Source organism: Monodelphis domestica, chromosome 3 (assembly GCF_027887165.1).
Source record: "Monodelphis domestica isolate mMonDom1 chromosome 3, mMonDom1.pri, whole genome shotgun sequence".
Classification (NCBI taxonomy): domain Eukaryota; kingdom Metazoa; phylum Chordata; class Mammalia; order Didelphimorphia; family Didelphidae; genus Monodelphis; species Monodelphis domestica.
In genome coordinates, this window is record NC_077229.1 from 242,076,828 (window position 1) to 243,230,260 (window position 1,153,433).

At 34.2% G+C, this 1,153,433-nt stretch overlaps 3 protein-coding genes, 1 long non-coding RNA gene and 1 pseudogene across 4 annotated transcripts; 2 read left to right on the forward strand and 3 right to left on the reverse strand.

Moving 5' to 3' along the window:
* Window positions 1-37,882: 37,882 nt before the first annotated feature.
* Window positions 37,883-41,212, forward strand: LOC130457985 (uncharacterized). The gene is made up of 2 exons (XR_008917202.1): window positions 37,883-38,016; window positions 40,681-41,212. It is a non-coding gene; the product is annotated as an uncharacterized LOC130457985 (long non-coding RNA).
* Window positions 41,213-61,320: 20,108 nt separating this feature from the next.
* CD226 (CD226 molecule) lies at window positions 61,321-164,825 on the forward strand. The gene is made up of 6 exons (XM_007487779.2): window positions 61,321-61,441; window positions 61,743-62,078; window positions 125,059-125,406; window positions 152,428-152,524; window positions 155,999-156,053; window positions 159,961-164,825. Exons 1-6 carry the CDS (start codon window positions 61,399-61,401, stop codon window positions 160,069-160,071), a joined length of 990 nt encoding a protein of 329 aa, XP_007487841.1. The 5' UTR covers window positions 61,321-61,398; the 3' UTR covers window positions 160,072-164,825.
* An 11,453-nt stretch (window positions 164,826-176,278) lies between these two features.
* DOK6 (docking protein 6) lies at window positions 176,279-897,978 on the reverse strand. The gene is made up of 8 exons (XM_001365868.4): window positions 897,010-897,978; window positions 656,802-656,909; window positions 607,111-607,225; window positions 491,207-491,326; window positions 453,401-453,590; window positions 364,799-364,937; window positions 312,326-312,443; window positions 176,279-189,409 (listed from the first exon to the last, which is right to left on the reverse strand). The coding sequence occupies exons 1-8, from the start codon at window positions 897,073-897,075 to the stop codon at window positions 189,267-189,269; spliced, it is 999 nt and encodes a 332-aa protein (XP_001365905.2). The 5' UTR covers window positions 897,076-897,978; the 3' UTR covers window positions 176,279-189,266.
* Window positions 313,595-314,869, reverse strand: LOC103103263 (monocyte to macrophage differentiation factor-like; annotated as a pseudogene).
* LOC130458375 (5-azacytidine-induced protein 2-like) lies at window positions 349,374-351,443 on the reverse strand. Its single transcript, XM_056823602.1, has one exon. It carries the CDS (start codon window positions 351,075-351,077, stop codon window positions 349,908-349,910), a length of 1,170 nt encoding a protein of 389 aa, XP_056679580.1. The 5' UTR covers window positions 351,078-351,443; the 3' UTR covers window positions 349,374-349,907.
* Window positions 897,979-1,153,433: the final 255,455 nt, after the last annotated feature.

The following is a 1,153,433-nucleotide window of genomic DNA, read 5'->3' on the forward strand; positions in this document are numbered from 1 at the left end:
ATTGATGATATCATGGGTTTACACTTCACTTCCTTCCCACCAAAAAAATCCCCCCAAACTATTTTGAGAATTTCAGAAAATAGTTTTTTGTATCAGCCACTTTAGACCCCTTCTAATAAACATTTATTACACAAACTATAGTCACAGATAGTAAACAAACATTTTTTAAAAACAGTAATTGGAGAATTCATATAGAGTTGCTTAGTGATTGAACACACACGTGTTGAAGGTGCTCTGATCTGAGAGTGAAATGAAATCTCAGCTCAATGGAAGAGAACCATCTCATCCAAGAAGTTGACTCTTTTTCTGGGGTATGAATGCTGGGAATTAGTAGACATGTTGGAGTACTGACTTTTCCAAATGGTCTTCAGTTTTGAGATCTCATTCCAGGTGGATGCCTTGATGTTTCCTTTTCTTTTTCTTTTTCTCTTTCTTTCTTTCTTTCTTTCTTTCTTTCTTTCTTTCTTTCTTTCTTTCTTTCTTTCTTTCTTTCTTTCTTTCTTTCTTTCTTTCTTTCTTTCTTTCTTTCTTTCTTTCTTTCTTTCTTTCTTTCTTTCTTTCTTTCTTTCTTTCTTTCTTTCTTTCTTTCTTTCTTTCTTTCTTTCTTCCTTCCTTCCTTCCTTCCTTCCTTCCTTCCTTTCTTCCTTTCTTTCTTCCTTTCTTTCTTTTTTAAAATCCCTCACACAATCAGGATTCTCATCTCCCTGTACCTTCTCAGCTTCATGGTACTACTCAGAGTACTCATGTAGTACTCACTTAAGGTACTGCATAAGGGAAGCTTTTTTCAGGAAGGTTAGTCTATCAAGACTAGCAAAATGGACTGAATCAAGCCTGGTAGGAAGTGATCCAGGTAGGGGGTAAAGAAGACCAGGACTAGAGAAATGACAGTGGGAACAGAGAGGATACAAGAAACAGTGGGAAGGAGACATCAGCAGGACATGGCAACTGACTAGATATCAGGAATGAAGAGGAGGGTTGAGTCAAAAATTGACTACAATGTTTTTAACCCACATGACTGGGAAAATAGTGATGTGACCTTTCAGAATGAGGCATATAAAATGAGTACTCAAATACTCACTAAATTGTGATTGGGACTTTACCATATCAACCTTGGAATTAGGATGCCCAAATCCTGACTGACAAATATTGGATGTATGATCATAGCCGAGTCACTTAAGTTTTTAGTGTTTCAGATAACTTTCTTGTGACTGTAAGTTATAGGAAAACTGATAAGCTATGTCTTTTTATAAGAATTTTCTGTATTCGTTTCCCCATATTGATGATATCATGGGTTTACACTTCACCTCCTTCCCACCAAAAAATCCCCCCAAACTATTTTGAGAATTTCAGAAAAATAGTTTTCAGATTTCTCATGCCAAGACTGAGATCTGATCAGTCCTTATAAAGGAAAAAAAATTGATTACATAGTTGCACTGCAAGGGAAATTATACCCAGGATGCAACTTTGAACTTTGAAGACATCTCAGCTTTTTATTTAGGGCACTGAAGTGGGTGGAATGGCCCCTCTGAGAGGAAATTAAGAGCAAGAAAGTATAGTGGTGCTTAGAATGAAAAAGAGAAACAATACAAAAAGGAGAAATTGAAAAGGTCTCCAGAGGAATTGATCTACATAAATTAAAGAGCAGGGGAAAGTAAAGTAAAATGTGGTTTAGATATCAAGGAAGATTTAAGAGAAAAAGAAACTAGATGCGATGGATTTCTTTAAAAAAATGCTAAAAGTCAAATGCATAAAGTTTAACCTTGCATTGCATACACAATCACATACTTGAAATTGGAACTTTGCATAATTTTTTGAATAGATTTTTTTCTAACTTTCCATCTTAACACCTTCTAGAAGCTAACTTTTAGAATGACAACTGAATAATTCCATAGGCAGGTAAAAACAAATCTAAAGAGAACAAAAAAGTATGTTTTTTAAATGGGGAAAAAAGTTTGAATTGCTAAAATTTACAAAATTCTGTTATTACTTAACACTAAGCCCAAACAAAATTGTTCTCTTCTAAAAGTATTTCTTTAGAAAAATGGCCCAGTTCACTATCCTTAGGGTACGTAAAATCAATTTTCTGTGTGCAATGGCCTATGTGGCTGGATCATTTTTCCACATTGATGCAATTGAAAGTTTTAATTCCTATGCAGAATCCTCATATTTTCCTGACTGACTAGATGCTCAGTGCTTCTTCTTTTTTTTTTTCAGATTGTATATATAATGCTTTAATGTTTTTTTTTATTTTTATTTGGTCATTTCCAAACATTATTCATTGGAAACAAAGATCATTTTCTTTTCTTCCCTTCCCCCCCTCCCACAACCTCTCCCATAGCCCACGCACAATTCCATTGGGTATCACATGTGTTCTTGGTTCGAACCCATTTCCATGTTGTTGGTATTTGCATTAGAGTGTTCATTTAGAGTCTCTCCTCAGTCATATCCCCTCCACCCCTGTAGTCAAGCAGTTGCTTTTCCTCAGTGTTTTTACTCCCACAGTTTATCTTCTGCTTGTGGATAGTGTTTTTTAGATCCTTGCAGATTTTTCAGGGACACTGCATTGCCACCAGTGGAGAAGAAGAACCTTCGATTGTACCACAATGTATCAGTCTCTGTGTACAATGTTTTCCTGGTTCTGCTCCTTTCACTCTGCATCACTTCCTGGAGGTCTTTCCAGTCTCCATGGAATTCCTCCACTTTATTATTCCTTTGAGCACAATATTATTCCATCACCAACATATACCACAATTTGTTCAGCCATTCCCCAATTGAAGGACATCCCCTCATTTTCCAATTTTTGGCCACCACAAAGAGTGTAGCTATGAATATTCTTGTACAAGTCTTTTTCCTTATTATCTCTTTGGGGTACAAGCCCAGTAGTGCTATGGCTGGATCAAAGGGCAGACAGTCTTTTATCGCCCTTTGGGCATAGTTCCAAATTGCCCTCCAGAATGGTTGGATTAATTCACAACTCCACCAGCAATGAATTAGTGTCCCTACTTTGCCACATTCCCTCCAGCATTCATTACTTTCCATAGCTGTTATGTTAGCCAATCTGCTAGGTGTGAGGTGATACCTCAGAGTTGTTTTGATTTGCATCTCTCTGATTATAAGAGATGTAGAACACTTTTTCATGTGCTTATTAATAGTTTTGATTTCTTTGGCTGAGAACTGCCTGTTCATGTCCCTTGCCCATTTATCAATTGGAGAATGGCTTGATTTTTTATACAATTGATTTAGCTCTTTGTAAATTTGAGTAATTAAACCTTTGTCAGAGGGTTTTATGAAGATTGTTTCCCAATTTGTTGCTACCCTTCTGATTTTAGTTACATTGGTTTTGTTTGTACAAAACCTTTTTAATTTGATGTATTCCAGATTATTTATTTTACATTTTGTGACTCTTTCTAAGTCTTGCTTGGTTTTAAAATCTTTCCCTTCCCAAAGGTCTGACAGGTATACTATTCTGTGTTCACCTAATTTACTTATAGTTTCCTTCTTTATGTTCAAGTCATTCACCCATTCTGAATTTATCTTGGTGTAGGGTGTGAGGTGTTGATCCAAACCTAATCTCTCCCACACTGTCTTCCAATTTTCCCAGCAGTTTTTATCAAATAATGGATTTTTGTCCCCAAAACTGGGGTCTTTGGGTTTGTCATAAACTGTCTTGCTGAGATCATTTACGCCAAGTCTATTCCACTGGTCCTCCTTTCTGTCTCTTAGCCAGTACCAAATTGTTTTGATAACCACTGCTTTATAGTATAGTTTGAGATTTGGGACTGCAAGTCCTCCTTCCTTTGCATTTTTTTTCATGATTTCCCTGGATATCCTTGATTTTGTTCTTCCAAATGAACTTAGTTATGGTTTTTTCTAATTCAGTAAAGAAGTTTTTTGTTAGTTCAATGGGTATGGCACTAAATAAGTAAATTAATTTGGGTAGGATTGTCATTTTTATTATGTTAGCTCGCCCCACCCGTGAGCAATCAATGTTTTTCCAATTGTTTAGATCTAGTTTTAGCTGTGTAGAAAGTGTTTTGTAGTTGTGTTCATATAGTTCCTGTGTTTGTTTCGGCAGATAGATTCCTAAGTATTTTATATTGTCTAGGGTGATTTGGAATGGTATTTCGCTTTCTAATTCTTGCTGCTGAAATGGGTTAGAGATATATAGAAATGCTGATGACTTATACAGGTTTATTTTGTATCCTGCAACTTTGCTAAAGTTGTTGATTATTTCGAGTAACTTTTTGGTTGATTCTCTAGGATTCCTTAAGTAAACCATCATATCATCTGCAAAGAGTGATAGCTTGGTCTCCTCATTGCCAATTTTAATACCTTCAATTTCTTTTTCTTCTCTAATTGCTACTGCTAGTGTTTCTAGTACAATGTTTAATAATAGAGGTGATAATGGGCATCCTTGTTTTACTCCTGATCTTATTGGAAAGGCTTCTAGTTTATCCCCATTGAAGATGATGTTTGCTGATGGTTTTAGATATATACTGTTTATTATTTTTAGGAAAGGCCCTTCTAGTCCTATACTTTCTAGTGTTTTCAATAGGAATGGCTGTTGTATTTTATCAAAGGCTTTTTCCTCAGTGCTTCTTCATATAATTTAAAGTAAATGACTAAAGTTAAAACTTTGAACTCATGGACATTTTATATTTCCAAATTATGTCTTCAAACCTTTTTGGTGATACTGTGAACATTACTTGGGGAAGGGATTTTGAGATGTAACTGACTAGTTCTTCAAGCCAACAACTTTTGGGATCTCCAAGAAATGATTGGCCCAAAAGTTGATACAGTAAGCCAAACCGTATTCAGTGGAGGGGGGTGACATGGCTTAAAAGAGAGGTGAGAGGAATTTAAAAAGATCTTGCCTTTTTTGTTGTTGTTGCTGATATCTTTTGGTATATATCACTTTCTTTTCCACATATATTCTTTCCCCTTCCTTGAATATGACTTTCTTGTAAAAAAAAAGAATAAAAAAAGTTGTATATGTGGGGAATAGTCCACCAAAACAAATCTACACATTAACCAAGTCTGGGATTGTATGTAATATTCCACACTCATATTCTCCCACATCTGCAAATGAGGGAGGGAGGGAGCACATGGGCTTTCAAGGAAATGTTGAACTTAATACAAACATAAAAAATGCTTTCTATACATTGAGAATAAATGAATAACTGAAGAAAAGATGATATGTAAGGCATCTTTTCCTGCCCAAAGTGTGAATTTAGATCACAAATGAGTGCCTATGCCAGGACCTGGATGGGAGATATTACATAATGTAAGGCTTCTTGGCCCCTTGAGAGAAAGAGAAAAGAAAGTTGCACCTTCATACTGTTATGTGCACTAGAGAAGACCTAAATGATCATCTTCTTCTAGTGACCCTTAGGGAAAAGCTAACTCCTCTTCAGTCCCATCAACAAAACTCATTGCCACACACCTCTTTCAAGACATATTCTTTGGGTGAAGAAGGTGATGGAGTGACACATATTAAAACTTCATTCCAAAGAGCAAGCAGCTAATTAATTATTAGTCTATAATAATCAATAGTCTGTAATAATAAAAAAAAGTCACTAAATCAGGTGGACTCAAATAAGTCCATTGTGAATCACTAGTAATGCTCTTTAACAAAAATTTGAAACACAAATTGGAAAAATTACAGAGGGCAAGGTAGATAATAGAATATTCTAGAGTAAATGAGCTCTTTAGGGCAGACAATACTTTCACTTGGAGAGGGGATGATGACCATTTTTAGCTTTCTCTAGTGTTGCAGGTGCTGGAAGTCATGGGACATGTTGAGGTGCAATGTTGGAGAGACATCTCCCTTTCTTATCTGCATCTCCAGGGAGACCTCTTGTTCATCATTTTAATGTCTCAGATTGGGGCAGCTAGGTGGCCCAATGGACAGAGAGCCAGGGCCGAGACAGGCAGTCTTGGGTTCAAGTTTAGCCCCAGATACTTCCTAAATCTGTGACCCCAGACAAGTCACTTAACCCCAATGGTCCAGCTGTTACCACTCTTTGAGTTGGAACAGATACTTATTATTGAGAGATGGTAAGGGTTTTGTTTTTTTTAAGTCACTGATTCCCTTTTAAAAAGTACAGCTCCATTATTCTCTTCAGTCTCACTAAAGTCACTGACTTATGCAACATCCTGGTTCAGTCACATCTCCCTCTAAATATGTGGGGAAAAAATGTCACAGTGCTTTTCTTTGGGAAACCAAACCTAGGCTTGGATGGTAGTGAGGCTAAATATGTACAAGGGGAAAAGATCTATGTGTGCATGTATGAAACATAACAGAAATATATTATATGTTCATATGCATGTTTGTTTCTTACATGCATACACCCACACATAGATCCACATATGCATATAAACCTACAATATGTTTCTGTTATGATATGTATATCTGTGCACACATATAACATTTATAATTGCATTATTAGTATTTAATATATCTACTTCACAGAGTTACTATGTAAACACTTAAATTTTTTTCTCTGTGAGTATGCACACTGACATACATGTATGTAGACTTATATACATGTATGTAGATGTGTGCACATAAATGTAAAGTCCATGTTCCTTTATACACAATATGGGCCAAATAACAATGATAGCTCTTGGGCTCTTTGGGCATGGAGCTAAGATTGAAAAAAATGTAAGATATTTTGGGGAAGCAGGTTCCATTTCCCATTTGGCAGAACAACAATTATTTGCAATATTGCTTCTTGAACTCTGAGACCAATACTTATAATTGAAAAGAGCTACTTGGTTCTGGCTTATTGTATTCTAGGCTTATTTATTCATTGTGGTTTTCCAGCCAGTCAGAAATTATTCTGTATTTTGGTAACTGTACCTCAGTCTTTTCAGTTTTCTTCTTGTGAGCAGCTAGGTGGCTCAGTGGATTGAGAGCCAGGCCTAGAGTCATGAGGTCTTGGGCTCAAATCTGGCCTCAGTCAGTTCTTAGCTATTTGACCCTGGGCATGCAAGCGTTAGGCATGCCATTGCCTAACCCTTACCTCCCTTCTGCCTTAGGACCAACATTTAGTATTAATTCTAAGATAGAAGATAAAGATTTAACATTGTGTTTTCTTCTCATTTCCTTGCTTGTGGTTGCTCTGCTTTTAATAACTATTTTTTAGTAAAACAATGACTTGGATTTCTTGCATTCATCCATTCTTCCATTACCTGGGCTTAGCCCAACAGCATTCTGTCACCTATGCCACTGAAAATTGGACAAGTATGACAACCTTGGCTTATGGAGCCCCAAATTTACCTTTGTCTCATGGGAACTGGCCTTCAAGAAACTCCCAGACTGATCCTTGTCCCAGACTGCACAATAAACCAGCAAGCACCCTGAATAGGAGTAATAGAGACGGCCAAGTCTTAAGTACCTTTTTTGGTTTCTTGGTTTCTCTTACTGTATTTGGACCTCTCCCAGTTACCCTAGCCTTGGGCTACAGCCTCTTTACTCAGCCCCAGTATAAATGGTCAGTTGTCCTTCCTTGCTTATTATTCCTAAAGTATATATAAGACCCCAGGATCTTCAGTTTGATGGAAATCCCCATGAGGGAAATTCCCATTCACAATGCATTTCCCGGAGATATTGTTCCAAGAGTCTCAAAGCTTATCTCAGTTATGTGTGGGGGCCTTAAGAATTCAGTCTCTCTTGTCTTGATTAAAAGCTTATTCTTTGTAATCCCCACTATTGAAACCTGCTTATCACCCTGAGGAAGGGGGATTCAGGACAAGTCATGGGATTTAGGACAGACATCATGTCTCCAATATCTATGAGAATTTCAATAGGATGAGAAACAACGATGTAGGTGGTTACTACTGAGGATGTTGACAAGAAAACGCCCCTTAATGTCCTTGGAGCCCCATCATTGTGAGGCAGCCCAATGTGGTCTTTTGGGAAAGGGCCCTTCTGAGGAGGATTGAAACCTGACTTGGTAACCTTTTAATTTATGTTGTATCTCATTGCAATCTTTCTTTGACTGTCCTGGTTTTTGGCAGAAATAACACTTTTTATACCCTGGCTTCCTATCGTGGTACCTGGAAGAAGAATGTCTAGAAACACAGAGCGAGGCAGATTCTTATGTCCTTTGCTGCCATTGTTGCAGCTGCAGGTTCCTTATCTGATTCATTTTCTTAGCTTCAGATTCATCCTCTTTCTCTTTTTCCTCTTCAAGGGTTTGTTGGTATTTACTAAGTAAATTAGATCAGCAGTAGGTATACAATTCCAATCTACTTTTCCTCTCTTTATGAGGCTGGCAAGGAATTTATTTAGTCCTGCCACATAAGGAATAATAAAGGTGACTAAATCTATCTGAGCTATCAGGAGAAAGACCAGAATTTGTACTGAATGTAGTCAGAAACTCATTATAAAAATAAAAAAAAACAGATTCTCCTATATTTTGGGTGCAAGCTTGAACTTTTCCCCAATTGATAGACCTAAGGAAGCCTTGGGAAAGGCTTTCAATAAGGCCTCCCCAATTCTCAGGGCTTCTTGGAGATGGACTTCAGATCCATCCTTTCTAGCCATTAAATGATTTATGTGCTCTAAAGAATTGTCCCACTGGGCTATTTGAAACCAGTGAGCAGCATCTCCAGGGCCTCAGAATACTTGGGCTAGGTTATAAAGATCAGAGAGGTCAGGTTGATAGAAAAAGTGACTTTGAATTCTTTAGTAAATTCCATAGGACTCTCGCTAGCCTTTGGAAATTCCTTATACATAGCTCTGAGTTTAGCCTTGGCAGATGAAGTAAAGGATGCCTGAAATGCTCTAGTACCTTCCTTTCCCTTGATTTTAAAAGGAAACTGCGGAATTGGGACCTCTGGTGAACTGGGGGGCTCGGACAGGCTGCTTGAAAGGGGTAGTGAATTACAAGTGTTCTTTAAAATCCTTTTAAGTTCATCTATTTCTTTCTTGACAATCTGCCTTTCATTTTGTTCTCTATCCAATTTTTTAGATCTTTCCCTTTCTCTTGGACCAGCCTGGCTTTCCTCTTTACTTGCCTTTTTTTCTGTCCTTACTTTTCTCCTAGCCCTGATTATCTCCTGGTCCCATCATGGAACCACTGTTTGAAAGCTTCCCATTATATGTCTTTGATCCTGTGACCTGCATTGTTTAACATGAACTGCAGAAAAAATAATCTTTTTGCCATCAAAAGAGACCCATTTTGACCAGTTCTTCTTGGGATTAGAATCAGTTAACCTCTGCCACTTATCTAAATACCTACAGGTACCTGGTCTTTAAATTATGAACATATATATTCAGTAGTAGTCCCCTTCGAGGGACTAATTGGGGCATGCACAAAACTGTGATCACCCATTAACCCCTGATTAAAGAGTGGTTCACTTTCCCCAAATACACAAGTTTGTTGTCTGAGAGTTTGTACTTATACCCAGTCAACCTACTAAGTTGAGTCTGGACTGGAACTCAGTGGGTTCCTCTTTCATCTCAAGTTCACTAGCAGGTGTCTTAGGCAGCCATAACTTCAAATCTCACTGGGGCTTCCATTTATGTCAACTTTAAAAACACAGAACACTAAAGTAGTCAGAAAGACTGACTCTTTAATCAAGACAAGAGACAGTGCTCAAGATTTGGCTGCCACATAGAGTCAAGCATTTAATATCACACAGAGTCAAAGCTCTGGGACTCTGGGAACAGTGTCTCTGAGAAAACCCACCGCCAAGATGATTTTCCTTTCCAAAGAACAATAGAACTTGGGAGTCTTATATACCTTTTGGGGGAATAAAATACATGAAATATGATTTATTAGCTTTACAATAGACAGGAGGAAATGAGAAGTCCAGGGCTGGATCATCAGGGAGAAGGTAATGCTTTACAATGGATACAAAAGGATTATTCTATCCAGGTGCTGTTCTACCTGGGAAAGAATCTCTTACACAGTGGGGAAAACTTCTAAGACAAAAAGGGTGAGTAAGGTTTTGAGCATTTCTATCACTCATGTTCAGGATACTTAATGGATGCTTGCTGATCTATTATTCAGTCTAAGACAAGGTCTTAGGGAAGCCTTAAGGCTTCCCTTAAGGAAAGTTCCTGTTAACATTGTTGTGGGGTTGAGAGATGAACCCCTTGGGTTCAGAAAGGATACCTTTTGTAAGACTGCAGGAGTCCAAAACTTAGCTTAAAATAAAAAGAAAATTCTTTTAATTTGGAAGGTAATGTTGAATCTGGCCAGGAGAGTAGCATAGGTATAAGTCTGCTTCCTAGGTGGAACAGCTGCTCCTTAGAAGGGTAGTATGAATTGAAAAGCTGTTCCCCCTCCCCCAAGGGCATCAATTCTGGGGTTTTTATACTCTTTACAACAGTGAGGACATGACTTTGGATAAAGGGGTTGGGGGAAGGTTTGCCCAAGAGCAGAATTTGGAGGACAAATGAATGAGTTGTGTCTCTTTGTGCATCTCAAATCAATGGGATAATCAAAGGAAGATAATCCTCTCAGGGTCAGATGTTTTGGTTTTGAAGTCAGAGGGTATAAGGGAGCAAAGGAATTTCCCTGATAATAGTTTCCCTGAGTTTCTGGGGGTACAATGCTCATGCCAGTGGGACAGGGACAAACTTGGAGTTTCAAAAAACACAGTTGACCCTGCTTTGGGGATTCTGTGTTTTTCTAGGTTGACAAGTAAAATTTGAGATACCTGGCCTATAATCAATTCCCTGTCATTTTTTGAAATGACAACAAAAGTTGCTAGGAGTTGAAGTACTGAGCTTATCTGTGTTGTTGTGAAGGGGAGGCTGTGGGAAGATACTTTGTTGTTGGTCACAAACAGGTCTTTCAGTTCTCCTCTCAGAAGGAAAGTCAGGAGTGACTTCCCTTCTCTAGGCCAGTGTGCACTTTACTTGGAGTCTATAAATTCATAAAAATGTCTATTTATTATTAAAAGATATGGGTATGAGGATTAATAACAAGGAAACCTTAACACTAACAAGAAACTAACTTTTTACCCACCATCTAAGTTCGCCTCATGGTGAAACCTTAAGTTCTTCCAGCTACTCTAAATCTGCCTAGCACTTACTCAAAAAACCCCAAATGCTATATGACTATAATCTAACTAAAATCCTTATTCAGTTAACTTAATTTGATAAAGATATCTTCAAGTACATATAGATTCAGTCATCCAAGATGGCAGCTGCTAATTGACAATAAGGTCACCCTGGTATGGCCAGAGTCCAGGCAAAAAGCCTTCCTCCTTTCTTTCTCCAAAACTGTTCTCCAGCAAAACAGATCTCCCAGCTTCTTCTTAGAGATGACTTCCCTCTGTCAGGAAAGTAGAAAACCTCTTCAGATGGTTTTCAGAGTTCTTTCTTCCCTCTCTCTATCACAGAGCAAGGTCTCAGAAGTCTCCCTGCATCAGCAGCAAGAAAGACCCTCAGTCAGTGAGTGGACCTCACCAACTATCAGAACCTTTTCCTGTGTTCCTCCTTCCAAGTTCTGGTCTCATGCCCAACACTCTGCCTTGCATGTACCCTCAGAGATCTCTTTATCAAATATCTTATTTTAATCAATACTTAATTAATATCCTAAATTCTTCACTACAGAGCAGACAGTAGGAGGAAGGATAAAAACATTTTTCTACATACCATAAGAAAGATAGGAATGAAAAACTTTATTTTTTCCATATTCTCTCTACTCATATTATCCTTTAGGTGAATGCACTTTCAAAAAAATCTTCTGAGATTCAGTAGATTTATTTTTACTTGATTTCACACGACTTCAGTTGTGATTGTAAAAAGCCACAAAACTGCTATGTCATGGATAGTAGACATTTTATGTGTAGGAGTTAATAGAAGCTGAGGCAATAATTGGCATTAATGCAGCATGTCTGATGATGCTTTGATTCCTGCTAGTCAATTAGCAATCACAAGACACTAAGGTAAAATCTTTCTTCTATCTGTTACTTCCATTATCTTTGAACCTTTTATTTTTTTATATTGTTATTTATCCACCCAGAAATTTTTTAGGTCTCTTCATTTTGTCCCAGCAAATTTTACTGCAACATTTGATTGTTTCTTGGGATCCTTTTGAAATTTGGAACTAAAGTATCATACCCAATAATTGATCAAGTATTTTTTTAAACCCTTACCTTATGTCTTAGAATTAAAATGTTGATAGCCTTGTTTTATGAAACTCCAAATTTACCTTTGTCTCTGTAAGGTTTAAATTTATGGTTGAGACTGAATGTAATAATTACTGGTTGCCAAGGATTTTAATTTCTAAAATCCTAAAATGAAACACTCAAGTCAGGATGGAATTTTATGGTGATTTATTCACAATAGGAGGAAGAAATAAAGAGAGAGAGAGAGAGAGAGAGAGAGAGAGAGAGAGAGAGAGAGAGAGAGAGAGAGAGAGATAGAGAGAGGGAGAGAGAGAGAGAGAGAGAGAGAGAGAGAGAGAGAGAGAGAGAGAGAGAGAGAGAGAGAGAGAGAAAAAGAGAGAGAGTTAAGTCAAACTGCTCTGGCTCAGGCTGAACCAGGCAGGAATTCAAGGCCTTGGACAAGGGCAGCCTTCCCCTGAGAGCCAAGGGAAAGGGGAGTCAGTCCTTTTCACTCATGTGACCAATTGAAGGAAAGCTGTCTGTGGGAACTCCTCCAAGCTCAAGTTCCAGGATCGAACTGGCACCTAGCCCTCTCCACAGGAAGTCTCCAGAACTCCACAGGCAGTTCTCTACATCACTTCCTGCATCTCACATGTGCCAATGGTGGCTCAAGCTTGACTTAAGACAGCCCAGGGGACAGTCAGTTGTTTCTGGTTTGTCATTTGCTATCACATGCCCCTGTAGTGTGGGTGTGTACATCCCTGGGTGCTAGACTAAGCAAGATGGGGAAAATCTAAAAATCACATCTCATGAGAAAAAGTTGCTTTTAAGAAATGCCCAGACTGACCCTTTGTTCTAGACTGAACAATAGGAGTGTTGTTGGAATAGGAATAGGAATAGGAGTGGTTGATAAGTACCTTTTTTGGTGGTGGGTCTTAGTTTCCCTTATTTTATTTGGGCTTCTCCCAGATATCCTACCCTTAAGCTATAGTAACTAGTCAGTTGTTTCTCTTTGGTTATGTTCCCTCAGGTATAAATAGAACCCTAAATTCTTTCATTCAGAAATTCCTGGGTTCTTTGTTTTTTTCCTGGTGACATTGTTTCCAGAGTTTCTGAACCTGACTGTGTGGTGTTCGGTGTGTGTTTGTGTGTGTGTGTGTGTGTGAGTGTATGAATCTGTGTGGTGACCACATGAGCTTTTTCTCTTATGCCCTTGTAAAGGATGTTTTCTTTTGTAACTGCTCTAGTGGCTCTGTGTTTTTTCCAGATTTACAATACTAATATCTGTTCCAAGGGAGAAGAGTGGTAAGGAATAAACAACTGGGGTTATGTGATTTGCCCAGGGTCACATAGCTAGAAGTGTCTGAGTCCAAATTTGAACCCAGGATTCTGTCTCCAGGCCTAGTTCTATGTCCTCTGAGCTACCTAGATGTCCTTTATCAAGTATCCTTAATTCTATTTTTATACCACTTGCATTGGTCTGGAACAGGACAACAGAATGATGGAAACCCATGGACATAATATGGATGAAGATTCAGAAAGAGTGAAAATGAGAGACCATTCAAGTTGAACAAAGATAAAGCAGAATAATGAACATACATAGAGGTGATATTGTAAAAAAAAGATTAACAATATCAAATGCTGCAGATCGAAGTTGGGAAGGATTTGACTAATATGGAACCAGTAGATTTGGCAATTAAGAGATTATTGGTAATTCAGAAAAGCAGTTTAGTTGAATGATATCAGAAATAAGATTGCAAAGGGTTTAGAAGAGAATGAAGTGGATTATTAATAGATTTTTAAGAAGTTTAGCTGAAAAGAGTGGAAAAATATTTTAAAGCAACAGGGAAGGAATAACTGAAGATTAGAGAATGTGAGGATGATGTTGGAGGAACTTTGCTGGAGGACATGGAAGGGCTTAAAGTCAAGAGTTGGTCTTGAGAAGTAGAATGGCTACCTCATTGTGAGATACTGAAATGAAGGAGGAGAGAGTGGGGTCCAATATTAAGGATATGAAATAAAAAAAGGCAGATGGAGTTATTGGTAAATGAATTACAATTAGTATAATTTTAATTTTTTGATTAAGTAGGATGAGTCCTCAGCAGAGAAAATGTTATTAAGGAGTGACTTGGGGAGAGAAGAAAAAGTTTGGAACAGCAGCTGGTGAGTGAGAAAGGGGATAAATTAGGGAGCGATGGTAGGATTTCCTTCCTATGATGAGGGCCAAGTAGATTAGCTAGTATAATTCTTTTTGTGGCATTAATATGGTTTTGTAGTTTCCACCAATTTTGTTCAATATCAAAGGTGCCATTTGAAGTGAATGGTAGGAGAAATGCCAGGTTGGGGTTTATTTAGCAAGGAGTGATTGGCAATAAATAGTGCAAGAGCCACTGGGATCCATGAGTAGGTGCCAGTGTGGAGTTGAACTGGTTCATCAAAGGATCAATATTCAGAAGAAAGAATAATGGAGCCAGAGCAGGTCTGACAGCTTGGGATAAGACTAATTGATCATAATGAGCATGAGGTTTAGAAGTCAGGCATAGAGAAAGATAGAAAGACTATGATTAGATAAAGGAAATTCAGAATAAATATGACAATGGAAGACTTATGGATGATGACAAGGTAAAGTAAATGAGCATCCCTGTGTGTCTGAAGTAGAGCAGAGGGCCCTCATTGCTTCTTGCTGAGATTAATTTTGAAATAGCCTTCTAATAAGTAACCTGCCATATTCCCCACTTTTCCAATTTATCCTCCATGTAGTCAGCAGTCATATTATTTAAGCCACATCTGACCTTGTCACTTTGCCATACAAAATTATTCAGAATTTTCCCAACACATTGAGGAGAAAGTTCACATTTATTGGTTTGCATTTAAAGCTCTTTACAATTTGATTCTACCCTAAAGTTACATTTTGATCAAACTGACTCACTTATTATTCCTTGTATACAACACTCTACTATCTGTGTGCCCTTCATGCCTAGAATATATTACCTCTTCACTTCCAACTCTTAGAATCCAAAAACCTTGAAAGTTCAATTCTAGAGCCCCTCTAAACCAAAATTCCTTTGTATTTATCTTGCAGATACTTTGTATTTGCTTATATGTCTCCATCTCATTTCTCCCAATAGAATGTAATGATCCTTAAGAGCAAAGATTATTTCATTTTTATATCTAGATTACCTAGCACAGTGCATGGTACATAGCAAATGCTTAATAAATGTTTGTTGATTAATTGAATCTTGAAATAATATTTCAATAAAATTTTAAGTATCCATTGTAATAAAAACTGTACAAGAAGTTTAGGGAAAATGTAATATTTAAACAAGATTTGAACAGAGCCATCATGAATTTCATAGTTGAATACAGCTTATCATTTTCTTATTCTTCCCATCTTTATGGGAGGTTTCACATTGTAACCATCTGGGAACTGTTATTGTCCTGCTATTGTTTGTTTATATTTTATATGTGTCCTAAGGACTATTGTACAAGTGGTCAAAATAACTGGGTTTTTTTTGTAGTTGAATGAAAGTATTAGGATGCAAGCCCATCACCTGTAGGCTCTCTGAAAGTATCCTGTTCTGACATGACTTCACTTTCCTCTTTTGAGTCTTATGATTTTGAAAGCTTTTTGTTTCATATAGCTCAGAGATTATCAATATTTTTTATTTCGATGTTGATTAAAAACTTGGTCCTTACATTATTATGGATCAAAATTATATACAGGAGATATTGGGCAATAGTTCAGATTATGACGTTGATCTAATATTATATTTTTTATTGAGTCGTTCAGGATATTTTGAAGCCTATGTTTTTAGTATTTGGATTTGTTGTCTTTAAGTACATAAAAGGGAAGATGGGTCCTACACCTAATAGAGTGCAAAGCAGGGAGTCAGTAAGACTCCTCTTTCTGAGTTCAAATCTGGTCTCAGAAATTTACTAGTTGTGTGGCCCTGTGCAAATCATTTAATCCTGTTTATCTCATTTCCTCATCTATAAAATGAGTTAGAGAAAGAAATTGCTGGAGGTCATCATACCCTCACTGGCTGATAAGGTCACAGTCTGGGGAAATGGGGTCTGCAAGGCAGCCCCCAGAGAATGAAGCCCCCACTGATCCCCTTCTGTGACTTCTCTCTCTCTTTAACTTCTCTCAATAATGGACAACTATTATTCTCTCTCCAACATAAAAGAAATAATAAAAGAGCAAAGACTTATAGAATAAACATATATCCCACCTTAATCCCCTCCCCCAGAGTATTACCCTAAAAGATTACATTCACAGAATTAAAGCCTAGAGATTATTACCCATTGACCCCTCCTTTCCTTCTCCACAGAAGTTACATTCACTCCCATTAAAAGTCAGGCAAGCCAAGAACATCAATCACCTTCAAGACACACTCCACTGAATTCTGTTTATGGACAGAAACCAGGCAACATTGCCAGGTGCTTTAAAGTAACACAAGAAAAATAGAACTTGTAAACTGAGAAAAACCCCAAATCTGGTCTGTCATTACATTGCCCTCTAACCTTGTAGCTAGCTACAAAAGGTTTTGTTACCCATCTCCTAAGTAATTGTGATTGATTGTACAATGTAAAAAGTAACAATGATTCTCTTAGGTCAGGGAGAACTAACCTCTAGATCACCCTGTCTATGTCATTCATCTATAGCAACAATGTTTCATTGACCAAGTTCCATGGAAACATTTATGTATAAAATTGATTATGTGCCAAAGAAGTATGTATTTGAAACCCTATATAATAAACAAGCCTCTGTGCTATGGCAGAACACTGTGTGATGCCTATGCACGTGGGACTGAGCACACAGTGCTTCTCATCTCCATTACTCGACCGGATCGTCACATCCAGATGAAGTGAGCCCTCACCCCCAGGGAGACTGCTGACTGTCTCCCAAAGGAAAATGGCAAGCCATTCAACTACCTTTCCAAGAGAAACACAAATGAGGTCATGAAGAATTGGACATGACTGAATGACTCAATAAAAGTCCACAATAAATAATGAAGTTCTGAAGTATAAATCTTGCTACCAGTCCATGCCAAATTATTTGGCAGGTGTTAATTTTTTAAAAATCAACCCATCATATTCCATTAATTTCCTCTATGCATAATCATTTTCCCTGCATTAATAATGATAAAATTCTTAATTACTCTAGATATCTTAAATACTTTAAGTACCATAAGTATCTCAAGTATCATAGATACCTGGAAGCTCATGTCATTAAATGTCAATCTCCCTCCCTCCCCTGAAACATTATGCTCAGTTTTTCTGGGTATGTGATTCTTTTGTTGCTGTAGATACCTTGCCTTTCAGAATATCATATTCCATGCCTTTTGGTCATTTAATGTAGAAACTACCAAGTCTTGTATAATCCTGATGGTGACTCCACAGTATTTTAATTGTTTCCTTCTGAATGCTTGGAGTGCTTTTTCATTGGTATGGAAATTTTAGAATTTTGCTGTAATAGCCTTGGAATATTTTATTTTAGGGTCTCTTTAAGTAGGTTATTAGTGAATTATTTCAATTTCTTTTTTCTCCTGTTGTTTAAGGATATCAAGGCTGTTTTCCTGGATGCTTTATTATAATAGTGTCCAACTTAAAAAAAAAACACACACACAGCTTTGGGGTTATTTGATTATTCTTAGCCTGTAGTTTCTGGAAGTATTTTCTTGTTCTGTTGTTTTTCCAGTGAGATATTTAAGATTTTTTCATTAAAAATTGTTTTTCTTATTGTTTCCTAATACTGCATAGTCATTAGCTTCCATTTGCTCAATTCTAATATTTAGGAAATTATTTTCTTCCTTGAGTTTTTGTGTTCCCTTTTCCATTTGGTCTGTCCTTCAGGGAGTTGTTTTCTTCAGAAAGTTTTTTCAACCTCCCTTCACATTTGGCCTATATTAGTTTTCAGGGAGTCATTTCTTTCAATGTTTTTTTTTTGCCTTGATTTCCATTTCCTCTATTGCAATCTAAAGGAAGCTGTTTTCTTCAGTGTTTTTTTTCCCCCTCCATTTCCATTTGACTCATTTTAGTTTCCAAGTTGTAGAATTTTTTTTCTATCAATTCTTTTATTATTTGATTTTTAAAAGTTCTTTTCAAGTTCATCCAAGAGTGTTTTTGGGGGCCTAACATTCTTTTTACTTTCCTCTGGGGCTTCCTATGTTTCTTTTTTCCCCATTGTTATATTCCCCTGATTTTATATTTTCATCTTGTCTAACACTAAAGTAACTTTGTATGGTTAGGTTTTTTCCCTTTGTTTTTTGCTCAGTTAACTAGTCACTATTTCCTCCCTCAATATCTTCTCTATCTGTTGAGGTTCTGCCCTGCTCCTGAGGGAGGTAGAGCCAGTGTAGCTTGCAGTTTAGCCTTCTCTCATGCTTGAGATAGGTCTGTCTGTCTTTGGGCTCCCTCAGATGTATACTTTGAGGTGGTGAGCTGACTGGTTTCTTGTGGGAAGGTTGCAGGTTCTGACAGATTCTGTTCCCCTTGCTATTGTTTTCTCTATTTTCTTCTGTGTTGGTCTGTTCTCCTACTCCTCCCATTCATTGCCTCAGGCCATGTGAGCAGCTCCCTCCACTCTACCATTTCCTTGCTTCAGACCATGTGAAATTGCTATAGAGTTGCTCTCTGTTTTGCCTTTTTGTTATCTCAGGTCACATGAAAGTAGGACTGTCACTGAGCTGCTCCTCACTCTGTTGTTTCCTTACATCAAGCCCTGTAGAAGCTCTTTGGAATGGTCCACATTCTGTTGATTCACTCTGATTTTGTACTTTCTGGGTTACTTTCCCTTTTCACCTCAGTGAAACATTTCCCTCCTGCTTTGTTTCATTTTGAGGTAATTTATTTTTAATTTTTGTGTTTTGGAGGGTTTAGGTGAGTTGAACATCCACTAGCTCTCAGCATGCAACATACCATGGCAGATGTTAATTTTTTTTAATATGTTGCACAGTTCTTCAAATTTCATTACATAATCTTTATCAATAAAATTGAGAGTCCTTAAGTATAATCTTTTTATAACTTCTGATAGCAATAGCTTATATATGAATTTCCATCATATATCCCTTCATTTCTTTTAACAAATATGCATGACAACCATTTTAAATGTATTTTCTCATTAATATTTGGTGACTAAGTTAAATTCAATTCAATAAACACTTATGTATCTACTCATGTGCCAGGTATGGATAGCTCACAAAAGGAAGCTAAACATGTATGTGCCTATATGAGTGTGTGTGTGTGTGTGGGCGTGTCCACCAGTGGAAACCCAGTGCAGGTGTGTTGTTCTATGGACTAGAAGCCAAGCTCAGTAACTGATGCAAAATGGAGTCTCTAAGAAGGTCATGATTCCTCTACAAAGGGAAGTTTTTAGAGGAACTTTGTGTCCCACCCTCCAATCAGAGTAGAGAGGCACCTGAAGGAGAGTTGAGAAACAATAAAATATTAAACTTGAATCTTTCTTCTGGGTATTGATACTTCAGGGGACCAACTTATTTTGGAGGGTTACAGTGGGAAGGTCATGCTGTTCCCTGGAATCAGTAGCAGGGGGACAATTGTTACAAAATGATTGGTTTTTGTACTGTTTCAATCTTATGGTCTCAAACTATCTACCAATGGGACTTCATATGCCAAAGTGGATGAGTAAGGAAACACCCACCTCAGGCCTCCTAAATTCCCTTTTAAACAAAAATAAACAAATCATCACACAGAATTTTGGAGGAGAAAATCAGCTTACTAAACTAGAACAGCCTGGAGAACCAGCAGAAGAGATGTGTTTCGTTGACTGGGAGAGGAACAAAGTCCAAGCAGATAGCAGCAAGGGCACTCTGTATCCCCAACAGGCAGTGTGAGGCTCCCCCAGTTCCAAGGAGTGAGGCCCCCCAAGCTGAATGCAAGCCTCCTTCAGGATCCACCACTGGGGTCAGCTAGCAGCATGGCTTCACCCCTAAGAGCTTGTCATCAGCAAGGATACCACCCAAGGACCACCAGAACTGAAGCTTTGCCTGTGGGATCAGCTAACAGTGAGGTGACTCCACCCCTTGGGACTGGCCAGGAATGAGGCTCTACCCATGATCTATCCTGTACCATTTGTTCCTGGAGTAGTACAGCAGGAAAATTCTGCTTTCAATATAATCCAGTGAAGAATCCCACCAGTGCAAGCCAGCAAGGAGTCCTCCTAGTAGTAAAAACCAGCACCAAGATCCCAGAGACTGATGAAAACCAGAAGCAAAGCCCTACCCTCTCCAGTTCACAAACAGAGTTCAAATTTATTATACAGTTAAAAGACATCACAAAATGAACAATAAAAATAAACAAAAACAAAAACAGAATCTGACCCTAGCTATGGTGACAGAGAAGCTCAAGATACAAACAGAGCAATGCAAGAAAATAACAATAATAAAAAAAGGATCAATATTCTGGTAAAGGAAATGAAAAAATTGGGAAAAGTTATGCAAAAAATTTGCCAAGGAAAATAATTTAATAAAATGTAGAATTGGCCAAATGGAGTTACAATAAGTTGCTAAAGAAAGCACGTTCTTAAAAAGTAGAACAAGCTGAATTGAAAAGCTAATACATATACTCACTGATGAAAATAATTCCTTAAAAACTAAAATTAAATGATTGGAAAATAATGACTTAAATAGCCTTCAAGAGACAATTAAACAAAAGCAAAAGAATGAAAAAAAATAGAAGAAAAGCTGAACTTTCTCCTTGGAAAAAAACAACTGACCAGAAAAATAGATCATAAGAGATAATTTAAGAATTATTGAATTGCCTGAAAACCAAGAGAAAAAAAGAATATGGACATCATAGTAAGAAAAATTATCAAGGGAAACTACCTTTATATACTAGAACTGGATGTTAAAATAGAAATCGAAAGAATCTACCAATCACTTCCTGAAAGAGATTTAAGAGGAAAAATCCCAGAATTATTATACTCAAATTTCAGAGCTCTGAGACCAAAGAAAAAGTACTTCAAGCACCCATAAAAAAAACCAAAACAATTCAAATATTATAGAGCCTCAATCTGGATGACACAGAAGTTAGCATCTTCCAATTTAAACCATAATAAGTTTTAGAATATAATATATCAGAAACCAGAAGAACTAGAATTACAACCCAGAATCACCTATCCAGTGAACTCATCATAATACTTCAAGGGGAAAATTGATATTTAATAAAATTGGGAACTTTCAAAAGTTTCTAATGAAAAGTACAGAGCTTCATAGAAAATTTGACATTTAAACAGAAGACTTAAGAGAAGCATAAGAAAGTAACAGGAAAGAGAAAACATAATGATTCAAGAAGATTAAATTGTTATACTGTGTATATTCTTATATGAAAGGATAACACTTATAAAACCCCCCATGAACTTTTTCAATATTAGAACAATTAGGAGTAATATACATAAATTGAGGGTGTGCATAAAATTGTATAATGGATAGATAGTTGAGAAAACATAATTATGGAAGGAAAAAGATGAATGATTGGGAGAAGAGGGAAGAGAGAGATAGAATGGTATGAACTATTCAATATAAAAAGGCTTAAAAGAAGTATTACATAGGAAGGGAAGATGAAAAGATGGGAAGTAGTGAGTAGCACTTGAACCTTAATGTCATTGGCTTTGTCTCAAAAAATGGAACAACATAAGTACTCAGTTAGATATAGAAATCTATAGTACCTTATGTACCCTAAAGGGAAGTAAAAAGGATCAAGAAAAAGGGAAGGAGTGTTAATTATAGAAAGGAAGACAACTTGAGGAGAAGGAAGTCAAAAGTAAAGCACTTATGAAGGGAGACAAGTTGAAAGGAAAGAAAGAGAAGAATAAACAGAGGAAAGGAGGATGGAGGGAAATACACAATTATTGATCAAAACTATAAATGTGAATAGGATGAACTTACTCATAAAATACAAACAGATGGCAGGATGGATTAAAAACCAGAATAAACACATCAAAGGCACAAAGGCACAGAAAGTAAAGGTAAAGGGCCTGAACAGAATTTATTATGCTTCTGTTGAAGTAAAAAAAAAGCAATAGGGGTAATCATGATCTCAGAGACAGCTAAAGTAAAAATAGATATAATTTAAAAAGGGAAAGGAGGAAATTTTATCTTTTTAAAAGACACCATAGACAACGAGGTGATATCAATACTGAATATATATGTAACAAGTGGTATAGCATCAAAAAATTTAAGAGGAGGTAAATAAGTTATAGGAGAAAATAGATAGTAAAACTATACTAGTGGGAGACTTGAACTTTCCCCCTCTCAGAACTAGATAAATCTAACAAAACAAACAAACAAACAAACAAGGAAGAAGTTAAGGGGAATAGAATTTCAAAAAAGTTAGATATGACAGACCTTTGGAGAAAGTTAATGGGAATAGGAAATAATATATCTTTTTTTCCACAGAATTTATAGTACCTGCAGAAAAGTCAACCATATATTAGGACACAGAAACCTCACAATCAAATGCAGAAAAGAAGAAATATTTCATTACTTCTAGATCATAATTTAATAAAAATGCATTCAACATTAGTCCATGGAAAACAAGATTAGAAATTAAGTGGAAACTCAATGATATAATCCTAAAGAATAAGTAGATCAGAGAACAAATCATAAAAATAACCAATAACTTTGTTAATGAGAATTACAATGATGAGATAATATCCCAAAATTCATAGGATACAGTGAAAGAAGTACTCACAGGAAAATTTATCTCTCTAATCATTTACATCAATACAATAGAGAAATTACAGAGAAATGCACTGGACTTGCAACTAAAAAACTAGAAAAAGAGCAAGTTAATAGTCCCCAATTAAACAACAAATTGTAAATCCTGAAAATCAAAGGGGAGATTAATAAAACTGAAAGTAAGGGGAGGTGGAGTCAAAATGGAAGCGTAGAGGCAGCAAAAGTTCAGATTCTGAAAACCCTACCTTACTGATTACAAACTAAATCCTCCTAGGGGACTGAAATTCAAACCTAACAACAAGACAGAGCCAAGGAACTCTGGACTCAACTTAAAAGTTAGCCCCCAAAAGCCAGAATTTGAGAATATTCCAGTTGAAGGGGAAGAAAGAAGGAAAGTCCTGAGACCCCTCTCCCACCTAGAGCAATAAGCCTCTAGTGGCAGCTGGAACCTTTGGGTGGACAAAGGAGCTGGTCTGGAGGGAGTACCTTGTGTGAAAAGATGTGCAAGGCTCAGAGCATCCAATACAGGCAGTGGGGAAGCAGTTAGAGAAGAAACAGAGTATAGAGCAGGCAGCCTAGTTGCAGCAGTGGAGACACTCCATATTGATCCCCCCCCCTTCCTGAGTTTTTGACCTCAGGGCACATCCAGCAACCCAGATGGACTTAATCCCATCAAAGCCTTCAGAGGGCAGGGAAGCTCAAGCTCCAACACCCCCACCCCACAGACAGTACTGAGAGATTTGCTGACAAAGCCCCAAGGGTTAAGGTGGAAAGAAAAGCACAAAACCACAAAAATATGAGAGAATCAAGAGCTCAGGCAACTGCAGGGAGTAAAGAAGGGGGTAAATATGAGCAAACAACAGAAAAAGAAAAAAGAAATTACAATCAACAGCTTCTATACAGGCAATGAACAAAGAGGAAATGGAACAGAGAAGGATGAGGGAACACCAAGCAAAAAAACAGAAACCCCAGCAAATCGTAAGGCTCTGGAAGAACTCAAAATACAATTCAAAACACAATTAAGAGAGGCTAAAGACAACTGGGAAAAGAACTTAAAAACTAAGATGAACAGAGGTCTCTGGAAACAGAGGCACTTGAACTAAAACAAGAAAATAGTGTCTTGAAAGCCAAAATCAACCAGCTTGATAACAAGGCAAAGGAAATGAAAGATGAGGCAAAGAAGATGAAAGATGACTTCCAAAGAAAATCAGACCAGGAGAAGTATGACCAAAAAGCCAGGGATGAAATCCAGTCTTTAAGAACCAGAATACAACAACTAGAAACAAGCAACTTAACAGGATACTACAAAACAAAACAAAAGAAAAACCCCTATTTTTAAAGAGACCCAATAAGTTAAAATGATATCTATCCATATAAGAAAAGAGGTCATTGGTAACTCTTATAAATTGTTATTATCACCTGGGCAGCTAGAATAATTATACTTAAAGGGAACAGTAACAAAGTGTATAGGATGAAATGGCAAGACATAAATATTAAATATTTATATATATATATGTATATGTACATATATATATATGTGTATATATATATATATATATGTATATACAACAGGAGCTAAAAAAAGAGGTTAGTACTAAAAGAAATGGGAAAAGAATCAAAGGGGGTAAATTTATCTGTCACAAAGAAGCTCATGGTGGGAGGGGGGAGAACAATACACTGGTAGGGTAAAAAGGTTGGAGATAGGAAATTCTCAGCCCTTAAGTGCATTGAAATTGACTCAAACAGGGAAGAACAATCAAATACATTGGGGGCAGAGTATTGATTTGTGCCCTATAGGGAAGTAGAAGGGTAACAAATGGACTGGTGGGGAGGAAAGCAGTACAAGGGAGGGAGATGGTGGGGGTGTAGTATAAAAAGACTGTAAGGAAAATAAGAGAGGAATAAGAAGGGAGTTGGTTTAGAAAGGGAAGTAAAATAAGGATGTGAATTAGGGGGACTGATTAAAAACAAAACATTGATGTATAAGGAAAGAGCAAAAGAAGAAAAGGCAGGACTAGGAATGGAAATCAAAATTCTGGGAAATACACAGCTCGTAATCATATCTCTGAATGTGAATGGAATGAAGTCACCCATAAAACACAAGTGAACAGCAGAGTGGATTAGAAACCAAAACCATACCATATGCTGTCTACAAGAAACACACATGAGAAAGGTAGACTTGCATAGGGTAAAAGTAAGATTGGGCATCAACTGATAACAAAAACAAAAACAAACAGTAGGAGTTTCAATCATGATATCTGACAAAACCAAAGTAAAAATAGACCTAGAAAAAAGAGATAGGGAAGGTAATTACATCCTTATAAAAGGCAGTATAGACAATGAGGAAATATCAGTACTCAATATGTATGCATCAAATGGCATAGCATCCAAATTTCTAAAGGAGAAACTAGTGGAGCTCAAGTTTGAAATAGATAGAAAAACTATACTAGTGGGAGACCTGAACCTTCCTCTATCAGAACTAGATAAATCAAACCAAAAAATAAATAAGAAAGAGGTAAGAGAAGTGAATGAAATCTTAGAAAAATTAGACTTAGTAGATATGTGGAGAAAAAGAAATAGGTACAAAAAGTAATACACCTTCTTTTCAGCAGCACATGGTACATTCACAAAGATTGACTATGTATTAGGGCATAAAAATATTGCAAACAGGTGAAAAAGAGCAGAAATAATAAATGCAAACTTCTCAGATGACAATGCAATGAAAATAATAGTAAGGATACATGGAGAGGCAAATAAAAAATGAAAATTAAACAATATAATTCTCCAAAACTGGTTAGTTAAAGAACAAATCATAGAAACAATAATTTTATTGACAGCAATGAAAAGTAATGAATGTTGGAAGGGATGTGGCAAAGTCAGGACATTAATGTATTGCTGGTGGAGTTGTTAATTGATCCAACCATTCTGGAGGGCAATTTGGAATTGTGCCCAATGGGCCCTAAAAGACTTTCTGCTCTTTGATCCAGCCATAGCACTGCTGGGTTTGTACCCCAGAGAGAGAATAAGGAAAAAGTCTTGTACAAGAATATTCATAGCTGCGCTCTTTGTGGTGGCAAAAAATTGGAAAATGAGGGGATGCCCTTCAATTGAGGAATGGCTGAACAAATTGTGGTATATGTTGGTGATGGAATACTATTTTGCTCAAAGGAATAATGAACTGGAGGAATTCCATGTGAACTGCAATGACCTCCAGGAATTGATCCAGAGTGAAAGGAGCAGGACCAGGAGAACATTGTAAATAGAGACAGATTCACTGTGGTACAATCGAATGTGGGAGTAGAAACAGAGAAGAAAAGCAATGAATACATGGGTCGAGGGGATGTAGCTGGGGATGTAGACTCTAAATGAACATCCTAATGCAAACAGCAACAACATGGAAATAGGTTCTGATCAAGGACACATGTAATATCCAATGAAATTGAGCTTTGGCTTTGGGAAGGGTGGGAAGAAGGGAGTGAGGGAAATAATATGATTCTTTTAACCAAGGAATAATGTTCTAAATTGACTAAAAAAAATAATTAAAAAAATAAAAAACTGAAAGTAAGAAATAAATTGAATTAATAAATAAAACTAGAAGATGAATTTATGAAAAAACCAATAAAATAGATAAACCATTGGTTAATTTGATTAAAAAGGAAAGAAATTACTGAAATTATCAGTATTAAAATTAAAAAGAATGAATACACCACAAATTAAGAGAAAATCAAAGTAATTTGTAAATTTATAAAATGAAGTAATTCGGAACCATTTTACCCAATTATGTGCTAACAATCCAAGTGATATGGATGAGTATTTATAAAATTATACATTATCTAGAAGAAAGAAAAATAGTATACTTAATCCCATTTCAGAATAAGAAATTGAATGAGCCATCAATGACTTCCCTAAGAAACAATCCCCAGGGTCGAATAGATCCACAAATGAATTCTACCAAACATTTAAAGAACAATTATTCCCAATAGAATATAAACTCTTTGAAAAAAGAAAAAAAAACTAAAGAAGTTATCCTACCAAATTCCTTTCATAATACAAATATAATACTGATGATACCTAAACCAGGAGGAGCAAAAACAAAGAAAAATATCATAGAACAATCTTGCTAATAAATATTGGTGCAAAAAGTTTAAGATGCAAGGAAGGAGATTATAGCAATATATCACAAAGATCATATACTATGACCAAGTGGAATTTAGAGTAGGGAATACAGAGCTAGTTCAATGTTAGGAAAACCATCAACATAAATAACTGCATCAATAAGAAAATTAACAGCAAATATGTGATTATCTCAAGGGATGCTGAAAAAAACCTTTTAATAAAATACACCTTCCATTCCTATTAAAAAAAAACAACACTAGAGATCATAGGAATTAATGAAGCTTACTTTAAAATGAGAAATGGTATATATCTAAAACCATTAGCTAGCATTATCTGTAATGAAGACAAATTGAATGACTTCCCAATTAGGTCAGGGGTGAAGAAAGGATGCCCTTTATCATTCCTTTTATTCTATATTGTATTAGAAATGCTAGCTATAGCAAGAAGAGAAGAGAAAGGAATTAAAGGAATTAGAATAGGCAATGAAGAAACAAAACTATCACTCTTTGCAGACTATATGATAGTATATTTATAGAATCCTAAAGTTTCACCCAAAAATCTAATTGAAATAATTAACAACTTTAGCAAAGTTGAGGGATATAAAATAAATCCACATAAATCATCAACATTTCTTTATATTACCAACAAAGCCTAGCAATAGGAGATAGAAAAATATATCCTACTTAAATTAAGTGTAGATAATATAAAATATTTGGGTTGCTACCTGCCTAGAGAAACCTAGGAATTATCTGAGTACAATTTCAAAACACTTCTCACAAAAATAAATAAGAACTAAAACAACTGGATAAATGTTAATTGCTCATAGGTTGTCTAAGTCAATAAAATAAAAATGACAATCTTACCTATATTGATCTACTTATTAAGTGCAATGCCAATCAAATTCCCCAAAGATTATTTTGCAGAACTAGGAAACAACTGAATTCATCTGGAAGAACAAAAGATCAAGACTATTAAGGGAATAAATGAAAAAATATGAAAGAAGGTTGCCTAGAAATACCAGATCTCAAAGTATATTACAAAGCTGTACTCGTCCAAACAATCTGGTACTGGCTAAGAAATAGAACATATTTGTGGAATTGATTAGCTATGCAATACATAGTAGCAAATTGTGAATATTAAATTTAACTCTTCCCTTATTGTGAAAATGAAAATAATTCTCCCCTGATTGTGAAAATTAAAATTACCCCCCCCCCCCCGGCTCAGATTTAATCACCAAAGTGTAAACACCCTACTTAAAATTGAGTGGGGAGATCTGCCCATTTTTAGATTTAATCACCAAAGGTGTAAACACCCCATTCACACTTAAGTGAGGGAGGTCTGTAACCCACATATACAATAGTGGGTGATGAATCAGAATTAAACTGACTGCCCCTGGGCAGTCCTAAAGAAAAGTTTTGACTGTGGTTTGTAGATGTAAAATTAGGAGAAGACACAGGAAGTGATACAAAAAAAGTGTCTTTAAAAGGGAGTTACAACTTCCTGAGTTCAGTTTTTACATGGAGTTCTACTTGGAGTTGAACTTCCCATGAGAGGCAGTTCTTCATTCTTTGGAGTTGAGATTGGAGAAGAATCTGCTGACTGGATCTGAGATCCTTTTCCTGGTGAGGCTGTTCTTAAATCTCTTCCTTTTGACTGACAGGTGATGAGTAAAAAAGCTGACTCCTTTCCTGGATGTTTTGAAGAGACTAGCCTAAGGAGAGACCTACCTCTTGAGAGAGACTTCCCCAGGTCTTTGGCTTTCCTGAGGTCCTAAGGACTAACTCTCCCTGCTTGGGTTGAGCCAGGGGCCAGGAGTAAATTACTTAGTGCTTAGGCTAGATATCTTTCTCTAATTTTCTTACTTCATTCTTTCTATATTTTGTAAATAAATTATAAATAAATCTCTTCAGAATAAATTAAATTCCTTGTGACCCTATTTTAAATACAATCCAGTCCAACCTTTTTAATAAATAACCCTTTTTTCCCCTCTTACAAACGAAATGTAATCATTTAGTGTTTGATAAATCCAACGATCCAAGCCTTAGGGACAAGAAATCACTATTGGACAAAAACTGCTGGGAAAACTGAAAAATAAAAGTATGGCAGAGCCTGGGTATTATTAGGATAGGATTTTGCAATCCTTTCCATCCTTTACCACAGTATAGACCAATATCTCACACCCTATACTAAGATAAGATCAAAATGAATACATGATTTAGATGTTAATGGTACTACCATTAACAAACAAAAGGATCATTGAATAGTCTGTCAGATTTTTGGAGGAAGGGAAGAATTTATGACCAAACAAGAGACAGAAAGCATTACAGATCAAAATTGATCATTTTGATTATATTAAACTAAAAAGTTCTTGCAGAAACAATACCAAAGCAACCAAGACTTAGAAAAAAGGAGACAGGTGGGAAAATATGTATAGTCAGTATCTCTTATAAATGCCTTATTTCTCAAATAAAGAACAGAGTTAAATTTATAAGAATACAAATTATTCCACAATTGGTAAATGGTCAAAGGATATGAATATAAAGTCTTCAATTGAGAAAATCAAGGCTATATATATATATATATAGCCTTGATTTTTTTCAATTCAATATATACATATATATCCCATTAAAAATGCTCTAAATTACACTTGATGGGAGAATGCAAATTAAAACAACCCTGAGGTATCATCTTACACCTATTAGACTGGAAAACATAAAAGAAAAGGAAAATAATGAATGCTGTAGGAAGTGTGGGAAAAAATGAAATACTAATGCATTGCTTTTGCAGTTAGGAACTGATCCAACCATTCTGCAGAGTGATTTTGAATGATGCCTAAAGAGTTTTAAAGCTATGCATAACCTTTTTTTTTATCCAGAAATACTACTACTAGATATATATCCCAAAAAGATTTGTAAAAGGAGGAAAGGATAAGCTTGTACAAAAACATTTATAGCGATTCTTTTTTTGTGGCAGCAAAGAATTGGAAACTGAGGGGATGTCCACTAATTGTGGAATGGCTAAGCAAGTTGTGGTATATGATGGTAATGGAATACTACTGTGCTATAAGAAATACTGAGAAGGATGATTTATGAGAAACCTGTTAAGACTAATATGAACTAATGCAAAGTAAAGTAAGCAGAGCCAGGAGAGCTTTGTTCATGGCAACAGCAATATTATATGATGAACATTTGTGAATGACTTAGCTGTTCTTGGCAATTCAGTGATCGAGGAGATCGTCAAGGACTCATGATAAAAAATGCTATCTGCTTCCAAAGAAAGAACTCATAGAGTCTGAATGGAGACTGAAACATACTATTTCACTTTATTTCATCACTTTTATTTTGTTTGTTCAAGTCCTCTTTCACAAAAGACTAATATAGAAATATGTTTTACATTATTTTCCATGTAAAATGCTTAATAGGTCATTTGCCATCTTAGGGAAAGCAGAGGGGATGGAAGAGGAAGGGGGAGAATTTGGCTTGAACTCAAAAAATGGATACCTTTTTTTCATGTAATTGAAGAAAAAATAAAATAAAAATAATTTAAATAATATCTATCAATTTTTCTGTGTAAATTGATCTTCCTTAAAGCATTTATTGATCACCTGTTGTATGCTGTACTCTTTGCTTAGGTCTGGGGAAACAAAGACAGATCAGAAATGTTTTTTTTTTTTCTCAAGCAATTCCCAGTCTATTTAGAGAGGCAATATACTACCAACTATGCACAAATGAGAGATTTCAGAGTAAAATCTAGAGAATTATATAGGAAAGACACTAGCATTATTAATTCTTAAAAGTTTTTATGAAATTCACATAGAAATATATTATTGTTTTTATGTAGAGGACCAGAAAAAGGACCAGAAAAAGGAATTTTCATAAATTTCAGTGACAAAAGGATATATGAAATACTACTATCTGTCCACATTTGTTAGAAGACACAGGCACCTTTTCATTATTTAGAATTGAACATTAAATATTTAATACACAGGAATTAAAAATAGTTATGAATCATTAGTAAAATGAACCATGGTTTTTAGACACATTTTGTTGTGGTAAAAAAGTAGACATCTTGCCTTTTGGACATGTTATTAGCCAGCTATGTAGAAGCTTTCATAGTAACTTTTAGAAAGTAAGGGCTTGAAGGGAGGGTAGATAGGTAGCTCTATGACTAAAAATTGTAGATAGAATAAGCTAGAAGAGAGTTAATGTGAAGTTATAACCAAGTAAAAATTATTTTTGCTAAGCCCTTATTTCTTTCAGAGAAAAAGAAATGTCTTTTAAAATGTATTTTTTTTAAAATATATTTTATTTGATCATTTCCAAGCATTATTCGTTAAAGACATAGATCATTTTCTTTTCCTCCCCCCCACCCCCCATAGCCGACGCGTAAGTCCACTGGGCATTAGATGTTTTCTTGATTTGAACCCATTGCTTTGTTGATAGTATTTGCATTAGAGTGTTCATTTAAAGTCTATCCTCTGTCATGTCCCCTCAACCTCTGTATTCAGGCAGTTGCTTTTTCTCGGTGTTTCCACTCCCATAGTTTATCCTTTGCTTATGAATGGTGTTTTTTTCTCCTAGATCCCTGCAGATTGTTCAGGGACATTACACCGCCCCTAATGGAGAAGTCCATTACGTTCAATTATACCACAGTGTATTAGTCTCTGTGTACAATGTTCTCCTGGTTCTGCTCCTCTCTCTCTGCATCACTTCCTGGAGGTTGTTCCAGTCTCCATGGAACTTCTCCACTTTATTATTCCTTTGAGCACAATAGTATTCCATCACCAACATATACCACAGTTTGTTCAGCCATTCCCCAATTGATGGGCATCCCCTCGTTTTCCAGTTTTGGGCCACCACAAAGAGCGCAGCTATGAATATTTTTGTACAAGTCTTTGTGTCCATTATCTCTTTGGGGTACAGACCCAGCAGTGCTATGGCTGGGTCAAAGGGTAGATATTCTTTTGTCGCCCTTTGGGCATAGTTCCAAATTGCCCTCCAGAATGGTTGGATCAGTTCACAACTCCACCAGCAATGAATTAATGTCCCTACTTTGCCACATCCCCTCCAGCATTCATTACTTTCCTTTGCTGTTATGTTAGCCAATCTGCTAGGTGTGAGGTGATACCTCAGAGTTGTTTTGATTTGCATCTCTCTGATTATAAGAGATGTAGAACACTTCTTCATGTGCTTGTTAATAGTTTTGATTTCTTTATCTGAGAACTGCCTATCCATTTCCCTTGCCCATTTATCAATTGGAGAATGGCTTGATTTTTTGTACAATTGATTTAGCTCATTATAAATATGAGTAATTAAACCTTTGTCAGAGGTTTCTATGAAGATTTTTTCCCAATTTGTTGTTTCCCTTCTGATTTTAGTTATATTGGTTTTGTTTGTACAAAAGCTTTTTAGTTTGATGTAGTCAAAATTATTTATTTTAGATTTTGTGATTCTTTCTATATCTTGCTTGGTTTTAAAGCCTTTCCCCTCCCAAAGGTCTGACATGTATACTATTCTGTGTTTACCCAATTTACTTATGGTTTCCTTCTTTATGTTTAAGTCACTCACCCATTTTGAATTTATCTTGGTGTAGGGTGTGAGGTGTTGATCTATTCCTAGTCTCTCCCACACTGTCTTCCAATTTTCCCAGCAGTTTTTATCGAATAGTGGATTTTTGTCCCAAAAGCTGGGATCTTTGGGTTTATCGTATACTGTCTTGCTGAGGTCGTTTTCCCCCAGTCTATTCCACTGATCTTCCTTTCTGTTTCTTAGCCAGTACCAAATTGTTTTGATGACTGCTGCTTTGTAATATAGTTTGAGGTCTGGGACTGCAAGGCCCCCATCATATGTGTTTTTTTTCATTATTTCCCTGGATATCCTTGATCTTTTGTTCTTCCAAATGAACTTTGTTATGGTTTTTTCTAAATCAGTGAAGAAGTATTTTGGTAGTTCAATGGGTATGGCACTAAATAGATAAATAAGTTTGGGTAGGATGGTCATTTTTATTATATTGGCTCGTCCTATCCATGAGCAGTTAATGTTTTTCCAATTGTTCAAGTCTAGTTTTAGTTGTGTGGCGAGTGTTTTGTAGTTGTGTTCATATAGTTCCTGTGTTTGTCTTGGGAGATAGATTCCTAGGTATTTTATTTTGTCTAAGGTGATTTTGAATGGGATTTCTCTTTCTAGTTCTTGCTGCTGAGCTGTGTTGGAGATATATAGAAAAGCTGATGATTTATGTGGGTTTATTTTGTATCCTGCAACTTTGCTAAAGTTGTTGATTATTTCAATTAGCTTTTTGGTTGAATCTCTAGGATTCTTTAAGTAGACCATCATGTCATCCGCAAAGAGTGATAACTTGGTCTCCTCCTTGCCTATTCTGATGCCTTCAATTTCTTTATCTTCTCTAATTGCTACTGCTAGTGTTTCTAGTACAATGTCAAATAGTAGAGGTGATAATGGGCATCCTTGTTTCACTCCTGATCTTATTGGGAATGCATCTAGTTTATCCCCATTGCAGATGATATTAGCTGTTGGTTTTAGATATATACTGTTTATTATTTTTAGGAATGACCCTTCTATTCCTATGCTTCCTAGTGTTTTTAATAGGAATGGGTGTTGTATTTTATCAAAGGCTTTTTCTGCATCTATTGAGATAATCATGTGGTTCTTGCTAGTTTGCTTGTTGATGTGGTCAATTATGTGGATGGTTTTCCTAATGTTGAACCAGCCCTGCATCCCTGGTATGAATCCTACTTGATCATGGTGAATGATCCTTCTGATCACTTGCTGGAGTCTTTTTGCTAGTATCCTATTTAAAATTTTTGCATCTATATTCATTAGGGAGATTGGTCTATAGTTTTCTTTCTCTGTTTTTGACCTGCCTGGTTTTGGAATCAGTACCATGTTTGTGTCGTAAAAGGAGTTTGGTAGAACTCCCTCTTTGCTTATTATGTCAAATAGTTTGTATAGTATTGGGGTTAACTGTTCTCTGAATGTTTGATAGAATTCACAGGTGAATCCATCAGGCCCTGGGGATTTTTTCTTAGGAAGTTCTTTGATGGCTTGATGGATTTCAATTTCTGATATGGGATTATTTAAGAATTCTATTTCCTCTTCTGTTAGTCTAGGCAGTTTGTATTTTTGTATATATTCATCCATTTCTCCTAAATTGGTGTATTTATTGCCATATAATTGGGCAAAGTAATTTCTAATGATTGCCTTAATTTCCTCCTCATTGGAGGTGCTGTCCCCCTTTTCATCTTTAATGCTGTGAATTTGCTTTTCTTCCTTCCTTTTTTTAATTAGATTGACCAGTACTTTGTCTATTTTGTTTGTTTTTTCAAAGTACCAGCTTCTTGTCTTATTTATTAAATCAATAGTTCTATCACTTTCGATTTTATTAATTTCTCCCTTAATTTTTAGGATTTCTAATTTGGTTTTCTGCTGGGGGTTTTTAATTTGATCGCTTTCGAGTTTTTTCAATTGCATTTCCAATTGATTGATCTCTGCTCTCCCTTGTTTGTTGATATGAGCTTTCAGGGATATGAATTTGCCTCTGATTACCGCTTTGGCTGCATCCCAAAAGGTTTGAAAGGATGTTTCGCCATTGTCATTTTCCTTGATGAAATTATTAATTGTTTCTATGATTTCTTCTTTAGCTAAACGGTTTTGGAGTATCATATTGTTTAATTTCCAATTGGTTTTAGATTTGGTTTTCCATGTACCATTACTAATCATTATTTTTATTGCCTTGTGATCTGAGAAGGCTGCATTCATTATTTCTGCTTTTTTGCATTTGTGTGCTATGTTTCTGTGACCTAATGTATGGTCAATTTTTGTGAATGTGCCATGTGGTGCTGAGAAGAAGGTGTATTCCTTTTTATCCCTATTTATTTTTCTCCATATGTCTATTAATTCTAATTTTTCTAAGATTTCATTCACTTCTTTTACCTCTTTCTTATTTATTTTTTGATTTGATTTATCTAAATTTGATAATGGTTGGTTTAAGTCTCCCACTAGTATGGTTTTATTGTCTATTTCTTCCTTCAATTCTCCTAGTTTCTCCATTAGAAATTTGGGTGCTATATTATTTGGTGCATACATGTTGATTAATGATATTTCCTCATTGTCTAGAGTCCCTTTTAACAAAATATAATTACCTTCCCTATCCCTTTTGATCAGGTCTATTTTTGCATTGGCTTTATCAGATATCATGATTACCACTCCTGCCTTCTTTCTATCAGTTGAGGCCCAGAAGGTCTTACTCCATCCTTTAATTCTGACCTTGTGGGTGTCAACCCGCCTCATGTGTGTTTCTTGAAGACAACATATGGTAGGGTTTTGGATTCTAATCCATTCTGCTATTCGTCTACGTTTTATGGGTGAGTTCATCCCATTCACGTTCAAAGTTATGATTGTCATTTGTGGACTCCCTGGCATTTTGATTGCCTTCCCTAATTCTAACCTTTTCTTCTTCGGCTCTACCTTTTAGTCCAGTGATTTACTTTGAATCAGTCCCCCTTGTCCCCTCCCTTGATGTTTCCCTTTTTAGTCCCTCCCTTTTTGTTCCCTCCCCCTCCCCCCTCTCTTTCCCTCCCTTTTTGTTCTCCCTCTCCCCCTCCCCCCCTTGGTTTTCCCTTCTCCTTACCCTTGTTGGGTAAGATAGAATTCAAGATCCCAATGGATCTGGATGTTTTTCCCTCTCAGAGTTGATTTCCCTGAGATTGAGGTTTAAGTAAACCCCCCCCCCCTCTTCCTCTCCTTCTTATAGGAGTTTTCTTCCCCTCCCCTTCCCCTGTGAATCTTTGTGTGAGAACCATTATTCTATTTGGTCTTTCTTTACCCCCTATTTATACATTACATTTTCCCCACATATTAGTATACATAGGTTGATATAAATGTAGTCCTTATAGAAGAGAGTTTGAGTAAAAGAAGATAACATTTTTCCCCTTTCCTTAATATTTACCTTTTCAGGTATTCCTTGCTCTTTGATTTTCGGTATCAAACTTTCCACAGAGCTCTGGTCTTTTCTTTGCAAAAAGTTGGAAGTCTTCTATTTTGTTGAATGCCCATACTTTCCCTTGGAAGTATATAGTCAGTTTTGCTGGGTAGCTGATTCTTGGTTGGAGACCCAGCTCTCTTGCCTTTCTGAAGATCATGTTCTATGCCTTACGATCATTCAGAGTAGAACTTGCAAGGTCTTGTGTGACCCTGATTGGCATTCCTTTATATCTAAATTGTCTTTTTCTGGCTTCCTGTAGGATTTTTTCTTTTGTTTGATAGCTTTGGAATTTGGCAATTACATTCCTGGGAGTTGTCTTTTGGGGGTTTAGTGTAGAAGGTGTTCTGTGAGCTCTGTCAGTGGATGTATTGCCCCCTTGTTCTAGAATCTCTGGGCAATTTTCTTTGATTATATCTTGTATCACCATGTCCAGTTTGGTGTTTATTTCTGGCTTTTCTGGGAGTCCAATTATTCTTAAATTTTCTCTTCTCCCCCTGTTTTCCAGATCTATCACCTTGTCGGTGTGATATTTTATGTTCTCTTCTAATTTCTTGGTGTTTTGGCTTTGCTTTATTAGTTCTTGCTTTAAAGCCTGGTTTTCTTTTACAGTTTGGTCAAACTGGTTTTGTAGATGCGTGAATTTCTTTTGCATCATTTCCCACTTTTCCTCCCAGAGGGCTTCCATCTTTTTGGTCCTTTCTGATTCAAATTCTTCATGGGTTTGTGGAGAGTTTCTATTTCCTTTGGAAGATTTTGGAGAATTTTCTTGTATATCTTCTTCTATCTGCTCTGTATTTTGTATTTTGGCTCCATAGAATGTGTCCAGAGTCGCCCCTTTCTTCTTATTTTTCTTGGTATTTTGGGGCTTCTGTGCTTCTGTGGAGTTTGTCATCTCTGAACGGGGAGGATTGGCTTTTCTTGTCTTTGTCTGGTGATCAGAGGCTTTAGTCCTGGGCAGATGTTGGTTCTATGAGCGTTCCCTGGGTTTTACTGAATACGCCTCACTGGAACTGGAATGGAAGGGTCGGACCACGAGGCCACACTCTCCCCCTGGCTCGATTTCCGGAAGTTGCCTTCAGAATCCCTGGCCGTGAGGCTGTTTCGTCGGCCTGCGGGGGGATGGGCTGCCGCTTCCCCAAGCTCCGAGAGCACAGACTTTCACTGAGACTTGGATAGCAGGATCCAGCCCGTGAGGCTGTCTTGCCCGCCCTGAGGGTTGCTGTTGTTTTGACCAGCTCTCTGCAGCGGAGGCCCCAGGCAGTAACTTTCACCCAGACCAACCAGCTCTTTGCAGCGGAGGCCCCAGGCAGTAACTTTCACCCGGACCTACCGGCTCTCTGCAGCGGAAGCCCCAGGCAGTAACTTTCACCCGGACTGGGACTTGGGTAGAAGACCCTGAGGGTTGTTGTTCCTCAGACCCTGCTCTCTGAGCCCGGCACGGCTGCCGCTTCCGGGAGCCTTGGACTCTGCGCTCCTACCCCTGAGGTCCGAGGGATCTCGGGTTCTGGCTTTTAAGGGGAGCCGTACCTTTTGAACCGGGTCCAGGTCCAGGAGGAGGGTTCCCAGGGTCTGTGCTGTTGATCGTTTTGAATTTTGGCGCCTTAGGAGCTTCTAGTTTGAGATCGGTCGGGAAGGGTTTTCCGGAGATCTGAACTTCAGCTTTCTCTAAGCCGCCATCTTAACCGGAAGTCTAAAATGTATTTTTTTAAACCTTTACCTTCTGTCTTAGAATCAAATACTATGAATTGGTTCCAAGGCAGAAGAGCAGTAAGGGCTAGGCCAATGATGGTGAACCTACGGCACAGGTGCCAAAGATGGCATGAAGGGCTCTCTCTGTGGACAAATTCCCCTTCAACTCCAGTTAATTACTAGAAAGGCAGAGGAACTTGAGTGGAGATGCTCTCCTCCCCCTCCCACCACCTCATGACATGACATTTCTTCACATCCCATGTCGCTCTGTCTAGCATCACAATGGGAGTGCGCAGCAAGTGAGGTGGGCAGCTCACCAGCAGAAGAGCTGGAGGGGAGCAGAATGCTTGGACCACTCCTCTCCACCCCTTCTTATACATGCCCCTCATCACCCACCCTTCTGACCAGCCACCCAATGGGATTGATTCCTCCCTTTCCTGTGTGTGGGGTAAAGGGGGGTTGGGGACCCTTGGCACTTGGTGGGGGGGGGGGAGGGCACAGCACTTGGTCTGGGTGGTTGGATGGGGACAGGGCCAAGCACTTCACCTCTAAAAAGTTCATTGTCACTGGGCTAGGCAATGGAGGTTAAGTGACTTGCCCAGGGAAGTTTCTGAGGTTAGATTTGAACTTAGGACCTCCCATTTCTAGGCCTGGCTCTCAATCCAGTGAGCCATCCTGCTGCCCCCTGTATTTTACTTTTAGAGACTGTAGAATTAATTTTTAAAAATACAACTCTGCAAATTTGGTGCTTGTATTCCTGTACTTCATGTATTATTTGACAAGGTTATGGATTTTGTTTTCTCCCTTAGTTCTCCTTACTTTGAAGAAAAATACCTCTCAAACAAACTCTTTATTTGTTGCTAAAATTTTCCTTTCCCAACTTTTCCTTTTCATTGCACAGTGATAATATATCCCTTCCTTGGAAGTTAATGTGTATATAATACAGATGTGAGCCTGTTGTATCAGTGAGTCAGGTGCACTTGCTAGAATAATCCAATTCTTTCTAAGGCATTAATGCTTTGGTTGGATTAGACATTAGATAAGAAAAGGAAATTGAATTATAGTACCTTTGCCCTGTTATACTGGGCAAATCATCCTACTTTCTGGAATGACAAATAATAAAAAACAGGTTATTTTGCTGCTGGGGGTTGGGATTCAGAATACAAGAAGTAAGCACATCAGTCATCAAGAAATAGGTCTGGATTTTGTTTGGTTTTTAATTAGGCTAGCTTTCCTGTGACCTGGCATCTGGCTTCCCTTAACTATTGCCAATCTTTCTTGGAGAGCTTCAAAGCAAGCCTAGTAGAAATGGGAGATGGGGGAATTTCATCTCTATGATTCTTCACTACATTTACTTGGTGCTTAATTTTTAAAAATTCTATCAAATGATCTGTGAATGAAGCATGGTATTTGGAAGAGTCTCTTTTTCCAAATGACAAAGGCTAGATAGACCAGATGGTGGAGAGAGTGGCACAATGGAAAACACAGTGGATTTTTAGCTAGGAAAACCCAAGTTAAATTTCCAGTTCAGAGCCCAACTAGCTATATAAATTTTGGGGAAAAAATCATCTACCATCTTGAGGTCTCAGTTTCTCTAACTGTAAATTGAAGGAAATAATGTTGGTGACCTCTACATCACTGAATTGATGTGAGGAAAAACATAGTGTAAACATTAAAGCTTTATATAGTTATAATTATAATTTATTATTGTTGGTGTCTAAGTCTGGCAAAGGGACCAGGAAATGTTAGCATATTGGGTTTATCCTTTATGGGTGAATCATGGGAGACTAAGTGGAAAGTTTACACATTGTACTACTGGAGAAAATATCCATGTCCATCTAATTACTTTTCCAGACTTACAATTGAATTGATTTAGTATGTATCTCATTTACAAAATCACAGAATTTGAAAATTAAGAGGGACACCAATAGTCATTTACCACAGTTTATCCTTGAAAATAATCCTCATTATAACATATATGACATTTGGTCATCAGTTTCTACTTGAAGCCTTCCCAGAAGCAGGAATATACCTTTCTTTCTTTTTCTTTTAAACCTTCACAATCTATTTTAGAATTGATATTAAGTATTGATTCTAACGCAGAAATGTGGTAAGGGATAGGCAACTAGCCTTACGTGATTTTCCCAGAGTCACACAGCTAGGAATTGTCTGAACCTATATTTGAACCTATATCCTCCCTCTCCATGACTTGCTCTCTATTTACTGTGCTAATTAGCTGTTCCTACTAGCTCTTTAGACAATGCTGGGAGGTAGGTACTTCAAATATTCTTACCCCATTTTATAGAAGAGGAAACAGAAGTTCAGAATGATGAGTTAACCATCTATGATCACACAACCAGTGAATGTAAGAGGTGAGATTTGAACCAAGGTCTGTCTTTCTGACTCTAAGCCTGGTACTTTATTCTCTAAATCAATTATAACATTGAATAATACATTCATAAATATCCACTGTTCTCTTATTTTTGGAGAATCATGTCCTTATAAGTGTGGATCCTCTCTACATTAGTGTAGGTTGCAACTCATTCATTCTTTTACATCTTTTTCAGGTTTTGTCCATACCTTTCTATCAATTCCCTATAGAAAATCTGCATGGGAAACCTTTCTGTGATTTGTCGACTACCCCAGTAGCACCAATGAAACATTAGGGATGTTCATCTGTTTTCTTGCAGGCAAATAATATGACCAGGATATAGCCTTTTTCAGGCACAGAAAACCATTACAACCAATAATGACTTTTAAATGAAATTTTAGGAAGCATATGGACTTTTTTTGGAGACCTAAAACAATTCAGCTTCATCAACATATGTATGAATTGCTTTCTGTATAAAAATGAATATAGATCATAACTCCTGGAGTCAAGCTTTGCTCTATTCTAGCGCTGACCATTCACTTCCTATTATTTACTGAAATGAAAAAATATGTAGCAAGTCTAGTTTCAGGTGGATAATTGAAAAGGTATAATCCTATGATTTTCAGTGATTTGATTGTCTAAATGTCCAATGCCTAGACCTCATGCCAAACCAGAAGATGACATTTCATGCAATATTTACATCTTTTTTTCTTATTCAACAAATATTTGTAGAATATGTAAGAGAGAAATCAGATCCATCATGGAAAAAGAGCAACCCAAGCGAGGGAAGGGTAAGGAAGATGGCGAATTCCAGGAACGAACAGAGAAGAGCTGAGGAGAAAACTGCCAGATCACCTCACTTCTCTTTGGGAGCTCTCCTGGAGTTGTTGGTCTGAGGGAAAACTCTGAGACAGAAGACCTTTCTGAGCATTGATCACCTCTCAGTGAACCCCAAACCGCTGGTATCCAGCTGAAGATAAAGGATTGGATAGGACTTTGTTAGAGAGCCATTCACCCAAGAAAAACTCTCTCCATTACCTAAAATTTGTCCTTTGAACTTCATGCTACAATTAGGTTAGACAGAAGTCAGGACAGATCTCATAACTGATGAAGGAGGGTCAGGCAGACAGCCTGAATCCTCAGGATTAGGGGAGGGGGTCAGTTGTTAGCTCACAGGGATTTCCCATTTCCCACTTTCCTTATCCAACAACCCCCCTCTTACTGTCTTGTGTGTCCCTTTGGAATAAAAGAGTTATTCCTCTTAGACCAAGTTTGCCTGCCTCATATCATCAAGGAAGGGAACTGAAGCTTGGGGGAGGAAACCCACACTTTCTACTCAAGGGAGGAGAATTAGTTTCAGTCCTTAACCTCTATACTCAACCCAGACTCTGAAGGGACATATTCTGTCCCTCTAAAAGACAACTTGTGGGGAGGATCAATCTATCCTATCTTTCCATTTTCTGGCTCTGTCACACTTCTCTCACTTTCTAGTCCCCAAATTAAATAATAGGTGGCCCCATTCTGGTCATCTATTACAGTTGACACCCTAATAGTTGCATAAATCAATCACCAACAGTTAGACCTGGTAGTTGGAAGAGACTGGGGGTGGGGAAGCCATCGTGAGTACAGAATCATGAGCAAGCCTATACAGGGATTTGAACTAACATCTTTGTTCCTGTAAAAAGAAGCTCGTACAAATAACTGAATAAGGGGTGGATATAAAAAGAACAAAGATGAACCAGATTATAATGTGGACCATCCTGGTATTAGCCATATTGGCACACTGGTATTACTTCATATTTGGAACTATTACCAATATGGTTAATGATGCTATAGGGGCAGCTGTAAATATCACAAAGTATTGGGATCAAATATCAATTGAAATATTGACATTATGGCCAACCTTCTCTGCTGTGTATGGTACTATCATGATGATCTGGCAATTTGATACCACTATCAGGGACTGAAAATAATCCTAGGCAGGGACATCAACAACCTAGGCAATGGCAGCAATTACTGACATGTACCAGGATTTCACATCCAAGATGGAGAAGCTGGGAAAGGGGAAGGAGCTTGTTATAGGGACTACTACCAAAGACAATAACAATGACAAAGATAAAGACAAGGATACTAAAACTACAACAACAACAACAGCTCTGACAGTAGGGATTTACACTGAAAAAATAATGGCAGATTAACAAAAAAACACAAACCAATGCAAACTGAAGGAGCAATAGGGGCACAGAAGATCATGCCTCTTAAGGACTATACAAAAGTTACTCAAGATTCAGAAGTTTTGCATATGAAGGTACACAAATCTTTCAGTGTCTAAGACTTAGCAACCCTAAAAAAAAGAGGATGTCTAGATTTCATTCTGAGCCCTATAAATGTCTCCATGAGCATTCAAATTATACGAGCCTAGCTTTGAGGGTATAGAGATATAGTGCAAAAGCTCTCTGCACTGTTTAGCCCCCAGGAACAAGCCTAGTTCCTAAGGAAGACTAGGGAAGATGAGAATTTAATGAGCTGGTCAGAATTTTATGAGAATTTTGATTTCCCTAGAACCCAGAACATCACTTACCTTACAAAAGCATGTGAGGACCTCTTAGAGGTGATAAAATCACTTTGCAGTTGTCCAAATGCATAGAGCAAATTTGAGAGACTGAGGCAGGAACAAAAAGAACATCCTTCTGTTTATCTTGTGTAAGATTTAAAATGGTTGAAGTCTTAAACTGTAGTGATTAAAATGGTGGAAGATATAAATTGTGATAGATATAAGAGAGGGTGAGTAAATTTGACTGCAGAAATATGTTTCACTACAGTGTCTTGGTTTTTAAATCAAATATAAGGTGGTTGCCAGGGAAATATTCCCAATTATTCAAATACCCAAGTCAACTGGGTTTTATAGAGATTTTAATTAATACAAATGTGGAATTAAAGAAAAGAGAGAAAGAGAGAAAAGGGGAATAAGTATGAAGGGCCTTAAGCCAACATGGCCTAGACCTGAGTCTTAAGAGAGAGAGATCAGTCAGTCAGTCTTTTAACACCCATCACAAGGTCTGCCTAAGCAAGGATTCTAGTGACACCAGGCCAGCATCATCTCAGCTGCTTTCACCAGCTCCCTTCTCCATCTGAATGTTTCAGAATCAGTCCTTCCTCAATCTGAATGTTTCAGAATGAGTCCTCCTCAATCTGAATGTTTCAGAATGACCTCTCCTCAATCTGAATGTTTCAGAATGACTTCCAGCTGTTCTCTGAGCTCTTATTTTTAAGGGCAAAATCTCCTATGTCACCTCCCCTAAGTTCTTCCATCTACCAATCACTGTAGATGTTTTCCAAAAGACAGTCCATTTTGAATTCACAGCTGAGTAGATTAATCTCTTTAGTAAGTCAGAAAAAAATGCTACTGTTTCAACTAATTTCATTAAGAGAAAACCTCTGAGTAAGTTTTCACCTTTTAGGTCTAAGTAGTTTACAAGTTGCCCCACCTTTATAGGCACCTAGCATCCCATTGTATCAATTCCAAAAACAGGCATGGCTCAAAGAACTCCTTTCCTTTATAAGTATGGTTTTCAAGTACTTTCATTGTTTAGCAAGGAGTTTTCTGCCCTAAAGCAGTCTTAAGTATGGGTGGAATCGAGGTCCTCCCATAGCAAGGAGTTTTTTCCCCTAAAGCAGTCTTAAGTAGGGGTGGAGTAGGGATACTCCCATAGCAACGAGTTTTCACATTCAAGTAGAGTTCTCACTAAATGGTAGGGAATTATTTCAAGTAGGGAATTGGAGGATTCCTCAATGTGTAGTAAAATTTTTAACATTCATAAGTCTGTGAAATTTTAAGGTTTACACTTGACAGATTGATGGAAAATGCGGAGGCAATATTAGGATACCTGCAAAAAGGCCAGGATCCCACACATTAAGGGGCAGTTCCTGAAAGGAAGCCCAGTAACACTCAAACATTTTTTAAGCATTTTTGTCCATAATATGAGTCATTATCTACCCAAGATTTAAGAGATTCAGCAACCTATTTTCATGATACATACACTGAGCAGCAAAAAGAAAAGGAGGAACTAAAACAAAAATTAGAAGAAACAAAAGAAACTCTAAGGCAAAAAGAAATAGAGGAGGTCAAGAACCTAGCAACTATTAGGACCTTCCCACAACAAAGACACCAATACCAATCTAGGGGTCAAGGGGATATTAGAAAATGCTTCCTGTGGCAAAAATTAGGATACATAGTTAGATTCTGTCCAGTGAAAACACGCTGCAAACAGGGTAACAACAGAGGCTCACAGTACCAGAACCAGTCTGTACAATACAATAACAACAGAGAACAAATATATAATAATGCAAACAAGCCCAATTGCTGTGACCTTTGCCAATTAAAGGAACAGGCTGCTCCTGATCTCAAAACAATGCAGTGTATGATCAATGAAGGCACAAAGCCCAAATGTTCAGCTATACTGTTTAGTACAAATATCTACAATGTGCAAGGTACCATAGTACACATTACTAAATGAAGGATATTCAAAAGTGAATAAGATACTAATCCTTAAGGAATCTCTAATCTAATAGAAAATATGATACAATTTAACTCAATGTAAGATAAAATGGGATAATGCATAGTGGATAAACAAAATGCTATGAAAATTGCAAGGAGAAAGAGCATTACTGTTGAATTGATGTGTTGGAATCATTGCTAGAACTTCTCATGAAACTAATTCTGCATGATTTAGTATTGTGACTTTGGACAAAACTCTGCTGATCATCATGGTACCAGTCAATGTTCTGCTTGCTGCATATGACATTGCAAGGACATTAAAGAAGGATGAAGGGGATATCACAAGTACTGTTTTGTCCTCTTTTGCCCTTTTGAATAGCTATATTATTCATGGCTAGAGTAAGACCCACAACTATTAATAAGCACATGGAAAAGTGTTCTAAATCTCTTATAATCAGAGAGATGCAAATCAAAACAAATCTGAGGTATTACCTCACATCTAGCAGATTGGCTTACATGACAGCAAAGAAAAGTAATAAATGTTGGAGGGGATGTGGCAAAATTGCGACATATGCACAACTGATGGAGTTGTGAATGATCCAACCCTTTTGGAACGTGATTTGAAACTATGCCTAAAGGGCACTAAAAGACTGTCTGCCCTTTGATCCAACTGTAGCACTGCTGGGTTTGTATCCCAGAGAGAGAATAAGGAAAAAGACTTGTATAAGAATATTCATAGCTGCACTCTTTGTGGTGGCAGAAAATTGGAAAATGAGGGGATGCCCTTCAATTGAGGAATGACTGAACAAATTGTGGTATCTGTTGGTGATGGAATACTATTGTGGCCAAAGGAATAATAAACTGGAGAGTTCCATATGAACTAGAACGACCTCCAGGAATTGATCCAGAGTGAAAGGAGCAGGACTAGGAGAACATTTTACACAGAGACTGATACACTGTGGTACAATCAAAAGTAATGGACTTCTCTATGAATAGCAATGCAATGATCCAGGACAATTCTAAAGGACTTATGAGAAAGAACACTATCCACATTCAGAGAAAGATCTGTGAGAGGAGAAACACAGAAGAAAAACAACTGCTTGATCATATGGGTAGTTGGGTATATGATTGGGGATATAGACTCTAAATGATCACCCTAGTGCAAATATCAATAATATGGAAATAGATCTTGACCAGTGACCTATGTAAAACCCAGTGGAATTGTGTGTTGGCTATGGGAGGGGTTTGAGGGAAGGGAGGGAAAGAACATGATTCTTGTAACCATGAAAAAATATCCTAAATTAACTAATTAAATAAAAATTTCCAAAAAAAAAAAGAAGAAGAATATGGCAGTGTCAGGTGGGTCAGTGGATTGAAAACCAAGAATAAAGATAAGAGAACCTAGGTTTAAATCTGGCCTCAGACACTTCCTACTGTGTGACCCTGGGCTCAAACCCATTGCTTAGCCCTTACTGCTCTTCTGACTTGGAACCAATACACTGTATTGATTTCAAGATGGAAGATGAGTTTTATAAAAGAAGGATATGGCTACGTCATTTAGTTTCTTGATATAAGTATATCTTTGTGTCTGGAATTAGTGTGTATTTTTATGTCTTTTCCATAGTTCCTAAGTCACAGTGACCAACTATGGGCTAAACTGTGATGAGGTCTTCTTTTTAAAGAGAGATTTAGTTTTTTTTTCGGATATGGTATATGTTCTAAGACCCTCTACCACATATTATGGATATATTTTGAGAGTTCATATAATAATAAATAAGAATTTTGAACCATTGTCAAAATAGATGATTGAATGTTCTTGAGAGAACTATTACTTTCTATAAGAAATGAAATGAATAGCTTACTGTTTCCATGATTATCTGTGCTGTGAATACATTCTGATCTAGTTTCCAATGTATGGGATTATCTTTTTTGAGACACAATAGGAGTAGAAGGTAATATTATTTTCATTTGTAATCATTCTGTCTTTAAGCATAATCTACTTTTCTTTTTTGTTGCTTAAGATTCTTTTTCAAAAATTTTTGACTCATTCATTTATTTTTTACCAATTACATGTAACAACAAACTTCCAGATAAGTTTTCCAAGGCTATCTGATCCAAATTGTCTCCCTGCCTCCTTCCCTCCCCATTTTTAGAGCTGGAAAACAATATTATCTGGGTTATACATATATTATCATGCAAAACATTTCTATATTGTTCATTTTTGTAAGTTAACAACCTTATAAAACCCAAACATGAAAATATATATCCAAATAAATAGGTAAAAATGGTATACTTTCATCTATATTTCAACTCCAATAAGTTTTTTTGTTTTTTTGTTTTTGGTGATGGATAGCATTCTTTGCCATAAGTCCCTCATCTTTGTCCTGGATCATTGTATTGCTGATAAAAGCTAAGTCTATCACATTTGATCATTCCACAATATTGCTATTACCATGTACAATGTTTTCCTGGTTCTGCTTATTTCACTCAGCATTAGATCAGGTAAGTCTTTCCAACTCTTTTTGAAATCATGCTGTTCATCATTCTTTACAGCACAATAGTATTCCATCACCACCATATACCACAATTTGTTCAGCCATTCCCAAATTGAGGGACATCCCTTTAGTTTCCAATTATTTACCACCACAAAGAGAGCACCTTTAAATATTTTTGTATAAACAAGTCCTTTTCCACACACATACACACACACACACACATATTAGTAGTGGTTTTACTGGATCAAAAGGTATGCATTATTTTAGAGCCTTTTAGGTATAATTCCAAATTGCCCTCCAGAATGGTTGGATCAGTTCCCCATTCCAGCAGCAATGTGTTAGTGTTCCAATTTCGCCACATCCCCTCCAACATTTATCATTTTCCTTTACTGCCAAATTGGACAATTTGAGGTAGTATCTCAGAGTTGTTCTAAATTGCATTTCTCTCATCAAGAGAAATTTAGAATATTTTTTGTATAATTATAGATGACTTTGATTTCTTTATCTGAAAACTTCTTATTTATAACCTTTGACCATTTGTTAATTGGGGAATGACTTGTATTCTTATAAATTTGAATTAGTTCTTTGTATATTTCAAAAGTGAAACCCAGATGAGAGAAATTTGTTATAATTGTTTCCAATTTGTTTCCCTTCTAATATTTGTTACATTGGTTTTGTTGGTATAAAACTTTTTATTTAATCTGAGAAAAATAATTCTTTTCTCATCTTGTAATGTTTTCTATCTTGTATGCTCATGAATTCTTCCCTTCTTCATAGATCTGACAGGTATATTAGTCTATGTTCCCCTAATTTAATTATAATATCACCTGTTATGCCTAAACCATATACCCATTTTAATCTTTTCTTTGTATAGGTTGTGAGATATTGATCTATGCCTAATTTTTGCCATGCATGATCTTTTCCAATTTTCCCAGAAGTTTTTGTTAAATAGTGAGTTATTATTCTAAAAACTGGTATCTTTTTGTTTATCAAATACTGGATTGCTGAGCTCTTTCAACCCTAATCTATTCCATTGATCCACACTTCTATTTCTTATACAGTACCAGATTTTTTGATGATTACTCCTTTATAATCCAGTTTAAAATCTGGTACCACTAGGTCATATCCTTCACATTTTTTTATTACTTCCCTTAATATTTTTGACCTTTAGTTCTTCCAGATGAATTTTGTTATTATTTTTTCTAGTTTTATAAAATACTTTTTGGTAGTTGGATTGATATGGCACTGAATAGGTAAATTATTTTAGGTAGGATTGTCATTTTTGTTATGTTAACTCTGTCTAACAATAAACAATGTTTTTTTTTCTCATTGTTTAGATATAACTACATTTGTGTGAAGTATTTTGTAATTGCATTCATATAGTTCCTCTGTTTATCTTGGCAAATAGGTTCCCAAATATTTTATATTGTCTTGATTGATTTTAAATAGAATTTCTAACTCTTGCTGCTGAATTTTGTTGGAAATATATATGCATACATACATACATATGTATATATATAAATAAATATATATATATATATATATATATATATAAGAAATGCTCATGATTCATGTGGATTTATTTTGTATCTTGTAACTTTGCTAAATATTGATGTTAACATTATTATTGTTGATTTACCTGAGATAATTGTAAATTTATTTTTTTTGTCAACCAAAACATAATAGATGTTGTTATACATCTATATATTCACACAGTATCTGTAGGTTCTATTTTTTTTTTATCATTTCCAACCTAACAAGGATTTATTAAGTACTAATCTAGGATGATGGATGGTGAATGGAAAATCTTAAAAAAACAATTGGCCCTATCATGGAGAAGCTTACCTTTTACTGGGAGCAAGGTTGGGACAGTAAAGAAGATATCAGAGGCATAGAGAAGTAAAAAAGGAAATTTGTCACTTCAAAGCAAGAAGATTTAAGTGGATATTGTTATGATGTTAATGATTAATAATCTCTCTTGAGGTGCAAATCATCATTTTAATCATTTAATCAATCACAAGGCACTAATTAATATCTAGCACATATCATGTGCTAGATACTATAGTAATACTTGCTTATAAGGAACTTACATTTTAATGGAGGGGATGACATTTATGGATATGTGAAACATAAGCACAAAATGAATACATACAAACACATAGTGGCTTAATATTAAAAAGTTTGAGACAGAGAACACTAGCAATTGGGAGGAATATTAAAAAGTTTGGGACAGAGAACACTAGCAATTGGGAGGAGAAAGGAAAGTCTTCATGGAAAATATGGTGCTTAAGCTATATCTTAAAGGAATAAATTAATATTTATTGAGTAGTCACTTATGTGCCAGACATTCTGCTTATAGTTCTACAAATATTGTCCCTTTTGATCATTTCAGTAACTTCGGGACATAGGTGCCATTATTATCCCCATTTTGCAATTGACAAAATTGAGGTGGACAGAGGTTAAATGCCTCAGATAGGGTTAGAGAACTATGTAAGTATCACACATGAACTCAGATCTTTTGGACTCCAAGCCTAGAACTCTATCCATTGCTCATCTTGCTCCCTCTACAGAGTTGCTCCATGAGGCAGAGATAAGGAAGAACTGCATTCCAATAATATGAGATGGCCAATGGAAAGGCCTGGAGATAAGGGATGGAGTACTTGTGAGTAAGGAACTGATGGAGGGGAAGTTTGTCCAGATCATAGGGTATGGAAGAGGTAGTAATGTCAAACAAGGCTCAAAAATTGTGTAGAGCTAAACAGTGTTATTATATTTGATCCTATAGGAAACAGAGTCATAAGAACTGATTGATAGAGGAGCTGCAATTACTTTAGCAAAAGTGTGTGGAATGCACTGGAATGGAAAGAACCTTGAGGCAGGGAAGCCAACTGATAGGCTGTTATAATAATTTAGATGAGAGTTGATTTGGTCATGAACTAAGATAGGACTGGGGACGTGGTGCCCACACCTTGACCAGGGGTGCAGCTGTCCAAAAGGAAGATCCCCTTCCAAGGACTAGGCTTACATTGAAGGGTAGGTCTACGGGCAAGCTAGAGAGGTCAGGGAAAACAAACCCTTTTATGAGTTCCTTTGCTATGAATAATATGTCATAACTATGGTGGCCAGTTTAATATTCAAGTTTTATTGACAAATAAGAAAGAATGGAAGAGGAGAGATGGAGAAGGGGACCCAATAATCAGGTTGGACTGTATTTATATATTAAAAATATTGAGAGAAACACACACAAATATAGAAAGAAATATATATGTATATATATGTATATATAATGATATATAATACTATAACTAAATATGTGTATTTATTTTATATATGTGTATATATATGTAAATAAAACTCATATCAAGGTGGCACTGCATTGGGGAGCACAGGTCTATTCAAGTGGTCTTCAGGTGGAAAGGCTTGTTCCTATGGGAGCAGTATGCTCCCAGGAAGAAACAATGTACTTCCAGAGAGAGGAGATCTATTCCAAAGTCCCCTTCTAAGGGTGGGATACTTAAATTTTGATCTTGGTGGCTGTATGAAGCTGGCCAATTTGTATGTCAAAGTTTGGAGTACTTGGCAGAATTTTTGAGGCACATAAGTGCAGGGCTTGGAGCAAAAGACAAGTTGTTGAGAGAACTTTTTTGACACAGATGTATTAACCTTACAATATTAGCCTTTTCCTAAGGACTAATCTAAAAGCAATGATTTTCTTGTATAGATTCTATGAATTACAGCCTACCTGAAGAAGAGACTGTCATGCTAATCTTAAGACCTTTTGGAAACATGAAAGTTTTTGAAAGACAAGGTAACTATGGATATATCTGATAGGCAGTAGGCATGAAATAAGTTAATAGGGTGACATTGATGTTTGGTGAGAGGGGAAATGAGTGAAGATGCAAACTAGAGAGAAGGTAGGAAGTGAGAGAATCAAGTAAATATGTAGAGGGATTGCACTTGATTGGGACAAATGGAACAAGAGAAATCTCATGTAGAATGGCTTTAATTTTCTCAGGAGATTAAGACACATAAATCACAGCTGTAAACAGTGAGGTCAGGTTGGTGTGTGAAGCTTGGGTAGAGAAATGAAGTTTTTCTTTAGAGAGTAAGAGAATCACTTGGGGAAGAATAGCAGGACTGATGCTTTAAGTGAAGGCCAGCTAAACTTGGATAATATTTTGTATACAATCAACTCTGAGATTTCTGGTTTCATTAAACAAGTTGTGAGTGTGAGTGAAGGAGCTAAATGGCAAGAGGAAGTCAGAGTTGATATTAGAGAGATAACTGATGACAAGACAAAGGAATGAAACATTAAGAACAGAGGACAAACTAGATTTGAAATAGAATTGGATGGAGACTGAAGAGAGAATAAAATGAAGTCAGGGTAGAAGTCATGGGCTGAGGATGTACTGAGGGGTCTTGTTGAGAGTGAAGAATAGGTCTAGGAGAGTTGAGATATAGGGAGAATTGGAATGATAGTAAGTTATATTCAGATAGATAAATGTCAGAGTTCCTAATTAGAAAGTGGAATGCTCATGAGTAAGAGTGAAATCTAATGTGAAACCATTCCTATGTATGGCTCAAGTGGAAAGAATGAGTCAGATATGAGATTTATGGAAATATTCATGATAACCACCACTTCTGAAGTGAGTTGAAATTCTTCAGAAGACAGCAAGTCTTCAGAAAATTTGGAGTCAGGAGACTTATGTGCCAACATTTAATCTCTTGCTGTTCTTTCTACAACTTTCCCTCCTACTCTGTCCAATTCTTTGGTTTTATTTTTATTCTCTCTCTCTCTCTCTCTCTCTCTCTCTCTCTCTCTCTCTCTCTCTCTCTCTCTCTCTCTCTCTCTTTTTCTGTGCCCCCCAAGAAAAGTATGCTACACAGTACCACTCCTCCTACTTTATCTAGTCTTTCATTTCAGTTATTAAATATATAATACTTGTTTCTAAAAAGTATTGTTGTTCTTCCATCTCCTTTCATATTTTTTTACTTGATCTAGGATTCATTAGAATCTATTTCCAGGAATTCTAATTCTCTAACTCTTATTTCTTTATTTATTGATTTAGAGTGAAAGATAAATAGTTAAGTTTCAATATACAATAAACAATTTCTTTTAAAAGTTTACAAATTAATGGAACTATGCCCAAAGGGTGCTAAAAGACTGCTTGCCCTTTGATCCAGCCATAGCACTACTGGGTTTGTACCCCAAAGAGATAATAAGGAAAAAGACATGTACAAAAATGTTAATAGATGCACTCTTTGTGGTGGCCAACAATTGGAAAATGAGGGGATGCCCTTCAATTGGGGAATGGCTGAACAAATTGTGGTATATGTTGGTGATGGAATACTATTGTGCTCAAAGGAATGATAAAGTGGAGGAATTCCAAAAGAACTGGGACAACCTCCAGGAAGTGATGCAGAGTGAAAGGAGCAGAACCAGGAGAACATTGTACACAGAGACTGATACACTGTAGTACAATCAAATGTAATGGACTTCTTCATTAGTGGCAATGCAGTGATCTGAACAACTTGGAGTGATCTATGAGGAAAAAACACTATACACATTAAGAGGAAAAACTGTGGGAGTAGAAACACAGAAGAAAAAAACAACTGCTTCAATACATGGGTCGAGGGGATATGGTTGGGGATATAGAATCTAAATGAACATCCCAATGCAAACACCAACAACAGGGAAATAGGGTTCGATCAAGGACACATGTAATACCCAATGAAATTGCACATGGGTTGTGGGAAGGATGTGGGGAGGGGAGTGAGGGAAATAATATAATTCTTGTAACCAAGGAATAATGTTCTAAATTGACTAAATAAATTAACTTAAATTAAAAAAAAAGCTAAAAGAAAGTCATAAAACAAACAAAAAATGTTTACAAATTAAACCCTAAGTCTTTTGCAGAAATTATTATGGAGGACCAAAATCTGTCTTTGTTTAAAGCTCCCTTTCCCCTGCCTCTTAACTTCCTTTTGTGTTTTGCTTTCCTCCATTAGATTGCAAACTCCTTGTGAGTAGGGATTGGTTTTTTCTTAAACTTGTATTTGTATCTCCAGTGATTAGCACAATGCCTGGCATATAGCAGGTGCTTAATAAATTTTTAGTAACCAACTGATTGACAGAAAGCTTGCTTTAGAGTCAAGATGATGTGTTTCTAGGTCTATGTCTACCACATACTGGTTATGTGACCCTGAACAAATCACCCAGTTTCTTAGTGCTCCAGGAAACTGTCTATGGCTGTAAGTTACAGAGAATATGCCAAGATTAATTTGTCACCAAGAACTTATTGTGCTAAAAAAGGCTTAATAAAAAAACTTGGATAACTCTTAATTCTTTCATCTTTTTTCTGAACAGTTCCAGAGGTTCTTTGAATTGCTCCTCTTTCATTCTGAGGTTCTTTTAGAATTTTTTTTTTGATCTTTACCTTCTACAGAATATTTTTGACTTGGTTTCCTTTGCTGCAAAGTCCTTTCCTACTTAGATGGATCTTTTCATAGAATATTTTCTTCATTTATCTTCCTCAGTCAGCTTTTGTTTATCCCAGATAATCATCCTTTTGAATTTTTTATGATGCCCTAGATGAAAATGTGCATACAACAAAATCCTTTAAGACAACCTAGTTATGTTGTATCTTTCTTCCACCTTCTATTGCCTAAATCTATGGGCTTTCACACTTATCCCAGTTGAATAAAGGATATCTCTTTCAGAGGGATGAGAGCCACCAATGGACTCTGGTCACTGGATTAAGGCCTTGAACCCAGCTTTACCTGTCCCTTTCCTGTATTTTCCATAGTTCTACCAATGGGCTTTCTGCAGTTCCTGAGGCTACCTAGGATAGGTGGTCTATGGGAGGTCATTCAAGATACTGAAGAAAGGGTACTTCCAGAAACTTTTGCACATAGGTTTCTTTTGTCTTTTTCTCCCTCTCTATAGTGAATGCCTGTTACTCCCTTTACTGTATTGATTAATATTAATTAGTTATGTGTCTCTGGTCTTCTCAAAGTTCCACTTACTTTTCCACTCATTCATTTATCCTTCTCAGGGCTCAGAGCTGGTTTTATGCATGGCACTCAAATTGTCTTTATAGTTTCAGATTCAGAGCCAGAAGAAGCCTCATATGGTATCTAGTCAAAACTCATTGATTTATACATGAGGAAATTGAGAATCAAAGAAATTGATTTGTTACTTTCTGAGTTACATTTGTTATTATTCTTGTTTAATTGTTTTCAGTCTTATCAGACTGTTTGTGACCTAATTTGAGGTTTTCTTGGCAAAGATACTAGAGTGGTTTACCATTTCCTTCTCTTGTACACTTTACATTTGTTATAAACATCAGAGCTAGGAATTGAATCTAGGTTCTTTGACTGCAAATCAAACCCATTTCCCATTGTACCACACTGTCTCTTCCATAATGTGGACATTTTTGAAGGGTTGTATTCAAAATTTGGGTGGCTAAAAGGAAGAATGGAAACCAAGGCAGAGAGACCTAGGGAATCTGTCTAACATTAAGAGTAGTAACCCTATTGAGAAACTGAAAGAGAATTTATTTCAAAAGCCAGACATTAAAAATTGCAGCAGCAACGATCATAGTAGGGCTACTGGAACCCTGTTCCATCAACTGTGGGAAAAGTCAATGGGGAATCTAAGAATAATTTGGGAGTATTCTGGCAAGCTGGTATTGCAACAGAGAGACTGAGGCACAATAGATGCAGGCTTATCTATTCATTGGCAAGAATAATAGAGATGGGGGTGGGGTCAATATGGCCTATTAGAAGCAACAAAAATCCAGACCTCTGTGAAAACCCTTCCACATCAATAAAAAACAAAGTGCTTCCAGGGGACAGAAAACCAAATCTAACAACAGGATAGAACTGGGGGACCCTCCTGCAAGATTCAACTTAAAAGGTACACAGAGAAGGCTGAATTCTCGGGTTCAAGGGAAAGGAAGAAGGAAGGTCCCAGGAACCCTCCCCCACTTATTGTGCTGAGTCACCTGCAGGTTGCTGGAATCTTTGGAGGGCTCCAGCTCAGAGGGAGTGCCTTGATACCTCAGCTGTGGCAGGCTCAGGGCTATAACCACTGCTGGCAAGGAGGCAGTTGGAGGAGAAATGTGGAGGGGAGGGCAGCCTAGTCCCAGCTAATACTCTTCATCTTGGGCTTCAATTTCTAAAGGTTTTGGCCTCAGGGCACATCCAGCTCCACAGATCAGCTCCACCTGGCTTAATCTAGACTATCAATAGGGCAGATAAGAAGCCTTCAGAGGGCAGAGAAACTCAATCTCCAACACCCTTCCTCCACTGACTGGGTTGAGAGTCACCCTAAGAATCCAGTTGACTCAGATCCAAGGACAAAGGCTAAAACCACAACAGAATACCTTGATGACAGAGCAGGAAGCATAGCTCCCTTCAGCCTCCATACTTTCACCTTCGCCTTCAGTATCTGCTGCCATCTGGGGAAGATCTGATCTCAGGGCTCATTAATACTCCATCAGCCTAATTTAGTCAATCTGCAGAGCAGAGAAGGAAACTCCTTCAATACAAAATAGCCCAAATTCACAGATCCAGAAAATAATCAGAGGAACAAGATTACAGCCAATGACAGGGGGAAAAGAAGGAAAAAAATGACAGAAAAATAAAAAAGAAATTACAATTGACAGCTTCTATCCATGTAATGAAGAAAGATTAAATGAAACAGAAGAAGACCAAGGAATACCAAGCAAAAAATACAGAAACTCCAGCAAATTGGACTCAGGCTTTGGAAGAACTCAAAACACAATTCAAAAAACACTTAAGAGAGGCTGAAGACAATTGGGAAAATAACTTAAAAAGCAAAATAAGTCATCTGGAAACAGAGGCACATGACCTAAAACAAGAAAATGGTGTCTTTAAATTGAGAATTGACGAGCTTGAAAATGAGGCAAAGAAAGTGAAAGATGATCTACAAAAAACAAACAAAAGAAACAACCAGAAGTAGAAGAATGACCAAAAAGTCAGGGATGAAATTCAGTCTTTAAAAATTAGAATCTAACAACCAGAAGCAAATAACTTCACAAGGTAGCAAGAATCTATAAAAATCAAAAAAATGAAAAAAATTGAGGAAAATATGAAACACCTCATTGACCAAACTATAGACGGTGAAAATAGATCAAAGAGAGACAATTTAAGAATTATTGGACTACCAGAAGATCATGACAAAAGAAAAACCCTGGACATCATTCTACAGTAAATTATCCAGTAAAACTCTCCAACATTCTTGAACAAGAGGGAAAAGTAGAGAATGAAAGAATCCACAGATCACCTCCTGCATTTAATCCCCAACTGAAAATGCCTAGGAATGTTATAGATGAATTCATGAACTACCAGATTAAGGAAAAGATACTACAAACTACTAAAAAGAAACCATTTTCATATCATGGAACCTCAGTTAAGATAATACAGGATCTGACTGCATCCACATTGAAGGACTGGAAGGCATGGAATATGATATTCCAGATAGCAAGGAAACTGGGTCTATAATCAAGAATCAAAGACCCAGCAAAACTGAATATATTATTGCAGGGGAAAGTATGATCATTTATTAAAATAGAATATTTCCAAGTATTCATAAAGAAAAGACTGGACTTAAACAGAAAATTTGATGCTCAACCTCAGAACTCAAGAGAATCACCAAAAGGTAATTAAGAAAGGGAAAAAAAAACAAACAAAAAACTTTTTTTAAGTATCCAGTAAATTCAAATGATTTGTATTCCTATAAGAAAAGTTGATATTGGTAACTCCTTAAAATTGTTATTATCATCAGGGTAGCTAGAAGAAGTATACTTAGAGGGAACAGTGACAAACTATATAGGATGAAATGTCAAAATACACACACACACAAACACACACATATATATATAAACTAGGGTTAAAAAGGAGGATAACACTAAGAGAAATGGGAAAAGAAATAAAATGAGATAATTTAATATTTCAAAAAGAAGTGGATGTGGGGAGGGGGGAGAAGACCATTACAATGAAAAAGTAGAGATAGCCTCCAAGAAAATTTTAATCATTACAGTGGGAAGGGTCAGAAAGGTTCAAATGGAAGGAAAACCTCCAACTCCAAATTCAATCATCATCATCATTATTATCATTATCATCAACATCATCATCAACATCATTGTCATCAGCAACATCATCAATATCATCAACAACATCATCAACAACATTATCAAAAACATCATTACATTATTATCATCAACAAAAATATCATCAACAACATCATCCTTATTGTCATTAATATCAACATCAACATGCGGCCCAGGAAAAAGTTTTGCTGGGTGGCCTAACCTAATAACATACTATGCAGTGTACTGAACAAGAGCCAAAAAAACCCTAAACTCTAAAGCCTTCTTTTTCCTGGACTCAGTTTTCTCATTTATATATGAGTGAAGGTTACCTGGACTCTACATTAATTTAATCAATTTTTTAAAAAGAATTCTTTAAAAATTTTTTTAAATTTTATTTAATTGATTAACTTAGAGTATTTTTCCAGGATTACACAAATTGTGTTCTTTCCCTCCCTTCCCCCCAAACTCATCCCATAGCCAAGGCACAATTCCAATGGGTTTTACATGTGTCATTAGTCAATACCTAGTTCCATATTATTGATATTTGTACTAGGGTGTTCATTTAGGGTTTATAACATCAATCATATCCCCACTGACCCATGTGATCAAACAGTTGTTTTTCTTCTATGTTTCTACTCCCACAGATCTTTCTCTGAGTGTGGATGATGTTCTTTCTCATAAATCGCTCTGCATAGTTCTGTATCATTGTATTGCTATTAGTAGAGAAGTCTATTACATTCGATTGTACCACAGGGTATCAGTCTCTGTGTACAATGTTCTCCTGGTTCTGCTCCTTTCACTCTGCATCAATTCCTAGAGTTCATTCCAGTTCACATGGAATTCCTCTAATTCACTATTCCTTTGGCCACAATAGTATTTCATGACCAACAGATACCACAATTTGTTCAGACATTCCCCAATTGAAGGGCATTCCCTCATTTTCCAATTTTTTGCCACCACAAAGAGTGCAGCTATGAATATTCTTGTACAAGTCTTTTTCCTTATTATGTCTTTGGGGTATAAACCCAGTAGTACTATGGCTGGATGAAAGGGCAGACAGACTTTTAGCACCCTTTGGGCATAGTTCAAATTGCCTTCCAGAATGGTTGGATCAATTCACAACTCCACCAGCAATGCATTAATGTCCCAATTTTGCCACATTCCCTCCAACATTTGTTACTTTGCTATCATGTTAGCCAATCTGCTAGGTGTGAGGTGGTACCTCAGAGTTGTTTTGATTTGCATTTCTCTGATTATCAGAGATTTAGAACATTTTTTCATGTGTTTATTGATAATTTTGATTTCTTTATCTGAAAATTACCTATTCTTGTCCCTTGCCCATTTATCAGTTGGAGAATGACTTGATTTTTTTGTGCAATTGGTTTAGCTCTTTATAAATTTGAGTAATTAGACCTTTGTCAGAGGTTTTTGTAATGAAGATTGTTTCCCAATTTGTTGCTTTCCTTCTAATTTTAGTTGCATTGGTTTTGTTTGTACAAAACCTTTTTTAATTTGATGTAATCAAAATTATTTATTTTACATTTGTTACTTTTTTCTATCTCTTGCTTGGTCCTAAAAATCTTTCCTTTCCCAAAGATCTGACATATATACTATTCTGTGTTCACCTAATTTACTTATAGTTTCCTTCTGTATGTTCAAGTCATTCACCCATCCTGAGTTTATCTTGGTATAGGGTGTGGGTGTTGATCCAAATCTAATCTCTCCCATACTGTTTTCTAATTTTCCCAGCAGTTTTTGTCAAATAGTGGATTTTTGTCCCAAAAGCTAGGATCTTTGGGTTTGTCATAGACTGTCTTTCTGAGGTCACTTACCCCAAGGCTATTCCACTGATCCTCCTTTCTGTCTCTTAGCCAATACCATAGTGTTTTGATGACCACTGCTTTATAGTACAGTTTGTGGTCTAGTACTGGTAGGCCACCTTCCTTCACAACAAGAAAAAAAAATAAATCAAAGTTTCACCTGGAGAAAATTGGGCAGAGGAGACTTGAGATATCCTATAGAGGCACATAGAGATAATGCTTACAGTAGTGGTGGATTAATAAATTATTTGTTTTTAATTGTGTGTTCAAATAAAACTGTGTATTACTCTCAACAAATTAATGATGATTCAGCATGTAGATATACAATATTGTCTTAATCTTCTATTAAATGGAGAAAAGATTTTTGAATGCTTACTGGAGGGGGTCAGGAATTTCTCTCTTTGACTTACTTATTTGAGCAGCTTCTGGACTATGTACATATTGAGGTAGATACAGAAGAAATATTAAACGTAAAAATATCATCAAGGAACATACAAGCTCACTGGAGTATTTTATGAAATATGCGAAAAAATACTGAAAAATATAGGAAGAACTGATTGTTGAGCTGTGAGATATGGACTAGCAATGCTATCTGAATTCAGATTAACTTCTCTTTCATCTTCTAAGAAATATAAGTTAGAAGCTAAATTCATTCCAAGATACTGTAATGAAAAGATCAATTAATTGTTACTGATAGAATTGTTTCTTACTTTATGAGTTTGCTTCCCATATTGAGTTTGAAACAAGGACAACAGATGTGCAATAAAGAATTTTATTTGTATTATAAATCTGACTAACAGAAGGTAATATTAATCCTCTTTTTTTCCCCTCCTCAAATGCTTCTTCCTTCAGCTATTCTGTCAACAAGAAAGGAGGCTAGTGGGAAGGGTTACAAAAACAAGGCAGTTCAAGTTTTTTCCCCAGTTACCCTAAAGATATATGCTCTATTTTTTTGAGAAATATGTTGATTGGTGACAGTGATAATTTAAGTGGGAATAATAATAATAATAATACTTGGTGTGTCTATCTCACAGTGTCATTGTGGGTTCTGAATCTTATAACAAGTAGGAAAACTATTTCATAGGGATACTATGAGATACAATTAAAAGGTGGCATTAATATTGTTTTTTTGATATTTTATTTTGCATTGTTAAATTACTAAGTCCAGGGCACTTGGGATGGTTCCTCATTCTGATTCCATTTCCCCTGTAAATATCACAATATTTTTGGATGGAACAAACTACGAAGAGCAAGACCAGATGTGAAAAAATTCGTCTATAGTTTACATCTTTTCCCACTCTCCTTTCATTACTAGTCAGAAAGTTGATTAACATTTATTAGGTGCTTACTAGGTTCCAAAAAATGTGTTCAGTGTAAAAAGCTCATTCTTCTCCCTGAAACAAATCATATAATCATAGATTTATAGCTGGAACAGATTGTAGAGGCAATCAATGCCTTTGTCACAATCTACTGATGAAGAGAGGCAGAGAGAAGGTTAAGTGACTTACTCTAGGTCACACAACTAGTATGTGTCTGGTATGATTTGAATCCATGTTTTCTTTATTCCATGTCCAATGCACCTTGCATTCCATACTTATTTTTGGTGCTGGTTTCTTCAGGTAAGAAATCAAGATAAACTAATTTACACTTTTGAGTTTAGTATTTTGGTTCTTTGTGAATAAAAAAATGTATTCTAAAGGGTAATTCTTTGTAAGGTAGCAAGGTCTGTTCCTGTTCTATAGTGTCTAATTTGCAAAGTTACAGAGTTGCCTGGGGCCCAGAAATGATTAAATGACTTGGCGATGATTATGAAACTTAATGTCTGTTAGCAGCAAGAACTAAACTGACGTCTTCCTGACTTCCAGGCCAGTTCTCTTTCCACTAGACCATGCTTCCTCTCAGGCGAGCCAAAAAGGACATGGAATGTAGACACAAAGGTGGGCTTCATTTGCTCTCCTTAAATTATTATTCTTATTTTAAAAACCCTTACTTTCTATCTTAGAATCAATATTGTGTTTTGGTCCGAAGGCAGGAGAGTGGGAAAGGCAATGAAGGGTAAGTGATTTGCTCTGGGTCATATAGCCGGGAAGTGTCTGAGGCTAGATTTGAACCCAGAACCTCCCATTTCTAGGCCTGGCTCTCAATCCACTGAGTCACCTAGCTTCCCCCCTCCTTACATTATTCACCAACTTCCTACCAAAGACAGGTACTAAAAGAAAAATCTGTATCAGCAGGACCATTTTAGACAAATGACAAGGGTGGATCTGGTGACCTCAACAGCTTTACTGAAACAAAAGCAAGAAAATAAGCTTGATCTTTCTCAGGGAACCAGGAACTTGTCTATCTGCACTCTAAAGTAAGCTGAGTTCCGTAAGAGTTAAAAAAAAAAAGAAAAAGAAAGTAAAGCTGCTTTAACTGTGTTCTCTTTAGAATAAAAAAAAATAAAAAGTCCCATTACTGATGGTATCTCAGAAGCAGGAAACAGTACCTCAAGAGTCAGCCTACAAGTGTATCCAGAAATGCTCTGTCTTCTCCTTTTTGTTGTTCTTCAGGCACACAAAGGTAGGAATACTTTTTCCATTTCTCTTTAATTGTGTATTTTTCCTTTTGTGTAACAGAGAATCAGAATTTAGAAAGATTCAAAGGTCACTTAGCTTTTTTTATTTTTCAAGTGTTCACAAAAACTAGAAACTATAAACAGATAACATCAGCAAAGATTTCTGTAGGCTTACAAAGTGATTGTTAAATTTCTTTGAATGACTGCATTGATAATTTTGCCATATCTTAGAAAGCTTCAGCTATTTATTTTGAATTTTATGTATTTTAAAAAAGAAATCTAATTAATTACTATTATATATTTCAGCCATTTCTGAAGAGAAATTTGTGGATACCACTATAAAACTTGCCAAGAATATGATTTTTGAATGTGAGTATCCAGGATTGGAATTCACAAGCCAGGCAGAATGGTTCAAGATCACAACAAAAGGGAAGGATTCCATGGCTATTTTCAATCCTGAATATGGTGAGCTCATTAGGATGAACTATATCAATAGAGTTCACTTTTTCAACTCTTCTGTGGCTGCGAATGTTTCCCTTTTCTTCCATAATGCCTCAAAAGCTGATGTCGGACTTTATTCTTGCAGTCTCCAACTTTTCCCTCTTGGACTTTGGGAAAAGGTGATAAAGGTAGTCCAGTCAGGTAAGAGCAAACTCCCTTGGCACCACTTCTTACTTCTCTCCTCTCCAGAAACTTCTAGATCTAAGTAGGAATTGATAAATAATTACAGTCACTAGTCACACAGTATTTTATAATCTGGGAACAGAATTGTAGAAGAGCAAAACAATTCATATCAATTTACTCTTAAAACATGGTGAATTTGAATGGAGTCATCTAATGGAAATACTATTTTACCAGTTTGAATATGACATCAATAAGGGTAGGGAAGTTATATACTGGCCTCATGCTTTCCATAGACAGACTATAACCTTAAAGTTGGAAAGTGGGTTCTATTTCTCTATTACCTTCTCTTTCAGTATTATTCTCTCCCCTCTTTACAGTCTCTCTCCACTTAGGCACCTAATATATGCATTCTACCAACAGGTGCCCAGGGCTCCCTTCTTGCATCCAACATAGTCCTTATTCAAAGTCCTGATTCTGAATCTCTCTCCATCCTCCCCATAGCTTGATATTTTAACAATGAATTTGGAAAGGCACTGACTTTGGAGTTAGGAAGGTATGGATTTCAGTGAATGATAAAATATTTTTAAGTGCTCCTAGTGTGCAAAGCACAGTGCCAAGCTAGGAGAGAAGAATGGATGAGGATTGGAATCCTCTTATATTTATTAGTTATGTATTCTGATTTCTTCCTCTGTAAAGTGGAGATAATGATTATACCAACTTCACGATGGTGGTGTTAGAATCACATGAGATAATGTACTAAATTCATTTACAAACCTCAAAGTTCTATGTAAATATCAATGATTATTATTACTATGTATTAATTTAATTGGTGATTGTTTTATTGCTTCTGGGAAAATGTGAACTTTATTATAAAGGGAAGTGTCTCACATGATGTAATTCTAAACTCAAGAGAACGGAGAGCAGAAGTGATTTTTCTGTAGTGAAAGAAGCAGGTTCTTCTCTGTTTCCCTAAAATTATACTATAGAGTCAACCACCTCTTTAGCAAAGCCAGTCATGTCCACATAGCTTCTATTTCCCATTGTCCTATTTTTAAGGGATTAACAGCTTGTAACTGTCACTGACATTGCCAATAGGAAACATCAAAGGGTAAGGAGTAGGAAAGGTCTCCAAGTCCTGTTGATATTCACTCATACCTTAGTACAATACTACTCACCCCCCTGCACCCGAAGTTGGCACTCACATAGTGTCAGTTGTCAAGATCCCTCTGCTCAACTATTCATTCACTAAAGAATTCATTTTACCACTCCAGTCCTTTCTGGCTTCTGTTTTCACTCATCTGTGAAGTACTTTTTTGCAAGTTTACAGATACAGTCAGCTCTTAATTATCTATTATAATAGAAGACAGCGTTGGCAGGCATAAGAAAAATCAGTATGTTTCCTACCAGATGCCCACATTTGGCTAGAGATGAACCTGGGTTTCACCTTCCTTCTCTGGGTGGCAGGTCATTGTGGCAGCTTTAGTCCCAAGTGAGATTTTCTGTTTCCTGCCAGAAGTCAGCCAATTTAAAATATATAGTTTGGCCTCATCCCAGATGGGTAGGCTGTTTGTAATAGAGGGTGGATTTGCAAACAACTAAATTTAAATGGTAATATTAAAGTAGGATTATTGAAGCTTCATGAATAACAAGCTATAGCCATGCTTTCCTATTTTCTATCAAAGGAGGAAAGGATTTAGAAGTGAAAGGGGTTTAGAAATCAACTCATCCAAATTCCCCTGCTTTCAAATGGAGAAACTGAAGACTAGACAGGCTAATGGACTGGTTTAAAACCACACCAATAATAAATAGCACTGGTGAGATTCTGACTCTAGATTAATATATGTATATTTTGCTGTTGTATTATTACTTGGATGACAGAGGTGGGAGCTTGGTAGTGTTAGCTCTTTGACTCGTAGGACTTTATAAAAATTGGATATATGTTTTGCAGTTAGTATGGAGGCTTAAAAAATTTATGACAATGTAACATTTGTATTTTCCTCCCTTTCAGCCTTTCTCTCTGCCTCTGCCTCTTTCTCACACTATCTACCATCTGTGTTCTGAAGGTCAGATTAGAGAAAAGATATTGGTTTATCAGTATTTGATTGGATACTTTCCCCTTTTGTTTAGGAATGAAAATGTGATGCCCAAAATTCTAGCTGTACTTTAAAATAATTTTATAGAAAATGACCAATCTTCACAAATACTATATTTTATTTCACAAATGTCTATTCTATAAGGAGGAAAAGGAAATCTTTTTTAATTCTTTTTACAGAAGGTAAGGGTCAGGGCTGTATGAAAGTTTGTATTTATATGATCCATAAGAAGATTTAAATAGTAGGGCTGGGAGGTAGGAAAAATTTCCACCTGGAGCTATATTTGCATGGAGCTCTACTTCCAAATGTTCTAGTTTGGTCCAAGCCCTCATAATGCTTTTCTGAAATTTGTACTTGGAGGAGCTCAAGAATTTAACCTAATAGACTAACTTTTTTTTAAATCTAGAACCTAGTGGGGATGGAGTAGAGTGAGAGATTTGGTGAAGAAGATAATAAAATCAGTATACTTGACTGCATCCCTTTTGTCCTTTTCCTCCAAAGATGATTAGATAGATGAAGATTCTTATTTCCTGGTGGTATAGGAGATTGATGTCAATGGTACTTCTTTGAAATAATCTGACTTTTAGGCTCCTTTGAAGGTACATCTTGAGTGAAAGGAATGTACCAAGGGAGCTATCTACACTTGTCTAGCTGTGGTGGCTCAAAGTCACTGAATGCAGTGATGCAGAAGTCACTTACCTCCAGCTATTTGTGAAACACAGCAGAGGTTCAATCATTTTCCCTTTCCTTTTCTTTTTTCCCTATTGATTTTTTCTATTTCTTCCACTTAAAAAAACTAGCAAACCAAATCTTTCACTGCCCTTTCAGCTCCTTTCCAAAATTTGTGCTTAGAGTAGAATACAAAACAATTTATAGATCTTATTGTAGAGAACTGGTACCATTTTCTTAGGTCCATTCTAGCATGAAAGTTCTTTGATTTTATGATGATGCATAATTGCTTTAAATTATATGGGCTTCAAAAGATAGGTGTCATAACTGCAATTTATTCTAAATGACCTAGGCAAAAAGAGCTGACTGTGCTCCAACTTTTTCCATTTCCATTTCATTGTCTTGTATTTGAAAAAAAAAAGGTCTTTAGTATTACAGATTTCTTTTTAAGTAATCAATCAAGAAACATTTATTAAAACCTACTATGTGCCAGGCAGTGTAAAAAATTAAAATGGAAGGTGGTACAAAGACAAAAATGAATGAATCCTTGCCCTCAAGGAGCTTATATTCTCTGGGGAAACACTGTTACTGTATATTAGTAAACAGAAAATATTTTTATCTTGTGGATATTTAATATCCTATTTTTACCAATTACTTATAAAAATAATTTTTAACATTCTTAAACTTTTTTTTTTAATTTCTCAATTCTCTTCCTCCTTCCATCCTTACCTCCTCCTTTTTGAGAAGACAATTTGTTATAGGTTATACATGTACAGTCATGAAAAACCTATTTCTATATTATTCATATTGTGAAAGAAGACACAACTTCCTCCCCCCTCCATTCCCCTCCCTCCAACCCCCAAATAAGGAAATTTTTAAAAAAGTTTGCCCTGGCTGCATTCAGATTTCATCAGTTTAGAGGTGGAAATCTTTCAGAATTATCTTGGATCATTCTGCTGTTAGCTAAATCATTCTCAATTGATAATGATACAATACAGTGATCCCTCACCTATTCTGGGAGTTAGGACCCCTGCCATAGGTGAAAATCACTGAAGTGGTGGTGTTATATTTATTTTATTATTAACATATATTTTTAAGGCTTTATAACCCCTTCCCACTCTCCTAAAAACCTTTTTCCACACTCATATGAACCTTTCCCACACCCTTATAAACACTTCATATGCTTTTAAACACTTTCTGAACATATGGATGTAGTGTGGTAGAACAAACAAACCAATGCTAGAGTCAATGAGCCAATCAGCTCCCAGGATACAGAACACAGCTCTGTGGTTGGTTGCCTTTCATTCCATCAGCCAATAGTGTGCCATGTACAATCTCACGTTGGCAAACTTGTGCAAATGGTAGTGGTGTACTGCATTTCTATTGTGTACAGTATGGTATTCATCCGCAAAATCCTGTGATATAGTAAAAACTCTATGATAGAGGATTAGATATTTAAAAAAAACCCACAGTACAGTGAAGCTACAATAAGTGAACCTCAATATAGTGAGGGATGACTGACTTGCTGTTACTGGGTACAATGTTCTCTTGGTTCTGCTCATTTCACTTTGTATCAGTTCATGCAAGCTTTCCAGGTTCTTCTGAGGGTATCCTGCTAGTCATTTCTTATAGCACAATAGTATACCATTTAGGAAAAAAAAATAAAAAGAAGATAATTTTAGAGCAACATTAGTAACTAGAGTACTCAGGAATGGCTTCATGAAGTAGCACTTGATATGAATTTTGAGTTGAGCTAAAGATTTTAAGATGTGGAAGAGAGAGGAGAATTTAACCTAGTAGGTTCTAGATAGGCACGAATTCAACTTATTCTAAGGCATGGAGGAAGGACTTGAAATGTTGTAGAGGAATAACATCGAGTAGCTTCTATGTAGCAGCTATGATGAGATTTTCTAGTGGGTGTAAGGGCACATATGGCAAGGCCATTGAGAACTTAAGAGGATGCATTTTCTCTCCTCCCTCCAATAATAGTTGATAACATTGGCTAGGGGACTTAATATATTTTTTAAAATCCTTATCTTCTTTATTAGAATCAATACTAGGAATTTGTTCTAAGACAGAAGAGGGGTAAGGGCTGGGCAATGGGGGTTAAGTGACTTGTACAGGGTCACACAGGAAGCATTTGAGGCTAGATTTTGAACCTAGGACCTCTTAGGGTCTAAGCAACATACGTGCAGATTAATATGAAGAGATAAGGACAAAGTAAAGAGAGAAATTTATGGGGTATGCAGTATGTGTGGGGTGAAGGGGTCCAGGAAAGATAAGCCTCTCAAAGGAGCTATCACTTGAGTTGATTCTGGAATGGACATACAGATTTGGAGAGGCAGAAGTATAGAGGTCATGGAAGCCAGTTTGAAAAAGGAATAGAGACTAAAGATGTCCCTGTAGGAGACAGCAAGTAGGACAGTTTAGTGGACGTGTGTATAAAATAAGGGTTTTTATATTTGTTGACTTGGCTGAACCATTCAGTCATTCTTTCTTTCAGCAGTATTTATTGGGCACCTAGTATCCTTGAAACAATTTTATACACTTATAGGAGATAGAGTGAAGAGTACAACTCAATGATTGCCTTTCTGGAGAAGCAAAAGAAGCAGAATTCTCTTATGAGTGGGATGATAAGAGAAGGCTTTGTAGAGGAATACTTCACACTGAAGTTGAAAGATCAATAGATTTTGTTGAGAAGATAAGAACCAAAAAGGGCATTAAAGTATAGGAAACTGGAAGGACAAAGGCCACAGGACAGGGAAGGACAACATGTGTTTATGAACTGTGAGCATGCCAGTTTGATGGAAGAAAGGATTCTCACAGAGCAGTAGTCTGGAATAAGCCTGGCAAAGGAAGTTTAGGTTAACTTGTGGAGGACCTTGATAATGGACTTTGGCTTTATCCTATAGGTTTTTTAATGCAAAGTTTTGTAAATGCTATTGAAACTATCACAGCTAGTACTATGAGAAGTAGGTTATCACTGACATATTAAAGCTAAAAATTCAGTTCAATTCAATTTATGAAACATTTATTAAGTGCCTATGATGTGTAAGAGACTGTGTTGGAAGAAAATTGAGGAAGAAACAAGCATTTTTTTTAGAACCCTTACCTTCTGCCTCGGAATCAATACTGTGTATTGGCTCCAAGGCAGAAGAGTGATAAGGGCTAGGCAATGGGGGTTAAGTGACTTGCTCAGGGTCACACATCTAGGAAGTGTCTAAGGCTGGATTTGAACTTAGGACCTCCCATTTCTAGGCCTGGCTCTCAATCCACTGAGCCACCCAGCTGCCACCAGAAACAAGTATTCTTAATGATATATAGTGGCATACAAAACCACTACAGTAGCATGCTAGTTTTTATTCCTCAAAAGTTTCTTGTCATTCAGTCAGTTGTCCACTCATTTAATCAAACTGACCTTCCTAAAGCACAGGTCTGATCACATTACCCCTATCCTGTTCCATAAACTTTAGTGGCTCCCTATCATTTCCAAGATCAAAATAAGAATGCAGCCCATTACAACAGTGAGAGCCACTATTTATTTGTTTGTTTATTTGTTTACTTTTCTTTGTATATTCAAGGAAAAGAAGTATAGATTTTCACATTGCCTGACAACCAATAGGCTTCCAATAAATGCATAATAACTTGACTTTACAAAATGAGAGATAATTCTTATTTTAGGTATATTCTATAAAACCTATTTATAAGTATCAAATTACACACTTCAGCACTATTCATATGTACAAGATGTTATTACAAGAAAGCAATCTCTTATAGGTTTTGAATAGGGGAGTGAAATGATGAAATGTGTGTTTAAGAAAGATTATCCAGGTGATAGTGTGCTGGATGAGCTGGAGGAAAGCAATATTATAGCAAAGAGTCAGAAGATCCTAGCTTGATCACTGTGTCACTATTGATAAGTTACACACACTCTCTAACATTAGCTGCCACGTCCACATATTGGGAATAAATATACTTGCATCCCTTTCTTTTCATATGCCCAGCAGATAATAGGTACTTAAATGTTTAGTGATAGACTGATGTGACTCGACTTTCTTCTCTCAGGTTATAATATATATATATATATATACACATAGAATATACTTTTCTGTTAGTGTTAAATATTGATAAAATAAACTAAAAGACCAAAAAATTATATATATATATGTATATATATAAAATACAGCAGAGATAATATTCAAATTCAGATCCCCTGATAACAAATTCAGTGTCCTTTCCACTGTTGCCATGTTATTATTATTCTTCTTCTCATCATCATTAGCAGAACAGTTAGGAGGTTATTACAGTGTTCCAGACAAGAGAGGTTAAGGATTTGAATTTGGAGAGTAACACCAGAAGTTAAGGGAAGGGACAGATTCAATAGTTATCATGAAGGAAGGCTTGTTAACTGATTGGTTCTGGGAGAATCAGAAAGAGGAAAAAAAAGTAAAAAAAAAGACTAAAGTTTCCAATATGAGCATCAAGATAAAATGGCCAGACATGAATAGAAATAGAAAGCAGGATAATGAGTTTTATTTTAGCCATGATGACTTTGAGATGCCTGGTGAACATCCAGGAAGAGATGTGCAACTAGCAAGAGAAAATAAGAGAAAAGAACTTCAGAGAGACAGCTGGGGGTAGAAATACAGTTCTAAAAGCCACTTTTATAGATCATAGTTGCAGACTTGGGAAAGAATAAGATCTCTGAGGGAGAGAGTATTTATTATCAGCTTTTAAAAATAAAAAGTAATATTTATGTTGTTCTAATAAACCAATCAGGCATATAGCTTTGCATCAAAGATGCTTATTTCCATTGAGAAAATTAAAAAAAACACATATATGTATTGTGTGTGTGTTGGGGGGGGTGTTGGATAGATTCAGGCTCCCCCAAGCAAAGAGACTGTAGGAGCACATAGGCTTATATAGTGTTTCACGAAAAAGAGGATGGGATGATTGGGCAAGGTGGGAAATTTGTGCCCACCACAAGAAATATACTGTTGGGGGCAGCTGGGTAGCTCAGTGGATTGAGAACCAGGCCTAGAGATGGGAGGTCCTAGGTTCAAATCTGACCTCAGCCACTTCCTAGCTGTGTGACCCTGGGCAAGTCACTTGACCCCCATTGCCTAGCCCTTACCACTCTTCTGCCTTGGAGCCAATACACAGTATTGACTCCAAGATGGAAGGTAAAGGTTTTTATTAAAAAAAAAAAGAAATATACTGTCATTCTTTTGGAATTTATGGATACAACTTTGATAAGATAGAAGAAAATGTGGGCACTGTTCAGGTCATGCCAATCTTTTTGGACTGAAAACTGCAAAGTCACTTTCAGACATATGTCATCATTCCATAATCTTGATGTCCCAAAGTTATTACAAAAATCACAAAAGTCACTGAAAATATTAACATTTCCATTTCCTCCATTTCCCTACTAATTTTGGCTAACGGGATATTTTCCCCTGATAGCCAAAGAAGAAGAAAAAACTTGGTGGGACATAATTTTTAGTTATAATCTATTGTGAATATCTTTACACAATATCCATGAAAACATTAAGAAACAGAAAAATAACTTGTCACCAATATAGCAAAACAAAAGGCCAAACCAATTCAATAATGAATATCAATATTGACTAACATCAAGTATTTTTGCATTTTTGTAGCCCATTCCCATTGCCTGCAAATTTTATTTCAGATCTCAGATATCCTATGTGGTTGTTTAATATATAAAAACAACTCTTGGACATCATGGGATAGTTCTCCTCTCTAGTAGATTTACTTCTTTGTTTCCAAGTTACTTGTAGGAAATTCTTAGATGTTCCTACTAAAATATTTATAAACCAGATCTCAATACACATTAATACAATTTTTAAAATTTTATTTCACCAGTAACTAGTTCAAGTGATGAAAATCATCTAAAACTTTGTGACTCTGATTTTATTAACAATAGAACAAATCAGTTAAAATTCAGAAATTTTGGGTTTTTACATGCTCATTATAAGGTTAATTTTTCAGAAATTCTTAAATTTAAGAAATGAGGGATGAATTTGTCATGCACTTGTTTCAGTTGTGTCTGACTCTTCATAACCACTTGGGGATTTTTTTTGACAAAAATATTGAAGTGATTTGCCATTTTCTTTTCTAGCTCATTTACAGATGAGGAAAATGAAACAAATGGTTAAGTAACTAGTTCAGGGCTATACAGCCATTAAGTATTTGAGGCTAGATTTGAACTCAGGAAGATGAACTTTCCTGACTTCAGGCCTGGCACTCTTTCTATTATTCCACCTAGCTGTCCAAGAAATTAACAGAAACCTTTATTTTGCTCTACATTTTCATCACTAACCCTAAAGACAAGCAATGATGTATTCATTAAATTTGGATGTTATAAATATGGCAAAAATAGCTAACATATTAGTGACAAGATTTGACTCCCAAAAGAGCTCAATAGACAAATGATTGGTCAAATCGAATGTGATGAATATGAACAGGGGTGTGTGAAATCTTGAACAAAAAATAAATTACAGAGAAACAATGAAAATGCAGTTCATGTGACAAATATCAGGGAATTTTAGTAGATTGTGAATGGAACATGAGTAAACAGCATGACAACAATCTGTGATCCCATCAATATAGGATTATTATTATGTACTATTACTTAACAGCTAACTTCCAGGGAATTTCCCGAGTTATAAAGGTGTCAAATATCCAACATCACAAAATTTGTATCTATTGGGGTAAGATTGGAACCCAAGAATTGTCCATTCCATTCTATCTCCCATGCCATGCTGCCATTAGATTGAAATTTTAAGTTGCGTCAATTTAAGTATGATGCCCTGCAAGGAAAATCTGATCCCAATCTACTCTGTCCTGACAAAAATCATATCTGTAGGATTGTCTCTCATTCTGGGAACTCCATGCTGAGGATAATGATAGGCTAGAGCTTACTGAGAGGAAACTAAGCTATGGGAACAAAAGGACTTGAATCCATGTCACATTATGATTAGTTGAAGTAATAGGATATTTATGTGGAGAAGAGAAGGCATAGTGAGAATATGATTTGTTGTCTTTAAATATGTAAAAAAATGACATGTATCAGGGACATTAGACTAGCTCTTCTGGATCCCAAAGAACAGAACTAGGACCATTGTGTGGATGTTATAGACATGCAGATTTGGGCTCAAAATAAGGAAACATTTTCTAATATCATTTCAGAAATGGAATGGGCTGGCTTATAAAATTGTTTCTCCTTTAGCCTGAAGCTTTCAAGCTAATTCTGAATATTGTGGAGGAGATTTGTGCTTTAGAAAGCATTGCCTAGATCCATGATGGCAAACCAAAGGCATGTGCATGCAGAGTGCTCTCAGTGGGCACACCTGCCCTCATCTTCCAAATTTTGTAACTAGAAAAGCAGAGGGACTTGAGAGGAGCTGCTCCCCTTCCCATCTCCTATGTGCCTGATGACGTTTTTATCACATCACCCACTCCTCTGCCTAGCAGTCCAACGGGAACACTTCCTCCCCTGGCTGGGTTAAGGTGGTGGCTCTCAGTTGGCAGAGCTGGAGGGGAGCTGAACCTTTGGGTCTCTCTCCCCTTCCCCTCTCTTTACTTGCTGAGTACATTCCACACTTCACCTCCCCCTCTCTGCCCAGAGTACAATAGGAGGTCTTTCTACCTCTTGTGTGGGGTAACCAGGGCAGGGTGCGCCCAGCACTTAATGGTGGGTGAAGCATGGCACTTGGTCACTCAAAGTTTCGGCATCACTGGCCTAAACAATCTATGGCTTCAGATTTTCTAATTGTATGAAGTAGGAGAACCTGGAGAAAGCAATGGCAAAAAGCCAAGGAAGGAATTTCAAGGCTGGGTTTAGTCAATGGTGCAGATATATCAAGAAGGATTAGGATTAAAATTGGGGATTGGATTTGGACACTGTGAAGTGATGGAGAACCTTCAGGAAAACATTTAAAGAAAAACAGCAGGGGGAGAAGCAGAAAGTATTAAGAAGAAACTAGGTTGTGAAGAAATATATATTGCCCTTATAAACCAATTGTGGGAAGTTTTGCTGTAAAGGAAGTAGAAAAATAAGCTTTTATTCCAAAGGGGACAGTAGGATCAAAGTCTTTTTGAAAGAAAGGAAGCTAGGCAGATTTGAAACTATAAGGAAAGAAGGCGAGATTAAAAGTAGAGGGGATAACTGAAGGAACAAATTCCCAGTAGAAACAGTAAGTGATGGGATGGAACATAGGGGAGGAAAGCTTAATTTTCCAAAGTAGAAGAGGTATATATTCTGTGATAAAATTGGAAAAATGAAGAAGAGACATGAAGAGAAAAAAAGAGGAAGAGAAAGAGAAAGAAAGATTGGGTTATGGAAACTGAAAATTTTCTTGATCACATCTATGATCACATTTCATATTTTCTATGTTTAAAAAATTTTAAATCTATCATTTCCTTAGGATAAGAGCTGTCTGTTGAGTAAAAAACACCCTTTGTAGGGAAAAAAAACCTATAAATATAATCTTAAAGAGTTGCCTGGAGGTAGTGAGAGGGTTAGTGACTTACATAGCATCAGCCAGCCAGCAAATGTTAGAGGTTGGGCTTGAGCTTACAAGTTTTACAATATATTTATGTAGCTTGTCAGATATACTCACAAATTAAGGCTGATGTCTTTATAAAACTTAAGTGTTGGAGATTCTCTGTTGATAATTCATTCCACCTAAAAACCTATTTTTATGGATTAACTATGTCTCCAGCATTGGGATGTTTGATAGAAGTGTACATAAGAATAGGAAGCTACTTGGAGTAGTGGATAGAGTACTGGACCTGGAATTAGAAATGCTCATATCTTTATGAGTTCAAATCTGGCCTCAGACAGTTACTAGGTATTTGATCCTGGACAAATCACTTAACCTGCAAAGAATCTGACATGACTGAAACAACTGAACAACAAGATAAGTGGACAGAGTTCTGGGCCTGGAGTCAGGAAGACCTGAATTCAAATACAGACTCATCAACTAGCTGTGTGACCCTGCTTTCCTCAGTGTCTTCATTTCTAAAATGGATTAGAGGAAGAAATAGCAAACTACTCTAGTATCTTTGCCAAGAAGTTCCAAAACAGAGGTCATGAAGAGTTCCATGTGACTGAAAGATGACTAAACAACAAAATACATAGAAGTATAGATCAGATTGGGACAAATATTTTCACTTTGCTAAAGGAAAAACCAGCATTCAGTAGTTTGTAAGAAAGGCTATTCCTGGCATTGTTCTTTTTTTAAAAAATGGAAAGTATTTAAAATCCTGACAATGTGACCTTAAGAAAATCAAATTGTGCAAGAGCCACAGTGCTTCTTTCCGGTGGATTTTTTCCCATCATTTCCCCTAATTTCTCCTTGGGGGACATATATGTTTTTGTGAACCTTGCAGAGGAGAAGAACATCTAAGTGCCTTTTTTAATTAAACTTCTCACTTTACCTTGGGGGAAGTCTATAATACAGCAATCCATATTTGACTTCTTTGAAAGTGTGCTCTCAAGGTTTGAACTTATGAAATCAAAGACACTGGGCAAAGTATAACTATTTTATGTCACTTCAGTTTCTTATCTTTCAAATGTCTGCAAAACTTGGCTGCTTGATCAGCAGCTTGTACCAGAGAAAGATCATTAAGTAGACATTGCTTAATAGATTTAAAACAAAAGGAGATCGTGAATTGAATTTGATCTTTGTAAATTAAGATGTTGGTTTGTTTATGTAGACAGGTATAGAGGACTTAAACTTATCAACAAAGTGTATGTGAAAATTATGTGATTTGGCCAAAATGACAGGGCTTTGCTAAAATGCATAATGATATAGTTAATATTTTTTTCTGAAAGTCTGAAAGACTGGCTTTTGTTGCAATGAAAATATTCAAATGAGGGAAACTGAGGTAAAGTTCTGAGCATGATCAAATTAGCAAGGCTAACTAACAATGGTTAATAAATGGGTTCCAAGGCTCCTTAGTAGCCAGGGACATTGAACTGTATTTATAGAGCATTTGTATAGATACAAGTAAGGAATATCAGAATGGGGAACATAAACAATAAATGAGGAACATTGATCCCACACTGAAGAACATGATATTGATTCTCATGGGTGTTTATACTTTCTGATTTGTTGGGGCATTTTGGGACTTTTCATTGTTGTCATGGAAAGATATAACATGCAATTATCCTTGACAAGAACATGGAACTTCTATTGAAAGGAGCAAATTTGACAGGTAAGAATACCTCAGGGCATGGAGGTTTATCAGCCCTGGCTGACCTCTAGTCACTATGACCTATAAGCTACAGCTTTGGAATTTATCCTGCTGACTACTGAGTTCCTACGAGCTCAGCTGTGCCCCAAATAGGGCAGTTAGCTGACAGACTGAAGCCAGTGTCCTGTCATACCCACTTCTTATTTACATGATTTATAACAACTAAACTACATATGTAATTAAAGTATGTGATTAAAAATAAATGATTGATCAATAATTGATGAATATTTCATACTTCATTTAAAGTTTCAGGAGAGGAAAAAACCCTCAATTATGTCCAAGATTTATCTTCCCAGCACTATAAAATCCAAAGTTTCAGTTATGTTCAACACTTAGATTTTTTTTTATATCAGAAGGTGTCCCCTTTACTGAGAGACTTGTACTAAAGGAAAGATTAATTCAGGTTCAGTTGAGAAAAGTAAGAGTAGTCAAAATTGCATAGGTATCTTTCCAGTTGAAATAGTTTCATGAGGTGGTATTTTTGTTTTGGTAGGGTTTTTTTTTCTGTTCTTTTTTGGTCTTTTAAAATCTAAAGTTAACCAAGACCAAATAAGATGAAAATTTTTACATACAAAGTTGAATAGAAAAATATGATTTTTCATGAAGCTGTGAATATGTGTTATGAACAGCTTGCTTTTCTTTTTATGTATGTAAAAATTCAGTGTAGTCTTTTGTTTTTTTACATCCTTACCATCTGTCTTAAAATTGATACTAAGCATCAATTCCAAGGTAGGAGTAAGAGTTAGGCAATTGGGGTTAAGTGACTTGACTTGCCCTGTGTTACACGGAGAGTAAGTCTCTTTCCCATTGTCCTTTGATATTTGTTTCCATTTGTTGTTTTAATGCTTCATTTAAAAAATGCTTTTTAAATATTCTTCTGCATTTTTCTTTTTGTTTTAGCAACCCCATTTCCCCTTTTCTCCATCTATCCTCCAACTCCTCCCACCCCACATTGAAGGAAATGTAAAACCTTTTCACCATCTATATAGTCCAAAAAAAACAAATCCCTACATTAGACATGTCTGAAATATATGCCTTATTCTGAACCCTGAGTTTGTTATTTCTCTGTCACAAGATAGAGTATTTCATCACCAGTCCTTTGGCATGGTTGATCATTGCATTGAGAAGGCAAACTATATGATATCAAATTATACATGTAAAATCATATAAAACATACTTCCATATTAGTCATACTGCAAAAAAAGAAACAAAAATAAATTTAAAAATATGCTTCAATTTACATTCAGAATTCATTGGTTCTCTCTCTGGAAGTTGATTACATTTTTCATCATTAATGATTTGGAGTTATCTTGGATCATTGTATTGATCTGAGAAGCTAAATCTTTCAGTTGATGATCATTACAATGTGGTTATTACTATGTGCAATGATCTTATGGTTCTGCTCACTTCACTCTGCATCATTTCATATAGATTTTCTTAGGATTTTCTGAAACCATCCCACTCATTTCTTAAAGAACAATATTATTCCATAATAATCATAACCACAACTTGTTCACCCATTCCTTGATTGGCTTCTTCTCCATTTCTAATTCTTCACACCACAAAAAGAGCTTCTAGAATTATGTTTGTATATGTAAGGCTTTTTTCTTTTCCTTTGGTCTTTTGGGGATGCCTATATAATAGTGGTATTGCTGGATCAAAGGGTATGCACAGTTATATGGCTCTTTGGGCATAGCTCCAAATTGTTCTCCAGAATGCTTGGACCAGATCATAATTCCACCAATAGTACATTAGTGTCCAAATTTTTTCTTATCCCTCCAACATTTATCATTTTCCTTTTCTGTCTTAATCTGATGTGTAAGGTGACAGCTCAGAGTTGCTTTAATTTGCCTTTCATTAATCAATAGCGATTTAGAGTTTTTTTTTCATTTAATTATTGATAGCTTTGATTTCTTCGGAAAATTAACTGTCTATAACTTTTGACCATTTGTTAATTGGGACTAACTTGCATTCTTACAAATTCAACTCAGTTCCCTATATATTTGAGAAATGAGGCCTTTATCATAGAAACTTAACTGAAAAATTTTATTCCTGGTTTTCTACCTTTCTTCTAATTTTGACTGTATGGGTTTTGTTTGTACAAAACTCTTTTTAATTTTAAGTAATCAAATCTATCCATTATTCTTCCTGAGATTCTCTCTATCTCTTGTTTGGTCATAAACCTTTTCATCACCCTTTATATCTAAATCATGTACACATTTTGACCGTACGTCAGTATACAGTATGAAATATTTGTCATTGCCTATTTTCTGCCAAACTACTGCCCTGTTTTCCCTGTAATTTTTGTCAGTTAGTGAGTTCTTACTCTGAAGGCTTGGATCTTTTAGTTAATCAAGCACTGGGATCATTTACTACTATGTACTGTGTGCCTAATCTATGGCACTAAGGGACACTTATGAAGAGTCTGGTACTGGCTAAGAAATAATGTGATGGAATAGATTAGACAAGTTCTAATCTATTATAATTATAACGGATTAAGGCATTCTACAGGATTATGTATGAAGTATTATATAAACATTAAAGTGCCACATACATAGGAATCCCCTAGTTCCTTTTATCCTGGTTCTTGCCTTTCTCCTTGGTTTGATTTCACCACCTGATTTAAAAAGAATATTATTAAAAATAGACTATATTATTCATTTTATTCTGAATGAAATCTTAATTAGATGGACAAAACCTCTCTTTAAGAAAGATTTTCATTATAGCTTTTCATTTTTCTTTAAGTGTTTGTTCTTCTCACATTTCCCACTTCATATTAGAACATTTTCCTCTCTTTTCCCCATCTCAAAATCAATAGCAGAATGTATAAAAGTAGTCATACCTGCTTCTTATTTGTGACAAGTATTAAGTTGTAACTTGGGAGTGCCCTCTCTCAAATGCTGCTGCCTGTCAAAGGAGATGCTAAGAAATGTTAAAAGGCCAAGACAAATATTTGTTTTTTATTCTCCCTGCTCTCAAGTCACCAATACATAATAGCTTGGTTTCTTTCCCTGTGTAGATTTCTCCAGTTTAGTTCATCACACTCACTTTTTTGTTTTGATGTTGGTTTCATTTGATTTAAAATAAGAAGAAAAAAATGAGAAAAAATCACCTTCAAACCTAACATTTAAAGAAATGAAGCCATAAAATCTCTCTTATGGCCTATTCCAACCAGATCAGTAACAGGCCCTTTACTTTTTCTTATATATATGAAAATAAAAATGTTCTGTAAAATGCTGCATTTCAGCAGTTTTTAGTTTTAAAAGGAAATAAAATCTTCAAAAGCACCAAATGGAATGTTTTCAGGATATTTTATTGATGAAACTGAAATCTTTTAAAGGCTTAGAAATCTTAGTCTTTAATGAAGCTAAGTAGTAAACACAGAAGATAGATGGTAAAGGAAATTTTAAGTCTTGTAGAAGGTAAGGTTATGGTCAATGTTCTTCCCTAGAGTGAAGTGAATAGGAAATTATAAGAAAAGCTTTCCTCACCCTAAACCATCCCAAGGCTATTTTCTAAATTGAAATTCTAACTTTCCATTTACCATGCACACGGAACCATTCTCAAAAATATGTGTCTTCCAGGGATTCCAGCTCTCTATCTCTGAAGGTATAATTCTATAAACTTAAATCCAAAAGAGAAAAATCCAGAATTAAAAGGACTAAAATTCTTTCTAATTCTATAAAAGAAGATTGAGAGGCAGGGGGATTAATGGATTGAGAACTCACCTTCATATCTGAAAGACCTGGATTCAAGTTTTATTTCTGCTGCATTCTGACTATACAAGTCATCTAACCTTTCAGGGCTCTGTTGTTCAGTTGTTTTCAGTTGTGTGTGACTTTTTGTGACCCCATTTGGAGTTTTCTTGGCAAAGATACTGTAGTGGTTTTCCATTTCCTTCTCTAGACCATTTTACAATTGAAGAAACTAAGGCAGAGTTAAGTGACTTATCTAGGGTCACATAGCTAGTAAGTATCAGAGGCCAGATTTGAACTCAGGAAGATGAATTATATGGGACTTCTCTATGCCAAAGAAATTAAAGCCCCCATCCCTAGAAGATTGCAAACACATATACACAATGTCAGTGTATTACAGTAGAAAAGCACTGAATCTGGAGACAGAAGACTTGGGTTTGAGTCTCAGCTCAGCTATCAGGTAGCTATGCCACAACTATGTGACAGTCTCTGTGAACCTTGGGGTCTACATCCATAAAATTCATATAATATACTGCTTATTTACCTCACATGGGTTGTTCTGAGAATCCAATGAGATAATGTATGTAAACCATTTTATACATCATAAAACATGATATAAATCTATTGCTATTATTATTATAATTCCTTCTCCCTATGTGAGGGACCCACTTTTTTACACAATGAAATACGTGCCAGATGATGAAGTAAATTCTTTCTTATTCGTTATCTAAAGCAAAGTCCAATATAGTTGTTCTATTTACTTTATTGCTAAGTATGTTATTCTGACAGCTCAGAGGAAAGGATATACCTTATTTGGGATAAGTATTTTATCTTTGTGCATGATTTCTGCAACATCCTTCCGCCCTTATTCGGTGTCAATCAGTCAATTAATAACTATTTATTAGGCTCCTTCTGCATTAAAGGTGCTGTGTTGGAAGCCAAGATTGAAAAAAGCAAAAATGAAACAGAGCCTGAACATTCTTACTTACATTTTCTTGGTCTACAGGGATCTGGGAGGAGTGGAAAGTGAGCACTCATAAATATAAGGGCTGAAGGGAAGTTGATTGAGTCAGTAAATCAAATGAACTATTTCACTTCAAGTAACCGAGGAGACCATGGACCAGAGTACCTGTTTCAGGTGAGAATAGGTCTCAACTGATCAGTCAATCAGAGTTGTAAACTAGGTGATAACAAGATCTAGGCATCTCCTTTCAACCAGAGTATTTTAAGGAGGGAAAATATCTAGATAACTTGGGGGCATGTATGTAACCAGGAAGCTTGTATGCAATCAAGGTGATAAGTATTTAGCAGTTTAGCTCTTGAAGAAGCCTCCAATCAAGCCCCTGAAAAAGAAAGGGGAAAAAACAAGCTGGCTTCAACCTCAGTTTCTTACCTCTAGTTGTGGTTGGCAACAGGGTCTACATTGGGAGATGAGGGCAGAAGGGAAGGATAAAATGATGAAGAGGAGATTTGACACTCCATATGTGAGGAACCCAGCAGAAAGACTATGCCATACTTAAAAGGATTATCTTGAGAACTCTAGCAAAAGGACTTCCAGGAGCTGTGTTACCCCATGGAAACAAAAAGCATTTATTAAATAGTTATTATGTGCCAAGAAAAAGTAAGGTTGTCCTTGCTCTCATGAAGTTCACATTCTCTAAAGGAAGACAGTATGTTTGGGAAAATTCAACTTAATGGTACATGGAAAGATCTCATAATAGTAACATCTTAAATTATAATGTCTTGTGGTCTAGAGAGTTTAGACATAGATCAGAAGGTAAGCACTAGTGGTTTACTCTGTTACTGGGGTATCTTTGGTTATTCAAGCATTGTGAGGAGCCATCTCCTTGAACAATGATTTTGGGGAAAGAAGTAGTGGACCTCATGGTCTGATCAGAGAAGTGTTATGGGTTATCTCTCTCTGTGAAGGGGGTAGGAGGGAAGAGTCAACCTTCTGCTTAGAGAGAGAGCATCCAGTACCTAGTGGTATCTGACAATGAGGTCCAGGCCAGGAGAACAGAGGAATTCCTCCTTTTCTACTTGGACTCTCAGGCTTCCTGTTGCTCTCTCAGTTACCAACAGAACAACCAATTCAAAATGTCTACTAGTTGTTGATACAATACTGGAGAGCAGGAGACAAACTAGGAATGGGCATATATATACATATACATATATATATTTATATGTGAGAGCCATTTGTTTAGTGATAATAGTTGAGCCTCTTGAAGACAAAAAATGGTAGACAGTGAAAAGGAGCTGTTTGAGAGGGTGAAGAAAGCAGAGCAAAAGGGACCCAAGGAGAGTTCTATGGTATACCTATATTTAAGGGAAAGTACTTAAATGATGATCCAGAAACGGAAACTGAACTGTCCTCAGACAAGTAGGAGGAGAAACAAGAGAGAAGCATAACAAAAACCCCACATGGAGACTAATTTTTCTCCTATGAACTTTTGAAGTCTTGACAAGGGCATTTGAAGAAGTATGACTAGTCCTTAAAGATAAAAGTCCTTTAAACTTTGTGATAATCTTGTTTTTCACACATTTTGAGCTTCTTTCACAGAATCATTGACTGAGAGTGGGAAATGGCCTTAGAGGCTATCACCTCTTCCCTTCAGCAAACTCTTCTTACAGCATGCAACCACAACAGCTGTAACATTTCCTCTCCAAAATTGGTAAATAGTTTGGGGTTGGGGCTAGGAGAGGTAGAATGGTAGAATAAGAGACATTCTGAGTAAATGGGTATTTCCCATGATCAGAGAACATTTTGTGGTTGGAAGCAGTAGGTAGGCTTGACACATAGCATTGTAAAATCAAAGAAATTTATAGTTAAACTCAACTTCAAAGAACATCTAGTCAAGCCCTGGAGAAGGAAACAGATTCTTGCCCAAAGCTACACACATAGTGAAATAATAGCTGAGACTAAACTCTAAGATTGGTTTTTTCTCCACTATACCAATCCAATCGAATAAATATTTATTGTGTCTACTATGTGCCAGACATCGGTACAGTGAGTAAAAGGACAGTTCCTAATCTCAAGGAACTTTCAATCTAATGAGGGGCAGAAAACACACAAAAGGAGGGAGAAAAACAGCAAAAGGACATCAGGGGATACCCAGCTACAAGATACCCATTGGATATCTTGTTCTGTAGAATTGAAATCAATTAGAGTAGCAGATGCAGAGTGGAGTGACTTTTATAACATATTTTCTCTATGAAAAAGTGAAATAGGCTTTCCAGGAAGGTGAAGGTTCCCCTTCATTGGAAGCTTTCAAACAGTGGCTACATAGTCAATGTGATAGATGTCATAGAGGAGATTCCTTTTTAGGAATTGGGTCAATTCAATTCAATTCAATAAGCATTGATGTTAAATTATATGCATTGATGTGCCAGCCTCTGCCTCTGCCTCTGGGGATTTGAAGACAAAAATGAAAACTGTTCTTGTCCTCAAGGCTTCAAACTATTTGATACTCTTACCAGCAAAAGATTTTGAGGAATATATTAACTATAAATGAATTGAATAATATATACTTATTTACAAATTATATCCATGTAATACTCTATGAGGCAATATAGAGTAGTAGATAATGAGTTTACTTAAGAATCAGGAATACCTGGGTTCAAATCAGACCTCTGGTACATATTGGCTACACGACCCCTGACTAAGTCATTTAACTTCTCACTATAAGTGGATTCTGGGGTAATTGCTATATTATAACCATCTTTAGTGATCAATCCTTGGTCAGAAGGGATGAAGTCTGAAATTTACATAGGAGGGAGTGGAATGGAGTGGGGGTGGTGGCAATATTAAGGGATAAGGGTAGGTATGTTTATGTTAGTGCCAAGTCCCAATGTTGCCCATTGTGAGATGGTAGTAACTGACCCATCTTTCAACAGGTTGATCACCAGTTCTTCCTATGAGACTTCAGATCCCTGGGAGTCTCTAGTCTCTACTTTGGAGGTTACCACTGGACTTGAGTTTCCCTTAATCTAGATTCCATGAGAGATTTCTGGGCTATGAGGAAAAAACCTTTATTATAGTGTACATGTTTATTTTTATATTGGAAAGGGACAATAATAAGGTAAGGAAATATTCTAGTGGCCTTTAGGAAGTCTTTAGAAGGACATAAGGTCAAACATTATGAAAGGCACAGGTGTGCCTTGTGCTTGGGCCAGGTGGGTACATACTTACAGGCTATTAGAATTCCTTTGGATTTCTCTATATTGAAGACATTATCTTGGATTTGTACATATGTTTTGCATTTATTACATTCTATCTTGTATCTTATTTATGAAATCCTGCCTAAAACCCTTACTGTTTGACTCTGGGAAAGTCACTTAATTTCTGTCTGCTTTAGTTTTCTCATCTATAATATGAACATAATAGCATCTGTCTCCTAGCATTGTTATGAGAATCAAATGAGCTGTTTTTAAATTGTGCTTTATTGTTGTTGTTATTTTACTGTCATATCCAGGATCTGTCATTAAAAAAAGATCTTTTTATTTCTCATCCTAGCAGAGTGCCATGTGCATATCAGGTGATTAATATATCATCATTAAACTGAATTAACTTTATAATATCAAACTATATGCTAGTAACATCTCAAATGAAAACCCTAGATTTTTATAACATTCTAATGTTTACTTTGCTTTGGTTTTAGACAGGTTACCTTTTCTTTGGGAAAATAAATAGGAATTTATGAAGGCTTCAAGCAGAATATTGAACATATTGAGAATTTTAGAATAACAATTTGACTCTCCAAGAATCAATGTAAGATTATTATCTAGGGAAACTTCTCTTCCACTTGTTTCAGGAGAATTTTAATTAAATAACCCAAGAGACAGGACTCTTGGCACTTCTACTAAGAGATTATTAAAAACCCAATAAATCTCAGTGTTTTAAAAAAATCAATGACTTCAGCTGTTTGGCTAATTTATTTCAAAATATTGTCTTTGTCCTTGTAATCAGTTTAAGGAGACAGACCTATATTCTGTGAAAGGGAACTCTTTATTCTCTTTGTCTATTTTGAGTTAACATTTTGTTAACACTAACTTAAGTAACCCTACTTATTACCTCACCAGACACTAAATATGAGTGTTCACAAGTCCTTTTCTAAAGTGGGTAACAACCCAATGAGTCTGGAAATTGTGAATCCTGTTGATAAGAGTTTATACCTCCAGAGGATGATAAGTGGATCCTGCAAGACACTGCCCCTCTGGGCAGTACTAGACAATTTGAAAGCTGTGATTGGCCCTTGTGAAGAGGGGAAGGGGCAAGAAATCAATATAAAAGCCCAGAATTTCTGGGGCTAGAGGTTGGTTACAGGTGTTGTCCTCCACAGGTCTTCATCTTCAGTTCAAACTACCTCTTGGAGGGAACTTGGGTGAGTGAATAGCTGGCTTTCCTTTCTGACTTCTGGAGAGAGATTAAATCCAGTAGAGTGTTAACAAGTCGTGCCAGGCTGAGTTGAGTACCAGAGCAATATTTAGTGTGATAGGCTAAATATCTTCTCTATCCTCTTTTTGTGTTTCTCAACTTTCACTCTCTCTACCTATTTTGTAAATAAAAACTATTGAAAGTCATTTTGACTTGAGCTATATTATTTTAAATCAGTGACCACTATATTATTTATAATTTTCATGTATTTTAGTCAAACCTTTAATTTTAATACCTTACATTTTCTAGCAAAGTGGTGTAAAATAGAAAGTTTCTTTAGGACATGAGTGTTGTAAACATTCTCTACCACCCACTCCATTCAGCACTCTTAACGGCTTCATGCATCATACTTACTAATTTTGTTTTGGTAGCTTGTATCTCTGAGAAGAATTAAATCTTGTGCATAAATGCTGTTGGCCTTAGGAAAATCTTCAGAAAATGAACATTTTTCACTCAGAGAACATTAATTCTCAAAGTTGTGTTTCATTTCTTAGAAAACTATATTACAGCATGTGTTTCTAGTGCTGTTCAATGCCAGGTCTCAGAATAGTTAAATGAGACAGATATGTGTATGTGTGTGTGTGTGCATTTGTTTTGGATAGTTATCTTTGGGATTTAATAAAGATTTACCAGATGGGATTTTTATGAAATAATTTCTATTACAATTTCTATAAGTATATTCAAATTTTTTCTCATTTCTCTAATTGTAAGTATAGCATCTTTCAGAAGATCTTTTCAGTTCTGGTCCTACCAATTCTTTCATTCAGTTAACAAATTTCCTCTTAAATGTGGTTTTCCTCAAGGTTCTATCTTTAGTTCTCTTCTCTTTCCCCTTCATAATTCTCTTATTTGAGGTAGCTTGGTAAAATAATAGATGAAACACTGAACTTGGAGCCAGGAAGGTCTGAATTTGAATCCTGTCTTAGATACTTACTATGTGATCCTAATAAGCATTTCATAATTTTTTGTTACATTCTTCAGCTATAGTTTCCTCATCTGTAAAATGGGTGACCTATCACAAAATTGTTGTGAGGATCAAATGAGATAATATGTGTGAGGTGCTTTGTAGCCTTTAAAGCTATATATATATATATATATATATATATATATATATATATATATATATAAATGGTAGGTAGCTTTTATGATATTTGCACGCTATCATAATAGAAAAATTTAGAGAATTTCCATCAAACCACACTTCTTGTTAGACACATACCCTTATATGTAGAATGCCTTTTTATGAGAATAAACAGACAACAAGGTTTCAAGAGTTTCTATTATTTCTGCAATTTAGTCATTTTGACCAGTAATTATAATGGGAAAATGGTGAATCTGAAAATGTTAAAATCCAGATATCAGTGGAGTCAGCTTTTAAACACACAACTCTATGATTTAAATTGAATTAAATTTAATAAATCAAATTAAATTTGGTAATTAATTAAATTTAATGTAAAAATCTGCATTTTATTTTTACCATTTACCATTTATTTTTAATAAAATAAATAAAAATAAATAAAAATAATAAATAAAATAAATAAAAGAGTGAAATTTATCATTTCACTCTTTTAGGGTCTATCCATATGGCTTAGAGCAAAAAGAAAAGGCAGCAGAATCCTTCAGATTCAGGACTTACATGAATAAGGTTCTTGATTTTAATAAATAAATATGTTTTTAGAAGATAACAAGATATAATTTAGAGAATGTTTGAATATCTTTAGGCCCTTTTAACTAATAAGAATATTCTTCACCTAAGGTTACACATTTTAGGTTTGCATAAACACATGAACCGTAAAGGCAAATAGCTAGTGTCCCAGAATAGTTATATAAATCTCAGATAATAATACAAATAACCACTTAAATATCTTGTTGCTCAGTCATTTTTCAGTCATGAACAACTCTTTGTGTCCTCTATTTGGGGTTTTCTTTGCAAAGATACTGGAGTGGTTTGCCATTTTCTCTACCAGCTCATTTTATATATGATGAAACTGAGGCAAATAGGCTTAAGTGACTTGCCCAGGGTCACACATTATTAAGTATCTGGGGCCAGATTTGGACTTAAATATAATAGCTGATATTTGCATGGTACTTTAAAGTTTTCAAAGCACTTTAATTTGGCCTTCACAATTGTATTTGTGGAGAGTGCAGGGATTTCGAGTCCTTTTTAATGAAGAAAAACATGAAGTTGAAAGTACTTAAGTGACTCAGTCATAAAACAGAATGGCTTACATGTTGACTTGAATGTATTATATGTTAAGGACTGTGTACAATGAACTCTACTAAGCTCTGGAGATGAGAGGATGAAACAAAGTACAAGCCTGCTTTCAAAGAACTTATAGTTCAGAAGAAGGGATAAGATAAGTAATAATGTTATTAGTGCATAGGGAAGCTAGATTCTAGGGTTTGTTCTTAATGTGCTATGCTTATACAAAGTAGCAAATTAATAAATATTGAATTGAATACTAAGCAAATGGAACAGCATGATCAAAGGATGAAGGAAAGAAGTTTTGGAATATGTTTGAGTAATAGAAATCTAGTTTAGTGAAAGTATAAGAATGGTAGTGAGAGAGAAGGCTAGACAGGTATGTTGAAACTAGACTGTGTGGATCCTTTTGCATCATTATCTCTGACCCCACTAAAAGAGCAAAGCCTGCTATAACTTTTCTTTTTGATTCTTCTTAATTGTTGTTAGCTTCTCTCTATTAATGTCCCAGTTCTAGTTAACCAATTAATATCAATTAGTTTTTACAAAGGGTTTTTCTTATTACTTTTTCTTTTTTTCTTCCATTTTGGAATATATGGTAAATACAGATGTGCAAATGTTTCCTCTGAATATGTGGGGGATATTCTTGGTTTCTGGGGAAAGGATATCTCTGACTTAGCATAATTTCCTCTCAATATTGGTCCCACCAAATTCATCCCCAAAGGTGTCTCTGCTTATAGATAAATCTGCCATTTCAGTCATTGATGGGCAGAATACTGAAAGGTGTTCTTCAAAATGTTGATTCTAGATTAGATGGCCACAAAACTTGGAATTGACCTGGACCTTTTAAGGCTTACTTGCCTGTCCTTTCAAATTTCATAAAGTCAGAGTCGTCTCCAGTTTCCTTTACCTAAAACAGTAAACAATCATCATAAAAGAGCAAAAAGAAGAGTCATATACCTAGCCATATGTTGGCCACATATGGGGAGGACCAGAGGCCTCACAGCATTGTCTCTCACAGCAAAACAGCAAGGTAGGAAGGAGTCAACCAAGAGGATTGGTCCTGGCTGACTAATGCCTTTTTAATGTACTTTATTCTATCTGTGTAGTCAAAAGTATTCCTCTTCATCACTTGGGTAGTAGGTTAGAATCAGTTACAGAATGTTTGGGCATACACCAAATATTTCCAAAGTACTTCCATTAAATTTCATTGTTCCTCTCCAGAAACAGGCACCCCATGTTCTTCCCTATGGGGAATTATTTGCCTACTCTCTAGCCCTCCCTCTTACCCAATTACACTTGAATGTGTAATAGTGGGATTTGGCAGGGGAATGAACAAGAAGGAAACATAAAAATTCAGATTTATTGTTTGGGAAAGGGAGGAAGGAAAAGGGGTTAGGAGAATTATTACAATTAAATCTTAAACCCTAATTTCTATAAATCTATCTTAACCTATCTTATCTAAGCTAAAACAATAAGTTTCTCCAATAACCAAATTTCACAAGTGGAGCCCAATCAAATGGGCCAGGATCTTCAGATGAAAGCTGTCCAAAACAGGTCCAGTGGAGAAGTGGATCTCAGTCTTCTTTTCAAGCTGCCAGCAGCCAGTTCAAAAGATTCCTCTCTTCAATTGGTATTAGCAAAAACCCAGAAACCTGTATTCAAACCTCAAACTCCAGATCCATCTGGAAAGAAGTGCCAAGACTATTGGGACCTTAGAATCTTTACCCAGATCCTGACCCTTAGGCTCTCATGGGACTCTCAGTCACATGCTCCTGTCAATCACTCTAACATATGCATTACACAGTCTTTTGCAAAAAGTCCTCTCCTTCTCACAAATGCCAGACTAAGGAATTTAGGAATGTTTGGTAGCCAAGATGAAGCCATAAAAGGTTTCTGATTTTGATGTTACATATCAGAGCAGTGCTTTAGGAAAATTATTCTGAGAGTAATGTGGATGAGACTGGTTAGGAACCTACTTTAAAGCAGTCCAAGTAAGAGGTAATGAAGGATTGAATTATGGTGCTGGCAATCAAATAAATAAAAATAAATGTAAGCTTAAGTCCTATTTGGGCACTACCAATCATATTTGTGATGTAATTAGGGAATAATTAATATTATTTTTATTTACCAGTTGAATAAAGTTGTCAAGACCACAGAAAAAATGAAAGGAATTCAAACAAGATTTCATGAAATTTCATGATTAGGCATAGTTAATAATAATTCCTAGATACTTTTTTCATGAATTATAATGGCTCAAAACACATTTCAACAATATGACTCTGATTATTTCTCTCTAGATTTATTTCCGTAAATTAACTTGCTTCCACATGCCCTTATTAAAGCTCATGGGCCATTTTTTCTGCATAATCATTTAGCCTAAAGCTATCTGCCTACAATTTCACTTTCTGGTTTGGCATTTCTCTATCCCTAAAATGTACTGTAATGGATAAACTAGAAGATGATATATTATTTACAAAAAACATTAAGAGGGATTGGTAGGACAAAATCAAAGGATCTTCCTCATTCTCTTTAACCTTTCTCCTTATGAAAAGTATCTGTTTATTTCTACCTTTTTTGTCTTTAAGACACTTCTTTTATTCATAGTAAAATTTCCCACTAATCCCAAAGTCACTTAAATTTTTTTTGGTGGTTTAAATTAGTTTTTAACCCAAGACTTTATAAAAAAGCTTTTTGAAAATCTAGATACATTGTGTTCATTGTCTTCCTTTCTGATGGAGATTATTCATTTCTTCAAAGGATCCTAGGAGTTTTGTCTGGTACATTTTTCTTAATGCTGTTTCCATTTTGGTTATAGTTTATTATGTAGTTATGATTTTACCTCTTTTAAGCATAGAAAATTCACAAAGCTGTGCTTCCCATTATCTCTTTTAGAAACTTAAAAAATGATAGCCACATTGGTCATCTGGTAAATAGCCTTTTGAGATTGTGGTCATATGAGATACATTTAGTGATCTGAATTTGATTTGAGTGTCTTTGGAACTTTTGAGTAGTTGCCATCTTGTCTCAGTGAGATACATTTGATCATTTTGCTAATTATCTCTAACAATCGCTATTATTGGATGTAGTGTTTCTAACCTATATGCTATAAGTGATTATTATAAAATTTCCTCTAACATTTTCTTCATTGAGGCTGGAAATAAATATTATAGCATGTCTCATCTCTGAGTATACTTTTTGCATAGTGTTGTCATCTTCCAGATTCTTGTATCCAGCTGGCTTCCTGTCTGAATTATTGAAGAGTTTTTAATTCTTTGCTTTAGAATCCCCTGTAATGATATTTTTTTTTGTTTGTAAATTCTGTTTTGGTTAAATCTCTTATTTTCACTTCTAGATAGGTTAATCCTCTTCTTTTTGACAACCTTTTTGCATTTCTTAAAAGGCCTCTCATTTCTTGCAAGGGCCTTCTTGACTAGGGACCCATTTGTGGATAAGTGGAAATATCCTTGCACTGAGTTTTTGCCTCAGGCTCATCATTAGCAAATCACTTTTCTTCACTGGACCTCAGTTTCCCCATCCATAATTTAATACATTCATGGATTTATGATCACATCAATTTTGGAATCTCATCAGCATTGCAGATTACAGGTCATTCACACTAATCATTCTATGCAGCTCTGATTCATACCTTCTTATCAGTCTTCCAGAGGGGGTCCACCACCAAACATTCTGGAGGTCTTCCTCTAGACTTCTCATTGAGTGATGTGAAGATTGGATTTGACTCTCCCCTGATTATAACAATGAAGGTACTTAGCTCTTCCTTGTGAAGATTAAATTGTAATCACCTATCTATTTTTAGATTTTAATTCCCAAAGTTTAAAGCCAGTATTTAAAGTAGATCTACCCATTTTAACCACAAAGGGTACGAACTAACTACAAAAAAAGGTATGAACTAACCACAAAAAGGTATGAACACCCATTTCATACATTGAGTGGGAGGTCTGTGACCCACATGTGAAAGAGTGGGCAGTCCTGGAGAGGAACATTTGCTGTGATTGGTTGACTTAAAATTTAGGGGAGGCGACACAAGAGAAAAAGGTCTTTAAATAGTGAAAACAGACACAGAGATTAATAAGTCACTCAGGCTTGGAGTGAAGATCATCAGTCACTTGGAGTTGGACTGGAAGACAGTCACTTTGGAGTGAAGACAGTTCCTCGGAGCAGGAGGAAAGACAGTCACTTGAGGAGAGACTGGAAGACAGACATTAAGACTTGGAGTGAAGACACTTGGCTGTGGAACTGGACCCCTGGAGGAGCAGGAGACCTCAGACTGCTTTCTTTTTAGACAGTCACTGTGGTGAGTGTAAAGGCTGACTTCTTTCCTTGCCCTTTCTGGATGTGTGAACCTCTGAGAAAGGCACCTGACTGGTGCCTTAGAAAATCTAACTGGTTCAGAGGAAGCCAGAGCTTGCTCCCTCTCTCTCCCCTTTTCTTTCTTCCTAAATATCTTCCCTCTATTGAAAAATAAATTATCATAAATTACATTTTACTTTAGTAATCCAATTTGAGACTTAGTCATTAAATCCCTGGTGACCACAAATTTTAATATTAAGTCCAACCAGAAATAAATTTAACAGTGAATACAATGTAGCAAATAGGTTGTATACCAGCAATTGCTCATCCATTTTATCCTCCCTCCTTGTTGGGTAAGTGGGATAATTGTTTATTTCTCTAATAGTATACTTTGGAAAAATTCAATAAAATCCTTCACTGGCAATACATTTCAATCTACTCATAATCATTATATTCCTCCCCTTTTGTGTGAATCAAACATTTAATCTCTTCTCTGTAAATACTCATTCTAGTCTAGTTTCTCTTCCCATATTTGTTTTTTTTCTTAATACCATTTTCCTTCCTCGTTCATCACTTTGGAGACTATGATGTCTCCTTCATGAAGTGGTACCATTCTGATCAATGGAGCAAATAACTTGTCATGAAAATCTTGACAAATCTTTCTCATTTCATTTTAATCCCTTTGTTGTCCTTCACTTTTGTCATTAAACCCACCTGTGATAATTTGACTGAATTAGGCATTTATGGATTTTAAAAAAATAAACTTTCTTTTTTCTCTAATGTTCACTGATTCTTGGGGCAATACTGTGAGTAATAAGCTATCATACTCTTATGTAAAGGTTTAGAATGAATTTATATTCCTAACAGGTATTACTGTTATCTGCCATATTTTCTATTTGTCAAGAAGATCAAGAGTTTGCTGGGAGACAATTTCTACACATATAAAAAATCTTTTCATTGTGATATTGAGTTGCAACCAGGTTTAATCTCTCTCCTGACCTCTAGTCTTAAATCTCCAATTATTTAATGAAATATAGAAATGAATGTACAATAAACATATTAAATTCATTATGTCAAAAACTGAACTCAATATTTATCTCAAAACCTTCTCTTTATGTGAATTTCTTTATTACAATTTGGGTACCACCAATCCTTTTGGTCATGTAGGTTTATAACTTAGGTGTTATCTGAAAGACCTTACTTTCTTCTCTTCCAATCCAATATATCTAAGCCATTGCTTAGCCTTTTAATTCTGCTTTACAACATCTATCATATATCCTCTCCTCTCTTCTGAGATGACCATCAGACTAGCAGAAGCCCTCTTCATGTGACATCTGGACTCCTGTAGTAGTTTGCTATTTTACTTTCTTGTCTCAAGTTTTTCTCTACTTCATTCTATTCTCCACTCAGCTATCAAAGTGTTTTTCTAAAGTCTAATCATATTAACTCACTTCCCCTTTGGCCATTCAATGAACTCGAGAGCTTCCTTATTATGTTCAGGATCAAAAATAAAATCCTCTACTTGTTTTATTTTGTTTTCATTCATTCATTCATTCATCCTCTTCATTTTTTTCACTTCACCCAGCACCCCAATGGAAACACATACTCTACTCCCTGGTGTGGTGTATGGGGGGGGGCAGGACACATGTAGTGCTAAGTCTGGGGGTGGTGGGGTATGGCACATGGTCTCTGGGGACAGGGGGCAGGGCATAGCATGCAGTCTCTAAAAGGTTTGCCTTCACTGCCATAGAAGGTATCATCTAACATAATAGATAGCTTATGTTTTTAATGTTTCCACTTTTTAGTTCATTTTCTGGAGGTAAATATTCACAAAATATTCTTCAAATATTAAATGTAGCTATATATCATATTTCCTTGGTTTTACCATTTCATTCTTCATTGTTCCATGTACTTCTTTCCAGGTTTTTTATGTGCTCACTCTTTAGTATCCCCCAAGTTCTATGTGGAACCCTGGTTTGGGGAAGGAGATGCCTTGTAACTAATGCTTTTGCCATGCTATTTTAGTAAAAGTCTTTGCTAAAGAGTTAAGACTAATGGTTGATTTTCTTTCTTTCTTTTTTATTAATAGAATTTATTGCCAAGTGTCTCAATCCCTCCCCTCTCCCCCTATTATAGAAAGTATCATCTGGCAAACAAATAAAAAATATATAACATATTTCATGTTTTATATATATATACATATACATATGTATATATATATAACACTTCATGTTTTCACTTTTCAGTTTATTCTTTGGTGGTTAACAGTCACAAATTATTTTTCAAATATTAAACCTGGCACTATACATAATTTTCTCACTATTCTACACATTTCACTGTTCATTATCTCATGTAGTTCTTCCCAAGTTTTTTTTTAATTAGCCTGCTCATCATTTCTTACAGTGTAGCAATATTCATGCACTACAATTTGTTTAATCATTCCCCAGTTGATGAATATTGCCTCAATTTCCAGTTCCTTGCTGTGACAAAGAGAGCTACTATATATTTTGGAACATATAGATCCTTTTCTTTTTCCCTTTATCTCCTTGGAAAAAAGACCTAGCAATTTCTGGGTCTAAGAATACACTGAGATTCATATCTCTCTTGTCTTAATCCTAAATTGTTCTCCAAAACGTTTGGGTCAGTTCACAATTCCACCAACAATGTATTAGTATCCTCACCTTTCCAAAAAGTCTCCAACATTTGTCATTTTGCCTTTTGTCAATTTAGCTAATCTTAAGGATATGAGATGATATCTCAGAATTGTTTTGGTTTGCATTTCCCTAATCAATAATGATTAAGAGCATTTTTCATATATCTATATAGAACTTTGTTTTCTTCATCCAAAATCTCTCTTTCTCTATAAAAATGTTCACATCCTTTGTCCATTTATTAATTGGGGAATTGCTCTTATTCCCATAAATTTGACAAAATTATTGATTGTAGATATGAGGTATCTATCTAAGAGAATGCTTGAAAAATTTCCCTCAATTTTCTATTTTCCTTCTAATCTTGGCAATAATTATTTTGTAATTCTTGATCTGTTTTCCAAATGAATTTTGTTATTATTTTTCTATTGTAGTAAGATAATTTTTTGGTAATTTGATTAGGAAGGCATTGAATAAATAGATTGGTTTAGATAGGATTGTAATTATATTTATATTGAATCTGCTTATTTATGAACAATTTTTTCCAATTACTTAGATCTGACTTTATTTGTGTAAAATGTGTTTTATAATTATTTTCATTTAGTTCCTGGATTTGTTTTGACAGGTACAATCTCAAGTATTTTACATTAAAATATGGTTATTTTAAATAGAATAACCCTGTCTATCTTCTCTTGTAGGACTTTGTTAGTAATATATAAAATGCTAATGATTCCTGTGGATTTATTTTATATCCTCCTACTTTAATTAGATAATTTATAGTTTCAACTAACTTGGATTTTCCACATATACCACTGTATCTTCTGCAAAAGAGATGGCTTTATTACTACCTTGTTCATCATGATTCCTTTACTTTTTTTATTCTCTCTCTTTTTTTCTATTGCTAGCATTTCTGATTTTATTTTAAATAATATCAGTAATTATGGGTGCTCCATTAGGTTTTTGAACCATTTCTAATCTCACAAATTCCTACCCTTCTAGTCATTTCATACCTTACTCCCAGCCACATTCTCTGATACGGGCATCTTTGCTCTTCTTCAACAGAACTTACTTGACTCCCACTGAAGTTAGAGACAAGAAGAGTGGGTTTCAAGTCCCAGCTCTCAAAAACATTAGCTGGGTGATGCTGAGCAAATCATTTAACCTCTGTGTGCCTTAGTCAACCCTAGGATTTACTTTCACAGAAAAACGAAAATCTTTGGCAGAGGGAGTTTCCACATCAGGAATTGCCTTTGTGAATGAAACCACAGCTCCTTCCCATAGTTGTATATATATAGGTGACTTAGATACATATATATTACTGATGTATACATATATGTGACTTCAATGAACTGGTAGAAATTAGGGAGAATGGGAAGCAAATAAATGAATCATTTAGTTAATAAAATGTTGGAAAGCACATATCTAGAGTGGGAATCAAGAGAGTTCAAATATCTGTATATCAAACAGAAGCCTTAAACCTATACATCACAAATAATTTCTTTGAGGAGAAAACTGGGAGGTACTAGACAAGATGACTAGTGTGTAGTAACACCAAAAATGTAATTCATCTTACTTTAACAGAAAATCAGATACCTATCCAAAGTCATCTCAGTGATTTTCTGTGGAAAATAACCAAATTAGCACCAAATTCATTAATAAAATGAGGAGATAGGATGAGCAATTGAAGAAACTATAACCTAAGTAAATTACTGACACTGGAAAGTGGAGAAATTGATAGGCTATCACCATTTTCTAAGGAAATTTGGTAGATGCCAAGGTAACAAGCAAGCATTTATTAAGCAATTACTTAATAAGCATTGGTCTATGTACTTAGTGAGTACTAATTGCTGTGCAAATAAAGAGAGTCAAAACTAGTCCCTGACATCATTGAAATCACAGTCCAATAGGTGGCACAACATATAAACATCCATATATGAACAAGACCCATGAGATAAATTGGAGATAATCAACAGCAGGAAGGCATTGGAATTAATGATGATTAGGAAAGGATTTTTTCAGAAGGTAGAATTCTAACTGAGATGTGAAGGAATTAAGGGAATCCAGGCAGATAGGAGGAGGTGAGGTTGGGGAGAATTCCCAGTATGTGAGATAGCTAGTGAAAATGTCCAGAGTTGGGAAATAGAGTGTCTTGTGTGAGGAAAAGCTAGGAAGCCTCTGTTACTAGATTATTGTATAATCAAGGGAATAGGAAAGTGGGTAGGAAAATTTGAATAGTCAGTGGTAGAGATAGGTATGGTAGGTTTTGAAGGGTTTTCAACTCTAAACAGAGGATATTGGACTCGATCCAAAAGGAGCCATTGAAGTTTATTAAATAGGGAGGTGACATGGCCATAACTGTACTTTAGGAAGAACATGGGGATAGCTTAGTGGAGAATGTACTGGAATGGGAAGAGACTTAAGGCAGACAGATCATTGCTTTTCTTATCTCTAGAAAGAGGATAATAATCTTTATCCTATCCATTAATAGTTGTGAGGATTTAATGAGATAATGGATGTGAATATGCTTTTTAAATTATAAAATCCTGTACTGCTATCACTTTTCCTTCCTCAATTAAATGACCTTTCAGATAGATCTCTTACTTTTGTTTTTCTAAAAGTATTTTCCAGTGGTACCTGGGTTTCTCTGGGTTTTCATTTTTAAAACTATTCCCTTCCATATTTCCAAATCCAGGTCTGCATTTATTTTTGGAGTTCCCATTGCCAAAACTGGGAAATTAATTTATTTTATGAATTACATATAATAAAAATTTTCTCTACAAGTTTCTGATGTTGTATGATCCAAACGTGTTTCCCTCTCTCCTTCCCCTCCACTCCTCCTTGAGATAGCAAGCAATTTGATCTGGGTTATACATGTATTATCAAACAAAACATATTTATGTATTCTTCATTTTTGTAAGTGAATAATCTTATAAAACCCCCAAACTCCAAAGCATATATCCAAATAAAGAAGTGAAAAATTGTACACTTTCATCTGCATTCCTACTCCAACAGTTCTTTGTCTAGAGGTAGATAGTATTCTTTATCATAAGTCCCTCAGAACTGTCTTGAATCACTGTATTGCTGATATTGCTAAGTCTATTATATTTGATCATTCTACAATAGTGCTGTTACTGTGTATAATGTTCTCTTGGGTCTACTTATTTCACTCTGCATCAGTTCATATAGATCTTTCTGAAATTATGCTGTTCATCATTCTTTACAGCACAATAGTATTCCATCACATTATATACCACAATTTATTCAGCCAGTCCCCAATTAAGGGACATTCCTTTAGTTTCCAATTCTTTGCCACCTCATAAAGAACAGCTATAAATATTTTTGTACAAGTAGGTTCTTTTCCATTTTTTAAATCTTTTTGGGATATAGACCTAGTACTGGTATTACTGGATCAAAAGGTATACATTGTTTTTTATCCCATTGTGCATACAAAATTGGGAAATTTCTAAGGGAATTGTTTTGAGTCTCTAGCAAGAATGTAAGATCTTTTTGTGTGATGAGGATGATTTTAAGAGAGAAATTCACAGATACTTTCTACCTTAGATCTTTTGCACAGTTCAAAACCAAATAAAATATTATTTCTTCTCCTTGTAGATTCTAAAACTATTTGCTCTAGGGAATTTTGTGCCATTCAAATCTATCCTTTTAAAGACGAATCAGAGGAAGAATTCTGATAATCCTGATATGATTGGTTTAAGCACTCCATGTCTATTTCCTAAACTCAATTTGTGCTTTTTGAACTTTAGATTATCCTCTTTATCCTAATAAGGGGACCTATAGAATCTCTCTTTTACTGCATTTTAATTTTTATTCAATTTTCACACAAATGGTGTGATATGGCATGATGTGTCCAGTATTATGTTGGTCCTCATATATAATGAACTTTTTGTATTTGATTGTGTTTTCTGTAGCATAATAGCAAAATATCTCATTGGTCCCTCTGCCACTCTATCTCTGAAATACAAATTGGAGCAATATCCTCTCTTTCTACCAATGATTCTGATTCATCCATTTAGATTTATTAGATTTTTTTAAAGAGATGCATTAATACTTTCTGCCTTTTCTTTCACCAAACACATCTACCACTTCTCTGAATGGATGGGTGGGTCAGAGAATTATTTCCAAAACAAAATGAATCTAGAAAGTTACCCTGAGAATTGGAATTGGGAAATAGTTCATAAAATAATGGTCTTTCAGCTCCAGTTTCGTGATCTGAAAATGGAAATGAGCATTCTTCTACAACTTACTTGATAGGATTATTGTGAAACTCAAATTCCATCATGTTTGTGATAGGGCTCTGTAAAATGTAAATCTTTGCTACATTTATCAAGTCCAAAGGCCCTTTTGTCCAATGTGATTCTTGTAGTTATTTTTAATCTTATTTTTCATATATACAGTGTTTAGGAATGGCACATAAAACCCAAGACCCAATTCCCTCTCATCTTTCTTTTTTCCCAAGGAGAACATTTGATTTCAAATTCTTCCCACCATAGTAGGTATTCTTCATCCTTTAATCTTCATTGAACTGAAGTATACAACCTTAGTTTCATCTCTACAAATTGGTCAATCAGGCTATATTCCAGGCATTGTAATAAAACAAAGGTGGAAGTGGTCACTTGGCTCAAGGAGTGCCCATTTTCCATTTTAATAGGGGAAATTGAATCTATGGAAGTTGATGATATCATCAAGAGGGACAGTGCAGAACAGTGGTTTCTAACTCAGATAGAAATAGTGATCTTTAATTGGTACAAATGATCCTGAGAAAGGCATATATTGACTTAGGTTTAAAATGTGATATTATCCATTGGATTTTCTATTTATTTTGTTAAATATTTCCTAATTACATTTTAAACCGATCCAGTTTTCATTGGAGAATTTTGTGGGCTTCATGTTTGATATGTCTTGTGTAGAAGGAGAAGAAGGCTCATGACAGATCAGTGTGGGACAATTGCTACTGTGTATGGCATGGTTGACATGGATGTAAGCAAAGGAGAGTTAGAAAGCACCATCAGACAATTCAGAGAATTTGCTCAATTTTACATTCTCTCTCTAGTTTTTTTTTTTTTAACTCTTTCCTTCTGTTGTAGAATCAACACTGTGTATTGGTTCAAAGGCAGAAGAATAGTAAGGGCTAGGCATGGGGGTTAAGTGACTTACCCAGGGCCACACAGCCTAGAAGTGTCTGAGGCCAGGTTTGAACTTAGCACCTCTCATCTCTAGGCCTGGCTCTCAATCCACTGAGCAACCCAACTTCACCCTCTCTAGAGATTTTTGACCCATTTTTTTCAAAATTATAGACATTCAGTGGATCATGAAGTAGCAATTGGAAGAGAATTTAGTAACTCTTTAAATTGCCTCATTTTACACATGGTGAACTCTGAGGCTCAGAGGAGCAGAAGGACTTGCTTGAATTTAAGGGAATCATATGTAGTAAAGCTGAGATTAAAACCTGGTCTAATTCCAAATCTTGTTCTCCAGATTCTGACACATCTTTCTGGACTTTGAATAGTTTTTTCTTAATCATTTTCAGTGACTTAAATTTTGTAAAGTTAATATTTTTGGCTTGAATGTGATATTTTTGATACGACTGTCCAAATTCTTCTGAAATTTCTGTTTTTTTCCTTCCATTTGTGAGTATGTTTTTGGTTCATTTAATTGGTAGCAACTGGTCATTTGTCATGAGGAGATATTTCCTGTCTTAGTGAGATTGAATGAGTAGGTAATTAATGTGGTAGGGATTTTCAGTGCCAATAAGAAGATTAGGCATTTTCACAGCTTGAATATAGTTATCTGTGATATCCTATGACAGAAAAGGAAGAATATTTTCTGAGTCCCCTGTCCAAATAAACCTAGAAGAATCTAAAGGGTAATGGGAGTATAAGGAAAGAAAATCAAATTAGCCACATTAAATAAATTTGTTTTTCTGGGGGAGAGAAGATATATTCATAGTGTTGGTGATATTTATAAATTGGGAAGGAGGATTTTATTTAATTTTATGACATTATAATTATATTTCTACCAAAGTCTTATTCTGATAGAGGCTATTTGATCCTGGTTTCTCAGACTATCTTTGAGCAGGAAGTTTTCCAGTGGAAGAAAGCACAAAGAATTTCTTTTAAAGATGACACCAATACTCTAAAAAGACCCAGAATTTTCTAAAGATAATCTCTGACACGACTTTTCTATCTTGAAAAATGGAATGTTTCCTAATCATTTATTTTGGAAAATGATGTAAGTGGTAACACTAGACTTTGTTTTTAGTTCATTTTTCCTAGTTTCTTTATAGGAACAATTTCAAAAATAATACTAATTTATGTAATGAAATTATTGGGTATAATAATTGTCCCTAAAAATTACTTCTCTTATGTTTTTCCTTTCATTGGAAAATTGCCAAGTCAGGCAATGTACAGCAAAGTCATTCCTTCCTAAAAAAATTTACTAGCTAGTATATAGTCTTTGAAGGTTCACAAAACACTTTTACATAATCTCTTTTGAGATAAGTCTGTAAAGTAAGTGCTATTATTATTACCTATTTATAAATGAGAAACCTGAGTTAGTGAAAAATTAAGTGACCTGAGTCACACAGTTAATAAATATCTGTGGTAGCATTTGAACTCAGGTCTTCCTGACTCTAAGCCTGCATGCTAACCATTGCACTACCTGATTGCCTTTTCAAGTTGCACTGGGATTAAAAAAATAAGTATATGAATAAATAAAATAAATTTATAATGGAAATGATATTGAAATCATATTAATATTGTGTTTAGAGGTTTGCATAAGGCTTTAGATATTATTTAAGCAATACCTTCAACCAAATAACAGTTCTGTGGCTCTATTGCTGTAGCCTAGAGATGATCTTGCTTTTTTTTTTTTTTACAAAATCCTTACCTTCCATCTTGGAATTAATACTATGTATAGGCTGGTTCCAAGGCAGAAGAGTGGTAAGGACTAGGCAATGGGTGGGGTGGGGTGGTCAAGTGACTTGCCCAGGGTCACACAGCTGGGAAATGTCTCAGGCCAGATTTGGACCTCCCATCTCTAAGCCTGGTTCTCAATCCACTGAGCCACCCAACTGCCCCCATGATCTTGCATTTTTGAAAGCTGTATCTAAAGACCACAAGCTCTGAAATCTCTTACTAAACTGGAAAGACTTCAGGTATTCATACTATTGTGGGTACCTTTTATCTATATCTTTGGCTAAGGGTGAGTAGCTAATTTCAGAGAGATTTGCCATAAGAAGCTTGACCACCAAATGAGGAAGTTTTTGTCTTCTAAAATTCCTTCCAGCTCTGAGACTAATTCTGTGATATAAAATCCTTGTCTATATTATGATGATCCTTTACATCTTCTGGGGAAAATGGACCTCATTGTCCAGAGGAACAAAATTCCCTGGTTATCTGCTTCCCTTCCCCTTTGAGTGCTACTGATTTTTGAAGTAGTTGGGTGCTGTAGTAGATTAAGTATTGGGCCTATAGTTAGGGAGAGTTGATTCCAAATCCATCCTCAGACACTTAATAGCTGTATGACCCTGGGTAAGTCACTTAGTTTATTTGTGTCATTAAGATGGGGATAATAATAGCACCTACCTCCCAGTGTGGTTGTGAGCATACAATGAGGTAGTAGTTGCCAAGTGCTTAACACTGTGTTTGGTACAGAACAAATGCCTATTTATTTTATTTAGTACATCAAGCTTTTCAGAGTCCTTTATAAACATTAACTCATTTGATTCATGCTACATCCCCACAATAAATGTACTTCAGGGATGAGAACCCAAGGCTCAAAGAAATGAAATAATACCCTTTGTCAAACAGCTTTGATTAGGTTCTACTCAAGCCTTTTTGACTTCTTGGTCAGTTCTCATTCCACTGTATCACATTGTCTTTCTGTACTACCATCTCTATTATTACACTGTGTACCTTGAAATGCTAAAGGACTTTGCCTTGTCTTATTACCTTCAGTTAGAAGAATTTATATAATCAGATCAGTTTTCTAAGTTTATCCATTTATCCTTTAAATGAAGTCAATGACAACAGAGCAGCTACTATTCAAGTCAATTTAGTGACCATTTATTATTAAGTACCTACAAAAGGAAAAAGAGTCCCTGCTCTTAAGAATCTTGTATTCTATTAAGGAAGAGGGTGGGAAAAATAGCCATAGATACTTAAAAATTATATATAAAATTTATAGGAGGGAAGGAAATAATAGCACAAATGCATGAAATCCATAGACAACTTTTGATTCTCATGTTTTAAATTTTTTAAAAGAAATGTCACTTTTTTCAGTTAATAGGCACTTATTTTCTCTTTTGCTTATTTTCCTTCCTCATGAAGAAGAAAAAAAATTTTGTAATAAATATGTTAGCAATAAATTTGTACAAAATCCTTATAACAACTATATGGGGTCAAGCAAAATTAAATCCTGTATTGGTCCCATCCAAAAATACTTGTGTCATTCATCACACCTTTGCTAGAGGGATGTGGTACAGTATTCATTTGTATCAGTCCTCTGAAATCCTGCTTAGTTATTATATTGATCAGAACTCTCAAGTCTTTTAGTTTTCATGTTGTACAAGAATTTAGCCTTTGACTTTCTAAATAAACATCCAACTAGTCACACAATTCATACTAGGCACAAAAGAGGGGGATAAGGTAGCAACAATGTCAAAGTGAAGTAGATTTTATAAGATGGAAACTGCAAGGGCTTTAAACTTTAATTCCATTTCTTTCTTTCCTCTTTAGCCCTTCTCCTGTCTGTGTGCCCCAGGAAAAGCTAAGTAGTCTGAAGAGTAGTAAAGGTTCTGGTGAATCTTCAAAACAAACCTTTTGTGTCCTCTGTTTGTAACATGCTATAACTTTGGGAGTAGCTACCACAGTACCTGAAGGGCAGATGGGGCATGCGAGGCTAGACTTGGATAGACATGCATAAATACCATATCAGATCTATTCTTGAAAATTCTGATTTCCATTAATCATGAAACATTAATTTTCAAGGAAAGATGGAAAGGATCCAAATGGAACCTCCAAACTCTTTTAAATGAATTCTATCTCTTGAGCAACTTGGATTCTTGTGAATTCTCTAAGTGAGGCTGGGATCAGGTCTTTAAAGTATCTCCATATAAACCCACTGAATCCCCACCATCTTATAAGGTTAATATCCATGACTGTCTGCAATCAGTAATTCAATGATGACCACTTTATGGATTAGACCAAGAAGACTCAAGGAAGTTATAAGTATAATATTTTAATTTGGAGCTAAAATTTAGGACTTTCTAATTCCATTGCAAGTAATGTTTTCTCCCACCTAAATGAATTCATCCAGTTCAGCAAATTAGCCTTTTCCTAGACATACAGTTTGAGGTTTTGCATTTTACTCTACATTAGCTTGGAAGCTCTTTCTAAAAATCATGATGTCAAGATAGTTTATCTCTTGCTATTAAATCTAGTAATGATTTATTTATGTAACTTAGATGTCTAATTTGCACCTGGGAGTAAATTATATTTTCCAGTTGAATACAACTGAATCTATTGACAAGCAAAACAGATAGTTTGTTCTCCTGACTATTATTCTTCAATAATATGCTTCAGAAAGGAAATTGCAACAACTGTGATTAACTCCACCTTGATTGAAGCATATTACAGGGTATTTGTAATCTTTGCCACTGGCTTTGAAACATCCTGTGATTAGACCTCGATTCAGATAATTTATGACTTTTGTTTTGTTTTGTTTTTAAAAGGCAAATGTGTAAATGTGATAAATGCATTTACAAGGTAATGGAGTTAGGAAGCCATTATTGCTAGCAATTCTGAAGGAAAATTGAGAGTGTAAAATGATGACTTAAAATATTTAAAATTATGGAGATGGAAATTAAATTGCAAGCTTTGGAGAGAACTGTGTGCTGCACTTGGGAAATGGAATTTACTGTGAATCAAGAGAACTAGTTCAAAATGAGCTAAAGTAGTTGGGGAGAATGACAAAACTTAAAGATCTCATCTTTTAAAGGTCTTCATTTATCTTTTTTAAAAACTGAATCATAACTGATTTATTTTTATTTAGATATTTTTATTTAGAGTATGACTTTTGTTGATATTTATTTTATGAAAATAATTAACATCATTAGTTTTTAGATCTTTTTTTGATACATATCCTTATACATAAAGCCATTCCTGAAACAAAGAAAATGAAGTAAAAAGAAAAAAAATAAAATAGTGCAATAAAACTAACCTATCTATAAGCCAAATTTAATGGCACATGTGATGTCATGTACCCATAGTCCCATACCCCTTCCAAAAAGAGGAGAAGCCCATTTTCTTAGGTCTTCTTTGGATAAGATCATGATAAAAGACCTTAAATTAATTTTTTTCTAAGAAATTTTTATTGATATTCTTTGTTTTTACATCACTATCAGGGATAGGTTAGAATCAGCTTGAATCAGATAGCAAATCTATTATTAAATTTTTAAGTGTGAGTATTTTATGCCTTAAAAATTGGTAAATGCAAAAAATCAGGGCTTGAATTATTATTTTGTTGATCATCTATATTTAACAAAGTGATGGAGAAAATGTCAGTAATCATCCAGATTGGGGCAGCTAGATGGCTTACTGGATACAGAGCCAGACCTGGAGATGGGAGGTCCTGGGTTCAAATATGGCTTCAGATATTTCCAGTCTGTGTGACTCTGAGGAAATCACCTAGCATTTGTAGCCTAGCCCTTACTGCTTTGCAATGGTTGCTTAATATTGATACTAAGACAGAAGGTAAGGGTTTAGAAAAATAATAATGTGGATTAAACTTAAATTTTGTTTCTTTTATATTTTTGGAGAGCTGATTATTAAATATTTGTTTGCACAATTATGTCACATTTCTCAAAATATTCTTCATCCCTCCTCCTTACAGAAAAGCATTCCTTTTAACAAAAAATGAGAGGGAGGAAAAACATTCAGCAAAACAAAGATTTGAACAAACGTCTGATATTATATACAACATTTCACTTTCATACCCTCATTCCCTGCCTCACAAAGAAACAGGGTGAGGGGGCCTTTTCATATCTTCCTTTATGTCAAGCTGAGTCATTATCATTTCAAAGAAGTAGTTTATATTGTTTTGTTATTGTTTCAATTTATAATGCTGTATAGATCTGCTTACTTTTATGTCAGTTGTCTTTCCATGCCTCTTTGTATCCATCATATCCATTATTTATTTATCTATTAAAAAAACCCACAACTTTACTTTCTTTCTTAGCATTGATACTAAGTATTGGTTCCATGGCAGATGAACAGGAAGGGGCTAGGCAAGTGAGTTAAGAGACTTACCCAGAGTCACACAGCTAGGAAGTATCTGAGGCTAGATTTGTACTCAGAACCTCCCATTTCTAGTCATAGCTCTCTATCCTCGAATCCATCTACCTGACCCTCCATTATTTATTATAGTTTCATAATATTCCATTATCTTAATTTATCCCAATTTTAGGCATTACCTAATTGGAAGATGTCTACATTTCCAGTTCTTTGCTGCTCCAAAAAAAGTGCCACTGTAAATATTTTGATGTATATGTTATCTCCTTTTTTGTCTGAATACTTGGGGATGTATTCCCCTAAAAGGAATCTCTGAATCAAAAGACATTGATTTTTGGTTTCTTTCTTGGCATAATTACAAATTACATTCCAGAATTGTTTGACCAATTCATAATTCCAACAACAATTCTTTAGTGTGCCTATCATTCTAAAACCCCTCCAGCACTATGTACATCTTTTGTTATTTTTACCATTTTGCTGGTTGTGAAGTGAAATCTCAGAATTGTTTTAATTTGTATTTCTCTTTTTATTAGTAGTTCCCTTATTAAGAATATGAACCACTTCTTTTGAAAACTTTTTATACTTTGATTACTTATCTTTGGGGAATGACATAGGTTTTCATACATTTTTTAGTTGGTCTTCCAAGTTTAATGCTTAAATCTATACTGAGACTTTTAGAAGAGTCTGTATTATATTGTATACCAGATCCATATTAAAAATATTCATTCACAGATATTTCCCTCCACTGTTGGTAGCTTCCCTTCTCCTGGTTGCATTAACTTTGTACAGAGGTTTTTTTTTAATTCAGTAAAATAAAAATTATTAATTTTATCTTTAGCAATCACTTATATCCTTTGGTAAAGAATTTATCTTAGGGGCATCTAGGCAGCTCAGTGGATTAAACCTAAAAAAGGGAGGTTCTAAGTTCAAATCTGGCTCCAGACACTTCATAGCTGTGTGACCCTCAGCAAGCCCTTATCACTCTTCGGCTTTGAAATCAATGTACAGTATTGGTTTTAGGACAGAAGGTAAGAATTAAAAAAAAAAAAGAATTTATCCTACAGTCATAGCTGATATGTATCATTTATCAGGTTCTCTTGTAATTTTTCAAGGTCTGATCTTTAATATTCAGATCACATATCTACTTTGAGTTCATTTTGATATATGTTATGAAGGTAAGGCCTAGATATGAGGATTGCACATTTATTTTCTATAATGAATATTTTAAAATTGTGTTTAATTGGGATTGAATTTCTGTGATACATTGACTATTGCTGCCATTTCTAATATTTCTAGAACTGTATCAAATATTTTTTTGGGGAAAATTCTCATTTTAGTTTATTCTTCAAATGTTTCCATTTTTCCTGCATTGCTTATAATACTATATGTATTTTAGATAGATACTTTTTAATCACATTTAAAATAACCCTATCATACCTCTACTTTGAAGGGTTTTGCTATTGTTTTTAGCATAAAAAGTCTTACTTTTTCAAAAGCCTTTTCTTTTTCTGTTAATTGATGTGATTGTGTGGTTTTTGATACTTTTATATTGTGTATATAATACTTCAACATTTAATATTTAATGATTATGCTAATTGTTTTCTTAATGTTGAACTAAACATATCTTTGGTATAAATTCCACTTGATGGAAAGAATGATATTTTTTGATAAATTGCTATATTTTTCCAGAATTTTATTTAAATTTAAATTAATATTTGTCCATGTATATTTCTATAGTACATTTATCTCATAAGAGAAATTGAAAAGTTTTTTTTCTCAGTTTTTGAGAGTAATTTGAGTAGTATTGGTTTAAAGAGTGGTATAATTCTCCTGAAAATCCACCTAGACCAGGATCTCTCCTCCCAACTTCCCCTTGGTAATGCCTATACAGCTAGTTTGATTTCCTTTTCTGAAGTTAGATGTTTTAAAACATTTCATTTAAAATGCATTAGAGAAAGTGATTAATCGATCACCATTTTAGTCACATGCCCCTCCATTGCCCCCAATTCAAAGATCTCAAGTTAATTTTTAAGAAATGAATGTTCTATATTAAATAAATTTAATCTGGCATCAGTGATCCTGTGCTATTATTTTGCTATCATATTATTCTGCTAATATAGTTGAAAGTTAACTTATCTCAGAAAAATTGTCAGTAAGAAAAATTATGTTTCTTCTCTTTCTTCTCTATATAGCAGGTATAAAAGATTTCTAATTTAAAAAAAAATCAGCAATGTAGAGAATTCCAGGTGTAGGGGCTCTTTTCATAGGTCTAAAACTTAGTAGATAAGTGATAGAGACTTAATTGTCAAGGGTCACACAATTATTAAGGTCAAATGTAGGATTTGGACTTCAAACCCATCTTTCTGTCTCTTAGGCCATATTAAGTTTACTAAATTTCCAGTGAGACTTTTCTCTCTTATCAGAGTGGAATACTGTGTATTGTATCCCAGAATGCATTAAAATACATGTTACTGGAAAATAAGTAAAATAAAATTAACTTTTTGATTAAAAATTGATGGAATTTCAACAGTGATACATGAGGATATAATAAGATGCTTCTTATTATTCAAATTCAATAATTCTTATTAATAAAATTCAAAATATTGCTCTAGCAATACAGCAAGAATTGTAGTGGAAAAAACATGGTACTTAAAGTTAGGAGATCTAGATTGAAAAATTGATTTTTTTTCAACATGGAGACGACCTGAAACTAAGTGAAAATGAACAATAAATTTGAAACTAAGTTTCTTCATCTATAAAATATCATAAAATTGTTATGAAGAAAGATTTTTGGAAATCTTAAAGTATTGTGAGATGATTATTATTGTTATCATTGTTACCTTAATTTTCTTATTTTACTTCATGCAAAAATTTAAGCTCTCAGAATCTTAGTTTCCTCATCTGTAAAGTAAGGACCCTTTGATTCCAGAATCAGAGAGGTAGTGTGATGTAATGGATATAAAACTGGCCTCTGAATTAGAAAGACACAAATGTCTTCAAGTCTAGTCTCTGATCCATTATGACTAGGTGACTCTGGGTATGCCTCTTTACCTTTCAGTGACTTAATTAATTCTCTAAGACTGTAAATTGCATAGAACTTCATTAATAAAGGGACACATTTTTAAGCACAAGTCATCAAGATCAAGATCAAGAGATCCTTATACCAATGAATCCAGAGGTGAAATACTAGCCCATCCCCAAATGGGGATGCCTTGTCTACTTCAAAAGTTTGACAGAAGGATCAAATTAGATCATGTTTGTGAAAGTACTTTGCATATATTCCTATTTCCTCTTCCTTTTCTTCTCTCTCATCCTTTTTTTCTTCTAACCATTAATCTGCTCATGTCACACACACACACACACACACACACACACACACAAACTCACACCGCATGCTACATACCACTCTGTACACACCCAAACCACAAATACCATACAACCACACACACACACACACACACACAACTGCCCCTTCTTATACATTCTGAACCATGTGAAAACCAAAGTGCTATCTGATTATATTAGCACTGTGCTGTTTGAATTGTTAATACCTAGAAAAATTCTTGGCTGGAGAATACAACCATTGTTTATTTAAAAGTGTTTTTAGTTAGTTAGAAAACTCTCCTTCAGCATAAAATCTATGTCCTTCACTTTGGCGATGACTTGTGCTTAAAGATGTGCTTAAAGATGAATATCAACTTCCAGGCTTTGGGGACTGTAAAATCAAGATGTCTAATTGCAATTCAACCCTTAGTTTGTTTTGTGATCTTGGTTGGTTGAGCCCATTCATTCTTATATTCTTTGTTTCCCTTTATATAATTGGAAAATTGTAAATTACTTGTCTTCCTTAATATTGTGAGCTATTCCTAATATTTGCAAAGGTGCCCTGAAATCCAGAAAAAATGGCTATTTCTTTAGTGTTGATATGATAGTGACAATACCAGATCATAAACTTCTTTAGGATCAGGTCTATTATATATTTTATATTCTCCACAGTATTTAGAAGTAGTTAATACTGAAATGATTATAATAAAAGATCTTCCTTTCTTAAACTGTAAAATTTTAATTGAAAGAAAACTGGAGCTCCAGCAGTCTGAAACTGACTAGCCTCTCTCAGACTTTGAATCTAGATTCCAAATTCCCTCCTAGGCACAAGATTGGTCCTTACATAGACCAATCCTGCTCCCAGAAATAGAGGGGCATGGCCCCCCAGCACGGGATTGGTCCAATTCAAGACCAATCCCATGCCAGGAAGTAAGGGGGGGGTATGGTTCCTCTCACAGCACAGGATTGGTCTACTTAAGACCAATCCCATGCCAGGAAATAGTAGGGCAGGGCCCCTGAGGCACACTGTGGGATGCAGTTCCCTGGGCCACAACATTTTAAAACCCCCACAACTCAGCAAATCTTTGTTGATTGAAAGATTGTTGGAGACTGAAGCTTGAGCTATTGAGTGTTAGAATAACTAGATATAGTATCTCCAAACAAGGAGATGGACTTTTACCATAAAGAAAAGCACTTAGCCTGGATGGGTTGACTTATAAATATAACATGGATATTGAAGAGTATAAAGGCTAGGATTTATATAACTTTTTAAGGTTTCAAATCACTTTACAAGCATTATCTCCTTTGAGCATCACAAAAACCCTCTGAGATTGTGCTATTCTCATCCCACAGTTGAGAAAACCTCCGTAAACACAGCCGTAATATGACTTGCCCAGAGTCACTCAGTCAGTAAGTGCTTGAAAGTGGATTTGAAAACAGATTTGCTTACTCCATTTTAGTGCTAAACAATATAGATGAAGAAAAAAGTGTTAGGCAACCAGGTAGTACACTGAATGAAACATCAGGCCTGGAGTCAGGAAGATCTGCTCAATCTGGCCTCAGACATTTATTAGCTCTGTGATCCTGGACAAATCTCTTAAATCTACCTCAGTTCCTCATCTATTAAAATAGCTAGAGGAGGAAATGGAAAACCACTTTAGTATCTTTGCCAAGAAAATCCTAAATGGGTTCACAAAGAGTTAGACATGACTGAAATGACTGAACAACAGTGAACAGTTAGGTGGCACAGTGAACAGAGAGCCAAGCTTGGAGTCAGGAAGACTGAGCTTCCCAAGTTCAAATCTCACCTCAATTACTGGGCAAATTACTTAACCCTGTTTGTCTAAGTTCCCTAATCTGTAAAAATAAACTAGAAAAAGAAATGGCAAACCACTCCAGTATCTCTGTCAAGAAAACCTCAAATGGGATCATGAAGAGTCAGACACAACTGAAAGCAACTGAAAATGACAAAGTGCTATTGATTGGGGTGGAGTAGGATTGAAAATATACTTTTGAGAAGAAACTCAGCAATATAGTAATAGTAAGCCAAAGGAGAGCATTTAGATAAAGGATCATTGAATTCCTGACATTTGATGAAAACTTCATTTTTCAAAAGACTGAGGAAACAATCAGCGCTTTATTTTGACCTGATCCCTATCATGTTTTTCTTTGCCAAAACTGAAATTATGGAAACATAGGGTTATAGAATACATGGGTTGCGTACAGGATAACATAAGACCTTTATGAATACACAGATGCTATGCAAAGTGCATGTGCAGAGTATATATTGATTATATTCCATATGATACATAGTACATATTATACAGAAACAAAGAGACAGACACAGAGAAAGCCAGTTAGTGTGAGAAGGAACCCTTTTGGTTAGCAAAGTGCCTAACATAAGGTTTCTCATTTAATCCTTACAACAACTTTGTAAAATAGGTGCTATTAATACCCAGTTTTACAGCTACCTCTACCTCCCTGCCTGAAGTAGAAAGACGTGAAATGAGAAACAATATTTAAGGCTAAATCTTCCTGACTCCAGCACTCGATCCACTGTGCTGCATATGTTCCATACTTGTTGACACTATTTTAGCATACTCCAAATTTATGCTATGAAAAGGACTTTCTTTTCATAGCCAATTATTTTACACATCCAGGGTTTGGATTCCATCTATGACATTAATATTCCATCTTTCCTTTTTCAGGAACCATGAATAGAGAAAAAATATGTAGATCCAAAGAGAAGCAAGAGATGAGAGCAGAAACTTGTTTTATGGTTAACTAAATGCCTAGTTTCATGAAAATTTTGCAATAAAAGTGTTTGCATGTATGTTTGTGTGCGTCTAGATTAAAAATAGAGACAGTTTCTAGGTATATTTATAAGCATGTAAATACTTTATCACAGGAACTAGAGTTAAATGACGGACCCAGAAAATGTATAAAGATATAAAAGCTATCATTACCAATAACTGCAAGATGAAGAACTCAAGGAATCAGAATAAATAGTTCATTTTAAAAAGTCTGAAGCCAAGGATCAAGAAATTGGGAGATTAAAATAAATTCAGTTTGGAGATTTAAAAAAATGATTGTATATATTCAGGATATTTATTTTGAAAAAGGGGAAAAAGCCAAAAAAATTCATGTTCTTTGAAATTTATTAAAAAGTTACTGGCCTTTTTGTCAAGTGGCTAGAAATAAGTAAGAGGAAATGTGATTGTGGTGTAATTTTTCTAGGTCTCTAGTTTTAAGGAATTTAAGGCTTTCCTAAACACATACTTGGAATCCTTTAAAGCTAGGCTCCTCAGGCATCACTATTAACAGATGCTATTGGCTCAGGCTAAGGGGATGATGGCAATGACCCAAGAGGTTGGCAAGATGGTCAGGATTTTGGCAGTTCTATTAGAGAGGACAGCAGATGGGGAGGAGAACTATTGAATAGAGCTCCCCACTACATTGGAATGTCAGGGGGCGCTATAATGTGGTAATTTTATTCCTCTTGAGTTAATTTATGCTTTTTACTTTGTGGTTTCCTATAGTTGTATGTTCCAGTAATTTATAGGGAAGTTTCAGTACTGTAAGAGTCAGGCATCATAGCATAGTGTAGGAACTCTTAACTTTTTATGTGTGTGTGTCATAAATCTCTTTGGCAGACTGGGGAACCCCTTCTTCCATATAATGTTTCTAATTTATAAAATAAATCTTAGAAGTACAATGGAAACCAATTATTTGAAATTTTATTTCAATTATGTTGAAGTACAATTATTCAAAGAGATCATGATACATAGGTTTGAAACCCCAAGACGGTAGATAGAGTATTGGGGTTTGTAAAGGGTGAAAATTATGGGAAAGTATGAAGGCTCCTACAATTTTTTTTTGAAAATTTTTGCAAGCCAAACCGTAATTAGGGCAAGCAGTATAAAATGTCCTCAGGACCTTCTAAGCTTATCCTTGGCATGGAGTAAGGCAGAACTGGGCTGGAGAAGAAATCAATGAGGATATAGTTATCAAGGGAGGAAACAGGCAGTTTTGTAGCTTCCTATTTGATCTCATTCTTTTTTTTTAAACCTTTACCTTCCAAATACTATGTATTGGTTCCAAGGCAGAAAAGTGGTAAGGATTAGGGAATGGGGGTTAAGTGACTTGCCTAGGGTCACACAGCTAGGAAGTGTCTGAGGCCAGATTTGAAGCCAGGACCTTCCATCTCTAGGCCTGACTCTCAATCCACTGAGGTACCTAGCTGCCCCCATTTTATCTCATTCTTAATGAAATTAAAATTAAAACTTCTATTACTTTGGTTGCTGTAGGACTTACTTGTGCTTTTAGCTTTCTCTAAAGTAGAGGACCTAGGATGAGGTTTCTGTAGTCCTCAGTTTACTTATTGGCTTTCCCCTTGCTTGGAATTAAAAGAATGGGCTAATTTTGTGTCTAGGAAAATGGTACCTTTTTGTCCTCCAGCAACTGTGGATGCTCCTTGGCCTATAGAGAATACAGATTTTCCTTCATGGCTTAAGTGAAAGATATTGAGCAGAAACAGACTTCAGACATGTTTGCTCTTGTACTGTCTGGCTCTCTCCTTGTCTGCTTGTCACATTTGTATTGACCTGATAGCTACAACTATTCCTGTTGTCACCTCCAATTCCATTAAAAATAATTACTGAACTTTTCCTTTTGACTGAATTAGGAATTTAACTAATTGCAACCTTTTCTGCATCATAGCACTGTGAGAAATGATCCTTCTTTTGTTGCTATTTGAAAAGCACCTAGAGCTCTCTTAAAGCAAGTTATTAAAGTAATAAATAGTCACCTGACAAAGATGCTTCTAATGGTATTATGATGCAGAGATGGATTTGTTTCTGCCACCTTCATTTGTTAAGACTATGATAAAGTCTTGGGCACTCATAACACTGAAAATCTTATTATGAAGCCAATTAGGGGGAAGCTAGGTGGATCTGTAGTTTTTTGTTTGTTTGTTTGTTTGTTTGTTTGTTTGTTTATTTTTTACCTTCCTTACCTTCAATCTTAGATTCAAGACTATGTATGGACTCTAAAAGTGGAAGAGTGGTAAAGGCTGGACAATGAATGGTCAAGTGACTTGACTAGGATCACACAGCTAAGAAGTATCTTTGATAGATTTAACCTCAGGATCTCTTGTCTCTAGTCCTAGCTCAGTAGATCAATCACTCTTCTGCCTTAGAAAGAATACATAATATTGATTTTAAGATGGAAGATAAGGATTTTTAATGAAAAAAAAAGTCAATTAGAGAATTACAGTGGAACAAAGACATCAGATTTCCAGTGGAAATGCTTACCTTTCTTCAAGGTTTAGCTGAAGTGCTACTCTCTATAATAGGTCTTTACTGATCCACCCAGTTGTTATTCCTTGTCTTGAAACCATTATGTATTTATTATGCATGTATTTTGCACTTAGCTGTGCACATTTTGTAAGTTCCTTATTGGGGAGTACTTTTTAATTTTTGCTCTTGTATTCTCAGCACACAGTACATTGTAGGTTCTTAATAAATGATAGCTGAATTGTACTATGAATGATTTTAGATATCTAAGTTGTTTTATGAGTTCCATATATATCTACATTGATCTCTTTAAAAAAAAAACCTCCCATTTTTCTTCCTCATTAAAGCTATTTATCGTGTAACTTCATAGTTTCATTCTCAATGGCTCCATATCCCATCTGGGCTGAATTTCCCCAAAGAATTTTAATCAGAGTGAAATTACCTGTTCTCTTGCAGAAATCTTCAAAATCTGCTTCTCAAATTTAGGAAATATTGATTTTTCCTGTCCCATAACACAAATTCTAAGATAAATAGTGTTTTTGTTTGTTTGTTTTCCCCAAAGTTCCTCCTATTTCCACTCTATCAAAGAGTTCATCCTTGTTGGTGACAGTCAGATCCTGCATATGGTTTTCTCTTGTTTCTTCTACATTTTGAAAGATGAAATATCATCAGACAAGTCAAGAAATGATCAGCCCATATTATTTAAGCAGAGAGAATGACCATTACTCCTTTTTTATATTTATTTGTGAAATCTATGCTATATCCCTCTTCTTAGTGATACCTGGAGGAGTGTGACCAAAAACATTCATATTCACTGATATTGCCCTATCTATCCATGGTAGATGCTTCATAAATATTTGTTGTTAGATCATTTACAACTATGAGAAACCAGCTGTCATTTGACAGAAAAACTACACATATATAAACAGTGAATTTGAAACTAAGCAGAGTTCAAAGGAGAATATAAATTTATCTTTGGATTACGTTAGGGTTTTTCCTTTTCATATGAACTCAGTTTTAAAGGTGATAAACCATTAGATAATCCAGGCAATATACATTAGAGATTATTATCCCTATTTTACAGATGAGAAAACAGACTGAGAGAGGTTAGGTGGCTGGCTGAGTATCACACAACTAATAAATGTCTCAGGTAGGATCTGAATTTAAGTCTTCATAACTCCAAGTCCAGGAGTTATGGACCCACCACACCAATGCACTATAAGCCAGAGTAAAATGTAATTAGAAAATCTTTAACAAAATAAATGAAAATACAAAGATGACATGTGAATTTGTGTGTTTTCTAAGTCAATATACCTCTATAAAACATTTGGGGACATATTGATTTAAGTTGGCCTATAGGTGTCCATTTCTACTTAGGTTTTAAACCAGTGGTATAAAGAATTCTGAGACTCAGAAGAAGGAGCAGTTGGTGAGAAAATCTAAGATAATTTTTTTCTTTTTCTATTGGCAAAGAGAAAAAAGATCAAAGAAGGGATAGGACTGCATTCAGCTTGGACTTGATGATACCTGAAAACAAAAGGAAAGCCTCTACTCATATTTCACCTCTGATTTCTCTGACAGTGAAAATGACTGTTGAATGGGAAATACAGAATATTAATATTCAATAGGTAACTAAAACAAAGATAAGTTAATAATATGGTAAAAAAGACCTATATTTTTTCATAATTCATAAATAAAGTGGGAAAACAATAAAATCAGCAATTTTAGTCCAGTGAACCCGAATTTAATTTCTGGAAAAAAACCTTAATTATATCAATAATGGTGTGGTTGGTAAATATTTAGGATATGAAGTGTCAGTCATAAAGGACCAACATATCTTCAAGAGGGCATTATGCTAGACTAAGTTCATTTCCTTTTTTGATGAGATTGCCAAACTGGCAGATGACAGGAATTCTATGAGTTTACTTGCTTTAGGTCATAGGATCACTGATTTAGAGCTAGGAAAGGGTCTTTTAGATCCCCTAATCTAACTGCTTATTTTACAAATGAAGAATTGAGAACCAGAGAGATTATATAAATTTCCAAAAGTCACATGTATAACATGTAGTTCAGTTATCATTTGATCCAAAATCTGAGTCTCAGAACAGCACCTGTATTAGATTTTGGAAAATTTATAATCATGGGGAAAATGTAGAGATTGGGGAAAAGATTAGATGGTAGGGCAGATATATGGATTTGGAGCTGGTTGATTGACTGGTTCCAAGGAATAGTCAGCCTGTAAGATGTTTCCTATTGAGGACCCCAGGATCCTTGGCCTTAATATTGTTTAACATTTTATGAGCAACTTGATTTAAGTCACAGATGGTATCCTTATCAAATTTTCAAACAACCAAAACCTTGGAGGGATAACACATTTGATAACAGAGTCATGATCCAAAGAGATCTTCACATGCTAGAACATTTGACTGAATTAAAAAAGATAAAAATATAATAAGAACAAATGTGACATTATACACTTGGCTTAAAAAATCAGCTTCACATTATAAGGTAAGGGAGTCATGACCAGATAGTAATGTGTCTGAAAATGATCCAGAAGTTTAACTGGACTGCAAAAACAATATGTGTCAATACTGTAATATGGCAGCAGAGGAAATTAATTCATCACCTAGTCTACGTTTAGGCCAAAAATAGTGTCTATGACTAGGGTGATGTATTATGTCTTTATCAGACTACTCTTGGAATTTTGTGTTCAGTTCTTAGTATTACATTTTAGGAAAGATATTGAAGAGAACTAGCATGTCATCATGAGTAGAAAGTTGGCCTTGGAATCGACAAGACTTCATTTCAAGTCCTGTCTCTGGTGTGTACTGGCTTGGAACTGTGACAGAGGCTGGCACTAAAGAAAAAGTGCCAGGCTGAAGAGTGTGTGAAACTGATCACCTCAAAGGGATTGGAATCTTGAGGAGGAGAAGACTCTGACTGGTAGAGGAGTTGGTCTCTCAGCCTTGATAAGCTGAAAAGATAAGGTGGGAAAAGACTTTCTCCTGAGGGTTACCCATTTTTCCTGCTGGTGACTGGAAATCTTTCCCCCTAACACTTCTCAATTGAAGGGAATCAGAGAAGATAAACCTGAGAAAAGGGATTTTGAATCTCTGTCAGACTACCTCAGCTCCTGTTGCTCTGAGTCTGAACTATGACCAAGGGGCCAAACCCAGGGTGAGTCAATCTGACTTTCTCCCAGGGGGCTTAGGCTGCCAAAGCCTAAGTCCTCCCCGCCCCCCAAATTTGAGGAGGGAGGAAAAGGATTTTAGATAGAGACAGGGACTCCGTTTTCCCCACTTACCTTTCCCATTCTTTACATGCTGGTTATTTTTTGTATTACCCCAATTGAGTTGACATTAAAATGGTTATCTTTTCCCCAAGCTGAGTGTGAGTGAACAGATCAAGGGGAGACCCTTGGGTCTCGAGTAGTTGAGGGGGAACAAGAAGGACAAGAGCGAATCTGGAAGAGCAGCCTTAGCTAAGGAGGGAAGGCAGAAGGGGGGAAATCTTAAAACCCCTTCTCCTCTCACTGAATCAACCTTAAACATCAGCTGTCTCCCCTGAATCCCGCTTTGAGAAGGTGGGGTCTCCAGTCTCCTCCTCTCTATACTGATTTAACAACTCCTCTAATAAAAAATAAACCTCCCCATATAATACAGAACCTTGGAACAATCTCTTAATAGTTCAGTATTCTAACTTACTCACTGAGACTTTCAGTGGGAGAGAAGGCACCTTTAGCCTCTAAATAGGAGTTCCTACACAAATGAAACAAGTTTGATGCAGAAAGAAAAAAAAACAATGGTAAGCTAAAGGATATTCCGAAGAGAGCCATGGAGGAGGGCAATGGCTTCAGTTTCATACTATAGGATGAACTGAAATCATTCAATTTATTTCATTTGGAAAAGAAAAGAGCTGGGGCCGGGGGCGGGAGGGGGGTTGAGGATAAAGATAATAGCCTTCTTCAAGTATTTGAATCATTTGAAAGGCTGTCTCATGGAAAAGGAATTAAATATGTTGTATTTGACCTCTATGGGCAGAACTCAGAACAATATCTGAGGCAAATTTAAGTTTGATATGAGAAAGAATTTCAAAGCAATTAGAATTATCAAAAAGTAGAATCAGCTGCCTTGGGAGATAAGTGCCATAGTGGATGCAATGCTGGAGTCAGGAAGATTTGAATGAATGAAAGAAAAAGTATTAGTCACTTGGTCTGTGTAAAGAATTAAGCTAAGCACTGGGGACTCCAAATAGAAAGGTAAAATAATGTATGCTCTCAAGGAGCTCACATTCTAAAGGGGTAAAACAAAATTTTGAGGAGGATGAATGTCATATGGAAAAACCCTGTGCCCCTTAGAGTGTATTGGCAATGAAAATGTTAATGCATTTTGTTTAACATCAATTCCGTTGATAAAACGAGTTCTTTTTCTAATGTTAAACCCCTTGATAATGTCAAGGACGGCAGCAATTCTTTGTGTGTGTGTGTGTGTGTGTGTGTGTGTGTGTGTGTGTGTGTGTGTGTGTGTGTGTGTCTTTGATAGCTGTGGTTGCTAAGGTGGCAAGGTCTTAAGGATCTGTAAAGATAGTTAATAGGCCCTCATGATGGCTGCAGAGGCTGGGTTGGAAGCAGGGTTAATTTGAGTTTAAATCCTACTTTGGATAGATAAATTTGACCTTGGGCAAGTCATAAATTTCAATTTCCTCATCTTTAGAATGGGAATCATGATAGCACCAACCTCCCAGGATAGCAATGACATGAGGATAAGATTAAAGAATATGTATAAAACACTTTACAAACCTGAAAATGTGTTATAGTTACAGTTCTTTTAGGGCTCTTGAATAATCTAATCACCAGTCCTATTTCTTAGGGGGTCATAAAGACCATTAAAGCCATTCTTCAGAGATTCTGGAGTCAGACAAATTTTAGGACTTGAGACTATTGATAAAATTGAGGAAACACATCTTCATTACTGGACTATTTTCTATTTCAAGGACTCTTTCTCCTCTTCTGGGCTTTCCAATGTGACTAACATAGTCACATTGCTTCCTAGCTACACAGAACCCTATACTGGTCTCTTCTTGAAGGCTATCCTCAGTGTAGTAATGTTTTCTATACTATACTCTCCACCTACTAAAGTAATAAGCATTTCACATATCTTTTTTTAAAAGGAATTGTTCACATACCAATTATAATAATTTTATAAAGGTAATTACCATTATATTGCTCATTTATTAGGAGGAAGTAGCTAATGAGAATTTGAGAATAGCGAGGAAGTCTGTTAGGAAGCCATGCAAAAAAAGATGCAATAACATGTTGATAAGGGAAAATGGCTACATATGCTGAGTGGAAAGATCATGCAAACAATTTTAATTCATGTGAACTTCAAAGTTTTCAAAGTATTTTTGGTACATGATATCACAAGACCTTCCAGAAATCCAAAAAAGATAGGTGATATGATATTTTTATTGATTTTTACAGATGGGGAAATTGAGTCTCAGAATGGTTAAGTGATTAGCTCTGTTAATAATTAGCACAGCAAACAAATGTCAGATGTAGGATTTGAACTTATCTACTCCTAACTTTAAGCACAGTACAATGCCACACTATATCAAGTATATAGCAGTAATGTCAGGAATACTCAATTATATAATGTTCTCTGATGCAATAATTTCTGGAGACCAGAAAAAAGTATTCTTTTAGATATGGTAGAGATGACAGGAATGGGATGTAATGTATATAACCTCTATTTAGAGCAGATGGAAAAGTCACAGAATCATAGATAACAGTTTATAAAGAGAAAGAAGAAATAATCAACTTGATTTTTCTTTTATTTTCTTTACTAATAATGATTTTCAGATAAAAAGGAATATTTTAAAAATAGTTAATAGAAAACTAGAACATTAAATAAGGAAGACTTGAGAGTTCCTGATGATTGTCAATTAGTTCAAATCAGCAGACTTACAAAAATTATATCCCTTGATTCTGAAAGATGTTGATACATGGAACTTATAGTGGAAAGATACCAGAATTTATGAATTTTTAGGAATTCTAGAAAAAAAGGGCAAATAACACATGATTGAAGGTGGGACAATGTTGTCCTGATTATTCAAAACATAAGAGAGAGAATATAATGGTAAGTCCTGGTAAAATATAAAACAGGATTAATGGGATGGCTTGTCAGAACTTAGAAATACTCTTGAGCCATGTCAGATTAATAATTTCCTTTTTAAAAGGGTCATTAAAATTTTTGATTTTCTTCAGTAGACTGTAAGCTCATTAAGCACAGTCACTGATTTTATTTTTGTATTTGATTTCCTAGCATCCAGTACATTGACTTATACATAAGAGGTACTTAATATTTTTAATGGAATTGTTGAGTAAAATGTCTCTATTTAAAAAAAATTGATGAAAACTCTCATGATTCATGTGAACAAAAAGGAGAGGTATGGGCTGGAAGACAGTTCAAGGGTGAAGAAGTTTCAGGACTGGTAGAAATAGAGTGTTGCTCTCCAATTCTAGGTATAGAAAGAATAGAGAGGAAACTGGGATTTACCTGAGTAGTTAACTAAGACCAAATGCCACTCTTTAGATTGTTTGTGTAATAATATAGTTGTACATGCATAATTTAAATGATAAATTCCATTTAATAAGCATTTAATAAAATATACTATATACTACCTCAAGGGTTGTAAGCATGAAAATGCTATATATTAATATCAGTTACTATCTAAATAAGGAGATATAAAACCATGCTACTGGTGTATGAGTTGAAGTATTTTGGATTTTTTATTCTTGAGAAGAGAGGATTGGGGGAACAGGGATTCTAATTTTTGAAATTCAAATATTTGAAAAGCTACCTGGAAGAGATTTGTTCTGGTAGTCTTATGAGAGCAGAATTAGTGCCAACATTTGGCACAGACTTACACAGATAAAAATGAAACAGTATATTGTCATCAAAGAGTTCACAATCTATAGATGGGACATTTTCTATCTGTCTCTATCTACTAATTTCAGAAGGCACTAGCAACTGGGAGTGGGGATCAGGAAAAAGGCTCACATAGGAGATACAATGAAAGAAGCAATTTACACTTACACTAGGTATATAAGACCTTCTGTTCAGTAATGCATATTACTCTGCCCTCCTCCCCCAAATCTCCTCTGAATGGCCATCCTAGTACATACCACAATCAACATTATAGTTCTCATCATTCCTTTTTTAGCCTTTGAATCATGAGGCTAATATCTTTTGAAAAATAATGGATCTTAGTGATGAAGACCTTGATACGACTGGACAGTCTTGTAATCTAGAGGATATCTTCCTTCTATTTGATCTCTGTGCAGTGTATCCCATGTGATGATGGAGAATACCTGTATGTGTCATTTGATGCTGCTAATAGGGCCAAGAAACTGATCTTTCAATACATGTATTCATCAAGGAACTCCTGATGGTCTTAACATACAGATTAGGGACTCTTTATTGGAAGGATGACTTTTGGGCTATGTTTTTTTTTTCCCTACAGCATTAGATACTATATTGAAATCAACAAGCAATACACAGAAAAGAATGTTGTACCCTCTGCAGCTTTTAGTGAATTGTGTGATTATAAAAAATGTGATCTTTGGGGTGATGGTAATAGGAATATATTTCTAAGAGTGAGAGGGATGAGCTCTGGTAAAACTACATCTAGAGTATTTACTTTTGACTTCCAGATTTTTTAAGTGTTGTCAACTGAGTAAGTGTCTGAGGCCAGATTTGAATTCACTTCTTCCTCACTCCTGCTCTGGTACTCTATCTGCTGTGTCACCTACATGCCTCAAGTGTTGGAAGCATTAAAAATGTTATATAAAGACCAGTTATTATCCAAGTGAAGGTATATAAAACTGTGTTACTGGTGGATCAGTTGAAGGATTTAGGGATTTTTACACTTGAGAAGATAGGATTGGAGAATCAGGGAATGTAATTTTTGAAATTCAGATATTTGAAAAGTAACTTGGAAGAGGGATTAGATTTTGTTCTATAAGCCTTATTAGGGCAAAATCATTATCAAATTCAGAGTTGTAGGGATTCAGTTTTCTACTCAGTATAAATAAAATCTTTCTAAAAATTCAATGTCACAAAATGGAAATAGTTTCTCCATAAATTAGTAAGTTAAGTGGAGACAAGATAACTCCTTGTAATTATTATGGATGCTACATAAGGGAATTTATGCTTTGTGACTATATGACATCTAAGGTCCTTTTTGGCCTCGGGTTCACAAACTTTTTTTTAATTTAAAAAATATTTTATTAACTATATGGCAATATAATTAGTTTCTTTTAAATACTGCATCTTTTATTTTATGCATTAAAACAATATTCTGAGAAAGGATTACTCAATTGCCAAAGGTTGACATGACAAATAAAAACAAACAAAAGTTAAGAACATCGGTTTTAAGGTGCTGTAAGCCTATGACTGTGAAAAGTTTAATGTGTTATACTTCCCACTTGACCTTCAATTTAATGGGGAAACTATAGATAAAAGCATTCCTAATGGTCAGTTTTGAAGTTAACAACAGTAAAGAGGTTTTTCATCTGGGGGCCTCCTTGATTTCCTTCATATAATGCCTTAGTTTCTCCCTGCTCAGCATACATGTAAGGCAGTCCTGGATGCAAGTTAGAAACCCCTCCCCTCCCCATCATGACAATCTTAGGCAGCAAATAATCCTTCAGCAGAGAATAAATGCAGTTAGAAATTTGATCTTCCCTGGTATAGATATGCATTCAGTCAGATCCCTGCTTCAAAATAGATCATGATTATAGTCCTTAAAATTTTAATTTTATGAATACTACAATGACAACATATTGAAGACTTTCCTTTTCCCAGTTAAAGGCTTTGGGGAGATTGAACTAAACATAATTTTTTTTTCTATAGAAATCTGTCAAGCAGAAAGTCTGGTAAAATTCTTTGAGTAGGATTTAGATTTTTTTGTTTTGTTTTGTTTTGGTGTAACTCATCCTAGGTTTCTTTGTCTTTACTGTCAATTTCCAATAAACCTCAAAAATGAGGTGAAAAAAACTTCATCCATTCTATAAAATAGCTTGTATCTTTACACACTTCAGATGATTTTAACTGATACTGTAAATGAGTGACTCAATCAGAATTATGTGTAGTTTTCTGAAGTAGAGACATTTTTCTCAGTTTAGAGTGAAAAAGAGAGAAAGCAAATTACTTTAAACACTTGGTCACTTGGACCAAAGCTATAGATGAAACTCATCCCTAGTGGAACTAATATTAAAGTTATTGCATTTGCTTTATTTGGGTTGTTTGTGAGTTTTTAAATTGATTTTTAAGGATCTTTGCTGGAGTACAAAGAATATAGGAATTCAGGCAAGGTTGTGTTTAACTAGTAGCTATATGATGAGAGGTTGGTCAGAACCTCTCTAGATTTCAGTTTCCCAATTATAAAATGCTTGCTAGGAAGGTTTTTTTAAAAAGTCTAATGAAAAAGAGCATACATATTTTAAAACACCTACTATGTGCTAGACAGTGAGATAAGTGTTTTACAAATATTATCTTATTTGGTCCTCTCAGAAACTGTGAAGTGGATCCTACATTTTACAGTTGAGAAAATGAGATAACTAGAATTTGAGTGACTTGCTCAGGGACATACAGACAATAAATGTCTAAGGCTAGATTTAAACTCAGTTCTTCCTCTCTCTAGTCCCAGGACTCTTTTCACTGTGTCACTTGACTGACTCATGTTATATGCCTTAAAGTACTATAATAATACCAGTTATTATTTATTTTTAGGGATATGTAGAAACTGATTTCTTAAGTTATTTCTTATTTTGGGTATGCCTTTAACATCTTTGTTGTAATTCATATTGGAAAAGTTTACATTTATTGGTAATCAACAAAGATGTTCCATTGTTTCTATCTTAGAACTGGTATATGAAAAATCAACCTTTGGCCTCTGGTCACGAGTTTTTGAAATTCTTTCAATTCTGCTTAGCAGATAAAAATGATTTCAGTTGTCATTTCCTCCAACTCCTTGAGTGTCTCTTTGATGCCTCCAATATTGTTAATACAGCAATCACCTATAGCGATAGGGAACTCACCACCTCTGGGTGCTGCTTTTTCCATTTTTTGGACATTCTAATTATTAGGAAGCTCTTTCTTAAACAGAAGATAAAGATATTTCTTCTCTGCAAGGTGTTTCTGCTCAGAAGCTAAGAGAGTGCAAAATCTGCTTGCTCCAGAAAAGGTCATTTTGTCCTCCGGTAAATTGTGAAGTAGGCATCTCATGCTCCACTTCTTTCAGCTCTTTCCCTGACCTATTTTGTCTTTACTTTTACTTTTCCTCTTTCACTCCCTGTCTTTTAGGTACTGATCATCCTTCCTCCCTTCAAAACCTTTTCTGAAACATGGGGTCAATTTTTGACATCTCAATGTGATTTTCAGTCAATACATTGAAATGTACATGTATTACACGTGCATTTTTAGTTGAGGAATACAAAGTTTTGTCTTCTGTTAAATTAATTGGAATCTTCACTGGTGGAAGGGAAGTTACCAGAGCATCTAAATTATAAGACTAGGCATGAGTTGATCCCACAAGGTCACTGCCAAAGACCTAACCAGGCATTATTGAATGCTGAGTAAAATCAGTATTAGAAAATAGCTATCTGTTCAAGTGGCCTTTAAGATGGGAAGGCCATGGTCAGATAAGTTCCTGAGAGTGGGGTGCTACAAAGACAAAAGAGGTTAGGAATGGGAAGAGTGGTGGTCACTCATGAGGTGGGAGAGCAGCACAGAGAAGATATTTATTCCCTGAAAAAAGCCCTGATCAACCTTTCCTAATTAGCAACCTAATTTCTGTCCCTGAGGAGTCTATCATTTCATTATAGTGAATAGACTGTGCCCTGAAGGCTCAGTCAATGGTGATCTGTTTCCTGGAATGCATTACTTCTTTTGCTCGGACTCTCAGAATCCTTATTTTCCTCTATCACTCAGCTCAGGAGTCTCCATTAAATCTCTCCTGATCGACCCAGATGTTACCACTCAGTCTCTCTCCAAATTTCCTTGTATTCAATTATATGTACATGCATTTCTAGCTTCATGGTAGCATATATATTGTCTGAGAACAGGCACTGTCACATTTCCCCCTCCATCTCCTCAGTATCTTGCAGAGTGCCACTGACATTGGAAGAAAAATTAAACTTGGGATTTCATCAGTATTGAGAACTCTCGGTAAAAAAACTTCATCTGCTAGTACAGATGAATGAGTCCTCTGTATATATCACCTTAGAGAATGGCTTAGAGATTAGGGACACAGAGAATTTGAATGACCTGGCTATGGCCCCCCGGGGCTAATTTATATCAGAAGCAGGCTCTAGATTGTCTGATTGTAAGACCAGTTGTCTATTTTCTGAAGCATCATCTCTAGGTGTCATAAATATAATGAGTGCCTAGTAAAAGTCAATTGAATTGAATTGATTTTGTGCCAGGCAGTTCTGATACATTATCTCATTTAATCTTATCAGGTAGGTTTGTTTGCATTTTATAAATAAGGAAACCAAGACTTTTAATGGAATTTGATTTGTTCTGCTTTGCCTCAGAGGACAGAACTAGAAATACAAATTTGGATACCGGTATCAATTATTTTTAAGACACTTTAAAAAGCATTATAACCTCCAAAAGAGTGTCATGCTACAACAAAACTTAAATAATTGAAATATTTTGTTTCTTCTTTTCAGATGGTTTTGAAACACGCGTTCCATCCAATAGCCACGTGGAATCAGAACCTGGAAATAATGTCAAATTGGTATTTCAGACGCATATGGCCAGCCCTCTGAAATACGTGACATGGGAAAGGATTCAGCCACATCAGATCGACCACTTAACTTCCTGTAACTTGAACAAAGGCAAAAGTTATGGCTTTAAGTACCACAGAAAAATATTGACAAGCTGCAGCCAAGGGATGAAAAGCAGCTTTATTGTCATTCACAACATCACTGCCTCCGACTCAGGATTTTACCAATGTTGCTTAACCACCAGCACAGGAGAAAATGAAACATTTGTGATGAAATTGACTGTAACTGATGGTGAGTAGATAAATGAAGTGTTGGATTGTTACAAAGGTAAAAATTTCTATCAACTGGTTTTTGTTAAAAGATTTTATTTAGTATGAAAAATTAGTTTTTCTGGAATAATTTAAGCAGATTAGAAATCACTGTAGTGCAACTTTTAGCACAGTTATCCCTCATTTAGTCTCTGGTCATAGAAATCAGAGTAAATTCATCCCCTTGACTCATTCCTGAAATGAAAAGACTGCTAAGTCTGCTGGGTTAAGATATATCCTTGATAGATATGGTCTTAGAGTGATCTCTAATTTTTGTTTGTGTATCAATCCAATGTGTTGAGTTTTTACAATAGGCCCCATTCTAGGTGAGAAATGCAGAAGTGAAATGATAAGCAAATCATTCCCACAATGAACTTATATTCCAGGGAAGAGGATATGGATGTAAACTAATGATGCATATACAAGCATATCCAAAATAGTCAGTCCTGTATCTCTATCTAAACTCTATATTTCTTCAGAGTCTGGTCTATCTTCTAGTTCTTCAGTAAATCACCAAAACATCTTGTGCAGCACCGTTTCAGACCTTAATGAACACTTTGTGGAATGTGATTGAATGGATCAATCAATTCATTGTGGGAATTGTTTGCCATAAACTAGAGCTTTTTGACCTCAATAATCTTCACACATGGGAGGGAATGAAAAAGCAAATGTCTAATTAGAGTAGGATCTTCATTCTGAGGGAACTCATGGAGATGGTTTGGATTAGGTTCCATCTTATATTTGGATAAGAGATAAGAGACTTTAGTCTCTATCCAGGGCAAATATCTGCACTCTAGGGCAGCTTTCTCTCCTGGAGAAATATGCCAAAGATAATCCTTTATTCTTGGGGCTGACAGGAGTTGTCTATCACTTTATGCTCTTATTTTCCATATGCCTTTCGTCAGCTCATTTACTTTGGCCTCAATTTCGAGGTTTAGAGCCAAGCCAGGTCCTGGCTGCCCCCTTCATATTTTTGGCAATGCCCAGACTGACATTTATTTCTGAATTGTAACGGAAAAGGAAATATTTAAGGTTTTATATAAGCGGCGGCGGCGGCAGCAGCAGCTGTGAGTAACAAGAAGAGGGATGCTAGTCATAGCTGATTTTCACACTTAATTACTATAGTATAGCTCATGCCTTCATTCTTCTCATTGATGCCAGTCCCAGCCACGAGTGAGTTCAATATGGAATCTGTAATTCTACCCTCAAAAGGGGCTGAAAAAAACTTGGAAGAGGAGCAGATTTCTAAATATTTTTATTTGTTTATTGGTTCTATCTCTTTCTGGATAAGTGATGAAGTTGATATCTACAACATTCCTTACCTAAATGGGATGAACTATAAAATTGCTTTTTTAGTCCAGGGTCCTCCAATAGTATAAAAAATGGCTGCCAACCACCTCCAATGTATGGAGACCAAACAATGCTTTAAGAAGGTAAATGGTACAGGTATAAATTTTGCTTTTGCTTATTATGAGAAAGGGACAAAAAGAATTTTTACAATTATTTCATCACAGTGAGGACAATGAAAATACTTTAAATGTTTGTGCAATGTATTATTAGTCAACGAGACATTGTTCCCTCTTAAGACAACATAGGAGGTCAGGAGAGATCTCTAACACAGAGATAGAATCCACATGGATACAACACTAGCAATGGGACTTGGTAGTAGTGAAAAAAGCAGCAGAAACTTCAGGAGGTATCAAGCCAGAGAGAGTAAGGGGACTGGAAAATTTGTCAGAAAGAGATGACAGAGATTTCTGGACTAGCATTGGGCAAAGGACTCAACTCTGTTTGACAACTCCATTGACTAGACCCACTTTCAGTTCACATATCAATGGTAAAAAGGAGCACTTTTGGTTTAGAAGGAACAGGGACCAAGGGATTTGGGGCCCTTCATGTGCAAAGACTAGAGCCCAGACAATAATAACACTGATCATATCTCTCCTTGGATCACACCTTAATCACATATGGGAACAATAGAACCTAAAAGTCTGAAGATTGGGACAGTGACCCTCTGCCTGTCCTTCCCTCCATGCTGGGAACACTATTCAAATTTAACATAAAGTTCAAAGTCAAGAAATCGGCTGGGAAAACAGGCAAGCAACAACAAAACAAAAGAAGGTGACCATAAAAATCAATTGTGTTTACAGAGATGATTAAGACACAGCCTCAGAGAGAGCTGATGCCAAAACAGTTAACAACAAAGTCTCAAAGGGAGGAAAAAAGTGGATTGGACACAAGTTTAATAAGAATGGTTGTGGGAATAATTGCATAATGTAAATCTTAAAATTACTCAGAATATATCTTAGAAGATTTGGTTAAGCTATTCCCCTATTTTCTACAATGGAGGGACTTGGTCAGGAATGTATTGAGAACTTTTAAAATTACTCCACCCTGCTCAGACAGTGCCTTAGGGGAAGATAAAGTTGCAAACTCCTGATTGAACAATGAAAAGTCCACAACTAATACTTATAGTGAAGCAAAAACTCAAAGTTAGGTGGTCTATTTTTAGATCTAATACAGAAGGATGCTAAGTACCTATAAAGGTTAAATTAATCACTAAAAGGTCAAGCAACTTACAAAAAGGCAAGCTTAACAAAAGAGGTGTGAAGTACCCAGAAGATATAATCCACCCAGAGAAGATGAGAACTAAGAATGGGCAGTCCTGGGCAAAAGTGTCTACTATGATTGGTAGATGTGAAAATTTAGGGGAGGTGACATAAGAGAAAATTTCTTTAAAAGGAGAATTCAGTTCAGTTTGGTTTTTAGTTCAGTATGGAAGCTGAATTGGAAAAGGTCAGGAGTTCAGAGGAGGGTCTCTGAACTCAGTTCAGGAGTTGAGAATTTCAGTGAAAGACTAGAGCTTGCTTGGGGTGATCTTGTGGTGAGTCATAAAGACTGACTAGTCTCCCTTAAGGCTCAGGCCTAGGCCATTTGGCCTAGGTCCTTTCTACTATTTTCTTTCTCTCTCTCTCTTCCTTTAATTCCTTCATTTATATTAATTAAAATCTCCATAAAACCCAGCTGACTTGGGTATTTTCACATTTGGGAATTTTCCCATGGCGACCACTTATTTTTTATTTAAATCAAGACACTAAAAATTATCTTTATAGTTTGGCCGAAACCTTTACAGTTTTGGCAATTCACAGTCTTGGCAAACCATATTTTCATGGTTACAATAAAGAAATGACAGCAATGGAAGACAATTATGAAAAGATAATTAACAACTTAGTAAAAGAGGCATAAAATACTAAAGAAAATAACATCTTAAAAGCAGAATTAGCTAATTGATAAAAGAGATGAAAAATTTCACCAAAGAAAATAACTTCTTTGAAATTGGAATTGGGCAAGTAGGAGCTAAGGGTTCTGTGGGACATCAGGAAACAATAAAACAAAGTAAAACATAAAAACAAGAAAATATGAAATGTATCTTTGGAGAGATATATTAGGAAAAATAGTTTGGAAAAACAACTGGCCTCAAAAGTGAATTGAGGAAAAATAATTTAATATTTTAAAATTTTTATTTTAAAATATTTTTCCATGTTTAAATGATTAATTTTTCCCCTTCCCTCTTCCTTCCCCCCTTCAAGAGCCAACAAGCAATTACACTGGGTTGTACAATTGTTATCACTTGATATCTACTTCCATATTATTCATTTTTGCTATAGAGCGATCTTTTAAAGCCTAAACTCCAAATCACATACCCATATACACCTGTGATAAGTGATGTCATATGTTTTTATTTTTCTTTAATTTAATAATTATTGAACTACCTGAAAGCCATAATTAGAGAAAAAGTCAAGATATAATATTTTAAGAAATTATAAAACAAACCCACAGAATAAGAGGGTAAAATAAAAATAGACTTTACTGATTATCACCTGAGAGAGATCCCAAACTGAAAAATGCCAGAAATTGTATAGTTAAATTCCATAGTTCTCACATTAAAGGAAAAATACTTTAAGCAACCAGAAAGAAACCACTCAAATACAATGGAGTCACAGTCAAGATCACACAAGATTTAGAAGCAACATGTTAGACTAGAGACTTTGGAATGTAATACTTCAGGAATGAAAAAATCTAGAATTACAAATAGGAGTAATTGATCCAGAAAAAACAGATTATAATCCTTCAAGGAAAAAATGGATATTGAGTGAAATAGAGGACTTTCAAACATTCCTCATAAAAAAATCAGAGCTGAATAAAGACAGGATAAAAAGAGAGAGAAAGCAAGATAGAAGGAAATGTACAGTTAGAATCATAATAATGAGTGTGAAAAGGATGACATCACCAATGAAACTGAAGTAAATAGCAGAATGTATTAGATCTTACTATTCAACAGTATGTTGCTTTTAAGAAACATACTTGCTGGACTAATACCCAGAGAATTCTAAAACTGTGTATACCTTTAGACTGAGCAATACTATTGCTGGATCTGTTTCCCAAGATCAGGGAAAAAAGGGAAAGAATCTATTTGTTCTAAAATTTTATAGCGGATCTCTTTGTAGTGCAATGGAAATTGAGGGGATGTCCATCAATTGAGGAGTGGCTAGACAAATTATGGTATGTGATTTTGATGTAATACTACTATGCCCTAAGAAATGATTAGTAGAATAGTTTAAAAAAAACTTGGAAAGAACTATATGGGATAATGAACAGAACCAAGAGAACTTCATACACAGTTACAGAATTAATACTAGAAGAAAAAAAATTGTGAATGTTATCTCCAAAGAGTGAACTAAAAGGTCGAAATATGAAAGACTTAATTTGTATAAATATGTATGTCTTCCAGACATCTTCTATGATTCAGGGAAGGTGGGGAGTGTTTGGGACAATTGTGGATAAATTCTATTAATAAATAAACAAAATGTTTCTTGTAAACAATTTTTAAAAAAGAAATATATTTGGAATAGAGAGACACATAGAATTAAAATGAGTCTAGAGCAGAATCTATTCTGCTTCAGCTGAAGTAAAAAAAAGCAGAAGTAATTATCATGATCTCAGACAAAGAGAAAGGAAAAATAAACTTAATTAAATGAGATAGGGAAATTATATATTGCTAAATGGAACGATAAATAATGAAATAATAATGCTAAAATATATGTATTTAATGACAGCATCTAGATGTTTAAAGGAAAAGTTAAATGAGTTACATGAGGAAATAGATAATAAAATATGCTAGTGAGGGACCTCAACTTTTACCCCTTAGAGCTAGATAAATATAAACATAAATAAATGAGAAAGAAGTTAAGGAAGTGAAACGATTTTCTATAAAAGTTAGATATAGACCTCTGGAGAAAAATTGAATGGGAATAGAAATGTATATACTTTTTACTTTGCTGTATATGGCACAAAATCATATAAACAAATGCAGAAAAGCATGACTCAAGTACATATCTTTAATGCTATTATACAATAAAAACACTTAATAAAAGACCATGGAAATATTAAAATTCATTAGAAAGTAAATCATCTAATCTAGAAGAATGAGCATATTAAAGAAAATATAGAAATAATTTAATTTTAAAAATGAACAATATGAGACAACACACTAAAACTTGTGGGGTGTAGCTAATGTAGTATTTAGGAGAAAATTTATATCTTTAAATAATTAGATTAATTAAAGAAAGAGAAGTTCAATGAAATGGGCAAAAATTTAAAGAACAAAATGGAAATCCTTAGAATCAAAGGAGAGATGAGGAAAATAGGAAGTAAAAAAAAACAATTATTAAACTAATAACTAAAATTGGAAGCCATGTAAAAAATATTTTGTTTCTTTGTTACTTTAAAATACTCAGTTAACTTTATTCCTCCTTTTCTCTGCTCCTGCCATTTGAGAAGGCATCTTTTGACAAAAAGATATAGGCATATTTAAACCTCTGTCTTACTTATTTCTGTTTATCAACCTTTCCTCTGGAAGTGGTTGTACACAAAGCATTTTTCAAGCAATATTTATGTCTTCAGATATAATGTTCTCTTAGTTTTGCTCATTTCACACCTCATAATTTCATGTAATTTTTTTTATATTTTCCCAAAATTAACCTGCTTCTCATTTCTTATACAGTGGTAGTAGTCATCACAATTTTTTTAGCTATTCCCCAATTGATTGGTATCCCTTCAGTGTTTAGTTCTTTGTCACCACAAAGAGAACTACAATAAACATTTTAGAATATGTAAGTTCTTTTTTCTTTCCCCCTGATTTATTTATGAAATAAACCCAATAGTAGTAATATTTCTGAGTCAAAAGATATACACAGATTTGTATCTCTTTGAGCATAATTCCAGATCACTCTCCAAAATGGTTGGATCAGTTCACAATTCTCCCAATAGTGTATTAGTGTCCCCATTTCCCCAAATCCCCTTCATTTGTCAATTGGTTCTTTTATCATTCTTGCCAATCTGACAGATGTGAGATGACATCCCAGAATTGTTTTGATTTGTATTTCTCTAATCAATAATAATTAAGAGCATTTTTTCACACACATATAGCTTTTTTTTTTGGTAATTTAAAAACTGTCTATATCGTTTGACCATTTGTCAATTGGGGAATGACTCATATTCTCATATATTTGAACACATGCTTGTTTTATATAAAAAGCCAAAAATAGACAAACCATTGCTTAATTTGAGTAAAAGAAAGAAAAATCAAAATATTAGAAACAAAATGAAAAGGGTGAATGAACTATCAATGAAGATGAAATTAAAGCAATCAATAGTAGTTATTTTGCTCAATTTTATGCCACTAACTGAAAATCTAAGTGAAATACATTAATGCTTACAAAAATATAAAATTTTCATGTTAACAGATGAGAAAATAAACTAATAAGCAAACTTAATCCATATTAGAAAAAGAGATTGAAAAAGACATTTTAGTAGGAATGATTGTTATATTTTTCAAAAATTCTTTCTTCTTCTAATGAAGAGGAAAAAGAAAAGATTCTTTTCTATTGAAATTTTCTGTTGAAGAGGAAAAAGAAAAGACTCTTAAGAAAAATTCCCAAGATCTGATGTATTTACAAATGAATTTTACCAAACATTTAAGAAACAAATATTCCCAATAGCATACAAACTTTTTGAAAAAATAGATAAAGAAATTGTCCTACAAATTCCTTTTATGGAATAATTTTTTAAAAACTTTTATCTTCTATCTTAGAATTGATATAAGTATGGGTTCCAAGACAGAAGAGTTGTAAGGGCTAGGCAGTTAGATTAGGTGACTTGCCAAAGGTCACACAGCTAGAAAGTGTCTGAGATCATATTTGAATGCAAAATATCCTGTCCCCAGGCTTTGCTCCCTTTCCACTGAACCACTTAGCCCCCTCTTCCCCTTTATCAGTATGGTTTTGAGATCTAAATCAGGGAGACCAAAACATAGAAAATTATATGCAAATTTCCATAATGAATATTGATGCACAATTTTTAAATGAAATGCTAGCAAGGAGATTACAACATATAACAATGATCATAGCCTAATGAGCTGGTGGGAATTAAGCAACAATTCTAAATTTATTATACATTAGCATTACTGACCATATCAAAATTTCAATAGAAGAGCAAAACTTGTTTGACAAAATATAATAATCATTTCTATTAAAAACAATAGAAAGCATAAGTAGCATCTATCTAAAACCAAAACCAAACATTATCTGTAATGGGTATAAACTTTTCCAGTAATATCAGAGGTGAAGCAAAGGCTTCCATCATCACTACATTATACATTTCATTAGAAATTGTATGTGTAGCAAAAAGACAAGAATGAGAAATTGAAGGAATAAAAACAGGAAATGAAGAAATGGAACCATAATGTTTGTACATGATAATATAATGGCATACTTAGAGAACTATAGGGAATCAACTAAAAACTAGTTGAAATAATCAACAACTTTAGCAAAGTTTTAGGATGCAAAATAAACCCACATAAATCATCAGCTACTAATTAAATCCCCCAGAGAGACAAAAAGATAAATACCATTTAAAATAACTATAGGGGGCAGCTGGGTGGCTCAGTGGATTGAGAGTCAGGCCTAGAGACAGGAGGTCCCAGGTTCAAATCTGTCCTCAGACACTTCCCAGCTGTGTGACCCTGGGCAAGTCACTTAACCCCCATTGCCTAGCCCTTACCACTCTTCTGCCTATTGACTCCAAGATGGAAGGTGAGGGTTTTGAAAAAAAAATAACTGTAGACAATATAAAATAATTAGTGATATTTTACATATCTCAATGCCAAGGCAACCACAAGGACTATATGAGCCCATCTATGCAAGTCTTTCAAACAAATAAAAATAAATACAAACACCTGAAGAAATATTGTTTGCTAATGGATAAGATCTAACATAATAAAAATGACAATTCTACTATTTAATCATATCACATCAGTCAAAGAACCAAAGAATTATGTTATAGTGCTATAAAACATATAACAATTCTTCTAGAAGATGACTGAAAAGAATTATGAAGAAAGTCAGCATAGTAGTACTGGGTTTCAAACTATTGCAAAGCAGATGAAACCTATCTATTTCTGGTTAAATAGTAGTAGTAGATCAATAGAAGAGATTAGGTACACAATACACAGTAGGAAATGTCTATAGCAAATGAATATTTTGCAAACTCAAAGACCCACAGTTTTGGGGAAAGAACTCACAATTTGACAAAAATTACTGATAAAATTAGAAATTGATTTGATAGATACTGGTCAAAGACTGACATATAATGTATACCAAAATAAAGTTTAAATGGATAAATGATTTAAAGAGTGGTATAAGTAAATTGGGGGAATGTGGAAAATTGTACCTGTCAGATATATTGTTTTTTTTTTAATTTTATTTAGTCAATTTAGAACATTATTCCTTGGTTACAAGAATCATATACTATCCCTCCCTCCCCTATCCCCACCCTTTCTGTAGCTCATTCACAATTCCACTGGGTATTACATGTGTCCTTGATCAGAATCTATTTCCATGTTGTTGATGTTTGCACTGGGATGTTCATTTAGAGTCTCCATCCCCAACAATATGCCTTCAACCCATGTATTCAAGTAGTTGTTTTTCTTTAGTGTTTCTACTCCCACAATTTTTCTTCTGAATGTGGATAGTGTTCTTTCTTATAGATCTCTCCAGGTTGTTCAGGATCACTGCATTGCCACTAATGGAGAAATCCATTACATTCAATTGTACCACAGTGTATCAGTCTCGGTGTACAATGTTCTCCTGCTTCTGCTCGTTTTGCTCTGTATCAATTCCTGGAGATCATTCCAGTTCCCGTGGAATTCCTCCACTTTATTATTCCTTTGAGCACAATAGTATTCCATTACCAACACATACCACAATTTGTTCAGCCATTCCCCAATTGAAGGGCATCCCTTTATTTTCCATTTTTTTTGCCACCACAAAGAGTGCAGCTATGAATATTTTTGTACATGACTTTTTCCTTATTATCTCTTTTGGGTACAAACCCAGCTGGATCAACGGGCAGACAGTCTTTGGGTATAGTTCCAAATTGCCCTCCTGATTTGTTGGATCAATTCACAACTCCATCAGCAATGCATTAATGTCTCAACTTTGCCACATCCCCTCCAGCATTCATTACTTTCCGTTGCTGTTATGTTAGCCAATCTGCTAGGTTTGAGGTGGTACCTCAGAGTTGTTTTTATTGGCATCTCTATGATTATAAGAGATTTAAGACACTTTTTCATGTGCTTATTAATAGTTTTGATTTCTTTGATTGTAAATTTCCCATTTATCAATTGGAGAATGGCTTGATATTTTATAAAATTGATTTAGCTCTTTATAAATTTGAGTAATTAGACCTTTGTCAGAGGTTTTTGTTATGAAGATTGTTTCCCAATTGGTTGCTTCACTTCTAATTTTGGTTGCATTGGTTTTGTTTGTACAAAAACTTTTTAGTTTGATGTAATCAAAATTATTAATTTACATTTTGTGATTTTTTTTCCTAACTCTTACTTGGTTTTAAAATCTTTCCTTTCCCAAAGATCTGACATGTATACTATTCTGTGTTCACTTAATTTACTTATAGTTTTCTTCTTTATGTTCAAGTCATTGTAATGAAAAGAGTTACTCTGTCCATCAGTAATAATCAATAGAAACCAGAGTAACTCTTTTATTATATAATTTACCCATTCCGAGATTATCTTGGGGTAGGGCGTGAGATGTTGCTCCCATACTGTCTTCCAATTTTCCCAGCAGTTTTTATCAAATAGTGGATTTTGGTTCCCAAAGCTGCGTACTGTGGCCTTATCATAGACTGTCTTGCTGAGGTCACTTAACCCAAGTCGATTCCACTGATCTCTTTTCTGTCTCTTAGTCAGTACCATATGGTTTGTATAATATTGGCATTAGTTGTTCTTTGAATGTTTGATAGAATTCTCTTGTGAATCCATCAAGCCCTCGTGATTTTTCCTTAGGGAGTTCTTTGATGGCTTGTTCAATTTCTTTTTCTGATGTGGGATTATTTAAGTATTCTATTTCTTATTCTGTTAAACTGGGCAATTTATATTTTTTTGTAAATATTCATCCATATCACCTATATTGCCACATTTGTTGCCATATAATTGAGCAAAATAGTTTTTAACGATTGCCTTAATTTCCTCTTTATTGGAGGTAAGGTCTCACTTTTCATCTATGATACTGTTAATTTGGTTTTCTTTTTTCTTTTTTTTTTTTTAAATTAGATTGGCCAGTACTTTTTCTATTTTGTTTGTTTTTTCAAAATACCTGCTTCTAGTCTTATTTATTAGTTCAATAGTTCTTTCACTTTAGATTTTATTAATTTATCCCTTAATTTTTAGGATCTCTAATTTAGTTTTCATCTGGGGATTTTTGATTGGTTCGCGTTCAAGTTTTTTTGATTTGCATGTCCAATTCATTGACCTCTGCCCTCCCTAATCTGTTAATATATGAAGTCAAGGATATAAATTTCCCCCTGAGTACTGCTTTGCCTGCATTCCATAGATTTTGAAAGGATGTCTCATCATTGTCATTTTCCTCAATGAAATTATTAATTGTTTCTATGATTTGTTCTCTAACTAATCGGTTTTGGAGAAGCATATTATTTAATTTCCAATTAATTTTTGATTTGCCTCTCCATGAACCCTTACCGATCATTATTTTTATTGCCTTATGATATGAAAAGGTTGCATTTATTATTTCTGCTTTTCTGAATTTGTTTGCCATGCTTTTATGCCTTAGTATGTGGTCAATCTTTGTGGATGTACCATGTGCTGCTGAAAAGAAGGTATGTTCCTTTTTGTCCCTTTTCATTTTTCTCCATATATCTATTAACTCTAATTTTTCCAAGATTTCATTCATATCTCTTACCTCTTTCTTATTTATTTTTTGATTTGATTTATCTAAATTTGATAGTGGTAAGTCCAGATCTCCTACTATTATAGTTTTACTATCTATTTCCTCCTTCAACTTCATTAGTTTCTCCTTTAGAAATTTGGATTCTATACCATTTGGTGCATACATATTGATTAGTGATATTTCCTCATTGTCTATACTTCCTTTTATAAGGATGTAGTTACCTTCCCTATCCCTTTTAATCAGATCTATTTTTACTTTGGCTTTGTCAGATATCATGACTGCAACTCCTGCCTTCTTTCTATCAATTGAGGTCCAATAGGTTTTGCTCCAACCTTTAATTCTAATCTTGTGCATGTCTACCCACCTCAAGTGTATTTCCTGCAGACAACATATGGTAGGATTTTGATTTCTAATCCACTCTCCTATTTGTTTTCATTTTATTGGTGAGTTCATTCCATTCAAATTCAAAGGTATTATTGCCACTTGTGTATTCCCCAGCATTTTGATATTCTCTCCTAGTTCTGTCCTTTCTTCTTTGCTTTTGATCAGTCTCCCTAATCCCCGCCCTTATTAAGCTTCCCTTTCTGCCCCCTCACTTTTTGTTCCCTTCTTATTTTTTAGGGTCTGTTAAGTTCCTTCCCCCCTCTTTCCATCGCTTTTTGTACTCCCTGCTTCCTTAACCCCCTTAGTTTTCCCTTCTTACTTTCCCTGTAGGTTAAGATAGAATTCAATACCCCAATAGATCTAGATGCTCTTCCCTCTCAGAATTAATTTCACTGAGAGTAAGGTTTAAGTATTACCTGTTAGCACTCTCTTCCTCTCCTTCTTATAAGAGTATACTTCCCCTCCCCTTGCCATGTTTATCTTTGTGTGCTAAAGATTATCCTATTTATTTTATTTCTTCAAGTATCTCTTGGTGCCATCTTCGATTTCCCCCTCCCTTTTTCTTTTTTTGTATATCATCTTATAGCACTCATTACTCCAATCTCTTCCTGTGAATTAGTCCTTTAATTACTATAAGAGTGAATATAATTTTGTCAGATATATTGTTCAGGGAAGTGTTTATGATCAAACAAGAGATAGACCTTTGGAAGCTACTGGATACATTTCATTGCATAAAATTAAAAAAAAAAGGTTTTACACAAAAATATTTATTCAAAATTAGCAGGAAAAAGAAACTAGGAAAGTTTTTCTGATAAAATCTTCATTTAAAATACAAAGACAACTGAGCCTTAATTTATAAAAGGAGAAGTCATTCTCCAATTGATAAATGGTCAAAGGAGAGGAACAGGCACTTTTTAGAGGTAGAAATAAAAGCTATCAATAATCATATTAAAATTGTTCTAAATCACAATTGATTAAAGAAATGAAAATTAAAACAACTGAGATATATTTCTTGCCTATTAAATTGGCTAACATATTAGGAAAGGAAAATGATAAATATTGGAAGGGATGTGGAAAAATAGGGACACCAAAGCATTGGTGGAGTTGTAAACTGATCCAACTATTGTGGAGAAAAATTTGGAACTGTGCTCAAAGGGCTATAAAACTGTGCATAGTCTTAGTTTTAGTAATTTCATTAATATGTCTGAATCCCAAAGATATCAAAGAATAGAAAAAGGAACTACTCGTATAAATATAATTATGATCATTCCTTTGGAGTGGCAAAAGATTGCAAATGGAGGAGATGCCTATCAATTGTTTAATGGTTAAATAAGTTTTGCTATATGATTGTGATGGAATACTACAGTGCTATGAGAAATGTTGAGGATGATTTCAAAAAAACCTCTTAACTCTTATATGAACTGATGAAAAGTGGAGTGAATAGAACCAGAGTATTGTACTCTGGTATTCTGATCAAAATAATGATCCAGGATCCAAAGGACTCATGATTAAAAATGCTATCTCCCTCCAGATAAAGAACTGATGAAGTTTGAGAAAATATGAAGTATATTTTTCTTTTTCCTTCCTTTCTTCCTTCTTCCTTCCTTCCTTCCTTCCTTCCTTCCTTCCTTCTTTCTTCCTTCTTTCTTTCTTTCTTTCTTTCTTTCTTTCTTTCTTTCTTTCTTTCTTTCTTTCTTTCTTTCTTTCTTTCTTTCTTTCTTTCTTTCTTTCTTTCTTTCTTTCTTTCTTTCTTTCTTTCTTTCTTTCTTTCTTTCTTTCTTCTTCTCCTTCCTTCCTTCCTTCCTTCCTTCCTTCCTTCCTTCCTTCCTTCCTTTCTTCCTTCCTTCCTTCCTTCCTTCCTTCCTTCCTTCCTTCCTTCCTTCCTTCCTTCCTTCCTTCCTTCCTTTCTTCCTTTCTTCCTTTCTTTCTTTCTTTCTTTCTTTCTTTCTTTCTTTCTTTCTTTCTTTCTTTCTTTCTTTCTTTCTTTCTTTCTTTCTTTCTTTCTTTCTTTCTTTCTTTCTTTCTTTCTTTCTTTCTTTCTTTCTTTCTTTCTTTCTTTCTTTCTTTCTTTCTTTCTTCTTTCTTTCTTCCTTTCTTTCTTCCTTTCTTTCTTCCTTCCTTTCTTTCTTTCTTTCTTTCTTTCTTTCTTTCTTTCTTTCTTTCTTTCTTTCTTTCTTTCTTTCTTTCTTTCTTTCTTTCTTTCTTGTGTGTGTTTTCATTTGTGATGTGGCTAATATGGAAATGTGTTTTGCATGACTTCACAATTATAATTAATAGATTGCTTGCTTTCTCAAGATGTAGAGGAGGGATCAGGGAAAGAGAGTTGAAAATTCAAAAAATTTTTAAATGAATGTTAAAAAATTTAAAAATATACATGGGAAATATTAATGAAATAAATAAAAATATATTAAGGTCTTAAGTACAAGTCACTCTAAAAACTACTAATTTAAAATTATTTAGAATATTTTTCCATGGTTACATGATTCATGATTTTTCCCATCTCTCTTCCCTTCCCCCTCCCATAACTGAAAAGCAATTCACCTAGTTTATTTATGATTTCATTCTTTATATTTAAGTCATTTACCCATTTTGAATTTATCTTGGTACAGAGTATAAGATGTTGATCTAAACCTTTTCCCATACTGTTTTCCAATTTTCCCAGCAATTTTTACTAGTTTTTCTAATGAAATGAGATCAATAGAATTATTCCAATCTCAATGAAATTTGACTACAATTTTAGAATTAGAATAAGAGTTTTCCAAGTTATATGTGATAGCTCAATTTCTAGATAAAACCATTGTCTTTAGTCATTAAAAGTGAGCTATTTTCTTAAGGGTGGGCTATCCTCTGTTCACCACCTCTGCACAAGTCACCTCATTTTAAGGATTACATGTTTGAAGAAATTGAGATTGTCATGTTTATTTTTTTGTTTATTTTCCTCTCTCACCCCCACTATAGCACTTATACGTTGGCTTAGTCATTAATTGTAATGTATACAATATCCACAATCCTCCAATTTTACTCACTATTCCATTATATTTCTTTGTTTCAAGTCTAGCATTTAGTTATAAAGCATTTAGTTATATGGGATACATTATAAATATGATACCAATAACTATTGTGCATTTAGAATGTGAAAAATCTCAGTGATCATGATGTCATACTAAGTACTTTTAAAGTAATGTAACATTATGAATTTTGAGCCAGAAGGCCTGGGTTCAAGTCCCTACTTCTTAGTTTCTATGTGAAGTTAGGGTATTTCACTTTAAACTATCCATGCCTTAAAGTACTTCTTTGTAAAATATGAGGCTGAGTACCCAACCCAAGGCCAGATATGGTATCAGATTTTGGTTTACATCATTTATAAATGGTTTTATTTTATATGTTGTACCATGTAGATAAAACACATTTCCCTAAACGTTTGAATAAAAAAGAAACCAGGTATATCTCAAAGAACCCGACCCTTTCTAGGACTTTCTGTTTCTTGAAATTTACTTTTTTACCCTTGCTTTTCAGTTTGAGAATCAACTGTAGCAGTGGAACAACTCTCTCTTCCTAGGGTCCTAGACTTGAAACAAAGAAATATAATTCAGAAAAGTGTGCTTATTTTATTTATATTTTAATATTCCTCTATACTCATTACTTGCCTTTGAGAGACCTGCCTAATATATCCATTTATAAACTGTTCATTTATAGCATTTTGCCATACATTGGATTTTTTCATCTTAAACAGCTTTAATGGGTATTAAGAGACTCCTGGGGATCTCAGGAAAAATATTAAGTATAGAACAAAGATAGCCAATTGTATCTAGTTTCCCTAAGGGAAAGTAACCAATCACTTGAGATTTTAGAATTTTGTCTTTGGGCTTCTAACACACAGGGCACTTTTCATTTCAGGCTTTTAGTAATTTTAGCTTTAAAAATATCTTGTATGGTAAAAACAAAACAAAACATTCTTTCAATTCTCTTAGATGGCAAACTTGCTGAATCATCAAATCCTTTTGATCAACAAAAATAGTGATCAGATCTCTGAAGTAGCCTCTTTTTTTCACTTAGTACCTTGTTTTCTTGATGAAAAAAAAGGATTGTAGCAACAAAGGAGGGCCCTCTTACTCTGAACTATAGAAAGTGCGTCTTCAAAACTCTGGGCTGTATTTGAAAAGTAATATCTTTGTTAAGTATTTTCTCAGTCAAGAAGATCATTATTTAATTGAAATTAAAAAAAGGAGCTGAACAATGGACAATTCTCATCAGTGTCTGTAGATGAATTCTTTATTATCTATGGGCCATTTCACTTTAATAACATGAATAAAAGCTGCTGCATTCACAGTCATGGTAATAAAATGGTATAGTTTCATTTGTATAGTTCAACAATCATATTTATATAAAAGAGAACAATTTTCCTTAAAAATGAACTAAGAATTTTCTCAAATTTTTTTAGTGATCGAGGTCAAATAGAGAGAATACTGGATTTTAAGACTGAAGTCAGAAAGAACTTTGTTTTAAATCTTTCCTTAGCCTCACGTTTACTAGCTGTGAGACCTTGGGCAAGTCTGTTAACATCTCTTTGCAATTATTTCCTTGTCTGTAAAATAATTATTTTGGACTCAATGACTTCAATGAGTATAATTTGTGCTTAGGTAGAGTGTTTCTTATAAAACAGTCTCTTTATAGGGATCATTTCAATGCCTTTCCCTATATGGTAATGCCTCCTAGATCATATGCTCTGCTGGCATAGCCTTTGAGGAACCAAGGTTACTTCTATGTCATGATGAAGCTTTGTAGTAGGAATTTTGTGGAAAGTCACATTACAGTGCTCTTTTTTTAGACAAATACCCCAAAATGGAATTAGGTAGCTGAGCTAGATATTCACAAATTTCTTAAAGGCAAAGTTCAGGTGCCAGCCAGCCACTGCCCAAATATTTACACAGTAAGCTGAAGATGTTTTAGTACCAGGTAACATAGGATTCCGGCTATTGATCAGGCAGAGAAAAAACATTGTAAAAAACTATTAAGCTTGCTATTGAACTCCAGATGGATTTTTTTTTTACTTTGGGTTACTCTCAAGAAGCTTTTTTGATCAATTATTTTCTCCTCTCCCCCTTGACTGCCTTATATTTAATGATATTTATTATTATTATTATTTATTCTATATCTATTTATATGTGAGCTTATCTCTTCCATGAGAATATAAGCTTCTTAAGAATAAAGATGTTTTCATTCATTATTGTATTTGTATCCCTAGCACCCAAAACAGTATCTAAGACATAGTAAGAACTTGATAAAAAGTTGTGGATTAATTGAATGATGAAGATTATGCTTTGAAGCTCTTTAGAAGAACATTGGTTGCTATTTATTTAGGAGACAGATTAAATTCTGATGGCATTGTTGTAATTTTCCTAAATATCATTTCTGTTCCCTAGTAGCTACTTCCTGAGAAATAAGAAAAGGTTTTTGAAACACAAAGGATATGAAATTGATTTGTGCAAAGAAGTTGACCTTTCAAATCTCAGAATAACATTAGCATAATGAGATCCACTAGCTATGTATTTCAACTTTGCAGATAAGTTCAACAAATCATGCAGGCCACCAATATTTTCAGTATCCAAAAAAATTGTTGTTGACCTTATTCATTTATCAAAGTGATATCCTCCTCTTATCAAGGCTCAGGGGAATCCTCAATTACTTTCATGCTTAGTTTTCTACAAAATTCTAATATACAGGTTCTAGTGATTAAAATAGTCATTTTTGTAATAAATCTTTCAGGGGTGTACACACAATGTATGTAATTTATGTCATGATGGAGGCTTGGATTTCTTGATTGAGATAATGTTTTATCTTGGTGTTTTGAATCAGGTAATAACAATTTCCAATAGTGTCCTAATATCAGAGTCTAGTTACTGTCCAATGTTAGTTTAATTGAAGAAACTTATTTAAAGGACAGAGAGGAAAAAAATTGGCACCATTTTTGCCAAATATAGACTCTGGTGGCCTTACATTTCCTGCTGTCAATAGAATCCAATATTCTGATCTGTCTCTCTTCATGAAATGTATAATGATCCCTCACCTATCACGGGAGTTATGTTCCAGACCCCTGCAGATGATGAAAATCTGTAAAGTAGTGGTGTTATATTTATTTTATTATTCTTTGATAATAAGCATCTTCCTCTGGTGCTTGGGTTCACTGCCAGAAGCCTTAGAAGGCACAGAATGTTTGGGTGTCATAGGACTTGAAATGAATTTAAATTTAAAAAAAAATTCACAAAAACACACCTAAGAGCAACACTACATGCAGTGATCAGATATCGATGTGATGCTGAAAGTATGATCACAGAGCAAACAGACTAATGCTACGGTCACTGAGCCAATCAGCACCCAGGATCCCGAACATAGTGCTGTGGTTGGTCACCTTTCATTACATCAGCCAATAGTGTGCATGTATAATCTCACCTTGGCAAACTTGGGAAAGCAGTAGTGGCATACTGCATTTCCATTGAGTACAGTACAGTATTCATCTGCAAAATCCCACGACATAGGGAAAACCCTGTGATACAGAATTTATATATATATATATATTTAAAACCCATGATTCAGTGAAACCCAATAAGTGAACCATCATATAGCAAAGGATGACTGTAATCTATTATAAAGTTTTAACTTTCTGCCCCCCCTCCCAAGTAGTCTTCTCTGTTTTTTCTCCAAAACTAGCTAGAGGATAAGTGCCCCTGAATTTTTTTTTTTCAAAACAAAATTGACTCTCATACTGGATCTCTAAATGACTTGACTTATTTTCCATGACTCTAGGAAACAATAGACCTTAGTGATTGTTGTTGTTTACCTTGTGCCAGGAGCATTTCCATCCAGGCCCTGTTTCAAGGGTTTATACTTCCATTATAAATACTTATGTTGGGCAGAAACTTGGCCCACAGAATTGGTATCTAAGAATGCATTATTAATTTATGTATTTTTAAGTTGTTTAAATTGTATTTATGTTTTAGGGAGAAGAGATGGTGGTTTTATGATTCAAAACTCTTTTGTTCTCCTATGACTCAAGAGAGCCCAGAGATATAAGTAAAAGTACTCTGGCTAATCAACATGAAGCAATTTCTAGGACTGGAAAATCAATTCCCTTCCTTCCAGAGTAGGGTTCAAGTGTTGTTTTTATTTTACCCAGGGTCTCTTTGAGGTACTTAGGAAAAAAGAATGTCATGAACTATTGATTAATTCCTTTAAACAGCCATGTGAACTTGATTGCTTTTATGTTTGCATTCTGCTCTAGGCCTATCAAATTGCTTGGGGAGATGGCAGTCTGGTTCCCAAGTCTTTGTCACTCACTTGTAAGGCAGCAAAGATAAAATGGGGCACAGAATGAGAAGCAATTTAGCTTTTTGAGTAATCAGAGGTTAGAAAAAAGTTAAAGGGTTAATACATTCAATTCCTGTAGGGACACAGTGTATTTCTTTTCTAAAAAGCACATTGTCGGTTCAAATGGAATATCTATCAGTTTTTCTTAGCAAAAGTGAGACCCTTTCCTCATTTTGATATTTTAAAATTAGATATTCAGAGGACATTAATTTTAACCTTTTTTATTCAATACATTTTTTGAAGAATGGAAACATTTTCACTAAATTGATCCATTTTTTCACATTGTTGTTCAGTTGTTTTTCAATTGTATCCAATCTTCATGACTTTAATCAAAGTTTTCTTGGCAAAGATACTGGAATGCTTTGCCATTCTCTTCTCCAATTCATTTTATAGGTGAGAAAACTGAGGCAAACAGAGTTAAGTGACTTGCCTAGGGACATAGAACTAGTAAGTGTCTGAGGTCAGATTTGAATTTAGGAAAATGACTTCCTGACTCCAGGCCTGGTCTTCTATCCACTGTGTCACCTAACTGCCTTTTATTCACATTAGCTCTGCGAATTAAACAGTTAGTATTTCCTGATTATAGACTAAGAAATTAAGGCATAGAAAAATGAAGAGATTTTATATATTCAGTGTTTAATAATCAGCCTGTCTGTATACCTTGTCCCCCACTCTCACATCATAATCAGCCCACCTTCTTTTCCAGTCATACTCTTTCTGTGTCCTCTTCTCTTTTTTTTCCATACTGTTTCTCTTGTTGATCTCAGTTCCCAGGGGTTCAAGTGTGGTATGTCTATGAAATGATTCCCAGTTCTGTTTAGCTAGCCCTACTTTTCTCTCCTGAGCCAAAGCTATACATCACCAATTGCCCCTAGGACATCTCTACATAGATGTCCCATAGACATCTAAAACTCAACATATCCAAAACAGAACTAATTGTCTTCCCCCACAAATTCTTTCCTTTGCTGAAATTTCCTATTTCTATCTAAGGTACCACCATCTTCCCGATCACCCATGCTAGAAATCTCAGAGCCATCTTTGGCTCTTTAATCCCATTAGCTCTAGAAAATAGTCCATTGCCAAATCTTGTTGTAAGATTTCACAACTTCTTTAATATACATCCTTTTCTCTCCACTCAGAAGACAGTCCTACTCAGGACCACTTCACTACTTCACTAGATTATTGCCAAAGCCATCCAAATGCTCTCTCTGCCTCAGATCTCCCCTTTCTCTAATTTATCTGTCATTGATGGGAAATATGAGACACCTTCACCCACCACATTTTCTCTTACGTTGCTTTGGATCCCTCAGTTTCTCCCTGGGACATTTGTTTTCCAACCTTCTTAACTCGATCATTCCAAAGTTTCATCCTAATTCCACTCAGCTATTTTTCTGTGCCCTCTAAAAGGCCTTTTCCACCGGCAATACATTTCCCTTTGTCTTACATCTATTCCTCTCTCACTCCTTCCATCTACCAGTTAATTCTGAAACCTGGCTTTCCTCTGATGACAAAGCCTCCCTGGTCACCCTTTCCAGGACTGATTGCACTTTCATTTAACTTCCTCAGCCCATCCTTAGCTCATGGTCAAGGTGGGAGAGTGGGCATATTCTTTCTCCTAATTGCCACTAAAGATCATCATTCTTCCTTCATCACTAAGGAACCCCTCTTCCTTTGAAGTTCATGCTGTTGATATCTACTACCCATTCAAAATCCTAGTAGTTATTTGCAGACACCCCAGGTCACTCCTCTTCCATTCTCAATGAGTTTAATGCCTGGCTTATATATATTTTTTTTATTTCTGTCTTCATATTAGGAGACTTCAACCTACATATTGATTCTACCCTAGATATCCTAAACCACTCAGTTCTTCAACCTACTCATTTCCCATGAGCTACTTCTCCACTCAACTCAGCCACATACAAAGATATTTCGTATTCTTGATTTTACTATCATGTATAAATGTACCACCTTCATTTTAAAAAAATTCTGATATATCCTTCTTTTATTATAATCTATTTGCTTTTTGCTTTGCTTCTACCTCAGTCTTCCCTTCTATTATCCTACCATTTGACTTCACCATGACTCCCAGTTCCTAGGTCCCTCAAATCTCTCACTGGAAATCTCCCTTGCACTAGTTACTTTATCATTTTCTCCTCATTTTGACTCCTTGGCAACCAGTTCAATTCTATACTGTCCTCTCCTGAATCCCCAGCTCCTTGATCATATTCCTGGTTATGCCCAGCCAAACTATCTGTGGTTTATGGACCTGGAAACTGAGACAGAGTGATTTAAAGAGATTTACCTAGGTTCACACAGTCAAAAGTAAAAAAAAAAAGTCTCAAAAGTTGTAAATAGATATCTTTACTCCTAATCTAGCACTCTCTCTGCTACTCCACAGCATTTCTCATGGACATTTGGGCCAACAGTTTATGATACTATGGGGATGATCTCATTAATCAGGTTCTCAATCCCATCTCTCTATTGTCTCATTTTCTTCTTTGTTCTTCTCACTAATTTTGTGAATCCTACTCCTCCTTTAATATTTTAGAAATAAGCTGATGCTTATTCCACTTATTCCACTGAAGTTGGTCTTGATTATCATTTCTATTTACTTGTACATTAGATGACATTTATAGACTGGGCATTTGGGGCCTTCTCATTTTAGCAATTATTTTGTTCTAGTTAAACTTTTCTAAGAATGATGGTAGTCTTTATTTTTTTCTATTTCCCATTTTTCCAGAGTTGACTGTACATTTAAACATTGAGTTGGAACTGCTGTGATTTGTGATTGTGCACAGTGTTTTTCCCTCATCTTAATTTTTTTCCCAATTTGGTATTGATTTTGAACTTAGCTCTGCCAGGTTGATAACAATATGCCTGCACAGACAACCATTTCTGAAATGATGCCTGTGCCAGTAACAATTTTTTTTTGCTAAAATTCTTGATTTCTTTTCTTTTCTCTCTCTCTCTCTCTCTTTCTTTCTTTTTTTTTTTGGGTCTATATCATCTGTCTCAGTTCTTGCCATGTCCAGAGCTTTCCAGTTTTCTCCATGAAGAAAATATTCATCATGTGATGATGTAAAGCTTCTGGTTATTCTGACAGCTATTTGCTACTTTTATTTTTTGATTCTAAGACACAGAGATCTGCTGTTCTCTCCTTTATATTAAAGTCATTTGGTTTCAAAGAATTTCAAAGAATAAATGAACTTTGTTTAGATAACTGTATCAAATTTCTCATAATTATGCATTTGCTTATCATCTGCATCATCTGTTGGAAGGTAAGTCAAATAATCAATTATCAAGAATTTATTAATGTTTTCTTATGAGCCAGTCTTTATGCTTGGTACTAGGGATATAATGGCAATATTAAAACATCTTTTGATTTTTTTCTTGTTGGGGGAGACTACATACACATATATGTAGTAGTAGTAGTTAGTAGTAGTCTCTCGGTAACCGAGGATGACGATTGTCTTTGTGCGTTTTCATCTTTGATAAATGAGTGTGCACAAAGACACTTGTGCATGAAGGAGATTTAAGTGGAAAAGTCGATGCACAGAGACAGTCCCACTCTCTCAGCATTGGAAGCCTGGGTCCATTGGCACGAAAAGATGTTACACCTGGAGACTTCCTCAGCTGCATTGGATGGCCGTGTTGTCTTTTGTGCTCCAACACGCCCTACACACTCCACAGTGCTTTGCTGCGTCGCCCTCTCAGCCGTTGAACCTTCTTATTGGTTTCTTCCATCTGTTCAACACATATATGCAAAGCATAAGTAAAATATATAGAAAGTTTTCTGAGGGGAGACACTAGCACTTTGGGATATCAGGAAAGGTCTTATGCTGGACCCAGTATTTCAGTTCAACTTTGAAAGAAATGAAATTTGAGGGAGAGAAGTAAAAAAATGTTCTAGTCATGGAAGAGGAAAATATCATAAATTTCCATAATACGTTTCTTATTTCCTGATAAGATTATACTTTTCATCAGGGTGAGAGTTGTACCTTAATTTTCTTTGTGTATTCTAGAGGAGCAGTAGGTAGCATGGTGGGTAGAACACCAGCCCTGGAGTCAGGAAGACTCATCTTCAGTTCAAATCTGACCTTTAGACCTCATTGCCTAGTTTCCTCAGTTGTAAAATGAGACAGAGAAGGAAGTGGCAAAGCACTCCAGTATCTTTGCTGAAAAAATCCTAAATGGCATTACAAATGATTGGATATGTCTAAACAATAACAAATACTTCAGAATACCCAGCTAAATACCTTTCACAAAGTAGTTACTCAATTCATACCTTTCAAATGAATGAAAATGTATTATTACTCCATCCTAAAAATTAGTCAATGTGAACCTAAGAGGAGATAAAACAGTCTGCATAAGGCCATGGTATTCATGCATTCCCCTACTTTCCCTTCAATGATAATCACTTCCTTGTTGATACAACTTCATCACCTTTTGGCATTCACAGCGATCAGTCTAAAACTTAGGAGGTGTCTTTATTTATTACATAGTAATTTCTTTATATTATTAATTTATATATTATTTAGAGGAGCTCTGGAATGAGTTATTACATTCTTATTGTGCCTGAGAGTAGGAAAAGGTAGATCCCATCTGGAAGTGGCAGTGGACATCAGAAAAACCACCTTTGGGGAGTCTGCCCTTATTTTGAAATGTTAATTTTTGTTTACTTGCTCCTCATCAAATACTCCAGTGTCATGATGCAAAACCTTTCATGTCCATGATTTCTAACAGCACATTCTTTTTTGTTCTGTTTTTGCTCATCAGAGTCTGAGCCAATTAAAAAACCAAAAGACTCTATTCTTGTTCACTCCAATTCTAACTGTAACACTGCATGTAGAACAAAAAGAAAGATCCAGAGCGTTAGCTTTTAGCTTAACAAATATAATAAGGAAAAATTTTAAGCTGGAATGGTTGATTGGGAAGACAAGGCAAGTAGTGTCTGATATGCTGAAATGAAAAGAATCAGAAGAAATTAAAAATCAGGTATCATGAAGCTGATGATAAAAGCAAAATATGGAAATGATTAGGAAGATATATAACCATTTGTATAATAATATAACTTTCCAGAAGGGAAGGAAACTTGGTTGGGAGCTAATACTCTGGCCGAACTTTCTACCTGGGGCATATATTCTGCCTAACAATAGTTTATTTTGAGATTCTGCAAAATTATTTGCCCAAAGGTAAAATGATGATAAAAATTCTCACATTTCCATGGCATTTTATCATTTGTGAAATATCAATTTGATTATTTATTAACATATGTACATATTTGTGCATATATACCTAGTAGGTATCTATATCTATTGAAAATCTCAGCAGACCATTAGAACATTCTTGAGCTATAGGAATAAAGGTTTGCTAAATTAATTTAACAGATAGAGAAACTGAGACACAGTGAGTGACAGAACTTAGCTAAAGTCATATAGTTAGCAGCAGAGCTAGACTAAAGCTCAGGTTTTTTGATTCCTTGTCCTTTGTCCTTTTCTTGATCAAACTGAGGGTATAGTAGAAATCTCTTCAAATTTATTGTTGTTCCAATCATTGGGAAAGTTCCCTTAAATAAAGTTTTGCTTGCAAATAACAATTTGTATTTTTAGGTGTGTAAGTGTGTGTATATGTGTGCATATCTTGCACACTTAAATAAAAACCACTGAATCTTAAACTAGCAATGAGTAAAGCACTATGCCAGGGTCAAGAAAATGTGAGTTTAAATCTGGCCTCAGAAACTTACTAATTGGGTGACTCCATGCAAGTCTTAACTTCTATTTGCCTCAGTTTATTCATCTGTAAAATTGAGATAAATGTAACATATACCTCCCAGGATCGTTATGAGGATCAAATTAAATAATAATTGTAAAGTATTTAGCACAGGGCTTGAAATAAACTAAGCACTTTATAAATATAAGTAGTTATGGTATTATTTTTCATCTGTGTGTTATTCTGACAGTGACTTTTCTCCTAAAAAGTACTGTAATCATTCTCAGTTATTTGTTTGGGGGAAATGGCAAAATGTCTTTGGGATTTGTATTTCTTATTTGGCAAGAGGAAGGAAAAAAAACAAACAAACCCCACAACTCTACATTTGGAAAGACCTGGATTTGAATCCTAGTTTTGCTACTTTATAATCTCAGGAAAGTTATTTCATCATGAGATGGCTAAATTTCCTTAACTGTATAATAAGGATACTGAACAAGATGATCTCTATGACCTCTTCCACTTCTAAATCTCATTGCTGAATCCAGTACTGTTGAAATATGTGAATACTCAAGAACAGTGATTTATTCAGTATAGGAAACTTGCAATATGGGAATATCCTCACTGAGCCAGAGTATAATACACCCATGACTTAAAAGATAAATCTCAGAGTTATTTGAAACAAAGAAACATTCAGTGCCTTGCCCAGGGACAGAGTATATGATGTGGGACTTGAACCAGATTTTCTTAATGCCAAGTCCAGAAGTCTATTCACTATGATAATAGAATACCTCGGTAACATAACTGAAATAATTTGGAGTTAATACTATGCATGATATATTTCTCTACAGAAAACTAGGTTGCTCAGTAGATAAAGCATTATGCCTGGAGTCAGGAAGATCTTTGTTCAAGTCCAGCCTCAGACACTCATCAGCTGTGTGACTCTGGGCAAGTTACTTAACTTCCCTTTGCCTTAATCCACTGGAGAAGGAAATGGCAAGCCACCCAGATATCTTTGCCAAGAAAACCCTATATGGGATCATGAAGATTCAGACGTGACTACCAAGCAACCCAACTTCTACCTAACTTTGGGAGCATTGTGAAGGACAAAACTTTTTTTATTATTAACTTCAGCATGATTTTCACTCAATAAATGAGTTATTTTTATTTTGGCTTACAAGCATAAGGCAATTTTGAGGCAGTTTGTGCACAATGATTTTTTATTTTAAATTTGTTTATTTGATTGTTACATTAAAATTCCAGGTAGCCCCCTCCCTGCACTAAAGAATGCGTAATTTAACAAAAGATATATGTATATATAAAACTATGTCTTGCTTATTTCTATTTATCAGTTCTTTCTCTGGAGGTGGACATACACAAGTCATTCTTCAAACTATTTATGTTGCTGTGTGTCACTTTCTCTTGGTTCTGCTTACACAATTTCATGTGGTTTTTTCATTATAAAAAAATCAACCTGCTTGTCATTTCTTATGGCACAGTATTATTCCATCACAATCATATACCACAATTTGTTTAATCATTCCTCAATTTCTAGTTCTTTGCCACCACAAAGAAATCTGCTATAAATATTCTAAAATGCTTCAGTTCTTTACTTTTTCCCCTTGACCATGTTAAGAAATAAACCTAGAAGTGATATTGCTGAGTCAGAAAGTATATATCTCTTTGGGCACAATTCCAGATTTTTCTCTAAAATGGTTGGCTCAGTTCACAATTCCACCAGCAGTGTATTAGTATCCCCATTTTCCCACTCCCCCACCTCAACAATGGTCATTTTGCCTTTTAATCATTTTGTTCAATTCAATAGATGTGAGGTGATATTTCAGTGCTGTTTTGATGTTCATTTCTCAAATGAATTATTTCTCGATAATGATTTTATAGTGCACATTGACTTGTGCCTTTTGAGACAGCTAGCTGGAATAGTGGATAACCCACTGGTCTTGGAGAAAGAAACACCTGAATTCTGATCCTGCCTCATCTTTACTACTGTGTGACTTTGAGCTAATAATCTGATCTCTCCGCCTCACTTTCCTCCTTTGTAAAATGAGGATAATAGCATTACCTACCTCACAGGGTTGTTGTGAGGATCAAATGAAATAAAATATTTAAAATATTTTGCAAACCCAACATTACATAAATACTAGCTATTTTGCAGATATTGATTTGTACACAGTTTTCATCCCTAATTCTCTGAATTGTTCTTTTTTCAGCAAAAACAGACTACCGAATTATTTTCTTCATTGCTGGAGGGGCAGCTTCATTCTTAATTCTTGTGATGTTTGTCATCATCATCAGTTATTGTTGCATGTGAGTATATTTGTTAAAAGCCTTGTCTATACCAAATCTGATATTAGAATAACTGTGTCCCATATAGTACTAATATGTTAAAGTTTTTCAGCTGTTATTTTTATTTCCTTAGATATTCCTATAAGTTCTGTTAGAGGTAGGGGGATGGGGAAACAATGGAAGAATATTAGTGGTGGCAATAGTGGAAAAGAAATCTCAATTAGGATGTTTAATTGAGTCTGTGTTTTGCAGACTCCCTGATTCTTCAAAACCTTTTGGGTTCTAGGTAAATTACTGACTGAATCTGTACTGAGAGAAACCATGCCTTTCTATCTTCTGCCTTTCCTGGGGTCAGTTATGAATAAACAGGAAACAAGAAATTTCTGGAGTTGAAGTTATAGCAGTGTGTGACTTGAGGAAGAGGAGAGGAAAGAATAAAAAGGAGAGAGAAAGTAATTAGTGGTAGGAAGGAAGAAAGGTTCAACAGTTAATGTTAACAGTTAATGTAGACTTTTGGAAAATTACAGAGTAAAAAACAAAACAAAAACCTAGTGTTATCTTTTTGTCATAAGAGCTGGCTAGTCATGTGATATTCTAAATGGAAACATTAAAATGTAATGTCGTTTTTTTTGGTGATATTATACCTAACACAACCTAATTCAATTCTTAACATATATTCATATTGTGTATTTGTGAAGCTTTTGTGTAGTCTTTGAATCTTTGGCCTCCCGTTCTTTATTCTTTATCCAGGTTTCTTGTTATCTTTCTTAAAATTCTCACCTCTTTCCACCATGGTAGTGAAGTAGCCACATTACTATATTGTGACGGGTAAAAGATGAAATGACTGAGGAAACAAAGATTTGAGATTCTGAGCATGTTGATTTATTAAGCATTTATGCCAATTGCCAAACAAATTGGGACTAGACCCCTTCCTCAGCTTAGAACTGCACCTTGACTACAGGGCGAGGCAGACTTATACATTAAAACAATCAAATAGGAACAATTAATTAAAATTACAATGATATTAGGCAGTTTGATTTTGAATTGGATAAAAAAAAGATGAGCATTTTCCAGGTTGGGAAGGAGAGAGTGAACAGGTGTAATTATTTGACCTTAGAAAAGGAGGTATCTCATTGCTCTGTATATAATCAAATGAATATGAAAATGATAAACAGTTGACCTGTATGTGGCCAGTTTTAAGATAAAAGATATGAGTTGCTTGAAATGTACAATCATGAGAAAACTTAATTGCTTTAATCTTAGTATCTGATTGTATTTTCAGTCAACATAATCTGGGTTCTTGGCTAGAGGTCTCTAGGGAGCCAATTTCCCACCCATGACTAGGTTCAAGTAATTCAATGAAGTTTTTTTTCCCCTTTTCAGACAATTGAGAAAAGGTTTTTCACAAGAAAGAAAAAACTGGACTATATCCATTATCAAATAGAAACTCAGCTAGTTCTAGAATTGTCACAAGATGGAGTCAGTGCTATTCACTCAATCACCTCAATTCCCACTATTTGTTATCCCAATTTCCTCAATATACAGATCCATGAGATAGAATTTCTGTCTGTCTGTCTATCTATGTATTGTCATGTGTTCCACCATTGTCATAAAGAGGATCATTGAAACTGGGGGAGCTGAGAGAGAACAGAAAATAGCCTGATTCAGAACATTGTAGAACGTCCAACAATGCTGAGGGTTGTGAAATAGCTCATGGAATTTATGTAATTCGAACTGAAAGGCACACTATTGGTGATTTTGTCCAATCTCTTTATTCTAAAGATCAGGAAGGAAGCTGAGCCCTAGGGTAGTTTAGTAATTTGCCCTTTCTTGAAGCTACATATTACAATATAGCTTTTGTGTTATTGCTCTCACATTATCATTGGAGTCACCGAGTATAAAGGTGTATATTAACTTATTTGGAGAATGAATTTCTCATAGAATTATCTAGTTTATCTTATTCAAAATCTGTTACTACATCAACCAATCATTTTAGAAGCATTTATTGAGCACCTATTATGAACTAGACAAAAATAAAAAGTCCTTTTGGTAAGGGTAGAGTTTAGATACAAACCTCAGGTAGGAGTAGTAGTAGCAACATATCACATTTATACAAGGAATTAGGGTTTATTTAATATTTCCTTCACAACAACCCTGTGAGTTTTCATCCCTATTTTACAGATAAAGAAATTGAGGCTCAGAGAACTTGTAACTTTTCCACTGTCAAACAGCTAATAAGTATAAGAGCCATCATTTGAACACAATGTTCCTGACTTTAAAGTTTGTGCAATTTTAGCATTATACAAACCCACCTTGAATCTATTCATTCCTGAAACAAGATATCTTTCAAGATTTTTCACATTTTTTAAGAAAGGAATTTCCTCCTAACTCTATTCCTTCTTACTTCTAAATTCTTTTTGTATAAGCACATCATTTACTATTTTATTCTTCTCAGTTGGGATAAAACTAATTAGTCAGTATTACTCTATAATAGGGATAGTGACTGAACATATAATTATATTGGTGTAAGGAAGACCTTGGTGATGAAATACCAGTGCAGGTCAGCATCTTTTCTTCAGCTAATATTCTTAGAGACTTTCTAAGAGAACAGAGAGGCTAAGAAACTTGCCCAGGATCATACAATTAGTATGTTTTAGGGATCAGTCCAGACCTTCTTGACTTTGATTGTCTTTCTGTCTGCTGTTCCTTTTCTCTACATGATAACTTTATACTTCAACATAGTTACTCATTCCACTGAAGTTACTTGCCAACTGTTTCTTTTCCCTTTTCTATTTTTTTCTCCTTCCTTCACTAATCCTCTATTGTGCTCTTCTCTTTTACGATGTACAAATATTTGGAATGAAAAACTTTGTTAAACAATTCTTCCTGCATCACTACTTGTAATACCAAGCAGTTATAAGATGTGGGAATAACAGTGCACAGAGAGAGCTTGGTCAGTAGTGGCGAACTCATATGTCTATAGGAGAATGGCTCATAGATAGCTTTAGGAAAGTGCCAGAAGGTGGTACTTAATGGCAGATGTCAGCTGCAGGAATGTAACAAGGATATGTCAATTGGTGATAGCAATCAGCAATTCTTAATAAAGGTCTCCTATAAAATAGTTATGTTAATAGGCTCACGTGTAGATAACCAAGTTAATATGTCTACTTGAAGAGGCAGCTTGACTTAGTGGGCAAGTTGGCCTCAGAATCAAAAGATTTAGGTCTGACAAATACTGGCTATGTACTCTGTGGGCAAAATTATTAATGATTGAGGCAGTTGTCAAAGACTACGAATTTCTGAAATGTGGCCAACATTGGCAGAGGGAATTTCCTTATTGGGGAGATCCCTATCGACTCTATCCCTATTTGAAAGACAGTAAGATAAGACAGTATAAGAGTAATGAAATAGTGTGGTCAGGATGTCAAAAGAAAAGGCTAAGTGGTTTTAAGATTAAATTACGTGTCCCAATAACTGTTGAATGTAAATTTCTAGGAGAAAGAGAAGGAAGAAAATCTTTTCTAAGGCACTGTGGGATTTCCAGATTCAGGTAAGCTTATTAAAGAATGAACTTATTTTGGACAACTTTCTTATGGTAACTTTTTCTAGTATTTATTGATTTGATATGAAAAATAGTTTTTACATTTACCAATCTTGATTTTATACTCAAATGACCTGGTCATTGCTAATGACCGCAGATCTCCAAGTACCTGATTTTTTTATTGACATTTAAAATTGTCCCCCTAACATTGGTAAGCCTTTATGATAGATTTTGTCATATGATGACTAGTAAAGAAATTATTGCTGCTTCATATTAGTAATACATTGTTGGGGCAGTTTAGGTGGTTCAATAGATAGTCTGACCTGGACACAGAAGGTTTGGGGTTCAAATCTGGCCTCAGCTGTGTGAAACTGGTCAAGGCAATTAACTCTAATTGCCCTTACTGTCTCTTTTCCTTGGGACCAATACTTATTGATTTTAAGATGGAAGGTAAGGTTATTGGGAAAAACATACATTGTCGCTGCAGATAGCATAATATTTTCTCAAAGTATGAATGAGAAAAGTATAAAGATAGTTTGGCCCATACAAGCACCTTCTCTTCTATTTTTAGACTGAAAAAGCTATCTTGAAGCCTGAAAGGTTAAATGATTTTCACAGACTAATACAGTTAGTATATCTCTAAGGTGGGGCCAGGTCTCTATGGTTTTGAAGTCAGTTCTCTATCAATTATGACATGTTCTCTCTCTCTCTCTCTCTCTCTCTCTCTCTCTCTCTCTCTCTCTCTCTCTCTCTCTCTCTCTCTCTCTCTCTCTCTCTCTTTTGTCTCTCTGTTGCTCTCTGTCTCTCTCTCCTTCCCTTATTACCTCTCTCCCTCTTTCTTCTCTTTCTCTCTCCCTCTCTCTGACTCTCTCCTCCTCTTTTTTGCCACTATACATCTCTATCTTTATCTCTATATCATCTATACATTATAAATATTTACATATGATATATACCTATATTATCTATGTATGTATGTATGTATGTATGTATGTATGTATCTGTCTGTCTGTCTGGCTATATTTATATATAGAAGGGGATTTAAATAAGTGGTAACCAATCTGCAATAGGATAGGATATGAGAGAAATTTCTGTTTGTTAAGATAGAAATAACTCTGCTCTCTGTTCCCTTAGCATTTATAAAGCTCTTGAAATGCTTTTGCTCTGGGGTGGAGTTGGGGTGGCACTTCACTTGGATTTATCTCTGAAATTCAGTGCAGTTTGATTATGCATCTGCACAGTGATAATTTGTTTCAAGGATGTTTCTTGACCTTTGAAAGCAGATCAGAGAGGTCACCTAAAAAAATGGGAACCAAAGTGTTTTAATGATTTACAGCTGGAATATAATTTGGCTTCTTTGAAACACTGGGGAAATGTTAAAAATGTTATTCAAAATTAATGAATTATTTAATGCTGGCTAATGTGACTAGTCCATCACCATCTACTCTGTGACTTGTGAACTTAATGTCTTTTTGTTGTCAATGCCTAATCAGATAACCTGTAGTGAACACTAGGGAAAAAAGCAAAGAAAGACCTAAAGAATGCAGTAAAACTAATTAATTTACTTGAATTAAAAATCCTTTCTAAACTGCTTTAGAAATTAACTTTTTGGTCAGATTGCTTGCCATCTCTGGGGTGTAGAAAGGGAGGGAAGTATGGAGAAAATTTGGACCATATAACTCCAGAAAACTTATGTAGAAAATTGCTATTACATGTAATTGGTAAAATAAAATATCTTTATTAAACTTAAAAATAAATTGAATAAAATAAAATTAAAAAAAAGAACTTTTCTGGTTCACCTATTCTCAGAAAATTAGATCATAGTAGTACATTTATGTAGCATTTTTTTACTCACACACACATAAACTTTCCTCATAACCATGTGAGCTGTGTTAAATTAAAACAAATTAATTTCCATGTTATAGGTGAGAAAACTGTGACTCAGAGAGATAACGACTTGTTTGGGGTTACATGGGTATTAAGTGGAAGAGCTAGGACTTAATCTAAGACCTATCTGATCCAAGGCCAATCCTCTTTTCATGCTTCCTCTACTACCCATTTTTGCTTTATCTATAATTTGTTAATAATAAACAGAAAATGTCATAAAGATTTAAATTATTTTGTAATTGGTCCAAGAGAAATTTACAATTGAGAAAAGCATATTGTCATTACTTGAATGACTAGATTGGCAATATGTATAACAAAATAATTTAAACTATCTTGTTAAACTTCAAACTTAGTAAAAAGTGGTGTGAACTGCTAGAAAACTTTATATACACACATAACATACATTTTGCTTACTTAGTAAATTAAAACAAAATTTAATAAAAGTAATTTTGTTATTTGTCATTCTGAGTCTAGTATTAGAAATGTTGAATTGTTTCTGGGCTATATCTAGAACTCTTAATATTTACATATTGTTAAAAATAACTAAAATGAAAAGAATAGATGTATGTATTTCAAAACTCTTGTGCTCTTTTTTAGAATTGATACTAAGTATTGGTTCCAAAGTAGGAAAAGGGCTAAACAATTGGGTTAACTGCCTTTTCCAGGGTCATATAGCTAGAAAGTATATGATGTCAGATTTGAATCCAGGACTTCCTTTTTTTTTTTTTTGCCTGAATAAGAAGTATTTTTTAAATCAATATTTGAATAGAAGAAGTTAGAACTTGCATTCAGGCTTTTGAAGGAAGTGACTGAAAAGGAAAAGTTTAAAGGCTATGATATGAACAACTGGAGATATAAAGAAATTGGGACAATATTAATATGCGAATTAAACTTTAATGAAAAAATATTTTCTACTTATTGTCTTAATTTCTTGGAACATATAGAGGATATAGTGATTTACCCAGGGTCACCTAGTATCACAGATGAGTTTTGAATTCAAGTTGTCTTGGCCAGCTCTCTAGCCACTACACCAAGTTGCCATTTTGGTGTTTTAAGGTGGTCTAAAAATGGTGTGATTCTTGAGGTCACACTGAACTGAAGTCCATTTTGCCTTTTTCTTGTTCTTCTATGGGCTTCTGGGTCCAAATAATTCAGCAAGTGGTCAATTTACTGGTACAATGACTCAATGTACTTAGCAAGGTTGCTATTTTATATATTTATCTCTCTATACATATATATATATATACATATGAAAAATATATAATTACAATCACATATAATATGCACTATAAACAATTGCATGAAATATATATCATTTGTATATAATTGTATGTTATATGATACATAACATACACATCAGAGGTACATGCATGTTTGTATAATGCACATATGTATACACATGTGTTTATATACATGAATGTAATATATGGTTCTGTTATTGATGAGTGGTTTGGGAATTTAACTCGGAGACACTGTTCTGAAAGAAGTGGTTTATACATGCATTTGTAAATGTGCACACATGGAAATAGTTACATGTATACACATATATGTTTATATCATATACACATAGACATAGACATACATATGCATGTTAGGGTTACAGTGTTTATGAGACTGTGAAAATGAAAGGTAAATTTCTTTTATGATTCTTTGCTTTGTTCCCTTACTATGCTGAAGGACTTGCTTCCATTTTCCAATTCACTGTATCCTTTCCAAGTGATGGGATGATAGATATAGAGCTGGAAGGTCCTTTAGAACGTATATAGTCTAACCTCCTCATTTTATTGGTAGCCTGGACATTTGTTATTTTTCACCTCAGAGATATCTTTATATAAGAAATATATTTTCATATGGAAGCTCACTATGGAAACTGATTCTGATAATACCTTGTAGAGTCAATGGTAATGAAGCCTGGCCTTTTGTGCCGAGGGCAGGTGAAGGCCACCAGAGCTCATGTATAAGCTGACTTTTTAGTAATCACTGGAATAGATGTATTTATTTTTCTGAAATTCATTCCTATTTCTTTTTCTAGTCATCTAATAATTATGACAGATCTGGGATTTCTGACCAAACTCAGGACTATAAAGAAGAGGATATTTATGTCAACTGCCCTGCCTTCTCTCAAAGACCACAGCCAAGATAGCAAACTCTTCAGTATGGTCTGAGCAAGCATAGAAAAGTATATTGTCTTTAAAGATTCTTCCTTTCTATATTCACAGACTTAAACTATTTGAATTTACTTTGTCTTACAGGGAAGACTACATAATCAAGTAAATATCATTATTTTATTTAGAATATTCAGAAAGATTTGAGAGATTGGTAACTTCTAAAAGGTAGTATACCAAGTCTTCATTATTAATGCACTAATAGATAAGTGGAAGCAGATGACTTCCTATGGATTATCCCTCTCTCTCCTGAAAGGCATTGTAATGGATTAATGAAGTTCACTCCTAGGGCATCCTCGTCTGAGACTTGTACTGCTGAAAGTAGAAAGAATATATGGTTAAAAGAAAGAGATGATGCAAAATTGGCCTTTTCTTCCTCTCTATGTATCTCAGTGTACCGCATTCTGGAACCGCAGATTTCCATCACAAATATTAACTTTTCCTCTCTCATTCCACCATTATATTTTCATTCCTTTGAATTTTCTTTGAGTTACCTTTTAATATAAATATTAAGAATTTAATATTAAATATCTCTTAATTATAATATTAGTAAGACATTAGTTAACAATCAAGTGAAAATAAGAATTAGATATATCAGTGGTTGAAAGTACAATTGAGGAAGCCACTGAATACAAAATTTTTTACTCTTTGCCCAGGAAAATATGACTGCCTTTTGTGGTTCCCAATCCTATATCTAATCCAGACATGATGGTTAACATGTAAGGAAAAGTATATGAACAACAACAAAAAAGCCAAAAAATATTATGTTAGGCTTGACATTGTGATATAGAACACATAACATATTGATCCTTAATTTCTAAAATATATTTTATTATTTATTTTACCAAATTTTACTAAAAGGTACAATTTGATTCTACAGATATATTAAGATGATAACAGGGCTTTATGCAAACTAAAGGGAATAACAATCAATCTGAGAGGTTATTTATAGGATCTAAATATTATTATTCATTGTTATAATCATATCATTGGTGTTAAAATTTTTTTAGCCTTAAATTATTTTACAAACAAAACATTATAATTATTCTACAGGCTATGAAAATTCTTGTTTACCTTTTATGGATGGTAAAGAGATATGTAATCAGTGTTTTATACAATTAGGAGAAACATTGCAGTAGAGAAAAATCCTGGATTTGAATATTTAGGATCTAGGTTCAGTTTCCAGATATGCCATATACAATGTTCAATGTGACTTTGAAAAAATCATTCAACTTCTCTGGGTCTCCATTTCTCTATCTCTAAAAGAAGAACATTGTATTAATGACCTCTATGGTTCATTCTACCTTGAAATCTCTTATTATGATTTCATATGTCAAGAGATACATATGTACTCTATTGTTCAGATTCAAGTATTGTAATAGAAGAGGTTATAGTCAATAGTCAATAAATATTTATTAAGTGCTGTAAAGGTGAAAATTAATGGTTGGACAATAATTTTATGAAATTATGTGGTCACCAATATTTATTATATCTCAAATCAGAAATGTATTTACAAAACAGAGAGGAAACAATAAACTAGAGAAGTGTGAAGGGGATAGAAAAGTTATCTATTCTATCTTAATCCAGGAAGAGATTATTTCTCAACCAGGAAAGCTGGTAGTGATTAGTCACAAAGCCTCCTCCAAGATGGAAGCTAGTCTCTCCAGAAACTAGGAAAAGAGTCAGCTTTTCACTCACCCCATGAAGTAAGTAGTCCAGGAGTCAGGGTCCAAGTTGAAGCTGAGCTCCAAGCCCATGCTCCCTCAAAGACTCTCCAGTCAGGAGACTATCTCCACAAGACTGACACAAGCCACAGGATTCATGAGTTTTTATGGTGACTTCTTGTCCCTGCCCCTCTTCACAGGGACCAATCACGGTTTCCAAATTGTCCAGCACTGACCAGGGGGAAGTGTTTATGGGAACCAATTCTCAACTTCTGGAGGGGTGAATACTCATCAAAAGAGTCTATAGATTCCTGGCTGATTGAGTTTCTGAGGGTGTAAACTCAGATCATAGGATTCACAAGTTTGGGACTGAGTTAAAAGGGTGGAGTCTCTAACGAAGTCACTTGTGAATTCTCTAAGTACCTTGCTAGCTTCTCCTCTAGTACTAAGTAGGGTATTCAATCTTTTGTTGATTCAATTCAAAAGTAGGCAAAAGAAAGTTAATCTTGTCTTCACAATCTAAATAGGGGTACAGTGCCTACTGTGTGCTAGGCACTAAGCTAAATATGGAGGATTCAAATAAGAAAAAGAAATTCCATGCTAATAAGGAGCTTATAATCTAATAGCCTGAACATGTAATTTTCACAATTATAGGGATCTCCTGGATAAGGAAACTCTTTCTGCCAATGCAGATTTTACATTCTCTGCAACTTATAGTTTTAGGGAGTTGACTAGAGTACTAAGAATTTGTGACTTGTTCAGAGGGCATAAAGTTAGTAATTATTAAAATGAACCCAGTGATGCCTGTTTCTGAAGCAGATCTCTATTTACCATATTATAGCATTTCTTATATTGTTAGGTTATATATTATTAGACAAGCATCAGGATTTTTAAAGTGCTTTCCAAAAACGATTAACTTAAAGAAATGGAATCTATAGTTTACAAGATTTTGGACCATTCTGTTAGTTGTTTCAGAAATGTGATAGGTCAAATAAGATCGATTGCTTCTACCTCTTGGTGAGATGAAATGTGTCTAATGAAGCTAGATTTAATTTTAAATGATAGATGATTACTTCTTAGCTTTTAAAAAAGATAAGAAAAAATAACTTTCAGGGCACTCCTGATAACCAAAATCTAAATGGAAATGAGATATTAGATGAAACATGCAAGAAGATATAAATTCTATGTAAAAGAGTAATAATTACAGTGTTCAATAGAACCAGAAATTATTGCCCTTCACCACTTTTACTAATGGCTTTACTCATAATGTCTATGACAACCTCCTTGATAGGCCAGGAGAGGCTTTGCTTTTTCTCATTGCTGGTTTGAATGTATTTATGTCTATTTCAAACCATTCTCTATAAATGCTTTATGTTGTTTTTTGTATGTATGTATGTATATGCAAATCATCATCCTGTCTGTTGATATCCCTCCTCATTCAATAGACTCCAAAGGTTTTCTATTAAACTCTATGATAAAATATAAACTTTTTTCGACATTTAAAGCTCTTTACAACCTGATCTACATTAAGATGTCCTGCATTAATACTTTGCTGAGGGAGTTGTGAATTGATGCAACCATTCTGGAAGGCAATTTGGAACTATGTCCAAAGGTTGCTAAAAGACTGTCTGTCCTTTGATCCAGCCATAGTATTGCTAGGTTTGTACCTCAAAAAGATTAAAAGGGAAAAAAAGCCTTGTACGAGAATATTCATAGCTGTTCTCTTTGGGGTGGCAAAAATTGGAAAATGAGGGGATGCCCTTCAATTGGGGAATGGCTGAACAAATTGTGGTATACATTGGTGATGGAATACTATTGTGCTCAAAGGAATAATAAACTGAAGGAATTCCAAGTGAACTGGAATAACCTCCAGGAATTGATGCAGAGTGAGAGGAGCAGAACCAGGAGAACATTGTACACAGAGACTGATACAGTGTGGTATAATTGAATGTAATGGATTCCTTTACTAGTAGCAATGCAATGATCCACAACGATTTGGAGGGACTTATGAGAAAGAACACTGTTCACTTTCAGAAGAATAACTGTGGAAATAGAAATGCAGAAGAAAAACAACTGCTTGATCACATGGGGTCAATGGGGATACAATTGGGGATATAAACCCTAAATGATCACCATAGTGCAAATATCAATAATATGGAAATAGGTATTGATGAATGATACATGTAAAACCCAGTGGAACTGCACATCAGCTATGGGAGAGGGTTGGGGGAATGGAGGGAATGAATATGAATCTTGTAACCATAGAAAAATATTCTAAATTAACTAATTAAATAAAATTTCCAAAAAAATTTGTCCTGATTTTCCCAATCACTCCCAACTGTTAGAATCTCGCTAATAACTGTATTTTTATATATTTGCATTATTATCATGTAAACATGAGCAAAATTCAAATGTAAATCTATTATTCAGATAGGTAATACTTATTGTCATTATATGCTATGTTGGGAATAAGTCAGTTGTCTATCAAGTTTTCCCTGTAGTTAATTATATGCAGCATACTATGTCACAGCAATATGGAAATACAAAGAAAATGTGTAGTAAATATGGTTTTTGGATTACAGTAGATACTTACTTATCTGACAAAGACTTGGGAGAGTGGTGGACAACCTTGTTTCCTCTGGTTATGATTTCAGGAAAACTGATGAAAGGAAAAAAATGGAGTGGGGGATAAATGTGATTGCTCATTTCACTCAGAAATTGTAGATAAAATCACTTGTGGAAAGAGAGTGCAATTTAGAGAGTCCCTCTTTATTTGCTTTCATAATATCCATATGTACACACCATATCTGCTATTAAATTATAAAGTCCTTGAAGGTTGTAGTAACTATTGCATCTTCAACTTTGTGGCAAGTTGAAACTGATTTCCTTTTAAGTTCATGAGTCTGAGACAAGGATGGGTAGACAGTGACTTTTTTATGCTTTCTCATTTTAATTTATGTATAGAAAAGGTAAAAAATACTCATGCTTTACCCATTATTTTTTCACAAACTATGGTCAGAATTCTTCCCCTAATTACTTGAAGATCTGGGCAGGATTCAGTTAGAGACTAGACAATATTTGAAGGTTATTGTATCCATTAAGATGTGTTTTTTTCCTAGTTCTTTATATTATTTTTTATAAAATAAATAATGTGGTCACAACCGAATCTTTGAATCTATGAAAAGTGCTGAAAAGTAAAATGCAATTTAATTTGGGATAGGTAATCTGAGGTATTATTGACAGTAGGTTTTATATTTTAAACCACCAAATGAGAAAAAGGATAAAAATATATCATGAAGGAAATAATAGGAAGTGATGAGCTGATTACATGATAAGAGTAAGAGATGAAAGGTAGGATGCCAAAATCTATACTTTTACCTTCCATTTCTAAGAAGAAGTGAAAAAGGTATCAAACATTTTGGTGTGGACCTCTTATTGGGAACATATGGGAGGACATAGACAAGTATCTCACAGATTTGACAGGTATGGTTAAGTTTCAATATACATCATTAGAAGGAACTTGCAAATCAATGTAATCACAAATTCATTGTAGTAGTTGAGAATTATATCCCTTATATTAAATATAGATCCATCCATCAAGGGATTAACTGGTGCTACATTAGCACCATCTCTGTTGTGACTGGACTTAGCCAGAATGATTCAGAATGGAATTCTATCAAACATTATGAGAGAAATTAATTTAATACTATATAAACACTTTGCATTAATAGGAAAATAATGTAGGATTTAAATTAATGTGCAATACTTCAAGTATATTTTATATGGTTTATTATTTAACAAAATAGAACCACATGACTAAGTTTTTTGATCTGCTCAAAAAGCCTGCTCCACCAAAACCATGAGAGGAAGACAAGAGAGAGAGAAATGGAACTCCACAGAATTTATATCCTGTCTACATCACCACATAATGACAGGAAGAGAATAGGGTGCTGGAAATCATAGTTTTTTTTAGGGTAACAGATTCTAATTACAAAATATCCCCTTGGAATCCTTTGGGAGAATAGTCTCCCCAGTAGTTCATGTAAACATAACATTCCAATAATTTGGAGATAAAAGGGAAAGAGAACAAAACAAATGATTGCTAGGTGCATTGACAAAACAATCAGGGGCCAGTCCCCTTTTTTCAGAAAAGTGTACATTCAAAATAAATGCATTCAACTGTCCCCCACAGTTCAATTTCACTACATCTCAAAGTTCATTCTGCATCTTTTGGTGTAGTGTAAGGTTTCTGCATGCATCTCCATGGTGCCTTTTCCAAATAGTTTACTTCTTGGATTCTGGGAGTTAGCAAGTTTCTTATCCTAAAACTACTCTCAAACAACAACAACAACAAACTTTTGTAAAACTAGAATTTTATGACAGTTACACAATCCTCCCCTGAGGAGGGTGCTGACAAACACATGGATCAACTCAGGATACATTAATTTTCACTAATAAAACAGCTTTTTAAAAAATGTAGTATAGCAGCTAATTCAAGAAAACCTTTTGGATCTAAAATTTTACCAAGAATCTAGATCATTCTGGTGGAGGGGTAGAGTAAGCTGAAGAGTTGCAAATAGAGAAAAAACAAACAAACAAACATACAGAAGATAATAGGCTACCTGGGTAATGCTCCCTTCTTGAGGGCCATCCAGAGGTGCCATATCCCTTAGGAAAACCTTCCCACTTCCAGGATGAGACTGTAACAGCCATATATGACATGCCTTTATATATCTCATTCATTACATTTTTTATAAATGTGAAGGTGGGGATTATAATAGTGCTATAGCACTTCACTTCAGCTACTAAATGGACCCTTATTTCTTCTTACAAACAACTCAAAGGTACTTTTACAATGTTATTTTCTCCAGTCCAGTCATATGGGGAGGTACAAATAAAAACAATGTAATAACACATATAGCTAATTGTCAAAACAAAATAACTTAAAGTGACACAGTATAACAGAACTTAACAAACAAAATAAAATGTTAAAACAAACAATCAGCAAATACAACATATGTGACAGGGTACAGGCACTCAATTCAAGAGTCCATTGTAGCTGGGTTTTGAGGACCATGACTTCGATGCTGGTGGAGTTGGCTCTGTCAAGGACTTCCTGGTTGGTGATTCGGTCCTGCCATCGAATCCTCATGATTGACCGGAGGGAGCGTTGGTGGAATTGCTCCAGCTGTTTCATGTGCTTCCGGTACAGTGTCCATGTCTCACAGCTGTACAGGAGCGAGCTGAGGACCACTGCGTTATACACTTTGAGCTTCGTCGCAGGGCTTACACCTCTGTGTTGGAGGACTTTGGAGCGCAGCCTCCTGAGTGCCTGGCTGGCCTTTTGGATCCTGGCATTAATCTCGTGGTCGAGGGACCCATCGTAACTTAGAGAAATCTAGAGAATCAACTAAAAACTTGTTGAAATAATAACTTTAGTATTACAGAATAAATCCACATAAATAATAAGCATTTCTATTTACCAACAAAGTTCAACAACAAGAGATAGATAAATTCTTCTACCTAATGGGTAAAAATACCAGGGAGCCACTTGCTTCCCCTGCCACGTGATCAGGGAGGTTAGCCGATAGAAGCGTCTCCTCAGGTAAAAGCCCTTTAGGAGGCTAATTATTGCCTAAGAGAAATACATTTGGGCTTCCAAGGCAAGCAGAGAGCAAGCACTCAGATGTTGGCAACATGAGGAACTGGGAAATATGTATCATACAACCTATATCTTCTTAGATGTCTTTTGGGGAGGGAAAAACCCAGGCTGTCTACAATTATTTGAAAGAATGCTATAAATTATAAATAATTAGATAAATGCTAATTAAAGTAATTTTGAGATCCTGTCCCATGCTCATAAAACTGGCAAAGATAACAGAAAGGAAAATGACAAATGTTGTATCAGTTCACTGTTGGTAGAATTATGAATTGGTCCAACAATTCTGGAAGCAATTTGGAATTACCAAACTGTTAGTGCAGTTTTTATCCATTGTAAGACCTATTCTTTAACAAATCATAAAAGGAGGAAAAGGATCTAAAGAAAGAAAATATTTGTAGCTATTCATTTCTTAGTAGACAAAATTAAAACGTAAGGGAACCATTTTATATTGGAAATTTTGGCAAAATTTTAGGATATATAGTGAGTTGAAATAAATTATGAGCATTCATACACACACATATATATATATATATATATATATATATACATATACACACACATATACATGTAAACAAAACCTTGTCTAAAGAATTGGAAAGAGAAAGTCCATTACAAATAACTATAAGGGGCAGCTATGTGACTCAGTGCATTGAGAGCCAGGCCTAGAAATAAAATGTCCTAGGTTCAAATCTGTCCTCAGACCCTTCCTAGCTGTGTAACCCTGGGCAAATCACTTAACCCCTATTGCCTAGCCCTTACCATTTTTCTGCCTTGGAACCAATACCAAGTATTGATTCTAAGATGGAAGCCATAGAAATTCTAAAAAAAGTAGGTTGTGTATCCAACAAGATTTACTCAGAAACTATGTCTATGAATATCCTGTAACTAATCCATAACACAGATCAACCTCTCTATTTTTTCACCAATACCAAATCATTTTAATGGTCACTGCTTTATAGCATGGTTGGAGATTTAATATATACTTTCCTTCCTACTTTTTCATCAATTACCTTGAAATTCTTGACCTCTGTTCATATTAATTTCACTATTCTCTCCTTCTCTTTCTTTCTCTCTATCTTCTCTCTCTCCATTTTGGTCAGGAATGACTATCAATGCTATCTTCTGTTAAAAAAGAAAACAAAAACAATAATATTATGTCTGATAAACCTGAATGCCCCAGTTACTGGGGGAAGAAGTCATTATTTCATAAAAATTACAGAGAAATGTAGACAATAAACAGGAAGGTATTAGATTTAGACCAAAAACTCAACATTATACACCAAGATGAGCTTAAAATGGATTTTTACCTTAAATATAAAAAGGCACATCATATACAAATGAGAAGATCAAGGAAGAAATTACCTCTCTTATCTTTGGCTAGAAAAAGAATTCTTATATAACTAAGAAAGAGCAATCATACAAAATAAAAGACAATTTTAAATAAAGAAAATAAAAAGTTAAAAAATACAAATCTAATATTAAAAAAAATGTCAGGCACTGTGGAGAGAGAGTGGGGGAAAAAGCTCCACCTGAGTTCCTGTTTTTCTAGTAATGAACTCAGGGTAAGGGTTTGGGGCAGAGGATGGCCCACGTGCCTACAGAGAGTACTCTGTTTGCCATCTTTGGTACCTATTCCATAGGTTCACCATTACTGCTCTAAATTATGGATAATTAGTGAAAGCAGTGTTTGAGTTTTCTGTTTGAGTAAATTTGTAGTCCAAATTGCTAACTAGAATTAAGAGTATACAGTTTAATTATTCAAATACTGTAATATGAATTCTAAAATATTAACTATTATTGGAAAATGTGAATTAAGCTAAAAGAAAGTCTAAAATTTAATGATCTACAGTATATAACAACATATTATAAACATAATCCCATACATCTATAGGCTTTTATGCTTTTCAAAATGTTCTCACAAATATTATTTCACATAATCCTCATGACCACCCTAAAACATAGATAAGGCAGGAATTATTCCATTTTATAGCTGAAGAAACAGGACTCAGAAGAGGTTATGTGACTTATACAAGATCATAAAGTAAGTAAACAAATAAAGCCAGGAATGGCATAGGTATCTCATAACTCTTGTCAAAGACTTTTTAAAGTATTGTACTTTTATGTTGACATATAGGCAAAATGAAAAAATAGAAGAGAAAAATATTGGAAACATCTGATATTGTATGCACTGTTCCACACCTGTGAATTCCCCACCTCCACATGAGGGCATTTTTTTTTATCTCTTCTTTGGGACCAAACTTGTTCTTTACAGTTACATAGTTTTAATCTTCAATTGTGTTGTGGTTCTTGTTCTTTCCATTTGCTTTGATGTATGTATTGTGTATACTGTTTTCCTGATTCTGCTATGTCATGTTATATAAGTTCTTAGAAAAATTTCCTTACACTGTACAATAATATTCCATTGCATATGAGGATGTAAGTATTTAACAACTGACTCTTTTAAAAAATTTATGTACACACTATATACTTCTACATACTATTTGTACACACTCTATATTTGATCTACATTATTAACATTTTCATCACTTTCTTAAGCCCAGATGATCAACAAGACAATAAATCAATCCATGATTAGTAATGCTTGCCAACTTCCTGGGTATAAGGGCTCATGCTGAAAATTTAATAATAGGCTCCCTAAGTTTGGCTACAGCACACACCAGGAATGTAATCTACATTTATATAACAACATTTGTTTAAAAATTACCCAATTCATGGACATTTGCTTTGTTTCTGATTCCTTACAAAATTGCTATTATAAACATTTTGGTTTATATGGAACAATCAGTTCTAAATTAACAGAATTTTACAGTTCTCCAAATGTCTCTTTTTGAGCTACATTTTATACTTTTAATTTGCAGGTTCAGCAAGGTTTTTATAGCATATAGATTCACACTAAGTACAGCATGAGACATTATGTTTATGTCTTAAGTTTAGCTTTGTTTTCCTATAAAATTGTTAAGAAACATAATTAGTTCAGTGATTATTAGATATAAAGAGGGTCTTGACCTTCATAACGAAGTCTTTTCATAAAATAAGAGGCTATTTTTTTCATGAAGCCACAATTTTATTTCAGGTGGTCATCACTTCTCTGGGCTTTAGTATCCTTATCTGTAAAATATAATACCTGATTTTAAGCTGCTTCAGAGATAATGTAGTTAGTTACCAAAGAGCATTGTAAATTAATGAATAGCATCCTAGAGCTGGCTGCTAATTCTCTGCTTTCTTGTGCAATTTACAAACTCTTCCAAGCTAGTTAATATTGTGGCCAAATTTTTCTCAGCTGCTATCATTTTAAGCCATAAAGATGTAAGGCCCAAACACCCATGATACTTTTGGGGGTAGAGGAAAAGCTTTTTAGATGAAAGATCTTCTTTTCCTTTGGAATGCACTCCTATTCTGAAGCAGAGATAGTTTAACTCTTGCAAGTTGGCACAGTGTAATCAGACTTGACTCCATTTCATTTTATTCTGCTTTGACTTGTTTTCCAAAGGCAGCATTTATTCCACAACATATTCCTCTATCGGGAGCAAATTCCTAACAGTTAATTTGTCATGAAAATGCCTGGCAGAGGCAGCACTTGGACCCAGGTTGTCATAGCACCGAGATTTGCTCTCTATTGTGCTATGCTGCTTCTTATAGAGAAGAAAAATCCCAGGAAATCACTTTGTCAGAGAAAATGCTGACACAAACAGATACATCCATATTCAGATGGTAAAGCTACCAAGTCCTAAAGTATGTCCATTTGAATACAATAATCTCTGTTGGGTTATTATTAGTCAAGGACTTTGGATTTCCTCTAAATACTCTGAACTCTAACTTCTGATTGAATGCATATTGTTCTGTCAACCAGTATTTGTACTTTATTTTAAAGGTGGTTGCAATATTTATGCCTAAACTCATTTACCATATGGGGGGACTATATTTCCTTCTGTTGTTTCTGCTTTTTCTATTAACTTATCTGTTTACGATCAAAGGTCTTTGAGATTTCTTCTTCTTCCTGGAATCTTTGGTACTTTAATCTTTTTTCCCCTCTTCTTCTTTTCCTTAATGCCACTCGTGACTCTCTCTTTTCTGATTATTGTTTACTTGGAGGCTAGATCTCAAAGCATCTCAATTTCCTCCCACACTGGGCAATTCAGATTACCAGCCTAAATCTATGGCCTAAATAACTTTGGAGCGGTCAGAACTGGCCCCAGCTGGGTATCAGAGAGATGAGAAAAAGATGCCTGATCTGCTATCTTGATGTTCACATGAGCCAGAGGGATGTCATTAAGATCGGATATGATAAAATGACAGAAAACATCCTCAGTACTGGAACTCTTGGCAAAAACATCTTAAGAAAATTCTAAAATCTCCTACATTCAGAAATTTGTAGAATTTTTTCAATTATAAAGCTGTGCTATTGTTGTTCAGTCATTCAGGAACATCTAACTCTTTGTGATCCTGTCAACCATGCTGTCCATAAGGTTTTCTTGGCAAAGATACTGGAGTGATTTGCCATTTCTTTATCCAGCTATAGCTCTAGAATCTGTATATTGATCCATGTCTCTGGCCACAGCACCAAGAAATAACATAGCTTCATTTATACCACAATACCTATGGAATTTCAGTCTCATTTTCTCAATGAAAGGATTGAGGGAACTGGGTTATTAAGTAACTCCATTGACTCTGTCTTGTGACACATTTTTGGAGCTAGCTCAGTTCCCTTTCTATTCAATTATAGGTCTAGTCCAAATTTTCTCTTGTGAGAAAACTATTCAGTTGTTGGAATTGGAAGAAATTTTGAACTTAGTCTGAGTGACTGAGGACCTGAACTACTTCTACCTGATACTTTAAGAGACTCAAAAATCTAGGTTATACTGACCAAAACCCAGTCAGATCCAAATACTGATTTTCTCAAGGGATTCTCTCACAATTATACATCTCAAGCAACTTTTATGTCTTATCTGAAAACTGGCAACATGCCAATCAATCAGGAATTATTTCCAAGTTCTTTTGATTTTATATAAACACTTGATTTTAGGAAAGCATATCTGCCCACTCTCTCTCCCAGCTTGGAAAAACCCAAATCTTTTCTCCAATTAGAAATTCCATTATTTAATAGGGAATTGTTTTCTTTTAATTAATTGGTCTTATTTGATTGTTTATAATGTGTAAAAGCCCATCTTTCCCTGTATTCAGGGTTTAGCCCAAAGGTGAAGGAAGGGTACCGGTCTTGATTTGTTAAGTAATTGTCATCATGCATTGCTTAACAAAATAAAATGCTTAGAAGTATGAACCTTTGTTTCCTCAGTTAAGCCGTCACTTACCTGCCACATTAGTCTAGTTTCTCATTTGAAAATCGATTCTTAAATCATGGCAGAACAAAATTTAGTACCGATTGCTCTACAGGACCAAAAATTATTTCTAGGAAATGATTGTGGGGTTGGGTGGTTACATAAATGTTATACTTGTAGGTATATTAGAAAAAAAAACCCAATAACTCAAAGGATTCTCAGAGCTTCCAAATTCTCAATTAAACTTGAGCATCTTTTACTTGATATCTTTGAAGAATGATGCAAGTGTATGTGTTTCTTCTTACAATAGGAATGTCTCCATATAATAGGTGGAAGCTATGGCAGTAGAGCTGGAGTTAGATGTCCTTCATAAACTGAAGACTGAGTGCATTGCTCCACATTTAAAGATCTCAGAATGAGTTAGGTTTTGCTTGGAAATTCATTTCCATAATGATTTCCTCCTGCTTCAATTTGTTATTCATTAGAACATTTATCAGTTATTCAAAATTCCTTACAGAGCACAAAGGCATTATTCTTTAATAAGCTGACAGGTAGAGCCTTTGAACACTCCAATTCAGTTTCAGTATTATTAAATTTTCTCATTAACAGCTTTAGAAGTGGTCTTCAGAAGTGCTAATTTAACTCCCTAATTTCTTTTGTTTTTCTTTTCCCTATAGAAGGGTCATTGGGATTAAATTTATATTCCATGAGTTGACATATCTAATATTATTGAAACCTTAAGGTCCCATTCTTGCAGTGATGAAATCCCTATCCATTCCCTTTTAAAACTGTCTTTTTTCTACCCCATTTCAAAAGATTTAACTTCTGCTAGACATTGGATGGCCATAGGGTCATAGATTTAGAATTCTAATTGGTGCTTAAGGTCATTAAGTCTAAATCTCTCATTTTACATATGAGAAAACTGAGGCCAATAAGGAGTGACTTGCCAATGATCAGCTATTAATATTTAAATCAAGCTTTAAACTATTCTTTTTTATTCTAGATCCAGCACTCTATCCATCATACCATGTGGCTCACATTAGGCTATCATGCTTTATACTTTTCATTGCTGTTCAGCCTCTATTTTTATTATGTTAAAATTTTAAATTTTTTTACCAGATTATATTTTTATGCAACTTTTAATATTTGTTTTTTAACATTTTGTAATCCATGTTTTCTCCCTCCCTCCCAACCCTCTTTCTTACCCAAGATGACAGGTGATATATAAATTGAATATGTGTTATCATACAATACATATTGCCATTTTCATCATGTTGTGAAATACACATACTGCTTACATTAGAGACAATTCTTGGAGGAAATAAAGTGAAGAATTGCATGCTTCAATCTATATTCAGGTTCTGTCAGTTCCTTCAGTGACATTTTTTAAAATCAGGTCCTGCGAATTGCCCTGGATCATTGCCTTATTGATAATAGTTACCATTTACAGTTGATCATTGTACATTATTGCTGTTACTTTGTACAATATTCTTCTGGTTCTGCTTACTTCACATTGCATTACTTCTGCTTTGTACTTTTCAACAAATTTTCATGCCAACTTTTGTAGTTTATCCTCATAATGGTCTCATGAAATAAATCGAGCAGTTAATATTATTCCTATTTTACAGTTCAGGAAAATGATATATTGAGAATTGACTAAGGTCATTTGGCCTTAGCTAACCTGTAGAATCATTAAGATTAAACATTAGATCTTCTGATTAGTAGTCCACTTTTTTCTCTCACTAATTAACAATTTTTCTCCCATCATAATCATTGCCTGACAGGCTGATGGGAGTGATCTGCCTTTACCCACTCTTTGGAGTGTAATAATGGCCTGGGTATTATTTGACTAGTGAAATTCCTACTAATCCATATTGTCTAGTTTAAAGATGTAAACTATGGAGACACGTGGCCCATAACACTCCTTTATGAGGCACAAACTAGACTAAAATGAGGTTCTATCTAGTCATAGGCAAGAAATGCTCTCAGAGTCAAGGTGACCTAATTTCCAATTTCTCCATGATCAAATCTGTTGAATGACTTTAGATTAATCACTAAATTTCTCAGTGCTCATATTGCTGAAGAATGCTGATTTACATGGGTGGGAGTATCCTCAAATGTGAAGTCTTGAGGTGAATGAAATCACAAGTTTTGACCAAAAACCCAAGAATACATAAATAATGGACTACTTGCATTACTTGTGCTCTGTCTGAAAAAGCATCCACATGTCATTCTTTTGGAGTAGGAGTTCTACTAAATACCTTGAAAAGTGAGATATTTATATAACTTTAACATTCAGTTCCCATGGAGAATGGCTAAGGAAGTATGAATTAACTATTTTAAAATGTGCTTTTAAATGAGAGCAAAGTTGAAGTGGATTGACCATCCTCTTTACTAACTTTTCTAGGTTCAAAGGGGAGCATTACATGGGTAAGTGGTGCATTGGAAAAGAGTATTTCTGGAAGAGAATGTTGGGAATCCTGGGTTGAGCACACTGCCTTCTTGCCTATTCATTAGCAATTACATTTAGGTGTTCCAACTTAACCTGCTTCTACAAACCAGACTAGATGAATGAGGATTAGGGATTGGCTCTTATCCTACCTACCAAAAATAAAAACCAAAGCTTTCTGGATAAGATAGATGGTTGTCTCAGTTATGGAGATCTTCATGCGGCGTTGAAGCTTGTTTTCGTTACTTTAGTCAGCTTTTGTGATGATGGATCTTCTGTGTCCCATTATTTTAATTAATTTTAATTATTTAATTAGAATTAATTCGTATTAACTAATCCAGATTAATTACTCACCCTACCCTTTGGTGTTTGTCCTCATAAGTCACTCGGTATGCTGAGCTTTTGGCTTTCTGCTTTACCTTGAACTTCACCTCGTGTTCCCGCTGAGTGTTCTGGTTGCTGACTGTTCCTATCTCAGAACACCAAAATCTAGCAGACTCCTGGTTTGCCCAATCCCTATAGCTGACCCGATGACTCATATTGTCTGTCCTTAGTCATGACCCTGATGCAGATTTTAATTTTCATCACACTTTAGAAGAATATTGCTAAGAAACAACATAAGATCAATCTTTACAGATGACTAGAAATGGGATGCATCAAGTTGTTTCAATATAATTAAGGCAAAGGCCCTTTTTCTGCCTTCCAGGGACTGTTGAAAGATATCACTAAGGGAAGAGAGTGGACAGTCACAGTAGAGATCCTTATCAGCTAATGATCTCATTATTTCCTTAAAAGTTACAATAGGAGTCTCATCAAGAAAAAGCACAATAAAAGAAATATTAAATAAACTCTCCTTAAGGTTTAGAAACACAATACATAAGGACTATCATGTTGTTTATTTGGTAGATGGGAGCATAAGCAAAACATTAACTTTATGTGGATGCCAGATTCCCACCCAAAGTATCATGCTTATTTAGTGGGGGTTTTTTAGATCCATGCTATAAGGAAAAAAACAACAGAATAACATGTTTACTTACTGGTGATTTTTTGTTGTTGTTGTTGTTTTTGGTAGAAATACTCTAAAAGAAAAAAAAGACCAACTACAGCTGAATGTTTCACTTGTAATTTATATTTAATAATTGAGTATAAGGTTAATTTCACAAAAGTCAATGAGAACAAGAAGGTTACAAGGGTAAGAAGAGCCAAAGCAGAAACAGCAAGAATAAGATTGTTTACAAAAAATAGATATAATATACATTCTGCAGAATACTACAGAAGGGAACACACAAAAGAGGGAAAAAACAGAAGGCAGACCTGGGAAAGAAGGGTCTACACATCCTGTTGGCCCTTTGCACAAGTGCTTATTAGCGAAATGTTTCTATGAGTTCATGAAACACCTACTTTAACTTCTAAGAAAGACTCCAGTGAATGTCTGGAGATGGATAGTCATACACTTCTGCATACCATGATGCTTTTAAATCTAGATAATAGGCCAGTTAATACTTTTTGCTTCATCTGCGTCACCTTCCTTTTTATATGAGTGAAAGTAGTAGTGATACTGACTCTTTCTAAAGAATAAGAAAACAACATTTGCTAAAACATGTATCAACACTACCTCATTTTAAAAAAAGAGATTTAACTTTAACCAAATAGTAAAAAACAAAACAAAACATTTAATTTTGCTTCAAGGAAAGGAATATGTCCATATCAAATAACTTTTATAATTGTGGTCTTTTGTAAAATATGTAAGTATATTGATGACTCAGGTTCCTGGAGAGGTCACAGCAAGGAAATGCTATGCATTCCAATTACATTAAAGAGGAAGTCAAGGTGAAAGCAACCCTTTCCCAACCATTAAGCTCATCCCAAACAAAAGCTCAAAAATATCTTTAAGGAGTCCCACTGTTTACAATATCAAATATTAGAAAACATCTTTTTGGGGGTCTGGTTACACCCCAATAAATGTCTATACATCTTTCAAGGGGTCCACCATCCATTTCCCCATCCTCATTCCAATCTACTGTAGAATTAGTAAATACCAATGTGTCATATGAAGAATGAAACTGCATTATATTCATGAAAAAATGCATTATATTCATGTAAGTAATGTTGGTTTTTTTCCTGAGTTATTAGATGTCATACCATATCAATCAAAATTGTTCACAGAATCACAAATAAAACCTTGTAGCATCAGACCTTTTCTCTAATCAAAGACTTTATGGTTCTATTTAAAAATAATTACCACATGATAATGATGTAAACTCAAGTTTGACCTGTTTCCCATTTGGAGCTTTCAGTTTTCTCTTTATGTAGTGTAGTATTTGATCTTTTGTCCTCTATCAGTTTTGGAGTAGGGAAAGCAGGGATGGAGAAGATGAAGGGTTGCACTCAAAAAATATATTCCTTGAAACCTTTAAGATATGTTTGCTGAGAGTGAGAAGATTGTGGCTGCTGATTTGAGTAGATTAGGGTTTATAAATTGTTTCTGGTTAGTGTTCTGGATAGTTCCTTGACAAGACAATGATGCCCTTCCTTTATGTTTATCTAACATTGGAAAAAATAATTTCATTCATTCAGGCAAATAACATTCAAGGAAGAATGGTTAAATCACAGCATAACTAAAACCATCCTTTCCAAAGTCTTGGAATGTGTGGGATTTCTCTTCATTTGTCTTTGTTCTGAAGTTATTGCAGAAGAACAAACCCCCCTTTCCCTTAGTTGTCTTATTTCCAGGCTTAGAAGGCTTGTAGAGAAGGGTGGGGGGAAGCTATTTTTAAAAGTCATCTATATTCAGGTATTCATGGGAAGTGGAGATATATTTCTGTTTCACTTCCATTGAAGTGTCATTGTGGCAAAAGTATATAGCAGAGTTTTCAAAGTGAGTCTTCTATGAGATCAAACCACCTGGGACAAGTTTTGTGGCTATATTATAGATTCTTTTTATCTTTGCTCAATAATTTTTAGTGATAAAAGATTAGAGCCAAATCCATTCAAGTGATCAAATATCTATTTTATGTTTTTTTTCATTCAAGGAGTGAAGTAGCAATGGTTATTAGTACAATTTTCACTTTATAATTAATGGCAGAAATAACTTAGAACCTTTAAAGACAACCTTATAAAATGCTCATAATAATTTAGTAAGTCAGCAAGATGATTCTTTTTGTCCTCTTTCATCTCTACAGTCCTAGTGATCTCCATTTCCTCCTTCTAAGAAAAACATAATGTATCTCAGCAGTGAGTGGACTGAAAGATATTCTCATAAACAGAAACTCCTACAAAAATGAAGCAAAAAAAAAAGAAAAAAGTAAGAAGTGGCTCAGTAAAGCTGCCTTCTAGGCTAACAGCCTACAGTAGTGCCTCTCATGTAGCAGATACTTGATTAATATTGCTGAATGAATGTCATTCATTAGATATTATATCTATTAATTCATTCTTCTTAATTTGGTCGACTGATTTCTTCTTTTTTAAACCTTACCTTCAATCTTAGAATCCATACTGTGTATTGGTGTTAAGGAAGAAGAATAGTAAGAGTTACGGAATGGGGTTAAAGTGACTTGCCCAGGATAACACAGTTAGGAAGTATCTGTGGTCTAATTTGAAGCCAAGACATCCTGTTTCTGGGTGTAGCTCTCAATCCATAAAGGTAGCTTTTATTTCTAAATGTTTTTTAATGACTCTCTGCTTCCCACTTAATAATTTCATTTTGTGGTATGATAAATTTTTGTGTGATAAATTTTGTGTGATAAATTCATTTTCAAATTCATTACATGGATATTCCTAAAGTCATAGGTAAATGAATACATATTTAGCCACTGCCATGTAATGTAACTCCTTAGATAGATCAGACATCCTTTCAACCACTTAATAATATATTTTATATGGTAAAAATTATTCATCATGTGGACTCTGTGACTGAGTTCTTTATTAAGCATCTATTTTGTATGAGGATTAACATGGACTTTGTATGCATCAAAACAACAGAATCTCCAGTATATCACATATTAACATATGGCTCATGTAAATATGTAGAAGCCCTTATGGTCCTTAATACCAAAGATCTAGGAAAGTGGAAAGCTAAATCCTTAGCTTAATATATGGTGGTTAGTTTTTGATTATCATTGGAAAAGAATTGATATAATCATCAAAACCAAGATAACCAAACATAAATTTATTGCATAAAATTGAATAGTTTAATTTTTTCATTGTCTACACATAAATGTCTATCTTCGGGTTGCTCTACCTGTGGCACTGTAGTCCTTGGTTTTGCAGAATATTTCTTGATTTAACAATTCTTTCCTTGGTTTAGAATTCACTATGAAATACTGTCTTTTGATTTCTCATTTGTTAACAAGAGATTCTTGCTCTTTTAAAATTCCAAGATAAAGACCTTCTGAAAGGAGGAAAGACCAACCAAACTCTCAGCCCTTCAATCTACTAAAAAAAAAAAAAGAGCTACTCACACTCTTAAGAGTGTTTCTAAGGGAAGAGTACTGTAGGGTGTAGGGTCACTGTTTAACTTGGCTCTCTCTTGTTGATCTTCGAGGCTAAATCTTTGACTGCTACAAAACTATATTCTGGAAATATTCTTTGGTTTTTAGAGGGGTAGAAATCATGAGATTTGGAGTCTGATTCTGGCTTTGTCATTTACTATGTGATCACAACTATGTAAATCACTTTGCTTGGGTTTCAACTTCCTCACCTATAAGAACAGTGTTACTAGATCAACATTTCACAATTCAAAGTTTCCACATGATCATGAGAATACCTAAACTCCTTAACATGAATTGCTTTGACCTTTGCAGCCTCCATCCAGTAGTTCTTGGTTCTTCATGGATCTAATGTTAAGATCTAGAGATAAAAAGGACTAAAGGATGGAAAAACCAAGATTTAGGAAAGAGAGGAAAAGGGTCAGTTTTAAAGTTAATTTTTTAAAAAATGAAAAAAAAAATCTTTGGTAGTAAAAGCTTTGCATAATGGTAATAATTCATTGGCATCAATTTATGCACTGGTATTGGGAATTACTAAATTAAATGAATTGTACAGTACTTTCTTACTCTAAAATTATAAAATGTCACTAGACGTTTCTAGTAGTATGTTGCAATGCCCTGTTCTTGGACACTTTCCATGGAACAATTTTATCCATTGCTTTTAGGAAGATAGCATACTTAGGATAGCATACTTATAAAATTTGAAGGTGAAGGGAAATGAGGAGGGATCACCACAATGAAAACAGAATTCAGGTTTTTTTAAAGCACCTTGAAGTTTAGAACTATGGATTGAATCTAGCAGGAAGAAATATAATAGGGACCAATGCACTGTGTGCTCCCACCTCCCCTGCTCCAAATCAACTGCATAAACATTTGATGGCAAGGTAGAAGTTGATGTAATAAAGATCTAGGAGTCTTTTTTACAGAATGTATGTTCAGAATGTATTCTCAGTTTAATATGATAGTTCTACAGGTTAATCCAATATTGGGGTGTGGTAACAGGACTACTGTTTTCTGAACAAAAGAAGTGATGATTCTGTTGCACTCTGCTCTTGTCACACCACATCTGGATTATTATTTTCAGATGTAAATTCCACATTAGCAAGTTGGAAAATGTGCAGAGAAGGGAGACCTAGATGGTTTGAAGACTATTCCATTTCATGAACATATTGGCTGATGGAACTGGAGATGTTTTCCTGAAGAATAGAAGATGTGGGATGATGATGACCAAATTTAAATGTACAAAGAGTTTTCACATGAAATGAAGATCAGAATTATTATGCTGTGTCTTAAATGGTGCAAATTGCAAGGAAACAGACTGCTGTTGGTATAATAAAAGACATATTAAAATAAAATAGGGAAGAACTTATAAACAATTAGAATCATTCAAAGAGGAATTCCATTTCATGAGAGGTCTTCAAACAGCCTGGATGACCACTTGCTTCTGGAAAGCATTAGACAGGATGATTTGTCCAGTCTTTTCCAAACATAAGATAATATAATTCAGATTAAACATTCTAATAATGATGAGTCAAGATAAAATGGGGCTACAGAAAATACTGGAAATGCATAATAAATTCTTTGTAACCTTATCTTTAATAAAGGGCATACTTTCACCTTTATTTGAAAATAGCAAGCTAGCAAGTGAGGTAATGGGTGACATTTTAAAGGTTATCAGTGTATGATTGTCAGAATTCTATTTAATTATGTAGTTACAGAAACTTCCCCACATGATAACAGAAAGTAAGCAAACCAAAGTTACATTACTGTACAATGGTAATTGCATCAAGTAACCATACATTAAAGAACATTAATTCCATTATCCAAAATGCTAATCATGCAAAGTCATGAATAAATAGAATCTTCTGTCTACCTTCCCCATGCTTATATGTTTAAAAGCATAAAAGTATCATTCAAATTTTACACCTATATATTTTTCTTTTTTGCATTTTAAAACTTTTGCAAAGGTCATGGACTATGAATAACAAAAATGGACCTAGGAAATTGAATTCATTTTATTTGATATAGAGTTGGATTTGGAAGCTTTGTAAATTCAAGAGATATTAGTTGACTTCAACTAACACCACCTTCCTATTTTTGCAAAGGGGAAAATTCACACGCAAAACATATTAAAATTTTTAATTTGCTAATTTGTGATTACTTCTTCTTATGTGATTTCCTTTATTTGCCAGAAATGTTTATTTTTGTCTTTGGGACCATAAATCTGTTCCATTCCACTCCATATGTTTCAAATGACATTTAGATACTGATAGTCTTCAAACTTACAGTGGGTATGGTCTTGCAAAATGATATTATTAATCAAAATAATATAAATCATATCTGATTTCCCCAAAGAAACAATGACATAATAGTGAGTCGTGTTCTTAACCAAGGACCTGCTATTCAAGTTTTTACAGAAATCAATCTAAATAACATATTGTATCAATTACAAGACATATTCATGTACTACCCAATATGAAAATTTCTAAAACCCTTATGAAGCAATTAAATAGGGACACATATCAACCAATTCTATAACTTCTAATTGAATTAATGTAAAAAAATCCCTGGAGAGTTGAATATGATAAAGGGTGATAGAGCTACGAAGAAATGGTTCCAGAGGAGGAGAGTATCTGGGACAAGAGATAGTGATATCACAGCAACGGCTGCAAAGGGCAAACAGGGAGAATTCCAGGAAAGAATTAGGCAAATTATATCAAGTCAGGAAGTTTTTGTAGTCTGTTATAAGAGATAGCTATAGGTCCAGTTGTTACTGGCGAAGTGATATGTTAACTGTTGCAAGTTCCAGACTGCATATAAGCAGAAGATTATGTTAAATTCTCTTCTCAGAGAGTTGGACCTTCCCGTTGAAACATATGGCTATGTTTTTATTTTTAATTATTAAAAGTATGTACAAAAGTTTACCATGATTTACACAGGAAAGGATGTGTGGCAAACAAAATTTTGCAAATTACATTTTGCTTTCTCGTTAACTTCCATTGTCCAAAAATATATCTTCTTTCCAACTGAGCTTGAATTGGCAAGAAATCCTCATATTCCAGCTATAAATTTCTCTGCCTCCAAATCTTCATGTTAATGGTCAGCAAGCAATACTCAAACACATTAAATGCTTTTTTAATTAAAGAAATCAAGCATACTCCTTTTGTATGTCAAATTGTTATCCCTAAGTGTTTTGCTTTTTAAAATATTTCTATATATCAGATTTTCTTAAAATAGGGGATATGTGAAAATTTATAGACAACTTAGTTGAATCAAGGGAGCAATAAAATCCCTAAATGGTGACACATTTATATGGTAACTAGATTGTATTTACACTCTACTTTCATTTGTCCACAACAGCTGTCACTGAAATGGATGCAGTTTCTCATGTAAGACTGTCAAGAAATTGAATGAATTTGGTCTATTTTCAAGTCTCATTGAATTGCATGTCTTGAAACAATGAAATGTTTAGTGAGAACTTGAATATATCAGCTACTAAAATTTGATGAAGATATCTTTTTTTCTGGAGAAATTTATAAACCAGAAAAGTAAAATTTACTTAAAATTTTGGTTAATCTCTTGGCATTTCTTCCATGAAAATAAGGCAAGAAGATAAGATAAAATGTAAACTTAAATAAACATATTAGAAAGAAGTAGAAATTCCTCTTTTTCAAACTAATCTAATTTTTCCTTCAACTGTTGATGACAGGTCAAGGTTTCAAAAAAGGTAAAGAAGTAGGAAAATCATGAAAGCAAAACCTAGATCTAAAATGTTCTTGATTGCTTTTAAAAAAAATATCAAATTTACCAACCAACTCAATTTAATTTAAATTATGTTTTTAAAAAGCTTCTATAGCATGTGAGAAAAAAATTGATGATACAGAAAAGTAGGAACTTTCAAGTAAAATAAAAATCATACGATTTTCTTTATAATGCAAAGCCTTCCAGATTTTACACTTCTATACATTAACAACTGTCACTAATTTGCCTAGCAGTGGTGTGTAAATGATTGCAAAGTATTTACAACATAAAGTGCTGCAGAGATGGTTAAACAGTAATAGTAATCACAATCACAATAGTGATGAATCTTTCGGAATACAGAACATAGCAAATAGAAATCCTCTAAATTAATTATCATTCAGGGTCAATAAATTCTAACTTCACACACTGAACTTGGTAAACATCTTTAACATCCTATAAAAGCTAACAGTGCCTACAGAGTTTATGGCTGGCTCTAAGAAAAATAAAACAGCAAAAACTATGGTGGTAAGCAATTCAGTTCAGAGTGACAATTGTAAGGAATGTACACTATTAAAATATTCAGAGATGAGCTTAGTAAAGTTTAGAACAGGAAAAATCAGAAAATTCACTTGGTTACTCCCTTCCTTAGGAGCTGATAAAAAAGAATATAGCAAATCCTAAAAAGGAGCCTAGGAAGCTATATAACTGCAGTCCAAATGAAAGAAAGAGTATTGCATTGAGAACTAGGTGATGTGTTCTAGACCTACCTCTGTCACTACTAACTATATGACCTAGGGAAAATTAGTTATTCTATTCAGGTCTCATTTTACCCATCTGTACAATGAAGAGATTGTATCCCTTTTATCTGTACAAATCTATGACTGACTGTAAAATATATATAGAAAAAAAAAACACTCCACTTACACAAACACTATAATACTTCTTAATGTATCGGTCAATAATAACTGTAGAAAAGATACAGGCAAGATGGTAAAAATGCCAAAAATAGAATTTTGAAACAGAGGTCTGGGGAAGCTCCATGAGAGAGGCATTGGAAGTCTAGCCCTGTCTATAACTTCTTATTTATATCTGCAGAGAATGTGTTAATGAGTCTGTTGATGCCTCTGTTCAGAAATTTAGCCTCCAATACATTACATCTGCATAATGGTGAATAAACTTATATATATACAGTTCTCATTTTGCTTTTTCTTTATGATCTGCTGCAAGCCAATTTTGTTACAAATTCTTCCTCTTAAATCATTCCTAGAACATGAGAAAACAACACATCTCTGCTTGGTCTGATACAAACAATCCTTTGCATTTTTCCCAGACAGTAGAAAGCTGATTCCCTGCATTTTTTTTATTTTTTCCATTTTAATCCATCCCAAGATCAGAATATTAAGGATATTTCATTGTCAGAGAGCTGAGATTAGAATGGTGTAACAGGATAGCCCCAAATATTTCAGCAGAGAATCCAAGAAAACAAACAAACAAACAAAAACAACCACAACAGCCTTAATCCTATCACATAATGATTTTCTTGCCTGGGTCATTGTGAAGTCTAGATCATCTCTTCTTTCTAAATTATATTACTTAGCTTAGAAATGTCCAAAAGAGATGAAAGTATGTAAGTACTTAAGAGATTCACCAATGCAGTATATCTCTTGTGGAGGTTAATGTCTGACCAACTGCATATCTTTGTAAAGACATGGGGAATAAGAAGGAGAAGAGTAGGTACTGGACTGGTAAATTATTAAAAAACAAAACAAAACAATGGGCATGGCCATCTTGATAAAGTTGCTTAAATATACACTGTTTTCATTTTGGTATTTTTAGAAATATTAAATAATACATAAATCAAAGGACTAAATAATCTTCAGTCCCACTGAAACAGCAAGGACTTTCCTATTGCCACCAAAACCAGACTTGTAATTCATCACTAGAATCCTTCTATCTTGCACATTTTTGATTATTCTCATTTAAAGGGACTGCCAGAATATTTTAGTGATGAACAAAATGTTTTTTATTTTTTTTAAATATTGAGTAAAGATTATGGGACAAACTCCAGCTTACATGATGTGATTTATGATAATATATTTAATATTAACCATGAAGATACTGTGTGCAACAAATTAGTTCCATAGAGACTACTGCAATCAACAGTGAATGTTTCTTTTATCACTCCATTTTTTCTTTTCTGTGAGGGATATCAAATGTAAACTTTTGTAACTGAAAATTATAGAATGGATTTTCAAAACCAGCATCCACTGAAATCTATATTTGAATGGAATGTGACAAAGGAAAGGTCTTCTGACTAGTTTCCATCCAAAGAGGTGAGGCTCTATGGTACTAAGTTCCAATTTTTTCCACATATGCCATATTATCTCTTTTCTATTCTAGGTAGTTTTTATGAATTTCAATACTTTAAACATACATTGTTGCTGTGGCCAGAATTGAGTCAAAAATACCTGAAATTTGCATAATGATTTTTTCTCAAGTGCCTATTTTAAATAAAATTTTAAAAATTGACCTCCTTTTCCCTCTACCTGGATAATAGTTATTTGATCAAGGTTATTTTGTATTTCTTTTATTTTAAATATAGTGTTTATATATGCTATTAATTCTATACATGTTATAGCAATTAGCATTAGCAGGAGGAAACAAACAAAAAAGGAAAAAAAAGTAGCCACATGCATTGAAAATGAAAGTAGTCCACTATATCCCATTCTCAAAAAAATCCTACATTTTTCTGTTCTTGATTGATTGATTTAACCTTTCCTTCTTTTCTTTAACTTACAAGTAAAACTATGATTATTTTAATTTATCTATTTGCAATGTTTCTCCATTCATCCATATGAATAAAGAAGCTGAAAGTATCTTTGGTCAATTCCCCTCCCACCTCAATTTGAGAATTTTACATACAAATCAGGGGGACAGTTCAGTCTTCAAAAGGAGAGAAATGATCTGCAAAGGGCAGAGACATCTTCAGCAAATCCTCTACTGTTTCAAACAAGTTGCTCTAGCTGACCCAAGTGGAATCAGTTTTATGAAGTCTCAAGTGATTGATACAGCAACTACATTTATCTTTGGTGGCTGAAATGAAACTTATCTGCTTGTCATTTTTATTACAATGCACATTACTTGGTGTCAAGAATATTACCTTAATATAAATTCTACTATCTGTTCACTTTGCAGTTTTATCTTGGCCACAGTTACATCGAGTGTGTACTGGTAAAGGTATGCCAAAATACATTTGCAAAAAAAGAACAGGAGAGATTTTATAGCATTATTCCTCATTTTGATAAAAGGTGCAGGTTCTGTTAAAGACTGAGGAAGGAAATCTCTCTCTCTCTCTCTCTTTCTCTGTGTGTGTGCGCGTGCGCGAGTGTCTATCCATTTCTCTTTCTCCCCCTCTCTCCTTTCCTTTTCAGAATGAACTGGTCCAACCAGACCTGATCATTACTAGTTTGCTATCAGTTAGTTTCACTGATAACTTAAGATCAGATCTTACTATTGTTTCCTAAACAACTTCATTGCAGGTATTGTGGGTCCCCATAAGCCAACACAAGAGCAGAACCCCCTGGGCTGCTGTCTGTGCACCCTGCATATTAATAAAGCTGAGACATGAACGAGGCCCGCAGAGGGCCCACCCCCATAAGTCCCATGTGGGACCTTGTGGTCTCTAGGCAACAGCTTCAACCGAGTGAGCCAAAGGAGAGACAGTCTCTCTCCCTCTGCATGAGGCTCCATCAGGAGCTGTGCGCAAATGGTCTCAGCTGGAAGTTGCTCTGGTATAACATACATCTGGCATTTCCAAAAAAAAAAAATGCCAGGAGCTAAAGAAATTCAAGGCAGTTTCAACCCTAAAAAGCGGGATTTCAGGGCAGGCTTCTGTCTTTTGGTACCAGTCATTTCGCCCTTCTCTGCTTTTGGCAAATTTCCCAACATTGCTAGGGTGAAGGGGATGTATGGCTGTTCCCCATCTCTCCATTGAGGCTGATGAGGTTTCTTTCTTCAGTGAAATTATGGCCACCAACTTCTACTCTAGAGGTACTTTCACCCTCTTAAGAGAAACAGAGAGATTACCAATTGGTCATTGTAAGGGTCAATGCCGATTTAGACTAGCCCCAGCCCTTTTGAATCAATATTTCATCACTGAAGGTGTCTCATTTGCCTGTGATTAGGGTAATGAAAAGGGGATTTGGGTTAGAAGTAAAAGATCTTATCATTATCTTCTAGCAAACCTACTATTTTCAGATCAAAATGGTTCTTAATTAGTCATTTAAATTTACATTATTCTATTGTTACATAGATTAAAAACAATTGTAGTTTTTTATGTCTATTGTTAGTTATAGATCATGGTCACAAATATTCAGATAATTCAGGTAGAAATTTTCCTTTTTTGCTTGAAAACACTACACAATTGATGGATAATTTTTGTTGATTTAAATTCTCAGGCTGCCTCAAGAAAAGGATTTGTTTTTTTAATTTATTATTAATTTCTTTTATTTCCTTTGGGCTATCTTGATCAGACAAAATATTGGACCTAAAAATTGGTCCTTAAAACAATCTCCTCTTTAATCATAGTTACTCCTTGTGCCCACAAAATAACTTCAGATCTGGTCACATAGGTAAACTCAAGCAGTATATTCTCTTTAGAACACTGAGATTCTGTATTCTGTAAATGGCATTTATGAAAATTTAAATATTTGATATTTACTACAATTTTCTCAGTCTGTTCTTTGGCTGATTTTGAAATGGTTTTGTCAAGGTCATTCTTAAGTAAATTTTCCCTTCTAAAGGATTCATTTTGAATTGTTTTGCCACTGAAGGTTAAGTAGATAATTGATCAGTGATTATAATATTAATATACTTCAAATAGAGAGCCAAGGAATGAGGGTTACAGAGAATGTCAGAATCCAGGGTAACACTAACCAGAAAGGGAATGATAATGTGAATCACGGGACAGCTGGGTTTGTTCCACTTGTTCAAAAACATTCCCCTTTCTCATTTTTTCATTTACATTTGTCTTAAGTGCAGACTTGATTACATAAATACTTTTGCTAATGAGAAGCCTTTTTACAGCACTAATTTAAAAATAGATATTGACATAACAATCTTAATTTGAATGTACCAAATTACATGTCAACAACTTAAGTGAGCATATCCTGTCACCCTCAGCACACATTTTATATATACTTGTTACATATAGATGGATAGATTGATACCCATATCTATATTTCTACATACACACTCACACACGCATACACACAGAATAGAGCTATGGGGCCCTGCTTAATATGGTATTTTAAATTTCTTGTTCTCTTACTTGCCATGGGATATATTTATATGGACAGCTTTGATGTTGTTTGTGGTGTTCACTGATTGGATTCCTGTCATAACCTTTAACACGGAAGTGACTCAAGTGGTCCACCACTATAAGGATAGATCCTATCATCGGGTGTGTAGATAGGAAATCTCAGCCAAGGAGGTAGGTGGAAAGTGCCTGACCCCGAGTGTGACTGACTGACAGGTCACACTCCAGTCCAGGCAACATCCCACCAAGAGGAGGCTTCTAACGCCTTCAGACCAAAAGGGTTTTGTTTATTTAAATGACTTTTCTGACAATTCAAAATCAATTTCTTTAAACATAGATCCCCAAAGAAATTCAATAAATAAAAGACTTAGCCTCTGACTCTAGGAAGCAGAGCTCCAGTTTTTAACCTTCAACTGTGATCGGGACTAGAACTGACACAGCTCAGTTTTCACTGCAATTGGTCTTCCATGGATGCAGAGGGTACAAGTGGTTTCCTGACCCTACGGGCAGGTTTCAGGCTAGACTGTCTCTCTGGTCAACAGTGGTTCTCTGTGTGTCATTGGATGAGGCTGGAGCTGTAGCTAAATCCATAGCTGCTAGACAGCGACAGGGGTTGCTGCTGGTGCTCTTCATTTTGCTCTGAGGTGTAGCTGGGAAATGTTTGTGCCCGGGACATCTTTGTTGAACCAAAACGGTGACCTGGAAGAAAAGATAAAGATAAACACAATAAATAACTTTAGCTGAAGACGAGTGTACTTCCAATAAAGAACAACCACTACAGAACAAACATCACCTAGCAGCATCCATGGGAGAAAATATCATCTTGAATTGAAGAAGGATTGCCTAATATGAAATTCTTGTTACTTCCTTTCTTTTTTTTTCTTTGCAACTTCTCACATTAGCAGATACTATTTAGTACAAATTAGCACAGGAGAAATGAAAATAGATTAGTTGCATTGTCCCTTTCAAAGAACATATTTAGCCCTTTATTTGCTGCCTATGGGCAGGAGTACCATAGAAATAACAGTAAAAAATATGAAATTTTTGAATTAGGTCACATAACTGCCATGGACTTAGGATAGGGCTATCTAAAATGAAGGCAGATTCCATGTCAAATGTGTAAGCTGGTGACTCACAGTATGTATTCCTTTATATACAAACTGGACCAGATGACAACTAAAGTCCCTTCCAATTCTTAAATTCTATGATTCTAATTATTTTGGTGATTAAAAATTGAAATGGGGCAGAAATAAAAGGTATTATAATGTGCTCTAAACATTTGAAAACTATCTCTGACAAAATATATATACTACACACTGTATTATTTAATGCACATTTAATTTAATTGGAATTATTAATATTTTTCTTATTGATTTCTTCAGACTAGGCAAATAATAAGGGAAAAATAAAACATTGATTGAGGTAGCAATGCCAATTTCTGAGGGTAAAGAGCTCATGATGAAAATTTAACAATCAATTCTCCTGAATCAGGTCAAGCTGGCTCTAGCTTTGTATTTTTAGAGGAATAAAGTTTGATTAAGACCTCACATCAGTTTAAATAAAATGTGAAATGACCCTAAAAAAATCACCTAAGGTTTGTCACCAGGTCTAATTTGCCTATTAATAAGTGAATACTAAATACATTTTTAATGGCACAAATGGAACATGGTTTTTAGGCCCTTTATAAATGAAAAAAATCCTAATTTTCAGGATAACATTTTATAATCTAATGAAGATGTATATAAACATGTACATTTCCCAAGATTCTGACAAAACATTTAGCACATCCTTAAAAAGAAAAAGGGAATTCCACTACAAAAATTATCTTTTCCTCTAATCTATATCATTCCTTTTAAAATTTTTTCCAGATTACAAATTGATACAATTTTTAGTAATTCTTTTCTGAGATTTTCAGATCCATGTTCACTTCCTTCCTTCCATACCTCCACCCTCCTCAAAGATGGCCGGTAATATAACACAGGCTGTACATGTGTTATCATACATATTTCTGCATTTGTCATATTGTGAAAGATGACACATTGCAAGCACTAAAGAAAATTCATGGAGGAAAAACTGATATGCTTCAATATTTATTATTTATTAAAACTCCTTCAGTTCCTTCTATGGTGGTGAATAGTTTTTTTTTTTTTAATCACGGGTCATTTGAATACTCAGGTCTTCTTATATTGTTTTGCACAAGATGAGCATTATTTCTTCATAGCAAGTTACCTGTTGTTTTTTTTCTTTAAAATAGTCTTTTTTTAACCATTCCCTCCTTTCCAAAGGTTCAAGAAGTCTATGTCATAATATATAAGAACAAATGACAATTTCCTTATTTTCAGTTTTCTCTGGCGGTCTTTACTTGTTTACTGAGGATGAATTAGGCTATTATGTACCAACAGTTCATTAGTTCTTGGTGGCATTTTTCATTTTTGACTTTTACTTTCCTTTGAACTTTGGTGCAACTGTTCATGTTTAATAGTAGGCTAATGCTTGACTTCACTATAATACCAGCTGTTGCAATATCTTTAACAATTATAACAATGTCCTCTTTAACAGCTAATTAATGATCATTCTCTTAAATCACAGAAATAAAGAGAACTATAAAACTTGTGTATAGCACAAAATCCAGCAGATGATGGACATAGAAATAAATGAAGGTGAGGAAACACATTTAATTCACTTTCACTTGGTTAAATTCAAATGTTTGTAGTCAACCTACTGTAAACAGAAGACACATGATCATAGTTCTTATAAAATGAAGCCATAAATACATATCCTTCTAACAACATCTTTTTTTATTGGTAAAGAGGAAAGTTGGAGAAGGAAGCAGAAAAAGGTCAAAGAAGATATGCATGAGGAAGATAGACACTTAATGAGCATAACTGTGAATGTGATAAACTCATCCATAAAAAGAAAGGTTGAACTAAATAAAAAAAGGAACACTTGACACAGTGGTTTTATAAAAAGACACAAACACTAAGATTTACATAGAGTTAAAATGTTAAGACTAGGTCAAAATCAAAATTAAAAAAATGCATATTATGTATGTTACACATCCTAGAAAATGAATTACTGTCAATACTTAGTAAACATACCTAATAACCAAATTTAGATATTTAAATAAATAATTATGTTAAAGGTTGAAATAGGCAGTTGAACTAAAATACTGAATACCTTAATGTATGTCTGACACACAAATTTAAGAAAATTAAAAAAAAGAAAAAGTTAAGGATCTGAACAAAACTTCAAAAAAATTAGAGGTGATAGAACCTTGGTAATTACTGGATGAGAATATAAAGGAAATTAAATATATTTCCAAGGAATTAAGATGAAACATAATCCTGTCCTCCTGACAGATAGGTGCTTAAATGAAAGCCCAAAAAGACACATTTTGAGACACAGCTAGTGTGGGAAATTTTTTCTCCTCTGCACAATGCAGATATGTACTGAGGGATTAAAAAATACTTAATGGGAAGGGATGTAATAGAAGAGAAATATTGATAAAATATTTGTTAATTGAATAAATAAAAAACAATTAAATCAAATCTATGTGCTCAGTGACATCATCATTTGTACTTTGTTACTGCATTTCTTTTCTTTAGATTTATCAGATTTTCTTGGCAAAGGATTGAAGTAATGAAAAAAATTAATTCTATCAAAGTGTTAACTGTTGCAGTTGCTGTCCTAAGTATTAGGAGTTAGAGGTGACACTGAAAATAGGGAATTAAATAGACTGAGATTACAATAGGGAGAACATGCCAGAGGAAGTAGCCAAAACAAACAAACAAAAGCCATATCAAAATTATTGCTTGTCCAAAGTAATTTGCAAGATCTAAGAATAGTATAGTGGAAAATGCATTAAGTTGGAAATCACAACCCAGGCTTAAGTTCAAGTTCTGATACTTAACTGCCCGTGTGACCTTGGGCTAGGCAGTTAACCTCTCTGGACTTCAGTTTTCTCATATAAACCAAAGGGTTTGGACTAACGACCTTCAAAGGAATCTATCTAGTGTAAAGAACACTAGATGTGGAATCAGGAAGACATGAGTTGCCTCATACACTAGTTGTATGACTCTGGTCAAGTCACTTAACCTCTCCCTAAGTTTTCTTAACAGAAATGTGAATAATAGTACCTATCTATCTTCAAGGGTTCTTATGAAGATCAAATGAGATAATATCGGTAAAGTACTTAGCACAGTGCATGTTACAAAGGAGGTCCTTCATAAAGGTTAGTTTTTTCATTCTTTCCTTCCTCCCTTCCTCCTCCTTCCTTTGCTTTATACCTTCCTTTAGGTCTCTACCAATTCTATATTCCCCAATTCTAGCTGTTCTAAATTTCATAACCCTAAGAATTCCCTATAGATTTTCTTAGAGCATAGCAAGTCCTTCACATCTTAACGTATCTCAGTACAACCCAACCCAGTTTACACTTCTATTTAGCAACAGAAAATCAGTATGATTTTAAATCCTCATTATTTTGGATATATGAAAGTACTAAGAGTTTTTCCACCTTCCAGTAGATAATAATTAGTCAATAAATAGCCACAAATTCATTAATATTGAGTAAGGAGAATTTTCATTGGAAGACATGTAGACAAAATTTTTATAGTAGACTATGATCCCTAGTTTTCAAAATACCAAGGAGCAAGGAAACTGTAGTGAAATCATATTAAAAAAGGGAGAAAAGAATAGAACCAGGGATGATACCAGTTTAGTCATAGCTAATAACTATCAGCGACTTTCAGGGAGTGCAGTTATTTTAAACTTACATTTCATCAGAGAATATACTAATTCTTCAAACACTGATTCTAGGTGATGTGTTTCCATTCTAAATATAGCACTCCTGGGAATGCACACTGACACTTTTAGAGTAAATGGAAAAATCTGATTGATATGATCGGAAAAGGAGTGATCCAGAACTAGGTCTCTATGTCCCCTGTCTCTGCCTTGGCATGATGATTCACCTCATCTAAGTGGAGATGAGAGTACTTACCATGGCACACATTCAAGTTTGAGATCCTTAGAGAATAACTGTTAACTCATTTATGGGATCAGCAGCCTAACTAGTTGTCTAATGTTATCCCTATTTCAAATGCTTAGTCCTAGGAGGTCTGCTCTACTGAGTTATTTGTAAATAGTAGAAGCAGATGAAAGTAGGTCAAGGGCTACTTCTATGTCTTCATTTTCAGTGAGCTCAAAGGTGCATTTGGAAAATAGGTGGTGTTTCTCATAGGCATAATAGCTTTTGTCTTCAATAGAGAGTTCAGTGGAGAGGCTATACGATAGTGTAGTAGTGGATAGAGGACTGAGTCAGTCTTTTGGTAAAAAAATAATCTGCAGTTATACCATGCTTTGGAAGCTGCAAAGCTCTTTACAAATAGGATCTCATTATAGTCTCATAACAGCCCCTAGGACTTAGAGGTGCTAATTATTCCTATTTTGCACATAAGGAAACTGAGGTGGACAGCTTAAGTGACTTGCACAGGGTCATGAGAAAAGTCCTGAGGATGAATCTCAACTCTGGTCTTCTTGACTGTGTCCATTGTTCTCTCAACTGCACCATCTAACCATCTCCAAGCTAGAAGGTGTTCCCAGTCCTGGTATTGACTTATAGTGGCTACGTGATCATGTGCAAATCATTCTATCTCCCCTTGTTGCAGGCACGAATGCTGTAAGTTTCAAGGGATAATACAAAGAAGTGCTAGAATCTGTCTGTTCTCAAGACCACAGTTTAGTAGGGAAGAGAGATTCAATCTCGACTCTGAAAAGAAACAAAGTTGTAAATGATGTGTCTGTTTGAGTGGGTGGTACAGATAGATAATACACTTACACTTGTTGAAAATAGGACTTCAGAGAAAAGAGTGATAGGACACCAAAGGGGCTGAATATAAATTCACTTCAACCACCACATATAACTCTTCCTGTTTCCCAGTGCCATCCCTTCAATTCACCCAAGAAACACTCTTTATCTCAATTTCTTCACTGTCACATCTATGACTTCTCCTGTATATTGTATTTTTCAAATAGCTTCTTCAGAGCTCATCCTGCCACTTCCTACTCCCAAAGAACATGTGAGAACAGATACAGTTATTCCTTGAAGCAATGGAATGGAATAAGCATAGAAATTTCTACAAATTTCTACGGCACTTTGCAATCACTGAACACGTCCTTCATTACCATTTGACCTTTATAACAACATGTCGTAGTTTGCAATGTGCATATTATTATTCCCATTTGACAGAAAACAAAGGGGTGCTCATTTGAGGCTGTTATGTGTTCAAGTGTCACACAGATGGGACGCACCTTGTGGAGTCCAGACTTGTAATCAGCCTTCTTACTTAAAATCTAACATCTATATGGAGATTTCCTACTTACTTCTCCTCCCTATCCCAAACAGACACCTCACAACTCCCATGGTTTATTCTTTGTCATACAAATGTGCATCATAAACACAAACTACATTGTGTAGATATAGGGGCTTAATAAGTGCCTTTCTGATGATGGTAATTCAATTCAAAGTAATAAACATTTATTAAGTGCTTACAATGTTCAAAGCACCAGGGAGATAAAGATGAAAAACAACAAAACTTGCCTTTCAGGAGTTTAATCTAATAGAATAATCTAATGAGAATAATGAAGCTAATGAGAAAGATAATAAAAAGAAATACAAGCAATTTCTTGGTAGACATGTGCATTAAATCCCCATGCATTGTTCAGTGAATTAGACCAGGTATTAAAGAAATGGAACAAATAGATCTCTTCACCCCATTGCATAGTCTGTCATGAAAATAATAATAATACAGATTACATTTATGTAGTGCTTTGGGGCTTACAAAATACTTTCTTCATAGCAACTCTGCGAGGTAGGCAGTGTTATCAAGGCAGTTTTACAGATGAGAAAATCAAGGCTGTGCTATATCGTCCCTAAGTTGTGTTTGTGTCCACTTGGGAGCCAGGAAGATGAGCTTAAATCCTAACTCACACACTTACTTAGCCTCTCATTCTCAGTTTCATCATCTATAAAATGGAAGTAATAATAGCACCGACTTCACAAGATTGTTGTGAGAATCAAATTAGATAATGTGTGTAAGCACTTTGAAGACCTTTATGGGTTAGATAAAGGGTAGCCTTTATTAAAGTCACTTAATCAGCCACAATCACATAGCAGCACTGGAATCCATGTCTTCTAAGCTCAAGTCCAGCTCTTTTCTACCAGGCTATATACAAAGAGAAGCTCCTGAATACATTTTCAATAAGCATTGTATATTAAATCAACTTTATTTGCACATTGAACTAGAACTCCCTGAACCACAGAAATTCATATCATACCATATTGCAATAATGGAGAGGGAACTATAGCCTTAAAGAAAATCTTCCATAGCTGTACCATAAAAAATGTCATATTAGTAATAAACTAGAAGGAACACAGTAATAAACAGAAGAAAATAACACCCCAATTTGAATGCATGACCAGAGAATCCTATCAGTGACAGAGGTGAGAAAAAAAAGAATGACAGCAGCTACATTATGAATGCCCTTTCCATTCTGAAGATTTAAGGAAGAGCTTTAAAGGCTGAAAGTGAATTTTACTCACAGTGTGCTTGGTTTTTATTAAATTCTCTTCTTTACCCAGTCTTATTCCTGGCAAAAGAACAGGGAAGTTTCCCTTCTCCTAGGCTTCCCACATTAGAAATCCAGAATAATTGCAATGCATTAGTGTGTCTATTAAGGAAGAAAAGAGGTAACAGATCTAAGCTGAAAACCTGCTTAAATGTTTCAGCCATCTTTTATTTTATTTCAAAGTGTGCTAACTGAAGAAATAGAGGCTGCTAAAGAAACAGTTTTATTACCCTCTATGAAAGGTGCTGTCTGTACTGAGGGAGGGCAACCACAATGGATAAAGCTCAAGAGCCCTAGGGACACAGCCCAGAAAACAAAAAGCTATAAATGATGTATTTAAATTCTCTGCTCTTAAAGTGTTGTTCTTTATCCTTCCTAAAAGGATCTATGGCATCACTGGTGATGTCTGGACTTGTATGTGAATAGGATTTAGGTGAGGAAGAATTGCACAGTTATCTGCTGCACTCTCTCTTCTGGAGCCATTGATGTCCAAAGACATGACAAAAATCAAAGATACTGGTGATGACTCAGGATGCAGTGGATGATCTTGGTTTTTTGATGTCTAATTAAGCTCTAAGATTTCCAGAACGTCTCCTTTAACTGCCTTTATGGCCATTGGAAAAAAGTTATTTCCAGGCTCCCCTTCCATTGAGGGCATTGGGAGAAGTCTTTACACACTTGTGTGAGATACCCCCTTAACTCATTAATGGGTTTGAGGCCTACTGTTCCCCCAACCTAGTTTAGTCCTCCTGCCAAGACAATTTACCAGGATGTGTCCACTGCTCATTGCTATAGCTTCTTGGAGCTACAAGTTAGAGTTGTATGGCACTTGTACCCTAAAGGAAAAAAGCAGTCCTGAAAAGGGCTCAACCAGTCCTCAGGTCAGAGGTGCCAGTCTTCTCTGAATACCCTATAGGCTCTCTACTCTTAAATAGCAACTGAATTTAAGCTGATATCAGCCAGGGAAAGCAAGCAAAAAGGACTACCTGTATTTAGAAGAAGGCCAAATAGGAAATAATTAGAGTAGTGGTTGATAACAGTTTAAAGTTAATAACATGGTGCTATTTGTTATTCTATTTAGAGGCCATGTTTTATTAAACATGTTATAAAATAATTCCATAGTTTATTTGTGGAGTGCAGTATTGCCAAATCCTATCACTCCTACCTCCATACATCTCTTGCATCCTTTCCCTTATTTCTACTTACACTGCTGCCACCTTGGGTAACACCTTCATCCCTTTGCTATTGTTCTCTTTGGACTATTGTGCTAGCTTCCTGTTAGACCACGTTAATAGGCTCCTACTTTTTCTCTTTGCTTCCAGTCATACTTGACTGGATGTCCTCTACAATCCTTTCTGACTCTAAATATATGATCCTTCTTCAATTCATCCTTCACATAGCCACAAAAATAATTTTCCAAAGCCATGCTTGACCATGCCACTTCTCTAATTAAAAAACCAAAACCTTTCAGTTTCTTTACTTTTGATTCTTTGATAAAATGCCAATTCCTTTGAGTGATATTTAAAATTCAGCCCCACTGGTTTCCAACCTAATTCCCTAGCCATTTCATATTGCTCCCCTTCCCACAATTAAGCCAGCTTCTTACTTGTTTCCTGAACTCATTCCATCTCCATGATTATACAGGTAGTAGGTAATGAACCCCATTCCTCTGACTACAAATCTGGCACCTCCTTTGATTTTGCTGTAATTCAAAGATTGTTTGAACCAAACATAAGGGAACTGAGAGGTAATTTCATCTAACCTCATCATGTTATTGATGAGAAAACTCTTATTTTAGAGAAGTAAGTGGCTAACTCAAGTCACACAGCTTTATAGTGGTTAGTATTGTTCAATCATTTGAGTCTGACTCTTAGTGACCCCTTAGTGGTTTTTTTTGGCAAAGATAGTTGAATAGTTTGAAACTTCCTTCTACAATTTATTTTACAGAAGATGAAACTAAGGTATGAGGGATTAAGTGATTTGCCCAAGGTCATACAGCTAGTAAGTATCTCAAGTTCAGATCTTTCTGACTCCAGGTCCTGTGCTCTATTCACTTTGTCATCTAGTTGCGGTGATAGTGGTGGAAGTATGGCTTGAATGTAGGTCTTTCATTTTGAAAGTTCCTATATTGTGCTATTCTTGTTAAAGATTATTTAATGTCTTAAAGGGATTTGCTAGATGGTCTATGGAAGACCTACTAACACACAGCTTGAAAAGCATCAGTGTAACATTTGGGTTGCCTTTCCTTCCTTCTTATTTTGCTTTATTTTCCTCAACTTCCTTTCCATTCTTACATATAATTTTGACCTGGAGTTTTTGAATATTTTTCCTGACTATAATCTCTCTTATTAAGGAAAAATATCAAACTATTTCTTCCTCTCTCTCAGCTACTATTTTTTTCTTTCACTCATTAAAAAGAAAACACAAAAGAAAAAAACCCAAACTCTTTGGCAATTCTAATCCTTTTTGATATTTTCCCAATTCCCTTTCAATAATAGAACAATTTCTTATACAGAGAATGTTTGAAGGAGAAAGATTATGCAAGGAATAAGAAGGACAAATGAAAAAAATTGAGATAAAATCAATACAAGACTTGCTTTCTTAATAAGTGACCACTGGCCAGGAATCCATCATTCTGGTATCATAACTGATGGTTCAATAAAAACAAATTATTCCCTGACATTATTTATATAGCTAGATGTTCATTACATAAAGACTTCTTTCTCTTCCCAAGTTACCCTTTTCTAAGAAAAGAAGAGTTGAAAAAACATCTGATTTTCTTAAAATTTCCAAGTCAATGGAGAAAAATTTTAGTTACATTCTTACTGTTTTTTTCATTACCATGCATGTGCATTAGTGAAAGTCATTAGTGGTCATTAGGACTGATGAGTCTTGGCAAGTTTTCTGTCACAAATTTCATTTTTCATTTAGAATCTATTTAATAAGATTCTATATAGCCACTTTCACACACCTCACTAGAAGTCACCTGTCTATGCTACATGTAAACATTCTGCCTTCCATTTCAATTCAATTCAGCAAAACATTATTGAGTACATGATATATCCAAAGCATTGGGCAACATAGATGCAAAGAGAAGGAGGAAGCAGAACCACCAGCACTTTCCCACAAATAGATAAGAAATAATTGAGGAAGTACAGCAAATAGAATATTGATGGGAAACCCACTGATCCATGGAGAAACTGTAGGTCATTTTCCTAGTCTATGGTTTTGGATTTACCCCACATGTGAGAAACAGGCCAAAGTATCATCTTACACTTTTGTCACTCTGTGAATGATGATTCACTACTCAAACCTGACCTAAGACCCATAGCTATGATAAGGGCAGAGACTGTGGACCAGGAGTGAGTTGAGAGCACTGTTCTTAATAGGTAAAATTCTCCAGACAGCTGATGGGCTGAGGACAGCAACTGACCAGCAGTAATGTGTAGTTGTATATTTCCTGTTGCCAAACTGGGCCGAGAGTCTGAAGACCTCAGACCAAGAGGACAACACATGATGCCCTAGATCAGATTATTTAGGGCCCACTGAAATGTGCTTTTATTCCTGAGTCTCCTCTCATATCCTCAAAGAACATAACACTGAATAGTAAAGAACACAATTGCAGTCATTTAGTATTAATTTAGAGTAATCTAGGGCACATACATTCATTCAGGTTTCTCTAATTTAAGCCAAAGTATTCTCATCTTTAGAATAAAAAGTATTGGGCCTCTAGTATCCCTTTTGATGCAACTCTCATTAATTCCTCTGGACTATATTTGATTTTCTATTATTTTATAATTAAATGTTCAAGACCAAGATATTTTTACCAAGATATATTTAAAATTTAGTTAAAGTGTTACATTATATAATACTGAAAATTCATTTGAGTATTTTTCCTATTGTGGAATGTGTAAAACATTTGTGATAGTCAATAAAACAGGGTAATACATGTTGAAATGTATAATATGACACAGAGATTACAGGAAAATTCATATATAGAGAAAGGAGGAATGCAAGGGACATGAGAAATAAGTCACACGTTTAATTGAGTGTATGATTATAATTTCCTATTCTTTTTTAAAAGGTCAGATGGAACAAATTTAAAAAAATGTCTCAATAACAAAATTTGATATATTATTTTGTGAGTTAAATATTAGAAAGTCCCAGGATACTGTTGTTGTCAATTAAGTTGTTCTACAAACACACCTCCTCTTCTTGGGAACCTTCCTTTTTCCACCAAGTTTATTATTTTCTCCTCTGTGTACAATTTTGTTTTTTTTCTTTTTCTTTTTAATAAAGCATTTAATGATTTCCAAACAAATCCTGGAAGAAAGCTAATTGTTTTCCAACATGATGGATATGTTTTTGCTATGATGGATAGTTAATGAATTGAAGATGCAAATTTCTCATTGTGTTTTTTTATAATTCAGTTGATACTAAAATGTTAGAAGAGTCTTAATATGTCAGCCTTGTTATTTGCAGACAACAGAAAGCAATACAGGCAAGGGGAAAATTCCTGCAAAGAAAGCCATTTATTTGAAAGTTTGAATCCATCCTGTTTCTCTTCATAACACACTTTATAATATAGTAAAGTCTTGTCCACATGATTTGGAGAGAATATGACTTTAGCATTTAGAGAAAATACAATGTATCTTGTCTCCTGGAATGTAAAATCTAGGGATGAAATAAAAGTAGTTCCAGTGGTCTCCTAGGATAGCAAAGTACTTTATGAAGGTGTTATAATGTTTTTGAAAAAACAAGAGCCAAAGAACCAAAAAGCAAAAACAAAAAGGAAAAAAAAATAAAGAAAAAACCCCTTAGCAACAAACAGTTATTTCTAATGAGCAGAGATATGCTATTTTATTTATTTATTAATTAATAAATCAATTTTATTGTAATGACACATTTCCACATAAGCTTTCCAAAGTTATATGATCCAAATTGTCTTCCTCCCTTCTTTTCCCCCTCCCGGAGGAGCAGGTAATTCAATCTGGGTTATATATGTATTGTCCCGCAAAAAAATTTCCATATTATTCATTTTTGTAAATTAATAATCTTCCAAAACCAAAACCCTGGAACATGTATCCCAATAAGCAAGAGATAAATCATCTGCTTTCATATGCATTCCTACTCCAAAAGGTGTTTCAGAGAGATACTTTAGAAGTAAACAAGCTTTACATTTGTGAATTTCAAATGTTGGATAATAAGTTTTTTAAAAGAACAACAGCAAGAGGATCTCTCCACACCCCCACATAAATAGATACACTGTATTTCTACTTTTAGATACACTATTATAAAGAAGAAAACAATAGTAATTTCTGGTAGCAAATTTAGGGATTATCAAATTTACTAAGTATGAAAGAATAGTATCTTCTAAAGAATTAACAGCATCATAGGAACATTTAACAAAATCAAACAAAAGAGTAACTATACCTACATCACACTAAATTTTTTTCTGAGAAGGGAAAAACTATTGTATATGAAGCACAAGATTTATTCCTTATTATGGAAACTGCTTCTGTCCTACAAAAGGTTTCAAGTAGCAGTATTTAACTTGGGAGGCTTCCCAGATTATATCTCATATAAGTATTGTTTTAATACCTATTAGATAAATGATCTGGAGGCAGTTTTTTTTCCTTTTAGAGCTGGAAGTGAATACCTAAATTACTATAAATAGCAAACGTTATAAAACCAATATTATTAGAGATTGCTTAACCATAACTATAAAAAATTAAAAGACTTTTGTAGGCTGGGTAGATTCATGTTTATCAAAGTATAATGAAGTGACTATATCTAAGAATTATCCTACAGTTTGGGAGATTTGGGAGATAGTAGCAAATTTCAGTCTTTGCATCCTAATACTGTATTATAATGACTTGAAAGAACTATATGATATGAGGAAAAAACATTTAGAGTCAGAAGAAGTAGTTTTGACTTCGCTCTACCACTTATCTGTGTGATCTCTGGCATATCATATCTGGGATTCAGTTTCTTCATGTGTAAAATGAATAATTGGACTAGTTGATTTATACATTATGTATAATTCAATGAATAGAAATTGTCTTCTGGTTGTTTCATCAACATCTGCTATTTGTATGAATTCTAGAAGAGAATTTTTCTCCTAATTTCTAATGAGGCTGATTTTGTTTAGACATATGGCAAATGCTCTGATAAACTCTAGAACACAACAACTACCTATATTATTTGTGACTATTTCCTTTAGCAACAGTTCAAAGGCAGGAGAACCCATATGAAAATCTTTTGATTTTTTTCAGTCTGTCATCCTAATTTGCTGAGTTTTAACGATAAGCTTAGAGTTTAATCTGCATCAATATTAAAGGAAAAAAGAAAACTATGAAATTCAAATCTGTAGGTATCTGAATGCAACTGCAAGCAATATTGTGCTATCTGGAAACATGTAAATCATTCCTAGTTTTAGTTATTAAAACAGTTTTCTATTCTACATCATGATGCAAAAGATTTTGGAAATTTAAATCTACAGACGATCAACTTGTTACTATGACAAATAACTCAGTGTTGCTCACATCCTACAGTGACATTTTCATGAAGAACATTAGCAGTGAAAAAAATGATTTGGAAAGAATAATAATGTGTTATACTCAATGATCCTATGGCATTTTCTTCCCTTATAAAAGAGAAAAGATCATAACATTTTCCATTACTACTTATTTTGGTGTACTCTTTCCTTATTATATTATAAAGAGAGAGATAGAATAAAGAAAAATAGTCTGGGAATTTAAGCTGTAAACAGAGGAACCCATTATATTTTTCCAATACAGTTACTCCATTTAATCTCTCTGAAGGTCTTAATTTACTTTTCAATTATTAAAAAAATAATGATCTGACATCGATGCTGCCTTTCTCATGACTCACCACATAAGTTTCCTCGTAATGGATCATCCATATGTCCATTCATTCACCCAGTGAAAATTTTAGTATCTGAGTTACCTCCAGGTTAGCAAATTGGATAAGTTAATTGTAAACTCACAACCACTTCTATGTACAAACTTTCTGCTTAATGGATACACACATATCATATAATGATGAAATAATATTGACAGAAGGGAATTCAGATTTCTTAATCAATCCTCTACTTTCATGAATAACTTTAAGTATCTTTTGTTCTAAGGAGATGATGTATACAGCCCCAAATTCTTGGGATACAAGAAATAGGTGAGATATAGCTACTGGATTTTTCTTAGGTATTATTCTTAACAATATGTGCATTACTTACTAAATCCACTGCATGTCCAATTCTTTTACTACATCTAAATGCAATGACATTTTAATGAAAACCAATTAAGTTTACATAATTCATAAGGAGATTTTAATGTGAACTGGAAGAACAGTCTCAAATTGGATTTTCCTCTCAAATCTTAATTAGGTTTAAAACAAAAGAAGAGTTTACCTCAGCATATCTTCATAGTTCTGTGTTTGAACATTGTTTCTATAGAAATATTATTTTTAAATGGTAATAAGGTTATATATATTTAGAAGTACAATATTTTAGGAGATTTATAATTGGTTGTGATTATGCCATTAAAATCTGTGAAAACTCTAGTAGCTCAAAGGAAAAGACCTCTCTTCCACCCCATCTCTCCTTTTAAGTATGTTGGAACATCTTCAAAGTAAGGTTTAAGCAAACAGGAGCATGATAATATGATCATCATATCTGTATAGCTAGAAAGAATCACAAAGGTCTCCTGAGGAAATGGACACCCAGGCACAGTAAGTGCCTTGCTTGGTCTCGTGGTAGTAAGCAATGGGAGAAAGTTTTTATCTTTTGATTTTATGATTTTATTAATCAGATCTTATGATTTCATGACTAACATTCTTTCTACTGTGTCAGCTAGCCTTGGAACTCTACCTTCATAAAAATGTGGCAGATGGTAAAGAAGTGCCTGTTATATAGTTGGAAACCCAGAATATGGTGCTCATCAGTTCCATAACAAGTACAGACAAGCAACAAAATCTTCAGAAGCTGGCCATGTAACAGAGATGCTGATTGATAACAATTGCTTTAAAGGTGGCAGGAGGGATAATCACAAAGTCTTATGTTAGATTAACATACAAATAAGCAAAACAGTATGAGTATGCTAATATATCTTGGATAATTCAATCAGTCAAGCAAGAAGCATTAAGAGGTTACCAGGCACTGTACTATACCCTGAGGAGGTAAAGAAAAAGTCAAAGCAGTCCCTACCTTCAAGGAGTTTACATCACAACAGGAAACATAACATGTACATATAAAATTACATACAAGATACATAAAATAACTATAAATGGCATCTGAGGAAAGGTTAGGTGGCAAAGATTTTTATTTATTTAATTTTTTACATTTAAATTATTTCCCTCAATTACATGAAAGCAACAGTTTTTCGTTGTCATTTAAAAAATTGAGTTTCAAATTATTTTCTTCTTTCCTTCTCCTCCCTGCTCCTTAAGAAGGCAAATAATTTGACAGAGATTATACATGTGCCATCATGCAATACATTTACAATTAGTCATATTGCAAAAGAAAACACAGACCTAACTCTTTCCTTCGTCCCCAAGATTAATATAGAAAAAACGTATACTTTAATCTGCATGCAGACTCTATCACTTCTTTTTCTGGAGGTAAATGGCATCACTGAATCATTCAGAATTGTCTTGGATCATTGTATTTCTCAAATAGCTAAGTCTTTCACAGTTGAATATCATATGATATTATTGTTATAGTGTTAAATGTCCTCTTGATTCTGCTCATGTCATTTTGCATAAGTTTACCTATGTCTTTCCAGGTCTTCCTGAAAGCATCCTGTACATCATTGTATGATTTTACAAAAATTGTATTGTAAAATACAATTATATTCCATCACCATCATATACTAAAACTTGTTCAGCTATCCTCCATTTGATGGGCATCCTCTCAATTTCTAATTCTTTGTTATGACAAAAAGAGCTGTTATCAATTTTTTTGTGCAAGTAGGTCCTTTTCTTCTATCTGTGATCTTTTGGGGATACAGACCTGGTAGTGTTCTTGCTGAGTCAAAGGGTATGTACAGTTTTTTAGCTTTTGAGCATAGTTCTAAATTGCTCTTCAGAATGATTGGACTACTTCAAAATGCCACCAATGGTGTCCTTATTTTTCTATATTCCTTTCAGCATCTGTCATTTTTCTTTTTCTATTATGTTAACCAATCTGATAGGTATGAAGTAGAACCTTAGAGTTGCTTTAATTTGTCTTTCTCTAATCAGTAGTGATTTAGAACATTTCCTCATATGACTATAGACAACTTTGAATTTTTTTCTTCTAATACTGAAGAAATTTAAATGCCAAACAATTGTTTATATTTCTTCTTATAGGTAATGTGGAACCACTGAAGTTTGTTGAGTGGGGATTCACTCTCTATCCCTGTGGCTCTCTCTCTCTCTCTCTCTCTCTCTCTCTCTCTCTCTCTCTCTCTCTCTCTCTCTCTCTCTCTCTCTCTCTCTCTCTCTCTCTCTCTCCCTTTCTCTCTCCCTCTCTGATACTGTTACAATCAAGCTTTAGAAAAATGACTGAAGTCTGTGTGGAGGATGGATTAGACTTGAAGCAATGACTACTAATAGAAGCATTTCTAGGCTTGGGATCAGACATTGAAAAGTCACATGTGTAGCAAGTGGAACAATAGTGTTAGACCAAAGGATGCCCAGAAATGAATAAAATATGAGAACTGGAAAAGTACAAAGTTTTAAAGAATGTTAAATGTCAGACATATAAACAAGAGTTTATATTTCATCTTAGCTATAGTAGGAAATACTGGAGTTTATTGAATAAGGGTATGGCATTGTCAGATGTGAGTTTGAGAAAAATTATTTTGGCAGCTGTGTAAGGGAATGAATTAGAGGATAGGAGAGACTTAAAGCAAGAAACCTGATTGGTAATAGTCCAGGTGAGAGGTGGGGAGAGTCTGAACTATGGTGATGGCTAGGTGAATGGAGAGAAAAGGGATATAAAGGAGATATGTTGTGGAGAAAGGGACAACAACATTGGCCATTCAACTGGATATATGAGATGAGAGACAATGAAGAGTGAAAGATGATAATGAAGCTGGGATCTGGATTTGGGAGGCAGTTATGAGTTCAGTTTTGGATAAATTGAGTTTGAGATACCTATGGAACATATATTTTGAACTTCATGATAGGAAAATGTTTTCATTTCATTTCAACAAGTACCAAAGGAGTTAGAGAAATGGTTATTTATAGTTCAATTATTTAATTCTATTTGGTTAATGGTTTATTACTCTAACATTTAAAGCAACAGTGTTAGGATTTATTGATCCAAAGATTAAAAACAACATCAATGAAAAAATATGATGATCCTTACCCTACCCTCTAAGACCTTATAATACATTGGGTAAAGGTTAAATCATGTACACAAATAAGAATACAAAGGCACACTGTGGAAAAATAAAAGAAGAATTCCAGAAAAAGTACTATAATGAACCTAAGGAAGTTTCATTTTCACTTTTCACTTAGCAGTTTTGAAGGATATATCTAGGAGGATATAGAGTATGAGCTGCTCTTTGAAAGAAGAGAAAGGTTTTAGTAGGCCACTATCGAGAATGAAACAGAAGAAAAGGACAAGATGAGGCTTTGGGATAGTTAGTAGTTTATTTTTAGACAGAATGTGTTGAGAGGAGCAGTTTGAAATATGCCTGGAAAGATAAACTATAGTAATATCATGAATGACTTTAGTGCTAGACTGAGCTTATCTTTTTTTCCCTGGGCAATGGGGAGCTATTGGTGGTTTTGAATAAGGAATGACAATAAAATTTGTGTGCAATTGGAAGATTATCTAAGAAGTTATCTTAAGGTTGAATATGAAGTTATTAAGACATAGGAGTCAACTAGAAACATGAAATCCAGCAATTTGCTTTATTTCTTTTTCTTTTTTTTTAATATATTTTATTTGATCATTTCCAAGCATTATTCGTTAAAGACATAGATAATTTTCTTTTCCTCCCCCCCCCCCACCCCCCATAGCCAACGCGTAAGTCCACTGGGCATTAGATGTTTTCTTGATTTGAACCCATTGCTTTGTTGATAGTATTTGCATTAGAGTGTTCATTTAGAGTCCATCCTCTGTCATGTCCCCTCAACCTCTGTATTCAGGCAGTTGCTTTTTCTCGGCGTTTCCACTCCCATAGTTTATCCTTTCCTTATGAATGGTGTTTTCTTCTCCTGGATCCCTGCAAGTTGTTCAGGGACATTACACCGCCACTAATGGAGAAGTCCATTACGTTCGATTATACCACAGTGTATTAGTCTCTGTGTACAATGTTCTCCTGGTTCTGCTCCTCTCGCTCTGCATCACTTCCTGGAGGTTGTTCCAGTCTCCATGGAACTTCTCCACTTTATTATTCCTTTTAGCACAATAGTATTCCATCACCAACATATACCACAGTTTGTTCAGCCATTCCCCAATTGATGGGCATCCCCTCGTTTTCCAGTTTTGGGCCACCACAAAGAGCGCAGCTATGAATATTTTTGTACAAGTCTTTGTGTCCATTATCTCTTTGGGGTACAGACCCAGCAGTGCTATGGCTGGGTCAAAGGGTAGATATTCTTTTGTTGCTCTTTGGGCATAGTTCCAAATTGCCCTCCAGAATGGTTGGATCATTTCACAGCTCCACCAGCAATGAATTAATGTCCCTATTTTGCCACATCCCCTCCAGCATTCATTACTTTCCTTTGCTGTTATGTTAGCCAATCTGCTAGGTGTGAGGTGATACCTCAGAGTTGTTTTTATTTGCATCTCTCTGATTATAAGAGATTTAGAACACTTCTTCATGTGCTTGTTAATAGTTTTGATTTCTTTATCTGAGAACTGCCTATCCATTTCCCTTGCCCATTTATCAATTGGAGAATGGCTTGATTTTTTGTACAATTGATTTAGCTCATTATAAATATGAGTAATTAAACCTTTGTCAGAGGTTTCTATGAAGATTTTTTCCCAATTTGTTGTTTCCCTTCTGATTTTAGTTATATTGGTTTTGTTTGTACAAAAGCTTTTTAGTTTGATGTAGTCAAAATTATTTATTTTACATTTTGTGATTCTTTCTATATCTTGCTTGGTTTTAAAGCCTTTCCCCTCCCAAAGGTCTGACATGTATACTATTCTATGTTTACCCAATTTACTTATGGTTTCCTTCTTTATGTTTAAGTCACTCACCCATTTTGAATTTATCTTGGTGTAGGGTGTGAGGTGTTGATCTATTCCTAGTCTCTCCCACACTGTCTTCCAATTTTCCCAGCAGTTTTTATCGAATAGTGGATTTTTGTCCCAAAAGCTGGGATCTTTGGGTTTATCGTATACTGTCTTGCTGAGGTCGCTTTCCCCCAGTCTATTCCACTGATCTTCCTTTCTGTTTCTTAGCCAGTACCAAATTGTTTTGATGACTGCTGCTTTGTAATATAGTTTTAGGTCAGGGACTGCAAGGCCCCCATCATGTGTGTTTTTTTTTCATTATTTCCCTGGATATCCTTGATCTTTTATTCTTCCAAATGAACTTTGTTATAGTTTTTTCTAAATCAGTGAAGAAGTATTTTGGTAGTTCAATGGGTATGGCACTAAATAGATAAATAAGTTTGGGTAGGATGGTCATTTTTATTATATTGGCTCGTCCTATCCATGAGCAGTTAATGTTTTTCCATTTGTTCAAGTCTAGTTTTAGTTGTGTGGCGAGTGTTTTGTAGTTGTGTTCATATAGTTCCTGTGTTTGTCTTGGGAGATAGATTCCTAGGTATTTTATTTTGTCTAAGGTGATTTTGAATGGGATTTCTCTTTCTAGTTCTTGCTGCTGAGCTGTGTTGGAGATATATAGAAAAGCTGATGATTTATGTGGGTTTATTTTGTATCCTGCAACTTTGCTAAAGTTGTTGATTATTTCAATTAGCTTTTTGGTTGAATCTCTGGGATTCTTTAAGTAGACCATCATGTCATCCGCAAAGAGTGATAACTTGGTCTCCTCCTTGCCTATTTTGATGCCTTCAATTCCTTTATCTTCTCTAATTGCTACTGCTAGTGTTTCTAGTACAATGTCAAATAGTAGAGGTGATAATGGGCATCCTTGTTTCACTCCTGATCTTATTGGGAATGCATCTAGTTTATCCCCATTGCAGATGATATTAGCTGTTGGTTTTAGATATATACTGTTTATTATTTTTAGGAATGACCCTTCTATTCCTATGCTTTCTAGTGTTTTTAATAGGAATGGGTGTTGTATTTTATCAAAGGCTTTTTCTGCATCTATTGAGATAATCATGTGGTTCTTGCTAGTTTGCTTGTTGATGTGGTCAATTATGTGGATGGTTTTCCTAATGTTGAACCAGCCCTGCATCCCTGGTATGAATCCTACTTGATCATGGTGAATGATCCTTCTGATCACTTGCTGGAGTCTTTTTGCTAGTATCCTATTTAAGATTTTTGCATCTATATTCATTAGGGAGATTGGCCTATAGTTTTCTTTCTCTGTTTTTGACCTGCCTGGTTTTGGAATCAGTACCATGTTTGTGTCGTAAAAGGAGTTTGGTAGAACTCCCTCTTTGCTTATTATGTCAAATAGTTTGTGTAGTATTGGGATTAACTGTTCTCTGAATGTTTGATAGAATTCACAGGTGAATCCATCAGGCCCTGGGGATTTTTTCTTAGGAAGTTCTTTGATGGCTTGTTGGATTTCAATTTCTGATATGGGATTATTTAGGAATTCTATTTCCTCTTCTGTTAGTCTAGGCAGTTTGTATTTTTGTATATATTCATCCATTTCTCCTAAATTGGTGTATTTATTGCCATATAATTGGGCAAAGTAATTTCTAATGATTGCCTTAATTTCCTCTTCATCAGAGGTGCTGTCCCCCTTTTCATCTTTAATGCTGTGAATTTGCTTTTCTTCCTTCCTTTTTTTAATTAGATTGACCAGTACCTTGTCTATTTTGTTTGTTTTTTCAAAGTACCAGCTTCTTGTCTCATTTATTAAATCAATAGTTCTATCACTTTCGATTTTATTAATTTCTCCCTTAATTTTTAGGATTTCTAATTTGGTTTTCTGCTGGGGGTTTTTAATTTGATCGCTTTCCAGTTTTTTCATTTGCATTTCCAATTGATTGATCTCTGCTCTCCCTTGTTTGTTAATATAAGCATTCAGAGATATGAATTTACCTCTGATTACTGCTTTGGCTGCATCCCAAAAGGTTTGAAAGGATGTTTCGCCATTGTCATTTTCCTCGATGAAATTATTAATTGTTTCTATGATTTCTTCTTTAACTAAACGGTTTTGGAGTATCATATTGTTTAATTTCCAATTGGTTTTAGATTTGGTTTTCCATGTACCATTACTAATCATTATTTTTATTGCCTTGTGATCTGAGAAGGCTGCATTCATTATTTCTGCTTTTCTGCATTTGTGTGCTATGTTTCTGTGACCTAATGTATGGTCAATTTTTGTGAATGTGCCATGTGGTGCTGAGAAGAAGGTGTATTCCTTTTTATCCCTATTTATTTTTCTCCATATGTCTATTAATTCTAATTTTTCTAAGATTTCATTCACTTCTTTTACCTCTTTCTTATTTATTTTTTGATTTGATTTATCTAAATTTGATAATGGTTGGTTTAAGTCTCCCACTAGTATGGTTTTATTGTCTATTTCTTCCTTCAATTCTCCTAGTTTCTCCATTAGAAATTTGGGTGCTATATTATTTGGTGCATACATATTGATTAATGATATTTCCTCATTGTCTATAGTCCCTTTTAACAAAATATAATTACCTTCCCTATCCCTTTTGATCAGGTCTATTTTTGCATTGGCTTTATCGGATATCATGATTACCACTCCTGCCTTCTTTCTATCAGTTGAAGCCCAGAAGGTCTTACTCCATCCTTTAATTCTGACCTTGTGGGTGTCAACCCGCCTCATGTGTGTTTCTTGAAGACAACATATGGTAGGGTTTTGGATTCTAATCCATTCTGCTATTCGTCTACGTTTTATGGGTGAGTTCATCCCATTCACGTTCAAAGTTATGATTGTCATTTGTGGACTCCCTGGCATTTTGATTGCCTTCCCTAATTCTAACCTATTCTTCTTCGGCTCTACCTTTTAGTCCAGTGATTTACTTTGAAACAGTCCCCCTTGTCCCCTCCCTTGATGTTTCCCTTTTTAGTCCCTCCCTTTTTGTTCCCTCCCCTTCCCCCCTCTCTTTCCCTCCCTTTTTGTTCTCCCTCTCCCCCTCCCACCCTTGGTTTTCCCTTCTCCTTACCCTTGTTGGGTAAGATAGAATTCAAGATCCCAATGGATCTGGATGTTTTTCCCTCTCAGAGTTGATTTCCCTGAGATTGAGGTTTAAGTAAATCCCCCCCCCCCTCTCTTCCTCTCCTTCTTATAGGAGTTTTCTTCCCCTCCCCTTCCCATATGAATCTTTGTGTGAGAATGATTATTCTATTTGGTCTTTCTTTTACCCCCTATTTATACATTACATTTTCCCCACATATTAGTATACATAGGTTGATATAAATGTAGTCCTTGTAGAAGAGAGTTTGAGTAAAAGAAGAAGATAACATTTTCCCCTTTCCTTAATATTTACCTTTTCAGGTATTCCTTGCTCTTTGATTTTCGGTATCAAACTTTCCACAGAGCTCTGGTCTTTTCTTTGCAAAAAGTTGGAAGTCTTCTATTTTGTTGAATGCCCATACTTTCCCTTGGAAGTATATAGTCAGTTTTGCTGGGTAGCTGATTCTTGGTTGGAGACCCATCTCTCTTGCCTTTCTGAAGATCATGTTCCATGCCTTACGATCATTCAGAGTAGAACTTGCAAGGTCTTGTGTGACCCTGATTGGCATTCCTTTATATCTAAATTGTCTTTTTCTGGCTTCCTGTAGGATTTTTTCTTTTGTTTGATAGCTTTGGAATTTGGCAATTACATTCCTGGGAGTTGTCTTTTGGGGGTTTAGTGTAGAAGGTGTTCTGTGAGCTCTGTCAGTGGCTGTATTGCCCCCTTGTTCTAGAATCTCTGGGCAATTTTCTTTGATTATATCTTGTATCACCATGTCCAGTTTGGTGTTTATTTCTGGCTTTTCTGGGAGTCCAATTATTCTTAAATTATCCCTTCTCCCCCTATTTTCCAGATCTATCACCTTGTCGGTGAGATATTTTATGTTCTCTTCTAATTTCTTGGTATTTTGGCTTTGCTTTATTGATTCTTGCTCTTTTACACGATCGTTGTCTTCCAGCTGCCTGATTCTGGCCTTTAAAGCCTGGTTTTCTTTTACAGTTTGGTCAAACTGGTTTTGTAGATGCGTGAATTTCTTTTGCATTATTTCCAACTTTTCCTCCCAGAAGGCTTCCATCTTTTTGGTCATTTCTGATTCAAATTCTTCATAGGTTTGTGGAGAGTTTCCATTTCCTTTGGAAGGTTTTGGAGCATTTTCTTGTATATTATCTTCTATCTGCTCTGTATTTTGTATTTTGGCTCCATAGAATGTGTCCAAAGTCGCCCCTTTCTTCTTATTTTTCTTGGTATTTTGGGGCTTCTGTGCTTCTGTGGAGTTTTCCATCTCTGAATGTGGAGGATTGGTTTTTCTTGTCTCTGTCTGGTGTTCAGAGGCTTTAGTCCTGGGCAGATGGTTCTATGACTTTCCCTGGGTTAAACTGAATATGCCTCACTGGAACTGGAATGGAAGGGTCGGACCACGTTGCTTTCAGGAAGTTGCCTTCAGAATTGCTGGCCGTGAGGCTGTTTCGTCGGCCTGCGGGGGGGATGGGCTGCAGCTAACCCAAGCTCCGAGAGCAAGGACTTTCACTGAGACTTGGATAGCAGGATCCAGCCCCTGAGGCTGTCTTGCCCGCCCTGAGGGTTGCTGTTGTTTCGACCAGCTCTCTGCAGCGGAAGCCCCAGGCAGTAACTTTCACCGGGACTGTAGAAGGCCCTGAGGGTTCTGCTCTCTGAGCCCAGCCGGCAGGGCTGCAGCTTCCGGGAGCCTTGGACTCTGCGCTCCTACCCCTGAGGTCCGAGGGATCTCGGGTTCTGGCTTTTGAGGGGAGCCGTACCTTTTGAACCTGGTCCAGGTCCAGGAGGAGGGTTCCCAGGGTCTGTGCTGTTGATCGTTTTGAATTTCGGCGCCTTAGGAGCTTATAGTTTGAGATCGGTCGGGAAGGTTTTTCCGGAGATCTGAACTTGAGCTTTCTCTAAGCCGCCATCTTAACCGGAAGTGCTTTATTTCTTACCTATCTGCACTTGTGAGTTGAATCAGAAGAAGAAAAAAGGCAAATATTATGAATGAAAATAATAGATTCCATACGCTTCATGTAATGATTTCAATAAGAAATCACTTAACTTGTAGTTAGATTTTAAAGTTGTTCATTATTTGATAAAATCTTGCTAAGTAGCTTTAGCAAAATGCAGACTTTTTTACTTACTTGAAATAGGTGTGGACTCTACTGACTTTTAATGAGGTCACAGCAGTTTAAATAGTCAATTTATATAGTGGAAGCCAAATAAAATTTCTAGGATGGTGTTTGTTGATGAGGATCCAAGAGATGAGTAACTCAATAAATTGATTACAATGAAGGCAATAGAATGAAAAGGAACAGCAAATATATATATATATATATATATCTCTCTCTCTATATATAATATAGTTACATTTATATACAAACATATGATTTTGCATATTTATATATTTTTATGTTATCTCTGATACATAAATGTTTATATTTGATATATAAATTATATATTCTATCTATATTTATGTTCCCCAGAATTTGATGTCTCATTACCCAAAATACAATAATGAAATAATTGTTACTATTTATAATAAGCTAGTGTGGCTTGTTGATAGTGGATTAATTAGTGAGTAGGTCTTTGAACAATTGGATTGAAATTTTATTTCTGACACTACTAAGACACAGACAGACTTCAATCTATCAATTAAAGAACATCAATTGTATGTTATTGGGGAGATGAGCTGTCCTTTTATGTGTGCTCCCTTCCAAATCATTGTCCCAACCAAATGAATTCCTAATGTTTATACCACCCATGTGTGATTGCTATACTCATCCCTCTTTTCTCTGAAGGTGCATGCATTCAAGTGAAGGTAATCCAAGGTTTATCAGGGGTATATTTTACTTTTATTTTACTACTAAGCTATTTTGTCATATGACTTTGAACTGTAAGTTCTTATATTGACTCGAAAAAGAGTAGAAGTAGACACATTGGGAAGTGTATGTGAACAATGATTTGCATAACATTCTCTAACCATCAAATCAAGTAGAATCTAGATATATATGGATGAAGAGTTATTCAGTGTTAAAATAAAAAAATAATACATTTTATTGTTCAGACATTTTGGTCATTTCCAATTCTTTGTGACTCCCTTTGGGATTTTTTTTGACAAGGATATTGAAGTGGTTTATAATTTCCTCCTTCAGTTCATTGTATAGATGAGGATACTCACATTTATATGTACTTTAATATTTACAAATAACTTTTTTTACAATATTCCTGTGTGGTAAATACTTTTTATATCCAGTTGTGTAATTCCTATTATCTATGAAAGCTTCCTCAATTTATTTATTATGACTCATAGATATTGATTGATGATGTTAGTTTGATGAGAACATTTCAGAGAAACACTAGTCTCTTTTTCAGTGATATCATCGAGAAATATGATGTAATGTAAAAAAAGGGTATATATTTATTTTATTTCCACAGAAAAATGTGAAGAACACAAGAATGTTGTTGATCTTGGAGGGAAGTTTTTATACCACTAGTGTTTTTGCAAAGAAGGAAGCATGTTTAAATCTGAATGCAAAAACTTATTCCCTAGAATCACTAAACTCTGGAGTTATTATTAGTTACTATTTCTAAACCCCAGTAGGATACTTATAAACATTGAAAGGAGAAGTTACATTGCTGACTAGTTTACCAAAGCACACTGATTAAAATTCCATATAAAATTCAATCTCAAATATATTACATATATAAGGATGTGTTTATTGTTATTTTGACTTTTTCCCCATTAAACTGGTAAGATGAATTCATAAACAAGATAGATATACTTCAGAATATTATGGGGATTTACTATGAGGCAAGAAAAGCTCAAATAGAGTCACAAAGAGCCAGACATGACTGAAAACTGAACAACACCTACTGTTTGGAAAGTAATATATTAAGACTTATGAGCTTATATCTTTTTAAAACTATTTTTCAATTTCTGTATCATAATAGGACCAATGGAATCTCTCCAAGCTTTTCCATTCAGCAGCATGCAAATAATTTTGTCACATGATACTGTGGACAAAATACTTTATAAGCCAGATGTATGGTAGAGGAAAAGAAAAGGTTCTCCTATCAATTGTATAATCTAGAAAATTGTGACAAATTATTCTAAAATCATTATTACATAGTTTCTTATGATCTTGGTATAGTGAGCCTATATCTCAAGGAAACACAAAGTCTCTTCATTTTAGAAAGTGAAAAACATTAGAGAACATTTGATTGAAGGATTGATTTTCTCTCTTGCCCTCTTCACATTGAACTGATCCACGTACCCTATGGAGATGGTATATGTATGGAGTTTTCACTGACAACAAAAAGAAATACATGCTAACAGGAGTTGCATGGAAGAATGTTGCACCATGAGACATTAATCTCTTATTTGCACATGAAACTATGTTTCTGTTGTTCAAATGCAAAATCATAGTATTAGGAACATATACCAAATATGTACATTTTAAAAGCTAGCGGTATAGCTCAGGAATACCTTTTTAAACAAACATAATTCAGGTGACTCCAGTTATCAATACCATTGCCAGTGGATTGGGAAGAATAAGAAACTAGGTGAAAGAAAGTAGGCCAATGACTTTTTATATAAGTTCATGAATAGTCTTGTAACAGGTTGCCATTGAGCTGCTGGAAAACAGTCAATACATGTGCTTTGGTGGGAAGAATTCTAGAATTAATAATATTTTCCTTGTCCAAAGAGTGAAAAATGTCTAATGTTTGCAAAATCTGGCATTACCAAGTTTTGTTGTTCTTGTTGTTATTGCTTAGCCTCCTTGAATAGCTTTGGGTATTGTGTTTCAATTAAAGCTATTTGAACACATTGATGTTTTATCTTTAGTTAAAGAAATGAATGGGAAGCTATTGTGTTGGGACAAAGATGGTTATTTTAAATCCCAAAACAATAGAGATCAAAATTAAACAATAGTCTTGAATGAAAGAAGTAGAGATGCATAAGTTCATTGCGCTCCATAACTGGAAGAAGAGCATTTTATCCCATCCTGAAAACTGACATTGTCTAAAGGTACCATTTGTTTAATAAGGAGCATGAAGCCCTAAATATTGCCAGTCCTTGCTTGGCACTAGCTGTGGTATGCTGTCAATGTAATAAACCTCCCTTCCACTTAAAAAAAACCCTGAAACCACTCTACAATTCCAAAATGTAGTAGTTTTACTCATGTCACAACTGCAGAAGGAACTTTTTTGCCCTGAGAATGTGAGGGGGCATTAAGCATAAGAGGGATCTAGAACTCCCTCAGTAATTACCAAGATATTTTAGATTAGAAGTTCTTAAGACTCTCATACTCTATGGATAAATTTCAGAGGACATATTAATTTAGATGGGAAAAATCACACCATTATTTCAATATAATTCAGTATATTTGGTTTACTTTGTAGTCCTATCTATTTCACTTTTTGCATTTAAAAGATCATTCTGAAAAAAAAAGGGTACAAAGGGTTCACCAGATTATAAACCCTATGGATTTGTGCATACGCAAAAAGATTAAAAACTCTTCTTGCACCAGAGGGATTTTGGTTGGAATGACAGGAATATTCCTTGGGATTCTTCTTAAATGGCTCAGAATTCTAAGAAAATTAAAAACAAGCATTCCTAGGAGTAACATAAACCTAATCTCTATTTCAATTTGAGTTTGAATCCAGAATGTGATTATAGTTCTTCTTCCTTCCTGATGGGATGCATCTGAATCTACAGATAATCTGGAATATAACTGTGGATGTTACTGGAGATCATTCAACATAGATCCCAGAAATTCTTCAATTAGTTTTTTAAACTAAAGACTATGACAATGCTTATTATTGCCTTTTAGGGACTAAGGAAAGAGACATCTTTTAATTAAACAAAGATAGGCCACTGACTTGAAATAATATATATATATATATATATATAAATTATATATACACATATATATTTATATTTGTGCTTGTTTTATATATTTTTATATTTCCATATATTTATGTGTATATATATACACACATTATGTTGCAGGTCTATTTTCTTTGCAAACGATTCTTTATGAACTTGTTTCCCCTTTGTATAAGAGAAAATCCAGCAGACCCTAATTCTTTTTTTGATATTATTAATGATAGTAGAAGGAAGAGATTTCATGAGAGATATTGATTGCTATTGAGGGATCAAAGTGACATAGTGCAACTCTAGTGGCTGAAGCATAAGGAAAAATGAAGATCAAACACTGATCTCATGTAGAAGCCTCACAAACCAGGAAGGACATACTAATGTCATACCACTTGACAAGTATAACTTTATATATACATGCATATACATATACATAACACAATGTAAAAATATATATGAATACACACACATGTGCTACATATACATATATACCTGTGCATATAACTCTGGATATAAGTAATATAAGCTCTTGAGGAAAAAAAAAGTAAGCAAGTCTCTAAAAGGGATAATCATACTACAAATGGGGTGCCCACCTCCTGCTTTAAGAGCATTCTTTGATTCATTTACATTCCACTGAAGTAAAAAGGGACTATATAGAGAGCAATAGATACAGCCAAGAACCTTGGTCTTGCCTGCAATTCTCTTGTTCCATGCTACTGGTGGGATTGCCACTGACAGGAAGACATCCTCTCCCTGTCCTCTTAAATGAAATATATAGGGATGTTCTTTATATATATATATATATATATATATATATATATATTCTATGTGGAGACTCCCATATAAAATAAAATAACTAGGGCAGTTCTAAAGTTATGCAGAAATCACATTCATATCCACTTAGTGGGTATAGAATATTTGTGGTTGTATTTGAGCTTATGTATGACTTCCCTTATCTGGAGGTTGAATGGATTACATAAAAAAAGGACCATCAAATTGGGTTGTTGGTATATATTATAAGATAATAGAATTTTTGAGCTGGAAAGGCCTTTATAGGTCATTTAGTCCAATCCATTTTCCAGGCAAAGTATAGAAGCAAATCTTCCAAGGATGCACTCAAAATAAATAACAAAAAAGGTTTAAACCAATTTCTTTAAACTCTAAATTCAGTTAACATATTTCCTTCAAAAACAACTGATTTACATCTAGTGAGTTGAAAGGTTGTAAGATGAGGGGTATTGGTTCAATCTGAAGGCTAGAATTTGTTTTTCACAGAGGATAAATTAGAAATGATTGGAAAATGGCAAAAACTTCATGGAACCACATGCTATAATCTTAGTCAATACACTTTGATTGTAGGTGTATAAAATATCAAAAAAAGACAGTCTTTAATTAGTTGGCTAAATTCCCACTGCTTTCAATTCTTTTCTTTTCAATCTTTTCTTCATTTAGTAATTCATAGTGTTTTGTCAGAGGATATTATATTCAGAATAACTACTTTGTTCAAAGTGAAGATGAGAAAAAGCAAGTAGATAAGATGACACAATACTTTTCCTCATGAAAATAATAATAACTGCTACATAAGGGCATGGGCTGTCCTTTTTTCTATTTAGATTTCCTAGGGCTTAGCATAATGCCTGACACATAGCTGACTCTTAGTAAATATTTATTGATTGACTATTTTTTTGGTTATAATAGCACTGATCATAGGGAAGAATTGAGCTATATTTCTTTCTATGACTTTTTTAGTTTAGTGAACATGTCCATGAACAATAATTATCTCTGAGCCAGAACAATTCCTTACATAGTTTATTTTTCTAACATATTAACTGACTATATATAGATAATGTTCTTATGGTATATAATTCACCATTCTTATGGTATATAATTATGCTCTTATGGTATACACTTCACTGTTCTACATGTCAGAGGAGGTACAAAATTTATGTCTATCTTTGTCCTCAAAGAATTTACAGATTAGTACTTGTTTTAGTCTCGTTAAAAACTAATACAGAAGCCTGTAAAACATAATAACACCTATGAGGATAGGCATCCTGTCAAAGCTCCAGGAATACAGAGGCAAACTCTATTTTTATCATTGCTTATCTACTCTTTGAGGTTTGTGGAAGCTCCAGGGTATGTTGTGCATGTTTGTGATCCTAGATGCTTGATGGACTTGCATCTGAAAGGGATAAAGGCTGTAGGTAAGGACAAATCTGAATCTGGGCTGGCAAGTCTTGGCCATGGGCCTGATTAAGAATATGAATAATCATGGACAGTATCACACAAACCATAAACTCCCTTTGAAGAAGTCCTTCTGCCAGTTGTGGTACTTTAACAGTAAAATAATCCAGCAACCAAGGAGAGCAATAGCTCAGTGGGCAAGAACTCTCTCAGGTGAGGCTCTGTACTTCCCAACAATATTTATCTGGATCTTCTAGACATCAGCTATTATTTGGCTCTATGAAGAAAGCTACAACTACTAAGTTGCTCCTTCCCCAAATCCATTTGACCAATCCTTTATCCTTTTTGTCTTCCTAATCACTGGAGTTTACTTAGTGGTCTCTATGGGCAGAAGATATAAAATATTGTCTTTGCAGGACTCTATGTCTTTGCCATTTAGGACAATCCATGAAACTATATAATATTTCTTCCTGCCTTGATACCTTTACAATGTCTATTCTCATACCCGAAGAAACCATTTAAAAGTTTTATGGTGTTGACCATATGTAAATTATATTATTTCTATTGGAAGATATTTTTATCCACTGATTTGGTGATTTCTCTTTTTGTTAAGTATTTTCTATTGCTTGAAGTTTTGGTCTGAAGTTGTCTATGTTGTAGATAAATGTAGTTTGCATTTCAAAATTCAAAGATTACAAGTAGTATTTTTAGGTTTAGAATGAAGATAAAGCTATGATATTAATGTTAAGTAGCCAATAGTACAAGTCTTCCACAATTTGGTTTCCCTTTATCTCTAAAGACCTGTCTCATATTACTTGTTACATGCTCTCTATACTTTTGCAAAAATGAAGCCTTGGTTTATCTACAATGATAATTCACTGTGTATGATACTTTACAGTCTTTGTTCACATCATTTCTCATATTTGAATATCTCCCTCTATGCCCATGTTGGTGAACCTATGGCATACATGCCAAAAAGGGCACACAGAGCCTTTTCTGTGGGCACATGAGCTGTCGTCCACCAGAGTTCCTTACTAGAAAGGCAGAGGAACTGGGGAAACTTCTCCCTTCCCCCTCTCCACTGTGCTATGGACATTTTTTTACTTCACTTGCCTCTATGTCCAGCAGCCTAATGGTATCCCTTCCTCCCCTGTCTGCAATAAGGTGTCAATGGGCACATGGTACGTGAAGCAGGGGTCTCTTGGGGGAGGGTGGGGAATGACTCATGAACTCTGGGGGTAGGGGCATGGCACCAAGTCCTTAAAAGGTTCACCATCACTGCTATGCTATTTCCATCTGTTGAAATCCTACCCATCAATCAAAATACAGCTTCTAATGTTCCAGTCTTCATGAATTCATTTCTAATCCCTGCCTCCAAAGTTTGAAATTGCCTTTCAGTTCTCTGAACTTGTGGAGAATTTTCCCCCAACTGTTGGTATGCTTAGGGTCCATTTTGTATTATATTTATTTGTGTATATCTTATCTTTTTTTAGATTGTGACTACCATGAGAGCAAGAATTTTATCTCATTTAATTGGCACATCTCTCAAGTACCTAGTAGCACATTCTGTTCTTCCTGAGATTTTGTTGAACTGCTTAACAAGTATGCACATCATTGAAATGTGTAATAAGGAATCTTTTGGCTTATGCAGGAATTTGATAGGGAGAAAATAATTAATCAAGAAGTATTTATCAGGTGTCTGTGTTAGACTATGCTATGTTCTAGGGATACACATCAATAATCATTTTTAAAATTATTACATTCTAGGCAATGTAATAAGTGCTTTAGATATATGGGATGAGAGAGCTTTCAGGGTTAGAAGGTGGTTGGTGAAAAGTCCAGAGCTTCAGAATCAGAGAAAGAAATGAAAGAATGGATACATACATTGAAAGGAATTGATCTCTGCTTCCATGGAGCTAACCTTCTCTTGGTAAAGTTAATATATACACAAACACATATACACATATATGTATATATGCACATATGATGTGTAAATATAAATTTGATATACCATAAATGTAATATAATGATAAATCAATATATAATAAATAGTATTGATTATAAGTAAATTTAATATAAAATTTATATAATACATAAATATATAATATGTAAACTAGTACTCTGAATTCATTGGTATAAGGAACTCTCAATGAGAAAACTCTCTCAACCTTTGTATATCAGCCTTTCACTGTAATTTATCATCTTAGAGAACTAGGATCACAAAGCAAGTATGTGTCATAGGTATGACTTATTCCTGGAGCTTTATTATTATGAAGATCATTCTTTAACAATTACACTATACTAATTGTATAAAGACATATACAAATAAGTTCAGTATAATTCTGAGGGGAAGGTAGTGGCAGGCAAGGGAATCAGGAAAGATTTCATTTAAGAAGCAACAACTGAATCAAATAATGAAGGAAATTAGGTATTCTAAAAGGCAGAAATGAAGAGGGAGTGAATTCTGGGAATAGGGAACATCCTATTCAAAGAAACCAGAGATGGAATATTCTGAATTAGGGGCATCAATGAATCCAGTATAAATTAAAAAAAAAAAAAGATCAAATCCTCAGGAGAAAAATTTCTGCAAAAATCACCTTCCAATACCTTATTGTTTTGTGGAAGTGATTTTGAACTTTTAAAAGGCAAGCCAGCAAAGCCTGATGTGCAGCATGACCTATATGGCAGGAAGAACTTCAAGAATGAGTCTAGCAACTGGGTGAATTGTCCAAGGATCTGAATAGCTAAATGCAGAGATTTAGGTTGGCCACCAAATGGTGAATATTTTGTTTAACAATTCATGAAAGAGCAAGTATAGTGACAGTAAAATCATGACCTTTGTTAGTACTGAAGATTTTGTAAAAGTCTAAAATGGACCCAAAGATGAAATAAAACAAGAAAATTGGCTAAAGCATTACTAAAATCTCTTAGTGACAGAAAAATGGAAGTAATTTGTGCATTTTAAACTTAAATACATTTATAACAGGATTTTCCTTTGGAAATTTGGGACCTATTGATACAAATGAACTTTAAAATGGTAATTGGTTTAGCCAATATTAACTGATTTATGTGCTTTATATTGCTTATTCATACTTTTTACCTATATCCTCAAAACCTGATATTTTAATTGGCAAAAAAGTTAAAATGTAGTTTTTATTAGTTGCCTCTATCATATTTACTTACATACTATCCTACCCCTCTTTCCTTTTTCCCACTGGAATATTTAATTTTATTAAGTTTTTATACAATGCTTTCATTCTAAAACAGATGAAATATGGAAATCATGTCAAGATTTGCCATCTATATTGTTAATATACTAAATGACTTTCAACAATAATAGGAATTTCTATCTATCTTTACTTAAAAACAGTGGCATCTAGAATTGTTCAGAATTAACTTATTTACAATTAATTAAATTACAATTAATTAAAGCCTTCATTTTCTGCTATTTCTCTCTTCTCTTTCTAGTTCCTTGGTGCATAGAGTAAAAAAATGAAAAATTATTTCAAGCAATGTTTCTATGTTTGTGAAAAGGAACAAAGAGACACTGAAGAGTAAAAGGTGATATTTTCACTTAGAATTTCCTTTCAAGTTCCACTTTGGGGCCTTAGGACCACTGGCACAATAGAAATACATTAGCTTAGTGCTTAAGTGTTTATTTATAGGTTGGAATGATAATCATGTGCCTCAAACTGGGAGAAGATAAAAAAGGAAATGATAAGGATAGAGGAGAAGATAGGTTTTAAGACTATTTCTATCCTATTTATTTAGCTAGTGACAAGAGGCTGAAACTTTAATATTTACTGTGATTTTTAGAATATAATGGTAGAAGTGCAGTTGCTACTTCAATGAAGAAACTAAAATAAGTGTATGTGTTTGTGTGTGCATGTATGTGTGAGAGAGTGACACAGAGAGAAAAGGCATTTAGAAAGACAGAAACAGAGAAATGCAGAGATAGAGGTGGAGAAAGAGAAAGGAGAGACAAAGTATGAGAAAGTGAAAGATAGTGGGGGAATATAAGAGAGAATACATGGGCAAAAAGGCTTTTCTTTATTCCCATCTTTAAAAAAGATAATGAGAAGTTGTGTGTGTAAAAGTAAAATCAATCTGAAATTACATGTTGTACAAATTTAATAAATACTGGTAAATGTGTTTAAATTCAATTTGTTCAACATTTATTAAATATTATGTACACTGATTATATTGTGCTATGTGCTAGAACTACATAGATGAAAAATAACAGTTCTTATCCACAAGATTTTATAGACTAGTCTTCGGACAAGATGTGTACCCTTCAGTATGTTAATGCTGTATAATTTTGTAGGTAGGTGTGGTGACATCTCCATGTGAGAAGACTATAATCATTTTATAGTAGATAGTATTCTGGAATTGCTCTGGAAAACTAGTGATAATTCTTTTCAAATTTAGATAGGTTAGTCTTTAGACAATGTGGTAGAGACATGGAGAGAGTGAGGACTTGTAAGCCAAGATGCAAGAAACAAGCTGGGGACCTGACCTGTCTCTCAATCAAGATGAAGGTTCCAAACTGAATGTTCCCAGGAGAGGCAGGTCGGGGAGCCTGAAGAGAGGAGAGGAATTGAGACCTTGGGGCTCACTCTCTCTCTCTCTCTCTCTCTCTCTCTCTCTCTCTCTCTCTCTCTCTCTCTCTCTCTCTCTCTCTCTCTCTCTCTCTCTCTCTGGGGGTTTATTGAACTGAGGAGGCTTGGCTTTTTGGCTCTGACCAGGGGAGAAACTGGAACTTGTGATTCTGTCTCTGGTTCTAGGAGTTGAAGCTGTCCAGGGGGAAGAAGCTGAACTGATATTATTTAGTTTCTGTCCCAGGCTGAAGGACCCATGAGGGGGGCTTCTGAAATTGGTGGCTTTGTGAAAAAGAAAGAAGATTTTAACTGTTGTCCTTCATTTCTGACTGTCCCTCTGTCACAGTTGTGACTTCCCAAACCCGCATAATCTTCATTGTAGATTAGGGACACCCTCATCCCTCTTACCTCAGTTTCCCATCCTGTTTCCCAATAAACCCCCTGACTTGAAAAGGAAAAGAAAAGAGTATCTTTATAGTTCACTCAGTGGGGAGGGAAGAAGCCAAAGGCTTCAAGAACTGGGAGGTGAGGGAGGCAGGGGAGGTGAAGGAGGGAGGGGGAGAGGGTAGGACGAGATTAGGAGAAATATTGATCCACTAGTCATCAGTAGCAATCAGTAGCCAAACCACAGAGCATTCCCCTGTACCAGCAGTGTCTTTCATCTCTCTCCATTGTAACTAAGCACCCTCAGGTGTGTCTCCGTACTAGTAGTAGCTCTCTCTAATCTCAAGCCAGAATATAGTCAATCACTCCAGCAACCAGAAATAGTTTCCACAGATTACCTTTTCTATTTCAACAAGTAACATGTAATCTGTTCCCATACCTGTGTTCATAGCTTTTTCACCTTGGTTGGACCTGCCAGAGCCTGCGTTCCACTCTTATAGTTTTCTAGAAGCCAGAATCACCCCTATTCCATAATAAGACACCTCAATAGGATGTTAGTGGAGGCATAAGCACATTTTATAATTCAGATTTCAATGTTATAAGTGCACAGGTAAGATTTCACCTGTTGAGGATAGAGAATATAGTAAGCATTAGGAATGACGTAAACAAAATCCAGAGTTGAGAAAGCACATGTTGTATTAAGGTATAAGATACTTCCTTCATGTAAACACATTGGTTACTGAGAAGGGCAGAAATGGAACTTTGCTGTTATGAAAAACAAATCCATGTGTGAAGAAAAATAGTTTTCCATTAAAATGTTGGAAGAGATTCAGATTGTGAGGATGACAGAATAGAGAACTGCCTTTAAGATTAATTAACTGAGAAAACTTGTTTTGGTCAGAGAAATGAATGAAATTACAGGGCGTTATGGTCCTTCAGCTTATTTTCTTATGACTATTTTTAAAGATTGAGAGATTTAAATCAATAAAATAGTAAATCAACTAATTGTTTGGAGACTATGGGAAGATTAAACTGTTGGTTTTATAATTGACAGAAAGTTGTAAATTTAACCTTGTAATGAAATGATGAGTCAATGACCATCAGAAGTCTCTGATTGAAGCCATTAAAAACACTGATGTTGCTATAGGTTAAGAAAACAATAGGAAAAAATTTAAAAGGTATAAGGAGCAGTTAAGAGATAGGAGGAAAGGAACTAAGATATCAACAGTAGCAAAGTCTTTAGCTCCTGTATTGGAAGGCTGCTTATTGGAAGAGAATTACTTTGTAGATTAATTGAAGAAAAATCCAGGAGCCTGCTGATTCGAGAATTGAACTCTGCTGCATTTTTAGCAATTGCCATTAAGTATTCTCTATAGTTTGAGATAAGTGAAACCCATTAGATCTATCTTGTTCCTCTCTTTGCCTTTGGTTTGAAAAGAAAAAGAGAGAAGTAAAGAAAGGCTTTGTAGCTGATTTATTATAATGATGGAACTAACTGGACATCTCCCTGAATGAAGAGCTGGATGGGCTTGTTTGCATTGTCTCAAAAAAAAAAAACACTGTAAAGAGTTTTGCTTTTAGCGATATTTGAAGTATTAAGATACTGAGAGCTGATGAAATAAGACAATTGTTGAGTGAAAAGCTGTCTAGACTTGTCTACCTTGCACAAAATTCCAATCTAAAAGGCTTTGCAATTTCCTGGCTTAAGTGAGCTGTTTGACACTATAATAGCATAACATTCTCTCTGATCTTTTAAGTATGGATGTAATGTTAAAAGAGCTTGTCACTGCTTCATTAGTTCAAGAGGACTAGAATTGCTTCTCAGAGAGAGACAGGAACCAGCAGAGAAGTGCTTACATGTGGGGATGATTATTTTTTAAAGGACAAAGGGCAAAAAGGCCCATACACTATAGTTGTGAGCTGTCCTAAGCAAATATATATATATATACATATATATATATATATATATACGTATATATATATATATAATTTTTTTTTATCAAGTGTCTCTTTTGCTAAATTTCTGTAAATGGAGGCCTACTTTCTCCCATGGACATTCCATATGTTAGTGGAAGAGTATAACACAGATTAAATGCAGACTATGATTTGTTGATTATTGCTAATATTTCTATTTTCCAATGAATAAAATGTTTAGCTATTTTTGCTTTTGAATAATTGTTAATATGTTTATAAGCTAATACAATTGTCTAATTTTGCATAACTAAAAACCATATTATTGGGACTCATAACCTATTGGAGTACAAGTAGTCATTGCTGTTTCCCAACAGTAGGAAAGTTTGTGAATAATAGGTATATGGTAGTAATCTACTTTGAGGAATCTTAAATCTGCAAGTGTCGGGGTAGATTGGGGTAAGCAAGTCAGTGCAGATTGAAAGAGCAGCTAGCTAACTCCTGTACCAAATGAAGCACAGAAAACAGAAACTATTCAATATCACTGGAACATTTAGGGGAGCAGGATGAGATAAGCTAGTATAGTGCCCCAATTTTTACCTATTTTGATCTATTGTTTTTATCTAACAGATCTAGTTATTAGAATTAGAGAAACATGTTTGATCATAAGCTTTACACATGGCCAATGGAAGGAGCTACTTTAGTAGCAACCCATCCAACAATTTCATTTTAACAGATGAGGTGGCTAGATGGTATTTATCAGTTCTCACTATGCATTTTAGATTGTGTACAATGATCTCTAAGCTATCTATCTCTGTCTATCTATCTATCTATCTATCTATCTATCTATCTATCTATCTATCTATCTATCTATTTATCTATCTATATTTTTGAACACAGAAACACTTATTATTTACAAGTCAAAATTGGATATAGGGTTGAATTTGGACAAAGAGAGCTATATGGACTCTCCAAGATGAAACAATATTAAATAATGCCTGACTCCTCATTTAATTTTCCATATTAAATTTCTTTATAGCTATGCTTGCTAATTGGGATTATTAGCAGGGCACTGTAGAAGTACTATCCAAATATAAGTACAATAGTTTAGATACATGTTCTATAAAAACTGAAAAATAAATACTGGGATGCAATTATCAGAGCCAAACTGACATTTATTGTAGAAAAATGTAAATTACAAAATGTCAGGGTCAGGTTCCATCTCAACTTAGCAAAAGACCCAGAGTTTATGTGTGCAGTGGTATATATATAGAGAGTAAGATTACACAAATGTGCCTCTCTCTTCCCTTAAAGGGGGAGTTGTCTCTTGAATATCTTTTCTCAGAAGGGGTGACCAGAGAAAGTTTCTTCTGAAAAAAGTATATTCTTTGGAATCCATTTCATATACAGTAGAAGCCAAGATCACTCTTGTTACTTCAAAGCCAACTGAGACATCATAATGTCTGGACACATTCCAGGACACAGTGCACATGCACACAAGGATATCTTGCCCAGGCATTTCAAGGGATTTTACTTATAATTATTGATTCTCATACAATCATGCAAGCCAATTAATCATTGATATTATTCATTATAACCTAGCAGTAAAATGCTGATTACCTATAGAATTACATGCAGGGAACATACAGTTATAGAGACATAAAATAGTGAATTTAAGGTGGATAATTAATTACATTATCTTTTAAGGTTCTTAAGATTAGCTATATTTGAACCATGATCAACAGGGATGGAATATTCAAATACATTTTAAATATCACTCAAATTAATTTAACTCTATTTGTATAAAATATTAATTGTGTTTTCTAATTGAATGTGCTTCATTTCATTGGCTTGGATTAATAATTTAGAAATTTCTACCAACAGTAAGCTTCATTTGCACACAATATAATTACTGATTTTGTTTATAATTTACCATACTAATATTATACAATAACTTGAGAATCTTATTACCTATTTGTTTGTTCTGATAAATAATTATACTGATATTGATAATAATGGTCTCATCAAAACTGAGAAATAGGATTCCTACCCTAGCTTTAGCTCACACAGATATTTCTACCTATCAATCTGTCTTTCTCTCTATCTATCCATCTATCTACCTACCTATCTATCTATCTTTCTATTACTGAAACTATTTACTGGACATGATGCTTATTTCTCTTCAATAGCAAAATTTGACATATCTTTATTTCTGAGTATTTCAAAAGGTTTTTGAAATTTTAAGGAAGAAACATGTTTTCCTATAGTAAAAATAGATGTACTCATTAGTCACACAGATGTATTTTATGTAGGTACCACCTTTTCTCTGACTAACTGGGGTTTATAAGTTTTTTAAATTGTTGTCGGCCACGATGTAACAAAATAGAAATGCTAAATCTGAATTAAACATGTCAATAGATTTTACTTTTGCATAGAGTTCTCATGACCTATGACATTAAGCAAATAAAAGTCAAAATTTTCATATATTTAAGTGAGCTAACAAAATAAGTAACTGAATAAACCTGACTTTTCAAACTTTACGGGCATTATTGAGGGCAATATTGATTATAAATATCACAATGGAAAGAAAGTTCACCACTTAAAAAAAAACAAAACACCTTACCTTCTCTGTCTTATAATCTATACTGTCAGTTCAGGGCAGAAGAGCGGTAAGGGCTAGGGAATTGAAGTTAAGGAGCTTGCCCAAGGTCACACTGCCAGGAAGTGTGTGAGACCAAATTTGAACCCAGGACCTCCAGTCTCTAGGCCTGGCTTTTTATATACTGAGCCACCTAGCTGCTCTGAAATTTCCCAACTCTTAAAGGGTTCAATGAGGAATCTCAAATCAATGCTCACCAGCTAGAGAGTGAACAAAATTAAGTAGAAAATAATGTCTTCTAGTTTCTAACTGGGTACATAAGCAAAAGATAATGCAAAGAAATAGTAAAACACATCTTATGATCTGTTTTTTAAAGTAGTAACACAATAACAAAAAGTAATAGCTCAAAGTACCTAAGAAATAAAGAAAATGGATAACTCCAGCTTAAGACAAGTGATTCTTTTCTTAAAACTTTTCTATAATAATGCAGTATGAAACTTCTGAAAGACTAAATCACTCAAAACAGTTCTTGCTTGAGATCTGTAAATGTATTTCAAACCAAGATAATTTCATTTGAATACTTAAAGTTTGCCAACCTTTCTTCAAAATAAAAAGAAAATCATCTGGAATTTCATAACTGGAACCTTTTCATTCATTCAGCATACTAGATAACAAGTTCTATTATAATGACATATCAAATGAGGATTTTATTTTAATAATCATCATCAGTCATAACAAAATAATGTACAAGTTATTAAAACATGTCAGGATTTCATCTATATTTAGGAGAAGATGACAGAGAAAAAAAGAGGATAAAAGAACAAACATGAATTTTCATCACTGACTATTTCTCAGAAATATCCTATTCCAAGCAGAGATCAATTGTATTAAGACTCTCTCTGAGTTTATAATCTCTACAAAGGACTGAACCATTAGGGAAATGAGTCAATATTCTGACACACAAACTGAGAAGTGCTGCTGATTTTGATAATCATAAGGGCGACATGTCTGACACTAAGACTGACATTGAAGTAAATGAAAGAAACCAACAGAAAATATCAATGAGACTGATAAGGAAAAACAGAAATTCTGAGCAAGGTCAAAATAAATTACTATTGGAGTATAAATTGAATCACTGTACTGTAGAAGCAATGTTGGTGCTTTGTTATTTGCTCTAGTGTCCTTTTCCTGCCAAAACAGAAACTAGGGACAGAAAGGTTTGGCACCTGCTTGCTCACTTAAAAATTATTGTGATTGACTGCCACAAGTCCATGAGGACTTGTATTGCTCATAAAGAGAAATGCATGGTCTCTGCCCTCATGATCTAATGGAAGAGTACATACTGTAGAGAAATAAAACATTCCAGTGGAGAGAGTAGTTTAATCATAGAAAAGCCAGTGCTCATGAACATTTATAAAAGTGGTTTTATTTCTGCTTTTTAATTCTTTCATTGGGAATTGGGTAAAAAAGAAACTCAGAGAGCTTTTATGGAATGTCTATAAAGAAATATTTTCACGAAACGTTTTAAAAAAAGAGAGTTAGTGGCCCAACACAGTGGAGAAAACAGATTATTCCAGAGAAGGGAGTCATTAAGTTACCCATGGAAATGTCATAGGCATATGGAAATTGATACCGTCACTGGAGTTAGACAAATGCACATGGGTTTTTTGAGAGGAATTAAAATATGTATAGTTTGCTAAGTAGAACTCATACAATAGGATAAATGAAAGATGTGTTAATTTTATTTAAGTCTTCAATTCTATTTAAGGCTAGTTCATCAATTGACAACACCCTTTGGCCCGAGCTGAGGAAGGGCAAACAGGCAATCAAAAGAAGGCTCATGGTATTGTCTTGAATATGATAAACCCCACAACTCAATATGGACTATCACAGCAATACCTGGGCAGAAGCAGAAATATAATTAGATTCCACTCTTCTTGGTACATTACAGCAGAACATTACAATAATAATAAAGGAAAAAGAAATATAGAAAAACAGAAGATATATATATATGCATATATATATTTAAAAATTTATATGTCAGGACAATGGAAAGCAGTTCCTGAACTTCACTTCAATGTATTACTAGAAACCGAGATCCTGAAGTAGATGGTCATAAAGTGAATTATATTTCCCCAAAGGAACAATTTTCTTATCTGGGGGTTGTAGTTTTGATTATTGGTCTGGAATTAAATAAATCATAGTGATAGCAAACTAACAATATGTTAGAGAGGCAAAGATGGAATATAATTTTCCATGATTATTTACAGTAGTGAAAATGTATTCCTTAAATCTATAAAATGGGCATAAAATACCATACATATTGATCCTTTCAAGGGCCCCAATCTACTATGAAATGATATATAACACATGTAACAATAAAATATTCCATATTATTAGTTTTTACTTATTTAATAATAAAATTATATCTATAACAGATATAATTTAAACACCTAATGAAACAGAAATTTACATGGCACCTTAGAATTCAGAAAGACTTTCTGGAGATAATTAGGTAGTCAAGTACTCTAAAAGCAGCTCCTTTGGAAATGTAAACTAATACCTTCCTTTTCCATTGACCAATTTTTCCATGAACAAGTAGAGATTTAGTAATTCCTTAGCCTTGTCTAGCACTTGGATTTTGAATCATTTTTTTCCAAAAATAGAAATGATAGAATCTACTTATTTGAAGGACTTACAAACCACTAAGTGAGGGCTTGAAGAAGAGGAATCTTAATTTCTTAGTTTATCATCTTTTGTTCTTTCACTTCAATTTCCCTTCTGCCCATACACATTCATCTCATTATCAATGGTGATAAAGAATCATTAAAAGAAGCTGAGACAGACAAGTGAAAGGGGAAGTAAAAATGGCAGTTAAGCAAATATGCCTGACCAGAGTCATAGGCCATAGGGACATCTGACCTCTCTATGATACTACCTAGTATCGTTGTGCTGGGAGAGGTGGCATGTTTACCAAAGTGGCCAGCCCTCACTCCAGCAAGGTGAAGAAGGAAGGCAAGGTCTAAGAAGCACAAAAACTTTGCTTTTCTGGGAGGGGTAGTCCCAAGGGAAAATGGATCCTTTTAGCTATCTAGATCAATAGTGTCCTTTAAGGCAAGGTATGGAGAGAATAGTCACTTCAGGTAACAAACGTTTTTCCAAGAAAGAAATATATATTCTTAGAAAAGAAGAGCACACCCTTCCTCATGTCAGGATCATGCGACAAAGTCCTCTTTCCTCTGAGCTAGCTTTCTAATCAGTTTCCATTAATTTAATTATTATCACTGGGTAGATGTACTCATATTCCCTAAACACGCCATACTCAATAAACTATATGATCATAGATTTTTGACATTTATTTTTGGTCAAATGAATTTTGTTTTAGATTTACAAAGGCAGAGTGGTGCACAGGCAAAAAGTAATAAATCTAGAGTCTGAAAATCTGTGTGACCTCTGTCACTAATTACTTCTATTTCTTGGAAAAGGCACTTAATATATTGGGGCTTTAGTTTCCTCACCTATAAAATAGGAGGTTGAAATAGATAGAGCTTTCCAGCCTATATTCTATTTTTTATGAAAAAATCATGATTACATCTTTATTTTTATGTAACAGTAATGATTGAAAAATCTCTAGAGAAGTCAAATAAACAAAAGGAAACTTAAATCTTGCCTAATTTAATTGTAAGTATCAATTAATCTGTTTTTTTAGATCATTACCTGTATTCTTTACTTTGCACGTGTAGACACAGACAATATCAATAATAGACACAATTTTAACTTTGTAGCAATATATAATAGCCATAAATCTTCCTTTTCTTAATTATTAAACTATTTGAATACCTATTGTATATAGTAAAAAAAATCTCAGAAATGAGAATATTATAAACCACAAAGTTCCCATTTTGTGCAGTCATTTCAACTATCATATTCATTACATACCATTTGGCAAAAGGTCACAGCCAAAAATAAAATTCTACTTTTTATATTTAATCATTGGAATCATTTAGAAATGGAACATGCCCTGCACCCACTTCTCCTATATCCTGAGTCTTACTTTTTAGTCAGAATAGACTACTAGAGAGGAAGTAGGTATAGTGAAACTCTTTGGGGTCTTTTGGTGAGTTTTATTCAAGTATTCACTATCACAACTGCTAAAAGATACAAGATTTTAGGATTTTCTTGCAACATTTTATCTATAGTATGAGTCATATCTTTTCCTTTTTCATTTGAACACTCAGTAAATCCTACCATTGGCATTTCCTGTCATTAGATTATCAGACCGAGCAGATTTCTGTTGTATAGTCAGTGCTGTTATTTTCCTGCTTGAAAGCTTTTTTATAATGGCTCTCGCTCTCTTTTGATAAAATATCTCAAATACTGCAGGTGGCTGCTGTGTTTTATGCATGGGAAATTTTCCTCAACATTTTGAAAAACATTTCCCTATTTTTCTTCTCTTCTATTGTGATAATTAGGAAACTAACACCAAATACATAAATCAAATGTGCCAAGTGTGTGTAGAACTGTTTTGTGAATTAAAGAAATTAATGTTGTAGTTGTGTGAGAATATTTTTTATAAAGGATGCAAAAGTATTTTACTAATGTGAGCTTATTTGTCTTTGATTTTTCAGTTTGAACAAGCATACATTATAACAAAACTGCTTCCTAATTATTGTTTCTGAATGAGTTATTGTGTTTTTCCCCCTTAGCATGTATGATAAATATTAAAATTCTGACAAAAGGATAAATTTTCATTTATGTGATCAATTCATAGGTTCATGCTATTTAATGGAATAATTTTCTAATATTATTTACTGTATTACTTTCATAGTAAAATGATAGTATTGGCTAACATTTTCCATCTTAACTTGGAACAAAAAAGTTTTCCTTTTAAAAATTTGATATAAAACTTTAAGATCTGTAGTTGTTGATATATGCATCTTATCAACTTCCCATGCACCTCATTAATGGAGCTAATCTAAGCCATTTCCTTTTAACACCATTTAAATGGTGACAGTTTCTCTTCTTTGTATTACCAGCACCTTGCATAATTCCTGTCAGGTAGCAAGTTCTTAATAAATATTGGTTGATCTCTCCCTTGTTCCCTCATTTTCCTTCTTTGTTTCCATCTATGGACTTGCTTAGGTCTTTATTTGGAAAAAAGGAAACCTTAAAAAAAAAAAAAACCTCTATTCTCTTTTGAACTTTTATCCCATCTGTATTATTATTATTATTTTTATTATTATTATTATTATTGCTTTTACTGACAGTTTTCCAGGAAAAAAAACACAACCAGATAGTCTCTATTCCTTGCTTATACTTTCTTATCACATACTTAAAATCTCTTATAAAATGCCTTCGCACAGATTATTGAAAGTACTTTCTTGATGGATCTCAATAACATCTTAATTGTTATATCCAATGGCTTTTCTTAGTTGTCATTATCCTTGAATTCTATAGTAATAAACATTGTTTGTATCCTTTCCTACTTAATATTCACTTCTGAAGCTTCATGAAAATGTAGTAATGGATAGTTAATGATTTTTTTAATCTCCTTTGTTGTCCCCCTTTAAATGTATTCAGGATAGTCATTCTCAAGACTCTTTCCTTGGCCCTATTTTCCTCTATTTCTACAGTTTTATCCTTGAAAATCTTATTTATTAAGAGATTCAACAATCACTTTCATGTAAAGTAGCAGATCTCTATCACCAGCTTCAAACCACTATTTTCAACTGCTTGATAAATATATCTATCAAGTTATTCTACCAGCATCTTATGCTCCTTGCACCCTTTATTTCTCCTAAAATAATTTTGCATATACTTATCTGTATATAGGTTTTATCTTCAGTAGAATGTAAGCTCCTCAAGGGTAGTGATTATTTCTTCTTTCCCTATATGTTCTTTAGTGTTTTTCTCAATGGGTGCTTAATTAATATTTACTGAATTAAATTAATAATGCTGAGAAGGTATGTGGGATGTCGAATTTCAAATGCCAGTCAGAGGGAGTTTGAACATTACTAAAGACATAATAGGGAATACCTATAATCTTCTGAGTGACAAGTCATGATCTAGTCAATTCAACTAAAGAAACATTTAATAAGCATTGACTGTGTTTCAGTCTCTAAGCTATGCACTGGGGATAAAAAACAAAAATGAATACGTTTCTGTCCTCAGAATCTATATTATATTGAGATGAAAACAATAAGCATGCATAAATAAAATAGCTAACAAATCTCTCTCTTTTTTCTTGCTAGGAATATGAAAGAAAGACTAGAGACAGAAAAATGGTGGTAATAAGAACTATAAAAAGACTATCATGATATTTATGTGTATATATATACATATATATATTTTAAGGGATAAATATGCCCTGTAGTAGGGTAGTAGCAAACAGGCCAGAGGAAGGGTATATAGATGTAAGAGAGGTTGCAATGATGAATTTACAGGATCTGGTAATTTATTGTATATGACAGATCAGGAGAGGAAAGAGTCAAAGCAAACTCTGAAGTTATGTACATGAAAGAACAGATGAATTTTGGTGTCACAGGTAAAAATAGTAAATCAAGACAGAACTGGTTTGGGGAGAAGGATATAATAAAGTTAGTTTTAATCATGTTGAGCTTGAGATAATGCTTAGTCATTCAAGTGGAGCTGGCCTGTATATTTGAAAATGGAACTGGAAGAGAGACTAGAAGTTAGGTCTAGAAATACATATTTAGAGTCATCAACATTGAGGTGTCAGTTAAAGTTATGAAAATGAAGGATTGTCAATGGAAATATTGTAGCTAGAGAAGAGTATCAAAGGTAGCCACCCAAATTAAAGGATCAAAAAGAGGACTACAAACTAGGGAGAGAGACAAAGGAGAGGTTAGAGAGGTAGGAAGAAACATAATGGTTTGCAAGAGCTTGCTTGAATTGGTTTGCAAGAACTGATTGCTAATTTTTCCATATAAACATAAACACTTCAGAAAATGAAAAATAACACAAAAAGGACTTGACATTGCTTTGTTGTGAATTGAGATTTAAAAGAGTCATGTAGAAAATGGTAATATTGAAGATTAAACTTAAAAGTGTTTCATCATTACATTTTTTTCCCCATAGGGCTAGTTGTTACCAACACATCAGGAGGAGAGAGTTAGGATCATGTGCTATCTCTGAAGTTGCAAAAGGGAAATCCGGTAGTAAATAGAACTAGAAGTTGCAGAGAAGTATAAGAAATTAAGGGCTAAAAATGGTCAATTGATCTTAGTGATGAGGGGCTTATAGATGACCTTGGAAAGAATTACAGTAAAGTTGGGATGGTAGAAGCAGTGAAGGAGACAGAGAGGAGAAAGAGTGAAGACATTAAATATAAATGTCTTTTCCAAAGATTAGCATGAAGAGGAAGGGATGGAATACAAAGATCTAAGGGAAAATCTTTTTCTGGCTTGGGAAGTACTGAATATTTGTAGGCAGATAATAATGGAAACAGGTCAGGGAGAGATTGGAGACAGGTAAGTGACAAGAGATGACTACTGTAGTAAGGCTCTAAAAGAAAAGAGAGGGAATGGAATAACGAATATAGATGGAGGTTTAGCCTTAGTAAATGACAGGGAAAACTTTTCTTCTTTTGGCTGAAGATAAGGAGGAAAGAGGGTGATAATGCTTTTGTTTGAAGATGGTAAAAGGAGAGTTCAAAGTGTTTACATTATATGGTTTCAACTATATCATTTATATTATCTATATCATCTAATTAAAGATGGAAGCTACATCATCTGTAAATATTGGTGATTCCTGAAATGCAATAGTGAGAGGGAAGGAGAAAATTTTGGAGGAAATGGTTTGAAAAATCACTGTAGGGACTGAGATGAATCAACAAGAATAAAATAAGATGACTGTCTAAAAATGAAAAAAAAATTCAGCTAAGCTTCACTTCCATTGATTTTCATTGGACATCAGTAGCTATATTTCATAACTTTCACTAGAAAAGGTTCGTTGCCTTTGGAGAAAAACAGAGAAATTGGATAACGTGTTATATGAAAATGTTCAGGAATGGTTCAGGGTTAGAGGTAACAAGGAATTCTGAAGTAGAGTATGATGAGACAATGAAATAGCAAACCATAGGGTTAAGGTTGGTCATGGAACAAAATTAAGCCCGTGTGAGAGAGCTTGGTAGAATGGTGATTATTAATGATACCAAAGATCATAATAGCAAATACTAGATTTATTATAACAGAGTATGAGATAGATAGAATGGCAGGTGGGATTGCTAGTAACAGTCCTAATGGTTGTAGGAATCTTAGATATGAGAAATAATAAGATGTTTCCATAATGATTGTGTGTGTGGTTGAAGTAAAAACTGGTCATTATAGTTGAAAAATTGAGAGATAAAGTTATTAGAATGGTCATTGATATTATTATGGAAGTTCCCACCTGATTTTAAAATTTCCTCCATCTTGCTTGGTCTAGCACCCAGGAATGTGCACACCCACACTACATGGGCATGTGCTAGCTAATGACAAATCAGAAACAACTAACTGCCCCCCTGGGCTGTCCTAAGCCAAGCTTGAGCCACCACTGGCACATGTGAGATGCAGGAAGTGAGGTAGAGAACAGCCTCTGAAGTTCTCGCACATCCTGTGGAGAGGGCTAGAGTGCAGTTCAATCCTGGAGCTGGAGCTTGGAGGAGCCCTGCAGGCAGCTTTCCTTCAGACAGGTCACGTGAGTGATAAGGACTGACCCCTTTCTCTTCCTTGGCTCTCCAGGGCCTTAAACTCCTGCTTTGGCTGAGCCTGAGCCAGAGAGGGTTTTGAGTTAAACTCCTTTCCTTCTCTCCCTCTAATATTTTCTTCCTCCTGTTGTAATTAAATTACCACAAAATTTGGCAGCTGACTTGGGTATTTTATTATTTGGGATTTCCCTTGGTGACTACTTAAATTTAGATTTTTTCAGTCTCAACCATAATTTCATCCTTTACACATGGTTGAAGAAATAAAAAAAAAAAACATTTCTTAAGCAGTTACTAAATGCCTGGCACTTCTGTAATTGCTGGAGATACAAAAAAGAAAACGAGGGTAGTTTCTTCCCTCAAGAAGCTCATAGTAAGATGATAAAAAACACATATACAAGGTTTCATTTGTAAGTTATACAGCAAGGTCCTGTGGTCCTTAAGGAGCACTGGAAAAGAAGATGGAATTACATATTCTTTAATGTTAACTCCTTTCAGAAAATCATAGCTATTTCTCAAATAGAGTTATTTGATGGTGTCAGGTGGTAAGAACTTTGTTTGTTTCTTTTTCCCAGTAGAGTGGAATTTTGGGAGAATAACTTAAAGGTCAAGAGATTATAGCATTAAGGATAAAGAGGCTGATAAAAGTATATTTAATGATACTTAAAGGATGAAAGTTCATTGAAAGAAGAAAAAAGGAGAAACAATAATAATAATAATAATAATTAGAGGCAGGTATGTGGTTCAGTGGAAAGTATGCTAGTCAGATTTAGAAAGATCAATTCAAATACAGCCTGAGATACTTATTAGATATATAACCTTTAGCAAGTCACTTAACCTCTCTTTGTTTCCATTTTTCTCAATTAAAAATCAAGTTCCTCTCTACCAGGGTTGTTGTAAAGATCAAATGTGGAGTTAGAAGAATAATAGCTATGAGGGAAGAGGAGTGTAAGGGCCAGACTTTTGATAAAAGTAAAGAAGTGGAAGGAAGATTGGTTGAAAAAGTGTAGGGTGAAAATTTGTTGTTCTAGAAAATAGAGTGGACTTGAATTAGGCAATCTATGAACCTCATATTAATGGAATCTTTAGTCACAAAAATTAGTATGGGCATGTTATTTATGTCCAAGGGAGGTCTATAAATGTGAATTATAATGTTTTCTTTTATTTCACACCATATTTTTTATTTTACTGCTTTCCATCAAACCAATGTCTTTACCATTGTCTAAACACATCTTTCATTTTTATCTCTGTGCTTTTGCTTATTCCATTTCCTAAGTCTGGAATGGTCTCTTTACACATGCCTATTGGTTGGAATACTGCTTGATCATCTTTTAAGATTCAATTCAAATGTCATGTCTTCAATAAAACCACCACTTCCCAGGTCTACTTTTCTATGTAAAATATCAACCTGTAGCAGGATTTATAATGCATACAATGTTTCTAGATATTAACATATTTCAAAAATATATTAGCATGTCCTTTGAATATTGAAAAATGCATATTTGTCATATTGTATATATAATAAAATATTAATATAATAACTTTTAAACTAAAATCTTTGACAATTTCATTCAGTTAAAACATTTGATTATGATAGTTGAAGCTCAGTACTTGCCATGTGATCCCTAAAAAAGATCCTTGGTATCTTTTTAGAAATTGTTTTCTAAGAAAAGAAACTGCAACATTAGCAAAATGGGAAACTGGAAAAGAAAGAATAAAAGGTGACTAGTTTTACAACTACCAATCGATTCTAACAAAATAAAATAACAAAGATGTTTGTGTTAAACAAAGCTTATCAGATGTGTTCACAGACAAGGTACATTTGCCAAAGCATGCTGAACAAGAGCACTTAGTACCTTGCCTGAAAGATAATAGGTAATTTTCCCAAACTCTGATTTGTGGGACTTTAAAAAGAAGCAGAATAAATATAGGAAAGGAAGAGACTTCTTGACTATATGTAATCTGGGAATAAAAGAAGATAAACAGAAACTGATTATGATCTACATTATATATTAAGATGCAATTTAAATTTAAATTATTTGGTAAGTAGTGTGTCTAATGGAAAATGAAATTAAGGTACTTTGAAATTATGGTAAAGTCATAGATCAGTACCTTTGGAAGGCACAGTTGCTAGTTTATGATGGCAGAAAAAGGAAAGCAAAATGAATATCTTTATATGTTTCTTTATAGATCTTCTTGAATGCAACTGAAGAAAAAAATACTATAGTAATGCAATTCCCTGAAGATAAGCCAAGTTCTTTCCTGCTGCTTTCAATTTGCTTCCTTAAAAGAACATTCCCTGGGAAATGATTCCCATCTCCAAAAGATGGCAATTATAATTACTTCTATTTTCTTTTCTTTTAAAGCCAAATGGCTTGGAGAATCAAGTTGCATGGCTAAGTTTAGAGGTTTCTCAGCTGAGTGCTTTTGGAACTGTGGCAATGTGAGATAAACCTAATAGAATGGGTTTGTCATTAATGACAAAAAAATGTTATACTGCTAGAAGAACAACACCTTAGATTGATTATTCCAGAATTCCCAGAAATGTCCAAAGCATCCAGGTTTCTGAGGACATAGATTTTGCTTGATAAAACCATTATTATCTAACTCCCAAGGCCATAAAATTGTTGTCAACATAGCTTTCTATATATTGTTTCCTGCTAGGGGCATTTCTTGTTCTTATGTACATAGTATGAAACTCAGAACTATTCAGGCATAATGAAAGGAGTCCAATATTTCTTTCTTTGTGGAAAGGGAGTCAAGAAAGAAATAACTCGAATTTAACAGTTTTTATTTCTTTATCTCAAAAGGACAATTTTTAGGAGTGTCATTTACCTCAAAAAAAAAAAGAATGGAATAATATCTCTAAGGATATCTCTAAGCACATAGGATGTTTTTTTGGTCCTAAACAATCTAGAAGTAATTATTTTCTCTATTAAGAAAATGAGGCTAGATGTTCCCTAATACATTCTATTAGTTTACTTATCAATCTATTTTCAGAATAATACTTATATTACAGCTAAAAACAGAAATAGGATTGATTGAGTTAACTAGACAACAAATAATAATTTTGTTTTTCCAACAAATCAATATTTTGTCCTTCTATTCTTCTTTCCTACTCTGCCTCTATTTCTTTTTTCTTTATTTCTAAACATTTTGTTTTATAAACTAAAATTTTGTGTTAGACTATAAAAGAATCACTCATTAATGTACTCAATAATACATACTTTCTTATTGGTTCTCACATTATGCTGCCTTATCTTTAACACGTTCTCTAGCTTCCTAGTAGAATAGAGGTCCACAAATTTATTTTTAATATTTTGATAATTGTATTTCAATATAATTGGTTTCTTTTATAATACTATGTACAATATTTTATTTCTTTAAAACTATCATTCTATGAGTGACTCCATGGGTTTGACTGAACTGCCAAAGAGTTCCATTATACAAAAAGGTCAAGAAGCCATGCAGAGTCTTAATCAACAACAATCATGGACTTTAGAACTGCAAGGGATCTTAGATACAATCTGGTTCGGTCTTCCTTCTTTCATAAACAGAAGCACAGCTATGTTGTAATAACATATTTATCTAGAAATTTAAAGCTTTTAAGGAACTTTTCTGACAATATGCCTACTAGCAAGGGAGAGTAAACATTATTATTATTTTACACATAAGGAAACCAAGGTTCTGATTTCATGTATCTAAGGCTATGGACCCTGTTGTCCTGACTCCAAGTCCAGCTCTATATCCATTATGCCACTCTGGCAAAGGTCACAAATTTAATGGCTTATTGACTTATGAAGTTGAAAAGTCATGCTCAGAGATGGTATGTGTATTTATGTATATTCACATAAATATCTATTTACACATACACGTGCGGGTATATATGTACACATACACATACATATGTGTACACACACACACTAAGCACACACAATTACACATGCATTGGAGATAATTGTGGGTTCAGTTCCAGACCACTGCAATAAAGTAAACATTACAACTAAGCTTTTTGGTTTTCTAGAGCATATAAATGTTATGTTTATACAACTTGGTATTCTTTTAATTGTGCAATAATATTATGTCCAAAATATGCATACTTTAATTAAAATTTTAAAACATTAACTTAAAGTTTATATATTCAAATCGTTAATATTGAAATTAAAATTTAATAAAAATTAAAAAATAAAAATTTATTGCAAAAAATTCTATTATTTGAGTCTTCAGTGAGTCTTAATCTTCTTTCTGCTTGCCTCAATTTTGATGGCTGCTGACTGATCATGGTGGTCATTGCTCAATGCTGGGATTTCTATGCCAATTTCTTAGACATTGATGACACTTGCCTCCTCAATTGACTGTTCCTTTCACTTGAACACTTTAGTGGCTATTGTGAGATTATTTACTGGCCTCATTTCAATATTGTCGTGTCTCAGTGAACAGGGAAGACCAAGGCAAGGGAGAAAGATGGAGAATAACAGATTGGTGAAACAGTTAAAACAGACTCAACATTTTTTTATCAAGTTCACCATCTTATATGGGCATGCTTTGTGATATCCCAAAATGATTACAATGGTAATATCAAAGATCACTGATCACTATAACAGATACAATAACAAAGAGAAAAATTTGAAAATTTGAAGCATGTTACCAAAACACAGTGTGAGCACGTGCTATTAGAAAAAAGGCACAGGGACTTACTCAACATAGAGTTGTCACAATTCAATCCATAAAAAATACAACCTCTGTGAAGTGCAACAAAATGCGGTATACCTGTATGTGTTTATTTCAGGGGGCAGATGTATATATTACCTTGAGTAACAAAATATGTTGAAAGAGTTCAAGTGTTAGAGTTGTTTGGCATAGTAACATGGGAGAATAGAAAACAGTCTTTTGATAAGTTCCCAACTCTGTCCTCCATTATAAATTTAGAGATGCTTGGGATTTCAGAGATAACAAAAAGTACAGCCTCCTCGTTTCATGTGAAGAAACTGAAGTCCAGAGATATTAAGCAAATTTCTTAAGGTTATACAGAAGGTAAAGTCACATGGAAAGAAAGTAGATTCTTATAGCTCTGGGACTATATTTCTTCTGCTAATGGGTGTCCCCAGGATACATTATTCCTATGATAGTGACATAATCAGTGTGAGAAAGGTCAGAAAAAATAATTTATAAAAGCAATTAAAATTAGAATGTTGTTATTTTTAAATTTTAGAAAGCATAATATATTTTATTATATTAATATCATGATACATATTTATGTATCACAATTTTGCACATTTAATACACACATACATGTTATTATGATAATATAATAACTGTATAATACAATGAAAAGACCACTTACATAAGAGTGGTTCTAGTCCTTTTTATAACACATATAATCTGTGAACCTTTGAAAGTCATTAAACTTCCTTATTTCATTGCATTTAAAAAATGACAGGTAGCTAGATATGATATAATTCCGCTCACTTAACATTTTAAAGCACCTCTTTTATGTAAGGTAGAGGACAGCCTGGTTTATTGAGTAGAGTGCTAGCCTTAAAATCAGAAAGATGGGTTCAGGACTTTCTTCTTACTTTTACTGGCTTAGGCAAGCCTCTCACTGTTCTAGGTAACTGTCCAAGACAATAAGTTGCTAAGGAGGTGCTGACCTGCATTAAAAGATAGAATTTCTTCATTGAGATTACTTTCAGAATTCAGTTAGAATTTCTGTAAGTTAGATTACACACACATGCACATATAAACTATATACATGTGCACGTATGTATACACAAACATATGCATGTGTATATATTTCATTTACATATTTTCTATATCAATAAAACCAGAGGTTTCATCTCTATCCCTTTGTGCAAGGGATGTTCAAGGCACTGGGACCACAAAGAAAGAAAACAGGGAGTCTGCATTCTACTGGATCTCTGTAATTACTTCCCATTCCATGACCTTGCATCATAATGCTCAGACTCCTACAAATTACACAAGTTTTAACAGTTCACATTTTCTTCTTATCCTTTGAAGTTCCAAAATCATAGAATCCCAGAGTTAGTTATCTATCCCAAAGTGCAGCAGAGTAACACTTCTCCCTCTAACATACCAAGGAAAGATTATCCATTCTCTAAATGAAGACCCAGAGACAGATAACTCCTTGACTTACTCAAATGACTTCCACATAGATAATCAATATATCTTCTAAGAAATTACCACTGCAGGCACTTTACTATGATTATTTCCCAAATGAATAAGACAATAACCATGCAGACTGGAGAGGCAATAAGTACTGAATAGGTTAGTATACACATATATGTGTATGCTTTAGTGGCAAGATCCTTGGACTTGGTTGTAGAAACTTGCATTTGAATCTTAGTTCTACAGTGGAATCTGATTTAGAGTTTCCTTGTCTTTCAAAATGGGAACAATAATATTTTTCCTAGTTATCTCATGGAGTTATTGTGGGGATGAAATATATGTTTTTTATGTATATATACAACATCTATTGAATTCTTCATACATATATATGCTATATAAATGTGAATTATTAGTATGCTTGCACATAAATTAATTCATGGGAATTTGTTACTACCATTACTCATAGCAAGTTAACCTCAACGACATGGATTTGTATACCCAAGTTATGAATTCACCCTAGTATATTAAAATCATGTTTCTTCCTATTTCTGTTTACATTATTTTTAAATGTGAGTCTTTTTTAGAAAGGTTAGTTTCAACTTATGATGATAATATCCTGAGGCAACACTGTGACTGCATCAGAAGTTACCCTTGTGAATTGCAGAAAGGTGTATTTAACAGACACTACTGCAGACGGAAAGTAGGTTTGAGACAAATTGATAAAGAAAAAGAAAAATGAAAACATATCGAATGTTGGCACATTCACTAATTTTTCAAAACAAAAAATCCTTGCTAGCATTTCCTGGTTGTGTTTTTTAAGTTCTATAAAAAGGGAATATATTTTTTCATAGTCTTTTTGCAGTAGTGTGTCCAGAAGAATGCCAATGAATTATAACGAATTATAATTAGATTCTTTTGTTTCAGCTAGAGACATGCTATACATTTGTAGTAAAAAAAAAAATCATCTGCTGGCTTCTAGTATTCCTCTGCCAGATCTTATGGTAAATATTACATTATAAGGTAAGAATAAGCCTGAGAGAAGCATCCCTAGGGCATTTCTGGAAGATGTCCTATCTAAAAGAGAAATCTTCTCAATGAAGCTTCCTGAGTCAAGTGATTCAAAACAATGTCCCTTCCCCTAATAAATAATCTTTACAGGAATCCTTCCTTCTTCCCACTTCTGACTCTTCCAATCTGCCTTGTAGTCATGGCTGAAGACTCCATCTGTAGGAGAGATTAAACCATATCAAAGAGTTTAAATGGCCTTGACTCATCAAGAAAAAAGGAAATGAGATCAGTCTTTACTCCTGAGAGTCTTCCTGTTGCTAGCTTCTGATGTCTCATGTGGGAACTGTGGAAGAATTCAGGGATATGATTTTACAAACTTTTTTCTTAGCACAGATGGGGAATAAGTATTAACCCTTCTCATTTCCTGTAACTCCAGTGTTCATCTATGTGGAAATTCAGCAGGTTGAAATTAACTTTGATTTTAGTTTTAGGAAGAAGATGATCTGCAACCTCTTACTAAGATAATTTCCTATCCCTTTTCTAGTACACTCTATGTTACCTTTTTAAAGACTATGCCAGCATCAAGCAGCCTTTTGAGCTCAACAGACCCAAGTGTTAGAGATAACACATTATTATGCATCCTGGAGGGATTAGTAAACAGAAGAGAGATTATTTGAATAACTTCTATATCCTTTGCCAGGCTCATACGTTGCTTGTTCAAGTATATTTGCCAAGAACTAATGGTGGGAGTGGAGCTGGGGAGAGTAACAGAGAAAGAGAAGGAGTAGGGAGTAATCTGTTAATGGCATCAGAGACATAAAGCCTCAGAGTAATTATTTATTATGTTAGAAGGAAAAGATTTGGTATTAGGGTCAGTTTGGGTATGCAGATTCAAAAACATTTCTCAAAAAAGTATGCTCTTCTTATCAGCTGCCAGGACCTTGATTTGGAAGGCTTTTAATCTCTCCTGTTACCACACTCACCTCGATGTGACTGAAGTCACTGGAACAGAGAAGCATGATAGCAAAGAAGAGCATGGCCGTGGCAGCAGCCATCTATGTCTAATCCATTAATTGGGACTCTGGCCTCAGCCAGCCTTCCCTATAATGTCCGCTGCTCAGATAATTGGTGTGACATTTCATTTCTCTCTTCTCTGAAAGAAACACTCAGGCAGAAAGCTCATTCTTCTAGAATGTGCCCTAGGCACTGAGTAACAGGATGATTATGGTTTATGGTTCAGTACCCAGCACCTTTTTCCAGTATGGTCAAGAGCTGCTTTCCACATTTTTTTCTTTTTTTACTTTGAGGAGAAATAAGTCTAGACAAAGGCATAGAGTTGGTGTTTTTGCTTCAACCTGATTTGCCAGGAAGTTGTTTAATGCAGATTCAGTACTTTGTGATAATCTTTTACCTTGGGTACAATGGGCATTCCATTTATCTTGTCTGCAAAATGGACTTTGAGAAGAATAACATCCCCACTCTCATGTCCTCAACTAGGAACTATCTGTCTGTTTACAAAGTTAATCATTTTGTATAATGGAATTACTATAGGCATCAGTGAATCAACTCCCTTAACTCAAATTAACATTTTCCCAAGTCTCGCATTTTTTTTTTTGTATCATGTATCCTTGCTTCTTCTGAAGACTGGGTGTAACAAAATATTTCTGTATTCCACAACTGAATTGTGTATTATCATTCAGCTCAAAATAGAAACATTCTCAGAATTGGAAGAGATCCTAGGGGTCTACTAGTACAATTGATAGTTGAAGTATGAATTCCTTAGTCCAATACCTCCAACACATGGCATGCAGCCTCTATTTGAAAGTCTGTGGTAAGGATGGGGAACTCATTACCTCATGGGGTAGCTTATTCCTTCCACTGATAGCTCTAGTAATTAGAAAATATTTCCTTATACATCAAAATCTGCTTTCCTGGAATATCTCTCATTGGCCCTAGTTTTTCTCTTTCTTTCAGAGACTGTACAAAGCATTTTTCAGTAGATAATTCAGTTTCATATCATATTTCCAATTCAGAATTGAAATATAGGCTTTCAGAATTGAAGTCCCAATACCTTTTTCATAAAGTTTTAAAGGCTCCTTGTTACTTTTCTATGGAAGCACCCAGCTTGTTATTGTTTCCTAAAATGGGGCGCCAAAAGCAAATAGAGTGACCAAGAGGTGGTCGAACAAAGCACAAGACAGCCAGCTCCTTCTCTCTGGATAGTCGATTGTGATTAATTCACTCTAAGAGCAAATTAGCTCATCCCCTCCCACCTGCAGCTAACACATCACACTAATTTCATACTAAATCTATAATTCATTAGAATTCTAAGTTCTTTTTTTTTTGCCTGATTTGCCCTTTAGGTAATTCTCCACATTCCTGTACTTTTATATATACATGTGTAATGTGTAGAATACACACACAGAGATACAAGCCCCCACACATATATGTGAAGGACTTTAAACTAATCTCAATTAAATTTCATTTTAAATGATCTACCTCATAGAGTTAAAGCTGGGAAATACTTTAGAAATCTAGTCCAATCCACTCATTTTGCAGATGAGAAAACTAAAGAACAGACAGGTGAACAAATTTGCTCAACATCACACAGCTAACAAATGACCAAGCAAGAATACGTGCCCCAGTTCTTTGATTCTGATACTTTCTGTCAAAATTCCAAACTGTTGAGATATTTATGGATTCTCGTTCTATCACCTTCTGTCCACTAACTTCATGCCACTCACAAATCTGATAAACATATTATTTCTGCCTTCAGACAAGATATTGATGAAAAAAGAGCTTAACAAATTAATGTCAAGATCCAGGTCCTGTTATGCTTCCTCAGAAATGTCTCCACAAGTTGACACTGATTCATAATTTAACTGAATTTCAAGACTCGACGTTTAAATCTGAATCTACCTATTCAGAAACCAATAAGTGCTATTACCTATTTCACATGCCCTCAACTTACTTAAAGAGATATCAAATAAGGCTACATCAAGCATATTAATGAAATTCAGATATAGTACATAAGTGACACTTCCTAGATTTACTAGTCTACTAACCTTGTCAGAAAAGAAAATGAGTTTAGTCTGGCATTGAAAAGGAAGGAAAAAGGGGAACATAGCTCTTGGTTTTGTCAAGCTAGGTTCCACATGGAGTAGCAGGTACAATATAGGAAGATTAGTAGAACAGAAATGACAATATCCAAGCAAAGAGGCTGTCATAACTTTAATGTCTATATCCAGTTGGACAAAATATGGGCAATAAATAAAAGACAGTGGTGGATTTTAATGCAGAAATTTGTTTGAAAGGCAACATAGCATAGTGGATATAGTACTGTGCTTAACATCAGGAAGACCTGGGCTTGAACCCAACTTCTGAAAATTACTAGTTCTATGACAACGGGCCATTCCTTCATTCTTTAAGAGACACAGTTTTCTTTTATGTTGAATATACATGATGAATTGAATGAAAATTTGAATATAATGTTATGAGGAAATTGACTTTTAATGCAATAGAAAATCTCCAAGAATTTCTGGTGAAAAGACCAGAGCTGCAAAGAAACTTTGAAGTTTAAACACAGGCACTGAGAAGTCTAAAAAGACGAGAAAATACGGTTATACTCCTTAAATTCACTTATGGGAAGTTGATATTTGTGTCACCTCTGAATGTTATCATCCAAGTTCATAGGGAGTCTAATTAGACAGAAGGCCTAGGAGTGGTTCTATTTTGTCTTGATTATCTGAAGAAAGAGAAGAGGAATAACATAGGGGCATGGAGAGAAAGGAAGGTTAGGGAAAATTACCTTACATAATCTGGGTGTACAAAGAGACATCTATCCAAACCAGGAGAGGCAGGAGAAATAGCTGATACTTTAATTTTATTCTCATCTGAACTATCAAAGGAGGCATGAATAAACATGTACAGTTGGGTATAGAATATGTTTGCACAACTTGGAAATAGGTAAGGAAGGAGAAATTAGAGGGAGGGCAGATTAAGGGACAGATTACTCCTAAACAAAACAAACACTAATCAATGATGCACTATAATATTTATTACTCTTTTTGAGGTGCCAAAGAGTGGGAATCTGAGGGTGTACAGAGTGAAATGAATAAGACCAAAAAAGCAATTTATGAAATTACAATAAGACTTTGAAACAATGCCAAACTCTGACTGGAATAATGACTAACCACAGTTCCAGAGAATTAATGACATAACATGCTACTGCCTTCCTGATAAAAAAAAAAGTGAAGGGGTTAAAGTGTAGAATAAGACATTTATTTTCTGACATATCAAATACAGAAATTTGTTTTACTTGACTATATGTGTTCATAAAAATTTTGTTCTCTTTGTTCCCAATTAGGAGGGATGCAGATTGAGGTGGGAGGATAAGAACTAGATTTTTTTGCTGATTAAAACAAAAAAAGTACATGGATGAATATCAATGGAGAGAAATAAAAATGACATTATTTTCAGAATATTCTAACACCTGGAGAAAAGGAATTAAAAGAGGCATTCAGGAACCAGATAACAAATCTGACATGGAAAGACAACAATGGAGTAGTAGAGGTAAATTTCAACTACTCAAACTTTTGCTGGGATTGTCTCTTCCTAAAATAGAGCAGGTAAAACATTTGTCATGTGACTTATTTTATCTTTCAGAAGGTGGCAGAAGCAATAAAGGATGTGGCTACTCTGATCAACTTGGGGGATTGTCACTGTAGCAGAGATGAAAGGAGATCCAGAGACAAATGATTATTCTATCTCAACATTCAGGATCAAGAAAGAGAAGAAATCTAGGTATAATCTGACATGGAAGCCTAGATTTTGGGATTGCAGATTTCATAGTTTAGAGAATGGATTGGTTGGATCCAATACTTTGATATATATTGGAATTTTGTCTTAGATCACTCAAGGATGAAATTCTAGAAATACCAGCAACAATGATCCTAAGAAGGAAATAGGGGCACAAGCTAGCTTGTTATTATGTTTTAACAGAGACCATACCAAAAAACTTAGATTTTTATCCACACACAGAAGAATGACGCAAGGGAAGGTAAATGAAGACAAATACAAAAGAATAGCATGGTCCAATGAAGGTAATTTCTAACTAACACTAAAGCCCAGAATGGGCTAAAGTTGGAAAATGGAAATGAAGGACAAAACTGGTTTATTTTTAAGTTTAAATTGGTGGCTAGAAGAGTATCAAAAAAGGGATCTGCCAGCTAGTTAGGAGAAAAAAGGAGTGACATAAGAGTGAGAAGATTGAACTATTTAAATTTTATTTTGGATCTATTTTCTTTCCCAAGACAAATGATCTTTGATTTTTGAATAGTAGAATAAAAATGGGTAATAGTAAGTGGAAATTAAAAATAAACAAGTAGACAACAATGAATTCCAAGTCATTAGCCCTGGATGATCTACATCTTAGTGTAGCAACAACAACAACAACAACAACAACAACAACAACAACAACAACAACAACAACAACAACAACAACAACAGGACAGCTCACATTTATGTGATGCTTTATTTTATGCTAGGAACTTTCCTCAAAAAAACTGCAGGAAGTAGATAGTACTAGTATTACAATTCCTAATTTATATATGAAAAACTGAAGAATTGAGATATCAAATGTTTTGCTTATGGTCACACAATTACTAACTATCTGAAGTCAGATTTCAAATCTGATTTTTTGGGCTTGAAATCCAACACAGACTTAGCCATTTGATTGTGAACAAATCACCTAACTTCATTGAGCTTCATTTTCCTTGTTAAGAAAGTACGAGTATTGGATTATAATATATTTAAGATCCCTCCCAGCTCTAAATCTATGATCTTCTTATCCATTATTCTAAGGATAATCATAACATCATAGCATCAAAGAATTTAGAGTTTAGAGAAATTTATGAATTCTGGGCCATTGTAAGTGAAGATAGGTTGTAGAGAATGGGAGATGTGTCACAGAACAGAAGATAAGCAAATGTGGTCCTAGTTTTCAAACACAGAATGAAGTGTGGTCTTTACAAACCCTAGATGATGAATTTTGCTTCTATTATTGGAAATATCTAGAATTTATATTTGAGAGGATAGTTTATAAGCATTTCAATAGGGAAGCATTGGTCATTAAACCCAATATAGTTTTTATCAAGTACAGGATATTCCAAGCCAAAGTAATTTCCTAATTTTGTCAGGTTCACTTCTATGGCAGATGAGAGATATCATATAAATGTACAGTATTTTTAGCTTTCAGCACAGTGTTTGACTAAATTTCTTCCTTGGTAAGCAAGATGAAAATACAGTTCTATGGATTTGGAACTGTTTGAATGGCTGGATCCATGACAGAGTCATAAATAATTGAATATAATTTTAGGAGGAGTTCTTTCTTAGGATGATACTTCCTACTCCTTTTCCCTCCTTCCATTCTAAAATTTGTCTTTGGCCCTGAGCTGTTAATTTTTTTAAATGAATAATTTGGATGGATATTTAGAATATTTACATATCAAATTTAGAGAGGGCAGAAATTCTGGAAGAATAATTAACACATTGTATAAAAAAGAGTCAGGATGCAAAAAGATCTCAACAATTTTAACAATGGGCCAATATGTTTATTTATTTAATTTTTTTGTGTATCCTAGTTTGCTTGTTTTTTAATTTTTTTTAATTAATTTTTTCAGTTTAGAACATTATTACTTGGTTGCAAGAATAATATTCTTTCCCTCCCTCACCTCCCCCTACCTTTCCCATAGCCGACGTGCAATTCCACTGGGTATTACATGTGTCCTTGATCAGAACCTATTTCCATGTTGATGTTTGAGCTAGGATGTTCATTTAGAGTCTACATCCCCAATGATATGGCCCTCGACCCATGTAATCAAGCAGTTGTTTCTCTTTGGTATTTCTACTCCCACAGTTTAGTGGATAGTGTTTTCTCGTAGATCCCTCCAGGTTGTTCAGGATCACTGCATTGCCACTAATGGAGAAGTCCATTACATTCGATTGTATCAGTCTCTGTGTACAATATTCTCCAGGTTCTGCTCCTTTCACTCTGCACCAATTCCTGAAGGTCATTCCAGTTCACATGGAATTCTTCCAGCTTATTATTCTTTTGGATACATAGTATTCCATCACCAACATATACCACAATTTGTTCAGCCATTCCACAATTGAAGGGCAGCCCCTCATTTTCCAATTTTTTGCCACCACAAAGAGCACAGCTATGAATATTCTTATGCATGTTTTTTTTTTTCCTTATTATCTCGCTGGGGTACAAACCCAGCAGTGCTATGGCTGGATCAAAGGGCAGACAGACTTTTAGGGCCCTTTGAGCATAGTTCCATATTGACCACCAGAATGGTTGGATCAATTCACAACTCCACCAGCAGTGCATTAATGTCCCAACTTTGCCACATCCCCTCCAGAATTCATTTCTTTCCTTTGATGTCAGCCAATTTTCTAGGTGTTAGATGATACCTCAGAGTTGTTCTGATTTGCATCTCTCTGATTATAAGAGATTTAGAAGACTTTTTCATATGCTTATTAATAGTTTTGATTTCTTTAACTGAAAATTGCATATTCATGTCCCTTGGCCATTTATCAATTGAAGAATCACTTGATTTTTTGTACATTTGATTTAGCTCTTTATAAGTTTGAGTAATTAGACCTTTGTCAGAGGTTTTTGTTATGAAGATTGTTTCCCAATTTGTTGCTTCCCTTCTCATTTTGGTTGCATTGGTTTTATTTGTACAAAAACCTTTTTAATTTGATATAATCAAAATTATTTATTTTACATTTTGTGATTTTTTTCTAACTCTTGCTTGGTCCTAAAGTCTTTACTTTCCCAAAGAAATTACATGCATACTATTCTGTGTTCACCTAATTTACTTATAATTTCCTTCTCTATATTCAAGTCATTCACCCATTCTGAGTTTATCTTGGTGTACGGTGTGACATGTTGATCCAAACCTAATCTCTCCCATACTGTCTTCCAATTTTCCCAGAAGTTTTTTATTAAATAGTGGATTTTGGTCCCAAAAGCTGGGATCTTTGGGCTTATCATAGACTATCTTGCTAAATTCACTTACCCCAAGTCTATTTCACTGATTCACCTTTTTGTCTCTTAGCTAGTACCATATTATTTTGATGACCACTGCTTTTTAGTATAGTTTGAGATCTGGTACTGTAAGACTTCCTTCCTTTGCATTTTTTTTCATGATTTCCCTGGACATCCTTGATCTTTTGTTCGTCCAAATGAACTTTGTTATGTTTTTTTCTAATTCAGTAAAAAAAGAAACTTTTTTGGGGGTATTTCAATGGATATGTCACTAAATAAGTAAATTAATTTGGGTAGGTTTGTCATTTGTATTATGTTAGCCCATCCTACCCATGAGCAATTGATGTTTATGCAATTGTTTAGATCTAGTTTTAATTGTGTGGAATGTGTTTTGCAGTTCATGTAGTTCCCATGTGTGTCTTAGCAGATAGATTCCTAAGTATTTTATGTACTCTAGGGTGACTTTAAATGGAATTTCTCTTTCTAATTCTTGCTGCTGAGATGTGTTGGAAATATATAGAAATGCTGATATATTTCCTATATCTAGGGAATTTATATTTTTGTAAACATTTATCCACATCATCCAGATTGCTATATTTATTGCCATATAATTGGGCATAATACTTTTTAATGATTGCCTTAATTTCCTCTTCAATAGCGTTGAGGTCTCCCTTTTCATCTTGGATACTCTCAATTTGGTTTTCTTCTTTCCTTTTTTTAAAATTAGAATGACTAGTACTTTGTCTATTTTATTTGGTTTTTCAAAATTTTTATAGTCTTATTTATTAAATCAATAGTTCTTTGACTTTCAATTTTATTAATTTCTCCTTTGATTTTTAGGATCTATAATGTAATCTCCATTTGAGGATTTTTAATTTGTTCACTTTCTAGTTTCTTTAATTTGCATGCCCAATTCATTGACCTCTGCCGTCCCTAATTTGTTAATATATGAATTCAAGGATATAAATTTCCCCATAGATTTTGAAAGGATATCTCATCATTGTCATTTTCTTCAATGAAATTATTAATTGTTTCTATGATTTGTTCTTTAACTAACCAGTTTTGGAGAATTGTATTGTTTAATTTCAAATTAATTTTTGAGTTGCCTCTCCATGTACCCTTATTAATTATTATTTTCCTTGTATCACTGTCTGAGAAGGTTGCATTTATTATTTCTGTTCTTTTGCACTTGTTCAAAATGTTTTTTATGCCCTAGTACATGGTCAGTTTTTGTGAATGTATCATGTGCTGCTGAAAAGAAGGTATATTCTTTTTTGTCCCTATTTATTTTTTTCCACATGTCTACTAATTCTAATTTTGCTAAGATTTCATTCACTTCTCTTACCTCTTTCTTATTTATTTTTTGGTTTGATTTATCAAGTTCTGATAGAGGAAGGTTCAGTTCTCCCACTAGCATAGTTTTTCTATCTATTTCATCCTTGAGCTCCACTAGTTTCTCCTTTAGAAATTTGAATGCTATGTCATTTTGTGCATTAATGTTGAGCACTTATGTTTCCTCATTGCCTATACTGCCTTTTACCAGGATGTAGTTACCTCCTCTATCTCTTTTGACTAGATCTATTTTTACTTTGACTTTGTCAGATGTGATTGAGACTCCTGTCTTCTTTTTATCAGTTGATGCCCAATAGATTTGACTCCATCCTCTTACTTTTACCCTATGTGTATCTGCCTTTTTCATGTGTGTTTCTTGTAGATAGCATCTGGTAAGATTTTGGTGTCTAATCCACTCTGATATTAAATTGTGTTTTATGGGTGAGTTCATTCCATTCACATTCAGAATTATGATTACCAGCTGTGTATTTCCCAGCATTTTTATTTCCACTCCTAGTCCTGCCCATTCTTCTTTCACTCTTTCCTTTTACACAAGTGTTTTGTTTTTCATTGGTCCCCCTAATTCCCACCCTTATTTTATTTCCTTTTCTACCCCCCTCCCTTCTTATTCCACTCTTATTTTCTTTACAGTCTTTCTTTCACTCTTTCCTTCTACACAAGTGTTTTGTTTTTAATTGGTCCCCCTAATTCCCACCCTTATTTTATTTCCTTTTCTACCCCCCTCCCTTCTTATTCCACTCTTATTTTCTTTACAGTCTTTCTTTCACTCTTTCCTTCTACACAAGTGTTTTGTTTTTAATTGGTCCCCCTAATTCCCACCCTTATTTTATTTCCTTTTCTACCCCCCTCCCTTCTTATTCCAGTCTTATTTTCTTTACAGTCTTTTTAAACTACCTCCCTCTCCTTCTATTGTATTGCTTCCCTCCCCATCAGTCTGTTTGTTACCCTTCTACTTCCATATTGGGTGCAAATCAATTCTCTGCTCCAATGTATTTGATTGTTCTCCGCTCTTTGAGTGAATTTCAATGCACAGAAGAATTGAGTATTGGAGATTTGAACCCTATCTCCAATCTCTTTACTCTTCCAGTCTATTGATGTTCTCCCTCCCTCCTGTCATGAGCTTCTTGGTAACATATAAATTTACCCCATTTTTTTCCCATTTCTCTTAGTATTAACCTTTTTAACTCTAGTTGTGTGTGTATATATGTATATATATATATATATATATATATGAATACATATATCTATATACATATTTATGTCTTGGTGTTTCATCCTATACAGTTTGTCACTATTCCCTCTAAGTTTAATTCTTCTAGCTACCCATGTGATAATAACTATTTTTAAGAGTTCCCAATATCCTCTTTTCTTATAGGGATACATATCATTTTACCTTATTAGGTCCCTTAAAAAAGGGGGTGTTTTTGTTTTGTTTTTCTTCCCCCCTTCTTATTACTTTTTGATGATTCTCTTGAGTTCTGTGTTTGGGCATCAAATTTTCTGTTCAGGTCTGGTCTTTTCTTTAAAAATGCTGGGATTTCTTCTATTTTCTTAAAAAACCATACTGTAAGAATATAGCCAGTTTTTATGGGTAGTTGATTCCTTGTTATAGACCTAGTTCCCTTGCTTTCCAGAATATCATATTCTATATTTTTCTGTGGATTCTTTTAATATCTATTTTTTCCTCTTGTTCTAGAAGGTTGGGGGAGTTTTCTTACATAATTTCCTGTAGGATAATGTCCAGGATTTTGTTTTTATTTTGTCTTATCATGGTCTTCCAGGAGACCAATAATTCTTAACTTTTCTCTCTTGGAACAATTTTCTAAATCTTTTGTTTTGTAATTGAGGTGTTTCATATTTTCCTCATTTTTTCATTCTTTTTTTTTTTACAGCTGCCTTGTGAAGTTGCTTGCTTCTAATTGTTGTATTCTGGTTTTTAAATGCTGAATTTCATCCCTTGCTTTTTGGCCATTCTTCTCCTTCTGTTCTAATTTTCTTTGTAGGTTATCTTTCATCTCTTTGTTTCATTTTCAAGCTGATTAATTTTGGCCTTCAAGACAGTATTTTCTGTTTCCAGATTACTTATCTTGATTTTTAAGTTCTTTTCCCAGTTGACTTCAGCCTCTCTTGTGTTTTGAATTGTAGTTTGAGTTCTTCTAAAGCCTATGTCCTATTTGCTGGAGTTTCTATTCTCTTGCTTGGTGTTCGTTGATCTTCCTCTGTTACATTTGCTCTTTGTTCATTGCCTGGACAGAAGCTGTCGATTGTAATTCCTGTTGTTTGCTCATATTTGCCCCTTCTTTTCCCCACGTAGTTGACCTGTGCTCTTGCTCCTCTCATTGTGTGCTAGATCTGTGGGTTTGGCTTTTCTGTCAACCTTCACCCTTGGAGGTTAGCAAGGCTTTCAGAGCTGTCTGTGGGGGTGGGGTGTTGGAGTTTGAGCTTCTCTGCTCTCTGAATGGGTTGATAAGATTAAGCTCAGCAGAGTTGAACTTGCAGAGCTGCCTGTGCCCTAAGGCCAAAACCTCGGGAAGACAGGGGCAATATGGAATGTCTCAGCTGTGACTAGGGTTCCTGATCTGCACTTCTTCTCCAACTGCTTCCCCACTGTCTGTGTTTGAAGCCCTAAGCCTGGCACAGTTTTGCCCACAAGGTACTCTCTCCAGACTAGTGCCCTTGTCTGCCCAGAGATTCCAGACACTGCTGGAAGCTCAGTACTGTAGGTGGGGGAGGGGTCCTGGGACTTTCCTTCTTCCTTCCCCTTAAACCAGATAAGCTTTTTGGTTTTAAGAAAAAAAACAAGATAATGATTTAAGAGAAGGAAAGGAAAAAAGGTATAGATATTCCTAAAACTCTTATGTGCCAAGTTCTATGCTAAGTATTTTACAAATATTGTGTCATTTGGGCCTCACAACAATGCTAGAAAGGAAATGATGTTATCATTCCCATTTTACAGTTGAGGAAACTGAGGCAAAGAGTTTAAGTGACTTACTCAGATTTACACAGCTAGTAAATGATTAAGGTTGTTTCAATTTAGGTTTTACTCCCCATACAACATCCTTCCCTTCCCCATGCTCTGTTGTTTCTTTAGCATTTAGTCCTGGCATATTTTAGTTAGGATAGGTATTTGTCCAAGCAATGCCTCTAGTCTGTTGTCAATGACTAGGGTATTGATTGCCTTCTTATGAAAAATCATGTTGGCTCCAGCTCTGATGTAATTAAGAGTGTTCACCACTGCCAGGAAAGCTACATACAGTTGGGGTAGAGTTTGCCATAGAAAAGTCATGTCCATAGGGATTTGAGTTCAAGCTGTTGTTATGTTGCTCCCAGCCCCAATGGCATTTTCAATTATTCCAGCTATTGTGTTGTAGATTACATAGTAGTTCCAATATTGCCAATACTTCCATCACCGTTGACCAGAATAGTAGCTTCAACATACTAATCAACATACTAAACAAATGTTCTTGTTACCACCTTTCTTCATCTCTTTTGGTCATAGAGATGTTCTATACTAATGGTTATTCTTCCCCAAGTCTCTGTCAGGGGCTGTTAGGAATGTCTATTGTCAGATCTCAGGCTTTGCCCATATAAGATTCAAGATATTTAGATCCTATATGCTGGCTGCCCTAGCACTGCCATTTAAAAAATGGTTTCTCTTTCCCCTGTATTCCAACTGTCACAGGGTGGCAGTTGGATTTGGCTTCTAGAAGTAACTGTTCTCCACCAGGAATCAAGATGCCTTTGTTGATCCTGTGTGGTTATTCTTAGACAGTGCCAATGAAAGAGGCTATTGGCCTGAAGAGGTCCAACTGTCAGTTTGTTACAGTTGGTCACTAAAGGTTTTTCTATAATGGGGTTCTTTTGAAAGTGGGGTGCCAAGTTGTAATAGAGAGAGTTTGTCTGGTGGTAAAAAGAGAGAGAGAGAAAGAATGGAGACCTCCCCTCTCAAGGCAGGGTCTAGGAGAGACAGGTCCTGTTTAACTTGGCCAAGGGAGAAGAGAGGGGTAGTGAATCTGTAGTTCCCCTCTTCAGCCTCCCCTCAGCTATGACTGCTCACCCAAAATGCTTCTTAACTTCCCTATAATACTGTGATATATATAAAGCTTACCTCCTCAGAGAGAGAGAGAGAGAGAGAGAGAGAGAGAGAGAGAGAGAGAGAGAGAGAGAGAGAGAGAAGTTTCTCTCCCCATCAAGCTGGAATTGTTTCTCCACTCACAGTAGAATCAGTTGGGAAAGACAACAAATTTTCTTCTAACTGATCAATTGGGGATAATACAGGGAAATGGCTGTAGGAGAGGTTTGTGAGGTAAGAGGGAAAAAGGTGTCCTTATTCTAGCTATACCTTCCTCCCTCCTCACTTTGGGGAACCCAGGCCTTGGCAGCCTGGGCCCCTGAGATTTTAGGCTTGGATGGCTCTGGTTTTGGCAGCACTGGGCACAGTTCAGACCCAGGGCACCAGGAATTGTGAGGTGATCTTGTTAGCTGCTTTGTGTCTTCTCAAGCTGGCCACTTCAGTTTGGAATTGGGAGAGGGAAGTGTCCAGTCATCAGGAGAAAGATGTAAGTCTTTTCTCAGGAGCAAGTCTTGATCAGACCTTTTCCTCAGGCTGTCTCAGGATTGATAGAGCTAACTGCCTCTTCCACAGAATCTCTTGTTCTTTTAAGATCCCAGAATCTCTCCTGGGGCCCCTCCTCCATTGTGGCTGAGGCTCCAGCAATTTCCCAGGCTGTAACTCCAGTTCTTGGGTTTGAAACCTCTATCACATAGTTTAAATGGATGTCAAGCTCTTCGTGATGTAGGAGATAAGCAAATTAATGTGAACCTAGAGGTTGTATCAAGAGGCAGAGTATATGAGAAGAAGAACATAATAATATGCTCATTCTACCTAACCAGACAATTTATGGAGTGCTGAAATCAGTTGTGGAAAGTTATTGATAAACCAGAGAATGTATTGTTTTTAAGTCATTCAGTCATATCTGGCTCATCATGACCTCATTATGCACACTGTCCATGGAGTTTTCTTGGCAAAGATCCTGGAGAAGCTTGCCATTTCCTTGTCAAGTGTCAAGGGAAACAGTTTAAATGACTTGCCAAAGGACACTAATAAGTGTCTAATGCTGGATTTGAATTCAGATCTTCCTGACTCCAGACCTAGAACTCTATCACCAGAGCCACCTAGCTACCTCTTAGAGAATGTACAGAGGAGGGCAAAGAAGTCAAGGCAAGGCAATGAGAATTTATGATGGACCTACTATGTGCCAGGTAATGTTCTAAGTGTTAGGCATACAAAGAAATGCCAGTCAAACCAAAACAAACCAACAAACAAAATGTCCCTACTCTCAAAGAGTTTTTAGTCTAATGGGTGAATTAGCTTGGTGAAGGGCTTTGAGATCATGCCATGAGAGGATGGGTTGAAAGAACACTAAGTATTTAGCTTGAAGAAAAGAAAACTTAGGAAGGACATAATAACTATCCTCAAATTGTTACCCAGACAAAGTATCAGAATTGCTCTGCTTGACCCCAGAGGGAAGACCTAGGAATAATAATTATACTAACTTTAATATAGCAAAACATGAAATAGGCATTATTATTTCCATTTTACAGATGAAGAAAACAACTATAAAATGACTTTACCAGGGTCATATGGCTAAATGACAAAGGCAGGATTTGAAATCAGGTCCTCTTGACTCTGGGATCAGTTCTCTATTCACTCCCCCACTTAGTTATCCCTTGATGGGTAATAGGTAGAAGTGATAGTGAAGCAGCTTTAGAAGACTAATGTATGTATAATCTTATCCTGTTACAGTTAGTCATACTATTATCTTTGTACTTATTTTCATGAAAGAGTCTTCATGAGCTGCTTCACAAGGTTTCTAGAGCAATGGGGGAAAGGGTTTTGAGAGAGAGAAGCTAGTAAGACATCAGTCACAGCACATAAGATATATATCTCTATATATCTGTATAATAATAAAGAATGAGCTATGCTCAAATCTAAAGTTTAGCCTGAGCAATAAAAGATTATTCAGGAAATATTGCTACACTGTTTCTGATAGCCGATAGTCTGCCGTAGTTGAAGAAGCCGATTTCACTAGGGAGGTGTGATAATGAATTTTAGAGTTAACACATCACAATGTCAATATGCTAGAGGAAAGTGGAGAAACCGGGAAATGAAACCACTAATAGATTTGTCTTCTATCCTTTCTCTCAATAAATGACTGAGAAAATTCTTGGAAAAATGAGTTCATGTTACCTTGGACAAATTAATGGTGATTCAATGTGACTAAGTGATAGCATAATCTCAGGTGCTGTTGACTTGAACTGAGTTTGGGAACTGAATGGTAGAAAGGAATTTATTAAATAAATGCATGATTTTAACACTCATCAGGAAGAAGAAATATTCTTAACTTATTTACTCGCATTACTTCTGTACTTTTATGGTCTGCTAATACATTTCTACCTTAGTTCTGTTAAGATTTCAAATCTTTCTTTTCAGCTTTTGAACACCTTAAAAAGAAACAAAATATCTTAAAATCAATGATGGCACATGTGTCACCTAAAATAACAATAATAGCAGTTTATCTGCTGTTTTAATTATAACAATGAATTCATCCTTATAACATTATGTTTTAAATAATATTTTATTATTTCCACTTTAGGCAGGATACTGCACTTAGCTACTATTAAGTCATGTAATGAGTCAGTATCATAGCTAAGAAGGGCTTCATTCCCAATTTTAAACTGACACTAACAGGCCATGACATCTTCCGAAATCCTACCTTACTTAGTATGTTCTGAAAATTATTGAGGCTGTCAGTGCCTTTTCTGAACTTCCACCTCACCTAAACATGTGTGCTAGAACTCTCTAAAAATTGTGGCATTGGGGAGTTATTACTGAGATGTGGAGTTTTAATTAAGAATTCCAGGAAACCAGAAACTTCTGGGTAATAAATGGGTGAATGAGAGAAAAGTTATCTAATCCAGCTCCCTGGCTGCCTTTTATTTTTCTTTATGGTCAAAAAACGAGTCCTTTTAACAATGCAATTGGGTCAATGGGTTTGGAGCAATTCCATTACCTTATTTAATCTAACCACTTTTAATGACCTAAGTATTCATCAGAACGACCCTCTCTGAAACATCAGGTCCCTGGCCCTGTTACTGGTATCCCTCTTCCTATCTTTATCTTTTCTGCTTAGGGCTGAATCTCCTTGGCAGATTTCCAGAGGTGGCAACTGCAGAAATGTTCTTTATAAGAAAGGCTCTGGTGCCCCGTGGAACCTTCTTACTCCCCAGTTTCACAGATATCAGAATTATTAAATTAAGAAAATGCTTTTTTATAAGATGCAATAGTATCTATTCCTTATTGTGTTTTGCATTGTCCCTCAATCTTCTTTATTCCCTCCTGCAAATAGAAGGCATTTCTAGGACTTTTAATAGTTTATAAATACTCTTGTGTCTCAGTGTTTAGGTGTCTCCTATCAATCAGTAAGCATTTATTAAGAATCAATTATGTTTCATTTCTAAACTATGTGTCAGGCATTGGGGATGTTGGAAACCAGGATGATACAGTCTTTGCCAACAAGGAGGTTACATTATAGTAAATAGACCACATAATAATAATAGTAGTAGTAGTAGTAGTAGTAGCCCATACGTATATAAGACATTAAGGTTTGTCTTTGAGATATTATCATTTCACCTTCAGAACAACCCTGTAAAAAAACTGAGGTTGAGAGCTTAAGTGACTTGTCCAGGTTTTAGGTATTTTGTGTTCAGTCTAGTTCTCCATTTACTGGCCTATCCAGCTGCTTTGTGCATGTGCCAATGCAGCAGGCTATATATAAAATATATAAGATGGCTTTGGAGAGAGAAGCCATGATTAGCCCAGAAGGGGGGATAAGAAACGGTCTCTTCTAAGGTGTACCAGTTGTTATTGTTATTCATCCTTGACTTTTATATGAATTGGATTTAAGTGAGGTAGAGAAGCAAAGTCTTTGGTCTCTTCCAGTCATCAAAGACCAGGACAAGGCAAAAGTCAAGTTTGGGTGATGGTTCTGGCTATAGTAGATGACCATGGCATCTTCAATGGATCACTGAGGTCTAAGCTCTCCATTGTGCCTGTTTCAGCTGCCTCAATGGCCGTTGGAACAAATTGTTCTCATGCAACTATTCAAGGGAAGTCTTCATGTGCTTGGGAAGAACATTCACCTAATTAACTGAGAGATTTGAAGCCTGCTAGTTTCTCTCAACTTGGTTTAGCCTTTCTGCTAAGAAAGTTTTACTAGGATGTGGCTTCTTGGAGCCACAGGTGAGAGTTGGGTGAGAGGTAGTCACCAAAGGTGGGGGAGCAGCACTGAAAAAGGCTTGGCAAATGCTCACATAAGAGGTGCTAGTCCTTTCAAACATCCCATACATCCCAAGGGATGTTGGAATTGAGTCTTGAAGGAAGCCTATTCTAAGAGGCAGAAATGTAGGGGTAAATTCCAGGCATGGGGTAGCCAATAAAGGTAGGTGGTAAAGCCATCTGTTGGAAAAAGCAAGAACACCAGGTTGGAGAATAAATTATGTGGAAGGATACAATGGGTGATAAGGTTGGAGAGGGAGGATGAGATCATATTGTGGAGAACTTTAATTGCCAAACAAGGAAAACTCAACAAATTCCATCTTTGAAGCTTACTATGTGGCCTTGGGCAAATCACTTAACATCCCTAAGTTTCACTTTGTTCATCTATAAAAAGAGATTGGACTAGATCATATTTGAGGTCCTTTCCAGTTTGAGTTCTGTAATCCTTTAATACTAGACATAATTTTGAGCCACTGGAATTTATTGAAGGATAGTAATGACATATTTGTATCTGTGCTTTTAAAAAATCTTTTTTGCCTATCATGTGAAGTTAGAGTGGAGACAAATTTATAACAAGGAGCCACTATTTCAATAGTCTAGGTGAGAGGTGAGGACGGCCTGAATAAGAGTGATAGTCATTTTAGAATAAATATATGAGCAATGTTGTATAGGAAGAGTTGACAAGGTTTGGCAGCTCAAACAATATGGGGAATGAGGGTAAGGAGTTGAAAACATCATTACGATTGGGTGCCACACTCTTAGTGTCCACCACTGGGTTGCTGGAAGAATAAATCATGCCATCAATAGAAATAGGAAGTTCAGAAGAAGGACAGATTTGGAAGGAAAGATAGTGAGTTTTGTTTTCAATGTGTTGAGCTTCAGATTCCTAAAAAGACAATCAGGTTGAAATGTTTGATGGACAGTTTATGTTGGGGCACTGGATATAGCTCAGAGTAGTGAATATGAATCTCTAAGTCATCTGCATAGGGAAAACAATTGAATCAATAGGAATCAATAAAGTCTCTATTTTAAATCTTTTATTCTATATTCAAATTTATAATACTTTTTTTCCATTTTAAATGCTGCTATTTACTTGGTTTGGACCTAAAGCTTTTATTGGTATAAGGGAATCCCTTTTGTAAAAACTCAGCCAATGAAGACTAGTGATTCCTCAGTAACTTAGAAATCTTAGAAAATTGATTGTAATTAAAAATAATTTGTGATTTACCTATGGTCACATAGTATATGTCAAAGGCAGGACTAGAACCTAGCTAGTGCTTCATGATCTTGAGCCTAGCCCTTTATGTCTTGTTCCATTCTGCTTCTTAATTATTTTTTGGAGTAAAGTTAAAATGTTCATACTCTCTTATTATCAATTAAAATTGATTTAGGTTCTTAAGAGTATGTTTTGAATATGTTTTTTCTTACACTAAACCTGAATGATAGAATCCCTTCATCTTTTAAAACTATAAAATCCACTCTCTTTACTTTACAAGAGTATATTTTTGAGGATCATTAGTGAGAGATTTAGGTTTTACAACCCAAGACACAATCACCAGTTGTAGTTCTACATAAATGAGAAAATTGACGCTGACAGAGATTGGGTGCTTGATTAGGGCCACACAGCCAGTGAGCTTCTGAGGTTGAATTTGACTAGATAAGTCATGACTTGTCAAGCTCACAAGTCTTCTTGACTAGAAGCATAGCATGTGATTTAACCTACTGGAAATGTAAGTTCCTTAAGGCAGGACTATTTTCAATTTATTTATTTTTTTTTTATCTCCAGCACCTTGTACAGTTCCCTTCATTTTGTATAGATTTAATAAGTACTTATTGAATTGAATTAGTCAATAGGCTCTAATGAAGAGATAATGAAATAATGTTTGTAAAGTACTTTCTGTTGATAAAGGCCTCTACCAATGTAAGGTATTATCATTAGCTCAGCATGTCATTAATGCCTCTTCATGATGTACTTGAAGATTAATGGAGCTTTATTCTTTTATCCTGTTTTAAGATTGGTGTTAGATAACTATATAGTGGAAACTCTATAAAAAATTTTCACAAATAACTTCAGTGAAGAAGTTTTCTCCTTTGTGCTTTTGAAAAGTGTTGCTGTGTAAAGATGAAATGGAAAAATAAGTTTATGTATCTATTATGTTACTACATTAAGTTACTACATTAATATCTGAACAATATTGGGTTTTGAATTCTGATTTCAAAACTCATGATTCTATTTTCCCCAATAATAAACTTATGAGACTGATACATTTGTACCTTTTATTTCTGTATAATAACTATAAGAACATACTAATAATAACTAAGATAGAAAAATGTTGAAATAAAAAGTGAATATACATAAAATCATCTTCAAATTTGGCCACTTAACTTCACGGCTACTTACACTTCAATTAATAGTCAGGGAAATGAAGGAATTATATTTTCCAAAGGAGAGAATTCATGCTATAAATTCTCTTAAAAATTTAAAAATATATATAGAAATGTAATCTAGTCATCCTCTATTTAAAGGGGTTTTAGGATTAAGAAAAATACAATTTTTAATATTTTTTCCTCCTCTAATGTTGGTGTCAACTGTATTTTAATCAATATAGTCCAAGAAAGTTTGTCTTGATTCAGAAGGAAGTTCTGTGTCACTGCCCATACCATGAGGATTCAGAATAAAAGAACAACAGTGGCCATAACATGTATCTAGTTGGGGCTTATATGAAATAATTCAGATATAAATAGAATCACATAGTTTTAGAGTTTTATTTAGGAAATAACCATCATAATCACTGAGTCTAATTCTCATATTTTAATTTTTACAAATGAAGACAAAGAAAGGGGTGAAGTAATGTTCCTATTTATAGAGCTAGTTCATAGAAGAAGTGAGACTAGAACCTAAAGATCCTGATTCCTATTTCTCTTTCTCCCAAACCATGTTGCCTATTCTTCCTTTGTATTCCTATTGCCATCACTCTATTACACTTTCATATAAATAGTAGAGTAAGATTATGTAGGCAATATGTCAGAGGCCGGACATGAAATTAGGACTTCCCAGGTGTAAAGCCATATATTTTCCCTATTTTACCCAGTGGAACAAGAACATATGTAATGAAAAAAAATTCAGAAAAGTAGAGAAAATAAAAAATGTTGTCTTCTCCAAAAGAGAACATTTTAGCATATTAAGTATAAAAATGCAACATTAAGGATTAGAATAAAGAAAATCATAAATTACAAATTTAAAATATTATAATATGACCTAATAGACACATGAATTCAAAACAATTGACTAATTTATTTGTCATCAAAGAGTGGATTATACCATTATTAAATAATAGTGATTAAAGAGATTCTAGTCATTCAGGAAGAGATGCCAACATGTATATTCAGTGCATAAATAATATTTAAAGGAAGAATTAGAGACAAATTAGGACTATACCAAAGTTCATTTAAAATAGCATTTATTTTTTATATCAAATAAGATTTGCAAAGCACTTCTGTCATAGTATGATGATTTATAAAATGAAGTTTATCTTTATTTTTGCCCAAGAATCAACTGCAAATACAGAGAGACTATAGTAATTTGTGCAAGCTTATACAGCTTGCTTATAGAGCAGAGAAGTGAGCCTGACTCCTAGTCTATCCTGGTTTCTAGAACATTACATATCCTTTTAACAAAAGATCTTAAAGTAAGTTACTCATGATTAAGAGACTAATACACAGAGAATCTTCTAATGGGATTAGGGTAAGGAAAGATAAGCTTTCCCTAAAGAATACTCTCCAGTTGCACAATGGCACTAATTTTCTAGTACTTACATAGAAACCTTTTTAGAAAATATTCTTTGCCTTCCTGTGAATACTTGTAGTTAAGAGTCTTAAGGAAAACAACTACAACAATAACAACAACTTTTAAGCATTATTTTCTTCCATAAGAAAAAAGTTAAGGCTAAGCACAATTAACATTTTGGAATTCCATGTGTCTTTCAGATCTTGCCAGTATTGGTCTTTATTTAGCCCTTATTAGAAACAGCCCACCTTGTGACACCTCATAGCATTATCCTTTGGCCTTCTGTTGCCCTTCTGCTGCTTTAGATTGTATCAAATTTAGATTGTATCAAAATATGACGCCTATTTTGGCTATAGTAGATAAAAACAAAATATGTAAAAATTTTATCTCAAATTTTTATCTCATGGAAAGACTTTTAAGTCACTTTGGCTTCCACTAAAACATTATTTCCTCCCCCCCCCTTTCCTGGGAGTCCAAATGTATCTGTATGTGTTAATCCTAAAGGCCCAGGGTAAATATCATGTATGTCCACTGGGTAATCTGCCACAGAAATAACTGATACAAAAAGGACTTTTGATGAAAAATCCTATCTACTGCCAGAGAAAGAACTGAGGGAGACTGAATGCAGATTGAAATGCCATTTTAAAATTTATTTTCTTCATGAGTTTTTTTGCATGAGATATGTCTTTCATGACATGACCAAAATGAAAATATATTCTGCATGATCAAATATGTATAATCTATATCATATTGCTTAATATGTCAGGGAGGAAACATAGTAGGGAGGGAGGGAATTTTTGCAACTTAAAGTGTTAGAAAATGATTATTTGCACATGTATAATTGGGAAAAAATAAAATATTACTAAATAAAAATAGCTACACACCAAAGAGAAATAATTAGTACAAATATGTACATGTGCTGTTTCCATATCCTTTTGTATTTGCCTATTGCATGAGTCTAATGAACAAATTTACCTGACTATAGAAGGGAGTTCACTGATTTGCCCTATAAATCAAATCTAATTGATGTCTATATTTTCCATCATTAATGATTATTGTCCAAAAGCTCATTTATATAAATGACAAAAAGTATGGACTACTGAATCTCAATCGATATAGCTTTAATGGCCCTAATTCTGATAAAGAAGATTTTTTTTTTCTGAGACTTTAAATATTAGTTCACAATGGCACTGAAGGGAGTCTTGCACTTAAGTATAATCCTGTAGAGAATATAGTATCCATTGTCTTCCAGTCATTTTAACAGCCCAAAAAGCTTTCTTGCATTATTATCTTCAATAAATCCTTACAGTTTAGACTGAGCATCTTTTACATTATAAAATTATGGGGATTTTTTTTTAAGACAGAACAAATTCCAAAATGGTGGAAGGTACTCAATTCCCCTTTGTTTGTGCAGACATATCCCTATTTATTGAATTTTTTTCTGACTATAGGTAATGTTAAAAAAGGGCACTCTGGCATATGCTTATGAATAGTCTGAGGAGAGTGGTTTTAGTATGCTCGCATAACCACAAATAGTAAGGAAATCAATAATAAACTGAAAAAGGCTCTGATTTCCTCTGCTTTGAAAATATGGCAAATGAACAACAAAGAATGAGGCTGATGAACTATGAAGTAAGTACAGGGATTTTGTCAGTGCTATAAGTTTCTGACCAGACTCACTATGCAACAATTGTGGGGACTAGCTTTTTTTTTTTTCCAAATAAAAATGTTAAGATGTTTTCCATAAAGCATTTCCTCAAGAATGTAGTTGAGCTCTTGACAGGTGAAGTCAAAGTCATGTTAGTTGGAAATAGTTAATTTTAGAAAAAGTTAAAATTGTAAGATTTTAAAAGAGGGCCTGGAATTAAATTAAATAGTTGGATATGCAACTCTAACATCGTCTGCCCAAAAACCTATTTTCTTTAGATTTTGCCAATGTGTCAAAGATGCTTCTTCTCTTCACTCCTTTGGTCCTTTTACTCTCATTGGTAACTTCTTAATAGAAGTCCCATATTTAAATATTTCTTACTATTTTTAAGGTACTGTGATAAGTACTGGTAATACAAACCAAAAGAAATGGTTCCTGACCTCAAGGAGTGCAGAGAATCGAACATGTTGGTAAAATTTTTGGCAAATAGTATAACTACTTATAAATATGTACTGATGTGACTATTTTTCTTGTTGTAATATGCAAAATCTCAAAGTTGGAATAGAAGACCTGGACTTGACCTTAATTTCTTCAAATTACTAATTCTTGTTTCCTGACAAATAATTTTCCTTCTCTGGAGCTCAGTCTCTTCCTTTGTAAAATGATGGGAGTGGAGTAGATGATCTCATTACTGTTCCACAATCTTATGCTATTAAATTATTTATTTAAAATACTATTGATGACATTATTCTGTGAACTAAAAAAAAATCAAAGCTGTTTATCTTTTCCTTACATTGTCTGATTAATCCAATTAAACAAATATACTACTTTACAAATATAGTACTTTAATGCTTTGTCAGCTTTAAATTGTCACAATTGCAAGTTGTTATTTTTTTCTGCACTTGTTCTTTCTTTTTCTTGTTCTGTCATGTCTGACTCTTGATGTTTCTATATGGAGTTTTCTTGGCAAAGATACTGGAGTGATTTGCCATTTCCTTATGCAGCTAATTTTACAGATAAGGCAAACAGGGTTAAGTAACTTACCCAAGGTCACATAGCTAATAAGCATCTGATACTGCTCAGTTTTTCATGTTTTCAGGTCTGACACACTAACCTAGATGCTCCTTCTTTTCTCATTTCTACTACTATAATAGCTATTAATTTTGTAAGGAAAAATGGATCTCAGAATAAAGAAGTGATCAGAATCTGGTTGTAGTGAAAGTTATGGCAAGTGTTTGTTTGCTTCATAAAATTGACAGCTATATGGCATACTAGATGGCATATTGGATTTAGAGTACGGGAGATGTAATTTTGAATTGTCTCATACATGTAGAAGAACTTGGGTACTTCATTTAAACTCTCGATGCCATGGTTTCTCTATCAATAAAAAGAGGAAGACTCGTTGGGAGAATCAAATGAGAAAATGTGTTTAAATCTCAGATTTGGAGTTAAAGTACCCGGGTTTTTAGTTATTTGTTAGTTCTATGACACTGAGTGAAAATCATTTAATTACTCTATCTAGACCTAAGTTTCCTTAGGTGTAAAATCAGAAGGTCAACTTTAGGTGATCATTAAGATCAATTCCAGGTCTATATCCATCATACAGTAGTACTTTAATAGATCTTTTTGGTTCAATTAATATGGTATGTCACTCTACTGATTCAGATCTCAGCTCAAAAATGCTATCTCAGCATGCATAATTCTTATTAACATCTAGTCCATATTCCATAAAGTCTATCTAAACTGATGTTGTGTTCCTCTAACAATTTTAATATTTCAATGATACCAAATATATTATTTACTTGTGTGGTCTACCTGGTGATTCTCATTCTACCCCTTTTGATACCTCTTCATTCACAAACTATCATTGGTCATTTCACTGTGTATCTTTCCTTATTAATAAATTACTTCTGGGAGAGCATTTTGCATAGAATTATGATTGTAGCTAAAATTGAAAGTGCAATGCTAAGGCACATCTGTTTCATATTTTGTTTCTTTATAGCAAAAATATTTCCATTACTCAACAATATGTGAAAAGGAAAGCTGCACAGGTGAACTGAGTCTCTATGTCACTTAAATATTGGGATAAAGTGTCAGAAACGATGGAATGATATGTACATTCTCTGATCAAGAATGCTACTTTCGTTAGTGGGTGGCGTTTCTCTTACTGACATGGGTGCCTTTAAAGGCATTACAATTACAATTTACACATTTTAATTACAGAATGATACTCTGTCCCTGTGCCAACCACTTTGGCCAATGTTTCAAATGATCAGTTAGGACCCCTTAGATAGTCATATTAAGTTGCTTGTTAAACACGCTATTTTGCAAGATCATATGCTCGACATTATTCTAATGTTCCAATATCCACCTACTCCATAATTGCTATTTGCTCTGGATACTTTCATGGAAAACATTTGCTCCTATTTATAGACATGTTGGGAGAAGATCTTTAAAGTTTTGTACACACTTACCTTCTTCATAGGGAAAGGATTTATCTCTAGCAATAACTTGAAGAGACCTTCAAGTCCATATAATTCACACTCCCTCTTCCCCATTCCTACCCCATTATCTGCACTTAATCTCTGTGACCCAGGGATGTTAAGTGATGGGTTCAAGGTAATATAGGTAGTGTTAAAGGTGGGACTGAACCTAGATTATCTGACTCTAGAGCCAGTGTTTCTCCCACCATACCATTATGCCTCCTTACTCTCCAATGCCACATATTCCCAGCTCTGATGACCTGTCTATCCCATGATTTCTAAATTCTTATGTTTTCATACTCTGTAATCACAGAGAAATCATTTCAAAGTTTTAGCATTCCCCATTGAAGTCTTAACAGAAGGTACTATCAGGGCTAAATATTCACTTTCCTCAGAAATGGTCTTTACTTTCAGGGTATCTTTCTAGAACTATGCCAGCTCTGAGGCTCTAAATTATAGAGGGACTTAGAGATTCTTTATGGAATTCCAATGGACTTCTTTAGGTCCAGGTTAATGGTTACTACTGGCCACTTGTCCCAAAACATTGGAAAATCGTATGACATTTCTCCAAGGTGATTACAGGGAAATGTTTGATTTGGGGAACTTCACTTCTTGAAGTGTAGAGAAGGGTACGCTATTGTTTATCTTGCCATGCTACGCAAATTTTTCACATTAGTGTAGTATTCCTTGAACCTGACTCAAATGAAACCTGTTCTTTTTTATATTTTAATTTTTTTTTAAACTCTTACCTTCCGTCTTGGAATGAATACTGTGTATTGATTCCAAGGCAGAAGAGGAGTAAGGGCTGGGCAATGGAGTTAAATGATATTACAGATGTCTTCAATATTTGAGGGCTCTTCTTTGTTTGTTTGTTTCTTCCTTCTAATCATTCTCCTTTTCTTTTCCTCTTCTTCTACCTCCTCCTCTTCCTCTTCCTCCTCCTCCTCTTCCTCATCTTCTCTTTCCCCCTTTCTTCCTTCTCTTCTTCTTCCTCCTCCTCCAACTCATCTTTCTCCTCCTTCATGTCAAAGTGGAATAGGCTACCTGGAGGGAAGGGGTTGTACCTTCAAACAATGAATGCAGCCCTCATTAGAGTACTTCAAATAAAGGATGGATGGCCACTTACTCATTAGGTTGTAGAGGGGATAGTTTAATTTAATTTAATTTTTTACCAAATATGTGTTATAAATTTCCACACAAGTTTTCCCAAGTTATATGACAGAACTTATTTCTTTCTCACCTTTACCTTCTCTCTTCTGATGCAGACAGGTGATTCAATCTGGGTTATACATGTATTACCACACAAAACCTATTTCCATATTCATTTGTTGAGTAATCTTATAAAACCAAAACCCCAAAACATTAACTGAAATAAACAAGTGAAAAATCATCAAACAGAGGTGGATAGCATTGTCATTGTATTGTCTATAAGAGCAAAATCTGTCATAGTTGATCATTCCACTTGCTGTTACTATGTACAATGTTTTCCTGGTTTGGCTTATATCATTTGCATCAGTCCATGAAGGGCTTTCTAGCTCTTTCTGAAATTAACCTTTCTATCATTCCCTACTGCACCATAGTATTCCATCATCACCATATATATATAATTTGTTAATCCATTTCTCAATTAAGGAATATACCTTTAATTTTCAATTCTTTGCCTCCATAAAAAGAGCAGCTCTAAGTAATTTGGTGCAAATAGATCCTTCCTCCCTGCTTTTTAAAAATCTCTCTGGAATACAGACCTAGTAGTGGTTTTACTGTGTCAAAGGGTGTGCATGCTTTTATATCCCTTTGGTCATAATTCCAAATTGCCCTTCTTACAGTTCAACCAGCAATAATGTTTCAATTTTGCGACATCCCTTCCAACACTTATCATCTTACTTTACTATCATATTGGCCAACCTGATAGGTGTGAAGTGGTACCTTAAGAGTTGTTCTAATTTGCATTTCTTTAATCAATACGGTTTTTGAACATTTCTTCATATGTTTATTGATTTCTTCATCTAAAACTGCTTATTTATATCCTTTGACCATTTTTAAATTGGGGAATGACTTATATTCTTATAAAATTGATTTAGTTTTTCATATATTTGAGAAATGTGATCTTTATCAGGGAAATTTGCTAAGTATTTTTCCCAGTTTGTTATCTCCTGTGTAATCTTGGTTGCATTGATTTTGTTTAAACAAAACCTTTTAAATTTAATATAATAAAAACTATTCATTTTCCATCTCATAATGTTTTCTTTCTCTTGTTTGGTTATAAATTCTCTTTTCTCCATAGATATGCCAGATAAATTATTCTTTGTTCCCCTAATTTACTTATAATATCAACCTTTAAGTCTAAACCATATACCCATTTTGACCTTATCATGGTTTAGAGTGTGAGATATTGATTTATACCTACTTTTTGCCATACTGTTTTCCAATTTTCCCCAGTAGCTTTTTTTTTTTGTCAAAATTGTGTATTCTTATCCCCAAATATTGGATCTTTGGGTTTATCAAATACCAGATTCCTGAGGTCATTTAACCCAATCCATTGAGAAGGAATATTTTTTAAGGTATGAATTAGAGACTGAATGCAAATCCTTGTAATTCTCAAATTCTGTGATTTTGTAATATAACTTGCTTATGGTCACATATGTAGTAAAGCAGAAGTAGAAACTGGATCCCAGTTCTCTAATTCTAACTCCAGGTCTTTTTATATTAACTTTGGCTCAGCAAATTACATATTTCCATGCCATGCTATGTAATTTCCTTTTGTTATTATGCAGTTATAACATGGTTTTGCTTATACTCTATAATTTGTCCTGGAGTGTAAGTTTATTGAATGTGGGAAATTTATCTTAATTATTATTGTTATCTCCTTAATATCTTATATACATAAGAGAATAGCAAAAAAATACTGGTGTGGCCAGCCATGTGACTCAGTAGATAGAGGACCAGACCTACAGATGGGAGGTCCTGGGTTCAAGTATGGCCTCAGATACTTCCTAGCTGTGTGACCTTGGGCAAGTAACTAAATTCCAGTTCTCTAGCCTTTACCGCTTTTCTCCCTTGTAACTAGGACTTACTATTAATTTTAAAACAAAAGGTAAGGATTTTTTTTTAAAGGAGTGATCCAATTTAATTGAAGTTTCAAATTAAATTGTTTTGGCCTTCATACATAAAAACAAGTATGAGTCTTCCCAAGAAAGATAACTTATGACACTATGATAGCTTAACTAGTTTTTAATAGCTTAAACAGGAACAGGGAAATTAATATTTCATTCAATAAAATGCTGAACATTTATATTGAAAATACAAATATTTCAAGTTGGTTTCTTACAAAGTATTTATTAATTCCAAAATGTAATGGTAATATTTTTCAGATTCAAGGTAATAAATATACATGAGAATTGAGGAATAAAATAGACTAATGTTATTTAAACAAACTACTGTCAGATGTGCAATTTTCAGGCTACCTGGGAGAGAAAGTTTCTCAGCCACTAATATGATTGATTATTAAAGGCTATTACTTTTAAATAATGGAGTTGTTATACAACTATCTAATAATCACAACCCATAGCATTCTCAGTTGAGAATAAAACAAATCTTTATATTTTTGGTAGAAACTAGAGAGTAAAAGTTCTGATAAATGACAAAACCTTATTTTTTTCAATGAGTGTCCTGAAAATATTCTTTTTTTAAACCCTTATTGGCTCCAAGGTAGAAGAGCAGTAAGGGCTAGGCAATGGGGGTTAAGTAACTTGCCCAGGGTCACATAGCTAGGAAGTATCTGAGGCTAGATTTGAACCCAGGACCTCCCATCTCTAGGCCTGGCTCTTAATCCACTGAGCCATACAGCTTCCCCCATGAAAATATCTAAAACATCCATTATCAGTATTATTTCATTTGACATTCATTTAATGAGTAATCCTATTTAATAAAAATTTGTTTTCATAATTTATTAAGTGGATAAAAGTTTTTGGTGTTGAGGCATGAGAAATTATAAAACATCAGGAGCTTTTATTTTGTCACTGATTTACTGTTTATGGTTACTGTTAATATTAATAAGAATGATAAATCAGAAGTTTTTTCACATTAATCCTTTGAATTAAATAATGGCAATTTTACAGATGCAGGGTTTGGGGTTTAGGATGGTGAAATAAACACTATGGTCATCTGGCCTGGAGCAGAAAAAGCAGGAGTTTATGATTCTTTCTACATTCTCTGCTTCTGCTTTATCTTACTTCTCTGCTTCTCTGAAATGGAACTTGACTAGTTTTTTTAAATCATTGTTTCTATAAATTTGTCCTTGAAGGGGACATAATGACATCATAAGGTTCCAAAAGTTTTCAAGGGGTCATTTAATTTTTTTTCTTTATTCTTGCTTTCATATCTTACTTAATGTCATCTCAAATTTGATGTTATCTTCTTTTTAAGAATCTCAAGGGAAGGAGATTCTCCAATATTCTTAAAAACAGGCGTTCTTTCCATTAACTAGTATGAAACTATTTTATGATGAAGTTCCCTGAAGGGTCAAGATCACTAGAACTCATAGGTTGATATGTATCTCTATTCCTATCCTTATTTCTAGCTCTATTTCCTTACCTATCTCATTTGATCCTTACAGTTCCTCTGTGAGCTAAGAAGTTTTACTGCCCCCATTTTATACACAGGAAAACTAAGGTAAGCAGGATTTAAGAGTCATGTAGCCAGTAAATGTCTGAGATTGGATTAGGACCAGAGTCTTTTTGACCCTAGGCTCTGTATTTTATGCATTGTGCCACCTAGTCACTCCACATCTATAGATATGGAATTATGACCCATAATATATATTAAATATATAAATAGATAATCCCTCTTATTTGATGCATAGACATTTTATAAGGAATTATGGAGCTGGCTCATTCCCTTCTTTGAACCCTTTTTTCCATATGTATGACATTTATATTTTCTTGTCTTATTTTTTACATGATGATTTCTCCTACTTTTAACTTCTTAATGGCAGAGATGGTATCTTATTCGTTTAGATAGCCCTTAAAGTTCCTACTGCTATGTCTTATACAGAGAAAGAACATAATAAATATTTGTTGAATGAATGTTTATAACAGTAAAGCTGTTTCAAAAATATCAGATATATATCTAACCAGATTGGAGAATGAAGAATGCTCACTATCTAGTTAAACAAAATACTATACTCTTTTTCCTGAAGTCTTTTTGTTTCAAAGGATACAGGTCTAAATTTGACAAGGCTTAGGAAATAAGATGAGATTATTTATTGCCTGACTGTAGACTAGAAGGTCCAGACTAGTTCTATTAACAATAGGATCTGGATCAGGACTTTTGAGTGTGTTCTGGAACTCAACTAGCTTCTAGGAGTAGGATGATGAAGCACCATAGCCAAATTATTCACGTCCTTTATGTTAACTCTCATATCTTTCCCAATATACTTGTTGTCCTTTGGAAAACCAGTAACACAGGATTAAATACCTTTTGGTTATATCAATCTGTGTACTTATATTTTTACCATAAGGGATAAATTAAGTATCACAATTATTTAAAGAAATAGCTTTTTATATTGTTTTAAAACACAAAAACCTGAGGTTCTTAGGTATTCTAAATAGCATGTGTACCTTTAAAGCAAAATAGCCTTGCCTTTTAGATGACACTCTCTTTGGGACACGCATGAAGCAGCAGCATCAGATTCTTCAGTTCAGCCCTATCAATTTTCAAGTGTGAAGACTGTCAACTCTTTTTGGATGGTGAATCTAAGTAAAATTTGTGACCTTATTTAATGGGACACCAGAGACAAAATGTCAAAAAAAGTTAAGTTTAATTTCTTGCATTTTTGAAAGTGAAACTATTCTATGACACTGAATAAAAGTTCTCCAAATCACCAACTTTTACCTAAGAAAGCAATTGAGGATAATAGAGAAGATAGGATTCTAGTGAATTTTTATTTCTAGCTGATGAATATTTATTCATTTTGAGATAACCACCAATAAAAATAACATTTTGAAAAACTCAGATTGTTTATGTCACTATTAGTTTTCTCAGTTCTCCACTGTGTAGTCTGCCATTATTTGACCAATGTCCTTCAAGTCCCAATCACATTTGAAATTCATTTGAAATTCTTAGTATGTTAATCCAATACCTATACTATATAGAGGAGTGCATTTTATGTGAATATTTGGGATAAATTCAGGAGAATGTAACATTGGAACCCTCAAGTTTCATTTGGATTAAAATAGTTTACCACAGAAAAATTATTTAGTTATAGTCAAAGAATTAGTAGATACTGATGCAGGTTGACCCTAAATGCAACGCCTGAATTTGGAGATGTTGAACTGATGAGAAAAATAAAAAAAAAGAATTATATCACCAAATGGAAGCAAATACTACATGAAAACAAGTAAGCAACATCTTTCAGTCATTCGTCTGACTCTTCTTGACATTTAAGGTTTTCTTGACAAAGACACTTGACTAGTTTATCATTTCCTTTGGTAGCTCATTTTATAGATGAGGAACTGAGGCAAATAGAGTTCTGATTTGTCCAGGTTTAGAAAACCAATAAGTGTCTGAGGCCAGACTTCAGTTCAGAAAGATGTTTTCCTAAATCTTTGTCCACTTCATTCACTGCATCATTTAGCTGCTAGAACAAATATTAATCAAGGATGTATAGTTTAAGCTCTCTGGGTCTCTGCTCATGGGGACACACTATGGTCAATAACAATAGACTATATGGGAATAAATGTCAAAAAAGAGCTAGTTCTTACTCCTCCTCCTCCTTCTTTTTCTTCTTCCTTCCTCCTTTCTGTTTGAACACCCTGTTTTTAGCCCATATTTCACAACTGAATTGAAGCGGTGTTAGTTTATAGGGACAGTTTCAAATTTGTCTGGGATGTTTCATGAAAAGAAAATGGAATAATGGATTTTCTGTTACCTTTTTTACATGTAGATACAATTTTAATAACTATGTTCTAACATTTTGTGATCCATGTTCTCTCCTTCTCTCCCACCTTCTCCTCCTCTGTGAAACTATACATAAATATGAAATGGGTTGTCTGTCTTATCATGTAATACATAATTAAAGAATATATATATTGTTTATACCAGAGAAAAATTAATGGATGTAATAAAGTGGACAATTATATGTTTCATTCTATATTCAGTCTTCATTGGCTCTTTATATGGCAGCTGAAAGCCTTTTTTGTCATGAGTCCTTTGGAGTTGTCTTGGATCCTTGCATTGCTGATAATAGTTAAAACCATTCACAGTTGATCATTGTAACCTCTCTTCTTGATGCTTTCATATACAAGAGTCCTGAGAGTTTGTCTTAGTTCTTTTAGTCTCTCCCTATTCTCAGCCTCCTTTAATAAAAATTAGCATCCACACCACCTCATCAGCACCTCCAGAAGCAAGGCCTGGGCCTAACAAAAAGGTTTAAAATAGAAAGTCTTGCATTCCAAAGCCTTCATTTTGAAAAAAAAAAGTTTGTCATCAAAACAATCTGGTACTGGCTAAGATATAGAAGGGTGGATCAATGAAATAGATTAAGGGTAAAAGTCCTTAGCAATCTAGTGTTTGATAAACTCAAAGAGACCAGCTTTGGGGATAAGAACGTACTATTTGACAAAAAACTACTGGGAAAATTGGAAAAAGAATGGCAAAAATTAGGTTTGAATCTATGAGGATTAAATTTAACTCTCCCCTTATTGTGAAAATGAAATTAACCCCCCTGCCCATTTTTAGATCTTATCATCAAAAGTGTAAACATCCCACTTAATCATTAAGTGGGGAGGTCTGTGACCCACGTGTGCAATAGTGGCTGACTAATCAGAAATAAACTGACTGCCCTTGCGCAGTACTAAAGCAAAGCTTCAACTGTGATTAGTAGACATAAAATTAGGGGAAGGCACAGAAAGTGACCCAAAAGAAAGTGCCTTTAAAAGGAATCACAACTTCTTGTGAGACTTGGTTCTTCATTCTTTGGAGTTGAGACTGGAGAAGAATCTGCTGACTGGATGTGAGACCCTGTGTCTGGTGAGGCTGTTCTTAATCTCTTCCTTTGGACTGACATGTGGTTGGTGAAAAGGCTGACTCCTTTCCTGGATTTTCTGAAGAGACTAGCCTCAGGAGAGACCTACCTCTTGAGAGAGACATCCCCAGGTCCTTGGCTTTCCTGAGGTCCTAAGGACAAACTCTCCCTGCCTGGGTTGAGCCAAGGGCTGGGAGTTAATTACTTAGTGCTTAGGCTAGATATCTTACCTTATCCTCTCTCTGATTTTCTACTTCATTCATTCTATATTTTGTAAATAAGTTGTAAATACATATCTTTTGAATTAATTAAATTCTTGGCAAGTCTATTTTAAATATAATCCAGTCTAGCCTTTTATAAATAAACCCTTTTCCCCTTTATACTTAACATGTTCAGAATTCAGAGTATGATTACCTAAGTATGTATCTTGGATACATTTTTAGATATACAATATGCAGATTTGAATAATCTTTTCTTGTCTCATTTTGGTCTTCTATGTTCATATTGCAGGGAAAAGTTAACTAGAAAGAGTTGAACTGAGAAATGGTTCCCTCATTATCATCATCATCTTCACTATTATCCTTGGATTAAAGTTCAAAAAAGTGCTACTTAAACATTTTACAGATTCTTGCATATTCTCTGAATACAAATTTAATGTGCAAAAATTTTATCAAGGCTTTAGTTGTTTGAGGTATTGCTACATTTATAACATCTTTTTTCTGAGTTTATTAATCACATCTAAAAGTGTGAACAATTTAATGTTGCAGTTATTTTTAATACCCTTCAATCTCCCTTTTTCTGATGTCAATTTAAAAAAATCAAATAATGTAAACAGAATGAGAATGAGGTCAAACAAACAGTTCACAGAGAGAAGCTAATGCATTAAGATGAGATCAGGGACCTTCTAGATAAAGGCCAAGATTGTCATTACCCATCCTGTCACACCCTTTCTTGGCACAAATGAATTATTTGAATTCAGAAGAGTGTACATGAAGTAGGGTTATGTTGCCAGAATAAGTTGATGTAAAGGGCAAAACAATCGAAGTGTAGAATTTACATAGAGTAATGGGACTATAGGGCACATAAAGTAGGGGAGGTGGGTTACTAAGTGCTGGAGATCACCAGCTGCCCCTGTCAACTATACATCAAAGAAGACTAAAAGGTGGTTATATATCCAATAATATTTGAAAAACCTAAAGGAAACAAGCTTAGAAGAGAAATAAACGTTAAGGGGACCAAAGTAGTTTTTTTAGAAATTGGTTACTTCGCTGAGTGGCAAATCATGACCTTAGAATCCTTCTTTCTGTAGTCCAACCTAAGAGGTAGGTAATTTCAGCATTTCAAATTCCTTAGTGGGTACTGAAGTATAGTGATCCCTCATTTTTTATGGGAGTTACATTCCAGAGTCCCCCCACAATAGGCTAAAATCTGCAAAGTAGCAGCCTTATATTTATTTTATTATTCTTTGATGGCAAGCATCTGGCCCTTGGGTTAACTGCCAGAAGCCTTAGAAGGTGCAGAATGTTTAGGTGGCATAAATCCTGAAATAAATTCCACCTTTTACAAAAACTTCACAAAAACACAACATCGCAGATCAACACTATGCAGAGCAGAGTTCAATATGAAGTGGACAAGGATAGATGCTGAACATATGGGCACAGTGTGGGAGAGCAAATAGACCAATGCTATAGTCTTTGAGTCAATCAGCGCCCAGGATACGGAACAAACCACTTTGGTTGGTCACCTTTCATCAGCCAATAGTGTGTGTGTGTGTGTGTGTGTGTGTGTGTGTGTGTGTGTGTGTGTGTACAATATCACCTTGGCAAACTTGGGCACAGCATTTCCATTGTGTACAGTATGGTATTCATCTGCAAAATCCCAGGATAAAGTGAAAACTCTGTGATACCGAATTATATATATATATATTTATACATATATATATATATATATATATATATCAGTTTATATAGATATAGATACATGTAGTAAGTGAACTATAGCAAGGGACAACTGTGCCAAGATTCTCATGAAATGATGTATGCAGCATTAGGGTTGAATTAAAATTGTATCTTGTTCTGGATCCTCTCCTTCCTCTCTTCAAGTCAGTATAGTAAATTTATAAGTCGCCAGTGTAAAGGCACAATAGAAGGAAATAATTTTGCAAAGAGGAACTTGGAAGTCATGTATCCCAAAAATCAAAGGAACTTAGTTTATATAAGATATCATATTTTTACCAAAATTAATATCCTTGTAATGTGTGCTGAATCAACAGAAGCCATCTAAATACCACTCTTGGGGTTCGTGGTCTCTGATATTTAAATCTCCAACAAGTTTCAGGCATTTTCAGAGTATCAAAAGGTGCTGACAATTTTGAAATGATGTGAACATGTTAACTTTAAAGGTTTTCTGACAACTCTGAAATGATTTGGATACATTAATAAACTAACCCCAAGGTGACACAGATAAAGAGTTAATGTTTTCCCTCAAACTCTATAAAAATTAGATATCATACTCTATGTGTCCCAAGCACCCTTCCATTTCCATCCAGTTCATGCTGCCTAGTGCTTCCAATTTCTATCTATGTTTAAGTGAGTGGTGCCTCTTCTCCTCCCTATCCTCTTCCCCATACTGCTTGCCTTCCTTCACCATTCAATGCCCTCGTTCCCACACTATCTACCTCTGTATCCCTTTTACCTTTTGCCCCAGTACCTTCTGTGTTTAATTGAAGAGTAATTGTAGTTCATCTTCCTGATACCATAATGGGAATTCTTGGAGAGTACTCAAAGAAATGGGTGTGCCTGCTTCCATTTAATGAATTAATTATCAATTCAGGGTCATTTCAGAAATAAAACAGTTCCGGGATCTGACTATGGCTTTTAAGGTTAACGAAATTTACTTTTAATAATTTAAAATTCTGAGGAAAAGTTATGGGCACTATTCTGAACACTGTTGGTAAGCACACAAAGATTCATCTTTGTGAAGTCGAGACATTTCTGTAGTATATTAAAACTTTTTAAAAGGCATATCTGTTCTTTATTCCTATTGAATATACACTTCCAATATGAACTTGATTCCATCTCTGAAACAAAGGAAAAGTAATTCTAAGGTATTTTCTTCTGGAATCTTGATTTAATGAAACCCAAAACATTATCTTTGGATGCTTTCTAGGATGAGCTTTTTCCCAAGTTACTCTAGGAATCTCTTCTACTTTTATAATATGTTTTTATAATTTCTCAGTATTTCTTAAGACACAAGTATGGAAAGAGCTATAATACTTGGAAGAACAAACCAAATCTTTTATTCATTGAATCTTCCTGTAGTGCTGAAATCTAATTAAAAAATCTTCTAGAGTATATTTTTAAAAATAATTTATAAAAATCCATAAAGATGGGAATAATAAACAAACAGCCTACTTGATGTTAATATCTTTAGTTTGTTAATATGGGTTTAGTAAAGGGAGTGTGGCATCATGGACTTGGTACTAGAGTCTAAGAGCATAAGTTGCTCTATTTCTTACTGACAACTTGACTTTGGACAAACCATTTCACTTTCTGTGTTTGAGTTTCTTAATATTTAAAATAAGGATTTTGAAGTAAATAATTTCTGAAGGTCTTTCTAGCTCTGACAGTGTATGCTTCTGAAAGGCAGCTTAAATTTACATAGCTCTTAAAGTGATAATCTTTAGATGAGGGTTCCAAATCTAGGGTCTGTGAACTCACATATTTAAAAAATTAATAACTTTGGTTCAATTTAATAATAAACTAGCATTTTCATCTACTATGTACCAGGCACTATGCAATGCATTTTATGAATATTATTTCATTTTATACTTGTAACATTTATAAAGATAGGTGCTGTCACTCTCCTTATTTTATAGTTTAGGAAACTGAGATAAAGAAAGCTTAAATGCCTTACCCAAGGATGCCCAGATAGTAAGGATCTGAAGATTTATTTGAACTCCTTTAAATTATTATTCTGAAAAGGGGTTCATAGGCTTCCTCAGACTGTCAAATGGTTCCATGACATCCCCAAAGGTAAACCTGTTTAATGGATTTAAAAAGTAATTTTTCTTCCCAAAATGTTTGGTTTTGAGAGGTAATGTGAATTTTTCTTCCTCCATTTTACAGAAAGGGCGAAACACATTTTTTCAAAGCTTTGACAGGTGAATAACCTGCTAGGGAATAACATATGCTAAGCTATCCAACTCCAAATCCATTGCTTTAATTACCATATCATGCTGAATAATTAACTATAAATGTATGCTATTCTTCAAAACTTAAGTTATTGTTTCCTATTTCAAAGATACCTAATGATAAATAGCTCTATTATTTTTTGGGTCTTTTCTACTTTGCTTTTTCTTTAACAGAGACTTGTTTACTCCCTAGAATTAGAGGCTTATTTTAATTTGACCTTTTAGCTCATCAATTTTCAGTTCTTTAGATCCAATATCCTTTACTGACAATACCAATAAACCCTAACACTAAAAATAAACATCTACCTTAATAATTCAATTTCTAGAGAATAATTTCAGGATTCCACGAGGTCATGAATGCTATTCAAGTGGATTTGTATTTGTGGATTTCTCACCATCCCTTTCACCAGACTCTGATGTAAGTCTTCATCAGTTTGATATTTCTAGCAATTCCTGTTCATGAAAATCTGATTACTGCCCTGCTGAATTAATTGCTTAAGGCAACATCTTATCAAGCACATTTATATTGCAGGTAGTTAACAACTTAAGGATGCCAACTTCTTTTAATTGGCTTTCAGTGTATCTAGAACAAAAAAAACAAGACTACAGTTATTTTATTTGTTGATAAAGTGCCACTAAGATCTAATTTCTCAGAATAATTAGGGAGATCAGAACCCTATTACTAGAGGTTCCTGATATATCAAAAGGAGCATATTTTTAATGATAATAAGGTAATAGTGGTATAGTATGATGTTTGGTAGGCTGGCAGCAGAGTAAGGAACAATTGAGTTCAAGTTCCATTTCTGCCACAGAGGCTTATGTGACCTTAGCAGAATTGCATGACCTCTCGGTGCCCCTGATAATTCCTATATCAATTCAATCACAGGTTCTTAAAAGTAAAATTATTATTAGTTATCTCAAAGTTTATGAAACTTAATTATGAAGAGGGATCATTGGGTCATACATTCAGACCTTGAGGAACATTAGACATCTAATCTAACCTCTTTATTTACATATGAGGAAATTGAGACCCAAAGATTTTTATAGGTAAATAGATGGTATATCGAAACCCAAACTATTATTGATAAGATGTTATATTGATCTTACTGTTGGTATTGAATATAGGTATTGCTGGATGGTTGGTAATGCCCAGCTGTTAAAAGTATAATAAAGTTGTCAATGGTTAAACTGATTCTCAAGAGGAGGATGGAGGACAAGATACAGTTTAATACAATTTATTTATTTTATTTTATTTTTTATTCAATATATTTTTATTTAATACTAATTTATTTCTAGTTGAGGTAAGGAAAACCAGTAGAAAGAGTTAGCAATAAGGCAGGAAATCTATTTACCTAATATTGTTTGTCTAAATAAACCCCTCCCACCAGTTGGCTGTTTTCTTTGCAGCTTTTTCTTTCTCTACCAGGGTAGATACTACACTTAATTAACTACACTCACTGACTAAAATATTAAATTCTAACTTACTAACCTATGCTAAAATAATGAATTTTAAATATATAGTAAACTCCTAAAGTAATGTATATAATCTTCAGAGAGAAGTTGAAGCAGTTTTTCTCTTTCCAAAGTCAGAGAAGAAGCAGACTTCTGGCAGTTTAACATCATTCCACTCCAGTCCAAATGTCACCTCAGTTGACAAAACTGTTCTTCAGCTCCCTCTCTGGTTCAGAGGGGAAAAAACTCTCAGTCAACACTGTCTTTCTGATCTCAGGATTTGTATTTCAAATCTAAAATTAATAGTCTCAAAGTCACTAGAGATCTTTCTTTCTCTCAGAGAATGACCCAGAAACTTGCTCCTAAAGAAGTCAGAGAGCCTGGACCCAGAACTCCCAAGCTAGCTCCTTTTTATGGTAAGCCTCTTAAAGTGACTGCAGGAAACTCTGTCTGTCCCTTCTCTTTAAGGGGATAGTGTAAACGTCTAAAACCCTTTCTCTGACCTATAGCCCCTGATCCTAATGAGAGAGGGTAAACTAAATAAAAACCTTATCACAATATCCCCCCTCTGATTCTTTGGGAGACCCATCTTCCCAATGAATCATTTAACCTAGCTAAACTTATTCTATATTCCATACTGGAAACAGGGAGAAATAAAAAAAATAAAGAAGGAAGAAAGAAAGCAAACCATCTTGCAAAATGCAAATCACCTATTACATACAGATATTTACAGTTAAAGATAGTTAGTTACATAATAACATACTTCTAACTATACTTTTACAGAACCCCCCTCCAATTAATACTTCAAATTCAACTTAGTTACTATGTAAAAAAAATTGCAAAAAAAAAGTTATATACAAGTCAAAAACCCTTTCTCTGACCTAAAACCCCTGTTCCTAATGAGACAGGGTAAACTAAATAAAATCCTTATCACAACAAAATTAAGCTTTTTAATTAAGACTTTCCCAAAGTCACACAGGTAAGCAGCACATTTTCCATTCTACCACACTCCAAACATAGCTAATAAAGTAGAGAAAGAATTAGTTCAACAATATGGTAATTCAAAAAAGATTTAAATATAACATTGTGTGCTATATTCAAGTTCAAAATTATGCATAGAGTAATAAAGATATTTTAATATATTTATGGTAAATATAGTCACTAGGTTGCCATAGGACAATAGAATATCAGAGTGAGAGGGACATCTAACTTAATTTATCTCATCATGGAATTGAAATCACTTCTGTTCCATACACAAATGGCCATCTAACCTCTGTCTGAGGACTTCAAATCAGGGAAATCTGCTAATTTCTAAGGTAGGCTACTGAATTTTTTAAACCTCTTATGAGAGAATTTAAGGCAAAATCTTTATCATTTAATCTTCTGCCCATTGTTCCTTGTTTGGCTTTTGGAAACCAAGCAGAACAAGTCCAATATTTTTTTTCTGAGACAACTCTTCAGTTACATGGAGAAAAATAACTTGTCCTCTCAGTCTTCTTTGGTTAAATTTCTCTTTCATTCTATTAATACTTAGTTCACTTTCTATAGTTCCTCCATTTTCCTAGCTATTCTTTCCTGAAAAGGTTTTAACTAGTCAAAGTACTTTATAAAATGCTGATCTACCAACAGAATACAATACTTCAGATGTTATCTGACTGGCACAATAGGCCTCTCTTTTTAAATGCTATGTGTCTCTTATTGCATCCAAAATACTATTTATTTTGGAGATTTCTATAGTGTGTTGTTGATGCGTATTGAGCTTGTAGTGCACTAAAAGCCTTAGACCTCAGATGCTTGTCTAATCATGTTCTTTTTATCATATATTTATTAATGAATTTGATTAATGAAGTGACAGAATTTCAAGCTTGGAAGGCACATTAAGAGCAATGCAATACAACCCATCTGAAAAATCATTCACTTTACAATGCACCTGGCAATTTAATCCAATTGTAAGATGTTATATTTATCTCTATTAAATTTCATCTTATTATAGCAAGCCCATCATTATACAACTTTTTATATCCTGACTATCATCCAATTCATCACAATTTCTTCTAGCTTTGTGAAATCTTCAAATCTGACAAATTATCATATATACCTTAATCCAGAAAATTGGCAAAAATTTTGAACAGCATAGGTGCAAGGACAAACCTCTGATATATTCCACTAAAGATATTTCTAAGTCAATACCAGCTCATTAAAGATTACTTTTTGGAACTAGTCATTGAGCCAACTTAAAATCTACCCAGTAATATCGACATGAAATTATTCATTTTAACCACCAAAATATCATGAAAAGTTTTGTCTAATTCTTTGCTGAAAATCACAGGCATAGCATATGATATTCTGATCTCCTATTTGAATTTTTAATGCTTCAATTATTTGTGAGGGTTTTTGGGTGGGTTTTATGCACTCTACAAGTACATAACTTGATTCAGTATGTCTTTGAGAGATGCTGTGGCCAAGAAGCTCATCACCCACTAGCCAAACCAGTGAGGACTATCTTCAAAATTAACTAGCCTGCTTCTAAGTTAGAAGGCATAGTCTTTGGGCCATGATATAGTACAGTGGAAAAGAGTGCTTAACTGGAAAGCAACATGGCATTTGCCCATCTCTAATCTAACAGCAATTCTATAGTTTTATATGTTTTTTTTTTCAGAGATCACTGATAGGGATTCCAAATCATAGAATTAAAGAGTAGGAAATCACCTCATTGGCCATCTCTTCCAACTCATACCTGGCCAAGAATCTGTTCTACAATCTGACCAGCAAGAGCCATAAATCTGTACTTAAATATCTTTAGAAAGGGAGAATTCATTAAATCTTAAGGCAATTCATACCAATTGTAGATGGCTTTAATTATTAGGAAGTTCTTCCTTACCTAAATCTTTCTCTCTAAATTCCACTGATGGCTTTGACAATGGTCCTGCTCTTTGGGACCAAGCTGAATAAATTTAATCTCTTTAATTTCCCATAAATTTCTAGAAATCATTTCTTCAATATCTGTGCCACTATCATCACCACTATCATCTGAGGGCTCAGGGATCTTTCTTGAGTTATATTCTAAGAAATATTATTCTTACTCAAGTACATTTTATCGGTAGTAGGTTATCTTCAAAAACAAACCCAGGTAGTACCAACTGTTTTTAATGCAGCAAAACTATATTAATATAGATGTTAGGATTGATCAGGAAAGAAAACCAATAATGGTAGGAATTCCTAGCATAAAGGGAATATGTAGAGCTCAACTTTGCTCTGAATGGAACAGGATCACATGATTTCAAAATCACAGAATCTTTGTGTTTCAAGTGATTTTAGAGTTCGTCAAGTACAGCTCATACCTAAAGAGTATTCTTTCTTCAAGATACTATAATTTGAGGTTCCATTTGAAGTCTTCAATGATGAGGAGCTCAGTACTCTTTAAGAAGCTCAATTTTACTTTTAGATGGCTATAATTGTTAGGTAGTTGTTAGTTTTATTAAGAATAAATTTGCCTCTCTTCAACTTTCTTCCATTGTCTATTTTTTTTGGAGGAGTAGAAGAAATCTAATTTCTCTTCCAAAATATCGATCTTTAGAAATTTGAAAACAATGTCTAATGTCCCATCTAGACTTTTTTTTACCCAGGCTAAACATCACAATTTTCAATTATTCTTAGGTATTTTGTTTTCAATTCCTGCAGAAGCTAGGTGATACAGTGGAGAGAAGGCCAGACCTAAGGTTGGGAAGACTTAATATCAGATTTGGCCTTAAACACTTAATAGCTGAGTTGTGGCTAAATAACTTAACCTTTGTTTGCCTCAGTTTCTTCTTTTTCTTCTTACCTAGCACCTACCTCACAGGTTCACTGTGAGGATCAAATGAAATATTATTTATTCAATGTTAGCACTGTCAGTCACATATAGTGGGTGCTATATAAAATATTGTTACTTTTCAGTTACATTTTGATTTTAAATATCCTCTCCAAAATGTGATCAATAGAACTGAACAAAAAAATCCTGACGTGGTATTCAATAGAATAAATTAATTGATCACTTCCATTGTTCTAGACACTTTCTATATTAATACAGCTTAGGTTTGCATTCATTTTTTCTTCCTTTTGAAGAATAATGGTTGATATTAGGATGCTAGGCCATGAAAATTTTCATATTCTATTAAAAAAAAAACTGTTCTCTGTGCCTACCTTGTTATCATCATCCTCTACTTATGCATCTTCTTCTTTAAAACAAGCTGATTCATTCATTGTTTTTCCAAATCATATTGCTTGGGGGAAACTGCTCTCCTACTCAATCCCAGTTCTTTTGTCACTGTAAGAGAGTCTAATCCATCCAGCAGGGTTCCTAACCTTTATTCACTCTTCTCCTGTCTTCTGCTAACTGGTGGGTCAGCCTGTCTCAAATCTCTTTCCTTTTAAATTTATCTGCCATTCACATCAACTAATGGATCTTTTAGTCTCATCCAATGGTTACAATCTCTTTGTCTAACTCTTCAGTTGGGCCCTAATACCCTCTGTATAATAATTTTTTTATAAACTCATTATCTACCACTTTTAAATCAACTCTAATATTACATACAATTCCAGTCTTTCTTCATATATAAGTAGTTTTTATGCTGAATAATCAGAAAGTGATTAACCAGAAGAATAGCCAATATAAAACCAATAAAGAATTTTCTACCCAGTATTTTTAACTTGATTCAAGATGATAGCTTTTATGTTATGCAGGATCTATATGATTCTTATACTTTTAGTGTCCCAAGTGTGATTTTTACATGTGGAATTATGACATTCTATTTAGAAAAATTCAGAACATATTTTAGATTTGAATTTTTATTTGCCAAACCTGATGATTTTTTATCAGAAGAAAGTGGTGTCCTAAAAATCTAGACAGAAGAGAGTATCAAGGAGTAATGAGTGATCACCAGTATCAAAGGTTACAGAGAGGTCAAGGAGAATGAAGAATGAAAAACAGCCATTGGATTTGGCAATGAAGAGATTATTAATAACTTTTGAGAGAGCAATTCTGGTGAAATGATAAGGTCAGAAGCTAAACTGTAAGAGGTTAAGAATAAAATGAGATGAGGAAAAAGTAGAGGCACTTATTGTAAATGGTCTTTTCAAGGACTTTAGCTACAAAGGGCAAAAGAGAAATAGTATATAATAGAAAGCAGAAATGGAAGGAACAATTGAAGATTTTTTCAAGATAGGGAAGACATAGGCATATTTGTAGGTTACAGGTAATGAGCCAGTAAAGAGGGAAATAGACATGAATATACACATTCAAAAAATACATATGTGTATATGTATATGTATATATATATGTATATATATATATATATACATCTCTGTATATGTATGTGTATGTTCATTATATAAATGTATGGTTATATATACACCCAAGTATATATACAACTATATACATGCATATGTAGGTATGCACACATATGCTAGTAGATATTTCCAAATGGATATCTGAGAGCTATCTTAAATTCAGGATCATCCAAAACTATTCTTTCCAAATGCTTACCAAACTATTTCTTTTGAAGGTAAAACTATACTTCAAATCTCCCGGATTTGAATCTTTGGTCTTGGCACAGACTCATCAAACACTCTTACCCCAGCTAATCAATCCTCAAATCTTGTTCTCTATATATTTATAAGATCTCTTACATCAAATCCTACAACACCACTCACAATGCCATCACCTTAGTTCAAGTCCGAATGACATCTCATCTAGGTTTTAGTAATGGCTTTCTTATTGGACTTGATGCCAAAAGTCATTCACCTCTCTAGTTCATTCTATATACCACTGACAAAATTCTTTTCCTTAAAAGTAGAATTGACTCTGTGGCTCAAATCCTACTCAGCTTCGATGCTTTCTATTGTCTCTAGCATGAAATAGAAAATTCTCTGATTGGTTTGAAATCCCTACAAAAACTGCTCTCAACTTATCTTTCTTGCCTCATTGGACATTGTTCCCCATTCTGCACTCTGGGATCTAGCCAAAGTAGTCTTCCTTCTGTTCATCAGAACACACCACCCCTTCTTCCATTTCTATTCTTCTCACTGATCATTCCATTTGCCTGGGAGGCACTCCCTTCTTACATCTGCCTCATGGAATCCTTATGTTCATTCATGGTGCCACCCAAGAGACATTTTATGCGTGAATTTTTTCTTGAAACTTGAAACTATTAGTGTCCTCCTTCCAAAATTACACTGCAATAAATAATAGAAGCTAGCATTTATAAAGCATTTTGTTTTGTAAACCCCTTTTGTATCTTTGATTTATCAGCTTTGTAAATATTTATATGTATTCAATTTAAATTTATGTGATATAAATGCATATACACATATGCATATAAATATTATACAGAAACAAATATGTATGTAAATACACATGTATATAAATATTATATACATGCACATACACTTGTCGCACTCATTAAAAAGTACACTCCTTGCCAGGACAAATAATTCCATTTTTGCAGCTGTATTTCTAGTGCCAACACAGTGCCTAGCAGATAGCAGGTATATATTAAATATTTCCTGTTTAGAATACAGAATCAGAGATATTCAAGGAGAAATCAAGGAAGGGAGAAAATTTATACATCTTGGCTGTCCAAGTCCTCCAAAGATATTTTATTATGATTGCTATAATGCCATTGAAACACAAGCACATGAATATTTAAGCAATGGAAGGAATATAATAGGAGTTATGTGGAGTTCTAAAGCGTGACAGGTTTAGGAAAGAGAATAATTCCTCTCTTTACAAAATAGATTTGTACTCTCTCTAGTGTATTTCTAAAAGTCAATTCTTAATTATCTGCCAAGGATATGGGATTTGGAGTTGGTTGTCCCTATTAAGCTAGTCCTTCGAATCAGTATGTGTTCTGGGAATGAAAATTAATTCTAATGATGGCCTAGAGGTAAACATAGTTTAGCTAGTAATTTTACATGATAATCAATAACAAAAGTATAGGTGAATTTCAAGTCTAAATAAATGACTTTGGTGTTTTAAACCATACTCTCTCACAATATCAAAATCTGACTGTAGAACTTATTATGTACATTAATTGGACAATGAAAAAATAAGGTCCCAATCCTAACATGACTGTGTTTTTACTCAAGTTGATTTAATAGTTAAAGAATCTAAAAGGAAAAAAAAAGTCACTTATACACAGTGCTTATATGCAGGAGATTATAGATTCATTGAAACTCGGGTATAAAAGCGATCTGAGAGGCAACAAAATTAGAGCCATCAACTTCTCAAATGCTTATATAGGTTATTTGTGCCCTATTTGTGGTAGTCTTCTGAGCTCATATTTGTCTAATCATCCAGTCAGTCACATTGTATGATACATTAACTCTGACATAGTGATGTCATTTTGGTCCTCTATTAGCATGAAGAACAACGAACCAACTTTTAAAAAAAACCTTTTAAAAAATTATTTTTCTTGCATTTTTGGTCTGTTTTCTTTCATGACATGAGTGATATGGAATTGTTTTCCATGACTGCACATATATAATATTTCAAATTGCTTGTCTTCCCAATGGAGAAGGTTAGAGAGAGAAAAATGGGATTCAAAATTTTAAAATACAAGAGTTAATCATTTTTACTGGTAACTAGAAAAAAATAAAACATTTAAAAAAGAAATCCAACTAAAAAAGAAACCTTGTCCATGTTTCTTCAATTCTTAAGACATCATATCTATGGTTTTTCTCCACTATGAATTCCATTTCTGGTCTAAAGAAATTCTTTCTCAAATTTATTATTCATATCATTTTTCTTCAGTTTTAATCTATTGATATTGAATAAGCAATTACTATCCAGGCAGGTTTTACTTCTTTGGACCTTTATATAAAGGGAGACTTAAATGATCATTACATTCCCTATGATGAAAGGCTTTACAAGATTTACTTCATTCATATGGTCCAATATGAATTTTATGATATTCAATCTGATCATTCACTGCAAGCCCTTTCAACATACATTAAATGAATTAGCTGATTAAATGAATTAACTGTTTCTCTGGTATCAATACTGTGATGTTAAGTTGTGAGTTCCATTAGTTGGCCATCCCATACACAATATATTCACAAAATTTCTCTGATATAACTTTCCAGATGTCCAAAAGGTATATACTGTCACCACAATCATTTTTAAATAAGCTTTTTAATGTGAATTTTTTTTTGCTATATCCCTAAAAAGGAGTCATGTGAGCTCTACTGAAGAATGTTGCTTATGGAAGACTTGATTCTGCTCAAAGCATTCTGTCCATTTTTGGACAAATTTAATTGTGGGGAAATTGTTCCCAAAATCAAGTTGCAATGTCTGCAGTTATCTTCAACTCCTACCCATGGATCATGGCAGTGACCTATGAGCCCAAGAATAATGAATCTAGTTACTTTTCCTCTAGATAACTTCAAATATTTGAAGATAATTGTTGCATCTCTATACAAAACACTTTTATTTTTTAGCCTATCCCCAGGTCCTTTAATATTAAGCACAGTGCTTAATCTTTTCTCCTTCCAGGTTGCCCTCCACTGAATAAATATATCCTAGTTTGTTAATATCTTTTATAAAATGTTAAATCAGAATTAATCACAATAATCTAGTTATGAAATCAATCACAGCAATCATTCCCCTTACTCTATGTTCCTATGCCTCTCTTGCCATCATTAGAGTTTCAGTTGTGAAATGGTCCTATTAAGTCGTATTTACTTTAGATATTAAGAAATCCTCCAGATATTTGTCACCATTAAAAGGAAAATACTGTAGATTATTAAAAAAATTAACACATTTTATCATCCATCTTCTATTTTTATACAATGGCTATTATAAATGAGAAAAGATCAAAGTAATCTACAGTAGTATATGATGAATATAAGCATAACAGTGCAACTTTGGAGAAATTTGGCATTATAAGTAATGTCATATCCACATTAACACTCCTTTAATTAAAAATAAAATATCAGAACAGGTCAGGAATTCCAGGTCCTCAAAAAGCAATAGTTTTGGAGAATGACATAATCTCAAAAAACAACTATTGCAAACACATTTCTTAAGTCCTACTATTAAAAGGCATAATGAGAGACTCTGGGGATACAAAGATGAAAATAATTTCTGTGCATTTGAGGAATTCCCCTCCTTTTGGAGGTATACAAAAATAAATACAGCTTAGGGAAAAGTGAGGAAAAAGAGCACTGATATCTGGAGAAATCAAGGATGCCTTAAGGGAGGAAGAGGTATTACCTGAGGTGAGTCTTGAAGAAAAATAAAAATATAGACTCATGAAGATATATACATTATACACAGGGCAGGAGAATTCCATATTTTGAGAGAGGGAAGAAGAGGACATTTTGTAAAGATGTACATAGGCTAGAATTAGAATTAGTCAGTCATTAAATTAATAATAATTTATTAAATATCTATGTCATTAAATCTTCCAAGTTCCAGTATGATAATGATAAAAATAAAACCATCTCTGCCCTCAAAAATCTTATTCTACCTGGAGAGACATGTACATAAATAAAAATGAATTTTATTAAATAAGTAAAAAGTGAAAATTTGAAGGAAGAAGGGCACTAGCAGTTAAGAGTATCATTAAAGGCTTTATGTAGAAGTTGTCATTTGAGCAGTATTTGAAGAAAGCAAGGAATTTTAAGAGGCAGATGTGAGGTGGGAGTCTATTGCAGGCATGAAGAATAGCCAATTCAAAGGCACAAAGACAGCAGATGGAGTATTTTGTGACAGTGAGGTGAGGGACTCAAAACATAGAATAAGACTTTTTGTAAATAGCCAACAAAGGATTTAATTTTACTAATCATTTTTATTTTTCAAAAAAGGTTTAGTTTTTCTTTAGTTCCATTTTAAGGGATATAGGGGGCAGAAAATAAATTCTCATTCATTCAAAAACATAAAATAAGAAAAATAGAAAGGAGGTCAGTTTGGTTAAATTATAGAGAGTATGAAGGAGGGTAATACATAATATAATTCTGAAGACAGGTTGGTGTCAGCTTGTGAAGTACTTTAAAAGCTAAATAAAAGAGATTATAGTTCATCTAAAGATACTGGATAGCCATTGGTGTCTTTTGAATAAGAGAGAGGCATAATTAGATATATTCCTTTAGAGAAGGAATGTAGAGTATAGCTAATACTTAGTAGCCTTAAAGAAGTGGTCAGGTAGAGGAAGGCCTTAAGTGTTAGTTTAAGGAGTCTGGAAGTCTTTCTCTTGGAAGCAATGAAAAGTCAATGAACTTTTTTAGCAGAATAATGTGGTTTATGTATTAAAAAGTTTATTTTGACAACTGTAGAGAATTAATTGAAAAAGAAAGAGACTGGGAGCAGAGGTAACATTTATTTTTATCACAGGTGAGAGGCAATAGGGGCCTAAACCAGAGCTGAGAGATGGAGATTGATCTGAGACCTGATATGGAGGTTGACAACATCAATGGGATTTGGTCTGATTAACAATATGATGTAAGAGAGAAGGAAGAGTCAAATTTACAAAGCTCAGTTAATGGTAGAACACTGTCACTCAATAGAATTAGGGAAGTATGAAAGAAGACTACATTGAGGGGTAAAGCTGCATATAATTGTGGATATATTAACTTTGATCTGACAATGATACTTTAAGAAGGACATATGCAGCAGGCTGTTAATGTGGGATTAGAATTCAGGAGAGAGATTAGGGATAGCTATTTAGGTTTGGCAATCATCTGTATAGAAATGAGACATGAACCCATGAGGGTTAATGAGATGTCCAAAAAAAGTGTGAAGTGAAGGAACATGGCCTAGGGCAGAGCTCTAATACAATCAAGAAGATTGAAGTTTATAGAGCAAAGAAAAGACACAAGGAATTGTTCCAATAAATGAAAGATCTGCACAGTGAAAAGAGGTTATGGAATTATTTGTACAATGAGAGGAAAATAAGATTTTTTATGCCTAAATGTTGAGAATTGTTAGACATAATGGCTAATGGAAAATCCTTCTATGTGTTTTGATAGTATATATTTTATCATTGTATGTTACCAGTCTACATAGAACATAAATAGAGGATTGAATGTTGGGGACAGGAGAGAAAGTAAGATGGAAGATCCAAATAAGATCTATAAACTCCAAATTTCCTTTTTCAGTTTACCTAAAAGTGCTTCCACTAAACTATAATACGTAATTGCCAAGCCATTTTGTTAAATTAAATTCTAGATTTGGTGAACAATATGCTCAAGAAGATAAGATAAAATATATTTTCAGTACATAGAAAGATGCAGTCTTCATCTCCCTTAATATAGCAGAGATCAAAACATTGCTGTTGATAGAATTGTCGTTTCACAAATAAAAGCCCTGGGAAATTGGAGTCCTTGCTGAGTCACAGTCACACCATATGACAGCAGTAATGGGAGAAACAAGCAGCCAAAGCCTGTCATTCTCCATTCCTTCAAATGGACATTGAATGAACTCTAATTATATAGTGTGCAAGATGAGATTATGCTCATCAATTTAAAGTTCATGGTTTAGTGTTCATAATAAACAGGTTCTGGATTTCATGTTCTGCACACAAATATTCTGCTCAGAGATGTGTAGTGATAAGTAGAAACAGAAGGGCACACACTCCACCTGCAGCTCTAGTTTGATGTTATTGGTCTGTGATGAAGAAATGATTAATCTGATGAGTCTCCCATTAGACATCCCTTATGTGGTGCATAAAAATATATAAATTCAAGCATCATTTATCTTGTGGGGGAAGCTATGCTGGCACATTTGAATGTGTGTGTGTATGTATGTGTTCAGGAAGAAATTATGAATTACTTCAATCCAATTATATTGGCACTGCACGTATATTTTGAAGGGCATAAAATGAAGCCCAATATAAGGATATGATAGATAGATTTTTCATTTAATTTTAGGTGAGCTTGTAGAAATTTATCAACATTTTACTGGTATAATAAAACAGAAATGTAACACCACATTTCATTTTTATTTAGCAGAATGGAATATGTTCCTTTGACATTGTGGTAGTTTCATGGTTCAGGGAAAGAGCAATGGCATGCAGCATGAAAAACTAGATTCAGGTGCCAACTGTGACATTATCCATACGACCTTGGTTAAGTAATTTTGATGTTTGATTTTCCTTATCTGTAAAATGGAGTATTGTGTGTGAGGAACAGCACAGGTTAGGGTCACTGGATTTCAGAATACATGGAAGGAAATAAGGTATAAAGGGATAAAAGAAGTCTGAAAAAGCCAGGAAGCAGTCAAGTTATAAATGGCTTTTGGGCAAAACAGAGGCTTTAATATTTGATTCTTGAGGTAATAGGGAACTTTTGGAATATGTTGAATGGGAAAGTATTATGATCATATCAATATTTTAGGAATATCAATTTGATGGCTGAATGGAGGATGAATTTGAGTGGGGAGAAACTTGAGTCAGGGAGACTAACCAGCAGACTATTGCAGTAGTTCAGGCATGACATAAGGAGGGTCTACAGTAAAGTGATGGCAGTATCTGAAGATATAAAGTGGTGTGAATGAGAAATTTTATAAAGTTAGAAACCACAGGATTTGATCACTGATTGGCTATGGAGGTGAGAGTTAGGAGTCAAGCATGACACAGCTTTTGTGAGTCTGGTTGCCTTGGATGATAGTGATGCTCTTTACAGAAAGAGGAAGGTTAGGAGTCCTTTAGAGTTGTCCAGAAGTTTTGCATTGCTGTTAATGGTTGGGTCGCTCACAGTTGATTACTTTACTTTATTGGTAATACTTTATAGAACATTCTTAAGGTTCCATTCACTTCACTTTACATTATTTCATACCAGTCTTTGCAGGATTTTTTGTGATTATCTTTTTCAACATTTCTTATGGTATTGCAGCACTCCATTATGGTTATGTACAACAACTTGTTCAACCATTCCCCAGCTGATAGAATTCTCTTCAGTTTCTAGATCTTTGCTACCACAAATATTTTTATACAAGTAGGTCCTTTCCCCCCATCTTTGATCTCTTTGGGATATATACCTACTAGTGGTATTGCTGGGACACAGGGTACACACAATTTGATGGCCCTTTGTGTATGCTTTAATATTCTCCAGAATGCTTGTATCAGTTCACAGTTCCACCAACTGTATTAGTGCCCCAATTTTTGCACATCCCCTTTAAAATTTATCATTTTCTTTTTTTTTTGTCAAATTAGGCAGTTTGATAGGTGTGAAGTGGTACTCCAAATTTATTTTAATTTGTATTCTTCTAATTAATAGTGATTTGAATAATTTTTATTTGAACAAAAATAGTTTTAATTTCTTCATCTGACAATTGCCTTTTCATATCCTTTAACCACTTGTCAATCAGATAATGCTTTGTATTCTTGTAAATTTGATTCAGATCTTTATGTATTTAAAAAATTAGGCTTTTCTCAAATACAGTTGCTTTAAAATATTTTCCCAATTTACTGTTTCCCTTATAAACTTACTTGCATTGATTTTGTTTGTGCATACCTTTTAAAATTTAATATAGCCAATTATGTATTTTATATCCTATAATAGTTCCTGTGTCTTATCTATCCATATATTTGACAGGTAAATTATTCTATGATCCTCAAATTTGTTTATCATTTCATCCATTATTTCTAAATCTGGTACCTATTTTGACTTTACTTTGGTATATGGTCTGAAGTGTTGGTCTGTGACTAGTTTCTGAATAATTTTCCAGTTTTCCCAGCAGTTTTTGCCAAATAATGTTTTCCTTCCAAAGGTACAAGTTACTATGGTCATTTTCTCCTGTGTTTTGAGTGCATGACCTATTTTATTAATCCAATACTTTATTTCTTATTCAGTACCATATTGCTTTGATAGTTAGCACATAATAATATAGATTGAGATATGGTACAGTTAAGCCACCTTTCTTCATATTTTTTAAATTAATTGCCTTGGTATTCTTGTTCTCCACCCAAGCATTGATTAAAGGAATCTGAGGTTTGGGGCAGTTTTTTGTACTGATTTTACTGATCATCTGTCAGGTGGATGGGGCTCCTTCACCATGCTAACTTCCAAGGAGGTTTATCACAGACTCCTAGAAGAGTATAGTGGGAAGAGGGGCATAATCTCTTGACTAAAGAAATAGTAGAACCATGGACAGGGCAAAGAGGAGTATGAGAAGGTCTGGGAGTTACACCCCTCTTTGGAGTCACACACTATATCACACTGGTGTCAAAGGGTCACATAAGCATGGTGTACATGACAAACAGAACTAAGTTCCTGAGACACAAAGACAAAAGAACATATCTGCCCTTTAGGAGCTTTCAATCTAATCAGTAAAGATAACATGTTATACTCAAAACCTGGCAGTCTCTGGATTTCTAATGGATCATGATTGTTAAAAATTCTTGATTTTAACTGCATAAAGACTTTAGTAAAAAACAATGTCAAAAGAAAAACAGTTTATTACTGCAATATGTTTCCATGAAAATATTAATTTTACCTTTGATACAAAGGAAATCTCAAAAATGTGGAGACATTTTGTTTCACAAGTTAAGGAAATTATGCATCTCCTATTACTCATAAATATTCTCTTTCAAAGGAAACGCATAATTTCCTTAACTCATGTGTGTGTGTGTATGGGTGTAAGTACTTTTACACACATTTTCACATACATATGAATAAGTATATATTCTTATATGTGTACATCTATATGTATGTGTACATATTCTCAAAATATTTCATAATACTTTAGTTGTAATAGATAAAGGGAATGTGGAAATCTATGACATTTTTATTTAAGCTTATTTCTAACACACTAATCCCAATTCATTAATAATATAATTATGTGTATTTAAGTATGTATATTTATGCCTATTATCTACCAGAGTCAAATATCTGAAGATTTTGAGAACATGTAGATCATTAAACTATTGAGGATTTGTTTGTTTGTTCTTTTTGGTTCTGGACAAGTCCCCCAAAACACTTTGGGAAGGAATACTTGTCAATAACAACAGAGAGGCTTCCTGCTAGGAATGAAACAACATTCAAATAAATTATGTGGCCAGAGAGAAATTCACATCATAGATTTTGTCAATGACAAAATTTCATGTCAAGATATCCAGGAAATGATTTACATGGAAACATTAAAAAAACTTTGTTTACAAAATAATACATTTCTCCTGCTGTTCTGTCCTTTTTATGAGGAACATTCTCTTCTTTATAGCTCTACCTTAAATGGGTACAATGTCTCATGCTTGATTAACAGCAAAAAAAAAAAAACCTACTACACAAATAAGTATCTAGAATCATATCTACTGACTATATGCTTTCTTGGTTCATAATAAAGCTAAAAAGAAAAGCCAAAAGAATTCAGTAGAACTGTAAAGCTCCTCTCCAAGTTAGCCTTCTTGAGAGCTGAAGCTATTATTGAGAACTATGAAGATATAAACAACCAAAAACCCATAAAAATTACCATTTGTTTTTTAATGAACACAAAAGTCCATGGAGCTCTCACTAGTCCAATTAAGAAATCCCAGGCACTTTGAACATATCTATAGCAGACATCCCATAATTAACCACTTCCTTTGTTACTTGTCTTTTTAGTCACTGAAATATAAATGGATAATAAATATAATTAAAATATTCCTATTATGGTTTATTTTTCTAAAATTTAAGTTAAATTTAAATTTCTTTCCAATTACAAATAAAAACAATTTCCAACATTTTAAAAATAATTTTGAGTCTTTAATTTTCTCCCCCTCTTCCTCCTTCCCTTTCTCCCCCAAAATCCCCCACTTAGATGGTAAACAATATGATATAGATTTTATATGTGCAATCATGTATAATATTTTTCTGTATTAATTCTTTTGTGGAAGTAAACTTAACCAAAGTAAATTAAGAACATAAACAAAGTTTGCTTTGGTGTGGATTCAGACTCCACCAATTCTTTTTCTGAAAGCAGATGGCATTTTTAAAATCACAAGGCCTTTGCTATTGTTTTGGATCATTATATTCCTGAGAATAGCTAAGTTATTCACAGTTGTTCATCATACGTTGTTGCTTTCACTATCTACTATGTTCTACTTGCTTTGCCTACTTAATTTTGTTTCAGTTTGCATAAGTCTTTCCACATTTTTCTGAGCACCTCCTGCTCATTTCTTATGACACAGTATTTCAAAATTATATACTATAACTTAGCCATTACCCAATTGATGGGTATCTCTTCACTTTCTAATTTTTTGCCCCCACCAAAGTTCTTTTCCTTGGGTAAATTTTTTATGTCTTTCCATATGATCAGTTCTTCCTTTTTAAAGAGTTCACCTTTTCAGTGAATTTTTGTGTAACTTTTACCATTTTGGCCAGTTCTTCTCTCTAAGGAGTTGTTTTCACTGTATTTTTATGCCTCTTTTACCAAATGGCCTATTCTGTTTTTAAAATATTATTTTCTTCAGTATTTTTGTATCTCTTTTACCAAGTTGTTGATGTTTTTCATGATGTTCCTGTATTACTCCCATTTGTTTCTAGTTTTTCTTCTACTTCTCTTATGTGATTTTTAAAAAACTTTTTGAGCTCCTCCATTAATTCTTTTTTTTTTAATTTGAGACCAATTTATTTGAGAATGGAGGCTTCATATGCAGCAGTATTGATTTTGTTGTTTTCTGAGTTTGTGCTTTAGTTTTCCATGTCACCAAAATAAACTATGTTGAGTTTCTTTTTTTGTTTGTTTACTTATTTTCCATCATTTTTGCTTTCTTTTAACTAAAAAAACCCTTAAATTTGAGCTCTTTTCCTTTTGTGAAGGGAGCATTGTTTCAAGCTTCAGGTTCTTTGTGCAGCTGCCTTCAAAGCTAGCTTTGAGAGTTCTTTCAAGGAGTTGGGTTTTATACTCTCCAGGTCTATTGCCTGACTTGTAAGCTATCACAAACCCTATTTTATGCCGTGGCACTGTGACTGGGTCCTCTGCTTTCCTATAGCTTATAAACACTGTATCTGCTAATGCTCCCCCTCACACTGAGTATCTAGAATTGCAACCTAGATCTGCACATGGCCAATGCAACAAGAGTCTTGCACCCAAAGCAAGTAAAGAAATCCTAGTACTCTCCAGCTGAGCAGTTGTCTGTGTCCACCCCAAGCATCTGTGGTAGAGCTGCTGATTTAGCTACCCCCAGACCTTTTGCCACGGTGATGCCTACCTTGGTGTGCTACTTTGTACCTCACTTCTACCCAGTGCAATAGATCTTCTGTTTTGGGCTAACACATGCACACACACACATATGTCACCCTGTCTTTTTGTTGATTAAACTGCTCCAGAAATCTGTTTTGAGACATTGTTTAGTTATGTCCAACTCCTTATGACCCCATTTTGGGTTTACTTGGCAGTTACTGGAATCATTTGCCATTTCCTTTTCCAATTGATTTTACAGATGGAGAAATTGATATCAACAGGGTTAACTGACTTGTGTAGGGTCACACAGCTAGTAAGTGTCTGAGGCTAGTCTTCCTGGCTCCATATCCAGTGATCCACCAGGTCTAGGTCCATTATGCCACCTAGCTATGTCCTGTGGAACGTTATCCTTCTCTTTTTTTAACACAACTTCAAAAAACTTAATTTTATGGATTCTTGAGAGTGGAAAGAGAATCTTGTTAAAGTTCTGGGGCTAAGGTTCTTTGAATTACATGTTTCTGGCTGGGATATGCTATTCTTCTCTGCCAGGGAATAATGCTTTGAATACTGTGCACCTGTTAGAGTCAGGTTATTTTTCATGCAAACATGAAAAATGTGTCAAATACTTATTCACAAGTCAGAGAAGCATGAGGCAAGGTTTAAAGGACGTTGTAGAAATTCCATGCTTATCGCTATTATTTACTTCAAACTCAAGCTGATAGAGAAAAAGTCATAGATGATCCACTGAATATTCAACTATAACAAGCCATTAGTTTAAAAAAAATACAAAACTTCCCCCATCCTTCAGACTAACTGATCAAATTCCTTTATAATATTTGGCATTTGTTATATGGTCTCATTATCATTTTACATGACAGAGGGAAATGCCTTAGGATTCTTTTTTTCTCCCACTGCCACTAACATTATGCCTCATGATGAGTATTTAACAAAATGGTCATGATAGCATTGTTGGCATTTTTCACTAGTAGTTGGCTATTTTCTATACTAATAAATTGATGAAGGCATTTTTCTTATGAAATATATGATCCAAAGGACATAGAAAAAGGTATATTGAAATCCAGAAAAATGGGAATTAATAAAACTTTGACTCCTGTAACAAGAAAGCATGAGGAAATAAACCTTCAATAGTCTCTAAAAAATGCCTTTGCTGCTAGTAATGGCTATTTGCTGCAAAATTTTTGGTAACATTTATGATTTTAAAAATGTGTAACTTTTGCCTGTGGAAATGATTAGCATAGAGGCCAATTGCTCATTTACTGAAGTACCCAATGAGCGAATTTTATTATTTTTTCCTAGTGGCCTGGAGTTGGCATGGCATTAGAGGAAGGCAATATGTATTTGCTATAACATTTATGTAGGTTTCATCTTATCTTATTGCATTTATTGAGAATGATTTTTTCAGGAATTTTTTCATCTACCAAATTATATTTTGTAATATAAGCTGTTTGCAATACCCTGAACTATTGTATCTACAATCTATGTTTCCCCATAAAAGGCCCCCAACTTCATTTCTATGGTTATGTTCAGTGCAAAACCAAATGCTTTTTTGAGCTAAATGTCTTAAATTATGTTTTAAGTTTGGTTTTTTTACCATGGGCTATTTTGTAAGATTCTCCACAGCAATTCTTAAATGGTACAAAAGGAACACATACAAATCATTCTCATGTGCTGCTTTTGGAGGAAAAGGGAATCTCTGTTTTGGGAATTCAAACTGATTTCAAAAATATCCTCAGTTCTGAAGGAATCAAAGTATAGTATCCAGGGGTTGGTCTTTGAGTTGGAAAGTCCTGAATTCACCTTTTACCTCTGGCCCATATTAGTTATCTGACCAAAAGTTAATCACTCATCCTCTCACTGGACCATCCAGCCTTTGGGTTCTAGGGTACAGATGTACTTCAGAGCCCTAAACATGCTGTGTATGTGCTCTATGGCAGATTTATTTCTGTGGCTCCCTTCAGGACCTAACTTAAATGTCATCTTATAAAGCCTAGTTCCCCACAATACATAATAGTGTCTTTCATCTATTGATTAACTTTAACTTATCTTGCATTATAAATATATTATTTTATATAGTTCTTTTTCATCCTGCCTCTCCCATTAGACTGTGAGCTTCTTGAGAAGAGAGACTTTTTTTTTCCTGGTGCTTAGCATAGTATCTGATATATAGCACTTAATAAATGCATATTGATTATGGGAAGGTGTGAAGAAGAATTACACAAAGTGGGAAGGTATGAATGGGGGTTGCTCTTAGTGTTTTGAAAAAGAGTGACTATTTTGATAGGATCATAACTCCAGCAGAGTGCTAAGGGAATCCTCAGAATCACAGGTGAAAGTTCAGAACTGATCTAAAGTAAAGAATTTATTTTATATAGAAATATATTATTGAAATAGTTTTCCTAAGAGAAAAATTTCTTTGGGTAGGAGGCACTTAAAAAGTTTTTTTTTTTTTTAATGGAAACTATACAAACTAGCAATGCTTAATAGCGACAGGGGACATTGCCTGAGAGTATGATTGCCAAAAGAAATGGGACGACAACATTCATCAGGGGGTAACAAATATGAAAGAATCGGGTATGTGTTCCTAGGAAATGGATTTTGAAACTAAAGAAATTAAACATGCTCAGAGACTCAGGTGGAGAGCTACACAATTGGGCAAACCACTTTTTGAAAGCCTACAAAGACCTGTTTAAAAGCTTAGAAAATAATAATGCAAAGTCTGCAACCAACATGACTTAAATCAACGAGCTAATTTACATACACAGCATTTGTCGAATTGTTCCATAAAGGGAGCAAAGTTGCTATATATAAATTTTAAAAGGGGCCCACATGCTACGTTAGACTTGCCTTTGAATAATGTGGATTTTCCATATATTACTTTGCTAGTCTCCCATCTGGAGTGCCTCATTTAAAGCACATTATAGGATATCTGTTTCCTGGGTTTTCAGAGACATATTTTCTTTAAGACTTGATTATGATTCAGCAGAGACTGTAGCTGGGTAGGAGGGTTTGGGGTATTACTGTCTCCAGCTGCTGGCATACACTTAGTGAACAAAAACAGGCAGGCACATTCATCTAACCAGCATAACATTTTTCATCATGTGTGCAGCTCAGGCACCAAGATTAGATGGGAGCATGAATTGTGCTCTGAATCACGGTAAGTGAGGTACAAACAATGGAAATGACAAAATGATGAGGGGCCTGTGATTCTTCTATTTTACACTTTAATTTGTGCAAAGCTAAGAAATTACAAAAGAGTAGCTGATGAAAGGGGTTATTGAAAAATACCTTAGCAATGGAGGAATATTTAGGATTACAGAATAAGAGTTTTGATGGAGATCTTCGAGGTCATGTAGTACAGAACTCTGCCATACCCTTAGTCCAGGATTCCTGACAAATGATCATGCAAAAACTACTCAAACCCTTTCAGAGATGGGGTCTTAACCGCCTCACAAAGTGGCCTATTCCCTTTTCTGAGAGCTGAATTTATCATAAAGTTCTTTGTGATACTGCTGAGCCAAGATTGAACTCCCTCTAACTTCCACATGTTGTTCCTAGTTCTCCTCTCTAAGTCAAACAGAATAAGTCTAATCCTTCTTCTACCTGACAGGCTTTCAGAGAACACAAGGCAGTCATCATGTCCTCACTGGTTTTTCCTCTCCAGGCTAAAATTGATCCAATTGATGATACTCTTTACTTCTGTCTTGCTTCTTTCATAGAAATTCAATTTCTTATGAGCCAATTTGCAAGAAGGTTTTAATTATTAAACATATTTCAGGAAATCATTATTTCAGCAGGAAAATCACTATTTAGCATTCACAGAGGAAAACCTCAATTCTTTAGAATGACACTTGTTCTAGATATTTGTACAAGTAAGATTGGGTCAGTCACTAGCTGTTATTGAGCATCTTACTTATCTGCAAAGCATGATAATATGTGAGACAGTAGGGGTGGAATGAAATTGGAGACTGTACCTGTCCTTACATTGGACAAAGACAAAGGAAGTTGTGCCTAAAAAGGTTACCAGGAAAAAAAGGGGTTTATTTTTGGAAGGAAAATATTAAAACTTTACTGTGTAAATATGTTATTAGTGGAAGAGTTTTAGTCTAAATGGGAATTATTTTATTCATTATTGATTTCTAAAAGAAATAACAATAGAAAGATAGACAAATCAGTTCTCTGTTGGTAGGTCAATGATTTAGGAAAAGAATTTGGAATTCTTACTTTCTCATAGGAGAGGGTTGAGTGTTGGTGGGATGGATGATCAATTTATGGAATATACTGAAAATTGATACTGATATAAAAAGGAAAAGGTATAATTAAAATATAAGAACAAAAAGATCTATAAAATTAAAAATCATTTAAAATACTGAAGGAAAGACAACTCAATTAAAATATATTTTCACTGAACTTTCTCCCTGTCTTTAATGCATTAAGTTCCTCTGCATGGCAGTTAGAAGAAAAGGAGAGGGAAATGGGAAGGTGGACTAAATAATCAAAACCATATGCAGAATGATCAGACATTCCATTTTACAGCAAAAAGAGTGCTGTATTTGGAGGAGGAGTTCCATTCATTCAGTGTAGATCATTTATCCCTAATATTCTCAGAAACCCTCTGACATGTATTGTAGTCAAATATATCAGGCAAACTAGGGGCACAGTAGATTAGGCTTGGAATCAGAAAGACAAATTCAAACATATTTTCAGACACTTAGTTGTTTTGTAACCCTTCAAGTCACAACTTCTGCCTCAGTTTCCCCATTTGTAAAATGGAAATATTACTAGCACCCACCCCACAAGACTCTTTAAGTATCAAATGAAGTAACATTTGTAAAAAGTGCTTAGCATAGTGCCTAGCACATAGTAGGTACTATACAAACCCTTCCCTTTTCAAGTTGCTGATCTGCATTGATGATTAAAATTTCTATTACCAAGAGATCCTAACAGGGGTGAAATCATATCTTGATATTCTATCTCTAAAGTATATTCTTCCAATTATACATAGGTAGCTAGATAGCACAGTGGATAGAGCACCACGTGTGAAGACTCATCTTCATGAGTTCAAATCCAGCCTTAGGCAATTACTAGTTGTATTACCCTGCATGAGTCATTTAACTCTGATTGCCTCAGTTCTTCATCTGTAAAGTGAACCAGAGAAGGAAATGGTAAACCATTCTAGTACTTTTTCTAAGAAAATCTCAAATGTTATTACAAAAAAATAGGATACAGCTAAAGCAACTGAACAATAACATAGATAGGTTTACTTTGTAAACTTTAAAGTTCTATTTCAATGTCAGTTATTGTTATTCATTTGGGTTCTTTCATTTGAAGGGATCAGAGCTCAGGAATGAATGTCCAAGGCACAATAAGATCAGGGTTGGTAAAGCAGAAGAAGATGAGCAAGTGCTCACATAGGGTCTAGCCCCTATAGTCTTAGCACCCAAGTCACCTATCATTTGAGGAGTTTACATGGTAGGTTAGCAATGGGATGTATTTCTCCCATGGCAACCTTGGATTGCTCTTTACTACTACTTTCTTCTTCTAATCTAAATAAATAATACATGGATGGCAAGGAACACTAGACATTTCTGTTGAGAATTAATTCCAGTGCTTGGCTCATACTAGGCTCTTAAATGCTTAGAGTTATATATATATATATATATATATATATATATATATATATACACACACACACACACACTCTACACTTTCTCATCAACAAAAATGCCATTTCCTAATTTCACAAAGAACTGACTGAACATTAGGTTTAGAGTATGGCTCTTTAAATTGTGAAATCCATGAAAGCAGGGAATGCCTTTTTCTTTTCTTTGTATTCCCAAATCTTAGAATGACACAAAGCAGTTGCTTAATAAATACTTACTAACTCTAAGAACCTTAAAGGGAGAAGGGATAAGGAAGAGGAAAGTTTTCCAGAGAAGGGTTAAATATTAATAGAAAATATGAATCCATTTTTTAATTAAAACATCAACTTCCATTGATATAAAATTTTTTATAAACTCTGCTAATATGTGACAGGAACTAGACAACTTCTTTTTTAATCCCTTAAGTAATTATTCATATTTCTAGTGAAAAATGCTTAAATAAATGGCTTGTCATAAACAAGCCATGATGGAAATTCTCTGCCCTGTGTCACTACAACTTAATTAGTCTGATATATTTCACTTTTTATCTTATGTCCAAGCAGTTGAATGCACAACTAGAGCTAATAAATTGAATAATAACTATCTCCAACATAATTTAAATCATAAAACAGTCTGATGCCTAAATGGGAAAAAGAAAATCACTCCCCAAAATGTCCAATTTGAAGGGATTTCAAGATCCAACAGAAGACTAATGTATAGCTCTAAGTACTTATGATGGTCATCTATAAAATCCTCTAGGGTTTATTTTATACTCTCACTCTCCTTTCTTAAATATTTGAATACAAACACTTTTCATGCAATAGGACTGTTCCTTACTTATCTGTAACCTTGAAACTTGTATCCTTAACCTATCTCAATGAACTCGCAAGATTATGGAATTTTAGATTTGGTCGTAACCTCATTGGCCATATATATAGTCCAACTCATATTCTCAAAAGAATCCCCAGTACAGCACATTGGACAACTGGGCATCCAGCTTCTGCTTTTAAGATCTTCAATGATGAAGGAACTTTAGTTATATTGTCAATGACCACAGAGCTAGCACGTGTTTTTTGAAGAAAGCCTGCTTAGAACCCAGGTCTCCATAACATCAAGGCTGACTGGACCTTTATAATAATAATATTAATTCACTTTCATATAAATTTTTAAAATTTGCAAACATTTATATATATATATATATATATACACACACACACAATCTCATTTGATCTTCATAAGAATTAGGTGAGGTAGGTATTTTTTGGAAATAAACACTTTATGCATGACACAAATGTATATACATTATACTACATATAATATATATGTATTATACAGCATTTATTGTTTAAACTTGTATTATTTCACCTCATCTGATTTATACATTCATTCAACAATGCTTATCTATGAACATTTACATATGTAGACAAAGAGCAATAGATAGATGAGTTAGATATAGATAGGTGTCATAGTGAATAGAGTGTGAGCCTACAGTTAAGAAGATATGGGTTTAAATGAGCCTCATATTTTTACTACCTATGTGACCCTAGGCAAGTCACTTAACCTCTATTTGTCTCTGTTTCCTCAACTGTAAAATGTGTATAAAATAGCACCTACTTTCCAGGATTATCATGGCGATCAAATGAAATAATGACAGATAAAGATATAGTTTCACAGGGTGCAAAATGCCTAGAAGAATTTAATAAATACTTACTGATTGATACATATATAAATACATATATATATAGTCAAAAATTAAAATATTTCCTCTCATAAACCTTTATTCATTCTCATAAAAACTTTATTCTTTCTATGGGGATAAAGATAGTTTCACATACCAGCTTGGTTTGTGGAATCTGGCATGAAGAACAAACAGCCTGGTATTCCTGCATGCTGAGAATCACTTGTTTTGGGGAGGCTAATGATAGTAACTGCTTTCAAAGACACAGGATCCACTCAGTCTTCTTCTAAGTGCTAGCAACTGATTGTTCTATTTCCCCAACTATGCTCTTGTCAATGCCAAGCTACTCAAGGTCTCCTCCTGAGTACTGTCCCTCTTCAAAAACAACAAAAAGGTCCATGATAGCCATCTGCTATCAGAAAAGCACTTCATATTTCCACATCTTGTCTTTATTGCTTGCTGTTGAACCCCTCACCTTGCTCTCCCAAGCCATCACTGAGTTCTCCGTCATTAAATTCAAAAGTTTCACATAGGCTTTTATGTGTTCCTAATCCAAATCACCTCCCTGTTCATTCCCCACAGCACTATCTACTTCTTGGTTTTAAATCCAACTAATTTGTTCTTGGTTCTGCTTCATTCTCCCACTCCTGCCCTTATGTCTTTTTTTCATACCACCCCTTGTGCTTGGAATAGACTTGCACTTTCCCATCTGCCAAACTATTTTACTCTGATCCTGAAATTCATTTAACCTAGGAAATCTTAAGGGGGGCAGGAAGTATATCTTATCTATGCATCTCTGTATTTCCATTAGCTCAGTGCATCAGCAAAATTGGTACTTAATAATTGTGGGAGGAAAGAAGGAAGGAGTGAATAAGATGGGCTTTGGAATAATACTTTTTCCTGATGAGCTTTTGTTAGAATGAAAACATCCATTAAAACAATCATAGGTAAAGATATCAACAAATATGGATAGGAGAGCATGAAAGCTGTAGGCATTCAACAAATAGCATCAACACTCTCTTCACTTTTGTCTCTTAAAATAACTATTTTTCTTCAAGGAGAAATTATAATGTCATCTCCTTTCTTGATTCCCCTAATTGTCAGTGTTCTTCATTTCTCATTTTAATGATTATTCATATACATATCTTTTTACATATTGAATTGGGGACAAAATGAGTAAAGACAAAGTAACAGAAAAGCACAGGATAAATGCAGGGGGAAATAATCTAGTCAAAGTTAGCTAGGGCCTGATATGCATGGTAGGAAGGAGAATGAGATTAGGCTGAACAATAATACTAGTTTGCAGAGAGCCTTGAAAAATTACTTATTTTATTTTGGAAGACAAAAAGCCTCAAGCAAAAGGAAGTAATAGTCTCATACTTTGAGGGAATAAAAAAAAAGTAATCATTCAGTTAATATCCAAGGTTTATTCAAGATTCATTTACTTCCATGACTTATCTCCCCTATTAGTGAAAAAAAATCACATACAAAGGCAAGTGGATTTTAACAATTAAGACATTGCTTCTCAAAGCTAGATGATTGCTTATAGTTTATGGATACATTTCTCTTAGCCGGATTAAGCTATATTTAGAAACCTTACTTTATTCAGTATACTTTGACATGACTTAAAAGAGACTTGGATAATTCATTTATCAACTTTGAAAAGTGTGAGAGAAAATAATATGCTTTGGAAACTGAATAGACAGAAAAGATAAAAAGGGTAATAATTAATTTGATTTATTTCCCAAATCTCTCAATTGGGCTGGACATTTGCTGAAGTCTATTGCTAATATGAACCACCAATATTCATTCTGCCATTCCAAGAATGCTGAGTCACGAATATCTCTTCTTGCACACAAAATTCCAACCAACTTCTTCTTTGAACTCAATATTCTATATTATACCTTTAATCTAGAAAGTATTCATCAATTCATTCGCTATGAATTTATTCACAACCTATACTCTGCAAGACATAGTGATAAGTGCAATGGGCACAAAGGGAGAAAGGAAATAGTTGTGGTCTTGAAAGAGCTTATTTTCTATTGAGAAAAAAGAACATGTTCACAGAAAAGTAAATGCAAAGTATTTCAAGAAGGAAGATATTAGCAATGCTCTTTTCACTTCCTCTCTCTTAAAATCACTACTTTCTTTTCAGGATCAACTCAAATGTCAACTTGTCTCCTGATTTCTCTGTTAGTTGTTTTTCTCCTTTTGCATCATGCATATTTGAGAGTGGCTGATTTGGTCTTGACCTTACCCATAGTAGACATTTAATAACTGCTTAAATTAGATGGGAATGTGTTTCATGAATGCAAGATTTATTCACTTTTTAAAAATTCTTATTTTCTGTCTTAGGATCAATAACAAGTATCAATTATAAGGCAGACAAGTAGCAGTTAGTCAACTGTGGTTAAGTGACTTGTTCAGGGTCAGTTCAGAAGTGTCTGGAGTACAATTTGAATCCATGTCCCCTCAACTTCAGGCTTGGTCCTTTATCCACTTTGCTACTTAGCTGTACCCAGTCTTTCCTTATTAATAAATATTTATTAAGTGGTATCAGATCCATTTGGCACTTTTTTAAAACTCAGTCTCTTGGCTCATTCAGTATTGATCAGGATAGATAACATTTTTGTTCTTGATTTTATTGAATGAAAGGTTTTATTAATATATTTCACATATAAAAGGGCTAAAAGACACCTTAGAAATAACTTATTTCAACAATTTGACCTAAAGTTGAAGAAACTAGAGTCCATAAGATTTAAATTATTCATCGAAGGTCACCTACGTAGGTGGTGGCACAGTCAGAATTAGAACCCAGGTTTCCTGAAGCTGTATTGTCTTTTTTCATTTTAGAACAAAACAGGGAATTGAAAAGAAAGTGCTCTCTCTCCCACAGAAGGTATACAGAATCTTCTCTCATTGGTTAATTACTTTCTATCTATTCATTTTATTCATCTAATTAGTTATTCCCATGTTAGTTAATTAACCACTCCTCTCCAGGGACTGCACTGAAGCAAACATTCACCCTGAATGGCTTCTATTTCAGATTCTGGCAACTTATGCAAGGAGTTTTATGTAGATTTTATTACAAAGCCTAAAGTCGGCCTCCTGAGCAGATATTTAGTCCTATTAAAGAGAGAAGACACCAAAGAAGAGACCATTACAGAATCTCACATGAAAAAGATCTCATTGTTAGCTACATTTTTATTTGTAGTGGAGAGTGTTTTACTTGAATTCCTGTATCAAATTGACTGTTCAACCTACACAATGATTGTTGGGGTAATTTTTGTCATTAGTCTATGAAATGATAGCTTTTTAAAAAGATACTGTAAAACTCAGAGCTCCTACGGGGGATGGTGACAGTTGATAAATTGATAGAGAGGGAAAACAACCAATGCAAATGAAAAAAGCAATTTTCATGAAATTTTCCCAACATGAAGGCAGCTAATGGAGGTGCCACCTTGTTGTTAAAGCCACTTGCCTTGTAAACTGTAGATTTCTCCAACACTATTCTGCCGTGTGATGTGGTGCCAATATGCACTTCGAGGGAGGGAGATGGACTTGGATAATGTCATTGGTTCAGTCAGACTGGTTTGAAGCTGAAAGAAAAAGCAGGTACATCACAAATGAATATCCATTTATTCGTATCACCCAACAAATGTTTTCAAATTACCTTATATCACCTTTGATGATTTATTGTTTCCCCCCCTCCTCCAACCAAATGAATAACTAAAAGATAACTGAAAAATATTTTTGCATTTCTAAATTTTATGATTTCCCTGCTGATGTCTGAGAAAACTATGAACTGCTATGTACTCAATTCAATGTAATTAAGTGGTTATTTATATAAATAAGCACAACCCACACCAGATTATACTCTCCTGATTTGTGAGAGTTCATCACATCCAAATAGCTCCACGTTGATAATGTTGCACTGCCTTCCTCTTCTTCCTCTTCTTTTCGCTCTCAGTGGTACTATCTTTGAGAACAGTAATCAAATCAACGTTTCCAATCCTGGAGAAGGTGCCAATCAATTCTCCTTTTACTTCACTCAGCATCTTTTTGACTTCCCAGACTAAAACACTCCTGCCTAGTTTCCTCTCCCTTATCATTTTTTCCTATACTAAAAGGCTACATTAGCTCAAGTGTCTGAAGCAGCATTGAATTCATAAATATAGGTTGGCAGGCAAGTTTTGAATGCATAGTTTTTCAAAATTGGCAATTATTTGGCATAATAAAATTGCCAGAAAAGGTATAATGTTTATCAGTATGTGGAATGTTGCCTGCTGGTTGCAAGGATTTGCAACTCAGATGAATGAATAACATGTCTTCTCAATGAAATTCTTTAAAAAATTTACAAGAACCAAAGGTTTTCATTTAAAAATAACCACGTTATGGCACAATAAAACATGGCAAAAATGTAGTTGGAGTTCTACTCATGATTCTTCACAAAACTAATGGATAAAGTGGTATAAATTATTTTTAAAAGAAAAAAAGAAATTGTTATTGCTCTTAAGCACTGACTTCTTACATGTAACTAATTTAGAAAATCCATGCAGTAAAATTGATAAGATTAAAATACAAAATTCTCATTTGTAAATATTTATTGGACATTCTATACAGAGTATTTCATCTAGGTAGAATGCAATAGACACTTAATACAGTATCTTCTTTGCTGAGGGGAGGAGCCCACCCAATACAAATTATAATTTCAGTTCACAGTAATTGTATTAAAAACCATATAGCAAAGTCAGTGTAGTTTTTTTTTTTCCTGTGCAGTGGTCCACTTTGCCTCCACTCCCAATTCCACAACTGAAGTAATACTCCTTTGAAGACCTAGCACAAGTTTGATCAATACCTGTCGGATAAAGTCTGTAGGACTTTGGTAATGGTATTTCCAAATGGCATAAAGTACTGCTGTCACTGTGGCCACACAAAAAGTGCTAAATAGCATGGGTGAATGAAATGATGCCATCATTTTTGAAGAACAAGACTCCAAAGCAATAAATTAAGCCTCAGCAGGCAAGTTCTTGTTGCCCATCAGTGTTATTCATTGATGTTACTACCAATGCAGGAGAAAATCCCATTGTTAGATAGAAAAATACCTGGACCACTTTATACTCTTCATGGTAGAGATAAATGGTTTCTCCAGCTCCCATGAGCCAGATAAACCATTGCATGAGATGCCAGGGGTCCAAGTTCATGGAGATTTAACCAAGGCGCATAGGAGGCTCCAATGAGGAAATGGATCACCACTCTATTGGTACATATGAAAACAATGCTCCATTGTCCTAAAGTGCCTCTTTTCCCATGAAACAATGTGAAATACTGTGGAAACTATGAAGAGGGCACATGGACCCATTCCATAAATTCATGCTGTGACCTTTTCCCAACAGTTATCTGATGGTCGATGGAGGAGGGCACTGCCATGATAGCAGAAACAATGAGAAGTGCATGTGAGTAACAGTTAGCTGTATGCTCAAAAATGGTGGGTTTATAGTGGCTGTTGGCTGGGACCCAATGATTCATAAACCACTGGCATTGGCTCTTGAACCTCATGGATGGTTGGGACACCTCAGGCACTCCACCTCAACTCTCATCATGGCTGGCCTCGTGGGCTCCCAGGGTCTGGCTCAGGGTGCTGGGCTTGCATTGCGGCCCCTCTCCATCACCCCTGAGACTGCTCTGACTGGCTGGTACTCAACAGACAAAGCTGGAGGGAGGGAGACAAGAGTCTGGTCCCAGCAGACCCCACTACTCTCTTATAAATTGTCTTCATTTCTTAAAAATTTTAGCTTCTTGAGAACATAGATTATTTTACTTTGTATATTTTTATCTGAAAATGCTTGGCACATGGTAAGCACTAAAGAACATTTTTTTAAATCATTTATTCCTTCATTCATTGCCAACTCTAATACCAGATCAATAGGAATATGGTTTGGCAAATAAGGAGCTAATTTTGGATTGGGAAAATAGGAAGTAGGAATTCCCTATACTAAAGAGGTCACAAGCATGATTTTAAAAATATGCAAGGCTCTCTTGCTATTAGGTTTTAGAAAGAGAATGTATATTTGAAGTCAGCTAGTCCAACATATTATTTTATATTGGAAGAAACTGATCTAGAGAGATCAATGACATCAAAGTTTACATTATAAAGAAGACAGAAATCTAATCAGACTACTCTTCTACTTCAAAACTTTTGGTAGATTCCCATTACTTATCATGTACCATTTAACCTCTTTGGTCTATAGTGGTAGTCTCTCGGTGATCAAGAATGACTATTGTCTTTGTGCAGTTTCATCTACGGTGTACCCTCATGTGGCTTTGGAGTCCAAAGGCTGAGGCGCAGAGTTTGTGGCACATGGGGCATGGGACGCCAGTTGTTACGGGAAGTGTGGGTGTGGCCTGGTGTCGGCGTTCACGCGCAGCGGCAAGACGTCGACGTCGCTCATCTTCAAAGGTGATAGAGGCATGGTTAATGTGGGTTCGCCAGCTGCTTCTGTCAGAGGCAGCGAGTTCTAGTTGCTTTGGTGTAATACCAGCCCACTTCAAGTTTGACTTTAGCTGATCCTTGAATCTTTTCTTTGGTCAGCCTTGTTTCCTGAGTCCAGCTGACAGTTCACCATAGAATACCTGTCTTGGTATTCGCTGTGGGTCCATGCGGATGACGTGTCCAGACCATCATAGCTGGGTTTGGAGGACCAGGACTTCGATGCTGGTGGAGTTGGCTCTGTCGAGGACTTCCTGATTGGTGATTCAGTCCTGCCATTGGATCCTCATGATTGACCGGAGGGAGCTTTGGTGGAATTGCTCCAGCTGTTTCATGTGCTTCCGGTACAGTGTCCATGTTTCACAACCTTACAGGAGCGAGCTGAGGACCACTGTGTTGTACACTTTGAGCTTCGTCGCAGTGCTTACACCGCTGTGTTGGAGGACTTTGGAGCGTAGCTGCCTGAGTGCCTGGCTGGCCTTTTGGATCTGGCATTGATCTCATGGTCTAGGGACCCGTCGTTGGCGATGGTGCTGCCCAGGTACTTGAAAGTGTTGGCTTTAGAAAGCTGCGTGCCGTCTATTGTAATGCACGGCTGGTTCGTTGGCCTCCCTGGTGCAGGTTGGAACAGCACCTCTATTCTGCTGAGGCTGATAGTCAGGTCAAACAGTTTTGTTGAGGTGGAGAACCTGTCCACAATGGTTTGGAGATGATTTTCTTGGTGGGCCATGAAAGCACAGTCATCTGCAAAGAGAGCTTCCAGGATGAGTCTCTCTGTTGTCTTTGTTTTTGCAGTCAGGCGGCGAAGGTCAAATACTGAGCCATCCAGTCGGTATTTGATGTAGACACCCAGGTCTAGATCCATCACAGAATGTCGTAATATTTGGGTGAAAAGTAGGTTGAATAGTACCGGAGCGAGGACACAGCCTTGTTTCACGCCATTGGAGATATTGAAGCGATCGTAAGTCTCTCCACCAGATAGGACTTCCCCTGTCATGTCGACATGAAAGAGCTGGATCAGTTTGACGAATTTTGCTGGGCAACCGAGCTTGCTGAGGATCACCCACAATGCGTCCCTGTTCACTGTGTCAAACGTCTTTGTCTGGTCTATAAAGACAATGTAGAGACTCAGGTTCTGCTCAAGGCATTTTTCCTGCATTTGCCTCACCGTGAATACCATGTCGATGGTGCTGCGATCTGGTCAGAAGCTGCATTGTGATTCAGGCAGGTTCTGCACTGAAACAGATGACAGGAGTCTGTTGAGTATAACACGGGCGAGGATCTTTCAGGCAGTGGAGAGTAGTGAGATGCCTCTGTAGTTGTCACAGGCTGCGCGTGAGCCTTTGTTCTTGTATAGGGCTACGATGGAGGCATCTCTGAGTTCTGGGGGCATGTCTTCCTCTTCCCATATGCTGGTCAGCACTATGTGGAATGCCTGAAGCGCCTTTCCATTTAAGGCCTTATACACCTCAGTTGGGATCCCGTCTTTACTGGGTGCCTTGCCTACACTCATTTGTTTAATGGCTTTTTGGACTTCCTCTATTGAAGGAGGGACATCAAGTTGTTCAATGGAGCGGTTTTGGGGGATCTGGTCAAGGGCGCTTTGGTCAACTGAAGAGGGTTGGTTGAGACGCTGACTGAAGTGTTCTTTCCACCTGTTGCTGATGCCTTTTTTATCTTTTATGAGACCGTCAGAGGATAGCAAGGGAGTGGTGGTGGGTTTTGATGGCCCATAGACAGGCTTGAGGGCACTGAAAAATTGTTTGTAGTTTTTCATATCAGCAAACCGCTGGATTTCTTCTGCCTTTTTTTCCCACCATCGGTTTTGCATCTTCCTGATCTCACGCTGCACCGTGGTTTGGAGAGACTTGAATCTGTCCTTTTTAGGACCAGAGTTTGGGTTATTTTGCCACTCCATAAAGGCTTTGTTCTTTTTATTCAATAGGTCTTCAATAGCAGTGTTGTTCTTGTCAAACCAGTCCTGGTGGTTGCATTGTTTTGGGCCTAGGGCTGTCTTTGGTGTTTCCTTCACTGCGTCTCTGAACTGGTTCCATTTCTCAGTTGAGCTTCCAGTGAGTGGTCCCTTGGCAGACAGCTTGTTGCCCAGGCAGGACTGGAATGTTTGCAAATGTTTACAACTAAAGTTGTAAAATGCATGAACTGTCTGGGCGCGTTTTGGATGGAGAGGCGCAATGCACATTTGAAGAGTCGCTCTAACCAATCCGTGGTCTGTCCAGCATTCAGCTCCTCTCATGGCTCTGGTGATCTTTACATCCTGGATGTCTCGCCGGCGTACAATGATGTAGTCAATGAGATGCCACTGTTTTGATCTTGGGTGCATCCACGTTGTTTTATATTTGTTCACCATTCTGAACACAGTGTTCCTGATGGTGAGTTCGAACTCTGAGCATTTGCTGAGTAGCAGTAGGCCGTTGTTGTTCATTTTGCCCATGCCGTGTTTGCCGAGCACTCTTTTCCATCTTTCATGGTCCTGGCCAAAGCGGGCATTGAAGTCTCCCAGTAGTATCAGCTTGTCATTTGTGGGCACTGAGTGCAGGACAGCACTCAGGTCAGAGTAGAACTGCTTGATGGTCTCCTCTGTGCTGGTCAGTGTTGGGGCATATGTGCTGATGATTGTGGCATACCGGTCTTTGCTGAGAGGCAAAGGGATCTTCATGAGCCTCTCGCTGATGCCCACAGGCAAGTCTGGCAGCTGTTTGAGCAAACTGGTCTTGATGGCCAGGCCAACACCGTGGATTCTGTCTTCATTTGAGGCTCTGCCTTTCCAGAAGAAGGTGTATCCAGTGGTGGGTTCACTGAGTGATCCCTCTTCTGGTAGGTGTGTTTCTCTTAGGGCTGAGATGTCGATGTTTTATCGCACCAGTTCTTTACCGATTAGAGCTGTTCTTCTCTCAGGTCTTGGGGTATTCTCTCTGTCAAGTAATGTCCTGATGTTCCATGCTCCTACTAGGAGTTTCTTTGTATTTTTTCTTTGATTTTGACCGCTTAAAGGGGATGACCCGCCAGCCGCTGTGTGCTGACCGGGTATTGGTAGGGCAGGCAATGTTTGGGACACCTTTTCTAGTCCCCTCCCTTGATTAGGGTGAGCAGTGCTGCCCGAGAGAGGGCTGCTCAGTCGCCCAGGATGCTGCTGAACATCCCTGCTGCCCACAGGGCCGAGCAACCACTGGTCCGTGGGCCGCCTACGTGCAGGATCGTGACTACAACTGCCAGTGGTCACCTCCACCTGTTGAGTCGCCACTCCCCCATCGCCGCAGGTCTTGAAGAGGGTGGACAGGGTTAGGATAGATGAGTGTGCACAAAGATACTTGTGCGTGAAAGAGATTTCTTTGGTCTAGTACTCCATAAATAGCTAATGTTTCCAGATTTATTCATATTGCTTCTTGGCATGTAATCTTTTTTTTTTTTAATTTTAATTTCATTTATTTATTTATTTATTTGATACAATCTTCTAATAAAATCAGGTTAGACTCTTCACTCCCCCCCCTTATTTCAACTTGTCATCTCTGTGGCATCTGTTTGGCCCCTGCAATCTTCTGTAACTTTGTTTCCCATTTCTGGAATGGATTCCAGCTACAGATTTGCCTATTGAAATAATTCTTTTTCTCTTTCAGGTCCTAGATCAGGAATCATCATGATCTTCCTGTAGTTTTCTCTATTTCCCCTGTATAATCCAGGTCCTCTGACTCCAAATCCACACTTTTTCACTACTAATTATTGTAGAAGCAATAGTGAGAATAGCTCCTTCTCTCTGGTTTTTAATTTTTATAAAAATCCACATATTTGCATACTTCAAAATTATGTATTCACTCATTAATTTTTTTCTGTTACTAACTAAAATACTAATTATATTGTTAACATATTCACTTCTCTCTGAAGATCCATGTCTAAATTTATTTATTCATTCTGAAATTTATTTATTTTCACTTTGGTTACCTTTGACATGCCCCAATTAATGCTTAGAATTCATTATAAGATTTGAAACTTTGTCATATCCTTTGGCTATCTCATAGCATTGTTCTTACATATAGAAATAAACATACCCTATAATTGTGTTGGTGAAGTCATGGCACAGGTGCCAGCACAGAAGCAGGAGAGAGGGCTGCTCTGTTCCCCCTCTTCACAGTGCTGGAGGATATTTTTTGCATGCCCTGTCCAGCCACCAAATGGGAAGACTTCCTCCCTGAGCTGTCTGGGTTAATGGAGGGGGTATGATGGTGGGGGGCTCACAGACAGCTTGAAGTTGCATTTGAGGCGCAGGATCTTAGAAACATATACCAGTGCTATCTATAATAGAGTATTATCTAATACTGTGTTTTTACCAAACTTATCAATGAATGATATTAGGCAAAATAAGATTATTTAGGACTGATCAAAACTTTAATTTTCTCTTTATCATATAATTAACCAATAGAAAAAAAGATTAAATACTGAAAGCTATCATTCTCTTAGTAATATCATAAAGAAGAGCAAACATATTACATTTATCTATTTCATACTTTTACATCTAGAATGAGGTACTAAAATATATGCCTAAAAATCAATGAAATGCAAAATAGAGGGCTTTTTTTTTAAAGGAAAGTGTAATGAGATATAGTTTAATTTCTATATATTGCTAAAACCTGTCAGAGTATGTCAGTGCCTATGACCCTGGTGTTATGACAGTACTGAGAGACCTTTTAAATAGATGAGTTACTATAGTCTTCACATCCTGTTACTCATCTGCAATTACACTCAACTGACCTTTAGAACCTGAAGTCACTGTTGTCCTGAGATAAAACCATGATAAAGCCAAGTTTATTATTAGGAAGTACATTTTCAATTATTAGGGTAATAGGAAGGGAATATAATATACATTTATATACCACCTACTATGTGCCAGGCACTATACTAAGTGCTTTTTTTTCATGTTTTATCTCATTTGATTCTCACAACAAAGCTATTATTATCTCCATTTTATAGATGATGAAACTGAGGGAAACAGAAGTTAAGTGACTTGCCCAGGGTTGTGTTGCCAATAAAGGTAAGAGGCTGAATTTGAACTCAGGTCTTACTAATTATAATCTTTTAGTAGATTTGGTTGAAAATTTCTTTGTAAGAAAAATGTTTTATATTTTTTTTCATATATTCATTTCATTTTAATTATTTTAACTATTTAGGACTTGAACATTCTAGCAAAATAAAGCAACATGGGTACAAAATCTGGCTCTACACCTTTCTGCTTTTGTAACCTTGGGCAAATCATTTAACCATTATGAATTCAGTTTCTTCAATTGTAGAATCACTAACGTTCCCTTGAAATTCCAAATCTTAAGGTCCTAGAAACTAACCAATCATCCTAAATAATTTTCATTTTCAATACCAGACCCTGTAGTTTGTTCAATAACATCTCTGTATGAGGTGAAGGTGAGATAGGATGAAAGACAATCTTTTCCTTACAAACTATCTTTTCTTCATACCATAAACACTTAAAAAATCACTTTTAGTGTGCTTACTTTGAATTTATAGGTCTTTACTGTCTTTATTAGTATTTTAACTGCTTATGAAGATACATGCATACAGTTGGTGGCTCAGACGAACATGAGGCTGGGAGTTAGGGACATGTGAGTTCCAGGCTTGACTAAGATGCTTACTAGCTGTGAGGCCACGGAAAAATCATTTAACCTTTGGTTATTGGAGTCTCCCATCTAAAAAAAATAGGAATAATGAAATTTACCTCTGAGTGTTGTTGTGAGGATTGAATAAGATATTTGTAAAGTGCTTAGCACAACCACATCCCTTCCACCCATGTATTCAAGCAGTTGTTTTTCTTTGGTGTTTTTACTCCTGCAGTGTTTCCTCTGGATGTGGATAGTGGTTTTTCTCGTAGGTTCCTTGGAGTTGTTCAGGGTCATTGCATTGCCACTAATGGAGAAGTCCATTACATTCGATTATATCACAGTGTATCAGTCTCTGTGTACAATGTTCTCCTGGTTCTGCTCCTCTCACTCTGCATCACTTCCTGGAAGTCGTTCCAGTCTCCATGGAATTCCTCCACTTTATTATTCCTTTTAGGCACAATAGTATTCCATCACCAACATATACAACAATTTGTTCAGCCATTCCCCAATTGATGGGCATCCCCTCATTTTCCAATTTTTGGCCACCACAAAGAGTGCAGCTATGAATATTCTTGTACAAGTCTTTTTCCTTATTATCTCTTTGGGGTACAAACCCAGCAGTGCTATGGCTGGATCAAAGGACAGTCTTTTAGTGCCCTTTGGGCATAGTTCCAAAAAGCCCTCCAGAATGGTTGGATCAATTCACAACTCCACCAGCAATGAATTAATGTCTCAACTTTGCTACATCCCATCCAGCATTCATTACTTTCCTTTGCTGTCATGTTAGCCAATCTCCGAGGTGTGAAGTGATACCTCAGAGTTGTTTTGATTTGCATTTTTCTGGTTATAAGAGATTTAGAACATTTTTTCATGTGTTTATAAATCCTTTTGATTTTTTTATCTGAAAACTCCCTATTCATGTCACGTGTCCATTTTTAAATTGGAGAATGGCTTGATTTTTTGTACAACTGGTTTAGCTTTTTATACATTTGAGTAATTAGACCTTTGTCAGAGGTTTTTGTAATGAAGACTGTTTCCCAATTTGTTGCTTCCCTTCTAATTTCAATGCATTAGTTTTGTTTGTACAAAACCTTTTTAATTTGATGTAATCAAAATTATTGATTTTACATTTTGTGGTTTTCTCTAGTTCTTGCTTGGTTTTAAAGTCTTTCCTTTCCCAAAGGTCTAACAAGCATACTATTCTGTGTTTGCCTAATTTGCTTATAGTTTCCTTCTTTATATTCAGGTCATTCACCCATTCTGAGTTTATTTTGGTGTAGGGTATGAGATGTTGATCCAGACCTAATCTCTCCCATATTGTCTTCCAATTTTCCCAGCAGTTTTTATCAAAAAGTGGGTTTTGGTCCCCAAAACTGGGATCTTTGGGTTTATTATAGACTGTCTTTCTGAGGTCATTTAACCCAAAGTCTATTCCACTGATATTCTTTTCTCTCTCTTAGCCAGTGCCAAATTGTTTTGATAACCACTGCTTTATAGTATAGTTTGAGATCTGGGACTGCAAGTCTTCCTTCCTTTGCATTTTTTTTTTCATGATTTCCCTGGATATCCTTGATCTTTTGTTTTCCAAATGAATTTTGTTGTTTTCTTCTAATTCAGTAAAAAAAGTTTTTTGGTAGTTCAATGGGTATGGCACTAAATGAGTAGATTAATTTGGGTAGGATTGTCATTTTTTTTTAATGTGAGCTCATCCCACTCATGAGCAATCAATGTTTTTTCCAATTGTTTAGATCTAGTTTTAATTGTGTGGAGAGTGTTTTGTAGTTGTGTTCGCATAGTTCCTGTCTTTGTCTCTGCAGATAGATTCCTAAGTATTTTATTTTGTCTAGGGTGATTTTAAATGGAATTTCTCTTTTTAATTCTTGCTGCTGAAATGGGTTGGAGATATATAGAAATGCTGATGACTCATGCGGCTTTATTTTGTATCCTGCAAATTTGCTAAAATTGTTGATTGTTTAGACTATTTTTTTTGGTTGATTCTCTAGGATTCTTTAAGTAAACCATCATTTAGCTTGGTCTCCTCATTGCCAATTCTAATACCTTCAATTTCTTTTTCTTCTCTAATTGCTACTGCTAGTGTTTCTAGTACAATGTTAAATAATAGATGTGATAATGGGCATCCTTGTTTCACTCCTGATCTTATTGGGAAGGCTTCTAGTTTTTCCCCATTGCAGATGACATTTTCTGATGGTTTTAGATATATACTGTTTATTATTTTTAGGAAAGGCCTTCTATTCCTATACTTTCTAGTGTTTTCAATAGGAATGGGTGTTGTATTTTGTCAAAGGCTTTTCTGCATCTATTGAGATAATCATGTAATTTTTGTTGGTTTGCTTATTAATATGGTCAATTATGTGGATGGTTTCCCTAATATTGAACCATACTTGCATTCTTGGTATGAATCCTACCTGGTCATAGTGGATAACCCTTGTAATGTCTTGCTGGAATCTTTTTTGCTAGTATCCTATTTAAGATTTTTGCATCTAAATTCATTAAGGAGATTGGTCTATAGTATTCTTTCTCTGTTTTTGACCTGCCTGGCTTGGAGATCAGTACCATGTTTGTGTCGTAAAATGAATTTGGTAGAACTCCTTCTTGGCTTATTCCTTCAAATAGTTTGTATAATATTGGGATTAGTTGTTCTTTGAATGTTTGAAAGAATTCATTTGTGAATCCATCTGGACCTGGGGATTTTGTCTTAGGGAGTCCTTTGATGGCTTGTTCAATTTTTTTTCTGATATGAGGTTGTTTAGATAATTTATTTCTTCCTCTTTTAGTCTAGGCAATTTATATTTTTGCAAGTATTCATCCATATCACCTAGATTGCCATAATTTTGCCATATAATTGGGCATAGTAGTTTTCAATGATTGCCTTAATTTCCTCTTCATTGGAGGTGAGGTCTCCCTTTTCATCTTGGATACTGTCAATTTTTTTCTTTCCTTTTTTTAATTAGACTGACTAGTACTTTGTCTATTTATTTGTTTTTTCAAAGTACCAGCTTTTAGTCTTACTTATTAAATCAATAGTTCTTTGACTTTCAATTTTATTAATTTCTCCTTTGATTTTTTGGATCTCTTATTTGGTCTTCATCTGAGAATTTTTATTTTGTTCACTTTTTAGTTTTATAATTTGCATGCCCAATTCATTGACCTCTTCCCTTCTTAATTTGTTAATATATGAACTCAAGGATATAATTTTCCCCCTGAATACTGCTTTGGTTGCATCCCATAGGTTTTGAAAGCATGTCTCATCATTGTCATTTTCTTCACTGAGGTTATTAATTGTTTCTATGATTTTTTTTAACTAAACGGTTTTGGAGAATCATGTTATTTAATTTCTAATTAATTTTGGATTTACCTCTCCATGTACCCTTACTAATTATTATTTTCATTGCATTGTGATCTGGGAAGGTTGCATTTATTATTTCTGCTTTTTTGCACTTGTTTGCAATGTTTTTACGCCCTAATACATGGTCAATTTTTGTGAATGTATCATGTGCTGCTGAAAAGAAGGTATATTCCTTATTGTCCCTATTTATTTTTCTCCACATCAACTAACTCTAATTTTTCTAAGATTTCATTCACTTCTCTTACTTCTTTCTTATTTATTTTTTGGTTTGATTTATTTAGTTCAGATAGAGGAAGGTTCAGGTCTCCCACTAATATAGTTTTTCTATCTATTTCATCCTTGAGCTACTCTAGTTTCTCCTTTAGAAATCTGGATGCTACACCATTTGGTGCACACATGTTGAGTATGGAAATTTCCTCATTGTCTATACTGCCTTTTATGAGGATGTTATTACCTTTCCTATCTCTTTTAACTAAATTTATTTTTACTTTGTCTTTGTCAGATATCACGATTGTGACTACTGCCTTCTTTTTATCAGTTGATGCCCAATAGATTTGGATCCATCCTCTTACTTTCACCCTATGCATATCTACCTTCCTCATGTGTGTTTCTTGCAGACAGCATATGGTAGGGTTTTGGATTTTAATCCACTCTGCTATTTGCTTGCGTTTTATGGGTGAGTTCATTCCATTCACATTCAGAGTTATGATTACTAGCTGTGTATTTCCCAGCATTTTTATTTCTACTCCTGGTCCTGCCTTTTCTTCTTTCACTATTTCCTTCTACACCAATGTTTGTTTATAGTCAGTCCCCTTAGTTCCCCCCCCTTATTTTACTTCCCTTTCAACCCCCCTCCTTTCATATTCCCTCCCTTATTTTCCCCTGTATTCTTTTAAAAATTTCCCCCCACCCTCTCCTTCCCTTGTACTGCTTCCCTCCCAACCAGTCTGTTTTTTACCCTTCGACTCCCCTATAGGGTGCAAATCTATTCTCTTCTCCAATGGTTTGGATTGTTCTTCCCTCTTTGGGTCAGTTTCAAAGTACATAAGAGTTGAGTATTACCTATCTCCAACCTCTTTACCCTTCCAGTGTATTGATGTTCTCCCCCCCTCCTTCCATGAGCTTCTTTGTGACATATAAATTTACCCCCATTTGTTTCTTTTACTATTTCTTTTAGTCATAACCTCTTTTTTTTGCTCTAGTTGTGTATATATATATATATATTTATATATATACATACACATGTATATGTATTTATGCATGCATATCTCTATATACTATTTATGTCTTGTCCTTTCATCTTCTAGTTTGTTACTGTTCTCTCTAAGTGTAATTCTTCTAGCTGCTCAGGTGATAACAGTTTTTAAGAGTTACCAATGACCTCTTTTCTTATAGGCATACATATCATTTTAAAATATTGAGTCTCTTTTTTTTTGTTTGTTTGTTTTGTTTTTCTTTTTTCCCTGTTTTTAAATTACCTTTTGATGATTCTCTTGAGTTCTGTGCTTGGATGTCAAAGTTTCTGTTCAGGTCTGGCCTTTTCTTTGCAAATTCTTGGAATTCTTCTCTTTTGTTGAATGACCATACTTCCCCCTGTAAGAATATAGTCAGTTTTGCTGGGTAGTTGATTCTTGGTTGTAGACCTACTTCACTTGCTTTACAGAATATTAGCATAGGTTCCATGCCTTTCGGTTCTTCAGTGTGGATGCATCCAGATCCTGTGTTATTCTCACTCTGGTTCCATGATATCTGAATGACTTCTTAGCAGCTTGTAATATTTTTTCTTTGGTCTGATATTTCTTGAAATTGGCTATAGCATTCCTGGGTATTCTCAGTTAGGGATTAAGTACAAGATGTAATCTGTGGATTCTTTCAATCTCCACTTTTCCCTCTTTTTCTAGAATATCAGGGAAGTTTTCTTGAATAATTTCTTATAGTATTTTGCCCAGGATTTTTCTTTTGTTATGGTCTTCTGGTAGACCAATGATTCTTAAATTGTCTCTCCTCTAATGATTTTCTAAATCCTCTGTTTTGTGAATGAGATGCTTCATATTTTCCTCAATGTTTTCATTCTTTTGGTTTTGTTTTATAGTGCCCTGCTGCCTTGTGAGGTCACTTAATTCTAGTTGTTGTTCTGGTTGTTCTGGTTCTTAAATACTGCATATCTTCTTTGGCTTTTTGGTCATCCTTCCTTTTCTGGTCTGATTTTCTATGGAGGTCATCTTTCATTCTCTTTACCTCATCTTTCATCTCCTTTGCCTCATCTTTCCTCTTCTTTGCCTCATTTTCCAGCTGATTAATTTTGGCTTTCAAGACACTGTTTTCTGTTTTCAAATGACTTATCTTGCTGTTAAAGTTGTCTTCAGCCTCTCTTAATTGTGTTTTGAATTGAATTTTGAGTTCTTCCAAGCCTGTATCCAATTTGCTGAGATTTCTGATTTATTGTTTGCTGACCCCTCCCCTTCTGTTTCGTTCCCTGTATAGAAGCTATCTATTGTAATTTCTTTCTTCTTTTTCTGTTGTTTGTTCACATCTACCCCTTCTTTGCTCCCCATATTTGTCTGTTCTCTTGCTCCTCTCATTTTTTGGTTTTGGGGGCTTCTGTCAGTCTCCCCTCTTGTAGATTTTACAGAAGATCTTTTGGTGCAGTCTCTGGGGGAGGGTTGCTGGGGGTTTGAGCTTCCCTGTCCTCTGGAGGCTTTTGATTGGATTAAAGTTCAGCAGTCAATGAGGGAGGGGTGTGGAGCCTAGACTTCCCTGTGTTCTGACGACTTTTGATGGGATTAAGTTCAGCTTGGTTGGGCTGGGTATGCTCTGAGGCCAACACCTCCTCTAAGGCTGGAGTAAATATGGAGGATCTCCACAGCTCTGGCCAGGCTGCCAGCTCTATGCTCCCTCTCTAGTTCCTTTCCTGCCGTCTTTGTTCGATGCTCTGAGCCTGGCACAGCCCTGCCCACAAGGTACTCCCTCCAGATCAGCACCTTTGCCTACCCAGAAGTACCTGCTGAATCTGGAGTCTCAGCGCTCTAGGTGGGCAGGTGGAGGGGTCCTGGGACCTTCCTTCTTCCTTCCCCTTAAACCTGAGTTTTCTCGGATCCCAGCTTTTGGGGGGGGGATACATTTTGCATTGAGTCCAGCAGGAGGGTTCCTTCCCTATATCTTGTTGTTAGGTTTGATTTTTAGTCCCCTGGGAGCATTCCGTTTGTGATTGGTAATTATGGAAGGGTATTCAGAGGTCTGAACTTTTGCTCCTTCTATGCTGCCGTCTTGCTTAAGTGTATTTAGTGTATTACATTTTAAACATTAAATAACAATGTAGAATGTAGAGGGGAAAGGATTTGAAGAAGGAGGAACAAAGTGGTTTTGCCAGAATTCCTAAAATCAAACCTCATACTCTATCATCATATAAAAATTCAGGTCCTACCTCAATAAATCTCTCTCTTTTTTATTTTCCTTATTTTTAATAAATTTTAATTTTTATATTCACTTAATTTTTAAAAATTAGTACTTGATTTGCTTAGTTGATCATCCAGACTTAAGAAAGCCATAGAGAAAATGCTAATATTGCACAGTAAACTTTAAAGCATGTTATACTTTTCTTTGAAGAATTTTTATAGGTTGTATGTACATTGTTATAGAATACAAATTTATATATTTTTCTTTTTGTGAAAGAATACACATTGCTTATACTAAAACATAATTTATGGAGGAAATAAAAAAATGTAATGCTTTAATTTTCATTCAGATTTCTTCTATTCCTTTAATTATAGTGGATGTATTTTTTCTTGCCACGAGTTTTTTTGAATTGTCCTGAATACTTGCCTTCTTGTTAATAGTTAGATCATTCACAGTTGATCATCATAAATTTTTGCTGTTACTGTGAACAGTGTTCTCCTGGTTCTACTCACTTTACTTTGTATCACTTAACATGTCTTTTCAGGTTTTAAAAAAAATCATCTTATTTGTCACTTTTTTATGGCACAATCATATCCCATTACAGGTATATAATACAAATTATTTAGCTATAATAAATCATTTTTAAAAAGTTATTGTAAAGAAAGAATGAACATAAGAAAGTCAATGATGTAAATAAAAATGCAGGCTCCAAAGCAGCTATTTTCACAAAAATCTGAATATTTCCAATATTTTTTATCATTATTTTAAAAAATGGTCTGGAAATTATACTTAGGAAGAAAGAAAATCATATATAGTTTTAATAACAGTTAAAGGAGGAGCCAAGATAGTGTAGTAGAGGTAGGAACAACCAAAATCTCTCTGAAAACTCACTCCAACCAACCTTAAAATAATGCTTCAAAATGAAACTGTGGGAACAGAAACACAGAAGAAAAACAACTGCTTGATTACATGGGTCGAGGGGATATGATTGGGAATGTAGACTCTAAATGAACATTCTAGTGCAAACATCAACAACATGTAAGTAAGTTTTGACCAAGGATACAAGTAAAACCCAGTTGGGTTACAAGTCAGTTATGGGAAGGTGGGATAGTGGAGTAAAAGAATATGATTCTTGTAACCAAGGAATAATGTTCTAAATTGAATAATGAAATACAATTTTCCAAACCCCATACCTCCCCCAAAAAAAACTAATGAAGGGGGCAGCTGCGTAGTTCAGTGGATGGAGAGCCAGGCCTAGAGATGGGAGGTCCTAGGTTCAAATCTGCCCTCAGACACTTCCCAGCTGTGTGACCTTGGGCAAATCACTTGACCCCCATTGCCTAGCCCTTACCACTCTTCTGCCTTGGAGCCAATACACAGTATTGGCTCCAAGGTGGAAGGTAAGGGTTTAAAAAAAACAAACAAACAAACTAATGCACTGTTGGTGGAGTTGGGGAGCTGTGAACCAATTCAAATATTTTGGAGGGCAATTTGGAACTAGTATAGCCTAATGGGCTATAAAGCTGTGCATACTCTTTAATTCAATAATACCATTACTAGGTTTATACTTCAAAGAGATCAAAAAGGAGGAAAAGGGCCTATTTGTATAAAAAGTTTATAGCACCCTTTGTGGTGGCAAGGAATTGGAAATTGAGGAGATGTTCATCAATTAGAGAATGGCTGAACAAATTATATTAAATGACTGTAATGGAATCCCACTGACCTATAAGAAATGATTAGCAGGATCATTTCAGAAAACTTGGAAAGACCTGCATGAATTATTGCAGAATGAAGTAAGCAGAACCAGGTGAATATAATATATAGTAACAGCAATATTGTATGATGATCAACTGTGAAAGATATAGCTATTCTGAGTAATAAAATGATCCAAGACAATTCTGAAAGACTTTTGACAAAGAATACTGTTCTCCAAAGAAAAGCTTGTGGAGTCTGAATTAAGAGTAAAGCTTGCCATTTTTTCACTTTACTTAGGTGTGTTTTTATGTTTCAAATTTAATTTTATATGAATATTCTCTCTTAATATGTCCAATATGGAAATATGTTTTGCAAGATTATCCATATATACCTGAGATCAAATTGCTTACCATATTAAGAATGTGGGAGTGAGGAAGACAATTGTGTTATTATAATTTTGGAAAACATATGGAAAATATTGTTACATATGGAAAATATTGTTATGTATGATTTGTGAAATAAAATATTAAATTAAAAGGAGCTTTGAAATTCCCAGTTTCATAATCCCTAGTGTCATAGAAGGTACAGACATAAAAAGAAAACATAGAGTTTTAATTAATGCCAGTGATCCCAGTTGTTAACATTAATTAGTCCACAGAGCTATTCTTCTTACCACACTCCATCTAAATGACATTCTTTTCCCTATCTTTTAAAATAAGATTTCTTCTATAACATACACATTCAGTGGTTAAATTGCTAAAAAAAGAAATACCCCTACCTTCTCTTTTAGAATTGATATGAAGTATCAGTTCCAAGGTAAATAGCTGCAAGGGCTAGGCAATCAACGTTAAATGAATTGATCAGGGTCACTTATTTATGAAGTTTCTAAGACCACTTTGAACCCAGGACTTCCCATTTCTACTCCTGGCTCTCTATCCACTGAGCAACCTAGCTGCCAACAAATTGATTCTTCTCATTAAATAGGAGAAGCCTAAAACCAAAGATCTCTCCCTTCATTTCTTTACAATTTTCTTTCATTCTATTCCTTGTTCATTTCCTTGTACCATCTTTTTTTAGTGAAGTATTGCCCTTCCTCATGTTCCCTTACATACCCTCATGAAAACACAGTAGTTATTTTTGTTGTTGGTTAACTAAACAGTAACTAGAGTACCATTTACTTTAAAAAAAATTAAGTCTTTTGACTATTTCTCCTTTAAGACTATTCAAAACTTTCTCTCTTTGATCCTCTCTTAACTTTTTGCCTTTTAGTCATTTTAAAGTCATAGATTACTCTTATGCCCTCAGTTCTTCATACTTCTTTTTTCTTAACCTTTAAAGGAATTCAGAAAAGTAAGAAAGGTTATTCATAGTAACAGTAGTTTGGGGAAACATTTATCTTGGAGTCAGAGGACCTTAGTTTGAGGACAATCTTCATTATTTATCACCTATATAACCCTGTGCAAATCATTTCACTTCTCTTTGTTTTATTTTACTCAATTTTAAAATCCAGATAATAATTTATGTACCCTATAGGATTATATCAGTTCTGATTATTAGTTGTTGGATTAAATTAGGTATTGGATTTTTACATAGTTATTAAATAATTATAGTTAATGAGATACTATACTCTATCTACTTTATAAACCATAAAGTATTATATCAATGTGGATTTAGGAGACATCATGGAAGAGAGAAAGAATCCATAATTTGGAGTCACAGAACCTTAATTCAAATCCTGATCTGCCAGTTTCTATCAATGTCACCACAGTCACTTAAACTTTTTTGATCCCAGTTCCCTTATTTTAAGGTAAGGGGGTGTTTTTTTTCCCAGATGATTTCTATGTTCTCTTCTAGCTTTAGACATATGACTGAATGAACCTCTGTTTGACTACCAGTATGTCATTCCAGTTTTATATTGCATGCTTCAACAGGATAATGACATAATCTCCCAAAATGTGATCATGTTATATAGAATTTAAGAGTTCTCTCACGTCTTTTTGACCTTGCTGGTTTTGTCACTTGACCTAAGAGTTTTGTTTTAGTAATTCTAGTTTTCTTGCCATGTTTCTAACAATAAGAACATCTGGTACATATATTACTATATGCAGGTCTAGGAAAGATTTTTGTAACTTTTATCAAAAATTGATCAACATTTTCATTGTGACTATAAAATATATTTGGGAGGGTAATTTCTTTGCTTTTATATAATTGGTCTGACAATTGGAATTACGCTGTCTGAGAATTTTTGGAATTCTAGTCAAAGTATACCCATTCCCTTTTCAAAATCATTTGAAATGTCAGTGCTATTTTTTTCATCCACTTTGTTATTAATAGGCTGAATTTTACATAATCAGATTCTCAATGACTTTATTCCTTTCAACATTTCCTTTCCATTTAAATAACTCCTCAAAACCATTTTATTGAGCTTTATGTTTGGCTAATTTCATGGTCATCATCTTCTACAAAGACTCAAGTCTTCCTACCTCTTCGCCAGTGCTTTGCACTATTCCTGGCCTATTGTAAGCATTTGATAAATGTTTATTGAATTGAATTGAAATGATAAAAGTTCCCATGTCAAGGTCTAATGTTCACCTCATGATTTAAGTATGAACTCATTCTGCTTCTTGCCCATTCTTCAGAAAGTTGGAATGGAATAAGGTTCATTCAATTTGTTTACTCCCAGGGAACAGATCAACTAAAGAAGGAATAGGAGAGGTCATAAGATCATAGCAGTAGAGCTGGAAGGGGCACTATTGGTCATCTAGTCCAACTTTTTCAATTGGGAGGGTGTTGGGGAAACTAAGACCCAGAGAGATGAAGTGACTTGCCCAAAGTTGTAACAATAGCACTGGCAGAGGTGGGATATGAACTCAGGTCTTCAGATTCTAAAATTAGTGATCCTTCAGTAAGGTATGATAGGTTTTTTTGACACAGCTATTGAGACTTAATCTTTGATAACAGAAATGCCACATCTTCTGTGAACAATATTATTTAGGAAAGAATAGTTCTAGCTGATCTATTTTTTAAATCTTTGAAAATAACTTACTTGAAGGGTGACGGATAGACCCATATTTATTTATTTCCAGAGGGAAAATATGGAAAACCTTGGCTACATCAAACTCTAGCATCAAGTATGACAGACAAATAAAAAGAATTTTCCTTTTCTAGGGCAATGCCACCAATATGTCTCATAGTTCTCAGCTTGATTGAATGAGAGGTATGTCATCTGAATGCCAGATCTTTTGAAATGCATGCTTTGATTTTTACCATTATATAGTAGAGACCTAAAGCCCTCTTGGGGCTTAGCCAAATGTCTATCTCACTCTAAGTTATTTCTAGTCTAAGACTGATTATAAAAGAAACCCTAAAGAAAAGAATAATAAAAAAAAACCTTGAACTTTGATTTAAAGGACTTCAGTAAAGAGACTGAACATAACACATTTCTTCTTTGGATTGCCCACAGAATGGCTTGATTTATTCAGGAAAGGAGGAAAAGAAGAGAGAAAGAGAGAAAGAGAGAAAGAGAGAAAGAGAGAAAGAGAGAAAGAAAGAAAGAAAGAAAGAAAGAAAGAAAGAAAGAAAGAAAGAAAGAAAGAAAGAAAGAAAGAAAGAAAGAAAGAAAGAAAGAAAGAAAGAAAGAAAGAAAGAAAGAAAGAAAGAAAGAAAGAAAGAAGGAAGGAAGGAAGGAAGGAAGGAAGGAAGGAAGGAAGGAAGGAAGGAAGGAAGGAAAGAAAGAAAGAAAGAAAGAAAGAAAGAAAGAAAGAAAGAAAGAAAGAAAGAAAGAAAGAATGAAAGAAAGAAAGAAAGAAAGAAAGAAAGAAAGAAAGAAAGAAAGAAAGAAAGAAAGAAAGAATGGAAGGAAGGAAGGAAGAAAGGGAGGGAGGGAGGGAGGGAGGGAGGGAGGAAGAGAAATCAAGAAAGAAAGAAAATGTCTATAAATGCTAGTTATTGTTGTTATGGGCATTTCATCTACCAGTGTGAATCACCACTCCAATACCTCCCATATGAATGATTTTTAATTGCTGTGGCCAAATTTATGGTACACTTGGTGGTATTAAAATGATAGGTGGAAGCAAAGAATGAGGACAATGGAGGTAATCACATGTTCCTTTGGAAAAAGTAATAATGAATAAATAAAAATATTGTTAAGAACAATGGAGAAATCCCTTATGTTTTATTATGCTTTATTATCAATTAGGAGAGTTATGAAATCATTTATTAATGCATATACAGACTAACAATAAAGCAACTTAATCCATTTTGGACAGATCTAACTCAGATTGAGCCAAAAATCATTTTCCTTATCATTTCCATTTATTTTTTCTTGTTATATCTTCTGGAAACAAGTTTAATAATACTAATCCATTTTTAAAATAATAATCAGAATATGTTAAGACTATAATCATTGACAGCAATGTATTACAGTGGAATGATAACTATATTAAAAGCCAGAAAGCCTGGATTTAAATCCAGGCCCTTCCACTTACTATTTATTTGCCACTGGAGGAGTCATTTAACCTATTTGCATCTCAGTTTCCTTATTTGTAAATTGAGGGAACTTGCCTCAATAACTCATTGAGGTTCCTTTCAGATAGAAATCTATTACCCTATGATGCTACATCATTTCAATTCAAAGACTGCTTTTAGGGCTACTTTTTCATGCTGGTAGCATCCCTTTTTTATAATTTATTGTTTCCATAAACTTAAGAGTAGATAGGTAGCTGTACAATGTTACCAAAGAGCTGCTTTATGAATGTGAGACTAGAATAACTGGCCATTGCATTTATATGACTATAAAAGTATTCTTCCAGTTGTTTCTAATTTTCCAATTCAATCTCCAGTTTTAAGATGAACTAAAAGGATAAGTTAAGGATGACAATGAAAAGTATAATGTAATTAGAGATTAAGTTTGCAAACTTCTATAATCAAAATTTATTCTTGTCTTTGGGACAAGGCAAGTTATATGATATACTAATTTTAATAAAAGTAGGTGAGGAAGAGAAATAATTTAATAACTGGATAAAACAGTAAGTATCAGGATGGTCCAAATATTTATTTAGTAAAAACTGACACTTTTATTCATTGCTTAACCTATCTTTTCTCAGTCTCTTGATAAAAATATGCTGATTTTCTATTAATGCATTTTGCAATTTTGATTCATCAGCACTGTGTTGTATATAGAAGTTGAATGCCATTGTATTGGTAAGCTTGATATAGATTTTTTCTCCAGTCAATCTTTTTCAATGAAAGAGGAAAATATTTCCATGACATTTGGTGGGAAATTTTTAAAGGGTATGACACCTATAATTATAAATTTTGTAGCATATACAAATTTAGCTTAATTTGGTAAGTACTTTTTGCTTATAGCAAACTGTGTAGAACTTGTGAGAAGTGCAAACTCAATACAACATTTATCCTGGTAGAAAGATATTATATTTCTCTTCTTGGATTCTACCAAGAAATCCCTGGAAAACATTTTGCTGGACATCTTAGTAAGTGAGGACTAACTTCTCACTTTCATGTGTCTTAGGCATAAAATTGAAGCTTGAATTAAAAAAAATTGAAAAGGGTGAAAACATTAATAAACTTTACATATTCTATTAGGGTGCCTAGCATTGTGATATGCATCTAGCTATAATGCCCAAAACACTGGACTATGAAGACCTAGATTTAAGGGTCAGCACTGAAACTTCCTAGACAACTCATTTCATTCTCTGAGTATCAGTTCTTGTATCTGTAATATGGGATAGTAATATTTAAACTATCTATATTATAGCAATTGAGAGGAAAGTACTTTGCCAAGTTTACAGGACCTTAACATTTGAGCAATGTATTTACTACACTCCCTCAATATATATCTGTTGAATTAATTCATATTTTATAACAAGAAAATATGCTTATTGAATTTAATTAAATTTAATCTAACATCTCAGAAAATTCTGGGAGATTTTACCCATTATGAGTTATAGTCCATGGATTTATAAATCTGTTCCAAGCAGGATCCTCTGTTGACATGAACAACTTCTCAGAAGGTCACTGCATTCTTGTTTGCATGAGCCTTGAAAATTCAGTAGAATGAGCAGTTTATGGGTTATGGCTCTACCTACTTTTATATGCTTTCTCCAGGCAACTTCCGTTTGGGAGAGAGGAGGGGCCGTCCAAATGATTTTTGGAGCCACACAGATCTGTTGCTTTGCTTTTTTAATTGGAACACTTTGGACAAGAGATGTTCTTCCTTCCAGGGTCTCCTCCACTACTTTTCCTAGAGACTGACAAGGTGACTAGTTTACTCTCATGAGGTACTAACTTGTAAAAGTTAAATAACCTAGGGTTAAAAGACATGTTAAGTCATCACCTCTGCATCTCATTTGAAGGCATGTTCTAAGTAACCGCTAAAGAATTCATTTTTAGTGATCTTCCCACAGTTTTCCATAGGGAGAAAATTCTTACAAGAGTTCAGAAAATTACATTAGATAAAGCAAAGCTGGAGGCACATCAGGAACCTACCATATAAAAAGGAGAGAAAACATTCTCAGGCAAAATATTTAAATATCAGTAAATACATCTCTATGTGAAGGTTAATGGCACAGTGTAGGAATATATTGCATGGCAAAACCAATGTAGATGCAATGATCTGAAATTGAGAAAAAGTATTTTTAAAAAAATTTTAGCCATTCCTTCAAATTTTTTCTTTGTTATGGTATATTATGGTACAGAATTGCCTGAATTATGGACTAGCTTAGTTAAATTTTGAATCTCATGACTAGGCTGACTATGAGACAATGATTTTCTCAAACATAAAAATCAGTGAAGACAATCAGGGTTTGGCCTTGTCTGCATTGGTCAAAGATGTATTGATATCAACCATATCATTGATTTTTGGTTAATTCAGATGAATATGATGAAAAGAAAGAAGGAAAGAGAAAAAGAGAAAGGAAGGAAGGGAAATATTTGGCTGTGGTAGTATAAATTCTAGAATTGGATTCAGTGGACCTAGTTTCAAATACCAACTTTTGCCATGTATTTCTTATGTGCCTTTACATAAGTTGCTTAACTTTCCTGGGCCTCAGTTTTCTCATATGTGAAATCCTACACGCCAAACATTATCCACTCTAGATCCTGTCCTAGCTTTTTCTAAAGGTAAGATATTGGGTAAAGAGAAGAGCAATATAAAAAGGCTTCCTCTATAAATAAGGTATATGACTAAACATCATGGATGAAAATGAAAGCAGGCACAATAAAATGGAAAATAAAAGCTTTTTCTCTTACTGTCATGACCTACTTTGAACATTACTGATTTCCCATGCTGCTATACTCAGTGCACAGATCTATTGAGAGGCAATCTCTTATTTAAATGGATTTAGAATCCTATCAATTATGGGAACAAACTCTGTTTTGTAATACTAGGGTGGTTGAACATTAATTCCAGTGGACAGTACTGTGAATAAATAATAGAGCAGTCATGAATAATCAGTGGGAGACTGGTTTAATGGCCAGGGCTTAACTGTTAATTTTTTTTCATTATCTACCTTTCTGAATACACCATAAATGAAGTGTTAAGACATATCACTCCCTCCTGAGCAAATGGGTTTTTGGTGAGCATTTTCTTTCTTTATGCAGTGAGTGAATTACTTCAATATTTTTCACTGCTGGACAGCTATAAGACTCTTAGACTCAATGAGATCTGATCATACTAAACATGATGTGAATAATCAGATCCCTGTTTATTAAATGGGGATGAGCTTGTAACTGTTACAATTCTTGTTAAAAATACAAACACAGACTCTTTGAGTGTAGCTTGAGGGCATTATACTTCTTAAATTTTAAGACACTTTTGCAATCAAGTCTGCCCCCTGGAAAAAAAAAATCTACTTTAACCCAAGGCACAGAGTAACAAATCTTTGCTACCTTTGTCACTTTTCATATATACACTTCTATGTTGAACAAACCATTAGGAATATGTATAAAATCTCAATAAAAATATCTAGACATCACTGAAACAACTCACCAAGACTGAACTAACGGAAGCTTAAGTCTTGTCTTCTCTAAGCCAAAACACCCAAGGTTCTTGCAATAATCCTTACAATGGCATAGTTTTAAGGCATTTCATTAGGCTTATGAACTTGTTATGTCATGTTATCAATGTGCTTCCTTAAAAGTGCTAACCAAAATTGAAAAGCACATTCCAGATGTTTTGCAGTTGGGAAAAAACATAGTGGAATGTTCCCTCACCCCTAAGCTTGTACACTAGGTCTCTTTTAATATAGTCTAAAATTGCTTTAGCTTTGTGACCTGCTTTATCACATTTTATTTTTTACAACATCTTTTTCAAATCAATTCCTAGCTATTTCAAGCTCCCCAACATTTTGCTTCAGAAGTCCCTTTTTTGAAGCCATATTTAATACTTTATATTCATCCTTGTTAATTTCCCCCTTAGATTTGATTCAATATTATAACTGATTCTAACTGTTATCCAATGTGGCAGCAATCCTCAGTTTTATACCATAGTGAAATTCTATTAACCCCCCCCCATTTTGTGCCTTTTCTCTAGCCATTGATAAAAAAAATTGTTAAATATTTAAACATAGTACAAGGCTAAGCACAAAGAACTTCCCAAGGCTCTCTATTGGAGGCTTCCCAATTGATTCATCTAATGGCCATTCTTTTGGTCTAGTTACTCAGCCAGTTCTGAATCTATCTAACTATACTGTTATCCAGTATCCTTATCTCTTCTTGTTCACAAGATGACCACAAGGAAGTGTCAAAGTTTTGGCAAAAATCTGGGTCAACTGTACCTTGATCTACCAGTTCAATTACTTTGTAAAAAATAAAAGAAATAAAGTAAGTTTAAGAACAAATTTTACTTACTGAAGTTATTTTGCCTCTTTGTGACCACCAAGTCCTTTTGAAAAATGTTTTTAATGATCTCTTTAATAACTCATCCTAGAAGTTTATAGAGAATCAAATGCAAACTCACTGGTTTAGAGTTCCTGTGGAGTGTAATGAGGTCATCAGTTTGAATCTACCCATTTACAATCTATATTACACTAAGCAAACCACTTCCTTCCTAGCTCTAAATTTCCTTTCATATAAAATGAAGAGAGTTGAAATGGATAATTTCTATTGACCTTACTAACAATAAATCCCATGATTTTATGATCTTTTATAAGAACCACGTTATTAGAGTAATACATATTTCAAGTAACATTTTGTACTCATTCTACATCGGAGAAATTTTTAAAAAATAGTTTTATTTCTTCTGAAGCTTTGGAAAACAAATAAATTCATATAACAATTATTTGACTATCATAAGAAATATTACTTATAAATATTTCTATCAACATATTATATGTAGATATGTAAATATTCTTATAGTACATATATACATATGGATACATATACATCTATGTACACATGTTTGTTAGTTAGTGGCAGAGCCCAGCCTAGAACCACTGTCTCCTCACTTCCAGGATATCACTTTCTTCCAGTATATATTGGCTTCTTGTAGGTTTTTGACCCTAATGCTTTAGAAATGGAAGCAATGCAGACCTTAGGTTAGGTGGAAGAAGTAAGGGGGAAAATGTGTGTAGTACTCTACAAGGTATGTTATAACTATGATGAAATAATACTGCATATCTTTCTATTCTGTGGGTGAGTAGTAGGCTTGATTCATTTTTTAAAAAGCCCACACACATCTCAAAAATTGTAAGGGAATACAAAACCTGGAGACTTGGATCCAGGCAAGCATCACATCATTTGGTCTGGTGAAACTGTCCATTTTGTTGCACAAATGTTTATAGGAGATTGATTTCTCACAGGCTTAGATAGGAGATAGATTATCTTAGGTAGGAGAAACCTCCCACTTAATCTTGGCCTTGACTCAAGATAAATGGAAAGAAATTAAGAGAGAGTTACATTGCTGAGTATGTTGAGTTTACATCAGTCTTGCATAGTCTTTGGTTTGCAAACTTGCTTAATGGATGCTGCTAGGAGTCATCTAAACATAGAACTTGCAGTTATGTTTTCATAACATTTAAACAAAAATGAAGTGCTTTAAAAATATATATCTTTTAAGCCATGTCCGAAATCAAATTGCTGCCAAACTAACATAAATAATTTCAACTTCACAAAGAGATCAGAGAATGCTGATTCTAGCATAAATGTTTACATTAATGCTTTGAACAGCCATTCTTATTGATGCTATTTAAAATGTATAAATCATGTTAAATACTATTATTCAATCTATGTTTGTAATTGTTAGCATAAGGAGGGGAACACATAGAGGGGTATTTTGTATAAAACACATCTTCAATGAATTTCTGAGTTAGTTAAACTTAAAAGAATCTTATGAAAGCATTTGAACCTTCTGTACTTGCAGGGCACACTCTGCTAAAGTCTCATTGTAGTTCACACAATAAATCCCAAGTGTCTGCATGAGGCAAGGCTTGAGAATTAGCTCTCGTTACTCATAGGGATAATCTTATGGATATTACCATTGCAGAAAATGACCTGTAGGTATAACTGGAAAATGACATATGGTGGTTGTAGTAAACAAATTTCTTCTTAAAACAACAATAAAATATGTAGAAGGATGCTTAATATATTTCATAACTGGACAACTGAGGCTATAGCAATGTATCAAATGTACCCCCCCCCAATTCTCATCCCATAAATCTCAAATCTAGCTCTTTTAAATCATAATAATGGAGCTTATCATACTATTAATCTACATTTTTGTTTCTGTTTCACTCTACCATCATTACAAGAAAGATGCAAAGGGTTTTTTTTTTACTCATTTGTTGATTTGAGTTGTTGGGCAGGGTATTTGAGTCCTTGGGTACTACATAATTTTGAATACCCTTTTCAAATCTTTTGTTACCATTAAATAAAACAATCCTTTTAGAGTTCTCTTTGTGGTGTTCAGTTCCAGCATTACAAACAAAAGAAATAAAATTGCATCTGTTACCATGGAAATTCACGTTTCCTTAGTACTGGGCTGGCATTTCTCCTTGCAATATGAAATGTACCCAAGTAGATGAGATCTAAGCAATATGTAGGAAGCATTTTGGAAATGACATCTAGCATGTTCAATGTACATTTTCTGGGAAGAATGCAATGAAAATGAAATTTTCATTACTGTATTATGTAGCAAAACTATTATGTTGACTAGACAATAATTTTTCTTCCTATTTCTGTTATGTATGTATTGTGCTTGCAAATATGTACATACATAGATACACAACTATAATTATATTTAGGCATACATATGTGCTTACCTATATATCTTATGTGGATGCATAAATAAATGCTGGATTTTTGTTTACTTTAAATACATACTATTATTAACAAACATTAAATAGGTTCATGGTTTAACTTCCTACATCAACTCTACTCATCCGTCTGAACTTATCATCTGTTGTTCCATTACAATCATTGTAAGTCAACAAAGGAAAGGATTAGATAAAGATGAGAATCACATTTCCCAGCAGTAGGTCTAGCTTTTCTCAATATTTTCATATGATAGTGGTCAGAAAGGTATAGCATCTTACTTAAACACACAAATTAATACATTCCTTAATAAGGTCATGAATTAGATCCTTATTGGCGAATTTTCTAACATTTGTTCTTTGTGCATATCATTTCTAATATTTTAATATATTTATATATATATATAGATGTGTCTTTATGTCAATCAATATATATATATACACACACACGTTCACACACATGCATACACACACACTGATTATTCTTTGCATAGAATATCTTTGACATTTAGGAAGAGACTAGAGAGTAATTATTAAGAGCACAAAAATTTTGTTGAGAATTATAACCAGTATATTACAATTCACAATTCCATTCCCGGAATGCTAACTTAAATGTCAGGGTCAAAGTTTTGTTGGCCTTCCTCTCCCCAGAAAAATAATTCTTCAAATAGATTTAGAAAATATACTAGCATTAATTTTGATCAGAAAATTCAAGGGGAAAAAATCACAGTGCATCATTCTTCTAAGACCTCTTGGGAAGACAGAAAAGGATGAGGTTTAATGATGAGTGAACCAATGAGAGTATTCCACTTTGGAGAAAGACTGTGTATTAGAGTAAGAAATGGTTCTAGATCTAGCATAGTTGCGCTAAAATTTGTGTAGAACACACAAAAAAAATTGCCATGTTCCAGACCATAGATCCAAGGGAAGCTGAAGACAGGACCTATAATTAGGTGTGAAAAGTTTATTTGTTGCTCAGACAGAAACTCATATCAAGAAATGGAAAAACTCAGACCAGAAGGGTAGCAATTATACTATTATTAGAACTAATTGTACTACTGTGGGATTCCTGATAACTTGCAAGTCACCAGTTTGAATTGTCTATTAGAACCTAGAGTAACCCAATATTCAATATGTCAAAGAAAGTAGTATTGGTTACAACCAAGAGATTCCTTACAGAAGTATAAAGCACCTGACTATAACATGAATACCAAAATCAAGAAGTAGGCTGGAGGAAAGAACAAGCAAAAAAAAATGAAAGAATACCAATGTAAGGAGTTATAATGGTAAGAGAGATACTCAAACTACAAATCCTAAAGAAGTGAATGATTCTAAAATATCTACAAGTAATGTCTCTCTAAGAAACAGTTTGGCATCAACAAAAATTCCTGGAAGAAATGAAACCAGGATTTTTTTTTCTTTAAGTGTTGAAATGTGAGGGCTAGAGGAAAAAACCAAACTGAAAAGAAATTGGAGTTATATAAAAAGAATTAGAAAGAGAATTAACAGTTTGTCATATGGAATATAAAACTCTGCTCAAGCAACAAAATCCCTGAAAATTAGAATGAACCAAAGAGAAGTCAACGACTGTAAAATAATTAAAAATATTGAAACAAACTATAAAGATTAAATAAAAGACTAGAATAGACTCTAAGGAATTTAAAGGAAAAGAAACTGACATGGAAAACAGAGAGGAGAGAAAATTTAATGTTCATTGTATACTACCTGAAAGCTTTGAACAAAAAATGAAAATAGACATATTTTTTCAAAAAAACATAAAATAAAACTGTTCAGACCTCATACATCTAGAAGGAAAATTAGAAGTAAAATTAATCTATAGGTCACCTTCAGAAAATAACTCCAAAATGAAATTCCTGGGGAAATTATAGCTAAATACTTGGCTGCTAGGTCAAAGAAAACTATTCCAAACATCCAGAAATAAAGAATTCAAGTCTTGAGGAGCCACAGTCAGTATTATACACGATTTAGCAGTCACAACTACAAAGAAACAGAGTTTGTGATAAAATATTCCAGAAAAGACTATATCTATCTATCTATCTATCTATCTATCTATCTATCTATCTATCTATCTATCTATCTATCTATCTATCTAAATATATATATATGTATATATATATATATGTGTGTGTGTGTGTTCATGTATATGTGTACTACATATTTCCTCCTAAGAAGGTTACCCAGAAATATTAAATTAAATCCTATAGAAGAAAAAATGAATTTTTAATGAAACAGAAGACTTCCAAGTATTCTTGATGAAAATACCACTTGTGTAGAAACTTTAAAATTGAGATAAAGGAATAAAAGAAACAAATGTGAGTAAACAATCATTAGAGACTAAACACAGTTTTTCACATTCTAATATGGGAAGATAGTCATGTGTCCTCTCTGAACATTATTATCATTCAGGTTCCTAGAGAGAGACTAATTAGGCAGAGAGCCTGAGAGTGATTCTGTTTTGTATTGATTTTTAAAAGAATACTGGAAAAGGAAATATATTCAGGACTATATACCAGGAGAGGCAAAACATAGGAAAGTTAGGGGAAACTCGCATAATTGAAGTACTGATGTAGAAGTATATTCAAATCATGAGAAAGGGGTAGTATTGTGGCTGAAATTTGAACTTCACTTTCACATGAACTGCTCAAAGAAGGAAAGAGTACACATACATTGTTGGCTACATACATTTCACTCAATAGGGAAATAGGAGAGAGAGAAAAAAAATGGAAGGGGAAATTCAAGGAAAGATTGTCTAATAAAGGGAATAAACCCAAGCAAAACAAACTCTAACTGAAGATGTGGGCAAATATTCATATTCTTTTTTAAGGTAGTACTTGGGGAAAAAAACTTGGGGAAAAAACTATATCTATGAATTGGGAAATTGTTGAAAAAGATACTGTCTACTATTGCACTCTAAAAATAATGAAGAGAATGATGGTCTTCAGGAACTATAAGTAGGTGAACAAATGAACTAATGTAGAGAGTAGTCAACAGAACTAGGAGAATAATTTCTACAATAACAAAAAATATTGTAAAGCCAAACAACTTTGAGTGACATTCAAATTCTAATCAAGATCATGACAACCATGTTTCCAGGAATGAATCCTGAAACATGCTGTCTACCTCCTGATAGAGAGGTGAAGGGCTCAGAGGACAGAATGATTATCTATCTACCTGTTTGTCTATGTATCGGTGCTTGTCTGTCTGTCTGTCTTCTATCTATCTGTCTGTCTATTTTGCTATCTATTATCTATCATTCTGTACCAAATCTTTTATTTCTTTATTTTCACTCTCTCCCCTATATACACTACTATGTATGTATATATATATATATATTATATATATATATATATGTTACCTGACAAATGTAGAAATTTGTTTGCTTGACTATATATGTTTATGACAGAGTTTTACTTCTTTCTTTCTCAGTTGGGGGCCTATTTGAGGAAATTCAGGATTTTTCCTCATTGAAACTATTTAATTAAAGAAATTAAACACAGATTTTATTTTTAACTTGTGAAAGGGCAGTCTTGTAAACTAAGGGACAAATGCAGAGGGCAAGAAAACTGCTTTCAGCTCAACAGTGAAAATGTGGAGAATAGTAGCTACAAGAGTATTATATCATATCAAGGTTTTATTACATAGGTGATATGGCCCATGACTCTATCAGATATTGACATTTCTAAGTTTGTGTAACTGAACAGACAATAAAAACATCTTATCTGATATGTGTTCAATTTTATCAGTATAAAACATTAAAAAAAGAACCATCTGTGAGATGTGGTTAAATATGAGGGAGCCTAAGGAGGACAGTTCCATTTAATTATCTCTGAAAATTAATTTTATACAAAACTCATATTCATTATCTTTCTCTTTTCACTCCTCTTGCATTTAATTCTATTTCCACAATTAATTTATGTATTGTGTGTCTATGTCCTTCTCCTGGAATTAGGCTTACAGATGTGTGCCTATTAGACCAATATCTTTGGAATCAGAGAGCTGAGTTTAAAGCCTTTGATGTTTATTATGTTACCCTGGGCAAGTCATTTAACTTCTTTGGCCCTCAATTTTCTTATCTGTAAAACAAAGTAGTTTGATTCTTCCAGTTGTAAAATCAGGGAACCTGAAGGTGAAATGACCTGACACTTTCTCCCCATAAGAAATATGTTGAAATCTGTCTATGGAATGGAAAAAAAAATATTCTTAGTCTGAAGGTTTGTTGCTGCTGGCATATAAAATCCCCACTCCTTTCTTTCTAAATGTGTGCATGCAACACATTTCTTTTGCATCCCATATTTGCCAATTTTTATTTCTAATGCTAGGATCTTCTGAAATGTGAACTAATATTAAAGAGAAATACAAAGTGCTCTGGAACTTAAAATGGCTATGTAGATATAAGCTTTCTCGACAGATCTTTGGGAATTGGAAAGATATTGGACTGACAACTCTTGACAGCAGTAAAATTGGCAAGTCCCATGGTATTTTCCAGGCTGTTAGAAACAGGGTTGCCACCCAGCTGGTATTTCAGAGATACAGATGATGTTTGTCCTTAAGGCTTGTACAGACAATTTACTCACCACTTGAAGCACAGTGATTTCCTCTGAATAGAAAGAAGCCAAATGTTGCCTTTTTAAATTAGCAAATAGAAAATGCAATATGCATTATTATTGGCTTTTTATCAAATTCTACAATTTAAATATTTGAAATTTTATAATATTCTTTAAAGTGCTAGTGACATTCACTTCTGTATTATACACACACACACACACACACACACACACACACACACACACACACACACACACACTCGGAGAAATAGCATCAGAAAACAACTTCCAAAACTCTCCAAACCTCATTCATATATTTAAAAATGTAAGTTTTATTGATGATTTTTGTTTCTATGTTAGGGAAATACTATCTGCCTTTCTAGTTGGCAATTGAATCCTCTCTTGAGTCCACTCTACATTTATAACAAAGAAAAAGAGTAAAACAAAAATACCCCCAAAACTGAATACTCTGATAACACTCTGATCCTCTACCCTGTTGGAGAGAAGATAAGTTTCATCATCTATTCTCTGGGCCTATAACTAATTTTTCAGTTACTTGGAATTTTACTTTTATGTTCTTTACATTTGCATTGTTCTCACTATTTTTCTTAAATAATAGCTAACATTAAAACAGTACCTTAAGATTTGCAAAGTGCTTTATCTCATCTGATCCTAACCACAACCCTTTGAGCTACATGCTTTTAGTGTTCCCATTTCCCAGTTGAATACACTTATACTGAGATAATTTAAGTAATTTGGCCAAGGTCCCATAGCTAGTAATTGTCAAAGTTGGATTTGCATACCAATCTTCTTTACAAGAAGTTCCAACACTCTACCTACTGAGCAAACCTGCTAAAATCATATTCTATCTTAGTTGTGGACATTCAAAGCTGTTTTTCTTGTAACAATTTCTACAAATTCAAAGACATTTAGCAATTTTTAAGTCAGAAAATTAATGTTGAATTATATTATTTATTAGTAATATTTCTTTGGAAAATCATTTTCCCCAAGACCTTGGCTAAGATTGGGCTGAAATAATACAGGTTTCAAGGCATTTAAACCTGGTTAAGAGCATATGTCTTTTGTTAAATCTTCAAAAAGGTTTCCGGCCTCCTTTATCTATAAACAAGAACTCTCTCTAAGGAATTTGAATGTAGGGAGGATCAGAGTTTCCTTATTTGGATAAAGACCTATCTTCTCTTGAAGAAGTATTGGGTGAAAAGCTGAGATCTTTATTAAGTCTTCCTCCTCTTTCACTATATCCACTAACTGGGAAAGCCTGGGGCGGTCCAAAGCATGGACTGTCAGGGGTATCAGAAAGAGATACACTTCTTTATGAAGGGAGAGATTCAGGGCTCATAGAGAATCTTTCCCATAAGAGGCGGCTAAAAGATCCATCCTTTGTTAACAGAGCTCATTTCTTGTTAATAAATGATATTACTTTTGGGGAAATGGCTTCATAATTTATTGGTTAAAATTTTGGATGTTACAAAGAGAAAAAGAGAAAAATTTAATTCATCATTTAATTCCATTTTTATTGTTTCAGAGTATGTCAAGGAAAATGCAAAACTCAGTCATTTCAGCATTGTTTTTGATATATATGAGATATCACCAATATAAATCATGTTGATAATTTTATGACAGGAATTTCTAATGAACAGTGTCTATCACAAAGGAAGCTAAAGTATGTAGAATGATTTCAGTAAACATGGTAATGAATGAAATGGACTGGAACTCAATTTTCTCATTTTCATGATAATTAAAAATTAAATTAAATTAAATTAAAACTGTATTAAATGTTAGTAATAGCAAGGTTATGGCAGCTAGGTGACACAGTGGATAGAGTGCCTGTTACAGAGTCATGAAGGGTCATTTTCCTGAGTTCGAATCTGGTCTTAGACAACAAGCCATCATGTGTGACCCTCGGCAAGTCACTAAATGCTACTAAGCTCAGCTTCCTCATTTGTTAAATGATCTGGAGAAAGAAATGGAAAACCACTCCATTATCTTTGCCCCAAAACTCCAAATAATGTCATGAAGAGTCAGACTTAACTGAAAAAAGTGAACAGGAACAAGAATGAGGATGACAGCAATTTCTATGATGTAGAATAACATTATAGAGAGGATAATTTTAAGCGAATTTTATTAATTCGTATTTCCTTAAGATAAGACCCATGGTATATAGTTCCTCCACATTCAGTTGGTTTGAAGGTTTTGTAAGCCATAGTTTCCCTGAAACATTTGCTAGAATTGCTTCTGAAAGGGAACATGCAACCAATTGGCCCAAAGAGAGAACCTCAAGAACCTCAGTGACTATTTAGTCCCACCTGAATTCCTGAATGAGAGTCTACCCAATTTAGGTCAAGTGGTCATTTGGCCATTTCCAGAAAACCTCTAGTGGAGAGAAACTAATTTCTATTCAAGGGAATTCAATTTGCTTTTGGATTATTTTAATGGATAAAAGTTCCACCCCCTTCCCTGCCTCATATTAAGCCTGGATTTGTCTGTAAATTCAGACTTTTGCTCCTAGTTCTTACTACTGGCATCAATAAGAACAAGTTTAATTGATTTTTCTTTAAAATATAATCTATTTGTACTTGAAAATAAAGGTTACCAATGCATTATAATTACTTCTATCCTTGTTTTCCATGACTTCATGTGAACATAGTTTAAGTTAGATAGGAACTTAGTAGTTATCTTCTCTAGTACCTCATTTGACAGATAAAGAATAAAGGGTAGGTATTAAGATTTACTCAAATTCTCAGATTGGATTTGAGCCAAGGTTCCATAAATTCAAGTTCAATTCTCTTAGCTCTCACAATGCTTTACTCATTTTTCTAGTTTATCCTTTTTCTATTGTAATTCGTGTAGTTCCCAAGGTCCTATGATGAACTTCTTGAACACTTTCTTTTTTTTTTGTCTTTTTTTTTTTAATTTAAAAAAATCTTACTTTTAACTTGAATGCTTAAGGGAGCTATTGAACTCCGTTGGTTCCAGTGACTGAGTGGTCTGGGTTATAAACAGAATTAAAATCACATAAAAGTAATGGTGAGCATTTGTGATCTTACCGATGTGAGTACAGGAGCACAGGCTATGTTTGGGATTCTTGTCTCTGGGTTTTTGTATTTAGAACTTGGGGATATTTTGGATGTGTACCATTTCTTAAATAATTTTATGGTTGAATTGTTTCAGTTTGATTTTCCCCTGGTCACTATCTATCCTGGTATCCATTGTACCCATACCAATTGCCTCAGTTGTACCTACTGCCATTTCTAAAACCGTTGTTGTACCAAAAGTAATTTCCTCTAAAGTTATTCCCATTTTGTCTAAACACTTGACCCCAACATCTGCAGTCCCTCATCAGGTGTCCTTTCTTCCCACACATGTAGCATGTAGGTTCCTGAGCACTGAATCGTCTTAGTGGTGTATATTCCCTAATTACAGCCAAGCCCGCATTTGTTTCACCTTTTCCCACCTTATTCAATTTGAATTTTAAACTTCTTATCTCTTTTGTTAGCTCTTCTATCAGCTCATTGTTTCCCTCATATCGCATCTTTCCTTGTCTGCATTAGAAATATATGTTGCTACATGCCTTAATTCATCCAGTTCTATAGTGTTCCAGTGTGGGCACTGCATTTTGAAATAGTCCTTAACCACTGCACAGGTGTTTACAAATTGTCTCCTTAAATGGCATACATCCCTTCTTTTGTTATGTCCGGGTCTATATACCATTCTCCCATTTCTATAAGCCTGTCCATGAATGTAGAGGAGTTTCTCCACTCTCTTGCCTCAGTTTCTTGAATTTTGTCCAAGTCCCTGGCCTGTCTGAGCACTCCCTCATTGTTTTTAACATTGCCTGCCTTCCTAAGTAGTTTGTTGTGACCTTCCTCACTGTTCAAATTCCAAAATGGATCCTCAATTGGCCAGTCAGGGGTATTTCAATTTTGGTTTGTCTCCTGAATAATTTTCTCCTCTCTCTTAATTCTCACAGTAATAAGCACCATTGGGCTTAGACAACAATTTTAATTCTAAAAATTTGAACTCAAATGTTAGACCGAAATGGATTATCCATAGAAGTTATTCCATACTAATATTTTCACAATTTAGACATATTCATAAAAAGACCAATGGGAATTGAAATACATTTTATTAGTTGCTTGTTCCCTTAGTCTTTTTTAAAATGTAATTTACATGATTTGAACCCAAACTCCCATCAACCTTTCTACTCTTGTGAGTGAAACATATTTATGATTTAGACACCTTATAAATCTTGGTCCTATATTTCTGAACTCAAGCTCAAAAACTAGTTCTATCCCTTTTCTTTATCTGAGATGCCTAAGTCTACAGCCACTGTTATCAAAGGTAGAGTTGTCTTTTAAAAACACTAAAGGAATCTCTGTTGTTTATTAAGTAGTGCATGTGTCTATACTGAGCTAAAATAGAGCTGATTAGCACAGCTATTTTACTCTATACTGAAAGAAACACCCTTATCTACATGATTGCAGGATCCTTTGTGCAAATTCAAGTGTTCTGGAAATTGAGGATGGTCACAGGACACCATGCCACAATGGAATCATCCAAATCTACTTTCAGTTCATTCACCAGGAAAGGTCCCTCCCGAAGCTGACAGCTCTTCCCAAGAGGCCATGACTGTCTTCTGAATTAGTTCTTGTAAAGGCAGTTTTGATTATGTTGATCCAGGTGCTGCAGGTTAGAGGATGATGTTTTACTTTTACCTTCCCCAAATACTGTCTCACTGGATTTTGGCGGGCTTGGGAATACCCACGAATTGTCTTCTAAAGAACTTCTGCCACAGGAATTCTGTTCCTGAAAGTTTGTGCCACCACTTGGAATGACTCTCTCGTTATCTGCCCATGACTGGAGACTGGCTCTCTCTAATAAAATCTTTGTATCTCCAGGCAAAGGGGAGCCCATGGGACTACAGAGAACTTTGCCATTTGGCGAAAGAGGAGCATGTCTTTTGTAGGTTGCAGTTAAAGATGTCAAATGTAATTTTGTACAGTCCTTCACGAGGTCTTCAACACACTGGACTGGAGCACAAGCTTTCTTGATTGTAGATGGAGTTCTGAATTTTCTTAGTAGTTCAGATTGCACTTGAGTCACAAGATGTAAATTAGACATTTCTCTCTTCAGTTCCCGGTAGGCATGGTGGATGTTATCACTTGGAATGCTTGGCCTTTGGAAGTCCGTTTTATTGAGATTGTCTTCCTGAGACTGATCCTTGTGTTTGGCTTTCTGTAGCTCCACTTTTAGACGACTACATTCCTTTTTCATTAGCTCCAGCTCCTGTTCCAAACCATGGATCTTTAGGCCACTGCTCAACTTTTCCACCTCCCAGTTTGATGAAGGTCGATTTAGGTTCCTCATAACTTGCTGAGTCTCAACCTCTGTCCTGAGCTGAAGGAGTTCTACTTCCTTAGTCTGTAGCTGTTCATTTAATACTTTCAAAGATTCAGAGTTGTCTTTATTCATTTTATCCAATTTGCTTTTCAAATTATCTCTGTCCAGGCAGACCTCTCGATAAGCATGATAGGCCTTATTTACTCTTTCTCTTCCCACTGAACTGGTTTCTTCATCTAATCGTGTTTCAAGAAGCTTTTCTTCCAGAAATCTTATTCTTTTCTTTAGGAGGGAATTTTCTTTCTCTGAATCCTTAAGTCTTTTTTTGATGTCCTCATATGCAGTGACAAGGGCAAAATGTGAAGCCATAGATTCATCTCCTGTATAGATTGACATAGGAGTCACAGCATCTCTTCTCTGAGTCTTTTCATGGTTCAGAATACAGATGTCATCTTCAATTAGTGCTTCCATGATAGCGCCTCGTCGGCACTTTCGATTTCCACTACGTGCTGAGCAAACCGAGAACAGCCCGGGTCAGTGGGGTCACGGCGGGCTTCCGGCTTCCACGGGGCCGCGCCGGCGACGGCGCCGGCTAGGGCCAGGCCTCGGGCTTCCCACGCCCATGCCGCCCGGGGCCCTACCTAGGCCTCCGGCCCAGCCGCTTCCTGGCTGGGCCTCAGGGCGCGGACACTGAGGGGTAGGGATAGGGCAGCAAGCGCGGCTCCGCGGTGAGCGCGCTCCCGCAGCGAGCCCAGCACGAGCGCCTGTGAGCGCGCCCCAGAGGCCGAGCGCGGGGGCCCGACCCGCCGTCCTCTCCGTACGCGCGGCCACGCCTTCTTGAACACTTTCATCAATCTTACTATCATGGCTTCAATTATGACTTCTGTGCAGATGATTTCAAAATATGACTGCCAAATGAGCTCTAAATCAAACTTTCTGACTGCTTAGTAGACATCCCTTCTTGGAGATCAAGTTGAAAATTCAACCTCAACATGTTCCAGATAAAATTCAAAATCTTTGACTCTAAATATTACCTTCCTGACTTCCAAATTTATCTGATGTAACAACCACTTTTTCCATTTCTAAAGAATAAGATACTGGATTTTTGGGTTGTGATCAGTTCAGTTGCTAAAAAGGGGCATAAAATGAACTGTTGGGTAAAAAAAAGGATAGAATCAACTTGAAAATGATGCAAAGTATTGACTCATTCATATCTGGCCATTTAGGTTGCTGAAAAGACTGGGTCAATACTTAGTTATTGTTGTACTAAAATGTTATACTAAAAAATCTGTTAAAAATCTGTTAAGAGAAAAAAACCCCACAGTTTTTCCATTAAGGAAAAAAGTTTATGAAGCCTGGATAGAAAACTGAGAGGATGTATTTAAGGGCAGAGAAATGACTGATGTTGAGGGGTACTGTGGTCCCTCAGCTCATTTGCATGTGACTTTTTAAAGCTTGAGAAGTTAAAACTCACAGTGTTGTAAATCAAATAACTCTTTGGAGACTGTGGAGCATATTAAATAAGGACTATTGGTTTCATAACTGACAGAGAGTTGGATTTGTGAATTTTATCTCATAAGGGAAAGATGAGTCATTGACCACTAGTAGGTTCTAATTTGAGTCATTAGAAGCCGTGAAGAACCCAGATGGTGGGGAGTTAAGAGGATATCAGCAGCAATTAGGAAGACAGCAGAAACAGTGAAAATATGCTAGCAGGAATAGTGAAGTGATAGGACAGTTTGGGCTGCTTTACTTGGAAAGCTTCTGATTGGAGGAGAAGCACTGCTTTTTGGATGGACTGAAGAAAAGCCAGGGAACATACAGACTGGAGTAGAGGTGCACTCTGCTAAAGCTTAATCTATTACCCTTCAGTCCCATCTATAGTTAGAGAGAAATGAAGTCTCTCAGAAGTGCCTGGTGGCTCTCTGGTGTCCCTTCTTGTTTGAGAGGGAAAAACAGAGGGGAAAGATTTGCTTTGGAGATCTTTTCCTATGAACAAGGACTAACAGCTTACTGGATGACAGAGCTTTCTTTTGAGTGAAGATCTGGCTGGGCTTGTTTATATTTTCAAGATAGCCACCTGGAAGAGATTTCCATGACAAGATAGAGACACTAAATGGATACAGTGGAGGGAGGAGCTAGCTTAATTAGCATTTGAACACTAAATTGTGGGGGCTGTCCACCAAACAGGACACATAGGTAAAGCTCTAAAGTTGTTTTTTTTTTTTTCCTGGCTCTTTTACACCTCTTATTCCATTCAGAAGCTATCTCCCCTTCAAAGTCTAGTCACTTCTATTATTTTCTTCCTAGTTTATGTCCTCATAACTTCTAATCTAGATTTTTTTGGCAATTTACTAACCATTCCAATATTCAAACATTTAATTAAAGCACATGTCCGATTATATCACTTCCCCAATCTAATGAAAAGTCCCTTGACTTTCCATTGTTTAAAAAAAAAAGTTACATAAATTCTTTAGCCTCACATTAAAGAACATGAAAATGTCCAGCCTGTTTTCTAGTCTTATTTCATGGCACTACCCGGAAAACACTCAATATTCAAGCAAAACCCATTCTTTTTTATTCTTGTAATTTTCTTTTCTACCTCTCTGACTTTGTACACATATGCCAGGGATGGGCACCTCTTCATTCTCATCACTAATTTCCTGTACCACCATCTATCTCAGATGTTATCTGATCAGATGCCATGAAGTTTTTTAATGGCAGTTTAGGGAATGGGTTATAGGAAGACCAAGCTTTTAAAATCTGCTCTAGATGATCTATAAGGCTTCCTTTCTAAGTCTGTATTTATTTTTTAGTTGAGAATGATGCTGATTTTTTTTCAGCTCTACCTGTGTCTCTTTGACTTTTCCTTTGCATTTATTCACTTAGTTAAAGCTGTTGCTGTAAAGTTGAATTCCTTCATCATAAAGTACTTTTGACTGAGGACTCTGCTGTTTTTATCTTTGCATCTCTGAAACTTTGCAGAGTGTGGCCTTTTATATAATGGTAGATTAGAATAGTGTAATGGAAATGATATTAGATTAGGAATCTGAAGACCTGAGTTCATATCCTGGCTCTTTTAGCTCTGTGATTTTGGAAAATCTATTTTTCCTTTCTGTGTTTTCCTCTCATGCTTAAAATGAGGCAGTTGACTAAATTCCCTCTAAGTTCCTTGCAGTCTCAGTATTATGATGCTATAAACTGAATTAAATTCAGTTCTAAACACTGTAGTTCTGGTTTAAAATCCCTTGTGGTTTTTCATCAAGTATCAATTTCTTACATAGATATTATCACACCTATGTGATCATTAAAAACATTGCTCTGAAAGCTTGCATTATCATTTAACCAGCTAAATACATTATGACTGAAAAAAAATTAATGTCGTTTTCATCTCTTAATAATGACATTTCTATAATAAAATGGAGGAATTCCATGGGAACTGGAACAACCTCCAGGAACTGATGCAGAGTGAGAGGAGCAGAGCCAGGAAAACATTGTACACAGAGACTGATACACTGTGGTACAATCGAATTTAATGGACTTCTTCATTAGTGGCAATACAGTTATCCTGAACATCCTGGAGGGATCTATGAGAAAGAACACTATCCACATTCAGAGGAAAATCTGTGGGAGTAGAAACACAGAAGAAAAACAACTCCTTGATTACATGGGTCGAGGGGAGGTACAAGGGGATGTAGACTCTAAATGAACGTCCTAATGCAAACACCAACAATATGGAAATGGGTTCTGATCAAGGACACATGTAATACCCAGTGGAATTGTGCATCAGCTTTGGGAGGGGTAGTGGGAGGGAAGGAAGGGAAAGAATATGATTTTTGTAACCAAGGAATAATGTTTTAAATTGACCAAATACATTTTTTTAATAGTGACATTTCTAGATGGAATGTTTACAAAAAACTTTATAGTTATTTAATTTGTTCCTCCCAATCACTTTATTGGGCTTGTATTGCAAGTATTTTACTGCCCATTTTGTAGAAGGGGAAATGAGAGTCAGAGAGGCAATTTTTCCTCTATATTCTTGCTGCTGGATATGTCAGAGACAGGATTTGAACTTAGTTCTTCCTGGATCAAAATTCAGGACTCTATCCAGTACAAAATTCTATCTCATATGAAACATGGCCTAGAAACCCAAGTATACACATTATATAAAATATGTTCAATCTTGGGGGCTCCTTTAAATTTTGTTTTTTTGTGATTCTGGGTCTGATAGAATTTACTCAGGTATTCTCAAAATAGAGCTTGTGTCTAGGTCTCCCAAGAAGTGAATATTAAATTTTAATTCCTCCCCCATTCCCAACACACACCATACTTTTCAGTACTTAAGGTAGCAATTCATTCTGGATACAGGAAAGCATTTATTTCAACAGAAATTGAAAAAAAAATACTCAAAAATACTCAAAGAAGCCCATAACACGGAAAACATAAAGTATTCAAAACAATCAAACTACCTTCTTTCTTAACAATGACCTACATTTTTTTCTTCCCCAATGGTGGAGACATGCCTCTAGCTTTATAATACCATGCAATCATTGAAATTCCTCTCAGAAGTAAAATAAACTCATGTTTATTAGAGAGTCAGTCCTTTGCCTTAAAATGAATTTATTTTCCATTGTAGGGACCATTGTAAATTCTATAAAACCCAAACCTCGAAATAAAAACATAAACTAATGTGAAAAATAGTATGCTTGATCTGTATTCCAACTACAACGATTCTTTCTCTGGAGGTGAATAGCATTCTTTGTCATAAGTTCTTCAGAAGTATTCTAGGTCATTTTTTGTTGAGAGTAGTTGTCTTTCCCAATTGATCATCATATAATATTGCTGTTACTGTGTACAATGTTCTCCTAGTTATAATTATTTTGCTCTGCATCAGTTTATGTAAGTCTTTTCGGCTTTTCCTGAAACCATCTTGCTTATCTTTTTTTTTTTTTAATAGCACTATAGTAAATCATCACTAGCACTGACCACAATTTGTTCAGCCATTACCCAATTGATGGTCATCCCCTCAATTTCCAATTCTTTGGAACTACTATAAATATTTTTGTACAAGTAGGTCCATTCTCCCTTTTTAAGATCTCTTTGAGATACAGATCAGTAGTGGTATTAATTGATCAAAGGGTATACAGAGTTTTATATCCTTTTAACATACTTCCAAATTGCCTTCCAGAATGGGAGGATCAGTTCACTACTCCACCAATTGATTTAGAGTCTCAATTTTCCCACATCCCCTCCAATATTTATCACTTTCTTTCTATTGTCACATTGGCCAATGTGATAAGTGTGAGGTAGTACCACAGAGTTGTTTTAATTTGCATTTCTCTAATCAAAAGTGATTTTAAACTTTTTTTGATTATTGATTTGATTTTTTATTTTGATTTGATTTGATTATTAATAGTTATAATTTCTTCATCTGGAAACTGCTTGTTCATATTCTTTGCCCATTTGTCAAGTGGGGAATGACTTGTATTCATATAAGTTTGGCTCAGTTCTCTATACATTTGATAAAATATCCTTTCTTGGGGAATTTTTCTATAAAACTTTTTCTCCAGTTTGTTGTGCCTCTCCTAATCTTGGTTCTATTGGTTTTATTTATACAAAACTTTTTTAAATTTAATATAATCAAAATTATTCATTTTATACCCTAATGGTCTCTACCTCTTGTTCATAAATTCTTTCTTTCTCCATAGATCTGATAGGTAAACTATTATAAATTCCCCTAAATTACTTATTGTGTCATCTGTTATATCTAAATAAGTTACTTATTTGACCGTATCTTAGTATAGGGTGTGAGATATTGGTTTATTCCTGGTTTTGCCATACTGTTTTCCAGTTTTCTCAGTAGTTTTTGTTAAATAGGGAATTCTTATTGTAGGAGGAAAAAGGTTTTTTTTTTTCTTTAATAAAAGGTTGTACTGGATTATTTAAAATTAGGATTGTCAGGAATTTAATTAATTCCAAAGAGATTTTATTTACAATTTATGTACAAAATATTGAAAGAGTGAAGCAGGAATTCAGAGAGAGGATAGCATAAGATATCTAGCCTAAGCTCTAAGTATTTTGCTTTGACCCCTGGCTCAACCCAGGCAGGGGAGTTTAGTCCTTAGCCAGAGAGGCCTTGGCTTTTGAGCTGAGGACGTGGGGGTGCAGGGAGCTTCTCTCAAGAGTATAGGTCTCTACAGAGGCTAATCTCTTCAGAAAATCCAGGAAATGAGTAAGCTCTTTTTCATTCAACATGTGTCAGTCCAAAGGGAGAGATTCAAGGACAGTCTCACCAAGTACAGGGTCTCAGGTCCAGTCAGCAGATTCTTCATCAGCCTCCAACTTGAACGCAGAACTCCAGAAGAAGACAACAAGATTTGAAGTTAAACTCCATTCAGGTAGTTGTAGCTCCCTTTCAAAGACAATTTCTTTTGGGTCACTTCCTGGGGCTTCCTCTAATTAAATGTCTACCAATCACAGTTGAAGTTTTGCTTAGGACTGCCAAGGGAGCAGTCAGTTTGATTCTGATTCATCACTCACTATTGCATATGTGGGTCACAGACCTCTCCAACTCAGTGATTAAGTGGGATGTTTACACTTTTGGTGATTAAATCTAAAAATGGGTAAGGGAGTTAATTTAATCTTCACAATCAGGGGAAAGTTAATTTCATTTTCTCAATCAGGGAAGAGAGAGTTCATTTAATCTTTACATTATTCTATAAATTGGGGTCTTTAGGCTTATAAATCACTAGATTGCTAAGGTTATTTACTCCTAATCTACTCCATTGATCTACTGTTCTATTTCTTAGGCAGTACAAGACTGTTTTATGATTACTACTTTATAATTCAATTTGATAGCTGGTGCTTATAGTCAATCTTCCTTCACATTTCAAAAAATTAATTCCCTTGATATTCTTGACCTTTTGTTCTTCCACATGACATTTGTTATTATTATTATTTTTCTTTTTTCTATAAAATAGTTATTTGTTAGTTTGATTGTTATGGCACCAAATAAGTAAAGTGATTTAGGTAAAATTGTGATTTTTATGATATTAGCTTGACATACTAATGAACAATTAATATTTTCCAGTTGTCTAGACCTGACTTTATTTGTGTGAAAAATGTTTTGTAATTGTGTCCTTATAAGCCTTGTGTTCATCTTGATAATTATATTTTAAGGTATTTTATGTTGTCTAAGAGTTATTTTAAATGGAATTTTTCTATCTCTTGCTGTTGAACTTTGCTGGTAATATATAGAAATACTGATGATTTATGTGGGTTTATTTTGTATCCTGAAACTTTGCCAAAGTTATTAATTATTTCAACTAGTTTTTTTAATTGATGCTCTAAGTATACCATCATATCATATGCAAAGAGTGATAGTTTATTTTCCTTATTGTCTACTTTCATTCCTTCCATTTCTTTTTCTTCTCTAATTGCTTATGCCAGAATTTTTAGTGCAATATTAAAGAATAGTGATGATAATGGACATCCTTCCTTCACTTCTGATCTGTTGATAAGGTTTATAATTTATCTGTATTGCAGATGATATTTATTAATGGTTTTAGATAGATACTACTTATAATTTTAAGGAATAGCCCAGTTATTCCTATGCTTTCTAGCATTTTAATGGAAATGGGTGTGGCACTTTGTCAAAGGATCTTCTAAATCTATTGACATTGTGATTTCTGCTAGGTATATATACATATATACATATATATGTATAAAGCAAAGGAAAGCTTCAACTTCTCCAAGAATATTTTCCAACCAGTCTTAACATAATACTTTATAATGAATACTGTAGTGAGAAGACAAACAAGGAGATGGAAAGAAGTAATTTTTTCTGTAGAACACAACTTGGAAGTGTGAAGATTGAATTTGACTATTTCCTAAATGTAACAATGAAGGTACTTAGCTCTTCCTTTATTGTGAAGATTAAATTTTAATCCTCTGTCTATTTTTACATTTTAATACCCAAAGTATTAACTCAGTATTTAAAGTAGATCTACCCATTTTAACTACAAAAAGGTATTAACTAACTACAAAAGGTGAACTAACTACAAAAAGGTGTGAACAACCATTTCATGCATTGATACAGACGTCTGTGATCCATGTGTGAAAGAGTGGCAACTCCTGGAGAGGAGTGTCTGCTGTGATTGATAGTCATAAAAATTTAGGGGAGGTGACACAAGAGAAATAGGTCTTTAAATAGAGGAAACAGAGGCACACAAGGATCAATGGAGAGATTGATCAATCAAGAATGAAGAAGAGTCACTCAGAGGAGAGACTGGAAAACAGAAACTCAGACTTAGAGTGAAGTGACTTGGCTGTAGAACTGGTTCCCTGGAGGAGATCATGCAGGAGACCTCAGACTGCTTTCCTTTTAGAAGGTCACCTTGGTGAATGAAATGCTGACTTAGATTCCTTTTATTTCTGGAGATGTGAACCTCTGGGAAAGGTTCATTATCTTGAGACTGCTTTCCTCTGGCTGGGCTTAGAATTTCTACCTGGCTCTGTGGAAGCCAGAGCTTTCTCTCCCTCTCTCTCTCCCCCTGTTTTCCCTCTTCCTTAAATAAACTACCATAAATTACATTTTACTTTAGTAATTCATTTTGGGATTTAGAAATTAAATCCCTGGCAACCACCAATTTAATATACTTGGAGTCCAACCAGAAATAAATTTAACAGAAGTGAGGCAGAGGGTCTGGTTCACTGGGGTGAGAAGGGAAAGCAGACTGCAGCAAGATTGTAGCAAGGAGAACCAGTATAAGTCAATGGCAAATCTCAATAGTCTACATCTATTGCTCCATGTTCTGAACCTGGGCACAAGCCAATTTTGACACTTTGAGACTAAGCCATTACATAGCATATAACCACATGTCCACCCTTTGAAATTCCAAGCCCTAGTACAAGACTGCAGTGAGACCCCAAACCCCTGAACAAGGCTGTCTACAGTGTGCCTGATTGGTATAAGACCAAGTGGAGGCCAAAGGCTCCTGCCCAAGCCTGCCCAAACTGCATTGCAAGTCAGTCCTCAGAACACCTGACTTCTGTCAGCCTACAGTGACATCTGAAGCTTCTGTCCAAGCCTGGGGTAAGATCCTGGGACCTAGCACAAGGAAGCTAATAGTGCTCTGAGCCCTACAGGCCATCAGAATTCCCTGGGGGAGAGTGAGTCAGAAGTGAAAGGTAACTTTCATGGCTCCCATTTCATAGACCAACATCACTTTGGAAGCATTGAAACTTGTAGAAATCCAGAACTAGAGTTAGGAATATCAAGAGAAAATTGAAGTTTAAGAGAGTATGTCCTCTATTCTGAGAACAGAGCCCATTTTAAAGATAAAAATAAAAGTTGAGAAAAAGCCTAAGAAAATGAGCAAATATAAAAACAATAACAACAACAACTAACCAAAAAATTAATATGGGAACAAAGAAGAACCAGGCATAGATTCAGAAGGGGATGGTGAGATCAAAGCCACTACATTCAGAATTTCAAAGAAAAATAGGAATTAGTCTCAGACTCTGAAAGAGTTCAAAAAGCATTTTAAAAGTCAAATAAAAGAAGCCAAGGCAAAATGAGGAAGAGAAATGAAAGTAATGCAAATGAGAATCAGCTGAACAGCAAAAGAGGTACAAAAATCTAATGAGGAAAAGAATTTTCTAAATAGTAGAGGTTATGAAATAGAAAGTGAAGTTCAAAAGCTCTCAAAAGAAAATGATTCTTTAAAAATTAGAATTGTGTAAGTAGAAGCCAAAAACTTGAAGAGTTATCAAGAAACAATAATACAAAATCAAAAGAATGAAAAAACAGGGGGGAAACCATGAAATATATCTAAAAACAAACTGACTTGGAAAATAGATTCAGAAGAGACAATTGAAGAATTAATGCACTACCTGGAAGCTATGTTAAAAAGTTTAGACATCATATTACAAGAAATTATAAAAGAAAACTATTGTGATATTCTTGAATAAGAGGATAAAATGCATATTTAAAGAATCTACACATCACCTCCTGAAATAAATTTCTAATGTCAACTCTCAAGTCTATTAGAGCCAAATTCTAGAGCTTCTAGGCTAAGGAGAAAATATTGCAAACATCCAGAAACAATTTAAATATTATAAAAGACTCAGTCAGGATTACACAGAACTTTGCATATCCCATATTAAAGGATCAGAAGGCTTGGGATCTGATATTTTGGAAAGCACTGGAGTTAGATATACAACCAAGAAAAATCTACCCAGAAAAACTGAGTATATATGGGGAGACCTAAACAGAAAATGTGATGTCCAAATTCATGACTCAAGAGAAGTATAAAAAGGCAAACAAGAAAGAGAAAAACAATGAATTCTATAAGGTCAAAGTATCTATATTCTCACATGGCAAAATAATATTTATGACTCTTAAAATTTTATCAGTATTAGAAGGAGTAAATATAGAAAGGATATAAGAGTAAGTTGATTTGACTGACATTATATGGACAAAACAAATCAAGGGGTGAAAAAGAGGGCTTGACTGTGAGAAAAGGCAATGGAAAGGTAGAATGGGATAAATTATCTCACCTACGGAGGTAGCAAAACAACTATTACAGTGGAGGGGAGAATGAAGGTGATGAGGACAATGTTTACATCTTACTCTAATCAGAACTGGCTCAGAAATGTAATTACATCCATATTCTGTTGAGTTTAGAATCCCATCTTACCCTAAAGAGAAGTAAGAGGAGAAGAAGACAAGGTAGGGTAAGTATGGGGTAGTGATTAAAAGCAAAACACTTGTGAGGAGGGAATAAAGGAAAGGAGATAGAAAGAACAGAATCAAAAGTGGAAATGAGATGGAGGGGAATACAGAGTTTGCAATTATAACTGTGAATGTGAATGTGAACTAATTTATAAAATGGAAGTGGATATCAGTTTATTAAAAACCAGAATTCTATGATATGTTGTTATAAGAAGTACATTTGAGGTAGGAGGACACACACAAAGTAAAGGTAATGGCCTGGAACAGAATTTATTGTGCTTTATCTGAAGTTAAAAAAAAGTAGGAATAAAAATCTTGATTTCAGATGAAGCTAAACCAAAAATAGATCTAATTAAAATAGGTAAGGAAGGAAATTACATCTTGATAAAAGGTATTATAGAAATTGAAATAACATCAATATTAAATGTATGTGCACCAAAAAAGCATAGCCTCCAGTTTTTAAAAGGAAAAATTAAATGAGCTTCACAATGAAATAATAACATTATAATGTTGGGGGAGTTGAACTTTCACCTCTCAAATTTAGATAAATCAAACCAAAATAAAAAGAAGTAAGAGGTAAAAGAAGAGAATAAAATTTTAGAAAAGTTAGAACTAAAAGATCTTTGGAGAAAATTGAATGGGAATAGAATGGAATATCCTTCTTTTCATCAATACATGGCACATACTAGGGAATAAAAACTTCACAATTAGATGTAGAAAAGAAAAAATAATAAATATATCCTTTCGATATTACAATGCAATAAAAATTATAATCAATAAGGGTTCATGGAAATACTAATAAAAATTAATTTGAAACTAAATATTCTATTTCTAAAACAGCATGAATCAAAGAATAAATAATATAAACAATAATTAGGAGACAAAATAGCAAAATTTATGGAATAAAAATCTATTAATCTCTAAATGCTTACATAAATAATAAAGAGAAAAAGCAGATCAATAAATTAGGCACATAACTTCAAAAAACATTAAAAAATTTAAAATCTCCAATTAAAGATTATATTTGAAATTTTAAAAAGAAAAGCAGAAATTAATAAAATTAATAGTAAGAGAACCATTGAACTAATAAATAAGACTATGACTGGGTTTATGAAAATAAAAACAACAAATAAAATAGAGCATTTGGTTAATTGTATTTTCAAAAGGAAAGAAGAAAATAAAATTACTAGCATCAAAAATGAAAAGGGTGAATTCAACACCAATGAAGAGGAAATTAATGCAAATATTAGAAGCTATTTTGCGTGATTATAGATCAATAAATCTGACAGTAAATAAATAAATATGACAATAAATAAATCAATAAAACTAAATGAAATTAATATATATTTAGAAAAATATAAATTTCCCAGGTTAACAAAAAAGAAAATGGAATACTTAAATGATCCGTTCTTAGAAAAAAGAAATTGAACTAGCAATCAATGACCTCCCTTAGAAAAAATGCCCAGGGCCAGACGGATTCACAAGTGAATGAAATCAAATGTTTAAAGAAATTAATCTCAATACTATATAAACTATCCTACCAAATTCTATTCATGCCACAAATATAGTGCTAATACCTAAGCCAGGAAAAGCAAAAATTAGAGAAAGAAAATTTTAGGCTAATTTCCTTAATGAATATTGATGTAAAATGTTTATATAAAATGCTAGCAAGGAGATTAAAGCAATATACTACAAAGATAATTCACTACAACCGTATGAGACTTATACCAGGACTGTAGGGATGGTTTAATATTAGAAAATGCTGAAGAAACCATGCAGGGTGATAGAAGGATATACTTATTCAGTTGAGTCAAAAACTACATTTCAGGAAAATTCAAATGAATCCAGGCTGAATATATCTGTTGAGATTACTCCTTATTCCATGAGATGTTTTTAAATAGTATTAAATGTTTCTTTAATAAAAGTTAACTACTCAAAAAATCTCTGTAATAACATTGGTCCTCTACATTATAGTATATTAATATTTTCATTAATTTGATGGCCTTTACTTGAAACATAAGCATTCTAATGAATGTCTTTAGGTGGTAGATTTAAAATATTAAAATAAACATAGTACCAGAATACAACCTGAGACTCCTTTACTTCTTTTTAAATTTAAGAATACTTTCCAAATTTTCTTCAAAATATTAGATAATGAGAATCAATTGTTATCAGATCAGTACACAACTAGAACTTAAATGTATTCATAGTTCATCGGACTAGAAATATAATTTTTCTGATCTTTTCTTTCTGTTTTTTCTTTCTTTTCCTTTTTCTCTATCTTTCTTTTTTCTCTTTCTTTTTCTCTCTGTTTTTTTCCTTTCTTTCTTTGTTTCTTCCTTTCTTTCCCAAAGTACATATTTACCAAAGAACTGGCCATGACTTATAATTTCTTTCTGGTTCTTTTATTTCACCTACAGTTTATATTTGAGCTTTAAATTAAAAAAAGAAAAGATAGTGTTGCTGCAGTTATAACTATTCTCCTGTCTTCAAAGTGATCAAGAAGAAATATTTGAACAATTTTCCTACAGCAATGTTTAAAATAGTAACTTATTAATTATAAGGACTCTAAGTCTCATTTTCCCTGTGGTAAAAAATTGAGTATTGTATTGAGAATATCTTTCCAATCCTAGGTTGGAAACAACTTCCTTACATAGTAAATATTTTATTACCTATTGTGTGTGTGTGTGTGTGTGTGTGTGTGTACATACAAGTGCACTGTCCTTAAAATATTATGGAATAGTGGTTCCAGAACTGAGAAAATAGAATAGCCTGAGCAAAGAGGGTGAGCAAGAGTAGTTTATTCTTGTCCTGTTGTTATGTTCAATAGTTTTAAATGGGGCACTCACCCATTTAAAACTACTAAACAACAGTAGTATATGATGATCAGTTGTGAAGGACTGAACAGTTAACAAGGCAAGGATTCATGACAACTCCAAGGTCCTCATGACAAAAAAGTTTATCCACCTACACAGAAAGAATTGATTGGAGTCCAAATGTAGATCGACACATACCTTCTTCATTTTATTTCTTTAAGAAAAATTTCTCATGTAAACAATAATTGTCTTATTTCACAAGATGATCAACATAGAAATATGTATTGTCCGATGACATATATAAAACCTATATCATAATACCCACCTTTATGGAAAAGCAGAGAACATCAATGGCAACATGTTTCTATTACTAAACTATTATTAAAATTATATTTACATGTAATCTATAAAAATAAAAACAATAATAAAATTAAAGCTACTTGAACACAAAATATAGTTGATTAGGTTACTATTTTTATTAGTGCTGGTAATTATTGGATATTAGCTAAGATGATAGTGTTGCACCCATGAACATATTATCTATGCCCTCTTAAGGGAAGAATATGCTTTTAAAACCACAGGTATGCTCACATTACACAAAGTGCGTTCCAAATATTTAAGATACAGAAAAGGGTCCTTACCCGGGCCTTTTGCTCCATCTCTAGCATTAGTCTCTCATGTTGTTCTGCTATCGCCAGGGTTGCAGAGTGTACCTTCTGATATATCATTTCCCCTTCCCTTGTTTGAAAGGTGAATAGTCCTTCTCCTGTGTCACACATCCTGTGAAATTGAAGTAAAGGAAAAGTATGAAGAGAATATCTTCATTTACTATTAAAAGTTGCTCTGAAACTTTTAGAGATTTTAATTCATCTCCTGCAACCCTGACCCTAATATAAGGAAAAAAAATAAATCACCATGACCAATACCACAATTACTACCAAATATACATGAACAAAAAAACAAGTGGCCTAAAAGAGACCAGAATTAAGGTAATGAGTTGTTTAATCAACATTTATTTAAACTAATAAGATATTCTCAAGAGTGTTGATACTGATTTAGAGTATTACGTGGTAGGTATATGTAATAGGTTGAAGAATAAATTCCATATTTTCTTTAAATATGTCCATTATCCATAAGAATATCAGCTCTGAAATGATATTGTTTTCATTGAAATATTTTACTCATATTTACTCAGAAAACTATTGATTTTAGAGATCTGGAGCAGAGTCTAAAATAGGTAAAAGTTAAATATTTTAATTAATATTTATACTCTTCAAAGATCTATGATTTTATCAGTATTAGGCAACAAAAAGGCATGATGTATGAGTATTTAACTTGAAGCCAGGAATACTGGAATTCAAATCCTGTCAGCCATTTTTTTAGCTGTGTGACATTGACAAGTCATTTAACCTCTTTCTGCCTCAGTTTTCTCATTCATAAAATGAGGATAATAAAAGTACCTGCTTTATAACATTGTAAAGGTCAGTTGAGATAATGTTTCTAAAGCACTTGGCAAACCTTACAGCGTATATAAATGCTAGCTATCATTGCTGTTATAGGCATTTCATCTACCAGGGTGGATCACCATCCCCATACCTCCCATTTGAATGTTTTTTTTTAATTGCTGTGGCCAAAATAATGGTACACTTGGTGGTATTAAAATGATAGGTAGAAGCAAAGAATGAGGACAATGAAGGTAATCATCCATCCCTTTGGAAAAAAGTAATGATGAATAAATAAAAAATATTGTTAGGAACTTTGAACAATGGAGTAACAGCGAGAATGTAACTAAGATGAAGTTCAATTTAAAACATGGCTATAAGCTCTACAAGTATTTTTCTTAATTATCTTGGTACCTTACCCATAAACTAGAGCAGTCCTTTGCTCATAATAGGTTCTTAATAAATAAAATGATTAGTGAATGAAAGTTGGTAATATATAAATTGAAGCTCTTCAGGAAAAGACCAGAAAACATTTACTTATTTCTGGAAACAATACTTAACTTAAAATCATCAAAAGAATTAACTGGGTTGATTTTTGTCAGGTGAGACTATATAAAAGATCTATATAAAATGTCCTTGTGGCTCAATTTTTCCTTCATACAGCTGAAAGGATTTCTTTTGCTTCCTTATGAATCTCAAAGGAGTTTCTAGAAGAAATGAAATGTCTCAAGAGGTTTCAGACACTATAGAATCAGCGATTGAGATCCCGTAGGGCACCATATAGCCTACACTTAGCTTTTGTGTAAAGAGATCTTAATAAAATTCAAACAGCGTGAAATGGAAAGTCTAGGGAAAAAATGAAGAGTTTTCTCAAAGTGAAATAAAATGAGTTTTCTTTTTTGTTGCTGTTGATTCAGAGGGGGTATAAGAATCCAACCATTGCAACAACAGAACAACAGGCACCAATGATTGAATTTGTGTTTTGAGTTTTGTTGATTGTTTTACTGAAAACAAAATGAACCTCTTGTTAGTCATTTAGGAGATATAATCTAGGAAAAAAAGATTTTTTTCATGATCAATAATTGAAATGCAAAGATCTCTTGTCAGACCATGCCCTAATAAGCAAATATTTCAAGTAGGAAAGTCTTTTTAAAAAGCTCCATTTTAATGTGTTTTTTTTAAACTTCCAATCAGAAAAGAAAAATCTTGAATAGTTATATTCTTTATTCTCTGACACAAGGAAAAGATAAATTCACAAGAGAACAAAAAGAAGGGAATAATAAAAACTACAGATGAATAACAAATAAAATGAAATGATGATTAGAGTAAAATTTTATCTTTTCTTTAATGGATACACCATCAACTATAAAGCCATGGTTTGTCCAATTATTTAGTGAAATGGGGACAAATATATATACTTTGGCAAATAAGGAAAAATCCTCCTCTACAATTATATGCATCATCATCTTGTGCTTTCTAAAACCACATGAACCCTTTCAAATATATGTATCCAGGAGTAGGACTAAAGATAACATTAGAAAGACAGTCTCTACAAGTTTATAGTGCTATAGGCAAGGATTATTGCATCATATTTTCAGTTATTGCGAGAGAGGTAACAAAATTAGAAAGGAAAGGAAATAATTTACTACAGTCACTTTTTTCAAGTGTCACCTCACTGATGAGAATGACAATCAAATATGGAAAGGATGATGAGAGGACACCAAACTGGCAACTAATAGAAAGGGATTAGTGTAAATCAACAACTGAAATTTTGACAAGTAGGGAGACAATAATTGGATATTTCTCTCTTTCCAATGGTATTTAATCAGGGAATGTGAGATCAAGAATAGCTTAATCAAGTTTAATCCATGCCTGAAAGAGGAATCCTTTTCATAATATCCTTGCCAAGTCAATCATCTATTCTCCATTATCTTAAAGATTTCTGGGTTGTAGAACTCATTATATCCTGAGGATCCTTACTTGAGTTTCGTACATTTCACCTTGCTAATAAGTTCTTCATTTTAAGCCCCAACATTTCTACTTCTAGTTCTTGTTCACACACTGATTCTAGTTGGTTCTCCAGAGTAAAGTAGAAAAGTTCTAATCCTTCTCCCATATGATAACCTTTCTCATATTTGAAGATTTTTATTATGGCCCTCTTCTGTAGACTAAATTTTTTCTTTGAATATTTCTACTACACACATCTTCCCTTAGCCTCAGCAACTTCAAATGATCCTTTTGCTACATGGCTTCAAGTCTCTTCAATATTTTGTTGACAATATTCTTGAAGCACTTCAATTCAATATCCTTCCTTAAATATGGCTCCCAGAGCTGAACACAATACTCTCGATATAGCCTGACAAAGGAGAATTATTAGAATAGTTACTCATTAGAACATTTTGTTTCTAGTGATATAAGCTAAGAAATTAAAACACAATGGAGAATAAAGGCCTACATTGGGATAATTTAGCTTGGCAAATACCTTTTTTATTAAGAGCAGATTAATAATTATTAACTTAAATGTTATAGCACTTATGGTGTCAATGATGCTTTTATACCTTAAGGAATAGGCAGGGGTTTAGTGCTTGAAACCACCAGACTCCCTTTTCTCAAGTCATTAGTGACAGCAATTATTATCAGGATGTCAACTTTAAGGATCTCATATAATGCAATGAATAAAGAATAAAGAAATCCTATTGCCCAGATTATGATATGCATGTAATAGCAGCCCATTTACTTGGTCCATTACATGTATGTGTATATGCATATATACTAAATAATTTTATATATACATGTGTATGTGTTTTGCTTGGCATTCCAATAGATAATAGGCAAGACCCAAAATTGGATGAAAAATGACAGTGAGTTGGAATACATTTGGGAAATTATGAAGGAATTTAACATTACACAAATATTCTTTGAAAAATAGCACATGAAAAAGCAAAAATCTCTCCAAAACAAATCATTCTTTCACTGATTATATATAGTTTGAAATCATCAAAAACCAGAATCTCCAAAGAATCACAGTTATTAGCAATCCAAAGATTAAGTGAAATACACATGGCATGTGTAAGTAGACTGCAACATGTTTCTAATGTTAATTTATGAGATAGGAGTGGCATAAAAGGCATAATTGAGAGCAATCATAATAAGAAAAGGAGGTAAGCTGGTCACAAAGCAAATGGAAAGGCCTGAACATTTCACTGTCAATTATGAAATGTTTAAAGGCCAGGAGGAATGTCTCCAGTATGTTATAAAAACCTACTATAGGCGAGTTATAGTAGGTCATGCCTGACTACGGAAGATGGTAAAGTGTGAATAGTTGGGATGTGTACCATTTGAGGAATTACTGGCATTTATGATGCCATAATGCATCAAAATATAATGGCAAGATTTGCACAGATCTTCTTAGTTATAAAATCACTTCCACAGGCTTAGCAAGAATTGTCCATCCATGTAGAATGCAGATTTATGAAAATGAAATCCATATCTATGCATATATAAGAAAATCAGAAACTGTAGAGACTTGATAAATACACTAGACACATCATGAACAAATATACCTTTGTAATTATTGTCTTTGATTAAAAAATTTATGTGTGAGGGCATAGGTGTAGGTGAAATCATCCTAGGGATAAAATTGTATGATAAAATTACCTCAGGCAGTTTTTTCTATCACTAATTTCATATGTAGTTTATTGTTCCTATTTTTTAAGGAACCAGACAGATATCCTCCAGATACACAAACAATTTAAATGTCAACCCTGAGAATAAAACACAGGATCTAGCTCAAAGACCCAATGGCACTTCTGTACAGTATTTAAAATTTAATGTTTAATTATAGAGGGTAATGAAAATCTTAGAAGCACAGCTTTACTTTATAAGAGTTAAAAGCAATGAACACTTTTTGTCCTATTAACAGTTTAATCTTTATTGTCATTTAGCAATACTGGCATTTTGCTTTTTAGTACCTCTAAAAGGAAGAAAGCAAAACATCCTGTTCTAGGAGCTTCCCCTTGGCAAATATCCTCAAATCACAGAACTCCATTGTTGAAATGTATTTTTCTACTAATAGTAATAATAATGATAATAATAATAGTTAATGTTAATCCAATTTATAACACTTCCAGTTTATAAAGCACTTAGTATGGATTACATAATTTAATCCTAATAATGATGCTGTGAAGTAGCAAAAATTTTAGTATCTACTTTGGAAATCTAGTCCCAAATCTTCTAAACTCATAGATCATAGGTCTAATCAATGTTTATTTGGCCTCTACTAGAACTTATTTCGTATTCACTTATGCTCTAATGTAGTCCATTTCACTTTATCTATGAGTAACATTTTACCTATGTTGAAACTGAATCTGAGTCCATGTAATTTCCATTGAGTAGTCTGTTTTGTCACCTCTAGGATAAAGCATTACAATTTAATTCCTCTTGCATGTAGTAGTTCTTTAGATATTAAAAAATGGTCTTCATAACCCTAGAATGTATTTTTATTCTCTAGGCCAAACCATAATTCTTATAATTGGTCTTTTTATGACAAAGCTTTGTATTGCTTAAGCATCCTGAGCCTAGTCATCTCCTAAGAATATAGTTCAGCTTGTTGATATTCCTATACTATTTTATAGTTCAGTTTTTTCCCCTCACTCACAAAGATATATTATGCAGGGTGTTGTTGTTTTTTTTTCTGAAATACCTGCAGAAGGATATTGTGAAAGAAAATTCTTGGTTCTCTTTGTCTATTCTGAATTAGCACTTGTGAAAATGGAATCCTTTGTTTTCTTGGCCTAGTTGGAATAACAATAACTTAAGTACCCTTACTTATTACCTCACTAGACTGAAGACTGGATTAACTCTTTTGTCTACTTTTGAATTAATCAACAAAAGCAAATAAAACCATAATTAACCCTATAGTAAGGGAAGTCCACAAACTCTTACCCCTAGGAGGAGAGCAAACACCTTTAGAGGTAAGAAGCCAGCAAGGTACTTGAAAGAGCTCTACCCTAACTCTAATAGTCAGAAACTTGTGAATTCTTTTGGGTTCACACTTTCAGAAATTATAAACTTTTTTGATGTGAAATTGACCTTCAGAGGCCTTTGATAAGAGTTGCCACCTTCAGAGGATAAGAGGTGTGAAAATTTTGGAAACTGTGATTGGCCCCTGTGAAGAGGGGTGGGGATAGGAAACTACCATAAAAATCACAAAATCCTTGGGCTGGGAGTCTGGTGAAGTTGAATCTCCTAGAGAGAAATTCATTGGAGACTGAGGAGTGGATCCTGACTTCAACTTAGACTCTGACTCCTGGACTACTTGCTTGGGTGAGTGGAAAGGCTGACTCCCTTCCTAGTTTCCTAAGAGGCTAGCTTCCATCTTGGAGGAGGCAGCATGGTTACTCACTACCAACCTTCCTGGCTGAGAACTAGAATAGTTATTTTCTCCTACCTCTTTCACATTTCTCTACCTAATTGTTTTCCCTCTATTTTGGTAAATAAACTGCGTCCAACCATTAAATTTAACCTTTACAGTATGTTGTAGCCAGCTCAAACTGGATCATTACAGCCAAATGTTGAATTTTCAAGGTGAACATTTATATCTTGGAATTCTACAAATACTACAAATCAGGGCTTTATTTCTTGTTTTATTGATTGTCTAAGCTTTAGAAAGTGATGGAGATGATGTTACTAATACAAATGAAGAGAAAAATATGTTGCATTCTGTTTACTGGAGAGGTAGTTGTTAAACATTTACTAGTTCTCTCCAAACTATGTCCATAATATTTCTTTGACCTCTTAGCTGATTATGTTTTTTACAAAAGAAGCAAAAAAACTAACAAAAAAACCCCCCTCAAACAAACAAGCAAGGTTACTTAAGCATGATCTGATTTTTCTCTTACTAAACCTATTCCAGCTCTCAGTAAACCCATGTCTCTTTAGACATGATCATGAATCAGGGCAGCTAGGTGGCTCAGGGCATAGAGAGCAAGGTCTGGAAGTAAGTGTCTGTCAAAATTCTTCCCAAAAATATAGCTCCCTAATCAGAATATAGTACTCCAGCTGTGATATGATGACCTAGACAGAGCGAAGCATAGCTTTTAGCGCCCTCATTTGGGACATGATAGTTTTAAGTCATATTAGGTGTTAAAGGTATCACATCACTCCATTCATTTACTGAGGCAATGAATTCATAGATGAAGAAACTGTGAATCAGAGAGGTGACATGACTTGCTCAAGAGTACAAACACTGTAAGTAACATCTGGATTGTAACTAAAGAGTCTTTGAGAATATATACAGGTTTTCTTTTTTGCCTTCTCTCTCTGTCTCTGTGGTGTCTCTCTCTGTCTCTCTCCCTATCTCTCCCTCACACACACACACACACACACACACACACACACACACACACATACATGTATTCGGAATATCTAATAGCTACAAATATACATTTCTCAAAGCTAATAACAAAACTACATTAGGCAATGGCTTGTTGGCTGTCACTTACAAATGACACATTTCTCCTTGATTGAGTTTGCCTGTAAAATCATGGTTAAGGAATTTTACAAAGTTTAATAGGCATGTTACTAATGTTCAGTCATTGAATAGGAAAACAAGACTTTTATTTCCTTCGCCATTTTGAAAGGGTAACTTGCAATAAAACTTTTGTTGCTGAGACCTAGAGAATATTGTACACAAATGCTCAAGTAGATCTATGATCTCATTGATTTGGAAGTTTCATCCAGTGAGAAAAATTGGGACCCATCCATGCCTACCAATATTGTACAACTCCGATTCATGCCTCCCATAAGTATACCACAGCACAGCTGTTTTTCAGTAGGTTATGAACCTTGCTCACTTTCTCCTGACATTAAGAAGGTGTCAGGGAAAATACCTAGCTGTCCATTTGCCATCCTTTGTTCATGATATGTCATCAACCCATATATTCTTTCTATCACCTGTCACTGATTCTTGAGACACTGTTTGGAGTTTTCTTGGCAAAGATAATAAAGTGTTTTTCCATTTCCTTCTCAAACTCATTTTTACAGATGAGGAAATGGATGTAAAAAAGAATTAAATGGCTTACCCAGGGTTACACAGCTAATAAGCTTTTTGAAGCCAAATTTGAACTAAAGAAATGAGTCTTCCTGCTTCCATGCCTAGCATTCTATCTTCTGTACTAATTAGCTTCAAAATTATCCATTAGTTAAATGTTGTAGGCTGCTCACAGCTATTATACACCTTCCCATCTTTCATAATGTAATGTTGTAAATTTATGCCATATAGGAATATAAGTAGAATGTTGGAATTATAAGGATGAGCTTTTGTTTTGTGTGAACTGTAAAAATATAATTATTTTACTATTTTAAGTAGAATTAACTACAATTATTATTTAATTAGACATAATTCAACAGTACTGCAAATAAAATTTTAATTCCAGGAATGAATGCTAATGCTTTAGTATTTTCTAGAAAGGTATTTGAAATAAAGCTCTAATAGCAAACAAAAAGGGAACATATCAGTTTTTTTGTATGTACAGATAAAAGCACATACATAAAAATGTATCTACAAATATAGGTATTATATAGTATGCTTATCCAAAATTGTGATTTTGACAGTATGTCAGAACAATTACATTTCAACATATGGATAATATTTTTATTATTACACATATCACTGAGTAACGTGTTAAAATCTAAGTCACCAACTAATATGGAAGTAAATTACTAGATTAAACCAGTAATGAGGAAGATCCTGGGATTTAAAGTTGTCATAGTTCTTATCTTTTGTTAAATTAGTTCTAGAGGTTTTCTTGGTTAAAAAGATCACTGATCCATTATAATTTCTAATCTAAGAAATCTTCTTTCTATTAGCAAAACAAGTCATCCAAGAAAACATAACAATACAAATCAACCTGAAATACTGGGAGCAGCAGGTGTCTGCTTGTGCTTGTATTTTCTACATTTTTGTTTTTTTTATATGATATGTAATAGCTCCTGTTGTATAATTTCCTTGCCATACCTGAATCTACTACCACAGACAACAGTGTATTTGAGTTTTAGTCACAAAAAAGTCTGCTCTTTACAACAGTGATTCTTCTCTCCTTCCTTTTTTCACTTCTGAAATTAGTTTACCAGATTGGCAAAATTTTATTTTTCATTTTTGAAAATTTATCTAGATCTTTTATTGTGTCACATCACCTGAAGTTGAAATATGAGCTTATTAAACAGTCCTCTATAAAAATAATGAAAAAATTTTCCCCATTGTATAAGGTATATTATTTGAATGATTTCCCTTGAGGGCTTTGGCATTTGGAGGAGTGTGAATGGACATCTTTAATTAATCCTTTCCTTCATTCAGTCACTAAATGTGAAGTTTAAAAAATATTTTTATATCAGTGTTTCAATAAAATTCATCACCTTTACAATGCTATGCTTAATATTTTAGGCATTATGTGTTGTGTTCTTCATTAGTTATAAAAGAGTAATAAGGTTGGGGCATCTAGATAGCTCAATGGATTGAAATTCAGGTCTAGAGATCAGGGATTCTGGGTTAAAATCTGGCTTCAGACACTTCCTAATTGTATGATCCCAGGCAAGTCACTTATCACCCTTGCCTATAAGCTATTGCTCCTCTGCCTTGGGACCATTACACTGTATTGATTCTAAGATGTTAAGTAATAGTTTATTTTTTTTTCAAAATTTTATTTAATTAGTCAATTTAGAACACTTTTTCTTGGTTACAAGAATAACATTCAGACTTCTGGTTAAGATGGCGGCTTAGAGAAAGCTAAAGCTCAGATCTCCGGAAAACCCTTCCCGACCGATCTCAAACTATAAGCTCCTAAGGCGCCGAAATTCAAAACGATCAACAGCACAGACCCTGGGAACCCTCCTCCTGGACCTGGACCCGGTTCAAAAGGTACGGCTCCCCTCAAAAGCCAGAACCCGAGATCACTTGGACCTCAGGGGTAGGAGCGCAGAGTCCAAGGCTCCCGGAAGCCGCAGCCCAGCCGGGCTCAGAGAGCAGAACCCTCAGGGCCTTCTACCCGAGTCCCAGTGAAAGTTACTGCCTGGGGCTTCCGCTGCAGAGAGCTGGTCTAAACAACAGCAACCCTAAGGGTGGGCAAGACAGCCTCACAGGCTGGATCCTGCTATCCAAGTCTCAGTGAAAGTCCTTGCCCTCGGAGCTTGGGAAAGCTGCAGCCCATCCCCCCCGCAGGCCGACGAAACAGCCTCACGGCCAGCAATTCTGAAGGCAACTTCCGGAAATCGAGCCGGGGGGAGAGTGTGGCCTCGTGGTCCGACCCTTCCATTCCAGTTCCAGTGAGGCATACTCAATTTAACCCAGGGAAAGCTCATAGAACCATCTGCCCAGGACTAAAGCCTCTGATCACCAGACAGAGATAAGAAAAGCTAATCCTCCACATTCAGAGATGACAAACTCCACAGAAGCACAGAAGCCCCAAAATACCAAGAAAAATAAGAAGAAAGGGGCGACTTTGGACACATTCTATGGAGCCAAAATACAAAATACAGAGCAGATAGAAGAAGATATACAAGAAAATTCTCCAAAATCTTCCAAAGGAAATAGAAACTCTCCACAAACCCATGAAGAATTTGAATCAGAAATGACCAAAAAGATGGAAGCCCTCTGGGAGGAAACGTGGGAAATAATGCAAAAGAAATTCATGCATCTACAAAACCAGTTTGACCAAACTGTAAAAGAAAACCAGGCTTTAAAGCAAGAACTAATAAAGCAAAGCCAAAACACCAAGAAATTAGAAGAGAACATAAAATATCTCACCGACAAGGTGATAGATCTGGAAAATAGAGGGAGAAGAGAAAATTTAAGAATAATTGGACTCCCAGAAAAGCCAGAAATAAACACCAAACTGGACATGGTGATACAAGATATAATCAAAGAAAATTGCCCAGAGATTCTAGAACAAGGGGGCAATACAGCCACTGACAGAGCTCACAGAACACCTTCTACACTAAACCCCCAAAAGACAACTCCCAGGAATGTAATTGCCAAATTCCAAAGCTATCAAACAAAAGAAAAAATCCTACAGGAAGCCAGAAAAAGACAATTTAGATATAAAGGAATACCAATCAGGGTCACACAAGACCTTGCAAGTTCTACTCTGAATGATCGTAAGGCATGGAACATGATCTTCAGAAAGGCAAGAGAGCTGGGTCTCCAACCAAGAATCAGCTACCCAGCAAAACTGACTATATACTTCCAAGGGAAAGTATGGGCATTCAACAAAATAGAAGACTTCCAACTTTTTGCAAAGAAAAGACCAGAGCTCTGTGGAAAGTTTGATACCGAAAATCAAAGAGCAAGGAATACCTGAAAAGGTAAATATTAAGGAAAGGGGAAAAATGTTATCTTCTTCTTTTACTCAAACTCTCTTCTATAAGGACTACATTTATATCAATCTATGTATACTAACATGTGGGGAAAATGTAATGTATAAATAGGGGGTAAAGAAAGACCAAATAGAATAATGGTTCTCACACAAAGATTCACATGGGAAGGGGAGGGGAAGAAAACTCCTATAAGAAGGAGAGGAAGAGGGGGGGGGTTACTTAAAACTCAATCTCAGGGAAATCAACTCTGAGAGGGAAAAACATCCAGATCCATTGGGATCTTGAATTCTATCTTACCCAACAAGGGTAAGGAGAAGGGAAAACCAAGGGGGGGAAGGGGAGAGGGAGAACAAAAAGGGAGGGAAAGAGAGGGGGGAGGGGGAGGGAAGAAAAAGAGAGGGACTAAAAAGGGAAACATCAAGGGAGGGGACAAGGGGCACTGATTCAAAGTAAATCACTGGACTAAAAGGTAGAGCCGAAGAAGAAAAGGTTAGAATTAGGGAAGGTAATCAAAATGCCAGGGAGTCCACAAATGACAATCATAACTTTGAACGTGAATGGGATGAACTTACCCATAAAACGTAGACGAATAGCAGAATGGATTAGAATCCAAAACCCTACCATATGTTGTCTTCAAGAAACACACATGAGGCGGGTTGACACCCACAAGGTCAGAATTAAAGGATGGAGTAAGACCTTCTGGGCCTCAACTGATAGAAAGAAGGCAGGAGTGGTAATCATGATATCTGATAAAGCCAATGCAAAAATAGACCTGATCAAAAGGGATAGGAAAGGTAATTATATTTTGTTAAAAGGGACTCTAGACAACGAGGAAATATCATTAATCAACATGTATGCACCAAATAATATAGCATCCAAATTTCTAATGGAGAAACTAGGCGAATTGAAGGAAGAAATAGACAATAAAACCATACTAGTGGGAGACTTAAACCAACCATTATCAAATTTAGATAAATCAAATCAAAAAATAAATAAGAAAGAGGTAAAAGAAGTGAATGAAATCTTAGAAAAATTAGAATTAATAGACATATGGAGAAAAATAAATAGGGATAAAAAGGAATACACCTTCTTCTCAGCACCACATGGCACATTCACAAAAATTGACCATACATTAGGTCACAGAAACATAGCACACAAATGCAAAAAAGCAGAAATAATGAATGCAGCCTTCTCAGATCACAAGGCAATAAAAATAATGATTAGTAATGGTACATGGAAAACCAAATCTAAAACCAATTGGAAATTAAACAATATGATACTCCAAAACCGTTTAGTTAAAGAAGAAATCATAGAAACAATTAATAATTTCATCAAGGAAAATGACAATGGCGAAACATCCTTTCAAACCTTTTGGGATGCAGCCAAAGCGGTAATCAGAGGCAAATTCATATCCCTGAAAGCTTATATTAACAAACAAGGGAGAGCAGAGATCAATCAATTGGAAATGCAATTGAAAAAACTCGAAAGCGATCAAATTAAAAACCCCCAGCAGAAAACCAAATTAGAAATCCTAAAAATTAAGGGAGAAATTAATAAAATCGAAAGTGATAGAACTATTGATTTAATAAATAAGACAAGAAGCTGGTACTTTGAAAAAACAAACAAAATAGACAAAGTACTGGTCAATCTAATTAAAAAAAGGAAGGAAGAAAAGCAAATTCACAGCATTAAAGATGAAAAGGGGGACAGCACCTCCAATGAGGAGGAAATTAAGGCAATCATTAGAAATTACTTTGCCCAATTATATGGCAACAAATACACCAATTTAGGAGAAATGGATGAATATATACAAAAATACAAACTGCCTAGACTAACAGAAGAGGAAATAGAATTCTTAAATAATCCCATATCAGAAATTGAAATCCATCAAGCCATCAAAGAACTTCCTAAGAAAAAATCCCCCCCAGGGCCTGATGGATTCACCTGTGAATTCTATCAAACATTCAGAGAACAGTTAACCCCAATACTATACAAACTATTTGACATAATAAGCAAAGAGGGAGTTCTACCAAACTCCTTTTACGACACAAACATGGTACTGATTCCAAAACCAGGAAGGTCAAAAACAGAGAAAGAAAACTATAGGCCAATCTCCCTAATGAATATAGATGCAAAACTCTTAAATAGGATACTAGCAAAAAGACTCCAGCAAGTGATCAGAAGGACCATTCACCATGATCAAGTAGGATTCATACCAGGGATGCAGGGCTGGTTCAACATTAGGAAAACCATCCACATAATTGACCACATCAACAAGCAAACTAGCAAGAACCACATGATTATCTCAATAGATGCAGAAAAAGCCTTTGATAAAATACAACACCCATTCCTATTAAAAACACTAGAAAGCATAGGAATAGAAGGGTCATTCCTAAAAATAATAAACAGTATATATCTAAAACCAACAGCTAATATCATCTGCAATGGGGATAAACTAGATGCATTCCCAATAAGATCAGGAGTGAAACAAGGATGCCCATTATCACCCCTACTATTTGACATTGTACTAGAAACACTAGCAGTAGCAATTAGAGAAGATAAAGAAATTGAAGGCATCAAAATAGGCAAGGAGGAGACCAAGTTATCACTCTTTGCGGATGACATGATGGTCTACTTAAAGAATCCTAGAGATTCAACCAAAAAGCTAATTGAAATAATCAACAACTTTAGCAAAGTTGCAGGATACAAAATAAACCCACATAAATCATCAGCTTTTCTATATATCTCCAACACAGCTCAGCAGCAAGAACTAGAAAGAGAAATCCCATTCAAAATCACCTTAGACAAAATAAAATACCTAGGAATCTACCTCCCAAGACAAACACAGGAACTATATGAACACAACTACAAAACACTCGCCACACAACTAAAACTAGACCTGAACAAATGGAAAAACATTAACTGCTCATGGACAGGACGAGCCAATATAATAAAAATGACCATCCTACCCAAACTTATTTATCTATTTAGTGCCATACCCATTGAACTACCAAAATACTTCTTCACTGATTTAGAAAAAACCATAACAAAGTTCATTTGGAAGAACAAAAGATCAAGGATATCCAGGGAAATAATGAAAAAAAACACATACGATGGGGGCCTTGCAGTCCCTGACCTAAAACTATATTACAAAGCAGCAGTCATCAAAACAATTTGGTACTGGCTAAGAAACATAAAGGAAGATCAGTGGAATAGACTGGGGGAAAGCGACCTCAGCAAGACAGTATACGATAAACCCAAAGATCCCAGCTTTTGGGACAAAAATCCACTATTCGATAAAAACTGCTGGGAAAATTGGAAGACAGTGTGGGAGAGACTAGGAATAGATCAACACCTCACACCCTACACCAAGATAAATTCAAAATGGGTGAGTGACTTAAACATAAAGAAGGAAACCATAAGTAAATTGGGTAAACACAGAATAGTATACATGTCAGACCTTTGGGAGGGGAAAGGCTTTAAAACCAAGCAAGATATAGAAAGAATCACAAAATGTAAAATAAATAATTTTGACTACATCAAACTAAAAAGCTTTTGTACAAACAAAACCAATATAACTAAAATCAGAAGGGAAACAACAAATTGGGAAAAATCTTCATAGAAACCTCTGACAAAGGTTTAATTACTCATATTTATAATGAGCTAAATCAATTGTACAAAAAATCAAGCCATTCTCCAATTGATAAATGGGCAAGGGAAATGGATAGGCAGTTCTCAGATAAAGAAATCAAAACTATTAACAAGCACATGAAGAAGTGTTCTACATCTCTTATAATCAGAGAGATGCAAATCAAAACAACTCTGAGGTATCACCTCACACCTAGCAGATTGGCTAACATTACAGCAAAGGAAAGTAATGAATGCTGGAGGGGATGTGGCAAAGTAGGGACATTAATTCATTGCTGGTGGAGTTGTGAATTGATCCAACCATTCTGGAGGGCAATTTGGAACTATGCCCAAAGGGCGACAAAAGAATATCTACCCTTTGACCCAGCCATAGCACTGCTGGGTCTGTACCCCAAAGAGATAATGGACACAAAGACTTGTACAAAAATATTCATAGCTGCGCTCTTTGTGGTGGACCAAAACTGGAAAACGAGGGGATGCCCATCAATTGGGGAATGGCTGAACAAACTGTGGTATATGTTGGTGATGGAGTACTATTGTGCTAAAAGGAATAATAAAGTGGAGAAGTTCCATGGAGACTGGAACAACCTCCAGGAAGTGATGCAGAGCGAGAGGAGCAGAACCAGGAGAACATTGTACACAGAGACTAATACACTGTGGTATAATCGAAAGTAATGGACTTCTCCATTAGTGGCGGTGTAATGTCCCTGAACAACTTGCAGGGATCCAGGAGAAAAAAACACTATTCATAAGCAAAGGATAAACTATGGGAGTGGAAACACCGAGGAAAAGCAACTGCCTGAATACAGAGGTTGAGGGGACATGACAGAGGACAGACTCTAAAGGAACACTCTAGTGCAAATACTATCAACAAAGCAATGGGTTCAAATCAAGAAAACATCTAATGCCCAGTGGACTTACGCGTCGGCTATGGGGGGTGGGGGGGAGGAAAAGAAAATGATCTTTAACGAATAATGCTTGGAAATGATCAAATAAAATATATTAAAAAAAAAGAAAAAAAGAAAAAAAAAGAATAACATTCATCCCCTCCCTTCCCCCAACCCCTGAATTGTGAGTACCAAGAAAATAGATATTCCTAGAACTAGGGAAAGGACTGAGAACAATCTAATGGACCAAGGATTTGGATGTGAGCAAAATCAGTGACAAATGTTAGATTATGAGAATATAAGAAGGTATCTAAATGAAGCCATTCTTAAAATGATTAGAAGAATTTATCTAAAACCCAGAGCAAGTCTTTTCTGTAAAGGGATAAATGTAAAGTCCTTCCAATAAAATCAGAGCTATGAAGCAAGGATGTCCATTATCAACACTATTATTTAATATTATATCAGTAATTCTAGCTATATCAATAATAAAAGAAATTGGAGGAATGAAAATAGGGGATGAGACAGAAGGCCTCATTTCTTAAATGTATAGGGAACTATAAATTTGTTATTTAAAAGGGGGGACAGTATATGGTTGATAGTGAAAGGAAATGAACAGGCATTTTTCAAAAGAAGAAATTAGTCACATGAAAAAATGGTCTAAATCACCATTGATTAGATAAGTGCAAAATTAAAGCAATTCTGAGATATCATATTACACCTATCAGATTGGTTAAAGTGATAGAATAGAAAATAACAAATGTTGAAGGGGATGGGAAAAATTTAGATGCCTATTCATCATTGGTAAAGTTGTGAACTAGTCAAAGTGTTCCAGAGAACAATTTGTGACTATATCCAAAAGGCTATAAAACTGTGCATTCCTTTTGATCCAGTAATACCACTACTATGTTCACATCACAAAGAGATCAAAGAAAAAGGAAAAGGATCCACTTATTAAAAATGTTTATAGTAGCTCTTTTTGGGGTGGTAAAGAATTGGTAATTGAAAGAATACCTATCAACTGGGAAATGGCTAAACAAGTTATGGTGTAGGATTGTGATGGAATACTATTCTACAAGTCAAGTGAGCAGAACCAGGAATAGCATTATTAATATTAACATATTAATTCTCTCCATTTTAAATTTGATTTACCAAATATGTTTTAAATATTTATTAAAAACTTACTGCCTACAATGTGTTTTGTGCAAAGTTGCTATTTTCAATAAAAAAGATAGATAAAAATATTCTATATCCCCAAAGAATATGAAGTCTCCTGGAAGAATGCAATGCTACACAAATAAATATAACAGAAAGTATAATGGAGGCAGTGGATCTATCCAGACAAAATATATTTGTTTGTTTGTTTTTTTTCTAGGATAGCACTTAAAGCTAGTGAAAGCCAGGAAGCTTTCAAAGGGCAGTAATTCAAAAGACCTAGTATTTACTAGGCATTTTGTTAAGTGTTAAGCAGAAAGAGACAAAAGCTAAATAGTCCCTGACATTTTATGTTCTTATCATTCAATCATTTTACAGTCACATCCAACACTTCATGATTATTTCATTTGAATTTTCTTGACAGAGATACTGGAGTGATTTATTATTTCCTTCATCTCATTTTACAGATGAGGAAAACCAAACAAATAGGGCTAAGTGACTTGCCCAGGATCACAAAGCCAATAAGTGTCAGAGGCTTGATTTGAAGTCGGGATGATGAGTCTTCTCTACCCACTGTACCATCTGAATGCCTAAATCTTACATTATGGCAGGGAATGAAAGATCAGTTTGAGAGAAAGCACTTAATTGCTTGCAAGATCAGACTTTGAGAAAAGTCTTCTTTTCTTTTCCTATTCTTATATCCCCAGCACCTGAACATTGTAAGAACTTCATAAATTGTTGTTGATTTAACTTGACTTTGTGTGGAAAATGGCATGAGATAAGTTCTAAAAGAAGCTAAAGATTTTAAAAGGCAAAGATGAGTAAAGAGGGCATCCTACAAAATGGAGAAAATGCAAAAGCATAGAAACTGGAAATGGACTGAGATGAGTAGTTTGAATCATAGTGTGCATGAGAGGGACTAATGTGAAATACTATTGGAAAGGTAGGTTGTGAAGGGCTTTAAGTGTCAAACAGAGCAGTTTAGATTGGTTCCTAAAAATTCTAGAATTATAGAAACTCAGAGTAAGAATGAAAAAGTCATTTAGGGAAATGAATTGGCAGCTTTGTAGAAGATGGACTCAAATGGAGAGACATGACACAAGGAGACAAATTAGGAAACTATTGCGAAAGACCAAATGAGAGCTGTTGAGGACTTTGATTCTGATGGTGTCTGAGTGGAGAGAAGTCAACTTAAGGCAGGACCTTTTGCAGAGGTAGAAATAACAAGATTCAACATATGATTAGGGTTGTGAAATGAATGAGCCTGAAGAGTCAAGAATGACATAAAAACTGTAAGCCTGGAAGGAAGAATTAAAGAATAATGAAAATCTGGTTCATTTGTTTGTTTTAAGAATTCATCATCTACTTGGAGCAAAGATGGGAAAACTCTGATTTAGGGCCCAAATCTGGCTCATAACTTAATTTTATCTGATCTGGGAATCAGATATATTCATTTCATTTATACTGATGGTGGCAAAAATACATCTTATATTTAGATCTCTTTACTTTTTTAATAGTATTATCCTGAATACTCACAAAAAGTCGAGTGATTAATTTCTAAAAATGAACTATTAAACTTTACATATTTCTCAGCAGGAATGTAAAAATTGGTTATTAGAAATGGGAATAAGATGATTTCAAGAATGCCTGTTTCTAAACTTTAGGTATGAATTAAGTTACCTTTCATAAACAATTTCAGCTAGGTCTACCTTTTGAAAAAAATCAGGTAGTTGTATTTTTTGCAAAAGCAAAATTATAATAATATCTGATAGATTATTACATTTCCATAGTTCCCACCATATTTTTTCTGTATTTTTCCTTCTCTTAGTCTGTCTTGCCTAATGGTTATCTCTGTACCCATTTTCCTCTCTCTCTGTATAATTTTCCTTTTATTTTTTCATCCATTGCCATTCTTATTCTCTTCTTTAAGAGATCCAGGAAGAGATTTGATTTTCATTTTTCTACAGAAATACTTTTGAAAGACTCCTTTCATATGGCAGACTCATTGATATTTTACCCCTAAATTAATATATGGGTATATGAAAGCAGTACCAGAGAACTACTAGTATAAAAAAGGTAGCTCCAGCACTAATTTTGATTTCTATTCACATAATTGAAAACCAGGCAAGCCCAGTGTGATGATAGAAAACAATTATCAGTGAAAGTCAGGTATCATCATTTTGGACTCCCTTGACAATCAGCATTACAAAACTGAGCCAAGAATTTCTGTCCTTTTGACACAAATGCTAATTAGAGCATGTTGTCATTTCATTGCTTTTGGCCTTTACTTCCCTAGCCTTTTTTCCCTCTTCAACTCTCTATCTTTTTTTTTTTAACAATATTTTATTTGGTTATTTCAAAACATTATTCATTGGAGACAAAGATCATTTTCTTTTCCTTCACCCCACCCCGTAGCCAATGCACAGTTCCACTGGGTTTCACTTGTGTTCTTGATTTGAACCCATTTCCATGTTGTTGGTATTTGCATTAGAGTGTTCATTTAGAGTCTCTCCTTGTTTTTTGCTTAATGACTCTGCCAATTCTTCTATTTTCTCTTTATATTTTTGTCCTGAACTCCACAACCACTTAAGTGCATCTAGTCAACTGAGAGTTCCTTATTTCTATTGATATTGTTCCCAATGAAGCTTTTGCCATTGTTTTTCATGGTCAACTACCAGCAGGAGTATTCTAATGTTTGCTTCAGGGCAAGATCCTAAAATATGTTCAGGATGATATCCTTATTCCTTGAACATTGGCTGACACTTCTCAAAAGCATCTAAGGCACAGAGAAAGAGTCAGTGGGTACCAGGGGTGTTCAGAAGTTACCTCCTGCTAGGGTAACTGGTGGTATATCATCTCAAGACGAATTTAATAAATATAAAACAAAACAACACATCTCTTACTGGTTAGAGGTCATATAGAATAAGATAACAGAGCAAAGGAGTATATGGGAGCAAGCATATAGACAAAAACCAAAAGGTTACAGAAAATAAAAAAGGAGATGTGTAGGAAAGGTCAGAGTGGTAAATGGTGATGAAAACCAAGCGGAGAGAGTTGGCAGTGTAATTAATTACTCAGTGGAGAATACGTTTGGTGATATACTGAGGATAAAAAAGGTCAAGGGATACTGAAGCAGCAAACTACATTAGTGAGAAGAACAAGAATCAAAATAAAGTACAAACAAAAATTTCATGATACACTATTCAGAGATTATCTAAAAGGCAGTTAGCTTTACAGGTTTTAAAATTTGTGAACGGTAACTATGTTGCTTGAGGCAGCTAAGCGGTATAGCTAAACCTGGTCTCAGACACTAGTTGTTTGATCCTGGGCAATTCTGTGAAAGCCTCTGTTTCCTCATCTGTAAAATGAATTGGAGAAGGAAATTATCAAACACTCCATTATCTTTGCCAAGAAACCCTCGAAAGGGTCACCAAAAGTCAGACATGACTACAAAGTGACTGAGCAACAACCTCGCTACATGAGCAACAAACTAGAAATAGTGCATATATGTATTAATTTTCATGATGTAATCAAATAAAACACACTACAAATTCAATATGATAGGTATTCAATGATTGAGACAACTTTAATACATTGTCTCATCTTTTGGGGGCCCGAGCCTTCATGCTACTTACTCACTATCTATCGCCTCACTCTTTTTCCATTTCCATCAGAAACTTGAATTCCTACCTCACTCCCATGGTATGGATAGATGAGCTTTATGTCTCAGCTTGTCTGGGCCCAGAACTTCAAACTACTTCCCCTCCATTTTCTCCTCTGCCATTCTAGCATCCCTTCTCATCTCCCCTCCCCCCAAATCATCTTCCTGTGATGGAATTTAAATTCTTTGAGAGAAAGGACTTTTCTTATTTGTTTGTGTTTGTACTTCCACTCTGTAGCAGAATCTAGTACATTGATATGTGTACTATCTACTTATCTACCTATTTAAATCTTCTTAGTTAATTAAGTATAAATGTCAAAAAGTGACACAAATAACAGTAGTTCCTTCAGTATTTTGAGCATCCATGATTTCGTGGGTATGGAATCTCTTCACAACAGGGGTAAAGCAACCTCCTTTTGTTCTTCTCCCACTTCTCCTAGCTTGGTAAACAGTTTCTAAGAATATTCCTTAAAATGTGGCCATACTGATAATATGTACCCCCTCACCCAAATTAGTCAAATATAATGGGCAAGTCCATTGCCAGACCATCTTATAAATCTTTGAAGATTACTAGGATCTGGAACATTTTCACTTCTTGAGAGCAGAGCTTTAATGGAGAATTATAATAACTGCTACTGTAAAATATTGAAATCAAACATCTGGACTCACAAGAACATATTGGAATGGGAAGAAGGCTTGAGAAACCTCTAAAAATCTAAGCATACATAAGGAAGAAGGATGCACATGATTATGGCTTTCCATTTTCTGAGCAGCAGACAGTTATGATCCAGTTTTTACTAGCACTTCCCAATGAATGAAATGAATGGAAAAGCATCTATAAAATGGTTAATATGTTCCATACACTCTACTAAGCACTGCAGATATAAATGCAAAAACAAAGACAGTCTTTACTCTCAAAGAGTTTACATTAGGATAAGGACATGACATGTGTGTCTGTCTCTAGTATAAAAAATAAACAACAAACTGCCCTGGTTTAATGTTAGAAAGACCTGTTTTGCTAAAGTGTGGATTATCCTCAAATCATTAATTACTGAATATCAGACGAGGATATTCATAGCTTCAGGAACCAGATTGAGATATGAAGGCAACAGAAGAATGAAAGCAATAATCAAGAAGTCATGACTCCAAAATCCTTCCCAAAGTAGTAGAGGGGAGACATGGTATTTAGATAGAAGAAGAAATGAGAGTTGTGGCCTCCTGCTCCAAAGTTTTCAGAATACTAGTGAGCTACCCCCTATGCTTAGTCTGCTTGCACCCATCTTTCTTGACCCCTTTCTTTTTGTTCCAGTGACAATTCTAGAACAGAAGGGCAAGGGCTAGGCAAATGGCATTAAGTGACTTGCTTAGTCATACCTCTAGGAAGTATCTGAATCCAGATTTGAATCCAGGGCCTCCCAACTCCAGCCCTCATGCTCTATCCACTGTGCCACCTATTTACCTTATCTGTCTGTGTTACTGAATAAAATAAAGGCCACTCTCACCACAGAGAAGTGCCCCTTGTCCTGCCTTGCAATAGGTTAATTCCAAGATTCTCTGCTCAATTTGATCTGCTCTTATGACTAGGGATCAATGTACCTTTTAAGTAGAATGTCTGGATTTTGAGTAATTCTTGCTGTATCAGTGTGAATTTCTAGGCTTTTCTGGGTGGTCAATCTGGGTTTCTTCAAAGTAGCTAACTCCTAGTTCCACTCCACTGAAAGGCAGGATATAGTAGTTGCCAACATTCCATTTTCTTCCTACATCTAGCCTTCCATGGAATAATAGTAAAGTCAGTAGTGATTAAAATGAAAGCTGAGTTTTCCAAATAATCTGAGCTCTCTTTGGAATTTCACCAATTAATAAATTATTTGAATTAGGTAGAAATTCACAGTAGGTTTAAAATGGAGAAAGGTTTCTGCTATTCACAATTCATCACAGATTAGTTAAATCAGATTGGTTATCTGACATCCACTAATAAAAGAGGAGTTTTAGAGATGGAGAGAGAAGTAGAGATAGCACATATTTGGGGAACTGAGGTATTCTGAAAGGGGTGAAGATTTAGATGAGCCATGCCTTATTGGTGAAATCTGGAGAGCCAGAGAATAGCAAGATAGCTGTGAAATTAGTATGTGAGGAAGAGGGATTGATGGAAGGTCTCTAGCATAAATCCCCAGAACATTGCAGAGCTTCATAAATGATATCCATGATCACTTATGTGAGGACTTCCAAATTAACTCCTTGCAAATGCCTCTCATTTTCCTGAATTGTCATGTTCTTTGGGTCCAGACCTAGCAGGTAAGCATATCTCACCCAACCAAGATTTGCTGTGTGCATGACTTAACAACAAACCTTTGTGTGTCTACACTCAGGGTAATGCCAGGCATAGCCCCATACCATAAAGGCTAATGTTTATTACAATAATAAAAGTGTGATGAGATTGTATGACTGTGAGTCATGAAGTATTATAGTATCCAAAGAACTGACGTTCAGGATTACCCAAAGGGAAGAGGAAAGGAAAGAATATGGTATGAATGAAAGGGGTTATAAAGTCAGGATCAGTGCCGCAAAACATTACAAATGGGGGGGGGGCAGCTGGGTAACCCAGTGGATCGAGTACCAGGCCTAGAGACTGGAGGTCCTAGGTTCAAATCTGGCCTCAGACACTTCCTAGCTGTGTGACCCTGGGCAAGTCACTTGACCCCCATTGCCTAGCCCTTACCACTCTTCTGCCTTGGAGCCAATGCACATATTGGCTCCAAGGCGGAAGGTAAGGGTTTAAAAAAAAAAACATTACAAATGAGGAATTAATTTGCAGAAGTGTTATAAAGGACTTATTATTATAGGAACTGAAGAATCATAACTCCAATGCTAAAAGGTACAAGGCCATGTTGCCCAACCTGCTATTTGATAGCTAAGAGACCTGAAAACCTGCCTCCACCATCATCACACAACAGAAATAGTACTCTTCATCTAGTGAAGAGCAATGGACAGACTACAAGTTTCACTGGAATTCATACCATTTTAAAAGAATTAGAGAAAGTCACCTAGTAGGCTTGGTAACACCTAGTGGTGAAGTTATATGAAGATATTGATCAGAGTAACAAGTAACAAAGAACAAGTAGGATTGAATAGAAACTGAATCCTTGGAGAAACTATCTATTTGATGTGATCTCAGATGATATATTAGAGACCAAAATGCAGAAGGGTAGCAGGTGTCTAAAGAGAATCAGGGAATAGAAGTAGTTATGAGATTGCCAAAGGTAAACTTTCATTACTTCTATGGCCTTGAGCAAACAGTGACTTCATCTGAGTTCTCATGTATAAAACAGGATGTATAGATTTCCAATGTTCCTTTTTGAGATCTAACTTAAAAAAGTCTATATTCTATGCTCCTGTTTCTGACCCGCTTTCCAGAAGTCAAGAGCAGATGACTTAGTATCGTCATCATTAGTGATTTGGTTAGTCGGGCATCCGTTTTTTGTTGTAGCAACTCTCCAAATAAAGACAAAAATAAAAATGGTCCTTTTCACTTCTTCTTTTACAGTGTGACAGAGTAGCTTAAAAAAAGGATACAGAGGTTGCTAAGCATCACATTTTTTAGATATTCTATAAAGGTCAATTGAATAGTTTATATTCTAATTGTGGTAACTTTTCCCATTGAACAAATATGTTGACATGATATTGGAAGAAATAAGAAATATCAGTATTTATATTGATGAGATAAATGGAGTGAAGACTATAGGAGCTGGAATTATAAAGGAAGAATGGGTCATGGGGTTTTCCTTAGGGAGGAAAAGGTTTTTGTCATCTTGTATACAAAGGCACTAGGAATTATTATCATTTCATGGAACCATGAAATTTTATATTAATTGTAAACATCAGTAAAAAAAAGACCAAGAAGTTACATGTGTCAATATTTGTTGCAGAAGGCAAGAGAAATTCTGTGAACCACTTGACAAGAAGTTATAAAATAATCCAATTTATACTTTGAAGCTTAGTGACCACAGTGAAAAGGTGGGCCCAAGGGAGGACAATGAAAAATACAACAGAAAATAGGATTTGGGATTAAGAAACAGAAAAAGACAAAAGGTTATGGATTTAGGACTGTCTATATCATGAATTTTCTGAAAAGAATCACATAGCTCTGTATGGCACTGGATATAGTAACTACAGAACATTAAAATAGACAAAGGAAATTGAGTATGTATTTGCATAGATAGAGGACTTTGTCAGTGATGAGACATTGACTAGTTAAAGGTTAAAATCAACTTTATATAAGAAAAAAAGGATAAAGATGATAATACACTTTAAAACAAGAAGAATTGAATCAGTTTTCATCTTAGCTATTCAAATGTCACCAATAACAAAAACAGAAAACTAAAAATGACCAAAATATTAAGCTTTATTGTCATCATTTCCTATAAAGAAGAAACCTGCTTTGAAACCTCTTTCTTTTCCCTCTACCCTCAGGAATTACCAGCCTCCTCTCAGAGCCGGCAATATTTGGTACCCCCCTGAAATAAAATGTATCAAATTCCAATTTTTACTGCAGGCATGTGTACATTTCCCATTCCTCTCCTAAATTGAATTCTCCATGATTACAGGAGTGAGTGCCTCATGTAAACTTCACATTTTCTCTAGTGCCTACTAGCATAGTGCTTTGCCCATAAGCAGTTACTTAATAAATGTTTGTAAAATTGAATATAATACATTGCTTAGCACCTCCTACTAAACTATTCTATTATCCTCACTGGGTCAGACAATTTTTAAAGTATTTTTTCCAATTTGGAAATTGCATTTCCTGTTCTTAAACTGTGACCTACAATGTCTTTGACAATCTTGATCACCCCCTGGTGTGGACTTTGCCAAAGTAGCAACTGTTTTGGTCAGAGAGTTTGTGTCTGAAAAACTACTCCTCCTGGCAAAGTGGCAGGTTTCCACTGGGGAAATCTGCCTTTCAGTTCAGCTGAACACAGTGAATATTGGAGCGGGGAGAGGAGAAACAATTTACTATTTCCCCATGTCATGGAAAGGTCATTCATCAACCTATTTCTCCAGCAGTGAAAGGTTTTGATTGCACACTGCTAGTAATGCTGTCTTTTTGGAAATTCATTCCTGCTCTCTGGGGCCATGCTATCTTTACCCTCGTAGCAAGCTTCATTATGTTTAGTATATGGCAGCATGTAGATCACGTTACTGGAAACGCAGGAATGAAAATCCATTACTGGACACAGAGCAAGCTTTCCATGTATTCATAAGGTGGAAATGATTGTAGTTGATCAGTATTGGTAGAGAGAGACACAATGGCTGGGTCTGGGTTTTGACTAGAGTGATTTGAATTGCTTTCTCTAGGGCTCCATTTGACGCATGACAGTTTACTTTGACAGCAAGAAAAGGAAAACTGAATTCCTTTCACTATTTTCTTGTATTTCTTTTGGGAATCAGGGCAAATATAGCATTCAAAACAAACATTTTAAAACTGTAAACAAAACAATAAAAGTAAGCAGCCTCAGGATGTTATTTTTTTTATACTTTAGCACTATTTGTATAACCAGAATAAAATAATGAAATAAAGATAATTGAATTTAAATCTAGAAGCATACAGGGAAATTTGTGAATAAGGCATAAGTATATGTATTTATATATATGGTGGATACTTTGGAATTTACACTTTAAAATTGTCTGGATAGACAGCAGATCATTAGTCACAGAGTTAGGAGATTAGAAGACTAAGTCTGGGTTTGACTTCTAACTGCTACTTATGTGACCTTGATCAAGTCATTTAAGTTTGCCACATATTAATTCTGGCTATGAGCTCTGCCACTCCCTAGGTGCCTGATCTTAAGTGAGCTAAACTTCATTCCTCATCATCTATAAAGATGCTGTGGCTTGACTTCTTTTTAAGCTTAAAGGGTTGTTGCCTGGTCAAATGAGATAATAATTATAAAAAAGTTTTCTTTAAGTGTAAGACATTTAATGTGTAATATTTTTCAAAATCTAAGTTGTGTCTAGATACCATTAAAATTCCTAGATGATAAACTCTTCAGATCAAAAGTTTTAGATTTTATATTTGAGAATATAGGTTTCCTTTCAAAGTCTGAGATCTCTTTTCATGAACTAAATTACTGCTTTCTTTGAATGTGTTCCCTTGAAGGTCAGAACCTTTCTTGCTAATTCCTTCATATGTCTATAATAGTATGCAGGTTTTAAAGGCACCTAGGTGAATAGCAGAGTTGAAATCACTTCCTTAATGGAAGAAATATGAAGAACATACTTTATTTTAATAAAAATAATAAAATAAATCAAACATAGAAACAGGTAAGTGGAACACGGTAAGGGGTGGAATGACACAGAAAACAAAAATTAGAATTGGAGTTCTAATTCTAATTCTAATTGGGGTTCTAAGTTCTCATCACCTTTGTGACCATATACAAGTCACTTAAACTATTACTGTGTCTGCTTCTTAATCCTTAAAGTTAATTACGGATACTGACTTATAAGCTATGAGAATCAGATATGGTAATTTGTGCAAAGCAACATGTGCCAATAAAACTCAGTTTATCAATACAATTTATTTGTATAGCCAATTTACCTAATAGAATCAGTAAGTGTGATTCAGTAATGATTTCCATTATAAAGAGATCACAAAGCCTCTCTCTAATGTGATTGGTGGAATGTCAGAAAATGGTGATCTGTTTAGGGAAGGCTCAGAGTTGTCTTTGATTCCCTTGAGCTGACATAAAAAATATATTTTTACATTAAATTTCACAATTTAGAGGCATATTATTAAGTTGTTCCAAAAGCAAGTCAAATTGGAGCTTGCAAGGTAAAAAATTGTTAGAGTTTTTTTTTTTTTTTTGGTGGTTGTTCAGTTGTTTCAGTGGTCTCTGATGCTTCATAACTCCTTTTGGAATTTTCCTGTTAAAGATCCTGGAGTGATTTGCCCTTTCCTTCTTCATCTCATTTCACAAATTTACAATTAGTATGAAAAAAGAAGATTTCTATCTTCATCGCAACCTCCCAGGGAACTGAGGGCTTAGATGTAGGGTACCAGTTTAACTTTCTTTTGTATTATGTTTCCAATGATGATGGCTGCTTTTTCTGTAAGCATTTGAATTCCCTTCCCATGACTCCCTTCTCCTATTTCTATGCTTCTATCAATAAATGTATGAATTATATCCTTTAAATAATGCTTACATATAGCATATATAATAATAATACAATAAAGCATAATAATGCTTTAATACATTTTTTAAAATTCTGTTTTAAGGAAGACAGCTAGAGAAGGAAGTAATAAAATTAGCATTTTTTGATGGATGACTAGTGTTAAGATTCTGGAATGAAAATGCTTATTGCAGTTAAAGGATACAATTGAACTTATATACTACACTGGATACTACAGTGCATCAGGAATGGAGTAAATTAAATGTGAATCTTTGATTACTATATAACCAAAACATGTATTTCATTTGTAAATGTTTTGGTTATGTATTTTCATATAAGTATGCATATAATATGTGTATATGCATATTACATATGGATTTTTGCCAATAAACTATTATTTAAACTCATTATTGATATTTACCAGAAAATCATAGTCCAGGAAGTGGACAGATGGTTTAGGAATTCGACCAAGTTCCTAATCTGGTACTTTGCTATCTGAATATGAGTAAGAAGGAAAGTTCTCATTATCTAGGGGATATTTCATCCCACATATGCTTGTAGAAGATGAACATTCTTCTCCTATGGAGGGAATTATGGGTATATATTAATCACAAAAGTTTATTTAGTACTTACTATGTTTCAGGCACTAATACTTTGCAATTATTATCTCATTTATTTTTTGTTATCTAATTTATTTATTATTTAACCTAGTGTACTTAAAAACAACCTTGGCAGGGAGATACTATTATTATCCCCATTTTACAGATGAGAAAACTGAAGCAAATGAGGTTAACTGACTTGTCCACAGTCACATAGGTAGTAACTATTTGAGACTAGATTTGAACTTATGTCTTGCTGACCCTGACCCAGCATTCTATCCACTGTGCCACCTGAAGACTGAATGCCAAAGGCATTTGACAAATTTCTCTCATAAATAAGCTAATACAGAATTTAAAATTTAGTTAATTTATATATATTTATATATATAATATTTATTCTTTGGACAGTCATTACTAAGACATGACTTATCAGAAAGCTTTATTGAAAACTACCAAGAAACTTTTTTAATTAATTAGGAAAAAAATAACAAAGTTCATTTGGAAGAACAAAAGATCAAGAGTATTAAGGGAAATAATGGGAAAAAATGTGAAGGAAGGTGGCCTAGCAGTACCAGATGTTAAGCTGAACTATAAAGCAGTGGTCATCAAAAAAAAAGGTACTGGTTAAAAAACAGAAGGGAGATCAGTGGAATAGACTTGATATAAGTGACCTCAGCAAGATAGTCTATAATAAAACGAAAGATCCTGCTTTTCAGACAAAATCCACTATCTGAAAAAAACTTCTGGGAAAATTGGAAAACATGGGAGAAATTAGGTTTAGGTCAACATCTCACACTCTACACCAAGCTAAACTCAGGATGTATGAATGATTTGAATATAAAGAAGGAAACTATTGAGTAAATTATGTGAACACAGAATAGTATACTTGTCAGATCTTTGGGAAAGGAAAAGTTTTAAAATCAAGCAAGAGTTAGAAAAGTTACAAAATATAAAAGAAGTAATTTTGATTACATTAAAGTAAAACCTTTTGTACAAGCAAAACCTATGCAATCAAAATTAGAAAGGAAGCAACAAATTGGGAAAAATATTTATAACAAAAACCTCTGACAGGTCAAATTACTCAAATTTATAAGGAGCTAAATCAATTATACAAAAAATCAAGGCATTCTCCAGTGGATAAATGGGCAAGGGACATGAATAGGCAATTTTTCAGTCAAAGAAATCAAAACTATTAATAAGCACATGAAAAAGTGTTCTAAATCTCTGATAATCAGAGAAATGCAAATCAAAACAACTCTGAGATATCACCTCTCACCTAGCAGATTGGCTAACATGACAGCAAAGGAACATAATGAATGCTGGAGGGGATGTGGCAAAGTTGGGACATTAATGCATTGCTGATGGAGTTGTGAATTGATATAGCTATTCTGGAGGGCAATTTGGAACTGTGCCCATAGGGCACTAAAAGTCTGTCTGCCCTTTGATCCAGCCATAGTACTGCTGGGTTTATACCCCAAAGAGATAATAAAGGAAAATACATGTAGAATAGTATTCATAGCTGTGCTCTTTGTGGTGGCAAAAAGTTGGAGAATGAGGGGATGCCATTTGATTGGGGAATGCCTGAACAAATTGTGGTATCTGTTGGTGATGGAATACTATTGTGCTCAAAGGAATAATGACCTGGAAGAATTCCATGTGAACTGGAATGACCTCCAGGAACTGATGCAGAGTGAAAGGAGCAAAACCAGGAGAACATTGTTCACAGAGAATGATACACCGTGGCACAATCGAATGTAATGGACTTCTCTAGTAGTAGCAGTGCAATGATTGAGAGCAATTTGGAGGGATTTATGGGAAAGAACACTATATACATTCAGAGAAAGAACTGTGGAAGCAAAAACACAGAAGAAAAACAATTGCTTAATCACATAGGTCGATGGGAATATGATTGGAGATGTAGACTCTAAAGTATCACTGTAGTGCAAACATCAACAATATGGAAATAGATTTTGATTAAGGACACATGTAAAACACAGTGGAATTGTGCTTCAGCTATGGCAAGTGGTGAGCAGAGGGGAGGGAAAGAATGTGTTTCTTCTAACCAAGGAAAAAATATTCTGAATTGACTAAATAAAATTTTCAAAAAATATATAAATTAAAAAAAACTTCAAGAAAAAATTAATCTTTTATAATCAAAGAAATGCAAATCTAAACAACTCTGAGGTATCACCTCACACCTAGCAGATTGGCTAACATGACAGCAAAGGAAAGAAATAAATGTTGGAGGGGATGTGGCAAAATTGGGATATTAATACATTGCTGGTGGAGTTGTGAATTGATCCCACTATTCTGGAAGGCAATTTGGAATTATACCCAAAGGCTGCTAAAAGAATGCCTGCCCTTTGATCCAGTCATAGCACTGCTGGGGTTAAATTAATCTCATCTTCACAATCCCAAGAGATAATGAGGAAAAATGATTTGTAAGAGAATATTCATAGCCATGCTCTTTGTGGTGGCAAAAAAAAAAAATTGGAAAATGAGAGGATGTCCATCGATTGGGGAATGGTTGAACAAATTGAGATATCTGTTGGTGACAGAATACTATTGTGTTCAAAGAAATAATGAACTGGAGGAATTCCATGAGGACTGGAATGACCTCCGGGAATTGATGCAGAGTGAAAGCAGCAGAAACAGGAGAACATTATACACACAGACTGATACACTGTGGTACAATTGAATGTAATGAACTTCTCTACTAGCATCAATGCAATGATCCAGGACAGTTCTGAAGGACTTATGAAAAAGAACACTATCCACATTCAGTGGAATATCTGTGGGAGTAGAAGAACACAGAACAGTAGAAGAACAGTGGGAAAAGAAACACAGAAGGAAAACAACTGCTTGGTCACATGGGTATATGGGGATATGATTGGGGATGTAGACTCTAAAGGATCACCCTTGTACAAATATTAATAATATGGAAATGGGCCTTGATCAATGACACACATAAAGCCCAGTGGAATTGCACGTCAGCTACAGTATGGAGTTGGAGGGGAGGGGAGGGTAAGAACATGAATCTTATAAACATGGAAAAATATTCTAAATTAACTAATTAAATAGCCCTCCTCCAAAATGAGAAGAAAACTTTACTGATTCTGCCATTTCTTGTTACAGCAAACTTTATGCCTTTCCCCCCCCTGCCTTAGTCCTTACCTAATATAACCACCTACTCTTTTGTTATCAGTGAACAAAGCAATCCAACAGAACACCTTTCCAGTGTAAGAAAGCTAATAAATGTCTAAATTTAAATTTGAACTCAGGTCTTACTGACTCCAGGCATGGCATTCTATACATGGCACCAGCTGCCATGTTGAAATGACTGTCCAAAAGATTACTCATCCCTTGTTCTTGAAATCCCTTACTCTTCTCGAGAGAGAGAAGAAATTTATTCAATCACTGTTGATTAGGAGCAGGATGACCATCGCATTTAACTTTTGCTTGCTGATATTTTTGGTATTCCTTTGACTTACTTTATTGTACACACTTCTTTCTTGGATCTGCTTATTTCACTCTACATTCACAATATTTTATCTATTAAACAGAAGCCATGCTGATGAAGAAAAGACTAATAAAGTTGAAGCTAAACTTAAACATTCTCTGTTTTCTGTGTACCTGATAGTTCCAAAAAGGAAAACATGTTTTCCCCAAAAGGAACATTTTTTCTTTCTTTTGTATTCATTTATGTTTCTAAATCTCTAAAGGCCAAGTGGTATAGTTATATGTATTTAAATTCTGAAAATTAGGCTGGAATTGTTGCTCTTAATTCTTCTTTGGAAGAGCAAATATTTTATGCATTATTTTGGATTTGGAGAAAGTCTTATCTGAGCAATTTTGAACATTTGATCACTATACTAACCACTTACCCTAAATCAGTATTTGAATAGAAGAGCTAAAATATTGATTAGTTGTTATGTTTCTATTAGTGATGGTAATAGAAAGATTTTCTCTATAGAATCAGGCTGTAATTTCCTTCAGGAAATTGATCAACTGCCATATTTTGTGCAGATGATTTCTTATACCCAAGACAGAGTTAAGGCAATTAGTATTTTTGATTCTAAACTTTCATTTGTTGTCCTAATAACAAGTATGGCAATTCTGTCATTGCACTAAGGAAAAAATAACATTTAAAGTATTTTCTTAACACTATACTGAAAGAATTAAGACCATTCTCTAAAAATATCATTATCCTTTGACAGCATTTCATACTGTCTCCTCCTTTACTCCAACTTCTGATAATGTGGTGGCCCTTTGCATTGCCAAGTTCAACTGCTCCTCTACATTTACCTTTAATTCTGTCCGTTTCCATATCCACTTGGTCTTTCCCTACTGCCTACACACTTGTACAAGTACTCCACATCATTAAAAGAAACTTTTTTAGAATCAGAATCTTTTCAACTTTTCACCCTAAATCTCTTCTTTCCCCTTCATACTCCTATACGTTTTTCTATACACATCATCTCTGCTTAGCTTTTCTTACTTCTCTGCTGTTTGCAATCTGCCCCCTGATATCACACAAGTGAATCTTCTCTCTCTCTCTCTCTCTCTCTCTCTCTCTCTCTCTCTCTCTCTCTCTCTCTCTCTCTCTCTCTCTCTCTCTCTCTCTCTCTCTCTCTCTCTCTCTCTCCTATGATCCTAGATGACTAAATAAACTCCAAGACATCATTTTCATCCTCAAAAGCTGATATCTATAGGGCTGTATGTTCTATAACAACTCTATGAGATGAAGGTGACCTAGGATTTGAAAGAATCTTCTCTCAGGAAACCATCTTCCTCCAAAGCATGAACACTTTGTTTCATTATTTCTAACACGTTTTGATTTTCTGTGTATTAGATTTACCTGTATTGATGTCTTATCTGCTTACTAACCTGAAAGCTCTAAGAAAGGAGAGACCATGTTTTAATTAATCTTCATAATTCTCCTACATTTAGCACAGCAACCTGGACAGTTTCTTAACAAATGAATGCTCACTGTTGTTGACAATAGAGATACCAAATTTAAATTGGATTTCATTTAGAAATAAAAAAGGATTAAAACAAAATTAAGACATCAGTAATGGAGTTAGTGATATTGATCTTTTAATCAGTATTTTTTTTCTAATATATTCCATTTAGGGAAACACTCTCTTTCATTTTACATGTATTTTATCATTGAAATGAAAAATGGTCATTGTTTGGTTACATCTCTTTGCTAGTTGAATTCTGGCAACTCCAAAGCCCAGACCTTAATCACTACCCCCAAGTCTAGGATACAGAATAAAGTAACCACAAAAGTTTTTAAAGAAGTCAAAGCTCTGCTTTGGTTTCAGCCAAAATTATTTACTCAACAATGTCCACACCTTTTCATTTATTATGAAGTTTTTAAAGATTCATGGTACTAATTGAAATTTACATTCAAGGAGGGTTAGACTAAATGGAAAAAAAGAACAGATGAAGTCCATCATTTCTTGCTCAAAGTTTTTGGTGGGAACAGAGAAAAAAAGGAGTCGATTATATAAAATGAGATAATATAGAATAAATACTCCATTATCTTCCTAGGGTGAGGCTTTCCTTTTTGTCTCTTAAAATGGCTCTGTGTGAATCAAAATACCTACCTCTTATGGTACAAAATGTGGAGAAATCTTACTTTTCAATTTTATTAATTTAGAAAATTAAAAACTAATTCTGCCATTTAAACCTAGATATTGTAAATTCACTCCTTGTTAGAAGACAGCAAGGACTTTTAGGCTTCGTAGTCATCAGAATTAGAAGGAAATATAAAATTTTATTATGGAAAAATCTCTTTACAGTATGGGATTCTGCCTTTTGTAGTGTTTTTATTTCAAAGTTGTCACAGGATCTGCCAACCCAATATAACAACCTTTATGAAAATATTCCTGAATGTGCTGAATAATAATAGGAATATGCTATGAGGGATTTGACATTGATCAATATTGAATTTTCAGAGTTCATTTTGTTTTTATGGAAATAAAGTATTCACATTCATGCTTGATGTGCACATTCAATCCTCACTGCACCCTAACCATGATGAGAAAATATTTCCTGTCATTCAACTACAGGCATTGTCACTTTGAACAAATATTTCAAGGTTCATTTATTGCTCACTAAAAATGGATGCTATTTGGTCAGTTTGATAAAGTATCTAAAAAAGAAAGGTAACTCAACAATTCCAATGTGTCAGTGTCCAAATTAATTATATTTTAATAAAGTGTATTGTGCACTACATAATTCTACATTTTAAATTTAGAACTGTTGACAGGATAACTGAGTTGATGAAGGATATTTCAGCAAGTCATACCATCAGAGGTATATTTTTAGATTTAAAAAATATACAATGAATTCCCATATTTTAAAAGATTAAACTCTGGTAAAAGGAAAGGCAATATATTTTGCAATAGATAGGATTTCTACAAAGGTAGTGGAGTAGGATCTTTATAAATAGTAATATTTAAGTTAAAGTTAATGGAATAATATAATATTATGAAAATCCTCTACTAATTCTATTATTAGAACTGGAATTATGCTAGTATTTTGAGGATCCAGAAGAGAAGTTTTCTGGGCCGCCTACTAAGACAATGCTATTCATTCATTCACTCAAAAAACACTTATTAAGTGCCTACTATGTGCCAGGTACTGAAATCTAGGGATACAAAGAGAGGCAAAAGATAGTCCCTGACCTCAAGGAGCCTCTAATCTAATGGGGAGACAACATTCAAACAAATGCATACATGGATAAATAGGAAATAAAAGAGGGAAAGCAATGTAATTAAAAGGAGTTGGGAAAGACTTCCTGGAAAAGGTACCTTGAAGCCAGAGAAGTCAATGGCTGGAGAAGAGGAGGGAGAATATTCTAAGAATGGGAGAAACCCAGGGGAGATGTGGCCTTGAGCTGAGAGATGGAGTCTCTTGTCCGTGATATCTTTAGGAGGTTAGTGTCACTGGATCAAAAAGTATGTTTCAGAGTAAAGTGTAAGAAGTCTGGAAAGGTAGAAGGTAGCTAGGATGTGAAGAGCTCATATTACAGTTAAATCATAGCTGATCTACATAGTGCACTATAGTTTACAATACTCATTACTCACAATTCCACTCTAAGATTGGTAGTGGCAAGAATTAGCCCTGTTTTATAGAAGAAAAAACTGAGGCTCAGTGTCTTATACTCAAAGTCTCAAAGCACATGTTAGAAACAGTGTTTGAATTTAGGATTAAATTCAAAGTCTTTTCCATTACACCATACTCTTCCTCCAGGTGACCACCTCATGATGTTCCTCTATTGCCATTTCCAATGTTTAGGCCTCTGATGCTTTTAATTTTTGTCATTGTAAAATTTAAATCTATGAAGTATTGTAAATATATTGTGTGGTTTGTTACAGCAAACACCCATAGACATAGGTAAGGAAGTGCTATTTTCTCCATTTTGTGTAATACAAATATATATTTTTGAATACCATTTTGAAGTGGTCATTTACCTTTTGGGATGGGCTTGTTCTAGACAAACTTGACATGAAGCTTCTAACTTCCATGATTCTTCTTTCACAACATGACTAGCATTGAAATATGTATTACATCTTTCTTAGGGAAGGGGGAGGGGAGAGAAAAAAATGACTTGAAAAATAGCGGAAAATAATGATTAAAAATTGAATTGGTGTTATCTGGAGAAAAATTTTAAAATATAAAAAGCAAAAAGAAAAATAACTATGATTCTATGAAATATGTAGTAAATCTCTGCCTTATGCCTTTCTTCCATCTAGTAGCTAACAAACTAAAACACATGCATAAAAACACATTGAAAGTCATCACAATTGAAATAAGAAAATAATCATCTTAAATGTAAATACTATAGAGAAAGCTTAGCTAATTCCAATGGGCTTCTTATTAGTCTCACTTTCTCCAGTCTCTCTTCTCTCCATTTGTCTTCCATACAGCTGACAATATGCTTAAAGCCAGGGTCTGATGTCCCTCCCCTGTATCTCTCCACTGTCACCCTCGAGCAAGACATTTCTGTGGCTCTCTAAGATAAAATGCAAAGTTATTTGTTCAGCATTTAAATATCTTCACAATGCAGATCCAGCCTGCCTTTTAGGGATTATTATTATTATTATTATTATTATTGCATATTCTCTCTCCTCTTGTGTCCTATGTTCTTTTCATACTGCCCAAGTGATGCTATTTCCCATACATGACATTCTGTTTCTTACCTCTGTGATCATTGAAAGGTGGTTATCAATGTGAAGAATTCTTTCCCCTTTTCACCTCTGCCTCTTAGATGCGCCATTTCCTGTGAAGGTTCAGTTTATCCTAGAGGAAGCCTTTTTTGATCACCCCAGTTAAGTTCTCTCTCCACATCTGATAAAACTACCTGCTATTTTCTTTGTATACACTTTATATTTAGCTGTGTATATGTCCTCCACCACCTTGATCACCATGTTCCCTCTGAACTTGATGAAGGCATACCGGGATTTGAACCTAAGAATCTTGGGTATAAATATTATTTCCTGACAGTGTCAATCATCATCCCCAAAAGCAATTTGAAGATGAAACCTAGAAAATACTCCTACAGACACTATGACTATAATTACTGAAGATCCCAGAAGGAAATTTCTTGCTACCTTGAAATTGTCATCTAGTTCAGCATCAGAAATGTATGTGATTTTATCAGTAGAAATGTCATTAAAGAAGTTTTAACATATACCATGCTGCTACACCATAGGGATCATGAGACTTTTCCATCTTAAATTATAGTTGAACTCTTCCATATATTCTGTCTCCTCTATTAGAAATGTGAGCATTTGAGAGCAGAAACTATCTTGCTTTCCTATTTGTTCACTCATTTATCATTCATTCAAGTCATATATTCCCAGCAAAAAGAACAGTAGATCTTGAGTCTGAGTCCCTCAATTCAGTAGATTACTTACTGAATATTGTGATTTTGAGTGAATGTTATGAATATTTTAACATTTCTGAGCTTGTTTCATCATCCATAAAACGAATGTGTTGGACTATGTCACTTCTGAGGTCCTTTTTCAATATGAAACTATGATGCTGTTGCTTGAGGATGACTATTTTGTTAGTTACATGCCCTTAGGCTTAGCACAATGAATTTCACATAGTAATTAGTATACTAATTGAACATTGTAATAGTAAGATGCCTAATAAATGAATAAGTATAATTAATATTATAAACCTATTGCCATGAGAACCAGTGAGTCGTATGCAGTATTTAAAATATTGTTAATAAAATTCTTATGAGATAACATTGTGTCTCCAGAATGGTCTTCTTTAAAAATCTATCTATCTATCTATCTATCTATCTATCTATCTATCTATCCATAAATTTTATTCAACCAGGGACAAGAAGCTGATAAGACTTTAACAAATGGAGTTGAAGTTTGCTGACACTAAGGGCAAGTTGAAAAGATTTTGATGGTATAATCCCTTAGGAAGTAAACAGGAATCACAGTGTTTAGGTATTCAGAGCAAGTAACCAAGTGCACAAAAGAAAGAATCAATACAACTCTGGGCTAATTCAATTAAGGAAATTCAATTTTTTCTTGCTAAAACATGTTGTTGGTGAGATTGAATGCCATTGTAAGTCAAAAACCAACTAGATGTGACAGTGTCTTCTTACATACTTGGTGAATATTCCCTTCAGGCTTGTCTGTTTTACCAATTTCTCTTCAATGACATAGCATGGACTATGCTAATTGGCTATCCTTTATTTCCCATGTTTTCTTTTTTATTTAGATTGCAAGTAGAGACCTTATTTTACCCCTGGTAAGAATCCATGTAAATCATATATCATCATCAAAATGAGTTTTGGTCAAACAGAAGAATCATTCTCCATTTCCTTATCTTTTTCATTCAGGACAAAGCAATCTTCCATCATTTTCAAGAATTGGAACAGACATAAGCAAAGCTGGAAGGGATATGAGACAGGTTCAGGTATTTATTACACTTGAGTACTTTTGAGTGATGGAAATCATGACTAATGTCAAAAAACATCAGACAAAAATGATTCTGGTTATGACAGGTAAGCTTTTAAAATTGATGGTATAAAATATACTTCCTTTTCTTTAAACTGAAGTTGCTGCCTCATCACAACTGCCCAAAAAATCACTTCTTCAACTCTCTGACAGTACTATTTCTCCATATGACAGTACTCTTAATTCTAACTATTTGCTACTCTTGATTTTTGCTCTTTGTAAAAAACCATACTATATATTCTTTAACATTTGTGTATGCTTTCCAGAAATCCAAACAGAGTACTGTTAAATGGCTTAACTCTTAAGACTTCACATCCTTCCATCTTTACCTTCTTAATCCTATTCCTCATTCTTAGCATCACATCCACTTTCTCAATTTCCTAGTTCTCTCTCATGCCATCCCTTCTGCCCTATCTATACTTTCCTTTTTTCCAGTGCCAATCCCATTATTAACCTATTCAACTATATAGTCCTCTTAACAAGAATTCCTTATCACTGTGTCCTATCACCACTTATGCCTTTCCAATCCTCAACTTCAAATTACCCTTAACATTCACTTTCTCTGCTCTAAATCATTTCTTACTGAATGGTATGGAAGGTCTCACAACTGTGGGACAATGTCTATTAAACATTTATGTTATCTCACTTTAACTGGGCCATTTCTGTAGCAAAGCAAGTGTTTTACTGTTCCTTAATTGCTTATTCTTCATAGTAGCTATTCTAAACTCTGTTCTTCTCCCTAAGCTTCCCATACTACCCCTTCTTTCTCAGAAGAAGACACTGTCTCATACCTTACTGAAAATATAGAGGGCATTCAGTGTAAATTCCTCCTTTCTCCCAATTCTATTTAAAAATAAAACCTTTTTGATATCCTTTCCATTCTTTCCTTCTTTTTTTTTCAGGCCTCTGCTGCCTTCTCAGCAAGCCAGTGTCTTTATTTGTGCCCTTGATCTTATCTTCTATCCCTTTTAGAACCTTTCCCCTGCAATAATCCCTCCTCCCCTCATTTCTAATTTATAATCTTTCCCTATCTTTAAGCTCCTTTATTATTGCTTACAAACATGGCCTTTAGCTCTCCTTTTTTCTAGCTAAAATCTTAGGAAAAACAAAGAACAACAAAAACCCTTTCACAATCCATTATCTCTTATTAGTCCTCTCATACATTTCTTAGTCATTTCTTGACATCTAATGTCATCACTTCACTGAAACTGCTCTTTCTTAAATCATAATAAGCTCTTAACTTCCAATTCTAAAGCTATTTTCTCACTAAATATTCTTGAATTCTCTATTGCATTTGATACTGCTGATTACCTTCTTCCTCCTGGATAATAGGACTGCTTTGGGCTTTTTATGACATTGTGATATTATTCTCTCTGGTTCCCTTCTTCCCTTCCCTTCCCTTCCCTGGTTTTCTTCCTACCTGTTTTCCCAATAATTTTCAGACTTTGTTATCTGGATTAATATCCAATTAACCATGGAGGTTTTCAAAGGTTCTGACCTGGAATCTCATCATTATATGCTATCTCTTCAGGTAAACTCATAAGTTCACATATATCTACTTATATCCTACATAACACAAATATCTAATTACATATTAAATATCCAATTATTATCTCAGTGCAGATATTCTTTAGGCTTATATACCCAATCCTAATATTGTTTCAGTTCTGAATTTCATAGTGACTATTTTTTTTTCAATTTTGTGTACCAAATACATCTTAAGATAAAATTTTCCCAAAAAAAAAATACTTTTCTTCCTCAAAAAAAAAAAGTTCCATGCAACCCAGTTCACAACCTAGGATTCACTTTTGAGTCTATCTTCTGCCTCCTGACCAATCACCTACTAGTTTCATCTATTCTAACTTTACAATATCTCATATCTGTTCTCTTTCCTCATTCACAAGGCTACTACTCTAATCCAAAAGCTCTAGCCACCTCTTTGAGCATTACAAGAGTAGCCTTCTCAATATTTACTATTTATCTGGTCTCTGCCCTCTCCCATCTGTCTTCTACATTGCTGTCAAATAGGCTTTCTTAAAACAGGGATGACCATATTACTCCACTGCTCAAGAAATTCTAGTTCTTTGCAATAGTTTATATAATAAATATGCACATTGCTCTAATTGGCTCTAATTGGCATTTAAAACCTTTAATAGTTTGTCTCCAGGTTACCTTCCCTGACTGATGGCAAATTGTTTCAATTTCTTTTACTGCCTTCCAGTCAAATTTTGACTACTTGTTGGTATTACCTTTTGACTATTTTAGAATCCTTAGTCCTTAGCTCAGTGCCTGGATCGTGGTGGGCACTTAAAAATCGTGTTGTTGTTGTTGTTGTTGTTTTCATTGATTGATTCACACATACTTCATTTCATCTCAGGTGTTGGCTCTTTGCATAGGCTACCCCTTATGCCTGAAAATTGATTATTCCTTACCTCTGTCACATAGTCATCAGCTTCCTTTAAGGACTTAGATCAAATGTTACCTCCATCAATGCCCAGCATAAAGTAAAGGCTTAATGAATACTTGCTATTTAAAATCCCACAGATTTTTTCATGGGAACTTAAATAAAAAGAGAATATTTTTAAATCCAGTAGTATTTTCAATATATAATGTGGATATCTCCCATTGCTTACAAATTTATTCCATCATCCTTCAACAGAGTAAGGAGTAGATCCTAGTTCCAAAGGAGATGTTAAAAAGCCAAAAAAAAAAAGCCTATGAATAGTGATCACATGATAAATGGATCTTTTCACCCATTAAAACATATTGGGAAAGAATATAATTTCTTGAAAAAGTCATACTTAAGTAACTGGCCACCTATTCCTGAGAACACCTTGGTTAATAAGAATTGATGAAGTGCCACCATCTGAATTTTTCTTCAATTTATCTCTACAAATTATATACATGAAAAAGTTTGCTACATATGGATTCTAGAAGCTAGCTTTCCCCAATTCTATCTATACAAAACAAAATATATTTAAAATACACCTTTTATTTATATTTTGTGAACAAATACAATGAGAAAGGTTAACGTTCAAGTTATGAAATCTCAGAAAGCTCTTTATATATACATTACATATATACATATATATTTTAAACCCTTATCATCTCTTTTAGAATCAATACTAAGTATCAGTTCCAAGGCAGAAGAACAGTAAAGGCTATAAAATTAGGGTTAAGTGACTTGCTTAAGGTTACACAGCTACAAAGTATATAAGGATAGATTTGAAGCCAAGACCTTTTGTTTCTAGGCTTGGCTCTCTATCCACTGAGCAACCCAGCTCTGTGTGTGTGTGTAGGTATTCCTTATGAAATATTTATCATTTGCCTCAAAACTTATATTGTAAAAAAATATTTTTAATTTATTTTAATTTAAATTATTTTAATATTATTATTATTATAAATTATAATTAATTATTTTAATAATAATTGTATTCCTTGGATTGGACTCCATCATCATGCTCTATAGAACAACTCATCACAAGGAAATTTATCATCATAGATTTTATCAACTTTGATACTGGTACTTCATCAATACCTTCAGAAGCCCTCTCTGCCCCTCTGACTGGAGGGCTGGAAGGTGGATTAAAACACTCCTCCCAAAGCCTTCTTTTATTATTTTTTTTACTTTTAAACATTATTTAAAATTATTTCTTACAAGAAGGGGAGATTCACTGACTTCCATCAATTTATGGGGGAAAATATCGACTTTAAGAATGAAGAAAGCAAAAGTACACATACACTGTCATGACTATAACACTCCAGGTACTAAGGAATAGCCTAGAGAGAATTGTTTACCACTTACACACAGGTGACATTCCCTTTTGTGAGCATCCTGAGTTGTGTAGTTCAGGAAAACAATAAATCTGACACGACTCAGTTCAGCTTTTCCCAATTGTAGTGTCCTCAAGAAATTTGTTTTCCTGAACTACACAGCTTAGGCAAATGTCTTTGTCCACATACATATGGTGGTAGTGTGGCTAAAATGCTGGACACTGAGTGAGGAAGACCTGAATTCTATTTGTGTGACCCTAACCAAGTTTATTAACTTTTTTTCAGTACCAGAAACAAGTAAGAAAGTTAGGGGAAATTGCCTGGAAAATTGATAATAAATCACTTGCTCATGATCACATAGCAATCATTTTTCAGAGGCAACATTTGAACTCAGGTCATCCCTGTGTCAATGCAGGGACCCTACCCATTGTGGCATCCTGATTCTCACTTATTTATATGGATTTTAAGTTTAAAAATGAATACTTACTATTATGAATTAATCCCTGCAAATCCAAAGATATTTAAAAGGGGGAATCATGAAGAGTATTCCAATAATGGAGAGAAAAAATAAAGGTACAATTATAATTTTATTTGATAGCTTTGGGCTGAGAAATTCAGCATCTTATTTTAATTTATGCTTTGTGGAATTTTCTCATTAAACACATAAAAAATGATCATGTCCTTGGGTATGTAGGATTTAGGGAGACTGACCTCAGGGATGGATCTGAGAGTGGGAATCAGAAGAAAATTGAGAAGTCAGGGTAAAGGGGAATTGCAGTACCTACAGAGGTCAAAAATACTCTCCTTAGAAAGCAATGGAGTGTGAGTCAGTCACTTTGTGCATGTATGTTAAAGAAAGCTTTGTATTCTCCCTTCAAAAATGTAGGGATGGAAGCATTCATTCATCTGCAAAGCCACGAGTATAAAGATATGTTAAACACACCGTATCAGACCTATAGCTAATAGGGGACTTGATTGACACCTCTTCCACATAGAATGTGGGGGGCGGGAGAAAGGAAACTGATGCTCCTTAAATTTGAAATGCTGTCAGGCCATATGTCTTTTGGTAGAATTCATGTGAGGCATTAGAATCAGAGCCTTATTTCTAATTTCTATTTTAAAACAGTAAAAATCTGCTGTGTTCATGTCCAGATTTTCAATTTTTTTAAATGAAGTGTTAAATACTAATATATTCATAGGAAAAATAATGAAAAGATATAGATAGAAACCCAGGAAATATATATACAGACATATACCAAATACACCCATATACACTTATACATACACACTTGGGAGAGCTATATCAGACCACATATAGAAGACTTACTTTTTACTGCTTTTGTTTTATGTAATGGCTTTTCTTATTGTGTATCCATAAACAACAAATTGTATTCATAAACAACAGTAAGGGAAAAGTGTGTGGCACAAATTAATATCCATTCTGTTCCTGTTAGTCAAAGTAAGTACATCTTAGAAAGGTTATGGTCCCATGATGCCTCACATTTATATAGTGATAGTGCTTTTACAATGCTCAATTGAAACTATTTACAATGACCCTATGGAGTCCTATGTGTATTATTATTCTTGATTTTATAGATAAGGACTTTAGAGCTCAAAGAGATGGTGATTTCCCCAAGGTCACATAGCTACTAAGTCAGAACCTGAAACTGAACCCAAATCTTCAATAATCTTTCCATTATCTCATGCTGAACTTTGGTTGTTTATGCTATAAAATTACCACTGCTTTTATAAAGTTAAACATTTTATAAAGTCAACCATGTAGTGGTGAGGATGAAACCAAAATTTAAAATTTTCTGGTTAAAATTTCCTGATGAATTCTTTCTATTCCAATAAAGAAAAGTAAATATTAAGTGTTTCAAGCTAAGATAAAATGCCAAACACTTTGTAACCATATGCCATGAATTAAATATGAATTGTTATTGTTGTATTTACTCCTTTCCTTATGCAGATGCATTTCTAAAGACCTCCAAAATTAGTAATATGTGATATATAACTTCTCAAAAACTGTTAGTTCTGTACTAGCAATTACTTGAATTGCTAATTATTTATTAACAGTAAGTATTTCAAGTCTACCCCTAAAAGCACTATTGAGCCTATGACTAGTTGGCTTAAATGGTTATGATTTGGAAACAAGGGTATTGATATTAAATTTGTTTCCATAGTAGTAAACTATGTGACCAAACTTGGTCTATCATCTTTTTCTGTAGGAAAATAGTTGACAGAATGTATGAATCAATTGGAAAAAAATTCAATCTACATATTTTACCTTAATGTATGATTACTTTTGAATTTATATACATAAGATTTATTGTATACATATATGTATATATCACATATTAACCATAGATTAGATGTATAGGTAGAAAGATAGCATATAACCAGTATTTAGCACAATGTTTGGCACTTAATAAATGTTTATTGATTCATAGATAATGAGAACATTTTTATTATTATAAATTAGTGTGAGAAATTTTAAAAAAATACAAAAGGCATGCTAGAGAAAAATATGATCAGTAAATAAGTACAAATGAAAATGCTTGATAATGTAGGGAATAGGAACACAATGCTATACATTCATAATATTAGTGTTATATTAGAGTGGTAAAATAATAAACACTGGGTTCCTCCTTTCTTGTATTTTATTATTTCCAAATTTCTTCTCAATTTGTCCCTCAATTTACAGAAAATAAACAACCCCATTCCACAACTTGCCCAGAACAGCCATGGAATTTTAAGTCTGACCAGATAACATTCAGAGTGACATTGATCTACTATTTCTTTCTCCATCATTTTCTTCATCCCACAAGACAGTTCTAAAGTAATATAGTTAAGTCATTTCAGGTGTTTTCAGATATTCATGATTCCATTTTGGGTTTTCTTGACAAAGATGCTGGAGAAGTTTACGATTTCCTTCTCCAGTTCTTTTTACAGATGAAGAAACTGAGACAAACAGTGCTAAGTGACTTGCTTATGGTCACATAGCTAGAACATTTCTGAGGTCAGATATGAATTCAGACGTTTTGCTCTACCCACTAAACCAACTAGCTGCCCTTTGTGACATATTTGAAATAATAAAGGGTCATTAAAACATTTATTCTGCTGATACTTTATTTTTTACAATTGGCTGACAGTTTTCTTTTTCTGAATTACTGGGTAGGTAGTACAGTAGGATGTAGGCCCCATTTCTAGATAAACCATGGTAGAATACATTTCAATGTAAATCAAATTTGTCACTTGAGTACCTTAGTTTAAAACAATCTCCTTTCTTTTTCACATGACAATCATGGAATAAACTTTAAATTGCATGTTGTATGTGTTGAGATTACTGGAAAATTCTGGGAGGTAAAAAGGAATTCCAATGTATATACATTATAAAATAATTACATATGCCAAAAAACCTGCTAGTAAATTGGTTTGCAGTTTTCTGCCAGTGATATGGAAACCAAAATTATTGAGTTGTCAATCTTCTACCTACCTTATATGCTGTTTTCTGAATGTGTCACTTACAGAATTGATTAGCTTCCTATTGTTTTGTTGTTCAGAGTTTCAACCATGAACTCCTTAAAAAAGAATTATTTTCATCACTGAGTGAAAACATTGCCTCCACTATATCTCTTTTTAAACAAGCACATATCAAAAAAGGTTGACAAATTTCTTTAAGAAGTCTTCATTTCCAACAATGATAACTTAGAAAGCTTTTAGTCATATCGGGTATTCAAGGGTGGTTAAAATAAGAAGATGATGGCATGGACATAAATCAAAAATGATACTAGCCGATTTTTAAAATATTTCCTTTAGCCTGATATATCTTGAAGGGACCCCCAAATAATGGGAACTTTTTGTTCAGTTCTTTTGACTTGAAGTGATCTGTGTGTTATTGATTTTTGTACATGACTTTCCTTGAAGCCAGACAAAATAGAATAAATGGAATCATTCTTTGTCAGTCTTGATGTACAATAGTAGCACAGCAACTTATGGGCACTAAAGCAAACAAAAGAAATATCCGTTTGGATGTACTAGACAGGAGATGTCAAATAGAAATGAATTGTTCAGGGAAGAAAGCAACAAATATCTTGATATAGAAACATGACAATGTCCTGTTATTAATTTTCCCTTCCTGTTTCAATAACAGCCCAACTATTTCAGAGAAATGATATATCAGCAGGTATAAATTCCTACTTGTACTAAACATAGTAAGTAAAAGTTAAAATATTTTAAGCAATTTAATTACTTATCTAAGTATCAAAGAATTGAATTTTGTGGCCAAGTAAAACTTATGAAAGTTCTTACCATAAGTGTGAGTGCAATCTTCCTGCAGTCTAATTAATTACATTAAACTTAAAAAGAATTTTAAAGTACCTACTATGTGCCTGGAATCATGCATGTTGTAACACAATTTCATAACAAACATTTCATGGCCCCAAGGAGCTTAGTCTTCTTACAGAAAAGTAATTACAAAATCTGGCAAGGTACTAATTGCTACTGAATGGGCTTATATGAGGAAGAGCACCCTGAATTGTTTTTATTGATGCGAATTAGAGACTTCAAGTGGAAATGTAGAAAGACAGAGCATACCAGGCCTGAGGTGGTAGCCTGTGGTAAAGTAGGGAGGTCCAAGATGGAATATGAGTCATGTAGAGAGAAAAACAAGTAGTCCAGCTCGTCAGGAACCTAGAGTGTATGAGATGGAGTAATCAGTTGAGAAAGAAGTTGATGCCAGTTTGTAAAGGGCTTTAAATGTCAAATATTGGAGCCCACATTTTATATTTCATGTTATCCTAGCATGAATGCCACTCTAATCAGAATTATTTTCCATTCAGTTAAATCCACACATAGTATTGCCCTGTTTAGGTAAGAGTGAAATAATAAAACCCATAATATTTTTCTCCCAAACTGAAAAATCCTGATTCAAAAGGAGGACTGAATGGACACCAAAAAGTGATGTCCAGGGCCTCTGTGTGCAGGCAGAAACCTTTCTGTTCAAATGATATTCCTTTGAGATGTCTGAAAACAACTGCCTTTCAAAGCATATACAGAAAGTGAATTTGGGTGCTTTCTTACCCCCACTTGAAGGGTTAATTGACTGTAACATTCTACTCTAGCTGGGGAGCTAGCCTGAAGAAGAAAGCCAGGCAAACAAAAGATAGCTGTCAGATGCGGTGCCTACAGCAAACACTGAACTTTGTGCTTCCCATAACCCTAGCATCTGTGCATCTTCTATTGAGAAAATTAATACATCAACCTTGGGTCAAGTAAAAAGAGAAAAAAATCCAAAGAAATGAAGCTAAGCATTTAATCCAAAGTCAGCAATCTTCATGGTTCAGTAACCCCTGAACTTAATGTTTTCTCAGCCATAGAAATGGATTCTGGGTAGAAAGAATGTTACATAAAAATGCATTTAATTATAGCTTTTCTTCAGAATAAAAGAACATTAGGAGAAGGGGGGGGGGAGAAATGTGCTTTTTTGTGTGCTCTTAACAGATCTCTAGATTGATGTAGCAAGAATATACTTTGATATATTGTTCTAGTCTTCAAAGACAAATACCAATCAAAGAGCCAGAGAGAAATGGAATTTTTTAAAAAGAAAAAAAAAAGCCTGAGGCCACAATTAATAGAGTATGGATATCTAACAAAGAACTCCTTGTGAGGACATCCAGGGAGTCACCTAATAATCAATGATCAATTAATGACCTTGAATTAGATGAGCAGATGATTTTTTACCAAATTGCATGCTTATTAGTGGATTAGGGCATTGTAATTTGTTGGGTATCCTATATAAAGGAAAACGTTTTTATTATTGCATATTCGTACTATTTCAGGTAATGTTGAAACATGGAGGGCATCCATAAAAGCCATTGATGTCTGGACATGTTTAACATAGAGAAGACTCAGGGAAAATATAATGTCCTGACTTCAAGAATTTGGAAGGTTGACATGTACAGAAAGAGCATTACTTATTGAGGAAAATTAGTAGTAAGATGTATTATTTATTATCAGTTAACAATATCACTTTGTGTACATCTTTTCCCTCATTTTTGTGGGAATGGTAGGCAATTTTTGAAGGGCATGATGAACAATGTGATCACTCCAGACCCTAAGACATTTGCTTATTAACCAGCTTGGGCTGTGCACTTCCCAAGTGAGACTTTGGTTTCAATTTACCAATTCTAAGGACAAAAGCCGGCTTGAGCTAGGCTCCTCAGGGGGACAAGACTCCTGTCCTTGCTTTCTAATCAAAGTCTGGGGTAACCAGATCTACATGAATAGGGAGATCAAAACCGGAAAACCTGACAGAGATGGCTTTTGTTACTCTAGCCAAGATTGCTTAAGGCAATTGTGTCTTATAAAGCAGATAACATTCTTTAAGTGTCAGAGAGGAGCTACATCTAAAGGCCAACCCACTTTCCCTAGTTGAACACCAATCCTTTCACCTGGTTATTAGTCTTGGGGAGGAGGAAGAAGATGAAGTAATAGGAAGGAGCTGAGAACTATTAACCCATCTGCTCATTAAAATGTCCCCCAGTCCCCAATTCCCTAGCCTTTGCTCAGTGTAGGTCCAACCAATGTACTCTCAGGCCAATGAGAAGGAAGACCCACATAAAGAAAGCCCCCATATTCACTTTCTGTATATGGTGCTTTAATTTAAAAGTTCTGTCAGTCCTCACTCCCAGGTTTTGGCCAAAATGGCAGCAAGCCATTGATCACTTAATTACTGGGTTCCTTGCCCCTGTTAATAAATGGCATCTTGCTCAGAGAATTGTCTCAGTTTGTCCTTTTGTTAAATTTCACTCATGACATTGTTCTGTTTGGAACAAACAGGCTGCATGAGGAGTAATGAACACGAGCTACAAAGAGGGCAATTTAGGTTTGATGTCAGGAAAAAAATAACAACAAAAAAAAAACAAACAAAAACTATCTAGTAATTACAACTGGTCAAAAATTGGATGAAATAACTCTCCTAGCGATAGACCCCCTTAGGAGGTCTTCAAGGAAGAACCTGAATGGCAATCAGTTTGGCATGTTATATTAGTGAGCCCTTTAGTGTATGGGCTCATCTAGAAGGCTTCTGAGATCCTTTCCAACTCAAATTCTGTGATTCTGTGAAATTGTGTATAACACCATATACACATACACATGCTTTAATTATGTAATATCAGAATTTTATATTTGGAAGGGACATTAGAAACCCAAGACTAAACCTTATCTGAACAAGAACAAAGATAAAATGACATTCATATTGTGCTTTCAAGTTTAAAAAGAACTATGTATCCATTATTTATTTTAAGTCTCAGCAGCTAAATAACACAAGTAACATAGCTACTTTAGAAACACAAAAATGGATGCCAAGAGGGCTTAAATACCTTGAATTTATCCATAGAGCTGCTAAATGTCAGAGACAGGATTCAATCTCATGTCTTCCTAACTTCAAGTGTAACTTAATTTTGTCACTGACAAGTGTACTTTACATGACAATTGACCAATCAGTTTTTACTTAAAGACTAACCTTTGATTATTATTACTTGTATGATTTTGGAAGCTATATTTTCTTCTTTTGTGATTTATCTGTTTATATTCAAGGTCTTTTGAGATTTCTTTTTCCTGAGAAAATCATTGGTACTTTCCATCTGTTACCCTCCACTCTGGCTGCCTTATTTTCCTTATCACTCACTTTCCGACTCCTTACAATATAATTAGCTTTCCTTGGGTAACTGTATATTAAGGCTTTTCACCCTTCTACCATTTTGAGGAATTCGCAGTGCATCTATTCCCAGTTGACCTTTGGATGGTCATAATTCATTTCTAGTTGTATGCTCTTTTCCTCAGCTTTTGTAGAGGCTACATAGCCTCCCACCTGTATGGTTTCCTGTTCTGGTCACCTGTCCCATCTTTCTCACATCTTTGGCCATGCACCAGCAATTCAGAGTCTTTTCCCCTGGCTCTAGGAGGTAGTTAGTTCATCACTTTGTAAATTAATATAATTTTGTAAAACCGTGGTACTTCTCTGGCATAGCAAAAGCAAGTTTTTGCTCATGAACTGCTTTGTCCAAGTTGGCAGTCTAGAACTGAGCAAACTTCTGCTTCCTGTGTCATGTCCTTAGGACTGCCAGTGTAGCCTGGTTGTAAAATGGAAGGTGGGGAAGGGGTGCTGAATTTAGCTTTTTTTTATCTTTCATGCATAATTTCTATTTTGCATATATTTTAGAAGTGGTGAGGACAGGAGAAAATGACTAGTCCATCATATTGTTGTTCATGTAATCCAGAAGTCCTCTCTGTATGACTTTGCTTCTTCATTTGGAAAGAGTGAGATTTCTTGAGCTTTAAATCGGTGATTTGATTATCACGTGCCCTAATGTCCTCAGACTCCTGAATTCTTAGATCAGTACATTATACTTTGGGAAGCTTTTCTTTGCACCATGCCCCTAGTTCTGTCTTAGGAAGTAAAGCAGAATTATTCTAATTTTTCTACATAACAGACCTTCAGGTATCTGAAAAATAGCTATTGTGTCCTTTCCAATTCTTCTTTTTTTATTTCACCTTGATAATAAATTTAAAAAAATACCCTTTCATCATATCATATTTTTAGTGAATGGCAAATAGTAAGAATGCAATAAAAGTTGATCATATCTAATTAATAACTGATTCTAGATTTTCATTTGGGATTATATAGACAAGTTCAATAGACAGTTTCTAAAATCACTCTTTCTCCCTTTGATAATGTTGAATATTTTCCATATTCAATCTTTTGGCACTTCTTTCATTCTTTACCATTGCGAAGGGATTATTAGCAGTAGATCTGCACTCATTTCTGCATATTCTTTTACCATTAAGGCTGTCATGTGTTTGAAACAGCCTTGATAACAGAACTCCTTTAAAACAGCTAGGTTTTATTGCCTTTTCATCTAAATTCAGTCAATTAAAAACATTTATTAAGTGCCTGGCACATGTGCTTTCTTTGGGAGATGCTACAGGTAGTAAGTACATCAGTTAAAATGAAATGGTCTCTAATCTCAAAAAGTTTGAAATATGATTAAAACATATATAACTGACCAAGGCTTGCAAAAAATATACTTTAATTTCACCTTTCATTCAATGAAAGGTGAAATTAAAGTATTCAGAATTCAAATAATGGGAAAAATAAAACAAAGGCAGCACGAGATAGTGGAAAGAACATCAGGTCAGGTGTCAGAGGTTCAGATCCCATCTCTTTTGTTTAATATTTATGTGACCTTAGGCAAGTCACTTAAACTACCTTGATCTTAATATCCTCATCTGTAAGATGAAGGAAGTTGCCTTAGATGTCCACTTTCATTCCTTCCATACAGAGAATTATAGTATTTTGCTACAAACTTTCAGTTTGGAAATCCCAGCAGGACAGCATGGGCAAAGAGAAGATACATGCTGCTGTGAAAAGATTGGTATCTAGCCAGAGATTTAGTCTAGGTCCTACACTAACTTTCTCTGTGACCTTGTACAAATAATCCTCACTCTCTTGAGGCAGTCTTCTTCTCAGTATAATGAATGTGGATAAAACAGGTCTCCCATTCTCCCCAATAATTAGAGCTTGTGGTATAATAGAAAATATGCTGGACTTGGAGGACAAAAGCCTGAGTGATCTTAGGAAATCCAGTTAACCTCTTTGATTCTCAAATTGCTCAATTATAAGTTTATCACCCTTGTCCAAATTACATTATAGAGCTTAAGGAAGCAAAGTCATTTGCTAGTGGTAAGGTATTTGTAAATGTGAGCCATGATAGCAATGTCAGAAAACTATTTTATAAGCCTAATATCCTGTTAGAATGTAAGATATGATGGTTTTTGCTGTTTATTTTACTTTGTACCAAATTCTAGAAATCATATACTAAATTAAATGCAAAACAATATACATTCTACTCTTCATCATGCTGCCAAAGCAAACTTACTAATGTATAGATCTAATCATTCTCTCATTCAGAAGCCTTCAGTGGATGCCCACTACTTTCAGGAAGAATAATAACTCTTTAACTAGGCATTCGAGAACCTCTCCAACCTGACTACACATGTAGTTTTTAGCTTAAATTATAACCCTCTATGTACTTTAATCACCCTGTACCACTTATTTCTTCCTAATTCTGCCCTGTTCCCTCTTGAATCTGTGAATTTTGTATAGCTTTTCCCCTCTGAATCCCACTTCTTCCATTTATGCTATGCACTTCCTTCATCTTTCAAAATTTTCTTCCTTTAAGACCCTTTTTTCAGGTATGAAGTCTTCCAGAGTTCTATTTAATTTTTTAAAAGTAGGAGTAATTCTTCCTTGCTCCAATTTCTTATATCTCTCAATTTTATCTCTTTCTTAACTTATAGCACTTTGAATTATATCATATATTTTGTGTTGGCTTTATCTACTTACAGATTGTTAGATCTTTGAAAATAGGGGTTATGAAATTTTTGATGTTTATATTCCAAGCACATTACATGAAGACTGCTGTATTTTTTCCCCTCTGGGAATAGGGTGAGATCAGTAATTTTATTTATAAAGGGAATTTCCAGTGTGGAATATCTATATGGCAATGCAGATCAAAATCTTTCCTATATCTTTCCCAGGGTCCCACATGATGATGTTTCAGAGATTGGACCTGACTTTAAGGCCAAGTCTCTATTTCCTGTGATATACTACAATAGCACATAGTTAATACTTAATTGTTCAGTTTTCTTTTAAGCGAACAGGTAGGAAACAGTTTCACGTAAAAAAAAAAAAGATAAGTTCATGACTAAAAGATTAAGCTGTTTGAAGTTTCACAATTATTTTTTATGTGTTAGTTTTTTATATCAAGGATAATGAAAAAAGAAACTGAATAAACAAGAATGTAACCAAAATTGTTAGCCAGGGTGTCAGAGAGGATCATAGTATCCTCCACATTGAGAGGAAAGCTACATAGCAAGAGGAAAAAGTTTGGGGAAAAGCATAGTGAATTCAGTTTAGGACATGTTGAAATTATGATGTCTAATAGTAGTAAACCCATGAAAGCTAATGTGTTCACCAACTGAAATGGTATAGAAGAAGAAAAGAAGAGGGACAAGGTGTCAGGGTATATCCATGGAAGAACCTGGAAGAATACTGACAAAAGGAGACTTAGAGGGAGTGGTCAGAAAAATAAAAAGAAGAAAAACCAGGACAGAGTAGTACCATGGGAATCTAATCAAGGAAAAGTAATCAGCAGTGTGAAAGGCCACAGAAATATCAAAGAGGCTATTAGACTATGCAATTTAGAGATCACTGGTAACTGTGAAAAGAGCAGTGTTAGTTGAATGATGAGGTCAGATGCCAGGCTGTAGAGAATTCAGAAGACAGAGAGAGGAAAGGAAATATAGAGGCCAAATACAGATAGATTTCTCAAGGTGCTTAACTGCTAAAGGGAGGAGAAAGATAGGACAATAGATAGATCAAATGAATATTATTTGAGTATAAGGGAGATATAGATATGTTTGTAGTTGAAAGGAGAATGACCAGTAGACTGGGAGAGATTGAAGAAAAAGAATGGAGATAACAGAGGAACAATTTACTAGAGAAGGCAATTAGAATGGATCACATGTAGATATGGTGGCATTTCTTTGAAAATGAGTTCTACCTTTTCGAAAGAGTAAGGTTCTTTCATATTCAATTTCCAATTGGTCATTTTTAGTACAATAAGCTCCACAGAGTGTGGGAGGGCTAAAGTCCCATCTTATCTACACAGCAAGAACCACTATTACCTATAAAGTATAGTTAAGTCTGCTAAGCAATGAGACAGATTTTCTCATGTGACTCATACTATCTCACTAGTCAGTCCCCAGAGGATTGCTTGAGCTCCCACTCCTCCCTTTCAAGAAGCTTTGAGCACTGACAGTCCCAACAGAATACATGTATACCTTTTTCAGGTGATGACATTAAAGGACAGCATTTATTTATATTATTCCTTGGCTATACAAGTTATGACATTTACTTTAAAAATCTGCATTGCTTTTTAGTGACATCGTATAAAACTACAAAATAATTATGTATTGTGCTTTTTTTCTGTTGTTCTTTCATACAATCATGCCATTATTTCTACACCTAGTCAGATAATTCTCTGCAACTATAATTTTTTCTTCATTGATTACTCAAATACCTGTATTCAACTACATTTTCAATTTATGCACAATAAATGACTGTTGAATCAGTCAATTATTAAAACACTGCATTTGCATAGCACATCACAGTATTTGAAGAACTTTAACATATTTTGCATCATTTGAGATTCACAACAGCTTTGCAAGAAAGACAAATATTATTATTCCCATTTTACAGATGAAAACTGAGGCTTAGAAATATCATCCCATTTACTCAAGTCATGCAAGAGTTAGATCTTAGACTACAAACTCATCTTCTCATTTCCAAACTTGCAATGTTCCCTGGTCTATACCATGTCATCTCAAAATGTGGTTTATGGATTTGTCCTATTTATTAAATAATAGTGCTACCAGAAAAAAAGGGGTTGCTCAAGACCACAAATGTCATTGTTTTAATTACATTGTAGGGAGAATGAAGAGTTTTTGGAATTCAGCATAATCTTTGTTTTAGAGTCTTTGTTCTCAATTAGGATTGAATTTGGGTTCTTATACTATGTACTAGTGGGGGATCAGGAACTAAAGTTTTGAAAGGTCTAATAGAGAGAGGGGACAGATAAAAAGAAGCACTACTTCTCTTGGGTAGAGCTTCACAAGGTAAGGTAAGAGATCTGATTAATGTCCAGATCTGAAAGGTAAGGAGGAAATCCTCTTCAGGCTCTGGTTTCTGGTTTCTTCCCTTGATAGATATTATCCTGATTCCCTTAGTACATTAAATGAATAAGATGTTCAGTTTCTTCTGGATTAGTAAGATCTATTTATACTTTGTAGTATTTAGGAATGGTAGGGGTTAGGGTAAAGGGAAAATTGGAAAATCCCTAATTTCTATTTTGACCTAAATTCTCCTCAGGGGTTGAGGGGTCAGGTCTAGGGACCCGAGTCCCTGAGGAGATTGTGGAGTTAGGCTGTTGTATTTTCCCAATATAGAAAGATGAACAGTTATTGAAGAGATCAATTGAAAATCTTGGGTGGATAGTCTCATCTTCCCCAAAGGGAAAAAGTCTGTATCCACTACTGAGGAAGGATAGCTAATCTGATTTTCTTCAGAAAGATGAGGGATCACAGCAGGTTGAGCTCAACAAGATGATCCTTTCTCTTCAAGTTCAAAAGAGAGAAGAACCCCTCTCCAACTGCTGAGCTTTTCATGGCTAGATATTCTAGCCCCATCCTCCCTTGACATCAGAATTCCATTCTCTTCCTGCATGATGTTTTCCTGCAAACCAAGTCCTTGCAATGCAGTCTGTAACTCTCTCATCCACAACTATATTTATAGAAATCAAAGCTGTTGACTTCTACTCCTATTTGAAGTCTTTTCTTGATCCTTACTTCAAGTGGAGTGACACCTACTAATATTAATTTGAATTTGTTTATAATGCAATCTACTATGGAGCAGGAATTGCTTCAGCTTTATCTTTGACTAGTTGAATGTCTGAGACAGAGTAAATACTTAATAACTGTTTATTGATTTAATTTTATCTCTAGATAGCTAGAAACAATCCTAACATCATTAAAGATGAACATAAATTTAGAAATCAGGACTTCCTTTTCTCTACACAAGTACTTTGTATTCATGTGGGTTGTCTAAATGCTGTGGCTCCCAGGATACATTTTTGGTCATCATAATATTTAGGACTTTTAAAATTTGCTTTTTCTTTGATGAGAGCTCTGAAACATTAGGCATTAATGGAATGTCCTGGGTAACAGTTCTTATCAAAGAACAAGGATTCTGCAATCTGTTCTTGTCCATTAGCTTCAAAGTTCAACAACATGTTCTGTGAACTTGTATACTACTCTGTGAATTGTTTTCTATTAATTGGTCTATAGGGAATGTACTAAGGTTTTGGTCATGTTTGTAGCCTTCCTATTTTATGCTTTTTCAAAAAAATATGTGAACTTTCTTTTAAGAAACAAATTTGCATTGCTATCTTTTGTTTTCCTGTACTTTGAAATAACCTCCTATATATTACCCCTGTCTCCCTGTCCATTTCTAATCTCTACACATTCTAAATGAGTATGAAAGCATGGAACTCCCCCCCAAAAAACCCCACTAAAATACCTTGCCTTTGTAGTCCACTGATAGCTATAGATAGCCCATATATCATTTTGATTATATCATATCATATGAATTTATCTTCTATCTATTAATTATCTAATAGATGTTATGGTAATATTAGTAAATAAATTATGATATAGTTTATATATATATATATCAGGTAGATAGATTTAATAGAATATTTCTATTAGAGTCAAGAAGATCAGGATTAAAAATCTATCTTTTCTCACACTGTAGCTCTTTGACCTTGTAAAATTAATTGAATTTCATTGTATTTCAGTCTTAAGTCATAAGCACTTAAGTACTTAAGACAGTACTTAAGTCATAAGTACTTAAGTACTTAAGACAGTACTTAAGTCATAGCTAAGTAGTGATTCCATGGGCAAGAAAGTCCTCCAGAACCATCTAGGTGGCTCAGTGGATTGAGAGCCAGGCCTATAGATGGAAGGTCCTGGGTTCAAATCTGATCTTAGTCACTTCCCAGCTGTGTTACTCTAGGTAAATCACTTAACCTCCATTACCTAACCCTTGTTGCTCTATTGCCTTTGAACCAATACCCAGTATTCATTCTATGACAGAAGGTAAGGGTTTAAGAAAAAGGAAAAAATCTTCATTGTGGTAGTTCCCTCTGTAGATGGAATCAGATCTTTTATGCATTTCATGTGGAGATATCATGGCTCTATGTAACTCTCCAGTCTTAGCTTCCATTCATACTCTGCTATGATTTGAACTAGCTCCTTCTTTCTCTTACCTACTGAATTACAGTATCCCTTTTTTCAGTGTCCAACTCAAATGCCAAGATATCTCTCCACATTTCTTTGGCAGGTAATGAACTTGTAACACACTCCTCAAATAGCATCATGGTTTTGTAATTCCTGAATGCATGTATGGCATACAATTTTATGGACTTTATAGTTATTTATGCTTGTACCTTCTGTCTTCCCTAATATCTAGCATAGTACCATGCACACATTATAGACTTAAGAAATATTTTTGCTCTTCTTTCAAAACCCTAAAGATATGGTAATAAGCACAAACAAAAAAAAAATATTTCACACACATTGCATAGAAATCAGAGCTATTTTTTCATAATACCAATACAATCCAATATAATCCAATGAAAGTTGAACATTTTAGGGAAGGATATTTCACTCTGGTTTGGAACTAATTTTTTTGGACTTCAATATTTACATTATTATTTTTTAAAAATTAAGAACTTTTTCATTCCTCACCTTTGTCTTTTAGAATCCCTGATGTCCTTCAAAACAGTTCATGTGCGACTTACAGGTAAGCATGGTGTCAACCTAGACCCTGGACAATCCCTCTCCTAAGCACCCAAAGATATAGACTACCTCAAAAGGCCAAAAAAAAAAACATTTTCATAAGAACGAAGGGACTCTACAGTAGGGCACAGCATTGAAGGTACATGGGATTTGGGCATTTCCACACTATATTAGGGGGTGAAAAAGCTCCCACCCAAACATGAGCTGATCTACCCTACCCCACCTCACCTAAGGAGCCAAAGTCAGAGCCAGGACATACCAGAATCCGTGAGAAAGCAAGGGGCACCTCTGGAGTGAACAAGGGGCACCTCTAGGCCCTTGGGAGCTGATTAAACCACCAAAGACCTACCATTTAGAGCAGCTACACCTGAAACCCTGGCAGGTGTAAAAGCGCAGACCATGGGCACTCCAGGGAAGGTAGCGCAGAGAAGAGCCATGAACAGAGGAGGCTGTGGAGATTTGAGAGTTTGCTACTTAACTCCATATACAGAGAACCTGCCCATTTCACTCAGATTTCTAACTAAAAAGGAAAGGCAAAACCTTCACAGTGATGGCAAATTGTGCACAGCAGCAAAGAAGCTCCAAGAAAAACAAAAACAAAAACAAAAGGCAGTGACCCTCGAACATTTTTATGAAGGAAAAACCCATGCTACACAGGAAATACAGGAGGAAATTCAAACAAAGACAAAACCTTATTTAAAAATGGAAATTGTCCAAAAGCTCTGGAAAAATTTAAATTGGAGCTTATCAAAAAGATGGAAGCCTTCTGGAAAGAGAAGAGGGAAATAGTTCAAAGAGAAAAAAAATTATAGCAGAAAATAACAAAAAATTAAAGCAGAAAACCAGGCCTTAAGGACCAGAATTGAACAACTGGAAACCAATGATCTTGCAAAACAGCAAGAATTAATAAAGCAAAGTCAAAAGACTGATAAAATAAAAGAAAACATAAAATATCTCACTGACAAGGTGACAGATCAGGAAAACAGAGGAAGGAGAGACAATTTGAGAATCATTGGTTTACCTGAAAAGCCAGAAATAAACAGAAATCTTGACATCATACTTCAAGAAATCATCCAAGAAAAATGCCCTAATGTTTTTGAACAAGGCTGGAAAATAGACATTGAAAGAGTTCATAGAACACCCTCTTCACTAAATCCCCAAGAAACAACACCCAGGAATGTAACTGTCAAATTCCAGAGTTTTCAAGCTAAGGAGAAAATTCCACAAAAGGACAAAAAGAGACAATTTAGATACCAAGGAACACCAATCAGGATCACACAAGATCTGGCAGCTTCCACACTAAAGGACCGCAAGGCCTGGAACATGATATTCAGAAAGGCAAGAGAACTTGGTCTTCAACCAAGAATCACCTATCCATCAAAACCAACTATATACTTCCAGGAGAAAGTATGGGCATTCAACAAAATGGAAGATTTCCAAGTATTTGTAAAGAAAAGACCAGAACTAAGTGGAAAGTTTGATATGCAAACACAAAGATCAAGAGAAACATGAAAAGGTAAATAAGAGAGAGGGAAAAGGGGGAAAATGTTATTTTTACTCAAACTCTCTTCTTTAAGGGCTACAATTAGATCAAATTATATATATATATATATATATATATATATATATATTAATATATGGGGAAAAGATTACTTGTAACTCTCGAAAATTATATTCATTATTATAGTAATTAGAAGAATCATGCATAGGAAAATATTGGGGCATTAAGGGCTATAAGATGATATGCAGAAAAAAAGAAAAAAAGGTGGGGGCAATCAAAGATGGTAACAAGAGATACTTGAAGAAATATGAAAATATGATAATCTTTTTCAATATAGATACAAATGGGAAGGTGCAGCCTCCCGGCCTGCGAGAGGTTGCAAGGAGAGAAGATAGAGATAGGGAAGAAGTTTTAGATCCTGCTAAGGATGTGAACAAGCCGACTTTAGAGATGTAAATAATCGAGTCAGTAAACAATTATCATTTATAGGAGCCACAGCTGCTCCGACCACTGGTCTATCCAGGCTAACCCACCCAATGGTCTCAATTTAACACTACACTGGTCAGAGGATAATGCTAGCTCAGATGGAAAGGAGATCAGAAACTAAAGGAGGTAGATAATGCTAGGTAGCATTAGAAGAAAGAGAGAGAGGAAAAAAGGCAGGCCTGGCCTAAAGACCAGGCTTTAGTGAGAAAGATAGAGAGGAGAGAGAAAGGGGAGAAGATGCTCCTTTGCAAACCTGTGGATGTCCTCCAAGTGGGCGGGCTGGCTGTGGCTCCTCAATTTATTGTCTTGGTAGCTCAATACATATTGAACAGTTACATGATACCTCAATGCATATGGATGAGTTACCTGGGGTATTCCCATTGGATAATGCAACTTATGACAAGGTGAAGGTGGGGTTATTATCCCCGGGAGAGTGAGACAAAGGAAAGCAAGGTTTCGCACCTAAACTTCAGCCACGCTGGCAATAAAACTTATTGCCATGCACAGGATGGCCATGTGCTCACTCACAATCCTTGTCTCCCCATAATGTCTATGGGCTGGACTGCTACAGAAGGGAACGGGAATGATACTCTTATAAGAAGGAGAGGAAGAGAGTGATAATAGATAATACTTAAACCTTACTTTCAGTGAAATCAATTCTGAGAGGGAAGAGCATCTAGATCCACTGGTATCTTGAATTCTATCTTATCCTACAGGGTAAGTGAGAAGGGAAACCTAAGGGTGGGGGTAGGGAAGAGGGAGTACTAAAAGGGAGGGAAGGAGAAGGGGAGGAGACTTAACAGACCATAAAAAAAAGAATGGAAGAAAAAGGGAGGAACCAGAAAAGGAAGCATATCAAGGGAGGGGATTCAGGGTATTGATTAAAAGTAAACCACTGGTTTAAAAGGATATAGCAAAAGAAGAAAGGGTAGAACTAGGAGAGGATATCAAAATGCTAGGGAATTTGCAAGTGACAATCATAATTCTGAATGTGAATGGGATGAACTCAGCCATAAAATGTAGACGAATAGGAGAGTGGATTAGAATCCAAAATCCTACCATATGTTCTCTACAAGAAACACACCTGAGGCGGGTAGATACTCACAAGGTCAGAATTAAAGGTTGGAGCAAGACCTATTGGGCCTCAACTAATAGAAAGAAGGCAGGGGTTGCAATCATGATATCTGACAAAGCCAAAGTAAAAATAGACCTGATTAAAAGAGATAGGGAAGCTAAATACATCCTGATAACAGGAAAGGGAAGGAAATATCACTAATCAACATATAGGTATAGCATCCAAATTTCTAAAGGAGAAACTAGTAGAATTGAAGGAGGAAATAGATAGTAAAACTATACTAGGAGACCTAAACCTACCACTATCAAATTTAGATAAATTAAATAAAAAAAATAAATAATAAAGAGGTAAAAGATGTGAATGAAATCTTAGAAAAATTAGAGTTAATAGATATATGGAGAAAATAAATAGGGACAAAAAGGAATACACTTTCTTTTCAGAAGTAAATGATACATTTACAAAGATTGACCATATACTAGGTCATAAAAATATGGGAAATAAATGCAAAAAAGCAGAACTAATAAATGCAACCTTTTCAAATGCTAAGGGAAAAAAATAATGATCAGTAAGGGTACATGGAGAGCCAAAATTGGCTACTTGGAGAACAAATAATAGAAACAATTAATAATTTCATTGAAGATAATGACAATTATGGGACATCCTTTCAAACTCTATGGGATACAGCCAATGTAGTACTCAGGGGAAAATTTATCTTCTTGAGTTCATATATTAACAAATTAGGAAGGGCAGAGGTCAATGAATTGGACATGAAAATCAAAAACTTGAAAGTGAACAAGTTAAAAACCCACAGAAGAAAACCAAATTAGAGATCCTAAAAATTAAAGGAGAAATTAATGAAATTGAATGTGATAGAACTATTGAACTAATCATGAGACTAGAAGCTGGTAATTTGAAAAAAACAAACAAAATAGACAAAGTACTGGTTCTAATGAAAAAAAGGAAAGAAGAAACCAAATTAACTGTATGATAGATGAAAAGGGAGAACTTGCCTCAAATGAAGAGTAAATTAAGGCAATCATTAAAAACTATTTTGCCCAATTATAAGGCAATAAATATGCCAATCTAGATGATATTGATGAATATTTACAACAATATAAATTGCCTAGACTAACAGAGGAAGAAATAAATTAACTAAACAACCCTATATCAGAAAAAGAAATTGAACAAGCCATCAAAGAACTCCCCAAGAAAAAATGTCCAGGTCCAGATGGATTCACAAATGAATCCTATCAAACATTCAAAGAAAAATTAATCCCAATATTATACAAACTATTTAATATATAATGAGCAAAGAGGGAGTTCTACAAAATTCCTTTTATGACGCAAATATGGTACTGATTCCAAAGCCAGGCAGGTCAAAAATGGAGAAATAAAATTACAGACCAATCTCCTTAATGAACATAGATGCAAAAATCTTAAATAGAATACTAGCAAAAAGACTCCAGCAAGTCATCACAAGGGTCATCCACGATGACCAGGCAGGATTCATACCAGGAATGCAAGGATGGCTCAATATCAGGAAAACCATCCATATAATTGACCATATCAACAAGTAAAGCAACAAAAATCACATGATTATCTCAATAGACACAGAAAAAGCCTTTACCAAAATAAAAACACTCATTCCTATTGAAAACACTAGGAATTATAGGAATAGAAGGGTCTTTCCCAAAAGTAATAAACAGTATCTATCTAAAATCATCATCTAATATCATCTGCAATGAGGATAAACTAGAAGCATTCCCAATAAGATCAGCAGTGAAACAAGGATGCCCATTATCACCTTTATTATTCAACATTGTACTAGAAACACTAGTAGTAGCAATTAGAGAAGAAAAAGAAATTGAAGGTATTAAAATTGGCAATGAAGAGACCAAGCTATCATTCTTTGTGGATGATATGATGATCTACTTAAAGAATCCTGGAGAATCCACTAAAAAGCTAGTGGAAATAATCAACAACTTTATCAAAGTTGCAAGACACAAAATAAACCCACATAATTCATCAGCATTTCTATATATATATCCTGTGGAAAGGAAACTAGACTAACAGTTTGTGTGTGGGAGGGGCCAACTGGGAGTGGCAGTTGGGTCTGGTGACTAGCACTTCCTTCCTGCCGTGTGGAACAGGCAGCCTGGTGTTGGAGGAGAGAGGAGTGTGGTCAGCCCAGTCTGGAGTGGCATGCTCTTCTTGGTTCAGCTGGAAGACACAGGCTTCTAAAGGTTAGAATTGTTCTTGTTTGCTTTCTGTGTACTGCTAAGATTCTGCATTAGAACGAGAGTAGAAGGGTGTGGGACAAACTCTCTGTCAGCCTCTGGGGCCTGGCCTCAGGTCTGAAACTGAGAAAAAACTCCAATCCCAACTAGTTATTAAATGTTATATTATTTGAATATGCAGTCAGATAAGTGGACTATCTTTACTGATCATAGAGGGAGCTGAACTTCAGTTTCAGTCATTCAAATACAAACAGACCTCTTTGGACCCCTGCGGTTTCCTCTCAGCAGGGGGCATCTCCCTCCCCTACTTCACCAAACAGTGTTCCCTCTCTCCTCTTAACTCCTCCTTACCCCTATACAAACCTCCCATTATTCCCCATTTATCCCCATTTTTCCCAATCCTATTTCCTTTCCCAATAAATAGTATAGTTTTTGGCAGAGCCAGCTAGGTTTTCCAACCTATTTTGTTAAGAATTTGGGAAAAAGAAGGCAATTGGAGGTTTCAGAGAAGTTGGGCCTGCATACATTTCAAAAGCCTGTGTGACTATGAAAAGTAACCATTTTGAGAGCAGTGCTGAGTGCAACTAATCTGCCTAGTGATACCATGCCTAAAAGAAACCACTCCTCCTGAAGGGAGGAGGCAACTCTTAAAGGGACAGACTTAAAAATATTTTTTTTTCTGTTGCAAGAGTCTTTTCAAGATACAAGATGGCAAAGAAACTATTACTTGCCATGGATTATCTAGCCTGGATTGCATATTTCTTGTATATGTTTTACAACTTATTTTTTGTCACGATTCCAGATTACATTTATTTTCTGCTTAGCATCTATGAAACTTTGCAATGGCTGAATATAAGTATGTATAGCTTGATTTCATTCATTCCCACATATGCTGGAGCATTATTCATAGTAATCAAACTATACTATGCCCTAAAAAAAGGTGTGCATCTAATTTTTGGGAATAAAAGCAAAAGATAATGAAATGGCCGTGACGATTTTAGCCATAAAAGAGGAGATGATGCAACTAAAGGAAATGATGAAGCAACTGAGTGAAGAGATACAATGTGGCAAAGGTATTAACACACAACAAGACATACCTAAAAATAACAATGTAGTTCAGCAAGAAAATACAGATGGGGCTGAATGGGGGAATACCAATATTGCCACTAAGAGATCAAATAAGCCTACAACCAGATAGCGGCATAATTCACATTAAAACACATAAACCATTTACAACAGCTGACCTTGAAAGTCTGAAAAGACTTATGCCTTCCTGGTTTTCAGAACCAATGAGATGTTTAAAAGAATTTAAAAGAGCAATTAGGCTTTATGATCCAGATTTCCAGGACACTGAAATTCTTCTCAGAATTATTTTCAAAAAAGGAAAAACAACAATTCCTTAATGAAACTAGAAAAAAATCCAAATTTAACATCATGGCCAGAGGAAGGAACAGACTTAGAGTTATCTAATAATGAAAATCTATGTTATCTAAGAAAGGCCAGAGAAGATCTATTAGAAGCAATGAAAAGTTTTTCAAAAAGACCAGATACTTGGGGAAAATTTGAGAGTTAAGACAAGAAAGTGGGGAACATCCATCTAAGTTCCTCGATAGAATGATTGAAGTAGCAGAGGATGTGCTTGGATTTGAAAATTTAACTGAACAAAATCTCCAACACATAAGGAGACAATTTGTGAAAGACAGTAACACACCTATTAGATCATATTTTAAACTTCAATGCCCAGATTGGGAAATACTAAGTCTGGAAGATTTAAGAAAAACTGCAACTTACATATTTTCAGGTCATAAAGAAATGCTAGAGGAAAAGGATGAAATAATAAAAGACCTAAAAGCCAAGTTCAAGGAAGCAAATAGCTCAAGTAAATATAAAGAAATTGAAGAAATAAAAATTCTAGCCACTCTGTAATCATACAAACCGACAAGAAATTACAGAGAAAGCACTCAAAGGATAAATTTACCCAGATGTTTCCTCTGTGGAAAAATAGGTCACATGGTTTGAGACTGTTATTTAAAGGCACAATTATTCCAATCTAATAACAAACAGAGGTTTTGGAAAAGCAATGTAAAGTATAGCAGCAATAATACACAAACAAATGCAAAATGTTGTGATTGTAATTGCAAGAATTCATTGCAAGCACCAAATTTAGAAACCATGGAGAGGTACATCCAAAAAGGAGCAAAGCCACATTATTCTCAAGTAGTCTCAGGTGCTGCCAAACAAAGTCAGTTATGAAGCCAGGTTCATGGGGTAACATCAAAAAGGAAAAATGGGAAAGGAAAAAGGAAAAATGAAAAGGAAGGAGGAGACTGCATGCAAATAGAACTTGAGGTTCCAAAAGCACAAAATAAAACTAAAGAACAGATAGAAGAAGAAACCCAATTAGATAATGATGTAACAGAGATTAAAGAGAAAATTTTTGGAACAGTGGAACAAGCTACAAAGAAAGAGGAAGAAACGGAACTGGCAATAGTCTGTAATACACAAACTGTAAATGAATTAATTGAAGCATATGAGCTAACAATAGAAGGGTCCAATGGGGAGGAAAATGCAATAACAGAGAACATTCAAATTAGCAGACCTCCTGGAGACAATGACTCTGAAAGCAAGAATGGTATTACACAAGAAAATACCAATGACATAATAGAAAAGTTAACCTTAAATCCTTATGCAGAAGAATTCCAACCAATAGTAAGTGCACAAGAAAAAGCAAACACAAACATTGTTATGCCATCCTTAAGTCTCCATGATGATGCAATTCCATTGCAAACTGATAATGAATTGCAAAATGAATGTTCAGGGCAACAAGAAAAGTTTGTAGATGAAGAACAAAACTGGGATTTGAACAAAATAGAAATAGAGGCACCTATGGTCCAAGTGTGCCAACAAAATGAGAACACAGAACCAAGGGTTATGATAAAAGTGGGTAATGAGATCTACTCAGCTCTATCGATACAGGAGCAACAAAATCTGTTTTATAAACATCTCCCGAAGACAGCCAAATCACAAGTAACATCCAAGTTAAAGAGCTTGCAAAAGACTTGGGGAATATAGAGATCACTAAGCAAGAGTCAATGCAAGACACAAATCACACAGCATCACTATATTCTATAATGTTTGATTCAGAAAATGAAGACCAAGAATCTTACAATCAAGATCACAAAGCTTTACAAAAGGGGGAAACATGATTTCATTAACAACTCAAATCAAGAACAAATGATCCAGTCAGAAGAGGTAGTTAAGGAAATAAATTATACAATCACATTAGAGGAAATGCTGGCAGCATTGGGTGTCAAGAATTACGAAGAACTTTGTGAAAAGTATGTGGAAGTGGATAAAGTGGATAGAGACACTAAATTTGCAGTACAAGAAAATCATATACCTGATCCAAAACAAAAGGAAGAAGAAGAAAACAATGTAATGCTCCTATCACATCTTCCTTTCTCTGACATATAACTTCTCACAAACTAGATTGTCAATTGACAAAATAGATACAAGCTTTACAGACAAGAATAGCAGAATTGCATGAAATGAAATGGGCTTGATACAACAAACAGTACCCCTGGATTACAGTTTGCACAACATCAAACCAGGAGACATAGTATACTTAAAAAATTTCAATAGAAAATTGGCCACAGACATAAAATGGACTGGACCACATGAAGTATTGCTTACTACCCCAACAGCTATAAAAGGTGCAGGGAAAGACTCATGGTTTCACTGTTCCCACGTGAAACCAGAAAAAGTTCAACACCACTGTAACAGACATTGAAGATAATTAGACAACAGATAGGTCTGAGAAATGGAAACAAAAACTGATTAACATAAAAAGTACACCACAAAGAAATAATAGTGACACATAATGTTCGAGACAACTTTCCAGCCCAGAGGAAAAGCAACCCAGACGAAAAGCATCCCAGAGGAAAAGCATCCCAGAGGAAAAGATTTTAAACCAGCCCAGAGGAAAAGAATCAAGAAAAGATGCTAGAAACAAGAAACAAAGAGGAAAAGCTGAAATGGCCAGCTAAGACTTTGAACTTGTAAATTTGTTTATATTAGAGGACAGATGGAAAATGAGACTTATATGTAAGATTGAGTGTGTTGAAATAATAAAACAAAAGTAATTTCACATATTAGGGAAATAGCATGAATCACTACATAACATGGAAGAAAGAAGAGATCCATCAGTCAATATGAGAAGTGTAAATCTGAAGAAACTTGATAAGTATTAATTCAACACAACACTATTAGACACAAAACACAAAATCACTGACATATTGAGAGGCCTTGTCTATATAAACAAGTGTCTTGAATTGTATTTATGCAAAATGTAAATATGTATATAGTTAGTTCCATAAGTCTTGGGCAATAGAAAGATCAATAGATATTTCTATTTGACATCAGGATGTGGAACAATGTATATTGTTGTATTATATGTAAATAATTTCTGTAAATAATGTATTAGTTTTAATTAACTTAGAATAAGTATTATCACTAAGATTCAATTTTTTGTAATAGTTTTGTTCAACATTTATTGTACTGAATTTAATGTAAAACCCCAAAATTACCCTTACCCTTACTTTCCTGCAAAGAATCCTTAGAGTAGATTTAGTAAACTGGTAACTATAATATAAATATGTGACCTTGGGAAGGTCAGAACAAAAATAGGGGACAATTGTGGAAAGGAAACTAGACTAACAGTTTGTGTGTGGGAGGGGCCAACTGGGAGTGGCAGTTGAGTCTAGTGACTAGCACTTCCTTCCTGCCGTGTGGAACAGGCTGCCTGGTGTTGGAGGAGAGAGGAGCTTGGTCAGCCCAGTCTGGAGTGGCATGCTCTTCTTGGTTCAGCTGGAAGACACAGGCTTCTGAAGGTTAGAATTGTTCTTGTTTGCTTTCTGTGTACTGCTAAGATTCTGAATTAGAACAACGAGAGTAAACAGGAGTGGGACAAACCCTCCGCCAGCCTCTAGGGCCTGGCCCTATACTCTGAAGCTAAGGAAAAACTCCAATTACAACTGGATTATTAAATTTTATATTATTTGAATTTGTAGTCAGATAAGTGGACTATCTTTTCTGGTCATAGAGGGAGCTGAACTTCAGCTCAATCATTCCAGGACAAAGAGTCCTTACGGGACCCCTGCGGCTTCCTCTCAGCAGGGGGCATCTCCCTCCCTTGCCTCACCAAGCAATATACCCTCTCTCCCCTCTTTCCTCCATACCCTGCTACAAACCACCCGTTATTCCCCTTTTTTCTATTCCCATTTCCTTTCCCAATAAATATTACACACCAACACAGCAGCAGGAATTAGAAAGAGAAATTCCATTCAAAATCACCCTAGGTAATATAAAATACTTGGGAATATATATGCTTAAAAAACAAAGGAACTATATGAACATAACTACAATACACTTTCCACACAACTAAAACTAGATCTGAGCATTTGGAAAAACATTAACTGCTTATGGGTAGGACGAGCTAACATAATAAAAATACCATCTTACCAAAACTTACATATTTATTTAGTGTGATATCCATTGAACTTCCAAAAATCTTTTTTTACTGAATTAGAAAAAACCATAAAAAAGTTCATTTGGAAGAACAAAAGATCAAGGATATTCAAGGAAATAATGAAAAAAATGCAGAGGAAGGTGGCTTTGCAGTACCAGTTCTCAACCTACACTATAAAGCAGTGGTCATCAAAACAATTTGGTACTGGTTAAGAGACAGAATGGAGAATCAGTGGAATAGACTTGGGGTAAGTGACCTCAGTAAGACAGTCTATGACAAGCCCAAAGATCCCAGCTTTTGGGACAAAAAAAAAAACCACTATTTGATAAAAACTTCTGGGAAAATTGGAAGACAGTATGGGAAAGATTAGGTTTGGAACAACATCTCATACCCTACACCAAGATAAAATCAGAATGGGTGAATGACTTGAACATAAACAAGGAAACTATAAGTAAATTATGTGAACACAGACTAGTATATTTGTCAGACCTTTGGGAAGGGAAAAATTTTTAAACCAAGCAAGACTTAGAAAGAGTCACAAAATGTAAAATAAATAATTTTGACTATATCAAATCAAAAAGTTTTTGTACAAACAAAACCAATGCAACCAAAATTAGAAGGGAAATAACAAACTGGAAAACAATCTTCATAACAAAAACCTCTGACAAAGGTCTAATTACTCAAATTTACAAAGAGCTAAATCAATTGTACAAAAAATCAAGCCATTCTCCAATTTAAAAATGGGCAAGGGTCATGAATAGGCAGTTTTCAGTTAAAGAAATAAAAACCATTAATAAGCACATGAAATAGCATTCTTAATCTCTTATAATCAGAGAGATACAAATCAAAACAACTCTGAGGTACCATTTTACACCTAGCTGATTGGCTAACATGATAGCCTCCATTCTGGAGGGCAATTTGGAACTACGCCCAAAAGGAGATAAAAGACTGTCTTCCCTTTGATCCAGCCATAGCACTTCTGAGTTTGTACCCCAAAGAGATAATAAGGAAAAATATATGTACAGAATATTCATAACTGCGCTCTTTGTAGTGGCCAAAAATTGGAAAATGAGGGGATGCCCTTCAATTGGGGAATGTCTGAACAAATTGTGGTATATGTTGATGATGGAATACTATTGTGTTAAAAAGAATAATAAAGTGGAGGAATTCCATGGAGACTGGAATAACCTCCAGGAAGTGATGCAGAGTAAAAGGAGCAGAACCAGGAAATCATTGTACACAGAGACTGATACGCTGTGGTACAATCGAATGTAATGGACTTCTCTATTAGTGGCAATGCAATGACCCTGAACAACTAGGAGTGATCTATGAGAAAGAACACTATCCACATTCAGAGGAAACACCATGGGAGTAAAAACACTGAAGGAAAACTACTGCTTGAATACATGGGTCGAAAGGATATGGTTGGGAATGTAGACTCTAAATGAACATCCTAGTGCAAACACCAACAACATGAAAATGGGTTCAAGTCAAGAACACATGTAATACCCAGTGGAATTGCCCATCGACTATGGGGCGGGGGGAGGGAAGGGAGGACTAGAAAATGATTTTTGAAACCCAGGAATGATGTTTGAAATTGACCAAATAAAAAAAGTAATGTTAAAAACAAAAAACTGTTCATGTGACAAAGTTTATATGAAACTGTTCTTAATTTCACCACTGTTGAGTGTTTTCTCCTTTAGAATTATGTTGTATCTATTTTGTTTTTATTATACACACATTTTATTTTGTCTTTGTATTTCCAGAGAACAGTGAATTTTTAATGTAGTAATAATGTAGTACATGTTTAATTAATACAGAGGCAACTAGATGTCACAGTAGAGTGCTAGAGTCAGGAGGCTATGAGTTGAAATCTGAATTTTCACACAAGGTAATTCATACTGGATAAGGTAAACCTCTGTCTGCCTCAATTTCTTTATTTATAAAATGATGCTAATGCTAGTACCTCCTTCCCAGAGATGTTATAAGAATAAAATGAGGTATCTGTAAAGCATTTTGGAAGCCTTTAAACCGTAATTTTTAATTTTAGCAATTTTTAGCTATAATTATGTCATGGTAAATTGCAGGATTAATGAGAAGATATATTTATATGACCTTTTAACATTTATTTTCTAGTCCTTGTGACTGATAAAATATTAAAACACAACAGACAAATTCCAGAGGATGGAACTCCCTCCACCAGCTCAGGTTGGCAACTTCTTTGTAACTTAAAATCTGAGAGCTAATAAGAGGATTAGAGAGAAAAGTTTTACTAAACAACCTCCTAAAAATAAAGTCAAATCTATTTCTAGGTGCATAGTGCTGTATTGTAAGAAGATAAGAAATACCTTCTTGTATTAGATTGCTGGCTTGTTCAATCATGTATTTTGTTTTTGACAGCTGCACCAAGGTCTGGCTTAGAGGAGAACATACAATTCACCCTTCATCCCTTCAAAAAATGCCGTCTTGCTTCGATACCCCCTCAAACTTCCAGTGAACTCAGAATATAACTATTCAATTAATTTTATTTCTTGTCAATAAGTCCATATCCTTTCTCTTCACTGTCTGCTTCCTCTTTAGATACCTTCATTTGAACTCTATTATGTTTAAATCCTATTCAAACATCTTGTTAAAAGTCACCAGTCTATTGTTTCTCACCTTCCAGCTCATCTCATATTCTTTATTCTATCCATATCTTACACTGAATTGTAACACCCCCCCACCCTGCATCTTCCATAATGTGCACAGTAGTTGGTGCTCTTTGTAACTCAATTCTTATATTTTCTTTTTTTGAAGTCCTCAAACAAAACCAGAATGCTTAGAAAAGGGTGATAGAAAGTAGGCAAAGAATTACTAAAGGGCTCATCCTAGCCTCCTCTTTGTGTGAGGAGTATTATGGGTGTCACATTGGCAGAGTTCTACACTTGGGTTAGGAGAGAGTTCTATGAGGACAAAGGGAAACTGTGTACAAGCAACTCACTCAGCTGTTCAGTGTTGCTATAGGTCTATGAGGGTAAACAGAGGGTGGGGAAAAGGAAGTGAGAGAATCAAGAAATCCTGCTGCTCATGTTCTGTCTGTTCTGCTGAGGAACATGATGAAATAGACTGATACTGTTAGTTTGTCAGGCATAAAAAGTTAAAAAACAAATATATGAACTCCAGCTGTCAAATACTCACTGGGTTAAAGATGAATAAATAGTTTTTATTAAAATTGAAATTGTATATTGAACATCATGTCATTTTACATAAAAAGCCCCAAATAAATGATAAAGCAGTATTTTTATGTTTTCTTTTCTCTGACTCTGGTTATTAAATTTAAAAGATGCTTTAGTCCTTGAAGGACAAAGAAAGAGAAAAATAAAACCAAAGGAATACATTTTATTTCCTCTCCCTTTAGTGATAATAAAGGAATAGAAATTATATTCCCAATATATTCTTTTGTTAATTATGTTTTTATGTTGTGAGACGAACCTACGGTTTTATATGTACTTTGAAGATGGTACAAAAGATGACAGTTTGAATTTTTCTCTATAAAAGATAGCTCAATTTTTGGTGTGCCTTCATACTAAAGTTGGCTAAGATCCTTTTTGTTCTCTGATCTCATGACTCTTTTTCCCTGATTGCCATCCAGAAGCAATTTCATTCCAAGTAAATGGGAACCCTTTGAAAATCAAGTCTGTTAAAAATCAGAATGTAGCAGAGTTTTTGACACTGATTGAAATGCTCGGCTGAAAGTTTCCTGGGAGTGGTAGCTTTATTTATTCTTCATTTCCTTCCTATAAGCTAGAATAGCAAAGACAACAGCAAATAAATTATCTGTTGAATGAATGAATGAATGAATGAATGCACTGATTTTAAACCATTGATGCCAATATATTAATTTTAGGTTCAGGGCTCTACAACAAAATATTTATAAACTTTCTGTTTTCATTTATGCATCCAATACAGTTTTAATCCAAGAGGAATTTATTAAGCATTTCCTATTGGCTATATATTGTTTTAGAAGTCAGAGTACAAAGGGAAAATTGAAAATAGTCTCTTCCACTATAAAACTTCAGTTTTACTGTTGTGAAAGCAACATAAGCATATCTAAGCAAAATTTAAAAATAAACAAAATAAACACAAAGTAAATTTTTTTGGGGGGAGAAAGGAAACTAAATAATCCAGACTGCAAAAAATAGAGACTATAACCCATCGTGCCAAATCACTTGCAAAGAAGGGGCCACTTTTCCATATTAGACTTATTAAACACATATGCACAGTAAGCAACACAGTCCTAGCTAGTTTCACTTAAACACAAAGGTTGCTCATTAGAACTATAGCACCATATTTGTATAAATTATTTCCAGCTCTTTTGAGCTTCCAATAGTTTTATCAATAGTCTTATCCATATTCTAGTAGCAGTTCATCCAGACTTTTGAAATGATCAGGTTAGAGGAAAGACTCAATTTAGTAAGCTACACAAATTTATATTAAACACTAAAGCCATGTATTTAATATTTGGCTGAATACTAAAAAGCATTGACTTTGCTAATAGTTCTGCAACAGGGCACTTGAGATCACATGACTTTTTTCATGCAGACATTTGAACTCATCTTGATTATACCTGCAATATTTATGAGGTTCTAAGAAGAGAAAGCAATATCAGCAGTTTTTAAAAAGCATGGTTTTGTCTTACCCTGGAAAAAATTGCAGAGGTAAATAAACATGAATCCTGTGACTCAGACTTGTCTACAAGTCTGGATGTCTTTTGCAAATTTTTTGCAAAAAGTAAGCTTGCATTTAATCAAGAAAAAATTGGTTACTTTCTCAACTAGGTGCAAAATTAAGGCTATTATCTTGAAACAGAAAAATGTGTTTGTTGGTATGAAATCATTTCTAGGTAAAGTGCAGCTATATCCATTGTAATTGAATTTATCTTTCAAGATTCATTTTCCTCAACAAAAAACAAAATTACTTAAAACTTTTTGTATCATGATATCCAGCACTCAAGCAGAAAACTTTACAGTTAATTCTCCAAAACATTTACCACTGATGATGATGGTAATTTATATTTTTTCAGAAATAATTCTCTATTTATACTCTGTAATGTTTAATTTTGTATTTTTTCTATGTGCAGAAAAACACGCTTGCTTTGGAATAGTACAGGAGAAAGTGTGAATTAGTGAAAAATTTAAATCACTGAATGCTTATTAAAAATGCAATTGCATTGTCTCCAAGCTATTCCTCAAGACCATCATATAGTATTACCAGCCTACATATATCACCTTTTCTTACTACCTCTTTCTACATATAAGAAATCTATTCCTTCCCAATATTAGTCTAGCCTCTAGTGTCTGTTTCCTTACCCATCTGTTGCTGGCATCCCTAAACAAACACTCTATCTTTGAACTTTTTATTCTTTTTCCTGGTAGGAAAGAAATTTGGTCTTCCCTTGAGTGCATGCTATTCCTAGAGGCCCTCTTCAAAGATGTCTAGTTCTTTAAGAAGTTCATATTCTGTGAAGCATCATTTAGAGACTGGGAAGGACTAAGTATCCTTTGCTCCCTGCTACTCCTTCTAAATCATTCCTTTTCCATCATCCTTCAAAAATATTTACTCCAGAATTTTTAACTGTTATGATTTGATTGACTTGAGGTTGCTCTCACTCCTTTCCTAATTTTCACTGATTATCTCAGTCTATGTTTCAAGTCCTTTCACAATCATCTTCAGAGATTTCAGTATTTATGTTTTTTTCATTCTTTTAACATATATGTCTCATGTTTTCTTAATTGCTTCAAGCTGGATACCAACATAGACATGTATTAGATTTCACTCTCATCAGGAACTTGCTACCTTCGAAATCTTCACCTCCATGAACATCATCTCACACATCTGATCTCTCACTTTGTCTCTCCCTCTATATCTATCCATCCATCCATCTATCAATCTATCCATCCTTCCTTTGCTTTACTATGACTGCCAGTCCCTCTATCCCTCTCAATTTTCCTGGTTTATTTGGTTCCACTTGCTTTCATGATTCCATAATTAATTACTTCATTGATTCAGTAACCATTGCACCAAAATGCTTTTAGACTTTGTCATTTTTTCCCTACCTGTATGCAATGCTGAGCAAGCATCACCATCTGTTATTTACTATCCTTATGTATGTCGTGTAACATCATTTAGGCCCTGGCTGCTGCCTACTCAGATAAAACCTGGGATATTGAGTTCAGTTGTGGGTGCCTTATATGAAAAAAATGTTACAAATATTATAACCATAAACAAGTCAAAGCATATAATAAACATATAAAACAACAGAGAAAAGATTATCCAAGTTCCTTTACCAAAACAGCACAAACAAACAAAAAAAAAACAAATAAGCAAATAAGATAGCTTGGATTTGGGTCCCTTTTCAAGGTTATCTGAAATTCATGCATATTTGACCCTGTTTTCCCATCAATCTTTCTTTTACTTTTTTCTTTAAATTGTTTTCATTTTATTGTATATTTGTGTGCCCATGTACGTTTGCATTAATATGTTTTCTTTAGTTTTCTCTCATAACACTTTATAATCTTCATTTGCCCATTTTGTTCTTATTTCCTTTATTGATAGTTTTATTGTGAATTGTATTTCTACCCAATCTAATATCAATTTTTACTTAAAATGTTTTATTCTATTTAACACATGTAATCAAATAAAATTCTACCATTAAACACACTATTCCTCTTTCCCTCTAAGTCAAGAATCTTTACAAAATAATTAGGTCTTATTTAATTTTTATAAACAACCCTAAATTGTTGCATTTCATTTCACATGGTACAATTGCCTCCTTGATTATATCCTCTGATTTAAACCCAGTCTTCCCAATCTCATGCCATGTCTAATGCCTCCATTTAAGTATTTAGATATATAGATATAGATATAGATATAGATATAGATATAGATATAGATATAGATATGTGTGTATACTCGTTTCAAAAGTCATTATTTGCTTAGCCCACATAACAGCTTGGTTTATGACTTTCCATTAACTTTATCATTTTCTGAATGATATTTGTCAGTGGTACAATAATTTCAAGTACTGAGATACTGTATTACTTTTCCCTCTCCTTTCCCTTGGTATTTTTTTTTATCAATACATATCCATAGTTGATCTCTCTTTAATTCCTCATTATTCATAGGCAATTAGGACTTGCAAGAGACAATATCCTTATCCCCCTCATGAAGCATGTGGAATTACTTGTCAGCTTCAGGAGTGGGGAGGGAAGAGAGGAGGGAAAGAACATGAATCATGTGACCATGGAAACATACTCTTAATTAATTTAATTAATAAACAAAACAACAACAACAACAACAAAAATCCTCTGCTTGAGTCTTGTTTCCCTAAAGGAAAATGAGGAAGTCATGAATTCTGTTGATAATCCATTTTAACTTTCTAAAATTCTCCTCAGCTTTGCATAATCATTTATCTTTAGGGAGAAAAGTTTTCAAGGAATCAGCATCAAAATGAACAGGTTTTAAAACAAAATTTAAAACTAAATGACAATGAGAAAATAAGTCAGATGTGAAAAAATAGCTTTTACACAGAAAAACTAAGATTAAAGATATTAAAATATAAAAATCTGCAAATTATTATTAATGACTGAATTAATATATTTTCATATTTCCACAGGGAGCTAAAGATATGTAGTAAGAACAGATCATTATAGAAGATAAAATGGGATTATATAGTATTCAAAAATGCTTTTGTATAAATCTTTCTATTCTTTGATAACATCCTTTAATTCTGTTTTTTTTTTATTTGACCTTATCCTTGATTGTATGCACTGCCTGCTCACACCCAGCATCTGTCTTTCCATTGACTCCAATGTGATGCTCTTTTTTAGTTCATTGAGGTAGTCATCTTCCTGATCTCACTGCCATATAGTAACCCTTGGAGAAGATGGACTTGGGGTCAATAAAATGCTTTGCATTGCTTCATAAGCAATCAAGTTGGCTTCCCTCTTCTTTTTCAACTCTGAGTCCATCTCATTGTCCTTCTATGTCGTCTGTCCCAGAGAGATTGTTGGACAAGTCATGCAGTATCTCTAGCCACACTATGAAATCTGGCCATTCTTTATCCATTTGGTCTTTCCCATGTGTGTAGACTAGCCAAATTTCCTTTGTGTAATTACAGACCTCCTCCGGAAGGCTCTTCATTGACCTGTGTTTTGACATCCAATGCAATGTCAATAACAAACAAGAACATCTAAAGAATTTCACCTTCCTATGGAGACTCTTCCTTGATTTAGTCTTTGAGCTATATTTCCTCCATCATGGTATATAAATTCTTGTTTTATGCCTGTCTGATATGTATTATGAGAAAGTCATTGAACAGCCTTTGCTATTACCTCTTCCAAGAAATATGAAATTATCTTGATATCTAGACAGAAGATACATTTTTGTAAAAAAATATGTAAGGTGGCTTTTTGTTCAATTGGGTCAAACACTCTTTTTCATAATACAATGAGGTTTTGTATTCTATCTTTCAATTACATGTGACATATTTAAAAATGCCATCTGCTGGTGAATGTCATTTGTGAAATCTGCTTATGTTCCAGTAAAATCTTCTTCAAGTTTACCCAAAAATTGTGTCCAGAAAAGTCTTTTAATGATCGCATATTTAGAAAGGTTGGAACATAGATCAGTAATTAATAATGTTTTAAAAGTCATATTTAAAAAATCAGCAATGTCTCAGATTTTTATATACCCTTCTTTCTTTTTCTTCTTTAGATATCTTGTAAATTTGACCCTTGCTGTTTACATAATTACATAATTTCCACTTTGCTTCTTATAAAATGTGTATGTATATGCTTGATCTGTTCTAAATGTTTTTTTAATTTTACTTTCTTTATTGTCATTTTTGCTTCTTTTATAAACAGTTGAGAGACTGATGGTAGGATGTAATTTGGTATTAGAGAACTGGTAGCAGTTGAAGTAGTTATACTGTCCTTGATAGATGAACTATTGTAATAATTTTTGCAAATCCTTTCCATTTTTTCTTCTATTTATATGCTTCTTTCTATATTCATCCTTGAATGTTCTTGGTACAATTTCTTTTAGTAGGATATGGTGTCATGCTTTCATTACTCTGATTTTACCCTCCATTGCTTTCCTTTGCCTTACAAAATGATACTGCTTATAATTATTCAAAATCCTTCATGGAGGTGAGTTTATATTATATAATAGATAATTGGTCAAACATTGTAATGGTTTTAAAAAGATTGCATTCTATTAACAGCCAGCTACTACCTACAGTTGTGGGGGAAAGTTGTTGAAGAAGGAGCAGGGTAGGAGAAAATTACTTGAATTATACAAGCAAAATGAAAATATGAAGGTTATTTGGTTACAGATACTTGTATTACAAACGTAGAAACCTAAAAATATCCTGGATAATTAAAAAAATACCTTGCTAGGACTAGAGCATTATCATAAACCATTGCACACAATAATTAAAACAATATTGATCACTGGACATTTTAATAATCTTAATAGATGTTGTCATAAGAAAAAAATTATAAGTCTTAGTTATGTGGAAGGAAATGCTTTCAAAATATACTAACCTAGCAGAAGAAATCAGACTCATGTGGAAACAGGATTAAGTATATATCATTTGGATCTCTAACTTGCTTTCCAAAATACTTTTTTTCTTGCATTTCCAAAATACACCTAATTCTTGAGATTTATTTTATTTTATTAATTAGGCTTGTTGACATTAGTGTTATCAATAATAATTAACCTGTAAATAGTACTTTAGAGTTTCAAGGGCATTTTATTTTATATGATTATCACAATAACCATGTCAAATAAGAGCAATAGTTATTATGATCCTGATTTTATAAATCATGGAACTGAGGCAGAGAAATTGAGTTCCTGATTTATCATTAAAAAGCACTTCCCTTCCGGGTAAACATGGCTACAATCTAGACTCCACACGCTTTCTCTCCCTGGCACTGAGTGAAATAGACTACATCAAAGGAGCATAAAAATCACTTTTGGAGGAACAGAAGGACTCACCAGTATCCCACAGAGGCGAAGGTACTTGGGGTTTGAACATTTCCACACTATAATAAGACGGAGGAAAAGCTTGCACAGAAACATGAACTGAACCACCCTCCCCCTCCCCACCTCCCCCACCAACCAGAGTGAGCTACTGGAGCGCTCACTGGGACAGTGAGTGAGTGGGGAACATCTCTTTCTGGGGGGGGGCACTCCAGGGTCCTTGGGATCTGAGGAATGCCAGGAAACAACGTCTCAGTGCAGTTTCATGGGAGAATCCTGCACTGAGCACAGGGGGCCCGAGGAGCTGTACTCGGGGTGGTTGAGCTGAGCATCTGGGCAGAGCTAAACACCAGGGGTGGACCACGTGCTGATTATCTGGGTGGAGCTGAACACCTGGGCACTTGGGCTGTGATCAGGGGCCCTGCACTCTAAGAAACCTCAGAGGCTGGGAAGAACTAGTCTGAGGCAACCTAAATTCACAGAAAACCCGCCCATATCACCCAGACCCCAGACCAAAAAGGAAAGGGGAATAAAACCACCAAAGGGATGGCTCACATGGCCCAAAATCAAGCCTCCACGAAGAAAGGGAAAAAGGTGACTATTGAAAACTTTTATGGTGGGAGTACCCAAGGAAAAGAAGAGAATGAGGAGGAAATAAAAAAAAAATCAGAACATGCCTCCCAAAATAGAAACTATCAACAAGCTCTGGAAGATATCAAACTGGAGCTTACCCAAAAGATGGAAACCTTCTGGAAAGAAAAATGGGAGAAAGAGATCAGCAGTCTGATAGATAAGACTGCTCAATTGGAGAAAGAGCTGGAAGCATCCAATAGAAGGGCAGACAAAACTGAAAAGCAAAACCAGTCCCTAATGACCAGAATTAAGCAACTTGAAGAAAGTGAGATCATAAAACAGCAAGAATCAATAAAGCAAAGCCAAAAAAAATTAATGAATTAGAAGAAAACATAAAATATCTCACTGAAAAGGTCACAGATCTGGAAAACAGAGGAAGAAGAGACAACCTCCAAATTACTGGTCTCCCAGAAAAACCAGAGATAAACAATAAACTCGATGTTATTCTACAGGAGATTATAGAAGAAAATTTCCCACATGTTCTGGAGCAAAGGGGCAAAATAGAAATAGAAGGGGTTCATAGAACACCCTCTATACTAAATCCCCAAAAGACAAACCCCAGGAATGTAATCGCCAAATTCAAGAGTTTCCAAGAAAAGGAGAAAACCCTACAAGAAGAGGAGCTTCAGATATAGGGGGGCTCCCATGAGGATCACAAAGGACTTAGCGGCTAACACACTAAGAGACCGCAAAGCATGGAACACGATATTTAGAAAGGCAAGAGAGCTGGGTCTCCAACCAAGAATCAACAACCCAGCAAAACTGACTATAAATTTCCAGGGGAAAGTATGGGCATTCAACAAAATAGAAGATTTCCAAGCATTTGCTAAGAAAAGACCAGAACTTAATGGAAAATTTCATATCCAAGCACAGAAAGCAAGAGAAACATGAAAAGGTAAATATGAAAGAAAGGGAAAAGGAGATAAATCATATCTTTTTCTTTAAGCCGAACCCTCTTCTTTAAGGACTACATTTACATCAACTTATATATATATATATATATATATATATATATATATATATATATATATATATTAGTATGTGGGGAAAATGTTTTGTGTAACTCTCAAAAATTGCATGCATCATAAGAGTAGTTAGAAGAAACATGCATAGGGAAAGATTGGGGCATTAAGAAGATTTGGTGAAAGTGTGGGCAAAGAAAGGAAAAGGGGGGGACCATCAGTAATACTAAGATTTACTTCAAGAAATAGGGGGGGACTTAATAGAATAATCTTTCCCATATAAAGATACACATGGGAAGGGGCAGGGAAGAATTATCATATGAGAAGGAGAGGAAGACAGCATGAAGTGGAATTATTTAAACCTTACTCTCAGTGAAATCAAATCTGAGAGGGAAGAACATCTAGATCCAGTGGGATCCTGAATTCTATCTTATCCAACAGGGCAAGAAAGAAAGGAAAATTAAGGAGGGGGAGGGGGGAGGGAGTATAAAAAGGGGGGGTGAGAGGGGGGGAGGGGAAGGGAGCATAAAAATGGAGGGGCTAGAAAGGGAAGCATATCAAGGGAGGGGACTAGGGGGACTGACCTAAAGTAAATCACTGGTTCAAAAGGATATAGCTAAAGAAGAAAGGTCAGAACTAGGGGAAGATATCAAAATGCCAGGAATCCACAAGTGACAATCATAACTTAGAACGTGAATGGGATGAACTCACCCATAAAATGTAGACAAATAGCAGATTGGATTAGAACCCAAAACCCTACCATTTGTTGTCTTCAAGAAACACATATGAGGCGGGTTGAATTAAAGGTTGGAGTAAGACCTTTTGGGCCTCAACTGATAGAAAGAAGGCAGGAGTTGCAATCATGATATCTGACAAAGCCAAAGCACAAATAGACCTGATCAAAAGGGATAGGGAAGGTAAATATATTCTGTTAAAAGGGACTATAGGCAATGAGGAAATATCACTAATCAACATGTATGCACCAAATAATATAGCACCCAAATTTCTAATGGAGAAACTGGGAGAATTGAAGGAGGAAATAGACAGTAAAACCATATTAGTGGGAGACTTGAACCAATCACTATCAAATTTAGATAAATCAAACCAAAAAATAAACAAGAAAGAGGAAAAAGAGGTGAATGAAACCCTAGAAAAATTAGAGTTAATAGTCATATGGAGAAAAATAAATAGGGACAAAAAGGAATACACCTTCTTTTCAGCACCACATGGCACATTCACAAAAATAGATCATACACTAGGTCATAGAAACATGGCACTCAAATGCAGAAAAGCAGAAATATTAACTGCAGCCTTTTCAGATCACAAGGCAATAAAAATATTGATCTGGAAGGGTACATGGAGAGCCATATCAAAAATTAATTGGAAATTAAATAATATGATACTCCAAAATCGGTTAGTTAGAAAAGAAATCATAGAAACAATTAATAATTTCGTTGAGGAAAATGACAACAGCGAGACATCCTTTCAAACCTTATGGGATGCAGCAAAGGCAGTACTTAGAGGAAAATTCATATCCATGAGTGCATATATTAACAAATTAGGGAGGACAGAGATCAAGGAATTGGAGATGCAAATCAAAAAACTTGAGTACGAACACATTAAAAAACCCCAGAAGAAAACCAAATTAGAGATCCTAAAAATTAAGGGAGAAATTAATAAAATCAAAAGTGATAGAACTATTGAGCTAATAAACAAGACTAGAAGCTGGTACTTTGAAAAAACAGACAAAATAGACAAAGTACTGGTCAATCTAATTAAAAAAAGGAAAGAAGAAAGGCAAATTAACAGCATCAAGGATGAAAAAGGGGACCTTACCTCCAATGAAGAGGAAATTAAGGCAATTATTAAAACCTACTTTGCCCAACAATATGGCAATAAATATACCAACCTAGGTGATATGGATGAATATTTACAAAAATATAAATTGCCTAGACTAACAGAAGAAGAAATAGATTTCTTAAATAATCCCATATCAGGAAAAGAAATCCAACAGACCATCAAATAACTTCCTAAGAAAAAATCCCCAGGGCCTGATGGATTCACCAGTGAATTCTATCAAACATTCAAAGAACAGCTAACTCCAATACTATAGAAACTATTTGACATAATAAGCAAAGTGGGAGTTCTACCAAATTCCTTTTATGACACAAACATGGTACTAATTCCAAAGCCAGGCAGGCCAAACAGAGAAAGAAAATTATAGACCAATCTCCCTAATGAATATAGATGCAAAATCTTAAATAGGATACTAGCAAAAAGAATCCAGCAAGTGATCAGAAGAATCATTCACCATGATCAAGCAGGATTCATACCAGGGATGCAGGGCTGGTTCAATATTAGGGAAACCATCCACATAATTGACCACATCAACAAGCAAACCAACAAAAACCACATGATTATTTCAATAGATGCAGAAAATACAAAACTCATTCTTATTAAAAACACTGGAAAGCATAGGAATAGAAGGGCCATTCCTAAAAATAATAAACAGTATATATCTAAAACCATCAACTAATATCATCTGCAATTGGGATAAACTAGATCCATTCCCATTAAGATCAGGAGTGAAACAAGGATGCACATTATCACCTCTATTATTTGACATTGTACTAGAAACACTAGCAGTAGCAATTAGAGAAGAAAAAGAAATTGAAGGCATCAAAATAGGCAAGGAGGAGACCAATTATCACTCTTTGCAGATGACATGATGGTCTCCTTAAAGAATCCTAGAGATTCAACCAAAAAGGTAATCGAAATAATCAACAACTTTAGCAAAGTTTCAGGACACAAAATAAACCCACATAAGTCATCAGCATTTCTATATAATTCCAGCACAGCTCAGCAGCAAGAACTAGAAAGAGAAATCCCATTCAAAATTACCTTAGACAAAATAAAATACTTAGGAATGTATTTCCTGAGACAAACACAGGAAATATATGAACACAACTACAAAACACTCTCCATACAACTAAAACTAGACTTGAACAATTGGAAAAACATTAACTGCTCATGGGTAGGATGAGCCAATATAATAAAAATGACCATCCTACCCAAACTCATCTATCTATTTAGTGCCATACCCATGGAACTTCCAAAAAATATCTTACTGATTTAAAAAATACCATAACAAAGTTTATTTGGAAGAACAAAAGATCAAGGATATCCAGGGAAATAATGAAAAAAAAAAACTACAAAGGAAGGGGGCCTTGCAGTCCCAGATCTCAGACTATATTATAAAGCAGCGGTCATCAAAACAATCTGGTATTGGCTAAGAGACAGAAAGGAGGATCAGTGGAATAGACTCGGGGTAAGTGACCTCAGCAAGACAGTATATGACGAACCCAAAGATCTCAGCTTTTGGACAAAAATCCACTATTTCATAAAAACTGCTGGGATAATAGGAGGACAGTGTGGGAAATATTAGGTTTAGATCAACACCTCTCACCCTACACCAAGATAAATTCAAAATAGTTTAATGACTTGAACATAAAGAAGGAAACTATAAGTAAATTGGGTAAACACAGAATAGTATACATGTCAGACCTTTGGGAAGGGAAAGACTTTAAAACCAAGCAAGACTTAGAAAGAGTTACAAAATGCAAAATAAATAATCTGGAATACATCATATTAAAAAGTTTTTGAACAAACAAAACCAATGTAACTAAAATCAGTAGGGAAGCAACAAATTGGGAAACAATCTTCATAAAAACCTCTGAAAAAGGTTTAATTACTCAAATTTACAAAGAGCTAAATCAATTGTGCAAAAAATCAAGCCATTCTCCAATTGATAAATGTGCAAAGGACATGAACAGGCAGTTCTCAGCCAAAGAAATCAAAACTATTAATAAGCACATGAAAAAGTGCTCTACATCTCTTATAATCAGAGAGATGCAAATCAAAACAACTCTGAGGTATCACCTCACACCTTGTAGATTGGCTAACATGATAGCTATGGAAAGTAATGTATGCTGTTGGGGATGTGGCAAAGTAGGGACACTAATTCATTGCTGGTGGAGTTATGAATTGATCCAACCATTCTGGAGGGCAATTTGGAACTATGCCCAAAGAGCAATAAAAGACTGTCTGCCCTTTGATCCAGCTATAGCACTGCTGGGTTTGTACCCCAAAGAGATAATAAGGAAAAAGACTTGTACAAGAATATTCATAGCTGCACTCTTTGTGGTGGCCAAAAATTGGAAAACGAGGAGATGCCCATCAATTGGGGAATGGCTGAACAAATTGTGGTATATGTTGGTGATGGAATATTATTTTGCTAAAAGGAATAATAAAGTGGAGGAATTCCATGGAGACTGGAACAACCTCCAAGAAGTGATGCAGAGTGAAAGGAACAGAACCAGGAAATCATTATACACAGAGACTGATACACTGTGGTACAATCGAAGGTAATGGACTTCCCTATTAGTGTCAATGCAATGTCCCTGAACAATCTGCAGGGATCTAAAAAGTACTATCCACAAGCAGGGGATAAACTGTTGGAGTAAAAACAACGAGGAAAAGCAACTGCCTGACTACAGGGGTGGAGGGGATATGACTGAGGAGAGACTCTAAATGAACACTCTAATGGAAATACCAACAACATGGAAATGGATTAGAAACAGGAACACTTGTGATAATCAGTGGAATCGTCCGTCGGCTATGAGAGAGGGAAAGGTGGTGGGAAGGGGGAAGAGGAAAAGGAAATGATCTTTGTTTCCAGTGAATAATGTTTGGAAATGACCAAATAAAATAATGTTAAAAATTGAAAAAAATAAAATTTAAAAAAAAGCACTTCCATATGGGAAACAGAATATGAATGCAGCCCTTCATTCTAGATCTTTTACTCACAATTTCTTAATAAGAATTTCAGATCCAACTTCTGGCATATAATCTTTTTTTGATGGTAGTTTTTAAAAATATTGAAGTCCAATGTAGAATAATATTATCATTTCTTCTGTTGAATTTATTTCTTCTGTTGAATGCCTATAGCAAAAGTCTGTGGGACTATATCAGTGAATCATGATCTATGTTCCACACTGTTTCTTTCTAAGAAGGATCTCACTGCTTTTTCTACTTGCCAAAGGGACAATTTAAAAATAAACTATTAAAAATAATTTTGCTGAGATTGAATGCATTTCCCTTCTAGTCGAGATTATGTTGATACAGATCTGTCCCTATTTCAATGACTTCATTTTCATATACAAGTTATCTGCCTTCCCCTTTCAAATTCATTGTCCAAGATAATGCTTGTCAGAAATCACTACTGAGGTATTAAAAACATAGTTCCTGAATATAATACTGTAGTAGAAAGAGACCTCAGTAACCATCTACTTCAGATCACACCCCTAAAACAATCTCGACTATTTCATTTGTGACAAGAGCACATTTAGCATCAATTTTAAGACACTTGTTCATGAATAGACAGAGCTCATACCAACTTCTTTCCTAAATTCCCATTGCTTTTCTTCATTTGTCTGCATTTGTATATTATAAAATAACATATGTGTGTATATTACTACAATGCTTTATCTCCTGAAAAATATGGTCCCCTGTATCATAGACAGGAAGAGTTAAGGAAATAATTCTCTAGTTTTGCATTTATTTATGCATACATTCATATAAAATTATAGTAAAGGCTCAGGTAACTGAGTTTGAATGAATCTATTTGTAAATGAATATCCCACTTTAAAAAGCTATTTTTCTATTAACACTTGTGATTTCATCAGTACAGGAACTTGCAGTGTAAGAACTCCCTGATTTAGTTTATTAATTTCTTTTGAATTTACTATTGCCTTCAAGACTTGCCTACAGAACTGAGAGGTTCCTTGATCCATGGTCTCAAGGCTATTAATTATCAGGAGTAGGACCAACATTATTCTCAATGCTGCCTTCTACATAACATATCTCTTTCATATCTATACAATTAAAAAATAGTGAGTCTTTTCAAAGAATTCATTCAATTCCTCCTCAATCTTCATTTTAATAGCTATGCCTAGATGGTAAAGGAACTCATTCCTCATTCTTTGAGATCCCTGGTGATGGTTGTCATTTCATCCCATCAATACACACTTAAAAGACACCAGTAGTATTGTGTCACTCAGTAAAACAATAAGTAGATTCTAAGTTTCTAATTTTATCTCAGCTATTAAATGGTTATACATCCAATGTGACATATATATCTATATCTATATCTACATATATGAAACATACATGGTAAGAAAACCAAAGAATGAATGCAAGATTGTTTTGTAGTTAAGAATGTATAAAAAATAAAATAAGTTTTTAGAGAAGTTTAAAAATATTTGAAGTCTAAAGTATCCTCAAAAATTCTCTTTTGAGCTAGGCAATGAAAGACTTATTTCCCACAGTTTATAGCTTGGGAAACTGAGGCTCAGAGAGGAGGTTCAAGGTCTCACTATTACTGAAATTATTCATCTGCTGTTTCCTTCACAGAATTTGTTTACTGATTCTTCTAATCTGAAGTAATTGTCTTGAAAATGTACAGAATATTTTTATCTCTGATATGCTCTTGTCATATTCTAATTCATTTTGCAGAAATTTTATCATATTAGTGACACAGATTTGCTTTTGTAACATGTTGCTGTCCTAGGATGTAAACTCTGAGCACAATGATCATATATTAAGTGCCTTTGCTTTTCCATTGCTGACTGTCAGAGAAGATTATGCATGGGAGGTATTTAATAAATGTTTTATGAATGCATAAGTAAGAATGAAATAACAATGCTTGGTGTAAGACTTTCAGATTATGATTTGTGTGCTCTTTTCTATATATGACATGATAGAAGATCAATACAATTCAAAGCAAGAATATTAGAGTTAGAATTGGAAAGCTGAAGCTAATTTGTAAATTACTATGGTGTGACACTGGTTCTAGGATGCTTGCCCTAGACATTTCACATCTGGAATATATGCTATGGGTGATGCATTTTAGGAACGTTGTTGATAAAAGAAAATGTTGAAAGAAGCACCACAAGGATGAAGATGACCCTTAAGATCCAAGTGATGGAATGACATGTTTAATCTAGAGATGAGAAGGCAGAAGAGACATAATTTCTATCTTTAGATATTCAAAAAGCTGTCACATTGAAGAGAAATTAGGCAAGTTTTCTGTGGTATCAGAAGACAGAACAGAAGGCATTTGGTTAAAGTTTCAAAGAGGCTAATTTAGGCTTAATACTAGGGAAGAAAACAACTCTACATAATTTTTATTAGACCTTTACAAAAGTGGAGGTCTGCTTTAGAGGTATCAATGATAATATAAATAAAACAGTGGTAAATTAAAATAGAAATGATGGTCACTACCTGTATTTGTCCCTGTGGGATGCACATTGAAGCATGAAACCACACATTTCTTTCCTTTTTTAAATCAATACATGAATACATTAAAATCAGATAGGAACTACATTTTGATCTAGACACTGGGGTTTTATGGCCTGCGTGTGTAATACCAATTGTCTGTCTGACATCTCTGCCATTGACAATAGAATGTTGGGTTGAAAGTCTAGAAGATCTCAGTTCAAATTCTAGCTCTGATATTATATTGCTATGAGTAAATCTGTGTCACTGTAAGTAAATTTTCTTATTCTCAATTTCCTTAAATGTAAAATGAAAGGATTATATTATATGTCAGCATGTTCTTCTAAGTATAAATCCTATAACCTATGAATATTAAATATCTATGTCATGTATAGTGAAATCCCATGACAAGTACCTTATTTTATCGTGAATTCAATTATAGGCTAAATGATGCCTTCTATGCCTTAAAATGTTGCCCAACATTTGTTTTATTAGACAGAAGTGAAAAGATTATTTATTATTGGTACATAAAAATAACATTCATATCAAATATACTTTGTCCTGGAAGTTCAAGTTTCATGTATGAAACAATGTGTAGGGATATTTATTTCTCATGAAGCAAGCATGTATTTGTGAAAATGATTGAGCCAGGACAGTATGATAAGATAGTCGACACAGTAAGCAGTAACTGGGGGTTGCTTCTTTTAGAGATATAGTCCCAGAGTCTCTCATCATTCAGGAGAAATATTAACATATAAGCAACTCATCTTAGTCAAGTAATTTAGATAAATGAACAGGATATGAAATTGCTTAAAGTTAAAAAAAAAAAATATATTCTAAGAGATTTTTAAAGTTTTTTTTTTTTCCAAAAGTACTTTTCTATGAAGAACACACATCAGTAATGCAACACAAGGACACATGCACTTTGAGAGAGTTGATCATCATTGCAAGAAGACACATTGAACAGTAGAACTGAAATGATGGGTTCTTAGGAGCTGAGAGTTTTAGAAAATATTAAAATGATCATGAACAGATTTAGACACCAGGATGATAAATAAAACTGTTAGACATCCTAGTCACTCCTACAAGATAACCAATAGAAATTTATTAAAATTATTTTTCTTATTAAAAGGAAAAAAACCCACAAATGTTTGGGCATTTGGTAGCCTCCTTTTTTTAGTATAACACAGTTTATGCTGACCTATGTTATCATGTTATCACCTTTCTTCTAGAGAGAGTCCACACCCCACATTCTTTTTCCTATTTGGCATTGAAAAGAGGGTCTTACCTTCCTGATTCAAATGTGAACCAAGTTGAATCACGACCATATCTCCTCAAGGAACTAAGGGGCCACATCACCAGCTTGACCTTGGCATTGTGAATATCCCAGAGATAGATGTTTTCATGTGTAATCTGCATTGTGCATTCTCCATAAATATCGAGATTTGGTGTAGGCATAAGATACACATTGAATCGCTCTGGAACAGGGAAAAAAAGATAATGGGAAAAAAAGTGAAAACTATAGTTAATAATTTATTATTTTACTCTTCCAATCTATATACATCAAGCTATTTAGAAATCTTTCATCTCTATCCATATTGTACCTTCTTTGATGATATCAATGCTTGTTACTGAATAGAATTTTTAAAGAATTTCTACCTTTCATAGATTTTATATATTATTTTAGATGATAACTTTTGGTGGTTGACATACCACTTCACTACTATATCTTTCAAATCATCAAAAGATGATAAATTCTAGGAGTATGGGGAATAGTTCCTTTGTAAATATTATAGTTCTTCCAAGACTTAGCACAGTGATTTATACAATAGTTTTTAAGACATGTTAGGTTTGATGAATTTAAATAAATGCTTTCATTCATATATGCACACATATTTGTTTATGTGTAATATATGTGCATATCTAATATAATATTCTTTATATATATATATATATATATATATATATATAGGGAGGTAGGACAGTTTGTGATTTTACTGGGAGAAATCCCCAGTGTGGAACATCCTTCCAACAATTCAGATTGGCAACTTGACTACATTATCCAGTCTTAGAGAATCTTCTGGGTGCATCTATGCAGTTGTTTTTCTTTATCTACCACTTTGTGACTCCATATAGGGCTTTCTTGGAAAAGATATTAGAACTGTTTGCATTTCTTCCTCAAGTTCATTTTGCAGATAACAAAATTGAAATAAACGATGTTAAGTGACTTGTCTAGGTTCTTACACCTCATAAATATCTGAGGGGCATTGAGAAGCTATTAAGTGACCTGTACAAGATTACACAACTAGTATATGTTAACAGTAAGGCAGAAACCAAGGTTATGACCATGACCATGCCTCTTGCTAAGTATATTCCAAAAAATATATATCCCCAATATTTCCTTTACTTTAGGTAATTTATGTAGTTATTAGTTAAAACAAAATTTTAAACAGATGATATCATGCGTGATCTTAAATACCTTTGTACAATAAAAGATATTTCACAAGTATTCCAAAGTGACTCCTGGTCATCTGGAAAAATATGATCATTTTTTATTCTATATGAAGTAAGTACTTGCTTAGTTTGAAGCATTTGAATACATATTATTTTCCATTTTTATGCATCTAGGGACATTATTTTTAGTAAGCAATAAGAAAGGAGGAAAAAAATTGCTGCTTTCTAGGATTTTCTATGCAAGGTGATCTGAGAGGAAGAACTCATTTTACAGAAATGAATCCCAACCACGGTTTTGTAATATTCTAGGATATCTCAAGAGATATGCACAAATTGCCTCAACAAAATTCAATGAATTTTAATTCAATTTCACATAAGAAATAAATATAGGCCATAAAGTTCTTTCTGTTTTTAAGTAAGGGGAAGGGAAATGGTGGAGTGTTTCAAAATCAAATGATAAGTTGTCATAACTAAAAAGAAAAAGGTTTAAAATTACCAGAAGACATTATTATATGAAGCCAGTTTTAACCACAAATCAGTAATGTTTTAAGGGCAGAATTGTAAGATTAATTAATCTGAGAGATTCATAGTCATAGCTGGATGGAAAGTGGTTTATTTAGGAATATGATGCTTATTGCCTATATGGATTTAAAAGTTTTTGAAAAGATTAATGTTTTCCAGGATTGGACTACTAGGTTTGAATGAATGGTATAACAGAGACTTTTTATTAAGGGTTTTCAATCACAAAGATTAACAAATGAGAATTTTTAGGTGCAATGCAGTTTAACAAAAATTATTGAGCACACAGTCCAGAAATTTTAGAGTTCTCAATTTTATGTTTCAAATTTGGAATAAAAAAACAAATGAAAATAATATATCCCAGATATGTGTGTATGGGTATGCATATATATGTGTGTATATATATATATATGTATATATATAATTCTTTGACGATTAAATGGCATTTCATTTTAGATAAACTCCCTAAAAGACAAAATAAAAATGAAGACTGATTACATAACCTATTTCAAAGAGCCCTGAAAAAATCCATATTCTCCATCTAGCAGGTCTAAGAAATAAGTAATAAAGACATTCAATATGAAATATATCACACACTCTTCTCACCCCATCTCAATTATGAAACCAGGGATTAATATAATAAAATAATATATATTATTTTATTTTGTTATATCTTATACAGTATATTAATATAGTAATGTTATTTATGTGCAAAGACTAATATCTATAGGCATCTCGAGTCCTCTATTATAAATAATATGATGATAATTTCAGTGTTACAAGTAAAAGGAAAAAAAGCAACCAGGGACAAATAATCTCTGCTAGGACCAGACATCAGAGAATCTGTGCCAAAAAGCAGAGAAACCTTAGGTCTTCACTGAATCACAGAATCTTATAGTTGAGAGTACCCTCAGAAATCATCTAGGCCAGGCCATTCATGAATCAGAATCTTCTCTAAAACCTACCAAACAAGTGTTCTTCCAGCCTTCTCTTAAAGACTTCCTGAACTTCCTGACCAGCACTATTCTAACCATGAGGAAGTCGTTCTTGTTTTTGCTTTACCTAACACCCAAACTCAATTTCATTCCTTGTAACTTCTACTCATTGCTTCTCATTTTGCCTCTGCGGCCAAACAGAACAAATTATTCACTCATAGTTTGACAGTCCTACAAATGCTTTATTTTGCCCAACATATGACTATCACATTTTTTTCCCCTCCATACTAAGCATGCTCAGTTCCTTCAATAGATCTTCACAGGACATACAATGGAAGCCCTTCATTATCTTCTTTGCACTTTTGAGATGTTCTCTTCCTTATAAACATTTCCCTAAATGTGGGGTGTAACACTGAACATAATATTTTATTTGTGGTCTAATAAGAGCACAATATAATGTGCTCTCAGTTCTCTTGTTCTGAACATTATCCTGCTCCCAACACAGTCTGCATCATATTAACCTTTTGGGCTGTCATGTTCACACTGCTTATTCGTGTTGAATTTGTGTCCACTAAAACCCTCAGAGTATTTTCTTCACAAAATATATCTGACAATACTTCCTCATCTTGTATTTGGAAAGTTATTTTTAAAATATCTAGTTGTGAATTGACACATTTCCTTATTAAAATTTATCTTACACATTTCTGTCTAGTGTTCTAACCAATAAACACATTTTTTATTTTAAAAATGCTTATATTAGATATCAATTCTCTATAAGTCATTTTATTTCTGTCCAAATGAAGAATCGCTCTCCTTGTCAGAGAAAACAGGATGGTAAATAGTTCCCTCTTTTTCTCTGCCATCCATTATTATCTCATCCTTCTCCACCCATTTAGCAGAAATGCTAACTTTTCTTGATCCTTCTCTTTTCCCCAAATAAACTTAAAATAAAAGTGTTGTTGTCCATAGCAACTTCTGATGCTATTCTTACCAATCTATGAACCACTTTTGAATTCACTCATCTTTTCTTTTATCTTCCATACATATCTTTAAAAAATCAAAATTAGTTATTGAGTTCTCTATACCTCCTGATGGACTCTCTGTAGATAACACATACTTTCCCTACTCATCAAGGCTGTTTCTATCTTCATAATTTCATTCTTGAGAAATTTCTATCCTTCCTGGAAACTCAACATATATAATTTTAGCTTATGGGATAGTACTTTTTATTTCTCCGAAATCTTTGAGAACTACTTCTCCAAGTCATGAATTTATGTCAGACCACAACACTTTTTCTTCTCCTCTTTTACAAATTCTTAAAATGGAGAAGTATGCTTCTCTTTCTACCCTCCAGGCACTGATAATTTGCACTGCAGTAACCAGTTATTTTTCATTGATTATAATCAAATTCAGGGTAGAATACTCACTACTTGGTGTTTTTATCTTTTGAGAGATAAGGTTACCAGTAATACAAGAAATCTGTATACAAATGTGCATATATATATTTGCACACAAATAATATACATGCAGATATGTATATTTTACTTTGGCTCCAACAGTTGTCTAGATAGTTGAATTTATCCATCACTATTATAGCTTTCCAGAGACAGAGTTCAAAAATGGGTGTCATGCTACCAAGTCCTAGTGATACTCTAATATGACCATCTTCCTGGTTCAAACCCTCATCTCTTCATATCTGCATTACTCCTGTTGCTTGTTGGCTCATCTTACTGGCACAAGTCTCTCCACATTAGTCCATCCACACTCAGCTGCCATAGTAATTTTTCTAAAGCCCAGTTCTCACAATATCATTCTCCCCTGATCTTCTCAGCCCTGTTAAATAAACTCTAGTGAATCTCTATCACCTCTACTATCAAATACAAAATCTTTTTGGCTTTTTAGATCTCTTCACAAACTAGTTGGCCCTACTTTTCCTGTCTTACATATATTATACTACTCCTAGGAACATCAGCATCCTTGTTGTTCCTTGCCCAAGACACTCTTTAAGACTCCAGGTTTGTTTGTTTGTTTGTTTTTTTCTGGGTGTGCTTTCCCTCCCAATTTCTGCCTCTTGGATTTCACATTAAAGTTCTACATTAAAACCTCTATTCTTCAGGAAGCCTTTACCAATATTTCTTGCTTCTAGTGCCTTAAAAAAAGTATTTCCTATTTATTCCATATATAACTGAGCTGTACGTAATTGTGTCCGTGATCTCTGCTCCATCAGATTGTGAACTTCTCAAGGCCAGGGAACCTCTTTTGTCTTTCTTTGTAACTCCCTTGGCATGGTGTCTGACACATAGTATGAACTTAATTATATTTATTGAATAACTGATTAAATTGCTAATCTCCCTTAATGGCTACATATATATTATGCATTTGTGTAAGGTCATCTGGAAACAAAGACTTTATTGTTTACTATCTCCTTGTTTGTTTCTCCTCTGAATTTCTGGATATTTTGACTGCTATTTCCATTTTAAATTAAGTATTCCTTCTATGCACTCAATTTTAATGAATTTACTTAGGCAATTGTCTCTGTAGAGCTTCCTTTTCAGGTTCAGAATATTCTGAGTATACTATAGACAAATACAACCCTTTTTAAGTCAACACTGTCCCTATCCAGGTAATTGCCAATCCTATATTTTAAATTGTGCACCAGAAACCCACAATCATTTCGAGATGGCATGTTTTTGTTTGCCAGCTATTACTGCTTACCTCAACTTGTGGAATAGCCCTCTCAATCTAAATTTATGATATATAATGTCCTAGTGAACTGGAATAGACCTCCTATCTAACATCAGTTTACTTTTTAAAGAAATAATGAATGAATAAACAAAGCATTTATTAAATGCTTACTATGTACAAAGCATTGGGGATACACATAGAAAAAATAAGATAGTACTTATTCTCAAGCAATTTTCTGACTTCCATGCCATAATGTGGCCTCTCCATCTCTCCCCAACCCAAACACTAAATTCTTGTAAAGAAAAACTCTCCATATTAACTTATGTTCCCAAGCCTAAGAATCACTTTGACAATTTCTTCTCCTCCCTTTTTCCTCTTTCAGTGTATGTCCTTTCTTCACACATCCTAACAACTAGATTGTGACCTCCTTGAGGGCAAGGAGCTTTGTATTCCTTGCAACTATCAAAGTCAGGCAACAAGGAGGCACTTACTAAATGCTTTTGATTTGTCTTTTCCCATCACAATGAAGTCTGACTCATCTGTGAAAACATTTGGGATATACTTTTCAAAGTTACTGGACTAGTTTGCCATTTCCTTCTCCTGCTCATTTTACAGATGAGGAAGCTGATGCCAACAGAGTTAAATGACTTTCCAGTATCCCATAGCTAATAAATATCTGAAACTGGATTTGAACTGAGGTCTTCTTGATTCCAGTCCTGGCATCTATCCACTACTTTGCTTTGCTGCCTTGCTGCTCCATTTCCCAATATAATCAGAAGTAATAAGTCTACTTTATCTCTTATGTGGGAAGGTATGTTTAGAGGTATGGTGTGTTTTTTTTTTTACATCAGTTATCTGTGTAGGATTGTAGAACATTGGAGAGGGAAGGCATCTCAGAAAACATTTAAAATTTCATTTGCATTTTTCATTTCATTTCATTATTTCATTTGCAGAATGCTCAGCATGTGGACACTTGTAAATATTAGGACTTGGGAAATATTTTTTGATTTCACAGAGTCAGAGAATCTCAATTGGAAAGGAATTCAAAGGCCATCTAGTCTTACCTGTATCTGAACTCTAGTTCCCAAATACATCCCTGAGAAGTAGTTTTTCAATCTTCACTGAAGGATGTCCATCATTGCATGTCAAAGTAACCCATTAAGCTTATTAGCTTAATCTTTTAAAATTACTTTTATGTATTTGAAGAATCAGTTGAATTTTTGGAAGACTTTGGGGCTATATCAATTCTTATGCTCAAACATAGTTTTTACAAAATGGAATTTATTGAGAGAGAAAAATGACAAAAAGCAAATAGGACAAAAACATTTTAAAGTGAAATAAAATTTCACAAGTTGTTAAAAACAACAAAAATTTAAAGAAATCATTAATCTTATAAGAGGGGGCTCACTGGGCATACTTTTTGGAGGACATACCCACTACCCCCTTACAGTTGATTGGATTTTAGTGATAATGATAGGTTTAAGATAATCAATATTGTGATTCTAAAAGGGATTAGTATAAATTCCATTATAATCTTAATACAATCAGTAGAATGCATGATTTTTATAAGGATTTCTAACTAAATCATAAAATGGCTTCTAAGGGGATTTCTAACCCCTCCCTAAGTTTGTACTTCCCTTTATCATAAGATGCTGACCACCTGAGTCTCATGTCCTGATGGTGCAAATATCAGCCATCCTTCCCTGTTTGGAAATAATCATCCTTCCTCTCAGATCAGATGAGTCTGAGGTAATGGTCATCACTATCTGCCTAAATAAGGATATTGCCTTGTGACTTAACCTTTAGACTAATGTGGGCTTTCCTAAATGAACTAACCAATCAGCTTTGTAATTGGGTAACTGTTTCTAAATAAGGTTTATATGATGTTATGTCTTGTGATATGTCATCAACCTTGTGTGGAAATATTCATTGTGTTACTGCCCCAGTATATAAACCAGTTCTCTGCCGCCAGACTTTGTCTGTTGCTGGAGTTCAACAATGTAATATATGCAAGAAAACGCTTTTATTGGGGGACTTGGCCCTTGTGATAGAGGAATGATCCTTCACCATCCCCCACTGTGGATGCCAACCTCAGCATGTCCTTCAGGCTCTGTCCCTCAAAGTCTCTGGATCATTCCTCTATCACATCCTCTTCCAATAAAATCTACCTTTCTATCTTGACTTGGAGAAATTTGGCTTTTTTACTTTATTTAACTAAATTGTCTATATTGAGTCAGTGGGTTTCTATTACTCAGCAAAGGTTTGTCAGTAAAGTAGTAGAGAAAGTAATTCTCCAATGTGGGAGGACAGCAAGGGTCTTAAGGGTTCAGTTGCCTTATAATTAAACAGAGTCTAAAAGGAAAATTATCATAAAACTTTAATGTCAGGAGGTACTTTTAATGATAATCTAGCCAAAACCCATCATTTCAGATAAGACAGTTGAATAAAGAGGCTGTGACTCAGAGAAATAAAAGTGCTTGCCTTCTAAGGTCTGCTTCATGTAAAGCTAGGCAGTTCACACTTGAACCCAGATCTCTTAATTCTCTCTAGTGCTTTTTACTTTACACAAAGCATCAATTTTCATAGTCAAATTCCATCAAAGTGATCATTTTAAAGTTTCTAAAATTAGTATCTAATTTCATTTCAGATTTATGAGACTCAGGTATGTTGTTAAATTATATGTATAATATATAGGCTAAGAATTTTTCATCTATTAGGAAAAAAGAGGAATCTACTTTGATACTAAATTATTCTGGTATTATGAGATTCAATAAAAAAGGTATAGTTCCTTTATTGGCTGTATAATGTGTGTTTGAAGTGATATGAAAAGATATTAAAAGGATATTTATGCTGGATTTGAATAACTGGAAAATAATATAGTTCTGGCAAACATAACATGAAGCAGACCTCCTTCCTCATAAAAAGGAGGAAAGGGTTCTACTGGATTTACCAGGGAAATGTTTTAGATGAGACCTTATTTCAAGTTCATTCACTTCATAATTACTATTTGATATCTGAATGAAATGAGGCATTTGTAGTTCATTTGACACTTTGCAAAAGTATTTTTCTTAGCCTTGGTAGGAGAGGGATACTCAACAAGGATAGGTATGGAGGTCACTCAATGTACATTCAGATAAGTGAAGCTGCCCTCCCTGAGTCTCCCCATGTGGTTTGTCAGTCAATCATCAGAGAGTACCTAGAGATCCTCGTAGATATTTTATATTTGAGTAACCAGCACATCAATAGCTTCCAGTTCCTAAAGACATTCTGGAGCTTGTTTTTATACCTCTCTGTGGAACAGTTTGCATTGGTGGCTAAGACATTGGTTCCATCAAAGAAAAGGAATGTTTTTACATCATCAGAGGCAATTACTATACTGCATGTGTTTGATTCACTGTACTTAGATTGTTTATCTAGGGGATAGAATGGATAGAATATGGGCTTTGATGTCAAAAAGTTTCATTTTCCAGATTAAATCTGGCCTCAGACACCTACTAGCTCTGTGACCCTGGGCAAGTCATATAATCTGTTTGCCTTAATTCTTTTATCTGTCAAATAAACTGGAGAAGGAAATGGCAAATCACTCCAGTATCTTTGCCAAAAACAACAACAACAACAACAACAACAACAAAACCCATATATAATACATTTCTTTTCCATTTTATAAATATCATGACTCTGATTTAATTCACCTGTTTTATCCTTGCATTCATTTCTCCATAGTTGAGTTAATTTATTTTATTGCCACTTATTTTGTTCTCTTGGTGCTATTTCTCCTTAATCTTATTAATAGTCATATGCCATTTGAGTAATATTTTAAGACCAAAATCTTAGTGGATTGTTCTATTTACAAAAGGTTTGACAGATAGCTATGAGGCTTCCTAATAAAGTACTAAAAATTTTGGTCTCAGCCTCCTCTTCTGTATAATCAAAATAATTATATATGTATATATATATATGTGTGTGTGTGTGTGTACATGTGTCTCTGTGTATACATACATGCATATATATATATAACCTATTTCAAAACATGCTAATATAAGAAAGGACATTAATAAACATTGAAAATGTAGTTTTAAGGTAAAATGCTGGCTTTATATGGCAATGATGAGATAAAATTAAAGAATAATGAAGAAAAAAGAAAACAGAAGTAAAGAATAAATTGAAAATAGAGAATAATAAAATAATAAGAATAAAGATTGGAGGACAATGAACTAGGATAAGACAATGTTCTAGGAACATGTAATTAAGTGACAGGACAACAAATTAAGTGTAATAGACCTTACTTGATTTAATCACATAAATATTACATTAAATTTCTTTTAAGACTATTGTTGGTATCATTTTTCTACTGGAAGATGATGAAAGTGACATCACTGGAGAATGTCGTTTGACTACTGAATAAACTGGATTTGAGTGAGGCATAGTTGCACAAAGTCCTTGGCTTCACTTTTTCTTCTGGTGTCATCCAAGTCCAAAAGCAAGACAAAAGTCAAGACTGGTGATGGCTTGGGATGCAGGAGAAAACCTTGGCTTCTTTGATGTCTACCCAACATCTAAGTGCTCCACAGAGTATGTTTTCTCCCTCTTTATAACTATTGGAACAAATTATTCTACTACCCCTTCTACATTCACATGTTTTGTGGGATTCCCCTAACTTGCTCACAGATTTGAGTCCTTTGAGTTACACTCAAATTGATTTAGCCTGCCTACCTAAACATTTAACTGTTGTGCTGCCACTGTGCATGCTACACCTTCTTGGAGCCAATGGGATTAGCAGGGTGGCAGGAGGATAGGAGGGAGGAAAGCAACCTTGATAAGGTATCTACAGGCTTTCACACAAGAAGTACAGATCTTTGAACATCCTGTATACTACAGTCTAGGTAATGTATAATGACCATTTAGTACCTTTCTCTATTTTCTGTAGTTTCTGTTATTAATATAACACTATATCTTACTCCTTAGTCTAATTCCTAACTTCCAGAGGGAGAGTTGACTGTCTACCTCAAATAAAAGTTTTCTGTGTGTCTAGAAAGTCCCTGGTCTTTTTATAATTGAAGCAAATGAGAGAACACCATAAGTTTAAGTAAAAGAGACTAGTAAATTATATTGCAAAGTTTGTTACTAAACAGGGAAGGTAATCCAGGAGAGAGAGGGAGAGGTTAAGCAGTCACGGAAGTCCAAGTGGCAGCTCTGACCTAGGACTTTTGCTTTTAGATACCTATAGAGGACTTAACCAGAACTTGAGAGCTCATCTTGATAAATTTATAGGATTATTGATACAGAGCTGAAAGAAGCCTTAGAGAAACTAAGTCTAACCTCCCTTGAAAGATGAGAAAAGGGAGGCCTGAATCAATGATAAATTAGACATCATGGGTTTCCAGAGGGATGATAAATGTTTTTTCTATACTTTTGTAATTTTTAATATTGTATCATGGGTGGTATGATAAGCTTATCAAGGGATCAAAGATGAATCCATGGAAAATATAATGTGAATTAAAAGTTTAGATTTAAGGTATATATTTAATTTATTTTGATCTCAGAATTCAAAGAAGCAAGACAGTTAAATAACAAGTAATAAAGGCACATTATGGGAAGATGGTGGAGTAGGATGTGAAGATTTCTCACCTTTCTAATACCCCCAACAAACAGCCCAAAATAACTTTACAGAGTCTCTGCTAAAAGTTGCAAAAAACAGATAGGAGTTGAGAGTGAATCTGAATAGCCAGGGATAACTAGGTAGGTTGGTTTCTGATTTCCCTGGCCTCAGGCTCACTGCTGTGGGCCCTTGAGTCAGAAACAGAAGAAATAGTGGAATCCACAAAGTAGCTCTTGGGGCAAGATGGGCAATTTCACCTTATTTGCTGAGCCTCAGAGTTTATAAACCTGAGGATACCAGTAGAATCCTCTAGCCATGTGCTTTGGGAGCAGCTGTGTCAGCTGGATCCTCCCTTGTCCCACCCCTGCTCACTCATAGCTAGGATTTGAAGGAATAGATAGATACCAGAGAGTTATTGGCTACTAGGCACTGAGGAAAGAATCTCAAGTCATGCTGCTAACAAATGTGAGATTTTAGAGTCCCCTGAGAAATGGCAATTAGATGCCTGCCCTATCTCAGGCTATAAAATTGGAGACATAGAGTAAGGGAGGAGTACACACAAATGAATATAGCTGATAAGTTACAGGCCCATCAGCTTTGGTTATTCCCTGATGAGTAGAGTCCCTAAATACTCCACTGGGAAGGACTGTCTTTTTGCAGGTACAGTGGCAGAACTGTTTGCGTCTGTTTGGAGCACTTGAGGTCAATCATGGATTGAGGTCTGAGTAGGGAACCAGGATTTCCTCTGACCGTGGACAATAAAAACCAGAATAACTCAAAAGAATCCAGGAAAACAGCCTGAAACCCGAGGTAACATATCCCAACACACCAAGAACCTTGGGATTCTAGTAAAAAAGCCAATAATTAAGTCTATTGTCCTAGCTGCTAAAATTAATAAAATAAAATAAAAATGAAGGAGAAGAAAAGGAACTATTATGTGGACAGAGAAGACCTTGGCTTAATCTCAGAGGATAGTAATGTTCAAATTGAAGGCCACTTTGGAAGGAGGTGAAAATACTTACTTTGGAACCAAAGAAATCCATTAAATTGCCACAAATTCAAAAAGAGCTTTTGTAACAACTTAAAAAAAGACCTCAAAAACCAAGAGAGAGAGGCTTAGGAAAAATTAGAGAAACATAAGAACAATGCAAGAAAATCAAGATAATTATGAAAGAAAGATCACCCAAATGGAAAATGAGATCCAGAAAATCTCAGAAGAAAATAATGCATTAAGAACTAAAATTGGACAAGGGAAAGTTAACAAAAACATGAAATATTAAAGCAAAATCAAAAGATTAAAATAATAGAAGATAATATTAAACATCTTATCACAAAAATAACAGACTTACAAATAGAACAAAGAGGAGAATGTAAGAATAAATGGAGTCCTAGAAATTTATGTTCAAAAACAGGTTTTATAGACCATATTCTAATAAACCTTTGAGGAAAATTACCTGGAAGTTCTAGAATCAGAGGGCAAAATAGAAAGAATCCATCAATCACTACCTCAAAGGGACCCAAAGTTGAAAATACATAGGAATTTCATTTTTAAGTTCTACAGCTTCCAGATTAAGGAGTAAATACTACAAGTAACAATAAAAAAATAAGAAATACCATAGAGCTATTGTCAGAATAACACAAGACTTATTAAGGCAGCTGCAACATTAAAAGTAAAGACACTGAACACAGCATTCTATTGAGCAAAAGAAGTGGGCTTAAAACATATATATATATATATATATATATATATATATATATGGGAACATATATATTAGACTATATATATATATATATATATATAAGATGAGCATAGTTTAAAAAGATAAAAATGAATATTTAATGAATTAAAAGAGTTTCAACTATTCCTCTGGAAAAACCCAGAACTTAGCAGAAAATTTGATGTATAAGAAACATATTAGGATAATGAAAAACTAATGATTACTGACACAAAAGGTCAAATTGTTTGATTCTTGTACGGGAAAATGTCAACTATGGCCCCTGGGAATGGCATCATATCCTGGATATTTTCAAGGGACATGTAAGGATAGAAGACTCATGGTTGAGATGAGAAGAGTGGATTGTGCTGAAATGGTAGTGCAATAGGAAATAGGGTAAAATGGCTATCACACATGGAGAAATATGTGGAGGAACTGCCAGAGAGAAGGGAAGAAGGGAGTGTAAGGCTAGTAATATTAGAAGTCTACTCTCATCAGGTCTGGGATAAAGAGAGAACAAAGTACATAATCAGAAGGGTAAAAATCTTCATGTACAGTGAAACAGGGGAGAACAGAGGGTGGTGTAAGGAAGCAACTGGGAATCTGAAGCAATATGAGAAAGAAGGGTAGGTTAAGGAAAAAGAGGGCAAGGGAATAAAGGAAAAGAAGGAAGGGCTACCTAGAGAGTATTACATATTAAAGTAGGGTGGCAAGTTAAGGGGATAATGAAGGGACTTAGGATAAGATACTGGAGGGATTTTTAGAATCTAAAGCATATCAAGAAAAAGGAGGGCACAATTGGAGGGATAAGGAAGGCATTTATGGAAGGGTGGATGGACTAAGAATTAAAAGCTAAGGGAGAAGGGAAAAGGAAGAGACTCTTGGAAATATGGGCCAATTTGGAACTAAGAGGACAAGGGGAGAGGTGGATTTTGGGAAAGAGTGTGAATTTGAGAGTGACTGACCAAAGGCAATTGGCCACCTGAGGAGAGATACAGTGGAAAGATAGGAAGAAGGGGACAGAAAGTGAGGAGGAATAGAGTAGATGGAAATGCACAGTTTATAACTATGACATTGAGTGTAAATGGAATGAATTCACCAATGGGGATAATATTAACAGAAAAAAGAATTAAAAGCCATGGCCTAACAATGCATTGTTTATAGGAAACAAATTGAAAATGAGAGATAAATATAGAGTGAAGATGAGGGGCTATAGCTGTGTAATTTTCATATAATCCAAGTTTTAAAATTTTTTTAAAAGAAAAATTTCAGGAAAAAAGCTTACTAACTCCTTGAATCTAGATAATGAAATGTTTGAAGAAAGTGCCATGAAGAAAACTCCACTTCATCAGAAGATTCAGAATGAACTTTGTGGTGTAAATGATTGAACTGTAGGTGGTTGAACACATTTATTCTGAATTTAAACTCTTGTGCCAAAAGGTACTGCCCCCTAATTGGCTTTTTGTCAATGTGCTTAGCAAACATTGATTTTACTCTCTCTCTTCTATTTTCCTCTTATCTCTAACTATTGTAGTTTCCTCTTAGAAAGTGCAATACTATATGCACCTGTAGCTAGAAGATCTTTAGAAGTATAAACCAGTTATGTTAAATGATTCATTCCCAAAGAATCACAGGGGGAAGAGTGTGAAGACAGGATTAACTCTCCACTTGCCTATTTTTAAATTAATCAACAAAAACTGAAAACACCTTTCCTTAACACTAAGTCGGGTAGGTCCATAAGTCAGTTGCTAAAAGTTGGTGTCAACTCCAGAAGCAACTGATCCCCATCCCCTCCCCTAGGCAGTGCTAAGCAAATTTAAAGATGGAAATTGGCTTCCATAAAGTGAAGGAAGGGATGAGAAGTGATGTGGAAAAAGGATTATAAAAGTCCTGAACTTTCTGTCCAAGAGGGTCTTTGGCCTGATATTTCAGTTTGGAGGATCTTGGACTGGCACTGTGGCTTGGTGATACAACTTGGGACTTTGACCTGGAACTCTGGCTCTTGGACTACTTCTGGTAATACTGCTCCTGGATCTTCTCCTTTGGAGCTTTGGCTTGAGTGAGTGAGAAGCTGGTTCTCCTTTCCTGGTTCCTGAAGAGATTAGTTGTGGAGAGGCCTCCCCTTCTTGGAGGAAGTCTCATGGATTAAACCCTTGATTAATTCATGACTGAATCCTCCTGGCTGGGTTGAGCCGGGGAACAGAGCTACATTTAGGGTGATAAGCTAAACTTCTTACTCTACCCTCTTTTACATTTCTCTACTTTCACTCCACCTTTATGTAAATCAAGCCCCTGAAAGTGGATTTCAATTGAGCTATATTTTAAAATCAGCAAACACAGAATTATACTAGCATTCTCATATATTTAGTCAAACCCTAAATTTTAATTCCTCACATAGAAAAATATACTATCACTCTCCTGATCCAGAGAAGAGAGGGGGAGTATTCATGATCTGTGTTGGAGTTGGTAATAAAATGGATACAATTAAAATATAGCTACAGGGTAACTATAATATGTTGAGGGACACTATGGATAATGAAACATTGTCAATACTAGACACGAATGTACTATGATATATAGGATCCAGATTTTTAAAGACAAAAACCAAATGAAGTACAGATGGAAAGAGATAATAGCAAAACAAAAAACTACTAGTAGGACACTTAAATTTTTTACCTATCAGAACTAGATGAATATGATAAAAAAATAAACAAGAAAAAAGTTGAGGTGAATAGAACCTTCAATAAGTTAAATATGTTAGATTTCTGAAAAGCCTTGACATACCTATATGAGGTTAGTAGAAATCTAAGCCTGAGTATATACACAATTTCTGGAGGAACTAAAATAGTTTAGAGGGCATAAATATTCTGCAAAAGTTTTACTTTAGCACTCATCAAAGTAGGGAGATAATCCTGCATTCTTGAGGGGTTGTGAAATTGGAAAAAAAAAGTTGCACTGGCTATGATCAAGATGGGAAGCCATAATTTTGGAAAGAGTATGGTGCTGCCAACATATTGTCTACTGTCTAATGACCAAAATAGTTAAATATCACCTTGGAATGTTAGCTGAGAGTCAGATGAGTTAAACTGATCAAGTTAAATGTTGATAGGAATATGGAGAAACAGGTTTAATGTTACATTGCTAGAGTGGCTGTGAATTGAAAACAAGATGAAAATATACATTAAGACCTCTAAATCTGTTCATGTTCATTGACTTAGATATTCCATTACTATTATTTGGCTATAAAGGCATTATTGAGAGGATAAAATCTGTATATGCATGAAAGTATTCATGGAAGCATTGTTTGCAATGATAAAATAACTGGAAATAACAGAAATGGAATCATTTGGAGAAATGGTTGAATTGATTGTGATATTTGAACATAATGGGTTATATGTTGTTATTAAAAATGACAAATAAGAACAATATATACTGATTACATAAGAAAAAAATAACAGTGGAGGCAGCTGGGTGGCTCAGTAGATTTAGAGCCAGGCCAAGAACTAGGTCCTAGGTTCAAATCTGGCCTCAGACACTTCCTACCTGTGTGACCCTGTCACTTAACCTCCATTGCATAGCTCTTACCACTATTCTGCCTTAGAACCAATACACAGTATTGATTCCAATAAGGAAGGTAAAGGTTAAATAAGAAATAACAGCCACAAAATAAAGAGAAAAAGGTATCAAAGTAAAACAAATCCAAAGGGAACTCAAAAGCAGAGGTTGTTTGTATTTGTATTCATATATAATTTACATAATTTATACAAATTTTAAACATTGTGGAGTTTGTGGTTTTGCAAATGGTTTTAAAATGCATTTGCTCGTTTAAATGTATTTTGCTGGTGGTGATAATTAAGTACATAATAAAAGACGAGATAAAAACAAACAATGAATAATAAGTAAAAATTAGTGATATAAAATAATGAGGGAGAGTAAGGTGACATATGAAAACTTAACTAGGTATAGAACAAAACAATGTAACTGAGCACTTCACCCACATATAAAATAAATGAAGGTATAGCTAGGTAGCACAGTGGATTGCATGACCAGGCCTGTAATCAGGAAGTCCTGGTTTTAAATTTGACCTCACACAGACCTAGCTCTGTAACCCAGGTCAAGTCATTTAATTCTATTTGCCTTGTCCTTGCTACTCTTCTGTCTTAGAACTGAGGCTAAAAACATTAACATGAAGAAGAGAACTTAAGTTTAAGGAGGAATTGTGTTTTGTTTTTTTTTTAATTTTAGCCTAGCAAAAATAAAAATTAAATTGAAATGAGGCTTCTTCAGTGGAAGGACAATAATATGAAAGAATGCTCATAACACATATAAAGATTCCTTTTGGCTGAAATTGAAAGTTTTCAGGTCACTTAAAATCTTGTCATCTGAGATTTTTGAGAACTTTAATTAATTTCTACACATGATTTCATTTAACCCTCATGAGAGCACAAGGATATAATTTTATACCCATTCCTATATGAGATAACTGAGGTTAAGAGACTTGCCCATGGTCATGAAGCTAGGGATTGCATCCAGAACTGTAATCCCTTCAGCTAGAATTCATTCAATTACATCCTGCTATCTCAACAATAAATATCATGATATTATAATTTGGCTATGTGATAATATATAAAAGTATTCTAGTAGTAATAATGGCTTTTGATGGATGACCTTTATGATTTCATAGTGCATAGAGAATTTAATCAAAAAACTAATATCTGTCAATTTTAGTGATAACTATAAATTTGTACAATTCTTGAACTAAAGAAAAGCAAAAAACAGAATCAGGAAAGAAAAGAAATTATTTCATGGAAAAAATTGGGAAGATGATAGGTTATTTTTAAAGAAATAATAAAAGTGTAAGAGAATGGCATTCTTATATTCAGCAAGCAATAACAAAGGAGTTAGTTGATGTTTTGTACTGATCTATGCCAAATATTGCCAAAATGGGTACTACCAAATGTCAGTCTAATCAGCTAAAGGTCTTGGAGAAGATAGAGCCCCCAGGGCTAGAATGAGGAAGTCCTGAGTTGAAATCTGTTATTAGCTGGATGACTCTGGGCAAGTCACTTCATTTCTTATCTGCTTCAATTTCTTAGTTATCAAAAAAAGATAACAATAGCAATTACCTCCCTTCATTGTGAGGATAAAAATGAGAAGACATTTGAAAAGCACTTATAGTATATGTAATATAGTATATATTTAATATATTCTTTCTTTCCTCCTTCCTGCTCACCTTCTCTCCCTTCCTTCCTTCCTGCTCACCTTCTCTCCCTTCCTTCCTTCCTTCCTTCCTTCCTTCCTTCCTTCCTTCCTTCCTTCCTTCCTTCCTTCCTTCCTTCCTTCCTTCCTTCCTTCCTTCCTTCTTCCCCCTCACCTTTTCTTTTTTCTCCTCTTTCTTCCTTTCTTTCAGGCTTGGATACATTTGACTTAAAACCTCTATCATTCTGAACAGTATAATGCAGCCTCTAAGTTAAAATTAGATTTCTATTATCTACCATATACATCTACTGTCTTATATGCTGCGTCTACCACATACTATCCACATCCCTCAAACCCCCTCACTACCAAGTCTTTGTGATGTGAATATGCTTTCTAGCCATTCTGTTATAATAGATTTGAAAAAAAAAATCTTAGTAAAAAATATGCTGATGCATAACCTGGATTTTGTTAGAGCATATTTCAAAAGGTTTAGGGAGCAGTTATGACCTAATATTCTCCAGAACCAGACAGGAAAGATTTGAGAATACAATTTTAATGATATAACAATGAGGGAAAGATAAGGGGAGATAAGGAAGGGAGAAACTATCTTTGATACTGTGCAACTTATCTATAAGCTCAGATAATTTTTAAAAATTCAGAAAATAAAGGCAAGAAAAGGTAACTAAAGATGAATATTGAATAGTACTGCTAAAGAACTGGTGAACTGAGTCCAATTGTTAATTGCAAGAACAATAAAAATAAATGTATTTCTACCATCATGGAAGGAGCAGAGTTCATATCTTGTCTCAGACACTTCCTAACTATGTGACTCTGGGAAAATCACTTAACCCTAATTACCTAGCCCTTACCACTCTTCTGCCTTGGAACTGATACTTAGGATTGGTTCTATGGAATCTAGGAACCCCAAACTTGTGACCTAGTGAGATCTGTTGAACCCCATGCTTCAGCATTCACTTGTAGTTTGGAGACCCTCAGATTTGAGCCTTTTCCTGTGAGAATCCACCATGAGGGGACTCTCAGATTTAACAATCCACTTCAGACAAGGACAAAGTCCAGAGTCTCTTTGGCTCAGTAGGTAGTGTGTCAGTCTCCCAAGTTGAAGGTCCTGAGTTTGGTCCTCAGAAAGAGGGTGTGATATACTGGGAGAGGTTTCTGTAGTAGAAGAGTCACTTGACTTTGGCTTGGGCTTAGTACTTGTCTGAAGTGGATTGTTAAATTTGAGATTCCCCTCGTGGTGGATTCTCACTCACAGGAACAGGCTTAAACCTGAGGGTCTCCAAACTACAAGCTAATCCTGAAACTTGGGGTTCACCAGATCCCACTAGATCACAAGTTTGGGGTTCCTAGATTCCATGTTGACAGTTCTAAAACAGAAGGTAAGGGTTCAAACAAACAAACCATTTCATTTTTACAGAGGAGAGATGTAAGCTCAGTGAAACCTTTGTCTTTAATTCTTAGTTAGATATTTGTGTTCTCAAACAATTACAATTTTAATGTCAAGTTCTCGGACTGAAATTTTTGTGATGTCATGAAATTACATATGCTGAAGGTTTGCAGCAAAGTTTGTTACAGATAGTTATTCTTTATAAAAATATGTTATGGAAAGCTATTTTGCCTAGATGAGAGTTCTTAGGTTTGGGTCATTTTAAAATCCAGAATGTAATTTCCCCTTACTAGTTTTTCCATCTTTTGGAGAAAAAAAAGGATATTAATGTATTTTAAGAAGTTATAGTGTCTTTATTTTGTCAGAGAGAAAACTCCAACAAATATTTAAAGGACTAATGCCTCTTATGACTACTACATAATATTTCTTTGTCAAGGCTTATGATCCATTTCCTAAACTCCTCACCTATTTCCTAAAGCAATCCAGGTAGATTAAACTACCTTCTGATAAAACAAGCATTTATTTCTTTTTTGTGTGATTTTTTTTTAACCAAAAGGCATTCCAATGTGGTTTTCTTCTCTGGTTTTTGGATTTCCTCATATGAATACACCTTCTTAATACAAAATGCTTCTCCAAAACTCTTTTTAAATATCTTTCACCTCTTCTCTTTCTTTTGAATTAGTCATAACCATTCAGAGCCCTATTCCAGTTACAGGGCCACCAAGTCTCAATATTACTGTGAGTTTTAGATTTACTCCACCTGCTTAGTCTAGCAGTCAGGAATGTATACATCTCTACTTAAAGATTACTTAAAGTGTTGGGAAGGATGGCCTATGAGAGACATGTGCTAGCAAAGTGACAAATAAGAAACAACTGACAGACCCTCTGGGCTGTCCTAAGTCAAGCTTAAACTACCATTGGTGCATGTGAAATGTAGGAAGTGATGTAAAAAAAAATGGTCTATATATTTTGCGTCATTTCCTCTCTCTGACCGCTTTTTGCAGAGAGGTGGCTCTGGCTCTCTTTTTGGCAGCAGAGGATTTAAGCTTGGGGTCTCTCTCTCTCTCAGAGACATTGGGCTTGACTAGTGGTCTGGCTTTTGGAAGCATTTTGGTGTCTTGGCATGGGGCAGGTGAGGCGTATTCCCTGAGCTCTCTCAGATTTGAGGCTGATTCCTTTTTTTTCCCCTTTACCTTTCCTAAAATGCCATCCTCCTAGGAGGCCCCTTATCTCAGAGGAAGCGTCATGGCTGCAAGGTCTCTGAACTCCCCTGGGCTCAGAGTAGGCCAGCGAATTCTTATAACCTTTTCCCTCTCTCTTCTTCTTAATTCATTCCCTCTATATTAAATAAACCACCATAAAATTCCCAAATTGACTTGAGTATTTTTATTGGGATTTAGAAATTAAATCCCTGGCAACCAACTAAATTTATATTCAGTCTCAACCCTAAATGTACCCCTTACATTACCTTTGAGGTCAAATAAGACTCCTTGCCTAATGTCCATTAGTTTATTTTACCTACTGCTTCAACATTTACAACTACATGTGTACAACTACTGTTCAACATGTGTACAGCTATTGAACAGCATATTCTTTTTGTTTGTTTTTACTGTATCCTTTCTTGGCATTTGTTTCTGGTGAGTAATAGGTTATCTGAGTTTCTATTCTTTCTATATTGTAGTGAGAGAGAAAAAGAGTGGAGACCTCCCACATAAAGACTCTAAGATATGGGTGGTGAATGACATATGAACGTTTGCACGTAAGATGCCAGAGTTATCAGTGACCTTAGCTATATCACGCGAAGGTATAATTTTTTGAGCCTTTGCTGTATTTGCAAGATTATTAGTAGATACATTAATTGGTGGCTTGTGGCTTTTTTCTGTTGTATCAGTAGCCATGTCACTTCTCCCTACTGCCTCTATTGGTGTTTCATTATCAGTATTAGTAACTACTTGTTTTCCCTGTGTGTAATCCTGGCATATCTCTAGTTATAATAGGGATCTGACCAAACAATGCCATAATCTATTATCAATGACTAAAACATGTACAGTTTTCTTTTGGAAGATCAGGTTGGCTCCAGTTTTGATATTTTTTAAGATGTTAGCCACTGCCACAACCACCACATAAATCTGGGGTATGATTTGCCAGAGGTAATTCACATCTAGATAATTCATTGGTATCTATGTCCATCCCATAGTCATATTACTTAATTTCCCCAGAACATTATCTATCATCCCTGCCACTATATTATAAATTATACAGTAGCCCTAATAAATTTCAATTATTCCTACCACAGCTGACCATAGTATTGGTTTGAACATGTTTTCTATTAGATCTTTTGTAGGCTCTAATAGCCTAACTGCTAACAGAGCTAACAGTTAGAAAATAGTTGTTGTCTCCACAAGCTTTTCTTCTAACCAGGATCTAAGATGTCTAGATCCTATAAGCTGACAGCCCTAGTACAGCCTCTTTTACAATAGCCTCTCTTCCTCAGTTTTCCAACTGACCAAAGTAGCAGTTGGTGACTGGCTTCTACTCCCCACACCAGGAATCAAGATGTCTTTGATCCTGTGTGGAAACCCCTAGGCAGAGCCATGACAATGGCTGTTAGCCTCAGGAGTTACAACTGACAGTTGGTGACAGTTGGTGACAGTTGGTCACTAAAGCTTTTTTTTTTTTTAATGTGGGTTCTTTTAAATCCTGGGGTGCTAGTTGTAATGAAAGAAAGGTTTGGTTTTTCAGTGTATATATAGAGAAAAAGAGTGGAGACCTCTTCAGGCTGAACCAAGAAGAACATGCCATTCCAGACTGGGCTGAACAAGCTCCTCTCTCCTCCAAAACCAGGAAGCAAGTCCAACCCGGCAGGAAGGAAGTGCTAGTCACAAGACCCAACTGCCACTCCTAGTTGCCCCTTCCCCCACAAACTGTCAGTCTTGTTTCCTTTCCACACCCTCAGGAGAAAGTCTTATTCAACCTTTTCTCTTAGGCTTCTCCTGACTGAGAGACCAACTGCTCTTCCAGCCAGAATCTTCTGCTCCACAAGATTCCAATCTTCCTTGCACCCATCCCCCATTGCAGTGATCAGTTCCACACACTCTTCATCCTGGCATTTTTTCTTTATGTGCCAGCCTCTGTCACAGTAGCTATTCTATATGGTGTTTAACTGACTCTATATCTCTATTTATTTTATTAACATCTGCATATACGACCATTAAATATTATACATAACACATATATGCACAAATGGGCATATACAATATGTATTGGTATGTATATGCTATAGATGTGGACTATATGCACATGTATGTATAGACTATGTAAATATATTGGTATATGTATATAATATGTAATACAGGTAATCATGTGTGACTTTATGTGTGTGTGTGTGTGTGTGTGTGTGTGTGTGTGTGTATAAAGAGACAGACAGACAGACAGACAGAGCCAGGCAGTCACTGCCAATAAATATTTACCAAGTTCTATGGGTATAAACATTTATCAAATGTCTACTATGTGCCAAGTACTGTGTTAAATGCTAAAGATACAACGAATGGGAAATGAATGTTCTTGTTCTCAAGAAGCTTCAGTCAAATAGGAATGCCATCATGCAAACATTATCTACATATGAGCTACAGAAAGGATAAATTTGAAAGCAACAGAAGGAATGGGAATGATGATTATACACCCACATGAATAATTGTTTTCTCTCTCCCCTGTCCTTTCAGCTTTTCATTTTAAGGAACTTTTGATTAGATTTGTAAACACTCTATCCCTGGCTAAGAGTCTATCTGTCATTCTCAGTGACAACTTAATTTTAAGTTGTCCAGAAATTCAAATACTTTCTCAGGCACCATCTTCTGTACTTCCCGAATTAAATTTTCTCTTCTGCAACATTTGCTTTCAGTGGGCAACTGTGATGAAAGTAATACTTCAGGTCCTGGACCAAAACTTGGTCATTATTAGTGATGCTTTTGAGGTTTTTCTTCCAATATTATTTGTCCTCACATGAAGCACCAGAAGGAGATTGCAATCCTCCATCAGGACAAGATTTACAAGCTTCTTCTCTGTTATGTCTAAAACTACCAAGGAAATTAATGAGCCTCTCAATCATCATTATCATTCAGTAAAAAGCTACTTTACTATTCCCTACTGCCTTTCTTTAGTCACTTAGGTTCATAATCATGTTCAATTTTTGCTTTGCTCTCTCCTTTATCTCCCATATCCAATCCATTGTCATGCCTTATTATTTCTACATCCTTAAGTCCAACATCCTTCTCTTACTTCTATCCCCTTGTCTTCTTATATTTACTCCAGCCATTACAGTCTCAGTGTTGTCATTTGTATTATTCGAATAGCCTCCATATTGGTTTCCCTCCCCTCAACCTCTGTCATCTCCAGGATAAACTTCCACATAGTTCGTGTCACTCCTTTATTCAAATACACTACCAAATACTTCTCCAATTCAGACTCTCTATTTTGCATATATAATAAAATACAAATTATTCAATCTGACATTTAAAGCTCTCCATAATTTGGCTCCCATCTGTTCGGGTTTTTCATCTTCTTCGTACACTAAATGGAATTGCCAAACTGACCTAATGTTCTACAAACTGTGCTTTGAATTGGGCAGGTAATCTCCCATCTCTGTGTACTGTATCCATTATGCCCTTTCTCCTCACTTCCACTTATCAGAAACTATAGCTTTCTTAAGGACTATGTCTAGGTGTCACTTATGGAATTTTTTAAACATTCTCACTCAATCCTGATTTTTAGCACTCAATTTCCCTTGATGATATTTTATATACCTGTTTGGATAATGTATCCTCCATTTCCATGAAACAGTAAGAAGCATGACTTTTTTTGTCTTTTTTATTCCTAGGGCATATCTTAGTTTCTTAGGTAAACTCTGATTATTTACTGTTTGTTAAACTAGAATTTAGCCAGAGTCTCTTATACTGGGGTCCCTGAATATTTTAAAAATATTTTATAATTTATTATCTTTGTTATATCTTTATTTTACACATTAAAACCATTATGAGGAGTCCACAGGTTGCACCATACTATCACACAAAAAGGTAAAGAATCTATGTCCATGTCTTAGCATAAAAGACCTTTAGAATTAAATAATAGCTAATTAAATCTGGCAAATTAGTTGCTCTCACCTAATAATCAAATGGAAAATACCAACATAGGCTTGAATGTTGAAGCAATCAAAAACCTCAACTTAGCCCCTCTGTTTTGCCCCTAGAACTCTTCAGAGAGAAGGGCCAGTCTAACCTTGGATTCCTAGTATATAAGTGTGAGTGGGGTTTGAGAGAGTAACTGGGGCCTAGAGGCATTCAAAAGCCTCTAATTTATATACTATGGGGGTTAAAACATTAGAGATGGACCTAAGACAAATACCAAAATATCTCTGAGAGTGCAATGTTAGATGAACTGGAGTACGTGAACCTTTAAGGTAGAAGATTAAGAATTAAGGTATTAGAATAATTGAGGAGAAAGTCCAGGCCTGGACTAAAATGGTAGCTGTGGAAATGGAGAAAAGGGATCAGACTGAGAGATATTATAAAGATAGAGATAGTAAGATGTGGCAATTGATTGGATATGTGTGGTGATGAAGAGTCAAGATAATATCTAAATTATGAACCTGGGAAAGTAGAAGCATGGTGACACCTTTGAAAGAAACAGTGAAGGGGAGAAGTAAAAGATGAGTCCACTTTGGGCTGGTTTTAGTTTAAAGTGTCTCCTAGAAAAAGAAATATGAGTAAACCCCTCCACTGTCTTCTTCACAGAAGACAGGGAGGTGCTAGAGCTGACTATGGAAATGAAATATTATGTACGATAACAGATATTTTGAAATATTTATTAGTGTTGTTAAACATTTTTTTCCTTTAAAAAATTTCTTCATGATAATGAATGGCTCTCTGGAAATGAAAAGAGTAGAAATGTGTTAGAAAATGTAGTTGTAAAAAATGTCAGTGAAATTTTATTAAAAAAACTGAAAAATATACTGGAGTGCCCTGAGCTCACAAAATATTAATAGTTTAAAGTTTTAAGTAACTTTTTAATCAATAATCCCATTTGCAACTTCTGTCTAAAGTCAAATGCCAGGAAAAAAATCCCTATATATATGTGTGACTGTGTAAGTATGTTTAATTGATCCTTCCTCCTTGACCTCATCGATTTCTGAATCAATATCATATCACTAACAATATCAGTATAAAAAGTCACTAACAACATTAGACTATAGAAGTAAGGAGAATCAATAGTTTTATTTCAACAAAAGTCCAATGTTACCTTTCACCTTTGAAAACCATTTGCATAATTTTTATTCTTAACTAATTTTACAGTATGCAAAAGAAAGTTGTAAGAATTATTTGCCTGATAAATCAGTAAAAGACAAAAGGAAAACCCCCTCTCCTGAATATCAGGATGGATACTATGGCCAAGATTTGGAAACAAAATTTATTTTCCTTGGTTATGGAATGCCATTTGGTGCCTAATAAGCATGACCATATGCTATAACAATTTAATTGAATCAATGCCATATATATATATATATATATATATGCATATATATGTATGCATTTTTTCCTTAAATAAATTTAAAACTTAAAAGAGGCAAATTATATGATAAAAAGGAATGACTTTTATGGAGAATTGGGTTTCTGATAGAATAAATCACATAATCCAATACTATGAAATAACTTTTAAAAACTTAGTTGCAAATTTATTAGCTAATTTTAAAGAAAAAAAACTTATTCAAACTAAATATTCAATTTATGCCTAGGAAGGTCTTAAAATCTATTCATGAACTTCAACAAGATTTTTTTTATAGTTGGTTGTTTGCTTTAATGGACTGTAAATAGTACTTGAGATTTATTTGAAAGACAATTCAAAAAGCAATTATTGAGGCAGGCAGAATTTCATAAATAAGTTAGAGAAACTGCTAGGCATTTCTGAAAAGTTGAAATTAAGCTCTGACATGAGGAAAACATCAAGAAAACATTCAAGAAAAATGTATTATCAGTCAAAAAAAGAACTGAATTATAACCTGCACCCTACAGATACAATTGAAGCTCTTTTAAAGAACAATACTGTGCTGGCAGAAAATTTCTACAATTCATCATTATGTGGTCCTTCTATCCATAGAAGTGGCAGTTAAGGGATCAAAAATTTTGGTTCTTGGAGAGGGGCAAGTGGCATTGGTTGAGTATCATACCATTTTTTTTGTTTATCAATTCTTTCAGTTAAAGATTTTAATTCTCTCTGGATCTTTTCTAGGAGATCATTAGTTTTTTATTGTTTTCCTTTATTGCCTTTGAAGACATAAGCAGCAGTTCACCTTAACTCATCAATATCCATTTCAGGCCACTTTGGGCAATTAAAAAATAATCTTGGTGTACTGTGGAACAGTTGTTTATAAAATGTCTTTTTATATGTCTAATACTAATTTCTGTAGAAATATCAAGGTCTAGGTACCTATCTCCCAGTTCAATGAGCCTATCCATAAATTGGGAGGGTGTCTCATCATCATATTGTTTCAAGCATTCCAATTTAGTCCAAACATCAGGTCTTTCTGAACACTCTCTCATTGCTTTTAAAATGGCATCCCTAGCACTTTGTAGTTGCATATGTTTATTGTGATTGTTATAATCTCAATGAGGATCTACAGGTGGCCAGTGTGGTGCATTGAACCCTCAGGCCTTAGTAACATGATAGATGATCTTTTCCCTCTCATGTTCTGTCAAAAAGGCATGGAGCAATTGTTCAAAATCCTTATAAGAAGGATCAAAATGAAAGAATATATCAGGCATATTTTTTTTGTGACAAGGATAGGTTCATCTTTGTAATTGGTAGCATGTCATTTAAATTCTTTTATATTCTGTGGTGTGAAAAAAGGTCTATGTCATGTTAATGTAAAGACATCCCCATTCGGTGTTAATATGGGCACTTCCCTTAAAGGGAAAATAGCTGTATAGGAATCAGTCAGTGCTTGCAGTTTTCTAGGAGGTGTCTGTGTTGTCACTGAGGTAGTACAAGTAGGAACCTGTATGATAGGGGACAAGGGTTTTCGAGGTCTGGGATTGGTAGTGGGGTGGGAAAAGAGACAGGGCAGGAAGGGGCATCAGGAGAAGGAACAGGAGAGGAAGTTTTAGCCAAGAATTGCTCAAAATTAGAAAGGATGTTTTCCATACGAGACATATGACAAAAGTTTGTCTGTATTTCAAGAGAAATGGTATTTTCCTCTGAAAAGTTTGGGAACAGGTTCGTAAAAAATTGAATTAAACATTTTTAATGGGATCCTCCTTTTCTACTGGATCATGTAAAGAGTTTTTAAATTTTTCCTTTTGAATTTCTACTGCTTGTATTTTTGTTTAAAATTTCTGATTTTCAGCCTTTTGCATCTTAATATTAATAAATAGGAAAAGAAGAATTTCTAGAAACATTAGGAAAAGGAGCCATTTGGGAACCATAATGATTTCCAATTTAACAAAAGTCAAAAGGCTTTCTTGTAGAGAAGTGATCATTTTGTTCTGTTTTTATTCTTGAAAATTATATAGCATGGCTGTATTGAATGATTTTTTGTTTATTTGTTTGTTTTAGTTGCTATATGTATATATTTTTCCTTGGTTCTGTATTTATAGGGCAGAAAGGAAGCACTGCTGGTCAGTAAAAAAGGGGAAAAAACAAAACAAAACAAAAACTGAGTGCCTAATGTTAGCCTCTAGTGGCAGGGGTGAGGAGGTTTAAATCAGGGATTATGGGCTGGTTTTAAGAGTGAGGATTCCTTTTAGCTGGAATGGGAAGAGGTATTTTTTAAGAGGGAGTATAGGAATCTGGGTGAGGTGTTTTTTTTTTTTAACAGGATTTAGTTAGGAGACAGAACCAGTACCCCCCTGAAAAGGAAAAATGAATTGCCTTCTGCTATACTGGGGTTTTGGGGGCAGGGAATTTAAAGTTTACCAATATTAGGAACAGTAAGCAGCAGTAACAGCAGAAGGAGTTAGCAGGAACAGCCTCTGTGAGGGAGAGACCTAGCTACATGGCTGTCCTAGTGGGCAGGTGTAGGCATTGAGCCTTAGAAGGCTATGAAGAGTTTTCAGGAGGGAGAAGGGAGAAGTAAAAGGGGAGAGGGGTGAGGGAAAACCTCAACAGGAGAAAAAATCTGGTTCCTCTAGTTCCTAATCTCTTTGTGGTCCCCAAAATTTTGTAAGATTTTTAATAATAATTAAAAGAAATTAAAAGGAAAAAAAAAGTTCTTTCAGTTACGTGAGCAGAGCAAAGCAAGACAGAGACTCACACCTATAGCACTTTACTAAAAGCACAAGCTCTGAAAAAAGAGCCCCTCAGCATGAGTCTTAGCCAAATTTATTTTCCAAGCATCCTTACATAAAATGAGTACATAACTTTACAGGATGCTGGGAATGTAACTCAGGTGTGGCAAATTTTCCACCTGCACAATACACTGATAACTCATATCTTTCCATAAGATAAGATCACCTCTTTACAAAGTACCAAATCTAAATTATTTCATTCCAGTGTTTAAAGAACATTATTATTTGGTGCTAAATCTAGTTATATGTACTAAGCTCTTCTTGATGTACATTGCTTCTCTGTTCTTGTTCCCCTGTATTACAGCACCCCCTCCAAACACACACACTTCTCTCTGTTCTCCATTCTCTGTTCAGGGCACTACTATACATCTATGACTCCAATTGGCAGGATTAACTCTCCTTCGTCATTCCATAATTTAGACGAGTGACTATATATCACAGATAGGGGGATTGCATGATTTTGTGAAATGAGGCCCAACAGCAGTCAGTAGGTAAAAGGAATCTACAGGGTTTATAAAATAGCTTTGGATAGTTTTTATTCAATCCAATATCTCAGAAAGGAATGAAGTGGAATTTACACTTGAAGAGTGATATTATTCATAGTGTTTTTAAAGGTAATAAAGGCTCTGAACTTTTAAAATGTTACCACTAACAAACAAATGAGTACTTATTTGAATTTCTGAAAATATCTTTGAATGTTTGAAGTTTATAAAACTTGAATTTTACAATAGGAAAGCAAGATTAGCTTACACTTTGAGATAACATGGATGATAAAATTCAGTTGAATTTAACCAATATTTATTTAGTAACAATGCTTATAAGGTTCTGTGTTTCGTGCTGTTCATATAAATATTAAAATAAAATAATCATGAGCTGATGTTTGAAGTAAAATAAGGATTCTTAGAGGCAGAGTTGAGGAAAGTGTGTATTCTAAGCACTGACAAAATACATATTTTTGGATGGTTGAAAGTTTTTTGAATAATTTTGATTGGGTTGTCTGATCTCATAATCTATGAGATACTGAGAAAGACACAAAGTAGTTTAATAAAAAGTTCCTATTTTCAGTCTTCTAGTTGGAGTTAAAATAATGAAAAATAAAACGGGAAGATTATAAGTTGTTGATATTAACAATTGAAGGAATATAATTAATTGCTAAATTAAATGTATTTGCAATAATTGCTTTTTGAATTTAATGGAGAGGAATAATTCCTAAGTCTAAGATAATTATGGGAAACCTTTATAGAAGAGTCAGGTTAAGCTGGTTTTTGGAAGGATAGAAAATATTTGGAAAGGCAGAGAGGAAGGAGAATAACATTACAAATGGGTGAAATAGTAAGGCAGAAATGAAAAAGCACAAAGTATATTCGTGACATGTTCATTATGATAAAATCATAGACTTTAGAAATGAGAAAGACTTTAAGGACCACTTTGTCAAATTCACTCATTTTTAGATATAATAGTACAGTGGAAAGAGTTATGAATTAAAAGTTAGGTTTGGGTTAGATTTCTGGCTCTACCATTTTGTATTATGATACTGGATAAATCACTTAACATTTCTAGACCTTGGATTCCTCATAGATAAAGTGAAGACATTGGACTATATAATCTCTAAGACTGCTTCCATACTTAAATTTAAGACATGTTGATATTACAGAGGAGGCATATACATGGTCATTTAGCTAGTTAGTGACAGAGTTAGTTCTAGAATCCACATCTTCTAATTCTATTACTTCACATTAACAGCTATGTTTAATTATATTGTTCTAGGCATAGAATCTCATTTGGAGTGGTGGAAAACATATAATACAAATGTAAGTTGGTGCACTGAATATGAAGCTACAGAATATATATTTGAGTCCTGGCTCAACTACTTATTCTCTGTGACAACACAAATTAATTAAGCATTTTGGACCTCCTCTTGCTCACCTGTAAAATGATAGCACTGGAACTGATGACTTCAGTAGTCCCTTCTAGTCTAAATCCTAAGGATCTCTAAAAGACATTGTAAAAGATATCCCATATGGTTTGAGATTGATTAGACATAGGGATAGTATGAGAGACAAGTCAGATTGTACACAGAGATACTAGAAAAAAGGATGCTATTATCAAGATATGTTTCATACTTGAAGGAGAAGTAGAAGCATTATTCATTTATTCATTAACTAACTTTTGTGTGTTTTTTCTTTAATTAACAGACATCATTGCAAATGAAAGTAAAAAATTTAGATTATTTACAGAATCAGTCTAGGATAATCACAACTTTGACAGGAAGACAATGCAGGAAAGCAAATTTTGGTGTACTCAGAGTACAGTTTTAAGTTTTGTAGTTCTAAAATTCAAGGCCTTTTTGTTCCCTTTTCAAGAAATTCGAAATCAGAATTTTTTTTTTTTTGGTATCCTGGACCGGTCACTTTGGTGTCATACCATTAAAGAAAATAAAAAAAAGAACAAGCTGTTTTCTCACCATGGAGAAACTCCTTGCAAACCCAAGCCCATACAATTCTAACAAATACCACACCTTTCAAAGGCCATAAGAAGACAGCTGTGCTATTTTTCCACCCACAAACTTACATTTTTAGCTTTCTTTATATTTCCTTCACACAGTGTTTGACAGATGCTTATCTGCAATTTTTTCCCTTTCTTTTTTAAAACCCTGAACAGGAAAAGGCACTTGAAGCAATATGGCAATGTGCCTTCTACACCTGTGACTGCTACAAGAGATTTAGATGAGAGGATACCCTTTTGGAGCTAAAATGTGGACAGTTATAAAAGTCTTAAATGAGAATGTGTTCACATGCTGCAGAAACTGTTAAGTGCAGAGAATGCATTTTGCATACATTTAATCTCTATAAATTAGTGTAAAAATAGTGGTCAGAAAAACTGTTATAGTATAAATGCAGAGGAAAACATGATTTATCACTTGTTTAAGTATTTGATTTGGGATTTTGATTTTATAAGATTATTTTCTTACAAAAATGAATAATATGGAAATATGTTTTACATTATAATACATACATAACCCAGATTGTATTGCTTGTCAGCTCCAGGAGGGGGGGTGTGGGAAAAAGGGAGGGAGATGACATGAATCATATAACTTTAGAAAAGTTATGTGAAATCTGTTATTAAAATAAATTTGAAAATAAATAGTGCTTATCATCAACATACAACCAGCTTTTGTTGTTCTCACAAGGTGACAGATAAGTTTTGAATGATGATGAAGGTGATTACTACAATGCCATCACTTTTCTTTTGAATGTTTTCTTTTGTATATATTTTCACATTTAAATTAAATATGTTTCCAAAGTTCCTTCTTTTAATGAATTTTAACTTCCTTCCCCATTGATCCTTATCAATAGTTGGCCACTAAGAACTAACAACAATAAAATAATTCCTCCTCCAGCTCCTTTCTTCAGGAAGGGTGAAAAAATTCAAAAGGCTAACTGGGGGAAATAAAAGGATCATAATTACCTCAAAATCCATGAAACTCTAATAATCAAAACCACATTGAAATCCTATTTTCAGGTAATGACATAATATGAAAGGGAATATTGTATATTTTTTAATTTTCTTCAGTACCCCAAGAATTGCTTATTTCCTCCATGCAGATGCAAATTCCACTGTAGTTTTCTTGAATTATTACTGTACAAAAAACCAACATCTCACTTTTTCATGGTGCCCTAATCTCAGATAACAAGACTTCCTAAACTTTTCTAGGTTGGTACTCACTCAAGAGATACAGTCCATTGCCAGGAGCTTATTTAAATTTTTTCTATCATGTTAGTACCTACTAGAATGTGTATTCTACTGGATAGCACAAAGAATTCAGAGTGATCTCCACATAAAATTTAAACGTCAGAGTTGAACTATGGTTGTAAGTTGTACTGTGTTTATAGTGATCTGAGACAACTCATTACTATCAAAGTTCATAATTTAACTAAGAAATATTCTTCTAGAGACAAGTAAGTAAAATATAGTAAGAATGAAAAAATAACACTGGCTTAAAAGCCAGAAAACTGGGGTTCAAATCTCACCTCTTATGATTAGTACTGCTTGGCTCTAGATTAGTCACTCAATCTTCCTATACTTCAGATTCTTTATCTATAACATGAAAGCATTGGGCTAACTTGCTTTTAAGCTCTAGATCTATGATATGGATGTTGACCTCTAAAATATAATATTCATATTCCAAGAAAACCTTTCTTAAATCAAATCTACAAATTTAAGGCACTAAATGTATTACTTGCACTATTCCAGGTGTTATGGTAATTGCCCATGAGAAATTTACAATAAAAGACAAGGAAAATGACAATGGATAGTTGGGTAGCTAGTTGTTTCATTAGATAGAGTGCTTTGCCGGTAGTCAGAAAGATCTGCATTCAAATCTAGCCCCGAATTACTAGCTCTGTGAAACTGGGCATATTAGCAAAGTTCTATTTGCTTGATGCCTCAAATAAAAAATGGGGATAATGATATCTTCCTCCAAGAGCTATTGGGAGGATCAAATAATACAGCATTTATAAGGCACAATATAATTAATAAGAAACAATATGAGATTGTATTAATCAAGTGTATATTTCAAAATAAGCATTTGAAAGATAAAAAAGAATAATGTAGGCACAGAAGAGAGTCAAGGAGTATTGACAGAAAATTTAAATGTAAAAGAAAATAGTATAGGCACAGAAGAAGAAATTTAAACTGTGCCTTCAATGATAGCTTGACATATTAATCACAAATGTCCTATCTATTATATGTATATATATACATACATATATATATACATATATATATATATCCTTCATGTGATGGAATTGATTAAGGGGTCATTGGGCAAAATTAGAATGAGACCTGAAATTTGTAGAATTAATAATTATCATAAAAATGTTTTATTAATAATGCTCACATTTACTGATTATGTATATGCTTAATAAAGACAGAAAAATCATGATTTTGTAAGGGCTCAATAAATCAGTGGGTTTAAAGTGCATAGGTTTACCATATAAACAATGGACTTTTTAAAAGAATCACCTGGAAAGGATCTTAGATGATATGCTAAGCCCTATTTCTTAAATCATGTGAAAATATTAATCATGCACACAATCTGACATGTTCAAACACCAAGATGGGAATTTTAAATAATGTGAACATGTGTTGGCATAACGCAATTTCACTCTTCTTTGGAACTGAGAGAGAATAATTAACAAATGCAGTTTTTCACATTTTGTATGAAGGATCAAAATTATTCTATGACAATAATAGCACACAATAAATGCAATATACTAATTCACTAGGGGCTTAATTATTTAGGGAAGTGTAATTTTAATTATTGTAGAGGAACAAAGATTCCATTAGGATTATAATTAATAATTTCTTATCTTTCTATTAATGGAAGCTAGATTTTTTCTTAAAATGATTAATACATAAAGGTTAAATATTTTTTTAAATGATTAGTTCAAGGTAGTTATTGTCCTGACACTCAATTGATTCCGTGAAATTTAATAAAAAAGGATTTGGGGCAATGCTATAGGGGATGCCTGTATGCTTACTTTTTAGTATGACTTATTAAATCTACTTCTGTATCTAGCCTGATTTTTGTCTATTATTAATCAATCTATAAGCATTTATTATATGCCAAATACTGTCTAAAATTCTAGGGAAATAAAGTTAACATTTCCTTTTCTAATAAGGAGATAATATTTTAATGAGACAGACAATTTACAAATGATTATGCATTTAAATATATATAACTATCCTGTGAATGTAAACACATGCATATTGTAAATATAATTGATACATTCATGAATATACGCAAATACATATTTATTTTACATATGTAAATATATTTTAGATTTAAATTTATATACATATACACACATGCCAAAATATATGTATATGATATAATAAAATATACATATAGCAATATATAAATATGTTTATGCATATATGTATACATATGCCTTCAAACATTATATTTATATATATATATTTATATATTTATATGTCCTTGTAATTGTTTATTGTTCCCAGATAGAGACTGTCAATAATTGGGGCAAGGTAAAATCTCTTACAATAAGTGGGATTCAAGCTGAGCATTGAAAGAAACCAGGGAAATTAGGAAACAGAGATGTAGAGCTTTTCAAGGGTTAGTATATAGGTATGGAGTCAAGAAATACAGTACCATATGTAAAAAATAGTCACAAGATCATAAAGGATGAGGGGAAATAAAGAATAAGAATATTGGATGTTAGGATGTTAGGAGAGAATAGGATAGGATAGGATGTTAGAAAGGGACTAAGGTATGAAAGACTTTAAAAATCAAACAGGATTTTATATTTTATTCAAAAGATAAAAGAGAATAAATGGAGTTTACTGATTATGGGTTGACATGGTTCGACTTGTACTATAGGAAGATCCCTGTGTCAAATAAATTGAAGATGAAGCAGAATGGGGAGAAATTTGAGACAGAATGACCAACTGGAAAGTCTATTGTAGTAATTTTTGCCTGAGGAAATGAGAGTCTTCAAGAAGGTGGTGGCTGTTTGAGTGGAGAGAAGAATATCTATCTATCTATCAATCTATCTATTTGTCTATCAATCTATCTATCTATCTATACATTCATATGCATACATATACACATATACACATGCATATGTGATTTAGTAAAGGTAGAAGATATACTGAATATTGTAAATTAATTATTAAATTATAGCCAATTAGTACACACATACACACATTTTTATAGTAAAGTAAGAAACAAAAAGACTTGGCAACATATTGGATATATAGAATTAATGTGAGAGTCAAGGATTACCCTGAGGGTCTGGGCCATTCATGACTAAAATGATGGTGGCATTACCAATAATAACAGAAAATTTGTGGGTGGTGACAGAAAGGGCTTAGGTGATGATAGGAGAGAAGATGAGAAGAAGATAAGTGTTGAGTCCAAAATACCTATAAAATACATCTAAGGCAGAGATGGTTATGTGAGACTATAGCTCAGGAGAGGTTGGAACTGAATTTATAGACCTGGGAATCATCTGTATGGGCATGAAAATTGAACCCATAAGAGCTGATGAGATAATCAGGGAAGACAGAGTAGAGAGGAAGAACTAAAGAGGTCCCAGGACCTGAAGCTCTACTTTTTGTCTCTCTTACTCTTCTTTGAGATCTAGTTGTAGATTTTTAGTTTTTACTCTTATTAGATACCTGCCTACTCTCTCTAGTTCTTTTATATTCATTAACTTGTGTTGTTATTTGGTGTATTGTGTTCCTAACGTCTAGCCATGATGGGTCCTCTCCACTATTTCTTTTTTAGAGAAGAATTCTGTATAATCATAATTATTTATGTACTATGTTCCAGTCAGACTGATTGACTTCATACTGACCAGACTCCAGCCTTGGTGCCCTGATATATGTTTGCATCCATGTCCAGAATGAATGCCCTTCTAAACATGGCTTCTTGGAATACTTGGGTTTTTTTTTAATGGTAAATTCATCTTTTATCTCATTTGGAAAACCATTCAAGATTCTTTTAGTTATTGATGCTCTTTTTATTCCCAAATTGCCATGTATGCACTTATCTTTTTACATATTATATTTTCCAAGTTGAAAGTAAGTTCCTTGAAGACAGGCATTTAAAAATATTAATGGAATGGTATCACAGTCCCTACTTCCCCTCCCTATACACAAGTTATTCTTAAAACATTAAATCTGTAGCAGTATATAATGTTCTTTTGATTATATTTGTTTCACTCTTCATTATCTCACCTAGTACTTTCCAACTTCTTAAAAAATTATCTGCTTATTGTTTCTTATGGTGCAGTAGCATTTCACTACAATCATATAACACAATTTTTTAGACATTCCCCAATTGATGAAACCCTTGATTTCCAATTCTTTGCCACCACAAAGAGAGGTGCTATAAAAGATTTTTTTTTCCTTTTTCACTTGATCTCCTTGGAATGAAAACGAACAATGGTATTGTTGGGTCTAAGAGTACACACACACACACACACACACACACACACACACACACACACACATTATATAATGTCCCTGGAAATTGCTTTCCTCAACAGTAAAATGAAATTAGACTAGACTTCTGGGGTCCCATTGAGCTTTAAATCTATGATTTATGATACATGTATGAGGTCCCTAATAAAAACATATTTGATTGGGTTGAATAGTTGCTACTATATTAAAAAAATACTTTAGACCCCATTGAGGACTGAACTGAAATGAATTGGAACTAAAATTATAACAATCATATGAATTCACTTAATCAAATAATTTAGATCTGGAAAGAAAATTTTTAGGTTATATAATTCAATTACCTTAGAGAAATAGATAATTGGTCTCAGAGTCAAAAGACCTTGATTCAATGTGTACTTCTGACCCATACTGCTTGGGTGATCCTTAGCTTCCCACTTCCACAGGAACACCAAAACTATCATTTACAGACTAGGTGTTGGTCTATATTAGGATTTTTCCTTTTATCTTTCTTATACAAATTAAATCATTGATCTAGTTTTTTTTTTTAAAGGATTAAGTTTCTGGTTTAAGGTTACATTGGTAGTAAATGGTAGAGCCAGAAGTTGACTACTGCAGTTGATAAATCATAGCACTCCTAGTGATTATATTATTTTAGTCAATGATATAAGAATACTGGGCTGGGTTGGAGAATCTTGGTTCTTGATTTTGTAGCCAGTTAGCCAAGTGACTTTGGGAAATTCACGTAAGTATTGGAAATTCTTAATTTGTTTATGTACAAAATTAGCTAACTGACAATTTCTTACTGGGTTTGAGGTCAAGGAAGTCAGGTTGGATCCTGGTTTTGTTATGCTCATTAGCTATGTAACCTTTTAGAAAGCCACTTAGTCTCTCTAGTTCTTAGTTTCCATTAAATAAGAAGATTGGACTAAATCAGAGATTCTTGGTATTTTTTTTTATATGTAACCCCTGGTAAAGCTCAAGGACCCCTTCTTAGAATAAATTTTTAAATGCATAAAACAAAATCAATAGGATTATGTGATAATATAAACATATTTATATTAATGAAATAATATAAAATGTTTTATACATCCTGGTACTAAAATGTGTTCCTTTGAAATAACAATTATACATATTATTAAAATACTTAAAAAGTTTAAAATCCCTAGACTAACCACATGATTCCGTGATTGCTCAATCACCTTCTACTCTAAGCTTCTAACATGATGACTTAGTATTATGACAACAAATATGACACATACCATTTTGTTCCCTCTGCACTCCTGCAGCCAGCAGATCAGGTTCCCCAAGGCTTATGTCATTTAACCTTGTTCCTAGACACTCCATGCAAAGATGTTTGCACCATTCTTCAGCCTCCAACTCTGCAAAGAATAATAAGTAAAGACCATGATACATAGCTTTGCACAAACGTCTCAAGAAATAATTTGATCTTTCTAAGTCTCAGTTTTCTGATCTAGAAATGGGGAAAATAATAGCTCCTATCTCACCAGGTTGTTGTAAAGAACAAATGAGATAATATATGTAAAACAATTTGCAAACCTTGAAGGGAATTATAAATACTAACAATTGTTGTCACAAATTCCATGGATAAATGCTGAATTCTGTACCTCTATTTACAGCTAGCAAACCAAATATAAAATTAAAATACAATCACTATTCAGTGTCTGGTGCTATTTTCTAAGTTATTATTGAGATAATTTTAAAATAATTGTCTCAGAGACATAATGATGCTTAATGTCTTCCACCTGGGAAATTTCAAGCAGGTCTGATTTCTGTAGATAAATTGGTTATAAAAATGAATAGAACGGAAATAATTATATGATAATGCAACTTAAACATTTTTACAAAAACAAAATATCAATGAATGGTCCAGTGACTCCCAACTTATTAATCTCATGTATTTTGGGGTTTTTCTCCATTAATATATATTTATCTCACTCAGTTTTCCTGGGCATGAATGTGATGAGATATTCTGAATAAGTACTGAGCTTCAATAGAAATACAAAACCTAATGAGGACAATCACAATGGATTTAAATTTGCTGATGACATTTGGCTTATTCATTTTTTCAATTACCATAGGATTGTTTATGCTAAGTAGTTATACATATTAAAGATAGAGAAATAAACCAAAGGAAAAGTGAATTTGATCTTATTTCTCTCATTCTTGTGATTTAGTTGGAAAAAAAGAGCTGCTTACTTAGGCTTATAAAAACCCAATTATAGCTCTTCAAGTGATCAGTTGCACTGGGCCTTTCACTAAGTCTCAGGTCCCTCACTTTCACAATGGGAAAAAGAAAAGCTTATATCAGAGGTGAAGAAATTGCACATGGTGGCAACACAAGCAGTGATACATCGGGGCAGCTAAGACAGTAGCAGAAGTAGCTTAAGGAGCTCTCAATCCAAAGAGGATAAGGGAATCAGGCAGCTAGTAAGAAAGAGATTACAGGGGATCTTAAAGTGGAACTGAGTGTAAGACCTTGTTGCATTGCCTATGACAGTTCCAGATTGCAGTTCCAGAGAAAAAGATAGTGCCAACATTTGAAGGTACAGGATGACAAAAGCCCTTCCTGGTTAAAGGACAGAGCATAGGCTAGGTAAGCAAAGACCACGTCTCTCTCTGGCTCACATCACCCTAGAAGAACTAAAAACTTATAAGCCCTTAGAACTAACTCTGAAAACAACAGTGAGAAAAACATACCCTCTACCAGTTACCTCCCCTGAATACTCCTGTCATTTGCCTTCCTTCCCAACTCCTTTTTTAGCTTCCCTTAGTCTACAGTCTTTCCCCATAAGATTATAAACTCCTTAAGAGTAGGGACTTCTATTTCACATTTCTTTCCCAAGAGCTTGGCACAATGTCTACCACAATAGTAGGTGCTTAATAAATGTTTACTGATTGAATTTATTTACCCTTATATATAGACCTGCATATTTTTACCATATATACTGTCTTTAATTCTTTCTTAAAGTTTAGGTACATTATAAATCATAAATCAATAGAGAAATAAGTTTAAAGGTAGCATCTGTGCAATGGATGGATATTGGGCCTTGTACTTTCCTGAAATGAATTAATTTGACTCATTAGGTACCATTGGCATGGACATACTTTCAGAAACTATTATTTTTATTTTTTGGGCCAGGAACAGATGATACAAACACACACATTATTATTATTTTAAAATTTATTCATTTAGAATATATTTCCAAGCATGTATCATGTTCTTTCCCTCCCCTCCCCTAACCCCCTTCCATAGCTAATGTGCAGTTCCACTGGGTTTTACATGTGTTGTTGAACAAGACCTACTTCCCTATTATTGATATCTCTACTAGGGCAATCATTTGGAGTCAATATCCCTAATCATATCCCCATTGACCCATGTGATAAAGCAGTTGCTTTTCTTCTGTGTTTCTGCTCCCACAGTTCTTCCTCTGAATGTAGATAGCATTTTTTCCTCATTAGTCCATCCAAATTGTTCCAGATCATTGTATTGCTACTAGTAGAGAAGTCCATTACATTTGATTTTACCACCGTGTGTCCGACTTTGTACAATGCTCTCCTGGTTCTACTCCTTTCATTCTGCATCAAATACTGGAGGTCGTTCCAGTTCCCATGGAATTCCTCCAGTTAATTATTGCTTTGGGAAAAATAGTATTCCACCACCAACAGATACCACAATTTGTTCAGCCATTCCCAAATCAGAGGGTATCCCCTCATATTCCAGTTTTTTTTTTTTTTTTTTTGCCACCACAAAGAGCGTAGCTATGAATATTTGTGTACAAGTCCTTTTCCTTATTATCTTTTTGTGGTACAAACCCAGAAGAGCTATGACTGGGTTGAAGGAAAGGCAGACTTTTAAAGCCTTTTGGGCATAGTTTGAAAATGCCATCCAGAATGATTGGATCAATTCACAGCTCCACCAGCAATGTATTAATATCCCAATTTTGCCAACCCCCTCCAACATTTATTACTTTTCCTTTGCTGTCATCTTATACAATCTGCTAGAGGTGATATCTCAGAATTGTTTTAATTTGCATTTCTCTAATTATAAGAGATTTAGAGCAATTTTTCATGTGTTTATTGATGGTTTTGATTTCTTTATCTGAAAATTGCCTATTCATGTCTCTTGACCATTTGTCAATTGGGGAATGGCTTGGGTTTTTTTTTTTTGTACAACTGATTTAGCTCCTTATAATTTTGAGTAATTAGACTTTTGTGAGAAGTTTTTATTATAAAGATTTTCCCCCAATTTGTTGCTTCCCTTCTAATTTTGGTTGCATGAATTTTGTTTGTACAAAATGTTTTAAGTTAATGTAATCAAAAATTTTTTATATATTTTGTAATTTTTTGTAACTTTTGCTTGGTCTTGAAATCTTTCCTTTCCCAAAGATCTGACAGGTGTAACATTCTGTGTTCACCTAATTTACTTATAGTTTCCTTCTTTATATTCAAGTAATAGACCACATTCTGAGTTTATCTTGGTGTAGGGTGTGAGATGTTAATCTAAATCTAATCTCTCCCATACTGTTTTCCAACTTTCCAAGCAGTTTTTGTCAAATAGTGGATTTTTGTACCAAAAGTTGGTATCTTTGGGTTTATCACAGACTGTCTTGTTATGGTCACTTACTCCAAGTCTATTCCACTGATCCTCCCTCCTGTCTCCTAGCCAGTACCATATTGTTTCGATGACCACTCCTTTATAGTATAGTTTAAGATCTGCTACTGCTATGCCACCTTACATCACTTTTTTTTCATTATTTCCCTTGATATTCTTGATCCTTTGTTCTTCAAAATGAACTTTGTTATGTTGGGTTTGTTTTTTTCTAATTCAGTAAAAATTTTTTTTTGTTAGTTTGATGGGTATGGCATTATATAATTAAGTTAGTTTGGGTAAGATTGTCATTTTTATTATGTTAGCTCATCCTACCCATGAGAAATTAATGTTTTTATAATTATTTAGAGATAGTTCTAATTGTGTGGAAAGTGTTCATATAGTTCCTGTGTTTGTCTCGGCAGATAGAATCCTAAGTATTTTATATTGTCTAGGGTGGTTTTAAATGGAATTTCTTTTTCTAACTCTTGATGCTGAGATGTGTTGGAAATATATAGAAATAATGATGATTTATGGGGGTTTATTTTGTATCCTGCAACTTTGCTAAAGTTATTGATTATTTCCACTAGATTTTAGTTGATTCTCTAGGATTCTTAAAGTAGACCGTCATATCTGCTAAGAGTGATAGCTTCATCTCCTCATTATGTATTTAATACCTTCATTTTCCTTATCTTCTCTGATTGCTATTGTTAGTGTTTCTAGTACAATGTTAAATAAAGAGGTGATAGAATGGACATCCTTGTTTCATTCCTGATCTTATTTGGAATGCTTCTAATTTATCCTGATAGCAGATGATTCTTGCTGATGGTTTTAGATATATACTATTTATTATATTTAGGATAGGCACTTCTATTCCAATGCTTTCTATTGTTTTCAATAGGAATGAATGTTGTATTTTGTCAAAGGCTTTTTCTACTTCTATTGAGATAATCATGTGATTTTTGTTGTTTTGCTTGTTGATATGGTCAATTGTGTGGATGGTTCTCCTAATATTGAACCATCCTTACATTCCTTGTATAAGTCCCACCTGATCATAATGAATAACCTTTGTGAACACTTGCTGGAGTCTTTTTGCAAGTATCCTGTTTAAGATTTTTGCATCTATATTCATTAAAGAGATTGGTCTGTAGTTTTCTTTCTATGTTTTTGACCCGCCTGACTTTGGGATCAGTACCATGTTTGTGTTGTAAAATTAATTTGGTAGAACTCCTTCTTGGCTTATTCTGTCAAATAGTTTGTATAATATTGGGATTGGTTGTTCTTTGAATGTTTGATAGAATTCACTTGTGAATCCACCTGGCCCTGTGGATTTTTTCTTAGGGGGTTCTGTGTGGTGTTGTTCAATTACTTTTTCTTATATGGGATTATTTAAGCATTCTATTTCTTCTTCTGTTATTCTAGGCAATTTACATTTTTGTAAATATTGATTCATATCACCTATATTTCCATATTTATTGTTATATAATTGGGCAAAATAGTTCTTAATAATTACTTTAATTTCTTCCTCATTTTAGATGAGGTCTCCCTTTTCTTCTTGGATACTTTTAACTTGGTTTTCTTCTTTCCTTTTTTTATTAGACTAAGCAATACTTTTTCTATTTTATTTGTTTTTTCAAAGTATTATCTTTGAGTCTTATTTATTAATTCAATAGGTTTTCACTTTCAATTTTATTAATTTCTGTTTTACTTTTTAGAACTTCCAATGTAGTTTTTATCTGGGAATTTTTCATTTGTTCTATTCCTAATTTTTTTATTTGCATGCTCAATTTATTGACCCCTTCCCTCCCTGATTTTTTAATATATTCACTCAAGAATATAAATTTTCCCCCAACCCCACACTGAGTATTGATTTGGCTACATCTCATAGATTTTGATATGATGTCTCTTCACTTTCATTCTCTTCAATGAAATTATTAATTGTTTCTATGATTTGCTCTTTAACCAACCAATTTTGGAGAATCATATTATTTAATTTCCAATTAATTTTTATTTGGCTCTCCATGTGCCCTTACTAATTATTATTTTTATTGTATCATGAACTGAAAATGTTGAATTTCTTACTTCTGCTTTTTTGTACTTGTTTGCCATGTTTGTATTCCATAGTATATGCTCAATCTTTGTGAATTTACCATGTGCTGCTGAAAAGAAACACATGGTACATTTCTATCCCTATTTATTTTTCTCCATATGTCTATATCAAATTTTTCTAAGATTTAAATCACATCTCTTACCTCTTTCTCATTTATTTTTGGTTTGTCTTATCCATATCTGCTAGAGGAATTTTCAGGTTTTCCACTAATATAGTTTTACTATCTATTTCCTCCTTTAGCTCCAGTAGTTCCTCCTTTAAAAATTTGGATGCCATACCATTTGGTGCATATATATTGAGTACTCCTATTTCCTCATTGTCTATACCGTCATATCAGTTTGTAATTACCTTCCCTATCTCTTTTAGTCACATTCATTTTTACTTTGTCTTTATCAGATATCATGATTATGACTCCTGCCTTCTTTTTCTCAGTTGACTCCCAAAATATTTTTTCTAGCCTTTTACCTATACCTTGTTTGTGTTTCTTGTATACAACATATGGTAGGATTTTGGTTTCTGATCCACTCTGCTATTTGCTTCTATTTTATGAGTGAGTTCATGCTATTCTCATTCAGAATTATGATTGCCAACTGTGTATTCCCCTTCATTTTCATTTCTTCTCCTTGTCTTGCCCTTCCTTCTTTCACTATGTCCTTCTACACCAATGTTTTGCTTTTAATCAGCTGCCCTAATCTCCACTCTTATTTTAATTCCCTTCTTAACCCCTACCTTCTTATTCCCCTTAAATTTTTCTGTAGGGTGTATTGAATTCTCTTTCCTCTCTCTTTTCTTCCCTTTTTGGACTTCCTGCCCAACTCCCTTCCTAAGTTTTCCCCTCTCAACTTCCCTGTATGGTAAGATAGAATTTTTTTTACCCCAATGGAACTAGATGCTTCCCCCCTCAGAGTTGATTCCACTAAGAGTAAGGTTTAAGTATTACCCATTAGTACTTTCTTCCTCTCCTTATAATAGCATTATTCCCCTCTCCCTCCCATACACCCCTTTATGTAGTATAATTTATCCTATTTTTCTTAATTCTTCAAGGTTTTCTTGGTGCCATCTTCTAATCTCCCCCCTTTATATTTTTTACATATCATCTTCAAACATTTAGGACCTCAAACACTACCTATGAATAAGTGTTCTAACTATTATGATAGTGAATATAATTTTTGAAAGTTACAAATATAATTTTTTCATATAGAGAAAAAACAATTTGACCTTAATGAAGCCCTTAAAAATAAACTTTTTTCCCTCTCTTGTTTACTTTTTTATGTTTCTTTTGAGTTTTATATTTGGACATCAAATTTTCCATTTAGTTCTAGTCTTTTATTTATAAATACTTTGAAATCTTCTATTTTGTTAAATGCCTATACTTTTTCCTGGAACATACAGTCAGTTTTGGTGGGTGGGAATTCTTGGTTGTAATCCCATTTCTCTTGCCTTTTTGAATATCATGTTCCAGGCCTTGTGATCCTTTAGTGTGGAAGCTGCCAGATCATGTGTAATACTGATTGGTGATACGTGATAACTGAGTTGTTTCATTCTGGCTTCTTGCAATATTTTCTCCTTAGCTTGGAAGCTCTTCAATTTGACAATTTCATTTCTGGGGGTTGTCTTTTGAGGTTTTAACATAGAGGGTAATCTATGGACTATTTCAATGTCTACTTTGCCCTCTGGTTCAAGAATATCAGGGCAGTTTTCTTGGATAATTTCTTGTAGTATGATGTTTAAGTTTCTGTTTATTTCCAGGTTTTCATGTAGGCCTATGATTCTCAAATTGTCTCTCCTATACCTGTTTTCCATGTAAACAATCTTCTCAATGAGATATTTCATTTGTCCTTTTATTTTATCATTCTTTTGGCTTTTCTTTATTATTTCTTGCTGTCTTATGATATCATTAGCTTCTACTTGCCCAATTATAGTTTTTAAAGACTGATATTCATCTATGATCTTTTGATTTTCCTTTTCTGTTTGGTCTATCCTGCTTTTCATGGCTTCCAGCAGATCAATTCTGTTCTTTTGTTTGCTTTTTGTTTCATTTGATTTCTGGGCTTCTTTTTCCGAGTAGGAGATTCTGTCTTTTAGACTGTTACTTTCTTTATGGACTATTTCCCACTTTTCTTGCCAAGTTTCTTCTGTCTTTCTCATCATCTCAAATCTGAGTTCCACAAGAGCTTGTGACTAATTTCAATTTTTTTGGAAGATTAATCTGTGTTTGCTTTGTTGTCCTCTGCTGCCTCCTGGTCTGGAGTGTTTCACCATAGAATTATTGAAGGTCAATTTTCTATTCTTGTTTTTTTTTGTTTTTGTTTTTGTTTTTTTTGGTAGTTGGAGATTATAATTCTTGGGTGTTGGTGGCCATTTCTATGCTAGTTCTTTCTTCTCTTTCCAGTCAGAAATCTGAGTGAGGAGGGCAGGCTCTTTGTGTATTGAGCTACAGAGCAGTTTTTGCTTGAGGCAATTTTTCTGTCTCCACTGTGTCTGCTGTGGGCAACCCCTCTCTGCCCTATCTCTGAGCCTAATCTGCACATTCCTCATCCTCCTGGGGTCTCAAGTCTTGCTGCTCTCTGGGGTAAGTCTGTGGTGTCCTCAGCCATCACCCCCATCCCTGAGAATCTAGTGATTGTCCTTCACTTGCTCTGACTCTGTGCTTGCTTTGCCTCTGTGCCTGCTCTGACTCTGGAGTGGTAGTTGGAGTGGGGGAGGGGTGATCAGCTCTTGCTTTGGTAGGAGTAATGTTATCCCCTTCTATAGCACAGAAATGCCCAAATCCTGCCTACTTTCAAGACTGTACTTTATGGATGAGCCCCTTCACTCCTCTGATTTTGGTTTTTTGTCTTTTTGAGGTGTTTTATATCAGTAGGTGCTGAAAAGAGGAAGTCCCTTGTGTCTACTCTGTGTCCCTTTTAGCCTGGAAGTCCTCCTTTCAGTATCTTTTTGGCAAAAATAAATTAAACTACTGACTCTTCAGTTGGCAGGCAACTAGGAACTTTGTGATCCATAGCACCCCTCAGTGGTCTTAGGCCTGCATCTATGGCAGTTTATCCAAGGATTTATTACCCAGAAAGTAGAAGAGGCAAATGCACTTTCTTTGCAAACATTGATAAATTGTTTTTTTTTTCTGTTTATTACAATTCTAGGCTTGAAATATATAACTCATAATATTTTCTCTCCTTGTGTTGTTCTCCATAGGAGATAAGTTCAATGCTTTTGTCCTTGCATTTTAGCTCCATGGGAAAGACCCCTGAAATATTCTTTTGAGATGAGGAATATTTTTTCTTTAACATTCAATCTATATCAAACTCATGTGTTTAATTCTTCCTGTAAGTAGACATGCTTCCTACCCATCAGTAATGGGGCTTGATCAGTAAGCACTTAAGACACAATTGCCATTGATTTTTAATTTTTGTCAAACACACAAACTATTTTAAGAAGAAATAATTTTTTTCTCTTGGAAAACCTTAAACCCAGTCATCCTAATTTTTGGACCAAAAATCAAGATAAAACATATTCTGTTTGAAAAGTCTTGTTAAAATACACTTTAAAAATTTGGACATGCATTTTTTCAACTCATAAACTGCCTCATGAAAGGTGTACACATACAGTTTTGTATAATTCTGAGAATCAGTAGTACTTTTCTCAAATGATCTAAATATGTCATTAGAGGATCTATTTGTTTATCTGACTCTCAGATACAGGTGCCTCTGTAAATGTATTTGTGGTTCAGATATATTGAGACAGTGATAATGTCTGTTTGAGTTTTCCTTCTTGGCAAAGTAGAAAACAATCATTTCCAGCCACATGGTCAATCCCGTAATAACTATCCAATTCCACATGTCTCATTGCTGCCCTAAGGGAACCATCTGTTTCTCCTAATGTGGACATGTCAGGCCCACACAGACAAACTCTATAGCAGAGCCTTAACATAAATAAAATATGATAGGATGAGATGTGTGATTGTCTTCTGACCACTATATAGATTTATGAAAGCTTTTCTAACACTGCATATAGATCAAAGTAATGTTTTTATTAGAAAGAAAAATTAAAGAACATGAATATTTAAATTTTACATATAGAAATATTTCCCTGGAAAAGACTTTATGAGATTGATTTTTCATTTCAATTATTTAATACTTGGTTTTTAGGACTTCCATGTTAAAATGTGATTTAATGAATATGTTTACTAAAACAAAATATTTACTTAAATCTTTCCAATGCAAATAGGTGCTCCTTGTAATATTTTGTAGGGAGTGCACATACATGTGTGTATAAATTGAATGAGTAGACCTATAAACATATATATGTATGAACATACATATATATATATATATATATATATATATATATATATATATATGGAGAGAGAGAGAGAGAGAGAGAGAGAGAGAGAGAGAGAGAGAGTATTCTACTCAAGTTAATCATCATCTCTGTAGATACAAGTCATACAGGTATTTCCCCCAATTAATGAATTGAATTACAAAGGTCATTAAAGTTACTCTGTCAGTTGCTGAAATCATAAAACATTTTCTAGTAGAAAATGATAGCTTTTCAAATAGGTCACAAAAACAACCTAATTAAAAAAACAAATAAAATAAATTTATGTTTTATCTTTGTGTAGACCTCTTCTTACTTCTCCTCTAATTTGTTTTAGCCGTGGCATTTTTTTCTTCCAATATTTTGTTGCAGTATGGGAACTAAAATAATGTTTGTCAAATTGTTTTTCTTTTTATAGGAAAATACACTGCATGGCATGTGTTGAGAGGGGAATATGGGACCCACAGAATGCTTGTATGCTTTATTGGAACTCTGATTGACACTGATCATTCTCTTCATGGCAAAAAGAGAATCCAGAAGGACTGAAACAGAACTAGATAGAGCTACATTTTAGATAATTGGCTGCTTGTTGGATGGCCTAAAGAGATTGTATTAATAAAATTTTCATTTTCTTTTTGGGAGGCTCCAGAAAAATACCTTACACAGATGCAATAGTGTAGTTAATATCTCACATCAGTACTTATTGATAAGCCAGATTTTCATCAAGTGGTCATGATAAAAGACAAAAATAACAGACGTTTAACAGAAGTAGAAGAGATTAAGGAGAGGTGGCAAAAATATACGGAAGAATTATGCACTAAAGATATTAACATCACTGATAACTACAATGGTATATTTACTGATCTAGAGTGGAGAATGGAGTCAAATGGGCCTTGGGAGACACTGCTAATAAGAAGGGTAGTGAAGGTGTTGAAATTCCAGCTGGCCTATTTAAAATCCAAAAAAAGAGGATAATGTTAAGTGCTATACTTAATACCGCAGCAAATTTTGAAAGCTTAACAGTGGCTACTAGATTTGGAAATATCTGCTTATATCTCAATCCTAAACAAGGGCAAAGCCAAATATGTTGAAATTACTGAACAATTACATTCATTTTACACACTAGCAAGGTTATAATTAACATTTGGTAAGCTAGGCTTCAGCAATATCTGAACTGAGAATTGCCAGATGTGTAGGATGGTTTTTAAAAAGGCAGAGGAAGTAGCGACCAGATTTGCTGACATTAGCTAAATTATGGAAAAAGCAATTGAGTTCCAGAAAAAAATCACCTACTTTTGCTTCATGGACTAAACTAGAACCTTTGTATGGATTATAACAATGTGTGGCAAGACCTCAAAGAGACTCATCTTACTTGTCTCCTAAGGAACCTGCATGTGCATCAGGAACTAACAGTTAAAATCAAACATGGAATACTTGATAGGTTTAAGAATGGTAAAAGAGAACAGAAAGATTGTATCTTTTTTATGTTAAATGCTAATTATCTTTCCAGATTAAATATTGATAAAGTTTTTAATATTAATTTTCTGGCATTTTGCAATCTATTTTCTCTCTCTCCTACCCTACCCAAGAAGGTAGGTAATATGATATAAGTTATATATAAATTAACAAGTAATACATATTTCCATGTCTCTCATGTTGTGAAACAAGACATATATTGCTCATACTATAGAACAATTCTTGGAGGAAATAAAGTGTTGAATTACAAGTTTCAGTCTGCATTTGGAAACTTTTATTTATAGTGGTGGATATTCTTTTTTTGTCATGAGTACCATAGAGTTGTTCTGGATCCTTGCCTTGTTGATAATAGTTATCACTCATAGTTGATCACCATACTTTATTGCTGTTACTTTGTACAATATTCTCCTGGTTCTGCTCACTTCATTTTGCATCCTCTGAGATAAGTCTTTCCTGCTTTTTTGTGATCATTTTGTTTGTCATTTCTTTTTGTTTGTTTGTCATTTCTCATGACACAAGCCAACACTGTATCTTATCACCTTATATATTTATCTTATATGCTTGTGCAGAGTACGATATGCAAAGTGCCAGACTGAATAAATTTTAAAAAGTGGCATTAAAGTTGCTAAGACAAAGAACTAGAAACTCTTAAATGCAGGTGACATCATTTTGATAGCAGAAATCAAAGAAGAATTAAGAAATCTCTTGATGAGTGTGAGAGTAGACTTCAAAAGCTGAATTTAAGTTTAACTTAAAAAACAGCAAAGAGTGGAAGAATAAATAGAAGCAGTATCAAATTTTTATACTTTGGATTTTAAAGATCACTACAGATGACAACTTAAGTCATAAAATTAAAAGATGATTGTTCCTTGGAAGGGAAATTATGACAAATCTGGAAACAATACTAAAGAGGTAGACATTACCTTGCTGACAAAGTTCATATAGTCAACAGTTTTTCCAGTGGTAGTATATGGCTATGAGAATGGGGCTATAAGGAAACAACACCAGAAAACTGAGGCTTTTGAATTATGGTGTTTGACAACTCTTCTGAGAGATTTTTGGACAAGGAAATCAAATCAGTCAATACTTAAAGAAATAATTAATTTAGGTTATTTTTGGAAGGACAAATGCTGAAGGTTAAATATATTGCTCATATAATTAAAAAAAAGATATGACACACTGGAAAAATCACTCATGTTTGGAAAGACTGAGGCAAAGGGAAAGGGCGATAGTAGAGGATGACAAATATGGTATGAGAACAATGGACTTGAGCTTGGGCAGACTTTGGCAGACTGTGGAAGATAGAAGGACTTAGCAAATGATTGTCAATGGAGGCACAAAGAGTTAGAAATGGTTGAAGGATTCAACAGAAACAACAAAAATAACAAAAGTTCCCAATCAGCCACTGAAAAGGAAATCCAAAATATTGGATGAAAAATTAATAAAATTGAAAGAACTAAAGCTCCATTGATCTATCTAAATTAACCAAGTGTTTTATTTTTAAAAAAAACTAATAAAATAAATAAGCACTTGGTTAATTTAATTTGAAAAAAGAAAGAATGAAATTACTAGCATACAAATTAAATGAGTGAAATCATTAGCAATCAAGGTGAAATTAGAACAATTATAAGGAGATATTATGTCCATATGCACCAGTAAAAGTGATGACATATATGAAATGACTTTATATTTTAAAATATATGAATTGAACAGATTAAGATAATAAAATACTTCAATAATTTTATCTTAGGAATAGAAATTGAACAAACCATGAAAGACTTGCTAAGAAGAAATCTGCAGGCTACGATGATTTACAAATGAATTCTACCACGTATTTAAAGAACAATTAATCCCCAAACTATATACTCTATTTAAAAAATAGATTTAAAAAAGAAATTCGTTGAAATCCCTTTGCTGACAAAAATGTGTTATTGATAGCTAAGGCAAAGAAAGTGAAAATAGAGGAAGAAAACCACAAGTCAATTTTCCTAGTGTTCAAATTTTTATTAAAATGCTAACATGGAGATTACAGTAATATATCACAAAAGTCAAATTCTCTGAATAGATTAAACTGATATCAGGAATTTAGGGCTAGTTCAATAGTAGGAAAAATATAAGAATAACTGACCATATGAGTAACTAAAGCAACAACAAAAGATTATATCAAAAGATGCACAAAAGGTATTTGAAACAAAACAATATCTATTCCTTAAAAAAAAACACTACAAAGCATAGGGTTATAGAGAACCTCTCTTAAATGTTAAGTTTTATAAATAAAAAAGCAAAAGTGATTATTATATTTAATGAAGATAAGCTAGTAATCTTCACAAAAAGATCAGAGATGAAGTAATGACCCACTATCACCACTAATATTCAATATTGTATTAGAAATGATAATTAAATCAGTCTACTTTGCAGAAGAAGAAGCTAAGGCAACTTGCCTGGGGTTACATAAAGTTAGTAAATACATTAAAAAAAAAAGGTTAGAAAAAGACAATATGGGGCAGGCCAGAAAGTAACATTGAAGTACTAAGATTAATTCATTTTGGCTGGAATATAGAAAATATGAAAGAATGTATGAGATAAAGCTGAAAGGATAGGTTAGTACTAAATGTTGGAGGGCCTAGACAATTAATGTCAAGAATTTATATTTTATAATACAAGAAATGAGAAACCATTGGTTTCTTGTTTGAGAAATGAGGTCAGAAGTTGATTGTAGGGGGAAGGAAAGAGTATGAATAAGAAAGCTAAACAATAGCATTATTGTCTGATTAAGAAGGGATGAGATTGTGAACTATGGTGTTTGCAGTGGGAATGGAAAGGAGGTTCTACTTCTGAGAGATATTGCAGGAATAATAGGAATTATCTATTGAATATTATATAAGATGAGGTGGAGTTCCAAATTAACTCTAATTGTTGTTATTCCATAACTCTGATTTTGTATGAATGGTAAAGTTTCTGTGCTATTAAGAAAAGTAAAGAAATTCTAGGGAAGAGAGGATTTGGGACAGAAAGAGAAAATTCTGTTTTAAAGATGTTAGATTTGAGTTTCTGACTTCAAGTATTGAAAATAGAACAATAACAAAAACACCTCACTTTTTAAAATTTTATAATATTTTATTTGATCATTTCAAGCATTATTCATTATAGACAAAGATCATTTTCTTTTCCTCCCCCTCACCCCCCATAGCCGACGCGTGATTCCACTGGGTATCACATGTGTTCTTGATTCAAACCCATTGCCATGTTGTTAGTATTTGCATTAGAGTGTTCGTTTAGAGTCTCTCCTCTGTCATGTCCCCTCAACCGCTGTAGTCAGGGAGTTGCTTTTCCTTGGTGTTTCTACTTCCACAGTTTGTCCTCTGCTTATGAATAGTGTTTTTTCTCCTAGATCCCTGCAGATTGTTCAGGGACATTACACCATCACTAATGGAGAAGTCCATTATATTCAATTGTACCACAGTGTATCAGTCTCTGTGTACAATGTTCTCCTGGTTCTGCTCCTCTCGCTCTGCATCACTTCTTGGAGGTCGTTCCAGTCTCCATGGAACTCCTCCACTTTATTATTCCTTTTTGCACAATAGTATTCCATCACCAACTTATACCACAATTTGTTCAGCCATTCCCCAATTGATGGGCATCCCCTCCTTTTCCAATTTTTGGCCACCACAAAGAGCGCAGCTATGAATATTCTTGTACAAGTCTTTTTGTCCATTATCTCTTTGGGGTACAGACCCAGCAGTGCTATGGCTGGATCAAAGGGTAGACATTCTTTTATTGCCCTTTGGGCATAGTTCCAAATTGTCCTCCAGAATGGTTGGATCAGTTCACAACTACACCAGCAATGAATTAATGTCCCCACATCCCCTCCAGCATTCATTAGTTTCCTTTGCTGTCATGTTAGCCAATCTGCTTGGTGTGAGGTGATACCTGAGAGTTGTTTTGATTTGCATCTCTCTGATTATAAGAGATTTAGAACACTTCTTCATGTGCTTATCAATAGTTTTGATTTCTTTATCTGAAAACTGCCTATCCATGTACCTTGCCCATTTATCAATTGGAGAATGGTTTGGATTTTTGTACAATTGATTTAGCTCTTTATAAATTTGAGTAATTAAACCTTTGTCAGAGGTTTCTATCAAGATTTTTTCCCAATTTGTTGTTTCCCTTCTGGTTTTAGTTACCTTGATTTTGTTTGTACAAAAGCGTTTTAATTTGATGTAGTCAGAATTATTTATTTTACATTTTGTGACTCTTTCTATGTCTTGCTTGGTTTTAAAGTCTTTCCCCTCCCAAAGGTCTGACATGTATACTATTTTGTGTTTACCCAATTTACTTATGGTTTCCTTCTTTATGTTTAAGTCATTCACCCATTTTGAATTTATCTTGGTGTAGGGTGTGAACATCTCACATTTTTAAAGCATTTTAAGTTTTATAAACACATTTATATGTTAGATGTCATTTGAACACTATGACAGAGGGGCTATAATTATTCCTATTTTAATGATGAGGAAACTGATCCTAGAGGAGGATAAGTGACTTGACCAGGGAAATATAGCTGATAGGTTTCTGAAGCAACATGGGAACTCATGTTTTTTGTCTTTAAATCCAGTGATCCCCCACTTTCATCCATAGTTTTAGAAGAGAGATAGGGAGGGAAATATAATTGTGTATTTGGACATCATCTGCACTGTGTTGATGAGCAAAACCAAAGGAATAGGTAAAATCATCAAGGGAGATAGTGTAGATAGAGAAGATCTCAAGATAGAGTCTTAAAGAATATACATTTCAAGCATTGGAAGAGGATGATGAGTCAGCAAAGGACAGAACAATTTCAACTCCAACTCTAGCTTTGGGACTACAGCCCTATCCCATAGCTTCTTTGAGCCTCAATAATTTACATAATAAAGAATTGAACTAGATAATTTACCAGGAACTCTTTTGCCAGGGGTGTACTATTAAATGTTGTGTTTTGTTTTTTACAGGTCCTTTGAAAAAGATGTATACATATTCACTATTAACATTATTTTGAATTATTAACATTTATTTAAGTCTAGACAATCAACAGAACAAAAAATGAAACCTTGATTTGTAAATTATTTCTCAGACATAAATGTTCATGGATTTACTCATGGAAAAGTGATATCTGAATATGGATTAAATGGCAGCATTAGTTGGGGGAGTTTCTGTATATAGAAGCTGTAAGAAAAAAGGGTCATGGATAGTAAGAATAAATTTGGCATGTGACTTTTAATAGATTCATGCTTTAGGATTGTAATGTTCATGAAAGTTAAGTAATTATAAATGTGGGTTGTTTGAACACAGTGGGAAGGACTTACATATATATATATATATATATATCCATATATATTCAGAACACATCCATATGTAAACTAAAACATAACTAAAGGTTTTTTGATGTTAACAACTTTTTTATTGAATTCACTTAAAATATATCTGAGTGAAAAACAAAATGCTTAATCTAATCTTCTCAAACTTTAATTTATAATAAGTCATCCTTTACAGGAAACTGCTGATCATTGCATCCATATATTTTAGTCAGTTAAATCTCTTTTCTTATAGCTAGTTCTCAATTCATGGTATGGAGGGACCATCCTATGAGTGGGGGAAGCCATTATTTTCAGGTTCATTGAAAATTAAAACCATTGGAATTCTGCTTGATTATTTGTTTTATGTAGAAGGTAAATAGATCCTTCTTTATATGCTGCCTACAGTAGATAAACATCTGTCTTTTTTTTTTAAAGTGCTACATAAAAGTAATGCTCTATAGTAGTGATGCTTATGGTAAATGGTATCTATTCCACTTAATAAGCATGTATTTATTCTTGCTTAGACTTCAGAAAACTAAGCACTTATCGTATTTCTGCTTCAGAGAAGATAAATGCAGGGCAGCTCTATTTGGGCTAAGAGCTATTTGCAGAAAGCTGTTTCCATCAAGAAGGATATTGTAGGATGGGACTGAGCAGTGATCAGAATAAAAAAAAAAAGTACCAAATTTTTTGTTCCTCAGTCAGGTTTCATTGTGTTATATTTTATTTGAACTGATTCCAACATTATCAGAAATGTTCTAAAATGTAAAAGCATATCCCCTAACTAAATAAATGCAAATTATTAAGGGATTATCCTTCTTATGGATTTTCCTAGCCTTTGCTCATCTCCATTACTGCAAATAATTAAGAGTGGATTGTGTCTTTTGCTATTGCTCAAGTTCCAAATCATGGCCATCTAAGCACTTTTGTTTTGTTTTCATTTACAACAGAAAGGAAAAAAGAGGTAGTTTAAAATCTGGGACCTCTTCTACTCTTCAGTAATATCATTGCAAACATTCTTCTATATTTCATATTATATAAACTTAACATTTTAATTCTATTTTTGAAATTGGTAATAAAATATGTTTTTAAGTATTCAATCATAGGCAAATAACTCAAATTTTAAAATGCTCTCTACATTTACAATATCTTTCTATGTTAATGAAAATATTGTTGGTACCATTTTATAAAGGAGAAAACAGAAGTTCAGTGATGTTACATATTTGACCATGTGCACAGACTAAGTAAGTACACTATTTAGGGCTAGGTAGTCTATAAATAGAGACTGCTTCATTTTTGTCTTAGAACAGAGAGTAAGGAGTGGTCAATGTTCAAAGTGCTTCTGACAGTGTCTGCTCCTGGGGAAGAAGCTGGGGGTGTGGGGCAAGGGTGGAAATCCTGATTCTAGGAGAGTCATGATAAAATATAATGGAACTAAAGAGATTTTTAGTGTAAGATGAGAAATTCTATAACCTGTTTTAGTGTGCTCTCTATATAGTTTGAAGAAGCCTCATTAAATGCATAGTAGGATTGATGTTATTTTTCAGAGGCATTAGATTATTTGTGTTAAACAGAAACAGGGAGAACTAAATCATATATAAAGATTCCTATGATCAGATATTGACTTAGGGAACACATATTGATATTTAGGTTTTATTATATCTTGTGTATTTTGTTAAAATTTTCCCAATCACATTTTAATCTGGTTTTGTACTCAAGGCTACTCTGTCTTGATGTATCTCTGTTCTTGGTTTGTCCTTTCTCTCATGGTGCCCAGTGAAAGATAATGATGTAAAGAAAGAAGTAGTCCATCATTTCCCTCTGAGTACTTTGGCCACATGAAAATGGGCCTCAATTTTGCACTTTATCATTTGTGTAGCTATTTTATTTTAGGTATGAGGATTGGATTTAGCTATCTCTTGATTGTAACAATGAAGATACTTAGCTCTATCTTTATTGTGAAGATAAAATTGTAATCTCCTGATTGTAACAATGAAGGTACTTAGCCCTTCCTTTATAGTGAAGCTATAAACTATTTTTAGATTTTAACTACAAAAAGGTGTTAAGTAACTACAAAAGATGAACTTAACAAAAGAGGTGTTAAGTAACCCAAAAAAGATATAATCTAATCAAAGAAGGTGAGAACTAAAGAATGGGCAGTTCAGGAGAAAAGCATCTGCTGTGATTGGTAGATGTGAAAATTTAGAGGAGGTGACACAAGAGAAAAAGTTCTTTAAATAGAGGGAAAAAAGACTGAAGAGTCATTCAAATTCAGACATTAGGATGAGTTTGGAGATAAGAAGTCACCCCGAGCTTGGAGTGAAGGATCAGTCACTTGGAGATGAAGGGAAGATGAACATTTGGATACTGACTCAGTGGAGTGACTGGAAGACTGACTCAGAGAAGCGATCAGAATATAGACGCTCAGTCTTCTTTTGTTACCTTTGGTGAGTGAAAAGTTGACTTAGTGACCCTGTCTTTCTGGAGGCGTGAAGCTGCCAGGTAAGGCCCAACTTCTTGAGACTCTCTTCCTCTAGCTGGAGCTTAGAAATTCTAACTGGTATCAGAAGAAGCCAGAGTTTTCTCTCTCTCACTTAATACCTTCCTTCTATTGTAAATATTGCAAAGAAACTACCAAAAACTCTATTTACTTTATTAATTCATTTTGGGATTTAGAATTAAATCCCTGGTGACCACCTAATATATTCAGAGTCCAACCACAATTTAATCTTAACATTGGTGAAGGAGATTAATTGAGAAGTTTAAATGCTGTCTATTTTTAAAGGTCATGAGAATAAAGCTCTAGGATTCTGTAAGTCTGATTTCATGATATTTGTCAAGTCCTGAGCCAGGTAATAAGGAATGACCGGTGGCACCCAATTCAACTATAACTTATCTAGTATCAATGACACCTTTGGATACAAACTTGGTGGGACCAATGGTATTTTTTTAAATTTTATAATATTTTATTTGATCATTTCCAAGTATTATTCATTAAAGACAAAGATAATTTTCTTTTCCTCTCCCCTACCCCCTGTAGCCGACACGTGATTCCACTGGGTATTACATGTGTTCTTGATTCAAACCCATTGCTATGTTGTTAATATTTGCATTAGGGTTTCCTTTAGAGTTTCTCCTCTGTCATGTCCCCTCAACTGCTGTAGTCAGGCAGTTGCTTTTCCTCGGTGTTTCTACTCCCACAGTTTGTCCTCTGCTTATGAATAGTGTTGGATCCCTGCAGACTGTTCAGGGACATTACACCGCCACTAATGGAGAAGTCCATTACGTTCGATTATACCACAGTGTATTAGTTTCTGTGTACAATGTTCTCCTGGTTCTGCTCTTCTCGCTCTGCATTACTTCCTGGAGGTTGTTCCAGTCTCCATGGAACTCCTCCACTTTATTATTCCTTTTAGCACAATAGTATTCCATCACCAACATATACAACAATTTGCTCAGCCATTCCCCAATTGATGGGCATCCCCTCGTTTTCCAGTTTTGGGCCACCACAAAGAGCACAGCTATGAATATTCTTGTACATGTCTTTTTCTCCATTATCTCTTTGAGGTACAGACCTAGCAGTGCTATGGCTGGATCAAAGGGTAGATATTCTTTTGTCGCCCTTTGGGCATAGTTCCAAATTGCCCTCCAGAATGGTTGGATCAGTTCACAACTTCACTAGCAATGAATTAATGTCCCTACTTTGCCACATCCCCTCTAGCATTCATTAGTTTCCTTTGCTGTCATGTTAGCCAATCTGCTTGGTGTGAGGTGATACCTGAGAGTTGTTTTGATTTGCATCTCTCTGATTATAAGAGATTTAGAACACTTCTTCATGTGCTTATTAATAGTTTTGATTTCTTTACCTGAGAATTGCCTATCCATGACCCTTGCCCATTTATCAATTGGAGAATGGCTTGATTTTTTGTACCAATGGTATTTTTAAAAATAAAAATTTATCTGTAAGCTTATTACTATATTAGTTAAGAACAAGAAAAGAGAAAAAAAAATATTTCAGCCTTTTTAACTTTAGATAAAAATCCAGTTCTTCACTGCAGAGGTACTCTGAGATAAGTACTCTGAGGTACTTATCAGAGATCAGAGATAATTAATTACCCAGATAGGAAGTTAGTTCAAGAGATGGATCCAGAGAAAAGAGAATGCTCTAAGCTTCTCACACTGGTTTTTTGAAACATCTGCTCCTCTTAGCCCTGCATTATAGGCTAATGGTTTTCAAATGTCATGCTATATTATGCCTGAGTCAGGATAGTGGCACTGACTCTGGGGGATGCCCCCTGGGATACCAGGGGATACTTGACTCTGTGATTCATATGTCCCACCACTGGTGTGTGTGGGCTTAAAGTTGGGATGGAGGTCTCCTACATGTTTTACCTCACACACTATATAGAAAGTCTGAGCCCACTCCCCCTAGAGACCAAGATGATAGAAAAGAGAGTATGCCCCCATAATGTTAGAGGTAACTGTTGAGAAACCCAGGAAGAAAGCTAAGGGTAGCATCAAGGAAGGATTGAAGTTTAAGAGCGTACCCTAAATTCCCAGTGAAAAGAGCCTACCAAAAAGGGTAGGAAAAATTAGCAGACAACAAAAAAAGCACTTAACTATAAAGTGTTTTATGGAGAAAATGAGCAAGGCAAAGACACAGAAGGAGACTGTGAAAGCAAAGCAAACACATGCAAAGCTCCAAAATAAAAATAGGGATTGGATACAGATTCTGGAAGAGCTCAAAAAGGACTTCAAAAACCAATTAAGAGAGGCAGAGGAAAAGTGGGGAAGAGAAGTGAAAGCAACGGAAGAAGAAATGGAAAAGGAGACTAAAAAGCTGACAGGAAAATCAGGCCTTAAAATAAGAATTGAGCAACTAGAAATTATTGATTTCATGAAACATCAAGAAACAATAAAACAAAATCAAAAGACTGAAAAATATCAGAAGAAAACATGACATCTCATTGAAAAAACAATTAACCTGGCAAAATAGATACAGGAGAAAAATTTTAAGAATTATTGGACTACCTGAAAGCTAGTGTCAAAAAAATTGAACATCATAAATACAAGAAATTATCAAAGAAAACTGTCAAGATATTCTTGAACAAGAAAATAAAATATAAATTGAAAGAATCCACAATCACCTCCAAAAAGAAATCCCCAAATGACAACCTCCAGGAATATAATAGCTAAATTCAAGAGCACTCAAGTCCAGGAGAAAATACTGAAAACAACCAGAAAGAAACAATTCAAATACCATTGAACTACAAAAAGGATGACATAGGACTTAGTGGCTTCTACGTTAAAGGATCAGAAGGCATGGAATATGATATTCAGGAAGTTGAAAGATGTAGGTTTAAAACCGAGAGTCACCTATCCAGCAAAACTGAGTATAAACTTTCAGGGGAAAATGAATATTCAATAAGATAGAGGTTTTCCAAACATTCCTGAGGAATAAGTCAAACATCAAAAAAAAATTGAAGTCCAAACATGAGACCCAGGAGATGTCTAAAAAGGTAAAGAAGAAAGGGAAAGTTTAAGGGACTCATTAAGGTCAAAATGTTTGTATTTCTACATGGAAAAGGGTTAAATATTCTTAGTAGTAGAACAGATAGGAAGAATATACTTAGAAAGAGGGTGGGGAAATAAGCTGATTTCGATAATATGGTTTATAAAATTAATTAAGGGGTGAAAAAGAGGATTGCACTGTTGGAAAAGGGAAGGGAGAGTTGGAATGGGGCAAATTATATAATGCAAAGAGGAGTGAAACATTACAGGGAGGGGAGTATAAGAGTGGTGACAGGCAATGCTTAAACTTTACTATCATTGTAACTGGCTCAGAACAAATGTTCTCATTGAGGTGTAGAATTCTATCATATCCTACATAGAAGTAGAAGAGGAATAAGATGTGAAAATATTGTTTAAAAATAAATTAAATAATGTGAAAAAATAAAAATTAAATTAAAAACAAAAGATGCAACATTTACTTTTGGTCTTGATATATATTTGAAGCAAATAACATTTTGAAAAAGCTAATTGACATTGAATGCTTAAATTGACCTAAAGTACTATTTAATTTAGTTCAAGTTCAATTCCAAAAATATATTTAAGCACTATACTAAGTGCTACCATATAGTGTAATGGGGTAAGTCAACAAACAAAAGGAAATTTAAAAGCAGAGGAGTATCCACGTGGTACCTGGACAATAACAAGCTGAGCTACCATTGGAAAGAGGAAAGCTCCCTGGGAACATCTGAAAATTCTGGGCTTTTTCTAAAGGAAGGCGTTGTGAACAGTTTACCTCTCTACTCTGGAGCCCTTCAATCAGAAGGAAGAGGCAACTGAGAAAGTAACAAGGTGTTGATTATTAAAAAGGGAATCAATTTGTACTGAGCCTTTATTATAAAGAGTAAATGAAATAAATATAGATGTTAACAGCTCAAGTCAACATTCTGAGAATAGATGCTTCTGTCTCTCACCTTGCAGCTCTGAGGAGAGAGATTACTAGTTCGTCATTCTCTGAGAATAAGCCCAGACTAGAACATACTCTCTATAGAAAATAGATGTGCTAAATACTTGTTGAATTGAATGGGGGTGCTATAATTCTATGAATGAAATTCTTTTTACTACAATGACCTTTAGTCTGTTTCTTATTTCCAGGAATATTTGAAAATATTTTAAATCAAAAAAGCAAATTTCTTTTCTACTGGCCTTTAACTGTCAATTATTAATTTCATTATTAATTTTAAATATATAGTGTAAAGATAGTTATATTTCTTGAATCTGTCTCCCACTGTCCCTTCTGATGCCTCTGACCCACTGCTATCCCATTAGAAGAAAGAAGAATTAAGGGCCAGTTCAAAGCCATCGTCAACTGGTTAATAGCACCATGTATGAGTGAAGTAACAAGTAAGCTTTTCTTTAAAGAGAGAAATATATTCTTTATAAGATAGCAACCTTAAGGAAATACTGAACACAGAGCAGAGATTACGTTTTTTGTTGTCGTTCCTTCACTCAAATGTAGGAAAGCTATTATGCAGTATCTGTGGCCAGAATAATAACTAAACATGTGTCTGCTGATCCTGATAATATATTCATTTGCAAAATCTGCTGATGTGGAACATTGGCAAATGCTGATGTGTAATGAATGATACGGAAACTAAATACACACTGGAAAGAAAGAAATGCAAGCAAATGCACATGGGCTTAGAAAAAATGAGCTACATGTTGATGTAGTAGAGGGATAAGGCGTTGGATAAAGAGCACTATAAGAATGAGTTTATTTCTACAATCATGTAGGTCATAGGGAACATTTCTACAACTTATATGGTTACAACCAAGGAAGAGTTAGTAAGATTCTTGGGAGGTACAATCCCTTTCCATGTTGGGATTCTATTTATTATTCTATAAAATCCCAAACCTCTCTACTGAAGGCTTACGTTTCTCCCAGGAGCAAAATGTTTGGACAAGGAGTTGGCTGAATAATAATAAAACCATAGCAATATACATATGATGTCTATCTGTAAATATATATGTGTGTATAAATTCATGTGTGTAAATGTGCACATTAATATATTCACATCATTTGTATATTTATACACATATTAGTGACAGCAAATCACCAAGTTATACACTCATATATTTATATACACATATTAATTGCTTTAAGATTTCTGAGACACTTTAAAAATAACTCTATTAAGTAGAATAATGCTAGGAGTATTTATTCCCATTTAAACTTGAAGTTACTTTGTCACAGACACCTAACTAATAAGAATCATGGAGTCAGCTTTAAAACCCAGACATAATGATATATATTCTATGAGATGTTCTTATTTGTGATGATGAAGTTGTCTCAGAAAGATGAAGTCTCTTAGACTGTCTGTAAAGTGATATTTACTGATATTTCTATGGTCTGGGAGAATAAGAATGAGATGGTTTCTGTACAATCTTCAAATCAGAGAATTATATTGCTGGAAGATACAATTGAGAAGATCTAGTCCAAAAGTTTTATTTTATGAACAAAATTAGAGGCTTGAGGTAATTTTGCCCAAGGTCATGGCAGATATAAAGCTAGAACCAGGTTTCTTTTATCCAAATAGAACTGCCTCAATTTAAGATTGTAGAACTCTTCTTATCATTATTATGATTATTCAAAAGTGTTTACTTGAGTGTATATTATATGCAATTATTGCTACAGATCTAGTTCAGATGGTAAAGTTTAGTGCCTATATTTTTATAGTATTATGAGACAACATGTAGAAAGGGTAGTGATTTCTGAACTAAGTTAATAAAAGTTATAGAATTTTAGAGTTGTAAAGAACCTTAGAGATTTTAGCATGATGGAAAATATTTGGCAATAAAAGCTGATTTTTAAGATGGCCTTGATTCACATCTTAGCCCTATTACTTATTATCAGTTTAACCTTGGGAAAATAATTTTTCACTCAACCTCAGTTTTCTAAGCTATATAATGGAGATATTGGATCATATGACCTCAAGGATCATTTTCAGTTCTGGTTTGCCTTTCCTATATTGTCTAATGTCAAGAAAAATTAAAGCTTATGAGTGAGTGGTCCTAGTTGTCAATTTTCAATGAGAAGCATCTCAATACTGGCAGCTTTTTATATAACTGTAACATCAACTCTCCTTCTAAGATTTCATTTAATGAAAAGTGTTTGGGGGGGATGTATTAAACCATTTCCTCCTCACCCACCCTTTAACAGCAATTGACAAAATATGGCTGGAGAATTTTAGTGAGTTTTTGGCAACTGAAAATGATATATGAATATTATGGAATACTACTGTGCTGAAAGATATGAAGAAATACATTATTTTTAAAAGACATGGAAAGGCATATGTATCAATGCAAAGAGAAGTGAGAAGAAATAGTAGAACAATTTATAACAGTAATATTTTATAAAAATTAACAATTTTGAATGATAATAAGCTGCATAAGAATGATATGAATAGGACCCTAGGGGAATAATTAATATAATAACAAAACAAGTAAAGACAAATAACTTGTAAAGCTCTTTGAAATATGGTCAATTCAATATATATATATATACATATATACATATATAAAATATATATATCCGTGATTCCAGAGGTTTGATTATAAAAACATATTGTCTACCTCTTCAAAGAGACATGATGATTTAGGGTTCAGAATAACACACACATTTATTTATTTATATAAATGTTTATTTCTATTTATTATATTTCTATTTATTTTTGTATGCAGGTGATGAGGGAACTTGTTTTGTTTTACTAATTCTATTTATTGCCATATTATTTTCTCTCTTTTTTGACTTTTAATAGAGAGGGGGTGAGGAGAGAAAATAAATTCTTGCTAATTAAAAATTGAAAATAGAGAAGTAGAAGGGTATTATAAATGTGGAATGTTGCATGCACTTTTAGATGAACACAATGTATTGTTCATTTTGTTGAATTATTTTGAATTGTTTTGAGGTCCCTTATGGGGTGGAGATAATCTGTAAATATCAGATTTTCAACAACAAAACACATCAATAAAATTTAAAAAGAAAAAGAAATATTAATTATTTATGCACTCTTTGTTCCATTAAGGTCTATTATTTATTTTTTTAGTATTTCATTCAGAAGTATGGATTAAATAATGAAAAGAGGAATTACTTTTCTAAAAGTCATTCTCTTTGTTTAGAGTTCCCATATTAATTAAAATCAAATAATGAAAATAATACTAATGTTTACATGGCACTTAAAGGTCTGGACTTTACATATCTCACTTGATTCAGCAACATTAAGAAGTAGGTGATATCATTATTTCCTTTTCAAAAATGAAAAAAAAGAAGCCTGAGAGAAGAATTTAGAGGGCCTGTCCAGAGTCACAGACCTAATAAGCCTCAAGACTGAATTATAAACTTGTTTATTCTGACTCCCATTCTAGGATTCTATTAGCTATGTCATTTATCTTTTTGTTTCAATTTGCCTTAGAATTTTTGGATTATAGTCTTCTGATTGAATTGTTTTGAGTAGGCTAGATTTTAAAAGACTGACTGTTTAATCCTATTGTTTTTAAGTAGAAAGCAAACTGAAATTGCTAAAGCTTTTGGTGGAATACGTGTTGACCCTTCATATCTGACTTCTCTTTGTCATATTGCACTGCTTTTGTTAGAGGATTTTGGTCTTTAATTGGGGATTGAAAAGGCAGCTAGTTATAGAATTTCATGCATTAGACACATTCTTGGTTATGAGTAATTATAGGGCCTTAGGTCTTCGAGATGGAAGGGCTCTCACTCCTTCTAGGCAGGTAAAAATTAACTCCTTTTTACTGATGAAGTAGTTTAAATGTTTTTTTCTCAAGGTCACACAGTTGGTAAATATGGAGCTGATACTAGACATCAGCTTTCCAATCTTCTATTTCAAGGCTTTAAATTTTTTTACTACATCAGAATATCATTCACAAGAATATAATGTTTAAGTATAAAAAAGACTAGAGTTATTTAAACATATTTTTACATTTTACATTTGATTACTTATAACATTTCAAATACGGGCTAAGGTCTAATAAAGTAGCTTTCTCCAATTATAACATGTTCATTTTCCAGGCTGTAATAAAAAGCTGTAAAGTAAGTTTTATTTCCTATCCTGTACCACATACCTGCATTAAAAGCATCATTACAATCATTGCAAAACTCTGTTCTGCCAGGAAAAACATAGTTGCAAAATTGATATGTTCTTCCTACATCTACATATCTCTAAAATTACCTAGTGAAAAATAATGGTTTCATTTCTCCAATAAGCATTGCTCCATTAAGCAGCACAATGTGGCCAAACAAACAAATGTGGGCCGAGCAAATTGGAACATGTACCATTTAATTATATCTTGTTGGAAGTCAGAATGGAATAGGAAAACAAGTCACCAATGTCCAGGGGCTGAAGAACTTTCAAGGGTTTGTGCCCTGGTCACAGGCCATGACTCATGATCCAGAATGATTCCCACTAGTTAGATGCTTTGAGTGAGCATCATACCTTTTGTAGGATCTTTAACATAAAGATGGAAACATAACTCTGAAGTTCTCACTTATCCTAGGAAAGAACTTCCAGTGGATGCCCAGAACTGCTTCAATTATGCAGGGATACCATATTTGGGAAATAGTCACAAATCAGAGTAGTAACATGTACCCAGTCCAGACATGATTACAGAGTAGGATGGTGAATACAGCACCAGATCAGAATTCAGAAGACCTAGCATGAATCTCTACTTCTATTCTATTATTTACCAGCACTGTGACCAATGGACAAATTCTTAAATTCTCTGAATTTATTTTTCCTCATCAGGAAAAATGGTGCTAATAACAGTTACATTTTCTGCATTCATTCATTAAATAGAACATGGATGAAAAATGTAACAATAACCAGTCATTTGTAAAGATTAACGAATAGAGATAATCTCATAATAACACCTTAGTGTATGTTGTCTAAGACACTATGGAAATCAGAGCTCAGAGAAATTAAATGGTTTTCTGTGGTTACAGAGCCAAGTATCAGATCTTCTAAAATCCTATCATCTGATTCCATGATCAGAGGTTTTGTCAATATGGCAACATGCTCTTTCATAGAAGTAATTTTTTGTTGTTCTCTAAGGAAAAGCATCATTGTATACAATGCTATTTGCATCATGGTTCAAGAGCCCTGATAAAGGGTTAACAATGGTCAGAAACATACTGGAAAACATTTTTATGTATATTTTAAGTATATTTTGGAAAGAGCATTGTATTTAAGCTTCAGGGTTTTTTTTCTGGGTGTAATGTATAAATCATTGTTATTCTGTATGCTGCAGAATATACAGCCTACAAGACCATGTTATTCTATATGTTGCAAATGGTATTGTGTAAAATTTCCTCTGATTCTGCAAATTTTGTTTTACTATTTGCTTTATTTTTAGAATGGCAACAGATAATTGAGTGGACTTGACTGTATAAAAATCTGCTGTAACTATGTCACCTCTGTAGTCCCATATGGCTTAGCTATATGTAAATATATATATATATATATATATATATATATATATATATATATATTCTGGAAGCTCCTATTTTTTCTTTTCAGTAACCTCTCTGTTATTTTGAGGATTATTTCCAAATAGGTTCATTTTCATCTACCAATTTAGAAGATTTTGCAGGATTTTAAAGCACTAGAAGGGAAATATGTGAATTTCTTGTGGGTTTTCCTGACCACTTTTTAATAGATAAGAGACCCTGACTTTCTAAAAAAATTGCTTTCTGGGATTATACTCACTGACTGGTGCCTCAGGAAGTAAAGATCTATGAAGAAATTGGAGACTAAACTTTGTAAATTGGAAAATGGGCAACGGAAGTTCTAAAGAATTTCTGTACAAGTTTTCACTGGCAAAACAGGGCAGAAATAAGGGTATGTTGCCCTGTCTCTCCCTCTCCTTCTCTCTCTCTGTCTCCTCCATCTTCTTCTCTCTCCCCCTCCCCAACACATACACACACACACACACACACACACACACATTTCTGGAATGTTTTATGTGGTTCACCTATTAATTTGTTAGAAAGAGATCTTCTGTGTAAATTGGGAGGTACTATATCCTGTACCTTGGACAGAGTGTTTTTGGAACTCTTGAAAGAAAAGGCACCTGATTTGTTTATATGTCTTTTGGTTCAGGAAGAAGAATGTGAAAAGTGGCAGTTTTATTCCATGCTAGAGAGGTACCCTAAGCTAAAGGGAATTGATTCTGTATTATGAGCCCACTCTAGTAATGATACTGGTTTGAAAAAGGAATTGATTGAATTATGATTAGCTAAAAATAAGCCACAGGCATGAATTAAGCAACATCCTTCATCTAAAGTTCAAATTATGGAAATTCACCCCAAATTGAAAGATTAATAACATATACATTATAGCTTATAATTTATGTTCTTCAGAACATGGCTCTTTTCATATAGTGGTATATGTTCAATTTTTAAAGCCTTTTCTGATACTTAAGGACCACTTTTTCTGTGAATGATAAAACAGAATGTAATTTCATAGGTAAGTTAGAAGCACAATCACCTGAAAGAAATTAGAATAGACTCTGTATTTGCAAGCTCTTAATAAACTATATTGGAAAAAGTTTATCTGACAATATGGAAAACTATCTGTAAAACTGAAGGTTCCATTCCATGTGGAGAAAATATGATTTGGGGGTCAATTGTCATTTTATGACATAATTTTGATCATAGGTCAAAAGAAAAGCTTAATTTCAGAGAAGTTTAAGATAAAGTTTTATATCTCATTTTAAAGCCCCTCACAACAGTTTCCTCCTTCCTTTCCAGTCTTTTTACACTTTACTCCCTGACATGTACTCTTTGAAATAGTGACACTGGTCTCCTGCCTGTTCCAGAAACAATACATTGCATGTCTTTGCTTGGGGTGTTCTTCTCTGTCCCCCTTTCCTGGAACACCTTCCCTCCCTATTGGGATTGTTTACTTACCTGGCTTCCTTTAAGTCCCAACTAAAATCCTGCTTTCTAAAGGAAGACCTCCATAACCTCCCTTAATTTCACTGCTTTCCCACCTTTAATTTTTTTCCTACTTATCTTGTATATAGCTGGCTTTGTGTACATTTGTTCATGTGAAGTCTCTGCCATTAAATTATAATATTTTTAAGGCAGGGACTATCTTTTACCTCTATTTGTGTCCACAGCTATTAGCATAATTGATGGCATTGAGTAGGTGTTTAATAAATGCTTCCTGAATTGAGTTTAGATAAGAGAAAAATGAAAGCATTTCCATATCTGTGAAATTATTATTCTATTTGGAGAAGTGTTTGTTCCTCAGATAATTAAAATTAATTTTGAAATTTCTTCTGATCTCCATGTTTATTTTAACTTATTTAAATATTCTTTTTCATGTAATATTTAATATTGGATAAATTAAAATTTATATTTGGTTTTGATGAATTAGAGAAAATTATGATTTCCAACATGCCTGATCTGTGTCTTGAATGATAATTCCAGAAACCATCATTATAACTATTTGAATAGTTTGATTTTAATTTCTCCATAATGATCTCTAAATGCAGCTAATATAGAATGCCAAAACTGATAAACAGAATAAATTATTATCTGTGTAATTTTAAATGCATTCAACTCAATTGATATTTTTTGAGTGGCAATAAGTTATGTTTCATATTTCATGTTTGGAATCTACAATATTCTTATATGTTATTATTGTGCTCTTAGTATATTTTTATTGTGATTTTGAGAAACCAAGAAGAAATGCTATAAATTTGAAAAATGATGCCTAGAGTATATTTCATTTGTATTATTAGATTAACTTTTCATCTTAATACTGTGAAATTATGAGTTTGGGGCTATCACTCATTATATACAGATCATTATGGTTAACAAATATTCCTATGTACTTACTTATTTGCCTTAAAATTAATGATGATAATTGATGTTTGAAAAAAAAGTCCTATGTCTGAAGTTCTTTGAGGACTTGCCTGGTCTTTAGGATCTTTAATCAAGGCAAATAAAATCTTACTAGCCTTGTGAAAGAAGGAATTCTTAAAGTTTATGCGGCTAAAGTGAGTTTTATAAATTTTAAGTTAGTAAATTAGATGACTAATGAAATTCAGGAAAAACAAACTATAAAAGCATTATACCTGGAAGAGAACACATTGAAGTTGAATTTAGAATACTATTCTTATTGAATTACAAGTTAAAATTTGATAGTTCAAAACATCTAAACTAAAAAATGTTAAGTCTTTCTGAATTTTGAGTGAATCATTACACATTTGCTCTTTGTATAAAACCCAGAATGTGATTATTTTATTGATATTTGCTATTGATTATTACATCAGATTATATATTCAGATATCCTCAAATATATGTATGTGTTAGAGTATATATATGAATAAAATTTCTTGAAACACATTTTGTCTATCCATGTATTTGTTGAGTACTAAGGATTGATGTGTTTTGATGTTGTGTTAATTGATTAGTATTAAGGATTAAATAATAAATAATTATTAACTATTATGTGATTTTAACTGACTATTATTATAAGAAGAAAAACAATCCAACCCTACCACAAGCTGTTATTAGTGAAATTTGCTGATGTGATAGTCTTTAGAACTATAATTTGTTTTGCTGAGTTTTGAATTCTGTTATATAAATTATTATTAAAGCAGCCATCCACTAGGAAAGGAAAATGCAACAGAACTAGACTATGTCTACTTCAGAACTAGGATATGTGATTGGCTTCCAAATGCTTTCTATAAAGAAAAATGACAAAAGATCAAGTGAATATGAAGATACTAGATGACATTTAAAAAATATAATCCCAGAGGTAATAAAGATCAAACTGAAAATAATTAGATTAAAGTACCAAATTTCAGGCCCATTTAAATCATGTTTTTCCTTTTTGAAATCAATCTCTCTTTGTGATAATATTAAGAGAAAAGATTAATTTTTACAATTCTGGTCTTTGAAGGTCCTTTTCAATATTCTTCCTCTAACCTATAAATTGTATAATCTGTATCATGTAAAGGGTTCAGGCAAGATATGAAAGAACAAATATTTTGTGAATAATAAAAAACCCAACTGTGAGTTACAAATGACCTAATCTGATGTTCTTCCCATATCACTGATATCCATGTGGCTAACTACGTAAAACTTGTGCTGGCTTATCCCACATAAACTAATTATTAAATGGCCAATGCAATTAAGGTTTTGAGAAGCTTTACTGTATTATATTAAATCTTATCACTAGCAGGTTGATGATAACATTGCCTGGAAAATATTCACAAGCAAACTAGAATCTGGAAATAGTCAAAGAAATAGCTCTGTAAACCTGCCCTGGAAACAAGGTAAGACTTGGTCCCATTCCAGGTATCATTAACAATTGATAACCCAATTAATGACACTGAGGTGATGATTCAGGGATATTTGTCTCAAAGTCTCAGTGGATCACCCTGAACAATGGTCAAAGAGATCTTTGACATAGAATTTCTGAGGAGAAAAGTGTCCCAGAAGCCCATAACTTCCTGAGTGAATAAGAAAAGTGTTGCGTAAATAGACATTAACTGAATGACTCATACATTAATTTGTCCAGTAATATAACTTGCCAGGTAAAATATATAGAATATTTGTATCATAATATAAATATTATATATAACCCATTATATCTAATAATGGTCAGCTATATAATATACATGTAGTATTTGTTCTTTCATACCTTGACTGAACCCTTTACCTGGTATAGATTATGCACTGAGTTAAAGAAAGAAATATTTTTAAGGGAAAGTCCTTGATAGCAAATAACAAATCCTATAGTTTAGATTTCTATTGACCCAAATTAGTTAAAGAACTTACTAAAAACTCTCAAATTGTTAATATTTTTAACAAGATGAAAATCTCAACTTAATCATATAAAGAATTTCTAACAAATGTAGGATAAGAAGCTGCCTTCAATATGCACCACTGGTATGATATCCTTATGCAATTTTCTGATAGTACGAACATTTTCTTGAATTTTACAATTCCATTGTAATACTATTAATTCTATATTTCTCATATATAATCTTCACCTAAAATAATATAACTTTCTAACACACATATAGATGAATTTATATTTACATGCATGTCTATAATTTATTTATAAATAATTTTGCTGACTTTTTGGACTTCTTGGTTATTCAAACACTTTAGGACTGAACAATCCCAAGTTGATATTGCCTTTGAAAAATTAAAATTCTTTAAAGGGATACCAAAAATAGCATCCAAAGGGAGAATTATGCATGAACCATGATAAATTATTAATAATAACTCTATTCTTACAGAAATATACTGGGAAACACTTGGGAGGAACTAAGTACATTTTCAGAAGGACATTGTGTACAATTTCCTTTTATTCTGCAGGTGGTATACAAGTTCCTGCTATTCTGCATGACACAAGTGGTGTTATATATAGGTTCCCGCTATTCTGCATGCTGAATATAGCATCACATACAAGTTCCTGTTATTCTGCAAATTTATAAGCTGAAAATGGTATTGTGTATAAGTTTCTCTGATTCTGTAAGTTTTGTTGTTTTGTGTGATTTATTTTTAGATTGGTAAGGAATAATTTAGTGGTCCTGACTGTATAAAAAATTCTATTGCAACTTGTCTCCTTTCCAATCCCAAGCAGATTATCTATGTGCATATCTGTATGCTAAAAGCTCCTATTCTTTCCTTTTTAAATATTCTTTATTATTTTAGGATATATCTCTACATTGATTCATTTCCACTTAACATTAGTCCCTCATGTAAGTAGCCTAACCATTAAATCTGATGGTCACTTTGCATTAGCCGTTTGCTACTTCACAGCACTAACTAGATCATAACCCGGGCAATTCAGATGCAACTGTGTCATTTTCAGTGCCAGCAAATGTCACAGGTAGAGACTGCCCTTTGTACAGCTGTAAGAACAATTGCATCTTCCATCTCTTCAAACATGTAAAATTTAAATGAGAAAGTTATTTTGCACTATATATGGATGACATTTTACAGTCCTAATTGACTAAAGCAGAACTGTATGAAAAGCTTCTTTGCATTCCAAGCTTCTTAATACCATTCCATATACCAGCATAGAAGTACAGTTGAATAGAATTAAACAAAAATGGCTTCTTAAATGTTACAAATGAAAGAATATCTTTTTTTTTATTTTCCTTGAAATGCATTATAGCTTCTTGCAATTAGACCAATGATGAACTTTAAGTGAAACTGTTGCAGTTCATCTAGAATAAACTTGTAATAACCCTCTAAATTGTCTATATTTATGGTTAAGTTACTTTGAACTTTCACTGCTTATAACAAAACATAAGATTTATGGATTATTGTTGCTTAGATATCTAAAATTCAGTAATTATTATATGTTCAGAAGGCAGACTCCCCAACATGGGAGTAAAGTTTTGTTTAGCTCTAGTTCTATTGCCCTCATTTTCTAGAATCTTCCAACTCTCGTTAATAGAAAAATCAATAAGACTTATGGCTTAAATAAGCTCTCCATCTTTGCTATCATACTAAAATATCTGTTGATAGTAGTATTTAATTCCCTTTACTTCATCTCTGGCTACTAATGAACAAAACCCAGCTAATAATTACCAGTGCTAAACAATTTTTTGGGAAATTAATTCTTAAGAGAAAAATTCTATGCACTCTTAACAAAGACATATAAAATATAAATTTTATGATTATTTGGATCAAATTTTTAAACACAATCACATACATTATTCTAAAGGTTGGGGATCTCATTAATGTGTCTGTTTACAGTTTTGTTTCATCAAATAGTCCTTTACTTAAGCCTTGTCTACCTCTTTCTGTGGTCAAAGAGTGGATGCAAATATTGCCCTTTTTGCAACCTTATTTGATAGGAAAGGCCAAACTGCTATGTCTTTCATCAGCACAGGTTGAAGAGGGCAGAGGAAATATAAATTGCCCCAGTAATTTAAGCTTTTAAGAAACAGTGATTACATATAGTTCATACTGTTAGAATTCTATCTCATCGCTCAGCTTTAACAGTTCAGGAAAGAGTTCAGGGAGATCAAATTATTTAAAACCTTGCCATTGGTATAGAATGTGAGAAAACCATTCTATAATTTATAATTTTGTTGGTGAACTGTGCAATATTTGTTGTATATTTCCTTTTAACATGAATGGGAGGAAGTGTTTTACTATCATTTTGGATCTGTTATCAGGAAAACCCAAGTTCAAATCTTATCTCTAATATTTGCTAACTATGTGAGCAGGGCCAGATCAGATAACTTCACTGAGTGGCTTCATCCCTAAAATAGTGAAAATGATATTTGGTTTAGCTTTTTTTTTTTTTAATAAGACTCTGATGAGACTATATGTAAAGTTCTTTGCAAGCTTTAAAATACTATGATGATAATAAGCACCTGAAAATCTCTCAACCTCTGCCATAGCAGGACTTAGCCTTCTCATTCTTTGTGTATATCTCTAAAATCTCTCCCCTATTTCATTAGTTCCCTCCTTGGACCTCCATTTGAGAAAGTACTGATATCAACCATGTTCACTTTAAAGCCAGACCAATGCATGACTCCCATGACTATTTCTATTTCTCTACCTTATCTTCTGGCCCCTCTCCCAGCCCAAAGATCTTTAAGGTAGTTTGTATTACTATTTCCAGTGCTAAGCACAAGTAAATGTTTAACAAATTCTCTTTGTTATCTATCCAACTTTAGCATTGATGAGAAAAGTTCCACAATCACCTTGATCAGGGTACAGGGAGTACATTCCTCTGGGAAGGGGCAGTGTTGAGATATTCCCTTTGGCACAACTTTAAATGATAAAATATATCTCCAAAGCCTAGAGATCTTTTCACTCATTGGTACCACACTGAAAACAAATTTTGTTTCTCCTCTCAGCATATGGGATAAGTTGATTGGTATAACATTCTACCTTAATTCTTAATGAGTTTCATTTTATTTGCTTTGGTTCATCCTTCTAGCTTATTGAGAATTTTTTATATCAACTATGTCATCTAATCAGTCATTTAGCAAGATATATTAGTTATCCATCCAAATTTTTATATAAAATGGAAATACCATAATCTCACAATCTATGTTTTCATCATAGTTCTTGATGAAATATTGGATGGAATGGAACCGATCAATGAGAGACCTCTGCTACATTCCATCTAAGGTCTTCTTCCCAATTGATGCAAGGCTAAATCATATAGTATGAATTCTTGTAGCTGAATGACTCTGTTCTGAAAGTCACCCATATTCCTGTTAACTAAGGACCAACCTAATTAAGTTTGGAAAGGATTATAACTATAAGGCTAGATGCCTGGTGTTCCATTTTTTTCAGTGATAACAGTAAGCATGATATTTATTAAGATTAAAATCTACAATAGTGGTATAAGGAGTACTCTATATTGAAAAAATAACCAATCTTTGACATCTTGTAAGGTGGTAGAGAATTCATCCTACATAAGAAACAGAATATGTATAGCTATTCCTCAGGGATCCCTTGCTTAAGGTAAAGAGAAGAGTCATTATTAGATTATTCAGTAAATATAGAGAAAAATTGAATGTCCTTGAGGTGTATTTTTATCTATTTCTGATAACCTAATATTATACCTTCCCACATATTTGGTACACAAATGATAACATTTATATTTAATTTCTTTCTTGACCTCCATTTCTGCATTGCCATCTGTCCAGTAGATTTCCCAAGATATCGCAAATTCAACCCATCAAAACTAAACCTCATTATGTCCACCCTTCCTATCCATCAGTCCTCCAAAATCCCCCATTTGTTATAAGGATACCACTATCCTTCCAAACATTCAAGTTCATAACCTTAACTTAGTCTTGACCCTTCTTCTCAATTCTTCCTTTTTAAGTCATTCTCCTGATCTACTTGGATGCCTCTAGGGATTATACATTATAAAGAAATACTTATATGTCATCTCTTAGAGTCCTTTGTCAATATCCCAATTATTAATCCTTTTTTCTTGAAATTATACTGCATTATTTTGCAATATTTTACATTTATTTTTCTATGTATATGCTATACTCTTACTCCAAATGTAATGTAAAATTCCTGAGAGTAGAAGGTGTTTAATTTTTTTTTCTTTATATGCTGATCCTAGTACAGTAACTTGCATGTCAATATTTGTTCAATTGAATTGTATTATTTGGCAGGATGCCTTCTCCCTTGGAAATGCCAATGATATACCAAAAATTATTATGATTTTATCTCTCCAATTTATAAAGCATAGATTTTAAATATATATAACATAATATAATATATAACATAATAATATAATACATTGGGTTTATTATAAATGTGTAATATTTATGTGTAATATGTATAATAATAAAAAATAATATTATAATATGCTTATCCAAGAGAAACAAATTCTCATCATTTTTAAGGCATACATTCAAGTTAATTTATTTTTCTGATGTGTATTTGAGCCTTAACTCTACCATGTAACCTTTAGTAAATCACTTAACATTTCTGGCCTTCATTGCCCTTATTTTAAAAAATAATTCAATGATTTAGAAGTTTCTTTCCAACTCAAAATCCTATAAAATACTTAATATTTTATAATTTCTAATTTTATATTCAATAACTTTACTTATAACTAGAAAGATACTTTCTCTCCTTTACTGACAACCCTTGATTTTACAGCTGTAATGGCTCATTAGTTTCTATCAAAGGTGTTCTTCTTGGTCTTTCTCTGAAAGAACAGAATTATGGGCAATGGTAGTGGGTCAGAGAGCAGACAAACTATGCCAAGCATTCTTCTGAAGAGAAGGAAATGTAATCAGAGTGTACCCCTAGAGACAAGAAAGGTCTCTGGGATTTAATACTAGCAGGGATGCTTAGTATGTTCCCACTGGTGTTCAGTGATTTAATTCAAGCACTCTATTAGATCTGTGACCTTGTTGATTTGGAAGTATCTTCGGTCAATGCAAATTAAGCCATCCCTGTCTGTCAGTCTTGTATAAATCGTGGCCATTGCCTTTTGTAGGTTCAGCACAGGGGATTCGCCCACAGTCTGCTGGGGCCTTATTTTGCTTTCTTCTGACATGGAGGAGCATTCTGACTTTCCAATATTTCCCCTTACTATTGCTGGCTGAGTACCCCATCTCTTCCAACACACATTTTCTTGAGAGTATGTTTTTTTTTCCTTATGCTTTTATTCCTCTGTTAAATATTGCACCCTGCTTATATCCACCATGTGCCTTCTCCATTACCCTCTGTGTGGTATTTACAAAAAAAATTCAGACAGTCGCAATTCCTTAGAAATTTCATGGTTGCCTTTATTTTTCCAGAAATATCTACATCAAGGCCTTTTTCTTACTTCATTTGGACCAATCATATGGAAAATTCAAAGGCAAAAAGATAGTAGTGTGATAATGACTACCTTCAGTGACTTGGTATTCCCATTATGGACACCCAAACAAGAAGTATTTTGGCTTCTCTATGCAGGGTGCCTTTTTTCTCACTTCTTTTGGAGGTTATTTGACTTGCATTTTAAAAGTTCCCCCTTAATTCTTAATTTGGTTCCTGCTAGGATTCCTTGTAGGAACCAATGCTTTTTTCTTTTCTTCTTAATGCTTTTAAACATCTTGTCCTAAATATTCAGAACCTAACAATATCCAGCAAATAGAATTTCAAGATAATTATAGAGAATAGCCTCCCCATAGTTGGTGTGAATCAATTCAGCAGACCCTGATCTCCATAGGAGTATAAAAACTGTGTTTCTACATCTGAAAAGAGTAGGCCATGGAAGTAGAGCCCATATGAATCTGCCATCAATTTGTTATTATTGAAATCTTATTTCATAATAGAAAGTCTTATTTAAGTCAAAATATAGGGTCATAATTTCATAAATTTAGATATGTATATTATCATAGAGATTGTCTTGTCCAAACCCCCCAATTTATATTTGAAGAAACTGAGGAGCAGAAAGGTGAAGAGATTTTCTCCATGGCATACAGCTAATAAGTATATGATCTAGAATTTGATCCTAATTTGCTTTTATTTTCACTGTGCCATTCTAGAACATCATTTTAAAAGATCATTTTCTAGTAATCATGATATTCTCATGAAAGATGTCTAACCATTCTGTAATTATTGCAATTTGTTTGTTCTCATTAGATGTTTATTGGGTTCAAAAACGTATTATTTGTCTTATATAGTATAAACAGTATTGGTTCAGTTTAACATAAAAGCAAACATCCAGTAAAACTAGAAGATAAGTGATATGCTCAAAATCCAGGTCAAAAGTAATAAAGCTGAACTAAGGACCTGAATATAAGTTGTTTGATTCCAATTTCTATACACATACATACATACATACATATATATATATATATGTATATATATATATATATATAAAATCATGATGTTTCTCATATATTTTCTAGAATTAGGAAGCATTTATGATTTAGTCATGGAAATGGGTAGATTGGATGAATATAAATAGATGGAAAGGATGAATATAAAATTTCTTTTTGGAAATAACAAAATTCCCTGGAAGTTTTGCATGCACAAAAATGGTGAGAAGCCAACATAAAGAATTGTTAGAGATGAACATTCCTCATGAAATCTAGAGACACTTACCCTCCCATAAGATTTTAACCCTCTTAAGTTTCCTGGGTGCATGGATTGATAATCAATACAGGAGTCCTACCTTCCATCTGGAGGAGTGGAAAGAGCTTGGCATAGCTAAGTTTAAAATCCCTAAAGCAGTCTTTTGTTGGGGTACAGTAAGCTTCCAATTGCTTGAGGATCACTTTAGTAAATGCAGTTTTAGTACCTCTGACCTTATTTCTTTCTCATCTTTCATTCTCCTGTTTTAGTTGTATCAGCTCTGCCCCTAATTTAAGGGAATGGATATTGCACCAAGGTTCTGCTATTGCTGCTTTTGCTTCCTCCACCATGGTGGTAGATTTAGAAACCTTCCATTAGGCCAAATGGCATTCTTTTGAGCATGTGTCAAACACAAGCTGGCCCTATTGGAGGGTTGGACTAATTCTTTAACAAAGTTCCCTTCAAGTCCCAAAGGGATTGTCATACATCCCAATCAGATGTTACTCTTTGCCTGATTTCTATGGTTCTCACAGAAGTAAACATACATGTTCCTGAAAGAGTTATGGTATAACAGAAATGGAAAAGAAAGGAAGCTACAGAAGAGTAAAAGAACTTGCAAAAAGGTTTTTTTTTTTCCAGGAAAAGTCTTTAACCACAAGAACTTTCCACCTGAATATTCTGCTCTAATAATTCCATATCTATTGGGATTATGTCTTTAATAGTACAAACCATGTCTCTTTTTTGTTTGAATATTCAGCTCATGTTCTCACTCCTAATTTATAGGTTTTATTCACAGATGATGCAGCTATTAAATAGGCCAGGGAATTGACCTTATGCACAGGGATCAGGGGGAAAAAAACTATTTTACTACTTTTTCCAGTTGCATGAGCAACTTTTATATTGCTGATGGGAATATGGGGCTGTTCTGACCATTTTCTATAAACTCTGGACTCAAGTAGAATTGTTTTGGCATAGAACCAAGGAAAACCTGAAAATGTAGGCACTCCAGAATCTAAGGAGATGCAGGAAGTTACTCAACATTGTCCCTTCCAACCTTATGCTAAAATATAGTATACACTCTCCATTTGTACCCTTGAGCATAAACCTTTCCTTCTTATCTACTTTAAGGCTAGTTTACATATAAACTAATAGTCATGAAGGCCAAAACTATATGGTACTTGGTCTTTGGGTTTTGATTAAGCTACTGATGCTCATTATGATGGATTACAGACTGTAAATAATTCCTTTCTATTCCCTCAGAGAAAAGAAAAGGAAACAGTGATTTTTTTGGTTACAAGGAGGAGCCATATTTCTGACTCTTGCATACCTGATATGTACTGTATGTTAGAAAAATGTCATCTATAAATTAATTTTAAAAGTATGCAGAATCACTATAATTTTGAATAACTTCAGAAAAGTTATATAATACAGTTGAAAGAAATGAACTAGACAAGAATTGTCATTTCTTTGAATTGAATCAAAGATTAAAAAATTTTAGCAACTCTAAAAGAACAAGAGAAAAAAAGAACAATTAAAGAGGTCAATAAAATTGGTCTCCATGTTTAATATAATGTGTGTTATATAAATAAATCATCAATAACATACTGAGTATATGCTATATATTTGACATTTGGTGTTGAAGAGAAACAATTGAAAGAAACACCAACAAATAATTCTTTTTCACTCAAAGAACTTAAATTCTATTGGGGAAATGTACAAAAATAAATAGAATAAATGCTACTTTGTTTACATATGGAGGGCATATGCAATTTTGGGGATCATAAAGTCTTTATCTAGAAGGTAATGCTTGAATGAGACTTCAAGGAAGTAAAGTATTTTAAAAAGTAGAGATGAGGAGGAAGAGCATTCCTTCCATCTAAGGATGGCCAGTGTAAAGGTGACATAAGAGATGGAGGGCCATGTTTGAAGAAAAAAAAAAGAAATCTAATTAGTTTGCCTGAATAGTCAAGTGTTTGGAAGGGGTGTAATGTATATTGAAGAAGGCTGGGAAGGCTGATGGGGTTTTGTTACAAAGGATTTTAAAAGTCAAACAGAGGAGTTCATATTCAGTCCTTGGGGAAAAGAGAGCCACAGAATTATCAGAGTAAGGGAAAGACATTGGTTAAACCTGATCTTCAGAAAAATCATAAAACTTCAGTATAGGCATTCAAAGAATACTTGATTTTGAAGCAGACTTTGAATAAGATGTTCTTCTCTGACACAGTATCAAAATTACCTTCACGGGGCAGCTGGGTAGCTCAGTGGATTGAGAGCCAGGCTGAGGGACAGGAGATCCTAGGCTCAAACCTGACCTCAGACACTTCCTAGTTGTGTGACCCTGGGCAAGTCACTTGACCCCCATTGCCTAACCCTTACCACTCTTCTGCTTTGGAGCCAATACACAGTATTGACTCCAAGACGGAAGGTAAGGGTTTTAAAATGAAAAAAAAAAAAAGTTACCTTTAGTAAGGCATTTAAATTCTTAGAAAATTTGTCATCTCAGCTAGAATCTGAGGAGATTGACACATGGTCTCAAAGGTCCTTTCAAATTTAAATCCATTAACCTTTGATCTCTTTGATCAAAATATCAGTCATATAATTAGTGTGGATTCTCTGTCCACTAGTAATGATTGCACTCTTCTCTATATCTTCATAAACATTTTTAAAGAAGTAGAATTGCCAAAAACCAAAACCATGTCATAATTTGATTAGCCTTTTTTTCATTATGGTAGGCTAGTCCCAATAAGCGATAGATAACAATTATAACCCTCTAAATGGAGATTTTTACAATTTGGTAGGACGAGATTGAATTTGTGGTTTGTTCGCACAACATTTTAGATTCTTTCTTAAAATGAGTCATTAGGTCTGGATGTTAGTTGAAAGTGAAGAAGATTTTTGAAATAAATCAAGCCATTAATTCCCTCTGTCTTTCAAAACATATAATTTCTAAAGTAGCAGGAAGCACACAGCATGTTTATTCAGTGTCTATGGCCAGAAGACAGTGGTTTCTATCTGAATTGAACAAAAATTTTCTTCTATTAGACTTTATTCAAAATTGAGAAACTTTACCACCCATGACAGTTTTCCTGAAGAAAATAAAAATCTATTACTATGCTATGGTATAAAATAATGAATGGATTAGCATATGAAATACATGCATTAGTAAATAATAAGGTGAATGTTGTTTAATCTTTCATAAATAAATGTTTCCCTCACTATATTTGGCACCAAGTAAACAGTGTAGCAATACGTGGAGGAAACTACACTGTCTCTGTCCCTAACATATTCCTAGCAAAGTTAAAATTAAACTCATAATTCCCTTATCCCTTGTCTCTCTTGAATAGTGAACTTTTTGGCTACTCTGGGTACTGATTAAGCTGCCAGCCTTCCCATCCAAAGTATGATTACAGATTCCTTTCTGTGAAGCACTATCCTTCATCTTTATTAAGCACTCCTCCTATTCTTATATTTCCTTATACATAGTGGGTGTTCAAGAAATATTTAATTGATTGATTACAAAACAAATATATGAAATACGGGAAGGTCACAGGATAGTAAAATTTGATTCAAGTATAGAGCATGGTTATTAATAGCCTTAACTTTGTACTTCTTAATCATGGGACAGGCATCAAAATGCTATACCTTCTATTTGGGAATATAAAAGATGTCTGAGCAAATACTCAAGGCTCTGGACTCAATGCCATGTGGTGGAAGAAACATTACGCTGTAATAGCAGTGATCTTTCTGGAGGACAAAAGGTGGAATTCTGGACAACTGATAAACTATATTTATTTTACTTAGATATTAAATTAATCTTATTTACTACTGCTTAGGTAAAAATATTACTGACCATTATGTCCCCAATCTAGCCATAATTCTAGATTTTATTTTCTGAGTATCAATATCAACAATCAGCCAATCAATACTTGAAAGGGTTTATAGTTTCATTGCTGTGGTACTTTCTGCACTAATAAATCAATCAATAAGTATTTGTTAATTCTCTACTACATACCAGATATTTTACTAAATGCTGGACATATAAGACAAAAAAGAAGTCATTCTCTATTCAAAAGGCTAACATTCATGGTGTGGGGGAACTGCAATTTACATGTACATATCAAAATATATGTAACATAGAAGATAATTTCTTGCGGAATTGTGGGAAGATGCCAGAGTAGGGGGTGAAACTTCTTTACTTTCTTTATACTGCCTCCACAAACAATCAAAATCTCTATGGAATCAATGCTAAAAGCAGCAAAACCAGAAAGGAGTGTGGAGTGAAATTGAGTGGCTAGGGACAAGTAGAAAGGAAGATCTTTGACTTCCTTTGTCTCAGTCCCAATAGGTACCTTTGACATCCCTGAACAAATAATGCAGAATGAATAACCTGTAGGCTCTGGGTGTAGTTCCAGAGCAAAAACTGTGGAATCAACAAGACAGCTTCTTGGATCATGACCAGTAACCTTTCCTTATTTGTGAGATCCAGGGCTTGAATCTAGGTGGATACCACTGGAATCCATAGGCAGAGTGCCCTGGAAGAAGTTGTGTTGACCAAGGCCTTGGTTCCAGAGATCCTTGTTCACACACAGCTAGGAGTTGATGGAGCAGACTACTGAGTCTACTAGTATCAGGTTCTGAAGGAAGCACTTTCAGCCTTTCTCTTAGCCAGAGAATGCCTTTTCTATCCAAGGCTATGACATTATGAGAGTAAGAGTGAGGAAGGAGCAGACACTGATGAGGAATAATTCAAAGAGATAAAATGGGAAACTATATTATTTTTAAAGGTTCCAGAGGTAATGCAGCATTATCAATCTTAAAATTATCTGCACCAAACATTATAGCATCCAGATTCCAAAAGGAAAAACTAAATGAGTTAAAAGTGAAAATAGATAACAAAACAATAATAGTGACTTTCTCCCTAAGAAATTGGTAAATCCAACCAAAAATATTTAAGAAAGAAGTCAAATGGAGGAATAGAATCTTAGATAAGTTATAGTAGATATCTGGAGAGAACTGAATGCATAAAGAAAAGAGTATACTTCTTCCTCAACAGTACATGACACCTTTCCAAAAATTTGGTCATACATCAGGACACAAAAACATTCTCATTGAATTTAGAAAATCAGACATATTAAATGCATCATTTTTATAACATAATACAATTAAAAATTTATATAATGAGACCATGAAAACAAAAAATAAAAACTCATTGGGGATTAAATAACTTAATATTAAAGAATGAGTGAGTTAAAGAACAAATCAGAGAAAGAAATAATTCCATTGAAGAGAAATATAATAATGATTCAACATACCCAAACCTCTGAGATACAGCAAAATCAGTAAGTAGAGGAAAATTTATATCTCTGAATGTTTATATTAATAAAATGGAGAAAGAAAAAAATCAATGAATTGGGAATGCAATTGAAAAGGCTAGAAAAAGAACAAATTAAATATCCTCAAGTAAACACCAAATTAGTAACACTAAATTAAAGTTATGATTAATAAAAAAGAAAATAAAAATCAATAAATTTAGATGTTCGATTTAGGGGGGAAATCATCAAAATTGATAAGCCATTGGTTAATATGATTTAAAAAAATGAGAGAAGAAAGCCCAAATCACTACCATTAAAGATGTAAAAGGTGAATATACCACAAATGAACATGAAATTAAAGGAATTATAAGTATTTGTTTTGCTCAATTAAATAAAAATAAATTTAACTATGGAAAGAAATGGACGAATCCTTACCAAAACAAAAACAAAAACAAAAACAAAACTGTCTAGACTATTAGAGAAAGAAATAGAATATCTAAATAAAACTATTTTAGAAAAATAAATTGAAGAAGCATAAATAAACTTCCTAAGAAAAAATATCAGAACCAGATGGATTTACAATAAAATTTAACTAAATTTTTAAGGATCAACTAATTTCAATATTAAATAAATTATTGGAAATAACATGTGAAGGAGTTTTACCAAGCTCCTTTTATGAAATTATTATAGGGCTGACATCAAAGCCAAGAAAAGCATTATGAGAGAGAAAAAAACCTTTATATCCATCTCATTAATGAATATAGATGCAAAAATGCTAAATAAAATAATGGCTGGGAGACTACAACAATATATCACAAAGATAGTAAATAGTGACCAAAAAGGATTTATGCCAGGAATGCAGGGATGCTTGAATATAAGGAAAATTATCAACATAATTGATATTAGTAATAATTAATAAAACCACAGGATTATATCAGTAGATGAAAAAAGCCTTTGATAAAACACAAACACTTATTCCTATTAAAAACACTGAGAAGCATAGTTTATAAATTGATTTTTTTTAAATGATTGAAAACAACTACCTAAAACCATCAGCAAGTACTACTTGTAACAGGGAGAAGCTAAAATACTTAATAAGATGAAGAGTGAAACTAGGATGTCAATTATCACAAATATTATTTAACATACCATTAGAAATGCTCGTAATAGCAATAAGAGAAGAAAAAGAAATTCTAGCAGTCAAAATGGGTAAAGAGTTTTAATAAAACTGTCTGTTTGCAAATGGCATGATGGAATATGTGGAAAATCCTAGAGCTTCAACTAAAAAGTTATTTGAAATTATCAATAATTTTAGAAAATTAGCAGTATATTAAATAAACCCATATAAATCACTGGCATTTTTTTCATATTACTAAGAAGGTCCTGAAAGAAGAGATAGAAATATTCATTCCATATAAATAACCACAGAAAGAATAGAATATAAGTATATGAAAAATGCTCTGAGTCATCAATGAGTAGAGAAATACAAACAAAAATTATTCTGAGATATCTTATATCCATCAAATTGGTTAAAAGATAAAAGGGCAAAATGAAAACTGTTGATTGGAGGGTATGTAGAAACATAGGGACACTAATAAACTATTGTTTGAGCTGTGAACTGGCCCAACCATTTTGGACAGCAATTTGGAATTAAAACTGAAGAGTTACAAAATTGGGCATACTCTTAGACCATTGAAAAATCTATTACCCTAAAAAATTACTACATTTCCCAAGAGCCCACTGACTTCCTATTGTTACATACTTCCTGTAGACAGAGGATGAAGGGCACAGGCTTTGGAGGCTCCTCCTCTCTGATGTAGAGTCAGCAGTGATGGTGGTGAGTGGGAATGTCTAAAAATGGCTAACCAGCCATGGGCACGTGGTCTTTATTTGTATGTTTTTTATTCCTTGATTTCTAATGATCATTAATAAATCTCTTAAAACATAATATTATTATTGAAATCTAATTTTAACTTTTACAAGATCCAGAAATACAATTGCTGAGTCCATTTTCCATTTTGACCAAGGAAAAGAGAAAAGAACTCATATGTTCCAAAATACTTGTGGAAGCTTTCTTTGTGTTGGTAAAGAATTGGAAAATGAGGGGATGCTCATCAGCTGGGGAATGGCTAAACAAATTGTGTTTTAGGATTGTGATGAAATACTACTGTACCATAAGAAGTAATGTGCATGTGAATTTTTTTAAAAAGTGGAAAGAACTACATGAAATAATGAGCAATGAAATGAGTAGAATGAAGAGAACTTTATACATGGCCATACAATAAATACTAGAAGATTAGTGAACTGAAGATGAAAATAGGAAACAATTTGTTTCAACATATTGATATCTTGAATGATAACTTCGGTTATGTCAGGAGAATGAAGAAGGGCAGGGACACTTGATGGGACTCATGATGTAGATATGAAGAAAAGTAAGCTAAACATATAAGAGATTTGTGATTTCATTTATGTGTAATATTATTATTTGAACATGAAAAGACTTATTTTATTAGTTCTTGTAAATTTGGAATAAAAATTTTAAAGAAGAAAAAATAAAAATTGGAAAAATAAAATTAAAAAGTAGATAATTTCTTTGAGACAAGTCACTAGCAGTTAGAGAAAAGAGGGAAGCCTGGATTTAGAGATGGTTGATCTAAGATTTAAAGGAAAATTGACATTCTAAAAAGAGGTGTAAAAAAGATGAGCATTATACGTATGAATGGTTTTATCAAGGCATCATAGAAAATAATCACTTCTGCATAGCATATTTTCTAGTCTTCTTGAATTGATTTAGAAAAACAACAACAACAACAACAACAACAACAACAACAACAACAACAACAACCCTGATCATCAGAAGATAGTGATAGTTATTCATTGGATAAGCCTGGCTGGTTCCCAGGCAGAATTTGTTAAGTAGTTACTTTCCAGATTATTCAGACCTGCCAAAGCTTACGATCCACTGGCAAAAATTAGGAAACCACGATTACTCCATCCTCAGCTGAGATAACATATTCGGATGCCTTTAGTGAAGCAACCCAAGGTAGATTATGCTTAAAACAGGTACTCATTGATTATTTATTGCTTGTTTTCCTACAAAAGAAATATGTTGAAGGTCTTGCCTTTAAGAATGTAGTTTAAGATTTGAATGTAATATCCTTCTGTTATTAATCTCCAAACTTACATTTAAAATGACAGCTTGGGAGCTCAGGAGGACAAAGACTAATGCTACCTTTTGGACTATAGAGGCAACCCTAATCAGTTGTGGCTTCTAATATATAGTTCCATAAACCCCATCCAATATAGTTGCCACTAACAGCCAAAATACATTAACTTTTAGAAAAGGTATTTACTAATGTGGCATAATTTAAAATAGGTAATACAAAAATATTTTCTACCATCTCCCAACCTGGAAGTGCACAAATCCATTAGAATGGATAGACTTAATCTTAACATCCCATAGTGCAAAGGCAAATGTGTTTCCAAGGGTTTATAACTCACAAATTCTGAAGCTGGAAATCTTTTCTCCATTCATGGAGTTCTTATGAAGTTCTACTTAAGTGTATCTCTTACCCAGACTATAAAGTTTAGCATTCATGTAGAATCCTAAAGGCACCTCTACTTAGTGCATAGTTTGTCTTTAGTATGTCTCCTGGTTTCCATTTCTATGCAGTGTTGTGTCTCCTGCTGCTGGTCTCTGATTACATGGTCAGTAGGGACTGGGTGGAGGTTTGATACTTCTGTGTTCACTTTTCCCTTCTGTGTAATGGCTTGCCTCCTACAGGTACACCTGAGCCTGAAAGCTTCTAAAACTTGTTCACTTTACTGCAAGACTTTGTGCTTCCAACCTAGCTGACTTTCTTATACAAAGACTCAAGTTATGGCCAATTCTTTCAGCCAAACATAAAATGTCTTCTGTGTGGTATCACTTGCTTTTTATACACTCACAGAAGTAAATTTCTCTCCCCTAAATTAATTAAGTACTTTTCAAATATGGTTTATTCCTTTGAATGATTTTTTTAAGTTAATGAAAACTTTGGACTTTGTGTTTTGTTAATAAGGAGGAATCAAGACCTTGCTTCTCATACACAAGGTAAGTAGGAAAGAGTCAGGAGGCTACAGAGATACATAATAATACATTATTGCTGCTATTGTGTACTATGTTCTTCTAGTTCTACTCACTTCAGTTTGCATCACCTCACATAACTCTTTCCAGGTTTTTTTTTGTGTGATTTTCCTGTCATCCCAAAGGGGAGGAGAGAGGAGGAAGGGAATGAAAAAGCATGGATCACAAAATGTCAAAAATAATACATGTAACTGGGAAAATATAGTAAATAGAATATATTAAACTAAATTAATTAAAATTTTAAAATAAAATATAATAAAATATAAAATAATATCCCTCTGTCATTATGTTGGGAAGACATTTAACACAAATATAATCAGTATAGAAAGGTCTATCACATTCTCATTGATCTTAGTCAAAATTACAGTAATGATCCGCAATGATAGTATTATTCAAAGTCCATACATCTAACATATTTATTACATAATAGATTGATAATACATGAATTTCTCCCTTGGTATGAGATGTTACAGTGTTTCATACAGCACCTAAGAAAATGTCACCTGTCCTATTTATCTGAAATAAGAAGCTGATTTATAGCTGAATTATAGCACAGAATAACTTTCATAATTAATGCAGCCAGTCATTAAGTTCAGTTTTTTCGATTCATATTAGTATTACTTCATTTTGATTCTAACATAACTATTGAGTATAGTTCTTTTTTAAGACAGTTCTTTAAGAATAAAAGTGGAAAAGGCAAATTTTGTGGCAAATAAGAAGTACCCAATTACACCAATTATGATAATGAGATGAGAAAAATATTTTTAAAAATAGGTCAAGTAGCAATTGTTAGAAAGGATTCATTCCCTTCATTTACTCTGCTCTCCCAATAATGCCCTTGTCTTTGTCAATTATGATCATAGCACATGGTAGAGAAAGCTAAAGTGGATCTTTGAGATCAGTTAAGTCAACCTTCTCTGAGGTACTGAGAAGTTCAATAATTTGTTCAAGTTCAGCAGATAGTGTCTAGATCCAAATCCATGTACTCTAAAGTCCAATACTTTTTCCTCTTATGATACATCCCTTTTGGAAATGATGTTATCTAATGCTTATATGTGTGATCTGGCATTGTGGATAGTGTGCTGCAATGATTAAAAAGCAGCCTCCTATACTTCCTAGATATATGCTATTGGATATGTCACTGAATCAGTCTCATCTGTAAAATGGTAGGAATAAAAGCACTTATTTTGAAAATATGACATAAAATGTGAAATCTTCATATTTTTATTTCTTAAAACACTATATAAAAGATATTATTATTATTATTTTTGTTGTCGTAATTCATCATCATCAAGGCAATGCTTTATACTACTTTAGCAATTAAATAATACTCTAATGTGAAGTTTTTTTGGTTCACTATAGTTTAGAGTTTGAGAATCTCTCTTGCCCTATAGTAATGGTCCATTAGACTGTGGTAAGTAACCCTGTTCCTTCTTCCTGTTCCCTAGTTCTCTGCCTACCTCCTGACCCTACCTATAATCATGAATATTTTCTTCTACCCACCAAAGGAACAGAAGGAAAATGGAATCTTATGTTCTCCCTCTTCTCCATAGTGGTAACATCATTTAGCCTATTCTTCACACTTCATGCTGTAGAGAATACCATCTTTCTAGCTCCTCAGGCAATTAAGTGTCATCTTAGGCTCCTCACTCTTTCTTCCCCTCTTTACCATATAAAATCTGTTGTGAAGGTCTCTTGATTTCACCTTTGCAACTTCTTTAAAATGTGCTCCATTCTCTCCTCTAATACTTTTCCCATTCTAGTGAAGCACCTCAACTTTCTGGTGGCTCTGCCTGTCTCAAGTCTCTCCCTAGTCCAACCCATCCTCCAGTCATCTGCCAAAGTGATTATTCTACAATACAGATTCAATCCCTTCATGTCACACACAATAAACTTCCTATAATCTTCATTCAGAACTTTCAAAATTTCAGGCATTCAGAACTCTCCACAACCTAGGCTTCTCCTACATCTCCAGTCTTCTTACACCTTGTTCTCACATACACTTTTGGACCCAGTGACACAAACATCCAGGCTATTCCAGAAATAAGATACTCCAATTTGAGTCTCTGGGAATTTTCTCTGACTCTCCCCAATTTCTGGAATATTTGCCTTTGTCATTTCTGCTTCCTAGCTTCCTTGACCTTTTTTAAAGACAACTAACACATCTTCTAAAGGAAGCTTTTCCAACCCTCTGTAAATTCTAAGGTATTCCTTCTCTTAATTATTTTCTATTTATAGTGAATATAGATCTTTTTATATGTAGTTGTTTGCATATTACCTCTTATGTTAGATTTTCAGGTCCCTGTGGACAAAGACTATGTTTTTACCTTTTTGAAATTCCCAGTCTTACTGTAGTATCTGGCCCAAGTAAGCACATAAAATTTTTTATTGATTAATTAATTGATAAATCAATTTAGAGTCAGAGAAGACACTAAAAATAGGTCTTCAGATGTTTAATACAGCATTTGTTTCATTCTTTTAAAAATCTGTGGGGAGGTTTTGTTTGTAAAATTTTAAATATTAAGATATGCTGATAACACTCTCCCTTCCTTCTGATTCCCTATTAGAGAAAGCATACTTTTTAAATCTTATGTTCTGCTTCAGAATTAATACTGTGTTTTCGTCCTGAGACAGATGAGAAGTAAGGACTAGGCAATGGGGGATAAGTGACTTGCCCAGAGTCACACAGCTAGGAAGAGTTTTAGGCAAGATTTGAACCGAAGGACTCTTCATCTCCAGGTCTGGCTCTCAATCCACTGAAACACTTAGCTGTCCATAGAAGGCATCATTTGACAAACAGATACACATCATAAAACCATCTTATTTATTTCTATTTGTCAGTTCTTTATCTGGAGGTAGATATACACAAATCATCCCTAAAACAATATTTATATTGTTATATATAATGTTCTCTTGGTTCTTCTTGTTGCATAATTTCAGGTAGGTCTTTCCATGCCTTTTCCAAAATCAATCCGTTCATTTTTCTTACAGCACATTAGTATTCCATCTCAAGCATATGCCACAAATTGTTTGGCCATTCCCCATTTGATGAGTATCACTTCAATATCCAATTCTTTATCATTAAAAAGGGAGCATCTATAAATATTTTAGAAAGCATTGTTTCTTCTCCTTTTTCCTTGGTCACCTAATTAAATAAACCTTATAGTACTCCGAATCAAAAGGTATACAGTTTGCTCTCCAAAATGGTTGAATCACATTCGTAGACCCACCAGCAATGTATTAGTGTCCCCATTTTTCCACATCCTCCCTAACATTTGTCATTTTCTCCATTTATCATTTTAGACAATCTGATAGATTTGAGATATCTGAGTTGTTTTGATTTGCATTTCCCATAACAATAATGATTTCGAGCATCTCTCTCTTTTTATTTCTCGCTCTCTCTATCTATTGATCAATATCTTTGTTTTATTCATTCAAAATCCATTCATATTTTTTTACCTTTCATCAACTGGAAATGGCTCATATCCTTACATATTTTCCAAAGTTCTATCTATATATGTTATATGAGGCCTCTATATGAGAAAGTATTTATAAAAGTAACTTTCCAACTTACTGCTTTCCTTCCAATCTTGAGTATATTAGTTTTATTTTTATAGTTTTAAAAATTTAATTCAAACATCCATTTTACATTTCAAAATACTTTTTATCTTTAATTTATTCATAAATTCTTCTCCTATTCATAAATATGAGATAATATATGCTGTTTCTTCTGATTTGTTTATATTATCTCCCTTTATTCTTAGATCTATACTTAGTTTCTGACAAACTTCTTCCCAGTTTTCCCAATAATTTTTTAATCAAACAATGAATTCTTATTCCCCAAACTAGGATCTTTACTTGGTCAAACACAAGCTTACTATAATCTTTTAGAACTGTTTGTTGCATGTCTTTTCTGTTTTGTTGACCTATTTTTCTATTCTTACCCAGTGCCAGATAATTACTACTTTATGTGTAGTTTAAAATCTATTACTGCTACACCTCTTTCTTTAGCATTTTTAATTGTTCCTTAGATATTCTTGACCTTTTGTTTCACCAAATGAATTTTGTTATTATTTTTCATAGTTTAATAAAAATTATTAATATAATTGAGATGTTATTGAATAAATCAATTGTTAGCTACAATAGTCCTTTTAATTATATATTGACTCTATGAACTCTGTCCATGAACAATGAATATTCCTTCAAATATTTAAATCTGACTTTATTTGCCTAAGAACTGTATAACAATTATGTTCATGTGGTTTCTGAATTTTTTTTGGCAGAAACACTCCAAAGTGTTTTCTCAACCTATGCTTAATTTAAATGAATTATCTCTTAATGTCCCTTCTTGTAAGACATTTTTAGTGATTCATACAAATGCTGATGATTTATATGGTGTTATTTTATAGCCTGCTACATTGCTAAATTATTGATAGTTTCAATTAATTTTTATTTGAATCTCTAGTAATTATATATATATTCACATAAGTATATTTATTATATGAACATATTGTCTGTGAAAAGTGATAGTTTTGTATTGTCTTTGCCCCTTCATTCCTTTTATTGTTCTTGGTTTTCTATTACCACTTTATGACTGCACTCTATTGTCTTCTTGGTTCCATGTTGACTGACAGCTAGAAGTGAAAAAGTGATGGTGATAGCTATTTCTGAAAAGCAAGTATTAGAAACAACAAGAGGGAGAATCCAAGTCTCCATCTATGGCAAACTGTTCTTTGATCTCAGGGTGGCTTGACTGTGCTTGATGACCTCTAATAAAGGGGAAAACACTATACAGAGAATACACATTCTACTTTGAAATATCTCCAATTGCAAATATGTTTTTCTTACATTTAGCCTAAATTTTTCTCATTATAACTTCTAGCTATTTTTAGTAGGTCTGACCATTGGAACCAATTCAATCTTTTACATAATACCAAAAAAATTTAAAAAATATTTTAGAAGCAATAATTATTAACATTCTTTTTGCCTTCAAATCTTCTCAATAAACATCTGCCCAACTTTAAATTATTAACACAGGACTTGAAATCATGACCTTTTCTCATTCTATTTCTTTTCCTGATCATATTCCTTAGTTATCAATATATTTTCTAAAATGTGGAACTTAAATGTGTACTGTTTTTTAGTTTATCTACATCTATCTTGGGAATAATATATTTTTTAAAATATACCATTCTTTTCTAGCTTTTTATAATTCAAATTATATTCTTGGAAAAAAAAAACCTTACCTTCTTTCTTTAAATCAATACTGTGTATTGGTTCCAAGTCAGAAGAGTGGCAAAGTCTATGCAATGGGGCTTAAGTAATTTGACAAGATCACTTAGCTAGGATGTATCTGAGGCCAGATTTAAACCCAGGAGCTCCCATATCCAGGATCTGGTTCTCAATACACTGAGCTATCTAACTACTCTCTTTATAATATATGCTTGATCAACATTGAATTAATCTAATAAAACCTGTAGATTTTTTCACAAGAAATTAAATCTAACTATGTTGTCTACATATAATATTTGCTGTTGATTTTTAAAAAAATATAAAAGCACAAGATGGTATTTAAATAATAGAAATTCCAACTACCATCAATTGTCGGTTATTTCCTCAATTTTTTGTTATCTGGTATTTTGATAAACATCAACAACACCTTCATTTGGCTCCTTGAGTGTCCTAGGTATATTACTAGTGATACAAGATTGGCAACTGACAAATGGTCAAAATATATAGACAGGTATATCTGAGATGAAAAATTAAAACAATCTTTAGTCATATGAAAAAATGTCCATATCACTACTAATTAATGAAATTAAAATTAAAATAATTGAGGTATCACTTCACACCTATCAGACTGGCTAATATGACAAAAAAAAGGAAATTATAAATATTGGAAGGGATGAGTGAAAAGTAGTACACTGAAGTGCACTTTTGGTACAATTATGAACTTATAAAGCCATCCTGGAGAGCAACTTGGAAATATGAAGATTAAAATTGTAACCCCTGCCTATTTTTAGATTTAAATACCAAAAGTGTAAATACCCTACTTAAAAGTTGAGTATGGAGATCTGCTCACTTTTAGATGTAATCAACAAAAGTGTAAATATCCCACTTATTCATTATGTGAGAGGTCTGTGACCCATGTGTGCAATAGTGGGTGACTTATCAGAATTGATTGACTGCCTCCTGGGCAGTCCTAAAGTAGGACATTAACTGCGATTGGTAGATTTAGAATTAGGGATAGACTGAGGAAGTGATGCAAGAGAAAGTGTCTTTAAAAGGGAGTTATAACTGAGACCTTGTTTCCTAGGGAGGATATTCTAAAATCTCTTCCTTTGAACTGTCACATGGTGAGTGAAAAAGCTGACTGTTAACTGCTGGATTTTTCTGGAGACTTATATCAGGAAGCCTCACCTGGGAAAACTGTTTCAAACCTCGCCCCCACCCCTCCCAAAACAACCCAATTAGCAAACCCTCAAGTTTTTCACTTGGGGGGGATTTTTATCTTTTAGCTACTCTACCAGCAGCAAATAGGTTGTTTCTTCATTAACTGTGAGGGCAAAAATCTGGGGAAAAGCTTTTACTCCCTCTCAAGATAGAAAATAATCCTGCTCTGCCCAAACAGAATTTCATCTTTCAGCCTAAAATCTCCAAGAAAATAAAAATAAATAAAATAAAACTGCAAATGATTTTTTACTAGGGAGAGTGAATATTAAGCTGAAATTAATAATTTTTTAGCCTTTTTTACACCTAAAAATATATTTTTTCCAAACCCCACTGTCTCTACAATTAACGTAAGTGAGAAGTAAAACTTAGAGAAATCAGTTAGGAAGGGTACTGTTAATGTAATGACAACAACAACAGAAAACTGGTCCTCTTCACCCTAAGGGGCTTTCTTTCACAGCCCAAATAAGGAAAAAAAATAATTTATAAAAACCTTTTTAGAAATGTGGCCAACTCAAAAAGTGGCCCAAAAGCTGCTCCCTGGAAGCACATGATAGAAGCATATGGTTCTGACATTTTCACTTGTGATAGAGGAATGATCCAGAGACTTTGAGAGACAGAGCCTGGAGGACAGGTTGAGGTTTGGAATCTTGAGGGAAGAGGATATTCCAGGGAGAGACAGTTGATCTCTTTCTCTTGTTTGAGAAGCCAAGGGTGACAGGCTGATCAGAGATTTCTCTCCTGACTTACAAAATCTCTCATTGACCCTAATCACTATTTCCCCCCAAAGACAGGAAGAGTTGTGGCAAAACCTGAGAAGAAGAAGAAAAGCATTAGAAGATCTCACATAGCTCCTGTGATACCCTGAGACTGGACACTTAGCACAGCTCTGCTGTGCTAAGACCAGGGGTCACCAAATCATGAGCCTTCATAGAGACCAGGCTGACAAGTCTGGGTCTCTCAACTTTTGGGGGAGGGAGAAAGATATTTTTAGGCAGATGGGGACTTTTCTTACCCTCTTTCCTATAAACTCCAACCTGCAGACATCTTGTTTATCTTACCGCTAACTCCATTTGTTAGAATAAAATGTCAGTTATCTTAAATTGACTTCCTTGTTATATTGAAGGGGGAGAGAGCTGATTTCTCTCTCTTTCCCCAAAGGAAAAGGTTCACCCATTAATCAGTTATTAGAGGGGAGTAAAGGCAGAGTTAGGGGAGAGACATATTTGAAGAAGACTGAAGGGGGAATCCATCTTGCCCTCCTACTTTCTGGGATCATATACTCTTTCTCCATTATACCTGTAAAAGTTAGTTAAATCTCAATAATAAAAACATTATATTTTAGAGATTTATTAAATGATCATTAGAAATGAAGGAATAAAAAAGATACAAAATAAAGACCACATGCCCATGGCTGATCAGCCAGTTCAAACACCTGCGTTACTACCACCAAGCTTGGGACCTGAAGTAAAGTGGTGGGACCTTCCATGTCCTTGCCTAATATCCCCTATCTACAGGAAGTACACAATGAAGGGAAAGCACTGGGCTCCTGGGAAATGTAGTTCTTTTTTAGGATAATATATTTTCAATTATACATACCCAAACCAACCCACTAATACATACACTGATGGTGAAGTCAGCTGCTTCCTGTTGCCCCTCCTATACTTAGCCTACAACAAAAAGAGTTAATCCTCTCCCACCCTCCAACCAAGGAGTAAATCAAATCTTGTGATATCCTTAAAGGAACCACACCCTTACCTTTAATTTTCAGACCCTGACTTTAACCCTTAGCCAGTAGCACCATCTACTGACTAAAACTGGAATTATAAGCAATTTAAGTAATTATATATATATATATATATATATATATATATATATATATATATATATTTTTTTTTTTTTTTAAATAGATGCTACTCTACATGGAAGTTTTCTGGATTTTGCACAATTAGGTACCTTAAAGATTTCAGAATGCCTCCTATTCCTTATGTTCTTAGGTAATTTTATTTTTCTATTTCTAATATTGTGAGAAGAAATGCTACCATATGAAAAGTTAAAGCTGAAATGCAGGCAGATGCACAAATCCAATCAGACAATTTCAAATACTTCTTACATGGTGTGAATTTCAAAACTAGTCCACCCTATTCAGACCATTCTTTAGAAGATCAAATTTAGCTACTTCCTGATCAATAACAATAGAGATACTTGGAATAACAGAATCAGGTCTTAGAAACTACAATCTCCACCCTACTCAGTGTAACAAGGTTAGGAAGGGCTGCAGTAAATTCAAGCTTTAATTATTTGATAATATGGCCTTCAGCAGACATGTGCAAAAAAAGGACAGACCTCAGGGTGGTCCTAGGTCAAGCTAGAGCCACCATTGGCACATGTGAGACGCAGGAAGTGAGGTAGAGAACAGCCTCTGGAGTTCTCAGGACTTCCTGTGAAGAGGACTAGAGTCAGTTGGAGGCTGGTGCTTGGAGCTGGAGGAGTCCTCAGACTATTTTTTCTCCAGATTGGTCATGTGAATGATAAGGACTGATCTCTTTCCTTGCCTTGGCTATCCAGGGCCTTAAAGTCTGCTTTGGCTCAGCCTGAGCAGAGTGGGTATTTAAACCTCTTTCCTTCTCTCCCCTTTCCTTCTCTCTCTCCCTCTAATACTTTCTTCCTCTTGTTTGTAATTAAAACATCATAAAAATGATTGGCAGCTGACCTGCCATTTATTGATAACAATTATGGGATTGTGATTGTTTGTGTCTGATTCTAGGAAATGGTATCAAAAAGGAGCACAGACTTTATCTACATAGTGCCATAGATATATGAACTTAACCTGAATATTGCTGAAAAAAAGAGCACACAGGTCAAAAAAGAAACCAATCCAAGTGGGATTGATGAACTTCTATGTCAATATGAAAGGACTTGAACCTAGTGTGAGACTTGAGGTTGCGGTGCTTGACATATATTAAGATGCAGGATTCCTTGAACCACACTCCTTGTGAAATGATTTCTATGAAAGTACCTAGCAATTGGCTGTTCTGGCTCCCCTATCCCTGAGAAGTGACGAAAGATCAGACCAGGGAATTACACTTCCCTTTTTCACAAAAATCTAGTCCTTTTTTCTCTCTTATTGTATGGCAACTTCCTGTAGACCTAGTTTATAATGAGTAAATATAATATTATTGCATTTTTTCCTACAGATTTGTGGGACAGAAATTTTCTTTCATTGGACCCTAATACAAGGGCCTGTTATGAATTTATTCTTGCTTTATTCAGAAATTTTATATATGTAGTTTTTGATATTTTGATTCTGATTTTGAATTTTTTATTTCTCCCAAAGTTTAACTTTTTCCTTCTATTTGTTTTTTATGTTTTTTTTTAAATAATTGACTCATACACCCAATAACTCAACCACTTTTGAGTTGATCCAAGTGTTGGTGAACCCCCTCTTTAGGGAAGATTGTATTGTATTTTTAAAAAATCCAAGATTTACAGAAATATGCCCAAAGGACCATCAAATTATGTATACCATTCAACCCAGCAATATCACTACTAGGTCTCTATCCCAAAGAGGTCAAAGATAGGAGAAAATGACCGACACTTGAAAAATGTTTTATGGCAGCATTTTTTGTGGTGGCAAAAAATTGAAAACTGAAGGGATATAAACCAATTGTGGAATTGTTAATCAAGTAGCTGTGATATGTGATTGTAATGGAACACTATTGTGTCATAAGAAATGATGAGCAGGATTATCATGGAAAAAAAAGGAAAAACTTGTATGAAGTTATAAGAAGGAAAGTGAACAGAACCAAGAGAACATTGTACACAATAATAGCAATAGTGTATGTTGGTCAACTGTGAATGATAACTATTATAAGAATTGCAATGATTCAAAACAACCACAAGAGACTCATGAAGAAAAAAGATATCCACTGCTACAGAAGGAACTAAAAGAGCCTGAATACATATTGAAGCATAGCATTCTTCACTTTATTTCTTCTATGAATTATTCTCTAGTAAAAGCAATGTGTCTGTTTTCACAACATGATGAATATGGACATATGTATTACATAATAATACTCATATAGTCTTTTATTATATTACCTATCATCTTGGGAAAGGGATAGGAGGCAAGGGGAGAACATAGATTGCAAATTGTCAAAAACAATTATTAGGATATTATCTACCTTACCTGGATTTCTTTTTTCATTTTAAAAATGAAGCAACATAAGAACCCTCTAAAGAACTTTGGTATTGACTATGAGATATGCACAGTGGCATACCTGTGTCTAAGATGGTATTGTGTTCTGTGACCAAAGAGGAATTTTAGTAGGGATGTACAAATTTAGAAACATCTCCAGCCTAAATGTTTGTATGGATTATTTGGGACCGACTTAGGGTAGAGCCTTCTGATCTTGTATCAGTTTGATCAGTCACAGTTGAATATGCTGTACTTTTATCCTGTCAGTGATGTCATTTTAGCCCTCTTCAAGTAGGAAGGACAATTAACCAATTAGCTATAATTTTATAATTAGCATTCATATGCATATATGCATATACATGTAAAAGTATGCACATTTAAAATACATATAAACACATATCTTATAAATATACTGCAGATGGACTGATAATTGAAAAGGCAGTGATCTATACCGCATTTGGAGGGAAACTGGCATGAATTGAGTGAACAGTATGTGATGTTCTAGAGGCAGGAAGACTGGAGTTAAAATATGGCTTCAGAGACTTGTTGGCTGGGTGACCTTAGGGAAATCATTTGGATTTGGATTATTTTTTCTCAGTTTATTTATCTGAAAAATATGATAAAAGTTACACCTATATCCAGAGTTGTTGCAAATATAAAACCAAACAATATTTATCTGTAGGTACTTTGAAAACTTCAAAGTGTTATGTAAATGCAATTGCTTTTCATTATGTATTTTGGACTGAAACTTCAGGTGCATAAATGATCTTGACCCAGAACTGAATAATCAGAAGAGAGTAGATTGCATTATATTTGGGAAATTAAAAAGGACTTTTCAACAACTCCCAACTGTTCCCTAAAAAAAAAGAAAATATTTGATATTTTTATTATTACTTTCCTAATAACAATATAGAACTATTATGGAAAATGGCAGGGTCTCAGGAATCAGAGCTTCAGGTGACCATAGAACAGTGGGGAGATGTATGGTGAGTACAAATCACTTTTAACTTAATGGGCTCATTTGGTAAGAAGTTGTTATATATATATATATATACATATATGTATATATATATATATATATATATGTAATTTGTGTGTGTATTGCTTAGAAGACATATGATCTGAATAGGAGCTGGTGCCCATCATGTAAAAAGTACAAAGGGTAACATATGGAGCTGGACTCTTGGACATGTGCTTGTATAGTGTTAAAAATAGATAAAGATGCCCCTCAGAAAACAAGATGCAGAATATGCAGAAAATGTTTGCAAGGACATAAACAAGAATCACCCAAGATGAAATTATTTCAATGCATTGTAATGTTAATGAATAGAGAAAGTATCTATATAGATGAGATATTGGATTCTTTGTAGTATTGAAATCATTGCTCATATCTACTGTGTAAGGGAAATTAATAAATAAACATCAAGAAAATACAGAGTAATAATGAAATCAAATGGTCCACTACTCTGCTTTCTAGGTTTGTCTATGCTATTTTTAATTAAAAAAATACAAAACATTAAAAATGCATTCAAGGCTTTTCCAGGATGTGCCTCTAGAGATCACCAAAAAATGACACTAATAAGGTATAACTTTCTGAAAACACAGCCAAAAAAGTCATGGTTTAAATAAAATAAAAGCATAGTTATTTTGATGATGAGAGATATTAGCTAATGAGCTATGACTCTATAAGTAGATATTTAGAAAAAAAAAACAGTGAAGCAGAAATGAGATGAATAAATTTCTCTATTGACTCAATTCCTCTAAAGAAATGAGCCTTGAAACATCAGAGTTCCAGCTTTGTGATGGTAGTTCAAGACTTAGGGAACTCCTTGTGCTTAGAAAATGTTAAACAACTCTAACATTAGTGGTCCTAACTCTTTGAAAGATTTTTTTCAGACAGGTTATTAAGAATGAATATATTAGAGTTAGAAGGTTGCCTAAAGATCCAAATCTAGATCTATACATTTTTAGATATATAAAGACATTCTGAGAGGTTGTAACACAAATAATTGTTATAAAAAAGAATGATTAGAAATAGCATTTATTCAATGTCAAGGTAGCAATTATCCTCACAAAGGCTATGTGAGGTATATGCTATTATTATCTCAGTTTTATAATGGAGGAAACAGAGGCAAATGGAAGTTAAATGACTTGTCCAAAGTCACATGGTCTGTAAGTTTCTTTGGCCAAATATTCAGGTCTACCTGACTGGATTCCCAGCACTGTACCACCTGATGGTGGTGTTATTGTTGGAACTGAAGGCAGGCTAGTGGTTCTCAGCTGCATTATGACATCATTGTCTCTACTCACTTCTGAAGACCAACTTTAGGAAGAAATACCTTTTTAAAAAGGTAGGTGTAATTTGCATATGCTAATTGAATATTTTGTGGAGCCTTCAAATATTGGCCCTTAAAGGTCTAATTTAAATTGCTCAAAGAATCAAAAAACATTTTGTCAATACTGATATTATAGCCTTAAAACAACAATAAAGAAACTAAAAACTGTTCATTTATCCAGTATACTTAAAAATATTCTTAATTTATTTAAGTTGTTTTAGTTATTCTTTTAAATAAGAATATACACAATCCCTTTTATTCCCAGTGTAACTTCCACAGAAGACAAGCTTAGCACAATGTTTCCTAACCCATGCTCATATCCTTGCTATTTATATATAGATCACGTTGTACACAAGATTATATAAAATTAAATCACATATAATGTGCTTATATTCATTTTTCATTTTATGCTATGCATTTTGACTTAATAGCCTCTTCAAAGATCTGAAATATATCACATTTATATCTCTAAATATGTTCCTAGTATTTCTCCTTGACTAAAAATGAATCAATTTTCTGACCTTAACAGAGGATTACAAGCTTTAAATGGTCTTAATGTTCTTTCTTTATTTTTGAGACATTTTTCAATACTCAGAAAAAAATTTCCTCATCAAAACATGATCATCAGAAAATTACAGTCTGTGAACCTTGACTTCTTGAGTTATTTTCAGTGACTAAAACATAAGTAACAAGATTCATGTCAGTCTTTAAAGCAGTTGAACTAATTTTTCTAAAGCTTTCTAAAAATGCCCAGTGTCAAGTTAGACTAATTACCAAAAAAAAATACCCCTGAAGGATAATTCTTCATGGAGTTACAAGCCCTGAAAGAGACTATAATGGAATTTTTAATATTCTGTCTTTCATTAGCATGAACTCTTGATAGAGCACATTTTTTCCCTTCGCATGGAAATCCATCATCTTTTCCTAGGACATATTTCCTTAATGATATCCCTTCAAAGTTGAAAAGAAAAACAGTTTAGAGTAATTTAAATTCCTTATCTTGCTATCTCTTTTCCTATCTCTTTTTCTCCAAACAACAAACACAAACCAGGAGCCATAACTAGTACAGAATGTAAGTGACATATTTTGATTAGGGTATTTCAAATTAATTTTTTCTCTATTCCAATCATAATGAAAATATAAAGAGAATTTTAATAGAAAATGATGGGAATGAGTTTATTGAGAGTTGGATTTCTCACTAATATATGAATCTATTATGGATTTCCTATTGTTTTCAGCTTGAAAAAAAAGTCTTACTTGAGCTATGCCATTTTCTTCATTTTAGAACAGTCTGTTACATCTGTTAAATAAATGAAATATAGCCGTTTTAAATTTATAATTCGATTCTAAGGAGAAGAATGCATCTTAATAAAAACCCACTTCCCCACCTCCTTCCCTCATACCCTCTATGTCGCACTACTCCTAAGGTATTCTGGTTTGGAGACTTCCCCAGAACCATCCCGCATTCATGAGATATTTATTCAATACCCTCTATGTACAAAAAGCTGTGTCAGGAATAGAGAGGAGTAGAAATAATTATAAGATGTTGTCCTTGACTCATCTATACAGCAATATAATACAAGAAACTTATCTATAAGTCAGCAAAATAACCCAATCTTTATTAGAATATAAAAATGAAGAATCTGGGGAAGGATATAGAGAGTGAAAAACTTCTGACAGATTTATCTGGAGATCCCCGACTCATTATAAAGCTCAATGAAACATTTATGGGGAGACATCACTGGAAAAACATAAAAATGAGAATGGTAAGAGATATCTGCAGGTGCTAAAATTGCTTTTCTAGTCTCTAACACAACATTTTGCATGTGATAGGTGCTCAATAAGTAGGTCTCTTAATTGCAAGTGAAGGAGAACAAAATCAGAAAGAAAAAATCTAAACAGCCTGGCTTCATAAAATCAGAAAAGAAGCATGGTAGTGTTCTGAAGTACTATTTGCTCTTGCCAAGAAAACTCAAGTATTGATTGTATTGAATATCACACTCAGTCTCTCATTGAAAAAGGTTCTGTTCCTAGAATTATCATCTATTAAGCAAGCCAATAATTCTCTTAGGACAAATTAACTAAATCATTTTTTTCTTGATAAAGTGTCTACCAAATGTTTATTGCATGATCTCAGGGGACTTATACATGAATTTTATTATTTTTCAAAGAAATGCAATGATTTTCCCCAACTCCAGCCATATATTCCAGGTTGAAAATAGTTATATTTATTCAGTGCATGTGCTATTGAAGGGAAAATAAAAACATTGATTTTTGTTCGTATATGTTATTATTTTTTTCCTTTATATTAAAGTGATTTTACTCCCTCTCCAAACCACCCAAAAATTCTTAAAGGGAAAAAACTATTTTAAAGAGCTAGATGACATAATTTTAAAAATTCAAAAGTTACTTACAGAATTGACTTAATGAATACACTGAGGCAATGTTCAAGATGATTAAATTTAAAAAAAATTATAATAAGAATGCAATTGTTCAAAGAGAAGGAATGCTAGAGGTGAAAATCTAAGAAAGTATTTACAGACACATGAGGCATATATTTTAAAAATGGAGACTTGAACCAGGGACTCCAATTTACAAAGTCAAAAATAGAAAGGCTGTTTTTTTTCATATATGTGCTTAATTACAATGATATTTGTTCAATATAGGGGAAAAGCAACAGAATATAACTGTAGTTAAAAAAGTTTTAAAAAAAGTTTAAAAAAGTAGTTAAAAAGTACATTAAAATGATTCAGTGTAACAGAATAATATTGAATGCAGTAATATATGAACTTAAATCACAAAGTTAAACCTTAAACAAAGCAAACAGTAAAATGCAATAGAATACAGAGATTTTTTTTAAAAAAATTGGAGTCTAAAGTGCCTTAAAAATATAACCTACAGTCTCTTTAAAGTTACTATGGTTTTTATTCATTTAGATGCCTATTGTCGGAAGGCAGGAAATTGGTATGGGCTAGGAAATGGGGCTTAGGTGACCTGCCCAGGGCCACACCACCAGGAAGTGTCTGAGGCCAGATTTTAACCCAGGACCTCCTGTCTCTAGGCCTGGCTCTCAGTTCACTGAGCCACAGAGTTTCCTCTCCATAATTAGCTAAATGGTTGTAGGGAGCTGAATGTTTTCCTTGACATGCAGGTGAGGTCAATAAAAGGATCAATGCAATTAAAAATATCCTTCTAAAATAGCCATGCTTTTAAGTTAATGTTTGGAAAGTCTTTCTCCTTCCCCTTTTTTCTCTCCCCTTCTATGATACCCCCAGTCCATGTGGAGGCTTAGCCTAAGGGAAAATTACCCTGTTTGTTACCCGCTGGTTTTTTGATCCTGAAGAAATTGGGTCTGCTACCAGCAGTCTGGCGTGTGGGGTGGCAATTGCTGGGGCCAGGTGAGTGGCAAAGAGCAAACAGGTCTGGAGCGGAGGCGGGAATGCAGGCAGGAACACAGGCAGGCAGGGCCGGGAGAGCAGGCACCTGGTGAGAATAGAGCGCAGCCAGGCCAGCGGGAAAGGCTCAAGAAAGTCCGAAGCAGATGGCCTCAGGCTGGAAGGCAGGGAAGGGCCAGGCCAGGAGCCGGTGAGCTATGTAATGGCTAGAATGAGCAGCAGCTTTGAGAGGGTAAAAAACCTTGGCCAGAGAAATGTGGCTTAAAAAAATTCTAGGCAGTAGCTATGAAAAGCTGAACTTAGTAGAGAAAAGAATCAGAAGATTAAGATATTCCATTTTTCCGAAGTAGGATGCCAGACTGTTATGATGAAAATTTTGGGGTTTAAACTGAGGCAGGCAAAAATTAGTTTCTCTCTAGAAGTATTATATTTTAGAGGTTTATTTAAGATTAAGAGTTTAAAAAATACAAATAAGAAAGGCACATGTCTAGGTGGGCCAAGAGGCCCATTCAACCTCTCCTTCATCATGAAAGACCCCTCTGCTTGCAAGTGGAAACAGGAAAGAGAGCTAGCTGTAGGAGGAGACTCTTTAAATAATGAATTTGCTCTCGGCCCAGTGAGAATTTCAGTGAGATTACAAAGCATTCTGGGAAGTGAGCAAGGACTTCTGGGGATTGGAGTCCTGGGTTCAAGTCTCCATTTTTACATTGTAATATTTATTGGGAAAGGAAATAGGACTGGAAAAATGGGGATAATGGGAGGTTTGTATAGGGGTAAGGAGAGAGAGGGAATAATGCTAGGTGAGGCAAGGGAAGGAGATGCCCCCTGCTGAGAGGAAACAGCAGGGGTCCAAAGAGGTCTGTTTGTCTTTGAATGACTGAAACTGAAGTTCAGCTCCCTCTATGAGCAGAAAAGATAGTCCACTTATCTGACTGCAAATTCAAATAATATAAAGTTTATAATCCAGTTGGAATTGGAGTTTTTCCTAGTTTCAGAGTATAGGGCCAGGCCCTAGAGGCTGGTGGAGGGTTTGTCCCACTCCCGTCTACTCTTGTTGTTCTAATTCAGAATCTTAGCAGTACACAGAAAGTAAACAAGAACAAATCTGACCTTCAGAGGCCTGTGTCTTCTGGCTGAACCAAGAAGAGCATGCCTCTCCAGACTGGGCTGACCACACTCCTCTCTCCTCCAACACCCGGCAGCAAGTCCCACATGGCAGGAAGGAAGTGCTAGTCCCCAGATCCCCCTGCCACTCCCGGCAGGAAGGAAGTGCTAGTCACAAGACCCAACTGCCACTCCCAGTTGGCCCCTTCCCCCACAAATTGTCAGTCTAGTTTCCTTTCCACAACATATACAATTCAGGGAGGAAGTGAGTGGTATCTTTTTTTCTCTTTTACTCTATTACCACACTGTGAAATACACACTGTGTATTTCAAGCTGGGATAATAGTCTAATAAGTAGGGAAATTTAATGGAAATATTTTTATTTTCTACTCCATAGAACCAGCCCATTGTATGCATATTCTTTATGGTGATCTCATGTAGATCTGTGTCCACATGTCCTTTAAGAGGTTAAGAAGAATTCATGAAGCTATCTTGGCACATGCCTGAATAATTGAACATGCTGTTCATCTTAGAATCACTAACTCTTTGTTCTGTAAGAGTAAAATTAATATCCAATACTTCCAAGTATTATATTTTATAATATTTAATAATAATCACCTGAATTAGGAAAAATACAAGAACAAAAGTAAAAGCCTGAATAAGACAAATGAGACAAATTCTCCAGACTGGGACTCACCCCACCTCCACAAACTGATCAGGGAAAAAAAAGGGAGAGGGTAGAGCTGCAACAAAACATCTTCCCTAAATTAGTAATTAACATAGATAGGTAAATGGGATGCTGAGAGAGAGTCCCTGGGGAGCAAATCCTAATTAAACAGTTTAAAAAAGGATCAATCCTGACAGAAATGGCTTGAAGTGGTTAACTGATTTACAGCACCATGTACTGCACATGACAGATGTAGCCAGATGCAATTGAGACTGAATAGTGACAATGAAAAATAAAACTGGTGTCCAGTTTAGGTTCAGTAAATTACCATGTTATTCACTGAAGGCCCAGTAAGCCTAGCCAGTCATATATTATCTGTCAATACACCAAATTCCATCTATAAATTAATGTCAAGAATGACTTCTGCTGTCTTGATGTATTTGCAATTTCCTAAGAACTCCAAGAGCTAAAAAATTCACTAGAATTTTTCCATGCAGATCTCATCTTCCCAGATCTCCATTGGACAAACAATCATTTTGTTTAAGGAGACAATTAGAGAACTAGCCATTAATGGAGAGTCTCCTGTAGTAGAACCTTTAATATGACAGAGAATGTCATAGCTAAGAGTGATAATAGCTCTTCTTGGAGCAAGAACATTGGCAAGTACTCATTAACTTAAGTAGGACTATTAGTATTGTATTTATACATTCCATGTCATCTAAAAAGACTAAAAAGACATCTAATATAATCTTTTCACTGACAACCATGGTCCTGAAACAGTAACGCATAGAATACTTTCTGAAAGAAAACTACTTACTAATACCAACTTTAAGTAATCCCAGGGTTTACTAGGTAGATTAACACTATTCTGGAACTGAATGGTACTTTAGGGACAACTTTTTATAGTTTTTAAAAGTATGTATTTTCCACTTTTTGTATTTGAAATCTGTGGAAATATTTTTGTTGTCTTCTCAACAAAATTTCCAGTAGACTTTCCCACACCACCTTCCAGAGAGTCATTCCTTTTAACAAAAGCACACACACACACACACACACACACACACACACACACACACACACACCATTCTCCTAATCACTAGTCACCTAACAGTGGGGGGAACACACCACAATGGGAACAGTAGCAGTGAAAAGCTACCCTGATTCTTCAGTGGAACCCATTGAACTATTAAGGAAATCTGTACAGTTTGGTTCTTTGAGTCCAAAGTCTTGGTACAATGGAATATACAAGACAGATATAGGTGATGAAGGTGAGGGTATACACTAACAGCAAGGGGAGGATCAGGAAAAATCCTCAAGTAGAAGGTTGTGTTTAAGTCATTTCTTGAAAAAACAAGGAATTTTAAGAGGTCGCAATAATGAAGAAATTCTTTAAAATCTCTCCTCAAAACAAGGGTTCAAAGTCTATGCCACTAATGAGCTGTGGGACCTTGAGCAAATCATACTCTGGGCTTCATTATCTTAAAATGTAAAATAAGGTATTTGGAGTAGATTTGTAGAATATCAAAAATTATTTTCACCATTTGTGAAAGTTAATCAACCAGACTTTATATGAAAAACTTCAGAAATAAGAAGGCATCTCATTTTATATGACACAACTAAGTTCCTTCCTAGCATTCAGGCTAAGAAAAAGTATGATTACTATATAAATTGTGCTATATATGCTATAGCATGTTGAAGGAACTATGACTAGGAGGTACTAGTTGAATAAATATGTTATCTCAGAGTAAGCTGCTAATTAAATAATAATAGCTTATAGATTTACAAATTACTTAAATAAAGCTCCTCAGTTGATCTTCAAAGCATTGTGAGGTGGGCGATAGTAAATTTCCTATTTATGTCAGGCATGACAGAGATGCCATAGAAACCACCATTCTGAGATGATATAATTCACTGGGTTTAGTTAGGTAGGATCTGATGAACTTAATAATGTCAATGGATATGCATTTCAAAACTAAAAATATGAGGTATTTTGACTTGCATGACATCTGAAATTCACTTTGTATAGTATGCTTTTCATGACAAATAATATTCTTCTTTGCTACATATACAATTTCAGCTAATCAATTACCTTCTTAAAGTCTCAGTTTCCACATTTGTAAAACAGATAATATTTAACCTATAAACTTCATAGAATTATTACAGATATAATAAAATTGTTGTTGGGAAAGTACTTTGTTAAGGTATATTTTTGAAGTAACATTTTATCTTTTTATTCCCCCTGATATTGTTGATGTCTCTAAATGTAATTTCTGCTCCTTTGTCAGAATGCTGTCATTGCATTGGGCAAAGAAAGAAATTAGAGATGTCTTAAGAAAAGTCTAGGTAACTCTAATTTTCAGATCTTGGCATAAGATCTCAGGGTTTCTAATATAGCTAATTAACATATATTTATCTCTAAAATTAATTTCATAAAATGAGTGACAGATGTAAGAAGGGAGGGGCAAGAGTAAAATAATCCTTATGTATTCTCCATTTGAGTTAGGGACAGAACAGCATGTGGGTTGTGAAATGTATCAGTGACTACTATAATACATGGTCATTTAGTATGACAGAAAAAAAATTAAGTAAAATGATTTTCTAAGATCTTGTGCCAAATTTCAGCAAGCTTCCCTTATGAAATTTTGTAAAATGAGCAAATAGAAACAGAGTTGCTGCTTGCTATGGCTCTAAAGCCATAATAGACCATTTGATGAAAAAATACAATTCAAGTAAATAGCCAATTATTAAGTGGTTTTCAGATGTCTATTCAAGTTGCCATGCTATATTTCTCTGAAACAGGCCAGAGAGTATAGGCCAGTGATGGACAACATTTTACGGATGGAGTGCTAAGCTTGGCACTTGTCCCCTACCCTCACTCTACCCCCCCCACATTCTGTGACCCTCTCCCCACTGAGTGCTGGCTCACACTACTTCCTCCCCTTACTCTACCCAGGGGAGAGAGGAAGCACTCCCACTGAACTGCTGGATAGGGGGGGAAGGTGATGTAGTCAGGGTTGGGAAGTGGGTACAAGCACTTTACTCTGCTTTCCTCTAGTCATGTGAGCTATTATTCTTTCAAGCCTAGTTCTAATGAAAGTGGAAAATGAGGGCACCTTGAAAACTTCAAATGCAATGCTTTATTGAGAGTGAAAGAAAAAGCCAGAAAAAAGAAAAAAAAATCTCTAGCTTACAAGGAAACCCCTTATTTATAGGAAAACATAACCCTCAGGTTAAATGACATCATCCTGACACAATCACCCCATCATGATCTAGCCTTTCTGAAGTTGTTATTGTCCAAATTATCCTTTTTAGCAAATGGTCAAGGGTTGAAGTCAGATTTTAATCTGGATGTAGGGCTGATCCTTCCTCTGACAAACCACTATTGTGTTTTCCAGAACTTCTAGCCCCCCTAGTCTTCTGGGCAGGCACCCCTTTTAATTGCAAATTGAAGAGGCTGGGTTAGTAGGAGGTGAGGGGATTAAGAATATAAATTAAAACAGTGCAAGGGTTTCTCGTGACTAAAATGGGGAAGGGAGTTGTAGAACATGGAAGAGGCTAGTAGCCTAGCCTGAGGTTCATAAAACTTAATCCTAAATCGCTAGACCAATTTTGAATATTTTTAAAGTACAAATTCAAAAGACATATCCCCAAATCCCCAAAATATTTCATATAGTAAAGACACAGGTTTCTCCTCATATTAAAGACATTAGTGGTTTCTTTCTCACACAGGCCAAAGGAAATTAAGAGGCCATTATATTTTGAATGGGGTGGGGCAATCTTGCCCTGCCAGGGGTGCTATCTTAAAGAAACCTGCTTATTAACTATTACTGGAGAGAAGAGGAAGGGAGCAGCTCAGCTGTGCTTTCTTCTAGCTTTCTAGTTAGGAACTCTGGTGAACTCTGTGCTACAGAGCAGGGCACACTGGGTCCTTGGGGCACTGGATGCTTGGCATGCATGCCCATAGAGAAGTCTATGTGTGCCACTGGTCTACCATCATGACCTTAGGCCAATAACACCAGTCTCCTGAGTGGGTGATGAAAAGCTGGAACTGTTCTTATGATGAAGAAACGGAGGCAAAAAGAGATTAAGTGACTTGCCCAGGGTTATACACTAGTAAAAGTCTGCAGCTGGTTTTAAACTCAGGTCTTCCTCACTCCAGACCATACTCACTATTTATTGAAACATCTACCTACCTCTAAAGAAAAAAGACAAAGTTTTAGCAAAAGATTTCAGGTTAATGTGTAGATATGTTACCTTCAAACTTTGAGAATTAGCATTCCTTCTGTATGACCAACAGGTCTTGAAACATCTTGGGCTCAGAGAAAAAGAATTTTTAGTCTTATATTGAGAAGAAGAGTCCACACTGGCCTATGTCTACTAATAGCCTACAAAGCTTATGAATAGAAGTTTAAATTAAATTAATTTAAATAGTTTGAGCAGTACTCTATAATTCCTATTAAAGCAGAAGTGAACTTTCCAGAAAAATTAGACTCCTGCTACTTATAGCCTGCCTAGTAAACACCTTACATGAGAGTTTCCCTGATATAAAGCCATCCAAACTCTGCTTAAATAATTGCATTCCAAGGAATATAATTTTCTTCAGGTCAGTGATTATTCTATTTTTTAAAAATAATTTATGATTGAGAATATTTTTCCATGGTTATAAGATTCATGATTTCCCTCCCCTCTTCCTTCCCTCCTCCCAGAACTGACAAGTAATTCCACTGGGTCATACATTTATCATTATTCAAAGTCTATTTCCATGTTATTCATATTTGCAGTAGAGTGATCCTTTAACATCAAAACCCTAATCATATTCCCATTGAACCTTCTCTATTTCTGTTCATACAGTTCTTTTTCTGGATGTGGCTAGCGTTCTCTCTCATAAGTTCCTCTAGATTTTCCTGGGTCATTGCATTGCTGCTAGTGGAGAAGTCCACTACATTTGATTATGCAACAGTGTATGAATCTCTGTTTATAATGTTCTCCTGGTTCTGCTCCTTTCACTCTGCATCAATTCCTGGAGGTTGTTCCAGTTCACATGGCATTCCTCCAGTTCTTTATTACTTTCAGCACAATAATATTCCATCACCACCAGGTACCACAATTTGTTCAGCCATTTCCCAATCCATGGACATCCCCTCACTTTCCAATTCTTTGGCATCACAAGGAACACAGCTATAAAAATTTTTTACAAGTCTTTTTCATTATTATTTCTGTAGAGTACAAACCCAGCAGTGCTAAGACTGGATCAAAGAGAAGGCATTATTTTTCAGTCCTTTGTGCCCAATTCCAAATTGCCCTACAGAATGGTTGGACCAATTAACAACTCCACCAGCAGTGAATTAGTGTCTCAATTTTGCTACATCCTCTCCAAGATTTATCACTTTCCTTTGTTGCCATATTAGCCAATCTGCTAGGTGTGAGCAATTATCCTATTCTTGTCATTGAATTCCTAGAACCTAGTACCAAACCTGATAAATTGTATATATTTAATAAATGCTTATTGGTTTATTTATTGAGATGAATAACATAATATAATGAGACCATTTAGACAGTACCACTGGCTTTGAAAAGCAATTATATATTTATAAAAGGCCAGGTTTTTGTTTTTGTTTTTTCAATTTTTACTTGACTTGCTTGGTTGAATTATAGTCTAATCAGATACTTGGCATGGAATAAGAGAAGTGAAGTCTTGTTCTTGAACGGCTAAGGGAAGATGAAGGGAAAGAAGAGACCCTGAGAAAGGAAAGATCAAGAAAAATGAGAAAGAGAACTCTGTATTCCTTTTCACTTTGAGAAATCAAAAGATAAAGACAGCAGTGTACTGTTTTCCCCAAAGAATCATAATATTTGATGAAAAGGAATATCCTGGTGAGAAGCTGGTTGTGTGGTGTGTAGGGTAGAAGATAAGGGGACAATTTAATGAAAGCATTGCGTGTGTGTGTGTGTGTGTGTGTGTGTGTGTAAGAGGAGAAAAAAGAACAGACATTTGTTATTTGCTGTTTTTGGCAACATCTTTTGGAAATCAATAGATTTGCCAGAATTACTAGGAGAAATTCCCTAAGAGCTCTTTTTCTGGTTACAAGGATTTTATAACTAAGACTTTCTCCTTTCTCCTCAGAAACATATAAGTGGCACAGTGGATAAAGCACTGGACCTGAAATCTGAAAGCACACATTTCACATCTAGCCTCAGACACTTACTAGGTTTATGATCCTGCAAGTCACTTAAACATTTTGCCACCATTTTCTCAACTGCCAAATAGAAGTCATAATGGTACTTACTTCTCTGGGTTGTTAAGTAGATCAAATGAGATAACATTTATAAAAAATCCTAATTTCAGTGGCTGGCAAAAGGTAAGCACACCTTAAATTTAGTTATTTGCTATTACTCTCAGGAACAATTTAGATAGTACATTGGTGGAGAGACAAGACATACTTCAATGCTTTCTTTGCATGTACATAGTTGTGGCATGAGTACATGGTTAGGATTTTCTATTAGAATGATAATTCATCAATTAATGTTTCCTTGACATGGTTTTCAACTTAAACTTCTCTCCAAAGGAATGTCTTTATTCTTAGTCTCTTGGATTTCAAAAACTTATCCTTTTTTAAGGAAAAAAATCTCTATGTTGCTTTATTAAGGTTGAATTGTAGCAAAGTGTACTATCATCAATATTGAGAAGATACTGGAATTCATGAAGTTAGGTTTCTTAGGAAATTTAAGGAGCAATGTAGTTAAGAGTTTAGGGAGAGAATGAAGGGTAATCATGAAGAAAATGAATAAAAGGAATAATATTGAAAAATATTGGTGTGCATATAGGCAAAAGGTTGATAATTCTACTAATAGTTTTGGTAGAGGGGCAAAATATTTTTTCATAATGCTATATAACTGTGAATATATTTTCTTATTAATTTATAAGCTTCTTAATGATATTAATTATAATACTAGATATGCCATAAATATGTTAATATAATTGAGGCAGTATATTGCTCTTTCTGAAAAGGTAATAATTAACTCACATTTTCAATTATTTGCTGGTTATTTTCTCAAAGCCCTCCAAACTCAATACATTAAAAACGGAATTTATCACCTTTCTCAACCAAACTTGTCCTTTACCACATCTTTATCTTTGCAGATGCCACCAACACTCTTTGGCTTCTATCAATTTATTATACTTTCCAGTCTTCTTCACCTCCCACATCCAATTGGTTTTGGAATCCTACAGATTTTACCTTTGAAATATTTATTGAATTCATCTTCTTCTTTCTTTTCCCCATATGCCCACAGTAATTCAGAAATATCTTACAATTTCCCTGGCTTATTTTAATGTCCTGTTCTTGTTTGTAAGGTTTTCACACCTTTAGTCTTTCCTAATTAAATCCATCCTTAGCAAAATTACTCACATTTCTGAGGTGGAGGGAAGGAGATCTGCACCAGTGATTTCATTGTAATGAGGAGTAAATAAGTAAACTCCCTTTACCATTTTACATCAATGATATTTCTGCAATTTATAATCTTGCATTTTCCTGGTTTTACTGATAGATTAAATGATTTGGTATGGGTCAACACTGAAACTCATGGGCCTGCTCTCTATCCACAGTCATGCTACCCCATAAGTTTCCTAATTTAAAAGTCATTTTATTTTATTGTTCAAAACTCTTCATTGGTATCCCATTGACTAGTAAATAAAATGTAAATTTCTACTTGTACTTAATGCCATCACCATTCTGGCTCTAATAGACTTCATGAGATATTGGTGCTATAACTAGAGAAGTCTTGTGAAAAGACCAAAAATGATGAAATATGTTTCAAGCCAGAATATAGTCATTCAAGATACAGTTGTAAAAATACAGTTATCCCTTAGAAATTATGAGAGTTAGAGGCAAGGCGTCCCAGTGATCTGAAAAATTCTCATGAAAATTTTTGACCCTTCCTTTATACCAGTGAAATATGATTTTTTTCTTTTTCTTTTATGGGGTTGTTATTGTATCATATGCATTTATGAGTTACTAAACTGTATGAGATATTTCTACATTTCTTGCTTTTGTATGTCTTTCTTTGGCTTTTGTATTCTTTTCACAAACTTTAACATTTTACTTATTTTCAATTTAAAAAATACATTGTGGAAAGCAGTTAGATAGCTCAGTGGATTGAGAGCCAGGGTCCAAAGGTCTTTGGTTCAATTCTGTCCTCAGACACTTTCTAGCATTATGACTCTGGGAAAGACACTCAATCCTCATTTCCTAGCACTTACTGCTCTTTTGCCTTAGAACCAATATATGCTATTGATTCTAAGACAGAGGTAAGGGTTTAAAAAAGAAAGAAGAGAAATTATGTATGTTTATGGTATTGAAAGATAAAATATGTTTATATTATGGGATATTTTACATATATTTTGTGCATTTCTGCATTTCTAAACCTTTTCTATATTGTCTAACAACTTCTTTTGCCATCTACACCTTTTGCAAAACTCTCATAAACTTCCCACTTAATTTCTTATTCTGACCTATAATGAATTAAAAATGTAGTGGGGAAAGACATGATGTGCAAGGATATATATGTAATTCTAAGAAGATAATTATTTAAGAAGATAATTTAATTAGTTTTCTGATGGATACCTGAGTTGAACAAAAATCATATTTCAATATTGGTTGTTTACAGAATGACAGTCGTAGGACCACAAATTTAGAGATATTTATATTCAAATCTCCACACACCAGCTATAATGCCCATATCCATTGTGGAGATGAAAATACTGAACATAGCAAGGTCCAATGACATCATCCAACTCAGTCAACTTGTAAATAACAGAGGCAGGGCTCAAAGCTTGACCCTTAGATGCAAAACTTATATCATTCCTTGTAAGTCACCATGGTTTGGAAAGTACATGTTCACATTGCATGGATTTTCCTGATAAAATACTTCAGTCTCTTTCCTGATACAAGGACCAGGAGGGAAGAAGCCAGTGACACAATATGTTGTATTTTCTAAATTTCTTTTATTGTGTCTGTAACAAGGGAATCACTTTAAAAGACTGATATATATTAATTTAAGGTCGCCAAGGAATCAGCTATGTAATTCCTAAATGAAAAACTCAAGTCAGCCGTCAGCCTTTTTTGGAGTTTAATTACAATAGGAGTAAGAAAGGAATTAGAGATAGAGAGAGAGAAAAAGGGAGAGAAGGGAATAGGGCTTAAATACCCCTTCTGTTTAGGCTGGGCCAAAAGGCCCAAGCCCTTAGATAGCTGGAGCAAAGAAAAGAGATCAGTCCCTATTACTCACGTGTCCAAAATGGAGAAACAGTCTCAGAGGCCCCCACCTTCTGCTTCCTTCAGAGCAAGCCTTCTCCGAGCCCAGGAACCACACGGACCAAAACCTCAACAACCACCTCCAGTCTCCAGACCCTCCTATCTTTAAGGAAACCATCCAAGTTGCCTCCCCTCAGTCCTCACATCTACCAATCACTCTTCATCAATTTCCCTGTCAATGGAGGCTCTCGCTTAACCCAGGACCGCCCAGAGGTTTCTGGCTTTTGCACATGTCTGTTGAAGGTCATATTTTTCAAATGATTAAATCTTTACTCCTTTGCTACAGCCCTTTCTAAATCCTGTTAACTTGAGTATGGTAGAGATTGGAATAATTAAATTTTGATCTAGGCTGCAGCCCTTACTCAATCCTATTAGGACTGAATAGGGTGGAGTATCTCCATTGTATCAATTCTAAAAAAAATCAAGACTCAAAGAAATTCCTGTTCTATGCTTAAGCATAGGTCAAAGTCCTTTCCATTGTTCAGCAAAGGGTTTCTGTCCTAAAGTAATCTTAAGAAGGGAAGAGAAAGAACCTCCCATGCCAATGGGGTTCCCATTCCAATAGACTATCAGTAAGAAATTTTCCAAGTATGAAATATCCCAATGGTGAAATTTCCAACATTTATAAGTCTAAGGAAATTTGAGGTTTACATGTCCTTTGAAAATGCTTGATACTTCCATGGTTGCAGCATCTAAGTTTTGTTTTTTTGTTTGTTTTTTGATAAAAGCAGAATTAATGGAGGCAAGGTCTGTCATATAAGTTTCAAGATGCTTTAAAAATGTTTTATTGATGATGTTATTTTTCCATTGATTTGACTATACATCTTCCCCTTTTCTTATCAAATACATCTTTCTCAAAGTAAGAAAAAAAAATCATCTCATTCATTGCTTGTATCTGACATTGAATGATACACATTTCACCCACATTTTCCTTCACCTTTCTAATGAAAGGACAACACATTTTCTTAGTTTTACTTCAGGGCTAAGATTTTTTTCTTCTGATTACACAAGTTAAGTATCATTTTATTTTTTGTAGAATTATAAATTTAGAGCTGGAAGGAAGGTGACTTAGACATTAAGTTGAAAACTCTCAAGTTATGATTAAGAAACAGAACCATAGAGGGTAAGCAACATTTGCCTTGTGAAATTGATAGGTTAAAACAAAAGTACAAAATGTTTTTGAGTTTTTTGTGTGGAGTTGTTTTTGTATTTTTTTTCAATTTTCCTGCTAAAGAACTCTAGATTTAATTATTTTTTTTAATTTTTTATATTCATATGTTCCTGGAAATTTTCTTGTATCATTTCCACAGTTAATTATGTTTGCAGTCTCCAAGTTTATTTGTTTATAATTGTACAGAATTCATACATTGTTTCCAAATTGTTCAAAATTGATCTTTTCCTCCTACATTTTTTTCTGCTTGTGTATTTCTAAGTTCCAAATATACCAAACTTTTCCACATACACTGAAAATTTGGAAGGTCCTACATCACATATTCTGTTTTCTACTCTTGTTAATTTTTATTAATTCTGCATTGTGAACTCTGATTTTAAATCTAATTTACACACAAATATCTTATTTCTAAAGATGAATTTCTCCTTTCAACCATCCTGGAATTTCTTACTCTTTTTTATGATCTCAGAGAACCTGAAAAATTAACTTTTTTCCTTGTGAAATTTTAGTCAATTTTCTATGGTGTAATAATTATTATAGGTTTTATGGCATTTGAATTTGTAATTTTTTTCTTTTGTTTTTATGCATCTCATAGATGGTTTGGGTCTATTTTGGAGTTAGGATATATATCCTCTTTTAGAATTTTTGTCATATTTTTTCCCCTTAGCCTTCCTAACTATCTATGGTACTAGTCTTCATTCCTTGTTCTCTTTCCATTGTTTTGCATCTCTTCTCCCATCTAGATCTGAAAGGCTACAGATTCTCTCCTTGAGACATAGATTTGGTAGGGACAACTGACCAGAAATAGAGCTGACCCAAAGTCAATTTCAACTTCCTTTTTTTTCTTGATCTGGAAAAGACTCTTCTACTCCTGTCACTTCTGTCCTATTGCCTTTCAGCTTCTATTCTTACCTCATAGTTCAACTCACTTTCCTTCATTTGTTTGGTAGAATTAATTTATTTTCCTCGTTTAGGACATTGGAAGACAATTAGTAGTGTATCATTCCCAATTATGGTTAGCATTAGAATTAATAGTATTAGTGGTTATTTCTGATCAATTATTCCTGTGACTCTCCTATATAGATTAGCTCATCTAGGCCCTGTAGGGAAGAGAGAAGAGAAGTCTATTTCTAAATAATAAACGACAGAGACATCCTCTTCCTGAAGTGAAGAGACCTCTCCCCATTCTTATTGCCTTAGTACTTCTTTAGAAGCAGTCAAACAGTTTTCTTTTTCTTTGTTATTGTTTCTCAATTGACTTGCAGTCAGCATTTCAAGGGTTAAGAAAATGAAGTCCCCCTGGAAAATTACAATAGAAAGAGTCCAATGAGGAAGCCATGGAGCCTAAAAGATACAGTAAAGACTCCTATATACCACATTGTTGTGCAGACTGTGGCTCTGGCCTTGCACATTCCTGAATTATGACAAAAACTGAGAAAGTGTTCATTTGAGAAAAACTCTCCTGATTCAAAGAGATCTGGGAACCAAAAAGGGGGAAGCAGTATATATCAGATAAGAAACCAGTGACTCATATACAGGTGATGGTAACTCAGGGCACCATTTCTATAATTTCCTATAAAATAAGGATTCATTTTGTAAGCCAGTGGACATGGCTGAAGTAATACCCAATAATGTGCCCTGCCATTTGCTTTTTCTCTAATAAAGGCTGCTCCCCATCACCATCTTATCTGTCTCCTATCTGTTCATTAAAGTGATTTCTGGGGGTGCTAGGTCCCCCCAAAAACCCACTCCACACACTACCAGTGGGGAATCAACTGAGCTCTGAAACACAGACCTCTGAATCTGCTTGGATTCACTATGCCTCATTGGAGAGATTAGGCTAAAGGTGGGGAGGGTCAGAAATTAATTATGTGTTTAAGTTATGTAATGTTATTCCGTGAGGTTTTTTTTTTCTTCTGCAGGGTTTCTATATTCTTATAGAGTAGATTCAGTATTAGACATTAAAGTTTTGACACATATTTCCTTCTATTGATGTTCTTAGATTGGTTAGTTTTGAGTTAAATAACTATTTTATCATTTTGCTGATCATTTGACCCTGACCAGAATTCCTGTGATGATTGTTCTGGGGATCCAATCCATTATTTAGGATGATTTAGCAGTAATTCCATTGACTGAGGAAGCAAGTAAGCAGATTATTATCTGTGACCTACAGGAGAATACTATGGCACAAGTGTAAGAAAGGGCTATTATTAGTTACTTGCTATAGGGCAAGAACAGCTATGAAACCATTATTCCTTCTCTTTTGCCACTCCAACATAATCCTGAACTACTTGTTATCTCTTCTTTGACTATATTGTGCATAAAGAAATAACATTTATAATAAGTTGTGAGGAGTGGAGACTACAGCACTAGGAAACTCTTGGGGGAGGTTTATGAGGGGTATGGATATGAAAACATCTTCCTCAACTCTGTCTACATGGTCCTTACAGAGATTCCAATGTTATTATACAAATAATGCCATTTTTAGAATTTTTTTGAAACAGTTAAATATCCCATGTTGATATTGAATGTGCTGAGACCAAGTTAAACATTGATAGAACAATATCATAGCACTAATACCAGAAAATACATACATTTTAAAGTTGGAAACAAAGTCTCAGTCAAGATCAATGCAATGTCAGTTACCTTTTTGAGGTTTATTGGATGAGATTAAGTCAAGTTGTAGGTTTTATATTTTCTGGGAAAAAATTCAAGGAAATTAACTTTCTGGTCACAAAATATATTTCTGTTAAGACTTTTACTCATGATGATACAATAAAACTACTCAGACTTGTAGCTTAAAAGAGTTCTAATATGGTCATGACACCAATAAACAGTTTACAGCATCATCAACTCACTGCTGTGCTGCTTTATGGGCTTTTATATAGTCTAGCATTTTGTGTATTTAACTAGAAAACTAAAAATCCATGCTGAGAATAAAGAAAATGCATTTATTTCCACACGTCCAATGGACTTCCCAGGAATGGTGTCTGGTAGCTAACATTATAATACTTAGATTAATGATTTGGATGGCAGAATAAAAAATATACTCATTAATTTGTTGATGATGGTCAATATTATGTATTATCTGGTATTTTACAGAACAGACTTTTACTTTTTTGGCCTGGACTTCATTAATAGTCACCAAACTGGATTGGAATTTTAAATTACCTGGGAAATTTAGATATTTAGATTAAATTTTAGATCCATGAAATCACAGGATAATAGATATAGAATTATAAGGGAGATCAGTATAGTCCTTTCATCTCAGATTTGGAAATCTAAGCCCATGAAAGTTTTTCCAAGTAGTGACAGTAACTTTTCACAAAGGAATAAATCAAAAGACATAAAATCACACTTTCCAGATAGAAGATGGCAAATAGATTCAAGCAATTAACATAATGACTATGTGAAGTTTGTGGCATATCATAAATGAGGAAAGAAAAGCTTTTTAAAAGTAAGATGACTAAAATTTAGGAATATTGTCCCACAGGTGATCCAGAGACAAAGGTCATCATCTCTTTAAACTTAGTATTCACTAAAATCTGACTCTTGCTTCATCCTGATTTGAGGGTAAGTCTAGCTTCTCAAAGGCTATGCAAATGGACACAACCTCTGGCAGGTCTTACCCAAGGGGTAAGTACAAATTAGACAATAATCTATTCCTATATCAATTGAGGACTTGACAAAATTCCAATCTGTCACAAAGAGATTGGCTGGTCACCATTCTTATAATTCATGTAAATTGTGTTGATATTCTTCTAAGAAAGGGGTTATTAACCTTTTTCTTTGTGTCATGTACCTCTTTGACAGGTAGATCCTCTGTGCCTCTTCTCACAAAAATGTGTTTCCTACATTTCAGTTAGAGATTAGTGAAAATTAGGATGTAATTTTCCCTTTCTAAGTTTAAGAGCTCCACAAAGTTTATCCTCAGACTCAATGGGTGTCCAAGATCTCCAATTTAGGAACCTCTTTTCTAATACATTGAGCAATAGTTAAAAAAAAAAAAGCCCCAAACTATGGAATGCCTAGTGAATCACAAACCTTTGGAGGCACTAAACCTTTTATAAGTATCAAAGAATCATTTTTCAATATTTTCTGAACTACTTCTTTAAAGTGTAAAAAATATGACATATGAATAGGAAAAATGATAATTTAAATATTTTCTTTCATAGATCTTTTTATATACATCCGAGATAGTATGGTGCTGTTAGGTCACTAACATGAAGGCAAGAAAGACTAATGTACAAATGGATTAGTCATTTAACCTGTTAGACAATACATTTCCTCATCTGTAAACTGAATATAAAAATTCCTAAACTATCTACCTTATAGATTTGTTGTGAGTCTCAAATAACATATTTTATATAAAGTGCTTTGTAATCATCAATGCATTATACACATATATAATTTAGCACTCTTTTCCTGTTCTTATGTTTTTTCTTGGAGTTTAGAGAAATAAGGACCTTGGAGAACTTAGTATTCTGAAATTACTATTATTGTTATTTCAAATTTAATATTCTGTATACTTTTGCAAAGGTGGATTAAGTTACTGCTTTTGAACTTGAGTACAAGCATTAGAATATGTTCTTATTATCTGTGGGGTCCTTGAAATCATTGTTGACCATCCTCAGTTCTATTATGACATAATTTTGATTTCTTCTGATAGTTCCCTATATTTTGAATTTTTCAACCTGTGTAAATTAGAGATGATGAGTCTAAGATTCAATAATATATTTCTCATAATTTTCTATAAATTAATATTATGTCTCAGTGATTATAGGTAATGATATAATCTGTCATGATGTTTAAGTTCTATGACAGTTTATTTGCTGAATTCTGGAGAAAGAGGAGGACAATGAATATATTACTACAAAGATGGAGGCAAGTATGTTGTAGCCAGTAGCAAACTAGGAAGAATTGTATTCAAGCATCTCTTCTTATACATACTGGCTTATACATACAAGGCAGGACCTTGGACAACTCACCTAATCTTTGTGTTCTCTCTGTCTCTCTCTCTGTCTCTCTGTCTCTCTGTCTCTCTCTCTCTCTGTTTCTCTCTCTCTCTCTTTCTCTCTCTCTATCTTTCTGTCTATCTCTTCTATCTGTCTCTAAATTATAAAGAGTCATAGAAAGACTTTCTTCAATGAAATCACAGGTCTATTCTCTATGACTATATTAGGGGAAAGGAAAGAATGATTGGTCAGGCCAATATCAATTGTTTTCTTTTCTTTTTTTATCACACTGCCATGAAATCTTATTATTATGAAATTCCTGAGCCTGAGTAGACTTGAAGTTATCTATATGATTTTTAAAAGTTTATAATTTTCTATATCTTCAGAAAATAATAGTTGTATCTATCACTTGTTCAAATCTCCAAATCCCAATTTTTCTTCTTGTCTTCTGCAATTTCCATCTAATGCCTATAAGCTTCTTATCTTTGCAGCCATAGTGACCTTCACTAAATCTAATTTTCCACTGACATCTGCTTCAGACTTTTCAGACAAATTCAGTGGAACTTGATGAGCTAGAGCTATGGTTTTAGCTGTAATACTTTTAAAAGTAGACAAACATAGCTTGAAGCAAAAGGCAACTGGAAACTTATACATAAAACCACATTACTGTTTTTATGATCTCTCTAGTGGTATGGTAAAGAAAAATGCTTTGTGACAATATCAAGTAAAGAATAATAATTATTTTAGTATATTTTGAAGAAGAAATGAATAAAGGCAAATAAGTCATTAATATGTGAATTTGATGTTTCCTTAATATATAGCTGAAATTCAAAGAAACAAATGTTAAAATATCTTTGATCCCAGATTCTTCATGTTCAATCTTAATGGAATGAGATAAAGTTCTAAAGATAAATCAAATAATGACTAATTCATTTGTAGCCAATAAAAAGGCTTTTGGCTAGAAGAAATACATTAAATTACAACAAAAATAATGGAACCACTCAAGGAAGTACTAGTTTCATCCATTTTCAGTCTTCCATGTTTGTTTTTTTGCTAAACCAAAAAAAATATTTTCTTGTGAATACATGACCCTAATATATAAAAATATTTTTAAAATTGTTTTATACAAGGTGAGGCATTTGAGTAAATTGTATTCTTTACTATATTATTTGAAACAGTCTTAAGATGCTATGTGCATATGTTGCCTTCCTAAATATACCCTCAACAACAAATTTTTTGTTTAATTTCTACTATCTTGAAAATATATTGGTAAATGTCAGAAATTAATCTGTGCAGCATCTAGACAGACTAGAAATGATCTGTGAAAGAACATCTAGAATTCTGAGATGCAAATAAAAGGAAGGAGAGCATGGTATGCAGAAGAAATTTTTACAAATTTCTGTATCCTCAAATTCAGAGAAAAGTTGAAAGTTGTGTTTGGACTAGGCCAAAATGTGGCAGAGCTCTTGTAATATGATTATACTATAATATGTTTTAATTCAATGAACCCTTTAGGGACTAGTAAGAGGACTTCAGCCAAAAGAGTTTAGGACTACTAGGCCTACTAATCCCTTGGTTGCTAATAACTGTCACTAGTCAATGATATTAATGGGTCTTCTTGTTTCATTTTAGAAAAAGTGCAACTTTTCTGAGTTAAGGTTTAAGATCAAGATTTCATCCTTCCCCTACTTGTCAGATATTTGGGAAAGGAAAGACTTTAAAACAAAGCAAGAGCTAGAAAAAAATCACAAAATGTAAAATCAATCATTTTGATTACATCAAATTAAAAAGTTTTCGTAAAAACAAAACTAATGCATCTAAAATTAGAAGGGAAGCAACAAACTGGGAAACAATCTACATAACAAACACCTCTGACAAAGGTTGAATTACTCAAATTTATAAAGAGCTAAACCAATTGTACAAAAAAATCAAGCCATTCTCTAATTGGCAAGGGACATGAATAGGCAATTTTCAGTTAAAGAGATCAAAACTATTAATAAGCACATGAAAAAGTGTTCTAGATCTCTTATAATCAGAGAGATGCAAATCAAAACAACTCTGAGGTATCACCTCACACCTAGCAGATTGGCTAACAAAACAGTGATGGAAAGTAATGAATGCTGGAGGGGATGCGGTAAAGTAGGGACTTTAATTCATTGCTGGTGGAGTTGTGAATTGATCCAACCATTCTGGAGGGCAATTTGGAACTATGCCCAAAGGGCACTAAAAGACTATCTGCCCTTTGATTCAGCCATAGTACTGCTGGATTTGTACCCCAAAGAGATAATAAGGAAGAAGACTTGTACAAGAATGTTTATAGCTGTGGTCTTTGTGGTGGCCCAAAATTGGAAAATGAGGGGATGCCCTTCAATTGGGGAATGGCCGAACAAATTGTGGTATCTTTTGGTGATGGAATACTATTGTGCTCAAAGGAATAATAAAGTGGAGGAATTCCATGGAGACTGGAACAACTTCCAGGAATTGATGCAGAGTGAGAGGAGCAGAACCAGGAAAACATTGTTAACAGAGACTGATACACTGTGGTATACTGTGGTATACTGTGGATACACTGTGGTTGAATGTAATAGACTTCTCCATTAGTGGCAATGCAATGACCCTGAACAACTCAGAGGAACCTACGAGAAAAACCACTATCCACATCCAGAGAAAACACTGTGGGAGTAAAAACACCAAAGAAAAACAAGTGCTTGAATACATGGTTCCGAAGGGATATGGGTGGGTATGTAGACTATAAATGAACATCCTATTGCAAACATCAACATGGAAATTCTGATCACTAAATTTATAGGAAAGTAATAAATATTTTGCCCATAGCATCCTCCAAAGAAACTCTGCTAGAGATTGCTGAAGCCCTAAGAGTCACTCTCTAGAGACAAGATTGATTTACTCTTTATTTTTGAATCCTGAGTATCTAGTACAATAACTAGTCAAAAGCAGATTCTTAATGATAATTGTTTGATTCCTCTATCCAATTATATTTTTATGGTGTATATATGTTATCTATATATGTATCTACTAGTTATGTAAACAAATGAAGGCTGAAATTATTTTTGTTTTATCTTTGAGTACCCAGCAGTGAAGAGGAGTCCTAGCAAGCACTGCATTAGGCACTTAATAATTGATTAATAATTAATTGATATTGGTTTTTAATTTGACTTAGCTAAGAAAGTACCAACCCTTAGAGGGAGTTTTGGAAGGAAGCAAGGGAGCAGAGGGGAAACAGGAGGTGGATTCTGTTCCCTTGCTTCCTTCCAAAACTCCCTCTAACACTACACAAACCCTTTAGATTCTTAAAGTAGGGTAAAAGCTTTTTTCCCAATGGGAGAGATTAACTGACAAAGATTTTTTGAACTTCCATAATTTTCATTGAATTTTTTTTTAATTTTCTAAGGCTCACTACAATCAAAACATCAACTTTGAATAAGAACATTTGGGAAACCTCAATAGAAAATATTTTCTCTTGGAATTGTTTTATTCATTTTTCCTTATGGATGTAAGATAATAACCGTATTGATATTAATATTTATGTAAGGCAACATCTAATTCATACCATGCTTTATGCAATCTTCTAGTGATCTCTATATCCAAACAGAACCTTCTCACTCTTCTCTTGATGAATTCTCATGATATATAGATATGTGTGTACTGATCTGCTTATATGCTTTTGATCTATTAAATTTCTTGATTCTGAATTATATTTTATGGTTAGGGTTAATTTGGGGTTTTTTGACCACCTTTTTACTCATGACTGCTTTTACACTGAACCCACAGACTTCTGCATTATGCTTTTACATTTGGAAGTGTGTTTTCTTGATATAGAACCCCTTTGGAAAACAGCCCTTTTGCCAACTCAGACCTTAGAGTGATGTCTGGAGCACTAGAAGTTAAAGGACTTGCCCAATATCTTATACCAAGAACTTGTCATAAGAAAGACATTAAATGATGTCTTCCTTCTCCATCCACCACACCAATGGTGTTAAATTCAAATAGGAAGACAAAGTCACTAAACTACACATAAAGATTCCTGAAATACGTATTTTGATTTAGTTTTGAAATGTGATGTAATTTGTGTTTTATTATAACTTCATTTATTTTGTCAAAAAAATTTCCAATTATATTTAATCTTGTTCAGGTTGCCAGGAGCATTGCTGCCATGTGCTTGACAATTTTGGCCTACACTATGTCATTCTTATGATGTGATCATAGTAGTATTAGATAGATGTTTGATGAATAGAACCTGTAAATTTTATAGTGAAGGTGTATTCAACATTTTTTACATTTAAGAGAAAACAAAAATGCATATTAAAAATGAACATTTTTCTAATTATTTAGAAGTAAATTTGTGTAGAAAGTGTGTTATAATTATATTCATATTGTTTCTGGGTTTATTTTGGCAGGTATACTTGGAGATATTTTTTTCTATCTGTAGCCATATCCTACTTTCTGAAGTGAAAATCACATTTTTGTTTAATCTTTCAAGTACACAAAGCACTCCAGTATTTGAAGAATATCATTATGTTATTTCTAACCTGATATTTTCTAGCTTTTTTAAAATCAATGATTTTCTGGCAGGGTTGTGAATCCTGTCATTACCATGGTTTGGATATATTATCATATGTAGATATACTTTAATATTTCCACATTCTATCTAATACATAGGCTTCAGCTTGTCTTTTTCTTTTTAAGGTTTCATTCAAATAGGTTTTTTTTAAATTATAAACATTTACAGATCATTCCTACTTTGTATACCCAGAACTGGATGGACTATTCCAGATGTGATCTCAATAGAGAGTATTATAGTGATAACATTATCTTCATCATCCTCAACAACATGAACCTCTCCTTATTCTCTTGCTTTTCAATTTTACTACTGATATATTTTAGTTCATGAAAACTCTTAGTTTTTTTTTCAGAATAATTATTTACTAAAGTATATACTTCTGTTTTGAACACTGATTCTATAATCCAATGTTTTGGATGATTTCATGGCATCTACTAATTCAATAAACATGTTGACATCTACACTTTTGTCACAATCTTTGACAATAATTTTCCAGGTATAGGATCAAATATAGAGCCCCAATGACACATAATGATCAACTTCCCTTCTTATTGTCACTGACAATAACAACTCTTTATGTTGTTAGTAGGTTCTGAATCTATTCTTAATTCTAATATGATTCAATTTAATTATCTTCCTCCACCCATGAAGATACAGAGTATTTGGACATTTTAGAAGATGAGATATATTGGGTTATTAGTAATCCTTGAATGGGATAAAAATGACAAAAATGAAAGTGAAATTAATTTCACATGATTTTTCTTTAATGAATTCATGCCAATTCTCAGACATAATCCCTTTCTTTTCTAGTTGTCCAGAAGCTTTCTCTTTAATATCACTCTAGAATTCTATCAGGAGTCATCCTTAACCTTAGTACCTACTATTTGAAATATCCATTCTTCTTCCCTCTTTCCCTCTGCAAATATGGACACTTGATTATCCATAATACCATGACATTTCTCTTATTCTTGACATTTTCTCATTGATTAATCAATAATAGTTCAGCAAACATACAAGTTTTTTTTTTAGTGCCCTGTGATAAAGTTGATTTGGGCCATGTGACTTGAATTCATAATGTATATGGTTTCTTGGTGTTGTACTATTTTAGAGATTTAATTGTTAACTTGTTAACTACTTTGGTTTTCTTTCTCCAAGTGTGAAGCTAATCTTCCTTGATCAAATAAACAGAAGCAAAAGAGAAATTGAAAAGTTGCCCTTTTAAATTATACTGTATTTTCATCTAGTTCCTGATAAAGTCCTTGTGTAGCCCCATCAGTTCATCAAGAGGCCTTCCCCTTTTCCACCTCATGACAGATTTTTGAATATATAAGTAGAATTTCATTCTATGTAATCTTCTATTCTTTTTAAATTAACTTCTTTTTAGCACTGTAGTCACAACTCTGTGATTGTATGGTGACTACAATCCAAGTCTCCTCTTAGATTTTCTTCTTTATTTCAGACTTTGTACATTTGTCCAAATTAATTTTAATTGTTTAAGAATTAGGGCAATTTAAGATTTTACTTTTGTATTCAACATGAACTTGTGAAGAACATAAAAATACAAAAACTCATTATGTTGTCACTGCTGCACAACATTTTAGTTTCTGCAAAGAATTAAATTCAAAATCCAAACACATTTTGGATCACATAAGGCTACTATATTTTATTTTAATGATTTTTTCCAATCTTTTATAAGGCTAGCTAAGAAGCAGATGGCTATAAATCAGGAATTCTATCCCACAGTGACTGAGTCAGCTAGAAATATAAGTTGTTCCAGCTACTTTCTAGTTGCCTTTTGCACTGAACAATCAGTAAGCATAATTTCCTCCTTTTATTTCTAAATCAAATAGATTTCTCATGAAAGTGTTAGCACAGTTGCTTTTTGATTGACTCTATATGACCACTGACTGCAAGAGTCACACTGGTGTCTCAACAACAACAACAAAAAAAAGATCATTTTCTTTCTTTCTGCAGTATTCAACTTATATTTAGCTGTCATCAATAAAAATGGATTCATTTCATCCTTTGTCTTGGACATGTGAAATGAGTGTAAGAATGTCTTTGGAATGTTCTTCTTTTAACGTCAAACTATGCTAACTAACTAAGATAGAATTTTATATCCCAATAGATCTGACTATTTTTCCCTCTCAGAACAGATTCCACTGAGAGTAAGGTTTAAGCATTACCTATTACTATTCTCTTCTTCCCCTTCTTATAATTGTATTCCCACACTCCATCATGTGCTTCTTTATGTGGTATAATTTATCCTATTTTTCTTCTTCCTTCATGTTTATCATCTTGAACAACTTAATACCACAACGTCTGTCTATGAATAATTCTTCTATCTACTATGATAATAAAAACAATTTTAAGAGTTACAGATAACATTATAGAAATATAACAATTTGACCTTATTAAAGACCCCCTCCCTCCCACTTTCTGGTTTACCTTTTCATGTTTCTCTTGAATTTTGTATTTGGACATCAAATTTTATGTATAGTTGTGGTCTTTTCTTTAGGAATACTTTTGTTAAATGCCCATACTATTCCCTGAAATTATATAGTCAGTTTCAATATGAGTTGGTGATTCTTGAATGTAGACCCAGTTCTCTTACTTTTCTGAATATTATATTCCAAGCCTTGTGGTCCTTTAGGGGGAGGCTGCCAGATTCTGTGTAATCCTGACTGAGGCTCCTTGATATCTGAATTGTCTCTTTCTGTCCACTTGCAATATTTTGTCCTTTAACTTGATGCTATTGAATTTGTCTATAACATTCCTGGGGGTTGTCTTTTGGGATTTAATGTAGGATAGGGGAATCTGATTTTTTCAATGTCTATTTTTACCCTCTTGTTCAAGAAAATCATGGCAGTCAATATTTTTTTTGGGGGGGGGGATAATTTTTTGTAATATAATGTCAGGGCTTTTATTTTGTTATAGGCTTTCCAGTAGACCAATAATTCTCAAATTGTCTCCCATGGATCTGTATTCTAGGTAAGTTGCCTTTTCAATGAGGTATTTCATTTTTCCTTCTATTTTTTCATTCTTTTGATTTTGCTTTAAATTCTTTCTGCCTTGTGAGATCATTAGCTTCTACTTGCCCAATTCTAGTCTTTAAAGACTGATTTTCAGCTATGATCTTTTGCTTTTCCTTTTCAGTTTGGTTTATCATACTTTTCATGGCTTCCAGCAGATCAATTCTGCTCTCCAATTTGCTTATTACTTCATTTGATTTCTGTGCCTCTTTTTCCATATGGGCAATTTTGTCTTTTGATCTGTTATTTTCTTTTTATATTACTTTCATTTCTTTTCCCTACTTTTCTTCCCATTTTTATTCTATCTTTCTTACTTTGTTCTTAAGCTCCTTTTTGAATTCCTTGAGAGCTTGTGACCAATTTCCATTTTGGGGGGAAAGTTTGGATATGTGTGCTTGTTTGTCACTCTGTTTCTGCTTCTGTATTTTGCTCTTTTTCTCCATAGAAATTATCCAGCATCAAGGTTTTTTTGTTTTTTGTTTTGTTTTGTTTTGTTTGCAGCTACTTATTCCTTTTGCTCCTAGTAGACTAGGGTTACTGCATATTGATTGCTTTCTTAGCTTTTGTCTTATAGTATCTTTCCTCTCCAGTCACAAGCCTGAGTGAGGGCAGGTAATGTGATGTTCTTTGTGTATGTACTGTGCTTTAAAGCATTTTTCCCTGAGGCTATCTTTCCAGACCCTGCTACCTAGGCTGTATCCAGACTTATTTCTGCCAAAGCTCCATGCTCTGCTGCCCAGACTCTGCACTTTTTAGCCTAAGGTCTTAAGTCCTGCAGCCAAGGATTTACACTGACCTCAGGGGTAACTCTGTGTTGCTTTCAGCCAGCCCCTATGAATTTAGAGATTTCCCTGGCCCTTGCTCTGACTCTGCACTGTAGGTGGTATAGGGGAGGGGTGATCAGTTTTCCCTTTGATAAGTGCATTTTCACCCTCTTAATGCATGGGAACCCCCAAACACTGCCTACATTTAAGGCTGATCCAGTGGGAGAAAGCCTTTACTCATCTAATTTTGATTTCTGTCCTTTTGAGAATCTTTGTAACGATCAGTAGGAAGGAGATTCAGAAGGCTCCTGCTACTAAGCTGCCACCTTGGCTTTTGTGTATCTCTTAGTAAGTTTCTGAAATTCTCAGGGCTTGATTTTCCTCATCTGTAAAATGAGAATATTGATTTATATCCTAATTTATTTTCTGGTTCTAAATCTATGGCTGTATTTAGTGCTCAAAAAAAAGGTTTTGTTTGGATGATCTAGAATTATTTTTTATTGAGATATGTGGAAAAGTTGCCTCTAATTTTCAAATGATTGCACAATGTGTCTAAATAGTTAAGTATGAAATAGTTTAAATAAAACAAAAAAACCTCATCTGAATAACTATATCATTCACTTTACTTCATTTTACAAGTATAGAAAATCATAAAAATAGCTGAAATAGTCATATTTTTAAATAAAGGTAAGAGAGATTTTAATTCTTTTTGTCAGCAGTTTCCATCCAAACCATCTGTTCTTTATTTTCCAGGCATTGAGTCTAAACTGAACATTCTCACAAAAGGAACAAAAATTCTCTGTTTAGTAGAAAAATTAAAAAAAACACATATCAGGTATATAAAATGGATCTCCATAACTTTTCCACTGGAGGGAGATTTTAGCTGCACTAACTAGGATCATGAAAGGATCAGGTGGCTTTTAATTTTGTTTAAATACTCTGGTACTACCTATTTTACAACATCATATTCTAATATGTGGTTATTTAAATAATTTTTCTAATGGGGCTATTAGAGTAGGTTAAATATTTTGGTTTATAAATTATCTCACAGAAAAAAAATAATCAATATTGCAATGAAAAATTTTATAATATATATTAAGATGCTAGCAATTTTTTAACAATATGCTTTCCTATAATTATCCAAAAATAATAGAACTTTGCAAGAGTAGCTTTGTTTTCTTCTTCAGAATTCTTAAAAGACCTTATAAATGACCAGAAGCAATGTTTTCTTAGAAATGTAAACATTTATATAAGCATCAATTTTCCTTAGAGAAGCAAGTGATTGATATAGGAAGTGATATATAATGATGAAATGTTAAGATATTTATTTATTTTGTGTCTTACAGAAGCAGAGATATAATTGACATATATCTTAAGTACTGAATGGAATAAAGGCATTATGTATATAATGAGACCTACAGTTTAAGAAAGACCTGGGTTTGACTCTAATCCCTAATGTTAAATAAGCTACAGGAATATAGTCAAGTGATTTAAATGGAGTTTCTGTTTTCTTATCTCTAAGATAGAGATAATGCCAAATAGACTACCTCCCAGGATTGTCATGCTGATCAAATAAAATAATGAATATGAAGTATTCTGAACACTTTAAAGAACTAGATGAGGGTTAATTTTCCAACTCCAGCGATTTGAAAATTCACGATTTCATCAGTGTGTATATTTCCATGTTGACACAAAACTCAAGTCCTCTATGCCTTGTTAGATAACCTCCATGAGGTATTGAGACTTTTTAAAAAAATCATCATTTGATAACTGTTCATCAATCATCAAACATTTATTAAACTAGATCAGGCACTAAGTACTGAGAGTACATAGGAGGACAAAAGAGAACCTGCTCTCTCAAGAAACTCAGCTTCTAATGGGAAGACAACATGAAAATAACCATGTAAATAGGTATCAATTTGAACATGTCAGCTTGAGTGGATCTCTTTTGCTTCATTATGCGTATTTGTTACAAATGTACATATCTTCACAGTTTTAATTGGAGAGAATGTCAGAGAAGAGGTGTGTTGGCAATAATAAAGTCAAAATAAATAAATACATTGGAATTATTAAAAAAGAATGAAAGATAAGCAAAGGAATTTCAGAAGAATGACAGCCTTTGAATAATTTTGAAACTAATTAATTCAATTAATAAAATAATTTTTGGAAAAGTGACATCCACAATAAAGTCATTGTTACCTGTGACATCTTTTACTGCTCTTCTTTGTATGTGGAAAGGTTTTCTTGTTGGAGGTTAAATTCAGAATAACAATAAAATCAATTTTAAAAACAAAAATAAAAAAATGTTGTTAATAAGATTGGAAAGGTCAATTATTTCTAGAATTATCTCTATGCCTCATAGAGAAGAAATTTCCTTCGCACTAAGACAAACAAAAGCCTATAATACAAAGTATTATCAAATCAAAGTTCTCTTTTTATTATAATATTTTTTAATTTTTTATAAGATTGAATTAATAGAGTTTGTTTTTAATATTAGTTTTCTGATATTTTGTAATCCATGTCCTCCTCTCCCTTCCAACTGTCCCTCCTGCTCAAGAAGGTCGTCAACATGATATAGGCTGTATAAATAATATCATATAATATATATTTCAGTGTTTGTCATATTGTAAAAGAAGACACATTGCTTATACTAGAGAAAATTTAATGTAGAATAAAGAATGGTATTTTAAGTAAAATAAGCCATTAAAATAGAGATAGGAATAATAATTATACAAAGCTTTTATATAGCATCTTAAAATTTTTAAATGGTTTAGTATAAGGTACTATTATCCTCTTTGATGAGGAAACTGAAGGATCAGTAAACTAAAATGATGACCATGGTCACAGAATTAGAGGTGGGACCCAAATATAGATCTTCCTGATTTCCCTATCCTCACTACCCTCAAAAGTTGGAAAAAAGATAAGAATATTACAATATTATTTTGTTTTTTTTTCAATAAATACACTGAATAATACCATATACCAATAATGTTGCTGTTAATAAAATTTTATTTAGAGTAACATTTTTAATATGAGTTTCAATACCAAATATTCAGAATATCTAAGTCACCAATAATAAAAGGTTTTCAAAATACAGAATGAGAAGAGATGATTTAAATCATGGGTAAATCATCCTTAATGTCTTATCTGTTTCTGGAGTTGCACCAAAAATGATTTTTGTGAGTCTAAAGAGGGTAAGGTTAAATCTTAACCCTTTCATACAACTACCAGAAACATTTATTTTATCTACTGGATGCCTATATAACCTTAAATAAAAAAAAGAATGATCCAGAATAGCTTCTTGTTCTAGAACCATCTCTCTTTGAATCTAATAAAAAAGTTGAGGAAACAATTGTGATGATAATGGATCTGATGGACCTATTTAAAATACCAGGAATAACAGATAGCAATAATAATAAATCAAATATATTGTTTATAAAATGTTTTCACCACAAAAACTTTTTGATATGAGCAATGCAAACATTAGTGCCATTTTACAGACGAAGAAACTAGAGATTCCTAGAAGGTAATTTACTTGCCTAAAGTCACAAAGCAAGTGAATGAGAGAGCTCCAATTCAAATTCATTCTTTCTAACTCCAAATAACATTAAAACAAAAAACCTCAACCCTCTAAGGACACATGTCTTGCTATGTTGTATTATTGCATGGAAACATTAACAGTGTGATAAAGTATCTAATTCCTAGGTAACAAGATCATTATGAGCTTATAAGTTTTTTTAACATTGAGTCTAAATTATTATTTCTAATTAATTACTATGAAGAAGTTATGACAGAATTTTCTGATGGTCAATTTTTGCAACTAATTTAGTGTAAAAAATATCTCTTTTATAGTATGAAATTGAAACAAAACCCTGAAAGTGTATATAGAACCATCGTTTTAATAGTATCTAGAAACCATGATATGTCATGATAGAAACCAAGAATTGCTTACCTACATACCTTTATTACCTAATGTTTGTTTGTGTTTACTACATTTTAGGAACTCTAATGATACACAATGGTTAATGAGCTTAGGAAAAGAAGAGAACTACATTTACATACTTATATAGATTATATTGAGAAATTTCAAACTGTTACCCAAAAAAATTGCTTTTGAGTTTTGTTAGCAAAAATTTAATTTCACTTTTGAATAAATCTCAAAGCATTACTAAATGGAGCAGTGGATGAAGTGCCACGCCTGGAGTCAGAAATACCTGAGTTCAAGTCAGTCTAACCTCAGACACTTACTAGCTAGTGGTGTGATGTTGGGCAAGTCTATTGGGCTCTATTTGCTCCAATTTCCTCACCGGAAAAAATGAGGATAATAGTAGCATCTTTCTCCTTGGGTGGTTGTGTGACCCAAATAAGATGATAATTCTTAAGCAATTATCAAACTGCCTGATAAATAGTGTTATACAAATGTTAGTCATCATTAATAATTAAAATAATAATAAAAAATAATAAAATGAATAGATTGTCTAGTCATTTTTTACAGCTACAATATTTTGATGAACAAAGGGAAAAAAAAGACAGCTTTTTCATCATCAGGATGATAGCCTGAAGAGTTTCAGAAAGGAAATCAAGAAGACTGGGATGGATCAAAGCTTACATGAAATGTCTATTTACAAAGGAAATGCTATTTCAATTTCTAAATCTTGACCAAATGTAGATAAGAAAGACCAACCAACACATACACATACACACACTAAAAGGGAAAATTAAACTTGCATTTTATGAAGAGCAGAGTGTTATAAACTGAGTTGTGCAATCCTTGACTGTGAAGAATTCAGAACCTATTACACACTAAAAAGGTTTTGACTTATAAACTCTCCAGAGATGTTCTGTCTGGCAGGAAGTGGGAACAGTTAAATGGCCTTTTATTGATGGTATTTATGCAGTTTTAAAAAAAAATGCAGACTGCTTTATAAATTATCTGATTTAACCCCCATAATAACCTTGGTGAAGTGCAAATATTATTTCCATTTTCAGATGAATCAAACAAAGTTAAGAAAGGTTAAGCAATATACCCCAGTCACGTAGCTTGCTAAAGTATTTGAGAAAGGGTTTGAACTCAGGTCTTTTGAACTTCAACTCCATGTTCTCTCCATTATGCCACTTCACTCTTCAGTGCTTCTGAGATTGGCCTTTTCTGTGGAATTGCATCTTTGCCAACTCTTTATTTATCAGCTGGAATTGAACTCAAGTCTTCTTGATTTCAAGTCTTCTCCTCTATCCAATGCACCACTTAGCTTTCTCATGAGATCGGTGAGACTGATGATAGCAACATTACTAACAACAATAACAAATTCAATATGTAATATATATAATTATTGTCTCACAATAAATCTATAATGTTGGGAATTCAAGCAGACTTCCCATTTTTCAGATAAAGAAATGAGATTCTAAGACATTAAAGGGCACAAAGCAAGTAAGTGGTGGAGACTGAACTCAAACTTATGTTTTCTAGCTTGATGTTAAAAGGGAGAATGATATTTTGTATCTATGAGATTGGAAATAACAAGGGAGAGCAGAAGAAATTCTGTGAGATTCTCTGATGTACCCTAAAGGAAGGTGAGCATTTAGGTTACCTTTCTAAACCTCCAAATTAAATTATCCCTCAATAATTTATCAGTTTCTAACAACATATAAGGTATAAGTATTTGACAAGCTTTTTTTTTTCTTAGAGAATAAAAGTTCACCCTTAGATATACTGTTTTCTTACCATGAAGCTATGGGTCATGTTTGAGGGCAAAGGGAAGGTAGCCAGGAGAGTAGGGCAAGATGGACAAAAGTGAATTATTTGCAGACTTTTTATGGAAATATGTGAAGTCACTCTATTTCTAGCACTTTAAATTACTGTCTTCATGCATAAGAAGAGAGATGACAGGGATGACAGAAACTGATAAGAACAGAAAATGATTGATTTTGGATAAACATCCACTAAAACTGGTTGTTTTAATGGAACTCTTTCTTTACCTAAATGTTCTCCATCCATCTAAACAGCACCAGACACATGGTCCTCAAAGTTTTTTTTATATAATCTTTATCTCCTCTGCTAAAGTTTCAGTTTATTTCTGCTTATAGAAGCATTTTTTCATCCTTCAAAAATTAGATTTGAACTTTGACATTAAAAATAAAAAAAAAATCATTGTTATGCCTCTGCATAGCAGGAAGCCTGCTACTCCTGGCATGCTGCACAGAGGACTGTGTGCTAATAGTAGGTTGCTGTAGAGAGTTTGAAATTCACAACTGAGATGAAATGGTCTTTGTCAGTAAGAATCTTTTGTTTCTGAGTAAGCTTTTGTAGATGAGGTGAACACAATACAGAATGATTTTTATTGGTTATACTAATTCTGTTGCTTTAATTATACCCATATCAAAGAATTTTTTTTCCTTCAGAAATTAGAAAAGTGGAGAGTTGAATATAAAATATGGAAGTCTTTGGATTTCATTTAAAATAATTAAGCTCCTTTTTTTCTTACTCAATGTTCCATAAATAAACTATTGTTTATATGAGACTTAAGCATTTCTTAGCAGGAAATGGACTGCAGGGAGGTATAGTGCAATTGTGTCAAACCCAAATAGAAAGAGGAGGGAGCACTATTGACAGTTTTTAAATGTAATTCTATATATGTTTTATTGTATTTTTATTTATTTTATTAAATATTTCCTAATTGCATTATAATCTGATTTGAACCCAATTAGGAGTGAGCATTGCACCATGGTATGTGATAGAGGGATAGAGTTGGAGTCAGGAAGAGCTAATTTGGAATTGTACCTGAAATGTAGATAACTATCTGGGTGATTCTAAGAGCAAACTGCTGACACAGTGGAGAGAGCACTGGGATGGAGTGAGGAAGACATGAATTAAAATCTAGCCTTAGACCCTTATTAGCTACATGATCCTGCAAAAGTCACTTAACTTCTGTTTCACTTAGTCTCAGCTTCTTTATTTGTGCAATGGTGACAATAAAACACCTACTTGTCAAGATTGCTTTGGGGATCCAAAGAGATAGTATTTGTAAAAGAAGCACTTAATATATTGCCTAGAACACAATAGGTGCTACATAAGTGTTTATTCCCTTTCTTTATCTAAACAAATCACTTTGCCTCTCTGAGTCTCAGTATCCTCACTATAAAATGAGATGCCTGGATTCAGTCATTTCTAACATTTCTATATAGCTCTAAGTCTATGAACTAATGGGGGCTATGTGTCTGTGGGAGAATTTTCGGTTGTTAAAAGCATCAGAAGCTACATGGAGAATTCTTATGCTGTCAGTCTTTACTATTGTGGTGACAGCTTAAACAGAAGGAAGAGAAAATTTCTTCCTGGAGATTAGATCTATGTTTTAATTAATTTAATTAGATTTTTATTTCATTTAGTAAAAAAGTAAAAAAGAATTCATTCATAGGTTAGGAAACTCCTCGTAGTGCAGGCTGTCATCTTCTCTGCAACTTCACAGTCTTGAAGAGTTGTTTAGAACATTGAGGAGTTGTGACTTGTCTAGGGCAGATAAAAAATGGTTTCAGAGGCAGGATGAGAATATGTGTCTTCTTGTCAATAAAGCCAGTAATCTAACCACTTCACTAGGCTGATCTCTACCTAATATACCACAGCTGCCTCTAAAGATTAAAGAACATAAAAGGCAAATGGGCTATCAAGAGTGTTATATGGCTCAATGTTGAATAGACTAGAAATCTAGTCTATAGAATCCTTCAAGTCTGTTGAAAAACAAAAATCAGCATGAATTCAAAAGGAGCTTAATCTGGCAAATGATTTTTGGAATGCCATTAGATAAAGTTTTGTCAAATCACATGCAAAAAAAAGAACAGTATCTTAAAATGTTACTTTGATTATTTACTGTAACTAACTGAGAAAAGTAATTAGAAAAAATCAATCAAATTTTAAAGAATTTAATGTTTGGTTTAAGAGCTCATACATTCACACAAAAAAGAAGATTTGCTGGTATTGTAAATTATGTGTATTTCTTTTTCACTGTGGTGACAATCCCATATATTCTACAGATACTTTGATAAAGAGTATATGTGGTCTTTTAATAGATTTTAAAACAATAAAACAAAATAAAAAAAAAACATTTGTAGTCTAAGTAAGGGATTATCTTTTTTAAAGCCTTCACCTTCTTTCTGTTTTATAAAAATATTTGTTCCAAGGTAGAAGCTAGGCAATTGGGAATAAAGAAACTTGCAATTATAATAAAATTAATTGTTAAGTATCACATAGCTAGGAAGTATTTTGGGCCACATTTGAATTCAACTCCTCTCAACTCTAACCCTGGTACTCTATCCACTGAGCCATCTAGTTGCTCCTATGGTAAGAGATTCTTAATTTGAGCTCTATGAATTAAACAGCAGCAACAACAACAACAAATTATTTCCTTTGTAAATCTATTCATTTTATTTTATGTTAAAGGGGTTGATATAAGACTAAAAAAAAAGGTTAAAACCCCCCTAGCCAAGTGTCATTTTAGAATTCTCATCACTAGAATCCCTATCTTTCAGATTGAGGCTAGAGGAAACCCTCCCTGAACCTGGTAGCTATTAGTGTTCCCTTACTCTTAAATTATTCCTCCTGTACTTAACTATGTATATAAATGTCATATCATGTGAGTTCCTTGATAACAGGGAATGTTTTCTTTAGTCTCTGTGTCTCTAATACCTTTGCATCCATTTGTGGCTAGTGCAGTATTTGTGTAGAGTCTCTGCCTAAATTAATCCATATTGAATCAAATTGATTGTTTCAAGCTGATTACAAAAATTGTTGAATTATACATTTATAATATACATATATATAATTTAATACATAATACAAACAGATTATTTATGCCATATATGTGTATATATATATATATATATAATACATATATGTGATACAGACAGATATATCCCTCATACACACATATATATGATTCCATCATCATAGACATTTCTTGGCCTTTAAGATTCTATACACTTGATATAGCATAAGCACTGAAGTTAGCTTCAGTTTCTAAGCAACCCATCCACCTAATTCCCAAGATCTTTTAGCTATCTTTATAGAAAAGGAACTGGCTTTCCTTTAGTTTCTGGAGGTAGAAGTATCTTTAGTGCCTCGGGATATTTGTGATTATTGGAATCCCTCTTGATAATATTGTCTAGGACTTTTCTGAGAACAGGGGACTTGTTGGAGGCCCCTCTGTAAGATTTGTGGAAATGACAAGATGGTAAAACAGATTAATACAGTCAGTTTATACAAATACATCATAACAAATAAGTCATATTTTTATAGCACCATATTAAACCACAAACAACTTAGGAATTACTTCAAGGATAGAACTAAGAATCCAAAGATCCAAATGCTTTATTTAATTCTGGTACCTGGTTTATTTCAAAATCAATAGTTAACCAATACAGTTATGGATAGTGGAAAAAAATCAGAAAAAAAATGCCTGTTTAAATGGCTTAAAACACCATGTAATAAAAATATCTATAGGAATCCATAAATAGGATATTCATTAGATTAAATAAATACTAATGATTTTCATATTAAGTAAATTTAAATGTTAACAAAAATTATTGACATTTTTAAACAATCAACAAGCATTTGTGAAGTGTGAGGGATTATGTAAGCGCTAGGGGACAAAAAGGGGGCAAAAGAGTCCCTGTTTTCAAGTGGATCACATTATAAAGATGGGGACAACATGCAAACAAGTATGTACATTCAAGATACATAAAGTATAAAAGTAAAATCCATCCAGAGGGAAGACAGTGGATTTGAGCTGTCAGGAGAGTGAGTGTTTTTAGAAAGAAATAGTAAGAAAGCCAAAGTTGTTGGATTGTGATGACTGTAGAAGAAAATAAGGTGACAGAAGGCTGGTAGTCAAGAGTTTTCCTTTAGAAGGAAGCCAGGTAGTCAAGAGTTTTCAAGAACAAAGGATTCTATATTTCATTCTATAGAAAGGAGGAAGTCACTGAAATGGGTTGAGTAAGGGGGTGTGTAAACCTCAAATTTCCTTAGACTTATAATTGTTGAAAATTTCACCATTGGGATATTTCATACTTGGAAAATTTCTTACTGATAGTCTATTGGAATGGGAACTCCATTGGCATGGGAGGTTCCTTCTCTTCCCTTCTTAAGATTACTTTAGGACAGAAACCCTTTGCTGAACAATGGAAAGGACTTTGACCTATGCTTAAGCATAGAACAGGAATTTCTTTGAGTCTTGATTGATTTTAGAATTGATACAATGGAGATACTCCACCCTATTCAGTCCTAATAAGATTGAGTAAGGGCTGCAGCCTAGATCAAAATTTAATTATTCCAATCTCTACCATACTCAAGTTAACAGGATTTAGAAAGGGCTGGAACAAAGGAGTAAAGATTTAATCATTTGAAAAATATGACCTTCAACAGACATGTGCAAAAGCCAGAAACCTCTGGGCGGTCCTGGGTTAAGCGAGAGCCTCCATTGACAGGGAAATTGATGAAGAGTGATTGGTAGATGTGAGGACTGAGGGGCCTTAAAGATAGGAGGGTCTGGAGACTCGGGAGAGGGGGATTGAGTTTTTGGTCGGTGTGGTTCCTGGGCTCTGAGGAAGCTTGCTCTGAAGGAAGCGGAAGGTGGGGGCCTCTGAGACTGTTTCTCCATTTTGGACACGTGAGTGAAAGGGACTGATCTCTTTTCTTTGCCCCAGCTATCTAAGGGCTTGGGCCTTTTGGCCCAGCCTAAACAGAAGGGGTATTTAAGCCCTATTCCCTTCTCTCCCCTTTTCTCTCTCTCTATATATCTCTAATTCCTTTCTTGCTCCTATTGTAATTAAACTCCAAAAAAGGCTGACGGCTGACTTGAGTTTTTCATTTAGGAATTACATAGCTGATTCCTTGGCGACCTTAAATTAATATATATCAGTCTTTTAAAGTGATTCCCTTGTAACATTGTGGCTGACCACACGGGAGTCTAAAGAATCCTCTCAATAAAACTTTTTCCTTGCCTTTTTACTATACTGTTTCACCACTTAGTCCTTTTTTTTTTTTTTAAAAAAAAAAACTTGGCTTAAAGACACAGCTGCTAGAACACGTGAGTATAAAAAACTTTTTCTCTTTTCTCCTTAAGTTAAATTGGAATCAGCAGTTTTTTCTTTTTCTTCCCTTTAATCTTAAGGGACAGCTGGGTAGCTCAGCGGATTGAGAGCCAGCCCTAGAGGCAGAAGGTCCTGGGTTCAAATCGGACCTCAGATACTTCCCAGCTGTGTGACTCTGATAGACAGAAAACAGCTGTTTTTAAATCTCAGCAACAGGACTCTAAAGTCCTGGCTGGAAGAACTGTTTCTAAATATCCTTTCCCTTAAGGAACAACTTCCTGGATTAAAAAAAAAAAAAACCCTGTGGAAAGTTTGTTGCTTTGCCCTGCTCCCCACGTGTTTTGTGAAATTACAAAATATACATATAAAAATGAGTACTACATTCTTTGACAATTATATGGCAGCTGAAGAAGTAGGGGCATTGAGGAATGAAGGATACCTCCAAATTTTTATATTAATAGGTACTGTCATTTTTGTACTCCTCAATACTATATTTAGAGATGAAAAAATAAAAAATATTGAGGATAAAATAAAACAAAATGAGGATAAAATAAAACAAAATGAGGATAAAATAAAACAAAATGAGGATAAAATAGAAAATATTGAGGATAAAATAGAAAATGTTGAGGATAAAATAGAAAAAAATGAGGATAAAATAGAAAATATTGAGGATAAAATAGAAAATATTGAGGATAAAATAGAAAAAATTGAGGATACAATAGAAAAAATTGAGGATACAATAGAAAAAATTGAGGATAAAATAGGAAATATTGAGAATAAAATAGAAAAAATTGAGGATAAAATAGGAAATATTGAGAATAAAATAGGAAATATTGAGGATAAAATGGGAGATATGGAAGATAAAATAGGAAAAATTGAGGATAAAATGCAAGCCCAATTAGAAGATCTAAAATGTTTCTTATAGGATCAATGGGCAAACACCCACTCTACCAGAAACAGACCTGTTTCTGAACCTTTGAATGAGGAAATTTCCTTCCCTGAAATAGAGATGGAAAACACCTTCCCTATAGCCCAGTTAACAGACTGCTTCTCTCGTGCAGTGCAAATCTTGTCTGAATTTAATCCCCAAAACCCTTCCCCTGCAATCCCAGCTTCTCATGTTCCTTCTCCTACAGAAAACCAAATTCCAATGCAAGGGAGATCTTGTCCTCCTAGAGAAACCTGTCCTTGTCAAACTGACCCACAGGTGCAAAATTCAACTAGAGGCCTGTTTCCTCTAAGAGAAGTACCTGAAATAGGACGAAATGGGGATGTGGTGACTTTAAGACATAGGATACCGTTTACTCCCCAAGAAATAAATGAATTTACACGAAATATCCCCACATATGAACAAGATCCTTTTCTAGTAACAAAAAAGATGGGAGACATATTTTTTCAATATAATCCGTCTTACAAGGACGTTGAGAGCTTACTACAGGCTTTTTTAAGTGAACGTGAAAAAAATAAAATAATTGCTCATGTCAACAAAACCCGGGGGCGTAATGCAGCACATTGGCCATCTCAGGATCCCGAATGGGACTATAATAATCCTGAGGACTATCTACAACTATACCGTTGTAGAGAGGCCATCCTCACGGCCATGAAGGAATGTGCGGACAGTACAGATAAGTGGATGGAACTGGAAAAAATTAAGCAAAAGGAAAACGAAACACCCTCCAGATTTATGGACAGAATTATCGAGTTTGGGGACAGATACTTAGATTGGGACTTAAATAAAGAGAATAGTTTAAGACAAGTTAGAAGAATCTTTGTAAATAATTCTTGCAGAGTAATTAAAAATTATTTTAAAACACAATGCCCAAGATGGTCAGATATGGACCTTGAAGAATTGCGAAAAACAGCTATATATGTTTTTAAGGGAAATGAAGAAAAGGAGAAAGAGAATAATGATGACATGGAGGAAATGAAGAAAAAAATGAGATGTGTAATAGATAGGATAACTAAATTAGAAAATGGGCATGATAATGAACCAACGACAATTGCCCCTCTCCAGAAATCCAATTATCAATCCATTACTTGCCACTTCTGTGAGAAGAAGGGCCACAAAATGATGGAATGTAGAACCTTTCTTAAGATGTTTGGAAGGAATACACACTTTAATAATGGTTTTAGAAATAATAACTATAGAAATTATGATAATGGTTATAGAAACCAGAATTCTAGAAATTATAATAATGACTATGGAAATAACTATAATGAATATAGAAATAAGAACTTTAGAAACCAGAATTATAGAAATAGGAATTGGGAATTTAATGACAATGCTCAAATTGAAGAAAATTTTAATGATAATACTCAACAATATATGAGAAATGGCGCTCGTCCAAAAATTACTCGAGGTACTAATGACCCTCAGAGAGGTGCCCTTCAGGGGGGTGCCCAAGGAATATCCCAAACACAATGATGGTGCCCAGGGGGGGCTGGGGCACAGGAATCAGAGGATACAACCTTTGATTTCCCAGACCCTGATGTCCTACTACCCGTTGTCCCTATCCACTGCCCTCCCCATACTAATGAACCCCATGTTACCTTAAAAGTGGGTAACACTTATTATGATTGTCTATTAGACACCGGAGCTTCCTGGTCTGTATTAAAGAGAACACCTGATTTACAATGTTATTCTATTGGCTCAGAGAATGTAATGGGAGTATCAGGAATAACCCAAAGAGTTAAAAGACTTCCTCCTAGAATGGTGTCTGTAGGACCCCTAGAGGTACAACACTCCTTCCTTTTGATGCCTGACTCCCCTTTAAATTTGCTGGGGAGGGACCTTCTATGCAAACTCAGAGCCACAATAACCTGCTCCCCAGATGGCTCATTATCATTAGAAGTACCAGAGGAATCTTTAAAATTACTCCCTGTACTTCTCTCGGAAAACCAGGAGGCAAAAGAACCTTCCATTTTTGAAATACCTAAAGATATACCAGAGTCTCTTTGGGCCACATCTTCTTCTGATGTAGGCTTACTTAAATCTGCTGTTCCTGTGCAGATAAAAACTAAATCTAGCCCACCTCCTTCTATCCCTCAGTATCCCCTCTCAAAGGAGGCAATTGAGGGTATTACACCAGTTATTAACTCATTAATAGAACAGGGAATAATAATCCCTTGCAAATCTGAATACAACACGCCCATCCTGCCAATTAAAAAACCAAAAAAAGGACCCGATGGCAAACACATCTATAGATTCGTACAGGATCTAAGGGCAGTGAATAATCACGTTATAAAGAGACACTCCGTAGTTTCTAACATACATACTATTATTTCATCTATTCCTAGCACAGCTACATACTTTACAGTAGTAGACTTGTGTTCAGCTTTCTTTTCCATACCAATACATGAAAACTCCAGGCATATTTTTGCTTTCACCTGGAAGGGCTCACAATATACCTGGTGTCGGCTGCCACAGGGTTATGTCGAAAGTCCGAGCTTATTTGAGCAAATTTTGAGCCAAGACACAGACAATATAACATTTAAAAATAGCAAATTAATCAAATATGTAGATGATCTACTCTTGGCTTCAGCAGATGCAGAAACATGTCAAGAAGATAGCAAACACCTTCTTTTGGAATTGCACAAAAGAGGACATAAAATCTGTAAGGATAAAGTTCAATGGTGTCTCCAAAAAGTAGAATATTTGGGATTCATCTTGACTGCGGGTGCTCGTTATATTTCTCCAAAACGAATTGAGAACATTCAAAAATTGAGTGCTCCTACCACTAAGAAACAGCTGAGAGCAATTTTAGGAGCAACAGGGTTTTGTAGACAATGGATTCCTTGCTATGGGGAAATCACTAAACCCCTTATAGCATTAACAAAGGATTCGGTTCCTGAACCCCTCAAATTAGAGCCTGAACACTTGTCAGCTCTAACAGATCTGAAAAAGGCTATCATGTCTGCCCCTGCTCTAGGCATCCCAGATTACAACAAGCCATTTACTTTATATGTGCATGAGCGAAGAGGAGTAGCCTCTGGTGTGTTAACTCAGACTTTGGGACCTTCTCAGCGCCCAATTGCTTATTATTCTGCCCAACTAGACCCAGTAGCAGCAGGAGCACCACCATGCCTTAGAGGAGTAGCTGCTACAGCCTTACTAGTAACAAAAACCGTTGATTTAGTATTGGGATGTCCATTAACAATAATGTGCCCACATGAGATTGAAGCATTATTGGTAAAACATAGAACACAGGCATTCTCGGATCAGAGAATTACAAGGTATGAAATAACCTTATTAAATAGTGAAAATATTACCTTGAAACGCTGTTCAACTCTTAACCCTGCCACCTTGCTTCCATATTTACCCACTTCAGGAGAACCACTACATAACTGTGAAACATTAGTGTCCATGGCAGAAAAGCCTCGAGATAATCTCTTGGACACTCCCTTAGAAAATGCAGATCTGATTTTATTTACCGATGGTTCCTCTTTTATGAGGGATGGCATACGTTACACTGGAGCTGCCATAGTCTCAAAATTTGCCACTGAATGGTCAGCTTCACTACCTTCTAACATTAGCGCTCAAGGAGCAGAACTCATAGCTCTAAAACAAGCTTGTATAATTGCCAAGGATAAAAAGGCAACAATTTATACGGATTCTAGATATGCTTTCGGCATTTGTCACTCAGTCGGGATGCTATGGCTCCAAAGAGGATTTTTAACCTCAGCTGGAAAATCCATAGCTAATGCAGAAATTATTAATGAAGTTCTTTCTGCTCTCAAACTGCCTAAAGCCCTAGCTGTAGTTCATTGCTCTGCCCATACAGGTGGCTCTGACCCTGTCTCTAGAGGAAATGACCGAGCAGATGCCGCTGCAAAACTAGCAGCCATAGAAGGACCTGGATTAATTTTAACATTAACAACCACTGATAATTTAAATTTATCACTCTCCTATAATGAAAAGGAAGTGGAAAAATGGAAACAAAAATTTAAAGCAAAACAAATTAATGGAGTATGGGTGTCACCTGAAGGAAAACCCCTGCTCCCTAGAAGTTTCTATAACCAAATTTGCCAATCTATTCATAAAAATGGTCATTTTGGCACCCAGGGCATCGTGGACTCTGTCAAGAGAGTATGGATAGCCCCTGGTATAACTACTGTAGCCTCTAAAGTATGTTCAGCCTGTCCTATTTGCCAGGCATATAACCAACATGCATATCGTGGAAAAGCCTTTGGGGGACGTCCTCTGGCTTACACACCTTTTGAACATCTACAGATAGATTTCATAACAATGCCAAAGGCTGGACGTTATAAATTTTGTCTAGTAATTGTAGATCAACTAACCAGATGGCCAGAAGCATTTCCTACGACCCGAGCCCCAGCAGATTTTGTTGCAAAGATACTTTTAAAAGAAATTATTCCTCGTTTTGGCCTACCAGCACGTATTGACTCCGATAGAGGGAGTCATTTTACCGATTCTGTCTTAAATCAAATATATTCTTGCTTGGGGATAACTCCCAAATTCCATGTTCCATATCACCCCCAGAGCTCAGGCCAAGTGGAGAGGATGAATAAAGAACTTAAGACTATGATTGGCAAATTATGCACTGAGACCCATTTAAAATGGCCTGAAATTCTCCCTCTGGCCCTATTTTATCTTAGAAGCAGGCCTAGAGGAGACTTACATATTTCACCATTTGAGATGCTTTTTGGACATCCGCCTATACAGGCTAAGCCTTTCTCCCCGGCTTATACATCGCCATTAGGGGGAGATATTACTATTGCTTCCTATATACAGGAGTTACAGCACAAACTACGTGAAATTCATGAATCCGGAGCTGCAGTACAAGCTGGACCATTAGACTTTTCTCTGCATGACCTGAACCCAGGAGATAAAGTTTATATCAAGAATTTCAAGCGAACTGGAGCAACTGAACCTTCATGGGAAGGACCATTCCAAATATTATTAACTACTCCAACATCTATAAAGATTGGAGAAAGAGACTCTTGGATTCACTGTTCACATGTGAAGAAAGCATCTTCTGCTGAGACTGATTGACTCTATCCTATCATATGAATTGTGACTCTATCTTATCATATGAATTGGAGATAATAATCCATAGACAAATGGATGCTGGTTTTTTTTCAAGAATATATTGAATTACTGATTTTTTTCTTATTTTTTCTTATTTCTTTTCTTTTATTTTTTATCAGAATATTTGATTTTTTTTCTCATTTTTTGTACTGAAGGTACACATAATTAATATTAATATTATTTTTTTCCCTGCAGTAATACAAGTTAATATATATACTCTTGCTATAATATCAATATATGCCTAAAAGCTTTAAACTATGGGAACCTGCCATTTATTGATAAAATATTATAGGACTGTGATTAATGTTTGTGTCTGATTCCAGGAAAAGGGATAAAAACAAGGAGCACAGACTAAACCTGAATAGTGCCAATAGAGCACACATGAAATATTAAAGTGAGACTCAAGGTTGCGACGCTTAACTTATGTTTAAGTCGTAGGACTTCCTTGTATCTACACTCCTTTCGAAGTACTCAAACAAGTAAAAAGCTTGACTATCATGCTGGCTCCCTATATCTCTGAAGGAAAAAAAATCAGACAAGGGAATGACATTTCCCCATCAAAATAGAATTCTAATTCTTTTCTTCTTATATTATGGCAACTTCCTGTAGTCTTGGCTACAAATGGCTAAGTGAAATATTACTGCATTCTGTCCTACATACTTGTGGGATAGAAATTACTTTAAACTGGACCTATACAAGGTCTATTTTGAAATTTTCTTATGTTTTTGATTATTTTTCTATTCTTTTGATAATTGACACATACACCCCCATAACTGAACATTGCATTCTGAGCTAAACTTGATATTTTTTTTTAAATACTTACTTCAGGGGGGATTGTATTTTAATTTAAAATCTAAGAATTTTTTCATTTTTGAATTTTTTTTTGTTTGAGATTTTATTTTTATAAAAATCCAAGACTTTTGTTTAAGATTTTACTTTTATAAAAAATCTTCAAAGATTTTGATTTTGTTCGAGAAAAGATCTTCAAGAAAGAAGCTTGAAACTTTTATATCCAGAGAATCAACTGTTGCAGAAAGATGCCAAAAACCTACACTTCATCAAGAAGATCAAGAATGAACTTTGGATGTGATTGATTGGACTGAACTTTTGATTGAACATTTATTGTAACATTTATGCCAAAAGGGACTGCCCCTAATTTGGTTTTCTGTCAATGCGCCTAGCAAACATTGGTTTTGCTTTCTTTTCTTTTCTATTTCCTCTCTCACTATTCTAATTTCTCTTAGAAAATTGAATATTGTGTATATCTTTAGTTAGAAGTGAATTTAGAACTACAAAATGATTATGTTAAATGATCAATGGGGAGACTAGTCTCCCAATGATCATCAGGGGGGATTGTAAACCTCAAATTTCCTTAGACTTATAATTGTTGAAAATTTCACCATTGGGATATTTCATACTTGGAAAATTTCTTACTGATAGTCTATTGGAATGGGAACTCCATTGGCATGGGAGGTTCCTTCTCTTCCCTTCTTAAGATTACTTTAGGACAGAAACCCTTTGCTGAACAATGGAAAGGACTTTGACCTATGCTTAAGCATAGAACAGGAATTTCTTTGAGTCTTGATTGATTTTAGAATTGATACAATGGAGATACTCCACCCTATTCAGTCCTAATAAGATTGAGTAAGGGCTGCAGCCTAGATCAAAATTTAATTATTCCAATCTCTACCATACTCAAGTTAACAGGATTTAGAAAGGGCTGGAACAAAGGAGTAAAGATTTAATCATTTGAAAAATATGACCTTCAACAGACATGTGCAAAAGCCAGAAACCTCTGGGCGGTCCTGGGTTAAGCGAGAGCCTCCATTGACAGGGAAATTGATGAAGAGTGATTGGTAGATGTGAGGACTGAGGGGAGGCAACTTGGATGGTGTCCTTAAAGATAGGAGGGTCTGGAGACTCGGGAGAGGGGGATTGAGTTTTTGGTCGGTGTGGTTCCTGGGCTCTGAGGAAGCTTGCTCTGAAGGAAGCGGAAGGTGGGGGCCTCTGAGACTGTTTCTCCATTTTGGACACGTGAGTGAAAGGGACTGATCTCTTTTCTTTGCCCCAGCTATCTAAGGGCTTGGGCCTTTTGGCCCAGCCTAAACAGAAGGGGTATTTAAGCCCTATTCCCTTCTCTCCCCTTTTCTCTCTCTCTATATATCTCTAATTCCTTTCTTGCTCCTATTGTAATTAAACTCCAAAAAAGGCTGACGGCTGACTTGAGTTTTTCATTTAGGAATTACATAGCTGATTCCTTGGCGACCTTAAATTAATATATATCAGTCTTTTAAAGTGATTCCCTTGTAACAGGTGACATGATCATATCTGTACTAGATGGAGGTCACTTTGGAAGCTAATGATATTTGAAGCAGGGGAAACCAAGCAGAAGGCTATAGATATAGCTCAAGTGTGAAATGATGAAGGTTGCACCAGAGTTGCAGTTGTGTGAGTGGAAAGGAGATGGTTAGGAGAGGCATTGTGAAAGTTGAAATGGCAAGACTTAAAAGAAAATAGCCTATGTGGAATTAATGAGTGTGAGAGAGGAGTTAAATTGTAATCCTTGATGACTGCAAGGACAATGGTACCCTAAATAGTAATATGGAAGTTGGGGAGAGAAATGGGCTTAAGAAAAAGTTAATTAGTATTCATTGAGTATTTTGAGTTTGAGATGCCCAAGGGACATATATTTTGAAATTTCTAATACTGGAGTGTAGGAGAGAAGTCACATCTGGACATGTAGCTATAAGAATCATTTGCATAGAGATAATAATTGAACTCATGAAAATGATGGAATTACCAAGGGAAATAGAATGAAGAGAAGAGGCCTTAGAACAGAGGCTTGGGGGGCGGTGCACTCATAGTTTGTAGGCATGAATTGGATAAAGAACCAACAAAAGAGACTGAGAAGGCATCAGACAGATAAGCTAAGCAAAGAAAAAACTTCATGTTTGTACAAACAGTAAAGTCTTTAAGAGTCTCTTAAAATACATGACATTTTGTTATACTTTCCATTTTTTTAGTTAGGCTTATATAACTGAAAATATTTTATTTTTGAATCACATAAGTAAGAAGAAGTATGCTTCGATCTGCATCCAGACTCCATCAATTCTTTCTCTAGTGGTTGATAACATTTGTCTTCATGAGTTATTTGTAATTGTCTTACTTTATTATATTTCTGAGAACAGTCATTCATAGTCAATCATCATGCAACATTGCTATGGCTGTGTTATGTCATTATTTTTTAAAAGAGAACTCACCATTAAAGTGGTATACACAAATTTTTAGCCTCTCCCTATACTTCTAGCACTTTAGTATGTATAAATTAAATATATATATAGTTAATAAAAATTGCAATATACTTTATTTGACACAAAGATAATTTTCTGGATGCTGTAGAAGTACCTAAGAAAATGAGGTCATTTTACAAATTTTATCTTTAAAATTGTTAAAGCTATAAAGAGAGGAAAGATAATTTGGGAAACTGTCATGATGTATTTGCATGGACAAAGAGTTAATGAAAAAGGAAAAAAATGGCTTCTATGTGGTTAACTGAGGGCTGTAAAAAAGCTAACCAACACAATTTCAAATTGTTCAATGTGATCTAATATCAGTGAACATTTGATACTAGTGATCAGGGACAGGGGAAAGTTGACAGTACTGATAAAATGACAACTTCAGTGATTCTCAATTATAAATCAACTCAATCTTGTCTAAATGACGATGATGATGCCTCAAATGTCACAAACTGTAGCAATTTGAAGTAGTACATTTATAAATTATAATTTTTACTTTTCATGTTGATTTAAAAATATTTCACATGAATCTGGCAATACCATAAAGGTTTTAGTTTCAATGTCAATACTGCCATACTCAACATTTTATGGAGTCTATTAACTTTGTTTCTCAAAAAATACAAACTGGGGGCAGGTGGGTGGCTCAGTAGATTGAGAGCCATGAGGTCCTAGTTTCAAATCTGACTTTAGATGCTTCATAGCTATGTGACCCTGGGCAAGTCACTTAATCCCCATTGTCCAGCCCTTACCACTCTTCTGCCTTGGAACAAATAGACAGTATTGATTCTAAGATGGAAGGTAAAAGTTTAAAAAAATACAAACTAAATACAAATACACCATACCACTGGGTTAAAGAGACAATTTTAAGTAAGGAGAGAGAAGAAGACCTTGAAGACTTACCCCAAAATTGTAAAGGAAAACAAAACCAAATGCTAAATATACTATATTAGAACTTTGGAAGGATCATAGGGATGATATATTCTAGGCACTTCATTTTACAGAGTAAGAAACGGATGCTTCAAAGAATAATATTACTTTCTTCAATGTTAAGAAGAAGAGATTTTCCAATTTATACTTAAATGCACAGGATGAGACTAGATCTCATTTTTCCTTACCACTCGAGTAGGTCTTTTAGCCAGTGTTGCAATTTGGTCATGAATATATACTGGAGAGTGTGTCTGTAGGGGGAAGAGTGACTAGCCGCTTTCACAGCATCAACCAAATTTCTTGACTCAGGATAAACAGCTAAACATCAAATGGTTAGGGTGGAGCTTTTGAGGGTACCAAGAGTACCCTGACTCTCTGGCTCACTATAATTGCCCCAGAAAAATTTATAAAGTTCAGGAAATGAATTGCTTTGAAGGGGAAAATATGGGGAAGCTATTTTAGAAAAGCAAACACATTTCCAGAATTGCATGGCCTTCTCTATACTCTACAGTGCATTTCATGGAGAAGACCAGCAACAAACCATAATGACATGGCAGAGAGGACCACTAGAGCTAGGGAAGCACTTTAAACTCTGTGCTACCACAGCCTCTATAGGGTCCCTGGATCCTTGAAACATCATCTTTCACTTCTACCAAGGTGTTTTTAAAAACTTTTTAATTTGGCCTCTTTTCCCAACTTTGGTCTCAGGGAATCTTGAAAAACAGGAAGGAATCATTTCTGGAGAAAGACAAGGTCCTGAGAGTCTTAGGAGATAAGCAGGAGCTCACTGCCTACCAGCAGATGCAGAGATATTGTCTCCTTTCATCTTCTTTGCTTCCCGCAATAGAAAGCCACAATTGAATTGGATGAATATCTCTTCTTTCCAACTGGTAAAATGTGAGAAAGTATGCACTGAATGAATAAGCTTTCTCTCCTCTCCTTCCTGACTAAGCCAGAGCTTGGGTCTTGGCAGCCTAGATCTTTATAGGAAATAATCTGCCTTCTTTATTATCTGTAGCCTGTTTTGCCTCCTCTTTTAGGTGAATCTTAAAGGAAGCCAGGGAAACTTAAAGTAATAGATGAGGGTAGAAAAAATTCTAGTCTTGGGATATAGCTAGTGCAAAGGCACAAAGATGGAAGAAGTCAAGGAATTGCAAGTAGGTCAAAGTAGTTATATTGTAAACTACATAGAAAGAAATGAGGTGTAAGAAGGCTGGGAATGAAGGAATGGTTCTGGATATGAAAAACTTTAAATGTTACACAAAGGAGGGTTTTTTTTTTAACTTTTGATCCTGGAAGTAATAGGAATCACTGAAGTTCCTTGAAGCAAGAAGAAGATCTGGTCAGAACTACAATTTGGAAAAATCACCTTGGTGAGACTTGGAGGGTGGTTTAGAATGGGGAGAGAGATATGATACAGGGAGATCAGTGAAAAGACTATTCTAGTAGACTATGTGAGGTGATGAAGTTTTGAGCAATGGTTAAGCCTATACAAGAAGAAAAAAACCCTCTAAAGGTAATGTTTAGAAGCTGTAAAAAAGTAAAATTAAAACACAATAATAAAAATATTATATTTAAGGGATTTATTAATGATCATTAGAAATCAAGGAATAAAGAGGATACAAAATAAAGACTATGTTCCCCTGGCTGATAAGCCTGTTGAAAATCCCACTCACCACCATTGAGCCAAGATGCCAAAGAGGTCCAACAGGATCACCCACTCACTTATATCCTCTGTCTAAAGGAAGTACATAAGGACAGGAAATCAGTGGGCTCCCAGGAAATGTAGTTCTTTTTTAGGGTAACAGATTTACAATTATACATTTCCCCTTGTTGGCTATCTTAAAAAATTGAGAAGTTTTTCTCTGACTAGTGGTTGCCAAGTCCCTTCATGGTCACCAAATAAAATGTAAGGGGGGGGGGAAAGGAGTTATTTTTGAAAGGGTTGAACTGGATTATTTAAGAGTGTGTTCACCAGGAATTTATATTACTTCCAAAAAGGTTTATTTACAATTTATTTACAAAATGTAGAAATAGTGAAGTAAGGAAAATCAGAGAGAGAATAGGGTAAGATATCTAGCCTAAGAACTAAGTAATTACTCCTGGCCCCTAGCCCAACCCAGGGAGGGAGAGTTTGTTTTTAGCTGGCCTTGGAAAAACTGAGGACCTGGGGAAAAACCTTCTCAAGAGGCTAGTCTCTCCTGAGGCTACTTTCTTCAGAAAATATCCAGGAAAGGAGTCAGCTCTTTTACTCATCATGTGTCAGTCCAACAGTCTCATGAGGTACAGGGTCTCTGGTACAGTTAGCAGGTTTGTCCTTCAGCCTGCACTCCAAAGAATGAAAAAGTCCCTCTCACAGGAAGTGACCACACCTTTTGTAACTTCCTGTGTCTTCCTCCACTTTTTACTTGGACAAATAAATCATAGTCTAAAACTTTGCTTAGGACTGTCCAGGAGGCAGGCAGTCAATTTTGATTCTTCACCCACTATTTGCACATGTGTGTCACAGACCTCTCATTTAATGATTAAATGGGATGTTTACACTTTTGGTGATTAGATATAAAAATGGGCAGATCTTCCCACTCAACTTTAAGTAGGGTGTTCTAAAAATAGGCAGGGGTTACAATTTTATTCTTCATAATCAGGGAGAGTTAATTTTAATCTTCACAAAGGTCAAAATGAAAAGATTTCACAATGTTTCGGATATGTGGGGTGAGCAGCAGGGACAATTTCAGCATTATACTGGGGATCTAGCCCTAGGTGACTAAGAATATAATAATAACTTTCATAATAACTTTGAGGTCAGTCCTTTATCAAATATATCAAACTATTGCTTATCAAGACACAATTCTACTTTAACTGAAAAGTTTATATTGTATAACACAAGGAGTTCAAAATAACAAATACAACAAATGTAACCTCATATCTCAATAATATAATAGAGCTTCAAGAACCATCATTAAAATCCATTTGGAAGTTTATTTATTTTTGGACTGTAACAGCTGTGCGTGCAATAAAGTGCTTAAAGTTCAGTTTTCTATCGTCTTGAGACTTGGACTGTGCTTTGTTGCTCTTCTGCAGTGACAGCGTTATTATTATCCTACCAAAAGCTTAGCACTATTTGGCAAGAACGTGAACATACATCCTAAACTCAACCGAATCACATCACACCAGCACTATTTATTTAATTCAAAGAGTGAGGATAGAGGACCTGCAAAGTCCTCAGACCATATGGGAGCAACATTCAGACAAAAGCAGATAATAAATGAGCATCCAAAACATCCATAAAAATCAATATTTCCAGCTTCTTCCTAAAAATAAAATAAAAGATCTAGAACACATTCTCATTAAGATAAGGTAACCCATTCTGTATAGTATCTTAATCCATCTGGGGCATTGTTTTGGAAGCAGCTCAATTTTCTCAAGCTAGAGCAATGCTAGTAATTGCTTACCTGACTCACAGGCAAATGTCTTTGATGTTTCATCATGAAAGATAATTGCCACTGCATGCTTCTTGGTCTCTCGAGGCAGTCTGGTTATGTTTTTGATGTTGTGCAGTTCAGTTACCTTGAAAGAAAGAAATATATGTTTTAAACCAAGGATATAGTATAAATTTTTAATAACCAAAATATGCCATTTTCACTTTTTCATCCACTGCTAAAGGGTGCTTGCATTTAGTTTTTTCATTGTTTTAACTTTCACCCATAGATTTCATCCAATGTTATCTTGCCTTTGGCTATCAGAGTCAGGATTTGAGGGATTTCTGAATAAAACTTGAACAGTCATATAATTGACCTTCCTGACTCTTTGTGGAATTATTTAAGGAATTAAACAGTTTTCTGATTAAAGAAGAAAATGAAACATATTTAAAGGATGAGATTTTACAAAGCTCCAAGATAATATATCTTTGCTTATGCCCTTTATCTGCAGTTAAGTTCTTAATAACAGCAAACTTAAATTTTCATAAAACTATAAAGCATACTGATTTTTTGGGATATTATACAAATAGAAAATTTCTTGTTTTAATCTTTCCCCTCATGTCTTACAACAAATATGACATGAGGAAGATTCTTATATTTAATTCACTAAGTTTCATCTTTTAACATATATGTATCTCCATTTATATGTAGGCATATTTCTCTCTCAAATAATTAATAGATTTTTACTTCTGAATTATTTTTAGTGGACAAGAGGAAAAAATGAAGATAATATTAACCACTCCACCATTACGAGAATGTGATTCTTTTAAAAAGTTGTAAATAGATTTAACTTAAAATATTCTAAGGTTATATCTCATTAATAAAAGACATTTATTAAAAATCAGTATTTTGTATGTATGACATAATATAGAAGTGGTTTAAAACTACCTAGGAATTTCCATAAATTCAATTTAATATAAAACCCATTCTTTAAGCCTCAACAATGTACATTCTATTTGAAACTAAAAGCTGATATTAAGTTTACCTGAGACATGGTTCTAACTCTCCTGTACATTATAGTCTAGTACTAATACAATTATTAATGTCCTATATCCAGATGGCAAACTTATGGCACATATGCCAAATATAGCACATAGGACCTCTCTGTGAGTACACATACCATTACCAACCAGAGTTAATTACTAGAAAGGCAGAGGGACTGGAGCAGAGCTGCTCCCTTACCCCTTTCTACACTATTATCACCCCCTCCTCTGCCCAGCAGACCAATGGAAGTGCTTACTCCTTTCCCTGAGCAGAGTTCTCAGGCCACTCCTCTCCCTTTCTCCCTCCCTTGTCTGGGGGTAAGGTGGGGGCATGGCATTCAGTCTGGGGTGGGGCAGGGCATGGTATGGGGTTCCTAAAAGATTAACCATCATTGTCCTGTATTGAAAAATCCTTATGAGCAATGTTAATTAACTAGGCATAGAACTTCAATAAACTGAATAACTGTCAATCATATAAAGTTTTCCTAATAAATCTTACAAATATGTTTATAATAAAGACTTAATTAATAATTAATATTTTTAATTTTTATTAAATTAGAATTAATAATTAATTAGTAATTAATTATTATTAGATTAGATTTAATAAATTAAATTAGAATTAATAATGGGGGTTGCTGGGTGGCTCAGTAGATTGAGAGACAGGCCTACAGACAGGAGGTCCTAGGTTCAAATCTTGCCTCAGACACTTCCTAGATCTGTGACCCTGGGCAAGTCACTTAAACCCCATTTCCTAGCTCTAACCACTATTTTGCTTTAGAACCAATACATAGTATTGATTCTAAGATGGAAGGTAAGGGTTTAAAATTTTAATAGCAAAAATATCATCATCATTACAAGTATTCATTAAACAACTTTTACAGTAACATTATATAAGATAATTTAGAATCTGGTAGTTGTAAGAGACTTTTTTTTTTGTTCTAGACCAATCTTTTAACAAGCAAGAATTCCTACTCTTCTCTTCCCTTTTTATTTTTATTTTTGTTTAAGGATAGAATTCATGAATGTGTGTATGTGTTTGAGGAGATAGGGAAAATATATTGGGGAGTGAAGGTGATTTAAAAACAAAAAATCAATAAAAAATTAAAGGCAATATTCTTTTTAGAGGAACTAATACTAGAGATTATTTTTTAAAACTCAAGGTGGGAATTATTTCATTACTTTGGACACTGTTCACTACATATCTGATCAGTATTGGATAATAGATAGTGTTAAATTATTCTCCACTGCAATGGATTTCCTTTCTCTTAGAGGATGCTGTATTGGATTGACTCTTGTCCTTATGCATTTTTATTAAATCTTTAAGGGAAAGACAAGGACAGCTGCAGGCCTATTTTTCTCATTAAATGTATACTTTATGAGGTGAGCAGAACCAGGAGGACATTGTACACATTAACAGTAATCCTGTAACTATGATGAACTGTGAAAGAATTAGCTGCACTGTTCAAGACAATAACCCAAGTAATTATAAAACCTATGATGAAAAATGCTATCCACCTTGAGAGAGAGAGAAGTAATGAATTCTGAGTGCAGGCTGAATTATACATTTTTTCTTTGTTTTGCAACATAGCTTATATGGAAATATATTTTAGCATGATTTTACATGTAAAAGTGGTATCATGGCTTCTTAATAGGTTTGTAAGAAGGTAATTTTAAATTCTAAATTTTTATAAATGATTGTTAAAAATAACCAAATATTTGAAAATTTTAAAACACACATAAACACTTTAGAGACTCCTATGGACAGGGCATGCTGCAAAGAGTCACACAAATCATCTTGCTGGGCCTCTTGGGGGCAACATTTATTTGCTAGCTTTTTGACTCTGAACAAATTGTTATAGCTCTCTGAACTTCAGTTTCCTTATTTGTAAAAACAGAGACAATAAGACTTGTACTATACTTTTAAGAAAAACCTTTTGTCAACTAAAAATTACAATATCAATGTGAATCATTTTTAATATTCTCATGTACAATTTGGGTACTTTAGGGTAAAAAAGGCAACCAAGTGTGCAACTGAACAGTAAAATACAGCCCATGTAAATATGAGAAAACTTGGAAAGATTCGTTTAATATTGGGAGTGATATTTTGTAGTATAGCAATGTAGTTGACAAATTTATATTAAATAGGAGAGGACATGTTTTGTGACTTCTTGGCTGTTTTGGATTAATTTCCATAAATTAGCTAATTTGTTTTACCAAAGCTGCCACCTTCTGCTTTTGTCTTTATTATTTTTTTCAAAAATTCTTGCTCTTCATTGACCACAAGGGGTAAAGGTTAAGAAAATGAATACATTGCCACAATCCTATCCCTATTTTTCATTTCTGGAAAATAATTCATGATAAAAGCTTCATTGAAAATAAAGAAAGACAGAATCTGAAAGCTGGGAGGGTTAGGGTTAAGGTCAATGATAAAAAATGAAACTCTCATAACAAATATACACAGTCCTTGAAAAAAAAAGTTTTCATTGAACATGTCCAAAAATGTGTGTCTCATTCTATGTTTTATGTACACAACTTCCTTGGAAGGAGTGTAGGTGGCACGTTCTATCTTTAATCTTTGCACTCAGGATTTATCTTTTCATGCAGAATTCTAAGGCTATTCAAAATTTCATTGGCAATGTGATTATCCTTCTACAAATTGTTCTCCTACTTATAACTTCACTCCATATCAGTTTTACTGGCCTTTTCAGTCTAGACACAATTTGTTTTGTCATTTCCAAAGGAACAGTAATATCATGTTATATGTTTATCTATGACTTTCTAGGTCAATATCTCCTTAGTTTCTAGTTTGGGGATCCTAAGAAGAGAGCTGCTATAAGTATTTTTGTACATGTAGATCATTTTCCCCTTTCATTTTCTTTATTAAAACCCTATTGTTCTTGACAATACTTCTAATATGTAGGGACACATTATAGATTCTTTTCTAGAAATTAAAAGTATCTAGGTCCTGAAAAAATGGTATAATGGAAATAACATTAGATTTATATGCAAAAGACCCAATTTTAAATCCTTTCCCTTCTTTGTACTACTTGTATGACTTTAGACAAAGCTGTTTACCTCTGAGTAAAACAATTTGCCTACATGATTTCTAAGGCCCTTCCAGTTCTAAAACATGTGATCAGCTAATGTTATTCAAAACACACAATTTTGGATTTCTATAACACTTCAATTAACAAAAAAACCTCAAGACTCCTTACACATATAATGTTTACAATAAAATACCCCATTTACAAGGCATTTTCTAGACATATAGGTCACATACTAATATATTCCATTAATAGGACATCACCTTATTAAGTTTCTGAATAAATAAGTAAAAATAAATAAAGTTACTTATAAGTACAGAAATTCAGAAACAAAGAGATTAAAAAATTTGGCCATGATACTCCATGCTTAGTAGCAGAGATGAGATTTTATGATTGTTCTAATTCATTCCAGTTATTATTTATCACAGAAGAAATTTTTTAAAAGTGGTTATCAGAGAAGGAAAAGATGAAACAATTGAATTTTGAAAATTGAAAAATTCAAAAGAGGAAACAAATGATCAATTCATTATAGATCAGAATATTGAATTACCATTCAGAGGTACTTTTATCAACAAGAGAAATATTTGTTCATATTGTGCTGAATATGAAAATAAAGATCAGATTTAAAGTGTTCTAAGAGTAATTAATAAGGCAAGAGTCCATATATTATATGAAATTATTTCTCATTATGTCATGAGTCAGAGATATAAACCCATATGAATTATACAAATAATTATTCTATTCCATTACTAAAGGATTAATATCAGTTTTAAAAAATTTAGCCACCAATAACTGCAAAATGCATCTTTCCCCAAATATAAGAAGATAGATATATTCTATTTTCTAATATATCAGGTAGTTATTTATATCTACGTGATTAATAAAGATCCAGTTTCCTAAAAGCCTTATTTACAATGGAATCATTGAAAAATACTATGATCTCATTTTCCTCTGTTTCCCCTGTTGTCACATGGGTATATTATAAATGTCTGAATGGCAATGTATATCTGTTATAACCAAGGACCTCACAAATATGTACTTTAACCTTCAGTTTAAAACTTCACTAAAACCTTTGCAACACCCTATATTTAGTGACTACTTTGTTCATATAGTATATATAATAAATGTCTACTTTTTGGTGGCTTAATCTCTGTTCAACCATTTGACGGACATCTGAATATATATTTAAAACTAGTAAAAATCAAAACAACCAATTTTCAATCATTTACTAAGCACCAACTCTGTACAAATACTAAGAATAAAAAAATCCCTAATCTTGAGGAACTTACATTCTTTTTTTCATTTTAAACCCTTAACTTCTGTCTTAGAACTGATATTGGTTCCAAGGCAAAAAAGGGTTAAGGATCCGGCAATGGGGTTGTGTGACTTGCCCAGAGTCACATTGCTCAGAAGTTTCTGAGGTCAAATTTCAACCCAGGACCTGACACTATTCACTAAACCACCTAGATTCCCTACGATCTTGCATTCTAATTAGAGTCATAAACATATATAAATATATTTTGAATATGTATAAGGAGAATAAATCTAAGTTAGCAAAATACAAAATGCTTATGGAGGAAACAAATTAGTACTGGGGATATCAGGGAAGGTTTTAAGTAGAAGATAGTCTATGAGTAAGTACCTTGAAAGAAAAAAAAAGGATTTTATGAGGAGAAATGAAGAGTGACATGGAGAAAACCACTTGCATAATCATGGAGGTAAGAGATAAAGTATAATAGGTAATGAATTGAAATAAGGCTATTTTGACAGTGTTACAGTGTATAGGTAAGACACTAATGTACGGTGAGTCTGGAAAGATAACCTTTTGTTCATCCTATAGGTAACAGAATCACTGAGGTTTATTGAACAGGGCAACAAACATAGTCAGATCTATGCTTATCAGTCTTGTGGAGGGTGAAGTAAAGTGGGAAAAAAAACACCCTTGAGACTAGGAAACTAAATAGGAAGCTATTATCATAATATAGATAAGAATTGAAGGTCTGAAATAGGGTGCTACCTATGTGAATAGGAAGGACAGGATAAATATATATATATATATATATATATATATATATATATATATATATATATATATTTCCCTATGATGTGCACTGTAGAGATAGAAAGACATATTTAACAACTAATTTGATATGTTGCATGAAAAAGATTTAGGAGTCAATGATAATACAAAGTTATGATTCTCAAAGTCTGGAACAATGTTGGTTTTTTGTCAGAATTTTTTTAAGTTTGAAAAATGATGTAAATTTTTGGAGTATATGGAATGAATGGGTTCCCCTTTGGGTATTTGGAGGTTGAGATGTCCCTGGGAAATCCTATTTGTAATATACTATAGGTAGTTCATGAATTTGGACTGGACCTAGTGGTCAAATCATCTACGAAATAAGTAAATAATCAATTAAACCCATGGAAGTTAGTGAGAAAGACAGACAGAGACAGAGACACAGAGAGAAGGCCCAGAAAGACAGCAAACAAAAAGACTTGGAAAAAAGATGCCTAATTTAACTAATGACATAATTACATGTGTTCGTTTTCTTACAAAGTGTAACCAAAGAGGACAAATCTTTAGAAAAATAAATAAGCTTAATTTCCATCTGTAAATAAATGCAATGCTTTTCTTTGACTGCTTTAATTGTCTCTATGAGACAATTCTTTTCATTTTACAGTTAATGTCTAATTCTTAAACCGTTATTGAGTGACAGGTTTCTTTTGGGATCATTAGATTTTGAATTTATTTTTGAATTCTAATTTCTTAAATAGTTCAATGTAAAATAAAGAGTACTATGAATTTTCATAGTTACCTATTACATAATTCAGAATGAATGTTTTATGTCTGGGGTAGGAGCCAAGAAAAGCTGACTTCATTTCTTTTATAACTACATTTAAGGAAAGTTTTTGAATATGTGTTTCAGTGATTTTACAGGTAAAAAATGTAGTTAACTAGTACCAAATAGGACTTATGACTCTCAGATCTATACCCTCTCAGAAACTGGAACAGAAATAAAGAATACCACATAGATTTTAACCTAATGCTAAAAGTGCTTGAGTTCTACTGTTTCTCAATGATACAAAAGGGAGTTCATTTCCTACCCTTAAAGCAACAATATTTGAAATATCTCCCAACCATTCAATCTTGGCATCTTAATAGAGAAAGTTGGAATTGATCTTATTTAAATAGACTTGATACAGGAGCCTTTGCTTTCTCAAATATAAGATCCACATCAAAATAGTTTCACATGCTGCTCACTATTATGTTTTGAGAAATTTCATCTGAAAACTGTAATGGTTTAAAAAAAATTAACGCCTAGTTTTCCCACAGGAATCTCTTGGCCTATCGCTTATTGACTTTTTGTTCACCTTTGTCAGATGACATTTGTGTTTTATTTCAATATCAACTTGATTAAAACCATAAAATAATGCATATACATTATCATAAGAATGATAATACATGTATGTAACATTTTTGTACATGTACATATATGTGGTATACTCACATTCTCTCACATATATTAATAGCTTGAGAGTCAGGAAGACCTGAGTTCAGGACCTAATTCTCACACATACTAACTATAGCATCACAGCCAATTTTTCTGAATTTCTCAGTGTAGTCAATTTGTTGACTATGAGGATTGCCAAAGGTCTTGATCATTATAGGTAGAGGAAGGGAGTTAAACAATTTCATATTTTTATATTTCTGCTAAAGACAGTATCAGTTGACACTTTTTGTGGTGGCAAAAAATTGGAAAATGGGGGCATGTCCCTGGATTGGGGAATGGCTGAACAGATTGTGATATCTGATGGTGATGTAATACTATTGTGCTAAAAGGAGTGATGAACTGGAGGATTCCTATGTGAACTGGAAAGATCTACATGTTGCAGAGCAAAATGAGTAGAACCAGGAGAACATTGTACACAGTAACTGAAACATTGTGGGATAATCAAATGTGCTAGACTTTGCTACTAATAGCAATGCAGTAATCCAAGACAACCCCAAGGGATTTATGAGAAAGAATGCTATTCACATCCAGAGAAAGAACTGTGGGAGTAGAAATCCAGAAAAAAAAACATATGATTTATCATTTGTATATAGAAGTATGTGATTTGGAATTTTGATTTTAAAATATTAATACAAAAATGAATAATATGGAAAGAGGTTTTGAATGATAATATATGTATAACCCAGTGGAATTGCTTGTCAGCTTCGAGAGAGAGGGGAGGGAAGTAGGGAGGAAGAGAACATGAATCATGTAACCATGGAAAAAATGTTTAAAAATTCATTTTAAAAGAAAGTTTCTGTTAGAATGATAGATGAAAGGTTTGGAGAGACGTAATCTACCCTTTGAGATGGACAAATTTACATTATCTGTCCATTTATCTATCATCTATGCAATCTACATCAGTTTTTTGAGGCATCTTTTCTTTTACATGACCCAAGATCACATATCATACAAACATTGAGTAGTAGATCTGGAAATGTTTTAAGACAAAGTTTCCCATACATTAACTTTGCTCCCACTAAAATTGTAATATTAATAGCAATTAGTGGAAATAAAAATATTTATTTTTATTAAATATAATGGATAAAATTATTTTGACATTTTATTTAATTTTAACTCATTTATAAATTCCATGTTTTATAATGTATACATCAATTTTAGTATAGTACTACATTATGATTTATGAGTGAATAAATAGGTAAACATATAAGCTTATACTTTTAATATCAGCTCAGATCTCATTTTTATATTTCTCTGGAAACATGATCCAAAAGACCCAAGATTAATGTACTAAGATGAAAATTACATGGAATAAATGTTAAAGCCTTACACTTAATCTCAAGAAACTATTTAGGTAAATTTAGGACAAGAAAAGCATTTTGGACAGAAGTTAATTTGAAGAAAAAAACTATCAAACCTTTGGGATGTTTAATGACTCCTAAGTTCAATTTGATGGACTCAGCAGTGTAATATGCCAGCCATATGAGACAAATTTCTGTTTTCTGGTTATCAATTTCATTTTGAAGGATTTGATGACTGATGTTCTGCCTTTCAGAGTCCTGAGACTTCCAAAATCTTGACTTCTGAAGAATAGACCTAAAAAAGCATTCCTTAGAGATTCATACTTAACCTCTCCTACGGCTATTTCCAGGTAATTCAAAGATGATTTGCTACCAGGAAATCAGGACATTTGGAAGACATTGTCCTATTTGAGAATGACTAAATCTCAGCTGCAAGACACTTAACATCAACTTATGATTTTATATCACTCCTCTAAGTAATAAATCATGTTAGGAATTCTAATAGCACAAGCATACAGCCTTGCTTGAATCTGAAATATCAGCTTCTACTTAATTATTTTTAGTTTTATTTTTTTCTGACCTCCCTGATTTCAATTTAGTTCACTTTGTTTATCACACAACAGCATATGCATGTATGGCCTAGACTGGGAATCAGTTTAGGAAGCAACCCTTGTGTGAGGCTTAGAGTTCTCTTTGAAAAAATGTCCAAGGAAAAACCTCATCCTCTCTTACAAACAACTTCCAGTTTTCATAAAATAGTGGATGGGAGGAGTACAGGTTAGGTGGAAAAATTATGAAAAATTCACTGAGCTGAATAGTTTCTTTCTAATTATTTTTATTTTTAAAGAAAGGTTAATTAGATAACCTCTATACTACAGTTTATAAGAATGACTCTACTAGGTATAAATGAAGATGTTGAAGGCCAAAACAACATTTTATAAACACATTGAGATGTACCTGAATGAAGTAAAAATGGAGATCTATTACAGAATAATAACATTTCAAAATAATCTAGTTATTGGATATCAAACTACATTTCTGTTTTCTAAATATTTCATAGACAAAAGCATCAGAGAAATTTTGAGAAAGGAATGACATTAATAGAAACATCTATTTTACATAAATATGTAGGAGAAGAAATTCTCAAATGAAAGTCTTCCAATTTGGATTTATCTGTAAGACATTTTCCCCCATCCCCCTCAAGGAAAATTTTTCTTTAAAAAATTATAAGACATTGTGCTGACAAGTTTTATAAGTCATTTTATAAAATAAATCAATTAATACCTAAATACAATAAAAAAAGAGACCAAGCTATCACTCTTTGTTGATGATATGAGGGTCTAATTAAATAATCCTAGAGAGTCAACTAAAAAGCTAGAGGAAATAATCAACAACTTTAGCAAAGTTGCAGAATACAAAATAAACCTACATAAGTCATCAGCATTTCTATATATCTCAAACAGATCTCAGCAGCAGGAATTAGAAAGAGAAATTCCATTCAAAATCACCCTAGACACTATAAAATACTTAGGAATCAATTTGCCGAAACACAGGAACTATATGAACACAATTACAAAACACTCTCCACACAACTAAAACTAGATCTGAGCAATTGGAAAAACATTAACTGCTCATGGGTATGACAAGCTAACATAATAAAAATGACCATCCTACTACCCAAACTTATCTATTTATTAAGTGCCATACCCATCGAATGTGCAAAAAACTTTTTTACTGAATTAGAAAAAAAACCATAACAAAGTTCATTTGGAAGAATAAAAGATCAAAGATATCCAGGGAAATCATGAAAAAACTGCAAAGGAAGGTGGCCTTGCAGTACCAGATCTCAAACTAAACTATAAAGCAGTGGTCATCAACACAATTTGGTACTAGAAAGAGACCAAAAGGAGGATCATTGGAATTGACTTGGGGTAAGTGACCTCAGCAAGACAGACTATGACAAGCCCAAAGATTCCAGCTTTAGGGACAAAAATTCACTATTTGATAAAAACTGCTGGGAAACCTGAAGACAGTGTGGGAGAGATTAGTTTTGGATCAACACCTCACACCCTACACCAAGATAAACCCAGAATGGGTGAATGACTTGAACATAAAGAAGGAAACTATAAGTAAACTATGTGAACACAGAATAGTATACATGTCAGACCTTTGGGAAGGGAAAGATTTTAAAACCAACCAATACTTAGAAAGAGTCCCAAAATATAATATCAATAATTTTGATTATATCAAATTAAAAAGTTTTTGTACAAACAAAACAAATGCATCCAAAATTAGAAGGGAAACAACAAACTGGGAAACAATCTACATAACAAACACCTCTGACAAAGGTTTAATTACTCAGATTTACAAAGAGCTAAACCAGTTGTACAAAAAATCAAGCCATTCTCCAATTGATAAATGGGCTAGGAACATGAATAGGCAATTTTCAGTCAAAGAAATCAAAACCATTAATAAGCACATGAAAAAGTGTTCTAAATCTCTTATAATCAGAGAGATGCAAGTCAAAACAACTTTGAGGTACCACCTCACACATAGCAGATTGGCTAACTTGACAGCAACAGAAAGTAATGAGTGCTGGAGGGGATGTGACAAAGTCAGGACATTAATTCATTGCTGGTGGAGTTGTGAATTGATCCAACCATTCCGGATGGCAATTTAGAACTATGCCCAAAGGGCACTAAAAGACTGTCTGCTGAGGAAATATTTGTACTCAACATGTATGCACCAAATGGCATAGCATCCAAATTTCTAAAGGAGAAACTAAAGGAGCTCAAGGAGAAAATAGACAGAAAAACTATACTAGTGGGAGACCTGAACCTTCCTCTATCTGAACTAGATAAATCAAACCAAAAAATAAATAAGAAAGAGGTAAGAGAAGTGAATGAAAGCTTAGAGATATTAGAGTTAGTAGACATGTGGAGAAAAATAAATAGGGACAAAAAGGAATACACCTTCTTTTCAGCAGCACATGGTACATTCACAAAAACTGACCATGTATTAGGGCATAAAAACATTGTAAACAAGTGCAAAAGGGAAGAAATAATAAATACAACCTTCTCAGATCATAATGCAATGAAAATAATAATTAGTAAGGGTACATGGAGAGGTAAATCAGAAATTAATTGAAAATTAAACAATATGATTCTCCAAAAACGGTTAAAGAACAAACTGTAGAAACAATTAATAACTTCATTGAAGAAAATGACAATGGTGAGACATCCTTTCAAAACTTATGGGATGCAGCCAAAGCAGTACTCAGGGGAAAATTTATATCCTTGAGTTCATATATTAACAAATTAAGAAGGACAGAGGTCAATGAATTAGTCATGCAAATTAAAAAACTAGAAAGCAAAAAAATTTAAAATCCTCAGATGAAGACTGAATTAGAGATCCTAAAACTCAAAGGAGAAATTAATAAAATTGAAAGTCAAAGAACTATTGATTTAATAAATAAGAATAGAAGCTGCTACTTTGAAAAAACAAATAAAATAGAAAAAGTACTAGTCAGTCTAATTAAAAAAAGGAAAGAAAAAACCAAATTGAAAGTATGCAAGATGAAAATGAAGACCCTAACTCTAATGAAGAGGAAATTAAGGCAATCATTAAAAACTACTATGCCCAATTATATGGCAACAAATATGGCAATCTAGGTGATATGGATGAATACTTACAAAAACATAAATTGCTTAGACTAACAGAGGAAGAAATTAATTACCTAAACTCCATATCAGAAAAAAAAATTGAACAAGCCATCAAAGAACTCCCTAAGAAAAAATTCCCAGGTCCAGATGGATTCAATAAATGATTCTATCAAACATTCAAAGAACAACCAATCCCAATATTATACAAACTATTCAACAGAATAAGCTAAGAAGGAGTTCTACCAAATTAATTTTACAACACAAACATGGTACTGATCCCAAAGTCAGTAGGGTCAAAAACATAAAAAATCATAGCAAGAAAACTATAGACCAATCTCCCTAATGAATATAGATGCAAACATCTTAAATAGGATACTAGCAAAAAGACTCCAGCAAGTGATCAGAAGAGTCATTCACCATGATCAAGTAGTATTTATACTAGGAATGCAGGGCTGGTTCAATATTAGGAAAACGATCCACATAATTGACCATATTAACAAGCAAACTGACAAAAATCACATGATTATCTCAATAAATGCAGAAAAAGCCTTTGATAAAATACAACACCCATCCCTATTGAAAACACTAGAAAGTATAGGAATAGAAGGGACTTTCCTAAAAATAATAAAAAGTATATATCTAAAACCATCAGCAAACATCTGCAATGGGATAAACTCGAAGCCTTCCCAATAAGATCAGGAGTGAAAAAAGGATGCCCATTATCACCCCTATTATTTAACATTGTACTAGAAACACCAGGAGTAGCAATTAGAGAAGGAAAAGAAATTGAAGGCATTAAAATAGGCAAGGAGGAGACCAAGCTATCACTCTTTGCGGATGATATGATGGTCTACTTAAAGAATCCTAGAGAATCAACCAAAAAGCTAGTCAAAATAATCAACAACTTCAGCAAAGTTGCAGGATACAAAATAAACCCACATAAGTCATCAGCATTTCTATATATCTCCAATCCATCTCAGCAGCAAGAATTAGAAAGAGAAATTCAATTTAAAATCACCCTAAACAATATAAAATACTTAGGAATCTATCTGCAGAGACAAACACAGAAACTATATGAACACAACTACAAAACACTCTCCAAACAATTAAAACTAGATCTAAATAATTGGAAAAACATTGATTGCTCATGGGTGGGATGAGATAACATAATAAAAAATGACAATCTTACCTAAATTAATTTACTTATTTAGTGCTATACCCATTGAACTAGCAAAAAAACTTCTTTACGGAATTAGAAAAAAAAAACATAACAAGGTTAATTTGGGAGAGCAAAATATCAAGGATATCCAGGGAAATCATGAAAAAAAAAATGCAAAGGAAGGAGGACTTGCAGTCCCAGATCTCAAACTATATGATAAAGCAATGGTTATCAAAACAATTTCTTACTAGCTAAGAGACAGAAAGGAGGATCAGTGGGATAGACTTGGGGTAAATGACTTCAGCAGGACAATCTATGATAAACCCAAAGATTCCAGTTTTGGGGACCAAAACCGACTTTTTGATGAAAACTACTGGGACAATTGGAAGACAGTATGGGAGAGATTAGGTTTGGATCAATATCTCACACCCTACACCAAGATAAACTCAGAATGGGTGAATGACCTGAATATGAAGAAGAAAACTATAAGCAAATTAGGTGAACACACAATAGTATACTTGTCAGATCTTTGAGAAAGGAAAGATTTTAAAACCAAAAAAGACTTAGAAAGAGTCACAAAAAGTAAAATCAATAATTTTGATTACATGAAATTAAAAGGTTTTTGTACAAACAAAATTAATGCATCCAAAATTAGAAGGGAAGCAACAAATTGGGAAATAATCTTCATTACAAAACGTCTGACAAAGGTCTAAGTACTCAAATTTATAAAGAGCTAAACCAGTTGTACAAAAAATCAAGTCATTCTCCAATTGATAAATGGGCAAGGGACTTGAATAGGCAGTTTTCAGATAAAGAAATCAAAACTATTAATAAGCACATGAAAAAGTGCTCTAAATCTCTTATAATCAGAGAAATGCAAATCAAAACAACTCTGAGGTATCACTTCACACCTAGTAGATTGGCTAACATGACAGCAAAGGAAAGTAATGTTGGAGGGGATGTGGCAAATTTGGGACATTAATGTATTGCTGGTGGAGTTGTGAATTGATCCAACTATTCTGGAGGGCAATTTGGTACTATGACCGAAGGGCGTAACTACCTGTCCTTTGATCCAGCCATAGCACTGTTGGGTTTGTACCCCAAAGAGATAATAAGGAAAAAATACTTGTGCAAGAATATTCATAGCTGCGCTCTTTGTGGTGGCCCAAAATTGGAAAATGAGGGGCTACCCTTCAATTGGGGAATGGCTGAATCAATTGTGGTATATGTTGGTGATGGAATACTATTGTGCTAAAAGGAATAATAAATTGGAGGAATTTCATGGGGACTGGAACAACCTCCAGGAATTGATGTAGAGCGAGAGGAGCAGAACCAGGAAAACATTGTACACAGAGACTGATACAATGTGGTACAATTGAATGTAATGGACTTCTCCATTAGTTGCAATGCAATGACCCTGAACAATTCAGAGGAACATACAAGAAAAACCACTATCTACATCCAGAGGAAACACTGTGGGAGTAAAAACACCAAAGAAAAACAACTGCTTGAATACATGGGTTGAAGGCATATTGTTGGGGATGTAGACTCTAAATGAACATCCTATTGCAAAAATCAACATGGAAATGGGTTCTGATCAAGGACATATGTAATACCCAATTAAATTGCATGTTGGCTGTGGGAAGAGTGGGTGGAGGGGAAAGAGGGAAATAATGTGATTATTGTAACCAAGGAATAATGCTCTAAATTGACTAAATAAACTTATTCAAATGGAAAAAAAAAATAAAAGAACGTCTGCCCTTTTACCCAGCCATTGCACTGCTGGGTTTGTACCCCAAAGAAATAATAAGGAAAAATACATGTACAAGAATATTCATAGCTGCACTCTTTGTGGTGGCCAAAAATTGGAAAATGAGGGGATGTCCTTTAATTGGGAAATGGCTGAACAAATTGTGGTGATTGAATACTATTGAGCTCAAAGGAATAATAAAGTGGAGGAATTCCATGGGAAGTAGAACAACCTCTAGGAAGTGATGCAGAGTGAAAGGAGCAAAACCAGGAAAACATTGTACACAGAGACTGATACACTGTGGTACAATCGAACATAATGGACTTCTCCATTAGTGTCAATGCAGTAACAATTCGGTGGGATCTATGAGAAAGACCACTATCCACATCCAGTGGAAAATTGTGGGAGTAGAAACACCGAAGAAAAAGTCGAGTGGGATATGATTGGGAAAGCAGATTATAAATAAACATCCTAGTGCAAACACCAACAACATGGAAATGGGTTCTGATCAAGGACACATGTAATACTCAGTGGAATTGCATGTCAGCTATGGGAGAGGACTGGGGAGGGGAGAGAGAATAGAAAATGATTTTTTCTAGCCAAGGAATAATGTTTGAAATTGACCAAATAAAAAAATAATGTTAAAAATAAATAAAGTAATTGGGTTGGATTTAAATATAAATAAATAAATGCAATACAATATAATACAATACAAATATTTATAATTCTGATCCAAGTTCTTTCCTTAAACTATATTTTCTAAACACAAAGATATTGCATTAAGTGTTACAGATTTCATCTTGGTCTTTTTCAAGCCTCTGTTCATAGGAATAATACTATAACAACAGTGATAAGCTAAGGAATCATCCAGCAAAATGCAGAGCACTTGGGGCATATGAGCTTCACTGCCTCAGGCATGATGACAAATTATATGAATTTTAACAAAGGGTTTTCATTTTGGAATGCAGACAACCTCTTGAAACATATGTTGGTATGGTACTTTTCTGAACGGTGAAGGATTTTTTTGTTGTTGTTGATCAACAGTATGATTCAGTCAGGATCTGAAAGCACAGAGAAATTAGAGATGGCAGCGAAGAGAGATACAGAGTAACTTCTGCTATGTGCATGGTTGTAACAGCAAAAATGTGGGTTTCAAGACTGCGAATTGCCAAAACTGTAAAGATAATTTTTAATGTCTTGATTTAAATAAAAAATAAGTGGTCGCCATGGGAAAAATTCCCAAATATGAAAATACCCAAGTCAACTGGGTTTTATGGAGATAATTAATACAAATGAAGGAATTAAGGAATGGGAGAGAGAGAGAATAAGAGAAAATAGTATGAAGCCTTAAGAGAGACTAGTCAATATTTTATCACTTACCACAAGATTTGTCCCAAGCAAAATTCCAGTCCTTCACTGAAATCCTCACCTCCTGAACTTTCATAGACCCAGCTCCTCCAACTAACTCCAAACTCCAACTAAGTTCAGAGAGCCAGCTCCTCCAAACTAATTCCAAACTCCCCCTCCACAGCGAACTCTAACTCCAACTATGAACTCCAACTCCTCAAATTCAGTAAGTCCCTTCCCTTTAAAGAAATTTTCTTTTATATCACCTCCCCTATATTTTCACGTCTACTGATCACAGTAGACACTTGATCCCAGGACTGCCCATTCATAGTTCTCACCACTCTTTAGTTCTCACCTTCTCTGGGTAGATTAGACCTTCACACCTCTTTTGTTAAGCTTGCCTTTTGTAAGTTTCTTGAAGTTTTAGTGATTAATTTAACCTTTATAGCTATTTAGCACCCTTTTGTATTAGATCTAAAAATAGACCTAGCTTAAGGTTCTACCTTTGCTATGAGTTAGGGACTTTTCATTGTTCCATCAAGAGTTTACAACTTTATCTTCCTCTAAGGCACTGTGTGAGCAGGGTGGAGTAATTTTAATCTTCTGAATACATTCCTGATAAAGTACCTATATTGTTACAATAGGGGAATAGCTTAACCAAATCTTTTAAGGTATAGTCTGAGCAATTTTAAGATTCACATGATAGAGACCTATTCTGAATAAATTGTAACGGGAAACTGCCTAGAGATACAGAATCTAGGTGATTCCTCTCCCTCAACTTTTTGAATTACTATTTTTAGCAGCAGAGAACTGGACTAATAGATAAAAGAAACTCCCTAACATATTTTGCTTAAAAATCCTAAATATGAACTAGTTACAGCTAATTTGTTAGGTTGGTGAAATCATAGACTCGGAGATTACTAGACATGAAAGGTGCTTTTAGGATCATCTTTTTAGAGTTTTTACCATAAACAATTTAATGAAAATTCTTGTAGCATAATAACCATTAGCTAGTTAATCAAGTTTGGATATAACATTCATAATTAAGTGACACCACATCCATCAAACATTAAAATGAATATCAGAGCACACTTCTTAATAATCAAAGACCTTTAAAATTAATGTGACTAGAGAAGGATAGAGTATAATTCTATATTCTTATTTCAACTCATAAATAATTACAATATTAATGTATTTAATGTGATAAGTGCACAACAAAATTGTAAGAAAAAATGATCATATGATAGGTAACATACACTGAAATATAAAATAAAAGAGAACTAAGAAACTGAGAATATCATTTGTGTGTCCTTTCTAAATGTAATTATGTCTGTCATGCTATAATCTTAATCTGTTGGAATGTTAGTACATATCTTAAAAGGAAAATAATTGCTAAGCTATACATCCTAGAGATTTATAAATGGAAACATAGTCTTCAGAGGTGGACTATGGTTCACACTTTCAGTCTAAGTAACATCTGTATTTGGAAAGCATAAGAATCCCTCTATCTCTGTAACTAGAGAGCAGCAAGCCTTCGATGGACTATAAAAAATGAGGAAGAACAAGGAAGAATTTATTCTTTTTTTTTTAATATATTTTATTTGATCATTTCCAAGCATTATTCGTTAAAGACATAGATCATTTTCTTTTCCTCCCCCCCACCCCCCATAGCCGACGCGTAAGTCCACTGGGCATTAGATGTTTTCTTGATTTGAACCCATTGCTTTGTTGATAGTATTTGCATTAGAGTGTTCATTTAAAGTCTATCCTCTGTCATGTCCCCTCAACCTCTGTATTCAGGCAGTTGCTTTTTCTCGGTGTTTCCACTCCCATAGTTTATCCTTTGCTTATGAATGGTGTTTTTTTTCTCCTGGATCCCTGAAAGTTGTTCAGGGACATTACGCCGCCCCTAATGGAGAAGTCCATTACGTTCGATTATACCACAGTGTATTAGTCTCTGTGTACAATGTTCTCCTGGTTCTGCTCCTCTCGCTCTGCATCACTTCCTGGAGGTTGTTCCAGTCTCCATGGAACTTCTCCACTTTATTATTCCTTTGAGCACAATAGTATTCCATCACCAACATATACCACAGTTTGTTCAGCCATTCCCCAATTGATGGGCATCCCCTCGTTTTCCAGTTTTGGGCCACCACAAAGAGCGCAGCTATGAATATTTTTGTACAAGTCTTTGTGTCCATTATCTCTTTGGGGTACAGACCCAGCAGTGCTATGGCTGGGTCAAAGGGTAGATATTCTTTTGTTGCCCTTTGGGCATAGTTCCAAATTGCCCTCCAAAATGGTTGGATCAGTTCACAACTCCACCAGCAATGAATTAATGTCCCTACTTTGCCACATCCCCTCCAGCATTCATTACTTTCCTTTGCTGTTATGTTAGCCAATCTGCTAGGTGTGAGGTGATACCTCAGAGTTGTTTTGATTTGCATCTCTCTGATTATAAGAGATGTAGAACACTTCTTCATGTGCTTGTTAATAGTTTTGATTTCTTTATCTGAGAACTGCCTATCCATTTCCCTTGCCCATTTATCAATTGGAGAATGGCTTGATTTTTTGTACAATTGATTTAGCTCATTATAAATATGAGTAATTAAACCTTTGTCAGAGGTTTCTATGAAGATTTTTTCCCAATTTGTTGTTTCCCTTCTGATTTTCGTTATATTGGTTTTGTTTGTACAAAAGCTTTTTAGTTTGATGTAGTCAAAATTATTTATTTTACATTTTGTGATTCTTTCTATATCTTGCTTGGTTTTAAAGCCTTTCCCCTCCCAAAGGTCTGACATGTATACTATTCTGTGTTTACCCAATTTACTTATGGTTTCCTTCTTTATGTTTAAGTCACTCACCCATTTTGAATTTATCTTGGTGTAGGGTGTGAGGTGTTGATCTATTCCTAGTCTCTCCCACACTGTCTTCCAATTTTCCCAGCAGTTTTTATCGAATAGTGGATTTTTGTCCCAAAAGCTGGGATCTTTGGGTTTATCGTATACTGTCTTGCTGAGGTCGTTTTCCCCCAGTCTATTCCACTGATCTTCCTTTCTGTTTCTTAGCCAGTACCAAATTGTTTTGATGACTGCTGCTTTGTAATATAGTTTGAGGTCTGGGACTGCAAGGCCCCCATCATATGTGTTTTTTTTCATTATTTCCCTGGATATCCTTGATCTTTTGTTTTTCCAAATGAACTTTGTTATGGTTTTTTCTAAATCAGTGAAGAAGTATTTTGGTAGTTCAATAGGTATGGCACTAAATAGATAAATAAGTTTGGGTAGGATGGTCATTTTTATTATATTGGCTCGTCCTATCCATGAGCAGTTAATGTTTTTCCAATTGTTCAAGTCTAGTTTTAGTTGTGTGGCGAGTGTTTTGTAGTTGTGTTCATATAGTTCCTGTGTTTGTCTTGGGAGATAGATTCCTAGGTATTTTATTTTGTCTAAGGTGATTTTGAATGGGATTTCTCTTTCTAGTTCTTGCTGCTGAGCTGTGTTGGAGATATATAGAAAAGCTGATGATTTATGTGGGTTTATTTTGTATCCTGCAACTTTGCTAAAGTTGTTGATTATTTCAATTAGCTTTTTGGTTGAATCTCTAGGATTCTTTAAGTAGACCATCATGTCATCCGCAAAGAGTGATAACTTGGTCTCCTCCTTGCCTATTCTGATACCTTCAATTTCTTTATCTTCTCTAATTGCTACTGCTAGTGTTTCTAGTACAATGTCAAATAGTAGAGGTGATAATGGGCATCCTTGTTTCACTCCTGATCTTATTGGGAATGCATCTAGTTTATCCCCATTGCAGATGATATTAGCTGTTGGTTTTAGATATATACTGTTTATTATTTTTAGGAATGACCCTTCTATTCCTATGCTTTCTAGTGTTTTTAATAGGAATGGGTGTTGTATTTTATCAAAGGCTTTTTCTGCATCTATTGAGATAATCATGTGGTTCTTGCTAGTTTGCTTGTTGATGTGGTCTATTATGTGGATGGTTTTCCTAATGTTGAACCAGCCCTGCATCCCTGGTATGAATCCTACTTGATCATGGTGAATGATCCTTCTGATCACTTGCTGGAGTCTTTTTGCTAGTATCCTATTTAAAATTTTTGCATCTATATTCATTAGGGAGATTGGTCTATAGTTTTCTTTCTCTGTTTTTGACCTGCCTGGTTTTGGAATCAGTACCATGTTTGTGTCGTAAAAGGAGTTTGGTAGAACTCCCTCTTTGCTTATTATGTCAAATAGTTTGTATAGTATTGGGGTTAACTGTTCTCTGAATGTTTGATAGAATTCACAGGTGAATCCATCAGGCCCTGGGGATTTTTTCTTAGGAAGTTCTTTGATGGCTTGATGGATTTCAATTTCTGATATGGGATTATTTAAGAATTCTATTTCCTCTTCTGTTAGTCTAGGCAGTTTGTATTTTTGTATATATTCATCCATTTCTCCTAAATTGGTGTATTTATTGCCATATAATTGGGCAAAGTAATTTCTAATGATTGCCTTAATTTCCTCCTCATTGGAGGTGCTGTCCCCCTTTTCATCTTTAATGCTGTGAATTTGCTTTTCTTCCTTCCTTTTTTTAATTAGATTGACCAGTACTTTGTCTATTTTGTTTGTTTTTTCAAAGTACCAGCTTCTTGTCTTATTTATTAAATCAATAGCTCTATCACTTTCGATTTTATTAATTTCTCCCTTAATTTTTAGGATTTCTAATTTGGTTTTCTGCTGGGGGTTTTTAATTTGATCGCTTTCGAGTTTTTTCAATTGCATTTCCAATTGATTGATCTCTGCTCTCCCTTGTTTGTTAATATGAGCTTTCAGGGATATGAATTTGCCTCTGATTACCGCTTTGGCTACATCCCAAAAGGTTTGAAAGGATGTTTCGCCATTGTCATTTTCCTTGATGAAATTATTAATTGTTTCTATGATTTCTTCTTTAGCTAAACGGTTTTGGAGTATCATATTGTTTAATTTCCAATTGGTTTTAGATTTGGTTTTCCATGTACCATTACTAATCATTATTTTTATTGCCTTGTGATCTGAGAAGGCTGCATTCATTATTTCTGCTTTTTTGCATTTGTGTGCTATGTTTCTGTGACCTAATGTATGGTCAATTTTTGTGAATGTGCCATGTGGTGCTGAGAAGAAGGTGTATTCCTTTTTATCCCTATTTATTTTTCTCCATATGTCTATTAATTCTAATTTTTCTAAGATTTCATTCACTTCTTTTACCTCTTTCTTATTTATTTTTTGATTTGATTTATCTAAATTTGATAATGGTTGGTTTAAGTCTCCCACTAGTATGGTTTTATTGTCTATTTCTTCCTTCAATTCTCCTAGTTTCTCCATTAGAAATTTGGGTGCTATATTATTTGGTGCATACATGTTGATTAATGATATTTCCTCATTGTCTAGAGTCCCTTTTAACAAAATATAATTACCTTCCCTATCCCTTTTGATCAGGTCTATTTTTGCATTGGCTTTATCAGATATCATGATTACCACTCCTGCCTTCTTTCTATCAGTTGAGGCCCAGAAGGTCTTACTCCATCCTTTAATTCTGACCTTGTGGGTGTCAACCCGCCTCATGTGTGTTTCTTGAAGACAACATATGGTAGGGTTTTGGATTCTAATCCATTCAGCTATTCGTCTACGTTTTATGGGTGAGTTCATCCCATTCACGTTCAAAGTTATGATTGTCATTTGTGGACTCCCTGGCATTTTGATTGCCTTCCCTAATTCTAACCTTTTCTTCTTCGGCTCTACCTTTTAGTCCAGTGATTTACTTTGAATCAGTCCCCCTTGTCCCCTCCCTTGATGTTTCCCTTTTTAGTCCCTCCCTTTTTGTTCCCTCCCCCTCCCCCCTCTCTTTCCCTCCCTTTTTGTTCTCCCTCTCCCCCTCCCCCCCTTGGTTTTCCCTTCTCCTTACCCTTGTTGGGTAAGATAGAATTCAAGATCCCAATGGATCTGGATGTTTTTCCCTCTCAGAGTTGATTTCCCTGAGATTGAGGTTTAAGTAACCCCCCCCCCCTCTCTTCCTCTCCTTCTTATAGGAGTTTTCTTCCCCTCCCCTTCCCCTGTGAATCTTTGTGTGAGAACCATTATTCTATTTGGTCTTTCTTTACCCCCTATTTATACATTACATTTTCCCCACATATTAGTATACATAGGTTGATATAAATGTAGTCCTTATAGAAGAGAGTTTGAGTAAAAGAAGATAACATTTTTCCCCTTTCCTTAATATTTACCTTTTCAGGTATTCCTTGCTCTTTGATTTTCGGTATCAAACTTTCCACAGAGCTCTGGTCTTTTCTTTGCAAAAAGTTGGAAGTCTTCTATTTTGTTGAATGCCCATACTCTCCCTTGGAAGTATATAGTCAGTTTTGCTGGGTAGCTGATTCTTGGTTGGAGACCCAGCTCTCTTGCCTTTCTGAAGATCATGTTCCATGCCTTACGATCATTCAGCGTAGAACTTGCAAGGTCTTGTGTGATCCTGATTGGCATTCCTTTATATCTAAATTGTCTTTTTCTGGCTTCCTGTAGGATTTTTTCTTTTGTTTGATAGCTTTGGAATTTGGCAATTACATTCCTGGGAGTTGTCTTTTGGGGGTTTAGTGTAGAAGGTGTTCTGTGAGCTCTGTCAGTGGATGTATTGCCCCCTTGTTCTAGAATCTCTGGGCAATTTTCTTTGATTATATCTTGTATCACCATGCCCAGTTTGGTGTTTATTTCTGGCTTTTCTGGGAGTCCAATTATTCTTAAATTTTCTCTTCTCCCTCTATTTTCCAGATCTATCACCTTGTCGGTGAGATATTTTATGTTCTCTTCTAATTTCTTGGTGTTTTGGCTTTGCTTTATTAGTTCTTGCTTTAAAGCCTGGTTTTCTTTTACAGTTTGGTCAAACTGGTTTTGTAGATGCGTGAATTTCTTTTGCATCATTTCCCACTTTTCCTCCCAGAGGGCTTCCATCTTTTTGGTCCTTTCTGATTCAAATTCTTCATGGGTTTGTGGAGAGTTTCTATTTCCTTTGGAAGATTTTGGAGAATTTTCTTGTATATCTTCTTCTATCTGCTCTGTATTTTGTATTTTGGCTCCATAGAATGTGTCCAGAGTCGCCCCTTTCTTCTTATTTTTCTTGGTATTTTGGGGCTTCTGTGCTTCTGTGGAATTTGTCATCTCTGAATGTGGAGGATTGGCTTTTCTTGTCTTTGTCTGGTGATCAGAGGCTTTAGTCCTGGGCAGATGTTGGTTCTATGAGCGTTCCCTGGGTTAAACTGAATATGCCTCACTGGAACTGGAATGGAAGGGTCGGACCACGAGGCCACACTCTCCCCCTGGCTCGATTTCCGGAAGTTGCCTTCAGAATCCCTGGCCGTGAGGCTGTTTCGTCGGCCTGCGGGGGGATGGGCTGCCGCTTCCCCAAGCTCCGAGAGCACAGACTTTCACTGAGACTTGGATAGCAGGATCCAGCCCGTGAGGCTGTCTTGCCCGCCCTGAGGGTTGCTGTTGTTTTGACCAGCTCTCTGCAGCGGAGGCCCCAGGCAGTAACTTTCACCCGGACCGACCAGCTCTTTGCAGCGGAGGCCCCAGGCAGTAACTTTCACCCGGACCAACCTCTGCAGCGGAGGCCCCAGGCAGTAACTTTCACCGGGACTGGGACTTGGGTAGAAGACCCTGAGGGTTGTTGTTCCTCAGACCCTGCTCTCTGAGCCCGGCGCAGCTGCCGCTTCCGGGAGCCTTGGACTCTGCGCTCCTACCCCTGAGGTCCGAGGGATCTCGGGTTCTGGCTTTTAAGGGGAGCCGTACCTTTTGAACCGGGTCCAGGTCCAGGAGGAGGGTTCCCAGGGTCTGTGCTGTTGATCGTTTTGAATTTCGGCGCCTTAGGAGGTTCTAGTTTGAGATCGGTCGGGAAGGGTTTTCCGGAGATCTGAACTTCAGCTTTCTCTAAGCCGCCATCTTAACCGGAAGTCCCGGAAGAATTTATTCTTAATTATTTTTAAAAATTAGTTCCTACCCTTAATCCCCAACCCCCAGAGACCTTTTATATATGCTTAGTGAAGTCTGGAGGGAAAAAATGGCTAACATTTACTATATAATTTTGAAATTAAATAAAATAGTATTTCATGATTCTCTACCCCAAAATTAATTGTGCAAATTAAGCTAGATATTAGCCTGTAATTTAGTTCTAAATCATTAATACAAAATTACATTCATACTATTTAATCAATAAAATATGGTAAAACATTTATAATTATTTTTAGTACTTTGATGGTACCATTTATCAGTTTGCTGTATTCATTGTTATGACTATTGAGATGAGCTACCTGACTATTTAAATACTGTATTTCATTTTGTCAACTTAATTATCTCATTAAAGGTAAAAGCCAATTAACTTCCAAATGACTTCTTTTTAAAGGGAGATTCAAATGAACTAGAATGTAAGCTGTTCTTTGCTTTTTCATTGCTTATTCTAATCAATTCTGACATTTTACTGATCTCTGTTTTTTTTTAAGTTTAAATTTTTCCTTAAGAGGAATAGAATGTAAAACTTATAGGAACAGGTTATATAAAGCTCCACTTCATTAGGTTAGGAAAATTGATTTTCCAGTAAAAGAAAAAGATCAGAGTTTTATTTGAATTTGTTTTTTTATTGCTACAATTTACACACCACAATTTTCTATATGTTTGGCTCCAAACTCTAATTTAACCATTTACAGGTTAGTATTCCACTGTGAAATATATTGTTTATTTTGTGGGCTAACAATCAAAATGTGAATGTAGTGTTTTATTCAGTACATTAAAACACTATAGTTCAGTAGGATACATGGGAAAATGTGATAATGTAAAAACAAAATATAGCAACAAAATTTTATTTTTAAACAAAAACACTATGCACAGCAATGGTATTTTAAAGTTTATAATATTTTATTACTTGTTTTTCTCTTGTTTGTTACCAGTAACAACATTGCAAAAGTTTCTTCATTTTCATATTAAACCTGTCCAGCAAGCCATTCATTGAAATACAGAGAAATAAGAAGCCTCATGTTCCTCATAGAAAACTTTTCTCCTAAAAGTACCAAGAGGAAGGTTGTGGAAATCTCAGATGAAAAAATCAAGGTAACTGAGATTGAGACCTGGTGAATGCATTGCCTAGGATCACACAACCAGTAAACATTAGAGCTTGTATTCAAATGTTAGTCTCCTAATTCTAGGTCTATTATGTGGCCTTCTTCTCTAACCTGCTTTTCTATTCATATCTATACCCTATATCTAACTGTCCTTGTCCAGTATTTTAGAATCCCAAACCATGGAGCTTTTCATCATTTCTAAGCTATGGTTTTTATAGTAACTATCTAATTGAGAGATCTAGAGGCATTCAAACACTGAAATCCTTTGTGGAAAGTCTTTTTTTTTTTTTCAGAAGAAAGTTGAACCACAATTACACGAAGAAATTGAGGCTCCAAAGGATTAAGATCAAGGAACTAAATAATGAATAGGTCATAACTTTAACCCAGCACAACAACAAATCAAGAGCAGTGCTCTTTATACAGCACTTTATGAGAACTACTGTTCTGATGTTAATGGGATTTACTTTTGGCAAAGAAAAGCTGAACAAGATATTATTCCAGGAATTAGAAAATTTATCTACAAAAGAAGATATGTACCTTTAGAGATGGAAGGAAGCCCAGTTAAAACTCATTATGTTTTCTCTCTAAATTATTTTGAAGGAATGTGCTTTAAAACAGAAAGCTATTTTATATGCAGATCAGTCAGAGAGACAGAGAAAGTGAGTAAATGGAAAACCAGGCACTTATCTCAATAACTCTTTCTTATAATACATATAAATCTAACATGGGCGATAATATGTCCCACAGCCCCTAAGAACAGAAATATAAGAAAAAAAGACAGCAGGGTCAATTATAAAACTGCAGTGAAATCTGTGGCCTTGATATACAAATTTACTGAATCGCAGCTCATTTAATAATGTAGGAATATTAAATATATCAAAGAAAAGTGTGGGGTCTATTGTTGATATTTCTATAGAATAGTATTATGAAAAGATAGAAAAAGAAATATAATCAAAGTAAAATTACTTTGTGTTGAATTATCCATGTATTCGTAATACTAAATTCCTATTCAATTTGTGAGGTGTATAAAATATTCTTTACATTTCCCCTACAGTTAGACAAGTTTCATATGAAAAGGTTTTGTATCACATACTTGGATTGTTATTTTTTGCAATGTTTCTTTTGCCACAATAGGGAAAAGATAAACACTGAAATGAAAGGCTAACTATACTTGGCATAGTTCCTTTGCTTCATGATGAAGAGGTGAAATGATGAGAAATAACAAGGAAATTGACATCTCAGAAGAATAGAGTGCAGAAGGCAATACAGAAACGAACAGAAAAATAGAAAAAAAATGTCCCATTATGTGCTATCTAAGATGAATATAGATGAAAAGCCAAGTAATAGCCAGTATATCCATAAACAACACAGAAAAGCTGTTAGGTGAAACACAATAATACAAAGAACACAAAATAATAAGAAAAAAGACATTTCCCCAAATGTTTTAACAGGAATTGAAAAAGAAAAAGAAAGGATATTGAATAAAATCATCTCTGGATAGAGAGGTATTTCTAGGAGTTACAAGTGCAAAAAAATATTTAGGTAATAGAAAGGTTGGTTCATACCTCACACTGCACAATGCTTTGTAAACCTGGAAGTGTAGTGTAAAAGTAGGAGTAGGGGTAAAATAAGTCAAGGGAATGTGTTGTATCAAGTCTATATAGAGACAATTGAGTCTCCTGATTTAGCAAGGAGAAGTTATACAGTGTAACAGAGCTTTCAAAGATTGTGAGTTTACTTTTAAAACATTAAAACTCCAAGGATTATTAAAGTATAGATTGCCTCAAAATACAAACCTAAATAATATAGAGGAAACTAACTTTATACACATTGTATGTTCTAAAATCAACACATGAACAATCACTTATTAATTACAAACTCTGCTAGGCAACATGCTCATCACTAAGGAGACAAAGAAAATTATTAATTGCTCATGGGTAGGCCCAAACAGTGTAATAAAAATATCAATTCTACTAAATTTATTTACCTATTCAATGTCATAACAATCAGAAAATAAAAAAGTGATCTCCTAGAGCTAGAAAAATAATAATAAATATCATCTGGAAAAACAAAAGGCCAAGAATATCAAGGGAATTAATAAAAAATCTGAAGAATGGTGCTCTAGCCATACTGGTTCTCAAATTATATTATAAAATTGTTGGCAACCATTAAAACAATCTGGTACTGGTTAAGAAAAAGAATGTTGGATCAATGGAAAGGATTAGGCACTCAACACAGAAGTAAATAGAGCAACCTAGTGTTTGACAAACCTAAAGATCTAAACTTTTAGAGAAAGATCTCATTATTCAACAAAAACTGCTAGGAAAACTGGAAAAAGTATGTAAGTAATTAGGTATAAACCAATATCTCAAGCCATATACCAAGAAAATGTCAATATAAATATATGATTCAGAAATAAAATGTGATTCCATAAATAAAGTAAGGGAGCACAAAATAGTTTTACCTGTCAGACTTATGAATATATGAAGAATTTATAACCAAACTAGACATTATAAGATGTAAAGTATATAACTTTGTCTATATTGAAAGTTAAATGATTTTTTTGCACAAATAAAATAACACAAACACCATTAAAAGGGAAACAACAAACAGGGAAAAATGTTGGGATGTGGCCTCTTTTCTCAAAAATATAGAGAACTAAGTAAAAATTATAGGAATAGGAATTAGCTCAGTGGATTGAGGGCCAGGACTAGAGACTGGAGGTCCTAGGTTCAAATCTGACCTCAGACACTTCCCAGCTGTGTGACTCTGGGCAAGTCACTTAACCCCAATTGTTTAGCCCTTACTACTCTCCTGTCTTGGAGCCAATACACAGTATTTACTCCAAGATGGAAGGTAAGGGTTTAAAAAAATTTATAGGAATACAAGGCATTCCCCAGTTGACAAAATGTCAAAGGATATGAATAACTAGTTCTCATGTAAAGAAAGTAAAACTATCTTTAGTCACGTGCAAATGATATAAATCACTATTAATTAGAGAAACAAAAATTAAAATGATCTGAGGTACCATCTCTCATGTACAAGACTTGTTACTAAGACCAAAGAGGAAAATGTTAAATTTTGAGGAAATTTTAGAAAATTGGAACATTAGTTGTTTTTTTTAAAAATAATTTTACATAGCTACATTTTTAATAGTCTTCTGACATTCTTTAGTCCAAGTTCTCTCTCTTCCATACTGCTCCATCCCAAAGTTGGCAGATAATATCATATAAGTTATACAGAGGAAAACTGATGGAGTTTTGTCCTTTATCTTTGCATTTCTGATACACACTAATATACTGTTGATGGAGCTATGAACTGATAGGACAATTTTGGAAATCAATTGAGAACCCTACACAGAGGGCCATAAAATTATGTATTCCCTTTGATCCAGCAATACCAGTACTAGGTTTATATGCCAAAGAGATCAAAGATAGCAGAAAAGGCCCTACCTAATGCAAAAATATTTATGAGAACTATTTTTGTGGTGGCAAAGAACTGGAAACTCAATGAATATTAATCAATGGAAAATGACTGAACAGGTGAAATCTTTTTCTAATTGAATACTATTGTGCCTTAAAAAAGATGAACAGAATCATTTCAAAAAACATAGAGAGAATTACATGAGGTGATGTAAAGTGAAGAGAGCAGGAGCATTCAATACAACAATAATGTACAATGTTTAACTGTGAATTGCTTTACTATTATTAGCATTGAAAGCTCTTCTTATAACCCTACTGTCATACCACTGGAAAAATCATAGCTTTGAAGATATAGACCTTTGTCAGAAAGGTGATGATTCTACTCTTCAGTATGCTCTACATATTTGCCATAATTTTCCTTCCAAGGGTCAAGTGTCTTTTAATTTCAAGGATGCAGTTGCCATCTGTAGTGATCTTTGAGCTCCAAAGAATGTAAAATCTGATACTGCTTCCATTTCTTGTATTTGCCAAATTTTTCTAGATTTTATACTTTCCTCTTTGACACTCATGAAGAAAGTTCTTAATTTTTTCTTTCTGCATATCTAATTTTCTAGTAGTTTATCTTGGCAACCTTAATGCCAGCTTTTGAATCATCCATCCATCTGCATATGGTAAACAAATAAATAAAGGGATAAGATATAGTCTTGTCTTGTTCCATAACAGATGATAAACAAGATGATCACAAAAAATCCTGTAAAGACCAATATGAAGTGACTCAAAGTGGAGAACCAGAATAGTGTACACAGTAACCTCAATGATGTACAATGATCAATTTTGAATGACAACTATTATTAGCAAAGCAAGGATCCAGGACAAGCCCAGGGGAATCATAATGAAAAAAAGCTATCCACCATCATAGAAGGTATCGAGGAAAGCTGAATGCAGTTTGAAACACATCATTCTTTATGTTTTCTTCATGAATTTTTTTCTCTAGTATAAGTGATATGTCTTTTTTCACAATATGATGAATATGAAAATATGTAATGCATGATAATATATCATATTATAATATATCATATTGCCTATTGCCTCAAGTAGGGAGTCAAGTATGAGAGGGATAGAGAAAACATGGATTGCCAAATGTCAGAAAATCATTATTAAAATTGTATCTTCATGTAACCTGGAAAAAACATAAACGCAAACAAAAAGTCAAAGGTAAAACAAAATAAAATTTTAAATGTATATATAAAATATACATATAGGAAAGTCAGGGATGACTTCAAGAAATAGATATCCTGTGAATTAGATTTTAACGGTCAAGTGATAATTCAACACATGTGGTGGCGAATTTATAACAATGTGACCAAATGCAAAAACTTAAACAGTAGGGGTAGTGGCTAAAATAACATGCAGTGTAATGAGGAAACTGGAAATGTTTCCCATACATATAGGAGTAAAGAAAGAATTATCCCTTTCTCTACTATTATGTGACATAGCTCTAGAAATGCTAGTGGTAGCAATAAAAAATTAAATATAGGCAAAGAAGAGATAAAATTATCCCTTGATTGATTACATGGTGACTTGCATGAAATACTCCAGGGAACAAGCAAAGAAAATGACTAAGACAAAGTAGTAGGATTCAAGAACAAAAAATAACGATAACAACAAAATTACAAAATTGAAAATAATTTATATTTAGCAATAAAAAGTCTAGAAGAAAATAGTATAAAATGCCTCATTCTAAATATCTATGAAATATATAAAGAATGTGGGATTTAATTTTTAAATTTATGATTAAAACTGATAGAAATCAGATAAGAAAACATTCTTTGAAGAAATAAAGAATGGTTCAAATGACTGGAGAGATAGTCAATGCTCAAGTATGGGTTGAAATAATAGAATTGAAATTTAGAATATTGCCTAAGTTAATTTAGTGATGTAATACTTTACTAAGCAAACTACCAGTAGAATATTTTATAAAACTAGACAAAATGATGAAATTTATTTGTAAGGAAAAGAAGTTCTAGAATATTTTAGGAAATAATGAGACAAAAAGAAGCAATAAACAGGGAATAACACTACTTGGCCCTCAGAGAGAAGGATCAGAGGCAAACTCATAACCTGTATATAAGAGATCTGTTCTCTATTATTTGACAGTCTTTATTTTCCATCAGTGGCTCTGGTGGTTATGACTCCATGAACATCATGCTCCTGTCCCAGGTTCTCCTTGGTTCCCTTTCTTTTTTAGCATCCTTTTGTGTATTGTCATTGCCTATTAGATAGTATGTTCCTGGAGGGTAGGGGCTGTCTCCCCTCCCCCCATTTGTATTCCCCACTGTTTAACACAGTACCTTGCACAAAGTCAGTACTTCATAAACGTTTAGTGAATTTAATTGAATTGCGACTGTATTTACACTAAAATGACATTATAGTGGTAGATAAAGCAAATGTTGAGGTGCATCTAACCTCTAGTATCCTAATTTTACAATAGGCCCCCAAATGGCATATCTGATACTCAAAAGTATATACTCTATATACAACACTCCATGTCTTTCCTTCATGCCATTACACAAAAGATTTTATACTTGGAACACATACCCATCTCTCTCTAGTCTTCTTTTCTTGCTCCAAAGCACAGCTCAACTCTTTCCGACACATGATCATAGAAGTCTAATATTCTTGCTCTTGAAATTTATTTACTTTCTATTTTGCATGGATATTATATTTCCTACTAAGAGAATATAATACAAAGGCTCTTTCATCATCTCCAGTGTTTCCCAAAGGCATGAAACATAGTTGATAAAATTGATTAAAACAAAAATTTTACATAAAAACTCAAATGAGGATAAATTGAGCAATAGTCTCACACCTATGAAAAATCTGTTGATCTTGTTATGAAACCAAAATATTGGTTTGTCTCTTTTGTCCTTAATAACCAACTGATTTTAGGCAGAAGAGAGTGTGAGGAGGGTTTAGTCTTGTACTTTTTATTGTTATAGGAAACTTTTGATGAAAAAACTATATAATTTGAAATCAATATCTTCTCTGAAATTTAGGTTTTGTTTGAGAATTTCCTGAGGCTCTGAAAGGTGAAACAGAGAATGTAAACTGAGGAAATTGTTACTTATTGAAATAGAGAAGGTAAACTGAGGAAATTATTTCTTTGTTGCAATGATGACTCTGACTGGCTGTGATTAGAGAGAGCTGCTAGAGGGGAACCTGAAACTGCTTATTTGTAATGGATGTAGGAATGAGAAATGCAGAGGGATGCTAATACAGGGATGCTGCCACATAGGGGAACTGCTCAGGGAAATGCTCTGGGGTTTGCCTTCTGATCACTATTGATGGCTGATGGATCAGTATATCTTTCTAACCTCCCCCCCCTTCACTCCCTCCCTTCTCCAACACTCTCCTTCTTGCCTCCCTCACCTCTCAGTTCTTCTTAAAGCCGTTGGCTTCTTCCCTCCCCCCTTGAGTAAACTATAAAGATATTCTTTTCTTTTCCTTTTTCAAGTAAAGGGATTTATTGGGATAACAGGATATGAAACTGCGTTAAGAGGGATGAGGATGTCCCTAATCTAAAATGAGGATTATGAGGGCTTGGGAAGTCACAACTGTGACAGAGGGACAGTCAGAGATGGAAGACAACAGCTTTTTAACATCTTCTTTCTTCTTCTTCTTCACAAAGTCAGCAAAGTCTCTCAGCTTAATTTCTGAAGCCCCACCAAGGTTTCTTCAGTCTGAGACAACTCCAGAGAGAAACCAAAGTCTCAAAGTTTCTCCCCTGGTCAGCTTCAACTGCCGAAAGCCAGCGAGACAGAGACCAAGTCAAAGCCAACTTTTTCTGCTTCTTCTCCTCTCTGTGGCCAAAACCCCCAAAACAGCCACTCCTGCGAACATTCTGTTTGGAACCTTCCTCTTGATTGACAGCCAGGTTAGGTCCCCAGCTTGTTTCTTGCACCTTGGCTTACAAGTCCTCTCTCTCTCTCTCCATGCCCTACCACAAAGGTTAAGTGATTTGTCTATGATGTCAAACATAGTATGTGTCTATAGTTAAGATCTGAACCTCTATTTTCCTGATTCAGAGAATGTTTTCCATTCTCTGGGCCATGCTGATGTTAACCAACAATTACTTGAAAATTAGTATTTTAAAGAAAAATAATTCCTTTTCATTCTTTTTTTCTGTACTGGGGCTTCCCTATTAAATAACTTACATTATCATTCTTCTGGTTCTCCTAGCATTACAAACAAAGGTGAGGGATATCTTTTATAACTGGCTGACCATCTTAATTCAATATCCAAGAGCCACTCATTTGGATAAACTCAGATTTACCTCTTCTTGTCTGTCTATTTCTATTCCCTGCTCCAATTAACTACTATCTTCATTTTATTTCCTTGCTGAATTATATCTCCTTACTGCAATTGTATCATTTTGCCTCCACATCTTTATGTCATGCCTCTCAGCTAAAATGTTGTTATTTTTTTCTTTCATCAATATATATCCCTAGTTGTCTTCCAAACTGACTCAATCTCTGACAAATCCCCACCTGAATTACTTTTATAATCCATCCTCTCTGTGAAGCTCCAAAATTTACATCTTTAATTTGAAATCTAATTTTGGACAGGTCAATTCATGTGGCTCAGGCATTCAGGAGAGAGGTCAGACTTAAAGATATAGATTTGGGATATATCTGTAGAGGTAAAAATTTCTGGGATGGTTATGGTTATCTTGGGAAGAGGCATTAGCATTTAGAGGGAGCATAATATATTGTTGGATGATTTCTCTCTACTTTATGATGCAAATGTGAATATATACATTTTCCCCTACAGAAAAAGTATAATAGCTGGGTTTGGGGAATTTATCCCCTCAGGTAGAATACTCTGCTAGAGGTTGTGCCAAGTTCTGTAATATCCTGGCAGGGTCTTTCTGCTGCTTCTATGGTTGCTAAGGTTCCTTCAATTGTCATCTGACATCCTTCAAGAAATTTTCTCTCCTTCAGGGAATCTGCTAGATTTTCTACTCTTATCTGCTCATATGTAGCAATTGGAAAGTCTTCCCCTTATGATAGTAGGCTAATGTTCTTTCGTGTATAAGACATACAGGGTATAGCTGAGGCAATGGGCTACTACATGGACCTATCATAGCCAAGAAAAGACACCCAAGATCATCAATCCCTTGAACTGTCATATCTGGTGTGGATACTATGTTAATGCTCTCAGATATGTCTTAGGGTTACAAAACTCCTTAAAACTCTCATTTAATCTTTGATTGTGAAACTTTATCTCCCAAACCTTTTGGGAGGACTCAATCTTCCCATACATAAAAGAAAACCAGAATCATTGATATGATATTGCCATGCTGACATGATCTTTTTAAATTATCATTCAAATGTCCTTAGGAACAAGGATCAAAATTAGATAAAGAAAGCAGAGGAAAGTTCTGTCACTCTCCAATTATAATTACTTCATTTATTATGGATAGATATTATCAACAAATCTTTGCTGGTTTCCCTACAGAAGTAAAGCTAGAATTAGTTAGTTGAGGAATGGCTATGCAGGGGCATATGCCCATAAATAGGTCTTAAATTAGAAGATCTGTCTATGAGACTGGATTGGTTCCAGAATCTATAGAGAAGTTCTAAATAGTGCGCCCTGCATGGTATATACTTTAAATGAATATTTTTTTAATTTGGATTTTGTTGACCCTGTGAAGGGGTGTGAAGTAAGTGTAACTATGAATTAAGAAGTATACTGGGAAAGAGCATATAACACATTACACTCACTTTGTTAGTATGTCAGTTTTTTTTAGTTGGTTGTATCTATTATTAAATATTTGTTATTGCTTCTACTTATAAAATCCGTTATTTTTCTATACTTCTTTCTATTTTCCCTGTCATGCCTTTTTTCTTATCTATAATTTCCAAATTTCCTCTGAAAATGTTTGTTACTGTTTGACACTGTAAACTAATCAGGACTCATCCCTTTTATATCAATGACCCTAACTTATTATATATGATAAAATCCTTATTTCCTTCTTTTGTTTTTTTACTTTAAATAATCAGGAACTTTTATGTCAAATACTTTCAAAAACTCTTCAAAGTTCTCTGCATCTAACACCTCCTTAGTTTCAGGCACCATTCTCAAGCAGTAAAGTTTATGGAACATTTTAAGATAATGATGTTTGACTATGCTAGTAATCAACCAAATCAATGATAGTCTTTTCTGGATTCCTTACTGTTTTAGGAGTTACAATATCTCAGACAAGGAGACCCCATTTTCAGCCTTAAAAATTATAAAACACTGAACATCATGAATCTGCTGAATATTCTGGCATAGGAATGCAGTAGTCAATCTAGGAAAAATTTTGAATTCATCAGTTCATAAATGGCAACTGGGAGCATATCTGTGAACTGCCAGCCAGGGAGTGGTTTGAGAAACAAGTTAAAGTGATCCAATGAGATTAAATATTATAGGATGAGGAGCCTGTTATGAACAAATTCCAAACTAAGTATTAGTAATATGTAAAATAATGGTAGAGGATATTAGAATCTACTTAATATATAATTACTAATCCTGCAGAGCCATCATTTATGAGGTCTGAAAGTGTCTAAAGACTGGGTTTAAAGGCAGAGTTGGTAAAGAGCATAAAGAAAAGGGTCTGGGTCTGGATTTTGTGAAGAGAACAGGGCTTTTTGTGTCCTGAGTCCTTCCCAGCAAAGACCCAAGACTATTAGTTAAAGATTATAATGACAGTACGTCTAGCTTGTATCTCAAGCAGATAGGAACTAGGCAGTAAGGCAAATTATGAGCCCTGCTCAGACTACTAAACTTTGCCAGAGAGAAGTAACTAAGATGGATTTGGGAGTGGTAGTCTAGATAATTAATTGGTGTTTCATGATATCTCTTTGTTACCTGTCCAGATGAATTTTAGCCAATTTGACTCATGCCAATTATCAAAGGGGTATCTTCTAAGAATCATTCACAGTGCAGACATACATAACTAATGGGAAGCGGTGTAACAGTGTGATACAGGACAAGGAAACTGTGAAGTAACTGGTAGCATATCATCTTATAGTTTCATCTGTCTGTCAGTCAGTCAACAAGTACTTATTAAATGCCTATTATATGTAAGGCACCATGCCACCAAAATTTATTTTAATAACATTTATATTCTTAGCATTGAAACTTTTAAATTACATAGTATATCTTTTCTCATTGTTATTCAGCATTTTTTGTTATAGATTTTTGTCTTAGTACTGATGAGCCATTAGTCTGATTGCAAAGACAGCTGATTCATGGATAATTCCTCTGTCAATAAGAGTAATGATTGCATTTTTCAATGAAGCATAAAAAATACACAGAAAAAAAAACAAAAAATTCTTAAGGTAGAATAAATTTTGTTACCACCTTATTAAATTTAATATAAACTTTCAATATGATACAGATGTTCTATATAGTTATTTTTTATTTTTCATCTTAAATGTTTCCATTTATTGATATTATAAAGTTGATAGGGTTTTATTCAAATAATACCTCATACAGGACAAATCTCATTTAGTTTTCATAGAGTTATTAGTAGGAATGGAATGTTTTATATCTGGAAATCAACTAGTCTTTTGACAAAGCATTTTATATAAATATTTGTAGAAGGTTATTATATGTAGATTAGTTGATTGGAGAGTTTATTAAAGTAATTGAAAATTGAGTGTACACCAAAAATGTTGATTACTAGAAAGGAAGACAAGGCAATTTTCAGATGAAGAAATCAAAGCTATCAATAGTCAAAGAAAACTGTTCTAAATAACTTTTTATTAGAGGAGTACAAATCAAAACAACTCTGAGATACCACCTTAAACTTATCAGATTGGTTAATATGACAATAAAGGAAAGTTATAAATGTTGGAAAATATGTGGCACAATTAGGACACCAAAACATTGTTGGTGGAGTTGTGAACTGATTCAACCATTCTGATGGACAACTTGAAACTATGTCCAAAGGAATATTAAAAAATGCATACTCTTTGGTCCTGTAATACTGCTATTGAGTCTGTATACCAAAGAGATCATAAAAAGGGGGAAAAACCTACTTGTACAAAAATATTTATAGAAGCTCTTTTTGTGTTGGCAAAGAATTTGAAATTGAGGGGATGTCCATCAATTGGGAAATGGCTGAACAATTTATGGAATATTTTGGTGATGGAATACTATTGTGCTATAAAAAATAGAATGATTTCAGAAAAAGCTGGAAAGATCTACATGAAGTGATGCAGATAGAAATAATAAGAAATAGGAGAACAATTGTACATAGTAATAGCAATATTGTACAATGTTCTACTGTGAAAGACTTAACTACTCAGTAGTACAAAGATATGGAACATTTCTGAAGGATGTATGACAAAGAATTCTATCCACCTCCAGGGAAAGAACTATTGGAATCAGATGCAGATCAAATTTTATTATTTTTCACTTTAGTTGTATTTGCATTTGGGTTTTATGAGTATTTTCTTACAAAATGACCAATATGGAAGTATGTTTTGCATGATAATGTATGTATAATCCAGATCAAATTGCTTATCATCTCCTAAATGGGGGAGGAATGGAAGGAAGTGAAAAAATCAGGGTCTTATAATTTTGGAAAATGTGTGTTGAAAATTGTTATTACATGGGAAAAGAAGATATCTTTGAACAGGAAAAAAGGAGGGAAGACTTTGGTAGAGTGTCATGGGACTCTCGTCTTGAATTTGTTCATTCAACAATTTTTATTTATTTATAGTAGACTATTTACATTTCCAGACAGTTGCTTTGATAGGGTGTTGAATTTGTATTGATAAATCAGTAGAAAGTACTTTTCATACTAAGAAAATGGTAGAATGGAATCCCCAGGAAAGAAAAGCACAATCAAGGATGAACAAATAGAGATGGGTATAAGGAGGTAAATACAGGGACAAAGTGGGGACAAACAGCTGCTCTGGAGAGGAAGAGAAGCCAAGGAGGACATGGCATTGCTAACAATTAGTTGTATTTTAATTATATAAGGGAGGAACATTTGAGGACAGAAGGTACTTGGGATATATAATGTGGTTATCAAGGAATAGATAGATACACCAGATCTAGGAACAATGCCAGAGTTGACTTGATCACTACTTGTAGTTCCAGGAAACTCTTTTCACTACACTACCACCTCCAAGAATGAATGATATACCTTAGATAATGGCAGAGCTAGTGCTTCTGTCAAATTGGGGAAAGACATGAAAATCAGAGGAATAACTAATATATTGGATGAAGGAATGAGATTCAAAAGGGCTGACTGCAAGTCTCTTGCTTGTAAACCTGCCCTTTCTCCTTCTTTTCTCTGAGATAAAATGCAAATTCCGTTCTCAGATACTTAAAGATCCTGCTTGATATAGCTTCAGCCTCATATCATATTTCTCTGCTTCATGCATCCTACAGTCCTGCTATGTTATTAGCCATTCCCCACAACTGACATTCTGTCTCTCATTTTTCTGTTTCAATACAAACTGCCCTTGAGCTCTGGAAGGCCTGTTCACCTAGGACTTTCTGATCTTTCAGCTCCCTCCAAGGTACATTCCATATGCTTCCTCTTCCTAAAAGTCTTATTCCCTTCACCCTTTTTATTAGGAAGAAATAATCAGTGCTGGGATTATTAAATTCCTGCATTCTATAAACCTGGGAGAGATGGGTAATATTCAGTAGGCCAAGATCTTTTCTCTGAAAATGATGTGAGTTGGCTAGAATATTGATACAATTCCTGAAATTGGCCTCAAAAATTAAATAAGTACATCATCAGGATACTGCAAAAGAAAATGAATCATATCAAAATGCTTTCATTTAAAAAAATTAAATTAAAGGAGACAATGAAATATTACTTAGTGTAAATTAAAATTCTTTTTCCAGACTGAGAGACATTTGTCATGTTATATGTTGTCTTGACTGTATGACATCTAGAATATTGTATTGAGCCTGTGTGTCACATTTTAGAAAGTATTTTAACTAATAAGAATACTCAGAGGATAAGCAAAAGAAAGGCCCTTGAAACCAGGCTTACAAAAGGACTAGATTTTGGAACTGGGGAAGTTTAGAAAATAAACAGAATCCCATCTCACAGATAGAAAAATTGGAGGACAATGCAATTTCAGTTATTGATCCTAGAAAGAATAGATCATATCTATTTAGTAACTTTTAAAAACAGTTTTTTCTAAATTATGCCAAACACATGATAAAATTATTCATCAAAAAAATCCTACATAACTATGAACTACTAAGATGTGAAAGGGATGAGAAACACCTAAGTGGAGGCGACACCTGACATAATTAAGCTCTAAATCATTTGAAGCATGGAGTAGGAGATAATTAGATGATATAATGTAATGCACTCTAAGTATTAATGGATAAGACCATGACTGGATAAGTTAACATTCCAGGCAGTAAAATTATTTCCTTTGTTCTCTCTTAGAATCCTTTTTGAAAAAAGACTTTAGGGGGAAAAATTAATAATGGAAATTGCAGGCAGATTTTGGGAGACATATTGCTCATCTTTAAGCAGCTCTTTGAAGATGAAATGAAGAGCTAAGATCTGTGTCCATGTGAATTACTATTAAACTTAGTGAATTGTTGTCCTGGAACATTTAAATAATATTTATAGTTTGTTAATCATCTGCACATAGGAATCAATTGAATCTTGGATGGTTTAAATCTAGAAGTGGCCTTAAAAGCTATCAAATCTAAGTCATTTATTTTACAGATGAGGAAGCTGAGGCACAGAGGTGCTAAGTGGCTTTCCTCAGGTCATATATTAGGAAATTGGAGAGGCAGGGTAAGAATTCAGGGTATTCAGGGCAGCTGGGTGACTCAGGGGATTGAAAGTCAGACCTGTAGACCAGAGGTCCTGGATTCAAATCTAACCTTTGGCAATATCTAGTTTTGTAAACCTGTACCCCTCTGCCCTGGAACCAATACCCAGTATTGATTCTAAGATAGAAGGTAAGGGTTTAGAAGAAATACAAATGGAGTCTTATTTCTATCACAACATAACATCTGCTGGTTCAACACTCAGAGTTTGGCATAAATTTAAGCACAGATTAACATTTCTACACAGAATGAAAACAGGACAGATATAACAATTCTTTTGCTTGGTTGTGAGTTCAGATTAATGAGAAACAAAAAAGCAAACCATCTTTCCTCTCTTCCCTAATCAGATTTAGTTTCATTCCTAAAGATTTAAATTACAATATCATCCTTCCACCTGTGTTCCTTAAATAGATTTTATTTAGACTTTCTCACTTATTGACAGCATTAGTATTTATTTTATTAAAATTCCTTTAAACTGTTTTTTCATCTACTAGGAAAATTTAGGGGAATTTATTAGCTGAATTTATGTAAATTCCTCTACTTCAGTTTTCATTGAGGATAAATTTGTTTTGGATATCTGTTATGACAATTATATACAGCTACATTTTCAACCCTAATGCATTTTTAATAACTTCCTTCAGCAGCTAGTGATTTGAATTTCAAATTTCTTTCTACCAAGAAGTAAAAATTACCGTTTTTATAGCTATTTCATATTAAAAAAATTGATTTATGCAATAAGATCTCTCCTGCAGTAAACATATCAAATGTTTAAACGAGCCCATTAATACCCATAAGGTTTGTAATATTTATGTTCCCTATATAGCATGACAGAATGTTAGAGTTGATAAAGAAACATTTGCTTTCCTAGCTCATTCCACATAGAGCCCTAATTCAGACAGGAAATATTTTATTCGGTTTATTTATTCCCCTGATTTATTGCTACTTTATCCTATGCCATTAGGCCCAAGGGCACAATAATTGAAAAGAAATTAAAGTTTAAAAATAAATGTTAATAATCTAAGAAAAGAAAAATGGAAGAAACACATTTTCCTTTTAGAAGCAATTTTGAAAATGAAGAGAAACATATTCGATAAAAATATTTGTGTCTTGCAAAAACAGAATCAACATCCATCTGCCTCCTGCATTTGGGGACCTTTTACCCTGGAAATAAGCATTATTATCCAATGAGTAAAGAACTCATCTAATGACCTACATTTAGCTGGCTCCACACCATGCTTCACATTCATCTTCTCAGACATCTGGAAACATGTTGCTACAGAACACTACCAAAACTTCAAGGTCCATACATTTCTCCTGTAGGATTAGAATTCAAATGAATACTACCATTGTTTATGGAAAGAATATTAGAAACAAATGAGTTGGAAGAGCCCTTAAAGATCAGGGAGTCATATATTCTCATTTTATATATGAGAAAATTGAGACCAAGAAATTAAACTACTTGCTCAAGCAAGTGAATATCTAGAAGGGGGAGTTCAAGTGATGAAACATACAAAGAACACGATTTATGAGGATTGTTTGGAGGAACTATCTTCCTTGTGAAAGATGGAACCTGGATGGGATTGGAAGGCTCTCCATTGCTATCATTACAGATTCTTGCCTTGGGGAAGCATATCCAATTGGAGACTGTACTTACAGCAATGTAAACTTAATATTTCTCTTGGTATTTTTGAATTTTTTTTAAGAAACGTTATTGTCTAATGTCTAAGTTATGTTATTGTCTAATGTCTAAATTATTGGTACCTTTTTTTAAATTGAATAAAAGGCATTACCCTTAAAGTGCTATTTATTACTTTACTATGAGATTTGAATGAATGGATAAAGTGTTTGGACAAGTAGTTCAGTGAATATTTGGGGTTGAGATCCTTTGTATATCATTTTGAAGCAAGTAGATGAAAGACATAAGATACTGGGAAGGAGAAAAGAAGAAGGAGGAATTCAGCATCAACCATAACTATCAGAGTTTGTAAGTCTATAGAGTTGAGTTCAATTAATAAAGAACTTGTCAGATGAACTGCTTCTTGCTCCTAGTTTGGCACCTTAGAATATCCTTATGGATAGGTCATTATATTTCTCCAAGGCTAGTAAAATAAGGATCATAATACATTACCTATTTCACTGAGTTGTTGTGAAGGTGATCTAATGAGATTGTGTAAGTAGAGCTCTCTGCATACATTAACCTTTACACAAACATGAGTTATTCTTTTTCTCATGAAGGGAGAAGAAATAGGCGAGATAGAGATTGGTAAAATGAACTAAAAATGTGAAAATTCAAAATTCATGTAGTTGATGTTAATGCTATTATTGTATGTTACAGCAGGCAAAAATATTAAGTGATATAAAAAACTGGGCATACACCTTTGTATATTCATTTATTTACATACTGATCTAGTTATATATGTATATGTATATGAAATATACATGTAGGTATCTATCAATTTGTCATTTCTGTATAGATATTTTTATTGCTTGCATCATGATTTCATTGATGTTAAAAACTGGATGTGCAAAAATTCCCTCTAGATACCATGAATTTTGTAATATATAATCTGTGAGAGTTGCCTAGGGTACTGAGAATTTAAGTGATTTGCTGGACTCATATAACCTTTATATGTGAGGAGTGAGACTTTGAAGCTGATTTTATCTACCAGAACATGTTACTTTTCAAAGCAAAAAAAATATTTTTAAATGGACCAAAAAATCTTAGTCTAATATTCTCTTGAAAATAGTCCTTAAGAGGGCAAAGTCAAGATGGCTGTTTAGAAAATAGCAAATGTTGATTTCTCTGTGAAAACCCTTCCACACCAATCAAAAACAAAGTGCTTTGAGGGGAACAGAAAATCAAATAGAATAGGACAGAGTTAGAGGATCCTCCTGCTAGATTCAACTTTAAAAGTACACTGAGAATGTTGAATTCTCTGATTTAAGGAAAAGAAAGAAGAAAGGTCCCAGGGCCCCTCCCCCACCTACTGTGCTGAGACTTGGTCAGTGGGTGGAATCTCGGGGTTAGGTTCCAGTCCTTAGGGAGTGCTTTGCTACCACAGCTACTCAAGGTTCAGGGCTCTGACCACAGCTGGCAGGGAGGGAGATGGAGGAGACTGGCAGAGAGGAGGGAAACCTGGTCTCAGGCTTCAGCTACCACTCCTCCATCTTTGGCATCTGCCTCTGGAAGTTTTGGCTTCAGGGTACATTCAACTCTGGATATCCAGTGTATTAATAGCACAGAGAAGAAACCCACTAAAGTCAGAAAAGCTCAGTCTCCAGTACCCCTCCCCCACCTACTACACTGAGACCCAGGGTAAGAATCTGGCTGACTGGGATCCCAGGGTGAAGGCTGCAACCATGACAAAGTACCTTGGTACCACTTCAGGAAACTCAGCACTCTGACCAGGCAGCTGACAGGGAGGTGGCTAGCAGAATGGAAGAGAGGAGGAGGATGGTAACTACTTTCAACCTCCACACATTCACTTTCACCTTCAGTTTCTGCTGGCAACTGGAATGAGCTGACCTCAGGCTCATTAATACAATAGGTCAGCCCTATCAGCCTAATCCAGTTAATGAGCAGAGCAGAGAAGTCCTTTCAGGACAAAATAATCCAAACCCACAGATCCAGCAACTAATCAGAGGAGCAAAAATACAGCCTATAAGGAAGGTGAAGGAAGGAAAAAATATGAGTAAACAATAGAAAAAGGGAAAAATAAATTATAATAAATAGCTTTTATCCAGGAAATGAACAAACAGAAAATGAAACAGAGGAGGACCAAAGAACACCCAGCAAAAATGCAGAAACTCCAGTGAATTGGACACAGACTTTGGAAGAGCTCAAAACACAATTCAAAAAACAATTAAGAGAGGCTGAAGACAATTGAGAAAAGAAATTAAAAGTCAAACAGAGGCATATGAGCTAAAACAAGAACATTTTCATAAAAGCCAGAATTAACTATGTTGAAAATAAAGCAAAGAAACTGAAAGATGACCTACAAAGAAAAAATAGATCAAAAGGAAAAGAAGGATCAAAAAGCCAGTCTTTATGAAATTCAGTCTTTAAAAATTAGACTTGAACAACTAGAAGCAAATGACTTTACAAGGCTGCAAGAGTCTACAAAACAAAATGAAAAGAATGAAAAAAAATAAGGAAAATATGAAACACCTCATTGATAAAACAACAGAGCTGGAAAATAGAAACAGGAGAGACAATTTAAGAATTATTGGACTACCTGAAAACCATGACAAAGAAAAAGCATGGACATAATTCTAAAGGAAATAATCCAAGAAAATTGCCCTGCCATTCTTGAACAAGAGGATAAAATAGAGATTGAAAGAATTCACAGATCACCTCCTGCATTATCCCCAAATGACAACTCCCAGGAATGTTACAGTAAAGTTCAAGATCTTCCAGACAAGGGAAAAAGACACTACAAACTGCTAAAAAGAAACAATTAAGATAGCATGGTCAGGAATACACAGAACCTGGCTGCACCCATACTGAAGGACCAGAAGGCAAGGAATTCCAGAAAGCAAGGGAACTGAGTCTACAACCAAGAATCACCAACTCAGCAAAATTGACTATATTCTTGCAGAGGAAAGTACAATAGTAGGTTTCCAAGCATTCCTCAAGAAAAGACCAAACTTAGACAGAAAATTTGAACCCGAAATATAGAACTCAAGAGAATCACCAAAAGGTAATTAAGAAAGGGAAAAAATGTTTTAAGGGACCCAATACGTTCAAATGACTTGTATTCCTATATGAAAAGATGATATTGTTAACTCTTAAAAAGTATCATTGGGGTAGCTAAAAGAAGTATACTTAGGGTACAGTACAACTATATAGGATGAAATGTCAAATTATATATATATATATATATATATATATATATATATATATATATATATATATATATATATATAACTAGGGGTTCGCTCTCACTTGTGGCTCCTAGTAGCTGCTAGCATGCAGCAGCGGCCACACCCCGGGCAACAGCTTCGACAGGCCGGCTAAACCTTGTGAGGGTAGCCATCAGGTTGTCGACCCCTGGTGAACCAGGGCTTTGCTCACCCAGCATGTGAAGACTGCTTCAGCTGAACAGACGGAAGAAACCAATAAGAAGGTTCAAAGGCTGAGAGGGCGATGCAGCAAAGCACTGTGGAGTGCTTAGGGCGTGTTGGAGCACAAAAGACAACAGGGCCATCCAATGCAGCTGAGGAAGTCTCCAGGTGTAATGACTTTTCATGCCACTGGACCCAGGCTTCCAACGCCGAGAGAGTGGGACTGTCTCTGTGCATCGACTTTTCCACTTAAATCTCCTTCACGCACAAGTGTCTTTGTGCACACTCATCTACATCACAGATGAAAGCACACAAAGACAATCGTCATCCTTGGTTACCGAGAGACTACTACTAACTAGGGGTAAAAAAAGAGGATAATATTCAGAGAAATGGGAAAAGAGAAAAAAATATGGTAAATATATATATTGCATAAAGAAGCACAGAGAGGGAGGGGGAGAAGACCAATATAATGGAAGGGTGGAAGAGGTTGGCAACAAGTTATATTTAAATCTTATGCTCATTGGAATTGATTCAGAGATGGAAGAAAAATCAGATCCATTGGGGCAAAGAATTGTATCATACCCTGTAGAGAAGTAGAAGGGTAATGAACAGACAGGTGGGGAGGGGAACAATACAAGGGGGGGAAAGTTTGGGGGTCATTTAAAAAAAAACTATAGTAAGAGGGGAAAATAAGAGGGGAGAGGTGGGAAGGTGAGTAACATTAGGAAGGGGAAAGGGGGGAAATTAAATTATCACTCTTTGCAGATGATATGATGATCTACTTAAAGAATCCTAGAGAATTAACTAAAATGCTAGAGGAAATAATCAACAACTTTAGCAAAGTTGCTGGAAACAAAATAAACCCACATATATCATCAGCATTTCTACATATTTCCAACACAGGTACCTCAGTGGATTGAGAGCCAGGCCCAGAGACTGGAAGTCCTAAGTTAAAATCTGGCCTCAGACACTTCCCAGCTGTGTGACCCTGGGCAAGTCACTTGACCCCCATTGCCTAGCCCTTACCACTCTTTTGCCTTGGAGCCACTACACAGTACTGACTCCAAGACGGAAGGTAAGGGTTTAAAATAAAATAACCATAGACAATATGATATATTTAGAAATCTCTTTGCCAAGACAAACATAAGAATTATATGAACACAACTACAAAACACTTTCTACATAATTAAAACTGGGTCTAAATAATTGGAAAAACATTAATTGCTCATAGGTAGGATGAATTAATATAATAAAAATGACAATCCCACCCAAATTAATTTACTTATTCAGTATCATACCTACCATACTACCAAGAAAGTTCTTTATTGAATTAGATAAAATCATAACAAAGTTCATTTGGAAGAACAAAAGATAAAGAATTCCAAGGGAAATAATTTTTTAAAAATGTGAAGGGTGGGGGCCTAGCAGTACCAGATCTTAAACTGTACTATTCAGCTGTGATCATCAAAACAATATGGTACTGGCTAAGGAATAGAAGGGAGGATCCATGGAATAGACTTAGGAAAGATATTCTCAGCAAGATAGTGTACAATAAACACAAAGAACCCAGCTTTTGGACAAAAACCCACTCTGACAAAAAACTGCTAGGAAAATTGTAAAACAATATAGGAGAGATTAGGTTTAGATCAACATCTCACACCCTATATAGCAAGATAAATTCACAATGGGTAAATGACAAATATAAAGAAGAAAATTATAAGTAAATTATGTGGACATAGAATAATATACTTGTCAGATCTTTGGGAAAGGAAAGAATTTAAGACCAAGTTAGAGACAGAGAATATTACAAAATATAAAATGAATAATTTTGATTACATTAAATTTAAAAAGTTTTTGTACAAACAAAACAAATGCAACCAAAATTAGAAGGGAAGCAAAAAATTGGGGAAAAAGCCTTTATAACAAGAACCTCTGATAAAGGTCTAATTTCTCAAATAGATAAGGAGCTAAGTCAGTTGTAGAAAAAATCAGGCCATTCCCCAATTGATAAATGGTTGATCAAGGGACAGGAATAGGCTAGATAAAGAAATCAAAACAATCAATAAGCACATGAAAAAGTGTTCTAAATCTCTCATAATTTGAGAAATACAAATCAAAAAAACTCGGAGATACCACCTGACACCTAGCAGATTGGCCAATATGATTGCAAAGGAAAGTAATAATGTTGAAGGGGATATGTAAACATTGGGACATAATGCGTTGCTGGTGCAGTTGTGAATTGATCCAACCATTCTGAAAGCAATTTGGAACTATGCCCAAAGGGCTTTAAGGAAATGCCTGCCCTTTGATTCAGTCATACCACTATGGGTTTGTACCCCATAGAGTTAACAGGGAAAAATACATGCCCAAAAACATTCATAGCTGAGCTCTTTGTAGTGGAAAACAAAACAAAACTCAACAAAACAAAACTGGAAAGTGAAGGGGTGTCCATGGATTGGGGAATGGCTGAACAAATTGTGGTATATGTTGGTGATGGAATACTATTGTGCTCAAAGGAATAATAAAGTGGAGGAATTCCATGTGAACTGCAACAATTGCTAGGAATTAATGCAGAGAAAAAGGAGCAGAACCAGGAGAACATTGTACACAGAGACCAATACACAGTGGCACAATCAAATTTAATGAACTTTTTTCTTCTAACAGCAATGCAGTGATTGGGGACAATTCTGAGGGATTTAGGAGAAAGAAAGCTATCCACATCCAGAGAAAGAACTGTGGAAGTAAAAATGCAGAAGAAAAACATGATTGATCACATGCCTCAATGGGTATATGATTGGGATGCTGAATTTATTTATTATTATCATTATTTTGACATTTTTATTTAATTAGATGATTTAGAATATTTTTTCATGGTTACAAGACTCATGTTCTTTCCCTCCTCTCTCCCATCCCCCTCCAAATCTGACACACAATTCCACTGGATTTAACATGTGTCATTGATCAAGACCTATTTCCATATTTCCATAGTGTTTTCCTTAACATTTGAACATAGCAGCCTGAATAACTTAAAATTCAAAAAGGTTCTCTAAATTATTTGCAAACTGAAATAGTCTATTCTGAGTTACCATGAGTAAATTGTTATTATAAAACATTAATCTTCATAATCCTGTCATGATAAAAGTAATATTTTAGCGGCTGTGTGTGGTGATTTCAGGTATTAAGGTGCTTTGGTGAACCTCTGCTGGCAAGTCAATGAAATCTATACCATTACTTTCTGTTAAGAAACTGCACCATTAAAATTTCCTCTACTGGCTTTAATCTTCTCCTGCTACCTTTTTACAGCATGTGGAAAAAAAACAGAAAACAAAAAAACTCAAACCAAACAAACAAAAAAATCCCAAACCCCATATATATTTTTGCTGGAAGCATTTCTTATTCACAACTTGCTTATATGGATTGGTATCCAAAAATGAAGATCAAAATATTGGCCTCTGGCCAATCAAGCTTATTGATTATTTATAGAGTAACTCAGTGGTAAGGGTTGCACATCTACTGACAGCCTAAGAATACAGCTAGTGATTTCCTGTCAAGCAGACTCTGGACCAAGGATAAGACATTTCTTTAGCCTCCAGTGTCAGTACCAGAGGTAAACTGCTTGTGAGCACTACTTTCCATTTAAAATGAGGAGAAAAAATAAATGAGAGAAGAAAAGAACTGAAAATAATGCAAGAAAAAAATAGAAGGAGGAAGTTAAGGGATGTAAAGGGAGAGACATTTTAGGTCATCTAAGAGTAAACTTCATACAACTTATCTGCTTAGTTACAGCCTTTTAAATGATGAGAGAGAAAGCACTGAACTCTATTAACTTGATATATGTTATGAGATTTTTCGAAGTAAAAAATACCAGATTTTAATTTTCAATAATATAGCCTTCCCTCATGTGAAAGGATGACTTCAGGGATCAGGGAGAATTTTGTGTCATCAGTGACAGTCTATGATGTGAATTAATAAATGCTTATAAAAATAGATGCTAGAAAAAGGATGGGAGTAGGAAATGGAGTTATTATGTGAGGAATGTTGCTAAAACGTTGTAGAAATGAAACACTGTTTACAGTTAAAACCAATGTAAGAAAAGGCACAATTAACCTTAACAGAGAAATGTGTCTACTCAGCACCTTTGAAAATGATCTGGCTGATTCATGACGCATCTCATTTTGCAAAGTAGCAATAAAAGTATTTCTTTTATTTCCCAATGATACTTCTGGAATTCAGACCAGATGATTAAAGTAAAGGGGAAAAATAACTTTTACACTTTATCACAATGGGGACATTTTATCATGGTGATGACATTTTTGCCTCTGCAGATTTCATCTATCGAAAGAAAATTTTCCACCAGTTGCTGTCAGAGATTCAGCTATTCCCCATGGCTTCAGAAAACTCTGACTTACCTTATGAAAGTTTCTGAAATAAGCTGCCTTTTCATCTGGAAATTTTTCAAGCCTCCTGGGTCCTTTGCTGGATGCCTTCTTGAAAACCAACCAGCAACGTCTGAAAATCTACAAGCACAAGGAAGAATCTTATTAGTCTTTTTGCTTTAACAAGCTTATTAGCATTAGAAACCAAGTTCATATGGCTCAATTAATCCATTCTAAAGAAATTCCAATAAAGAAAACTCTCTTTTGATAGAGTTTGCATTTCTCTCCAAAGATACACATTTTTGTCATTTGCTTGTTTAATTCTTAAATTAAATTGTATAAACCCTAGAGGACAATTGTGAGGACACTATCCACATCCAGAGAACGAACTCTGGGAGTAGAAACACAGAAGAAAAACATTTCCCTGGTCACATGGTTCAATGGGAATTTGATTGGGGATATAGACTCTAAATGATCATTCTGTTGCAAATATTAATAATATGGAAGTAGATCTTGATCAATGACACATGTAAAATTCAGTGGAACTGCTCATTGGATATGGAAGGGGGTTGAGAAGAGGGGGCAAGAATAATAATTATGGAATCATGGAAAATATTCTAAATCAATTAATTTAATTAATTAAAATTTTATAAATCCATAGAAGAGCATCAGTTGGTTTAAAAATTTTGCCAGCTTGAATACATTAAAGTACCTGTATGTTTTCACCTATCACAATAAAAATATCACATTTTCTCCACTTATTTTATTGTTAGACAACTAATTATCAATGTATTTCTTCATTTTTCTATGAATAAGTTAAATTCATAGGTGACTCAGAACCTCCTTATGAACTCCTTTTGGAAGTAAAATTTATTTTGAATTTTTATTTCCTTCTGGTATATATTCTTGAATGGAGATATTAAAGGTACTCAAATTATTACAAGACAGGAATCTAGAAGAAAAAATAGCATTGTGAATAGCTAATTTGCTACTTGGGCCAGACAAGGATCAGCCAGTTATATTTTGTATTTCATCACAAGGCAGCCAATTCTACTTTGGAACACTTAAGTTGTTAGGAATGTTTTCTTTATGTTGAACGAAAATCTGTCTCTCTGCAACTGCCACCATTTATTCTAATTATCCCTGTGGTCAGCTAGAACAAGGCTAATCTCCCTTCCAAACAGCAGCCTTGCAAATGCATTCTTTTCTACCAATGGGAGCCCTTGGTATAAACATTTCTTTTACTCAAATCTTAACCTTTCTCTAATTTTTAATTATACACATTTAGTTGTTTGAATCAGAGAAATTAAGGGTCTTTTCAAAAGCATTTCAGAAAAAAAAAACACCTCCTCATTTCCTTTAACTGTCCTCTGAAAATGTTTGTTGTTTACATTATGGTGCCAAGTACTAAGAATCATATGCCAGTTGTTGTATAAACCAAGACAGAGTTAATCAGGACTATAACCATCCTTGTTTTGTCCTCTGTGCTTATAATGCACTCTAAGGTCTCATTAATTTGAAGGGGTTTCTAATTCACATAGGTAGCATTCTACCAGTTCTTAATTGCATCATCTATTGATCTACATCTCTCTATTCTATCTTTTACTTAAATAGTTAAATTATATTTTTTTACTAATGCCAATGGAAGACTTTTTATATTTATTCTTTTTCAATTCTGACTTGTTATAATTGTTCCATTAATTCTATACTATTATGATTTGCTTGAATAATGACTGACATTTAATATATCAATTAACCTCTATATCTTTCTATTATTCAAAACAACAATATAGCCTCTATGTCTTCTTTCAAGTCACTGATGATAAGTTTCCAACAATCCTGATGCCACTATTCACTCTATTAATCTTTTAAAAATTATACTGTTTTCCCAGATTATATGCCAACACAATTTTTCATTATTTGTTTTCTGATATTTTGCAACCCTTGATCTCTTTCTCCCTGTCATCCCTCCCTCTCCCCAAGACAGCAGGTAATATGATATAGGTTGAATATATATTAGCATATAATGCATATCTCCATCTTCAATCATATGAAAGACCGATATTGCTTACACTAGAGAAAAATTCATGGAGGAAATAAAGAATGGTATATTCCAGTTTGCATTCAATTTCCATCTATTCCTAATATGGTGATAGATATCCTTTTTTTTAAAATCATGAGTCTTTCAGAGTTGTCCTGGATTCTTGCATTGTTGATAATAGTTAAGTCATTGACAATTGATCATCATTGTCGTTATGGTATACAATATTCTCCTTGTTTTGCTCACTTCACTTTGCATAATTTCATATATCTTTCCTTTTTTGTGTGTTTTTCTTATTTGTCATTTCTTATGGCACAATAGTATTCTATTACAAGCATATACTACAACTTGTTCTTCTGCCATACCCTGATTGACGGACACCCCTTTGATTTCCAGGTCTTTATCACACACACAAAAAAAGAGGTGCTATAATTATTTTTGAACAGTTGGGTTCTTTTGCCCTATATTTTATGTCCTTAGAATGCAGACCCATTAGTAGTATTACTGGGTCAAAGGGTATGTACTATTTTTTGTCTTTGGGGAATGGTTTCAGATTACCTTCCATATTGGTTGTATTAGTTTGTAGCTCCACCAGCAATGTATTAGTGTCTCAGTATTTTCCCTATCCCCTCCAACATTAACCATTTGTCATTTTAGCCACTCTGATGGATATAAGGTGGAATCTCAAAAATGTTTTAATTTTCATTTTTCTAGTCAATAACATTTTTATATGACTAAAGATAGCTTTAATTTCTTTATCTGAAAATTGCCTATTCATATCCTTTGCTCATTTGTCAATTGGGAAATGCTTTGTAGTATTATAAATTTGACTCAATTCTCTATATGTTTGAGAAATTAAGCCTTTGTCAAACACTTCCTTTAAATACTATCCCCCAGTTTGTAGTTTGTTTTTTAATCTTGTTTGCATAGCTTTTGTACAGAAACTTTTAAAATATAATTTATGTAAAGTTATACATTTTATAAATCAGAACATTCTCTATGTCTTGTTTTGACCTAAATTCTCTTCCCTTCTCCATTGGTCTGACAAGTAAACTACTTTGTGCTCCCCTAATTTGTTTATGATAACACCTCTTATTTCTAAATCATGCATACATTTTGACTTTACCTGGTATATAGAATGAGGTACTGGACTATGTCTAATTTCTGCCATATTGTTTTCCAATTTTCCAGCAAGTTTTGTCAAATAGAGAGTTCTTCCAAAAGCTTAGATCTTTGAGTTTGTCAAACAATATGTTACTAGGGAAATTCACCATAGTGTGTTGAGTATCTGATCTACTCCATTGGTCCTCCACTCTTTTTCTTGGCCAGTACCCATTCGCTTTAAAGTTTTCTGCTTTATACTATAGTATAAAGTATTTCTTTATACTATACTATGAACAATGATACATGTATAACCTAGTGAAATTGCTTGTCAGCTCAGGGAGGGGGGAAAGGAAGAGGGGAGGGAAAGAACATGAATCATATAATCATGGAAAATGTTTCTAAATTAATTATTAATTAACTAATTAAAAAAAATAAAATACCTAAGGAGAAGGGGGAAAATTAGTTTCCTTGATGAAATTCTTGGTATTTTATTCTTCAAAATGAACACTCCACTAATATTAATTAAAATTCCATTTTTAATCACTCTTAAGTGCTTATAGTTATATTACTGAACATTTAAAAAGTCAAAGGTTTACTATTTGCCTATATGATACTGGCACTTGAAAATTCAATTTAGTTATTTATTAATAAGCCATTTGTATAGTATTCTTTGTTTCTTGTGTTTACCTTGTATTTCCTCAGGATAAGTATAAGCATCTTGATTGGAAGGATTTTATATCTTTTCTTCCAAAGTACCCTGTGTTATCCTATGCTGTCCTGGGAATCTTGCTAGAACTATAGTGAAAAAGTATAAATCCTCTGACCCTTCCAAAGACATAAAATCCTCTTTCAATCAAGGAGAAGGGGAATAGAACTATGCTGAAGAAGAGAAACCCCCCACATGTACATACATAAATAATTCCTTCTTAGGAGCTTGGCTCCAGGTTTCTACTAATAAACTGTTACACACTTGAATCTTTGGTTCTAAACTGACTAGCCTTTATAATGGGTGACTCATAGGCTTTAACCAAGTTTCTTCAACAAATCCTAACATATTCCAGTGCAAAGTCACTCCAGTTAATCCAAAGGCACCTAAACTGATAAACATCTCATTCACATTTAGTCTAAAGCCTATAATCGATCAATTTAATAGACAACTGTTCTCACATGTGGTATAAGGGCACAGCATCTTAACACTTAAATTAAATGAGATGGGATGATTTGATTTATTAACTCAATCATTACCCATCCCTATACTGGGAATCATAAGATATAGTTCTAATTCTCTCTCAAATATTTATTATCTACGAAGTGGAAGGCTGAATTAGAAAACCTCTGAGATTTCTCCTAGCTCTAAATCTATGTTTTGATGCTTGAACTTTGCATACTCACTTAATTGCTTTAAGCATCAATTTGTTCATCTATAAACAAGAGTTAATAAAACTGTCCTGTTACACTTATGGTCAAGGTCAGTTTAAGAATAAATTGAAAGCACCAATATGAAAACTCTTTGAAAATAAAACCTTATAAAAATGTAAAATACTAGAATTCTCTCCCTCCTTATTTCCAACTTCTGATTTCTCTGGTTTCCAAGTTCAAATTAAATTCCAAATTCAACAAGAAACTTTTCCCAATCCTTTTTCATGTTAATATCTCCCTTTATTGATCATCTCCCATCTATGCTTTATATACTTTTTGTATATAGTTGTTCTCAAGTTGTCTTCTCCATTTCATCCTGAGCTATTTGAGAGAAGGGACTGGCCTTTCCCCTTTCTTCAAACTTTCTTCAAACTCCCTCAGTACTTAGCACTGTGCATGGTACACAGTAAAAGCTTAATAAATGCTTGTTGATTAACAGTATTTATTGAATTATTTTATTCCGTTGCCTTTCTGAACTGCTTTCACTGGTTCAAAGGAGGGAGGCCTCTTTCTGCCTGCCAAAGCTGTTTTTAGTTCCTGTTACTTTGATAATGTCAATATTCCTTTTAGGTCATTGTTAGCAGGATTTTTTTAAAGACAGTGGGTTTTGCTGAGATAGTTATGGTCTTTGATTACTTATCTAAAAAAATTCCACCAACATATATTTCTTAATTAGACTATCGATGCCTTCAGAAGTAACACAAAATATTGTCTCTAAAACTATGAAACTATATGGGAATTGAAAGATAAATTTGTAGTAATAGAGGATCTGAATTTTGTTTCTTTTCACTGCTGAATGAAGGTCCCAAATCACAATTTTCAAAGCACTTTCATGTAGAATAATAATTTATCTTTAAGTTTATGTAGTTCTGTAAAACTGATAACATGCTTTCTTCATGACAGCCCTGTTTTATCCTTACAGACAACAGAATCTGATTTTTTCCTCTTCAGTCAGCCCCATAGTCTTCCACAAGTCTTTTCTTGTTTTCCAGCATTCCAAAGGCAGGGAGAGAAATTGAATACTTTTCATATGCCTTTCTAAAAGCTTGAATCGTTTTGTTTCTTTTAATTCAAAACTCCCTATTCTGTTTTCTTTTTTTCCCCATTGAATGAGAGGAATCTTTCCATATTACATAATCGTGGTTAATATTGATTTACAAATGAGGGATGAGATTTTTCTCATCACTGAAATCTTAATCAAATTCTTCCTCTTACCTGTCCTTATAATTTATAGCCCAATTATGCTTCCAAATTTCTTAATGCCTCTCATTGTTTAAAGTTTATTATTATTAAGAAAATGAAAAAAGGGAAAAGAAATCAGAAAACTATGCCAGATCATAATGTAGTTTTGTCTAGTCTTAGCACATGAAAACAAACTTTTCATTTCTTAATATTTCATTGCAATCTGAAAATATTTAACTTTTTCCTTTTTCTTTTCTCTCTTTTTTTTGCTTATTGAATATTCATTTCTTGGTTCCTCAAAGGAAGGATTTAAATTCTTACATTTTGATGAAGGTCCAAGGATTTTCTTTGATGCTTAGTTTCATATTTTCAGGATATGTAACTCTGGCGTGACAATTGACTTCATTTTGTAGAACAATCATAGTCGCTTCCTTACTTAGTAAACTCTAGTGACTCTCCATTACTTCTAGGATCAAATGTGAAATTCTCCATTTCATATTTAAAGAATTTTACACTTTTGTCCTCCTTTCCAGTCTTATTACATATATTCTTTCCCTCCATGTATTCTATGATCCCGGGACACCAGGCTTTTTGCTGTTCTGTTAAGTGGTATAATCTTTCTTTTCCCTGATTTTCCTCCATTCCTAGAATGCTCTCACATGTGATTGTGTACATATATATATATATGTGTGTGTGTGTGTGTACATATATGTATATATATGAATATACAGTTATTTCCATAGTAGATCATGCATAGCTCTCCTCAAATTACTCAGTATTTACTTATCTACAAACAATCCTGCATTTGATTATCTATGTGTTAGTGCATTTCCTCCTTCACCCCAGGAATGGAAACTCCTTCAGGGCAGGAACTGTTTCATTTTCACCAGCTAACTGAACAGCCACATTATTAATTTCTATAGGAATGAATCTGAAAGGAATTGTTTGATAAATACCTAATCTTAATAGTCCTGAAAACAGTGTGAAAAATATAGGGCAAATTCAATAATCATATTCCCCTGATGCTTGACAAACTACAGGTTTATTTTTTCCCCTTTATTTTCTCCAGGAAACAGAAGATTTCTCTCTCTTCTCTTCTTTGAGGTTGAATAAGAAAACCAGATGGCTCCAAGGGGCTTAGGCTTTACCACATCATTTCCTCTCTTTGGGATCAATTCTCTTTCTCAGTCTTTCTTTCCTCTCTCCTTATATAATCTCCCTGAATCTCCATTCTGAGTCAGAATTTCTACATTAACCACTGTCCTTTAATAAGGTAAAATGGCTAAATTCATTGATGTACATATATGTCTCTATTTAGAGTTAGTTAAAAATGTTTAATTTCAAATTAGAAAAGTTAATTTAAATAGACTGACATGTTCACATTGCTGAAGAAATTTCTCCTGATAATCTGTTACTCATTAGAGTTCTACTCTTCATTAAATAATTTTTCAAAGAATCCTTCTGTGTGTGTGTGTGTGTGTGTGTGTGTGTGTGTGAGAGAGAGAGAGAGAGAGAGAGAGAGAGAGAGAGAGAGAGAGAGAGAGAGAGAGAGAGAGAAAGAGAGAGAGAGAGAGAGAGAGAGAGAGGTTTATGTTTTCAAATAATGCTCTCTAATTTTGGGGGCTGATCTAAGACATGTGAAAATATGTCAGAATGTTAGTCACTCTATCCTCCTCCCACTCAACCAATCTTACATCTACCATTTTAATGTAGCATGAAAAAGATAAAATCTCTTGATAGAAGGAAATGTAAATGCTAATCATTTGCTAAATTGTGTCTCTGCTCCTCTGAGATGTTGCAGATTTATAGGCATGATCAAATTATCATATTCTCTTTAATTTAATAAAGTTGTAGAAAACTAAGAGTAGAAAGAACAGAAGATGTCAGAAGATGGTTTAAATATTATCTTTCATTCCTATCGTTTTTTTGACTTTGAGCAATCCTGGGCTTCAGTTTCATCATCTTTAAAATGTAATTAAAGTCTACTTGATTTATCTAGAAGTGAAAAACATTATATAATATATTTAGAATATCCCCTCTTTTCAGTTCTGTCTCTAGATATTACTGACTTCCTTTAAAACTCCTTAAAATTCAGCTCAAATTCCAACTTCTTTTGGAGACCTTTCTAGGTCCTTCTTGCTGCTACAGCCTTCTTCTCTGAGATTATTTTCCATCTTCTGTATTGTGTATGAATCATATTATTTACATGTTATCACCTCCACTAATGAGTAAACATTTTTAAGGCAAGGGCTATTTTTTTTTCTTCTTCAGGGATTCTTACAGATAAAAATATTGAATAAGTTATTGTAGGTGAGAAATTCATATAATATGGTATATCCTTGAAAATTGAGAATGATATTCATATTAAAAACTGAAAGGAGCAATGTGTACACAGGAATATAAAGATCTATAAGAATATATGTTCTACAATTAAAACTTTATGACCTATATAGTTAAAAATCTATCTAGATGGAAATTACCAAAATCTTTTTGCCCAGTCTCATAGAATATCTGATTCCTTTTTTCATTGCACTGTCCTCAATAAGTAGCTAAAGCTCATTGAGACATAGCATGGGGAAGAAGATGATGAATAGACATTAGTAAAATTGACCTTGGAGGAAGAAATCCCAGAGTGGATATCATCTAATTAGTACTTATGTAGGCATTCTGGGAGGTAAGATGGTCAAGTAAAGGACACTCAACTGACCAACAAAACCAATACAACCAAGATTTGAATAGAAACAACAAATCTGGAAGCAAATTTATAGTGTCTCTGACAGAAGTCCAATTTCTCAAATATACTAAAAAATACTGAGCCAAATTTATACCACACATTCCTTGATTGATAAATGTTCAAAAGATATGGAAAAGCAATTCTCGAAAGAAGAAATTAAAATTGAGGGAATGTTCCAAATCACTATCCATTAGAGAAATGCAAATGAAAACAACTCTGAGATATCACCTCATACCTACCCTAATGGATTTATTTAGTAGTATAAAATTTTCATCAGTGTGACTGATGTGGGTTATTTTGAACATAAATAAATAAGCATATTCTAACAAATATTCTCCTTGTATTACTGTTCACAATATAAAAAAGCAAAATTATACACACACAGAGTACAATATGTGACTGGGAAATCAGGTATACATAGCAGACAATATCTGATTAATATCTGAAAATCTATATGCTTGTTTCAAAGAAAAAACAGAATAAATTGTGAGGGCTTTATAGACTCCCTCCCCCCATTTTCAAAACATTTTAAACTATAAACAAAGTTTTAAATTTATTTGGGGTTAAAAAAAAAACTTCCTCTTCTTTGAAAAAAAACACATAACTTACACTTTGCTTAAAAATAAATATTCAGAGTAGGAGGAGCCAAGATAATTTAGATTCTTAGTAGCAGTGAAATCCTGAAGCTCTCCAGGAATCTTTCCAAACCAACCTTAAAATTACCTCAAAATGACTAAAGTTATAGAAGCAAGAGGGAGATTGTTGTAAGGGGACTCTCCTGCTGAAAACAGCTTGAAAGATAGGCAGAGAGAGTTGATTTTTACAGAATAATGGGGAACCAGAAGTGGAACTGCACAGAGGAGTGTGGACCAACCATCTCCCACCTAGCATGCAAGGTTTCTGAGCCCAGGCATAGAACAACTATGGAATCCTGGGACCCTTCCTAAGCCCAATAGAAGAGCACCCCAAACCCCACACCAAACCATTATAGTCTCAAGCCCTGGCACTAGTCTGCAGTGAAGCCTGGAAATCTGTAGTACTTGAACCTTTCAATCCTGTGGTGAAGCTCCTAGCACCAGGATAAAATAGTTCACAGTGTTCTATGTGCTACAAGCCATCAGCAAAGAAGTCAGAATCAGTAGTTTTTGGAACTCCCAGTCTAAAGGCAAATAAATAAATAAATAAATAAATAAATGATAAATAAATAAATAAATGAATGAATGAATGAATGAATAAATAAATAAATGAATGAATAAATGAATGAATGAATAAATATATAAATGAATGAATGAATAAATAAATGAATGAATGAATGAATAAATGAATAAATAAATAATAAATAATAAATAAATGAATGAATGAATGAATGAATAAATAAATAAATGAATGAATGAATGAATGAATGAATGAATAAATGAATGAATGAATGAATAAATAAATAAATAAAAAGGCTGGGAAAATGAATAAACAACAAAAGTAATACATAACCAGAGAAAAATGTTATGGGTCCAAAGAAGAGCAATGCACTAATTTGGCTGGGAACAGAGAAAATAAAGCACCGCATGCAAAACTTTTATTTTTAAAAGGGAATTGGTCTCAGGCACTGGAAGATCTCAAAACAGAATTCAAAAACCTGAGAGGTGGAAGAAAAATGGTATAAATAAATTAAAGCAGTGCAAAAAAAGAAAATTACAGCTTTAAAAAGTGAACTTGATCAAGCTGAAAAAGAGGCACCAAAATTCAATGAAGAAAAAAGTTAAAAAAAAAAAAACAGATCTGACCCACTGGAAAAAGAGGTAAAAAATCCAATAAAAAAGAGTTTCAAGAAAAATAGAATGGACCAAAGGGAAAAGTAGGATCAAAAGACCATGGAAGATGTGGATGAGAGAGGTACAGACTACACTGCAAGGACCTGATTTACGAGGAAACCTCATGCAGGAAGGAAATGGAACTTTGCTGGCAACAAGGGATGGGGCTAGAACTTCTAGCAAAGAAAAGAAGATGGATAGTTGGGGAGGGGTCCTTTTTCTCTTATGAATTGAAAAGAAGAAAAGCAACTTGCTGAGCTTAACCTGCTGTCATCCTTCATTGATCTGAAGAAATCAGATTAGCCATCTCTCCTCAATAATGGTGGATAGAGACTTTTTTCCTTTTGGGGAAGATAAGAAACTATCCACCCAAGAAGATTTTTCCATTGATATCTTTAATAGTTATATCTCTCTATATTAAGAAATTAAACCAGCCTGACTCCACAACATCCTCAGGGACTTCTCAAACCCTAAAGGGAATTTAGGTTGAAATACAATTAGGGACTTCCTATTTTTCCCTCTTGCCTAAACCTACCATTACTGAATCTCCAAACAAAAAATAGACCTTATTAATTCATAAGAACTGAACATCTCATTCTTCAAATATATTAAGAGGATCAAGATAATATCTATACAGGGAAGAAAACAGAAACCAGAGACTGAAGGGGATTTCCTCTTTACCTTTCAGCTCTGGACATTGATCCTTTTGCACCTTCCCTTGGCCAGCTTCTGCCTGGGAGAGGAAGCGGTGTTTCTATTTATTTGTTCCCTCCCTCTCTTAGACCTTTCAAGCTTTGGTTCCTGATCCTCCACTAGAACAATGAAATTAAGTCCTTAAAATTAGAATTGGGCAAATAGTAACTAACGGCTTCAAGAGACATCAAGAAACAATAAAACAAAATCAAAAGAATGAAAAATAGAAGAAATATGAAGTATCTCACTAAAAAAAACAACAAATCTGGAAAATAGATCTAGGAGAGATGATTTAAGGATTATCTGACTACATGAAAATCATAATAAAATAAAAAAACAAACAAAAAACCTTAGAAATTGTTTCAAGAAATTATCAAAGAAAACTGCCCCTACATTCTTGAACAAGATGATAAAATAGATTGTCTCCTAAAATAAGTCCAGAAATGACAAATCCTAAGAATGTAGTAACCAAATTCAAGAGCCCCCAGGTGAAGGAAATGATACTTCAAACAACCAGAAATAAACAATTGAAACATTGTGGAGCCCCAGTGAGGATTACACAGGAGCTGGCAATTTCTAGATTGAAGGATCAGAAGATTTGGAATGTGATATCCTAGAAGGGAAGGGAACTGAATTTTCAACCAAGAATCACCTGCCTATCAAAATTTAATATATTATATCAGGGGAAAATTTGGTTATTTAAAAAAAAAAGATTTCCAAACATTTTTGATGTAAACAGAGAATTTGAGGTCCAAATACAAAATTCAAGAGAAGCACAAAAAGTCATTAAGAAAGAGGGAAAAAATTAAGGGACTCAATAAATTCAAATTGTTTATATTCCTATATGGAAAGATAATATTTGTAACTCAAAATTTTGATCATCATCATAGTAGTTAAAAGAATGATATATAGAAGGGTGGTAGTAAGCTATTTAGGATGATATAAAAAAAGATATCAAGGTGTGAAAAAGAGGATTTCACTGAGAGAAATGGGAAGAGAGAGATAAAATGGGATAAATTATATCACATAAAGAGCCCTGGATTTAAGGAAGACTATTACACTAGAGTGAGGATGAGGGTAGTGACAGGTTATACATAAACCTTACTCTCATCCAGTTTATATCAGAAAGGCAATAATAACCAGAATAATTTTGGTAAAGAATCCTATCTTACCCTATAGAGAAGTGGAAGGGAAATAAGAAAGGAGGTGTCAGGGATTGGAGTAATATAAGGGAGGTGGAATTTAGTGGTAAGTGATTAAAAGCAAAATGCTTGTCTGGAGGGACAGAATGAAAGGAAAAAAGAACAGGATTAAAATGGGAAAATAAGATGGAGGGGATTACACAGAGGGTAATCATAACTGTAGATATAAATGGGATGAGCTCACCCATAAAAATGGAAGTAGATAGAGTGAACTAAAATCCAGAATTCTACCATAAATTGTTTACAAGAAATTTTCATTTGAGGCAGGTAGACACGCATAAAATAAAGATAAAAGAATGAGAATCTATTGGATTTGAACTGAGTTAAAAAAAAAAGAATTCATGATCTCAGAAAAAGCTACAACAACAACAACAAAAGATCTAATTAAAAGAGAAGAATGCAATTACATCCTGATAAAATATAGCATAGACATGTATAGACCCAAATAGGTGAAAATGGGGCACGTGTGCCCTGGTGTTCTGGAGGGGCTGCTGCATTCCCCCTCTCCACCATGCCTAGAGACAATGTTTACATGCATTGCCCTTCTGCCCAGTAGCCAAATGTGAGCACTTCCTCCTTCCACTGTCTAGGGTAATGTGGGGGCAAGAGGCAGCTTTAAGGTGCAGTTTAAGCACAAATCTCATCAGTGCTTAACATCAATGCACCAAATGGTAGAGCCTCTAGATTTTTAAAGGAGTAAATAAAAGTTGCTTAAGAAGTAAATAGACAATTAAACTATACTAGTGGGAGACTTCATCCCCCTATCAGAACTAAATAAATCTAATAAAAAATAATAAGAAATCAGCAAAGGAAATGAGATTGTAGAATAGATTTAATAGGTTTCTGAAGAAAAATAAATGAAGAAAAAAAGGGAATATGCCCTCTTTTCAGTAGCACATGGCACATACAAAAATACTGAACATATACTAAGGCACAAAAACTTTACAATCAAATACAGAACAGCAAAAATAATAAATGTAACTTTTTTGTATCATAGAGCAATAAAAAATTAACAAAAGTTAATGGAAGGGAAAATTAAAAATTAATTGGAAACTAAACAATCTAATTTTCCAAAATGGAGGGGTCAAAGAATAAATCATGGAAACAATCACTGATTTCATTGGAGAAAATGACAATGAAGATATAACATGTCAAAATATATGGGATAAAGACAAAGCAGTACTCAGAGGAAATTTATATCCCTGAATGCTCACATCAATAAAATAGAGAAAAGAGAGATCAATGAATTTGGCATACAATTAAAAAAAAACCCTAGAAAAACAACAAATTAAATATTCCCTAGTAAAGACTAAGTGAAAATCCTAAAAATTAAAGGATAAATGAATAAAACTTGAAAGTGAAAGAACTATTGAATTAATAAATAAGACTAGGATTTGATTCTATGAAACAAACAAAATAGGTAGACAGTTAATTTGGTTAAAAAATGGAAAGAAGAAAATAAAATTATCAGTTTCAAAATGAAAAAGGTTAATTCACCTCCATTGAAGAGGAAATTAAAGCAATCATTAGGAGCTCTTTTTCCTAATTATTGGACAAAAATATGGAAATTGTGTGTCAATAAATCTAGGTGAAATGGATCAATATTTATTCAATAATAAATTGGCTCAGATAGACAAAAGAGGAAATAGAATACTTATGTAATTCCATCTCAGAAAAAGAAATTGAACAAGCCAAAAATTTATTTCCTAAGATAAAATTCCAGATGGATTTACAAGTGAAGTCTACCAAACATTTAAAGAATAATTAATACCAACACTACATAAAGTGTTTGGCAAAATAAGCAAAGAAGGAATCCTACCAAATTCTTTTTATGAAATAAATATGGTGCTGATACCTAAGCCAGTAAGGCAAAACTGGAGAAAAACCAAATTCCTTAATGAATATTGTTGCAAAAATCTGAAATAAAATACTAGTAAAGAGACTATAGCAAGTTATCACAAGGATTATTCACTATGACCAGGAATGGAAGGCTAATTTATTATTAGGAAACTAAGAAATCACAAGATTATCTCAATAGATGCCAAAGAAGTCTTCCAATATAAAATACCTATTCCTATTAAAAATAGGAAGCAAAGAAATAAAATGGCCTTAAATTAGTAATTAGCATCTGTCTAAAAAAATCAGCAAGTATCATCTGAAATGGGGATAAATTAGAAGCTTTCCCAATATGATCAGGAGTGCAACAAGTGTACCCATTATCACCACTATTATTTAATATTATGCTAGAAATTCTAGCTTTCACAATAAGAAAACAAAATTGAAGGAGTTAAATTAGGCACAGAAGAAAATAAACCATCACTCTTAGAGAATTAACTAAAATTAGTTGAAATAATTATTTTAGAAAAGTTTCAGGATACAAAATAAGCCTGCATAAATCATCAGCATTTCCAACAAAGTCCAGCAGGAATAAGTAGAAAGAGAGATTCCATTTAAAATCATTCTAAATAATATGAAATAGTTGGGAATCTCTTTGTCAAGACAGACAATGGAATTGTATGAACAAAATTATAAAACACTTGTCACAAAAATAGTTAGATCTAAACAATTGGAAAATCATTAATTGCAAATAAGTAGGCCAAGCTAATATAATAAAAATGACATCCTATCTAAATTAATTTACTAATTCATTATCATACCAAAAACTATTTTATATAACTAGAAAAAAATAACAACAAAACTCAAGAATATCAAAGGAATTATTGAAAAATATGTGCGGGGTTGTGGTCTACTAGTTCCAGATCTTAAACTGTAGGCAGTGATCATCAAAACAATGTGGTACTGACTAAGAGACAGAAGGCCAGATCAGTTGAATAGACTAAAGGTAAAAAGCCTCATCAATCTAGTGTTTGATGCCCCCAAAGATACCAGCTTTTGTGTTAAGAACCCACTCTTTGACAAAAATTGCTGGGAAAATTAGAAAACAGCATGGCAAAACTTGTGAATAGTTCAATATCTCATAGTCTAAACAAGGATAAAGACAAAATGTGTATATGATTTAGACATGAAGGATGATATTATAAGTAAATTAGGGGAATATAGAATAGTTTATCTGTTAGATCTATGGGGAAGGGAAGAATTTATAACCAAAAAAAGATAGAGAACATTACAAGGTGTAAAATAAAAAAATTTTGATTATATTAAATTAAAAAGTTTTGTACAAACAAAACCAATGCAATGAAGACTACTACAAATTGGGAAAAATTTGTAAAAATTCTCTCTGATAAAAGTCTCAATTCTCAGATAAAAAAAGAATCATGTCAAATTTATAAGATTAAAAGTCATTCCCTAATTGACAAATGATCAAAGGATATGAATAAGTAGTTTTCAGATGAAGAAATCAAGTTTTTTAATAATCAGATAAAAAAATGTTCTTAATCACCCTTGATCAGAGAAATTCTGATGCAAACAACTCTGAGGTACCACATTATACCTAGCAGATTGGCCAATATGACAGTAAAGGAAAATGATAAATATTGGAGGGAATGTGGGCAAAATTAGGACATTAATGCATTCCTAGTGGAATTGTGAACTGATCCAACCATTCTGGAGGGAAATTTAGAACTATGCCCAAAGGGCTATAAAACTGTATAGACTCTTTGATCCAGTAATACTACTACTAGGCCTGTATTACAATGAGATTTTTTAAAAGGAGGAAAGGTCTACTTGTACAAATATATTTGCTTCTGCTCTTTTTGTGATGGCAAAGAATTGGAAATTGAAGGGTGTCCCCATGATTGGGGAATGGCTGAACAAATTGTGGTATATGATGATGATGGACTACTATTATGATATGTCATGATGAAGAGGATGATTTCAGAAAAATCTGAAAAGACATTCATGAAGAGATGCAGAGTGAAATAAGCAGAACCAACAGAACATTATACACAGTTACTGCAATAATGTGGAATACTCAGATGTGCTAGACTTAGTTACTCTCAGTAATACCAAGATCCAGGACAATTCTGAGGGACTTGGCACAAAGAATGCTATCTACCTTCAGAGGAAGAACTAGTGAAGTCAGAAGGCAAAGGAAAGGGCATATTTTTTTCTATTATTGATTTTGGTTTATATCTGAGTGTTTTGGTTTCATAAGATTACTCACAAAAATTAGCAATATGAAAAAAATAGTTAAATAAAAACAAATAAATATTCAGGATGGAGCCTAATTGGAATTGTAACAATATTTTCTGTGATTAAATATATTAATTTTTATCAAGTTCCTCAAATTTTCACTTAATTCCTAAGGTAGTTGTCAATAAAATGAACTAAGGACAAACCTATAACTATATGATGAATGCAAGCCACAAACTTAGAACTAGAAGATAACTTTGAAGATTATTTCTTTCATGAAGTTTTCCAGCTGAGAAATCTGAGTGCCAGAGAGGCCAAGTTACCTGTTCATGCCCATACAAGACCAAACAACACAGCTGGAATCCAAAACCAGGCTTGACTTCCAGGCCTAATTCCCCTTTTACTATACTACATTTCCTCTGATATTCATGCCAGACTTTTAGATGTTTCCCCAAATTATTAAAGAAAAAGAGCTAACTTAAAATCATGATACAATGACAATTAGAAAACGAGTTAAGAAATTATGGTATATGAATGTAAAAAGATATTATTGTTCCACAAGAAATTGTGAAAAATATAGATTACAGGAATCTGAGAAGACTTGTTGGACTGACATAAAGTTCAATCAATAAATTCAGAATAATTTTCACTATGATCACAATAATGCAAAATAAAACAACTTTCTAAGACTACATGATTCTGATTTAAACACACTCACACACACACACACACACACCCGTTAAGCACTGAAGAAAGGAATCAAGCCTCAGTCTCCTTACTCAAAATCTAGTATCTTTTATTTTTATTCTTTAACTAAATTATGCAATCTCTTACAGCTTTAAAATGTCAGATCCATGAGAACAGGAACTCTATGATTTTTACTTTGAATTTGTCCTCTAGCACTCTAAAAATGAAAGGTGCTTAATAAATGTGAGTTGAATGGATTTGAACTGAATATTATTGTGCTAAGCTATTGATGAACAAACCAATATGGGTGAAGTATTAATGTTTCCCTAGAGCAGCGGTTCTCAACCTCTCAATTTATAGCAATGAGAATACATAATGCATATCAGGTATTTACATCCCGAATCATAACTGTAGCAAAATTACAGTTTTGAAGTAGCCCCCAAAATAATTTTTGATTTGGGGTCACTGCAACATGAGGAATTGTATTGCGGAGTCAAGGCATTAGAAAGGTTGAGAACCACTGCCCTAGAAGAATCTATCTTGATTGCCACAAATTTGTAGTAGCAATTAATTAAGTGCAGTGCCTTTTATTAGTACTACTTACTTTGCAAGCAGTCCCTTGGTCAGTCAAATAGCTTTAATTAATTTCTTACCAAATGCCTAGTATTGTGCCAAGTGCTAAAAATACAAAGAAAGGCAAAAACATGGTTTCTGTCTTCAAAAGCTCACATTCTGATGAAGGAAATATGCAAAACATTATACATTTAAAATACATTCAGTGTAGGTGGAAGCAGGATATTGCTATTTTCCCCCACCAATATCTCTCACCAATATCTCTGTCTTTGTCTTTCAAAAAAAATCCAAAAACATGTTAGGGGAAATGCCTTTTAAATGCATATTTTATATAGAGTAGTCACATTTATGTCATCAGTATAAACGTTTTATTACCTCAAAATGTAATAATTTGCTTAGACCACCAACTTTATCTTTGTTATCATTCATTTAAAATATTGCCGATAACTTATCTGTTTTTCATACATCTTTTTTCATATAACGGAATGCCATTCAATGCTCTGATTGTTTTACACTAAGAGAAAATTTTACCAATTCTAAATATGAATTTCAACTTATGCTGATAATTGATAGCATTTGTAGAGTCTTATTTACAAAGTACTTTATGTTTGCTATTGTAATAAGGGATCATTTGAATGGTAAATGATAATTAAAGATCAGGGCTGTTAATCTTCTTCCTCCCTTCCTCCCTTCTTTGTCCATTCCTCCCTTCACCCTCCCTTCCTTCCTCCCCTTCCGGTTGATTCTTCTATTGGTCTCTTTAAATCAGTTCAGGGTGAGTTTTATGATGTTTCAAATAAAATACTCTTTCTCTTCTCTAAATTAAGTAAGGGGTTTATTGGGGAAGAAAGGAAAGATAAGAAATGAAGGGAAAGATGGTTTGGGGTTCCCCTAATACTAGAATAAGTCTTAGGCTGGAGGATGGTGGAATATAGTTCAATTTGGGAAAATGGGCTGACAGGTCTGAAAATTCAGTCACTATCACAACAGAGAAATCAGAGAGAGCTGGACTTTGTCCTTCTTTCTTCTGTCTCCAAGCCAAGAGACTTCTCTCCTTTCTGTCTCTAAAAGCCAAAGAGACAACAGGCTTCTTTCTGCCTCCAAAGCCAAGAGAGTCCTGACTTTTCTGTCTTCAAAGTCAAAGACTTCAGACTTCAGTTGGTCTGATCCCCCTTTTCCAACAGTTTTTAATGGTCACATTCCAAACAGAACGTTCTCCTTTGAATGACAGGTCATCAGTCCCAGCTCCTCAGCTCCTGCTGCAAACCATTCCCAATTTCTCACTTCCAAACTATCTAGTTTGAGATAACACAAAATGAACATTAAAATCGAATGTAAACAAGGAAATTGATAAGGAATAGGAAGGTAGTCCTTTATAGCACCTATCTCTACCTATTTTCACAAATGCTGATGAATGGGAGTCCTATAAGGATAATAAGTTTATCATAGCATAATCAGTTATACACAATGACATTAAATAATAATAATAAACCTAATAAATCTTCAATAAAAGAGAAAATATCCTTATGGACAAAATAGATTATGTTTCCTTTATTGCTTTATGTGTTTCAGAACAATCTTACGTTGGTACGTTACGGTGCTACTTCACCATGAAAAGATTTATGTACCAGTCTCCATGAATTAAATAAGCCAAAAAATATGTCAAAATATTTCTCACAAGTGTTAAAATCCCAGCATCTATCTGACAAAAAGTAATAAAGAAATACTCGAAGAGGATGACAAACAAATAGATGTTAGATACAGGATTTGAATCTGGCTCTGGGATCTGCTCTAGTTACTCTATTACATTACTTCTCATGTGAAACTTTATCCATTTCTGAATCAAATCAAAATAATCATGAACTTGTTTATTCGAAAAATAATCTAATCTTGAAACGTTGCATGTATTTATGTGTGTGTGTGTATCCAATTGAATAAAGCAACATATTTTAAAAGATGCCTAATTATTCATCTTGTCAGCTGTATATACAATCAATAACTAGGGCAAAAGCATTTTTAGTAGTTGAAGTAAGAATGAAGTTGAATAAAATAATAATCTAATTTTGTTGTTATTTCTCTGTGCGGCAGATATATGAAACGTCTATACCTGAAAGAACATCAAGTTTAAAGTCAGAAGACATGAGTTTTCAGTTGAGTTCTCCAACTTTATACATGTGTGGTATCAAATATGCTGCTTAATTCAGTTGATTCTCTGAAACTCTTTCCTTCTCTCTAATCGAGGGGTCAGACTAAATAGTCTCCAAAGTTCTCTTTGACACCCAGTCTTATTAATCACAGTTAAATGAATAAGAAACCTAATAATTATGCTTACCATAAAATCCTAAATGTAGAGCATAATTCAGAAGCCATCTGTTTTAATGCCTAACTTTATAGATCAGGAAACTGAAATCCAGTAAGATTACAGAATTTGCTAAGAGCACACATAGTAAGCCTCAAAATGTGACAGAGAAGATTAGATTCCCTTTCAAAATCATTACTGCTCATTATTTCCCTAAATTTATTCAATAAAAATACCTAGCAAGGAAAAATACGACATAGTTATAGAAGCTACAAGGCATGGCAGGTAAACAGCTCTCCTTGAAGTCAGAAAGACTAGGGTTCAAGTTGAGTTTTTTTTGTTACCTTGGGCAAGTCTCTTATACTCCTAAATCATTAAAGAATTTCAGCCAACTCAGTAGGGATATTTCCTGGGTGTTCTGCATTCTGATCAAATCAGATATCGCAATTACTTATAATATGAAATGGATTATGACTCTCCTGAATTACAACAACTGACATGTATATAGTACTTTGTGTATAATATGTCATTGGTGCCTCACAATAACTAGTGAGGGAGATAGGTTTGTTGTTGGTTTTTTTACATTTTATTTAAATTTACATTTTACATTTGTGGAAAACTGAGTTGGAAAGGTTAAGTGAAGTGACTGAGGTAACCCCAAAAGTAGCAGGAGAAGAATTTAAAATTAATATTTTTGACTCCAAATCTATCTCTCTACTTACTATAGCAGACATCCATCAATAAACCCCATTAGGAAATGCTAGAGAAGAAATAAACTAGAGAGAATGGAGAAAGAAAACAGAAAAAAAAGAAAGAAGTGGAATGAAATACAGGGCCCTTCACTGGTATCACTCAACCTCCCAATCCTTTCCTCCTTTTTTCAATGTTTCAGGTCTCACATTTTATATCATAGCAGCCTGCAGAGAAAAAAGTCTTTATTGGCAGATGGCGACACTTGGCAGCTCTGATTCAACTTATTTTGTTAAAAGAAATAAACTGCATGAAAGTCAGGCTTGGACAGTATGGGCTTTGTACAGTCAAAGTCAACTCAAATTGAGCATGAGTCAGCAATGAAAATCCGTCTGCAAAAATCAAACTAAGTGCTGGGAAGTTTAAAGCAAATAGGAGCTGTGAAGTGATCATCCCTCTTGCCTCAGCACAAGTCAGTGTTTTATTAGAGTACTATGTTCAGATTTAGGTTCCATCACTAGAGCATTATATGGGCAAGTTGGAGGAGTTCCAGAGAAAAGCCACAAAAATGACTGACTGAGGGCCTGGGAAATCACTCCTGTGAGGAAAGAATAAAGAAACTGGGTTTATTTAGCTTATAAAGATGAAGGATGTGAATTTCTCAAGTGTATGAAAGGGCACTGGAAAAGTGAGAGGGGAGCATCTCTTCTGTTTGTAGTTGCTAAGGATGGGGCCAAAACAAGTGCCTTTCAGATCCAGGACCTTGGAGGTGATGGTGTAAACCATGATTCATTTCCTTTATATCCGTTCTGAGTCCTGGAAGACCGAAAAAGAAGTGGAGACCATTTGGATCTTTCTCAATGGAACTTATTGCTTTCCAGGCTTCTTGTCCTGGAGATGACAGTTTCCCTGTTCCTTTATGATTGGCAGCAACTCCTGAAGCTGCAAATCAGGATACTTTACCACCTCTTCTTACTTTCTATCTCTTTCTCACAACCTATTCCTACCTGCTCAACAGGGCTTCCAGATATTCTCAAATGCACACAATCTCTAAATATCCTAGACTTGAGATTTCCATGAAAGTAATCAAAAGTCTTTCATTAAATGTTTTTATTATTTACTTGTTCCAGTAACATCTGAGTTTGTATTCTTATTTGAGGTTTTCTTGGCATATATACTAGAGAAATTTTCCATTTTCTTATCTAGTTCATTTTAGAGATGCAGAAACTGAGGCAAATAGAGTGAAATAACTAACTCAGGGTCACAGAGAAGTAAGTACCTGAAGCCAGATTTGAACTTTAGAAGATGAATCTTCCTGACTTCAGGTCTTGCATTCTACCTATTTTGCTGCCCAGCTGCCTTCATTAAATGTTTACTATGTGCCAAGCATTATTTAAACACTGGAGCTATAAAAGTGTTCTTGCCCTCAAAGAATGGATACTTTAATGGGTGGATACAATATGTAAATAATCATTAGCTTACAAAATACATAAAGAGTTGAAGAAGGCAATTTGAAATCAGCATAGAGGAGGGGGGTGAAGTTAGGAGGTTGGATGTGGTATGAAGACCTCCTGCAAAAAAGTGGATTTGACCTGAGTCTTGAAGGGAGCCAGGGACACTAAGAGGTGAGGAGCACTGCATCCCAGGCATGGGAACAGCTAATGCAAAGATACTAAAACAGGAGGCAGAGGGTTGAGTTAAGAAACTTCAAATAAGTTAGTATAATTGGATCAAAGACTATGGAAGAGAGTAAGGTATAAGAAGCCAGGAGAGCTGGGAGGAGGGCAGTTAGGAAGAGCCTTAACCGCCAAATGGAGCATATTTGATCCTGGATATATAAGAAAGCCTGTCAAGATCCTTGAACAGGAAGGTGGTGACGCTGTCAAACCTGACCTTTAGGGGAAAAAAAATACTCTGTCAACTGACTGGAAGATAGATCAGAATGGAGAGGAATTTGAAAAATAGAAAGAGATAACTCTCTACATGTCAGCCTCATTATATATTTCTTTTTTTTCTGTCTATTCTCAGATTTCTTTCATTTGATTGTTTAACTAAACCATTAATTAAACACTTGACTATATTTCAAATACTAAACTAGGTAGGAGAGATATAAAGTTAAAAATAAAGCAGAAAACAACAAAGGCAACAGAAAGAGTTCATGCCCTCAAGGCGCTTACAGTTCACTGGAATGAAATAATACTTATGGAAATAAGTAAGTATAATATATATATTATGTAATATATATATACATATATATATATATATATATATATATATATATATATATATATATATATACACACCGGGGTGTATGGGGTGCTCAGGGAGGGGTAGTATCTCTGGTATGGAGGGCTTGTCATGCCCTCCTAGGGCAGCTCTCCAGCCTCTGACCCCCACCTGACACCCAGCTCTCATTTGTGGCTCCCAGTAGCTGCTAGCATGTGGCAGCGGCCACACCCCGGGCAACGGCTTCGAACAGGCTGGCTAAACCTTGTGAGGGTAGCCATCGGGTCGTCGACCCCTGATGAACAGGGCTTTGCTCACCCAGTATGTGAAGACTGCTTCAGCTAAACAGATGGAAGAAACCAATAAGAAGGTTCAACGGCTGAGAGGGCGACGCAGCAAAGCACTGTGGAGTGCTTAGGGTGTGTTGTAGCACAAAAGACAACCTGGCCATCCAATGCAGCTGAAGAAGTCTCCAGGTGTAACGATTTTTCATGCCACTGGACCCAGGCTTCCAATGCCGAGAGAGTGGGACTGTCTCTGTGCATCGACTCTTCCACTTAAATCTCCTTCACGCACAAGTATCTTTGTGCACACTCATCTATACACCATAGATGAAAATGCACAAAGACGATTGTCATCCTCGGTTACCGAGAGACTACCACTAATATATATAAAAATGAAAGATTATTTTCTGCGAAAGCAGCTGTGAATATTAAATTTAACTCTTCCCTGATTTCTGAAGTTGAAATTAACTCTCCCCTGATTGTGAAAATTAAATCAACTCCCCTGCCCATTTTTAGATTTAATCACCAAAAGTGTAAATACCCTACTTAAAGTTGTGGGGAGATCTGCCCATTTTTAGATTCACCAAAAGTGTAAACACCATATTCACACTTAAGTGGGGAAGGTCTGTGATCCACGTGTGCAATAGTGGGTGATGAATCAGAATTAAACTGACTGCCCCCCTGGGCAGTCATGAACAAAGCTTCAACTGTTATTGGTAGATATAAAATTAGGGGAACCCACAGGAAGTGATGCAAAAGAAAGTGTCTTTAAAAGGGAGTGACAACTTCCTGAGTGGAATTCAACTTGGACTTCAGCTTCTTCTGGAGTTCTGAGTTGGAGACTGGAGAAGAATCTGCTGACTGAACCTGAGACCCTGTCCCTGGTTAAGCTGTTCCTAAATCTCTTCCTTTTGGATTGACACGTGGTGAGTGAAAAGGCTAACTCCTTTCCTTGATATTTTCTGAAAAAAACTAACCTCAGGAGAAACCTATCCTCTTGAGAGAGCCTCCCTATATCCCCAGGTCCTGGGCTACAAGGGTCAAGGCCTCTCGGGCTAAGGACTAACTCTTCCTTCCCCGGGTTGAGCCAGTGGCTGGGAATAAATTACTTAGTGCTTAGGTTAGATATCTTACCATATCCTCTCTCTGATTTTCTTACTTTACTCTCTATATTTTGTAAACAAATTGTAAATAAATCTCTTTGGAAAAATTAAATTCCTGGTGACCCTATATTTAAATATAATACAGTCCAACCTTTTTTATATAATTAACACATTTTTCCTCAAACACAGCACTATCAACTTGGAGAATAGAAAAAGTCTCATGTAACCAGAGCTGAGCCTTGAAGGAAATTAGAGGTTCCAAGAAATAACAATTTTTATTTAATAATATTATGTCATGCAAAGGCAGATAGGTGGCTCAGTAGATTGAGAATCAGGCCTAGCAATGAGAAATCCTGGATTCAACTCTTGCCTCAGACCCTTCCTGGCTTTATTACCCTGAACAAGTCATTTAACCCCTGTTGCCTAGAAGTTATCATTCTTCTGCCTTAGAACCAATAAACAGTAGTGAGCCTAAGATGGAAGGTAAGGATTTAAAAATAAAATGAACTTTTATACAGTGTATAATTTCTCATTTCAGATTCAAAACAACCCCATGAAGTAGAGAAAGCTATTCTTGACTGAAGCTTATACCATTTTTTTTGCCATGACTAGGCCAAAAGATACAACTTAAATGTTTTATTTAACATGTATTCTTCATCAAAATACAGATACTTAAAGTGGATTCCAAACTCTGATAGTATTTTGCTTTGTCATTTGAAATCATTTCTGATTTAAGGGTTTGTGAAAGGTTAAATCACTATATGCTACAGATATCAATCAAAAGTATTTATTAAATGCCTTCTATGTTTATAGTACTAACCTAGGTACTAGGATAAAAAGTCAAAGACTAAAACAAGCCTGAATATCAAGGAGATTTTTAAAGACTATGATAGAAAACTGGGGGTTGTGCCCATGTATTTCTCATAAAAATGAAAATGGAGAGAGTATTTTAAATGATTTAGTCCTTTCACCTTTCTATAGATGAAGAAATTGAGACCAGGGAATGCTAAGGTGCTTTCCCAAGGTTGCAAAAATCCCAAGTCATAAATCCTGGCCTTCTCAATCACAATTCATTGCTCTTTCAGCTAAATCACTCAGGGAAATAGACAAATCAGTTCTTGAAGTCCATTACAAGCCTAGGAATCAATAAGTTATAGACAATGTGAAGCCAAAATAAAACTAACAAGTAGCTTCATTCAGTTAGTTTATTCTTAGAATACATTACTATAGAGAATCAAGAAAAGAATTCTATCAAGGAACAATCCTTAAAGTTTGTTTCCATTAGTGTCAATTAATTGTCCTATTCTTATGAAGCTACAATGAGAAATGGAAAAATACAATAATAAAGCTTAATGTTATAAAAAAGTACCTAATAGTCAGGGAAACTCCTCTTATTCAAGAACAGTTGCACATCCTTTTTAAAAATGACTTACTTTTGAGGAAAAGTTAGCTAGAATTAAGTCTATAAACCTTCTTGAATGTCACAAGTGAATTGACAGCACAATCAATCAGCATAATTTCATTATTACCCATCCACTTGAATAAGAGTGGCCACATATGGAATATCTGTCCTATCTAGATTCAGAGAAAGACTTAAGGACTTTAAACAGTAACAGGATACTTATCCCTGACCTCAGTTAAACTTCAAAGTCTCTCCCACATTGAAATAGTTTTTTCTTCTAATTACACTGAGGTCCTCAAGCTCACAATAATCTCATGTTCTTTCTAATTACTTTCACTGCATTTATTATCCATTATGTTTATCATGGAGGTAGGAGGGAAAAAAGTGAGAAGAAACAACTCTCTCCTATAGATTCCATTGTGTTATGTCAAATAGTGGAATAAAAAGATCACTGGCTAAGAAGGTAAAATCCTTGAATTTTAGTTGTGATTCTGACCTCTGTGATCTTTATCCACTGGAGTTCTTAGTTTTGGTATCTATGTGTGTGGGCATTATTTTAGAATCATTTATAGATGTTGTATGAGCTTTCAGTTTTTCAAGCTACTTTACATATAATATATATTTAAAAGATATTCACAGAGTTTCCAAATAAATGTGAGGTTAACATTATTTCTATTTAACAGACTGGAAATCCAAGATTCAGAGATTTTCCTAGGATCATACTCCTCTGCTTTACTATATATTCTTTATATTTTGTTTTTCCCTTTTAGAATGAGAGAGTAGATCTTTGAGAATAGAGACTTTTTCTTTCTTTTTTCCATATCAGCAGTGCTTGTCCAAGTGCTTGACACTTAATAAGCACTTACTAAAGGTTTCATCAATCTATTTATATGCCACAGGCTGACTTTGAACCCAGGTTGCTCCTGCTTCAAGTCTAGTGATCTTTCTGCTTTGGGTCATCTCCACCTATTAGGCAGCAAACATGAAGGAAGTTACCCAGATCAGTTAGATGAATATGTTCAATGTAATTCTCCCAACATTAAAATATCATATATGTACTACATAAAAAATGAAAAAAAAATAATTCCATTGACCAACCAACTAAACTTCACAGATGATATTTCCTTTCTTTTTTCTATGTCTTGGATAGGCTTTCTCCTTTGCCTGTATTGTTTATGCCCCTCCCCTCCACTCTTAGAACTTCTATATTTCTTCAAAATAAATCTCAAGCACCACCATTTTCTGATTTCCCAGCTACTAATGTCCTAAACTACACTGAATTCATTTTGAATATATGCTGATTATACTTGTGTATGTACATTGTCTCCCGTATTAGAATATTTGCTGCTTGAGGACAAAAAAAAAAAAACCTTTTTATTTTGTGTGAAACAACACAGCACTTTACAAATGCTTGATTTATTGTTTACTGATTGCCTGATTGGTCCTTGAGTTGGTCCCAATCTCTTCACAAATACTCCATTCCAAATATTTTATTATTTTATGTCTTTTTTTAACTGTTCATTTTAAATCTTTTTGCATGCTATTCCTCTCACTGGGAATACAAGATCTCTTTTTCCTTTTCCCATCTTGCCTCTATCATCAATCCTAAAATTAAATCCTACTTTCTCACTGAAGAATATTCTGGCTATCTTTGCCCAAAGTGATGTTTCATTCATGACTTATTTCCTTGTATTATTCAGTATTGTTGTTTGTGTTTTAGTCTTGTATCTCCAACTAGATTGCTAACTCCTAAAGTTAAGGACGGATTTTTTTTTTTCATTTTATGGTATTTTACAAAGATTTTTGTAAAAAAATTTATGGTAATGGTATTTTACAAAGAAAGTATATTCAATAACTATGGATTTTTATTGATGACTTGATTCAATTATTTTCTAAATTGTAGTGACTTGAAGGAATGAATATGGATTTCCAAAGTACCTGTGCCATTCCCAGGGTATATGGATTAGAAATCAATAGGACAAATGGTCTAGCATTCTATTTTTCTTTATTCATACAGAAATCCCCAAAGAGAAAAATATGTATTATAGGCAAAGTTGTCAACTGTATCTTTGAATGTCATATTCAAATATTTTAATGCATTTAAAATGCATTAACTGACCTGATTCTTGTTAGAGTGTCCTCATTTTCACAGTTGGTATATAGCCTAAGGAAAAAATTTATAAAGGTAGACTGACTCTTTAATCTGAAAATCTTCATAGATGTTCAAAATTTTCTTCAATTGTGATTTGTAACATTTCTACAAAGTTCAAGTGAAGATTATATTTTTTACATATAGCTCTTCTAATTATTCTGGGTTTTATCTTGTCCCCTTCTCAATAAAGTTGTAAATTATTTTGTGTATAGGGCATAGATCTACAATATATTTTTATGTATCCATCTGGCTTAGAATAGTAAGTACTCTAAAAATGTTTGTTGAATGAATCAATAAATGTTAATGTGTGTCTAGATAGTACAATTGGTAATGTAGTAGAGGCATGGAGAGAACACTTTCCCTAAGTTTACCTTTTCTATTTCAATAGAAATAATTTCAATCAGTTTACCTATTCTATTTCAGTAAGGAAGACATGACTTCAAATCCCTCCTCAGACACTAGCTCTGTAATCCTAGAAAATAATAACTTTTTAATCTCAGTTTCATCATCTGTAAAATGGAAATCATAATAGCATTTACCTCACAGTGTTGTGAAGATAAATGAGATAGTATTATATTTTGCAAACCTTAAAAAAACTATATAAATAATATTATTATTATCATTATTTTGATGAAAGATTTATTCTTTTTCTAGGAAAATTATTAGAATGTGGAGTAGATATCTCTAGCCTAACTTAATGCTTAGAGATGTGCTTATTCATGAAGTCATTAAGTTCATGTTCATTATGAAGGAAATACCCCTTCCCAATTACACAATACCAGGATAATGAACAAAGCTAACCAGAGTTGTAAAAACCTTAACTGTAAGAGTCTGCATGGCTAATTTATGTTCTTATAAAAAGCGTGGCTAGCATAAAATTTGGATAACAAATAACTTCTTTCAATATGTATTGATATTTAATTTATATTTGGATAATCACTTTTAATCATTTCTTCTTCATAACTTCGAGCAGATATGAACCAACTGGCACATTTTAAGGTAAAGGACTTTATATGTAGAAGGATTAGTTTCCTCCTGCAAGTGCTAATTGTTATATTAGATAGTACTTTTTAGTATTTAATATCTTTCCTCAAATTTTAGAACTTAAAAAATACATTACTAAAGGATAAACCAATAACTATATGAGTAATACATTATAAAAATGATACATCCTGTATATTGCATGTGGTAGATTCATAGAATTTTCGTAGTAAACTAGATATTAGACGTTAGATAATGAAACTTTCCACTCAATTCAAAAATTACCTCTAAAACAATCCAGACAGGTGCCTTTCTTGCCTCTGCTTGAATACCTCAGATGATAGAGTTCACATTTATCAGACACCATATCTAGTGACCTCAAATGTTAGGAAATTCATCTGCATTTTTATACTAAATCTTCCTCTAACTATACGTCTTAGGTTGTCAGTCCTGACCTGTGAAGGAGCATAGACTAGTCTACTCTCTTCAAATATTTATAAATTACTATCATGCCTCTATTAAGGCTTTTTTCTTCAGGCTAACCAGGCCCACTTCCTCCCTTTCTCCCATCTATTCTTCAGATAACATGGTTTCCTATCCCTTGCTTTTTTAGTTATTCTCCAGACTACACAGAAACTAAACATCTCAGAAATGTAATGTTGTTTTTCTTTTTTTCTTTCCCTTTTCATTTCTAAGAATAAAATATTTTTAAAAATTGGAAAATAGAAACACAGGAGAAATAAAAATCATATTCCTGTGACATTTTCCAGGATTTCATACCTCTTTTAGTACAGTAATGTGGAGGGAAATAATAAAAGAAATTGTAAATAATCATAACAGTTCATAGGCTTGTTTAGTTTAGTTGTTTTTGACTTGGTAAGCGAAGAGCATGCAGGATATTATTTGATGCTAAGGTAAGGAAACAGTTAAGTATTTTTATGGACTGAACAGAATAGAGGCAACATGTTAAGAATACAATACTTGTCTAAGACCATCAGTCACCAATGAATCAAATGCCTTTTAGAGAAGAATATCCTCTTCTTTCATAGAGATATCTATAGTATTTCAAGTAGTTTCCCCCAAAAATATGATACATAGAAATTTTATCATCTAAAGTAAAGGACTTTCTTTATTCTGAAAAAGTAAAATTTAAAAATAAATGCTGCTTTGAAAAAATATGGATATTAAGTGTTTCAAATCTCACAAATATAAGAATGAATAACTGAATTTTCATTTTACTTGAGACTCATTTAAAGATCAACCGTAGAGGAAAATATATAAAAAGTTCACCATCAAAGAAGACACAAAGTTTTTGTTGTTTTTTACCATTGGGTTCAATCAAATGATCTATAATATTTTGCTCATGATTGTAGTAACTCCCACATGCCATTGTGATTGTTATTATTTTATCATTTTAGTTGTGCCCAACTCTTTCTGACTCCATTCATAGTTTTCTATATAAAGTAATGAAGTGGCTTGCCATTTCCTTTTCCAGCTGACCTTAGAGATGAAGAACTGAGGCAAACATGTATAAATGACTTGTCCAAAATCACATAGCTAAGTGTTTGAGTTTGGATATGAATTCAGAAAAATGTGTCTTCCTAATGCTAAGACTGACCACTGTACCACCTAGCTGTATGAAACCTATTAGTATTTATTTAAATAAGATGTTATGCCATTTTTTCTTTTTTTTCTGTCCTTTACTTTCCTTGCTCAGTTAGCTGTGTGACCTTGGGCATACAACTTAATAATCTTTTGCCTCAGTTTTAGCCCCTTGGTTATTAATAAGTGATTGATTTATTGATTAAATGAAGATACATAGTACTATTTCCTCAAGTTGTAAGGACAAAATGAGAAAATTGTCATAAAGCACATTACAGCTCCATTTCTTTATTTTAAAACCTTAAAAACTTACTTTCCCAGGGTCACACAGCTGGGAAGTGTCTGAGGTCCAATTTGAACCCAGGACCTCCCATCTCTAGGCCTGGCTCTCAATCTACTGAACTACCCAGCTACCCCCACAACTCTACTTCCTAAGAATAGTTTAATTCTAAAAAAGAATTCTAATGAGTGCTCTTACCTGTAGAGTAAGTAAGTAAGCCTCAAGACCCCAGGAATGCTTCCTTAATGTAGAATTTCAGGCACTATGATGAAGAGTAGAAAATGTATTGGGGGTTTATATTCATCAGAGGGTCCCCATTTATTCACTAATTCAACAAATATTTATTAAGTATACATTAATATATATTGGGGAAAAGGCAAAGTTTAGTAAGAAATGGCTTGTCATTTTGGAGCTTACCATTTGATAGAGGAAAAAATGTGAAACACTAGATAGTTATGATGCATAATATGACATGATGAGTTCATAAAGAGTTGTAAAACAAAATATTATGTGATGTCTGAAGTGCTAAGTGCTCTGGGAATCAAAACATAGGGAATTCCACTGTGATAACATACTCCCTAAGGAACATAAAATTAATTTGCTGTTATTTTAAAATGCATGAATTTGAGATATACACATAATAATCTAAACTGATGATTCAGAACACATCAGACTATTACAAGTGACCAATAACAATTTAGAATGTTGTTGTGGATACATGATTTTATAATATAGATCCAAGGGTGTACTGGAAAATGTTTAACAACCAGCTATCCAGGAAAAAAAAAAAGAGAAACGATATACTTTTAAGTTTAATCTTTATTATCAATGTTTTTATCCATTACTTTGTAGGTTTAAACAGTCAAAAAAGAATAACTTAAGCCATGATGTGTAGCATTTACTGATTTCTGGTGTGTTCACTTTGAAAATTTAACAATCGTCTCTCAGAAGTTTGTACCAGTTGGCTACCAAGAGCCCCTGGATACATTCTTTATTCATACAAACTAGTCTGTCCCTCTACATTCTATTTTCCACCTCAATATCTCAACATGCTTGTAATTATATTCCCATTTGTGATGATGGGATTAACTCTCCCCTATTTATTCTTTAGAGTTTGTTTAGCTGCTAGGAATGTATACACCCCAATTTAATCCTTAAGTGAGGGGTAAGAGGTCTATGACCCACGTGTGCTAGTGTGTGACAAATCAAAAACAACCTATTGCCTACTGGGCAGTTAGAAGTAAAATTAAAGCTGCCATTGGTCCATGTAAATGTGGACCAAAGGCACAGGAAGTGAGACAAAGAATTGTCTTTAAATATGGTGGTAACTTCCTATGAGCTCATATTCCTCTTTGAACTTGGCCTTGGAAGATCTCAGGCTTGAGACTTCAGGCTGCTTCCCTTTGACTGACACGTGGGTGAATGAAAAAGGCTGACTCCCTTTCCTTGGGGTTTCTGGAGGCAGTAGCCTCTGGAGTGGCCCCTCCTCTTAGAGGAGGCCTCTTGGCTAGAAGCCTTGTTTAATTAACCTCTGTGCCCTCCTTTGCTGGGGCCTCTGCAGTCCTGCCTGGTTCCAACCACACCAGTGTAGTTCTCTGTCTCTCTGTCTCTCTGTCTCTCTGTCTCTCTGTCTCTGTCTCTCTGTCTCTGTCTCTGTCTCTGTCTCTCTGTCTCTCTGTCTCTGTCTCTCTCTGTCTTTCTCTCTCTGTCTGTCTCTCTCTCTCTCATTTTCTCTATTAGTAAATAAACTACCATGAAAGCCATTTTGACTTGAGTAATTCATTTAAAATTAAGTAATTAATTAATGGTGACCATACTCTTAAATATTCATTCCAACCATAATTTTACCCTTTACACTTTTCATCTTTGATTCATTTAAAATTTTAATTAATTTGTTTCTTAGGAGGCTTTTCTTTAGTGTTTTATTCAAATAGCCCACAGTGGCCAGTGCCTTCATTTTATTCAAAATTTCAAATGTCTTTAATCTATATAAATTAATACCCTTAGTGTTCAAATAAATTGCAAACACTAATGAGAATATGGAACATTTCATTTTGGTCTTTGTAATACCAGTACATTGCCAATAGATTATTTTTCTCCTACTCTGTGATTTCTGCTAAGAAAATTCTCTTTATTAATGCTGATCAACAATTATCTATCACTTGTAGGTCACCAAGGAGTCCAGAGAAGTTAAATGACTTGCCCAAGATCTCAAAACTAGGATATTTCAGAAGCAGGATTGAATTCAAGTCTTTCTCCCTCTATATTGGACCTCTTTCCATCACATCTTTTTTCACATAGATAGTATGTACTTAAGAAATGTTGGCTGAATTGATTTAACTTTAAAATGGCCTCTGATTGAAGCTAGGATGCAAAAAATCATCTCCCTGGGAGTTTAGGAACCTCTCCAAATGCAGCTGTGCCAATCCTTGGATCACAAATGTATGAACTGACCCTGGGTCTATCCTTGAAGCCATGCAGGCTTGGTAAGCTCTTCCAGGGCTTGTGCTGGGCATATATATAGCCCTTGAGAATTCAAGGTCACCTTCGTGACAAGATGTAGGATGATGATAGATGCTATTTTTGGTGAAGCCAGAACCCTGCCCTCCTTTTAGTTGAGGATTCCCCTCCCCACTTCCTTTATTTTACATTCTATTTAGGATGCAATTTTCTGACAACTTGACACCATGGTAAGTAGTATTAATATAAGTTCATAGAAAGAGAGACAAATCCTTGTCAAGAATCACTTCATTTTGACAAGCTTCTCTTCATGGGCACATTTTAAGAAATCACCTGCCGCTTGAAACAGAAGATACTCCCACAAACTTGCAGATCACTTGTCTTTTATTAATTTGCCGTTTCGCAAAGAATTTAACTCTTCACTGTGGTTGCTGACTCAGGGAAATTTTTCTGTCATGATAGGTTTCCTTAACTGTGTTTTCTCCTTTAATAACAGTGGGAGAAACCTGGTCTGGCTGACAGTTGTAATGATTTGCACTGTCATTACTGGTCAGGCAACCTGAGAAAGTTAATTTTCTGTAACCTGGCTGAAGAAGCAGCCATCTCTCCTGGGGAGGAGTGGTGAGAAAACATCTCCTATCTTTTACAGAGTTTGTGACTGAGAAGAACAGTCACTGAAGTGTTACTGATGGAATTTTTTTGCCAGGTGAACCCATCAAATTCATGGACCAGAAAGATATTCTGAATCATTTTCATTTCATTATTCTTGGGAAAAGGTTAGCTACCAGTTCCTTTAGTTAAAATCCCACTTCAGAAAAAGGCAAAAAAAAAAACCAACCTTCAAATATTTTCAGAATAAGTAAATTCTATTGATGGGATTATACTTTTGTGATCCTAGGACTGGTCCAGAATGGTGAATTACCCGTACCACAGTGTCAAAAGCAAGTGAAAGGAAGATTGATGAGAATTTGGAATTTTTTCTAACATTTCAGATCCTTTGAACTTCAAGCATCATGTGACACATTGCAAGGAAATGTATGCTATTAATACTCTCTTAATGCATAATATTAATATGCTACTAATGTATAATATCAATATGCTACATTGGAAATTTTCACTAGAAAAAAGTTTTACTAGTAAAAATGATGACTTTCACATCCTCTAGAAACTTGGCATATTATATAGGTATGTCCTGATCATAATTACAATTAAAACTTATTTATCTAGATTCCTAAGATTTGAAATTTATTTACTTAAGAAAATTTCAGAGATATTGCAAATTAATCTCAGAAGATTGTACATTGGATCATCAAACCACTTTAGAAATATCATTTGACAAATAGACATTTTACTTGTTTAAATTCATTCGGTTCAAAAATAAATTGTTTTCTATGTATAGCTAGATATATAGAGGCAAGATTGTTACAGGCACTAAAACATTTAGCTGGAAAAAGATCCTTTTATCAAGGAATTAGCACTATAAACTAGGGTCAATAGAACATATGGACATGGCATAGGGATTGAATCCTGAAGAAATTTAAGGATTTTAAGAGAAGTGAAGAGAAATGCATTCTTAATACTGGCAAAAAAAAGAGGCATGAGAGGGCAATCTGTGTCCAGGGAATAATGAGTTAGCAAACTTGACTAGAAGATTGAATTTCTGAGGAAGAATACTCTAAGGATGGAGAATTTCTTTTGGAAATGAGCTAACAATTGGACCATTGAGAAATTTAATTTTAAAAGTTTACTATAGCTTGATCAATACTTTTATGCCTTTCTGAGCTTATTTCAAGTTCTTATATAAACTTGAATGTATAATAATGTTTCTTTAAAATACTCTATTATTCAGATTTTTATTTATTTGTATTGTAATTTTCCCTAATGTATCCAGCTAGTATTTTTTTCTCTTTGAAGCATAGCTATGATGCATAGGAATCCATGATTTCAAACGAAGCAATGTTGCAGGAGACCAAGGGCAATAAAAAGTTGGTGCAAGCAGACAGCAGATTGTTGCCAAGGATGATTTATTTCCAAGATGTAGCACAAAAGGACATTGTCATTAGAGAGAGTTAGACTAGTCATATAATAAGGGGTGATAGCTAAAATTATGCTGTCCTCTGCTCTACAAAATGTTAAAATATTAAGGAAAAATCTCAAATGTTAGAATGATCTTCATGATTTATCAAAAAATATAGTCAAACAACTCTGAGGTATCACCTCACACCTAGCAGATTGGCTAACATGATAGCAAAGGAAAGTAATGAATGCTGGAGGGGATGTGGCAAAGTCAGGACATTAATTCATTGCTGGTGGAGTTGTGAACTGATCCAACCATTCTGGAGGGCAATTTGGAACTATGCACAAAGGGCGATAAAAGAATGTCTGCCCTTTGATCCAGCCATAGCACTGCTGGGTCTGTACCCCAAAGAGATAATGGACAAAAAGACTTGTAAAAAAATATTCATAGCTGCGCTCTTTGTGGTGGCCAAAAATTGGAAAAAGAGGGGATGCCCTTCAATTGGGGAATGGCTGAGCAAATTGTGGTATATGTTGATGATGGAATACTATTTTGCTAAAAGGAATAATAAAATGGAGGAATTCCATGGAGACTGGAACAACCTCCAGGAAGTGATGCAGAGCAAGAGGAGCAGAACCAGGAAAACATTGTACACAGAGACAAACACACTGTGTTATAATCGAACATAATGAACTTCTCCATTAGTGGCGGTGTAATGTCCCTGAACAATCTGTAGGGATCTAGGAGAAAAAACAATATTCATAAGCAAAGGATAAACTATGGGAGTGGAAACACCGAGGAAAAGCAACTGCCTGACTACAGCGGTTGAGGGGACATGACAGAGGAGAGACTCTAAACGAACACTCTAATGGAAATATTACCAACATGGCAATGGGTTCGAATCAAGAACACATGTGATACCCAGTGGAATCACGCATTGGCTACGGGGGGTGGGGGGAGGAAAAGAAAATGATCTTTGTCTTTAATGAATAATGCATGGAAATGATCAAATAAAATACTATAAAATTAAAAAAAAATATATAGTCAAGGGGGCAGCTGAGTAGCTCAGTAAATTGAGAGCCAGGCCTAGAGATGGGAGGTCCTAGGTTCAAATCTGGCCTCAGACACTTCCTAGCTGTTTGACCATAGGCAAGTTACTTAACCCCCATTGTCTAGTGTAAGGATTAAATTAATCTCAAATAATAAAATATTATATTTTATGAAATTTATTAATGATGAGTTAGAAATAAAGGAATAAAAGGGATGCAAAATAAAGTCCACATGCCATTTCAAAATCCTCACTCACTACTGCTATGCTGCTGACAGGGCCAAAAAGAGGCCAGGACCCTCCACATCCCCACCTAATATCCTCTGTCTGTGGAGGAGCTTTGGCTTGAGATCTCAGATAGCTTCCCTTTGGACTGTCACGTGGTGAGTGAAAAGGCTGACTCCATTTCCTTGTCTTTTTCTGGAGGCACCAGCCTCTGGAGAGGCCCATTGTCTTGGGACTCCTTTTCCCTAGGTTTTCTGGAGGCACTAACCTCTAGAAAGGCCCCTCATCTTAGAGAAGGTCTCAGTGGCTGGAAGTCTTGCCAAATTTAATCCTCTGCCCTCCCCATTTGCTGGGGCTCTGAATTCCTACCTGATTCAGACCAGGCAGGAGCAGCTATCTCACTCTCTCTCTTTCTTCCTCTCTCTCATTTCCTTAAATTTCTTTCCTCTAATTGTAAATAAACTACCATAAAAGCTGTTCTGACTTGAGTAATTCACTGGGATTTAGTAATTAAATCCCTGACTACCAAGTCTCAAATATTCAGTTCAACCATAATTTTTATCCCTTATACTAGCCCTTACTGCTTTTCTGCTTTGGAACCAATACATAGTATTGATTCTAACATGGAAGTTAAGAGTTTAAAATGATAAGGTCAAGAATCACAGGATGGAAAGCCATATATGGTTTACAATCTGCACTGGTGGTCAAAGAATTATCTCAACTTAATTATTTACTGAACTGGCTTTCTCTCCTATAGGATAGCCATTAAAACAGTCACTGAGAGATTTTAATTGCCCAACATAAAATTATAGTCATTTATATGATCTGATAAGCACCACTGATAACCTACCCATTAAAAAAAAAACTGAGATGATTTTCATTTGCTATTCATCCATCATTCTTACTTCGTCATGTGCCACACAGGGCTTGAAGTTCAAAGTATCTGAAATATTAGAAAAAAATTCCAAATTCATATCAATATTTCTTTCTCTTAATTTTGACACAATGGTACTGGTAAATCACCATCTTGTAAGTTATATTCAATTCTGTTTTTGAGAATGAATGACTTAACAAATATGCACTAGATTTTGATTTGCATACCATTCCTGTCCTTTTAACTAAAATAAGATCTGTACATTATTTGCTTCCATCTAAATCAAAACATCATTATTGATCCACAGTAATATGTTTTAAAATACTTAATTGAGTGATAGATCAATCTGCCTCGTATTTGGTTTTACATGCTACATCAATATACAAAGAACTGAGCTTCTGCTTATTCTACATAGTCATCTTCTTGCACTTCATAATGCTATGTTCATGAGGAATCACCAAAGAACAGTCTTTTAGAAGGCTAGAAAGTATAATATCCTAAGTAGGAGGGCTATGCTTATCAGGATCAGGAAAAAGCAAGTGTTGGTCATAGAGTTTTTGTGAATTTGGATTCTTCGGGCCAATGTCTTTATGGTGAAGAGTATTTGGTTTTACTTTTCTTTCAATTTCCCAATAAAGAATAAAGAACAAAAATAATAATAAATGAAGTACCAAAGAAAGAATTTCTCCAACATATCTGCTTGCAATTTGTTATTGATGCTTAGAAAAAGTCAAGCAAGGTGTGTCAGTTACCTCAGGGAATGCACTATGCTGCCAGGAAAGAGCTCTGGTTTTCAAGAAAAGACTCATAGAACACCAACTGTCTAGCAATAATATGTTTTATATCAAGATTATTAATATTCATGTCTTTGTCACCCACATTAATACTGTAATCATGAAAAACCAGGCACTGATCATAGATAGACTTTAGTTTTAAGTAAGAATGAGAGAATAAGAAGTAAACTTAATCATCCCAGCTTACAGTTTTTAAAAAGGTCACCAAATAAACAATTAGAATGAAATTCATTTAATTTTGGGGGAAGTGAGGGGACAAATCTTGTAAAGAAAATAATTCCACAATACTCTCTGATACCCTTTTCAGACTTCAGATATTATATATCAAACATTGAATTCCATATTACTGTATTTATTCTTTATTAAAATATAAATCTTTTTTCTTCTTCTTGGGTTGTCATCTGATGAAGCCAGAAATGAGGTTCTACATTCTAAATTTTTGATGATTTTAAGATTATCAATCAAGATTAAACTAACCTTAATTTTATATTATATATATATATATTAAACATTATTTTATTTGGTCATTTCCAAACATTATTCATTGGAAACAAAAATAATAATTTTCTTTTCCTCCCCCCCACCCACCTCTCCCATAGCCAGTGCATGATTCCACTGGGTATCACATGTGTTCTTAACTCGAACCCATTTTCATGTTGTTGGTATTTGCATTAGAGTGTTCATTTAGAGTCTCTCCTCAGTCATATCCCCTCCACCCCTGTAGTCAAGCAGTTGCTTTTCTTTGGTGTTTTTACTCTCACAGTTTATCCTCTGCTTGTGGATAGTGTTTTTTAGACCCCTGCAGATTGTTCAGGGACATTGCGTTGTCCCTAATGGAGAAGTCCATTACCTTTGATTGTACCACAGTGTATCAGTCTCTGTGTATAATGTTTTCCTTGTTCTGCTCCCTTCACTCTGCATCACTTCCTGGAGGTTGTTTCAGACTCCATGGAATTCCTCCACTTTATTATTCCTTTGAGCACAATAGTATTCCATCACCAACTTATACCACAATTTGTTCAGCCATTCCCCCCAATATTCAGCCCATGGAAGGGCATCCCCTCATTTTCCAATTTTTGGCCACCACAAAGAGTGCAGCTATGAATGTTCCTGTACAAGTTTTTTTCCTTATTATCTCTTTGGGGTACAAACCCATCAGAGCTGTGGCTGGATCAAAGGGCAGACAGTCTTTTATCGCTCTTTGGGCATAGTTCCAAATTGCCCTCCAGAATGGTTGGATCAATTTACAACTCCACCAGCAATGAATTAGTGTCCTTACTTTACCGCATCCCCTCCAGCATTCATTACTTTCCATAGCTGTCATGTTAGCCAATCTGCTAGGTGTGAGGTGATACCTCAGAGTTGCTTTGATTTGCATCTCTCTGATTATAAGAGATGTAGAACACTTTTTCATGTACTTATTAATCGTTTTGATTTCGTTGGCTGAGAACTGCCTGTTGATGTCCTTTGCCCATTTATCAATTGGAGAATGGCTTGATTTTTGTACAATTGATTTAGCTCTTTGTAAATTTGAGTAATTAAACCTTTGTCAGAGGTTTTTATGAAGATTGCTTCCCAATTTGTTGCTTTCCTTCTGATTTTAGTTACATTGGTTTTGGTTGTACAAAAACTTTTAAATTTGATGTATTCCAAACTATTTATTTTGCATTTTGTGACTCTTTCTAAGTCTTGCTTGGTTTTAAAATCTTTCCCTTTCCAAAGGTCTGACATGTATACTATTCTGTGTTCACCTAATTTTCTTATAGTTTCCTTCTTTATGTTCAAGTCAATCACCCATTTTGAATTTATCTTGGTGAAGGGTGTGAGGTGTTGACCTAAACCTAATCTTTCCCACACTGTCCTCAAATTTTCCCAGTAGTTTTTATGAAATAGTGTATTTTTATCCCAAAAGCTGGGTTCTCTGGGTTTGTTGTATATTGTCTTGTTGAGGTCACTTACCCTGAGTCTATTCCACTGATCCTCCTTTCTGTCTCTTAGCCAGTACCAAATTGTTGTGATGACCGCTGCTTTATAATATAGTCTGAGATCTGGGACTGCAAGGCCCCCTTCCTTTGTATTTTTTTTTTCATTATTTCCCTGGATATCCTTGATCCTTTGTTCTTCCAAATGAACTTTGTTATGATTGTTTCTAAATCAGTAAAGAAATTTTTTGGAAGTTAAATGGGTATGGCACTAAATAGATAAACGAGTTTGGGTAGGATGGTCATTTTTATTATATTGGCTCGTCCTACCCATGAGCAGTCAATGTTCTTCCAATTGCTCAAGTCTAGTTTTAGTTGTGTGGAGAGTGTTTTTTGGTTGTGTTCATATAGTTCCTGTGTTTGTCTCGGGAGATAGATTCCTAAGTATTTTATTTTGTCTAAGGTGATTTTGAATGGGATTTCTCTTTCTAATTCTTGCTGCTGAGCTGTGTTGGAAATATATAGAAATGCTGATGACTTATGTGGGTTTATTTTGTATCCTACAACTTTGCTAAAGTTGTTGATTATTTCAATTAGCTTTTTGGTTGAATCTCTAGGATTCTTTAAGTAGACCATCATGTCATCCACAAAGAGTGATAACTTGGTCTCCTCCTTGCCTATTTTAATGCCTTCAATTTCTTTTTCTTCTCTAATTGCTACTGCTAGTGTTTCTAGTACAATGTCAAATAATAGAGGTGATAATGGGCATCCTTGTTTCACTCCTGATCTTATTGGGAATGCATCTAGTTTATCCCTATATTATATATTAAACTGTAGAGTTATAGGTTAGTAGAGGATTACAAAGCATGGTAACAGTGGTCTCTGAAATACTTTTGGAAGACAATGCATATAATTCAAGGAAGAATGGCTGGTCCAGATTTCAGTGCCTTGGGAAAAGATCCAGTTATTTTACCTTATCTTTTTTTCCTGGAATGTGCTTGTTTTTTTTAATGCCTTATTAAGACACAGATGATTGGGGAGTGGGGGGATTCAGACAGATATCTTCAGAGATAGTACATTTCATTTCATTTGAAATGAAATATTTTAGTATTATCAGGCTTAAACTATATTACATATATAAGTACATTTGGAAGAAGATTAAATTATATTAGTCAGTGGATCTTCAGATGACCAAAAAAAAAATGGTTAAGTCATTTGTAGAAAGTTAGCTGGTTTGAACAGATAATGAATAACATGCCCAGTGTCTTCATATGCATTTCCTTGTAAAAAAAAAACTCTCTTTTTATCATAAAAGATGTGTTTACTCCAACTTCAAACCACTGAGTTTACTACCATCACCTAAAATTTTACATTGGATTTGTGAAAAACAAAATAAAACAAATTCTCCTTTTGGGAAATAATACACACATGCAAGCACATTCCAAATTCTGATGGCAGGGCTTTTTTTAATCAATGACTAATTATTCTAATAAAAATAATCTCATATTGAGCATTTAGGACAGATAAATGTATATTATTCTTAATCTGTGCAAAGGAATTCTGTGAATACTCTATGATTACTATACCCTGCCTATTTCATTACTTTCTTAATTGTTTAAAATGCAAACATATAAGATCATTAATTCATTTCTTGTTTGGTAATTTTTTTATGGAAATGTGCTGCCAATCTCTCCAGTGGCCAATCCACTAAAAGCCATTATAAAACCATTCTCAGCTTTTGAATAAATAAGCACTAATAATTTAATATTTTCTCATGTAGTATATTTTCTAATTAATTAATTTTCTTTTCTCTTTAATAAGAAATTATATTTACTTCAATACCTCAAAAATTGATAATTTCTTCAACAATTCCTCCACTAATTTTGATTACACTCACTCAAACAATTAGGAAAATACTTAACATGTCCTATGAGCCAGGTACCTTTCTTTGCCATAGTAAATGATCCTCATGCATTCCTTTGTACAACACAACCTATCATTAGAGGTTCAATATTATTGTTAATGAATTGCTTTGGACTTCTTACAGTCACACAATTATTTCTTTACAGATTAGGGAGCTTGGCAAAAGCTTTCAATCATTTATTTCATCATGGCCTCTAAGAACCCAAATTCAGTTAGACTATCCATAAGCACACTTAAATATTTACTATAACTCATGTACTGTGTTAAGTGCTGGGATAAAAAGAAAGGACAAAAAATATGGTCCCTGTCTTCAAGGACATTACTTTCTAATAAAAGAGACAATATGCAAATAATTATGTATAAAAATCGCATAACATTTGTCCTTTCCCAGCAAGCAAATGTGTGGTTTGAAAAATATATTTCACAGTAATCAGTCATCCTTGCAGATAGTTGGAGTTTAATAAATATTTGTTGGATTGCTGAAAGAAATAGAGAAACATTCCCTATATTCAGAAGAGTTTCATCTCTTACTACAGAAAGGTTAGTCAGCTTGATTACATTCAATGAGAATAAGAATGGAGTTAAGGTCGATTAAGGATAAGTCATGCAGTTATATTATATAAAGTTCTTGTGCTGTTCAAAATAAGCCTGAAGTTTCAAATGATGGCATTTTATAAGACACATGCTTAACATTGGACCTGCCATTGAAAACATCAATTCTTGAAAACTTTCACAGAACATAAAGACTCAGGCTCTAATAATTTTTCAGTTTTCTAATACTGAATTACACAGAATTGATTCTTTCATAAGCCAGGAGGGGTAAACTAGTTTTGAACATATACTGATCACACATGAATGAATCCCTCAATTGTGTTTCTTTCACTATTCTTGTTCTTTATTGCTTCATGCTAAGACTTTGCTGTTACTAAATAAATGTTCTTTCTAACTCTAGTTTCTTCTGCCTCGAACCAATCCTATATTGCTACTAATTTGATTATATCACTCCTTTGCTCAATTTCATTCCACGACATTACTAAATTAAGTTGAAAATTTTGTCTTCCAGTCAAGACCCTTCAAAATCTGACCACAATAACTTGATCTCTTCTCTTTTTCTGTTCAATCATTTAACAGTCATGTTCAATTCTTCATGTCACCGTTTGGGGTTTTCTTGTCAAAGATAATGGAGCAGTTTGTAATTTCCTTCCCCATTTCCCTTTAGAGATGAGGAAACTGAAGTAAACAGGGGTAAATGATTTGCCCAGAGTCACAAAGTTATATTTCTACTCTTACTTTATATCCTCCTACCTCATATAAGTAGCAGCCTCTCAGGGCTCAGCTCACAAGGCCTTGGGGTACGTTCAAGGATACTTCATTAATGCATTCATTTTTATGTCAGAAAAGTGCCTTCTTTATATCAAGGAGCTGCTTATTTTTATATGCATTGAAGTGAAATTTCAATGTTTTCATGGGAGAATAACCCATAGGGACTGGTGCCATTTTCATACTTTAGCCAAAATAATAATTTTTATCATCACTGAGTTCATCCATAATCTTGGTGACCTTCTTTGTATTGCTCCTAAATTCTATTAATTTTTTTGAATTTCATTCACTTTCACTGTTCCTATTCGTGTCTTTACCTGAAGTTTCCTTTCCTAGCTATGTTTTTTTTTTATTTTTTTCCATTCTTTAGGGCTTGTATGAAATACATCTTGCTCAATTAAGCCATTCATGACCATGGTCCACAAATAATTTCTCCAGGCTCTGAACTCCTGTTTTTGAACAGCTAGAATAACTAACATTATACCTTTAACTGCAGGAAAGTCAAAGGTTCCCTGAAATCGGGGAAATAAATAGCAATCTCAAGCAATGAACATGAGACCAGTATTTCAGACACTATGATTTTATCTAGCATCATATCTGAGATAAGGCATTTGTGTACTATAGGCAAAACTGAAATAACTTCACAGACTACAGAACTTTGGATTTGGAAGGAACTCCAGTGGTTAACTAGCTTAGTATTTATCTCTAAATTAGTACTGTCTACAGTTTTGTCAAGTGATCATGCAGAGATGGTGATCTCACTGCCCTTTCAAACAGACCATTCTACATTCAATCAGTTTTTATTGTTTATAAGTTTTTCCATACAGTCATTTGAAATCTGCATCTCTACAACTTCTAACCATTGGTCCTAATTCTGTTGGTTTTGGCCAAGCAAAACAAATGTGGAGTTCTTCACTTTGTTGTTGAGGAAACCATGATCAAGAGAGGTCAGATGATTTGTCTCAGATCACATAGGTCCTATTTTTCCACCCTCCTTTCTAAGGCATGATTTCTGTTATACTCACTAGAAATTTTTCAGTTTGTCATCAACATTCCTAAAATTGGTCAAGGAATTGAGAACAACACTCTAGATGTTTTTGGACCAGAGCAGAGGAAAAAATGTTCCTCCTTCATTTTGGAAATCACCTCTATAAATATTGACTTTGATCTCAATAGACTATTTGAACCAGCATCACTCTCTTCATTGATCTTGATCTCATAGTTATCCTTTGTACTGTTTTCCACTACTTTATATTACAATTGTTTCTTTTTCAAATTATATTCCTGTATTATTTCTACATTATATTTAAAAGCTCTTGAGGTCAAAGACTGTTTCATTCAGCTTTCTATTTCCTTCAGGACCTAATACAATGCTTTGTAATTACTCAATAAATGGTGAATGAGTACATGAATTAATACATTCTTTCTGGGTATGGAACAGGAAAAGGCCAAGGAGATGCCTTATTGTCCAATAATATCGCTGCTATTCTAGAAAAGTAAATTTTTAAATTTTAATCTGAAACTTACTTGTCATTCAGTAGCTTTAAGTCTTTACCTATTCAATCATCATTTCTTTAGAATATCACTTCTTTGCTAACGACTCAAGCTTTTAAAGGAGTGTCATACTTGGTCTGAAAATAACAAATTTGCTTTTATCATAGAAAATCCTATTCTGATGTTTCAACAATTCAAAAGAGTGACCCTGAATTTTCTATAAGGATTAGAAGAAGGACTAAGCTTATTAATGAATTTTGTACCTCATATGAAGACCATTCAAACTGCCAAAAGATTCACCATGAAGAGTCAGGACATGGCATGACAACTAGTTTATTTTTGGCTACTCCAATTCATGAAACTAAGACATAAAGCAGTTTAGATTTTTTGTTGGTGGAAGGAAAGGGCATTTAAATGAAATCATGGACCTTTTGAAACATATAAAGTTATGTTCAAATGAGAAGAGTTTTAACAACCTCAGTGTACTTTCCTATAGGCTTAAAGAAGACAAAGAATTGCCCTACTTTCCCCCCTCCACTTTATGCTATTTTTCTTTACTTATTCTAACCACAATGTGGGAAAATCATTTTAACTATCCTTTCATTACTGAGAGTCCTGGCAGCTTTCATAGTAATTCCAAAGAGGAAGTAGTAGTTTCTACATTGACAAATTTGGCAGTTGTGTTCTTGTGATTGCTGCCAAGCAAAATTGGTCTCTTTTTCCTCCAAACTCATACCAACTGATTTTGATGCAAAAAAATCCCACCCACCCTCCAGTCCACATATATATATATTCACAATGACAGTTAGAAATTGTAAAAAAAATTTTTTTCCCTTTCTAAGACATGGTTATTTCATTACAGGGGGCTGGGGGGAGGAGTTTTCTTAACTACTCCTTTCCAACTCCCAAAAGTTCAGGTATATTGTTCTTTTGCTACATATATCTGATATTATAAGAAATCCACTATTCTGAAATTTGACTATCATTTTAAAAGTTTTTCACATAAAAAAGAATCCCCTCCTTTTCTGTGTCTGTAATTGTCTTACATAAAATCTCTCTACTTCCAGCTTATTTGCAAAATCAATATAACCTAGTTATACTTATTCTGGAAAAATTAATTTTCCCATTTGTGACTCCATAATTTGGTTTGGGACAAATAAAACCCATTTGATTCAAATCATTTTATATAAAGTGCTTGAAATACAAAGATTGGGTTAAGCTGTCAATATTCTATTACTTTGTGAAATTGTATTTACATAAATAACACATATTATGAGTTAAAGTTTCAAACAATAAACTTTTTTATTAGAAAACAACTGATTTGCTTTCTTGAAATTCCATATCCTATGATATTCAATATAATATTTCAATATTAACAAACATGTTTGACTTTCAAGACTCGCTACCAACACATATTCCGCTAGTGTCCCCTCCTCTGCTAATAGTGCTTTCCCTTCTGAGACTATCTTCCATTGGGACTGTATGTATCTTGTTATTTATGATATTTTTTCTATTAGAATGTGTGTGCCTTAAGGTTGGGGGAATTTTTTGTCTTTCTTTCTATCCCCGGGATTTAGTATAATAATTGACAATTAGTCAACAATTAAGTTGACAATTAAGAAATTTATTTTTGACTGACTTGGAATCAGGAGGTTTATGTTCTAATTGTGATTCCCCAGCTTTTAAGCATATGGTAATAGACAATTCGTATTATCTTCCTGAGTCTCAATATTTTCTTCTCAAAAAGGAGAAATATATTTCTAATATCCATACCTATCCAAGATATTTTGAGAAAAGCTTTTTGACACAGTTCTCATATAAAAGTGCTACTGATCCTGTTAAAGTCTCATGCCAATGCCTTAGAATGCCATGGAGATAACTCTAAGCTCTGAGATGAATACATGCCCTGGAAACTTCTTCCAAATAAGAAAGACTCCAAGAAGAGTCACACCTACTCACCTACTGTAATCACATCTACATATTCCTGTTTTCTCTGTGTCAGATTTAGAAAGGGTCATGCTCAGAGGGAGAAAGATGGATGTATCTTGAGCACTTGCTCTGAAAACTATTGATATGTTACTAAGGTTATCTTTTAGGCAGGATACTTAAGCAAAGGAATAGAGTCTACTGTCATCAATCGACTCAGAATCTAGTCAGTCCAATTCTCTATGTTATAGTGGACCAACCAATTTACAGCAAGACATTCAAGTCAGAGGAATAAGTCAGCTTTTTCTGTAGCTGTGGCTTCTGGGATGTATGTCTGTACTAGAGGTACTTCTCCAAAGTAGAGAGTCAGTTCTGAGAGTATAAAAACCATTAGGACGGTTCTACTAGAAACATGAAAATTCTTCCACTTTTTTTTTTAACATCCTGGAAAATTCAAGTAATTGGCTGTTTACATAATCAGAGAGGAAAGGGAGACTTTTAGGTAAAGAACAGTGTTGCAGGAAATCTGGTCAGTTAATACTATAGTGGCCAAGTCTTTAATGTCATCAGTGTTAATGCACCATCCTAATGTTCTAAAGACTTGTAAGAATTCCCAATGTAGCTACAAAGATGGTAAGCAAGAAGGTTGGATAAACCCCATTGTGTCAAGGCGATGAGGCTATAGGGGATCTGGTTATCTTTGCAGCCATAGACTATGTGTCTAATTGATTTCTCCATATTGTTTGTACCTCTGGGAACAATTATGCCATTGAGTTGTTTTGTAAGCTGTTTAAGGTCTTAGGTATAGAATATACCAAAAGCTGAGGTAATGATAACTTCCACACAAAGACAGTTTAGATCTATAAACTCTGAGAATGCTGCATTTTCTGAGCCCTCATTTGTTCTTTCAGGCACAACCAACAACTTCATTGTCTCAGTTTTACTGTTCTTCCTTAGCAGATATTATTTAAAGAACAACATTTTCCTATTTTTAATACATCTATAGCTCTAAAAATAATTTAATCCTCCCTTACACATAAAAAAGAAATGACATATCCCCTAATCTGTTTTTCTTTTTTGAGGAAGATGATTAGGAATAAAGGAGAAAGCAATGTTTCTGATGATATGTGTAATGACCAATCCAATGCACAAAGACATATTTAATACTAAGTAGTTTTCATTTTGGCTTTGAAGCACAATTGGACTTGGGACAAAATTAGCACTCAGGCATCCAGTTATCTTGCCAAGAAGAGAAAATGAACAGGTCACTCGTATAGTTAGTTGCCGCCTGTATCATTCATTCCTTCATTTTTATTCACTTATTTCAGGTAAAGGGAATGAGAAAATCCTCTAAGACAAAAGTATGTGTTTTGTCTATATGTCTTCAAAGTTGTTTTAGGAATCCAGCACTACCTTTGGGTAATGGAAAGCTTATAAGATCATTATTCTCTACCCTTCAGATCATTAATCATTCAATAGACTTTTAAGTCCCTACTATACACTCACACCTCAATATCTCCACTATGTTTACAAAGGTGAATTAAAGTTGATGAATATGAAGAGAAAAACCCCAAAGGGAAAGACTCTCTTTTAAAAAAATGTAATCTGAAGAAATTGTATTGGGGAGGAAAGGGGAGGTAAGTGAGCCCTCTCCCAGTATCCTCTCATTTATTTAAGATTTAGGTAAACTAGTTGATATTACATACAAATATGAGTTTGGATCCTTCCCTAGTACCATCTGCCTAAGCCATTTTCCCTTGGCCACTACCTATGGTTGCCTTTCTTAATGACATCTCAAATAATCATTACATCAGGTAAAATCCTCCAAATTAAAGGCCCCAGGTAATTGAATCAATTTACCTGCCCATAAAGAAATTCATTCTCTTACATTAAACTTTGCTCTCTCCAGCTGGTCTTTGAAAATGTTAATAGTCTCTGCAGAATTAACTGAGTGGCCATTGGCTTTAACAGATCTTTTTCCTGAAAGAGGAGAGCTTGGCCTCTCAATTGGGTGTGATGGGATGGCAAAAGTGGAGGCAGAAAAAGTAAATGGGAAAAGGGAGAATGTCTGGTGAACAAAGTCCTACTAAAGGATTATCCTAGGACAATTGATGGCCATGAGACTTGTCAATTTCTCCTTTCATTTTCCATCTCCAAGCTCATGTATCTTTTAATAAGGTACCCCACAGTTTTCTTGCGTTACTCACTTTCCTCTAAAAGAGAAATATAGTTTTTAAAAATCTAAACTACTCAGTTCAACATGGCACACAAAGTACATCCTGTTTGAAGGTTCAGGTGAAACATAGCTTTGTGACAAGAGTGAAAGGGAAGGAAAACAGATGAAAAAAGGTATTTGCCATTTCACCCCTTCTATCTTCACCTGGATAACCCACAGACTTTGTTGGGTTTATTTGTTATCAGGAGTATCTTTTAATACAAGTATTACTTTCAAACCTCAATCACTATATAAAATAGGCTTTCTTGAAAATGTCGACCTTGCAATAACCCTCTGGATAAGCTTTCTCTCCTTTCATTTTAAAGTTACAAATCTTCTGTAGCACCAAATGCAATTTTCTCAGATAGAATATGAGATAATAGCAATACCTTAGCTAAAGGATATATGACACCATGGCAAACAGCCTTTCATAAAGTAAAGCGATAAAAATTGGTAGATTCTTGAGCTGATTAATACCTGCCTGAGCTGATCAACTCCCACTAAATATTCATTACCAAAAATCTTGGGATATGAAATTCAATAAGTGCCAAAAATTGGGTGTGGGAGAGCATTCTCTGGGGATGTCTAACAGGATTTCTAACTGGCAAAACTATTATGGAATAAGAAATTGAGCAAATATCTTTCCCAGAGGAAAAGAAAAAAGTTTCTTTGCAGAAAATGCTAGCTCCCCTATTCACTTATTTCGAGTTTAAATAGTATTCCTAGGTGTGCCCTTTATAGAAGCTCTTTTAAAGTTTGTATGTTTTTTTTCATATGTGGATATTGATAGTCACTTAAAACCTTGGACAACTCTGAAAGGATGCCTAATACAGCAACAATCTGAGATCTGAAGGTGGTTGTTATTGTGTCTGACTCTACCTGACAGGTCTTGGGATTTTCTTGGCAGAAATACTAGAATAGTTTGCCATTTCTTCTGTAGCTTATTTTACATATGAGGAACTAAAGCAAACAGTGTTAGGTGACTTGCTCAGGGTCATATAGTTTATAAATATCTGAGATCAGATTTGAACTCAGCAAGAGGAGTCTTCCTGATACCAAGCCCAATGCTGTATCCACTCTGCCACCTGGCTTCACCCTTCTCCTCCTGGTATACACACACACACACACACACACACACACACACACACACACACACACACAAACGTGTGTGTGTGTATCCTATGTAAATTGGCATTGTCCTGATAATTCGTTGCAGAATTTGTTTAAAATTAGTTCTTTATGCCAACTGTGTTTTTTAGGATTGTTTGCCATGATTGTGAGCACTATAACTATCAAAATATAGCTTCTCAAGAATTGTTTTCTGGAGTGAGAAGACATGGATTTCTATTCATTGATGAGAGAGATCCCTTAGATATTTTTTCTCATTCTATACTGTTGTCTTGTTCATTTCATTTTACCACTTGATTTGATTTCTGCTGTTTTCCGTGTGACCTATGGGGTCCTTAAGTATTTGGTCAACCTCTCACAAGTTTATATAAAAGGTAGAATAGGTATTACAGGAGAAAGCACAAAGGCAAAAGGAAAGACGGCAGTTGAGAGGAGTGATATATATAGATGACTAGAACTGATGACTAGAATCATTTTATTTATAGTGTCCTTTACCCATTCCATGATTTATTCCCTGTTATTTATTCCCTGAGGGATGGTGACAGAGTGGAAACAAAAATTGATTTGGATCCAGATTTGATTAATTCCTTTTACATTTTCTAAGTATGAGATCATGGACAAATCACTTATCCTCTTCAAGCCTCAGTAGCCACATCTATAAAATGGAATAATAACACCTGCATTGCTTTTCTAACAGGTCTATTGTAGGGAAAGGATCCTGTGTGTATTAATATGAAATTAATTCCCCTAATCCAAAAGAGAAATTCCTCTTCTTCATTATACTTTTGTTAATTAAAAAAGTAAAAGTAAATTATATTTTCAAATTCCATATTCAGTTGTGATTTGATAATAAAAGATAGAAAATGTACTATTTATGTACTAGAGGTATCTATTCCTCTGGGGTATCTGAGTTCTGGTGATTTTTCAGTCTAGGCTTTTGTCTCTGAAAACTGCTATACCAGGAGATCTGAGTCATTGGTTCTTCACTGAAAGAATAATGGAGAAGTTCAAGATCAATAGTCATCTACAAATCTAAATGAGTACGACCAAATAGCTACTGCCATTCTCTATTGTCAAGGACTGGATATCAGTCTTCTAAAGTACAGCAGTCTAAAATATCTGCCACGAATGAATTTTAATTCAATTAAATAAATTTATTAATTTTAAAATTAAATTTATTTTTAGAAATAATATAAATATATAAATTAATATAAATTAATTAATTAAATTAAATTAAGATTAATTACCATGTGCCAGGCACTGTAATAAGCACTAGGAGAAAGAAAGAAAAAGAAAGAAAGAAAGAAAGAAAGAAAGAAAGAAAGAAAGAAAGAAAGAAAGAAAGAAAGAAAGAAAGAAAGAAAGAAAGAAAGAAAGAAAGAAAGAAAGAAAGAAAGAAAGAAAGAAAGAAAGAAAGAAAGAAAGAAAGAAAGAAAGAAAGAAAGAAAGAAAGAAAGAAAGAAAGAAAGAAAGAAAGAAGAGAAAAAGTAGTTCCAGGCTTCAAGGAGTTTACAAGATCCCTGGCAAAAACACCTCATGAAAGGAAATTGAAAAGAAGGGGGTGTTTAGAGCCTCTGATGGAAAATTGAGAGTTACCTAGAAAATTCTTAGCCACACATATAAAGGAAAGCTTTGGGAACCTTTTTTTCTTTTGCCTTCCAGCCTTCAAATCAGAGGGAAGAAGCAACTGGGGGAGAAGGTGTTGCATATGAAAAACTGAATTAATTTTCATAGTGATGAAAATTCAGGTGACATTATGTTTTAAGGAGTGAAAACAAAGTAAAAACACTGATGGAAAATGAAGAATTGAAGAGCCACAATTAACCACTAAAAATGAAATAAAACAATAAAATAAAAGTATCATTTTTATTGTTGCACACCTTCTTTAGATGTAGGTAGGTGGCATAGTGAATAGAGCATTGTTCCTGAAGGCAGGAAGATTTTGTCTCAAATCAGACCTGAGATACTTAGAGGACCCTGTGCAAATCAACCTCTGTCTGCTTCAGTTTACTCAACTATAAAATGGTGATAATAACAGCACTTACCTCACAAAGTTTTGAGGATCAAATGAGATAATATTTGCAAAGTGCTTAGCATAGAGGCTTGGTACATGGAAGGTAATTATAATTCAATTCAATTAGCAGTATTAAGCATTTAATATATGCCAGGCAAGGTGCTAAATGATACAATTAATAAAAGGAAAAATTGTTCCTGTCCTCAAAGAAATGATAATCTAAAGGGAAAGACAAACATATAAAAGGGGTCAGTGGAGTGGAGGAAGAGGAGGATGTCATGAAAGGGAGTGGAAACCAAGCCGGTTAACAGATATAAAGCAGAGTGTGGTGATAATCCAATTTTTGCCTTCTAAAAATGAAAATTTGGAAGGAGTTTGGTACTCTGCCCTCCAGCCCTCCTGTCAGAGGGGAAAGGAGGCTGAGGGAGTACAGTGTGAATCAAGATTTGTACTAGCGTCAAGGTGGTAAGAGCATGAGTTGAGAAGTGATGAGGAATCCTGTGAGGAACATCTTGTTCCTTAGAGTAGAAATTAGGCATAACGGCAGATGAAAAATGAATAATGAGTACCTCTCTTCCTTCTTTTCCCCTTCCTCCCTTCCTTTCTTCCTTCTTCAATTTCTTGTCTCCTTCCCTCCTTTCCTACCCAGCAATATGATCATGTAAATAATGATTTTCTCTTTTACCTTTAAATTATATATTACTTTAATTTTAAGTATGTAAATTTAAAAGGAAATTTTTCACTATGAGAAATTGTTTGTCAGTATTCCTTAACCAATACTACCCAACAGAATGACCTGTACTGTTTATTTGATCTTTCCTTGAGATCACAGGCCATTATCTCTTCAAATATAAATTACTGCAATATCTTATAATCTTGTCTACGAGATTATCATTAATCTATTAGCACAATTTGAAAGGCTACATGCTGCATCGTAACCATGGGAAGAGAGCAGTTTCAGTATAATTTAATATATCAGCATTCTATCTAATGGGGCTAGTATAACAGAATCTTGTTAGTTCAGGATAAATTCAGTGATGAAATAGCATCCATAAGTCATTTAACAGTTAACAAAAAGGAGGTTCGATTTACACTAATGCAGCAAGGATATGCAACAAGTTTAGAGGGGCACCTAGCATCAGTTTCAGTAGATGTGGCCTCCTTTGCCTCTTTAAAGAAATGTAAATGTATCCCATTAAGGATATATAGTGACTCACCTGCACCCACCATCTCTAAGAGGCCACAATTTCATGTGAGTGGAACTTTTTATGTCCTTAGGTGACTACAAAACTGGGTCAAGTAAGGGAAAAGCCAGTCAGGTTCTGGGGACAGCTTTGGTGTTTTTTTGTTTTGTTTTGTTTTCAGAAAATCAGTTGTAGGAAAATATGGGGAACCTATTTCATTCCATCATACAACTCACATTCTGGCTACAAATAATGAGAAGACATGAACTTTCTTCCTGTAGGAGATCATGTAGTGGACTTAAAGAATACATTTTTTTTCTTCCTGTCACTTTCAAATAATTGTTTGCTATGCTCAAAATTCAGGATCTTCTTCCTCTAAGAATAGGCAAAAGGGCCTGAGGAAACTGCCCCCTTTACTGATTATCTGGGAGAATAAAGTGTATTTCAAAAACAGAGTGGCATCAAGGAAAAGGAAAAGTAGACTAAATTTGAAGAAGCAGAAGAATAAACATATTTTTCTTAGGAGGTTGAAAAATGGAAAGAATGTGACTGGAGAGGAAGAGTTACAGAAGGACAATTGGACACTTAATGTTCTTATATTCCTATCCAAGTGATACAAGGCATATGTGAATAATATAAGAATTATTAAAATTCAAATACAGTGAATTTAAGCAAAGAGGACACAAGCAACTGAGGGTAGAAGAAAGAAAAATCAGGAAAGTTATGGAGGATTCTCTGAGATAAAGAGTAAATGCATTCTATGAATGGGAAATTGCTCTCTTTATGGTACTTTGCATATAGGAACAAACTTTCGGTTTATTTAGTGTCAAAGAGAAGTACTGAATGTCCTTAGTATGAGATTCCACAAATTCCTTAATAGTAACTAACATAGAAGACACCTATAGCAATTTTAACGCAAAATGATAGGTATGGTCAAATGAATATAGAGAATATAGACTGGAATCAGAAGAACTGAGCTAAATTCCTTTCATGGTTATATTTAAACCTTTAAACCTTTAAACCTTTAAACCTTTCATGGTTATATTGATTGTGACCTCTCTGAGCCTGTTTCCTTCTCTATATGTGATTCATACTTGTAATATTAACTTCACGTGGTTATTTAAAAAAAAAAACTTTCAAGCCTTAAAATATTACAGTTATTATTAATATTTATTTTTATTTTTTGATTTAATATTTTCCCTGATTGGCCTATTTCTCTTTATTTGCACTATTTCTTAAAATGTGAATCTAAGAAAATAGCATGGATGCCATTATTTAAATATTTAATTATTATAATTATTTTGTGTAGTTTCTAGTACTATATCACTTGCAGAAAGGCATTTCATGAATATTTTAGAAGATTTTATGGAACTAAAGAGTTTTTCTGTTGTAAGAAAAGATGTATATTATAGGTAGCTCCAACTACAGAGGATCAAGGAATTGATCTACACAATGCAGTATAAAATATACCAAATTAAAATCTCTTTATACCAGGAAACTATATTCTATTTGGTCTTTAGTAATGATGTTCTTCAGTTGTATTAACTTAAACATCTATGGACTCTTCTGCTTTTTAAATATTTCTCAATTATTAAGTCTTTAGAAAACCACTTTATGATTTACACAGTATATTATGTAGAAAAATACTTGTCTTTCATAAGCAGAAAATTCCATTAATATTCTCTACATTCATTCTTCTATTTATCTTACCTTTCATGTTGGTGCTCATATATCAAGATAACACTTCTATTTTCAAGATGTAGTTGTTTTGGCCAATATGATACATGGAAATAAAGTCTATTTGCTTTGTACTTCTAGAAAAACCTAATGTATGTCCTGCGATTTTATCTTGCCTTTTGATGTCACAAAAAAGGAAATAGAACAATATACCTATTACATGTTTACATACTTGGCAAGACTTTCTTTTACAAACCTTAAACCATTTTACTTTAAAACAAAAATTATGAAAGCTTTCAGTTTTATTTTCACCTCTGAAATATTTTGAACATATTGACTATATAATCAGTAACATTATTTCTTAGAAAAAATTATGAATCTATTTACAAGCAGTCATGCTTTTAGGAAAAGAAAAAAAGCAAAAAATTGAAAAAGCTTTCACAAAACATATCCTATAAGTGAGGCCAGTAATTGTTGTTTTTTTTTGGTAATGAATAGTTCATGTAGTAATGTATGTAATGAATGTAGTAATGAATAATTCATTTATTTAAAATTTTATCTTTAACAATTAGGCAACTTTCTATATGCTGTATATTTTAATAAAGAATGAAACACATACATAGAGTCTTATCTTTCTCTCGTCTTTTTAACTCTTTCTCCATGAATTATTGAAAAACATATTCAAAGCTATCTATTAAATTTAGAGAAATATTTTAAATTAATTACATTTTCTAGTCATTATCACATGTCAGAACCCAGATGTGTCATCTAAGGTCCAGATTGCTGCCTGCTTCCATACTCCTTTCTGGCTCCCAGCCCCTCCTGACCTACCTATCCTCACTAGCAGCCATACCAAAATTATGGCAATATTTATGGGCATGGCACAGGGAAACAACATATGTAGCCATAATCTTTCTGTTTTAATGTAGATGGAGAATGATATGGCAAAATTGATCAAGGTGCAACAAAAGACAAGTTAAGGCTTTTCTTGGGACTAGAAGAAAGAATATAGGTTATTTTGCTATGGTAATTATAGTTGGCGGCAAAAGACAGGTCACAGAGATATTTTAGTTTCAGGCATTAAGCAGATTTGGAAAACTAGGCTTTTCACTTGGAAAGAGGAAGAAAAAAATAGCTACATGTATCTCATTAAGGCAACCAGGTTAGTTCAAGCGAAACTCTGCCATGCACATACTCTGCTTTAAAAGGTCTGTTTCATGAGAGAATGAATGGATTTAAATCTTCTTATATATCCTATTCCTTCATCTGACTGAAAAATATGAATGATAAGAATTCTTAGTTAATATTAATAAATAGATTTTAATAAAGATTTTATCTATACAGAAAAGATTGTTACATATAGAAAATGCTTACAAAGTTGTCTACAAAACATACAATATTTTCTTTGGCTCATCAATAGGCAGGTTAATGCTATATGGCAACTACCCACGATTCAAGCATTGTGTTGAGTTGTAAATAAATAACCACAACTGTATGTATTAACGTAATAGAAAATGTCATAGTAGATGAAGCAAAGGGAATACATGCACAAAATACATACATACATACAGACAGACAGACAAAGAGAATATATATTTATATATACATACAAACATACATTTATATATATATATATATATATTTACATGTGACATAATTATGTTTATGTATATGGACCAATATGTCATAAATAAAAAGAATCATTTCAAAATGATTTTAATTCACATAATGTTAGCTAATGTAAGAACTATGATCAATACTATGAACATTCTCACAAAGGTCAATGATTAAACATGAAATGCATTACAAGTAGGTGAAGGTTTTAAGGTGTTAAATGAGACATATATGTTTTGGTGTGCAGTCACTGAAGAAATTTGCTTTGTTTGACTATGCATACTTTTTACAAGAAACTGTTTTTCTTTTCTTTTTCCCAGTGGATCAAGTGGTGGGCGGGAGAAAAATCTTATCTTTGTTCACTTGAAAAATAAAGGTGGGGGAAGGATGTGCTAACTGGAATGTTGCATGCACATTCAAATGAGGTCATTGCATTATTAGTTTTACATAACTGTTACTTTATTACTAGACCTCTCATGAAGCAAGAATTATCTGTAATCTAAGATAAAAACACAATAAAGCTGAAAGTGTTTTTAATTTAGCTATTAGGGAATTAATTATAATAAATAATTTGTGCTTAAAATCATGACACATTTTATTAAAGCGATCTATCTTTATGAAAATATTTTTACCTTAACTCCTTTCATGTCTTCCTGTTTTTCTTTCATTTTATAGTGTGAATATCACTTTCTTAAATTATTGTACTTACTTGAGATCTCAACTTAAGAAAATAAAGACAAATATCTCATTCCATATGAATAATGTTCTAGAAGTTCAGAGTAAAGTGATAATTGATATCTTACCACACTATAGAATTTTGAAAACAACTGACATGTATTATATCATTTAAATTTCACAACAATCCTGTGAAATAAGTATGCTGGATGTTGTCCCTATCTTAGAGAAGGAAACAAGCTTGGCAAAATTAAGTGACTTGATGGAGATCTCAAAGTGAATAATCTAACATGGGAGCCAGCAATCCCTGAGACAACAATTACTCCTTAAAAATGTCTCTGGAGGAATTTACTTTTTTTCGTAGCCTGAAAAGACATACATAGAAACAGTGAAATGACAAAATATTTCAGGAAATTGATTACTTTATATAAATTGTGGAAATTAAATTTTTCTATAAACAAAATGTAATCACTAGACATCCATTGTTTGTCTCACTTAATAGATGTTCTTATTAAAGTTTAAAAAGAAAAGGAATTTCAGATCTAGAGGATTTGGAGTGTTCATGTTGTTCAATTTCATCATTATAGAGATGGAGAAACTGATTCCCAGAAGAATTAGAAAACACTATCAAGACCACACACTTCACCAATGGCAGAACAAAAGAACTGACTCCTAGGTAAGTGTGATACTCATTCTCATGTTATAGTAATCAAGGAACATTTTGTAACACAAATAATGTGAATTTTGATTTAGATGGTGATTTTCCTGTTTTTTTTTCCTTCCTATTGTTTAATTCAACAATAATATCTTTGTTAAATACCTATTACATGTCAATTACTGTGCTGGGCACTCCACATTAAAAAAAAAAAAAGAAACAAAATAGTCCTTCCCCTTGAAAACTTACAATCTTTTTGTGGGATTGGAATGGGAAACAACATCTGCATTGAAAATTAAATACAAAATGCAAGCTGAGTAATTTCAGAACAGTTTGCTTAGAATAAATAACTAAGAATATTCTGGAAGAAAGGGAAGAAAAAATCATCCAAAATGAGAATCTATCATATAAATCCCTGCACTTTCAGCATCAAGATCAAGTTTTTTATGCTTGCATTAAAATACTAAGGCAACTGAACTCAGTACTGATCTATGCATAATTGAGAAGTTTTTCATATAAGATTTAGATCTCATTCCATGTCATCCCTCCTGACAGAATGGAGGAAAGATAAGGGAAGCGTTAGCCCATGGGGAAGTTCCATTTCATAACAACTCTTATCATTGACTTTAAAGTGTAATAAAATAACACATCCATTTTTGAATTGTCAGTTTTAGTTCCTTTATTTATAAAGTAGCAATCTTCTGGTTCACAACAGGCACCACTTCTATGATAAGCCATTTCCACATTTCATCATCAAGAAATTCATCAATGGGAACAGCAAGACATGAGAAACAATCCCTTTGGGGTATTCAGATTAAAGGGAAATATAAACTCATTCAAAGATGTTAGGCTTCTCTTTTTCTGCTGAAAAAACTTCTTTGTTTGGTGAGGGGAAAAATAAAAGAAACAGTAAGGGAAACGTTTTAGTTTAAATATTTTGCAAGTCAGGGTTATTTTATGTTTAAATGAACACATAAAGAAGAGCAATCATAGGCTATTATTTGACCGTTCTGTGGCAACTGTTCTGTCATAATTGTTTTCTGTTGTTTTCCTTCCCAATTCTGCAAGAAGTGAGGTATATTTTGGTTCATTTGACTTAGTGTTTTAATATAAGCACAATAAATTTCTTAATTTTGATGCTGAAGCATATGGATTGCTATCATAATCTTATCATAATCTTCACTAACTTTAAGGAGTGTCTGGTTAATAAGTTTTAAAATTTCTGTTCAGACTTGATGTGTAGAAAGGGAAGTCATGGTAGTGCCCCAGTTCCTCAGACCAACACTAATCCTCTTCTTGTCTTTGATCTAGGAGACGCATCAGACCCTGAGTTCCCAGGGAGGTTGCTGATCTTGGATTTGGCAGAACTCTGCCTCTATTGATCTGCTATATCCAACAATAACAGTAATGTGTCAATTTTAGACAAACTAATTTTGAGTTGTCTTTGAAAAAGTCAGTTTAAAATGTCCAGTAGGAAGTTGCTAATGAAAGAATGAAGTTATGAGAGCTACTAAGACTAGACATGTAATTTTGGATTAATCTGAATGAAGATGATAATTAAAGCAAGGAGGCAAGGAGAGCTGATAAGGTCACCAAGAGGAAACAAGAGAAGAGGGACTAGAACCAGTCCTTTGGGAAAGTCACAGTTAGAAGACATGATTAGATAATTAATTAGCAATGGAGAATGAGGAATGATCACACTGATAGAAAGAGAAGTAGGAGGATCAATTATCATGAAAACCCAAAGAGGAGACTGTAATAAAAAGGAGAGGACAATCAATAGAGTATAATGCAGTGGAAAGATTAGGAGCACTAAAGCCTGGGAAAAGACCATTAAATGGGGAAATTAAGAAATAATTATTAACTTTTGAAGAAATGGGTTTAGTTAGATAATAAAGTAATTTCTATTATAGTTGTATTGCACTAAAAGATTCTGTGACTTGACTGTTTTTTTTTTATATTTCAACCAGGAGAAGGAAGGGGCAGGATAAAATATGTCTCAACTTTAAAAGGGCCAAGATCTATTATTCCCTCTGAACTTTTTTCACCTCCTAATTCATGACCACCTTGGATTATCTTCTTTATACTAGGAATCTTAGAAATCATCTATTACAACCCCATCATATTACAGATGAGGAAGAAATGTTCTAGAAAAGATAAAGGATTTGCATGAGATAATATAAATGGTAAATAGATGGACTAGAATTTGAACCCTGAATTTGTGTCCAAATCACTATTTTTTCACTTATTCTTGGCAATTTGCTCTTGCTTCAGTCATTGATGCATGTTTAAAATATATTTAAAACATTAATAATGTTTATAGAATAATTTGCAAATGTAAACCATTATGGAGCACCCATCAACTATTATCATTTTAGTTGTCCATCTGGTTCTTCATACCTTTCAATGGAGTCCAGATAAAAGTTCTGGGAGAAGTTATGATCCCATATTTTTCAGGTTTCTGATGATTATTGAATAAAAAATACTTTTTAAAAAATCAAATAAGGGTATTAATTTCTAATCCACTATGCTATTTGCTGCCTTTTTATGGGTGAGTTCATCCCATTCAAATTCAGAGTTATGATTACCACCTGTGTATTCCACATCATTTTCATTTCTTCTCCTGCTCTTGCCCTTCCTTCTTTCTCTATTGCCTTCTACACCAGTATTTTGCTTTTAATCATTCCTCTCAAACTCCCCACCTTTATTTTATTTCCATTCCTGCCCCTCCCTTCTTATCCCCCTCTTATTTTTCTTTAAGGTCTGTTAAATACATGCCCCCTTTCTCTCTCCCTCCCTTTTGGTACTCCCCACCCCATTCCCCCACCCCCTCCTTGGTTTTTCCCTCTCAGCTTCCCTGTGGGGTAAGATAGAATTTGAAAATCACATGGATCTAGATGCACTTCCTTATCAGAGTTGATTCCACTGAGAGTAAGGTTTAAGTACTAGCTATTAGCACTCTCTTCCTCTCCTTCTTATAATAGTATTTTCCCCTTCCCCTCCAATGCACCTCTTTATGTGGTAAAAATTATCCTATTTTTCTTATTCCTTCAAGTTTATCTTGGTGCCATCATCTATTCCCTCCCTTTCTTTTTTTACATATCATCTTAAACCACTTAGTACCCCAAACTCTACCCATGAATAATTCTTCTAACTACTATGATAGTTAATACAGTTTTTGAGTTATAAATCCTATTATAATTTGTCTACAAGAAACACACATGAGGCATGTAGACACATACAAGGTAAAGATAAGAGGCTGGAGCAAAATCTATTGGTCATTAAGAGGAAAAGCAGGCAGGAGTTGAGATCATGATATTTGACAAAGTCAAAGGGGGGAAAAACAGATCTGATTAAAAGAGATAGGGAAGGTAATTACATCCTGAAAACAGGCAGTATAGATAATGAGGAAATAGCAATACTCAACATGTAGGTAACAAATGGAATAGCATCTAAATTTTTACAGGAGAAACTATTGGAGCTTAAGAAGGAAATAGATAGTAAAATTATCTTAGTAGGAGACCTGAACTGTCCTCTTTCAGAGCTAGATAAATCGAACCAAAATATAAATAAGAAAGAGCTAAGATATGTGAATGGAATATTAGAAAAATTAGAGTTAATAGATATATATGGAGAAAAGTAAATAGGGACAAAAAGGAATACAGCTTTTCAGTAGCACATGGTACATTCACAAAGATTGACCAAGTACTAGGGCATAAAAACATGGCAAACAAACGCAAAAAAATCAGAAATAATAAGTGCAACATTTTCAGATCATAAAGCAATAAAAATAATAATTAGTAAGGGTACATGGAGAGGCAAATAAAAATTAATTGGAAATTATATAATTCTTCAAAATTAGTTGGTTAAAGAACACATCCTAGAAAGGATCAATAATTTCATTAAAGAGAATGACAATTAGGAGACATCCTTTCAAAATCTATGGGACCCAGCCAAAGCAGTACTCAGAGGGAAATTTATATTGATGAATGCATATATCAACAAATCAGAGAGGGAAGAGGTCAATGAATTTGGCATGCAAATTTAAAAAAAACTAGAAAGAGAACAAATTAAGAATCCCCAGATAAAAAAATAAATTAGAAAACCTAAAAATTAAAGGAGAATTTAATAAAATCAATAGTGAAAGAACTATTGAACTAATAAGTAAGACTAGAAGCTGGTACTTTAAAAATCAAATAAAATAGATAAACTACTGATTAATTGAATTTAAAAAGAAGAAAACCAAAATAACAGTATCAAAGATGAAATGGCCAACATCACCTCTAATGAAAAAAAAAATTAAGGGAATGATTAAGAACTATTTAGTGAAATTATATGGTAATAAATATGGCAATCTAGGTGATAAGGATGAGTATTTACAAAAATATAAATTGCTTAGATTAACAGAAGAAGAAATAAAACACTTAAATAATCCCATATCAGAAAAAGAAATTGAACAAGTCATCAAAGAACTCCCTAATAAAAAATCACCAGGGCCAAATGCATTCACAAGTGAATTCTATCAAATGTTTATAGAGCAACTAATCCTAATACTATACAAACTATTTGACAAAATAAGCAAAGAAGGATTTCTTCCAAATTTCTTTTATGACACAAATATAGTAGTGATTCCAAAGCCAGGCAGATAAAAAAACAAGTAAGAAAACTATATATCAATCTCCTTAATGAACATAGATGAAAAAATTTTAATAGAATACTAGCAAAAAGACTCCAGCAAATGAACACAATGATTATTCACTATGATCAGGTAAGATTCATATCAGGAATGCAAGGATGGTTCAATATCAGGAAAACCATCCACATAATTGACCATATCAACAACCAAACCAATAGAAATCATGTGATTATCTCAATAGATGCAGAAAAATCCTTTGAAAAAATACAATAATCATTCCTATTAAAAGTGATAGAAAGTATAGGAATAAAAGGGTCTTTCCTAAAAAATAATAAACAGTATATATTTAAAAACATCAGCAAGCATCATTTGCAATGGAGATAAACCATAAGCCTTTCCAGTAAGACCAGGAGTGAAACAAGGATGCCCTTATCACTTCTATTATTTAACTAGGTACTAGAAACACTAGTAGTAGCAATCAGAGAATAAAATGGAATTGCATGTATTAAAATAGGGAATGAGGACACTAAACTATCACTCTCTGCAGATGATATGATGGTCTATTTAAAGAATCCTAGAGAATCAACTAAAAAGCTAGTGGGAATAATCAACAACTTTAGCAAAGTTGCAGGATACAAAATAAACCCACATAAATCATCAGCATTTCAATATATTTCCAATACATCTCAGCAGGAAGAGTTAAAAAGAGAAATTCCATTTAAAATAACCCTAGATAATATAAAATATTTAGGAATCTATTTGCCAAGACAAACACAGGAATTATACAAACACAACTGCAAAACACTTTATGCAAAATTAAAACTAGATCTAAACAATTGAAAACCAATTAATTGCTCATGGTTAGGACAAGCTACTGTAATAAAAATGACAATCCTACCCAAATGTATATACTTATTCAGTTCTATACCTATGAAAATACCAAGAAACTTTTTTACTAAATTGGAAAAACTGTAATAAAGTTAATTTGGAAGAACAAAAGATCAAGAATATCAAGGGAAATAATGGGGGGAAAGGGAGGATGGGGGCCTAACAGTACCAGATCTTAAACTTCACTATAAAGCAGTGGTCATCAAAACAATATGGTACTGGCTAAGAGACAGAAAGGAGGATCAGTAGAATAGACTTTGGGTACCTCAGCAAGATAGTGTATGATAAACCCAAAGATCCCACCTTTTGAGAAAAAAACACATTATCTGAAAAAAACTGCTGAGAAAATTGGTAAACAATATGGGGAAGATTAGGTTTAGATTAACATCTCACAGTCTAAACCAAGATAAATCCAGAATAGGTGAAAGACTTAAATAAAAAGAAGAAAACTATAAGTTAATTAGGTGAACATAGAATAGCTTATCTGTGATATCTATGGGAAAGGAAAGGTTTTAAGATCAAGAGATAGAGAATATTACAAAATTGAAAAATGACTAATTTTGATTACATTAAATAAAAATGTTTTCATACAAACAAAATCAATGCAACCAAACTTAGAAGAGAAGAAACAAATTGGGGGGAAAATCTTTATAACAAAAACCACTGGCAAAGGCCTAATTACTCAAATTTATAAAGAGCTAAATCAATTGTACACAAAAATCAAGCCATTCCCCAATTAATAAATGGGCAAGGATCATGAATAGGGAATTTTCAATTAAAGAAATAAAAACTATTAATAAGCACATGAAAAAGTGTTCTATATCTCTTATAATTAGAGAAATGCAAATCAAAACAACTCTGAGGTACCACCTCTCATCTAGCAGATTAGCTAACATGAGAGCAAAGGAAAGTAATACATATTGGAAGGGATGTGGCAAAGTTGGTACATTAATGCATTGCTTGTGGAGTTGTGAATTGAACCAACCATTCTGGAAGGCAATTTGGAACTGTTCCCAAAGGGCATTAAAAGAGTGTTTATCCCAAAGAGATAATAAGGGAAAAAAAGACTTATACAAAACTATTCATAGCTGTGCTCTTTGTGGTGACAAAAAAAAAATTGGAAAATGAAGGGATGCCCTTTGATTGGGGAATGGCTGAATAAATTGTGGTATCTGTTGGTGATGGAATATTATTGTGCTCAAAGGAATAATGAACTGTATGATTTCCATGTGAATTGAAATGACCTCCAAGAACTGATGCTGTGTAAAAGGAGAACCAGGAGAACATTATATAGAGACTGGTAATCTGTGGCACAATCAATGTAATGGACTTCTCTACTAGCAGCAATGTAATAATCCAGGACAATTCTGAGGGCCTTATGAGAAAAAACACTATCCACATTCAGAGAAAGAACTACAGGAGTAGAGGACACAGAGAGCACAGAAGAAAAGGCATTTCCTTGATCACATGAAAAAATGGAGATATGATTGAGGATGCTGACTTCAGATGATCACTCTATAGCTAATATTAATAATATTTAAATATGTCTTTTTTAAAATTTGTATTTAGTCAATTTAGAACATTATTCCTTGGTTACAAAAATCATATTCTTTCCCTCCCTTACCTACCCCCACCCCTTCCCATAGCCAATGCGCCATTCCACTGGGTTTTACATGTGTCCTTGATCAAAACCTATTTCCATGTTGTTGTTTGCACTAGGATGTTCATTTAGAGTCTACATCCCCAGCCATATCCCCTTGACCCATGTAATCAAGCAGTTGTTTTTCTTCAGTGTTTCTACCTCCTCAGTGTTTCCTCTGAATGTGGATAGTATTCTTTCTTGTAGATTCCTCCGGGTTGTTCAGGATCATTGCATTGCCACTAATGGAGAACTCCATTACATTTGATTGTACCACACTGTATCAGTCTCTGTGTATAATGTTCTCCTGGTTCTGCTCCTCTCACTCTGCATTAATTCCTGGAGGTCATTTCAGTTCACATGGAATTCCTCCACTTCATTATTCCTTTGAGCACAATAGTATTCCATCACCAACATATACCACAATTTGTTCAGCCATTCGCCAATCGAAGGGCATCCCCTCACTTTCCAATTTTTTTATCACCAGAAAGAGAGCAGCTATGAATCTTCTTGTACAAATCTTTTTCCTTATTATCTCTTTGGGGTATAAACCCAGCAGTGCTATGGCTGGAACAAAGGGCAGACAGTCTTTTAGAGTCCTTTTAGCATAGTTCCAAATTGCTTTCCAGAATGACTGGATCAATTCACAACTCCACCAGCAATGCATTAATGCCCGGACTTTGCCCCATCTCCTCCAGCATTCATTACTTTCCTTTGCTATCATGTTAGCTAATCTGCTAGGTGTGAGGTGATACCTCAGAGTTGTTTTTATTTGCATCTCTCTGATTATTAGAGATTTAGAACACTTTTTTATGTGCTTTTTAATAATTTTCATTTCTTTAACTGAAAAATTCCCTATTCGTGTCCCTTGCCCATTTATCAATTGGAGAATGGCTTGATTTTTTGTACAATTGATTTAGCTCTTCATAAATCTGAATAATTACATAAATATGTCTTGATCCATGATTCATGTGAAACACAGTTGAATTGCTTGTTAGTTATGGGGGGAGGAAGAGGTGAAAGAATGTGAATCATGTAACCATGGAAAAGTATTCTAAGTTAATTAATTAAAATAAATTTGTTAGCAATGAAAAAGTTATTCTTATTTTTTATGGAAAGTAGAGAGGGAGAAGAATAAATATAAGGAGTCCCAGTGAGAGCAGCAATAATTTTTGGATATGATATGGATGAACTAGCAAAGGAAACTAAGAAGGACCAGTGAGTAGAGGAAGGAGGGAGAAATGAGGAATGAAGAAGGAAAAAAGCATTTATGTAGTGCCTATTATATCCCAAGCACTACACTAAATATATATTATAAATATTGTCTCATTTGGACATTATAACAACTCTTGCCAATCTGCAAGGTAGTTGCTATTATTAACCCCATTTATAGTTAAGGAAACTGAGGCAAACAAAGATTAGATGACTTGCCCAGGGCCACAAAGCTGCTAAGTAGCTAAAGGTGTATTTGAACTAATTCCTTACTCTAGTCCCTGCACTCTCTACATTGTGCCACCAACTGCATTTTTCCAGTGAGAGATGTAGGAGAAAATATAAGAGTTGTGAAAACTCCAAGAGCAGTGGGTATCAGGAACAGATGATGCTTTATAGTGTGTAATGCTTCAGAGATTTTAAGAAATATGAAGATTGAGCAAAAGGTATTTGATAATTAGTAGATTATTACATATTGAAGAGAAAATAGTTAGAGTTGAGAGATGAAATTGGTAATCAGTTCACAAAACATGAAAAAGTAATGATAGGAAATGAAGGAGGAAACACATGGACTGCTTTTTTTTAGGATTTTGACTGAGAAAAAAGACAATTTTTATTACAAAGCATTGAAAGAATAGTAATGTCCACAGCGAGAATTTTTCAAATGGATTACAGATACCTGGATGTCTGCAGAGAAATGAGATGGAAGCAATAAGTAGAGAAAGATTACAAATAAGGGAGGAAAATATGGCCTGATGATGGATGAAATATGAGGCAGAAAATGGGAGTGGTGTGGTGGGATAAAAAGTACATGATGAAGCTTTATCTTTGGCAAAAAGAGTGATCTCTTTATCAGATCCTAAAGTAAAGGAAAGGAGTGAGCTACGTTATGGGTTACAAGGAGGAAAACAAAGAGAAACCATGACAAATGAACTCAGAAAAATAAGAATTGAAGTCTATCACTGTGAACATGGGGAAAAGGGTCAGATGGAATTTTTAAGGAAAAAGAATTTTCAGAGTATTCATTCTGAGTAATAGGAGAGAGAATGAACTAGGACACATTAAAAGTGAGGGCAACTAAAATTAAGTAACAGCATCCATTGATTAGAGAATACACATTTATAGGGGGCCTAGTTAGCATTGTGTGTGCCTTTCTCCAGTTCCATTCAGCAGCAGCAGATAAGTAGGGGCAGAAGAGCTCAATTTTGATGGGAATTATCCATGGATGAGATCTTGCAAGATATAAATATAGAAGAGTAACCAAGTTTTCTTATTGTCAGAGGGTATCTTAATCTAACAATGCTGAGTTAATGGAGTTTCTACTCTACACATCATGCATTCTTCCAGTCAGGCACATATATTATTATTTACAGTCCATGTGAAAATCTCTTGGTGGCTGGTATTAAACAAAATGATAAGAAAATATTTAAATCATTTTTGCCAAAAGAAATGACAATGACACAATGACATTGATAATAATTAGTGTTCAAAAGGCCCCAAAGAATCTTTCAGCTTAGAAATTCATTTGTCCTATTGATCAACTAGGAGTAGCTATAGTTTATGCTTCAAAGCAGTAGAGCAGCAAACCAAGGCTAATAATAAGGAAATATTTTTTCTCAGAAAAACACTTGTAGAGGCAAAACTAAATTTAGGGTGGCAGTCTATTTCAACAGGTATCTTTTTTTTTCTTTTAAATATATATATTAATATACAACTATAGGTTAATAGTAGTCTTTGAATGCCCCAATACTTCCTCTTCATCATAATTTGCATTTATACAGAACTTGGTTTGCTAAGCACTTTCTCAATCTCCCTCTGAGGTGAATTGAAAGAAAGTTTCTATTTTTTTTCTTCTTCTTGGATTTTTAACTTATTTCCATACCAACAATTTTAGGAGACAGGGACAGCAATTGGCCAGATCTATGATTACACAGGTATAGAAAACTCCCAAATAGAGAAAATTCTTCTACAATATACAATTTAGGTCTGAAATTCCAAGTCTTAAAGAGTTGCCAAGAATACTGAAAAATTGTGACTTGTCCACAGTCATACAGAAAGTATGAGTGAGAGATTTGATTTGTATCTACATTATTTGGTCTCTCAACTGTTACAGACTATCATTCATTAACTATTTGAATAAAAGTAATTACTGAAAAGTTATTTTATCAAATTTAAGACATATTAATGATGATCTCTCCATAATAAAATTCTACCTCAATATTCCCCCTTTCAATGGAAATAAAAGCCAATATCTTATTATTTATGCAGGCTGAATGAAAGGGATGTGGTCCACTGGCATTTTATTAGACATTAGTTATTCTCTCTGCCACAGACTATGACAAGGCAGTGGAGTAATTCTAGCATTTTACTCACTGTAGGACAGCAAGGACACAGTGGAAATGGACAGAAAAAAATGAGGAAAAGTGTTTGAGAAACTAGCTCTGGGTGAATAATGGAGTCACCTTTGTTAATGAAAATTATTATGCATAAAACCTATTAAGCACACCCGCATTATACAATTCAGTAACTAAGAATTAATTTGAAGCAATTTCCCCGTAATGTGAAAGGCTAAGGGTTAGATTTTCAGGTACTTAATCATTTGTCAGGGGAGGAGATAGTGACCTACTGGAGATAGTTTTAAGCGATTTATACTGAAAGGGAATATTTGTTAATATGAAGAAAACTACAATGCAATTGTCTTCCAGGGTGTTTGTCCTGCTTGAGAAAACACTATATTCTTCCACAAATATGTTCACTTCTGGAATCCCAATACTTTCTTTAATCTCAGTTATTCAAAGAATATTGTTTAGGTTCTGTATAAACTTTAAAGACCACAAACAGGAAGCTTAAAGCAAATAATATATAAGGCAAACATAAAGGACCCAACCCATTTGAAAGAGAAATATCATAATTTTCAGCATTAGAAGTTTTGAATGAATGATGTTTGCTGAGGCCTATGTATTAGCTTTCAAGCATGGGTAATTTTTATTTTCATTTTTTGTGACATAAGGAAATATGGCCTTTTTGTGTGCAGATGGCGTCCCCCTGCAGAATCATAACAGGTGAAGGTCATGCTGCACTGGCTTTGGAAATTGTGTAAAACTGCCAGACCACTATGAGAAAATAGTTCTCTTCTTCAAAAGGGAAAATTGTGAGTTTGTGGACATGGTACCCTTGAAATGGAATCAGAGTTGTGGGTGGCAAATGGAAATGAGTGATTCTGAGCATTTTGCAATTTGAAATGTAAGAGTCTACAGGAGTTACTCTGAAAATACAGATGTGCATCATATGGCCATGAAAGGACATTATTCTGAAATATAATGTGAGGGACTGGGAATTGCCATATGGACTCAGGTACAAACAGCTTATGCCTAGTTGATGAAATGTTGGGCTCAGTAAATGCAAAAAAACAGACATTATTAGGGGGAAAGTAGGAAAGGTCTCGGTGAGGCAATAAAAACATTGTAAGGTTAAAGGGAGAAGAGAGAAAAGCATGGTGGTGGACCAATGTGGGTATAAAAGATTAAGTTAATTAATAGAACATACTAACCTGTTTGAAAAGAGGAAAGGTAAAACAGAAAGGATGCCAGAAATATAGGTCATGTTAGGGAGAAAGAAGTGATTTATTTCATGATATTAATTAATGAGAATGGGAATAGAAATTGTGTTTTCTCTGACTAGAAACAGTCATATAATGAGGCCATAGCATCTGTGCAAGATCAAACAGAAGGTAGATATTTAGATCAAGATCCTAATTAGGAAAGAACTTACTCCTCCAAACACCAGAAAAAAATAGGCTCAATCCAGGAATGAATAAAAATTAGTTAATCCAATGTGGCATTAAGGACAATTTGTTTAAGCCTTAAAATATGAGCAATAGGGAGTCTCTTCACAGACATCATTAAGACTATTAAACCCAAGGTCAATTGACTGACCACATAATCTATGCTGATAAAACCCTCAATAGTACAAAGTTATACCCCTGCATTTCTTTCCATCTGCTGTATTAATATGGAGGAATTGCCAGTGATGACCCAGTACATAGAAAGAGAAATATAATTGAGATTTATAATAAATAGTTAATTGAAGAAGTCAGTGAGAGAACAGACAAACTAGAATTTAGGAGCCACCTTTGATAGGTTGCATTTGATACTTGCCATATTCTTTGGAAAATGTCAGCACAGCAACATCAAGGGGACCCTAGTAGTGTGCCATTTCTGCTTTAGTAGACATGCAGACACACACACACACATACACACACATGCACACACATAAAAACAATATACACCACCTCAGAAGTGTAACTTTAATTCAATACCTTTATCTTAGCCACACTATGTTAATGCTTGGGGTAGAGCCATCGATTATTATTTATGCCTTCAGCAACACTGGGGAATATAGGTGTTCAAGGACTAGCACCTCTGGTGTGAGGGATTGCTGAGACCTTTTCAAGGCTACTCATTTATCTTTGGTGTTCCACTATCACTCAACTCTCCCCAGTGACTCCAAAAATCAAGTTTAATAGCCACATCCTAGTAAACCATCTTGGCAGATGGGCTAAACCAGGTTGAAGACAACCAATGAGACCCAAAACTGTCAGTGAGTTAGGAGGATGTCTACCCCAAGCGTGTGAAGACTTTCCCCAGCAGAAGGGGTAGATAAGAATAGTTAGAGCTTGGTCAGACAGACACTGAAGACATTAAGGTCATCCATTGTGTCCCGAGCCATCATGAGTTATCCTTACTTTTATCTTGCTAGAGGACTCCAATGACTGAAGGAGAGAATGAGATTGTCAATTTTGTGATACTCTGCCTTACTTAAATTCAATTTATTTACAACTCAAAACATCAGCCCATGATGTCACTGGTTCTCTTTGAAAATGAAAAACAAAAAATAAGAATGCCTTCAAAACCAAAGTTCCACTTAATTTTTCTGTTGACCATATTTTCTCTAGTATTTCAAGATTTGTGCTTTTGTCAGGGCTGGTACTCCCTCTACCCACACAAATGAAAAGTGACTACAACTGACTACAAGATCTTTAAAAATTGTCATGACTATAAAATTCATTACCCTGAAGCTAACCTGGTAATCATCTTCTCCATGTGTAGCTAGGTTGATTCAGAACTGAAAGACACATAATCAGTCTTTAGTCTTATCCTGTTTGGTAGGACTTCACAGAAGTATAGCTTCAAGGGAAAAACTTAAAGAACCCAGATTCTGACTTATGCCATGATAAGGAATCATATTCAGACTATAGTGGAGCAGAAGTATACTGTTTTGGATATAGGCTGCTTTAAAATATAAAATATATCAAAAAGCATCTCTCTGAAAACAAAATAGGTATTAAATATGAAGAAGTGATGCTGCAAAATTACAATAAAATTATTATTCATTAGACATGCTGCTTTTTCTAAAATTAAATGTTATATTAAAATCATAGTATTTTACTAACCATTAGTTTACAATTTATATACAAACATGCACATTCGCACATATTATTAAAAATGTGCATGTGTGCATGTTTAGATATGCATATGTATTTCTGTATGTTTCATGGTTGAATTCACCACAACGTGGATGCCAAGAAAGTTCCAATCAGATTAAAATTTTAATTAGAGTAAGAACCAAAAAATGCTAGAAAGATGTTTTTTGGGAAAGAAGCATTCTTCCAATTCTCCTTTCCCTCTAATAAACTGTCCTCTCCTAGATAGCAATCAAGAAACAGATGGTATTTTCCTACCATCTTGTTCTCTGCCAACTTTTCCATAACTCCAGCCCACTCCATCACCTTAATTCTGTCATCACCATCCCAGACCTGGAAGACGATTCAGTGCTAGGATAAATGTAAACTTATCTTCTCCACTTCTATCCTCCCACAGTGTTCCCATATTTTAGCCTCTTTCTATTTCCATACCAGGTTGCATTTGGATTGGAGAATACCATTTATTAAAGCCTACTATGTGCCAGACAATTGTGCTAAGCTCTGATTATTCACATTTATGAAACCACAGAAACATTAAGAAATAAATATTAAATGATAAAAATTTAGAGGAAAGTAGGATCTATATTAAGATTAATACGGCATGTTTCATATATAACTGACTAAAATAAAGAGCTGATAAAAATGATGCAGTAATGTTTACAAATCAAATTGACCTATCAGCTTCTTAATCAAACACAGAAAGCCTTAATTTTGTTCATCTCATTTTGCATGCTTGTATTTCTAAAATTGAAATATCAATTGATGATTTTTGCTTTAAAAAAGGTGTCTGACCTTGGTTTCTAAGTGTGAAACTCACAATGTGTGAAAATAAAATATTCTTGTAAAAACTTCATATGATTTAATTTATTAATGGTCAATAAATCCCTGGAATGAAAGCTCCATATATTAAATAAAGAAACCAAAGAATTAACTTGTCTAACTGAAGTATGAAAAAAAGATTTTTCATTAATTTACAAACCATTTGTTTTGCTATCAGTATGAAGAAGTCTTCATTTTGAAAAGTTTTATTGATCACTTTAGTTTTTTGACAGTACAGTTATTTCCCAAACATTTAGCCTTTACAGAATTAGATAGATAGATAGATAGGTAGAAAGATTTAGATATAGATATAGATAGTACTTAGGAAAGTATGAGGAATGGGGGGGAGTAAGTCCTATTTTGATGTCACCATATTCATTACCTTGCTTGATGAAAAAAGGTAAAAGATGGTATTAAACTGTTAATAGCCGCTACAAAAATCTATTCTCCTTTATTGTCCCAGCTGGTATGATTCTATACAATTTATATCCAAATTATTGGAGACATCTAAGAATCACCATAATATCTGTATTGCACCTCACCAACCATTTTCCCTTTAAAATGTCCTCATTTGCATATGGCTATTTCTATACCACATATAGGAAAAAAATCTTATATAAAAAAAAAAGAAAATGGTTTTTCTGTTAACACACTACCATTTTGCATTCATCTATCAAATAAAGATTACTAAATAATTAGATGCAAAAAACTGAAGTTGTAGAAATACAAAAATTTATGAATCATTGCCAGACTTAAGCCTTTAGAAACTAAAGTCTGGTATGTGCTTTTGTTCAGTTGTTTCAGTCATGTTTGACTCTTTGTAACCCTATTTGGGGTTTTCTCAGCAAAGATATTGGAGTGGTTTGGTATTCCTTCTCCAATTCATTTCTTAGATGAGGAAATGGAGGCAAATAAGGGCAAGTGACTTCCCAGGATGGTATAACTAGTGTCTGAGGCCAGATTTGAGCTCAGAAAGACATTTCTTCCAGACTCCAAGATTTGCACTCTATCCACTGTACTACATAGCTGAACTCTAGTAAATGAGATGTACTCAAATAGTTACAAGGTTACATAACAAACATGTTCTGGAGTCAGAAATTCAAACAAACTATTAAAAGCTGAGTGTGATTTTTTACATTTCAAAACTGGAAAACAGAAAAAAAACAGCATTTGATTTATTGTTTTGTTGATTGTCTAGACTTTAGAAATCATTGAAAATGCAGATTAATCTTAACAGTGTATTGGCCCAATTTTTTTTGAGAGCCAGTTGTTAAGCATTTAACATCATGCTTCTAAATGTTATATATCATGAGTACATCTGAGTTAATGTTGGAGAAGCTCTGAGTAGTGAACGATCACTTCTAGTTGTGAAGTAGGTAGAACATATAATGGGTTCAGAAGGATGGGTAGTATTTTTGTCAGCAGATATGGTGTGGGGAGGGGGAGTGGAGAGCAACGAAGACAATATAAGCAAAAGAATGAGAAAATAACAAAACACTAGGGTGATGCAATACAATTCAGCAAACACTCATAAATAAAGTGTTCTACAAAGAGCTGTGTTATTTTCTGGAGAATTTAAATAATCTCTATGTACAAGTTTATAATCTACTAGGGAATGAGGTATATACAAAACTAGGATATAAATTATGAAGTATAAGATAGTAATTGCAAGTCTCTTGGCATCAGTTTGGATGTAGTAGAAAGCTTGTATGAGGAAAAAGTAGAAAATAAGTTTAGAAAGGTCAGTAGCTTCACAATTCCCTATAAAATTTGCTTTTTGAAGGAAAGAAATAAAGAACAGCTCTCCAAGTTCCCCTGATGGTTATAATATTGACTTCTTGTATAGGATAATGAATCAACATGACTCTGGGAGAGTATTACACCATGTTGTGTCAATGTTTATACATGTACATACGTTGTAAGAATATAATATAATAATTGATTATTTTTTCTAAATACACAGAGAGTTCAAAAGAAAGAGTTATATTTCAGTTTGTTTAAATTTCCTTAAACTGTAGACCAGACATGAAACTGATAATATAAAACAAAGAAGATCAACATAGATTTTTCTTATGTATTAAAACAATTACCATTCTAAAGTGTCCAAATTCAATATTCAGTTGTATAGCTGAGATAGCTTCATCAATATCCAGTCCATTTCAGTTCATAAGCACGCATTAACATCTACTAAGTGCAAGGTTGAAAGGGAAATAGGTCGGTCATATGGGGAGAATAAGAAATAATTAATGGATATCCTTTATGCTCCCTCATTTACTCTCACAATATGAGGGGATGTAGAGCAAGGTCCCTAGTATATTCAAGTTATACAAGATCATAGACATAGAGCTGGAAGACAATCTAGTCAAATTTCCCTTTACCTGAGGCATAGGTAGCTTAGTTGATTTACCCAATGTCACATAGTTACTGGCAGATAAAGGAATTTGAACCCAAGTCCACTGACTCCACAATCAGCACTCTTTCCATTGTACTATGCTGAAGAAAGGTTCACATTGGTGATGTCACAGATCCATCAAAAACTATGGCTCTAGTGTATATTCTGTAAATACAAAGATGAAAAACAGCACAGCCCCAGAGTTGATAATAGTAGGAGATATATGCCATGCTCATAACAAATTATTGTACATGGTAGAAAGTAAAAAATATATGGCAGGGAGTCTAACAAAATCATGTATGGAAAAGTGATACTCTTTTCCCCAGATGTTTCTATATAACTTCACTGAAAAGATCAGTCAGCCAGTGAGTGCCTAATATGTGTACTCTTGAGGTTAAATGAGATATTTTCGGAGTCTATATTAATTCTCCATTTCCACTAATGTTGGATAACAGTGAATTATTCACCAAGTACCCACTGTGAAGATTAAATTAACTCTCCCTGCCCATTTTTAGATTTAATCTCCAAAAGTGTAAACACCCCACTCACAATTGAGTTCCCCCTGGGCAGTCCTAAGCAAAGCATTAGTTGTAATTGGTAGAAGTAAAAGTGGAGGAAGGCACAGGAAGTGAGGCAAAAGAAGTGTCCTTAAAAAGGAATTACAACTTCCTGTGGGGAGTGGCTTAAGGAGTTCTTCATGCTTGGGACTTCTGAGTTCTCCAAATTCTTCTGGAGTTTGGAGTTCAAGTTGGAGGTTAATGAAGAATCTGCTGACTGAATCTGAGACCTTAGACTTGTTGAGACTGTCCTTGAATCTCTCCCTTTCGACTGGCATGTGGTGAGTGAAAGAGATTACTCCTTTCCTGGATTTTCTGAAGAGATGAGCCTCAGGAGAGACCTAGTCTCTTGAAAGAGGCTCCCTGCATGCCTAGTCCTCCACTACAAGGACCAAGGCCTCTTTGGCTAAAGACTAAATTCCCCTGCCTGTTTTTGAGCCAGGGGTCAAAACAAAATACTTAGTGTTTAGGCTAGATATCTTACTCTATCCTCTCTCTCATTTTCTTACTTTCATTCTTTCTATATTTTTTAAATACATTGTTAAATAAATCCCTTTGGAATTTCATAAAATTCCTGGCGACCCTATTCTTAAATAACCCAATCCAACCTTTTATTTAAAAAAACCCACATTTTAACCCCTTACATCATCATATTTAAATCATTGTGCTAGGTAAACATTTTAGGTAAAATAAAGTTGTTATTCCCATGAAGCTTACAGTATAGTAGAGGGACTAACACATACAGGGGAAGGATGAAGGATAATATGGGAATAAGTTTCATATGAATAATCTAGATAATTCAGTTGTGATCAACAAACATTATTATTTATTATTTGTGAGGTATATTGTTATAATATCATGTTGCAATGAGTATTCTATTAATTTCAGTGAAAGAAGAGAGGGATTGAGGTATTTAATGAAGATTTTAGGAAGAATTAGAGCATGGTCATATATGCGTTGAAGCCATGCATAGCACAAGGCAATGAGGGTACTTTATCAGGGAATGAATGGGATTTAGTGTATATTTGTGGGATACCAACACAGTTACTACTCTTTGGGTTGCAAAAATAAGAGTAGATAGAGTAGTTTCTCCCCTAAGTAGCTGTGCCAAACAGTGAAGAACTGGAAAAATTCTAAATGGTGAGTGAGGATGCCATATGGAGAATGATGGTTCCCTAAAGTCAGTCTTATGGAAAAAATATACCTCTGTTTATGAGTTGCTAACACAAAGTTTCTTTTGCTATCATACTTTTTTGCATGAGGTTCACCTTCCCTCAACACTGTACTGGAAAAACTCTATGTCACTCTATTTCTAGGCCAGGTGGTATGAGTACCTACATCATCCAGCACACCAAGAATCAATTTTTTTCTGACTCCCTTCCTACAACTTCATTTGCGTCAGTTGCAAGAAATACTAGTTATACTTATCCTAGGTATTGAAGGGTAAAAAGGATTAGGACAGGTTAATCTAAGTTAGGGAATAAAATTCCATTGAGGAAAAGCATGGAGGAAAAGAAAATATGAGTGGAACAGTGATTTACAGATTTCTGGTTGGAATAGAAAGTTCACATATGGCAATATTCCTATAACTAAATGCTCTGGGGAGTCATTAAAAGTCTCTGAACATGGGATAGATAAGATGGAAATGGTATTTTATACTGATTAATCCTGCAGCAATTCTTAGAATGGTTTAGAAGTTGGAGAGACTTTTGTTAGGGAGAGCAATTGTTATAATCATCACCTGAAGGTACAGGACCATAACTTTGGTGGTGTAAGTAGGATTTCAATGGAAAGGAGAGATGCAAGAGACCTCACAAAGAAAGAAGAGGGTTTGGTAAACAACTTCATATTAAGGAGGATATCAGTAAGGTACTAAGGGAAAGAAAATGTAAGAAATGTCTTCCTGTTATTAAATAGTATCCAAATGGTCCTAAAGTCTCAAAAATATCTTATTTTTTGTTGTTGTTTATACAACTGGAAATTCCCAATGTCCTTCACTTCATTGAACCTATAGCCATGTATGTACAAATATGATTGTATACAATTAAGCAAAACAAATCTTGTGATGCTTTCTGATAACATATGCAACCTTTTGTACCCATAGTCCACCTCTTTTATTCCTATAGGAGACAATTAATGCAGCTCATAAAACTGCCCAACTTAAGACTGTGGTATGTTCAGAGAGAATTCAGTTTCTTATTAATCTTTCCTCATTGTTCAGAAAAAGAAGCAAACTACCTTCAATGGACAATAAGTCATAGAGACATCTGGGATACAAAGAAAAAAAAATGAACAGCTGTGAAAGTGCCTTTCACATTGTTTCAAACTTTTGATCCCTCACAAGCTGTTGCTCCAATAATTTTGGTATCTTTGTCACAAATAAAGATCACACTCTGTGTTTGCACCTGTCAAGACCAGAATGATCAGACTTTGTTCTCTTTTGCTCAAGGAGAATAAGGGATATAACAGGTACGTGCCAAGTTTGCAGGATATTTTTGATGTAACCGTTTACTCTGTGCTATAGCAATGCTTACATATTGTAAGACTGGGATGACACAATTAATTAAAATTTCCAAAGACATATTGAAGGGCAATGTCAAATTCTTCATATCTGGAAATTGAACAAACAGGAACTGAAGGAACAAGAGCATGAATGAGCCTATGGAACCTGAGAGTACTGAAGGAAGTGAGTAGTATAGATAAGATCTGTGTGCCTAATGCTAGAGGAAGTATGTGGGAGGTTTTTTATTTTGGTTTTGGGGTTTTTTAGTGCTTTCGTTCCTTATAGAATTTACTGAATGATAGTTTCTTCAACACAATAAGGATTATCTTTACCAGGCAGTGAGAGCCCTGTGGTACTTCAAGTAATCTGCTGGATAAATGCCACTCATTTAAATTAATGTTTCCTAAGCATTCACTAGGGTAGCTATATGGTACAGTAGATAGTGTGCTAGGCCTGGAGTCAGGAAGAATAATATTCCTGAGTTCAAATCTGGCCTCAGACACTTATTAGCTTTGTGTTCCTAGGCAAATCACTAAACCTTGTTTGCCTCAGTTTCCTTGTGTGGCAAATTAGCTGGAGAAGAAAATGGAAAATTCCACAAACTTTGCAAAGAACACCCCAAATGGAGTAAAAAAAGTTCAAACTAATTGAACCAAAACTAGGTTTCACAAATATTCAATGATTTCATATTTAAAGGATGTGTCAGTTTAGCTTAAAGCCATTAAATTTATTCTTTCTGATTCTCAGTGGACCTTGAAATAGTTTGAAAGTTGAATCCATATACAACTAAAATTTTCACTGAAACCTTAATTTAGAGAAGAAAGGTATTGCTTTCCTTTCTGTTATGTAGCCGGGCAACAGGAATAGCTATGAGGACTAGGTGAAAAGGAGTTTGCATGCATAGGAGAAATAACTTTCCACAGATGTCAGCAGCTGTCACTTGCATTCCCATTCACTTCAGGTCCCTGTCCCAGAACATTTTTTCTTCTCTACTTAGAAAAGTTGTCTCAGTGATCTCAGCAGTTCAATTATTGACACTCTTCAAATGACTCCAATAACTATAAATTCAGCCCTCGACTCTCTCCAGATTCCAAGGATTTCTTATATCATTAACTTCCCATTGTATATTTCCACCTGGAGGTTCCATAGGCATCATCAAAATTTCCAAAACAGAGATCATTGTCTTCAACCCCAAACTCACACAAACACTCTTCCTAACTTCCTTGCTTCTTTCCAGGAGATTGTAATTTTTTCAAATCATCCATGTCCTCAAACTCACAGTCATCATGGACCTTTTATTCACACACATTCCTCTTAAAGAATCAAAAACCAAGTCTTGTTCCTTTTAACTCAGCAACATCTCTCAGATCTGTCCTCTTCTTTTTTACTCACTTGGCTGTTCAAGGATCACACATATTATTTCCATCTTCATCTTGCTTTCATCTTGGTCCCCCTGATTCAGATCTCTCCTATCTTCAATTTATCCTGCACATAGCCACGAAATTATATTCTTACAAAACACATTTAATTATACCTCCTTCTGCTTAAAAATATCTATAGCTCCCTCTTCTTACTAGAATTAAATAAAACTGCTTTTGTCATTGAAATCCTATTATAATCTCACCCCAGCATACATTTCCAGACTACCTAAATATTTTTCAACTTTAAATACATTATGCTTCAAAAATATATAGCCTAATTGTTGGAAGATAATCTCAAAAGGGAAGGCACCTGGATTAGGAGAATGGAGATTAGATAAATGTCTTGCAGAAAATGGGATTTGTGAGAAGAACAAGAAGGAAGTCAGTGATGTTGGTTCATGGAATGTATGGAGGATAAAAAAATGTAAGTTTGCCAAGGGCCAGGTTATTAAACTTTAGAAGGACTTTAGAAATTATATAGGCCACTCTCCTCATTTTAGAGGTAGAGAAGTTAAAATCTAGAAAAGTAAAGTTGTTTTCTCCAAGTCCAAAAGTGAGTCACAAAGGCTAGGATCCATACAATTATGTAATTATGTTATTTGGGGGCAAATACTCTTTGTAATACAAATTTTACCCTGCTTGTGTGGTCCAATAATTAGGGCTACAAAAACTCTATTTCACTCCTCCTTCTACTACTACCTTTACTGGTACTTATAATACTGTCCCTTGAAAAGGAAACTTAAATACATTCTCATAATGGAGTCTTGCAACAATCCAGAGGTGTAGTCGGAGGAGCTATTACTATCTGCACTGTAGAGATGAGGAAATTGAGGATCTAACAGCTAAAAAGTGGCAAAACTCATCTTCTAACTCCAAGTCAAATATTTTATTACATGAGGTTACTTTCTCTGATATTTTAAATCAAAAATATGTTCACAGCCAATATTTCTGACTCTTAAACTCAAGCCAAATATTAAGTTAATATTAAATCAGTATTTTAAATATTGCATATCAAAGATTTTAAAAAATCTTCAAGTGAAGCCAAACCAATAAGAATTTACCATGTACTTTGTTCCAAACACTGTAAGAGTTAAAATCATAAAGAATAGCAAATCTCAGTCCCTGATCTCAAGGAGCTCATAATTTAATAGGGTAGGTAACATGCAAAGAATTTTGTACTAATAAGAAATAGACAGGATAAATTGGAGCTAGTCTTAGAGAAAAGATATTAGCTTAAGTGGGACTCAAAAAGGCTTTTTGAAGAAGGAGCAATTTTAACTTACCCTTGAAAGAAGGCAGGGAAGGCAGAAAGCAGAAGTGAGGAGCAAGTGAAGTTGAGAAACAGGGGGCAGACAGTGAGAATATCAATATTTGGGAGGTGTAGTATAAGGAATACAAAGGAGTTCAGTGTTGTTGGATCATAAGTACTGAGTACATAACAAGAACTTAGTTATAAGAAAACTATTAAGGTATGAGTGAGACTTTTGAACATGGTTTGAAGAATTTTAAAAGTCTGAATCTTGGGTCAACTAAATGGCACAGTGGAGCCAAGAGAACCTGGGTTCAAGTCTAGCCTCAGATATTTCCTATTTATGTGATCCTGGGCAAATCACTTAACTATGTTAACCTAGTTCTTGTCCTTCTGTGTTTGACTATTCAGAGTTGTTAAAATGCAGGGTTTTTTTTAAAGCCAGAGCCTTGAGATAATAATGAGCTAACAGATTTTTTTTAATTGAAAGTAGGGCAACATGGTCATGGTTAGACCTACACTCTAATCAGATCAGTTTGACATCTGAGTAGAGAATGGTCAGGAGCGTGAGACTTGAGACATGGAAACCAAAGAGAGGACTATTACAATAGTCCAGGCATGAGGTGATGAGGAAAAGAAAAAAGAAACTTATAGAAGAAATGTTTGAAAGGTAGAATTGACAAAATTTGGCAATAAATTGTGAATGGGCATGGAGAATGACATCAAGATTGTAAATCAGAGTGACTAGGAAGATGATGGTACCCTAGAAGGTAATAAGGAATTTAGGAAGAGGGTAAGGCTTAAGGAAAAAGATAATGAGTTCAATGAGTTACATTTTGGAAATGGTGAGTTGGTGACATCTTACATGGTTGAAAATATGAGTCTAGAGTTGAAGAGAGAGATTAGGGATGGATAAATATATCTGAGAATCCTATGAAAAGAAATGGCAACTTAAGTCACAGAAACTGATGAGATCCCTATGAAGAATAATAATAGGAGAAAAAAAATTATAATCTGGATGAAAATCCAAAAAAGCAAACTAAGAAAAGGTCAGAAATGTCTCAGAAAAGAGCAATGTCATAAAAATCTAAAGAAAACAGAGTGAAAGAAAGAAATATGAAGATCTAAAAAATGTAATTAAATTTAGCTATTAAGAGATAACTGGTAAATTGGGGGAGAGCTTTTTTAAAGTTAAAAAAGTGAGAGGAAAGGAAATGGAGGTGGCTTTATAAATGGCCTTCTCAAGTTAAGATAAAAAAGAAAGAAGAGATATATGATGATAACTAGCAAGGATGTGTGGATCTAATTAGAGTATTTGAGGAACAAGGAGACCTAGACATGTGTGTAGGCAGTAGGCAAGATGCCCTGGCATGATTCCCCTGTAAGGTCAAATCTCCATAGATAATAATAACTTACTCAAACACATTTTGATTTGATTAAGATACATGTCATATTCTCTCCAAGTCTATGACTGAACTCTAGGTTGTCATCATTCATACTTAATGCTCTGTCTTCCACTGATCACTATGTTTTTCCCTCTTAATTAACCCCTCATCTCAAAAGTCCTTTTATAAAACTGTATGTTTTCCATTCCACTGTGCTCACTAGAATGCCTGCTCCCTAGGTAATAAATCAATAATCATTTAAGTCCTTTTCATTTCATATTCCTTTCTTGTACTCATTGACACCTGGCTTTCTCCTGATGACCCAATTTCCTTTATTCTCTTGCCAACACAAGTTAGACCTTCAATCATAGCTCCAGACTCACTGATCACATAAGAGAAGTCAAAATACTCTTTATTCCCCCTTCCCATTTCTATGGTCTATACAACCATCATTCAGTTCCTTCTCCTTAGAGGAGAACCATATTCATCACATGATCAAGATTCTTATGACTCTTATCTACCAACATCTAGGACTTTCCTTCCTTTCTTCTTTTGTATAGTGTCTTTTCATTCATATTTTAAAATTTAACACCCCTGTGTTTCTCTTTTCTCTGGATGTACTCTTTCTCCATCTCCTTTATAATTTATTGTTTTCACTGCCACATTTTCTTTCCAACATCTTAAGATTCGATCCCTAGTCTTCTCTTCCCTATCTTCAGTGGTACTTTCAATTTTTCTTAGGGTTTCACTTCTTATTTCTCCACAGAGGACTTATTTTTGAACTTTGACATGCTTCACTGGAATTTATTAATTTGTTCTATAACACACTTAAATATATACATGTACATATGCATAAATATTCACATATATGTAAATGTATTTGCTATGCATATATAATTTCACATATAACTTCCTAAAGTTCCAGTGTAATTTTATGATTTAACAAGCATATTTGCATATATGTTTTTATATAAGCACACAGATCATCCCAATGAAATTAGTTCTAACTCAGTAAATATTTTACCATATAACATCTGTCCTGTTTTTAGTGAGTTATGTTATGTAACATCTTTCCACTACAATGAGTTATCTAACAAAATTCTCCAGACCTTTTGACATTGTACTTTACAGATATATATGAAGGAGGAGGTATTGGCTGAAAGTCAGGGGCCCAGACAACAATATAGTTGTCACTGTTGTTGTTGTGGTTGTTGTTAAATGGTATCTTCTCTGGTGTGAGGGGAGGAAGGGGGAAGGGAGCTGCCTGGTAATATTAATGTAAAAAAGAATTTAATTTAAAGAAAAGGAATAGCATGATCAATTAAACTGTTTCTCTCAAGGAACTATAGAAGTCAATAACAAAAGCCAGTACAATGAGGAAAACATGTCTCTAATCTTTATCCTTAGTATATTATATTTATATTATATTGTTAAAATTTATAATACCATAAGAACTCTTTAATATAGTAACTGAGCCTTCTATTAAAAACTGATCTAACTGGGGAACACCAAATATCATTTTGCCATCTCAAAAAAATATATGTAAAAATGTAGATTTCACAATATGAAAACTGAATACATAAAGAAAAAAAAGTTAGGGCACACTCGTAATTGTATTACTCTTGTGCCAACAGTAGAATTTTAGACAATTCATTTCTCCATTCTAAGTGCTGACTGAGAAAGAAGAAAAATACATGACTGTATCTGTATGAAATGGCAAATGCTTCAGATCAATTTCTAAATCAATAGCAAGCTTTTAGTTGTTCACCTGATGGATTTTGAAAATGAAATGAATGCATTCTGTGTTGATTATTTTATTTCTAATGTCACCTTAAGGGAGAAATGGTAAAATAGGAATGCAATAATTTAATTGTGCTGACAGAGCAATATTTTCTTGAATTACTGACCATTATATCTGGCTCTGAAACGTATTGTTTTGTTTTATAAATTAATTCTTTCAGCGCTTGCAATCTAGCTTCCATCCCCAGTACTCAACTGAAATAGTTCACTGTAAGGTCAGTGAGGAGCTCTCTAATGCTAAATTCAATGACTTTTTCTCTGTCCTCATCATTCTTTCTTCTCAATAGCATCAAGCACCTTTGATCACTATCTATTCCTTAATATTCCTTCTCCTCTTAGATTTCATGGCAATATTCTTTGTTGATAGTTCTCTTATCAGGCTGAGTCATCCTTTTACTCTCTTTCATAGGCTCATCATTCATGACCTGATCCCATGTGTGCAAGTAACTGTGTTGTGACCTGAGCTCTCTTCTCTTTTCTCTCTATACCTCCATTTGGTGATGTTATCAGTTCCCACTGATTTGATGATCATCTTTAGAAAGATGACTCAAAGATCTATGATATATCCAGAAGTCATCTCTAGCTTCACATCAAAAAACGGCTAATGCATCTCAAATTCAATGTCCAAAGCCAAAATAATTATATTTCCCCCCAAATCTACTCCTCAGTCTAATTTCTTTGTTTTTGCTATAGGTATACCTATTCTCTCAGGCACTGAGATTTGCAATCTTCAGTCATTTTCAATTCTTTACTCACACCCACATACACAACCTAATCCATTGCCAAGTATTCTTGATTTACCTTGACATCTCTTCTTTATATGTATCATATGGCTATTACACTAATCTAGGCCCTTGCCCCTTCTTGTCTGGACCATTTTAAAAGCCCCATATCACTGCCCCTGCTTCACTACACTACCACCCACACTGCATTTCTGATTCACCCTACAAACACCTACCTAATTGATATTCCAAAAGCTTGGATTTTAACATGTCTCCCCTATCCAAGAAACACCCAAGTTTAATATGCTTAACTACTGAGAACTTATAACAGGACTATATTTGAGAGGAACAAAGTCAACAAAGAGATTATAGTACATGGATCTATGTCTACAGATATTTGAAAGTCACTTCATATGGAGATAGGAATGTTCACTGTCATCTGGCCAAGGGACCTCTATTGGTTGATTCTCAAAGATTGTAGTTGCCTCAAAAATGCTAGATAAGTGAGATAAAGGAATCATAAACTCTAGTTCAAATAAGACAGAACAATACAAGATATAAAATTGATAACTTTGGCTACATTTAATTTAAAATTTTGCATAAATAAAATCAATGCAATCAAGATTGGAAGAGAAACAAAAGCTGGGAAAGATTTTATAACAAAGATCTTATTTCTCAAATACACAGAAAACTGAGTCAGACTTGTAAGAACACAAAGCATTCAACAACTGAAACATGGTCAAAGGATATGAATAGCCAATTCTCATAAGACCTTAAAACTATTTTTAGTCATGAAAACATGCTCCAAATCACTACTGCTGAGAGAAATGCAAATTAAAACAACTCCTAGGTACACCTCAAACCTACAAGACTGGCTAATATGGGCAAAAAGGACAGTAATACATATTTTATAGGATGTGTTAAAACTGGGACACTGTATAATACATTGTTGGTGGAGCTTTGAATTGATACAACCATTCTGGAGAGCAATTTGGAATCATACCCAGTGTCAACAAAATGTGAATACCCTTTAAACCAGCAATACCACTATTGGGTTTGTATGCTGCAAAATATCAAAGACAGGGGAGGAAGGACCAATTTGGTCCAAAATATTAATAGTAGCTCTTTTTGATGTGGCAAAAAAACAACTTGAAACTAACAGATTGTCCATAAATTGAGGTATGGCTAAACATGTTATGATATATTATTGTAATTGAATACTCTCATGCCACAAGAAATGACTAACAAGATGATCACCAAAAAAGCACTGAACTTATATAAAGTGACACAAAATGAAGTGAGAATAAACAAGAATTTTGTACATAGTAATAGCAATAATGTATGATGATCAACTGTGAATGACTCAATTATTATCAGAAATGCAAGGATCCAGAACAACTCCAAAAGACACATTACAAGAAAGGCTATTGATTGCCATAGAAGAAATCGATGGAGACTGAAAGCAGATTGAAGATACAATGCTGCATATTATTTCCTTTATGAATTTTTCTCTAGTGTAAGTGATATATGTCATCTTTTACAACATATATATGTATTGCATGATAACACACATACAATATATATATATATCATATTTCCTTCTGTCTTGGATGGAAGGGAGATGTGAGGAGATAGAAAATATGGAATACAAAATGATAAAAATTAACTATTAAAAATAACAAACTCTAATCAGAGTAGTTTCTAATTTCTCATTGACTATAAAAAGTAAGCTGGTTATATGGAAAAATCCTTCCTCCTTGTACTTCTAGATCAGTGTTTAGAAATGGAGAACTTTATTCTAGTTGGGGGTAAGGAGAGGTAGGAGAATGGAGAGATTTCTCAGATGTTCTTGTCCCCTGAACAATAAATGGAAACTTGTAAGTGTATTATTATTATTATTATTATTATTATAAATGGCAAAGTTTAAATTCTTTTTAAGAGTAATTTTAGGTTAAGAAACATGCTACCTATCCAAATCCAGAAAGTGAATTCTTTGGAGAAGACACCATGAAGATCACAAGCTGCACCAGAAGATCCAGACTGAACTTTGGGATGTTGTGATCTGAACTGTGTGGGGTTGAATGCAGTCATTTTGTATGTATACTCTTATGCCGAGGGGACTGCCCCCTAACTGGCTTTTTGTCAATGTGCCTAGCAATCATGGGTTTGTTCTTTGTTCTTTTATCTCCAAATTACTATAATTTAAAAGTTGATTATGTTAAGTGATCAAATTGGAGAGACTAGCCCCCCAAACTGATTATTAGGGGGGAATGTAGAATTGAAAATCTGTTACCCTAAAAAAGAACTACATTTCCAGGAGCCCACTGACTTCCTGTCATTATGTATCCCCTGGATATTAAGCAGGGACATGGAAGGTGCCAGCCACTTTGGTCTCCTGTCAGTGAACCTTGGTGGTGGTAAGCACAGGGGTTTTAAATATGCTGATTAGTCACAGGCACGTGGTTTTTATTTTGTTAACTTTTTATTCCTTTTTTTTAATGATCATTAATAAACCTCCTAAAATATAATATTTTATTATTGTGATTTAATTTTAATTTTTACATAGGAGAAGCACATGGCAAGCTTAAATCTTTCTTGACTAGATGACCTCAGATTTTTGGTAAATTTTGATGATTTCCTTTTCTTAGCATAAGTCAGAAATTAGAGTTACTGAGGATTTTTCCCCCTTTCAAATGATTGCAGACATTCACTTCCTAGTGAAGCAAGTCAGCATTTGACATGTACTTGCCTGAAGCCTTTGAGAAGAGAGACTGAGAAAAGACTTTCCTTATGTTCTGGAGGCAAAGTGGAACATCTCTAAGCTTGAAATCAATATAAGTTTTAAGTTCAAATTGGACCTCAGACATTTACTATCTATGCAATCCTGGGTCTATAACTTAGTTTCAAAGCTATTTGTCTTAGTTTTCTACTGAAAAATAGGGATATGATAGCACCTATCTCACTATATAGTTGTGAGTATCAATTGAGATATTATTTGTAAAGCACATAGCATAGAGTCTGGTAGAGTAGATAATTATTAAATGCTTGTTCTCTTCCTTACACTCTTGATTATCTCATGGATAAATCCAAATTTTAGGCTTTGGGCATCAGAAGAGAATTAATTTTGTGAATAACTTATGCTATATCAAGGGAAAGAGCTAATGAAATGGTAGGTGACCTGGACTCAAGAATCCAGAACCAGTTAGACCTGCTCCACATAATTTTAGAATATGTTGGGCAGTATGGTGTTTGTTCTAGAGTTTAAATCTACATGTGGCCTTTTCTGATTCACTCAAATTTTAGTGTCCTCCAGTTTATTCTTTTGGGTTTTCATTTTTTTTTGTGTTTACTTACTTAGAAAGAGCTCTTTCCAGATTTATTCCAAAAATCTACTATACATTCTAGATCTCCTCAAAGTATTTTGTTATATTTTTCTCCAATTACATGTAGATATGATTTTTAATAATTGTTTCCTGACATTTTGTGATCCAAGTTTTCTCTCCCCTCTTCTCTAAGAGGTCAGATAATACTATAGGTTATACATGTGCTATTCTCAAAAATATTTCAAAAAGAATAATAACTTGGATAAGCCCATTACCATTTACTGAACTTTAACATGTGAATGGTAAAAACCAAAACAACCCCTCAAACAAAGAAAAACAAGCAAACATTTCAAAACTGCTATAAAGGTATTAAACACTAGCAGAAAGATTCATATATATATATATACACACACACACATATGTATATATATGGAACACATGTAGCCAAGGAAATGAACGCCTTCCCTATGTCTATTCTCTTCTGGTGATGAATGCTCTAAGTGGAGCATCTCAAAGCAGTTCCAATGGGCTTCCTGGGTCTGTTTTGCTTCACAATTCACCTTTGTTTTGGATGACTGATTTATAGAACTTCCACAGAGTTCATTGTCACAAGGCAAGCAGCCCCACTACAAGATCCCATTGAAAAGGTCCTCTGAAAAGTTGGATTCTTCTTTCATTGGAATAATTTTTCAGAGATTTTACTTTGTACTCTTGGATTTGTTGTTGTTCATTTGTGAACAACTATTCAAGATCTTATGGATTTATCCATAGGGTTTGTTTGGGTTTTTTTTTGCAAAGATATTGGAGTAGTTTGCCATTTTCTTCCCCAGTGTTACCCCTTTTTACAGATGAGGAACTGAAACAAATAAGGATTAAATGAGTTGCCCAGGATCTCACAGCTATTGTCTGAGGTCAAATTTGAACTCATATCTTCCTGGGTCCAGGCCAGTGCTCTATCCATTGAATCAACTATATTACCCCTTCTGCTGGATAGATTGCTTTTTAAAAGTCCACCAGGGTTGTGACTAATCATTTAATCAGCTAGTGAATAGCCCCAACTACCCAGTTCTATTAAACTAATCAAGGAATTTCTTTATGCCTCTTAAAGGAGTAAAGACATAGGAACACTTCTTTGTACTTCCTATGCACTGATCCATTAAGGTCTAAAATGCATGAATTCTTTACAGTCTATAAATAATAGATCACTAGAATTTCATGTTTTTTAATAACGTGAATATAACCAACTCAAACTGAAAGCAGAAAAAACTTAAAACCATTTTTCATTGTAAAAATTTCATAACATCCTGTAATTTCATAATATGAGTTGGGATGAAGAGATTCAATGGATTAGGAGGCTTATGAACAATCCTACCAATCCTTATCACATGAACTTATATATATTGATGCTGTGTCCCCAGATAGAATGTAAGTTCCTTTAGGGAGGAGCTATTTCATTTTTTAAAAAATATGAATCTCTAGTGCCAAGATAATACAGTGCTTCCTTAATAAATATTCATTGGTTAAGTAATATATTTAAATCTGCACCTAAATAGAAACACCTTCTAAGACATCTATAGGAAGTGATAAATGTTATTACTATCTAGGCTAAAGAGTTGTGAATGTTCAGTATATAGAGACATAATGTATTTTCCAATTTTGAAATACTAAAATCCTCTGATTCTAAGATGGAAGCTCTTTGAAGGTAAAATTTTTGCACATGTTGCTAGAAGAAGCATCAATAAATTTCAACTACTCTCCAAAAATATAATTTTGATGACATCAGCTACATGCATGTGATAGATTTCAATAAAATGTATTTTTTTAAGTTGAAGAAAAGTTTAATTTTTTATTTTAAATAGACTATGTCAGCAACCTGGCATGACTAAGATGGAATCATTATGTAAAATGAAAGAGTGAAACTGTAAAAATTAATATTAAAAAGTTTGTACCTTTGCAAAGTACATTTTCCAAAATGAATTATATCCAACTAGTATCATGAATATAATTTAATGTATTTTTTGTAACTCAGAGCCAACATCATGATGTCTAATTCTTTTAAACAGATAATATAGTACACAGTATTTGGTGTCTATTGATCCAATAATAAGTCATGAAACCTGTTTTCTAAAGAAAATTAAATGCAGGTGGTTTAAATGTTTCTGACTTTCAGAAAAATTATTAAAGAAAATTCATGTGAAAATGTTTTCTTGACTTTGATGAAATTAGCATCATAATTATTTTTACCAAGAATCTTTGACTTTTCATTAGTATTCAAAAATATACTGTGGACTAATTAGGGTAGTTAGGTAGCACAGTAGGAAGCACATAGATTGCCCAGCCTGGAGTTAAGGAGACCTTAATCCAAATTTATCCTCAAATACATACTAGTTGCTTGACCCTGGGCAAGTCATTTAACCTCTGTTTGTCTCAGTTTCTTCACCTGTAAAATGAAGATAATAATAGTAGGACTTTTGTAAGGATAAAATGAGGAGATAATTGTAATGTGTTTAGCAGAGTACCCGGCACATACTAGATGAAATATACCTGTTATCAATTATTATTATTGTTGTTGTTGTTATTATTATTTTAACGACTTCAATATATTTTTCAGCCCTATTGATTAATTGCTCTGGAAAACAGAAAATACAGAAACTCCTTTTGATAAATTTATCTTTTTATTGAGAAATAACCATTTGGTGACCTTTTAGTAAGCTGTCATTAGGTTTAGGTTGTGTTTTCACATATAAATTACCTTTTCTCAGTGGTGCTAGCTCTTTGGGAAACTCAAATTGATGCCTAGGATCTCAGTAATTCTGACTCCTTGATAATTCTAGATGTCTCTAGGATGCATAACAAAAACTTAACTATATGTATATTCATTTTAGAATTTAAAGAATAGGATAATTTACATTTTTATTACTTTTATCTCTAGAATGTTTCTATTGCTTGACCAAAACAACTTGATATCTTGTATGAAAGATAACAGTAATATCAACAAACTAGTTGAAATGCATTTGCTTTATTATCTCAAAATAAAGTGGACTGGTTTTAGGGGAATACACTTTCATTAATTCTCATTCAATTTTAGTCAGTCTTCAGAAACAACAGTAAAAAAACTGGAATAGCTGGTGACTAGCAAATACATGAGCTATTTCTATTAATAACAGTGATGTTTATCCTTTCATTTTTTCATTTTCTGGGAATTGTGAGCAGAATGCAATGAGTTAGAAGCAATTTGATTATCGCCTACTACACATTTTCATTTAGAATGAAGCTACATGAATTTGTTTCTCATAAAAAGTCATTCTGTTCAACAACACAATACCATAGATATATTTAGACCATGTCCTCCATGATGATAAAAACACAGATAAAAAAAAAAGCGTCTCTTACAGTTGAGAATGAAGCATGAAGTATTCCTTTCAGTTCTATCTGGCCATACTCTCAAACAATTCCTGAGAGTGTTAAAACTTTTTATTCTATTTTTTAATATTCATGAGAATAAATTCTACTTGATAAAAAGGGATATTGAGGTCCCATATCTTGGAAATATTTTTTAAGGATAACTTTATAAGGACTAATCAACAATAGAAATGACAGTAGCAAGTAATACTAACGTCTTTTAAAAATTGCTAACAAATACCTAGGCTTGATTTTAGAGGACTAATTACAGGGATATAAAGAATCAAATATTTTACTTCCCTTTATCTCTCTCCCCTGTAATGAACATCTGTATTTCTCTGTCTTTTTATAATTCTTAAATCGTTTCTATATCTCCATTACCATTCTTGCTCCTTTACTCCCTCTTTGCTTCCTTTCCTACTTCTTTTCTCCCAGTGTATTTTTCTACTCATCTTTGGTTTGATTTTTAGGGAAATCCATGGGATTCACTTCACCTATGTATGTAAATACTGACAGCATTATTGTAGATTTTAAAATTATTAATCAATATAATCCAAGTATTATATTTATAAAGTTTATTAAAAAATAACTAAAATACAAAGGTAGAATAAAAAAGGCCTTAACTCAGCCATGGTCTCAAGAGAAGAGAGATAAAGAGGGCAAAGTTCCTGCCAACTATATACAAAAGTGACCACACAACATAGTGGAGAGAAGAAAGGAATTCTGGGAAATACAAAGGGAATTCTGGGGAAAGTAGTTCAAAGGGAGAAAATTTCCACTTATACAATTATCAGATATTGGCTAGGCTTTCTTTGTTTTCTAAGTTTATTTTTGGTTTTCCTAATTTGGGTATAAAGAGAGCAGATCACTCTTTATCTAGATCAAGGGCCCCCAAACTTTTTACACAGGGGGCCAGTTCACTGTCTCTCAGACCATTGGAGGGCTGGATTATAAAAACCTAACCCTAACCCTAACCAGGCAGCAGTATATACAGTACGGAATCCCCACCTCCAGATTGCTGCTCACCATGCTGATGCCTTCCATTGTGCAGCCACATAATCCTTTCTGCAGAACCTCATTCTAATGCACCACACAAGGGATTATGTCACTGGAAGTAGTACTGTACGTGAGCAATGTTGTGCTTTGCAGAGCCTCCACATACAGTGCTCCTCTCACTGACCACCAATGAAAAAGGTGCCCCTTCTGGAAGTGTGGTGGGGACCGGATACATGGCCTCAGGGGACTTCACATGTGGCCCATGGGCCATAGTTTGGGGACCCCTGCTCTAGATAACACATCTTTCACAATTATTAGTACTCTGCTAAGCATACTGCTGGCACTCAATATATGAATAAATAAATGGATGAATGGAAGATTAAATTAGTATTTCCTGGATAATGTAAGGATTAAAATTTAGGGGAGATGGGGAGACTGAGGCATCTGAGGCAGGTAGAAATTAGTTTCTCTCTGCAAGGAATATATATTTTTTAGAGGTTTATTAAAGGTTAAAGATTAAGAATATACAAGTATGAAACATGTGCCTAGGCCAGAGGCCTAGACAAAATAACCTCACATCATGGAAGAGACCTCTCTGCTCCAAAAACGGAAGTCCAAAAGAGGGCCGAGCCCTTCAAAAGCCTTTGCTTAAATATCTTCTCGATCTCGGCCCAGGTGAGATTACAAGGCATTCTGGGGAAGTGGAGCAAAGGCTCATGGGGATTGTAGTCCTGTATTCGAGTCTATTTTTTACATCCCCCCGTGTGATCATTTGTGGAAAAATTAATTTTTCCCCAAAAGGATCATAAAAACATAATAAACTTAAAAGATTACAATAGTGTGAGGATAAGAGAAAAAAGAATAAAACCAATAATTTCTGAACACATTGACAAAAAGCCGTTAGGGGGCAGTCCCCTTTGGCATAAAAGTATACATACAAATAAATGTTCAATCAACCACACCCAAAGTTCAATTTTGTACAACTTGTGGTCTGGAGGCTTCTTCATGGTGGCTTCTCCAACAGTTCAGTTCTGGATTCAGAGAGGTAGCATCTTCTTTACCTAAAATTCTTCTCAAAAGGAATTTAAACTTTGCAATTTAAATAATGATATTTTTTTACATTCCCCCGTGTTGTGGGTGATTGAAAGATTCAGAATCAGTTAGGGATGCATGGCTGAGGTATGAGGTATATGAATCAATTGGCAAGAGATATGCAAGGCTTTCTCACCAAAAAATGAGATCCATTTCCTCTTTGTATCTGGCCATGATCACTGTGAGTAGAAGGCAAATGAATTGAACAAGGTTAACAATTTTTTCATCTTTAAAAATACAGTAGTACAACTATGTAGATATCAAAATCCCCAAAATTCTCAATAGCCCAATTAATTACAATAGCAACCAAACACACTTTCATATTTCACATAAGTTGCTGTGTGACATTTTAAAAACCTATGAATTGATGGACATTTGTCACAATTTTTACAAACATAGCAATCTTTCAACCTTGGTATTTAAACATATTTTTTTTTTTAAACAAAGTAAAACTCATCTTGGGTTTAGAACATAATCAAGAAATCTATATATCATCCTGGTAGAAGTAAAATAGTGAGCTGAAGAGCATAAATAAAGGGGTGCTCCTTGTTCTTGGAGGCTTTTCCCAAGGGTACAAATGCCCTGAAATTAACTGCCCAACTTTCATTCACATGTGGGAAGGTTGGGGGTTATAAAATACATTTCACTTCAGCTACTGTAATGGGCCTTACCTCGTGGTAGGGGCAGGCAAAAATAACCAGACTGTTAAAAAAAATTCCAAAAATCATATTTAAAAAACCCTTAAAATAAAATCATTTGAGGTATTTAGCACATTAAAATCCCAAAGGTTGTAAATACAATTATAACCAGTTCTGAAGTCCATCTATCCTCAGCAAAATAAAAAAAAGCTGTTTTTTCATATATGGGCTTATTCACAACAATATTTGTTCAACACAGTTATCGGGGAAAAACAACAGAATTTCAAAACTCAGTACATTCAAAATAAATTCAATCAACCTTCAGTTCACAGAATAATATTCAATCCAGTAATATATGAACTTAAAATCACAAAGTTATATCTTAAACAAAAAATGCAATAGAATACAGATAATTTTATAAACCATTAGAGTCTGAAATGCCTTAGAATATAGCCTTTAGCCTCTTCAAAGTTCCTTGGTTTTTTTTTTGTTTGTTTGTTTTTATTTATCCATTTAAATGTCTATTGTCCGAAGGTAGAGTAGTAAAGGCTAGGCTAAGGGGTTCAAGGGATCCGTCCAGGGCCCCATAGCTGGGACAAATCGGAGGCCAGACTTTAACTAGAGACCTCCCGTCTCTGGGCTTGGCTTCCAGTTCGCTGGGCCACCCATTTTCCTCCCCAAAGTTAAAGTTGAATCTTTGGGCTGAGTCTGCTCCCAGACGGGCAGGTAAAATCAATGAAACTGCCAGAAGAGTCAAAAATCCTTTTAAACAGCCCATTGCTATTAAGTTTCTGTTTGAAAAGATCTGTTTCTTCTCTTTAGTCTTTTCTGTCTTTCCCCTCTCTGATACCCCTGTGGCCAATACCTCCAGCCACGTGGAGGCTTAGCCTAAGGGAAAATTACCCGGTCTCCTTTCCCTCTCTTCTCTCCCCTCCGCCCATGTGGCCAATACTGTTACCAGCTGGTCGCAATGAGTCCTGAGCGATCTGCTCCAAGGATCTGGGTGATGAGCCGGCTGGGGTCACGCTCATGGGTCTGGGGCCCAGAAATAGGCAGGCAGCGGGCCTGTGAGAGGCCAGGAGCTGGAGCGGCTGCGGGGGTGGGCAAGGTCGGGACCAGGTACCAGGTGAGGATGATCAGGGCTGCAGGCTGCAGGCAGGAAGCGGCGGGGCCAAGCCAGGTGGGGTGGGCAGCAGGTCCGGAGGGAAGAAAACCTTGGCCAGAGAGTTATGGCTCAAAAAAATTTCTAGGTACTAGATATTAAAACTGAATTTAAGATCAGAAAAGAAATCAGAAGATTGAAAGTTCTTTTTTTCCCGTAGTGGCTCGCCAACTGTAAGGATTAAAATTTAGGGGAGATGGGGAGACTGAGGCATCTGAGGCAGGTAGAAATTAGTTTCTCTCTGCAAGGAATATATATTTTTTAGAGGTTTATTAAAGGTTAAAGATTAAGAATATACAAGTATGAAACATGTGCCTAGGCCAGAGGCCTAGACAAAATAACCTCACATCATGGAAGAGACCTCTCTGCTCCAAAAACGGAAGTCCAAAAGAGGGCCGAGCCCTTCAAAAGCCTTTGCTTAAATATCTTCTCGATCTCGGCCCAGGTGAGATTACAAGGCATTCTGGGGAAGTGGAGCAAAGGCTCATGGGGATTGTAGTCCTGTATTCGAGTCTATTTTTTACAATAACATGGATAAATGGTTATAAAGAGAGAAAAACTAGGGTGAGTTTCTCATGCCTGTAGAGATAGTTGTGTACAGAATAAATTATGGTAGCCTAGAATTTATTATTGTAATAAATTGTAATTGACAATTATACAATTGGCAGTTGTGTCCATTGCAAATTTTGTAGGTCAGCCAGAATTGTTAATTTTCAAAAACTCCTAATAATTTTAGAACTAAATAATCCAGTTCAATTGCAGAAAGACTGACATACATTGTTTTTCATGAGTGCTTATGTTATGGTACTATTTTCCTTGTGGGTTGATGACATTTTGAATTCCTTTCTTAAAACCATGACTGACTTATTAGTGCTTAACTTCAAAATATAAACAAAAAGAAAATCCTGGTCTATGTACATAGCTAAAGGAAGATGCTCTAAAAAATGCTATGCAAACTGTGGTCCTTTTGAAAATATATTCTAGTTTTCAACTCTTAATTTCCTAATCCTAATAACAAGTCTGCAAACTCATTTTAATACTCAAATGTGCCACAAATTACTAGGCTTACTTCCATTCAGTTGGCCTTGTCAAGATAGATTCTGAGACTTCTGCTAACACTTATTAACATATAGATTCATATTACCTATTTATGGGTAGCTATTTTTTTCAGCCTCTTCATGGAGGACATCCTAGGATCATAAGCTTGATTCTTAGGGACCTATCTGAATGTAATGAATTAGTCTGATGTGTCAATGAAGAAGCAATGGGAAAGACTAAAGTCTTTCAGTATGGACACGAAAGCAGAAGGAGGTGGTCATTTTCCTCATTATATATAAAATCTATGACTTTAAACCAGATCTTTTCTGGTCTCTTTTAATCATACTATATTGGAATAACCAGTAAAAAAATTAAACCTTGAAGGAAAAAACAAACATATTCCTTGAATTAGAAACTTTGAGGGGAAAAAACTATATGAAAAAAATAGCAATTCATAGCAAAATTATGCCACTGTCATTCTGATATTTATAGATTAGAATTTAGCAACATGTCCTCCAAATTGACCTCTTACACATGTAGTATGTATAATGGTTAAAATTTTCTTGGAGAATGTACATTACTTTATAATTATTTATTACTAAAAGTTAGAGAAAGAGAAAGAGAGAGAGAGAGATGACTAGCTCACCCTAACTAAAGAAAGTCTCTAAGTTGCAATCATGCTTCCTGGGATCCAGCTCTCAGACAAGACTCAATAGGAGCAAGTTGCACATATAGCCACTGAGAGTCCCAAGCAAAAGAGACCTAACTACCACTCAATTCCCCTTCTTATAAGGCCAATGATGTCACTCCTCCTGGGGCTTTCTGATTGAACAGTCTCAGTCTCAAGTCTTGACTTTCAGGCACATCATTCCCCCTGTGGAGGGTAAGACTTCCTCCAACCTCTTCCTGAAGTCTGCCTTTGCTACCATTACTTCTTTCAAACACTCATGAGATGAAGGAGTCTTATACTTTTGAAATCCCAACTGATATACCTGAATCTCTCTGGGCCACATCATCTTCTGGTTTTGGCCTACTTAAATGTACTATTCCTGTCCAAATTAAAACTAAACCTAGCCCACCTCCTTCCGTTCCTCAGCACCCTTTCTCAAAAGGAGGCAGTTGAGGGCATTACCCCTGTAATTAATTCACTAATTAATCAAGGCATCACAATTCCCTATAAATATGAATATAATATGCCAAAAGCCAAAATTGGGGCCCAATGGCAAGCATCTCTATAGATTTGTCCAGGATCTGAAAGCCATGAACAATCACATTATAAAGAGAGACCCTGTTGTCTCCAAAAGAAGTACTATTATTTCTTCTTTTCCTAGCACAGCTAAATACTTTATAGTAATGGACTTGTGTGAAGCCTTCTTTTCTAAACCTATGCATGAGGATTCCAAGCATATCTCTGCTTTTACCTGGAAGAGTTATCAGTAGACATGGGTTCTTTTGCCTCAAAGGCACATGGGAAGCCCTGGTCTGTTTGCACAAATTTTGAGCCAAGACCCAGATAATATAACATTTAAAAAAAGTAAGTTAAATAAACATGTGGATGATTTATTCTTGACTTCACTAGATGCTGAAGCATGCCAAGAGGATAGGAAGCACCTCCTCTTAGAATTACATAAAGGAGGGCACAAGATCTCAAAGTAAAAAGTTCAGTAGTGTCTCCCAAAAGTAGAATACTTGTGATTTATTTTAACTGCTAGTGCCCACACAATTTCTCCTAAGCTCATTGAAATTATCCACAAATTAAGTGCTCCATCCACTAAAAAGCAATTGAGGGTGATTTGTGGAGCAACAGGATTTTGTTGGCAGTGGATACCTTCCTATGGAGAAATCATTAAGCCCCTTGTATCACTTAACAAACAAACAAACAAACAAACAAACAAAATTGGTCCCTAAACCACTTAAATTGGAAAAGGAACACCTAACAACTCTTTCAAATTTAAAACTGGCTATCATGTCTGCCACTACTCTATGCATCCCACATTATGATAAACCATTTACCTTATATGTTCATGCACAGAAAGGGGTAGGTTCAGGTGTTCTAATTCAACTGTTGGGACCTGCTCAAATCCCAGTAGCCTATTATTTGGCAAAGCTGGACCCAGTAGGTGCCGAAGAAGCACCATGGCTAAGAGGAGTAACTGCCACAGCTTTATTAGTAACCAAATCAGCTGATCTTATAGTGGGATACCCCCTGATCATAATGTGCCCACATGAGGTTGAGGCATTATTATTTAGAAATAGAACACAGGCATTTACTGACCAAAGGATTACCAGCTAAAAGATAACCCTATTAAATAATGAACATATAACACTAAAATGCTGTGGAGTCCTTAATCCTGTAACGTTGCTCTCTGATTTGCCAATTTCAGGAGAACCTTTACACAATTGTACATCTTTAGTGTCCATTGCTGATAAAACTCCTAATGATTTACTGGATATCCCTTTGAATAATTCTGATTTAACATTATTTACAGATGGTTCTTCATTTATGAGAGATGGCATGTGCTATTCAGAAGCTGCATTTGTTACAGAGTTTGATATTCTGTGGTAGGCCTCCTTACCCTCAAATGTAAGCTCAAAAGGTGGAGAATTCACAGCTTTGAAACATGCCTGCATCATTGCAAAGAATTCAAGAGTCACAATTACACAGGCTTCCGCTATGCCTTTGGCATATGTCACACTGTTGGCATGCTATGTCTCCAAAGGGGATTCTTAACATCAGTTAGAAAATATATTGCCAATGCAAACTTTATTACTGAACTTCTTTCTTTCATATAGATTCCCCAAAGCCATAGCTCTTGTTCACTGCTCTGCACATACAGTTGGCACTGACCCTCTAACCAGGGGAAATAACCAAGTAGATATTGCAGTCAAACTAGCAGCCTTAGAAGGATCTGAATTAATTTTGCCACTAACAATTACTGATGATTTTGATCTATCCCTTTCCAATAATGACAAGGAAGTGGGAATGTGGAAGCAAAAATTTAAAGCAAACCACATTAATGGAGTATTGGTATCATCTGAAGGAAAACCCCTGCTCCCTAGAAGTTTTTATCACCAAATTTGACAATCTATTCATAAAAATGGTCACTTTTGCACTCAGTGCATCACGGACTCTGTAAAAAGAGTTTGGATAGTCCCTGGTATAATTACTATAGCCTCTAAAATATGTGCAGCCTGCCTGACCTGCCAGGCCTTTAATCAACACACCTTTCATGGCAAATCCATTGGTGGATGTACTCTTGCTTACATATTGATTGAACATTTACAAATTGATTTTATCTCGATGCCAAAAGCTGGACAGTATAAATTTTGTCAGATTATAGAATTTGTCACAGTCAATCAGCTGACAAGGAGGCCTGAAGCATTTCTTGCTGGTCGGGCCACATCTGCTTTTGTTGCTAAAGTCCTTTTGAAAGAAATTATTCCCTGTTTTGGCCTGACAACAATGTTTGACTGGGATAGAGGAACCCATTTTACTGATTCGGTCTTATCACAAATTTATTCATGTTTGGAGATAACACCCAAGTTTCATATACCATATCATCTCCAGAGCTCCAAAAAATTAAACAAATGACTAAAGAACTTAAAACTATAATTGGCTAATTGTGCATGGAGACTCACTTAAAATAGCCTGAAGACTTCTGGGTAAACATGGCAACAATCTAGATGCATGACTCTTCCTCTCCTTAGCACCTACCAATAGAGACTACCTCAAAAGACCAAATAAACCAAATTCATATGAATGAAGGGACTCTATGGTAGGACACAATATTGAAGATACGTGGGATTTTGGTATTTCCACAGTATAAGGGGTTGAAAAATCTCCCAATAAAATGCAAGTTGATCTACCCTCCCCTACCCACCTATAGAGCCAGAGTCAAAGCCAGCGTGCACTAGAAACAGTGAGTGAGTGAGGGGAACCTATGGAGTGAGTGAGGGGAACTTATAGCGTGAGTAAGGAGAACTTCTAGGTCCTTGGCAGCAGACTAAGACCACCAAAGACCTACCCCTGAGTCCAGGTAGACTTGAAACCCCAGCAAGCTGAAAAACAGACTGTGGGGTCTCATGGGAAGATAGTACAGAGAAGGGCAGAAAACAGCAGAAGCTACAGAGATTAGAGAGCTGGCCTCAGGCAAAATCCTTGCTCCTTATCTCCATACCCAGAGAGCCTGCCCATTTCACTGAGATTTCTGACTGGAAAGGGAAGGAAAAACCACCATAGTGATGACAAACAGTGCCCAGGAACAACTTCCCAAAACCAAGAAAAAACAAGAAGAAGTGGTTGACCCTGTATAATTTTTACAGAGGAAAAAACCCAGGGTGCAGAGGAAATAGAAGAGGAAATACAAATAAATGTTCCAAAACCTTACAAAAAATGGAAATTGTCCACAAGTTCTTGAAGAATTTAAATTGGAGCTTGTGAAAAAGATGGAAGTCTTCTGGTAAGAAAAATGGGAAATAGTTCAAAAAGCAAATACCAGTTTAAAAGACAAGAAGTCCCAATTGGAGAAACAGCTAGAAATCACAAAAAGCAGAATAGACAAAACCAAAAAGGAAAATCAAAGAATTATAGCGAAAAACCAGTACTTAAAGACCAGAATAAGGCAATTGGAAGCCAATGATCTTGCAAAAGAGCAAGAATTAATAAAGCTAAGTGAAAAGACTGACAAAATAGAAGAAAATATAAAAATATCTCACTGACAAAATGACAGATCAGGACAAAACAGGTCATGGAGAGACAATATGAGAATCATTGGTCTACCTGAAAACCCAGAAATAAACAGAAATCTTGACATCATACTACAAGAAATTATCCAAGAAAACTGCCCTGATACTGTTGACCAAGGAGGCAAAATAAACATTTATAGAGTTCATAGAACACCCTCTACACTAAATCCTTGAAAGAGAACTACCAGAAATGTAATCACCATATTCAAGAGCTTCCAAGCTAAGGAGAAAATTTTACAAGACACCAAAAAGAGATATAAATTTCCACCTGAGTACCTTTTTGGCTGCATCCAAAATCGGTTAGAGAACAAATCATAGAAACAATTAATAATTTCATTGAAGAAAATCACAATGATGAGACATCCTTTCGAAATCTATTGGATGCAGCCAAAGAGGTACTCAGGTGGAAATTTATATCCTTGATTTCATATATTAGCCAATTAGGGAGAGCAGAGGTCAATAAATTGGACATGGAAATCAAAAAAACTTGAAAGAGAACAAATCAAAAATCCCCAGATGAAAACTAAATTAGAGATACTAAAAATTAAGGGAGAAATAAATACAATAAAAATGAAAGAACTATTGAAGTAATAAATAAGGCTAGAAGCTGCTGTTTTGAACAAACTAAGAAAATAGACAAATGTCTGCTCAATCTACTAAAAAGAAAAGGAAAGAAGAAATCCAAATTAACAGTATTATAGATGAAAAGGGAGATCTCACCTCCAATGAAGAGAAAATTAAGGCAATCATTAAAAACTATTTTGCCCAATTATATGGCAACAAATCTGGCAATCTAGGTGATATGGATGAATTGTTAAAATTAATTGTGGTTTGGACTCTGAATATTTACATAGGTGGCCACCAGGGATTTAATTTCCAAATCCCAAAATGAATTACCTAAGTAAAATGAATTTATGTTACTATTATTTACAATAGAGGGAAGATATTAGGAATGAGAGAGAGAGAAAAGGGAAACTCGGGCTTTCTCTGAGCCAGGCAGACATACTAAGGCCCTAATCAGGGAAAAGAGTCTCAAGATGATGGGTCTTACACCTCCGAGAAAGGTAGGGTTACTAAGTTAGCCTTTCAATTACCAATGGTGACCTTCTAAATAGAAAGAAGTCTGGGTGTCTGTCTTCTGGTTGCTCCTCAAGTTTCTGTTTTCCAGTCTCTCCTCCATGTCAGAGAGCTCTTCACTCTCTTAGAATCAAATATCTTTGTCTGGTCTCTGGTCCTCTTTTAAAAGAACTTTTTCTCTTGTGTCACCTCCCCCAAATTTCATGTCTACCCATCACAGCAGATGCTCCTCTCCATGAGAGCCCACTTTTTAGTTCACAACTTCTTTGGTTAGATTATATCTTTTTTGGTTATTTAACACCTTTTTTGGTTAGGTCACCTGTTGTAGTTATTTAACATTTTTTGTAGTTAAAATGGATAGCTCTACTTAAAATACTGAGATAAAAATACTGAGATTAAAATCTAAAAGTAGACTGTGGATTAAAATTCAATCTTCCCAATAAAGGAAGAGCTAAGTACCTTCATTGTTACAATCAGGGGATTACAATTTAATCTTCACAATAAAGGAAGAGCTAAGTATCTTCCTTGTTGCAATCAGGAGATAGCTAAATCCAACCTTCCCACAGAATGTTACACCTGTCAGATCTTTGGGAAAGGAAAGATTTTAAAACCAAGCAAGTTAGAAATAAATCACAAAATGTAAAATAAATAATTTTGATTACATTAAGTTAAAAAGTTTTTGTACAAACAAAACCAATGCAACCAAAATTAGAAGGGAAGTAACAAACTCGGAAATAATTTTCATGACAAAAACCTCTGACAAAGGTCTAATTACTCAAATTTATAAAGAGCTAAATCAATTGTACAAAAAATCAAGTCATTCTTCAATTGATAAATTAGCTCTTTATAAATTTGAGTAATTAGACCTTTGTCAGAGGTTTTTGTCATGAAGATCATGAATAGGTAATTTTCAGTTAAAGAAATCAAAACTATTAATAAGTACATGAAAAAGTGTTCTGAATATCTTAAAATCAGACAGATGCAAATCAAAACAACTCTGAGGTATCACCTCACACATAGCAGATTGGCTAATATGACAGCAAAGGAAAGTAAAGAATGCTGGAGGGGATGTGGCAAAGTTGGGACATTAATGCATTGCTGGTGAAGTTGTGAGTTGATCCAACCATTCTGGAGGGCAATTTGGAACTATGTCCAAAGGGCACTAAAAGACTGCCTGCCCTTTGATCAAGTAATAGTAATGTTTGGTTTGTATCCCAAAGAGATAATGAGGAAAAAGACATGTACAAGAATATCCATAGCTCTAGTATTAGTGGTGACAAAAATTTGAAAATAAGGGGATGCCCTTCAATTAGGGAATGGCTGAAAAAATATGGTATATGTTGGTGAAGGAATACTATTGTGCTCAAAGAAATAATAAACTGGAGGAATTCCATGGGAACTGGAAAAACCTCCAGGAAGTGATGCAGAGCGAAAGGAGCAGAACCAGGAGAATATTGTACACTGTGGTACAAGGGAATGTAATGAATTTCTCTATTAGTGGCAATGCCATGATCCCAAAGAACCTAGAGGGATCTATGGGAAAGAACACTATCAACATTCGGAGGAAAAACTGTGGGAGTAGAAACACAAAAGAAAAACAACTTTTTGATTACATGGGTTGATGCGGAAATGATTGGGGATATAGACTCTAAATGAACATCCTAGTGCAAACATCAACAACATGGAAATAGGTTCTGATCAAGGACACATGTAATACCCAGTGGAATTGCGTGTGGGCTACCGGAATGTTGGGGGAAGGGGAGGGAGTGATAGAATATTATTTATGTAACCAAGGAAAAAGTTCTAATTTGAGTAAAAAAATTACAAGAAAAGAAAAAAAACAATTGCTTTATTACATGGGTTGAGGGGATATGAATGGGGATATAGACTCTAAATGATCCTCCTAGTGCAAACATCAGCAATATGGAAATAGGTTCTGTTCAAGGACACATGTAAAACCCAGTGGAATTGTGCATCAGTAATGGGTGGGGTGGGGGGAAAGGGAAGGAGGGAAAGAATATAATTCTTGTAACCAAGGATTAATGTTCTAAATTGACTAAATGAAATTTTCAAAAAATAAAAAATAAATCAAATAAAATGGCCTGAAATTCTAATTCTGGCCCTATTTTATCTCAGAAGCAGACCCAGAGGTGATTTACACATCTTACCATTTGAGATGCTATTTGGACATCCACCTATTCAGGCACAACCATTTACCCATGCCTATATCTCATTGTTAATAGGGGATCCAACCATTGCACATACATCAGGAAATTACAAACAAAACCGCAAGAATTACAATGCTGTGGAGCTGCTGCTCAAGCATGCCCCCATAGACTTCTTGCTTCATGATTTAAACCCAAGTTTAGTGTGTGCACTAGTGATAGTGTGCACATAAAGAATTTTAAACATACTGGGTCGACCAAATGTGCTTATGATGGACAATTCCAAGTCCTATTAACTATACCAACAGCCATTAAAATTGAGGAGATGAACTCATGGATTCATTGTAGCCATGTAAAACAAGTACCCTCTGTTGATAATGAATAATTGCTTATAATGACTGTAACTGATCATTTATTATGACAAGGCTTCCCTATTGATGTAGTTTTACTATTTTATTGTACTATATCCGTCTACTTGAACAAAATGCCTTTGTAGAATAAAATATATATATTACCTCTATGATTGTGAAATATATACATTTTTAACATTCTTGATTTTCTTCTTAAATGTGCCATATAGTATTTGAATTTTCTCTCTTTTTTTGCATTTGAAGCATATGTCACCAGTATTGAGATTTTCTTTTAACTATTTTTATTTTGCAGTAGAATAAGCTAAGATGTCCATTTGCTTAGCATATAAATGCATATCCAAAAGCTTTAGACTATGGAAACCTGCCATTTAATGATAAATATTATGGGACTATGATTAATGTTTGTGTCTGATTCTAGGAAATGGGATCAATAAGGAGCAAAGATTTCATATACATAGTGCCATAGAAGCATGGACTTAACCTGAATAACACCCCCCCCCCAAAAAAGAGCACACAGGTCAAAAAAGAAACCAATCCAGGTGTAACTGATGAACTTCTACATCAATAAGAAAGGACTTGAACCTAGTGTGAGGCTCCAGGTTCCTGTGCTTAACATAAGCTAAGATGCAGGACTCCTTGAACTACACTCATAAAATACTTTCTATCAAAGTACCTAAAAATTGGCTGCTCTGCCTCCCCTACACCTGAGAAATCACAAAATATCAGACCAGGGAATGACACTTCCCTTTTACACACAGACAAAAAAAAATTTATTCATTTTTTCTCTCTTATAGTAGGGCAATTTCCTGTAGTCCTGGCTTATAATTGGTAATTACAATATTACTCTATTTTTTCCTACATATTTGTGGGACAGATGAATTTATTCTTGTTTTATTCAGAAATTCTATATACCTAGATTTTTGTTATTTTGATTCTGATTTTGATTTTTTTAATTCTCCCAAAGTTTAATTTTTTCTTCTATTTATTTTTCTTTTTATGTTTTTGGGTTTTTTTCTGATAATTGACTCATACACCCCCATAACTCAACCATGTATTCTGCATTGATCAGAGTGTTGGTGAGCATCCTCTTCAGGAAGGACTGTATTATATTTTCATAAAAATCTAAGATTTAAAATTTTGTTTGAGAAAAATTTCAGGAATGAACTTTCTAACTCCTTGAAACCAGAGGATGAATTGTTTGAAGAAAGATGCCTGCAGAAACCTGCACTGCACTGCATCAAGAAGATGCAGAATGAACTTTTGGGTACAATCAATTGAACTAAATGGGGTTGAATATTTATTTTGAATGTAAACTTTTAAGCCAAAGCAGATTGTCCCGTAACCAACTCTTTGTCAATGTATCTAGTAAAACATTGTTTTACTCTTTCTTTCTTCTATTTCCCTCTTATTTCCAACTATTTTAGTTTCCTCTTAGTGGGTGAAATATTGTATACACTTGTAGTTAGAAAATTTTTAGGTGTACAAAATGATTATGTCAAATGATCAATTAGGGAAACTAGTCTCCCAAATGATCACAGAGGGGCTTGTGAAGATTTAATTAACTCTCTACTGCCCATTTTTAGATTTAATCACCAAAAGCATATATACCAACTCAGACTTGAGTGGGGGAGGTCTGTGACCCACATGTGCAATAGTGGGTGACAAATCAGAATCGACTGCTTAGGACTGGAAAGTTCTAAGCAAAGCTTTAGCTGTAATTGGTACACGTCAAAGTGGAGGAAGTCACAGGAAGTGGCAAAAAGAAATGGTCTTTAAAAAAGCCAAAATCTTCTTGTGATGATCTCTCTTCTCTCCAATCTTTGACCTGACTTTGGAGGAGCTTGGGCTTGAGAACTCAGACTGCTTCCTTTTGGACTGGCACGTGGTGATTGAAAGAACTGACTCCCTTTCCTGGGTTTCCTGAAGGAACTTGCCTTAGGAGAGACATACCCTCTTGAGAGAGGCTCCCTGCATCCCCAGGTCCTCAGCTCAAGGCCAAGGCCCCTCCGGCTAAAGACTAATTAGCCTTGCCTGGGTTGGACCCAGGGCCAGAGCGATTTTCTTAGTGTGTAGGCTAGATATCTTACCCTATCCTCTCTCTGATTTTTCTTATTTTCACTCTTTCTATATTTTATAAAATAAATTGTTAAAATAAATCTCTTTGGAAAGAATTAAATTCCTGGTGACCCTATTCTTAAATAATTCAGTCAAACCTTTTATAAAACTCCTCCCATTTCTACCCCTAACATTACCAATGATGATGTTTAGTTACATGACTTGAAGGCATCCTTACAATGCATATGTGTATGTAAGGGATTACATTTTATATGAATTTCACAAACCCCTCCATGGTAATTCTTAGCCCTTGAATAGTTAATGATAGGCATCTGTGATAGGTTTATCAAGTAGATAATTAATTTTAAGAGAGTTATGAGTGAAAGCTTTCACTTGATGAAAACATGAAAATGTTACCAGGCTAGAGATTGGATGGTAGAAATGAAATGACACTGTAAAAAAGAACAATGAACACAACTGCTCTAAGATTTTTTGGAACAGTCTCTATAATAAAGATTAGAGAAGCTCCCCCAATGCCTTCTGGTCTTTCTTCTGTTTTATAGTTTTATCTTAGTTTTTCTTTCTATCTTTCATGGTTACAGAATCTTGTTTCCTACCCACTTTATCAAGTCCTAAAGGTTCAGGCTCAGCCTTTTGTTTTCTAAAAATCTGCCAAAATTTAAGTAGAATTCACCAAGAAATTCACCAGTGGGACAAGTAACTCTACAGCTTTGTTCTAGAATGAATATTCTCTCCATGTTACATTTTTTGCTTTTGTGTTTATTTTCTCATTACATATATGGATGTTTCTTTTCACTTTTTTTTAACAGGAAACTTAATCTGATCCATTTCACTAGTGAGGCTATTCCTCGGTAAAACTGTGATTATGAATTACTATTAGGAATGTTTAAAGATAACATCTTTAAAGAAGGTATTGCTTTGTGCTAATTTCCATTTTTTATGAAAAACTATTTGTCTTTGACTTAAAGATTCCCCTGAAATCATATACATATATATATATATGTATATATATATTCATTCATTTATTTATTTATTCTGTAAATGTGAACTTTCTATTTTAAAGAAGAACCAAGAACTTCTAGGTACAATCTGTCAAGATTATTGCCAAAATCAAAAGATTCTAAGCTGCCAAAACTCTTACAATATCCATAAGACCTGTATTTGTTTCATAATCAAAGAAGAACAAAATGATATCACAAAGTCAAGGTCAAGGTACAGTTTATCCACCAGTAGCTCGTCACACCAATACAAGCTAGGAAAGTTCTACTACAGGTTGAACACAAACAGCCCATTTGAATATTTGGAATGGAAAGTCTTTAAATTTGTGCATCTCATGTTTCTTTTGAGCTACTGCAATTCAGCTTCATTCATAGAACCCAGTGCCTTCTTTAATGTGGGCTCACTATGCTGGAAAAAACTCAGATGCCTTTGGAAAGAGGTTCAGTGACCTGGAAAAGGATGAAACATTGCCACTAACAAAAGGATGTTTTCTTTCTTTATTTGAAAAAGTGAGTATAATGAATAGCTGTTGCAAAATATTTATAAAATATTTACTGTCCATTAGTCTACCTGTCAAGAACCTGAAACATTCCAGATACTACAAAACTGAGTCACTGGTGGTGATGACTTGTACCATGCCCAAGTATAAAAGCCCAGACTCTGTGAGAATAAGATAATAACCTGAGGCAAAGTGAATCATGCTGTTCATTAGCGTAAAGGATTAAAACATTAAAGGTACAGTATAATGTTATATAATTTGCTAAGCCATTTTCCCAGCTAAGAATGCATTCTAATTAGCTTAAGTGAAAACATATCATTATAATTTCTTTGAAATGGGGACTAATAAATAGATTAGTAAAATCTCACAGCCTGTGCACTAAATCATGTTTATCCATTCAATTCAGAATGAGCCACAGAAAATGCAGGTTTTCAGGAAGCAGGGTAATTTGGAATCTAAAAGGCTTTCCTTTAACTTTCTTCTTAGACACTTTTATTGTACATTTCCTTTTAAATGTCAACATTATATCATTTCACACCAGGTTGGAATTCAACAGTAACCTCTAAAGGTGACTCCTGTCATTGCCAAGACAGATTATTAGTGCTCAGGGAACAGTGGGCTAGAAGAAATGACTAATTTTTAACCCTTCTCAAATCTACTTACTACTGGAAAATGTTCTATTTCTGAATAATGGTAACCCAAAAGAAGTTATGGTTTGTAGTGTGCTTTAACGAAGGAAATGCCCATGAAGTTGAAATTATTGATCTTTTAGAAGATGAAAATATCATCAAAGGGTAGCAAGGATACCTAAAAGGCAACTGCAATCAACTTAACTTTTTTTTTTCCTTTCTCTCTTATTTTTTCTATCCATGATGGGTAGGAAAAAGAGGTTAGAAGTAGTGATGGCAAACCTTTTAGAAACCATGTGCCATTCCCCATTCTCATCATGCCCTCAGTCAGGGGAGGGAGAAAGGAAGGAGAGTGGCCTGAGCTCTCCCATCAGGCTGCTGGGCAGAGGGGGAGGTAATGAGAGGCAGACATGGGGATGGGGAAGTGAGCAGCTCTGCTTGAGTCCCTCTGCCTTTTTAGTAACTAATTCTGTTGGGCAACAGGCATGCATGCCTACAGAGAGCTCTCTGCATGCCATCTTTGGCACCCGAATCATAAGTTGGCCAACACAGGGCTAGAGGGTACTGATTCTGAAAAGAAAAGGATTTGCTTTCTGGAAAAGTCCATAAGGGAAGAGAAGAGCAAGATCTTCTGGGAGGAGAAGTCACTGAATAGCTTTAGAATTCTGAGAAATGGTAAGGATAAGAGAAGACAGAGATGGAGACCAAAAGGCTAAAACCAAAGTTTAGTAAATAGAAATGCCTGAGGCTATCAGGAAGGAGCTTCTAACAAGATCTAACTGATAACTGGTTAATTGAAGTGCTTGTGCCAAGGATAGAAATGCCTAATATTTTAGTAAGTAGGCAAACTGGTACCTGCAGATGGCTGTAAAAGTCTGGAGCTGGGATAAAAGCAGTGGCCCCACCAATCCACAGCAGCAGTGCTCCTTGTCTATTTCAACTTTATCTATTAGTTTCATCAATTATTCTGGGGACCATCATCTGAACTTCAGGAAAAGTATGCTTGGGGCTCAGTGAGAGAAATGGGTGGTATGATATAAAAATCTGTCCCATTAAGGGAGAATTAAAAACAAGTTGGATTCAAATATTCCTATCTTCCTAGGAGACACCTTAGAATAGACAGCATAAGACAAAGACCATGCATGAATACTGAGAAACTTTCAAGATATGAATACTGGCCACAAGAGCACAGAGATATTTTGGCCCTTTCATTACAAGTCATGATTGTGTATTTAAATGATATGAACAAAGACAAGATGAAACGCCATTATTATTTTGATCCTGAAAAAAGGATTGTATTAGCATAGTTAATAGTAGTCTCTGTTCCCTGATTTTTAGAGCCTTAAATAATTAAAAGTCATGGTGACCTCGCAGAAAAGTGTTTTTTTTTTTTAATTTTCACTACAACTGATGAAATCATGCAGACAGAAACAATTTTGTAGATATTTATTTAGCTCAAAATATATGCCCAATGTAACTGTTTACTTCCCCACCAAAGTTTATACTCTAAAGGGAGAGGCATAATCTGAAACAGAAAAAAAACAATAAAGGTTTAAAGAAGAGTTCATGACAAAAATAAGAGATGTTACAGGGCATTCAATTATTAATTCTTAATGGGATTATAGTGATAAATGCAATGGAATACCAAAGAGGGAAACATGGTTCCTGGCTGGAATATTTAGGGAAGTATTCTTTTTTCTCCTAAGATCATGGAAGAGGCAGGAAACAAAATTAGTGTCTGGAAGGTTTAAAACATCATGGAAATATTCTACCTTTAGTCTTTACACTACAATAATCTATGAATTTTTGACACCTTTGTACCTTAAATTAGCGTTACCAATTATTAAACAAAGCAAGATATTAATTCAGAACAGGAAAATAATACCTTGTTTTGTGAATGTATTAAGTAAATGTATTATTAAAAAGAGGCCGATAATTTCTTTATTTCTATAATTTAAAATTTATTTATTTAGAATATTTTTCAATGGTTACATGATTCATTATTTTTCCCAATCCTCTTCCCTCCCCTCCCCCAGAGTTGACAAACAATTCCACTGGGTAATATACATGTATCATTGTTCAAAACTTATTTCCATAATATTCATATTTTCAAAAGAGTGATCTTTTAACTCCAAAACCCCAATCTTATCCCCATTGAAACACATAATTGATCATGTGTTTTTCTTCTGTGTTTCTTCTCCCACAGTTCTTTCTCTGGATGTGGTTAGTATTCTTTCTCGTGAGTTCCTCAGTATTGTCCTGGATCATTGCATTGCCACTAGTAGAAAAGTCTTCTATGTTCAATTGTGCCACACTGTTTCAGTTTCTGTGTACAACGTTCTCCTGATTCTGTTTATTTTGTGCTGCATCAATTCTTGGTGGTCTTTCCAGTTCACATAGAAATCCTCCAGTTACGCACAAGAGTACTCCATCACCATCAGATACCACAATTTGTTCAGCCATTCCCTAATCAAGGGACACCCTCTTATTTTCTCATTATTTGCCAGAGTGGGTCTATTAAATATTTTTGTATAAGTATTTTTCCCTTATTATCTCTTGGGGGTGCAAACCCTACAATGGCATGGCTGGATCAAAGGGCAGGCATTCTTTTAAAGCCCTTTGAACATATTTCCAAATTGCCCTCCAGAATGGTAGGATTAATTCACAACTACACCAACAGGGAAATAGTGTCCCAATTTTGCCACATCTCCTCCAATACTGATCACTTTTCTTTGCTGCCATATTGGGGGCCAATAATTTCAATCAGAAAATATGCATTAACTTTTGTATTAAGAGTTCTGTTTTAGATAGCAAAGGAAAGATTATATTTGGAATACCATACAAAGATTATAACTTATTAGAGATGAAGATGAATTAACAAATAGCTAGGGTAAACAATAATATAGTGTAATAACAATATAGAAGTTTAAAAAATTTATATGTGAGGACTGAAGCAGAAAACTATTATCAACAGGGAGAATCAGGGAAGAAAATGAAGGAGTTTAATCTGTGAATTGGTCTTTAGGATGAGTGAAAATTCATTAGGTAATGAGAGAGACAGTAGAAAGTTGGAGGATAGGGAATCTTAGCAAAGATACAGAGCTGAAAAAGTATAAGAACCTGTTTCTGTGACAGAGATTAGTTCAGTTTAGTTGGGGGAAAAAGAAATAAGGCTGAATGTAAAGTGGTCCAGGATGTCTGGCAAAGGGGTTTTAAGTCCTTGATAGGCAATAAGAAGGGACTTTCTTGGTAATCTTCTTAACTTCTATGATTAACTATAAAGAGATGACTACCAAATCTATATAATAGTAGCAGTAGTAGTAGTAATAGTAGTAGTAGTAGTAGTAGTAGTAGTAGTAGTAGTAGTAGTAGTAGTAGTAGTAGTAGTAGTAGTAGTAGTAGAAGCTAACATTTGTATAGCACTAAGCTCAACATTTTACAATTATTATCTAATTTGATCCTCATATTAACCGTGGGATATAGGCACTATAAAGAACTAGTCACTCTCCTGACTCTTCAGCTGAATATTACTAAGTGCCTACTTGTTATTTTTTCTTTTGATGCACCATGGACATCTCAACTTCAACATTTCCAACATGGAATAAATTATCTTTTCCTTTTATCAGCTCCCTACCCTCCTGGGAACGTTTTATTTTTCCTTTGAAAGTATCTTCCATACTTTGTTACTTGGGTGTACAAATTCAGACTCTTAATGACTCTTCTCTTCACTTCTTGATAATCATTTAGTTTTCAAATCTTGTATCCTTCACAATGAGAGTCCCCTACAAACCCCAAGCCACTAGAAGGATCCCAGACCAAAAAGAGCACATGACTCCTCTTAACATCTAACTCAGGAATGTGACTTGGTGAGAGAAGACCCTCCGTGATGACCAACAATAAATGGATAAAGATGGCATTTGTGTTCCATACTTCTGAGATCTGCCTATCTCACTGACAGACAACATTCTCGGATCTCAAGTCCCTCTTCCCCCATGTCTCTTGTAAGTGAGGTGCCTCCTTCTTATTTTCTGTCACCTGCCCAGCTCTCCTGTGAAACCAATAAAAACGGCATCTTTTGTTACTTTACACTGGCAGACTTCTAACTGAGAGCTGTCTCTTGGCCATCAATCTAACTAATAAATTTCTTTAACTTTATTGAGGAGGCTTGTAATTCTTTAGATGGGAAACTTTTAGAGAATCCCAACAGCTCTACCCATAATCACAATACAGTGGAAACTATCATGAGGCAGTCACATCAATAAGGCAATGAGACAAAAAGTTCCCAAAACTGATGAACTAAAAGGTCCTGAAAGCTACAAAAACAAATAATTCCCTGATCTCAAGTAACTTAACTGTTGACTACACTATTTGGTGATATAGTAAAAAGAGAATGAAATGCAAATCCTAGCTCAGATATTGTCTAGTCTTGTGAATGAATAAAGCACAACCTTTTTTACCTTCAGATGGAGATATGTAAAAAAAAAAACTTTCCAGTAACCTACTTTATTAATTTTGCAGAATCAGATATCAAAATGAAGATTTGTGAGGAATATTTTAGCCTCCTTGACTCTTAAAATAGAGAAATTCCAGAGAAATTCAAAACCCTTGACAATGAAGTTCAGTCATCTGGTCAGAGTAGGACTAGCAAAATGGCCTAAAGTCCTTTTTCTACTAAGGGGAATTTGAATATCCACTAGCCTTCAGTTAGGAGTCCTCCCCCTGCCCTTTAGCAAGATTCACCATCAATCCCCAGGTCCAATCTCCTCACCACCTAATTCCAAGGCATAATTCTGTTAGATTTAATTAAGAATGCAATAAAAACCCACCAAAACTTAATGGTTTGGGAGAAGGTGCCCCATTCTAAGAGGGTGACCAATTATACTAAGGGGAGTCAATTGACTGGTTTCTATTATTTTTCATGAGAATCTCCTCTCAATAAAGCTGGCTTGCTTTTTTATCTCCTAAGCTCTATGTTTCCCTGTAGTGGGCATTTGTTATTCTAAACTTTGCTAATTCTGTGTAAGACAATTTCAAACACACAAAGAACATTAACATGGACCTACATTTTAAAGTTATTAAATCTAAAACTAATGGAAGTCTAAGTGGCATGTTCTATTCAACCTAAAAGGACTGAAGAGAATACAAACTTGCTCCTGACATTTTTTTGAACACCAAGAAGTTTTAACATTTGATATCTTTCTTAATTTGAAAATGAATTCATATATCTATTAATTTATCCAATACACCTGTTTCTTCACTTAGTTTCAGCTGAAAGAGAGGGATAATATCTGAATCTATAATACTGGGTGAGGAAACTCCCTTCACAAAGGTATTTAAACAGATACCTTTTCTAGATTTTATAACATTGAGAGTTGCCTAGATCTGAGCAGTTTAGTGACTCGCTCAGGGTGACAAGGCCAAGTGTTCTTGGCTGCAAGGCCCAATTTCCATTCATTATTCTGCACTTCCTCTTAGTTGAAAGTATTAAAAACATCCTCTTTTTTTAAGTCCTGTCCTGGTCCTCCCATTATTTAATCTGCCACCCAGTATTGTTGTACTGACAACTTCAAACATTCCAGAAATAAAAGAGGACAAGCAAATGGTTGATTTAACAATAGGAAAGGAGGGGGAAGAGGTTATTCAATTAGTTGCAGGGACCATTGAAGCTGACAGGCTGCTGACTTTAAGAATCAGATTTACTTCAGAATTAGAAAGAAACAATGTTTTACATTCCTTCTTTGCTGCAGAAAGGTTATCTTTCCGCAAACAGAGAGGCTGTTTCTCTTTGCTTACACTTATGAACACAATGCTTCATTTTTCTCTTCTGTAGATTGCTCTAAATTGGGAAAGGGGAATATCAACTTAAGAAATTCACTATGATTAACACCATCAATGGAAAAAACAGAATATTTTTGGTAATTAAGTTTTGTGCATCTCATTTCATTTGTTTTAAATGACACAAAAAGATAACTAACCCTGAACTACAGGAAGCCTTACCTCATCTTCACCTTAAGAGCTAGTGTACAAATAATCTAAATTGACAGTGCTGTGCCATCATTCCCATAAAAAAATTGATCAAACTGACTTGTGAGTTCTAGATCAGAAATTCTAATTAGTCAAGTATTTGCTTCAGAAGGCAGTCTGCATCATGTTTTGTTAAATTAGAGTCAGAGAGTCAAAGAAGCACAAAGAAAAACAAAAATATAGAGGGAGAAAAAAAGATCATTTATATATCATCACAAAGTTCTCTCTGTTCTGGGAACTAATGGAGTATATATTATTTCCCGAAGGGAGAATTTCAAGACATGTAACAGGTACAACATTCTTAAATATTTTAGTGACTTGGGATTTCATTGGTTTGGATTCTGTCTCCCAAGATAAGGAGCACAATTCTCTAGAATATTTTTTTTTGGTCAACCTGGGTCCAATCCTGTGATGAGTCTCTCTTGATTTATAGCTAAAGTGTTCCTCAGATTTTAGATATAGAGTAATAGAGTCTTACTTGAAATCTTAAAAGTTTGGTAGGTTTTCTCATAATGCATAGTCACTACAGTGCTGCCATGAGACATCACAACAGGATTAGAGAAAATACATACATTTTTGAAATTATTTCTAAATGTACTTGTTTATTTTATTTTTATTATACTTAGATTCTAAGTATGCCTAGATTAATAACTATTGAGCAATGTATAACTAGTTATTGATTTTAAGTGAATATATCATATTAGTATATAAAATTATATAATAATGTATTGACTGAATATATAAAAGATCATTATAAGTAATAAGGGATAATAATAAAATACATCAATACATTTAAAAATATTAACCAACATATTACTTTGCAAATAACCTTTACATTAATATTTACTTACGGATAAGAAGTAGTTAGATTTCCCTGTGACTGGATATCACTTTGAATACTACAGATTATGCAGCTATATCATCCAAAAATAATTCATGTGAACATTTATTAAAATGAATAACATGACACCTTGAATATTATTTGGCTCTAGTGAAATTCTATCATTAAGGATTGAGAAGCTTCAAGTTAAATTTCCCTATGGAATTATGAGATAAAATAGGACTAAAATTCTCTCAGAAAATTAATTAGGAGTCACTGTAGGCAATTATGTACTGATTGAAGATTTTAAAAGCATAAAAATCTAAAGGACAGACAGTCTAGATCTTTGTGCCTTACTCCTATAGATGGCAGCACAAATTTTCTGTCATATTCATTTCTAATCACAATTAAAAGATTATCCAAGTATGAAGCTTGCCTTTAGGTCATATTTTAAGATTATTGAAATAAAATGATGATCACCCAGAAAAAGGCCCTCTTGCTATTTTTTCTAAGTAATTATTTTTATTTCAACAATTATAAGAAATAGAAATACTCAAAGAAATTATATAATTGTCTTGTTTGCACTCATATTGTGAATACTAATCAAGTTTTTCCTGGTCCATGAGGAATATGTGTATTCATAGACATTTTTAGTGTTTTGAAAAGCATCTTACATATTTTTTATCTGGAATGCATACAAAGCACCTAATATAAAATGTTTTAACAGAGTCACATTAACAACTTCGAGCTGTCAGCTAGGCAGATATTACTCACATTTTATAGATACTCTGACAGTCACTGGGGATGCCCTAATAGTCCAGACAAATGGAAACTTCCCTATTGATGGTGAGACTCTCCAAATGTTCCTATTGACAGATGCCATTATAGTAGTTACTATACTTATACTATAGTAATATAGTTATTATACTATGCACTATACAAAACACTAAAAAATCTCCAGGGTGAGATCTGTGAAACATAGTCATCAAAATAGAACAAAGTTGTTGAAAAGCAGGTAAGAATTGATTAGATCATGATATACAATCAAACTGGAAAGTTTAGAATAATATAGATTTTTTCATTGGTTGCAGAAGAGCTAATACCTGTGACAATTTACATTCTGAACCCCTATTCTTTTGGGGTTGCTATTCAAACCCACCTTCTGATTAAGTAAAGAACAAAGCCTGAGCTTTATCTGAAAAAAAAAAGAGAGATGCAAGTGCATTATGGGAAGAAGCCAGAAGCTTCCTGATTCCGTGGCACCTGGAAGAAGCTTGCCTCTTGTCCCATATGACTCCTGGCATCCAAAAGATCTGCCTCTGACCCAGACTGAAGTCATGTCCAGCCAATCAGAGAGACCTAGAAAAAAATGTCACAAAGGATATATAATTTTGAAGTCGGGGAAAGCTTCTCTCTTTTTGGCACAGAAATCTCAGTGAGAGGAGACATCTAGGGGAACTTGAGCTTCAGTTTGCTAAGGGAGTAGGTGTGGGGGGCCACATGTGACTTGTGCCTTTTCTTTCTGTGACCACTTTTTATTATTTAATACATAATTATGAATTAAGATACAGTCTCCAGATAATTCTAATTGTAACAAGCAAGAATTATAAAGGAGCTAGAGATCTGTCTGAACAACTGGGCAACAAGTTGTTCAGTATTTCATTATTCTTAAAGTAATCAACTCAAATGCAAAAAAGTCAAAATCAACTAATTATCATTGCTCCCAAACCCCTTCTCCTTCAGAACTTCTCCATTACTAATAAGAGAACCACCAAATTCCCCTTTATACAGGGTTATTATCTAAATGTTATTATACTTCTCACTCTCATTCATGCCAGATGTCCAACCCAAAGCCAAATCATTTGTTTATTCTTTTACAGTATCTCTCAAATACATTTCCTCTCTCTATTCATACAACTATCTCCCTAGCTTAGGTTTCTATCACCTCATCTGTAGGACTATAATTTAATCTAATTGATTCCATTACCTCAGCTATCTCCTCAATCATTTCCCCCTCAGCTGCCAATTTGTATTAAATTTTCTTATAAAGCCCCAGGTTTTACCATCTTAAATCCTCTCATTCCCTGTTCATAGATTCCAGTGGTTCCATATTAATTCTAGAATCAGATATAAAGTCCTCTGCTTGGAATTTTAAGATGATCATAACCTGGAGCCTTCCTAACTTTCCAGTTTTCTTATACCTTATTTCCCTCCACACACTAGCAAGATAATCTCCCTCTCTCTTTCTTTCCTTAATGAGTGGGGGAGGCAAAAGGGAAAAATAAGTAAATGTTTGATGATTGAAAAATATTTAATAATTAAATGTCCATGGTGTAGCTGTTTTATTGACTAATCACTTACATAACAGTTCATCTCTTTAATACCAATATTTTAATGGTGAATTAAGTGAATCAAGGAATATCACAAATTCAGAAGAATCAAATATATAAATAAAAAAGAAGAATGCTGGTAAAAAGTATGTTGCAACATATTTTAAAAATTCAGGACTCTTCATTTGAAAAATTAATTTAATTTTTATCATAAAAACAAATCTATTTTCTCACACTCCTCCTTAACTCAGCATAGGAGAATAAAAAAGGGGGAAATTCTCTTCTGTACTAAATATACATAATCAAGGAAAACAGTTCTACATTGGCCAAGCCTAAATGTGTGTATCATTTGGCATTTGAGTCTATTACTTCTCAGTCAGGTGGTGACTAGCTTGTTTGATCTTCAGACCCCTGATAATTGAAATGATCAGAATTCTGAAGTAATTCAAAGTTTATCTTTACAATGTTGTTATTATTGTTCTACTTCTGCTCACTTTACCCTATATCTGATATCTGATTATCTGAGCTGATAAGCTCATTTATTTAGTCTTTACTGTTTTCTCAGAAACAATTATTTTATCATTTCTTGCAGCAAAAGAATATCCCATTAAAGAAAATGTCATAATTTATTGAACCTTGCCACTATAAAAGGAACTTCCTCAAATATATATGGATCCTTTTCCTTTTTATTTTATCTTTTTAGGGATATAGGCCTAAAATGGTATATCTGGGTTAAAATAACATGCACAGTTTAATGACTTTTGGAGCATAGTCCCAAATTGCTTTTTAGAATGGCTGCATTGATTCACAACCCTACAGCTGCATTAATTCATGGTGCAAAACTGTCTCAATTGTCTAGAATTTCTCTATTGTTCTCTGTTATTTTTCTTTCTTTTTATAAACTTTGCTCATCTCATTGTGAGATGAAAATTCATTTTTTTTAAAATTTCCATTTATCTAATTGTTAGTGCTTTGAGGATTTTTTCCCCTTTGCACTAGTGATAGCTTGTATTTTTTTTTCCAACCTTTGGAAATGTTCTATTCATCTCTTCTGACCATTTATCAACGTGGGAATCTCCAGCATGTTAATAAGATATGCCAAAGGTCTTGTAACATGGAATATTGAGGACATCATTTTACCTTGAAAAGTTGGAAAGATTGTTAAGATCTTAGAATGAGAGATAACAAACAGTTTAAATGATAATGTGGTACTCTGGAGATGCTAGAACAAATAAAGAGATGTCTCCAAATGCTGAGTGAATCCTCTATGCAAAACTTATGAAAATATTTATGAACAAGAATTACACAAGTTGAGAAGAAATGGAGGAGTTATGATCTGTTTCAATGTAGGGGACACATAAACTGATGAAGTACAAAATCCATCAATAACTCATGATAGGCACTTGCTATGATGAATAAAAATGAAATAATACAATTCAAAAGCTAGTAGCATTTTCTTTAGTTAAAACTAGTAGAGTATCTCCTATCTTAATAGATACTACAAGTCCTGGACTGAGATACCTGAATTGTACAAATAATAGGGTATACTTTAAAAAGTCATTGGTCTGAGAATCGATTGGAATTTCTGTCCTGAGTCTTTCATGAATGAACCTGGTAACTGTTCAAGAACCAACTTTTCTCAGCTTCAATTCCTGCCTTTGTAAAGACAAGAGTTTAGGTTAGATGATCTTTGAGGGAAGATCCTTTGAACACTTAACAGTTTTTAAGCCCCAAAAATACTCACTTTGAAGCATTTTATTTTATTTTATTTTTTTACAGACCAGATCTTTCCATCTTGCCAAAGCTTGGAGTGGAAGATTCCATGAACAAAGGGGATGGACCAAGCTACTATTGAACAGAACTCAAACTCTGATATGATTCGTTTCTGATCCAGGCTGATTCACTCTCCTTAGGCAACCTGATATCCCCATCCCTTCTCCATTCTGTGTATATCATTTTAATGCCATACCTAGTTTAGGTACCCCATTGACTCTAGACATTTAAGCTCAGAACTCCCAAGCTCAGGGAATTTAATAGATTCAGTGAGAGAAGAAGATTATAGACATATGCATCTCAACCCTCTTGGTTATTCAAACAATTTCTCACAATAACTGTAGTGAATTGATTGAGTCTCCTTGAATATTTAATTTTGTAACAATTCCTTCCTCTAGAGCTACAGACTGTAGATGAGCTCTTAATGGTTTAATATTGAAGACAACTAGCTCATATTTTGCTATCAACAACACAGTTTATTTAAGTATGACAGGTTACTGCTAGAAATTCTATTGATGCTCCTTTTAAATATGCTGCTCAGATTAGTACCCAGGCTATTTCCAAATGACAAAAAATAATCATGGAAACAATACCTCAAGCTTCACTCCCACCTATCTCTACCATTCAATATGTTGTAAAAACAACTATAATACTACTGACCTAATAACAAAGTGCCTAGTTATGTATATGTCTCCATATTTCTTGACAGGCATGGTCAGGTAAATTTTAAAAAGGAAGATGAGTTGTATGGGTGTTATACACGCATCTGACTCTCCATTTAAACTTTACAGTCTCATATTTGATCATTGGAGTTCATTATGAAAGTACCTATATCTAGACTGAGGGAAGATTCTACATTGTTACACATTTTGTGAGAAAGAGTTATTACCACTGGCCAGACTAGGAGAGAAAATCTTAGTCTTTCTATACCAGCATCTAGGATACTTTGTTGTTGTTCATCCTTTATTTCAATTAGGACCAATGATATCACAGGGTGATGTCTTCACTTGTTCATGAATTTTCCTTACAAGAGGCAAACAAGGAAGAGCCCATTTTTTTTCAAAACCCTTAGCTTCTGCTTAGAATCTATACTATGTATTGTTTCTAAGGAAGAAGAGTGGTAAGGACTAGGCAATGGGGGTTAAGTGATTTGCTCAGGGTCACACAGCTAGGAAATGTCTGAGGTCACATTTGAACCCAGGATTTCTCATCTCTGAGCCTGGCTCTCAATCCACTGAGCCACCCAGATGCCCCCCCCCCATTTTTTTATTACTAGACTGCATGCCCTAAATAATAAATAGTTTGTTTGTTTTTTTCCTGAAGGAAATGACTTCATGTTATTTTTAGTTAAAATTCTGGGTGCTACATTTTGCAACTTGAACAATTTGGTATTCAGTCTGATTTGCTCAAGGTTTTTGAGGATGAATTTGAACCAAGGTCTTCATGATTTGAGTCATAGTTCTCTGTGCCAGCTAGCTGCCATAAGAAGTAGTTGCAAATCTCTCACTATTATGTATTCCTTGCTTTTCTTTTAAAGATCTTGCAGGTTTTGTAATTGTCATGCTTATCTATCTGGGGTTTGTCCTTGATAGGAGGGCATTCATGTAGTTGTGTCTTTCCCTAAAATTACATCTTTGAATTAATTCTCATAATTAATATTTTGAAAACAAGTAGCTGAATTTAAACAAACATGGCTTAACCCCTTGTTTTCAAAATAACTGTCTAAGTTTAATACTAGCTTCCTTATTTCTCTGTGAACAAAGTATAACATAAAATAATAAAAATTGTATGTTGTACAGAAAACATTATGGGCCATAATGTTTGCTTATTATTAAAACTGCTCTCATTCCTATTGCATTTTCTTCATAACAACTCTTTAAGACAGGTCATGTCCAGGATAAAATGTAATCCTTTTGAAGGCAGACACTGTCTTATTTTTCATTTGTTTCTCTTGAGCTTCTAGAGTCCCTGATGTACCAGAACCCCCCAAAATTTTTTGTTGTATATATGTATCTTAAATGTTGGATATATGAATTTTGCTGTATATATGAATTTTGTCATATATATGAATCTTAAATGAAATACTGTTCAGGGAGCAGATTGTATGTCTGTTTTTCAAGGACAAACCCATCTAAATTGATGCAGATATGTTAGAAGATTATTTTCAGGCTTATCAAATTTTTATCCAATACAAATCTCAATTTCTCCAACTGTGTTCTAAAGTGGTGCCAGCCTTTGTTTAGTTGAGAAAAGGACTTCACTGACTAAACAATCTTTGAAGTACTGAATTATTTAAATTTTTAGTCCCTAAACTATAGTCAATTTACAAAGATACTGGCTAGAGGTTTCTTTATGGTGGTAGACAGAAAGATGCATTTGTTTTGTTCACAGGTTCAAAAATATTCTGCATGGGAAGGTTTTAAATCCATTAGCATTGGAATTCACATAAGAAGCATCATACACATTTATTGCAGCAAAATCAATGACACCAGCAGCAGACTGTCCTGTCAAATGATTGAAGATGTTTTTATTATTTAATGGTTGATATTAAGTAAAAGCAATATTGTGAGTTTCCATTAACACCAACAAGAAAAATATAAGTAATGAAGAATTTAATAGGCAGTTTCTGGCATCTTTATTTCAGTGAAATAAATCCACATTTTATTGCTTCCTGTGTTTAATAAGGATGTTGGGATTCATTTATTTCAGAGTTTCCAAATTTTAGCCAAAATGACTTTAAAATAATAATAAGCTCTTACAACACAAACTGGAGTATTAATCTCCTTGGAGAGTGATAGCTGGGTGAAATTTACATCTAATCAGCATTGTGGCTCCATCTTCCATTAGCCCTATGTGTTACAACATTGATTTAATAAAACCACAATCTAGACAGGGCAGTTCAATCACTTAGAACATTACTAGCCAGAAAATGCTGCTGCTACTGCTGTTTCCATGCGGAAGACTAGAAGTAATGAAAGCATTTCCCATCTATTTGCTATTGCATAAATACATAGCACCATCACCATCTCCATAGCAGAGCAATTACTGAAATGTTTTCACTCCAGAATACAATTCTTTGGGGACACTTTTGCTTAACTAACTAATGTATTATCTGCAGATGAAGTGAAAGGTTCCTGTCTGTGTTCATGTGTGCCTCTGGGTACTGGAAGGAATGGGGGAGGGGGAAAGCATAGTTTCACCTACTCTAATTATTTTTTAGATAAAATCGTGAATATTTACAATCCCTTTTTTACAAAGATGGTTGTTAAATTGTAAGCAGGTTGTTGTATTTCTTGCAGGAAGGTAAATCAAGAGGGGAAAACAGGAGAAGATTAAAATTTAAAAAGTCATTGGTGAGGAAAGAGGAGCTGGGGAGTAGCAGCAGAAAAAAATGTGAAATTAAAAGCATTTGGGAGGGTGATGGGGCAAGGAATGACCCTTGTCAAATATTGAACAGTGGGGCCACCAAGTGGTTAATGTATATTAAAACTATTTGTATTTCACAGAGGGTAAAAGGGCTTTTTCTGGAAATTATCCTTGGTGACCCAGAACTTAAATGTAAATCACTGAATATAATATATGAATGATGGAACTTGCTATCCCAGGAGAAAGAAACAACCTGTCACTCTTCCCATCTGCAGGAAGATAAATTAGAAGGAATTATTGCACTCAATCTAGGAAACTGCTGATACAGCTGGACAATCAAAGTTGTTGATTTTAGCTTCCATTGTTTGAAAAGCATTACATATATTTGGCCATTTGTATCTTTATATCCAGGATTTACCACAATGTTTTATAAATAGTTGGGACTAAATAAATGTTTCTTAATTGATTAACTGTATACTGCTATGAACTAGCCATAACAATTCAGGAAGCATTTAGTATATCTAATACATATATAAATTATATTAAACATTTGGGGATATAAAGATAAAAATGAAATCATTCTTACCCTACCAAAACTTATGCACTTTTAACTTGGGGATGGGTGGAAAGAAGGGTTTTAACAAGTACATACATATAATGCAAGGAAGTATTGATAAAAGAAAGAGATCTAGGCAATGTATCATAGAAAATATTGAGGAGGGAGAACTAGGGAATAAAGAAAAGTCTCATGAAGAGGATGACTCTTCATTGCAGCCCAAAAGAAAGAAAGGATTCTGAAAAGACCAAAGGAGAAATGACTATATTCCAATCTATGCAAATGGGTAGAGACAAGAGAGGTCAGCTTACTGATATTTCTAGTCCTTTATCTGCAAGAATACTGAAAAGAAGAGTAGGATATTTTTTCCCATAGATAGGAGGAAAGTGAAAGTGAAAAATCAAGAAGGAAGTCATGTTGAATAGAAGACTGGGAATTTTGGAGGAGAATGATGGGGAGTGGGGCAGGATAGCAAAGGATCACTATTAGCTTGACTTTATTATAATCATAAACAGTGGGAACTCTGTCTGGCATATTCCATTTAAAGACTAACCTCTCTGGACAGAATTTCCAAAGAAGAAGAGGTAGTGAAGACTTAGTAAAGTCATGTTTAAACAGAATTTTGTGGTTTAGCACTTAAGTGACTGAATGACATCTATATTAACAAAAACAAACAAATAAACAGATATGTGAGAAGTGGTTTGTGCTTTCTTGTGTTTCCTCCTTTTTAAGAATGGGAGCTTTGGATATCAGGAATTATTTTAATTTTGTATTCTGTTCTCAACACTATCCCTGACACATCATTTAAATGCTAAGGGAAATTTCTTTTTATTTTCCATTCTAGACTAGAAGGGTGTTAAGGGTTGAACACAGATAGGAAATGATGATATCAATGTAATAGAAGAACCAAGTCTCATCCTCAGGAAGTCAGAGAGATTATATAGATATGGACCAAATTAATATTGATATGAGCACAGAAATTAAATGGCAGATACAATGTCAATTAGACACAATAAGTACTGAGACTTTTTTTTAACTAGATTTTTTTTTATTTCCTTGGTGGAGAGAACTCAATGACTACTGTATAACTTAGATTAGAACATGGCTTAGGGAATCGAACAATTTAGTGACTTTCCCAGGATCACATTTAGAAAGGATATTATAAAGAAACAGGGTTAAAGGAAGGAAGGAAGGAAGGAAGGTGCTCTGGTTACAAAGCTAGTAAATAGAAAAGTCAGTTTTTGAAACTAGGGTTGGCCAAAAGAGTACACATATTTGAAGTGTGACAAGGAAATCACTTTTAAAAGACTGATATATATTAATTTAAGGTCGCCAAGGAATTCAGCTATGTAATTCCTAAATGAAAACTCAAGTCAGCCGTCAACCTTTTATGGAGTTTAATTACAAACAGGAGGAAGAAAGGAATTAGAGATAGAGAGATAGAGGGAGAGAGAAAGGGGAGAGAAGGGAATAGGGCTTAAATAACCCCTCTGTTTAGGCTGGGCCAAAAGGCCCAAGCCCTTAGAAAGCTGGGGCAAAGAAAAAAAGATCAGTCCCTATTACTCACGTGACCAAAATGGAGAAACAGTCTCAGAGGCCCCCACCTTCAGCTTCCTTCAGAGCAAGCTTCTCAGAGCACACTCCAACCACTCAGACAAACTCCTCAACCACCACCCTCTGAGTCTTCAGACCCCTCTCTCTTTAAGGAAAACCATCCAAGTTCCCTCCCCTCAGTTCTCATATCTACTAATCACTGTCCATCAATTTCCCTGTGCCAATGGAGGCTCTAGCTTAACCCAGGACCGCCCAGAGGTCTCTGGCTTTGCACATGTCTGTTGAAGGTCATATTTTCAAATAATTAAATCTTTGATCCTTTGCTACAGCCCTTCCTAAATCCTGTTAACCTGAGTAGGGTAGAGATTGGAATAATTAAATTTTGATCTATGCTGCAGCCCTTCCTCAATCCTGTTAGGACTGAGTAGGGTGGAGATTGATTCCAAGTATCTCCATTGTATCAATTCTAAAATCAATCATGACTCAAAGAAATTCCTGTTCTATGCTTAAGCATAGGTCAAACTCCTTTCCATTGTTCAGCAAAAGGTTTCTGTCCTAAAGTAATCTTAAGAAGGGAGGAGGAGGAAACTCTCATGCCAATGGGGCTCACATTCCAATAGCCAAGACCCACTATCAATAGGAAATTTTTCAAGTATGAAATTTCCCAATGGTGAAATTTCCAACATTTATAAGTCTAAGAAATTTTGAGGTTTACAGAAGGAGAGAGAATTCTACATACAAAGAGAAAGAAAAAGCAATGAGTAGATAGTATTTCAAGAGTTAGAAATGAATTTGCTTCTTTTAATTAGTCAAACTTACTTTACTTGGTTTGGGGCAATAAGAATACCAGTGTTACTAAATGTAACTAATGTTACCCAGTCCTGGTCTTTTCTTTTTCTCTGAAAGAAGAATAAAATGTGGAAGTTGACACTCAAAAATATGTATGCATGTATATGTATAAATATAGCATATATGTGTATATATATATGTGTACAATATATAATACAATATATAGAAATACAAGTTCGTGTGTATAAATATGCAGATCTTTTATGTCTTAGGTAGATTGATCGATTGGTAGATTAATCAATAGATAGATGGATAGATAGAAAGACAGACAGACAGATAGATATGGCATATGTCACAAGGCTTTAAGTTTTTAAAACACTTTCATCACCACTATCTATCCATGAAGATAATACAAGTATCATTATCTCATTTTTATGAAGGAAGAAATAAGACAGAGATTGAATGATTGCTAGTAAGTGTATATGGTGATGATTTTTAACTCGGCAACACGGCAATCTCATTTACTGAACATCATTCTTTATAAAGAACATGTATAAAACAGAGATACAAAAATGTTTTGAAGGTACTCCAATTTTATTTGAACTTATTACAAATATGAACCAAAGAGGATAGGGAAAAGGAGCAATTATTGTTAAGCAACAAAAAACAAAGTTGGATTTTCCAAAGAAGTTGCTAAATTAGTTATAAAAATTATGGTACTTTAGATTATTGTCATAGATTCCTAAATTTTTATGCCTATAACTTTAAGTAGTTTGGATAGTAGATTGTATAACTTTTTATTTGTGATTAACAGATTATTAGATGTAGAACCAGTGATTCTGAATCCAGAGTTCATAAACATCATGATGATGATTTACTTTTTATAACTTTATTTCCACAAAATTGTTTTCTTTTGTAATCCAATGTATTTTATTTTCTGTATTTTAAAATCATTATTCTCAGAAGGGGGTTCATTGTCTTCATCAGACTGATAATGGGTCTAAGACAGAATATATTAAGAGCCCTTGAAATGTAGAGGTTACTTATATCAGGTTTGTCTTTCAAACAAAAATGCATTTTGGCCTATGAAATTAGATTTTTATAGAAAATATAAACCAAATTTTGAAAACAACACATGGAATCTTTCAGAGCTCTAACTGTACTAATGCCAGAATTTATAAACTACTTAGAATATTTTCCATAAAAGATTCTGAATCTTTCAAATGATATTTTAATAGATACATATGAATGATACTATTTATAAACAAATTTTTTTGCTTTCTCTTCTATCTGATTGCTTGCTTAGATAGGTCTACCCACAGGTGCCTTCCACTCTATAACATTTATATTTCTACCCACTGTCGAGAATTAAAACTGCAGGAAAATGAGAATAATTCCTTTGCAACTGCTACTAGTGATCTAAAATGATGCTATTAAATTAAATGTATTTAAATAAAAGTATTATTAATAGGAAATATTAATAATATTGCATTTAAATTAAAACCATATTTCTAAATTTGAACAAAGTCAACATTAAATCAAATTAATTATATGCAATATTAAGGAATAATTTTAGAATACAATAGTATTAATAAGACTATCAATTACAAAAGTATTAATTTTTGATAACTATTATTAGTCATTATTATTAATTACTAATGATTATTATTGAGTATTGATACTTTTGTTTATGATTTATGGTTGCTAATTATTAATAACAATAACTATAATGGATGCATATTATTAATTTTTGATAACATTATTGATGATTATAATAAATACATATTATTAGTTACTAATAACATCACTAATAATTAAAATCATGCATATTGTTATTAATTGTTAATAACACCAATTATTACACTGAATACACATTCATTAGTGATACTATTGCTATGCAACAATTTCTATTTCCTTACATTAACTTTTCATTTTAAACCTCTTATTGCCTTCTACAATAACATTGAAGAACTTTGTGTCTCCATTTTTTTGTTTTAGGAACTTTTTATTGTTTAAGCTGATCATTTATCAATACTCAAACTAGCTTAAATAGGACATACAGACTAGACAATATGGGAAATACTGCAACACATCAAAGGAAATCAGGAAATATTCCTCCTGATTCAGCTGTGTATAATTTTTTAAATTCCTGGAGTGATCCAAATTTGCCTAAGAGGAATTGGATGACAAAGAAAGAAGCTAGAAAACTTTGCAAGGCATGGATGGACATATCTTTTACCTGACCAATAGATGGCTATTTTGACTTCAAGATCTTAAAAGATTTGAATCTAGCCATTAAAAACAAATATTCCAAAGATTATAAATATTGACTTATGGGCATATCACATTGATGAATCAACCATTCCCTCCATTGAGGAAATTCCCTCTTTCTTTGGAACCAAACTATTCTAGCTTAACTCCTTCAGTGAAATCTAGCAAGAAACATGCTGTATCATCCCACCTGGCCTATGAGGTTTCTCCTCATACTGACCCAAACCAGAACTTGAACCCTTCCTCTCCCTGTCAGACCTCACTCATCCCCAACTCCTCTCATCCCCCTTCCTCTCAATCTACCTCTCTACCTTACTTTATGTACTCATCTTCCCCATCCCCACCCTACCATCCCTACTTCCATCCTTTTCCATATATTCCTTCCCACCCACCTTTCTATGACCACTTGAGACCTCACCCATCCTACTCCTCTCCACCCTGCCCCCCAGTTCATCCCCCGTTCCTCTCTACCCCACCCTTAGCCCCTTCCCTGATCCTTTTGCTCTCCTTCCCAACTGCAGACCAACTCCATTCCATCACCCCACCCCTTCCCCTATTAGCCTCACTACAACCCACTCCATTGAACTCCAGAACACAGATCCAGCAGCAATTGCTACAGATGATTCAAATAAAGGTCTTTTCCCTCTAAGAGTTGTCCCGACATATAAAAGATGTGGAAATTTGGTAAACATTAGACATTATAGACCTTTTTCTCCATAGGACATTGAGAGATTCAAAGAAAAAAAACATCTTCATATGAAGCTGAGCCTGTGGTGGTGATAAATAAGTTTGAAAGCATTTTTCGCACATATAATCCCACATGGCTTGATATAGAAGATTTGTTCCAGGCCTTACTAACAGAAAGGGAAAGGAATAAGATTCTTTCTCTTGTTAATGAGTCCAAAGGAGAAGGAAAAGCTCATTGGCCAACTGAAGATCCCAAATGGGGCCCGAATTCAGAGCAAGATTACTTACAACTGTGCCAGGCTAGAAATGCATTGATAAAAGCTATGAGAGACTGTTCAGATAGGCCTGGTACATGGAACATTGTAAACAAGAAGATAGTGAAAATCCTGCCTAATTTTTGGATTAAAAAGAGTGGCAGTTTATACATTTGAGGGACATAAGGAAAGGGAGAAGGAGAACACTGATTTAGCAGAAGCATTAAGGAAGGAAATAAAGGAATTGACTTCTAAACAGGGTGAGAAGGATAAGGAGAATGCTGCTTTAGTAGAGACACTGAGGAAAGAAATAAAAGAATTAACTGAAACAGTTGTAAAGGTAAAGCAAGGAGAGATCATAGCTTCCTTACAAGAATCCGCAAAACAACCACTAATGTTACTTTTGTGGAAAAGTGGGTCATGTAATTTTAAATTGTAAGAAGAAGAATCAGGAAAATTGAAATAGAAGTTTTAGGAATAATGATGGTAATAGGAGGAATAGTTATTCCAATGAGGAAAATCAAAACTCACACCCAAACACCTGTACTCAATGTGGGAACTCCCCTCAGCATGGGAGACTCTGGAGGTGTGGACAAAGGAATTGTGATGACTGATGGTACTTGGGAGGGGAAGAAACCTCAAAGAGTCTGGAAGGGAATTTTAAGGCTCTTCAGATCTAATTGACTTATTGATGTTAACTGTTTTACTTTGTCCCCACCCCCACCCCCAGAAGGAAGAAGTCTCTGTAAGTCAATTCTAAATACAAGATGTAAGTAATGTACTGATAACCACTTTATAAGTTATCAAAATTGAAATATTCTGTTAAATTGTCTTAATTTGTAACTCCCCTATGACTGTGATTGTACTTTAGAAAAATATCTTTGTAAAAGCCCATGAAAAGCATTTTGTTCCTTTTTTTGCCTTTGTTAATTGTCACACAGAGATGATGGATGGACTCAATCAATTTAGTTTAACTTGTGACAAATATCCATGAGCTTCATAAACTTTTTAATGACACACAGCAGGTAGTTATAGAGACTTATGTGAATCCTAATGATAGCTAGTGGAACCTTTTGTGGCTGCAAGGAATGGACTTGTTTGCAGTTATCCTTAAATGAGCCATTATAATTTTGGAGATTTGGGTATTTTTTAGAATCTGTATTAGTTCTTGTACTACTGTTTTTAAAAGGCTTTTACCTGGTGAAAAAAATGATGTATACTCACACTGTGGATCCTGGCCACATTAAGAGTGATATACATTTCATTTTTGAGTAAGCACCTTTTGTGTTGTGCCTCTGCTTGGCTAACACATTGTCACATGGAATGTGAACTGTGAAATTATGATTTTTTCATTACTTTTTTCTCTTTATGTTTGCAAAAGGATATTTGATTTTCTTTCTTTCTTTTTCCCTAACATTGGTGATACTTAAAGTACATAATCAGTATTATTTTTTTTACTTGAAGGATAAAGTTTACAGTATCTATTAGCCCTAGTAATATGCATACCCAAAAGGCTTTTAACTATGGAGACCTGCCATGTATTGATAAATGTTATGGGACTTTGTTTAATGATTATGTCTGATTCCAGGAGAAGGGAACAAAAGAGCCAATATACAGTGCCAAGTAGCACAAGGTCAAAACAGACCAAATCCAATGCAGGGAGGATTGTTGAACTTCTATGCCAATACAAAAGGACTTGAACCTAGTGTGTGAATCAAGGTTGAGGCCCTTGACATATGTTAAGAGGCAGGACTTCCTTGAACAATACTTTGAGACAAGTACTTCAGGCTGGCTATCATCCTGGCTCCCCCTATCTCTGACAGTGAGGGTACAGTCAGATCAGGGAATGATTTTTCCATTTGCTGCTGAAACTTAGTCCTTTCTCTCTTATAGTATGGCAATTTTCTGTAGTCCTGGCTGCAAATGGGTAAATTGCTGTACTGCTGCTATTATCCTACAGGCTTGTAGGACATAAGTCACTTTAATTGGTTCTTGCTGTGATTCAAGAACCTGTTACAGGTTATTTTCATTTTTTACTCAGAATCTTATACATGTAAGATTGTTATTTTATTTTTTATCATTTCTGTACTCAATATTTTTATACAGAATTTAATTTTCACTCTTTTATTTGGAATTTTTGGGGGTAGATTGATTTTCTTTTGACAATTATTTCATATACCTCATAACTCAGTCATGTATCCCAGTGTGATTCTGGTGTTGGTCAACAGCCTCTTCAGGGGGAATTGTGTAATTATCCTAAAATTCAAGGTTTAAAATTTTTTGGAGAAATTTCAGGAAAAGAAACTTGCCAACATCCAAAATCAAGAAAGTGGATCCTTTTGGAGAAGGTGCTGTAAAGATGCCTGAAAAAGCTACACACTGTATCAAAAAATTCAGAATGAACTTTGGGATATAATGGACTGAATTGAAGGGGTTGAACATATTTATTCTGAATGCAAAATCTTATGCCAAAGGGGACTGCCCCCTAACTGGTATTTGGTCAATGCATCTATCAATCAGTTTTTATATTTTATTCCAATATCTAACTATTGTAACTCCCTCTTAGAAAAATGCAGTATTGTATGTACTTTTAGCTAGAAGGTATTTAGAGTTATAAGATAGTTATATTTAAATGATCCATTAGGGAGATGGGTCTTCCAAAAGATCACAGGGAAATTGTGTCAAGGAAGCTCATCCCCTCCCCCTCCTGAGTAATTTTACCTGTCTATCAAAAATTCTTGACATACCACAGTTGCACCAGGGTTGCATCGATGTACTCTCTATATGTGAATAAAAGTCAAAGGTTGGGGCAGAATCATGGGAGACCAACAAGAGGACAATGAGAGAACCAGGAGGAGAAGAGAGAGAGCAGGCAGGTGAGGGGGAATGAGGAAGAAACTGCCAGGCTAGGCACCACATGGTCAGGTTACTTATAGGAACATTGCCTATCCTTCCAATGAACTTCATAAAATATACATCTGGGTAGGAATATTATTTTAATTATTACAGGATCAACAAGCATGGCATGCCCACATCAAAAAAGTCTGCCCAATGAGCACAGTAGAATTTCAGTAGGACAAAGAAAACATGATATGTGCTGCAATTCTAGAAATATTTCAATCCCAAATGTTCAAAAGACTCTCCATGCCTGACCTATGGAAAAGCCTTCTGAGCTCTTTCTGAACTTATCAGCCCCAGGCAAAGAAATACTAGCTGACCTGAACATCATGATGCCATCAGTCCTCCTTGAATATGATGGACAAACAACAAGTAAATTTGTTCATGTGCCAAGCACTCTGCTAGGCACTTCAGAGACATTATCTCATTTGATCATCACAATTCTATGAGATGGGAGCTACTATCATTCCCATTTTACAGAGGAGGAAACTAAAGAAAGAGCTCTTAAATTATTTGCCCAAGGCCATGTAGCTAGTGAGTATCTGACATGTCTTCCTAACTTCTCTATCTATTGTGCATCCTTGATTCATCTCTATATTTCCTACTGGCTAGCACAGCACCATAAACACAATAGATTGATATGTGTTAATGAATTAAAGTCTGCATTCAAAACTATCAAAGCTCTGTTTCTGTTGCTCTTATTTATTCTTTATTCTATATTCTTTATTATATTCTGTTCCCCTCTTATTTCTATTCTTAATGTAATATGCAGCATGGCATAATGGGTAGATGGCTGATCTTGGGAATTAGGAAAACAGGAGTTTGAGCCTACCACTGCCGATTACAAACCATAACTTCTAGGAGAATCATTTGTAAAATAATCAACATATTCTTTCCCCATTTACAAAGAAAGTGTAAACCGGAAGATCCGACTCATAATTTGGTGAAACAAAACTCCCTGCGTGTGGAGCCTGGCATTTAGAGGAACAGTTTTCAGGGATGGCATAGATAAGATTCATGCTTTGTGTACACATTAAACGGAGAGACTTTAGAGGTTTCTTCTAATGATGTATTTCTATGTTTTATGATTCTATTTATTTTAGTTATGTCTTAGCAAATATTCAGTATAGTAGAGATTCTTAAATTAAGTGGCTCAGACCAACATTTCATTGACTCATAAAACTGAAAAGCACTTCAGAAATCATCAGACCCTTCCCCCTGTTATATAGATGATAATACTGTGGCCTAGTAAGGAATAATCACTGTACAATGTCAGAAAGCCAGTTAGTGGCAGAACTGGGACTAAAGCCGAGCTGACAATGAGTCCCAGTTCTGCCATCAACTAACTCTATGATTAAAGTCAAGTCACTATTATAGTTCCTTAAGTCTGATGTCCTTTTTTATATTTTCTTTTGAGAGTCGCTGCCTTTTAAAATTGTCTAGGGAGTTAAAAAATGGAAAATATAACTTCATTTATGCCCTAATATAAATTAATGGCAATAATATAAAATGAAGTCCTCTTTAAATCCTAACATAATAAATCTTCAATTACCCTTAGTCCCTATTAATTATAGCTTTCATGTAGCCTTTTTTTTTCCTTTCTGAATTCTTTTATCAGAAAGAAAGCAAATTGATATCAGGCTTAGCAAGGTAAAAGCTCAGAAAAAAAAATAATGAAATAAATCAACTTCCACCTCCCTTCATCTCAGCACCACTACCATTGTTTTGAATATTTCCATTATTTTTCTTCAGGTTTTTTTTTTAAAGAGAAAATTTTTCAAGAACAACAAAATACTTAAGATCTCTTGTTTCCTAGACTTTTACTTACCAAAATTATTTCTTAAAAAAAACAGACAAAATATGAAAGATTTTTGTGTGTGAAAATTAGCTACAGTATCAATATGATCTCTGTGTTCAAAATAAGTAATCAAATGATTAAACAATTGAGCAAGTTGCCTTTCTATCTGAGAACTTTCATTTTCATCAGAAAATGAAGAATTCAGTACTTAATTTACTTTATGGTGGTTTGCATATAAAAAGGCCTCAAATGACCTGGAGAGGGTAAATACTCTCAAAATAACATATATACAGATATAATTTATTTCTCTGAACAAATGACTCAGGGCAGAATGAAATAAAACCAGTTATGAATGGGAGGCAGGGGGAGCTGGGTGACTCAGTGTATTGAGAATGAGGCCTAGAGACTGGAGGTCCTAAATTCAAATCTGGCCTCAGACACTTCCTAGCTGTGTGACCCTGGGCAAGTCACTTAACCCCCCATTGTCTAGCCCTTACCACTTTTCTGCCTTAGAACAAACACAATATTGATTATATTAGGATTAAAATAGATTTGAGGTTAATTCTGGGATTTAGTGAGTAATGACAGAGTGAAGATCCTGTCTGAATAACTTGAAGGCCTAGTTGGAATCTTGAGGCAGAATTTCTGGTGAGGTGTTCTGAGAATTCTGGGAAGCTTAAAGGTGGTTGGTTTTCCAACTGTCAAACTCTCTCTGGGAGTTAACCTTCACTTGGAGAGGTTGATTGGTTCCTGCTCTCTGGATTTATCTGGAAAACTAGGAAAACTGTACTGGCAGTTAAGAGTGGAAGCAGTATGGAGTTTGGGAGTTAAGTTGGTGAAGAAGACCAGAAGAGAAGGAAGAAAGAGGGACTGTTTATTATCTGTGTAGTTCCAAAATGGAGGTCGAATTTTGAAGCCTGCTAGGCCCAAAAACTTGACTAGGCCCAGGAAGAATAGAAAGAAAGAGATGTGAGCTAAAATAATCAAAAGAGATAGCTATTTAAGATATATAAAAGGATTATCACTAGCACAGAGTATTTAGCATAGAGTTGGGGGTTTTAGTGGTAAATTTAAGGAGATCAGGGGAGGCCTGGACCCAGGCAGAAGAAATTCTGTAAGGGGTCTGAGTTTGGGAATTGGGATAAGTTAGAACTCTCTTAAATTTAGAGATCTTATCCTCAACCGCTGTTATGTTCTTACCTATCCTTAAACCTCTTTAAACTTATTAAATAGAGGGCTTTTTTCCGTTAAAAACTGTCTCCAAGATGTTCACTTAGTTATCCTTGCATAGGCCCCAAACCACTTACATTGGGCCTCAGCTCACAAAATTTCAAACTCAACTGTCAGCCAATTCTTTTACCACCACTACCAACAACAGAGACTATAAAGAAGATATAATATATCCCATTTTCATACCTTACAGTTCCAAGACAAACTGTGAGGGTTTTAAAAACCAGTTATGAAACTTTAGAGTTCATACTCATTCCTTTTGGTCTATTAAATAGAATACATAAAATAGAAAATATATATCCTTTTACTGATAGCTAAGAATTTAAATGTGGAATTATTATATTCTGAGACATCAAATATATTGTTAGCTACATTAATATAACTTCATAACTAAGAATTTTAATTGTTAAATATTTAAAATTTATTTGTAAGTACATTATATAGCATATTTCAATTCTTTCCATTCTTGTGAATTTTCCTTCCTTTACTTTCCTTCCAAAAGAGAAATCATGATAGTATTCTATACCTTCATTATTTTATACTGTTATAGAATTGGAAGAGCTCTAACCAAAAATGTTTAAGTGGGCTATTGATAGTTAAAAATGTGAAATTGATAAGAAAGAAAGAAATAATTTATTAAGCACTTGCTATATTCCGTTTATAAAATTTCCCCCAATTTTTTGTTTTTCTTCTAATCTTGGCAACATCTGAGCAACATTTATTTCATTTGAACAAAACCTTTCAATTTAATGTACTCAAATTATCCATTTTACATTTCATAATTCTCTCCATCACTTGTTGACTCAAATTCCTCTCATATCCATAAATCTTATAGGTAATATGTTCCCTATTCCAATTTACTCATGATATTTCCTTTTATGTTTAGATTATGTATCCATTTTGATCTTAGTGAATGGTATAAGATCTTGGTCTATACCTAGTTTCTGCCAAACTACTTTCTAACTGTTTCAATAATTTTTAACAAATACTTATTTCTTATCCCCCAAACCTAGATCTATGTTTTTGTTAAATTGAAGATTAATGTAATCTTTTACTATTGTTTGTTTTATGTTTGTTGTATTCCATTGATCTACATTTCTATTTCTTATATCAGAGAGTTTTGATAATAACTACTTTATAATATAATTTAAAATCTGGTACTGCTAGGCCTTCTTCAAAGAGCATTTTAAAATGTTTAAATGATTATAAGGGTCACTGATGCCATATCATTAGAATAGAAATTTATTAAGATGTCTTTTTATTCAAAATGTAATTTTTAAAATTAGATGTGTCCAGACAATCAATTCAATTCAGTGTAATTAAAATAGTTTTTGAGTGCCTCCTTTGTATTGTTTTTCACTCATTTTAGTCATGTCCAACTCTTCTTGACCCCATTTGGTGTTTTCTTGGCAAAGATAATAGTTTGTCATTTCCTTCTCCAGCTCATTTTATAGACGAGGAAACTAAGATGCACAGGGTTAAGTGACTTACCAAAGGTCACATAGTTAGTGTTTGTCTCTGGCCAGATTTGAGGCAAGGACTTCCTGACTTTAGGATTAGTGCTATAACGACTGTTTAATCTAGCTGCCAATTAGGCAATGGGATAGATATAAAAATGAATAAAATAGTCCCAGCTCTCATAGACCATAGAATCTCGCTGGATGGTCAAGAAGTAAACAGCATAGACAAATTACTATAAATCAGAATACAGTATCAATAAGAGTTCTATTAGAATTCAAAGAATGCTGACATCAACTAGGACTATATCTCTAGACCATTTAAGCTAACCTATTCATTTTTATTGATGAGGACTAGGGAGTTCATGTGACTTGCCCACATTTAAGGCTGTTTTCATCTTTAATCTGTCAGCACTCACTAAGAGTTGAGTGCAAGTATTTGGATTTGAGAGCTGGTGATCTTTCCATTACGCCACATGTTAATGGTAAAATGGGAAATGGGGAAATTAAGGTAGAAAGAAGTCATTTTTATGATATACCTCTTTGAAAGGCTAGGATTTGGGTAGACAAGGGAGGAAAAAAGGTAGAGAAGAGGGGATTTCAAGAAAAGAACTACTTTTTTATCATAAGGTGACCTATGGTCCTAATTTATTGTTTGAAATTTAAAAATAAAGGACAAGTCAAAGTTTTCATGTATAATTATAAAATATGATTTTTAAATGGGGGGAAAACTTATGTTATCATTTTATTTAGTATTCAGTTTTGATGGGCAAAATTTGATTAATGTTCACCCTAATTCTAGTTTCTAAGTAGGGTAAAAGCATGGTTTTGAAATGCCTGTAGGTTGTATCAGTTATATTCTAGTCCCAAGGATTTTCAACATATTAGTATAGATTGATATACGGTTTAGTTCTTAACTGCTCAAATTTTTAAAAAATGCTCAGTATCTTAATGAAAATACCTATATATAAACTCAGGATATTTTGTAACATCAAAATATGAAAAATTTACACATTAATGTTGCTCTTATTTTTGTTTTGCCAGTATAAAAAAGTCAGAAAGTTAAGTGATAAATATATTGGTTTTGTTTGATATTTAAAATTTTTATTATCCAATTGTATTTTGACTTTAAATATTAAAATAAAACTTTGATGCCACTGTATTTTATTTTTAAAATATAATGACTTACAAAGTTATAAAAGAATGAAAATCATTTTCAGAAAATGTCAAATATAGATAGTAAACTTTAGATATTTTCAATGTAAAACTAAAGAATATAATCTTTTAAAGTCTTATAATCATTAAAAGAAAATGACATACACAAATTTCCCATGGAATTTTGCCAGTAACCTTTTCTTTCACTAATCACATTCTCCTTGTATCACAGTTATTTTTAACCTTTATGCTCTATTAAAATTGTAAGTTCTTGGAGGGTAGAAGCTATGTTGAATCTTTCTTTCTTCCTAGTACCAAATATAATATCATATATTTAGTAGGTACATATAAATATTTGTTCAATTCAGTTTAATATAATTTTTATGTTGGGACCATATTATAATGGACCTGAAATGCTTGACCAAAGAATTTAGACCTAAATGAGAAATCAGGGAAGTAAACATTTTTTTTGCTTTTGTAAATTTAAAAGTTGTTGACATTACTGCTCATCCTGGCTCTAGGACGTAAATAGGGCAAAACTATGGTATCCAAATGTGTTAGGGTTAAATTCATCATACTCTTGTCCTGAGGATTCTCAAAACAGTTTAGAGCCATATATCTATTATTATTAGTTGACATACATTTTAGGCTTTGACTGCAAAACTTAAAAAGTGTACTCAGAATCTTAAAGTAAAACCCTATTCATAACTCAAGGCAGAAGAATTTGTATGATATTTTATATGTAATTTTTGAAATAGTTTTGAGAAATAAGTATACAAAAAGAAAATATGTGGAAAATCCTATATTGAGGAAAACATTTATATAAAATTGCAATTTTAACTAATCTTTATCATGTAATAAAGTAAACACTTGGGTCATATGCCAAAAGATTTCTGAGTCCAATATTCCATTACATCTAATTCTCTGTTAATAAGTTAACTCAAGTCAATGAAAAAAATTAATCCATGGGTGTAATTTTTCTCAAGAGGAGAGAAAAATAAAATACATTTCTATAAGACTACTGTTCTGAGGGGAATTATCTTTCTAGATATTTAAAGTGAATTTCTTGCTTACAGACCTGTGTAATTGTAAGTTATCCATAATATTAAAGAAATATAGAAAGTGAGGTTTCTCTATTTGAGAAATCTTGAGAAAAGTTGTCTATCATTGTTTTTGAAATGAGATACTTCAGAGGGAAAAGATTTAGAGTTATATATTTCTTTTAATAATCAACTCAATTGCTATCTAGATTCAAATTTTTTAAATGTTCAGAAATGGAGAAGGAAGAAAAAAATCCTAACTGCAACTTAATGAGTTCATTTTCAAAAATATTTCTTATTTTTCTTATTTTCTTAATTATTTGGAAACCAACAAATTAACTGCAACTGTTATTTCCTTCAAAATGACACAATTTTTATAAAGCCCATTTAGTAATCCAAATTACCACCATATTTAACTCCTCATGAATTTCTCAACAAGGTATCCCATAGGATAAACAATCCATTCTCACATATTCAACTTGCTCTACATATGTGCAACTTCTTCCTATCCTAGCTTTGCTTCCTGCAATCAAATTAACATGTCAACACTGATCTAATTCAAGTGTTTCTCCACAGTGATATATTATCATATATTTTAATAAACAAAAAATGTAATGAGCTAAATGTTATCTTCTAATATAAACATATTAGTTACATTACTAGAGGAAGTTATCCAAGGCTATAAATTGAAGTGAGCTGTTTATTTCAACTACTTGGAAATATTTTTATATTTCAAAACAATTTCTTCCTGTTAGAGGTCAGAATCACAAAATATAAGATGTGAAAAGAAATTCAAGTCATCCAAATCTGCCTATACTTGAAGAGGTACCTTCTAGCCAATTCAACATCCTTGAGAAAGTTATCTAAGTCTATTTGGACATCTTCAAAAGTGGGGAACTCACTACCTACCATTTTGTTTAAATTATTGAGTATGTACATGAAAATTATTTTTTAAATGACCTTTACTTGTTAAGACTCCTATCCCCCTTCTAAAAAAACTAGCTTCTTGAAATCAGAAACTTTAATTTCCTTCTTTGTTTCCAGAGTCTAGTATAATGCTTCACACACATTAGGGACTTTGATAAGTATATATTGAGCTGAACTGAATTTGATCCTGGCCTATCTAAACTTTCTCTTCCTTTGTAATTTTTAGCTATATTTTTCAGGTAAAAAATTCTTATTCAATAGTTCCCCAAACTCCTTTTGCTAGTCTCTGATTTCATTTTTTGTTCTTAGTCTTCTCTGATAGCTTTCCATTTTGGGAAAAGGAAATTTGTATTTATACACATGTTTTATTTTCCTTCAAAATTTGGGATAGAATCTAAGAGGAACACATTACATCACATAACTGTAGCTAGATTTATGAGTATGAAAATATAATCCCTGAGATGAGAGAATCAATGGGTTTTTTAAATATTTTCTTCTTTTGTAAAATCCTCATCTTCTGTCCCAGAATTGATACTAAGTACAGGCAATTGGGATTAAATGACTTCCCATGGGCCACACAGCTAGCAATTGTTTCAGGTAAGATTTCAATCCAGGTTTTCCAAACTACAAGCCTTGATCTCTACTGCCAAGACACCTAGCTGGTGAGTTCATTAGCATGAGGAAGTCTCAGAAAAGGAAATTCCTTCTCCCAATGAAGTTCAACATCTTCTCTGCAGCTAATTTGTAAAGGATTGCCTATACATTAGGTATAAGATCATTTATAGCTCATGGAAATTGCCTAGAGTCATAGTTATATGTCAGAATAGGGTCTTGAACTCAGGTCTTCATATCTTTAAGGCAAATGTTATATCTAGTAGTCCATGATTCCTTTTAAAAATAACTATATAAATGCCAAAAAATATGCAGCAATATTTCTCACTACACATTCGTTCATCTACATTTTAGTATATTATCAATGAGTGGCATTTTGGTAAGGCAAAATAATAAAACAAATTCATCTGATATTATTTGAAAAATAACATTAATATTTTAGTTGAATTTCAAGGACAATTTAAGAAAGTAAGAAATAAAATTATGGGTTAGCAAGCCTTCAATGTCTAATTAAACAGTTTGAGGTTCAAAGACCTAAGCAGCCATAATATATTTCTGGACAAAAGAATGATATGATAAAAAATAATATTTGAGGAAAACTTAGCTGAGCAGGAAAGACTAAAAGCAAGAAGACCAGATGAAGTGCCTTGGCATAGAATAAAATTCAGTCAAGTAATAAGCAATGTTGAACACCTACTACATCCAAGGCACCATCCTTGGTACTCAGGAAGATACAAAGAAATTTAAAATCACTTGCTTGACTTTGTCGCACCTTCCTCAAACAATTTGTTTCCCAATATATTGGTTTCAACCAAGAAAGATCTCCTAAGAGAGGCCTTGGCCAATTAAGTTATGAACAGATCATTGATCCATTCCTGGTTTAGAAGTCAAAGATCTTAAATTATATGCCAAAATTTTTCATCTCCAAAATATCCATTTGAAATTATTTTGAAATACCCTAATCAGAGAATCAAAGGAATATTTCCAGGAGAAAATGTTGTTATTCTTAGCATGTTTAATTCTTTTCCATATACATAGTACCTAGTAAAAGTTTGATGTTGAAGGTTAGTTATAGAAGTGAGGAAAGGATTCCTATAGATCTTGGATAACGGAAGGACTAAATAGTGGTCAGATTCAGACACCCATAATTAAGGTCAGCCTGAATTATAATTGAATATTTATTATAGATACTCAACCATAAAAACTCTGGTCTCCTTAAGCACTGATCCCTGGATTTTCCTTCTATCTCTAATAATAAATAGTGAAAAGTACTATTTGAAATATATAGTAAACATTTATAAAATGCCTGCTATGTGTCAAACTGTTATTTTACATATATATTTATGTAGATAGATATATTCTTTATCTATATTTGCCAAACAGAAATAAAACAAATAACACCTTTCATTACTACATGTTGAAAAATGCACATGTATATAAAGAATCAGTTAAAACAAAAATTTAAATAATTGACAAAAGACCAAATCAGAAGAGGTTTTTAATTACTTATTTTGTAATTTCCTGATATTTGTTTTTTCTTTACAAATGAAGTTTGGATGGTTTCATTTAATGCCATTACTTCTACATAGCTTATTAAGGGGTACCAGAAAGTGTTTTGCAGTAACTTTTAAAATAAAATAGAGTTGAGTGGTCAAAATGTTGACTGATGAGCATTTCTAGCTATTACTATTTAAGGAACTCAATATTTAATGTCATTATGAATGGAACAAAGCAAAATTCTATTAAAATACTTTTGGGGGATTAAGAAAAGAAGATTTTTTAAAAATACATGTGTGTTAAGTACTCCTCGTGAAGTTGCCTTCAAAAAGAAATTTTCAAGCAAGAAAAATATTAAATAAAATGAAATTTATTTTCTATGAGAGGATGCTCAAGAGATATTTTCATTAGTCTATAAGTGCCACCAAAAGAAATGATATACATATTAGTATATTAATGTGAATTTCATAATCATCTAGCCAGCACAGAAATGTAAAGTTACTATTCAGGAAACAAGAAAAACATCATTAGAAAAACAGTAAATTCACCTCTGGTTAGGTGATTTTTGAAGGTTAATTGTTTCAATGCAATTATCCATTAATAAATAAGAGTTGAAAATCACAAGACTCTCATTCCCCAATTCACTTAATCTAATGCAGCAATAGCAAAATAGCTATGACGGAAGCATAGTCATTGGTTAAATTTAACTATTAAGATGTAAACAGAAGGATAATTAATTGGCTAGTTATTCTTCTCTGATGCTGACAATACCTCATATAAATGTCAAGAGACTTTAAGTAACTTCCACCCATTTATTTTCTTCATGTCTATATGCCATGGGTTTAAACCAAGCTGCATCAATCTTGAGAAACCTGAAAATAAAATATTCAACTGTCAAAAATAGTTATATGAGTGACCTATTTTTAATGTGTACAACCTAAATATAAAGCCCAAGGGTGGCATGTGGACATTTTGGGTTTCCTAATCTTTAAACAGCTGTTGAGAACAGAAGTGGGCCACCAATTTTTATATAAGGATATCTATATTCGAATTACTCCATTTCCACCCTCTCTTTCCTATCTTTATATAAAGATCTATCTTCAGAGATCACTTTGGTATGGTATTCTAATCCCCAATTCTGATTACATGCATTTATGGTTATCACCACAAGGTAGGGAAAGATGTTTGGTAGATTGTTAACGTCATTTTCAGATTTTCTTCTCCCTAGCCAGAAGGAATCTTCTCGCACAATACTCCCATTTTATAGTTGTGGCAAGAACAACCAGATGGTCAGAACAGGAAGAGCAGCAAGGGGTATAGCCATTAGATGAAATAGCAAAACTTAGTCTTGCTTTCCATGTCTATCTTTAATAACTGAGAATGTTGTAAGACCCATGAAAATAGTATTGAATGTAGGGCAAAATGCTAGGGGGATTTTTCCGGTTGCCTAGTAGAACTGCAATCTTAACGTAGGGCTAAAAGTCTGTAGATGCCTATAACTCCTAGGAAGGGGGGTGTAGCCTCTTCAAGATTGAAGAGTCAATTCTCTGTTGCCATAAAGTTTAATTCAGTTTCCCAGAGATCTTCAAACTGAGGGTAGTACTAAAAGTCTGGGAGACAAGGAGAACTGCTAAAAACAGAAGGGAAAGTATTTTCACAATTTTTTGTGGGATACAGTTTGCTCTGTATATTGTTAGCATTGCTGACATGAGGCATTAGGACAATTGTATCCACATCTGTAGAAACTTGGATAAAAACTACATTTTAAAGATACCATTGGTTCATTTTGAAGGGAGAAAATGCATCAAATTCTGAAAGCCTGGGGAAAATATGAATGGGGATACAATTCAAAAAATACTATCAAGCAGATTTAGTCCAGTCATATCACCTACATCTTATCATGCCCTCCATATTCTGTGCCAATCCTCATTTTGGGAATGTCCTCTCAATGTGTCTTCATCTATTCAAATAATTTCTTTCTACTTCCACATGAGGTTTCACTTTTTTTCTGAACTCTTACTATTTTCTTCAGTTATAAATGAATTATAATCAAATTGTAACATATATATGTATGTATGTATGTGTCTATATATCATGCATATAATGGTAAAAATGGCTGCAAAGTGGCTAATACACAAAACCTGAATTTATTTGTCCCCAAATCTTTCATAGTTTATATGCTATTCACACAATATGGTTCAAGTTGGGATATATTCTAGAGAATAGAGTATATATTTTATTTCCTCTCTACTGTTTCTTGAGAGTATAAATTATATAATTTTCCTCTTTTTTGTATTAGTATCTACAGAATCCTGAAAATAGAATAGTACCTCAACCAGTCCATGATCTGATGAATATCCTCCTCTCACAAACTGCAACTCGCATTTTTATCCCAAGAGATTCTTGTCTATGTTCTCTAATTAATCCTCTTTGGGGGTCCATCCATTGTACTAAATAACTCATAATTTTATTAAAGAAATTAAATGGGTACAAGTATATTCTTCCTCTATCTATCCTTACTCTCACTACATGAGGGCCCCACCTCCTTTTCCTTTCATACACTTCCTGGACAATATAATTTTGTGCCATATTTCAAACTAATTATTGTTAGCAACATGCTCTGGGCTACCATGTAAAACACATGTCTATTTAATAGCTATCATCTTTGGCAGTTTTGATTCTTCAGAGATAATGGTGCTCTATGACTGAAAATTATAGAGCCATTAAATTGTAAAATGGGGGAACTGTATAATAATATTACTTCTTAGTTGTAACTTTCAATTTGTCAACATATTTATTAAATGCCTAACATATATAGCCATTATTTTAAGTGTTGAGGATTTAAAGACAAAAACAAAATCATAATCATCTTCAAGGAACTTACATTCAATTTAGAGGAAAGGGAAAGAAAGAAAAACAGCAAGTATGTAGATAATAAAATATAAGGTCATTTGAAGAGGAAGAAAACAATAACATTTTGGAAAGGGGAGGTGGCAATGACAGACTTGATGTAGAAGTTAGAACTTGAACTGGATCTTATGGAAAATAAAGATTTGACATATAAAAGTAGTGATAATATATTCTAGTTATGGACTAGTGGAAATGGTCAGAGGTCAGAGATGGAATGTCAAATGTATTGAGATGTCAATAGACCAATCTAACTAGAGCACAGCATATGTGAAAGGAGTAGTATGAATTAGAGCTAGATAGGTAGGTGCAATCAGAATATGATGGAGAAAAATTTTGCATTTTCCCTGAAGGTTTTTAAGCAAGAGATTGGCATGATAATAACCATGACTTGAGAATTTTATTTTTATGTCTCTAAAGGAGATAGGTTGGAGACAAGAATCACAGAAATTGAGGAAATTGATTCAGATGTAATAGCAATAATAATAATGGTAAACTATATATACCCTGTACGTTTTATAAAATTCTTTATGTATGATATCCTAAAAATCCTCTGAACTTGGTTAAATATAATTTGACAGATGAGGGAAATAGACTAGTAGAGAGTAAATTACTGTCTAGTATCAAAGAGCTCTTAAATGCCTTGCATACTTCACAGAAAAGACCATATTTTGAATATACACAGGCTCACAAGCAAATGTAATAAATCAGAAGTATTAAACACATCCTTTTCAGATAATAATGCAACAAAAATTGCATTCAAAAAAGCGTATCCAAAAGAAAGACTAAACATCAAATGAAAACTAAATAATCTTATCCAAAAGAATGAAGGGATCAGAAAGCAAGCCATAAAAACAATAAATAATTTCATTAAAAAGAATGACAATGAGACAACATGACAAAATTTAAGAGCTGAAGTGAAACTACCTATGGAAAAACTTATTTTTCTAAATGGTTATTACATCAATAAAAAAAAGAAATAATAGAACAATGAATTGGGCTTGCAAATAAAAAAATCTAGGGGGGAACAAAATTAAAAACTCTCAATTAAGTAACACATTAGAAGTCTTGGAAATCAAAGAAAAGGTTTATAAAAGTTAAAGTAAGAAAACTATCTAATCAATAAGACAAGAAGCTGGTTTTATAAAAAATAAATAAAATAGGTAAACCATTTGTCTAACAATTTTAAAAAGGAAAGAAGAAAACCAAATTATCCAGGTAAAATTTTTTAGAAAGACAAAGGCACAACCAATGAAGAAAAAAATAAAGCAATTGTTTGAATTGATTTTTCCCAACTATGTTCCAATAAATCTGAGAGTCTGAATGAAATAGATTAGGTAATCAACACAATGTAGTTAATGTTCATAGCTACTCAGGGTTTGATAAAACCAAAGATCCAGGCTTTTGGGGAAATAACTCACTCTTTAATAAAAACAAAAACAAAATCCTGGGAAAAATGGAAAGTATTATGCCAGAGCCAAATTTATAGGAATTGGAAGCATTTAGCAACTGATAAATGGTCAGGATATGAACAGGCAATTTGCAGAGAAAGAAATTAAAACTATTTATAGTCACATAAAAAATGCTATCCATTAGAGAAATGCAAACTAAACAACTCTGAGATACTGCCTCATACATATCAGATGGGATAACATGAAAAAAGGGAAAATAAATTTTAGAGGGAATTTGGGAAAATTGACACACTAATACAATGTTAGTGGAACTGCAAATTAATAACAATCACTCTGGTGAGGAATATGGGACGACACTGCTCAAGGGCCATAAAACTGCATATCTTTGACCCAGCAATACTACTACTGGGTATATATGCCAAAAATACCAGAGATAAGCCAAAAGGTCCTCTCTGTACCAAAATATTTATGGTAACTTTTTTACGGTGGCAGAGAATTGGAACTAAGGCATTGTCCATAACATGGGGAATGGATGAACCAATTGTGGAAAATGATTGTAATATAATAATGTTATAACACAAGAAGTGACAAGCAGGATGAGTTCAGAATAACCTGGAAAATATACATGAACTGATATAAAGTGAAGTAAGCAGAACCAGAAGGACAATGTTTAGAGTAACAGAACTATTACACAATGATTAATTATGAAAGGTAAACCATAATCAGCAAAGCAAGTTTCCAAGATTACCAACCACAGGGACTTGTGATGAAAAATGCTATCCATGACCAAAGAAGGAACTGCTAGAGTCTGATTACAGATCAAAGCATGCCATCTTCTACTTTATTTTATTCATGGGTTTTCTATTGTATGTGACATATGTCTTTTATTATGACATGAGCAATACAGAAATATGCCTTGATATGAAAGCAATTGTATAATCAAAGTCAGGCTATTTACTGCCTCAGAGAAGAGAGGCAGGTACTTAGAAAATCTGAAAACTAAACTTTCAGAAAACAATTGTTAAATACTCTTTCTATAGTAAACTAAAAAAAATAAATAAGTAAATAATTTTATTTTAAAAAGAGGAAATCAAACACTTAATCTAATCACAGAAAAAGAAATTGAACAAACCATTAAAGAATTTCCAAATAAAAAGGTCCCAGGACCAGATAGATTCACAAGTGAATTCTACCAATATTCAAAGAAAAATTAACTCTAATATCATAAAAACTATTTGGACGAATAGGGGAAGAAGGAATTCTTTCAAATTCTTTTTATGACACAAATAAAATATTGATACCTAAACAAGGGAGATCTGAAACAGAGAAAGAAAACTATAAACCTATCTCTCTAGTGAATATAGATGAAAAATCTTAAAAAAAAACACTAGCAGGGATATTAGTGCATTGTGTCACAGGAATCATGCAACATTATCAAGTGTTTTTTTTTTTTCTATCAAGAATGACAAGATGGTTGTCATTATTGTTGTCATATTAAGAAAACTGTCAGCATAATTTACCAAACCAAATAACAAAACCAACATAAACTATACAATTATTTCAATAGATACATAAAAAGCCTTTAAAAAATACAGCACCCATTCCTTATATAAAAACATTAGAAAACATTGGGGAAAAAGGGAGCTTTACTTAAAGATAAATAGCATCTATCTAAAACCATCAGTAACCATTATCTGTAATAGGGATGAATTAGAATACTTTCCAATAAGATCAGAGGTGAAGCAAGGATTGTCATTTTCATAACTACTACTTAATATTATACTAGAAATTCTCTCTATAGCAATAAGAACACAAAAGAAAATTGAAGGAAGTAAAACAAGGAATGAGAAAACAAAACAATCTTTCTTTGCATTCAAAGAGGACTCTAGAGAATCAACTAATAGAAATAATTAACAACTTTAGCAAAGTTGCAGGAAGCAAAATAAACCTACATAAACCATCAATATTTCTATTTAACAACAACAAAGTTCAACAGCAAGAGAAAGAAAATGAAATTCAATTTGAAGTAACTGTAGGCAATATAAAATCCCAAAGAGGGGTATATTTACTAAAAACAAACCCAGAAAGTAAATGAACACAATTAGAAAATACTTTTGACACAGATAAAGTCAGACCTGAAGATTTTGGAAAAATATAAATTGATCAGGGATAGATGGAGCCAAAATAATAAAAATTACAATCCTATTTATTAATAAATTTATTTACAGAACAGTATACATGTCAAACCTTTGGGAAAGGAAAGATTTTAAGTCCAAACAAGAGTTAGAAAAATTATGAAATTTAAGATAAATAATTTTGATTACATTAAATTAAAAAGGTTTTGTACAAAGAAAACCAATATGACCAAAATTCGAAAGAAAACAACAAATTGGGGAAAAACCTTTATAACAAAAAAAAAACCCTCTGACAAAGGTCTGATTACTATATAAGGAGCTAAATAAATTGTACAAAAAATCAAGTCATTCCCCAGTTGATAAATGGGCAAGGGGCATGAATGGGCAATTTTCAAATAAAGAAATCAAAACTATCAATGAACATGAAAAAATGTTCTAAATCTCTTATAATTAGAGAAATGTAAATCAAAACAACTCTGAGGTACTACCTCACACTTAGCAGATTAGCTAACATAATAGCAAAAGAAAGTAATAAATATTGGAGGGGATGTGGCAAAATTGGGACATTAATGCATTGCTGGTGGAGCTGTGGATTGATCCAACCATTCTGGAGGGCACTTTGGAACTATGCCCAGAGGGCACTAAATGATTGTCTGCCCTTTGATACAGCCATAGCACTGCTGGGTTTATATCCCAAAGAGATCATAGGGAAAAAGACTTATACAAAAATACTTATAGCGAAGTTCCTTGTGGTGTTAAAATTTTTGGAAAATGAGAGGATGCCCTTCAATTGGGAAATGGCTGAACAAATTGTTGCATATGTTGTTGATGGAATATTTTTGTGCTCAAAGGAATAATGAACTGGAGGAATTCCATGGAGACTGGAACAACCTCCAGGAAGTGATCCAGAGCGAAAGGAGCAGAACCAGGAGAACATTGTACACAGAAACTGATACACTGTAGTATGAGTGAGTGTAATGGACTTCTCTAATAGCAGTAATGCAATGATCCAGGACAATTTTGAGGGACTTATGAGAAAGAACACTATCCACATTCAGAGGAAGAACTGTGGAAATTGAAAAGAAGAACAACTGCTTTATTACATGGGTTGATGGGGATATGACTGGGTATGTATATTCTTAATGATCACCCTAGTGCTATTATCAATAATATGGAAATAGGTCTTAATCAATGACACAAGAAAACCCATTGGAATTGAGTGTTGGCTACCAGGGGATGGAGGCGAGGGGAGGGAAAGAACATGAACCATGTAACCAATGAAAAATATTCTAAATTAATTAATTAAATGAAAAATTTTAATCAAAAATAAATTTACCTATTCAGTGCCATATCAATCAAACCACTCAAAAATCATTTCCTAGAACTAGGAAAAAAATAACAAAATTCATCTGAAAGAACAAAAGGTGAAGAGTACCAAGGGAATTAATAATATTTAAAGGAAGGATATCTAGCGGTACCAGATCTCAAACTATATATCAGCAATCATGAAAACAACATGATCCTGCCTAAGAAATAGAATCCTGGCTAAGAAATAGAGATCAATGGAATAGATTAGAAAACTAGCACATAGTAGTAAATGACAATAGCAAACTAGTGTTTGATAAACACCAAGATCTAAGCTATTGGGGAAAGATCTCACTATTTGAGAAAAACTGACTTTCCTGAACCAGTTTCTGGGTTAAGCCACCTCCTCTCACTATGATTCTGAGGCAAGAGGCCTACTTCTTTTCTCCAGTCAAATTTTATTCTTCTTGTGACTTATTTTTTCTTAATTCCTCTGATTTGGTGGACCTCAGTTCTGGATGAGAGGCAAGACTTCCAGGTAAGTAGTAATGTTGAACAAGAGGTCATCTTCTTCCATATCCCCTTAAAGCATGTGTTCCCTTATCTTAAGTCACTCATTGAAAGAAAATATCTGCCTTTGTTCCTAATTCAATCAAAGGGTAATGTTGAATTACAATATCAGAGAATGGTCTATTTCCAAATTCAATATGAAACCTTCTTTTTAAAATTCAAGACTTATCTTAGGGTACCAGGAGAAAGAAAAAGGGATTCAGACTAGTATTAAATTCTCATAAGCTGAATTACAAAAAGTCAAGAAAAATGTCAGAAATTCTATCTATATGTAATTGAAAAAATAATTATGAAAAGACTTAAAAAATAAGTACCTGGATTTGAACTTGCCTTCCTGACTATGAGTCCAAATTTCTGTCCAATGTATCATCTATTAATCTGACTGAGAGATGGTGTCTATGTGAATAAAAAGAAGGGGACATAAATGACAAAAGTAGTAGGGGAAGGACTGACAAAATTTAGCAATCAATTTGCTATGAGGGTTTAGGGAAAAAATAATAGATAATGATGACTCAAAAGCTAAAAACCTGGGTTACTGTCAAGGCAATCATGTTTTCAACAAAAGTAAGGGAGTTGGGAAAAGGAGCTCTTTTAGAGAGAAAGATTAATTTAGTTTTTAGAAATATGGAAGTTGAGATGCTTACAAGATTCACTCAAGGATACATTGAAAATACAGTTAACACTGTTTTCAGGAAAGAATGTATTAAATATATAAATTTGAAGTCATATTTTGGAGCTGAACCCTGACCAGTTGGGAACTGATGAGATCCCTCCAAAAGAGAATGCTTTGTATTCATTCAACATTAATAGGAAATAGTAATAGTCAAACACATAGCAAGCATTTGATGTTTATTTAATTGAAATTAATTTAAATTTCACCCACTAAGACTTTAAAGAATTTGAGAAATTATATTGACCTCTGTTAACGGCCCTTGTAAAATAGCAGTTGCATTAACAAATTAAAGTTCATGTTTGCTGGAAGTTTCAAATAGCCATTTTCACCAATTTGCACTTGCAATGTATTGTCACACACTTACCATTGTTATTTCTCCTAATTTTTATACCTCCTATTTTCTCTCAAATTGAAAACCTATTTTAAAACTATATTTCTATATCAAATTAAAGAAAAACAAGAATGGAGAAGAAAAGTATGGAAGAGTTTATTAAATTCCTTTTGGATACAACATCTGATTTTCTTTTAAACCTTTCCTTTCCATTTTAGAACCAATACTATATTATACTATATGTATTTGTTCCTACACAAAAGGCATTGAGGGTTAGATATTAGGGGTTAAGCAACTTGCCCAGTTTCACACATCTTGAATCCATATTTGAATCCAGGACCTCTCATGTCCAGAACTGGATTTCTAACTTCTGAGATGCTGTCTCTAATTTTCTTGTCAATTTAATTTGTTTTAGATAATTCTTGTAGTTACGTAATATAGCCATGCAAAAATTTGCATTCTTGGTTCTTAGTGTAAACAATGCTTGAATGATAGTGACATGACAAATGCCACACTTTTTCTTTAAAATTGTGTGTCTATGTGTGTGTATATATATATATATATACACATATATATTAGTAAATAATACTGCTTGACATCAAATCAAGTGCTACTGCTAATTTTCTATGCTAGTTCATGGCCAATTTAATTTTACTTTTTCCTTACTCTTTTCATTGACTAGAAAAGAATTGAATTGACTTCTATTTGTTGACTAGTAAAGTAACTAACTGAAAAGGATGGAAAAGATTATGTATATAATCCCTTAAATTGTTCAATATATTCAATTTAGAAACATGACTTTCCATGTAAGAAAAATTAGGATTTACACTGAAAGATTTTATATGGGGGATACAAGAACTGGATACTCAATAGCATTTCAGCCCATACATAGCAAGGCAAGAAATATGTTGCAATGAGAAACAATTAGTAGTGTTTTCCATTAGCTGTTAATCTTCAATATTTATAACCTCTGTTCAACCATTTTCACATACTTGGAAAACTCCTACATCTAAGAGAAAATATTATATTTATGTAAGAAGTATTCTTATGGTAGAATTCATCAGATCTATGTTTGAATATTTTTAAGAAAATAAATTCAGTTGATGTTTTATTGGAAAAATATTTTTGCCACATGCCAAAGGCAGTTTTCCTTATTTATCAAGTGGTTTCTATTTAGATTAAATCTCTTAATCCGTAGCATACCTTGAATATTAAAAAAACAAGAATGACTATGTTTCATATGGGAAATAAATGTCAAAGGCTCAAATAACACCAGAGTAATTTCTGTCAGTGATTTAGACATCATTGTTAAATATTTACATAACATGGCTTGAATGAAAGTAAAAATTATGCATTTGGTATGAATGAAGTGGCATTTATCCAAAGGAAAATAATCTTTAAAAGTCTGTCCAAAAACTGTTACACATGTTTTAAATAAAGTCCCATTATTTCAGCTGTTCAGATCCATATTTCATTACCATTTCTACATTCTAAAACTGATGTTTTTATTCAGGTTTACTAAGAGCTCATAATTTTCTAATGTCTATATTTACAATAATATAACAAGTTACTATAGAAATTATGATATAGTAAATTCAATACCTTCTTGTGAATAATGTCCTTTTTTTGGTTGATTCCGTTTGTAAACCAATGCAAATATTGCATATAAAATTTAAGCCTTAAATTAAGGTTAAGATAACATTTTTGATGGTATAACTGCCATAAGGTCCAGCAAAGAATTAAAGACCATTTCACTAGATGTGTGGATCTATTGATAAGAAATGTAGACAATAAGGTGCATAAACTCTGTCTGCAGAAAAAAATATTTTGACAACTATGTTAAATATGGTTTTAATGATTTTGTTCAGTTTTTAGATATAGTGGATGGTATAAATTTGGTTCAGTTCTTTATTCACTGAAAGAAATGAGACCTTTATCAGAGAAACTTCCTAAAAATGTTTTTTCCCCAGTTTTCTTTCCTTTTAAACTTGACTGCATTGATTTGAGCCCTTCTCTCTGACTTCTTTCATAGCTAATGCCATCACAAATCCAGCACTGGGGAGATCAGAACTCTCTCCCCAAAGGATCTGTTAATTGAGTACTTCATTTTATGAGTATATTTTAAATTGCTTTATTTATAACTCATAGAAGAAAGCTAAACTGATAACACTTGTTTATTTAAATTATAATAGTTTAATAAGCCCATTGATTATCAAGTATTTTTAAGACAGTTATGGATACTATCCTTAGGAAATTAGATTTTTCATTGTTCTGCAAGTTTCATTCATACTTTATTACAATTGTAATAAATTATTGATATTGAAGCTTTACCATATAATAAAAATCTCATTTTGAGTTCTTGTTCATGCATATGCAATTTACATGCTAATCTTTCTCATATTTTCATTCCAAGTTGAAAGGAAGTATGTTATAGTGGATCATCACCAAGTTGATCAGAGGTGATGATTTTTTAGCCAAGAGCAACATGTATGACTATATATCCTAAATTATAGAAAGGTCTCAATCCACATTGGCAGAAGTAAAATCCACAGTCAAGAAATCATGGATCCTTGACTTTTTGAAAAAAAAATCATCCAAATCCATTAAGTATGCTATGATTTCATTTTGTATTATTTATTTTTGAAAATGTTATGATTTTCTAGTCATTGACATAATTGTTGGAACTATAATTAGATACCTAGTTTAAATTAATAAAATCAATTATACAACATGGATTAATAACCTTATTTTTCTTTTTATTTGAGTATTGAAAATTTGGAGTGGGGAATGATTGCATTATAGAATCTGAAAAGAAAGAAAAGGGACTGAACCATTAAATACACAAGTTACAAAGAAAATCAGAACCACTGGTGAAAATAACACTGCCTCAAATCACATTAATTCCATTCATTTGGTATTTCAATCCCTTTCAGGAAATAAGTGAATGCTTTCTTCTGTATTTCTATTATAATACACTACTCATCTCTTTTCATTCTCATCAGTCTCCTTATATTAAAAATCACAATAAAATATATTTAAAATGAATCTTGAATAGATTAGTTCCATTTGATGATTAACAATTGAGGTTTTCTTATAAGGTTAATAGTATAGATTCATAAACTTTAAGACAGACATTTTGGGCCATTTTTGAGTAGTGATGATAGAATACAATTATTTACTCAAAAATATTCTAAGTCAAACTACTCATACAGTTAAGCCAAAGGAGCCCCAGAATAGTTGATTTTTGAGTCATCATGGATTAAAAAAGGTGATTAAAATAAACAATCCATATTAAAAACAAATAGGAGTCTCTGAAGACTCTTGATGACTATAATTTGTCTTTCTATTTTATCCCTTACTTCATAGGATTTTTATAATCAACAAGTAGTAAGCACTGTGAAATCATGCATTCTATTCAACATTCAATAAATATTGTGAACATAAAGCTCTTGTCTGCTTTAATAATGATTTGTCAATATCTGTATTTTAATTCTCCTATTTCAATCACAGATACCCTTGGTACATATATAATTCATTCACAAAAAGATTTTTATGAAGATGAAATAAATGATTTTATAAATTTGGCATATATTTGAGGAGTTATCAATCTCCTTTCAACCCTCTTTTATTATCTGTAACTGTTTCTCTTTTGAGAAACTATGCCATTTAGGTTTTTTACTTTTCTTTTGTTTTACAACCTCCACTTCCATCTTAAAATCAATATTATGCATTGATTCCAAGCCTTCATATTCTAATAAGGAAAATTACAACAAAGAAGTTTAATAACTTACCTATTCTTTCAAAGGGAGTGTCATAGTTGAGTTTTGAATCAAGGTCCTCTTTTTATTTTTCAAAGGGAAATATATATATAATAAACAGCAAGCATCATATGAAGCTAGAAAAGTTCAAGGCTATTTTTAGAACAGAGACCAATTTGGCTATAGAATCAATTACTTGAAGAAATTAATATGAGACAGATTGGAAATGCTAGATAGTAATAGATTGTAAAAGGTCATATATTCCAAGGCTTTGAAATTTATTTAATGGTAAACTATCAATGACTGTATGAAAAAAAAACTCCACATCACTAATAACAAAATAATGCAAATTAAAGAAAGTTGAGGTTCTGCTTCATGTCCATAAGACTGAAAAAAAAAGCAAAATGGAAACTACTGGAATGTATAGGAGAAAATAAATACCACAATGCAGGAATTGAGATATAAGTTGATGTAACTATTCTTTGAGAGCTATTTGGAACTGTAATCCAAAGTTACTTAACTTGGTAATGTCAATATTGGACCTATATTCTAAAGAAATCAAAGAAAAAGGAAGGGGATCCATATGTACAAAAATATTTATCGCAGCTTTTTTTTTCTTTGTGGTAAAACTGTAGACTAAGCGGGTGACTACTACCTACTGGAGAATGTATAAAATGTGGAATATCAAGTAAATGAGGAATATTATTGTATCATAAGAAACTGTAAAACGTATAACTTTAGAAAAAAACTGGAAAGACCTTCAGAAATGTTGTAGAGTGTGAACATTTGTTGAGAACAACTTTATTAATGGTAACATTATTTAAGAAAAAACAGCTTTAAAAAACTAGAAACATCATCAACTTAGTGACAAATCGTGATCCCATAGGACCAAGGATGAACACTGCTTAGCTACCTCCTGTCAGTGTGGTGATGAACTTAAAATATGAAATAATTCATATGTTTTTGGAAATTATTAATATTGGAATTATTTATACTGCATATTTTGAGTTTTTCTTTCAAGGTCAATAGGGTGAGAGAGGAGAGAGAAAATAATTTCTTTAAAAATTAATAATAATTATATTTCATGTTTAACAGTTCTACAGTGTTTATAAACTACATCCCATAGAGCAATACTATGAACTAGGGAAAGCAGGTAAGATCCCAATTTTATAAAAGACCTAAATAGAGAGGACGAGATGCTTGATGTGACTCTAGTGAAAGGTTTAATTTGAGATGATTTTTAAAGAATGCCAGGGCAGCCAAAACAAAAACAAAAACAAAAAAAACCAAGAGATCCATAAAGGATGAATAAGCACAGAGAAGTATAAAAATCAAAGTAGGACCTGAACCCCCATCCTTAGTCTAGAACCATTATCAAGCATATCTACAAAGAACTAAGTTTTGATGCTCTTAGTTTCTTGAAAAATACAATTTTTAAAATAAACATTTTATAGGGAAGTATTGAGTTTTTAATCAATGAGGAAAAATACAGTGGTTTTAACTATACAAATAAACTAAAACATCTTGGTCCATAGAACATTAACCTCTAAAAGCCAGGTTATTCAGTTAAATAGACAGGAAGAAAAAAAGAGAAAATTTATGATGGAAAAATGAACTAGAATAAAAGCTGATTAAGTACAAATTACAAGCCTCCTGCTGATACTCTTCCAAACCAAAAGACCATTGTTCATCTAAATTAAGGATAGATACAAAGGGAATCGTTAGGAAATCCTAAAGTGTGCCTAAAGCACTTTCTTAATTAAATCATTTTATGGGTATGAATATAACTTCTGATTAAACACATTATGTACAAGGAAAATATGTCCATGATGTTCATCTGTATTCTAAAAATATATAAAGATAGAAAGAATCAACCAAATGGATTCAGAGAGAAAAACGGAAAGCCTAAGAAGTAAATCCCCAAAGTCCTAAATTTCTTTTTCAAGTAATGCTTACTGTTCCCTAGTTAATCTTTTGTAATTCCAAAGAAATTTAAATTTTTGAATGTCCATCTTGATTCATGGTTAGGTTCAGGTTTGCAGGTTATGTCATCTTGTTCTAAATTGAGCCTCTTTGCTCTTTGGAAAACATTATGGTTTTCTCTCTTGTGATTTCTGGTAGGTATAATATAGTCATGTTTTACTAGAGTTTCATTTCCTTTATATTTGAAGGTCTTTCTCTTGGTGGCTTACATAATTTGTTTGTCATTAGATTTGTTAAAGTTAATCACTTGGTCTTGTAGTATGTAGCATAGGATTTTCTTTGTTTTCTAGATATTATATGCAGATTCTTTTGATTTGGCAATTTGTTTCTGAGTTCAGAAATTTGGGGCTATTTTCTTTTATAATTTTTGTAATGTGTTTTTATTTAATTTGTCCTTTTCTTGTTAAATATTAAAAGAAGATGATTATTCATTTTATCTTATTACAGTTTTTTTAATCTTGTTACAGTTATGGCAACCACTAGATTGTATGAGAACTTCTCAAATTAAAAAAAAATGGAAAGATAGCCTAGATAATGATTTCCCACTTCAGACTTTCTTGATTCAATATCCATCACCTGGTCCCAGCCCTTCCAGCCAGCTACTGTTGCCTGTAATCTGGACCTGTTTGATTCAGATCACTCCCCTGATCCTGGCCCTGCCCACTCCAGCTGCCCACTCTGGCTCTGGCTCTGGCTCTGGCTCCTGTTCTCTCTCTTGCTTACCTGGCCCAGCTGATCCTGGCCCAGCAACCCAGGCCCAGGACTCATTTCTACCAGCTGGTAAACATGGGGAGGTAATTTTCCCTTAGGCTATAGTTAGCCATGTGGACTGGGGGCAAAGGATCGTAGGAGGGGAGAAAGAAAGGGAAAGAAAAAAAGAGACTTTAAAAGCAATGGGCTATTTAAAAGGATACCTTTCAACTGTTTTGGTAATTTCATTTATTTCACCTGTGTGCCAGGAAAAAATTCAGCTTCCTTCAACTTTTTAGCTAACTTTGGGGAGGCAGCTGGGTGGTTCAGTGGACTGAGAGCCAGGCCTAGAGATAGGAGGTCCTCAGTTGAAATCTGGCCTCAGATACTTCCCAGCTGTGTGGCCCTAGATGGGTCATTTAAACCCCATTGCCTAATCATTCTCCTGCCTTCTGCCAATAGGCATCTAAATGGATAAAAATCCAAGGAACTTTAAAGAGACTGGAGGTTGTATTTTAAGACATTTCAGACTCCAATGGTTTATAACTCTCTCCGCATTTCTATTGCATCTTACTGTTTGTTTTGTTTAAGATTTAACTTTGTGATTTTAAGTTCATATATGACTGCATTCAATACTATTCTGTTATACTGTTCATTTTAATGTACTGAGTTTTAACTACTGTTAAATTCTCTTGCTTTTCCCCTATAACCATACTGAAAAAATATCATTGTAATTAGGCCCATATATGAAAACAACCTTTCTAGTTTTGCCTTTGTAAATTGTCACATAGAGGATAGATGGACTTCATCAGAACTGGTCACAATTGTATAACAACCTTTGGAAAATTTAATGTGCTAAATATCTCAACAGATATTAAGGGTTTTTTTAAACATGATTTTTAGAATTTTTTTTTAACAATCTCTGGTCATTTTGCCTGCCCCTAACACGAGGTGTAAGGGCCATTCTAGTAGCTGAAGTGAAATACATTTTATAACCCCCAACCTTCCCGCATTTCAAAATACGTGAATGGACGTTGGGTAGTTAATCTCAGGGCATTTGTACCTCTAAAAAGCCTCCAAAAAAGGAGTATCTCTCATTTATAACTCTTCAGCTCACTACTTTACTTCCACCAGAATGATATCTAGATTTCTTGATGATGTTCTTAACCCAAGATGAGTTTTACTTTGTTTAAAAGTGTTTATTACCAAGGTTGAAAGATTTGCTACGGTTGTAAAAACTTGTGACAAATATCCATCAGTTCATAGGATTTTAAAAATGCCATACAACAACTTATAAGTGTGTTTGTTTGCTATTGTAATTGATTGGGCTATTGAGAATTCTGGGGATATTGATAACTACATATTTGTACTACAGCTCAATTCATTTGCTTTCACTCACAGTGGATCATGGCCAGATATGAATAGGAAATGGATCTCATTTTTGGTGAGAAAGCCTTGCATTCTATATTTCTTAGGTGACATGGTGTGTCAATGATTATAAGCTATATTTTTATTTTAAAAAATCTTTTATTATCATATTTTTCTCACATGCAATATAATTTTTCAGTTTTTTTTATTATTTTCTCCTTTTTATATTTGAAGCACGTCACCAGCATTAAGATTTTCTTTAACTTTTTGATTTTACAGTACTATAAGTTTAAGATACATTTGTTAATGCATGCCCCAAAAGCTTGAAACTATAAAAATGATGCCACTAACTATTTAAAAATAAATTATGGGACTCTACTTAATAATTCTGTCTGATTCCAGGACAAGATATACAAGAAAAGCCAATCCAGGAAGGATCGATGCACTCCCAAGCCAATGCAAAGGTCTTGAACCTAGTGTGAAGACTCGAGGTTACTATGTTTAACATTGTAACAACATAGGCTTTCCTTGTGTCCACACTCATTCTGAAAATACTTACAGATGAGTATCCCCAAACTTGGCTCCTACTTGGTTTTTATAATCTGGTCCCTCTTTTCTGTTTTTCATAGTGTGGTAACTTTCTGTAGTCTTGGCTACTGACTCGGTAAATGCATTATTGCTTAGATCATTTTAATTGGGCCCTGATTCAAGTACCTTTTATAGATTTATTTTTCCTTTACTTAGAATTTTTACACATAAGACTTTGATAGTCTATATTTTCATCCAGTAATTTTCTTTTTTATTTGGATTTTTCTGATGTCCTTTTAATTTCTCTTACCAATTGATTCATATACCTCATAACTCAGCCATGCATCCCTAAGTGATCCTGTATTTTCAATCACTCTTTTAATGAAGAAATGTAAAAAATATTATTTTAAATTACAAAGTTTAAATTCCTTTTAAGAAGAATTTTAGGTAAAGAATGATGATACCTTTCTGAATCCAGAAACTGAACTATTGGAAAAGATACCATGAAGAAGCCTTCAGATCACAAGCTGCACAAGAAGATCAAGAATGAACTTTGTCTGTGGTTGATTGAACATTTATTTGTATCTATATTTTCATGCCAAAGGGGACTGCCCCCTAACTGGCTTTTTGTCAATGTGTCCAGCAATTATTGTTTTTTTTTTCTTTCCTCTTATCCTCAAATTATTGTAATCTTTAGGTTGATTATGCTTTCATGATCCTTTGGGGAAAACCCTTTTCCCCAGAGGATCAACGGGGGAATGTAAAAATGGAGATTTGAACTTAGGACTCCAATCCCAAGAAGTCCTTGCTCCACTTCCCAGGATGCTTTGTAACCTCACTGAATTCTCACCTGGGCCAAGAGCAAATTATTATTTAAAGAGTCTCCGTCTACAGCTAGCTCTTTTTCCCCCCATTCCCACTTCCAAGCAGATGCATCTCTCTACCTAGCAGGCAAGATGTGAGTGGTTGTGAATGGGCTCTCTGGGCCTAGACACGTGCTTTTCTTACTTGTATTTTTTAAGTTCTTAATCCTTAATAAACCTCATAAAATATAATACTTCTAGCAGAGAAACTATTTTGAACTGTCACAATGTTTTGCTTGTATAGCAATTTAAGATTTTCTTGTACTATTTTTTCTTTTGTCTTCTCTTCAAGATTGTGCTTTTCTTTTGTTTTATTTGGTGATTTTTGTCAGCATAGATTGAAGTGTAATTTCCTCACTTCTGATCATTATTTCTACTGTGGAGGACATAAATAATACTTTTTAAAATTATTTTTTAAATCATTCAGGAATAGCTTATTGTAATTCCACACTTTTTGGGGGGAATCCATAAAATATCTTAGCTTCCACTGAAATTAGAAAATTGAACACCCTAAGTATCTTCATGAGTTTCTTCTAAGGGGACAGAACTGGCCAAAATTTCATTTATCATTTCTCACAGACCAGTTGGAGTTCTACACATACTAACATTCTGTTCCAATTCTCTTTGTTTCTCATTTCTCTGACTGAGCACTGTGGCAGCCTTGTACTACAATCATAATCAGTACAAATTTCTTTCTTTTGTTTTTCTATGATGCAATGAAGGGCAGCCAGTGCTCAGTGAGATAGATTTCCATGCTATTAGATCATTAATTTTTTTTATCTTGTTAGAGTTCATGGTATCTTAAGATCAAAAGTTGAATTTTCTTCATCTTTTGCACATAATTCCTAGTATGGAGAGGATTCAGAAGTTGCAAGGATGTGAGGCAGTTTGTGATCCCACACCTTTTTTATTCCATTTCTCAAATGTCCAGGAATTTTAATTTTTTCTAAATATTAAATAATTTTGATTGTCTTTCATCTTTCGAAAATTATTTATTTTTCTGGAGGGCAATTTGGAACTATGCCCAAAGGGGTATAAAAGAATGTCTGCCCTTTCATCAAGCCATAGCACTGCTGGGCTTGTACCCCAAAGAGATAATGGACAAAAAGACTTGTACAAAAATATTCATAGCTGCGCTCTTTGTGGTGGCCAAAAATTGGAAAATGAGGGGATGCCCTTCAATTGGAGAATGGCTGAACAAATTGTGGTATATGTTGGTGATGGAATACTATTGTGCTAAAAGGAATAATAAAGTGGAGGAATTCCATGGAGACTGGAACAACCTCCAGGAAGTGATGCAGAGCGAAAGGAGCAGAACCAGGAAAACATTATACACAGAGACTGATATATTGTGGTACAATCGAAGGTGATGGACTTCTCCATTAGTATCAATGCAATTTCCCTGAACAATCTGCAGGGATCTAAAAAAAAAATACTACCCACAAGCAGAGGATAAACTGTGGGAGTAAAAACACCGATGAAAAGCAAATGCTTGACTACAGGGTTGGAGGAGATAAGACTGAGGAGAGACTCTAAATGAACACTATAATGCAAATTCCAACAACAGGGAAATGGGTTCGAGTCAAGAACACATGTGATAACCAGTGGAATCATGCGTCGGCTATGGGAGAGGGAAAGGCGGGGAGGGGGGGAGGAAAAGAAAATGATCTTTGTTTCCAGTGAATAATGTATGAAAATGACCAAATAAAATAATGTTTAAAAAAAACTGTCCCTCCCATCTCAGACCCCACATTCCTGTGTTAAGGTTTGTTTGTTAGATAAGAACTCTGCAGTGTATATAATCTGGTCTTGAATGTCAAACCAACGCACTATTCCATTAGGGAATTCTGTCCCAGCTGATAGATTCTTTCTTTCTCTTATTTATTAATAAATTATGGTTCCAATAATTTAAAAAAAGTATTTATTTCATTAAATAATTTCTAATTACAAAAATATTCCAATTATGTTTAAAACATTTTTACTTTTTAAAATTTTGAATTCTAAACTCGGTTTCTCCCTCCTGACTTTTTCCACCTTCTTGAGAAGGTATGCAATTTGATATTCATTAAACATGTGAAGTTATATAAAACATAGTTCCATATTAGCCATGTTGCTAAATAAAACACAAACACAAATAAAATCAGAATAATAAAGAAATTTAAAGAAGAATGTATGTTTCAATCGGCATTCAGAATTTATCAGTTATTTCTCTGGAAATGGATAGCATTTTTCATGATAAATTCTGCTCTAATACAGGTCCTCCTTATTTCTCAGTAGGACTTTATGTCTCTCTTCTCTCCAATCCATCCACCAACAATCTGACATAATGATATTTCTTTAGTACTCTTTATTTTGTGTCTCCCCATTCATTTTCCTGTCATATAACTCTGAAACTGATGATGCAGGAATCCTGCTTTGAATCATGTTGTCCTGACTGGTGAGTGCTTATATGGTTCCCTTTATATAGCCTTCTCCATAATCCTGATTATGTGTCATTTGAATATTTTCCTGACAGTATCTCCCCAGATGTCTTAACAGTGTCACTTTCCTATCATACCCTCTTTACATGTCTTTGATATATAATCATATCAATACTGCTATTGCTTCCTTCCAGAAGAGGACTATCAATCACTCCTCTAAGATTCCATTTACCATTCCTGAAAATTCTCAGACAAAAACTTTTCTCAGATATTAACAATAGATATTTGTAGTACGTTTCCTTATTAGAAAGTAATCTCTCTTTTTTTTTTTTTTTAATATATTTTATTTGATCATTTCCAAGCATTATTCGTTAAAGACATAGATCATTTTCTTTTCCTCCCCCCCACCCCCCATAGCCGACGCGTAAGTCCACTGGGCATTGGATGTTTTCTTGATTTGAACCCATTGCTTTGTTGATAGTATTTGCATTAGAGTGTTCATTTAAAGTCTATCCTCTGTCATGTCCCCTCAACCTCTGTATTCAGGCAGTTGCTTTTTCTCGGTGTTTCCACTCCCATAGTTTATCCTTTGCTTATGAATGGTGTTTTTTTTCTCCTGGATCCCTGAAAGTTGTTCAGGGACATTACACCGCCCCTAATGAAGAAGTCCATTACGTTCGATTATACCACAGTGTATTAGTCTCTGTGTACAATGTTCTCCTGGTTCTGCTCCTCTCGCTCTGCATCACTTCCTGGAGGTTGTTCCAGTCTCCATGGAACTCCTCCACTTTATTATTCCTTTTAGCACAATAGTACTCCATCACCAACATATACCACAGTTTGTTCAGCCATTCCCCAATTGATGGACATCCCCTCGTTTTCCAGTTTTGGGCCACCACAAAGAGCGCAGCTATGAATATTTTTGTACAAGTCTTTGTGTCCATTATCTCTTTGGGATACAGACCCAGCAGTGCTATGGCTGGGTCAAAGGGTAGATATTCTTTTGTCGCCCTTTGGGCATAGTTCCAAATTGCCCTCCAGAATGGTTGGATCAGTTCACAACTCCACCAGCAATGAATTAATGTCCCTACTTTGCCACATCCCCTCCAGCATTCATTACTTTCCTTTGCTGTTATGTTAGCCAATCTGCTAGGTGTGAGGTGATACCTCAGAGTTGTTTTGATTTGCATCTCTCTGATTATAAGAGATGTGGAACACTTCTTCATGTGCTTGTTAATAGTTTTGATTTCTTTATCTGAGAACTGCCTATCCATTTCCCTTGCCCATTTATCAATTGGAGAATGGCTTGATTTTTTGTACAATTGATTTAGCTCATTATAAATATGAGTAATTAAACCTTTGTCAGAGGTTTCTATGAAGATTTTTTCCCAATTTGTTGTTTCCCTTCTGATTTTAGTTATATTGGTTTTGTTTGTACAAAAGCTTTTTAGTTTGATGTAGTCAAAATTATTTATTTTACATTTTGTGATTCTTTCTATATCTTGCTTGGTTTTAAAGCCTTTCCCCTCCCAAAGGTCTGACATGTATACTATTCTGTGTTTACCCAATTTACTTATGGTTTCCTTCTTTATGTTTAAGTCACTCACCCATTTTGAATTTATCTTGGTGTAGGGTGTGAGGTGTTGATCTATTCCTAGTCTCTCCCACACTGTCTTCCAATTTTCCCAGCAGTTTTTATCGAATAGTGGATTTTTGTCCCAAAAGCTGGGATCTTTGGGTTTATCGTATACTGTCTTGCTGAGGTCGTTTTCCCCCAGTCTATTCCACTGATCTTCCTTTCTGTTTCTTAGCCAGTACCAAATAGTTTTGATGACTGCTGCTTTGTAATATAGTTTGAGGTCTGGGACTGCAAGACCCCCATCGTATGTGTTTTTTTTCATTATTTCCCTGGATATCCTTGATCTTTTGTTCTTCCAAATGAACTTTGTTATGGTTTTTTCTAAATCAGTGAAGAAGTATTTTGGTAGTTCAATGGGTATGGCACTAAATAGATAAATAAGTTTGGGTAGGATGGTCATTTTTATTATATTGGCTCGTCCTATCCATGAGCAGTTAATGTTTTTCCAATTGTTCAAGTCTAGTTTTAGTTGTGTGGCGAGTGTTTTGTAGTTGTGTTCATATAGTTCCTGTGTTTGTCTTGGGAGATAGATTCCTAGGTATTTTATTTTGTCTAAGGTGATTTTGAATGGGATTTCTCTTTCTAGTTCTTGCTGCTGAGCTGTGTTGGAGATATATAGAAAAGCTGATGATTTATGTGGGTTTATTTTGTATCCTGCAACTTTGCTAAAGTTGTTGATTATTTCAATTAGCTTTTTGGTTGAATCTCTAGGATTCTTTAAGTAGACCATCATGTCATCCGCAAAGAGTGATAACTTGGTCTCCTCCTTGCCTATTCTGATGCCTTCAATTTCTTTATCTTCTCTAATTGCTACTGCTAGTGTTTCTAGTACAATGTCAAATAGTAGAGGTGATAATGGGCATCCTTGTTTCACTCCTGATCTTATTGGGAATGCATCTAGTTTATCCCCATTGCAGATGATATTAGCTGTTGGTTTTAGATATATACTGTTTATTATTTTTAGGAATGACCCTTCTATTCCTATGCTTTCTAGTGTTTTTAATAGGAATGGGTGTTGTATTTTATCAAAGGCTTTTTCTGCATCTATTGAGATAATCATGTGGTTCTTGCTAGTTTGCTTGTTGATGTGGTCAATTATGTGGATGGTTTTCCTAATGTTGAACCAGCCCTGCATCCCTGGTATGAATCCTACTTGATCATGGTGAATGATCCTTCTGATCACTTGCTGGAGTCTTTTTGCTAGTATCCTATTTAAAATTTTTGCATCTATATTCATTAGGGAGATTGGTCTATAGTTTTCTTTCTCTGTTTTTGACCTGCCTGGTTTTGGAATCAGTACCATGTTTGTGTCGTAAAAGGAGTTTGGTAGAACTCCCTCTTTGCTTATTATGTCAAATAGTTTGTATAGTATTGGGGTTAATTGTTCTCTGAATGTTTGATAGAATTCACAGGTGAATCCATCAGGCCCTGGGGATTTTTTCTTAGGAAGTTCTTTGATGGCTTGATGGATTTCAATTTCTGATATGGGATTATTTAAGAATTCTATTTCCTCTTCTGTTAGTCTAGGCAGTTTGTATTTTTGTATATATTCATCCATTTCTCCTAAATTGGTGTATTTATTGCCATATAATTGGGCAAAGTAATTTCTAATGATTGCCTTAATTTCCTCCTCATTGGAGGTGCTGTCCCCCTTTTCATCTTTAATGCTGTGAATTTGCTTTTCTTCCTTCCTTTTTTTAATTAGATTGACCAGTACTTTGTCTATTTTGTTTGTTTTTTCAAAGTACCAGCTTCTTGTCTTATTTATTAAATCAATAGTTCTATCACTTTCGATTTTATTAATTTCTCCCTTAATTTTTAGGATTTCTAATTTGGTTTTCTGCTGGGGGTTTTTAATTTGATCGCTTTCGAGTTTTTTCAATTGCATTTCCAATTGATTGATCTCTGCTCTCCCTTGTTTGTTAATATGAGCTTTCAGGGATATGAATTTGCCTCTGATTACCACTTTGGCTGCATCCCAAAAGGTTTGAAAGGATGTTTCGCCATTGTCATTTTCCTTGATGAAATTATTAATTGTTTCTATGATTTCTTCTTTAGCTAAACGGTTTTGGAGTATCATATTGTTTAATTTCCAATTGGTTTTAGATTTGGTTTTCCATGTACCATTACTAATCATTATTTTTATTGCCTTGTGATCTGAGAAGGCTGCATTCATTATTTCTGCTTTTTTGCATTTGTGTGCTATGTTTCTGTGACCTAATGTATGGTCAATTTTTGTGAATGTGCCATGTGGTGCTGAGAAGAAGGTGTATTCCTTTTTATCCCTATTTATTTTTCTCCATATGTCTATTAATTCTAATTTTTCTAAGATTTCATTCACTTCTTTTACCTCTTTCTTATTTATTTTTTGATTTGATTTATCTAAATTTGATAATGGTTGGTTTAAGTCTCCCACTAGTATGGTTTTATTGTCTATTTCTTCCTTCAATTCTCCTAGTTTCTCCATTAGAAATTTGGGTGCTATATTATTTGGTGCATACATGTTGATTAATGATATTTCCTCATTGTCTAGAGTCCCTTATAACAAAATATAATTACCTTCCCTATCCCTTTTGATCAGGTCTATTTTTGCATTGGCTTTATCAGATATCATGATTACCACTCCTGCCTTCTTTCTATCAGTTGAGGCCCAGAAGGTCTTACTCCATCCTTTAATTCTGACCTTGTGGGTGTCAACCCGCCTCATGTGTGTTTCTTGAAGACAACATATGGTAGGGTTTTGGATTCTAATCCATTCAGCTATTCGTCTACGTTTTATGGGTGAGTTCATCCCATTCACGTTCAAAGTTATGATTGTCATTTGTGGACTCCCTGGCATTTTGATTGCCTTTCCTAATTCTAACCTTTTCTTCTTCGGCTCTACCTTTTAGTCCAGTGATTTACTTTGAATCAGTCCCCCTTGTCCCCTCCCTTGATGTTTCCCTTTTTAGTCCCTCCCTTTTTGTTCCCTCCCCCTCCCCCCTCTCTTTCCCTCCCTTTTTGTTCTCCCTCTCCCCCTCCCCCCCTTGGTTTTCCCTTCTCCTTACCCTTGTTGGGTAAGATAGAATTCAAGATCCCAATGGATCTGGATGTTTTTCCCTCTCAGAGTTGATTTCCCTGAGATTGAGGTTTAAGTAACCCCCCCCCTCTTCCTCTCCTTCTTATAGGAGTTTTCTTCCCCTCCCCTTCCCCTGTGAATCTTTGTGTGAGAACCATTATTCTATTTGGTCTTTCTTTACCCCCTATTTATACATTACATTTTCCCCACATATTAGTATACATAGGTTGATATAAATGTAGTCCTTATAGAAGAGAGTTTGAGTAAAAGAAGATAACATTTTTCCCCTTTCCTTAATATTTACCTTTTCAGGTATTTCTTGCTCTTTGATTTTCGGTATCAAACTTTCCACAGAGCTCTGGTCTTTTCTTTGCAAAAAGTTGGAAGTCTTCTATTTTGTTGAATGCCCATACTTTCCCCTGGAAGTATATAGTCAGTTTTGCTGGGTAGCTGATTCTTGGTTGGAGACCCAGCTCTCTTGCCTTTCTGAAGATCATGTTCCATGCCTTACGATCATTCAGCGTAGAACTTGCAAGGTCTTGTGTGACCCTGATTGGCATTCCTTTATATCTAAATTGTCTTTTTCTGGCTTCCTGTAGGATTTTTTCTTTTGTTTGATAGCTTTGGAATTTGGCAATTACATTCCTGGGAGTTGTCTTTTGGGGGTTTAGTGTAGAAGGTGTTCTGTGAGCTCTGTCAGTGGATGTATTGCCCCCTTGTTCTAGAATCTCTGGGCAATTTTCTTTGATTATATCTTGTATCACCATGTCCAGTTTGGTGTTTATTTCTGGCTTTTCTGGGAGTCCAATTATTCTTAAATTTTCTCTTCTCCCCCTGTTTTCCAGATCTATCACCTTGTCGGTGAGATATTTTATGTTCTCTTCTAATTTCTTGGTGTTTTGGCTTTGCTTTATTAGTTCTTGCTTTAAAGCCTGGTTTTCTTTTACAGTTTGGTCAAACTGGTTTTGTAGATGCGTGAATTTCTTTTGCATCATTTCCCACTTTTCCTCCCAGAGGGCTTCCATCTTTTTGGTCCTTTCTGATTCAAATTCTTCATGGGTTTGTGGAGAGTTTCTATTTCCTTTGGAAGATTTTGGAGAATTTTCTTGTATATCTTCTTCTATCTGCTCTGTATTTTGTATTTTGGCTCCATAGAATGTGTCCAGAGTCGCCCCTTTCTTCTTATTTTTCTTGGTATTTTGGGGCTTCTGTGCTTCTGTGGAATTTGTCATCTCTGAACGTGGAGGATTGGCTTTTCTTGTCTTTGTCTGGTGATCAGTGGCTTTAGTCCTGGGCAGATGTTGGTTCTATGAGCGTTCCCTGGGTTAAACTGAATATGCCTCACTGGAACTGGAATGGAAGGGTCGGACCACGAGGCCACACTCTCCCCCTGGCTCGATTTCCGGAAGTTGCCTTCAGAATCCTGTTTCGTCGGCCTGCGGGGGGATGGGCTGCCGCTTCCCCAAGCTCCGAGAGCACAGACTTTCACTGAGACTTGGATAGCAGGATCCAGCCCGTGAGGCTGTCTTGCCCGCCCTGAGGGTTGCTGTTGTTTTGACCAGCTCTCTGCAGCGGAGGCCCCAGGCAGCGGAGGCCCCAGGCAGTAACTTTCACCTGGACCGACCTGCTCTTTGCAGCGGAGGCCCCAGGCAGTAACTTTCACCCGGACTGGGACTTGGGTAGAAGACCCTGAGGGTTGTTGTTCCTCAGACCCTGCTCTCTGAGCCCGGCGCGGCTGCCGCTTCCGGGAGCCTTGGACTCTGCGCTCCTACCCCTGAGGTCCGAGGGATCTTGGGTTCTGGCTTTTAAGGGGAGCCGTACCTTTTGAACCGGGTCCAGGTCCAGGAGGAGGGTTCCCAGGTTCTGTGCTGTTGATCGTTTTGAATTTCGGCGCCTTAGGAGCTTCTAGTTTGAGATCGGTCGGGAAGGGTTTTCCGGAGATCTGAACTTCAGCTTTCTCTAAGCCGCCATCTTAACCGGAAGTCCCCGAAAGTAATCTCTCTTATTGTTCTCCTACTGTGGGGGCTAATTTATGGAATGATTGCTGGAGGGTGCTGTTCCCTTCCCCATCTCAATGCATACCTGAGGAAATTTCTCACATCACCAGTCACACTGTCCAGCAGCCCAATGGGAGTACTTTCTCCCTCCTCTTTCTGGAATAAGGAGGGGGACTCACATGCGGCATGAGGAATGCAGTTTGGGCACTTGGTCTCTAAAAGTTTTGCCATCACTATTCTAATAACTGTGATTAACCTAGTGCTAGACATAGGCACTAGGCTATAGTGTTTCATATATATATGGCTGTGCATGTGCATATGTGTATGTATAAAAATGCATGTGTATCTATATAAATGTTCTAAATCAGAACATATTATATAATATATATTGACATTTACTATCTATATTTGTCTATAGATATTTAAATCTATATGTATCTACAGATACACATAGATGTAGCTATACTGACTCTTCCATTTACTATCTATATAACATTAAACAAGTAATTCTTTTTCTTTTCCAAAGGTCATTTTCTTCATGTTTAAGTGAAAGAGTTGAACAAAATGACTCTAAAGATACATCCAGGCCTCAGACACTTCCCAGCTGTGTGACCCTGGGCAAGTCACTTGACCCCCATTGCCTAGTCCTTACCACTCTTCTGCCTTGGAGCCAATACACAGTATTGACTCCAAGACGGAAGGTAAGGGTTTAAAAAAAAAAGATACATCCAATATTAAAAACAATGATATATGAGAACTGGAAAGAATTTATGCAAATTGAAAAAATAGATATTCACTAATTCATCAATTAATTACTTATTTGAATATGAAACACAAAACTATTAGACCTTGGAGAATAAATACATTCATCATTAATATTTTATATTATGAATAATCTTTTCTCTCATAATGTTCCTTAAGAGAATTTAAATGTATTTATGAAATATTATTTTGTCTATAAGATAAAATATTACCATTTCAGCATTATTCAGTGATTTTTATTTAAGGTCACATACCCACAATGCCAATTGCTTATATTTGAAAATACTAATTATAGTAGTATTTTCCAAAAAAGCAATGGTTATTACTAAAATTCTTGAACAATTTAAATATCAGAAATTAAATCCATGTTCATTTACTCATATTGCCCACATTAATTTTTAGCAAATATCCTGCAAAATTTAATTAGTTTAGTTGAAGAAGAATTAAAAGACTTTTTAGTGTGCTAATTCATTAACAATTTTTAATAATGACATGTTCCCAACTGACTTACCTCTAACTTTATTAGCATTTCTGATAATTAAATTAAAATTAGGCAACAATAAATTCACATGAGATTCAACAGATGCAAAATAAATGATTAATTATGTTAGTGTCATACTTTATTCAAGATGCTTTATTTGGATTTTTCCTTCAGTATAAAGTTAATCGATTTGGGTTTGTTTTGTTTTTTTTTATGTAGCAGGACTTTGAATTTTAACTGATGAAGGAGAGGCTACAACATTAAATATGAGAAAGTCTGGGATGAAATTATATCTGAGGGAGAATTTTACAACTTAAACATTGGGGAGATTACAACATACATAATACATTTCTTACAGGTATTATAACTTTAACTCAGATAATTAATTCCAGAGTCCATGGTACATAAATAGAAATTGAAGTTAAAAAAGAAGTGAAATTTTAAAAATCCCTCTACTCATGTATAGAACATGAAATTATAATAACTATGCCTCAACAACATAACTATTACAAAGAGTAGAAGACAAAATGAAAACTATAACACTACTTCCATGACCTTTTTACCATTTCTTTACTTGTTTCCAGCATCCTTGGTCAACATAGCTATGGGCACCATATCTCTGTATACACTGAGGATGAGTTTTGTAGTTGACTCCATACTTAACCCCAAATTATATTGCTCTTCTTGCTCTATATCTTATAAAAACTGTAATCTAAGGAAAATGTATCCCACCTACTCTGGCTTGTTTACTCATTCTTTAAAGATTTAAGAGCTTCTTTTATCCTGTCCTTTTTTCTTTCCTCTTTTAAGTAACACAGTAGACCATTTCACTCATATCTGTCATTTTGAAAACAACAAATGAGACTGTGCAGTATGGTGTGGTGTGTGAATATATATGTTAGAGTACAGTGGGATACCTCAAGGCATATTGGAACTATGGGAGCAAATATGTCATAATGGGATTACGTCGACATTGCCAGTAGTGTTTTGTCCTGGATCTGTGATTTCATCAGCTTACCACTACACTCAGATTTGTAGGTTTAGGGTGGGACATGGAGAAGTTAAGTGACATGCTTATAGTCACATAGCTTTATGTCCCAAGAATCAAGTCTTGAATCTAGGTATTCCCAAATTCCAAACTAGATTTCTTTTCTATCCAGACAGCATGTTAAACAGTTTCTCATTCATGTTCTAGTGTTTTGAATTATAGCTTACACAATATAACTATTTTAATATCTCTGTGTGTGTGCATGCATACATGTGTTGTAATTCTTGAAATTTCTCAGACTTGTGAATGTTAAAAATTTCCACATTGAGGAATCCTCCATTGGAACAAATTCCCTACTGGGAAACATTCCCCATTTTGATGTGAGAATTCATCAGGATCAGAAATGGGAGGACCTCTACTCCACCCATACTTAAGACTGCTTTAGGGGAGAAAAATCCTTGCTAAACAATGAAAGTACTTGGACCCGTGCTTATAATAAGGCAAGGAGTTCTTTGAGCCATGCCTGTTTTTTAGAATTGATACAATGAGACCTAAAAGGGTCAGGCAAGTTTTCTCTTAATGAGATTAGTTGACTCAGCTGTGTTTTCACTGGTTCAGATTTACTGAGGAGATTAGTCGACACAGCAGCATTTTTTCTGGTTCAGACTTACTGAGGAGATTAGTCGACTTAGCAGGAATTCAGATGGACAGTGCTTTGGAAAACGTCTACAGTGATTGGTAGATGTAAGGACTTAGGGGAGGTGACATAGGAGAAAAACCCCTATATAAGAAAAAGCAGAGTCTCTTGAGAAAAAAAAAATTCTTTTGGAGGATCTCTTATGAGGATCGCTTGGGAAGAATCTCTTGAGAGAGGCTCTGGAGAAGGGAAGCTCTTGGAGGACAATCTCTAAGGAGGTCTCACTGGAGCTCCTCTGAGGGGACTTTGTTCCTCTGGAGGCTCTGGAGAGAGGCCCTTTGAAACAGTCTCTGGCTGGAAGGCTCTTTAAGGAGGACTCTGGCTGTAACTCTCTCTAGTGAAGTCAGCTGAGATGGAGCTGGCCTGGTATCACTAGAATCCTTGCTTAGACAGACCTTGTGGTGAGTGTTAAAAGACTGACTGATCTCTTTCTCTTAAGACTCAGGTCTAGGCTATGTTGGCTTAAGGCCCTTCATACTTATTTCCTTTTTCTCTCTTTCTCTCTTTTCTTTAATTCCACATTTGTATTAATTAAAATCTCTATAAAACCCAGTTGACTTGGGTATTTGAATAATTGGGAATATTTCCCTGGTGACCACCTTATATTTGATTTAAAAACCAAGACACTGTAGTGAAACATATTTTCTGTGGTCAAATTTACTCACTCTCTCTTATATCTATCACAATTTATATCTTCCACCATTTTAACTCACTACAGTTTACAACATCACTCTTTTAACTGTTACAGTTTAAGACATCAACCATTTTAAATATAACAGTGTGGAGGGACTGAGTGAGAGTTGGTGATATAACTACTACCAAATAATAATGATACAAAGTACAATGTGAAAAAGGCAAAGGAAAGGTTTACACAAAATGCTATAAAGAAATAAGGGGTGAGGATTGTTTTCTTCTGGGGAAGATGAGAATAGGTGACAAATGTGGCAAAATGAGCCAAAATGAATGACTTCCACAAGTGATGTGCTCAGTGTACATGCTAAAACTGTTAGATTAAATACCTCTATATATGTAATCAAGATAGGAAAAAAAGAACATCAAGCATAGTCCACTTTGACTAGACTGTAAAAAGAATGGAAAGCCACAATGGAATAACACCCAACAAGGATGTAGGTGGCAGACAAAGGATTTTGTACTTTATCCTAGAGGCAATCCAAACTCAGTGGGAATTTTTGAGCAAAGATGTGCCTACAAATTTATAGTTTTTAATAAGAGAATATCAATTTAGCAGCTGACTTTATGATAGAGGAATTAGAGAGGATGGATACAGAATGCAGAGAAACTAATTAATAGGCTATTATAATTGCCTGAGCAAGAAAAGGTAACAACCATCTTTCATGAGTGAAATTTTTAAAAAGAGTAAACTGAGGTAATTCTCAATTCAAAATGTCATTTATTAAAAGGATTATGTTATTTGATAATAAAGAATGAGTATCATGATAGAAATTTTGACAAAATTCTGAGCACCAAGGATCAATTTATAATTTAGGATATTAGTAACTAATAATTTGGGTCCTTGGAGTATCATGACCAAAGACACAGAGTGAGGGGCAATAAATTCTTTTAAACTTCAGTGCGTCTTCCTTCTGATTAGAAATTGCACATCATTTGAACCTCCCCTGGCAAAGGCAAGGAAATCCCAATTGGTAGGTATTTTAATGAGAATGTGGTTTTAAGAGCTCTTAGCTCCTCCCTACTACTGCATCATTGAGTAGTGCAGGACTAATTCTCATCTGATAAAATTAGTCTACAGCTGGGGAAGGAGGCTAGCTTTCAGATATGGATTATGTCCCTCTTTGACATTTATGGAATTTTGGTTTCTTTATGAGGTCTGGTTGTGGAAATTTTTGCCCAGAAAAATAAAAGCCATATCAATCAGATTTTACCCAGTTTTAATTCCCATGCTGGAGAGTCACTCCTAACCCTGATTAGAAAACAACCTAGCTCAAATTGAACCTCTAATGGAGAAATAAGAGCCAAGAATTTTAACAGGAAAAAGAAACAAAAGGAGGACCTCACATGGGAGGGACCTGACCCAAGATGGAGAAAAAGCATTGAGGGCTTGGAGTGATCACATTACTTGATCATGCTCTTCAGAAACTTTGTTTTTCAAAAGTAGGTTCAGGCGAAGTGAGAAAGAGGGTGGATCACAGAGTAATGTTGGCTATTAAATAATATACCACAATATTAATTTTCTTCAATCTTAATTTGGTGTGAGATATGTCAGTGGGGGCAACTAGATGGCACAGTGGATAGAGAGCTGGACTTAGAGTCAAAGAGACTCATTTTAATGAGTTCAAATCTGGACTGAGACACTTACTAGCTCTGTCAGCCTGGAAAGGTTATTTTACCATTTGTATAATTTTCCTCCTCTATAAAATGAGCTGGAGAAGGAAATGGCAATCCACTCGGGTATCTTTGTCAAGAAATCCGCAAATGTGGTCATCAAGAATGAGATAGCAGTGAAAAAAGACTGAAAAGATGTTTAAGTGGAAAGTGGGGAGAGATCTGAGAGGTACTTTGGAGGTGGATTTAGCAGTACTTGAAAGCATAACCAACCATTTATTCAGACCCTATTACATGCTAATTGGTAACACATAGGGATGCCCTTATTATGGTAGAGTTTGACCAATGAAGTCTTCACTGTTCAGCAACCAATTTTATTAGTAATAGGGAAATGAAGTTTTGCTATATATGTCCAATGTTTCAGCATCATGGGGCCCTATTTTCAGGGAAACATGATACTTCCCTGTGGCAACAGCCACCTTAGGGAATGGAAGATTTACAAACTTCTCCTTAATACTGTGAAGCAATATGGAGTTGGGGATTTATTATAAGCAAAAGATGAAAGGAAGCAAAATTATGGATTTATTAAGCAAAGCATACCATTTGTTTACAAAAGGAGACCAAGCCCCTTCCTTGGTTTAGGGCTGGACCCACAATATAGTAGAAGACAAGAGTTTTATACAGCAAAAACAATAAATAAGACCAATTATTTAAGAAGAAACAATACAGTGTCAGGTAATCTAATTTCTAATTGGAGGAAAGGTGAATGACTTTCCAAATTGGGAGGGGGAGAGAGATCAGGTAAATTTCCCTGAGTTCAGAAGTATCCCAGTCTACCCCGTTTCTGTAAACAATCAAAGGAACATGGAAACATATGTGATTGATCAGTATGGGGCCAGTTTTCAGATATGAGATATGGATTATTTGAGATGTATAATTATGAGAAAACTCCTTATATCAGTATTGACTCTGTTTTTCTGGTCAACATATTTTAATTCTTTGGAAAAGGATTTTACATAGCAAGTACAGGTAGTCCAATTTTCCAACTACACAGGGGTAGGTTCAAACAAAGCAATGCATTTTTCTCCCTATTCCCAAAAATTGAATAAAGTTTTCCTTTAAGATAGAATTTTAATTAAGACCAAAATTGAATAGAAACTATCTCCAGAATTGAGTCACAAGGTGGAGTAAGCGTGGTTCACTCAGTTCCCACAATTAACCACTTGCTGTCCCAATATCAATTTTTTTCACAAAATAAGCACTGTGCGAGGCACTGGAATATGCTGCTTTGAATCTCACCATAGATTTTGACTGTGGGCAAGGCACTAGAACTTTTTAAACCTAAGGTGTTAAAGCTTATTATATGCTCTGAGTCTCAGTTTCTGCTTCCATAAAACAGAGCATCATTATATTTGTACTATGTATCTCCAAGTTGTTACAAAATCACTATATATACCTCAAAGTGCCATATAATTGGGAGCTGTTATTCCCAGTTCTGTTATATGGATTGAAAGAGATGAGATGCTTGTAGAATGGGTAGAGCTAAATCAAAATGTACAAAAGCTCTAAATATAAAGCCTATGATTTATTTAGATTAATTTGAAAATAAGTCATAGTTGGCAGCCCAAAGTGCCTTTTTTTCTTAAACATAAAATGTAGCACAGAATAAAGAACTAGCTTTCCCCCATTTTGGTATTGCAAAGATACAACAGAACACATAAATATTCTATTTGAAACATTATAATTTTAAATGTTGGATTAATGACTTCAGAGATATTTATGGAATTATTCATAATCATTAATTTCCCCCACCATAAAAGTTGAGTTATCTGTGCAGAGGTGGGAGGATAGTGAAATAGAATAAGAAGTTACATTTTTTTGAAACTTGAAATTAAAGAAAAATTCTTTTCGTTCTTTTTAATCAGATGTAATGTCACCTTGAAAATTCTGAGATAAACAAATGGTCAAAAAAGAAAGTGAAGGGTTATTCATCACTCTGCCCAAGGTATAGGAGGTCCCCCTGAGACACGCTCCCAGGAGGAAGAGGGAACTTTGGAGCATTGTCTTTACAGCACCCTCTTCCCAAAATATGAACTCATTAACCTAGAAGGTCATGATGATATGAGACACATGAGCTGAGAATCAGAGCCAGAAGCATCCCTGAATCAAAGGCATGCTTATTTGAAATGTCTAGGTAAGGTAGACATCATTATTGATTTTTTTCTTTAAAGAAAGAAAAGCTTAGCTTTATCATTCCCTAAAGACAATGATGTTCATGGCTGATAAGCTTTGTGACAGAATTAGCCTACAGTGAACAAACTCATATATCCTTCAATAATAAAATGACTCCAGTCCTTCTGACAACTATGCTTATGATACAAGGAAAAGTGTAGGAATGAAATTAAAGAACTATTCATGTGAAGGTCATGTGGACTCAGTTTAATTTCAACTGACCAATATGCATTGTGCGAAGGGGTGCCTAATGAACAAAGTGATCTTTTTGACATTTCTTACAAAGTAGTCATTCTCCGTCTTCACAAGCCATGCAGCTTCTCATCATTGACCAGTAATCATTATCGCCAACCTGAGGCCTCATGTCCAAAATGGCTCTATAGCGAGTCTCAGAAATTTTTGAAAGCATAGGATTAGAGTAGAATGGATCTAAGTAGATAGTACCTAGCTCTTCACTAAGGGAAGGAAATATGGTGAAATCTTTTATGTTGAATCTTTTCTGTCTTAGAATAAGGAAGAAAATAGTATTATTTTTAGTAATAGTATTATTTAGTAATAGTATTATTTAGAAAGCAACATTATTGCTTTCTAAAAACAAATTTCAACCTACTACTCAGATTTCAAAAATCAAATTTGTCATTACAAAAAGGTATACATATTTTTAAAATAAGAAAACTATGTCACAAAGTAGTTAAGAAATAAGCTCAATACTACAGAAAAAAATATCAATGAGGATATTAATAGAATCCAAATCTTTTGACTTTTAGTTCAGTACTATGTCATTTATATTGGGCTGCATTATCAACTAAACAATTAGAATAACCCGAATTTGCAGTAGTTTGCACTGGGGAGGAAGAACATCTGAGAAGTGAATTAGAGTCTTCTAGCATTCACAAGATTTCTTCTGACCTTGTTGAAGAATTAATCAATCACAGGAGAAAAAGAAAAGGAGTATTCACATTGATTGAAAATGAGTAGTTTCTTAGTCTGTTTTAAACATGGCTTGTTCTAATATTTCTATTAAAATTTTAAGTCACTTTAGTCCTCAGTAAACAAGTCAAGTGCATCTATTTTCAAAAGGAAAGTCATTTAAAATCAGAGTTGCCAACCTTTTTTAATGATTAGAGCAACATCTTTATGAACATAAAATTTGATCCTTACTGCATTTTCTCTAAAAAGAATGAATAACACACTTTTTATCCCAAAGTACACTCTCAGAAAATATATTTCAAAATCTAAATAATAGACAGCATTGATGGATGGTTTGCATTATCTTGATACTTACATTAAAAAAGGAAGATTAACATCTTTGCCCAGAATTCAGTTAAATCAAGTTTCACAGATGAAAAACAATATTGGCATAACTATTTCTTATTTACAGTGTCAGAAACTGTCATCTATCTAGTATAAAACTAAATTACTAGTTTTAAGCCTTTTATTATCTTACAAGCTATTTTTCCAACGTACAATTCATTTGCTTGATTGAGGTACATATCTCAATTCAGCACATTGCTGAAAGGAAATCATTAATATTTGTAGGAGCATGATTCCAATAGCACTGTGGGAATCTAAATAAGCACACAGCATACAATAGAGTCCTACATCATGTTCAGCAATTCAAGAACAAACATCTTAGAAATTTTTGCTTTAGAAGGACAAATTATTTGCCAAATATATGATTATTTTCCATGTACATGAGTTGTTTGGACAGTAACAGATTATGAAGAGAAAATCCTTTTAATTCTAAATTCTATTCCTTATTATTTAAATGTGCAAAAATTAAAAAAAAAACAATCATCAGATATTTGTGACCAATTCAACTGGGAACTTCCCATAAGACCTGATTCTAATGAATAGTTTTGCTTTCATACTCCTTCAGACTGGGTACATTTAGTGAAATCAATACTCTTTGTTTCTTTTACTTTCCCTGTGAAAGGAGGATGTCAATAACATCTTGTACTTTACCACACCTTTTTTTTAATCTTACAAATTGATGAAAGTGTTATACAATGTTTTCCTAATAAGCTTCCTGTGAGATTGTAGCAAACACAATATCTGGTCTGTAGCTGTGATTTCATCCAGGTGGAGAACCTTTGGATCCTGAACTAAATCTACCAATGCAGGTTTGCAATTTAAAAAAAAAGATATTTCTATCATTAAGAAAGCCAAGTCACAAAGAGATTATGACTAACTTAAAATTACAAATAAAATAATCTGGAGGGACATTAATGGAATCCAAATTTTCTGACTTTAGTCAAATTTTATTTTATTTAAGCATCCTTATATAAACTCCAATTTATAGTCTTAACTAGTTACCAGGGGAAAGAGAATTTAAGTAACATGTCAATGATCTCATAGCCAAAATGTGTCAAAGACTTGAATCCAGGTTTTTCTCACAGGGATACAGCTTTCTTTCTACCTAGTAAACCAACTTTGAGTATTTAATAAACTATAAAGCATAGGAATAATGTTTCTATTCTAATCTTGATTATAATAACTTTTGGATTACTGACATATATGTGATTTAGTTTGCTAAAATAGAAACTTAATTAATGTTATCTCAGCATACAGAAAAAAATTGCATAACTTCCAATATATCTGACTCTGGCTGGTTTTAAAAATAATTCAAAATGAATGAAAGATCTATTAGCTTCATATTTGTTTTAGAGATCATCTTAATTTGGGGCCTTAGTTCTAATCCAACTTTTTTCTAAATTAAGTCAGTTTATTTCCAATTGGCTTTTATTTATATTTTAGCAATCTCAGTGGGATGAAATAATATAGGAACTAAGTCTATAGTGGTTTGGCTTCATTTTCTGATTTATGTACAAGAAGAAAACCACATGTTTACTGTAATGAATTGTTTGATTCATCCATTTCAGTTTTCATATAAAGCATCAATTGGCACAAGTGATTCATGTTTCTGTATTGTATCTATAAAATTATTATAAGGCTGAATATCATTCCTATTAATGAATTAAACAGAAGAAAAAGAAAAAATCTGGCTGATGATGTTCTATATTTGACAATATCTTGTATATAGAAAACAGATGCAGATAGTTTGAGATATTGTGCTGGGCATTTGCCTCTATAGAACATGTAACCTAAGTACTCACCTAAAATAAAGAAAGTCTCAAGTGATGATCTTACCAATTTCAAATACCTTCACTGGAATATATAAATACCAAATGGAATTAATTTACTTTTCTATATCCCATACTTTTTGGATTCCTTTTACATCCTATCTTTATCACCTGCCTGATATGGACACAGCCACATTATGAGGAAATTACTGTTACTTTATCCTACTAAATGTTTTATCCATAAATGAAAGGGCTGTGAATTCATTGATGTGGGAACTCTTACCAAAGAAGATTTGAACGAGGAAGCCAAGTAAGGTAATAGGGCATCAAGCCAGCAATTCAGAAGATTTGAGTTCAAATTCAGCCATAGACACTTAAAAAGCTGGGTGGTCCTGCACAAATCGCTTAATTGATTTTTGTCTCAGTATATCTTTCTCACTCCAAAGTAAGGGCTGTAGTTTTCCTTCTACCTATTATTCTATAAGAAAGAAAATTTATCTGAAGACAGCACCAAAGTTATAAGCATTTATTAATAAAGAGAGAATTTGATAGAGACAGAGAGAGACCTGATCCTAAGTTAAGGTAAGATCAAGTTCCAGATTTCAGCCTAGCGTGGTCCCCTCCATGCTTCACTGCCACTTGCCAAGCGCCATCCCAGAGAGTCAGTCTGTTCAAGAGCAGAAGTAAAAACACCGCTCTCCTTCCACACTCACATTTTAAACCCCATTAGCTCCTCCTTCTGTGGTGACATTGCATGCTGATGCCAGGGGACACCAGAGAATGCCAGATATGAAAGGATACTCTGTGACACCCATATCCCACTCCTGGGAACTCAGGATCAATATCTCCTAAATAATTTATTTCACATAATACCAACTTTGAATATTTAATAAATGATAAAACTGATGAACATTGATAGTCTAACTTTAATGATAATAGCATCCTTAGTACCTATCTCCTAAGATTGTTGTGAGAATCAAATAACATAAAATTTGCAAAGTGCTTAGCAGAATGGCTCCCCCATAGTAGACTGTCAATAAATGCTTACTTCTTTACTTCCTAATATTAGTTTCTTAGTCTCAGTTAACTATGATTTCTTCCTTTGGTCAATCATGTATCTGACAAGTACTGGAGGCTGGGCTGGCTTTAAGTCTTCTGAACTCTAAGCATAGGACTATTCTGTATATCATGGTCCTCTGGAAAGAGCCCAACAACCTGGGTTTGCCTCTGATTTCCAATTACTAAATCACTTTGTAGCTCAAAATGAGACAGATGGATTAAAATACCTACATATACTTCTGCTCCAAAAATCTGTGGATATGCACACATATCCATATATATTTTACATATTTAGTCCATGAATATTTTTTGAAGAATATAGTATATGGACTCACACAGGTATACATATATATATATACACATTCATATATATATATATATATATAATATTTCTCTGTTGTCTATCTCTGCATCTCTGTTATCTATCTGTATATCTGTATATCACTCTATGTCTGTCTGTGTACATATCAGTGCTGCTTTCTATAAAATATTCATGGAATAAATAAATATGTAATATATTTATATATAATATATTCTGCTTTCTACACTATATCCATAGAATAAAGCTCTGGGAAGTATTAAGCCATTTTTAATAACTTTTTATAATCATATCAAAATTTTCTTAATGGTAAACCTCTTTATATTTAGTTTAGAATGGTTAGGTTTTATTTGGAACAATAAACTCCCAATCTCTAGATAAACCTTGATATGGACCTTCGTAACCCTAGTACAGAGAAGAAAACTACTATTTCTAGTTAACAATTCAAGGTCAGATTTTTAAATTTTTCAACTGTTTTTAAACAAAGACTATACCCAAGGCATGGCTAAATGGACACTAATAAAATCAAGAAAGTTTAAAAGCATACTATTCAACATTTGAGTCTTTTAAGGATTTACAAAATAATTTACTGGAAATACACAGAAGGCAAACATGAAGGATAAAGACAAAACATGTTCATCACTGTGATTTATGTATTGATTAACTCTGTCATGCAATAACTGAGGCAAATAGCTGCAATTGCCTTTGGGAAAATTTCAGAGTGTAGGATTTTCAATAAGTAAAAGCAAGAACTCTATAATAATAGTAAGCTCAGGCTGCAGGAACTTTCTGGATTGAGCTTCACTGATACATTATTAATGAAATCCTGTCAAATATTTTTGATTAGTTAAGAATATATGACTTCTTTGTATTCAAGATGAGCTATGGATTCCATTTTTAAGGTTGTACAGATTTTAAATGTGTTTTTCAGCCCAGGTTGTAGAGATGGAGCTGCTATAGGTTCAAGAGAGGTAACCAGGGAGGTTCAAAGCAGGGTGGTGAACAAGTTTTTGGAGTCAGACAGAAAAAGCAACAGATAAGCTTTGCTCTACAATTAGGAAAAGAAAATCAGACAGGCAAGCACTCTTTCATGGACTATTAAAGTGATTCTGATTAATATTGTGCAGTGACTTTCTCTGTGGTTCTATGTGTTCCTTTGTTATGTATGCTTCTGAAGAAGTCTAGAATAAAGGGTTATGTTGAAACCATCTGAAATCTTGGGAATAGACAGTACCTAATGTTTTGTTTTTCTGTTTGTTTGTTTTTTTACTAATTCTAGGAAAGCTGCCATTTTGATTAAATGTTCTGAAGTCCCTTCATATTTAGGGGAATGTTTGTGTCAAAGAAATGGGTTTCAATATATCTCTTTCTAAATTAATTTAGTAAAATGCTACCAGAATAGTCTTATTAAACATCACTTTAATCATAATTATCCCAAAGTCAAAATCTATACTAGTTCTGTGTTATATGTCAGTTTTATTCAATAAACTGGCTCAGTTTCTGGTCTTTGACTCTGCTGTCCAATTTGTTTCAATAACCACCTATCTTTTCACATTGAGAATAAAGCAAATTACTCATTATGCTAATACAATCCTTTTGAACTAGAATGTAAGTAACAAAACTTTATATATATATAGTTGTATATATATAAACAAACATACATATAAATATATATTATTGATGTGTTTTTTTATATTGCAATCATTTACAGATCATTTTCACTCCAAGAGGGCTGCCTTATAATGAGGAAAATAAGTAAAACTAACAATACTATGACTTTATCAGAAAATGTATTGCATCATTCCACATTTGTATCTCTGTCCAAACCTTGTACTTTTAAAAATTCTTTTCCAAATCAGTAGAAATCGACGTTCTCTCCCTTAATCCCGCTCATTAAAAATGAAAAATAAAAACAAATGTCTTCTAGCAAATACAGTCAAACAAAACAAATTTCTCTGTACTCTAAATCTATCATCTCTCTTTTAGTGCTATAGGATGTTTCATTACTCACTATATAGAACCATAAATGGTCATCATTTTAGTCACAGTCCTCAAAGCTTTCTTTTCTTTTTAATAATTATTTTTTTATTTTTTCAGTTACATGTAGAAAAACCTTAAAATTGCTTTTTGACATTTTAAAGTTAATATTTTTCCCTCCTCCCATCCCCCCTGCCAGAGGTGATGAATACTCTGATATACTTTACAGTCATACATTTGTGTAATGTGTATTTCCACATTGCTCATGTTGTGATTGAAGACCCATATCACCTATAGAGTAGAAATCTTATGAAGGAAATATAGTCAAAGATGACATTCTTTTATCTGCACTCAGATTGCAACAGCTCCTTTGACTGCAAATAACAATTTCATCATGATTTCCTTATCCTGAAGATGTGATTTGCTAACGATAGTTTAGTCTTTCACAGTTGATCTTTGAATAATTTTTCTATTATCATATTCATTATTTTTCTAGTCCTCACTTCACTTTTCATAAGTTCATGTAAGTCTTTCCAGGCTGTTCTGAACCCATCCTGTTCATTTGTTCCTTATAGGGCAATGGAAGACCATTACAATCCCATATTGCAACTTGTTCATCCACTCCCCATGCAATAGACAACCCCTCAATCTCCAATTCTTCACTACCAAAAAAACTGCTAAAATATTTTTGCATGTAGGTCCTTATCCCTTTTCTATAATCACTTTGAGACACAGCCTCTGTACTGGTACTCGTGGGTCACATAATATGCATAGTTTTGTGGCCCTTTGAGCCTGATTTGATATTGCACTCCAGAATGGTAGTATCGATTTATAGTTTCAACAAGAGTGCATTAGTGTACCAATTTTTCCACATACTCTGTAATATTTATCATTTTATTTTTTGGTCATGTTAGCCAATCTGGTAGATATGAAGTAGTATCACAGAATTTCTTTAATTTGCATTTCTCTAATAAATAGTGAATTGGAGCAATTTTTCATATGATTATAGAAAAATTTAATTTCTTCCTCTGAAAACTGCTTGTTTGTATCTTTTGACTATTTATCAACTGGGGAATGCTTTGCATTCTGACAAATTTGACTCATTTCTCTATATATGAGAAGTAAGGCTTCATCCAGAGATATTTACTCTAAATTTTTTCCCCAAATTTTTTGTTTGCCTCCTAATTTTGGTTGCATTTAAAAAAATATTTGCACAAAAATTTTAATTCACTGTATCAATTTCATTTTTCATAATGTTTTCTATATCTTTCTTATTGGCTTTACTTTCCTTATCCATTAGTCTGACATAATTTTTTTTCATATTTCTTTAATTTGTGTATGGTCTCACTCTTTATTTCTAGATCAAGCATCAGTTTTGACTTTAACCTGGTGTACAGTGTGAGATGTTGGTTCCTGCCTATTTTCTACCATACTACTTTATAGGTTTCCCAGTAGTTTTTGCCAGAAAGTTCTTTCCTCAAAAGCTTGGATCTTTGGGTTTATCAAAGACAAGGTTGTTATGAATATTAATTCCTATGCATTGATGACCTAATCTACTCCATTGATCCACCATTCTATTTCTTAACCAGTATCAGAGTGTTTTGATGATTGCTTCTTTATAATATACTTTGATATCTGGTATAGTCAGGCTGCCTTCCTTCATATTTTTTTCATTAATTCTCTTCAAATTCGTGGATATTTTTTTCCAGATAAACTTTGTTGTTTTTTTCTAGTTCTATGAAATAAATTTTAGGTATCTTGATTGCTATGGCATTGAATAGGTAAATTAATTTAAGTGAGATTGTCATTTTCACTATATTGGCTTGGGCTGTACATGAGGAATTAATATTTTTCCCATTGCTTAGGTCAGACTTTGTGTGAAAAGTGTTTTGTAATTCTGTTCATTTAGTTGTTGGTTTGGTAGTTAAAGACCCAGGTATTTCAAATTGTCTAGTTATTTCAAATGAGATTTCCTTTTCTATCTCTTGCTGGCAGATATTTTTGGTGGTAATTAGAAAAGCTGATGATTTCTGTGGGCTTATTATGTGGTCAGTTTTTGTGAAATTCCCTGTACTGCTGAGAAAACAGTCATATTCCTATTCCCATTCAGTTTTCTCCAGATGTCTATCATATCCATTTTTCCTAAAGTTCTCTTTACCTCTTTACCTTCTGTCTTGTTTACTTTTGGTTATATTTATCTACTTCTGAAAGGGGAAGGTTGAGATCCCTTACTAATATTTTACTATCTGTTTCCTCTTGTAATTCACATAACTTTTTCCTTTAGGAATCTAAATGCTTTGCCATTTGATGCATATATGTTTAATATTGATATTTTGTTGTCTATTGTGGCTTTTATCATGATGTAATTTTCTTACTTATCTTTTTATTGTTAATTTTCACTTTAGCTTTGTCTAAGATAATGATTGCTTATTTTTATTGTTGTTTTTGTTTTTTAACTTTAGCTGAGTCATGGTAGATTTTGCCTCTTACTTTTATACTGTGTGTGGCTCCCTGTTTTAAATGTATTTCTTGTAGACAGTATATTATAAGATTCTTGTTCTTAATCCAATCTGATAGCATTTTCTGTTTTATGGGTGAGTTCATCCAATTCACATTCACTATTATGATTACTAATTGTGAGTCTCTTGGCTCTCCTCACTATATTTTTCAAAACTAGTTTCTAAAAGTTTTCACGTTATTTTCTTTTTTAATATTGACATTATAATTTGTTCTTATTCTGTCTACATCACTGCGTCAATTTATATCTCTGTGAAATCAATTATTACCTCATTTCTTACAGAAAAATAGAGTACAATCGCATTCATATGACATGATTTATCTAATCATTTATCAATGGATGGATAGATTTTTCAATTCCATTTCCCCCCACAACATAAAGAGATACTATAAATATATTTGTACATATATGTCATTTAATTCTATTTCTTTGATTCTTCTGGATAGACCTTGCAGTGATTAACTTTGTAAAAAAACAGTTGCTTTTTATTTCCTTTTTGCATATAATTTCAAATTGCTTTCCAGAATATTTACATCCCTTCATAAATCCACTAAGAGACCATAACTGTGACTGGTTTCTAAAAGTCTTTTAATATTTGTCTTTTTATTTTCATCTTTGCCAATCTAATAAGTGCCAATCTAATCAGATTTGCTTTAATTTAGATTTTTCTAACTAGTAGAGTTAATAGCAGTTTTATATATTCATATTTATGTCTTCCCCTGAAAACATCTTTTCATAACTTAGACCAATTCATCAATCAGAGAAAAATTCTTATTCTTATAAATTTCATTCTGTTCCTTATGAAGCAGAGTTTATTGAGGAATTTTCCCCTGGTCCCCATTCTTTCTCTCTTAAACATAACTTTATTTGACTTGGCTCAAAATCTTTTTAATTTTATGTAATGAAAATTGTTTTTTATATTAACTTTATCACTTGCTTAGCTTTGAACTCTTTTTTCTGTTAGGATATGCTTTTGATATACAATTTTATCCATGATTCTCTATGTTTTAGTTATGCATCCACTTGGAGCTTATCTTATTATAAAATGTAGTATTGATCTAAATCTAATTTCTTTCTGATGACCCTTTTTTCCTGAAGATTTCCTGTGTTCGTTATGGCAGTATCTAGGGTCTTTATGAGTAACTGTTTTTAAGGTACTATAAATAGCTAGTTCTATACATTGCATACCTAATCTGTTCCAGTGGACCATTTCTCTACTTTAAAAATAATTCTATTTTATTTATTTTAACCAATATAGTTTTAAAAATCTGAGTTCTCAGTTTTATTCCTCCTTCCAGTCTCCTCCTAATCCTTTGAGGAGGTAAGCAATTTGATATCAATTACGTACATGCAATCACACAAAATATCTCTATTTTTAAACCAGTGACAAATTGTTTAGAGAGTTATTGTTTTTTGGTACAATTTGAGACTTGGCATTGCTAAGCTTCCTTTGTTCTTACTTTTCATTATTTCCCTTGATATTGTTGATTTTGTTATAAAAATTTCATTTTACAGAGTAATATTTTCACAGTATAATTCATGACACCTAATTAGTAAAGCTGTTTAGACAGTATTGTTATTTTTACTATGGTGACATTGTACCAATGAGCATTTAACATTTTCCTAGTTATTTAGGTATATTGTTACTTCTTTAAATAGTAGTTTGTAGATATATTTATGTTTTTTTGAATTATGGGAAAGTAAAATTACACACTTTATATTTTACATACTTTAAAGAGAATTTCTTTATCCCTTCCTGCTAGGTTTTATGGGTATCATATAGAATTTCTGATGAATTGTGTGGCTTTATTTAATATCTCCCAATTTTGTTAAAGCTGTTTCTTTAATTAGTTTTAGTTAATTTTTTTAGGATTCTTTAAGCATACTATCATATCATCAGCAAAAAGTGATAATTTTTTTCTTTATGTTTCTTCCCTAAATTTCTTTTTCTTGTGTTATTGCTATAGTTAGGATTTCTACTGCTTCATGAAATAATAGTGGTTACAGTGGACAACATCCTTATTTGCTCCCTGTTCTTTTTTTGGAATGGATTCTAATTTATTTCCTTTACATATAATGTTAGCTCTGGGTATTTGATGAATGCTACTTTTTTGATTTAAGATAAGATACACTTATTTCTATGCTTACTAGTGTTTTATTTTAACACAAGTAGGAGCTATATTTTATCAAAAGGATTTTATCCATGTCTTAATATAATCAGTTGATATTTGTTGAATTGATTACAAATATAGCTAATTACATTTTTGGTTTTCCTAATATTAACCTAATACTTCATTCCGGATACAAGTACAACCTGGTCATAGTATTAAATATTTTTTATTTTCATCTCCTTTGCTAACATTTGAAAAATCTCTTCATAATCTAGTCCTAAAGGTGTGTATTTAGAAATTAATTTATGGTTTATTAATTGCTTCCTTTGAAATGATATCAATTAAACTTTCCCTTTCATTTAAATTGAATATTATATATTTTTATAAATATTCATGTTTTTATTTTCAGTGACATTGGCTCATATTTGAGCAAAATATTTTTCAATAGCATCCTTTATTTATTCTTTATTTGTTGTGAATTTTCCTTTTTCTATTTTTATACTAGTAATTTGATTTTCCTCTTTTTTTACTTTGTTTATTATTTTAATAACATATTTTTCTTCAATAGATTAGTGTTTTTATTCTATTTTTTTTTCAATTTTGTTTATCTCTTCTTTGAATTTCAGGGTTTCTATTTTGGTGACTTATTCCCTAAACAATTTATCTAAATGTCTATATCACTATTGCTGTTATACCTCTTTCTCTTGATTCCCCCAAGCAATAGAAAACATTGAAGACTTCTACTACAAAAGCATGTATTATCAATTTCCTAGAGCCAAAACAAAACAAAATGTCTGCATCTTATGTTTCTTAAAGTATGGTCAAGGGCAAAAACATGAAGCATGCCTCAGAATTGTGTATGTAGATCAAGGACACCATCCAATTTGGGATGGGAGGGCAATAAGGACTTTTAACTTTGGCATTAGTATGCTCCCTGTAGTGGGTAGACAATGTAAAATATAGTGAAATGGAACTCAGAGAATCATGTGGCAAGTTTCTATTTTAAATTATTATTCTTGTAACCAATAACCACACTCAAAAGCCTCTGCTCTGCTGAAGGACTAAAAGTATAGTCAGTACCCTCTAGATTTAAAGCCCTTGGCAAAATAGGGGTTGTCACTTAAAAGCATATTTCAATAGGGTTAATTGAGCAAAGCCAGATCTTAAAACTCATTAGACAATGGGTCATGAATAAATATAGATGCTTCAGTGTGGAAATTTTTTGAAGAATAGTAACCATGAATGGGAAGGATATTGGTTAGTATTGGTAGGTTAATATCTTAAATGAGGGGGAAAATCAATACTAGACATTTTTAAAGAATTGGAGAGATCTAAGAAAGTTTGTAGACAAGAGAGAACCAGTCTAGAAGAATAATTTCAATATATAGGAGACAGAATGATTGGTTTATCAAGGTTGTATTAGAGGTGGGGAAGAATGCAATAGTGAATGGATATGTGGATTTGTTTGTGTAAGGATACCTCTTATTTAGTATGGCTGGAAGGAAAGAGAAGAGAGTGGATGATTATGCATGACCACCATTTCCTTCTGTTTCTAGTGTTAACTTTTATATAATTTTATAGTTTAATAAGCCAACTTGGACAGTCATTCCTTTCTTGCTTTTGCCTAACATTCATTAATTCAACACACTGTTTATGTAGAACACATAGTAGACACTTACAGAATATGATTATAAAGTAATCAAAAATGTAATGATCACAAAAATGAATAGTCACCTTGGACATTAGGTTCTAATGCCCATTTGGATAAAAATGGAATTTAAATTAATTGGCTAAAATAAATTCTTTGTAAGTAATCTATTTAATGTGATTAAATAAGATCTGTTTTGAATTAAAAGCTTAAGTGGAAAATCTAACTAATCCATCGCTTTTTGTCATGTTAGTGCTTAACATTCTCTTTGCAAAAGACACAATACTACCATGTCTTATAAAATGAAGGAAATCCTATTAAAATGATAAATATATTGCAACTATTTCACAATGGCAATGCTTTACAAAATAAACCTTGAGACAAAAGTCTGAGTCTAATCACAATAAATAAAAGAATGAAAACAATGCAGAAATAAGAGATTTTAGGAAACAATGGAAACTTTCAATGCATTGTGAAACCAAATGTAATATCCTTTTAAAATCTAACCACATCTTTTTACATAAGACACATATTTTTAAATGTCTATTTTGTTATTCATCTTACAACCAAGAGCTAACATAAACTTCCTGAACTATTTACTAGATATTTAATTTTGTTATTGCTTTTTCTTCTACCTTCAACAAAATATTTGTTTCTCTTTGCGGTGTATATGCCCATATGCTAAGTAATACTGCAAAGTAATTTCTAAGTAACAGGCAAAAGGAAACCACTAGGGAAGGAAATGAGAAACAAGTCACATTTCCAGTCCTCCCTCCTGGTTCAAAGAATTTAAAAGGCATTTTAATGACTTGAGTTTCTTTGGCACAGAGTTACATTCCAGAAAGCCCCCCCCCCATAGGTGAAAATCCATGAAGTAGTAGCATTATATTTAGTTCATATAATTATTTTATTTGAAGTTTTTTATATAATAAATTAATTTATAATATTTTTCCATGGTTACATGATTCATGTTCTTTCCCTCACCTTCCCCCACCCCCTCCCATAGCCAAAGAGCAATTCCACTGGGTTTTACATGTGTAATTGATCTATATAATTATTTATAGTTATTTATATATATTTTAAAGCTTTAAAAACCCTTCCCACTCTCCTATAAAACCTTTTCCACACTCTTATTAACCTTTTCTACACTCACAAACATTGAGCCAATTAGCACCCAGGATACAGAACACAGAGTTGTGGTTGGTAGCCTTTCATTCCATCAACCAAACTCAGTTTGACAAACTTGTGCAAGCAATAATGGGATACTGCATTTCCATTGTGTACAGTACGGTATTCATCCATAAAACCCATACATAAATATATATATGTATTTATATATATACACACACAGAAGTATATGATACAGTGAAGCCATGAGAAGTGAACCACAATATAGCAAGGGATGACTATAGTGATGAAAACTTGTGATATAATTTCTTTCTTATTTACAAATTTTCATCTTGAAAAAAATACAAATTAGTAGGCCAGAAGATTTTACTGGTATATATGACAAGACTACCTAGAATAACTTAAATACATGGTTTGTTTTGCCAAATTAAGTCCACTATTAAAATTCATTAAGATAAAAATAACCATATTCTCATTGGCATGAAGTTCATAAAGTTCAGGTCACACTATGTACTTTTAAAGCCTATAATTATTTTTATAATTTTCAAATAGTGTACAGAATAATAGGAACTATTTAATTATTCACAGAACAAACCATGAAATATTTACAAATTTTCAGAGGAAATGTCATCCTTAAACAAAAAAATAGTGGTTATCTTCATTACTCTTTAACATTTATTGAATGTGGATGCCTGGTTAAGCACAGTATAAGCTAAACAGAAAGGCAGAGTAGGCTTTAAATCTAAATAAGACAAAGACACTTAAGATAAAAAATACACAATTAAAGCATCAAACCCTAGGGGCAAGACTAATAGCTTGCAGCAAATGTGGTTGGCCAATACTCAGTGGACTTCATTAAATTTATATCTGTAAAATACCATCTCCTTAAGTCTATTTCATGATCAAGCCTTACTATTTCTAAGAACCAAATGAACTGAAAGCAAGAGAAACATTCTCTATTATTCATTTCTGTTAACTTTTATGAATCACTATGGGGGTGGGTCCATTGGGAATAAAATAGAGAGGAGGAGAGCGAGGGCTTTGAGTGTACATACCCATATGCTAATACTGCAAAGTAATTTCTAAGTAACAGGCAAAAGGAACCCACTAGTAAAGGAAATAAGAAACAAGTCACACTTCCAGTCCTCCCTCCTGGTTCAAAGAATTTAAAAGGCAGGACAGTTCTTAATGACTTGAGTTTCTTTGGCACAGAGCTAAAATAATTGCCCGAGCCCCAAGAGAGACACTATTCCCAATGTTTAAAAGCTCTTAATCTGGATTTGTTGAATTCTGCATAGATTTGAGGGTTTCATAATCTTCAAGCAGAGGGATTAATCAGTTAATACCCAACATAAAATGCTCTACAAAATATAAGAACCAAGCTCTGGCAATTCATTGAAGCTTTTTTAATCAAAATAAAGAGTGAAAAACTAGCAAGAGCAAGGGCTTTCTATCATGTATCAAATTTGCTGAATAAATGTAACTTTAAATACCCATGGCATTTGCAATTGCTAATACTAAAAGTACTGAAAGAAGCAATAATTTAATCAAAACATTCTTGAAAAGCTGGTGCTCTGGGTCCAGAATGTGTAAATGCTCCTAACAGTCACATACCTCGGGGATTTTGGAGGGGTTGGAGAATACAGGCTAAAGGAAAAAAAAATCTAGTAGCTAAAATAAATTGATACATAATTAAAACCTCTCTCTCTCTCTCTCTCTCTGTCTCTCTGTCTCTCTCTCTCTCTCTCACACACACAAGCACACTTATTCACCAATGTCATTTATGGGTGGAAAAGCATATGCATGATTAAAAGATGTAATAAAAAATTTAAAAACATAAACAAGAGATAAAAGCATGGCTGGATAATATAGAAATATGTTTTGCATAACTTGGAATGTATACTTGATATCAAATCTCAATGAGTTGGGGAGAGGCCAGAGGGAGAGAGAGATAGGAATCCAAAATTTTTTAACAAATGTTCAAATAGATTAAAAAAACAATCAACAAATATTAATTGACACTTCCATATGTGTGGGCTTTGTGATGAATATTGTTGATGCCCTCAAGAACTTACAAGAGAAATGAGACATTTATTAAATTTTTTAAAAATCTCTACAAGAGAATATAATTTATCTGATGAAAAACATAGATAAGAAAATACAAATAAGAAAATATAAAAATACAAGATGTAAAGAGGCAAAATTAATTCCATATGAGGTGATCAAGGCAAGTTTCCTGGAAGAGATGGGACTTGAAGTGAGTCTTGAATGATGAGTAGAATTTAAATTGTAAAAGTGAATGAAGAAGAATGTTTGAGGCAAAAGGGACATGTGTAAAAAACATAAAAAGAAAAAAGAAAAGGTGATATCTAGTAGATAATGCATAGCAATAAAGTATTTTAGAGTTGCAAGAGATCTTAAAGATCTGAGGAAAGAAGCATTAAGAGGTTAAATGCTTAAGGTCACAGATAACATATACAGAGTTAAGATTTAAATCCTGGTCTTTTCTTTCTTTTTTAACCATAAGCAAATTAGTCGAATGCTGAATAGGATGAAAATAGAAGACAGTATTTTAAACCAACTTGTGGGTTAAAGTGTAGAGATCTTTGAATGTCAAGATAAGAAGTTTGGATCCTGACTTGTTAGCAGTGAGTAGCCAAATAACACAATAATGATGATTACTTCCTCTACTGCTACTACGACTATTAGCACTGATATAATATTTTAAGGTTTGCAAAATTATTTTATGTTCTTTCACTGAAACCCATAATAAGTCTGTGAATTAGGTACCATTATTTTTCCCATTTTACAAGAGAACATACTGAGGCTAAAAACAAAAGGTTGTCATTTTCCAAGATCAAATTGCTAGTATCTAAATCAGAATTTTATCTCAGATCTTTTGGAATCCAAGTTTATTCTATTTACTACGCCACCTAGCTGTAACATTATGTATCTTCAGTTGAGAAGAGATTTTGAATATAATCTAGAAACCTAGGGTTTAGAATGTAAGGAGCCTTAGAAATTATTTAATCTGAACTTCGTGTTGAAGATGAGGAAACTGAATTCTAAAGAAGCAAAGTGAATTGCCCAAAAGCATGCATGGAGAAAGCAATAAAGTATGGTTACTACAGATTAAAATCATAGGAAAAGAAGAAATGTGAGACTAAAGAAAGCCATGTATGTAAAATGGAGATTTGAACCCTAGACTTCAATCCCCAGAAATCCTCGTTATTTCCCAGAATTCCCTATAATCTCACCTGAGTCTCCACCTGGGCAAGATCACAATTACTATTTAACTGGCTCTCTGCCTCTCACTTGCTCTCTACTTGTCTATTGCAAGATGTAGTAAGTAAGCTTTGAATCGGCTAATCATCCCTAGGCACGTGGTTTCTTATTTGTATTTTCTGTATTCCTTGATTTCTAATAATTTTAATAAACCTCATAAAATATAATATTTCTATTACTAGAGAGTAATTTAATTTTTACATGTAGAAGGTAGCCACTTCAAAGTTGGGTTTGTTTAAATTAAAAAGCAAACAAGCAAAAACAAACCAAACACATTAAATGTTTGTCACTCTAGTTAAAGATCATTCGTGGTCAGAATTAATGTACTGATTCATCTGATTTCATTATATTACAACATCATTAGCTTTCTTATATCATTTTTGAAGTAGGATTAAGAAAGTCATATTTTTAGCAACTGTGATTGCCAAACGTATTAAGCATACCCATAAGAAAAGTCAAACTCCTTTAAAGTAACAAGTTTTTACCTGCTAAAACCAATGGTCCCTTCTCAGTCATTCTATTTGATATCTGTGAAGCTTTTGACACTATCATTTCCTCCATCAGTTTCATATTGATACTGCTGTTTCTTAGATCTCCACATCCTCATTGCTAGATCCTCATCCAACCCTTTGCCACCTAAGTATGTGCATCCTCTAAGATTCTGTCTTTGGATACTTTTATGAAACTTTCCACAATATTTCTTGAACTCAGTAGTTACCATATGCTTAATTAATATATTTGAAAACAACATCCAAATATTCAATGCAAATTTCCCTTTAGAACACTAATTTACAAATTCCTTGTTGTGTCCTGAACATCTCAACCTGTATGTATCATTGGCATAGAAATTTCCAACCATTAAAATCCCAGTTTCTTATATTTCACTCCTCCTTAAACGGGTCACTTTTCTCCCAATAACAAAAGTTTTGTGATTTTTAAATGTTCTATGAGTTCTCTTTCTTCCCAGGTAGGTGGTTCAGGAGATAGAGCAACAGGTCTGGAAACAAGAAGATATGAGTTCAAATCCAGCTGTATTTATCTGCTGTGTGACCCTGGGCAAATAATTTAACCTCTGTTTGCCTCAGTTTTCCTCATAATGATATGAACTTCATTCCAGGGCTGTTATAAGGATCAAATGAGATAACAAAGTGTTTGGCACAGAGTCTGGCATATGGTTAAGTATTTTATATATGTATATACTTTAATGTATTAGCTAGTATTATTATCCACATGGTAATGGAAATGGAAATCAATAATTGATCTCCCAAATTATTGATTCTACATAAATCTTTCCAATATGGTCCCTTGTCTTTCTCTCAATTCAAACAGACTGTACACTGGTTCATTTCATCATTTTTTGATTGGACTTAAGTAACTGGTCTCCCCATTTCCTAGGTTCCCCTTCTCCAATTTACATTTCACACAGCTGATAAAAATGATAGTCCTATAATATAAGACTAAAAAATAACATTACCTTGCTTAAAACAACAAGAACAACAACAAAAAAAACAGCAATGGTGATTCATTGACTCTTTGGTAAAGCATAAAATCATTGGTCCAGCATTTAAAACACTTCTTGCTATAATTCTCAGGATTTTTGGAGACAAATGTCATATTACTACCATTCAGGAATCCTAGATTCGTTAAATTGATCTGCCTCCTGATGACAAGCCACATTGCATTTGTATTTTTGTTTAGGCAGCCCCCAATTTGGGGGTACAGGTCTTTGCTTATGTTTTCCCTCATACATTGACACAGGTCTCCCCACTTAAATGACTAATTATTTAACTGTTAAATAACATATCTTTCCCAGTAGAAGGTAATATCCTTGAGGATAATATCTGATTCATGGTGTGTGTTTAATATATATTTACTGCATTGATTTATAATGGAAAATCTAATATTTAAAAAATAATACAAGCCATATGATATCACTGATTAAGTTCTCCTATTTAACTTGAATTTGACTTAAAAAAAATCTGCCCTTTGTGAACTTGGAAATTACTCCACCCTGATTAGACATACTTTAGGGGAAGATAAAGTTGTTAACTCCTGATTGAACAATGAACGTACTTAACTCATAACTTATAGTGAAGCTAAAACTTAAGCTAAGTCTATTTTTAGATCTAATACAAAAGGGTTTCAAGTACCTATAAAGGTTAAATTAATCACAAAAAGGTCAAGTAACTCACAAAAGGCAAGCTTAACAAAGAAGTGTGAAGTACCTCAGAAGATATAATCTAACCAGAGAAAGTGAGAACTAAATAGTGGACAGTCCTGGAGAAAATCTAATCAAAGAAGGTGAGAATTAAAGAATGGACAGTCTTGGAGAAAAGCATCTACTGTGATTAATAGACATGAAAATTTAGGGGAGGTGACATAAGAGAAAATTTCTTTAAAAGAAAGCTAAAAAGTAAGTTCAGGCAATTGAATTCAGTTCAGATTCAATTCAATTTGGAGTGCAATTGGATTCGGAGTTCAGTTCCGGAACAGAACTCAGCCTGGAGGATCTCACTCAGACAGCTTCCTTAGATCTTTGGAGAAGGTCTCATGGTGAGTGATAAGACTGAAGCCCTTTCCCTTAGGCTCAGGGAGGTCACTTTGGCCAAGGCCTTTAACTACTGCCTGGCTCAGCCTGAGCCAGAGCTATTTAAATTAATTCTTCTCTCTCTCTCTCTCTCTCTCTCTCTCTCTCTCTCTCTCTCTCTCTCTCTCTCTCTCTCTCTCTCTCTCTCTCTCTCTCTTCCTTAATTCCTTCTCTCTTTATTAATTAAAATCACCATAATTCCCAGCTGACTTGGGTATTTTATTATTTGGGAATTTTCCCTAGTGACCAATTATTTATATTTCAAGTCACAAAGCTAAAATCATCTTTACACCTTCTACTATTCATTGTTTTGTGCTTATTTTTTATTTCATAGACTCCATACTTGAGATAGTTCCCAGTCTCTTCAGAAACATTCTACTCTGAGGATAACAAATTTAGATTTAGGAAGCCTTTCAGAGGCCATCTAGATCAACACTTCCATTTGACAGGTCGTGAAACTGAGACCCAATGAGCTCAAGTGACTTGTTCAAAATCAAAGCGACAAAGACAGAAAGCATCAAATACAGAATTTAAATCTGTGATTTCTGAATCATTACCAGTTTCTACCTCTAAATATCCCTTAATTGATGTAAATATCAAGCTCTAGGCAAAGAGGATTATATTTTACATATTTTTTAAAATTTAAATTAATTATTTTTAAAAATCCTATTTCATATTATTCAATCATTTTATTCTTTAATTATTCTTGCTCTTATGATTATGACTCTCAAGTCCATAATTTATTTAGCAGTCTTTGGGAGTCATCATTGTTTAAAAATAATCTATTAGCCAGCTATCTGAAGATGGTAACACACAAATTTGACAAGATTGATCCTTAGATCCTTAGATCATTACTAGGTGGATATTTTCAGGCTTCTTAGGAACTTCTAAAACAGGAAAACTGATGGTATAGCTTTTGAGATACCAAAAGTCACCTCCATACCCTGATGAGACATCATGACAATGGCCACATGAAATAAGAAACAAATAACCTCATCCCCTTCAAATAATAATGATGGTTAAAAAAAAAAAACCCTGAATCATAATCTGGTATTATGGTGCTTTGATTATATTTTGCTTAATAGAGTATTAGCATTTACAACCTACACATGTACTAATTTTTCAATGAATTGAAATATAATAATTATTACTTAAATATTCTGAATGGAATTAGAATTTTTGGTAAATTATTTTTTTCTATGCAAAAGTTTGGCCTAGAGAAAAGAGTCATTTATCTGAATTTAGATCACCAGAGTTTAAAATTCTATTTCTACCACCTCCTACCTATTTGATCTTAAAGAAGTCAATATTTAGAACTTTCAGTTTCTGCAACTGTAAAATGAGATTTTGGTCTAAATGATATCTAAGATTCCTTCCAGCTCTAAAACTATGATACTAAGAACATATATGGTGATGTGCCAAAAATCACTTTAGGGTATGAAATTTAGGACAAGAAAGCACTTTAGTGCCTGAGAATTTGCACTGTGAATAAAATTTTATTTCATCATGTAAGTAAAAAGTGCCATGTAAGAAAAGATTTCAAGGAATATAGTTAAGAAAATCAATTTATTACCTCTATTTTCTTTATTAGAGTTTCATGTATTATTTTATATTCAAAAGGAATATCAAATTTTACAGATTGAATCCTCCTAGTTTGGTTTTGATAATATAATATATATGTATACACACATACATATGAATATACACACACCACCATGCAGAACTCTAGGAAGGCAGTCTACCTCATCGGGGTCATAGACTCAGAATTTTAGAGTCAGAAGGAATCCTAAAGAAACTAGTTCTATTTTTCATTTTACTGAAAGATACTGAGGGGAGAAAGGTAGAATGTCTTTGCCAAAGTAACAGAAACATTGACCCATTACAAGTCATTACCAGTGAAGCCAAAATCTGATGATTACTTGAGTGACTAAACCGGGTTTGCATTATGGTTTGTCATTTGGTATTTAAATGAAATTTGACTATAAAGAGATATGTTTTAAAATTATACGTATTTATATATATATATATGTATATATATATATATATATATATATATATACATATATATACACATATTACTAGTAAGTGAGCCCTGAAGGTAATTACAAAAGAGGAATCCTGAAACATTTTAAGTAATGACCAAATCAATTATAATATAGATACTGGGGATTAGTGATAGTTTAAGGAGTTTTAAGGAGCCTCGAGTTTCTAGAGCAGGAAGACAGTTCTTGAGAACCAGCTATGTTGGAAAAGTTTAGTTTCCTTTTAGAATTAGGGACTACTTCCTCAATCCTTTGTTTACCTCTCCTTCCCATCCTCCCATCCTTAACCCCTTTCAAGAAATATTAAGTAAGTTTTGTATAAGCTGTCTCTCACTAAGTTTCACTCAGCCATCTCTGAGTTACCAGAAAGCTTCAGCTCAGACCAGCTGGGAGTCAGCTGGCTTTCAGGCAACAACAACTAAAGTTCAGAAAAGATACTGTATCCCAATTTCTCCCCAACAGTGACAAAGAATTGGAAATTGAAGGGATGCCCATGAGTTAGAGAATGGCTACACCAGTTGAGACATTTGATTGTGATGAAATGCTACTGTACCCTAAAAAATAACAAGTAGTTGATATTGGAGGAAAAAAAAAACAACCTATATAAAATTATGAAGAGGGAAATGAGCAAAACCAAGAGAACATTATATATAACAACGGAAATATGGCTGCTTATGTCCACCTCCAGAGAAAGAACTGCTGAAAAGAAACAAATAAGGAATAAGTTTATGTATACACAAATCCTTTTGTTAAATGATTCCATCTTTTATAAGGGAATAGGAGGGAGAGAGTTAACTGGGTATTTTAATATCCTAAATTCTTGAGAAATGACTACATGAGTAATAATTAGAGGAACTTAATTATATCTACCTTGAAGGCCTCCCTGTAAAGAAAATTTTGCTAGATGTATGAGAAGACTAGGAAACTAATATACAATATAGGTTTATTTTTTCTTTTTTAAAAAATGGATTGCCTTAGTAATTTTTGTTAATATATCCTCTTGATTTCTCCTGTATTTGTAGCCATCTTCCCTCCAAGGTAGAGATCCAGTAAAAACAAAGAATTTTTTTAAATAAATGGAAGAAAAGGAAAAAGTCAACAATATCAATAAACATTGAAAAAGTCTGATATATGATATTTTGTATACCAATAGACCATTTCCTCTAGATCTTTGCAATAAATGGGGAGAGGTATCTTCTCATAGCCTTCTCTTTGGGTCTTAGATTGATCGTTAAAAAACAAAACATTCAGTTTTACTTTTTTCTGCCTCTGGTTCTTTACATTTTCATCATGGACACATTATGGATATTGTTTTCCTGATCCTAATTGTTTTCCTTTGTGTCAATTTATGAGTCTTTTTTTTCCTTCTTTAAATTCAACATGATCATCCGTTTCTTACAAAAATTGTTATATTCTATTGCATTTTTGTACCAGAGTTTAATTATGTAATTTTCATAAATAGGCATGTATCTTGTTTATAATTCTTTCTTATGATAGTAAATGATTCTAAAACATGTTGATATATATGGATTTTTTTCATTTTGAGAATTACATTTCGTAGATGTATGCCTACCGAAGGAATCTTTTGGTCTGTTGGTGTGGATATTTTGGTCACTTTGTTTACAGAATTTGAAATGCTTACAAGAATATTTATGCCAATGTACAATTACACTCAAAGTTAATTAATATGTCTGACTTCCCACAATTCTTTAATATCCAAAATCCTATTACTATTTCCATTTCCAATTTGCAGCGGTTGAGATGAAACCATAGAGTTATTTCATTTTTTGTTTCTTTTATTAGTTACTTGGAGAATTTTTCAAGTGGTAATTGTTTTCAACTAGTCTAAAAACTTTCTTATGTTCTTTCAACATTTTTTGCTGGGAGATGATATTTAGACATATATTTGTGTATTTCTGTTATTTGATGGTAAATTTTAGATATAAAATGTCAACAGAGATTTATGATATCCCACCAGTCAATGGCTTACCTTATTGTAGATGCATTTTGTTTGTGCAAAATCATTTTAATTTAATGCAATACTAAATATCTATTTTATATTTTATAATTTCTTCTATTACTTGCTTGTTTAAGAATTAACCTACTACCTATAGTAATGAAATGTGTAATAATTACTTCTTATCTAGTTTTTAAGGTATGATGATCAATATTCATATCATACATCCCTTTAAAATTTATTTGAATATGATGTAAAATGTTGGTATAAGCCTAATTTCTGTTTCACTGCATACCAAATTTCTCAGAAGTTTTTTTTTTTTTTATCAAATAGGAGTTATTTCTTTTGTTGGTAAATTTTCAGGTTTATGAAAACTGGGCTATCACATTCAATAAATTATAATATATCTTTATGTGCTCTTTTCTATTGATATTTTATATGTATTTATACCAGTAACATTTTGATAACTGCTGCTTTGTAATAATGTTTGCAGTCAGGTAGCATTATTGCTCCTTTATTCCCAACTTTTCCCCACTATCATCCATAGTATTCTAGATACTTTGTTGTTCCCTATTAATTTTGTTATTTTTTCTAGTTCTAAAAAGTATTTATAGCTTCTCCAGAGGCAAGGACAAAGAACAAAGAGCCATAATTATGTGAAATGAACTAAAAAGCTCATGAAAGTTAGAGGACTTCAATCATGATCAGCCCCACCATGTTGTGAGAAATTGCCTGGGCAATTTGATGTCAAAGTTTGAGAACAAATAGCAGGTAAATTTAGAAAATAGAAACTTACCTTCTCATAGTTTTGGAAATAATAAAATTAATCTGGAAGAAAAGGCAAACCATATCAAGGGAATTACCAGAGGAATATAGCTTAGCTATACTATATCTCAAACTGTATTACAAAACAGCAATTATCAAAACTATCTGGCTAAGAAATAGAGCATAGGGTGAATGGAATAGATTAGTTACTCAACACAGCAGTAAACGATCAAGTCAAAAAAGACTAGAGTAACAATTTACATTAAGCTAGAAAGGGCAATTTAAGATACTGTTTTGCCACAATATAATTTGATTTTATTTTGAGTGATTCTAGATAAAATAGGAAAGTACCATATTGTATCTGGGTGTTGTGATGTTTATATTTCTCTATTCATCATCCTTCTTTATTAAAATATGTTTACATTGAGATTTTATTAAAGTAACATACTTTTTAAAATTAAAATGTAGTGAATGAAAAATGATGTTAAACTCTTTCAGCTAGATGAAGTGTTCTTAAGCTGAAGTTAAGAGACCCTAGGTTGGATACTGGAGATAGAATTCAGAGGGGCTACAAACTTAAATGGAGAAAAAAAGATTCATCTCTATTTTCACAAATTTTTGGTTTCCTTTGAAATCTTAGGTATGTTGTCACATTCATTTAAAAGGATTCATAGATTTCACTTAATTAGGAAAGTTATCTATGGAATAAAAGTAGAAAGAACACCTTAGCGACATAATATAAGACTACTAAAATTTTAATACAATGCTTAAAATGTCCACAATCTAAATGAATGCCAAAATATTTCTTTCTCTGTGCATATATAAAGTGGATTTGCTCTTCATATCATTATTGCTAGAACTTTACAAGTGGTGATTCAAAATATTACATATGTAAAGAAAGCTAAATAATTTCAATTAGTAAAAAGTATAGTTTTGGACAGAAATTACCATAAACAAAATAATTGGAAAAAATTTTTAAAGATACTTAGTAAATTTGAGAGGTTTGGTGGTATAGAGGAATATATAATTCAAGAATTGGGATGAGGGTTTGAAACCAAGTTTTGCCATTTCTTACCTGAGTGATCTTGGGCAAGTCATTTAATTTCTCTGGGTCTTAGTTTCTGTAAGATGACTTAAAAAAATCTGAATCTGTGATCCTAACAATAATTGCAGCATGAATCTGGTATTTTTGATTATGTGTCAACTTGTGTCAGGTTTAATATATTTTTCCTTGAAAAACCTCAAAAAGGAATATGCTGTAATTATAACTCTAAAAATGTAAAATACCAAAAGTAAATAACACAAACATATTTATGAGTGCATTAAGCTTTTTTTTTTTATCCTTGGAAATCAACAAAGATTGAATCTTTTGGCTCCAGGTTCAAAACTCTTTCCTCTGTTTTAAATTGCCTTCTTAATTCAATGAATTATTAATTCATAAAAAGAATGACAAATAGAGACAAAAATACTAATTTATTTATTGGTGTTGAATATTAGCTAAAAAGAATGATCTTTATGTTCTTATTATTGTTACCATTTTGAGAGTTACTGCTACTGTTCACATAAGAAATTGTTTTTCTTTTATGAATGTGATTGTAAAAGGATTTCAGAATTCTGTAATGTGATTTTATTATATTTAAGTCCACATTATTTCCAGAGTAATTCATCTTTGTTTCATAATGGAAAATAGTAAGCCAAAGATTTATTTCAAAGACATTTAAGTTGCAGTAGGTTTCTTTCTTGGACACATAGACTACATCCATTAAGCCACTATAAGTTGTTAAAAAAAGGCTTTTAGGACACAATCCAAGTTGGCATGTTGCTTACTACTATTCTAATAAAAACTACATAAGTGGTATGCAGATGAATATCTAGGGTGAATGTGTTGGATCAGAAAAGCCTCATAAAGGCTTTTCCAACACAAGATTTCCCTGGATTCCTTTTTTTCCCTTTCTCTTGAAAAAAACAAAACACCTACTATATACTTACATAGCTAGGTACTGTGCTAATGTACTGCATTAGATAAAATAATACAATGAATAAAACATCCTCATGCGCAAGGTGTAAGGGGACATAATGGAAATATATTCATATACTATATACATACTACACCCCCATATATACATATATAAAGATAATAAATACAAATAAATGCAACAGAGTTAAATACAAGATAGTTTGAGGAGCACTAAAGAATAATCTTTTGTGGTGGCTAGCAAATTTGCTTATATAGATAAAAAATATTACCAAAGACAAGAGACAATAAAGATATGAAAGCATAAAAATACTCCTAAGTCACATTTTACCAGTATAGAAGAGGTTCATTCTATCTGTGTATCTTGTAATCTAAAAGAGAAATCACATGTATATAATACAGATAACTAGCCAATTAGCCAAACATAAAATAGAGTGAAGGTGGACTCAGATACTGCTTGTCTTCTAATATGTCCTTGAAGACTTATAATTGACCATAGAAGATCTCTCTCTCTCCCTCTCTCCCTCTCCCTCTCTCTCTCTCTCTCCCCCCCCCCCCCTCTCTCTGTTTCTCTCTCTCATCTCCCCCTTTCTTCTATTCCTTTGTCAGGGAGGTATGTTCTGTGAATGTGTCTTATTCTTTCTCAGTTCTTTTTGCTCCTTGTGAGCCTTGAAAACTTGATTCTGGAAGACTGTTTCTATGCACTAGTAGCTGTGTGATCCTGGGCAAATCATTTAATCCCTTTTGCCATATCTTCCTCATTGGTATAAATCAGTATTACAACGACACCTATTTCTAATGATTGTTATAAAAATCAAATGAGATTTTTAAGGAGTTTTGTAAACCTCAATGTACTATAGAAATGCTTATGGAATTATTGCTAGAAGTGTCTCATTCCCAATTGTTTTCTGAATGACCCTTTGGATTGAACAATGATTTGTAAATTTGCCTGAAAAATAAAACATCCTCCAAATGATCAAGGTAATATTTAATATTTTTTGCTTCAAAAATCTACAATCCTGTTTTGGAAGAAGGTCCTTTTCAAGATGTTGGGAACAATGTCCCCAAAAGCTCTACTATTAAGTTAAAAGATCCTAGATTCATGAAACTCATGCCACAGGTTTATGAAACACATGTCTATGGCAAGATGCTTGTGAAGGCCAACTATATAAGCTAACTACAATGGAGGGAACTCCTGAAGATCCTCAGGAAACATTATTTTAACTATAGACAACATAATTATTGTTTATATTTCTTTCACCACATAAGAGCCACAGGACAAGGATGGAAGTATGGCCAGAGGAGGGATCTTCTTTCACTAAGGAAGGGCAAAGAATCCTTTTGTAGCCTCAGAGAACTGATTTTTGCATATAAGTTGGTCAGAGCTCCTGATATATAATTCTTGACTTAAAATCATTGTAATCTACCAGAATGTATATAACCAATCGCTTTCATTTGTGACATGGCCTACAGCATGCATTTTACAGAATGCTAGTTTTGAATTCTCCATTAGAAGGAATGCAAAGAAATAAATAGTCTCTCAAAAATATGCTAGCTCTTAGCATTGGGTCATAATATCTCAAAGAGGGTTAATTAATATCTATTGAATTGAATTGTCATTCAAGCAAACCTGACTTAGATTGCATGTCATTTTCAAATTTCTCACAAACTTTGAAGAAAATGAAAAATAATTAATGAACATGGTAAGAATTTTTGCTACTTTACAGTCTTTCACACATGTCCAACTCCTCATGATCCTATCAATGACAATATGTCAATACAATTCATGGGATTTTCTTGGGAAAAGATACTGGAATATTGTGGCATTTTTATCTCCAGAAGATTAAGGCAAAGAGAAGATAAGTCACAGAATTAATAAATTTTTCAGATTTTTCAGAATCCAGGTACATTTAGACACCTAGCTGCCTACAGGCAGGTAGATAAAAGTGCCAAATAATTTTGCACTGTTATTACTCTAATAAATATTGATTATTTCCCATGTACTATAATAAGTTCACTTAAAAATAAGAAAATATCTCATAAATTAAATCAGTTAACTTTAGATTATTCTAGTAGAATGTAAGTGCATTTCTCTATAGACATATACCTGTCTATAGAGACTATAACTCTTGATTATGAATTAACTTGGGAAAGGAATTATTTTTAATGAAATGAGTACATTCAAGTGCAATATGAGTCATGTGTCTAATATAAACATGGAGGCAAATAGGTTGTCATTTCTGAATTTTCTGTAAAGAATGATATAAGGCTGGTACTGAAAATCATCTGCTTAAAATAAGAGCCAAAATGGAAGTGGATTAAATTATTCACAAGATAATAATAGTTGCCAAAGCAAATACCTAATCCATTGAACTTGTTTCTTTTATCTATATTAATTTTACATTAATATATAGCATCAAATTTTGTTTGCATATATAGAAAATCTTAGATCTGAAACCAGAATTATTTTTCATGGAAGAAATAAAATGATTGAAAGGATAGCAATATGTTTGCTACTGTAGCAATCACAATTGCTGACAACATGGTAGTCCAAGTTCATGGCAGAAAATATTAGTAAAGCACCAGGGAGGAAATAAAACAGAAAATGAGAGTGAAAATATCAAAATGAATGAACAGACAACTGCCACAACTCACATTACTTCTATTTTCTAGATAGTAGATGTTTAGATTTTTACTTTCTTATAGAAAAACTAATTTTCCCAATATTATAACTTGGAAATTTCCAGTTATTATTTTTTCTATACATTTATAATACAATGACTACTTGGGAAACAAAGAAGCCTACTGACATAATAAAAGAATTGGGGGTACCTACTGAAAAACCAAAGGGTAATTCTAGATAGTTCATATAGTTTCAAGATATGTATATTTTATTTCATTTCATTTCTCTATATTCCTAAAAGCTGTTTCACAAGACTTCATTAGGCAAACTGTTTGGTTAATGAGAGAATTTTTTTTATTAACTACTCCAAATAGCAGAGAGATCATATTTTTCCCCTAAAAGAAATTCTGAAAAGCAAACCTTGAAAAAGCTCTTGGAGAAATAGCATTGGATTTATTTTAATTAATATGGCTTAAAAACACTTTTAGCTAAAACATTTTTTTCAGTCAGTAGCAGATCAAAACACTTCACAGAGTTCATTTAGAATCTATAGCCATATTTACTAACTTTTTGGAAAGAGGCTCATCATTTAATCCCTTGCCTGGTAATCCATTACTGAAAACTTGCTTAAAATAAGAGCTAAAATTAGAGTAGATTACATAATTTAACATGATCACATACTTACACTTCAGTTTTCTCCTTCTAGTGTCAACTAGAGAATTTGAGAAAATTTCATAATAGTGGACTAAGTAGTATCAGTTTTATTTTAATTTGGATTATAAAAAAATCTTTCAAGGTTCTTTGTAATTATTTTTAAAACTCTCCGTAAAACAAATTTAAAAAATAAATTGCTTTCCCCAAATGGTTGTTTTCTATGCAGAATATGGATAGATTGAATCTGGTATGAGATGAATGGATTTATGAATTTTGTGTACACAAGTTAAAAATGAAAAAGCATGAACTATTTCATATAAATTTCTAAGACAGAAATAGGTATTTGCCCATAAAAAAGATATATTTGTTTGAATTTTTAGTATAAAATTATTTGTTGTTTCCTTACTTAGGTATCTCCTTTGTTTCTCACTGAATTTCTTGTTAACATTTTAAAATGAAAGACATAGGAAATATAACTTTAAGTGATAATTTTTGTATTTCTGTCCTAATGAATGGAGATGTAAAGGCTGATGCTATCAACTTGAGTAAGGCTTTAGGATAAAATGTAAATTTCCTTTATATGTGATCTCTACTATTGCAAATTACTGTGAGTCATTTGAAAGTTGATTATATTTGACTTCTAACAATATTATTAGAATAATTCTGAAAAAGACTTTTACATGTAATACAAATATAATCAACATAATATTTCCAAATACATTCACATTTAATTTCATTTATAAGAGTGGAAAAGGAATTTCTGAATTACATTTTTTTAATGTCCTCCAATTTTTTCAACAAGAGGGATGATTCATTAGCCAGGAACACTGAAAAGATTCATTTCAAAATGAGGAAAACCATTTTAACCAAAAGTACTTGAAAAAAATATCTCTTTGGCTACAAAAAGGGACAAAGTATATTTTTTCCCTACACAAATTACATATATTAAGTTCAATTTTGGCAGCTTTTTTGGCCAGATTGGGAGCATTTTTCTTATTTTTAAAACAATATATTTATTCAGTGGTAACAATTACAATGTTATTTTTAACTTCACCTCGTTTTATAATAGGTGTGGATTTGGGGGGATAAGTATTATATAATAACTTCCAAGAAGTCAGAAAAGTATGTAGAGGTAGATTTCATGAGTAGAAATGTATAGAGAATACAATCAAAAGTTTAATTTCAGGTTTTTTTATATTATCATTTTCAAGTGTTTAATCTACTAATTTTAATTAACCTATTTGGACTCTAAGAGTAGGATTTAAAATACTGTAGACAACTGTGCTAAAATGCACTACCTACTCAGTTGCTTTGGCATTCATTAAAGATTCACTGTAGTTAATACTCAACTATTTAACTCCTCCAATATTTAATTACTAATTAAATATTATTATCCTTTTTGTGTGACTTTAATTCCTCTAATAGTCAAGGATATAATAAACTTGGAGAAATAAGTACATTCAAATTTAAAGATAACATTTTTTCCCATGTTCCTGCTCTGTCAAGACATTGACCTCTTCTTCAGCCATTTATATCTACCACTTCCAAGATTTGCTTAAAACTTACTAACTTCTGAAAGTCATATCTGAACAGTTTTACAGATTCTGACGTGATTTTATCTTCCCTGAGCTCTTTCCCTATATTTTCTGAGCACCTGGTCCCATATAATTGATTATATTTTGTGATTTTATCATAAGATAGATTTCTTGGGTGACTGGTGGTTCTTTATTTAATAAAATTTTATTCACAGAGAATATTACTTCTTACTTAAAAAAAAAAAAGCTTTCACACACCCCTTGTAGGATATTACCTACAAAGTATGCATTCAAAATGTGCTTGGTGAAAGTCGATCACCAAAGAAAAGAGCAAGGAGGCATTTTCCATTTCCCTTGAAGATGGCAGCTAGAATAGGGTTCGTACAATCCAGTACTCAAATATCTACTTAAGCAAAACACAATGACAAGAACTCAAAATAGAACCAGAATGAGTCAAAACTTAGGAAATCCAAAGAGAAACAACAGAAAGTATCTTTGCTCACAAGAAACTACACGAAAAGTCAGAAAGAAATGGTCAAGAAGAATGGGGGCTCATAAACAAAGCCAGTACCAAGTCAAGAAAAATAAGACTGAAGTATCCCAAAAGGACTACAGATATATCAGAGATATCTATAGATTACAAATATCTGAATCTGAAGGTAGGCAATGTAGACAACTCTTACCAGAAACCCCCTCTTTGTCCCAAGGTGATAGCTTAGAAGAAAATGGAAGCAGCAGCAAGTAGTTTGGGCATACCAGAGTTCAGATCAGTATACTTAGGACCTATAATCTCTGTGATCATTAACACTGTCTTAAAATGACATGGAAAATTCTAAAGATTGAGCATTTTGATTCTCAAAATTCTAGAATTTCTTAATTTGGTTAATATTCTGAGAATAAACATACACTCAGAGGTGTTTGTAAGTGCTTGAACCTGGGTCAATGACATGCAGGTCAACCATCACATTAAAAAACACAGAAGAGGACAAAATCTGGTTTGGGTCTTGACCATGGATACAAATTCCAATTAAGCAACTAGGTCTGGAGAGATGAATAAGCAGAAAAAAACCCCACCAAATGCTCTAAAGAATTATTATAAGTGATAGGTTAGATGAAAATGATTTCTGGGAGAAAATAATTCCATAACTACAGGCATGAATTTAAAGGGGGAAATAAAGGCATAAATATAGAAAAGAAATAAAATAAAGGATTAATTAAATAAAAATTCTGAAGGCAAGAATTAGAAGGATAATTTAAAAAACTGAACCAGAAACCAGAAATCTTACCCAGGTAATAGACTCCCTATAAATAAAAATAAATTGAACAGTAATTTTAGGAAGCAGTAAGAAATATTAAAACAAAATGACAAAGGAGAAATAATATCAGAAAACATTAAGGAATTGATTTCATAAAACAACTCAACTGGGAAAAAGGTAAGGAGAGATAATTTAAGAATCATCTTATTTTGTGAAAGTCATAATTTAAAACAAACAATTCCTAGATAACATATTTAAGTAAATTATAAACAAGAGCTTCCATGTTTATTAGAACCAGAGAATCCACTGATCGCCCTCCCCCCAAAAGCTAATTCCAAATGCAAGGTATGAGAAACAGCATAGGCAAAATCCTGAGTTTCTACTTCAAAAGGAAAAAAATACGTAGTCAGAAAGAAAGACTTCAATAATAATAAACTGCACATTGGATCCCATAAGAATTGTTAGTTTCTAGTAGAGGAGATCTTGGAATATAATATTCCAAAAGGCAAAAGATATATGCTCACAATGAAGTCTAAGTTTGCTTACAAATCTGAGTATAATTTCATAGGGAAAACCTGAGTCTTTGATAATAAAAAAAGCTTTTTAGAATTTCTGATGGAATACCCAGAAATGAATAATTACCTTAAAAAGTAAATGCAAGATTTAAGAACAAGCTAGAAATATAGATTTGAGTAGCCAAAAGAGACTGTAAGAAGATGAATCTCTAACATTGTAACATGGGTGGGGGTGGGGTGGGAATCCTATCTTCAGAATCTTAATAACTTTAAAGGCATTGAAGAAGTTAAAACAACAACAGAGGACTTATAGGTAGATTGACACTATTGTGTGAGTTTTAACAAGGAAAACAAAAAGAATAATAAAGGAATATACTAGTAAAGAAAGGAGGAAAAGAAAATAAAACTTATCTTTCCTCATAGTTGGGGTGAAAGAGAGAACGGATATACAAAGAGGAAAGAAGAATTGATAGGATTATGCATCAGAAGAATTAGAGGCTTGAAAATACAAATCTACCTACATGAAAAAATTTTGGTATAACCTTGCAGCAAACTCAATGGGAAAACCATTAGGAATCAGGAGAGAGTTGTTGAAAAGGAGAATAATACCTAAGACAGAATTGTCAAAAGCAAAACAAACTTCCTCATTTGTTGTAGGGGTTAAAAAGAAAATGAAAAGAACTGGAAAGAAAAGGGATTGCTGTCAACTGTGCAGGGATTGAACAAAATGTGGTAGATAAATGCAATTTGATAGTCTCATACATTAAGAAATAACAAATAATCATTTCATAGAATTCAGAGAAATAGAAACGTATACAGAATGAAATGAGAAAATGGTGAACAATACCTGCAGTAACAACTTTCTAAAGGAAAACAACTGTGAAAGGCTCAAGAAATCTGATCAAAACAATGACAAACAATATATCCAGGGGACCTTTGATGGAGCATGTTGTTTAGGTCCTGAAACAAAAGGGATGCAGATACATACATTTTTAGGCATATTCCCAATGTAGACTGTTTTGTTTGAATGTACTTTTCCATGATGGTATTCTTTTAAAATTGGTAGGGGAAGGAAGTAGGTAGGAATAATGATGAAAAATAATTATAAAGGGCCATTGAATTATTTTTGGACCCAGAAAAGCTCAGAAGAGAGCAGAGACAATTATGAAAGCAACACAAGGAATTTACTATATTTGTTTTTTAAAGCAAATAATATGGAATAGAGATGTGCAGTTTCATATTACGTTTTCTTTCTAAGTTCTACTTCTATATGAATTACTCATTGTTTGATTTGGTACTTGAGTTGAGAACACACATAAATAAAACCTTTAAAGCACCATATAAATTACATCTAATATTTATCCAGATGTAATATTTTTGTAATTTTCATTCCCTTTAGCAGTTTTCATTGTGCCTATTAAGCCAAAGACATGATTTCAAGTAGACAAAGAAATGAGATGAGATTATCTCTATAATTCAAGATCACAGACAAACTGTAGGATGGATAAGCATCTTTACCTGTAGGAAAAGTACCTGGGGTTCTTTTAATATATGTGGTTGTCAGTTCATTTACTCCATCTGCATCAAGCATTGCACCTCAATAGTTTTAAACAATATACATACAAACATGACTCGCATGGGCATAAAAACATAGTAGAGTTTAATAGACACGATACAAAAATCGGGAAAAAATGCATAAGCCATCTTATTGTAGAAACCACACAAAATAGGCAGTGCTGCATATTTTCCCTGAATAGATAAAAATGCATAAAGAAAGAGACAATGAGAGTGCTGAGTTCCACCAGAGGGTGGAACTGTCCATATACTAGCATTAATGTCATGATTTATTAATATGTTGGTTAGTTTTGCTAAACTGATTTTTTCTTAGTCTTTTAAAAATTATTTCTTATAAGGGAATGTTTCATGAGAGAGGATAGTAGAGAATAGTACTTTTGGAAACGTGGTGGAAGAAAAAAAGGTTATAAATAAAATTGTTTATTAAGAAACACAAGTATTTGGTAAATAAATTAATTCTGAAAGGTAAAATTATTTGGAGAATCTACATCCTCCACATCATATTCCTTATCATAAAACAGATGAGATGTGGATATCAAATATTCTGGTCAGTCCTGTGACATTCCAATATCTTGTCTGCACAGACCCAATAACAAATATGTCTACTAGGTAAGGACTAAACTAGATAAAAACTTTTCTTGGAAAGGCTCATTACTAGAAGGATAGCTGGAATAATAAAATATTATAGTCACTACATTTCTCAAGTATTGATTTTAATACACAAAGGATTAATTAGTTTCTACATTATTTCAAGATATGCTCACTTCAGATGATAGATTCTCAGTATCTCAGAGCTAGAAGGACACTCACAGGTCATCCAGCTCAAACCACATTTGAACAGAATTACCTTGAAATAAGAAGTAACCGTATAATCTTTGTTTAAAGATCTTTAGTGAGGTTAAGAAAAAATTACTCCCTCCCATCATGTTTCTGTATTGCTCTAATTATAAAGCAGTTTTGTTTATTTGTTTGCTCTTTTTTCCTGAGGTGAAATATATTCTTTTTCTTTCAAAACCTGAAACAAGCTATATAAATTTTGTTTAGAGGGCATAAAATGCCACTTCCACAGAATAGTCTTTTATATGCTTGAAAGCAACTATGTTTCTCCTATGTCTTTTCTTCTTCAGGCTAAATATCTCCACTTTCTTCAATCTATACATGTTTGGCATGATCCTGAGTCCTTTAACCCCTCTTTCTTTCCTTTGATTCCACCAAGCTTAAAATATCTTACCTAAATTCGGTGCTCCAAAATGGAATAGAGTATTAATTAGGGTCATAATTGTCCTTATGCTGAACTCTATATCTTTCAAAACACCTATGTTTCTTTGTTTTTCTCCAGGACAGCATTGGGAAACTTTGCTAAAATAAATTCTATCTATAGCATTTTTCAGATATACTTGTCCAGTAACCAGGAAAAAAAAAGAAATTAGTTTGGCATAACACATTATTAATAAAGCTGTATTTCGAGATTGGATATTTTGTTTTATACTTATATTTTGTTTTGCTTGTTGTTATGTTAGGATTTATAAAAATATAAAAATATTAGAAATTTAACATTAGCAGGTAAAATCATTAAATGTGGAATTTATATTTATTTGTTAAATGTCAGTAATTTGTCATTTTTGGTAGCTGTATCTCTTTGCAGAGAGATCATACAGGACAGCAAGAATCAGTTTTAAAATGAGTAAATTAAAAGGCTATATTTCTCTAATATTTATGAATCATTGGGTTTATTAATTATGTGTCTACTCAATACAATGGTGGTTACCTCTCTTGGGGGGAAAAGCAGTCTAGTGTAAAAAATATGTTGTCCCACCTAAGATGAATGTAATTATATCAGAACTTGATGGGACCTTAAGATCATCTAGTCCAAGGCCTTTGTAATTGGTAAAGAAGCTAGAATCCCAAAAAGTAAAGTGAATTTTTTCAGATGTTGTGTCAGAAATGCTAAAGACAAGTTGCACCTATGAGATAGTAAATGAATGAATCATACTAATAATAATGCAAAACAATAAATTTTAAAATGGAACCCTGCCTTTACTGAACAACGTATTTAGTAAAAATGTCACCAATCATTTTTTGTTTTATTGTATACTCTAGCCTTTGTGTATTCTTTTGCTAAGATGAAGTTTTATATAATTTGGAATGGATTTTAGAAAGCCTGTGCTTTAAACAGAAAATATTACTTATAGATTTTTTTAATTTCCAGTTAATTCAATTTCTGACTTTCAAACTATATATTCCTGCACATATGCCCTAAGGAATGAAAACTAATATGTCTGGAATGAAACCATTTGGAATGATATAAAATTTCAAAAATAAAATTTAAATGCATTTAATTCTTTATAATTCACTTTTGGATGTAAATAAAAATATTAAAATGTTGACTGTTTGGTTCTGCATAAAAAGCCATACTCCCCAAATTACATTTACTCATTCAGTTTTTGTTCTCCACACAACAGAAGAGGACAGTCATAGTCACTTTCAATATCTACATCAAGAAATCAGATCTGTGATCTGTGCTAATAGAGTTTAGTGGTATGGGTAATTCAAAACAGTATATGGTTTCAAAACTATTTGCAATTGATCTTTTGGAATTAATATTTTAAGAATAGTCTATATGCAAGTAATTCTTGAAGCTTGAGACAAAATAATGTGACCAATCTGTGAAAAGTCAAGTGAGGATTGTCTGAAAAAGTAACTCCACAATTCTGTCATTGAGCCCCTAAAAAAGGGAATTTTTGTTCTTCATTTAATGCTAAGGATAGATAGCACACTGACTTACTGGTTTATTCAACTCCCCACTAACATCAGATGTCAGCTGATAACTTGGATATTCTAGTTAAAAAATTTGGATAGCTGAAAAGGAATGGTTTTCCAGAAGAGTAGCAATCCCTTCAGCTCATTCACACCCTTCTGTTCTTCATATTGCATGCAAAATCCCAAAGAAGAGGCCAGGATTTTAATAAGTGAACAAATCAAAAGGAACAATGCTAGTGTAGAGAAAGTAGCTCTGATTATATTCCATGGTAATCTGCTTGCACACCACAGGAAGTAAGTATTTTAGGAAATAGAATAAATATACATTCATCTTACATTGGTCATGTTTTGGAGAAAATCTTGCCAATATTTTAAAAGAGTGAGAAGAAAAGAAGCATAATCATGTAAATGAGGTATAATTTATACTGTAAAATTCACATATTTTGTGTGCTACTTTGTGTCTATTTTAAAGATATTTAAAGAGGCATGCAAATGCTTCTGTTTTGAAAATATCTGTTTCATCTCCTCCCACACTAGCAACATCTTACTCTTTAAGTGATACAATGTCTGGGCTTTGTTGCTGCTGATTAAGATTCCAGATAAAACAATAAAAAGGAACCTTCTAGTAGCCTATGAAAGTTAAACTCCATTTTGATATTCCCAAAGCTGTACATATAATGCTTAAAAAGTAAGTTATGGAATCATAGGATAAGAGATCTAAAAATGGAAGGGGACTGAGAGTTAGCCTAATCAAATGCTATCATTTTATAGATGTGTAAACTGAGGCTAAGAGAGATTAACTGACCTGAAAGTAGTACCCAGTGCTTTCTTCTTCCCTTGAATATGTATTTTATTTGAATTCCCAGAAAATGATTCCCCAAAATAGACAATTCAGGTTAGTCAATGAGTAAGGTGGCCTTTTTTTATAGGGCTCATGGACCTTATAGGGCTTATTGACCATAGGGATCCATACTATTATCTGACATATAAATAGACCTTGATCTCAAGCCTCAATATTTGTTGAACTTGGCAAGAGCTCTTTGATGTCTGGAAATGACACGGAGTAACTGTGAGACAATAAATACAAGGTATCTGTATCTAGGACTTCAAGCTTCCAAGTCCTTTTGGAACCTGTTGCTCACCCATTGTTCTTTTCAAAAATGAAGGTACTGACTTTCTGGCCAAAGATATGTCACAAGCAGAGTTAAGAGGAGAGATATCAGCATAGATAGTTACTGGCCTTGAATTCATTTGGGTCTTGCCCCAGGACATAGCAAGATCTGGTTGCACACCTGATCTGAGCCATTACATTCTTTGGCTTTTTTCAAAGAGATGGCATAATTTCCTTACAAAATTAGCATTGGCAATTCAGTGTTTCATCAGGCCTGCCCTTCCTGGGCATTGATGAGTGATGTCTTCCACAATGCCCAACACCAGCTCTGGGTTCTATTATGAGTTGCAAAAGATTATTCCCAAGAGCACTAATTGTCAGAACCGGTCTTAACACTGAGATGTTCTTCTGTATCCAATAATACACAGCAGTAGGTTCTTTGCTAAATTGTACAATCATATTGGAGGGTATCACCTATCTATTTTGCTCTAGAATCATCTTGTCCAGAATTGGCATTAGCTAGTCCTTAGATTTGTACCAATTTTCACTGGGGATAAACAGGTTTCCTATATTATTGATGCCTTTTTTTCTCAAGCTAAATTTACTCAGACACATGGATGTCAAATACTTGATCAGATCCTCCTCAATACTACCTGTAGTTGTTACCAGGACATTCACCACGTTGTGCTAGACCTGGCAGTGAATGGTCTCTTGAACACCAAAGGTCATGAGATTTCATATGTAGATTAAGAAGATGGGGCTTAATGGCTTAATGGCTGCCATTGTTTCATGTCTGTGTGATCTTCCTTGTCTTGCGCTAGAGGCTCCATTTTCTTCTCAATTATGTTTTCACTTACTCTATATACAGCTGAAGCTGGTGTCCTTGAAGTTAGTGGTGCCTATATACACACAAGAGGAGTGTAGCCCAGGCTGAGATTGAAACCATACCCCTGGACCTGGTGAGTAATCTGTGCAACAGAATATGGATTGCGATCATATTTCATGTCAACGATCTTTCAAATTTACCACATTACTAAGGAGGATGGGGAATGTCTCTGAGGTGTATAATTTGTCACCCTAAAGGGGAATTACACTTCCAGAGAGACCACTGACTTCCTGTCATTACCTTCTTCCTGTAGACAGGGAATAAATATCCAGGGGGCAGTCCTGGTCCTCCTCTTTGACATGATGCAGCAATCAGAAGTGATGGTGGTAAGGTGGGGATTTTGAAAATGGCTAACCAGCCATGGGCACATGATTTTTATTTTGTATCCCCTTTATTATTTGATTTCTAATGATCATTTAATAAACCTCCTAAAATATAATATTTTTATTATTTGAGATTAAATTTTAAATTTTAGAGAGGTAAGGTGACTCACTTGGCCATATTTTAAGGTATGGAAAATAGATGTTTATGGAAACTATGTGATACTTTTGGTTACTTTATACATATTCATAAATACACATGCATGTATATATGTACACATAAATACAAACACATATATATATATAAATGTATTATTGATGTACTATGTTTAACTCTTCTATAGGATTGTGTGCAAATTGTGGGTAGCACTTAAATACTCAAGCAGCTAGGTGGTATAGGGGATAGAGTACAAGGTCTGTATTCAGTAAGACCTGAGTTCAAATTCAACCTCAGACATTTACTAGTTGTGAGATCTTGGGCAAGTCACTTAACTCGTTTGCTTCAGTTTGCTCATCTCTAAGATGGGGATAATAATAGCACCTCCCTCCCAGGATAGTTTGGAAGGTGAAGTAAGATAATAATTATAAAGCATTTATTATAGTACCAGACATATAGTGCTATATAGTACATGATTTTGATCTCTTATGAGCTAGAGAAGAAAAAAAAAAGTATCCCCTTATGGCTATCCTTGTGGTGATGGATATCCTTGCACTTGGGTTAGGCTTGTCCTTGGATGATTGCTCCATAATTTGTCACCATGTCCATATGAAAAGACTTTTCTAGTTTGCTAGAACATTCTAGACCAGGTATGCCCTTTCTGTACCTTGAATAGACTATAACCTAGAATGTGGCATAGGAGTTAGTAACATGTTAATGCAGTAATTTGTGAACACCTGACTTTTTATTGTCCAATGCAATTTCCTATAGCACAATAATTAGGCCACTGTCCTTCACTTGTAATGTACTACCATAGTGGTCTTCTCTCTTAGGTGCTTAATCATAGTGAGTTTTTATGAAGTTAAAACCATTTTAATGTGGGAAAATGAAGCCCTTGAATTCTATTTTCAGTAGCACCATATGTGCAATGAATTTTCCCTTTATTTGCTAAGAACATCTGGAGTTTGGAGATTCTAAACACAGCCTTTTATCCACTAAAATGATCAATGTGATGGTTATAGAAGCAGTTACTATGTGATTAGTTAATATTGAATGTTAAATACTAAAAATTCAGTTTTGAAAAACACGCATACCTGCCCTATATTTACTAACACCAGCAAGGAAAGTAAAGTGAATGTTAAATAGATATTAAGTAAAGATCATTGTTACACTGATACCCTTTTTGATACTTAATCCTTGGTATGAAAATCATAAAACTCAGATAAAGGTCCACACAAGAATATTGTTACCAAATTTTGTAAAGTATGAAATACTTCACAAAAATTAGAATCTATTACTTCATCACATTTAGGTCCTTAAAGGCTAATACAGGAGAGCATAAGCTCCATCTGGATCTAACAAGCTTGGAAAAAGCTATTAAGTTCATGGCCAGCATATAGGCCAGGATATGAACTGTATCTAAGAGAGGCCAACTACCAGGAGGCTGTTAAAAAGTAATTAATTTATTTGACCATTGAACTTTTGAAGACTTTCTATTTCCTGAGGTATGGAGAGATTGTGATCTTGGAGGGGAGGGGAGGAAAAGGAAATAAAATGATAAAATTATTAACCTTTTTAAGTATATATGTAAAAAAATTCTGATATAAAATGATTAAAACATCCTGGGTCTTATTTTAATTTCAACTCACTTTTTAAAAGTATCCTGAATTCAGTAGCCTTTTAAGAATTTTTATCATAAAAATTAGTATTTCATAATTTGAGGGTTCTTTGAAGATGTTATCAATACTTTTGAGAAAACTAAGATTCAGATAGACAAAGTGATTTGCTGAAGGTCAAAGAAAGAGGGATGTAACAAGTCCAGCATTCAAATTCAGATCTTTATTTTATGGGAGAGTAAATTTAGCCTATAATTGAGAGATTCATATTTTTATACCATATTGTGAAACCAAAATTCCAAATGAGAGGAACAACAGAAACACTTGTTTTCTTTAGAGTATGAATGATTCAGTAATGTTCAATTTTGCATGGCTTTAGGTTCTTTCATCTTCTAAATATTTGAAAAGAAGATGCAGGTTTAATGAATAATCAAAAATTGGATTTAGAATGTGGGTACTGAAGTAGAAAATCTAAAACTTTTAGACAGGATAACTTCTCTGTTATACTCAAATGAATCCTAGACCTTTCAACAACATGTACAGCTTATAGTTCCTTTTTTTCTCTCTATGGACTAAAATTTATTTTTGGTCATTGGGTTTTGGGAATAAATGTCAAGCATTCAATTATTACCTGAGCTACAGACTGATTTCAGAAGCAGTTCCATAACTGCAACAGATTGTGATGTATGTGTGTATGTTTGCCTCTTTCAGAAAAAAAAATCCATTAACCTGAGACAGTACTACTAGCCTGAGATAGTTCCACCATAAATTCTGCCTATTTCAATAGTAAAGTTTTTTTAAACCCTTATTTGCTGTGCTAAAATCAGTGCTATATTGGTTCTAAGGCAGAAGAGAACTTGGTCAAGAGGGTTAAGTGAGTGGCCCAGGGTCACATAGCTAGAAAGTGCCTGAGGTCGCATTTAGACCTAGAACCTCCCATCTCTGCACCAACCTCTCAATCTACCGAGTCATCTATCTTCCAATATTTTCAAAATATTATAAGTTTGTATATAACAGAAATATCTGCCATGTGTTTTTACAACTCTAGTGCAAATGGTAATTTCTTAGTACTTGAGGTTTAACTCACAGTAAAGCTTCTCAGTAAATATTCTGGGTCTGCAAAAATGAGCAATTAAGACTAGTTGGTAAGAACCCATTAAAATACTTAAGTAGTAAGAGGTATTTCAAAAACAGGGTGGAAGGTCTCATGATTCTTCTTTGCACAGAGTCAATTAAATAATCTCCCTTGCTAATATTGATTAGATGTGTCCTATTATGACGTTAATATTCCAAAGTTAAGACATTACTTTGCTCAAGCAAATTGTAGCCCTGAAACTATATCTAAGCAGGACATTTCAAGTGAAAACAGAAATGTAAGAAAATGGTTGGAATATTTATATATGTGTTAGAATTGTGACATGCATTTCTAACAAATGATGGAAAACCAATTTTAGGTCATTTTTACATCTGGCATAATGATCTATTCTTTCATTCTTTAACATTTTATGAACTCTTTCTTTTGATAAATTCCATTTCCAAGATTTACAAAGGGGGTTTTATATAAACTCAAAATTCAGAGGAAAATGTTAATTCTGTTTTCAGAAAACAATTCAGTTTGTAATTTTCTGGGTAAATTGTAGGAAATCACAAATGAATGGCACATGTAACTTCCAGCAAGATGGTTGCAACAAAGAAAGGAAAACCAGTGAAAACTTTTCTACAATAGATCTGATTCTAAAGTGCCTCAAACAATTATTTCTCCTATAGCTATTTTGAATAGAAAATATGCAGGTCTAACTTTGTAAGTTCCAGTAAGGACCTGTGCCCAAGAGGGTATTAAGCATTTTCCATTATTCTACTCCTTTATGAGATGCGATAGAGGGTAAGCAATTTTGAAGGTGGTGATAGATTCAACTAAACCTGGATTTCACAGCTTTCATTTTCTATTTCTCATCCTGGTGCCTGGGTGTACAATAAAAAACAAAACAAAGCAAAACAAAGTCACCAATAACCATGAATAATCACCCTCTAGAGCCAAGGAAATGATTATTGGAAAGGATTCATAAGAGGTAGAACTGATCTCAATTCCGAATTTCATCTTGTCCAAACTTTCATTTTGTAAATGAGGAAAATAAGGTATACTGAGGTCAGGGAACTCACCTGGGCACAGAAAGTAAATGTAGAATGAATATTTAAGTCCTGGACTTTTTGTTTTAAATATAATGCTCTATTCCATTTTGCAAACTTCAAATAGGCTACATTTGGAAATGACTTTAACTTTTTTTTTTTAGGCAAGAAAGAATATGAGGAAAGGATTCCCAAAAGAGAAGACATATGAAATGAACTCTGAAAGAAAGTGTCTTTTTTATTCACAGCACTACCACTTGATTAAAGTCTTTTCATTCTATGCAGTACTTAGATTTTAAAGGAGTCTTTTAAAGTGATCTTCCAGACTCTATACTCTCTGCCAGTACCATTCATTCTTCATACTGCTCCTTGGCTAATAATCCTTAAGAAGTTTTTAGCCTCTTGCTTTCTCCTATTTGAGAACCTCTTGAACTTGTGACCTAGTGAACCAGGACCAAGACATTTTTCAAAGATATAAATGTAGAAATATGTACTTTTATACATTATTAGAGAAATGAATTATGCAAAGATCCATGTTAAAAACTAAGGATAGAAAGAAAAAATAACCAAACAGCATACTTCTCAAGGAGTTTATTGCCACTTGGGAGAATGGATAGCACCACATGTAAACATATAACAGCAATCCTGATATTGTGAGGAGGACAGTGGGAGAACTGATAACAAGGAACATCTGGAAAGGTTTCTTGACCGAATAGGAAATGAGCTCTGAAAGAGCTAAGGATTCTAAGACCAGTAGGTGAAAGGGAAGTACATCAAGTAATAGGAAAGGCCTGTGCAAAGGCATAGAGGTAGAAGATGAAGTACTGAGTTCAGATAAAAGTATGTGGGTCAACTTGATTCGAATGTACACTGTATAGAGGTAGAATAATGCCCCCAAAGCTCAAAGTCATATGTTTGAAAGTCTTATTGTAATGTTGCTTACTCTATACTCTTCTTTCTCCTACCACTGAGAGTTACTACAGGTATTACAAACTCTTAGTGCAGGGCTCTCTGGACAATGAGTTCTTAATATCTGTTTAATAACTGAAAGCCAAATTAATCACTCAAGACTGACTACTTTATGAAGATTTTGTTCCTTGAGATGTCTTCAAGATCATTGACAATACAGTCCCATCCAATCTATTTCTCCTTATTCCTGACTTGTTCCTAATTCATAATCTCTTTTCTTTTTCAATTATCTACTATTTTTCCTATGTAATAAGTCCTGTTTCCTTTGTTATGTTAGGGTCCTTTGTTGAAAAATGCCTTGTTTCTTTATCCCTGTCTTCATTAAATGCTATTCACTCTTTAAATCTCAGCTCAGATGTCAAGTTCTCAATGACCTTTAAATATCACCACCCACCCTTTCCTCCCAGTCCAGAAACTGCTAATAGATACACATATGGATCTATCTATTGAGTTCCTGGCATGTGACAGGCATTGTCATGGAAATTACTTCAAACACTCCCTCAATTTTCAGATGTGAAGAAATTAAGTGATTTTTTAAAGAAAGAAATTGTACCAGAACTAGTATTGGAAATTAGGTCCTCTGACTCCAAATTCAGCAATCATTCCACTGTACCTCAAAACCCTGTCATTCAATCAAACACCCTAGGGCTATTAGAACGTGTAGAGTTCTTTTAAAACATCAGATCAAGTGGTTTCATCAAATGAAGAAATTTATGCAAAATTAAAAAAAAATTAAAGTGTCACTTGTAAGTTCACAACCACCACAACAATAATCATCATTATTATTTTATGCATGAGAATAGCAAAGCCTGTGTTTTTAGACATCCATGCCTTAGTAAATGATAGAACTAGAATAAGAATGCAGGTCATCTGATACATGGTCTGGTGCTCTTTGTAATATATCGCTCTGTCTTCCTAATATGTACTGCAGAGAATCAGGCTAAAAAGAGTCATGTCTTGCATTACATTAACATTCAGTCCTATGCTAAGGCTTTGGTCACACAAAACAAAGCAAAAATACTACCAACAAAAAAGTCCTTTAAATTGTAGAATAATTTTAACATCTCTTGAACTTAGGGACTAGCTCTCCTAAAACTGGAGACATCTTAGTGTTATTAAATCATGAGAGACACAAAGCTCAAAGCTCTCCTAAAGTGAAATGATGCCATCAGTACCTAGGTATTGAAAAATAGCTCTATTAGGAATCTTTCTTACTTTTAGGCCTCAAATAGTATAGCTTTAGAATTATCTAATTAACATAATTATTATGGATTTCAAATGCTTGATTCCACACAATTTCTGTCATGAATAACTGCAGCTTCTTTCCTATATTTTGTTAGTACTGAAGCTTGGAAATCTTTAATAAGTAAATATTGTACTTTTTTCTGCTTAAATTTCCACTGCCTGCTGATGTGAGGGTGTCTAGCTCCTTGTATTTCACTACATTACATGCACATCAATAACTGTACCCTGGAGTCTCATTCTCAAACCATGCTTCCACTCTACTCCATTCTAGAACTAGCTTAATTGAGTTAATGGTCTAAGAGATCTAAAGAAGTGAAAAGTGTGTGCAAAACATCAAAATGGGGGTTTTCCTTCACTGTGGTTGCTAAGAAGTCAATCATTTTTTAAAGGACTAACAGCAGTGGTTTCAACAGAGAAATGTGGTTTCAAGTAATAGCATTATTTAATAATCTGATGGCATCTTTTAAAAATGTTCTAGAGGGAGTAGGATGAGACAATTAAGAAGGGTGGGAAGAGTGTATTCCCAAGATATGGTCAGTAAAGTTAAAGGTAAGGTGGAAAAAAAAACAGAAATAATTTTCAATGATTCAATAGATGTTCTCAAGTCAAAACTTCTCTGCCTCCAGATAATCACAAATTGGATAGTGGGAAGTGATTTCTAACTGAAATTCACAAAATGAATGCCTACTATAACATACCTGACAAATTGTCATTCGGTCTCTGTTTGAAGACTTCTACAGAAGAGGAATTCATCACCTCTTGAGGAAACCTAGTTACCTTTGTAATCCACAGGATTTCTAACTTTTCCTGAGTACATACCTTTTGGGAAAACAGATCATAACATTTCATTAATAATGAATCAATTTTAAAAATTGTGGTAGGATAAATTTAATGTATATATTAATTCTGTCTATATAATAACTAGTACATATAAATACAACTAGGAGTGTGCTATAGTAGATATGAGAAAAATAAGTAGAAATTTTGGGGAAGGGGTTGGAATAGGCAGGTTCATGGCCAAGAGAACTAGAGAGGTGGAAAACTGCAAAATACAAGAAGGAATGCTATTTAAAGGTATACACAGTATAATTTAGACTATACATACCCTTACAAATAAGTTGTATAGGTTCTTTTAGTATATTACTGATGAGCCCTCTTGAATGTAAATCAAGAATTAAATGATAAGAATAATTATAAAAATAATACTTTACTGAAAATTTAAAATTACTTTCATATATATTTCACATTATGCTTATAGCAATGATGTAAGATAGTACATATTAAATTCTAATTCATAACAAATAATTACACTCTACCCAATTTAAACATTGCAAAATATAAACTAAACATATTAAATTAAACTAAGCATATTAAATTAACATTAAAATGGAAACAAAAGGCAAGAATCAATAACCAGTAAGTTATTGCAGCTTATAAATGAACTAAATCTTTCAGAACATACTCTATGTACAAGTTATTTATAGCATTTCTTTTTTTGTTGTAGGAAAAACTGGAAACCAAGGTGATAGTCATCAAATGAGAAATGGTTGAACAAATTATTTTATATTAAAGTGATGGAAAACTATTGAGCTGTAAAAAGATGGGCAACAAGATGGTTTCAAAGAGACACAGAAAGGTTCATATTAATTGATTCCAGGTAAAGTAGACAGAATCAGAAAAAATGGTTTTTACCATATTTTAGCATATATTATAGTACACAATATAGCAATATATACTAGAATATCTATATTAGACAAATAAACACATTTGAAAGATTTAATAATTCTGATCAAATAAATGAACAGCCATGATTTCAGATGACTGATAAAGAACAATGGTGCCCACCTAACAAAAGGAGGATTAATGAATGATATGAAAAATCAGAAATGAACTTTCTTATGGGAATTTGCTTTGTTTGAATTGTGGTAATATGATTCCTTCCTTCCTCCCTCCTTTCCTTCTTTTCTCCCTTCCTTTCATCTTTCTTTTGGGAGAGATGAGAATTTGAAAGAAAGGGAAAAAAGAAAGATAATATTTTTAAAAAGCAATAACAAATGCCATTCATTCATCACCGATGATATGAAATTATAAAAGCAATAGGGGAAGAAAATGGTAAGCAAAATTTTATAAGATTTAGAAAATTCTTTCAAGAGAAAAGAAAAACATTTAGTTTTTCTAAATCCCCTTGCTCGCTCTCCTCTTCAGATCCATTTTGAAGAAACAATGATTATAGGACTATTTTTTGCCTCAATATTTGACTTCCTCACAGAATTTTAGAAAGTAATGATTTGGCAGTGGACCTTCTAAATCACATTTTATGGAACTGAAAATGTAATCCTGATACAGATAGATTTAAGATATTATTTAAGAGAGTTCTCTATGTTGTTGCTGATTTCTTGCCAAAGACATCCCTTGGAATCATGCTGCTTTTGGAAAACTTCAAAGAGGCCCTGATGAAGCCAGTGCCCATGCTGCATATGTATCAGTTAGTTCTATGCTCCACTTCAGAGTTACAGAGCATAGAAGCTCATGAATTTGATGAATGTGACATTAACTCCCAAAGCATGTGCAAGTCTGACTGCTCTTACACCTATGCTATGACAAGACTTCAGCCAAAAGCAAAGGTAAACTCAGCACTTCTCAACTGTTCTTATCCCATGCTGGCTATTTTGCCCCTCATTACCATGCTGTTCTGTTACAAAGCCTTAGAGATGGTAAACCAATTCACTCTCTGCCCCCAAATCTAACCCTCAAAAGAAACAATTACACATTGTAGCTTTTGATTCTCTCTCCTGATTAAATGATGAATTCCCAAATGCTATAGTGGTCTCTGAGTAATCTTTTTACGGTTGTATTTTTCTCATCTTCTATTTAAGGATATAAATTGACCTGTCAGTGTAAAACACATAAGTGAAACATTATAAGCCCACCTTCTTGGGGGCTTTATTTACTTTATACTGTGGGCAGTTTTATTATCTTTTAAAAAGAAACTACTATGAAATAGTATATTGTCTATCCAGGTGTATGCGAAGGCTCTTTGGAAGGGAGCTGAGTCAAATGATCTATTTTTGTCTGGAACTCCAAGAAGACATTTCATTGAGATGACATTGAACATTAAAACTTGTCTGGGAATAAACAATTGCATCTTTTTTTCTAAAATTCAGCCAATGACAGAAGCCTAAGTTAGATAAGTGTTTCTCTATAGTTTTTCTCTGGAATGAATGGAGTTTTCAAAAAGGATTAAGCCCTATCAATTAAAGGTGCTCTTTTGGGGAATGTTTATGAATGACATTTCAAAGGCAATGTTAGCTTGGAACCACAAAAAAGAATCAAAGTCATATACCCCCCCCAAATTAATAAAGAGCTAGTGAGCTATGTGCCACTCAGAATGATGGTATTTAGCCTACAGTTATGGTGAAGATTAACATTACTAGAATTACTCAATTTAAGTGGCAGCTATTTCATGGCTAAAGTTAGGAATTTAAAGATCTCTATCATAGTCATTATTTCAAAGTAATTTAGCAAAAGGGGTACAATCCTATCTATTCCACTTATTTAGAATGTAATCTCTGAGTTCTCACAGGGCAATAATTCTGATCATTCATCAGACAGATCGGAATGAGATGAAGAAATAATGAAAATAAGTGTATATCCATTTGCTTTGGTCTGAAAAATAAATCAATGCAGTATTAAAAAGAATATAGATTGCCGAAAATAAAGTGAGGAACATATATTTATTTATTGGGTTTCTACTATATTTTCAGGGTAGTATAGTATAATATACTAAAGGACAGTATGGCATAGTATATAGTATAATACAGAGTATTATGCTATAAAATATATTATAGCATAATAATATAATATATTATGATCTAGAATAGTATAGTATATAGCATAGAAACTATAGTCTCTATAAAGTAAGTTAGGCCATTGTCCATGAAGAGTTTGAAGCTATCAAAACAGATAATACAAAAAAATTAGAAGTAATATTCAAAACATACAAATTATGAATGGTACATACAGGTGTAATAGGATTTCAGAGGCAGGAGAGATCACTTCAAAACATGAGTGGCCATGAATTTCTTTAGGAGAGGTTAAATCTAAAAGGGATTCCAAATGTGTCTAGGAATAGCTGCCCTGCTATTTGGCTCTCTCCTAGTTTTCCTAGCTTTTTTGATTTCTGCTTTTCTGTGTCCTCAATTAACTATAATTATTTTATCTAAACTCTTAATTTCCTAAATTCACTTCATTCTCAGATCAACTGACATAAGACATTGTAGTTAGTGAATATCAAACTAGGTTTATTTAATGAATTGGTTGATTAGACATAGAATCATGACATATAACACCACTCATTCATTCCTTTGTGAAGTCTTGACCAATGAGCTTTGTGATCTAATCTCACACATTTTTCTTTTTTGATTGCAAGAGCTAATTCTATTATATACCATAATCTAAGGAGGTCTTCAAGGTAACTAAACACATCGATCTATGCAACATACTCACTGAGCATGCATCCAAGATTTAAATAATTTACTTCTTCAATAACCCCCATTTGTCAAAGTTTATATAGAATAAGGAATAGAATTTCCCACTAATTCATTGGTCTGCAAACTAATACCTTAATTCAACAATGTCTTAATTGGGTCATATACTCACTTTTCCTTTTGATTTAGACTTTTTTAAAACATCATTTTAAGAGACTTTCAGAGTTTGAGTAGAATTCATTCACAAAGTAAAAAAAAAGGGGGGTACTCTAATAAATACTTTCTGCATCTTAATCTATCCAGGTTGACTATATCCTACTTAAGAATTTTGAAACCATTTAATGGTAAATGAATTCAAAATAGTCATTTTGCCCCAGACCCATTCAAATGTTTAGAGACAATAACAATAAGTTTTTCTCCCTGAAATACATGTGAGAAACATTAATCTTAGGCAGGTAACTACAACTGAGGGTGGGCATTCTCCAAGTCTAATTTTAATGTTAACATTGAGGAGAAATAGACGTAGATAGACAGGTATACATATATAATTTCACATACCATATTTGTTGGTTTTTAAACATCAAAAGAAAAGGTGTGCCAATTTGTGTGTGAATATTGTTTTAATTTAATATGACATTTTGGCAAATATTTTATTTCACTAAGGAAAATGCTACATAATTAACAGGTGCAAGAAAGCAAGGTTTATGAAAATCATATATGTCTTTTGGAAAAAAATATATACATATACATTTTAAAGTTTATTAAATCATCCTGCAAAACAGGAGTTCAGAAGTTTTCTTAAGCACAGAGAAAAAAGATACATACAAATATTAGAACACTAAAGATAAATACTTATAAATTTGTAGATTGTGTTTTTTATTTTAAAAATAAATGCAAACATCTCTATGTAAGTTCATAGCAAATTGCCAATTATAAGGGTAAAATGAAATGTAAAACAGAGGAAAGATATATAGGCTAGTACATTTCAGAGAAAAACAAATCTTCAAATACTCATGAGTACCCAGCTACTTAAAGTGTATTTTTGAACAATCAACACGCAAAAACTATTTCCTTCAACTATGAGAAAATTTCTTGTCATGAAAATCAAAGAATTTATAAAAATTGCAGTAGAATATGAAAAAAATATCTTATTAAACTTTTGGTTTGTAAACTGCTTTAAATAATATCCCCTGGAAAATATGGGGATACTTAAGAAGAATTTTTGCTATTACAATATAATTTAACATAAATTATTTCATTTGATCCTCACAACTTCATGAGAAAGAAAGAATAAATATTATTATTCATATTTGATGAAGAAAGAGATAGATATGAACAAGTTATTTTAAAAAACCATGTACCAACATATCAGAATCATGACCTGGGTCTGAAGTATGTGCCTTTAAGTTCAGTGATATTTATTATACTAATATAACATGTGCTGCCTTTCTCCCTAAAATTAGAGTCTGATATTAACTTTTCAGCATACTCACTCCCCTTCACCCAATAACTACCAAGAATATATGATACTTAAAAAAAGATTCACCAAATTTCATTCTTGCCCATGATTAGGAACATAATTTCTTGTGTTGTTCTGGTAGCATTTATGCAAAATCATATGAGCTTAGAAGTCTAATTACATGTTAATGATATGAAAGGAAATTTTAATTAATAAAAATTGATTTGATGAATAAAAAATACAATAGTGTCACAGTGTTGGGGAAATTTTAAATAAGTTAACATTTAAATAAGTAAATTAATGCAGTTGTAGGGAGTCATAACAAGTTTGACATGTGAAAGGCCCTTTTATTTCATCCTACAACTGGTTCCATGATGAATTAGGTGAAAGAGAAAACCATGATAGATAATAAGATTACTTCGATTTCCATGTTAAAAGAGTTATTTTTTTTTGGTCATTGTCAATGTTAGCATTAATATTAAGACCGATAAGTCAAGAATGCACATTTCAGTTTAATAAAAGCCGGTAGGAAAGAAATCATACAATTAGATTTACCTAAATTTAAAATTGGCCATCTAATTTAGAAAGTATGGTCTAGTTTTCTAGAGATATCCCCAACCAGAAGCTGGGTTAATGTAGATGTTACAGAAGGAATTTGCATATCTGTTATAAGATGAACTGATAAAATTGAGTTTGATCCTTTATGGGCTGGACAAGATATCAGGAACAATGTATGAAAGAACAGTTTAAAGAAATTTGAGTTTATCATCACAAAATTAGTTTTTATAAGAGCTGGGGAACTTTTTAAAAATTTATTTCCCCTCAAATTAATAGTTGATGTTAGAGAAAAGTTCTATTTGAATATCATATGGTTTTATTTTCCCCTGTCTTGATTAATATCAACAAATCATTATCTTCTAGCTCCAAACAGGTATGCCAGAAAATGTGATTGGAAAAGTACATTAAAAATATTTAACTCATATTGGAACTCGTAAAAGAAAAGGCTTTGACTTTTAAGAGTGTGGCTCATTAAATCAAATTATTGATTTTTCTTTAGTACTTTAAACAAAAAATAAAAAGAACACAATTGCACTTAAAGTAGGCACCCTTTCATTTTCTTTATGGAGATGGTTTAATAGTCATACTATGCAATTATTTATGATAGTGAGAGAAGATACAGAGATGGCCAGGGTAATTGCACAAGTGTAAGAAATTTAAGATATCATACAATTAGATTTGCCTAAATTTATAATGGGCCATCTAATTAGAAAGTATGGTCTACTTTTCTAGAGATGTTCCAAACCAGAAGATGGATTATAGAAGTTATGTTATAGTGTGAGGATTATACATGACAAGTCACTTGCTCAGTAATGAAAAAAGTATTAAATGCCCTCAATTTTTTTTGTACAACTCAGTTATAAAAATGATTCTGCTAAGAAAAAGTAACACTGCATATTCACTTTTGGTAGCCAAATGGAGAGTCCGAAATTAAAATTTTTGAAGAAAGAGTACTGTGACTGACCTATCCATTTTAGAAATGATCATTTGGCCCTTTTAGACACATTGACAGATATGTTGCAATATAAATGGCAATACTTTCACATATAGAAATCATAAGAATCTAAATTTCGGCCCCATCCATCAGGAATAATTGCAAAGGAGTTAGCACACTTGTTTACACAAAGTAGAATAAAAATATTGTCATTTGGTAAAGAATATCATAAAATATCATCAAATGTTTACTGTGTCTATCTGACTCTTTGTTTCTATATCTCTTGTCTGTATCTATATCTGTCTGTCTGTCTCTCTCTCTCTCTCTCACACACACATATACACACACACATACACATACCACTATAAGTAGAAAATGAACTAATAATCTTTTTTTTCCTCAAATGTCAAGAAAAATGTGACTATATTAATTCAGAATGATCCAGAGTAAGTTAGTAACACTGGATAATGCCTACTAAATATCTAGTTCATAAGTTCATAGGATCATAAATTTAGAGCTAAAAGAGACCTTAACAGGTGTTTCTCATGATGACTCATTTCAATAAATAGTAATCTTGATCTGCACAAGTTTGGGACTAAACTTGTATAACTTAAAGTTGTATGGAAAGGTTGTACATGTTAGAATTATTACTGAAGCACAGACATAATTAAAATAAGGGTAATTTTTAAGTCATGTTCAGTACACCCACTACAAGCTTTTCCTTAGGTCTCAAACTAAACTGTATAATGATGTTTATCCTTACTCTTTGTAAAAATAGACAAAAAAGCCATGTCATTTACAAGCAACTTGTGCTAAAAACAACAGAGAAAAAAGATTGCCAAACATACCTTGTAAGCATGATTGCAACTACAGGTAGTCACTTATTACCATGTTATAAAATCACTTTCATTATGACAAAAGTTACTGCTTTTTACCTAATAAGACCTATTATCTCTTATTCAGTCCTGCATCAAGTGACAGATACAAGATTCTCTTTGTATAATAGCAGCAGAGAACAATATCAACTGCTCAGAAAATTATTCCATTCCATATTTTAAAAAAAGAAAAAAGAACCCCCCAAAAAGATTTTATTCACAAATTTAATCATATTTGCCACTACATAGAATTCCTTTGTTATCTGGTCAAAATTGCCGAAGTTGGTTTGGGAAATGGGGGAGGTAGAAGAGATAAATGTGAGACTCCATTTGAAATGAAATGAAATATTCTTACTAAAAGAATTATCACAATATTCACTTTTAATTATATTCTTTCATATAAGGACAATTAAGTCCTATTCTGAAAACTTGTTCTTCAAAAATGCATGTAATCTAGTCAGCTAAGCATGGTAAAAGACAAAAACAGAAGGGCAACCTCTTTCTTCTAAAGAAGTTTTAAACTGTGAGCACAGTATGGTGTAAAACTGTGTCATTAGAATTTTAATTTGACACAAATATGAATGATTCAAAGGGAACAAAGGCTTCACAGTCTTATTCCACCGCACTCAAGTGACCTATTCTGATCTGAGCTGTATACTCCATTACAATCAAATTTACTTCAAAAGCCGGCCATCTAGGTCAGATGTACAAGCTAAAATGAGATATTTCCTTTATGGTACTGTACCATAAAATAAAATATCAAAAACTATTACAACACTGGAGGAGAGAACAGTGATATATGGTTTAGACAATGGCAAATTTTACAAATATATTTTACTAGATCTTGTAGATGAAATCTATTACAGGAAAAATAAGTACTTATGAAATTTTTTATTTCTGTGTAATTTGATTACTTTGTATACCTATAATCTTCACTTTCAAGGAAGAGGATGTCATACTTCATACTTCAGCTTTTTAAAAGTTATTTTATTATCCTTTAAGATCATGCTAACAATATAGTTTTCTTGTACATAATCATGCTTCCAAAACATCTCTGGTTATATTTTAGTGGCTAGCCTTTTGGAAAAATTATGCCTCAAAAATTCTACTATATGGCTGCATTGCAAGGAGAAAGACTCAAAGGCTCATCTATTTCTTATCTATTTTATTTGTCCCAACCAAACAAAAGTGAAAAATCACAGTTTTTTTGTTTTATTGTTTTTAACTTTAAATCCCAGCAATGTTGCCAGTATTTATAGAGGGAAGGTGAGAGGAGTGACAGGGGAGGGGAGTTACCCACATAAACAGAATGACAAAACCACGTTTTCTTGTGTGTGTGTGTGTGTAAATTGCAAGGATGATATTAGAAAATGAGTATTGTTTTAATAGTTTAGGGATAAAAAGTAGAGTGCTGGCTTGAGAAAGAACTGGAGTTTGAAGCACAGCTGAGACAACATGTTGATTTCAGATGTTGACAGTTATAACCATTTTTCTGTTTCAATTACTCTCTCTGGCAGTTGGCAGAGACACATCTCAGAGACTCTCTCAGGGCTGGAGGAAACATCTTTGCCTCTCTCTCTGTCTGAGGGAAAGACCTGAAGGAGCTCAGTGTTTTCCTTTCCAAACTTGGGAAACTCTATTGACTATCTGTTGCCATCTTTGGTTTGGACTCTGAGTCTTGTTGAGACTCAACCAGCTAGCCTTTGCTGTTTTATAACTGTAAGGCAAAGTTAAGAATTATAAGAATGATAGTGCTAATTTTTATTTAGATAGTATAAAACTTGGGTTAGTCAGATCAGGGAGGATTAGTGTAGCCTGTGAAACATAGGAGAAGTGTTTTCTTGCGGAGCCTGGGAGTTTATTTGGGTGGATTTAGAATCCCTTAGAATTAGAAATCCTTATTATCCTTATATATTATAACAAATATTTTATGTTTATAACTTGTCATTCATTATTGTTTACAATATACACACAAGATATATATAGTATATATACATATTTATGAATATGCATTGTATATATATATATATATATATATAGAGAGAGAGAGAGAGAGAGAGAGAGAGAGAGAGAGAGATTGTAGGTATATGCTATATATGAGTACAATAATTTAAGATTGAGTTTTAAAAACACTTTATCCAAAACATTATAGAAAATAAGTTAGTTCAAATATAATTTTCCCCCATTTTAAGAGTGGGAAAAACAAAATCTTTTAGAGGTTAAATAACAATGTGATCAACTCATAAGTGTGTTAGATAGGAATCAGTTCTCCAGTATTCTATGTACTCTTTCTAATACAATTCTAAACAGCTACTATGATTTTTCCCTAGGAGACTTCCTACTTCTAGGACACAGGCACATGCTGAGTGCTCAAAAAATACTTAAACTGACACAAATTAAATTAGTTCAGATAGGATATTTGGTTTTTGTTTGGAAGATCCAGAGTGGTGTGGAAGGCTGACAATAGTGAGGCCTATGTTTATTTTACCAACTAGCTCATCAATCAGCAAATGTTTATTAAAACACTTGCTTGGTGGGAAGACAAGTTCTGTGAACCATAGGACAAGAAGATACAAGGAAAATAATGGAATATTACCTTTCCTCATAGATTTTATATTCTATTGGGAGAAATAACACAAGTTTATGTAGAATTATAAAAAAAATCAATACAAAATAGTCTAAAGGGAGGGTAGTATCAGTTGAGAGAGAATCACAAAAGGCTTCTTATAGAAAGTGGAGCTTGAGGTCAGTGTGAAAGAAGAGATTCTATTAGGGAAGAGAAAGAATGAATTACTGCCATTGCAGTATAAATAGTGCAAAAATACTGAGACTACGAAATGGAGCTCTAAATGCTAAAGAGGAAGAAAGATGTTTTGATTGTATTGTAGAGTATGAAAGGTGTATTGGACAGGTGGGTTGGGGCAGGCCAAAGAGCTTCAGAAGTCAGAGAATTTTATAATTGATCATATTGTCAACAAGTAGAAAATTAAATTTATTCAATAGGCCAAACCTGTACCTAAGGAAAATCATTTTGGTGGTGTGTTGTAAAGGATGGATTCAAGTTGAGTGAGACTTGAAATTGATATCATTAGGATCTATACCCTCACTCTATCTTTGGAATGTTGTGAGAATCATATGAGTAAATGTATACAAATGTGATATTACATATACCCCCCCTTTCTTCTCATTCTTCACCCTCCTCTTATCTGGAGGCTGATTTCACTTCTCTAATAGAATTATCTGCATTGTATACCAAGACTTTCCCCATCCCATTTTTTTAAACACGATTTAAGAAGTATATGTTAAAGAAGTCAATGACTGATACACTTCAATATCTTGTTCTTTTTTCATCATGCCCTAAGCTCCTAATACACAGAATGAAGCTTTTTGAAAGAAACTATCAAACTAATCTAGGGAAACTTTAAAGAAGATGAGAGAGAGACTTAAGGGAAAGATAGCCTTACCTAATGTTTTCACTCAAATATGAAGTAGGAAGAATGGAAGTGTCTTGTGAATCTCAATAGCTTTCTAGTTTTTCCAAGTCACACTGTCACTGGATAGACAGCTTTATTATTTTACTACAAGATTTATTAATTCTGAAATTGTTGGACTTGCTATCTTTAAGTGAAAACAGAAAGTCACAATGAGAAATAAAATACAAAGACTCTCCATGTCACTACTTATCATTGATGGATAATACATTTGAAAATGTATCAGTTATATATGCCCATTTCTTCATCACATTATTAACATGTGTTTATTTATATGTATATATGTATAATGGAGTATATATGCATAGAGATTCACCATATATCCCCTATATAATATACACCAAATACTGATGGTATTTTTTTCTTTTCTGGAATTAAAAAAAAAAAACATATTTCATACATTACTTTCCTGTCTACATATTTAGTCAAGGGAGCATATTCTGCTTTCAAGTTCATAAGAAAGGCACAAAATGACAAGTAAAAATGTAGAAAAATAGCATTTGCTTACTAAAATCCAACCCTCACCATAGGTCATTGAGTGTGTATCAACATTTAAATAAATCTCAACTCCTACAGCACTCTAAAATTAGAATCTAAATTCTAAACAAGATCACTAGGAATGTCTACAATTTCTGGGTATACTGACATGGTCCATTCAAATTATTTATGTAACTTATAGTTTAAATTTACCAATAATCCTCCATGGATTCAGGAGAATCTATTTTCATACCATCTATACTATAGATATATTTCATAATGTAAATTAATTGGAAGGCAATTGGATTCACTTAATTTTAGTAATACCCTGAGCATAATTTAATTACTTATTCAGTTTGTACTTGGGGAGGCTGCATTGTCATGGGATCGAATCATGTATTTAAAGTTTGATAAGACTTAAAAAAAAGTAATCTGCTATCCAGAAAGTTAAATTTATTTGTTCATGGTGATACACTTAGTAGAAAAACAAGGATATGAACTCAGAATCAGAACTCTGATTCTACACCTAGCACTCTTGCTAAGATGCTCCACTCCTTCCCAAGAAATAGATAAAAAGATAAAAGTAGTAATTCTCTTGTATTTGTGAATATTATCACATTTCTTTCATTTATATGTTAACTGGAAATTCTTTTTAGAAAGGAACTTGAATTTTATTCCACAATTCAATTTTAAAAGTTATTTATTAATTACTTATTATGTGCAAAGCCCTTGGTAGGCATTTAGAACATACTGACAGAATAAAGGACAGAACCTATCCTAAAAGAACTTACAATCTTATTGAACTGTGATTGATTTCATAATCAAGTGTATTTTTAAGTCTCTAAAGGTGGTTATTAACAATGATTATCATAAAGATACTCCAGAATCTTTGATTCCAAGGGTTAAAAGAAAATTCAATTTCAAAAAATAGGGCTCCTGTAAAACAATTGAATCTATAAGTCACTGAATTGTTAATGTTGGACATATGCATCCCAAAGACAAGAAATGAATAGATTACATAACAGGTAAGACTTTTGAGACATACATATTGCCATATATTACTCAGAGGAAAACCCTAAAAAAAAAAAACGATCTTCCCATTATGGTTTTAATATGCTTAAATAAATTTAAGCAAGCAGAAAGCTAAAAAGTTCATAATCTTAGAAATCAATGTTTCTTTACGCTGTATTCATATTCAACTGAAAAAATTGACTAGAAGTCATGCTAATTTATGAATTGTGATGCTCTCATTTAAACACTAGGGATTTTTGGTGGAATTATATAACTGTGCTTTTAAATGCTAAAAAATAGGACAAATCTTATTCAGCAAACATCTATTATATATGGACTAAGACTATGGCATTTAAAGAAAGGGAGATTAAAACTTTAATGAATTCATATCATTGTTCCTTAACTATGAATTCATTAAGTAAACAAAATCAGCAAAAAAAAAATTTCAGTTCTTAGAAGGAAGGGAATTGATTCATGGAACCAAGCAGTATCTTCTTCTTTGCTGTCCCCTATCCACACACCCTTGGAGAGAGAGGTCCTAACCACAAGCTTACAACTCAAGGACTCAAGGCAAATTTGACTCTTAAAGTAGACCTATACATTTTCTTTAATGTTTGGCTCTTTACTCATATTCCTCCCATCAGCTAGAGTGGGCTGAGGAACAGCCAATCTACAGGTTGTTATAGATTGGAGTACCTTTAACTTAATTCCCTTAGATTCATTGAAGCCTGTGCTTTTTTTTATCTACAGGGAGAGACAGAGACAGAGACAAGAGAGAAAGACAGAGATAAAGAGACAGAGACAGAGAAGAGAAGAGCAAAAGCAGTGGAAGAATTTCTTTAATGGACTGGATCAATACCCAGAGGGCAGGAGAAACTTTATTGCCCTAGTACAACATCATAACACACATTAACCACCCAACCTGCTGTGAAAAAAACACAGGAAAATATTTTCTACAAGTATACTTTTTTATTTAAATTAAGAGTACACAATTTATGAGGAGAAACATTTAAAATGAAAAGAAGCAAACCATAATGTCTTCTGAGAATTATCCATGGTATAATCTGTCTTGAGGGTCTATTTTCTTAGAGAATGTTAAAATTTTTATTTAGAAGTAATAAACACTTCTAACCATAAGTAAGTCACTACAGTATATATGAATAGTTTGTTTAAAATCCTTGTATTATTTGGAAAATGACATTAGAGCCAAAAGAAAAGTATTGTTATTTATCTTTTGAATTAAAATGAATATTTGCGATAGAATGAATTTTAGTATGTAGGGACAGGAATAGAAACATTTAAATTATAAAATATATTCTATAAATAGTTCTAATATACGCCTTTATACTATGTTTTATGCTCATTTATGAAAATGGTTTATCTATTTGCTCACAGCTTTAATTTCTGACATCTCCACTATACATATTGAGGTTATAGTACCATCTGCTTTGGATTCTACTGATTGAACTTTCCTATATGCATTTCATAAATAGTAGAAAACTCTCCAGATTTATTTTTTAAATGATTCTTTTTCTCCCAGGCACCTGAGATGTATCTGTACAGATTTATTGTTTAAAAAAAAAAGCAAACAAAACAAAGCAAGTGATTTTTCAGGCTAAATACCAGATTGTCCAAGTTTATATTTTTCAGAGTAGAATATTAAAGTAGATAAAGAAAACAATTATGTGGCCTAAATGATATATATGTGTGAATATATATGCATACATGCATGCATAATATATGCATAAATATGCAAAAATACATGTCTTTTAATAAGCATTTTGGATATTATCTTTTTACTAAAATTCACTAAATGCAGAATCACTGTGTACATAGATGCTTTGCATTTTCATGTACATATTTGTACAGATATATAATAACTATACTGGTTACTTAAAAATAAAATCAACAGAATACCAGTGGTACTGCAATCTGGAAGATGCTACCCAGTGATTTTTGTTTTGACCTTATTTTCCAAGGAGGTATATTTTTCAGTGTTCCTCTTACCATCTGAAAACCTGGAAAGCAGTTAGTGGGAAATGCTTGGGGAGCAATGTTTTGACAATGGCTCAGTGTTCCTCTCCCTTTCACAAGTGTCACAGACTCACTTCATGCTAAAATCTAATTCTTTAGACAATATTCCATAGTCTCATTATCAGGAGCTTGGAGACAGTAACACAAGTCACTGGAGTCCCTTGGGGACCTTAAATCACCCATTAGCATGAACCACCTACAGAGGCAGATATAATTGGGATTCCAAAGGGAGAGAGCATGTGTGAACATCCCTGTCAAAATAGCAAAGGGGTTTCAAAGGTCAATTTCTGATGATGATTCTCCTTTCTTTAGACGCCTATGTTCTGTACTAGGCTGACATCTTTTGCAAGTGATAAATATTAGCAGCACATCTAGAGCTGATAAGCTCCAGAAGGTCTTGTCTGAATGTAGTTATTCAGATAGCCTTATCCTTATCTGCCAGGGAAGGAATAGGGTGCAATCTTTGACTTTAGAAAAGCCCTTTAGGGGAAGGGGGGATGGAAAAACTACAACAGAAAATCTGTCTGTCTGTCTCTCCCCCCACTTTTTTTTCCTTTCATCTCCTCCTTCCCCCCCAGTTTTCCTACTCCTTTTTTTCCTTTTCCCTCTCATCTCAAGGAATCACAAGCATCTGTACCCCCTTTGCTTTTTTAAGTCATTTAAAAAAATACTTTTCTAATCGTTCTTCTACATAGCTCTCTGATTATCTCAGGAGTGCAAGGCTCAGCCCCTCGTGTCCTTCAGAACGATGTCAGTACCATCTACATCAGAAGGGGGCATAGTCACTCCTCCTAACCCATGGTTGGGAAATGTAGCAGCGGGAACGCAAAAAGTGAAGGCAGGCATTTTCTTCCTCTTACCCCCACACACCTGCTTGCTCTTGATAGGATGTGGGGGAAAAACCAATACTTTATGTCATACAATCTTTAGTCTTTCCATAGACCTAGAAACGGTGGACCTTCTTAGGATGTTTCTATATTTTCTTTCCATGCCAACAATATTATTTTTCCCATCATTTTCTAAAAGCAGAATAATCCTCATTCTGTCCCTTTAGGCTGTTTATTCATTTAGCAAAGAAATAAAGACACTCCTTGGGTCATTTTGGGCTAAGATTGGGGAAATATTCATTCAGAAGTGGGAAGTTTCAAAACTGTTAGGCACAGACGCACCACTGAAATCTTGAAACCTCCTGTTCCAATAAAATGCCCCCTTCTCAACAGTCGGTGTTGTTCCTCCCTGCCAACTCCAGTCTGCTTCTGTTGCTGTCACCATTGGCATCAATACTTGTCTCCCCCAGCCTAGCTTTTCCTCTCTCTGCCTCATTGCCCTCTTCCCTGTGCATTTTTTCTAAGTATCCCCTCTGTCAGTAGCTCTGTTTTCACCTCCATCCATTCTCTTCCAAGTACTGCATTTTCTTTCCTCCTTTCTTAGCATTTGCTTATCTTTCCTAATTGCCTCTCCTCTACCTCCCACCCCACAGATTGGCACCCTCAATATTTCCTTCCAATCGCTCCAAAAGATCACTTTATCAGTTCAAAATCTTCATATCTTTACTGTTTCTCCAAGTCAAGGAATATCTACTCTCTCACACACACACACAATACAAGAGAATTTCAGGCCAAAGTTTGTTGTTGTTACCCTCTCTCCCCATAGACACAGACGTGTGTATATGGTCATATGTGTACATCCACATGTGAAATACATTTATATATATGGGTTTACACATGTAGATTACATTTCCATTTGAAATACCCAGTGGCACTCAAAGAAGCAGTGTACTTATAGGGAATTTCAGGATTCACTTGAACAGAAAACAAGAGGGTGATGCTAAAATACATGACATATCAGCATATTTATGCCTCTGTTGTATGAAGATCACATATATCAAAGGCACTGAACGTTCTATGGCAGGCTCCAAGTACTTTATCACTCTTTACATTTAAATAAAGAGTTGAATTTTTTTTTTTTTAAATATAAAATCCAGACTGGGCGGTCCAAACTAGCAAAGTCTTTCTTCTCTAAGAAGAGGAAGTAACGACAGCAGGTTCCCGGTCTGACTTACCACCCACATCCTGAGAGGCTGAGCCCCGTTTCTGCAGAGCCCTGACTAGCGCTAGGCTCCCATCCCAGCCAAGCAACAAGCGGACAGCCAAAGAGGACTCTTGGCAACTGCTCTTCCCATCTCCTGGCCACCTCTCCCCCTTCCCAGTCTCTCAGCTTTTTCGATTCTCTCGCCCGCGCTGGTCAAACCTCGCCGGTAACCGCACAAGTAGCGGACGGCAGATGGCAAAGAGAAGAGCAGGTAGAAAAGAGAAGGATTAAGGAGAATAACTCACCCCCAGCTTCCTGCTGCGGATTTTCACATAGCCCTGCTTGACGATATCGTTAAAGTTGGAGGCCATGGCCAGCGCTTTGTTGCTTCTCTTCTCCTTCCTCTTCCTATCCCCGATGTCCAGACCCTTCCTCCTCCTCTTCCTCCTCCTTTAGGGTGCCCGTGGCCGAATGACCGGGAAGCTCTAGCATCCAGGCAGCAAAGGAACAGCAGCCAACTCGCTGCTGCTGTCCTGCTCCTGCTGAGTATGTGTAGTCAATGCAGCCAGTGGCTCCGCTGATCTCTCCCCTCCCGCAGGGCGCTGCTGCCGCCGCCACCGCTGCTGTTGCTACTCCCTAGTCTTATAGCTTCAGCAGCTCTGCCAGCAGCAACCGCTGAAAGGAAGGAGGTGCAGACGGCAGCGACAACCAAGCGACAGGGTGTCTGTACCGCAGCTTTATCCACGACAGTGAAAGGATGGGGGAGATGGAGCGGAGGGGAATGGGTCCTCTCCCTCTTCCCTTCTTCACCTTCTCCACGTCTTCAGTCGCCACTGCCGCCGCCGCCTGGAGGGAGAGCGCTTCTGCCTGCCTGCTCTTCCTCCAGCTGTTAGCTCCCCCCTCTGCTGTCGCCGCCCCGGGCACCCACGGGCTCGCAGCATCACTCAGCAGCTCCACAGCTGGCTGGACCGCACCATCCCGGCTCCCTTGTGAGGGGAGCGAGAAAAGAGGAGGGTGGAGGAGCGCAAGCTCTTTTCCCAGTCTTCTCTTGGCTGTCTCCTCCTTACACCGCTGGTGTCCAAGCTAAAAGATGCTCTGAGTACACTGCCTCCCACCACTACTACCCACCCGACTTCTAACTCTTGTCTTGCCCCTCACACCACAATTCTCTCTAGGTATAAAGCTTCCCAGCCTATCATTCTTTTTCTTCTACTGCTTTCTCTTTCCAGGGCTTCCTCAGAAACATTGCAACTCTTAAAGAGGATTTCAATCTCAACTCCTTACACTTGCAAACAGGCAAGAGCAATACTTCTACCAAAAGAGGTGAACACAAGAGATGGTTTATGTAAACATTTCTGTTTCTTCCATTCAGATTTGAATTTGACTACAAACCCTATGTCAGCAAACATTTTTAATTTCACCAGAAACAAAACAAAACAAACCACAGCAGCAACAAAGGGGTCTTTCCCAGTCCACACAAAGAGAGAAATTATGCTCATGTGTCTGTTCATAATTTTCCTTCTAAGAGAATGATCCAATATGGCAAAAGATTCCAAGATGAATGTCAAGACTTAATTTGGAAAAGGCAAAAACTACTAAAGATGACTGACTTTTATTTGTTCCTTCAGTTTATGATTACAGTAGTTCAGGTTTTTAAATCCTATATAAGATTAACAAAATAAACCCCATGAGTTAATATTATACTTCCTTAAGACCTTCTTATAAATAAAAAGAAAAAAAAAACCTTGAAGAACTTTTTCCTCTAAAAATGACATTAATTTTTTTTCTTTTTTAAAGATTTACTTTGCATATGCAAGAGAAAAATATAGGTTTTTTGGTTGAAAGAAATAGCTACTTTTTTACAATAAGCAAGTAAATGTTAATCATCTGAGGTTCATGCAAAAAGTATTTAAAGGAAAATAATACTTTATGAAGCTCTGTTCATCTGCTTCTTCAATTTAGTAGGAGATCCTTTACTAGGAACCTTAGATAAGTTTTTGCTTCGTTTTATAAAGAATATCCTCCCTCTTCAAATGTCTTTCAGCTCTTTTAAAGATTGCAAAATGGTGTTTGATGAAAATTTCTTAAAGTAGAAAGATTATAGAACATAGGTGGTGGGTCAAAAAGTTAAGTCTTCTAAGGCAATGTTATTTTAATTACTTCTCTATTTCTGTGATCAATCCATCAGCTCTCTTTCTAGCCATTTGGTAATGCTTCCATTACATTATACTCCCTCACTCTGTTTTTAAGGGGGCCTGGGTACCTGTTATGTTAAGCTGTTATGTTATATTAAGTTATTAAATTATGTTACACTGTTAACACATAATGTATGTTAAAGTTGGATGGGGTGAGGAGGTAGTTAAGATGTAGGTCTTATGACAGATGATGTCTCTTCTGACAATATATCTTGCTAACTTTCCAACCAGAATGTATGCATCCATCAAAAGAATTACCATTATATTAATGACAACTCAAGAAGACTTATAGTTAATATATAGGGGGGTTATTTCATCTTTTCACCCTTGGAGAAATGATTCACAACAGTCAAACCAAAAATGCTTACATTATTTTTTAAAAACAGTTGTTATTTATTTATTTATTTATTTATTTATTTATTGTCATTGAACTAACTCTAAATCCTATGATAGGGGGTTCTTATAAAAAATTGTATTCTGTGGGAGAATGTGAGTGGTGATGGATAAAGAATAAGTCTGGCTGGAACAGAGGACACAAGAAGGGAAATACTAAAAGATCATGGTAAATGCCATATTGTGGAAACAGATTTAGGGTTTGCCCAGTAGGCACTTAAGTTCTACTGAAGTTGTTTTTTTTATAATTTTTTAGTAAGGAGGTGATTTGCCTAAAGAAATATTTTTAAAGGTGTACAACTCTTCAGAGAGGTATTACAATAAAAAAAATGTCAGAAATGGAAATTAATGTCCAATATATTATCTCCAGAGGTATTAACAAATTAACTTAGTTAATAAGGAAATAGAAAAGAGGTTATGCATCCCCATAGTAAATCACTTACGGACATTACTTTTTAAGTCTATATAATTATATTTTAGATAGAATTAAACTCATTTTAGGCTCATTCTAGGATATCCTACTTTTGCCAAGTTGACTTTGTTTTAATAGTATACAAGACTTCATGTCATAAGCTTAAAATATTGTGGAGTGGTTTTATATTTGGATTTTTAGAAACAAAATCATTGATATTATTATGTTGGTGCTTTGAAATAACTCTGAAATCCACTTTAAAACTGATTTTTAATGAATAATTATCAGAAAAGATGTGGCCTTATAACTCACCTTTCCATTTTTTAGCACTTTATTCTTTTAAGAAACAAAGAGCTAAATATGATCATTTCCTGACCCTGCCCACACCAAAAAAATTCCAGCACTTTCTCCTTAAACCAGAGTTGGTCATATTTTTTCAGGTATGTTTCTTATTGCTGCCAAAAGAAATTGATAAGGGAGCAAATAATGGAACTTAGATGATTTGATATCATATGAAATAATGGAAGATATTATTTATAACATTTTTTCAATTGTTATTTATGTTAATAGTCTTTAACATTAGTATTTTTGTTAATGCTTTATAGTTAAAAATCAAGAGAATTGACTGTCAGTTAAATTCCAAAACAAACTTAGAACTATTAAAATGAAAGTTTCTTTTTTATCCCAAGTTAATTCTAGTTCTGAATAGACATTGGCTATGCAAACTATTCAGATTTTATCACATTTGATATTTATTCACAATATGAAAGTATATAGTATTTCAACATTGATTACTGGGATGTGGAGATTTTTTAGTCTTTGATGCTTGAAATGCTGTCTACATAATGAAATCACAATGGTTTTTGATTACTGAAAAATAGCATTATATCATTTAAAGAGTAAAGGTATAAGCAATATTCCCCAATGACTCTGACTTTTAGAAACATTTCCTGGTATGTCCTTATAAAAAAATCCATTGTTTGTTTTCTAAAATAAATATTGCATTAAAATTCAGATACAAACTTTTACTATTAATTTCCTAGACATTACTGAACTAAGATTTTTAATCAATTCAAACCAAAAAACGAAGGTTGAATGCCTCCTTTTTTATACTAAAGGAACTGCTGTTCTTAATTATTCAATTCCTTCAAAACAGATTTTCCAAAAATAGGCCTATGCAGAACTAGTCTTTTAAATATAATGCAGAGTAGACATACTAACATTATTGTCATTGTTACCAACATTTTCAATATAAAGTATTAATATCAAGGAGGTTTATTCACATATAAAAACAAATATATATATGGGGGACAAAGTGGCTGATGTATATTTCCAATGATGACTCAAGTTTGAGATGACATTGATGTGTTTAGTTGGAAAAGGAATTGAATCACTCATATGGCAGAAGTAAAGCATATAGGAGGCAGAACCTATGTGAAATTTTCCTATGCCCTGTAGATCTAGAGCTAGGGTTCTTAGATTTTGTTTTTGTTTTTGTTTTTGTCATGGACCCCTTAGAATAATGTTATATGCATAAACAAATAAAATACCTAGAGTTATATAGGGAATCATTTTTATTATTCTAGTTATCAAAATAAAAGGGATTTAGAACATGCCCAAATCTTCTAAATTGAGGGCACCCTGCATCTGGGAGAAGAGGTACTGATTATTTTCTGCCACATGGGTAATAAATAGTAGCTTCTTCAACTGAGTGTGCCTGGAAGAAGCTTTGTCCTTAAAATACACAGATTAATAAAAAATCCTTCTCTCTTAGTTGCTGTATCCAGAAGGTGAAGAACACACAGAGTTCACTCATAGAGAGGGTACCATGACAGGAAAGGAGAATATCTTGCTTCTCTCCTCTTGGGTCCCAAGGCTTGGAATATTTCTGCTTTGATTAATTTTTTTCAGATACAGGCAGTAATCACCATCAGAATAATGTTGTAGTGATCCCACCTGGAAAGGTAGTTCTAAGAAGCCAAGTTCCTGGTGCCATACTGGATTCTGTATTTGGAAGTAAGATTATACCACATAGGAAGGTAGCTAAAATATAAACCTCATCTCTTTACCTGTACCAGAGTGTGAGGTTGTGAAGGATTATGCCTCTTTCTTGGTATTGAGTATATTTGTGTGTGTATGTATTTATACAAATGTAAGGAAATATAAATATATACACATACACAAACACAGACAAATGTGTATTTTTAATTTATTATTTTCTTTTCCAGTTTAAGTATCAATACAATTTTTAATATTCATTTTCTGATATTTTGAGAATCATGTTCTCTCCCTCCTCATCCCTCCCACATTCCCATAAAGGCAAGTCTTATAAATTGTGCATAAATTATCATATAATACATATTTCCATATTCATCATGTAAAGCAAGATGCATGTCAATTACAATAGAGAAAAATTCATGAAGAAATATAGTGAGGAATGGCAAGTTTTAATCTAAATTCAGACTCTGTCTCTTCCTTCTTTGGTGGTGAATATCTTTTTTTTTGCCCTGAAACCTTGCCTTGTTGATCAAAGTTAAATTAATCACAGTTGAGCATCATACATTATTGTAGTTACTGTATAAAGCTTTTTCCTAATTCTGTTACTTTACTTTGCATCACTTCATATAAGTCTTTTCCAAGTTTTTTTTTTTTTAATAATCATCTTGTTTGTCATTTCTTATGGTACAATAGTATCCCATTACAAGCATACACCACAACTTGTTCAGTTATTCCCTAACTGAAAGACATCCATTGGATTTCCAGTTGTCACCACAAAAAGAACTACTATAAATTTTTTTTAAATTTTATACAGGAAGGTTCCCCCCCAACCCCTTAACTTTGATCTCTCTGAGATACAGACTTAGAGATATGGCAGGGTCAAAGGATATGTACAGTTTGATGGCCTTTTGGGCATGGTTCCTGATTGCTCTTCACAATGGCTGTATAGGTTCACAGCTCCATTACCAGTGTATTAGTGTCTCAATTTTTTTCATGTCTTCCAACATTTTTCATTTTTCTTTATTTTCATGTTACCCAGTCTGAGAGGAATGAGGTGGTACCTCAGAGTTATTTGTAGCAGTTTTCATATGACTAAAGATAGTTATAATTGCTTCATCTGAGGATTGCCTGCTTATATCTTTTGATATTTGTCAATTAGGGAATGCTTTGTATTTTTATAAATTTGACTCAATTCTCTCTCCTTTTTTTGAGAAATGAAGTCTTTATCAAAGAGACATGTTATGAAGATTTTCCCAGTTTTTTTTTTAATTTCCCCGTTCATGCAGAAATATTTCAATTTAATGTAATCAGAATTATCTATTTTACATCTCATAATGTCCTCTATATCTTGTTTTCACTTTAACAATTTTGGGTACCTCTAATTTGTTTATTTCTAAATCATGCATTCATTTTGACTTTACCATGGTATATGGCATGAGATGTTGGTCTACACCTAATATCTGACATACTTTTTCCAGTTATCCCAGCATTTTTTGTCAGATAGTGAGTTCTCTCAAAAGCTTGGCTCTTTCAGTTTAACTAACTCTAGATTATTATGGTTATTTACCATGGTGTGTTGATTATCTAATCTTTTCCTTTGGTCCTCCACTCTGTTTCTTAGCCAGTATTTGATGATGACTACTTTATAGTATAGTTTGAGTTCCATTACCACTGAGCCACATTCCTTCATATATTTTTAATGTATTTTTTCCTTGATATTCTAGATTTCTTGATATTATAGATTTTTTGTCTTTCGAGGTGAATTTTGTAATCATTTTTGCAAGCTCAGTGAAATTCTTTTTGAGTAGTTTGATTGATATGACACTAAATAAGTAAATTAATTTAGGATAAATTGTCATTTTATTATATTGATTTAGCCTACTGTGAATTTTAAAACTACACCACCCTACTCAGACCTTACTTTAGAAGATCTGATTTAGCTATTTCCTGATTAGTAACAATGGAGATACTAGGTTTAACAGAATCAGGTCTTGGGAACTCTACATTGCTCCACCCTACTTAGTTTAACAAGGTCAGGAATGTCTGCACCATACTCAAGGATTAAGTATCTGAGGAATTGGCCTTCAACAGACATGTGCAGAAACAGAGGACAGACCCCTGGCCTGTCCTAAGTCAAGCTAAGCTCTCATTGGTACAGATGAGACACAGGAAAGTGATGTAAAACTGCCTATATAAGGCACATCACTTCCTCTCTTCTCCCTCTTTTCCCAGAGAGACATCTCTGGATGGCAGCGTGCTAAGCATTCTGTCATCTTGGTATGGTGGTAGCTATTTGTCTGGGTTTTGGCAGTGAGTTTTCCCTTGAGCTAATTCATGTTCAGGCATCTTGGCTGAGCCCTCTTGGAGTTCAGGCTGAATCCTTGCTCTTTCCCGCATGGTACAAGTCAGGTGGGAGAAAATCCTACACCCTTTCCTTCTCTCTTCTTAATTCCTTTACACTATAATAATTAAATCACAATTAAATTTCAGACTGACTTGGGTATTTTTATTTTATTATTTGGGATATCCATGGCAACCAATAATTAATATAGTTTAGGTCACAACGTTAAAATTATCCTTTACAGTTTTGGCGACCCTGTCAGTTGTGACAAAATACAAATACCCTCAATCTTCTAAACCTTTTCTCTACGGTGACTGTCCCTTTTAATAGCTTATTTTGATCACCTGTAGAGGTAAGTAAATTTGTTTTTTTTTCTCCCTCTCTCCTTAAATCAGATAGAATCAGCTGTTTTTCTTTTTATTAAATCCAAAGTGGCAGGACTAGGAAAGTGTTTCGCTACGAATCCCCTTTCCCTCAGGGAACAACTGCCTAGATTACTCTTAATTAGGAGTTAAGGGAACCTAAAGAGGATTTTTTTTGGCCTTGTCCTGCTCCCCACATGTTTTGTGAAGACCTCTAGGAAAATAATTACAAAATATATTTATATATAAATGAATACTACATTCTTTGGCATTTATATGATGGTTGAAGAATTAGGGATATTGAGGAATTCAGCATACCTTCAATTTCTTATGTTATTAGGTAATGTCATTTTTGTACTCCACAGTATTGTGTTTGGAGATGTTAACATAAAAAAATTAATTGAAGTTGAAACTCAGAAAAACACACAAAATTCTGAAGCTAAAATACAAGCCCAATTGGATAATTTAAAATGTTTCTTACAGGATGAATTGGTAAACATCCACCCCAGCAGAAACAGGTATGGAACTGACAGACCTGTTTCTGAACCTTTAAATGAGGAAATTTCCTTCCCCAAAATACAGATGGAAAACACCTTCCCTATAGCTCAGTTAACAGACTGCTTCTCTCATGGTCTGAAAATCATGGCTGAACTTAATCCCTAAGACCCTTCCCCTGCAATCCCAGTTTCTCATTTTCCTTCTCCTACACAAAACCAAATTCCAGCCCATAGGAAATCTTGTCCTTCTAAAGAAACTCGTCTTAGTCCAACTGACCCACAGGTACCAAATTCAATTAGAGGCCTGTTTCCTCTAAGAGTAGCACCTGAAATAAGATGGAACAGAGATGTGGTGACTTTAAGGCACACTATACAGTTTACTCCCCAAGAAATAAATGAATTTATACAAATTATCCCCACATAGGAACAAGATCCCTTTCTAATAACAAAAAAGATGACAGACATACTTTTTTCAGTATAATCCATCTTACAAGGATGTTGAAAACTTGCTACAGGCTTTTTTAACTGAAAGTGAGAAAAATAAAATAATTGCTCATGTCAACAAAACCAGGGGGCACAATGCAGCACATTGGTCATCTCAGGATCCTGAATAGGACTATAATGACACTGAGGATCTTTTACAACTATACTGTTATAAAGAGGCTATCCTAACAGCAATGAGAGAATGTGCAGACAGTACAGATAAGTGGACAGAATTTGAAAAAAATTAAGCAAAATGAGGAAGAGACACCCTCCAGATTCATGGACAGAATAATCGAGTTTGTGGGTAGCTAACTGGATTTTGACCTATCTAAAGAAAATTGCATAAGACAAGTTAAAAGGTTCTTTGTCAACAACTCTTACAAAGTGATTAGGGATTATTTTAGAACACATTACCCAAGATGGCCAGAGATGGACCTTGGAGAATTGCGGAAAATAGCTCTATATGTTTCAAAGGGAAACAAAGAAAAGGAGGAAGAGAATAATGATCTCATGGGAAAAATGGAGAAACAATTGACATATTTAACAGATAAGATTGCCAAACTGGAAAGAGGGCATGATACTCAACCAATGGTACTTGGCCCTCTCCAGGAATCTAATTATCAATCCATTATCTATCAATTCTGTGAGAAGAAAGGCCACAGAATGGTAGAGTGTAAAACTTTACTGAAGCCACTCAGAAGGAATCTGCAGTGTAATAACAACTACAGAAGTGATAATTATAGAAATAACTATAATAATGACAATGGAAACCACAACTTTAGGAATGATAACTATAGGAATAGATATTTGGAAAATGATAACTCAAACCAAATAACTCCACAACGATATAACTAAAGTGGCACTCATCCAAAAAATACTCGGGGTGCTAATGCTCCTCAAGGGGGTTGCCTTCAGGGGGGTGTCCAGGGAACTTCCCAAACACAATGAAGGTGTCAGGGGTGGGGGGGATGGGACACAGGAATCAGAGGATACAACCTTTAATTTTCTGGAGCCTGATGTCTTACTATCTGTTGTCCCTATCGACTTCCCCACCCCCATACTAATGAACCCCATGTTACGTTAAAGTTGGGTAATACCTATTATGGTTGTCTTTTGGACACTGGAGTTTACAGATTTGTATTAAAAAGTAAACCTGATTTACACTGTTATTCTGGGCTCAGAGAATGTAATGGGAGTGTTAGGAATACCCCAAAGGGTTAAAAAACCTTCCCCTAGAATGGTGTCTGTAGGACCCCTAGAGGTACAACATTCTTTCTTTGTGATGCCTGACTCCACTTTAAATTTGCTGGGGAGGGACCTTCTATGCAAACTCAGAGCCACAATAACTTGCTCCCCAGATGATTCCTTATTATTGGAAGTACTGGAGGAATCTTTAAATTTACTCCCTGTAATTCTCTCAGAGAGTCAGGAGGGGAAAGAGAATCCCATCTTTGTAATACCTGAAGTTATACTGGGGTCGCTTGGGGCCATATTTTCTTCTGATGTAGGATTACTTGTTGGGTGTTCCTGTGTAGATAAAAACTAAATCTGGCACACCTCCTTCCATTCCTCACTATCCCCTCTCAAAAGAGGCAATTGAGGGTATTACCCCAGTAATGGCACAGGGAATAATAATCCCTTATAAATCTGAATACAACACGCCCATCCTGCCCATTAAAAAAACAAAAAGGGGACCCGATGGCCAAGTACCTCTATAGATTTGTACAAGATTTGAGGGCTGTGCACCATCACATTATAAAGAGACACTCCATACAGTTACATACTTTACAGAGGTGGACTTGTGCTCAGCCTTCTTTCCATACCCATACATGAGAACTCCAGGTATATCTTTGCTTTCACCTGGAAGGGCTTCAAGAACTCAGAGCCAGCTGCCACAGGGTTTTGTAGAAAGCCCGAGTATATTTGCACAAATTTTGAGCAAAGATATGGATAATACAAAATTTTAAAACAGCAAATTAATCAAATATGTAGATGATCTATTCCTGGCTTCAACAGATGCAGAAGCATATCAGGAAGATAGTAAACACCTTCTTTTGGAATTGCACAAAACAGGACATAAGATCTCGAAGGATAAAGTTCAGTGGTGCCTCCCCAAAGTAGAATATTTGGGGTTCATCCTGACTGCAGGTGCCCACTTTATTTCTCCCAAACATATTGAAAATCTTCAAAATTTAAGTGCTCCTACCACTAAGAAACAGTTGAGAGCAATTTTAGGAGCAACAGGGTTTTGTAGACAATGGATTCCTTGCTATGGGGAAATTACTAAGCCCCTTATAGCACTAACAAGGGATTCAGTCCCCAAACCCCTCAAATTAGAGCCAGAACACCTGTCAGCTCTATCAGATCTAAAACAGGATATCCTGCATGCCCCCACTCTAGGCATCTCAGATTACAACAAGCCATTTACTTTTATGTACATGAGTGAAGAGGAGTAGCTTCAGGCTTTTTAACTCAGACATTGGGGTGTTGGGGTGTTCTCAGCACCCAATTGGTTATTATTCTGTCCAACTGGACCCAGTAGCATCAGGAGCACCACCATGTCTTAAAGGAGTAGCTGCTCTAGCCTTACTAGTGACAAAAACTCTTGATCTAGTATTGGGATGCCCATTAACAATTATGTGCCCACAAGAGGTAGAAGCATTGTTGCTAAGACATAGAACAGAGGCATTCTCAGATTGGCAAATTACAAGTTATGAAATAACCTTGTTAAATAGCTAAAACATTACCTTGAAATGCTGTACAGCCCTTAACCCTGCCACCTTGCCAGATTTACCAATTTCAGGAGAACTATTAAACAGTTGCGAAACACTAGTGTCCATGGCAGAAAAGCCCCAAGATAATCTCTTGGACACTCTCTTAGAAAATCCTGATTTAATTTACTAATGCTTCCTCTTTTATGAGGGATGGCATATGCTATACTGGAGCTGCTGTAGTCACAGAATTTGCCACTGAGTGGTCAGCTTCACTGCCCTCTAATATTAGCATTCAAGGGGCAGAACTCATAGCTCTGAAATATGTCAACAATAAAAGGGCAACAATTTATATGGATTCAAGATATGCTTTTGGCATTTATCACGCAGCCAGGATGCTATGGCTCCAGAGAGAATTTTTAACCTCAGCTGGAAAATCCATAGCTAATGCAGAAATTATTAATGAAGTTCTTTCTGCACTCCAACTGCCTGAAGCCCTAGCTGTAGTTCATTGCTCTGCACATATAGGTGGCACTGACCATGTCTCTAAGGGAAATGATCGAACAGATACTGCTGCAAAGCTAGCAGCCATAGAAGGGCCTGAACTAATTTTAACATTAACAATCATTGATGACTTAAATTTTATCACTTTCCTATAATGAAAAGGAAGTGGAAAAATGGAAACAAAAATTCAAAGCACAACAGATTAATGGAGTATGGGTGTTATCTGAAGGAAAACCCCTGCTCCCTAGAAGTTACTATCAGCAAATTTGCCAATCTGTTCATAAAAATGGTCACTTTGGTACCCGGGGCATCATGGACTCTGTTAAGAGGGTATGGATAGCCCCTGGTATAACTACCATAGCCTCTAAAGTGTGTACAGCCTGCTCTACATGCCAAGCATATAACCAACATGCCTTTCATGTCAAAGCCTTTGGTGGACATCCTCTGGCTTACCCACATTTTGAGCACCTACAGATAGATTTCATAATAATGCCAAAGGCCAGACATAAATTTTGTCTAGTCATAGTAGGTCAACTGACCAGATGGCCAGAAGAATTTCCTGCGACCAGAGCCACAATGGCTTTTGTTGCTAAGGTGCTTTTAAAAGAAATTATTCCTCCCTTTGGCCTGCCAGCACATATTGATTTGGAGAGAGGAGGTCATTTTACTGATTCTGTCTTAAATCAAACATATTCTTGTTTAGAACTCCCAAATTCCATGTTCCATATCATCCTCAGAGCTCAGGCCAAGTTGAAAGAATGAATACAGAACTTAAAACTATGTTTGGCAAATTATGCATTGAGACCCATTTAAAATGGTCTGAAATTCTCCCTCTGGCCCTATTTTATCTTAGAAGCAGGCCTAGAGGAGCCCTACACATCTCACCATTTGAAATGCTTTTTGGAAATCCACCTATACAGGCTAAGCCCTTCTCCCCAGCATATACATCACTATTAGGGAGAAATACTACTATTCCTTCCTATATACAGGAATTACAGCACAAACTGGGTGAATTCCATGAATCCGGATCGCTAGACTTTTCACTACATGACCTGAACGCAGGAGATAAGGTGTATATTAAGAATTTCCAGTGTAATGGAGTAACTCAGCCTTCCTGGTAAGGACCATTCCAAATATTCCAAATATTATTATTAACTACTCCAACATCTATAAAGGTGGGAGAGAAGAACATTTGAATACATTGCTCACATGTATGTAGAAGAGCATCTTCTGTTGAGACTGATTGACTCTATCCTATCACATGAATTGGAGATAATAATCCATTGACAAGTGGATACTGTTTTTTAAGAACATGTTAAATTCCTGATTTTCCCCTTATTTTTTTATAATGGATTTTCTTTTATTTTGATTAGAATATTTGATTTTTTCCCCATTTCCTCATTTTTTTTTAGTTTTTAAAACATTATTTTATTTGGTCATTTTCATACATTGTTCATTGGAAACAGATCATTTTTTCCCTCCCCCTCAACCCCCTCCACCCCTTCCCTAGCCGATGTGCGATTCGTCTGGGTATCACATGTGTCCTTGCTCTGAACCCATTTCCTTATTGTTGGTATTTGCATTAGGACGCTCTTTTAGCATCTCTCCTCGATCATGTCCCCTCAACCTCTGTAGTCAAGCAGTTGCTTTTCCTCAAAGTTTTTAATCCCTCAGTTTGTCCCCTGCTTGAGGATAGTTTTTTTTTTTTTTCTCATAGATCGCTACAGATTGTTCAGGGACATTGTAAAGCTATTACTGGAGAAGTCCATTACATTCTCTTGTACAACAATGTGTCAGTCTCTGTGTACAATGTTCTCCTGGTTCTGCTCCTCTCGCTCTGCATCACTTCCTGGAGTTTTTTCCAGTCTCCATGGAACTCCTCCACTTTATTATTCCTTTTAGCACAATAGTATTCCATCACCAACATATACCACAGTTTGTTCAGCCATTCCCCAATTGATGGGCAACCCCTCGTTTTCCAATTTTTGGCCACCACAAAGAGCGCAGCTATGAATATTCTTGTACAAGTCTTTTTCTCCATTATCTCTTTGGGGTACAGACCCAGCAGTGCTATGGCTGGATCAAAGGGCAGACAGTCTTTTATCGCCCTTTGGGCAGAGTTCCAAATTGCCCTCCAGAATGGTTGGATCAGTTCACAACTCTACCAGAAATGAATTAACGTCCCTACTATGCCATATCCCCTCCAGCATTCATTACTTTCCTTTGCTGTTATGTTAGCCAATCTGCTTGGTGTGAGGTGATACCTCAAAATTGTTTTGATTTGCATCTCTCTGATTATAAGAGATGTAGAACACTTTTTCATGTGCTTATTAATAGGCTTGATTTCTTTAACTGAAAATTGCCTATTCATGTCCTTTGTCCATTTTTCAATTGGAGAATGGCTTGATTTTTTGTACAACTGGTTTAGCTCTTTATAGATTTAAGTAATGAGACCTTTGTCAGAGGTTTTTGTTATGAAGATTGTTTCCCAATTTGTTGCTGTCCTTCTAATTTTAGTTACATTGGTTTTATTTGTACAAAAACTTTTTAATTTGATGTAGTCAAAATAATTTATTTTGCATTTTGTGACTCTTTCTAAGTCTTGCTTGGTTTTAAAATCTTTCCCTTCCCAAAGGTCTGACATGTATACTATTCTGTGTTCACCTAATTTACTTATAGTTTCCTTCTTTATATTCAAGTCATTTGCCCATTCTGAGTTTATCTTGGTGTAGGGTGTGAGGTATTGACCCAAACCTAATCTCTTCCACACTGTCTTCCAATTTTCGCAGCAGTTTATATCAAATACTGGTTTTTTTTTTTCCCAAAAGCTGGGGTCTTTGGGTTTGTCAAAGACTGTCTTACTGAGGTCATTTACCCCAAGTCTATTCCACTGATCCTCCTTTCTGTCTCTTAGCCAGTACCAAATTGTTTTGATGACCTCTGCTTTGTAATATAGTTTGAGATATGGGACTGCAAGGCCACCTTCCTTTGTATTTTTTTTTCATGATTTTCCTGGATATCCTTGATCTTTTGTTCTTCCAAATGAACTTAGTTATGTTTTTTTTCTAATTCAGTAAAGAAGTTTTTTGGTAGTTCAATGGGTTTGGCACTAAATAGATAAATAAGTTTGGGTAGGATGGTCATTTTTATTATGTTAGCTTGTCCCATCCATGAGCAATAAATGTTTTTCCAATTGTCTAGATCTAGTTTTAGCTGTGTGGAAAGTGTTTTGTAGTTGTGTTCATATAGTTCTTGTGTTTCTCTCGGCAGATAGATTCCTAAGTATTTTATTTTGTCTAAGGTAATTTTGAATGGGATTTCTCTTTCTAGTTCTTGCTGCTGAGCTCTGTTGGAGATATATAGAAATGCTGATGACTTATGTGGGTTTATTTTGTATCCTGCAACTTTGTTAAAGTTGTTGATTATTTTGATTAGCTTTTTGGTTGATTCCCTAGGATTATTTAAGTAAATCATCATATCATCCGCAAAGAGTGACAGCTTGATCTCCTCATTGCCAATTTTAATACCTTCAATTTCTTTTTCTTCTCTAATTGCTACTGCTAGTGTTTCTAGTACAATATTAAATACTAAAGGTGATAATGGGCATCCTTGTTTCAATCCTGATCTTATTGGGAAGGCTTTGAGTTTTTCCCCATTGCAGATGATGTTTGCTGATGGTTTTAGGTATATACTGTTCATTATTTTTAGGAAAGGCCCTTCTATTCCTATACTTTCTAGTGTTTTCAATAGGAATGGGTGTTGTATTTTGTCAAAGGCTTTTTCTACATCTATTGAATTAATCATGTGATTTTTGTCGGTTTGCTTGTTTATATGGTCAATTATGTGGATGATTTTCCTAATATTGAACCATCCTTGCATTCCTGGTGTGAATCCTACCTGATTGTAGTGGATAACCCTTGTGATGACTTGCTGGAGTCTTTTTGCTAGTATCCTATTTAAGATTTTTGCATCTATATTCTTTAGGGAGATTGGCCTATAGTTTTCTTTCTCTGTTTTTAACCTGCCTGGCTTTGGGATCAGTACAATTTTTGTGTCGTAAAAAGAATTTGGTAGAACCCCTTCTTGGCTTATTCTGTCAAATAGTTTGTATAGTATTGGGGTTAGCTGTTCTTTGAATGTTTGATAGAATTCATTTTTGAATCCATCTGGACGTGGGGATTTTTTCTTAGGGAGTTATTTGATGGCTTGTTCAATTTCTTTTTCTGATATGGTGTTGCTTAGGTAATTTATTCCTTCTTCTTTTAGTCTAGGCAATTTATATTTTTGTAAGTATTCATCCATATCCCTTAGATTGCTATATTTTTTGCCATATAATTGGGCATAGTAGTTTTTAATGATTGCCTTGATTTCTTCTTCATTAGAGTTAAGGTCTCCCTTTTCATCTTGGATACTGTCAATTTGGTTTTTTCTTTCCTTTTTTAATTAGACTGACTCTTACTTTGTCAATTTTATTTGTTTTTTTTCAAAGTACCAGCTTCTAGTCTTATTTATTACATCAATAGTTCTTTGACTTTCAATTTTATTAATTTCTCCTTTGAGTTTTAGGATCTCTAATTTAGTCTTCATCTGAGGGTTTTTAATTTGTTCACTTTCTAGTTTTTTAATTTGCATGCCTAATTCATTGACTTCTGCCCTTCTTTGTTTATATATTAACTAAAGGATATAAATTTCCCCCTGAGTACTGCTTTGGCTGCATCCCATAGGTTTTCAAAGGACGTCTCACCATTGTCATTTTCTTCAATGAAGTTTTTAATTGTTTCTACAATTTCTTCTTTAACTAGCTAGTTTTGGAGAATCATACTGTTTAATTTCCAATTAATTTTTGATTTATCTATCCATGTACCCTTACTAATTATTATTTTTATTGCATTGTGGTCTGAGAAGGTTGCATTTATTATTTCTGCCCTTTTGCACTTGTTTGCAATGATTTTGTGCCCTAATACATGGTCAGTTTTTGTGAATGTACCATGTACTGCTGAAAAGAAGGTGTATTCCTTTTTGTCCCTATTTATTTTTCTCCATATGTCTTCTAACTCTAATTTTTCTAAGATTTCATTTGCTTCTCTCACCTCTTTATTATTTGTCTTTTTATTTGATTTATCTAGTTTGGATAGGGGAAGGTTCAGATCTCCCACTAGTATAGTTTTTCTATCTATTTCATCCTTGAGCTCCTCTAGTTTCTCCTTTAAAAATTTGGATGCTCTGCCATTTGGTGCATATGTATTGAGTATTGCTATTTCCTCATTGTCTATACTGCCTTTTATCAGGATGTAATTACCTTCCCTATCTCTTTTAACTAGATTTATTTTTACTTTGGCTCTATCCGATATCATGATTGCTACTCCTGCCTTCTTTTTATCATTTGATGCCCAATAGATTTGGCTCCGTCCTCTTACTTTCACCCTATGCGTATCTACCTTCCTCATGTGTGTTTCTTGCAGACAGCATATGGTAGGGTTTTGGATTCTAATCCTCTATGCTATTAGCTTGCATTTTATGGGTGAGTTCATTCCCTTCACATTCAGAGTTATGATTACTAGCTGTGTATTTCCCAGCATTTTGATTTCTAATCCTGGTCCTGCCTTTTCTTCTTTCACTATTTCCTTCTATACCAATGTTTGTTTATAGTCAGTCCCCCCCTCACCCCCTGTCCCCCCTTTCCCCCCTTTATTTTACTTCCTTTTCTACCCCCTCCCTTCTCATTCCCTCCCTTATTTTCCCCTGTAGTCTTTTTAAAATTTCACCCCCTCCCTCTCCCTCCCTTGTACGGTTTCCCTCCCCACTAGTCCGTTTTTTACCCTTCTACTCCCCTATAGGGCATAAATCTATTCTCTTCCCCCCATGGATTGGGTTGTTCTTCCCTCTTTGGGCCAGTTTCAAAGTATGTAAGAGTTGAGTTTTTCTTATCTCCAACCTCTTTACCCTTCCAGTGTATCGATGTTCTCCCCCCTCCCACCATGAGCTTCTTTGTGACATATAAATTTACCCCATTTGTTTCTTTTCCCATTTCTTTTAGTCATAACCTCTATTCTTTTTTAGCTCTAGTCATGTATATATATATATATATATATGAAAAAATATATATATATATACACATGTATATGTATTTATGCATGCATATATCTATATACCTATTTATGTCTTGTCCTTTCATCCTATACAGTTTGTCACTGTTCCCTCTGAGTGTAATTCTTCTAGCTGCTCAGGTGATAGCAACAGTTTTTAAGTTACCAATGACCTCTTTTCTTATAGGAATACATATCATTTTAACTTATTGGGTCTCTTAAAATTTTTGTTGTTGTTGTTTTGTTTTGTCCCCCCCCCCCTTTTTTTAATTACCTTTTGATGATTCTCTTGAGTTCTGTGGTTGGACATCAAATTTTCTTTTCAGGTCTGGTCTTTATTTTTGAATGCTTGGAACTCTTCTGTTGTGTTGAATGACCATAGTTTCCCCTGTAAGAATATAGTTAGTTTTGATGGGTATTTTATTCTTTGTTGTAGACCTAGTTCCCTTGCTTTCTGGAATATCATATTCCATGCCTTTCGGTCCTTCAGTGTGGATGTAGCCAGATCCTGTGTTAACCTCACCGTATTTTCATGGTATCTGGTATCTTCTTGGCAGCTTGTAATATCTTTTCTTTCATCTCATTGTTTTTGAATTTCACTATAATATTTCGTGGTGTTGTTAGTTGGGGATTAAATACAGGGGGTGATCTGTGGATTCTTTCAATCTCCACTTTCCCTTCTTGTTCTAGAATCTCGGGACTATTTACCAGGATAATTTCCTCTAGTATTGTGTCCAGGCTTTTTCTTTTGTCGTGGTCTTCTGGTAGTCCAATTATTCTTAAATTGTCTCTTCTTGAACGATTTTCTAAATTGTCTGTTTTGTGAATGAGATGCTTCACATTTTCCTCAATTTTTTCATTTTTGTTTTGTTTTATAGTGTCCTGTTGCCTTGTGAGGTCACTTGATTCTAGTTGTTTTATTCTGGTTCTTAAAGATTGGATTTCATCTCTGGCTTTTTGATCATCTTTTTCCTTCTGGTCTGATTTTCTTTGAAGATCGTCTTTCATCCTCTTTACCTCGTCTTTCATCTCCTTTGCCTCATCTTTCATCTCCTTTGCCTCATCTTTCATCTCCTTTGCCTCATTTTCCAGCTGGTTGATTTTGGCTTTCAAGACACTATTTTCTCATTTTAGTTCAAGTGCCTCTGTTTCCAGATGATTTATCTTAATTTTTAAGTTCTTTTCCCAATTGTCTTCATCCTCTCTTAGTTGTGTTTTGAGTTCTTCCACAGCCTGTATCCAATTTGCTGGGATTTCTGGTTTATTGTTTGCTGATCTCTCCCCCTCTGTTCCATTTGCTGAGTAGTAGCTGTCTATTGTAGTTTCTTTCTTCTGTTTCTGTTGTTTGTTCAAATTCACCCCTTCTTTACTCCCCGTATTTGTCTGTGCTCTTGTTCATCTCTTTTTTTTTTGAGGACTTCTATTAGTCTCCCCTCTTGGAGCTTTAACAGAAAATCTCTTGGTGTAGTCTCTGGGGGAGGGTTGTTGGGGGTTTGAGCTTCCCTGTCCTCTGGAGGCTTTTGATTGGCTTAAAGTCCAGTAGTCAATGAGGATGGGTGGGGAGCCTGGGCTTCCCTGAGTTCTGGAGACTTTTGATGGGATTGGGTTCAGCTTAGTTGGGCTGAGTTTACTCTGAGTTTTAAAGTTCCTGGACAGCTGGAGCAAATATGGAGTATCTCCAAAGCTCTGGCCAGGCTGCCAGGTCTATGCTCCTTCTAGGCTGTCATCTTGACTCCACCTCTTGGTTCCTGTTTTTTCAGAAGACTCTGCTCTATAAGGGGGGAGGGGTCATGGCCTCCCTGGGCTCTGAGGTCTCCTGATGGGATTAGGTTCAGCTGTTTCTTTCAGGAGACCCTACTCTCTAAGGGGGGAGGGGTCATGGCCTCCCTGGGCTCTGAGGGCTCCTGATGGGATTAGGTTCAGCTGGTGTTGGCCAAATGATTCCCAAACCAAAAACAAAAACAAAAACAAAAAACAACAACCTCCTCCTCCACAATCTGTGTTGAATGCCCAGAGACTGGCCCAGGTTACTTTCAAGGTAAGCTATTTGGAGCAACCCCTTTGCCGGCCCTGAGGTTTCTGTCCTTTCAGTAGCTCTGAGGGCTCCTGATGGGATTGGGTTCAGCTGGTGCCCTAAAGCTGGGACCTCCCTTGAGACTCAGATGGAAGGACACAGCCAGGGGGGCTACAGGCTTCCCCCTTCTCTCTGTTTCCCTGCCGTCTGTGTTGGGTGTTCCAGAGACTGGCTCAGGTTGCTTTCAAGGTGAGTCCTTCACAATAGCCAGCCCTGAGGCCCTTTTGCCGGCCCTGAGGTTCCCACTGCTGCCATGGGCTCAGCACTCTGGGTTGGGGGGGATGGGTACTGGGACCTTCCTGCTGCCCACCCCTTAGATCCGAGTGATCTAGGGTTCTGGCTTTTGGGGGGCTGTACCTTTTGATCCAGGTCCTGGAGGAGGGTTCCCCAGGTCTGTGCTATTGTTAAGCTTGAATTTCAATGTCCTAGGAGCACTCAGTTTGCAATCGGTAAGGAAGGGTTTCCAAGGTCTGAACTTTTGCTGCTTCTAAGCCACCATCTTGACCAGAAGTCGCCCCCTTTTCCACATTTCTTGTACTAAAGGTACATGCAAATTTTTTTCTGCAGTAATATAAGTTATATATAAATATTTATTTATACTTGCTATAATATCCATGCATACCCAAAAGCTTTAAACTATGGGAACCTGCCATTTATTGATAAATTGTTATAGGATGGTGATTAATGTTTATCTCTGATTCCAGAAAATGGGATAAAAACAAGGAGCACAGTCTTAAACTGAATAATGTCAAAGAGATCACACGGGGAAAACTAGTGTGAGACTCAAGGTTGTGATGCTTGATGTATGTTAAGTCGTAGGACTAACTTGTATCTACATTCTTTGTGAAGTACTCATACAAGTACCAAATTTTTACTATCATGCTGGCTCCATATTTCCCTGAGAATGACAAAAATCAGACCTGGGAATGATGGTTCCCTATCAAAATAGAATTCTAGTTCCCTTTCTTCTTATAGTATGGCAACTTCCTGTAGTCTTGGCTGAAAATGAGTAAATGAAATATTACTGCATTCTGTCCTACAGACCTGTGGGATAAAAATTAATTTAAATTGGACCTGTACAAGGGCCTAGTATGAATTTATTCTTGCTTATTCAACATTTTATATACATAGATTTTGGTATTTTGATTCTGATTTTGAATTTTTTTCCCTTTCTCCCAAAAGTTTAACTTTCTTCCATATTTTTCCATTATATATTTCTTTGTTTGTTTTGTTTTTGTTGTTTTAAAATTCTTTTAATAATTGATTCATCCACCCTGATAAGTCAACAATACATCCTGAGCTGAACTGGATGTTTTTTAACACCCACTTCAGGGGGGATAGTATTTTAATAAAGTCCAAGATTTTGAAATTTTTTGTTCGAGAAAGATCTTCAAGGAAGAAGCTTGCTAACTCCTAAATCCAGAGAATGAACTGTTGCAGAAAGATGCCAGAAAACCTGCACTACATCAAGAAGATCAAGAATGAACTTTGGATGTGGTTGATTGAACTGAAGTTTGATTGAACATTTATTGTAAATATACACTTTTATGCTAAAGGAGACTGTCCCTAATTTGGCTTTTTGTCAATGTGCCTAGCAAAACATTGGTTTTGCTTTTTCTCTTTTCTATTTCTCTCTAACTATTGTAATTTCATAGCTGGGATGTTCAGAAGACCCATCAGAGAGACTAGTCTTCCTTGGTCCTTAGGGGGACTGTGAATTTTAAAACTACACCACCCTATTCAGACCTTACTTTAGAAGATCTGATTTAGCTATTTCCTGATTAGTAACAATGGAGATACTAGGTTTAACAGAATCAGGTCTTGGGAACTCTACATTGCTCCACCCTACTTAGTTTAACAAGGTCAGGAATGTCTGCACCATACTCAAGGATTAAGTATCTGAGGAATTGGCCTTCAACAGACATGTGCAGAAACAGAGGACAGACCCCTGGCCTGTCCTAAGTAAAGCTAAGCTCTCATTGGTACAGATGAGACACAGGAAAGTGATGTAAAACTGCCTATATAAGGCACATCACTTCCTCTCTTCTCCCTCTTTTCCCAGAGAGACATCTCTGGATGGCAGCGTGCTAAGCATTCTGTCATCTTGGCATGGTGGCAGCTATTTGTCTGGGTTTTGGCAGTGAGTTTTCCCTTGAGCTAATTCAGGTTCAGGCATCTTGGCTGAGCCCTGTTGAAGTTCAGGCTGATTCCTTGCTCTTTCACACTCCAAACCCTTACTTTCTAGATCCCCTAATCTTCCCACCTGGTACAAGTCAGGTGGGAGAAAATCCTACGCCCTTTCCTTTTCCCTTCTTCTTAATTTCTTTCCACTATAATAATTAAATCACCATAAAATTTCAGATTGACTTGGGTATTTTTATTTTATTATTTGGGATATCCTTGGTGACTAATAATTAATATAATTTAGATCACAATGCTAAAATTATCTTTTACACTACCCATGAGCAATTAATGTTTTTTTTTTCCCAGTTGTTTAGGTCTGACTTCATGTGAAAAGTGTTTTGTATTTGGGATCACATACTTCCGATGTTTTTCTTGGCAAGTATATGCTCAGGTACTTTATATTGTCTACAGTTTTGGTTCTCTTACCATTTCTTTCTCTTGTGCTTTAATGGTAGTATAAAAAATACAGATAATTTATGTTGATGTATTTTATGTCCTGCAACTTTGCTAAAGTTGTTAATTGTTTTGATAAGTTTTTTTAATTATTCTTATTGATTTTCTTGGATTCTGTAGATATGCCATCATATCAGAAAAGAGTCATAGCTTTATTTCCTAACTGCCTATTTGAATTCCTCCATTTTCTTCTCTTATTGCTATAACTAGAATTTCTAGTACAAAAAATGAATAGTAGTGGTCATAATGGGCATCCTTGTATAAGTCTTGATCTTATTGGGAAGGCTTCTGGCTTATCCCCTTTTACAGATGTTTGCTGATAATTTTAGATGATTATCATTTTGAGTAATGTTCCATTTATTTTAACATTCTTTAGTGTTTTATAAAGGAAAGAGTGTTATATTTTTTCAAAAGCTTTTTCTGCAACTACTGAAAGAATCATATGAAATAGTTGTGAAATTTGTATTAGTTTTGTTGTTGATATGAACAAATATACTGATAATTCTCCTAATATTGAACTAATCCAATTCCTCATGTACAACTCTCACCTGGTTATAGTGTATGATCCTTATGAAATATATATGTATATCTATATGTGTGTATGTTTGTTTGTACATATAGAGATACACATGTATGTATGTATCTCTATATATTTAATATTCCTTTATAAAAGCTCATTTGACTTTTAGTGATGAAATGGATCTAGGGTACTGAGAACCCATTCCTAAATCTGGAGTAATATCAATTATGGGGGCTGGCACTAAAGGTAGAAAGCATCAACAACCTCCAAATCCAGTTAAAGTTGAAAACCCTGAAGGAAGGAAGAAATGAAGCATATGTAGCTTCGTGGCAGTGAGGGCCAGGGGTAGTCAGTGTTACATCAAGACATTAAAACTCTAATTTTATGAACATTCTGATATCTCTAAATTCTTTCTTTACATAGAGGAATGCTTCCAAAATATTGGTCAAATCCTTTGCGAGAAATCACTGAAATAAGATTTAAAATGATTTAAAAGGACATTGAGGTATATAGTTTAACATTTACATTTCTATTAGGAATATCCACAATGATCAGATCACAAGTACATGTAATTATTATGTACATATACATTTCTTTTGGAACAATAATTCCATTTTAGTTATGCTACCTTTTCTATTATGAAATGTTAAAATCTAGAAAGAATAAAGAAGTGAAGAATAAAGGGCCATTCACATATATTATCTCTCACTATTCAGCTATCTCAAAAATGCTTTTCTAAATACTCCATGAAAAACTAATGGAAAATACTGAGACAATTACTACGGACATAACACATAGGAAGAGTCTCAAAAAAAATTCTGAATTAGACTTTTAGAAAGTCAACATTTTGTTGGAACATAATAGTACTTATCTCCCTTTCTCTATATCTGCCAATTTATTGGTTCCTGAATAGTGAGTACTAGTAAACATATTAATATGTTAGTAAATAATATTTTTGTTTTATTTTAACTGAAGATATTTTTCATATTTCTTTTGTGAGTGGGGTAATTAAAAAGCTTAATATAATATCATATCTATGAAAGTTTTCTATTCCTGTGCAAAATGTAAAATGAATGACTTTGATTATATCGAATTAAAAAAGATTTTGTACAACCCAAACCAATGCAAACAAAATTAAAAGGAACACAAAAAGCGGTGAGAACATTTTTATAACAAAACTCTCTGACAAAGGTTTAATTTCCCAAATATATAAAAAGCTAAGTCAAATTTACAAACAACCAACCATTCATTCACCAATAGACAAAATGTTCAAGAGACATGAATAGGCATTTTTCACATGATGAAATAAAAACTATTAATATACATATGGAAAAACGTGTTCTAAATCCCTCCTGATTAGAGAAATGAAAATTAAAACAACTCTTTTGGTACCACCTACACCTAGCAGACTGGGTAATATGACAGCAAAGGAAAGTGAAAAATGTTGGAGAGGAGGTTGCAAAATTGGGACACTTAATATACTTCTGGTAGAGTTGTGAATTAGTTCAACTATTCTAGAGGGCAATTTAGAACTATGTGCAAAGGGCTTTTAAAAGAATGCCTTCCCTTTCATTCAGCAATACCACTGTTGGGTTTGTATTTCAAAGAGATAATAAGGAAAGAGACTTGCACAAAAATATTTATAGCTGCACTCTTTGTGGTGGCAAAAAATTGGAAAATGAGGGGATGCTCATCAATTAGGGAATGGCCAATTGTGGTATCTGATAGTGATGGGATATTATTGTTCTGAAAGGAATCATGAACTGGAGAAATTCTGTGTGAACTGGAAAGACCTGCTGGAATTAATTAGAATTTAGAGGGAGAGTAGCAGAACCTGGAGAACATTGTACAGAGACTGATACATCATGGCACAATCGAATATAATAGACTTTTCCACTAGCAGCAATGCAATTCTAGGACAATCCAGAAGAACTTATGAGAACGAATGCTACCCACATCCAGAGAATGAACTGTGGGAACAGAAATTCAGAAGAAAAACATATGATCAATCATGTAGTTAGGTAAGAATATGATTAGAATATTAGAATATTGATGTTAGATAGAATATTAGAATATTGATGTTAAAAGATCACTCTACTACAAATGTGAATAACATGGAAATAGATTTTGAAAAATGGTACATGTATAAACTCAGTGGAATTGCTTGTCAGGGGAGGGGTAGAGAAAAGGAGTAATCATGAATCATGTAACCATTGAAAAATATTCTAAAGAAAAAAAAAATTTCTGTTCCTGGAAAGATTTTAAAATATCTTTGGAAATTTATTGTCTTGATATTTGTTTGGCTTAATTTTAATGGCATTATAATTAACACTCAACAACTGTAAATATAATGAATATGAGATATTTCTCCTCCTGAACCTTAAACATCTAATTACTATAATAGCCCATTAAAGTAATTTATCCTAAGTGCTTTTCTTATCTTTATTTTAATATACAATTATTTAAATGAATTTGTCCAATGCAGCATTAAGTACAATAGACCTCATTGATTCGATAGTATTTCAAAATAGTTCTTTAAAGAAACTCCTAGTAATCTATGGATAATCGAAAAAAATATATAATGTGTTAAGATGATTATAATTTTTTTTATGCTACATGACCACATATCAATATGTGAATCTTTCACTTTGATCTTCTAGCAATCCTGTGCAATTCACTTAAATCCCTGTCTTCATATGTATTATAATTAAAAATATTTGAGACTGATTTTTGAGCAAGATTATTGATTAGCTTAGTATTTCACCAATAAATTGATAGGTTAGTGATCCTCTCAATGATTAAAGACAAAGTTCCTTCATGCAGGTCTATATATACAGGTTGGGGGCTGATTATTAGCCCTTCCCTTGGACAAACCAAAACATCTCTGATTGGTAAATAGCTACTGAGAAGGTGGATTTAGAGCTATCAATTCCTTCATCATTATTTCATCATAGGAGAGATAGGTCTTTGCCTACATAATAAAAATACCATTAGGATTTTTCACTAATGGACTGGCAAATGGTACTTTCAAAAGGATCAAAGTTCAGTCTGACTGATCAGCCCTGCCTTTAACCATTATCTTATCAAAAGGTCTTATCAAAAGACAAAAGGACCCTGTCCAGTTTGATAGTTTGGAGGACTGGGAGCAAGCTTAGTTTGGAAGCAGAACTATTTGAGTCTGACTTTGGAAGGCTTAGGGAAAAGTTATTTCACATAGAAATATTACTAAAAGGTAATACAATTCAATATTTATCTTATATACATGACTGGCTGGTGTTATGAGGAAAATGTAAAACTATTTAATTCTTTGGGGAAGGAAGAATACTTGTTACTTCTCTTTAAATTGCTGCCTTATAAATGGTAACCAGATGCCTTATTTTTATTAGGAGGAGCTACTAAAGTCATCTAGTGTGGCTTCATTTAATAGAAGCTTTTGGTAAACAGATGTGGATTGACAAAACATTATGCATGTGTTCAAGTAATATAGGATTACTTTTGAGTCCCTATAAGGTGCTTCTTTGGATTCCTACCAGAATTACAGAGTTATTTCATTATGTGTGAGATAAAAATGATGACAAGCGCCCTCCTCAGCTGTATGAGCACAAGTGCCGCACTCACTCAAATAAATAAGACCTGGAATCAGAAGGTAGGAGTGAAAAGAGACAGTTATTTATTCCTCTTATGAAAGAGAGCACTGCAATTATGAGCTAGGAAGTGCTGACTGATTAGGTAGCAAACAGTCAATATATACAAATTCCCAACACAAGACTCCTCCCTCATCCCCAGTCAGCCACCCCCTACCCCCACCCCAAGCCTAAACCTCCAACAATCCAAAACACCTGTGACTGGGTTGTAGATTCTTCCAACCCTGGTCAGGTGAGGTAAGGGGAGCAACTAAGCCATTCATTGCCCTTTCTGTCCTTCCTTGTCTTCCTCCTAAATTTGTCCTGGAGTCCTTAATCAACAAGAGGTAACAAACTTGTCTTTGCAAGCTGAATACTCATTCTGAAAATAGCACACTCAATTCTGTCTCACGGAATTAAACAATAATAAAATATATTGCTTTCTATTTGAATACACACATACAAAGCAATGTGTTAGTTATATAAATGTTTCATATCACAAATGCAATAGTTATATCTGAATTCTTAGACAGATAAAAGTTACATGTTGTACACTCAGTACTAAATCAATAGTTTTCTAATTCATTTAAATAATTCAGTGATAGCACATAGAAGGGATTTGATACTTATTGAAACTAGACTTTCTTTCTTTCTTTCTTTCTTTCTTTCTTTCTTTCTTTCTTTCTTTCTTTCTTTCTTTCTTCCTTCCTTCCTTCCTTCCTTCCTTCCTTCCTTCCTTCCTTCCTTCCTTCCTTCCTTCCTTCCTTCCTTTCTTTCTTTCTTTCTTTCTTTCTTTCTTTCTTTCTTTCTTTCTTTCTTTCTTTCTTTCTTTCTTTCTTTCTTTCTTTCTTTCTTCTGGATATTCCTTTCTCATTCAGTCTTGAAATATAGCAGCCACACCTGGTTCCACAAATGCTCTCCTCCTGTCTTTAGGGCCAGTTTAGTTCTTATTATGCAACTTAATGAATCTCTGATCCTGGAGTTTTACTATATTGGTGTTGGATTTGATATGGATTCCTAATTGACTTAGACCATTGCAAGTTTAGAACTCCCATCCTTAAGCAATCTAATATCATCAGCCTCCCTAGTAGCAGAGGTTATATACAGGTATCAATATGCCCAAATAGACATTGATGTTCACAGAAACTGGCCTAAGTTAACAACAAGAATAAGATGCCTGGATAAGGTGGAAAATAGAATACTTAAAAGAGATAGTGATGGGTAAAGAAGAGATAAACTAAAGACAAAAAATTTAGAAGTTAGATGTATTGTTAGAGATCCATCAGTCTAATCCCCTCATTTTACCAATGACAAAACAAATTCGAGTAGTAAAATGGTTTACCAAAATCAAACAGCTGATAAACAATATAACAAGGATTTAAATACAAATTCTCTGTTCCCTAATCCAGAGCTCTTAACATAGTACTTCACCATTTTGCCCAATGTTTCTCTGTGGTTAATTTCCCAGTTTTCCTCCAACAGCCTTTATGATTATGTACAGTAGACTTGGCTTAGAATTTACCTAAATAAAGCTTCAGTGACTGCATTTATTGTATGACACACAGGTACTCGACATTTGTGCATTTCTATATATAATACCTATATTATGGACATTAAACTATAGTATATGAAACCAGATTGTTTTAATGTTGCTAAATATTTAAGTGTGTTCTGAAAGTTATCTCCAAAAGGCCATTACTATTTCCCTGAAGAGAGCAATAAAATATGACTATGTTGGTTCAAAGTAAAAATGTGATGAAAAGGAATATGGTGGCCCATCATTTGACAATATAATCACATAAACCATAGCATATTTTGGTTAAAACCAGTGTTGGAAGCAAATACAACCTCCAACTTCCTCATTTTGCCCACATGTTCTGTAGCAAAAACTTGCTTCACTGATTTCAAAAGGAAATTGGATGGCTGGGCAGACAGAAGTTCAATAGTGTTAGGTAGAGGCCAAGATGGTAAAGTAGGAAGTAAAAGAGCAGAGTTCTATCTCAGAGGTACTCTAAATACCTGTAAAATATACCAGACCAAGACCTGATTGGGAAGTAGAAGGTAAAAATATCTGTGAGTAATTTTTTTTCCAGCCCAAAGTGACATGGGGAGAATGACTTAGAGTTGTTTTAGAAACTGGAGATGGGATCTAGTTAGAGGTGGCTATTTGCATCATTCCAGCAAAGAACCTTGACAAGAACTTGCCAATGACTTTGTACTGTAAAGATTAAAATCAAGATTCTAAATCAATATAGTAGCAAGGTAAGACTAGTTCCCACATTTGGCACAGAGGTCCCTCACTCTGTGAGGGTGTAGGGAAAATTGCAAACTAGAAGAATTATTGCTTATTACCCACTGGCAAAGTTGATGAATAATTTTTTTTAAAAGATAAAGGTTGGTAGGTCTGCGGAAAAACAGGCATATTGATGTAGTGCTAGTAGAGCAAGACATTGTGGAAAAGTTTGGAACTATGCCACAAAATTGTTAAACTGTGACAAAGCAATGCCAGTACTAGGTTTACACATCAAAAAGACCAAAAAGAAAAAAATAAAAAAATTCATGCATATAAAAATATTTATAACAGCTCTTTTTGTGGAGGCAAAAAACCCAAATAGAAACAAAATGATATCATTAATTGGGGAATAGCTGAAGAAATTATATTTCATGAATATAATGTTGTAATTTTGCCCCCCCAAGATGACAAAGGGGATGATTTCAGAGAAATCTGGCAAGACTTTTATAAATTGGTGAAGAGTGAAGTGGTTAGAATTATGTGAACAATTAATCTAGTGGAAAAAGTGTTGCAAAGACAAACAAAATTTGACATTGATCAATGTAGTTACCAAACATCACAGAATAAAAGAATATGCCCACATCCTAATAGAGTTAATGGATTCAAGATGCAGAATAAGATATATATATATATATATATATATTTTTACATAACCAATGTGGAAATTCATTGGCTTGACTCTATGCATATAGTTTCTATGTATGTTTTTGTTTTGTTTTGTTTTAAATGGGGAGGAAAGTAGAACTAGAAAATGCATGCTTGTTAATTGAAAATAATATTTTTTATTAAGAAAAAGAGCTTCAGGGGAGGTGTCCATGGAAACAAGGAAAAAAAGAGTCGGGTTCAGTTAAAATTTCAAAGTTGGTAAAGTTTACCTTGATGCCTCCTATTTTATTATTTGTGTTATGGAACAGTCTCAAAATAGGAAGACACCTGATCTTTTGAAAGAGGATTCTTTATTACAACAATAAAATGAACCTGGGCTAACTGTACAATGCTTGTTATATCATATAAATGGTAGGTATTGAAAAGAACCACAATACCACTGAATTACAAGACTGAAGATATGTAACATCCTGTATATCATTAACTTTTTTTTAGACCCTTCTTGCATTTGTATGTGTATGTGTGAGAGAGGTGCATTCCTTTAGACTTCTTAGAATGATGCATAAATCAAAATGCATAAAATCACAAAGTGTAAATAAATAAGGTAAGGAAGAGAGATGAGAAGCCAGGCTGATGGACAGATCAGTCTGAGCAGGAGTTGAGGAGGGGTGAGAAAATCCTGAAAGTTCTAATGAGTGGAGAGAACTCTGAAGCCAACAGTCAAAGATCTTCCAGCCTGGGAAGGGAAGGAGAAGGAGCATTTTTCCTGAAGCAGAGAAAGAGCTCATGTAGATTCTTCTACCAGTTGGAACCTGAGTCCATCTAGAGACCCTCAATAACTCCACTGAGACTCAATCAACAACTATAGGATTCTCAACAGGGATTTTTGTTGGACTTACTCTGGCCTGAGCCAACCTGAATCCTTCCTCAGAGATCTCTCTCCCTTACTCGTACTTTGAACTGAGCATTAGGATTTAGGTAGACCATAAGTGTAGGAATAAGGAGCAGTTGGTGAAGAAGGAGGTCAAGACTCAGAAGCCTCTGGCCTCCAGACTCTGAGGACCAATTTGCAAGGGGGATGGGGGTGGGGTGGGAGTGGGGGTTTTGGGGGGGGGGTTGACCATAGGGCTGCTCTTCACACACTTTACCTTTTCCTCTCATCCCTCTGTCATTACCTTCTTCTCTGACACCTAAATAAATTATACCTGAAATATTTAGATCTGGGTTTGGGTTTGTCTTTAGGTAACAAATTAAGGGATTAGGATTAATAGTTTGAGACAGAATTTCAAACTGGAATCCTGATCTTGTCTGGTGATAACCCAGACCTGGAGTTGTTATGCTTTCCCAGTGAGTGGGGGATCTGATTCTGAATCCCTGTGGCTCAGAACTACTGACTAAGGAGTATTGTCATCTTTCCTTGCCAGCTGGTGCCATATCTTAACCCCTAAAGGCAATCAGTTAAAGTGCCTGTGTAAAGTGAATCTACAAGGGAACATCTTGTCTCACTGAGATAGGCTTAGCCTCAGGGGCCCTGAGCTCTTCTGAGGAAGGCATATTGCCACCTTTACTGAGATAACCTGGTTCATATCTGTCTCCAGCCCTCACTTCTCCCTTTCAACATCTTACTGGAGTCACATCCTTCCAGGGAAGACAGTATCTGGTTTCTCTCTCCCCATTAGTAATAGAGGAGAGGAAATCATCCATTCATTCTCTCCCCTTTTCCCTCCTCCATTACAAAAGAAAACCAGTTATATTAAAAAATAGGTATAAAATATAAAAATATATACTTTTTAAAGTTCACAGAACCCAGGTTAAGAACTCTTGGGGTAATACCAAATGAATGCAGAAAAGATATGTGAATTGTTTTTAGTAGTGGTAGTATCCAGAAATATTGCTTCCTGAATTTGTGGCTCTTTTAAGTATACAAGTGTAATAGTTTAAAAAAAAATATGATGGATGGCTCCAGTAAGGATGCTTCTAATCTTGACTGAAGTTGCAATCATCTTGGGAAAATTAAATCCTGGTTCAACAAGGGAATTCTAAAGTAACCCATATGGACAGTAGACCTTATGAGACTTAGATTTCATTGATTTCAATTAGTTACAGTTACTATAAATTTGCTAAATCTTGTCAACTTTATCTCTACATATCTGGCATCTGCCCCCTATCTCCATCCATATACCATCAACTTAATTAATGATCTCATCACATCTTATGTAGACTATTGCAGTAGGTTTTTAATAACCCCTGACTCATGTATCTTCCCTCCACAATTCATATTCCACAGTTCCCTAAATGATCTTACAACATTGTTCAACCTATGTTAGTCCCATGATCAAGGATCATCCATGGCTCTCTATTACCTCTAATAACAACTGCAAACTATTTTGTCATTTAAGACTCTTCACAACTTAACCCCTTGTTGACTTTCAAATTATGAAAGGTCTATCCACAAAATACATGAAACAAATTATTATTTTTGAGGATGTGCAATGGTGAGTGATTTACTAGCCTGTCCTCTCCAACTCTTTGTTTGGGGCTTGTATTGAGTTGAAACAGAGATAGTATGGCACAGTACATAAAATGTCAATCTCAGAGTCAAGAAGACCTAGTTCAATGCTTGCCTCTGACAAACACTGTACTTTTTTTTGTTTGTTTTAGGGCAAATCACTTCAGTTCTTGGACAGTCTTTAAGACAATCAAGTTTTAGAAAAGATAGAGATTTTTATTGATACAGGTTGTTTCCTTACTGGGATGATGTTTCAGCAATGAAATCACAGTTTTGGTAAAAGAAAAAAAAAGGTTAAAAAAAAAGGAAAAAAAGAAGCATTTTGCTTCTCTATAACTTCTGCATATTAGTTGTGCTATTATAGAACTCAGGTCTCCACACTACTTGTTGCTGTTGTTCAGACATTTCAGTCAGATAAAACTCTATATGACACCATCTGGGTTTTTCCTGTCAAACAGTGGAGTGATGTGCCATTTCCTCCTCTAGCTCATTTTACAGATGATGAAATTGAGGCAAATAGGTTCAAGTGACTTGCCTGGGATCACTCAGCAAGCATCTAAGGCCTTATTTGAACTAAAGTCTTCTTGACAGCAGTCCTCATGCTTTATCCATGGCACCACCTAGCTGCCCACAATATTTAGTTGTTCTTTTAAGATGCATTTTGAATGTAACAAGAATTGTCCATTTCTTCAGAGATAGATGAAATGCAATCTATACACAGCTAGTATTATCACCAAGCAGGATGATGAAAAAGTAAAGAAGCAGAAATCTGTTTAAAGAGTTTGAACGATTGGAAAATTTGGAATTCTGTAATAAGTTCATCTAAAAATGGTTTTTGCTTTGATGATGTTTACAAAAGACAGAAAATCATTGATCTTTTGCACTCAAACAAGGAAAGGTAATGTAAAATATCTAATAAAATGAATTGACCTCCTAAAAAAACAGTTAATTGGAATAAAAAAGAACAAAAGTCTCATATAATTGAAATTCATAGCAGACATCACTTCATTTAATGGGAGGAAAAGAAGAGATAAATCCAGAAAAGACTGATTCAAATTTTCATAACTCGATTTCTAGAATACTTTAGAAATAGTTGCTGCATACACTATATGGGACAGTTAACTGCTGAATATTTGCAACTGGACAAAGTAGAGCCAGATGGAAATAACCAATGAAAGTACCATGAAAGAACAATTATATTGCAAGATTTTATAAAGACCAAATCCATGGCAAAGTAATGTGACAAATTGTTATTGTGCTACAACAGTTAGCTAAAATCAAGAACAACAACAAAGATTTCATGAGGTTATTCTAACAAGTATGAGAATAGGCCATGGTCAAGTCATATACTGGCATTACTGAAGCATTATGTTTCCAAACAACTAATTAAGTGTTTTTAATTAATGATCTCTCTATTGGAAGGGTAGGTGAAAGGACTGGAGGAATGCTTTTACTTTTGGATTTAATTTTCCCTATTCTTCCTCTCCATTTTCTCTTCTCCTAGTGATTCTATCATTCTTACTCCATTTTTTTTTTACAGATCATTCCAACATAATTGACTCATACCTTGCCTTCTCTCTATGTAGATGCTCTGATGATGATTATGTGCTAAGAACTTATATAGATTTTCATCCCATTTAGGAATGTAACCATTTAAGCTTATTGATTTCCATATGATTTCTCTTGCATCTTTATCCTTTTATATTTTTCTGGAGTCTTTTTTTTTTGAAAGTCCAATTTCTACTTAGCTATTTTCATTAGAAATACTTTAAAATTCTCTGTTTCATTAAATAACCAATTTCCCCCTGAAGAGTTATACTCAGATTTTCTGGGTAGTTTTTCTTTATAATTTATTGAAATATACTGTCTTAGCTCTCTTTTTAATCATGGCTTTCAGAAAAGTCAATAGTTCTTAAATTATCTCTCCCTTGTTTTTCCATTTCTATATTTCACATATCCCTTTACTTTTTTATTCTTTTAAAAATTTTTTCTTTTAAAATTTTCTTCAGTGAACTTTTGAATCTCATTTTTCATTTGAAAATTTTGCTTTGTTAAGAAGTCTTTTTTTCAGTGAATTTTGCACTTCTTTTACTATTAAGCCAATTCTGTTTTTAAGTTGTTTTCTTTATACTTTTTCTCTTTTACTATTCTTCATAATTTCCTTGTATCACTCTCATTACTTTTCCCTATTTTCCTCTACCATTCATGTCTTTCTTTAACTCTTGCAGATTATTGAATTTGTGACCAATTTGCCGTTTTTTCTTTGATGATCTCCTTGTAGCTGCTTTCATGCTGCTGTCTTCTTCTGAGTTCATGACTTTGTTTTCCCTTCAGGCATAATATCTTTTTATGGAAAAATGATTATTGATTGTTACTATTATTTTAATTGTTTATAAACTTTTTATTAGCTTTTAGCTTTATTTTAAAGTTGAGCTATGCTAACCTGGATGTGAGGAGACATAGTCCCAAACTTCAGACTTTTTTTGTGCTATTATTTTCAGAGCTAGTTCTGAGGGTCTGCAAGTTTTTGTTGCTTTGAAGAGGAATGTGATCTGGGAAGAAGTGTAGTAAATGCTTTCCTGGCTTATGTCCTTGTTTTTACTGAAATGAGGCCCTTGCACCATTGTAGCCGTAAACACTAATGCTCCTCTTTGTCCTCAAAATGTGACCTGTTCCCTTCAAAAACACTCTTCTTGCTTTGGAACTGCAACTTAGAACTGTGTGTAGGCAACAGTGTTGCTAAATAGTACTTGGCCCTGTACCCAGTATCATCTCAAGGTTTCCTGCAATAACTTTCTGGCCAATTGTTTTATCCCCTTATCTTTTCTTCACTGAGATATCTATCCAAAGCTACTGCTATTGTTGCTCCAGGACCCACTGCTATTACTGCAGCTGTTTGTATTCCCCTGCCTGGTGTCACAGAACTCTCCTGAAGACTTCCTAAGTTGTCTCTCTTGAGGAAAAATGTCTCACCCTGATATTTTGTTGGCTATGCTGCCCCAAATTTCAATTAGGGGCATTCTTTTAAAGTTATTTTGAGAGGAAGTTGGGAGAATTCTGTTGAATTGCTGCCTCTACTCTGCCATCTTCATATTTCTGTTTCCATGGGGCTGAATCATTATTCCTCCCCAATAACACTTCCCTGGAACTCAAGGTAATGGCTTGATGCTACTGAAATTTTATCAACTCAGATGCATATTACAGTTAAGCTCTTTTTCCTCTCTTTGGGTTGACTCCCTTGGTAGTTATCAACTGTATTTTTGGAATCCACAAGTATGCCCCTGTCCTTTAGGAATTTACCTTGGGGAAAGTCCCAGTCTTTAAAGTACTTAATGATCCTAGTTTAGAAAAGATTAGTATGCAATCAGATACCCTGTTTGTTTTACAAGTTTATCCCCATTAATCAGAGACCTCTGCCTGGTAGTCCATGCACTGTCTAGAAACATCTTTTTGTATCCAGTGTAAATCATCAGCGTCTTCCTGTTAATCAAGCCCTGGGCTCTTCATTTTCTTGTTACCATTGTAGAGCTAATCAATCATACTTACCTACCCTTTGTTCCCCAAAATGCATATAAGACCTCAAGTTCTGTGACTCTTTGAAGAATCATCTTTAGCAGTGCATTCTCCCAGAGACAATGTTCCCAGAGTCCCAGATCTTTGGCTGTGGGTGGTATTTAGCATTTGACTCTGTGTGCCTGCTGAATATTGAGCACTGTCTCTTATCCTGATGAAAGATTTGGCCTTTCTGACTACTTTAGTGGTTTTGAATTTTTCCAAATTGACATAGTATATGTTGAGATTGTATGAAATAAATGGACTTTTATTTTCTGCTCTTCCTCTTACAACTGTAAAAAATTAGTGACATCCTATTTTATATCTCCTATCTCCCATTCCTTAAATATCCTAAATAATTTAGATACATTAGTTACTTTAAATATCATAGGTATCTTAAATATCTTAGTTATGGCCTTATGAAGTAATGCAATCAGTTTAGCTCCATTATTTCCCTTGATTACATTAAGACTTTCTGTTAAATTGGAAAATGAGGGGATGCCCTTTAATTGGGGAATGGCTGAACAAATTGTGGTATATGTTGGTGATGGAATACTATTGTGCTAAAAGGAATAATAAACTGGAGGAATTCCATGTGAACTGGAAAGACCTCCAGGAATTGATGCTGAGTGAAAGGAGCAGAACCAGGAGAACATCTTACACAGAGACTGATACACTGTGGTGAATGTAATGAACTTTTCCATTAGTGGCAATGCAATGATACTGAACAACTTGGAGGGATCTATGAGAAAAAACACTAACCACATTCAGAGGAAAAACTATGGGAGCAAAAACACAGAAGAAAAACAACTGCTTGATTACATGGGTCAAAGGGATATGGTTGGGGATGTTGACTCTAAATGAACATCCTATTGCAAACACCAACAATATGGAAATAGGTTTTGATCAAGGACACAAGTAATACCCAATGAAATTGCACGTCAGCTATGGGAAGGGTCGGGGGAGGAGGGGGAGGGAAATAATATGATTCTTGTAACCAAGAAATAATGTTCTAAATTGACTAAATAAATAAATTTTAAAAAGAAGAATCCAGGAGTATGCTGAAGTTCATTTGAAAGTGCTCAAGCTAATTGTTAAATTTTCCACATGAGTATTTACACCACCAAAAATAGACAAAATTACATCTGGTCTTGATTAATAGTTTTGTTGATTTCTAGTCTTAAGAAAACAATGTAAGAAATGTTATTGATTTATAATAAATTTAAAGGTGTGAAAAAATTTCTCTTGTCAAAGATATCTTTTTTTCTTTAATTTGGAAAATTTTATTTAATGAATTTAGAATATTTTCCCATGGTTACATGATTCCTGTTCTTTCCCTCCCCTCCTCCCACTCTCCTCCCATAGCCAACATGCAATGCCACTGGCTTTTACATGTGTCATTGATCAAGACCTATTTCTATATTATTGATATAGGATGATCACTAGGATGATCGTTTAGAGCCTATATCCCCAATCATATCCTCATCAACCCATGTGATCAAGCAGTTGTTTTTCTTCTGTGTTTCTACTCCCATAGTTCTTTCTCTGGATGTGGATAGTGTTCTTTTTCATGAGTCCCTCAGAATTGTCCAAGATCATTGCTTTGCTGCTAGTGGAGAAGTCCATTACAAAGTGAGGAGAGCAGTTTAACCCTTATACAGGATTAGGACTTTTCTTTGTCTTTTTTTTTATTGGGGGTGGGATAGGGTGGAGGGCTGTTATCGTCTTGTCTGTATTTTGAAGCTCATCTCCACTTCTAAGATAGAATGAATACTATCTCTAGATTTACCCAGGTGCCACTTCACTAGATTTAACTGGATTCTACTCTTTGATTGTCAGTTCTCCCTGGTGCTAGGAGGGGTAGTCATTCCTTCTGCTGAGAGTTCTTCAGATAGATTTTTGTAGTGGGCTACTTAAGCTCCAAACCAGATGTTTATACTGGCTATTCCTCAAAGTTGCCAATTCCATCACTCTCATCTTTTACTCCAGATGCTGATTCCACTGCTCTCACTTCTTACAGTATGGATCCTTCCTGCTCTTTCAATATTTTCTTTGGCTAAAACCCTCCTTAACTTTGTCTACTGTTCATCTTTTCTTTCTAAAAATTTTTTAAGCTTTTTTTTCCTTTTATGCTTGTTTGGAGGTGGAATTGAATGAGCTGTAAATGTTCCTTAAATTTTGGCTGTCAGAGGCAAAAGCTCTTGTTTTGCATTTGGGAAAGTCCCAAAATTCACTCTTTTCCCCACAATTCTACAAACGTCTTTAATCTTTCCAACAAAAAGAAATCAGATGACCTAATCTTATATTTGCGTTTATATTATGTTCATTATTTTCACTGGGCAGCTGGGGTCAGAATGTCCTGAGCTCAAATTAGACCTGAAAAGCTCATTAGCTGTGGGGCTGTATACAAGTCACTTAATCTTATAGTCCTCAATTTTTTCACTTGTAAAATTATCTGGAAAAAGGAAATGACAAATCACTCTAGTATCTTTGCCAAAAAGTTTATAAGGAGTTAGACTTATTGAAAAAGACCAAATCTAAAACTTTATTGTTTTCATATAATGGATAAAAATCTGTGCAGAATCTTTATTCATGGTCCAGTTCCTGCTGAGAGAATCTGGTCCCAATTTGTTGTGTAACTGTGTGCCTTGCTGATAAATTGATATGCTCAGAAGCTTCAATCTTTGCTTTCTCAGTTATTATAGATTTCACTTCCCAGAATTTTGGTGAAGCCAGCTAGGTCAAGATTTCCAAGGATGGGCTTTTAGAAAAACTACATAGATTGCTTTATGCCAAGGGACTTCTTTGTGGAAGATTGTTCCAGATGTTAGACTTATCTTTGCTCTCAAATATTTACAAGTTAAAGTAAGCTCCCACATTGCTGGGGATGATTTGCCCTCATCTTCCTTGGGAAGGAATACTCCCTTTAGGGAAGAAAGCAATGCCAATGAAAAATCCCCTGGAAGAACTTAACTAACTTTTTCTTTTGGCCTGTCATCAGGGAAGCTCTTAATTAATCCAGGAATGATAAAAGAATGTTGAGAACAAATAGAGATCCTGTTTAGTCTATGAGTAAGTTAAAGCTTTAAAGTTTTAGAGAATTTTTAAAGATTTCAGAAAATTATATGCCTGGATTTTCTTTTTCATTGTTTTGTCTGTTTTTGAAAAACCAATTAGGAAAGTCTTTAACCTGTTTAACCTAGTGTTATTTGTAGATTCTATTACCTGGGGGGAGTTCTAAGGAGAAAATACAGCCAGCCAGCAAGACTGCTATATAAAGCTATAGCCAAAGAAGGAATATATAAAAAAGTTCTCTCAGCTTTTTATAATTTAAAGCTAAATTCTCTGTTCTAGGAATAGATTTCTTTATGATATTACAGCACTGTCTAAGCTGGGGTTATAGAGATAAAGTCAGATAATCAGAGAAAGGAAAACTTTTTCCTGGTTTGCAGAAATTTGTGGAATCATAAATTAATTAGTTATTGAATTTATAATTGACATGTAATAACTTTAGTGTAAATTTCTAAATTACAATATTAGTTAAATTCATCTGAGTAGATTCTTGAGGTTTGCAGGTTAAGGTTAACCACGTATCTCCTCTTTCTTTAAAGAATATTTTGGAATTATAAAAGAAATCTATCTGTCAAGGATTGACTCCATGAAGGTAAACAGAGTTGAGGTAAATGTTGAATAATTAAGTCAGTCCTCTTTGATTTGCCTAATCTAAAAAGGCACTGAGCAGAAGCTTCACAAAGGCTGAGATATTTAGGGAGTTTTGAATCAATACTATGTATAGTTATTTGATGAAGAATAAAAATATGACATTGAAATTTAGAGGGAAAATAATACTAAAATTGCCTTATTGTTTTCTTTCGGTAGATTAATAGATCCATTGTGTTTGTGCAAGCAAGGAATGTCATTTTAATGATTTAAATTTAGTGATTTAAAACAGTTAACTCTTGACAATGATCAAAGATAAAAGTTGGGTTAATTAGGGAGCAACTTAAACAAAAGTGAAATTTTTTAAAAGTAAATTTTAATTAAAAAATGGAAAGGGAGATTTAGGAAAAAGTGAGGAGGGTCTAATTTAGGAGGGCATGACTATCTACAGCTTCCCTACATTGTCTAGTCCCAGATCCTATTTTAGATGATGGGGATGATCATAATTATAGAGCAGAGAAGGTAACCAGAAACTTTTTGGGAACGCTGAAGTAGATCTTCCAGAGCTTTATATTAAAAACTTGTTTCTGTGAAGTAAAAGCAAGGTCACCAAAAGAAATAGAAAAAATACTATGAATTTTTAAGCTTTTAAGAACTCATTGAAGTGAGGTAAACTAAGTCATGGATCAGAAAAATCTGTTTTTCTCCTGGGAAAGTAGAAATCAGAACTGAGCTTCCTTGTGAAGGTCAGCCAGCTCAGAATAGTTAAAATCCATGAGAAAATAACTCCCTTACTTCTGGCAGCTGGGATGCGATAGGTATGGAATGCCTTGTACCCCACGCCACTGACCAACATGGTTTCTAGACGATAAGGCTGCTCACTCCATCAAGGTTATGTCTCATAATGAACATTGTTTGCTTTGTATCTTACACCCTATAAAAACTACATTGTAATTTCAGTCTGGAGCCACTTTCACTAGGAAGGTTGCCCTGGCCAGTTAGGTATGTATTATTAGTAAATAATATTGGCTCCAGTAATTGAACTTTTTGGTGTCCAGACTCACTATATGAAGAGCACCACTTCATCATAAAAGTTGTAATTTTGCAACAATTTATAAATTACAAATTTACCATACTATAACAAATTACACATTAGAAATTCAATGGAGTGGAAATTAGTTCTTTATATAGACTGGGTACTATGCCCCTGAAAGACCATCCATGGCATATCTCAATCTTTTATAATCTCCTGAGCTCTAAAGCTAGGCGATACGAATGTGAGGCTGCCACTTGGAGCCTCATCCTATCTTTCATTGCAGGTTAAAAACTAAAGGTGAGAGAGTGACACTGGATTAAAAACACAGAAGATATAGATCTGGCTTTTTCAGTATTTTAAAAGAAAACAAAGAAGTTTAAAGTTGAGATTTTGTTGTCTTTAGTGTTTACAAAAACAGGTTTGACTTGTACAATATTTCATTTTTAAACTAAATAGGATAATTGTGTTCAATTAGAACCTAATACTACCTAATTCAGTTTCTTAATCTGAAAGATTATATAAATAGCTCTAACTCTCTGTATGGGTCTATGAGGTAGATGGCCTATGACCCACATGCACTAGCAAGTGACAAATGAGAAACAACTGACAGACCCCCTGGGCTTCTCTCAGCCAAGCTTAAGCTGCCATTGGTACATGTGAGATGCAGAAAGTGTTGTAAAGAACTGTCTATATATTTCACTTAACTTCCTCTCTGTTTCTGTCTCTGTCTCTGTCTCTGTCTCTCTGTCTCTCTCTCTCTCTCAGAGACATTGGGCTCACTTGGGAATATTGGGCACTAGAGGTTCAGTGTTGGGAGCTTGTGGCAGTGTTCTTGGCATGCTTGCAGGTTTTGGTTCTGTAGTATGGTTTAGTTGAGGCATCTTCCCTGAGCAACCTTGGTGAGTGGCTGGTGATTCCTCCTTTCCTTTACTTCCTAAAGTACTATCCTCCTAGGAGGTCCCTCATCTCAAAGGAGACCTTGTGGCTGGAAGCCGAGCTAGATTTAATCATCAGAGGAGGCCTCCTGGCTGAGGCCTCTGAACTTCCCTTGGCTTAGGCTAGGCTGGAGAAATCTTATACCCTTTCCTCTCTCTCTTCTTCTTAATTTCTTCCTACTATTTTAATTAAACCACCATAAAATCCCAAACTGACTTGAGTATTTTATTGGGATTAAATTTAAATCCCTGGCGACCACTAAAATAATATATCCAGTCAACAACCCTAATTTAACCCTTAACAGTCTGGCTAATCCACGAAGGTTGTGACAAGTACCTTCAAATCTCTGTGAAACCTTTCTTTCCTCTGTCTCTTTGTTACCTCCTCAAGTCAGTCTTTTAAGCATCTAATTCAGCAGTTTAAAACACAGCTGTGAGATCAGGTGAGTATAAAACATTTTTTTCTCATTTCTCCTTAATTTGAATTGAACACAGCCGTTTTTTTTTGTTTTTTTTTTTTAACCTTAAGGGGCAGGACCTTGAGGTCTTAGGCAGGGAAGCTGTTTCCAAATCTCCCTTCCCTTAGGAAACAAACAACCCAATTATCCAATCTTCACTGACAATACTAGCTGGCTAGATTACTCTGAACTAGTGGTGAGGAAAACCTGGAGGAAGTTTTGGCCTTGCCCTGCTCCCCACATGTCTCTAGTTTTTAAATTTAAGTGAGAAGTAAAAAACCTGATGAGGCCAGCTAGGAAAAGCTGAGGGTTTGCTAAAAGAAAGAAAAAGTTTTACCCTGAAGGGGAAGGAAAGGAGGCTTGTGACCCCTCCAAAATTAAACAAAAACTCAGCCTTAGCCTCAGACAAAAAAAGTTTGTTTTCTGTCCTTCTTTGGTCTAGAGGAGTTGATTGAATTAAAAGACTCTTAAAAAGGAGACTACACCCATATCTTTTGTTTTCACTCCCAGACTTTAACCCCTAGTTAGTAGCAACATCTACTGACTAAAACTAGAATTATAAATAATTAAAAATGCATATATATGCTTATATATGTATATAAATGAATACTACATTCTATGATATTTTCATGGTGTTTGAAAAATTAGGGACATTAAAGATTTCAGAATGCCTCCTGATTATTATATTTTTAGGTCATTTCATTTTTATACTCCTAAATATTGTGACAAGAAATGCAACCTTGAGAAAATTAAAAGCTAAAATTCAGGAAAACATACAAAACCAATTGACTAAATATTTCTCACAGGGCCAAATGGCAAATACTGACCCCACCCAAAATATGTCTGACCCTTAAAAACCTGTTTCTGAACCTCTAAATGGGGAAATCCCTTCCCCCTGAAAAGGAGATGGAAAACACCTCTCCTATAGCTCAGCTGCCAAACTGCTTCCTTCGTGGTCTGAAAATTTTGATTGAACTTACTTCCCAAGACCCCACTCCTGAAACCCCAACTTCTGAAATCCCAGTTTCTCTTGTTCCTTCTCTCACCTAAAAACAATTCCAACCCCAAGGAAATCTCATCCTTCTAAAGAAACTGTTTCTAATCAAACTGACTCACACGTACCAAATTCAACTAGAGGTTTTTTTTCCCCTTCTGAGAAGGTGTTATAGCTGGAGCCTCTGAACTTCCCTTGACTTAGGCTAGGCCAGAGAAATCTTATACCCTTTTTTCTCTCTTCTTCTTCTTAATTTATTCCTACTACTGTAATTAAACCACCATAAAAATTCCAAACTGACTTGAATATTTTATTGGGGTTGAATTTAAATCCCTGGTGACCACTAAAATAATATATTCAGTCCACAACCCTAATTTTACCCTTAACATGTAGAAATGTGTATTCCCTGCAAGTAACTCTAATTCTCTGCATAAAACACTAATCACTATATTAATGATGATTGTAATCATAATAGAATCGAGAGTAAGGAATAAGTCCAATTATTATTTGGTAAAGAAACTTAAAGTAGAATTTCCGGTAAATGTCTTTGCCATAAGAGATTTGGACATACCTTCAGTGTCTTGGAATATATCTAGGAGTTTCTGAGGCTATCTCATTGATCTCTGAAGCTACAGAATAACCTTGACTATCCTCATTATTACCATATATGGAAAAGAAATGTATGAGATATGACAAGATCTGACATTTTGCCAAGAAAAACCTCAGACCTTGAAGTTTTCTGACTTTAAAGAGATTTGAAGTTCTTGCTAAGAAAAACCTCTATGCTGCTTTTTGTGTTTTACAGCTTTTATTAGGCATGACAGCTTAAGCAGAGAGGCCTTACATTTGTCACTAGACTCGTGCATTGGATATAGAAGCTTCCAAAATAAGGACCACTCTTGAATAATAGTCATTTTAGAAGAGGTCATATATCCTAGATAAAGGGGAAAAAAAGGGACAACTCGTTTTAGAGGAAGTCAGATATCCCATGAGAAATAACTTGATAACCAGCCAGAAAAAGGTACCCAAACAGATAGATTGTCTTAGAGCAAGAATTGTCAAAGTTGCTGTCTTTCAGTCTTCAAGGGAAGGTTATGAAAATATTTGACTACAAATTGTCTTTAGCAGGGACCTATATACAACAGAGAGGAAAAACTTCACTTGAGTTTCTTTGTATATATGTCTGTAAGTGTCTATCCTTGTCTGTTTCTTGTCAAATATACATGAGCTCTAAAAGTGATTTGAGTTATAATGAAGTTTTTTAAAAGTTATAAAATGTTTTTTTTAGTGAGCTAGCTAATCAGTTAATGAATTGAGTATAGCCAAGCAATAGAATCTATAGCAACTATACTTAAGAATTTTTCACCCAGTCATCATTAATTCCTACCCCCCAAAAAAGATTAGCCTTACATAGATAAGAAATCAGATTTAGGTACCTACAATTTAGAATTTAAATCTGGTAACATGAGGCAAGGGAAAATAGCCTTCAAAAATTAAAAGATAATTTAAACTTTACCAGTTTTGATTTAGATTTGTTGTAAATATATTGTATGTAAACATGAAGAGAATTATATTAGAGATACTGCAAGATTCATAGCTAATAACATTCCAGCTGTCTCCTTTTCACCTACATGTCCTTCAATTCTCTTAAAATATAGACAGCTGAACTTTTTTTTTCTTTAAGAGTGAAAGAAATTCATAATGAGATTGGTCTAGTGAATATCCCTATTTCACCTTTTAGCATGTAAGATTTAGCCAGATGGAGGAAAAGACACTCTCGATTTGGAAAAGAACCTTAATACAGTTCTTAACCAGTTCCAAGCCATTTTTCAGAGATTTCAGTTTTAACTGAGGAAATATAACAGAAAAGAATGTTGCTTGGTGACAATTCCTATCAAGAGAACTGAGATTATGCCTCTACCCTTAGCTAGGGAAGGACAGCTTGGGCAGAAGGGAGAGGACATTGTGAATAATAAACCTTTTAACAGTATTAAGCATACACACAGATATCTACATATAAATTCACAAGTGCTACTTTTTTCTCCTTCATTCATCATCCATGTTGGCCACATTGAAATGGGACCGAAACAAAAGATAGATATCAAATAATAATAAACTAAGTATTTAAGAAAGAGAAACATTTTCATTTCTCCTTTGGAATTTTATAAATTAAACCTCTTTCAAAATTATGAGTGTATATGTTAAAGGCTGATAATTTAAAATTGGTATATTTGGATTCTTCAAAAATGACAAATCTTAATTCCCAACTGTTCTCCTAATGTTTAGAATTTGAAATGTAGAAAACTTTCAAGTTCTGAATATGCACAGCATAATCCAGGGTTGACAAGCTGCATAAAGATATGAGTTTTCTTTCCATCAACATTTATAGGGTAACAGATATTTTAATAGCCCAGCAGACTCTGAGAAATATGTTAATGTTTTTTCTTTTTAAAATATTTTTTTTAATTTCCAGATTTTACAAAACCAAATAAACAGCCATTTCCACAAAAAAGAAAAAAGAAGGTTGCACATAAATAACATATCTTTTTTTATGTTTAGTTTCTTTTCTTCATAGCTTCATAATAAATCCCATTTCCTGTTTTTTTTTTAATTATCTTGTTAATCATTTCTCATGGAGCAGAAGTTTTCCATCACAATCATATACCACATTTTGTTAATCAGTTCCTTAATTGTGGGCATCTCCTCAATTTCCAATTCTTTGCCACCACAAAGAGAATTGCTATAAATATTTAGGGACATATAGTTTATTTTCCTTTTTTCTGATCTCCATTGAAATCAGACCATGCAAAGACATTGCTAGATCTAAGGGTATATAGAGTTTTATAACTCTCTGGGCATAATTTTAGATTGCTCTACAAAATGGTTGGATCCACTCACAGCTCCACCAACAGTGTATTAGTGGCCCCATTTTTCCACATCTCCAACATTTCTCATTTTGCCCTTACAGCATTACATTACATCTGAGATGACATCTCAGAATTCTTTTGGTTTAAATTTCTCTAGTTGGTAGAGATTTGGGAGCACTTTCCTTCTTCTACCCATTTATGGTTTTGATTTCTTAATCTAAAAATTATTAATATCATTTGCCAATTTATTAATTGGAGTTGGATTTTACTCTTTTACTTTTATATTTTAAATATAAGACTTCTATTGGAGAGGCTGTCTATTAATTTTCTCCAATTTTCTTCTTTCCTTCTAATCTTAGGAACATTTGGTGTATTTGTATAAAAAATTTCAAAATCATGTACTCAACATTATCTATTTTACATTTCACAATTCTATTCATCTCATATTGTTTCATAAATTCTTCTCCAGACCATATATCTGATAGATGGTATGTTCCCTATCCTTTTAAAGTACTTATGATATCTGCTTATATGTGAAGATCTTGTATCCATTTTGATATTATCTTAATAAATGATGTAAGATATTAGTCAATACCTAGTTCCTGATGAACTACTTTCCAGTTGTCTGAACAATTTTTACAAAATATTGATTTCTTATTCCAAATACCTGGTTTTATGCTTTTGTAAAATATGAGAGCACTATCATCCTTTACTAATGTTTGTTGTATTTTTATCCTATTTCATTGATCTACCTTTCTTAGTCACTATGAGATCATTTTCATAATCAATGATTTATCATACAACCTCAAATCTGGTACTGCTAAAACTCCTAACATTACAATTTCCATTAATCCTTTTATTAGTCTTGATCTTTTGTTCTACAAAATGAATTTTATTGTTGCTACTTCTAAATAAAAAAATCATTTTTTGGGATGGTATTAAATAAGTAGATTAGTTTAGTTGGGGTTGTCATTTTAATTATATTGACTCTATTCATCCACAAGCAATTAATATTTCAATTATTTAGATCTGACTTCATTTGGGTAAAAAGTGACTTATAATCATGTCCTTTAGTTCCTGGGTTTCTTTTGAAAGGCACCCTCTGTGAGATTTAAAATAGTGAAGCCCATAAACTGTAGTGAGTTAAAATGGTTGATGTTACAAATTGTGATAGATATAAGAGAGGGTGAGTAAAATTTGACTGCAGAAAATATGTTTCACTACCGTGTCTTGATTTTTAAATCAAATATAAGGTGGTCGCCAGGGAAATATTCCCAAATATTCAAATACCCAAGTCAACTGGGTTTTATAGAGATTTTTAATTAATAATATAATGAGGAATTAGAGAAAGAGAGAAAGAGTAGGAAAGGAATAATTATGAAGGGCCTCAAGCCAATATACCCTAGACCTGAGTCTTAAGAGAGAGAATCAGTCAGTCAATCTTTTAACACTCACCACAAGGTCTGCCTAAGCAAGGATTCTAGTGACAACCGGCCAGCTCCATCTCAGCTGACTTCACCAGAGAGCCTTCCAGCCAGAGACTGTTCCAAAAGGCTTCTCTCCAGAGCCTTCAGAGGGACAGAGTCCCCTTAGAGGAGCTCCAGTGAGACCTCCTTAGATATTGTCCTCCAAGAGCTTCCCTTCTCCAGAGCTTCTCTCAAGAGATTCTTCCCAAGTGAACCTCATCAGAGATGCTCCAAAAGGATTTCTCCAAAAGGAATATATATCTATCAAGAGATTCTGCTTTTTCTTATATAGGGGTTTTTCTCCCATGTCACCTCCCCTAAGTCCCTACATCTACCAATCACTGTAGACACTTTCCAAAGGACTGCCCATCTAAATTCCTGCTAAGTCGACCAATCTCCTCAGTAAGTCTGAAGGAGAGAAAACACAGCTGAGTCAACTAATCTCATCAAGAGAAAACTTGCCCAACCCTTTTAGGTACCTAGCATCCCATTGTATCAATTCTAAAAACAGGCCTGGCTCAAAGAACTCCTTGCCCCACCATAAGCATGAATCCAAGTACTTTCTTTGTTTAGCAAGGAGTTTTCTGCCCCAAAGCAGTCTTAAGTACGGTTGGAGTAGAGGTCCTCCCATTTCTGATCCTGGTGAGTTCTCACATCAAAATGGGGAATGTTTCTCAGTAGGGAATTTATTCCAATTAAGAATTCCCCGATGGGGAAATTTTTAACATTCACAAGTCTGAGATATTTCAAGATTTACACCTCCCAGGTATTTAATTTATTCATTTAATTTATTATTCATTATTATTTTAAACAGTATCTTTTTCTATCTCTTTTTGTGGGACTGCATTAGTTTTATATATATATATATATACACATATATAATGATGATGTTTAATGTGTTTATTTCATATCCTAGTACTTTGCTAAAATTATTGACACTTTCACCTAACTTTTCAGTTAAGTCTCTAGGATTTCTCATATATACAATCATGTCATCATTTCTTATTGCTAATCCTAGCATTTCTAATGATATGTTAAATCATATTGGTGATAATGGGCATCCTTGTTTCATTCTTGATCTTATTTGAAAGGCTTCTGTCTTCATCTCATTACAAATAATACTTGGTGATGGTTTTAGATAGAAACTTCATGTCATTTTAAGAAAAATCAACTTGTATTCAAGTTTTCCAGTGTCTTTAATAGGAAAGAGTATTGTATTTTGTAAGTCATTTCCTGCATCTATTGATATAATATTATGGGTTTTTAATTATTTTTGTTAATTATATAGTCAATAATGTTAATAGTTTACCTTAATATGAACCTTCTTTGTATTCCTGGTTTAAATCCTGCTGATAATTTTTATGATATAGTGTTTATTTTACTCTTCTAACTAGTATTTTATTTAGGATTTTTGCATCACACATTAATGAAATTGGTCTATAGTTTTCTTACTCTGTTTCTCTTCTTCCTAGTTTATAATATCAATACCATATTGGTTTCATAAAAGGGGTTTGGTAAAACTCCTTTACTTGCTATTTCAAATAATTTATTTGATGATGAAATTATTTAATCGTTAAATGCTTTATAAAATTTACTTTTAAATTCAACTGGTCCTGATATTTTTTACTTAGACAATTTATTAATGGCCTATTCAATTTATTTTTCTAAAGTAGGTTTATTTAGATATTCTGTTTCTTGCTCTGAGAATCTATGCAGTTTGCTTTTTGTAAGCATACTTCCATTTCTTTTATATTGTTGAATTTATTTGCATATAATTGAGCAAAATAATTCCTAATAAGTACTTTATTTTTATTTTAATTGGTGGTATTTTCATCCTTTCATCTCTAATGCTAGTGGTTTGATTTTCTTGATCTCACCTTTAATTTGAAGGTTCTTTAATTTGGTACTTGGCATTTTAAAATTTGTTCTTTTTCTATTTCAAAATTACATTCCTAATTCATTAATCTTTTCTTCCTCTATTTTATTAATATAAACATTCAGATATACAATGATAAAACTATACAATATCATTAATTTTAGCTTTGTATGCTTAGTCTTTTTATTATATAATTTTATTGCATTATGATCTAAAAAGGAGGTTTTAAATATTTTTGCTTTACTACATTTAAGTAGTTATTTTTTTGTTCCCTAATATATGTCCAACTTTTGTAAACTCAATACCTATTGCTGAGAAGATATACGTCTTTCTGTTTCTGTTCTATTCTCTCCAGATATATCTATTATATTTAACTTATCTAAATATTTTATTAATCTCCCTGTCTTCTTTCTTATTTATTTTTTGTTTAAATTTATCTTGTTCTGAGAAGAGAAAATTTGTTTTCCCCAATATTATTATTTTCTTTTCTATTTCCATGTGTTATTCATTTAATTTTTCCTTTAAAAATATGGATGCTATAACATTTAATGTGTCTAGTTTAAATATAGATAATGCTTCATTATCTATGGTATCTTTTAGCATAATATAGAGTTCCCTATTTATCTATTTTGATTATATCTATTTTAGCTTTAACTTTGTCAGAAATATTTTTTGTCAGAATCTGTCAGATTTTGTCAGAAATCATTATTGCTACTCCTGTTTTCCTATTGAGGTGAGGTAAACCAAGTCATTGACCAGAAGAATCTTTTTCCCCTGGGAAAGTAGAAATCAGAACTGAGCTTTCCTGTGAAGGTCAGCCAGTGCAGAATAGTTAGAATCAATGAGAAAATAACTCCCTCATAAATTACTCTGTATTGTCCTAGATTATTGCATTGCTGCTAGTAGAAAAGTCTATTACACTTGATTATGTCACAATGTTTCACTTTCTGCATGCAATGTTCTAGTTCTGCTCATTTCACTCTGCATCAATTCCTGGAGATCTTTCCAGTTCATATAGTAATCCTCCAGTTTATTAACCCTTTCATGGGCAGTTTTCCTTGATGATTTCCTGGTGTATAGTTTCTAAAGTTTTCTTTAAATCATAACTTTCTAATAGGTGTTTCTCCAAAAATAATTGAAATACCTTCAGTCTGCTAAATATCCAATTTTCCCTTGTATAATTCTCAGATTTGCTGTTATTCTTGCTTGTAAACTCAATTTTTTTGTTTTTCAAAAGGTTGTTCCATTACCCTTCATTCTTTCAATGTTGAAGCTACTAAGTCTTGTGTTATTCTGACTGTACCTCCACATTATTTAAATTGATTTTTTTCTTATTGCTTATATTATTTTATCCTTAATCTGGAAGCTACAGAATTTAGCAATGATGTTGCTCTTCATTTTCAATTTGAGGTCTCTTTGTGGAGGTGACATGAATTCTTTCCCTTTCTATTTTAACCTCTAGTTCTAGAAATTCTGGGTAGTTTTCCTTGATGATTTGTTGAAGTATGGAGCTTAAATTCTTTTTTTTTGTTATTATAATATTCCAGAAGTTCAATTTTTTCTTCACTCTCTCTTATGTGATTTTTTAGTTCCTTTTGATTTCTTCTAGAGTGTGAGGCCAATATCCATTTTTTTTTAGTTTTGCTTGTAGTTGCTTGGTTTCTTTCATCCTCTGTTGGTTTTTCCCCATAAAAGGTTTGGAGAACTATGTGCTTTTTCAGTTTTTACTCATGTAACCAACCTTTTGGATTTTTTTTTTTTTGCCTATGTACTGGGAATTCTGCAAACTCCTCTGCTGGTTTGCAGGATTAACAGGATGAGCTATTTTGCCCTGGGTCCAAGTCTTCAATGCATCTAGCCACTGAGCCTTGAACATCCCCAGCCAGGTGAACTTCTGGTCCTTACTTCAGGCTGGTTCCAGCATCTGGGACTTCAAGGGATGCGTCTAAGGTGCTCTTTTTCTGGTGTAGTCCCCCTTCCTGGTATCCTCAAGTTAGTCTACTCCTAATCACAGAACCTGGAGTTGTAGGTGGTCAGTCAGCACTCCTATGTGTGCAGTTTTGCTTTCAGTTCCCCTTTATCCCATAAAAATCAATCCTTTCTGCCTACCTTCTAAGTTGTGTTCCATGAGGGATCCCTGTGAATTCTTCTAGCTGTTGGGTTTAGATTATTGCCTTTTTGAAGTACTTTTTAAAGATTGTTATGGAAGGATAGTCAGGGCAGTTTTGGCTTTTGCTGCTTCTAAGCCACCCAAAATCTAAGATTTGAGATGAATTTTTGATTCTGGGAATTGGCTACTAAAATGCAAGGAAAACTGATGTTAAGCAATGTTGATAATCATTATTGTATTACCTTTGCTTTTAATTTCATTATATCTACATACTGAGTTCTTCCAAGGACAAGTTGAACTTAGGACCATGATAGGGACACTTTTTGGGCAAAACTCACTTCACATAGCCTGATGTTTTAACTTTAGCTATCTTCTACTTATAATAAAGACAAAGAGGAGAATTATATGTCTCATCAAATATGAAAGGTTTGATCAACCTTCTTTCTGTGCTAGACCTTTCTCTCATTGCCTACCTCACTATTTGAAGGAGACTTTTCTGTTTTCTAACATAATATCACTGCAGATATGGTAAAAGGAGCTCCTCAAAACAGACCTTACTACAGAGCTTTGATTTGATTTTTTTTCTATATAGATTTTCAACCTGGTTTTTGCTAAATCAGATTTTTCTACTGGGCTGAGGTACACAACCATCCTGGTAAGGACTGTTTCAGGTACTTTTAATACTACTGTTAAGGTTGAAGGAAAAAAAAAAACTCTTGTATCTACTGCTTGCTTATTAAATCTATGAGACTCCCTAAAGACTCTTAAAAATGATCCACAAGTTTACTATTATTTAAATAGTGATTATTCAGAATTTACTTATTCCTGACCTCCTCACTGGTGCACAAAGTAGTGCTTTGTAAATCTTGAAATCTCTCAGACTTGTGAATGTTAAAAATTTCCCCATCGGGGGATTCTTAATTGGAACAAATTCCCTACTGAGAAACATTCCCCATTTTGATGTGAGAACTCGCCAGGATCAGAATGGGAGGACCTCTACTCCAACCGTACTTAAGACTGCTTTAGGGGAGAAAACTCCTTGCTATGGGAAGACCCCTACTCTACCCGTACTTAAGACTGCTTTAGGGCAGAAAACTCCTTGCTAAACAATGAAAGTACTTGGATTCATGCTTATGATGAGGCAAGGAGTTCTTTGAGCTAGGCCTGTTTTTAGAATTGATACAATGGGATGCTAGGTACCTAAAAGGGTTGGGCAAGTTTTCTCTTGATGAGATTAGTTGACTCAGCTGTGTTTTCTCTCCTTCAGACTTACTGAGGAGATTGGTCGACTTAGCAGGAATTTAGATGGGCAGTCCTTTGGAAAGTGTCTACAGTGATTGGTAGATGTAGGGACTTAGGGGAGGTGACATGGGAGAAAAACCCCTATATAAGAAAAAGCAGAATCTCTTGATAGATATATATTCCTTTTGGAGAAATCCTTTTGGAGCATCTCTGATGAGGTTCACTTGGGAAGAATCTCTTGAGAGAGGCTCTGGAGAAGGGAAGCTCTTGGAGGACAATCTCTAAGGAGGTCTTGCTGGAGCTCCTCTAAGGGGACTCTGTCCCTCTGGAAGCTCTGGAGAGAAGCCCTTTGGAACAGTCTCTGGCTGGAAGGCTCTCTGGTGAAGTCAGCTGAGATGGAGCTGGCCTGGTGTCACTAGAATCCTTGCTTAGGCAGACCTTGTGGTGAGTATTAAAAGACTGACTGACTAATCTCTCTCTCTTAAGACTCAGGTCTAGGCCATGTTGGCTTAAGGCCCTTCATACTTATTTCCTTTTCTCTCTTTCTCTATTTTTCTTTAATTCCACATTTGTATTAATTAAAATCTCTATGAAACCCAGTTGACTTGGGTATTTGAATAATTGGGAATATTTCCCTGGCGACCACCTTATATTTGATTTAAAAACCAAGACGCTGTAGGGAAACATATTTTTCTGAGGTCAAATTTACTCACCCTCTCTTATATCTATCACAATTTATATATTCCACTATTTTAATCACTATAGTTTATGGGCTTCACTATTTTAAATCTCATAGCTTGTGCCATAATAAATCAGTCCTGTTGTTCACACATAAATCACTCTGGTAGTATTGTTCCAGAAGTCTACTCACTCCAAGGAGTTCTAGCAAAAATTCACCAAAATGCAAGTGAGATTCATGTTTTCACATCCTCACCCTTGGTGGGAAAAAATTTTCTTGGCTTTTTCCTGCATTTTGGATACTGGAATTATCTCTACTATCATCAGATGGATGCTCATTGTTTTGGCCATTATTATCCTTGATATGATGCTACTTTAATGTTGTTTTGGTTGCTGTAGAGCTTGCAAGGTGAAACAAACTTCTCCAGCCCCTATAATGATGGATTAAAAATCTGTAGACAATGATAATGGTGACTGAATGTTCTAGGAGTCAGACTATCTATATGATGATTCTTTTGGACCAAACTCAGGTTATGACCTAATCTCTATCCTCCCAAGCAATAAAGATTTTCAGGCTATGTTTGGTTAGGCTAACCCTACTTCAAACCTTTGTGTTTTTCTAGTGAATGATAACACGACAGACTAAAAAATCTTCAAAATGACTATCATTTCTAGACTGTGACTTTATTGATCTTGCTAGTGAATTTCTTTTCTTAAAAAATTTCCTTTAAGAGCAATAGACACTTCAGCAAAAGACCTAGGTGAACAGCTACCAATTTTGATGGCACTTTCTTCCTCAAGGGCCTTTTCTCCATTACCTACATTTTAAATGACCACAATCTCTAGATTTATAACATTATACCATCTTCCTTTTACATAGATTCCACTTGTGTAAACTATCCCCCAATTCCTTTGTCATCTTCCTGTCTCACAATGAATAGGAACATATATAGACCAAGAACAGAGAGTAAGTTGAATATAATGGAATAGTATTGAAAAAAATAAGAGATAAGGACAAGGAATACACTGAGGAAAAGGGAAAAGAAGAGAAAGCTGGGGTAAATTTTCTCACATAAAAAGGAATGAAAGAATCAATACAACAGAAGTAAAGATAAGAGGGTGGTTGGCAATGCTTGAACCTTACCCTTATCAGAATTGGCACAAAGTAGGAATAAGATTGACCCTCAGTTAGGTATAAAATATATATCTTATGCAACAAGGAAGCAAGAAGGAGAGCAGGAATAAAAATAGGTAGATATACAAAAAAAGGAACAGGGACTTGGGAGCCAGGTGAATAAGCAAAAACATTTGTCAACAGAGAAAGACTAAAAGGAGAGAAAGAGAAGAATAAACTGTGTAAAAATGATAAAAAGATCAGAGATGGGGAAAAGGATCTACTTGTACAAAAATATTTTCTGTAGCCCTTTTTGTAGTGGCTAAGAATTGGAAACTGGAGGATGTCCATCAGAAGGAGAATAGCTGAATAAGTTATGGTATATGGTTGTAATGGAAAACTATTGCACCCTAAAAATGATAAATAAATAAGAAAAACCTGGAAACTCTTATATGAATTAATTAATTTGTCATCATACCAATAAAACTATGAAACAATTACTTCATAAAGCTAGAAAAGAATGGTAGTAAAATTAATCAATAAGGGGAAAAAAGGTTAAGACTATTGAGGGAATCAATAAAAAATGTTAAAGATTGTTTAGGAGTTCCAGATTTCAAAATGGATTACAAAGCAGTAATCATCAAAACAATCTGCTACTTGCAAAGAAATAGATTGGTGAATCGGTAGAATAGATTAGGTACACAATATTTAGTAGTAAATTACCATAGTTTGCTATTCAAAGATCCAAATTTTTGGAGTGAAAACTCAATCTTTGGCAAAAATTGTGGGAAAATTGGAAATCAGTTTCTCAGAAATTAGGTATAGACCAATATTTCATACCATATACAATAAGGTCAAAATGGACAAATGGTTTCAATATAAAATGTTAACTCACAAGTAACTTAGGGGAAAATGGAAAAATGTACCTGTCTGATCTGTGGAGAAGGGAAGAATTTATTATTATACATGAGATATAGACTATCACAGAACATAAAATTGATCATTTTATTACATGAAATAAAAAATAACCTCAAAATGAATTCAGCAAAAATTGGAAGGAAAACAAAAAAACTAGGAAAAGTTTACAGCAATTTTTCTGTAAAAGTCTACATTTATAAAATATGTGGGAAACAGATTCAAATTTATAAAAAGAACTAATTTTAAAAGTGATCAATCAACACAATTTTTCAGAAGAAATCAAAGTTATCACTAGTGACATGAAAAAATGTTGTAAATCACTATTGACTAGAGAGATACAAATTAAAAAAAACCCTAAAATACTACCTCACATATATTAGATTGGATAATGTGACACAAAGGGATAATGACAAATGTTGGAGAAAAGGTGGGAAAATAGAAACACTAATGTACTCTTGGTGGATTTGTGAGCTAGTTCAAACATTATGGAAAAGAATTTGAAACTACATCCAAAGGATTATAAGCCTATGTACTATTACAACTACATCTAGGTCTGTACTCCAAAAGAGATAAAAGAAAAGAGAATAAGACCCATTTTCATGATCATATTTATTTTAAACCCTTACCTTCCATCTTGGAGTCAATACTGTGTATTGGCTCCAAGGCAGAAGAGTGGTAAGGGCTAGGCAATGGGGGTCAAGTGACTTGCCCAGGGTCACACAGCTGGGAAGTGTCTGAGGCCAGATTTGAACCTAGGACCTCCCATCTCTAGGGCTAGCTCTGAATCCACTGAGCTATCCAGCTTTCCCCTCATGATCATATTTATAGCAGCCCTTTTTGTGGTAGGAAAGAGTTGGAAAATGAAGGCATGGCTAACAACTGGGGAATGACTAAACAAATTGTGGTATATGATTGTGATGGAATATTATTGTGACAGAAGAAAACATGGGCAGAATGGTTTCAGCAAAGCATCAGAAGAATTTTATAAACTCATATAAACTGAAATGAGCAGTTCTAGGAGAATATTGTTTATAGTAACTGCAATATTGTAAGAATGATTAACTGTGAAAGACAGCTACTCTGATCAAGTTAGTGACTCAAGACAATTCCAAAGGACTAGTGATAAAAATTATTGCTTACTTCTAGAAAGATAACTGATGAAATTTGAATACAGATTGAACAATATTATTTTACTTATTTATTTATTTTGGTGTATGTTTCTTTTTGCAACATTGCTAATAAATACATGGGTTTTGCATGATTTCACATGTATAATTGATGTCATATTGCTTGTAGTCTCAAGTAAAGTGCAGGTTAAAAAGGAGGGAGAGAATTTGAAACACAAAATTATAAATTTTAAAGTTAAAGTAGTAGAATTTTGTAAAGACAGACCAAAATATTAACTCTAAAAGATGAAGTCAGTCTAAACTGACTTGAATGGTTCTGGGTAAGGAGAACAGGTGTTTTCATAGTCACAGATTGGCAAGTGGGCATGAAAATATAATATCTATGTTTTATTTCAAAAGAGGTTACAGATTACATCCAAAATCAATGTAGAAATGAATCAGAGATACTTATTCCAAAATATGAACATTTCTAATTATGATTTCAGAAAATAAAGTCAGATGAGATAATGTATTCTTAATGTCTGAGAATTTAAAAGCTCATTTTTGAATTTTTAAAATAATCCATTATACATATATCATATATTTATATACATATAATAGTATTTGGGGGAACCCAAATTTAGTGTAATACTTAAAATCCTATTCTTTGGAGATTTTGAAAAGAAGAAATGATGTGCTTGATTTTTAAATAACTCATTTTGAATAAATCAAGGAAGGTAGGGATCAACATTCATTTTGATGCAGAAGCTCAGAAATACACTGTGTGACTGTTAAGCAACTAAACCAATTTCCATAAGCCACACATGTTCATAAATAATCATTTAAGACTGACTTGCAAATAGCCCACACCAAATAGCTATCTGCCTTGGAAGAAATGAAATGGTAAAGTAAATTGTAGACTATTATTTTCAGACCTTGTTATAAGCTTGGTTTTAACTATGTCTGCAAAGCAAAATATAATCAGAAGCTGTAGTCAAATCCCCAAATAGCTCTTACCATTAGTCAATAAATAAATACATACATAGTTGCATGTCTCTAGGAAGGACATTGAAAGGGAAAATAGGAAAGTTATGAATGGTAATAACCAGCATAGCAGCTAAATGACCATGTTGCCAACGATGTCTTGGAAATCATAGAAACACTGTATTATCTTCTATTTCACTCCCACATGACTCTACAAACATTAATGGGCCACATCTGCTAAAAGAAATATACAATGCATCAATAAATACTCCAGTTGAAGTCCATAATTTAACTTACGGTTGGTGTTGTATTTTGCACAATGTGTGGATTTCATAATATATGAATTACGTTGCACTGAATTAAGACAATTCTAAATACTGATCAAATTTCTGATATAGAAAGCCTGATAGCTTTCAAATTCTGGCAAGAAACACAAGAAAATATTTTGGAAATGTTGTTTCAACACGCAAACTCCTTTTAGAATTGTAGACAATAGCAGTTTCCTCTGTTTGATTTAGTTTATTTTTTTTCATGTGTTTTTAATTACTAAGTACTATTGCTAACTACTTTCCAGGTCCTATGGAAATGGGAGTATTAGACACTAAATAAATCACAGTAATATGTGGTCTACTTTATTGAGAAATATTGAAGAACTTATTAAGCATTCTGATTCACAAAGAGTGAATGACTTTTATTCTTCAGCTCCACCTCTTAACTGCCAAATGATCTGTATGCTTAAGAGTATAGTTGTTTTACATTTACTCAATCAGAATATTTCTGAGCCCCCTCCTAGTAGTAAGACTATACCTATTATTGGTCTATTTCACTAGTCCCTAATCAGATGACTGGTATAATCCAGTTGGGTTGCCATGAGGGGAAAAAATAAGAAAGAGATCATGCTTAACTGAACACAATGTGTGACCCAACTTACAAAAAAATAGTTCATCATGAAATTTGACCTATCCCTTGGGTGATTTTTCTAAACCCAAGGTACCCCATGAAAATATAGTGGGCATCCTGAAACAAGGAGTTCTGGGAAAAACAAGGAATTCAGTTTCTCCAGCTACAAAAGATACAGTTCAGTTACTTCAGCCTCTTTCCACCTCCTATACCTTTACTGACTTTTCTTTTTAAAAGCAGGGAAGAGACTAGAGGAAATGCTACACTATACTCAACTGATATTTGTCTCCCAAATATGGTGTCAATTATTTGATGAAGGATTTAAAAACTTGGGATCTTGGAGTCAGCTCCTGCTTTTAATACAAGTGTGGATAGTGGAGAAGGGAGATACTCCTGCAGAAGGCACTTTTCATTTTCCTGTTTTGAAAGAGACCTTGACTGCTTTTTTCCCATGCTTCATCCCATTATTAATTGACTTGGAGGGGCATAGATAAAAGCATGATAAAAGAAGGGAGAATCTCCTTATGCCCTGCTGCATTTGCCAACATCCCTATTTTTGTCTCCCCTTCCTTCCTCTATCCCTCTGGCAATGAGATCTTTAAGATGTATGGGACATTATTTCTCTCTTCAATTCTCTTTTAAAAGAGACAGAAAGGGGGTGGGAGAGAGGAGGAGAGAAACACATATCAAAAGAGAGAGAAAGAGAGAGAGAGAGAGAGAAAGAGAGAGAGAGAGAGAGAGAGAGAGAGAGAGAGAGAGAGAGAGAGAGAGAGAGAGAGAGAGAGAGAGAGAGAGAGATAAACTGCTCTTCCACCTTCACATCTCAGCTTCCCCTCAAGGTCTTTCTTGATCAGCTAAATAATTGTGTTGTTCCTTCTCAGATTAGTTCTGTACTTGTTATATTAACTAAAACATTTTCATAGTTTCTTCTTCATTACAAAGTGAATTATTTAAGAGCCTGGATAATGCTTTTGCTTTTCTTCATATCCGTAGAGTATTTGGTATATAGTAAGGGCTTAACAAATTCTTGTTGACTGAATATTCAATATACAGTAGGGAAAACTGGTCTTAAGTCCCAGCTTTGATACCTGCTTATTATATTACTTTAGTCATTACTTTTAACCTCTTTACACCTTAGTTTCATCATCAATAAAATGGAAAATAACACTAAGTCACCTTCAGAATAAGATTGTTGAAATTATGGAAAATGCATTGAAAAATTTAGTGTTATAAAGCAAGGTTTTAGTTATGCTAAAATGTTTTCTAAGTCATATTTTCAAACAAATATATCTCTATTTTCAAAATATTTTATATTCCAAATTTAAAGATTTATCAGAAATCATTCATCTGAAATGGTTCAATTTTATTTTCTTTGTCATTTCTATTTTAGTCATTATAATCCATAAGTTTTTATTTCTTTGAGAAAAATACAAATGAAAGGTAACTAGAACAATATAAATGTAAAGAACTTTACAAACACACACACACGCACGCACACACACACACAAAAATCAAAACTGAACTTTTGATCAAGCAGATCTGAATTGAGAGGACACACTCAATCTGCCCCTTCATGAAGGGAGATCTATAGGTGTTACATCTTGCACATGTTTTTAAACATATTTTCAATGAATGAATGTTACATTGATTTTTTTCCTTAAAATATTATTGATTATGTGGGATGGTTCTTTAGTAGGGAAATGTAAAGTATAGTAGATATAATTATGATCATCTAAAAAAAGAAGATATTACTAAAACATTAAAAGAAAGGAGTATTAGAATAAGGATAGACAAATTAATTTTAATACTTATTTAATTCTTAAAAGCTTCTCTAATTTTTCAGCCATTTTATATCATTTAGAGAGATCATGAGGGCCTTCTTTTACTATTCCTGAGCTAATACTTATGGAATTTTAAAAGCACTTATGGAAAAAGGCAGTAAAATAGTTTAAAAATCAATTTGACATATAATATTTCATAAAGTAACATTTGTGTATAAAATGCAAATGGTTCAAAAATAGGATTCCATGTAAAATGCAAGTTTCCTTTACTTAAAGATAGCAGGAAAGGTAAGGAAAGAATTACATAAGTTTTATCCTTAAATATGTCTTAGTCTGCATCTTCTGCTTATCACCTCTTGGTTGTGAAGAAGGTGGAATGAGTCATCTTTTTTTCATCTTTGTCATTTACCATCATATTCATCAGATTTGTCATGTTTTTCAAAATTATTTTTATGCTGTAAAAACAGTTCTTCATTCATTATCAGTTAATATAAGTTTTCCCAGGTTTCTCTGAAACCACTTCATGTATGGTATCTTATGGTACAATAATATTCTATTGCATTAATTATTATGTGCTATGCTTTAATTAGGCATTATTCAATAGAGAGAAATCCCATAGTTTCTTATTTTTAAAGAAAAGTTGCCTATACATCAACAGATAGAGTTAAATTTAAAAGTCAGACTTTTTTTTTGTTTGAAGGAAAACATTAACACCAAATTGGAAGTGATAGCAATGAGTAGAAACTGTGTACCTTTATAATACATCCCATCTGAAAGATTAAAATCTCTCTTTATTCTGAGAAACAGGAAGTTGATAAAACAGTTATTTAATTTAATTTATTTTTTTAAATTTATTTAGTCAATTTAGAACATTATTCCTTGACTACAAGAATCATATTCTTTCCCTCCCTACCCTCTCCCTTCTCATCCCATAGCTGATGCCCAATTTCACTGGGTATTACATGTGCCCTTGATCAGAACCTGTTTCCATGTTGTTGGTGTTTGCATTGGGATGTTCATTTAGAATCTACATCCCCAACCATATTCCCCTCGACCCATGTAATCAGGCAGTTGTTTTTCTTCTGTATTTATACTCCCACTTTCCTCTGAATGTGGATAGTGTTCTTTCTCACAGATCCCTCCAAGTGGTTTAGGATCACTGCATTGCCACTAATGGGTCCATTACATTCAATTGTACCACAGTGTATCAGTCTCTGGGTACAATGTTCTCCTGGTTGCACTCCTTTCACTCTGCATCAGTTCCTGGAGGTCATCCCAGTTCACATGGAATTCCTCCAGTTCATTGTTTCTTTGAGCATAATAGTATTCCATCACCAAGAGATACCACAATTTGTTCAGCCATTCCTCAATTGAAGGGCATCTCCTAATTTTCCAATTTTTTGCCACCACAAAGAGCACAGCTATGAATATTCTTGTACAAGACTTTTTCCTTATTATCTCTTTGGGGTACAAACAAAACCAGCAGTGCTATGGCTGGATCAAAGGGTAGTCAGTCTTTTAGCGCCTTTTGGGCATAGTTCCAAATTGTCTTCCAGAATGGTTGGATCAATTCACAATTCCACCAGCAATGCATTAATATCCCAATTTTGCCACATTCCCTCCAACATTCATTACTTTCCTTTGCTGTCATGTTAACCAATCTGCTAGGTGTGAGGTGATACCTCAGAGTTGTTTTGATTTGCATTTCTCTGATTAGAAGAGATTTAGAACATTTTTTCATGCATTTATTGATAGTTTTGATTTCTTTGATGGGAAATTGCCTAATCATGTCCCTTGCCCATTTATCAATTGGAGAATGGCTTGATTTTTTTGTACAATTGATTTAGCTTTTAATAAATTTAAGTAATTAGACCTTTGCCAGACATTTTTGTTATGAAGATTGTTACCCATTTTGTTGCTTGTCTTCTAATTTTGGTTGCATTGATTTGGTTTGTACAAAACCTTTTTAATTTGATGTAATCAAATTATTTATTTTATATTTTGTAATTTTTTTCTAACACTTGTTTGGTTTTAAAATATTTCCTTTCCCAAAGATCTGAGAAGTATACTATTCTGTGTTCACCTAATTTACTTATAGTTTCTTACTTTATATTCAAGTCATTCACATATTCTGAGTTTATCGTGGTGTAGGGTGTAAGATGTTGATCCAAACCTAATCTCTCCCATACTCTTCCAATTTTCCCAGCAGTTTTTGTTGAATAGTGGATTTTGTTCCCCAAAGCTGGGATCTTTGGCCTTATCATAGACCATCTTACTGAGGTTACTCCCCACCCCAATCTATTCCATTTATCTTCCTTTCTCTCTCTTAGCCAGTACCAAATTGTTTTGATAACCACTGCTTTATAGTATAGTTTAAGATCTGCAAGGCCGGCTTTCTTCACATTTTTTCATTATTACCCTAGATATACTTGATCTTTTGTTCTTCCAGTTGAACTTTGTTATTTTTTTTTCTAATTCAGTTAAAAAAAAAGTTTTTTGGTATTTCAATGGGTATGGCACTAAATAATTACATTAATTTTTGTAGGATTGTAATTTTTATTATGTTAGATCATCCTACTCATGAGCACTCGGTGTTTTTCCAATTGTTTAGACCTAGTTTTAATTGTGTGGAGAGTGTTTTGTAGTTGTGTTCATATAGTTCCTGTGTTTGTCTCAGCAGATAGATTCCTAAGTTTTATATATTGTCTATGGTTATTTTAAATTGAATTTATCTTTCTAATTTTAATGCTGAGGTGTAAAACAGAGTTATTTTAAAGAGAAATCTAACTAAAATTGTTACCCCAATAAGGAGACTGAAAGTTTCCATAAATTGCTACAATTAGGAAATAATTAATTTGTCATTGAAAACACAACAGTGAATGGCCAGAGCAAAAAAAAAATATTATTCATTTCTAATTTGCTGAAATTTGATTTGAGAACTGAAAAATCTTTTCATCCTAATTATTAATCCTCAGATTCAGATAGAGTTGATGACCATGTACAACCTGTACATGCAGGAAGTGAAAGTGTATATCAAATTAAATAGTCCTAACTCAACTGGGATTAAGAGATTTCCATTGTGCATCAGTGGCCTGGTAAATTTGCCATTCTAGTGAATATAATGCCTCTTCTAGGGTAATATGAACATTTGAAACCTCTCCAAAGTGAAGATTGACTCAGTTTTTTAAAAATTTTTATTTGTACATTTCCAAATATTATTCATTGGAAACAAAGATCATTTTCTTTTCTTCCCTCACCCCCGCCCACCACTTCTCCCATAGCCCAAATGCAATTCCACTGGGTATCACATGTGTTCTTGATTCAAACCCATTTCCATGTTGTTGGTATTTCCATTAGAGTGTTCATTTAGAGTCTCTCCTCAGTCTTATCCCCTCCACCCCTGTAGTCAAGTAGTTGCTTTTCATCGATGTTTTTACTCCCACAGTTTATCCTCTGCTTGTGGATAGTGTTTTTTAGATCCCTGCAGATTGTTCAGGGACACTGCATTGCCACTAATGGAGAAGTCCATTACCTTTGATTGTTCCACAATGTGTCAGTCTCTGTGTACAATGTTTTCCTGGTTCTGCTCCTTTCGCTCTGCATCACTTCCTGGAGCTTGTTGCAGTCTCCATGGAATTCCTCCACTTTATTATTCCTTTGAGCACAATAGTATTCCATCACCAACATATACCACAATTTGTTTAGCCATTCCCCAATTGAAGGGCATACCCTCATTTTCCAATTTTTTTCCACCACAAAGAGTGCAGCTATGAATATTCTTGTACAAGTTTTTTTTTCCTTATTATCTCTTTGGGGTACAAGCCCAGTAGTGCTATGGCTGGATCAAAGGGCAGACAGTCTTTTATCGCCCTTTGGCGATAAAAGGGCCAAATTGCCCTCCAGAATGGTTGGATTAATTCACAATTCCACCAGCAATGAATTAGTGTCCCTACTTTGCCACATCTCCTCCAGCATTCATTACTTTCTATAGCTGTTATGTTAGCCAATCTGCTAGGTGTGAGGTGATACCTCAGAGTTGTTTTCATTTGCATCTCTCTGATTATAAGAAATGTAGAACACTTTTTCATGTGCTTATTAATAGCTTTGATTTCTTTGGCTGAGAACTGCCTGTTCATGTCCCTTGCCCATTTATCAATTGGAGAATGGCTTCATTTTTTTGTGCAATTGATTTAGGTCTTTGTAAATTTGAGTAATTAAACCTTTGTCAGAGGTTTTTATGAAGATTGTTTCCCAATTTGTTGCTACCCTTCTGATTTTAGTTACATTGGTTTTGTTTGTACAAAAGCTTTTTAATTTGATGTAGACAAAATAATTTATTTTACATTTTGCGACTCTTTCTAAGTCTTGCTTGGTTTTAAAATCTTTCCCTTCCCAAAGGTCTGACAGGTGTACTATTCTGTGTTCCACTAATTTACTTATAGTTTCCTTCTTTATGTTCAAGTCATTCACCCATTCCGAATTTATCTTGGTGTAGGGTGTAAGGTGTTGATCCAAAACTAATCTCTCCCATACTGTTTCCCAATTTTCCCAGCAGTTTTTATCAAATAATGGATTTTTGTCCCAAAAGCTGGGGTCTTTGGGTTTGTCATAAACTGTCTTGCTGAGATCATTTACGCCAAGTCTATTCCACTGATCCTCCTCTCTGTCTCTTAGCCAGTACCAAATTGTTTTGATAACCCCTGCTTTATAGTATAGTTTGAGATCTAGGACTGCAAGTCCTCCTTCCTTTGCATTTTTTTTTCATGATTTTCCTGGATATCCTTGATCTTTTATTCTTCCAAATGAACTTAGTTATGTTTTTTTTCTAATTCAGTAAAGAAGTTTTTGGTAGTTCAATGGGTATGGCACTAAATAATTACATAAATTTTTGTAGGATTGTCATTTTTATTATGTTAGCTCGTCCAATCCATGAGCAATCAATGTTTTTCCAATTGTTTAGATCTAGTTTTAGCTGTGTGGAAAGTGTTTTGTAGTTGTGTTCATATAGTTCCTGTGTTTGTCTCGGCAGATATATTCCTAAGTATTTTATATTGTCTAGGGTGATTTTGAATGGTATTTTGCTTTCTAATTCTTGCTGCTGAAATGGGTTAGAGACATATAGAATTGCTGATGACTTATGTGGGTTTATTTTGTATCCTGCAACTTTGCTAAAGTTGTTGATTATTTCGAGTAACTTTTTGGTTGATTTCTCTAGGATTCCTTAAGTAAACCATCATATCATCTGCAAAGAGTGATAGCTTGGTCTCCTCATTGCCAATTTTAATACCTTCAATTTCTTTTTCTTCTCTAGCTACAGCTAGTTTCTAGTACAATGTTAAATAATAGAGGTGATAATGGGCATCCTTGTTTTACTCCTGATCTTATTGGAAAGGCTTCTAGTTTATCCCCATTGCAGATGATATTTGCTGATGGTTTTAGATATATACTGTTCATTATTTTTAGGAAAGTCCCTTCTATTCCTATACTTTCTAGTGTTTTCAATAGGAATGGGTGTTCTATTTTGTCAAAGGCTTTTTCTGCATCTATTGAGATAATCATGTGATTTTTGTCGGTTTGCTTGTTAATATGGTCAATTATGTGGATGGTTTTCCTAATATTGAACCATCCTTACATTCCTGGTATGAATCCTGCCTGGTCAGAGTGGATGAAGCTTGGGATGACTTGCTGGAGTCTTTTTGCTATTATTTAAGATTTTTGCATCTATATTCATTAGGGAGATTGGTCTATACTTTTCTTTCTCTGTTTTTGACCTGCCTGGCTTTGGGATCAGTACCATGCTTGTGTCGTAGAATGAATTTGGTAGAACTCCTTCTTGGCCTATTCTGTCAAATAGTTTGTTTAATATTGGGATTAGTTGTTCTTTGAATGTTTGATAGAATTCATTTGTGAATCCATCTGGACCTGGGAATTTTTTCTTAGAGAGTACTTTTATGGCTTGTTCAATTTCTTTTTCTGAAATGGGATTGTTAAGGTAATTTATTTCTTCCTCTTTTAATCTAGGCAATTTATATTTTTGTAAGTATTCATCCATATCACCTAGATTGCCATATTTGTTGCCATATAATTGGGCATAGTAATTTTTAATGATTGCCTTAATTTCCTCTTCATTAGAGGTCACCTTTTTCATCTTGGATACTGTCAATTTGGTTTATTTCTTTCCTTTTTTTAAATAGACTGACTAGTACTTTGTCTATTTTATTTGTTTTTTCAAAGTACCAGCTTCTAGTGTTATTTATTACATCAATAGTTTTTTGACTTTCAATTTTATTAATTTCTCCTTTGAGGTATAGGATCTCTAATTTAGTCTTCATCTGAGGATTTTTAATTTGTTCACTTTCTAATTTTTTAAATTTGCATGCCAAATTCATTGACCTCTGCCCTTCTTAATTTGTTAATATATGACTTCAAGGATATAAATCTCCCCCCTGAGTACTGCTTTGGCTGCATCCCATAGGGTTTGAAGGTATGTCTCATCATTGTCATTTTCTTCAATAAAGTTATTAATTGTTTCAATGATTTGCTCTTTAACTAACTGGTTTTGGAGAATCGTGTTGTTTAATTTCCAATTAATTTTTGATTTACCTCTCCATGTTCCCTTACTAATTATTATTTTCTTTGCATTGTGATATGAGAAAGTTGCACTTATTATTTCAGCTCTTTTGCACTTGTTTGCAATGTTTTTATGCCCTAATACATGGTCAAATTTTGTAAATGTACCATGTGCTGCAGAAAAGATGGTATATTCCTTTTTGTCCCTATTTATTTTTCTCCACATGTCTACTAACTCTAATTTTTCTAAGATTTCATTCACTTCTCTTACCTCTTTCTTATTTATTTTTTGGTTTGATTTATCTAGTTCAGATAGAGGAAGGTTCAGGTCTCCCACTAGTATAGTTTTTCTATATATTTCGTCCTTGAGTTCCTCTAGTTTCTCCTTTAGAAATTTGGATGCTATGCCATTTGGTGCATACATGTTGAGTACCGATATTTCCTTGTTGACTATACTGCCTTTTATCAGGATGTAATTACCTTCTCTATCTCTTTTAACTAGAGGCTTTGTCGGATATCATGATTGCGACTCCTGCCTTCTTTTTGTCAGTTGATGCCCAATAGATTTGGCTCCACCCTCTTACTTTCACCCTATGTGTATGTACCTTTCTCATGTGTGTTTCTTGTAGACAGCATATGGTAGGGTTTTGGACACTAATCCACTCTGCTATTCGCTTGCATTTTATGGGTGAGTTCATTCTATTCATATTCAGAGTTATGATTACTAGCTGTGTATTTCCCAGCATTTTGATTTCTACTCCTTTTCCTGCCTTTTCTTCTTTCACTATTTCCTTCTACACCAATGTTTGCTTTTGAACAGTCCCCCTTGTTCCCACCCTTATTTTACTTCCCTTTCTATCCCCCTCCCTATTTATCGCCCCCTTATTTTCCCTGTAGTCTTTCGAAAATTAACCCCAGCTCCCTCCCTCTCTTATACTGCTTCCTTCCCCACCAGATCGTTTGTTACCCTTCTACTCCCCTAAAGGGTGCAAATCTATTATCTACCCCCAATGGATTGGATTGTTTTCCCTTCTTTGAGTCACTTTCAAAGCACGTAAATGTTGAGTATTTCCTGTCTATGACCTCTTTACCCTTCCAGTGTATTGATGTTCTCCCCCTCCCACCATGAGCTTCTTTATGACACATAAATTTACCCCCATTTGTTTCTTTTCCCATTTCTTTTAATATTAACCTATTTTTAAGCTCTAGTTATATATATATGCATACTCATGGGTATGTATTTTTGCATGCATATATCTATATACCTATTTATGTCTTGTCCTTTCATCCTATACAATTTGTTGCTGTTCCCTCTAAGTATACTTCTTTTTGCTGCCCAGGTAATAACAACAGTTTTTAAGAGTTACCAATGACCTCTTTTCTTATAGGGATACATATCATTTTAACTTATTGAGTCTCTTAAAATTTTTTTTGTTTTTCTCTTTTCCCCTCTTTTTTAATTACCTTTTGATGATTCTCTTGAGTTCTGTGCTTGAACATCAAATTTTCTGTTCAGGTCTGGACTTTTCTTTATGAATTCTAGAAATTCTTCTATTTTGTTAAATGACCATACTTTCCCCTTAAAGAATATAGCCAATTTTGCTGGGTAGTTGATTCTTGGTTGTAGACCTAGTTCCCTTGCTTTCAGGAATATCGTATTCCATGCCTTTCTTTTTTTCAGTGTGGATACAGCCAGATCCTGAGTTATCCTCACTGTGGTTCCTTGGTATCTGAATGACTTCTTCTTGGCTGCTTGCAATATCTTTTCTTTGGTCTGATAGTTCTTGAATTTGGCTATAACATTCCTGGGTGTTGTCAGTTGGGGATTAAGTGTAGGAGGTGATCTGTGAATTCTATCAATCTCCCCTTTTCCCTCTTGTTCAAGGATTTCAGGACAGTTTTCTTTAATAATTTCCTGTAATATAATGTCCAGGCTTTTTCTTTTGTCATGGTCTTCTGGTAGGCCAATAATTCTTAAACTGTCTCTCCTTGAACTATTTTCTAAATCCTCTGTTTTGTGAATGAGATGCTTCATATTTTCCTCAATTTTTTCATTCTTTTGGTTTTGTTTTATAGTGTCCTGCTGCCTTGTGAGGTCACTCAATTCTAGTTGTTGTATTCTGGTTTTGTTTTTTGGTTGTCCTTTTTCTTTTGGTCGGATTTTCTTTGGAGGTCATCTTTCATCTTCTTCACCTCATCTTTCATCTGCTTTGCTTCATCTTTCATCTCCTTTGCCTCATTTTCCAGCTGGTTGATTTTGGCTTTCAAGACACTATTTTCTGTTTCCAGATGACTTATCTTAGTTTTTAAGTTCTTTTCCCAATTGTCTTCAGCCTCTCTTAATTGTGTTTTGAATTGCATTTTGAGTTCTTCCAAAGCCTGTATCCAATTTGCTGGGATTTCTGATTTTTCCTTTGATGGGTCCCCCCCCCCTCTGTTTCATTTGCTCTTTGCTCATTACCTGTGCAGAAGCTGTCTATTGTAATTTCTTTCTTCTTTTTCTGTTGTTTGCTGGAGTTTACCCCTTCTTTGCTCCCCATATTTGGCTGTGCTCTTGCTCCTCTCATTTTGTTTTGGTTTTGGGGCTGTCAGTCTCCCCTCTTGGAGCTTTGTCAGATCTCTTGGTACAGTCCCTAGGGGAGGAATGTTAGCTTCTCTGTCTTCTGGAGGCTGTTGATTGGATTGAGTTCGATTTGGTTGGGCTGTATGTGGTATGAAGCTCTGAGGCTCTGAAGACTCCTGGAAGGCTGGGCTGGTCAGGCTCTCTCCAGTTCTCTCCAGCTGCTTATCCTTTTTTGTAGTTAAAACAAAATTTCCCTAAAACTTTAGATCAAAAACAAAACAAATGGCTGCTTAAAAGGGTTTTTTTTTAATTTTTGTTGTGCTTGTCTTCTGATTCTTTTATTTAATTTAATGCTTTAATTTGATTTAATTCAATTCTTTATTTAAGTATCTCTCATGACCAAAGCAAATGTACTCCTGTCCTACAACTTATATTTTAGAGAATTACCTTGGACACTGAGAAGTTATATATTATGCCAAAATGACAGAAATAAATAAGAGGTAAAATTCTAAGTCATGTTTTTCTGATTCTGAGAATATATCTCTATCCAATAATCCACAAAGTCTTTATTTTAATACATTAATATATTTTTAAAGAAGAAAACATGAATACATATACTATTAGTATTCCTGAAGAAGTTTTCTGAAATTTTATATAAAAATCTCAACTTTTATTAAAAAATTTGATTATAATTTTGATCAGTAATTATACTTTCTATTATATAATTTTATCAGTATAAATATGTGAGATGTGTTTTGTGACCTTTAAAGAAATATAATTTTAATTTGTTAATGATGACAAAGTTGAAAAAGGTAACCTTAAATTTTTAAAACAGAGGGAAATAAGTCTCAATTCATCTTAGGAATTATTTTTTCTGCTGATCCTCTACAACATTTCAAAGAATTCAGACAATCATAGGGTAATGTTTTGAAAAAAATTAAAAGACATTGAATCCATTGCCCTCAAGTTGCATATAAAGAAACTAAAGTCCTTAGTACTTTAAGAGTTGCCTGTGATAGGCAGAGCCAACAATCAAACAACATCTATTATCTCCAAGTCAGTTCACTTTACCTTGCACCATTCACTACTATTAGTTTACTTAATATCATTTGTTAAAAATAAATAAATTTGAACAGTTTATTCCTAATTATCCTGTATCAGAAGGAAGTAGTAATAAGGATACTTAATATATGATATAATCTAAGAAAAAAGTAATTTTATTTGCTTTTGAATGATTGTGCATTTATATATATGTATATTAATATACATATGTACTTAAATAGTTTGTACTCTGAAAACATAGTTTAATTAGATTAATATTAAATTCATCATGAATTTTTATGTAAATGGGGAAGATGGCCAGTAGCACGCTGGGTCATTAGCAGATGTAATCCTAAAACTTAATTTTACCATGAAACAAATATATGCAGTTAATAATCAAGAATGGGTTTTATATTCCATACAAAAGTTGAACAAATATCAGATATTTCCAATAGGGATTCTCAAGGTCCTCATTCAATTATATGAATTATGCCTACAGAGGACTGCAGAGAGAGTTACTTATCTTTTGGTCTGACTGCATAGACTATAATTTCTTTCATTTAGAAAAAAATGTTTAAATGCATATTTCCTTGTTAATGTATTTGGGAATCGGATAAAGAAAATCTCATGATCTAGTTTTTATACTAAATGACTTTAGGTATATGACTACAATTTTCATCATGTAGTAAAGTTAGAGGTATTTTACATATATATGTATACATATATTTATTAATATGACTAGCTCTTCAAAATATATTTCAAAAGTCAGAGACTTCTTTTTTTTTTTTAAATATATTTTATTTGATCATTTCCAAGCATTATTCGTTAAAGACATAGATCATTTTCTTTTCCTCCCCCCCACCCCCCATAGCCGACGCGTAAGTCCACTGGGCATTAGATGTTTTCTTGATTTGAACCCATTGCTTTGTTGATAGTATTTGCATTAGAGTGTTCATTTAGAGTCCATCCTCTGTCATGTCCCCTCAACCTCTGTATTCAGGCAGTTGCTTTTTCTCGGTGTTTCCACTCCCATAGTTTATCCTTTGCTTATGAATGGTGTTTTTTTCTCCTGGATCCCTGCAAGTTGTTCAGGGACATTACACCGCCACTAATGGAGAAGTCCATTACGTTCGATTATACCACAGTGTATTAGTCTCTGTGTACAATGTTCTCCTGGTTCTGCTCCTCTAGCTCTGCATCACTTCCTGGAGGTTGTTCCAGTCTCCATGGAACTTCTCCACTTTATTATTCCTTTTAGCACAATAGTACTCCATCACCAACATATACCACAGTTTGTTCAGCCATTCCCCAATTGATGGGCATCCCCTCGTTTTCCAGTTTTGGGCCACCACAAAGAGCGCAGCTATGAATATTTTTGTACAAGTCTTTGTGTCCATTATCTCTTTGGGGTACAGACCCAGCAGTGCTATGGCTGGGTCAAAGGGTAGATATTCTTTTGTTGCCCTTTGGGCATAGTTCCAAATTGCCCTCCAGAATGGTTGGATCAATTCACAACTCCACCAGCAATGAATTAATGTCCCTACTTTGCCACATCCCCTCCAGCATTCATTACTTTCCTTTGCTGTTATGTTAGCCAATCTGCTAGGTGTGAGGTGATACCTCAGAGTTGTTTTGATTTGCATCTCTCTGATTATAAGAGATGTAGAACACTTCTTCATGTGCTTGTTGATAGTTTTGATTTCTTTATCTGAGAACTGCCTATCCATTTCCCTTGCCCATTTATCAATTGGAGAATGGCTTGATTTTTTGTACAATTGATTTAGCTCATTATAAATATGAGTAATTAAACCTTTGTCAGAGGTTTCTATGAAGATTTTTTCCCAATTTGTTGTTTCCCTTCTGATTTTAGTTATATTGGTTTTGTTTGTACAAAAGCTTTTTAGTTTGATGTAGTCAAAATTATTTATTTTACATTTTGTGATTCTTTCTATATCTTGCTTGGTTTTAAAGCCTTTCCCCTCCCAAAGGTCTGACATGTATACTATTCTGTGTTTACCCAATTTACTTATGGTTTCCTTCTTTATGTTTAAGTCACTCACCCATTTTGAATTTATCTTGGTGTAGGGTGTGAGGTGTTGATCTATTCCTAGTCTCTCCCACACTGTCTTCCAATTTTCCCAGCAGTTTTTATCGAATAGTGGATTTTTGTCCCAAAAGCTGGGATCTTTGGGTTTATCGTATACTGTCTTGCTGAGGTCGTTTTCCCCCAGTCTATTCCACTGATCTTCCTTTCTGTTTCTTAGCCAGTACCAAATTGTTTTGATGACTGCTGCTTTGTAATATAGTTTGAGGTCTGGGACTGCAAGGCCCCCATCATATGTGTTTTTTTTCATTATTTCCCTGGATATCCTTGATCTTTTGTTCTTCCAAATGAACTTTGTTATGGTTTTTTCTAAATCAGTGAAGAAGTATTTTGGTAGTTCAATGGGTATGGCACTAAATAGATAAATAAGTTTGGGTAGGATGGTCATTTTTATTATATTGGCTCGTCCTATCCATGAGCAGTTAATGTTTTTCCAATTGTTCAAGTCTAGTTTTAGTTGTGTGGCGAGTGTTTTGTAGTTGTGTTCATATAGTTCCTGTGTTTGTCTTGGGAGATAGATTCCTAGGTATTTTATTTTGTCTAAGGTGATTTTGAATGGGATTTCTCTTTCTAGTTCTTGCTGCTGAGCTGTGTTGGAGATATATAGAAAAGCTGATGATTTATGTGGGTTTATTTTGTATCCTGCAACTTTGCTAAAGTTGTTGATTATTTCAATTAGCTTTTTGGTTGAATCTCTAGGATTCTTTAAGTAGACCATCATGTCATCCGCAAAGAGTGATAACTTGGTCTCCTCCTTGCCTATTCTGATGCCTTCAATTTCTTTATCTTCTCTAATTGCTACTGCTAGTGTTTCTAGTACAATGTCAAATAGTAGAGGTGATAATGGGCATCCTTGTTTCACTCCTGATCTTATTGGGAATGCATCTAGTTTATCCCCATTGCAGATGATATTAGCTGTTGGTTTTAGATATATACTGTTTATTATTTTTAGGAATGACCCTTCTATTCCTATGCTTTCTAGTGTTTTTAATAGGAATGGATGTTGTATTTTATCAAAGGCTTTTTCTGCATCTATTGAGATAATCATGTGGTTCTTGCTAGTTTGCTTGTTGATGTGGTTAATTATGTGGATGGTTTTCCTAATGTTGAACCAGCCCTGCATCCCTGGTATGAATCCTACTTGATCATGGTGAATGATCCTTCTGATCACTTGCTGGAGTCTTTTTGCTAGTATCCTATTTAAGATTTTTGCATCTATATTCATTAGGGAGATTGGCTTATAGTTTTCTTTCTCTGTTTTTAACCTGCCTGGTTTTGGAATCAGTACCATGTTTGTGTCGTAAAAGGAGTTTGGTAGAACTCCCTCTTTGCTTATTATGTCAAATAGTTTGTATAGTATTGGGGTTAACTGTTCTCTGAATGTTTGATAGAATTCACAGGTGAATCCATCAGGCCCTGGGGATTTTTTCTTAGGAAGTTCTTTGATGGCTTGATGGATTTCAATTTCTGATATGGGATTATTTAAGAATTCTATTTCCTCTTCTGTTAGTCTAGGCAGTTTGTATTTTTGTATATATTCATCCATTTCTCCTAAATTGGTGTATTTATTGCCATATAATTGGGCAAAGTAATTTCTAATGATTGCCTTAATTTCCTCCTCATTGGAGGTGCTGTCCCCCTTTTCATCTTTAATGCTGTGAATTTGCTTTTCTTCCTTCCTTTTTTTAATTAGATTGACCAGTACCTTGTCTATTTTGTTTGTTTTTTCAAAGTACCAGCTTCTTGTCTTATTTATTAAATCAATAGTTCTATCACTTTCGATTTTATTAATTTCTCCCTTAATTTTTAGGATTTCAAATTTGGTTTTCTGCTGGGGGTTTTTAATTTGATCGCTTTCGAGTTTTTTCAATTGCATTTCCAATTGATTGATCTCTGCTCTCCCTTGTTTGTTAATATGAGCTTTCAGGGATATGAATTTGCCTCTGATTACCGCTTTGGCTGCATCCCAAAAGGTTTGAAAGGATGTTTCGCCATTGTCATTTTCCTTGATGAAATTATTAATTGTTTCTATGATTTCTTCTTTAGCTAAACGGTTTTGGAGTATCATATTGTTTAATTTCCAATTGGTTTTAGATTTGGTTTTCCATGTACCATTACTAATCATTATTTTTATTGCCTTGTGATCTGAGAAGGCTGCATTCATTATTTCTGCTTTTTTGCATTTGTGTGCTATGTTTCTGTGACCTAATGTATGGTCAATTTTTGTGAATGTGCCATGTGGTGCTGAGAAGAAGGTGTATTCCTTTTTGTCCCTATTTATTTTTCTCCATATGTCTATTAATTCTAATTTTTCTAAGATTTCATTCACTTCTTTTACCTCTTTCTTATTTATTTTTTGATTTGATTTATCTAAATTTGATAATGGTTGGTTTAAGTCTCCCACTAGTATGGTTTTATTGTCTATTTCTTCCTTCAATTCTCCTAGTTTCTCCATTAGAAATTTGGGTGCTATATTATTTGGTGCATACATGTTGATTAATGATATTTCCTCATTGTCTAGAGTCCCTTTTAACAAAATATAATTACCTTCCCTATCCCTTTTGATCAGGTCTATTTTTGCATTGGCTTTATCAGATATCATGATTACCACTCCTGCCTTCTTTCTATCAGTTGAGGCCCAGAAGGTCTTACTCCATCCTTTAATTCTGACCTTGTGGGTGTCAACCCGCCTCATGTGTGTTTCTTGAAGACAACATATGGTAGGGTTTTGGATTCTAATCCATTCAGCTATTCGTCTACGTTTTATGGGTGAGTTCATCCCATTCACGTTCAAAGTTATGATTGTCATTTGTGGACTCCCTGGCATTTTGATTGCCTTCCCTAATTCTAACCTTTTCTTCTTCGGCTCTACCTTTTAGTCCAGTGATTTACTTTGAATCAGTCCCCCTTGTCCCCTCCCTTGATGTTTCCCTTTTTAGTCCCTCCCTTTTTGTTCCCTCCCCCTCCCCCCTCTCTTTCCCTCCCTTTTTGTTCTCCCTCTCCCCCTCCCCCCCTTGGTTTTCCCTTCTCCTTACCCTTGTTGGGTAAGATAGAATTCAAGATCCCAATGGATCTGGATGTTTTTCCCTCTCAGAGTTGATTTCCCTGAGATTGAGGTTTAAGTAAACCCCCCCCCCCTCTCTTCCTCTCCTTCTTATAGGAGTTTTCTTCCCCTCCCCTTCCCCTGTGAATCTTTGTGTGAGAACCATTATTCTATTTGGTCTTTCTTTACCCCCTATTTATACATTACATTTTCCCCACATATTAGTATACATAGGTTGATATAAATGTAGTCCTTATAGAAGAGAGTTTGAGTAAAAGAAGATAACATTTTTCCCCTTTCCTTAATATTTACCTTTTCAGGTATTCCTTGCTCTTTGATTTTCGGTATCAAACTTTCCACAGAGCTCTGGTCTTTTCTTTGCAAAAAGTTGGAAGTCTTCTATTTTGTTGAATGCCCATACTTTCCCTTGGAAGTATATAGTCAGTTTTGCTGGGTAGTTGATTCTTGGTTGGAGACCCAGCTCTCTTGCCTTTCTGAAGATCATGTTCCATGCCTTACGATCATTCAGCGTAGAACTTGCAAGGTCTTGTGTGACCCTGATTGGCATTCCTTTATATCTAAATTGTCTTTTTCTGGCTTCCTGTAGGATTTTTTCTTTTGTTTGATAGCTTTGGAATTTGGCAATTACATTCCTGGGAGTTGTCTTTTGGGGGTTTAGTGTAGAAGGTGTTCTGTGAGCTCTGTCAGTGGCTGTATTGCCCCCTTGTTCTAGAATCTCTGGGCAATTTTCTTTGATTATATCTTGTATCACCATGTCCAGTTTGGTGTTTATTTCTGGCTTTTCTGGGAGTCCAATTATTCTTAAATTTTCTCTTCTCCCCCTGTTTTCCAGATCTATCACCTTGTTGGTGAGATATTTTATGTTCTCTTCTAATTTCTTGGTGTTTTGGCTTTGCTTTATTAGTTCTTGCTTTAAAGCCTGATTTTCTTTTACAGTTTGGTCAAACTGGTTTTGTAGATGCGTGAATTTCTTTTGCATCATTTCCCACTTTTCCTCCCAGAGGGCTTCCATCTTTTTGGTCCTTTCTGATTCAAATTCTTCATGTGTTTGTGGAGAGTTTCTATTTCCTTTGGAAGATTTTGGAGAATTTTCTTGTATATCTTCTTCTATCTGCTCTGTATTTTGTATTTTGGCTCCATAGAATGTGTCCAGAGTCGCCCCTTTCTTCTTATTTTTCTTGGTATTTTGGGGCTTCTGTGCTTCTGTAGAGTTTGTCATCTCTGAACGTGGAGGATTGGCTTTTCTTGTCTTTGTCTGGTGATCCGAGGCTTTAGTCCTGGGCAGATGTTGGTTCTATGAGCGTTCCCTGGGTTAAACTGAATATGCCTCACTGGAACTGGAATGGAAGGGTCGGACCACGAGGCCACACTCTCCCCCTGGCTCGATTTCCGGAAGTTGCCTTCAGAATCGCTGGCCATGAGGCTGTTTCGTCGGCCTGCGGGGGGATGGGCTGCCGCTTCCCCAAGCTCCGAGAGCACAGACTTTCACTGAGACTTGGATAGCAGGATCCAGCCCTTGAGGCTGTCTTGCCCGCCCTGAGGGTTGCTGTTGTTTTGACCAGCTCTCTGCAGCGGAGGCCCCATGCAGTAACTTTCACCCGGACCGACCGGCTCTCTGCAGCGGAAGCCCCAGGCAGTAACTTTCACCCGGACTGGGACTTGGGTAGAAGACCCTGAGGGTTGTTGTTCCTCAGACCCTGCTCTCTGAGCCCGGCGCGGCTGCCGCTTCCGGGAGCCTTGGACTCTGCGCTCCTACCCCTGAGGTCCGAGGGATCTCGGGTTCTGGCTTTTAAGGGGAGCCGTACCTTTTGAACCGGGTCCAGGTCCAGGAGGAGGGTTCCCAGGGTCTGTGCTGTTGATCGTTTTGAATTTCGGCGCCTTAGGAGCTTCTAGTTTGAGATCGGTCGGGAAGGGTTTTCCGGAGATCTGAACTTCAGCTTTCTCTAAGCCGCCATCTTAACCGGAAGTCTAGTCAGAGACTTCTTATACCACTATATTCCACATATATTCCAAAAAATCATTGATTAAAGGATTTCAATCTGAAAATAAACTTAGATATCTGTGCTATCAGAGACTTTGAAAGATGGTGTGTTTATAGATTTAACCAGTTTCTGACTTCTAAGCCAAAACACTTTACTGCAGATAATAGTACCAGAACCAGTTTCATCTTCACATTGATTTAGTCTTCACATTATTGGCTCTTGAATATGTTTACATCATCCAGATCTCTTGTCTCTTCCCCATACTAAGTTAATGCTACACTTTCGGGGTTCTCCTTCTACCTTTCACATTGCATTGGTCCTTTCTTTTCATTACTTATTCATTATTTGAGGCATACTCTGAAGCATTAAATATTTCACTTTAAAAAAATTTCTCCTACAATTGTTTCAGTCATATCTGACTCTTTATGGTCCTATTTTTTTTACAAAGAAACTGCCATTTCCTTCTCCATCTCGTTTTACAGATGAAGAAACTGAGGCAAAAAAGGTTCAGTGATTTGCCCAGGGTCACACAGCTACTTAGGGTCTGAAGTCAGATTTGAAATCAATTCTTCTCGACTCGAGGCCTAGACCTCTACCCACTGTACCACCTAGCTGTCTATCCTACACTGTCATGGGTCATGCTTGGGAGGCATGGTGATGAGTGATTGGATCTGAAGGCCATTGTAACCATGGAGACAGAGTTAACCTACTAGGGAGAATAGTCACTAGAGAGAGAGAATGAGATAAAAAGGACAGGAAAGATTATGACTAGCATGCCTGAGAAGAACCAAGCAGAAGAATCATGGCACCATGACTGGGGGCTATGATCTTTGTTTATTATGACAAAGAGAAAGACTTTTATAAAGGGTAAAATATTAAGCATAACAACATTATTGGGAGGAGTCACTTTCCCACAGGATGATGTTTATGAAAGTGACTTCTCCAGGGTTGCCATTGTTACCAGGGTTATCATTGTTAAGGGTTAATTTGTTAGGAGTTTCACAAAAGCGAAGAGAGCAGTTTGTTTAAACACGTAGTTTAACAATTGGAGAAACATTGATTACTCATGGGTAGGACAAACTAACATAATAAAAATGACAATCCTGCCCAAATTAATTTAATTATTTAGTGCCATACCCATTGAACTACCAAAAAACTTTTTAACTGAATTAGAAAAAAAAAACCATAACAAAGTTCATTTGGAAGAATAAAAGATCAAGAATATCCAGGGAAATCATGAAAAAAAATGCAAAGGAAGGAGGACTTGCAGTCCCAGATCTCAAGCTATAACATAAAGCAGTGGTCATCAAAACAATCTGGTACTGGCTAAGAGACAGAAAGGAAGATAAGTGGAATAGACTTGGGGTAAATGACCTCAGCAAGACAGTCTATGATAAGCCCAAAGATCCCAGTTTTGGGAACCAAAACCCACTATTTGATAAAAAAAAAAAGTTGCTGGGAAAATTGGAAGGCAATGTGGGAGAAATTAGATTTGGATCAACATTTCACACCCTATACCAAGATATACTCAGAATATGTAAATGACCTCAATATAAAGAAGGAAATTATAAGCAAATTAGGCGAACACAGAATAGTATACTTGTTAGATCATTGGGAAAGGAAAGACTTTAAAACCAAGCAAGAGCTAGAAAAAATCACAAAATTTAAAATCAATAATTTTGATTACATCAAATTAAAACGTTTTTGTACAAACAAAACTAATGCATCCAAAATTATAAGGGAAGCAACACATTTGGAAACAATCTTCATTAAAAGGTATAATTACTCAAATTTATAAAGAACTATACCAGTTGTACAAAACATCAATCCATTCTCCAATTGATAAATGGGCAAGGGACATGAATAGGCAATTTTCAGTTAAAGAAATCAAAGCTATTACTAAGCACATGAAAAAGTGCTCTAAATCTCTAATAATCAGAGAAATGCAAATCAAAACAACTCTGAGGTATCACCTCACACCTAGCAGATTGGCTAACATGACAGCAAAGGAAAGTAATGAATGCTGGAGGGGATGTGGCAAAGTTGGGACATTAATGCATTGCTGGTGGAGTTGAGAATTGATCCAACCATTCTGGAGGGCAATTTGGAACTATGCCCCAAGGGTGCTAAAAGACTGTCTGCCCTTTTATCTAGCCATAGCATTGCTGGGTTTGTACCCCAAAGAGATAATAAGGAAAAAGACTTGTACAAGAATATTCATACCTGTGCTCTTTGTGGTGGAAAAAAAATGGAAAATGAGGGGATGCTCTTCAATTGGGGAATAGGCTGAACAAATTGTGGTATATGTTGGTGATGGAATACTATTTTGCTCAAAGGAATAATAAAGTGGTGGAATTCCATGGGAACTGGAACAACCTCCAGGAATTGATGAAGAGTGAGAGGAGCAGAACCAGGAAAACATTTTACACTGAGACTGATATACTGTGGTACAACTGAATATAATGGACTACTCCATTAGTGGAAATGCAGTGATCCTGAATAACTTGGAGGAATCTATGAGAAAAACACTATCCACATTCAAAGGAAACACTGTGGGAGTAAAAACACCAAAGAAAAACAACTACTTGAATATGTGGGTTGAAGTGATATGGTTGGGGATGTAGACTCTAAATGAATATACTAGTGCAAACAACATGATTGAAATAGGTTCTGATCAAGGACAGAAGTAATACCCAATGAAACTGTGCATCAGATGCAGGAAGTGTGGGTGGAGGGGAGGGATGGAAATAAAGTGAGAATTGTAACAAAAAAAATTAAATTAAATTAAAATTAGAAATAAAATAAAAAAGAATAAAAAACACTTAGTTTAATTTGAGAAGAAATACAGATAAAGAATAGAAAGGAGTAAAGAGAGAGTATTACTCTAATACTTTACAACTATACCTAAATTCCTAAACCTACCTAAAATTTCTAAAAAATTCCTACTCTGTCTTTGAGGACAGGTTCTTCTGCCTAGGCAAACCAGACCTAACTAACTACACAGTCTACCTAGAAATTTATTCACTAACTACCTTCATTAATAATTAAACTTTCATCACCTACAAATTCCTTAAATCCATTTCTATATCCCAACTGTCTTTAGTAAAAATTGCTAGTTGCCTCTTGTCTCAGAGACACACTCCTGCTCCCTCAAGGTCTAGAGGCAAAAGACCAACTGTCAACTTATTCCTTCCTTATACATCTTCCTCATCTCCAAGGTAATGGAATCTTCAGCTCTCTCTCATAGACACCTGTCAGTTCTAATTGGAAATCCTTCTGCTCTCTTTAAAGAGACAGAGGGAAAGATTAAGAAAATCCCTTTAACACCACTACAGATGTAAGCAAGTTGAGAAACAGTGATTGCTAATCTGTTCTTGGGGAAAGGCAGGTTTGGTACTTTCAGTCACGGTGTTACAAGACTTCTTTGCTCTTCAGTGTGAGGGGGTACACAGGGTTTAATGATGCCCTTTGGCTGAGAGCAGCAGTGCCTTTGTGTGAGAGATTGGGGTCTTGCCAGCAATCTCAGGCAAGCATAGCTGCTTTCCTCAGTGGACCTCTCATTCTACTATGCCTGCTGTTAACTTTTTTTACTCCCATATCTTGAATAAACAAAATGAAATTAAATGGTCTAGAAAACCCTTTACATTATGAAATGTTATGGCTTAAAAGAATGTAATGTTAGCTGCCTATTTAGTATCTCAATTTCAAGTAGTCATTTTCCCAGAGTTCCAATTCATAAAACTCACATATTTGAGGCATCCCTGTTCAAAACTACTTTGCTATTTCTCTGTGTGATATGACCATTCCCACTTTCCCCCTTTCCCCCAAGCTTGGATCATTAGAATGATGTTTATTTCTTCTCTCTCCTTTATGCCCTACATAAGATGAATTCATGTCTTACTACTTTTGAGAATTTGTGTCAAATCCATATTTTTCTTTTGGACTTTGCATGTGTTTCCTTTTCTTTCACTGTCCCCTTCTGTGACTGTACCTTGCTCTTTTTCTCCATAAAAGCATTTAGTCAGTTTCTTTTTGTTGTGGTTGTTGTTTGCTTGTTTCCCCTATCTAATTATAGGCAGGCCCTGTTTTCTGGGAAGTTGGGGTACCCTCTTCAGTCCTTTCTTGCTGTTATGCTCAGCTTATTTTCTAGGTCTGAAGCTGGGAACTCTGAGAGCCCTCTACCCATGCTGATTCAATTGACCCTTGAGATGCTTATGGCTTAAGGACTTGCCTCAGACTTTGGTGTAAACTTTTGATTTCACCCTGACCTTGATCAAATTCTGCCAAATTTGATCCAAATTTGACCAAATTCTAGCCTCAGGCTTAGGCTCAAGTTTTTGGTCTTGCTGTGTACTTGTTCCAATCAGGCATACCCTTGATTGTCCTGTCTTAGAGCTCACTCTGAGTTTTAGGCAGAAATATCAATACTTAATATTTCTATCAGCCACCCCAAAATGTGTACTATGTCCTTATTCCAAGCCCAAATTGGAAATCTTGGCTTCCCTCTGGGTCCATACAGATCAGCCTACTTCAGCCTGGACTGCCTGGGCTGGGAATCCAAACTTCTCCACAGGTATGAAATTTCAAGAGTTGTGGGTTGGCTTGGACCACTATTTGTCCAGGAAAGTTCTCATAGTCTGAATGTTAATTTGGGCTTAGGTTCTGAAAATGGGATGGCAGATGACGGGCAGGGGAGTGGCTTGCTCTTGGCTTACTCTTTTCTACTTCCTACAGCCTTTTGTTGGCTCTGCTTTCCTCTCACCCCAGTTCCCCAGATGATCTTTGCCTAACTTTTGGATTTTTCATTTCTTGAAAGTTGTTTTACTCTCTCTTCTTGTTGGTTATTTACTCTTGTATTCATTTTGTGGAGATATTTTAATCTTTGTCTGAGAGGATTCTCATGGTGTCACAGAACAGCTCTGGTACACTCCTCCATCTTGGCTCCACCCCCAGAATCTAATCCCAAAGCAGTTAACCAATAGATAAATGAATAAAGGCAATGAATCAAGATAAAAGCTTAAGCACTGCACATCACCACCCTCATCCTCCCCTCTACTCTTGCCTTCTTGCTTTCAACTCTAAAATATTTCTTGGATTCTTCTCCTCTCTCTTACCATTAAGTACAAAGGCAATATTGCTTAGTGTTTAGAGCTCCATGCTTAGAATGAGGAAGAATTATATTAAATTCTTGACTTTAATTCTGGTTATGTATTTAAATACTGGTTATGTACCCAATTTTTACATTTGTAAAACGACAGATTTAGACTCAATAGCTTCTATAGTCTCTTGAATCTTTAAATGTATTTCGGGCTTTTGGAAATTACATCCAAAATCTAATTCTTAAAAAAAAAAAAACCAAGAGTCCTGTGAAAGCCTAAAGAAGGAACAAGGGATTTATTTGTGACTCTCAACAACTCTCAGTTTGAATTATAGCACTCCAAGTTAGTCTATTTATTACTGTGTAATGCATGATAGAACACATATTTTTCCTAGGTGGAACATTTAGATATAATTTTAAAATACATTATTTAAAAGATCATTCAAGATGAAAGAACTAATGTCAAATTTGGAATTCTCTTTGGTATATCATCTTTGTATTATCCCTGATAATTTGTGGATGCTGTCATGTCATGCATTACATCCCATCAGAAGGGTTTTACACAATGATTAGTGCCATTGTCACCTTTGGTGAAGTGAAGATTGGATTTGTCTCTCCCCTGATTTTAACAATGAAGGTATTTAGCTCTTCCTTGATTGTGAAGATTGAATTGTAATAGCCTGTCTATTTGTTGATTTGATTCCCAATAATGTAATAACAGTACTTGGAGTTGAGTGGGAAGATCTGCCCATGTTCAATCTAATTACCAAAGGTATAAATATCCCACTTAATCATGAAGATGGAGGTCTGTAACCAATGTGTGCAATAGTGAGTAATGAATTCGAATTGACTAACAGCCTTCTAGGCAGTCCTAGACCAGAGCATCAGCTGTGACTGATAGACATGGAATTAGGGGAAGTGACACAAGGAAAAAGGCCTCTCTCTCTCTCTCTCTCTCTCTCTCTCTCTCTCTCTCTCTCTCTCTCTCTCTCTCTCTCTCTCTCTCTCTCTCTCTCTCTCTCTCTCTCTCCCCTTTTCTTCTCTTACTCTATTCCTTAATATTTTCCCTCTATTGTAAAATAAACTACTATAAAATCCATTTGACTTTAGAAATTCATTTTTGGATTTAGAAATCAAATCCCTGGTGACCAATTAAATAATACTCAGTCAAACTAAAATTAACAGTGAAGCTGACACATGCCAATGAATTTTGCTTCCTTGCTTCCATATTGTTTATATCCACAGATGTAAAAGCTTCTTCTCTGATCTGAGTGATTTCATCATTGACAATACAGTACAGAAACAACTAAAATCAATTTAGTAGATTCTTTGGTTCTGTAATGTGACCTTCAAAGTAGAGCTGAACAGTACAAAACATTGTTAGTTTCACTGACCAGCATGACAAGCATTAGTGCCAAGAGAGGTGTAAGACAGGAGGAAAAAAAGCATAAAATTCTTTATTTTGAAAGAGTAGGAGTAGAAGAAATACATGACCTAGAGAAAGAAAAGGGTAAGAGAAAAAAGAAGATAAAGGAGTCTAAAAAATACTATGGTGGAATTGAATTCAAAGGTAGCTTACATGTAGAAAAAATAAAAATACATGGAAGGAAAGTCAAAATAAACTTAAATTTTCCCTAGATATGTCTGAATGTGAGTGGAAATTGCAAGGTCTTATGTGACCCTGATTGGCATTCCTTTATATCTAAATTGTCTTTTTCTGGCTTCTTGTAAGATTTTTTTCTTTTGCTTGAAAGCTTTGGAATTTGGCAATTACAGTCCTGGGAGTTGTCTTTTGGGGATTTAGTGTAGAGGGTGTTCTGTGAACTCTTTCAAATCCTGTATTGCCCCCTTGTTCTAAAATATCTGGGCAGTTTTCTTTGATGATATCTTGTATTATGATGTCGAGATTAGTATTTATTTCTGGCTTTTCTGGTAGGCCAATTATTCTCAGACTGTCTCACCTTCCTTTATTTTCCAGGTCTATCACCTTGTCAGTGAGATATTTTATGTTCTGTTCTAATTTCTTGGTTTTTTGGCTTTGCTTTATTAATTCTTGCTCTTTTGCAAGATCATTGTCTTCCAGTTGCCTGATTCTGACCTTTAAAGTCTGCTTTTCCTTTTCAGTTTGGTCAAGCTGTTTCTGTAGTTGTGATTTTTTCATGCTTCAGATTGTTGAGTTCCTTTTGAATTATTTCCCACTTTTCCTGCCAGAAGGCTTCCATCTTTTTGATAATTTCTGATATAAATTCTTCAAGAGTTTGTGGAGAGTTTCCATTTCCTCTGGAAGGTTTCAGAGCATTTGCTTGTGTTTCCTTTTCTATCTCCTCTGTATTTTGTATTTTTGCTCCATAAAATGTGTCCAAAGTCCCCTTCTTCTTGCTTTTCTTGGTGTTTGGAGGCTTTTGTACTTCTGTCCTGTTTGCCATCTCTATCTGAGTGAGGAGGACTGGCTCTTAGTGTATCTGTCTTATGGTCTGAGGCTTTAGCCCCAGGCAATTTGTCCATTCTCCACAGCTGCTCTGTCTTCCCGGGGAATCCCAGGGTCTGCCCTTCCCTGCCTGCCAGGGTTTTGATTGCTTCGTTTTTTACATAGATGGGACTGTGAGATTTATTTTTTATATGCTGCATTAATTTCTATGTTTTAGGGAGATTTACTCTGTATTCATGTGTCTGGGATCTGGATCAGGGATACCATCAAGTCTGCTACTTATTTGCAATTTCTTTTTTCCTTAGGGATCCCCAGGAATATCTCCCTTTTAAAATAGCATTTGGTTAATAAATGAAGTGGGTTAAGGTTCTCTTCCTGTGTACCTGTTTCAAATTTGGTTAGTGGACCACTTCTTATCTAGTTATCTCCAATTAAAGATATCTTGAGAAGTTCAAGGAAGGGACTGAATAATGAGTTCCTAAAATCTATTTACGCTGCCTAACCTAACTCAGGCCATCCCTGGTCAAGAGAACCATGGAAATCTAGATCACTTTATTGGTTATGTTTCTGGGCTAACAAATAAAATTGCTATAATCCATAAACTTATTTTCTGATCCCAAAATCAATCTCATGTGTGAAGGCAGAATCATCTCTTTGTCTATTTTAATGAAATAAATCAGCAACTTTTCACTCAATCAATCAAGAACTCAAAGCACCTCTAGTTAACCATTAAGTGAGTTCACAGGTCACTTACTAGAGTTAGTGACACCTCCAAAGACCTCTGCACCCTTTCCTCTAGTCCCTCCACCTCCTCTTATCTCTGCCCCTCCCCACAGTACTAGGCAAATTGGGAGTTTATGAATGGTTCCTATAAAGTGGGGGAGCAACAGGAAGTGGCATCAAGAATACTGCTTTAAAAAAGTCATGCACCCTTAAACTATGAGCTGGATTGGAGGAGGACTCTGTGTTTCCTTCACTTTAGAGAAGAATCTTTCCCTGGATGCTGCTTTGGCTTGCTGGGTGAGTGGCTGAGAGTCTTGCCTTGGCTTTGGAAGAGGCTGAACTTGTGGACTTCTGGCTGAAGACTCCACATGGAGATTGATACTTGAGGAAGCCTTCTGCAGGGGTACTGAACCAGACTTCAATTTGCTGGAGAAGCTCTTATGTAAGGTAGTCTTGATAAGAATCTGTCTCATGACTTCCAGGTAAACATGGTGGCAGTGTAGACCCCGGGCTCTTCTTCTCCTAACCTACCGACATAGACTATCTCAAAAGGCCAAAAAAAACCAAATTCATATAAAGAGACTCTATAGTGAGGTGCAGCATTGAAGGTATGTGGGATTTGGACATTTAATTAAAAGGGGGTGAAAATAGCTCCCAACAAAACACGAGCTGATCAACCTTCCCCCACCCACCTACAGAGCCAGAGCCAGAGCCAGGGCCCTAGAATCAGTGAGAGAATAAGGGGAACCTATAGAGTGAGCAAGAGGCATCACTATTTTCTTGGCAGCTGACCAAAACCACCAAAGATCTATCCCTGAGAGCAGCTAGACCTGAGACTCCAGAAGACTGAAAAGCATAGACCCTGGGCTCCTCCACGGAGATTGCACAGAGAAGGGCAGTAAAAAGTAGAAACTGCAGAGATTCAAGAGGTGGCCTCAGGCAAAAACATTACTCCTTAGCTCCATACACAGAGAGCTTGCCCTTTTCACTCAGACTTATGAATGAAAAGGGAGGGAAAAACCAACATGGTGATGGCAAACAATGTCCAGGAAAAACAACTTCCAGACACCAAGAAAAACAAGAATAAGGCATTGACCCTGGATAATTTTTATGTAGGAAAAATCCACAATACAGAGGAAATAGCAGAAAAGGACATACAAATAAATGCATCCAAACCTTCCAAAAAATAAAGGAAATAGGCCACAAGATCTGGAAGAATTCAAATCTGAGTGTATCAAAAAGATGGAAGGATTTTGGCAAAAAAAGTGGGAAATAGTTCAAAAAGAAATAAACAGTTTAAAGGACAGGAACTTCCTAATGGAGAAATAGCTAGAAGCCATGAAAAGCAGGATAGACCAAATTGAAAAGGAAAATCAAAAGATTATAGTGGGAAACCAGTCCGTAAAGACCAGAACTAGGGAATTGAAAGCCAATGATCTTGCAAAACAGTAAGCATTAATAAAGCTGACAAAAATAGAAGAAAACATAAAATATCTCACTGACAAGATAATTGATCTGGAATGCCAATCTCAAAGAGTCAATTTGAGAGTCACTGGTCTATCTGAAAAGCCAGAAATAAATATAAATCTTGACATCATGCCACAAGAAATTATCCAAGAAAACTGCCCTGATGTTCTTGAACAAGGGAGAAAGTTAGACATTGAAAGAATTCATGAAACACCCTCTTCACTAAATCCTCAAAAGAAAACCCCCAGGAATGTAATTGCCAAATTAAAGAGCTTCCATGGAAAGGAGAAAATTTTACAATAAGCCAAAAAGAGACAATTCAGATATCAAGGAGCTCCAATCAGGATCACACAGATCTGTCAGTTTCCACACTAAATGACTGCAAGGCTTGGAATATGATATTCAGAAAGGAAAGAGAATTGGAACTTAAACCAAGGATCAACTACCCATCATAATTGACTATATACTTCCAGGGGAAAATATAGGCATTTAACAAAATAGAAGATTTCCAAGTATTTTCAAAGAAAAGACCAGAACTAAGTGGAAAGTCTGATATCCAAACACAAAAATCAAGACAAACATGAAAAGGTAAATAACAAAGAGAGGGGAAAGAGAAAAAAAGTTTTTTTAATTTAAATTTTCTTCTTTAAGGGCTTCAATAAGATAAAATTGTTTATATTAATATATGGAAAAATGTTATTTTTAACTTTCAAAAATTATATTCACTATTATAATAATTTGAGGAATCATTCACAGATAGAGATTGAGGTAATAAGTGGTATAAGATGATATACAAAAAAAAAAAAGAAAAAGGGAAGGGGCAATAGAAGATGGCACCAAGAGAAACATGAAGGAATAAGATAAATAGGATAATCTATATCACACAAAGAGGCACATGGGAAAGGGAGGGGAAGAATACTATTATAAGAAAAGGAAGCGAGCTTTAATAGGTAATACTTAAACCTTACTCTCAGTGAAATCAATTCTGAGAGGGAAGAGCATTTAGATCTATTGGGATATTGAATTCTCTCTTACCCTACAGGGAAAGTAAGAAGGGAAAACTAAGGGGGAAAAGGGGCAGAGAGTACAAAAAGGGAGAGAAAGAAAGAGGGGAGGTAACTTAACAGACCCTAAAAAATAATAATAAGGGAAAAAAGAGAGGGGTGCAAAGGGAAGCATAATAAGGGTAATGATTAGGAGGACTGATTAAAAGCAAACCACTGGTTTTAAAGGATATAGTGAAAGAAAAAAAAAGGCAGAACTAGTATAGGATATCAAAATTTTGGGGAATACACAAGTAGCAATCATAACTTTGAACATGAATGGGATGAACTCACCCATAAAATGAAAGCAAATAGCAGAGTAGATTAGAAACAAAAATCTCACCATATGTTGTCTATAAGAAACACACATGAGGCAGGTAGACATTCACAAGGGTAGAATTAAAGGTTCGAGCAAAATCTATTGGGCCTCACCTGAGAAAAAGAAGGGAGAAGTTAGAATCATGATATCTGACTGAGACAAAGTAAAAACAGATCTGATTAAAAGAGATAGGGAAGGTAATTACAACCTGATAAAAGGCAGTGTAGACAATAAGGAAATATCAGTACTCAACATGTATGCACCCAATGGTATAGCATACAGATTTCTGAAGGAGAAATTAAGGTAGTTAAAGGGGGAAATAGAAAGTAAAACTATACTCGTGAGAGAGCCAAACTTTCCTTTATCAAATCTAAATAAAACAAACCAGAAAAATAAATAAGAAAGAGGTAAGAGATATGAATGAAATCTTAGAAAAATTATAATTAATAGATATATGGAGAAAAATAAATAGGGACATAAAGGAATATATCTTCTATTCAGCAGCATATGGCTATTCACAAAGATTGACTATGTACTAGGGCAGGGGTCTCCAAACTTTTACACTGGGAGCTAGTTTACTGTCCCTCAGACCTTTGGAGGGCTGGACTATAAAAATCTAACCCTAACCCTATCCATAATGCTAACCCTAACCCTAAGCCTAACCAGGCATCAGTATACACAGAGCAGAATTCCCTTCCCCAGATTGCCACTCACCATGCTGACATCTTCCATTGTTCAGTCACATAATCCTTTGTGTGGCACCTAGTTTTAAGGTGCCACACAAAGGATTATATCACTGGAAGTAGTACTGTACATGAGTGATGCTTCAGTTTGAGGCTCCGCCACATATAATCCCCCTATAACTGACTACCAATGAAAGAGGTGCCCATTCCAGAAGTGTGGTGGGGGCCAGAAACATGGCCTTAGGGGGCTGAAAGTGGCCTGTGGACCATAGTTGGGGGCCCCTCTACTAGGGCATAAAAACATAGCAAACAAGTACAAAAAATCAGAAATAATAAATGCAACATTTTCAGATTATAATTCAATAAAAATAATAATTAGCAAGGGTACATGGAGAGGAAAATAAAAATTAATTGGAAATTAAGTAATATGATTCTCCAAAATAAGTTAAAGAACAAATGATAGAAACAATAATTTCATTGAAAAAATGACAATAATGAGACATCCTTTCAAAATCTATGGGATACAGCCAAAGCAGTACTCAGTGGAAAATTTATATCCTTGAGTTAATATATTAATAATTATGGAGTGTAGAGGTCAATGAATTGGACATACAAATCAAAAAACTTGAAAGGGAACAAATTAAAAATCCCCAAAAGAAAACTAAATTAAAGATCTTAAAAATTAAGGGAGAAATTAATAAAATTGAAAGTAAAAGAGCTATTGAACTAATAAATAAGTCTAGAAGCTGGTATTTTGAAAAAAAAAAAACCAAACAGACAAAGTACTGGTCAATCTAATAAAAAAAAAAGGAAAGAAGAAAACAAAATTAACAGTATCAAAGGTGAAAAGGGAGACCTCACCTCTAATGAAGAGGAAATTAAGACAATCATTAAAATATTTTGTCCAATTATATGGCAATAAATATGGCAATCTAGGTGATATGGATGGATATTTACAAAAATATAATTTTCCTAGTTTAACAGAAGAAGAAATAGAATTCTTAAATAATCCCATATCAGAAAAAGAAATTGAACAAGTCATCAAAGAACTCCATAAGAAAAAAATCCCTAAGGCCTGATGGATTCACAAATGAATTCTATTGAACATTCTAAGAACAGCTAATCCCAATATTATACAAACTATTTGACAGAATAGCAAGGAAGGACTTCTACAAAATTCCTTTTATCACAAAATGCGGTACTGATTACAAACCCAGGCAGGTCAAAAACAAACAAACAAAAAAACTATATACTAGTCTCCTTAATGAACATGGATTCAAAAATCTTAAACAGAACACTCGAAAAAGACTTCAGCTATTAATCTCAAGGGTGATTCATTATGATCAGGTGGGATTCAGAGCAGGAATGCAAGGATGGTTAAATATTAGGAAAACCATCCACATGATTGACCATATCAACAAGCAAACCGACAAAAATCACATGATTATCTCAATAGATGCATAAAAAACCTTTGACAAAATACAACACCCATTCCTATTGAAAACACTTGAAAGTATAGGAATATACCTTCCTAAAAATAATAGAGTATATATCGAAAACCATCAGCAAACATCATCTGCAATCAAGATAAATTAGAAGCATTCCTAAAAAGATGAAGAGTAAAACAAGGATGCCCATTATCACTTCCATTATTTAACAATGTGCTAGAAACACTAGCAGTAACAATTAGAGAAGAAAAAAGAAATGTAAGCTATTAAAATAGGCAATGAGGAGACCAAGCTATCACTCTTTGCAGATAATATGATGGTCTACTTAAAGAATCCTAGAGAATCAACTAAAAAGCTAGTCAAAATAATCAACAAATTTAGCAAAGTTGCAGGATACAAAATAAATCCACATAAATCATAAGCATTACTATGTGTTTCCAATACATCTCAGCAGCAAGAATTAGAAAGAGAAATTCCATTTAAAATAACCCTAGACAATATAAAATACTTAGGAATCTATCTGCCAAGACAAACACAGGAACTGTATGAGCACAAATACAAAACACTTTCCACACAATTAAAACTAGATCTAAATAATTGGAAAAACATTAATTGCTCACAAGTAGGATGAGCTAACATAATAAAGAATCCTATTCAAACTTATTTACTTATTTAGTGCCATACCCATCTAACTACCAAGAAACTTTTTTACTGAATTAGAAAAAATCATGACAAAGTTCCTTTGGAAGAACCAAAGATTAAGGATATAAATGGAAATAATGAAAAAAAAAATTGAAGGAAAGTGGTCTAGCAGTGCCAATACTCAAACTATACTATAAAGCAGTAGTCATCAAAACAGTATGGCCCTGGCTAAGAGACAGAAAGTAGGATCAGTGGAATAAACTTGGAATAAGTGACCTCAGCAAGAGTGTCTATGATAAACGCAAAGATCCGAGTATTGAGACAAAAATCCATTATTTGACAAAAACTACTGGAAAAATTGGAAGATAATTGTGGAGATATTGGTTTTGGATTAACATCTCACACCTTACACCAAGATAAATTCAGAATGTGTGAATGACTTGAATATAAAGAAGGAAACTATAAGTAAATTGGGTAATAGAATAGTATACTTGTTAGATCTTTGGGAAATTAAAGATTCAAGACCAAGCAAACTATTTAAAAAATTACAAAACATAAATATGTAATTTTGATTACATTAAATTAAAATGATTCTATACAAACAAAACCATTGCAACCAACCTAAGAAGGGAAGCAACAAATTGGGAAACAATCTTCATAACAAAAACTTCTGACAAAGGTTTAATTTCTTGGATTCATAAAGAGCTAAATCAATTGTACAAAAAATCAAGCCATTCCCCAATTGATAAATGGACAAGGGTCATAAGAGAGGCAATTTTCAGATAAAGAAATCAAAACTATTAATAAGGACATGAAAAAGTGTTCTAAATCCCTTATAATCAGAGAAATGCAACTAAAAACAGCTCTGAGGTACCACCACACACCCAGCAGATTGGCTAACATGATAGCAAAGGAAAGTAATGAATGTTGGAGAGAATGTAGCAAAATTGGGACATTTCTGCATTGCTGATGGAGTTGTGAATTGATCCAACTATTCTGGAGGGCAATTTGGAACTATGCCCACAGGGCACTAAAAGTCTTTCTGCCATTTGATCCAGCCATAGCACTGCTGGGTTTGTACCCCAAAGAGAGAATAAGGAAAAAGATATGTACAAAAATATTCATAGCTGCGCTCTTTGTGGTGGCGAAAATTGGAAAATGAGGGGATGCCCTTCAATTGGGGAATGGCTGAACAAATTGTGGTATCTGTTGGTGATGCCATACTATTGTGCTCAAAGGAATAATGAACTGGAGGAATTCCATGTGAACTGGAAAAACCTCCAGGAAGTGATGCAGAGTGAAAGGAGCAGAACCAGGAGAACATTATATACAGAGACTTATACACTGTGGTACAATTGAATGTAATCAACTTCTCTAGTAGTAGCAATGCAGTGATCCAGAACAATTCAGAGGGATTCATGATAAAGAACACTATTCATATCTAAAGGAAGAACTGTAGGACCAGAAACATAGAAGACAAACAATTGCTTGATCACATGGTTCAATGAGGATATGATTGGGGGTATAGACTCTAAATGATCACCCTAGTGCAAATATCAACAATATGGAAATAGGTTTTGATCAAGGACTCGTGTAAAAACCCAGTGGAATTACAGGTGGGCTACTGGAAGGGGTGGGGAGAGGGGAGGGAAGACCAAGAAAACCAAGAAAAATATTCTAAGTTGACTAATTAAATAAAACTTTCAAAAAATGTATTTGTCTCTTTATCTACATTTTCCACTTTCACCCTTTCCACCTCTTTGGAAATAAAAAGTGTTAAAAGTCATTTTGACTTAAGCCATAATATTTTAAAGTCAGTTATCACAATATTATTTTATAACTCTCTAATTGAGTCAAAACCCCCAATTTTAATACTTACACATGAGATAATTTTAATTGTAACAGGGACCAACATTGTTAAAGGTTGAATTAGAAGCATACATATGCATTAAAATTCAACCAACCCCAAAAAGGCCTCAAATAGTTCCTTGGTCGTAGTCAACTTTGGTTTGTAAAGGACTGTCATATTAATGGGTAAATTCCCATGGAGGATAAATAATTTAGGCATGATGATCTAACAAAGTTTTAAAGGTTTTTTTTAATCCATATATGATTTCTTCTTATCTATGGTTATAAACTCATGAAAAAAGTTATGAAGAAATAAGATAGGGTTCAACTCCCCATTTAATAATACAAGTAGAAATAAGGATACTTACTAATCCAAAAATTAAGAATATGACAGAAGTAATCATTATGTAATTCTTAGAGAAAACATATATTGAGAACTCCACCTTTCTCCATAACATATCAATTTTTCTGTGCTATAGTCAAGATATAATGCAGAGAATAACTGAAGGATTATAGTTATTTTGGAAGAAAATTATAAAAAGCATACAAGACATGAGGAAAATATATACGAAAATTGGCCAGTAATATTTAAGCAAGTATGGATAAAGATTGAAAGAACTCATAGGAGTACACTAAAAACAAAGACCAAATTTTTATTAAAATTCAAAATTACAGTATCAAGTAACAAATATTGCAGTTGTACCCAAGGAATGTTTTTAATTCGCCAAAGAAATTAATTAAAATAACTCTATTACTCTTAAGTGTGAGGAATTGACAGGAAAAATATAACATCTTGTAAAGTAATAATTGGTTTGTACCTCAAACAGCATATCTTGAAAAACTGAATATATGCATTGAGTTGGAAAAAGTATTTTCAAGAAAAAATATAAATTAATCTCTTTAAGAGGACCCACAGGTAAAAATAACTTTTAGTTCTCAGAGTACTCAAATTAAATAAAACAGACTAGGGTTACAGGGAATAGAGGGCAATAAAAGCCTAGGACATTAAATAAATATTCTCATACTTGTAAGATCAGACAAATGTATAAGCATTTGACACAGGAAGTGTTTCTATTCTTTTTATCTTAAAAAAAGAAACATACATTGAAAAAGAGAATGTATACAAAACAATCTACAGCTGAAGAGAAGGTATAAAGCAAAGTAGGAAGTTGGAAGAAAATAATGAATAACTATTTCAGAGACAAAAATAAAATTACCCACTCATTAATTAAAACATTATTTGTGGTGCAATAATACAAAGGAATACTTTCTTCACTGTAATAATTAAAGGAATTGTAGAGGATTTAAGTGGTATAGGGGATAAAGAAGGTTTTGTAACAGGGAATAGAGGAGTTGAAGTGATAGAAGGAATAGGGTTGCTGGTGAGGTAAAAGCAGAGTGATTCCCCCTGCTGAGAGGCTGACTGTGAAAAATGGGGTTCCCGAGAAATGGCCAACTATGATAGCCTAAGGAGATGTCTTCTCTATTGATTGATGTTGAAGATTCCCCATGGCAGGTAAGCAAGAACCCTCCTGAGGGACAAGCCTCCCCCCACCAAAGTCGCCTGGCATGAGTCCAATAAGGACCATTTATGGTTGAATGGGTGTTAGGTTCTGCTTCCTCTAAGTTCCCCTGAAATGAGAGTCCTCTCATCTGACTACGGGTTATTTAACTCAAGATGATTTTTTTTTTATTTGGTCAATTTCAAACATTATTCCTTGGTTACAAAAATCATTTTCTATTCCTTCCTCCCCTCCTACCTCCCCTCCCATAGCCGATGTGCAATTCCACTGGGTATTTTGCATGTGTCCTTGATCAGAACCCATTTCCATGTTGTTGGTATTTGCACTAGGATGTTCATTTAGAGTCTACATTTATAATCATATCCCCTTCAACCCATGTCATTGAGCAGTTGTTTTTCTTTGCTGTTTTCATTCACATAGTTTTTCCTCTGAATGTGGATAGTGTTTTTTCTCATAGATCCCTGTGGGTTGTTCAAGATCAATGCATTATCACTAATGGAGAAGTCTGTTACATTCGATTATACCACAGTGTATTAGTCTCTGTATACAATGTTCTCCTGGTTCTGCTCCTTTTGCTCTGCATCACTTCCTAGAGGTCGTTCCAGTCTCCGTGGAATTCCTCCACTTTATTATTCCTTTGAGCACAATAGTATTCCATCACCAACATATACCACAGTTTGTTCAGCCATTCCCCAATTGAAGGGCATCCCCTCATTTTCCAATTTTTGGCCCCCAGAAAGAGCGCAGCTATGAATATTTTTGTACAAGTCTTTTTTCTTATTATCTCTTTGGGGTACAAACCCAGCAGTGCTATAGCTGGATCAAATGGCAGACAGTCTTTTATCACCCTTTGGGCATAGTTCCAAATTGCCCTGCAGACTGGTTGGATCAATTCACAAATGCATTAATGTCCCAATTTTGCCACATCCCTCCAACATTTATTACTTTCCTTTGCTGTCATGTTAGTCATTCTGCTAGGTGTGAGGTGACACCTCAGAGTTGTTTTGATTTTCATCTCTCTGATTATAAGAGATCTAGAACACTTTTTCATGTGCTTATTAATAGCTTTGATTTCTTTAATTGAAAACTGCCTGTTCATGTCCCTTGCCCATTTATCAATTGGAGAATGGCTTGATTTTTTGTACAACTGGTATAGCTCTTTATAAATCTGAGTACTTAGACCCTTGCCAGAGGTTTTTGTTTTGAAGGTTATTTCCCAATTTGTTATTTGCCTTCTGAGTTTGGTTACACTGGTTTTGTTTGCACAAAAAGCTTTTTAATTTGATGTAGTTGAAATTATTTATTTTACATTTTGTGGCTCTTTCTAAGTCTTGCTTGGTTTTAAAATCTTCCTCTTCCCACAGGTCTGACATGTATACTATTCTGTGTTCACCTAATTTACTTATTGTTACCTTCTTTGTGTTCAAGTCATTCACCCATTCTGAGTTTTTCTTAGTGTAGGTGGGAGGTGTTGATCCAAACCTAATCTCTCCCACACTGCCTTCCAATTTTCCCAGCAGTTTTTGTCGAATAGTGGATTTTTGTCCCCAAAGCTGTGCTCTTTGGGTTTCTCATAGACTATTTTGCTGAGGTCCCTTACCCCAAGTCTATTTCACTGATCCTTCTTTCTGTCTCTTAGCTAGTACCAAATTGTTTTGATGACCACTGCTTTATCAGATCTGGGACTGTAAGGCCCTCTTCCTTTGTATTTTTTTTTTAATTTCCCTGGATATCCTTGATCCTTTGTTCTTCCAAATGAACTTTGTTATGGTTTTTGCTAATTCAGTAAAGAGATTTTTGGAAGTTCGATAGGTATGGGACTAAATAAATAGATAAGTTTGGGTAGGATTGTCATTTTTATTATGTTAGCTCGTCCTACCAATGAGCAGTTAATGTTTTTCCAGTTGCTCAGTCCAGTTTCAATTGTGTGGAAAGTGTTTTGTAGTTGTTTTCATATAGTTCCTGTGTTTGTCTCAGGAGATAGATTCCTAAGTGTTTTAAATTGCCTAGGGTGATTTTGAACAGAATTTCTCTAATTCCTGCTGCTGTCATGCATTGTATATATATATATATATATATATATATATAAATGCTGATGACTTATGTGGGTTTATTTTGTATACTGCAACTTTGCTAAAGTTGTTGATTATTTTGACTAGCTTTTTAGTTGATTCTCTAGGATTCTTTAAGTAGAGCATCATGTCATCTGCAAAGAGTGATAGCTTGGTCTCTTCATTGCCAATTTTAATACCTTCAATTTCTTTTTCTTCTCTAATTGCTACTGATAGTGTTTCTATTACAATGTTATTAATAGAGGTGATAATGGGCATCCTTGTTTCACTCCTGATCTTATTGGGGATGCATCTAGTTTATCCCCATTGCATATGATGTCGGCTTATGGTTTTAAATAGATACTGTTTATTATTTTTAGGAAAGACCCTTCTATTTCTAAACTTTCTAGTGTTTTCAATAGGAATGGGTGCTGTATTTTGTCAAAGGCTTTTTCTGCATCTATTGAGATAATTATGTGGTTTTTGTTGGTTTGCTTGTTGATATTGTCAATTATGTGGATGGTTTTCCTAGTATTGAATCCTCCTTGCATTCCTGGTATGAATCCTACCTGATCATAGTGAATAACCCTCCTGATCACTTGGTGGAGTCTTTTTGCTAGTATCGTGTTTAAGATTTTTGCATCTATGTTTGTTAATGAGATTAGTCTGTAGTTTTCTTTCTCCATTTTTGACCTGCCTGGCTTTGGAATAAGTACCATATTTGTGTCATAAAAGGAATTTGGTAGAACCCCGTCTTTTCTTATTATGTTGAATAGTTTGTATAGTATTGGGATTGGCTGTTCTTTGAATGTTTGAGAGAATTAATTTGTGAATCCATCAGACCCTATGGATTTTTTTCTTACGAAGTTCTTTGATGGCCTGTTCAATTTATTTTTCCAATATGGGATTGTTTAAGAATTCTCTTTCTTCTTCTGTTAATCTAGGCAATTTATATTTTTGTAACTATACATCCATATCACTTAGATTGGCATATTTATTGCCATATAGTTGGAAAATATTTCTTAATGATTGCCTTAATTTCCTCTTCATTGGAGGTGAGATTCCTCTTTTCATCTGTGATACTAATAACAATTTGTTTTTCTTTCTTTTTTAAAATTAGATTGACCACTATTTTGTTTGCTTTTTCAAAGTACCAGCTTCTATTCTTATTTATTAGTTCAATGGTTCTGTCACTTTCGATTTTATTGATTTCTCCCTTAATTTTTAGGATCTCTAATTTGGTTTTCTTCTGGGTTTCTTTTTTATGTTTTCGCTTTCAAGTTTTTTGATTTGCTTGCCCAATTCATTGATCTCTGCCCTCCCTAATTTGACAATATATGAACTCAAGGATATACATTTCCCCCTGAATACTGTTTTGGCTGCATCCCATAAGGTTTGAAAGGATGTCTCATCATTGTCATTGTCTTTAATGAAATCATTAATTGTTTCTATGATTTGTTCTCTAACTAACCGATTTTGGAGAGTCATATTATTTAATTTTCAATTATTTTTTGATTTGACTCTCCATGTACCCTTACTGATCATTATTTTATTGCCTTATGATTTGAAAAGGTTGCATTGTTTCTGCTTTTTTGCATTTGTATACTATGTTTTTATGACCTTGTAGATGGTCAATCTTTGTGAATGTACCATGTGCTGCTGAAAAGAAGGTGTATTCTTTTTTGTCTCTATTTTTCTCCATATATCTATTAACTCTAATTTTTCTAAGATTTAATTCACCTCTTTTACCTCTTTCTTATTTATTTTTTTATTTGATTTATCAAAATTTGAAAGTGGTAGGTTCAGGTCTCCCACTAGTATAGTTTTACTAACTATTTCCTCCTTCAATTCTTCTAGTTTCTGCATTAGAAATTTGAGTGGTATACCATTTGGTGCATACATGTTGATTAGTGATATTTCCTCATTGTCTATACTCCCTTTTATCTGGTCTATTTTTACTTTGGCTTTTTCAGATATCATAATTGCAACTCCTGACTTCTTTCTATCAGTTGAGGCCCAATAGGTCTTGCTCCAACCTTTAATTCTGAGCTTGTGAATATCTACCTGCCTCAGGTGTGTTTCTTGCAGACAACATATGGTAGGATTTTGGATTCTAATACACTCTCCTATTTGTCCACATTTTATGAGTGAGTTCATCCCATTTACCTTCAATGTTATGATGGTCACTTGTGAATTCCCTAGTATTTTGATATACTCTCCTAGTTCTGTCCTTTCTTCTTTTGCTATATCCTTTTAAACCAGTGGTTTACTTTTATTCAGTCCCCTTAATCTCCCTTGATATGCTTCGCTTTCTGCTCCCTCCCTTTTTGTTCCCTTGTTGTTGTTTTTTTTAAGGGTCTGTTAAGTTCTTTCCCCTTCACCTACTCTCCCTTTTTGTATTCCCCCCCCCCCGTATCCCCCTTAGTTTACCCTTCTCCAATGATCCAATGGATCTAGATGCTATTCCCTCTCAGAATTGATTTCACTGAGAGTAAGTTTTAAGTATTACCTTTTAGTTTATTACCTCTCCTTCTTATAAGAGTATTCTTCCCCTCCACTTCCCTTGGATATCTTTGTGTAAAAAAGATTATTCTATTTATTTTATTTCTATTTCTTCAAGTATCTCTTGGTACCAGCATCGATACCTCCCACCCTTTTTCTTTTTTTTTTGTAGATATCATCTTCTAGCCCTTAATGATCCAATCTTTCCCTATGAGTGATTCTTCTAATTACTATAATTATGAATACAATTTTAAGCTTTAGAAATAATTTTCCCCATATGTTAATATATATATATATATATATATATAATTTGATCTAATTGTAGCCCTTATAGAAGAGAGTTTGAATAAAGAAAAAAAAGCATTTTTTCTCCTTTTCCCTTTTTTTCATATTTACCTTTTCGTGATTCTTTTGCTCTTTGTGTTTGTATATCAAATTTTCCCCTGAGTTCTGGTCTTTTCTTTATAAATACTTGGAAATCTTCTATTTTGTTGAATGCCCATACTTTCCCCTGGAAGTATGTAGTCAGTTTTGATGGATAGCTGATTCTTGGTGGAAGACACAGTTCTCTTGCTTTTCTGAATATCGTGTTCCAGGCCTTGCAGTCCTTCAGATTTGAATTGTCTCTTTTTGGCTTCTTGTAGGATTTTATCCTTAGCTTGAAAGCTTTGGAATTTGGCAATTACATTCCTGGGAATTGTCTTTTAGGGATTTAGTGTAGAGGGTGCTCTATGAACTATTTCAATTTCTATTTTGTCCCCCTTGTTCTAGAACATCAGGGCAGTTTTCTTGGATGATTTCTTGTATTATAATGTCAATATTTCTATTTATTTCCTGGATTTTCAGGTAGACCAATGTTTCTCAGATTGTCTCTCCTTCCTCTGTTTTCCTGATCTGTCACCTTGTCAGTGAGATATTTTATTTTCTTCTAATTTCTCAGTCTTTTGACTTTGCTTTATTAATGTTTGCTGTTTTGCAAGAATATTGTCTTCCAGTTGTCTATTTCTGGTCTTTAAAGACTGGTTTTTCTTTTCAGTTTGGTCTATCCTGCTTTTTGAGACTTCCAGCTGTTTCTCCAATTGGGAGTTCTTGTCCCTCAGATTGTTGTATTCTCTTTGTATTATTTCCCATTTTTCATGATGGAAGGCTTCCATCATTTTCATAAGCTCCAATTTAAATTCTTCAAGAGCTTGTGGACAATTGGACAATTTCCATTTCTTTTGGAAGCTTTTGGAACATTTATTTGGGTTTCCTCTTCTGCTATTCCCTCTGTAGTCTCTACTTTCCCTCCATAAAAACTATCCAAAGTCAACCACTTCTTCTTGCTTTTCTTGGTGTTGAGAAGTTGTTCCTGGGCACTGTTTGACATCTCTATGGTTTTTCCTTTCCTTTTCAGTCAGAAATCTGAGTGAGGAGGGCTGACTCTTTGTCTATGGATCTAGTGATCAAGGCTTTTGCCTCGGGAAAGCTCTTGATTCTCCACAGCTGCACTACCTTCCTGGGGGCACCCAAAGTCTGCCCTCCCCTGCTTTTCAGCATTTCAGGTGTTACTGCTCTCAGGGGTAAGACCTTAGTGGTCTTAGTCAACTCCCAAGACCTATAGGTCCCCCTTGCTCACTTCAGGGGTGCCCTTTGCACACTCATTGATTATGGTGCACTGTTTCTGAGTGCCCAAGATCTGAGCTCCCCTGCCCACCTGCCAGGATTTGGGGTATTACTGCCCTCAGGGGTAAGTCCTTGGTGGTCTTAGTCAGCTACCAAGACCTTGAGTTGCCCATTGCTCATTGCTCACTCCAGGGGTGCCCCTCCCTCACTCGTTGTTTCTGGCATGTGCTGACTTTAACTCTGGCTCTGTAGGTGTGGTAGGGGAGGGTAGATCAGCTCATTTTGGGGTGTGAGCTTTTTCATTCCCTTTTAGTGGGGAAATGCCCGAATCCCAGGTACCTTCAATGCTGCGCCCTACTGTAGAGTCCCTCCATTCATATGAGGATGTTTATTTTGGGGTCTTTTGAGGTTATTTATATCGTTGGATCTGAGGAGGGGAAGTGAGCTGCGTGTAATCTGCTGCCATGGTTACCCAGAAGTCCCCTCAAGATGAATTTTAATAACAAGTTTGGATCAGGAAGATATGAGGGTAGAGGGAATAAGGATTTCCCTATATTTTGCCCAAGATTTGGTTTCAGTCTCTCCCAGATTTTGAACTGAGGCCAGGCCTCACAAGCTGGATGAGGGTTTCTTTTATTCCTGTCTATGCTAATCTATGCTAGTTTTCTTAAAAATGTTCTCCTTTTCCCTTTCTTTCATATTTACCTTTGTCCTTCTCCAGATCGTTTTACAGATGAGGAGACTGAGGCTAACGGGATTAAGTGAGTTGCTCAAGATCACAAAGCTAGAAAATGTCTCAGGCCAGATTTGAACTCAGGAAAATGAGTATTCCTGACTTGGACGCAGCATTCTATCCATTGTATTACATAGTTGTCCAAAATTATATAGGAGTGTTTACAGGAGTTGGCAGAGAAAGTGAGAATATAATATTGTCTGCTATATTGAGAGGATAGTGGAGTCTCATAGTTTTTTTTTCAAGGATTGAAGTAGTTAGAGCAGGTCTGAAGTCATTAGGGAAAACCTTAGTTATATATAGATATAATATTTATAAATAATTGAGGTGGCAGTCTGCAGGCTAGAGAAGGTGAGAATGGATGAAATTAAAGTTATGCATAGAAGAGCTAGCCTTGGCAAGAGAAGGGCCCAACCATTATAAGAGACTGGTGAAAAGGAGAAAAGACTAGTGAGTTCTGTCATGGGTTTTGATATGAAAAGAAGGGGAGAAGATATTATCGGTGACTTAAATTTCCTCAAAAAAGTAAAAGTAAGTGAGGTCATCAATAGATTGGACATTGGGAGGGAGGAGATATTGAAAGATCAAGGAATGATAATTTGTAATAACTTTTGTGGTTAGTTATACAAGGAATCAGATTAACAGGATTAAAAAGATTGTCTTGTATTTTCAAGGACCTAATTTGATGTTAGATTACATGCATTTGTAATATATCCCATTACTTACATTACAGAATTTTCCCCAGATTAGTAAGAGAGGAGCTGGAAAGTGGGAGTGATACATCCCTTTAGCTTGGAAATTCATAAGTGCCAATAGGTTAAGGAATTTAAGAGTAGAAAATGATGCACTTTAATCCATTATCCATAGACACTGAGCCAATAATCTATCCATTCCACCAGTCAGTATCTACTTGTGCCAATAGCACAGTGGGAATACTGTTTTTAGAATAATAATCTAAATCAGAAAATTCATAGGTTTTGAATTTAGCTGGAAGGCTCCATTGAGTCCATCTGGTTCAAATAAATGTATGTGTGTGTTTGTGTGTATGTGTGTGTGTTTGAGAGAAAGGGAGAAAGCATGCACATATAGACATGCATGTTTATATGTATATTATAGAACCTTTGAAAATCTATCAAAGAATGAAATCTATTCTTACAAAAATATACAAAATTAAAATATGATATAATAAACAAAATATAAAAATACATAAAATAAAATACCCAGAAAGTTAATGATCCTGTAATTCAATTATCAAATATGTAAGCAGTTCACACTATTCAGTTCAAACAGTTCCCCAGAACCAGTCCAACTCCCTGATTTAATACATAATGAAATTGAGTCCTAAAGAAGGGGAATTACTTGTGCAAGACAGTCATAGAAAGTAACAAAGACAGGACTGAAACCCAAGTCCTCTGAGACTACATTTTATACTTTTTCTGCAACATTTTAGCTATTACCTTGTTTTGGTCCTTAGTAGAAAGTCATCATTTCAAAACAAGCATGTTTTTGTAGGGTGTTGCTATGGTGACAACTGTTTGTTAAACACATTTTAAAAGGAATTATTTGGTTATTTCATTATTTTAACTTTTTCTCCAAAAATATTGTAATATTTGTGATTTTCTACTATATTAGGAAAAGGAAACAGAAGCTTGGCCACGATCAAGCAATTCTTAGAAAAAAAGTAGATGTGCAGGTTGAAGGTGTACTAGCCATGCTACAACATGTTGCAGGGTGTCCTTTCATCAGGAAAGTTCTAAATTCAGATGGCTCCTCTAAAATGTTGTCTAACCAGTGTGATTGAAAAGACAGTGAAAAACACCTAACCAAGATTTCTTGATCCTTAGCCAAATCACAGTATCTAAAATATCTGTTTAATTCCTTTCCATGGAAGGTCTTAAAAAAGGCAGCAAAATACAATAGAAAAACATCATAATTTACACCAGTTCATACTTGTAATTTAGTCACCTAGCACATGTTTTTAAAATAATGAATTTCAGGAGAGAAATTATAGCATATTATTAACTCTAAAGGGGCTCTGACAGCTAAGTTTAATCTTTATATCTCTCCTAGTACTTTACATAGTGACATTGTACAATGAAGTACCTAACAGATGTTTGTTGAATTGTATTTTTGAATTGGAAATATATTATGATGGTTATGAATTGTTGGCACTATAGTTGCTCACAACCCTTGGACAAACCAGAAATGGCATATAGGTACTTAGAGCATGGGATAAGTAGAAATATAGAGGGAGATCCATCAAAGTCAGTTTTATTTATATCATAATTTTGTACATCATTATGAACATATACTGTCCTATTGACTCTCTAGAGAAGCAGGTATGTTGAAGAGGTAAAGATATTGAAAGAAATTAGGCGTTGGGAAATTAATTGAAACATAAACTGAAAGGAAATGTTGCAGAGCTCTATATACTTCAAATATAACAGTAATTGAAGAAGCTATAGTGAAAAGAAATACTTGGGAAAGGCTATCCAAAAGAATATTAAAAGAAGGAAGGACATTAAAAGAAGTAGAGAAAATGAAAGATGGATGAAGATAGATTATGTAGAGAAAAGTTCACACTGTCAAAAATATCGATAACACAACTTGATAGTTAAATCACTAATTTTAAATTACTCTAATATGAAATTATTTGTATAACTCCTTAAGCTCGAAAGATTTCTTCTTTAAAAATCTGGATGCTATACCATTTGGTGTATACACATTGAGTACTGATACACACACACACATACACACACACATTGTCTATACTGCCTTTTATTAGTATGTAATTGCCTTCTTTATCTCTTTTAATCAGATCAATTTTTACTTTGGCTTTGTCAGATATAAGGATTGTGACTCCTGTCTTTTTCTCAGTTGATGTCCAATAAATTATGCTCCAGCCTTTTACCTTTACCCTGTCTGTGTCTACTTGCCTCATATGTATTTCTTTATAGACAACATTTGGTAGGATTTTGCTTTTTAATCCATTCTACTATCTACTTCCATTTTATTGTTGAGTTCATCCCATTCACATTCAGAGTTATGATTAACACTTGTGTATTCCCCATCATTTTGATTTCTTCTTTTAATCTTGCCCTTTCTTCTTTCACTATTTCCTTACACATCAGTGTTTTGCTTTTAATCAGTTTTACCTTCCTTTCCACCTCTTCCCTTCTAACTCCCCTCTTATTTCTCTTTAGGATCTTTTGGTCACCCCCACCTACTTTCCCCCCTCTTTTAATAATACGCCTCCCCACAACCCCCTTCCTGGTTCCCTTTCTACTTCTCTATAGGTTAAGATTGAATTCTGTACCCCAATAAATCTTGCTGTTCTTATCTGAGAACTCATTCCACTGAGAGTAAAATTTACTTATTACCTGTCACCACTCTCTTCTTTTCATTCTCATAATGTTAGCATCTCCATGCACCTCTTTATGTGGCATAATTTACCCTATTTTACCTCTTCCTTCACGTTTCTTAATAGAATCCTTTTTCCCCCTATTTCTTTTACATATCATCCCCAAAAGTTTAATACCACAACCTCTATTGAAGTACTTGATCCTAGAATGAATGGGGTTGATGATGTGGAGATACCAAGGTTGATTTTGGTTCCTCAGTACCTCTTAGTGAAGAAGGCCTGTGAACCTGTCACTGTGACCAGTGTGCTGTTCAATCTCCCATACAGGTATGTACAAAACAGGAGAGGGATTTATTTTGAAACCAAGGTAATATGAAGGAGAGGATTAAGGAATTAGGTTTCCCTACATCTAAGGGTTCTAGCTAACCTCCCAACTACCAAAATCCCCTTACAGAGATTGCTTCTTTTGCTTTCATACTCCCTAGGCCTTGATCTGTCTGTCTAAATTCCCAGAGCTGACTGTCTAACCTGACAATACTTAATCCTCCCAAATTACTTTGTAAGATAAAACAGGTCTTCTAAGTAGCTTCAGGGTGAACCCTTTATGGCAGAATTCAACCCTAGTAGCATCAGGCTGGAATTGGCTTCTGGCCCTCCCCACACAGACAGTTTGTACAGTCTAGACAATCAAAGTTCTTCTGAGCAGACAGGTACTTTCAGTGTGCAGGAACACATGATTTTACAGCAAGGAAGGGTTTTCTCTAGTCAGGAACAAGAGAGGTAAAGATGTTCAGCTCCAGGGAGTAGGAACCAAATCTCCTCAGCTTCAGAGAGAGGAAGTTCCAGCTCCAGACAGTCCAAGAGACAGGAAGTCTAAGAGCCCCCCAGTAACTGCTGGTGTTCACCTTTTAACCCTACTCTGTATTCCAGAACTCTTATCTCTTTGTTCCTAGCATGTGGCTAGGTCCCTCTTTGCAAAATCTCTCTATTTCACATGTTGCAAACCCATTTTTTTGTCCTCCCTTTTTACACTATGCATATGTATTCTATCTATTTTGATAATAAAAATAATCTCAAAGAGTTATAGATAACATTTTTCCATATAGGAATATAATTAATTTGACCTTATTGAAGTCATTAATTTTTTCTCTTGTTTTTCTTTTTATGGTTTTCTTTAATTTTTAATTTGAAAATCAAATTTTCTCCTTAGTTCTGATCTTTTCTTTAGGAATGTTTGGAAAGCTTCTCTTTTATTAAATGCCCATACTTTCCCCTGAAAGTATATAGTCAGTTTTGATTCTTAGTTGTAGACCTAGTTCTCTTGCCTTCTGGAATATCATATTCTAAGCCTTGTGGTCCTTTAATGTGGAAGCTCTAAGATCCTGTGTAATCATGACTGGTGCTCCTTGAGATCTGAATTGTTTCTTTCTGGCCACTTGTAGTATTTTCCTTGGCCTGGAAGCTCTTGAATTTGGCTATAAAATATTTGGGATTTGTCTTTTAGGGATTTAAAGTAGTAGGTGATCTATGGATTCTTCCAGTGTCTATTTTGCCTTCTTGTTCAAGAATATCAGGGCATTTTTCCTGGATATTTCTGGTAATATGATGTATCGGCTTTTTATTGTTGCTCTAGGCTTTCAGGTAGTCCAAAAATTCTCAAATTGTCTCTCCTATATCTGTTTTACAGGTCAGTTGTCTTTTCAATTATATATTTCTTCTTTCTATCTTTTCGATCTTTTGATTTTGCTTCATTATTTCTTTCTATTTCATGAGATCATTAGCTTCTACTTGCCTAATTCTATTCTGTAGAGACTGATTTTCAGCTATGATATTTTGATTTTCCTTTTCAGTTTGGTCCATCCTGCTTTTCATGTCTTCCAGCAGGCCAATTCTTGCTTCTATAAGGATGATATTAGAAAATAAGTATTGTTTCATTAGTTTAGAGATCAAAAGTAGAGTGGCTGGCTTGTGAAAGAATTGGAATTTGAAGCAGAGCTGAGAGAGCATGTCAATTTCAAATGTTGACAATTATAACCATTTTTCTGTGTCAATTAATCTTTCAGGTAGTAGGGAGTTGGTTTCTGGCAGTTGGCAGAGACACACATTCAGGGACTCTCTCTCAGTGCTCGAGGGGCTAACATCTTTTCCTGAAGGAGTTTAGTGTTTTCTTTTTCCAACTTGAGAAATACTATTGACTATTTCTGTCTTTATAAATTGGTTTATATCTGAGAATACCAAAGAAATATCTAGTCTTTGGTTTGGACTCTGTGTCTGTTAAGATTCAGAGAGAGTCTTAATGTCCTTCTTGCTGAGACCCAATCAGCTAGCCTTTATTTTATAACTGGAAGGCAAAGTTAAGAATTTATAATTAAGAATAAAGATAATAGTGATAGTTTTATTTATAATAGTATTAATTTATGTTAGTCAGATGAGGGAGGATTAGTGTAGCCTGTGAAACACAGGAGAAGCAGTTCCTTGTGGAACCAGGGAGTTTATTTGGGTGGTTTTAAAATCCCTTAGAATTAGAAATCCTTTTTTATTCTTATATATTTCAATAAATATTTTATTTTTTATAATAAGAGTCTCTTTAGCCTCCTTGCACCTGGCCCAGAAGTGAAGTTCACATTTGAGCTTCACTTTATCACTGAAGATACTTTAGATTACATCTTATCAAAAGTATCTGAACAGTTTTGAACCTGTATTGGCATAGTTTTCACATCTATTTTTATACCTCCAATTTGCTTATTACTTCATTTGATTTCTGGGCCTCTTTTTCCATTTGGGCAATTTTGTCTTTTCAGCTCTTATTTTCTTTTAAAATTACTTTCATTTCTTTTTCCTGCTTTTCTTTCCATTTTTCTTCTTTTTTACTTGGTCCTTGAATTCCTTTTGAGTTCCTCAAGAACTTATGATCATTTTCCATTTGGGTGGCATTTGCATGTGTTTGTTTGGTTCACTATCTCTTCTATTGTATTTTGCTCTCTTTCTCCATAGAAATATTCTAAGGTCAAGAGCTTATTTTGCTGTTGTTAACTTCTTTTCTGGCTGGAGGATTGGGATTCCTGTATGTTAGTAGTCATTGCTATCTTGATTTCAGTCTCAAAGGGCTATGTCTTGGAATTATCTTCCCTTCCCTGTTAGAGGTCTGAGTGAGAGCAGATAAATGTATCCTGTTTTTTGTGTAGCATGTTTCAGAGTGTTTTGCCCTGAGGCTATCTTCCTCAGCTGCTGCTACTTCTGCTGCTTCTGCTTGTTAAAGCTTCTGTTGCTGTTGATGTTGCTGCTGTTTCTGCCTGTTCTTGCTGTTGCTTCTCCCTGTTGCTTCTCCTGCTATAGCTCTGAACCCCAGCTATTATGGCTGGAATTTTCAAGGGTGGGTCTGTAGTATAGCATGCTGCACTGAGTTTTGACAGAAGCTACCTTTCTCTGCAGCTGCCACCACTGCTGCTATTCCACGGGACTAAGCTGCTGACTATTCCCTGAGTATCACTATCTAGGCCTGGCACAGACCTCAGGGTTGTGTTTGTGGTCCTTTTATCCAGTCCCCAAAATCTCTAGCCCTAGTTTTGCCCTCTTATACTGGGGGAATCCCTTCTCAGTGTTTACCTTTCATGTTGTATCCAGTGGAAGAGCCCTTTTACTTGTCCTGTTTTGACCTCTGTCCTTTTGAGACACTTTTTAATGACTGATTTGGAAGAAATTTCTGAATGGCTCCAAATTTTTCCTGCTACTAAGCTCCACCTCCTGAGATACCTCTTTCTGAGAGACAGCCCTGTGACCTTCATGCTAAATTAAGAACATGAAGAGAGAGGAAAACAACTTGATAATCTAGAGAGAAAACTCATCCTATGCTACATACCTGTATGTTTTGTTGGAACTACACTTCAAGAAAGGACCCTGATATATATGAGTAGGGATACAAGTAAGATATAAAAGACTCACTCTCTGGATCCTAGAAAACCACAGGTATTTGGGGGAAATGACTCCAGTGATGTACTGGAATTCTGCTATCTTCCATACATGAGAATAAATATTTTCTTTCTATTTGGATTAACTGAGATCTGCTGAAGAGCTGATTTACATTTGGGTCTTCTCTGAGGACATTATAACCTGCATAATTTCTATTTATTGTTGTTACTTTATGACATAAAACAAGTTATTAATTATTACTGATGGCCTTTTGTATAATTAGCATTTACTGGGAAGAGGTTGAGCTGGCAAGTTTAAGTTGAGGGTTAGCCTCCCCCTGGCTATCATTCTAACCCAGACTCTTATCCCCAAATTAGATATTTATATTCAGGTTTGGGCAAAAACATGATTACAAATACATAAGTAAGAGTATGTTGCCTGAAAGAGCTTACATTCTATTAGAAGTATAAAAAGAGTGATAAGATTATTGATGATTGTGGCAATGGCAGGGCCCAAAGACTTAGGCAACAGATTTGGGCAACACTGAAAAGATTCAGACAAGATGGCAAAGTAAGAAACACTCTCAGTTTCCCAACAACCCCCCAAATGATCACAGAAGGAAAAAAAAATACTACTCCAAATGAATACTGGAGCTGAAAAACCAACAGAAGAAGGGGTGAAGAAGCAATGCTCTGATCCAGAAAAATGTCAAAAGACAGCAAGGAGGAGTCATTTCACTGGAGTATAAGGAGAAAGTGCTAATTAAGTGGCAAATATGATACAGTACAAGTGGCAGGAGAGGGGACAGAGTCAATCCAGTTAGAATAGAGGTAGGGTGCAATCCAGCACTAGCAGCAGTGGGAACTTAGTCTCAAAAGTTCCAGCCTCTGTAGGACCAGGCAGAACCCAACTCAAACCAGCTGAATTGAGTAGCTACAAACCTCCACACAATAAGCCAACTAGGTACTTCTGGAAAGTGCTCAATCTAAGACTAAGGTAGCTGAGTTGACCTTAAGCACAGTAGAAACACAAAACAGAATTCCTCTCATTCAAATAATGGAGCTAAGCTTCAGCATAAAGACAATATCAAAGTGAATTTAAAACAAACAAACAAGCAAACAAATCCTTCAAATGTGTAAAAGACAAAGAGAAAAAAAAACGGAAACTAGAAAACTATATCAGCAAGAGAGATGACCAAAATACAAGCAAAGAAGAGGTCACCAATTCAAAAATGAAAATGAGCTATGTCTGTGATAAAGGATGAAAAGGCTCAGTGGAAATTGTGAAAAAATTTCAAGCCCTTGGTGAGCTCCAAAAGAGATAAAAAAGAAATGATAAAAGAAAAAAAACTAGAAAAGAAAATGATAGAAAAATCAATAGTTTAGAACAAAAAACTTACTGAAGAAAAGTTTTTAAAAAAAAGGAAATACAATACCTCAAATAGGAAGTACAAAGCCTCAAAGAAGAAAATGACTCCACAAAAATTAGAATTGGAAAATTGGAAGTAAAACACTTCATGAGAAAACAGGAAACAAACCAAATTTAAAAGAATGAAAAAATAGAAGAAAAGATGAAATGCCTCACTGGGAAAACAAACAAATCTTATCAGGAGAATAGATCTAGGAGGGATAATATGAGAATCATTGGGTTATCTCAAAGCCATGATTAAAAAAAAAGAACATAGTCCCCATATTAAAAGAAATTCTCAGAGAAAATTGCTCTGATTTTTCTGAAGAAGGGAAAACAGAAATTAAAAGAATCCAAAAATCACATTCTGCATAAAATCCTAGCTTTAAAAATCCAAAGACTATAATAGGCAAATTCCAAAATTCCCAAGACAAGGAGAGAATATTAGCATTGAGAAAAAATTAAAATATTGTATCCACAGTCAGGATTATATTGGACCTAGCAGCTTCTACATTAAAGGACAGAAAGAAATGGGATATGATATATCAAAAGGGAAATGATCTAGCCTACAACCAAAAATCACCTACCCAGAGAAAATGAATATAACACTTGTTAAAGGGATTTTCTTAATTTCTTCCTTTGTCTCCTTAAGAGGCTATAGAGCATGATTTCTAAGTTGATCAGAACTGATAGAAGTCAGTGAGCCAGAGCTCTGACAAAAGCTTCATTCAACAAATATAGAGAATGGAGTTCAATTTATAGGTATACTAAGCATTCCCCAATTGATAAGTGGTCAAAGCATATATATGAATAAGCTTTTCTCAGATGAAGAAATTAAAACTAACTTTAGTCATATTAAAAAAAGTGTTCCAAATCATCATTAATTAGAAAAATGCTAATTAAAACAACTCCAAGGTAACACCTCACACCCATCAGACTAACAACAAAAATGGAGAATTATAAATGTTGGAGGGGATATGAAATAATAGGGACACTAATACACTATTGATGAAAGTGTGAACTGATACAACTATTCTGGAAAGCAATTTGGAAATATTAATAAAGAGTCATCAGACTATGCATGCATAGTTTGACTCAGCAATACTACTAGTAAATCTGTATCCCAAAGAGATTAAAGATAGGGGAAAAGAACCTACTTGTATAAAGAATATTTGTGGCAGCTCTTTTGTGATGGTATAGAACTAGTAACCAAAGATATCACTAAATAAATTGGAGAATGGCTTATATGGAGTGATGCCAGCTGAAGTGAGGAGAACCAGGAGAATGTTGAACACAATAAGAACAATAATAACTGTGAGTGACTTAAATGTTATCAATAAGATAAGTATCCAGGATAACTCCAAAAGATCCATGATAAAATAAGGAAATTCATCACCAGAAAAGGAAGAGACAAAGTCTGAATGCAGATTGAAACATTCCATTCTTCACTTTATTTCTTCCATGAATTTTTCTCTAGTGTAAGCAATGTGTATCTTTAACAACATGAAGAATATGGAAATATGTATGGTATGATAACATATGTACTACCTATATCATATTGCCTGCTTACTTGGTGAGCAAGGAGGTTTTGGAGAGAGATAGAAAGCATTTTTTGCAAAATGTCTGGAAATTAATATTAAAATGTGTTTTAATATATAATCTGAAAAATTATTATAAAAAAAGAGTAATGGACCTAATTTAGCTGTGACTTCACAACAATTGAGTTCTGTGACTTTGGAGAAACTTTTTGTTTTAAGAGATTTCATCCTTAAAGATCTTCTATTTAAATAGGTTAAGGAATAATTCATTAAGTTTTCAGTTATTTGAACATTAGCCTGAATTTCCTTATAGATTATCTAGCTAGTTTCCTAGCAACACTTTAGAGAATAAAACAGAAGAAAATTAAATTTTGATAGGAGGAAGGGAAAGGGAAAGCTCTGGAATAATCCCACTCTCATGAACATACTTCGATGAACACAAATGACAAAAATCTCATGAATTTAGTACTTTTGATGCTAGTAATAGTGCATTTCTGATACCAAACAATTTACAATTGTATAAAACTATTTTAAAAAACAGAAACGTATATTTTGCTAAAAAATTTATATTGTACTTGTCATTTCATCAGATATATTTTTATTAGTTTAAATTTTGGTTTAATCACATGTTACTATCAAAAATAGTAAGTTATTTTGGTGCCCTATTTAATGAGGAACTATCTTTTTAATAATGTAACGATAATAGTAATTGTTTAAGATAATGTAAAACACTATATAGCACACTTTTGAAAAATAAGAAAATTCTAAAAGGATATGGTGGAATCCAAAGTTCATTACAGAGAGAAGACACAAAACTTCCTGGAAGCATGAGAACTAAACCAAAACAAAATAAAGGAATGAGGTCATAAGTACTTCAACTCTAGTTTGCAATTTTGTATTTCCTTTCAGATTGTGATATACAGAGCAATTGCTCACATTTTTGTCTCCTGACATCATTTAAAGAAAATTTTTTTTATCAGCTTTCCCCCTAGCTTTGCAACATTTGATTTTTTCATACATAAGGAATTTTAGCTGATTTAAAAAATATCTTCATAAAATATAATATTTACATCTCTTTTTTCAATAATCTGATGCTATTGAGTTAGGGAGAGATGGAAGTCACATGTGAAAACCAGCTGGGATGATAACCTGGACTTAATTATTCAGACTGATCTTGCATCAATTTGCTGAGTCTAGCTTCCTTTAGTCGTTTTAAGACTGATGTTATGCTTTCCTCAATTCTATCCCAAAATTGTGAACTCATACCTTCTATTTATGCTAACATGGAGTAGCCTCTTGCTTTTAAAAACCTTGGTTAGCCAAGTCATTGAGTAATTTGCACGTTCTCTTTCCCTCCCTTCTTCCTTCCCTCCCCCCCCCTCTCTCTCCCTCTCTCTCTCTCTCTCTCTCTCTCTCTTTCTCTTCCTCTCTCTCTCTCCCTCTCCCTCTCTCTTTCTTTTTCTCTCTCTCTCTCCCTCTCCCTCTCCCTCTCCCTCTTCCTCTCTCTCTCTCTCTCTCTCTCTCTCTCTCTCTCTCTCTCTCTCTCTCTCTCTCTCTCCTCTCCCTCTTCCTCTCTCTCTCTCTCTCTCTCTTTCTCTCTCTCTCTCTTTCTCTCTCTCTCTCTCCCTCTTCCTCTCTCTCCCTCTTCCTCTCTCTCTCTCTCTCTCTCTCTCTCTATCTCTATCTCTCTCTCTTCCTCTCTCCCCTTCTGTCTCATCTCTTCTCTTTCTCTATACATATATATGTACATCCAGATATCATGATATATAAACAGATAGCTATATACATAGTCAAAATAACAAGATATAGATGTGTATATACATACACACATATCTATGTCTATACATATCTGTATATCTGCATATGAAATGTACAGGCACATGCTTATATATATATATATGAGTATGTGTCTGTGTATACACACATATATAGCCATCCTTCTCTGTGTCTCTGTCTGTCTCTGTCAGTCTGCCTTTCTGTCTTTCTTTGTGTCCTCCTATGGATTCTTTCCATTTTTAGCAAATAATGCCTTTCCTTTGAAAATATTTCTAATTTATAATATATTTATGTATATACATTATTTATGAACAATTTTTATGTCATCTTCCTAGTTTGACAGTCAGTTCCTCGAGGACAAGTCTATTTTTTCCTTTCATTTTGTCTCAAGAATGTAGCTCAATGATTAGCACATTGTATTGTCTTAACAAAGTCTTACTAACTTATCAGAAATGAAAGAAGAGTAACCTAGAAGAAATAAAATAAATTATTGGAAATTACTTTGCCCAAATATATGAATATAAAGCTTACAGAAAAATTAAATAGATACATAATTTCAGAAGGATAAATTTACCTAGATCATCTATATAAGAAAGAAGTTAAATGACCAATCTCAGAAAATAATTAAACAAGGCACAAATAAGCCCTGAAAAAAATTTAAAAACCTAACCAGATATTTAACAAGTGATTTTTATCAAATAAAAAAAATCAAAGATTTTATTCACAGGCACACACAAACACACTTTGCAAAAATAGGGAGAGCTATGTTCATTTCATGGTACAAAAATTGTCTTCATGAGTAAATCAGGAATGTTGAAATAGTTAAAGAAAAATGTAGAACATTGTCTTTGATAAATATTGACCACAAATTTAAATGAAATATTATTATAATGGACTTAACTATGTATTAAAAAGATTATGTAGTGTCATTAGGATGAGTTTACATGAGAAATTCATAGTTCATTAAATATTGAGAATATTATCAATATAATCAATCATATTGAAAAGAAGAACAGAGATGTCATATAAGTACAGATATCCCTTCCACATTTATGGGAGTTAGAGGCCCAGAATCCTAATGATCTAGAAAATCCATGTGAAATTTTTTGGCTTTTCCTTTGTACCAGAGAAGGTCTGAAATTATTTTTTAAACCCATGCCTTCTGTCTTTGATTCAATACTGTCTATTGAATCTGAGACAGAAGAGTAATAAGGACTAGGCAAACAGTTAAGTGACTTGCCCAAGGTAACAAAGCTAGGAAGTGTCTGAGGCCTGATTTGAATCTCCAGTCATGAGACCTCCTGTTTCTAGGCCTGGCTCGAGGCCTGGCTCTCAATCCACTGAGTCACCTAGCTGTCCCTTTTCTTTTTCTTTTATATGGTGTTTAAAGTACTTTGTGTTAAATTTGGATTAAGTATTTGGTCATAGGTTATATGTAGTTCAATATTAGGCTATCTTTACATTTCTAGCCTCTGTGTGTTATCTGCTGGCTTTAACATTCTTTTTACAAATTGACTTTTTATCTATTTTAACTTTAAAAAATAAATTATGTATTTATAATATTAAAAGATAAAATATGTTGATATTATACAATACTATACACATATTTTATGAATTTCTATACTTTTTTTGTGTTACTACTGGCCTCCCTTCACATGTGATCTACAGGTTCCTCAAATTTTCCCATATTCCCACTTTGTTTCTTATGTTGATCATTGATATATCAAAACTGTGATGGGAAAAGGCATGATATGGAAGGGATACTAGTAATTTGAAAAAAATGACTTTTACTTATTTTGATAAATAATATCTGTCTAAAAACAAGAACCAGCATTATGTGTAATGCAGGAAAAAAAGCAAAATTGTCAATTATCATTATTACTACTTGATATAGTGCTAAAATGCTATCTCAATCAATAAAATAAAATGAGAGAATAAACTTAAGGAAAGAAGAAACAAAAATAACTCTTTTGCAATGATACAATGACTTACTTAAAGAATCTAAGAGAATTAACTAAGCATTAATAAAAATAGTAACTTTAGCAAAGAAAGATTATTTAAGATAAATACACACATAATCAGCATGTGTGTGTATTGTCAGCAATAATCAACAGAAAAGGATTAGAAATTTTATTTGGCTTTAACACAGACTATATAAAATATTTGGGAATTTTTCTGACAAGATATACACATTGACTATATGACTACAACTACATCATAATCCCTATAAAAGTAAAGACAGATCATCTTATTATATGAATGAATATTAATTAATCATTCAGACCAACCCAATATAATAAAAATGATAACATCTAAATTAGTAATAAATGCAAAACTATTCTAATCAAACTATGAAATAGATATTTTGTGGAATTTGAAAATAAATAACAACTGGAAGACTGGAAGAGCAAAAGTCCAAGAATCTCAAGGCAAATGAAAAAAACTGTATATGACTTGTAGCAATATCAAATCTCAAACCATACTGGGTAATAATCATTGAAGGACTTGATACTGGTTAAGAAATAGAGAGTTCTATTTGTGGGATGGATTATGTTAACAGACAAACTAGGAGAGGACCACAGAAGAGAAAATGAATTTCCATTCCACAAATTTTATTAAAAATTTGGCAGAAAAAGAAATAATACAGCCAGAAAAGATTTTGAGGGCAATAATTGGGGAGGGAATCTTCATGAATTTTAGACTTACTTTGAATATATTTGTTTGCAAGTGATTTCCCAGGATAGATTACAGGATCCTTAAGTACATCTTTTGCCTCTATTTTTTAAAATTCTTACCACATAACACAATGTTAGGCACATAGACTGCACTTAATAAGCTTAATGGTTAATTGAAATTCAATAGTCATATTTGAAAAAGTGCTTCAAATCCTTAATGATTAGATCAATACAAATTGAAGTACCCTGGGTTTCCATTGCACTCTCATCAAATGGATAAATTTAACAGAAAGGAAAGTGACAGATAGAAAGGTGGAAGAAAAAGACGTATTAATTCACTTTTAGAAGAGCTCTGAATTGGTGCAGGCAGCCAGGAAAGTAGTTTAGGACTATGTCCCCTAGGTTACTAAAGTGTAAATACTTTTGGGATAAATGATGACACTACAGGGCCTATACCTCAAATAGAGATTAAAGAAAGAGGGAAAGGAACCATATGAGTAAAAATATTTTTAGCATATTTTGTTTTGCAAAAAATGAAAATTAAGGGATTATTGAAACATTGGGGAATGGCTGAGCAAATTATAGTATATAAAGGTAATGGTATAATATTGTGCTGCATAAAATAACTAAAAGTATACTTTCCTAGAAATCTTTGAATATTTGAATTAATAGATACTCAGTGAAAGGAGAAAAACATGGGAAAAATACATTAGCAAAAGCTTTGTAAAATTGAAAAGTTAAAGAACTCTGACCAAAACAATGACCAACTACAAAGCTAGGGACCTGATAATAAAATGTTGCCCAAATCTTGATGTGATAATGATGAACTTAAATAACAAAAGTTTCAATATATATATATACATATATTTATGTATACATATATACATATACATATTGTGCCTTCATGTATATAAACATTCATAAATTGTAAATTTGTTATAAATTCATAATTATAAATTATAAATAAATAAATTATGTACATGCACACACATATTGGGTTCAGTGAGTGTAGTAATTTATTTTAATTGATCATATTTATTTGTTTAAAATTTTCAAATTGCTCTAATATGTGGGAGACAAAACATACTAATTGAAAAAATGGAAAAGTAAATATGCATTCTTTGCCTACTTTTTTATATACAGGTATTTAAGTTGAACTCTTTTGAATAATTTGTATCATAATTAGGGGTAGCTAAATTTTTCCACGACTTGATGATTAAAACCAAGATTTCATCATACAGAAATGTCCTCCTTCAGGGGATGCCCTTCAGTTGGGGAATGACTGAACAAATTGTGGTATCTGTTGGTGCTGCAATGCTATTGTACTAAAAGGAATAATGAACTAGAGGAATTCCATGAGAACTGAAATGACCTCCAGGAACTGATGCAGAACGAAAGGAGCAGAACCAGGAGAACATGGTACACAGAGACAGATAAACTGTGGCACAATTGAATATAACGAACATCTCTACTAGCAACAATACAATGGTCCAGGACAATTCTGAGGGACTTAGGAGAAAGAATGCTATCCACATCCAGAGAAAAAACTGTGGGAGTAGAAACACAGAAGAAAAACAACTGCTTGATCACATGTGGATATGATTGGGGATGTAGAGTCTAAATGATCACCCTCATGCAAATAGTAATAAAATGTAAATAGATTTTGATCAATGACACATGTAAAATCCAGTTGAATTGCCCATTGACTATTGTAGGGAAATAGGAGAAGGGGAGGGGAAAGATCATGAATCCTGTAACCATGGAAAAATATTCTAAATCAATTAATTAAATGAATATACTTTTAAAAAAAGGACAAAAAAGAAAAAAGAAATGTCCTCTTTGAAAGTGGGAAATTACTTTGATAATCATGTACCCTGATTTTATAACTTGATTGATCTTAATAAATATGATAATCATTCACAAAATCACTTCCACTTAAATTGTTCAAAGAATCTTATATAATTTTGAAATATGGATGAGAAATAATACCTTAGAAGAGATCCTTTAAAGTATTATTTTGTTCTACTAAATAAAATGCTTTTTTCTGTCTATAAACAGAAAGAATGGGATAATTGAAGATTTTTTTTCTGTTGTTCTTAGAAAATCAATGATGGATATTGCTTTTCCTTGTGAAAACTTTATTAAAGATGTTTTAACTGATTGAAATATTATTATAACAAATATTTTATAGATATATGAATGTTAGTTCACTACTGATATTTCTGAAATACAACCTTTGCTTTGTTTCCAGGCTATTGGTTTTATATTTTCTTTGAAATATCTTGAAATTTTAAATATACAAGGAGATGAGATTACATTTAATAATGATAAATATTGAAAAAATAATTTATCCCCTTTATGTTTTGTCTCATTTGATTCATCCCAGAATTCTAAACTATTTATGTTTTCCTAGTTTCTTACTTTGTGTTTCAAAATATGGCTTTTCTTCCTAGCTTCAGTTTTACTAGTATTATCACCTATGCCTTATTCCAAGTCAATATTACAAATGTTAACAAGGATGGAGCCAAGTAGACATCATTGTGACACTCTGTGAATTAATTCTTTTCAAATATATCTTGAATGACTATATTTTGGGTACATATATTCAAACAATTCAATCAGAAGCTAGTTAATTGTTATATAGTTTAGTCCTCTTTTTTCAAACATAAGAATAGCAATAACTACTTTGTCAACTGGTTTGCTAAAATCCAGAAATAAACAAATGATTTGCCATGTCTTATTGATATATTAGTCTAATAAATCAAGAAGAAAAGAGCAACATTAGTTTTGTATCATTTATTCTTGATAAAGTCAGGGTAGTTCTAGGCAATCAGTGATATTGTCTCTAGATGTTCATTAATGATACTTATAATAACACATTCTAGAATTTTTCCAGCTTCAACTCAATTCCCTTAAAATTGGGGTAATATTTACCCTTATATATCACTGAATTCAAGTTAGTTTTTTCATGATTTTGACCATAACATCCATATTGGCTCAGTACCTTTGGAATTACTTTTTGTATTTCTGCCTGGTAGCTTGAATATATCCAAAACAGCTATGTGCACTCCATATTTAATGAAATCTTGAGCTTCATCTCATTTCTAGCTACTTCTCCTTTTGTCTTTTCTAGAACAAATATGAATTTCTGTTACTGCCAGAATTTATTATACTCTTCCCTAATATGAGTTATAGTAAATTTATTTTTTTGAATATTTTCTTTGACTAATATTAATTCAAAAAATTAAGAAAAAACTGTCCTTTATTAATCTTTCAGCCTCAGGTCTAACTGTATTAAAAAGAAACATGCCATTTATATCAATGCCACCTTATGTCTCCTTTTTCTTTTTTGTCTTAAAAATCTGAATATATATATGAATTCCCTGGTCACCTGTCTCTTTTGGTCTTCATTAGATTCTTTTTGGTCCTTAGAATTTCATTTATTAGAACTTCTCATCTCTTCTGGGTTGACACTTTCATGATAGAATTTTACATCATTGCTTCCTACCTCTTCTTTTTTCTAGACTCTTTGATATCCACTCAAAAAATCTATGTGAGATTATGTTGTATTTTCTCTTCATATGACTTATTGACTTCTAAGATTGATCAGTTACTTTTCCCAAGTTCCCATTTTTCTACTCTTCCTTTTTGTGAAGAATCTAGTTCCAAATAGCAGTTTTGGGAGCTTACATTTTTAGCTTGTGGCAAAAGGAGCTCTAGGAGATGTCTGTATATATGAATTCTCCTATCATTCCTATATTGTGTTTCCATATGAGTTTTACAATCTATTTTCCAAAATCCCAATATTTTCCTTCTCCCTCTTCACAAATCTATAATATAATCTGATAACTTCAGTTTTGACCAACATTGAACTAATATACTTCTCTTAAATAATTACTTTAATTCTTCTCCCTTTTCATTTATAAATTTCCTCATATGGATATTCTTTCTTAATATATAAAGGTGTCTCATCCACATCACCCTTTACTAATTGTATTCCTTTTGAAAAATTCATATGCCAAGTGTGGGCTTTTCTCCATCAAGTCTTAATAAAAACTCTTAATGTTTTTGGAGTGGAAAGTGTTTGATAGTGGAGAATGTTCCCAATGGACTCTTGGACAAGGGGGTCGGTCATGTGAGAAATTTGTTCAGGTTCCCATGGAGAAGGGGAAGGAAACAGCCCCTTCTAGTATACTCTGGCATACATGCCATAGGTTTGCCAACATGGTTCTAGGAAAATAACATTAGTGGCTGAATGCATGACAGAATAGATGGGGAGAGTCATGAAGCAGACAGGTCCACCAGCTATTCTCGTAATCAAGGCATGGGTTGATAAGGGACTGCACTAGAGTGGTAGCAAGTGTCAGAGGAAAGAAGGGCATAATAAAGAGATGTTGCAAAGGTGAAATCAGCAGTATTTGGCAACAACGAGTATATGGGCAGGGGATAGAGAGTGTGAGAAATCTGGTATAATTTCCAACTTGTGATCCCTGAGGAACCGAGATGATGATTTTGCCCTCTACAGTAATAGGACAGGTATGTGAGGGGGAAAAGATTTAGGGGGAAAGATGAGAGACATATTGAGTTTATTATGTCTACTGGACTTCCAGTTTGAGATATATGAAGGGCAGTTGAAGATGTGAGATTGAGGGGCAGTAGAGATATTTGGCAAGAATGGTTTATAGGAGAATCATCAGAATAGCAATGGTAAGTAAAGCTGATAATGTCACCAAGTGAAATAGGATAAAGAGGGATGTGCAGAGAGTCTGGGAAAGCACCTTGAAGGACACAAATAGTTAAAGGACATAATCTGGAGAATGATCCAGAAAAGGAGACAGAGAAGGACAGCTAGGTAGGTGGGTAACCAGCAAAGTGTGGTGTCCTAAAAATGTTGTGAGAAGAATATCAAGAAGGAGAGAGTGATCAACATGTTCAAAAAGAGTTAAAAATATAGAAGAATGAAGAATGAGAATAGGCCATTAGATCTGGCAATTGTGATATAATTAATGACCCATATAAGAGTAATATTGGTGGAATAATAAGGTTGGAATACACATTGTAAGGAGTTAAAAAGTGAGATGAAAGAAAGGAGAGGCATCTATTGTAGATGTCCTTAGAGGCAAGTGGAGGAAATAGGGATCCATTGAAAGTTTATTAGAAAGGTATTTACTTGGTCTATGGGGAAGATTTGTAACAGAGAAATGAAACTATAAGCTAGATGAAAAGCAACTTTTGGGGACTGGCTATATAAGTGGAGATAAGAGGAAAGATGTGAGATGTGGAGGTAGGATTAACAAAAGCTAGGATCTGATTGAGCATGTTTGGTGGGAGGACAGGGAAGAGAAAGCTTAGGATCAGTTCATGAGGGAATAGTTGATAGTGTCCATCTGAGTGATTGAAAAAAATTTTAGAACCGTATCAGAATTACTTGAATATACAAACTATTTTGAAATGATAGGTACTTAAGTTATTTCATTAATTGTCATTAAAAAACTAAGCTAAAAAATTTTGAGATCCATAATACAGTTTTCAAAGTTAGTATGCTTTAATAATTTAGCATACAAGAGATAATAACAATTCTCAATTATTTTAAATGCATAGGACACAATATGTATTTCTATCAACCATTAACAAGTATGCTAAAATTTTTTGTTTGATTATAGTCCTTGGTCTAATGAAGTCTATTAATCTTTAAGTAAATCGTACCCTGGAGTATCTGCTTGTCAAGTTCAAATCTTTAATATTAACGGTACGTTAAAAATTATTTTGCATATGTAGTCTTTCCTCTCCTTGCATATGCCTCTTCAATAGAAACCAGACTGCATCTGGGAAGCATAATAAAAAGAAAAATATGGGAAAATCCTTTGCTTCAGTGTTTGATATTAAATAAATCCAAATTATGCTTGGAAGCTTACTAGGAATGTCTTTTCAAAGCTGTTGCAATTCCTAGGACCATGTGCCCAATGAACTGGGTAGCATTTCCACAACAAATTTCCTTTATTATTTAAATTCTGAGGAAAAAGGGAAACTGCTGTTTTCATGGCTCATTGGTTTTTAGTCACTGACAGTGGGTATCCTTTGGTAAGTTAAGAAAGGAACCAATGTTTTCCTAAAGATGTTTATGGGAGCAGGAAGATTTTTCAAATTCTTGAGATAATAACTTACAAGTACAGAACAGATAGTCTCTTTAAATTATACTTCAAAATTATTTTTAACAAGGATGGATTCTAATATTAGAATCATTCTGTGGTAGCAGCATTTTGATAATCTTATTTCAAAATTACATTCAATACTTAATTATCTACTTTATTCCTTTTATAGAGCTTGTACTCATTAAAGTTTATTTAATGCCAAAATGTAATATTTTAGAAGGCCAAAAAGAATTATAGATGGTAATTATTTTAAGCTAGGTCAATCACAGTTCATTGGCATTTCTTGTCATCACCCATTTCTAAAATAATATTTTTTTTAGCTTCTGAGTGTGAGTGTGTACATTTTTTCTGGGTAATCTCCTAAACAATTAAGAGTGATCCTTTATATGAATGTTTTCCTAAATATTCCTTTGCTCAAAAATTTGAAAATTTAGGGGGAAGCTAGGTGGCTCAGTGGATTGAGAGCCAGGCCTAGAGATGGGAGGTCCCAAGTTCAAATCTGGCCTTAGACATTTCTGATCTGTGTGATCCTGAGCAAGTCACTTAACCCCCACTGCCTAGCCCTTTACCACTCTTCTGCCTTAGAACCAATACACAGAATAGATTCTAAGGTGGAAGGTAAGGGTTTAAAAATATTTGAAAGTCTTAATTGATATTATTTATTCCACAAGTGAAAAAAGTGATACATCTGATTTTTAATACATTTCCTAGAGAATATATTTATCTTCATATATTATCTTGAGATTTCTTAAATATGTCTTACAGCAGAAAATTTCAAAGTAAAATTATTTTGATAAGTAAAAAGTTAATTACATAAAAATACTAAATTCTTCATAGGAATAATGTTATATCGCAAAAGTTAGTTGAGAATATATAGAACCTTGACATTGATTTTCTCTAATAAAAATGGCAGCAATGATTAATCTACTAGACTATGTTATGATTAAAATTATATTGAGAGATTGATTTGGGGTAAGAACATCAGTTTGTTGATTAGGCCAGCATCATAACCAATAAAGTGACATGGGTGAATGATCCTCTTTACCAGAGACACTGAAGCTCAGTCAGGCACATCAATAAATACAATTAAAGAGCTCATTGTTCAGCCCCTCCCTTGAGCATCTCAAGTTATCTCTAATTAGTAAACAACTAATTAGGACATAGTCCACCAAACTATCCACCCCTCCCCATCATTTTGTAATGGGGATCATAAATACAGGATTATATATATATATATATAAATATTTGTGCCACCTTCATTTATTAACCAAATTCTGTAAAAAGGAAAGGTATTCATTAGGATTCCTAAGGACAAGGAAAATGCAAAAAACAGTATATTGAATAAAATCTTTGTCCCAGAACCAGGCACAGGAATACATAGAAATTCTCACTAGCCCTTATATAGAAATTAATATACTATTTTCACAACTCTTTTATTTTGTATGATAATTTTCCTACCCTTACATCTGCTAATGATTTGAAGAAATTAATTTATTGAAATATATATTTTGAGAGCACCTCTCAGCAAAGGAAGAGGAAATATCTATTACCAATGTTGGTTTGAACTATTTCATTAACTAAGGCTTTGTAGTTAATGAGAATAATGAAATAAAAAAATATTAACTAAGATCTTATGTTAATAATATTTTAAGACATTAAAAATTATGGCTGGGCTATAGAAATAGTAGATAAATTCATTTTATCCATGAGGAAACTGAGGCTGATAAGAGCAAGGGCTCTACCCAGAGGTGTAGGACTAATATATTTCTCAGAGAAGTTTTAAATTTAGGTATTTCTGATTACAGGTCTAGGACATTATCCCTTATGTCACCATGCTATAAATGTTTATTAGTCCAATATGTACCTAAATGAAAATCTTCTTTATAATATATCCAATATGCTGTCATAAAATTTTTCTTATAAGATCTCCAATTAGGAATGACCCATACTACTTCCCATGTTAGCTTATTCTACTCGTATCTATAATTAGTAGATGTTTTGTCAAGGCTATATCTGGCTCTTTGAAATTTTCAAACAATTTTAATTGTGTATGATAATTTTTCCTACCCTTACATCTGCTACTTATCTGAGGGAACTAAAAATATTTTGTATTCTAACTCTTTATACAACATGTTGGCTATGCCCACTATCATTGTTATATCCATATATTTGTCCAAGTTCACATAAAATGAGAAATGGCATAATATCATTAAAGCTATCTTTTCAAGTTGATAATTATTAAGCTATGAATTCACCCAACTGCAATTATTGTCTGCATCTCTAGATGTTATCCACAAGCTTTGTATAAGACTTCATCAAATCATTTGCTAAAAACTGTAATTATATATACAAAATTCCTGATATTCCAAAATAATAATACTGACAAAAATCAAAATGAGTTTACTCAAGCAAAAAAAAAAATAAGATTACTCAAGCAAGAAATATTTTGATGAATTCATCCTTTGATAAATATTCAATGATCATCACTTTAGTAATATATTTTATAATTTTAATATGAATCAAAGTCAAACTTATTGGCCTATAATTCTTAAACTCTACTACACTTATTTTAAAAGTAATACAATATTTACCCTTTTTACATTGATGTCAATTATCCTATTCTATGTGATTTTTCATGCTGTTGTATCATTAACTATGGACTTGCTCTTCCTTAGATTGTTTTACTATATCTCCTCCTCAGCTTTCTAAGCTACCTTTCACGGGTTAAGGTGTTTCACTTTATTGCTATGAGATCAAATCACCATTCTGATGGTTCCCCTCCCTGTTAAATATCAATCATTAGCACCTGAGTTCCACTTAATCCTTTAAATTGATCCTTTTTTCTTTTAAAATATATGTTTATTGTAAAAATAGAAAACTTAGATTTACCAAGATATTTTTGTCCAATCCCCAGGAACATATTCTTCCCTATATCACCTCATAAGCTCAAGCAATAAGCAAAAACAGTTCAATACTCAGGGACCACATGCAAGCCCAAAATAAGGAGAAAGAACACTTCTCCACTTACAGAATTCCCTTTTGATTTTTACATTAACTAGGCAAGAAAGGGCCAAAATAATTCAACTGACACATCTTTGTTTATCAATGTTGTTTGAATTAATAGCAATTGATTCCATAGCTAATTAAAAAGATTTTTCACCACATGGTTAACAGATAAGTTAACATTATTTGTATGGGCTCCAAATTGTGGAGAAGGGGATTTTCATTACTTATCATCATGATTTTATGAAAGCTGGCTTCCTATCCCCAAATACTCATACTCACAAGGGACATTAATGCATTGCTTGTGGAGTTGTGAACTGATTCAACCATTTTGGATGGCAATTTGGAGCTATGCCCAAAGGGCGATAAAAGACTGCTTGGCCTTTGATCCAGCCTTACCACTGCTGAGTTTGTATCCCAAAGATATAATAAGGAAAAAGACATGTACAAGAATATTCATAGCTGTGCTCTTTGTGGTGTCAAAAAAATTGGAAAATGAGGGGATGCCCTTCAATTGGGGAATGGCTGAACAAATTGTGGTATATGTTGGTGATGGAATATTATTGTGGTGAAAGGAATAATGAACTGGAGGAATTCCATGTGAACTGGAACCTCAAAGAACTAATGCAGAGTGAAAGGAACAGAACCAGAAAAACCTTATACACAGAGACTGATACACTGTGGTAGAATGATACACTGTGGTAGAATGTAATGGACTTCTCTACTAGCAGCAATGCAATGATCCAAGACAATTCTGAGAGACTTATGAGAAAGAACAACATCCACATTCAGAGGAAGTACTGTGGGAGTAGAAACACAGAAGAAAAACAACTGCTTGATCACATGGGTTGATTGGAATATCATTGGGGATGTTGACTTTAAAGGATCATGGTAGTACAAATATTAACAATATGGAAATAGGTCTTCATCAATGGCACATGTAAAACCCAGTGGAATTGGGCATAGGCTATGGGACGGGGTTGAGGGAAGGGAAAGAATATGAATCATGTAACCATATACACATATTCTAAATTAATTAATTAAATAAAATTTAAAAAAAAGTGTCTCTCTATCTTTTGGAATTTCTGTTGTTATTGGCAATATATCTTCTCCATACTTGACACTATTGTTAAACATAAAGGAAAAAGCACCTTTCTGACAAATAAATATAGTCAAACAAATGAATTTATAAAGTAATAATATCCAAAGATGTTATTCTATTTTTTTTTTACTTTGAGTCCATTGCTGGTGTTCCATGAGCTGTGTTATATAATTCATTCTAGGTCCTCTAAAGACATTGGCCATTCTTTTGATCTGAGTTCTTGAATCTTTCAGTATTACTTTTTATAAATGTTATCATTGTATACATTGTTTTCCTGATTCTAATCATTTAACACTATATCTGTTCACATTTCCCAGGATCAGAAAGAAATTTAATAATTAAGAATGAGAACTATTCCACAATAGGCAAATGGTTAAAGGATGAGATATAATAGGCAGTTTTCTTTTTCTTTGATTTTCATTTTTCACTTTGTTTTATTAAATTTTTACTATGGATCTCCAAATCTATTTTTCCATAGTGCTGTATAATTTTTTCAGTACTTTTTTTTTGTCAAATAGTGATTCTTTATTCCAGTAGCTGGGGCCTTTGTGTTTATTAGAACTCTAAGGTGAAATGATTTGTAGTGCTTTCTCACTACTGTCCATTATTACCATTCATTCCAACCCAATTTGGGTCCTATTCTCTCTTTAACAATTCTCTTATGCAATGTATCAAAGTATCAAAACTTTTCAGTGAGTTCTACACTCTTTTGAATTTAAAAGGGAAGTTGTGGATATAAATAATCAAATAATAATAAGTATTTAGCTATTTGTAAAGGTTTTCAAAGATCTGTAATGCCATATTTGTTTAATTTACTTAAACTTAATTATAAATTTTGAAGTCCTATGTAAGATTATTTGTGTGCTTGAGGCTTTCTTTCAGGTCTTTTAAATTTGCAGAACTATTAAATGGCACATTGAAGGATTTTTTCCCCAAGAAATTATTTTTGCAAGAAATAATTTTAATCAAATATGAATTCACAATGACTTTTTCCATATTGAACAAACAAAATATGAATCTCTTTCTAGGGAGGAGGAAGAATGAAGGACAAATAGCTCTAAATATGGAACATGAAGATGGAAGAATTTCTGTCACTTTGGAGATATATGACATTGAAAATTCATTTGTCACTTTGAGTCTTAGTTTCCTTACCTAGAAAATGGGAATAATAATATTTGTGGTTTCTTATTAGGTCAATCAAATGAAATAATATGAATAAAATATTTTATAGGTAACATTTTTATTTTGAGTTCATTGTTATCTCAAGTAAACTGAAGTGCTAATGATGATAGTAGTCTATGATATCTTCTGAATTTTCTCCAGTTCTCACTATCATTGGTGTATACTGGACCAACATTATGCTTCAGTAAAATAGTTACCATATTACAAGTTCTTATTTCTGGAGTACAATGAAAGTATTTTCTAAGAAATGTCCATTATTACATTGATATGTCCATGTAGCATATCATATGTTACTCTAGTATTTATTATTTCCAGTTTATTATCTGTTTTATATATATATATATATATATATATAGTTTATTCTATTGAAATTCATTCCCTACCTATTTCTTTTTATCTATAATTACCTATATCTACATAGTAAATTACCATTCCTTAATTAATTACTTAGATCCATAATTTTCTACTTACAATATACATATCTATAATCTTCTACTTAGCACAGTGCTTGGTGTATGGAAGGTACTTAATTATAAATATATATTTTAATTGATTTGCTAGAAATAATTCAAGGTTATTTCTAATTCATGTTATGAATTTATATTCTTGTAATGAGTGTGGTAGTTCAGTTCTTTGACATGTGAATCTTGTTGGTCCTAATATTCTTTTTTAAGTTCATTTCTTTGTATTATGAAAAAATTCAAAGTGAAAGCTTAAGATATATATGAATTTCTTCTTTTTATGTATTATTCAGTCTTTCAACCCCACATTACAGAAAGCATTATCAAGTAAAATATATACATTATGTCTTTCATATTTCTATGTTGCTGTTCATTTTCTGGAGGTGAATATTCACCAGTCATTCTTCAAATATTAAGTCAGTGGTAATATATAATATTCTCTTGGTTCTACTCATTTCATTTTTTATTATCTCATGTATTTCTTTCCAAGATTAAAAAAGAATAAATCTTTTCATTCCTTAAGGTGTAGTGGTATCCCATGACAATCCAGTGCCACAAATTGTTTAGCCATTCCCCAGCTGATGGACATCCCCTTAATTTCCAGTTCTTTTCCACCACAAAGAAAGGTACTATAATATTTTGGAATACATATGTTCTTTTCTTTTTTCCCTCATCTCCTTAGGAAATAGACTCAGGAATGGCATTGTTGGATAGAAGGATATACAGTTTTATAGATTTCTGTATATAATTCCAAATTGCTCTATGAAATGTTTGAATCAGTTCCCAGATCCACCAACAGTGTATTAATGTCCCAACTTTTCAACCTCTTATCCAAAGTTACCAATTTAGTCAATCGGTTCCCTAATCTGTAGTGATTTAGAGCATTCTTCATGTACCTATATATGAAATTTATTTCTTTATCCAAAAATTGTCTGTTCATATATTTTGTTCACTTGTCAATTGGCAGATGTCCCTAAAGTTCTTGTTTTTTCTCTTCATCTTCTATTGAATTTACTTTACCCTATGAAAAGTAAGTTACTTATACATTTGAAAATTTCAATTAATATATTTAAACTGAAAGGAGAAAGCATGTAATAATTCCACTAGGCAAAACCCCTGCAGGTTTTACTGAATCCAGAATAAATTTTCCATTATATTCTTCTCTCCTGGACCTTACACAAAATATCTTTGTATTTTTGCATGAAATAACATGAAAGATAAAACTAAGGGTATTCCTTTATCTTCTTAATGGGAACTAGCCAAAATAGCATTTAAAATCATTGGAAATTTCATATCAGGAAAAGTGGTTGTTATTTTTTCTTGGATTTGCCCCAATATTACTAAATTATGCTGAATTAAAGGAACAAAAGAAGCTTACTCTGTAAAATATTAATCTAAATACATTTGAAATTTTATATTAATAAGTCAAATTACACAGAATAGCAGATAACATTTATGGAAACTATTACATATTGTCTTTCTTTGTGCCTCCATGGAGGATATGAAAACATTGTTCTGCATAACCAAGAAGTATTAACTATTTTATTAAATTTCAAATTGTTAAAATATTCAAAAGAAATAAACTTGATTCAATATTATGCTGGAACTGTGTGGAAAGAAATTTGTACATTTTCCATCTATTATAATTCATGTCTGCCTATCCTATTCAACTATTGCCTTTATATTTCCATTACTTTACCATGAGGAGTCCATCATAATTGTTGCAGGCTATATATGAGTTTTCCTAACATTGTAAGGATACAAGAAGGGCAATGAACACCTAGATGTTACATTGGATAGAGCGCCAGGACTAGAGTTGGGAAGACTCATCTCTCTGAGTTCAAATCTAGCCTCTCACGCAAGCTGTCTGACACTAGGCAACTCACTTAAACTTGTTTCATTCTTCAGTGCCTTAACAGTAAAATAAACTAGAGAAGGAAATGGCAAACGATCCTAGTATCTTTTCCAAGAAGAGTTGGACATGATTCATAAAACTATTAAATGACAATATAAGTAGGGTAAGCTGTCTATGCTTCATTTGTTTCTCACTCTTACCATATTAACTGACTTCTTTTTCCATTTATTCATTTCTCTGTATATGCTTAACATCCAGTTTTCTTCTTTTTTTTTGAACAGTTATATAGTTCTTTCATATGTACAAAGCTCTTTAAAATATGATCCCATTTGATCCTCACATCCAGGTAGCTGAACCCTCAGATGAAGAAACTAATACACAGGCAGGTAGGTGGTAAAGTGGACAGAATGCCAAGCCGGGTGTACGGAAGACTGATATTCATGAGTTCAACAGCCATTTCTAATTGATAATTCATTTCTATAATACTTTGTGGTCTGCTTGGGTCCATCATATTCAATTTTGCTCCAGATTCATTTTCAGTTTGAAATATTGCCCAAGATATATGTTATATCTTGGGTCACTTTTATATGTTTTATAATTTGGGAATTCATAGTGTTATTCAAATGAAACAAAGTCATAAGTTTTAGCAAATATATACATCTATCTCATATATGTATATAAACATATTTTGCATAAATGTATATCTGTACTATACATTGTGACCTTATCCATCCATTCCTCCTCTGGACATCTACACACACACACACACACACACACATACATGCATGTATATGTATATATTAGTCTAGACAACAAGATTTCTTCATCCACTTTATTTTTCCTATGTGGATAGTTAAGCCAAAGTGACTTGAGTCATTCTGGATTTTATCTAACACAGTTATGTACTGGTGTCTAATGAAATCAACACAAGGTCAAATAAAATCAATATGAACTATTAACTGATTTCTTTCAAATCATGTGTGACTGAAATTGTTCCTGCTCTTGTTTCTTCTTTATGTAGTTGAGAATCTGCTGCTTGAATTTTATTTTCCTTTTTCTGTCAGTACCACTGGTTCAATAGAAGTTGAGAAATGTATTTTGAATTTTCATTTCTAATTTTCCTAATTTTATTCTCACTTTGTAAATCATGTTAATATACACATGAAATCTAAAAAGTGCAACTTCTAGCCACATAACTCAGGAACAGACCTAATGAATAATACCATTCATGAGTCACTATTGGCACTGTGAAAGTAACTATGGCCATTTTTTTTCCCTCTTTAAAGTGCACAGTATTTATGTCATGAAATAAACAATGCTAAACCAAAAATAAATCCTGAACATAATCAAGTATGCCTTCCTGGCCAAAATGAAGTGTAGTGCTAATCAACTTCCAAGTGATTTAAAAATCATGCTAAGAATTGATTCAGAAAATATGAGGAAAAGATGAATAGCTAAAACTAAATTACTTGGGATCAGTTTGGCTTTTAGGGCAGTATCAATTCACCAGTGATTTTTTTCTCTTGGGAATACGCCTAAAAATTGCTGAATCCATTTATATAAACCTTGAAATACTATGTCCTTTTAATGAGTTTGATGGCAACTCATTTGTAAGTAACATTATCTAACTACTTAGATTATATGAAAGGAGTTCTTGAGAATTAATTTGGCTTTTTACCGAGATCCAATAGATTCTTTAAAATATTGAGCACAGGTTATATTCACAGGATTTTAGAAATTATTGTTTTAAACAATACCCTTAATTCTTGGTCTTGCAGTCCTAGACCCCAAACAACGCAACCACCAGGACTGGTTCGATGAGAACAAACAACACTGCTATTGAAGACCTATTGAGCAAAAAGAACAAAGCCTTTATGGAGTGGCAAAATAACCCAAACTCTGCTCCTAAAAAGGACAGATTCAAGTCTCTCCAAGCCATGGCGCAGTGTGAGATCAGGAAGATGCAAGACCGATGGTGGGAAAAAAAGGCAGAAGAAATCCAGCGGTTTGCTGATACGAAAAACTACAGACAATTTTTCAGTGCCCTCAAGACTGTGTATGGGCCATTAAAACCCACCACCACTCCCTTGCTATCCTCTGATGGTGACACTCTCATGAAAGATAAAAAAGGCATCAGCAACAGGTGAAAGAACACTTCAGTCAGCTTCTCAACCGACCCTCTTCAGTCGACCAAAACACCCTTGACCAGACCCCCCAAAACCTCACCATTGAACAACTTGACGTCCCTCCTTCAATAGAGGAAGTCCAAAAAGCCATTCAACAAATGAGTGCAGGCAAGGCACCCGGTAAAGACGGGATCCCAATCGAGGTGTACAAGGCTTTAAATGGAAAGGCGCTCCAGGCATTCCACATAGTGCTGACCAGCATATGGGAAGAGGAAGACATGCCCCCAGAACTCAGAGATGCCTCCATCATAGCCCTATACAAGAACTAAGGCTCATGAGCAGCCTGTGACAACTACAGAGGCATCTCACTACTCTCCACTGCCTGAAAGATCCTCGCCCGTGTTATATTCAACACACTCCTGTCATCTATTTCAGAGCAGAACCTGCCTGAATCACAATGCGGCTTCCGACCAGATCGCAGCACCGTCGACATGGTCTTCACAGTGAGGCAAATGCAGGAAAAATGCCTTGAGCAGAACCTGAGTCTCTACATTGTCTTCATAGACCTGACAAAGGCGTTCGACACAGTGAACAGGGACGCATTGTGGGTGATCCTCAGCAAGCTTGGTTGCCCAGCAAAATTTGTCAAACTGATCCAGCTCTTTCATGTCGACATGCCAGGGGAAGTCCTATCTGGTGGAGAGACTTCCGATGGCTTCAACATCTCCAATGGTGTGAAACAAGGCTGTGTCCTCGCTCCAGTACTATTCAACCTATACTTCACCCAAGTATTACGACATGCTGTGATGGATCTAGACCTGGGTGTCTACATCAAATACTGACTGGATGGCTCACTATTAGACCTTCACCGCCTGACTGCAAAAACAAAGACAACAGAGAGACTCATCCTGGAAGCTCTCTTTGCAGATGACTGTGCTCTCATGGCCCACCAAGAAAATCATCTCCAAACCATTGTGGACAGGTTCTCCACTGCAACAAAACTGTTTGGCCTGACTATCAGCCTCAGCAAAACAGAGGTGCTGTTCCAACCTGCACCAGGGAGGCCAACTAACTAGCAGTGCATTACAATCGACGGCACACAGCTTGCTAACCTCAACACTTTCAAGTACCTGGGCAGCACCATCGCCAACAACGGGTCCCTAGACCATGAGATTAATGCCAGGATCCAAAAGGCCAGCCAGGCACTCGGGCGGCTGCACTGCAAAGTCCTCCAACACAGCGGTGTAAGCACTGCGACGAAGCTCAAAGTGTACAACACAGTGGTCCTCAGCTCGCTACTGTACCGTTGCGAGACATGGACACTGAACAGGAAGCACATGAAACAGCTGGAGCAATTCCACCAAGGCTCCCTCCGGTCAATCATGAGGATCCGATGGCAGGACCGAATCACCAATCAGGAAGTCCTCGACAGAGCCAACTCCACCAGCATCGAAGTCATGGTCCTCAAAACCCAGCTATGATGGTCTGGACACGTCATCCGCATGGACCCTCAGCGAATACCAAGACAGGTATTCTATGGTGAACTGTCAGCTGGACTCAGGAAACAAGGCCGACCAAAGAAAAGATTCAAGGATCAGCTAAAGTCCAATTTGAAATGGGCTGGCATTATACCAAAGCAACTAGAACTCGCTGCCTCTGTCAGAAGCAGCTGGCGAACCCACATTAACCTGCCGCCACCACCTTTGAAGATGAGCGACGTCGACGTCTTGCCGATGTCTTGCCGCTGCGCATGAACGCTGACACCAGGCCACAACCGCACCTCCCATAAAGACTGGCGTCCCATGTCCCATGTGCCACAAACTCTGCACCTCAGCCTTTGGACTCCAAAGCCACATGAGGGTACATCAATAGATGATAATGCAGAAAGACAATAGTCATTCTCGGTCACTGGGAGACTACCACTACTATAGAATCATTTTGTAATAGTAATTGATTGGTCCCATCCTTTTTATTTCATACAATTCCTCTAATGTTATAGTTCAGGGAGCAGCTAGCTGGCTTATTGGATTGAGAGCCAGGACCAGAGACAGGAAACCCTGGGTTCAAATCTTGCTATAGACACATCCTAAGTGTTGCACCTTGAGCAAGGCACTAAATTCACATTTCTTAGCCCTTACTATGCTTTTGTCTTGGAACGAAAACACAATATGGATTCTACAATGGCAGGTAAGGTTTGGTTTGAGAGGAATTTTTTGAAGAAAATAAAGCTCTAGTTCAAAAGCTTTATAATATTGCATACCAACAATATACCCCAAAGTATTAATAATATAAAGAGAATAGCACTAGAGTTAGAATAAGAAAAGTCACTTATTTTTTAATTTTAAATTTTGTTCACAATCTTTACTAGTTATATCAATAGGGCCAAGGAACTTAATTTTGGAGCCTTAGGTTGTTCTTTTGTATGGAGTGAATCTCTATTCTTGTACCATTTACCTTAGGAAAAGCATTTTGAAAATGCCATATAATTCCATTATTTTTTGAGCTTTCCTTTTTAATATGTATCAAGATAATATTATTTTAAATATTTTTTGGAAGAAAAAATCTATATTGGACATGATATCTGTGTTTAAGTATTGAAGGACTATAATGTGGAAAAAGGATTAAATTTGTTTAATTTGATCTAGGAGCAATAGAAGAAAGTTATACATAGGCAGATTTTGGCATAGCATAAAGGAAAATTATCAAATAAAATTTCAAAATTAGTGTGGCATGGCTTGAAAGAGACATTAGTTATCTTTGGAAATGCTCATTTGCACTAATTGAAAACTTTCAGTGAGATTCTGAATATTATAAAATTGATTCCAATCTGCAACAAGTTTAATAAGATTACCTCTGATGCTACTTTCAACTCTGAGATTCTTGTTAATTCAATTAAAATAATTTTACATAATTCAAACATATTTATACTATAAGATGTAGTGAAAAGTGAATTAAACTTGACTCCTCTGAGGACGTGTACATGTATACATAACATTGTACACAAACTTAATTTAAAAACCCTTAACTTCTGTCTTCAAATCAATACTATTTATTTGTACCAAGAGAGAAGAGTGGCAAAGCCTAAACAAGGGAGGTTAAGTGACTTGACCAGGTTCACACAGTTAGGAAGTGTCTGAGGCCAGATTTGAATCTCTGAGCCTGGCTTTCAAACCACAGAACCACCCATCTGCCTCCAACACATACTTTTTAGTGCCCAAAATTTTTGTTCTCCTGGGCACAGGGATATATTTTTGTCTAAAATCTCATGTTATTAAAAAGGTTCAAAATTCCTAGGACAATGTAATGCACAGAGTACAATTTATAAACTTTGTATAACACTTTTAATTGCTTTATCCTGGCTTCAGTTGTTGTTTTTACAGATGAAATAATACAAATGTAACAATATAATTTTTAAATTCACATTTTCAGGTAAAATCAATTTCTAGTATTAACTTAAATGAGTTATATTTCCTCTTTGATTCACATAAAAATAAAATACTCAAATTAATTGCAGAGAATGGAAGAAATATAGAAAAATAATGCAGTGAGCATTATATTATAATCTATATATGAATCTACATAATAAATGATTAAAGAATGTAAGTATAAGAAATGTACCTCTTCTAAAGTAAGAGAGACCCTGGGATTGAGATGAGAAACCGGTCTGATGACAGATCAGCCTGAAGAGCAGTGGAGGAGGGGCAAGAAAATCCAGGGAGTTCTAAAAGCTGGATAGAACTCTGAAGCAACTGACAAGACACTTCCAGCCTGGGAAGGGGAGGAGAAGGAGGGAGCAGTTTCCAGAGGCTGAGAAGGAGTTCAACCAGATTTGTCTACCAGTTGGGACCTGACTCCATTCAGAGACCCTCAACACCTCCCCTGAGATTCATCAACAGCTATCTGATTTCTCAAGAGGGATTTTTGTTGGACTCACTCTGGCCTAAGCCAGCCAGATCCTTTCACTTGGATCTCTCTCCCTTACCTGTCCCTTGAACTGAACATTAGAAGTTAGTCAACTGAGTGTAAGGGACAAAGAAGCAGTTGGTGGAAAGGGAGGCCAAGGCTCCTAAGCTTCTGGCCTCCACACTTTGAAAGCCAATCTGCAAGGGGGGTAGAGGATAGGGCTATCCTCAACCACTTAACCTTTTTCCCCTCTTTCCTCCGCCAAAAGAAATTATATTAGAAATATTTCGATCTGGGTTTGGGCCTGTCTTTAGATTATAAAACAAGGGGATACAGTTTAGATTAGTTTTTAGCTAGATTTCAAGCTGAAATCCTGTCCTGATCTGTGCCAACCCAGATGGGCTTGTCATACTCTCCACAGAGAAGGCTTCTGATTCTGAACCCTTTGGCACAGTACTTGCTGGGAAAGGAACACTGTCATCTTCCCTTTCCAGTTGAAGCCATATAATACCAAGGGGCTGACAGCTAAAGTGTCTTTGGGAGGTGGGATTAAAAGGGGTCTTCTTGCCTAGCTGAGGCTGACAGCCTCTGGGGTCCTGATCTCCACTGAGGGAGACATATTGCCACCTAAGCTGAATTCAATCTGTTTCAAACCCTGTCTCCTGCCCCCATTTCTCCCTTTCATCATCTCACTGGAGTTACATACTTCCAGTTGAGACAGTACCTCATTTATCTCTCCCCATAAGTAAGAGAGGAGAGAAATCCTCCTTTCTTCCTCTCCCCATTTCCCTCCTCCATTACACTTTGGAGACAACTGAATGGGAAAGGAAAGTAATCTAACTTTTTCTCACTAGTATATTTAGCTTTCATAAAAATTGATTATATAAAAGGGCATGAAGTAATCCAATATAATCCAAAATAGAAAAGCAGAAATACTAAATGCACATTTTAAATAACTTAATGCAATACAATAAAAAATACATTCAACAAAGAACAGACATTTTAGAATGACTAAAATTAATTAGAAAGTAAGTAATCTTGCCTTAAAGAATGAATTGGATAAAGAACAAATTACATAAACAATATGCATAAATGTAATTTAAAGTGTACCTTCTCATTCCAGCAGATTCACCTCACTGGATAGGATGACATTGATTAATGTGATTAAAGTGCCACATACCAATTCATTTCCTGACCAGCAGAAGTTCCCTTAGATGAGGTGTTTGAAACTTAGGACTCTAGGATTGAGACTGAAATAAGTCTGGCTAATTAGAGACTCTGAGAAGGAAGGAATACAGTAGTTTTATAAACCAGTGAGAGAAGAGTGAAGTGGCTTTTCTTTTTCTTACTGGGACCGGAGCTCCATTCTCTCCTTGGCCAGCAATACCGGCCTTATCTTTTCTGATGGGTGATTTTGGTCTGCCACTGCTTGCAGCTGTTTGAGCTGAACCCTGCATAATCTGGATCCTGGCCAACTGGGAACCTGTAGCCAAAGAGTATGGTGTGGCTTAGAGACTTTTCCTGTTAAGCTGATCAGGTGATCTTTTTCTCTTTCTTTCTCCTGTTTTACTAATAAATAATTTTGATTTAACATAGTCTCCAAGAAAATTTTAATCATTGCAATGATTTCATTAAGGAGAATGACAATGACAAGACCAGATCCCAACATTTATGAGATATAGACAAAGCTGAAAAGAGAATTTTTTTTATATCTGAATGCTTACATTAAAAAAATAGAGAAAGAGTAGATCAACTAATTGGGCATGCAGCTAAAAATCCTGAAAAAGAACAAGTGGAAAATCTCCAATTAAATACTGAAATGGAAATCCTGAAAATTAAAGGAGAAATTGATAAAATTGAAAGAAAACCATTGCAGTAATAAATAGACAAACCATTTGATTAATTTTATTAAAAAAACAAAGAAGGAAACCAAATTACCAATATTAAAGATGAAATCACAATCAATGAAGAAGAAATTAAAGCAATTCTTGGATAATGAAATTATCTGAGGTCTCCCAGGAAAGGAGTCCTTCTTGATAAATATGTCAGTATTTGTTTTTGTTACTATTTAACAGAGACTTCCTTGAAATTTTCAGAGAAAGAGGTATAACTCCTTTGAAAATAAATGGCTAATTTAGGGAATCATAGTGGATTAATAAATAAACAGGAGCAAGCAATAGCTTGCACATGCATAAAGAAATAATATGATAGATGCAATTTGTTATTAAATAAAATGAATTATTGAAATGCTTATCTCATTTTCAAAGACTTCCTCAATGTCAAAATTGTTTCTAATTTATTTTGTACTGAGAATTATTAATAGGATATCTTGTACTGTCAAAGGATACAATAAAAGATAGCAGATTCAAAGCTACCATTTCACAACAATCCCACAAAGATAAAAAGGTTGTGTTTCAGTCATGTTCCCATGCAGATATGCCTAAGAGGAAAAAAATTGATTTGATTTATCTACTTTACAATTATGTAAGTGAAATTTCTTTCATTCACAAGAATTTATGAATCTAGAATTCATTATAATTTCAGAAATATGGTTTTCCTTTATGAAAAATTTTAGTTGTGGATCCAGTATGAATTTTTATAAGACATAAAAGGTACATAAAATTTATCTGAAGTAGCCAGCTTCTAACCACATCTAACCACACCACCACCACTACCACACCAAAATATCAAATTATTCCAGTCTAAAAGTTCCACAATTTTTTAAGGATCTAGCTCAATAGAATAAAATGGAGCTTTGAGTTCTCTTCAAAGTGTTCCCTACATCAAAACATACTAAAGTAATGAGATATCTTTATTACCAAGGTGAAAATAGCAATGGCTTTGTTGAATTAAGTATTGAAGTCAAGCAAAGTAGTTGATGGTAATAATAATAATTATATATATATATATATATGTATATATATATATATAATCACCTATTTCAAACCAATGGATTTCCACTTGATGGCAAAGTTCTATAAATTCTTTGATTCAAATGCAAAGTGGTAGAACACTATAACACTTCTTCAATAATATCCACAGCAATTTAAAAGAGATTATGATTAGCAGATATAGAAAAAGTCAAGTGGGTAAAAAAAGCATATATTGTTTGGACACTGTAGTTCCCAATATATGAATACATGAAACAAAGTTACTAGCCCATAATGAATTATGTATATGTATATATATATATATCTATATATATACACTGTTCAGCCATTTTTCAGTTTTGCCTAGCCCCCCCCCCAATTTGGAGTTTCCTTGGCAAAATAACTGGAATGGTTTGATATTTCCTTCTTCAGTTCATTTTATAAATGAGGAAACAGACAAATAGTTAAGACACTTGCCTGACGTCACATAGCTAATATTTTAGGCCCAATTTGAACTCAAGAAGATGAGTCTTCCTAATTCCAAGCCTATCACTCTATCCAATTTACCTTTTAACTACTCAAAATACCAAATAGACCTACACATATACCTCTATGTAGCTATATAAATATTTAGGTATTGTATAAACTAGACAATGATCTGATCAAGAAAGACAAAAGTAACAACCACCACCACCACCACAATCATAAATATAAGAAAATGACATCTTTATAATCTGGACCATAAGTATCATGTTTGAATGTATATGTGTGTGCATGTACAGTGATTGGACAAATGAATTTAGAATAAAAAATATCAGATTAGAAGTTCCTAGATTTACTAATTACTACATATATATATATATACACATGAAAAAATGGGTTTGTGTGTGTATACATATATTTATATATACACCCAGAGGCAATGGTTCTTTTTTCATGTATGAGACATCCTATACTCTCTTTCCATCAGAGGGAAGATCATAGTTCATCCATCAAGTAGGTTCCATGAACTGAATCTGTGTGAGAGACGAGGCTTCCTTCCTCTTCTCTCTCTCAACTTTTGCTCTTATATTTCCATTGGCCTAGACTTTCTGTTTTGCATCATTCATTCTTAGTTTTAAGTGTAGGCTGTGAAATCCATTAGACCTAGAATTAATTCATGGCCACTTTTGATCCAGGATTCTAGAGGGAATATTATAGACAACTAGTGTGAGGAAGAGATTATAGCACCAGTGAGATTGGCAAACAAATTCAAGGAAATGGAAGGTTGAATGAACTGCCAATCAATAAGAGAGGAGGAAAATTCCAAAAATAATCTGAGGAGGAGAAGGCAGTTGAAAAATCAGCAGCTGAAGAAAATCACTTCTGCCATGGGAGACTGGGGAAGAAGACTGATGTCACAGGTTTGCTCTGGATTCCTGACTATTCATTGACTCAATATTGAAAAGAGTGGAGCTTAGCTTTGAAGAACAACTTAGCCCTGAAGAACCTTTTTAGTTCATCAACAATTTTCCCTCTTAGACAATTAATTTCATTTTCCCTGTATTGAACTTTATAGGAGACCTGATATTCTCTCTTTCCTTCTTCTACCTCCCTAAATTCCCTTATTTAAGAATAAAACACTTTTTCAGAAAAGAAAATAACTATAGTGTGAGATTAGTCTTTTGAAACTGCTAATAACTTACCATCTGAAGAGAACTGTTAGGATCAACTGTGAGAGGAACAGTAGGTGAGATGGGAGGGAAGGAGCGCAGATCCTGGCCTTTCCTCTAGCTTATTTCCTGGTGCTATTGCTCCAATTCATATCTACTACCATAAATATCTTAAAGGGAGCATCTATTACACTAATCAGGATTACGATCTGAAGAGTCATGGAGCCCACAACAAGATCACAAGGAGAATTTTTTTAACTTGTAACTGGGATTATACAATATAGAAATTGAATTAAACTATAGACCTACTTTTCTTCCCCTCCTCAGATACTGAAGTTGTAGTAGCGGTGAGTGGATTTTATATATATTTGATCTTTTAAATGTTTATTTCTCTGACTTGTTTTCTTTAGGGCCATTGCCACCTCTTCATGTAGTCAGTGTGGGTATGAAATGTTAAAAGTCAAATGTGATAGTCATTAGGTTATATAGTAAATAGAATTGCAGATCTTGAGTAATGAAAACCTCAGTTCATAATTCTGGCTCTGACATTCAGCTAGTTATATGACCCTCTGCAAATCACTTGACTCCTCAGTCTGTTTTTTCATCAGTAAAAATGTGGATGAAAATGGTACCTATTTCATACAGTAATTGTGAAGCTTGCATGAAATGAAACTTTATAGCACTATATACATGCCTCTGTTGTTGTTGTTGTTATAAGGAGGGTGTTAACTTATAAATAACATAGGAATACTAAAGTAATCAGAAAAACTAAGTCTTTAAACAGGAAAGGGATAATTTCCATATTTGGCCTTTTACTCAGAGTCTGGCACAAAAATTTTTACAGGGTCTACGCCCTGGGATGCTGAGGAAATTATCCCTGGAAGCAACACCATGCTAGATGGCAGCTCCAAAGGACAAAAGATTTTGTGGAAGTTATATACCTTTTGGGGAACCAAGAGATAAGGAAATATGATTGATTGACATTATCATGGCAATAAGGAAATGGGAGTGTCCAAACAACACTGACAGGCTTGGGAAAGAAATCATAGCCAGAGGTCAGAGAATGGACTACATACAAAGGATACTAAAAGGATAGTTCCTGCCCAGGTGTGGGTCATCTTGGGAAAGGATCTCTGACACAATGGGAAAAGGTACAGGGATAAATGAACATTTTAGCATTTGATTAAAATCTGTTAACTCCACCTAGCTAAGTCCATTAAATATCTTAAGGTCTATTATTCAGTCTGAAACTGCTAGTCTGAGATTCCCTTCAGAGTGGATTCTCAGGGGAACAAGTACAAGTTTTGGGGTCTCCATCTTTCAAGCTGTCTAAACTTGGGATTCTCTTAGATTCCACATCAACAAGGGATGATAACAAACTAATAAGTCTTCTTGAGAAGGTATATGACATAGACAGACTGTGATTTAAAAATATTATGACACTTTTCCGTCATGCCTTCATGGCCTAGGTACATTATAATTGGGAAATCACATTATCCTGTAAGATTGAATTAGTCTTATTTCTCAAGTCTTATCAGTGCTCTTTGGGCCTCTGATGAGACCCTATGAAAAAAGACCATAAAATTACAACACAAGTTGTATAAAATTGTTATAAGCTAAAAAAGACTTTGTATCAGGGTCAAATGAAGAACTCCCTGTCAATTATTATTTGAATAGCCCAGGTTAGAGAGGCACTATCAATTGGTTTTTCTCAAGATGCTTATTCTTCTAGCAAAGCAACTGTGGATATTTATGTATATAGAATTATATACATATTATATAGGGGTTACTATTATAGTGTTTAAATTGGTATTTTGACTAAATAAGAGAGTTATAAAAAAGTGGTCACCAATTATTCCTTAAGTCAGGAAAAGTATTAGCAGCTTTTAGCAATTTGGTTTAATTGGAATATTAGTAAAAACAGGGAAATGTGGAAGGGAAAGAGGTAAGGAGACTGCCTAGCCTACCCTAAATGTTAATCCAGTGAAATGAAGCTCACTCCCCAATAGTGTTCCATCCTAGTCACTCACCAGTAAGCCAGGCAGGATCCAGGAAAGTTCCCAATGCTGAAAAACCCTTATGAGCTAAGCTCACTGAGGCAACAGTGAACTCAGTAAGAAAGTCCCTGACTCTAAGACCTCCAAAGCTGAAATTCAAAGTCCCAAAGCTGAAAACTCTAGTCAAAAGGCCAAAAGCTTGAAGTTGATGTCAAAGTCCAAAAGCCTCAAGGAGATATCCTCCAAAGAAGAAGTCCAAAGGAGAAAATCCAAGGAGCAGAGATTCCAAAGAAGAACTCCAAAGGAGAAGTTTCAAGGAGAAGTACTTTGGACAGGAAGTTCAGGACTTTTTATAGTCCTTTCCCCCTGCCACTTCCTGTCCCTTCCCCACTTTATGGGAACCAATCACAGCCTTTCAATTTGTCTAGCACTGCCCAGGGGTGGGGCAATGGCCTCTGGAATTGTCACCCATTCTATCAAATGACTTGTGAACTCTCATACTTAATGACTGGTAAGGCACAAAGTAGGGGTACTTAAGTTTTTGATTGATTAACTTAAAAGTTACTGATTGATAGACAAAGAGAGTTTGATTCATTCTTCACACTATGCCTATTTTGGTGGAAAGGGAACTTCCATTAAAAACTCTCAGATACTTGAAGCAGAACTTTGTTTGTACTTGGTTCTTTTTCCATCATCAAATTTGGGCTCTGACTCAGGTATTTTGTGAACTAAGAAAATGTTTTCTTCTTCTTTGTATTCATGGTCCTTAGCCTAGTACTTTGCATTAATAGGTTAAGGATCTTAATCTGGGTACACAGACTCACAAAGGTCCAGGATTCATTTCAGGGAATTTGTGAACTTGGATTGGAAAAACACATCTGTATTTTAAGAAAATTAGATTGCTTCATATGTTTAATTTTATACATTTAAAACCATTATTCTTAGGGTTCCATAAGCTTTATTAGACTGGCAAAGAAGTCTATGACACCTACAAGAAAGGTAAAAAGTCACTATCATAGGCATTTGAAAAAAGGTAGTTGAATTGAATATTATTCCCTATGTCAACATTACCTTTCTTTAATTGCTACTTCTTTCACACTCAGTTGAGGCATCTTGAAGGAGAGTGAGGAACTACTCCTTCCTCCCTGCCCTGAACCACTCTTCTGCCTAGAATGATAAATGATTAAACTATGGTCAATTTAAAGACCATCTAGATCAATTTATTGCTTATATTTATTCTTTGTTATTCTCATACAGATATTCTTTAAGTTAACTAAAACACCAAAGAAAAAACAACTGCTTGATTACATGGGTCAAGGGGGATATGATTGGTGATGTACACTCTGAATGAACATCCTAGTGCAAATACCAACAATATGGAAATGAATTCTGGTCAAGGACACATGTAATACCCAGTGGAATTGTGCATTGGCTAAGGGAGGGGAGGGGTGGGGGAAGGAAAGGGAGGAATAGAAAATGATTTTTGTAACCAGGGAATAATGTTCAAAATTGACCAAATTAAAAAAATAAATAAAATTAAAAAAAAAAAGTTAACTAGAAAATGCTTAAACAGCACCTAGAAATTATTGGTGGAAAAGATTCTAATAGTATCATCAAAGGTAGTATTTATTCACATTTATTTTATATTTAAATAGATTCAGCATAGAGTATATTCATTTTATAATAGCCTGAGGCAGCAAGTAGTATGGGCTCGTCTCATGTAATGCATATTTCTTATTTCATCCTGACAATTAAAATGAAATTTAGAGTTTTGCTCTAGAATAATAGCAAAGCCAGTTCCAAACTTTTGAAATACAGACCATGAAACTAAGAATTAAGTATGGGATTTATCTTGGTTCAAATACTGGTCCCTATTAAAAGATATAGTAGAAATTGTGTCATGAGCTAATGTTAAGACTATTTATTACAAGTTAACACAATCATTAATTTTGTTTGAAAAATCATATGACAATGAAACTATTTAGTTGTTATCTTATTCTAAGTTGTATCCCAATCTATTAATACAACAGTAGAACTACTGACCTATTTAATTAAAGCACTAACTTTTAATAATTTAGTTGTCTTAATAATCATTAATGTTATATGGCTACCCTAGCACATTCAGTATTTATTTCTATGTTAATGTAATTAAACACTTCTTCATAAAAGAATCTTTATAATAGGTTCATCCTGTGGGGTGTACTAAAAAGAAATACTTATTGACAACTGAATGCATATTTCAAGAACAGTAACAAACACTTCAAACTTATTGTTATAATGGTTCTTAAACAATTCATTATAGTATCTTATTCTATTAATTGAGCATTCAAAAGTGATTCCATAGTGATTATAACTTAATAAGCATATTATTCACTAGTGACAAGTACAAGTGGTGTAGGTCTCATGAAAATGATCAAGTTTTAATTTTAATATTAAAATTTTCAGGCTAACATGAGAGAACTCTGAGGAGACAGAGAGAAATAGTATTCCCCGAAAACGTAATGAGATAGGAAACCTAGTCAACATTTATAAAATGTTTTGAATCCCATCAAGTTTGCTTTGAGAGAACTACAGTCTTTTCAGATGACAACCTCAACTTCTTGAAATATCTTGAAAAATTAGTTATTACTCCAAAAAAGGTAAAAAGCATACATATATTTATTTTTTCTATATTCTCCATTTTCTTTCAATAGGAAAGTATGCTTCATTATAAAATATCAGGAGATAAATATTATTAGCAACAATATCCTTAGTAAAGAAGAAAATGACAATCAAGAAATAACAAGAGAAAAATTCTTTCTTTGGCTAATTCTTATATACATGAAACAAAATAAACAAAAAGCCCTTAATATAATCTATATACCACTTTTCTTCTAAATTCTGCTGTTATGCATTATCTTTTGCTATGCTTCAAATTTATACTTTTGCTCTCATTACAGGAATATTTAAGTATTTTCCTCCACTATATAGGACTGTTTAAAATAATTTGGTGTTATGAAATTCATGGAAGCTGTGCACCATGGGTAAAGTCATAAAATAAAATGTCAGTCATAGAATAAACAAGATAAAATCTCTTTTATCTAACCACACAGCTATGGTTTAATTTATCAATAACTATATAACTGCTTAGGGGAGAGTAATCACATTCATACAAAATGTAATTATCACTTTTGTCTTCTGTAACAACATAAATGATGAGTCTACATGAAGATAAACTTGAATTAAGAAAAATCAAATGAACACATGAATTCAAATAAACCATCTAGAAAATTGAAATTGATGCCTCAAATAAATATCCCCCAAAGGTGCTTCTGAAAAGCATCACAAATCTATGTGTGATATACTGGGAATATTTAAAATAGATTGTATACAAACATATTTTTGCTGGTAATTAGTCTGGCCTCAAAAGTCCAATTGGTTAAGTAGCCATATATAATATTTATATTGATATCATGAAGGGTAAATTATTTCCATGAAATTTTAAGTTCAAAATGAAAAAAAAACAATGAGTTATGAATAACAGTAAGAAATAAATTCATATCAAAGCTATAAAATTAAATTCAAGAATTATAGTTAATGTGATATAACAAGAAGGGACAAAATAGGATATTTGCAGTATAATGCCACTCACAGCAACTAAAGAGAATGTAATCTGTAAATTAGATATTTGCCTAGAATGAATGTAAAAATAATTGTATTAGAGGAAATGAAGCTATCTTTAATTAAAGATCTAGGTCAAAGATTGACAATGTGTACATGTTTGTTTGCCATTTATATTTAAACATCAAAAGATTCTTCCTTTCCCAGCTCTTTAGGGTTTCATTCATTCATTCACTCTGTAAACTTTAATTAAAAGGATCTGGAAGGATTGGTTTTAAAGAAAGATGAAAATAATTATCTATTGTGAATGGACTGTATCTAAGCTGGCAAATTTTATTTTCAATAGTCATGTTAATCATTCAACAATAAGCACTTATAAATAATATAATGTGTGTCTAGCCCTTTGCTCCAAATTAAAAGTAAAGTCCTGTCTTTAAACAGTATCACTCCCTGTAAAGAATGATCATTCTACAGGCATAGATAGCATGTATATATGCATACAAACATACATATGTGTGTGTGTGTGTGTGTGTGTGTGTGTGTGTGTAATTTAAACAAGAGAATAAATCAAATGAAAGAATTTGAAGGTGGACAAACCCTACATTTATAAAGCATTTTACAGTTTAGAAAATGTTTTATATGCTTCACCATATTTAAATCTTAATCACCACCTCAGAAGTTTAGGCATTTAAGGCACTCTCCCTATTTTAAGGTCCTGTTGGAGGTCCAGACAGTTTAAAATATTAGCCTTTTTGCCATGGAGAAGGGAAGGAGCAAAGTTAATTTTTTTGGACTCTCTTCAGGGCTTTTTTTTTACTACATCTAATCTATTGCTTCATTAGCCAATACCTTTAGTTCTCTGTCTCTCATTTCCTTGATCTACTTGGTACCTTTTATAAAGTAATCGGCCTTCACTGTATCTCTTACTCATGAATGTTTGCTGAATTCCTTATTTATCATGGAACACCTAAAATATTTTGGATATATAGATATAGATATAGACAAATACACACATATATAGACAAAATATATATGCATGGGCATAAATATGCATATTTGCATATATGTTATCTGTGCTGTTATGGGGAATTTAGAAAGGGGAAAGTTTTATACAAAGGGGAAAACACACTTAAATAAATGAGTTTATTAACAAAGAAAGGGATGATGGGGAAGGAAGAGGGGAAAGATTTGCATCTTACTATTTGCTTCAAGATATTTAACCCACTATAGTTAATTTCCTAAGCTTAACCAGTCTAACTAACCCAACTAAAGATTTCTAAGGATAAGTCCAACAGGGAACCCAGAATCTCACACACAGGGTCCTGGGTGGGTCAGGTAACAGGAATCCAGCTGTTGAGTCCCCAGATGTTCCAGGAAAGAGAGAGAAAGGCTCCCCCAAAATCACTCTATCCACCAGAATGTATGGGATCTTCTTCTCAATCCTTTTGATATTATTCTAAGGCAGCAACTTACAAGGTGAGGTTATCCAGGAAGAGAATCCAGATCCACACCCGTCAGGCTTGACCATTTGCTCCAGACAGACAGTTGGAAACCTGTTCCTTCAACAGGTTAGAAATCTGACTCAGTGAGCTCTTGGAGAATTCTGAGGCTTGAGGGCTGTCAATAAATTCTTTGCAGCTTCTTTGCTTTGTGTAACTGCCCTTGCTACAATGCATATCTGCAGATATAGATCTCTCTACATAGATAGATCTATGTATCTGTATGTACATAGTACATGTGAAGATAGAAGTATCTCTCTTTGTTATTTTTAATGTAATCAATCAGCAACCTTTAGTTTAATCAATCAAAAACTGAAAATACCCCTACTTAACGAACAAGCCAAAAACTCTCACCTCCCAAGGGTAGTGCCCAGCCCTGAAGCTGTGATTGGTTCCTTTGAAGAGGGGAAAGAGACAGGAAGTGAGTGGGAAAAAGACTATAAAAAGGCCATGGCTTCCTGGATTTGGGGTTGTTTTTCTCTCTTTGGATCTTCTGGTTTGGAGTCATTCCTGCCTTGGTGCTTGAAGACATGCTTCCCTTCGATCCTTCAGTGGTGAGTGGAGTGATTCCTTCTTTGGTTCTTTGGTGAGGTGACCCTCTCTGCTTGTTGGGCCTTTGGTGGGACATAACCTTCAGTGTGAGTTCTGGTGAGATTCTTGGTGGTCTTAGCCTCCTATGCACTGAAGGTTCTAGACTGATTCTTCAGCATCTCCTGATTCTTCGGATTTCTGTTTCCTAATTAGAACTTTGGATTCTGGTGAGATTTGCTTTCAGATTCACATTTGTGGTCTGGAGACATTTGGATGAAACTTAGGGTATTTTTAGTTAGTAGTACTTTTTGTCTCTTTATCTACATTTTTCCACTTTTACTCTTTCCACCTCTTTGTAAATATAGCTGCTAAAAGTCATTTTGACTTAAGCTGTAATATTTTTAAATCAGCAACCTCAATATTACTTTAGAATTCTCATATTTAGCATAAAACCTAAATTTAAATATTTACATACATATATCTATATTTTATCTCCTCTATATTTTCCCTATATATATATTTATTGAATATATATGTATATTCAAAACAATATACTGGAAAATTGATTCCAGGATATTTAAGTAAATTTGGGGGAGGACTATACATTGAGTTTATTAATACTCTTCCTCTTCTATAAATATAGTAAAAAATTAAAGCAAAAAGTGAAATCAATATCAAATAAGAATTAAAATAATAAAATTAGAAGATATAACATACAATTGGGGTAACTGAGCCAAATTCTTATGTTTTAAAAATATATCTTTAAATGAAAAAAAAGGGAGAGTGTTAACCCTCAGGTGTTGAACTGTCCCTTTTAATGTGAAGAAAAGCTAATATCAAAAAGTACTCAATATAGTTATTACTTCTAACAATGTATATAACATTCAGCCCAAGTGGTATCTAATTAAGCTGTTGTGAAAAGGGAGTTCCATGTCATTATCTCTTTTTCCATGACAATTATTGATGGCCAATCATTTAAGAGTTTAATTTCCTTTTAATACTGTTTATTTACCAGTACTTTAGTTGTTGAGCATATTCTTTTGGGTTGACATGCTACACTCTTCAATTTATTCAAATTTGTTTATATTTCTCAATCACATATGAATTTCCCCCATTTTTATTCTTGTTGACTAGAAACTACACACTTACATATATAGACATACTTTCTTCAGGATCAACCAAATTATGTCATCAATAGAGAAATTTTGCCTTTGATATTTAAACAAAAGTTTTCAATGATATATTTTGTTTTTATAATATCTTCATTTTCCACTTCCTCCCCTCTTTTCTCTCAGAGGAAGATTATATACCTCCCAGATAACACATATAATATAACAAAGAAGTTTTTAAAAGATAAAGAGAGAAGATATAAATCCACAATAGTCAATCAACACATCAGATAAATCTGAAATCTGCAGTGTCCCACTCTTGTGGAATCCTCACTCTACATCTGCAATGGAACAGGTATATAAGAGGGGAAATTATGAGACTGGATGTAAATTATATTATTTTATGAAATTAGAAAGGAATAAGGAAACAATATGACCAGAGAGAGAGGGTAGCACTAAACACAGAAGAGAACAGGCCATGTGTTTCCTGATTTAACACTGATATACCCTTCTGGCTCTATCTTCTGAACTGGGGTTTCATGCTAAGAACTAACATCTGGGCCCTGGAAATGTTTAAGATGATGCCAGATGTCTAGTCTACCTTGATAATAGCAATTTAGGCTATAGTTTGGTGATAAAGCCCCAAGGAGGAGCAGGACTGAGAACAGGGTTCCACAGGGAAGCAATAGTGAAAATAATAAGAGGAAATACAAAGGTAGAAGTAAGAAGATCTCACCTGAAGATATGGGCTAGGGAAAAGATAAGAATCACAGTCACAATGACAGGGTGGACTCAAAAAGGACCCAGTGCTGGTGGCAATGGTTTCGAGTTTATTGAACACTGGTAGATCTTTTAAAGGTAAAAGCAACAGGAATGACAAACATTTGCCTGTGAGAAAGGCCCATGGGAAAGTGTAACAAGAATGCAGATAGTGCAGTTGATAGGATAATGGTTGGGGTAAGATAATGGTTCCAGAAATCATTCAGGGTTCATGGAATGGTCAGCAATCTTGTGATGGGAAACTAAAAGAAGGTGGAGGCAAGGGCACTCAGACCCATTCTCAGACAGACCCTGAGAATTCAACTTCTAAGGATGGCTTTCAGATCTTTATCTAAGATAGACCCAGAGATATCCACCTCTGACAGTTGGGGAATGCCAGGCCATGGTGGATTTGTGTGAAGGTGGGTGGAACTGCTAGTTTTCTTCACACAAGTGACTAGATATGTTTTCTTACATCACTTCTTTGCAAGTTTGTTCTTTGCAATTTGAAACATTAATAAAAAACATTTTATATTTATTGTTCTTTCTTTTTATATTGTTATAGACATTGGATCTACTGATTTTGTAGTTATGCTTGCTTCACTTTGCATGAGTATTTCTCTCTTTTTTGTATTCATTATAGTGAAATTTTCTTACAAGATAGTGATATTAATTTCATATCTCATAATTTGTCCAGCCATTACCAGATGAGTAGATCTTAATTTTGTTTCCATTTCTTTGCTACCACATAAAGTGATTATCGTAAATATTTTTGGTGTATATAAAGCCTTTAAAAGTAAACTACTTCCTTGGCTTATATGCCCAATATTGAAATCTCTAGATCAAAGTGATAGCCATTTTGTACCTTTTTTTCAATAATTACAAATTGATTCCCAAAATGGTTTCACCAATTCATAGCTCTGTCAGCCATGAATTATTTTATCTATTTTCCCACAGCCTTTCAAACATTAAGAGATGGGGAAAGGGGAAAAAAAAGCATTTATGGAGTTTCCACTATGATACTTAAAATTTATTTCATTTAATCTTCAAAAAAAAACACCAATGTGCTTTTATTATGCCCATTTTACAATTAAGGAACTGAAGCATTTGAAGCAAAATTTTTTTCAGGACCATACAGAAAGCAAGTGTCTGAGCCCAAATCTTCATACATTGCCTCCTAATACTAGACTCAGCACTTCATGCACTGAACTTACCTAGCTACTTCTATTGATTATTCTCATTTTTCATTATCTTTGCCAATTTTCTGGGAATGAAGTGAAACCTGAGAGCTGTTTTGATTTGCATTTCTTCTATTAATAGTGATTTGGAGCATTTTAATATGGTTCTTTATAGCTTATAAATCTACCCTTGAAAATTGTTTGTAACTTTTGTCAATTTAATTTTTGGACATTTGCCTCATTTCCCCTTTTTCTGTTATTTTTTATTAGACTTGTTTCAAATTTTAACTAACCATCTTTTTGTTGATAAATATGGATGTTTTAGTGATCTTTACCATTTGCATTTATCATTGTTATTCTAAATATTATTTGATTATATCTATATATATGTGAGTACACTAGTGTGTACATTTAAATAAAATCTTGGCAATAAGATGTAATAATTTTTATGCTGTATTATGCATCTTTTTCAGGTTATATTTCCTCTATTAACGTGGTGGAAAATCTATGGCACATGTGCCAGAGGGTACACTCAGAGCCCTCTCTGTGGGCAGGCACCCCATGCAACCAACACAGACTTGGCCAGAAACCATTACTAGAAAACCAGGGGGAATCGAGGGGCTGGGCTGCTCCCCCTTCTCTCTCCAAAAGCACCTGAAGACTTTTCTCCTATCACCTACCCCTCTAAAAGGTTCACCTATTACTTGTAATATGTCTTACTTGTGAATTCTTGTTAAAGTATTCTCTCAGATTATATGTCCTTGATATGTCTTTTGTTTCATATTTCACAGTAATTACAGAGATATAATTTTCAGTTCAAATCTTCTTTTTTCAGACTTTGTTCCAAGTATCTGATGTTTATACTTTGCTATTTTTGGAAATATAATCTTAATCTAATTGACATTAAAATAACTATTTTTCTCTTTTGAGGAATATGATCATATTGTAACACGTTATATACAAAGTTGGAAGAGTAATTAGACGTCTTTTCTTTTTACTTATAAGACATTGATGCTTTGGAAAATTTCTCTTAATAGTTCTTGAATAGCTTTTTTTCTTTTTTATTCCATACCTTTTTAGATGCCATGTAGTCAAATTCCCATACTTTTTTGTCTTTTACATCTATTATTTTGTTCTGCATATCTACTAATGAATATTATTAATTATATACTTAAATTGGCACTTATGATTTATTTTTAATTGTTTTATACTAGGCTCTCAATTTATCTTAATTTATTCTGTTATTCCATTTTGATGGTCCTTGGCTATTATTTTGAAACTTCATTTGTTACTACTTCTTTCTTCATGTGGGTTTGTGTGTGTGTGTGTGTGTGTGTGTGTGTATGTGTGTGTACATGCATGTGTGTGTGTGTGTTCCTAAAGTAAAGTAAAGACTTCTTTTAATTCTTTTAAATAAAGGATGAGAGGCTCATAGCTCAGGAACTGGAAGGGATTCAAACTTATGATTCAACTTAATTTATCCCTTTTCATTTCTACCTTATTTATTGATATTTCAATTTGAACTCCTGAGGGAACTTTTACCCATAGTTCTTTAATATCAAAGAACATTTTATTGAGTTTCAAGTTTTCATTTCTCATTCATTCTATTCTTCTGGAATGAGAGTGGCAGAAAGGACAAGTCTGAAATATAATTTTATAGATGGCCAGAGTTGCTCTCTCACTTTAGTTAGCTCAGGGGGAGGCTTTAGAAAAGTTCATATATTGGAAGTAGAGCCACAAATGCTCTATGTTCTTGCAGTGGAGGTGATAGTGGCACAGGGAAATAGAATTTTGGTACCATCCATTCCTTTCTCCTTCTTCTACCTCAGAAAAAAACTCAGGTTGTTTTGAATCATACCTTTACACCTGCCCAAGATAGAATTCTTTACTCTATTCATTGTGCTATCTTTTCCAAAGTTTGGCTAAGGAGTTAAAAAACTTAAAATTTTAGATCTTAGGTGCTTTGAGAAAGGAGGACAGAGAAGGAACAGCTAATTGATGAGATTTCCCAATAATCTGAAATGTAGTGAATTTTCAAGACTAGCAGAGATTACTAGCACTTGTCTGTTAATCAGAGTTCGTGAGGGACTTTCATCCAGAGTTTAAATTGTGAAGTGAGTTTGGACCTAGTTGATGTGGCCAAAAGTCCTTATATATGGTAATAGGCTCTCAGTGGTAGGGAGATAATGCAGGTGATGATAGAAGTAAAGTCTAACTTGGGATGAATTATGGGTCGGGCATATCCACAAGTTAATACAGAATCAGAGTCTGTAGTATGGTAGGAAATTGTAGTCATTGGTAATTGCAGTTTTAGACTTCCTCAATTCATATATGTTATATGTTAATTTAACATTTTTTAATTTTATAATTTTATTTAGTCCTTTCATAATTATGTAGTGATCTCTTCTGGGTATAGTACTACTCAATTCCCTTAACCAGATGTTTTACTTTTCTTTTTAAAACTTTCTTCCTTCCCTCCTCCCTTTTCCTTCCTTCCTTCCTTCCTTCCTTCCTTCCTTCCTTCCTTCCTTCCTTCCTTCCTTCCTTCCTTCCTTCCTTCCTTCCTTCCTTCCTTCTTTCCTTCCTTCCTTCTTCTGATTTGAGGCAGAAAAGAATTCTGTCAAAACTCACTACTTTGACTTCTCTCTACTCTAATATCTGCCAGAAAGAGTAGCTACAAATTTCTTTTATTACTGTTATTATAAGTGTGCTAATATAGTTATTCCTAAAACAAAACAAAACAAAATCTAGACATTCTGTGAGAAAAGGAGTCATACCCTTTTGTCTTTGTTTCATCCATAACGTAAAATGTTATTTTGTTCATTTCTCATGTTCAGTAAAAGTTGGCTAGTTAGTGACTCCAAATAGTCTGCTTTCAAACCAAATATCTTTTTTTTTTGCTTAGTTTTGTTATATAATGCCTATTTACACCTTGACTAATAAAACATTTTTGGAAAGTTATGTAATAACCAGTACAACTTAGTAACTTCTACCTTAAAACTATGAAGACCATGATTATAATATTTCAAAAAGCAAAGGAACTGGATTTCCAACCAAGAATAATTTACCCAGTAAAGCTAAGTATCACCATGCAAGTAAAAAAAAAAAGGTCTCAACAAAATAAAATATTTTAATGTATTTTTAAAGATAAGAATAGAATTGAATGGAAAATGTGATCCACAAGAATGAGAACTTTAAAATAGCAAGCATGAACAAGCAATTTAAAATATTTAATGAGGTCAAAATATTTACTTGTCACACTGGAAAATGTTATATATAAATTTTAATAATGACATAAATTATGTAGTTTGAAGGAAAATAGAGAGAAGGTTTTTGATTGCATAGAATTCAATGGAATGAGTCAAAAATAATTGTATGAAGAGGGATAAAAAAGGAACAATTAACTCATACAAAAGAGGCATGAGTAAAAGATATAGTGAAAAAGGGAATATAGTGTATGGAAAGAGGGAATAGAGCATTATTAATGCTAAAACTTTATTCTCATCAGATCTGAGTAAAAGAGGAAACAATACATATAGGCACATATCTTTGTGTATATATATATATATATCTATATATATATATCTATATATATTTATATGTGGGCAAAATATTCTCAACTTAAAAGGAAATAGGGAGAAAGATGAAGATAAGAAAGGGACTCTAAGAAAGACATATAGATTGGGGGCAGGTGGGTAGGTCAGTGGTTTGAGAGCCAGGCCAGAGACAGAAGGTCCTAGGTTCAAATATTGCCTCAGACACTTCCTAGCTGTGTGACCCTAGGCAAGTCACTTAAACCCCATTGCCTAGTCCTTACCACTCTTCTGCCTTGAAGTCAGTACTTAGTATTGAGTATAGACAGAAATTAGGGGTTCAAAAAAATAAGAAATTCATATAGATTAAGAAAAAGGAGGGCAAGGTGATAAGATAGAGAAGGAAATATTATAAAATATTTTATTAGGAAATAAATTATGGGGTTAAGGGAGGAAAGATTAGAGGATGGTCATGTTAAGAAATAAGACAAGGATATAAATAAGGCACATAACCTTATGATTAGATTAAGAACTTGGTTGGTAAATGGTAGAGAGAAGCGAAGTAACTTTAGAGGGGTATGTTGAGATAGAACTAAAATAGGGGGGAAAGTAGGGAGAGGCTCTTCAATAAGATACAGATTATGCAGGTAATAAAATAAAATTAGTCCTGTAAGGAGAAATAGGATAACAAGAGGGGTAGAGAAAAATAGTGAGGAAAAATGAATTTAAGGAAATGCACAACTAATAAATTTAATCTTGAATGTGAATCAGATGAATTCATCTATAAAATATAAAGATAGAAAAATGGTTAAAAAACCAAAACACAACAATATGTTGTTGCTTATAAGAAATAAATATTTAAAATGGGAGGGATTTTATACTTTTTTGTCAGTTCTAGAAACTCTAGAAAAATACATGATAGAAATCAAGGATATAAATAAAAACTTAAGCCAGTTATTATAGATATTTTAAAGGTATTATATAGTTTCAGCATTACTTGGTACTTTTACAAAAAAATGACCGTATATTAAGACACAAAACCATTTTAGTTAAATGCATAAAAGTAGAGCTATAAATTTACCTTTTTCAGGTCATAATGCAATAAAATTATATTTGATAAGGAACCATAAAAACACAGGACAAAAATTAATTGGAGACTAAATAATATTAAAGAATGAGTGAGTTAAAGAACACAGCATAGAAACAAAAAAAATTTTCAAAGAACATGATAATGATGGAACAACATGCCAAATTCTATGGGATACAGCCAAAGCAGTAGAGGAAAATTTACATTTCTAAATGCATATATCAATAAAACAGAGAACAGATTGGTGAATTAGGTATACAATTTAAAATTAGAAAACATATATAAAATCCCAATTGATATCAAAATCGAAATCCTAAAAAATTAAAGGTGAAATAAAAATGGATGTAAGAAAATAATAGAATTAATAAATCAAATTGAATAGGTTTTATGAAAAAAAACCTAATAAAATAAATAGACCATTGGTTAATATTTTCAAAATGAGAGAGGGAGAAAAATATTAGAAATTTCATTCCCAATTGAGCTGAGTGAGGTGGAAATATTCTTAGGCCCTCCCAAATCCCATTCCAAACAAACCTCAACAAAAGCCTCATACCAAATCTTGGACAAGTGAAGTAGTTTTCCAGGGCAGAGAAGCTTAAAGGATCAGAACAAGAGATTACCAAATTAGAGGAGTATTGAATATTTTACCTGTCAGATCTATGGATAAGGGGAAATTTTATGACAAAACAAGAGACATAAGCCATTTATAAATCTTGAAATTTCTCAGACTTGTGAATGTTAAAAATTTCCACATTGGGGAATTTTTTCACTGGGACAATTCCATATTAGGGAACATTCCCCAGCTAAAATGTGAGAACTCTACTTGGATGAGAAGTGGAGGACCTCTACTCCACCGGTACTTAGGACTGCTTTAGGGGAGAGAACTCCTTGCTAAACAATAAGTGTACTTGGGCCCATACTTATAGTGAGGCAAAAAGTTCTTTAAGCCATGCCTATTTTTAGAAGTAATACAAAGGGGTGCTAAGTACCTATTAAAGGTCAGGCAACTTGTAAACTTGCCAGGAGCAAAGAGGTGAAAACTTATTCAGAAGTTTTTTCTGGTACAAACTTACTAAAGTGATTAGTCGACCCAGCAGTGTTTTTAGAATGGGTTGTCCTTTGGAAAATGTCTACTGTGATTGGTAGATGTAAGGACTTAGGGGAGGTGACATAGGAGAAAACCCCCTATATAAGAAAAAGCAGAATCTCTTGAAAGAAATCCTTTTGGAGGATCTCTTGAGAGAGGCTCTGGAGAAGGGAAGCTCTTGGAGGACAATCTCTAAGGAGGCCTCGTTGGAGCTCCTCTGAGGGGACTCTGTCCCTCTGGAGGCTCTTGAGAGAGGCCCTTTGAAACAGTCTCTGGCTGAAAGGCTCTTTGAGGAGGACTCTGGCTAGAACTCTCTCTGAGGAGACTCTGTCACTAGAATCCTTGCTTAGATAGACCTTGTGGTGAGCGACAAAAGACTGACTGACTGATCTCTCTCTCTTAAGACTCAGGTCTAGGCCATGTTGGCTTAAGGACCTTCATACTTATTTCCTTTTTCTCTCTTTCTCTCTTTTCTTTAATTCCTCATTGTATTATTAATTAAATTCTCTATAAAACCCAGTTGACTTGGGTATATTCATAATTGGGAATATTTCCCTGGCGACTACCTTATATTTGATTTAAAACCAAGACACTGTAGTGAAACATATTTTCTGCGGTCACAAATTTACTAACATGGATGCACCCAAGATCAAAACAGTGGCATCTCATTGACTACATCATTGTAAGCCGGCGAGACATCCAGGATGTAAAGATCACCAGAGCCATGAGAGGAGCTGAATGCTGGACAGACCACCGATTGGTTAGAGAGACTCTTCAAATGCCCATGCGCCTCGCCATCCAAAGAGCGCCCCGACAGTTCGTGCATTTTACAACGTGAGTCATCTTAGAGATCCATCTTATTTGCAAACATTCCAGTCCTGCCTGGAAGACAAGCTGTCTGCCAAGGGACCACTCACTGGAAGCTCAACCAAGAAATGGAACCAGTTCAGAGACAAAGTGAAGGAAACATCGAAGGCAGTCCTAGGCTCAAAACAACACAACCACCAGGACTGGTTCGACGAGAACAACACTGCTATTGAAGACCTATTGAGCAAGAAGAACAAAGCCTTTATGGAGTGGCAAAATAACCCAAACTCTGCTCTTAAGGACAGATTCAAGTCTCTCCAAGCCACGGCACAGCGTGAGATCAGGAAGATGCAAGACTGATGGTGGGAAAAAAAGGCAGAAGAAATCCAGCGGTTTGCTGATACGAAAAACTACAAACAATTTTTCAGTGCCCTCAAGACTGTCTATGGGTCATTAAAACTCACCACCACTCCCTTGCTATCCTCTGACAGTGACACTCTCATAAAAGATAAAAAAGGCATCAGCAGCAGGTGGAAAGAACACTTCAGTCCACTTCTCAACCGACCCTCTTCAGTCGACCAAAGCACCCTTGACCAGATCCCCCAAAACCTCACCATTGAACAACTTGGTGTCCCTCCTTCAATAGAGGAAGTCCAAAAAGCCATTAAACAAATGAGTACAGGCAAGGCACCCAGTAAAGACGGGATCCCAACCGAGGTGTACAAGGCCTTAAATGGAAAGGTGCTCCAGGCATTCCACATAGTGCTGACCAGCATATGGGAAGAGGACGACATGCCCCCAGAACTCAGAGATGCCTCCATCGTAGCCCTATACAAGAACAAAGGCTCATGAGCAGCCTGTGACAACTACAGAGGCATTTCACTACTCTCCACTGCCGGAAAGATCCTCGCCCATGTTATACTCAACAGACTCCTGTCATCTGTTTCTGAGCAGAACCTGCCTGAATCACAATGTGGCTCCCAACCAGATCGCAGCACCATCGGCATGGTCTTCACGGTGAGGCAAATGCAGGAAAAATGCCTTGAGAAGAACCTGAGTCTCTACATTGTCCTCATAGAACTGACAAAGGCGTTCAACACAGTGAACAGGGACGCATTCTGGGTGATCCTCAGCAAGCTCGGTTGCCCAGCAAAATTCGTCAAACTGATCCAGCTCTTTCATGTCCACATGCCAGGGGAAGTCCTATCTGGTGGAGAGACTTCTGATCACTTCAACATCTCCAATGGCGTGAAACAAGGCTGTGTCCTCACTCCGGTACTATTCAACCTATTTTTCACCCAAGCATTACAACATGCTGTGATGGATCTAGAACTAGGCATGTACATCAAATACCGACTGGATGGCTCACTATTTGACCTTCGCCACCTGACTGCAAAAACAAAGACAACAGAGAGACTCATCCTGGAAGCTCTCTTTGCAGATGACTGTGCTCTCATGGCCCACCAAGAAACTCATCTCCAAACCATTGTGGACAGGTTCTCCACTGCAACAAAACTGCTTGGTCTAACTATCAGCCTCAGCAAAACAGAGGTGCTGTTCCAATGTGCACCAGGGAGGCCAACTAACCAGCTGTGCATTACAATCAATAGCATGCAGCTTTCTAAAGTCAACACTTTCAAGTACCTGAGCAGCACCATCACCAACAACAGGTCCCTAGACCACAAGATTAATGCCAGGATCCAAAAGGCCAGCCAGGCACTTGGGCGGCTGCACTGCAAAGTCCGCCAACACAGAGATGTAAGCACTGCGACGAAGCTCAAAGTGTACAACGCAGTGGTCCTCAGCTCGCTCCTGTACGGTTGTGAGACATGGACACTGTACAGGAAGCACATGAAACAGCTGAAGCAATTCCACCAACGCTCCCTCCGGTCAATCATGAGGATCCGATGGCAGGACCGAATCACCAATCGGGAAGTCCTCAACAGAGCCAACTCCACCAGCATCAAAGTCATGGTCCTCAAAACCCAGCTACGATGGTCTGGACACGTCATCCGCATGGACCCACAGCGAATACCAAGACAGGTATTCTATGGTGAACTGTCAGCTGGACTCAAGAAACAAGGCTGGCCGAAGAAGATTCAAGGATCAGCTAAAGTCCAACTTGAAGTGGGCTGGCATTACACCAAAGCAACTAGAACTCGCTGCCTCTGACAGAAGCAGCTGGCGAACTCACGTTAACCATGCCACCACCACCTTTGAAGATGAGCGACGTAAACATCTTGCCGCTATGTGTGAACGCCGACACCAAGCCACAGCCGCACCTCCCGTAACAACTGGCGTCCCATGCCCCATGTGCCACAAAATTTGCTCCTCAGCCTTTGGACTCCAAAGCCACATGAGGGTACACCGTAGATGAAACTGCACAAAAACAATAGTCATATTCAATCACCGAGAGACTACCACTACTATACTATACTCTTATATCTACTATAATTTATCTTCCACTATTTTAATCACTACAGTTTAAGACCTCAACCATTTTAACTCTTACAGTTTATAGCATTAACTCTTTTAACTGCCACAGTTTATGGCAGACAACTATTTTAAATATAACACATTATAGGATATAAAATGGATAACTTAGATTCTATTAAGTTTAATATTTTTTGCACAAAGCCGATGCAACCAAAATTGAAGTAAAGGAAAAAGGAGGGAGAATAGTTTTGTTGCAAATATCTCTGATCATGGTCTTATTTCTCAATTATATGAAGAAATGAGTCAAATTTATAAGAATACACCCAATGTATCAGTGGACAAAGAGTTAGAACAAGAAATTTTCTAATACAGAAATCAAGGCTCTAAACAGTCACATGAAAAAAATGCTCTTAATTGTTCTTTATTAAAGAAATGAAAATTAAAATAACTCCAAGTCCCACCTCACATCTATCAGAATGGTTTATATGATAGAAAAGGAAAGTAATAGATGTTGGAGACAATGGGGAAAGGTTGGCGCACTAATTCACTGCTGGTGGAATTGTGAACTGATCTAACCATTCTGGAGAATGATTTGGAACTATACCCAAAGGGCTTTAAAATCAAGCATTCTTTATGATTCAGCAATACCACTACTAGATCTCTATACAAAGGAGATTTTAAAAAGGGAATAGGAATTCTTTGTACAAGAATGTTTATAGCAGCTCTTTTGTGGTATCAAAGAATTAGAAATCAAGAGAGAGGTTTATCAATTGGGTAATGGTTAAACAAATTATGGTATATGATGGTAATGTAAAGCTATTGTGCTATAAGAAGTTATAAATAGGGATAATTTCATAAAAATCTAGAAAACCTACATGAACTGATGCAGGACGAAATAATCAGAATCAGGAGAACATTGTACACATTATGTACATTATGAACATTTATGAAAGACTTATACTTAGCCATCGAGTGATCCAGAAAAATCTTCAAAATCTCATGATGAAAAAAATATCTGGCTCTATGGAAAGAACTGATGGAGTCAATGCAGACAGAGACATACCACTTTTCACCTTATTTCTTAATTTTTCTTTTTCTTTGTTCCAGTTCTTTTAAAAATGACTTATGTGGAAAATGCTTTATACTATTATACCTGCAAAATCAATAGCGGATTGATTCATCTCTTTAGGAAAGAGAGAGTGGAAGAATTTGACTCAAACTTTAAAAAAATGAAATGTAAAATCTTTTCATGAAATTGTAGAAAATATAGAACGTTATTTTAAAAAGAGAGAGAAAACCAAATCACTAGCATTAAGAATCAAATGAAGATAAAATAATGATGAAATGGAAATAATTATTAGGAGTTATTTTGCCCTATTATATGCCAACAACTTTAGGAGTTTAAGTGAAATGGAAGAGTACTTACAAAAATATAAACTATCTAGACTAATGGGAGTAAAGAGAATATCTTAATGAATCTATTTTTAAAAATTAAATTGAACAGGTCATGAATGAACTTCCTAAGAAAAAAAGCATTAGGACCAGATGGATTCACAACTGAATCTTACCAAACATGTAAAGATAATATAATTCCAATACTAAGTAAATAAAGTGTTTAGAACAATTGCTGAAAGAGTACTGCCAAACTCCTTTTATGAAGCAAATATGGTGCTGACACATAAACCAGGAAAAGAAAAAAAAAGATATTAAGACAATCATAGACCAATTTCATTAATGAATAACAGATGCAAAAATACTAAATAAAATATTAACTAAGAGATTACAATTTATCACAAAGATTATATATTATGACCAAAAGTAGTTATACCAGTTATGGAGGGATGGTTTAATATAAGGAAAACTGTCAACAAAATTTATTACATTAACAATAAATATAACAAAAATAATTTAATTATATCATTAGTGGCAGAAAAAGTTTTGACAAAATACAACACTCAAAATTATTTTAAACTAAAACATTAAAATACTTCAAAGCATAATTATAATGGATTTTTAGCATTAGAATAGTTAGAATTTAATTATAACCATCAGCAAACATTATCTTTAATGGGGAAGAGTTAGAAGTTATCCCTATGAGATCAAGAGTGAAACACTATTTTACAGATGATATGATTGTATAACTTGAAAATCATAGAGATTCAACTAAAAAAAGTTAAAATATAAATCATTTTACCTAACTAGCAGGATTTAAAATATACTTATAGGTTATCAGCCTTTCCATGTATCACTAACAAAAACTTCTAAGAAAAGCTAGTAAGAGATAACCCATTTAAAATAACCATTGATAGAATAAAACACTGAAGAACATACCTGAAAAAATAAATCAAGAATCTACATGAATAAAATCATAAATTTTTTAATATAAAGTCATTTAAGTAATTTGAGAAAAATGAGTTGTCCATGGACGAGCAAAGCAAATAGTATTAAAAAGGAAATCCTACTTAAAAGAGTCTGCTTATTCAATTTAATCTTTATTAAATTACCAATTTTTTGTTTTAAAAAATAAAAAAAAACAAAATTCATTTGAAAAAAACAAAAGATCAAGAATGCCAAAGGAATTAATGGAAGTAAATACAAAGGAAGAAGGTCTAGCAATACCAGATTTTAAACTGTATTATAAACTATTAATTTTCCAAACTATCTGTACTGACTAGGAAATAGAAAAGTAGACCAGTGTAACAGAAGAGACATATAACAAAGAATAGTAAAAGGTTATAGTAGCCTTGTATTTGAAAAAAAGTAAAGATCCAGACTTTGGGGATAAGAATTCACTATTTGGTAAAATTTGTTGGAAAAACTGGAAAGAAATCTGATTGAAGCTATATGTAGACTAATATCTAATACCAAAATAAGATAAAAATGGATAAATGACCTACACATAAAAGGAGATATTATAAGCCAATTAAAGGAACAGGGCATATATTACCTATCAAACATATGGAAAGTGGAAAAATTTTATGAATAAATGAGAGAGAAATTATTGTGAGAGGCAAAACTAATATTTGAGTACATTATTTTTTAATGTTTTTATACAAACAAAACTAATGTAGCCAAGATCAGATAGAAAATAGAAAACTGGGGAAGAAATCTATATATATAGTTTCTTTGATAGAGGTTTCATATTTAAAATACTTAGAGAGCTTTTCAAATTTATATAAACTATTTCCTAATTGATAAATGGTTAAATATTATGAACACATAGAAATTTGGGTGAAGAAATAAAAGCTATATAAAATCATATGAAAAAATGCTCTAAATCAGTATTTATTAGAGAAATGGAAATAAAAAAACTCTGAGATAACATTCAACTGAGATAAAATTTGAGATAAATTCACACTGACTGAATTGTTTAAAATGATAACAGCACAAAATGACAAATGTGAGAAGGGATGTGGGATGTTGGTGAAATTGTGAACTGCAACCATTTAGGAAAACAATCTGAAATTATGCCCAAAGAGTTAAAACTGCTATACTGCGAAGACTGAATTTGGCTCTCTCCTGATTGTAACCATGAAGGTACTTAGGATTATAAAGATTAAATTGTAACCCCCTGTCTATTTTTAGATTTTAATCCCCAAAGTGAAAAGCAGAGTGCTTAAAGTTGAGTATGGAGATCTACCCATTTTGGATTTTACCCAGAAAAAAGGTATGAACACACATTTCATGCATTGAGTGGGAGGTCTGTGACCCATGTGTGAAAGAGTAGACAGTTTTGGAGTGGAGCATTGTGTGGGTTTTTTAATTAATAATCAATAACTAAATATTATATTTTATAAAGTTTTATTAATAATAACTAAAACAAAAGAACTGCCAGACTTCAGCCCAGTCATAGGTCTAAGAGAGAAAGAGGAAGGAGTTACAGGTACTTAAATACAATCACCCAAAATGTGGGGATGCAGGAAAAGAGAATTTTGGGAAATTCTAAGGGATTTTTGGGGGATGCAGGCCAAATGCTCAAAATCTCCATTAATACAGTCGGCTGTGATTGGTAGACGTACACATTTAGAGGAAGTGACACAAGAGAAAAAGGTTTTTAAAAGTGGAAACAGAGACACACACAGGGATCCTTGAAGGGAGTCACTTGGAGTGAAGGAAGTCACTTGGAGTGGACACTTGGAGTCAAGATAGAGACTTGGAGTGAAGAGAGACTTGGAGTAAAGAGAGACACTTGGAGTTTGAAAGAGACATACTTGGAGTGGAGCCTGATGGAGCTGAGGCTGATAAAAGAATCTGCTGATTGAACTGACAACATGGTGAGTGTAAAGGCTGACTTTCTTCCTTGCCCTTTATGGAGGTGTCTTGAGACTCCTTTCCCCTGGCTGGGGCCTTAGAATTTCTACCTGGATGAAAGGAAGCCAGAACTCTCTCTTTCCCTCTTTCCCCTTTTCTCGCTTCCTTAATATCTTCCCTCTATTGTAAAAATAAACTGCCATAAATTCCATTTTACTTTCGTAATTCATTTTTGGGATTTAGAAATTAATCCCTGGTAACCAATTAAATATTCAGCCCAACCATAAATTTAATAATACCCTTTGACCCAGCAATACCACTGTTATATTTTTTTTTTGATCAGGGAAAAATGAAAAGAACATATATGCTCTAAAACATTTATAACAACCTTTGTGGTGGCAACAATCTTGAAATTGAGAGAATTTTTATCAATGGAGAAATGGCTAAGGAAATTGTGACAGATTTTTGTGATGAAATACTACTGCTCCATTTAAAAAATGATGAGAAATTTTATTAAAATTAATCACAGAAAGACCTAAATTAAATTATAAAGAACAAAACAAGTAGAACCAATAGAATGTCATATATAGCAACAGAAATATTGTTTGAATAATAGTTTGTTTTTATCCACCTCCAGAAAAAGAACTGATAAATGGGAAAAACCTAGATATAACTTTATATATACATAAGTCTTTTGGCTAGATGAAGCCTACATAATGTGGAGAGGGAAGGAAGAAAGGGTCATACCTGGGATCTTTAATGTAGCAGACAAATTAATTAATTATAAATAAACCAATAAAATTATACTGTACGTATGTTTGGTTTATAACTATTCACTTGTGATTAATTTCTGTTCCTCTAGTTATAAAACTCTTTCCTCTATAGTCATGATCTGTTACAAGGAATCCTCTGATTGCCTTGACCCCATCAAACAAAGAAAAGAAACCAAAAAAATCTCTGAATACTCTCCCTAAAATAACTTTACTATCCCTAATATTAAATAATTATTCTTTATTATTCACATAAACCTTGAGAGAAAGGAAGAGATTTCAAAACTATAGAACATTTTTCATAGATGATACAAGAAAAGATGGATAAGATTATATTAGAGGGGAGAAATTTGGGGGAAGAAGGGTAGAGAAGTAATTGAAGCTTAGAAAATGAAATTTGTCTATGGTAAGGACAAGTGAAAAGCTTTGTAGTTGCAGAAAATATGAGATAGAAAGTGTTTTAGGGAATATCACATTCCATAACTGTAATGAGGAGTATAAGAATTTTTATGGAAAGAGAAATAAGAATGAATGAATGAATAGAAATATAATTTATTAAGTGCTTACTATATTTCAAACACTGAGAAGCACTCATAATATGTATGCAAAAGCAAATTCAGTTTCTACTGTCAAGGAAATACATTTAATGGGCTAGAAAACCCATACAAGGTTGTTGCACCTGGGTAGGAGAATATTTTGATTTGAAAAGTTACAAAATATTGAATGGAATCATAAGGAAACAGATTATACATTTTGCCCCCAGGATAAATGACAGAATTGATTTGGTTATGGTTGTAGGTCTGGACAGCAGAATAGGGTATGTGGTGTGGGTAGTGATCATTTATAGTCAAAAACTTTTGAAGAGGGACTGCTCATTAAAAAAAGTGTATCACATTATAAATTAAATAAACATTTCTTACATTTTATGAAGGTGGAGAGACAGAAAATGTTATTTGGGTGGCTTCTGGAAAGTCTCTTTCCATAAAAATGAATATATTATCTTATATTCATATGTTAAGAAGCTCTTTGTTTAATATTCACAAAGATTTAATTGTATTTAATACTCACTATATTTGACTAGATTCTCACCTTAACCATATTAAATAAGTAGATTTTTAACTACAAAGTGGCACAGTGGATAGAATGTCAGGCTATAGTCAGGAATTTTTCTTGACCACCCTGACACAAGCCTCAGACCCTAAAGGTGTGAATCTAGACAAGCAATTTAACCATGTTTACCTCAATTTCCTCATCTGTACAATGAAATGGAGAAGGAAATGAACAACCACTCCAGTATCTTTGCTAAGAAAACCCCCAAAGGGTTCATAAAAATGGAGACATGACCAAAATGACTGATCTATAATGAATAAATTTTGATGTCACCTTGTAAAGGGTAAAATACTAAAGGGTTGGACTAAATTTATAAGACTGTGGTTGCCATAAATTACTATTCAAGTCAGAATGACTTTTTATGGTAGTTTATTTACAAAACGAGAAAGAATGAAAGTAAGGAAACCAGAGAGAGTAGATATTTACTGTGGCTTGGTCTGAACCAGGCAGCAAAGGGGACCCAGAGGTAAATTAAACAAGGGTTTTAGTCACAATGCCTCCTCCAAGATAATGGACCTCTCCAGAGGCTAGTATCTCCAGAATAAGCCAGGGTAAAGGAGTCAACCTTTTTCACTCACCCACATGGTAGTTCTAAGGGAAAATTCGAAGAGCAATCAGAGGTCCCAAGCCAGAGCTCCTTCAAGATCAAGTTGAAGTTGAAAGACTTGGTCACAGGAAGTTCTTGTCACTTTTAAAGACCCTTCCTTTTGTCACTTCCTGTGCCTTTCTTCCACTTTTACATTGACCAATTATAGCTATAATTTTGCTTAAGACTGACCAAAGGGCAGTCAGTGGGTTCTGATTCATCACCCATTTTCAAACACGTAGGTCACAGACCTCCCCATAGTTAAGGATAAGTGGGGTATATATGTTTCTGGTGATTAAATCTAAAAAAGGGCAGGAGAGAGTTAATCCCATTTTATAATCTGTTTCTACATCAGGAATTTTGTGCTCAAAAAGCTTAATTTATTTGCTGAAGGTCACAAGTTAATAAGTGGTAGAGTGTGAAATAATTGATCTTAATAATGATGGTGTTGATGATGTTCTTGAGATGCTGAGGGTTATTTGATTCCTCAGTACCCTTCAGTGAAGTAGGCCTAAGAGCTTCCCTCACTGGGACCAGTGCTCGTTAAGTCTCCAAGACAGGTTGTTAAAATAGATCAGAGGGATTTATTTTATAATAACAAAGGAGTATAAAGTGAGGATTAAGGAAAAGGATTCCCATCTCTAATGTAATTCTCACTAGCATCCCCACTTCTACACTCCCTTACAGGAGTTTCTTCTGTTATCTTGATGCTCCCTAAGCCCTGGCCTACCTCTGGCTAGATTCCCAAAACTCACTAGCTACACCTGACTAATTAATCCTCCCAGGTTGATTTATAGAAAGAAACAGGTCCCCAAATTATAGTCAGGACTGAACTCTTGATGACTGAGTTCAACCCAGCTGGGCCAGGCTGGGCTAGGCTCTAGCCTTCACCAACAATATAGGTGCTATGTTTAGGCTCTATGGTCATTGATCTTCTTTGGGTTAAACTCCACAGTAGGCAGTACTTCACAGCAGACAGGAACAATTTGATTTTACTTCAAAGTAGGGTTTCTTCAAGCAGGGAGAAACAGAGATAAGGTATTTCAAGTCTCTTCAGCTCCAGGGGACAAGAAGCCAAGACTCCAGAAAGTTCAAGAGACAGGAAGTCCAGAGTTCCCTATCTGGGTAGTTGGTGTCCTCTCAAATATTCTAAGTTCCAGAATCCAGAACCCTTTGGTTCCTGGTATGTGGCTAGCTTTCCTCTTACAAAACTTTCTTTCTTATTTATTTCAGCCCATTTCTCCTCTTTCCTTCTAACACATGAAAACTGAAACCCAAATACATTTTTTTTTGGCTCAACGTCACTCTGATCAATGACAATCAGGAATGATGTACTGCTGTTTTTTAGCAGTTATAAAAGTTTTTGTCCCAGCATTGTAGAATAATTAAGGTAACTAAATTAAATGCTAATTTTCTTTAGAAAAAATTTTCAAGTATGGAAAAATATTTTTAAGAAAAAATTGAAATTTCATCTGTTATACTGCTAGGTTTCTCTATATTTGTGATTTATTCCTTTTCAAAATGTCAAAATTTGTTTTTCTGTGTAAGGGGGGAAAGGGGTTAATTATATAAAAAAGGTTGGACTGGATTATATTTAAAATATGGTTGCCAGGAATTTAATTTTTACCAAAGAGATTTATTTGTAATTTATTTACAAAATATAGAAAGAGTAAAGTAAGAAAATCAGAGAGAGGATCGGGTAAGATATCTAGCCTAAGCACTAAGTAATTTACTCCTGTAACCTGGCTCAACCCAGTCAGGGAGAGCTAGTCCTTAGCCAGAGAGGCCTTGGCAAAGCCAAGGATCTGGGGAAATCTCTTTCAAGAGGCAGGTCTCTCCTGAGGCTAGTCTTTTCAGAAAATCCAGGAAGGAGTCAGACTTTTCACTCACCACGTGTCAGTCCAAAGGAAGAGATTTGAGAACAGCCTCACCAGGAACAAGGCCTCAGGTCCAATTAGCATATTCTTCTCTAGTCTTGACTCCAATGAATGAAGAACTGCCTCTCACAGGAAGTTGTAATTCCTTTTAAAGACGTTTTCTTTTGAGTCACTTACTATGCCTTCCTCCACTTTTTATGTGGGCAAATTGTAGTCTAAAGCTTGCTTAGGACTGCCCAGAAGGTAGTCAGTCAATTCTGATTTGTCACCCACTATTGCACACGTGAGTCACAGATCTTCCCAATAAATGATTAAATGGGATGTTTACACTTTTAGTGATTAGATATAAAAATGGGCAGATCTCCCCACTCAACTTTAAGTAGGGTGTTTACACTTTTGGTGATTAAATCTAAAATGGGCAAGTGAGTTAATTTAATTTTCACAATCAGGGGAGAGTTATTTAATTTAATTTTCACAATCAGGTGAGAGTTAATTAATTTAATTTTCACAATCAGAGGAGAGTTAATTTTAATCTTCACACATGAAAAACCAAAACCAATCTCAGAATTGTAGGAATAAGAGATTTAAAAGCATTTTAAAATCACTATCAGATGGGGCTCTACAAAAGAAAGGTTTACTTATATGTAGGATTTGTCCACTCTGAAGAACAATTTTATAATCTATTTCAGTTACAAAGGGATAAATGTTCATTTTGTCTAATTTTAATTGCCAAATATATTTTATTATGCTATAAATCTTTCCTACCTACACAAGTTATTTATTTAGAATAATAAAGAAGCCACATAATTTGATATAAAGACCAGAGCATCTCTTCCAATATAAGTATGAATTCCCTGACTTTCTCTTCCAATCTTGATGTCTGTGTATTCACCAAATGTGGATAGAATATCTCTAACCAATTTGTTAATGATTGCTATTTAAGAGAGACACATGATTTAAGAAATTAGGCCATGCATATTCAACCTAATAAACATTCAGTTGCTTTCCACATTTTCCATGTTCATAGATTAGATTTATTTTTTTTCAGATCAGTGATTCAATTTATATTCACAAAATTTTATATCTAAAACAATGATGCAATATTCAATGTTAGTTAAAATTATCTGAGAATCTATGTTATCAAAGAGATTTTGCACATTCCCTAGCTACATTAAATATTATAGAACATAGTTTTGTGCTTAAACTCATTAGGAAGTAGCTGGCCATTAAGAGTGTCTGTTTTCAGAATAAACTGAGGTTAAGTAAAGCAATCAAAGGGCAAAAAATAACTTGAGAGTGATTGAATTCCTTGCTCTCTAAGGGACACACATCTACTCAACCTTTCTATAGAGCAATTATGCATAGCATTTAGTAAATGTAGAGATTAATAAATGATACACAATAGGAAAGATTTAATGGGGATTATTTAGGCAGGTCGACAGTTTCACATTTTTGCAAGATCTCATGAATGCTTTTCCTAACTCAGGTTATGTTGGCTTGCTCTAATTAGAATCTTCCTCAAAACCATATTAAATGTCTCCACTTACCCAGAATTTATGAGTCAATTTGATACAATTGCTTGAGGATGTGATCTCAAGTAATAGAAGAAGAATGGAATTCAAATCCTTCTGGCATATCCAAGCTCTCTGATCGTGGACAGGTCACGTAACCTTTCAGTGCCCCCAGTGAACAATCAAGCATTAAAAATTGAAGTACAGGGTATTTATAGTACAAACCCACATGAACAGAGAGAATTTCTATGTAGGGAAATATTACACTATGAGAAAAAGAAGTTACAAAAAAATCACAATTTGTTATTTTTTCCCAGACAATTTTCTTCTCCCTCTTTTTTATTTTATTGTGATCTCTTGTTATATGACTAGATTTAAGCAAAATAATAAAATTAATGAAACTTGTTTTCTATACCATATCATCCCTTCTGAGTATACCCACTCTTTGTAATCTCTTCACCTACAACAAATATGCCTGCTTGCTATATTTTCCTCTTTGGAGACTTCATGCTGCCCAGACTATTTAGGAGCTCCCATTGCACATCCAAATATAGGCCTGATTTCTATGGGTAGCACCACAATGACAACATTTTTCTTTTGTCATCTCAACCAAATTGTGATCTTTCCCCCATTTCAAAGAGGTTAATTAAGTAGTAATTAATGAAAATGACGATATGTTTAACTTCTTATTGTTATAGTGACAAGATTGGCTCAAGATAAATAAAATAAAAAGCTTATTTTACTAAATAATTTGGATTTTTTCAGTAATATCCAGCTCTTTGTGGCCCATCTAAAGTTTTCTGGCCATTTTCTTCAGGTCATTGGAAAGATGAGGAAACTAAAGCAAACAGGGTTGAGTGATTTACCCAGGGACATACAGCTAATAAATGAGGCGAGATTTGAACTCAGGTCTTCCCAATTCCAAGCCTGGTGTTCTCTCCATTGTACCCCCCACTAACCAAATAATTGAGATAAAAAGTCAGTTTGACATCCCTGAAATAGTGCCCACTTAGCTATTATTTAGATCTTCTCCTTATGGGACTAGTGCTTCATTATTCATTTCCAACACTCATAATATGAGAAAATAAGGTAGCATTACATAATGTGTATGAGAATATTCTACTTTTCTCATGATAGTCAAGAAAAAACTTCAATGGTTGACTTTCCTTTTTTTGTACTGCTTGACATATGTTTGTTTTTATTGCTTTAGAAGGTGATATAGTCACCAACATGCTCCAAAGGTGATTATTTTCAAGAAATTGTAATTGGAGGGAATTTTCTTATGCATGTTTGGACAGTCAGAAAAAAAGACATAAAAATGAATTCATTTAAAAAATTAACTGAAGAGATGTTTTTGCTTTAGAATAAGTACTTGCTAGATTTTTCTGTCCTGAGAATACATGTACAATTTTAAATTTCAGATATGTTTTGCTTTGATTGAATAGAGAACATATTTTCTTTTAATGTTACTGATTTTTGCTTCTCTTAAATTTCACCATATTTCTATTTTGCATTCTCAATTGCCCATTGTTCTGTCTTTTTCTCTCTCACTCATAGTGGTGAATCTACCATTACATATAAAAAGGTTTTCGATGCTGGCAATTATTTTTGTTTTACATGGTATATATTCTATTCTCAGAATTAACCTCTTTTTTAAACCACTCAGGAACAGTGTACTATGCTGCTAAAAAGTCTCAATTTCTATGGGTTCCTTTGTAAAATTAAGTCCTGAATTATTTTCCTTTGTTTTGGAGGACTTGTTCATTTTCTATGACTGGTCTGCACCATTAACTAGATCTATTGTTAATATTTCCCCATTGATTTATCTGCTTTTGCAGATCTTTGCCAATTCCAATAATCTCCTTCCTTATTTTTCCCTGTTGCTCAGTTTCTCACTCTCTCCTCATTGATGATTTCTGTGCTGACTATATCTCCATAATGTCATTACCCTTTCCCACACTGGGTAATCCAAGGTTTGCCAAAGTGTCTTCCTCAAGAGACTTTGTTAGGCAGACAGAGGTTAGAAACAGAACTGTCCTCATTTGTATGTTAGCAGTTGGATGGATCTTCTGGATCTGGAATGAGAGGAGTGTATTAATAGTGTGTCCTGTCCCTTTTTCTATATTCCTTCACTCTCACAGAGATCTATGAGAGGGGGACAACTGTGCTGTAAGGTTGCATTGGGTGTGTGTGTATGTTTGTGTGTGTGCATGTGCTCACACCCAATCCCATCAGTCAAGTAAGTGTGTGTAGTCTTACTTCTGGTAGCATAAGGAGTGGCAGAGAAGGAAATGCTGTTAGTCTCCAGTTAGGCTTTAGTTCCTGCAATTTTGAATTTTTTTTTCTTTTTTGGATGGTTCATAGTGTCCTGGACCACAGAAAGGGCTCTAGTGGATTCATCTTTGGCATAGAGTTTCTTTTTTCTTTTTTTTTATAGTCCACCTTTTGCCTTAGAATCATTACTGTGTATTGGTTCCAAGACAGAAGACTGGTAAGGGTTAGGCAACTGGGGTTGTAACTAGTCCAGGATCACATAGGTTGGGAGACTCTGAGGCCAGATTTGAATCCAGGGCCTCCTGTCTCTTGGCATGACCCTCAATCTAATGAACCATCTAACTACCTCCCGGAATTTCTATTTTGAAGATGTTTAAGAAGTTTTGAGGATCAGAAAAAAAGTTTTTCCTATATTTTGTTGTTCACATGACACAAAAATCATATAGATGAATTTAAAGCAACTTTTCTCTTTTTAGTTTAACAGAAAATAATCTTTGGATTTCCTAAGTAAAAAAATAACTATTCCATATTTGAATTAAAATAATATGTAGATGATTCAGTTTTTCCAGTTATCTCTATGATATCTTGATCATTATTAGTCTAATAAACTTTTAAAATAATATAATATTTAAAAGATATTGATCAAATTTTGTAACATAAAATACTTGATCTCTATAAAGATATAGCAGTATCAATAGACTCTAACTTTAATTATAAAGAGATGTTAATTGCACATTATGGGAGCCATTTTTGTTCAAACCTGACAGATTCAAAATATATTACATTGGATTGACTAGGCTATAATTCAGTTAAACAGAAAATATTGTGTTGAAATAAACTACCTAACTGATGATTAATATCCTATTAAAATCTGGTTAATGAACAGTACATTCATACTAAATATAGTGTCACTTAAGAATGGGCTAAGTGGCTTATGTAAGTAGAGGCCTAAATCAATCGTTTTCTTCCAAATTCAAATAAAACCTATTAACTATTACATTCTATGGAAGGAAGAGATGATATGGTTAAAATAGTTCAAAATATTTTCAAGAGCCAAAAAAGCCCACTAATTTTTTTTCCATATTTTACTTTATTGTAAAAGTAATCTTTTAGCATTTTGGGTTAATGTTATGATGTTGGGTACAAATACTGAGAATCCTTCATTTAAAAATATAAAATTTACTTAGAGGCAACAATGAATACTATTAAATCTTTGACATTGTTTACTAATCCATTTCTGTGTTGAAGGACAGTTGAATGAAGAAAGAATAATGAGCCTGAAGTAAAGAAGACTGAATAGATATAACAGTCTTCAAAGTGTCAACCTGCTGACATGTATAATTGGGATTGTATTTATTTTTCTTGGTGACAGGATAGAATTAATAGCAGCATATAGAAGCTTTAGAGAGGCAGATTTAACCCTCATATAAAGAAAAGTTTCCAAATTAGAAAAGCTGTTCAAAATAAAATGGCTTGCTTCTAAAAATAATTTCCCCATCTGGGGGTCTTTATGTATAAATTAGATAATATTTGTTGATGATTTTAAAGCGGAACTTCTTATTGAGGGGCTTCTTCCCGAGATATGAGCTAACTCATATTATCCCCTGAATATTGTTCCAAACAGAGTCTATCATTCTTATCCTCATGACATATTTCATAAAATATATGAATTTTCCTTATTTTTGATGTCTTCTATATCATATTATTTAAGTTGTACTATATTAGACAATATTATTTTCCAATGGAATTTAGCATATAAAATACATTTAGGAGCCTCAGGTTTCTTTCTGTCTTAGTGGAACTCAAATCACAGGGTAGTATTATGAGTATGGTGACCTAAAGAATCCTGAAATTGGTAGTGTTTCTGGAGAAGGTGGATGATAGCATCAATAGCTCATGCACCCTGGAAGTCTTTTAAAGAGGTTTTCTCACTTTCTAAGTAGGGAAATAAAGGCTATTCTGTACCCAATATTTATTCCTTTTTTGAGTTAGTATATGAAGTCTTGGGAACTTTTTTACCCATGTGGAAATGTAAATATAGTAATATTTTAATTCCTCCCAGAGTAAAACCTGTATGAGGGCCAAAACGGTTGAAATCTTTTTAGGGTTATAGCCCTTACATTAACATTTTTAGAAATAATTCCTAGAGACATTAACTTTCTTAGTTACCCTAACCCCTTTTCTGGAAGCTTACTTGAGATACAATTAAGATAAACAGTATGAAAATAGATACAATGCTGTAGCTCTAATTTTTGTTTATTCTGTATGATATAAGAGAAGAAAGTGGTACAAAAGAAACTAAGTCACAAAACCAGCCAAGATGAACCCTTGGGATTGCAATCCCATACAATAGGATCCTGATATAGAAACTGAAGGCAAATATCATAACATTGTAGCAATTCAGACTTAATCTCTTGACATTCTTTCCTTAACATACTCTTACAAGTAATACACGACTCCCTATGATCACTGACTTCTTCCATATTCCAATATTCCCCATATGAACTCATTTTCCCATATGCAAGAAGCATGCCCATTTTTCATTATTCTATCTTATCCATCCATCCATCCATCCATCCATCCATCTATCTATCTATCTATCTATCTATCTATCTATCTATCCACCCATCTGTCTGCCTATCTGTCTGTCTGTCCATCTGGCCATCTGACTGACTGGTTGATTGTTTGATTTTGATCATTTGTCTGTCTGTCAATGTATCTATGTATCTATCTAACTCTATTTACTTACCTACCTACCTACCTCCTGAATATTACCTTTCTACATTAGGGCTAAGTAAACCTTTTGCTAATAGTTTGGTGACTTCTGAATATGTAATTTCATCCCAATATAGAAACTGAACAAATGAGTTTCCAATATTAGGTTCACCCCAACATTTTATATATGAAATTCCTTTCCACTGATGCATATCAGTAATATTTCTCTATACTCATGATCTTCAGGAGTTTCCTGATACATAAAAAATGTTAAATGACTTGCCTAGCAATGAAATGGCCTGTATGTGTAAGAAACAAGACTTTAGCTCTTCTCTTCTTGATTCCAAAGTTAGACTTCTATCCACTTTTCTATTCTGATTATCATCTCTTAAGAAATGGCATAAAATCATCAAATACTCCCATTGAATTATAATCAACCACCCATCCCAGGACTCTCCCACATACTGTCTCCTATCAGAAGTTTTTATGGCTTTCCCTGGGAGAATTCTACGTACTGTTACCAGAGATGATGAGAATGTGAGGCCTTTGTAAGGATATGTATAATCTCTATATTATCCTTAAATAAAATAGTACCAGGCTCAATAATTGTCAAGAAATTCTTTATGTATAACCCAAATTATCCATATTGCTGTCATTTTAATGTAAATTCATTATGAAGATTGTTTCATTCACTTTTTTTCTGATTATGCATGTGAAACATATTTCCATGTTGTTAATTTTTGTAAGATAATAGTTATATAAAATAAAAAATGAGGACTCAAATAAACTAAAGTGAAAAATAGTGTTCTTTGATCTGCATTCTGACTCCAATATTTTCTTCTCTGGAGGTATAGCATTCTTTTTCATAAGGCTCTCAGAATTATCCTGGATCATTGTATTGCTAAGAATAGTTAAGTGTTTCACAGTTGATCATTTTACAATATTGTTATTACTGTATACAATGTCCTTTTGGTTCTGCTTATTTTACTTTGCATCAGTTCATGTATGGCTTTCCTATTCTTTCTGAAATAATTTTGCTTATTTTTTCTTACAGCACGATATTATTCCATCATCATCCTATAACTCAATTTGTTCAGACAGTCCCTGATTGATGGACATCACCTCAATTATCAATTCTTTGCTATCATAAAAACAGTTGCTCTAAATATTTGTGTATTTTCCTTTTACCTTTTTTCCCAAAATCTCTTTGCGTTACAGACCTAGTAGTGGTATTATTTTATCAAAGGATATTCATTCTTTTATAGCCCTTCAGATATACTTCCAAATTGCCAAATGTCCAAAATGACAATCACACCAACAATGCATTAGTGTCCCTTTTTTTCTAAATCTTCTTCAGCATTTGTCATTTTCATTTATTGTCATATTGGCCAATTTGGTAGGTGGGAGGTAGTACCTCAGAGCTGTTTTAATTTGCATTTTTCTAAGCAAGAGTGACTTAGAACATTAATGATTAATCATAGCTTTCATTTATTCATTTGAAAACTGTTTGTTCATATCTTTGATCACTTGTCAATTGGGGAATCATCTGTATTCTTATAAAATTTGACTTTGTTATCTATGCATTTAAGAAATGAGACCTTTACAAGAAAAAATGTATTATATAAATTTTCCCAGTTTGTTGATTCCCTTCTAATCTTCGTTACATTGGTTTTGTTTGTACAAAAGTTTTTAATTTAATATAGCCAAAGTTATTCATTTTACATCTTTAATGCTCTTTGTCTCATTTGGTCATTAATTCTTCCCTTCTCCATAGATCTGACAGGTAAACAAACTGTTACAATATCACCTTTTATGTCTAAACCGTATACCCATTTTTTATATCTTCATATAGGTTGCATGATGTTGGAACTTTTGCTTGATGTATGAAGAAATCTACATCTTTTCCCTCCTAATCCAAAAGGTTAGTGGGCCAACAATACCTCTTAGTGCTTCACTTTTCTTTTATTTCAATGATTCAGCTTTCTTACCATTCTTAGGAACTTACAGTTCCACCAGGTGGTGCTGTTCCTGTCTGTGTGTAAGTAGGAGTAATCTAATGACTTGGGACACTTACCTTCCCAGAATCATGACACATGCATAATGCTAGATGTGATCTAAAACATTTGTGTATGCATAACATAGCATTTTTGCACTTCAGCATAAAATAGTTTTTCTGGGATTACCAAGAAAAGCTCTGAGTAAGAAAAATAAATTTTATTTCTCCAATATTTTCTTACAATAATCATATCTCCATATTTCTGGGCATTTTCTTACATTTTTTCTAACATAGATAGAAGACAAAACAGTCTTATATTGCATTTCTCATTTGCTATAAAGAACTTGATATATTTACTCTAAAGGACCTTAGCTTTCAAACTATAGGAGAAAAGAACAGCACTAATATATCTAAGCAGCTTTTAGATGATAATATTAGAAAGATCATTGTCAAAAATTATTTTGGAAGCACATTAAGAATCTTTTATGCTTGGTTTTTAATGCATGTGTATGTATGTATATGTATACATATATAACATGTAATATTTTAAAATTAGATATACAATATATTCACACAAGTTCTAATGTATTAAATATTAAAACTACTATTTTAAAAGATCACATAAATTAGAACATTTGAAATAACAAATATGCCAAGGCAAATTGGTCTCTTTCTCAGAAATATTTAATATTCAATATGCAGGAATTCATATTGAATTGATCATGTTTAAACAACATTGAATCCCTTAACAAAATCAATGTTTTATTTTTGTGTATATAGATAACAAGGACAGCTAGATAAACACAGTGGATAGAGCACATAAAGTAGATACAGTCAGGAAGATTCATCTTAAAGAATTCAAATCTGTTCTCAGACACTGGATATATGACCCAAAGTGGCAAATCACTTAATACTGCTTTCCTCAGTTTCTTCATCTCTAAAAAGAACTAGAGGAAATAGAAAGTCTCTTCAAGATCTTTGCCAGGAAAACCTTAAATGGGATCAGAAAGTATTGGACATATCTGAACAGCAGTAGATATAGAAAAATACTTACATGTATTTTGGTATTTGCATTATTTAAAGTTCTAATTGTATGTTATTTTTAAATGGAGTTAACTCTTTTAAATTATTAGTAACTAGAAGTTGCTATTTATACAAATGTATTTTCCTATGGAGTTCGGTATTTATAAGAAAATTGTAACTGAAGTGATTTATTCTGTCACTTAACTAATAAGTGTCTGAGGTCAAATTTGAACTCATCTTCCTGAGGCCAGGCTATCAAGTTGCCACCATGATTATCATAGCAATGTCTATTATACTGTCATACATTACCATTCATCTAGTGGTGGTTTATACTACTTAAAGTTTCATGTATGAAGAAATGAATACTCTTGATTGTTGACTTTATAAAGGTTTTGTTGTTATTGTTTTTCTTCTCCATATATTTATATACATATATGTTGATATATAAATTCTTTCTGTCTATGTAATTAAGTCATAAAATTGACTAAAAAACTCCAAAATCTACTTTAAATCTTTCTTTTCTTTTCCTTAAAACACTGGAAACAATTTCCAAGAGTCTTTTTGGTTTACACTCAGAGTAGTCAAAAATTCTCTGTTCTTCCTGCTATAGATCTGAGTTAATATTAGTTATGGAAAAGTATGGCAAGTAGCTCTACCTTTCTTCTATTAATGAAACAAAAGTTAAATTAGTGATTTATTATACAAATTTGAAAGATATGTTTAAGACATGGGAATTTTTCACAAATTTCTTGCTTAAAGTCTCACTTCTAAAATATAGAGAAAATGGAATCGAATTTATAAAAAAAAAATCTTCACCAATTGAGAGATGGTGAAAGTAAATGCACAAATAATCTTCAGATGAAGAACTAAAATTTATCAATAGCTGTTTTAAAAAATGTTCTAAAGCATAAATAATTAGAGAAATGCAAATTATGTCAACTCTGAGTTAACCACCTCATATCCATTATATTGGCAAGAAGACAGAAAAGGAAAATAGCATTACAGGATATGTGGGGAAATAGTATACAAATACACTTTTGGAAAGTTGTGAACTAGTTCGACCACTCTGAAGAACAATTTGCAAATGTGTCTGGAAGGAAAAAAAATTGTTCATTCACGGTGCCCCAGAAATACTACTACTATATCTGTATCTAAAAAGGAAAATATATTTAAGTATAAAAATAATTATATGAAATTTCCTGGTTGTGGCAAAATATTGGAAGCCGCAGGGGAAAGAAATAAAATCAATACAAAATAAAATAAAATAAACTTGACAATATTTGAGAAAGTTATGGTTTATGAATATATTAGAACATGATGTTATTATAAAAATGGAAAAGGGAATAATTAAAAACAAAACTAAGAACATTTATATGAATCATTGCAAAGTCAAGTGAGCAGAACCAGATGAACAATCTGCAGAGTAATAGCAATATTATCAAGTGAAAAAACTTTGTAGCTGATCAATATAATGATTTATCATTATTTCAAAGGACTTAAGATGGAAAAATGCTCTTAACCTTCAGATAGAGAATTGATGAACTCAGGAGAATGTAGATTGATTCATACATTTTCCTCTTATTTTTCTTGCCTTTTTTAATATATAGGTAATATGGAAATATTTTGGATGACTTCATAGCTATACTGGCTATCATATTTCTTGCCTTCTCAATGGGTAAGAGAAGAAATGGAGGGAGAGAAAGAATTTGCATTTGAAAACAAATTAAATTAAAAATTTAAAGACACTGAACCACAGGGTTTTTCTAGCAAGAGCCTTCTAAACCTTTGGCCCTGAAGGTCTTTCTACACATACTACCTTACAATTTTCCTCTTTTGTTCTTGCTCTAGGAGATAATCAAGCCACTACTATTGATATTAGAAAGGGCATGACAACCGAATGACCTTTTCCTCCTTTCAAAATTCCCTTGACATGCATCTGTTCACAGTTCCTCTTCAATGGCTGAGTTTACTTATTTGAATATAAATTCAGGGAAGTTGCTTAACTTTGAAATTTGTTTTTTCATCACTTCCTATGGACAATGAAGGTACTTAATAAATGCTTAGTTCTTTATTAATTTGTGAAGCAAAGTGATTGTGAATGGTACACATAATAAAACTGTTTTCTGATTTTTTCACTTTCTCAATAGAAAAATTCAAGTTAAAGTGAAATGGAGCTTGCTAATCCATAAATGAAATGTTGAGCATTTATTTAATAAATTGTGAAATCTTTAAATATTTATACATATTTAATTTTTTTCAGATTACAAGTAGGTAGAATTTTAATAATCACTTTCTGGGGGCAGCTGGGTAGGTCAGTGGATTGAGAGTCAGGCTTAGAGACAGGAGGTCCTAGGTTCAAATTTGGCCTCAGACACTTCCCGACTGTGTAACCCTGGGCAAGTCACTTAACCGCTATTGCCTAACCCTTACCACTCCTGCCTTGGAACCAATACACAATATTGACTCCAAGACAGAAGGTAAGGGTTTAAAAAAATAAATAAATAATCACTTTCTGGAATTTTGGGATGCATGTTCTCTGCCTCTTTCCCTCTTCCCCAAGATGAAAATTAATATGACATAGGTTGTACATTGTAAAAGTTAAAAGTAGTATACAATAACTTCAAATATTATATTTTATAATATTTATTATTAATCACCAGAAGTAACAAAATAAAACCATGTGCCCATGTCTAATCTACCTGTTCAACCAGCCTGTTCTACCAAAGTCCTGACTCAGGAAGCAAAGAACATTAGCCTTGGAAGACCAACCCATTTATCCCCAGTCTAAGTCAGCACATAACAACAAGTCAGTGGGATCCTGGGAAATGTAGTTCAAAGGCACAAGATTTCCAATTACACAGCACATGCTATCATGTAATGCATATTCCATGTTCTTCATGTTGTGGAAGAAGATATTTATTACTTATGTTGAGAAAAATTCAGGGTTGGAATTTAGATGGTAGAGAAGATAAATAGATCCATCTGATTTCCACCATATTACCCTCCAAAAATTATTATGTAACACCTCAGAACTAATTCTGGAAACCAAAACCACAAAAGGGAAGAAGTAAATTTTCAGCTCAAAACAACTTAGACTGCTGGCATTGTGGATCTAGTTCATTGGGGTGAAAGTGGAACACAAAGCAGTGGGGCAAGGGATGGATCCCATTTTGGCAACAGGTCCTTGTGAAGATGAAAAAGCTTCAAAGGCTTTCAGAGTTCTCAGCCACAGATTGTTAGGCTATCTGTACCACTACTCAGAAGGAGTTTTTTTTGGGTTCTTTTGTTGCTTTGGGGTATAAGACTCTTGTTACATTGCTGTAACACAGAACCAGGAAGTAATACTGAGGAGATTTGCCAGGGTGAGGAGGAGCACTAGTACATACTAGCACTTACCAGTTGGCAAAAGAAGACCAAAAGTACAATGAAGGGAAAAACTTCTTAAAAAACAAAACTAGCCAAATAAAAAAATATATACAAAAATTCACTGAAGAAAAAAAAAACTAATTGAAAGACAGAATTGGCTTTTGGAAAAGATGTAGAAAAATTCAAAGAGAAAAAAAAATTCTTTATAACATAAAAATGGTCAAATAGAAAAGAAGGTACAAAAACTCACTCAAGAAAACCATGTCTTAAATATAAGATTTGGGCAAATGTAAGCTAATGACTCCATGAGATATCAAGAAACAAACAAAATTAAGAAAATGAAAAAGAATAAAAGAAAATGTGAAATATTTCAGTGGAAAAACAACTGAACTGGAAAATAAAATTAGGGGAGATAATCAAAGAATTATTGAATTACATGAAAGTCATGTTTGAAAAAAAGAACTTAACCATCATCTTTCAAGAAATGATCATGGAAAATTACCCTGACATCTAGGATCAGAAAGTAAAAAGAAATCAAGAGTCCACCGATAAAAATTGAATTGAAGAGGAATGAAATAAGTAGAACCAAGAGAGCATTATACACAATGCCAGGCATACTGTACAATGAATCAGTGTAAATAACTTAGCTATTCTCAACAATGATCTAAACCAATACTAAAGGATTTAATAAAAATGTCATATGCTTCCAAAGAAAGAACTAATGGAGACTGAATCCAGACAAGAGGATTTTTTTTCACTTCCTTTCTTAATTTTTAAAATTCATTTCCTTCCACAAATGGATTAATATGAAAAAATGGTTTACTTGATTGTACATGAAAATCTATCTAAGATTGCTTGCCATCTCAAATAATGGGTACAATGGAGAGGGAAGAAGAAAACTCAGAATTCAATATTCTTTGAAAAATGTTGAAAACTGTTTTACATGTCATTTGGGAAAAAGAAAAAAATTAATAAAAGAAAAATTCATGGATGAAATAAAGTGAAAAAACAATATACTTCAAATGCATCAGAATCTATTCTTCTATGGAATTTGATAGCCTTTTTTGATGTTGTAATTTCTTTTATATTCATAAGCAAATAAATAGCTCCAAAGCAAAATGGTTTACTTGATTGCAAAGCTTTCTCAATAAGCTTAAAAAAAGTAAGAGGTCAATTAAAATCCAGTAAGAGGCCCAACTGTATGTTGCAGCAGATTATAAAAAAGGGTCCTTAGATCCCTGATATAAAGGAAATAGAAGCAAAAGGTCAAAGTATTCATCTAAACTTCAAGGCAGTTGCAATGGCCAGATATGACACCCTCTTTCTCTAAGTAGCCAAAAGATTGTATATCCTTTCTGCCAGGATAAAAAAAAAAGCCCTGATGCTCCCCATATTAATCAAGTTTAGACTCAGCTATTATAATAGTCTTTTTATCTGAGCCTAGCACAGCAGGCAAACAAAACTGCAGCAGGTAGAAAATAGATCAGCTCACCTGCTATGAGAAAGGAAATCACTGAAACACATGTAGATCCCTAGGCTCATCAAGACTCCCTCTCCATAAAATGAGATTAAATCCAAGATTTTTAGCTTCATCTTGAAAATGCATAAGTGAAAAGACTGTCTCTTTACTTTGTGCACTGTTTTTTAGGAAACGTCACTCATTTTCTAGTAACCGATTGCTGAAATATCTCTCTTCCTCCTCCTTAATAATTGGAGTGAGAGTTTAGCAAGCATACACCTAATTGTCCAAACCAAAAACTTAAAGGAGCCAAGATGAAATATGGGGTAGAACTAAGCCAGTTCCAATGTAATTGAGTCTTTGAACTAACAGTTGTCCATATCTTGAAATAAATGATAAATAGCACTAAGGTGTTAAATCAGGAATTCTTTACTTTGTGTGGATATTTGTGTTGTTGTTGTCTTTTCTGATCCTGTTGGCAGGTCATTGAAGTCTAAGGACCCTTCCTCAGAAAAATGGCCTTAGATGTAAAATAAGTGAATAGTATTACAAAAGAAGCCAATTGAATTTAAATACAGTTAGCAAATTGTTTTAAAAATAAGATATGTTCATGGGTCCAATGTTAAGAACCCCTGTTCATTGATCCTTATTTGCTTATTGCTAATATTGAACACCTATTAATCAATACATTCATATTTTTTTAAGCTTGGGAATAATGAGAACACCAAATTCACACAGTGGATGTGGTCAAATGCATTAATGTATATAAAATGCCTCACACACACATTAAGGGAATGTATATGACGTGTGTGTATGTGTGGGTGTGTGGGTGTGTGGGTATATGGGTGAAGTGAAATTTTGTTCTATGCTTTAGATGCTCTCTGGATTTGGTATTCCATGAATTTTGAGGAGAAAAAATTATCCTGATATTCAAAGTTTGCTTGACAATCCAAACTCACAGTTTCTCCTCTACACCAAGTTTCTTTCTGTTTCTTTGTTGGCTGGGTTTGGGCATGAGAGATGTCACTGTCACAACAGACTCTTTACTCATGTGAGAGGAGGACTTTCACTTACTTCACTCCCACAAGTCTTCCAGCCCAGAGAGGGCCCAAATCCTGAGGGCATCTGCTTTGCTAGAGAAGAAGCTAATGACAACCTGGAGGTGGCTGATCAGGCATTCTTATGAGCAGATAATTCAAAAACCCAGGCTGGGCTTCTCCCCTTCATTTTAGAGATGGTTACATTTCATTCACCTGAGGGGGGAAAAAAGCATGGAGTGGAGTCTTGGAAATATTGAAGAAGCAGTTCTGAAGTCCAGGGATGGTTCTGGGCATAGAATATCCCCTATTGCTCTTCCTCCCTGCTTCTCAGGGATTACTCCAACAGGTATTCTTACATTGGGGATTCCCAATGTACTTGACTTCCCCAGGAGACCAGCCACTTTCCTTTGTCCCCCTTTCCTGGGAAATGATCTCCCCTCTCAAAACTTCTGAGCCTCAAAGGCTCCCTGACACTAGAAGGAGATGCTTTGGGTTCATCAGAGGCCTTTTCCTCCAGCCCCCTCTGCCCTTGTAAAGGTCACTTGGCTCCAATTTTGCCCATGTTTAGCCTCCCTTCGAAGACTCCAAGAACACCCCATGCCTCACCTCATCAATACCAAGGATACACAGAAGGAGACCTCAGACCACGTTCTTCTGACTCTGACTCAACTCTTTCCTGCTCAGAGGCAAGAGCCTGCCTTCCCTATCCAGTTACTTTCAGTCTCTCTAACAACCAAGTCCTTGGGTGGCCTTGGACGATACCCCACCAGATCCCTGTACCACCTCCTCTGCTCTTTCCCATACTCCTCCAAGCCTTTCCTTCTCACCCTTCCCCTCTTCTTCCCACCCCAGAGTTTGGCCCTCTTCCTTTCAGGCCCCACTTTCTCCTGTTTAAAAAAAAATAAAAGAGAGAAAGAGAGGGAATGTACCCCCAAAGGGAGGCTTGGGCTTTCGGTATGGAAAGAGAGAGAAATGAGAGGAGAACCCCACCTTCTCCACAAAGCATGGTACAGGGGGAGATAGCAGATGCAATGCTCAGAGAGAGGAGAGGGGTATTGAAGATTTCCCCCCTTCTGCCTTCCCTCCTTAGCTAAAGCTGCTCACCCCAATTCACTCTTGTCCCTCTTGTTCCTCTTGTCCCCCCTCCACTACTAGAGACCAAAAGGTCTCCCCTTGATCTGTTCACTCACACTCAGCTTGGGGAACAGATAACTTTTAATGTTAACTCAATCAAGGTAATACAAAAGGAATAATGGGCAGGGAAATGGGAAAAGGGAAGTGGGAAAAGAGGGTCCCTGTCTCTATCTAAACCCTTTATCTCCCTGCTCAAGTTTTGGGGGAACTCAGGTCTTGACAGTCTGAACCCTCTGAGAGAAAGTCAGGTTGACTCACCCCTGGGCAACAAGAACTAAGGTAAAGTCTGCTCAGGTTTCTCTTCAGAAAGTTCCTTCATTTGGGAAGTGTTGTTGGGAGGGGGGACGATTTCCAGTCACCAGCAGGAAGTGGGTAACCCTCAGGAGAAAGTCTTTATCCACCTACTCTCTTCTATGTCTCAAGACTGATAGACCCTCACTGCTCTCCATCCAGAGTCTTCTCTCCTCTGGAAATTCACTCCTGGGTCCCCTCCCCCATCGAGGTGATCAATTTCATATACTCTTAAGTTTGGCTCTTTTTCTCTAGTGCCAGCCTCTATCACACTCCCTTAGGTTCAATTTGCCCAGGGAACCCCAGTAACTGCTTCTAGGCTTAAGTGCTCTCCACAAATTCCTCTCCATCTTGGATTTACTTTTTCTGGGGACTTCTCTTCCAGAAAATAACATTTCTGCTCCCCCATTCCCTTAGCCATGAACTCTCAATACAGGTAAAGTTAAGTTACAATTATTTTATTTAATCTAATTATTATTTTGAATTTATGTCTATATATTACCCATGTTTATTTAGTAAAATACAACTCCATTAATGCATGTAATTCCTCATAAAATGTTTTTTTCTGGGTTTCAGGAATGAATTATTTCAATTTATATTCATTTGGTAGTCAATCTTTTTGGTACTCATATTCCTTTATGGAATGAACTAATGTAGCATACCAATTATATATATCATATATAGTAGTGATATAGGGGTATGGGCTTCTGCTAGATACCTCCCAAAACACAAAAAGGTATCCCAGATCAGAACAGGAATTCCTTTCTTCCTTTGCATTCCTGCAAGAGCTGGCTAAAGGAAGATGATTTTGAGCAACAGAAGCCAAATGATAAGAAAGGTTTCTGAGAGAGTTACTTCCTCAAGCCTCTCCCCTCATTTTTAATGAGCCCAGATAGGCATCTCCCAGTTTTCTTCTGCTAAGCATCTGTTTTGTGTCTCAAATATCTGATAATCCTTTGAACTGCACAGGTCATCCCTTCTGTCTTTGGGGCACAGTATAACCCACATCACCTAACCCTCTGTCTCAGAACACTTCACCTCAACATCATCCCACCTATAGACACATAGGCCCTATTGTCAGAAGGGTATAAGTATCCCAAACTCCATTTCCCTGGGAGGCAGTATTTCACCTGCTCCTGCCTCCCTGCTCCCAGGCACTCATCTCAATAATTCGATTTGCATTAAACTTAATTTTTTTCTACTTTTAAGCTAATTACTGGAGCTTTGTCATTCCTGAAGAAGGTGTCCCTTCCAGTTCAGGTTTCCTGATCAGCTCTCCCACATCATAAATAAAATAATCACTCAATAATACAGAGTCTAGCAAAGACTTGGCTCTGAACTGGAGTGAGTTTGGAGATGGAGAGGATTCTAGCCTTCTACCATGGGAGAATGAACCTTCTTTACCTGGTGGGGAGAAAGTAGGTCATTGATTAAAGAATTAGAGATTCTATTATCAGTAAACAAGGACTTTTCTTAGCTATGACTCACTTTTGTTAAAAGAGGATTAGACTTTTTGATATAGCTTTATAAAATTGCTTCTCTTTATCTTCACCATGAGGAGACAGTAGAGCCATACTATTATTAACAGCTATGGAATATATGACTCAATTTCTCTGAGAATCTCACATTACTAACCCCTTTCCTATAGGAATATGTTGTAATTTATATTTTGATGATAGAGGAAATAGAACCAGAAAGAGATAAAATGCCTTTCCCAAAGGTCTCACTGAACATTAATCATAAATTCAGATGGAGAATCTATTTTTGCTTGTGATACAAAGGATTTCCTTCTTTTTCTGTTTTTCCTCTCTCACATGTGGAATAAAATGTTGACAGACTAAATATCATGTTTTGCAACTTCCAGAAAATTGAACATTGCCTATAAAAGAAATAACTAGGTGCAATTAAAGATAATTTTATATCATATAAATGCTGAGAATTTTGTCTTTGATTCTATAGATTCCTTGCTGTTTCTCCTTATATAAATGAACATGTCATAGAGATGATTATACTTCTTTTGAAGACTAGTAAAATTTATTTCTATTCATATGATCATTTCTTATATAAAGAATATTTTCATTTCATTTTACTATAAAGGATATGGAACATATAGACTTTATTAAAATTGTGCGACATCATAATAACATATCATTTTATTCTGAACTCATAATTCAGCATTATTATGTCTTGGATAACAATAAAAAATCAATGGGTTTTACTGGCAATTACTAGAATTCTTCTACATTTAATATAGAACCATTATTTTGTGCAAAATTAAGGAAATAATGTGTTTCATCATAATTAAAAAATTTCTCTACTGAAATCCCATTCTATTCCACTATTGAGAGATTTCTAGCTTATTCTATTACAGAAAATGTTTGCTAATGGTTTTAGAGAGATGCTGCTTATCATTTTGAGAAATTTTCCATTCATTCCAATGTTCTCTAGTATTTTTTAAAATAGTAATGGGTATTATATTTTATCAAAATCTTTTCTGTCAACATTATCATATGTTTTCTTTTGGTTTTATTATTGATATAGTCAATTATGTTGTCAGTTTCCCTGATATAAAGCATCACTTCATTCCTAGTATAAAAAATATCTGGTTATGATGTGTGATCCTTGTGATATATTACGGTAATCTTCTTACTAGTATTTTGTTTATTTTTTTCATTAGTATTACCAATATCATTAGGGATATTTGGTATGTAGCTCCCTTTTTCTGTTTTTGTTCCTCTTGATTTGGGGATCAACATCATGTTTGTGTCAGAAAAGGAATTCGGTAGAGTTTTTTCCCAGCTATTTTTCTGAAGTATTGGAATTACTCATTATTTAAGTGTTTGGTAGAATTCACTTATAAATCCATCTGGTCCTGAGACTTTTGGGGGAGTTAATTGATTACTTATTCAATTTCTTTTTCTGAACTGGGTTTGTTTAAGTATTCTATTTCCTCTTCTATTGATGTGGACAATTTATATTTATTTAAATATTAATCTATTTCACCTAATTATCATATATATTGGCATCTAATTGGGCAAAATAACTCCTAATAATTGCTTTAATTTCCTTTTTATTGGTTATAATCTCACCTTTCATTTTTAATATTGACAATTTGTTTTTTCTTCCTTTTTTGATCAAATTAATCAATGACATCTATTTTACTGCTTCTGTCCTATAAAACCACCTCTGTTGTATTTTTTTAGTTCAATGGTTTTCTTATATTCTCTTTCATTAATATTTCCTTTAATTTTTAGGATTTCTGATTTGGTGTTTAGAGGTTTTAATTTACTTTTTTTTCTAATTTTTTTAGTTTCATATGCAATTCATTGCTCTGCTTTTCCACTGTTTTATTACTATAAGCATTTAGAGATATAAATTGTCCTTTAAGTACTGTTTTGGCTATATACCAAAAATTTTGATGTATTGTCTCCCTCTTGCCATTCTCTAGTTGAATTGCTTATTGTTTCTGATTTGTTCTTTGACCAACTTATTTTTTAATATAAAATTATTTAGTTTCCAATTAATTTTTAGTCTTTTCCCCACCTTTTTGTTCAGTGTAATTTTCTGCTTTTCTGCATTTGGTTATGAGGGTTTTATTCCCTATTATATGAATTTTTGTGAAAGTGCCATTTCTGCTCAGAAAAATGGTATATTCCTTTCTGTTCCCATTCAGTTTTCTCCAGAGATCTTTCAAGTGTAACTTTTCTAAATGCCTATTCACTTTCCTAATTATTTTATTGTTCTTTTTGGTTTGTTTTGATTTAACTAATTCTGAGAGGGGAATACTATTAATATGCTGTTATTGCCTATTTCTTCTTATAACATGTAATTTCTTCCTTATAATTTTGGATTCTATGCTATTTGGTACATATAAATTTAATATTGATGTTACTTTTTCTATGTTTCCTTTTGTCAATATGCAATTTCCTTCTTTATATCTTTTGATTAGGTCATTTTCCCTTTTGTTTGTCTGAGATCATAATTACTATCTCTGCTTTTTCTAACTATAGTGAAGCATAACTGATTTTGTTCCAGTTCTTTTCCTTTACTCTGTGTATATCTTCCTGCTTTAAATGTATTCATTGTAGACCACATATTGTGGTATTCTGCCTTTTAATCCACTCTGCTATCATTTTGCATTTTATTGTGGCATTCACCCCATTCACATTAAAAGTTATGATTACTACTTGTATGTTTCCCTACATCTTGTTTTTCCCATTTATCCTTCTTCTCTTCTTTCAGCTTGTCCCTCTTCAGAAACGTTTTTGCTTCTATTTCATAAGCTCCTCCATATTTTATACATTCTGTCTCCACCCCCTACCTTTTCTCTTCTATTCAGTAAGATAGATTTCTATACTGGAGAAAGGATTTAATTTTAATTATGTACCAAGAACTAATGAGAGTAAGGTTCAAGTATTACTCAAGTATTAGCTACCACCCACTCATCTTCCCTTCCACTATAGAAATTTTTTATGCCTCTTCATGTGAGATAATTTACCTCAAAATATCTCTCCTTTTCATTTCTCCCAATATAGTACTCTTACTTATACCGTGATTTTCTTTATGTATCATCTCATCATATCAAATTATGGTGATACCTCTGTTTTTATCAATAATCTCTCCAAAAACAATCAGCAAAATAATGAAGCCCACAAAAACCAAGGTAGTTATTTCCATATGAATCAATGTAAATCCAGTTAATTCATCCTAAACACTCCAAAATAAACACCAAAAACATTTTACAGAGAAAAAAGGTAGTGTTTAATACTAAAAACCAATAAGAAATTAGCATAAAATGAATATAAAATACTAATGTAAAGAATAAATGAACATTTAACATGGCATTTACCTTTCTGAAGATTCTTCTTGGTGTATGCCTGTTCATGTCCTCTGACCATATAGCAATTAAGGAATGACTTGTATTCTTATATATTTGAGTCAGTTCTCCATATATTTGAGAAATGAGTGTTTTATTAGAGAAACTTGCTGTAAAAATATTTCTTTCTTTCCTCTTTTTTTCCTGATCATGGCTGCATTCTTTTTATTTGTGCATTTTTTTACTGTAACCAAAATTATTCATTTTGCTTCCTGTGATCATCTTTATATCTTGTTTGCTTGTACATTTTCCCTCTCTCTATATCTAACAGGTAAAATGAACCACATTTCTCTAATTTTTATATTACCTTTTATGTCTAAATTATGCATCCATGTCTACCTTATCTTGGTTTATAGTGTGAGATACTGAACTATACCTAGTTTCCTCCAAAATTATTTCCAATGTTCTAAGCAATTTTGGTTAAATAGGGAGTCCTATTATAAGTAAAAATTGATCTGGAGGCTTATTACAATGTTTATAAGCATTTATTAGTAAAGAGAGAAGAATAGAAGATGGTTTTCAGTCTTTCTAATCTTAGAGAAAGATTCATTCTCCATTTCAACTGGATGGCTGAGACTATGACTTGCCAGAGATGCTGAGGTCAGATAAAGAGAAGAGAGCCAGCCCAGGGAGTTCTAAGGTTCAAGTAAAAATTCCACTCTCCTTCCCTGGCTCCCTTTTTAATCAAATATGCTCCTCCCTCTATTGCATCATTGCACTAGCTCTGGCACTGTGACACTGGCTATGCCTGGATGCAAACTCAGGGTGTCAGATATGTGACTGTGACACTTATGTCCCATAGCTGGTGTACTCACTATCAAAGCTGGAATAGAGGTACCCTAGATATTTACTTCACCTGGTTCTTTTCTCAAAAAATGGGTATTTAGGTTTATAAGACTCTAGATTACTGTAGTCTTTTAAAAAAATTTAAATGCCTATTCTATTCTATTGATCCATCACGCTATTTCTTAGCTAGTACCAGATTGTTTTTTTATGATTACTGCTTTATAATATAGTTTGAAATCTGGTACTGTTATGTTGTCTTCCTTCATATTTTTTCTTTGATTCTTTTAATATTCTTGATTATTTGTTCTTTTAATTTTCTTGATTATTTGTTCTTTTAACTAATTTTGTCATTAATTTTCTAGCTCTATAAAATAATTCTTTGGTAGCTTAGTTAGTATTGCAACCAATCAATCAATAAATTTATGTAAAATTGTCAAATTATATTGGTTCAGCCTATCCATGATCAATTAATTTGTCTCCAGATGTTTAAATATATCTTTATTTAATGTGAAAAATGCTTTGAGATTTTGTTACTATATTTTCTGGGTTTGTATTCTCAGGTAGATACTCAAATATTTTGTTTTGTTGGCAGTTTTTTAAAATATAATTTTTCTTTTTTCTCTTCATAATGGACTTTGTTCATAACATGCAGAATAACTGATATACATATACGGGTTTATTTTATATTCATTAACTTAAGTAAAGTTATTAATTCCAAGTATACATCATATCATGTGCAAAAAGTGTTAGTTTTGTTCCCTGATAGTCTAACCTCATTTCTTCAATTCCTTTTTATTGGAAACAGGAAATTCATGATAAAGAAATCCCATCTCTTAAAGCAATTTAGCAACTAATCTGTAATTCATTTTCATGGACAGTTACTAGAAGCCTTTATGGGTTGTGACCTCCTTAGCACTTAGAAGTTGTGACCTTGATTCTACACTGAACATTTATCATAGGCAGTATTTGAATCAGAGTTTTCTGAATCTCAGTCTAGCCCATGAGAAACTGATGCATTCTGTGATACATTAATAGTATAAATAGACTATATTTCATTAAAGTGAACTAGATGAGACTTTATAATTGGATCACTTCTGAATTCTTAATTTGTCTCAATTTCAGTGAACTGCAATTAGATCTTGGATATACCATCTTCATTTTTATGTGACAATTTTTGACAGTGGACAGATAAAATTCTTTGGTTTTTCAGAGACCTAAAAGATATTGTCTGTGTTGATATTTATTTTTAACCTAGCTTATGATGATAAATGATTATCATATAACCATTCAAATTCAATTAAATGATTAATGTTGAATCTAATTAGAATGATGGATTAGGTTGCTCTACAATGATTAGTCTGTTAACATGATTTATCACTACTTTCCATTATTAACATTCTATGTTTTAAAATTTACAAATGAATAAAACAAAATTGCATTTTGTTCATAAATGAAATAGACACCACTTTAAGAAGCATGAGTAATACTTACGGAATACTTTCATGGACTTTTGATCTCATTGAAGTGAGTATCCTCCCCATATATTGCACACGTTTTCATCTTTACTGAGTCTTCCTTTTTTCTTCCTGAAAATTTTATACATGCTATCAACTCATCCTGCTTATAGTCTTCTTCCAGATCACTTTGTATTGCAAAGATGCTAATTGAATAGACTGAATGTCTATTGGTTTTCCCTCACTCTCACTAAATTGGTCCTCATCTCCTTTTCACGTCTTATATCAGTCTAATGGTGCTCTTTATGCTACTTCTACATAGTCCTTCATTGGTAATTAGTCATAACACACTCAGGTTTGCTATGTGCTTGTCCATTGCCCTTTGTGTGATTTGAAACATCGACTTTGTGCTGGCTCACTAAACTATAGCTATATGTATCATGGGAAGAATATTTATGTTTAAAAGATGGTCTTTCATTTCAGCAAGAAGTTAATGATTTTGTAAACATTGATAAAAAAGAAATCCCAACTCACTCATTTTAATGCTTTGATATCAGGCATTCAAATAATTTTTAAATAGTAATGCCTCTCAGGTAAGCTTACTAATGCCAACTGTATATCACAGGTCAGAAAACAAGAGTTATAAAATATGGAGCATCCATCATTGCTTTGTTCTAACTTAGAAAAAGTTTTTCTCTCTTAACATCTCCTGGATCCCTGACCCTTTAGCCCTAGACAGGAGCCAAGAACAGGTGCCCTTAGTTTCAGGTTTGGGAGCACTCTTTGTTGTCTAGCTTGAGTTTGGGACCTACTAGCTCATTGCTTCAGATGCACAGCCTAGTTGTCTGGGAACAGGGGAAAGAGCCACTTATTCTATCTCTGGCACAAGCATGTTGGAGGTGCTGTTCTCATTGAACTTATCAATTCTCATCCATTCTTTTAATTTCTATGTATATATTTATCTATATTTTTAAATAAGAAAAACACAACTGAATATCTCACCTCCCCTACCACTTCTGAGCACAGCTCTCCATAGCCATGGACTCCTCTTAAGATTTTTATTCTGTTGGCTTCTCCCTCAACAGATATAGAATTGCTGCTATGCTCCTATGGTTGTCTCAGCATTAACTCTGTCATGATTTTTAAAAAGAAATCAAAATGCAGTGTTGCATAAAGCTTTTTAATTAAAAAATTAGGAAAGGAAAATAGGTAACACCAGCAAATTATCTGTGGACAAGTTATTCAATTCCTATATATCTATATATCCATCCATCCATCCATCCATCCATCCATCTATCTATCTATCTATCTATAGAAAGAGGGAGAGAAAGATCACATAAAATAATCTAATTCTTATTGTTATTCTACTAAAAATAAATAAAATATATGAGGATCTACCATTCTGAAAGAGTGTTGGAAATCTTCTTGTCTATGTAATTGTAGTATATCAGCAATAACTATTCTTAAAATCTTAAAGCACAAATAAAGTGTTCTTAAATTGAAAAAAAAAGTTTTCCATTTCTTGCAGAATTGTCATGTTGTTATGTTACCAAGTATGGTGATTGAACTAGAGACTCAAAACTGTAACTTTAACAATCACATTCATTCCAGATGTGGAAAGCTCACCCTCAAAATTTTACAGAACACCACATTAACTGAGCTTAGAGACCACCTATTTCACTCTTAACCCTTTTATAAGATCAAGAAATTAAGGCCCAAAGAAGTCAAGTGACTAGTCCAAGATCATAAGATAAGTTTTTTTGAAAAGCAGCTCAAAAATATTTCTGACTCTTGGCTAACATGACAGCAAAGGAAATGATAAATGTTGGAGGGAATGTAGCAAAATTGGGACATTAATGCATTGCTTGTGAAGTTGTGAATTGATCCAACCATTCTGGATGGCAATTTGGAACTATGTCCAAAGGGCTTTAACAGACTCCTTACCCTTGATCCACTGCTGGGTTTATACCCTAAAGAGATCATAAGGAAAAAGACTTGTTCAAAAATATTTATAGTCATGCTTTTTGTGGTGGCAAAAATAAGGTGATGCCCTTCAATTGTGGAATGGCTGAATAAATTTTGGTATCCTTTGGTGATGGAATACTATTGTGCTGAAAGGAATAATGAACTGGAGGAATTCCACGTTAACTGGAATGACCTCCAGGAATTGATGCAGAGTGAGTGGAGCAGAACCAGGAGAACATTATACACAGAGATGGATACACTATGTATGGCACAATCAAATGTAATGGATTTCTCTACCAGGAGCAATGCAATGATCCAGGACAATTCTGAGGGACTTATGAGAAAGAACACTAGCCATATCCAGAGGAAAAACTGTGGGAAGAGAAACACAGAAGTAAAACAACTGTTTGATCAAATGGGTTGGTGGGGATATGATTGGGGATATAGACTCTAAATGATCACGCTAGTGCAAATGTTAATAATATAGAAATAGGTCTTGATCAATGGCACATGTAAAACCCAGTGTAATTGCGAGTTGGCTATGGGAAGGGGGTGTGAGGAGGGGAGGGAAAGAACATAAATCATGTAACCATAGAAAAATTCTCTTGATTAATTAAATAAAATTAAATATAATGATAATATATTTGAGTCTCAGTTCTACTGAAGTTGCAAATGTACAATGTTGCCCAGCATTCTTGAAATAGAATAGCTTGGAATTCTAGTGAATATGATATAAAGAAATGATTTTTAAATTAATTATCATATATTTTATACTACCACTATGAAAAATATATGAAATACATGTAGAAAAATAAAGGCTCTTTAAGAATTTATTAAGTATGTGAGAAAGGTTTAAAATATTGGTATTTATTATCTACAAATGAGTTTACATTCTTCTTCCTGAATGAAAAGGATGCAAAGAAAGTATATTTAACAGAAATAATTGCAAAATGTGTTGACTGTTGCAAAATATGATAGGGATTTGCTGGAAGCCATCATAGACCACGCTGTTTAACATGATTATGCTTGGAAACTGGGAACTGCAAAACAGCCCCCAGGAAAGATGAGACACCCATTCTACTCCCCCCCAAGTGACTTTCCTTATAGCATCCCCTCATTATTGGAATTGCTATGATTATTATTCTATCTTAGCCCCAGGAAAAATAGATGAGAGCAACATGCTTGTAGGGTTAATATAGATGTCCCACCCTGTCCCCAGAATATCACCAGGAGATCCCACTTACAAAATTAAACCTAAGGATTCTTATGTACCTACTTAGATAGGACCCTCATTTTTAGGCATTAAACTTCTAGTAAATATGTGCTCAGAATTCCCCAACCTATCCTACCCTCGGACACTGCACTTACCAACAGTATTTTTGTTGACTATCTCCTTAGACTTTATATTTGTTGTTAGGATATATGGAGACATGCAGGTTGAGAATGAAACTGTGTGCCAAATAGACATGTGACCATAAGGGTATAAAATAAAGTCAAGCCTCAGCCAAGGTGGAGCAGCTTTTCCTATGAAACCTGTGCTTTGGGTTGAATATGAAAGCTGTGTCCCATTTATCATTCTGCCAACACCATCCCACCTCCAAAACTCCATCCCCTATGGGAGACTGGACTCCCACAGGGATTAAGTACTGGTAAAAGGCAAATGAGCCAATTTTTTTTTAAATTGGTAAATTAGAAATTAAATTCAATTGACACATTTAAATTTCAAAAGGCTTTTTCATGAATTAATGACTAGTCAGTTTGCAGAAAAAAATTTCTAGGTTAATTAACTAAATAGATAATGAGTACTTTAAAGAGGAATTCTAGGTGCCATGTTTTGAATAAGAATATTTTTTTCAAATTAAAATAGCTTCCTTTACAGATAGAATTACTACATTGGTAGATGATGTACGGGCTATAGGAAAAAGTATATGAATTTTCAAACAAATCTGTTCAAGTTTTATCTTTTGGGATATTCATGTAGGTGCCACAAAATTGTGATATGTTATTTAGGTTTTCCTTTTAGTAAAGCCTTTCAGGTAGCTCTGAATGAATTCATCTAAAAACGGATGATTCAGTACACATTTCTCCATCTTATTCACAAGAGATAACAGGAGATACTCTGTTAAATGTCTTATTGCAATCCATGTACACTAAGTCTGTGGCATTCCACTGATCTACTAACATATGACCTTGGTAGAAAAAGGAAATGTGGTTATTGTTCAACCTGTTTCTGAAGATTTCACACTGATTCCTAAAAGATGACTATTTTCTTTGAAATATGTGTTCATAAACTAAGGATTTAATATTTAAACTAAAAGATTATCAGAAATTGTTATCACAATCAACAGTCTGAAGGTTCTGGAATTTTTTTAAAACAACACCTCAAAAGTGCCATACTGCCTTTTCATCTATTTATAATTGATACTGCTGTACTTAATGTTCAATTCTGCAATAACAATCCATAATGCTAAGGAAATAAACCAAATGCTCTATTTACTTTGGAAAGGAACATGTCATTTATTTTTCTTTAATTGTTACTGAGGAAGAAAATCTATATTTATACTCACCAAAGTAGTCAATTATCTTCATTCTATAAAACTTCAAAAAATCAGCACCAGTTAATTTTATACTTCTTAGTATTGCTGATCTACCAGATGGCCTCTTAGAAGAAGTAATCAGATGTTTATGTGCATGAAGTTGGAACTTTAGAAGATGCCATATTGTTTTGGTGGTGAGGGTTTTAGGGAATGATCAATTACACTAGAAAATAGGATGTGTTTTTTTAAACTTCTGAACCTCACTGACTAAATCATCTCCAACGATTAGAGAAGATTCTGACCAAAGCCTCTTATTTTACAATAGTATGTGGTATGTGCTAGTTTTTTTCTTATTCAGGTAAAAGAAGATAATTTTCTAGGGCTTTAAGTTTAGAAGAGGAAATAAAGAATCATAAGCTATTATTAGAAGCATAAGAACTCTCAGCAACTCAACTGATACCACAGTTATACAAAGGAAGAAAAAAAAGAAAGTCATCTTTCACAAAATGGAAAGAAAATTTATTTCAACACCTGGACAAAAGTTAAGAGCATATTAGAGTGAATTTGAGAAGAATCAAATACCAAATGTGAACCCAATATTTCTGTACTATATGCCTCCTATCTTTGTAAGAGACTCCAATAAACATACTAAGAATTATTTACTGATCATAAAAAGTTCAGGAACAAAATCTTATATAGAGCCAAACTTATTAAAATGCTCAAAAGCCAGTAAATTTCTTTTACTGAATTTGACAGTGGATGTTACCATCCATTGAAAATGGAGCAAGCTCCCATACAACTTTATTCCTAGAGAAAATAGTTTGTAAGAATCTAAAGAGGAAATAAGCAACTGAATTAGAAAAAAGATACTTTGGGTTTATTAGCCCAAAGATGAAATTGAGTGAGACAACTGAGTAAAGCCAAAGGTTAAGTGGAATTTGTTGGTTTTGACATAACTTTATATTGATCCCTGAGGGTAGAATGAAATATGTCTGAGTAGTTACCCCTAAGGAGAATATTTAAGAGAATGGTTGTGTCATAAAAAAGAATAGAAAGTGCATAGTCAGAGAAAATAAATTAGGGGTAATCTTTTTTGCAGATATTTTTTTATTCTAGAAGGCATAGAAAATGCTGCTTTGAAGAAAGGTAAGGTGAGGACACTGAAGGATAGATGAGAAAGGCCTAATCAATCTTTGACTGTGAGAGATAGATGTAGAAAAATATATGAATTAAAAGATTAGGTGAATAAAAAAAATAGTTGGTAAAAAGATAGAAGATCCTTGAGATGAAGCTTGATGTCTTTAACTATTCTCACTTTTAGATGAGAGGCCCCTGTAGGATATACAAAAAGACAGGTGTGCACACACACACACACACACACACACACACACACACACACACACACCCCTAAAAGAATAGTCAGAATGAAAAAAAAGATATAGAAGGATTGATGAAATTTGCATATCCTCTATCTATAATTCACACATTGTCATTATAGCCCTCATTTTCTATTTTCATTTTAGAAAGAAAACTAAAACTAGTGAAATTAGTGGCTTTCCATTCATTAAGGTAACAAAAAGCCTTATCAGTGTGATTGATTTTTCAGTCACATAAAGATATACACATCATTTTATTAGATTTTCTCAATGACATTTATCCTGTTGCTAATTGACTGATAGTTTGACCAAGTCAAAAATTATAAGAACGCCTTATATTGAGTGGTAAAATTTAACAATCATTTTCTGACATTTTGCAACACATTAGGTCCCTATCTCTTATCCCTTGCCAAAAAGCTAGGTAATGTGATTTAGACTGTAAATATGTTATCATCCAATACGTATTTCTACTGTTGTCACGTTGTGAAATGGGAGAAATATTACTTACACTAGAGAAAAATTAATGGAGAGAATAAAGTGAATAGCCTGCTTCAATCTGCATGTGGACTCTGTCAATACCTTCTATATAAAAGTAGTAGCTTCTTTGGTCTTGAAGTTGTGGATCTTTGCCTCAATAATATTTTTCACAATTGATTCTTGTGCATCTTTTTAAAACTATGTACAATGTTATCATGATTTTCTGATAACTATTATTTAGAAAGGTTGCTATTAGATATGTGTTCATCACTCACAAGCAAATGGTGAGTTAACCCAGTAATCTATGTAAATAGAAACCAATAATTTGAGGAATTCTAAAGATTGAAATATGACAAAGAATACAGAATAAATGAACTCTTCAGTTGGGAGAAAAATAGATTTCAGCTCAAACCAGAATAGATAGAAAGGTATCCTACAAAGTTCTTCATCAGTATCATCAAGAATTTCAAGTTCTGCATAACAAGAAATATGACCAGTCCAGCTCTCATACATCCCCTTGGTCCTGAGGAATCCAATATACCATTGACAGCCTTCCTTATATAATTATGTTCCAGGAGGTTGCTGTTGTTGTTGGTGTGTGTCTATGGAGAGTGTGAGCATTCACCCAAGTCACTTATGCAAGGTACATAGTACCATTCTCAGTATCACTATCCAATAAGCAGTCATATCTCCCCTATACATAAGGAGAACTCAGCAAAGTACTGCTTCACTTTAAAACTATCTCAGGCAGTGTGCAGAATGCCAGACAGAAATGCCATAGCAATGGTACACATAAATTATCTTAAACCAGTAAGAACTGGGTTCATTATGTTCCAAAAAGTTTGTGATTTTGTGATTTTTTTTAATATAGGCACCGAACGTGAAAGATGCTACTTTTCTCTACATTGTTTTCTATTTCAAAACAACTATAATTATTGCAATAGTTTGTAGGCTTATGTCATGTATCTTGATAAAAAGTGTTATAGACATTATCATTATTAAATGTATATGCACCAAATGGCACAGCACTCAGATTCCTATAGTGGGAGTTATATGAGTTACACAGGGACATGGACAATAAAACTATATTAGTTGGGGACATTTACCTCCCCTACTCATCATTAAATAAATCTAACTAAAGAATAAAGAAGAAAGAAATTAACAAGGTAAATATACTTTTAGAAAAGTTAGATATAGTTCTGCAGAAAACTGAATGGGAATAGAAAGGAATATACCTTTCTCCAGGCATTATATGATACCTTCACAAAAGTTGATTACATAATTGAATATAAAAGCTTCACAGCCAAATGCAGAAAAAACAGAAATATTAAGTGCATTATTTTAAGATAAAAATACTATAATTATAACCACCTCAGGGCTATAGAAAAAAAAGACTAAAAATTAATTAGAAACTGAATAACATATTAAAGAATGAGTGGTCAAAGAACAAATCATAGAACTGATCAATTGTTTCATTAAATGTGAGTAAAAAAGTCCCCTACCATTTATATGAGGATGAGATTTTAATGTTAGCAGTAATATTGAGTTAATCATCATTATAATTTTAAGATAGTTAAATAATGTTAGAATAAACAATGATTTTAGCAGGCCATTTGTGATTATTTTAATATAGGTTTTAAGGTTTTGAATTAAGTAGATAGCTGTTTTAATATACTTTATCATTGTTAGCATAAGCCTCAGTTTCAGGTCTTAGTCTTAACCTGTGAATATCATGCACCCTCAGCAATTATGGTCTTGTACTTGGGACTTGGACTTCATTAGCATAGGAGCTTTTCCTTCAGTTAAGATGCCTGGTTCCACCCCCTAATCTTTCTATACATCCTGGTACACAACATCAGGCTTTTGCCTTGCTAGGAGGCCTGGCACCTCTCATTTACCCTGGTCACCTTAGTATACATCGTCCTTGATATCATCAGACTTATAAAGCAGGGTTTAGACTTCCCTCCTCCCCTTGTCTATCAAGTGACTTCTTCTACCAATGAGAAGTCTTTCCTGATTACTTCAAACAATCCATATCTTTCTATTTTCATCAGAGTCCTGAATTATTTTTGTATTGCTGTATAAGTTGTCTAATTCTTGGGGTATAAAGGAATGCCTCTCACAATGCTCTGGGTCTTTTGGTCTTGACCAGAGTCTGGCTTTATTGTGATACTGTCCCTTTCTCTATAAATCTATTTCTTTTTGACTTGGAGACTTAATTTTTTACTTGTTGGCATCTCTGCTGATAAATTTTCACCTCATAAAGGGAATGACAACAAGGAGATGCCATACCAAAATTTGGGGGATGCACCCAAAGCAATACTTAGGGAAAATTTACTATTTTCAAATGTTTATAACAATAAAAGAGAGAAAGAACAAATCAATGAATTAGAAATGCATCTAAAAAGAACTAGAAAAAGAACAAATTAACAAATATTCAATGAAATATCAAATGAAATACTGAAAATAAAAAAAAATAAAATTGAAATAAAAAACATTGAACTTATAAATAAAACAGCAAACTTTTTTATGAGAAAGAAATATATAAAATTGATAAACCATTGGTTAATTTAATTAAAAAAGTAAGAACAAAAACAAATTATCAGTATCCAATATGAAAAGAGAAAATTCACTATCATTGAAATGTCAATTAAAACAATTATTATGAATCATTTTATTAAATTATGTACTAATAAATCTAACAATCTCAGGAAAAGATGAATATTTTTAAATTACAAATTGCTCAGATTAATAGAAGGGAAAATATAATACTTAAACAAACTCATCTCAGAAAAAGAAATTGAACAAGCCATAAGTGAATCCTTTAAGAAAAGATACCCAGTGTCAGATGAATTCAGATGTGAACTCTACCAAACAATTAAAGTACAATTAGTTCCAGTACTATGTAAACTATTTGGAAAAAACAGCTAAGGAAGAAATTCTACCATGTTCCTTTTATGATACAAATATGGTTTTAATACTTAAACCACCAAGAGAAAATAGAGAAAGAAAAGTATAGAACAATTTCCCTAATAAATATGTTGCAAAATTTTTAAATAACATAATGTCATGGAGATTAGAAAAATATATAACAAGGATCATGCACTATAACCAGGTGGATTTTATATCAGGATTGCAGGTATGGTTAAACATTAAGAAACCATCAGCATAATTGTACATATTAAAAAGAAAAATTAAAGAAACTCTATGATTATCACAAAAGAGACAGAAAAGGCTTTAGACAAAATTCAATTTACATTTCTATTAAAAAACATTGAAGGGATTAAAATCACCACACAATGAATACAGGAGTGAAAGAAACAAGGAGAAAGAGCAAAACAACTTTCAAGAAAAGAAAAACCCAAAACCTCAAGGAGGCACTACAAGACAGAGCAGTCATGGTTGTGCCTGATTGGAACAAGTACACAGCAACACCAAAAACTTGAGAATAAGCCTGGGGCTAGAATTTGATCAACTCCTGACCTGATCAAAGTCAGAGTGAAATCAAAAGCTTACACTCAAGATTGAGGCAAGTCCTTAAGTCATCAGCATCTCAAAGGTCAATTAAATCAGCAGGGGTAAGGGTTTCCAGAGCACTGGGTCCTCAGACCCAGAAAATAAACTAAGAATAAGATCAAGCAAGGACTAAAGTTTAAGAGAGTATCCCAACTTCCCAGAAAACAGAGCTTATCTATAATTAGATAGTAAAATTGAACAAACAACAAAGAAGCCCTCAACTCTAAGGAATTGTTATGGATACAAAGAGCAAGGTACAGAGAGAGAAGATGACAGTGGAAGCAAAGGAAACACAGAGAGAATACAAAAGAAAAATATGGATTTGACACAAATTCTTGAAGAGCTCAAAAAAGACTTCAAAAACAATTAAGAGAGGCAGAGGAAAAGTGGGAAAGAGAAATGAAAGAAATACACAAAAAAAGGGAAAATGATGCAAGTATAAATAAAAATGATGCAAGAATAAATAGGCCAATTGACAAAGGAGGACCAAAAATTGACAGAGGAAAATCAGGCCTTAAAAATCATAATTCACCATCTAGAAACTAAAGATTTTATTAGAAATCAAAAAACAATACAATGGAATGAACAACTAGAAGAAAACATGAAATATCTTATTGAAAAAATAACTGACATAGAAAATAGATCAAGGAAAGACAATGTGACAATTATTGGTCTACCTGAAAGCCATCATCAAGAAAAAAACTTTGGACATCATATTACAAGAAATTAGCAAAGAAAACTTCTCAGAGATCCCTGAACAAGAAAATAAAACTGAAATTGAAAATTTTCACAGATCATCTCCAGAAAGACATCTTCAAATGACAACTTCCAGGATATAATAGTTCAATTCATGAGCCACAAAGCTAAGGAGAAAATTCTTCCAACATCCAGAAAGAAACCCCTGAAATATCATAGAGTTACAATCAGGCTACCCCAAAAATTTTTTTACAGAATTAGAAAAAATGATAACAAACTTCATCTGGAAGAATAAAAGATCAAGAATATCAAGGGAATTTTTTTTTAAAATGTGAAGAATGGGGACCCAGCTGTACCAGATCTTAAACTATACTATGAAGCAGTAGTCATCAAAACAATATGGTACTTGTACTGGCTAAGAGACAAAAGGGTGGATCAATGGAATAGACTGGAGAAAATGAACTTAGAAAGTTAGAGTCCAATAAACTGAACAATCTCAACATTTGGAATAAGAACTCACTATTTGACAAAGACTGCTAGGAAAATTGGAAAACAGTATAGGAAAAATCAGGGCTATGTAAACATCTCACACCCTATACCAAGATCAATACAAAATGGGTAAATGACTTAAATATATATTGTGGGAATGAAATGAATAAATTAGGTTAACATAGAATAGCATGCATGTCAGATCTGTGGGAAAAGAAGGAATTTAAGACCAAGCAAGAGATGGACAACATTACAAAACATAAAAAGAATGATTTTGATTGCATAAAATTAAAAAAAGTTTTTTTTTAAAAAAAACCAATGTAACCAAAATTAGATGGAAAGCAAAAACTGGGAAAATCTTTATAACAAAACTCTCACAAAGGTTTAATTTCCAAATATGTAAGGAACTAAGTCAAATTTATAAAAAATCAAACCATTCCCAAATCGACAAATGCTCAAGGGATATGAATAAGCAGTTCTCAGATATATAAATAAAAAAGATCAATAATCACATGAAAAATGTTCTATATCCCTCCTGTTTAGAGAAATGCAAATAAAAACAATTCTGAGGTACCACCTTACATATAGAAGATTGACCAATACAGCATCAAAGGAAATGATAAATGTTGCAGGAGAAATAGCAAAACTGAGACATTAATACACTAGTAGAGGAGTTGTGAATTAGTCCAACCATTGTGGAAGGCTATTTGGAATTATGCCCAAGGGGCTTTAAAAGAGTGCCTGCCCTTTGATCCAGCTATACCACTGCTGAGTTTCTACCCCAAAGTGATAATAAGGAAAAATACCTTCATAAAAATATTTATAGCCATGCTCTTTGTGGTGGCAAGAATTTGGAAAATGAGGGGATGTCCATTGACTGGGGAGTAACTGAACAAATTGTGGTATTTAATGGTGATGAATACTATTGTGATAAAAGGAATAGTAAACTGGAGGATTTCTATGTGAACTGGAAAGACTTCTAAGAATTAATGAAAAGTGAAAAGGACAGAACCAGGTGAATATTGTACACAGAGAACGATACACTATTTCACAATCATATGTAGCAGAGTTTTCTACTAGTAGCCATTCAGTGATCCAGGACAATCCAGAGGAACTTTTGAAAAAGAATGCTATCCACAGTCAGAAAAAGAACTGTGGGAATAGAAATGCAGAAAGAAAACATATGATTGATCATGTGGTTCAATTAACTCTATTGCAAATATGAATATGTTAATAGGATGTCCTTCAAGTGGGCAATGGCTGAACAAATTATAGTAAATAATGGTGATGGAATACTATGGTACATAAGGAATAATGACCAGGATGATTTCAGAAAGAACTGGAAAGAACTACACGAACTGATGCAGAGTGAAATAAATAGAACCAGTCTATCATATGCAGTAACTGCAATACTATGGAACAACCAACTATGATAGACTTTGCTACTAACAGAAATAAAATGATCCAAGATAATTCTGAGGATTTCTGAAAAAGAATGCTATCCACCTCCAGAGAAAGAACTGTTGGAGTAAAAATGCAGATGAAAATATTTTATTTATCATTTGCTTATTTGGGTACATATTTTGGGGTTTTGATTCTATAAGATTATTTGCTTACAAAAATACAAAAATTTTGTGTGATAATACATGTATAACCCAGACTGAATTGCATGTCATCTCCAGGAGTAGGGTGGGAAGAACAGAGGTAGATAATATGGATTACATTACTTTGGAAAAAGTATGTGGAAATGTATTATTAAAATTTAAAAAAATTAAAAATAAAATAAAATAAATGAAGACCAAATATGGTATAGAATTAAGTGTGTAATTCTCAAAATAAAGCACTCAGATTATACCCCCATACTCTCAAATCAAAGCATCCAGTTTATACCCCTCCCCCAGAAATGCAATGTGTAAATAAGTCTGTTTTCAGATTCAAGGATGTTTAGTTATTTTAGGACCAGACTTTATCTCACATTAGGAGCATTTTCAGGGCCCCCCCAAAATAAGGAAAACAAGGCCACTTGGTCCAAACTACCAGTGCCTCCTTATCTCACCTTGCCTTTGAAAATTTAGGGTGATTCTCTTACTGCCCTGCCATGTGATGACTTCACATATCTTCCTATTTTAGGGGTAGAATTTGAGCCTAGATTGTGAGTTCTGGTCCCGAGATAAGAGGGACTGGACAGAGGAGGGAGGAGAGTGGTCTAGCATCAGGAACCTATAAAATGTTTGTAATTTAACCCAGATATTTGCATTTGCCACTGGAGGCATTTGCCTTTCCTCATGACAAAAAGAATAAATGTCTGTCTTTTCCACTCCCTTTTTCTGACTCCAGGTTTCTAATTGTAATTCAGGTAAGTGGTCATTTACCCACTCACCTGAGTATCCACATTACAAGGCATAGTCATGAACTTTTTAATTACAACTGCAAAGCATTTTTGCCCCAATAAAGACAGACTTAAACACCTGGGAAAACATTAACTAGTTTTGCATATGCTAAGCCAATATAATGATTATAATTCAACCTAAATTAAATAATTTATTCAGTGGTATTCTAGTCAAGCTACCAAAAATATTTAATAGACCTAGAAAAATAATGAAATTCATCTCTAAGAACAGAGATCTAGAATATTGAGGGAATTGGTGAAACAAATATTGAGGAAACTGTCTTAGAGTTAGAGAATCTCAAATTGTATTCTAAAGTGGCAACCATCAAAACCATCTAGTACTGGCTAAAAAATAGTGGAGTAGATTAATGGAATTCATTAAGCACTCAACATATAGTAGGAAATGACCATGAAAAGCCTAGTTTTTGACAAACCCAAAGATCTAAGTTTTTTGAGGAATTTGCTATTCAATAAAATCTAATAGGAAAACTGGAAAACAGAAACTAGACATAGATCAATACCTCCCACATTAAACAAAAATAAAGTCAAAATGGACATGTGATTTAGAAATAAAGATTAATTCCATAAACAAATAAGGGGAGAATAGAATAGTTAACCTGTCAAACTTCCAGATTAGGAGAGAATTTATAGCCAAACAAGACAGAGAACATTATAATATGTAAAATATATCACTTTTGGTATATTAATTTAAATTTTTTTCCACAAAAATTAGAAGGGAAACAAGAAATTGGGATGGGGGTGGGGATTACAGCAAGTATAAAAAAGGACTGTTTTCTCAAATATGTAGAGAACTGAGTAAAATTTTAAAGAATACTAAATAATTATTTTGTCTCTTTTGAAGGTGAATTAGACTTTTGGTCAAATGATACTCAAAAATTGTAAAGGGCATGTACCCAGAAAGGGATGTGATAGCAATTTGGGGGAAATGACATTTGGGGAGGCAAAGAACATTAGGGCAATATTTCTCTTCTCTCGTTCACCTCCAGAAATTTGTATTTCTAAGTTTGGAAACCAGAAGGAAGAGGAATTCTAGGGGAAAATATATGACAACAAAGAAACTCTTTTGAAGAATAAATGCAAAATAAATATTTAAGCAGCTTTAACTCCACAAGAAATACAATGACTAAAGAAATATATAAGAAGAAGGGTCTTTTATGAAGGAATAAAAGCCTAACTACACTGATATAGATGGTAAATAATGAAGAAAATACTTGTTTTAGACAATGAAAGAAGTAATTGTAAAATTTGTGAAACATTTAAGTAATAATATGAGAAATAAATCAAAAATGAATTTTGAAAATTTATAAATAGCAAGGTGGCTCAAAAAAAAAAGAAATTTGAGAAGACACCCCCACTTCATACCTTTGCAGTGGTGGCAAGTTAACAAATGTACCATTGTGTATATTTTTACATTTAAAAATATATTAGTCAGTTCTGCTGATTTTTTCATTCCTTTTTCTTTTCTTATCTTATTAAAAAAAAAGACTCTGTTGTGTGGTGTTTTCCTGAGGGAAGGAAAAGGAAAGATCTACTGGGGAAAAGCATGATGATATAAAAAATATAAACAACATCAATCAAATTTGTTTTTAAAAAGACCACTGAAGTGCCATCTCCTTCAATTTCAAATATCATTCCTTCTTACTTTACAATACATATATGATAACTCTATCTTTTATGTTCTTATATCTATATCTGGCATTTCTTTAAACTACATATCAATCTATTGAATCTATTCTTTTTGCCCATTATACTTAATGCTACTTCAGTGTATGGAATGATTGTTTCTCTTTTTGATGTATCACCATTGCCTGGAACATATTTAGCATTTAATAGAAATAGTTATTAATGTATTCATTTACAGAATTTCTATTTTTTATAAAATACTCATATTTATAATTCCTTACGGTACAACATACCATGGCATTTGCATATCTCCCTATTAACAATATTAATATTCATTATAATACAAGTTTGAGAATCATTTTCAAAGGAATAGAAATTTCACATTTCCCACATATCCATAGAATGAAAAATATAATCTTATTGAGGTTTCTAGTTTATCCCCATTACATATAATATTTGCTGATGATTTTAGATAGATGCTTTTGATCATTTTGAGGGATGATCGATTTATTCCAGTCTTCTTATTGTTTTGAATAGAAATGGGTATTCTTATGTCAAAAACTTTTATATATTAATTGAAATAATTATGTGATTTCTTTTTGTTTTGTTACTGATATGATCAATTATTTTGAGAATAATATTTATTAAAATAAAACCATCCCTGCCTTCTAGGTATAAAATCCTCCTGGTGATTGTGTATGATCTTTGTGATATATTGCTGTAATCTTCTTGCTAGTATTTTATTTAAAAAATTTGCAATAATATTCATTAATGATATTGATATTTACTTTTCTTTCTTGTTTTTGTTCTTCCTGGTTTAGGGATCAGCACCATATGTGTTTATTTTTTTTTAATTCTTTTTTTTTTAATTTTTATTTGGTCATTTCCAAACATTATTCATTGGAAACAAAGATAATTTTCTTTTCTTCCCTCCCCACCCTCCCACCACCTCTCCCATAGCCCATGCGCGATTCCACTGGGTATCACACCTGTTCTTGATTTCCATGTTGTTGGTATTTGCATTAGAGTGTTCATTCAGAGTCTCTCCTCAGTCATATTCCCTCCACCCCTGTAGTCGAGCAGTTGCTTTTCATCGGTGTTTTTACTCCCACAGTTTATCTTCTGCTTGTGGATAGTGTTTTTTAGATCCCTACAGATTGTTCAGGGACATTGCATTGCCACTAATGGAGAAGTCCATTACCTTTGATTGTACCACAATGTATCAGTCTCTGTGTACAATGTTTTCCTGGTTCTGCTCCTTTCGCTTTGCATCACTCCCTGGAGGTTGTTCCAGTCTCCATGGAATTCCTCCACTTTATTATTCCTTTGAGCACAATAGTATTCCATCACCAACATATACCACAATTTGTTCAGCCATTCCCCAATTGATGGGCATCCCCTCATTTTCCAATTTTTTGCCACCACAAAGAGTGCAGCTATGAATATCCTTGTACAAGTCTTTTTCCTTATTATCTCTTTGGGGTACAAGCCCAGTAGTGCTCTGGCTGGATCAAAGGGCAGACAGTCTTTTATCACCCTTTGGGCATAGTTCCAAATTGCCCTCCAGAATGGTTGGATTAATTCACAACTCCACCAGCAATGAATTAGTGTCCCTACTTTGCCACATCCCCTCCAGCATTCATTACTTTCCATACCTGTCATGTTAGCCAATCTACTAGGTGTGAGGTGATACCTCAGAGTTGTTTTGATTTGCATCTCTCTGATTATAAGAGATGTAGAACACTTTTTCATGTGCTTATTAATAGTTTTGATTTCTTTGGCTGAGAACTGCCTGTTCATGTCCCTTGTCCATTTATCAATTGGAGAATGGCTTGATTTTTTGTACAATTGATTTAGCTCTTTGTAAATTTGAGTAATTAAACCTTTGTCAGAGGTTTTTATGAAGATTGTTTCCCAATTTGTTGCTATCCTTCTGATTTTAGTTACATTGGTTTTGTCTGTACAAAAACTTTTTAATTTGATGTAGTCAAAATAATTTATTTTACATTTTGTGACTCTTTCTAAGTCTTGCTTGGTTTTAAAATCTTTCCCTTCCCAAAGGTCTGACATGTATACTATTCTGTGTTCACCTAATTTACTTATAGTTTCCTTTTTTATATTCAAGTCATTCACCCATTCTGAATTTATCTTGGTGTAGGGACCATATGTGTTTCTAAAAAGAATTTGGTAGAATTCTATCCTCACCTATTTTTCTAAATACCTTATATAGCATTGCAATTAATTTTGCTTTCAATGTTTAGTAGAATTCATTTGTGAATCCCTCTGATGGTCAGGCTTTTTTCTTATGTTGTTTATTGATAGCTTATTCAATTTCTTTTTAGGAGATGGGATTGCTTAAATATTCTCTTTCCTCTTCTGTAAACCTGGTCAATTTATATCTCTTTTAATATAAATCTTTCATTTATATTTTCAGATTTATTATCATGTAGTTGGGCAAAATCAATAGTTGCTTGAATTTTTTCTTCATTGATTGTAAACTCACCCCACTCTATTTAGGTCTTGATGATATAACAAAATATCTGAGAAAGTATAAAGAAGTTGTTCCTCTCATTGCAGAGGAATATCTACACTTATAAAATTATGAAGTTAATGAAAGAAACAAGACTCCCAAATATTATGAAGCAAAAATCTATAACAATAAAACTATTCTAATTTCTTAGAAACACTATTTTATTGATATGGATAAAATGAGTTATGTTAAATGAGTATTTTACCTAAAGATGTGTTTGAAATTCCTATTTAAAATATTTAATTCTAAATTTTATCAATAAAACTGGCACAGTTTTTTAAAAATATGTTGGCAATTTCAATAGAGGGCTTACCAAAAAGAAATAGGCAATTTTAATTTGTTTACCTTCTTTGCTATTTGTGATTGCAGTAATTTATGTTCTCAGATTTGGTTCCATTTAGATGCTTAGATTTGTGTAGAGTTATCTTATGCAGTCTGCATTTGAAGCTAAGCATTCTATTTTGAATAAGGGAAATAAAAGTTAATTGGTAGAGGGGAAGTGAGAAAATAAGTTTTATTAGAAAACCTCACTTTTAAATCTTATATTTGGGTTAGTGTTAACAAATTAGATTCTCTGTGCAATGAATTCTTTAGTTGTCCCTATATCCTAGCACACAATATTCAGTTTCAAATGATCCCAACAATGTCTGCCAGCCTATAACTTCCTTTCCTTTGTGTGATTGGAGATTTTCTCCTTCTTGGCATATAACTCAGTATCTTCCAATTCTTCTTCCCAGACCTTTGTGTTTCAGTGTATTTTATATACAATAATCAGTAGTTATTGTTTACAATTATAAAAAAGAAAAATATATATAGTTTATAGTTGTAAAAAAGACAAAAACAGAAACATATTTATTGTCTCAAATGGCAGTGCTCTGGAACTTGAAAATCATTTTATTTTATAGAAAGCTGGTACCTAATATGGTGGATTAAAGGTAGCTCCACTACCTTCAACCCTTCACTTATTCACAAATAAAGAAAATACATCACCTCAATGCAAAGGAAAGCAGGAGGAATACCACCTACAGTGGTAAGAAGAAAGAATAGCCTAGGCAGTTCAGGACAAGAAGGAATTCACTTAAAAATGAGCTACATATATAGTCCTTTTTATTTTTTAAAGAGGGCTGTAGCAGGATATATTATGCCCCAGCTGATACATGGACAAAAGGAAAGTAATCATGATCTCTTACAAAGTTAAAGCTAAAATAGATATAATCAAAAGAGAGAAACAACAAATTTAAATTATGTTAAAAGATACCAAAGATAATGAAGCCTGATTAATATAAAACCTATGAACACCATGAGTTATAATATCTAAATATTTCAAAGAAAAACTAAATGAGCTACAGATGGAAATAGATAATAAAACAATAATAATTGGAGAGTTTAATTTTCCCCTCTCAGACCCAGACAAATTTAACCTAAAAAAATAACTCTACATTAGGGCACAAAAACATTATAGTTAAATGTAGAAAAGCATAAATAGTAAATGACCACAATTCAGTGAAAATTGTATATAGTAAGTTACCTTGGAAACAAAAAGAAAACTAGTTGGACACTTAATAACTTAATATTTAAAAAATTAGTAGGTTAAAGAAGCAAATTATTAAAAAATATTTCAGTGTTCATCTCTTTTGATCTTCAACAAGAGGACAAAAAAATAGACAGTGAAAGAATACATATAGATCAACTTCTACATTAAATCCTCAAAAGGCATTCCCCAGTATTGTAATTGTCAAATTCGTAAGCTTTCAAGCTAAAGAGAAAATATTACAAAAAGCTAGAAGGAGACAATTCAGGTATCAAGAAACACCAATTAGGATTATGCAGGATCTGGCAGCCTCAACACTAAAGGACTGCAAGGCTTGGAATATAATATTCAGAAATGCAAGAGAATTTGGTCTTCAACTAAAGATCACTTACCCATCAAAACTGACTATATACCTCCAGGGGAAAGTATGGACATTCAACAAAATAGAAGATTTCCAAATATTTCTAAAGAAAAATTCGGAACTAAACTGAAAATTTGATGTCCAAATTAAAAAAAAAACAAGATAAACATGAAAAGGTAAATAAGAAAGAGAGGGGGGATATTTTTTCCTTTTTTTAAAAGAAGAATTATTCATAGGTAGAGGCCAGGGTACCAAGTGGTCTAAGATGATATACAAAAAAAGAAAAGGGTGGAATAAAAGATGGCAACAAGAGAAACTTAAAGGAATAAAAAATTAAGATATTCTATGCCACAAAGATGCTCAAGGGAAGGGGAGGGGAAGAATAGTATTATAAGAAATAGAGAAAGAGAGTGCTAATAGGTAATACTTGAACCTTATTCTCAGTGGAATGAATTTTGAGAGGGGAGAGTATCTAGATCTATTGGAGTATCAAATTCCATCTTACCCTAGAGGGAAGTTGAGAGGTGAAAAATCAAGGTTGGGAATTGGGTGGGAAGTACAAAAAGGGAGGGAAATAGAGGGGAAGGGAATTTAATAGAGACTAAAATATATAATAGGGGAATAAAAAGGTAGGGGGTGGAAAGGGAAGTGAAATAAGGGTGAGGATTAGGGGTACTGATTAAAAGCAAATTACTGGTGTAGAAGGATACATGGAAAAAAGAAAGGGTAGGATTCAGAGAGCAAATCAAGATGTTTGGGAATACAAAAATGGTAAACATGACTCTGAATGTGAATGGGATGAATTCACCCATAAAATTGAAGCCAATAACAGAGTGGATTTAAAAACAGATATTGTCTACAAGAAACAAACATGAGGTGGGTAGATTAATTACAGTTAAAATCACCCTAGACAATATAAAATACTTAAGAAACTACCTGCCAAGACAAAGACATTAATTATATGAATACAACTACAAAACACTTTCCACACAACTAAAACTAGATCTTAACAATTAGAAAAACATCAATTGGTCATGGGTAGGACTAGCTAACCTAATAAAAATTACAATCGAACCCAAATTAATTTACTTATTCATTGTAATACCTATCAAATTACAATTTTTAAAATTAATTTTAAAAAAGCTATAACAAAGTTCATTTGGAAGAACAAAAGATCATGACTGACAAGGGAAGTAGTGAAAAAAAAGTGAAGGAAGGTGGCCTAGCAGTACCAGATCTTTAACAGTTCTATGAAGTAGTGGTCATCAAAACAATAGGGAACTGATTAAGAGATGGAAGGGAGGATTAGTGGAATAGACTTGGGGTGAATGACCTCAGCAAGACAGTGTATGATAACCAAAGATTGCAGATTTGGTGACAAAAAATCCACTCTTTTATAAGAACTCTTGAGAAAATTGGAAGACAGTATGGGAGAGATTAGGTTTAGATCAACATCCCACACCTTATACCAATATAAATTCAAAATGGGTGAATAATATGAATATAAGGAAGGAAACTATAAGTAAATTATGTGAACACAGAATATTATACCTGTCAGTTCTTCAGAAAAAAGAAAATCTTAAGACCAAGAAAGAGGTAGAAAAAATTACAAAACGTAAAATAAATAATTTAATTACACTAAATTAAAAAGATTTTGTACCAACAAAACCTTATGCAACCAAATTTAGAAGGGAAGCAACAAATTGTGAAAAAAATCTTCATAACAAAAACCTCTGACAAAGGTCTAATTACTCATATATATATATATATATATATATATATATATGGAGCTAAATCAATTGTACAAAAAAAATTAAACCATTCCCCAATTGATAAATGGGCAAGGGACATGAATACGCAATTTTCAGAAAAAAGATATCAAAATGCAAAATTAATGCATTGCTGGTGGAGTTGTGGATTGATCCAAGCATTCTGGAAGGCAGTTTAGAACTATGCCAATAGGGCTTTAAAAGACTGCCTGCCCTTTGATCTAGCTATACCACTGCTGGGTTTATACGCCATAGAGATCATTAGGAAAAATGCTTATACAAAAATATTTGTGGTGGGAAAAAATTGGAAAATGAGGGGATGCCCTTTGTTTGGGGAATGGCTAAACAAATTGTGGTATCTGTTGGTGATGGAATACTATTACACTAAAAGAAATAACAAACTGGAGGAATTCCATGTGAACTGGAACAACCTCCAGGAAGTGATGCAGATTGAAAGGAGCAGAACCAGGAAAACCTTATATGCAGAGACTGATAAACTGTGGTAAAATGACATGTAATGGACTTCTCTACCAGCAGCAATGCAATGATCCAGGACAATTCTGAGGGACTTATGAGAAGGGATGCTATCCACATCCAGAGAAAGAACTGTAGAAGTAGAAACAGAGAATAAAAACAACTGCTTGTTCAGATGAGTCAATGGAGAAATGACTGGGAATGTAGACTCTAAAAGATCACCCTAATGCAAATATCAATGATATGGAAATAGGTCTTGATCAATGATACTTGTAAAACGCAGTGGAATTTAGATTTGACTTTTGGAGGGGAATATGAGGAGGGGAGGGAAAGAACATGAATCACAAAAAACATGGAAAAATTTTCTTAATCAATTAAATAAAATTTAAAAATTTAAAAAGAAAAATTATATGCCATTTGTAAAAAAACAAAAACAAAATAACAACCCTTCCTAAACTAATCTATTATTTTATGTAATCCCAATTAAATTTTCAAAAAAATATATTATTGAATTAGATATAACAATAAAAAATTCACTTGGAAAAAGAAAATATCAAGAATTTGAAAAGAATGACTAGAAAATGTGAAGGTAAGAGATATATTAGTATCAGATTTTAAATTCTATTATAAAATAGTAATTATCAAAACTATCGTGTACTGCCTGTGAAAAAGAAAGGTAGACCAGTAGAATAAAAGAGACACAGCAAACAACAGTAAAAGATTAAAAGCCGAGAAATTATCATTTGTTAAAAATTGCTGGGAAAACTAGAAGCTAGTTACCCAGAAATTAGGTATAGACTAATATCTTACATCATTCATGGCAATATGATCAAAATAAATACATGATCTAGACATAAAAGGAGATATCATAAGTAAGTTAGAACAGGGAACATATTACCTATCAGATTAATGGATTACAGGAATTTATGAGTCAACAAGAGATGGAGAGCATTGTGAAATGTAAAATGAATAAGTCTAAGTACATTAAATAGAAAAAAGTTTTGTACAAAGAAAGCAAATGCTTGCACACTTAAAAGAGAGGCAGGAAATTGTGGAGGGATATTTTATAGATACAGGTCCAAAGGTCTTGTTTTTAATTATTTTTAATTTTTAATAGAACTATTTTAATTCATAAGAATAAGAGTTTTCCCCTAATTGATAAATGGGCAAAAATATATGAACAGACAACTTTCAGATGGAGAAATCACAGCTATATATAGGTAATTTTAAAAAAATGCTCTAAATCACTGATGATTAGAGAGATGCAAACCAGAACAATTCTGAAATACCTCTTCACACCTGTCATCCTGGCTAAAATGACAAAAAAACAACAACAAAATAATAAATGTTGGAGGGGATGTGGAAAAATGGGAACACTAATGCACTGTTGATGGAACTGTGAACTGATCCAACCATTTTGGAAAAAAAAATAAATCAAGGGGCAGGAACAAAGAACACATGGGGACGAGAAATGGAGAGAGAGAGGGCAGTAAACTGTCTCTCAGGAAGAGGTACATGGAAAGGCTGAAAAGAGAAGAAAATAAATACAAACAGGGGAAAATCAGATGAATGTAAACAGAGAACTGGTAAGCAGAACTGTGAATGGGATGAACTCCACCATATAAAGAAAAAGGATAGCAGAATGGATTAAAAATCAATCTCATCACCTCTAATTATTTAACATTGTACTAGAAACACTAGCAGTAGCAATTAGAGAAGAAAAAGAAATTGAAAGCATTAAAATAGGCAAAGAGGAGACTAAACTATCACTCTTTGTAGATGATATGATAGTCTACTTAAAGAATCCTAGAGAATCAACCAAAAAGCTAGTCGAAATAATCATCAACTTTAGCAAAGTTGCAGGATACAAAATAAACCCACATAAGTCATCAGCATTTCTATATATTTATATTTATATGTATATATATATATCACATCTCAGCAGCAAGAATTAGAAAGAGAAATCCCATTCAAAATCATTTTAGACAAAATAAAATATTTAGGAATCTATCTACCGAGGCAAACACAGGAACTATATGAATACAACTACAAAACACTCTCCACACAACTAAAACTAGACTTGAGCAATTGGAAAAGCATTAACTGCTCATGGGTAGTACAAGCCAATAAAATAAAAATGACCATCCTACCCAAACTTATCTATCTATTTAGTGCCATGCCCATTAAACTTCCAAAATTTTTTACTGAATTAGAAAAAACGATAGCAAAGTTCATTTGGAAGAACAAAGGATCAAGGATATAAAGGGAAATAACGGAAAAAAAATACAAAGGAAGGTGGCCTTGTAGTCCCAGATCTCAAGCTATACTATAAAGTAGTGGTCATCAAAACAATCTGGTACTGGTGAAGAGACAGACAGGAGGATCAATGGAATAGACTTGGGGTAAGTGACCTCAGCAAGACAGTCTATGATAAGTCCAAAGACCCCAGCTTTTGGGACAAAAATCCACTATTTGACAAAAACTGCTGGGAAAACTGGAAGACAGTGTGGGAGAGATTAAGTCTGGATAACACCTCACACCCTACACCAAGATAAACTCAGAATGGGTGAATGACTTGAATATAAAGAAGGAAACTATAAGTAAACAAAGTGAACACAGAATAGTATACATGTTAGACCTTTGGGAGGGAAAGATTTTAAAACCAAGGAAGACTTAGAAAGAGTCACAAAATGTAAAATAAATCATTTTGCTTACATCAAATAAAAAAAGTTTTTGTACAAACAAAACCAATGTAACCAAAATTAGGAGGGAAGCAACAAATTGGGAAACAATCTTCATAACAAAAAGCTGTGACAAAGGTCTAATTACTCAAATTTATAAAGAGCTAAATCAATTGTACAAAAAATCAAGCCATTCTCCAATTGATAAATGGACAAGGGACATGAAAAGGCAATTTTCAGATAAAGAATTCAAAACTATTAATAAGCACATGAAAAAAGTGTTCTAAATCTCTTATAATCAGAGAGATACAAATCAAAACAACTCTGAAGTATCACCTCACACCTAGCAGATTGTTCAACATGACAGCAAAGGAAAGTAATGAATGCTGGAGGGGATGCGGTAAAGTAGGGACATTAATTCATTGCTGGTGGAGTTGTGAATTGATCCAACCATTCAGGAGGGCAATTGGAACTATGCCCAAAGAGCAATAAAAGACTGTCTGCCCTTTGATCCAGCCACAGCTCTGATGGGTTTCTACCACAAAGAGATAATAAGGAAAAATACATGCATAAGAATATTCATAGCTGCACTCTTTGTGGTGGCAAAAAACTGGAAAATGAAGGGATGCCCTTCAATTGGAGAATGGCTGAACAAATTGTGGTATATATTGGTGATGGAATACTATTGTGCTCAAAGGAATAATAAAGTAGAGGAATTCCATGGAGACTGGAACAACCTCCAGGAAGTGATGCAGAGTGAAAAGAGCAGAGTCAGGAGAACATTGTACACAGAGACTGATACATTGTGGTACAATCGAACATAATGGACTTTTCCATTAGTGTCAATGAACAATGTCAATGAACAACCTGCAGGGATCAAAGAGAAAAAAAATTACCTTCAAGCAGAGGACAAATGGTGGGAGTAAAAACACCAAGGAAGGACAACAGCTTGACTACAGGGATGGAGGGGACATGTGTGAGGAGAGACTCTAAATGAACACCTTAATGCAAAAATCAATAACATGGAAATGAGTTTGAATTGAGGACACATGTGATACCCAGAGGAATCATGCATCGCCAATGGGAGGGGTGGTTGGAGGGGTTGGGGAAGAAAAGAAAATGATCTTTGTTTCTAATGAATAATGTTTGAAAATGACCAAATAAAAAAATGTTTAAAAGGAAAAAAAATGAAGAAAGAATTAAAAAAAACAAATCTCACAATATGCTGCCTACAAGAAACATATTTAAAGCAGTAAAACACACAGAATAAAAGGGCCTGTAGAAGAATATACTATGCCTCAGCTAAAGTTTACAAAAAGCAGGAGCAGCAATCATAATCTCAGGCAAAGCAAAAATAAGAAGTGATTTAATCAAAATATAGGAAATAACAACATGAAAAAAGGTGCCATAGACACTGAAACAATATCAATACTAAATATATATTTACCAAATGGTCTAACATCCACATTCCTAAAGAAGAAGTTACATGAATTACACTGGAGGAAAGAGATAGTAAAATTTTACTAGTGGTGGACCTCAACCTTCCCCCCTCAGGAATAGATAAATAAAAAAAATTAAATAAGAAGGAAGTTGAAAGAGTAAATAAAACTTTAGAAAAGTTTATAATATAGACCTCTGGAGAAAACAGAATGGGAAAAGAGATGAATGCAGCTTGTCTGAAGTAGTACATAGCTCATTCACAAAAATTAATCATAAAAAGGCATAAAAAACCTTACAGACAAATGTAAAAACAACCAGAAGTATTAAATTCTTACTTTTCAGAGCATAATGCAATAAAAACTTATATTCAACAAGTGGCAATAAAAAGGATAAAATTAATTAGAAACTAAATATTATCTTATAGAATGAATGCGTCAAAGAACAAATCATAAAAATAATAAACAATTTCATTAACTAAAAGGGCAATAAAGAGATAATATTAAAAAATCTATGGGATGTAGCCAAAGCTATTTAAGGGGTAATTTATGTCTCTAAATGCTTTTTGTCAATAAAATAGAGAAAGAACAATAAATGAATTGAGCATATAGATAAAAAACTAGAAAAAAGAAATAATTAAAAAGTGCCAATTAAATACCAAATTGGAAATCCTGGGTATTTATAGAGAGATTAAAATAATTAAAATTAAGGAAATCATTAAACTAATAATTAAGTCCAGGAGATTTTTCTCAGGAAAAAAATAGACCAAGGAAAATAAAATTACCGTTATGAAAATGAAATAGATGAAATCACAACCAATTAAAATGAAATTAAAGCAATTAGGAATTATTTTGCCTATCTGTCAACAAGTCTAATGACCTAAGTGAAATAGATGAATAGTGAAAAATGTATATATGTGTATATATATACTTAACAAATATAAGTAAATATGCATACATATATATGTGCTTATACATATATAACAGATATAGGGTAATATTAGTAATGGAATAGAGTTATGATCTTGAATCACAAAGATGATGAGTTGAAAAAGACAAGCCCATGAATATATACTTTCCAATGTCATATGTATTAGTGATTTAAATAAAAATATGAGTGAATGAATACTGTAGGGAATAGGAATGAACTTTAATAAATGACTTAATGAAATTAGAACAATATGATTGTAGATTTTTCCAGAGTTGGTTGACTTTTGAAATTTGCTTTGAAGGATGCAACAACAGTAGCAAGAAATAAAAATGTTGTAGTAATGATGAAGATGAACATCTCAAAAGTGATGTCATTTGGTTTGAAACACTGGCTTTTTTATTCCTAATCCAGAAGGTAATATAATAATTTTATATATTCCTGAAATGTTTTACTGATGTGGTTTGTGAGAAAAATTTTCAAGAACTGCCATATAAAGTGGTCATGACATGAAATAATACACATTTCTAATATATATAAACAAAGGAAAAGCATCAATTTTTGGAGGTCAAATTGACTTTTCAGTTGCATGATTTCTTGACTTCTTTTTTTCATTTGCCACCACAATAGTGAAGTGAATTGCAGGTAGCATGTAATCTATGATAACCTTTGCTTTTACTGTCATGGCTATGACAGGCAGTGCTGATTGCCTTGGAATCTCCTGATGTAATGCTGAAGTGCATTTACCACCTTCTGTTTTGATGCATCTCCTGTAAACAGAGTTGATCCCTTAACTTGCCTAAAAATGCACAGCAATTACTCAAAGGTTGTCAGTGTGTCAGAAAAGCAGCCAATGAGCAATATGTTTTCCATGACAAGAGCAGATGGGTAGTCGGGGAAATGGTCCTATTGATATAAACAAAAAGAATATGAGGAAATAATAAAGAAGGTAACTTTCTGTCCCTTTCTAGAAAATGTATATTCAAAGCATTTTCAAATAGGGTAAACAATCATTACAAAAGCAGACATTTCAGGATACCCCTTTCCACATAAGTGTCAAAGATATTTCTTACAATCAAATTAATCACTGAATATATCATGTCTTACTTCTATTTATCAGGGGATATTTTGGATGTGGATATAAGCCATTCTTCAAATAATATTACTGGGCTGTATATAATGTTCTCTCCTTTATGCTAATTGCACTCTTCATAATTTCATGTGGGTCTTTCCATATTTTATTTCCAAAATTAACATTTTCATAATTTCTTGAAAAGCATTATTATTCGTTATAATCATTTGCCACAAAATGTTTAGCCATTCCCCAATTGATGGTCATTCCTTTTGTTTTCTATTATTTGCCTCCGCAAATAGGGCTACTACAAATATTTAGAATATATATTTTATTTTCCCTTTTCCCCTGATCACCTAGGAAATAAAAAGAATAGTGATATGGCTAGGTCAAAGGGTATATACAGTTTTAGAACAATGAGTATAATTGCATATTGCTATCCAAAATGGTTGGATCAATTCACAGTTACATCAATAGTGTATCAATGTCTCCATTTTTCTACAGTCCCACCAACATTTGTCATTTTGCCCTTTTATCATTTTAGAGAATCTAAAAAGTGTGAGATATCTGAGAGTTGTTTTAACTTTTATTTGTCTAATCAGCAATGAGTCCCATGCCTATATATCTTTAATTTTTTTCATTCAAAATTGCATATCTTTCAAGCATTCATCAGTTAGGAGATGACTCATATTCTTATAAATTTGATAAATTTCTCTATATACTTGAAAAATGAGACCTGTATCTAAGAAGCTGGTCTATAACTTTTTTCTAATTTTTTTTCTTTTCTTTTAATATTGGTTACATTAGTTTTATTTGTACAAAACTTTTCATTCTGATATATTTGAAATAATCTATTTTATATCTCAATGTTTTTATCCCTTGTTCATTCATACATTCTTCTCTTATCTATGTCTGATAGAAAATATGTTTCTCATTCTTATAATTTGCCTTTGGTATCTCCCTTTAGGACTAGATCATATATGTATTTGATCTTATATTGGTAATTGTTGTAAATTATTGGTCTATATATAGTTTCTGCCAGACTGCTTTCCAGTTTTATCAATAATTTTAATCAAATAGTTAATTCTTATTCCCAAAACTTGGATTTTTATTTTTGTCTTATTACTGTTTCTTAAAGAAGTATCTGACCACCCTTTATCTCATTTGAATTATGTGCTACAAAAGCACTCCTACCAAAGTAGCTGGAGATACGAAGAGCATATGACATACTTCTCTGAGAAGTGTATACAAAGGGAATTGGATGAATTGAAAATAATTATTATGATCTAAGAATGCCCAAACTGATTCCATTATTTCAATTTAGGTTCTGGAGACACTTCAGAAGAAGGCACCTACTTAACTCTAAAATGAAATAAAACAACAGGTCATTTTGGGGGGAAGAAATGATATTTTATTTTTCTTTTGAAAGAAAAATAAATATGGTTCTTTGCCACATGGAAATATGTCTCAGTTCTCTCCAGCATTTTCCCTATAGATATCATTAAAGCTTTGTTATGTTTCCTTCCTGGTTTGACTCACTTGGAAATCAATCAATTGGTCATCAAGCATTTATAAACTGCCTAGAATGTTCTAAGCATTCTGCTAGACCCTGTGAATAAAAGACAAAAAAGGACTAGTACCTACCCCCCAAAAGTTTTCTTTCTATAATGGAAGAGAGCATGTACATTTATGGAATATACACAAAATAAATAAAAGGGACTATTTTCTGGAAGGAACTCTGAGAATAAGTCTTTATGTAAAAAAAAATGGCACTTTAAAGGGGAATCGATAATAATAATAGCAGTGAATATTTATGTTGATAATCACTTGGCATTTTACAAATATCTAATTTCATGCTCATAAAACCCAATGAAGTGGTTTTATAGACCTTTGGCCATATATTCCAATGTACTCCAAAATAGTTGGACTAGTTCACACTTTCTGTATAATATAATAGCTCCCTTTTTTCCCACATACCCTCTAAAGCATTCTTCATTTTCCATTTCTCTCATGATAGTTAATCTGAGAGGTAGAATCCCAGTGTTGTTTTTATTTATATTTCTCTAATCAGTAGTGATTTAGAACTTTTTTATGTGGTTATTGATTGCTTTGACTTATTCTGAATAGGGCATTTCATATCCTTGACCATTTATTAATTGAGGAATGGCTGTCATTTTTAAGAATTTCACTCAGTTCTCTATATTAAAAATGAAGCCTTTATCAGAGAAACTGGCTTTAAACATTTCCCCTCAATTGTTTTCCTTTTAATTTTGACTTCAATAGTTTCATTTATACAAAAGCTTTTTATTTCATGGAATAAAAAATTATCTAACTTCCTGTGATTCTCTCTACTACTTGTTTGATCATAAATATTATCTTATCTATTAATCTGACAAGTATATTTTCCAGGCTTCCCCAATTTGTTTATAACAACATTTAGGTCAAAATAGTTTATCAAATTTTGCTTTTTTTTTTGGTATATGGTGTGAGATGTTTGCATAATTTTTGCCAAGCCACTTACCAGTTTTCTCAATAATTTTTGTCAAGTATTGAGTTTTTGCTCCAAAATATTGGATCTTTGCATTGATCAAATACTAGATTACTATGATCTTTTACTATGGCTGATCTATTGCACTGTTCCACCACTGTTTCTTAGCCATTACAAAATTATTTTTACAATTACCACTTTGTAATATAATTTGACATCTGGAACTGCCATCTTCCTTCACATTTTTCATTGATTTCTTTTGACTTTTTTCTTCCAGATTAATTTTATTATTTTTATACCTCTATAAAATAATTCTTTGGTAAGTTTATTGGTATGATACTGAATAAGTGAATTTCTTTAGGAAAATTATCTTTTTATTATATTGTTTGGCATCCATATGAGAAATTTACATTTCTCCAGATGTTTATGTGTGTCTCTATTTGTATGCAACACATTTTATAATTGTGTTCAGATAATTTCTAGGTTAGTTTTATTGGGTAGACTTCCAAGTATTTTCCACGATCTGCAGCTATTTAAAATGGTATTTCTCTTTTTATATTTTGCTTCAAAGTTTTCTTGGTAGTATATAATTGTGCACGATTTATATGTGTTTAATCTTTATTCTGCAAGTTTGCTAAAAGTATTGTTTCAACTAGTTTTTTATTTGCTTATTTAGGTTCTTTAAACATACCATTATATCATCTGCAAAGAGTGATTATATTTTTTCCTTATTTTTATTTCTTCAATTTCATTTTCTTATTGATAAAGATCATATTTCTAGTATAATATTAAATAAAAGGGGTGATAATGGACACTGTTTCTTCAACCATGATTTTATTGTGAATGTTTCAAGGTTTTTGCTCATTACATAAAATACTTGTTCTTGGTTTTATATTGATACGACTTATCATTTAAATAGAGGCTCTGTGGATTCTGATGTATTCTAGTGTTTTAGTAGGAAGAAGTGTAATTTGTCAAAGGCTTTTTTCTGAGTGTACATATGAATAAATATGTTTTTGTTATTGATATGTTTGGTTATTCTCATCGTTTTTCTAATATTTTCTAATACTGATCCAGTCTTGCATTCTTGGGATAATCTACCTAGCTTTCATTATAAATTTTATGACCTATTGATCTGATTAACTTGATGCCATTTTATTGAAATTTTTACAGTGTAATCATTAGGGAAATTAATCTATAGATTTACTTCTCTGTTTTTGCTCCCTTCTGTTTATGTTTCAAAAGTATATGTATGTCATAAATTGAATTTGGAAGGAATCCTCATCTGTGTTTTCTTCTTTTAAAAGTTTTTTTCATTATATACTTGGTAACTACCAACCCCAATAAAAAGTTTTTAAAAATTCATAAAAATCATGTCCAAAACAACAAATTCAACTTACTTATGTTTGTCTAAAATATGTAAATTATATGTGTGTGCTAATATAAAAATCTTTTGCTCTTGGATTCACTTCAGAATTGCTTTACTTTGATATTTTTCCTCTTGATTTTATGGCTGCTTTTTAATCTAAATCATAGTTTGCATTATTCTTATTCTCTTTTCATGTCTTCATACTTTTCCCTTATTTTGTTACGTTTCCAGTATTTGTCATTTCTAATAACAATACAATCGATTCTATTCAAATATTGCAATCTATTAAGACATTTCTCCCAATCATTAAATTAGTGTTATTTCCAGTTATTTCTTTTTTACTCAAAACAAAGCTTCCATGAATATTTTCATGTATATACAGACTTTTACCCTTTCAATTATGTTCTAAGAGCCAGATCATAGTAATGGAATCTGTATTTTAATGACCATGAAAAGCTTTGCATCTTTTAATATGTATTTCCATATTGTTTTATTTTATTTTATTTGAAACCCTTATCTCTGCCTTAGAATCATCTGTATTGATGATTCTAGGACAATGAGAGTTAAGTGACTTGCCCAGGATCACACAGCTAGGAAGTGTTTGAGATCAGATTTGAATTCAGGACCTCCCATCTCTGGGCATAGCTCTCAATCCACTGAGCCTGCTAGATGCCCCCATAATTTTTTAAAATTAAACAATTCACAACTATTCTAGCAATGTAATATTAGACCTGTTTATCCATGTTTTTATCAGCATTTAATTTGATAAACTTAACCTGTCTGGTTTTCCAGTAATATACATTACCAAGATCACATTTTGTTAGATTTGTCCTTGGGCAGCAGATACAATACATATTCTCCAAAATCAAGCCTGTCCAGCTTGCTCATATCCAGTGGAGCTTTTGTTCCATTGCCACAACCCCTCAGAAATGCATGACTACTTAGAAGATATGATAGGTCTTATATAGTAAGACTTTTGCAGAATATATATCCTTTCTAAACCCTTGTTGTCCCACCAAAAATATATTTGCATTATGTGTATACTCAGGCTTAGCTCTACAGCTGACCTCATATCGACATGTGGGGACTCTCCAGATATCTATCATATTTAACTTATCTAATGTTAACTTCTTTTTTTTATTAGATTTATTTAGTTTTGAGATTGGAAAACTAAAGTCCTCTGCTATTAGTATTTTGTTATCTACTTCCATTTATGTCTAATTTAACTTATTCCTTTAGAAATATGGATACTATTATTCTTGGTGCATTTTGGCCAACTCTTGGTCCAATAGTAATACTTCCTGATTATCCATAGTATCAGTACAATATACTATATCATCCTTTCCAATTACATCCATTTTAGCCCTAACTCTGTCAGAGATCATGACTACTATACCTACCTTCTATGCATCAGATAAGGAAGAGTTCATTCTGAACCAGCACTTCACCTACACTCTATATGTATCTCTTTTTTTCCAATTTTTCTTCAAACCCTCTCATTTGGTTTTTGAAGATTTTTTTGTAAGTTCTTCCAAAAGTTCTTTTTGATCTTGAAGCCCTTTATTTTATTTCTTTGCTGTCTTTGAAGTAGGCATTTTTACTTCACAATTCTCTGAGTTTGAGGTGAACTTTTCTCTGTCCCCATCCTAGCTATCAATAATTGGTTTTATTTTCAATTTTATTAGCAGGGCCAATAGACATGATTATTGGCTTTTTGGTAGAGTCCTAGGCTCCTAGTGATTAGGGATATGTTTCTTCATGTTTTAGGATTTTGGGAGTGTATGTTTATTTTTTCTTGGGTCTTATTTAAGTATTATAGTTTTGTTTTTATATTCTAGGGTTGGATGGTCCTCTGCTCAAATCCCAAACTGTGATTGACCTTAGGTACTCCAACCACAGACCATCTACTACAGCCACTACAACTGTGAGCAGACAGTCCACCTCTCCATGTGGTAGCAGTTAGGGACTCCACTCTCCCAGGAGTGACCACAGATGACAGTCTCTCAACAACCCAAGACATGCTCCTTCCCCAATTCTCTCCCACTGATGTAGCTCAGGATAACTGATGCAGCTCAGGATAGAGCAGGGTCTAGCCTGTGTTCCTCAGACTTCTAAAATCCCTTTTTTGTCAGAATTGACATGTGGTATTCCCCTCTGAGCTTGGATTTTGGTCATCTTGTTGAATTTTTTTTCTTGCGTTAGGCTTTTTCTCTGTCTTTTGTTCATTTGGGGGTTATTTTCCCCTTGATTTTTATGGATGCTGAAGATTAGCTCTACCCCTGGGGTGGAAGGACTATTGTCCTATGTTTGTACTGTTGTGATTAAAGTTCTCTGGAGACTCTATATTAATTTATAATTATTTTTTTAGTAAAAGTTAGAAAGAGAAAATTATGTGATTACCTGGCCACCTAATTCACCGGATTTTGCCATGCTTTCTCTACTTGGGGGTCAAAAGTGGTTGCGGCAAGAGTCTCTAGCCTTTATGTGTCAAGAACTGAGTTCCTTAATAAAGAGACCTTGTTTCCTCATCATCTTTAGTATAAAAATGTTCTTTTCACTTTTCCTGAGTGTCTGTGGTTGGACAGACAACTTCAGTTCAGGTCAGAGCCCCATCTTTTAGATGCCAGGATTTATGCAGTACTTAAGCCATCCCCATCCAGGTGTCCAGGGAGCCAGGGTGAAGTGCAGTCGAAGGGTGAAGCTGATAATACCCAAAATGGGTTTTCAAATCAAAAAAAGAACTATTTCTATTAACTCCATATAGTATTGTTCTTGGAATCTGCTTAGTTCTTTTCGTTTCAGATTGAGTACTTTGTAGGTGGCTTGGTTTTCCTGTTGGGAGGAGTTTTGTAGCTGTTCATTTCAACTTGTTGGAGTTGGATTCCACTCAATCACAGAGGTTGGACCTTGTTGGACTGGGTTCCTCCCACTTCTATCTGTGCTGACTTGTGCCCTGACTATATTCTGGTTAGATTATGTAGGGCCACTTTCCTCCCACTACTACCTGTTCTATATTGCATTGGTTTGCATTCTTACCCTGCCAAAGCTTTACTGAACTGTCTGCTCTTTTCCCTGCTTTTTTCTCAGTGTTTTCTCCTTGTACTCCAGTGAGATGAGTCCTCCTTTCTGTATTTATACATTTTTCTGGGCAGGAGCACTGCTTTACCCCTTCTTCCTTCAGTTCTGTTGATCAAATATTTGTTTTGATGTAATTTTGTTCTTTCATCATTTGGATAGTAGTTGGTAGGCAGTAAGTGTTTCTCACTTAAATCTCTTGGACTGATTTATTCAGTATTCCCCAACTCAGGTACCAGGGTCTATGGTGCCACCAATGCCACTACTAGCCTCTGTTTTATGAGTGAGTTCTTCCCATTCACTTTCACAGTTCGGATTATTAACTGTGCATTTCCATGCATTACATTTCTTCTATTTTACCTCCTGTCTCATCCAATTGTCTTTGAATCATTTTATTCCTTCTTTTCCATTTCTTGTCTAATTTTTCCTCTAATATTCTTCCTTGGTTTTGAAAAATTTATTTTAGTTTTTCCAGGAATAAATATTGGGCTTATTTCCAATTCACTTTTTTTCCTTTAAGGCTACACACACACACACACACACACACACACACACACACACACACACACACACACACACACACATCTCTTCTGACTTCATTTTTTTCTTCTGTGTTGGCATCTTGATCTTCCCTGTTACTATAGTAGATTTTTACGATCAGGTTGTTTGCTCATTTTCTCAGCCCAATTTTTGATTTCAAACTTTGTGTTATGTTTTGCTCTGTTTCTAACATGGAGAGCATAGAGGTACTATCTAAAACTTCAGTCTGTTTTTTGCACTTCTGTTTTCAAAGCCAATTATGGAGGTTTTAATTTTTTTTTATATTTCCAAAATGGCATATGGAGAGAGGTGTGGCCACTTTTCCCATGGCCTATATTTATTCATGTCTTTTTCCAGGTAGGGCCCTTGAACCCTTGGAATTTCAATCACTCCTGCTGCTCTTATCAATTTAGCTTTTGTAAGAATGGACAACATTTATTCCACAACCAGCAGCACTGTGGTGCCTTAACTTAAACCTTGTCATTTTCCAAATCTGAGATAACTGAATAGGTACACACCAACAGAGATAAAGTTAGGTAGCATTTTTGCTTGATCCTTCTAATATAATCTGTAGTTGTGAAAGGAGATTGATTCCCTATCTGACAATTATCTAAAAATGAAAAGAATAGCATATTATAGAAGAAAGTTGAACCTAATTAATATTTTGTAGAAGATCAATGAATAGTGATTAGTTGAATTTTTGGCAGGAGAAAAGGGGCAAAAGGGGGTAGTTAGATATAATAGAACATATTAGAAAAGTTAATGGAATCTGGTAACTTTAGAAGCACCTTTAATTAAAAAAAAGGAGAGAAAGAGTGTTGTTGGAAGGACAGATGTCTCCTTATGGGCAAGACTAATTTGGGAAAAGGAAAATGTCTAGAGAGAGAAAAACAAAACCAGGAATTTAGTGAGAATAGTTTGAATGCTTTATGATATCATAATCTAACTCAGTGTTTAACAAATATTTAGGGAGGGCCACAAAACAAAAATATTTCCAGAGAGAGAAGGCTATCAAATAAAGTATATAATAAATACTTGCCAAATTGTCTTCAGAATTGAGATTTAATCATTTTTTTGAGAATTAGTAAGAAATACTGTTTTATTAATGAGTTTTGACATTATGGGCTCGAGGACATAAAAAGCCCTAGACAACTTTATTTATCAATGTAGATTATAGCTTTCCATAGGATAAATATATGCTAAAAGTGAAGAAAATATTTGTTTCCTGTTCCATTAAATGAAATTAAGGAAAAGTATTTGTAAACCATAAAGAAGTAGAAGTAGTACAAGTAGCAGATGATATAACAGAATTCACAGCAACAATGGTAGGGATAAGAATGGTCATGATGATAGTATTGATAGTAATAGTCCTACTTGATCTTGTCTTCATGGATCTCCCTATGACTATTGAAATAACAACAAGTAATGGTGTTTTACTGGGACTTTGTAATTACAACAATCATTTATCTGTTAAGACTTTATAACTAATTATGTACATGAGTAAAATATGCTACAATTCCTTATCTTCATTAATTACTGAAACATGATGAATGTTTCTGAACCCTATTTATACTGACTTATTTCTTCTTGATAATGTATACCTGGAAAAATTATATTCTAAAGTCTGAAGGATAATCCACATTGAATCAACCCCTATATGTAATCCTTATAAATGGAATTTTAATATGATTTCCAGAGAATCCTTGAACTTGAATGGTGAAAAATATGCATATTTAATTTTCCTATCCACAAATCAACATTTCTATTTCTTTCATTTATTTAAAATTCTTATTCTTAGAAGGGGCCTGTAGGATAATATAGACTGCCAAGATTGTCCATCATATAAAAATGATTAAGAATCCTTCACCTAAAATGTTAACAAAATACATGTGGATAAAGATGACAAATAGGGACAAGATATTTAGAAAGATAAAGATAGTTTAAAATTTTGTCAAGAAAACATCAGAGTTATTTTGCTTAGAGAAGATGTGAGAAAAACAGAAATATAATGTTTTTGTATGTGTGTATATATATATATGTATATGTATATATATATATATATAATTTAAAAAATTACTTCTCAGATCAGTTCTAGTAAATACCACCTTTTATATTGTCCTAGTTTTTAAGAATGTAGAAGGAAAACAAAGAAAAAAAATTTCCAATAAGTTTTTTTCCAGAAATAGAATTGGGATATGAAGCTACTTGTGCTAATTAGTTAATAGTTGTTTATGAAACACTTACAATATAGAAGACATTGTGCAAAATATTAGAGATTCTGTGGTAAAAGTGAAAGTTCTTGAAATCAAGGACCTTATATTCTAAAAGGGAAAGCATCATGTTCACATATGAAGGTACACAGAATATATACAAAATGCTCATTTGGGAATTTTCAGTCTAATGAAAAGTTATTAAGTAATTACTCTGTGCAAAATCATGACATGACTCTGGTTTGTATGTAATAGGATGTTGTCAAGGGGAATTTGATGCTTAAGAAGTAACTCATTCTGCCTGCAGAAATGGATCATTTAGAACTCATGAGGGCAAGTGCACAGTGAAAAAGAGAAATAGTAGATGCAAGCTCTGCAAGACAGTGGCAGAAATTGACTACAGGAGAATCTAGAATTAATATTTTAGAAGATTTGATTGCACAACAAAAAGAATAAAAAGTAGCAAACTTTTTCTTCTCAAATTTTCAGAGTAATTTTTGCAGTTTTAAAAATTTGATAGAATTCTGCAAAGTCCATCAGGACCAGAAATCTTTTCATTATGTATTTCTTACATCTAACTTAATTTTGTTAGTCTTTTAAAAAAAGTTTATACAAAACATTTGTGGCATATGATTGTAATGGAATACTTTTATGCCAGAAGAAATTACAAACAAGTAGATGACAAAACACCTAGAAAGAATTAAGTAAACTCAGCAGAACCAAGAAAATGTTGTACACAGTAACAACAATATGAAAAATTATGATAATTTATCAATGAATTAACTATTATAAACAAGGTGAATATCCAGGACAACTCTAAGGAACTCATGATGAGAAAGGATATCCATTACCAAAGAAGGAGCAGATGAATTTCATATTCAGATTGAAACATACCATTTTGTACTTTATTTCAATCATGAATTTTTCTCTAGTAAAAGCAATATGTTTCTTCTTTCATATCTTGATGAAATGTGTATTATATCATCTGTGTGCAATCTATATAATATTACCTGCCTTTTGGGGGAGGGGTAAAAAGGAGGGGAAAACTGGGACACAGATTTTTGCACATAGATAATGTGAAAATTATTTCTCTTGTATAAGCATATTTATCATAATGTATTACATATTACATATATGTAAAATAATGTGTATTATATAATTTTGTTACATATTGACATATTAAAAGAATCAAAAGGCATTCAAGAATAACTAAAAGTAACAATTTTTAATAATTACTTTGCTTTAGGATACATATACATATATATATTTTCCTCTATGTTTCAATAATTTTTCCTTACTTTATATTTTAAGCATTATTATATATATATATTCTGTTCATTAATATTTTATTTTTATTTATTTTGTTAATGTATATTTTTAGAGATGCAATTTTGTCATGAAGCACTACATTAGCTACACTTCAGAAATTTTGATGTTATTTATTCATTATAATTTTCTTTCACTTGATTATTAGTTATTTCTATTATTTCCTTTTTTGTAAACTTATTAGTTATGAGTTTGTTGCTGTCTACTTTTGAGTTCATGTCTTTTGTACTCCTTTAACTGATTGCTGATTGCTGGTTATATGATAAAAATAAATATTTTTATCATCATCTGTGAGAAATATGCTTTCTATTTTTGCCTCTTTACATTTATTTGTAAGAAATATCTGCCACAATATATGGTCATTTTTTTGTTGGTAAGTTACTTATAATGCAGAAAATCACACATGCGTTTTTTTACATATATACATATATCACTCTAATTTGGAAGGCACAAAAATGGCTAAACTATTTTTTCTAGCAACTACTTCCATTCTATATTTTCTGTTTTGTTTATTTTTTTGTTAAATTTGTCTAAAACTGACAGAGTAATATAAAATCATAGAACTTTTATTGTGTTATGTTTGGTGTGTTACAGTTATTATTATATTGTCTCTACTCAGTTAAATTACCTTTATTGATTGAAATGCTAACATTTTTGGAGCATGTAAACTTAATATCCCTATGTTTTATTTATGGTTTCATTCAGAATATTTGCTTATTCTTAGTTATATCTTTGGTGATTTTTTAATTTCCAAAACTAGGAATTTTATTTCTAACTTCCATTAAAGATATTCCTTGGTCTTTTTATTTTTTCTTACGTTATTTTAAGGAACCCTTTTTAGGAAGCAACTAATTGTTACAGTGGATATATAATAGGGATTGGAGTCAGGAAGACTTTTGTTCAAATCCAGTCTCAGCACATATTAACTGGGCAATAGTGGGCAAGTCACTTGCTCCTGTTTTCCTCAGTTTTATTATCAGTAACATGATCTGGAGAAGGAAATGGCAAGCTATTATGTTTTCCAGGAAACCCCAAATAAGATCATCCTTCATGACACTTTGCCACTTTTATGTCTGTGATGGAAATCATTGTTAGTAATATGTTGGAACATATTTACAGCTACCATATATTTTTACACTGACCTTTGGGTCACCTACAAATATCAAATCTAGACCTTCCCCTTCCCTGTCTCGTGATTTTCTGAATAACAAGTACTGTTTTTTTTTTTAATTTAGTCATGTCTGACTCTTCATTTTCCCATTTGGGAATTTCTTGGCAAAGATAGTGACGTGGTTTGCCATTTCCTTCTTCAGTCATTTTACAGATGAATTAAGGCCAAAAGGGTTAAGTGACTTTCTCAAAGTTACACAGCTAATAAATGTCTGAGCCCAGATTTGAACTCAGAAGAGGAGTTTTCTTGATTCTAGGCCCAACATTCTGTCCACTGAACCACTTAACTGTCCTTTAACAAATGGATCAAAGAACAGATCATAGAAAAAACATATATTAATGAGAATGAAAAAAATATATTTTAAAATGGTAAAAAATAATTAAGCCTTAACAGTAGACCATTTGTTCAGCATGATATAACATTTTATCTAATCTCAAATAAGGTTTTTTTTCATATTTTGGGTTTTATTTACTTATTTATTTTTGCAATGTTCTTATAAATTGTTAGTGGTATAGCAAGAGAAGGTATGGAGTGCAAGACTTTGACTGACAGTCGTCAAGCCTCAGAATTTTCCAAGAGCTGGCAGGGTGAGAGTTCCAAGCTGTTGAAGGGATGGGTTTCTGACTGTCTGTCTGGAGCTGAAGGTCAAGCCTGAAGGGTGTGTATCTGGACTCTCCCTGGACAAATTCATCTGGTGAGTTGTCTGCCTTTGAATAAAGTCAACAAAGTTGAGAGGAAGACCCCATACATTCTGGTGGACAGAATGATTTTGGAGGAGCCTTTCTCTCTCTCTCTCTCTCTCTCTCTCTCTCTCTCTCTCTCTCTCTCTCTCTCTCTCTCTCTCTCTCACTCTCTCTCCTGGAACATTTGAGGTCTCAACAGCTGGATTCCTGCTACCTAACCTACCAAGGACTTTATGTGTGAGATTCTGGGTTCCCTGTTGGATTTATCCTTAGAAATCTTTATTTTTAGTTAGTTAGGTAGGTTAGCTTAGGAAATTAACTATAGTGGGTGAAATATCTTGGGGGCAAATAGTCAGAAGCAAACCTTTCCCCTCTTCCTTTCCCATCATCCCTCTCTTTGTTAATAAACTCAATTATTTAAGTGTGCTTTCCCCTTTGTATAACCCTTCCCCCCTTCCTAAAATTCCTATAACAGTGTGTACCAACTGTACCCACTATCAGGATCAAAGGTATATCTTATATTCTTTAAGTTTATTAAACCTAAAACCATGGAGCTATTGAAGAAGGGCTCCTTCTGCCTCATTTAAAAATATATATCTCCTTTTTTTCTACATAATATCATTTCAGAAGTTTAATAAGACCATTTTAACTAATAATTACTTTAGAATTATATGAGAAAATGTAACACTATCTAATACAGACAAATGAATAGCTCTGAGTCCTTTTTTGCATAATATCAAAAATGCAAGCAAAAAAAATACTTGATTCTCACCAGCTATGCTGACATGGTGTTTTATTTCAGTGACTTATCTTATGAAATAATGAACTTTAAAATATTACTTCTTGTGCTCAGAAACCCATTCTCACTCCCTTTTTTATCTTTTGAACTATTTTAAAGATTACATTATACCTTGTCTTCTTTGTTAAGTGTTAATGTGGCTTCTGGCCAAGAGTATAATTTGTATATCTCTAAGGATTATTAAGCACTAGAATTCATTATTGAGAAAGGGCATGTGATCTCTTGAAGAAGATCTTAGGAATGTTGTACTTCATTTGGTAGGAACAATGTAAGGCTAGGAGGTTGTACCTCCTGTAGGAAGGAGAAGCAAATCTTATCTCAGTTTCCAATTCAACATCTTAAATGTGTGATTTGACATTCCCACATAATCTGCCTACAATAAAACATCTGTAATAATTCATTCCTTAAAATATTCTTACCTTTAGGATTATGACCTTATATTGAGCTGCTAATTATGTCAATCTTAAGCTGACATAGACAGACACTATTAGATTATTCTGTTTTAAATACATATTCATTGCTCTTCTTCTGAAGAAAGATTTATGTAGTTTCTCCACTCAGCTTCTTTATCCACTCACTGTTGTTTGGAAACTGGGTAAAATATATGTATGTATTTTACCTGGGCTTAAACTGTGCTATTTTCTTTTTTATAAAGCAAATTTTATTTGCTTTTATTTTTGCGTTATATTTTAAAGACACTTAAATTTGTTTACTTCATCTGTTAAATGGGAATAATGCTATTTGCAGCACCTATCTTCTAGAGTTATTTGAAGAAAGACCTATGTTATATGATATAATATCACTAAAGTGTTATCCAAAGGCATGGCCCAGAAGAGACAACTGACATTTTTGCTTCACTGACACTAAACAACACTTACTTTGAAATGGATGCTCTCTAACCCAGAAAACAAACACTTTGCACATCCCTTGGAAGTCACATAAGGCCTCTTTGTCTTGGCTATTAAATTGTCCAGTCAGGTTTCTGTGGTTCCATAGGTGAACATTAAAAATGCTGTATTGTCAGCAGGAAACATCCATGATCTAATTGACTTGCTTGCAGACACTCCATGGAGTCTAAAGTTGGAGAGAAAGGTCTGAAATCAAACAACAGATGGCAACTGGCTAAAGTAATTAAGTGTTGAAAATTTAATCCTTCTTTATACAAGCTGCACAGAATGTTTAATCAGACATTTGACCAGTGAGAACAGGCATGCAGTAAAATGTTTTCTACCAACAATAATTATTTCTACATTAAATAAAATATTTATTATATTCAAAAGAACTACTGAAATGATAAGTGAAACCTGAATTTCATCATGGTATGAGCAATTTAAATTTAGACTGTTTGCATTATGCAAAACATCCCTATAGAGAATTATCAAGCCTAAAAGCAATTATTCTGTTATCATTTTGTCCTCAGTATCTGGTACTATAGTTCAAATATAATAAAACACTGTTTTAGTTAAATTCATTTGGTCAATACAACATTATAATACTGCAGGTAGGAGAAGGAAGCTTTAGAAAAAGTGTTGGGTTCTTTGTTATTAAATAGTAGAACCCATATGAAATTTCTGAAATAATTTTATATATTTATATTTTACTCACTAAACCCCATGGAAATGAACATGAATTTAGATAATAAATGTAAAAAAGTTTTTTGGTGGTTACACTGGTTATTTCTTAAACTATTTGTTATGTTACTAGTGAATTTTCTACCTCATTTATCATAATACTTCAGGAAGAATTGACTCATTCAGAATATCTAATTCAATTAATAATAGTGAATATTTAAAAACATCCTATGACTTATGGCTCAACTCAAAATATATATGACTTCATAAACCAAAATTCCCTTACCAAAAAACCATGTCTGTATTGAGTTGTCTTCTCCTATTAAAATGTTAATTTGATCTTTATGGGACATTTGACAAGCAAGATAATATTAATCTTTTTTCCATACCACTTCAATTTTCCAACTCTTCTCCAAAAGGGAGTTTTATGACAGATACAGAATAATGCAAATAAATCTATAAAAGGAAGAAGATAGACTCTGACAAAGCAAAATTCTCCTGCATCCAAAACACAGAACTTTAATCTTTAAAGCACTCAATCAGCATCCCTTCCCTATAGGTCTCAATGCATCTGTGAAAGGAGCATGAGTTAACTTCCAAATTTATTTAAAGACTGATAAAAGAATTACCATGCTGCTTTACAGACTCTTTTTGTATACCCTTAACCTCCCTCCACCTCACTCTCATTCAGATCCTCTCTATATATGCTACTCAACTATAAAACTAAAGTTTAAAGAAAGAGGAAACCAGGTAAAATTGTCCTCAGCTCTGATTGGACATTGACCCGGGTTTTACCACCTTTGAGGTGGTAAAGATTACTTGTACTACATCTCCATAATCTCCATGTACTTTGAAAAGGAAGCAGATGATGATTTAAACCACTCAAGAAGGAGAAGAGGATAATGAGGAGAGGAACTGGAATAGAGTACCAAACAAGAAGCTAAGAAAAAGGTATAAAGTGGATCTGGAAAATGGCTATTTTTCAGGGCAAAGATGTAGACCAGTAAATCTTGTATTCCCTTAAGCCAAGAAATGTGAAGCAGTCTTACAACCCAATCACCCATTTACTATCAGTATAGTGAGAGAGGAAGTGATGGAGGGAATAAATAAATAAAATAAAATAAAAACCAAATATTTTTAAAAGCCATGGAGATAAAAACTCATAGTAGCAGTTCATAAATTAACAGAGGATTCTTCAAATTGGAAAAAAATAACATGCATAAACTTCTCTTAATAGATATTATTATAAAGATAGAGCCAAGATGGTAAAGGAAGTATTCTATTGAAGCTTCCCAAGATTTTACTCTAAGCAAATATAAAGTGATATAAAATCAAATTATTAATTGATAGAACCAACAAAAGATCTAAGTGAGATATGAGATAGGAATGGGCTGGGAAAACAGTTTTGCAATAATATGAGCCTTGGGGAACCAAAATTGTCAGCAACAGCAATTGTACCCAAAGCAATCACTGTCCAAAGTCAGTAAGGAGATTTAATGTTTAATAAAAAGTAGACTCAATGGAAACTCTGGGATAGCGATGGATTCAGGACAAGGCATTATTTGGCAACTCCATTGCCCATTATCCAAATCTGGTTCCTAGTTCCAGGGAGGAGAGGAGTTTTAATTACTAGAAAGTAAGAAGACATTTTTGCTTAAGGATCAGCTTGCAGAACAGGTGAGTAATGAATATAACTTTCATCAAATCATGCCTTGGAAGCATTTAAATTTTTCAGATCTCCAGAATTATCTGTGAAAATAGTAGGGTAAAAAAGACTGTAACTTGGGACAATGACCTCTTTCCCATAAATGAACAGCGCTCAACTCTACATGAAGTCCAAAGGCAAGAAATGGGCTAGAAAACTAAGCAAACCACAAAAACTGATCATAAAAATAGCAGCAAAGTGGCAAAGAAGATTGCAGATTAAATGCAAAAACCAATAAAAATTCCTGGATGAACTAAAGAAAGAGATTTTTTAAAATAGTGTAGCAAGGGAAGGAAAAGTAGCAAGAAGATGATTGATAGGCCTGGATTCTGAGAGTCACTGGGTCAGGATTCTAAGCTGTTGAAAGGAGCAGGTTTACAACAGTTAATTTGGATCTGAAAGTGAAGCCTGTAAGGTGAAGATCTGATCTCTCCTGAACTCTCCTGGACAGCTAGAAAATAGCCTCTTTGAAAACCACCAAACAAGGGTGAGAGGATATTGTCATACAATCTGGTGGACAGAGTGGACACTTGAAGAAACCTCTTTTCCTGGGACAATTGAGAACTCAGCTGGATTCCTGTACCTAACCCACCAAGGACTCTCTGTGTGTGAGAAATCTGGTTCCCTGTTGGATGTACGCTTGGGAAACTTAGGTATTTAGTTTAAAGTAGTTTGATAGTGGGTTTATTAACTGGGTTAAGAGTCAGATGCTACCTTTTCTCCTTTATTCCATTCCCAAAACCTTTCCCTTGTCTGTTAATGAATTCAATTTTATTTATATGTACCTTCTTCCTCTGTGTAACTTTACTTTCCCCCTTTCCTAAAAATCATTATAACAATATCCAGAAATTATTTTTAGAATCAAGAATGACAGAGGAAACCTAGAAAGATAAATTAGAGCAATAAAAGAAATTATGAAATTTACAATGAAGTTAAACTACCAGAAAGGGTATTTTGGCTGGTTTTATAAAAATAAAATAAAATAGATAAGCCAATGGTAAAATTGATTAAAAAATGTTTAATGCCAGCATTGAAAATGAAAAATATTAAGGCACTACTCATGAAGATTAAATTTAAACATTTATTAGGATTTATTTGAGTCAAGTAAATAAAAAACCCTTATGATGTAAATTAAATAGATTATCATTTACAAAAATATAAATTAACCAACAACAGAAAAGAAAATAGAATAACAAATAATTGTTTCTTTGAAAATGAAATTGAAGACACCATAAATGATCAAAGAAAATCTCCTCAGAACCAAATGGCATTACAAGTAAATACTACCAAATATTTAAATACTAAATCATACTAATATGCAAACTCTTTGAAAAAAATAGATGAAGAACGATTCATACTGATTTCCTTCCATCATAAAAACATCTATGAGAAAAAACTACAGATGAATTCCCTTATGAATATTAATGTAAACAATTTAAATAAATTCTAGTGTAAAAAATAAGGAATATATTATAAAGATCATATATTATTAGTAGATGGTATTCATATTCAGAATATAATTCAAAAAGCTACTCAAATATTAGGAAAACTATTAGTGTAATTAAATGTATCAATAACAAAAGAAAAAAAATTGATTATGTCAATAGTTGCAAAAAAAGTATCTGCCATAAAATCAAGACCCACTCTTGTTAAAAGTACTAGAAAGCCTTAAAAGGATAAGTAGTATCGATATAAAATGAAGAACCCAGATTACCTGTAATGATGCTAACTTAGAACCCTTCCCAATAAGACCAAGGATGAATTAAGGATGTGCACTATCATCATTATTATTTGATATTTTATTAGAAATACTTGCTATAGCAATAAAACAATAAAAATTTGAGTAAACGAGGTGACAAAAATATTGCTCTTTGCAGGTATTGTGATGCTATATTTAGAGAATCAAAAAGCATTACTGCAGAAAAACCCTAGTTGAAACAATTAGTGAGGTTATCAAAGTTACAGGTTATAAAATAAATCAACATAAAGCATTGATATTTCTCTATATTACCAACAAAACCCCAAAGAAGAGATTGAAGCAATAAATTTAAAATAAATGTAGGTAGTATAAAATACTTATGATCTTACCTGCCAAGACAAAGGAAATATATAATAATTACAAAATGTTTTTCACACAAATAAGGAAAAATCTAAGCTTTCCCTCTTGGCTAATAGTTCATCTAATATGTGTTCAAAATCAAACCAGATTGGATCAAACTGCCTACAAATAGTTTCCATCCTTTTTTTTTTTAAATCACTGCTATGGGCTCCTCTTCAAATGAAGGGTTACTTCACTTACATCCCTTGATATCCTGTGGGGTAAATGGCCTCTGGTGCCTAAAAGTTACTAATTCTTTTTTCAGATTGAAAGTTGGCAATTCTCTCAGAGGGAATACCCTATTATCATCCCTTTTCCTGGCTTTTAGGTTTAGTTGGCTTGTTCGAATTAGTAGAAGTGGCTGGCTTTGTAGGAGTGGTAGAAGCAGTGGTAGAGGCAGATAAACAGCTATAATTTCATTTTGTTTTGAGATAGTTTCAGTCAACTGTGTGATAGAATCCGCAAGATACACCAGTCTTCTTTTAGTTTGATTATTATTTAGTTGTTTCTTTTTTCTTGTTAATATTTGGCTAACTCTTAGGTACAGTTGGTACCCCTGGATCATTCCTGATAACAAAAAAAAAATCCAAAGAATGACAGTAACTGCAGAATACCTAAAACCATGAGATGTAATATCACACTGGTAATGGGAACTGTTTGAGGTATGATGGAACCTCTTCCTGACCCAACTGAACCATGGTCTTTAGCATGTTTCTACTTTTTCCTAGTAATGACTGTGAATTAGAAGATCAATAGATTAATCAAAATACTGGCTGACTCACCAAATTTTGGGGGGTTAAAATTACTTGTAGGAGTTTGATGAAAGTTGTGGGGATCAGTTTGGTAAACCAGAAACACTTATTTATTACTGACAAGTTTAGATAGGAGTAGGAGAAAGGAAATAGGAGATTATAGCTCTTAAATCTTATACTATGTCTAAAATTAAAAAAAAACCTATCCTAAAAGTTCTAAGAAACCCTAAATCTAAGGATCTTTTTTTCCTGCCAAAGCAGGAGTATCTCACCTACTCTGTCTAACAATGATTAAATTTGCTATCTACCTAACTAATAAAAACTGTATCTCCTCCAATCTCCTTAAACTGAATCCAAACTGTCTGAAGCAAACTACCAGATCCTCTTGAGAGAGAGAAAGAGAGAGAGACAGAGAGAGAGAGAGAGAAATGGAGAGAGAGAGACAAAAACTTCAGAACTCCTGCTCCCTCAGAAGCCAGAGAAAATGGAATCCTCTGCCAACTCCAGCCTTTCCTTATAAATTCTGCTCTTAAAGAGACAGCATGATATTAAGAAAACTTATGCTCTTAAAAAAGACAGAGTGAGAATAAATAACTCCCTCTAACTTGGAAATGAAATTCTGCTCTTAAATAGAGTGAAATTAAGAAAACTCTTTATAACAGTAAGTTACATAGATATGCAAATGGCGTGATGGGAAAGCAAGTCCTGGGGAGAAAAATTCTAATCATACAAGTGATATCACAGCATTTGAGAATAAAAATAAAAGAAAACAAAGTGTTTGTAAAGAAACATCTTAACATTTCAAAACTCATGTGCATTTAAAAATATTCTTATACATTTTCATGTTAGATCTAGTCATCCAAAAAAAAGGTGTCTGTATTCTTTAACTGACTAAATCTGATTATTCTTCATAGTAATTTCTCATTTAGTATATATTTTCATTTGCATATACTATATAATAATGCTTGAAAGGAAGGAAGTAAATAAGCATTTATTTGAGACTTACTATGTTCCAGGAAGATAGCTATGTACATCATATTTACAGAATAGTTAGAAGTCCAGTTTGGCTTGAACTTTTGGAAGGTAATATAATATGAAATAATGGGAGCATCTAGGTATCACAAAAGATAGAGCATTGAGCCAAACATCAGGAAGACTAATCTTCTGAATGTCAAATCTGGATTTACACACTTATTAATTGTGACCTGGGACAAGTCACTTAACCCTATTTGCCACAGTTTCCTCATTGGTAAAATTAGCTGGAGAAGGAAATGGCAAACCATTCCACTGTCTCTTCCAAGAAAAGCATAAATGAGATCGCAGAGATGAACACAACTGAAATGAACAACAATAGCAACAATGTTCCAAACACTGTGGTAAATTATTTATAATTTTTAAGTCTGTGCTCACAACAAATCAAGGAGGTATGTGATGTCATTTTATATTGAAGAAATTGAGTCAGGAAGAATTATTTTCCCAGGGTCACACAGTCAGTGTCAGGGTTTAAATGCAAGACTTCCAGTTTCTAAGTCTACAGTTCTGCATATTGTGCTATGCAGTAAATGAATTGGGTAAGTGAAAAATTATTATATTGGTAGAAGGAAGTACCTGACCAATAGTGTTAGAGGTAAAGGGGAAAATCTTTTATCATGCAAATTTCACCTTATCTCTAATTTTAGAAAGTTATCTGGTGGTACTGTTAGCCTGAATGAATTGTTTATAATAAAATTAGTAAATATCTGTGACAGAATTCAAATCCAGGTCTGCCTAAAGCTAAGATAAACCTTTAATCCACTATATTACAATTCCTCTATACTACAAAGAAATCAAAAATAAATAGATAAGTAGAAAAATATGGGGAAATACTTGTTATTCTAAACTTTGAATTTGAAAAGTAAAATTATTTATTTTATTAATAATTAAATTATTTCCAGGTAGCTTGACTCCTTTTCTGCCCTCCCTACATCATCTGTCAAACAAAAATATACATTCAGATGAAGTCTTTCATGTTTCCACTTCTCAGTTCATTCTCTGGAGGTGAACATTCACAAGTTATTCTTCAAATATTAAATCTCTAGTTATATATAATATTCTCTTGGTTCTCATTTTACTCTTCATGGTTTCTTGTATTTTTTCTGAGTTTTTTTTAAATAAGTCTGTTCATCATTCCTTACTTCTCAGTAGTATCATCACAATCATATAGCATAATTTCTTTTGTCATTCCCCAATTGATTAACATTCCCCTTATTTCCAGTTCTTTGCCACCACAATGAAAGATGCTATAAATATTTTGGAGCATGTGGGTTCTTTTCATTTTACTCTGATCTCTTTGGAAACAGACTAAACAAAGTTAATATCAGGTATAAGGGTATACACAATTTTATTACACTGGCCATAATTCCCAATTTGTTCTCCAAAACAGTTGCCTCAGTTCATAGTTCCACTAATTGTATTATTAGTATTCCCATTTTTCCAAATCACTTCCAAAATTTGTCATTTTTCCCTTTTATCATTTTGGCCAATCTCTTGAGAGATGATATCTTAGTATTGTTTTGGCTTGCATTTATCAAATAGTGGTGATTTAGGGAATTTTTTTCATATACCAATTCTGTGTTGACAAAGAAGTGGTACATGTGTCCCAGCATACCAGAGAGGGCTGCTCTGTTCTTCCCCTCCACAGTGCCCAAGGACATTTTTCCCACCCCTCTGTTCAGTAGTTCAATGCAAACATTTCTTTCCTCTGCTGTCGGGGGTAATGTGGGAGGTTCACAGGCAGCTTGAAGGTACAGTTTGTGCACATGATTCCTAAAAGTTTCACCAATGCTGATTTGTATGATTTCCTTCTTCTGAAAACTGATCATATTTTTTGGCCACTTGACAATTGGTGCATGACTTTGTCATAATTTGACATAGTTCTCTATTTTAGGTATGAGAATACTAGTTGACAGGCCGTTTATGAAAAATCTTCCCAATTTTCTGCTTTTCTTCTATTCTTGGTGAGAGGAAACAATAAAATAGAGAAATATGAAGAGGTTATAGAGGTTATCTATGCTATCAATATAAATGTTTACTCTGTGTCTGCTTAATCCAGATAGAGGTTATTTAGCTCTCAACTGGAAGCTGATGGTGAGTAACCACATGTCCTCCTGCTAGATGGAAGCTAGTCTCTTAGGAAACTGGGAAAGGAGTAAGTTTTTCATTCACCCAATGAAGTAGTCTAGGAGTCAGAGTCTAGGTTGAAGCCAAACTTCAAGTCTATGATCTAAGCCACAGTCTCAAGTGCAGGTCCCAGTCAGAAGATTATCACCAGAAGACAATCTCTTCAGACTATCTTCTCAAAGGTCATCTGCTCTGAAGGAGTTCAGGTTTGCTTTTATGGTGACTTCTTGTCTCCTCCCTTCTTCTCAGGGGCCAATCACAGTTTCCGAATTGTCTAGCACTGTCCAGAAGGCAGTGTCTGTGGGATCAACTAATCATCTTCTGAAGGTCAATTTCTCATTAAAAAGTTTAAGTTTCCTGATTGAATAGTTTCTGAGGGTGTGAACTTGTGTGTGAACTCTTAAAAGTATTCATAAGTTTCTGACTGATTGAGTTAGAAAAAAGGGTGGAGCTCTCCAAGTATCTTGCTGGCTTGTCACCTTGCACTAAGTAGGGTATGAATTCATGAAGTGGTTTGCAAGCTCCTCCACCTAGTTCAAGCTTGTGTTGACTCATTCAAAAAGTAGACAAAGGAGAGTTAATCCTGTCTTCACAATATAGTGAGGTACTTAAGTTAGTGTTAACTCAGAATAGACAATAGAGTAAAGAATTCTCTTTCACAGCAGTAATGGATAGGGAGAGTTTGGAGATGAAGAATAGTTGATTCAGTTTGGGACATGATAAGTAGGAAACTGAGTCTAAGAATGCAAACAGGGTTGAAAGTCTGGCCCAAGGTCATACTAATATTTAGTTGACTTCATTTTTTTAAAATTGTAGTGTAATGTCTCCATATCATTTGATTTTTAATTTTTAAATAAATTTTATTGATGTTTTCTATTATTATATCATCATAATTATCCCAAGTATCCCTTATCCTCTTCCTCTCATCAATCCATTTTATAAAACAAATATTTTTCAAGTTGAAAAAATCAAAATGAATGATAAATTTAAAAAAAGTCTAAAAAGGTGCAACTTATAATGTCAGTGGACTTTCTACCTCAACAAAGATGTAGTTTTGTGTTATCCAAAAACATCTCTTTAATTGGGTTCTGATTGGTCTTTATAGTTTTGCTATATTAACTTTTGAAAGTTTGGTGTGTGGTTTTCATTTCAATTTGTTGTTATAGTAAAATTCTGTTTATTGTTTTTTTTTTAATTCTGCTTACTTCATTCAGCAGTGGTTTATAGATCTTTCTATGCTTCTTTATATTCATTACACACATTATTTCAAATAGCACAGTATTATTCCATTAAATTTTAAAATTGTGCAAAAAATTTCATCATTCTTTTTTAAATTTTATAATATTTTATTTGATCATTTCCAAGCATTATTCATTAAAGATGAAGACCATTTTCTTTTCCTTCTCCCCCACCCCCCATAGCTGACACGTGATTCCACTGGGTATCACATGTGTTCTGTAAACCTCAAATTTCCTTAGACTTATAAATGTTGGTAATTTCACCATTGGGATATTTCATACTTGGAAAATTTCTTACTGATAGTCTATTGGAATGGGAACCCCATTGGCATGGGAGGTTCCTTCTCTTCCCTTCTTAAGATTACTTTAGGACAGAAACCCTTTGCTGAACAATGGAAAGGACTTTGACCTATGCTTAAGCATAGAACAGGAATTTCTTTGAGTCTTCATTGATTTTAGAATTGATACAATGGAGATACTTGGAATAAATCTCCACCCTATTCAGTCCTAATAGGATTGAGTAAGGGCTGCAGCCTAGATCAAAATTTAATTATTCCAATCTCTACCCTACTCAGGTTAACAGGATTTAGAAAGGGCTGTAACAAAGGAGTAAAGATTTAATCATTTGAAAATATGACCTTCAACAGACATGTGCAAAAGCCAGAAACCTCTGGGCGGTCCTGGGTTAAGCTTGAGCCTCCATTGGCACAGGGAAATTGATGAACAGTGATTGGTAGATGGGAGAACTGAGGGGAGGAACTTGGATGGTTTCCTTAAAGATAGGGGGTCTGAAGACTCCAGGGGAGGTTGAGAGTTGGTCGGTGTGGCTCGTGTGGGCTCTGAGAAGGCTTGCTCTGAAGGAAGCTGAAGGTGGGGGCCTCTGAGACTGTTTCTCCATTTTGGACATGTGAGTAATAGGGACTGATCTCTTTTCTTTGCCCCAGCTATCTAAGGGCTTGGGCCTTTTGGCCCAGCCTAAACAGAAGGGGTATTTAAGCCCTATTCCCTTCTCTCCCTTTTTCTCTCTCTCTATCTCTAATTCCTTTCTTACTCCTATTGTAATTAAACTCCAAAAAAGGCTGACGGCTGACTTGAGTTTTTCATTTAGGAATTACATAGCTGATTCCTTGGCGACCTTAAATTAATATATATCAGTCTTTTAAAGTGATTCCCTTGTTACAGTTCTTGATTCAAACCCATTGCCATGTTGTTAATATTTGCATTAGAGTGTTCTTTTAGAGTCTCTCCTCTGTCATGTCCCCTCAACCTCTGTAGTCAGGCAGTTGCTTTTCCTCGGTGTTTCTACTCCCACAGTTTACCCTCTGCTTATGAATAGTGTTTTTTTTTTTCTCCTAGATCCCTGCAGATTGTTCAGGGACATTAAACCGCCACTAATGGAGAAGTCCATTACTTTCGATTATACCACAGTGTATTAGTCTCTGTGTACAATGTTCTCCTGGTTCTGCTCTTCTCACTCTGCATCACTTTCTGGAGGTCTTTCCAGTCTCCATGGAATTCCTCCACTTTATTATTCCTTTTAGCACAATAGTATTCCATCACCAACATATACCACAATTTGTTCAGCCATTCCCCAATTGATGGGCATCCCCTCATTTTCCAATTTTTGGCCACCACAAAGAGCGGAGCTATGAGTATTATTGTACAAATCTTTTTCTCCATTATCACTTTGGGGTACAGACCCAGTAGTGGTATGGCTGGATCAAAGGGCATACAGTCTTTTATTGCCCTTTGGGCATAGTTCCAAATTGCCCTCCAGAATGATTGGATCAGTTCACAACTCCACCAGCAATGAATTAATGTCCCTACTTTGCCACATCCTCTCCAGCATTCATTACTTTCCTTTGCTATCATGTTAGCCAATCTGCTAGGTGTGAGGTGATACCTCAGAGTTGTTTTGATTTGCATCTCTCTGATTATAAGAGATTTAGAACACTTCTTCATGTGCTTATTAATAGTTTTGAATTCTTTGGCTGAGAACTGCCTGTTCATATCCCTTGCCTATTTATCAATTGGAGAATGGCTTGATTTTTTGTGCAATTGATTTAGCTCTTTGTAAATTTGAGTAATTAAACCTTTGTCAGAGATTTCTATGAATATTTTCCCCAATTTGTTGTTTCCCTTCTGATTTTAGTTACATTGGTTTTGTTTGTACAAAAGCTTTTTAATTTGATGTAGTCACAATTATTTATTTTACATTTTGTGATTCTTTCTATGTCTTGCTTGGTCTTAAAGTCTTTCCCCTCCCAAAGGTCTGACATGTATACTATTCTGTGTTTACCCAATTTACTTATGGTTTCCTTCTTTATATTTAAGTCATTCACCCATTTTGAATTTATCTTGGGGTAGGGTGTGAGGTGTTGATCTATTCCTAATCTCTCCCACACTGTCTTCTAATTTTCCCAGCAGTTTTTATCGAATAGTGGATTTTTGTTCCAAAAATTGGGATCTTTGGGTTTATCGTATACTGTCTTGCTGAGGTCGCTTCCCCCAGTCTATTTCACTGATCTTCCTTTCTGTCTCTTAGCCAGTACCAAATTGTTTTGATGACTGCTGCTTTGTAATATAGTTTAAGGTCTGGGACTGCAAGGCTCCCATCATTTGTGTTTTTTTTTTTTCATTATTTCCCTGGATATCCTTGATCTTTTGTTATTCCAAATGAACTTTGTTATGGTTTTTTCTAAATCAGTAAAGAGATTTTTTGGTAGTTCAATGGGTATGGCACTAAATAGATAAATAAATTTGGGTAGGATGGTCATTTTTATTATATTGGCTCGTCTGATCCATGAGCTCAAGTCTAGTTTTAGTTGTGTGGAGAGTGTTTTGTAGTTGTGTTCCTATAGTTCCTGTGTTTGTCTCAGGAGATAGATTCCTAGGTATTTTATTTTGTCTAAGGTGATTTTGAGTGTGATTTCTCTTTCTAGTTTTTGCTGCTGAGATGTGTTGGAGATATATAGAAATGCTGATGACTTATGTGGGTTTATTTTGTATCCTGCAACTTTGCTAAAGTTGTTGATTATTTCAATTAGCTTTTTGGTGGAATCTCTAGGATTCTTTAAGTAGACCATCATGTCATCTGCAAAGAGTGATAACTTGGTCTCCTCCTTGCCTATTTTGATGCCTTCAATTTCTTTTTCTTCTCTAATTGCTACTGCTAGTGTTTCTAACACAATGACAAATAATAGAGGTGATAATGGGCATCCTTGTTTCACTCCTGATCTTATTGGGATTGCATCTAGTTTATCCCCATTGCAGATGATATTAGCTGATGTTTTTAGATATATACTGTTTATTATTTTTAGGAACAACCCTCCTATTCCTATGCTTTCTAGTGTTTTTAATAGGAATGGATGCTGTATTTTATCAAAGGCTTTTTCTGCATCTATTGAGATAATCATGTGGTTCTTGTTGGTTTGCTTGTTGATGTGGTCAATTATGTGGATGGTTTTCCTAATATTGAACCAGCCCTGCATCCCTGGTATAAATCCTACTTGATCATGGTGGATGACCCTTGTGATGACTTGCTGGAGTCTTTTTGCTAGTATCCTATTTAAGATTTTTGCATCTATATTCATTAGGGAGATTGGTCTATAGTTTTCTTTCTCTGTTTTTGACCTGCCTGGTTTAGGAATCAGTACCATGTTTGTGTTATGAAAGGAGTTTGGTAGAACTCCCACTTTGCTTATTATGTCAAATAGTTTGTATAGTATTGGGATTAACTGTTCTCTGAATGTTTGATAGAATTCACTTGTGAATCCATCAGGCCCTGGGGATTTTTTCTTAGGAAGTTCTTTGATGGCTTGTTCAATTTCATTTTCTGATATGGGATTATTTAAGAATTCTATTTCTTCTTCTGTTAGTCTAGGCAGTTTGTATTTTTGTATATATTCATCCATATAACCTAAATTGGTGTATTTATTGCCATATAATTGGGCAAAACAATTTTTAATGATTGCCTTAATTTCCCCTTCATTGGAGGTGATGTCCCCCTTTTCATTTTTGATGCTGTTAATTTGCTTTTCTTCCTTCCTTTTTTTAATTAGATTGACCAGTACTTTGTCTATTTTGTTTGTTTTTTCAAAGTACCAGCTCCTTGTCTTATTTATTAAATCAATGGTTCTATCACTTTTGATTTTATTAATTTCTCCCTTAATTTTTAGGATTTCTAGTTTGGTTTTCTGCTGGGGGGTTTTAATTTGATTGCTTTCAAATTTTTTTTATTTGCATTTCCAATTGATTGATCTCTGCTCTCCCTAGTTTGTTAATATATGCACTCAGGGATATGAATTTACCTCTGATTACCACTTTGGCTGTATCCCAAAAGGTTTGAAAGGATGTCTCACCATTGTCATTTTCCTTGATGAAATTATTAATTGTTTCTATGATTTATTCTCTAACTAAACGATTTTAGAGTATCATGTTGTTTAATTTCCAATTAGTTTTTGATTTGGTTTTCTATGTACCATTACTGATCATTATTTTTATTGCCTTGGGATCTGAAAAGTCTGCATTTATTATTTCTGCTTTTCTGCATTTGTGTGCCATGTTTCTGTGTCCTTATGTATGGTCAATATTTGTGAATGTGCCATGTGGTGCTGAGAAGAAGGTATATTCCTTTTTATCCCTATTTATTTTTCTCCATATGTCTATTAATTCTAATTTTTCTAAGATTTCATTCACTTCTTTTACCTCTTTCTTATTTACTTTCTGCTTTGATTTATCTAAATTTGATAATGGTTGGTTTAAGTCTCCCACTAATATGGTTTTACTGTCTATTTCTTCCTTCAGTTCTCCTAGTTTCTCCATTAGAAATTTGGGTGCTATATTATTTGGTGCATACATGTTGATTAATGATATTTCCTCTTTATCTAAATTCCCTTTTAACAAAATATAATTACCTTTTCCTATCCCTTTTGATCAGGTCTATTTTTGCTTTGGCTTTATCAGATATCATGATTGCCACTCCTGCCTTCTTTCTGTCAGTTGAGGCCCAGAAGGTCTTACTCCATCCCTTAATTCTGACCTTGTGGGTGTCAACCCGCCTCATGTGTGTTTCTTGAAGACAACATATGGTAGGGTTTGGGATTCTAATCCATTCTGCTATTTGTCTATGTTTTATGGGTGAGTTCATCCCATTCACGTTCAAAGTTATGACTGTCACTGGTGGACTCCCTGGCATTTTGATATCCTTCCCTAATTCTAACCTTTCTTCTTCAGCTCTACCTTTTAGTCCAGTGATTTATCTTAAATCAGTCCTCCTTGTTTCCTCCCTTGATATGTTTCCCTTTCTAGTCTCTCCCTTTTTGTTCCCTCTCACTCCCCCCCTCTTCTTCCCTCCCTTTTTTGTGTTTCCTCCCCTCTACCCCCCTTGGTTTTCCCTTCTCCCTTCCCTTGTTGGGTAAGATAGAATTCAAGATCCCAATGGATCTGGATGTTCTTCCCTCTCAGATTTGATTTCCCTAAGAGTAAGGTTTTAGTAAAAACTCTCTTCCTCTCCTTCTTATAGGAGTTTTCTTCTCCTCCCCTTCCCGTGTGAATCTTTGTGTGAGAAAGATTATTCTATTTGGTCTTTCTTTTCCCTCTATTTACACGTTATATTTCCCCCACATGTTAGTATATATAGAATCATATAAATGTAGTCCTTATAGAAGAGAGTTTGAGTAAAAGAAAAAGATATCATTTTTCTCCTTTTCCCTTTCCTTCATATTTACCTTTTAAGGTATTCCATTCTCTTTGTTTTTCGATATCGAACTTTCCACAGATCTCTGGTCTTTTCTTTGCAAAAACTTGGAAATCTTCTATTTTTTTGAATGCCCATACTTTCCCTTGGAAGTATATAGTCAGTTTTGCTGGATAGCTGATTCTTGGTTGAAGACCCAGCTCTCTTGCCTTTCTGAAAATCATGTCCCATGCCTCATGATCATTCAGAGTGGAACTTGCAAGGTCTTGTGTGACCCTGATTGGCATACCTTTATATCTAAATTGTCTTTTTCTGGCTTCTTATAGGATTTTTTCTTTTGTTTGAAAGCTTTGGAATTTGGTAATTACATTCCTGGGAGTTGTCTTTTGGGGATTTAGTGTAGAGGGTGTTCTGTGAACTCTTTCAGTGGCTGTATTGCCCCCTTGTTCTAGAATCTCTGGGCAATTTTCTTTGATTATATCTTGTATTAAGATGTCGAGTTTGTTGTTTATTTCTGGCTTTTCTGGAAGTCCAATTATTCTTAAATTATCTCTTCTTCCTCTATTTTCCAAGTCTGTCACCTTGCCAGTGATATATTTTTTGTTCTCTTCTAATTTCTTGGTCTTTTGGCTTTGCTTTATTAATTCTTGCTCGTTGTCTTCCAGTTGCCTGATTCTGACTTTTAAAGCCTGGTTTTCCTTTTCACTTTGGTCAAACTGGTTTTGTAGATGCGTGAATTTCTTTTGCAGTATTTCCCACTTTTCCTCCCAGAGGGCTTCCATCTTTTTGATCCTTTCCAATTCAAATTCTTCATGGGTTTGTGGAGAGTTTTCATTTCCTTTGGAAGGTTTAAGAGCATTTGCTTGTGTTTCCTCTTCTATTACCTCTGTATTTTGTATTTTTGCTCCATAAAATGTGTCCAAAGGCGCCCCCTTTTTCTTGTTTTTCTTGGAATTTTGGGTCTTTTGTGTTTCTGTGGAGTTTGCCATCTTTATCTGAGTGGGGAGGATTAGCTTTTCTTATCTCTGTCTGGTATTCAGAGGTTTTAGCCCTAGGCAGATTGTCCGTTCTATGCAGTTGTTGTTCTGTCTTCCCAGGGAAGCCAGGAATTGCTGGTGTTTCTGTGTTACTGCCCTCCTCATTTTCCTCCCGATGCTTCTCCATTGCCTTACTTCCACGCTTTGAGCCTGGCTTGGCACTCTCTGCAAAGTGTTTCACTGCCTTTGCCAGCCAAGGGCTCCTGATAAGATTAGCTTTCACTGGGTTGAACTGAGTATGCCCTGAGGCAGGGACCTTCCTTGAGACTGGGATGGAAGGATCCAGCCAGGGTGTTACAGGCTCCCCCTGTCTCTCTCTGTTTCCCTGCTGTCTGTGTTAGGTTCCCCCTCATCTGAGCCAGGTTGTTTTCAGGAAGTGGCCTTCAGAATAGCCTGCCCTGAGGCTCTGAGGTTCCCTCTGCTGCCTTGGACTCGGCACTCTGGGTTGGGGGGGATGGGTCCTGGGACCTTCCTTCTGCCTACCCCTTAGGTCCGAGTGATCTAGGGTTCTGGATTTTGGGGTGGGGGGTGTACCTGTTGATCCAGGTCCAGGAGGAGGATTCCCGGGGTCTATACTGTTGATTGTTTTGAATTTTGGTGCCCTAGGAGTATATAGCTTGAGATCGGTAAGGAAGGGTTTCTGGAGATCTGAACTTTAGCTTTCTCTAAGCCGCCATCTTGACTGGAAGTCCCAAATTTCATCATTCTGCAATTGATAGACATCTATTTTTTCCAACTCTTATCTATCTCAAAAACTGCCAATATAAAGATATTCATGTATACAGAGACACTCATTACCATAAGGTATAAGCCTAGTAATGGAATCTCCAGTTTAAAGATTTTGAATTTTTAAATTATGACATTTACATTATACCAAAGTATATGGGGAGCATATAGTATTGAGCTCCATTTTAATGCCTGGAACATGATCTCTTCCATTTTCTCTCTTCCTGTCTTTCCTGATGATTTAAAAAAAAAGACTACCATCCACTGAGATGCAGGCAATGCACCCCAAGCTTTGCAACACTGTACGGTCATGCTAACTATCTGTTCTGGGTCAAATAGATTTCTGAAGGTAAAAGAAAGGATCTCTATGACAATAAAAATATGAGGCAGACACCTGAGTATGATGTTATTTTTTGCTGTGAGTTGCATTGGGAGGTTAACCTTGGTTAGGTTAGCCTTGGTAGGTAACCTTGGTGTCTATAGAGAGGGGTGGGAGAGAGAAGTGCTTAGTGCAATCACTGTAGAAGTCAGTTCATGGATTTGTTTGTATTACTTTTCCTGAGTATCCTAAATCATAAAGATTGCTATAGTTTCTTTGTCTTTAGTGTATAATTTATGTTTTGGAAAGGTTGGATAAATCAAAGAAACCAAAGAAATATCTGATCCTCCATCACTTCCTCCATGTGATTTTTTATATAAATTTTAAAATAGCAGGAGTTTAGATGTCTAACATTAGATTCTTCCTCCCCATTAGATGGTAAACAAACATAAATAAGGCAGTGATGCTTGAGGCCTGAAAGATAGATCCCTATATTTGGGATAAATTATTAGTCTAGGCATTACAGTTTAACTCATGAACTTCTGTCAAAATCAGTAAAATGTTGTGTTGACTTTGTATACTGCTTTTTATTTTTAGAGGATTTTATAAGATCTCTCACCCTGGTTTAACTGTACTAGATTATTATTTGTGAATTAAGCAGTGTCAAAAAAATACATACATTAAATTGGGAGAAAATAGCTAGAGGTGACCCCTAAACTTTTAGCAAAGTGGCTTTGGAAAATGCATAAATTATCATGGATTGTTGGAAAATCAGTATAATATCCTGAGTACATAAGGTAAAGCTAAAAATCTATCATTCAGCAATGGAGTGGTAAACAGAGGCTTGGAAAAAAGCATTTTGATTAGAAAAGACCAAGGAAAATTTAAACTGCATAGCAGTCATGCTTAACTAACCTGAAAGAATTCTTTGAAGATATAATACTGTCATGATAAATAAAGAAAATTCTGGGATGTATTATAACTGTGATTTTCCAAAATTAATTTAACTGTGTTCCACATCAGAGACTTTAATTGCTAAGGTGAAGTATCATGAGATAAGAGTGGACATGAAATGACCAAAAAAAATTTACTTCTCAACTAGTCACAAGAAAAGATTTTAAAGAATTATGGTATATATTCTTTACTCTCAGAAAAAGTTTTAGGACTTGCTGGGAGATGGCATTTAGTGCTTCTGTCTTGTTGGCTTTAACTAGAAACCTTTATAAAGTATAAAATGTTTCAATGGGAAAATCAAATATTTTAATTCAAAAGAAACATTAAGGGAATTTATGTATACATGTATGTAATATATCATATATATGTCATATATATGTATATATATATAATTTTGTTAAGGTTTACCAAGAGCTCTTCACATTTCTTTCAATTGTTATAAGAATACTATTCAGAGAACATTGTTAAATTTATAGAAATAAGAGCCATCCCCTAATTGATAAATAAGCAAAAAATATGAACAGACAATTTTTGGAAAATAGTTCTGATATATTATCTCACATAACGGATTGGATAATTTCTTGTAACATGATGTCAAGGCTTTTATTTTGTTCAATGTTTTCTAGTAGAACAATAATTCTCAAATTGTCTCTCTTATATCTGTTTTGCAGGTCAGTTGTCTTTTCAAAAGAGATAGTTCAACTTTCCTTCTATTTTTTCATTCTTTTGATCTTATTTTATTAATTCTTGCTATCTCATGAGATCATTAGCTTCTACTTGCTCAATTTTAGTTTTTAAAGATTGATTTTTAGCTATGATCTTTTGCTTTTCTGTTATGGTTTGATCTATCCTGCTCTTCATGACTTCCAACAGGTCACTTCTGCTTTCCAATTTCTTTATTACTTCATTTGATTTCTGTGCCTCTTTTTCCATATGGGCAATTTTGTCTTTTAAACTTATTTTCTTTTTTATTACTTTAAAACCCCTTTTCCCACACTTCTTCACATTTTTCTCCTATCATTTTTACTTGGTTCCTGAATTCCTTTTTGAGTTCCTCGAGAGCTTGTGACCAATTTCCACTTTTTTTGGAGAGTTTGGATGTTCTTGTTTGTTTCTCACTCTCTGATGTTGCTTCTGTGTTTTGTTCTTTTTTTGCCATAGAAATTATCCAGGGTCAAGAGGATTTTTGTTTGTTTTGTTTTTTTTCTGCTGCTTATTTTTTGCCACAAGTGGTTTGAGGTTCCTAAAAATGGATTGCTTCTATAGCCTCTATCTTGCAGAGCTTTGCCATGGTAATATCTTCCCTTCCCAGTCAGAAGCCCATGTGATGGCAGGTAATATGATAATCTCTGTGAAGTGTGCTTTAAAGTGCTTTGCCCTGAGGCTATCTTTCCAGCCTCTGCTGCCTTGACTGTGTCCAGCCATGTTTCTGCCCAAGCTCCATACTCTGCTACTCAGGCTTTGCATTCTTCAGCCTCAGGTCTCAAGTCTCACTGCCAAGGTCTTGTACTATCCTAAGGGATAATTCTGTGGTGCTTTCAGCCAACTGCCATGAATTTAAAGATTGGCTTGGTCCTTGCTCTGATTCTAGTGTAATACTTGGTGTGGGAGAGGGGTGATCAGCTTATACTTTGATAAGTGAAGTTTCACTCCCTTATAGCATAGGAATCCCCAAACACTGCCTACCTGTAAGGCTGCATCCTGTGGGAGTGCCCCTTTGCTCATATGATTTTGATTTCTGTCCTTTTGAGATGCTTTGTAATGATTGGTTAGAAGGAGATTCAGAAGGTCCCTGCTGCTATGCTGTCATCTTAGCTCTGCCCTCATGAATCAGAATGGGTAAAATAACATAAGAACAAAATGTCAGTATTGGAGGGGATGTAGAAAAATGGGGACATTAATTCACTTTTGGTAGAGTTATGAAATGATATAATCATTTTGAGAGAAATATGGAATTAAAGATTTATGAAACTCTGTATACCCTTACACTCAAAGGGTCTGTTTTCCAAGGAGATCAGGGAAAAAGAAAAGAACTTACATGTTACAAAATATTTATAGCAATTCTCTTTGTGGAAGCAAATAATCAGAAGTTGAGGACTTCTAATGTCCATCAATTAGGGAATAGCAAAAAAATGTATAATTTTAATTGATTATTACTGCACCATAAAAAATGATGAACAGGCTAATTTTTTTTTGAACGGGAAAACTATATGGGATAATGAACAGTTAAATGAGTTGAACCAAGAGAATATCACACATTCCTACAGAATTAATAATGGAAAAATAAATTGTGAATGTTAATTCCAGAGAATGAAACGAAAGGTTGAAATATGAAAGACTTAATTTGTGGGAATGTATATGTGTCCCTGACATGACAATGACATTTGTGATGTGAGGAGGGTTGTAAGGGGTTGGTATACATGTAGATAAAGTAAAAAATTAATTAAAAGGATATAAAAAAGAAAGAAAACTAGGATGAATGGTTAAAATGTTGAAGGAATATCAAAAAGTGAAGCTAAATAAAGCCCAAAGTAAAGTCTTATTTTTAGGTTAAGAAATTACCTTGGGAACTACAAGATGGGATACGTGTAAAAAAATCTGATATGTGTAACTATAGAATTATTTTGCATGGAAAAGTTGAATTCAATTCAATTAAAATATTTATTAATCACCTACTGTGTTCAACATTGTTAAGTATTTAAACAAAATTAAAAACCACCTGATCTTTTCATGATCCTAGTTAGTGCAGCTAAAATTTCCCTCTAGGGGAAAAGTTATGGAGTTCCATTTTACATATCTGATATGTATTTTTTTATCTTTGAATAACTGAACAGAGAATTTTTGTTCTTTTTGTGAGAATGTTCAGTTTAGACTCAATGCCTGGAAAAAGGAACAGATGGTTTGGATGGAACCTGCTTACAATTAGAATTAAAATCTCTCTTACCTTTATTTAAAAATATGACTATTTCAGCATTTTTTAATGACTCTCTACACTTGTAAAATGAAGTAAAATGAATGACACAGTTATCCAGATGAGGGTTTTTTTTGTTTATTTTTAAACTATTTCAGACTTAACTATTTAGACACATCGTATAATCATTTGAAGATTGGAGGTAACTTTTCCAGGTAACTCAATACAAAAATAATTCCAGATCATTCAGTCAAAAGCTTTTTTGAGGACTAAATACAACCATAAATTTAGAACTCGAAAATACATTAGAATATAAATTAATATTATCATTTTATTTATGAGGAAACTCAAGCCCTGTGAATTTCAGAAACTTACTAAAAGGCACACAGGGGAGGGGAGGAGCCAAGATGGTGGCTTAGTAGCATGATCTTTCTGAATCTCCTTCCAACTGATCATTACAAAGCTTCTCAAAAGTACAGAGTGAAGGAGTTCTCCCACTGGATGCAGCCTTTAAGGTAGGCAGTGTTTAGGGATTACATGCTATAAGGTGGCAAAAA

What these genes read in the sequence shown, in the direction of transcription:
- CD226 (XM_007487779.2), top strand. Translation starts at nt 61,399, where the DNA reads ATGCTCTGTCTTCTCCTTTTTGTTGTTCTTCAGGCACACAAAG. An exon ending in GAAATTGACTGTAACTGATG is followed by an intron (nt 125,407 to 152,427) that starts GTGAGTAGATAA and finishes TTCTTTTTTCAG; the next exon opens with CAAAAACAGACTACCGAATT. An exon ending in ATCATCAGTTATTGTTGCAT is followed by an intron (nt 152,525 to 155,998) that starts GTGAGTATATTT and finishes GTAAATTTCTAG; the next exon opens with GAGAAAGAGAAGGAAGAAAA.
- LOC130458375 (XM_056823602.1), bottom strand. Translation starts at nt 351,077, where the DNA reads ATGGAAGCACTAATTGAAGATGACATCTGTATTCTGAACCATGAAAAG.
- DOK6 (XM_001365868.4), bottom strand. Translation starts at nt 897,075, where the DNA reads ATGGCCTCCAACTTTAACGATATCGTCAAGCAGGGCTATGTGAAAATC. An exon ending in TTCACATTTGAATCAGGAAG is followed by an intron (nt 364,938 to 453,400) that starts GTAAGACCCTCT and finishes TCAATTTCACAG; the next exon opens with GATGTGTGACACAGGAGAAG. An exon ending in AGAAATCTACAGTTTACAAG is followed by an intron (nt 189,410 to 312,325) that starts GCAAGTGGCTTT and finishes CTTTTCTTCCAG; the next exon opens with GTCACCGTTTTGGTTCAACA.